General features: G+C 43.2%; 67 protein-coding genes, 1 long non-coding RNA gene and 2 other non-coding genes across 121 annotated transcripts; 40 read left to right on the forward strand and 30 right to left on the reverse strand.

Moving 5' to 3' along the window:
* Positions 1-9,258: 9,258 nt before the first annotated feature.
* Positions 9,259-73,454, reverse strand: kif26ab (kinesin family member 26Ab). The gene is made up of 16 exons (XM_076107986.1): positions 73,320-73,454; positions 70,933-71,151; positions 46,626-47,102; positions 41,497-41,687; positions 23,905-24,088; positions 20,757-20,969; positions 19,615-19,708; positions 18,742-19,004; positions 17,676-17,859; positions 16,731-16,890; positions 16,213-16,375; positions 12,091-15,334; positions 11,219-11,412; positions 10,270-10,293; positions 9,812-9,962; positions 9,259-9,704 (listed from the first exon to the last, which is right to left on the reverse strand). Exons 1-16 carry the CDS (start codon positions 73,452-73,454, stop codon positions 9,523-9,525), a joined length of 6,078 nt encoding a protein of 2,025 aa, XP_075964101.1. The 3' UTR covers positions 9,259-9,522.
* A 4,847-nt stretch (positions 73,455-78,301) lies between these two features.
* Positions 78,302-92,582, reverse strand: aspg (asparaginase homolog (S. cerevisiae)). Of its 6 annotated transcripts, XM_076107925.1 has the most exons (18): positions 92,224-92,580; positions 90,811-90,937; positions 88,251-88,362; positions 87,893-88,018; positions 87,701-87,784; positions 86,705-86,831; positions 86,503-86,615; positions 84,962-85,147; positions 84,722-84,835; positions 84,503-84,622; positions 83,836-83,931; positions 82,811-82,974; positions 81,439-81,525; positions 80,829-80,928; positions 80,671-80,733; positions 80,464-80,523; positions 79,874-79,890; positions 78,302-79,441 (listed from the first exon to the last, which is right to left on the reverse strand). In XM_076107925.1, the coding sequence occupies exons 1-18, from the start codon at positions 92,468-92,470 to the stop codon at positions 79,432-79,434; spliced, it is 1,953 nt and encodes a 650-aa protein (XP_075964040.1). In that variant the 5' UTR covers positions 92,471-92,580; the 3' UTR covers positions 78,302-79,431. The 6 variants fall into 6 exon arrangements, 5 of the variants coding, with proteins under 5 accessions (XP_075964040.1, XP_075964039.1, XP_075964042.1 ...); XM_076107924.1 differs by lacking the exon at positions 79,874-79,890 and having other exon boundaries at positions 92,224-92,579; XM_076107927.1 differs by lacking the exons at positions 79,874-79,890; positions 92,224-92,580 and adding an exon at positions 91,520-91,581.
* Positions 92,583-95,533: 2,951 nt separating this feature from the next.
* LOC142968077 (ADP-ribosylation factor 6) lies at positions 95,534-98,201 on the forward strand. The gene is made up of 2 exons (XM_076107814.1): positions 95,534-95,691; positions 95,948-98,201. Exon 2 carries the CDS (start codon positions 96,584-96,586, stop codon positions 97,109-97,111), a length of 528 nt encoding a protein of 175 aa, XP_075963929.1. The 5' UTR covers positions 95,534-95,691; positions 95,948-96,583; the 3' UTR covers positions 97,112-98,201.
* Positions 98,202-105,467: 7,266 nt separating this feature from the next.
* vcpkmt (valosin containing protein lysine (K) methyltransferase) lies at positions 105,468-106,883 on the reverse strand. Its single transcript, XM_076107813.1, has 5 exons — positions 106,600-106,883; positions 106,271-106,384; positions 106,107-106,179; positions 105,845-105,964; positions 105,468-105,727 (listed from the first exon to the last, which is right to left on the reverse strand). Exons 1-5 carry the CDS (start codon positions 106,854-106,856, stop codon positions 105,623-105,625), a joined length of 669 nt encoding a protein of 222 aa, XP_075963928.1. The 5' UTR covers positions 106,857-106,883; the 3' UTR covers positions 105,468-105,622.
* Positions 106,884-108,450: 1,567 nt separating this feature from the next.
* On the forward strand, positions 108,451-114,384 carry msh4 (mutS homolog 4). Its single transcript, XM_076107811.1, has 20 exons — positions 108,451-108,652; positions 108,821-108,994; positions 109,076-109,239; positions 109,371-109,481; positions 109,686-109,801; positions 109,878-110,051; positions 110,126-110,298; positions 110,392-110,459; positions 110,743-110,817; positions 110,958-111,022; positions 111,117-111,286; positions 111,384-111,520; positions 111,644-111,747; positions 111,921-112,045; positions 112,728-112,928; positions 113,038-113,156; positions 113,273-113,401; positions 113,613-113,787; positions 113,873-113,961; positions 114,081-114,384. Exons 1-20 carry the CDS (start codon positions 108,451-108,453, stop codon positions 114,276-114,278), a joined length of 2,769 nt encoding a protein of 922 aa, XP_075963926.1. The 3' UTR covers positions 114,279-114,384.
* A 396-nt stretch (positions 114,385-114,780) lies between these two features.
* On the forward strand, positions 114,781-132,520 carry ktn1 (kinectin 1). 6 transcript variants are annotated; one of them, XM_076107804.1, is made up of 36 exons: positions 114,781-114,941; positions 119,061-119,734; positions 119,830-120,000; positions 120,092-120,208; positions 120,320-120,450; positions 120,526-120,630; positions 120,766-120,906; positions 121,023-121,129; positions 121,454-121,598; positions 122,284-122,380; positions 122,490-122,674; positions 122,789-122,878; positions 122,982-123,019; positions 123,116-123,206; positions 123,507-123,575; positions 123,681-123,718; positions 123,824-123,914; positions 124,054-124,143; positions 124,241-124,278; positions 124,687-124,777; positions 124,891-125,003; positions 125,088-125,184; positions 125,425-125,465; positions 125,582-125,672; positions 126,419-126,505; positions 127,949-128,038; positions 128,143-128,229; positions 128,307-128,396; positions 128,479-128,571; positions 128,680-128,748; positions 129,064-129,147; positions 129,520-129,603; positions 130,877-130,960; positions 131,077-131,172; positions 131,285-131,395; positions 131,504-132,520. In XM_076107804.1, exons 2-36 carry the CDS (start codon positions 119,062-119,064, stop codon positions 131,531-131,533), a joined length of 3,855 nt encoding a protein of 1,284 aa, XP_075963919.1. In that variant the 5' UTR covers positions 114,781-114,941; position 119,061; the 3' UTR covers positions 131,534-132,520. The 6 variants fall into 6 exon arrangements, with proteins under 6 accessions (XP_075963919.1, XP_075963921.1, XP_075963920.1 ...); XM_076107806.1 differs by having other exon boundaries at positions 125,428-125,465; XM_076107805.1 differs by having other exon boundaries at positions 120,095-120,208.
* A 3,211-nt stretch (positions 132,521-135,731) lies between these two features.
* peli2 (pellino E3 ubiquitin protein ligase family member 2) lies at positions 135,732-146,521 on the forward strand. The gene is made up of 6 exons (XM_076107812.1): positions 135,732-136,047; positions 140,112-140,241; positions 142,479-142,580; positions 143,042-143,239; positions 143,388-143,576; positions 143,744-146,521. The coding sequence occupies exons 1-6, from the start codon at positions 135,944-135,946 to the stop codon at positions 144,320-144,322; spliced, it is 1,302 nt and encodes a 433-aa protein (XP_075963927.1). The 5' UTR covers positions 135,732-135,943; the 3' UTR covers positions 144,323-146,521.
* Positions 146,522-151,247: 4,726 nt separating this feature from the next.
* Positions 151,248-177,134, forward strand: tmem260 (transmembrane protein 260). Of its 4 annotated transcripts, XR_012959028.1 has the most exons (17): positions 151,267-151,438; positions 156,233-156,264; positions 157,796-157,947; positions 166,134-166,311; positions 166,436-166,549; positions 166,816-166,995; positions 167,111-167,151; positions 168,413-168,499; positions 169,596-169,704; positions 170,034-170,206; positions 171,832-172,003; positions 172,718-172,857; positions 173,456-173,632; positions 174,863-174,916; positions 175,187-175,271; positions 175,431-175,807; positions 176,987-177,134. XR_012959028.1 is itself a non-coding variant. In XM_076107892.1 (16 exons), exons 1-16 carry the CDS (start codon positions 151,279-151,281, stop codon positions 175,689-175,691), a joined length of 2,115 nt encoding a protein of 704 aa, XP_075964007.1. In that variant the 5' UTR covers positions 151,267-151,278; the 3' UTR covers positions 175,692-177,134. The 4 variants fall into 4 exon arrangements, 2 of the variants coding, with proteins under 2 accessions (XP_075964007.1, XP_075964008.1); XR_012959029.1 differs by lacking the exon at positions 176,987-177,134 and having other exon boundaries at positions 151,248-151,438; positions 173,456-173,616; positions 175,431-175,483; XM_076107892.1 differs by having other exon boundaries at positions 175,431-177,134.
* A 19,336-nt stretch (positions 177,135-196,470) lies between these two features.
* Positions 196,471-198,624, reverse strand: otx2b (orthodenticle homeobox 2b). The gene is made up of 3 exons (XM_076108234.1): positions 198,487-198,624; positions 197,737-197,888; positions 196,471-197,114 (listed from the first exon to the last, which is right to left on the reverse strand). The coding sequence occupies exons 1-3, from the start codon at positions 198,581-198,583 to the stop codon at positions 196,488-196,490; spliced, it is 876 nt and encodes a 291-aa protein (XP_075964349.1). The 5' UTR covers positions 198,584-198,624; the 3' UTR covers positions 196,471-196,487.
* A 54,096-nt stretch (positions 198,625-252,720) lies between these two features.
* exoc5 (exocyst complex component 5) lies at positions 252,721-262,097 on the reverse strand. The gene is made up of 18 exons (XM_076108139.1): positions 261,914-262,097; positions 261,490-261,584; positions 259,977-260,124; positions 259,651-259,845; positions 258,160-258,224; positions 257,890-257,918; positions 257,680-257,789; positions 257,420-257,464; positions 257,182-257,322; positions 257,019-257,101; positions 256,717-256,926; positions 256,443-256,590; positions 256,219-256,327; positions 255,453-255,573; positions 255,254-255,340; positions 255,027-255,135; positions 254,617-254,832; positions 252,721-253,974 (listed from the first exon to the last, which is right to left on the reverse strand). The coding sequence occupies exons 1-18, from the start codon at positions 261,938-261,940 to the stop codon at positions 253,786-253,788; spliced, it is 2,127 nt and encodes a 708-aa protein (XP_075964254.1). The 5' UTR covers positions 261,941-262,097; the 3' UTR covers positions 252,721-253,785.
* Positions 262,098-262,169: 72 nt separating this feature from the next.
* ap5m1 (adaptor related protein complex 5 subunit mu 1) lies at positions 262,170-267,361 on the forward strand. The gene is made up of 8 exons (XM_076108278.1): positions 262,170-262,378; positions 262,552-263,212; positions 263,312-263,539; positions 263,626-263,765; positions 264,652-264,737; positions 264,843-264,955; positions 265,154-265,250; positions 265,339-267,361. The coding sequence occupies exons 1-8, from the start codon at positions 262,311-262,313 to the stop codon at positions 265,419-265,421; spliced, it is 1,476 nt and encodes a 491-aa protein (XP_075964393.1). The 5' UTR covers positions 262,170-262,310; the 3' UTR covers positions 265,422-267,361.
* Positions 267,362-272,243: 4,882 nt separating this feature from the next.
* slc35f4 (solute carrier family 35 member F4) lies at positions 272,244-288,148 on the reverse strand. Its single transcript, XM_076108279.1, has 7 exons — positions 287,802-288,148; positions 275,384-275,684; positions 274,657-274,876; positions 274,430-274,555; positions 274,136-274,328; positions 273,527-273,616; positions 272,244-272,963 (listed from the first exon to the last, which is right to left on the reverse strand). Exons 1-7 carry the CDS (start codon positions 288,028-288,030, stop codon positions 272,722-272,724), a joined length of 1,401 nt encoding a protein of 466 aa, XP_075964394.1. The 5' UTR covers positions 288,031-288,148; the 3' UTR covers positions 272,244-272,721.
* On the forward strand, positions 272,534-277,534 carry LOC142968424 (uncharacterized). The gene is made up of 2 exons (XR_012959038.1): positions 272,534-274,906; positions 275,379-277,534. It is a non-coding gene; the product is annotated as an uncharacterized LOC142968424 (long non-coding RNA).
* Positions 288,149-309,002: 20,854 nt separating the features above from the next.
* Positions 309,003-321,135, forward strand: pgfb (placental growth factor b). Its single transcript, XM_076108555.1, has 7 exons — positions 309,003-309,310; positions 318,775-318,811; positions 320,127-320,323; positions 320,423-320,502; positions 320,822-320,851; positions 320,962-321,024; positions 321,114-321,135. The coding sequence occupies exons 1-7, from the start codon at positions 309,125-309,127 to the stop codon at positions 321,133-321,135; spliced, it is 615 nt and encodes a 204-aa protein (XP_075964670.1). The 5' UTR covers positions 309,003-309,124.
* A 3,739-nt stretch (positions 321,136-324,874) lies between these two features.
* cipca (CLOCK-interacting pacemaker a) lies at positions 324,875-326,648 on the forward strand. The gene is made up of 3 exons (XM_076108093.1): positions 324,875-324,980; positions 325,452-325,621; positions 325,860-326,648. The coding sequence occupies exons 1-3, from the start codon at positions 324,875-324,877 to the stop codon at positions 326,646-326,648; spliced, it is 1,065 nt and encodes a 354-aa protein (XP_075964208.1).
* Positions 326,649-328,918: 2,270 nt separating this feature from the next.
* On the reverse strand, positions 328,919-330,701 carry zdhhc22 (zDHHC palmitoyltransferase 22). The gene is made up of 3 exons (XM_076107608.1): positions 330,650-330,701; positions 329,293-329,838; positions 328,919-329,196 (listed from the first exon to the last, which is right to left on the reverse strand). The coding sequence occupies exons 2-3, from the start codon at positions 329,834-329,836 to the stop codon at positions 328,919-328,921; spliced, it is 822 nt and encodes a 273-aa protein (XP_075963723.1). The 5' UTR covers positions 329,837-329,838; positions 330,650-330,701.
* An 890-nt stretch (positions 330,702-331,591) lies between these two features.
* On the forward strand, positions 331,592-356,120 carry tmem63c (transmembrane protein 63C). Its single transcript, XM_076108195.1, has 23 exons — positions 331,592-331,651; positions 339,342-339,567; positions 341,415-341,494; positions 343,244-343,331; positions 344,553-344,590; positions 345,295-345,437; positions 346,365-346,416; positions 346,510-346,618; positions 347,200-347,273; positions 347,408-347,488; positions 347,569-347,689; positions 347,904-348,037; positions 348,206-348,328; positions 349,385-349,538; positions 349,627-349,733; positions 350,372-350,458; positions 350,585-350,650; positions 350,760-350,922; positions 351,024-351,129; positions 351,939-352,106; positions 352,219-352,331; positions 352,418-352,492; positions 353,073-356,120. Exons 2-23 carry the CDS (start codon positions 339,358-339,360, stop codon positions 353,301-353,303), a joined length of 2,523 nt encoding a protein of 840 aa, XP_075964310.1. The 5' UTR covers positions 331,592-331,651; positions 339,342-339,357; the 3' UTR covers positions 353,304-356,120.
* Positions 356,121-361,129: 5,009 nt separating this feature from the next.
* Positions 361,130-362,777, reverse strand: ngb (neuroglobin). Its single transcript, XM_076108584.1, has 4 exons — positions 362,680-362,777; positions 361,828-361,936; positions 361,600-361,719; positions 361,130-361,490 (listed from the first exon to the last, which is right to left on the reverse strand). The coding sequence occupies exons 1-4, from the start codon at positions 362,775-362,777 to the stop codon at positions 361,338-361,340; spliced, it is 480 nt and encodes a 159-aa protein (XP_075964699.1). The 3' UTR covers positions 361,130-361,337.
* Positions 362,778-365,086: 2,309 nt separating this feature from the next.
* Positions 365,087-370,687, reverse strand: fam161b (FAM161 centrosomal protein B). The gene is made up of 8 exons (XM_076108288.1): positions 370,183-370,687; positions 369,602-370,104; positions 368,307-368,617; positions 366,599-366,717; positions 366,306-366,473; positions 366,094-366,193; positions 365,834-366,006; positions 365,087-365,620 (listed from the first exon to the last, which is right to left on the reverse strand). The coding sequence occupies exons 1-8, from the start codon at positions 370,380-370,382 to the stop codon at positions 365,539-365,541; spliced, it is 1,656 nt and encodes a 551-aa protein (XP_075964403.1). The 5' UTR covers positions 370,383-370,687; the 3' UTR covers positions 365,087-365,538.
* A 943-nt stretch (positions 370,688-371,630) lies between these two features.
* On the forward strand, positions 371,631-382,015 carry coq6 (coenzyme Q6 monooxygenase). Of its 2 annotated transcripts, XM_076108147.1 has the most exons (13): positions 371,631-372,022; positions 372,297-372,431; positions 373,658-373,716; positions 375,513-375,639; positions 376,828-376,958; positions 377,050-377,157; positions 377,394-377,456; positions 377,565-377,672; positions 378,335-378,537; positions 378,721-378,836; positions 379,166-379,332; positions 379,913-379,985; positions 381,647-382,015. In XM_076108147.1, the coding sequence occupies exons 1-12, from the start codon at positions 371,821-371,823 to the stop codon at positions 379,940-379,942; spliced, it is 1,449 nt and encodes a 482-aa protein (XP_075964262.1). In that variant the 5' UTR covers positions 371,631-371,820; the 3' UTR covers positions 379,943-379,985; positions 381,647-382,015. The 2 variants fall into 2 exon arrangements, with proteins under 2 accessions (XP_075964262.1, XP_075964261.1); XM_076108146.1 differs by lacking the exon at positions 381,647-382,015 and having other exon boundaries at positions 371,632-372,022; positions 379,913-380,047.
* Positions 381,782-389,002, reverse strand: entpd5a (ectonucleoside triphosphate diphosphohydrolase 5a). The gene is made up of 15 exons (XM_076108094.1): positions 388,915-389,002; positions 388,606-388,707; positions 386,681-387,214; positions 386,266-386,345; positions 385,822-385,965; positions 385,358-385,433; positions 384,975-385,010; positions 384,469-384,557; positions 384,299-384,378; positions 384,105-384,166; positions 383,895-383,996; positions 383,048-383,191; positions 382,879-382,935; positions 382,019-382,134; positions 381,782-381,865 (listed from the first exon to the last, which is right to left on the reverse strand). The coding sequence occupies exons 1-15, from the start codon at positions 389,000-389,002 to the stop codon at positions 381,782-381,784; spliced, it is 1,794 nt and encodes a 597-aa protein (XP_075964209.1).
* Positions 389,003-391,371: 2,369 nt separating this feature from the next.
* LOC142968283 (basal body-orientation factor 1-like) lies at positions 391,372-396,786 on the forward strand. Its single transcript, XM_076108095.1, has 11 exons — positions 391,372-391,415; positions 391,495-391,747; positions 391,843-391,908; positions 393,121-393,264; positions 393,367-393,447; positions 393,537-393,607; positions 394,171-394,315; positions 394,823-395,313; positions 395,507-395,611; positions 396,376-396,435; positions 396,624-396,786. The coding sequence occupies exons 1-11, from the start codon at positions 391,372-391,374 to the stop codon at positions 396,784-396,786; spliced, it is 1,623 nt and encodes a 540-aa protein (XP_075964210.1).
* Positions 396,787-396,957: 171 nt separating this feature from the next.
* aldh6a1 (aldehyde dehydrogenase 6 family, member A1) lies at positions 396,958-402,850 on the reverse strand. The gene is made up of 12 exons (XM_076108034.1): positions 402,714-402,850; positions 402,026-402,067; positions 401,852-401,926; positions 401,393-401,554; positions 401,067-401,145; positions 400,694-400,996; positions 399,993-400,114; positions 399,452-399,641; positions 398,774-398,955; positions 398,491-398,670; positions 397,527-397,625; positions 396,958-397,418 (listed from the first exon to the last, which is right to left on the reverse strand). Exons 1-12 carry the CDS (start codon positions 402,750-402,752, stop codon positions 397,314-397,316), a joined length of 1,578 nt encoding a protein of 525 aa, XP_075964149.1. The 5' UTR covers positions 402,753-402,850; the 3' UTR covers positions 396,958-397,313.
* Positions 402,851-403,145: 295 nt separating this feature from the next.
* On the forward strand, positions 403,146-405,174 carry gstz1 (glutathione S-transferase zeta 1). 2 transcript variants are annotated; one of them, XM_076108036.1, is made up of 9 exons: positions 403,146-403,302; positions 403,675-403,726; positions 403,815-403,882; positions 404,005-404,085; positions 404,180-404,305; positions 404,440-404,515; positions 404,595-404,647; positions 404,738-404,787; positions 404,979-405,174. In XM_076108036.1, the coding sequence occupies exons 1-9, from the start codon at positions 403,273-403,275 to the stop codon at positions 405,103-405,105; spliced, it is 663 nt and encodes a 220-aa protein (XP_075964151.1). In that variant the 5' UTR covers positions 403,146-403,272; the 3' UTR covers positions 405,106-405,174. The 2 variants fall into 2 exon arrangements, with proteins under 2 accessions (XP_075964151.1, XP_075964152.1); XM_076108037.1 differs by lacking the exon at positions 403,146-403,302 and adding an exon at positions 403,462-403,569.
* Positions 405,175-405,214: 40 nt separating this feature from the next.
* Positions 405,215-408,702, reverse strand: LOC142968284 (uncharacterized). The gene is made up of 12 exons (XM_076108097.1): positions 408,641-408,702; positions 408,382-408,552; positions 408,206-408,311; positions 407,762-407,845; positions 407,480-407,654; positions 407,277-407,405; positions 406,991-407,178; positions 406,681-406,877; positions 406,485-406,576; positions 406,337-406,391; positions 405,991-406,088; positions 405,215-405,831 (listed from the first exon to the last, which is right to left on the reverse strand). Exons 1-12 carry the CDS (start codon positions 408,700-408,702, stop codon positions 405,602-405,604), a joined length of 1,587 nt encoding a protein of 528 aa, XP_075964212.1. The 3' UTR covers positions 405,215-405,601.
* A 1,200-nt stretch (positions 408,703-409,902) lies between these two features.
* On the reverse strand, positions 409,903-412,936 carry tmed8 (transmembrane p24 trafficking protein 8). The gene is made up of 6 exons (XM_076108320.1): positions 412,798-412,936; positions 412,314-412,425; positions 412,075-412,168; positions 411,866-411,956; positions 411,406-411,699; positions 409,903-411,220 (listed from the first exon to the last, which is right to left on the reverse strand). Exons 2-6 carry the CDS (start codon positions 412,421-412,423, stop codon positions 411,003-411,005), a joined length of 807 nt encoding a protein of 268 aa, XP_075964435.1. The 5' UTR covers positions 412,424-412,425; positions 412,798-412,936; the 3' UTR covers positions 409,903-411,002.
* A 287-nt stretch (positions 412,937-413,223) lies between these two features.
* noxred1 (NADP-dependent oxidoreductase domain containing 1) lies at positions 413,224-414,921 on the reverse strand. Its single transcript, XM_076108035.1, has 6 exons — positions 414,764-414,921; positions 414,464-414,645; positions 414,047-414,227; positions 413,810-413,964; positions 413,462-413,660; positions 413,224-413,371 (listed from the first exon to the last, which is right to left on the reverse strand). Exons 1-6 carry the CDS (start codon positions 414,919-414,921, stop codon positions 413,224-413,226), a joined length of 1,023 nt encoding a protein of 340 aa, XP_075964150.1.
* Positions 414,922-415,135: 214 nt separating this feature from the next.
* atg2b (autophagy related 2B) lies at positions 415,136-429,445 on the reverse strand. The gene is made up of 43 exons (XM_076107624.1): positions 429,202-429,445; positions 428,091-428,497; positions 427,832-427,994; positions 427,549-427,701; positions 427,352-427,454; positions 426,865-427,027; positions 426,595-426,774; positions 426,372-426,468; positions 426,087-426,251; positions 425,823-425,968; positions 425,572-425,683; positions 425,105-425,348; positions 424,861-425,023; positions 424,645-424,737; positions 424,357-424,545; positions 423,984-424,257; positions 423,797-423,905; positions 423,516-423,717; positions 422,838-422,980; positions 422,401-422,558; positions 422,106-422,278; positions 421,852-422,002; positions 421,539-421,741; positions 420,947-421,027; positions 420,689-420,795; positions 420,278-420,370; positions 420,116-420,186; positions 419,947-420,023; positions 419,681-419,851; positions 419,445-419,577; positions 419,157-419,356; positions 418,841-419,070; positions 418,633-418,750; positions 418,325-418,516; positions 418,146-418,247; positions 417,972-418,050; positions 417,641-417,851; positions 417,479-417,548; positions 417,312-417,394; positions 417,004-417,125; positions 416,684-416,838; positions 416,439-416,588; positions 415,136-416,346 (listed from the first exon to the last, which is right to left on the reverse strand). The coding sequence occupies exons 2-43, from the start codon at positions 428,250-428,252 to the stop codon at positions 416,116-416,118; spliced, it is 6,222 nt and encodes a 2,073-aa protein (XP_075963739.1). The 5' UTR covers positions 428,253-428,497; positions 429,202-429,445; the 3' UTR covers positions 415,136-416,115.
* On the forward strand, positions 429,274-432,648 carry gskip (gsk3b interacting protein). Of its 2 annotated transcripts, XM_076107629.1 has the most exons (3): positions 429,274-429,549; positions 431,394-431,640; positions 431,736-432,648. In XM_076107629.1, the coding sequence occupies exons 2-3, from the start codon at positions 431,398-431,400 to the stop codon at positions 431,892-431,894; spliced, it is 402 nt and encodes a 133-aa protein (XP_075963744.1). In that variant the 5' UTR covers positions 429,274-429,549; positions 431,394-431,397; the 3' UTR covers positions 431,895-432,648. The 2 variants fall into 2 exon arrangements, with proteins under 2 accessions (XP_075963744.1, XP_075963743.1); XM_076107628.1 differs by lacking the exon at positions 429,274-429,549 and having other exon boundaries at positions 429,566-431,640.
* A 249-nt stretch (positions 432,649-432,897) lies between these two features.
* On the reverse strand, positions 432,898-435,311 carry LOC142967958 (NPC intracellular cholesterol transporter 2-like). Its single transcript, XM_076107626.1, has 5 exons — positions 435,162-435,311; positions 434,804-434,894; positions 433,817-433,924; positions 433,533-433,705; positions 432,898-433,432 (listed from the first exon to the last, which is right to left on the reverse strand). The coding sequence occupies exons 1-5, from the start codon at positions 435,258-435,260 to the stop codon at positions 433,349-433,351; spliced, it is 555 nt and encodes a 184-aa protein (XP_075963741.1). The 5' UTR covers positions 435,261-435,311; the 3' UTR covers positions 432,898-433,348.
* Positions 435,312-435,586: 275 nt separating this feature from the next.
* On the forward strand, positions 435,587-437,155 carry isca2 (iron-sulfur cluster assembly 2). The gene is made up of 4 exons (XM_076107627.1): positions 435,587-435,734; positions 435,959-436,136; positions 436,361-436,476; positions 436,590-437,155. The coding sequence occupies exons 1-4, from the start codon at positions 435,673-435,675 to the stop codon at positions 436,762-436,764; spliced, it is 531 nt and encodes a 176-aa protein (XP_075963742.1). The 5' UTR covers positions 435,587-435,672; the 3' UTR covers positions 436,765-437,155.
* A 264-nt stretch (positions 437,156-437,419) lies between these two features.
* eml5 (EMAP like 5) lies at positions 437,420-470,345 on the reverse strand. Its single transcript, XM_076107630.1, has 42 exons — positions 469,879-470,345; positions 464,624-464,783; positions 462,368-462,466; positions 461,854-461,922; positions 458,523-458,708; positions 457,841-457,976; positions 457,079-457,280; positions 456,583-456,720; positions 456,217-456,473; positions 455,875-456,087; positions 455,633-455,800; positions 454,316-454,422; positions 454,095-454,213; positions 453,781-453,967; positions 453,511-453,616; positions 453,012-453,105; positions 451,130-451,230; positions 450,840-451,033; positions 450,534-450,645; positions 450,238-450,365; positions 448,032-448,173; positions 447,785-447,937; positions 446,878-447,009; positions 446,681-446,769; positions 445,825-446,001; positions 445,485-445,686; positions 445,274-445,400; positions 443,337-443,415; positions 442,953-443,082; positions 442,733-442,831; positions 442,278-442,298; positions 441,659-441,832; positions 441,359-441,567; positions 440,997-441,154; positions 440,602-440,716; positions 440,317-440,505; positions 439,968-440,140; positions 439,540-439,702; positions 439,329-439,432; positions 439,072-439,225; positions 438,747-438,847; positions 437,420-438,654 (listed from the first exon to the last, which is right to left on the reverse strand). The coding sequence occupies exons 1-42, from the start codon at positions 470,073-470,075 to the stop codon at positions 438,618-438,620; spliced, it is 5,901 nt and encodes a 1,966-aa protein (XP_075963745.1). The 5' UTR covers positions 470,076-470,345; the 3' UTR covers positions 437,420-438,617.
* Positions 470,346-471,310: 965 nt separating this feature from the next.
* Positions 471,311-475,853, forward strand: ttc8 (tetratricopeptide repeat domain 8). Its single transcript, XM_076108161.1, has 14 exons — positions 471,311-471,464; positions 471,948-472,068; positions 472,176-472,239; positions 472,320-472,479; positions 472,809-472,898; positions 472,978-473,022; positions 473,127-473,212; positions 473,310-473,397; positions 473,495-473,605; positions 473,723-473,862; positions 473,955-474,129; positions 474,247-474,369; positions 474,975-475,058; positions 475,153-475,853. The coding sequence occupies exons 1-14, from the start codon at positions 471,351-471,353 to the stop codon at positions 475,267-475,269; spliced, it is 1,518 nt and encodes a 505-aa protein (XP_075964276.1). The 5' UTR covers positions 471,311-471,350; the 3' UTR covers positions 475,270-475,853.
* A 3,939-nt stretch (positions 475,854-479,792) lies between these two features.
* On the reverse strand, positions 479,793-483,424 carry LOC142968285 (uncharacterized). The gene is made up of 6 exons (XM_076108098.1): positions 483,307-483,424; positions 482,859-482,975; positions 481,508-481,756; positions 481,243-481,406; positions 480,159-480,298; positions 479,793-479,943 (listed from the first exon to the last, which is right to left on the reverse strand). Exons 1-6 carry the CDS (start codon positions 483,422-483,424, stop codon positions 479,793-479,795), a joined length of 939 nt encoding a protein of 312 aa, XP_075964213.1.
* A 9,082-nt stretch (positions 483,425-492,506) lies between these two features.
* Positions 492,507-500,003, forward strand: nek9 (NIMA related kinase 9). Of its 2 annotated transcripts, none has more exons than XM_076108076.1 (23): positions 492,507-492,981; positions 493,585-493,762; positions 493,858-493,913; positions 493,998-494,068; positions 494,185-494,290; positions 494,389-494,520; positions 494,626-494,736; positions 494,888-494,952; positions 495,043-495,093; positions 495,195-495,387; positions 495,486-495,630; positions 495,746-495,946; positions 496,127-496,173; positions 496,322-496,483; positions 496,577-496,685; positions 496,781-496,942; positions 497,084-497,251; positions 497,331-497,384; positions 497,497-497,684; positions 497,784-497,942; positions 498,071-498,175; positions 498,266-498,319; positions 498,415-500,003. In XM_076108076.1, the coding sequence occupies exons 1-23, from the start codon at positions 492,796-492,798 to the stop codon at positions 498,595-498,597; spliced, it is 2,886 nt and encodes a 961-aa protein (XP_075964191.1). In that variant the 5' UTR covers positions 492,507-492,795; the 3' UTR covers positions 498,598-500,003. The 2 variants fall into 2 exon arrangements, with proteins under 2 accessions (XP_075964191.1, XP_075964190.1); XM_076108075.1 differs by having other exon boundaries at positions 492,509-492,981; positions 497,331-497,390.
* Positions 500,004-500,140: 137 nt separating this feature from the next.
* Positions 500,141-503,882, forward strand: acyp1 (acylphosphatase 1, erythrocyte (common) type). Of its 2 annotated transcripts, XM_076108077.1 has the most exons (3): positions 500,141-502,770; positions 502,960-503,047; positions 503,506-503,882. In XM_076108077.1, the coding sequence occupies exons 2-3, from the start codon at positions 502,967-502,969 to the stop codon at positions 503,719-503,721; spliced, it is 297 nt and encodes a 98-aa protein (XP_075964192.1). In that variant the 5' UTR covers positions 500,141-502,770; positions 502,960-502,966; the 3' UTR covers positions 503,722-503,882. The 2 variants fall into 2 exon arrangements, with proteins under 2 accessions (XP_075964192.1, XP_075964193.1); XM_076108078.1 differs by lacking the exon at positions 500,141-502,770 and having other exon boundaries at positions 502,783-503,047.
* Positions 503,883-504,882: 1,000 nt separating this feature from the next.
* mlh3 (mutL homolog 3 (E. coli)) lies at positions 504,883-511,324 on the forward strand. 4 transcript variants are annotated; one of them, XM_076107778.1, is made up of 13 exons: positions 504,883-507,638; positions 507,733-507,864; positions 507,958-508,031; positions 508,148-508,252; positions 508,349-508,433; positions 508,507-508,575; positions 508,659-508,767; positions 509,400-509,559; positions 509,648-509,671; positions 509,779-509,857; positions 509,962-510,113; positions 510,211-510,282; positions 511,188-511,324. In XM_076107778.1, exons 1-12 carry the CDS (start codon positions 505,100-505,102, stop codon positions 510,280-510,282), a joined length of 3,600 nt encoding a protein of 1,199 aa, XP_075963893.1. In that variant the 5' UTR covers positions 504,883-505,099; the 3' UTR covers positions 511,188-511,324. The 4 variants fall into 4 exon arrangements, with proteins under 4 accessions (XP_075963893.1, XP_075963895.1, XP_075963892.1 ...); XM_076107780.1 differs by having other exon boundaries at positions 510,220-510,282; XM_076107777.1 differs by lacking the exon at positions 511,188-511,324 and having other exon boundaries at positions 510,211-510,376.
* Positions 511,325-512,235: 911 nt separating this feature from the next.
* fosaa (v-fos FBJ murine osteosarcoma viral oncogene homolog Aa) lies at positions 512,236-515,649 on the forward strand. Its single transcript, XM_076107783.1, has 5 exons — positions 512,236-512,370; positions 513,227-513,327; positions 513,958-514,185; positions 514,515-514,622; positions 514,719-515,649. Exons 1-5 carry the CDS (start codon positions 512,334-512,336, stop codon positions 515,385-515,387), a joined length of 1,143 nt encoding a protein of 380 aa, XP_075963898.1. The 5' UTR covers positions 512,236-512,333; the 3' UTR covers positions 515,388-515,649.
* Positions 515,650-516,449: 800 nt separating this feature from the next.
* LOC142968594 (jun dimerization protein 2-like) lies at positions 516,450-521,136 on the forward strand. Of its 2 annotated transcripts, none has more exons than XM_076108539.1 (4): positions 516,450-516,828; positions 518,775-518,992; positions 519,773-519,877; positions 520,017-521,136. In XM_076108539.1, the coding sequence occupies exons 1-4, from the start codon at positions 516,585-516,587 to the stop codon at positions 520,200-520,202; spliced, it is 753 nt and encodes a 250-aa protein (XP_075964654.1). In that variant the 5' UTR covers positions 516,450-516,584; the 3' UTR covers positions 520,203-521,136. The 2 variants fall into 2 exon arrangements, with proteins under 2 accessions (XP_075964654.1, XP_075964655.1); XM_076108540.1 differs by lacking the exon at positions 516,450-516,828 and adding an exon at positions 516,847-517,251.
* Positions 521,137-526,105: 4,969 nt separating this feature from the next.
* flvcr2a (FLVCR choline and putative heme transporter 2a) lies at positions 526,106-537,428 on the forward strand. The gene is made up of 10 exons (XM_076108269.1): positions 526,106-526,729; positions 528,934-529,075; positions 530,452-530,592; positions 531,632-531,699; positions 531,977-532,080; positions 534,024-534,134; positions 534,812-534,917; positions 535,093-535,204; positions 536,116-536,183; positions 537,280-537,428. Exons 1-10 carry the CDS (start codon positions 526,106-526,108, stop codon positions 537,418-537,420), a joined length of 1,617 nt encoding a protein of 538 aa, XP_075964384.1. The 3' UTR covers positions 537,421-537,428.
* A 1,757-nt stretch (positions 537,429-539,185) lies between these two features.
* erg28 (ergosterol biosynthesis 28 homolog) lies at positions 539,186-541,709 on the reverse strand. The gene is made up of 5 exons (XM_076108292.1): positions 541,600-541,709; positions 541,237-541,391; positions 540,388-540,478; positions 540,180-540,298; positions 539,186-540,080 (listed from the first exon to the last, which is right to left on the reverse strand). Exons 2-5 carry the CDS (start codon positions 541,367-541,369, stop codon positions 539,992-539,994), a joined length of 432 nt encoding a protein of 143 aa, XP_075964407.1. The 5' UTR covers positions 541,370-541,391; positions 541,600-541,709; the 3' UTR covers positions 539,186-539,991.
* Positions 541,710-542,822: 1,113 nt separating this feature from the next.
* Positions 542,823-585,921, forward strand: ttll5 (tubulin tyrosine ligase-like family, member 5). Its single transcript, XM_076108419.1, has 31 exons — positions 542,823-542,961; positions 544,861-544,967; positions 545,081-545,163; positions 545,979-546,085; positions 546,351-546,481; positions 546,613-546,695; positions 548,352-548,421; positions 548,512-548,596; positions 549,699-549,800; positions 549,901-549,992; positions 550,158-550,265; positions 555,716-555,797; positions 556,089-556,150; positions 559,006-559,100; positions 559,707-559,748; positions 560,702-560,809; positions 560,945-561,036; positions 561,590-561,652; positions 562,293-562,426; positions 562,688-562,943; positions 564,152-564,269; positions 564,710-564,856; positions 564,946-565,037; positions 565,177-565,325; positions 565,602-566,174; positions 566,259-566,437; positions 568,402-568,535; positions 574,910-575,102; positions 578,086-578,288; positions 581,513-581,595; positions 584,179-585,921. Exons 1-31 carry the CDS (start codon positions 542,909-542,911, stop codon positions 584,229-584,231), a joined length of 3,879 nt encoding a protein of 1,292 aa, XP_075964534.1. The 5' UTR covers positions 542,823-542,908; the 3' UTR covers positions 584,232-585,921.
* Positions 585,874-596,351, reverse strand: tgfb3 (transforming growth factor, beta 3). Its single transcript, XM_076108420.1, has 7 exons — positions 596,006-596,351; positions 591,516-591,679; positions 590,147-590,276; positions 589,894-590,001; positions 587,720-587,876; positions 587,066-587,219; positions 585,874-586,972 (listed from the first exon to the last, which is right to left on the reverse strand). The coding sequence occupies exons 1-7, from the start codon at positions 596,349-596,351 to the stop codon at positions 586,814-586,816; spliced, it is 1,218 nt and encodes a 405-aa protein (XP_075964535.1). The 3' UTR covers positions 585,874-586,813.
* Positions 596,352-597,947: 1,596 nt separating this feature from the next.
* Positions 597,948-610,623, forward strand: ift43 (intraflagellar transport 43 homolog (Chlamydomonas)). The gene is made up of 9 exons (XM_076108440.1): positions 597,948-598,068; positions 598,981-599,082; positions 601,614-601,684; positions 604,289-604,324; positions 605,170-605,216; positions 608,968-609,040; positions 609,817-609,892; positions 610,013-610,075; positions 610,327-610,623. The coding sequence occupies exons 1-9, from the start codon at positions 598,024-598,026 to the stop codon at positions 610,435-610,437; spliced, it is 624 nt and encodes a 207-aa protein (XP_075964555.1). The 5' UTR covers positions 597,948-598,023; the 3' UTR covers positions 610,438-610,623.
* Positions 610,624-632,729: 22,106 nt separating this feature from the next.
* LOC142968723 (G patch domain-containing protein 2-like) lies at positions 632,730-677,547 on the forward strand. 7 transcript variants are annotated; one of them, XM_076108721.1, is made up of 11 exons: positions 632,730-632,852; positions 634,291-634,956; positions 639,886-639,947; positions 640,679-640,837; positions 640,951-641,036; positions 641,128-641,192; positions 641,291-641,330; positions 641,432-641,523; positions 645,686-645,771; positions 673,863-673,979; positions 676,888-677,547. In XM_076108721.1, exons 2-10 carry the CDS (start codon positions 634,295-634,297, stop codon positions 673,907-673,909), a joined length of 1,299 nt encoding a protein of 432 aa, XP_075964836.1. In that variant the 5' UTR covers positions 632,730-632,852; positions 634,291-634,294; the 3' UTR covers positions 673,910-673,979; positions 676,888-677,547. The 7 variants fall into 7 exon arrangements, with proteins under 7 accessions (XP_075964836.1, XP_075964839.1, XP_075964835.1 ...); XM_076108724.1 differs by lacking the exons at positions 673,863-673,979; positions 676,888-677,547 and adding exons at positions 642,026-642,133; positions 651,681-651,733; XM_076108720.1 differs by lacking the exons at positions 673,863-673,979; positions 676,888-677,547 and adding an exon at positions 658,199-663,383.
* Positions 655,849-655,920, forward strand: trnae-cuc (transfer RNA glutamic acid (anticodon CUC)). The gene has a single exon. It is a non-coding gene; the product is annotated as a tRNA-Glu (tRNA).
* On the reverse strand, positions 656,592-656,663 carry trnae-cuc (transfer RNA glutamic acid (anticodon CUC)). The gene has a single exon. It is a non-coding gene; the product is annotated as a tRNA-Glu (tRNA).
* On the forward strand, positions 674,926-736,536 carry esrrb (estrogen-related receptor beta). Of its 7 annotated transcripts, XM_076108717.1 has the most exons (9): positions 676,899-677,034; positions 685,798-685,916; positions 698,414-698,482; positions 708,123-708,532; positions 714,162-714,287; positions 720,295-720,405; positions 720,952-721,113; positions 729,890-730,159; positions 733,270-736,536. In XM_076108717.1, the coding sequence occupies exons 4-9, from the start codon at positions 708,136-708,138 to the stop codon at positions 733,512-733,514; spliced, it is 1,311 nt and encodes a 436-aa protein (XP_075964832.1). In that variant the 5' UTR covers positions 676,899-677,034; positions 685,798-685,916; positions 698,414-698,482; positions 708,123-708,135; the 3' UTR covers positions 733,515-736,536. The 7 variants fall into 7 exon arrangements, with proteins under 7 accessions (XP_075964827.1, XP_075964828.1, XP_075964829.1 ...); XM_076108712.1 differs by lacking the exons at positions 685,798-685,916; positions 698,414-698,482 and adding an exon at positions 674,926-675,232 and having other exon boundaries at positions 676,888-677,067; XM_076108713.1 differs by lacking the exons at positions 685,798-685,916; positions 698,414-698,482 and adding an exon at positions 674,926-675,232 and having other exon boundaries at positions 676,888-677,067; positions 714,162-714,278.
* A 34,867-nt stretch (positions 736,537-771,403) lies between these two features.
* Positions 771,404-778,155, reverse strand: prox2 (prospero homeobox 2). The gene is made up of 4 exons (XM_076108100.1): positions 776,629-778,155; positions 774,673-774,780; positions 773,016-773,210; positions 771,404-771,574 (listed from the first exon to the last, which is right to left on the reverse strand). Exons 1-4 carry the CDS (start codon positions 778,153-778,155, stop codon positions 771,404-771,406), a joined length of 2,001 nt encoding a protein of 666 aa, XP_075964215.1.
* A 2,315-nt stretch (positions 778,156-780,470) lies between these two features.
* Positions 780,471-787,403, forward strand: dlst (dihydrolipoamide S-succinyltransferase). The gene is made up of 15 exons (XM_076108166.1): positions 780,471-780,594; positions 781,454-781,487; positions 781,596-781,635; positions 782,489-782,550; positions 782,663-782,737; positions 782,874-782,929; positions 783,255-783,363; positions 783,466-783,633; positions 783,803-783,888; positions 783,997-784,094; positions 785,412-785,542; positions 785,965-786,038; positions 786,144-786,227; positions 786,343-786,510; positions 786,746-787,403. Exons 1-15 carry the CDS (start codon positions 780,532-780,534, stop codon positions 786,878-786,880), a joined length of 1,383 nt encoding a protein of 460 aa, XP_075964281.1. The 5' UTR covers positions 780,471-780,531; the 3' UTR covers positions 786,881-787,403.
* A 647-nt stretch (positions 787,404-788,050) lies between these two features.
* Positions 788,051-792,534, reverse strand: rps6kl1 (ribosomal protein S6 kinase-like 1). Its single transcript, XM_076108101.1, has 10 exons — positions 792,399-792,534; positions 791,943-792,067; positions 791,350-791,442; positions 791,205-791,252; positions 790,603-790,735; positions 789,064-790,488; positions 788,889-788,978; positions 788,614-788,696; positions 788,388-788,483; positions 788,051-788,288 (listed from the first exon to the last, which is right to left on the reverse strand). The coding sequence occupies exons 1-10, from the start codon at positions 792,532-792,534 to the stop codon at positions 788,178-788,180; spliced, it is 2,340 nt and encodes a 779-aa protein (XP_075964216.1). The 3' UTR covers positions 788,051-788,177.
* Positions 792,535-794,278: 1,744 nt separating this feature from the next.
* On the reverse strand, positions 794,279-796,203 carry olfm4.1 (olfactomedin 4, tandem duplicate 1). The gene is given in 4 exon segments (XM_076108102.1): positions 794,279-794,760; positions 795,486-795,633; positions 795,715-795,927; positions 796,150-796,203. Coding segments are annotated over 4 exon segments (897 nt in total).
* A 412-nt stretch (positions 796,204-796,615) lies between these two features.
* lrrc74a (leucine rich repeat containing 74A) lies at positions 796,616-800,399 on the reverse strand. The gene is made up of 13 exons (XM_076108661.1): positions 800,291-800,399; positions 799,895-800,070; positions 799,706-799,813; positions 799,493-799,586; positions 799,233-799,282; positions 799,003-799,084; positions 798,804-798,889; positions 798,537-798,731; positions 798,350-798,445; positions 798,036-798,179; positions 797,753-797,857; positions 797,437-797,522; positions 796,616-797,192 (listed from the first exon to the last, which is right to left on the reverse strand). The coding sequence occupies exons 1-13, from the start codon at positions 800,397-800,399 to the stop codon at positions 796,616-796,618; spliced, it is 1,908 nt and encodes a 635-aa protein (XP_075964776.1).
* Positions 800,400-800,860: 461 nt separating this feature from the next.
* On the forward strand, positions 800,861-804,897 carry angel1 (angel homolog 1 (Drosophila)). Of its 2 annotated transcripts, none has more exons than XM_076108323.1 (10): positions 800,861-800,974; positions 801,511-802,344; positions 802,443-802,666; positions 802,791-802,860; positions 802,937-803,379; positions 803,517-803,652; positions 803,792-803,902; positions 803,986-804,019; positions 804,111-804,268; positions 804,355-804,897. In XM_076108323.1, exons 1-10 carry the CDS (start codon positions 800,908-800,910, stop codon positions 804,510-804,512), a joined length of 2,235 nt encoding a protein of 744 aa, XP_075964438.1. In that variant the 5' UTR covers positions 800,861-800,907; the 3' UTR covers positions 804,513-804,897. The 2 variants fall into 2 exon arrangements, with proteins under 2 accessions (XP_075964438.1, XP_075964437.1); XM_076108322.1 differs by lacking the exon at positions 800,861-800,974 and adding an exon at positions 801,004-801,079.
* A 1,499-nt stretch (positions 804,898-806,396) lies between these two features.
* On the reverse strand, positions 806,397-811,845 carry vash1 (vasohibin 1). The gene is made up of 7 exons (XM_076107653.1): positions 810,487-811,845; positions 809,930-810,018; positions 809,493-809,549; positions 809,120-809,194; positions 808,554-808,935; positions 807,920-808,029; positions 806,397-807,730 (listed from the first exon to the last, which is right to left on the reverse strand). The coding sequence occupies exons 1-7, from the start codon at positions 810,706-810,708 to the stop codon at positions 807,658-807,660; spliced, it is 1,008 nt and encodes a 335-aa protein (XP_075963768.1). The 5' UTR covers positions 810,709-811,845; the 3' UTR covers positions 806,397-807,657.
* Positions 811,846-811,989: 144 nt separating this feature from the next.
* Positions 811,990-814,468, reverse strand: fcf1 (FCF1 rRNA-processing protein). The gene is made up of 8 exons (XM_076107654.1): positions 814,336-814,468; positions 813,729-813,793; positions 813,463-813,537; positions 813,228-813,376; positions 813,027-813,099; positions 812,841-812,928; positions 812,375-812,469; positions 811,990-812,234 (listed from the first exon to the last, which is right to left on the reverse strand). Exons 1-8 carry the CDS (start codon positions 814,336-814,338, stop codon positions 812,186-812,188), a joined length of 597 nt encoding a protein of 198 aa, XP_075963769.1. The 5' UTR covers positions 814,339-814,468; the 3' UTR covers positions 811,990-812,185.
* On the forward strand, positions 814,404-826,164 carry arel1 (apoptosis resistant E3 ubiquitin protein ligase 1). Of its 6 annotated transcripts, none has more exons than XM_076107646.1 (22): positions 814,404-814,485; positions 815,383-815,614; positions 816,084-816,252; positions 818,004-818,224; positions 818,707-818,778; positions 819,052-819,278; positions 819,428-819,665; positions 819,766-819,935; positions 820,113-820,293; positions 820,387-820,628; positions 820,782-820,859; positions 820,949-821,090; positions 821,174-821,295; positions 821,384-821,459; positions 821,594-821,703; positions 821,794-821,973; positions 822,286-822,411; positions 822,612-822,741; positions 822,853-822,911; positions 822,998-823,087; positions 823,183-823,358; positions 823,968-826,164. In XM_076107646.1, exons 2-22 carry the CDS (start codon positions 815,467-815,469, stop codon positions 824,068-824,070), a joined length of 3,060 nt encoding a protein of 1,019 aa, XP_075963761.1. In that variant the 5' UTR covers positions 814,404-814,485; positions 815,383-815,466; the 3' UTR covers positions 824,071-826,164. The 6 variants fall into 6 exon arrangements, with proteins under 6 accessions (XP_075963761.1, XP_075963766.1, XP_075963765.1 ...); XM_076107647.1 differs by lacking the exon at positions 814,404-814,485 and adding an exon at positions 814,674-815,088; XM_076107648.1 differs by lacking the exon at positions 814,404-814,485 and adding an exon at positions 814,674-814,866.
* Positions 826,165-844,051: 17,887 nt separating this feature from the next.
* On the forward strand, positions 844,052-915,909 carry LOC142968108 (latent-transforming growth factor beta-binding protein 2-like). The gene is made up of 41 exons (XM_076107860.1): positions 844,052-844,500; positions 846,799-846,872; positions 857,283-857,544; positions 871,265-871,515; positions 872,425-872,607; positions 875,379-875,585; positions 876,788-877,071; positions 878,257-878,359; positions 885,683-885,757; positions 889,416-889,538; positions 889,624-889,788; positions 891,156-891,485; positions 892,245-892,264; positions 892,506-892,542; positions 892,991-893,065; positions 893,907-894,032; positions 894,551-894,679; positions 894,885-895,004; positions 895,291-895,410; positions 898,576-898,695; positions 898,866-898,988; positions 899,107-899,232; positions 899,327-899,452; positions 899,614-899,739; positions 899,898-900,023; positions 900,537-900,662; positions 901,590-901,715; positions 902,021-902,140; positions 902,274-902,399; positions 904,108-904,230; positions 904,879-905,007; positions 910,057-910,185; positions 910,764-910,898; positions 911,840-912,046; positions 912,163-912,255; positions 912,594-912,722; positions 912,920-913,060; positions 913,361-913,534; positions 913,642-913,911; positions 913,999-914,148; positions 915,734-915,909. Exons 1-41 carry the CDS (start codon positions 844,052-844,054, stop codon positions 915,907-915,909), a joined length of 6,234 nt encoding a protein of 2,077 aa, XP_075963975.1.
* A 3,105-nt stretch (positions 915,910-919,014) lies between these two features.
* On the forward strand, positions 919,015-925,942 carry pomt2 (protein-O-mannosyltransferase 2). 2 transcript variants are annotated; one of them, XM_076107889.1, is made up of 21 exons: positions 919,015-919,790; positions 919,882-919,966; positions 920,055-920,159; positions 920,255-920,363; positions 920,452-920,560; positions 920,990-921,149; positions 921,247-921,353; positions 921,438-921,520; positions 921,837-921,946; positions 922,044-922,110; positions 922,209-922,269; positions 922,353-922,431; positions 922,512-922,663; positions 923,427-923,518; positions 923,618-923,694; positions 923,775-923,846; positions 923,954-924,013; positions 924,112-924,217; positions 924,309-924,449; positions 925,005-925,116; positions 925,239-925,942. In XM_076107889.1, exons 1-21 carry the CDS (start codon positions 919,507-919,509, stop codon positions 925,342-925,344), a joined length of 2,277 nt encoding a protein of 758 aa, XP_075964004.1. In that variant the 5' UTR covers positions 919,015-919,506; the 3' UTR covers positions 925,345-925,942. The 2 variants fall into 2 exon arrangements, with proteins under 2 accessions (XP_075964004.1, XP_075964005.1); XM_076107890.1 differs by having other exon boundaries at positions 920,452-920,554.
* A 785-nt stretch (positions 925,943-926,727) lies between these two features.
* Positions 926,728-937,004, forward strand: lin52 (lin-52 DREAM MuvB core complex component). The gene is made up of 6 exons (XM_076108190.1): positions 926,728-926,756; positions 927,782-927,856; positions 927,959-927,996; positions 928,150-928,216; positions 928,386-928,469; positions 936,579-937,004. Exons 1-6 carry the CDS (start codon positions 926,738-926,740, stop codon positions 936,632-936,634), a joined length of 339 nt encoding a protein of 112 aa, XP_075964305.1. The 5' UTR covers positions 926,728-926,737; the 3' UTR covers positions 936,635-937,004.
* A 5,368-nt stretch (positions 937,005-942,372) lies between these two features.
* On the forward strand, positions 942,373-947,421 carry vsx2 (visual system homeobox 2). The gene is made up of 5 exons (XM_076108435.1): positions 942,373-942,796; positions 943,088-943,172; positions 943,643-943,766; positions 946,259-946,439; positions 946,866-947,421. The coding sequence occupies exons 1-5, from the start codon at positions 942,373-942,375 to the stop codon at positions 947,183-947,185; spliced, it is 1,134 nt and encodes a 377-aa protein (XP_075964550.1). The 3' UTR covers positions 947,186-947,421.
* Positions 947,422-956,705: 9,284 nt separating this feature from the next.
* LOC142967884 (synapse differentiation-inducing gene protein 1-like) lies at positions 956,706-960,820 on the reverse strand. The gene is made up of 3 exons (XM_076107491.1): positions 960,386-960,820; positions 957,499-957,636; positions 956,706-956,864 (listed from the first exon to the last, which is right to left on the reverse strand). The coding sequence occupies exons 1-3, from the start codon at positions 960,809-960,811 to the stop codon at positions 956,706-956,708; spliced, it is 723 nt and encodes a 240-aa protein (XP_075963606.1). The 5' UTR covers positions 960,812-960,820.
* Positions 960,821-977,611: 16,791 nt separating this feature from the next.
* LOC142968608 (RAS guanyl-releasing protein 1-like) lies at positions 977,612-992,684 on the reverse strand. The gene is made up of 17 exons (XM_076108573.1): positions 992,474-992,684; positions 991,726-991,901; positions 987,195-987,300; positions 985,584-985,646; positions 985,365-985,496; positions 984,585-984,738; positions 984,240-984,413; positions 983,317-983,433; positions 982,958-983,233; positions 982,464-982,544; positions 981,803-981,907; positions 981,529-981,638; positions 980,938-981,082; positions 980,756-980,792; positions 980,236-980,367; positions 978,943-979,268; positions 977,612-978,836 (listed from the first exon to the last, which is right to left on the reverse strand). The coding sequence occupies exons 1-17, from the start codon at positions 992,608-992,610 to the stop codon at positions 978,702-978,704; spliced, it is 2,406 nt and encodes an 801-aa protein (XP_075964688.1). The 5' UTR covers positions 992,611-992,684; the 3' UTR covers positions 977,612-978,701.
* Positions 992,685-995,272: 2,588 nt separating this feature from the next.
* Positions 995,273-998,403, forward strand: exd1 (exonuclease 3'-5' domain containing 1). The gene is made up of 11 exons (XM_076108633.1): positions 995,273-995,481; positions 995,592-995,660; positions 995,762-995,795; positions 995,935-996,011; positions 996,119-996,186; positions 996,350-996,436; positions 996,558-996,662; positions 996,743-996,823; positions 996,920-997,063; positions 997,152-997,343; positions 997,511-998,403. Exons 1-11 carry the CDS (start codon positions 995,352-995,354, stop codon positions 998,213-998,215), a joined length of 1,692 nt encoding a protein of 563 aa, XP_075964748.1. The 5' UTR covers positions 995,273-995,351; the 3' UTR covers positions 998,216-998,403.
* Positions 998,404-999,703: 1,300 nt separating this feature from the next.
* LOC142968476 (delta-like protein 4) lies at positions 999,704-1,027,974 on the forward strand. Of its 4 annotated transcripts, XM_076108348.1 has the most exons (14): positions 999,704-999,801; positions 1,010,399-1,010,506; positions 1,010,709-1,010,766; positions 1,014,347-1,014,561; positions 1,022,206-1,022,457; positions 1,022,742-1,022,799; positions 1,023,279-1,023,542; positions 1,024,306-1,024,366; positions 1,024,797-1,024,927; positions 1,025,039-1,025,208; positions 1,025,468-1,025,687; positions 1,025,801-1,026,542; positions 1,026,717-1,026,825; positions 1,026,939-1,027,974. In XM_076108348.1, the coding sequence occupies exons 4-14, from the start codon at positions 1,014,523-1,014,525 to the stop codon at positions 1,026,942-1,026,944; spliced, it is 2,052 nt and encodes a 683-aa protein (XP_075964463.1). In that variant the 5' UTR covers positions 999,704-999,801; positions 1,010,399-1,010,506; positions 1,010,709-1,010,766; positions 1,014,347-1,014,522; the 3' UTR covers positions 1,026,945-1,027,974. The 4 variants fall into 4 exon arrangements, with proteins under 4 accessions (XP_075964463.1, XP_075964462.1, XP_075964464.1 ...); XM_076108347.1 differs by lacking the exon at positions 1,010,709-1,010,766; XM_076108349.1 differs by lacking the exons at positions 999,704-999,801; positions 1,010,709-1,010,766 and adding an exon at positions 999,849-999,955.
* A 1,474-nt stretch (positions 1,027,975-1,029,448) lies between these two features.
* On the forward strand, positions 1,029,449-1,030,572 carry LOC142968477 (glutathione-specific gamma-glutamylcyclotransferase 1-like). Its single transcript, XM_076108350.1, has 3 exons — positions 1,029,449-1,029,694; positions 1,029,828-1,029,863; positions 1,030,153-1,030,572. The coding sequence occupies exons 1-3, from the start codon at positions 1,029,524-1,029,526 to the stop codon at positions 1,030,570-1,030,572; spliced, it is 627 nt and encodes a 208-aa protein (XP_075964465.1). The 5' UTR covers positions 1,029,449-1,029,523.
* An 11,787-nt stretch (positions 1,030,573-1,042,359) lies between these two features.
* On the forward strand, positions 1,042,360-1,043,341 carry LOC142968290 (rho-related GTP-binding protein RhoV-like). Its single transcript, XM_076108103.1, has 3 exons — positions 1,042,360-1,042,674; positions 1,042,750-1,042,808; positions 1,042,892-1,043,341. The coding sequence occupies exons 1-3, from the start codon at positions 1,042,515-1,042,517 to the stop codon at positions 1,043,339-1,043,341; spliced, it is 669 nt and encodes a 222-aa protein (XP_075964218.1). The 5' UTR covers positions 1,042,360-1,042,514.
* A 1,278-nt stretch (positions 1,043,342-1,044,619) lies between these two features.
* Positions 1,044,620-1,053,365, forward strand: LOC142967987 (zinc finger FYVE domain-containing protein 1-like). The gene is made up of 11 exons (XM_076107672.1): positions 1,044,620-1,046,080; positions 1,046,180-1,046,684; positions 1,047,540-1,047,754; positions 1,048,034-1,048,140; positions 1,048,246-1,048,354; positions 1,048,481-1,048,578; positions 1,048,801-1,048,918; positions 1,049,048-1,049,218; positions 1,049,389-1,049,569; positions 1,049,658-1,049,771; positions 1,051,602-1,053,365. The coding sequence occupies exons 1-11, from the start codon at positions 1,045,571-1,045,573 to the stop codon at positions 1,051,832-1,051,834; spliced, it is 2,361 nt and encodes a 786-aa protein (XP_075963787.1). The 5' UTR covers positions 1,044,620-1,045,570; the 3' UTR covers positions 1,051,835-1,053,365.
* Positions 1,053,366-1,054,278: 913 nt separating this feature from the next.
* Positions 1,054,279-1,069,610, forward strand: LOC142968300 (zinc finger protein DPF3-like). Of its 3 annotated transcripts, none has more exons than XM_076108116.1 (11): positions 1,054,279-1,054,337; positions 1,060,074-1,060,234; positions 1,060,840-1,060,947; positions 1,063,081-1,063,208; positions 1,063,647-1,063,745; positions 1,064,360-1,064,420; positions 1,065,138-1,065,179; positions 1,065,580-1,065,720; positions 1,066,126-1,066,239; positions 1,066,366-1,067,161; positions 1,067,618-1,069,610. In XM_076108116.1, the coding sequence occupies exons 1-10, from the start codon at positions 1,054,306-1,054,308 to the stop codon at positions 1,066,524-1,066,526; spliced, it is 1,047 nt and encodes a 348-aa protein (XP_075964231.1). In that variant the 5' UTR covers positions 1,054,279-1,054,305; the 3' UTR covers positions 1,066,527-1,067,161; positions 1,067,618-1,069,610. The 3 variants fall into 3 exon arrangements, with proteins under 3 accessions (XP_075964231.1, XP_075964233.1, XP_075964232.1); XM_076108117.1 differs by lacking the exon at positions 1,054,279-1,054,337 and adding an exon at positions 1,058,910-1,059,159; XM_076108118.1 differs by lacking the exon at positions 1,065,138-1,065,179.
* Positions 1,069,611-1,075,222: 5,612 nt separating this feature from the next.
* Positions 1,075,223-1,105,259, reverse strand: LOC142968085 (regulator of G-protein signaling 6-like). 6 transcript variants are annotated; one of them, XM_076107828.1, is made up of 16 exons: positions 1,105,176-1,105,259; positions 1,086,664-1,086,763; positions 1,085,971-1,086,021; positions 1,085,732-1,085,838; positions 1,084,323-1,084,374; positions 1,083,822-1,083,886; positions 1,082,497-1,082,573; positions 1,080,681-1,080,762; positions 1,080,225-1,080,299; positions 1,079,672-1,079,773; positions 1,079,446-1,079,528; positions 1,078,962-1,079,087; positions 1,078,101-1,078,287; positions 1,077,267-1,077,356; positions 1,075,564-1,075,620; positions 1,075,223-1,075,273 (listed from the first exon to the last, which is right to left on the reverse strand). In XM_076107828.1, the coding sequence occupies exons 1-16, from the start codon at positions 1,105,257-1,105,259 to the stop codon at positions 1,075,223-1,075,225; spliced, it is 1,389 nt and encodes a 462-aa protein (XP_075963943.1). The 6 variants fall into 6 exon arrangements, with proteins under 6 accessions (XP_075963943.1, XP_075963941.1, XP_075963940.1 ...); XM_076107826.1 differs by having other exon boundaries at positions 1,079,356-1,079,528; XM_076107825.1 differs by having other exon boundaries at positions 1,075,564-1,075,623; positions 1,079,356-1,079,528.
* Positions 1,105,260-1,109,758: the final 4,499 nt, after the last annotated feature.

Here is a 1,109,758-nt window from a genome sequence, read left to right on the forward strand (position 1 = left end):
AGCCAAAGTCAAATGACTGTTGTTCTACAACAGAACGAAACAAAAGAAAACATGCACTTTGTTGTAAAAACGGTTCTCGCTGTATGGCAGCTAACAAAAGAGTTATTCATTCTATGAGATCGATCATAAAAAAGGAGGCTGGTTACTAGAGTCTGTGATTTTAATACCTTTGGGAATCTGCTTAACTGTACTAGCTTCCATATGGGGCTCCACAGAGAAATATAATCGTAAAAGAAAAGTAATTAGCAGGGTCCTCTTGTAAAATAAAAGTCATCCACAAATCTTTTGATATTCAAAGATCTTTGCACACACAGGCGTAATAGATAAGTTATCATTTCAGAACAAGATCTCAGTATTCTACAGAAATGTGGAATTCAACACGTGCACAAATTCAGGTTTCCTCCTCATTTCTGTCACTCTCATCCAAAAGCCCACACTATGCTCCAGCAGTGCTGCTCATTACTGCAGCGGTGAGAGCTCCTTCACTCGGGGTGTGGCGGGAGTGGATGTGTGTGTGCCTCCGATAGGTCAGAGAGGTCATGCTTTCAAGTGAAGGAGATGAAAGCTGCGGTTTTTAATTCAGGCAGCCGAGAGACGACGTTGTTGACATGCAGCGACTGGTGTCGGCCATACGTTTCAAGCCGTGGACGAGGATCATCGTGTCAGCAACAAGTGTCAGCACAGGATGTGGGGGGGGGGGGCGCTATGTTTAAAGTTTGTCACTCAAACTGGAACTTGGAGTTCTGTATGCTTCACGCATTTCTATACTTTGTCTAATGCAGCAGCAAACTATCAAACAATACCCGCTGGTCAAGAGGCTGATTGATTTAAGTAAACTATAGAAGATATTATTTGAATGTGTTTGAGCACATTTTGTAAAATAAACATTTTTGCAGCATCATCTCTGGCAGTTATATAATTCTTTGTTGGAGTAATCAATTATAGCAAATAACACCGATAACGAGTTGTTGCAGGGAAAAGTAATGATAGCAATGATAAGGAAAGTAGGTAAACACAACACTTAAAAGAGGGAGGAATTAAATTGATTAAATGAGATAAATAAATAAAATACAAGAAACACTAAAAACAACTAAATAAATGGATAAATACATTTTAAAAAGAGGGGGGTGTAGCTCATTTTAAGGCAATGTAATAAAAAAGGACTACTTTACAAGTTAAAAAAATATAGCAGAATATTTCAGTAGTTTGACAAATTGCTTCCATTTTAACATGATTGCCAGCTTCAATGAAGCACAGACAAGTAAGAATGATGGTCCATCAGTAATTCAGAGGACACATTTTTTCTCCACCTTCTTTTGGCTATGAATGAATAGCAGAGAAAGAGAGAGAGGGGGGGGGGGGGGTTGTATCAGCCTGCCAACCAGCTCAAACAGACAAACAGCAGGACACACGCTGCCTGCCAGACAATCCACCATCGCGGCAACTGTTGCCACGGCACAGAGCTGCCAGCCTACTTTTGATTAGCGAGCGGGTGGGGTAAAGAAGGGTCTTAAATGTTGCGTAATTAACCTCTTCACTTGCACATATTCCACTTCATACATCACAACTACTGACAGCCTCCTGTCAGCAACCTGCACCAATCATGCTGTAATGTGGGAGACCGAGAGGCAACACAAAGACAGTGTTTGGGCTGTCACCACTGTGGTGCGTCTGAAACCGTCTGATGAGACAATGCACTGGATCTCAGTGGTGACAATGAAGGGCCCCTCGCTGCTGCTATGGAAAAAGCTCATGGGAAAGAAAGAAAAAAAACACCTCACAGCTATAATCATCATCATCTACATGCGTCAATGAAAACAGCACACACAATCAAAAAGTGTGAGCGAGAGGCAGACGAAAGCATGATGGGAGGACCAGGGTTTGGCTGACTGGTGGATCGACCCAGAGGTTGGACCATGACAGATTCAGTATACTTTTTTTAGACGTGTTGAAATAACGCAAACTGTGGCTGCGATGGAAAAGATGTCACAATACGGTGAAATACAGTGAGATATAACGAAAATATATCATCAGCACTGCAAACTGCTCATTACATTGCATGAACTTCTCCTTTTGAAGGAGGAACCACAGAGCTGCAAAGACGTTCACATGGTGTGAGATTAAGTTATCGTATAGAAACAACAACAGTTAGTCACACTTATTTGCCAATTTGTTACTTCTGCCGTTTTTGTATTCTGCACACAACACTGCAATTTGTTGTTGCCAAATCCAAAGTCAGCAAACAAATCAACAGAGCATATTGTGTGAAGAGACTACTTAAGATAGATTTCACACACTTGAAGGTTTGGTTCACAAACGTTAGAAAGCTCGATCCAATGCATAAGGGTTTCTGAGAAAGAAATCAAAGCCCCTCAAGATGCACAAAATGATTAATCCTGGTAAAAAGAGAAAGAAACGCGCATAATTCTTCTATCCAATGAGAACGAGAATCAAGTAGCCATGACAGTGACCTGAAATCACATTGGCCTCGCTTTTCATGAGTCACAGTTCATCCGCGAAAAGATGGAAAGTGCCAACGCTCTTATGATTTGAACATGTACTGATCTAAAAGGACGGGATGTAAGAAACGTGACTTGCCAATCATAGCTCACTGAATGTGAAGTCATCCAAGCGGAAATAAAGTGCTTTACAATAAAACGTGTCCTGCAATCTGCTGATGCAAGTATCCATCACGCCGCCTGTCAAAACGCAGTCCCCAGGTGGTAATCTTTCTGAAACTATATGCTGATAGACGTTTTCATTTAGATATTCTGATTGCAGCGAGTAAGACATGCTACACGCTCAACAGTAAATTCTATTTAGCCGTAACGACACCATCACGTTTCCGACTTTACATATCGTCATATCTTGGTGCGTAGTTTGTTTGACTCCTAATTCGCAACACAGGGCAGAAAGGTAACAGATTAAACCATCAGGCACAAGCCTTTTTCCTTGAGTCCGTGGGCTACGGTTGAGCTCAGTGGAGTGAGGAGCCACCCTGTAGCCCTGGTTCTGCTGTCCACCAGATGGCTGCTGCTGGGGGCCAGCTAAGAGCCTGCCTGGTGGCCACTGAAACTTAAACGTAAAGAGGGCTGTCGGTTATGAAGAAACGTCTACAAACAGACTCATTAAAAAGAGTCTCTTTCATCCCGCCTGCCCATCTGTTAAGAGAACACAACCTGATGGAATGACTGGCTATTCAGCTTCAATGTGCAATTAATAGCAATATCTCAATGAGCACTTTTTCTGGAATTAAATGATTTAGCTTCTTCTATGGGAATATTTTCTTTGGTTTTATGGCCAGTGATCTCCTGAGTGCAATTTGCAGATCTTTAAAAGGGTAGAAACCTTCAAAAAAACAACAACAAAGACCTGCATAGGACAACACCAAGTCATTAACTTGACTGTTGTGTACTGCAACCTACGCAACTACTGATGTAACAAAGGACTTCACCCCGTCTATGTTTTCTGTGTAGAACCTTTTTTAAATCATGAATATTCATTGCACATTAGCTCCTCACATCAGTATTCTGAAAGCACTTTAAAACAGTGTTTCTAAACAAAGCCTTTATGTAAATCAGCACTTATCTACAAGTAATGTGGACCAAGGGACTACGAGAGCACTGATAGAACAAGGTCAGTGCATGCGGTGGAGAAAGAAGTTCTCCTCATCACTCTTTGACAAGGTCAGTCAGTGCATCATGTGCTGAGCAAACACAATAAACCAATGAATAACTGGCATTCTGAACCACATACTGTCATTGATTGTGGTCAGGACCCGCTCGACGACAGAGAAAATAACACCAGGATAAAAATGTAACGCTTCATCCGTGCAAGAAGATAAAACATTCAACTCTCCTGTGACTCATTCGTCCACCAGCACTTTGTGACTGCAGCTCACTGTCAGACAGCATCAGAGGCTGCGTTTGTGTGCACATCTTCATCAGATAGACACTCATTACCTCGCCAGCCTGCAAGCTGTCAACACACAACAGGCTGTTTGAACTCATGACCCACATCCTGCTCGTCCTCCTTCTCGGGGAGTTCAGTGATGGTAATGAAAGGGAGATGATTCACATTAGAGTTTGTACCAGTAGAAAGTATTAGCCCTATATCGTCTCCATCATTACAACTTAATGTATGATGTGGCAATGCTTGCTAGTTCCCGAGCCTCTCTTGCCCCGAAGCTTGCTAAATTGCACACAGTAAAAAAGGTTAAATCTTCAGTGGTGGGTCATTACAAGTTGTCTCTGAACGGCTAATTAATCCACTTTCACATTATGGATTGCTTTGGTTTGATTTACTGCCTGTAGCGTTATCTCAGCGGCATGTCGTCGGACTTGTACGGCCACCCATCCTGAATTTACAGTACACACGGAGGAAAGCCTTCAGGACTACAACTCTTAAAATGTTTCTGTCTCGGTGCAAAACTCCTCACACATGCAATCTGTTCCGAGGATGGAGATGTCAATGGTTACGACCCCCTTGAAGCACGACCACGCAGGCACAGACCGTGTGTGTGGGGCTTACATCTTGCCTAGCCTCTGATAATTTAAGGACTTTTCTCCGCGGCAGCTTGTATTAATTACTGAAAATAAGTGGCAGCATTTGGTCAGGTTTATGGGACTTCTTCAAAGTGCAAGCTTGGTTTCGACAGACCAATCTGTGGGACTGCAGAGCTATAAATCCAAAAAGTGAGCAACTACTACCACGAACAATGCCTAGGGCAGATGCAGGCAGCCTAACACAGGCAGCGGGGGATAGGGAGGGTTCAAAAAGCTTTCCTTTGATATGAAAGTTGTCCTTCAATACGTCTGAAGCTAATAACATTCAGTCTGAAGACATGAGGTCATCTAAAATGATGAATACCAAAGGAATTAAATAGTCTAAATGCAATTTTCTTTGAGAGATTTGGACCAGCATTTGTAGGATTTAAACATCTCGTAAGTGTCAGAGCGAACTCTCTGCTCTGACTCAGTTTGACAGGATAAACCACTTTCAACCATATTTTCCTTCCCAGCACAGATTTAAACTTGCCTATTGGGCGATACAGATTACCGATTCAATACCACTGCATTAAAAATAATAAAATGATTCCGTCTCTTATATCTATTTCATATTGCTGTGAAAACATCTCTTTCAAACAACAGTATTTAATCAAGTCTCTCGCCAAAAACTGAATTTCATAAGACTACATTTGATCACGATAATAACTTTATAAATTGACTTTCACCAAATACTTATTTTTACTTAATGAAGCCTGAATACATCATCATGGGACTTAATGGAACCTCCGTTAACAATTGTTAATCATGTATTTTTATGCTCCATCGTTAATCCTTAATGTTTCAGAGTAAATGTAATTTGCCAGGCTGAACACCCATGTGCCGTCCTCTTTGCTTACTTGTTTCTACTACACTGGTAACCCCGTGTTTAACATCACAATGCTATGTATTGTGGGTAATTCCCTTGGGCAAAGTCTGCAGAAATGTGGAGTTACAGAAAGGGTTCATAAAGGGCTCAAAATGTCTGCGAGAGCGCCCTCAAACACTCGATGATTTGACAGTGGGACAGCCCTAAACCCTCACCCGCCTCAAAGTCCCCGAGTCCATGATTGTGGAGATTGGGATTGGGCCCCATTGACTTTGAGACGAGGGAACCAGGAGTACAAAACCGCTAACTCATTTTCTGGTTTTGGTCTCATTCCTGCAGCACGTTATGTCAGCAGACAATACTGGAAACAAAAAATGCAAGACACGAAGAAAGGGAAAGATATCAATTGGATTGTGATTGCTTTTGGATGAAAAACTCACAGAGAGGCGTGAGTAGAGTTCCAACACAGTCTCATTGCTGGGTTGGGGTGAGGGGTGACTCCTGACTTCTCAGTGAACTCATTTCTATTCTCATACAACATCCAACTCCCTCCTAATGATGAGAGCCCTGAGGCAAAGTAGGCTGGGACACACGGGACTGACTGTGCTCAGCAGCCATCAGACGTCTGCAGCAGCCCTCGCCAACTGTTACCACTCAGACACAGACTTCCTGAAGAGCAATGAGGTGCAGTCTGAGCCGACAGGATCTTGAGCGGTTTGTCAAAACAAGGCTTTTGCCGTCTGCCAAATCACTACAGGATGAAGACTAACTGAATAAAAAGATAGAATTTCCGACATCGCATTTGTCAGAATCGGGTGTAACGAGATTCCTCTGTACAGTAAACTGCCTGGAACTGTTATCACAAGAGTCAAAAAGAGCCAAGAACCCACCAGACTGAAAGCAAAAAAAAAAATAAAGAAATAAAATCACCCAAAGAATTTGATTTGAAACACAGTGACCAGCTGGTCGTGCAAGTCCGCCAAATTAACCTCTTATGCTTTTGATCAAAACAGAATTAACCGGGAGGAGGCAAGATGTTATTGCACAGCAGGGTCCAAGTTCTAGCTGAACACACACACACACACACACACACACACACCTACAGTACATGCTCAACAGGACTCCGTGTATCACACTGAGCAGAAGGCCCTCCTGATATAGGGAGTAATTAATCACTCCGGATCTGCACCTTCTCTTTTTATGTCAGTTCCTATACATCAAACTCAAACACTTTAACAATTTTGCCAATTTGCTACTGCTGATTCAAGTAAGCAGAGACAACTATATGTTCTCCAACAAGGAGCAAGACGTCGTCCGCAGAGTTTGTGCGATGTATACGGGTTTTAAACACTCCAACAAAAACAGTCTTTAATGTCAACGTTCATATCTGGCTACTGGGTCCAGCAGTCACTGCAACCTACAGTAGTTGACCATGTTCATCTCTTAATTTCATGTTTAAAATGACTACAAAAGCACCTTAAAGCAAAGATATAAAATTATATCATAGTGGAATAAACCACTAATGGTGTTCTTGTGTGGTGTGAAGCTAATTAAACAAAATAGTCGGCACCCACTGTTACCTCTTTTTCATGAAAGGTGTAGCTTAATTACATGTGTGCAGCATAGGCTCACAGGTGTTTTCAATTATAGCTGGTTAGACCTCTGCATGGTTGAAGTTGCACAGAGCTATGAGCTATATATACTCGCTAGGAGTCATGTAGGCCTACCAATACAGGGAATACAAATATAAGCTAGTTGGCTTGTTACTCTTGTTTGTCTAATGCATATACTATTATACAGACCTTTTAAAACCTTACAACATAAGCATTCATAATGGGCCACTTTGTATTTCCTGTTGAAATGATTGTTAGTGCAGTATAGCTGACAATAAACCTTAACTTGGACCAAAGCTGTTGCCCTAGCAACAGAATGGGCAAGGTCTTTAGCCTATCGTGTTGTTTTATAATAAACTAATGGAAATCTTATGAGTTTAAAAATTGCATAAAGACCGAAAATGAAGGTGTGCAAAAGTAAGCAAGCTACACCAATGTCCGTGTGTCAAATACTGGATTTTATTTCTTATGTTATGTATGTATATGAGATTTAGAGCTGCCAAAAATATAAATGTAAATGTTTCGATTTCCTGAGAAGATTGCAGACAGAAAGATTGTTTGGCCCTTTTTTTCTTTGCAATGGTGTGGAGACAAACAAGTCCATGAATATAGAATGTGTGAACCAGGAAACAACATTCAACTCTGATTCATCAGTAAGAAGAAACATTTTATTCACAGGTACTGTAAAAGTAAAACACAAGCTGCCGTATCATACATTTATATACACAGGGTTTGAAAATCCTATACAAAAACAAAGATATCCGAAAATATGGGTTTTGATATGAAATATGACCTCACATATAATTTCTTGGAAAAAAGGTCTTGGTTTGGTAATAGTTATTTCATTCATGAGCCTTACCCCACATAAGCGAAAATTGAAGTTATTGTAAAAAATTAGAATGGTAAAAATGGAGTAGAAATTATTCTTAAAAAATGATTAAAAAACCTCATGCAGCATCTTCAGAGAGGCCCTGAGAGAGTACATCAAGAAAACAAAGTCATATTTGTAACAGATATAGAAATCAAACATATTAAAATACAACAAAGCCAGTTTGTTTTACTCAACAATCATTTTCCCGATCATCTTTGTTCTCTCTGTGTCAGTCGTTTGATTCGTAACAAGCACATTCTGGCAGCTACAAAGAGCTGATATCATGATTGATTTTCCTAAACCATGTCACGATCATTTGCTATTATTCACTGCATCATTTAACAGGAAACTAACAATTCTTGAGTCTACGAGTCTGGATCACCTTTGTTGATTTGCCTATAAAACAAAAATGAAAAAACAGGGGACAAAAGAGGCCAAACTGTGTTGCTGCCCTCAAGTCAGCATTGAGGTTCTTACAGTAGTTGCAGTAAATGTATTGGAATGCATAGAGCTGAGGCTTGGTAGCACTTGAAAAAGTGTTGTATAAGAGGCCAGTAGACTTGTGCTATTTCATCTGTTTCTCTTTGTTTTACAGTGTATAGATAGCACCCAGTCCGAGCCCTTTCGGAGAGAAATTTGGCTCACTGACGAGCAGTGCTATCAGTGTATCCAGTCACCATGCAATCCTCACAGGCTAGTGTAACAGGGAAGGTTAAGTCTCTCAGGGTTGCTTGACCACATATTGTATTGAGGCACCAGAGTGAGTGGCTGAATCAAGAATAATCACCCACTATCCATCACAGTGGCCCTCTGATTGATGTGTTTTGGCGTAATCTCTCATTTTCAGTGAGATAAACACGGGCAGGGACAGCTTGAATAAGCCTTCCTTCCACCCAACATAACTGCTGCTCTACCTTAGTGCATCCACTGAGACCCATTTCGATCAAGGCAACTGGAGAGAAAAACATTCACTCAACCCTGCTAGCTTTCACAGGCCAGCTGGCAGGCATTGAGTGACAACAGCAAATGCAGTCCTTGATGAGATAACATAGTCCAGTTTGAAAATCTAGAAAAACTACAGAACCAGAGAGTTAAAATAAGGCGCAAGAGGCTGAATGAACATGGATAAAATGCTGACTGAGGTTTGAAAAAAGAGAAAAGGCAAAGTCCGGGAGCGCAATAACATTAGCTTATTGCTTTTTTCTTTTTTCTTCTTTATTTTTTAACCTTGAAAGAATATTTGTACACACCACATAATCATATAAATACACTATACAATGCAATATAAAATATTTTTCTTAAAAGCAATATGTTCAGGGTTTGCAAAGGTATGCGTAGGATACCAGCACCGTATGAAAAATAATGACTCAAAACAAAACAATACAAAAGGCACTTCCAGGTGTTGTTCATTGACTCTTGAGAAAGTGATGGCCACTGCATTGGTGCTCACGTTTAATTTCTCTGCCATTAAAACATGTCCCGAACAACGAGGCACTGTAGCTGGGTGGTTAATATTTCCTCTGTTTTCATGCGAAGATCCACTCTCGTCTCATCTCTGTCACTTGTTGTTCCTCATTCCAGTGATATCTAAAGACCGATTGCTACATTTAATCATCCTTTTGTTCTCTCACTTCCTCACTTCTCCAACTCGACTTTCTTTTGTTCTCAGACTTCGACTTCACACAGTCCCTCCTGAGCACCAGATTTTGGCATGCTGATGTCAAAGCAGGTCACCATCATGACACGGGACTTGCATAGATTGACACAGAACTCCAGTTCTTCTGTGGCCTGTGCCAAGGCCTCCAGGTACTCTGGAGACTCTTTATCCAAATTCTGGTCCACTTCAACTGTTAAAAAAGGGGAAATTGAATGTTTGGTTAAATGGTTTTTCATCAAATATCTTTTACATTTTAGATATGAACTTACAGTAAAAGAACATTTAGCAGTCACTTACACTCTCCCATCCACTTGCTGGGGTCCATCATCAGTCGGGCCTTGGTGTCTTCAAGCTCCTCCATTAACACCTCGTACTTTGCCCTCAGTTCCCTCACTTGCTGTTGCCTTCTCTCCAGCATCTTCAGCTTACTGTTAAAATACAGCAGGCCCTGAGAGAAAAGGAGAGGTGTTCGATTACAGTTACTTCAAAAGTTCAGTTGACCGAAGTTGCTGAAAGTATAAAGTCAAAAAAGTTGAAACTGGCACAGCAAGTACAATCAATTAAAACCTCTTTTAAGTCTAAGAAGCTAAACTTCTGCTCTAAATAAAAAGAGAAAAAAAATTGTTTAGGTTTTGTGATGTAAAAAATGATGTTTTCTCCACTGTGGGGTGAATAATAAACATGGTAATGTAACTACCGTAATACAGCCTGTGTTGCTAATAACGAAACCTCAGTCGCCCCGAATATTAACTCACCTTGTCAACATCCTGGAATGGTTGCTGAAGACAAGATTGGGGTAAACAGATACAACAAGTTAGAATGGTCAAACAAGACAGCATATGAAGAGAATGAATAGCATATGAAAACAGTATCGTAATATACAGTAGACACACACTGTAGACACAAGCTACTGATGCACATGCACAAGACTCCAATGCTAATTTTGAAATAGTAAAAAGCAATTTCGTCATTCAGGCAGTGATGGCTGGTAGAGAAAAATCTAAGATCATTTTTTCCTAATTGAAAGTAAATCAAACCACCATGAAGCTGATTTAATATCGTCTCTCAACAAATCCCTGTCTGGCTGCGGCAAACTTGTGGGAGCAGTTAATGATCCACAGAAGAGGAGTCGGCTATAAAAAGCGATCAGGCGTCCAGTGATGAGTGCTAGCGCTGAGCTGATTTGGGCTGGTGTTGGGCGCCCCTGCATTCATCACACATTCTTTGAACGGTCTTCTCACATCATCTTTTTCATTTTACTCCCCCCACACATCACCATCGTCAGCAGTAAGCCGAGTCATCACTCATTTCTAAACCAATTAACCGTCGTCAGTAATTGCCTCCTGAACTCTTGACATTCCTTAGGAACGCTGCCAAAATACCAAGCACTGGGAATCTGAACGCAGACATTTAAACTCCGCGATTTGCCACTGAGCTGACTGAAGGTCAGACGTCTGAGACATAGCATTACTGTCTTGTTCTTTAAAAGGAAACTGGGAAGAAGTGAGCTAAGACATTCCCACAATGCAAGTCAATGTGACACGTCTTGAGCGTGCATGGCATCAATGTCGCACATGCAAAATACGGCTGAGGCTTAGCAAGAAGAGATTTAACGAGACCTTGACCCAGACAAAACATTATCTTAAACGAGTTCAGCAAGCTGTACCACCATGTAAAACAAGTCAGGAGTGACCCTCTGCTCACCTCTGTGCTTTCCTCCAGACGCCGCCTCTGGAGCCGCTCCACATCATCGATCTCATACACCTTAATCTCAAAAGGCTCCTTTAGAGGCCCTGACATAGGTGGCAAGTCCACCCACTGGCCTGCTGTGGCCGCCTTCTTCCCCAGGGAAGAGGAGTCTGGCAGGGGTGCCGGGATGAGCCGTCTTCGCTGGAAGCCTACAAAGTCAGAAAGGCACCAGTTGCATTGGTGACACACAATAGTTGTATTTGCTGGGATTTATGAGTAAATATATGTATGAGTCTCATTCTGAGATATAAAGGGATGAGAGGCCTTACAGAGTTGGCAGAGTTGTGGTGATTGCATATTTATGAGGGTTTCAGGGTTAGCTATTCTGTAGATACACAGCCCAATAATTCAAAAGGTTGGTTTAACGCACATGAATTCAAATGGTTTTATATATATATATATATATATATATATATATATATACACACACAGGGCTACAAAAAACTGAACCAGGTCACTGCTGTTCGTGTTCAATTCATCTTATTTGATCATCACACAGTTTGAAGTCGTCTTGTTTGAAACATTCATTATCATTTCCCCATATATGTATGAATAATGTATTCTGCTGATTCAGGAGGAGAGAAAATCCAATGAAACACCAATCCGTGGATGTAATGAGAATGGATTCATAAAGTTAGAGCCGCTGTAAGGCTAATTTCCTTTGAGAGGGCATTCATTTCTGGATGCTATTTCAATATGTGGAACTTCACGGGCAAGAACCGTTTGATACATCTCACATACAGTACACTGCTATTATCAGTATAATATGTGTGAATATTACCTGCATTGATACGTGTAAAAGCCTAAAACCCAAATTCGTTTCTCACCATTTGCTCTCTTCTTGGGATACTTGGAGCTCCTTGTTCTGCCTGAAGATGACATGCCGCTCTCGCTCATGGAGTCGTGGGTAGAGGAAGCGCTGCCTGTGGCTTCGCTGTCACGGATCATGCTTTCATATCCGCTGCTGCCACCACTGTGGTAGAACAGAGCTGTGCGGCCCATAGCTGGGGGCAGCTCCCCGCTCAACACACTACTGTTGTCACTGCCATGGCCGCTGCTGTAGCGTTGAGGCCGCCTGGGTGCTGTAATCTTGCTGTACGGGGAGGGCAGCATGGCTATGGGGGATTTGTCATCACTCACATTCACACCGCTGTCATTCCCGCTGTCTGAATCTCCTGAACCTCTCAGATGTTTGCCTGATAGGTTGCCTGTCGCCAGTTCGCTCACACGGCTGTTGGCAGCCCTCATGGCCTGCTTCGTGCCCATGATGGTTCCTCTCCCAGGCTTACTGCTGACAGCAGCAGTGGTTCGAGGAGCTGATGTCCGTCCCGATGGCGGGAGGTTGGCATTGGTATTTCTGGTCACGGGGGTGGCCAAAGATTTGGTGGAGGAGCTTAGGCCCTTGGAGTTGTTGACTGAGAGTGAGCGTGCCTTACTACAATTGACTGCTCCTAATGCTCTGGGATTTACAGAGGCTTTTACTTGACCAAGTTTGCCAATACTGCCTCCACTTGGGGATGATGGGCAGGTAGCTATAGGAGAGCTGGATGAATTAGGAATACCAAATCTCGGAATGGTCCTGCTGGATTTGCTACTGCTGCTTCCCAGACTTGCCCCACTATTCTCCCTACTAAGTGCGGGTCTGGAACCCAATAAGGACAGGCTTTCACACCTTTCCAGGGACATTTGACTTCCATAATGCTGCCCAGCCTCTCCTCTCGGCCCTCTGGCCTTCAGGCTGGAGGTAACTTTGGCTGTGTTGAGGCTAGAGGTTTTGAAACTGGTAGAGTCCGCTCTGTGGCGTACCTCAAGCTCATCCTCTGATACAGCTGCCCTTGCCCCAAAGGCCCTTCCTGCTTCCCCATATGCTGACTTTAAGGCACTTTGGGGCAGCAGGATCTTAGTCTTGTGGTCAAGACTGGACTTTCGCACTGGAGGAGGGGGAGGTGAAGTGCAACCCGGTTTAGGGAGATTGCTCGTTTTCTGTGAGTTAGCCTTGTTGTTTTTCCCCAGGGAGGAGTATTTAAGGCTTGTGGTAGAAGCAGTAATATTTTGGGTTCCCTTGTAGTCTGTGGAGGAATGGATGACGGGCACTGTTCCCAGGGTGGTCGCACCTCGTCTCAGCTGAGGCATTTTGCTGGGTGGATTCTTACTGGCTGACTTCTCACAGCCATCGACCACCCTCTGGGATGAGGTAGACCCCTGCACCTTGGGTGGGCGAGGTACACTGTTGCTGTTGTTGGATGTTTTGCTGGAAGGGATGCCACTGGGGGGATTTCGGAGAAATTTGCTGGTGCTGCTTGAGTCGGAAAACTGAGGCTCTGTGTGGTTGTCAACACGCTGCCAAGGATCCTCCTTCTTAGCCTCTTGCCTTGGTGGCTCTCTACTGCTGCTGCTGCTACTGCTACTACTATGAGAGATGGATGAGGTAGGTTTTATCTTCCTGGGAAGACTGGAGTGGACAATGGAGGGGCCCTGTGGAAGTTGAGAGGAGCTAAGTGAGTGAGCTTTAGTTATTTTGGATGTCAATCTGAGGGAGCTTTTGGCTGATTCCGGAGATGCGGGGCACTTTGTCAAGGATAGTTTACTTGACGCGGCACTATCACTGTCTAATTCCGAAAAACTAAATCCACTGTCATTTAAGGAGTTCTTGGCATCTCTTGGAGAGGACACACAGTGGAACATATCCAGGGAGTCAAAGTAAAAGGCAGCCTCTGGTCCCATGTGTTTGGCCTGTGGAAGGAAGACGTCTGTGGAATGAGCCCCTTCACTCTCCAAGGTGCAGACACTAACCTCACTCAGCCAAGAGCTGATAGATGAACCCCTACTATCTATACACTCCGCTGCTCCTTCCTGGAGGGGTGTGACAACTGCGATGTTCACCTCTGATCCTCCCACAGCCGACGTGTAGGCGTCGAATTCATCATTGATGCTGCTGATGATGCTGACAGGTCGGGAACCAGAGGCCAGGGCCTGAAGGGAGCAGTCACTGTTAAAGCTGATAATGCTGGATGGCCGACCATTATCTACAAAACCGCCAATAGACAGCTCCTCCACCACAGTGAAGACCAGCTCATCCTCTCCATTCAGCTCCACGGGCTGCTGCAAGGTCACAGTGGCTCTAAGGATGTCCCGATCCAGACATCTTTCCCTCAAGGTAGATCGCACCTGGCACACCTCCACCGGAGCTCTGAGCAGAGGGGAAGTGTAAGGATCCCTCCTTTTCACAGCCTGGTGGCTCATTCCTACAGGAGGCATTCTGGTGCTGGATCTTTCTTCATTGCCAGTATTTTCCTTGCTGGAGTCTCTCTGCTGGGAAGGAGGTGGGGCTGGCTTGGGCAAAGCTTTCTTGTTGAAGTACACCTTCTCCCTCACCACAGGCTCAGAATTAGGCCCTGGGGCAGTTGCTAGTTTGTTAGGGCTAACTCTGCTTTCTGAAACCAAGGCTTTCTCACCATCAGCGCTGGTTCTGTCTGATGGTATACATTGCATATTGGCATTGTCCAGTTTAGATTTAGTGGTGGGACTGCAAATCGGTTGTGTGGAAACAGATTTAGGGGATTGCTTGGGTGAGGTGCCCTCTTGGGTGTCGGAAATATTTGCAACAGACTTTGGTGAAATGGAGCCTTGGCTCTCAGATATGTCGGTCTTGGGGCTAGCCTGGCCTCGCTTGCCCTCTCCAACAAAGGCAGTGGGTTCTTCACTGCCATCTATACACTCCAGCCTCTCCTGCAGCTCAGCAAATGTGTTGCATTTAAAGAACTGGTCTCTCTCCATAGGGCCCTCTTTTGCAGATTTCTTTCTGTTCAGGGAGGGGATGATTGGAACAAAGGCAGGTGGGCCTTCATTGTCACTAAGCTCCCTGTCCGAGATTGCAGTTCCCCCAGGGCCCACATAAATGACAGTGTCACAAGACTGTTCACTACTGGATGAGTAGTCTGGGTCACTGAGCATGGAGGGCAGATCTGGGTCCAGGGCTACCGTCCGAGGGTGGAACGGCCTGAGGTGGGGCGGCCGGCGGATCCTCCCTTCCTCACAGGAACTTTCCCCTCCAGATGAACTGGATGCATACTGAAAAGCAGAGTTAAAGCAGAAAAGATAGTCTTTGGGGGTTTAAAAATGATCTCATTAGGGTGATGACAGTAATGTGATTCTATCTTACAATATTAATGTAACAATCTTTTTTTTTTTTTGCAAAACCATTTTAATCCTTATCATTTCTAGTAGATTCATTTCATAGTGAAATTTCATTGTGAAAATCAATCGTAGGGCAAATATTAATTCCTATGACATTACCAGTCGATATTTATCTAAAGGTTAAAAGTGCACATCAATAGCACACAGAAATTAATGTCAATAATACAAATTGCTGTATGTGGACTGCATTATAATCATGCCTGCGACCAATACCAAATAAATACATGCTGTCATTCCACCTAATTATCTGGAGCATATATTTCTCTAATCCGAGGGAATGCATTACACACTTCCTTGAGCAGTGGTATTGATTACATGATTATGCGTTGAGGAGCCGAGAAAAACTAGCTCTGAGTTACTGCACTAATAATCTTTCATTTGCAGAAGCATTCACACATTCATTTGCTTAATAGCTCCAAAATTACAGGAGGAAGAAAGATTTAGGGACGTGAGTCGTGGCATGAAATATGATGAATGCAATCAGAGTTGCACATGCACATTAGGAATGTAATTGCTGTAATAGCAACACTTAAATATAATGTTAAAATTAACAATTACTTTGCATTTATAAACAATGAACAACATTAAATGTAACACAGTTGATGCAGGAGTATTCATTTAAGTTGCTAAATGCCTACTTGTCAGAATGTAGCACTGGATATTAATTTACTACTTATTTAACAGTTTATTACTGCATATGTTTAACCATATTCATAAACCATAAACAAACCATAAGTAGTTTGTCAGTGTACCTTAGATTTCTTCTTCCTCATGCGATGGATGCGGGATGCCAGTTGGATCGTGGTGAGTGAGTCAGCGTAGTTGGCGGGGGAATCGGAGATGTGGGCGATCATGGTGGTTCTACAGTTGATGTTGCCAAGGGACTCCCTCAACAACATTGTCAGTTTGCTGTCCCTACATGGTGCATTTACATTGTTGTTAGCAAACGGCAAGGTAATATTTAAAAGGGACAATAAAAGGTAGCTGACATGATTCCAGGAAGAGCCATTTTGAATTCTCTGAGCTGACAATTACTTCTGCGACGAGTCATTAATCTCTTCATACCTGTGTAACTATAATATAATCTTGTGCAACACTAGCGAAAGCTATTATACGAGGCTAACTAAACTAAATAAACTGTCACACAGCAAACATGTAAGCCTGACGACACATGCAGCAACCTGCCTGAAACTACTACTTATAGACACAACTTCACCGAAGCTAAAACACAGTAAAATAAAGACAGTAAAACTAATGGTGGTTTTCTTACCTGTATGGTACATGTTTTGCTCCATTTGCCAAAGCCATGATGACATTTCCCAGTGCATTTAGAGAGAGACACAAGCCTCCCCCTCCGTCTCTGCTTTTACTCAGGACTTTTTCACAGCTACCCAGGTCGATGAGGTGCAGCCTGCTCCGTCCGCCTGACACTGTGCCAACAACAGAAGAAGAACAAGGTGAGCACAGCCCAGACACTCCCTCTCTGAAGTCAGTTCCTCACGCACAGTGCCATGATGACAGGAGTGGCACAGCTCAGCCCAGACAAGACGGTTGTTTGTTAGAACTGTATGATTTATTTATGAGTAAGATTCCCACACTGAAGTAATCCAAATTGCAGCCTGACTGGTAAACGTCCACCAGATGTGTAACCAATGGTAACAAGGAGGCACGAATACATTCTCCTTCTACTGATTTAAAATACAGCAAGAGGGAATCGGCTGTCATTGTAAAAATCACAGGGCTCCACATTGTTATGTGGGTGACTGATGTAATTGCTACTGTAGCAGCAACACATTAAACTCCTGTCAGCAGGGCTTCAAATCTTCATTCACTCTTGATCAAAGCATGATATATGCATACAAACACATTTCTGTCTTGCAGAGACCAAAACCAATTCATTCATTAACACAGCAAATAAGGGACTTGTCTGATGTTCCATTCACACGTATACTTTTCTGCAATCTAGCTCACCAAATAAAACACCTTATGATTATTCAGTGTGAAAATGAGGTCACCTTTGAATAGCTATAATTAGAGGACATGTTCGAATAAATAATACTGCTCTTGAACTCATTTGCAACACACATGCTAGAAGATTTGTGTAGAAGCATTGGGAAATTGAACAATGACCATATAAGTGTATTGCATAAATGCGAGGTGGCAACTTGTTGGAACACTGCTAGAGTTGTAGATCAAGTAATCTAATGGTACTGACTTCCTCCCTTGCCGCTCTTCTCCATGCGGTACTGGTAAATGTGCAGCGTGAACAGCATGTGGGAGTTGCGGCGCTCCTCCTCCTCCACGTTGGGTCTGCTGGTGCTGCGTGCGGCGATGGCAGCATCCAGGAAGAGGGCAGCTTTCTCAGCCGTCGGGGCACGTAGCTCACTCTGATTCTGGAGCTGTGGGGGGAGGAAGAGACAGAGAACAGGGTTAGGGTGAGCAAAGGAGACCACATAGGGCTTGAGAACGAGCACAGATGTGAAAAGGCTACTGGAGGAGAGAAGGAAGAGAGAGAGAGGAGAGCCAGTTAATTGGAGCCCGGAACACATTTCGAGTCTCGCCCCCGAGTCTCGGGGGCGATTAAAACAGCAGATATGCACACGGGAGGGAGGAGGATTAGGAGAGGTAATGGTGGAGCAGGAGGCAGGGGGCACTTCCCTTACCATGGATGTGATGATGGTTGCGGTGAGATACAGTAAGAGAGGAGGGGAAAGAGAAAAGAAGAGAGAGAGAGAGAAGGCAGGGGGCATCATGAAGGGAGCCCACACGTGGCTGTTGAGAAAAAGAGCAAGACGGAGCTTCACAGAACTGCACAGCCTTTGAAGTCAGAGTCCATACAGCTCCCCAAAAAACAACATCTGACAGCAACACCTGTGAGTGCCTTCAAACCTACAGTCTTCCACCATCCCCCAATAGCACTTCTATTGTGCTGAAGAGGGCTAGTGCTAACACACGGGTAATAGATGCTGATGGATGCTGACAGGAGAGTCAATACAAAGGTAAGAAGAAAGCCATCAATACCACAGATGGGTTTGGTGGAGACAAAAGCAAGGATTTGAGAGGCGGGTAGGATAGAGCGAGGCGGACTGGGAAGTCCTGAGAGATATAAAACACACACATACACACACATAGAAGAAAAAGTTGAAAAATTTAGCGAGAGGAAGAGACAGATCATAGACAGGAAAAGATCAATACTCAGGCAGACTAAGACTGTATAACCCACAGAGAGAATGAAAGGATCATTGCACAAAGACAGAGTGGAGAGGTTGAATGCCTCTCACCTGAGTGCCACAGATGGGATCCTCTCTCAGATGGATGCCTGGGGACTGCCCCTCCTGCAGGCTTCCGGTGGACACCTCAGACAGCAAGTCCTTCAGCTCCTCATCTTTCCCAAAGATTTCCACCGCAGACACCCGGACAGAGAAGCGTGTGCCCGTCTTCTCTTTGCGCTCATTGATGAGCTTGAACAGCCAGGAAATGGCACAAGGCACAATGCCTAGGCTCTGAGTGGAGCTGTCTTTGCCAATCATGGTGTATGTCTTGCCTGGGGACATGTGAAAGAGAGAAGGGGGGGGGGGATAAAAATATTGCCTTGTGTCTGAAAGCCAGCTACACTCACTATTTGCTCAAACTAAAATGACTTCTTTCATCAAGCTGTCTGGAGTGGGCAGGAAGTTGTCGAACAAATAGACACCAACATTGGATATTTTCTGAGGGTTACTGTGTTTAACAACTGTGGATGAAAAAAATGAATAATAGCTGATGTGAGTCTTATGTCCAGGAGGTAATATCCAGTACATGCAAAATACAAAACTCTAATCCAAGGACCCATTCCAGAAGCAGTAATTCTGTGGAGAATTATACCTGGTGGAAACAGCAGCACGCGGAGAGCAAGCCCTTCAGCCTAAGAGCCCAGGCCAATTACTAAGATTTTAATTACAGACTGAGCCCTGAAGCCTGGATGCAGCACTTTTCCCCTCACCCTCCTCCACAGACTCACTAACCATCCTTTCCTCCACTCTCCAATTCCTTGACTCACCCCAGTGCACCACTAAGCCAATTGTGGACATCAAGTGCTGCTAACAAAGAGCAATGAGAATTGTCTTCACCTAACAAAGGCTCTTGTCTAATCTCTTGCCAGTGGAGGAGCTTACCGAGCTTGACTTGGCCGAAGCAGAAGATGCAGCCGTCTGCACCGTTCACCACAGACTGGATGACCTCGGCTACCGTCCCTGAGCACACCTCAGCCTGTGGAGAAACACACAGAGAGACAAGCCCCCTCACAGTCAATTCAGCCACATCTAAGAAATACTCTCACACAGGCACAGAACAATGAATCCAAAACAATATCCTATAAACTAAACAATGATTTGGCATTAGTTATACTAAAATCACATTATTGGTTTCAGTATTTTTCATCACTCAAGAGTATGTGTGTGTGTGTGTTAATGCTTGTTTGTGTGTGCTGCAACGCGTGGCTCATTTTTGCAATCTGTTTCAGCATGGGTCCTCTGGGGCAAGGCTCCTGCAGCAGAGGCCCCTTCCCATACATCACACTGCAAACAAGGCCTCTAACAGCAGAACAGCTTGCTGTTACTGTTAGCCACCAGCAGCGCTGTCCCAGCGGCACAATCTAGCAGCTTGGCCTCAGCTCTGCAACAGCAACATTTAGGCGTTAGCAGCAACTTACTTAGGATAATACTTGCTCCTATTAGGTGGTTTGATAGAAGATCTAAGGCTCTCTTCGCTACAGAGACACAATACTCTCTCATCTGCTCTCTTAGCTGTTTAGAGTTTACTGCACCACGGGGAATAAAATACTGGACCTCGGATTTTTTAGGTAGAAATAAAGATCCAGTCATTCCATTAAAAGACTATGGGTAAGACTAAGCTGCGGAGAGAGAGCAGAACCGGTCTGCTCCCAAGACAGTATATAGTAAACATGTATCTGACCTTCGTCTTTGATCTCAGTGGGTATGCCTGCTGTGGGCTGCAGAGGGCTGAGGTTACATATAGCTGTTCTATGAAAGGAGAGGTTAGATATAACTGTGGTGGATTCAAATCATTCCCCAGAGGGCTTAAAAGGCCCAGCTGTTAGGCCCACACTGGTAAGAATGCCCTCTGACCCAAGACAGGCATTTTTTGTCTAAGCCCTTGGCCACACCCTGCCAGCATGAAGACATCCATTTGCCCTTGAGAGGCTCAATTCCCACACAACACCTTAAAAAAAAACACATATGTCGTACACACACACACACAAACACACATGTAGCACACAACCCCTGCCGGCCCTTACTTGTGAGGCATCCTGGGTAAAAACAGCATCGAAGGCGAATATCTTTGGGACGGCCACAGTGGCGGATCTCCTGTGTCCTGAACTGGAGTGTGGGCTGGATGCTGGGTCGTAGAGCGTCAGCTGCTTTTTCCTGCTGTCCACTTTCAAGAAGGACTGTGACTCTGAGGAGTCTGCAGTCTCCAGAGATGGACAGATACGCATCATCACTTTCACCTAAACCACAGAGTGAGACAGATAAGCAAAACAGAAAAAGGAAACAAACGTGTGGATTAGAAAGTGAGAAAGCATAAAACATGGAAAAATGTGCAGACGGACTCAGCAGAGAGAAGTAAGAATGCATTTTCCGGGTTCAGCACAGAGAAGGGAAAAATCTCAGGCTAAGCTTAAAATATTTTACTAACAGTGCACTATCAGAGGAAAGAGGAGAAATGTATAGTAGGAATTCTGAATATAGGTTTTAGGCAGGGCCAGATCATGGTGCCGTGGGACCCTATAACCACCCAGGGGCCTAGTGCTGTGTGCACTGAGGGCCCTGGACTTCCCCTAGGCATCGTGCACGACCTCAGGCTTGGAGGCACTGGCCCCTCCTGCCCAGTCCATAAGCAGGCATGGTTACAGGTAACCAAACAGAGCCTGGCTCAGCATTGTGCATTGACATCACATCCACCATGTCAGAGTTGATGGACATCGACAGTTGCCATGGAAACACTCAGTCTCACATTGACTGGGGAACCCGATGGGTCAACACATCGCCTAATGGTGTCAGTGAAAGGCAGCAAGGAGCGTATTGAAAGTCGCAGCAGATAGTGGTGGAAATGAATGCGTGCGAAGCGCCACGCTGGGGGATTATCCCTCTAGCGGGATTGTTTTTCTGGACAAGGAGCTGCTCACCAGCATGGGAGTGCGGGAGCATATGGCCCCCCCTCGTATTCCACCTACTCACTCTTCCTCCTCCTCCTCTCCCTCCCCTCTGTTGCCTGGAAAATGGCAGATCCACATGAAGAGCCTCAAAACCTACCCTGTTGCATTCTGGGGCTTGACATTCATAAAGTGACCTGACAGTCTAAAACGCATTCCACAGGTCACAGTACATGCTCATCATGCCCACATGTTACGCTAAAAAGGATGCCGGCTCGTATCTGAAAGTGTTCGGCACTGCTCTGACAAGCCCACTCGTGTCTAACGTCATTGCCATGGTTACAGAAGTGAGGTCATTCTGCCAGTTGTGTAGAGTGGCACCTCTTACTAACAATAGAATTTAAATTTCACCATTTCCTGCCTCTACCATGCTGTACTGTGTGTGTGTGGTCTGTGCGGGTGTGGTCTCGCTTGTGCATGTCAGACTGTTTGACACTTCCTTTTACAATCCCCTTCTTTTGTGATTCTACAATCTGACGGTCAGAAATACCCCTCTACTATATCCCCAAAGTCACGGCAGAAATATATCTGTGACTGACGGGAGACATAAACGGCTCTTGGGATATGAATAGCAGTCTTTTGGAGTCCCTGTCAGCCCCCTGAGTGTTTAGTGTTACGCCTGGCATAATAGCAGTATAGCTGTACAGTTTCTATATCCTACACGTATATGTGATAGGGAACTCAAGCCGGAGCCATTTCAAAGCTTCTTGAAAAAGTACCCATGATGCTTCTCAGGCATTGAAATAAAAACCTTAGAATAAAGCTAACTCTCCCTTCCCTTTTTGACAGAGGACTATTTCACTCAGCCTGGGACTCTCCATCTTCTTCACGCCTACACAAAAGGCCCATTCTTCCCACGACTAGAATATAAATATTGCTACAGACTCGGGCTCCAGCATTCTGAAACAATGTCATTGGAAATCCCTTTCTTTCAATGAGTGAATTCATCTTGCATTCTGCAGGCCAAGTGCAAACTGCCTTTGTACTCCATAGGGGGCTGTTATCGTGACTGACGTGTGCATATGTTGAGTAAATTACATTTGCTATGACATTTAAACTGGGCTTCCACACATGACTGCTGAGTCTCTGTCTACAAGACAGAGGCTACCAGGCGAGCTAATGTCTCAGTTTTATTTATGTTGGCAGGGATCAGATACTGGAGGCCACAGAGGATTGGCTACAGTATTTTCACACCTCGGACTCCGTGCTAATGGCCCTGTTTCCCTGTCCCTTGATCCCCCACAAAATCCATTAGTGTGGCTTGGCATTCCTCCACCCACTCAACTGTCTATGCCTGAAAGAACTGTGTCTAGGTCAAAAGTGGAAAAGTGGAAGTGACCCACATACGGTTGATGGAAAGAAGACATTCACCTAAATCTTAGGTTGAATATGAAACAGACGCAGGCGTAATCAAAAACATGTAGGCTACTGAAAATGTTATTGAAACTGTGATTCAACAAGCAAAGGAGAGACAGAGACAAATGATCAAAGCACTTTGATGCGTTTGCTTTACAATAAGAAAACCTGAAAATCTGGCCTGACAGGCTTGGAACAATGTCATAAATCTTGATTTCCCCTTTAAAACCAGCCCCTTTAGCTGCACAGATGTATAGTATACCTCAGGTCTGGGCTTGAGGGGGCTTGTTAATAACAGGTTTTTTATGAAGTCCTTGTGTCAGTGGGAGATTTACAATATGTGGCAAAATCTCAACCGTCTGGATACCTGGCAACAGAAGCGAGCACTTCCTATCCAGGTGGGATCTAATCTTGTTGGGGGACTTCTTCTGCTTTAGAAATACAGGACGCCAGCTCAGACAAACAATACCCGATAAACCACAAAGGAAGAGCGATGTGTTTATACAGCTTCGTTTAATGACTGTCCTATTGCTGCCAGCCTGACTTTCATCAGCGCAGATTGTACCTAACATGGAATTAGAAATCCTGCTGTTCAACGTGACCGCAGATTTATGGATTATAGTTTTGCTGTCTTTCTGTATTCAGACGGAGGAACGCTGGTCTCACAAACTGCATGAATTCATAACATTCCAGGAGGCTTATCTGACTACATCTGCATGGACTGGACCAGACGGCACGCTGCCTGTGGACCAGTGTGTCGCCACCCTGCATTCCCCCCTTCAAATGGGGGTCTGTGTGTGTCTGTATGTTTGTGTGTGTGTGTGTGTGTGTGTGGCATTCAGCTTTGAGTACACTGATACAGGTCTGTTCTCACCTTTCCCATCCCTGGGTTCTCTTTCCCTTTGGATACGGCTCGGAGCAGGCATGGCGGGGCAGGGGGCGGCGAGACCTGCAAGATGCCACTGAAGTTGGTGGGGTAAATGGAGGGCTCCTGTGGGTGGAGCAGTGAGGGCTGGTGCTTCTTCCGCTTAGAGGACAGATTCAGCTTCTGAGCGGCCCTGGAAAAAAACAACAACAAAAAAACGCCTTGAGGTTGTAGCTAAACTTAAAAATTTTTTTTTTTTAAAAAAACACCATTCCATACAGTTCGTTCATAAGCAAATCATTATTTTCTCATGTAATATTTTGTACCCAGCCAAGAGCTTTTGTAAGGGTGCTGCAAAGCCTTTAGAAATCCCCCGCTGAAACTGTAACATAAAGGTCAACAAGCTCCTTTTAGTTTCCCTAAAGAAAACAAAGTCGGCAGGAGAGCTACGCAGTGCCACCACTCCCGACTATTCCCAACTGCTCTTTCTTCCAACTCCCACCTCAAACTCCCCTACCAAGAAAAATAATGCTTCAGCCCTCCACTTCAACTAGAGCACGTAGAGTGCTCTTATACCTCGATTTTTGCAACAGAAACTGCAAATCCATTACGATAAATGATTACCAGGCAACTCTCTTTGCCTGTAAGGGATCAAACATAGGCTGTCATAGCAGGAAGGCATGGTATACCCATGCCTTCATCTTGATCAAACACAAAACAATTGTTATAGACATGACAGGCGAAGACTACTAACACACTGCCCTCTGGGATACAGTCATGTCTATCTCTGTTCCTAAAGCTGAGCAATTATAAGAGAGTGTTCACCCATCATTGAAGTCAAAGCTGGAGCATGTACTGTTGGGAGTGTTGATCATTTAAATTAGACAATAAACTGGCCAACACCAGCAGTTGAGAGGCAGGTTGGTAAACCCAACCGTCTACTTTCCTTGAGCAGTTCTGCTGTGCTGGCATCTAACAGAACCCTCTTCTGTAACTGAATGCAGCTTTCTGACAGTCCTCTAATTAAAATCCACTGTCATCCTGTCCTCTTGTCTCCAAAAGTCAGTGCTAACGAGACATGCATTAGTCACAGGGCCAACTGAGTCCGGCACACACTTCTGACTAAACTCCTGTACCTCAAAGGACAGCACCAATATCTCTGCACCGCCTGCAGGAAATCAGGCCAGACTTAGAGTGGTTCCAGGCATGGCAGCGCCCTGGATCAGCTAACACCATTCCTCTGCTGGAAATTCAAGGTCAGGGAGGAAAGTAATACTCCAAGGAAATTCAAATGCACTCAAATGGTTTTCACTCGGGCAGTCGAATTTCAGAGCAATGCAGGGAAGACAAAGACGCCGTTGTCAATGTGAAGGTATGACTGGCACAGGGAATGAAAAACAATTTGGAGTGTGAGATTAAAAGATGACAAATCTGCAGAGCAAGGGATTTTAGGAGAAGTAGAAGAAGCAGAGCATGTGAAAGAGCAGAAAAGGGCAGAACCCTGTGTGTCCTGGTGAGCAGCAGTCTCCTAATGGGCCAGTCTGAGCTCATTAGTCCTGCTCTGGGCTCCTCCGGACAGGACTGGGTGGGCTGCTGCCAAAAACACAAACCCTCTTCCCTTACCTTTTCCTGCGTCCCGGAATGACAACAGGCCCCCCTCGTCTCCTCAACCCTCCCCTCTCTACTGTATGCCCCCTGCAGCGACAGCCCAAGAGCACAATCAGGGAACACACTGCCGGCTGATGGAATAATTATTGCATCCAAGAGGGCTACAGGAGAAGGCTCTCCCCAGGGAGCTGCCTATGTGTGATAGCATGCGAGACGGATCGTGTGACTGAAAAAAAAAAAGGGAGACGGAATAGATGAATGTGAGATGGAGAGAAAGGGGAAACTACACCAGGGTACACGTGGCTGTGTGAGACTGCGTGTGTGTGTGTGTGTGTGTGTGTGCGCATTTATGAGAGGTATCCAAAACACATTCATTCAAGATAAATGTACCCCGTCTCTCCGTCTCTGTCTCTCACTCGGTCTCTCTCACCTCATTCTGTCTCTTCTCTCTTGCAGCGAAGAGACAAATCAAGCATCAAGCGTCACCACGAAGGGGGAAAAAAGAGGCTACTATCCTGTACTGATTTATAATTGCCTTGACCAGTGAGGAGCGCTCACAACCCAAAGCTGAGCTGGTAACCTTGAGGTTTATTTCACGCTGCACAATGACAACCAGTGCACGTGTTCTTCAATGGAAGGTGAGAAGAAGAAAAAAGGAGGATATTGCTGGATTTTTTTTTCACCACAACCAATAGTACAAAGGGAAATTAATTGCTTGTCACTTTCTCTCTCTGTCTCTCCCTCCCTCCTTCTCTCTTCCTTCTCGCTGGCTTGCCCAACTACATGATCAGTCAATGGAAAATAGGCGGTGAGGACAGGCTCCCATTTCTTCGCCCCACAACAGCTTGTCCACCTGTTCACTCCCAGTCTCCATGCTAATGAAGCCGTTTCCCTACACAAGTTAGTCTAAAGGAGCAACTGTGCCTCAGATATCAGTTAGTGTTCCGTTAGTACACAATATCCAAACACTGCATATGCTCTGCTGAGTGCTATACATATTACAGACTGAACCACAGGTTTGTTTGAACATGCACCAGTAAAAGAAAATGCTGCAATGGTGTACTTACAGCTCTTTCCAATCCATTATCTGGTTTATGCCTATAGTCAAAAGACAGACAACTGATAGAGTTCAACTTTGCCGTCCATATCTGTGTTGTCACTGTTCTCCATTACTTGCACATTTGACACGCCGGCCGAGAACAGAACGAGGCGGGGCTGCTCACTAGTTGGGGCACAGGGGTCCTCTTTGCTCCGATCGCAATCATCGAGGTTCCACTTGATTTCACAGCGGTTTGTAAGAAGCTGGGCGGGCTGAGGGAGAACCAGGAGGAGGAGGCGTGGGCGTCATAGTAACTAAATGGAACAAGCGCCAGGTGGGGGGGGGGGCGGAGGTCGGCAGACAGGATGAGTACCCTGCAGGAGGTTCACAGTGAGCAGTGCAGGTAGTCCAGAGAGCTTTGTAGGAGGAGGTAAGGAGAAGGTCAGGATGAGGAGGAGCACAGCCTCTGTTCGTACGCCGCTAAAGAACCTCGAACTCTTTCCATGCCTCTTCCACCAGGAAAAGTTCAGCGTCAGTTCAGAGATGCAAAAACCCAGCAAAAGCTTGCTCCCCAACTTTCCACTCCCTCTTTCACATCCAATTCTGCATTCATCCCACAGGCTGCATGGTTGTCTCTCATTTAGTAAATCCACTGTGCTGCGTCTGCTGTGAGTGGCTGCAGGTCCTGATGCCCAGGTCCTTCCCAGAGTCTCTGCTGCTTACAGGCAAGAGGAGGGGCAGAGAATAAGCACGCTTGGCTGAGCTGGAAGATTTCCTTGGGTGGCTGAGAATGAGGAGAATTCCTACTCCTGTTCCGCCTCTCGGTCCTTCTCCTGCTATCGGAGAAATGCTGGCAGCTGTCCTGCCGTGTCTCTCGCTCTCTCTCCCTGCTTCTCTCTCTCTCTCACACACACACACACTCCCTCCTCTCTCCCTGCCACCGTCCTCTCTCTCACACACACACACACACACACACACACACACTCCCTCCTCTCTCCCTGCCGCCCTCCTCTCTCTCGCTTTCTTTCCTCAGCCCAGCCCCTTTTCCCTCCGATTGCCAGACGAGGTGTCAGCGCTCGATTGCTGGCTGCTCGCGGCGCAATTTGTGAGTATTCTCTTTCTCTCTCTACCCGCGCACACACACACACACACACACACTCTGTCTCACACAAGCCCCAACACACACACGTATGCCCCCCACCACACGTCACATGAATACTTAATGCATACAGGAGCCTTCTCTTCTTTTAGGGTCCCACACTTCAAACAGATTTGGTTAGTATGCCTACAGTGCATGCATGAGCACGAGTGTGTACGTGTGTTTGTGCGGCTAGTGAGTGTACACTTGCACATTTGTATATTTTTTGTTTGCCTCTGTTGAGGGATGGAATTAGCCAGATGAATGAGAGTGTTATTAATCACAAGGAGTGGCACACAGATAAGGAAGGATATACTTAAGAGCAGAAAGATGGATTGCCTGAATGAGCGATGCTCTGATTCAATTGGAAAGCTGAGAGAGATTAAAAAAAAGAGTGAGCGCAAGGGAGAGAGGGGGAGCGGACAAACAATGAACAGATGACATCTTAGAAAGACAGAGTTATGCTGGCTAGTGAGAGAGAGTGCAGTCAGTCAATGGTCAAGGGTAAAAAGGGGAATGAAAGCATGCGAGTGGGCGAGCGCCGGGGCGAGAGTACCCTGTATTCCCTCGGCTGCCAATTTACCAGTAAGCCCTCTCAGCCCCCGACCAGCCAGCCTTGTTTGAAAGGCTGCTGCTTTGGCTGCAGAGTGCCCACTACAACATATCGGCAGACAGAGTGGGTGTGAGACTTGCCAGATGAAAGTAAATTCAACACAAACCCACAGCCAGCGCTCTCTGCCTCTCGCCCTCTGACACAGTGCCCCTCGTATGAACTCTGCCGGTTTATACATTTTGGGGGCAAAAGAAAAAAGCAGAAAAATAAAACCCACCACTGCCTACCTATTTAGAGAGCACAGTATACTGTAGTAATGAAGCTGTTTGATATATCACATAACCTTCATCTCCCTCCTTGCCACAGCACGCTTACCTCAGATTTTCTGCAGTGTGTCCAAATTAATTTGCCTGAGGTGGGATTATTTTAAAGAGCAAGAACCGCCTCCTGAAGCTTTGCCACGTGCTACTTTTACACTGGATCCCTTTGAGCCATGAGTAGCGACAGTCGATGAGTACGGGACAATACTAATGTGGACATTGGTCACCCTGACAGTGCAACCAGTCATTATTCTCACGCTCATTGCTGCCCTTATTGTGATTTCAAGTGTTATATATCAAAGGGACGTAATGATATGGAGCAGCCACAGTTGGAGTTGTCCTGATAGCCTTTCAGCTCCATCACTGTCTCCTTCTGAACAGACCTCTGGGACAGAGAATGATTGTAATATATATATATATAGATGAGCCAAAGCAAGACAGATGTAAAATCAAGGGTCGTTTGGAATAAAAGGTCTCCTGGTTCCTTTGTTCAAGAAAGGACATTTAGATTCCATCCTTACCTATAAAGGGATTGACAGTGAGGGAGGAGGAGAGGAGGTCAATGACCGGAGAACAGGCAGAGTTTGCCCGCTGCTTCAGAAGATTCACTTTGGCCAGCTGTCAATAATCACTCCAGCCCTGTTTTCAAGCTCTGTCAAATTAACAAGAGAAATTCCTCTTCCCCAGAGAATCATTAGCTGGCGCATCCATTTGCTTGTTTGTGCACATTTGTCTCTGTTCTCCAGGCCGGCTGTACACCTCTTTAGGTTGCCCCTTTTCTGTGGCTAATTATCATGTTTGCCACATTTACTATCCTTGACATTTTCTTTCTGTGATTCTCCTTTATTTACCCTCTGCAGACAAGATGAGGCTACTCTGACTATTCATGCAGGGATCAGATCAGTGGGTCCGATATCAGACTGTTACCTCCTACCTTCCCACAGTGAATCTGCTTCACACTGCTGCTGATTAGCAGGTCGGCATAGCTCTTCATGAATGGAGGTGGGAATACTGGGCTCCAGCCAGCCTCAACACCATGCAATGCTAATGACTACAGCACAATGAGTCAGGCTGGCACGCTGCTGGAGACATTCAGAATGGATCACGGACTCGGTAGTAGAGGCATTTGTGAGATTTTTAGACCGGATGCTGCATGAAGCCGTGTTGTTGAGTGCTGGAGACACTGCCAAGTCCAAAATGCCATATCAGCAGATGGTCATGATTGATTGGGCTGGATGTGTGTTGGTCTATCAGGTGAGGCGCTATGTTTTCGAGTCATATAATAATAATCAATAGGAAACCTCCCCAGAGCTAAAATCAGTACACACTGTCTTATTGATGGGCTGCCCTTGACACGATCAAACAGCCCTGTGCCCCAAAGGTGTGTAGGGGGGATAACATAAATCTACCACCTGAGCTGTTAAAATAAATCCAGACTTAGTTCAGTTAAATTAAGAGCAACAGACTAATGATCAGCCTCCACAGTGCAGAAACACATTTCCACATGATTCGCTAAATTTGGTTTGGATTAGCATCTCTGCGCTGGCCTCTCTGGCTGCGGTCCCAGGTTCACCCGCAGCCTGACCAAGCCACAGCTTATAGCTTCAGTGGTGATTAAGCGCCTATGACATCAGCATGTGAACACACACAGATTCATGTGGCGCACAGACAAGGGGAGATGATGTCATACTCTGCCAGCCAGCACTGGCAGCGAGAAGGCCCACCCAAGACAATATCTACTAGCGAGGTCAGGATGGCGATCATTGTGAGACGAATGCTTCCTCACCATAAAGCACTTTTTCTTAGAGTCATTGTAGCTGTGTCTAAATGCGTCAGTAAAGACAGTTTGCTGTGAGTGTCAGCATCCACCAGATTTATGGCCATTCATGTATAAATATATGCACTACCCTCAACACTAAAAGCACAGGGGGTCACATAGGGTGGGCTCTGAAAATAACCAAGAGATACGTATGCGGATTGTGGTTACCTGAGACCGCATTAGGCTGTTGAATGTATGACAAGGCTGATCCGAGCCTCCTGTGTGGCGCTGGGGTTTAGTCTGGTAATGAGCCTGTCTCCTGTCTAAAGTCCCCCTACAATCAACGCGCTATAAACATTAATTTTTCTCACTTTGTCTCCTTTATCCTAAATCACTCAAAACAAAAAAATGCCTGAGGCTGAAACATCCTGAATGTAGTAATTGATCTAGGAATGTGGTTCAACAAATGTTAATTGTTGCAAAAATGTGCAATTTTACTTCACAGAAGCTGCAAAATAAAAAAAATAAAAAAAGCTCCTGCACCTGGAGATACAGAAACAGACATTCCCCGTCTATGCAGTGTTGTTATCTTATCATTCAGATTATAATCAACCAAAACCCAGATCTTTCCAGTCAGTTTGAAAAATGTGTTTTCTCTCTCCTTCCAGCAGCTCAAGATAAATCAAAATGGAAGAGAGAATCAACAGGCTTATCTGGCTGTCAGTTGAATCTTATCAATCCAAAGCTCTGAAGCTTTCAACTGACTGCCAGCCCGTTTCCTGCCTGTTTTAATAGCGGTCTGAAGGCAGAGCGCCTCTCGCCTGTGTCGGTTTACACAACAACAGTTTGCAAGAAGTGGCCAAACACCTCCAGGCTAAGATTTATACTCTTCCTATAAATCCTCAGAAATAGATAAACTGATCCCCGCTAAGCCAAACAGCTATGAATGTGATGTCCAGTTAGCTGAGCAATACCTGAATATTGGCACCATGCATGCGAACACATTGGACCAAGGCCTTTTAGAAAATCTCTTTGTTCCAACAAGGTGTTCAACAAGCCTTTGTCCCTGCACAGTGTCTGGCCTTAGACACAGAATACCAAATGGGGCATCATTTGTGTGCTGACTGCTGACAGCCCAAGGCTGCACGCACGTCTTCACTGAACCAATCCCCGGCCAATTAGGTAAGGCCAAATGCATTCATGTAACATCTGTGAGTACAAGGTGTTGTCATAGAAAAGAAAATATTCCCCACAAAAATTAGATGTTGCCTCGTGCAACTGACTTGTCATCCTCATGTTCCAATGCAGATTCAAAGAGCACTTCTGTCAGAGCAAGAGAGAAACACGCAGCTTTGCGTAAATAAAATCCTAAATTCTACCTGGGATTTGTAAACCTGTTCTGTCACGGTCTCCTCAGAACTCTTTTTGAAACGGTCTGTGGACTGAGGTGGAAAACGAGGGATTAGGGCGTCCTCCGGAGAATTGCTTGAATAACGGGGGATCATTTGGAAAAACAGGGGAAGAAAGAAAGGGAGTGCAAGTGAGAAGAAAGCGGTGCGGAGGCGAGGAAAAAATAACAAATTAGAGATCGCTGAGATGGAATAGGGGAAGGACAGCCAGGAAGAGGAAGGAGGAAGAGAGACAGAAAGAAAGAGGCAGGGAGAGAGGGAGCAGCACAGAAGGGTGTGCAGCCAAGTCCTCTCTTCGATCAGTGGGCCTGGCTCTGTGCCAGTGAGGCTCTGTCCATGAGGAGGTAAATCATTTTCTGCCTGAAAAGGAAACAGGAAAAATGATCGTTGGGGCTATGCCACAGCCAGCTTGGAATTGCTTTATTCCCAAAGATGGGAATCCCCAGTCGGCCAAGACTAAATGGAACAGTTGGCGCCAAAAAGTGAAAAAAACTCATCAATATTCAAGAAAGCCTGGTTTGGTCCGACAGTGTAGCTGAGTAAGCAACAGTGGATTTAAGCACTGGCTCGTATCAACACAGAGGTAAAAGAATCTTCGTCAATCATTTTGCACTGAATTAGTGTTGAAATATCAAAGGAACTATGCAAAGAAGTCTTATCATCTGTGCCCTTGGACATCAGATCAAGAACAGGAAGCTCATGCCAACAGATTTCCAAAGGACTGTGCAAACACGGTGCTCTGTGTCCGTGCCAAGGTTAAACCCCCCAAGGATGGAGGAGGAAATATTGCTAGTGCAGTGGCGCTCTGCAGGAGTGTGTGTCAAACCCTTCTTGTGGTAACACCGACATCCTGTGTTTTTTCTGTTAAATGCTTTGCCTGTAAAGCGTTGTGTTTCCAGACACCCTACACAGTCACGCACCCACCAATCCCCACACAGAAAAGGCTACAAAGCTTTCCTGCCAAGTTAGGGGCTTAAGGGGGGCTTAAGACAAGCAAAGGTTGGAAGTTTAAGAGTAAATGTCGGGAGCTATAATTCTATTCACAGTTGATTTTATTGTTCTTTCTGGAATTCAGGATTGCATCTTGCTAATATGACCTTAACTAGCTCGAACATAAGGCCGTGGAGAGGTGAACAAAGCACATGGCATTAGCTCTGCAGGACCCATTTGTCAGTCAATGAGATAAAGGGGCCAATTTAAGGCCCCTAGAGGAAAGAATTAGAGATACCTGCAGTGAGAGTCACGAGGTCCTCGAAGGAAAATCTCTAGCAATTGACCCCAACTTGTTTGCAAGAGGCTTCCAGAAAACTGCAGCCTCAGATGCGAGCGGGGAAAGAGCACAGCAATTACGTCAAAATTGGTTCAGGCAGCAAAAAATAAAAGTCTTGGAAGAAAATTCACTTTTCAGCTGATGGGTGACAGATGATAATGAAGACATGTTCTTCCCTGCTCTGCAGACTGCAGCCTCCCCACCCCTGGCACTGCTGACAAAGATTAACAGCTGCTTTCATCTCTTCCAGTTCATTTTCGCTCTGTTCCTCAGACACCGCTTCCAGGTATTCTGCTATGCGTCTCTCGACAGGCTGCAATAACTGGAATAAGTTCAGACTCTCAATACAAATGTTGAACTCCGATTCACCCACCATCCCTCCCACGTCTTGCCTTGAAAACCTCAGGAAGGCTGTTCGGCACTGCAGAGAAGAACTCTTGGCATTGAGTCATCGCTGACTGAGTGACGTTCCCCGTCTACTGTCCTGCACAGCACACAGTGGAGATGGATATTTGGTACACAAGAGACGAATGAGGACTATTAGTAACATGAAATGCCCCCCTGATCAAATATAATGTCCTCTTAGATTAATACACAACACCATATCCAAATTGAGAATAATTTAGGAGAATGATGAGTGTGGGAGAGACAGACAGAGAGAAAGAAAGCCAGCTCCCCTCCTCTTCTTCATTAATCACTTTCTGCCTCAGTAAGACACCTAGCGATTATTTATTTGCACTTCTCCACACAGAGGCTATCACAACAAACAGGCCCGCAGGCTGCTGAGAACATTTGGGAGTGATTAATCAGTGGGCCGTTTGGAGAGACAGAACTCAGGGGGGAGGGGAGTTCTAACACGTGTTTCTTAATCTTTCATCTATATTCAAGTCAATGGGCAAACCTAACAAAAACTAGAGGGCGTCCAAGTCAGGTGAAATGAGCTGCGCGGTCACAGAGATGACCACGATAGCAGCTCTGCGAATAGACGATGAAGTGACATGTCGTAAGATAGAAGGAAGACACAATTATGTGGATCAATAAACACATCACAGATGCATATAGAAAAGGGAAATACTAATCTAACTGCATGAGGAAATGTGTCCCTGAGAACAGCAGCTAAGACGTTAGTGACTACAACCGCATTATTCAAGTTAAGCAGTTTATCCTGTATCACACACTCATAAAGTCAACCACAGACATAACGCACAGCACACTCACTGGGCCACACAGCGTATGGGGATAATGGGATTTCTAGCACACTGCAGCTGGCTCTCTCGTGCTGGGTCGTGAACCGATTACAGGCTATAATCCTCTCCATTTAAGACGTTGTGCACGGGGAAGGCAGGAGCAGAAACACAGAGGAGATCAATCATCCTTGCTACTTTAAGTTCGATACAGTATGGTTTCGCACGTGTCAGAAAAGAAAAGGTCGAGGGCATAATATCCGACATAATAACTCTTAATCTTTACTAATTCTCAAGTCAGAAGCGCATTGTGGTTCAAATATAATGGGGAATGTGCACTAGAAGCACTATTATGCTCCCCCGGTGTCTTAAAATGGATCATTATGTATTTATTGCTCCAGACAACAGTTAAGTCAAAGGTTACTTTTATACAGATAATAAACTCAACAGTACACAGTGTGTTTCATTAGTGCTATAACTCCTTTTTTAATTCCCCACAATTGTCATTTGGCTTGCAAAGCCCCAGCAGCCGAGCTACCTCTTGATGGAGTTTAAAAAAAAAGAAAGAAGGCGGTGTGATGATGCTGAAAGGTTTCAGCAATTGTAGCTGATGAGGTAAACGCTAAACCACCTGTCCTGACAATGGCCTTATCCTCAGCGGTAATATAATCTCCGTCCTTAAAAGCTGGGCCCTTCCCATTGACAAACAGGAAGTTTATATGCGTGTCTGAAAATATTAAGCATGCTGTTTGGGGAAATCAACCTACAACCAGTGATTAGGCAGCTATTAGTTATTCATGTTGAATAGAAGGCCATGGTGACGCTGAGCACTGAGGAGCAGTGATGCTTGAGAAGCCCCACCAGGAGCCATCTTTGTTTCCCTGCTCATGGGAGCAGAGACCACAGGCTCTAGTCTGCATCTGCACACAATGGGTCATAAAATTCCTCAACGCGTATTCCCTGCCACCAGCTATTGCAATTCCCTCTTTCTTATTCCGCAACACTCTCACACTGTGTCTCAACCACAATGCACATGTGACTCAATTGTAATGGCAAAGAAAATAGACTCCATTTGCATGACACCTTTCACTGAGGGACACTAAAGAGGTTTAGATGGCATCCCTCTGCCCCCCATATCCATTAGCGGGATGGGGGTTAGAGATTCGAGCAGAGTCGAGCGGGATAACCAAACACTAATGTGCTGATCATGGAGCCCTGTGGGCAACTATCAGAGCTGTTATCCAGTCGGGGAATGCCCGACGTGGGAAGGCAAACAGAGCAGGAAATAGATTAATGCTGAGGGCGTGACTTCTCGTGCCCACGTTCAACTAGTCGCACACAACCTAGCCTTTCTGATCATCCTCACCGACATACTGAGAGACAAAGGCAGCCCTATGTTAGGTGACAAGCCTACAGGACAGGGGTCTGTGCTTCACATCCTCTCGTTTCTCTCCTCATGAAAGGAATCTGTCAGGAGTGGATGGCTGTGCTTTCCCCTCTCCCCTACAGGGCTTAGTACACGTGGACCCAGGGTGAATGCACAGGCTTGAGTCAGCGCTTCATCTCTTTGTTTGTCAGCCCTCCCTCCACTGCTCCCCTGTAGGCTATATGAGTGGGCCAGACAGACTTCCTGACTCAGGGATTTATTTGGGGGAACAGGGAAAGGGGCACCGAGGTTATCCCTCACGCAGGCTGAGACAAAACGCTCTGCTTTTTTGTTTCCTCTATCACTGGAGCTGTTTGCCATTCACGATGACAGGCACAAGTGATTCTACGCTGCCTGCCACAACAGTGCCCATCACCCTGGTGCTGCAGGGGCACAGCACTATCACGCCATGTTATCACATCCCGTGAAAGTGACACGCACCCGAAAAGACGCAGGGGAATCCGCCACAGGGAGAGCGCTACTTCAGCTGTGCCGCAAATTATTCTGAGCACCGATTTTGTGAAGAGCAACACACAGAATCCCAATAAGAGTTTCTCATGCAATATTCAGTATATACTCCTGTGCAGCATACATTATATGAGAGTCACTCAGGCTGTCTGGACATGGTCTTTCCTGTAACAATGTCCGACACAGTACAGATTAAATCTGTATCTCTATGTCAGGAAAAAAAAAAGATGTTTGTTACGCAACAATCATGGAGGATTATGAGTCAGACAGAGGATGAGAAGAAGCATGAGGGTGGTGGGATGTATCTACCTGCTGTAGATCCCTGAGGCTTGCATGGCCAGGATGGATCTCCATCAACACCTCAGCCTTGACGGCGCCCGACAGGCCTTGCATAGATTCACACCTGAGCCTATCTACAGGCTGCAGCCCCTCCATGGCCTCAGCTGGTGCTGCCACTGTGTCTGCCGCTGCATTGAGGCAGCCATTAGTCCCATCAGCCTGATTATGGCAGGGAAATGCCAGCTGGTGTTTTATCCAAGAGTACACAAAGACAAATACCACAGAGCAGCTCAACCATCCCAGCTACCACCCACTCAATACTTCTGATGAGCCATTCGCTGCCCTGGGCATGTGTTGCTCAGATTCAACAGATTGATAGGAATCAATTCTCGTTTGTCAGGCTCTGGAGGTAGAGGTATTATTAACATTTCAGCTCCACTGTGGCCGTTTCCTCAAAATGGAGCCAGCAATTTCAGCAGTATGTTTTCTGCCATGCTATACATTCTGCTCACACTCTTGCTTTGGTGGAGGAATCCATCTCGCTGTGGCTTGACAACAAAACCATTACCCTCTCACCTCCAGGGAGAAAGTCAGTCCGGCTCCGACTGCACAAAACTGCACATTCCACAGAGCGGAAAGCAGCGAGCGACACAGAAAGTAAGATAAAGAGAGAAAAGACAACAGACAATGCAGCTCAAAACAAAACCTGACACACAGACATGCATTTGGCTGCATGTATAACACAAACACACATCCATGTGAGCTCAGTGTTGTCCGGGCACAACATAACTTACTTGACTCCCATGGCAGTGAATCCAATGTTCTTTTCGACAGACCTCCTGATTCTGATGCTGTCAGAATGGAAGCATTAGCCCGAGCACGCCTTCCTGAGTGACAACATTTATAAGCACATTCGTCCCAGGCAGCTACCGTCCTGCTCTGTATCTTTATCCCCCTGCCATGTGGGCCAGATCCACTGTGCTCAGCAGACCCTTCTGCTCCACATAATATGTCCTGCCTATTTGTCAGTGATGGAGATCCCTGCTGTCAATCACAGCACAGCCAACCAAACACATCACTGTCCTGCTCAGTCTGCTTCAAGCCTCTCTGTATGGATGACCCCTCCTGTGAAAGAGTTGGAACTGCTGTATTTCCCCCCCAGCAACAACATTTACAAGCAAACAGGATGGACTCAGTGGCCAAGTTTCTCATGGAAACTGCATAAACAATCAAACTATAAAACTGATTGAACAATAGACCTCAGCAAAGCCAACATGCGTTGTTTAGAAGAAGAACAAGCACTTGTGGTCCTGCAGTGCTTCCACTTTGCAACACGCAGGACTCATTAGAGAGAAGTAAATTATAGTCCAGTGGAGTACAGAGGGCCATTTCAACTTCCTGATTTCCAATCCCCATTTTTCAAAGAAAAACTGTCACATTTTATTCCCACATGCTAATGACCTGTTTCTATGGTTACTCAGAGCAGGCTGGGGGATGAAGGGCAGCGTGAGTGTTGCTGACACAAAGAAAGGGTCTTGTGTGTGCAGGAGAACAGAGGCTGAATGGTCCTGCTGCCACAATTACAGGAGGATTCCTTCTGCACAATCACAGCCATTACTGCACAAACACTCACCTGGGCAGCAGCTGCAGGGCGGCGATGGACGACCATAAAAACCACATCCTCCCGACACTCCTCCAGGGCAGCATTCCAGCAAACAGCTGTCCGCCCTGCCCCTGCAACAGCCCGCCCGCCGGCCTTTGTGCCACCTCTGAAGTCCCTGAATCTCTACCAACTAGTTGTCTCTCCAAGGTCCTCTATACTCTTCTATTCATTACCTCCATGTATCTTTAGAGTGAGTAAATCATAACTCTCCGGAGTGTAATTAGTGTGAAGTAGCAAACGAATGAGGGACTAGCTTCCCTCCAAACAAACATAAACAAGGGACCACCTATAGACCACGGAAAACTGTCTCATGCTGATTTGCAGAAAGGAGCACAGCGAGATAAGTAGACTGCAAAGTGAGCAGCCGACTCCTCTCAGCGGTGTGCCCTGAGAAGTCCCACGGGCCCGGTGGGTAATAAACACACCGTCACAATCAGCAGGTGTTAATGGAACAGAAAGATGGGTAGAAGGATCTGCAAGGCGGCAGTTAGCCACACCGTCTAGCTCCTGCTGTGAGCTTCGCCTGGTTTCATTACACAACGCTGTGTCAATACACTAATCATATGCTCTGTCACAAGGCAATCAGTGCTTAACGTGCTAGTCAGCTGAACACATGGCTCTAAATTCATTACCCCCCCTCCCAGCCCCACACACACACACACTGACATAATGATATGCACACATGCACGCACACACACCATCCGGTCAGAGTTTGACCCTTGACTCTTCCCGTCTCCCTGCGACTGTATAGTCAGTCTAATTGCCAATTGGTCATTACTGACCCCGGGGTTATCTCTTTGCTTTCACCAATTACCAGAGACAGGAAGCAGGAAGAAGGAACCATTTCATAACTGGAATTGCAAAAAGTGCCTTAACAGATACATTTGTTGTGTGATCAAAGACATTCTCTAGTTTCTGAAAATCGAAGCATCACACGATAAAATTCATAAACAGACTTTCTCCCATGAGAAGCAGAACAGACAGAGAAATCACATTCTTAATCACACGAAGAGTAATTTGTTCCCTTCAATTAAGAACTACTTCCTTCAAATGAATCATTTGGCCTCACCAGTTGCCAAATCTAACAGTCTGTTATCCCATACAATGTGTTTCAGGGAAGTCAAAATATAGAAATGTTGCGTTTAACAGACAAAACTATATACTGAAATGAATGCATTACCTTAATACTAAGAATCTGAGGCAAAACAATTCAGTGATTTGTTGCGAGGGCTGTTAATCTGTGGGTCCTTCAACACTGAGTCATCAAAACATTCTGTATGTTCAGGTCTTACAATGACTTAATGCTTTTACCTTATTTGGAAGGAATTTTGAAAGAAAATAATTTGACGTATTCAGGGAAACCGATTATATTCTGAGGGGACACATTACTGATTTGTGCACAGAAATTGTCAAAAAAATGACTGACCTGCTGATCTCTGTATTTATCAATTTAACATTTAAACTAAAATGATTTTTCAAGTCAGTAGACATCTTATATGAAACTAATTAAAAGCCTTGACAAACGGTTGACTTATTTTTGCAATGAAAAAAATTAAACGACGAATCGCTTTTGTTCACCGCGCTCTTCCTTTCTCTCAGCAGCAGAAAAGCTAAAGCAGCTAGACTCCAGCTAATTGCATTCTAATTAAAATTTCATCTCGGAGTGGAACGGTGTTAGTGAATGTCAGACAAGTGTCTGAGGAGCGCTCTCCACTCCATTGGGGTAGAAACTGCTGTTTGGTTATTCTGCTCCCACATCCTGGGCTCTCAGGATTTACACATGCATCCCACTAATTGTATCTTTCGAGAACAAAAAGGAATACCAATCAGATATGAGTTTTCAATCAAGTGTAGGGCCTTTCTTTTTGTTTAAGCGCTACCAACAAGACAAGAAAAATCTGTTGATTGATTCAATTTGTCTTCACTCAATCAGCAGTAATATACAAAAACAAAGACAACAACAAGATGATGATGATGATGATGATGATGATGATGATGATGATGATGATATTCCTGTTGCAGGCAACAGCTGCAGAGGGTCAGGAAAAGGGTGCGTGCTTCAAATCAAGCACAGTGCGTCTCCACCACCTTTTTCTGTGTCTGCAGAATGTGATGCTGTTTAAAGCTGGCTCATCGGTCATTGTGTTTCTCTGGGCCAAGTAAAACACCACATTCTTGGCAGCAAATTATCTTTAGGATGAAATGAGAGGTGAAACCTTTTACTCTGCTTCCCCACCAGGACCTGCTGCAGGGGAAAAACAAGTCCACCTCCCTCTTTAGCCTGCACTTACTGGCCAGACATGGCTCCCTACAGAATGCTACTCTTTTCGAGCTCAGGTCCAAAGAAAACATAAGAACTAATAAAACTGTGTCGGGAATTAACCCTGTCAGGGCCACACCTCTCTGTTGTTCAGGACTTCTGCTCTTGTGACAGGAAGTGGTAAGCACAGGAAGTTGCATGTTCAGGAGGATCTGGAATGTCCTCTTAGCTAAAGGAGAGGCTTCATGGTCCCACTGATATACTCCGACCCTGTGAAAACTGGCAAGACAAACTCCATTTGGGGTGCTTGGAGAAAAGTGAAGCTCCACAGTGATCCCCCATGGGCTTCCTGTCACACTCCACATGTCCCTTAACCTCCTGCGGTGCAGAGTTTTTCAATAGTCCTATGCATCATTCTTAGCCAGCTTCCATTTGGCCAACATTCATTATGGCGTAGCACTCCTCGGAGAGAGGAGGCAGGGAATGTATGCACTGACCAGCCTGCCAGGGAATCTATCAATGACAATATAGCACATTGCACCAGCCATCCACCCGCCTGAAGAGGGTGAAGCATTCTCCGGGGCAACAACAACACCGGAGCCAAGCAGTGCTGAAAAAGCCTCGCTCAGCCTGAGAAACACGGCGAACAAATGGATTCACCGAAACACTAAATTACTGTCCTGCAAAAGCTGCAAAAGCTGCAAAAGCTGCAAAATCTGAAGAGCTGTTTTAAGTAGAAGAAACAAAAGAACGATAAAAAATAAATAAACATTAAATAACTCAGGACAACACTCGGCTTTAACCTAAGCCCCTTCGTGAGAAGCACTCCCTTTTTACATCAAATTATTTAATTCTATTATCCATTCATGGGCAGTGGTGCCTGTAACTGAAGGCTCATTTAGTCCCAGGATGGTGTGTATCCCAAGGCAATGCTATAATTCAACCATGGCAAGAACAACATCTCCATTGGAATAGGTGCCCCACATGGAAGTTAACACCATGTACCACGACCTTCGACAGACATTTGAAGGCGAGTCTGTGCATATCTCCTCGTCAGCTTTCTTCTTGTACACCTACACACACACACACAGGAGCCTGAATGCATGCAGGCGTGTGTGCACACAAGCTCGCAAAAGCGCTAAACACTTCATTTAGCACCGCAAAAACACGATCTAATCTCTGAATGTTTTGACAGCGATTTGACGGAGCGGGGGAGAGCGCTTACCTAATGAAGAAGGAGGCTGCTGCAGATGCGGACGGAGAGGGGGAGCTGGATGTGTTGGTGACAGGTGCCGCGAGTCCCGGTTGGCTGGAGCTCCTCAGTCGGCAGGGCGGCAGGGTGCTGGTGGTCATGGTGGTGACTGGGGCCTCCGAGGCTGTGACATCCTTGTCTGCTTCCCCTGTCAAACCCTGAGCCTGTTGACACACAGATACAGAGATAAGACCACAACCATCACTTACAAGTTTTAGTGCTGCTGCCCACCTTCCTTCCACTCCATTTGCTCTCCCTATGCCACAGATGGACAGGCAGCTGCTGCAGCCAGCACCGGTTAGCAAGAGTCAGCAGTATCCACAGCAGAGAGCTCCCTACAGAACAGCAAGGATGCTGCACCATTCATTGATTCTGGCAACACCCTGGAGGTTGCTCTGGCTGTAGCCTACTGTAATTAAGTGATAACCCACATTTAATTAGTAATTAAATCACACGCGATTTACTTCACTCCGCTCCTGATTATATCTATACCTCCATGGCTAATTTGGCACTTTGCAGGCTGAGTTCGACTTGGACTATCTAAGAGGGAGTTGTTTCAAAGAGGCTAAACAACATCAACAACAATCTGAGAAATGTGATTCCTTCCATAAATGTTTACGAGATATCGAAACTGTGCCTGCATGGGCACACCCTGCTCTGGAAGCTTGGTAGTTGAACTGGAAACAGACGTGAGCTGCATTTGATGCAGCCCTTGGTACTCTGGTAACTAATGCCAAAGCTACACTGGATATACCACCTGTAAGTCTTCATATGTGTTACATATGTGCTGCAGCAGGCCTTCTTATGATGGCTTCTTGTTTCTTGTTGCACATATTTCCAAAAAGTTATGTAAAGATTATTAGAATTGTTGTGATGTTGACAACGCACAGTAAGTTTAAAGTATGAATATGGCTTAAAAGGTTTTAACGCAGACCTGCAGATGCGTAGTCCAGAACAACTAGAAGCCAGTCATACACTAAGCCTAGCACTCTGCTTCTGGTGTAGCTTATTGGAGATAAAGCATAAAGGCTCGGCTGGAGCTCAGGAGCCTGCAGTGGTTCACTGATTGCTCATAGTCCAACTGAAGGAGTGCAGAGAGCTAATTATATAAGCCAAAGTCAACTCAGAGACTGTGCTTCAGCTGGAGCCCCCTTACTGACAAAAGGTTAATCCTCACCGGAGCCGCTAGTTTATCCTGCGAGACAGTGATCAATAGCAGCTGACAAGAACCGGTTCTGTGGTTTTTCAGCATCAGAAATTAAATAAATAAAGGCCAAAGTTTTCCTAAAAACATTTATAGCACTGACACATGCACGTTGTGTAATCAGCAACGACCTTGTATTGAGCACAACGCAGCGCTGCAGCCTCAGTGCCATTTGACAGGATGTGTATTATAAACACAGTTCAGGCCCTCTGCATATATAACTAAAATGAAATTCTTTACAATCTTTTTCATGAGGTGTCTGACTTTCTATTATCTGTCATTTGTCAACAGGCTGACAGCTGCACTATTTATATGCCAAGCCTGACATGTGAATGCTATACATCATAATGTGAGGACATACTTACAGTCTGATATTCACATGAGGGGCTTGCTCTGCAAAGTGCCTGCCACTGTTAGCTCTACGTGCAGCACAATGTGCTGCAATAATAAAGAAGAGGGGAACTTTCTTTCCTCAGAAAAGCTTCACTGACCATTTGACAAACGATGGACCTACAGTGCACACATGAATTCCCACTTTCCCATTTCTTCCCTTTGAGCTTGTTATCAGAGTTAAGAATCCTTGTTTTAGAGGTCTGGTCTCGCTCTCTTGAGACTTCATCACGGAGGTTAAGTCTGATATCAAGCTGCGGTATGTGAAGTTATGACTTGAGAAGTACACCAGGCAAAACAGTGGCTGCAAACTGAAACGAGCCAAATGCAGATCCTCAGCAGACGCCAGTGCGGAAAGCCTCATACCATGCTGGTGTCGGTGACAGGCTATAGGAACTCCCATTACACTTTGGCACGAAAGACTAGAGCACTTCACACGCAGCCGTACAGGAAGCTGTCGTGTGTAGCTCATCAAATCTGTCACTGATTGAGTCGGAGTAGTGTCGGCTTTTGAATCAATCGGCAGCACATTTTCTGGATCATTCAGGGACAGCTGTTGGTAGCTGGGGTGTGGGCTCAAAATTGACTACTAAATCACACACATATAGGTGCACACACCCATGAGCTCATCACAGTGCCCATCAAAAAGTATTCCCCTTGGTATTAAGACGGGAGACTTAAACCCCTCAGCCGAGCTGCTCTCTGTAGCCTTGGACATGGACTGGCCCTGATTCTGACTGAAAAGAACAATCTATCCCCTGGTCAGGTAATTGGGCCGTGTCAGTGGAGCCATGTGTGCTCGCCCGTTTATACCGAGAGCCAGTAATGAGCTGGCCTCCAACTCTTTAACCCCCAGCTCTCCCTGATCCCTTTTTCTTGGTTTACTACTGGAAAGAAAAGGCAGAAAGGGGAGGGGGTAGGAGACAAAGCGAGAGAGATTTGAACATAATGGAGAGAGTCGAAAGAGAGAAAAAGAGTTCGGGAGAGCGCTTCATGTGAAGTCTGAAGTGAACAGCATAGGCCAGCACCCTATCGGCAGACCATCTCCTCCTCCGCCGCTGAGAGGACCAGGACTCCCCTGTGACCTTTGATCCCAGCGGTCAACAGACGATTACTGAAGTGAAATGGGCCTTGTGTTAATCTGACTGTCGTGCTTGGCTGCCCTCTGGAACCAACAGAGTCCATCTGAGGGGAAAACCGACTTCCAACAATACTGGAGACCTATCATGTGAGAAAAGGATTTCACTCTGGACAGAAAATGTCCACCGTCTATAAGCAAATACCATAATTGCCATTTTTTCAAAACGATTTCCTAATTTGGCAAGAAATCATCCTTCCCTTTCCTTCCTGTATCCATTTCTTCTCTTGTCTTCGTTGCTGTCGGTGGCACTTAGCCATGCGAGCACAGCTGCACCAAAGAAACAGCAGCCAAGATCATCTGCTGGGCTTCAAATTGGTGGCAATGGAGCAGGCCGAGGCAGCAGGCGGCCAGTGGGCCAATAACGGAGACCCTCATGGGTCAAGAGCACTTGGTCTTAGTAGATTAGTGCACATGTGGTTGTGGATTTTATGGGGCAAAGAGAGAATCACAAATTTGGGTCGGTCAATTTCTTGTTTTGAATAGTATAATAACACTCCTTGAAATTTGTTTTTCTGGATTACTTAAACTGCTTGAAGCGCTTATTCAAACAGCCAGCAACACCAGAAGTTACTTCAGCGATTGTGAAGTTGGAGCTTATCGAAGTTGGGTTTTTTGTATCAGACTGTCTCAGATCAGTGCATTTGGGTGCCATTTGCCCAGTTCAAGGCAGCTGTGCTTGTATGAACCAGTGTCAGTCAATTACAAAGAGGGAGCCAGATAGCTTCAATTCCAACGACCACAAACATCATTCCAGATGTTAACCAGAGCCTTTTCCCAAACGGGAGATTCAAGGTGCCCTATAATGGGCAGTGTGTGGGAGCGCCCCAGGCTCCCTGGTCGACAGGATTTATGTCTGTCTCCCGCATGCACACACGTCCATCTCTGCTTCTTTGTCTGAATATCACTGCATGCTTTTCCCAACAAAAAAAACAAGAGGGACTCATGAATAAAGCTTGTGCCTTTCGGCACAGCGTAACTCCCAATCCTCGTGAGTGTGTGTGTGGATTTTTGTCTCTTTGAAGGATCTGGTTTTAATGAAAGAAACAAGCTAGGGGAAAATAACACGCACTTCGGCTGTGTCTATAACTTCATGACCTGAAGGGACATTTCTCTCTGTCCAAGGAGGGACTCAGCCTCAGCTATGTGGCATTGAGCGACTCATTCCAGCTCTAAGGGCCACTAATTGCTTTTAGACACATAGATGGAGAACACAAGTCAGCCTCTCCCTCTTGTGCCAGGCCGTTTGATTTGACCTACATTGTGTACATGCAGTTAAAAGCTTCTGATGGCGTCCCATAAACCATGTCTAAAGGCACTTGTTGACATAAAAGGGGGGAGTGAAAATCTGTCTTCAATTGTGAAGCAGAAAGGAGGAACACTGCCAAGACCCGTAACAGACTGCAGTTAACATCAGTTAGAAAAAAATGGCGAAATTACAGTTTACATACTGTATCTGTTAGGGATATTAACGTGTAAGGAGTAGATGACGATAGCACATGCCGTTGGGTATGCACACTGAGTCTGCCTGGTGAAGAATGTTACAAAGGTTTGTCAATCAGGTCTGAGACCAGATGTCCCCATCAACGCAGGAAGAGACATCCGCAGAAAGCTTCATATCAGCAGCCAGCAATATGCTTCATGATGTTAAAAGAACGTACACTGTTGACTCTAAAACTTGTGAATGTGCAAAGAGATTATCTGTAGTCGTAAACCAGATACAGGACGATGAGTTCCATGACACCAAGGGCAAAACTCAGGACCTTTCCAAGTCTCTTGGACATCAAACAAAGCACAGGCTAATGCTTATCCAACATGACAGAAGAGTTATGGTGACGCTGCGGGATGGTCATTTGAAATGCCCTTGAGGAGAAGGTCAGCAGATTAGTGTTGCTATGACCTCTGACCTCAGATCACTCAGACTCCTTGACTACTGAGGAATGAGAGGTCAGCACTCCTGCAGAGCTCTGACTCACACATTTTCTGCCGGGCTTCATCTCCTCTAAAAGGTCCGAAATGTAACATTTGTACTGAAGAGACTCAACCTGACGAGCACTGCAGCATTAAATGCAGACATTTTAAGAAAAAGAAAATGTTTCATCAAAGTATTTCATGATACACTTTCATTGATTTAAGATGATTATTCGGAATATGTATCATCACTTTTCCTCATGATTGAATTCTAATACATATATGAATACATATATGAATATATGGAACTTATGGCTACTTTACATTAACAATTATTGTCTGCTATTTGACCCTTTAAGAGTTTAATCTTATTCTACTGCACTATTTTAAAGCCACTCTAAATGTATGAGAATGTATGAAATGTAATGTAAAGTTAACAAAAACACATTAAAGACATACCAGTTTAGGCTGAGGGATGAAGTTGTTGACCCTGGAGATGCTCCACACGCCCTCGAGGTACTGCTGTGCCTGAATGGTGACGGAGCTCAGGGATCCACTGATCTGCCCTCCTGCCATTGTCACCTGGACACTTGTCTTAGGCCCTGAGGAGACAGAGGGGCTCTGCGACCAGCCTGGTACCCTGTGCCGCTCCCCCAAGGGAAGGACTGAGTGAGCAGCTGGTTGGCCTTTGGACAGTTGTTTTGCATGGACACTGGAGGACGACACAGTGAATCTAGCAGGCTGCGGTAAAAAGGACTTAGTGGGCAGGGCTGGCATGTCTGAGCTGAGGGTGAGGATGGGAGCATGGAGCGTCTGCAAGGCCTCCTGCCTCAGTTGGTGGAGAGGTGTGGAGCACACCTGGCAACAGCTAACACCAGCTTCATGGCTCCCGGGTCTTTGGAGCTGCTCTAACAGGAAGGTTGCATATCCAGGATCCTGCAGAGTAAACACAAACAAGAGAGGGGCTTTAACACAACTCTAGGTCTACCTTGATCTCGAGCATATCTCACTATCTGTTCTTCAGAAAGGATTTCCTGTTTGTTGTTCACATTTTCCAGGCGCGTCAGTGGTCTGCTAGCAGTGTGGTCCCTGGCTGCCCTCTGGGACCCTCACACCCCTGCTTTAAACACTTCCTCTTTCGGGGACGGTTGTTTGTTTAGACTGAGATGCTTTGCCTGCATGCAATTTAAGACTGCGGATCAGGTTCACCAGGCATGTGCTCATTACACAGCGTCCGCCGGGGAGCTGAGACCAAACAAGCCAAACGTGAGGAGACAACTCTGAAATAAGGCTCGGAGAGATTACTTCAAGAGACATTCCTAACAAACAAACAAAAATGTGTGAAGCCTTAGAAATAACAAGACCGAGCAGATTTCCGCTTATTACTGCTTTTAGTGACGGTGTCCAGTGGAGTCCTTTCACTTCGTCTCTAAGAAGGCTCCCTAGGGTTTCAGTCTCTGCTTGGGAGGAATGAGAAAACAAAACAACAGCTGAGGGGACTCTAGTGCCCAAAACCATACAATTTACATATGATAAGTGTCCCAGCATGAAAACATATGATAAGCCACCAAATGTGACAATAACCACCTCCTCCAGGAAGCTGGAGGCACACTGAGCTATCAATGAACTATTCAAATCCTAAGTGAGGGTGGAACATAACTATTTTTCTGTGTTTTAGGGAAACAAACACAAACGCACACGCACACACACACACACACACACACACAAACACCAACAGTCAACACAGTCTCTTAAGAGGCATAAAGGGGCACGAGGCTTCTGCCCTGTGGAGTCGTGGCCTAAGACAGGAGCCCACAGCCCGTGCATAAATGTTTATGAGGCCTTTGCTCCGTGGAACCTCCGAGGTGATCAGGAGGAGTGAAGCAGCGGAGAAACAGCAATCCTATGCCCTAATGTAGTGCCACTTAATACAGCTAACCCAATAGACCCAGAGACCAAAGAGGCAGGCTGAGGGACTCTAAATCTCCTCCCCATGAAAGCAGCTCAATACAAAGACTTTGAGATGACCTTTCTCTGCAAACACCCACAGCATTAATAGTATGATCACGCAGCCTTCCTGCAGCCTTATAGAAAGTGGACACATATCATCTGTGCATTTGTCCTTATTCTCAAAAATGGACAAAAAGCGGTATCCACGGAATTATACTCAATGACGGATCAGCATAATCTCCAATATCATCACTTTACTTAAAGTAAAATCATGCAGATCCTGGCCTGATGTATGAGTGCTTCTGGTAAATGATTTACTGTACTGGCTACTTACTTCTACACATAGGCAGGCACGGACAGGACAAGCACATCTAAGAAATATGTAGAAAACCCCATAAATCTCACAACGAAAAAGATGGGCTGACGACTGGCTGATGGCAGATCAAGTGCAGTATGGTGAATGTTGATGCTATAGTGAGGAATGGATTTAAAATGTAAGAAGCTTATAATAGAAATATAAAGCTATGATAGGGATTTTAAAAAATGATATCAAATGCAGCTAGATCCTGGCATGTGAACAATCTCTACTTTAACGCTCGGGCAGGATATTTATGCACGAGTCGGGACGGTTCCGCTGAAATAAGATGAAAGAGCCTATGACAAATTGGAGCTAGAGAAAACACCGCTGGCTGCTATTTTCACAGTCTCGTCTGGCTTCATGTACGTGGTCCCTAGACAGGAAATTGAAGTAAAGTCATAACCAGTCAACTCCGCCCTTCCATCACCCCTCACCCTTTACCCTGCGACCACCTCTTACCCACCTCGGGGCACTGGTAGATGGAAGAAATCAATTTTGCTCTCTCTCTCCATGCATTGTTAGGTGTTGATTTAGGGGAGCTAATAAAAAGACACACAAAGCTGAGCCCATCTGCTATTCAGTCAGGATTCTGGAGGTTAGAGAGCGGGGCTTCTCCTGTAAAGCTGTCTGTGAGCTTTATGCCCTGTGGAGTGAATAAAGGGTCAGGGCCACAGGGCTTATGACGATGATGGCGCTGATGATGAGGATGCGGAGCAGAATGAGGTGGATGTGATGAAACTGAAGGCCACAGAATCCATCTCGATATGGTACATGAAAGGTGGAGAAGAGCATATCATGCAAGAACATCCAGATCGGTAGATATTTCACACGTCGCTCAGACAATGTAGCTTGGATATAAAAAAAAACATAGATCTAACACAGTAAAGCTTGCTGAAAAGGTACCGTGTAGCTTCAAGCTCAAACTGTTTGCTCTTATGTTTGTGCCATCACGTTCAAGCAAACTGCTTGAGAGCTTGTGCATAAACATAAAACATATGATGCATGGGTGCGCCCAACCCCCAAAGTCATATTGTTTCTTTCATCAACCATGTGATCTATTACTGACAGGTGCAAGTGGGTGTGAAGAGCAGCATTGCTGAGGAAAAGTGTGTAACGCACGGCATCAACACAAGCCACATGTTCAAAGCATTCCCAAGAGAGGCATGGAGCTATACTTCAGGCCTCTGACTCCTCGGCCATTGTTCTGTACGAGTGGGAGATGGTTTCGTTTTTTTCGACCCGAGGTTTATCCGTAGAGAGACTCAAACTGCACGAGTGAGGATGAGAGGACAGGGAGAGGAAGGGAGGTGGGAGGAGGTAGGCCGGGGTTGTGGCCCTTGCCTGGAGGCTCGTGGGTGGTTGTGTTGGTTTACTGCCTGTCAGCACTGATCTTTATTAAACTCTGGGGACAAATGCGGTCAGATGCTATGGCCTTATTATGGAAAGCATGGTGTGCCGAGCACACTGGGGAGAGGAAGCCCTGCCTTTGGAATGAGCCCTTCGCTGCCCTTAGAGACCTAAGTTTGTCTCTGTCCCTCGCACTAACTGTGATGAAAACCAGGGCAGCAGCAGCAGCAGCAGGAGAGAGAGCCACCCGACTAACTGACTGTCTCTCTGGCTTGATGGAGAGTGTCATCACAGACACCCCATGCCCAGAGGCTGATGGAAACAAGCTCAGCCGTAACCACTTACTGTATGGATGAGGAGACGGGGAGAAAGATGTGCATGATTTCTCTCCCATGCCTCCTTCAGGCGCAAACGGCACCGCCGGGCAAAGTCACACGTAGGATTCTTCCTCAAATCACACCTCATTTACCTCGTCCTCGTCAGAACACCTTTTCTCTAACCAGACAAAGTGAAAACGCCTTCTGACTGTTTCAGCATTCAGCGTCTGATGTGCCTCTGATGTGGAGCGCCGGGCCAGATACGGCAAGCTGCCTTAAGTCAAGGGAAGGTCATGGAGATTTGAAATGCATGAGGCTCCTTGCTAGCCGAGAGACTTTTAGGCACGCTCCATTGAAAGTAAAATACCCTGGAAACCATATTTTCTATTCCAGTAGAGCCCACTGTGACCCACTGCAGCAGTGGCAGGAAGAGAAATGAAGCAAAATTGTATCAATGTGCAATCTGTGATGAGAAAAGAAATACAGTGAAAAGTTCTGACATTCCGGAGCACGCGGCATGCAGCTCCTGTCTGAACTGTTTTACAATTGCCGGTGATCTGTAGCATTCTGTCTGAATGTGATGTACTTTCTTATTTCCAACATCAGTCATGGTGCGATTCGCCCAGAATCGGTCCAGAAGCGGCATTGTAGCAAAGTTGACTTTAATATTAAAATGTTCAGTCTTCCTTTCTTTCTTTCCCCATCCAGGTTTCTCTTTTATTATTCTAGCAGCATGGAAACATTCCTCCAAGAGAGTCAAGTACTACACCATGCTGCTTTATAGCTGTCCTCACTAAACTTTGCTCTCACCAGCACCAGTCCTGTTTACACATTACAATTCTCCAGTACTTCCTATGACTGCATTTCTTGTAAAGTCAAGACCACACAGCAGCTGCCAAATTTAATGCCCTTTCAACTCCCGGCTTTCCCTTCCTCTGCTTCCCTGTAAGGATGCGACCCAGCCAATCTGTGTTTGCTTGGCGTGAGACAGTGTTGACCCTAACCACACACCGTCTCCATAAGTCTCAAATGGATTGCCCCCCCCCCCCCCCAATAAACCGCAGGAGCCCTGGCAGTCCAGATCCCGGGGTGAGGACGAGACCTTCCAGCAGGCCTGCTTTCCCACAGGTAACCCGGCTCACCCTGACAGCCGAGTTGGGAGAAAAACGAGCACAGCTGCTGGCCTTGCCCCGGGTGAGCACAGGGCATTAAGGCAGATTACATTCCCAGGATGAAAGTAACACATCCAGCGGTGTAATCCCTCTCTGCCCCCTGCTCCTTCTCAACCGTTCCCACCACCTCAACCTTCAAGCCAGCCGACTCGGCTCGGATCCCCTGAAGGAGAAGAGAGGTGGAAGGCCGGCGACTCTGATTAGGTATCAGGTAGAACTTTTAGTGCAGCAGCAGATCTGGGATACAGACCATTAAATTTAACCACTGCCTGCTCGGAGGCAGAGAAGACAATGACTCAGGATGTCACACCAACATGCTATTTAACTCTGTGGGAATGCCTTTGGTAGAACACAGAATGGGACGGTTCACCAAATCACATGAAACAGATGTTTGCCCCTGTTTGCTGACTTGACAAGATTAAACAAACCCGTAATAAGACTTTTCTCCAAACAAAGCACGCTATCTGCAGCAACGCCGTCATTACCTACCACATAATAGTGCCTCAGACAAAAAAGCATCCAGCGCTATGCACTGCTGAATTCATTCATCCTCTATAGCTGTGTGAAAAAATGATTCATTTTTCTGTCAGTCTTTGGGCTTTTTTTATTGGCGCACAATGAGTTTCCAGCAAATCATTGTGAAATATCTCTGCTGCTGCTTTTTACTGCATTTCTAATGTGAAATGTGGCTTTTGTCTAACTCTCATCCTATTATTCAGATAATGCGATAAGAGTCCAAATGTAGTTTGAGCTTCTGTGAGAGAAATGTTGGCAAAATGATTTTCAGAGGCTTCTCTCCCTGCTCCTCTTTCTCTTGTAAACCTCCTGGTTAAATAAAGGTGAAGCACCAAGAAACAAGCACCAGGTGAGGTCTACTAAATATCCAGTGTTACACATTTTCACCTCTGACTTTACAATATTACATTTTCCTCAGAGCGATAAGATAGCATTACCAAATTCTGCAACTATCTTGAAGACAAACTGCTTACTTACAAAGTCAACAACACATTACAATGAACAAACTTCCCCGTTTTTAGATCAAACAGACGATTACCTTGTTTAGAGAAGTACATCAGACTTTTTGCATTCTCTTAGATGAGCAGCCAGGTCTCCCTGCAGCAAGCATCTGTTCGTGAGGAGCTCACAGACGCCTGTGTGTCTGCCCCGTGTGATTTAGCCCTTACCTCCCTTTAACTGTCAGTGAATGGCTGACAGAAAATGCAAATAGGCTTTACCCCTCAGTGACACTTTCAACACACGAAAGCCCCACCTGTCCAGAACATCCCACCGACAAATCCTCAGATGATGAACGTTTACAGGGTCAAGCAATATATGCCGTTAGAAAGAGCACACAAGAATGAGTGCAGTTGTGACCTTTTTTTTTTTTTTTGTTGGAATATCTTGATAAGATCTGGTGCGACATGTATACTTTTTTTCGGGCTTACTCGCGCTGCGATACAGCTCACTGTACGCCACAGTGCAGCCTCCAGCTTCTGCTGTCATCCATAAAAACAGATGTCGCTGTCCATCAAAAATAAAAAGGGCCATAGATCCTGCTGACCCTCAGGTTAAACATAGATAGAGTCAGATGTAATCACTCAGGAGTCTTTGCCAAACCACCCTGCAACCATTAACGACCCCCCCATAATGATGTGTCACCACTCCATATGGTGGACCCATTTATCAGGGTGTGAGTCCTTGAAGCTCCTCTTACTGGAGGCAGAATGACACATACTGTACATGTTTTTATAAAAGTGTGACGATATAAAAGGTTCAGTAAACCAAAAGGAAGAAATGGATGAATGTATGCATGTGTGTGTGTGAGTGTGTGTGTGTGTCCTTGTGTGGCTGTCTCTTTACACCACACCCATCCATCAGTCCAGTCTTTCGCCACTTGGCCAGTTAATTACCTTTTCCTGTTCACTCACGCACAAAAAGAAAACAAGCCCCTTTCAGACTGTTTGGACAGACTTCATTCTCTCTCTCTCTCTCTCTCTCTCTCTCTCTCTCTCTTCTGTGGACGCTAGGCAGCCTTTACTGTCTCAGTCCCAGATCCGTCATGCTTTCATCGGTTTTGGCCGAGGTCAGGCTGTTGGGAGTTCCAGCCTGGACTCACCAGTGGGAGAGTGAGGGGCCTTTAGCAACTGCCCCAAAGACTCCTTTAATTCAACTCAATAAGAAGCTGATTTCAGAGATGGAACAGTGCTCTGGCTTTCACAGAGAGAATGATCCATCCAAAGTTTTCTCATTAGTGGAAGTAATGCTCAGCTGCATTGCCAGATACACTTTTTTTCACCTGAAATATTTTTCCACTTGTCTGCCCGTACAGTAGCTGCTGTGGAGCACGTCAGACAGCAGCAGGGCTGCTTGCTATGCTGCTCTCACCGGGGACGCGGTGGGTTGTGTTTATGTACACTTGCACCAACAATTGTGCACCTCTAATTAGAATGGCTGATTTTTGGCTCAGAGACGCTCTCAGGGTAGTTTCTCTTCCACCCCCCCCCCCCCCCCCTCGGCTGTGGAAACAAACCAAAAATGAGTACATAATAAAAAATTCAACAGGCAAGCTGGAGAGGCAGGAGCCAGGTGTTGCTGTAACCTGCAGGTGAGAGCAAGGACAGAGGAGAGGAAGGAAAGGTTGGGTGAGGGGATGGAGGTTGAAAACAAGGTGAGAGGGTTAAGAATCATCTGGCACATTCTCAGAGAGCATCGCTAATGAAACGTAGAGATTAGTGGCTGGTCCTCTCCTCTCAATCTGCTATTTTGCAAAAGGATGCATGAGTAAAAAACATATGACCACTGGCACTTAAAAGCTAAAACTGAGCATTTTAGGCTGAAATGAAACTTCCCCCACTGTTCCATACATTTGCAAAGTCCTCATTAGTGTGCAGCGTGAAACTGAAACAGTATTCGGTATCCATCCACTGGAGCCCGTTGAGAGATCTATTTTTGTCTAAGAGCCCACTCTAAAAAACACTCACTGCCGAATAGAGGATCCTGATACAATAGTTCACTCCAACAGCCCAAACCACTACTTCACTTGTATTTCAAACCCCCATTCAGTCGACACGCAGTGATGACAGCCACCTGCTTCTCCTCTCTCGGAGCTGTCGCACCAAGAGAGCTGCATTCTCTGCAGTTTGTTCTACGGGAGGGCTTTTGGTTTGGACTGGGAAACGGAGCACTCCCGGTTCCCTGCAGTTTATTTACAGAGAAAACAAACTGCCGCTAAAGCTTATGGCAACTGATCCCCATCGCAGGACTCCCTCAGCCACGTAAAGTGTGACGTGCAAGTGTGCGCGCAACCGGTTAATTATCAGACAAAAATGCAAAGGGGGTTACTCATGCTCAAACAGAAGTAATTGCATACGGTATCTCCAACAACATCCTCCAGATCCCTATAATGGAAAAAAAATCTCAGTCTACGCATCAACAACATGATCAGAATGAATCATTTTTAGATCGAAATTTAAGTACTTTTTCATGCCAAGCAGCACATGAACATATAAGGAGCGCTTTGGCCTCTTTTTATATGACCATTGCAATATTTCATCTCAGACACCTTGCGTGTCAACGCATGCATACACCAAGTCATGAAACTAGAGCGGCAGGAAAGTGATGACAAGGTGAAGTGTTGAGTATCCTGCGACAATTATTCTCCCCGCTCTCCTCTTGGAATGGACGGTACAGTAATTATGCTGGCGAGCTGCCATGTGGATAAATATTCAAGTTTTCTGTTGCTGCTGGAGTTCCAGTCTCCCTCCCACTCCCTCTCTACACACGGAGTGACTATAGATTTGGTTTGTGAAGCCACATAATGAGCCACTGCAAGTGGTTATTGTTGAGCATGGCACTTTTCTTTTTTTTCTCATTTGGAGGAATATCTCAATTTTCACTTATCGGCCCATGTGCCGGCGCGGATGCGGGAGCAACCGTGTGACCGATTAGCAACACAAAGCCGTAGGGACTGTAGAACGAGCTAAAGGTTAGTCCCCCCCCCCCCCCCCATTTTGGCTCCTTAACCGTGTTCATACAGCAAAGTGCAAATTACCCTGAGCCAAGGTGAGCTGTGCTGAGCGTCCCTATCCCATCCACTCCCAGTCTGCAGAGCTTTATCTCAGAGAGTGACATGCTTTGTGTCTCACAGAGCTGCTGCGTGTCGGGAGAACAATGGAGCAGCAGAGTTGCGAGCGGCAGATTCAGTCTGGTGCAACAGCCTAGTGTAGGTGAGGCAGAGAGAGGGGGGAATACTAATTTATCATGAAAGATGTCATTACCATGCCAATGACTTCTCACAGAACACAATTATCACTAATAATAGAAATTGAAACATCAGCCCAGGGCTTTCAGCCAGGAAGGGCTGTATTAATGGAAAACTGTAGTCTGTTTATGAGAACTAGTTGTTGAAGGCTGGTGGGAGTACTGCTAGATAAGCACTAACCAGTATCTGGGTTTTGTTGGGGTTTTTTCTTGCTAATTGAGACGTCTAGACATATTCAATTGAACATCAGCGAGATAAGGAAGTCGGCTGAACTATCTCGGTGGAGAATAGCGCACACTAATCCACTTACTGAGTCCGAAGGATTTTCATTCACCATCCTAGAAAATGCTTGGCTTATCAAAATGTTTTCACATGCACATTTTGCCACTTTGTCTTGGAGAAACAATAGCATCCTGCAAATGGCCTTGTGGCCTCGCAGCAAAAAAAAAGCAACTCCAACTATTTCACTTAATATTCAAATGAGTTGGTGAGGATTGGCTGGGCTGAAAAATATTCACTTTATTTTTTATGAAGAAATAATAAGCCTCCTCATGACTAAGAGGTCGGACAAATCACTGACACGTGCTAACTGGAGACTGCCAATCTAGCCTTTTCTCAACCCAACCAAACGCAAAACAGGGAACAAGTTACAAAAACCGTCTCTATTCACATGACAGGGACAAGGACATTGCTGCTGTCATTTCCCATCGCGAAATGAAGAGATAACCTTGGAGTTGTTGGCAGCTTTGTTGAGTTCCGTCTTGAATTGTGCTCTTCACAATCTTCAGGGGCTTTCTCTCTGCCTGCTCATATTAAATGTCAAAACACAGAAGAGCTTGGTGAGAGCTGAGGAATCCGTCGTGATGGAGAAACACGCAGCCTTGAGAGAAATAGAAGGAAGCTGCAGGTCCACAGCTGAATTGCGTGTTCAAAGCCACACGGCAAGGACGGATCATGTCAAACAAAGTGAAAATGGAGAGCTTGAGTCTGCAGTGAGATTTATATTTTTGGCTCAAGGGTATAATGGCGTTCATTTGAGTCTGTCTGTCTACATGAGCCCTGAGTGATGCGCTTTAACTGCTCTTTAAGAGCATGAGAAACACCCAGTTAAGATCAGTTAAATAACAATAGTCACTCAAGGAGGAAAGCTGTACAGTTTGCAGCAGATGGAGGCAGACTAATGGATCTTTTTTTATATGTATGAGTGGAGAATGGAAAGTCGCCTGATACTGTATATCATTAGGTTGGGGGTGAAGATTTGTATGCATGACTCCAGACGCTTTATTTTCTTTAATTTCAAGTGTTGAAGTAGACTGAAAGAAGAACAAGCTATTACATCATGTCAGACTGAATCACATGCTGCATCTGTGCCTTTTTGAGCTACAAACACACACACACACGTGACACACACACACACGCGCGCACACACATAGTCATATGTAAAGTGGGTCTGGAGATGCAGAAGCATGCCCGGTCCATGCCCTGAGTTTGATTCTGGGACTGAGGGGTCAAAGGGTAACTAATTGCGCGACTCATGGAGGTCAGCGTCGGTGTGGCCTTCTGCCAAAGCACGGCAACACCACATGAAGGTCTGTCAAGAAAGACAAATGAACTCCGACCCGCCTGCTGATGACAACGACCTCAGTCAACAAGCACACGCCGTATCTTAATCTGGGTCACGGAGAAAGGAGCAGACCACTGCTGCCGCTCTAGACGCTACGTGCTGAGGGAAGTATCACCAATGTTTACCTGTCAGGACTCGTGTTCAGTTACTGATCAAATACACACAAAAAAAAACTGAAGCAGTGGTAGTGAATTAAAGTTGAGGTCACTAAGGCCTCAAGTTTGCTGGGAAAACGAAAAGCCTGCTTGGTGCAATCTGCTCAGTCTAACAATAGCATTCTTGTGCACGCAGCTCTTTCTTTTTTAGAGACCCCATAAAGAGCTAAAGTTAACTCTGCCTTCGAACTCTTGGAATTCCACACAAGAGTAACTCTCAGTTTTACACAGTGACTCCCTAAGCGGAGCAGAGAGGGAGATGGCTATCATTTTTCAACAGTCAATAATTAGCCGGCTCCCTAATCAGCTGTATGTGCAGCGTGCCTGTCCGTGCCTTCTCATTTAGCCATATCACAGCAGCTTTTACCTGCAATGCCATCAGCAGTAAGCCGCCTGAACCACACTGATAGCTGACTCTACTGTCTGGAATGTTCTCGCAGTTACGCCTCATAAAAGAGCATTTACCAGGTCTACTGTGTGTGTGTGTGTGTGTGTGTGTGTGTGTGTGTGTGTGTGTGCAATCCTGTCGTAAAGAATGAACAAATATGTGTGATGGATGGATAAAATCACATGACACCTCCAGCCTGACGGAAAAGGTATTGTGATGGAGGTCCAGGGATCATCCAAAGAAAAGGAGTGTCTCGCTTTCATGATTAACTAAATGTCAAAAAGGATTTCCCTTCCTAAACAGAGACCACAATCATGTGAGGCTGCCAGCCAAAGGGACACGTCCAGATGGGACGTCTCCCTCCGTTTCTCCGCCCGCTACTCCCGCACTGTTTTGGAGACAAAAATGACCCAGACCTGTGTCAACAGTTGGGGAAAGCATCCCTCGCCCTGCTTTGTGAAAGTGATAAAAATAACACCATGAAGTATCCCGCAGTGGGTTACGCCCTGAACGGGTCTGTTTTTCCTGGCCAGGAGGGTCACTGTCAGGCAGAGCTGGATCTCCAGCCAACGCACATCAAGGCAGCACTTTCCTAACCTCCATTTTCGCCCATGTCTTTTCCTGTTTTGACAGGAAACAGGAGATGATAACATAGTCGCACAAACAAGGAGAGATTGCCTCCGACCTGCTGCCTGGCCGTCCTCGTGTGGCGGTGGACGTCTGTTTTCTTTGGAGGGCCTCGTGTCCAAACACACAAAAAATAACACACTCGCTGTCTTGTACAAACATGGACACCACGCCACTGTGACGCACAGGCATGCACACCTGACACACACACACACACACACACACACACGACTTACACACCTGTCTTCATGCCAAGCTTGAATAACCCCAAAAGATCCTGGCACAGTGGTGCACTTCCCTCACAGGCTCTCAGCAGCGTGCCAGCACAGCGTCACACAAAGGGACGCAATAAAACAGACCACCAAAGTCACGGACACAAGACTGAAAGAGGGGAGATGAAAGCTTCAGCGGTCGCCACGGGGAACCAAACATACACTGCGGAGGTGAGCGGAGGAGCAATGTCAATATCTGGCGGCGAGAGGAAAGGGTGGGGAGCGCCGCTGGCCGAGGGAGGTGTGGACGGGCATCGCCTCTTGTCCGAGGCTCTTTTTGGAATGTGAGCCTTTTATGTTGTCAGGAAGCACACCGTAGTGAGACACAACAAGCAGAGTGACGGGGCCATTAGAAGGCTTTTGTTGATGGCGAGAGAAGCTCAAAGGAACGGGACGCTTTGATTGCCCCCTCTGATCCCCCACTAGCCTTTGTTTATGAGCTAATTAAGTATTGTTCAGCTACCGCAGGAGCCTCGAGCCCTCCATCCCCACAGCGCCACCATGACTTTGAATGGCTACTGTAGGGCTTTTACGGCACCCTCTATAACTTAACAACTTAAGCAGGAATCCCTTTCCTAAATGCTTTCTAGCATGGGAACCAACCGCTGCTTGAAACTGATTCTAGATGTGTATGTAAATGCATAAGAAGGGACTTAAAGAGATCAAAGCACACAAATCAGGTTCAGTCGGACAGGTCAAATTCAGTTCAAATGTGGTCTCCAGCGGCCCCTCCAATGGGAGTTCAAGTGTGCCCTGGTTTCACCCCTCCATTGGACGCCGCAGCCAAAACAGCCTTCGACTCACAAAGAGATGAAGACATAAATGCCCAGCATGGGATGAGGGGAGGCCGAGGGGTCAGTGGATGGACAGAATAGGGAGGAGGAGGGTAGCTTCTCGCTAGATGGAAGTGGTAATGACCGTTTGACAGCGGTGAATACATTTTAGTGAAGAAATGCTCACACTGACGGATGGGCCTTTTTATAGAAATTGAATACATGTGTGCATGTTTACCTGTGTTTGGGGGCAGGAGCCGCACATGAAAAGGAAAGAAAAGAAAAGTAAAAGAGAAAAATCACGATTTGTGCATCTACAAGCCCGATGAAAACCACAAGAAAAGATGAATTAAAGATGTTGATCATATAAATTATATCTGAACATCTCATGAAGTCAAGTCAAAGGTCAGCATTGCTTTGTAGGACTAACGCCTCCCCTGGAAACCAACACATTGCTTAAACCTCCAACTAAAGCTGACACAACCTATAAAAACAGCAAAGGGTCAGCGGACTGAACACAACAGTAGCCTCCACTCCACCTCTGAACAGTAAAGCCATGCAGGAATCCACCAAGGCCAAAGACACAGGTGTGCTCCCCGAGAGCTTCCCTCCTTTTCACAGAGGGAGGGAAGCATTTCCGTGTTGCACAGACACGTTCAAAGGCATTCCAGCCCAAATGTTAAATAAAATGTTACAAATTTAGAGTAGTAAACAACAGCTACTGTCGATCGTGTTGATTTAAAGGCTTCTGAGAGAAGCAGTTAACCACCTGAAATACATACAGAAAATAAACGCCAGCACGTAGGAACAAAATACTAACTGAAAGCAGCTCCAAAGACAAGTAAAATGTCAAGGCAATCGAACTACGTTCAGTTGGGCCAAAGAGACAATTCTATGAATAACCATGTACACATACACACACATACTTGTCCACACACTCTCTTGCTGACTTGTTCTCACACTCAGCATGGGAACCGGGCAGCTCTTAGCTGGGGGTCTGCAGACCGAGGCCCAACAGCGAGTCCCCGGAACAGCGAGGATAGCTGTGCTTTTATGGGCAATGCTGAACTGATACTGAGCAGCAAACACAGAGGATGGAGAGGCAGTTTGGGACTCGTAAACAGAGAGGTTTACGTTTAAGTGCCCGACACACACGAAGGAGATAAAACAGCCCAGAGCTCTTCAGTGGAGAGACTGACATCATAAAATAGAGCGGCAGTAACAAGAGGGGAAGCATAAAGGACGGATGTATTAATGGGAGTCGGATCATGGGAGAAGGCAGGGGAAGGTTTACTCCACAAGCATCCGCTGGGAGTAATGACAAGCTCAAGATGGCACCGTTTCTCAAGACAGCACTGTATATATCTGCTGATCTGAGTGTAATTCTAATTAGCCTAATTTGCATTGTGTTCTGTGACCTCCAAAGTAAATGTGCTTTTCTTTACTGTTTCTGAAAGTTGAAGGCACAATGGAAGACTTTTATCCACTTTGAGGAGATTTTACAAAGGGCCTCTTTCTCTCTCATTGTGATCACTCTGCCGAGCAGATCATTGGATGAGACATTTAAAGGAAAGCTGTCCGGTATCAGTACTTGAGGCGATACCAAGTTTAGCGAAGAAGGGATGAAAATCGATTCTCTTTCATGATAAAGTTAAGTCAAGCCGCGTGAAAGTAGCAAAAACCGCAATGTATCTCGACCGTCGCTGCTTTGAATGCTTCTCTATGGGTTTGTGCAAAAATCGGAGAAAAAGACCTCGCTTGCCATTCACAGACAAACAACACTGCTACTGTATCTTAGTGTACTTCTTTCTGGTGAAAATCCATTATGAAAATCCATACAGCGCAGGTTGACCTTTTCGGTGTTCCGCCTATTGAGAAACTCAGCGACACGGTATTCCGTGGGATTAAAAGCAACTTTGCTGCCATTTTGTAAAATGCATCGCGATGCCATTTCCTTTCAAATGTCAGCAGGCAAATTGCAAAGTCAAGTCATTCAATAATGAAAGAAAAATGAATACTGTGCTACAACACGTCTGTTCTTCTCCCCCTTCCGTCTATAGAGGGGATCAATGTTTTGGTGGAAATCAGAGGTTTGGGATATTTAACAAGACAGACCAATAATTAGGCTAATAACTGAGTGAATTGTAGTTTTACAGTATTATGTGGTAGAGCTGGGCGATATGGCCAAACTGTTCTATCACAGTTTAGGTAATTTCATATCTTGATAAAAATATAAATCATGATATATCTTGTTTTCTGGTGATTCAGTAAATAAACATATTGAATTATTGCCCAGCCCCTATAAGCACCAAACCACGAGTGAGTCAAAAAACAGCAGGGCCGATATCAGAGCTAAAGAGAGCTCGTATTCTCATCATATTTCTCCTTGAGCTAAGCCCGCCGAGTACCAGAGTAATGGCACTGGCCAGTCACCTTCTCCATTTACCAGGCCACCACCAGGCCTGCGTTTTATAAAACTCTGACTCTAATAATGCAATCATAAATTGGTAGCAGTTAAGTTCAGAAAGATGGATGACTTCTGCGGTAAAGTGGAAAGGATGGAGGGACTCCGAATGTGCTTCGTCTCTTTCTTTTTCCTCTGGTACTTACACGCACATTCACACATCATCAATACGCGCACTCATCCTGCCTCACGGAGCTGGACACTCAAGCATGAAATGAACATGAGCAGCGTGAACTTTGACTGGCATTTTCACACAGCGCCAGGATTTATGGAGCACTATATACGTATCAGAATGAGCTCCTGACAATAAAGAATGGCCCAACGCGTAGCTGGGGAGGCCAGTGAGACGAGTTAGCGTAACCCATCTACCAATCACAACACAACCCATCACAATCCATCTACTATTACACAAACACAAATAGAATAACACAGGGATGCATGCATACTGGCAACCAGACATATATATATAGAAATATGACATGAAAGCACACCGGTGCATTCACACAGCAGCTGCACAGTTTACTACTGTTGGTCACTGAGAGGCTCCTCTAGGAACAGACATCAAATTGCACCCAGTAGTCCCAAACTAAAGATGTGATTGTTGGGATCGTTGAGAAAAATGACTTCGCTAACAGGATCACTACAGTGAGAAAGAGTATTTCCTGTACCTTTGAAGAGCTGTATGGACTCCATATACATTAACTTTGAGTTAGCTTACTAGGGTTACAAACTTTGCAATTGTACTTGTATTTATCCACTAAGGGGTATTTTCCTCAGGAGTTTTTGGAGATTAAAACAGAGCTAAAAAAAAAAAAAAAAGAGTGAATATTTGGCAGGCGGCCAGAAACATGACTCAAAACGAATGCTAATATGCTACATGTATGCCTGATGTGTAAATAAGCCACCATTTGTTTTCACGTTCAACATCAGCTTTGTGAGGTGATAATAATAACGTTGTCATCATTTGCTAATTGTATACATCAATAGTGCAAATATAAAAACTTTTGGCTTCATTTCAGCAATATTACCCCTTCCTATACATCATAATTAAACATACCTTCAACCTGTATGCAAAATACTGTATATAATCGAATCAGTCGTCTTTTAGTTTATTAGTTTGTTTATTCATTTATTTCAGAAGGAAATAAATTACAGTTCCTGCAAAAAACAAACTCCTTGAGTGCCTTGCTCCTGGAACTTTGACAATTTCTAATAACCATTGATCACAGACTTATTTTTTGTAAAAATGCTCCTTAAACATCAACACCCAACACTCAACGCGACACACTCTTGAGGGTAAATGTTGCCAAAGAGGCCATCTTCTGACCTGGCAGGTGAGAAGTAGTATAGTAGAAGCTCCATTAGCATCTGCCAAAGAGGAAAACAAACAAAGCAACGTAGGGTCCACTTAGGCACCATACTCCACTGATCCACTGTTTGCTGTGAGCAAGGGAGCCACGCCCAAACAGCCCGGAGATTGCTGTCTGCATATCCATCTTGGCGAGGACACACAGCACTGGCGTTCTCTTTCAGCACATTGCTATAAGCCAGGCGATTTGTCTGCTACCACAAGGCCTGCTGTCAATTGAACGCATTTTATGGAGCCAGCAGGAGATTACCTCCAACTCAGTGCTCCTCGGTGTCTGTGTACCGTCTTGAAAATTTATCTCAACAACTATGTTTTTCCAATACTCTGAATCAGACTCAATAATGGACTGCAGTCTGCCTGGATCATGCACGTCTCACTTCACCGTGACATATGGAGCTGGGCAGTGCGAGCGCCGAGTGCATAAAAACATACATACATCAGCACATACTCAGAATCACACACACACACACACAGGCGGCTTGCCCTAAATTAACAAGTCAAACTGATTAACTCCCACTGGTTACACTTCTTGTTGCATTTGTATCATTTGCTCATTGACATTTCTGCCTTTGTTGCTCCGTTCTCATGCTCTGCAGACCTCTGCTGTAACACATCGCCCTGCCAGCCTCGACAGCAGATCCATTGTTTCATTTCAGTCTGGCTCATTGTAACACATGATCCTTCACCAAACAGCAGCAAACCCATTCTGACAAGTGCTATTATGCATGGCAATCATTCTTCAAATACACTAACAATGGGGAAATAGCTAAAAGCATACAGGTGTTGTCACAATCTCAGCATTATCTGGTGCTTTAAGTCCAAAAAATCGATGAAAAGATCACTAATAAAGCAAAACCAGGCCTCCGTTTTTATTGCCTGACTTCTGAATTAAATCAGTAAATATACACCTGTGAACAGGTACTTTCAATATTATTGCACCAACTCAAAATGACCACACATAACTAATTAATTTGCGCAATGCCAGCTAGCATGTTGCCAACAAACATGTTGTTTATAGGACTATACGTTTTGGCAGTTACACTAACATTTTTCTCTTTCTGGCTAAGAGTTAGCATTGTCCATGAAATATGGAGCTACAGCCAGGAGACTAGCTAGTAAATGTTAGTGAGCAGGTTTGCTTCTTAGCATAACATAAAGATGAAGCCACAGCTTATTGCCTTCTCATTCTCGTTACACAGGTGATGGCGCAGCTGGTCTCCCAAGTCACACACTTTGATTGAACGTCTTTATCTGAATGGCTGTAGGTCGTCTGTACATATTTGACTTCAGTGAATGAGAGAGGCACTGCAACCTTCACAATAACTAAAGGCAGCAAAGTAAATCCCCAGGTCGAAGCAGCTCTAAATTGCTCTTCTCACCTTGACAGGTAACTGAGGGAACATCTGGACGGCTCTCTGTAGACACTACAGTGGCTTGCAGCCGCACCAGAAAGGGCCAGATGGCCAGAAGAGGACACATTCAGGTAAAGTCTGTGCATCTGTGTGTCAGTGTCATGCATGAGTTCACTTGTGTGCACGTGCCTGTGTATGTAGATTGCGTGTGTGTAAGTGGGCATCTGCTGAGGAGCCTCAGTCAGTTCCTGTTTCATCTTGCCCGCCGTGGATCTGCTCTTCTGAGCAGCCAGCAGCCGAGTGCAGATTTAAGGAATAGCAGTTATTCCAGGTGGAGAATTCCTCCTCTTCCTCCTCCTCCGACAGATTTCTTCACTTTCCTTTTGATGAAAGGCAATAAGCATCAGCCTTACTGCAGCTTCGGCTAGTTTCCATCAGACCTATCAACCCTTGCATCTGCGCACCCTGAACCCATTTCCTGCACTCTGCCTCGTGGCAATTTACCTTCGCAATTGCGATAAGTAGCGGACTGGGCAGCAACAACTGGGGTCAATTCACTTTCAGCTCACTAAATTAAAGATGTAAAATGAAACTGCAGCAGACACAGTGAAGATGTGGCATTCATTACAGAGCTGCCTGAAGGTTCGAAAAAAAAAAAAAAAAAAGGTTTCTGGACAGTGAAAAGTCAGTTACTTTGAAAAGCGGGACCAGCTGTGAAAATCTGGAGGCAGGAAAGTAAACGAGAAACTCTTTACGCTCCGTTAACTACTGGCGGAGTTGTTCCACTGTCCACATTTAAAGCACTATGGCTGCAAAGTGCAGTTTCCAGGTGGAGAAATATGGAAAATAAAGGAGACGAAGGAAAGGACAATTAAATTCCTGCAGTACTTGAACCGAAAAGTTAGCCAACTGAGTCCTTTCTTCTGTGTCCACTGTACTGGAATACTCTACTGAACAGTAAGTACAGCTTGGTATTGATTGAATTTTTTTAATGCTACTCGCAACGGACAGCTGAGTTTTATACAACTATCAAATGATCGGGTTTTTTATACTTTACTTTAAGAATTACAACAAAGTGTTTCTACAAAAGCCTTTTTTTAATTGAAGAAAAAAAGTGGGACAAACAGTGGGACAAACTTTTGATTTAAATCCGAGAACTGTCTAATGAAAGAATAAGCTAATGAGATTATTAATCTAGCCACACATTTGATGCCAGGTTTCAGTACTTCAGAGCCCTTAATACTTGGTGCTACGGACATATTTCTCACCGATACCGAGCCCCAACAGTGGGTTTGAAAGAAGAGAATACAATGCATGCAAATGTGTCACATGAAGAGGAGTCTGACAGCTGAAAGAGTGAATGAATGAAGCTGTGGAGACTTGAGGTAAACCAGCAGCGGACAGCTGCATGCTGCTGAGGCTCACAGATACAGTACGGCACGGTAGCGCCATGACTGATGTCTATGGTCTCTGCACCACTTGACACCAGATTATTGCTCTGCGGTTTAATACAGCCACATGCCATAAAGCAGAAGTCACACTGCATGCAGGGAGGAGGCGAGGGGACGGCTCAGCCCAGAGTCTCCTCTATTCTCCCGTCTCATTTCTCATCTCCTCCCAGGCTCTCTGGAGTGCATGCACTGCTGAGCAGGCACACAGGCACACAACACACACATGACAGAGAGCCCCAGGGGCTCAGGTGCTTAGAGGTGAATAGAATAATATCGTCATGCTCTGTTTTAACTCCACGTGAGCTCAAGTTTCACAACCAGAGGGGTTTTCTCACACAGTCTTTTTTCTATCCTTCTCTCCATCCGTCCGTCTGCAAGTCACTCTGTCCTGTCGTCTGCCCTCCTGCAGCGAACCTGGCAGCGTACACCTGTTCCAGCCCAGGCCGGCCCTCTGAAACCCTAACCCACTATTAAAGAGTGGGAGAGCTGACAGAAAGGTCAGGGGTCAGTCAACAAAGGAGAAGTAACACTCCCAACTCGCCTGAGAAACAGTAGCCAGGTAGGCAGATCTGCAGCCATACAGCAGCACCCACTTCGTCTTCTCTCAGACACTCGTCTGTGCACAGCGACATTATCAACACAGCAATGTTCCTGCCGGCTCCTTGGCCGGCACCGGTCACACATGATAATTTATTTCTACACAAAGTCTGACTTTTTGGCCGGGAAACATTTTGTGCGTGACATGGATGATTAATTTGCTTTCTTCGGTGCTTCAGGAGACGAAACACGATTTGATACATTTACACGAATTCACTAATAACTCTGCATGTAAAGTGGATCAAGGGTCAAATGACGAACAAAGCAGAAACAAATCAAACATGAATCCAAATGAGTCGTTTGTGAGAATTACTGGTCCCATAATTTATGAATTCACATGGAAAAAAACCTGGCAAAAGGCTTCATGGAACAAATTAATTCCTGCAGCTACATTCATAGTCACACTCGTACACACCATCCATAATAGGCTTGGACACATTGTGCATACATCAGCAGTGCACGGTATCCATGATTAGCTGGTGGTTGGCTCAGTCTCTGTCACGAAGATTTAACTTCATTACACCTTCATCTTCAAAGGGACCTGGTCACAAATGCAGTTTCCCCATATGCAGAGGGCAAAGGTCATCAGATAGGTAAGTCCTGGCTGCAACTGACCTCAACCTCCAACTTAATCCAAATGTTCAAGCCCTCACAGTCCTGCAGGACGTTCTCTGTTAATCAGTCAGTGAACTGGCGGAGCACACAAGGTCCAAGAGTGCTTGTATATTCATAGGCCTGAGTATTTATGAGTGGGTTTTAGCTCTTCTGACATTATTACTGACCTGCAGTCTCTGCAACATACCAAACCCCAATGTGTCTGCTCTCGAACCATGGCTTGACAATTGAAAAGACTTAATATGTTTCCGTGTTCCAAACTTTAGTTTTAGCAGTAGAAACACATACTTTATATATCGCCTTTGAGGGCAACAAACACATATTTGCAGAAGTTTTAAAAGAATAGTTTTACATTTTGGTAAATGTGCTTATTTGCTTTGCAGAGAATCAGATGAGAAGATTGATACTTTCATGTCTGTATGCTAAACATGTAGCTGCAGCTTATAGAGCAGATAACCGAAACGTGTCGTTTTCACTCTTTGCTTTTCGTACCGATTAAACGTTTTGGATGTAGCGTGCTAATTACTGAGCTTTAGAACATCGGACAGAACGAGGCTGTTTCCCCCTATTTCCTGCTTTTATGCTAATCTAGGGAAACGGGCTCTTGGCTCCAGCTACATATTAACCGCACAGACATCAATGTTTGCAAGACAGTGAATTAGCGCATTTCCCAAAGTAGTTTTGCACAACTTGTTCTTGAAATATTCTTTGAACCTTAGCTATGATGCACCTCCTTGCATTTTCCTTTTGGCTCCCATTCCCCCCTAATGTCATCTCTCTGATGGATCAGCAAATACAATTATGGTTAGCCTTTAAAAAAAAAAAAAACAGATATCAAGTGACAGAGCTTCTGTCTAAGCTGTGACTGAGGGGTTTGAGCTGCTGCAGCCTGGCCACGGGCGAGGAATTATAGTCCTCACAGGTCACACGGACTCCAGGCGACTGGCTCCTTACAAACCTTATCGCCTTTTGTTGTCAATGACACTCTCTTAACTTTTTCATGAGATGGTTGATGACATCATCACGTCATCTCATCAGCACACACACAACCAACATACGAAGTATCACCCTGCGGTCAAGTCAGAGACTTACAAAAAAGCAAACAGTTAGCGTGTATAAACCGAGGTTGGATCTAATCCAGAGTCTCTGATTACAGTAAGGAGCTAATTGGTTTCTTTGAAGTTGAGGTTGATCGTCTTTCTATATATCATACCTCACATAGCCACTGTGTCCAGCCACAACAAACACAGTCTGCAATTATTGAATCCAGACTGTCTGCTATTCACTACTGAAGGTATTATTTTGTGTAGGTTATAATTATGCAAATTAAGTAGGTGAATTCCCTTGATTGGATCCAGTCTGAAGGTTGTCAGTGTATCTGCTCTTTCTGCCTGGCTTTTAGCAAAGGGCATTTTTTCCCAGGGTTATTTTAATCATCTGCCGTCTGAATAACATAAAATGTGCAAACGGCAGCTGAAACTTAAGGGTGTTAGCTCAAGGACATAATTTCAGTAAAGTTAATTTGGGGTTGAGCCCTTCCAACACAATGTCATAAAATATTCATAATTAGAAAATCATTGCAAATTAAGTGCACAAAGGGCAATATAGTTGCATGCATAGTTTCAAAGCCTTGTCAAACACAAGACCATGTGCCCTGTTGCTCTTGAAATGAGGCGGGCACTTAAAGGCAGGAAGCATGACAAATATTTAATAGCTGCCAGTGGATGTGTAAAGAAATAGTTTTAAATTTTGAGTTTTGTAATGCTGGCCAAGTGGTTTCTGTACAAAACTTTTACTTCGTCGTTGCTAGGGTTCCCCCATACACACGTGTGGAGGGAAAAGGCCTTCACTTCCTTATATTTGCAGACTTGCAGGACATAGCATAGCAGGTTCCTCTAAACCCAAACAGGAAAACACAAAAGCTGTCTGGGAGGGCTTCAGTGTGTGTGTGTGTGTGTGTGTGTGTGTGTGTGTGTGTGTGTGTGTGTGTGTGTGTGAACAGTGAACTTTCCCTCCAGTACTTTTAATGTAGAAAAGCACATTCACTCTACTCCAACGCTCTTCCTTCAATTTGTATCCACTCGCTACAACTACTATGTTCAAACAATAAGTCTGCCATGGTGAGAGGGAGAGGGACGTCTGGGGACCAAGCCGACTTCCTCTCCACAAAAACGGGACGGCCAGCGGATGGGGAGGGCGGGGAAGTGCGACTTCGGGTAAACAGTCTCCGCTCTCGTTTTTTCCCATGACAGCCACAGACACAACACTGGCCGAGCCTTTGCAGGTATATCCTGATCCCAGACACTCCAACAGGCCACCTGAGTCACTCTGTTGACCTTATTCCCTCCAAGAAGGAAGCAATTTGGAAGCGATCATCCATAACCGCCTCCATCCTATGAGTCCCAACAGGTGGGCAGCTCAAGCTCACAAAAACAACGGGTTTATTATCCTTCCATACCATAACTCTGGTACAATAAGAGCACCCTGCCATCATTGTTTGTCACCCCAGAATTAAGGCCCAATTTAGCCATCAACAAGAGCGAAATAGGGGGGGGGGGGGGGGGGGAGGGGCGGCCCCGGGGGGGAGGGGCGGCCCCCGTCTCTTTCTACAACACAGAGCACCTGGTGAAGGCCACAAAGCAGTGCTGAAGGGTCCCACACTAAAAAGGGGAGGTCGGTTCCCATGGCAGATAATGGCAGTTACGGGGTGGGCTTAATGTGTTTACAGGGTGGACTTACCTGATACCTGAACATAGATCTGATATGCTTAGAACAAAGATTAGACCACACATGCAGACGCCTGAAACAGAGAGCCCAGGTGCTTCAGAAATGCCCCCTTGTCCCTTGTCCACCTGTTCCCGTATGAACATCGGGTGCTGTGGGATTCGGGGTGAACCTTAAAAAGCTGTAATCCAATACAACTTTGGGACTCTCTCTCTCTCTAAAATGGGACAACAAAGGAGAACCGACCCGGGGGCAAACCCGGCCCGCCACAACAACAGCAGTCTCAGGGCCTATATTTAACAGCGGTGGGAATTGTGGGAGCAGCCATACAGGAACACTTTCAATGCACAGCGAAGGTCGACTGGGACTTAACTTCCTCCTCAGTCTCCAACGTGAGCAGCTCGCTCATTTCAACCCCATCGACCCCCCCGGTCTTCCCCCCCCACACACACACACACACACCCAACAACAAAATAAAGAGATAAGCATTGTTTAGCCAAACAATGGGCCACTTTCAAAGTTTCAAAGGCTTCCATTTTCACATCCAAGGCCAGCATTTGAAGTCAAGCATGCAATAAACAACTTTACAAGTGGATGGGGGAGCTTTCTTTGTACAATTATAAACCATAAAGAGGATTGAATTTCATTGTCCATAGATATCAGCATTAGGAGCAGGTGCAGGTGAACAAGAAAAGACAACAACAGTGCTATAGAAATGTTACAGCAGCTCAGACTGAGAGGCTGCTGCCACAGAGTGTAACCAGCTCACAAGTTTGGATTTTTTTATCCTATTTTTATATTCCAATTTTTTTTTTTTAACAAGACATACTGTTAAATAGCAATGCAGATAGGGTGAAGTCAGTGTTTCAAACTTTAATGTGTGAACTGCTGTAAAAACTGTGAATATTACATGGCCTAAAAGAGTGTGAAAAAAAAGTGATTAAACCAACCTTCAGTGAATTTTGGTCGACCAGGGCTAGCGCCTGCATTTTCAGCTCTGTGACTTTCTTTTGACATTGCTGGCAGAAGCCTCCCTTCTCCTCCGACTCGGAGATGGAAACAGAGCCGGCGCCCTCGGGGGGAGGCCGGCTACTGCACCGCGCGTCCTCCGCAGAGTGAAGTCGTTTCCTGGGGGTTACCGGAGACCCTCCACTCGGACATCCCTCCACCTTCAGCATGAGGGGAAAAGTTTGGTTAACTTCGACTGCAGGAATAACAACAGCTCACACCTCCAGTGCGCTGAGGTGTGAGAGTGAAACAGTTTGTACATTGACGACGCGTTTAAACGCAGTGCGCACCTGTCCACACGCGCACCATTGAGATGCGAGTTTTGCCGCTTTTAAACCGACACAACCTACGTGATCTTATTTATACATTATTTATACATGCAATCGCGTGCAGTGAGACACTTACAATGAACGTGCGGTTGTTGGGGACCCCTCCATCGGGAGCTGAATTACACCCAGTTGAGCTCATTCTCCCAGACCAAGGTTACACCTTCAGGAGAACGTCTTCCGTCAAAACACCAAACTCACAACGCAGGGCAGAGCCATAGGCCGGACTGGAGACCTGACTGAGGGCTACCAGTCATCTGACAGATTGTAGGCTACTGGACCAGTAGCTGCTGGTCGAAGAGGCAACTGGTGAGTATGTGCCATGAAGTTTACAGCGGAGGAGTTTTGGCAGAGGAGGTGCACAGGAGGCGGCGTTACTCCTGGAATGGGAGGGCTGAAGACAACTTTTTCCTGCGCGGGGGAGGGGTGGGGGGGGGGGGGCTATATGACAGTTCAGAGCTCTTATTATACCATAGATCACTCTGAATTGTCTGTGTGGTCAACAGTGATATATTAGTCTTCTAATTTAACCCCATAAAATATTTACTCTTGCTCTAAGGCTGAGAAAATCATCCTATTCCACACAGTCCGACAGTAGGCTATCACTATCAGTTTTCCAGATCTCCATTGAAGCTATATGTGATGCTTACACTAAGAACAAACAGCCAAACCCCAGACTCCACGTTTTTATGGCTTCATCATTCCATAAAATGGAAATATTGTAGATGTCTTACACATTTTATACACATTTCTCCAAATGGAAACTTTGGGATCTGCATTTGGATTATAGTAGCCTATACACTCTGTGGGATTGAATAAGGAGTTTTTACTGGTGTTAAGGAGGTTAAAATGTGGGCTCCTCTTGGTGATCACAGGAAACAAGCATTATAAATGATATGCTCAGGTAATTATGAATGTGTGTACCCTCCAATAAGATCACAAGACTTTGATCACACGATTTTCATATTTTTTTACCACAGAAAAGGTATACATTAAGTTCAGGGTACTTTACGCTCATTATATCCCGATTACTGTAAGTGTAATAATGGAAGAGAGCAGAATCATATAGATCATTTGGGTTCTGTTTCAGCTCTGTCCGCTGTGTCCGCTCAGTGTCAGCAACTGTTGCCTCCCTCAAGACGCAACGCTGCCTCTGTGTGCTGTTGGTGTCTGGCGCCATCCTCTGGTGAAATGCAGAACAGCATCTCTCAAACTGCAATGGTTAAATATTTAATTTGTAAACTTTTAATATTTCATGTGGGTGATGTAAGCGACAGTGGCCGCATGCTCTGAAACGCTTCCTCTTTTCCTTGCCCTCAAACGACCTATTTAGGGAAACCCGCAGTCTTTTGTTCTGTGGTTGTGCAACTCATGCCAAATGATACGATGTGAAGGGGCGAACTGAAAAGCGTAAACGGTCAAATGTATTTTCTATTGTCATTTAAAAGCCGTTTCAAGTTGGGCTGCAAATAATCTTGATGCCGTAAAAGGATTGTCTGAACGAAATGCAAATCTATAGCCTATGTTAAAAAACACAAAACTAAGATCATGATTAGTCATCTTATATCTTCATCGTCCACAACGACCCCACAATAAGTTATCAACCATATTTGAATTAGCTGGGTGTTAAATTAGAGCAGCTTGAAATGTCATTCTGTCAGCCCTTTCGGAGGTATTTTGACCATAGATCTCTGCGCCGAGCAATCATTTAGGAGAATAAAAGTTAATTGCTGGCAAAGACACTTTTATTTGCAGCTCCGTTTTCCAAAAAGTGTTCAATAAGCCGATCTGGTGATGAGCGAGATGCAAAGATGAAGTTTGAGGGCAAGCGAGGGGATTGAGGATGCTGCGAGGTGCTGTTCAAGGTCCTGAACACCGGAGAAGAGCCTTCAAACGCACATCAGTTGTCTGTCTTCACTATTTTACATCTGATAACACAAACCCATTACATCATTCTTTTTTTTATAACCTGTGTTTCAGTCATCCCTTCAGGGTCCTCTTACCTTTGTTTTTCTCTTCAGCAGATGACTTGTAAATCCAAATATGATGTCGGAGTCAACGAAGATTGTACCCAGGTCTATGACGCTGGGGTTGGGTTGCCCAGCTCCGGGCGACCCCGATGAGTTTGGCAAAGCCATGTGGGCTGCGAGTTAAGCCTAGAAAATATTCCACTCCTCGGGAAACCTATTTGATTTGTATATCCATCTAACTCATTTCTCTCATACCCTCCAAAAAGATCCACCAGGTTTTTTAATCCGGACATCCAGTGACTCACGGTGAGCGCTGTGGGCACGTGTGCGTAAAATAACCTCTCAGGTTTCCAGTAGTCCGAGAAGACAATAGAGCAATACAATCCATCCGACATGCAAAACGGTTCACGTCCAAGTGAAATACTTTTCTAAGACATCCCGAGGCTGGTCATGGCTGATCTCTGAGCAGCTGCAGGTCTGAGAGTGAAAAGAGCACCTTGTGCAAGTGCTGCTCTCTGTTCTCCAGCCTCTCTCCCTCTTACACTCCCGTTTCCCCCCCTCCCTCTCTCTCTCTCTCTCTGACTCCCGCTTCTCCCCCCTCTCTCTCTCTCACTCACTCCCCCCCCCCCCCCCCCCCCCCCTGTCAGACAGTGATGACCTGCTCTCCCTCCCGATTTGCTGGTGCGTCGTTGTCAGCCCCCCACACGAAGATGTAAAACACAATGACAGCCTTGGCCATAACCCCTAATGACACATTCCCTGTAATATTCCTATAATATTCATGTACGTCTGTGGCACGCAATAATGACCTCATCATGGCTTTATGTCTTTCTCCTACATAATATTCCTGCGTGATGTACTATAAAGTATACTGTATATGTTTATAGAGTTGCTTTATAACATTGCATTTTTCACATGGAACATCATAGGACACACTTGATTTGTTATTGATGATGAAGACCAACTGTTTTTCCAATTCAAATAAAACTGATTTGATTTGTATTGATTTTGATATACTTTATTGCAGGCCATATCAAAATAGAATCACACAAAATGTGCTTCCACTGAATAAACTCTTTTGTGACCTCTTAACTTGATAATTTAACCTTAATCCTACTGACTGGGGTCCCCGTCGACCCTTGAGGTAAACTTTCTGTCATATCTCACAGGCGCTTCATTCTGTCACTCCAACCAATGTGTTCCTGTTCCTATGATGTTTGTTTCTTATGGTACTTTATTCAGTCCCTGTATGTTAAGTTTGTTAGTTGAATGAGGGTTAAGGTAGCCTATGTGTAGCCATTGATGCTAAATAATGTGTCTAGTGTCTGAAATTCATGATTGGTAATCAATATCCAATGAATGGCCTTCAACATATCTATCAGGCTGAGGCTCCCATAGATTGAAGGACTGAGTGGATAGCCATTAGTCGAATAGGCTGACTGTGCAGCATTAAAGCAAATGTGAATAACTGTGTTTTTGATATGGAAAGCTCAATCTAAATCAGAATTGACAGATCATTCTGTCAGCTCAGTTGAACCAGTTTCTCCTGAAGCTCAACATCCCCATGGAGTCGCTCCGCAGAGGCTGAACAGTGGGGCAAAATATGACAGAGCTATTACTGAGATATCTTTTCTGAGCTGGAGAATGCAAACTCATGTTAATTGTGACAATTGAAACAAAAAACTGTATGAATCAATGTTGTTCCAGGTTTGTGGGATTCAGTATTGCACTCCCTTAATGCCGGAGGACTCCAAAGAGACTGATTTTTAAAAATGTTCAAAATCTCAGCAGCAGAGCAGATATCCTGACTTTTAGTTCCTATTTGGCCAGGCTCCAAAAACACTAGATCCTACATCTCCCATAATGCATTAGAACTTTCCTGCTTGCCCCCAAATGCCCACCTCTTACAAACCCAATGCCCTCAGATTGTAACACAGTTTCTGTTAAAAGTGCATAGTGTCCAAGTACAAGCTTGATATCACTGTGGAATCCTGCCTCCAGAGCCACAGTAGACGCACTGTTTTCACAGGTTGACTGTAACGTTGATGGAGCACCTCTTTAACTGAAAGAAAACATAGTGGAATAGCTAAAGGGGAAATACATTTAGGGTGGATTTTTACTTGAATCATTTGACACTTATGATCACGAGAGAGTTCAGTTGGCTGTAAAAAAAAGAAAATTAGTTAAACTTCATGTAGTTCAATGTTTCCGTTGCAGGTCAGTGGGACAGAACTCAAAACGTTTGATGTGCTTTTACAGCATTTTTTTTTTTTTTTTATCTGGTCAGAGATGATTAATAAAAAATGAAGATTTTAAACTCACGCAACAACAACAGCCGAGCAGAGGGGGATACATAATAAATATTTGTAGGGATGAATAAATTATTTTTTGATCCCACAAGCACCTCGCAATCCACGCGACTCATCACGCCCTAGTCTCACTTACACGCACCCACCCACACACGCGCGCGCACACTTTTTTGTGAGAGGGGAGAGGCAGAGGGTTTGTCAGCAGACCGATAATTACAATCCATAGTAAAGATGATTTACCACGTCCGTCACCCAGCCCTCCCCAGTGGAGGAGGTTGGGTCTCCCCCGGCCGCTGATGAAATTCCAAGGACGGGATCCCCTGGGACTGCATGTGCTACATCTGCTGCCCTTGCGGACGCACAGGGGAATCGCTCTGGGCCTCTCATTAATGCCTCTCTTATGTCTTATCCCCCTTGCCCGTGAGACCCTCAGTCTGCGGCTTCTCCCGGTGCACGGACAGCCTTTGTGAGAAACGTTTAGCAAATATTGATAGTTCTTGGCGCATGGAGGAGATCAAAGGGAAAAGTAGAAGGGGGCTGTCTAAAAGGAGACTCGGAATAATCGGTGCAGAGTGCTCTCATGAATTATTGATGCAGCATAAAGTAGCCTATACATTGGGGGGAAAAGGCACCCGGATTTTCTTGTGTCAGAGTTTGAGTCTTTAGGTCTGGTTTTCCCACCAAACTTAATTAAAAAATAAAAGATCTGAATGGAAACATGAGTGTTTGGAATTTAATGAAGGCATTCACAGTCTAAGAGAGTCCAGCTTCGGACTAATAAGTACTTAAATAATCAGTGTAACAGAGAACAAAAGTCCAGGAAATTGGTTATTTACAATACTATACTTAAGTACAAAGTCGATATACTGGTTGGCCTACTTAGCTTGAGTATTTCCATTTTATATAACTTTACTTATACTCCACTATATTTGTCTGACAGCTGTAACGAGTTACTTTCGGATTACGATTTTTCAAAGCCCTCCTGTCCAGTGAAAAGCACGAATCTCCAACTTGGTGACTTTGAAATAGAATTTTATTGCTAAATTGAAGGATGAAGTGTTCCTAAAAGTACATAAAGTAGTTAAAATTAGCACAACCATACGCATCCACAGCAGTAAAATGGAACATATAAATGCAGCAGTAATAACAATACCAAAACATTAACAAGGGACCCTTTAAGTGAGTACTTTTACTCTTTGTACTTAAAGTAAATTGCTGATTATACTTACACACTTTTACTGAAGTACGGTTGTGTTTTCCCAGTGTGGTATTAGTACTTTTACTTCGTAAAGAATCTGAATACTACTTCCACTGCCCATGTATAATCATTAACATACATTGAATAAAAAATATACAGAATTTAATAATAATAATTTGAAAATTAGATGTCCTTGATGCACTGATTTTGCAGCAAGTTTCAGTACTTTGGACAGTGCCGTCCCTGCAGACTGTCTTCACGGACTCAACAGAGGCAAATGATTCTTTATTGACTTGTTTTAATCAGTACCTCTCAATAGTGACAACAGTAAGGCAGCAAAAAGACGGGTGTTACTGCAGCAGCGGAGCTGTTAAAAATGTGTATGTGTGCCAGCAGAATTAAATTACTGAAGCCTGGAGATTTTTACAGCCCCCTACGGTTCCTGGACTGCAGTTGGCATTGTAACACAAGGGGGCACAATGGGAGTAGAAGACAGAGAGAGACATTAAGGAAACAGTGGAAATCACACGGTTGTTCTAAAACTATTCATAGTCAGGCCTTGAGAGAGGTTTTCCTTGTTAAAGATTGACTCAAAGGCAGCATTTTCCCCAAGCTGGCAGCATTTGTCTGACTGGTCAAGTGGTCCTAAACATTTCACAATTTTCTCAAAGAACTGTTGAACTGTTGAGAACCACTTAATCAGAGGGACCACAGGCTTCTTCAGGGAAAAGTCTTTCCTTCAAACTGTTGATTCCACTATTGAAAGAACAAAACAAAAAAACAGCAGCTAGAGTTAGTTTCCTGAAATAATCTGCTGGTAGTAAAGGCATCAGTACGAAGAAAATGCACCTTCACAAGCGGCAAACTGCAAGCTCTCTGTAAGCGTGCTTACCTGGAGAAGGTGAACTCTGTCCTCGCAGCGGTGCTTCCTTGGTGCCATCCCAGCCCGACTGAGTGAATGCAGAGTCAACTGCCTTTTATATACTGTTTTGGGGCTAGGTTCATACAAGCCTCTCATTCAGGCAGGAATGAGGCCCATGCTGGTCCGACCGGCTGAGCTGGGTTCCACCAGCAAGGAGCTCGACGGGCAGCCGCCCTCTAGACAGAGATAGCAAATACCAGCCACTGCAGGCTGAGAAGTCACATGGACATAAAGCATTTGTATGTCATCTTTGTCTTCTAAGTTTGTCTCATTTCCGTCTGATTTATCTCAGTGAAAAGTCAGACAGAAAGCGCCACGTTTGGGTTTGATGTATTTCTGCTAAAGGCCTACTGCAACCACAATGAATCCAATTATTATTCAGAACACATTTCTTGAGAGAACACAAAGGGACTCTGCGCACTAAGAGAAATGACCTTCAACAATTGGTTAGACCCGCGCTAATTCATATAGAAAACCATGTCAAATTGGAAATTGCTCAGGAGTCCTTAGCCAGGAGCAGTATAAGCACAGTTTCATGTGAGTTTCAGTGTTCGGAGCAACTCAGAAGCAATCACAGGAGACGATGTTTTGAAAGAAAAGATTTATTTCCGTTGCTTTTATTTCCACAGACGACCACCGAATCCCTTTTTCTCTCTCACACACACAGACACACACACAGAGAGACACTCTTTTTGAATATATCAATGGGACAGTAACATTTGAACATTTGCACTTCAAAGTCCCATTAATCACAGAAGATTCCCTGACAGATGTTAACATGACAGTGTAAACTACACGGACCAAGATTGATTTATTAACTTTTCCAAATCAAACAAGAGTAGCGATGTTTGAAATTGTTTACTTGTCACACAATATAAATAAGGAAAGTACATTAAGCCATTTGTTTGTGATCGTGGACGCAAAGAATACAACTTGACATCAAAATGAATGAGAACACAGACACAACAGTCTGAATTTTCCTTTTTCCATTTCAGAGTGAGATATGCGAATCTTCCATCTTGCTAGTCAGTGCAAGAAACAGGCTGGATGAGTCTGGAAGATAAGTGCAGGTCTTTGTAGTACCTGTTTGAGCAACAGGAAGTACTCTGCTTCAGAGCCAGTGGACAAGGGCTATAGTTGAATAACATCACAGATAATACAAAGATATGTTCATTAGTTTACTTGAAACTTTGCAGCATTTCACTGTAAAAATAAAATCTGCAAGTGTACCCTGTACTTTCAGATATCCTGAATATATTGCTATATTATCTTATAAAGTAACGTTACTGTAGTCAAGACTTCTGTAACTCTTTTAGTACATATAACAACATGATGTAATGGGAGGTTTCAGCGTTCTCCATGTTAAAACAGCTCAGGTGAAGTTCACCCTCAATCCCTGATTGGACATTCTCATACATATACTACTGTGCAACAATAACACATCTGCATACATGTAGTGCTGCCCTTTTTGTTGACCTTGCACTCAAAGTAGTGCTTACACAAAGTTGTGCTATGAATGGGTTTGGAGGGAAACACTGCAAGAAAGTATGACAATCCAACATGCAAAGTCACAGTAGCGCTGTGAAGTATATAATAGTGCTGCGGACGGTGTGAAGAGGACGGCTTGGGGGAGGGACGTGGATGCTGAAGGAGGACGATTCCTGTTGGTCGAGACAACGTCAGCTCACAGTCCTGTCGGGGCGGCTGTAAACTCAATCACTCCGCTCTTCCACGGAGAGACAAAAAGAGGACAGGATTAACAGGAAGCACTGGGGAGGTGAGAGATGTTTCGGTGCTCTTGATTACTAGTGTGCGCACACACACACACACACACACACAAACACAGACACACAAGTCAGCCGAGTGTAAAGCAGGCTGCACAGGTTTAGCACTCACAGGTATTGGTGTAGTTTTGATGAAAAACAAAGAGGTCTGAGGCACGCTTAGCTGAACTCTCAACGGTCATGGTTGCTTCTCGAAAGCAGGGCCGCAACTGACAATTACTATAATTATAAATTAATCTGTTGATTGTTTTCTTGATTTATAGACTTAAAAGATTAATCAATTAAACGTCATAAAGCAGAGAAACAGGCCAGTCATAATTTCCCAGAAATTGATTTACATTGTTATAAAACAAAAGAAACCAGGAAATACTCACATTTGAGTAACTGGAACCTGTAAATGATTAACATTTTTGCTTTTAGAAAGGGGTCAACATTGTTTCTGTTTCATTTTCCAGTCGATCAACTAATCGATTCGTCACTTTTTTTACTTAGAAATGTATTTTTCATTAACTATTACCAATTATACTCTCTTTTGTTGAATCCCTTGAAACCTCTTTTAATATATTTGACTGTGTATGTGTTATTTAAAACACAATATGCACACGGGCCCCATGGGTGATTCGCACTGCCGCTAGCAAGAAAGCCCTCGCTTTGAAACCTAGCAGGGACGACGGAGTCTTTTCCATGAGCAGTTTGATGTTCTCCCACTGACTGCATGGGTTTCCTCCAGGTGCCAGGTGAATTGGCAGCTCTAAATTGCCTGTAGGTGTGACTGTTTTAGTCCTGTGACCTAACCAGGGTTGAAACCTGCCTCTTACACAAAGCATGCTGGGATACACAAGCCTGAGCAGGATGAGTGGTTTACAAAACGCATGGATGTATGGCTTTACAACAGGTACACAGGCATGCTCATGCTCAATTTTGGAAATGCACAAACTCGGAAAACACACCACATCTCATTTACCTCATCATCATCATCCTCATCCTCATATTCATCATACTCATTAAATTCACCAAATACTGGCTGAAATCAAACAGAACAAACATGTAAATGAGAGGCAAATATAGACAGAGAATTATACCAATCTGAGTGCTAGTGTGTGCAAATCAAAGTTAAAGCTGGTGACAGAAATGGAGATGTGAAGCAGCTAAAGTGGAGAATAGTGGTTACCTTGGATTTTTTGATGAGTTGGACTAAAAATGCCACCACGTCCTTTTTGCCGATAGCTTGGGCCTGTGACAGGTGAAGAATGAGAAAACGAATCAATAAAACAGGGTTTTCTTGTGAACTTTGTTATTAAAAGTGGACTATATGTCCCGAGGACCCACCAGTTGAAGTGCTGTCTGTCCGTCATAGCCTGGTTTATTCAGATCAGCTCCAGCAAGTTTCCACATTTCTAGGCCCTCCAGGTCACTGCTGGCTGCCAGGCTGGCACACAGGAGGTACACAACAGAGTTATTGCAACACAGGGCTCCGTTTCCCAAAAGAGATATGATCAACAATCAAAGAGCCATTGGGTGAAGGACAAATTGTTGTGTAAAGAGACTTTTCTGAAACTAGGCAGCACATCAAGGGAAAAAAATTGATAACGTTGTACCTCATGACCTAGATATTTTCATTTGATCTTAACAGCAACACAAGCCATGCTCATCGAACCTTATAAAAGGCGTGTTTCTGAAACTGTAATTTGTCTTGACAAAACCTGTCGGGTGTCTCAGGTAGATGTAACAGGCGCCAGCCATTGTGTCGTACACGCAGAACAAATGCGAAGCTATGCTGCCGGGGAGCATTCCTACCGTTTGTGTAACAGTGGGACAACTGGTTGAGCCTGTGTCAACTATGTAGGATGGGTCACTGTGATGATGGCGAAGCAACCGGGGAAATTTGCCACTTTATGCGTGTGCAATTGTTTGAAGACGTGGTCTATGCGCGTCTCACCTGCACAGTTCAGTTCCTGCTTCATCCAACTCGTCTCTGGAGAAGTGAGCTCCAGTCTTCCTCAGCAGCTTCACCACCTCCTTGTGCCTAAGTTATTCAGAGAAGATGCAATAGAGTTATATACTTGTGACTTTATGTGTAACATATAAATACTATAAGTATATCATTCAGCCTCACTTTTCACTTAGATTATATGATCTGTACAGTACAGTTTGATTTGATGTGTGGCAGTGACTGTGGTTTGGCATGTAAGAACAAGTTCCTCATCCCCTGCAGTCAACCACCCACGCAGGAGTCACCTGCAGTGACACTTGTGGTGACAGGAAACTTTCGATGAAACCAAAAGGGCCTGAAAGTGTTCACCACTGGACTGCTCAGTTTATAAATAAACAGCTGAGCTTGCTTATGCTGTACTTATGCCTACAATTGACACGTAGAGGTATTTAGAGCAACGCGCAGCCAAGAAAACTATTAAAAGCATTTCGAAGGCTTCCTGTTGAGAAGCCAGTATCTCTCATCTGTGAAACTGGGAGCAGGTTGGTCGGACTGGTTCAGAGGACACTCCCCATATTTGTTCTTTAACCCTTCTTTCTCTATGCTTTCTGCCACTCCTTATATGGGCATCGGGGTTTCAGTGCACTGTGAAATGTCGGAGACATTCAAGTCGAGTCGGACACGGTGACATCCTGACATCCTGACAGCTCAAACTCAACGCTCCCGTGCTTACGGTCATTTCAGGAAACACATTCAGGAAGGGCAGAGCACCCAGAGGAGTGTAGCATCGGAAGAGTGACGACAGGTGTTAGCGCTCCAGTGCATCCCTCTACCATCACAAAAGGAAACAAGTCCACACTTGCAGTGCCAACCGTTAAAATAGGACAACAGCCATTTGGCACAGCTTCAACACATACAACGTTTTCACCCCGAGGCTCAACATGGCACTAAAAGTGAAACATTAAGAGCGGATCTTCTCTGTTAGACATTCACGGCAAAGTCAATGAATGACAAAAAATAAAATTTAAAAACTGCTTTGGTAAAAATAAACACCGTCTAAACGGTCAGGTGACAATTAGCCTAATTAGTTTATAATTATTGCCTGGTCTCTAAACTCCATTACGAGTTGCTCCCCTTGTCTCAACCCCCCCTCTGACAGCCGCTGCTCCCTTCCTGTCATTTAAGCAGAGCCAGATTCCCTCCCTTGCAGCGGCTCATTTAATGAAGTCCCCTCTATAGCAGCTATTAACAACATACTCAATGTTGATAATGGCCAAAGGGGGATTTGAAATGTTGTGTTTGCAACTTCATAAAGGGCATTATTACTTTAACAGACAGATAAAAACAAACACGTCCGCACTTACTGTTTGAGTCTTACCTGAAGCGTACAGCGTTGGTTAGGGGGGTGTCCCCGTAGCGATCTTTAGCATAGACCGTGGCTCCATGATTCAGTAGGTACTCCACCAGTTTGAGGTGGCCCTCACAGGCAGCAATATGTAGGGGTGTGCGTCCATCGTAGTCACTCAGACACAAGTTACTGCCCTGCCAAAGACAAACATGCACAGTGTACTTCACCTGGGGGTCTGGTGATATTCTAGATCTGTCTTATTGTCAACAAACCTAAAATAAAATGGAAAGACCAAAGCCAGCAATAAATTCATCCTTTTAATAAATATTATATTTTCCCTTCGTGCCATCATAGAGCGTAACTGTTGTCCAAAAACTACTAAAAACACATCAATAAAGCACACAGCTGCACTGGGTGACGTGGTTTTTGATTACAATTAACATGGGCGCTGTAGTTTACGATGAATGAGACTGAGCGCTACAGACAGTGTTGGAATGTATTGAGAGATTGTTGTTGTTGTTTTTTTAAATGGGACATGTTGACAAAAAAACAAAACATAGAAAAACGCCTTATCCTTCAGTTACCAGTTCGTTAACCTTCTTCCTTACTGTTCAGCAGCACATGTAGAGGCAACGAGCAAATAAATGCGGCGTAGGAGGATAAATTACAGTGAAAAAAAGAAATCCTCAAAGAAAAAGTTCATCACAAGCAGGGACCATGTATTAAAAGATCGCTGTGTGGGTGTGACCACAGCACATTTAGACTTTCCATTTGTCCACAGAGGCTGTAGGATAATCCAAGAAGTGACTGCATACAAGTCGAGCCACATACAACCCATACGACCCTATACAAAACAAACATGATCGAGATAAGCCTGGTAATATGCTGCTCCGCCGGTTTAGGAGTCTAGCGCTAAGCTGTGTATCATAGCCTCAGAGGGTTGATGTATTTTAATAGCAATGTGGAGAGGCTGACAGTGCAAAGGACAAACTATAATAACCCCAGGCTGTGTGAATTTAAGGGTTGTGCGTAGTTGCGATCGTACGGTTGCTTACCATATCCTTTAGGGCTTCGAGGGCCTCTATGTCTCCGATCTTAGCAGCAGCGCATGCCAGCGGGGGGGTCAGGGCATCACGGATGGCCTCCAGCTCCTGGAGACACCACAGACTTCAATCAAAACACTGCTGCTATTCTGAATAGGTTGAAATTAATGAACTTGGCCTTTTTGGAATAGACTTTCAACACCGCATGCACGAGCCTAATCATGTCTGGACGTCTATGTGAGTTGAGTGTTTTCTCTTTGGGGAAGGCAAACATAAAAAGCAACTGGGGCCGCATTCACGAACATTCAGAGAATACTGTCAGAGAGCTCCTAACTTGGCCTGAAAAAGAAATCTAGCATTTTGTCATTTCTGGTATTATAGCATTTTTTTGTGTTGGGCGGGAGATATCTCTATCTCTAATGAGATGGACCACAAACGTTACCCCTGCACCATCTAATCAGTATCAGTAATCAGTTTCATTAACTCACTGTCATTCAGCATTTGGAGAATATTTGTCTCTCCATCTCCTCCACTGCTTCAGAAACCCTTAGGCCTCTTAAAAGTCTTCCCCCTCAGCTCTCTTCAGGGCCAAGATGCTTTGAAAATAACTTTTATCCTGACCAGGATCTTGTCTTAACTATCACTACTATTTAAGTCTGTGTATTGGTGGTGCCGTCACCTCCTTGCAGCTGATGCTCAGTGACTTGGCGATGACCTGGATGAAACGGCTGTCGCTCAGACACAGCTTGGCTCCGGCTAAGTCTGAAACCATCTCACCTCGCAGGTTCTGACCCATCATCTGGACAGAGTGACACACACATGATTATTATGTTAATCTACATGGTGATCCTCTTATGCTTCTATAAAAGCAATATTTCTTTGGAAAGTAGAAACCAACCTTTTTCTTGGTATCAAAACTTATCTCTTTCTTGGCCAATATGTAGGACAGCTTTGACAGGGCCGCCTCTGGAGTCATGTCTCCACCAGCTATGAGCCCAGCGTCCGTCAACACCTGAGAAGTCATAGGTATACATACATATATATTTATACATGTACAGTCTCTTCATTCTGTACTTGGGAAATTCAACATTCACAAAATGTAGTAGAAATGGGTGAGGGTTGACTAGCAGTGACGTGCCCTGCCGGTGGCGTAAGATGCAGACACGGTCCCCCTCAGACACTGGGTGCAGTTCATGATGATGACACCAGAGTCGGTGGCCTTCTTCAGCTCCTCCAACAGGTCAGTTCGGTTATCGGGGGCATTTCCACTGCCGTAGGTCTCCAGGACTACACCCTCCATGGGCGGCTGCAGGAAAGCCCTCACCTGGACACAGATATACCAAGGATTCACATTACAAACGCCCGAGATTCATGGCCAACTGGACCGGCTTCTCTCAGCTGCGCGTAATCAAATTGCGGAATTAGTATTCCGTGTTATTTTTCCTGCAGCCCCTCTCACTCTAATGCATGAGACCATTCACTCTCCTAAAAGCCCATCTGGTGCCGTCTATGCAACCAGTATCTCAGTTGGCTGGCACCGGGAGGCCCTATACCACATCATTAGCCATGGCGTATGACTAGAATGGCAGATGACTGAAATGACAGGAAGGAGAGCAATTAATCTGAAGGTGTTAGCAAGCATAAAGTCACTTGGCAAGACCAAAGCAGTAACCATAAAATGTAAGAAGAAGGCGACATTAAAACTGCCAAGTTCGGTCGGTATTTTTCTGATGCGATAAGCAGTTTGACTAGAGAAGTTTTGACGCAGATTACCAATGAAGCTCTCGTGCAACAGAGACAGTGGGCACACAAGAGCCTGGTGCATAATCAAAACAGTGCCTCGTAAAAGGCAGTAAAAGGCTGTAAGAAAGTCTTGATAGCCGAGCTGGGCAGTGTGAGCAGATTGAGACAGTAAAGTCAGTCTCCCGGCAGCCTCTGCAGGGGGAGGTGCAGCTAAATGTTACAGTATCTACGCCAGTCCTCCCTCTTTACAGGGTGATTGGTCATGGCCCATAACTCCCTCTCATCTTTCTCTGGGCTGAGCTTTGATGGCAGTTTACATGACCGGGAAGGTAACGGAAGGCGGGTAATAGCGCAATTAAATTAAAGTTAACTATATTTTATTGCAGTTAGACAAAACAGTAGTTTTTGAACAGCCGGTTACCTTGGAAGAACATCTTTTTAATTACATTTTAATACACTGTGAAGGAAAACTTGAAATTGGCAACAAGCTGGTAAAATGATTAATTTACCTTTCATTTACCCATCATCATTTCACTAAATACATTTTGTGAGGATTTGATTTTTCTGTAATTATCCATAAATAACGAAAAGACATCAGGTGAAATAAAGTGAATTTTAGTACTATGCAAATACTTATATTCAAAGCCGGTAATGAGTGATCTGTTATGAGGTGTATTTGTCTGGAGTGCACCACAAACATTCTGGACATATCAGACAAGTATGTGCAAGAACTATGAGCAGCTGAATAATTCCCCGAAGAGAAATATTCATTATTCTGTTGTGAGAAACATCAGCCGAAGACCAAGGACGACAAGTGAACACCTCTGGACATTAGGGGGCTGTGACAGAGACAAAGTGAACACCTCTGGACATTAGGGGGCTGTGACAGAGACAAAGTGAACACCTCTGGTCCGGTTGAGGCGCTGAGCGACTTACAGTAGCAGCAGTGATTCCTGGGAACAGCCTGAGCAGGCCCACGTTCCTGTTCAGCTCGGTGCTGACTTGAAACTTTGCTGTGGTGTTTGCCCTCCACACTGTATCCCAGTTGACTAAAAGACAAGACGGAGAAAAAAAAAAAAAAAAAGATTAAAAGTGGAGAAACGCAATATTTATTTTCCCCATGACGCCACCGGCTCACTTGTAATGTCCACTTCAGCGACGGCCAGAGGAGCCAAGTTAGGAGAGGAGAACGCATTGAAACTCCCAGCATCCACCTTGGTCACACGGTTCCCTCTGTAGAGTTTGTTGTAGAAGTACAAGCACACCTGAATAGAGATAAAGACATACATTTACTGCACACCATTTGCTCCTCTACGAAGACAAAAAAAATCCTTTCAACGCTGCGGGACTTAACATATGCATGAAAACCTGTGCGCACCCGGCTCCAGATGGAACGGGTTTCTAGAAACTCATTGCAAAATGCTTTTCACAAAAAACATACTAGTCTGTTTAAGTACAACCCTCAATGCAGCAAAATTAAATTCAACGGACACAGTTTTTTTTTACTGCATTTGGGTTGTGGATACGTGGTTTTGGCTCAGCAGGTCGACCACTAATCAGAAGATTGGCAGTTAGATGTCCGCATGTCAAAGTGTCCTGGGTAAGATACTGAACCCTAAATCGCTCCCGAAGGCTGAGCCATGTGTGTGTTTGAGCATTAGTTTAGATCCTGATGGGCAGGTTGCACCTTGCATGGCAGCCCATATGAATGTGTGAAAACACTTTTCAGTGTTCTTCCTGTTCTAGTATATGTTGTTCGGTATTGCGAAACACTCGAGAGTATTCTCACCGGACAAGTGGTTTAGGAGAGCTTTTGTTATCTCTTGCATGCCAGTAGTGACACCTTTCTCTGCAGATCTCACCGTATTTCTCAACTTATTAACAAATATACAGGGTTATAATATTAAAAGGTTTTTTATTTTCATTCTGCGGTTCATTTAAAACTCATTTAGCATTTATTAAACCCCACATATGTCACTAAGTCACTATTGGTGATCATCTAGAGTCTTTTATTCTCTCTGTTTCTTTCACAAATAGGGCAATAGTTCATGTTTTCTCTGTGAGGCTGCCAAATGTCTCTAATAATCAAATACAGTAGCCGAGTCTCATTTATGTCCCATCTCCCTTTCCTCACCTCGGGAATGACAAACTGGCCTGCGATCAGCAGCGCCCCCAGTAGGTTGTCTCTGCCATCATTCCTCATCTCATAGATCGGCACCTGAAGACAGAATGGGCCTTGTCTTCAGAGGGCAGAGAATATTTAAAATGCCGCCGACACATTTTGTGCTTTTTGTCTGTTGGGCCCTTTGTAGACAGCAGCTCTTACCTGTGATCCGGTGAGAATGATCGGTTTGCCCAAATGTTCACACATGAAGGACAGGGCAGAGGCTGTGTAAGCCATAGTGTCTGTGCCATGGAGGATCACAAAACCGTCATAGTTTTCGTAGTTTTTCTGGAGAAAAAAAAAATAAATAAAAAAAAACACATATTGTGGATCGTTTTAGATGGCAGCGTAAAGACAATTATCTTTTTTTCTACAATAATATATCGTATATTTTATGAGCAATATGAATATTATAGGATGGATTGATGCCTCGCGTTTTAAAAGCATAAATCATTAGGTGTTGTATTTGAAATGGAGGCAATCAGAAACCTAACAATGAAATGGATCCAGCAGCAAGTACCTCAATGTCCTTTCCAATTCTACCCCAGTCATCTGTGGTCATATTGGAGGAGTCCAGCAAAGGGTTGTAGTCTATAACAGTGTAGACTATCCTCTTATTGTCTTTACTCAGCCTGCAAGAGAGAGGTTCTGTCATTATATACACAAGTTCAAACGGGACCAACTGCCCAAAATAAATCAGTGGTTTTAGTCTTTGCAGGCAAAAACGTTCACTCCAAAATACATCAAGGACACACGGTTAAACACGTTATTATTATCTTCACTGTGACAAATGATCATTAGTCTTCATCATGCGCGTTAAACAGAGTTGGATTAAGTTCAGGTTAAAATTGAGAAGTGAGTTTAAAGGAGGGTAGGGGAATGCTAAAAACCAAGCTGACTTTATGAAGCGAGGCAAAGTCTATTTAGCCGGGCCTTCTGTCTCAGCAGCAGGGTGCCAAAACCTGTTTCAGACACACAGAGGATTCTGAAAGTGTAAAAGGGAGGGGCATGTCTGCATACTGTTAAAGAGAGCAGCACTTTACTGTTTCGCCATTTCCCCTTTCCACAGCAAAGACTTAATGTTCTGTGGAGCTTAACCGCTGTGTATGGTAAACACAGGCAACGCTGAGGGACATTATTGTCTTGAGGGTTATTCGGTGAGCCATTTCAGGTTAGGGGGCGAAAGTCCATGTTTCTCTTTTCCTTCCAGTTACCAGGGAAGGAGCCTCTCGTGTATGCATATTCATGCTGCCTCTATGTGGATTTTAACTCAGGCGCCTCACGGCTCCACCTGCGACACTCCACATTAGGCAGCGTGACTGGCTGAAGAGCCATGGAAAGATTTTCATTTTAATCTCCCTTTTAAAGAAACAGGGTGGGACACCCCCCCCCCCCCCCGACATTACCATAGGGCAGCCTTGAAGACAGGAGATGAATGGACCAGCGGGAGGACGAGCCCCAGTTCACCCAACCGGGAGTCCTACAGACACTCTTCTAATTAGCCTTAAGTCCACACAGGACCCTGGAACATATGTTGTTGGTAATCTTGAAGCCAAAGTGCCACAAGAAAACACTATTCAAATCACCAATTATTCATCTATCTGGCAGTGTACCCTAAGGTGTAGCAACGCTACGCATTAGCATACCCGTGCTGAGATGCCTCATAGCTTAAGAATAATGAATGCCTGTGTGTTTCTGTGCGTGTGCATGATTGGGGACTCGAAGAGGGGTGTTGGAGGTTGGGGGGGGGGGGGGGGGGGGGGCAAACAGTCTTGTGGCGTTGTCTCTCAACATCACATGAATAAAGCTTTTCAACAAATCAATAAACTAATTCCCTCCTTCAACATAGACTGGAACCACGTACCATCAACAGGATTAGACTTGCATATGAGCCTGCATATATTAACACAACGCCAACTCAAGGATGGGCAAATATTAAAAAGTGAATCATGCTCTCACCCCCAAACAATTAGTTAGCAAAGGTTTTTAATATTATTCAAAGTTAACTGATTGCTAACATTTTAAGACATTTACCGAGCAGCCAATGCACAAACAGGAAGCTCTTGTGTAGTAGCTCAAGGTGTGGGAGCAGTGCGAGGTTGAAGTCCACTAAAATAATTCTTATAAGCTCCTCAAACAGTCTACCACCGCCTGATGTATCTTATCTCTACCGCACATCCTGCTGCCGCTCTGTCGGTTTTCACAGTGGCAGTCAACATGAAGGAGGTATGGAAATGAGTGAGTAAGGGTACGATTCTGGTGGAGGCGCCCCCACTATCGCTGACATTTAAGACCATTAAGAGGCTGTTGATCGCTGAGGGGGACCTGTCACAAGGGGCTCCACAGCACATGCACCAGAGATCAAGACAACCTGGATTAAACAAACAGCAATGGAGTAGATTAGCTTTGCTTTTCCTAGTACTTTAAGGCAGCTGGCGTGTTGATGACAGAGGTGATATTAGCAAGCGAAGAGTAAGAGACACAAAAATACTTCAGGCAATACACAGCTCCGTGCTCATGTGTCCTTCCTGGTATTTAGGGCCACGTCGGCATGCATTTCCTGTCAGGCAAGCACACCCAAACATTTGGTCTCAAGGACTGCAGAGACAGCCAACCACTCTCAAGCACAAACAATGCTACCAGTGCTACAGCACCCATGAAATAGATGGTCAGAATGGGGCGTTGGCTTCCTGTTAAAGCAACAAAAGCAGTTTAGAGTCATTGAAAGCATTGAGGACAGTGAATCGTTTCCATGTAGTCTGTAATCTTCAGTGGTTTGCAAGTACTGTAGAAACAATGTGATTTAGGACAGGCTCAGCTCTCCAGGGCAATAACTTTACATGAGATAAAGTGTAACATTCTTTCAAACTAAGAAGAAAAAATATTGTGATAAGCTTCCTTAGGTATTTAGATGGTGAAAACCCCACATAACAATATGTGAATATTATATACATTATATAAAAAGCCTTGGAGTAGACGATACAACATCCTGTGTGAAGAGCAGAACATGTATTATTGTACATTTTCTAAATAAAGTTATATGTTCTGACTGAGTGGGGAAGAATTCTGGGTTCACTTACGGCAGGACCAGGCTGTTCTCCGATCCATAGTACTGATACAGGCAGGTCTGCTGGGCATACAACTCATCGTGGAGGATGGGCAGCTTGCGCAGGCCCTTCACAAAAGAATTGGCTTTTGGGGCAAGCACTGTGGGTCACAAAAACATTTAAAAAGGGGGTTATTGTAATATTTCTTAGCGTGCTCTCTGTTAATCAGTAACAGTTTAGGAGAAAAGCACAAGAGGCATTACAATCAGCTCAACACCAAACATCAGTCTCATACTGAACCCTAGTGGTAATTGTAAGAAGTATCATTGTTGCACGGGCTGAAAAATCCCCTCCAACGATGATTCTTACATACAATGAGTTAGTCGTTTTTAGGCCACTAAATTAGTCACAATATAAAGGAACTGTGAATACAGTGAGCACAGCACCACTGCAGCTGACAGCCACACGAGCATAAGTCATCATACTGTCGGGAATCAAGACAGGATGACTTGATAAGAGTGACAGTAAAGGGGAAATCACCCGGCAAACACGACCTTAAAGCAGAGCTTTGCATTGTGGGAGGCGGGCCTTAGTAAACATGCGACATGACCTTGGTTTAGTCGAGTAATTTCCAAATTTCAAAGATCAGCAGCTTTCAAGACATTTCACTCTGTGAAGTGTCAAACTAGCAGATTGAATGGCAACATCTAGACATTGGTGATCCCAGAGTCTTTAAACTTACCAGATGTGAGAGACACATGAGGTGTGTGCGTGTACATTATGGACCTGCATAGCCACAGACAAAAGTGTGATTCATCTCCAGGCCATTTCATTTTAAGATTAAATTACAAGCCTAACAATCACAATACAATGTTATTATATAGCATTGTCAAAACAACAAACACCTTTAAGAGGTGAGTAAATACTACAGAGTCCATGTCCATGGAGTGTACAGGAAGTGAAACACTGATGGATGGCCTTGGATGTTAGGCTACTCACAACAGCCTCACTACCTGCTCCAGATGTTGCCCAATCCCTTAAATCAACATCTAGTTATTCATTGAGAGAATATGTGATCCCACCACAGTTACATCAAGAGGGGCAGCTTGTAAAGTTGTAGTCTTTAGCATGACCTCCCCGATAGATTCACAATGTGCATGTACTGTTCATCACTAAAATAATATTCAGTGTTACATTTGGATTTAGGAGTCAAGTTTACGGATGTAAACCAACGTAGTTTCCACTTAGCATAAGTTGTTTGCAGGACTATTTTGGGATGCGCTCGCATGTTGTTGTCACGCAGCTGCTCGACTTAACTCGTGCTCGCAGTGAAATGAGAACATGCAAGGAAGCTGCCATCGGCACGCGATCTGCTGTGCTAACGAGCTGCCACGCTGCAGGGCACCGGACAGAAAAACAATCCATTACGTTCCGATGACCGTATACCGTTATCATGAAGCGTCATCCCGATGGTCCCTCCGGTGTTTATAACCAAGACTCGCGCCTCGACGGCGGAGGGGGAAGTCGCCGGCTCCACGGACTCACTCGAGTTCGACAACCTTCTCCTCCTGCGTGAATGCAGCTGGATATTTCTCTGGTGAGAGACGGCATCGGTCACTTCTGTCAGATCCAGCGTAGGCTGCGATAAAGCCCGCGCGAGGGATGTCAGGTTGTTGAAGCTGGAGTCCGCCATGACGGCTTAAGAGTGAGCGCCGGGTACTGGCCCTTTAAACACGCTGGTTGCAACTGTTCAACACCAACAACGTGGTCCTTCAGGAACTGCAGGCACGCTGAAACATGTCACCGATCCTGCGGCCTAGTAAAGCAGATTAATCGTTATCATGTGTTTAAACAGTGGGCGGCACCAGGGTTTTAATGATATTTACATATCACTGTAGCCCACAGTACATGTCTCTTCCTCCCCCAGGACCCTTATCCGTAGTTGTGACCTTGAAGTGCTGATGGACAGTGTCCACTCTGACGTCAGAGATGTGGGTGAGACGTCAAGGGCAACACACTTGATGGACAGTTGCAGCAAACCTCCTCCACACTACTGTATGTGGGTCAGCATTACAATGAAACGGCCGTATATATTTTTAGAAATTGTTTTGAATAATATGTCATACTCAAGAGTTCTGTAAGTGAATGCAGCAGCTAAAATACTTGAATAAAGTAGTGTAACCTCACTACCTATGACATCTTGCTTTGTATCAGGGACGTAACTAGACAGTGCAGACAGAGCGGTTGCACTGGGGCCCGAGGGCAGAATGGATACATTACCCATGATTCCTAGGCTGCCTGATGAAGTGCCTGCAATGACCACAAACCCTACATTAAAAACTCAGATCCTTTCTCGCCATGACCCATTTGGTGTGTGTGTGTTCATTGTATAATTAATTCAGACTGCCACCTTTGCAATATGCCTTTGTTTAAAGGAGCAGCGTGTAGGATGTTGTGGCATCTATTGGTGAGGTTGCAGATTGCATCTAACTGAATAACCCTCTGCTCACCCTTCCCTTTCCAAGCATGTCGGAGAACTATAGTGGCCTTCAGGCAAGGTAAAAACACGAAAGGCTCATTGTTTGGTATTCCCGGCCTGGGCCACTGTAAAAACGTGGCCGTGTAGAATAGATGACCCGCTCTCTATGTAGATATAAATGGCTCATTACAAGGTAACTAAAAACTCAAGGACTCTTAGTTTCAGGTCATTTTACACTATTACAGACATATTTTTTATTACATTTCTGCCAATAATTCCCCTAAATCCTATACACTGAGAACAGAATCATTAGAAAAATGGGAACCGTTTTCTATATGATCCCTTGAAGAAACAAATGCATCTTTGTCCCGTAATCAGGTTTTCCTTTCTTGTGTTTTTGTAAAATAGACTGTAGCAATAACAAAATTAATGTTTGCTCTATACTATGATGCTCTTAAATTAAATGAATAACTTCATATTTTCTTTCATATTTTTTGTTTAAAGGGATGTACACAATAATGTATCCAATAATCATAATCCTTCTTAATTGGGACATGCTGCATAATGAGTACTTTTACTTTTGGTACATTGAGTACATTTTAATGCTAATATTTTTGTACTTCTACTTGTGTAAAATGTTGAATGCAGGAACAGAGTATTTCTACAATGTGATAATCACTTTAACTTCAATAAAATAATGTATATTTTATATGTAAATGTTATTATCCATTTAACTTCAGTGTATGTCTCCCAGTTCCCCACACTTAAAATAAAATGTACCAATACAGTACCAGCTGAATGTTTATTAATTATATGAATATTTATTAAGGGATACTGTGGCTAAGTGGAGAGGGCCGACCTTCAATCAGAGGATCGGTGGTTCGATCCCCGGCTCTGCTAGTCGCATGTCGATGTGTCCTTGAGCAAGACACTTAACGCCAAAATGTCTCCCGTAGTTGTGCCTACGGTGTAGAAATGTGATATGATCTGAATTGTAAGTCGCTTTGGATAAAAGCGTCTGCGAAATGACTGTAATGTAATGTAATGGATAAGATAATAGAGACTTTATTGTCATCCCTCAGTGCAGTACAATAGGAACAGAATTGTGTTTCTTCTGGTCTTCAGTGCAAATCAAAAGAATGAATGATGCAACATTCAATGGGAGTGAAGGAAACGTTAAGGTACAAAACAGGTACAAAACAGGTACAAACGTGCAATATACAGGGCAATACAAGACAGTGTTGTGAAGATATGAAAAAGTCTAAATATAAATGGGAGTATAAAAATAAGTGTTAAGTCAGTAAGTCGCAGTTTGTGGGTGTCTGAGTAAGGTGCAAGAAATCAGACAGGCTATAGTGACCTCACACTACGTTCCAATGTTTGGATTGGATTAGAATAATGTTTTCTCATTATATTATTATATTGTTTTGCCAGGGTACTAAGAGTATTACAATATTATTTCATATTATAGTATACCAGTTAAATAGATGATTGATATGTAAAAATGATTCTATATTTTGTTAAAATTAAAGTCATCGTTATACCCACGAGCAATATGGTTAGGATTGGTTAAACAGATTAGACAATTTAAATGCTGAATACAGATGCTCAAACATCCCCAGTTTGTTTCTATTTATCTCTGCATACTCATGTGGCTTCGTCTATCTGTTCACTGTCTATGCAAAAGAACATTTTAAAAACAGTTGAAATACATATAGAGATGATCAAACAGTTAATGAATACATTTGGCATTTAGTAGTAAACTTTACCAATAAAAGCACTGTGGAGGAATGGCTGGGCATGGTTTAATATGAGTTTAACAAAACACCAGCTTGACAACCCCTCGCCACTACAGAGGATTGTCAAAACAGACAAAACAAAATGCACAAAATAATTTGTTCATGGGACTGAGTGAATTCATAAAGCCTTGTAATTGCCACAAGGGGGTGGTGTTACCCTTTACATTGCATAGAGATCCACTCTAATCAGACGACAACATTAGATATTAAAACATTACCAATACCATATTCAATTTTATTATGTAAACAAAATATTTTCATATTTAATGTGTTTACTTCAAAGAAACATAAAAGAAGGCAACAGGGTCGTTAACGGGCAAAGTTGCTATAAAAAATAAACCATAACGTTACATGTACGTTAACTAATAACTAGATACATGGTGTACATATAAATAACGTTTAATTATATTTCATGTAAGTTTGGGTATTTTATTGTTTAATGCTAGAAATCGTGGGTTCACGAGACAGCGCGTACGAGGGAGCAGCCGCTGAATGAGCTGAATGAAGTCGACGGGAGGAAGTGGCGGTTAATGCAGCTCCACACCTTTCCGGTGTAGCAGCACTGCAACCAGCTCGACTTACAGGAGAAAGACGAGAGCTGGGTGTATTTATCGAGACAGGAGGGGGAGATAGGAGGTAAATTGATCATATTTTAATGTTTAACTCAAGGAGATGTGAGTCAAACATTTTGCGACTGTCGCGTGTATTTTGTATCCAGATATTATCAGTTTGCGACAGCTAAGTACCGTTATCTTGTTAGCCTTAGGCTAGCTTGCTAGGCAACAAGCTAACAGGTAGCTAATGATAGCTTGCTAGCCCTCTTTAGCAGCCATGAGCGATAGCTTGCTAATTTGGCATGTCTGACCCTCCTCCTAAATGTCTTTTTTTTCAGGGGGATAAGAAGTGGAGTTGCATGAGTGGATACACGTGTTGCTGAGTCACCGAGGATTTCTTTCGAAGACGCCGGCAGCAGGGTGAAGTTACCCGGCGCGACGCTTTATGGACTAGCCGCTGAAAGCTGCTTTTCTCCTCCGGTAGCGGTGAAGAGAACAAGGGCGCACCCGATGTGGAGGACCGGACACCAGAAGGAACTCACAAGTACCGCGGCCTTTTCGGGGCCTTATCTACACACGTCGTCTGCTCTCGGCACATTTTAATCGCCACGGCCTGTCATTGACACACAGCTTTATGTTGATTTGGGCAACAAAATGAACGTCCAGCAACAGCTGCTGCCAAGTTCTTAGTCTAACCGTGCCATGTTGTGCGTAGGGCCCGCAAACACTGTGGTACTTTGAACATAAATGTCCCACAACTTCACTGGAGGCACATACTTTAAAGTAAAAAGCCATTAAGTACTGTTCAGTTAGGTGTGCATTTTTGACTTTTTTTTCACCACATATGCTCTTCCCTGAGTCATGTTTTCAGAAGTAAGCCCATAAACTGAAGCTATAACAAAGTGAATCATCATCGGCACAGTTAACAGACTTTTTCTCGTTAGGATCGAAGTATTTATGCACAAGAGTTCAAAATGGGCAAAGTGCTGTCTAAAATCTTCGGCAACAAGGAGATGAGAATATTAATGCTCGGACTTGATGCTGCGGGAAAGACAACAATCCTTTACAAACTGAAACTCGGACAGTCTGTCACCACGATCCCCACAGTCGGCTTCAATGTGGAGACCGTCACCTACAAAAATGTCAAGTTCAACGTCTGGGACGTTGGGGGGCAAGATAAGATTCGCCCTCTGTGGCGACATTACTACACGGGCACCCAGGGGTTAATTTTCGTGGTGGATTGCGCGGACAGGGATCGCATCGACGAGGCGAGGCAGGAACTCCACCGCATCATTAATGACCGGGAGATGAGGGACGCCATCATCTTGATATTCGCCAATAAGCAAGACCTTCCGGACGCCATGAAGCCACACGAAATCCAAGAGAAGCTCGGGTTGACCCGCATCAGAGATAGGAATTGGTACGTTCAGCCCTCCTGTGCGACCACAGGTGATGGACTGTATGAGGGCTTGACATGGCTAACCTCGAATTACAAATCTTAATGATTGAGTGCTGACTGTTTTAGGTCAAAACTATAATACCGTTGCAAGTAACAAATAACTTCTCAAAATGAATATGGTTAAGAAGAAGAAGTTGATTATCTCCCATTTATTTTTAATACTACGTTTACCCCACGACTAATTTATCTTTAACTGGGTTTGCTGGCTTAAAGTTCGCTTGTCCTCTGTAGCAGGCCTATATCACATTCATCATCTTGGGGTTTGCTCGATGAATATTGAATAAATTGGTCCTAATGTTAAAGCCAGAGAGATCACCGCCTTTGCCTATTCTTTGCCCTGTTTGTATGATTATTATTTTTTTCTTTCTAATGAAGCTGAAGCGTTTGTCTTCATTCTTGGACTAAAACTTTTATTCAAGGTTCTTCAGTCTCCGTTGCATTGAACTCTGATCTTTTTTTTCCCTTTCTTTCTGAGGTGAGATCTTTAATGTCACTGTATACTTGATGGACTTTGACATCTGTTTGAACACAGTACTGTGATGAAAAGTATTTCTTAATGGTATTGACTGCTGCAAGGGAAAAATAAGGCAGAAATAAATCACCATTGCTTACATTTCATTGTCATCAGTCTTGACATCAGAGGAAGAAAACTACTTGAGACATGTTTCGATACCCCTCCCAATCCCCCTCGGTGGGCTTTATAGTTTACTGATTGACCTTCCGTGTCACGTCTTGATACCTAATTGTGCTCGATATTCAACAAATAGGCCTCCAGTAACTCTTAAACATGCTTGTTGGGATGCATTTTTGATTTTGGGTGACACGTAAGTTGACTCAATCTTTCCAAAGGAATGTCATTTAGCTCCGAGCTCTCTGAATCTGATTCCACAGTTGATTAGTCTCAGTATCGGGACATTATATGATAGCCTATATCTGTAGCATGAGTACGAAAGTACAGTAACCCTACATCAGAGTCCATCTGTTGTGCAGTCAGAGGGAGCTGTGTACTGGTGAAATGTTGAAGACACCCTGTGGTGCAGCTCTTACTCTTATTTTGACTGGGGGGGGGGGAAACCATGTACAGAACAATGTCATTGTAATGTCTTATTAAAAAAGTGATTTTAAATCTGTTATTTCTGTTTGTTTTTTCAAGGATTAAAGGCAGTTGGAGTAACTAGGCCTGTGAGTGATCTGCCAAAAGTTATATTCATTTAAGCTATTTGTAAGTAGTTTAACATATGAACAGCGGTATAAAAAAAAAAAAAAAACTGGGAAAGTTTCAAGAATGCTCCTAGTTAAAAGTAGAGGTCTGTATTGTTAAAATTCTCTGTTTTAGTGCTAGTGGGCAGATTCTTCATAAAGGGTTTATGTCCACCCTCAATAAGTGGTTGGCCTCAGTTCCCTTGCCAGTAAATGAGGGGGGAAATGTACAAAACAGGAAGTCCAACTGCTGGTCTTTTTGGAGCAACAACAGAGCCACATCATAGTTTGCAGCGGAGATATACAGCTGAATTGTGAATTATTTTTCAATGTTGCGTGTTGGTTGCGAGGCACAGTTGAGTTTATGCTGAGCTGTCAGCTGTAACTTCCTGAGTTTGCTATATTAGTTGGGACTGGCATCAAAAAGCGAGTCTCGGTTGTTTTGATTTAGCGGGAATGTTGTGTGTTCTAGTTGACTAATGCAGAGCTGGTGTTGAGAAATGTAAATAGGATAAACGCTTGAGTTATGAGTTACATGAACAGATGCTGGTTGCTAATGAGACCATTTATTGCACCTTTTTAAACATGGGAGCCACTCACAACCATGTGTTGCACTCTTTCCACATAATCAGGAGCATAATCTGTGTTTTTATATAATCTCTCAAAAGTGAGTGTAATCTCTGTCCGATCTTTAGAGTAATTCTGACATAGTGAAAGAATGTTTTAGTTTCCATTAAAGCTGATTAACAAGTGTGTTTGCACTCCTGACAAAGACAGGATTAATGGTGACAAATGGTCTGACTACTGTGTTTAGGGCTACAGAAGATTAGTCAGTAATATTCCACAGATTTTTAGGATTCTTCCACTCGGCATACTGCAGGGCACTGTTTCCAGTGTTTTACACCTCCACATAAAAACTGGCACTATGTAAGCTGCTCAAAAAGCACAGAGTCTGCATTTTTTTTTTTGCTTTGCATTTACAATAATAGGATGCACACTCAGTCAGTTTGACACTGTATCCTACAAATGTTTGCATCTACGAGCTACTGGCTGTATAATCATGGCGGCAGATTCCCTGTGTGGAGAATCTGGTGCTCAGCAAGTTGCTGTAAGAGGCCTCAGGATGTTTGCTTTAGCACCACAGAGGTTTCCGTCACACAGGTTAGGTGACAAAGACAGATTTAACGCTGAGATGTTCCGCACAACCCACACAACTCTTGCAACTGCGATTTAAAATGCTCCCCATCAGAAAAAAATCGAAATGATCCAGAAAGTCCAGGAAGTATGCAAGCTTCCAAGGGTATTTGTAAATACTAGCCTTCTATAAGGTCTTGGTCAAGGGCCTCCATTAGATGCTGATGGCAGTTTAATTGGGCTGTAATGGCCGCTTTGGTTCCCACCACTTCATTACAACCATATGATCCTCACAGCTTTATTGGTAACACTGGGGCCCCCGGGGCAAGGACAGAGACTGTAAGCAATGCTTTATGACCTCTCCTCTGTAAAGATGAGACCTCCTGGCCCTTATGTCGACTCCCTCTGTGCTGGGCTGGAATGCCATACACTTTCTGAGAGGAAAGGTCACAGAGGAAAGCTCAGTAATAGCTGCTTGGTATAATAGGCGTCATTCCTCTTGCTTAATGAAGTCTTAGACTGGTGTTGAATATAATTGTGTTCCCTGCAGCACACCGACGTGTTCATTTAGCATCTCACCAATGCAAACGCATTATTTCAGAATCCTAACTCACTGGTGGCATAATTCAAAAAGTAAAAAGGTAAGGGACTTAAATACCTCTACAAGAAGGTATATGACAGATTTGTCTCGGGCGGCCACAACACCTGTTTGTTAGGGAAGTTCCTATGACAGCGACCTGATGAGATCTGCCAGTGTGGCTTGGTGCTTTTGGTATCATCACATACGAGGATGACTGTGCTACAAGTATCCTGTAAGTTCCTCTATTCTACAGAGAAAGAGGAAGAGTGGGGAGAAATTGAAAGAGACCCCACCCCACTCTCTGTGAGCGGAGTTCTGCAATATTGGAATACACCTTTTTTTTCTTCTTCTCCCTTTGACGCAATGACGTCTGTCATTGCGTCAACTTGACAAAGATTTAAAACAGCTCAGGAATAACTATGGTGACTGGTGTTACAGCTGCACGTCTGATATGCCTCCAAACCCAGCCTGAATTATGCTTGTGGTTTTCAGGGGTGTGGTTTGTCTTCTTCACTTCCTCATAACACCAGCTGCAGTGTAGCATTTGCGCAGGTAGGACTCATGTAATACTCCTTTATGACTGAAGTCATCGTGGCTTAACATCGGCCTACAGTTCAACAGCCACACCCAGCTGGATGAATAACTGTAGGATTTGAGATGCCTGCAGTCACATGTATTCTTGTGCACATTGGCCAACAACGTTACTAAAGCGGTTTATTTATCTGCCAAATGGTAGGAGGGAACACCTACTCTAAGCCACAGCTCACACAGCTTGGTTCAGTGGCTGCTTATCTTCAAGGACAGTTATAAAAAAAAAAAAAAAACTCTCCCTCCATCTGCTGGTTAAGTTCTCTGCACCTTCAGTAGCCTCTTTGAGTGAGCTGTTAAATAATGAGCTCACGCAGAGCTCAGTGTAAAACAAGTCCGGAAGTGGCTGAAAGTTGTTTCAGGTTTCCTGCTGTGGTTAGCGCTCTTGAATGCCACGCTGCAATGCAAACCCCTCACGCAGACGCACCCTTAGCTGTTTGTATTGTAGGTGTGGGTTGAGTTGGTTTTGATTGCAGGTGTGTGGCTGCAGGTTTTTGCTCAGAAACAATCTAAAAAAAGTGTTGTGGTTTGAATAGGGGCTATGCTGTGGTGTGGGCCAGCTAAATAAGGTTGAAAATGTGAGGCTGTGAAGTCCAAGGTGCACTCTGGGCACTAGTCCTAAATACATTCCATTCATATCTGCAATGGAAGGTTACTTGCTGTGGTGAAATCAAAAACTCAGAGAAGCATACAATTATTATTAAGTGCTGGGGGTCCACACGACAGAACCAATTTGTTTTTTTCAAAGGATAGATGAAGTACTCAAACAAGCATTAACTACATCATTTAAGCCACTAACCGTACAGTTTTGTTTGTAGAGTCTCACTGGCCTCTAATCATATTGTTTTTTCCACTTTAAAAACCATCCAATCTCAGTTCCATTACATTTTTTTATGCCTCGGGGCATCTGTTTATATTCCATTATGTGAAAACTCTGAAAGTTGTCCACTTGGTTCCTCTTGAGAATTCCAGGATGTTTGACACAGCTGTTTGAGTGTGAACCAGTGTGTCTCTGGACTCACGTGCTGTGTTTTCCCAGCTGTAACACGCAGAGAGTAAAGAGGATCATAGCTGAGGGTTAACCATCTTGCCTTCAGATGTAAGCAGAAAGCAGTGCTATGTATATGAAAAGGGGGGGGGGGGGGGGGGGGGGGGTCAGCATTATGGATGGTGCTGCGAGGAATGGAAATCTAAGTGCATCTGTTTCTGAAGCAAGATGAAATCAATTGGATGTTTTTTGAGATTCTTCTTCACACAGTATGCAGAGCATGATCTGACCTTTGCCATGTGGCATCTGTAATTTGGATTTACACAACCACCTCAGCGCGCACCGAAACACTTTAATACCAAAGTATACAGTAACATAGAGAAGAGTCACCATCCACCAGCCACAATGTATTCACGCACAGCCCCGACACACTGACTGACACAAACACAATCACTGTTAATTACTGAGGAGACAGTGTTTAGAGTGACACTACCTCTGGATTAGACAACAGTTTGGGCTTGGGAAGAAATCTCAGTTCTAAGGCTAGTCAGGTGCTACTACTCACACACACAGTGCAGAATCAGACTACTGAGAGGTAATGACGTAGGAAAAGGTGACACACATACACACAGAGAGAGAGAGAGAGAGAGAGATGCTGCACCCACCATTCTGCAGTTCTTCGCTTGGTGCTGGGCTGCCACACATTCTAATGATGACAAATACATCATTGCACTAGAATGCCGTAGGGACAGCAGTCACAGGCAGTCAAGTCTCCGCAAAACCTGTGGTAGTTCAAGCAAGGAATCAATACACCATTCCAGTTTTACTGATACCACGCTAGAGCCACACTGAACCATCACTAATATTATACGCAGCGTTTATTATGACCTAACACTGCCTACAAAGACTAATAGGAGTTATACAGCTTTGTGTTCAGCTCTTTTAATTTTGATATGGACAATCACTGGTGTGTCGTAGTGCTAATATGCCTGTATTTACAGTAATGGAGGAAGGGGGCAAGATTTGCGTCCCCTCTCAACTGCAGCACAGCTGTCTTAACAGCACCCCCGCCCTCCTCTTGTTCCCCTGCAGGGGGGGAGGGGGGGGGACTCGATCACATGCTCTATTTTGGAATGGAGCTCTCGCCTGTTGTCTCTTTGTGTGTAGCCTAAAGTGAAGCATTACGTGAAGCATAAAGAGAAAAAGATGATCTGTGTGTGTGGAGGTGGAGGGTTAGACACCTTTACATGATCAGAGGAGTCACACATTTATGCAGCCGTCTTCTATTTTTAATCAGCCCAGTTTGATGTCTATTCTCGAGCCACTCCCTAATAGCTAGCGAGAAAATGAGTCTTCCTTTCTGGAACAGCATCTCTTGGCTCCAGGCAGCGTGATGATGGTGACACAAAGGATCTTCTGTGTCACTCGGCTGTGATGCAGCAAAGTGGTGCACACCACACAGGCTGCACGGAGTCAGACTCTCCTCCACCCATCTGGTTTGGAGGGGAGCTACACTGCTCCCTCATGTTTTCTAAGAACCAAAGGGGGGGAATACATGCGCATTATGGAGTCCGTGCAGATGTTTTCCCCTATGTTGTGTGTACAGAAAGTGCAGACTGGCCTGGTGTTGAATTGTACATGAATCTCAGGTGAACGAATAGCACACTGAAAAACAAAACAGCCACGACGAATTTCATCACCATGCCGTGATCAATAAATGGCCTATATGTTAAAGCCCTCTGTGTGGCCTATTTATGAGGACATGAACTGTGTTGTTCTTACTGCAGGTTTTCCACACAGGTAAGAGCTATTTCTACTAATAGCACCATCTGTTGGCAGAAAATGCCCCCATTCTGTCTTGGTGCATGCAGCATGTACGCCACATGTTCAGTAATGACTCTTTACGGTCACTGGAATCTACTGGTACGCGTATAGGATAACAGATTAGCGACACCGCTGCTTCACTGTGGGCTGTCCTCATTTACTCCGAACCTCCCCGATTCCCCTGTAGTGCCAGCCTAATTAGCCAACCACAAGAAGACTATAACTACATTATATAAATGATTGTGGGTTAACAGAGACTGGAAAATAGATTGTAAATGATTCGACTGACAGAGCTATGGGTGGACAGGAGGATGAAATGTTGACACGCGGAGGTCGCCTCTACCCGTCTAATCCCAATAACCCCTCTGGGTCCCGTCCTCGCCACACTGGGCTTAATACCAGCTTAATACCAGCTGTGAGTCAATTTAATTAGCTGAACATATCCTGGTCACAGCCAAAGGAGACCTCAATAGTAGGCTAGGCTGACTCAGATTGTAGCAGTCCAGCTGGCCCAGGCAGAAGTGAGAGTTCAGAGATGGGCCACAGGGAGAGATTATTGTAAATGATCCGATGTAATCATTCTAGTAACTGTAACAATGAAAGAAAAAACCATGAATGTCACTATTTCTCTTGTGATAGGCCATATCATCAACCAAGATCCAGGGGTCAGATTGTTAAATTGTGATATTCAACCACACCTCTGTCTTTCCCCGTCATAGGCTACATCTAAACATTCACGATCAGTTGGAATAATGAATCTATTAGTTTGGGCAGGAAGATTTCTACTGGTTCAAGTAGCAAACAGTTCATGTTGCATTTAAACGATGATTTGGCATTAATTATGAAGAGCTGCTTGTTTCTGTTCAAATTAAAAATCAAATCATTAATTTCAGAGGCAGTACGCCATCACAGATGTTCCTGCCGTACAGTAGAAGCACATTTCAGGCAAGGTTAGCTTTGCACTCCAGGATCCATATCGAGAAAAAATGAGGATGAGCACGAGGAGCATACTGATGCATAATCAAACTTTGCTCCATACTGCATTGTTCTATAAAATGATTTGATGATTTTAATGAGACGTTCAGTGTTGACTCGACCCATGTCAACATCAACATAGCATTTTTATTTGGCCTGAGCGTTGGAGGCCACCCCGCTCATTACGCTACAGCTCCACTGTGTAAACAGAGAGCAGCATGAAAGGCTGCGAGGGGCCCCTGCATGCCTGTGGGAGGACGGGCGTACTTCATGGTTTATGTTTGAAAAAGAGCCGTAATCTTCCAGCTAATCTGGGGCTTGTGGTGGAATTCCCCATGCACTGAGGGCTAGGAGCTAGCATACACAATGTTGGCCTCAGTTTTTAAAAAGCATGGGTAGACTACATAAACATAAACTATGGATTGAGAAATTTAGTCATGATTTATTTTCTCACCCCTCTCAATGTGATAAATTCTAATAGTGTAACAATGTCTTTGCAACTTAAATTAAAATGAAGTTATTAGATAACCAGTTTGGCTTAATACTCTAATTGCAGGTTGTTGTTTTTTGCACAGACTAAACATTTACACACCTCTGAATACTTTTTTTGGATTTAAGCAATCATTGCCCCCTAGTGCTCAAATGGGCAATGTCTGAATTGACATACCCATTTCACAATTAGAAGAAATCCTTTAAGTTACAGTGAAAACCACTCTTACAGCAAGATGGCCGTCAGTAGCTGCTCATCTCTGGGGGAAGGTCAACAATTTCAATCTTACATGTGACTGTGAGTATTATCCAAATGTAATGACCTGCAACAATGTTTATTTAATCATGCACAGCAGAAATGCTCAAGAGCAAAAGCACAGTAAGTCTCATGTTTGCAGTTTACTGAGCTGTAAACTCTGGGCTTTCACTGTGTTTTGAATAAAAATGTTTTAAAAAGATCAGACATTTGCAAGACTGATCCTCAACCTCAAACATACAAATGAACCCCTCTCGCTTAAACACATTTGAGTAAAGATAAGCCTTCGCTGTCATGTCTGTGCTTGCACATGTCTGCCATCTACCTTCACAGCCCTACAATTGCACAGACCAATGAAACTGATATTATATAAACTTGGTTTAATAGTGTATGAAAACAATACATTTTACAATGTTTTTTTTTAATTTTCCATTTTGTTTTACTCCAATCACTGTACCAGCACAGTCATATATATAAGAGCCAAGAGTGCAAAAATGAAGATACATCGATTAGGGGCACATCAGACTTTTCTCCGGATGAGCAGGATGTGGATGTCTGGACTACTAAACTCTGGGTCTTGCTTGTCTGAAGGGATCTCCTCACAGTCGAAGTTTTGTTGCAGCAACTAAAAGATAACAAAAAAAACCACATACTGAGGGATGATGCCATATATCTCAGCTTCTTAATATGCATTTACTTATTTATTAGTATTAACAAATGGAACACACAGTTGGGCTCTCACCTCAAAAAACTGCCTTTCCACTTTTGGGTTGACACCCTCTGTGCGCTGCTCATAGCAGCAAATAATGCAGGTCTCTGGTCCAGAGAGCAGCTTCAAGCTCTCCACCAGCGGAACAATGGACTGTGTGGAAATAAATGATCAGAGATTACAAAGAGAAATGCAGTGTACACACATGTTTTATTCAGATTTACAATGATGGTGATGCAGTGCAAAGTTGCAAAGGGTCAAGTTTAGATTAAAGTAGAAAACTCTTGTAAGTTACCTGCTCATAATAGATGCAATCTGCCATAAGGACATAATGTGGGGGAGGCCAGAAGTCAGACACATCTTCACCCCTATGAAAATGAATCAAACCGTTTGCAATCTGTTGAAACAGTGGCTTGGATATAGAAATGTAATCCAAAAAAACAAAACATAAGTACAAACCATTTCAGTACCTTGGCAGTTACTGATCCACTACTGATGAGTGCCTGGTTTTCCTGGATGTTCACTCTGAGCAGGGTCTGCAAGTCCTCCAGGTCCGTCACAGTAACTGCAGCTCTATGGGATTTAGCACAAAGCAATGAAAACTGCCCTTTGGCTTTATGTGCGTTGGTAGTTTTAATATTCTCATTAACAGTCGGTGGTTTTAATCAAAAATAAAAGGATGTCATGGCTGTCGTTCGCTCAGCTAGCAAGCTAGTATTAACTGCATGTATATCGATGCTTTAAGGTCAGAGTAACACGTAAACACACAAACTAAGCGGTCATCTCACCCCAGTGTTGCTGCCATCAGACCGACGACTCCTGTCCCAGCTCCTAACTCCACTACCCTCTTGCCCGCCCAGACGTTCACTCCAGAGGACGGGTCATAAAATTGTTTCGTCTCTAAATATTTGGCCAGAACGATGGCCGCATCCCACACGACACAGCCAACGTCTCCTAAGTAGCACTGCTTCACCTTCAGGGTACACCCGTTGTTTCTCTCAATTTCTCTCACAAAGTAATCCCCCTCATCTGCGTCCGCCGCCATGTTGGCCGCGGCAGGAACGGGTAGAGGACTTCCGGTTTGATCTTTCCAGAATAAAAGAGTAAACTCTTCATATCAGGGCAAGTGCACTGAATGAACACAAAAGGCAGACAACTTATTTTTTTGCACAAGAACAAATTATGAGCAAAACGTTAGTATTCATTCTGTAAAATACTGTCTGTGGTAATCATTATTCTAATAAAAGTAATGGAGGCCCTTCAGCAGCACTGTCAACTGTTTTGAGATATAAAGTGATACAGCTCTTTTTCTAATGTAATATATATCTAATATGTCTAATAAATCTAAAATAGACAACATAAGTGATGTCCTATATACAGTCTATGGGTATGTCAGGCCTCCACCACAAGGCACATACACAAATATTTTCAGACTATAAGGTCAAGATCTTGACCTCAAACACGTGATGCTTATTGCTTTGGAAAGCTAATTTGTCAAAACACTCCTCAGGCCATGTATAATCATTGTATGTATGTATGTGTACTTCTAGCTGCTTCCTCTTTCCTTCTTCCTCTTCACTCGTTTTAGTTCCTCTTCTTGTCAAGTCATGCTTTGCTTAACCTTTTGGATAGCTGTTACCTTTGTTACCCAGCCTATTTTATGACGTTATGGTCTAGTGGCAACTAATGATGAACACATCTTTGTACAGGGTATTTCTGTGTAACATTGAATTGTATAAAGTGATGTGGTTTTGTTCCTGGTTTGAGGGTTGCTTTAAAACCTATACTCCAATTCATACATCCCCAAAAGTAACTAAATCAATCATCCAAATGAAAAACTATCCAAATGACAAGTCATACAAACCATACTATAATCAATTTCACTGTGTATACTGTTCTCATCATGACCATTTCCATTTCACTGTCTATGTGCCTCCTATTGGCAATCTACAATTAAGGTGCTTTCATTTCATTTTCAGTTTCAGATGTAACTTGAAAATGTCAATCAAAATCTGTGTTATTTCAGAAAGTTCCCAAGACCTGGTAAAACTAAATAAATAAATACAATAAAAAAGACTATCATGTGACTATTAACATGAGATCTCTGAGCTCTTCTTTTTATAATGTGTATAAACTCGTTATCCATGAAAAGAGCCCATAGACACCGTAGTCTACTCTGAATATCACAACAATTGGTTCTTCTTAATATCTTTCGTTTTCTTTTTTACTGTATTATGTTTGATGTTTGGTCAATTAAACTGAGTTATTGTGGATTTGAGGTGCACACTGCATTCCTGTGTGTAGCCAATCAATCAATCATTTAACATATAGGCTAAATAACTATGTCAGTAATGTCAATCAATCAATCTGTCAATCGTCTTGGTTTTAAAATGTCACGTGACTGATTTGCGCAGACGCTAGTTTACAGGATCCGACATGATCGCGCGCGTAGCTAGCAGAGGCGGGTTTGTTAGCTAACAGTTAAAGCTAGCTGTGAGACTTCTTTGCGTTCCACATATGGCGTCCGGGTTTTTCGCAAATTAGGGTTCAGTTGACTGCAGCTTTTTTTTTGTTACTAGCATTCTCAAATGTATGTATTAGTTTGGTAATATACCGCTCTGCCTTTACGAGGGTCTAAAATGTTTCGTAGCAGCACAGAGGAGGTCGGTGACACCTCGGAATGTGGACAGACATGGGGGGTGTCCCCAACGGACAGAAGCAGACTAAATGAAACTACCTCGTATGATCCCGGATCAGCTTCCTCCGGTTCATCCCACCAAAGCTTAGATGAAGGCAGTACGAGCTCCAGCCACGGTCCATCATTCCCCCGAGCGGCCTCAGGTGAGTTTAGTTTAAGCTAACACTTAGCATCTTTTACTGTCACAACAGTGGCTTACAAAATGATGGAATAACAATGGGGCCCACATTTGTAATACTTAAAACCTTGTGTCTGGGCTCGGCAGTAATAATATGACACAGGCCCTCTCCTCATGTTTTGTCTTGACATAGGTCAGTTGCATCAAAGCTTCCTGTTAGGCAGGATCAATTCATCCCTCCTTGCATCTACCTCGGACAGCTCCTCCCTCCGCAGCCGTGGGGGAACACCAAAACTCAGGAGGACACCAGGGTTTGCTGGGGCCACACTCGCACACCTAGCACGCACCCCATTGACCGATCACACCGGTACTTCAGCCCTACATCATGTTTGAACATGTCAACATGGCTGAAGCTGTGTTTCTAATTCTGATTCCTGTGTTTTTGCAGCAACAAGCAGCTCCTCTGCAACAACAACCTCCGGTGCCTCTGTGATCGTGGCAGTGGTTGAAGGGCGCGGTTTGGCTCGGGGAGAGATTGGCATGGCCAGTCTCAATTTGAAATGTCCAGAGCTTATACTCTCGCAGTTTGCAGACACTGGGACGTATGCCAAGGTAACCAATCCGTGGTCAAAATCTACAGTACAACCTACAGGCTTGATTGGCTTGTTAATCATGGCTACGCTCAGCAGAGACTCTGAAATATAGGCAACTCCTGTCTCGTTCATTATTTTACTCTTCTGAAGGTCATAACCAAGATTCACATCTTGTTGCCACTGGAAATACTTATGCCAGACACAGCCAGTGAGAAGGGGAAAGGGACGAAGCTGTTCAACCTCATCACAGAGAACTTCCCGGTACCAATGCAGTATAGGAGTCATAAGCAAAACACACAATTCAGTGAAACAAATGCATACTTTCAAAGAAGAAGGTGGCTCACTCATTCACTCACTCACTCCTGGTTGGCACTACTGTGAACTGTGTATGGTGCATCCCACCTATTGACATGTGTTTTTGTTCAATGTTAATGTGTGGTAATGTTTACATATTTTTATTGTCAGGGAGTAGCTTTCACTGCTATCCAAAGGAAGTATTTTAATGAGAGGAAAGGACTGGAGTACATCCAGCAGCTGTGTGCTCCAGAATTTGGCACAGTCCTCATGGAAGTGCAAGCTAAGTACGCCACTGAGTACAATAACGTATAAAAATAGAAATACTGCAACACAAATGATCATGATTTATTATTTCTTCAGGTATTATTGCCTAGCAGCAGCCGCTGCTTTGCTGAAATATTTAGAATTCATCCAGAACTCCGTCTACGCTGGCAAGTCTCTCAAAGTGAGCTTTAAAGGGAGTGAACAGACTGCAATGATTGACTCCACATCTGCCGCCAACTTGGAGTTGGTTGTCAATAACAGAGACCACAGGTAAGAGGGCAAGAGCATGACATGTGTAATGCTTGTATAATCATGTACAGTGAGTGTTCAGTCTGTCTCTACAGGAGCGAGCATACTCTTTTAGGGGTGCTTAACCACACCAAAACATCTGGTGGTGCGAGACGGTTGCGCTCCAATATTCTGGAGCCTCTCGTTGATGTGGACACCATCAACATTCGCTTGGACACCATACAAGAGCTGCTGCGGGATGAGGAGCTCTTCTTCGGCCTGAAGAATGGTCAGGATTTAATCATACGTTAAATGTAAAGTGCATGCTGGAGATGGGAGCATAACACAGTATTTGACTATGTGCTCTTTTTGCACTCCTTAGCCATAGCTCACTTCCTTGACATTGACCAGCTGCTCTCTGTTCTTGTCCAAATCCCTAAGCAGGAAACGGTACGTACAGTACTTTCAGTACTCACAGTTGCATAAGATGATTTCATTGCAGTGGAATGTCTTGTGTGTGTGTGTGTGTGTGTGTGTGTGTGTGTGTGTGTGTGTGTGTGTGTGTGTGTGTGTGTGTGTGTGTGTGTGTGTGTGTGTGTGTGTGTGTGTGTGTGTGTGTGTGTGTGTGTGTGTGTGTGTGTGTGTGTGTGTTTAAATGCTTAAATGCTTAAAGACACTTGGTATTTCTTTCCCTTTTCATGCCTTTTTCATTACGGTTGCTTTGTTTTTGCAGGTTCAGGTTGCTGAAGCAAAGATTACACACGTCATTCAGCTGAAACACACATTGGACCTGGTGCCACGGTTAAGGGTCTGTGAAATTTGTTCAACATCAGCCTGTAGCCATGAATAGAAGGAGAAAAAAAGCTTTTTACCCCACAGTATTGTACTAGTTGTTATTTAGTTAGAATGTAAATTGCAAGTCCTTTAAACATTGCACTTTATGAACAGATGGGGTTGAAGAATTGCAACACGGCTCTGCTCAAGGCCTACAGCACCGCATTGGAAGACAACAGGTACCAAGCTTTCTGCCTATGTTGTAAATATAATACACATTTACTATCGTGTACTGTGTACAGACTTCTGCCACCGTATTTGTGTCCGCCTCAGGTTTGACATGATCCTAGAGCAGATCAAGACCGTGATTAATGAGGACACTACCTACCTGAAGGGGAGCCTGAACATGCGCACCCAGAAGTGTTACGCTGTCCGCCCCAACATCAACGAGTTCCTCGACATTGCGCGCAGAGCTTACACTGAGATAGTGGACGACATTGCAGGTGTGTAGTCTGTCCGTTCAGTTAATATCTTTGGTTTGCGATGTTTGTGTATGTTATTTATACATCCAAGCTCATTGAATGGCGTTGTGTTGCACAGGGCTTGTGAACCAGATGGGGGAGAAGTACGGTTTGCCAATGCGTACCAGCTACAGCACAGCTCGAGGTTTCTTCATTCAAATGAAGCTCGAGGGAGTGGTCTTACCTGAAGGGAAACTCCCCTCTGAGTTTATGAAGGTACAGTCCACGAGAGGCGGGGCTAATAGACTAACTAAGAACAGAAAAACGAATTGCCCCTATCGGGACAATAAAGTTAAATGGAACGAATGAACACAAAAAAAAAAACATATGCCACCGCAGGTCACAAAGCACAACAACAACTACGGCTTCACCATTGCAGACCTGATGAAGATGAATGACCGCTGTGATGAGGCCCTGAGGGAGATCTTTCACATGTCCTATGTGTAAGGAGATCATGATCCTATCACTATAGAATATGACTGTGCAGAAATGTGCCTAAGTTCAAAGATCATCTTTAAATATTGACTACTATTTTGTGTCCACCAGAGGGTGCTATTTGTTAGCTAATTTCCCTCCTGTGCAGTGCCCCTGTAGCATCTGACTTGTCTCCATACAGGGTGATATGTCAGCTGCTGAGCACTATCCACCAGCACATTCACTGCCTTTACAAGCTCTCGGATGCCGTATCCATGCTGGACATGCTGCTGTCACTGGCCAATGCATGCACCATCTCAGACTATGGTAAGTATGACTCACTGTCGATTTCCAAGTCTGTCAACCAAACTGTCAAATTAACCTTAAATAAGAAGACCGCTATGTTGTCTGAGGGAGTGATGTGTCCACACAAGGCAGCACCCAGCCAACGTCACACATGACAGCCAGAAACTGCTCCTCTGAGCTGGCAGTTCTGCTGGCCTCAGTTTTGTGAGTCGTGGGCAACACCAGCCAGATCAGCCACGTGGGTGGTGAGCGCTGGCCCTCAGCTGTCTGAAAGCATATCTCCATAGACATGTGCTGACTGCCTGCCCCCCCCCCCCCCCTATCCCAGCCAGCGTGTACTCGGATTACCCTTGTTACATAAGTGTGCGCTGATGTGCTGTATTCACAGAGGCAAATCTCCTCAGCAGAAGAGCTATAGCTGGCTGTAACAACTGCACACACCTCTGTCAGAAATAAGCTTTTATTATATTGTGACACACTTTTCAGTTAAACAACTGGCAATTAAGAACTTAAAATATAGAGATGAAATCATATATCTAATAATTTAGTCACAGTTTACTGGCTTTTTAGGTTTGTAACAAAATTGCCAAACACTAACTCATACAGTGTAGCTGTATTTTAATGCGTTTTGATCATTCCATGTTATTATATATACAAAATTCCAACAAATCGATGCATTTTTGATCATTGCTTTGTCTGCCAGTGCGCCCTGAGTTCACAGACACACTGGCCGTCAAGCAGGGTCGTCACCCCATTCTGGAGCGGATAGTTGGACAGCAGCCTGTATCGAACAATAGCTACATCTCCGAGGGCAGCAACTTTGTCGTCATCACTGGACCCAACATGAGCGGCAAATCCACCTACCTCAAGCAGGTGGCGCTGTGTCAGATCATGGCTCAGATAGGTCAGCGGCAAACAGTTCAGCCTCTCATGAATTTGGAGTACAAAGCTGCACAGTGCTAGGCATGCACATGGCTGGATGTTTGAGTAATGCCATTACATCATTATTCCAGGCTCTTTTGTCCCTGCTGAGTACGCCTCTTTCCGTGTTGCTGACCAGATTTTCACCAGAATAGGTGTTGATGATGATTTTGAAACCAATTCCTCCACCTTCATGTTGGAAATGAAGGAGGTATGTTTGTGTGTTTGTGTCTTTTTTAGCATTAGGGCTGCTGATGATCTTTAATTACATATATGAGGGAACTAAAATCACAAAATGATGATTGACTGCATATCTACTCCCCAAAGATCTCTTACATAATCCACAACGTGAGCGACAGGTCCCTGATCATCATAGACGAGTTGGGGCGGGGTACCAGTGCTGAGGAGGGCATCGGCATTTGCCACTCAGTTTGTGAGTTCCTTCTTAGCCTCAAGGTAAGAGTATGCACTTATCCAACCCTGCACTGATATTCCTTTGTCTAAGATGAAAACCAGTTTAATCAGATTCGTATGCTCTATATGACTTGTTTAACTTGTCGGTTGTGTTACACCTCTTTGATCAACAGCAAAGAAGCAAAGTCAATACAGGAATAGCTCGTCTTTTTAGTTTTCTACGGTGTGTGTGCTGTTTCGCGGCTGTTTGCAGGCGTTCACCCTGTTTGCCACGCACTTTCTCGAGCTGTGCCAACTAGAGTCTCTTTATCCCAACGCGGAGAACCAGCACATGGAGGTTCAGCACACACGCAGTGGTGACACTGGTGCAGAGAGTGTTGTGTATACATACTTGCTGAATCGAGGATGCTCTGAAGAGCGAAACTATGGTACAGAAACCAGTGAAATCTGACTACAATCCTGTGGAAACTGGTCATGAAAAAAAGGTTACAGAGCTCGTTTTTGCTCTTCTAGGTCTGAGAGCAGCAGAAATGACGGCACTTCCCTCAAACATAATCCAAGAGGCAAAGATGATTGCCTCCAAAGTTAGCCAGCAGCTTTTGGTATGATTCCTAAAAAATAAACATATTGGACACTGAGTCAAAGGCTGTACAGTGACCGATAGCACAAATATTCCCTGTGAAAGGAACAGTATCCATGGTGTGGTTTATTATTGTTCTAGGCCAAACATCACAGTGATCCGGGAACACAGAGGCAGAGAGCGGCGTACAAGCTGGCCACCCGCCTCCTGCAGACTGCCAGGAACTCCAGACTGGACCGTGACAGCTTGCGTATGTATCTGAAGGGCTTAAAGAAGCAGTATGAGGCAGAGCTGCTGGCAGCAGGGCAGCCAGCGTCAATTGACACAGAAGAGGAATGACTGATTCAGCCTGAAATTAGTCATTCAAAAAAATAATTGTTGATGTATCATTACTGGGCATATTGTGTTGAGATTGACATATTTAATAATAAATGAATTTCTTTGAATTTCAGTGGTCATGGCTTTCTTTTTGGACAGTCTATTAAAAATAATATTATACCACATGTTAGTTTGGAAAATGTTATCTAAAACATTGTTGCAAAATACGTGTTACATCCCTAAAGTAACACTGTCCTTATACCATAACAAATTAAAATAAACTTAGTATGGTTAGGTCACAAGATATACAACGGATATAGTGAAAGTACACATATTATGTGCTCGTGTTTTATGGACTTTGGGGAAGTGCAATGACCACTCCCCTTTGCTTTTTGCCGAAAGTAAGATTTATGAGCCGAGGCTGTCTCGAAAAGGCGGGGCTTGCTCTTGTTTTTTCCTTGCGTAATAACGTCTCCTGACGGTGTATTCGGAGTCACAAAACAAGCGTTACCCTGCAGCCTCACTATGACCCGCCCCCGCGAACCAGAAACAGGAGATAGTCTGACTGATAGCGCAGAAGAAAGCCAGGCTGGAGCTGACCCGGGAAGTCGGAAGTCTGCAAGAGTCAACGCAGAACAACGCCATTTCACCACCAGTTAAGGGAACAGCAAACTGACGCTACAGGTATGCCGTGTTTATCGGCGATATGTTGTTTATTTCTTGTCGAAAGGCCGCGTGTCTTAGCACAGCTAAGCTCTTTACCCGGGCCTGGGAACGGCCCTCAGGACTTGAACGGAAGAATGAAGCCGCAGACCGGGTCAGAGATTTCAGGAGAGAGGGAGGCTGGGTCAAGACGAGGCCCGTGGGGGCAGACGTCCACGCCTCCATACGGGCTGCGTGTATGTGAAAGATATACACTTGGGTGTTTTGTTAAAATGTAGGTGGTCGGTTTCACCCTTGAACACTTCCTCTGTAACGTTACTCATAATTGGTTTGGTGGACGAACGGTAGTACGTGGCGAACGTTAGTTGGCTAGCTTCTACGTTAGCTAGCTCATTCATAACGCTGAGCTCGAGCCACTCTGAGACTAACTTGGGTGCCGAGAAGCCTTTTTCCCCTGTAAGGATATATCGTTAAAAATAACCAGTGTAGCAACTAGGTTAACGTTACTTTTACCGTTAGCTAGCCTCCACTGTTTCAATACACGTTTTTTTGCTAATCATGTCGGTGAAGTGAGCCTGTCGTCGACATGTGTGTCTCTTGTTTCGCTTTTATAGTTTATTTGATTGTGGCGTTAATGTGTGACTTGAGTTAGCTGGGCTAACTTAGGCACCGAAGGTTAACGCTGTAGCTCGTGTTAAATCAGATCTGATGTATCTGTGATTGCAGGCTGTATCACCAAGCAGTCTTTTCTTGGTGTAAGAACAGCTGCCATTACGTATCCTGGTCCAATAGTGTGCACAAGGCCGGCGATTAGACATGACCGAGCATGCTGGGACATTTGGTACTCTACCATTGTGAACTGCCCTTGTTGAATTTTGAGGAGGCTTCCTGGACATCAAAGACCAGTCGCGGTGTTGTACCTTGTTTATGGTACTTAAAATAAATGAAACTTGTGTTGCTACATCTGCAATAAGGTGGTGACTAAATATATGACCGTCACACTGTCTGAATCTGTCAAAGCACCTCATGACCCCACTTTTAGAAACTTTGGCTTTAAGAGTCCATAAAGTTATTCCTGAGCTTCTCCTGTCTTTTGGCGTAGTGTCAGTTCTGTCTTGTTGGCTTCTTTGTCGATTTCCTTGAGGTCTATCTGTAGATAAGCTCTTATCTCGGGTGTCTTGGTTGTACTTGATTCTATACCACACTCATGTTTACTTGTTGTGGCCTGACCAATAATGGTTAAGTATTAGATTGTCATCCTTGCAGCCCAACTGTTCAGACAGACTCAGCTCCCAATTCTCTCACCCATTGCTCTAAACTAGAATATTTTAACTATCTGTAGTCATTGAAACTTTAAAGATAAATGGTGCTGTTATCGGAGAGTAAATGTAGTTCCATGGTCTTGTTTTTTTCTTTTCGAAATCATGTCTAAAATGTGTTTATTACACACATAACCTTTACAGTTGCAGAACAGATAACGTTTTTTGTAATAACAAATAACAAATTATTATTTGATATGACATTTTGTATAATTATAAACTTTTGAGCCATTTTGCAAAGCACTAGCACCATCATAGTCTGCGTGTAGAGTGCTGCATGGACTTGTTCTCAAGTACGGTCTGGACTGCTTTTTGGGCCCGATAGTTATCAGGAGTTTTCTCTCTGTTCTCGTCTGCCAAATCAGGAGGCTTGTCCAGCCAAGTGGCTAGATTCCGGGGAGCCAACAGCCCGAGAGGGCTTTGTCCTCGGGGCTCATTTTGATGCTGGGACAGGGCTCTGGCTACACAAGGAAACTCTTGCACCTTCCACTCTGAGGCCTGGGACTGAAAGGAAGAAAGCAAGAAATCGGGCTTCAAAACGTTTACGCCACTTACTCCACCCATACTTAATATGTCAAGAAGCAATGTTGCTTTAAGAATCATTTAGCAGCTTCATTTAGTCGGACATGGGCGTTTCCTGGAACATACAATGAATGTGACGTAAAAAATAACTTCCTGATTCAGTAGCCACTGAAAGGTAGCAGTTAAAACCTTGTTACCCAGTTCACCCGTGGTGTGTATGAGGTGTACTATGGCATCTTTATATCTTTGGTCTTATTTTATAAAACTTTGGCCTAGTTGATTCATTTCTACGTTTTAGACATTTTAGTCTTACTCTCCAGACCACCGAAAGGCGTTTTTGTTCTTGGCATGCTGCTCATTGGCCTTAGTCTGTGCTTTCTGTGTTGTCATTGTAATACGACACACTTTCCAATGAAGTAAACTGCAGAAGATAAGAAAAAAACTCAAAGTCCAATATTTTCATGTTTTGACTCTGAGCTTAGTTTCCACTGTGCTCTATAAGCCAACTGCTACATGCCTAGTCACATACTCTAGTATGAGTTTACCCCCGGCTGTAGCCTATGGAGTGTGAAGGATGCGTGCTCTTTGATACAGATGCCATACAAACACCTCAGAAGAAGTGTTGGCATTGAATGTATAAAGCAAAATAAACATTCAATAAACTAGTAAGATCCGCCAATCCCACGTATTCCTGAAGCCAGCGTCAAAGCTCTTCTAAAAATTGCGTAATATTTTTTTCAGAGTAAAATGTGTCAAAAATTAAACATTAAAACAGGCCTGGTACATTTTTGTGTGTTGCGGAAGATGTAATTGGAGGTCTTTTGAGATGGGAGTGAAACGGGGTCAACATTACACTATAAAGCTAAGTCTGTCAGTCCTCAGGAAGCCCCGCAGTGGAAAGTTATTCTTAAATGTATTATCATGGGTAATCTGCTTAATCCAAATGACTAAAGAGGTCTGGTCTACGACGCTGACTCCTACACTATATTACTGCCACAGATCCTAGGTATAGGATGGGATTGTGCAGCACTTCAGGTCACTCACTGTCAGTGCCACTCGCATTGTTGACAACACAACGCTGCTGTCGTAACCCAGGGCTTAAATTGTACCAGTTTTTCAAAAACAGTGCTTTTGTTTTTGTAATAAGTGCATAAGTTTGCTCAAGGCATCGCTGTTTGTAAGTTTGCAAGACATACTCTCCAGATGCAATAATGTTTGGAAAGAGATCTATTTATTTTACAAGAATCCTTGGCTCTATTATTGACTTTATCTCTTCAAACATCGCAGCAACACCGTAGGGATTTTTGATATGCCCCAGTGAAGAAGATGGGGCATAACGGAGGAAAATCAAGAGAACTGAAGGCTCTCTGTTTGAACTTTTTTAGCAGTGTTAGTCCACCTAACACTGACCTATACAGTCCACTTTATCTTAGCAGCTATCTCCTGAGGGTCATTTATTACAGTTGGTTTGGTTTATAGTGGCTTTTAATGATTCATTGTGTCTTTTACATTCTTACTGCGTAGCCTTGAAGAGACAAACATTAGCTTGGGTAGATGCTAATTTGATTAAGTCTCAGGACCTCTTCACTCTGTTTGCCTGCAATGGAAGAAGAACCCCCCCCCCCCCCCCCCACCGTTCTCCCGTCCCGTGGCTTGAAGCAGGCAGGGGTTAAACTGCAGCTGCAGCAGACCTCATCGGGTGACACTTGCATGTGTATTTTTGCCTCTTGCAAATCCATCTCATGAGTTTCAAATACCACCATATCGTCTCTGTGGGGGCTTAAGGAGGGAAGTGAAATAATGCAGCCAGTCATCTTCTTTTTAGACTAGTTGTCTCTGATGTTGTTGACGTATATTGTCCCCTGTTAAACCAATCTATCTGGTTCTCACCAAGCTTATTGTACATGAATCCATATAAAGATGGGGAATTCAGGCTGTCTCGCTGGGGTGGTGTTATCTAATTGGATCATATCACTAAGAGAGGACAGGGTGTCGGTGAGAGTCCTTTCATTCACACCCTCTCAACGCCATTAGTGGACTAACACCTCCACCTCTCATATGTCAAACCTTCACCAGTTCATCCATAGCAAATAGATTCATTTTCATTCAATCTTTAACATGTTATGTTCTTGTGATCTATGGATTTGAGCAGCCTCTGCCTCTTGCCTTTGTTGGCAGAAAGCCATTACCTTAATGTCATACATTAAATATGTGGAAAATATTGGCAGATGCCAGACTATGTTGACTGTTTGCCAAGTGGCCTACATTTTTATTTATTTTTTATTTTTCTTGTCTTCAGAATGGCGATGGATATCTACGACTCTCAGTACCTGCTGATCCTGGCCCCTTCCCTGGTCATTGCCCTCATGTTCCTCTTCTTCTGGCTCTTCATGAAGGAAACCTCCTACGATGAGGTTCTGGCCAGGCAGAAACGCGACCTCAAGCTACCACCATTCAAGCCAGAAACCCGGAAGAAGAATGAAAAAAAGAAGAGCAAGAAGAAGGAGAGTGCCAGCGGAGGTGGAGGTGGCGGCGGCGGAGGTGGAGGAGAGTCGGAAGAGGATCTTCGGGATTTTGATGTTGCTGATGGCGCCAATGGCTCCACTCTGGAGGTAGAGGAGGAACCTGCACCAGTAGCTACACCAGATCCTGCTCCACCGTCACCAAGTCCCAATGTGCCTGTTTCAGTGTCACCTGAGGCACCTACTGGTCTGAGGGAGAGAAAGAAGAAGGAGAAAAAGGCTGCCAGGGCTGCTGCAGCGGCTGCCGCCGCCGCCGCTGCTGCTGCAGGTCCTTCTGAGGAGCCTGAAGTGAACGGCTCACAGCCGATCAGTCGCAAAGCACAGCAACCTTCCTCCCCTCAGCTTGAGGTTCAGGTCCAGGTCCAAGCCGCTCAGGCTCCTGTCCAGGCTCAGACACCTCCCCAGATCTCTGGGAAGAAAAAGGAGAAGAAGAAACAAAAAACCGAGTCTGGTGAGTAGCTAATAGTGCAGTTAAAAGTGGGTGTGCCACTGAGCAATTTCCATCTTTTCCATGAGAAACTAACAATTCAATGAATTTCTCCTAAGTTACAGTGAATGACCAGCAGCCAGAGGTTATAGCTGAGCAGCATCCAGCTCCAGTCAAGAAGGAGGCTCCTATTATGTCTGAAACCAGAGTTATGGACGGTGCAACCCCAGCGGCTACCGGTGGCAAGAAGAAGAACTCTGCCAAGAAGCAGAAGACCGAGCATACTAATGGTGATGCAGCGGTCGCACATGCTAAATTAGTTTTTAAATATGAGGACTTGCACACAAACCAAAGCCTAAACCTGTCACCTTGTAAATCCAGTAGATGAAGCCCATGTTCTGGTTGACAATGCAACTCCTGCCAACCACCAAGCGGGCCATAACGATGATGTGCCATCCAAAGGGAGTGGCAAGAAGCAGAAGAATGAGACTGACAAAGGCAAGAAAAAAACCCAGTCTGAACCAGTATTTGCTTCTTTTTTTTCATATATACTCTCCAGCCATATAATAATGTGCTAAATTGCATTCTCTATCTTGTGTGTTTCAACAGAGAACACGGGGGTGAAGCTGAAGGAGCTGCTGTCTGGTCTGTCCAGCCTGCCGCTGTCAGAGGCCGAGGCTGTCAGTGTGATGGTTCTCCTCCGGGAGAAGAGCCCCAATGCATTGGATGCCTGGCACAAAGTGAGAGATTAATAAATGTTACATTTGGTATTTGTACCTTTTCTTTTTTTTTAACGTTATGTGTCTCACCACCAGTCTGCAGGTAGGCCTGACCCAGCTGCACAAGAACGAGAGAGACTTCTTACAACTCTGCAGGAGGAGGCTTCCATTGCAAAGGACAAAGTGAAACAGCTTAGCCAGGTCTGGATTCCTATGTTCTACTTAGTGAAGTCCTTGATGTAATAAATGATTTAATTCCCAATATATTGTTTGTATAAAGTAATTCCATTTGTTTCGGTGAAGAGCTTCATATGCCGTCTTACTTCTGTGCTTCAGGAGCTTCATGTTGAGAAGCAAAAGACAGGCCGGGTGGAGGCCGTGATGAAAGAGCAACGTACAGCCATGGAGAAGGAACTGGGCAGCATGCAAGGCAAAGCACAGGGCAGCTACCAGGAGCTTCAGACCATGCAGATAAAGGTTATTACATTATATTAGACACCGCTCTATTATCAGTACTGTGGGGGGGAAATGTGAAGGAACCCAGACCTCTTTTGGCCTTCTTCTCAAGGCTTAAACCTCTTGTTTATGTGTAGTTCCAGCAGGTGAGGGAGCAGCTGGAAAGCCAGATCACTCGGCTGCAGCAGGAGAACTGCATTCTGAGGGACGCAGTCAGCTCTGCCACCAACCAGATGGAGAGCAAGTCAGTGTTGCACTACAATAGACAATACCCTACTGGTCATGCTCTCTAGAGCGTCATAAATGGCTCATCTGCTCATCTTGGTGAAACAGTCCTCGGGATTCTATTCATATTTGAATTTCAGATCATTGTCTCTGCATTTTAGCTCAGATCTGAACATTATCCTCTGTCACATTAAGAGATCCATCTGTATGCACAGTAACAGCATATGAAATGCCCCATACAGGCTATTTGTAGTTTAATTCATCAACAACATCCCACAATAATGCCCCCATTAACCATTTTCACTTCACTCATTTGCGCTTGTGTGCGTTTCTTCCTTGATAGGAATTCAGCAGAGCTGAACAAGCTGCGTTCTGAGTACAGTGGTCTGATGAAAGAGCTGGCAGACAACAACAGCAAGCTGCAGCAGGAGGAGCACCAGAGGAAGTCACTGGAGGTCAACTACAAGCAGAATGTGTCCCAGCTGGAGGTACACTAATCCAGATGCACAATATGTTTATTTAGCCTGTGCTTCAGTATCCCCAGCCGAGAGATGAAAATGAACTGAGCCGTGCCGCACGGCTTCAGATCTGGTTAGCCGGGTGTGGAAGCATTAGCAAGGAAATGGGAGGAGGTTGTAGTGTAAATCCTGGGGTGGGAGATGTGTGGGAAACAGAACCTGAGTTGGGAGGATTGTGTTGGCTTGGGAAGCTAGAACGTTTGAGGCTTTTGTGCTGTGTATAAACACTTTCCTGTGAGACACCGAGAGCAGCCTTTCCTGTCTTTTCATTGTCAACAATCAAAGACGGAAGTTTAAGTTGCTGGCTTTACACAGAAGACTCTCTGCAAAGAACTTGGGAGCCATGCCAAGAGTTGATACTTTGATGACAGAAATCCGTTTTTCTTTATTGCACAAAATACAATTCTAACGTGGACAGGATGTTTTGTAATGTGGACTTGCCCGTAACTTAGTTTGGCAGATCCAAAGTTGTGTTTGAATTCTTGAGGGAAAAGAAATCCAGATGGCCTTAATGCAAATCAACCAGTGAGAGGGAAGAAGATTGGTGGGTGTCATTTGTTAGTTTACCTGGTGTTGTGTGGCGGTACAGCACTTGTGTATTATAATTTGTTGGAGAATAGTGATCGTCAAATTGGATACATCTCTCCATCCCCAGGCCCAACTGCAGGATGCTAAGCGACGTTGGGAAGAACTGCAGAACTTCCTCCACAATGTCAATGCTGAGAGAGAGAAACTCCAGGCCTCAAATAAAGGTGATAAAATACATCACAGTGATCCTATAACTTAATCTTTCCACTATATTGAAGTGAATCGACAGGCTACTTTCAGCAGCTGATTGTCTGTGTGTCTGTGTGGCTGCAGAGCTTCACGGCCAGCTTTTGTCAGTGGAGACTGAGATGAACAACAAGAACAAGGAGATCCAGACCCTACACAGCAGTCTGACTGAAAACATGCTTTCCAAGGATCGGCTGGAGCAGAGAGTGATGGAGCTTCTGGAGATGTCCCAGCACAGTATGCCTGATGACTCGCTGCAAGTCCAGGTTCAGGTGAGCAACACCGCAACATCCTACACAATGATGTTACAGTACGTCTTTGCTTGTATTGGATTCAATTATATACGTGTGTGTGTGTGTGTGTGTGTGTGTGTGTGTGTTTAACAGGACCTTATGAATGAAAACAACGGTCTTCAGGTCCAGAGTGAGACCCTGCAAGTCCAAAATGAGACACTGCAGGCCCAGATCTCTTCACAGGTATATGGGTCAACCACATTCATCTGTGTTTAATAAGACAAAGATGCCAGCCTGCCTTACAATATGTATGTAGGCTAATAACATTTGTTTTTTTCTCATTTAGGTCACCCATGTCTCTCACATGGAGGAGCTGCAGAAGCTGTGAGAAACAATTTTGATGTTTTCAGACATGGCGACTGCATTACGAGTGAAACTGTTTCTCATGTGCTCTCCCAACTCTTCCCCTGCTCTCCTCAGATTGGCTGATAAGGAGTTCCAGAGAAAGAGTCTGGAGGATTCTCTAAATGCTGAGAGGAGCAGTGGGGCCGGTAGAGAAACCAACATGCAGGTATAGTCACCATCTACAGCTTCCTATACTGACACGCCATTGGTTCATTAGTCTGCTGGAATATAGTGAAACGTGTTCTAGGCCTCTTTGTGTTGAGAGGGAATATGGATTGAAGACCATGTGCACCATCCTGCTAGAAACGGGGCATGTTGGTTCACATTTGCAGATATTTTGAGTGCCATTGCCAAACGGATATCATTTATTTCACAGCTTTATAAACCTCAGACATGCTTGTAGAGTGTTGCGTCATTGCTCAAACTAATGCACTGTTGTCTCTCTTTCCTGCTTGTTCACCTGCAGGCCTTGCACAATGACAACATGTCCCTAAAGGCAGAGGTTCACAATCTGCAAGCACTGATTTCTGATCAGGTTAGCCGTGTACCTTTACCTTGTTTTTCCAAATATAAAAGGCTGGTATGCGTTTGTGCATTCTTCTGGTTGACACACCCGCTCTGTTTGACTCTCCCCATGCAGACTGCCTCCCAACTGGCTTTGGACCAGTTCCAGAAGAGGTGCGTGTGTGGAACATATTTTGAATGCTTTAGCTGGTTAGGCTTGTTACTAATAAGTCCTAATGAATATCTGAATTACTTTCTAAAACTTTGCTTCCTACCCAGTGTCCGAGAGAAGGACGACAACATGAGAACCATAGAGGACCTGCTCGAGAAGGGGCTGATTGAAGTGGCCAACAAGGAAGAAGAGCTCAAGGTGTTTTTCCTCTTGTGCTGCCTCACACTCATTTAACTGACATCAGCATGCTTTAAGGGACTCTGCATTTTACTTCTTGCCTTGTAATCACAAACCCTAATGGGCAAAAATCTTTAAGTCATTTCTGTCCCTGATGCAGGCTGTAAGAGAAGAAAATGAGGCACTAAGAGACGAAACCGAGGCCCTAAAAGAAGAAACCGAGGTCCTGAAGAGAAAGACAGCAGAACAGGCGAGTTGTCTAAAATCTTCACTGAAAGGAGTTTCTGGTTTTTCACAACTTATTCTGTACTCATTTCTTTTTGAATTGTCTTCTCCACTAATCACAGGGATCATCGGAGTCCATAGTGGAAGAACTCCAGATAACGTAAGAGCAATCAAGTTGACTTTTGATATTTTGGAATCATGCCAATGTAATAGTACATAATCTTCTGATCACCCAACCCCATCCACAGCACACAGACTCTTAACTTTCGTTTCCTTAATGTCTGTCAGCGAGCGGCAGCAGCTTTGCCAACCAGCTGATTCATCTCAAGTCATAAGTACATGTTATGAGACCAATGAACGTTACTTATTCTACTGTAAGCATTTCAAAGCAAATTCCTCCCGACACTACAGGCCACTCCCTATGCACACCCCTGATAGCAATTCTCCACTAGCACGACAGGCTGAGTAGTGTTAAATGTCCTCTTGCAGGGGGATAGCATTATATTTGTAATTCTGTGTGACTTCAAACTGTTCTGTATGATGAACCGTTGCTCACTTTGCTTTATAGGATGAAAGAGAAGGATGTGATGCTAAAATCAATGGAGGAGAGTCTACAGACGGCACAAGACGGCAGCTCTACCAGAGAGAAGACGGTAGAGGTGCGGGCTTGCATTTTGGGTTTGCATTTGGAAGTGTTTCCCTTTTTTTTTTATTGTTCATGCTGTGTTGTCCTACTTTGAGCTCTTGTCTGAGAGGTTTTTTTGTCTCTCAGGCTCTGGAGCAGCAGTTGGCTGCCCTGCAGGCAGAGATGGAGCAGCTGAGACAGAGGGAGACGCCAGAAGAGCTGACCCGTTCTGGTACCCAGCTCCAAGAACTCCAGGCTCAGTAAGTTAACCCCCACACTTCAACATGTAGTCCTCTAGCGTTGCCTCGCAAATCAGACTAATGATGAGCACATCTGACCCACAGGCTAGCAGCGAAGGACCATGACATCCAGATGCTGCAGGCTGAGCTGGAGGCAAGAACTAAGGAGCTGAGTGAGAAGGTGGAGCAGGTCCATCAGCAGGTGAGGAACAAAGAACTGCTCACTCATTGGAAGTGTGGCATATTTTATGGTTGGATTGCTAGTTAACATAGGAGAACAAATTTTGTTAGCGGAAGTTAGCTCTTTAGACTAGTGACTCAGAAAAGACCAAAGAGTTCATGTTTGAACTGTTCTTAAATTTCCTCTTTTTTCTATGAGTAATAAAGAGATCAAATCCTCATTCATTCGTAGTTTTAATTGAGTCTTTTCCCCTCCAAATAGCAGTCTCACGCTGCAGTGCCAAGCCCAGAGCTTCTTACAGCGTGAGTAATGTTACGATAAAATACATCTTTCCCACATGTTTTCATTTTAAAGGCCCTTTGACTACACAAGAATCCATAATGAGATCTTATGCATGTCCTTGTCGTTGTCTTATCAGGTTGTCAGAGAAGGAGAAGCAGGTCTCAGATCTGCAGGGTGAGCTGGCCGAGCTGAGGGACTCCCTGGAGCTTCATAGGAAGAAGAACAACGTAGGTTTCCTGCAGCGATTACTTGAACTGTGTAACACCCGTAGCTGCCCTGCAAGACATCACCCCCTCCCTTTGTGTGGTACCCCAAAACGCTCTCCCCTCGCACTGGAGTTGCACACTGCGTACATGCATCCATACTGCCCTTTTTTCCACTTAGTCACACTTGTTTTTCTTTTTGTTCATTTAATAACAAATGGGAAGCTTTCTCTCGCTAAGGTTGTATTCTCAACACGATTGTACACGATAGTACAGATGTCTATTTTGATTTGGATTGCTGACGCTGCGTGTTGCATAACAGGGCTTCTAGCCTACTCTTGTTATGCTCTCTATTGGCCTTGACTGTTTCGGCCAGCTTGTCGGTGCTTGTTGGTGATTCAGAGCATTAGAAACTCACCTACCTAAACATATATATTTGGACTTTGTTTTTAAATTTTTGTATCTACCGTGTATACATCTTCAGACATTACCTTATTTTAAATAGAAACTACTCCCAGAACATTGTTACAATACATATCTTGCATATTGTGCATGTTGCTTTGACCCACACAAGGTGCGAGACTGGGACTCTCGAGGCTATTTGCATTCTTCTTTTTAGCTGTTGGTGAAAAGCCGAGTGCAGCGATCTTAAAATGAGAAATGCATCCGGATTGTTCTGTTACTTTACCAGTGTTATGTGAAGGGTCACTGAATGCATTTTTCCTGAGGCTGAACTGAAGGTAGTATCTCTCTGGAACTGACCAAAACAGGAGCTCCGGGAGAAAAACTGGAGTGCAATGGAAGCTCTGTCAGCCACCGAGTCCATGCTTCAAGGGAAACTCAGCAAAGCTGTCAAGGTTCGACACCCCACCTCAGTCTCCTTCACTCTAGTTCCGATCTGATGCATCCCCCCCCGAAAATCTGTTTTTTTGCCATAATTGACCCAGTGAGAATTTTTTTTGACACCATCCATAACAAAGCTGCATACTCATTTACCTCACTGTCCCCTCTGTTGTTTGCCCTCAATTGGCTTTGTGTTGAGCTGTTGGTCTAAGCTACTCCCCTTTCTAAATCTCAGGCTTTACGAACTCAACAAATTTCTAGGCTGGAAGCTCTGAAATGTATAGAAGAGTTCCCCCTGCCCAGAGCTCAGACTGATGCTAGGAAATGAGTGTGCAGTGACCTAGAGATTGTTTCACTAGATGTCATTAGATTGAGATTCATGGTAATCATTTTTGCCGCTTCCTGTCTTTCTGTCATGCGACTCATTTCTAGCATGTTTTCCCCCCATTCTGCTTTCTGACATCCGTGCCGTCAATATCACCAGTTAATCGATGAAAATCTGTTTAATTCACTTTGATTTTAATGCGGTTTATTCTTTTTGAAGGAAATGTGATCCTTCAAACATTTGTTTTTTAATGGACATGCAACAGTGGCCTTCCAATGCTCCGTCCTCGCGACTGAAAGATCTTTTTGTAAGAACGTAGTTCTTGTAGCTGAGATCCTAGACATAGAGTGGGCTACCAGATAGCCGGTCTATTTACAGTTCCAGTGAGCGTATATTTTTGCCCTCCTCCCCCTACATTAGGGAAGGTAAACGCTGAACCATCGGCACCGCAGCTGCTCCTCTGCCATTTGAGTACAGTAGAAAGCACCTTCACAGAGCTGAGCCAGGGAGTTCCTTGGCAGCTGCTGTGTACTGTCAGTGCACGCCGGCTGTATTCAACTCTATACAGTCGTCTCAGAGCTGCCTTTGACACGGTGTGTTAATGTGAATAGTGGTTGGAGTGCCAGTTGGCTTGTGCGTGGCATACGTTCTCCCTTCAGGCCTCAGAGTGACAGTGCATGATGCTTGCTTATTGTGGGAGGACTGATAGCTACCTTCTTATTTATTGAAGACTTTCAAGGTACTTTGTACAATTTCATGAAAGCAGACTGATGTGTTTGTGGTTAAAGGAGGACTGAAGCATGTGATGTGCTCTGAATCCGAGGTTGCTGACACTTGGTGGAGGCGTGGCCTGTTGAACGATGCTGAGGTTTTCTTGGGCTAATTGAAAGAAGGAGCGAGACAGCGTTTATCCGAATGCTGTAGAATTCTAATTTAGGATTATGTTAAGTGAGTCATTCCTGTGACATTGATTGGAGCGGCTCGATGGATGAATATCATGGAGAGTAGAAGGAAAAGCGCTTGTCATATCTCTCTCTGATGACCTCGTCTTCGAAGAGACTCAACTATTTGAACAGTCGGTGCTCAATCTCTCCTCCTCTCTCTTTTTCTTTCCCCTCCCATCGCCTTGTAGGAGAACCAGACGGCTCTGGCAGTGTGTCAGGCCGAGTGTCGAGAAGTCCTGCACAGATCTCTGCCCCATGTGCCTCTGCCCAGTGAGCAGGTATATTTAGTATTAGATTTTGAACTCCGTGCAAATCTAACTCTGTTACTTCTCACCCTGTGTCATGATGTCCCTCTTTACTTTTGATCTCTTCTTTTCACCAGAACCATCAGGAGTGGCTCCACAGATTTGAGGGGGCAGTAGCTGAATGCTCGGCTGCGCAATCCACCCCTGCATCAGGGGACTCTATGGTAAATAAAGTGGAAATGTAAATCTTTCCTCTTCAACTGAAGAAATCTTTAGCAACAAAACTTCTCTCTCACACTAGGGACTGGTTGAGAAGATGAAAGAAGCTGAGGAAACCCAAAGGATTCTCCAGAAGGACTGTGAGACGTACAAGAAGGTGTTGGCAGAGACGGTGAGATGAGGTTTTTAACGTTTGTGCTTCTAAAGCGGTGTCTGTTGCCAAAACTGAGCCGTCGTTCCTGCTTCCTCCACAGGAGGGCATCCTGCAGCGCCTCCAGAACAGCGTGGAGCAGGAGGAGACTCGCTGGAGGGGGAAGCTGGATTTATCACAGGGAGAGCTCAGAGAGGTATGCGTTCAGGTTCAGCAGGAGCCAACTCCCAGATTAAATACCAAAACACTGAATATTGCACAGTGTGCTCAATTCATTGCATCATTCTTCTGTCTCTTCCCTTAGATGAGCCTGAAAGTCACAGCTCTGGAGCAAGACATCGAGAGACTAACTGATGGAGCAGAGTTGGAAAATGTCAGTCCACTTAAAACACACCTTTTTTTTTATGCCTCATTTATAAAGTTTATTTAAAAGAAAAACATTTCAACACCACCGTTGCATATTGTAAGTGCAGCTGGATTTTCTGAGCCCTGCGGTTGTCGTTTCCTAAGCCCTTCTGAATTCTCCTTCACATCTTACCTCGACCTCATGATGTGTTCCATCGAGGTCAAGGAAAAGCTTAACACACTCGCATTCCTTCTAAGACTTACTGTAATTCAAACATTCTGCCATTTTAACTCGTGTTTGTCTCGGTCATGAGTAACTCTGAACCTCTGTTGTGCTTTGTAGCTGAGGAGAGAAAAGCAGCACTTGGAGTCTGAGTTGGAGAGAGCGGAGCGTGAGAGTGCCATCTATGTAACAGAAGTCAGAGAGGTGAGCAGAAACACGACTCCTCCTCCTCCTTTGTGATCCTCCGTCACGTCATAAGAGAACGAGCTCCGTTGTGTTCATGGCATGTTTTGTGACATCCTGTTTATTTGGGGCATATGAAATCCACTCGACACAGAGACTAAACATTGTCGAACTGGAAGCACACACAATCTTTACACAGTCCGCTCTTGCAGTGACTTGGTTACACCACTCAACAGACTAACTTAATAATTTACAGTCATGCACAACAGGATCCTGTGCTTTATGTATCACTACACGGCTCCGCTTAATAGTAAGAGCATTCGCTGCGTAGACTGTGTGCTGGTAGTGACTCACAGACTCCCATTAAACACATAATCTCAAACTTAATTTCAGCTCAAAGATCTGTTGACTGAGTTGCAGACCAGACTCGATGGCTCATATACAGAGGCTGTCAGACAGAATGAGGAGCTGACTTTGGTAAGCGGGGCTCACCCTCCAGCTGGAGCGCCTTTTAAAACCTTTCCCTTATTGCACTCGACGGTGGCTCTACACTGACTGCTACAACACGGGGCTCTCCATCTTCTGCTTGTGCGGGTCATCATCCATAACCTCAGTGAACCAAAATAAGAGAACCTACTCTTGAAGTTACGGGCAGAGTAGGTTCTCTTATTTTAGGAGCCAGAACATGTGACTTAGTAAAGTAGCAAACATCAGAGGTTGAGAGTGATGACTCACACTCTGTGGTTCCTACAAGACTAACTCTTCTGTCTCTACACTGGCACTCCAATTCATCTCACTTTGACTTGTCGGGCATCTAACAAATGGCTTTCTCGTCAACTTGCCTTCCTTCTGCGGAGTCCAAAAGAGTGCTTAATTTTGCCGATCGTCTGCTTTCATTTTACGCCACACTCACACAGTGAACTGCACACTATTAAACCCTCTTCAGCCTTCTCACAAACCCCGTCTGTCTGTCTGTCCCAGCGAGCCATAATGTCACTGGACAATTTTCTGTGGTTTGTTTTGTGAAGTGCTGGTAGTCTGTAGATTAGTGATGAAATATTGTCTGTGTTCAGACCGACAATAGCGCCATCAGAAATGTAGCCTCCTGATTAATTACGAGGACTTAAAAAAAAAAAAAAAAAAAGAAACGACACAGGGTTGCCAAACTTTTGCTTTCATTACTACAGTGTCCGGTTTGTGTTTGTAAGGTGAATGATGTCATTTAACTCTTCACAACGACTGCAGTGGTGATAACTTTACAGAGTTGACCCTAGTATGGCATCTGAAATGCCTTTTTAAAACATTAATGTATTTCCAAGACTTCCAGGATGGTGAGTCATCCTCTCACCTGTACCTTTAGCAACATGCCCACACCAATGCAGCCACTTGCACTCTTTCTATACAGTGCTATTTTGGTTTGAACATTGTCTGAGTACGTTAAATCAGCGCAAATGTTGAGCACTTTAATGTATGTATTTAAAGGGACAGTTCACCCCCAAAACAAAAAAGACTGCAATGTATCTTTCCTGAAATCATGACCAAGTTACTGTTTATTTCCATAATCCACAGACCTTGTTGAAACTCACTATCTGTATTTTTGATTTTGGGGTGACCTGTCGCTTTAATTTTGACAGAAGGCTCTGAATACATGTTCTTTGTACATATGAAATCGTACATGTATAACGGGATTCACAGGTGAGACTGGGAGGCTCTTATGTGCTGTAGAGCTAAGTGTCTGTTTTGATTCCAGCTGAAAACCCAGCTCACCAAGACTCTGTCCAAGCTGGAGACCGAAGAGAATGAGCGGCAAAAGGTGGCTGGTGACCTGTCTACGGTAAGAATACTTGTTTATATTTGATGAAACTGTTATTATACACTGCTGATATGGATCCAACTCCAGGCCACGGTGTAAACAAGTTATCATGGTTTTCTATGCGGTCCTTGTCCCAGGCCCAGCAGTCTCTTGATCTGATCCAGGGGGAGCTCTCAAAAGTGACGGACAACGCTGGTGACCTGATAGAGAATAGCAGCCTGTCGTCACAGAGAGTAAGAGCCGCGGGCAGTGTGGGTGTTGTAACAGTTGGTGGTGTTCGTCTTTGCATGTATGGTGGTAAGGTGGTCACACTGAGCCCTAAACCTGCCGTTGTGTCTCTGACAGGAAGAGATTGACAGAAAGGAGAAGATGGCTGCAGGACTGAACCAAACAGTCAAAGAACTGCAGCAGCTGCTACAAGGCGTCAGCCGGCAACTCACCAAGAGACAGGAGGGGGTAAGGCCTGTTACTGTGCTGTTCTCACAGCCCAATAGAACCTTATGTCGTAGGCTTTCCACTCACAACAGTGTATCTGAACAATATACATGTTGTGCTTTCCTCCAGGAGGCTGACAAAGAGCTGCCCAAGGTATAGTGAGAGGAGGACAGACGCCCACGCAGCCACCCTGACTGCACTACAGAGACCACCTTTGACCTTTTGGTCTCATCACTACCACCGTCATACTGCCATACTGTCACACCCAGCCGTCCCCTTTTCCCAACCACCTTCACCTCCACCTGTACTAGAGGCAGCCGCCAGCAAACCGCTCATAGTCTGATTGTTGGCCGTAAGGGAGCAAGTAGAGGTTACTGTTAATTCCAAACACTCCAGACACTGTACCAAAACACACTACTCCACTCCCACCACATTCCTCTTTTTCAGCAGCATCGCCAGTTCATTTTTATTCTTAACTTAAAAGTGACATCCAATATATTTTTAAACTGTGTGGCAACCATTCCTCTGTTTAAAAACACATTTTGTTTTACAATGACCTCCTTTTGAATACTGCAGTAGTATTTGTTGTTATTTGTCAAGAGAGGGCAGTGATACAAATTTCCAACTTGTTGAAACAAACTTTGGGGTTTCAGTCCTCTTTTTTCTTAACTTAAAGGTATGTATTGTTTAAATGTATCAGTTAGGACCTGCTGAAACACACGATGTTGTTGCTCTGTTTGCCTCCTGACCAGAAAACTATCTCAAACTGCGGATCATTGTGCATTCATGAATTCATAGCTCCATGCATACCTTGGCTCAGTGTTGTGTGGGAGAAGGGAGGTCAAAAGGGGTCTCGGCATATCAGACGGGTCACTACGTGACTAACTATGGAGATGCATGGACATATTGTAGTCAGGTTTGTACTGCAGCTCCAGAGAGAAGTAAGCCTGTGACCCTGGCTGTGAGAAGAGAAGGCCAGGTCAACAGTGTAGAGGTTTTTAATCCTTCTGCAACTACTCTAGGAATAAGCGTCCCATATCATTTGTAATCAACACTCGCTATATTGTTGCTAAGTTCATTAACACTGAAGATTTTGTTCTTTTTGTAACCGGCGATGTTAATAAAAGGGATGCTTGATGAGTCTGACCGGCATCCTGTGTTTAATCTTTCTCCTCCACTGCACTTCTCGCTCCCCACCACTGGGGGGCAGCATGCAACCTTAGTTGACACTTCACACTAATTTGATTCATAACCTTGAAAAACCGGAATGTGCAAAGGAAAATTACAAAGCTTCTGCTCATGCTGGCAGGTGGAAATATTGCTTGGCAGAACATTAGTCTGATTTCCCTGGACATGATAAACAGGTTTGTCATGTCCTGTTATTTCAGGTAAGTGGTTTGTATAACAGGAGAGGAGGTGACACACTGTGCAGCCTAAATCATGGAAACGTTTGGGGTGTGACCAGTTTCCCGTGATGATAGCGAGCTGTATGATCTCTCAGAACAGGAGGCTGTTTTCTCAGCTTTACAAAACACTTCCCATCAGTAAGAAGACATAAAAGGAAGTTTCAGCTGTTAGCTGAAATAATCAAACGCTTACCCAGAAAAATGTGTGACACTTGTTTGTGGTCACTTGTTGATGCTGTGAGTGGCAGAGCATGAAAGTGTGTTGTAAACCCAGATGTGCCATGGGTGAGCTTTTCCCTTTTTAGTGTTTTAGATTCATCGCCACCACTACCAGCTTTCTATTTGAAAGGATAAACGCACTGTATGACTGGCCATAACTTGACTTTGGGTGTCTTTACAGAAAGCTCTTGCTGTCATCTTTCGCATGTTAAAAGGCCTTTGAAACAACAGGACTATTGTGCTGGGGGGCGGGGGGGGTCAGGTCAGAGGCGTGAGCAACATGGGATCAGCACATTCCTCACATTCACCCACACCGTCATGCTGCAGTCAGCTGATTGGAGATCTGGCATTTACCCTCATGGAAACCTTGCGACAAAACAGGCTCTGTATCTTTAACACACTCGTCATTAACTGGATTACACAGGGAGTGCCTGCTGTTATATATATATATATATATATACACAGTCCCCTGTAATGTAGCTGATTCCTAATATAGAGGCATGGACTTAAATGTCTTGATCCCTTTGAATAAAATAAACAAGCTGTTTGCAATACATTTCACTGTATGATGATTTCTAAAATTACAAGTTTATGATGTTATACAGTTCTGTCCCTTTTATCCCATATATTATGTCTCTCAGTTCTTGGAATAGCCTGTCGTCCTATGTGCGTCAATAATGAAAGATTTCAAATTATGGGGAAAAACAAGCAAAAAATCTGCCTGAGGTTGCACTTTGTGACAGCGTCATGACTTCCATAGAACAGCCTGACGTGTAAAGCCCGAGCAGTGAGGAAGTTAATAGGGGCTTTGTCTTTCCTATGTCATCATTGCTCATACTGTTGATCTCAATTGCGCAATTAGGCTTGTTGCGTTAGGCCTCTGCTCTTCGTGCTTCTTGCCTGGTGATATTTAACTCCTCCTCCTACATTTTGCTCTCAGACTTTGCCAGCACAACTTTCAGCAAAGGAGCCCACTCCCTGCATCTGCTCTCCATCAGTGTGGTATGTGCTAGAGAGCCTTTGATCTTCCCCCCCCCCAACTCTACTGTGTGTGCATGTGCATGCGGGAGGGTGAGTCAGACAGACATAGAAAAGACTGTAGTGCTCGTTTACACAGACAATGCCCAATGGATGAAAGCAAGCGGAAAGACAGTGATACAAAAGAGCAGTAAACATTCATTATACCCACAGTTCTAAGTCCAGCCTGCAGTTAAAGGCCTAATTAATGCCGCTTGATCCTTGTGCTGGAGGAGCTGAAGTCCACTCCTCTGTACTATTAATGGACAAGTATGCACAGCCATGAACAGAACCAACAAATGCCACTGGTTTAATCTGAGTTGTAATGCTTACAAATGGAATAACACAATGTCTCTTTTTGTACTGCAGAATTTCAGTACTTAAAGGGTGGGGAGGCTTCCTCCACGGGCCCCAGTGACCCCCTGCTACCTTTTGTTTTTGTGTCAAGTGATAGAGAGCACTTTGAAACTGAACACCAGTTCAAACAGGAGGCCATAATTGCAAAGGCAATAGGACCACTGGAGGGGCCTGAAGCAGTAAGGGCACCTCCAGCCATGAAGCTCCTTGTGAAAACAAGACAGGGGCAGTAAAATGTTGATGAGAATGCCAGACAAAGGTGGAGAAGTGGCACATTCATCAGAGAGGCGTGAGAACAACTGGACTTGTGGGGATATTGGAAAGGTTGAGATTTTCCTTGACATCCTCTCATAAGGTGTGGCCATTTGGTTACATGAGCCATTCTGTGAGCCATTCTCAGAAGAAGCAATTAAGCAGATTACTAGGCCATGGTCGTTATTATTAGACTGATTTGCATCTTCTCACATGGAGCCAGGTGAATAATAAGCTATTACAGAAAGAAATAAGGATGTACCTGTAGGCCAGCAACCAACAAAAGGAAAGATGAGAATAGGAAGCTAGACAACTAAATGAAATGATAAAAATGAGCAATAGTAATGTGAAAATAAAACTCCCAGGCATGCAGATAAAAAGTCACGTCATTGCACAAACAATCACATGCATTAGCCAACTGCAATAAAGTCATAATCAAATAAAGTTGTTGAAAGGGCCCAAGGGGTCAACAATAAAATGAGCAAACCTGATTTCACCATCACGTAGAGTACATGATATCAGTAGAGTACATGATATCAGTATCAGGAAATGTACCAGGACGAATATCGTCATGTGTTTCCCACTATTACTGCCCCACCTTCTGTAGGCTCATATAGGCCTGTGCAACTTTATACAAAAGCAGTCATATCTAATAAAATGATGCGATCCTCAATACATTTGTGCCGGGGAAAAAAGCGAGTGATGACAATATTCAAAGGATATTTTGACGAAAACATGCGTAAACCCTTATTCTCGTTCGATATGGAAAACTGGAAACTTTACACAAACACACATCAGAAAAAATATGATCCCTTTAAGAATTCCCAGATTGTACTCTTTGTTTACATAACACAGGGTGCGATCCATTGACTATGTGAGGTGGCAAAAGTAGGGAGTTTTACTCCAAGTACCATAACGTTTTTTTTACCCAACAATAAAGTAGACGAAAAGTACTTCCATCTAATGTATTTAAGTACATTTATCACCTCACACAGCACACTCGGGTCCAAAACACTATTTTAAACAAATATGTGGTGTGGCGCCCCCCCTACACAAAGTAAAGAACAAGGCAATGGTACATTCCGGCCCTGCTCCTCGCTGTTTTTGTATCTGCTTCAGAGCGGATTCAACCGCCAAGTAAGTTACATTTTGCCATGTCACGCTAAAGTAGTTTGAGACCACTTTAATGATAGAAAACTGGATTGTCGTGGGCACAGAGACGTGCGCAGCTGGATACAGGGTCTGACATGAGAGCCCGTCGTGTTTTCTGAAGATAATCCCCGGTGACTGTTGAGCCGCTGCTCTTACTGTAAAGCTAATGTTAGTCAGTGAAGCCAGAAGCCTCATGTTTTCTTCGAGCCAAGAGGAGCACTGCGCCCCGTCCAAAGACCCGGTGAAGTACGGGGAGCTGGTGGTGCTGGGGTAAGTTCAGCCTTGCCGATATATATATATATATATTATTTGGGATAACATAACCTTATAGACTTCCAGTACGAGAACGTGAAGGCGGGTGTTTATCTGGAGGAAGTTTCACGAGAGGGCACCCGCATAGGTGACGTAGCAACGTTAAGTGTAAGTTGGTGAAATAAGGTGTGAACTCTTTCACTGTGTTTTTATTTTAGACAAACATCGACTTGTACACAGCTATCTTTCTATATATATATATATTCAGGAAAAAACATCGAGCCCAGTTTTAGATTCACGCGCTCACGTTACTCCACTAATCAGGACACGTGCACAATCAGAAATGTGTACGTTTACGCGTCCCCGAGGTGGTGGCAGCAGTGCTTCAGTCTCTGTTTTTTTTCATCCCAGTTGTCAAACACTGTAGCTACATTTGAACCAACCAAAGTGTCTCAAGGTTGGTTCAGGGCAACTTAAGTAACCCGGAAACCCAGACTCTGTCAGCACCAGGGCGCTCGTTCCGATCTTAAAAGTTGGGTTCATGGGGTTTTAGGAATTCGGAAGTGGTGCTGGTCCCCCTCCCCCAGCCTCCAGGCTTCTTCCTATTTTCTAAACTTATCTGCAGCTCAGACCGCACAACTTTACACTGTAGTCGCACTACAAGGCCATGGTTTGTACGATGTCCATGGTGCTAGAATGGACCTATAGATCATTGTTGCGTTCAATAGTTTGAAATCACACACCTTGCGTATCCACTGACGTGTCCTGTCCACATGGTCAGGTAGGGGACCTTAACTGTTGGCTTTATCACCACTAAAGCCCAACATCAGCTAGCATACAGTCCTTTATCACGATATACAATTTTAATTCACAATATCCATGTAAATCGTGTCATAATAATAATAACAGGGAAATGTGGAGTAACTGCATGGATACAATTACCAAACATGACATATCTGTTCTTAGTTAATCCAGCAAACTAAACACTTGGAACTGATGACTGTTCATCATTTTTACAATAAAATAAATACTTAAACCATCACTCACAATCATCAAAATAGTTGCTGATTCATTTTCCTCCGATCGACCAATCAATCGGTTGTTTCACACTCACCACATGCCCAGTGAGATCTTGTGTTTAGGCAGCATTTCACAGGTTCTCCGTTTCAAGTTTTACCATTTACACTGAAAATATCATATTGGCACCAATATTGCAACATGTCAAACATCACCCATCCATAATCTGCTGATGTTATAAAACCAGGTAGTTATAGTGTCATTAGTATACGTGTCTCATCCTGCCACTGAGTAAAAGCTGGTGAGTCTTTTTTCAGGATCTGTTCAGGAGACTGTGACCAATTATCACTCTGAACAATCATGTTTGCATTAATAATCTGTCGGGGCCAACAGCTGCCACAGATAACGGACACCTGCTGTGTCATCAGTGATTTGGGTTTTTGTCCAGTTCGGCAACTGACTTAAAATGAGCATTTTGAGGTGTTTGTGCTCAACACGCTATAGAGACGACGTGTCTGTAGATCCTTGTAAAGGGTACACATGCAGAGCATGGTGGAGTGTACTCCCACACCCATACTGCTTATTGCAGGGGACAAAAAAGCGCTGACTGCTTATTACCCCGGGCTGAACGCATGGCGTGTGTGTAGCTGATACTTTTGTTCTCTCTCCCGACATAAAGACACATATTTGAATCAGTTGTGACGGGTGTATAATCACAGCCATGACATCACATCCCCGCTGATAAAACTGATGGTAGACAAGATAGCTGACGGCACGGAACAAAGCTTGTTTGAGCAGCACTTCCCTCGGTGGTTTGTTGCCATGACCGTGGTGGTGGCTCTTATTACTTGCATGGCTGCCCCCCCTCCCATCTCTCTGCTTGGACGGATTGGCTTGGTGCTGGTCAGTGAGGAGAGGGGGGGGTATCCTGGAAATGAAAGGATGGATTGATCAGGACTCAGCCTCTCCTCCGCTTCCTCTGTCCATTGTGACTGGGAGACTGGGCCTATTGATTGAACTTTGTACACGTCTCCCCCTAAAGAGCCACTCGGTAAAGCAAGTACACAAATCAACGTCTTTGGTAAAAACTGGCACAGATTGTTTAGATGCTGATGTGGTGTTCATCAGTCAGATGGGTACTTAAATCTGAGTCAGTAGACCGATGATCTTCTCCCTCACCGTGCCATCTGGCTGCCTCCCGTGCTGTGATGATTTACTGTTTTATATATTTGCACAGTTTAGATTGACCCACTTGAAGCACTTACAGCCCGTGTTCCTACTTTTGCAGCGTCATCTTGCCTCTGTGACCCTCCTCCTTCTGCGAACACTAGCCTTTTCATTTAGCATAAGAGGTAGGAGGTGCTGTTGGCTCCTCAGTGCAGCCCCGGGGACGATAGGTGATGTGCCAGAGTCTTCTAATCCCGGCTCCTAAACATTGGAGGGTAAAGCCGCGGTCTTGTCTGGCACAGGTCAAAAGGGACGGTTAGAGGGCAGCTTTAAAAAGCCTGAGCCTAGTGTGACGGTGGCGCTTCCTAAATGACAGAACATTGTTCCTCAATGCAATGCTGAATAATAGAAAGAGTTTTTTAAAGAGCCAGGATTATATTCTGTGGTTAGAATTCATCATGGAGAAATGCTGAACTGCATATCATCTTATTGTGTGCTGTAAATGTGTGAGACATCAAGGCAGGTATCCAACTCAGACATACTATATCTGTCTAGTCGCTCTTTATTTAGGAGTACAGAGTCAGGATGGTGTTGATTTAGCTTCAAAAGTGTGTTTATGAATAATAGATCATCAGTATTCCTTTTCCACATGGATCTTTTTGGACCATTTTATGTTATATTTCTCTAATTTTGAGGTGTTCTGTCCTGTACCGTGTTACCAGAGTGTATGTAAAAGACAACCACTATTAATAATAAACATTAGAATTAAAAGCCTTTGCAATAGTGAACAATCTAAACACTAATGCGGTTATGTATCCACTATTATTTAGTCATTTCCCTGCTGCCGTCAGTGTATTGGTACTTTCATTCAGTGCCTCTCTAGCTCTCTGGGAGGCTTGTCCTACAGGCCAGCTTTGTGCACTGTGCTGACTGGGACCATGTGTTTCCATGCCTGGCCAGCCGTGAGGAGACACGGGACAGGTGGACTCGCTTTGGAGGGGACGTAGGGAGGAGCAGAAAGGGACCTCTTGTTGCGACTGTTGCTTTTGTGTTGCAACAAAGATTTGCAGATCGTGTCGTGGTTGAAGAGTTCACTCCCTCGTGATAGTGCATTGTTACGCAAAACGCCAGGCTTTTAGATAGCGATATTTGCGTTGTGCAAAGTGTCCGCTCAGCACACCGTGGTTACATGCGAGTGTGTGGCAGACGGCCTGTGTGTTGGATGGGGAGTAGAGCATGGGGTGTCCCAGCTGGTGGATGGGGAGGAGGAGCGGTCCTAACGGAGAGGGGGCTTCTTCATTCACGAGGAGCTGCCGAGGCTCGGCGCCTCACAGCAGACCGAGGGGCAAAACAGAGCATTCTCTTCCAGTGTTGCCGAGGCTTTGAAATTAAGATCTTAGAACTTCACGTGTGTGTAAAAAAAAAAAAAAAAAAAAAAAATCCAACTGTGAGAAAACGCTTTTCAGTCGCGTGAGCCAGCTTTCCGCCCACACTGTGCTTTCCCAAAGTGATAGCGAACCTGACGTGCATCTTAAAACCCGGCTCCTGCCTGGGACATGCAGCAAAAGAACAGCTGCAGTTAGCACAGAGTTGGCTCACTGAAATCACAAGTACCAGAGTGCATTATGTAATAAGAGACATTATCCAATGTAAGGCTTAGATTGCTAATAGGGGGCATTAGATTTGCCAATGATGTAATGCACGGAAAAGCTCTTTACAAAACGGAAATGTTTTCTAAGTCTCCCTGTTTACTTGTTCTATGAATTCAGCCTTTTAAATGTCATTGGACACATCTTTCTGCAGCTACTAATGATGGGAAGCATTTTCATAAACATTTTTTTTAATGCTAATTTGCTGTCCTTCCCCCCCCTCCCCCCCCCCCCCCCCTCCCGTGGCAGGTACAATGGCTCTCTGCCCAGCGGAGATCGGGGTAGACGGAAAAGCAGATTTGCGCTGTACAGGAGGACCAAAGCCAACGGTGTTAAGCCGAGCACTGTGCACATCCTCAACACGCCGCAGGCCAGCAAGGTACAGACCGCATCAGAGGACGAGTCCCAATGAACAGCCGTCTGCTTGTTTGTTATTGTATGTTTTTGTTGATGTACGTGTGCAGTTTTTCATTCACATTGTAACTGACCTCAGCAGATTAAAGGTGGAGGAACGACAGCTGAGGGGGAAAAAAACACCACAGACGTTTTCAGAGCAGCAGAGTGATTTTTTTTTTTTTCAGTAGCTTATGGAACTTGCAGTGAGCTCCGTTGCATTATTGTTGGCAGCCCCGCATGTTGACATTTCCAGTACAATAACTGTAGTTCCTACCTGGGCCTCATAGCTTTTCTTTGCCTGCCAGAAACTGCCTCGTCCAGTATAACACGTCTGCATTCCTGCCTTTGGTTCCCAAGCAAAAACTGCTAAACAAGCGAGAGGAACTGCTTACCCCTGCACCTCCCGGAGGCCAATATTCCAGACATTTGTTGGGCGTTTAGATCGGTTGGCAAAAGGCCCTCTGGTTCAGGTTACTCTCACCTTGTGGAACCTGACTCCTGGTCTCTGAGGTTTTCTCTGTGACAGAGGCTTCTTCATCGCAGAGATTGTGCATCATTCCGGTTGCGTTTGAGCTGAAACGTGGCCTGTATGAAGTATGGCTAAATGTTTCTGCTGCTCCATCCTACGAGTTGTTTCTCAGTCAGAAAACAATGTTTGCACCGGACCCGAGCGTTTTTTACTGCACAGCTCAACTTAGCAAAGAGTGCCCTTTACGCAATTAGACACACGACTGTCTGAGAGATGGGAGCTGCCGTGACCTCCTTCACCTTTCAGTACTGTCCCTCTCGGCCACCCTGTTACCAGGCCTTGGGTCAGGAGGGTCGACTGAAGAGGAAGTTGTTGCAGTTGGCTGACCCTGCACCCTCAGCTGTACACACAGCCAAATATAGCCATTCCTTAAGAAACTAGCAGGGTGGTGAGCTTGATTTTAGGAGAGCCTTCTTTTTGATTAAAGAGTAAAGTCAACCAAGCCATCTCCTGTTTTTTTTATTATTTTCTTTTTTTCTTCAGCAGTCCACCAACTCGCTTCAGTCTCAGACGAATGAACTGAGAGTGCTCTGTGGCTCAGAAGCTCACGTGTCTGTGCACACTCTGGTGTTCATGACGGATAACGAGGAGCTCCCATGATGCCTCTGCCAGCCTCCTATTCAAATCCAGCCCCGGCTTTTCTCCCCCCCCCCCCCCCATTTAATCTCAATTACGGCATTTGCGCAAGTGTGATTGTTTACATTGGCCTTCCTTTGGGGACTGGATCACCGGTGGTTTTATTTCCAACCCTTCGACTGAGAAAGTGTGTGTGTGTGTGTGTGTGTGTGTGTGTGTGTGTGTGTGTGTGTGTGTGTGTGTGTGTGTGTGTGTGTGTGTGTGTGTGTGTGTGTGTGTGTGTGTGTGTGTGTGTGTGTGTGTGTGTGTGTGTGTGTGTGTGTGTGTGAGACATTTTGGGGGTTGGGTGTTGTGCTTATAAAAATATATGTTTGCATGAACTTCTTTCAGCGGAGCACCATTTGTTTGTAGCGGCGCGGTCGAGACGATGACATTTGTGTCATCTGTCTCTGATGTGCGTGGAAGCGCTGATGACCCACTTTCTCTCTTGCACTTGGAGGGGGGGGGGGGGTTGTTTTGGAAAATGGAATTTGCAGATTAGAGCGCGATGATAGTGGCACATGTGGTAAAGTGTTGATGGGAGCGGGGCCCGAGTGGCTCTGACCCACCCTGCCTACGCTACACTGACTGAGAGCAGCTCAGCTGGTCGGCGAGCTCGTGTTAAGTGAGGCCAGTTTATGGTCACTGTCACGGGAGTGTGATTTATCATGCACTTCCCCGTTTCCTCTACCAGACATTCTTGCCACAGATCTTTGCTTGTAGGTAATATAATAAAGAAATGTTGTTGCTTTGCTGTTTGTTATAACCCAGTAATAATGCATTGTAGTAAAACGCCTGCCGATGTTTTGTTGTTGTAAATAACAGGGTGGAAAGATATATTCTCTCCAGCTCCTGTTTGTGAACCGTTGGCACTCAGATCTGGTGTTAAAGCCACAAGCCAAGACATGAAAGGGTTTCTACTGACGTCACTATGACACAACACCGTAAAAAACACCCCCTTGTTGTTGGTGTGCTAAGTGCTTCAACCTAAATAGTTAGAATATGTATTTGTTGTGTTTTAATGTGGCATCACAATAGGGTAGCATGTTTGTAACGAGTTGGTTGTGATGTTTCAGGCTGTGAACTGTAAAGGCCAACACAGCATCTCCTACACACTGTCCAGGAACCATACGGTGGTGGTGGAGTACAGCCATGACAAAGACACAGACATGTTTCAGGTGAGAACCCAGGAAGAGACACTGTCACCTGTTAGGATTGTGTTTAGAATAACACGTCCTTTCCCAGAGTCCCATGAATCCAAATTTCTCCCTTCCTGAACTTAACACTGCCCCAGATTGTGCACGTGCACTGTCCACTGGTCTGTCTTAATCTGAATGTACAGCGAGGAGACGACGACCAGAGGGAAGTCAGCACTGCAGGCACGTGCTTCACATTCAGCTCTGTTTTGTGTCCAAGTGTCTTTAAACAACGCTGACTAAATAGTCAAGCAGCAGAGAAGTGGAAACTAAGATACAAGCAACACTTGTAGATGTTAGAAATGAGGAAATGCTTATTTTTTTTTACCTCCGCTTGTTAAGTTTAAGAACCGTTTGGATATTTCTTTCATTGTCTGATATCACATGCACCAATATAATAATAATATAGCATGAAATTCATTGGTTTCTGTGTTGCTTTGTAGATTGGGCGTTCCACTGAGAGCCCCATAGACTTTGTGGTGACTGACACAATAGCAGGAGGCCAGGAGGGAGAGGAGACTCCCATCACACAAAGCACCATCTCCCGCTTTGCGTGCCGAGTTGTCTGCGAGCGTAACCCGCCTTTCACTGCTCGCATCTACGCAGCTGGGTTTGATTCTTCCAAAAACATCTTCCTCGGGGTAATTACCAGTTTTACTTGCACTGCTGTCCTATTGGAGGGCTGGATGGCCAGTTTGTTTCTTTCAATCTAGTCCTAGCCGACTTCTAATCAGATAAACAAATTCCTGTCACTGTTTCACTTTCGTCTGTACTCCGTCTCGCCTGCAGGAAAAAGCCGCAAAGTGGAAGAACCCCGACGGTCACATGGACGGACTGACAACCAATGGTGTGCTGGTAATGCACCCCAGGGGCGGGTTCACGGAGGAGTCAAAGCCGGGCGTATGGAGAGAGATCTCCGTTTGTGGGGATGTTTACACACTGAGAGAGACCCGCTCAGCACAGACCCCAGGCAAACTGGTCAGTAGAATCATACATGCGGTATATACGTACACAGCAGAAGTGTCACTGCGACTTAAGTGGAGCAGATGCAGGATCAGGCAGATGTTTCTCAATGCACAAATATGTCTGTGACGGTTGCATGCATGTCCAAAGCATTCTCTCAGAAACTAAATGTGCGTCTGCAGGTGGAGCATGAGAATAATATACTGCAGGACGGCTCCCTGGTGGATCTGTGCGGAGCCACGTTGCTGTGGCGTACTGCAGAAGGCCTCTTTCACACTCCCACCCAAAAGCACCTGGAGGCTCTCAGGCAGGAGATCAACGCAGGGCGCCCCCAGTGCCCCGTGGGCCTCAACACGCTCGCCTTCCCCAGCATGCAACGCAGCCGCGCCCTCTCCTCCCTGGAGGACAAGCAGCCGTGGGTCTACCTGGCCTGTGGCCACGTTCACGGCCACCACAACTGGGGCCACCGCTCGGAGCAGGAGGCCAGCGCTCAGCGAGAGTGTCCCATGTGCCGGGTGGTCGGGCCCTACGTGCCGCTGTGGCTGGGCTGTGAGCCGGCCTTCTACGTGGACACGGGCGCTCCCACTCACGCCTTCGTGCCGTGCGGACACGTGTGTTCGGAGAAGTCGGTCAAGTACTGGGCCGATATCCCTCTGCCCCACGGCACCCACGCCTTCCACAGCGCCTGCCCCTTCTGTGCCACCCAGCTCGGCCTCACTCAGGGCTGGTCCAAGCTAATCTTCCAGGGCCCGGTGGACTGAGCCGAAGGGTCCTGCACCGGCAGAGGAGATTAGACAGGAATGCCAACATGCTGTGAAACTGTTCCGATTATTTTGTGCTTTCTTTTGTTCGTGTAAGCCAGCTGTGGGAAGAAGTAAGTCTTCTCAAGTTCCGGTCATATACTGTGGATTCTGCACAACAGAGAGCCACTACGGCTTGTTCAGGGGCCTCGTGTGGCTATTTGGATGGCCACTGTGGGATACAGAGACGTGAAGCACACTGGACCACAGATGCCTTGCTCCTCCAGAATGAAATACTGGTTCAGCTGTTTTAAACTACAAACGACTGCTGGTTCTCCATTCCGAGGGCTGGAGAATTAAGGTTGTTGAAGGAATAAATTGAGAATGATTTAAAGTTTTTACAGAGCCAGACAGCTGGACTGTTGGCTGGGAGAAAAGCCAAGAGAGACTCTGGGTCTAATGGCTAACTAGTTAAGTGCTCCCCATTGCCCCGTCGGCCCTGAACCCCCTAATGGCATCTAGGTCATGTAGTTCTCCAGATTTGGGCTTCCGTTTGCTAAACAGACTTTAAGGACTTAATGTACAGAGATATAATCCAGTGCCTCAAATCCCATTAAACGGTGGGAATATTTTTAATAAATGAGAGAAGATGGCAAAGGGAGAGATAGTTTTGCATTCATAAGACATATGGAAACGACACATGGATTCTTCAACACGTTTGTATCTGACAGAAGAGGTATTTTACTACACTGAGGCCCATGTAGTGTTTTGTAATGCAAATGTTAATATATTTTTCTCCTGCATAAATAACGTGTGCGTGTGTGTGAGAGTGTGTGCATGTGTGAGTGTGTATGTGGGTTGGACTCCCTTTTGGCTTTGTTTAAATCGGCCTGCATCATTTCATCCCGATCCCCTTTCTATGATCTCGCCCGCCACCCAAAACACTACCAGAGAGAACAGGAAGCGAACCAGCCTCGCAGGCTTTGACAATGAATGTACTGAAATACATCGACTCTCCTCACTGGTGGTACTTTAACCATGCAACTAACTTTCTCAATGGCTGTGCTGTTACAGCTACAGGCGAGGCCAATTGGCAGTGAAAGATTAGAGCTGTACCACCGTATGCATCAGCCGCACCTGCTCGCTTAGCTTGCTAGCTAGCCGTGCCCCACACACACACACACACACGTACTGTATTCAATCTGCACTGTTGTTAGCTTTATCCCATGCTGGGTCTGATCCAATGATTTGTACGCTGTTAAACCTGGGCACAGTCTCAGCAGCATCCAGAGATTATACCAAATATAAGGAGGAGCTGGTTCCCCCCCCCCCCCCCCTCCACATGCAAGATGTAACAACCACTCTCTCCGATCCAAAGTGTTTCTGTAAACAATCCTAAACCCAAACTGCTGCTACGGTGGAATGTTGACAGCTCTGGATTATAGTCGAGGCTGTTCAGCTGCTCGCAACCAGCTCCAAGGGAATAATGATATTATCACACACCGTGCCAAATTTGGTAGGTTCTATTGTGTGTGTGTGTGTGGATGAGTCAAGTTGTCCAAAAACCCAAGTAGCAGATCAATTGAAACTGAAGAATCTGGGACGAATCGTGCATTCTTCTGTGATGTTCGCTTACCAGACTGCCCATCTGCAGAGTGTAGTTGGAGGCATTCACTCTGCCTCTTGTACATCAAGTATTGAGCGTTAGCATTATGAGATGTTGAGGGTGGCGTTGCTATTAGAGCATTCAAATGTTCTTCAGGTTGCATTAAGGATGAATGGAACTGAGAGAGGGGGCAGAATCCACCTTGATTAAGGGCGTCACAAAAAAAAACACATGATCACAATAGCAGTGGTGGACTGCTGGGGGATTTGACTTTGTTGGCTCCTTCTTAAAAGAAACATACCTATCCGCAGCATTACGCTTCACTCGCAACCACAGAGCGTAACTTCCGAGCAGGGTCAAGTACTAAGCCGCATATTGTACAGTAGCATTCCTCTCCAACACTTTCAGCTCCAACACTGTGCCCACTGCTTAAGGCCGTGTTCTGTAACAGCTGCAGAGTAGCGGCCCCAAACATTCCTCCTTGGTAAACATGGGTGGGGCTCTCGGTTCACCCAAGGCCTTGTTCAATGATTTTGTCTGTACACAAGCCATAGAACACACTGATGCTCCCCATGCCTCCTTTGCAAAGAATAAAAGTTTTTAAATGTCTTAAAGTGAGTTGTTTCTGATTTTAGGCTGAGAGTCTGGTACGGTGTGGATGTGATATTGAGTCAGCGGCTCATGAAGGCATGTGCAGTTGACGGAGCTACTTTTGTGAGGCCTCTCTGCCTTTTGAACTGCAGATGTCTCCAGCTGTGTACGCACAACACAGCGGTAATGTTTAATCACAGTTACATGTGTGTTTCATCACTCCTCAGCGTGAGCATATCTTGGTTGCCAAAATGGCCCTTTTATTTTGATAGCTCTATCAAACCCAGTATTCTGTGCGATAAGAGACACATTTTTCTTGAAGTCTGTTTTGTTCACGTTTCACGGTGCATCGTATCAGCTCCATCTTAATATTTACCAGAGGAAATGAGTGCATGAGCAACCTTCGCTGGTGTTCAGTGCTGAGCGTAGTCTCCCTGTGAAGCCACAGGAGGGCACTATTTCCTCAGCAATAGAGAGGTCGGCACTATATGCCCATCGAACCACTGAGCCTGCGGCATTGAATAGCCAAAAACACAGAGCAAAGAAATGGAAGTTTGATGTTAATGATGAAATATACTCTGTATAAAAACATTACAAATACATTTAAAGCAAGAGAAAATGAAAGGACTAAATGTGCATGGCCATAGGTGCCTGACAATAATTACGCTACCACAGGAGAGGATATACATTTATAGTTGGACATTTACTGATTCATCTTTAACATCCCATGCGTCTTCGTTTTTCTATATATTGTTTTTCAAAATGAATTATACCGCTCTTAGATTTATGCTAGATTCAAATCCTGGCATCGTACATAAGACATGGCTGACACATATGCACAGTAGTGAGTCATTTTTAGCTTTTATTTTTATGTGCATGCAAAAATATTGTACGACGATGATGATGACATTTTCCATCATTCGCATGCGACTTCATCGCCTCTATAATAAGGGCACATGAAAGGGATTTAAATACATAACATGTCAGTTCGGCGTTTGCAGAGGAATGGAGCTGTGGGATGCCATGCTTCCTAATTAACATTGCTGCAGTAGATGTGAGATGGGTTCATGTCTGCACACTTGCCTGTTTTTCTGAATGACAGAAGAGACTCTGAAGGTGACAGCATGCTAATTTTGAGATCACTCGGTGACTCCCCTGCCTTAAGTAGGGCAGGGTTATGCAAATAAAGTGGAATGATACAATATTTTTTTCTTGAACCAGCTTCCTGGATGAGAAAGTAAGGTTCATGTGCTGCACTGACGCTGGTCTTAGTAACAGACAAACATCTCAGTGCTTCTATCATAACCTCTTTAAACCGAATTAACTTTTAACACTTTTCACAGCCGCACATCTCAATTTTACGGGATCATTATTTTCAGCTGCATTATATTTTTACTAAAAAGTTCCTCTTTGGATAAGTAACGTCACATACACATTCATTATTATTTAGCCTGACAATTGAATTGAATACAGTGAGTAAACTCGTGATATTAAAGGGATATACTCCAGCATTTTAGGATTGCAATTTCATGAAGTCAAGGAACCCACAAGGGAGAGTTAAAAAAAATAATAATAATAAAAGCTGGAAAAACTTATAGTTCCTATAGAATGGGTAAAATATGCTGAATCCTACGTTTCCCGTCTTTTATTAGACTAGTCCAGTCCAGTTACCCCAATACTGCTGTTTTAATCTCAGACTCCAGTCTGCTCTATGAGACGAGAACATTCTGTCAGACTTGCATTTAAGAAAACTGCAAAATTTGAAATAGTGATCAAGCAATTTTCTTGGGTAAGCATTTAAAAATATATATTTAGGTTTTTCTGACAACAGCCAGCAATATAGATTAGATTATAATGTGCAACATCAGCTGTTACATACCAGAGGACACCTTCAATTGGCAGTTTTAAAGAGTTGGGCCTTCGTTCTATGTGCTTCCTTGTCCTGAGCCCTAACATGTGAAATGCCACAGGTGTCTGCGGGCTGTGAGCCAAGTTATCAGCAAGACACCTTAGATGGCAAGTTGAAGGCTGCGATGTTTACCCCAATTACCCAGCATGCAACTGAGGCAAATGATATGCAGATCATCATCTGTAAATAAGAGATAGTGCTCTTCCCAGCATTTAAATTAAGTAACAACCCTTTAGAAGCAAACACAAGACACATTGGTCTCCCTGGTTTTTAATATAGTGAAGTTGCCGGTCATTTAAAATCAATCTCCTGATAAATTAGATGGTGGAGTATATTAGACGTTTCTTTAGTCATGCCCAAGGTCAAACACCTCACACATCTCTCTGAATCTCACTTTTGATTCATGCAATTTGATCTCGTCAAACAAAAGCGTCACTTTTTCAGAGGTATTTTTTTCAGCTTTCAGCAAGCTTTGTAGCGCCAAACATTACACAATTGAAGCTGTATGCAGTGCAGTTTGAAGAGGATTATGATTATATCAGGCCTATTTACTATTTCATGTGGCTCTTGATGATACTTTGTGCTCAGCCTACTCAGCTTATTACTTTCTCGATGAATAACAAATGAGTTGTCAAATAAAAGGCAAATAAACACAGGCTGAAGAGGAGCTGGAACAAATATTTTATTAGAACATATGAGGGGGGAAATAGGTTTGGAAAATCCAGCATTAAATTCAAACATTACGAGTGTACCTCTTTGAGCCTCTGATGCCCTCTTCCTCTCGTGTGCTCTCACAGAGGCATGGGGCGTCTCATCCAAACAAGGGGACAAATTACTTTAATTATGGAGTAATTGCAGAGTCATGTGTTGATTAAATCTTTATCAGTTCAAGTAAGTGGATTTCTCCCACATGGAAACCATGCTGTATTGCTCCCCCTCCTGCTCTGTCTACATTTTCCACCAACACCACAGTCTGAAGTCAAATGTATTCCCAGTCTCACCCGACTCTCCCTCTCTCTCTCTCTCTCCCACCCCTGGGTCTCGAAATGATTGGGATTAGCATCATTTGGGGGAAGGGGGTTGTTTTACCAACTCTGTCAATAGCCAGCTGTTTCTTCAAAATACCATAACAAACACGATAGCACCGGCGTGAGGCGGTGTCCTCCGCTGGAAAATGAGATACAAGATTTATCTTAGGTTCCCGGTGTTTGACAAAATTGAATCCTCTCATTTTAATTGCTCTCGACTAGGTGTGCTGCTCCAGGCGATGGAAACAGGAGCTCTGTATGTTGTCCCTTGTTCTCTTCAGACTATTATGTTCCATTGTGCAAAATGCCGATTATGATTTGCTTTATCCATGTCATCTATCTTATTTAGGATCATTTAGGTAGCCACATGCTACAAAGGAACAGCAGTCAGCCCTGTTATTATGTGTGTTTGACTTCCCTGCTTCTTGTAATGAGAACAGGATCACAGAGGAGAATTAATCCCTCTGAAGACGTATTCACTGGAGAAAATGGAGGAAAATTGACTTGTTTTGTTGATTTTTGTCGGCCCAGCATTTGATCCAAGGTTTGGAGTATTAATACAAACACTTGTCATGTGTCTTTTAGCTTTCGCTTGGCAGTTTATGCCCAGAATATTGCTCCATGTTTTTCTGAGTAAAAGGAGAGGGTGACAGTTTTGCATGACAGGAAGTAGTGATTCTCCAGAGTGACTGGACAAACTGTCTACAGTATTGTATTGTGCCTCAAATGTATGTGTTGTAACATTGCTTATTGTTTTGACCTTTTTAACCTGGGGAACGTCGACTAAACACCGTTTCTTTTTGCAGTGCCTGCACCAATGCAAATACCAGTGCTTGATCTTTTAACATCTACAGTATGTGAATTTTGTCACTCAGTGAGCTACTGTTTGGCAGTGTGAATGTTTATGGTACTATGAATGGGTGTAATATGGCTGTGAAGCAGATTCAAAAAGGCTTAACTGGATTACAACTCATTTCAAGGATGCTTAAGGTAAGATTAAAACAGATATGTGGTAAGTGAGGAAAATAGAAAATCAAATAGATTGAATTTCACTCACTGGTCTCGTAAGCCACTTGCTCATGCATGGCTTTCCTGTGTGTTTTTGTGAGGCGCTGAGCTAAAAAATCAGATGCCTTTCTATGTGAGACAATATGTAGATAGTTAGGGTAAAAAACGATTCAGCAAAGGAAACATACGCAGATTTCAAACAACAGTTTTGCTCTGTTGGACCGTCACAATTCACCATTAATGCCCTTTCTTATCTCATGCTACAAATCCCCAGAGCTGGAACATTAGAAGTCTCTAATCACACACACTGGCACACATTGAGCGTGTGTTCATACACTCTAGCACCACACACACACACACACACACACACACACACACACACACACACACCTCACATAGAAAAGATAATGAATTTAATACCACCGCTATTACAGTCAACTAATGTTTGTTAATAGCCTGGTGCCATATGGAATGAGGGCCTCAACCATGTGGGTAATTCCTCTTTTTGGACAAGCTGTCAATAAAAAGGCCTTGCATTTTGTGGATGCATGTGGTAGAGAGGGGGGGGGGGGGGGGGGGGCCGGAGGCTGTGCTTAATCCAGCAGACTCTCTAATGATTCCTCTGTGCCTCGAATGGGAGCTACAGGCCTCTGTGAATATACTCGCGCCCCAGCTGTGTTTTATCTTTCCTATCAGAGCTGTAATATGTGTTCATATTAACACTCTATTGAGCCTTTGTCAGTGCATATGCTATTCAGTTTGGCTGGGTGCAAGACTTTGGTTGTGGTGGGGGGGGGGGGGCTAATGGAAGCGGTGGTTTTAGCAAGAAAACTTTATGATGCCCTCCCCCCCTCTCCCCTCCACCACCACCTCCCCAAATTCACTCCATCTCCTCCCCATATCCCTCTGGCAGCACTGCAGCCCGGCGGATAACCAAGCGTGGATTAGTAGTGACATCACACTGAAGAGATGGCTGAGCCCGAGTGTGAGGAAGGGTGAGTACTCGGGTGCGTTTGTGTGTGTGTGTGTGTGTCAGATGGGTGTGAGCGTTATGTGTGTGTGTTCAAGACTGATTAGACGATGAGGGTGGTGGTGAGAGGGAAGCGAGGATTAGAGAGCCATCTGAGAGTTGGCTAGGTGCTGACACCACTCCACCTCACCAAGGGCTCAATTTACTGAGGGATCAGACTCATTTATGCTGGGCTGGGATTATTATCAGTTCAACAGGGCAATTTCTTTATTACAGTCACCCTTCAACCTGTGAAATATGGACACTTGTGAGACATTTATGGGTGCATGTATCTTGTTTCACTTATAATCTACCGCTTTCCTGCAACAATTAATTGTGTATTTGCAGTAAAGTAACAGTATAGGATAGTGTTTTAAATGAAGGTTGTGATGTAAAGTTTTAAAGGAGTATCAAAGTGTCTCTGTGCTGGCAGTGTTCCACACAATAAATGCCTTTTCTTTCCTTTTAGAAAAGACTGGTAATAATAAAACATCTATTAGCAATTTCAGACAAATCCATCCATCATACTTATACTCCCAGGAGTTTACGGAGGGCTACAGTGACTATGACGTGGAGCTTTTTTCTTTTTTTTAAAGGCTCAAAATCGCCAAATCCAAATCGGGTGAGACAGGCATCCATGTTTGAGTTTGGGTTTACCTGGAATGTCAACACTCTTAAGCTGGCCCCCTTTATCGAACCCCTTGTATTGCATTGAGCATCATTCACCCGATTCGTCGACAGCATCACAGTTGTTGTCTTCCATAAAAGTTTAGATTAAGAGTTCATTCTTGAGAAAAAGCAGTCGGCAAAATGTAGTATTTGTCTGTAGATACATTTAATAATCTAGCTCACATCCATATTATAGGCCTATTTGAAAAAAACTGAAAGTACAATGTAAAAAAATTTGAATAAGGTCACACAAATATGGAACAAATAAACAGTACTCATCCTTTTAGTTGTTTTCAGATCAGTTTACATAGAGCGTGTGTAGACAGTGTGCAGAAGACCCTCAGTCATATGAAGTGATGCGTTGAGAGATCTCATCTCCTCATTCTTAGCTTCTAGGTCACAGGGAACTAGGAGGCATTGGCATTGGGTTACACAGGCAACGCATCCGATGAATGAACACTCGTCTTCAACGAACATAAACATAATGTTGTAAAATATCACTACTCCTATGACTGCGTCAGGTACTATCGCGAGTTTATGTCGCTGGCGTGAATTGAGCCGCTTCTTCCCGGGAACAGAAGACTTTCATTTTAGCTAACGTTAACTGTTAAGCCGCCAGACTTAAAACCGTAAAGTTAAGTCAGGTCTTTACTTTGCATCGTGTTACTGTAACTTCAGCTCTCGACTAATGTCGGTGTTCAAGTTACTGGTAGCGGACAGTTGTTTTTACAGCCCCCAGCACCCCAAATGTATCGATGCTAACCATACAGGCGATGATGCTAACGCTATGTGCTAACGGTATCAAGCCGTCTAGATAGTCGACATTAGCAGTTGTTTGAACACTACCGCTATTCAACATGTCTGCAGAGCCAAGGACAAGCTGGATACTGACGGGCACTACGGCTGCTTTAGTCGCCGCTCTCTATGTGCCCTGTGTGCAGAGGACGGTCCCCGGTGGAGACTCAGGTTGGTGCTAGCCAGCTAGCTCATGCTCCTCTGGTCACGTGGCTTTGTTGTGTTGCCAGCCAGCCAATCGCGTGGCGCATTGTTGCAACGATAGCTGCTGCAGCTAAACGGGTGCTGTCCGTGGTGCTGCAGGTACAAAGCCAAACTTTTGCCAACATGAGAAACAAAAGGCTTGTATTCAAAACAACATACATAAACACACTAATACATTTATTTTGAAATACACATACGATTGGCGTTATGATTGAAACGTGAGACATATTCTTAGAAAACTCTCAACATCATTAGCTAATAACTTAAGATTCAAGAGCATACCAGCATTGTTTTCTCAGAGCATACCTAAATGCTATTGAATGAATGTTGGAGGCAGAATTCGATGAAGAGTAAATACATTTGAGATAATTCCTGCTGCACGAACATTTCTGGCAAAGAAAAACAAGTGTATTCTTGATGAATTGTCTGCCCCGGTGGGGCAACTGAGTTTATATATTCAATTATAAAGATGAGCTTTGAAAGGGTCTTAAAATGTAGATAATGCTTTTCGAAGGAATTCAGTGTTACTTTTGAATGAAAGGTTGTGAGAAGACGGTGTCTTTGAAATCTAAAAATGTTTTAATCATGCTCTGATGTCAGTGAGTTTATGCCTTGATAATGATCACAATATTAACGTTGACCATTTAACCCACACCTAATAGTCTCCAGCACTGAAACCAAACATGTGTTTTTCACAGTCAAAATGTTGTCCCTTTTACATATTTGCAAAAACTATTCTTTAAACAACTTGTGCTTTTCTTTCTTCAGAAGCCGCAAGGACAAAACAATAGTAGAGCATTATTTTTAATACTGAATACAAGGCCATGACAGTAATATAGACACCATTTGTAAAGACAAAGTATAAACAACGTGGGTCCGTTTGTTTACATTTGATATGATGTGTGTGCATACATTTCATTTGCTCTCTTCTGTAACCAGCCTTAACGGTGGTCCCACATGTATTTCACTCAGTACCGTCCTATGTTGTAGGCCAACACATTTTACAACATTCTTGTAATGCAGTTTATGAAGGACTGCCTCGCACAATTACAAACAGTGTTTAGAAGTGATAGCAAGGTTACAAACTTGTAAATGTGGACTCGAGGGCATGAAGGCTGTGCGTGTTAGGTTTGCGCTGCTCTGGCATGCAAGCCGCTGAGGAGGGGGAATGCTCATTTCGCAGAATGAAAGCGTGTGAAAAGCTCGGCCAGATATGAGCGAGGAGAGAGCAGGCAATTGGAGCGCGGAGTAGCCCTGCTGGTTGTGCTGCCGCCTTGCAAACGGGGCCTTTGAAAAACGGCCAGCCCCTTCTCCACAGTGTTTAGGGACCATGCAGGATGCCCGCTCTGATAGTGCCAGCTGAACACCCTTCTGAATTCTCCAGGTCTCCGTCTCTGTGTCCTAATCTCTTTAGGTGTGATGTGCCCTGGAGAGGCTTGAGCACAGCCCCGCGGGTACACTGTTGTCTAGGAATGTGGAGTGTGGAAATGTTGGGGATTATGGGAAGACTGGTGTGGGTGCCCATGCTCCACTATCACAAAGACTCTTGGCACCCATGCTGCTACCTCGTTGAGTCAATATTTTCCCGTTTCAGTATTGGGGCTGCAGAACTGCATCTCTGTGGCACCGAGATGGATGTTTTGGCTCAGTGTTAGTTAGAGTTTTCCCTGTGTTGAATGGCGTAAAAGTGTGCCACTACTGAGGGAAAATAAGTGAAATGAGAAACTGATGAGGGATGAGAAAAGTGCGATGTCAAATGATGGCGGGTAGCTCGCTGGCGGCTCATGCCAGGTGAAACGGAGCTGAGAAAACATTTAAGCTGTGCAGGTGCAGGAGTTCTGACTTCATGGTCCATTAGAGTGATAAGAGTTAGGGCTCCTCGTGTGGCAGAAATTTAGGCATAATAATTCACTGTATCGGCAAGGTTGCAAAATACGTGATGCAGCCAATGCCGTCTGAAACTCAGCCGCTCTGTTCTATAAGGGTTGGTGCTGCATCAGGGCACACGTCTTTGCTCTTCACATGTTTGTTTTGAACTTCTGCTCTGTAGCTGTTTGTAATGTTTGGTTAAAATCTAATTAAAAACACTTTAACATTTTTAATGTAACTATGTATTCATTTACTAGGCGTCTTATTTGCAGCTTGTATGCTGGTAATAGACTGACTATCCCAACAGTGCTGATGTGGGAAACAAGGCCACTGCTTAATTGGCTGTACTGGATGGAGGAGATGATGAGTACCCATCTAGTACCAGTAGAGGGAGCTGTCTTGAACCCAAACATTTATCAATGTCATTTAATCTGAACCAAATTTCAATTTCCATGAGTGGGAGATGCAAACATTGGGTGAGAAATCTGTATAATTTGAAACGCTCCGGGTGTATTCTGGCACAAATGGGTTTGTGCCCAGATACATTAAAGCTTCCTCAAATAGCTTTTAGGGGTTTTCTTTTCACTTTGTGCCGTGCCTCACACAGAGCTTGTCAAAAAATTGTGCAACCGGCTCTTATTTTTTACAGCTTACCTCATTCTGTGACTGTCACCAACGTTGCCTTTCTGTTTGTGCCCGACGGACTAAAGGAGACAGTGAGGCATTGGGAGTGTGGGAGCAAGAGAGAGGCACGTAGAGCAGCAGAAGAAAGAGGAAGGAAAAGGACCCTGATGCATGGGGAGGATGGGACTGGAAGCATTATTTTCACATCAGCATATGTGTGTCTTTGTGTGACGGAGCATTGGCGAGGGAGTCTAATTGTGTGTGTGTGTGTGTGTGTGTGTGTGTGTGTGTGTGTGTGTGTGTGTGTGTGTGTGTGTGTGTGTGTGTGTGTGTGTGTGTGTGTGTGTGTGTGTGTGTGTGTGTGTGTGTGTGTGTGTGTGTGTGTGTGTGTGTGCTGGAGAGACGGGGAGGGAGGCATCAGGGGAGAAGCGAGAGATGAAGAGAATGAGCGTGCCGCTTAGGAAATGTCACACTGGGAAGATTTGTAGGTTTTGATCCTGGCAAATTAATGCAAAACCCCAGTGCAAGTATTTGATTTGGGAAAACTTTGGGAGCAGACTTGTCTGTTAATAATAATTATTGGGTTTACATTAATTTCCTCCCCTATTCTCTTCCACAGGAGAGCTGATCACCACTGCTTGTGAGCTGGGGGTAAGTATTAGCTGTATTGTTTAATCAATTCACTCATTAACTCTTATACGCATTAAGGAAGTTTAATTAAGCATGGGCAGAAAGCAGATTAATTTACTTTCAGTCCACAGGTTTTCCCCTTCTTTTCTATACACTTATTTTACTAAGTTGCATGTAGAGAATGCTATAATTTGCAACCCGTTTCTCAAATCCAATTAAAGTCAATGGTAAGGCGATGGCTTTTGTAGGCTTTGCCTTATGTACGGTATAAGGCTTATTATATCCACCCCTCTTTTTTGTGTGTGTGTGTAAGCCGCGAAGAATGAACTAAATCGGGTTAACAGTTATAATAAGTTTTATTATTTAATAAAGTTTATTACGCTGCTGTGATCCTTTTAGGGAGGCTGTGTCGGTGTCACTATGCCAGTAATCCTGCCGTTAGTGCTGCAGTCCGTGTGGCCTGCCTGTCTGCCTTTCAGGCCTCCCCAGGGCCTCGCAGTTCGTCCCTGGGCCCCAGGCTGCTGCCCCCCCCCCCCCCTTACTGATCCCAAGAGCTCCAGAGTTCTGCTTCCCCATGCTCCCCGTGGCCTCTGTCCCCCAGCTGTGCTTTCGCTGCATGTCTGTCCATTCCTGTTGGCCACACAGTCGCTCCTCCACATGCTCTTAGCTGATGTTACCTACCTGTCTGACACCAACACGTAGTTCACCAAGCTGTCTGCGATCCTTTTTTCTTTCTTTCATTCTGTACACGAGTTATTCTCTTTTGTCCCCTGACTTCTTCTGACCTACATGCCCATCCCTCTGATTTGGGTGAAGTTGTTTCTATGTTTGAATGCCGCCATGGAGCCTTTTGCTGTGTCTGAGGTGACCAGGGAGGCGGTAGCACTCTCACCTTTCAGCTCTTTTTTTCTCATTTGAAGAGCTGCCCCCTTCTCCCTGCCTGCATGGCTCGTGTTATCAGTGCCAGGGAATGAGTCTGTGTTTAATGACTGAGCCCTTATCTGGGTGGAGGAGACTTAGCGGCTAATTGCTGTGATTGCCGAGATCCCCCAGGCGAGAGTGACTGCGGCTTGGAGGTGGTTTGGGGGGGCTGGGGCTGCCGAGCACCACGTGCTGTACCGCGGGCTCCAGGGAGCTGCACTGTCCTTGGGAAGAAGGCCAGAGAAAACGAAGTGAGAAGATGTAGAAAGAGAGGGAGAGAAGGGCTCTGGTGTCATAGCAGTCAGTTTGTTGTCAGGCCTTAAGGGATGTGTCTTGCTTTTCCATAACTGCAGCTCTACAGCACACCACTACTGGCATCTACCGAGGGCAGAAGTTAACGCATCCTTACTGCTTCACCTCCTATGTTGTCATTCTGGCTTTCGTATCCTTGCTTTTTCTCCAGTTCTTTTCATTCCTCACATATCTTTTCAGAATAAGGTACATCTGCACTTTTGCCATCTTAGCCTGTTATCCACACCGGTACATCTTGAGTGAGGCATTACCTTGCTGTGAGTGTATCTCTCATTGCATCGTGGGATTTAAATCTCATACTTTGTCGTTTTGTTCTCAGGTGGCCCATCCTCCAGGATACCCTGTCTTTACCCTACTTGCTCGCCTGGCTATGTGTCTTCTGCCCTCACTCTCTCCAGCCCACAGTGTCAACCTGATGAGTAGCCTGCTGGGGGCTGCAGCTTGTGGTACCCTCTGCATTACAGTCTGCAGGTAGGCACATAAAATATACATTTCCAATGTCATTTTCCACAGTTTGTTGTCATATTTGTGTAATTCCTCTGCTTTTTTTTAAGCAATGTGCGTCAGTAAAAACACTGCCCAGACAGGCCATTTTAAGTGGTCCTGACTCTCTCTCTCTCATAATTGACATCTCCACAAGCTGTGATGTCACAAGCTTGTGTGTGTATGTCTCAAATTTAGATTTGGGGAAATCACAGAGAAGCTTTCACCCCTTCAGCAGAGGAATCTGGCAGCAGGCGTCTTGCGACAAACTCACATTTGATGCACATGCATCAAATCTGTACAGAAAAAGTCAAACATCCAAGGGACGTTACAATGAAAAGAAGACATTTCTTGAGTGGAGGGGGTCTTCAAACATTCCCTCACTGGCGTTCTGCATCTTGATGCTGTCTGGAACAGAGCGTGGTATTTTTGGGTCCTGCCGGCGTCGCCCCTGATCCTCTGTTCAGTATTCAGGAGCAGAGCCCAGCCGCACTGCTCCCTCCCACCACCCTGCCCTGCCTGTTTACCCATCAGCCACCCATTGTGAGCGTGCGTGTGTGTGTATGTATATCGCAATTATCGTGCCCTCCATCCCCCACCCCGGCATCTCTGTTCTTCTGCCTCCCCCCCCCCCCCCCCCCTCCCAATGCCCAGCATGCTCCCAATCCTGACATGGCACGAATTCTTATCTCCCCCTTCGTGCCTCCTGGATCACTAACTCTGCTCCTCCCTCTCTCCTCTCTTCAACCATCCCTCCCCTTGCTCAGTCATGAGCACAGTTTACGGTCTCTGCATTGCCATCTATCTACCACCCTGCAGCTTCTCCTGCTGCTGACCCTGTCATGTAAGGAGTATTTTACCCCTTCCCTCTTTGTGTGTGTGTGTGTGTTTATCTCCCATGGTTTGGCTGGACTACCTTACATCACCCTTTTGCTGATCTTAGTAATTTTACACATCGCATTGTTGGTGGCAGCTTAGTGTCAACATTTTTCCTTTTTGTCACCGTTTATGCATACTGGGGCATTTCCAAGCATGTCATATACTTGTAATTTACTCTTCCAGAATAGGAATTGTTGAATGTGATGTAATTTTGTCCTGCTGTACATCTTGGCAGGCTGTGAGGACCCAGTTGTGGTGGGGTGGTGGGGTGGGGTGGGGGGGGGGGGGGGGGGGGTAAAGCAGGTGAAAATGGAGCTCAGCACTGGGCCTATACTTCCTGTGTGCTTGGCCAGTGTTTGCCAGGGGGCAGATGGTCCAGAGTAGGTCAGGGTTCAGGGTCAGCCTTGCTGCAGTAGGGCAGGGCTCCCCAGGGGACTGGCCCGAAGCCCAGACTGCATCAGTCTTCTCATCTCTGAGAAGCAGTAAGACGAGGGCCTTACTGCTTCTCAGAGGTGATTCAACACTTGCCAGCTTCAACCACTCTTCCGAGGATAGTACAGGAAAAGAATGAAGAGAGGACGGCAAGAAAGGGAAGGAACACAGTGCTTCTTCCGGGCTTTTCTGTACTGCCCCCCTAGTCTTAATACATTTGACGAGTTACCAGTCAATTGGAGGATTGGACTCTGTTCTTGGCCAGACATTTACAGATAGTTCTTTTGAGGCCAGAAAATATCCATGCAGTCTGGGTGATATTTGGCTCACGGAGTGCATGTTAACTGCAGCCCTGTTTGTAATCTCTGGGGATTTAGATCCAATTTTGGATTGTGGTCAAGTAAAAAGTCATTATGAGGACCTCCAACCCCACCCACTACTCAAAAAAGGGATGATGGGTAGTGAGGACTTCAGCCAGAGTACACAGTCACACCGTGTAAGCTCTTAAGTATGAACGCATAATCTAAGCTTTCAATTTGAAAAATAAGCATAAAAGGTTTTAGTCATTATCTGCTCAGGGCCTAGTTTGGGATGAGCTTGTGGCTGTGGATCAGCTGGCAGACTCTGCCTGGTGAGGGGTTACTGGAGAGGGCAAAAGATGAAGAGGGTGAAAGAGTGGGGTTTCCGGATGGTCAAGACCTCCCTCCCGGTTCTGGCACAGAGGGCATTGGGTGCTTTGACCGTACCAAGACGTCTGGCATAGATTCCATGCCACATCCCTGCAGGGATCCTCAGGCCTGTCCCTCAGATGAAATGCCAAAACTGACCAGTTGACACCCGTTCGTACCTTCTCCGTCCTCGCAGTGACGCCAGTTTGCTGTGTCTTTTCCCGACATAATTAAGTTCTGATCTATATTTTGTTGTTTTTGTCCCTATGAGGCCCTTATAAACTTTTTCACTACTTCTTATTTTTAGGTTTGCCTCAGCTGAGAAGTAGACTTTCCCCCCCGCAAACAAATCATCGCTTTGTGTGATTATTTTCAGATGGCAAAATGTATTGAAGTTAATACGGGTACTTGAAGGCAGTTCTCTCAAATAGTAAATTGTAAGACCTTGAAATTCATCTGGAGCATACCCAACATGGCAAGCCTTTGATGTATCAATTTAAATTAGTCGGCCAGATTGCCGTGTTTAATGTGGGGGAATGTAAGTTGATAGGCTTGGAAGCCACTTCTCTCTCTTGCATAAGTTTAAATGTAGCACTTAGCCTCCCTTTGATTTGTCAATTACAGTTCTCTTGGCTTGATCATATGGTTTGATGGCCAAATTGCATGTCTTGTTATGTTTTCACACCATGGCCTGACAAGCCTTTGAGGATGGTGGACGTAACGATAATTACTATCGATTGCACTCGGAGGTTCACAGAAAGACACGCTTTTTGCCTGCGGAATGCTAAAAGGCCTCAGCCATGAGTCTCTGGAGGAATGCACCCTTCGTAGCGGGATAATCCAGACAGCTCGGTATTTGGTGCTCTCTCGTTTCACAGTTTATCTGCTAAAGCTGCTCTGAATCTCTGCTACCTGAGAAGAATCTCTCTCCATTCCCAGAGCTTATCCTGAGAAACCCGGAGCAGACACGTTGGCGTGCTGACAGCCTTCGGGAGCTGCAAAACAACCTCGCGACGCTCAGTCATCAGCACTTTCTGGTTGATCACGTGATTACATAACGGGGCTGTCGAAGCGCACCAAATGTGCCTGGTCTCCCCTTTCCCTGAGCGGCTCTCGAAAACAAAATGCACACCTGCGAGAGGCTCCCCCACCAAGAGCTGGCTCATGTGGCACAGCTGATACCTTAGTGGACCCGAGGGCGGGCGTGGTGCCATCCCCAGCTCCTTATAAGGACCTTCACCATATGGTCCCGGTGGCGCCGTCCCTCCTCGCTCAGGTGGGTTGTTTTTCCACAGGGGTGTGGTTGCATGTAACTTGTCGGGGTCACGTCAGGAGCAATGCGTGTGGGGAGCGTTGTTTCGCAGCCGTTTGCCCAGTTTTGTTTTGTTCTCGGAAACGGCTGAGTTTTTGTTGGGTAACGTTCTCACCTCTCCCTGCAGGTGGCAAAGCCGCCCCTCCCTCTCACATCTGCTACGGTCCGATTAAAATCTTCGTCCCAAGTGGCAATAGAGAATACACCCATTGCTATTTTCTCCTGAAAATGCAGAAGACAATTTTACTTTTGTCTATTTAAAAAGGCCCAAATCTGTGAACCTTTTGTTCCATTTCTGCTGTATCTCATCCGTCATATTGTAGTCCAACAGACCTCCTTTACTCCCCCCCTATCCTCAGCATGACCAATGGTTCCCCCAGGACTCATCCTCTAATACAGTTAAACAGATGTCTAATGAAGATGTTATTTCCTCATTACTGGTTATGGGATGGGGATGGAGAGGAGGAGGAGGGAGGAGGGCTAGATAGACAGCAGAATACAGTACCAGTTTAATATTCCTTTCGCCCGTGGGCTCGAGATTGTGTCTGCCTCGGACGTCAATATTACATTCCTCACCCACCACAGGCAGTCTTAATAAGGCACCAGGCACGGAGACGGATCAGACTCGGCAATTACAATTCACCCAGAATTAGTTAATGGAATCTATACAGCAACATTTATGTATCACTGGTGTGTGCCTAATGACTCTGTTGGAAAAAGCAGCAATAAAAATGGCATTCAGTGAATTGCATAAACACGGGGTTCTTGTAAATTGTTTTTTTTTTTTTTCCCTCTTCCTGTAATTTTTTGTGTGTTGGGTGGAGATTAAGATGGCATTCTGGAAGAAATTGTCATGTCAGTGGCTGCATTGTTTGAGCAGAATTGTGGTGATTAATTTTACACGCACTTGGAGCACTGGAGCTCTCCCCTGGAGGAGGGGTATCTGAGCGCCGGGACCCTTCTTTCCCCTCCTCTCTGTTCGAGCAGACTGCCTCTTCTTCGCACAGCGGATGAGGCAGGACAGACAGGGAAGTGGCTGCTTTGGTGACTTGCTGAAAATTAGGCTGTGGCATCACAGATTCAAATACACTGTTTTAAAAGTCAGTTATAAAGAAGAATTAGGGCCGGGCAATACCTAAAGAGGGATATAACATGTACTATATTTACCTTAGTAATAATAATGTGTTATTTTGATGATGGTTCTTTTGGAAGATGGTTTCAAACCAAATTATTTAGAAAAATGAAAACAACATGACACAAACAAGTAGAAGCATTCATTGGGTATTTCACACAGATAGAACTATAACAAAATATTATGTAATGAAGCATAATGCATCTATAAAACGATGGCTTTTTATGGCTGAAATCAAGATCATTATATTGGTAAGAAACCATTTTTTAAAATAGGTATCATGATACGGCAAATTTATGCAAAACTACACATTAGTCAGGGCAATTAATTGTTACACTATATGCTCTTCACACGCAAAGCATTAATATTATATAGTTTTGTTAGTCTTTCATTACAATAAGCTTTAAATCATTAACTTAAAGGGGCATTGCAGTAATGTATTATTGCACTTCCAGAGATGAATGTGAATAAAGAAGCAGCAAAGGCCGAGATATTTTGACTTTTAGTGGCAGACATAAGTCAAGCCACCAAAACAGACATCTGTTTTCACAGGCTGCTAAAATAAAAACACAAAATGATCATATTGTAATGATACAATTCCACTGAAAGACGTTATTGTGCAGCCCTAACCCATACGTTGACCGACTTTGTGGTATTTTATTCAGTATTTGGTTTTGTGACGCATATCCATAAAGTATTATTTAAAAGCTTAAATTTCTATATCAATTGCTGCTTGGCTTTGAAATGTCAAAGCAGTGCACCAGACACTTACTGTCACATAATAGCTACTAAGTACCCTGCCTGGTGTCCTTGCCAGAGGAGAGCCCCGGGGTGTCAGCGAGGGCCAGCTGGAAACCTCTGTCTCAAGCCCGAGCAGGCCACCTCCTCTCTCGGGCTCTCTACCCTCTTCAGGAATGTGTGATTCTTTTCCAGCGCCGCTTTTTCCCCCCAAACCGCCGCTCGGTTAGCGAACAGTGCGGCGCTGATCCGCGATGGCACAGCTGTGGTATTGTCTGTTCCCCAGGGTGGTGTGTGACAGTGCCTCCATTGGCCAGCTCCATTGTGAAAGCCTCAATAGTGCAGAGTGCTGGTGTAGGCTTTTTGTGTGCTGTTATTGAGCACAGACGACTGGCGCTGGCACGCCTCTGGCCCGTACTGTAGAACCGAGGGGTGAATGAGGCAGGTCCCATTTTGACACTTCAAAGTGATTATGCTGAGCTTTTGTTGTGTCCTTGAAGGGGGCATTGCTTACCAGAGCCCGTTTTATCATTGTCATTCATTAGCTTTCTATTTACCTTTGATCTTTCTGTTTGAACCCGTTTTCAGAAATAGTTTTGTATTAAATATTTTCTATTTCACCATCTTCATTCCTTATGTATGATTTTTAGCCAAAAAAAAAAAAAGTAATTATTTGTAACTTTCTTTTCTAACAACTCACGTTATTACCAAGTTTGTGCTTCACTCCGGGCCTTATGCAAACTATTTGTCATTGGGTTAATTACCCAAGTGATGACACAGACATTTTTTTGGCAGGGCGGATCAGATCAGGGTAGAATGGTCTCGTTGTCAGCCATGTTATTCTTCTGCCACGTCTCAACCAGGCCATTGTCACTGAGCCACAACATTTCAGCACAGCAGCATCCTGCACCGCTTTGAGTGGTGATAACGGGGAACACGGCCACACCGGTGTCAGAATGTGTCCTGCTTTATCTGCGCGCCCTGGGAGCAGCCTGCAGAATGAGCTGCGGAGAGGCTGACTGGGACCCAGGTGGTCCCGCGCAGACAGACAGGTCATTTACAGCCTGGGCTCTACACACATCGCTGGGCTCTTACACACTGACAGGCTCTAACAGAGAGATTTGTCAGGCACTTGGGGAGAATAAAGAAGTTGAGGAACAGGAATGTGTATGTGTGCATGTTTGTGTGTGTGTCTCTGAAGATGTGACGAGTGCTTCCTGACTGTCAGACGAGGCTTCGGACATGCTCGGTGTAATAACCTCGTTCACGGATCCCCGCGACTTTTGTGCACCCAGTGCTGCCCCAAAATCAGCCCCCCTGCTAGGTGTAAGGGAGCTATGGGTTAATTGTCATGCAGGGAGGTAAAATTATGGGTGCGGGGGGTCTCTGCACCTCAACAAAAGTCCCCATCTGCCCCATCCCTCTTCATCCTTCCTTCAAGTTCCAACTAATTCCTGGAGCGGTGCAGTGAGAAAGACGCTGCTATCTCTTATTAAGACCCACTCCTAGACGCCCAATCAACACAGTCCACCCCCGCTTTAAGTGCACACACACACACACACACACATATACATATTCATTCACCAAGCTCGCCTTACAGTGAACACAGAGGGAAAAATAGCGGAGGGAAGGAGAGAGAAAACCCAAGAAAAAAGGGGAAGTAGTCAGCAAGCAAGATTTTTTTTTTCTACCCTGCTCTCGCTCTCCCTCTCCTTTTTTTCCTGATTTACCGCGCTTTCCTCAGAAAGCTCCATTGTTCCCCTAGCCTAAGTCTCATCAGGCCTTTTGTGGCTGACTATCACAGCGGCAGGCAGAGAGCTGGAAATGTATAAATGGTATCATGCCTTGTGATTAATGGCGGTGCTTATGAGTCAGGTCTGATAACGGGCCTGCTCTCTACTCAATTTCAGATACCGTTAATGGAATCTGTCTTCTGCGATTGTAATGTGAGAGCGCCTAATTTGCTATGGAGCTTGAAGCTGTCACCGGCAAGGGATTGTGGGGTCATAAGGGACCTGGCAGCCGTTTGGCCTGCAGCTTGTATCTGCGGTGCTGAATAGAGCAGCTCTCTGCCTGTCAGTTAGCTGATAGGCTGATGAGGACTCTAAGCCACTCCACACAATGGCGGAAAGGGCCATACTGCCTGACTTCCCTAATTGTCGAGCCTGCTCATATTTCAGAGCCAGCATGCCGGGGACTGGGCTGCTTTTTTTCTCTTTTTTTTCCTCCTTTCTCTTTTTTCCCCTCTCTCTCTTCTTGAACTTTTTTCTTCCCTTTTCTATATTTCATCCTTTATCCCGCACACTGTCTCACCCCTTTAACGCACACTTCTCTGCACTATTTCTCTTTTCTTTCCCTTCTCGCCATCATTTGTCGCCTCTCTCTCTCTCCCTCTCATTTTAGTAAGTGGTGGGTCTTAGCGTATGACAGATTATCCCAAGTTTGCTTCAATTACCGCAAAGGAGATGGAGACAGTACAGGAGAGGAGGAAGGGGAAACTTTTGTGCACACATTATATTTAAGAAGCTGAGGATAAAGTACTATCTCTACCCACGGTGGTTTCTGCGCCAGTCTGCTCGAGATCAGCTGCTGGGGAGGGAGTTCTCATGATATGTGAATGGCCCAATTCACTGGCTGTTTTTCAAGGTCTTGTCCGAGAAGCAAACTTGAGTCAAGGGAAGATTATAATGGGTCCCCACATTAGTCTGGGGGAAGCGGTGGCTTTTGTTACGGCAAAAATAAAAAAAATTTTATAAAGCTGCTGACTTTGTTGTTTTGCCTTTTGTGTCAGAAAAGTGTGACTTGGATCAAATAAAATACAAAAAAGAAATCCCTTGAAGTTCTGTAGCCTTTAAATGTGACAAAGAACAAGTAAGGCTTGGATTGGTCTATTTGAATATTGGGCTGTCTGATCACTCAGTTTGCTTGGAATCAGTTATGTGGTATTAAATATATGTAGTTTGTTGTTTATAGTTGTTTATGATTATGAAGGCGTCTCCTCTCTCTCTGTCAGGTTGGCGGGCCCCGGCCCCGGAGCCGTGCTGGCTGGAGGGCTCTTCGCTGTGTCCAGGCTGAGCTGGCAGTGGTCCGTGGTGGCAGAGGTCTTCACCCTCAACAACCTTTTTGTTGGTCTGCTCTTCTTCTCGACTGCCAGCTTCCACTGTGCTGACAACGCCACTCAGAGGCGGAAGGTAAATCTTCCACCCACTTTGTGGACCCGTCTTTCAGTTTCCTCTGATCGCTCCTTAGATCCCTCCTTAAGATGACTTCAAATTGAAACTCACAGTGCTGTACTCAAATGCTTGACCTTGTCAGATTGCACACTGGGGGGCGCTATGCTGTGGCTTGGGGCTCTGTAACCAGCACACCCTGGTGCTGTATGTACTGGTCATCATTCCCTGGGTGCTTCACCGACTTTACTCTCTCAGGGTAAGTTCTTTTTATATAAGCTCACTGAGAACAGAGTCTAAATGGGTGTTTAAGAACCCTAAAGACGTAGTTTTCCCCGTCTTGTTGCCATCCCATCTATAGTGTAGGCACTTGCCATACTCTATACTCAATATGAAGTGGTGGAAAATGAAAATCTAAATCTGAATTTCTTGGGATGCTGCTTTTTTGAATGTGGGTCAGTTTTACGTTTCATTTTGGAGAATATAAGAAAATTGAGAATATTTCTCTCCAAACAACATCAACAGGAGCTGACTTTGCGTGGCCTCGTGTCTCTGGGAGCGTGTTTCTTAGCTGGCTTTCTGCCGTACGTCTACCTGCCCATCTCCTCCTACCTCAACACAGCCCGCTGGAGCTGGGGGGATCAGACCACGCTGTCAGGCCTGCTAACTCACCTGCTGAGGGCCGAGTATGGCACCTTCAGTCTGGTACCAACACACTATAGATTATATAGATTATGTGCCATTAGTTCATACATGTACTCTTGTCACATTTCACCGTGTATCCCAATTGTTTTCATTGTATATATTTTTTTTTATGCAGGCAAAGACGGAGAGCTCTGTAAACCTGACCTCAATGCTAAAGTGAGTCTGCTTGGTCCTTTTTCAGTTTTGTGTCCTTTTTTCCTTAATGGTACACACATTGTAAATACTAAACGCAACTATTTATCACATATTTTTAATTTTATTTAATTGGTAAACTCAAGAGGGACTTGATATAAAAAACAACAACTGTTACATCATCACATACAGTCGTACACAGTATAGTGTAGATAAATTCAGCCTGTGCATTTACCCCATCCTAAGTATTAGGAGCAAAGGGCTGCACAGCGAGGGCACACGTGGAACTACAGACGGAGGACCCAGCCGCTCTTTGTGCTGGCTTTGGTGTTTTACCACAGACACTCCAATCTGTTCTGAGAGCCCGGAATCATTTCTGCAGCCCATCTCTCTCTCCCCCTCTCTTCTCCCCAGCAGCTTTTGTTCTTCCCATTCCACTCTCTCCCATCAAAGCAGAACTGAACCTGCTTAGAGGGCCAAATCGCTGTGTTCTGTTTCTCCAGCAGTTTGAAATGATCACTCAGCTCTGGTGTTTAAGCGTGACAAGCTGTGATGACAGACACTGCAATAGAGCTGGAGAAATTGTATTTTTCCACTCCAGCAACCCCCCCCCCCCCCCCACCTCCTCCACCCGATTCCCTCCCCTGCTCCCTGCTTCCACCACCACCGCAGTCATCCCACTCCTGGTATCTTTTTCCAGCTGACGGGATGTGGGTGCATGTGCGTCTTAAGACCCCCCACTACCAGCCCCCCCCCCCCCCCCCCGTTCTCTGCCAGGCACCCACCCCTTCCCATCACCCCTGCTGCTTGATGGACAAGCACACCTTCAAGATGGGGAAGAGAGGCGAACATGACAGGCATGTCGCACTGGAGACGTAAACCCACTGGAGAAGCTGACACACACACACACACACACACAAACACACGCTGGTGAGCACATTCACACATAGTGTACATTGGGAGATATAGAGACTCAATAAGCTGTCAAATAGAGATGGGTATTAAGGAAGAGGCAGGAAACTATCTCTCTGCTCTGAGCAAGCGCTCTGTGACTGACAGGCACTGTGAGGAGAGGATGGGGCAGCGGGGGGGGATGACACAATCATTCCTATCTGTCAATCCGATTGGATGAAGGAGCAAACAGTCCAAGGAGTTTGTTTTGACAGGGGATGGAGGGCATTTGATAATTAGTGTCCTTGAGTTCAGTAGCAGCGAGGGTAATTGAGCTTGTCTTTGGTGTCCGTCATATACTGTAAGTCATACGTTTGTTTGTGTGTGTGTGCAGGGCCCAGTTGGACCACTGCCTGGAAGACCTTTCAATTCCTGCTCTGGTGCTGGCAGGAATAGGCCTCCTCCTCTCCTCGTGGGACAGGTAGGATGAGTGAGACGCGGGCATACAAAACACCAAACTCTGTCAGACGCATCCCAGCAGCCACTTCAACCAAAATCTAATCCCCTGCAGTAAAAGACGGGGAACAAAACTACTGACAAAATGCTGATCTTAGAAAAGGAGAATACAAAAAGCCACTGAGGCACCCGACTGTCAAGATGTCGCAACGCTCCACATTCAAATCAAGAGAGGTTGATGTGTATTTTGGATTTTCAAAGACATGTTTGTGTGTACAAGTAAATGGCTGCCTGTATTTATCTGTATGTGGCAGTGTGATCCAGTAATTCATTACAGCAGCGCCTTTTCTGGGGTCTGTGGGGTGGAGCTGATAAAGCCTCGCGAAGCCCTGGGCTCTCTAGTGCACCGGCCACCCCCCGCTTCCCCCTCTCCTGGGGCGCACTTTGATAAACTTGGCTGCATACACACACACACACACACATGAAAAAGAGCAAGGTCATTTCATAGGATGCCAAAAGGAAGCCATGCAAATGCTAATTTACCTAATGTTGAACTATGGAGTGTGGAAGAACATCAGAACATTTTATTACAAAAAGATTTTTTTGTGTGTTACTAACCGCGCATAATGTGAAGAGTAAAATAAAAGCACAATCGTGTCGGTATGTGTTAGTGGCCAGTGGAACCCATCAGATCAATTCGTTGGAAGGAAAACCAAAAGTAACTTTCTCTGGCTTGAAGGTGTCTCTTTCAGTTCAGATGATTTGTTATTGCCACAAGGCGACCGTGTGGTTCTTTTAGTGCGTAAGTACATTTTACAGCTGTGCTGTAATGAGTTTGTGATTCAGCGGGTTGGCACCAGCTCATTATGACTCAGTCTGCATTAGAAAATCAATCATGCACCTCTTAGCGGGCTGGAGTATACATTTGCTCTCAGGCTTGTGATCTCCATCCCTGCATTCATGTTTTTATGGACTTATTCAAAACAAGTATATTTTTTTACGGAGTAAACAGACAATATAATATGTCAGGCTAGATATGTGGAAATGGCAGTCTAAGACTACACAGAACACAATTCATGAAGTGATAATGAAAATGAGACTAGTGCCCCATCTTATCTTAGGGCGTGCCGCTCAGTGTCCTGGCTGTTTGCTGCCATGCTGGTGGTCTACTCACTGTTTTTTGCTTGGAGAGCCAACCTGGACATCAGCAGACCCCTTCTGCTTGGAGTGGTGAGCTACAAGACTTCAACTCTGTTTTACATCCTTTCTAAGTCGAGGTGTTTCTATTGTTTTCATTTACCAGAAGTGGTCTAAAATGAGTGCTTATACATTGTGTTACAATTCAATGTTCAATATATGAGAGAGCTGTGTACAGTAGGCGGTACACACATCTAGAAATACAAGCACCGAAACAGAAGTATATATTGACATTGATCCTGGGATGGGTCCATTAGTAAACCCAGGACTGGACTGAGAATCAAAAACCAACTACACAAACACTGCAGGAAACACTGGTGCATGTGTTTGTCTGTATTCACATGTACGCTCACTTCCTGCAGGTAGAGCGGTTCTGGCTCCAGAGTGATGCTGCAGTGTGTGTGCTGGCAGGCCTCGGCTTGAGCCGGACACACTCTGAGCTGGAGAGGAGGCTGGGCTGTGGGGGGTTGTGGAAGACCACAGGCTGGGTCCTCACCGTGGCTCTGCTGGCACATATGGTGCACACCAATCACAGGTGAGCATGGCACTCAGTCGCAGTAACTAACTTCCTGTTGGGTGTGAATAACAGAAAACGTCTTCACCAACTTGCGACACATCTATTTTGGCTTATTTCCCCACTGATCCCCCGATTCAGATATTATTGCAGATTACAGATCTGCGGTTAGCCTAGCCTGTTAGCCTGTTGCTTATTATTCAACTGCCAATTCAAATAAGAAGACAAAATAAACACAATTAATTAAAAAACAGGTTAACCTTATGTTAGCTGGCTATTTAATAGTTTTAGAACCTGTAATAGGGACAAGGAAGTTAAAATACCGGAAGGTTTTGCTGACATGACTAATAACATTATATCCCTTTACTCAATTTGTTTATCAGTTACCAATTAGGTAACCCTAGCTGGCGATCCTTCAATTAGCTAATCTCCAATGGGGGATACTAGTTAGATAACTTTGTTTGAATTGACAGTCTAATAATAAGCAACAGGCCAACACGTCTCAGCCATGTGCATCACTTTTTAGTGTCCCTGGAAACAGTTTCCGTTGTCTGTGAGTTTCTTGCAGTGCTTTTTCTAAATGCTGCGCATTTTGGTGTCAAATTGATGTTTTTGTGTGTCGTCAAGTTGGTGAAGATGTTTCCTCATTCGCTTGTGTTGTGTCTATTTGCAGTGCGTTGAGCTCTCAGGCCCACAGCACTGTTTGCTCTTGGGTTGTTTCATTTCCAATCAAATGGAGCCAAACAAACAACTGCCCTTAAAAGTCCATTTTCTGTTAGGGCTATTGTGATCACAGCACAACAGTGAAAAAAATACACACAACATGCTCACACATAACTTTAGCTGCATTGCATTGTACTTCTTCATGTTAGTGATTTCAAGCTCTACTAGTGTGTCAAGATGCTCTTGTTGTAGAGTTTTGTTTGGTTGTCCTGTCAGATTCTGTACAATCTGTGTGCATGCATCTATGGAATCAGTTTCACTTTACAGTATCCTTGTTGCAATAACCACACTAGAGCCAAATGTGTCCTCAGTTTCTTTTAAATACTTCTGATGAGTAAAGTTAACGTGAAATAAAAACTCTCCTTCTCATTCTAGTTCCTTCTGAAATCCCCTTGCATAAGTTTCCCCTGAGTCAACCTGATTTGTTTCTCCTCTGAGCTTCATACCGCAGGTCTGAACTCCACATGTCAGGTTTCTCTCTGCTCACCCCATGGTAGGGGCTAAAGAGAGGCACGGTTAGCACATAGATTCCACTCACAGAGCTCAGTCTGAGATGTTAGCTGTCCGAGAAGGCAGATTACACCAGCGTAGTGCTGGGGAGTGCCAGACAGCCATCACTGAGCGGCTTTGATCAAGGGGAGAGCATGGCCTGTGCTGTCAGACCCATCACACCTGTCTCCCCACGATTAGATAGGCAGCCAGAACACTGTGCAGAGGGGAAGGGGCGGGGGCACTGACAACTTACCCTCAGAGCACCTTGAAAGCGTACCTACAAACACCCACATACACACAGCTGTACACGTATCACACACTTCTAAACGGGTAAAGGATGCACTCGACACGAGTTTTTAAATTCAAGTAAACACAACTTGTGTTTTGATGATGTTATACAGTATGATGGTGTATGTGCTGATAATCCTAAGGGAGTGCGACCAGAGCAGAAACACTGTGGTCGAGAGGTTCGGCAGGGAGCTTCTGGCCTCCGTCCCGGCAGACTCAATCATCTTGACGAGAGGAGATCTGCCCGGAAACTCGCTGCGCTACTTATACTACTGCCAGGGTGTGCGGCCCGATGTACGTCTGGTCGACCAGGAGGTCAGAGCTGTGATTCGTCTTCTGTCTTTGTCTTTGTGGAAATGTTCTCATGGACGTTTTGATATTTGATACAAATCTAAAGTAAGAATTTAGTAATAATAAGAATAGTTCAATTTCAGAACCAAAAATCAACTCAAGTAGTTCAATTAGTAGTTCAGTTAGTATTGCAAACGTAGGGAAAAAACAGGAATACTTACAGGCCAAGCAGAAGTTAAACATTATTGCATTGCAAATTTAAGGTTCTTGACAAAATTGCTTCAGTCTCTTTTGGTTGTCAAGTAAGAAAGATAGACTTCTTCAGATGAGGATGATTTCTGTACATCACAAAAATAAAGGGAGATTTGTGTGGCAAACTATATCTTTGGACAGAATGGCAATTTACCTCGGCTGTATCATAACTGTTTAAAATTCATACAAAATCCAATAAATTACAGCCAGATGTCAGGAAGTCTTTTGCAGGCTTTAGTATGTAGTCGTTAGTACATCATACATTCGTATATCTCTTCAGCATTGCAATCATAAAGGGCTTTAGTGAAAACACGAGCCTCCAACTTTAGACGCTTAAGTAAGAAAAAAACCCTTTGATAACTTCAAATGTGGAGTAAAAGCCACTGAAATAGTCAATAAGCCCTTTTCTTTAAATTAATTGTACCCTGCTAATCATAGCGATACATATAGTTTAACAGAGTTGGTGGTACTCTTTCTTCACTCTAGATGATGACATATGCTTGGTATGTGGCCAAGCTGGCGCAACACCACCCTGGGGTGCACTTTCCTGGCCACTGGTGGGACCCAGTCCACCCCGAGAAGAGAGACACCTTCAGCCTGGAGCAGTTTCTGTCCCACAACACACAGTGAGTCACTGAGTCACCGGGAGAGAGCCGAGAGACAATGAAAGGGTGAACGGATAAATAGAAGAGTGTAAAATGGAGAGAGAGTGAATTGGGAGGGCAAGAATGGCCCAAATGAACAAGCGGGTGATCTAATGAGGGAGAGATCAGTGGGATGAGTGCAGGGAGAAGATAAATCCGTAGAACTGTTGAGGCCATAAAAGGAGTTTGATGAACTACAGAAGTCGACTAATCTACTTGATTTGGTTAAAACAGTCTCTGGTGGACTCATTGCTGCTCCCTGCTCTCATCACTCACTCCTCCAAGAGGAATTTAGACACAGAAACTGTCTGGAGACCTGTTAATACCAAGCCCACCAGGGGGCAGTGTTTGCCAGGCCAACATGCCAGTCTCTCAGCGGGGCAACACTGACCTGTTGGATTAACCCTCAAGGCCCGAGTCTCTGGTGACTGGAGGGAAGCTAGAACGTGTTGCGATGTGAGGAAAGGTTTGTCTACATGGTGTTTCTCTGTCTCGGCGTCAGTGACCCGGGGAAAGAGGGGTGTTTACATGGATAATAAAAGAGGAAGTGAGAAAACCTCTTTCCCATGTTTTTCTGCAGGAGACACGTGTTTGCCTGCATCGGGCTACCTGAAGGAGACCCAAGCTGGGAACATAGCTTCTCTCGTTGGCCCCTGGGTGTGTGTGACTACTTGGTGCCAGTTCAGAGGCAGTTTCACCCTGAGAGGTGGGCCCAGCGAACTCGCAACATCTACAACTGGAGTGAGCCACACAACAGGTGCATACATGAATATACACAATCATTAACATCTCCCCACAGGTAAGGGTTCAACCCCTAATCAGAGTTTTCTCTTTTTCAGTCTCTTAAGCCTCTTAAGTAGCTTTAAGGTTGAAAAAAATCGCCCTATTCCACACTGTTGGACAATAATATATGTACCCTGTATCGACCTGTTCCTCCTCTCCATTGAAGCTATATGATAACACTGAGTGAAATATTCAAACCCAAAAGTCCATGTTTTTTACAGCAGCATCCAGTGGAAATATTCTCCGTCTTGTGCATCATTTTTTACACCTCTAAAGTTCAGCCTGACATATTTATCTCTGAAAACGTTGGGATCTCGACTAGACTTTCTGCAGGTTTGAACACTGTTTAGCTCCACAGTATGCGTTCGTAAAGACTGGCCCAGTAGCAAGTCAGTTGGTTTAAGAGGACGTCATTTCCAGGAAAAACTAGAAGAATCCTCGTGCATATTGTTTAAACAACTCACGGTTGTTCAATGACACTAGAAATATTCCCTCAGAAAGATAATAAACCCCAACTAATGAGTCCTCACCGCGTGTTTCATCGCCAACACCTCCTTCCTTGCCCCCTCGTCTCTCTGTGGTCTCCTCAATCGGCCTTCCAAAGACTCCACAGAGCTCGCCTCAGTGAGGCTGTCCTCTGTTCTCCATGCCTGTGATCCAGGTCTTTGTCAATTCAACCAGAGCAAGACATTAGGCCCTCAGCATTCTGAAACGAGACTGGAGATGAAAAATAATGAGTTTCTCATTGCATTTTGTCAATAACTGTGTCAAAAGTGGAATTAGTCAAAGCTCCATATTCTGCTGCTGTTGCCAGCAGCCCTTCATTCACTCAGATATCCACGACTGAATACTGTGACATTATTTCCCGCACCCTCACGACAAGCGTGTCCGCCGATGCCCACAAGCCAAATATTAGCTCGGGAACCCTGCTAAAATATTCTTTTGAAGAAGAGGTCAAGTGTTTACAGTCAACAAAGTGAAACAGGGAGACGTGGTTTTACTCCATGTCTAATGTTGCTCGCTGGTATTGTTGCTCAGTCATTTAATGTTTATGCAGCAAAGATTGATATTTAGTGTATCCAAAACCTGCACAGTCGAGTGGAACAATATATTCACATAAATAATCATTTATAGTTAGTGGAACTGTGCACAAGCCAGAAGCTGTTTACATATAAAAAAATATATTTCTTTCACGTGTGAGCAGCTTCCATCCCGCGTCCTGGGAGTGTGTCGCTAATGAGGAGATGTGGCAAGCCAGGTACAGTCAACTTTTTTTTACATTGGTTACATTGGTCTTTAAAGAGTTTGTATACTTTAGTGTGCAGATAAAAAGCTGCGTCACGATGCATACTAGCCCGCTAGAGCATCTCCATAAACCAGTCTTGTGCGGTAGAGCATCTACATGTACATTCTATTTGGTGGCGGCATCTACATAAATCACTCCATTGGAGTGGTGCGTCTGTGAGTGTGGATCTGCATGGCTCATCCATCCAGCACTTAGCCCTGAGCCCAGCGTGCTTTGTTTCAGGATGAAGACGGCTTTCTTTCTGTTTGACCTGGCAGAAAGGATGCAGGGAGAGGGGAAAGCTCGCCTGTTTGAGCTGTCTTACACCGTGAGTCTGACCTCAGCAAACACGCAACAACACTCTCCTTTACCGGAACGGGGCAGATTTAAGTGCCACACAAGGCAAAGTATATAATATTCAGGGGCTTTTTTGTTTGTTTTTTGATGTAACATCTGTTGTCTGTGTGTCTGTGTGTTTGCTGGGCAGCTGTATAAGGAGATTGTGGAGGCCCACTCAGACTACCCTCCAAACTGGGACAAGAACTTGGCTCTGGCCTGCGAGAGGCTGCTACGATCGGGCCACCGGGGCTACAGTCCAGACAGCCTGCTGACCTGCAGCACCAAGCACTTTAGTCTCTACTTGGAGAAGGAACCCACAGATCCCCAGACACCTGCCATACGCTCTGCCATTACCGACCTGCTCAAAGAGAGGGACGAGCTCCGCCAGAGCTGGAGGCAAACCCCATAACAAGACCCAGAGAGACCGACATAGAGCCGGCCCACAGAGTGTGCCACGAGCCCAGCTGACGTGCAAGGCACTGGGGACGAAGTCTGGGCCAATGTACCTTTTCTCATGGTTTGAAGGTGGTCAAATTGGATTTATGAGTTGGGAGTTGGAGTGAATGGTGATGCAGACGTACTGGGACTTAGATATCAAGCAGAACTCTGCACAAAGGACAGACAACTACCACTCGGCAATGCTTCATTTGATCAACGTTTACAGTTGACCAGGGACAGAGGTTGACTTCAGGAAGCCTCGACTGACCCCAATCAAACTGTGCACGCTCCCCTTAAAATCACCCATTCGATTGCTTTATCGTTATATATCTCGTTCTTTTTTTCTGTCCTCTTCTGCTCTCACCGCTTTTAACGCGCTGATTATTTTTGCCTTCCGCCACTGCTCTACTTCTCTTTTTCTCACATTAGGATGGCAAGGCCGAGATTGAGGGAAAACCAATTTGGGGGCAGAAATGGGGGATTAGAGCGACTGTTTAATCTAGGACAGACTTGTGCCGTACCACACAGACCTCACTCCGCATAACCAGCACTACCTACCCACCCACCCACCCCTCTATCCTCACATCAGTCTATCTTAGATGGTCCTTTAAATGTTTAGAAACTAATGGATTCGATGGGTGTTGTTTGTCCTCTCTTGCTTCCTAACGTGTAATCCCTCATGGATTTATATGAAATGTGAAATGTCACAATGCCAGGGACCCTTTTAGAGGTGCATTTCTGTGTGTTGATTTGTGTTTGCATGTTGATGTGTGCGTGTGTGAACACGCTTAAATCTCCACCCAAGCCTTTTCCCTGCCGGAACTGCATATAAACATAGTCGATAAACTGATCGGCACACTGAAAGGCAAATTACTTTGATCATCATACAAGCGCAAAATCATGCAAACTCTAGGGACACACGCAAGACCATCAGCCCATCAGCCCCCCCAACTCATGAGACTGTTAGCCCTGTGAAGGTTGTTGGAGGAACAATGTAGCACGGTAACAAAGCGACTGGACCAGAGTCACATGTCTTTGGAGTGTTCAGGGTCCAAGCCCTCAGTTACACACTGTTTTTGTAAATGCTGGTGCTGAACCTTTCGGCCCTTGAAATGTGTTGCACAGAGGTGAAACCAGTCCTTTGCTATGAGGTTCATAAAACACTGCCGGAGGAGCCGGCTGTTTGAAACACCACTAGAAGGCGTAGGACAGTATAAAGTACATGTGTAGTTTCCTCAGAATGTAATCTTCCCTCTCTGTTCGCAGGCCTGGTTAGCGGCTGTCAGCTGGCTGGATGATGAGATTCGACCTGCTGTAGCACAGATGGTTTGGTTTCTCGTAGAAAGAAGGAAATCTGTCACTCTGCTTTTCTACGAATTCAAATATTTCAATAAAGATTCTGTTTGTTTTATTACGTTTTTGACTACTTTTTCCACGGTAGACGAGGCCTAATATAAATCAATATTGATTATATTTTTCATATTGTTTTTACATTCCAAACCGTTGCAGTCTCTTGCCACCTGCCCTCCTGTTATTTTTTACTTTACTTTCTTCCTCTCCTCGCCTGTTTTATCCCTCTCTTGTCTCCCACCCTCTCATCCCCTCTCACCCTGTCTTTCCCTAACCCCTCTGTTCCTCTCCTCTCTCCTGTCTCTGAGAGTCAGTTGCCCACCCTAAATCAGCAAGCTGCCGAGGATTGTGGGAACCCATGGAATCGCCGTGACCAGGGATGCAGGCAGGGAGCCACGGCAACGCTGGAATGTGGGGCGTCTGAGGAGATAAGAGCTGTGAGCCCAGCCAGGGAGAGGGGAGGGATGCAGCGAGAGAGGAGCAAGGGGGGAGGACGAGGCAGAGTGAGGAGGGTGAGACGGAAACAGGGAGTGCAGCAAGTCTGTGAATGGAGAGACAGAAAACACAACACCATAAACAGCCCAGAGAGCAAGACAGAGTGAGACAGAGAAAGAGGGGCGGAGGACTTAGGGGGGCACACACTGGAGATGGGAAGCCAGCCTTATTCCTCTTTGCATTTCATTTACATCCCTGGCCGTATCGACCAATCGGATTGGGAGCAAAGCCCAGGGCTTAGGAGGGGAATAAAAAGACAAAATGCCTTTGCTGCTCTCATCCCTCCCTGATAATACCCCTTCTGTTTTTCTTTTCTCTTTTTCTCCCGTCTATAAGTAGATACTGTCCGAAATGCCAGCGGAAAAGCGACACCTCCGCTTGCTGTGTATCTCAGATAGACCGAGCGGGAGCAGGGGCTGAAAAGACAGCTTTAGCAACTGGGCCTATCTCCTCTCCTCTCCCTGGCTGGATGGAGGCTTGGAGTGGAGGAAGGCGGAGGGCTGGGGTGTGTTGGTTAGTGTTTGGGAAGAGAATAGAGGGTGTGAGAGGCATGATATACTCAGCTGGCCACAGATTTTGCAGAATCTTGCACTCTGAAAAACTTTGCCTGCAGATCCCTTTCCTAAGCAGGAGAAACCTGTTTCAAGGATGTTTACGAGGTGCCACCCATCTTTGTGAAGGTTGCCAGTGCCTGCTACCAAACTCCACATTGCATTTTTAGCCGTGGATTGTTGTTATTCTAGTGCACTAAGTTGCAGGTTTATCCGAAACTCTTGTCAGTTGGTTAACTGCAATGTGTTAGATACCAGGAGATTTTCAATACAGTGGAACCTTAACTGTCACTTGACGTACTTAAAGTTGTTGTTTTGGCTACATTCAATATTTTCCTATGGACTCAGGGATGTGTATTGGGTAGAATTAGGCCTATTAACGCCGGTCTGTGTTGACATGTCATGATTGACTTGTCTCAGGTTTTTGTTTGCTATCACTCTTGATGTGTGTGTTTCTCAGTGTGTGGTAGCCACCGTTTGTATGTCAGGTACAGTATGTTTGCAGGTTTCCTGAGTTTATTTGTCCAGGTGTTTGTAGTGCTCTCCATTGTGTTCCCTGTATTTGAGTTGCTATGTGTCTATTGTGCCTACATGGACAAAGTATTTTTGTTGTTTCTTTCCGGTCTTTAAAGGACTCTGTTATTGTCTTTGTGCTCACGTCTTTGTGTCGGAGCACCCAGACTATTGTACTGCCACTGGATGCAGTGCTGGCATCGCTGCTGATATAGAGCTTATTGAAAGTGATTGTTGTTGCACAGATGTGAGTTCATCTCAACAGGGGTCTGAAGCAAAGCATTCACAAATGGAGAGGGTCCTCTACCTGCCTCCACCAGACGCATGTGAGAGATAAGGTCACCTTAGGACCCTGTGTGGACCCGCTCCACCTTCATAGCATCCTCATCCTCCTCAGACCGCACAACCTCACCCCTCTAGTAAAACAAAGCAAACAATAGAGGCAGATATGTGAGGGATTAGAGGTCAGAGGGTTGGGGAATGCGACATCTCCATTTCCAGGATCAATCTTCAACCGCTTGGTAATCTCTGGCCCCAAGCCCCCACATACCTCCAGTGGACTCTCTGGCTGAGAGCTGGCATTGCCCGGCTGTGTGAGCTGGTACTCCTGCTGGATGTGGGGATGCTGATAGGGGAGAGAGAGGGGAGGGGGGAGTTATAAAGCTGATAGTGTGGATGGATAGAAGAGCAGAGGGATGAGTAACAAAGGGGACTCACTTTATATCTAGACCTCACCTAAATCCTCACCGATAGATGTGTAAATGTGTGTGTGTGTGTGTGTGTGTGTGTGTGTGTGTGTGTTTGCCCATGTATGACACAGACGCGTTAAAGTGTGTCTGTGTACTTTGTGTGCACACGTTGGTAAAGTTTGTTTTAATCTGTAAATGTGAAATAACTTTGAGTTCTTCAGAGCAAACTGAATATTATCCCCAAGTTCCCGTTGTTATCTTGTGTACACACATTTGTTTATTTGATACAGCCCCTCTCCACTACAGCACTTCTGTATATCAAATACAGCAGTGCAGAGCGCAATTGAAAATGGCTACCGTGAAGAAAGGTCTCTCTCTGCCTTTGACTGCGAAGAGGCAGAAAAAGCGCCATTCTCCGCTCCCTTCTTAGATCTATTTAAATAATTGAGGAGTAAACTGACAAATTAGGCACCTTTATGGACGCCCCTGGGCTCTCTCTGGGGTCCTTCAGTTTCCCCAATACAAGAGAGTGCCACCAGCCACAGGATAATATCTCGTGTGTGCTTTGAGAGGGGGGGGGGGGGACGGAAGCAGGGTAGTGGGCCAGGAGGGGTTTCGCCAATCAAGCGGGCCACACTTCCTCCCCCAGGTTCTAATTTTGTGCCACATTAAAGAGCTCGGCCTCCATTTAGGACACAGAGAGGCATTTTCATAATTTGCCGGGTCTCTCGACTAGCTCGGGGTGCCTTTTTTCCCCTCTCTCTCTCCTCGCTCTCCCTCTCACTCCGTGTCTGAATGGAAGGCCTGGGGAGGAAGAGGGGTAATTCATTCGCCTCCTTTCAACCAACCGGCTTCAGTTCTGCATAATGTTGCTGCTAGGTGTGTATTGCAGCTAATATCTATCTCTTTAATAATTCTCTATTAGACCTGAATATTATTTGCCGTATAAAAGCTAATACCTGCCCATTGTCAGCCATACAAAAATGTTGTCATTCACGTTTTGTTGATACATTAAGGGTAAATTATATGCCTCCATTTAGCGTTTTCAGTTGAGGACTATGGTGTGTCTAATCTGTGACCAGGCAGCAATACAGCCGTGATGCTTGCATCGATAAGATCTGTGATGTAGTAGACATACAGTACATAATCTAGGTTAAGGTTGTTCATTTTCTCTGGCTGACACCATCCATTCATGCGCTGCAGTATGCGTAAGCATTGATTTATATGTGATTGGTCACATAATTCACAGTCTCAGGGGGCATTCCATCGCTGACAGACAAGCTAATCTAAAATCCCCCAATTTACAAATGAAAATCCCACCATCCAATTGAGCTAATGGAGCGACTTGAATGGGATAATAAGATGTGGTGTAATACTGTGTAAAAAGCCTGTAATGTTGTGTTGGTGTAAGAGCCTGTGTGACTGGATGTTTGACTGTTTGCAGTGATTACAGGGGCCTGCGGGCCTGGCGGCGGCTCCGTGGCTGGGACAGGGAGCTTCTCCCTGGGTAAGGAGATACGCCTGTCTCCCCCCCCCTTCTGCCGGAGCTACAGGGACCAGTATGTCAGGAGGGAGAGTGCTCCCTGTGAGCTCCCTCTCTCTCTCTGTCTCTGTGTCTCTTCCTGTCTGTCTCTCTCCCTCTCGTTCCCGGTCTCGCTGTGTCTGTACTATTGCCGTGCTTGCAGATGTGCACAAACAAGGGAGGATTAAAGCAAAACGAATCTAAACAGACAAATGGAATTAGAGTGATGGGTGTCGGTGGGCTGGTTCACAGTGATAAACATGATGATGCTCTGTATGTGTGCGCGTGAGTGTGTTCCTGTGTCTAGGGGATTATCAGTGGTTAGGTGTGTGGTGTGTATGGCTGGGTGACTGCTTCTGGGTGTCTTTCTGTGTTTGCCTATCTGTCTGTGTTTTTGTAATTATGTGTGTGTATATTTACTCGGCCTCTACTTGTGTGTGTGATAAATGTGTTATTCTACATTGCCTCACAAAAACAAGTCTCTGCGCCCTCTGCATGTGCGTGGATATGTGTCTCTGTGTTATCCTGTTGGTTGGGGTCACATCTCTTTCTTGTCTTTCACAGTGTTTGTTTATATTTGTGTACTGGAGCTGCTGCCGACGCCTGTATGTCTCTACTGGACATCCAAACTCTTCACCCAATATTGACGTATGCCTAGAAAGATGAGAGACGGGTTTGTGGAATATGAAGGTCTCATAAACTAATCTCGCATATAGTGCCCTGCAGTTTATGTGCTGATGTGGTGTGCAGGCTTGTTTTCTTGTGACGGGGGGGGTCTGTGTGTTTTTGCGCTGAGGAGGTCATGAGTGTGGACAAGCCAGCAGGGGGGCAGTGATCAACAGACTGGGGCTCCCCTGCTGAGGGGCTCTGGGATTAGGGCTAAACCCTGCCCTGCCAGATGGGCACAACACAAACTCAGCATCGCACACCAGCACCAGGACCTTCTTCTGTGGAAAGCAGGCGACTGGAACCAGGGTGATACTCACTGGTACGCTTCTCCAATGACTCGGAAGTCAATTACAGTACATTGAAATGGTCACAATAGATATATTAAATTTGAAAGAAATACCTAATTTTTGCATTTAAAGAATATCCCTTCTTTAGAATTACTATGTCTTAGTTTCTTGTATAGATTGGTTAACCAAATGAGACGTGTGTTCATAGCAGCCATTTTTGTAAATGTGTCATCGGTCATCTCTTCACAGGACCACTCAGAATGGCGGCAGCAGAAACGACTGAGAGGAGGTATACTCTTCAAAGTGTCAGCTAGTGGACATTATGGCCAGTCAGCAGGTTCAAGGGTATCGGAAATGAAACTTACAGGTTGTTTTGATGTGCTGTATTTCAGAGCCACAGGCAACACTGAAATGATAGTGTGTGTGTGTGTGTGTGCAGGTATACGTGTGTGTGAGGGTAGATTGGTGGCTCAGGAATCAGCAGTGTGTTGATTGCTTCCTGCTCGACTTTTAAAGCACACAACCGGCACTAAATAGTCTCCAGTTCAGTTCGAGAGTCACTAGATTTGTGTGTTTATTTCTGAGGTTATTCATGCATACACTTATGATCTCTGGAAGACACTCTTCTTTAATCGTGTTTAATCACACTTCATTTACTATTACAGGAGCATAAACTGGGATTTTATGATCGCAAGCAGGTCTAATTCACAATGGTATCAGTTGCAGGATACTGTTTCAGGTTAGCTTTAATGGTAACTAAACAACGGCTCTAAAAGCCCTGATAGCATCCCCACAGAGGCTGTGCTGCTTCATGTACCTAAAATAAGTGGATTAAACTAGCCAATCAATATTTCCAGGATTAAAGTGCAATTCTCTGGCTAGCAGGCCTATTTGACAAAAACGTGTGCGTGGTAACATTCAGTAGTATGCAACGTCAACCTGCCGTGAGTCTTTGTGATGCTACCCCACCTGGATCTGTTATCCACGGGTTCCCCAGCATGACTTAGGAAATCGTCTCTGTATTAGTAGAAAGCAGATTACACGAGCAAAGTGTACAAACAAATACAAGATTACAGGCTGCGAACATGTTTCAGTCTAATGCCCTTTCAACAAGCTGTGCTCCGCACAATGCTTTTCTCTCCCTAAGCTAAATTTGTATTTCCCCTCTGATGTGAAGGCCTGCTGGCCAGCCATGTCTTCCACACCAAGAGCACAACCTCTGTAATGACAGTGTTCCACACGGCTGGCATGTCTCCTCCGCTGGTATTAGTTAGGCTTTGGAGTTCAAGTGACTACGGGGTTTAAACACAGATTTCTTTTTCTTAAAGGGGGGGGGGGGGGGGGGGAAAGAAAGACTCGCTGTTGTTCTTGAAAAGCTGTGTTTATCCAGGATTAGAGACACCAACATGTTAATAATTGTTTCTCACAGAACTGCAAAGAAGCACTTTCCTGTAATCCCCTAATCAGGCATTACACCTCTGAGCGAAGCCACAACGCAGGCGCGTGGTGTCAGTGACGCAGCACGCCCACACTGTGTGACACGCCCGCGTCTTCTCCAACCCCACGCCCACCACCATGTACAAAAGCACCTGCTCTAATCGCTTCCTTTTGAATCTGCTTTCCTGTATCCACTGCATCCATTTACTAAAGATCTATTGAGACAGTCATATTTCTTTCTGCATAGTGCTGTTTTTCCGTGATGGATCTGCTGTGAATATTAGAACAGATGCATACAATTTGGCATGCACATATGTGTGATTATTTTTCAGTTTAATAAGAGGTGATGTTTCAACACTTGACGTGTGCAATGGTAGATAAGGTGTTTCTGCTCACCCTGTTTATAACTTCTTGCATTGGCAGCCTTAATTAAGCGTTCCCTTTCCTGTTTTTAGGGTCAGTTTGCTTTGGATGATGATATCAAGGCTGATCGGTGCTCTCTTTCAGGGTAAAAAAAGCACAATATTGCCTTCGGACCAGTTTGAAAGTAATTCCTCCACCCTGCACATATGAAGGGGTGGAATGTCTGACCTCTTCTGATGCTGCCACGGTCACATAGCGTGCTAGTGGTCGGTCAGCATGTCGGTACAGTGGCACAGGGTCAGACACGAGGCCGCTGTACATGCTGAGATGATGACAGGGCTGAGGCTACACTGGGAGTGTGAGGGCACGTCACACAGGCAGTCAACATGGGAGCTACTCGTTAATTTTAATAAGTCTGGTTCCAAGAAAAAAATCTGTAATCAGCAGGAGCTTTGTTTTACTTTACATTTATTAACAAAATATTCTCACACCATCTGTCTGGAAGACGTAGGACGAAGATGAATTATCAACATGAGGGTTTTTTTCCTTGCAATGCGTTAGTGTGCACGATTGTTTGGTGTTGCCTTCCTGCTTCACACAGATGCTTGTTTGTCCACATATTTGCTTGTTCAAACCATGCGCCCCCACCACGTGAGGCCTTTCAGTCTTTTCATTTTCTCATTCAGCCTCTTCTTTCGTGCCCACTGTTAGTGTTGAATGTTTGTTTGTTGTGTCCCTGGTCGCTGCCCCCCTGTCTCCTTGCAGGGCCTGGTTGGAGAGTGCGAGGAGGGGATCGGCAGGGATTAACCTGGGGAATTTAATTAGTGGAGCTGTCGTCCCTGCCCTTAACAGTTCAATCTCCGTGGGCTGGCTGGCGGTGCTGGAGCTGGACCTGGGATGGCTAGCTGCTGGGGAGGGAGGGAGGACGGGGGGGGGGGTTGATGTTGGGTGCAGAGGAAGGACACGCGTTTGACAAACAGATTAGTCTAGCACCCTGGTGCAGTGTTCCTGGTGGGGGGAGGTGATGGAGAAGGATGGAGTAGAGAAGGACTGAAAAGGCATGAAGACTGCGTGTCTTTTGGCCTGAACACATTATTATAACTATACATCCTGATTTTCTTTTTAATCGTAATAACAAGCTATGGCCATGAGAGGGAGCACATCGTTTAATTTTTTTATTTTTTGAAATCACTTAGATTCAGTAGCTAATGCTGAGAGCTAAAATTGAGGTCTTTAGAATACATTATTTATTAAAATAACATGTGATACCTTTTTGGTATTGTGGAGAAACTGTTTTCTGCACAATATTTTTGGTTAAACTTGTGTTTATTAGAATCCCCAAGACTCATTTCTATATGTACACCAAAAAACTAATTTTAAAACATTTGTTTTTAGGCCAAAGCATGTTGTAAATTGTATTTCCTTTTCAGTAATTATCGAGAAAATATAAAATTTTGTTATCATTTTGGCCGCAATAATGTTAATATCTTATTAATTTGTCCACCTAACGACGCCCGTCTTGTTGGCCCAGCGGTGGTGTTGGTGAGCAGTAGAAGGGGGTAGCCAGTGTGAGCTTGGGGGTAATCACTACTCAATCCAAAGCCACACTGTTGCATTGTAATCCTGATGCTAAACTCCCCATTAACCCATCTGGGACCCGACAACAGCCCGCCCCCCCACCTGCCCCGCAAACACACACACTCGACTGTGGCTGTATGTTAAAGTGCTGTCTGTCCTGTTAGCGCCTGCTAGGGGGGGTCATGTCCAGCAAATTAAAAAAGCTGCTGTAGGAATTTCGCCAAGTCCCACAGGAGCAACCAGCACCCGTCCCTCTTCCAGCGCTGACCCACTGGTCACTGGTGAATCCCCTGTTTGTATTCCACACACACCCCGGCTCTGGGGAGCGCTCCCAGAAGCCTCCTGTGGGACTGCTGATAATTTAAGTCAAACATTATGTCCGCGCTTGTTTGACACCCATTTAAAGCTTTTCAATCACATGTGTTTGCTACAGTCCATTGCCCAGCCGTGGAGTGCTATCCATGTCACACCCTTTCAAAGACCTAATCAATTTTGTTTGATCAGGTTCCTCATGTCAAAACAATTGATTTTTCTTTTGGAATCCAATTGGTGGACTTATAATTCAGAGTAGGTTAGATGTCCATTTTTGTTTTTTTTCAACAACGAAGCCAACAGTGGATTTATAAACCTGACTCCCCTCCCCCGGTGTGCCTCCCCATATCTTCCCAGCCATGCCCCTCCTGGTGCATGGCCGGCCAGTGTCAGTGTGCCACTAATTAAGGGACTCTTGGAGAGCTATGGAGCACGCTCATTAACGAACTGTAGCATCCTTACTGTCCGGTGAGAGAAGAGGGGAGGGAGGGCGTATTGGGTTTAATGCTCTGCTGGCCTCGTGGCCAGAAGGTCAGGGGGGGGGACCCGCTGAGATGAAGAGTAAAGCTGGCAAATTAATATTTTTCCTGTTGGTTTTCAAAAATATGTTGGGTTATTTGAAGTGTTTAGAGTTTGTTTTGGTTTGTTTTAAAAATAGTTCCGGGAATTATTCTTTTTTTTATGACCATTGCAAAGTTGCTCTATAGCAGTCATGTATCCCCCCCCCCCCCCCCGGCCCATGCAAAAAAAAACAACTGCTCCAACTGTCCCCCTCCCTGCCACTTGTTTATTCCATTTTCATGGACATGCAAAACAAAACAAATGGCTGTGTTTGTCTTTATGAAAGTAGGCCAAACAACCGCTGACAAACAAGAGGGGGAGTTGTAGGTCAGGGCGCCACAAGCCATGTGTAACCGTGCCTGACGAGAGAGCATGACACGATGTAGTAAGCCTCAATAGACACAATAACATACAAACAGGCCTGCCAGAGTGATGTAACATCGTCTAGACCAAACAAAAACACACGCGTGAATAAATCAGTTTTCACAGTCGGCATACAGGCAGTGGACAAAATAACAGGAACATTACATGAATGACTTAAACAGTTACAAACGCAGTTATTAAGACAAATATACCTCAACTGACTGCTGCTGATATGTCCGTTTTTAAGAGGTCTAATAATTAAGATTTTATAAGAAGGATTTTGAAGCAACGTCAGTCAGAAATCCAAACGGGTCAAATAGGATTGACTCCCCACTGGAGTTCATTAATCACACGGCAGCACAGTCACTGAAGGGAGCAGCTAATCATTGCTTGTTTGAACTGATCGATTTTATTGACCTGTGAAGCGATACGAGTGAGCAGAGACTGTGGTAAGTGCTGGCCGGGACGAAATGTAGTCAAAATGTCAGAACACATTATCAGTACATGAAAGAGTGGAGGTTCAAGTTGGTATTTATTCTTTAAAGGGAAAGTTCATCCCAAATTCAAAAATACATACATGTATTTCTCCTCTTACCTCTAGTGTTTATGAATCGAGGTTGTTTTGGTGTGAGTTGCCTGGTTTTGGAGATGGCGGTCGTAGAAATGTCTGCCTTCTCTCAAAACAATATACATTTGAAAGACCAAATAGCAATGTTTACAGAAATCATGACCGGGTTACTCAAAGTAATCCACAAACCTTACTGTGAGAAAGAAAATAGTTCCTACATGAAACTTCCCAGAGCAAGGTCTGTTGATCATCTTGAGAAATCCGGGTCAAAGTTTTTCAGTTTTTAGCGCTTTTAGCACCAAAAGTCTAGTACCATATGCTCCCATTATATTTGAGAGAAGGAAGATATCTATATGATCGATATCTCCAAAACTAGGCAACGCAAAACCAAAACAGTCTACAGGTGAAGGGATTAATATGCATTTTTGTTTTTGGGGTAAACCTTCCCTTTAGCCTCCATTACAGAGGCCACTATATAAGGAAGTTAATGTTTTGACCTGCTTTGTAAAAATATTAAATATTCAACTACAGATTTGTAGTCTGATGTTCCTTAACATTTATCAATGGAGTTCTGAAGATATGTTTAGGGCTTTCACTCTTGACACATTGCAATTGCTCTCAAGTTCACCATTCTTCACTATAAGGGACCGACAACGAATTTTGAATACTGAATAGCATTCTTCTTGCACCTTAAAACCAGTTAATAGATGCACTTGTTTTTAAGTGCCCCCCTATTGCCTCTCTCTTTCTCTCATACAAACACACACAAAAATGAACACACACATCATATTCTTTGTCTCCTGCCCCCTCGTCTGGCATAAGACCTCAGGTTAGACACACACACACACACACAACAGATGCCCCCTGACGCTCACTCACATAAAGCGGGCACGTGATCGACGGCCCCGAGTCCACAGGCCTGCCAGCCTCATGGCATTGTGTTCCCCTTGGGCGGGCAGCCGGCCTCCCTAAATACCCTTTTGTCTTGGGCGGGATAACAACGCAGTGGCCAAGCCGCTGGTGTGGCACGCGCACAGCCACACATCCCCCTGGTCTGTGACCCAAACAGGTGGATAGGAGGGAAGGCTGGTTGTGGCGGGTGGACGAAGAGGGAGTGGGGAGGAGGGGGAGGGGAGAGAAGAGGTTGCATCTGTCCCCACACTCAACGTCTCCCTGGGTCAGCCACTGCCCCATATGCTCTAAGGAGAGAGGGAGGCACGCATGCAAACCCAGACTAACAGGTGGAGGGGGAAAAGGGGGATTAAGAGGTAAAAAACTGATCAGAGGAGGATAGAGGGGTTTTGAAACTATCAAATTAGCCGTATAAGAAGAAAGGAGGTTTGGCTATCACCTGGAAGATTTCACTTAGAGGAGCTTCTCAACCCTTATTAAGCCATATTAAATGTTTGGCCTGCATTATGGGAAGCACTTTTTGTCTTTGCCTAACGACCATATTGTCTCTCTCACCCTAGTGTCATCTCTTCAACAGGCAACTGTTGCTGTGTTTGTGTTCAGGCAATCTGCTCTGTTTTAGTAGCAGCCTCATATTGAGCTGTGTTTTAAGCAGTTTCTCCCTGAGCTGTAGCTATTGTATGTGTGCTGTGTGTGTGTGTGCAGTAGACCAATGGCAAAACAACATTCACATATGGTAGTTTTTATGACAACGAGTCGTAGTTGTGCCTCTAACCTCTAACAAAGCAGTTGAAGCCGAATAGGGTTTATAAAGATACTTTTTTCAGTTGTGAGCAGCACGGTGAATGTGGAGCAGAATAGACCTTTTTCCACAGCCGACATTTTGACTTGTCACAGTAGGGAAACAGAAAATGTACCAGTGGCTCAGCTCCATCAAGTGTCCCAGTAAGCCATGCCAGTGAGCCAACATACACAATACCAGAACCCTGGAACCAGCTCACCGAAAAGGAGAGCGGTTGTTTTTTAATGTTATCAATTACACCTGCGCTCTTCCTGCTATGACATGCCAAGATGTCTGCCATGAAAAAGGCCTACATTCATGCCTTTATTTTCCAACGCTGTAGCTGTCCCTGGTCCATAATGCACGCTCATTGTAACTGGGGATTTGAGTACAGTATTTACATCATGTGTTCACACTGGGAAAGTAAGAACATCTAGTATATTCAAAGATGTAGGCGTGCATGCTGTGTTGGCTTGATTTTGGGGTTTTACAGTGGTTTATGTGCTGCTGGTAGGAAAGTGTCTCAGTCTTGTGGATGTGATGTTTCTAGAAGTTGAACTATGTTATGAACTTGCGCGATGGAGACGGCTGCTTTCATGTATTCGAGGCACGTTGGATGAAGGCATGTGGGCTGTGAATTCAAAAGGCTTAGCTTCTGTGCAATGACACTGTGGAACAGTTCATTGATGTATAACACTCAATGAAACATTGAAATAAGCAAAGAAGAGATTCCGCCTTTTAGGCTGATTTGCCTTTCCTCCCTCTGCACTGAAGTCTAACTGTCCATCTAGGTGTGTGTGTGTGTGTGTGTGTGTGTGTGGGGAGGGGGGGTCTCAAAGCTCTAATCTGTTGGATGCAGCTAATTAATTGTTGGTTCTTCCTATAGGCCCACTGTCTCACAAGAGACTAGTGTTTGCAGGAGATTAAGAGATCGAGTGTTAGTTGGAAAGGTGTGAATTATCAGTGAGGCCTCATCACATGCACCTGTGTTAATTGTTCTCATGAGGAGCCTCGTGGGCTCAGCGGCCTGTGAGGAGGAGAAAAGTGGGTCTTTCACAGGTAACTACAGACTCATGTCTTAAGAGAAGCAGAGGTACCTCATGTACTGATATATAGTCTAAACATGTTAAATGGAAATTAAAGATTATTGTTGTGTTGTGTTTCTGGAAATGGTAAATTGCACTGAGAGAAGTCTTGGCTTTTATGAATGAATTCATGGGGCCAGGGATTATGAGTAAATGATATTATTGTTCTACTTTTTCTCTTTGGAGATACAGCTGTGTTTGAAATAGCGTTGTAGCCTGTGGTAAGAATACTGGCAGGATGGTGAGAAATTGGCTCCGTTCACCATGAAGCCATTTGTGATCAAAAGGTGTGTTTGAGGCCATTAACTGTAGAGTTTGATCATGGCTTCCATGCAATGTCAAATGTCAGCTGTTCCTGCGATTTCCCCCGATTTCCGTTGAAAGTAAGTATTAAACCAGAAGAGAATATCAAAAGTACAATATGTAAATGTTGTTAAATACCAGTGCTGGCATTTATTATATACTGTATTGTTGCTGATTCACATTTGATGCTCAAAATCCTCAATGTGCTTCAATTTTAAGTGGGATTACAGGCGGTGTACGTTTGATGGACTGTACCGTGCAGAAATTAAAACGACTTAAAGATTCATTCTTTACCTGGTAACAGCAGCTTGAAAAAAGAAAATATATATAGCTTCAAGAAGTGAAATCTTCTTTACGTCTCCCTCCATCCACCGAGCAAAACCACGAGATGTGAAACCAAACATACTGAGCCTGACATTTTGTTGAGGATTTCTATGTCAACATGTATATTTTGAGTTGTAAATTCCAGATATTTCTAATGTAGAAGTAACATATTTATTATAGGTCTTGGGATTGAGTGCACGTTTGAGCTCTGATTGCATATGGCAGAAGTGTTTTTTCATATTGTAGCTTTACATAACACATGTATGACAGAACCCAACATAGCAATAGTATTACTATACTCTAGTATTACTAATCAGTTATCAGTTAGGGCTGATTATACTTGTAATATTTCAGCACTTTACTCTTTACCATCCCGCTGTGTGTGTGTGTGGGGGGGGCATCCCCATTAGGACGAAGCATAATCCCCAATGGAAATATTTCCATTTGTCTCTTCAAGAGATTTTAATTAATGGTCGTTAAATATTGAATTCAAAGGAGTTTGAAAGACCTGCTAGCTCAAAGTGCATTACCACTATTATTCTTTAACATTTGAATGTAATGTTACTATCCACAAGAACAATGAGGTCATCGAACATTAATTCATTGACTATATCTGTTATTTTTGTTTTAACATTTGCAAAGAAGTTTGTTTATACTTAACGCATTGTCCTAAACTGTCAAAATAGAACCTCAATTCTTAAGCAGAAATGTCCTTTCATACAGACAGCCTCCTTAGTGCTAACTAGGTGAGCTAACTAGGTATTAACTCGACCCATAAGCATAGTAATAATGTGCGTTTTTTTTAGCATATGCTGAGATCTGGTAATCTTCTTATGGGTTTGAGGTTTTCTCTCTCTCTGTATAATAGCTTAACAGAATACGCCTCAGTAATGGATGGTTGTATCCTCATCCATCGCCCTCCTCCCACCTACTATAACTTGAAATAGGCCATCAAGTGGCTAATGAACTGATAAGCCCTCTGTGTCCTGTGGGGCTTATGAACATCATAAGCCAAATGTTTAGGCATATTTGGTGAGAGCGTTTTTTTTTTTTGAAAGAACACTTATGTGGGCAAAGGACCCTGCTGGAAAAAAATAGGGCCTCCGCTTGCAACAGTATGGGAATGTGTTTTAATAAATCCCTGCAGGTTATGGAGGAAATGGTGAACTATTTTCAGTATTTTTGATTGATCTCATAGATTCTGCGATGCTGGCTGATGTGCAAAGAATGTGTGGCCCTTTGCTTCATCAGACCTCCAGCTAGTCAAGCTGCTCGTATCATTATCAGGTTTGGATCTCTGTAAATCCGTGGATTTGTGTGAGCAGTCTGAGAAATTAAAATAACATGCTTTTTACTGCGCTTACTTCAAATCTCTTTAGACTTCATTTTTTAAAACGTCTAAATCTGTTATTATGTAGGGCTATACAAAACCCTTTTAATTTAATCTTTGACAAGATTATCAAATTCATTGATGATGTCACAAACTTAAATAATTTCAGAAAATGTCGACTAAGCCTGGATAAGCACTTTCAAGGGGAATCTGCTGGATTAGCTTAAAAAAATATTATTTATTTTTGTTTTTTTTATTAGTTGTTGGCACATTTTCCACATCATTACGTTATTGCTTTAATTTTTATTTTCATTACAATAAATACACATGCATATACTGTATATCTCATGCACCCTACAGGCTTCCAAACAAGTTGTAAGATCTAAAAGCAATTTGGCAATTTCAATCTAAACTGCCTGATGTTTTTTTATTGAGAGCCATGAATAATTATTGTTCTTAATTATTATTACTATCTTTTTTTCCTCTTCTTTAAAAAAAAACCAAAACATTTTTAAGCAAACTGTCCCACATTCCTGGGCAGTTTTCATGGTGTCTCCTTCTCTCCTTCTCCTTCTTGTCAATCATTCCGCCCTCTCGTCTCCCTTATACTTACGCTTCATTCATTGAGTTCCAGCGACAGCAGCACAAGTAGATCGTGTGACTTGGATGACTTGGTTTAAGGGGAAACACCTGCAGACTTGTGCAGGACCTTGATGGAATCGTGCTCTCACAATCACCATTATCCTAACTATGATACGCGGATTGATTCCAAATGATATTTTGTAAAAAAAATAAAAAAAAATAAAAAAGATTGCCTGTTCAACTCTGATATAATTTTTATGAATGATGATCAGACCACATACTCGGTGAATACCCCCCCCCCCCCCCCCCACTCCCTCCCCGCAGGCGCTGCAGCTTTGCATCAACTTTAAACAGGCCGATGTATTGCGGAGAAGGACTCGTGTTTGAGACCGACCGGACAGCATCCAGACCGGGGGACGAGGGGCGCTGTTAGACAAAAACCAAGAGGGATTAATGCAGCGTCTGTTGGTCCCATATGCTCCTTAGCGCTGCTTTGGTCTTGATTAAAACTCATTGTATGTATGAAGCATTGTGGAGGCCGGATGTCTAATCCTCCTCATGACTTGTGCACTTTGAAGACACGAGGCTCCAAGGTTACAATAACAAGCGGGGTGAAGCCATTGTATGTCAGTTGATAGCAGTGGGCATTGATTAGGGCCATGTGAGTGCATTGTTTAGCGTGGAAATGTAAAGTGACACGGACGGCGACTCTTTAAATCACTCTATGGGGGCCTTACTCCCTAATTGGCAGTTTATAGTGACTACATATCATTTTATAATGTGGTGGCCTACCACCTAATATGGAGAGATGTTTGTAAGAGCTATACATTTTTTTGGGGGTGGAGTTTTTGAAACTTTTCTCGTGGTTCTTTCTTCTTTCAGTCACTCGATGCATCTCTCTCAGTCGTTAGAAATGGTTGTTTTTCTACAGCTGACATTTGGAAGTGACCCCAGCAGCCTGAAGCACTTGTTCCCTCTCTTTTGCTCGAGCAGTCTGGATGGAGGAGTTGTTGACACCGAGAGGAGACGCGTCTCATGAATATTCAGGCTTCTGTGAGCCACGGCCATTGTTTCCAAGTTCAATTGTGGCATTGTTTATCGCCATAACGATGCATGTGTGTTGCTAAACTTGGCGCTGTATTGTGGCGATATTATAACGATATTATAACTGATTCTTGAATAGTAGAACGTTTAAATTGGCCTGTGTGATAAACTAAAAGAGCAAAGGCACCAACAGGACCCGGATATAAACAGCTATTTCTGCGTCACCCTTGAATAAGTTATGGATACGGGTTATTGTATAATTTAGTCTTTCAAAAGGACAATCCAACCGCCTAACACACACACACACACACACACACACACACACACACACACACACACACACACACACACACACACACGCACCTATTTTTCTGTCCACGCAGGAGTGGAATCAAAGTCGCTCTCCTCTTTAACGCTTCGATTATTTCAAGCAACGCTTTTAATTAGTGCGCTCCTTTAGCGGAGACTCCAATGAAAGAGAGATTATTGGCAATGTCAAGGATGCTAATTGAATGTTGGACTTCTAACAATTAGCCCGCTGCAGAGCCATGTCGACTCGTTGCAGATCCCAGAGCCGGTCTGACTTTTTTTTGTCTCCTCAAGCTGACAGTAACGTTGGGCAAAAAAAGTAAATACAAACAAACAAAAAATTAATACATAATTACATATAAAAAAGCAGCCTTCACCTTCTGACTCCTCAGATTTATTTTAAGAAGCTTTAACCTCTCACGTGCACCGTCACATGAAATGTGTGAATAACCCCTTTATGCAGGTGAAAAAGCTGTAATCCTGTATAAAGTATTTCAAAGTCTTCTACACTCGTGATAACTCATATCATATTTGTTTAGGAATATTATTATTGAGTTTTTTCTGAGTTCAGGTTCAAATGAAAAATGCAGCACACAACGTTGCTGTAAGCAGTGACTTTGGGGTTTTTAGTGCCGAGTGTCTTTAGATTTCTCACTTTTTAAATTCCCCACCCAGCAGTGATAGTTTCTGTAAATATGATATTTACAGAACGTATCACCTACACTGCCACCAAAAATCATCAGTAAAAACAATAAGAGCAGTGATTTTCAGCTCAGTTTTTGTACTTTGTTAAATTAACCCTGAGGATTTACAGCTTTGCTGCAGTGTTTCCGATGCATTACAGGGTTTTACACAATAAGTGAGTGAAGCAAATTGGTGCAGATTCATGATGGCTAATGAAATATCAACGTGTGTTTGTTAGATGAAATAGCAGGCTTCATATTAGAGCGCACATTTGAGAATCAGGCATGTAAACCCATGTGGTGGGCTTTGATTGAGGCCTTGCTGCCCCTGCGCCTCAGAGAACCCCCCCCCCCCCCCCCCCCCCCCCCCCCGCCGGTAAAATATTGGGATTAACATCTCTTGGAGGCCGGGATTAAACTCTGTTTTCTCAAGCCGCACACTCTCTTTGTTGAGACGATCTGAATTGAACTACCGGAAACTAAGAAAGGGGAATTTTCTTATTTTTTTAAAATTCTGCCATCTGAGCACAGGATAAACTACGACCCATATTTTTGTAAGCGTTTGACTAATTCGACTATTTGTTGTAAACAGAACTTTAACATATTTTTTTATGTATCGTACCATATTATTATATTACTATGGAATACAATCGATACATGTAATTTAAATCCGCATTGTGTTAATAGGCGTTTTGATGATATCACATATATTTGAGTAACTAATGATGCATGAGTGTGGTCGCCATTGAGAAGCAAGAGACGGTAATTATTGGTCTAATTAACGCACATGCAAAACTGCCGTCCTCCATTTTTTTGAAAATAGGCCTTCATGTTCTTCTTAAATCAGTGAGTTTTTTCCCTTTTATTTTACCCTCAAATATTAAGTCTAATTTTTGAAGTTATGCCTTTTTAGCAATGAAAATTGTCGTCATCATAATTTGAGGTTCTGTTGGTTTTTATCACTATTATTTCGTTTGATAAAAGGTAAAATGTGCCTTCATGTTTTTTTTTCTACTATTTATTTTTAAATGTAATTATGTATATAATAACACATAATACTCCTGTACCTCAAATAAAGCATATTGAAAATACACGCTTTGTTTTGCACACACTGCCTGTCACTTTGTTCATTCTCCATTTTCTCTCCCCACCACACCCACGCACACGCGCTCGCGCGCACACACATACACACACACAGATCGTTTGTTGATGAAAGAGTAAGCTCACAGGACCTTTATTCATGTCTTTTCAGCGGTGAGGTCACACCATCTTTGGAGCCAGTTAAGGATCCACCATCACCGTGTGTTGAGATCAATGGAGGGGAGCAAAGTGTGGAGCTCTCAGCAGCCGAGAGTCATTTCCAGTATGGCTAACTCTTGATTATATCTACCATTTGCTTGGAAAGTCTCGTCTCTCTTTGTGATGCCGGTCGTTTAACCATTAGCATCTTTCGTTGTTCAAAAAAAGTTAGAAATCTATTAAAATCACAGCAGAGAGTCTGATGCGAGGGGGGCTCACAAATTGCATACAATACAACAGATCACAGTTTCGAAGGCTAGCACAGATAAAAAAACAAAAACAAAAACACATATGTACCATTTATATAAGACACACACTGATTGTCTCTTAGAAACTACATATTGATTCCTTATAAACACTTTTTTTTCTTAAATAAAGTAGTGCATCCATGTCCACACACCATCCTCATGTCTCTGCCAGCAGGTCGGCAAAGTTGTGTAAGAAGCTTTAAGGAGGTCTGTCCAGCCCGAGCCCTTCACGAGGAGAATGAACGTGAGTTATGTTCTTGGATAAGCATTAGTTCCGTGGCTGTGGTGTACTTTTCTTTCAGTCCATTCTGTGTTGCCCTCAACAGGTGTTTTTACGCATAGAGGCACACACTGACAGACATGGATGAGGGGCTACAACCTGTGAACGAACGGAAGAAATCTCTTAGCCAGTGCTAAAATAAATTAAACCTCTCCTCTAGGAGGATCAAAGACCATCATGCCAACAACCCGAGGCCCCTGAGAGCCCTGCCTCGCCGAGCCCGGCTGACATTTTAACCAGTCCGATGTGTTTTATTGAGGGGTGGCAGCGCCGTGTCTGATGTGATCGTCACTGTTTGTGCACTTTTTTTTGACAGCTGATTGCTCTGTTCACAGGACCTGGAATTTCCACGAGGAAGTTTGATCCTTATAATCCAAGCAATCGGCATTGAAGTTCAGCTTCCACGACGCCGCTTGGTCCTTATAATCCAAGCAGTCTGCTGTGGAGTTGAAGCCCAGGCCGGACGTCCCGTAGCCTTGGGTGGAGATGGACGCCGGGGACTGGTTCAGATGGCTTGTGACCGCGTTTGTGCTCATCGGACTGAGAGTTGAGCCGGGGCCTGACAACTGGTGGTGCATGGGAGTGAGGTAAGAGCCGCAGTCCATGCCGCCGAAGTAGGACGTCGAGCCGGCGTAGCTCTGGCTGTAGCCCGAGGCCTGGGTGTAGGTCATGGGATAAGACCTCTGCATGCAGGAGGAGGAGGTAGACAGGGGGTCTGAGAGCGGAGAGATGGACGCCGGGCTCCAGATGGACACTGGGGCGGCGGTGGTGGTGGAGATGACGGGGGCGGTGGTGGTGCTTGTGGGGGGCGTGAACTGGCCGCTGGCCCCGCTCTCTGAGCTCACTTCTCTGGTTGGGGAACTTTTCTTTTTGGCAGGTCGCACCTTGTTCTGGCCCCCGTTCTGTTGCTGCTGCTGCTGCTGGCGACACTTTGCCCGCCGGTTCTTAAACCAGACCTGAAATAGTCACATATTGGGACATGTAAGTGTTTGAGATCCCTTGATATAACCCAAATTCTACGTTTCTCTAATGCACAGACAGTATATAGTTTCACGTGCAAATAATATGGAGTTTTTAAATTTATTTCAGTCCAAATCGAGATGTCTAGAGATAGCTTCTCTAATAATCAAACTAAGTTTTTGGTATCAGTGGACGGATCGGTCTTATTTCATTGCTCAAATTCTCGAAACAGGAATTTAAATTTAATTATCTCGCCCTACTGGCAAAAGTTTTCCACCTGATTTTAAGGAAAACGAAATTCTAAGCTTTAGATTTACTGTCAGTCACGGGTTAAGACAAATGTTTCTTGCAGTGCAGACATCAGATATATTTTTACCAGTTTCATTCGAGCTTCTTTTGTTTAATTTACCCCCCCCCCCCCGTTAAAGAGATGTAGGAGTAGTCTATACTATTTTTCACATTATAAAATCTAATAGTTGTCTTAACATTTAAATGTCTTACAAAATGCGCTTTCGCTTTGGTGTCTCACAAATAACAGCCACGTTTGTTTTTTCATACCTAAAGTATTTCTCTATATTGATCATTTTCAAAATATGGCTGATGTTCTGGTTAACTCACCTGTACTCGGGACTCAGGTAGATTGATTTTCAACGCCACCTCTTCGCGCATGAATATGTCCGGGTACCGAGTTTTGCCGAATAACGACTCCAAAATGTCGAGCTGTGCGCGCGTAAAAGTAGTCCTCTCTCGCCTCTGCTTCCGTGGCGTTGCTGCAATGAAAATAAAAATGTAAATCAAATGAAACATGTAACGTATATGTCCATCTGAAAAAGAAGTTAAAGCAAGTAACGAAGATCAAAAGTCATCAAAGGCAGATGTCTAACAGAATCACGGTATATTTATGTGCTATTGTTTGCGTAATTACGCACAAGTCCTGTGAGACTCAGACGCCGGTGGCAAATTAAATCACTCGACGTACTTTAGACGAGTGGGCCAAAACAAGTATGCAGTTTGAGCAGAAATCAAAGCAATTTGTCAGTAAATAATTTGAAAGGCACGTCAAAAAATAAAGTCACACAAGAGGAGACACACACCACAGTGAGAGTTCCCTTCACTGTTGAGTGCGTTTGGGCAAGCCATTTGGTAAAATAAGGATTGTAATATAATGTTGGATTTCTTTAGCAATTATTATAACTCGTCTGCATTGTATCCCCCAAAATGCAATATTCACTAAATCCTTAGATTTGGAAGTTTTGAAATAGGTCCTGATGACACGCTGTAACATTTCCAGTCCATCAAGTTTATGTCCCCAAGCAATTACAGTCATTTCATTACACCTTTTTTATTTTTCAAAACGTTTAAACCCACCTGGATAGCCCACTGATGGATGCAAAAGGTCCATTCCGGAAGTAGTTAAGCTGAGGCCATTGACTGTGTAAGGTGGTTGCTTTAGATACGACATCATGCTAATGTTTGTCTGAGGGCTGAAGTTGGAAAAAATTTTGAAAAATGGATGGAGCTCCCGATATGTACTTGGGGTACTCTGCTGGCCGTGTGGTCCGTCTTACACCGGGCACCTGTTCCAAAAACGACAAGAGGAGAAGACACCGATGAAGATGCGCCTTGTGAAGAGATATTATGTCTGTTGTCGTGGAAAAAAGCCCTCTCTCCAAAACGTACGGCGCCCCTCAAAAAACACCAACACTTGTCCAGCTGTCCTCGTCTCTACCCCCCACCACCCCTCCCACAAACAAAAAGGAATACACCGGCACTGTGATCGCAACAAATCACTTGAAAGTTCAATTAGAGACAATGGCTCCTGTATATGAAGTACAATTAAATTAGAAATAGGAACTTTTAACTGTCCAGGCTATTTAATAAAATACAACAAAAAAAACAACAACTTAATTTTCGTCTTGTTTCGATTTCTTTGGCTCTATTTTATAGTTAGACCTTATTTTATTTAAAGTGATGTTTAGAAATGTTAACAGAAAATCAGTGGCATGTGAAAGAAGAAACTGAATTGAACCTTTTCTATAAAACACTCGTAGTCAACATAAATATTTATCAATGTAAAACCCTTTGAATGATATTCTCTGTCATTTAAGAAATCCTGAATAATCCATAATCTGTAATCTTTTTAACAAGACTGGTATTCATTTTCAAGGCAATTTAGAGAAAACATTATTTATATATATATATATATTTAAAACACGACATTATTTGGCGCAGAGACGCTTTATTCTCAGTAGAAAAACTCGTGCTTCCTTATTGAACACGTAACAGTTGTTTAATCAGAAATAAATGTGCTCTGTGATGTTGATTGGTATATGTGTGATTGCTGTCATTTCAACTTCAGTGACCCTCACCCGCTATCCCCACTGCGCGTCTTGATTAGCTGCATTTTCTTTCTTCCAACATCCAACGGTTTTAACCCCCTCATCCCAATCTGTCACACTTAAAACACACCCGTCTACCAGTTGCACACACCCGCTCAATAATGATCACCCTGTCCAAGAATTAATTATGATAAATGTAGTTTTTTTTTTTTTCTGTTGATGAATTAACAAAATAATCCGAGTGGCATCTAGCTGGAACTGCAGTTTGATATTAAAACAGCATAAAGTGCTGCAGGCTCCTTCAAATGATGCTACAAATCAGCAACTGTGGTGAATTGTAATCAAATTATTTTTTTTTCAGTCTGACGTGAATAATCATCAGAAAAAAATGAATCTACAGAGGAGATATATTTAATTATTGAAAATGTTTATTGAACCGAGCTAAGCCCCCAATTTAGACGCATAAAAACAATCTGTCACCAGATCTTCGAAAACACCGGTGAAATATGAAATGTGATGTGTTTATTGTCCTCGAAATGTTTCGTCTCTGCAGGAGGAGAGTCAGCAGAGAGTAAAGGCCCCGACACATTTTCTTTCGATAGCAGGCCTACATGTTCTTTATTTCCACTCCTCCACAGTTACCCATTATGTCGTCTGTAAATTCATGTCGAGGTCAAGTGTGCAGCATGAAATGAAAAGGGTTTCGTTTTAAATTGAAACTTCACTCAATGAATTAGTCCTCGGTAGCAGCACTGGCTTCAGTTACTGAGGGTATGAAATTAGTAAAATATTAATCATACCATTATTATAAAAAGGCATTCATAATAATAATATTAGAAAAGCTTTAATTTAGCTTTGACTCTGTCTTTGTTTCCATTAGCAGAGACTATCATGGTGTCACTTCATCAGTTTGGCATCTACTATAATTATCGGATGCTCTGTGTGCATGTGCATCATTTACTTCGATTTGTGTTGATCTAAAAGGGTTTGGTGACAGACACACTTACTTCTCTGTGCCCATAAAAGGCTGAGTTTATAAGATAGGGTTTAGCCTTCATGGCATTTCTTTTGAGTGTGTTTTATTTCAGCACCAGCACTGTTGAAACGCTGCATTCCGTCTTTTAAAGAAATGCTTTTGAAAGCCTTTAAAATGTGGTTTTATAGGTGTGATTCAGCTTCTAATTATTTTTTACTTCTTTGACTCTTTCGCGATAACTTATTTTGAAATAGGATCATAATAAAACAAATAGGCTAATAATAATAATGATGATAACGATAATAATAACGACATTTTAAATAATAATACTACTAGTACAAGTAAAACTTACCCTGGTATCGACGACTGTAAAGTTCTTTGTCTACTTGGTTTCCTCCTGGAGAAAAAAAAATACAACTCGGTGGTGATAAACGGCGTCCTGGCGCGTAAAACAATCGAAAACCAAGTAGAAGCAGAGGCAGTCGTCTTCTTTAGTGGCAGAAGAACAGCTAAAATAAAAGGATAAAAGTTAAAGGTTGAGCGTCTGCATCCGGTTTAGAAGCGGTGCGACAGCGGTAGAGTGATGGAGGAGACTGCATGTACGCCTTTAGGATTTGTTGGTGTGTTGTGAGTGAAGTGGTTCGAGTTGGATTTTGTACAAACTGCCAGCCAATGGGAGCCGCAGGACTGAGCTGAGGTCTGTCTCTGTCTCCGTCTCTCACACCGGTGGGGAGGATGAGGGTTTTTTTTTCTTCCTTTTTTTTTTTTCCTGGGAAACAAATGTCTCCAGCTACTTTTTTGACGCACAGTCCTCAGCCAATGGCAGCGAGAGAGCGACTGACAACATCCCCATCCCTCCGCAGAGAGGGTACAATGACAATAAATAAACGGTATGCCGGTGGATGTCGAGAAGTTTAAATCGAGGAAAAGTCAGTTCAGTCACATTTTTATTACATTTTATATTCGACATTGCTGTTGCTGTGGATGCATTGACCTGAGGAAAGTTACATGACGGCTGGTTCGGCGATAAATGCGCAAATAAAGAGTTAAAAACATAATGTATGTCCAGTTTATATGAATGCATAGCCTACTCATATACATATTTTTAATAGTTCCAGTGTCATCCAATAATGTTAATTATGTATTCACATTTTAAAAGTTTCAGACAATCGAGGAATATAAAAGCATCTTAACATGAATTTGCGGACAGACCCGAAACAAAACAAATGTAAACTGTTTAAAGGTCTGTTTATTCGTATAGAAGAGCATAAAATGAATTATGTGACAAAAAGACATGCAGGGGGGAAAAAATCGCCTGGACTGAAGCAGTGCTCGAAGGCTGCACCGTCCTCTCACATTCCAGCGCGTCGCAAAAAAAAGGGGATTTAGAGCGACTTATTTCCTTAAAACTGTCCTCCCATCCACAGAGCCAGTCAGTCAGCTCCCATCAGCCTGATACGGGCCTGCACCAACATTCACCGACACTATTTACATGGGGGTTTCCACCGAGAGACACCAAGCAGCCGGTGACTTCCATGCAGCGCTGGAGCTGCAGAGATGAGGAGAAATGAAGGGGGGGAAAGGTAGATACAGGCCGGTTCTACTGATGGAGACATTTTCACTTATTTCACTTGACACGCGTTCTGCAAGAGGAAGATGTGAAAATATGAAGGTAGGACTGTTTTATTTGATTTATGAAAAAAAAACGGTATTTTTAACTTGTATGTTGCAACATTGAAATAGCATGTAATAAGCAAATAATAATAATGTGTCGTTTTTAAAAACGTGATGTTATGATGACGTTTAGCGCAGGATTCATCTTATTTCATAATTACCGGAGGAAAAGCTGCAAGGGACAAACAAGCTTCCTCTATGTCACTTGCATTTTGAACTCGCGTGCCCATCTCAAAATAATATGCCGAAGGTTTTTGTCACGGCTTGGTAAATGTATCATCTTAAGAGGCTTTGCGGAACACCTACACACTCTCTTTCTCACACACACAAACACGCGCACACACACACACACACACACACACACACACACACACACACACACACACACACACACACACTGCGCGCTTGCACGGGCACACCCGCTCACTTCAAACAGATTTGAATATTGATTTAGATTTATAAACACAGGCAGACCGTGGGTTTTATGATTCGTCATTTTGCCTCTCTCTGTGGCTCTTGTGGAAGGCCAGAGTCAAAGGTGCAGTGACAGCTGCTGGGAGAACTGGTTTCCACTCAGAGCTGCAGCCTGCTGGGGCTCACACAAACTCCTACAACATTTATCAACTTTACCAACTCAGTGACATCTCTTTTGACAGATTTCGATCAGAAGAAGCCGCCGAATGGATCATAACCCCGGATTTCTTAACCAGTCTGCAGAAGGGGAGGTTTTGCTGTGAGTCTGTTAGGACACGAGGAACTGCAACACAATCAGGTATCCCTGTTTGTTTATTTTTTTTGTTTTTTATTTATGTTTTTACTGATGGATAATACACATGTATTTTGTCAGTTAACGAGATGAAAAAAGTGGAATAAAGCCACATAAACTCACCTGTTTATGTTGATTTCAAATTCATGTCATCGAGCCTATCACAGAGAGCAGCTTCACACGGGTGGAAAGATCAACTCTTTGGGTATTTTAATTATGTTGCTGTTTGCCTTACGACCATCACAAAGGTCATGCTTCCCACATTTGTACTGCAACAGACTCCTACAGACTCCAGACAAAAATCCCATATTTATCGCGGGGTGCAAAGTTTATATTGAGATGCTATAGAGACATAAAATGTTTTCTATTCTTCCCCTTACTTTTACTTACTTTATAGCCTGAGACTTGAGAGTAGTCAGCTTGCAGCTAAAAAATAAAAATAAAATAGATTTCTAAAAACGTGAATTTAAGCTGCTAATATTTTAGCAGCTGCATGGTAATGTACCCTAACGCGAGACTTTCTAACGGCTGCGTGCAAAATCGTGACGTCTGATGCAGTTATCTGCTGGATCTCACCGTTTAAATTGCTAAATAATTTATTAAAGTGTAGAGCCAGGCCCTCCGCAGGGACTTTGTATCTTAAAAGGACGTTTAAAGGGAGAAGGAGTTAAACGCCTCTGGCGAGCAGCGCTCCCACTGACTCCCGGCTAATTGACGACGACGGCTTTTATCTCCGCCTCTGCTACACTCAACCTGAGGGCGAGGATTTCACCAGGCCGGCTCCAACCTGTGATTTCTACCAGTTAATGCGTTTAGCCTATATGCATCTTTACTAATGCATTGCACAGGCATGGATGTTTGACCCTTTGCTTTGAAAAGAAAAATATTTTTTCAAGATTGGATAATTACCGAGCAGGCAGCCCTCCTTCTCCCCCTGCTCTGCGCCTCATCCAGGCATAAAAAGAAATAATCAACAAATCATAGAATGGATAAATGCATGTTCTACAGATTTAATGGAACAGATGGAGACACAACAACATTAGCATTTAAATGTCGTCTCTTTTGCTAAATGAATCACAGACAGATTGTGAGTTATGTGAATTTAAAGAATATATGCATATTTACCACATATATATCTTCTAACTATCGAGGCAGCTTTACTCTCCTCTGCCTTTTTCCCCTCGTCTGATATCCGCATGGCTGAATATGAGGAATGTGTTGGTGGTATTAATTCTGAGCAAAAAAAAAAAGAACCAGAAAAAAGGGAATTAAATCCAAGAAAGGCTATTCATATAGAAATGATGACAATCTGTAATGTCAAGACAAAGCTTTTCCTTCGGCATTTGGGATTTAAATGTACCTGAGTCGATACTGCCATTTGACTTTAAAACAATAGGTTATTTTAGAGTTGCTTTTATCAATATAATTTTTTTGCCTTCTTTTCTTTTTTGTTATTAAACCCAGAAAGTTATAATTTATACCTAAACTACTGGGTGAAACCCTCCTTTAGATATGCACACCTTTAAACTAATCTTGCTTTACAGATATGACATATCTCAGTTATTATTGTGACTGAAAAGCTAACATTTAAATGGTGTTATAATGTTTTTCAAATTCTTTTAATTCAATTTATTGGGTACGTATATATGTGGCCGTATCTTTTTTTAAACCTGGCTGTAGAAGCTATTATTGTGGATAGATATGCAGTGTGTGTGTGTGTGTGTGTGTGTGTGTGTGTGTGTGTCTGTTTGGTTGTGTGCGTGTGTGGGTGACAGAGAGAGAGAGAGAAGCTGAAGTAGGATAATCACAAGCTGTATTTTAATTAGCCTGGCAGGTTTGATAGATACATTGCCACTGCTGCTGCTGCTTTGCAAAAAAGGTGCAGTGCGTAGTGAGAAAGGTCTCTAAACAGAGGGCTTTCCTCACACTGTTTTCTTATCACAAAGGAGCTAAACCTTTGTGTAATGTAACATGTAACTGACCCGAAAGGTCATCAAAACACATTCAGTCTCCTCCCCAGGGATTAAAGAGGGAGAAACCCCATTCAGTGTCAGTTTGGAGAGAGTTTACTGACACAGAGGCACACAGACAGATTCACCAGGCAGCACTCTGCATCTGGGAGTTTATCTCTATAAAATCATTCACAATGTTACAAATTTAGATTTGGCTCAAAGTTGTGCTTAAAATGATCGTCGAGAATGCTGTTGAATGAGTCTGTAATCTAGTTTTTAGTGCTGTGCCTCTGTAATGAAAAATATGTGCTGATCCTGAAAATATTGGGTTTATTTTCCAAACACACATTTTTTTTCCCCCGTCAATTCAAACGTTGGTGCCTCAATAAAGCCGTGGCTGTGTGTGTTTGCCAAGTGTGCTCTTTCCATTAATACGTCATGCCTTTTAATTAGTGCCATAATTGTTTGTGTTCTGTTTGTGCAGGAGTTCGCCAACAAACAAACGGATGCAATTAAACACTCGCCTTCAGATCATCAATGAGGAGGCAAAGTCAAGACTGGTAGAAAAACCAACAAGGACAAATGTAAGAGGGAAGAAGACTCGGCCTCCTCAAGGTTAAACTTGAACTGTGTTAAGAACTCGACTTCACGCAGTCTGGATAGTTCTTTCTTCTTCTACAAACACACACACATCACTGTTTTTGAATTAAACACCCTAATAACTCTTAGTTGATGTTATATTTTGTAACTTTGCTAAAAAAAAAGTGTTTGTTCTGTTTATTCTCTGCCTCCACAATGTCCTGAAAGTAATTAAAAAACTAATTTGCAAATAAAGACTATCATTGTCAAACCACCACCCTGCTGTCTCACTCTCTCCCTCTCAACCTTAGCCATCAGTAGCCTTCTCCTCTGTGTGCTGAGGTGTCTGCATGTCGAGTAAAACCTGCCCTGCAGACCGGACCTCTCAAGTCTTCAAAGGAGTAGGAACTCAATGTGGGGGATTTGTTCAGGCTTATTTGGTAACCTAGGATTTGAATTGGATTCTGGGAGGCATTCATAACACATTTGAAAATGTTACATTGTGTGATTTTGTGTGTAATCCCCATAATAAATTTTAGAAATGGTCACAGCACTTGCACGACTGTGACTATTCATGATTTATCAAATGGTTTTCTTGTCTTGCCTCTCGGGGGTGAGGTGTGTGTGTTGCCGGCAGGGAACGGGAAGATCTCGTCCGTCGGACGGGAGAGCCGTTGAGGAGACGGTTCCTGCGTTTTAACCTTTCTCTCAACACTTTTTTTTTTTTCCGGACCTGAATATGTGATGGGGTCAGCCACCGTGCCTCCAGAGGGATTCTCAAAGACCCCCCAACAGCACTGGTGCATTACTACAACCTCTAGTCTAGTGGATTATACCTCCCTGGTAGGAGGGTTAGTGTACACAGACACACACACACACACACACACACACACACACACACACACACTGAGGGTACAGTTTATTAAAGTGTGTATATTTGATCAAAGCCACAGCTATAGATTAATAAGCGGTTCTCTTTTCTCCAGCGTGCTTTGTAAAGTGCCTCATACTTTGCATTAATACAGTGAAGTAGAAAACTTAAGCATTCTATTCAAAATATTTTTAATTTCAAAAGTTGAACTGCTGGACAGAAGTTGCCTCCTACTTTGTGTAAAAATCCATTCTCAGCGTTTGATCACTGCACGTTTCAAGTTTCCACATCACACTTGTGTGTTTGACATCCAGACTCGTTGTGATGTCACACAATCTTGCACTTATACTTATTAAGGTGAGCAAATTAATTAGAAAACAGCTTTGTCGTGTCAAACTCTGTACATGCGTCATTCTGCTCAGTGAAGGTAAACCATCCAAGTGAAGTGTCAATAAGCAAACGTATTTTACGACTGGAGGGGGGCTTTAAATGTGTTTTAGATGGTCCAGAAGGAGTGAATCATTTGATGGCTTCCCTGCTTGGATTTCTTGTCTGGTACATGTAACTCTCCCGCCTTAGTTCGATAAGAGCGAGAGCAGTGTTGTGTGTGTGTGTGTGTGTGTGTGTGTGTGTGTGTGTGTAAATCAGTGTTTATGCCCTGTCCAAACCCCACTTTGCTTTGAATGACACTTTGGCGATGCCCCCAGCTCCCCACTTCGACTTCTCAAGCATACCCCCTGTTAGTGCCAACTCTGCCAATTCCTCTCATGTCTTTAATATCTCTCTTTGGGCCCTTGGGTTCTGCCAGTGAAGGCTCCCCTGTGACAGTTGGACATCGCCCTCACATTTGGGAGACAGCGGCGGGTGTTTGTAGCGTTCCCAGCCCCAGGCCTGTGGGGAATCTGTGATGGCTCGCCTGTCAGCCGGCCCCTCCCCTGTAATTAGGAGAGTAAACACAGCGCCTGGCTCGGCTTGGGGGAGAAGTAGGAGGCAACGGAGGAGGGGACCGTCCGGCTCCTGTCCTACTGCTACTTGAGCTGTCCAGGAGCAACTTTGGACTACACTCCCCATCACATCTCTGAGATGTGGAGGGGAGTGCAGTCTGTTAACATGCTGAGAAACACCACATTTCCATTTGTACCTTGTTGAGCATCAGTGAACCTCTGAGAAGGCTCGTCATTGAACTGAATCTTTGTAGAGAAACTACAAAGAAACTGATCACTCCAGATGATCTGAGAGCTATGCAGATCAGAACATGTACAGCGATGAGCATGTTGATGAGTGGAAGCTGTTTCCTGTAAGATATTTCATGCACATGCGTATTATTCCTGTGTAGCACCCCAGCAGATAAAAACCTCCACTAAGCCTCCGTCCCTCCTCTCTTCACCTCTCTCCTGGTTGCTGGGGGGACTGGTCAGCGGCTGGAGGAATGTGTTGTGGGCTGGAGTTGTAGCCGTAGCTTGGGACCAGCTCGGGGGAAGCGCCATCCCACCCAGCCCCTGCCACTCCGCTCTGCCCAGGCAGGGAGGCTGTGCTGCGGGAATGCCGAGACCAGGAGGGGAGGAATTTTACTGGAGGACCTGCCAGAGAAATGCCATGCAGGGAGCGATGAAGAGAGAAACCTAGATAGAGAGAGAGAGAGAGAGAGAGAGAGGGGAGAAAAGGAGATCTCAGCCAATTGAACACAGCCTGTCAGTGTCATCTCAGTTTTGTAGGATGCTTACTGATGACGGGCCAGTTGCTGAATGAGCTGGTTGCCACACAGACACAGTGGCACCGCATCCGACTTAGATCCTTTGCAGATGGCTTGGGGTTCAGTGGGCGTAACTGAGGTAGCTTGAAGTAAAGTCAGTGCATTTTAAATATATTGTTTTACAGTTTCAGTGTAAATCATCCATCTGTATTAACCACCATCTGTCTCGCCAAGACATGAGCATGATCACATGTACTAGTTTTTGTGTAAGTACATTTTAAATCAGATGGTGTGCATCAGTGTGTGCATGTGGTGGACAGGGAGAGTACAACGGGAGGGGTGCTTGAAGGCCCAGTGTACTTGCCAAAGTCTTTACGGCGCCCAGAGAGCCATGCTGCAGCATCATGGTCCACAGCATGGAAAGACATGGGGCAGATGGGTGCAGTGTAGCAGCACAACCTCCCCCTTCCCCTCCCAAATGTGAGGCAGCAGTGGTGGGAATGGCACAGTGTGAGAGGGAGCCTGGGTTCATGGCTGAAACAGAAAAGCTGTTGGTGGGGCATTTGGGGGCTGGGGGAGAGCGGGGGCTGAAAGCTGTTTGAGGGGGGGCTTTGGAGAAGTTGGTGGGGCAGGCATCCTGCGATGGAGAGGGAAAGCCAGTCCCCCCTGTCACATCCCTTTGAAATCCAAGTGCAGGGGCACGAGCCCAGGGAGGAGTGGCAGCGTGGCCCAGCGCCTGGGCAGACAGGCAGTCACCGCACTGGGCCGCAGTCCAGCTCGCCTCGCCTGGCCCCTACCCACCCCAGCCCACCCCGTCTGGCCCAGGCTTACGGGAGTCAGGCAGCCGACCCCCAGCGGACAGGCCGGAGCCCTACACTACTGTGTCCCATCTCAGAGCCTCTAGTCTACTGGGTTTGAATCGGCAGCAGTGTCCACCGGGAGAGAGGCCCTGCAGAGATGTTGGGGGTGCTCCTCATGCACCCAGGCCTCTGGATGAGGGCCCAGCGGAGTCTGCTGCTGATGATAACCCCCACCTCACCACCTCACCACCAGGCCATTCTGCCTTCAGGGCCTGCACAGGTCCACACATCCCCATGGCAACAGTGGCAGGGCCGTCCACACAATGTGAGTGGGCAACAAGCCAAGTGCTGCCAAATTGGGATGAGGGAGAGACATTTTGGGATAATGCTCAACCCTGAATCTTTTCACCTTTATTTTGTCTCTGAGTAATCATGTTTTTGGCTCCACTGATCTAATATCAGAGACTTGGACAGCATTTGTTATTTGAACAGTGGTCAGCAGCAGCAGAGACAACCACGCTTTCTTTTGTGACTCCTCCACCACTGCTCCATATTACTTAAATTCTTCCACCACTCTTTAGGCTCTAAAACTCTAATTGTCAATTTCTTTTGCCAGGCATTTATAAAACTATAGGACCTGGAGCAGAATTGACCCAATACATTCTGAAGCATTCCTTGTGTGCTTAAAGAGACCTTGTCATGCCAATATTAAGCCTGGGTAAACACAAGTAGTTCAATGACATTCACAGCAGCCACCTAAAGTTGATTCCCCACCCACTCTAAGCCACTGGGAAGATACTGCATAAGTGGTTGGGTGGTGTTTACTGAAAGTGGATATCTGCTGTTTGTTTTGTTGTTCTGCTTTCCGACCGTAAACACTGCATAGATTTCCTTGAGTGGTGTTTGAAACGCGTATGTGTGTGTGTGCCATGTGTTATATTTGCTGATAACAGGATTTACTCAAATTGCGAATCACCAGTTGAGAAAGGTTAATTGTCAGTGCAACTGGTAGAATGGGTACATGCAATAATTATTAGTCTAAGTTGCTTTATTATTTAGGGACGCTAATTAGGCATTAACTGTGGGCCCCTTTTTGGATCACAACTTCAAATGCATGTCAAATTGCATTAAGTTCACTTTGACGTCCATTTATCAAACTAAAGGAATGCTGTTTTGTAGATGTCCTTAGTGTGTTTATTATTATGAAACTGATCTGTTTTTGAGGTATTGATCAGCAAAATTAGCAGAGGGATTTTCATAAATTGCTCAATGTAGCGCATCCTCATTTTATTCACTGTGAGGACAATACACGTTGTGATTTATGTGTTTTTTGGGTTGCTGGTGGTTTTGGTTTGGTAATTTAAGATTGCATTAAGAAGGATATTTGATGAACACAAAACCAGGAACACTTGATTTGAAGTGTATTCTCAGTCGCACCAGTTATTACTCCTCTTAGAAACGCAAGGATTGGTCTGGATGTGCCACCCATGTGGATGAGGCTGGCATGAGTCTGGCACTAAGGTGAGGTGGAAAGTGACAAGGAAAGAAAGCAAGAGATCAAGGCATGACTGCCAGTGCATGTCATTGCCCTACACTCTCATCAAATTGCCCCTTGCTGCTTATGTTGCTGGCCAGACTCAAATTAATTTGGATGCCTGGAAAGACTGCAGAGCCCAGGACTCATCTCTGCCCTTTAAAAAAGAAAAGACACCAGCAGAGAGCACTCTTCCAACAAGAGGGGGGGGGGGGGGGGGGGTTGATGGATTTCAGCGGAGGGCAATACAGTGTCTGGAATAAGATGGGAGGGTACAGAGGACACGGTTGAATGTGCTTGTCCTGCTATGATGACAAGATGGCTCAGCCACCACTGTGCCACAGGCCTCCCCTGGCTTCCTTCCTCCCCTCTCTCCCCCTGGTTCTCCCCCTCAGGACACTAGTGAAGTAGAAGGGAGTGCTGAAGGAAGAGGGGGGGGGGGGGGGGTTAGAGGAGCACTGACGGTTAGCCCCCGTTTAATCTCCTTGGCTCACTGCAGAATCTTTCACTACATGCCCCACTCCCTCTTCTCACCAAATCTGTACCTGCTCATCCCTGGGCCCGCTTTACAGGGGGGCTCTTGATCAGTGAGGTGATGGAGAATGGCCCTCGTCACACACTCCAAATAGGATCGGATTGCCTGGGAGTAAAAGGTGAGAGCTTCATGGAGCTTGGAAAAAAATAGAGGTGGTAGTAGTAGTAGTGGTGGTGGTGGTGTAAGGGGAGTGCTCCCGCAACCAGACACTACCAAGAAATGAGCTCTGTTCGAAGATTTGAGAGGTTTGTGCTGGTGCAGAACAACCACAAAGTCCCAGTGCAGGTGTGCTGGTGTGGGGGGCTGGCTGAAAGAGGAGGGGAGTGAGACGGAGGTCTTGTTCTCCACTGGCATGTCGTTGGCATGTCGTTAACCTCCCAGGGCTCAGGGGAAAATAAGCAAATCTGTGTGTGTGTGCTTAAAAGCCAGGCTTCGTTTGTGCCTGGGGAGAGCTGGACTCCTGCTGGAGGACAAGGTAACAAAACAGCATCATGCTGACTGAAGGAGGGACACTTGAGTAAAGGGTTAAATAAAAAACACATGCTGGGTCACAGACCAGCCCCCTGGGTTTAGTATTATACAGTTAAGTGGCTCAAATGAAGTGTTTCAATATTCTGGAGATCCTTAAAACTTTACTTTAACCCAAAACTTGATCCCATTGATCTTCTCTTACTTTTTATCAGTGGAGGTTTTTCAGGTCTTAAAGTGATGTAAAAGTAGCAATACCACAGTGTAAAAATACTCCTTTACAATTTACAGTACAATTAGAAAAATATACTTTAAGTGCCAAAGTATAAGTATTCCAAATGCAGAAGAATGCCACTTGTAAGTACATTGTATTTTGGGATGTGTAAGTTGCATTGTACTGTTACAGTAGTTTGGCATGCTGCTAATTTTAACTAGTTAGTCAGTATTTAACTGAAAACTAACTGTCAGATAAATTTAGTGGACCAAATACTAGCATTTAGTATTTCCCCCTGAAAAGTGAGTTAAAGTACTTCAGCAATTGTTGGCCATTTTGGGAAATATGGCTTTTTTTTAGCTTTCTGGCAGAAAGTTCTGTGAGAAGAATGATACGGTAAATATGAAGCTACAGTCAGCAGCTAGCTTAGCTTAGCACAAAGGGCTGAAAACGGGAAATGGTTAGCCTGTGCCTGTCTAAAGGTAACAAAGTCCACCTAACAGCACCTTTACATTAACACAATGTATTTCATTTGTTTAATCTGAACGAAAGCCAGTGGAAAAACAGCACGTTTGCGGGAGGTTATGTGCAGCATAACTCCTTTAACTGGAATCATAACCGTCTGTAAAACTGCCAAATGTTGTTTTTACAGTTTTAAAGGTGTTGGTAGACAGATTATTATTATTATAGACATTTGGACAGAACCAGGTTTGCTGTTTCCCCCCATCTTAATGCTAAGCTAAGCTAACCGGCTGCTGGCTGCAGCCTAAAATTTAAATAACTTCCTAAAATGTTGAACTATGTGGTACTAATAGCACCATAAATAGTAGCATTTTAATGCTCAAAAATTGTACTTACTGTACTTGAGTAAATGTATTTAGCTGCATTATTTGTATCTGCTTTATGCCAATGAAATAATATGCCAGTTGCTTACACAACACAAAAGGAAAATGTACCAAGTGAGGTTTAATTCTAATAAGGTTTTAAATGTTGTGAACAGAGAGACTAGAACAGAAACTTGAGGCCGCTGTACTTTTTGCAGCCTGTCATCCAGTATTAATGCATATTTATTGCCTTAACAACAGTGAACAGCAAACAACAGGAGTTAATGAGTTGGAGGCTGGAGATGGAGCACAGAGGGGGGAAAATGGGCAGTGAGAGTCAGAACAAGAGGTTGGTAACTCTTGCTTAGTCTTGTGATCAAACACCAGTGGTGACACTGCAAACTTCTATCAACTCTTTTCAACATTTCTATCCCCCCCTCCCCTCCCCTCCCCTTCTCCCTTCTTTTCTACAGTAGTAATGCCCCTCACTATTTTTCTACATCTTATCCCTTTTAATTAGAAAGCAAATTCTGCAGCCCGGAGAGACCTAATCCCCTACTACCCAACAATGCACAGAGTGGCTTTGAACAGCCGACCTGCAACCCCCAATTCCTCAAATTCTCTCCACACTGCTGGACCTTCAAGGGGGGAAGGGGGCCTTTCACTTCACCAGAACATTATTACTTGAGGATACACGTGCTGCGGTATTTGCAGAACTACATATTTGCATTTTAGGAATGTTAACAGTAATTAACAACTAAGTGACACATGTGACAGAAATGATACAAGTGTATGCCAACTCGGTCTATCTCCCCCATGAGAGATGTAGCCTCAGCTGATTTGCATATATATTAATGTCCCTTATTGTATAGATTAGATCCCATTAGTTGTGGTGATTCTGGTGGAAGGTGCAGTCACTATGATGCTTAAAGTCTCGTTATTATGTTAAAATCATGTTTAAATTGTTGGAGGGCAAGAAAAAAAAGAAGGGGTTATGGCACTGATGCAAGGTTAAGGGTGATTAGACACCCTGACCATCCTGACAATAGGCCGAGATTAGATTCTAAAAGCCCCAAAAAGGAAAAGGCCTCTCTAAAATGGAACTCCATTAGCTGTCTGTGCATTTACACTGCTTGTATCTAAAATTACCAGCTTCCATTTCTTAATAAAAAGTATATCTAGATGGAGCACACAGTCTGCTGAAATTAAATTCTGGCTTCATTCCTGGCTCTGAGTGCTTTACAGCCACTCTGGCAGTTAACATAGTGGCAAAGTGATCATTTACTGAGCTGTTTGTCAGGACAATTATGAAGCTGTCAGCATCATGCTCTTGTGCCATATGTGGAAAGAGAGGTCATCTGATAGCAGCGATGATGAGAGAGAGGAGGAGTAAATCAGGCGCAGAGACGCCGACAATGGAAACAGTTTAATCTACTGATTGCCGCTCTTGATTTATAAGAGAGCTGAAACATTAGAAAGTTAGATTTCGAGTTTTTGTGCTGCACTGCCTCCAGTGGCTGATGCTCTGCTCCACCTACATTGTACTTTCTCATTACCATAGAGGACTGTGTGATGCCTAAGGGATTGCTCTGAGGACTTTTAGCGTCATTCAGCTCATTGTTTTGGTTTGACGGCCTTCGTGGTTGGTGTTTTGGTTCACTCTCACTGCGCTCAACATCATAGTTTCCATCAGCTGGCAGCTGTTGTCAGTGAAGAAGCTCAGATAAACCCGCTGTGTGCTATACGTGCCGAGTAAACAGCAGATAGACAGACAGAAGTTAGCAACTTGCTGGTAAACACGGTGGAGCATTTAGCAGCTAAGGAGTCAGTGATGAATGATGTTGCTTTTGTGTTTGATGTGTAAATAGGAAACTGTTTGCTAAATTTTTCGCTAAATTGATGTTGCATTAACTTCTGTATTTTTCAACATGCACCCTGTTTTCCCCTGATTTGTCAAGGTGACTAATGGGGACAACAGTTTTTTTAAATTGGTGGAGTATTGAGCCAAAACGCTGCAGACGGCAGCTGCTAAACAAGCTGCAGTGTAATCGCTCGGGGCAACTCCTCACTGTCAATGTAAGTCCACTAAAAGTGCCTGTTTTTGCTAATGACAGACTCTGTCATTATAAGTGTCTGACAAATTTATGGATAGGACCATAAACAGAAATAGAATATTTTTCTTTACCTTTTCGCTTGATCCGGTCTGTTTGTTCTTAAGTCTAACTAAGTCTCGCTCGAAGAAGTGTCGTTATAAAATCTGAATGCTAAATGTAGGACACTGCTAGTGATTTTGTTTGTGGTTTTTGCATCTTAATTGTGTAAAATGTAGTGTTTCTAAACCATCTGCAGCAGAAAATGGCCAACACATGGATGTACTATTGATACAAAGACACTTTTGAATCAGTGCTAGTCAGAAAGGAAACTGGAGAAGGGCATTTTGGTTCAAATGGAGGAAATGAAAGAAAGTCTCTGTCATGAATGAATAAATTGAGCCTATGTGGTAATTTGCAGACTTCATTCTTCATAGCTGGCTTCTTCATTTAAGGTCTTTCAGCTCCGTCACCTCTCCTCTCTCGCTGTAACAATGTTGTCTTCCAGGAATTCAGAGTTTTATTGACATAATGAATGATCTTTCAACGGAAACACAGATTACATTAGCTTCCATATTAATCATTGCTCAGCTAATTAACATTAATTGAGATGCCCTGAGCAGGGATAGTGCTCTGTGTGTGTGTGTGTGTGTGTGTGTGGAGGGGTGGGGGGTGCTGGGAGACGAGGGCATTCTCCCACTTCCATTTACTTAAAGCTCAGAGGATCTTTTTCGCATCCCGTCTCAATTAGTTACCCGCGCTGTCACTCTGTCTGTCACATCCTGGTGTGTCACACTGAAACAACTGTAGAGTGGGCTGCCTGAGCTGAACAAACAACAAGTCTTAGCACGAGTGTTCATCAGGAGAGCGTGGGTCACACTCCTGCCTAAGGCCACCATGTTCCTTTCCTACTCAAGGGTTCAATTTTCAGAAAGCTACTTAGGTATAATTCTAATCCCTACCCAGCTTTTTCCCCCCCAAGGCCAAACACTCAGGCTACCACTTTGGACACTTGATCAGGCGTAGTGCTAAAGTTTGAACCCACGGTTTAGTTTGTTGCAACACGGTGTGTGGCATAAGAAGACAACAATGGCAGGTTTGAGGTGTTCAATGGCTGTCTGCGACTGACTCTACTGTCAAACTAAGTGATACGAACTACAATGCTGTGGAGCTGTCGATGAATGTGTGACTGTTTACGAGAAGACTGTTGTGCCAATCTTTATCTGATGGAGTAGGCTTATTAATAAAACATCATCCCTTAATTTGCTATAACAACACATTAGCATGACAAAATCAATGACTTTGATTTGATATTCATGTATTTCTCTCAGCATATTTGCTGATCTCTTGGGCTTGTGTATGTTTCCTGAGGCTGCTACAGATGGGCGGGGGGTGCAGTGGAGGTCATGGTGAGGACTGCTGGGAGTTGTGGGGACGTCCGCCTCTATGGGATGTTTTTCTCTTGTACAGTTTTGTTGTCTAAATGATTTACAAACTTAATTGGCATTCCCGAGGGAAGGCTGCCAGCTGTCTGCCTGATGGCGAGGGCTTCTAATTTGGTGCATGGCGAAGGCTAGCTGCCGGGGTATCTAGCGGAGCGGAGCAGGGTGCGCAACGCGCCGCACGCTGCACATGGCCCGATCAAGCCCAGAGTTTGTTTGTTTTTCCCTCGTTTGTTCAGCAACAGACATTGCTTCTCCAAGAGAGAGTGTAACAGCTGCTATCTAACAAGCAGAGTGCAGAGAGAGTGCTGGGCCGTGATGCTGGGCCGTGATGCTGGGCTGAGGTGTTGGAGAGAGCTGGCTGGCCACTGCTGGAGCTGGCAACGTGGGCGATCGTGGCCTGGTACATTATCAATGCTGTTTTGTAGAAACTAACCTATTCCATCCAAGTGATTTTTCTTCTTTTAGGTCACACTTAAAGTACGATTTAAAAGTTACTGACAATGTTTCAACGAGATATCTGAGCTGTGGCTTTCTCTCCACAGCACATACTGTACATCTAAACTGCTTTTTACTTTTCACTGGGTGACTCTCAGGCGGCGCTCCAGCTAGGTAAGTCCTCTTCTCAACTCCAGGCAACCCTTTAGATTTAACAATCTGATGCCACTGAGGGATTTCAAAGGTCAAGATACCAATTTAAAAAGTCAAACTAAGCTTGATTTTGGCTTTAAGCACTAATTCATATAATAAAGAGCCCAGAGGTATTAAAGGTTTAGTTAGGAGTGATAGCGGATATGGAAACTGCTGACACTAGAGTTCACTGTAAGACTTTTATTTACAAAAATGTAATTGCAAAGACAAAAGTTTCATATTCATAAAAGTACGTTCTATATTCCTGTTCCAATATGTGGTTATTGTTTCAAAGTTCTGGTAAAGTAAAAGTATGCTCATAAAATTCCACATAAGGATTTTATTACAAAACATACGTCACACTGTAAATGTTGACATTGCATTATGTTGAGATCCTTACCTTAAGTAAAAAAGCAATATTGTGATATAAAAATACTGTAAGTAAAATGAGATTAACAATGTTTATCAGCAAATGTGCCAAAGAACAATACTCATTATGTAGATTGATCTCAACCAGTGTTATATTATTATATATTAGTGGATTATAATTCTGTGTAAGCCACGTTTTAATTTATCTGGTTGAGATGGAGCTAATTCTATGTACTGTTGTTTGATTTTTATAACATTGTAACATATTTTATGTGCTATTATATGTTTAAAAATCTAAATTTGAAAGTATAGCTAAAACAGTCAAATATTTGCAGTGGAGTAAACAACACAATATTTCCATCAAATTGCAGGGATGTAGTAGTATAGCTTGAAATAGAATATTATCGTAAAGTATCAATTGTCCATACTGTTGTACATTAAGTTAGTATATTGTGTACTAAAACACTAGACAGTACTGTTTGGAACTCACATTCTCTACCCTGAAAGCAAGGATGATGGTTTCAAAACAGTGTTGGTGGAATTAAATTAGATTCATTCAGATCGCCACATCTGACACACACACACACACACACACACACACACACACACACACACACACACACACACACACACACACACACACACACACACACACACACACTGTCCAGCTCTGCTAACAGAGGTGAGCCCTGCTGTAGTGACCTGTATGACAGGGTGGGCTGGAGCTTGTAGGCCAACCCCAGCCAGCGAGCTCAGTCTGTAAGACATGTTGACTCTGTGCACATTATCACCAAATGCATGGCGCTGCATAGTCACACAGGATAATTGGCCTGCAGTGGCAGCAGAGCAGCGGGAAATGTAAAAGTTGCTGGTTTTTCAAGGGTAAACAGGACTCGCCTCCCTGACAAGGTGGTGACAGCAAACTGATTTATAAACATGCTCTTGGGAAGAAGGTCCATATTCATGACGGGGGCATCCACTCTCTGAAATATGCACCTGTAGTGGCCAAAACCAGCATCTTGTTGGTGTTGCATTAAATCCTGTTAGCTATTTGGAATATTTGTTACAACACTGTGATTCTGAGAGGTACAAACCATGTGAAGAACAGCTTATCTGCAGCAGAAGTGGCATTATATGCTGTAAATGTGCTCCTTTGGTGCCCAGAAGTGCTGAACCAAGGCTCTCAATTTGGGAGAAATATGCGCCGTCTGGTTGGATAAATGTCTCCAATGTATGAGATGCTTTTTCTCTCCACATTCCTTGCGATTCTCTTAACTGTCCAGCCAAACAGAAACAAAGACCGGTCAAGTGTCCTCTTGTGCCAGGATTTTGCTCGTTTGACAAATCCAAAAGAGATTTTGCTCGAGAGTCCTATCAGGAGATGACTAACAGCTGCAACCTCTCTACCATAGATGGGCTACTCTGCCAAGATTTTTTTCATCTACTTTATTATTATTTTTTTTCAAACAAGAGGCCGGATGTGGAGGTTGTAGAGGATCAAGGGATCTAAAGCTTAGTAAGAGCACTGCATTCATGACGCATGTGGCTGGGACTGGAGCGAACATATGCTGAGGTCTTTACTGGCATTCTAGAGGATATTTGAGGGACAATCAATAAGCCATGAAGCTGTCTGTCCCCATGGGCTCTCAGGACATCCAAATTACTTAGTGACCATACACACACCCAGATGCTAAACAACTAGGCTTGACTTCATGGGCAGATGCCATTGGGTGAATACTGCCTATACACCGATTTTCATGAATCGACAAGTGCAGGTGGATGAAGGGAACATGCATGAGGTCTCTGAACCTGGGTGGTACAGGCAGACCTGGTGTTAGTGTAGCTGCTCGTGACTTTAATTGGCCCTGTAATAGTCTAATTGATAAGCGTTGTGTGCAGGACAGGGAGGGGGCAAAGGGTTGCAGTGCACCCCTGGCTGCGGTGCAGACTTGAGAGGAGCATGCAGGGGCACTGCTGATTATTCAACATGTTTCTCTAATCCCAGCCCTTGTGGTAGGAACCTGTGAAAGAGCCTGGTCTTTGTGCCGGGGGGCTAATCGTGTTTTGGAAACGCCGATCGAGGCTAATCTTCTGGCCTGCCTCTAATGTGGAGCCGCTGATATCCTCTGCTGCGATAAATTAAGCTACTTATTAATCTAATTATGGCACATTCATCCCCACAAACTTTCATGTGACTTGGAAAGCCCCCTTCACCATTAACTCCCACACCCCTCCATCCTCCCCTTCTCCAAACCCAGATCTTGAGACTGACTCCCCTCTCTCTCTATAAGACTGCCTGGCCCTGGCCGGCCCAATTAGGAGCCCTCAGGATCTTGCCTCTAACGAGCCTCCAGGCTCCACTAGGCCTCTCCACACAGACTGGGGTCAGTCTGACTCATTCTCCGCCTCCTTCCCCCCTACCGACTCTCCACCTGCTTTATTCTGCCTTTCATTGATCATTTTTGGTTTCACCCACTTTGGAGGGCGGTGGTCTCAAGAGTTTTCTTTAGTATTTTTAATTGTCACCACAGTTATACTCAAACCACAGTTTAGCTTTTGTCTTCCGTTTTACTCCATGTGCTCTATCCAATCATCCATGTTGGCCCTATTGTGAACCCCCTCTATATTTTGACTCGCCCTAAAGTGAACTACTTAATGAGAGCAAATAAGGCCTCTTTTTAACCTGCTTCAGGCCATGTGATGCCTGAACTCTCTGCTGCAAATAGTTGCTCTCAGCTTTGCGGTGATGCTACTCCTGTTGCGTTTGCTAGGCTTTCACAGGGTGCCATGGCTCTGCTGGGTGGGAATCTTGAGGAGCTGGGAAGCTCACATGTGGGGAAGTGAGATCAGGATGACAGGACCCTTCCCTCCATGGACAGTGACCCTGAAGGTAGATGAAAGAAGTTCACGTCTGCACTTTAGCAGCTCAAACTGGGCTGCAATCATCCGTGAAGACTCTCTTACCCATCCACCCCCGCTGTCTCTTTTCTGCACCTCTCTCCTAGACCCCTCGTTCTTTGTTTTCAGGTCAGGTGGAGGAGAGTGTCTGCATACTGGGTGTTTTAGCTCCTCTTTCAATTCTGCCCCTCCTCATCTCGCTCATGCTTTTGCTCTTTTTCTTCCTCCTTTAGGCCAGTGGGAAACGTTTCATTTGCAGTATTCCACTTGCAACAGCGGTGCTGACTTTGTTGTCACCTAGAGCTGTGTGAACTTACTCTCTGTTGCAATACTAAGGAGCAGAACGACTGATTGTTCATACTATTCAAATATAAGTTTTGTCTTTTCTCAGATTACAACAAAAAATTCTCTTTAACCAAATTCCCTCACATGTGCTGCACTCTTTATTGCTGCTACAACATGACCCTACCATGACCCTTTTAATATCCTTTATAAATATTTCTATTCTCTTTCTTTTGCATTATAATGTTTTCATGCTTTTTTATGTTTTTAAATGCGTCTTTGAAATGCCTTTGTATTTAAAATGTGCTATACAGATAAACTTGCCTTTCCTTACGTACTGTATAGCACACCTTTCACAGGTATAATCTGTGGGGCATTAACCTTCTAGTGCGCCCTTACTCAAATGATGATGTGGATGTGTTCTTTCCTCAAAGCCGAGTGGAGGGGCGAGACGACAGGGAGGCGCTCACTGTCATTTGTTCTTAGAAACAAAGGTTCTGTGCTGCTATCAAACTCCCATTAGATATGGAGAATTGAGTGTGCGGTCTGCACCGCGTTCCAAACAGCGAGGTGATAACACAACGCAGAGGCAGGCCAGGATGCTAATTGCATGCCGAATATTTATAGTCCAGACAATTAGCTGTTGCCTTTTATATGCAAAATAACAACAGCAGCAGTGGCAACAGAGAGAAGGATGGGGGTGTGTGTGTGTGGGGGGGGGGGGGGGGGGGTAAGTAATTAAGATGCTCAAAACAGGACAGGGACATGCAGGCTGTTGTGCTCTGATTTGTTGCTAACAAACACAATAATTAGCCTGTTATTGTGGGATAATGAAGTTGCCAGTGTCCTTTTCCCTCTGCCAAGTGCCATCCTGAACAAGGACGTTCCCACCACTGCTGCTGTTGCTGTGGACAGGGCCCCGAGGAGAAGGTCGTCGAGAAGTTCAGAGGTCACAAAGTGTGTCATAGATCTGTTGATGGCTTTTGTTAGGTAATAGTATGATGTTTAGTAGTATAATGTTTAACAGACTGCCTTATGACAGTGGTGTAGCGGTAAAGTCATTTTTTAATGATAGCAATGATTTGGAGCTGATGCATGCAGCAGTGCTCGTTACCGAAAAACAGGTGACTTGTATTACACCACTAGTCTGAAATACATAATATGTCCAAATGAAAACGAATTAAGTATGAATAATAACTGTACCTCTGGTTGTTAGCCAGTTACAGCAGTTTGGATCGGTGCAGGACGTGACAACATGAGACACATTGCAGCTCTCACCTAATGTGTGCATGTCAGTGTGTGTACCTCCTTTGCACATATGGCTGTGTATGTCTCTGACCGCAGGTTCATTGAATCAACAATGCTGTCTGGCAGGATTAGGTGCAGCTAGAGCTGATTTGATATTTGTGGCTGATAGTGCTTGTAAGCACGCCTTTGTTCCCTTCCATTGTGGCTGAGATTAAGGCAAACCTCCTCTTCATCATCCTGCTCCAGTGTAGTAATAACATAGATAAAGCTACTCTTTGATTGAATCATTTCTGCTCGTGTTCAGGACCTGCTCTCGCTCACCCCCGTCACCTGTCGCTTGTGCATCAGACACTTAGTTTCTACTCTTTCTTTCCCTTTATAACTCTGTCACTATGTCATTGATCTCTGTTGTTATTTATCTATAATACCTGTCAGTCACAATGCTAGACGCTAATGAGAACGTTTGTGAGCGTTGATTTTTTCACTAATGATGGCTTGAATATGTTTGAGTATTGTCTGTAAATATCCCAACTGTATCTAACACAGGACAGAACTTTTGCTTGAACTTTTAATTATTGCATCAAGTCTCTGATAGGTTTGTTTGAGTCCTCCTTTGATCCCCGGATGATGTAAGAAATACCAACTCATTTGAGCAGTCATGCTCAGGAATCTATAAATGCAGGATTATTTTGTAATGTTGTAATGTACAGTGCTGCGCAGGAGAATTCGGCTGTGTTTTGGCGTCATGTGGGAGTCAACAGTGACTTGATGATCTTTCCGGGGGTGTTGTGGATCGTATTCAGTGCGAAATTTGTATTGATAGGTGCCAGCCTCATAAAGATATACCCACACTCACACACTCATATTCAAATTAGGAGGCCAGGAAATGGTGCAGCATGTCTTTTAGATTTTGGGGCTTTTGAAATCTGAGTTGTACTTCTGTTTGAATACTGAAATCATGGCACTCAAATACATCACATCATGTAAATGTTATGTAAAAAGGTGATTTCCATGTGAGTTATTTGACCAGATGATACCAATCCTGTATAAAAATGAGATATGGGGTTCCCATAATCCTCAGTAAAGATCCTGGAAACATTCTTAATGCTTTTGGGTTATCATATTTATGGCATAATTGCGGCAATATTAACCTTTCACTCAAGGATTTGGTCCTTTGGGACTGGCATGAAGAAGTTCATAATAACCCTCATTTATACTTATTTATACTTATCCCTGTGCAAAGAATAAATGTAAATGTTAGTCATCTGCCAATTTAAAAAAAGAGATTTATGTGATTATGTCCCATGCTAGGTTGTCCTAGCTTTGACAAGATAGAAACTGATAAATTATAGTATCCTATGATAAGATTAACCCAACCACTGAAAATGATTACAAAAAGAAGAATTTCAAAGAGTTAACCAATCCATTCTAAATAATGGGTACTTTTATGCATCTATTGAATATTTGTCAAAGTGCTTGTTTGCTCATTTGTATATTTGTTTATTCATTCACCTTTTATAGGTATCATTCTCTCCTTTCCGTTACTCTCTACTCTCTGTTTCTCATGTGTTTAAACAGCCTTCAGGGGTCATCGTGGAGTGACAAAGTGAAAGAAAAGTCCAAAAAGTCGCAACGAACACCTTTCATGAAGGGATGGCTGTGCAAGACCAACACTTAAATCCCAACTGACCAGGTAGAGGTACTGCACTACGGATTGTTCTATACATTCAGTGTTTGTGCAGTTATAATGACGTGGAGCCAATGGTCTCTCAGACACACTTTAAAGTAGAGTAACAGTCATGGTCACAAACACAACCTTCCTGTTTGCTTCCCCGTTGAGGGTTGTTACATGACAAAAGACGTCCAAAGTCATTTATATGATTGTGTATCTTTCCTCCCTCTCACACACGCTAATCTCTACAGGTATTTCTCTTCGGCTGCTGTTATTAGAATGCAGCAAATGCTCTCTATTGATGCATGTCAGAGCCTCATTCTTTCATCTCCAACATTTAATTTACCGTCCTGTTGTGCCACTAATCCTGTGTCGTGCCATTTCCTCCGCTCCTCAGATTGCTCTCTCAAAGCCCCCTCTCCGCCAGATAAAGAGGAAGGTAATCGCCATTGTCTGGCTACAGATACACCAGTGCCGCCCCCCCCCCCTCTCCGCAGCCCCAAATTAAAGGGCCGTCCTGCCCTCGCGCCCCTTTAATCACTGGCCTCGTCTCTCTGTGCGAGTGGACCCCAGGGCTGCTGCACTTTCATCCACAAATAGGCTTTCAGTGAGAACCACCCAGGGCTGGCCTCCTCGCAGGAGATCCCCACACACTCCTCAGCTCTGCTCCGTCTTTGCTGCAGCAGTCTCACTTCCAGCCTCACACTCTTGCCCCCCCCCCCCCCTCCAGTGATTGGACATGAAGAGTATTCTACTTTCACTTGTATTGCACCCTGATGAATTGAGTCTTTCTTTCTCCTCAGGAGGTCTGACCCACATGTCTGTTAAGGAACTTCAAAGTGAGAGTGCACAGAGTCATTTCAGCTGTTTCAACTCAGAGTGGAGCCAATAACACCTTCCACTGTGCTCCGGCCATAACACTTCTATAAATACTTTAATATTGAAATCATTTGCCTTTAAGTATTAAAATGTTCCGTTTACTCGATAGCACACATTTATGTCTCACACATTGACAGTCATGTAATTATGGAGACAAAGAGTGCATCGTTCATTAACATTTAGACATTTCTATAAAAGTGTGTACTCATATCTGTTCAGGGTGAACTGATGATGAGGCAAAAAGTGTTCAAACTCCAGGAATTATTGCAAACAGCTTGGATAATTGACTGAATGATTGTGCCTGATGCTCACAATCATAAAGTTGGCCTGCAGCAGTGAAAATATAATTGATTGGCAACACAGTGTGGGGTTGTTGGGGTCAGCGCCCTGCCCTCAAATACGCAGAACCACTCAATAGCATTTAGCTAATTTCTGTTAATTGTGGCTCTTACTTCCCTCGGCTGAATTGACATAACGCCGGAGGGCTCAGCCAAATCATCACCATTATGACATTAGCAAGGGCTTATCCAGCGCTAAGAGCTTGAGCTGATACTAACACTAAGGAGTTTAGGATGCTAAGATGAGACGCAGCAATTGCAGTAGCTGCCGTAAGACTGATGGACAACAATGAAAGTTTACAATAAGGATCAAAGATTCTCGCAGGGTTAAGGGAACTATCCAATTAAGGATTCGCGCCTTTCACTGCATTCACACAAAGTTGGAGCCTCACAAGCGAGGCAAGAGTCGCTGCTTGAGCTAATGCAGAAAAGATACACCCCCATCTGCTAATAACAAGCCGTTTAGCTTGAGCGACTGCTGCCACGTACAAAGGAACGACTGCTTTTTGCTACACAGTTAGCCTCTGTGCCCTGGACTTATAAGACTCCTGTGAGAGGGATTCTCTTCCTCTTTGACTTGCGTGAAGAGGCTGTTTAATACACACACTGCAAATTAGTGAGGGAACGGTATTGTGCCTTTCATGAAAAAAGCATCGGTGGGCGGCAGCGTTCAAGGTTTTGGGGCTGTGGGGGAAGATGATTGCTTGTGATGTATCCCAGGTTGTAATCCTCGGACAAGAGATCGTGGGTTCCCTTTTAGCGAGCAGAAGGGCTCTGGCTGGGGAAAGGCACTGTGCTTAATTAGACTTGTCTGGGGAAGAGATGGGCTTTAGGTGTAGCTAATTAAGATCATAGCTGTGGCTGAAATGGCTTAAACTGTACTGCAATATATACCAGTCAGGTCCCAGAGGAACTGAACAATGCCAGTGAGACGCCATCTTCCTGCAGCCCATGAATGCACACATTAGGGTAAGAGCAGTTATTACGTTTTATCGGGAGGCAGGGTGCATGACTGCATACATTTTTCTTTACATTAATATAAGTTAACAAAGCATGAAGGAGAACTGCTGCCAGTGTGCTGGTGTCAATGTCATGGCACGTTTTAAAAGATATGTTTGAAATTGATTAATTGAGCACATGGTACTCTACTGCTTATTCAAATGTTTTTGTAAATAAGGCAAAGATTACAGTCGGTCAATCGCCAAATCTCTGTCAGTCTGTCTGCTAGTGCCTGGGCATGTTAGCGCCAGAGACACTTGACAATAAGAGTGGAACTGAATCAAACTGGAACCCTCTTGTGTCTTCTGGCGGGCAAAATGGTTGGAGGCCAAACAGCCGTTCCCATAATCCTCACTATTGACAGGGCTTGCTCTGTTCTCCGCCTGATCTGTTTGGTCTGTCAAGTTAAGGGAGCCCCTCTAGTGCTTGTGGGAACCAAATCTATAAACAAACCCTCAACCGATCTTTCCTATGTATAGTCCTTGGCCTGGCATCGTCCCTGCTCCTTCAATGGGAATCATTATTTAATTGGGCCCTACAACAAAATGGCCAGTTTTTTTGTTCCATATTGAAGTAGGGAGATTATATTTCAACGCACGTGAATTTTAGGTTTGGCGGTATCTATGCAATAAAGTTTCAGGCTCACTTCACATTGTGAAAGCAGAATAAAGGTGTGAATGAGTAAAGCAGTAGAGAAATACATTAGATATTTCCCCTGAGCTTTTCGGTCCTTTCATCATTTCATTCATCTTTGTAAGGAGCAGACCTTTCTCGCTGTGACTTTGTTCAATTGCACCGTTTCCCCTCTTGTTCATTTCAGCTAAGGGTGAAGAGAGGGGGGGGGGGGGGCGTTCTAAATGTAGTCGCATAGCTGTGATAACCAGTCTCTCTCTCTCTCACTCTCCCCTCTGACCAGCCGTCACCTTTAAATCTGCCTTTTCATATTCCTCTCAAAGCATCTTGTCCATAGAAAAGACGCCTGCCAAAACAGATCTCTGGACAAACAAGAGATGTGAAGAAAGAGAGAAATGGGAGACCTATTGGAGGCAAATTATTTAACCACCGAAGAGGAATAAAAATGTCTCCTCTTATTTCTGCTTTCCACTTTTCCACGTTGCTACTGGTTGCAATAGAAAATCGTAGGGGAAATCTGTCTAATTCTAATAGCATAAAGGTGAAAATAAAAAGGCTTTCATGAGTCAATAACTACTTTTAATTAATTGAAGAAGCATCCATCACACCTGAAAGCATTTAGAGCATTCAATAAAAGCTACTGATGCATTTTAAACTGGTTGTCTTTATGCTCAAAGTTTCTATAGGGTGTGAGTGACAAATCCAAACAGCATCTACCTGGGTGGCTGTCCAGTGACGGGCTGTGGGAGAGCGGAGGCCGGCTTGAAGGACAGGCCTGCGATGGGTGACGACAGCCCGGCCCCCTCACCCATGAATAGCTGGAGGCCCAGCCGCACCTAAAACTACATCTGCCAGAGCTTCGGAAAAAGGAAATATTCAAATGGTAATCGGAAGGCCGTGAATCATAAGCCTAAGGTAAGCTATGTAATGCTGGTAAGACAGTGAGTAGGGCTTTATTGGTGGAGAGGGGAATCCTTTTTGCCATTCAGGAGAAGAATTGCAACAGTAATACCATTAACTTGCACCCTGGATTGCCAAATGCCATTTAATTGCCAATAGCAGCCCATTGTTTGGAGTGGGTGAATTTAGGCTTCAGTGTGGCTGTGCTTTATGTTGCAGGGGGGGTTGTAGGGTGTCATAGTGTAAGACGTCTGAAGAATGATGGCCCCTCACACATGCACAATCACACACAAGCAACCGACGCCTAACTAAAGCTCCGCAGTAACTAGCTTAACTAAAGTCTTTAGGGAAAGTAAATTCGGACAAACTCCTCTCTCCTTAATACCTGATTTGTTCAACAACATGATTTGGGGCGCGTCTATTCAAGGCCCTTTTGGGCCAAGCCGAGGTCTTAAGGCTCAAGGCTTGTACCTCGCGGTTATTGTGGGCTGTTTAGGGTTTGTCTCAAATCTCCTTGTGCGGATGTGTGGACTCTCCTAATGCTGGCTAATGGGCTTCGGCAGAGTAACAGTCTCCTAGCTCCCATTGAAGACCCCATGGAAAGCAGCATAAGCTCCATCGAATAAAGGCCCTGGCCAGACCTTTCTTTTGGAGTTTTTTATTATTGGGAAGAGGCCACCCTCCATCACCCCCATTTTCACCCCAAATCTCCTGTCCATTCTCCTTGGATCTTCTGTCCCCGCCGACCTCCCTCAAACCTGACCAGCACCAGCACCCCTTCTCTCGACTATGAGCCCAAACCCATCAGCATTGTCATTATACCCCTCCTCCCCTCGAAACCTGCCACAGTCCAAGACATTGGCCTCCACCCCCAGCCTTGTCTCATACCGCCGATGCTGACCCTGACAGCCATGTCCCGGGGAGGGCTAAATTGAATGTGAAATGCATGGTGGGTCCTCGCAGACTCCATTGTGCAGAGGGGGAGTCTGGGAGGCGAGCAGCGTCACTGCTCCTCAGTGCTGATCGAGTTTGACAGCACGACGGGAGGAGGCAAGAAAAACGTTCTTCTGCTCTCATTCAAAACTCAAAGAGGGCCTTTTTCAGTCCCCCCACACCCCCCCAACCTCCTCGCCAACCACTTCTGCCTTCCCTCCATCATCTCACCCCTCTTCTTCTTTTCACCCTGCAATGAAACAGGCCTTAGCTTTCTCTGCACCACTAGCTCCCCTGAGATCACATCGCATTTCATTGAGCTCATCCTCAACAGAGTTACATTTGGAGATACTATGATCATGTCATTTTAATCAGCTGTTCTCAAGATGTAAACTCCACCCATCTCTAGCCAAAACAGTGTGGCTCTTAGTCAAAAGTCTTTGATTGTATGAAGTTGAACCATACAATATGACCAGCTGTGTTTGTGTGCGTGGCAGATAGAGTTGGTATGTTTATATGAATACAAACTTGTGTGCAGGCTTGTGTTTGTGCATGCACTAGCGCATGCAGGTGTGTGTGTGTGTGTGTGTAGCTCTCAGTACATTATGGAAAGTGCTATTCAGTCTATTCCGCTCGGTGTCAGGCAGCCCCTCTCCACTGGATGCGGCAAACCCCTCATTTAATGCAAATGACAGTCATCTAGAATCCAATGCATCTCTCATCGCTGCACATTGCCTAATCAATGTGAAGTGCTGTGTAAAAAAATACATTGCCTCTCTGTAATAGTTGTTTTTGACCGAGTCAAGTGCAGCTCCTAGAATTAATCCCAACCTGAGATTCAATTACGGGCGCCTGGCTAAGCAGAAGAGGGATAGCACTGCGAGCAGGGGTGAGGGGACTGTGATTGTATAGTGGAGCTTGTCTATATGTTTCTGTATCTGTGTGAAGTGTATGTATGCGTGAACATTCCTGGTCACTGTGGGTGAGTTATATATGAGGGCTTATAAAGTGGTGTTGTTTCTTGCCCTTGCTGGCTTGAATCAGGGGCAAAAGGCCATCCGATCTCTCCCTCCAGGAGTCTCGTCATCATTCAAAGGCAGCCCACGTCAGTCTTCCCGGCCGTGCTCTGGGTAGCAAAGGGAGATGTGGAAAATTGGCTGGTGGAAATTCAGAGTTGTGAAACTCATTGTCACCTTTTTCTAATGAGTTCCCTGATCATCAAATGTGTTCTCAGTTCTGACATTGCTTTAGGAAAAAGGGGGAGGAGGAGGTGTAGACGTAAAGCCTGGTTGTGGGAGGCGAACTGGAACTGCACTGTGGCTTCATCAATGTGCGTGAAAGTCAGGCTTCCGGAAATTCATTTCTGTCGCCTGTGCCACATAAGCATGTTTCAGGTCAATGTTTATGCAGTGTGTTTTTTAAGGAGACGCTGGGTTCATTACAAGGTGTTAGAGTGGCTCTTGTAATTTTCATTCACATTTACATACTGTTGTTGTTGGGATCCATCAACACCTCAATTGCGTATAACGACCAATTTGAAGATATTAGATTAGCCCACCCAGCATGCACCACCTCACAGAAGAGAGGTGGGAATTTAATTCCGAACCACAAAGTAAGATTAGATTTTTTTGTAAATCTTAGCATTAAAATGAGCACACAATGTCTGATTGCAGCAGATGTGCACCTCTGAATGTACATATGCAAAAGGAAACACATTGACTTAGTTGCCTGCCATGCACACACACACACACACACACACACACACACACATTTGTGGTGTAAATGCCATTTACTATACACTAAAAGTTGATCTTCCATTCAGCCCAAGGACATTGCTGCTGTCTCCCGTTCTCCCCCTCCTCTACCCTTCCCGACAGTGGGCCAATGACAACATAAACACAGAAAAGGCAATTTAGCTCCCTCTTTTAGAACTACTTTGAAAATAAAGGAATTTTAATTATGGACACAATGAAAAAGAAAAAAGGACTAAAAAGGGAGAAAACATTCACGCACAGTAAACAAAGCTGAAACAATTATCTTCTGGTGACCAGTCGGTGTTTTTAGAACAGTCATTTTAATCTTTTATTTACTGCAAAGAGAGAGAGGGGGAGCGAGAGAGCAAGAGACAGAGAGGGGAGAAGAGGGTGTAAGAGAGAGAGAGAGAGAGAGAGAGAGAGAGGGAAGAGCGAGAGGAGAGAGGGGGAAGGGGGTGAGAGAGGCTAGGGTGAAAGAGAGAAAGATAATATGCATATATTTAAAATATCCCCACCCTCACAATCAAAAGATGCTTTTTTTATTAGAGAAACAATTTTGCCACACACCCGGTTGGAGGAGGGGGTAGTTTGTCATTTGTTGTTGGAAATTGCTTGCTGTCAACCCCCAAAGACGACATTGCATTTCTCCATTCATCAGTGAAAGGGAACGGAGTGACATTGTGAGTTTTCTCTGGTGGGATAAAGCCAAACAACAACAACACCACAATGCAATGTGATGATGGCAGAGTGATTTTAGACACCGGCATAAATGAACCTAGGAGTAGCCTTTTGTTGACTTGTGGTGGAGTCATAGAGCGGCAGGCAGGTTATAATAGTCAGGTAATTGACATCCACATGATTCAGATGACCTAGCAGGCACAATACATAACATGATGTTTAATGGTCAATTTCAGATGAGAAACACCTTCACTCCCCCGTGCAGAGAATTACAGTCCTGCACTGCTAAGTGAAATGATGAGGAAGAAATCGAGGCCTGTTCAGCATTTTGGACACGGTGACTGTTGCCTGGGCCTTGTAATTTGCAAAGGAGCTGTGTTGTGGGACGCCAGTGTAAGTGAAATATAATTAATCTATCACATCTATTCCAAATGAGCCATTGACACCTTCCCTTTGAAGCTGTGCTGCTGCGTGGATGTAGATGCGTATCAGCTGTGTCTGGCCCCTGGGTGCCTCAGATATAAACATTCACTCCACCGGATGCTGTTATCCTCTATTGAGTGACACTGATGCGTTATGTGGGATTGACCAAGATAGCAAGGCAAAAGCTACAAATCTCCATTTGCAATGAGGAGAAAATTCCATAGGATTAATTTTCTGTATAAGACCCCTGCCCAGACCCCCAACCCCCACCCTGTCCACAACTTCAGCTGTGCAGCCCGGTGTTAAAAGACCCCGAGGAATACTGTCTTTGTCATCCTGCCGTTTGGGGCCGAAGAATAAGAGAAGTTTTAATCCCCATTGTCCACGAGTCTGGTGGGGGGGTCGGCGGCTGTAAGATGATCCAACCGGCCACACTAATCCCTCCATACCACTTTCGCCTTCACATCAAAAACCCCCCCACCCTCCCACAAAGCAGCGGTCTTGTGCGTTGGACCCCAATGTGCAAATTCTAAAGAGGAAAATGGAGCAAAGAAAAAGTTGCAACAACAGAGCAGAATAGACTTAAAGACAGTTGCACAGAAGATAGGGTGAGCTCTGGGGCGAGGGTGGGGGCATGGTAGGCTCCATCGCTGCGAGAACACACGCTACCTCTGCTGCCTCTCTCCCCCTCAGGTCGGGCCCCGATGCTGCCGCAGTTGCTCTTTTATAAATCTCCTTGGCAACCAAAATGTTTCCCCGAATCCTCCGTATTTTCCATTTTCTAGAGAGACTACGAGCCAGGGGGAAGGGGACAGGTGCCACTCAGCCGAATGCACATGGGCTTACCATTGTACACAAATACCGACTGTGATACACCATATTGTTTCTTTCTAAATCCTGCTGGATTAGCCAGTAAAACAAAAAGGCAGCCAAATGTGAACAAACAGAAAAAAGTGGGGATTGCGGCTTCCAAGGGCTCTCTTTGCTGGTGGATCAAAAGTGATTTTTAAGAAATCATCAACAAAATGTGAATCTCATTTCAGGCTCCTTAAACAAGAGTTGCCTACTTGAATATTTTCACATGGGACAGACTGGTCGTGTGCCTTTGTAATCAGGCTGTAGTGATTCAGGATTTTGTACCAAATTGGATGTCTTTTGAGCCATCTCTAGAAACCGAATTGCATCAGAAATCTCCCAAAAACGAACTTAAAAGAATGATGATGACGATGAGACTTGAATGTGATATGAGACATCTCAATGAAATGGGGTTCCCTTCCTTATGATGGTTGGAGCCACTAAGGCAAGAGGAGGGAGAAAGCAGTCGAGGGCCGGAGCTCAAGGCCACTGAAGTCATCGAGACAATTCACTGTGTGGCCTCTGGGGGTACACACACACACACACACACACACACACACACACACACACACACACACACACACACTGGAACTGCTATGATGAAGTTCACTGTAATAGAGAGTGTGTGAGGAGTCAGGGCGGGGGCGGGGAGAGAGAAGACACAGGGGGGTGGTGTGTGTGTGTGTGTGTGTGTGTGTGTGTCTGTGTGTGAGGGAGCCAGGAGACAGCCGTTTAAAATTCTGTTTCCTGCAAGTGAGGAGGCTAATCCTGCCCCCATAATTCCCTGCAGCCAAAGTACCCCTCCTTCCTCAACATCACCACTCCCTTTTTCTCTATCTCGCTCTCCCTCCATCTCGCTCATTCTCTCTCTCTCTCTTAGTGCACACTCCATGAGTGACAGCACAATGCCCAGGCCCTCGCACGCTTATCTAACTCTAGCAGATGGTCGACTTGGATCAATGCACACACGCCACGATCAATGGCTGAGATAAAGAGCAGCAGGGATGGTACCCTCTCCCTAGCTCCCTCTCTCCTTCTATCTGCCTCCCCTCATGCCCATCCCGTTGCCCCCTGCCCAATTGTTTCTCTCTGACGCTCGTTCATCTGCATCTGCACTGGCACCTTCCCGGCTGCAGGCCCTCTGCCGGTGCCGAGGTCCCGCTGATGGCAGGGGTGCCCGATGTGCCGTCTGCTGCATCCATCCACCTCCCTCGACCTGCTCCCTGGGAGGACTCTGAGCCCTCTTTCTATCAGGCTTATCATGAGATCACTGCTTCATCTCCTCCTCGCCCTCCCTCCTCAACTTTCCTTACTCTCTTTCTCTCCTACACTGACTCTGGCTGTATCTCACGTGTTAATCTCTCACGGCTGTACTCATTCTCTTCAGCCATACAGGGAGCGTTCTGCTATTGACCTTCTGTGCTCTTCTTGAATGCACCGTTTACCATGTAGTTGCCATCCTCTGATGACGCAACCTCATGCTCATCTCTTCATTCCCCCAAGGGATGGAATGTTTCGCTTATACATCCATATGTCCTTCAGTTTTGTTTCATCCAATGTCGCTATGTTCAGATGTGGTTCTAATGGGACGCTGAGGAGACTGAGATGAATCAAAGTGGGTCAAAGACAGAACTGTAAGGAGAAAGTGGAGCAGAAGTCTGACTGAGTGATTCCCCATCAGGAACTATGGTTGGAAGTGGGCCAGGGTGCACGCTGCTAAACACATTTAAATACGATAAGCAAAGATTGTATTCACAAACGCACAGGGGGATCGGATTCGCCAACAAGAGTCAAAACACAGGTAACAACAGCGTAAAACTGCTGTTGAGTTTCAATTTTTGTTATCTCCACCAGGAGATTACGCATTCGGTCGTGTGTGCGTGCATGAGTGTGTGCGTGTGTCAGTCTGTCCTCATCTAATCTCACATACTACTGGACCCGTTAGCTTAATATTTTTTAGCTCATTTATGAATGCAGGACCTCTCGTGGTTGCAGTGATTCACACTTTTATTGACCGTTTTATATCGTCATTGACTGCTGACTCCTCACTACTCTTAACTGGCCGGTCGGGGGCCACATGTGATCAACAACTGCTTCAGTCTGGACTCTTGTTTCTGCGATGGATAACGAATTGTCTCTCTTTTGATTTGGACACCATGCAATTGCATGTATGTACAGTATATAGGTATGTACTGTTTGTATGTATGTGTAGCTATCGCTTGGCAAATGACAAACTGAACCGAGCGCTGACTACAACGGAGTGTGTCTTCTCATGTAGGTAGGAGGAGAGCAAGTTAGCAGTGGGTAGCAGAGGCCTGCGCTGTGGCTATACCTGAGGGAGATCTGCACTTTACTAAGTGCACTTTTCTAGTTTTTTCACTGTTATGTTGCTACAACTTTAGGTTCACTTACTTCTGCGATTTAGTGTTGCTCTTCTATTGATTTAGGGGACTTGCGAGAGACAGATTAGAGGAAATCAAAGCAGCAGAGGCTGTTATATTTCCCATAATACAGCTGGAGAGTGTAATTCATTGGACCCTTTATGCTAAGTAAATGTCTTTCAAACTCCTCAGCCCTAGTTTGTTACACAGGCATCCCGTTGAAAAGTTGACTAATCAAGCCAAGCGCTGAGACTTTTCATTTTCAACTTGAAAAGATTCTGCCCACCTCCATTGAATTGGAGTGGAGGCAGAAATCTCAGGCATGGATGTCACAAAACATGACATTTGAATTTGGGTGAAATTACCCTTTAGTTCAAAACTGGTCTCAACTGACGTGTAGTTATATTACTAACACATTCTAGAGTGACCTCAGATGTACAAGGTGTATGTTTTCAGCAATAAACTTATGATCAAGATGTAAGAAATGTTTTTTAGACAAACAAGTAGTGTTACACTACAGCTATTAAATGGTACCCATTGGACCAATGCCTCTACTTAAACCAAAACATGGGGCCATGTGACCTGTCAGCTGCATAAACTTTGCCACAGAGTAAGCTCTCCCTTTCCTTCTCCTGTGAGGAATTTGTAATTTGCCGTTGGTGATGTAATGCGGTTCATAATAAGCCCATTAAAGCCTTTCTCTGTGCTGATGGAAAACGCAGTGGCAATATGGACACCTCCGCTATTTATACCTCTCAAATCCTCATGCATATTCACACAGTGCAGAGACGGGGAAAGAGCAGGCAGACACCCTGACAAATAAGTGCCTGGATCTCATTTCTTTTGGGGCCTAAGCTATTTCAGCACACTGGGGCCTCCTCCCCTCCTCACACTATGGCCACAGCCTCATCCATTCTCTAGGGTTTGCCTGCTTTCATTTGCTCTCGGTCAACACGAGCGAGGCATGTGTGTATGAGAGTCTTTATTTGTATATGTGCGCATGTGTATGTGTGAGAGAGACAGAAATAAAGACAGAAAATTATGTAGAGAGACAGAAGGATAGTAATAAGTATAACGAGGCCTGGCTAATAAGTCTGTTTTAGTTGAGGCACAACTCAATCTACAATCATCCATCTTTCAAGTACACCAAGCTATAGGCGTCCTAAGCGACAGTATCCCTCTTTGGTCACACTGAACATTGCTGACTATTATCTAAAGCTTTTGCCTTGCACCAACCATTCTTCAAGCTGATTGTACCACGTTTGTCTTGATATCTTCATGAAAACATTGGTATAGCTACATAGCTTTTATATACGTCTAATAAGAACTGTAATAATCATGATATTCCAACAGTGACTTCTACCATGTATGTCTTCCTCAATATGTTAAATGTGTTTCTAGTGCCAAATGTTTGGGCATGTAATGAGTGAAAAGCTGTTTGTTCACGAATAGAAATGATCCCTCTGTTACTAAAACGGTACTAAATTAAAGGATCAATATAAGACATTCAGAGCATTAATACAGCAGCAAAAAACGATATAGTGGAGAAATGTCTTCCTGAGCAGAGAATGAAGTCGCTCACCCTCTGTGTATGTTGTAATCAAAGCTTCTTCTTGCTTTGTTGATGAAGCCGGACCGGCCCATGTTCGTGCATGTGATCGTGCCCCACTGGTGAGCTCACTGCCGCTCTGCACTGCGGTTACAGCTGATAATGCCGCCCATAAAAAGCGTAGCACCCTTCAGGTAAACACTGTTAGCTCTGTCAGCAGGTTTGCCGTAGTTTGCACTGTGAGCACCGTTACCTACAAGTCACAGGCTCAGGCTTTGCCATGTTTATATCTCGTATTATGCACCTTTGACACTGTTTTTGATGTCTTACAGACAGATGTTACAATTAAAATGAGTGGACTAATTCATTCATGGAGACCATCATCATAAAATCACCAGATAAGTGAGTATATTTTCAAAGAATATTTGTATCTCCCCAGTCGGTTTTTAAATAGAATGGTTTAGCAAGCTACCAATATGAATTACTGAAAATATAGCAGAAAAATGGCGAGAAGCGTGGATAAGATTGACACAGATATAGTAGTAGTTGTTGTAAGTCAACTTACAGAACTAATTTGACATATTTCTTTGATTAAAAAAAAAAAGTGTAAACTACACCTAAATATTTCTACTGCAGGTTCTGTGTAAACTCAAACTGACGTCAGGGAGATGAATGCGTCACTAGCTACTGATTTGGTCCAGGCAAAACAAACAAAAATGGCCCTCACATCTAGAAAGAGGCTAACATGAACACGATGTCAGGTTGAATGAAGGAAGTGAAGCACATTGGCGGTTCAGTCTCATTATCAGGCTAGGTTTCAGAGACTTTGAGAATCTTTGCCAAAGTGCATTCAAGCTGTTCTGGCAGCTCGTGGTGGCCCGACACCTTACTTAAACACTTTATTCTGTTTTTCCCTTTAAATTGCCACCCATCTGTAGTCACTGGCGGTTGTGCTAACAGAGGGCAGCCTCACAACTATGCTACGGCGCTTACTGCTGGACTGATAGTCTGGCTGACCACACTCAGCTATTGTCACATGAGCTGTAGTCTGAAGACGCCGGTGCTCCCCCCCCCCCCCCCCCCCCCACACACTCCTTAATCCTGCTTAATTTGAGTGCAAAGAAATTCACATGTGCCAGTAAGAACATTTACAGAGTACACTGCCTCCATTTTCCTCCCTAAAATAAAACAGAGCTCAAGCACTAAGCTTTATTGATCTTACAACTTGATAGTGTGATTAAGGGGGAAGACGGTGCCTCTAAAAAACACTTTTAGATAACAGGCCACGCTACACCGCTTTTAATTGGGAATTAATTAGCATAGTTGCAGATTCTGCAGCAAGGACGTCTCTGTGTTTTGATGCCTGTGTGTGAATGTGTGTGTGCAGTGTCATATACTTTTAGTGTAGGTAAAAAGCAAAGAACTCTGGCTGCCATCACCACCATTTACCAGTTATCGTAGGGGAGAAGTGGATCTTTATGCGTGTTTATGTGTGTGTGTGTTAGGGAGAAAGAACACAGAGAGAGGGAGCCGTGGGCCAGAGAGATGCAGATTTGTCCCAATGGAGATTTGAACACCTCCATACTGTGGGTGGGCAGACACATGGAGAGACACAGAGCTAAGGGGCTGCACGGCCACCCGGTAGGAGAAACTCTACACCCTGGCGATGGTAGGCATTAGTTCAGCACCAGCTCTTCGGCTCACTCACACACACTAAGAAACCCAAAGGCTGCAGAAGTAGCAGCTTTGATCACTGAATCACTGGCAGTGACGACACAAACACATCTACCAGTTCCATTTAACCCACTTCCACTAAATCACAAAAACTCAAATTCATTTACCCCCTCTCAACATCAAAGTATAACAGCACAAGGCTGTTTCCTCCAGTGAGGTTCCATCTCTATTTAAAAAAACAAAACAAAGCACCATTCAGTGTATGTCTATAAATGTCATTTTGGAACTGAAACTTCATCTATTAGATATACTGACAAATCGAACAAAAGTAAAAACCCACACCAAGAAGCTGAGCAAAAACTGTGCCATATTTTCCTAAGATTTTGTTCACATTAAGCCAAAAGGTAAGAAAAAGGAAACTAAAAATCCTCAGTTGACAATGGCACTATCTCATTGTTTGCAATACTGAATGTAATGTCTCAGATCTCGTTGGCATCTTCCTCTGGCAGCCTCACTCGCTTTCCTTTTTGTATTTTCATTGTGGATTGTTGTTTACTGGCTTCAGCGTTTTATATCAGTGCCTCTCTTTCCTCAAAACACCTACTCATTTGAGGACTGATTCATTCCAGGCTAAGTCATATTCCCAAGGGATTAGAGACATCTAATTTGGTGATATTTCTGTCATGCACACTGGATGTAGTATTCAAACAGTCTTCCCCTCCCCCTTTGCCACAAGCACAAAAACACATACAAAAAACAAATACACGTCGAGTAGTTATCTCGCTTGCCAAGCTAAGTGTCTTCTAATGTTTTTGAAAGAATCTCATGTTCATGTCTTTATTGGACATCTACGTTATGGTGTGATGGGCAGATAAGGGTTCAAAATAGGGACAGGAAGAGAAGAAGTCTCAGCAACATGGAGATAAGTATTTCCAAAGGAAAATCACAGTGTAGAGACACATTGGAGCTAATAGATCCAGATAAGAGGGAGAAAGTGAAAGTCTGAGAGATTTGGACAAGGCCCCAAACTGTTCAAGATGAATTTCCATGAATTAAAAAATATATCATTCTCACACCCAGTGCAACCTTACAGTTCATTTGTATTCAAACACTAAACAGACCTCCTGGTGAAAATTGATCAAATCTAATGAAAGAGAATGTCAGGGTGGGTCTCATAATATATATATATATATATATATATATGATCTTATTGTTTAATCCAATGTTTCCCCAACTTTCTTCTCATTTTTATTCTCATTTATTTGTGCATCACCTTATATTATCTGGAATAGGTAAACTAGCCATTTCAAAGAGATATAGATTTGATAAATCACAACTTTGTTTTATGCATGTGTTATTGAAAACCTTTACAAATGTTAAATATTTTATAAACAAGACCAAATAAATGCGTTGAGGCTAACTCATTATTTTTATTTCCTCTGTTTTCATTTCCCCTCATCAGTTAAACAATATGCATTTAGGCGTAGTTAACAAGCTCTTGTTTATGTCCTCTAATCAGTTAAACAAACAGAATGTAAGTTGTTTTCAATATAAGATTGAATGTAGGCTACAGTAGCCTTTTCAGAACTATACAAACTTTCAGGCTCCCTCATATAGCTTAAAGGTGTACTGCAGATAAAAATGTTAAATAAAACACGGAAGAAATTCTTCAAATTGATTTGATAAACTATAACATAATTGCTCTGAAGTCTAAGCACAACTTAACTGAACATACTTCAAACCAACGCATGCTCATCTGACCAAGAGACACTGCCCTCCACCTCCTAACACATGATTATATATACTATGCGGGTTGATTGCAGGGGAGAGATGACATTCCTCCTCTGTGGTATAGATGTAGTGGCTCCCGAGAACACCCCTTTGGCTGTAGTAGAATGGCACAGTCCAATTGTCCAGGCTAATCTACTTAGGCAGGTGTGCTGCAGCAGCTCAGTCTATTGCCAGAAGGATGGTCGGCTGCAGGACACGTCACTATTCCTGGTTGATGGTATGGCTAATACATTTTCCGTCTTTGGGAATGACTGGTTGAAGCCCTAAACACCCATTAAAACAGTGTTGTTGTCCCCTTGCAATGACTTTGGGCATACAAGTTTCAAAGATTTATTACACCAATTGACCAATTTGAAAAACATAGTTTACCATTTAGCAAATACGCTTATTCAGAGTTAGATAAGAAGATCGATACCACTCTCATGTCTGTACGCTAAACACAAAGCTACAGTCAGCCGCTAGCTAACATAGTTTAGCTTATTAACTGGAAATAGGGGGAAAAGCTCGCCTGGCTCTGTCCAAAAGTAAACAAATCTGATACCATCACTTCTTAAGCTCACTAATTAAACAAGACTAGTGCGCCTCACCAAGAAATAGTATGGCACATAACCCCCCCATACAATAACGTGTCCATATATATGTTAAATGGTGAATTTTAGAGGTACTGGGAGGAAGATTTGGTTACTTTTGTACAGAGCCAGGCTAGCTGTTTCCCTTTGTTTCCAGTCTTTATACTAAGCTCAGCTACAAATCTGCTGACGATATCTTCATATCCATACAGATAACACCCAGCAAAAAGCAAAACAAGCATATTTTACAAAATGTTGAACTATACCTTAGGTTTCAGCATTGTGCATTGATTATTTGTCTAATGCTACATGTTAATACTTGTACTTAAAGGCAGAACTGTGGATGGTAAAAGGTTAACTCGTTTTTTATTTGGGGTGAGTGATGCCAGGGTGTATCGGGTGTATTATTTTACAACTGGTTCAGTTTATCGAACACATAGGGAACAACAAACAAGAATTTAATTTTCCTCCTAATCTGTAAAGTAGCTGCAGCAGTACTGAGAAAGGTTTTATTGGGGTATGAGTACATTTTCTGGTTCCAACTTTGCAGCCCTGAGGGTGTTAAAACTAAAACAAACATTTAATGTATCAACAAATTCACTTTTTGTTCTGTCAATGGAGCAGCCCCAGGCTATGCATCAAATTAACAAAACAGTCATATTTTGCTCACTCAGAGAGAATTGTTTACTTTCAAAATTCACAGCAAACTCTCTGCAGGCACAAGAAGAAGTTTATGTAGAGTTTTCAGGTGTAACGCACCCTGCAGACAGCGACTTCTAGATTCCTGAAGCCACAAGTGTTGATGCAGTTTCTCCACAGTGTGCCCTGGTTTCCAGAGAGTGGCGTGACAATGATGGATAGCTGTAAGCTTGGTACCAATAAGAGCCTCCAAGTGGTCGATTTGGGGCCCAAGGCTCCAGTAGATGGGCCCTCCAGGAGACCCACTTTAAATTAAATCCTCTGAGGCTGCCAGGCTACTATGACGCTTTCCCTGTGCCCCACGCCCGTTCTCGACCGCTGCTTCCAGCCAGCCTCACTTTTGTTCCCCAAGAACAAGTTTTTCCTCCTTAATTAATTCAACAAAAAGTAATTAAACCTTTGCATTTTGCCGACATGCCTCGTCTGCCCCCACCCTCACGAGACACAAAGAAAAGGTAGGATGGAGAGAGGGGGCGCAAGAAATTAAGAACACTCAGTGCCAAATGACCGTCGGAAGCAAAACAATATTAGCCCCCTGAGTCAGTGGCAAGGACTCATAATAAAGGAATAACAAGACCAGGCATAGAGTTGAGATGAATGCTCTGCGGTGGTAGTGCAGGTTGTATTGTTCGGCAGGGAGGTGGAGGCTGCTGAGGTGGAAGGCCCCGTCCACACAGAGTCTGCTCTTAATTTGCTGAGTGATGTAAGTCCCCAGGGGTGCGTGTTGTTTGGCCCTGAGGGGTAATAATGTACTTGGCAGCTTCTCCTCCTCTCCCCTGAATTCAGCACTTTATGTGGAAAAACTCAAACTGCTCTTTAAAGCTCATAATATATATATTTTCTTTTCGTGATTTATAAAAACATCAAAAGGCTACTTTGGCACCAAGTGTCTCCAGTGGTACGGTTTTTGGCCTGAGACAAACCAATTTAGACAAAACAGCATAAGAACAGTAATTATCTATAAATGTAACTTTATTTTTTAAATGTCCTGGCTAAATTCGGTACTTAGTTATTTATTTTGAATATTTTAAGTACATTTAGCTGAAAGTTATTTTGCCTGAGTAACATTTCAAATGCAGGAATCCTATTTTTTTTACATCGTGGCACATAAGTAAAGAATCTAATTCTGCATCAGGTTTGTGTTTTCCAGCAGCCAGTGTGAGTACTAATCCACAGTATACATTATGTTCTTTAGAGCCCTTTGGTAATTACCTCGGTTTCAATGGAGCACATGACCCATCAGCACTTGACTTGCATTCTCAGCATTTCAGCTCCATATGTAGCATGAGATCAGATGATTTACCGTTGCAAAGCTTTACATGAGATTTGTATTCTCAGTGGAGGTTATAAATGATTCATGGTCTGTGTACTGGGTGTGGTCTGGGGATGTCTTGATGGTTTGTCAAGTAAAGAGAAAAGTTGGTTAAGCCCATGTCTTTGAACTGTGATGTTGGGTCAGACAGCCAAGGCAGATATTTGCCCAGCAAATATTTTAATCCCCAACTAATCACTTGGTGAGTCCAGTGGGTGGAGGTTTGGGGTTGGGGCGGGTATGAGGGGGGGGGGGGGGCTTCTGCGGTGGCCTGGCACATTCTTCCTGTCAGTGACACGCCCTTTTTTCCAAGGGGATTGTGGGAAGAGTCAAACAGGGCGACCTCCGGAGTGAGCCGCTGCATGGCGGGAGGCGTTGACTCAGGCCCTATGTGGCACCCACATCCATGCTGGCACTTTCAAATCCACCTAACCCCCCCTGAACAATTGGCTGTAATCAATAAGTGATGTGACTCCATTTGTCATTCATCTAAATGGGAAATCTGAGATATAAATGAACATTGTGAGTGTGCGTCTCTTTCATCTTCAGCATAAAGAATCTGCCCTCTAGAAGCCCGACTCTTTCTGCGCTTTGGATTACATTTCCTTTGAGTGAAAATGCTGTGCATGCACCGCTCACTCTAAACATTTTTCCCACTGATGCAGAGAAACACACTCTCTCACGCTGTGGCACTCCAGATTCCTCAGCCGTTCGGTGACTCTTGGCATTTGCTTATTATCAGTATATTCTTAATCATAGTGGAGACAGTGCCAGTGGAGAGAGCGAGCCGAGAGAGACACGTCAAAACATCTCCAACCGTAAAGCACCAGACAGCAAGCGTGATGGGCAAATTAGTCAGAGGCGCTGCCTAAATGGATGGTGAGGGCACAGGGGGAGAGATAGAGAGTAAAAGTGTGTGTGGAAATCAGCGAGGGAGCAGAAAACAGAAAGAGAGGAACCTTCTCCATTTCACCGTTCAGCATTGCCTCCTATTCCCGAAGCACTTCGCCAGATCACAACCCACTAACTGATAGAGAAATAAATTAAGGAAAGGCTGCTCAAAAAGATATGATTCTGAGGGAGATTTAAGGAGTGGAACTGATTGTGCATGTCTGATTTTCCTGCGCTTCAGAGTCCTCACCCGGGGGGCTTGGCTTTCAAAGCTGAGTGACTTGCACAGAGAAACACTCCATTAACAAAGTTCAGCTCTCCTCTGAGCCCCCCTTCCCCCCCCCCCCCCCCCCTCCACAGAAGACCTCTCCCAAGCAGCACGGCTTTTTTTTCTCATGATGTTTCAGGGTACCGTGCCTTAATAAACAGGAAGAATGTACATAAGAGAGCAAACAGCTGACTGAGGGAGCTCCAGGCCTGGTTAGAGTTTGAAAAGATAATTGCAGTTAATTACAAATTTGGTTGTATTTTCCTAGTTTTGTAAATTATTTCTATCAGTGACGACCATGTCAGTTGCTGCGATCTGGGAACATCAACATCATCATATGTAATTGTTGGGGCAAGAAACACAAGCTGTGAGATGATTAGACGGGTGGTTGAAATCCAAGTATCTGTACAGATACTGATGTGACAAATCCACATTAAAAACTATTTGTTCATCAATGTTCTTATTAAATTTCAGTTACATTAACTCTTTCTCAGCGGACTGCTGACTCAATTTTCAGTGCCTCAGCAATCCCTGGCCTTATATTACCTTACAGAACAATGGTTATAATTAGTTTTACACATTGAGGTATTCTAGATTTTAAATTTGTGGTACTAGAAGGGAAAAAGTTTGATGAATTACTCACCTAAACCACATCATTTGGAGGTTCATATTAGTAATAATCCCTCACAAAATATAACATAAATAAAATATTTGCCCAAAATTGTTATTCTGTTTGTCTGTATTGCAATTTGACTTTTTGATTTCAGTCTTTATGCTAAGCTAAGCTAACTGGCTGCTGCTCTGGCTTCATCTTTATTGTACATGTTTGATATGTATGTGAGAGGTATTGATCTTCTCATTTAACCTTCAGCAAAAAAGTGAAAAGGCGTATTTTCCCAAAAGTTGAACTTTGTGCAATCTTATTATTACCAAAAGGAATGATGCAACACGAGGAAAATATGACCAATGTTGTAATAAACCTTACCAGTTCTTTAACTGCCATCTCATTTTTATTTTATTTTTATTTTTTTGCATTTGTCCTGTCCACTGTTTAATTAATTAGCATACATATTTACAGAATTGTGCTAAAGGGTTAACATTAACTGAGGTATTTCAGAGAGACAGAGGGGCATTGAGCAGGCAGCATGGAGGAGAGCAGTAGCTCGGGTCCCGAGTCCCAGGATTATAGTCATGGGACTAGGCAGAGGCAGGACCATTACCTCTGAGTGGAAGGGCTCAAACCCAGTGACTCCTTCTCAGATCTGATGGAGAGAAAAGACTCAAAAAAGAAGAGAGAGAAAGAAGCAGAGAGGGATAGAAGGAGGGGGTATCGTCTGAGAAGAGGATTGCAGAAGTGCAGAGCAATTAGGTGTGGTGGGATGGGGAAGATGTGTTTTTATGGTCAGAGGAGAGTCTCGTGATCACATTGAAAGAGTGTGTTCATAATCTCTATGGAGGGGTTACTGTAGTGAGAATGAATCTGTAATAGAGGTCAATTTCTGGCTGAGGAGCCTGGATGGGCCATCGCCACTAAACTTAATTTAACTCAGTCCTTCTGAATCCATCTGATAAGAGTCCCCTAAAAACCTGTTCATAAATCCCTGTATTATTCCAGCTATCATAGGAATGTGTCGCAACTTTATCACTCCGCTCATGTCTACGACTGAGCTCTTGACCATTAACCCCTTTAACTTGTCAATATGGCAACGGGAATATTTGATTTTTTTTTTTTTTTGCATGGGCAAGAAGAAGAAGAGGAAACTAGGTGAGTGTGGATAATTGAGCAGTCTGCAGGCATGGAGCCCAGAGATAAGTGAAAGAGTCAGAAATTGAGTGTGATGCTGAGGCGAGGGCCGGGCCCTTTATTTGATGGAGCAAAGAGGAAACAGGGAAAAAGGAGAAGAGGATGTCTCTGAGGAGGAGAGATAGACAGCAGCAGAGCGAGGGACTCAGAGACAGAGAAGGAGAAAGATATGGATGGCAGGCAGCAATTACTGAGACTGAGGCTCCATGTGAACACAGCCAAGTGTGTGTGTGTGTGTGTGTGTGTGTGTGTGTGTGTGTGTGTGAGTGTGAGAGAGACAGTATGTGAGGAAGAGAGAGGCACAGAGCAAGAGGGGGGGAGGAAGAGGGAGGATTGAGATCTCTGCCTGCCTGGGCCCCTGCTGACTCTCATAGAGGCAGATCACAGGCTCATCATGTCAGCTCTGTTTGTGAAAATCCTCCCTCATCAAATGACAAATTTGCTACACGTTTACCTTTATCAGATCCGGGAAGAGAGGCAGAGGAGATGAGCGAGGGAAAGAGGTGTGTGTGTGTGTGTGTGTGTGTGTGTGTAAGAGCCTCTCTCTCTGTCGCCGCTACCGTCGAGGGGCCAATTACTTGCTCCTCCGAGAGCAACGCTGCCATCTCAGGCCTTTCATTCTGCCTCCCGCCCTCCTCCGCCTTGTCCTCGGAAACATCTGTCTCTGAATATGCAATGAGCGTGTCAAAGAGAGTACACCCACGTCCTGCACAAATCTAATATTTGCTAACATCAAACCTGTCTGTTCTCCTCTCTAGTGCCGTGTACGCGGCTGGAGCAGGATGTCACCGGTGCTGCTGGGAACCTCTCCCCCTCCTGCTGTAAGATTACCAGCCTTGTTACTGACACCATACCTCGCCACCCTCCTCTTCCTCCTCTCTGCCTCCCCTTTGGCCTTCCTCCTCTTATCATCCAAACTGCCCCTTCTTCTTCTTCTTCTTCTTCTTCTTCTTCTTCTTCTTCCACTATCTCCTCTATTAAGGTTTAATTAACTGGACTTGGGCCTCATCAGCCTTCTTGAATAAACATCAATATTGACCAAAGTTTTGTACGTCAGTTTAGGCTATCTGGATTTTTACAATGTTACAATGTTTATTTATTTATTGTCATTGTACAACAGACGCGTTGCTAATTTGTACATTTAATCTGCTATACTTACCTGTCGGAAGATCCTGTGTATCCTGTGATATTTATTGGCCTGACTATCTACATTGAGGAGAAGCCGAAGATCAAAAGAGAGATGTGAAGATTTGATTCTATTTATAGGTTTTTGTACTTTTGTAAGTATTTGAAGGAATGCTTTTCCAATCTTAATATTTTTTACAATGTAAGTCAAATGACTTTCATTGACTCTGCAGTTATTTATCTTATTTTTTAGCTTATTTAACTAAAATTTGAATAACTAGCAGAAGGTAATTTGTGGCCCCGTTCCTAACCTAAAAAGTAATTGCTACATCAGATTCAGAATAAAAACAACAGAATGGATACAAAGTATGTCTGATGTACTGACATCTGTGCAAGAATGTGTCAAAGAGTATAAATATGTAGGCGTCAAAACTTATCCAGTGTTCATATCTTTGTTTTTGTTAACGTCACTTTTTCACTTGTGTTTTGAAAACTTGAAATTTTGAATTGTTTCATTCATGATACAACAGACCATTACACACAATGAATAACAATACATGAATATTGGAGTTTGTACAGCTTGGTTTCTGTGTCATCATGTGTATAACAAACACCTCTTTCTTTCTCCATGTCTCCCGTCAACCGAACCACCTTCCACCCCCACCCTTTGTTGACCATTAAAAGAGTACTGATAAGATCTTTGGACTCACGATGGACAGTTTAAAACAAAAAAGACCAAAATCGATGCACCAGAACCAGAGATATCATCTTATATGATTCCATGCTTTGTGTGTTTTTCTAGTAGTGGCTATAGCCTTGAGCCGCTAGTCTAGAGATGAGGAGCCACATAGGTCTGGTATAAGGTCACTTCTTTCTAACTCCACACCCTGTGTTTTTTATTTTCAAACTTTTTGTAAATATAATACTCCTCAACACCTGTAAACATGTTTTGGTGTCGCGTGCCCTTCTAGATCCTATAGTGCCCAGGACTCCAACACCTCTTGAGCCTATTGATCCTAACCACAGATGACTACATGCACCACCCCACTGATGAAGTCATAGACAATAAGTGGGTTTCTATCTCATTTACAGCACATTTAAAACCTTATTTATTATTATGAACTGTCGGTGCCTTCGCTCCCTTCCTGACCTTTAATTTGCTTTTGTAGATTTTGGGAACCAACACTTCATGAGCGAGATAGGAGAGAATAGCAAGCCAGAGAGGGGCTGTTTTGACAGAAGACACTCTCTCTCTACACTGTCTCTGTCTCTGCTGACTGATGAAGATTAAAGGGACAGAGACACAGAGAGCGGGAGAGAGAGATTATAGGAGAGCAGAGATTGACTGCTAAAGAGAGAGAGAGAGAGGGTAAAAAAGGGAGGGAGGGAGAGAGAATGGATGATAGCAGGCTATGAGAGAGAGTGAGGGAGAGCATTTACATAATGTCCTCCACCACAGTAAGTCCCTGAGGCTAGCCATGCTGGATAAAAGAGGACCAATACTCTTAATTCAATCTCTTTATTTTTCTAATACTTCAAAAATTAATAATTCGTCCCCATTCCACCCCCAGCCACCCCCACTCGTCCGCAAACCACCGTGAGCGTCGAGCTGAGCTGCCTAAGTTTGTAACTTTAACCCAAGAAATTGATGTGAGCAGGCCTTCAGGCAGACCTGCTAATGAATGGATAGAGAGAGAAAGAAGAAAGTTAAAAGATGGTCTTTTATAAAGTAATTTAAGAAAATCCTGTTAGCTGGATCAAGTACAAGAGTATAATTTCTCAAAATTGGAAAAAGAGGAGCTTTCGCGCCTCTCCCGCACACTTAATAACAAAATTAAGGAGGTAAAAAGATAAAGAGAGGGAATCAATTAGACCAGGCCTGGTAAACAGTGCTATGAGGGTGGGATGGCCCATGGAGTGATGGGTGCGATGCTCAAGTGCTCACATCCTCAGGCAGCCTAATTCCACCTCCCACACTGACACCCTGGATGAGAAGTGGGCTGGGGGAGGAAACTCAGGACAGGTAGACACAACTCTGTCCACACACCTGTCCTCATTGTCATGCTATATTTCGATTTTTTTAAGAGGGCAGAAAGTATTGCAGAAATGCAACATACAGTATATTTAATTTGCCTGTTCATCCCATAAGTAATTGTGTACATAATCTGTTTTTTACATGTAGTATTGTGCAACTCACATACTAAAACATTCATTGTTCTCTGCTTGATTTTCTCTGCATTCTTCCGTGCTCTAATGTAGCCTTCATTCACTAGACTAGAGTACTGCTTTTTTCCCCCTCAGGTTCATGATGACACGATCATTCCCCTATGGCGGAGGCGTGGAGAGACACCCATCAAGTAGACAGCCTGTTAACCAGGCAATAAACACACTGGAGATAAGAGGAGATTATCAGGCTGTTATTGTTCCAAAGGGGAGTCCTCTGTCACAGAGACCTGGCCAGGCTCAGTCAGTCAGAGAGGAAGGAAGGATGGATGGTACAGTATGTGGTGGTGATTACTGAGGGGGAAGAGGCTCCCTCACTATCTCTTCCTTCTGTTGTAAGCATAACCTTGGCTGCATCGCCTAGGGGACTAAAAATCAGATAAATATAGATGAGGGATATTTGACATTTGTTTTGAAAATGACACCATTGTTATTAGAATAATGTAAGTGTGGATTGATGTGTGCATGTAAATAGGTGCAAAGTAGGGGCTGTGCGTTTAATGCAATCTTTTGTTAAATCTTAAGAAGTTTAACCCCCTAACATGCAGTTCTCTGCTTTTGTTTCCCCTGAAGTAAGAGATTAATATATGATAATATAAAACTAATTTATCAGCTGGTTTTCAACTCTTAATTAGACTGTAGATCAACATGTATCTACAGGATATTTCCTTTATAACATTGAATTAAATGTTCAAACTTCAAGCATTTATGGCTGCACCATTTCATCAAATAGAAATATTGTAGATGTCTTGTGCATCATTTCATACACGTTGGGAGGTCCACTAAATACTATTATTTAAATTAAATGTTTCAATGTTTTAGTAATTATAGGATTATCTAGATGATGCAAACTGAAATGATACTATTTTAATTCTTAATCAAATAATATGCCCTAAAAATGATATGTAATATATTTTTTTATTTTTTGGTAATAACAGAACAATGACAAATTAATTACAAGTAATGGTATAATTCCGAAATAATTTGTCAGTATTTGATATAGTAATTAAACAACAGATAAAGTGGTGTAATTTTGCATTTATTTACTCATTATTTAAAATGACTATGTACTGTATACATTATATGAAAGCAACATAAAGTATCATGAAATCTAAAAACCTAAAATTATCTTTGGGTATTCCGATTAGATTATATCTAAGCATAACATTAATTAATCTTTCCTTATACATCTCTGACTTTAATTGCTTCCTTTACCTTACCCTGAAATGTGACCCTTTTGACCTTTTATTCAGTGTTTCACTCTAGTTCCACTTCTTCAGTAGATAAAAGTGAGGATGAATGGTCTCTGTGGGTATACCGAACACTGAGCATTATTTGATTTAGACTCCCCTGGGTGTTATGACTGGGAAATAATTGTACGCATTTGTATTTGTTTCTTTTACACTGTGGTGTGCTCTGGGTAATTCTTAATACCTTCTAGAGATTATACGGTAACTCCCAAACTCCCATGATTATAATTAAGCCTGACTTGGTTATAAAATGAGCAAATAGCAATTTAGTTTTGCATCGTGTGAGGGAGCATCTCTGTGTGTTCCTCCGTGTCCCCGCGTCTCCATACATCTTTGAATATTCTTGTGATTGTGCTTGAGAGTTTGAATATGCACATGTATTTTGTGTGTGTGAGTGTGTGACAGGGGAAAGTGCTGCAGAGGAAAAGGCATATATACAGGGATGCTTGGTTGGGCATGGCGACTGCTATCATCTTCCTTCTGGCAAAAAAAGAAGAAGGAAAAAAAAACACAAACATTCCCTCATCCATTCTCTTTTCTCCTCCTTATTCTCTATCTTGCACTCTGTTCAGCTTTCCCCGTCTCTCTTTCTGTATCACTTACAAAGGCAGCCGTTTCCTCCAAAATGAGGCCACGTATGGAAGGTATGCAAATGAAATCATTGCTCGTGGATTAGAATGGGACACCATATACCCTAAATCATGATTGTCAATCATAGCTTGGGATTAAGGGATATGCGCTCACAGACCTAAAAAAGCAACATTTCCCCCCTCAGGCAGACCCCCATTGTGAGGAGCTCTGAGGAAGAGAGGGCTCCACAGGGGAGGAGAGCAACACTGGAGCACTAGTGCCCCCTTCTGTCTGATGTTCACCGCACCATTTCATCATCAAACACCAGCCGGTCTGAACAGAAATAGAGGCTGGCACACAAAAGCCTATTCATTTACATTCAGTGTAGCCGCAGGCAAAAGCTTGATTAGACAAATGCACATGCTTTGGTGATGCAGTGTTTCATCTTCAGAGGAGAGAGAGACCTCATTTGTTTCTTTGGCATGTGTGCAGGCTTGGTTCAACATCAGTAGGTTAGGAGGGCCATAGGCCTTACAAACAAACAGATGTTTGTTTGCCCTGTGAGTGAATGTGTTTAGCACCGAAGTCCCTTAACCATCAGAATCAATTTGTTCTTTTTACTGTCACTGTGTGATTTTAATATGTTGCGTAGACAGTATGCTTTTCTTATGTGCTTTTGTACATCTGCCAATTTGACAGCCAGTGGGTGGATGTTGTATGATTTTAAGCATGCGGGCATGTACATTATATCAAGATAACCGTAGAAATGTGCATTTTAGCACTTTTAATTAAAATGTATATTGCCCTAAAATGATAGTCATGCACATTAGTAATAATAATAATAAAGAATAGTATACATGATTACTTTTAAATAGGCTTACTTTGTGGTAAATCAGGACTCCTAGTTCCTATTTCGGAAACAGTGCAGCTCCTCACACAGAGACATGTTTAGTGGATTGTGTGTGCAGACCCTGGAGCCCTCAGCTAGAGTGCCAGTCTGTTCCTGTGGAGCAGTCAACCAGACAAACCCAGCCAAGAGAGAGAGCAAGGCACAGGGCCAGGGAATAGCACTGGAAAACACTCCACTATGGCAGAGAATTAATAGTGTTCTTATTGGAGAGAGGGCGTGGGGGAGGGTGGAAAAAAAGGACACTAGTTTTGCATCATCAAAAGGACAGTTGTGTATGATTGCAGGAATCAAGGGAGAGTTTCATTAAGCCCCATCAGACTAGACCTTGATAATGAGAAAAGTGAGCAAAGGAGGAGAGTTGGCACCGTTCACATCCTGCACAGCGCAGCTCCCGGCTGCCCAAGACTGAAGGTGGCGCGGCACCTGTGCCATTTTGGCCCCGGCATCGTATGGGCAGGAGGTCAAGGCCAGGGCAACATCTGCATCACATCAGAGGGCCTGGCTGTGTGCCCACATCACGAAAGTCTCTCACACAGAAATCCTAAAGAATAGATTTGAAAAGGACAAAGTGCTTTCTATGGATACCTAGTTTTCCCACCATTCTCAACTCAGCCGCACAGTATTATTTTCATGATTTATACTCCGACGTTTCTTTCTGTTGAATAATCAAACAGTTGACACTGATCACATCTATTGCATGATTTCTAATTCCATTATATTGTGTTTGAAAATAGTACAAGCCAACGACTTTTATCATGTTCTGTATGAGGGCAGCACACTGCAGTGTGTCTCATCACAATTACCCGACTCATTTTGACAGGGAGATCTTTACCGTCCCTGTCTGTCTGCTACAGTTAAGAACACCTCAGTCATCTTTGCGATGGCGGGTAAAACAAACCACCAAAAATGTATACTAGCCGCCAGCACACTAAAGAGAAAATCATTATGCATCATTAGGTGAAGATTTAGTTTAAACGTGTTTAGCAGGAATTAAGCAAAGCTGTTGTTGACATGGATTGACTGCTGTAATGCTTTATTGTCAGTGCTCCAGGAGGCAGAGGGAGGGCCGGCCTAGTTGGGGTAGCAGCAATGCGCCGAGAGCAAGGATTTATGGGATGTTGGAGCACCAGCCTGTTGTGCAGAAAGAGTGGAAAGACAGGAAAGTATGGTTGATTATTTGGCAAAGGAGACAAAGGGAGGGAGATGCATGAAAAAGGGAAAAACAAATGAGTGTATCTGTGGTCAGAGGAACAGAGGATTCAGTTGCAGAATATTTAAATTGTGTGTCTTTACAGACTCACATGAGAAGGTTCTATTCAAATCTAAAAATCTGATTATGTGTGCTCTAAAAGTCTAAATGACAGATGTGTTTGGGGCCTGGCCTAAACTTTGCTAAAAAACTAAATTCACTGGAGTAACTGTTACATCAAAGGATGTGGATGTAAAACTAGTAGAAGCAGAATCAAAGGTGGAACATGAACAACTTGTCCATGGTCGTCAGTTCAACCGCAGATACGTTTCCCTCTCCTGTCCTGATGCCCCTGTGTTTGTATGTGTTGGCGTCTTTATGTGTCTGAATGTGTATGCAAGAGCTGCTCAAACCGACGAGTAAGAGAGGACAGTCTTATCCAGCTCTCCAGTGTTGACAGTATTACTAATCCCCTCCACCTGCTCAAACACCCGCCCCCAAAAAACACATCCCTCCGCCTCTTCCATGTGCCTGCGCTGGGAGTCCCTGGGGCCAGGCTGCGCATCTGCCGCCGTCTCCACACCAGTTATCGTCCCTGGCCCGGCTCCGCTCCCCCGACCCTTCCTGCATCGTGCACATTAATCGCCGCAAAAACAAATAGTTTTCAAATGTTTGGAAAAGACCCACTGTTTGCATCAGGGCCTAACAAAATAATTTTTACAAGCTATCCAGTTGTGATTAGGGCTGAGAGAATTGAATTTATGTGGCATTGATAATATTAATATTAGCCTAATTAATTATGTTGTTTGAACTTGCACAGCACCGTGTGTACATTCTACACAACACTAACCAGCCGGAGCTGGAACTGAGCTCTCAGGCGTCTCTATCGCCCCGGCTCTCCCCCCGTCCATGACTACTGCACACAATTCATCAACTCGTAGATATCTAATCCCCTCTGGCTCTGCTCACTTCCTGAAGTCTAAGAAAGAACTTTACTCTGGTGACAAGAATTCCCATGAATACTTGATGACTTCCACAGAAAGGAAGACTTTTTCATCTCACTTTGAAAGTGACATTCGGAGAGGAACTGGGCAAACTTTGTATTCAAAGCTCCCCATGTATTAAGGATGTTCAGAAGAGGGATGATAATAAAATGCAACATTTTTTTTAATGAGTCACTAATTAAGGTAAACAGCAGTACAGTGGGAGCAGCTTTGCGTCGCAGACAGTTTGAGGCATCGGGGAACACCTGACTGCTCTTTTTAGTGCAGAAGACAGTGACTGAGACCAAATAAGCCCTGTGTGAAGAAGTCCCCTCTAGTTTGTTTCCTTAATCAGCCGAGGTCAACATTTCAATGTCCCCTGACCCGGAAACACTGCAGATCAAGCCAACAATGTCTTTGGACTGTGTGCTCCGCTGGATGAGCAAGTGTTGATCTGTGCAATTACAGTGACACATACTCACTGACCCATCACACCAGTCATCTCAGCCTAAAAGGGGGCCACCCAAACCTCCAGAGAGGTTCTCAGACCTGTTAATAGTTCAGATCACACTTCTCTGTGATGGCCTCTTGACCTCTACTTTGTGGTCAGAAGTCAAAGGGTAGAGAGGTGGTCATGTGTCTCTCTTAGCCAGACAGGGCTCTATATCTCATGCTTTGGTGGGGCTGTCTCTGTCAGGTCCCCTGCACCTCATTACAAAGGGTAGCTGTTCCCAATACACAGTGCTACTGCAGCCTTTAAGTACGACGTTACAGCGTGATTGTTGACAGTCTCCCTTTACAGCAGCTTTAGGGGTCTATTTCTGTGCACAATTGCAGACACAGAATTTATATATTTGGCACAATCAAAAAAAAATTGTTTTACATGAGCACAGAAATCAATGTTGTCCATTTACTATAATATGTCAATTTTTTAGCCATGTGGATTGGTGATGGATTAGCATTTAAAAACAAATGAAATATTAAGTCAATAGACATTTAGATTTCTTCAGCTTGAAGAAATTAACAATGAAAAAATAGTTGAAATGCACATTTCCCACATTCAAGGAGCAGTAGGCTTTTGTCTCCATGATGTACGAAGCAGCCCCGGTGGAGTCTGTATGCCGGGGCCCGGACGACGCATTCTCTGAAGCAGGACTGGTTTCTTCAAGGCGCGTCGTCTCATCAAAGCATGGGTTTCTGGACGGAGGGCAGCGAGGTGTTGAAATAGTCATTAACTGAAGTGTCGGCCCAGTCTGGCTGAACGGTAGTCCACTCTGAGCTGGACGAAGGCGTGCAGGAGGTTTCGGTCCAGATTGGTGAGCTGCTCACCTGAACAAACCTGCTTCAGGTTGTCAGGCGCAACGACCAGCAGGTTACAGAGAGCGTGGAGTGTGTCGAAGAGCTGCAGCACCAAAGGCACCTGGAGAACAGACAACGTATTATACCATGTTAAATATATACAGTATACCCACGTTTATTCCCTGCATACATGCAAACCTGTCATGACAAATGCTCTAAATTGTAATCACAGGTTTCATTGTATTGTGACTGAAGATGCAAAACATGATGTAAACCTGTACATTTAAATGCATCCTGTATAATATATATATATATATATATATATATATATATACAGGGTATATGTATAGTATTAAATATATAATATCCATATCTCTATAGCCGCATGGTCCATCTCCTCCAACCCTGCAAATGCACTTGTAATGTAGTGCTGATTGGGCAACTTATTGATTATTCGCTCGTCAGAAAATGTATCAACAAGAATGTTTTTAACTTATTAATCATTTTATGTCATTTATAATTTTAGTTATAACATTTAAAGGTTCTCCTACGTGAGAATTTGCATCTTTTCTGTGTACTATTATATAATCAATGATGAAAAGAATTCTTAGTTGCAGCCCTTTTTGGATTTACTGAATGTAAAATAATCCAACAACTAAGAGCATAACTACTACTTTATGTGACAACAAACATAACGAGGGTCGTTGTTGGAGGATGCCGCGTCTTGCCCTGTGAACAGTGTAACCTACGTCCCCCCGCTCACCCTGAAATCCTTGGCTCTTCGTCGGTATTCAGCCACGTCGCAGATGGCCAGCATGCCTCCCATTGAGCTGTAGCTGTACTGCTGTAGGTGCTCGTGGACGAGCCGGTGAAAACGAACGCCCAACTCTGTCAGCACCGTGTCCACGTTTTTCCCATCCATGGACTTCCGCACGTGCTCCACCTGCCGACTGACGTAGGCGCACACCTTAGAGCAAGCCTGCCGGGAGGAGACACACAGGGACACATGGAAAACATGCTGACAAATACCAAAGGTAGATACCAAAAACGTGCAATTTGTATTCAAAGAACAAGAAGATGGACAGATGTAAGTGATTTGCAAGTCACTTTTGCTGATTTGTTTAGCTTTGCATGTGAGCTGAGTGGTGGAAGCTGAGGCCCTGTATGTCTTACTGTAGTGTACTGGATCATGACGTTGTTCTCGTCCTCAGGCCTGAAATCTGTCTTTTTCTGCTCCGTTACCAAGATGTGCTTCATTTGCCCCACCATGCAGTTTATTGTTCTGTGTGTAGCAGAAAAACACTTCAGAAACTGTTTTGAAGACCTGTCATTGTTCCATTATGGGTTTTGGTCACATTTGAAACACATCACATATAAGAGCGACTTATAAACACACTGACCTGTCGATTCCTGTGTCCAGTTTCACTTCCATCTGTTCAATCACCTCTTTCTTCTTTTGCAGGCACTCTGCCAACTTTGGAGATGAGCTGGAGACATAGATATTAAAAAGGTAAAATCAGAGCTCTTCCTTTCATCTACAAGGTATGTGTTGATGAAAGGCAGTGGCATAAATAACCAAGACTTTGACCTGGAACTGACCTTATAAGAGGCATGAGCTGGTCATTAAACTGCTTGTCAAACAAGTGGAAGATAGAGTTCGCCTGTTGAACGACGTCCAGGAAGTACAGGTTGGCATTCTTGGCATCTGATGAGGGAATCGCTGTAGATCAAAGAGAGAGCGAAGAAGTCCAGGCAAAAAAAAAAAAAACAAGGTAAGTGAAAGGACGAGTCATTACGATTCACAGAAAAGCACCGTTGCCTGCTCTATATGGGTTGTAACCACAGAAATACAACGTAAAAAAACATTCACAGCAATGTACTAATTCAGCATCAGACGGTGAAGAGAAAGCAATCAAACTATGGGGACATCAGTGTTGCATTTCTTTGATGAAGAATATATCTTATGAATTGAGCACTAGGAGATAAAGGAACTTGTTTAGTTCCACTGTAGCTGCCTGAAAATGATCAGCTACATCCTGTATTCAGAGAAATGCCACAGAGGCACAACTCGCTGTGCATCAGGGTAACTTAGATATTTCTATTTTTTTGTTAACTGCCATCAAATTTTTGGGTTGCATTATTGAATTGCATCCATAGCAACAAAACACCATCTGGTTGATGACAAAGTAAAAGCCTATTAACAGTAGTGAGATCATGATACTTCACTAACAGTGACCTGTGTGGCCTGCATCCCTCAAATAATTCAGTCTCTGATTTACGACACAGCGGCCCTGATTTGTGATAGAGTGAGCGGTGTGGCCCCAGTCTTCACCCACAGAGTGGGGTTAGAATGAGCTGAATGTACCTGAGAGGCCAATCTCTAGGGCGTAGTCGATGTGATCCACACACAGATGGTCAACCAGCAGCAGGAAGATTGAGAAGGCGTTCTTGGGCAGGTCTGAAGGATCTGAAAGCTATGTCACCCCAAAACCGATAGAAAGAGAACACATTTAGCTATTTTTGCCCCCAGCAGGATTTTCTCTCCAACACTGCTCTCAGCGAAAAAAAAAGTCATCTTGTATCCCTCACCCTGTTGCATCTCTCAAAGGCATGACGTGTCTCCTGCAGCAGGTTGACAACTAGCTCTGGGGACAGAAAGGTCTCCCCATGGGTGTCAATCATAGGGCCAAGAGGGAGGTTGGTGCGCTGTCTGATCCGCTCCTTCAGTTCTTGGATACTGTAGAAACACACAGATAGTGATTACTTTGTAACACCATTATTTCTTATCATTTAGTAAAACATATTCAAATAATTAATCCTAACCCGTCCTTATGTGGGGAAAAAGTTAAACCCAAAATCTGACCTGCCGGTGCCAATTGTGCGTTTCTGGTGATTCTTGGAGTCGTAGTAGCGCTGCAGAATCATGGCACCTCGAGTGCGAAGGTAGTCCCTCTCCATGTCGATGTAGCTTTCGAGGTATGAGGAGAATATGCTCTTTATCAGCTTAGACAGGAAAGTGTGCTTGTCTGATCCCAGGTTGAACTCAGTCAGCTTAGTGGCCAATGCTGTGGTCCTGGAGAACGTGCAAAAACCGAAAGTGTGTAGAAACGTAAACATAAGGTAACTGTGTAGACAGAAAGTGAATCAAAACAAGAGAACCAATACCTGCTGTACAGATCATAGAGGTTCTTGAGGTACTGTTCTACATCAGAGTGTCGTGTTCCATCCAGTTTTTCTCGAACGTGGGCCTGCAGACACAAAGGTGTTAAATACAACAGAGAAGACATGTCTAAATAGAACTAAAAAAAAGGAGAAGTAATAGAAATACCTGCAATTTGTTTTCAAAGATGTTCTGAATGAGTTTGGCCATAACAGTCTCTGGGCTGCTGAAGACCTCGTCCACCTGCTTGTTGACTCTCTGGCAGAGGACTGCAGTGTCCTCAAACACATCATTCCTCAGGTAGGCCCCCTAGGGAGACAAACAAAGGGTTAACCAGGAGTCGGTGGATATTACTTACACACAAAAAAGTGGAATGTTTTGTACAAGAGAAACTTTTTACACTCACTTCCTGACACTGCTTGATATAGACGTCCACACAGTGTGCATAGCCCTTCAACAAAAAGATCAGCAAGTTACTTTTCTGCAAGATTACACTGAAGTGCTGTTTTGAAGTTCAGAGACGTAAAAAAAAAAAAAAAAAGTGCACGTTAGAACAGTATATACTGTTTGAAGCTAGTAACAATCCCAAATATCAAAGACTTATGGTTAGACTAAATGTGGACTAAAGTTCAAATGTAGACGTCAAAACTGACTCTTCCTGGTCACCTTGAAATGCAATAGAACCGCTGCCACCTCCCGCATACGTCCAATCTCACCCCTGCGCTGGGCAGCTGTGAACTCCTGGATTAACTGCCGCTCCAGGTCATGGTACTTACCTGGGTAGTAACGCAAACAAAGACACAAAATAACATTATCATTTGTAGATAACTTCCACTGTATTTGGAATGGGGACATTCATTTTTTTATGAAACTTACTCGCAATTTTTGCCTTGACATCTGCAAATCTGTCAGAGGAAAAGATAATGAATCTTCAAGGAAACACTTACAAATGATATAACACTATACTTTTTTATTAATTCATAAAGGTTAATGCGTTTAATTTCTTAAAATTAATTAAGTATTTTAATACTCGATATGTCCTGTGCTGGCTTACACTGTGAGGAATAGTCTACATCACTAATACTCCACCTTCCCCTTGTTTGACAGTGCTCTTGTCTAAAGCCGCCTCCAGGATGCCCGACTCACCTGTCGAATGGCAGCTCCTGGGCAATGAGATGCAGCTTCTGAATTATATCAGCAGCCTCCTTAATCTGAAGGAGAGAGAGAGCATGAGTGAGTGAGTGAGTGAGTGAGTGAGTGAGCGTGTGTGTGTGTGTGAGTGTGAGTGTGAGTGTGAGAGTGAGAGTGAGAGAGAGAGAGCACAACAAGACCATGAGAGGTGGACATCCAGACAGAAAGCTGGCAGGCCTCCGGCGGTGTCTCCACTCGGGGGATCATCATTTTAGAGCTGCCCTTCTCCACCTCCCCATGTTGAACAGGGATATGATAACAGACAGGCTGCGCTCACCTGGGCATCGGCAGCAGCAGTCCTGATTTAGCAGCACATCCAACTCTATATTGGCATGCCTTTTCTGAATGGGCTGTAATCCCACTGGAGTCTAAATCGCCTTCAATAATCTGTCCGGCCAGGGATATCTGTCTTAAAAAAGGGGGCCCTGTCGAGAGCCCCCCTCCCCTCCGCCCCTCCTGACATACACACTGGCTGAAAAAGCCCCAGACCTACGAAAGGCCCGCCGTCCGCAACTCCTCTGTTCCCGCAGATGCCTGCCTCAGCTAACATCATTACTCTGCTCCCGTGAGGAGGATTCAGCCTTTCTGCTCGGCGAAGGTTTTCTAAGTATCTGTCCCCCAGCTAAGATTAGCTAAATCCCATGTAAGTAATGTAGCCGTCTCCCTGCAGTCAGGGTTTAGCAGCACTTGTCTCCACGCTGGCGGCCCAGCCCTCCCTTTCAGAAGGATTAGCAAAGCCATCCCCCTTCAGCTATTCACTTGCAGCTTTCCTCTTTCCCCCTCGTCTGGAGGTATGCTCAGGAAAAAAAGGAATCTGACCAGATATTTCTGCATGCCTCTCCGGAAAACTAGCTCCATCTCCAGCTCCCGTCTCTGGGATTGACCCCCAGACTCACTGCTCTGCATCCACTGATGGTGTTACCAACAGGAATTAATCTAAAGCATCCCAATCTTCATACTGTCACTTAGAAAACTGCAAAATCAAACTTTAATGGGTCACTTGTCTAACATCAACATGGTCCCTGTGTAGGCAGGAACTAAGTAAAAGTGTGCAAGTCATCTTCCTGCATGCATGTTATCACCGCCCTTACATGCACCATAATGCCACAAGCTCTTCGCCGCTGTAATGCGACACAAAGCTGAGGACCAACCAAATGCTCGCTCCCAGACAACCTTCTGTAAATGCAATTAGGGTTGACATGAGCATGTTGACATCCATGCTAGTCAATCATCCAGCTATTGTCAGACAGCAAATGACAGTTTATTAATCCAAATTAGCCCTGGGATCCAACTAAAGGGATAAACTTGACAAATTAATATGGATGGTTTACCTCATAATCCTATTCATTCTCACCTCCAGCTGTGTCACAGTGGGGGTCCTCGTCAATGGACACACACACACACACCTCCACTAAAGAGAACGGAAGGCGTATGCAAAATACTCACCTTGTCGGGGTTATTGAAGACGTCACTGCGTAGGTCCCCATCCAAGAACTCGTTGAAGTAGGTCATTAGACGCTGAGCTTCCACGGCCCTCTGTCGAGGCGTGTTCACCCCCTCCAGCTGGTCGCCAAGGTGGCAGACCTTAGTCGCCACATAGCTTATGTGCTCATCGAGCTCCTGGAAATGTTGAAAGGCCACCTGCGTAGACAAAGAGCCGAGGCAATGTATAGAAAAGATAAAGCCGTACTGTAACGTGATGAATAAAACAACAACCTAAAGCTCAAAGACATTGAGGTACGTGCGATTGGCTGCTTGACCATACAACCCACCTGGTTGCTTCTTTGCAAATCTTGCACTTTGTGGGCAAATTCCTTGGCCTCACGATGACACTGATGCTCAAGCTTCTCCACTCGCCGCTGGATCTTCTCGTCCAACTGCTTCAGCTCTTCGATGTGGTTCTCAAATTCTTCCAACAGCCTATCACAGAGGAAAGACAGGCTGTAGATCCAGAACTTCACATTGGTCTTATCAACATACACTACAGGTAAAACACACAGACAATGGCATTGCTCTGGAGGAGTAATTGGGTACCACAAGGTTAAATCCATCCCACTGAACACACAGTTATAGTTAGTTACAGAATAGTGCCGGAGGCTTTACTCCTGGGTCCCCAGGCTTAAGAAGCTCTGAAAACTAGCTACTTCGTCAGCTGCATTTTAAGTGCCATCAGGACGGCAGCGCAAATGTTCTAAGTCAGCACCACATTTCACAGACTAGGAAACATCCCAAAATGATGAGTGTATAATCTCTTGACTAATTCCCTCTGCACTGGCTACAGCTTAAAGACATCTCCCATCCCTTCCCAATAGACACTCATTCACTGACTGGTGACTCACAGTATGGTGGCCTCCACAGATATGTTGTCTCTGACTCTTCTCTAAGAGCTTCAGAGGAGGTGGTGGCAACAGTTTTGTGGAGGGAGCAGATAAGGCAGAATGGATCCACAGTATAGTTAAACTGTTATGGCGTTTTTTGCTTGCGAGAAGTAACTCGGTCCTCAAGTGTAAACACAACAAGCAGTGAAAATACCACGAAACAAAATCTTGAACATAGATGTATTTCTCCAACCCAACACGTAGCATACAAGAGACCAAGATGACATCTTTAGCAAGCTGATACTGGAGGCTGAAAATATAAAAAAATCTTGATTTATTTTGGAAGACTTTCAATATAGTATTACGTTTGGAAAGCTGAATTACATTTATTGCTCCCAACCCCTTTAAAAGCTGCCAAGAAATGCAGACAAGAGCTGTACTAAGTGCAAGATCATAATATAACTGAATAGATACGGGCATTTTTTGGTTTATTAGCATGACTTGACCAGACAAAGACAAATATCTTAATGTCAACATCTAGTCAACTTCAGTGAAAGGAAAAGACGTGGAATTGTGGAATAGGCCAGGAAGGCATCATTAAGTCATTCTAAGAAAGAGCGCCGTGTTAGAGATGCTCAGCTGTGTTACACTGTCAGCAGACACGAATGGAAACGCTGCATTGCCCTTCAAAACAATATTGTTTGCAACAGAAAACAAAGCAAGCAATTTTAAAGAAATGTGCTCGTCACTGAGCTAAATGTACATCATGTAAGAAAATAAAGAAAAACAATGCAACTGTTGGTGTGTTTTTAAACTATCACAAGACAGCAAATATGTAGGGAACCAGGGGACACATTGGCAGTGATATTCACCAAACTGAGGTTAAAACATGGCGTATGATATTCTACTGATTGACAGACTCATGTTCATGTGTACAGTAAAGGTGAGCGATATGCACCTACAGTACCTTTTGGGGTCAAATGCCTCGGCTCCTCCTTTGGAGCCTCCCCCTGGTGTCCTCCATGCCAACCTTTCGATGTACTCGTCTGCATCAAAGGGCTCCTGAGGGGGGAGAGGAAGTAGTGAGTGCACCGATCGTTGCCCCACACAATAATAACATCAGCAAAACACCAGCTAAGGACCCCAAAAGATAGAAGAACAATAGACTTGACCAACAAACGGTAAGGTTACACGAATAACCTGCACCCTACTGTGGCGTTTTACAGTCTTCTAATAACATTGACCTCACCCCGAATAGCTCAAAGGACTATATTTGTCCCTATTCTCTCTATCTTATAACTGACCGTTAAGCTACCGTTAATGATAGTTAGCAACCTAGTGATAGCTAGCCTGACAGCTAACACAGCTCCCCGGTGCAGCAGTCATTTTACCTCGAACAGCTGCGGTGTTGTCGCCATGTTCCAGATTCAGCGTAGTGAAATGCAATTTAGAGGAAGGCTCTCCGAGTCAACAATACCGCCGACTTCCACATGGATTTACCGATTTCGTACAGTTTCGCCCTTTGTTGACAGCTAGCGTTGGCTGACTAGCAGTCCGGCTTCCTGTATGGGTGGAGAAGGGTGGGAATAAATGGTGGCGAGTGCGCAAGCGCGGATGTCGCGTGATTGGTGGTTGGTGTCACATGAAACGGCAGCAGGAAGTAAAAATGCAGCGTTGATCGAATTCATACAGAACATTTGAATTTAACAACTGCACGATAGGATGTGAATATTAATATTGAAGTCACATTATAGTCCGTGAATAGAGGACAGAAGTGCAGCCGGACAAATGAGTGTGCGTGCTTTGTGGATCATTTCTCACGAGAAGGGAGAAAATGTGTCAATACGCTTTACAAGGTAACGTCATGTGATTTTAATGGCTTTTCCTGTTTACAATAGTGTTGAGTGTAGTGTAGCCACGCTATAATCTCGTAAAAGCTCCGCTGTGCTCACTGCTGGCAGCCTAAAGTCTTTTGTAATATAATGTCTTGTGTATCTCCCCCCCCCCCCCCCCCCCCCCCCACACACAGGAGGTTTGCTACTGTGGAGCACCGTGCAAAGAGCCTGGCAGGTTCCTCATATGTGGCAGTCCCAGAAGACTACAGTGTGCTGCAGCTCCTGCTCACTGAGATGGGACTTTCAGAGTCGGACAAGTACTATGTAGCTCTCAGAGATGATTGCCTTCATCGTCAGCGATCACCAGCCCTGGAGCTGCGTGTGGACGGTCCTGGAAAGGGAATACTGTGGCCAGTGTTGGCCATCTCACACGGGCCTCTGACCCTAGCTTGCCTGCCTATAGTGGATGCCCCCGCTGAGCCACGGCCACCCCTTGCCAGCCTGCTGTCTGTCTCCCAGGGCCTAACACTCTTGGCAGGTCTGCAAACTTTTCTTCTTGGCTCTGGGGGAAAGCCTGATAACGAGGGGCTGGCCTCTCGCCTGGCCATTCTGCCATCTGTACTCTTACAGGTTTGTCCACTTGGCACACCCCTGGATGTGCCACTTTTGGGGGCACCTGCTACATCCACAGTGCCTACTCCCGCTGGGAGCCAGAAGCAGCCAGCCTGGAAGACGGGGCTCCACCGCGGTCGAGCTGTGGTGAACGTAGCACTGAAAGAAACGGTGCGCTCCATGCAGTATGGCGACCGGAGCAGACAGGACCTGTGGGATGTTTATGGCACTGTGACATGCAAAGTAAGAGCACAGTGTAAAGGAAAGCCAGTAATGTTCTAACTGTCTTCGCCTGTTTTTATTCTTTTCCTTTATTCTACTCTTTTGTCTTTCTGTTAACAGTGTGAAGTGGAAGGCATGCTCCCAAATGTGACAGTGACCCTCACATTGCCACCAAATGGTTCTCCACTACAGGACATCCTGGTCCATCCTTGTGTCACCTCACTGGATTCTTCTATCCTCACTGCCAGCAGTGTGGATAACTGTGATGGCTCTGCTTTCTCTGGACCATACAAGTTCCCCTTCTCTCCTCCTCTGGAGCCATTCAGACTATGCAGCTATACATCTCAGGTATTAAACATACAAACAAACAAACATACTTATCATCCCACACGTTACTGTTAATGTCATAAATGAATCCTACAATATTTCATTAGGTCCCTGTTCCTCCTATCCTCGGTTCGTATCAACTGAGGGAGGAAGAGAACCAGCTACATGTGTCAGTGACCCTCAAACTTCACGAGAGTGTGAAGAACAGCTTTGAGTACTGTGAGGCACACCTGCCATTCTTTAACAGGTACGAAGCACAAGAGGATGTCATCTTTCCGACCTGAGGCCCTGCCAGTGTTTGTTTCCTGTAGAGCAAAGAGGTTCATGAATGTTCCTATGATAAATACATGACGTTCTGCCGAGACGGCATTCTGTTTTAACGCCTGAGAATAATAAATTATTGATATAGAATTTGGATAGTAATCACATCTAATTTAAAAGTAGGTCAAATATTTGCATTGACTACTAATGCATATATTTACTAGCTATGCAGGCAAACTAATGTAGAATTAATTCCAGCTGGCAGTCAAATACAACCATCAATTAGAGATTTGCTTTTTAAAAACTGCTACTAACATTGGAAACACTACTTATTACACGATTGAGATGTCATTGAATATATCTATTGCTGAGAAGATTTTGTTTCAATATTTATTTGTTTTGTTTTATTGTGTCTTATGTGGGCCTTTGTAATATGGAACAAAGCCGTCCTGAATGCTTATTTAAACTGCACAGTTTTCTTTGCAAAACACCTGTACTGGTCTCACTAAATAACTCACCTGAGTTGAATTAATGAGTCATCCAACAGCCAAGTAATACCCCCAATAAAACAAAGTAAACCTAATCTACAAGTCTCAAACTCAACTCCATCACGTGGAATCATGTGATAAAATACTCCTCCCACACAATTTACAGAAATGTCCCAGAGAGGTTGCACTACCAACACTTAAAACCATCTATTTTAGCAGTAGACCATCCTGTTGTCCTGTTCTTTCACAATACACCTACAGTACACTGTCCCTGTGGGTTTTTCTTGTAGAGCAGAGAGGATACAATCTGAAGTGATTGAACCCAACCACTTAAATCAGTATGTGTGCACTAACATCTGAATGTGGGCTCTGCGTCTTGTGCAGGGATCAGATGGGTGTTGTGGATGTGAAGGTGAGCTCTGGACAAATGGACGTTTCAAAGGAGAAGAACCTCCTGGTCTGGGGCCTGGGTAGGCACTGTGCTGCTGTTAAATGTTTAAAAAAAATATCACTTTAATGCAGCTGTATATTTGAAATTGATACTAATGAGTAGTTTTCCTCTCACTGATATTTAGGACAAAAGTTCCCTAAATCTCGTGAGGTCACAATGGAGGGCAAGATCAGCTTTTCTGGGCCGACGCCAGGACCCACTGACCCCATTTGCACAGAACTTACAGCCTATATCAAAGTAAGTTAATATGTGTGTGATATTCAGAAGCCTGATTAAAAGATCTGGGATTTATGATCCAGTTTGTTTATTTACACCTCCAGCATTTTGTAGCAATTTGTAAACAGCTAATGGGATACAGTAAAATGGATATGGAATGTATTAATATATAATCATTGTGTTGTGAAGTGTTTAACACTCCCATTGTTATCTTCACAGTTGTATTTCAAAGTGCCTGACATGACGCTCTCTGGATGCTGTGTTGACCAGCATTCAGTGCAGGTTTATTCCTCTGCCAAACCACGGATTATAACATGTAAGCTTACAATAGTTTTCCGATCAACATGTTTGCTGTATACACATTTTCTGGCACTAAAAAAATGTTCCGTCTGGTTTACTTTCAGCCCGAGAACTTCAATCCAAAGAGTACTTCATATGGAATTCAACTGGAACTGCTCCGGTGTCCTCTGGGCCGATGATGCTGTAGCACGGATACATTAAGAGCAGCTCAGTGCTCGGTTCACTGTAACGTAACAAGACTGAAAACTGTTGAGCAAATACTGTACAGTGATCCAGACTAGATATGTGACCCCATAAAACATGTTACTATCCTGTTGTTACTGCAGAGCTCACAAATGATAGAACATTTACATAGCATTACAAATAATTAATTGATATAATCATGTCATCATTTTGCTTTCATTCAGTACAGCTCACAATGTGCAAACTTTCACTGACAGAAGTATTGATTTTGTCGATGGGTGGATACTTAAAAAACAACAACAACAACCTGTTCTTGTAGTCCAACTTCTTTTATCCCCCAACCTTCACCCTCCCTCAAATTTATCCCACTGCAGACACAAGGGCCACCCCTCGCTCCGACAGTCCCACTTCAGTGACTCTCTATCAGCCGGATAATTAGCAGCTGGGGCCTTGTCATCAGCTGTTGTGGGCCTGGAGGAGAGGGGCGGCTGGGCTGTGAAAGGCCAGGCTGCTCTGGCCAGTGCCTTGGCTACAAAAGACTCCTCTTTTAGAGCTGGCAGGAGTCCTTGCCCCCTTCACCAATCACTCCCCCACCCCTTTTGAACCCATCCCCGCCCTGTCAACTAGTGGCTAGTTCAAACACTCAACCTCTCCAGCCAGACTGTGATTGAGCGCTGACCTTCTGGCCCTCTGAGACTTAAAAAGCAGCCGGCCCCATTCAGAGAGAAGGACCTGCCTAATTGGTGAAAAAGTCACAAGAATGGAAATGATTGGGTCGCCTCCAGGTTGCATAAGTGCTTTAAATTAATTAATGTAGAACTTTTAGTATGTTATTTTCATTGATATTGTAATAACACAGGTGTCAGTGCAGTATTATAATCAATATTCAATTCATTTACAAGTATAGTATTTAACGAGGGGCATGTCGTTCCACATGTTTCTCACTGTTAACTATTTTTTTTTTTACCTGAACTATGATGGGTTTCATTCTAACTCGGTTACATTTCTACTGTGAAAGCTCCACCTCAGTGTATTAAGGTAAATGAATAACCAGCCGATGAAGGGTTAAATCAAAGAAGATTGTGCCCCACTACTCCACAGCAGCCAGACTCCTCTGAGTGCCCTCATTGTGTGCTGTTGGCCTCTTGTGCCCCTTGCTGGTCCAAATGCTACATTCTCACGTGGATTTCCACTCGGAAGGCTGACCATGACCAATCCTCTGTCAATTGGAACCAATTGCTCACACGGCATCCTTCACCTTCTTTTTATGTAGCGGTACGGAGTGGCAGACACCGAGACCTCTCGGCTCTCCCCCTGCACGATGATTTGGCTTTAAGGCCCAGTGTGTATGGCTAGCGAACTGGAAAAGGAGACGTTTTTTTTTTTTTTTTCTGAAGAGTTGGGCCACTCTAAATCTCTTCAGTTTCCCAATATGTGGTCGGTCTGGCTCCTCAAGTCTGCAGTCAGTGGCCTCTCACTGGCTGACTTTGCTTTGTTGATTGAATGGCTTGCTAAGTAGATGGACTCGTTTTAATGTGTTGTTCTGCTCCAGTGCCTTCAGCTCATACCTTTGGGTCTTTAGTTCTACGCAGTTTTTCAGAATCATTCATTATTTATTCATTTCATCATTTTTTACTCTTCTATACACACATACAAAAAAGGGATTAACACTTTTGTACAATAATAACACAGGCCAAAATACATTTGTGAAAGTAAAGTAGCACTGTGGATTGTCAGAAATAATGTTAATATATCACAGTGTTGCATAGCCTTAAATGCTCAAAATGAACTTTCATACCAAAATATTTATATACCAAAACATTAACTACACCATTATAAACACTGCAACTGTTATCCACCTGACTGGGACTGTACTTCTGTGTCCCTTAACCCAATAATGACACCCAGTGGTAGAGTACAATAAAGTTCATGTTCGACCTTTGATTTCTTTAATACACTTTAATACTTATTTCATCTATTGAAATCATTTTACTCAACCACTGCCAGATAGTCTTTGCTTGTTTAATTCCCCCCACGCCCCCTCTGTGCGATGAGATCCCAGCAATGTTCATCTAACGCACCGTGCCTGAGGACCAGGCTTTTGTTGGCCACTGTGGCCCCCAGGTGTTTGATTGGAGTCCAGTTCTTCTCGGCCTCTCTAAACCCGCTAAGAGCCGGCCTCAAGGGGACTGCTTGAAGAGAGACGGTGCAATTAGCTGTTTCCTGTTTTCAGACTAATTATTCTTCAAGAGCCACAGATCTTCTCAAATAGTGGGATATCGTTATACTGAGGGATTCTTTTGTGCTAATTTCTATAGCAGATGCCCAATAATAGGGCAGACGCTTCAAAGCTGGCTGAGCTGAATCTCAACTCTTTGAACTAAATATAAAATCTATTTTTGGATGTTTGCTATCAATATTGTAGTAAGGCTACACGAGCTTCAGACTCACTGCCTCGACAGCAAGTGTTCTCACTGCTTTCACCCATAGAGGGCATCATACACTCAGACATGCAGGAAGTATCCGGAGCACATCAAGAAGTTTATTCATATTGCAAGTTGGTTGACTAAGTGTTCTAAGCTCATTGTCTCAGATCCCTTATGCACCTTTTATCCATGCTGTCTGACACTTTCTGGCAGACTCAGGCCACATCCATCTTTGTGTTACTCGTCTTCTTTTCTCACTACTTCCCTTTCAGTTCTCCTTGATAAGTCTTTTGTTTACAGACTGTCTTTCCTCTCTGTCTTTCTGGAACCAAGAGCTCGCTCTGTCTGGATCCCGTCTTTTCCACGGCACAGGAGCTGTGTCTTTGGCTGGTTAAGGTGTCTTTCTTCAAAGAGTTGAGGCAGAGATTTTGGGTCCCGAAGACAGCTGGGGTCCAGACTTTCTCCTGTGGTCTCATCCCAGAAGATATCCCTCTCTGTGGGCCTTCTCACAAGTTTCAGCCTCTGGATGCCTTCTGTATTTGTGTGGTGCAGGGTAAGGGGTAAAAGTCAGCGGAGGCTATATCCTTGCCGAAGCCAGCTACTGATCACCTGACCAACGATGAGCTGGCAGCGACTATTCATTTGACCAAGGTGGTAACTCATGTGTCCCACCTAGTATCAAGCTTGCTTGTTAGATTAACAATTCATAGTCTTACCATTAACTGAGTAGACAACCTTATGTCTTCTCTGCTCTCTGGCACGTCGGAGGTGAGCTCGCCGATGCCGATTAGCCTGTTGAGTGAGAGCTGTTTGGGCCTCCAGGAATCCTCCCTAGAAAGACCACAGTTAAGACACCAGTGGTGGAAAGTCCATTTGGTACAATTCTTAGGTAACATTGCTTGTACTTCACTTGAGTGTTTCCATATTATGCTACTTTTTACTTCTACTTCATTACATTTCAGAGGGAAATATGTTGTTTATTATTACTATTTTACAACACTTATTTTTATTTTTTTTACTCCTCTACATTTATTTGACGGGTGTAGTTACTTTTCATCCTTAGATTTTACATTTAAAAAAATGACAAGCTTATAAAATACAATGCATTGTTACAGATTAGACTAGTACTCAACCTTTTTGGCTTGTGTCCCCTTACAAAGAAACTGTGTCGAGTGCCAGATGTCTATCAGTTGTTGGCAGTCCCACAAAAGAGATACTATATGATACTTATGTACTTTTGTAGGATTTTGAAAGCAGGATAAAAGATCTTTACGATGTTGTATTGGTACTTTTATTTAGGTAAAGACTCATATACAGTGCATTACAATACATGCTTTGTGGGATTTGTAGTTTAGTTAATATATTTCCTGGACTGATGTAATTTCAAAGCAAAGCATTCATGTGACTGTCAAGACTATACTTTTGTTTGTGTCTAAGACTGTGTATCTAATAGTGGGGGGTTTTCTGTTCCCTGTACCCTGAGAATAGATCCCATTGAGGGCCAGTCATGGCTGTAGACCACCCTACTTTCCACTCTACCAACACTTTAATCAGATCCACTGGGACTGGAAGAACCCACACACAGCTCACAGCTGTCTTTCTCTCTCTTCCCCCCCCCCCCCCCCCCCCATCTCTCGCAAACACGGCTGCACACTTTAATTTTGCCTCGATATAAAAATGCATGATCTGAATTATTTATGTTATAGATGCACTTCAGCTCTTCCGTACTTTGTCATGAAGCTTTACCTGAATCATTCTGCCGGAGCCGATTGTAGAAAACAGGTGGACACCCCCATCTCTGCAGTCCCTGCCCTACAACAAACATCAAATTCCTTATTGGGTTATGAGATGGCATGGGGTCGGTGACGCTGGGACAGTCAGCGGCGACACGTTTCTTTGTTTTATTACCATCGCAATTTGATTGTCAGTGCTTGTGTGGCCAATTTGAAGGGCCAGTGGTAGCAGTGTCTGAGGAAAGATAATGATGGCATGTCTGGGTAAAACTCACAACCAGTCAGGAACAATAATGCAGAGTTATGTCTGCCAGCACGGGATTGAACAGATGAGAAACGTCTCACATGAATCAGACAACAAGAATAGCCTGTTATCGTTAATACAACTATATTGGGCAGCTGATTTTGCCCTTGCTAACCTGGGGTCTTCGGGGTGGATGGGAGTGAATGATGCTTGAATTGTTACGTTGCTTTGGTGGGAGGTTTCCTGCAAAGTATGGTTCTTACAGCACACACATGCCAACACTGTTATACAGTATCAGAATCAGTATCACAACACAGAACGGTCTGTAAAAAATAATAAAAGCCTGAATGTGAATTCATAATTAGAGCCAGGAGACGTACTAACCTGAGAGTGTGGAAAGGGTTGTTTCTTGTCTCAGTGGAGGTAAGATTGTCTTCCTTTGTCCCAAAAATCCTGCCGGCTGCTCCACAGTGACTGGCAGAGCAGGGAGGGTCCATTGTGGTTCAAGTTGTGCCCCCTCTTCTTGCAGGCTATTACATGGAGCTACTTTACGCAGCCTGGGTCTGGAGCCTGTGGAGCCCATTGTCTCACACCCTGTCTGAATGCTGTCAAACTGAAACACTAGATTCAACTTTGAGATATGAAAAACTTAGTTAATCTTTCTACAAATTTAAAAAAGTTATTTTTTACACTTACTCCCACCTTTTTAAGGTCTTCTCATCAGACATGTAGATTCTGTCTTTTGTAGGTCCACTGGTTTTATTAACTTTTCCCATGAAGTGGTGGATTCCCTTTGTATTTTTGGCCTTCCCTATTAAAAACTTTGTCAATTGCAGAAAGACTTCATGTTTAAAATCGACTCTCCAACTCGCCCCATTTCTTCCAGCTGCTTCCAAACAAACCTGCGTGGTCTTCACGTCTCCCCTGCTGGCGAGCTTAATGTTTGTCCTGAAGCATCTCTGTCTGGTGCCAAAGTACAAACGAAAAAACCCCCACTTCTGGTAGTGGTTAAAAAAAGTAGGTGTGCACTTCATCTCTGCCTTCATACTTGCCATCATTGTAATGAGCTAGGTTTCTATGGCAACTCTCCCTACAGGTTACTCATTGTAACTCATAAGTTAATGCTTGAAAGAACCTGTTATGTCCCCGCACCCTTTCCATGTTGGAAAGCCCAGAGGGGTGAGGAGAGAGACAAGTTCTTTAGGAAATTGTTAACTGACAGAAAAATGTGACTTCATGAGTAGTCAGAAAACCACGGGGGGGGGGGGGGGGGGGGGTAGGCAAACACTGTTACAAAGACGGGTCATTAGGCTGCACCCAGGTTTTATCAAAAACTTTGGTTTATGACAGAATGCCTGCAAAACTAATAACATTCCCATCAGCCTCCGCTGTACTTTGGACTGTGTTCAATGTCGAGCTGAAATCAACAAACTATTCGGATGTAAACGTGTATGTGTGGGGGGGGGGGGGGGCTTGCTTATCAGCATCCAGCAGACCTACTATATCATGAAGTTAAGATTTGAACATTACACATTCCTCTGCTTCTTCTACGGTAGCTCATTTATTTTAATATGTTAAAATGCCACTGCGTGCGGTTGCTAAGCTGAAAGTGTCACCTCAGCAAATGCTTCATTAGAGGTTTCAACTCACTGACTGCACTCCAGCAACCATAAAGCCACTGTGTTGTTAGACTCTTGGGAGTGCGCATGCATGTGTGTACGTGTGTGTGTGTTTGACAGTGTGTGTGACAAAGAGGGATGTTGAAAGACTGAGAAATTATTCTCCTGACACCTCATCATCTCAATAGCACTATTTGAAATAAAATGTAAATGCCACCATGTTATGAGACACTATGAGTAATTTTGACAAGTGCCTATCACCGTGTTGTGCTTTACAGGTAAAAAATATCCCATGGGCTTTTTTACAGGCAGATAGATAGGCTGTGCAATATTACCACATATTGTGTGAATATGTGAAAGAGGATAAATCATAGTAGAAATAATCATTCTCAATCTTCTTCAGTTTACAGTGCATGGGTGTGTATGTGTGTCAGTAAGTGACAGCTAAGTGCAGCACAGAAAAGCATTGCATCATTTATTACGATGAGGAGAAGTCATCGCTGCCAAATCAATACAATGCACTTAACAGATTACTAATATTGTATGAACCTCACCGCTAAGTTCTGCTAAAAATATCTGGTCTTGATACAAGGTATATTTTATATGTATATTATATGTTTGTGAAGCTTTGCAACATCATTAGCATTGTATGCATTCTTGTCAACGTTGATTTAGGCAACACAGAAATTACTCAGAAATCTAAAGATGTTCCAATATATTGTTAGAAAACTCAGGAATTAGCCACATTCATGGTCATTAGGTAAACAAGTAATGCACTGCTAATGTGAGTTTTAAGTCTTTTATTATAAAACCAAAAGAGCCTGTACATCACGCATAGTATAATTGCCATTCTTTTATATAATACTAATCAATACGACTTAAAATAATACTCTTATTGATACAACTCTAAATAAATATCATAAATACATATAAGATTGAGCCAAATTGGCCCTGCCAATATTTATATTCACAGAATACAGTCCACAGATCAGGTCAGGGGAGGCCAGTCAGCTCTTGCTGTGGGTACGTGCGAGGAACAGGACTGAGTGTGGCAAGTATTTTAAGAAAGTAAATAACACTTTCCACCCTTTCAATTAAAATCCATGAATGTTGTCCTTTTCCCCTCCTGCAGTGAAGCTGGAGACAGAGGTGCATCTCCAGAGTCTTCCTGATAGAGAGTCCATGTGGACCGAACATCCCGCCACACCCCCTGGGTGGGCAATGGAGGAACATGAGCAGACAGGGCTTGGTTAACAGAGGCTACTAGCAGAGCTCAGCCATGTCATGCCAAGGGAATGGAGACAGTGCCGTTGGCTCGACTGCGGCTTCGAGTCTGGATGCTGGACTCTGTTAACTCCTCGCCATGTTCCTCTGACTTCTTGTCTGCGATGGTGGCCAGGAAACGCAGAGTGACCGAGTCCCACTCCTCTGGCAGCAGCAGGAGCAAGAAGCCCAGGCAGATGATGCAGGTGGCTGCCAGGCGCACCACACTGAAGATCACCTCGTGTTTCAAAACATCTACGGCTACAGCAGGTGAAAGAAAGACAGGAACAAAAGAGAGAGCCGAAGAGCAGGACAGGCAGGGGGGGGGGGGGGAAACAAAAACAAATTGAGATTAATTACATAAAGTAAGATAAACCACAAGACTCTGCGGCTGCAGGGGATGAGTGTAGCAAATGCGGCTTATAATCCGCACAAGCCATCCACTTTATCCTCTATGTCTCTGCGGTCTGGAGCCCTGGGACAAGGTGCCGTAACCCACTGACCTTCATACGGTCCATCGTGGTTAAAGAAAAGAACTCGTCTGCAGGCATTTAGTGTCGCCTTTGCAACCTGATCCTCCCTCAGCGAGAGAATAGTTGCAGGTTCTGTTGAAGCACATTGATGATTGGGTTTCCAGGACGAGAGAGGCAGACTTGCTGTGTAATCTGTTTGCTACAGAGGCCCAAAGTGCTGACCTCTCAACAAAAAACCCAGTGTGTGGGGCCATTTACTCTCATTTTCACAATCATATTAATTTCCACCATAATAAACAAGAAATAATAATCAGTAGATTGGAGTACTTGAGCCACATTAACAAACCATACCTGCATTGCCCGGAACACTGAGCAGTGTCCCTATGGAGATGAGAATGGGGTACGTCAGCACCACACCAACATGGACCAAGATGTTGAACACTGTGAAAGACACCAAAGAGGTTGAAAACATTGGAGTACGATTTAATTAGAATGGATACAACTGGTCAATTAATCAATTAGTTGATTGACAGAAAGTTATTTGGCAACCATTTTGATAATTGATTATTCATTCAATTCATTTTTTTCAGCAAAAATGCCGAATAGTCACTAATTCTTTCTTCTCAAATGTGAAGATTTTCTTTTTTTCTTTTTTAGTCCTCTATGATAGTAAGCTGAAAATGCTCTAGTTCTGGACTGTAGGTCAGAGAAAACAAGCCATATTTCCACCGGGGCTCGGCATATTTATAGACCAAACCACAGGGTACTTTGTGGAGTTTTTATTCGTAATAGGGAGCAATGTTTTTAGTCGTGAGTCCCCACTTAGTTTAAATCATGCACATGCACACACGATGCGTGGCAGTGATAAAAAATAGCTATTAGCTGCAGCCCCAAAATGAATTCAAAATGCTTTCATAGAAACCCACTCTTCTCTCTACATGAATGTTTATGCACTCTCACCCAGCCACAGTCCTGCCAGTCCACACAGGTAACCCCAGGGCAGCGAGGACAGTGAGCCCCAGTGCTCTACTTTGGTAAAGTAGAGGATGAGGGGCACACAGGAGATGAAGATGAGATTGAAGAAGCCCATGGTGGAAAGGAAGTGAGCCACTTCTCCGATGTTGGCACTGCCCAAGAACATCTTGAACAGCACCTGGACGATGAGGAGACAACTGTTAATTTACACCGGTGACTTTACTTAAAGTCGGTGCAAAGGCAATCACCCAAGCGATTCAAACTGTAACGTGGTCTAACCTTGTAGAGAGCGGATGTGGAGGCGGACCCCACAGCCAACGCTACGCCCACAAAGGAATCCCCATGGAAGCCGTCAGCATAAGCCATCATCACAATACCTGTGATGGCCATGATGGCTGCCACAATCTGCAGATAGAGATGTAGAGCCGTCAGTGGCATTGATACTCCTCAGGAGTAAGAAAAACAACTTTACATCTCATTATCATCGTTGGTGTTTTCATACAGACCCGAACACCCATGAAACGGTCCTTCAGAACAATCCAGGACAGGAGAAAGACGAAAGCCTTGTGGCAGCAGTAGAGGGCAGAGACATCAGTGGCGGTCAGTTTCTTCAAGGCCATGAGGTACAGGTAGTTGGTCAGTGTCCATAGGATTGAGAAGGGTGCTGTTCTCTTTACGAAAAGCTTGAGAGTCATCCCATCCTCCCCAAAGAGCTTGCTGCACTCCCTGTTTGAGAGAACAAGAGGTGTAAAAAAAGTGAGTGTGTCAACCTGTTTTCCTCTCGGAACAGCGTCTTTGTTTGTCAGGCTTTTAGTGTTGCTATCATGAGGACCAAGCTTTGAGGATGGAAATGTTGGTTGCTTAGTTGCCTGGTTCCTCGTGGACATTCATGTGGTTTAAAATGTGTTCCAGGTGAGTGCAAAGAGCAGCAAGGGCTCTAGTAGGCCGCCATTAGAGCTTTAATGGTTAACTGGTAACTGGATTACTGTTCTACAAAGTTAAAAGTGGGATTATTACTTTATTTTGCTGAATATAAACACAACAAGACGACTATTTCTCTTTATTTTGGTGACGAACTTCATTGACACATCTCTAAATCTTCTGTCTGTCGGCTATAGCTCTTTTACATAGCAGTAACAATAACTGTAGTGTATTGTAAAAGGTTCTCAGGAATCTATTTGGCCAGATTGTAAATGTTTTCTGAATTGAAGGATCATTTTGTTTGCAGTTCACCTGAATTTCTGTATGGGCGTCTGCTTCTCCCGTGTGGTAACCACAAGTCCGGAGTAGTAGATGGGGAAGAAGAAGATGTTCCAGTTGCTGCTGAACCAGGAGATGAAGAAGGGACAGGAGAACGACTGGAAGGTCAGCTTAACCACCTGAGTGGTACCCACCCAGGAGGAGGAGACACACAACACCAGCAGCAGACCACCCAGCACCTTCAGAGCTGTGTTGGTACATGTCTGATAGGACTGGCTCTCTTCGCTGGTCTCGCTGCCTGGTGTCTCTGCATTAGACTCTGAACCATCCTCTCCTGATGGGAGACAATAGGAGAAAAGACAATAACAGAAAATCCATGGCACCATCTCTACTTCCTGTTCGAAGGCCAATGAGAGAAGAAAGCCTCAACTATTAATCTATTTGCCGCTTACATGTTGCCTCCATCTAGATTCTAATTACAAGATGTCAATGTTTTTTTAAGCCATTCATGATCCCCAGAAGATAAACGTGATCTCCCTGACCATGGTTGACATTTTTAACTTTAGTTAAACATTTTGACAGCCATTTGTGGATCCATGGTGACAAGAGGATGAAGCCCACGGGGATCACCTGACTTTTCCTGTCGTGTCACCATGAGGTTCACATTTAAATGTTAACATGCTAACCTTAGATGTAAACATTTAACATGCTTAACATCAGCATGTTAGCATTGCCATTGTGACCATGTTAGCATGCCTACATTTAGCATTCATGTCCAAGACCAATGCCATAGATTTGCATAAGTACAGCCTTACAACAGTGTTCCTAAATCATTTACATTAGCCTAACGTTGCACAGTCTGTATATGCTTTGTATTCCTGTACATACAGGATGAAGCTTGTGTCTCCCTGGCTGAGGTCCAGCACATAAGCATCTATTGATCAACTGCCTTAGTGATCACTATCACAGTTTGCATGTCTTGCTGTAAAGGCGCTGATGCATGAGGCAAGGCTTTGATAAAAATGTGTTGGGTTAGCATTGTGGCTGTGCATGTCATAAATAGCTTTGACACCTCATGATGCAGCACGTACTGTAGGACTACACGCATTGTAGTCAGGTGTGCACAGAAACCTGAGTAAACCTAACCACATGACATTCCACAGGAAAGTCATGTCAACCTTGGCAGCCCCTGTTTGGACTGTTGGTACATTACTGCTATGGAAATGTTGCCTTTGTGACATACTGGAACATAGAGTAACTGGGAAAGAGGTATGGTCTCACCAGACGTATAACACCAAAATTACATAAATATAGATAAATAAATGGGATTTTATTCTGATCTAATTTTATGCCAGTGACGCATGGTTGATCTGGCCCAGTGCCTTTAAAAGGTTAATGGACTGCGGGACTGAATGGCTTCCTCAACAGCGCTGAATAATATGTGAAGTGCTGTGTGTCTGAGCATTTCCGGAGAGAACTCAGATCGGTTCTTTAACTTTCGACAGTGTGATCAATTTTCACTGGGACAGGAATAAAAGATGACATGTGCTGGATGTTTGCTGCCTGTGCTCTCTCTGCTAGCTCAGCACGTGAAGCTCGGCCATTTCCACCATGGCCACAGACACGAGAGCCCTGCGAGCACTGGAACTTGTACCCGTAGTATCACCCCTCTACAGTCGCAGGGCATCTCTGGGATGCTCCTTATTCCATCTGATAGTCTTTTGTTTGTTAACTGCCATGAGACCTCAGCAGAAAACCAAGAAATGAGAGTAAAAGTAGTGTCACTGGCAGGTTTAATGAAAATAGATTGCACCCATGTAAATAAGTATTTGTGTAATCCAGAGGAATACTGTAACACAGTATGTCAAGCACAAACTCTTTGCTCAAGTAACCAATGATAAGAGTATTGGTATTAGTTTTGTTTGTCTGTGTAAAGCATTTAGAGTGGTGAGATGCCACTTCGTTTCAAGTCTCTGTATCCACTCTAAAACTAAGTCGATAAGCGTATTTTCTAAAGCCACATCTTTCATTCACAAAAGAACTTAACAGTCTTGCCACACTTACTTTATAAGCTTAATGAATGAATGACATCATCGCTGGCACCCAGTAAGAGTATTAAGGCTAAGTCCTGGCTGTAACTGTTATACCCGAGAAAGAACGGTGAAAATAAAGTCACAGATTCGAGTCATGTCAGTGCAGTGGTGGAAGCAGTGGTCAGACCCTTTACTTAAGAAAAAAATAGAAAATTGTCCCTTATGAGTGATATACTTAATAATATTTTACATTGTTAGGCTGCTAATACTGATGTATTGCACCAGTGCATAAGTTGTATTCTCTGAAAACTAACACAGTTAGGCAGTTCAGTCCAGAGGTTACCAACTGAGGCGTCAGGCCAGCAGATGATAGTGGGCGGAGAGAGGAAAAAACAAAACATAAATTTGTGTCTGTTTTTGTTAGATTTTGGAAAATTGGGTTTCAAAATGTTATTCAAATAAACCCATATGAAAAGTTTAGAAGGGAAATGTGCATCATAAAAGTTCATCATCATTTTGTTAATGTCAAATCTTAATCTAAAAAGTAAATAAAAACTATGTCCATCAGATGTAGTGGCGTAACAACTACAATATGAAAGGAAGTTGAGCAGAAGTATAAAGTAGCATAGAATGGAAACACTCAAGTCAAGTACAAGCACCTCAAAACTGTACATAAGTACAGTGCTTGGGGTAATGTCGGCTGATAAGTTACTGTGTCGGTGCAGCACTGGACATGAGTCTGGCCAAACTGCAGAACTAAATTTTCCAGTACCATGTTTGAAGCAAGAGACACAAATAACCTTCAAACTATATAAGTGCACAATGAAACCCTTTAGCATCCCAAAGGTGTAAAACTAATGATGACTCCCACTGTCAATGAGTCACACTTTTTTAAAAACTTTTTCAGTCCAGTTCAGTACGGACTGTGACTATTACCTGAAAAAACTCTCAGATAAAATGTTTCACCTTACAGTATATCCCAGCTGTGAGCAGATCTACAGTATTTTGTGAAAGCAAACTGTTCAACACCGATACAGTTTATGTTGTGAAGGGATCATCGAGGGATTTGGTCTAATTACATTCTGCCACAGCAAGGATTCTTAATCAACCTAATGCGTTTGGTGGTTGGTAACTGGAAAACAGATCTGATATTTCTGCAAGAGAGAAGCAGCTTTTTTAAATTATTTTTTTCCTTTATGTCTGCCTCTCCTCCTCCACCAGGCAAGATGGTTCGTGTTTCATAGCACCGACAAAACCTAAAGCTTTTAGTGTTGGATACGGGCTCTTCTGTCCTGAGGTAAAAGCCACTACAGGCTGATTGGGTGCCAAGATGCAGTAATATTACAACTCTATTATTCAGAAAAGCAGCTCTCGTGGCCAAAATTGTATTCTCATAACAGGCAGAGTTATTGCTGACTAATATTGCTGCTAAAAAGATGCAAAGGAAACAATAATGCCTGTCAGCACAATGTTGCAGTGAAATATTTCAATAGAAAAAGTGCGATTTGAGGTAAATTTCAGTCAACTCAAAGAAAGTGTGTTTGGCTCAAATAGAGTAAAGTATTTAGAATTATGAATGTGTCCGAAATAATTTGGTGGAAAATTATGAACTATGGGATGCGTCTTTCATATAAAGAGGATGATTCAGAACCCAAAGGTTTTAGTTACAAAGTCATCACATCAAAGTATGAATAAATGCCTAAACATTAAAATATAGACAAACACTAATATTAGAGTCAGAACATCTGCTTAAAGTATGTGACTACATTTGAGTTTAAGATTGAAGTTCTTTTCCACCTCTGTCAACCAAGCATACACAGAATTTCTACTAATGTAGCTAATACTATACTTAACTCTTGAAAATTAAAAAAAAGTTAATATTCACACATGGACTAGCTCATTATGGCTGGAAGAAAACAGAAAAATGTAATTTCATTACAGAAATCACAGTGCTGCATAGGATCACTCACTACTGGCACCCATTACCAGAGCTTATCTACTCTGTGTGACGCAGCATGCTGCTCGAACCTCACATTTCAATCCATTCTGTGTTTTATCCCCACCTCTGACACTGCATGCTAGTGACATTGATGGATGGACCGCTGCCGAATCCAACACGAAGCTCAAAGTCACGTCTGCAGCGTTATGCCGGCTCACGGCGGGTCAAACAGCAATACGTCTTTACCTAAGTTAGGTCTGAAGATGTGACATGGTTATGATGATTCTGATGAAAAGGTGATTAGCGGTCTCACTCTATGATCTCCAATATCTCTAGTAAAAGTATGGATGGATTTAGGTGAAGTTCAAGGCTTTTAGGGATGCTCAGTTAGATGAAGGAAGGACAGGTGAACAGAATGAACAGATGTGAAAGCAGCTGACTTGGGCCTGTGTGGTTATATTTTACATCAGTGCTGGGCAGCTAAAAACATATGCTGCTGCTACAACTACGCCTCCTGTCAACACATTAAGCTTCTCAACTCTGCCAGCAGAACACTGAAATGATACAAATGTGTTTTTTTTACACCATCTAGAGGTCTAAAAGTCCAGATGGAAAAATAGTTCAGTCTTTAGATTTTAATTTAAATAATATCACGTGTTCAAAGCAAATGTAGCACACCACCGACTTAAGAAGAACACATTCGCTTCCCACTATTTCATATGAATACCTATACACTCTATATGACACTTCAGCACATGCGATGCCTTATGGTAAATACTATGTCATCAACTGTAAAAGCTGTCAAAAAATAAATATATAAAAGTACCCCTATCTGAGCTAACGATGCAATTAACTCAGTTCATGCTAACACACCGCCTACACATGAAAATAGACATAGTTTAGTATAAATGGTGTCCTGGGTCTCTCTGGTTCTTTTGGTTTACCTTCAGAGATGGGGCAGGTCAGGACCTGAGTGCTGTACGAGCTGAGAGGAGCCACTCGGGCTGAGTGCTTCTTCATCCTCCACTGGGGGCCCAACAAACTGTCCTTCCTTGGGAAGCGTGTGTGTGTGTGTGTGTGTGTGTGTGTGTGTGTGTGAGTAAGTAAGTATGCCCGGGCTGCTGCTGCTGCACGCTCAGCAGCTCCTCCTGCTAGCGCCGTGCATCCTCAGACTCCTAACTCCTCCGTTTCTTCTTCACACTCTTGATTGGCCCCCTCCTCCCAGGTCTCTGTCAAACTCTTCTGTCTTCTTCCCAGCACTCCAGTCCTGACTCTCTGTTCCTCTCCAGGCCAGCGATCTCACTGTTACTGGTGCTCTGACTCTCTTTCTCTCTCTCTCTCTCTCTGTCTGTCTGGATAGTGACACAGCTCAGTGGAGATAGCTCAGTGGAGGTGCAGTCAAGTGGAAACTCTACTGTTGCACTGTCATGCCGGGATCCAGCAATGCCACTGTCTCCAAGGGAGACTGAGCTTCAAGTGTGTGTGGCATGGCGCAATCACTCCCCTCATCTCTTTCTGTCCTCCCCCTCCTTTTTTCTCTCTGTCTCGCTCGCTTTTCCCCTCCTCTTCTTTTGCTCCACAAATCAGCAGCTTTGTTTGGAAGGTAACCAAGCAGCCCGGGCTAATTATGCTGCGTTAGCTGCTGTCCCTTTCTTTTCTCCCTCCTCCTCCCCTCCCCTCCCCTCTCTACCTGACCAGGCTCTTCTCCCTCCTTCCCTCCCTGTCTCTCTCCATATACTCTTGTCCCCTGTCTTTCAATGACTCTATCTCTTCTTTGCACATCTCCTGCTCTTCACTACTCCTTGAGGGTCAGATTATTAGTAGAGCTCTGTCCTGTTGCTTTCACCACTGCGACATGAATCAGTTGAGCCATGTAAAAGACAACCATCACATGTAAACTCTGTCATCCACTGAAGTAATCCTAGTGCTCTAATGGATAAATACTGTTCTTAAGTTCACCTTGTACATAGCTGTACTATTTTCACTGTGGGAGACTTTACAGCGTTATAGTTTAAAGAGGTAAATATTGTACTTCAGTATTTTTGAAATGTAATGTTGCTTGTGGAGAGATGAGGCTCCAACCACCCAGCTAGAGTGAAGAGGCACTACTCTGCCTGAACAAATGCTACATGTCCTCACTTTAACCCATCATACTTACTGTAAGCACATCTGACTGGTGCCTCTTCACTGTTATTTAAAAATCTGAGCAGGACGTTTACTGTTAACGGAGTGTTTTTACATGAAATATTTACATTGTCATGATACTACTTCGATTAGAGTTTTCAATACTTTTTTCCATCACTGTTGCAGTCAAGGGAAACCCTCTCATCAGCAAAAGCTGTGGACCTGAGGAGGGTCAGTCTGGGCCATGCGAGTCACCCTCGGGAGTGTGGTCCGGATTTTCCATCTCAAGGAAATTCCTGCGGCCATCCTATCTCCAGCTGTGGTTTATCTGCCTGAAGATTTAATGGACCTAAATAGTGCTTGGGCCTTTACATAAACAATATATCAGTGCCTGGCATATGAGTTCCGACACAGGAGGCCTTGCAGCCTGGAACATGATCTTAATATAACCTATGCTATGATATGCTTACCCTCTCACCGGTAAAATCAATTCTAGCCAGGCCAGAAACAGTAGTGCTATGACCTGAAATAGAGAACGCACTCAAATCAACATGCAATATGGTAGATATCTATATCGGGTTGTTAAGAATACTAAATGAGGGCTATTTTACTGTCACTCTTGTGTCATTATATCAGTACCACCATGAGCCCCTCCCTTCCTGTCTCTCCGATGCTCATCAGCCAAATTTCTGGCACATCCATAGAGAGCATAGCAGATCACAGTACTTCTCTGTGTATTCCTCAAGCTGTGAGAGACAGCACAGTTTGTGTTTGGCTGATTGCTATATAGAAAAAAATGCAGGGCCACGTTCCAGTAACACCAAGGTAATAACAGAATTCAAAATTGAAGAGACGCTTTGAGAAAAAAGCAACACTTCAGGGAAAATGCCACGCAGGCCGTGTTATTTCCCATGATCAGTGAGGCTTGATTAACATTGAAACAAATGTTTGGTCAGGTGTAAGCAGGGGGATGAGCTGGGGTTATGGATCCCCTGATAGGGTTAAACTTAAAAATAGCCCCGCTGATGAGTGGAGCCAACAGCTAGACAGGGAGGGGACAGAGAAACCGTCCAGTCAGCGGAGCCCAGGATGCTAATCGCTATCAGATTAAGAGAAATACCTGGAGCATGTGTTCTACAGGAGACCACAGTTCAATTTCTAATTTAATTAAAATGCTTGTTCCTTCTCTATTTATTCATTTACATTATTATATTATTTTTCTATTGTTTTTAGGAATAGGTACCTTTAGCTTAACATGTCTCAAGTTCATTGCCAGCTCACAAGTTCACTTGTATGTTCTGTTTGTATTCTTTCACGTCAGGAGCTGACGATACCAGAAGATTATATTTCAATTTTCTGCCTCTTCATGGATTTGTGGCCCAAAAGCCTCATATCAGACAACAACAATTGTGCACTTCTTGGTATAACACTATGACAGCACCACAAACTACTTTAAATGATCATTAGTTGAATTAATTCCTCTGTAAAACAGTTTCAACATAAACCCAACATCATGACATTCTATTACCTAGCTAGGTCTAAATAATAAACAGGAAACTGAGTGTATGTAACACAATGGTACTGTTGCATCACACATCAAAGCACAATTGTACCCAAACCTCTCTCAGTACCTCCATAGCAACAGTGCACCTTGTGTGTATTGATGCACTTTCCGGCTCTTTTGTCATTTAGATTAAACCACTGCTCCTCAGTTTATGGCACAAGCTCTTTTGTTTTTAGCCCCTCTCTTTTACTCATCACATCTCAGTGAGGACCACGAGCAAAGGAGGCGGACGAGAGATGAGAGACTGAATGTTATCTGCAGCTGATGTTAGCTGTAGAGAAGACCGGACAGACCCTGAATCAAGTTCCTGACTGTTCGCTTTCATAGACCTCAACTTCATGTAATTAGAAAATGGGGACATCTAGTGATCAATATGGTGGATTGCACATTGCAACAAACACCAGATTTGGAGATGTTTTACATACTGTATATCAAGATATTCATCCTGCACTCCCACATAACGGGAAGAAGCTCAGCTAAAGCTCTTGATAACCATTTGAACCTATATGCAACACAATTCCAACACCGAAAAATAAATAGATTCCAGCAGTATTTTAGTAATCTACGATCAAAACTCACTGAACTAGCAAGCGAAGAAGAGAAAAAATAAACTTTATACAGCCATAACCATAAATTATTCATGGTTTCAAGGATAATTTATTATCATTATGCAACACAGGGCTGCACAACGACATGCAGTAGTCGCCCATTTGCTACACAAGAAAAACACGACAACCAACAAAACACAAACAGCGGTGCTTTCCTGGACATTTTTTGAACTTGCATCAAAACAATTCTCTGGGCAATATGGCCAACATTTGAACACTAACAATTGTGACTTTATTGTTGTTGTTGGATTTGCTGACCACAGGAGGGCAGTGTTAGGCTGCTGATAAGACTGCTGGTGTACTCAGCATGATGGAAAAGCAATTACAAACCTTTCACGTATTGTGCCCTTCTATTATGTGATATTACTTCATGGTTTACAGAAAATAGCTTCGAAAAAAAAAAATGTAATCTCCTGATGTACAGTACTACAACATATGACCAATATCACAGTGTCATAGTGGCCTACAGGTTAGCAGTTCTGTATCTCCCGTGGAGAAATATTGCAGCCATTACTCAGGTTGTTGCTCATTCCCAGGAGCATGTGAGACTAACAGCACTCCAGGAGTCATTCAGGCAAAGCTCATATCCCATTCGACGCTAGGCTAGTTATAAATAGCACTGACTGAGCAGGCATGGGAACGGGACAGTCCAAAATAAGTGCATGCACATACAGAATGTTTTAGGCAATGTCTGAGGAGGACAGTGAATTCACCTGCTATTAACGCTGGATATAAATGGTTTCAAAAATACAAAGTGAATTACCAATCAGTACAGGCATGAATGGATTCAAAAGCATGTCTATTTCTCTTTGTATATCTCTCCAGACTTTCTCTGTAGACGGACATAGGCATAGCAACACACCCCACTGTGATAAATGGTTGCATTTCACACCCTTCCTTCAAAATGTTCCTCTGAGTGCCTCTGTGTGTTATTGTTGTTGTTAGTCTTTGTGTGATGCTGGCGGTGAACATCACAGGCACAGTGCTGGGTGGCACTGCCACTACAAGTACCTGTCATCTCTCCTGCACCACACATATTTACACAGCGGGGATGTGTGCTTGCACTACAGACCTGCACTTTTCTAAATGGGCTACTCAAAACATGGTAAACAGCAAATTATTGTGATAGTTTCGCAGGAGATGCTGAGGAAGCATTTTCTGCAAACGCCATTGTTGTTTGCTGCAGCAGAAGCCAAATGGGTGCTGTAAGAATATGTTGTCCTTTCTTTTTCTGATTTAAAGTCAATTTCATGACATTTTTTCTTTTAGGAAATATAGTACCTTGCTTATTAAGCATGACTTTTACCTTCTTACTTTCAGTATTGTATCATGAATGCACTGTATGCATTACAGCCCAGAACCTGTCACCAAATGTAGTCCACAATCCCCCTTAGAGGCATCTTCTAATTCAACGCAGATGGCAAGAGTCAATAATAAACTGGCACCAGAATCTTACTAAATATATCATTACCCCATAGGCTTGGCAGGGTGAGCCCACTGTTCTATTTAAGTGCTTATTTTGTCTTACCCTTCGTGGAAAATTATATTTAGCAGATTGAGGGATGTGTGATTTTCAACTCGAGGTTTACAAATGTGTAAACAAAACAAAGTAAACAAATGGGACACTTTCGGGCAGAAAGCAGCATTGAACAAAAGCGACTTTTCGCGTTCTAGTTTCTAAGAATGAATCAAATACATTTAAGAGGAATACGGCTGTGCACAAAACCAGACGCCTTCACGGTGACAGCGCCAGCAACAGCATGTTTAATAGCTGTGCAAGCAGGAAAAATGGTGACAAGTATGCTGCCCTGAGGAATACCTTCTGTTGACTCTGGCATGCATAAAATCTGTTGATGGATAGATGGAGAAAGGATCTAGGGCTACATATGGCATATTTCATCAGAGAAATGGGAAATGTCTCTCAGATCAAATCACCCCTCAGCTCGCAGATACACTGGCTTTTATATTCTTGGTGTGGATGCTATTACAATCCACACCTGCTCCTTATACCTGAAATTACACCACAGATGACACCCCATCTTTCATTTATGTCTGATTCAGTATACAGTACGCCATGAGATGGGAAAGACAAAAGCCTGGGAACAAAAGCTGCAACTAACTGCCATCTATTGAGTCATGTATTACATTATTCTTATTCTTTTTAATATATTCAAATGTCTTGTTTTGTCAGACCAACAGTCCAAAACATTCAGTTTTCTATCATATGTATCAAAAAAGAGCAGCAAATGTTCACACTTGAGAATGAACCAATGGATGTTTGGAATTTGTCAAAATTGTTCATGACAATATCTGTTAATCGACTTATCATTGCAGTGCAATTGGGAACAATAATATCTCAAGACATCACCTTTGTTGATAGTGTATGTTGACATTCACATTGTAGATCTTGCCAACCATTTAGGCCATTTAAACCTTTAAAAATAACCAATGAATAGCATGAATTCTGGCTTCTATAGTCCTATAGTCCTCTTTTGTTACATAATATCAGACGCCATTGAACTGTTAAAGTTGTTCAATCTGTTTTCAATTTAAAGTTTTGGGTACCCCTCGTTAATCAGGTATTCTTCCAATAGATTAATCTGGACGAGTAGACATATTCTCGAATGAAAGTGTGTGATTGCATTCATGGTTAATCTACTGCAACTGACACCTCTGATAGATAGGAGGCAGTTAATGAGAGACCGGCTCATTTATTTTTCCTCAGCCTCAGCCTCTGTCTAAAAAAAATAAAAATGGAGGTGCTCTCAGCTCATCCAAAAGAGCCTCAGCTGAAACCGATTGAATGAGGCCCTATCTCCATGATCACTTTTCCTTTCACACTTGTCAGAGTAATGGGTTGTGTCACAGAGTGCTAGGGTTCGGTACTAGATCTGAGTAGGTTCGCCATAACATTACAAGTACATCTCCCTTCCAGAGGTGTATCTCCAAGTCGTGAATTTGTCGTTAAACTTTTACATAAGAGCCAGAGGGAAGGAGCTTACGTGAAATGTCCAATTAATTTGGGGTGAAAGTGTACGAGCATCTGAAACACAAGAGGCTCAAAGATAGATGACCGATTGGATCTTTGGAGATGTATTCAACAAAAGCACCAGTTCAGCCCGACTTTAAATAATAATGACACAGTGCAATGAATAGGTCAATTAAGTAACACAGAGGTGAATACCTGCGACTTCTCTGATGCTACAGATCCTGATCTACACCCCTTGTTCCATTATCATGAAGCCATTTGTAAAACCACTGATAAGGTGTGCACAGAGGATTGCCATGTTTGTTCTTTTCCTTTGTTATAATCCCACTGGCAACACTTCAACAGACCTGGAGGGCAAGATATAAAGATCATCCCTGAACAAAGTGCACCATCAGCTCTCCTCTCCAATCACAGCCATTGTCTCTGAGTCAGCAGAATTCAGAGCATTGCTCTACCAATCAAAACCACGTTGACAAAGGACAATTGTAGAGAAGCGTAAAGTATTGAGGCGCTGCTATATCTCAGGCACGTCAGGAGACAGCTGGCAATATTCACATGCACCACAGGAAGAGCTGCTGTGTTTGTCATTTGGAAAATTTATAGTTTTAATTAGACATTTGGAATCCAATACGAGGCTGCCATGTAAGTCATTGTTTGCAGAGTACACAAACGTGATGTGGACAACATTAGGCGACAGTTTAAACAAGTGACTCTGAAATTTAATTGGAAAATTCCGGTGTAATTAGTGCATGACACTTTGCTGTGTAATTGCTCAGCCTGATTTGTTTTCTCTCTCTCTCTCTCATGTTGTCTCTCAGAGATGGATGGGCCAGCATCACCCTGCCTCCAGCTCATAGTGACATGATTGACATCATGTTGCTCAATAACAGACATCATTAAAACCCAATTAGCTAAGTTTGAAAAGGGGGAATTTGCAAATGTCTAATTAAAATAAAGAGACGGTATACGTGCATTGCTTCTTATTCCCCACACCACTGGCACAGACTGCATTTTTGTTTTCTGTGCAAGAATAAAATCCACTGATACACGTAGTCTATTTCTTTCTTTCATAACATTCTCATGAAAAATATGTTGTCTTTAATTTACGCCATCGCACACCTGGGAAAGACAGACGTGAAATTGTCGCATCCCCCCGGTGAGGCCATCAGTGCACTTTGTTTTCTTTGCACTCACTTCTATGACTGGAGTATCCCGGGTTGTAGCCGTAGAAGCCGGTGATCCTCAGAATCCGGTTTTCTATGTCGTGCAGCCCGTTGGCTGTCACTTTGGAGCTCCCGTCCGTTAAGACAGCGCAGCTGCCACCGGTCGGCGTCGCCTTTTCCGGCAAGTGCGTGTTTATCAGTGGCTCCAGCCGGATGCAAGGCTGGTCTCCACTCTCCAAAACACTCTCGGTGCTTATCATTGTAGGTCCGAGCGGACAGAGATCAGAAGGGAGCGGGGATGAGCCCTGATCACCATGCGAGGGACCCTCGGGGCTGCATCAACAACAAGCAACAAGAGGAGGACATCCGAATCCACATTCCTTAAGTGAGGCTCCCGGACGCAGAGCAAGGTTATCACACTTCAAGAGTCTGGCAGACACCAAACACTAGGGGGCGTGTCACTATTATCACATGCTTTGAATTCAAAAACGTGGCTGTTGTCAGCTGTGTGGCGCAGGAGCCAACATTAATTACAGCCTTCATATAAGCAAGTTTCTAAAAACAAAAATCTTTATGGCATTATGAAAATTCTCTGTGAATTAAAGTCGCTGTGGTTTTTATAATGAATTACTTATGGTCATTTTCATGTCTATATGATATTCTATATTGTGATACTTTGATCGCAATCGTACCACTATATTACTTTAATATTGATATACACACAGGTGACGTTAATGTGGCCTTTGGTTTCACTGTGATGTTCCTGTAATATTTGGTTTGGGGATTGATTTTTGCTTCTTTTTAAAGTGAGCTTTATTGATCTAAAAACATCTTCTCTCTCTTTTTGTATCTCAAAATAAACCACCGGAAGTTAATTAGTCTAAAATAACCGCATTGTCTGCAGCTGTTTTTAGCAAACAAACATGACAGATATCCACACACTTAGATCTATGCAGAGAACACTTTATTTTTAGCTTTCGGTGTAAAGGACCTCAAAGATTCAATAAATCTTAGCTCTTCATTTAACCCCACACAAAAATATCCAACACGATCACCAAGAATTCATTCTTAAGACACTATTTTCAGCATCCATTCACTGCTTCTTCCTGTTCTCTGATAGGACTACTCTTTCCCTCTGTCATGTTTCCATTTGCTGTTCACAATAAAAAATGTGCTTTTGAGAAACAAACGTGGCGCAGGTTTGTCTCATACACTGGTTTACAGCTTTTGACCCCCCTCGACACTTGAATGCGGGCCACAAGTGTTATTTTTATTTTCGTTTCTTTTCCTGTAAGTATAATATAAAAGTTTACAGGTATTGAAGTTTGTGCACAATATTTTATTCCATAAATAAAGTTTTTCCTTATCATTTTCAAACGCGTATTATAACATGAATCTTATTCTAAAGTTAAACCCAGAACAATCCCCTTTCCTCCTTCCTCTCTTTTCCTTGGCCACAGGTTTTATGGCTGGCTCGTGAAAGCTCCACTTGACTGGATCCCCCAGCTTGCAGATGCTGCGCAAAAAAAGAAAAATTCAGAAAACTGGGCTCCAAATCCAATAACACAAGATGCAGTATTTCAGTGCCTCTCCGATACGCCTCTTTCCAAGTCCTCCACTCTCTGTGTGAAATCGATTCCCAGTGTGTGGAGAATTTGCGCCCCTGTTGGCATTGTTGTGCAGACACATGCTTGGGTTTATGTTGCCCTTGGACTCCAGAAGTGCTTCCTCCCCCTCTCTTACTTACTAAACCAATCTCCACCTCATGTTCTTTTGTTTCAGTTTGTTTGAGCTCCAAAGCACTTATCTCACACGTTCAGTTCAGGGACAGCTTTGTGGCTACAACAATGAAATGCCAATGCCCAGAAAGTTTTTCAACGCTTTTTGAGAATTGCTAATTTATTATTGGACACTTTCTTACAAGTTTGTGCCGCTATACACTCCAAAAAATAAGTTTTCTTCAATCGCCTACTTTTGTTGTGGTTCTTTACAATTCTGTATAGTTTATGCAACACAAAACGTAAACGGCTGCGTTACAATATTAGGTGGTGGCTTTCTGTCATAAGGTACTCGTCTAAGTTATTATTTTCAGCTAGAAATGCTTTGAAAAAAGACTTCAGTTCAAAAGGGAAATTTGCTCCCTGACAGTGGTGGGCTCATTAAAACTCTTTGCAGCTATAACCAACATTAAGAAAACAGTTTATGCATGAGCTGTGACAATGCAAGTCACTGTGCAACTGCAGGCAGAGCACCGTAGTGCGTCAAAGTGTCATCACTGCCAAGTGATCTCCATAGGAATCATTCAATCCTTGGAGCGATATCTTAAAAGCAATCATGAGAGGAGGTTTCTCATATCTTCTTTAATATAATTTTTTATTATCCCCCAGTCATGAGTATGGAATGAGGTTTCAGACAGCATGATTAGCATTCATAGCATCCCCGGTGAATATTGTTTCACCTTCCTCTCCTCTAACCTTCTCTATTTCAGGAGAATTAATCGAAGAGTCTGAGCCTATTATCATGTTCATTACTTCCTTAAACATTTCCTATTATTTTTCTGACTTGTGGTGAGACAAGCAATCTTGCTGTTGCTGCACAGCTGTGTTTATTCTGTGCAGCTTGTTCAGGTAGCGTGAGCAAAGAGTGTGGCTTCTATTTTTAGATGCTGGTTCTGATTTTGATGCTGAGATATGATGTATTTTTGGCGATAAATCAAATGATAGTTTGACCATAACTCACTGCCTCACTCTCATACCTCATTGACTCTTCTCCTCAGTGCTTGTGATAGGCATTAAACCCTATACTTTTCCTAAGTGGAATAAAAGGACACACTGAGGAGACAATATGTCCCATGTGACTTCATCCCAGGCCAACCCCATCGCACCAGCACCCCCCACAGAGACTCAGCAAGTCACCTTAGAGATCAGTGACCGACTCCCCAGCCACCTGCTGTATAAATATTCAATGTGCACTAAAGATAACCTGGCTCGTGCAGCCGAGAGAGAGAAAGAGGTTCTGTTCGGCAGGAGACGGTGCTGTATTTGGATATAGTGAACTCAACTGTGGCTGCATGGCTTGTTGGCCCGCAAAGGTCAAGCGTGGTAAATATTTAATAACTTTGATCAACGGGTCTCTGTGGTAATGTTTGGTTTTAGTGAGAGGGAAAGGAATGTGAGCAACATTAGGAACACTTAATCCCACCAGAGCAGATTTACAGGATGAATAATCAAATCTTCAGGCTAAGAATGTTTGATCATGCCAGAAAAAATGTATATTTCTCTTCTTTCAATAGAGGCTATTCTCTTGCACAACAACAGAGTGTTGATATGACTTTCTCCCTTTGTTCATTGTAGCTGTGCACAAGATGAAATATCATAATGTCCTTTAAAGCCTCATATGACCTTTCTTTGTTGTCTCCATGCAAAGAAAAACAGTCACCTGCTTGTGAAGTCTCACTGAGCGCTGAGCGGCCGATAAGGTTTCCTCTTTGTCTCTCTTCAGCAACAAAAGTTAATTTGCCTCAAGGAGGCGATTGGCGAATGAGCCTGCTGGCTCTCTTTTAAGGATGTCAATCCGAGTATAAATAAAATATAAAATAACCAGATTGCATTTTAAAAATAGACGATCTGCTGATCTTGGCCTCTCCGTTATGCCAATTCTCTCTCTGCTATGTTTCATGCCTGTTTGAACATGCTTTTAGTGGAAGACGTTTAAATACTGTATGTGCAGTATATACCAACTGTGCTACAAGTCACTACTGTCACATGTGCTGTACAACAGACCCAGCAGACAATTACCCTGAATATCACATACCTAACTAGAAGTGTGTTACACATGAAAATTTCATAAGCAACCGTCTAGGTATCTATTTTACTGAAGGTCAGCGTCTTCACATGTGGCCATGCATTGTAAAACATGTACACATGATTTAATGTTGGCTAACAGGGGACGCATGGAGGCACGTCACTGAAAGAGTCAGCAAAATGGATATAGCAATATGTTTTATATATATATATATATATATATATATATAGCTTGTACATGAGAAGGCACTTAACCTTTGACCTTATAGTATATAAAGAACAATCAATATACCAATCCAATTGACTGAACACTGCAGTGAGGCTCTCCATCCTGAGGCATCTCTTTACAGAATACTGTGTGGGCTTTTTAGATTTGCTGCAGTGTTTTATACTGTTTTTCTTTCTCAGTCATTCTTATATCTTTCTTTGCTCTGTGTGTATTGAAAATGTAAGTATTACACATGGAGATAATAAACATGTTGTCTGTTAGATTGCGATAAAGAAACTTCAGTGCTGGGTGTAATCGGTATACTTACAAGGTTGAAAGGTCCCCTCACAATCACCAGATCAATGTGAAAGCAGCCTTCTAGTGTGGAACAGTGCACATACATCCTTCTGTACTGTAAAGGTTGAACACCTATGTAAAGCTCATTTTTGAGTTGAGGTGGGTTTTAAGTTTTAGTTACCTCAATGTGAGTAGGATTTCCTGAGAGGTTTTCTTACCATTAGGGCACACTGCTTGTCAAGAAGAAGTTAACCAGATCATTTATTTAATGTGTGATGATACCGTAAATCCTTGGGATAACTTAAGGATTGCACAATACTCTAATCCTGGTGAAAATGACCTCTTTGGCTCAAAGCAGAAAAAAACAATATCACAGAAGTCTCGTACACATATGCATCACACTGACATCTTTACTGCCACACTTGATATCTACACATCCCTTATGTTATCCCGTGTGTTTAATCACATCACCATGATGCAGGGGGTTTCTGTTCTCCTTTCATAAAAGAGGACAAAAGCTGTGTTCCTTTGGGTGAATTGTAACTCGATCTCACCTGCAGAATCTGGGAGGAGGCGACTGCTGGAGATTTATGGTCTCTGGAGATAACAAAATTAAATCCCTCTTCTGAGCTTTTCGGCATGCTCCATCCCTCCCGACTGCAGTCAGGATGATGGATTAGGCCGCTAGTGTGAGGGGGCTGAGGAGCAAAGGCTGGACGACACCAGCAGCAGGGACAGGGCATTTAGTCTGATTGACCAGGCGGGATTGTTAGTAATGTTCACATCGATATCAGCTAAGGGGCTGTCTCACTCTCACCCGCTCTGAATTTAGATTATTTCAGGATGTTCATTGTAACCGATGCTGTCCAACAGATTGCATCTGCAGACGACATAATAGTAAACAAACACGCATTTTAGCTGAAGAATGTTTTGAGTAACAATAGAATATCTGGTACCACTATTTACTGTTTCTAAGGGTTGTTAAGTTGAATGCTTATTAATAAATAAATAATTCACCAATGCTTTATATTTTTGTAGCCATTAATAAGATCAACTTTTAGGTTGCCAGGTTGTGAAAAATCCCTTTGGTTTTTGGCATTGGTAATACAGCAGGTATAAATATTGGTAATAAGTGTTCATGAGTTTCTCACTTTCTAATAAAACAGCCAAACTGCAGTTATAAATGTTTATGAATCATTAATGAAGAGTTTCATCAAGTCAGCAGCAACACAAAGCAGTTAATAAATGGATTTCTTTGCCCCTTTGTAAAGACTGGCCTGTGAGAAAATGGGACAAAAATTCCTTTTTAGCAACTTCGAGTCTATAATACAGCCTCTGTGAGGCAACATGCTGCTAACGTCAACATGCTAACATGCTCACAATGGCAATGTTAACACGCTGATGTTTAGCAGGTATTGTGTTTACCATGTTCACCATCTTAGTTTAGCGTGTGAGCATGCTAACATTCAGCAACACAAAGAACAGCTGAGGCGGATGGGAATGTTGTAGTTGTCAGGTATCTGCTCATAAACCAAATCATTGAACAAATTGAAATTGTGACTTGATGATGGAACATCCACAGACCAGGATCCGAGGGACATCAGTCCCAGAAGTGGTTTTGACAGATAAGTCGACAATCAATCAGGGCGTAAACTTCAATTCAATACACAGCAGTCATGGAAGGTTAAAGCGTAGATCAGCTCTATTACAGTGGAGTTGACTACAGCGATGGGTGTCCCTCTTCTGTTCAACAGGCAGACTAATAGTCCCATTGAACTTTCAGCCTAAAGCTACTCTGCCCTCTGCTCATTAAATGAATCTGATACGGGGGTTATCAGCCCTGAAGGTCAATTCTCAGTCAAACCCGTTGAACTCTGATGGCCTGCTAACACAGGGAAACCAAGTTTGAGATGTGTATTGACTGGGATATATATGAAGTGATTTAGAAATTCTCCACAGAGCCCTCTGTACCAGCCACTGTTGTTTGTCTTGATGAAGAATGGTGTAGGGAGGCCGCCATTGTTCTAGCAGATTTGTCTCCTGTGGCTGCAGTGCACAGGGCCAGGTAGTGGAGGCACATATAGGTGAAGTCCTCCCAGCAGCGGTAGTTACATGATTTCCACTTTGATTTATTAAGCTCTGGTTCTTTATGGTTCCTCAAACACACAGAGCCACTGGCCATAGGAATAAGTGTTGTTAGAAAGTGCAAGTCAGCAAACATTGTTACAAAACAGCCTTTTGGTACCATACAACCAGAAACCATGAGAGTGGTATCAATCTCTAACTCTTGGCAAGAAAGCAAATTAGTGTATTTCCCAAAACGTCAGACTATTTCTATAATTTTCTACCTGAGAATGATGACTAAACTCTTGATGTACAACTTGTTTTATGATCATTAACTGACCAAAGGTTCACATCTCATCAGCATGGGTATTTCCAATCATTTGCTTGAGGAAATATTGATCCTCATCCGCTCTGACCCTGTGCACCCTTGAGCATCACCCACAATGCCCCTTTCCTCCTCACCTCCAGATTGATTAAACCACTTAGCTCTCTCTCTCTCTATCTCTCTCTCTCTCTCTCTCTCTCTCTAATTCAAGCCATTATCATTTCTTCTTTCAGTTAAAACACAAACACTTCTACTGAACATTAAAAATTAAAATGAACTCAAAGTAAATGCAGCCTTTACCACGTGTCATCTCGTTAACTTTAATGAATAATACCGTGCCAGACTTCTTTTTTTACTTCACACTACTGAATCTCAAGAGTGATGATGCAGTTTTTTTCATTCATCTCTCATGTATCCTTTCTTTTATGTTCTGCAGATTACACTGCATGTATGTTTGTGTAACACATCGTAATACATGCCTTCCTACTTAAACACCAGTGTCATAACACATCGTTGCCATTTTCCAGGCGCTGGTGCTGAAAGTCATATATTTATAATGTCTTGTAAATGCAGAAATGATGTAAAGTCATTGTTTGTTTGCAGAAAAACGGTTGTAACATTTTAGTGTTACTAATTCCATAATTATTTGACTTTAGCTGACTGTAGGATTCTTAATTTCTGAAACTTTGTTGTAGTAAAAGCATGATTAATTTATCCCATGTGTGCATTTTCTTCTCAGGAACACAATTATTATACAAATGCTGGTTCCATAGAGTGAGTATAATGTTCGTGGTTTATGCTGTTTAGGCCTACCGTCATTTTACAGCTGTCACCAGACTGCCTCCCAGTGGTCAACCTGCTAATTGCACTACCAGGATCATTCCCTCAGGCACTGAAATATAGCAGAAAAGAGGTTACAGTTTGCTCAAAAATGCTCAAGAAAAAGAAAATACAGTCTTGTTATGCTTTGGTGTGTTTTGCACTTGGGCAGAATATGTTCTTAAGGATGGCGATATTCTCAACTGGGAGCTGCACATTACAGAAGGAATATCAAAAGATAACTATCCTTTTATCTGATGTTTCTCTCAACATTCATTTGCACTAGGTTGATCATAGATGTATGATTTTTTCCCCCCTTATGTAAATACCATTAATGCAATATTCACAGAAGAGTATGTTCATTAAAAAATACGTTTGAGCTTTGATTTCATTTTTGTAGATTACATTTTGTCATTTGGAACTATTGTTTCTATGTTTTGGTTTCAGGAAATCAGATAACTGCCTCTACATTGACACAAGAGTAACTTTATTTCCTGCGATTACAGTAAAACTAGTAGCTAAAAACAACAGACCATACTGCCCTTCAGGGCTTTCAAACACCCACGTGTTGTCTTTTTTTTAAAGGGAGACTAAATTCTTGTCTTCATTTAATTTCTGGATTTTATATTTTCAAACGTGACTTTGATCACTTCAGGAGTACGACAGCATAAAATCCAATACACGCCTTACAAAGTCGAACTTTGAATCAATTGATGTAGCTCTTGTGTCAGTGGGCAGATTGTAATTCATGCTGCAAGCCAGATGCCATCTGTTTCTGAGGTCCTGTGTTAATTCACACAGATTTTCACAAGACGGACACGGTGGTCTGCTGCAAAGAGGAAGATTCAGGATCCTTCTGAAAACTCACGGTGTGGATAGATGGTCGACTCTGCAGTCCACTGACTGTGTCCTCATGATCAGAACATTGCTTTACTTTACTTTTATCATCAAATGTGCAACAACAGTACAACAGCCAGCATTATTGAATTATATGCCACCTTTATCATGCAGCAGTAATATTCCTAATACAGAACGGCATATACACTCTGTAAGACAGAGGCTGTCTATTTTAGGGGATTTAAAGCTCAAGCTTTTATGATTTGGAATGAGAGCTGCTTTGGCATTAAAAGACTGAATTTAAGGTAAAATCCTGGTGCTCTGGTAGACTTTATGTTCCTTAAATGAACATCTTCCTTGGGCAGCTTGTAACACACATTCAAGAGTCAGCTCTATTTCCATTTTCTGTTCAGGTTGACTACATTCACCATGAACCATATGCCCTAATATTCATGGAAGTTGAACCTGTATCTGACTTCCATATCTAGATGCAGTCATCCCATAAAGAAATGCTCTCACTCCTCAGCCTGCTGAGTCTGTGTTCACTGTGAATTGACTTCCTTACACATGCCAAAAACCTACCTCACAAAAAAGACAACATTTACTGGCTGGACTACAGTTAGGGTGCTCGTACTGCCCAGCAAAACATAATTTCCCAACCTGGGAACCAAGATTTAGAGTAATTTCAGATGTTCTAGCGATTGCCAAGTCTCCCAGAGTGTAACGGAGTCCAAAACACAAGCGCTGCATATGTATGCTGATCATGTCAAATTCTCAATATTACTTATGACAGGCTGTAATATATCTGTATGCTTGTGCAGGTGACCCAGATATACTGAAGCATATAAAATGGTCATTTGAGATAGACAGATAGATAAGATAAGAGAGATAAGACAAGATAGATAAGATAGATAGATAGATAGATAGATAGATAGATAGATAGATTGGTGATTCATGTGCGACTGTAAATACATGTTCACATGACAAATGACATCATTCAGTTGGCTGACCTCATATTTATCCTGGCTTCAGTTCACATTAACATTAATATGCAGAGACTAAAGTGTGCACCACAACTTTTATTTGACTTTCTTTGATTGGCATTCATTGATTTTCTTTGCATTACTGACAATTATTCTTTCCCCTTCTGAGCAGCGAAGACAACAAAAGATTAAGTCAACGAAGGTCTTGTATGTTTTCATAAAGAAAACAGTGTCTACTTTTTACTGACATATCAATTACACAACATTTGTTCTTAATTGTATTTTAGAAATGTTTCTCTTTGTTGTTGAATAGAATTGCATGTGAACTGCTGAACCTAGAAATGTCTGCTGTTAATAACCGTTTATTCCTTTTATTGAAAGTATTTGAAAATGCTTCATTGATCTGATATGTCTGACATTATGGCTTTCAAGGGCTTTGGAGCACTTAAATTCATTGTACTACTGAGGTCACATAATTTATAAGCTTGAGACAGATGCTTCTGATATGATATTCTTAATTCTTAATTTCATTTAACCATTTGCAGATATTTTGTTCTAAATAAGAAAAAAAGGCAGCTGGAGAGAGAAAAACTACACATGACAGGTCTTTTAAAAAATCTTGTAGTGTGCTCCAAATGTCAAACTAGTACACTGTAACAGATGTTTCTGGTTCCACTATCCAATACAGCACTGCACAGTATACAGTGTTTCCCATTTTCTGCATGTCAGTAAAGGTAAATCAATTCTCAAAAGGAATTATACACATATACAAATTATGATTGCTGTTTCTTGAACAGAGAGCAGGAAACTGTCCAAAATAAGCACGAAACAGCATAATATCTTAAATGGGCCAGTTCATGGGAATGACCAGTTCTTGTTAATTTGAGGATTTTCACTAACTTTATTTCCAATATCTCAAGAGACTCGCTCCTGGCTTGCATGCATTACATCATTTCAGATACCATCTGCTTTTGACAAGACAATGCGTGCAGTATTTTAGTTCCTATCTGCCTGCATCTTCGAAAATACAAAGTGCTCTCATCTCTTCCTCTGCTCAGCTTACATCTCGTTTCCACAGCAATGAGATAAATACGCATCAGCTGTCAATTGTGCCTTCTTCAGGTTTAGAATATGCACCTAAGAAAAAACACAAAAACAGGAACAGTAAAGATCAATTACACTTTGCTTCTTTCAAGAAATCCAATTAGTTAATTTCAGTTTGACAATTCCTACATCCACAACTCAGCAGCGTGCACTTTATTTCACGAGTACTTATTTCCCATGCAGTAATTTCTGATGTCTCCCAGCTGTTCAACATCTGCAGATTTGTGTTTCCTGCCCAGAGTAAAAAGGTCTGTCTATTCATGAGAGCATTTCCCATGCTTGCGTGCTCAGCGTGATCCTGTTGCTTCCCTGCTCTGTGCCCCGTCTCCGAGGCCTGTAATCTGATCCAGGATCCGACGGAGTGCACAACACAGATCTTGTAGCTCACCAGCGTACACAGTGCCACGGGGCACACTGCCTAATAGTTACAAGACATGCCGCCCCCTCCTCGCTGCTGCAAATCCCTTGTCACTGTAGACCGAAGATGAACAGCACTGTGCAGGCTCTTCAAGTTAAGTTGGCATTTCCTTCAGTGACTTGTACACATTGATAAGAGTCTTCCCAGGGGACACAGGGGGCAGAGTGCCAAGAGGAGGGGAGCACCAGTTTAATTACTGATATCACGAGAGTGTGTAAAAAACACTTGGCAGAACCCATCTGTGAGAGTTTATCCGTTATGTGGAAGACTGTGGAGAGCTTGGTCCCTCGGGATGGCGAGCCCCTCGTCCCCTCTAACCTCACCCTCGGCAGAGCCATAAAGCTGCTGGGTATGTGTGCTGTGAAAGTGGACAAAGTCACGACAGAGTGGACCTAGATTCACTCTGGTCACAGTGTGGGAATATGTCTTCGAAGGAAGAAGCAGGAATAATAAGAAGAGGAAGAAAACCACAGGGAAGAGGACAAGGGGGAGGGGGGAATCACTTGTAACAGCAGCATCAAAGGCGGTTAATGTGGGACTGCTGCTTTCTCTCAGATCCCCTGGTTAAGAGACAGGGGAACCCCCTTTGGTTTGAGCCCTATAGCGTTGAATCATAAATAATGGCCCATTTAGTCTCCAGGCCATCCCGCATATACATCACTGCATGTTATGACCATGCTGTCACAGTTCCCCATAAATCACCAGCATTCATCTGCTGTGTGATTAATCTCTCCATCTGCAGCGTGCTGGCTGCGCAGGTGCCTGTGGGCTGGTGTTTCTTTACAGCCAGGTGTAGTGGAGTGCGAACGGAGACAACCCAAGAGGTTAGACGGTGGAACATTAGAGCAGAGTGGCAATTGTTCAGTTCCAAAATATGTCAAAATGATAGATGAGTCCAGTACTAAGTGCTTGCTTTTGTATGTTGGGAGAATACGGAATCAGGTGTAAACAAAAGACTGTGATTCTTCTCTGATCACAGGCACAAAGACGCCTGGTGATTGTCAAGGTCTTGAATTCATGTCTGACAAATTATGAACTCCTCCCCGTTGTATCCAGTTAATATCTGTCAGGTGCTGGTTTTCCTCTCTATAAAGCTCCAGTGTGTCACTCACTTTCTTCTGAAGTTATACAGTAGCACCAACTTGAGAAAAAAGGGTCAAACCCGCCCCGAGTTACTCTGCGGCCCAATTGTAATAATAGCATAGAAATCACCCTGACGTCCCCTACAGTCTGAAACTACTGGACTTTCTCTCACAAGCAATTGTCAGATTGTTGGTGAGGGAATAATTGTCACATAAGCAACACCACATTTGTGCATTTGGCGTTTTATTTTGAATTTAGATGTCAAAATATATTGTCTCCAAGCAACTGGAATCATCTATAATCAGATTCACAATCCGAAACTGTGTGTGTCACAGTTTTTGTTCTTTAGCTGATTTAAACCAGCAGCAGTGCATTTGTGCATTGTTGATAACTGTGTCAGGTATGAGAAGTGGAAATGTGTCACTTAAACTAAGTTTTACCAGTATTTCACTATAGAAGTAACCTAGTTTATCTGGCTGTACGTGTGTTTTGGGGTTTTATAAAGTATACAAATGATAAGTCTAATTAATGAGGGAGCAGTTCTGCTGATGTGAACATGCATACCATTCTAGCAATCAATCCTGCTGATATGAAAGCACTCAGTACTTCCTGAACACAGTCTTTAAACCCTCATCGGCACCACTTTGTCATCTGAGTGTGTCTACCATCAAGCCAACACAAGCCTCCTTTTAATCCCAGGTCTTTCAGGTCTGCTTAAACATGGAGCCACAGAATGTAAACACAGCCTTATTAACACTGCCAGTCTCGGTAATCTTCCTCAGTCACCTTCAACCATGACTCGCTTTTCAGCCTCAGATGTGCATTGTGCTTTGATCATTACAGCACTCAGAGCAGTGTGGAGTTGATAGTCAACATTTCTCTAAATTAGATTTGTTTGATTTTTAATTGACATCAATATTTTGTGACTTTATACGCCATTAAGATAAATAATCAGGTTCATGTCATGGTCTGTTAAATAAGACACACAAGTTGTCACACAGTGTGAACAAGAACACTGTGCCGCTCCTATAAGTTATAAGAGAACTGCACCGATTTAGCATTGCACTCACTATTACATTGGACTTTTACTTTTTTAGTATTAAAACCGATGCAGCAGAACCAACAATATTGTCTTTTTTATTGCACTTTGTAATGTACCTTGCACTTGCGTTACCCACAATGCAACACGACCGCCAACAGAGATTCGGGTGTGTTATGCTAGTAGTCGCTAATGTAGCCTTGGGCGAGCTACAGACATCTGATAAATTCACTGCTTTTTAATCCACTTACATTTTGAATCTTGTAGTCTTTAGCTGACTCAAGTGACATCACTTGAGGCAATTAATCAGGCACATTTTGTGGCTCCCTGTGTATAACATTTTTCACATATGCAGTAGTACTCCCCAAAGCCTTTAACAGACAAATCAGTGCAGTTCCCCCTTAATTAAATCGCATTAAACCATTTTGTTTATTGTTAGGGATTGTACGAAACAAGATATTTATTTATTCCCAAAGGATTGTTTTTGTTTGCTTGCTCTCCTCAGCTTCAGAGCAACATCGCAGAGGCCTGCAGAGAATCAGAGTCTTGCTCAAGACACGTCAGGAGGTGAAATTCATGTTGAATTGGGGGCTTTAACCTTAGTGTTGTGGTTTAGGGATGATCTTTCTAACCACCCAGGAATCCTAGTGGCCTAAACAATCTCATACCAAAAACGTTATCTTGGATGATGGCACGGCAACTTGGACATTTAACAGGCATCCATATAAGCCTTATATCTCATCCCTCTGCTCTCCCGTCTCAGGATAGTCAGTTAGTCTCATCTCCAGTGGGAGCTCCTGTTCCTCCTCTTGCTGATCTGTTTACAGACCACGAACAAACACCCGGTGACTGGCCCACAGTTCGTCTCTGTCTGTTTACGCTGTAAGTCAGAGTATGCACGTCAGAACTGGAGCCACAGGAGCCAAGGGATTGGACTCGAGGGAAGCTAAAGCCAGGGCCCAGAGGAGCAGCAGGTGCATAAAAGTCAGAGTATTTATGGTGAAAGGACCAACTCCAGAGGCATGATGAGAAGAGGAGGCGTGGATCCCTCTCTCCAGTCTGATCTCCATGATTCCTCTTCCTGCCAGAAGTCAGGGGTCACACCCTACATCAACACTGGGAACAAAATAGTAAAGTCAAAGTATCTCCAGTATACCTAGAAAAGCATGCTAGCCAGCACTTGTCCTAAGTGGAAATTGTCAGAACATGACGTTTGTATCAAATCGCCTTGTTTGTGTTTTTCCATGAGAAAGTTGGGAGCTGTTGGACCGGCTCCATGTGCTCACAGCTCTGTACCTAAAGCAGTGCCTCCCACAAAAAGGGCTCCTTCGTGATGTGATCGGTCTTGGGGACAGCCACCCTTCCCATGGTGCTCATGTTCCTCCCCATGTCCCTCTGGGGACGAAGGGCTGAAAGACTGAAAGAGGGAGGGAGACAGAAACAGAGTCGGTCCGACAGCACGAGAGCGAGCGAGAGAAAGAGACATCTGCTTCTCATCTCGATGGGAAAGTTCCCCTGATCCTGGCGATTAGGATGGAGTCCCCCAGACAGAGCACGCTGGCTCCTCCGAGGCTCACCATTTGTAAGCAGGCTCCCTCTCGTTGGCTTCAATCCAGAGTAACCCATGTGAGTGAATGAACCTCTGCTTGCATCGCAGTGACACCCCCACCAGTTTATAGTTGTAAAAACCAAATCATAGGTGATGATTCATTGGTGTATTGGTGTTTCCACATACAACTAGACTGACATGAATATGTATGGGATGTCTCACGATGTCTCGGCCTCACCATGCTGCAGTCATTCCTCTTGTTACCACGATGCCCGGAGGGTGCTGCTCTGTTTATTTTCTCCTGATTAGCGCTGCACATTTTCACTCGTTCACGGCTCGGGGTGTCAGGAGTCAGCCAGTGGTCTGTGTTCATTCAACACCAGCTCTTTCCACTGTGGTTCAAAGCTTATCATGACACCTTCTGAAAAAAAAAACCCAAGCCCCTTTCAATGCCGGATCTGCTCCCGAACACCCAGACGAGAACAGCGTTTAGGTTTTGTTGATCTTACTTCTGGAATTGTCGAACACCAGCTTTCAATCATTTCCCGAGTCGATCATTCAGGAGATAAAAAGCATTTGCCATCGGTAACAGATTTGTATAGTCTGAAAGCAATCATGCCTGTAATCAGGCTTGATATTTCTTGGATGTCAGTCTGACAGACAGGATGGATGTCCTGTTCTTCATCACAGATGCATATTGGAAGGACCTCACAGTTGGTTTCTAAAGAAAAGAGTCTTGGCTCTGCAACGTATTCTTCTGCGAAGCACACTGCATTACTGAAATCTCTGCAAATGTAATCAGGGAATTGAAATGTCTTGTGTTGTAATCTAAGAACTGTGAAGGACTCAACAACATATCAGTGATCAGCTTTGATTTTTGGAATACAGCTTAAAAAAAATCACAGAAAGCAACATTTTATGTCTGCAATTATTTCCAAATGTCTGGATTAGTTGAGGGTTTGTTTCTGTGCAGCGTAGCTGACATCAGCAAAGCAAGGAAAGAATAACGTCTAACTGCTCCTCCTTTCTCACAACCCCAGCCTCACCATTCTGGAACTTGTGTATTTATTTGCTTATTTTCTTTATGAGGGTAGTGGAAAATTAAACGTCACCCAATGTCACTGAAAGTGTTTCCTTCGCAAATGGAAAGTCATGCAGATTTTGTCACAGAGAACTGAGGCTCATTTAATTGAGCAAGGTGAGAATATAATTTGAGATGCACTGGTCAAAGCTCTCTATCCGTTGCTTTGCTTTAAGTTAATATAATGCGTGTATACGCTGCAGAGCCGGTGTCACCGTCACGCTCTTTTATCCACCCTGGTGGTCCTCGTTTATCCTTCCCCTCTGGCCACAGCGTCATCTGGGATTAGTTGTCTCCACCATCTCCATGGCAGCAACACTTCAAGACCAGACACTTAATCACAGGAGTAAAACAACAAACATACACATTGTCTTGGGTAATGAAATCTCCTTGTCCCAGCAAGTGCACAGTAGCCACAAAGCAGTAAGGAGCTCAGACATTTTTGTCAAGCGAACTGAATTAACTGATGATAATAAATGGCCCTGTTGCCAAATTCCCATCAGTGGGTTGTATTATTTATTATTCTAAGTTATTAACTTTCCCTTGCTCTTTGACCTCCACCCACCCTCTCCTTGCTCTGCTCCCATTTTCTTGTTCCTTGTTCTACAAGCTATAGCTATTTGAGTGAATATATTTCTCTACACATAAATAAATCTCAGTGCACAACTTTGCTTGGCTGCAGTTTGCGTAAACATTTGCACACAGATGAACTTCACCTCACACTTGCTCAGGCCACGGCCTACTACTGTACTTTTTCTCTAAGGGCTCCTCTTCTGACAGTCAATCGATCATTTTATCACCATACTTCGAAGTCACTGCCTTTAAAAATCAGTCTCCGTGGGTTAGAATTAGTGTGAGTCATTCCAGCTTTCTGCCATTGTTTTGACACCTAAAAACAAGACCGTGTAAATGAATGATTACCTATCCCGCAATTCTGGATCCAAGCGTATTCAGTTATTAGAGGAATCGTTTGACATTTGCTTTTGAACGGATTACACAAACTTGATATAAGGCATTATTTATTGAGCTTTAGAGGCATTGATAATGTGGGTGGATTTCTATATGACAGAACCAGGCTAGCTGTTTGCAGTCTTTATGCTAAGCTAGGGTTAAGGCTGCTGACACTACCTTACAGAACCGAGAGTGGTATTGATCTTCTCATCTAACTCTCAGCAAAAGAAAACAAAAAGAGTATTTGTCCAAATCCCTTTTAAGACAGCAATAAAGGTGCAATGTTTGTATATGATTATGTTGTAATTGTGTGCAGCAGCACTACATAGTCACGCATTACAACATGTTTTTCATTTGAGTTCATGTGCAGCTGTAGAAAGGTTGATTTGACCTACAAAAACTTTAATGTCGTGTTTAAGGTAATTGCAGTGTTACACACAGCTATTGTCACTGCAGGTTTATTTTATGAATGTGGCTGATGTGTTTGTGTGTGTTTTCTGAAGGAAACTTTTTAAAACTCTTACACATAGCCCCAAAGGGAGGATAAACTAATTTGAGGTTTAAGAAAACACTCTGTAACTAGAAAAAATAAACAGCAGCACTCAAGTGCGATTGCAGTCCTGTAAATCTTGCAGCACGATTGTGTTCATGTTTACTCAAGTGTCCCCCTCTTCTAGGAATGAACCATCTCACTGCCAATCGATCACAGTGCAACACAAAGGGTATATTCCATTAGCCTCTGCCTCTTTTATCTCTTTTAATAACATGTCAGGGGCCTGAATAAATCCTAACAGTTTATAAGCAAGCGTGTTTACAGAGGGATCTGAGACTTGCTGCAGAACTCGCTAAATTGAATATATTTACATTAAACATCATTTTGGGGTTTTAATGTGAAGAGAATGTTTTAACATGAAGGATTTGTAAAAAAAAGTATCTAATTTATCTGTTTAATGGCCCAGGCTGAACCACCCCCAACAGAATCAACCCATGAACTTGTGAATGTGCTCCACATGTGGGACCTCTTATTGGAGTTTAGAGTATATCACCACAGGCCTGAGTCATAACCTGCTCTCTGACTGCGGGACCACTTCCGCGAAGTTTGCACCGCTCGCTCTCCATTTATAAAGCTAACGGCTTTTACAACTGTCAATGACACAAGCCGTGATAACTCACTCTCAGTGCTGTTTTTCCTCTTCTATATTACCAACCGCAGGCCCGTATCCCCGCAGCTTGTAGAGGTGATGGAATTTTATCTTGGACAAACACTCAGTTTCCTTTCCGAGCGCTGCTGCTGTCGCTGTGCTCCAGGTCCTCTGCACAGTTAGCTGGGGGGTGCACAGCCTCGTGGAAAGACATAGACCTCGTTACATTGTGTCTGCCATGTAGATGTTACCAAACCTGAGCCGGTCTATCTGTTAGTTAAAAGAGAAAATGCATATTCCTTACTCAATGTGATTTGAAGTAAACATGTGAGTGAAAGTGTCTTTGGGAACATTTTTAAACTGAATTTTCATCTGTCTGCTAAAGGAATAGTTTGACATTTTGGAAAACACACATGTTCACTTTCTTGCTGAGAGTGAGACGAGAGATTTGATACCACTGCCCAGCGCACAGATCTTAAGTGTGGTATGAATCTTTTCATCTAAATCTTGGGGAAAGAAAGCCAACAAGTGTATTTCCCAAAATGTCAAAGTTGTGCCAGAGCACAGAAGTGTATCAACTCTTTTCCGCGAGCATTTCTCCCTTTGGTCATATGGTTTGCTGTAATTGCTCCTCATATCAAACAGAATAAACTGAGTCACGTTTACTTGTGACATCAAGACATTGTGATGTCCAAGACACAGGTGCATAAAGTTAAATAGTATCATAGATTAGATTAGATTTTTCTGCAATGACTGATGGTCCCTCCAGACTAAAATAACTTCCAATTGTTTGTTTAACATGTTGACTGACTTCCTACAGAATGAAACAATGCTCACACATTCACAGACATGGGCATGAAAACAGGATGACACCTGACAACCTTGGAACAAAAATGTGTTTGTGCCAGAAATATGCCAATGTAGCTTGGAAGAGTAAACAGGATTTGACACGTTTTAAATGAAAGAATGTGTCATAATATAATGCTAATCACCTTAGGTAACAGTAAGCAGCTGTTTACTCATGGCTGGGGCACTTCCTATTTACCAGTTATTCAAAATATAGTTTTCATCACAATGATGCAGTTGACGCAGAAGGAAAAGATTCACGGTTTGTCACATCTAATTAATGACAGGAAGAAAGGGTCTGGATCATATTGTCATATCCTGTTTGGCTCTGCAGTCCAGGTGGTGCAAAAAGAGTAAAATCAGAATACATCATCTCCCAGAAGCCTGTTGTGCAGGTTGTCCTCTGCCTTCTTATCCATTTGCTTTTGGATTTGTGTTTTAAATATGTATTCAGCAACATTCACGGTTTCAAGGCACGTTATTTAAATCAAAGATGATAATCAGAAACGTTGGTCTCCCTGTAGCGCTCTAACTGTTGTTAATGAGATCCTTCAAAGTAAGGGGCTCCCTGGCTTCCCACCTTCCCCTTGAAGGCCCCACTGTGGAGGAAACCAAAGCTGCCCCAGCAATGATGAATGGACATCATTAATGTTGTTCATCTGTTTACCTTTTACTCTGCAATCTTGGAAAATGAGGGGTCAACAGCAAAAGGGAAACGTGCTTACTTTGGCACTCTAGTTTCTGAGAGCCACCCGCTCGGTCTTCACAACATCAAGAGACATCGCAGACAGCGAGGGACTTATTTATTCGACCAGCTGACCTTCCTTCAATCATGAAGCCTTATCGCAAAACCAAATTAGCGAAGATGTTAAGTTGACATTTTGATCTTTATATTGCATTTCTGGATCAGTGAAAAAGCCTTCAAACATTCTTCATATTCAGGAAGAAAGTCTTTTCTTTTTATCCCTGATCATAACAAGCCCATCTATCTGCAGTGAAGGAAACAGACGCCTATTTCTCCTTTGGAACTTGATTTCGTTAAAGAGGCATCATTCAAATGGATAACGTCTTGATTGAATAAATCTTTGGAAAGAATATTGAATCAAAGCAGTCTTTTTTTTTCTCCAAACACAACATGAAGACTCATCTTGTGTTTTTTTTTTGCAAAAGCAATGAGGGGCCTCAATGTTGTTTCACCATCTGACAGGACCAGAGATCCATCTCCTCCTGGAACACGCTATCGCTCAAGCCCGGTTTGCTTGTCTTGTCAGCGTGTATTTACAGTGCAAACAATTTCAGTGATCTTGTTAGGCCACATCAGCTTGTGCGCCTCTAAAAACACAGATAGATCACTGGACAGATGGCAGCACTGCAGTAAGAGTCTGGCTATGTCCTCTGAGCAAATAGTCAGTGCTGCTGCTGCTGCAGGCAGAGAGGAGACGTAATGGTCTCAAGCTCTTCTATTCAAAATATTTAAAACAAAATCATGTGCGTTACATCAGCATAGACTTTCTTTTGCTTGAAGTTGATGTATTCATTCAATTTCTTAGATGACAGAAAACAGCCTCTGGGCAATATTTCGTCCATCTGCAATGAGGTGGATAGTAAGACAGTCAGAAGGGCTAGAAAAGAATAATTGTAGAGACCAATTCCCTGAATAGTCAATGTTTTCTTACTTCCATTCTGTCCTCTCCTCGAGTTTTTAAGTGCATCATTGCCACGTTGAGATACAATTTAGTAAAAAGACTACTGTGACACTGCCCAGCATTATTAGAGGAAATGTCTTTCACAATCCCTGATTGTTTGCACTTACTGATGCTCGGTCCGGGACGATGGTAATGGGGGGATGGTTTACTCTCACCAAAGTGTCTGAGATGTTAAGAAACACCACACTCCTGAGTGTGGTCTGTACAATAGCAGGAGGCAGTGGAGCTATTCAGCACTGTTGAAGGAATGTGTGGAAGCCCACAAGGAATCCTTTCGTTCCAGGGTTTCTCCAAACACAGAAGTCTCACACTGAAGATTAACTCTGTGTGTCAACAGTAATGGAATCTCCCTTTCTGTCTCTGCAAATACTAAAGCCTCAGAGGAAAATCTCAACAACAATGAGTATACCATCCATGTCACCACTGCAAAGGATCTCTTAATGTTTACCCTGCCTGAATAGCGCTCACAAAAAGGTCCCCAGGAGAAGCTTCTTAGCAAGTCTGCTTATACTCTGTAAATCACCTGTAGTGTATAGTCTACCATTCAGAAATAAAGCACCAGCAGTGCCACAGTCTCTGCATAACCATTTACATCATCGCATAAATTACCATTACATATTGCAGCTGAAAGGGGCAGGGAGCTGTGTGAGGACAGATGAGGCAGAGCAAAGAGGAGGACAGAGAAGGGGAGGAGATTTAAATGGTCAGCTTGTGAAAAGGTGGTTGGGTGGCACTTAGAAGCAAAGCTCAGCTCAGAGCAGGACTGCAAACTGAAACTGTCGGTGCAACTTCACACATGGAGCAGATCGTCACGTTTTTGGACTGAATAGACTACTTTCTTTCTTTTTTGCACTGAATATGACTTGTCAAAACTGGTTGCCACTATTTCATGCTGCAGAGACGTTGTAGGACTTGCGCTTTGATTCAGTTTATTCAGTGAATTTGAAAACTTTAGTTGTATTATCTTATTGCCCCAGCACCTTTCAGTTCGCCTCTGGGGCCTTAGTCAGCACAATCCGCTTCATCAGGTTACACGCGGCAAGCGGAGCTACGTGACTGCACTCACTCCCAGTATAACCCTGCTGAACCGGGAGGGCGGATGAGTTGGAAATTCCCGGTCAGCATCTCTTTTTCTTTTCTGAGTAGTTTGGCACTTTGTTTGGATTGTCTTATTGTGTACACCGGGAGCCATCACCTCCTCTCCACTCGCAGACATCGCGAAATGAAACTCGGTCTTGTCATCCAGGCTGCGGTGGCGCTGTATCTGCTGCTCTCACCTGCACAGGTAAGCTACATTCAGTGAGACGTTATGCGCAGCAAGAAATTGGATTTTCTATCATTTTAACTCGCACTAAGATGTATCACGTCAGGATTTCCACACTAGTTAGATTATTTGGATCTGCTACGTTACCATTACAATTACAAAGTCATCATTCTGATAGAATATTGAAAAAACGTGCCTATTGTTAGATTCTTATATGTTAATAGCTATCAGTCTCAAAATGTAGGCTAAATGGTCGAGTCAGCAGAAGCCACGTAGATGAAGTGATTATTGTGCTTTGACACCTTCGTACCGTTTTGAATGAGCGCCATTCTGCTCAATTCATTCATGAAATGAAACGTGACAAACTGCATCTCTCTGCCTGTGGAACACATGATGCAAAGTGACTCACTGTTGGATCTGGCAGATCCTCTAAACTTACTCAGACTATAATTACAGAGGCATCACACATTCCCACTTCTAGGCCTATAAGGTCTTTTTTCTTTTCTTCTTTTTTTTTTTTGCAGTGTAGATTTCCATCAGAAAACACTCTGATTCCCATGCTGGTGAGAATTCCCTTAAATAAGCAATCCTCAATAAATATTTGAAAGGTAATACCGATAGTTTCACCAGATCCTGGTGAGTTGACAAGCTGCTAAGCTGGTCTCAAAGTGTTTGCAGTGTATCAGGTAAAACTGGTATAGCAAGTTTGCAGTATTTAGTTTCTCTTATTTTCATCTGCAACTGCAGCTTTTCCTCCCTGCCTTGTTTCATCTCAGCATGTTAAATATGTACGTGCAGTGTGGATAGTCAAGCTGATAAAAATGAACCAGTGTGTGTGAGTGTGTGTGAAAAAAAATCTATTGAAACTTAATTTCAGGCCAGTCATATCACTGTCAGGCTGGCAGGGGATTACTGTGGTACAAAGATGTTCTGTTCTCTGTTGCCTGGCATTGCCTTTTAGTCTTAAAATGAAAATGTGCCAGAACAGGACAGAGCTGAAACTGGAGTGAACCTCATTCAAAGGCTAGAAACACTTGTAAGAGGATGTGCCATTGGACAGCGGGACTTGTGCCAACTTGCGCTGAGGCTCTTGGACCCATTCAGTTTCTGATTTCGTCCCAAGGAGGCTGATGGCTGGCAGCTATCTCTGATGCCTCTCATGTTCAATGCAAAACCAGGTCATTGTTGTGTCCATTCAGTGCTTCAGTCAGGGTCTCAAGGTTGGAAAAAGCTCCATGTCCCACCAGATTCTCTAGCCGGAGACTTTGCAGCTGTTGCTGAATTGAGTGTGAGTGGGAGAGGGATGGGATCACCACATCTCCACTAATCCTCATAATCAGCTCATGGCCTGCTCAGTCAAAATAGGAGTGACAAAATCCAGGGCCCTCAAAGTGAAGCAGGTTAAATGCCCCTCCGCTGCCCAAGAGACTGACAGCAAATGTAAACCATTCAATTCTAAGATGCAACAACCTGTCCGCTGATACAGACTGACTGTGAGGATCTGAGCTTGTTATATTTGAGGTCTTTCTCTAACCCTTCGTTTGCCATTCATTATTTGCTTATGTAGAAAGATTAGCTTTAAAAGGAACGGTTGCTTTGCAAAGATGCACCTAAAGACCCAAATATTCCACATTTTTAGCAGACAAGCGACACTCATTCTAGCAGCTCTTTTAAAGTCATAGTGGCAAAATGAGACTCTTCTGGTAGGTGTCCGCCCTGTCAGCCCCCCCCAAAATAAACTGTTGGGCCTACCAAAGTGGAAAAAGCATACATCAGCCATATGCTTGGGAGTGTGATTTATAAATGTCTCTCTTTGGGATTATTTACCCATAAATATGTGTCACTTATTGATAATGAGTATTTCTCACTATAGTCGCAGCTGGAGCTGCCGTCAGCAGCCTCGTGACTCATGCAGTCATTCATGTCCGCTAAGAGTGGCCAAGAGAGAGGGTGGGGTTAACTTCATGTGCTTAATATTACTACCAGGGATTTACAGCATAGCTCAGTGTGTGTGTGGTAGAGGCATTTAATCACTTTTAAACAAAGGTCTGTCATTTGAATATGTTTGATGAAACAAGTGAGATGTTCATTGTGGACCCTGCATGTTGTTTTCTTCCTCATGTCTTCATATTGACTTGAGGTTGTATGATTGGTATCATAGTGCACTGCAGTAGTACCCAACCTTTTTTGGCTTGTGACCTCTTTGATAAAGCAGTGTCTGCTTATTCGACATAAACATTGTCTGCATATGTCAGTAGATTGTAAAGACCAGAAGAGGTCAAATGTTCAAATGATTGTACTCACACTAAGGGTGGGAACCATGAGAAAACAAAGTGTATGTTTATGTTAGCAGTAGCAGTAGTTGTTCCACTGTATAAATTAACCATGACTACTGATTTATATATTTTCTCCTTTTAAGCTTTAATTTATCATGATGTTCAAAATGACAGCTACACACATCTAAGCAAGCTGTTACTGGCGTTGTAGATTGGTAAAAAATGTGTAAAGATCAAGTACAGGCGTGATGAGATTTGAGGAAATGATTACAGCTGAGTAAACAAATTCAGTATCTAAACCAGTGCTGATGAAAGCATAAACAGTCACCGACCGTTAGTTAGTCAGTTAGTTAGTTACCTGTTGCACAAGAAACATCATTGCTACTGTATGTTGGGATTTAACAGCAAGCAGAATCAACATTGCTGATACAAGAGATAGAACTCATGTTGTTCCAATTCCTGTGATTTCAAGTCAGGTGTGTACTCGGTCAGATGTGATTCACTCTCTTAAAAACGGTCCTGGTCCCGTTCATATATGGCCCCTGATAGAGAGTGGAAGCACCTGGGTTTCCCTCTGAACAATGGTGGCCTCTTGGTCACTCAGTTACCAATGCTGTCCACCGGTTATTTTGTTCCAAGATACTCTCCGTTCTCCTGTTCAGTGTATTATTGGTACTTCCTGTGCATATAAACCACATACTGTATATGCACAGTGTGTGTCTACAACACTGTGGATATGCTGAGTTTTTGCTTGTACTTCACTCAATAGAGCTTTGCCTCTTGTTTCCCCCCACCTTATACAAATGCAATAGAGCCGTTTGTGTACAATATCTTCTTTTTATTGTCAAAGTGATAAAAACAGGTAAAATATTGCATCAAAACAACTTGACTGACAACAGTAAGCATTTTCTAGGTAGAGCAGTCGAGTGCTGTAGACGTCGACATATTTCCATTATGTCAAGAAAAATCAGTGTCGGATGAAAATAAGATTATTAAAGTATGAGATTATGGAATTATTTGTTCGTGTCAATTTGAAAATACAGCATTTTCCTTGGATAAAACCATGGAAATCTGAAAAAGGAATCACTTCTTGCCTAACTCATTTGATGTTGCTAGACTGTTCGACTCTTCACCAGTGAAGCATGTTCCTCTGCTCTCTATGTGTGAGGACGTGACGTTACACAGGTGTTTCCTTTACGTCATCACCGGCAGCAAAACAATACTTGAGTCTGACCATCTGTGTCGCACACGTGTGCCGTGTTTGTGTGCATGGTGTGATTTTCTCATTCTTGTTCATAACTAGCCAAGTGTAGACGGCATGACGTCACATTTCCAGTTGTTGCAATAGAGTTTCATCAGCAGAAGGTTTCCTAAAACATCAACAGTAAACATCAGATGTGGGTTTCAGTTTCTCAGAATCAAAGAGCAACAGCTTTTGTCAAGATGCAGCTCAGTGTTTGACAATGAAACATAAAAAAAACAAGTGGCGCCTTCTCTTTGTCTTTCTTACACGCTTGTTCACCGTTGTAGTCCAGATGTCTGCATGCTGGGCTACGCAGTGGCAGTGACCTGCTGACTGATCGGGCTGTTATTTGCACTGTTGTGGTATTTCTCTCTAGTTGTAATGTCCCGGCCCAAGGGAGGGCCGCAATCGCAATCAGGAAATATGGATTTCTCCTTCCTCCTGCAGAGGAGGAGGAGCGGTGGCGCTTGGGGCAGCCGTCTACTCAGCTTTAATCTCCCATCTGGATGTAATTTACTGTGGTTTACACAGGGAGAACAGCGTTTACTGTAATAGAGACCACAATTACCACCGGTCAGTCTTATCTCAAGACCTGTGTCGTGTGTGTGTGTGTGTGTGTGTGTGAATGTATGTTTGTGGATGGGGTCCATGGTTTATACAGTGGTTGTGTGTGTTTGTGTGTGTCTTTAGGGGAACATTAGTGCATGAATTAATGGACTTATAATGAGGAAATGGTGTTTATCTCAATCAACATTTATAAGGACCTTTACCTCTCCCCTGTCACTTGACCCCATTTTACTGTTGTTGTTTTTTTCAAAAATTAGACAACTATTCCAAGAAAACATGATTGCTTGTAATGTTTGCAATCTTGAAGAAGGTCTCAACATCATTATATTAAACAATATAATTATATTTCTTTTAGAAGGAGTCTTAGATAAATTGTTTGATATTTTGGGGAATATGCATATTAACCTTCTTGCTGCGAGGTAGAGGTAGATAATATTGATACCGCTCTCAGATTTGTGCATTAAATAAGCTTGAGCAAAGGGACGGTTAGCATAAAGACTAGCTTGTAAATCTGTACAAAAACTGTTGTGCAAGAAAAAGTTCTTCAGTTTCTTCCTGGATTCATGTCATCACAGTGAGGTCAGGAAACCAGCTGAGACTTAAAGAAGTAACTGCTCCCAGCCAAGAAATGGTACAGTACAACCAAATCTAGACTTATTTCAAAATCAAACTGCAACAGATGTCTATATTTATGCTACTGTGTGGCTTTGAATCTGTGTGACACCCCAACTAAAAGTGTGTCTATCTGTGGAATAATTTAAAGGCTCCATTCACCCAGAAGAGCTTAGTGTTGTGGCACGTTTACCACATGCTCCGCTGAAGCTTTTTGGTGTTTTGGCAGTGCTCTGTGATCACAAGCCCAGACCTGACCACCAAAGTGACCCTGCTGAATACGCTCAGACCTGTAATGGCACCACTGTCATTGTAGATTCACCCATCTTATGTATACAAACCGTAACCTGCTTATTTTGTAGTGGCTGAGAATAGATACAGTGATCTGCAGGCCACGTAAGAGGCCTGAGAATAAATGCCACGGTCATGGTGTTGATGATGTGGAATCTGGGTCTCGATAAAGGATGGATGAGGATGCTCAGTGAGGCAGGGAGGTAGCTCTATTTGTCACTCGTCTAGCCGTCTCTGTGTTTGTATTCACTGGTTCTGCTTTAGCGCTCTCTGCCCTGTGTGGTCTCAAGTTCAGAGTCAAGCTTCAGTCAGGACAAAACCAGGACACGGTTCCTCCTGACCTATATGTTTTCAGTGAGCTGGAGATGCAGGTGCTTTACTGGTCTGGAGTATGTTTGCCAGCTTTACATATTTTGCTAAACTTCGTCTCTGCATGCACCTCCCCCCCGAAATTCCCAAACTCTGCTCAAGAGCAGATTTAGTTGACAGAAGCCTGCATCTCATCTGTGGTCTGTTTATCCACACTGTCACCCTTCAGCTTGAAAGTAGACCCTTTTGGAAAGCAATGTAAATAATGGCATGATGCTCAATCTAGCTGGGATCATTGTTTGCTAGATAAGGAGTAAAGAGGGGTTTTCCAAAAACTCAATCAAACCAAGTACATAGCACTCCGGATTATCGTAATCTTAAACCAGAAAATGTCTCCAAATCACATGTAGTTTCAATCCTCAGGCAGTTGACTCAGCCTGAAAGTGATCAGTGTGCAAGATGTTTGTCGAAGGAGATTTGTCAAAGGACTACAAATACATCACTACTCACTGATACTACAGCTAGTAGCATCAGTTTACACCTTTTATTACTGATAGAATTTGTGTGCTAACAGGTGACGATCACATGTCAATGGTTTAATTTGTTGGATTTAATACTGAAATCCCTCTACTCTTCAAACTACACCAAATATGGATACGTTTTTGTGAAAGCTGCTTCTCTTCATCTTCTGCCAAAATGTGCCAACTTTCTCAAAGACTCATTTTCACTCAGTTATAAAAAGAAAACTCCAAACATTTTGGCATCGTGTCAAAAGAGCTTTGACCGAACAAGCCGGTCACCCTCAAACCTAAATTAGCATCTTTCATGACAACTTTGACTATGGATATACTATATGAACAATATATTAATGAAAAACACTTCGCACTAGTACGTGTACTACTACGCACTATTTTGCATTTCTCATTCAAAGTGAATAAAAGAGTGTCATCAGTATTACTTGGCTTGTTAGAATACCTTCCCTTTGAAACTACTTTGAAACAAACCATGGTTCATCCTTTCTGTCAATGATTTGCAATCCAAGGGAGAAGAGAAACTTAAATGACTTGACACAGTTTTGTGTAATTTTCCAGCCCAGTCACCCAGGAGAAGTTGTCCAATCTATATAGGCTAAACTGACATAGAAGCCTATCGGCATTCATCTGGAAGTCGTCTCCGTATCCCTTTAGAAAACACACTGTACAATATGCTGGCTGGTATCCAGATCTTTCTGGCTAGTGGCCATAGTACCTGCTGTGGAATAGCCCATCACCCCCCCCCCACCCCCCCTCCCCAGCCTGACCCTCAAAGTTGAAAAATCTTTTATGACCATTACGCTGGGTCCCCATCATGTTTTGTTTTTGCTCCCTACACATGCTGCCCTTCCTCTGACAGATGGAGTTAAGCAAAGAGGTTAAAGATGACATAGTTCAGCTGTGTGGGAGTGGAGCGTAATGAGGCCCGGAGCCTCTGTGGCCTGACAGCAGGAGCCCAGGGACACAACAGGTCCTCTGATCTGACCCAGAGGACGGAGAAAACTCTCAGCCAGCAGCTTACAAACTTTCACTAGAGACTTCAGAAACATATGAGACCCCTCAATGCCACATTTGCATTATTAACTGCTGTAGATGTTTCAATCTTTTGATCAAACTCACTGCTACTCTGCAACACAATCTGCTCAGAGGCTCGAGATAAACTATGCTGCTAAGCAAAAGTTCTCTGACAAGCAGAAGTCAAGAGCTGAAAACAACTTGTACAACTATGGGACAGTGAGCAGGGTGGGAACCATGTTAATTATCCAGTGAGAAAGTAGGCTAATTGTTTGCACACTTTTTAACCCCAGCACGATATCACTCACCCCTCTCTACCTCTCTCTCCTCTCTTTTTCACTGTAAATGTTACATCGATTATTTTATATCAACATTTTATATTGCTAAATAATTTGTAATAAAATCAACCTCTAACTACAATTTATCAACAGCTGCTTTTGGGGCAGTTTATTTTTTGCACTATGCACTTGTCTTGATGTTTCATGTACCATCAACAGTAATTAGCATTAGATTGTGCAGGAAATCAAGCTTGCTCATATATTTCTTCCTTCGGCATATGGTAAAAATCTTTTCCTGTTGTTGTTGTTGTTGGAATGTAGCTTTTAAATTGATTTCACAGCAGTTTTCGTGTTTCCCAAAACCCAGATGTTGCACATGGATTGCACAGGACACAAAGTAGAGGTATTTTATCATTATAATAATTTATAGTCAAGTCAATTGTATTTAGCCTTCACAGTTAAGCCTCAAAGCTCTTAACACTCAATTTATGAAAACAATAAATCAAAATGACATGCAGCAATGCTAGAGTCAAACTCCCTGAACAAGGTCTTCAGGGAATGAAGTGAAAGAAACCTTAAGACAAGTTTATACACATGTATTAAGTGGTTCACCCTTCCCACCAGAGCTGAATTACCTCCCAGTTACCATTAATCACACAGTATTACTACAAGTGCACAAGGAGGAAGGAATGTCTACGTGAGGATCTTCATGTAGCCTTTCATAATCTGGCAGCTTCTTGTGAGCAGCTCCCTCCTCTGTTCTCAACCACAGGAGGTGCCAAAGATGATTGCTCGCCATGTCAAGGCTTAACCCATGACCAAGGTCAGAAAACTCTCCATACCGCTCCACATTGTGAACAGCAACTGAGGAGCCAGAGCCAAAAAAGCCCTTGTGATGTGGAGCAGCAACAGAAAAGAAGCACAGATCATACGCCAATTAATACTGGAAAAGGATTTATTTTACAAGCAGGGCGTTGCTAGACATGCTGAAAAAAAAGCAATACCCCAGAGAGTGGAAGTTTTTAAAACAACCTTAAACAAAAACTTTAACTGAACTGTGACGTCCCCGTGCTGTGAATGGCGCTGCTAGCAGAGTTTATATCCTGTGGTGCTGTTGTATAGCGGACACAGTTCGATGAACACCACTCAATAGAACAGCTGCTCTGACAGAGGAACAGCTGTACACTTTGGCCAGATCACCAGCCACTTTTTTAAAAAGGGGAGATGCCTGAACAGATCCCCTAACTCGTGGAGAACCGAACCTTAAGTGGTTTACTGGAAGCTCTTGTCCTTCTATTGATATGAAGTCTGTACAGTACATTCTGTTAAATACATAGCCTTCCCTGCCACTTATCTCAGTGACAGTTTTACAAGAACCTCGGAAATGTTTGTGTAAGTGTGAATGCATCATCATCAAAGCAGGACATATCTCGTTAACCACAATACTTAGAGAAAAAAAAATTGTGTCGCACTGTGCTGCTGACAGATGCTATCTTCACCCTCAAACTAATTTTGGTATTTAACAGGAAGGAGATGCATTTTAGCAACGGACAGATGGTGTAAGATGCAACATTCCTCACTGGCATCATTTGGGAGTGTCCTTGTCTGTCTGTGCACTATTATATAACAAGTTTTGGTCCAACACTTTCAATCTCACCATCTGTCTTACTTTCACAGACAGTGTTACAGTATAAATATCATCAGGTGTGTGTGTGTGTGTGTGTGTGTGTGTGTGTGTGTGTGTGTGTTACACAAAAACTGAAATGTAACACCGGTGATGAGGAGGGATTGCAGAGGCAGGTGGTCTGTCGCCGGTTCAGCTCTTCTGCTGGAGGGCATTTTATCAAACGTAGATTTCCCTTCCTGAGATGGAGTCAACTAGAGGTTTTGTGTTTTCCCAGGCGAATGGGAAATGCACTCTGTTTATCATGGGATGATGGGAAAAAATCAAGACGGAGGGGGAAAATAAATAAAGAACTGAATCTTACACCACAGGAAACAGGTTTTGAACCTAAACAGTTGGGCACACAGAGGGACGTGATATACTGTATAAGAGAGACTGGATCTGCTGCTTGTCAGGAAGACTTTTCCACTGCAGGGTGGAAAAAAAGGTGTGTGATCGTCGCCTTAATTTCACTGCAGTTCCAGCTGTCACCACCGGAGTACAAATATACTTGATATTGGTGACACTGCAGACTGGTGCTGTCTTTATATCCAGGATATTTTGTATATATTGCATTTTCAAGTTTGAAAGGTGTGTGTTAAGATAATACTCAACTAAAAAAGATGTAGGGTGTTTACACTATAACATGTAGTCACAGGAAAGCTGAATAAATAACCAACATTTATTTCTGTTTCACAGAGTCTTCCCTTGTCACGCATAAGCAATACAACTGAAGGTAAGAATTCCTGCTTGTTTTACTTATGAAATCTTCTCTGACCGTTGGAGGTGTAATTTAAAAACAATATTTTACAACAATACTAAAAAGTAGTTCTAACTATTTTTTCAAAACATATTTTTACAGTGTTTGTAATAAAACTATGAGTATCGCAATATCCCGGTAATAACAACCGTGATATTTAAAAAAGAAACTTTCAACTCTCCATCTCACAACACTCGAATTTTGACGAAAAACAGACCCACAATAGACAGTTACAAAAGTAGTCTGGTGCAAACCAAATAAATCAATGCCAGCACTGACAAAATACAGCTGAGAACTATGAAGGACCAAGCTCTTGAGTCTCGCATATAAGTTAGTTAATGAATTTTATCTGAATTTTGCGAGTTGCAGGACATGTCAACTTTGGACTATAGCAGAGATTACTCAACTGCTTAACTTCTCCCTTTATATCCTCTTCCTCCCTATAAATGAATGCTACTTAAAGAGAAATGGATTGACTGTAGAACTTGCAGCCAGAGGATTAGAGTGCATGTAACAGAAAAGGCCAAACGAGCAGCAGATATACAGTAAGGAGCTGTAACTGGCCAGTGAACTGGCCCTTTGCGCTGTATAACAATAAAGTTTGTGGCCTCATCTCTCTACCGTAGACCCCACCGTTCTCCTTCCAGCCTGTCTGCTCTTATAAACAGCTGTTGTGGTGCTAGGCTCCATTCGGTGACCCCGGGGGTCACCGTAGTCCCAGAGGTGCCTGCTGGGCAGCTCAGCTCCAGCTCCAGCAGGGTTCTGTTCATGGCCATGTTTCCAATGTTTGTTTTCTCTTCCTTCACTGTTTGTTCGGACGTAGTCTTCCCTGTTCCTCCCCCACAGACTGTGCAACTGGGACACTTTCACACATATGCTCCCACAGGAAAGCATACTGTACATTACACAAACATTTTTACTTCAAAATTAAAACAGGATACACACTGGCGTATTGCAACTGGTTTTATGTTTCTGTGTACATGGTATAAGGTTGCCATTGTTGGATTATTGAAGTAATTACTGAGACTGTTTGTGTAGGATCATTAACAGTGCAGTTCAATTCAAATTCAAATAGGTTTTTTGTCTGGCAGTACTAAGTCACATACACAAGCTCAAATAAGTTGGATGTCGATTGCACTCTGCACTTTAAACGTAAGCGAGAGAGACAGAACATTAAGCAGCTCTTAAACCAAAATACATTTATCTGACCTGCATGCAAGTATTCCCATAAGAAACAAGCAGACTCGTTTGTAACTGCAAAGTAGCCCATAGCCTCCTCCTCTCATCCTAGTGTTGATGTTCCAAGAAGTGTGGGGTCGCAGCTTCTGCCGGACCATTGAGAAGCTGGTGGAGGTGGTGCAGGAGTACCCGTCAGAGGTGGAGCACATCTACAGCCCCGCCTGTGTGCCGCTGGTGAGGTGTGCAGGTTGCTGTGGGGACGAAAACCTGGAGTGCCATCCCACTCGCACCACAAACGTCACCATGCAGGTAAGACAAGGGCTCTGTGAAATATAATTGTTCTTGTTAAATTTACTGTATGTACCTAATTTTCTTCTAACGGCAACGTTAACTGGTTTCATCCCTCAGCTGTTGAAAATCAGGCCATCAGAGCCGGGTCAAGAATATGTTGAGATGACATTTGTGGAGCATCAGACATGTGAATGTAGGTAAGAAAACAAGTCAGAATTTGTTTTCAAATATCAACCGTGTCTACTTAGAAATTACATTTGTAGCCTTCAAATTTACGTCAGCAAAGTAATAACATCCGAGTTACATTTTTTTAATAAAACATAATGAGGAAACATTTCTAATAAACGTAACGACTGGAGCCATAGACTGTATGATTGGAACACAATCCAGCAATTACGTTTACCACAAAACATATTTTGTATAACAAATGAATGCATAAATGTAATTTCTAGGAGACAGGGTTGACAAATACTTACAATGACTATTTATTACCTAATTTATTGCTTTGTTCCTCAGAGTCAGGAAACCTATTGTGACTGTTGAAAGGTAAGTACATGAATATATTGCAATAACATCCGTTTTTAGATTGTTAAAAAGGATATTAATGTTCCATCTGAGAGAATGGAGGCGTATTGTTAATTTTGTTCCCCTTCTAGGAAAAGGCAAAGAGGAAGAGGAAGAAAGAGGAAGGAGAGACAGAAAACGAAAGATTGTGACAGGTGATGGCGCAATCTCAAGTGTAAGATATTCATGTACCCTCCAACTAGCAGTTAAAAGCATTAAAAAACTTCTTTCTCGTCTTTTTCAGCTGCCAGAACCCTCGCAGGTAACTGCAGCGGCGGTCCAACCCTCAGTTGCAGTGTGGCTCACTATTTATTTCCCACCCAGTGACAGCATCCAGAGTCTCCTCCGTGTCTGCAGCCAGAGACTCAAACAGCTGGGTTGTTTTGCTGACATGCCCTCCTGCTGATGGGCAGAGCGTTTATAATGACAAGCTTCAACCGGAAGCGTGTTTTGATTGGTGGAAACACTGCTGTTACACCTGACACAATGGACATCCCTGGGAGCCAGTGCAATGTCGAACCAAACAGACCGACGCCTTCTCTTTTATACTAGTTATTACTGTATCATTTATTGTAATTTGGTCATTTCTTTGGTATTTAAAGATGGTTACACTTTTTTGAAATCTATATTTATTGATACAGCTGAATATATTTGGACTAGCAATCTTTAACAAGTTTGTCATTTTTTGTGTTCAAACATTATCTAAGACACCTTGACTTGTCATAGCAACACATGTTGGACTGAGTGTGCAGCTGCTTTGCACATGCAACAATGAAATGTCTCCCTCTAGTGCTTAATACTGCTCTATGATCAAATATTTTTATAGATCAATTAAGATTAGATTTAGGACAGTATTGTCAGTCACAATCCCTTCATCAGCTTATTGGAGTCTTCTACTATCATTATTATGGCGGTAACTCAGTCTGAATGAATCCTCTCCCTCTGTAGCGCCATGTGACCAGGCACGACTATAAAGTGTTTACTGTCAATTCATTACATAAGAGCAATATTGATCAAAAACAATCTATCAACTGAAAACGTGTCCACACAAGATTGTGTATGAAAAAATGACTATGATGTATTAAATTGTCAAAAATCTAAATTGTTCTTTGAAATCTATCTTTCTCTATTGTTTTGGAGAGTTGAATCAAATCAGATTTCATCCGTTTATTTCAAATCACACCAGGAAGTGTGCTGTAGACTGCAGAATGGACGTGGCAAGCCCAGGAGGAATGGGCAGATCAATACTACAGTAACCAAAACACTTAAGCAGTACTCATTTGGTGATGGCATATTGATGTCTTGTTTTACTGTGATTGCAAGTATTCACAGATAAAAAAGCATTTTTTTGTGCTTTGTGGCGTTAAACAGCACACATTTGTGTCCACCCTGGTGACTCCCTCAGGAGCACGGGTGTCTTTCTTAGTCTGCTATTGGAAGGGATCAGTTGAAGTAATTATGTAAAATTCTGTCCTTTTGTATTTTTTTTTTTCATGTACTACACAAAGAAAATCTCTATCAAAATGTACAAAGTAACATTTCTACTGTATTCGTATTTTTATTTCATTTAGATATTTATTTTGTAATTAAATTGTTATGGTTGTCAGTTTGTCTTGCGTGATTTTTTCATTATATACCGGACTAACCCCTACTACTGACTAATAGTAATTGACCGTATGCACGTTTGCTCTTACATATGTCACACCTAAGGGTGACATTTGTCAGGTCTAGCAGTGTGGTCCAAACATTTGTCTTGTCTCACAAACACACACACAAAAAGTAAGGAGGACCCCCAAAGAAAATCTTGCTAAGGGCCCCCTGTTGTCTAGAGCCAGGCCTTACATGTCCTCTCTTTTGACAGAGATGTTGTGGTTATATGGAGTCTCATGTCCATGTTTGGTGTCTGCCACAAAGCTTACAGCTTGAGGGGGTTTAGGATCTGTGCCGTTGAGGCTGCAGGCCATGGGCCATCCTAACGTCCTCCATCAGGCCCTCTCCAGTCAGCCTGGTGTTAACAGAGCCTAACACTGCAAGACTTTGAGTGGCTGGCACAGTTCACAGCTTAGTGTCATTTCCTGCTTCGGGTCCCCAAGGTGTTTGAGGCTTTTGAGCAAGACTTGCCTTTTTCCTGTATTTTTTTCATCTCCTTTTGTAAGTTGATATGCTCCAACTTCTCCCTTTATCATAATTATGTGTGTTTGTGTGTCCAATCACGTGTTTGACCTCATGTCAGTAACATCACTGTTTACCCACTCTTTCTTCAAGCTGCGCTTGTCAGTGAAATCCTGTTGACATATTATGGCCTCCAAATGGTGTATAATGATGATACATATCGACCTTAACATAGTTTATATAATCACTGTTATGTCACACTGTTGTGTGTGAAAAGCAGCATATTTTATTAATTTAACTAGAAATAAAAAACTACACACACCAAGAGCACTAATGTTTTTATTGTGGATCACATGGTGCATTCAAAGCCATCCCTTCTGCTCTTGTAACATGCGCTGTGAGCACTGCCGTCAGATATGCAACTCCCATGTGTAAGTGTTATTTATTGGTTATTATGTTAATGTTGGCCCATATTTATCATATGTGACACCTGCAGAATTCTAATATATGCATTTTATAAGCAAATATTTGCAGGCAGACCTACATTTTAAAATGATAGAGCTCTCCAAACTGTTCTTTTCTTTCGTTCCTCCATCTCTCTCTCTCTCTCTCTCTCTCTCTCTCTCTCTTTCCCCCATTTCTATTATGTATAATAATTAAAATATAATTATATATACATATATATTCTCCCTTTAAGCCCCCGCTTGTGACTGCAGGATATGCTTGTATAGCTTCCTAATGAGAACAGGATAGATGAGGAAAATCGGACCATCAGGACACTTAGTAACTCCAGAAGATGGCAGTAATGCGAGAGTAAGGATGCAAGCTGTCGTTAAACCTCAATGAAGTAGAAGAAGCTCAACCAGAGTCCAGTACAATTGTAGGAAAAACACACTAACGTTGTAGCCAATCTTGGATGCCAGTATAAACGGATATTTGTTTTCAAGCAAAGGGCGTATTGATAAGGTGTGTAAGTTCAGACTTTTAGCCAAGTATCCCATCAACGGTCTCGTGATGGGCTGGTTGCCAAGCTGCAGCTGTGGTGGCTAGCGTTACCTAGCAGCTAACTGAGCTAACTGAGCTAGCAGCCCAGGGGCAGGGCAGTAAACAGTGAACACAGATATAACTGATAATATTGCATCTCACATACCACCATTTTTTTTTTTGCAGAAGCAGGGTATTTATCTAAATTAGTTAAAGTTAAATGGTGTATGGTATTTAAAAAAAAAGAAGAATAAAAAGCAAGTGTGAGCTGCATTATTAAGACGTTTTAAATAGACAGGACTCCCAGGTTATCATATTTATTGTTGGCATTGGCATCTTTTATTCGCTAACATACTTTGAGCAACGTCGGTAAATGTTGAAAAGCACGTCTTACAGTAGCTGTGTAATTAAACTGGCTATGTGGGGGGTACAGGCCTCTTAAACGTCAAGCTCCATTCAATAAATGGACACAACGTTTACAAGAATGCAATCTAATATTACGATGTTGAATATTTTAATGTTTAATGTCAAAAACACAACATCCTATTTGTAGGCGTGTGCAAGTTTTTCTCTTGTATTGTCTAATTCAGTCAGGGAAATTTCCTCCACAACAAACTGAAGTGAACAATCATCTGCCATCAAGACATTAAAATATAGCAATAAAAAGTAATGGAGTGTAAAAAAAAAAAATGCACAAACTGTATGTAAACTGTGTGTTTACAAGTTGACTGTGTCTCTTCACTTTTTTCAGTCTCAATTGGAGTCTAGTGTCGACCAACCTAATGTTTTTTTTACTTTGCCATTGCATAATCATAACTCAAGGCAAAAGCACATTGAACTCTGTCAAAGCCATGTGTTGAGCGTGTCAGTTACGTTCCAACTCTTAACTCTCCATTTTCCCAGGCAAACATGAGCAGTTTTAGTCGCCCCGACAGACACAGGACACCGTCATTCACCAGGGCAACACACTTTGGAGCATCCAAGTCTGACCTGGAGAGAGATTCGGGGTTCTCAGGTTTGATTAAATTATGTTACTCTATAGTTATACACCTTTAGGTTTGGGGTTTGTCCAGATGTATGTTTTATTTTTGACATAGTAGTATTGCCAGTGTGGCACGTGTAGTAAACTGAATGTACCCGTATATAATTAGCATTTCCATAATTAGAAATAAATGACTATCAACAGGGTCAGCCATAATCAAATGTAGGGATCTAGGTCACATTTTCTATGGAGGGTATCCTGTATTGGGTTAATTTTTCATATGACTTTTATTCTATTCACTATTAAGACTGACCTAGATCTGGTTAAGCCCTCCTCATCATGTTGATGGATATCCTTTTCCAGACACTCTGGAGACGCTTATCTACATCTGCCACTGTTTTCATAGTACTAATGTTCTGCCCCAGGGACTGTACACAATAGAGAGGTAAATACCTTGCTTTTAAACCTGACATGACCCATATGCTTGTCTCCCCCTTTTCTCAGATGCCAGCTCTGAGCACCTTAGTACAGTCGATCTGACTGACTCTGAAGATGCAAGAAGGAATTGGTCCTTAGTCGGCCAGGACCCGATTGGTCCGCAGATGGCTGTGATGGGAGGCTCATATGCTGGACTCTCTCCAATGATCATCATGAATAACTTTGTATTAAAGCAGGTAAAACACAGCAATGGTGTGTCTACCTCTGCCTAGCACTAATCCAGGGCTTTATTGTCAATTCAGGGTGAAATCACCTTTGGCTAAGAGTGCAAATGTAAAGTCTTTTTTGTACATTGTGATTTCACCATTATATGTTTGTTCATTTTATGTATGCTCCTTGTATTTAAGTACTGTAGTATATGGTTTGCACTATAGGTTGAAACATGCTATTTAAAGTTGTTTTTTTTACCTCTAGCCATCCGCGATGGCTCCAGCAGAAAAACAGTGGGGCTTTCCTTCACCTTTGGAAGTGATGCCTCAGTCACAGATGGTTCTCCTTCAAACCATGGTATCAAATGGTAGCAGCAGCTCCTCAAACACGGGTTCTGAAAGTATCCGACAATCAAAAAGCTACATGCCCATCCTCAAGTCATATCCCAAAATCGCCCCACACCCATCAGACAAGCCCACTAAGAGGGTGGGATCCTCCAAGGTGAGGGTGAGTTCAACATCAGGACATGACCGTCGACAGAAGAGGCGCCACCACGGCCACAGGCTCTACAGCCCCCCCAGCCTGCAGCCAGCACTGCAGACTACAATCAAATCCATCTCAAGCTTTGAAGCAGCAAACAACCAGTCACAGGCAGCTGAGAGTCAGGACAGTGACGAGTCTCTCTCCGAGCTGGCAGGGAGCAACTCTCCGCTCCCCTACACGGATGAATTCATGACAGACATTGACAGCAACAGGACGGCTGCTGACCAGAACGACGCACTCTCAATGGACGTTAACAAACTGAAACGTTTCAGTAATACCTACAACATTCTCAACAAATTTGGCTTGCTGGGGATCACCATGCGCACACAGCAGCTGATCAAGGAGAATAAGCGCACCCAAGGCCAGCTGCAGCAGCTCCAGGAGCAAACGGTTCTGCTGCTGGAGGCTCAGAGCAGCGGAGACCCGCATCTCTGGACTAAACTGCACCTCTCTCTGCAGCACACAGACAAGGAGCAATGTGGAGCCAAAGCTCAGAGAGTCCTGGTGTAATGTAGTGATGGACATGACCAGCGGTTCTCAATCAGAGGGTCACAAGATGATGTATTGAATGTGAAAATATACATCTCAAATCTGTCTAACTAAAGCTGTCTTTGTGTAAAATAGTCTAGTTACAATATCTAGCATTATACATAAAAAAGCAATAACATAACTAAACTATACTTTCAGGCAGGACAGTACCAGTCATCTAAACATTCAGAACTGCTGATCTGATATGAAGCAGAAGCACATATGAAAACCAAGTGGGAGTTAAGCAGCATGCTTACATTTCAAACCCTTGCCTATAATTCATTTTCTTGCCTCTGCTTTATCAAAATAGAACGTATAGTAAGTATACATTACATATGAAGGCACATGGGGTTACTTCTTTATGCATGCCCTGAATGGCTGTAGAGAAAATATAACAGTCATTTTTAAACCCGGTGTGGATACATTTGACCTGTGTTTCAATTTCCTCTTTACTGACATCTTTAATCAACAGGACAATATCGTGTCCATTTGCCTTGTTTTTAAATTGGATGTGAATTGAAAGTGAATAAGCAGATTACTCCTTTGTGAGGAAGTACATATACCAACAGCTTGTATTCTCAAACATCAGCTTGGTAGCTCAGTGAGCGTTCTGATGGCTGGCAAAACCATAACATTGTTTCCTTTTTTTTTATATAATTCTGTTACTTCGAGTCACTATTATTTATTTATTTGTAAACCAATGTGAATATACATGTTTATTTGGATGCCTGTGCCTTTTTAAATATGTTCATGTTTGCACTTCACTGAGCAGCTTAAATTGTGAGCTTCGTGTGGAAGAAAGTTGAATGTACTTAAAGGTTTCCAAAGATTTGATATTCATATCTGAAACAAAACAAACCATGTCCTGGCTAGATGATAAGTCCAGAGTTAATGAGAACAACATGAAGACAAGTTAAGTCATTAATGTTTCAGTTTTAAATGTTAAGTTGAGTTAACTGTTGTATTATTTATTTTAGCAAAAACATGCTGCTGTTGCAATATCTTCTAATCACGAGTAATTATAAAACTAAGAAATAATCAAACTAGCCTTAGTTGTAAAATGGGCAAAAGGAGGATTACAAACAACATTTTAGGATTACTATTCAGAGATTGCTTTTTTTCCTATTATTGTGAAAAGGGCTTTCTGTGTTATTAATTTAGCAAAACTTTGACTGATAATGGACTGTCATAAAACTCTGTTTGAAGACCATTTCCTCTCAGTCGTTGATTTCACTTTCCTACCTCAGAATGTGTAGTTTTTAAAAACACAGAACGTCTGTTTGTTGGGATTTAAATACTTTTATTGGTATAACAGGAATAGACAAAATAGCTCTAAAAGGTACATTTGTTGAAATCCAAAACAGCTTTGACACGATGTTGAATACGTCAGAAGCAGCAGCCTTACAGTGAAAAGTCCTTATTATTAACGTTATTACTATCTTTATTAAACAGAGGACCCTATCATTAGCAGTGTAGTGAATACATCATCTTTGGGGTCATCTGTAAGCATATAAGACATGTTTATGGCACATTGTGAATAATACCCTGGATATAATACTATGGTAATCTTTACATTTCCCCCACCCATTCTTATAAAGGAGCAGATCACTGCACTGTCTGAGTCACATTCATTTTAGTAAAAATCGGTCTCAACATGTGACAGTTCCTTGTCAAAACAATGGTGTCAAGCCCGGCAGTTTATGCTGTAGACACATACTGTAGTTTCCTTGTCTCCTAGCCCTTAATGTCAAAGTAAATTATTGTTGTGAAAACTACCCCACGTTTCCTGAATGTCACATTCTACAAAGAACAACACACTTGATTGGTAATCTCAAAGCACCGTGTGGTGCAGGCCTTCAAATCGATAGCGTGATATAAAAATGTAAAGCGGGGAATGCATGCACTTATGCAAAGCCATCTTTATATGATGATGCAAGTGTGTAGCGGTGCATGTAAAACTGATGAATGTCCCAAACGACCAACTTATTAGTCTTAATATTGCCTTGTCAAAAGCTACTTAAAGGATACACTTACACTATGCACCTATTCAAAAGTTTCACATTGATATATGGCTCCTGTCCTTAAAGGAATGTGTGCTAACAGCCAACAAATTCATAAACTACTGCGAAGGTCATAAAGCATCCATTTAGTATTTCAAATCAATCACCACATGGATCCCAAGAAAGCCTTTCCTACAACTTGTGCCACTTGTGTGACCTATAGGGAGCTTTTTTATGACATGTGGTTATCACTCAGTCTTGCTTATGTGCATCTGTGTCTTCAGAGCCTGTCTCCGCAGTCTGCACAGGCAGGATAAGGCCAAGGATCCAGCGGGTACCGAACACATCCTTAAGGTTGTTTCTCCAAGGGCTGCGGTTCTCCACGAGCTGCCCCCTCTGCATCTGACACCAGGTCTGTCCCCGGGCCACCAGCAGCACCTGCTGGCAACAGAAGCCTGCACAGACCAGGCCGATGCCCAGCCACACGTAGAGCATCAGCACCAGGAACAACTGCAAGCCGGAGATTGTTCCTGTGGGAAAGAATTAATAAAGGAAAATCGTAATGCTCAGTAAGTCAACATGTATCTTGGGTTATTAGCTTTAGTTGAAATAATTGATCAAGTCACCTGTGAAGAAGTAACTAGTGGAGAGGGGGAGCAGAGTCAGGAAGGTCAGCGGGTTCTCAAAGGAGATGGAGAACTCCACTGTTAGAAAGGCCACACCAAGAACCAACGAGTACAAACAAGTGCACGATGTGTAGATGCAGAACATGATGAAGTAGCGCATGTTTTTGTTGCCAATGCAGTTTCCAGTAAAAAAGCAGTGGTGATCCCTCTTAAGGATGACTTTCTTACACAGTTTGCAGAAGTGGCGACCGTTCAGGAGGTAGTGTGCGTCCACTTTGTCCGAGCAGTGCGCCGAACACACCGGAACCACGTTCTCGTTGGCGCTTTCAGCAGGATATTTAATAGTCATTATGTAGTTTCCTAGTGCGTTGAACATCAAGAAGAGGAAAACAACTGTGTGGAGAGCCATAGACGCCCTCAGGTTTGGGAAGATTGTTGGGATGAAGAAGCAGAAGTGTAAAATGAAGGTGACCGCTGTAGCTATGAAGAAGTAGGCAGGCGCTACAGCATTGAGAAGCCTCAGTTTTAACATCCTGGTGAACATATCTGTGTGAGAGTGAAGACACAGTAAGCAGAATGTTATCAGAGCCTCAGAGGAGCGATTGTGTCGCAGCAGTTTGACACAAAATAAATCTCCATTTCAAAAGTTTACTTTGAAAAATGAAACGTTGTCTTGTCTACGTTATTATTTAATACATAATATTGTATAGAACATATAATAACATTCCCAACAGCAAATAATTATACTTGTTATGTACATTATAATATACTTTATTACAACATATCGTCTTTTCTTGTTATGCTCTTACAAATTGCTTTAACAGTTCTGATGGAGCACATTACAGAGGACTATTTACATGAAGCGTCTTAGTGAAAGTAGCACACACCCTATAAGGTCACATAGCTCATAACAATGTGTTCTCTGGCTGCTCATTTGATAAAGAGAATGTAAGTCTGCTGCTGAGAAAACTAATTTCTCTGAAAAGTAGGGTCTAGGGACTCTAAGGGGCCACTGAGAATACTAAAAATATCTCACCTTTTTTTCTCTGTGATCTTCTAACGTAGCTACAGCACTAACAGATGAGCAAATCACAGAGAATCAAAGCACATACAGAAGGAAGGAAGGGGCCCCCGCAGACCAAACCTAAAAATGAATGTTTATGTTAGTTTATGAAAATGGTGGGAAGCGTTACTGTAGGTCGATCAATGCCCTAGATAACGGAGAGCATACACAGCACTCTATCGCGGTTTCCTCTCCTTCGTGTTTTCTCAGGCGGTGCCACTGATGGCGTCAATCATTTAATTCCCATGACGACACAATTAAAAGAGTCACCCTCGTGGTGTCCAGGCTGCCTACCTGCAGATGTCAGAGAGCGGAGGAGCTGTCCTTTCAGCACCGCGGAGCCTCGGCTCAGAGCACGCTCATTCAAACGCAGAGAAGGTCATGTTGATCCACATCGACGTACTTTTTTTATGATTGGGGTGTCAGCTCCTTTCTCTACCGCCGCCTGCTGGTCTGGATGCGTCTGTTTTTCCTTCCTTTTAATTGGCTGGGTAGCTTACTGGTTATAGTAACAGCCCAAATCTGACGTAGGAGAAGTTGTGTGAAAATATGGCATTTATATGGCATTGATCTTTTTTTTTGTACATTATTGAAATGTGATTGTTGGCAGTGGAGGAGGAGGTAATCCAAATATTTACCCCAGATAAAATAGCAATACAAAAATTAAAATACAATAAATCTGCCACTTAAGTAAGTATTATCAGTGTTATTAGCAAAATATTCTTAAAATACTTTTAATAAATGTAGCTTACATTTGATAATACTTAGGTCTATATGAGTGCTGTACTTTTAGTTATTATGTTGATATTATTATCCATGCATTTGCTGTTGCTTTTAGTTGGCTCATGAACTCTAAAGTTAGGCATGGTTGGTTAATTAAAAAATAGATTTGTTTGGTCTGTCTGGGCTAATAGGGCTAAAAGGTTGACACAATGCATGAAAAACAATTTTCGAGTATAGGTGGCAATGCATCCTCAATTATATTATATTGTGTTGTCTCAGTTATTCTGCTGGTATCGTTTAGCTTTAGTGATATAACAATAATTACGTCAGCAAAATTATTGTATAATGATAACTAATAATTATTATAGTAATCAATTGTATATCCTAAAAATAGAGACGACAACAAGCTATAGGTGTTTACTTGACGCTCCCTTAGCAGCCTTCAAGGCAGGTGTTTAATTGTCAGACGGCCCCTGAGTAGGTGGGAGTTTCTCTTGTTTCTTGGTGTTGGAGGAAAAAAAACAAAGCAGCACCCATCAACACCAGACACCAGCGATCCGGAAGCTTTCTGAGGTGAGCGATGTGATTAAAAAAAAAAAAAAAAAAAGTAATGTATCCGTGTAGTGATCTAAACGTGGACTGGAAGGGTTTAATGCGCTATTTATGGCGCAATCGTTTCCATCAAGTTACAGAGCTGGAGGAGGAGGAAGGTGTGCAGACTGTTGTGAGTGCTGCAGTAAGCGGGCCAACACAGTCGCCGAAATGTGTCTGATTGTAGAGAGAGAGGGAGAGGCACATTTTCTTTCAGTTATGACAATACGATTTTAGAATTGAGTCTAAACGTCCAAAGGCTCCCTGCACTATAGCACCGTGTTGTTGTTGGTTAGTCGGGATGAAGATGTTTCTGCCAACGTGTCAGGCTATTACACCCAAAACAGATCTTCGCTCTACATCTATTGTTCCTAATTGAGTGAAATGGGTGGGAGACCGTTAATGAGCAACCTTAACTCCCAACTGTAATAATAGTAATAACAGTGCATAAGAAATCTTTAGGGTTACAGCCATGCTGTGACCATGCTTTATTCTCTCTCTCTCTCTCTCTCTCTCTCTCTCTCTCTCTCTCTCTCTCTCTCTGTGTTTATTCTCTCTCTCTCTCTGCTGTAGCCTGTTGTTGTTGTTGCTGTTTTTCTGTTGGATTTACACTAAAAGGATTTACACCTGACTGTGATGAAGGGAAGTGGCCTTTGAAATGTCAGATTTCGAATGGGTTTTTGACATTTTAGCGGGTCATCCGTGCATAGCATTTGAAAAAAATTATTTCATGCATGTGGAAAAGGGTGAAAAGTGATTTAAGGTACCTAATTGTATTTCAATGAGGTCCGTAAACAAACAGCTCATCAGATTGGAGGTTAAATGAAATCGAAGATGTCAGTTGTTTATTGATCAGAGAGATCTGTCATGTTCCCAGGCTTATGAATTGTCATGAATAGAGATGTTGTGCTTTTAAGGACAAGACATTTCAAGAAGGATTTCAGGGAAAGTCATAAATCAAAATGGTAGTTTTTGAAAACTGGTCACCATTGGAATCTATTGGAACTGTTCCTACAACTTGTTTTACCACACCCTTTTAATCAAACAAGTGGTGCATCTTTGATAACCCTCCCTAAACCCCTGCATAATATTAAATGTTAGTATTTTATTGAAAGTGCAACTGACTCAGGTGTTTGGCTTGACTCCTTTTGATTGTCTTGTTCACTCTGAGGCTTAAGTATACTATTTTTTCAAATTGTAATGCCTTAAAAAAGTCTTCTACCAGAATGAAGTGTTGATAGTGTGCAGGAGTTCACTTATATTGAGTGTTTAATAATGAAAAGATTTTCAGTGCGCTATCACTTTAAAATGAGATCCACAGAGAATGAGAGTGCATAGTACATTTTCCAAGATTAGAGAGCAAATGAATGCTGGTCATCTTCGATTATCAAACAGATATTAATATTTCAGGAGAAACTAAACTGAGATTGCAGTAGAGATGGATTACCTGTACAACTGCTGAACAGGCTGACGATAGACCGTGGCAGAATCATGCGTAAGCCTCTCGCCATGGATTTTCTTTATTTTGGTTGGTTTGTTTCTGTCTGTGTTTATTTAGCACCTTGACCAGGTAGACAGCTCCAGTTGCACTGAATAAACAAACAATAAAAACACCAATAAGCATGGAACATAAGTATTCACAGATGTCACACTATCTTGTCCTCTCACTTGTCACACATGTTATGCTGACTATATGAAGACAAGTTGTCCCATCTGATATACCAGGACCTCTTTTTGTAGCAATAGATATCCTGTATGTATTAGATGTTGTGATATGAGCACTCTTCTGGTTGGCTGTGATCCAGATCCAGATGTTATTTGTACATGATGACACTGGTGGTTTTGCTTATTTTGATTTGTAGTGTATTCCTTTTAGATATGTTTGAGATGCCCACCAAAAGTAGACATCTATCTGAAGGCATCTGTTAAAATGAGCAGTTTTTGTAGATGTGGGAGTGAAGGTAATTTAGACTCTCAGGTCTCTCAGGCCCTTTGATCAGCTTCAGCAGTATAAGAGGCTGTGGGTGGAATCCTCAAGAAGCTCTGAGTTGCAGAGAAAACACAGATTGTTCTGTGGTTATTTGTTATGAGTCGGGTTCATCCAGGACACATGTTGTACTGAAGTGCAGACAGACAGCGCTCCCCTGGGGGCCTACTGAGCATGTGCAGCCAGACAGGAAGCAGGTGTTTGGTTTGTTGATCACGGCCCGTGTGTGCAGTCATCACTCCAGTCATGCTATGGCTCATTCAGCCTTCAGAAAGAGGCTGGTTGGGGGATGCTGCAAAATCTGTGAGCCCTGTGCAGACACACCTCAGTGATCTGTGTTTGTGTGTTGTGTGATAGAGAGAGTGAGGTATGAAAAGAGTAAAGACTCCTCCCTCTTCCACTGAGCAGGTGGTGAGCAGATTGTGATTACCTCCACCCCCTCTCCCCCCTCAGGCTAAGTCTGATGAGGGTTGCCCATCCACACCCCCCAACACCACCCTCCAACTAAAACCATCACAGCAGGGCCCTGTAGCTCCTGTAGAGTTGAAAATAAGATGCACACACACATGGCATCCCCATTAAAATGTCCCAACAAACTACAGAAGATACACTATAGAAGAAGATACACTATAAAAAAAAAGCATGTGGACGTTTCTGTCTACAAACTGGGGCTCATATTCATGGTTTGGGCTCCTCAGTGTCAATTCAGGGAAAATAGGTCTTGATGCTACGGCATAGAATTATATTTCAAGCAAAGTTTTCACTCGCTGGTGTGTTTGTGGCAAAGGAGCAAATACCTGTATCAGGTTCCAAAGTCTTGTAGAAAGCCTTCCCAGAAGAGTGGAGGCAACGTATTAGTGCTCAGAGCTATATAATGAGATGTAATGTTCAGGTGTCCCTGCTTGCCGTGTAGTTCATGTACAGTGAATGGGAGCATTGATCAGCTGGAGTGGGGTCTCATCACAGCAAATACGCCGTCAACTCTGGTGTGACAAGACATCTTTGAAGCCGACATTCTTCAAGTCAAGATGCGTTTACATAATTTTGTCTACCCACTGTTGCCTTCTTAGTATGCTCCCATGCCTCTCAGCATACTGTAACAGATCTGCTTCCACAATGTGTCATCTCATGTCATGACTCATGTTTTATTGGCTTGTTCACAGTTCATTAGAGGAGGATTGTTTCTACAGAATACCTTTTCAAACACCAGGATTTCCATAATCAGCGGCTCAGTTTTAGATTAACATGCAGAGCACAGCTAACAATCGCTCATGAATATTTTACCGGCTCTGAGCCTTTGAGATGAAGCTGTTGACAGGAGAAACGTCAAACCTCTCACTGCCATGCAGGTATCGTGGCATGGGAAAACTGCATGTTCAACAAGGCTGCAGTCAAGGAGAGAACAACAGCTCTGAAGCCGTTACTCTTTTATTTATGGTGATTGCGGGTTCTCCTTGGAGGTAGTCTTATCTCACAGTAGCTGACAGTTGATACGGTGCAGAGGTTTAGAAGTCAGCACAAGTTCACATTTTATTTATGGTTCATCTCTCTGACAAAACAGGGTAATTTCTCTCATTCCCTCAGGCAGGCAATGAATCTTGGTGCAACTGAATGTTTGATGATGAGAGAGAAAGCTCTTCAGGGGGGCTGTCCACCAAATGCTTTATGGTGATTATTAGGTTCTGGTGCAGCTGGGAACAGCACCCAACCCCTGTAAGACATGTTTGGATGTAACGATGTTTCATTTGTTTATGGAAACATAGATTCAGCTTCTGATTTCAGCATGACAGAGCACTTGAGGGGTCTGGTAAAGTGATTTAAAGGATAATAAATGCGAGTAGTGGATGCCAACACACATACCATCCTCCTCTGTTTCCTCAGTGTTTTAAGCCATGAAGGGCAATGTCGGTCAGTCCAGCACTTTGGTCTATGAAATATCTCAATAACTATTGAATGCAATGTCATGAATTTTTTGTAAAGTAATACCCCAGAGGATCGATTTCACTGACTTCGGCAACTCCCTGTCTTTTTCTTGAGCACCAGCTGCTATTTTTGAATGACACGGTTACAGAAGTCCATGGTGCCAAGATGATGAATCCTGTAGCACCGCCATGAGGTTCACTTTTTGTGGTTTTTAGTTAAATGTCTCAAAAACTACTGGATGGATGGTCAGGATATGGTACAGACATTTATATCCACATTTTAATAACTTTGGTGATCCTCAGGCTTTTAATTTAGCGCCATTATCAGGTCAAAATTAAATAGGACTAAATACCTCCAGAACGAATGACATTCCCATCATCCCCAGCCGTATTTTGTATACATAGTACTAATTTGCTTTTGTTGGAATGCTAAATTGAGATGGTGACCATCTTACATATTAGACCTGCTGGAGATCAGCAACTTTTGTATTGTCATTGTCCGCATGTTGTCATTTTGCTCAGAGTCTGTGCCAAAGTGCAACCTCACAGAACTGGTAGCTGTAGACTCTAGTAGTCTGTTTCTTTCTTTATGTTTTAAGCTGGTGACAAGTAGTTTCAGTTAGTGACACCACCCAAATAATGATGCTTTTAAACAATTCACGGTAAGGCTACAGCAGAAGCTGATTTAATCAATATGAGGGAGGGAGTGATGAAATATATCTGGATTGAATGAGGGTTTATTGCGAGTTATCAACCTTCTGACTTTTTGTCTGTAAAACGTCAAGGATGGCATCCTCTCTCTCACACACACACACACACGCATACACATACACAGATACCTCAGCTGTTTTTTTCTGGCGCAATGAGCTGATTAGCTGACCTGAGCTAGCTTTTTGCTCTCTTTTTCTGCTTCTCTGACTCAAACTCAGTTATTTCATCACCAGCTCGCGGCTCCTGTACTGACTTCAGCATCTGTGACCGTAATAGTCTAACTGAGCACAGAGGAGAGATTTCACTCGTGCTGCCAGCGGGAGGCACAACGCTGCTGCCAACCAAGCCAAACATCATTTTGTAATCTGCTGCGTTGGCTTGGAAGCTTGAGTCAGGGATGAGGAGGAGAGAAATGAGCAGAGGGAAAGGATTAGAAAGACTTCAGATTTGCAGAGTTCAATAAGCTGGAGACGAAATGGATACCATGGGATAACTGTGAGCATGTTTGTGTGTTTATATACGATGGGTGAGACAGAAATATTATCCACGGAGTCTTGTTGTTAAACTGCCGAGTCATGCTGTGACGTTTGTCCAAATGTGTGAAACCACACCACAGCCAGCCTGTATCCTCCAGCATCCTGCTCTGTTCTGGAGATGGAGAGGAAGAGTTTAACTGTTAGCATCAGCAGCGAGCAGCGCTCAAAGTGAATGACTCGTCTGATGCAGGAGGAAGAACAGCAATGAGACGATGAAGGTCTGTTTACGCTTCTGCATGTCAAATTTTGTCAGAGCTCCAGTTTACAGCTAGTTGTATTTTCTTCCATTTAAGGCATCAATTCTGTTTGATTCAGCTCCTGTTGCTGTATGTCACAGTTCACACAATTCCTCTTTGATTTGTTTGCTGCCATTAGCTCATCACAGGAGTATAAAGACAGGCACAGAACAGTTTACTTATTCCTGCAGCTTTCCATTTTGGGCTTTTCAACATGACGATTGAATTAATCACAGAACAGGCAAATGCTGCAAACAGTATCACCATAGTGTTATCACAAGCGACGCCTATTATCTAAATAAAAACTACTTTACTTGATTTATTGTTGTATTGATCCCACGACTTCAACATCTCCTGTAAAGCACTCAATCAATTTATTTGAAAATGTGACAGAACATCATTTAATTACTGTAAGATATTAACGATCCAGTGAATTAAATGTAAAATAATCCTTTTGTGCATATCGCTGGCTTATTTATTGGCAGAGAGAGAAAGCGTGAAACCTCAGCTTCTGTGGAAACACAGCACTGCAGACTGCATGTGTGTGTACATTATGGATTTGCTTTGTGGTCCATCCTCAGGAGAACTCCTCCCCAGTTGTCTCCACGGGGAGGCTTAGATGCTGACAGCATCTGAATATTGACTGCAAGCTATACAGTTTCACAAAAGAAAGTATAAGAGACTACAACGGTGCAGAAAGAGCTGCAAAAAGATGACTGGGTTTTATTTTTAAACTAAATCTCCAGACCTCTCTGACAGTGTGATGTACAGAAGTCCAGCAGCACTGCCATTGATCAGCTCGCCCTCCTACACCAGACATCCTGCTGTGGCTTCAATAAGTGCCGTTTGGTAAATGCCTCACAAGACACTTCTCAGGAAGTGACATCATTGGCGCGGTGATAAATCACAGATTGGGATCAGCAATGTGTGCCAGTTTGGAGGCCTTTAGCTTCCTCCCGCTTTTCTCACTTCAATCTCGTATTACCTCACATCTCTTGTGAAAGTTGGACGGCGGAGGGTTGTGATGCAGCTTTTGCTGCCATTTACTGCTGCGTAGCACACGGTTTGTTTACTACCGTGTTTCCTGTCACAGCAGTCTCTCAAAATATCATGGCGTCTTACTTCTTTTCCCATGGAATCCGATGATTGATGTCTTTCACTCGCTGTATTGATGCAAAGCTTTGTCAGCACTCTGTTGCTGCTCCATTTCCTCCGACTGTTTATTCGGTGAGGAGTGTACACAAGCCGAGCAGCTGGGATTCTGGAGTGTATCAATCGAACGTGTGAAGAGTGTGTGCTGCTGGAGGACAGATGGTTCAGGCCTCCATTCTGTGGCCATGGCAGTGAATGATCATATCCTGCACATGCCTCTGTAGACAAGGGGATACGCATTAAACTGCCAATCCTCAACAAGCTGTTTAAAATTGCAGTGGAGTAAACAGTTTAAGCTTTTACTCTTGTACTGTTAAACTGAGTTCTCACAACAGAAATATGCTTTTGCCTACGTGGTTAAATGGTTAAATGGGCATCTTCCTGACACATATTGTGGTTTTTCACAGATCCTGCAGTGTCATCCAATCAGCATGTCGCTTTCATGTGAGGTCTCCACTTCCATTTGTCAGATAAAGAAACGGACACGGTGGTCAATAGCTGCTAATGGACTGTGATGGTCATTAGACTGATCCTTGCAAATGCTTTCAATACTATCAATACTGCACTTAGAGTGAGCGGCAGGTACTTGTCTGAGAAAAATGAGTCACAACAATTGTATGTTAAAGGTGCAATATTCTGAAATCAGGCCATTAATATAGCATTAAACAGCTTTATATTTGTAAAGATATCGTGGATATAATGTCTCAGCAGAGAATTAAGTCACTCTCCCTCTGTGTGATGTAACCAGAGCTTCTCCTTGCTTTGTTGACCCAGCCGGGCCGGCAAACTTTGAACAATATTGTTATTTTTTGTTGACTTTCCTCCTCTTATGCTAAGTAGAAGTAGTTTAGTGTTTTAGCTAAATGCTAAACAGGTTAGATAAACTAGCCGCAGCGGCTTAGCAAAAGTTAAAGCAAAAGTGTCACTTCAATCTCAACAAACAATCATTGCATTATTACAGACATTGTCGTAATTATCAGTTAACCCAATGTGATTACATTATGAATCACAGTGTGTAAAGCCCAATCATCTGGGATCTTCAACAGGTGTGTATCAAGGCTTAAAGAGAGAGAGAACAGTAAGTCTAACAGCTTGGCTAATGACCACTTACTTTCATCTTTTCTTCAGGTATGGTCCAGTGCTGATGGCGCACTCTGAGCTGTTAGTGACAAAAGCTTCCCCTGTGGAGGGGACAGCTGTGGCGCTGGATGTTCTCAGCTTCCTGGATTCTTTTGGGGAAGAAAACAGCACTGCGGACAGATGCTACCGCTCGCACTCCCGCAGCAGCGTCCTCCAGGGTCTGCCGTTTGGAGGAGTGCCCACGGTCCTCGCCATCAATGCCGTGCTATGGATGGTACTGACTCACACCCACCCACCCATCCATTATATTTAACCACTTATCCCAGCTGATATTGGGCGATGGCAAGGTACACCCTGGACATAAAGACAGACAACCATTCACGCTCACATTCACATTTACGGCCAATTTGGAATCATCACTTAAACTTAGCTGGATGTCTTTGGACTGTGGGAGGAAGTCGGGGAATGCAGAGAAAACCCACACTGACACAGAGAGAACATGCAAACTCCACACAGACAGGCCCGGGATCGAACCCAGGCCCCTCTTGCTTTCCACTATCACTTTTGAACCCCTTCACTAGTCTATCTTCAATTATGATAAGCAAACAAACTAAAAATGTAAACTGGGACTTTAGTATTGCAAGTGTCATATACAGTCCTAGGTGGTGAAGTGATTCGCACTGTCACCACACAAAAACAAGGCCCTGGGGTCACACAGCTGGGGCCTTTCTGTCTGGAGGTTTCACGCAGTTCATCCCCTGCGTGGGTTTCCCCCATATGAAATTGAATATGACATTTATAAATGTGTTGCATTCCCTCGACAGTATGAAGAGATGTGGTTAGGTAAACTTTGAGATGTTATGCTGCTCCTATAGGTGTGAGTGTTGCCATTGCCTTGCAAAATGGATTGGATCACTTTTTTTACATCAAGGCTTTTGGATCTCGTTGTGATGCACAAGTACACACACACACACAAATGCACACATTATGTGCACGTCATAGATATAAAACTGCATTAAATCTGCAATTTTGAATTTTCCCCTCACATAGCATAATACAGTGTGTACACTGTTTACGAACATAATTGCATATTGTCAGGCCTTGTCAAGCTTAATCTCTGCACTGATGTCACTCTCAATCTGCCACCTCTGTGTTTTAATTGACTCATTTTATTGCTGCCTAGTTGTCAAGACAACACAGAGGGTCGACTGCTGTCTCTTAATGACAAGCATGAGTCAAAGCGTGCTTCCCCCCCAGGTGACGGGAGGACGCCTCTGCATTAATTCTATCATCATACAGAATAATAATGAATCATCTGTGGGACTGAAGGAGAGCATGCCCACGCATCGAGACCAAACAAACCAAAACAACAGGGAGGAGACAGACACTGGGAAAAAGAGCGAGATAATGGAGGGATTCTTATTCAAAGAAGGAGTTTGGACCCTGACTGTTAATGTGAACATGCACTCATTATTCAGCTACAAGCCTCAGTCAAGGCTGCCTTGATTGTCTCTGCGTGGCTCTAGATCACTAAAGAATGAATCCTTAATGGGGGCTTTTTTCTTATTAACATTGCTGTCGTCCTTGTCCACGAAACCAAATGTCTTTTAAACTCAAATGAATCAATGGTTTAATGCTGTGTTTTGTATTTTTCAACATTCATCCATCATAGCCCAGTTCAGCTCTTTATATTCAAACAGAGCTGTTAAGCATAAATTCACTATTGGGTACTATAATATATCATTGAACAGGCTTCTTTTCTTTTTTACTTCATTGTGATGCTACACTTTAGCTCTCCATTTATGGCTGAATAGAGGCTATTAATATTCATTCTTGCTATTGACCACACTCATTTGGCCGTAGTGCAAAGCATGTGTTCGTGTGTGCATGCTCACCTGTCTCTGGTAGTTTCCAAGACAACCACGTACCACTCTAAAGAAAGACGACGGCTCATTATTGCTGCTGCATTTTGAACCTGTCTATTACGTGTAGGCTCCTTATGAACGTGCAGCATGGAAAGGTTTTGGATAAGGCCCAGAGCAGATGAGTGTGTGTGTGTGCGATTGTGTAAATCAGATTCTCAGCAGCTTCACGCACTCATGTTCTGGTTCTGTGTTCTAGTTCCTGTTGCTCATCTTCTCCTGCCTGAGGAAGGCTGCATGGGACTATGGCCGCCTGGCTCTGCTGATGGAGAATGACAGGTGAATCCATCACGCGTAACAGCTGGTACACTTCTGGTTTGTGAGCCAGTGCAACATTTTAAGATTTTCTGTGGAACCTCTCCTGAGTCCTGACCATGAGGCCTCCAGCTCCCTCTGCTGAGTAGCAATGTTACTGCGTAGGAGGCAAAGTACTGCAAAGAGCTACTCTGCCTTTGCTTCTAATAATCATTTGTTGTTATTTTAGTGATGAATGCAAATGTGGCAATGTGTTCATGTATTTTGTATTAACAGTGAAAATAAAATGTTAACCCAGATCAGACGCACATACAGAGTATATGTAAGAGAGTGGTTGGATAAATGGTCTTCTTACTCTTTTAAAATTAGGGCTACAACTAATAATTACAGCAATATAGAATAAAGAAAAGCAGCAAATCCTCACATTTTAGAGGCTTGAACCAGCCAATGTTTGGCAAATTCACCTTGATAAAAAACGTAAAGGACAAGGCTATAAGGCTGGCGTTATTCGTTATTCTGTATCTTTCTCATTGTCAACACGAAAAGATCACTACAAACAATGTATCTGTAATCTGTCTCTCAACACTTTTTTACCCTGTCTGTGGCACTCAAAGTCCACTAGTTAAAGGTAAATCTGTAAACAGGTTTTCTATAAAAGGCATTGTAGTTTTTTAGCAAATGTTACTCAAATAATGCTTATGTATGGAACTATTTTCAACTGTCAATTAACATGCATAAGAATAACCATTGGCTACCCAGGCAATGCCTCTTAGGCTAGGATATGGTTCACTGTTGTTTTGGGCGTTTTCATTAGATTTGCTGATGGTAAGAAAACAAAAGAATATCAGCAGGCTTACCCTTTAAACAAGTACCGTATTTTCCGCACTATAAGGCGCACTTAAAAGCCTTTAATTTTCTCAAAAAACGACAGTGCGCCTTGTAATCCGGAGCGCCTTATATATGGATCAATTGGTTAATTGGTTGATCCATACTGGTTGTACACGGCGCTCTGTCAAAATGTTTCAGTACGACTGGTAAACTACAAAGCCGCACCGCGGTAAACACCGGTACTGTGCTTACTCCTAGTCCAACACCACTTGTGTGTATAAAGACCCCAAAATGGCACCTTTCAAGAGACACGCTTACGACGCTATTCTATTCTATGCGCCTTATAATCCGGTGCGCCCTATATATAAAAACAGTTCTAAAATAGGCCATTCATTGAAGGTGCGCCTTATAATCCGGTGCGCTTTATAGTGCGGAAAATAGGGTAATCAATTATCATATACCTTTTAAGGATACAAAACGAGTCAATGACCATCCAGCCGCCTGCGCGAGTCTGCAGCAGTTTTCTTCTGCTTGACCCGAGTCGCCTCTTTAGTGAAGTACGGGCTTGCTTACTTCTGCATGACCGGCAGCGGCTTCATAACACCCAAGGGCGAGCAGCATCTGTGTGTTTTGCCAAGCGGCCCTCTCTCGCACTGATTAAATTATGCTGCTTAATTTGACACAATGTTGAACTGTCAGTGGTACAGCCCAGAGAGCAATATCCACAAATTCAATCATCACACTGGCTTTATTAGATTCGACCATTCTGAATGTGTTCCATGTCTTCTTTATGTATACAGTTTGGGACTGCGGGACCGTCTGGAGCAGTTACATTACGTCTTTACTGTTGCAGCACTGACATATTACATATTGGATGCATTGATAAGGTCGTGTCAGGCCACGATCAAAATGATAATATTGTTATTTCTTTGCTCGTCTTTTCAGTCTCACATCCCTGTTTTATGGAGAACCAAGTGAGAAAGAGAAGTCTCCGTCAGAGTCCAGCCCCTCCGACTCTGAGACCAAGGACATGGTGAGGTTTTGTTGTGTTTGGCTTAGAGTTTACTCCTAACTCCTAAAAGCAACAAGGAACCCCTTAACAGCGTTCTCAGATCATTTAAAGGTATCCTCCATCCTAAGCAAACACCCAGACGACGCCTCTCTCAACTACACACATTTCATGTGTCCTAAAGGTCGAACAAAATATTGATTGCATTTCTTACCTCATAAAATATTTGTCTATTCTGTGTGATGAAACCTGCATTGGTCCCAAGTGGTTCTGCTGCCTTACTTTAAAGCTGCACGTAGTCATATGTTTTCATTAACAACGTATTAAATAACTAAATCTAATGGGAAAGAGGTTACAGATAGAGATGAGGCAACAGAGAATGATTTTCCAACTCTGCAGTTTCTTTTAGGTCTATGGAGCGTTCGTACTATCTTGTAGCCCATTGTTGTGGTTTCACAGCGCTCAAGCTCCACTCTCACAGTTAGCAACCTGCAGTGGAGCATTTAGCAGGAGTACATATTTGATTGGTTGAGACTAGAGCTAAAAGGAGAGTGAATATTGGACTTTGAGTAGTCGGATGGACACAAACACAATGCTGAATGAATGCGAATGTTGCTCCTTGTCAGCCGGATGTGTGAACAGGCGTACATAGCATTTGAGGAGACTGACAGACTGACAGACTCTAGTTCTCTGTGCACAACATATAAAACAGTAGGCATTGTGGGAAATGCAGAAACATCACTATCATCAACAATACCACTGATGATAGACTGTTCTCTTTTATTTACAGTAATTATAACGCGGTGTCACAGTTAACTTAGCAATGATATCTTGATGTCTAAAAATGCAGCCTACTGCACTTTTACAAATAAGTCCACTTGTCTAAGATGGCATTGCGTCAACTGTTGTAAGAGGAAAGTTTGACTCATTACTCATCTGGACTGTGTGACTCCATGACACCTGTGTGATAGACTGAGGTCACTCCCTGCATGTTTAAGACAAAGAGTCAGACTGGAGTCATCGCCCTTTTCCTACTCAAAGCTGAGGCTGCAGTAAAGTGGTTACTGCTCCAGGCTAGACCTATTAAATCTCCCCCTCTGTGTCACTCTGCAGACCTTATTACTATGCAAATAGTGGATGCTTGCAAGCAGCCAGATGTGGTGTGCACAGAATTGTATACATATGTCATCTATTATCTTTAATATCTAATCCATGGGATGTTTTACGATACTCTTCTCTTTCCAGGGCTTCTGCTCGTGGCTGTCATCGCTTTGCCATATGAAGTAAGTACACAAAGCAGTTGCCCTTGTAATTATTTTTGTATTATCTTAGCTTCCATCCTTTTATTGGCCCTCTGGCTTCAAAGCTGATGTCACCGGCAAATGTAAAGTCTCTTGTTATATGTCATTTAGCAGCAAAAACAAACGAGTCTGGGCTCATGCGACCGCCGGTGCCGTGGTTTCCCGTTGAATATTTGCTCTCGCTCCAGTCTGACGACACACAACTAGAAAATATGATTTCCACAGTGCCCATAGTTTCCATAGTATTATGGTGGAGTTTGGGTGCTTCTGTTTTTAGCTCCCGTGCCAGTGGCTCACCGTAGGAAAGTGCAAACCCACCCTGAGAGTTCGCAATGTGTGGGCCGCCATGTGACCAGCGTGTCCCTCTTTTCTGCATTTAATTTCTTTTTGCTCTATTTTGTGACACTGGGTTTCCTGAACCTCCCGCCGGGCAACCACAGCTTCTGGCACCAATGTAGTGGTGCCACAGTTTTACTCATGATGGGTCCTGGCAATAGACAGAGCTGCAGACATATTCAGATTGAGATTGCAGAGCTCTGTGTCCCATCACATGTGCATGTGTGGAAGTTCTATTATTGACGCCTCAAGAACAATCTCTCTTTTTGCCATGTGGCACAGAGCGTTTGGGATCTATTGGATATGTGATTCGGGGATTCTGAAAGTTTCCCATCTCTCTGTTTCTGCAGGGATGACGAGATCCGTAGCAAATGCGGCATTGACGCCGTCACATACCTGTCCTTCCAGCGCCACATCATCCTGCTCATGACAGTGGTTTGCCTGCTGTCTTTGGCCATAATCCTGCCGGTCAACTTTTCTGGGAACCTCCTGGGTATGTTTATCTTTAGATGATGGTCCAGTGGGCCGACTATTTGAAAAGCCAAGGGATATCCTTAACCTCAGGAGAGTCGTATGAGGCATCTCGCAGGGAGAGAAGCCAGGCCACACAGAGACAATCACAAGCGTCTACACACCAAAGGGGATGTAGGTTAAATGCGATGAAACTTTGGCTTAAAACAATCTGCGGTAAAGCTGAGTTTATACAAAAGTATATTGCATACATGAAATTAGATCAAAGCGGCAATCAACTCAAAAGGTAATTTTAACTTAAAATGACTCGTAAAACAAGATTATGAAGTGAAACTATAGGTCTACTATTTATATACACAAAGGCTGCATTTCATCAAATGGGAGTTTATAGCGTCAAGCCTCGGATTATAGGAATAGAAAGTGCTTCATATCCTCTAAACATACTCATGTAGGTGTGAAGGGTGGGATAGTGCAGCAAATTAGCTGCTAACTAGCAGCAGAAATGCCTTTTGGCAGCTGTGTGCTTATTTTGTAGAAAGTGTTGAGTAAGCCATTCCATAACAGGGTGAAGGCAGGAGTCATTAAAGGGGTCTACGAGGAGCTGGGCTGTCCACAGACACTTTCTTTTATTACTGCTGGCTATCATGTGATGAACCAATGTGTCACCAAAGCCATTAAATAAACCAACACCCGATGTCAGGATGCCATGGTAACAGCAAACAAAGGGTGCCCGAATTAAAACACCAGAGTTAGGCATGACCGCGATGTTTGAATGTTGTGTGAAATGTCATTGAGATGAGAAAGATGTCATTAAGTTGGATGGGAAGGTTTTTTTTCTGAATAGTGACGTTGCTTCATTGTTGCCTACAGACAAAAGAGGAGGGGTTTCCTTTTAGTCGTCAGAAAATTAAAATGTCTCGCTCTCTGTCATGTTTCATTATCTCTACAGGAGACAGTCCTGAAAACTTTGGGAGAACAACACTGGCTAATGTTAGTGCAAAGTAAGTCTTACATTTTATGAATGACATCACATCTCATGAAATAGCGCAGAAACCATATCTATATTCGTTTTAAACACTTGTTGTGCCTCGTAGGGACAGCTTTCTGTGGCTCCACAGCATCTTGGCTCTGGTCTACTTCATCATCACGTTGCTGTGTATGGCTCACCACCTGATACGGCTGGAGTACCGAGAAGATGAGAAGGTCTGACACCATCACATCATACTGTTTAAACATTTAGGCCTGGACATTTTTATACTGCAAATATATCCATTTCATTCAGTCAATTTCTCTAGTCTAGCGTGTTAGCATGCTAATTAGGGCTAAACAAAAAATACAGCTGAGGCTGGATGGAAGGTCATTAGCTCATAAACTAGATTGTGATGGTTGCAATAAATGAAAAGTTAATGGGTCAACTAAGTGGTTACAATTCATCCTGAGGGCAACATCAACGTGTGTTTCAAATGTCATGGAAATCCATCCAGGAATTGTAGAGACATTTCACGCTGGACACAAAAGTCAACCTGTTGGTGTCACTAGAAAAAAAGGTTAGAGGATCGCCAAAGTCATTAGGATTCATCCTCTAGTGACAGTGAACGTGTGCACTAACTCTGTTCATGTAGTAGTTGAGATATTCCTGTCTGAACGTGGTAAACAAACAGACCGGAATTGCCATCTATAGAGCCACGGCACTAGCATGGCTGATACCTCTTAAATAAGGTGGCGATTTTTTTAAATCAGTTTATTGTATCTACTTCTCGTGATGATTACGTTATGTGTTTCAGGTAGCCAGGACACTGATGATTAGCTCCGTACCGAGAGAGATCTCTGACCCAGGACTCATCACCAAACACTTCCAGTACACATGTTTTCTTATCTTTTTCATTGTTAAGTTAAATCCTCTCCTTTTGTTTAATTAATGTCACAAAACCATTGTACCTGCACAATCTCATCACATTCATCGCGATTAACTCCTTTTGCTCCGTTCACTAGTGAGGCCTACCCCAGCTGCACCGTCACCGACATCCGATTCTGCTTTGATGTCCACAACCTGATGAGGCTGGACTTGGAGAGGTACAGTAGCTGCTCCAGATTGGACCAACACAGTTGGGGATCAGTGTGAGGCTCTTGTCTGAGGATGCTGTGTTTTGCAGACGCAAGGCAATGAAAGGGAGGCTGTATTTTGCCACAAAGGCCCAAAAGGATGGGAAGATCATGATCAAGACCCATCCATGTGCTCAGATATTCTGCTGCGACATCTGTGGCTTTGAAAAGGTACTTTTTATCAGCATAATTGGGATTAGTAGGCGACTGCCTGTATATACTTGTCGCTCAGTTGTGCTGCACAGAAAGTATGTTTCCACTGGATGGCACTGCAATCCAGAAATAGGAACGCGCAGCAACAAGATATCCTGCCACTGTAAATCTGAAGATCTTTCTGAGAATGAAAGAGGCAGCGAGTAATGTGTGCTCCAACTTTTATCTGCAGGTGGATGCAGAACAGTATTACAGCGAGTTAGAAGAAAAGCGGACAGACGAGTTTAATGCTGAGAAGAACCGCATCTCCATGAAGAGGCTCGGCATTGCCTTTGTGACTTTTCGCGATGAGAGGATGACTGCTGTGTGAGTAAACAACAGTATGACATCAGGGTTTATGTTTGTCAGGTCCTCTCCTCGCATAAACCCCCGTCACATCTGGGAGCAACCATAAAATTCACGAAGCGGCATAAAAGCCGACGTTACTGAGCACTGATGCAGATCCCTTTTTGTACATCTTGTGTTGTCTTCCAGCATTGTGAAGGACTACGGTTGTGTGCGCTGCCGTCGCAGACCCCAGCAGTCCAGCATCACCACTGTGGTGCAGTCGCAACAATGGGGGGTCACCTACGCACCTGCTCCCAGTGACATCATCTGGTCAGTAGTGACGTTACCGGTACTCACACGGTTTCTTAAACCTTATTTTCCCTTAATTAGCAAAGTCAACATTTTTCACACTGACACCATCTACTACTTTTGTTGCAAGTTATAAATCCAGCCATCCATTATAAATACGTATTCTGTGCATGGTTGCAGGGAGCTGTAACCTATCCCAGCATGCATTGGTACACTGACAGACTGTGGGAGGACACTGGATCAAACACATATTTTGCGTGTAATATCCACTTTTACATGTCGTACCCATCATTCAGACACATTTCCCTGTAATTCATCTTGACATATTTGGTATCTTTGGAAACCTCTGGATTGTGGCTAGACTTTAAACCAATGTTTAGTGGGCTGTAATTTTGCTAATGTAACATCAGCTTGTGATGATGGACCTAAAAGAGTATATTTATTTAGACAAGAGGTACACAAATCTGAATATCTACATTCACAATACTGTTCTTATTTCTTTACCCATTGAGCTCTGTGCTGTTCTTTTAGAAAATTAAATTAACCAACAGCAACAATTAAGATGTATCAGTATATACTTTCACGTTTGTAGCAGATGTCAAAAAACAATTCAAACTCATTCCCTATCCATGATTGAGTTAGCTATACGGCATGTTTCTTATCTTGGAGACAAAATGCAGCAGTTATATAACAAGTGAGTGATGCATATGTATAAGATATTAACCAAAGACATGGTATTGCTCAGTGTTTGTGCTTCACGCCTGATTGGCTGCAGTGTGTTTGTGTTTTCTGCACTAACTAGACAACTGGAGCAGTCGCAGGCTGCGGGGTTGAGCAGGTACTTTTGTTCCTTCATTAAAACTGAGCGTTGAAGTGTGCTGTTCCCAACCCGCTCTCCAATCCAATGCAGTGGAAACACGACTCACAACTCGCATACAAGAGGCAACCGAGCTGGCTATTTCAGGCTCGTGTCAATACATACAGTACAGGCTTGTCAGGGGAGAGTAGTGTGGTAAATGCCCAGTCTGTCCTGCTGGATGATTGTGTATTGACGCTCATTATTTCTCCCGTCACCAGGGAAAACCTGTCAGTGTGCGGATCTCGCTGGTGGCTCCGATGCGTCCTCCTCAACATCCTCCTCTTCCTGCTGCTCTTCTTCCTCACCACTCCCGCCATCATCGTCAACACAATGGACAAGTTCAACGTCACGAGGCCTGTGGAAAGTCTGCGGGTCAGAGTTGTATGAACTGTATGACCATAATGCTACATTTGACCTCTCTTCCGTTTTCATTAATAAATCATTTTGCTGTTCAATCCAGAGCCCTGTCATTACCCAGTTCTTCCCAACCCTCCTGCTGTGGGCGTTTTCGGTGCTCCTGCCCTTCATCGTCTACTACTCAGCCTTCTTTGAGTCCCACTGGACCAGGTACTCACCAGCCATCAGCCATCTCTCTCCTCTGAAATGGAAATGCCTGTCCTTCTTCAAATAGACCCTTCATGTGTAGCTGCCTGTCTTCCTCTCAACTCTCAGCATTGCTTTCTTTTTTTTTTCCTCATCTCAATTATTTTTTTCTTTCTCACCCTGTTGCTCTTTTTACTCCCTCCCTCCTTCTCTCTGTCACTCTCCCTGCACTGATATTCTGGGCAGGTTGTCATAGAGATCTCCATGTGAGGATAATGATATGCACAGTAGTCACCATGCGCAGGGGAAAGGCACATGGTGACTAGCAGGAGGAGGAGCAGAACTACTGTGCATAAGGAGACGACCTCACGCTGCACCAATGAGCACCCTTTCTATACATAACCACCCCCACAAATGTGTTGTGCAGGCGTGATGTGCGAAGGACCGAATGCAAATGAACTGTTTACTGGAGTGAAAAGCGTAGTTCGTGCTAATGAACCCAGCGGTCCTTTACATGTCGAGTCAGCTGACTTTACATTACATTATTTCACATTATGAATTTACTATGTTGAAGGGAACTGCGTAGATATAGTTTTACATAACTAAATATGCATTGCATGATGATGTTCTTACAATCCCATGTTATTCATTTAATGTCTCAGATCTGGGGAGAACCAAGTAACGATGCACAAGTGTTTTTTCCTGCTGGTCTTCATGGTCATCATCCTGCCCTCTCTTGGTCTGTCCAGGTACACTTACAGCATATGCAATAACACAAAACAAACGTTACTTCTGCTTTTATGCTTATTTTCACAGAATTCCTTTGAGTTGACACAATGTTTAGATTTGTTGCTATTATTTAATTCTGTCTGTAGTCTGGACCTGTTCTTCACATGGCTCTTCGATGTCAACTTCCTGGATGAGAAGGAGATCAAATTCCAGTAAGACAACTCTTTTTGCTCAAATAAAACGTACAAAGAGTATCACCACCCCTAAAAAGACATTTCGGTCACTGCCAAACACTCAGGCTTCTTTGTTTTCTTGGTGCAGGTGTGTGTTTCTTCCTGACAACGGTGCATTCTTTGTGAACTACGTGATTACATCCAGTCTGATTGGCACAGCTATGGAGCTGCTTCGTATCCCAGCACTGACAGTGTATGCCTTCCGCCTCTGCTTTGCCAAGTCCCAGGCTGAGCGCATTCATGTCAAACGGGTCAGCTGAACCTTATCTCTTAGCTTATCCCAGTGTTTTTATTGCAGGTTCATTAGATTGTGCTCTGTTTTAAACATCTTTCTGTGTTTGTTCATATGCAGAGCCAGGCCTATGAGTTCCAGTTTGGCCTGGAGTACGCCTGGACCATGTGTATCTTTGCAGTCAGTATGACCTACAGCATCACGTGTCCCATCATTACACCCTTTGGTGAGCAGCATACCTACAAATCCTCATCTACCTCTTCCTTCTGTCCACCTTCTGTCTTTCTTCACCATCCCATCACCTTCCCTCTTAGTCTCGTGTGTGTATGCGTCGTCTCCCCTCATGCCGTAACCTCACTCTCCTCCACTGCCTGCCAGTCTGATGCAGACTGTGTGAATTTGCTGCTGTAGTCCCAGACACCCAGACACAGTGAGTTGCGAGCCAGACGCCCACTCTGCTCCTGTCTCTGCCCAGAGCTCATCAAGCTTCTATTTGCCACTGCAGTCAAATATTTTTTGCGAACAGGCCCTTTCATACCCTGCTGTTCTGTGCATTTTACCTGAGCGGCTGTCTGCATATTGTTGTTTTTCTGAGGTAGAGCCGTGGCAGATACTCTCATTGGTTGAGTGGAACCTCATTGGGTGGAAACACAAAGAACAACACAAGATACTTGCCAAAGCTAAATGGGAAAATTCTTAAATTACTAAAAAATAAACGTAAATTGCTTGTTTTTAAGACATATTTTCCTTTTTGTTGTTTTAAATCGGGTCAGTCTGTAGCCATGTCACAATAATTAAATTACACATTGCATTCAACTTTGCATTGAGCATCATATTCAGTGTGTGAGGCCCTTAAGGCTTGTGTGTGGGGTTCGGTGGACTTTTGGAGAACAACAAATAAAATATCACTATGATGTTAAAGGACCATACCAGAGTTTTCTGTCTTTCCACCCCAAATCAACAATACCGCCGTCAATTTTCCAAAGAATGCTCTAGTGTTTTGAATAATTAAATGTGTTTTCCCTGCCACGGTAGGTCTGCTCTATGTGATCCTGAAGCACATGGTCGACCGATACAACATCTACTATGCATACGTTCCCACTAAACTCAGCCAACGGATCCACAGAGCAGCCGTCAACCAGGTCATCCTGGCCCCCATCCTCTGCATGTTCTGGCTGCTCTTCTTCTCAATGCTCAGATTAGGTACTTTATCACTTCCATTTCTATCCTGTAACAGTGTCTGCAACCGTCATTGTATTGTGAGCGTGCAATATAACATTGTGAAGTTGTAATTTACTGCACCTTACTGTCACAGGTCCAGTTCATCCCATCACCCTCTTCACCTTAGTGTCCCTGCTCTCCTGTATTGCCTTTTCCCTCTTTCGCTTGTGCCTTAGGAAGCAACCAGACAAGTCAACAAGCTATCAGGTCAGCTCCGCCGTAACCCACACAGACTAAGTTCAGCTAAAGACGCACTAATACTGAATGAATAATGTGCTATTTCTTTGTTTCAGATGTCTGATCAGCCAGCAGAGGGGACGTTTACTGATGCAGACAGGAGTACTGTAACATCCAGCACTGCCTCCAGTGTACAATATCTCATATTTCTATTATTAGCCTGACAGTACACCATTCAACATATCTTACAGGATCATATTAGTATTTTTGCTTGTTTTAATAGTTATAGTTTTATTTGTGTAAAGGTTACATTAGGTATTGTTGTTGGTGCATTTACTGTGCTGGTGGGAAGCTCTGACATCTGAGATCTCAGCTGCTGAACAGTGTTGCACTTATGAGCATTGCATTTTTGAGCAATGTCAGAGGAATAATCCAAAGAAAATCTTTGCTGTCAAAGAATAAATAGATTATCTGCATATTTCTTCCATCGCTGGGTTAAAACATGCACCAACACCTGCACGATCCTTCAAAGCGCATAGGTTATATGTCTCCAAACCTGGATTTATGATAATTGCCATTTACTTTTTTTTAGACTGGATCCAGGATATGCACACTCAGACTAAATATGTTAATTAAGATCTTAAATTGGTGCATGAGTTAAGTGTAGGGTGGGTAAACGATAAACATACTTTAATCTAATGTACTCCCTCTGAATTGAGTGATTTACTGTGTGACACCATCATTAACTATATGTTGATCTTCCTCCCTCAGCTGTTTGTGGCGTCCGTGCTGCTGGAGCCAGAGCTGGCTTTGACTCCCATGCCGTCCCCGGCCCACCACAGCTACGGTGCCATGGCCAGCTCCCAAAGTTCAAGCCACGGCGCGGCGGATGAAGAGGAGTGTGAGGAAGGCCGCGCCCAGACCCATGAGACTGAACTCCAAGACCCCCCAGACCCCTACTGCTCCAGCCCACTCATGGACAGCCCCGTAGGCTTCCAGTAACACCAAATTCCCCCAAGCTGATTCCACATGTCCTTCACCTGGGGAACACAACTTGCTTAATGCTGCAATGCTGCATTTTCGCTTTTGAACTCAGACTCTAACTTCGTTGCCTCAGACCCTGAGACCAGACTGGGCTTGATGAAGAACCTGAAGAGGAAAGAATGCAGGAGCAGGGTCCATGTAAACGCCACTATAAATACATAGACCGCAGTTTGCTAAAACATCTCCTGAACTTGTCTCATGGACAAAAACGCCAATCTCGACAGACGATACATCCCTAAATGTACAGATTATTTCAGTTAAACTATTGGATGCTACATGCTACATGACAGGGATCGCAACTTCTCCTGTGACTTCATTTGCAAGTTAGAAAGGTTTCAAGTAATGAAAGTGTCTGGGGTGGAACTGCCTTTGGGTTGCTATCAGAGATACTCTCTCCATGCTGTGCCACTTGGACATGAGTGGAGGTGAAAGTTCCCATCAGTGTGGGTGGTGTGAGCAGGCTTGCCCCGGCAGACTGACAGAGTGGTCTGGGCACGGGTGATATCTGGTTCCTCGAACGCAGAGCTCGGGGAGGCTGAGGGTGAGGGCAGCTAGTTGTGAAGCCATCTGCAGTGAGAGAGCAGACAGACGGAAGGCCGAATGTAACTCAGAGATGTACTGTAATATATGTACACTCTCAACAAGGAGGCACAAGCAGCTTGGCTGTACCTGAAGCTTGTTGTAACTATTATCAATTTACAGTTGCTATTTTTGCTACAGTGTTTTTGGTGTCATTGATATTGTGGTTTACTGGAGATTGTTTAAGGATTTCTCGTCTTAATCAGAGTATTCCCTTATGCTATTTTGACGTGATTTTGATGTGATCCAACTTTATTTTTATTTTTATTTATTTCAAAGGAATAGTTCAACATTTTGCATATGCTAGTTCACTTTCTTGCTGAGCGTTAGATGAGAAGATCGACACCACCTTGACATATGAGCGTGGTATAAATCTCCTTATCTAATTATCTGCAAGAAAGGAAATTGGTTTCTATCCCAAATTGTAGAATATGTTGAGAACTATAGCGTGGTGTCTACTTCTTCTCACTGCAAGACAACAATATTTAACTCTCGAGAGGAATTTATACATTTTTAATTTAAATTTCACATTTCTGCATGCATGTTGACCATGTTGTATACACGATGTATGCATTTCTATCCTTAACCATAAGGTCAAGTTTCACATGTGCTAATCTCATTGTCAGTCTGTGTGTTTCCAAGTTTTATTTCCTGGTGGAGGGATGAAAGTTTATTTTTTCTCCTGAATGTAAACTGATTGTAGTTTGTGATTCATGTCTCTTGCTGTGCCTTGAACAGTGTTCGTGTGACAACCCGGCATGGCCTGAAATATGCTGCATGGACTGAAAACTAAAGGGCGGAGAAACATCTAAGAGATGAAAACACAACAACAACAAACACAAAGACAAGTCAATGGGTAGTTAATTCTGTTAGTCATCAGATTCCACTAAGATGTTGACCAAACAATCTTAAAAGGTCTTTTTCTGGAGCTTTTGACTATACCACATGGTCTTCAACTGCAGATTAGTTTGTTCAGTTTTCATAAACATGGTCATGGTCAACTGTAAATGTTCAAACTTTATACTTTATTAGTGCAGGTTTTGGACTTTTTTTTTCATTCTTTAGAGTTTATTCATGTTGATAAAACAATCTTTACTCAAGGTCCACTTACTTGCTCTTTCTGAAGCTTTTAGGAGTAAACTATATTTGGACATGCAGAACTCCTAAAGATGCCCAGAACAATAGAAAGTTTGACTGTTTACAGATCAGTGACAACTGAGCAAACTTCATCTGCCGATGAACACCATGTGATATGATCGAAATCTCCGGAACAAGCAGGCGATTATTGTAATTTCAAGGTGAAGAACAGTCAAGCTCAACACTAAGCTATCTTACTGTGTGTGTTTACATCACAGCAGTTCTGTCATTTCTTTAAGATGTTTTGTATTATGTCCTCGTCGGTGCCTTGTTGACTTCAATCAATATTTTATTAGTTCATATAAGATGTATGACCAAGCTCTCTGTAGAGGATACAATCTTTTTATCCAGTGCCGTTCCCTTGTAGGGTTTCTCTTACATGTTACCATGTTTGATTAACAGTGACAGCAAAATCATAGGCCTGTAATATAAATAGTTTTCAGATTTACTGATGGCATATTATGCATAATGTTTAATCTGTTTTACATGGAACCTAACTGCAGTTTCTCATGCTGTATAAAAGAGATGAAAGCTGGCAGCAGAGCGAGAGTGGTCAGTGCAGAGGATCATGAAGAAAAATCTATTTGGAAAAATAAACATCAAAGAGCATCTCAAAATGTCTCTCTGTGAACTACCAGTGTGTCCTGTGGGCTTCACAGATCATTAAACGTACTTTCCTTTGAGAAATACAAAATAAAACTTATTAGTATATTCTTAGCTCTAATGTCCATGCTTAACTAGTTTTATTGTATCCCGTCATGTCTGTTCATATACTGTCGGCTTGGCCACGCGAGGTCTATTTGGAGGTACATTAGCTTTCCAGACATGTCCACTGGTTTTTGCTCTTGGTTATGAAATGTGTGTATCATAAGTGCTTTGTTTCATACCGTATGTGAGCCGGCTGTGAATGTGGGTTGTTGTATCTACAAGAAGGTTGAGGTTAAAGGAAAGGCTGCATTTGAGATTGATCTCTGTCAGCTGTGTTGTCGATGAGTTTTCATCTGTCAAAAGTGAAGTGTGCTGTGATCTGAAATTAAAATGAATTCAGCTCGATCCACTCATCTTGTGCCATGAACTCCTTATTGCTCTCCTCTACTGTGGTCTCTGATGAAGGGTTTTAAGAGGCAGGGAGTGACATTTCATGTGGTTAGCAGTAGTGCAAGAGTGAATGTGCACATGATGCCATCAGGACATGTGCTAAAGGATATATTGCATGCATTACTGGTTTAGGATTAACGTCAGACAATTTAAAGAAATAGTTTGAATTCGGAAAATTGTGGTTATTGTCTTTTTTTGCCGTGAGTTAGATGAGAAGATTGTAGTATCAATCTTCTCATCTAACTCTCTGGAATATAGAAAATGAGCATGTTTCCCAAAATGCCTAACTATTCCTCTTAAGTCTGACAAAATGCACCACAGATGACCGTGATTCCTTTGATCACGTCTCTCCAAAGATAATCACAGAAAAGGAGTTCTCATTTAAGAGGGGCGAGGCCACTAATGAATTCAGTGCATGTTAGCTTAGTGTTGGAAGCAGTGCGCCTGCATACAAACTAGCCTCGGGACAAGCCTCAGTACATACTAGAGGCCTCATTGATCCCTGAAACCACATCTTAGGATGGATGTGGCAATTAACTGTACGAGCATCTGCTTTTATCCAAACCACATTGGTAGTGGTAGCACCATAGAGCCACTGGTAGATGGAGAAGAGGTTCTGTAGTAAGTTGATCATACTGACTGGATGGATGTCATTTTTTCAGCAATAAAAGGGTTTGTAAGAAAAACAGCATTACATGGCTGCCATTATATGCAGTGCTTCTTCGTTGCTGCGCGTTACGAAAGAAAAGTCCCGAACATTTCCCCTGTCACCCGTGGCAACTGCTGAGAGCGTGCTTCTCAGTGAAAGGTGAATTCCTCTGGGTGCGCGGCCTGTCGCTCCTTGACTCCTGCCCAGATGCTTAGAATAGAAAATGTCTCTACCTCCTGCAGCAGACATATTGTCACTCCCATATGGGTTCGTTTCAGCATGCAAATGTTGCTTAATAAGTTGGTGTTGTTTAGTATTTACATAAGATTTGGGCTCAAAGTAGTTGCAATTGTGTTGATAACTTTGAACTTTTTATCTCCCCGAGTATATCTTACTCTTTTCATTTAGTAGCTATATGCAAGAGCTTCTGATCACACCTCACAATCCTCAGCAGACGGATTTTTCCCAGTTTTAAATTTAAAATTTCCATGTTAGCATAAAAGATGAGATGGTAAATTAATCCATGACCTTGTAAACGTTCTGTTCTCAAGTTTCAATCTGTTGAGATTGTTTTGTAAACAATGTTTCACTGGGGGGGGGGGGGGCCTTACTTTATTGAATCAAAAACTCTCATGTATAAATTGCTTCATCGTTATATCCAAGTAGGTGTCTAGAACAGTAATCTAATGCAGCATACCAGGTTATGCAGGACATTTACATAATGTCCACGCAGCCCCCATAGCAAAAGCAGCATGTTAGCAGAGCAGCAGTTTCAGTCCTCCATCTGTGTCCACACAAGATGCATTCAGGCACAGTATCGAGTGCAGGTCACCCGCTTTTTTGGCAGTGCTCAGAACCAATTACACAATCACTGTAGGTGCACGCAGAAAATGGAAGAAAGTAAGACTTGAAGCATTGGAATGCACTTCTGGTCGCGTTTGAGCACAAATAGCATGTGCAATACACATGCTGTTATGCGACCTGTGTTGATGGCCGCATAGATTCAAATAGAAGTGTATATGTTCTCTAAGACTCGCATGAGATGGCCGACTGAAAATGCAGCTGAAACACCTCCTGTGTAAGCTGTAAAACACCAAATGTGTATTAATCAATACACAATTTACTCTGGTTTGAGTTACATTTGCTAAAAACTACAGTTTTGGGACATTACAGAGTAATGAAACTATATTTATATATATTTTCTTTTTTAGCGATTTGTCATGGGATTTTGATTGACAATCAGAAAATATATGAATCCTATGGTATCCTTTAACTGGTTGTACTTGAAGTGGGAAGTGACAGACCGCTCGTTCTCCCTGTTGCTTGGCAGGCTTGTGTTGCTCCAGCAGCTATCAGAGCGAACCGTGTTAGCCTGAGCGTGCACGCATTGTCCACTTCTCTCTCCTCTCCACAGGATCATTTAGGATGAGTGAGTGACTGAGCATTGCAATGTCTTGCTTTCCTCCTTCATACAAAACAAATGCACACACACACACACACACACACACATATATATATATATATACGACTCTGGACCACCATCACCTAACAGTTGCCATGACAACGTTCACTACCCCTTCATTCCAAAACACATTGCAGACTTTCTAAAAATAATGTGTGTTACTTTTTCCCACAAACTCCTCTCCAGACGACGACAGCCCACAGAGCAAATCCTCGTACACACTACAAGGTGAGCCCGTCGAACTATAGGCAGCGATTAATGAATTACCACGAGGTAAATAAACACTCTGTGTGTTTTAGTTAGCAGCGCTGCAATCTAACCATTGGTTGGTGACCTGAGCGGAGGTCAGGACAGTCTCCATGAAGCCCAGTGACTAGACAACTCAGCGTTGTTCTCTAGGCCGAAGCGAGACATGGAGCACGGAGCCAACATAAACAGTTTGACAGAGAGAGTAGGGATGCTGTGTGGAGTGCAGAGAGACAGATTAAGGCCATGTCAGCCACCGCTTCAACAGCAGAACAGACAGCCAGCTCACGGATGTGACTTTTACAATGATACAGGCAAATTGTGTGTACGAGAGAAATGAGCCCTGTGTAATCAGATAACTCATTACATCGGCCAGCCTTCTTCTCATTGCTATGGCTTCACCTACAGGACACACACGCATATTGATATTTAAAGCAGGAGCACGTGCAAACATCAATAAGGATTTAACTTGTTTTTGGATGAAAATTTAAAAAAAAAAAAAAAAAAAAAAAATCTGTCCAGATTGCAAAGACCATCATGTCAATTATTACAAATTCTGTGAACAATCTTGATGTGACATTGTGCAGTTGCATGAGTAAGTGGGCTCGTCTCTGTAGCCGAGGGCTATCAGCCATTCGGCGCTTGGATCTTATGTAACACTCGGAGATGGGCTGTCAGTGGGGAGCAAGTCATCGTATGATTGATTTCAAACGCTGAACATTGTGTTGTAACCATCATCGTTCTTTGACAAACAATCTGAGAGCGAGAGGAAAACACACTGACCTCGTTCAGCAGTAAAATATCCACAGAAGATCACTTTATTTAGTCTCAAATAAGCACACAACATGTTTTGTTTAGGATGGAATCCAGTTTACAAAGAGTGCTTGCTTGCATTAACTGTAATAATACTGTGCGTTTTTTGGTTGAAGGATAACTAGGTGAAGTCATCGCTGTTCAATAGCAGCTGATAATGATGAGGTAGACAGTGACACACCCAATATGTACAGAGCTGGATGTTAAAAGGATAACATTCCAGTTACCAGTCATGCCTGCTAAAAAGACCTAATGTCGGGTAATTGAAAACAGAGATGTGAAGAACAACCTGCATAGGGCTGTGTACTGATACTAAGAAATAAATCACTATCAATACACCACGTACACAATCAGTTAATAAACATTACACCTGTACAGACTGAACAGACGATGCAGGGATAAAACAGTTCAATAGAAAACTCAACTTGTGTCATTTTCTGTAAGGACTGTACATTTAGAAGTTGATGATAGTCTATTATTTTGATTAAATGAAACCCACACAAGGTAATACATCTGGAGGATATACTGTATGTCACATTTGAAAAAAACAAAACAATGCTCTTTAACAACACATACATTTCAGAATATAAAAATAAACTTTGTAAATGTAAACTCAGACTAAAGCGATAATAACCACATATCAGCAGCTTGGATTTACAGTTGTATGGTGTTATTATCTAATACTTGGCGCACTGTTGCTAAGTTACTTGGCATTATGACCATGAATGTCAACAACAGCTATGGATGATACATACAGTGTTATGTCAGCAATAATAATAACACACACACACATATTGGACAGTGACAACACACAGTATCTGCATTATTTGTTCTGTGTTAAGCAATTAAAAGGAAAAAACATCATCATCAATTCCGTGTGTCTTTGTGTCATAATCCAAAATAAATATTCACTTCCAGCCCCACTTTCCATGTGCTGGAAAAACACAAGCCACTCTGCTCACCCTCACCTCTAAAGCTGAGGTAATGCTTCGTTTGTAGCCACAAAAATACAGTTAATAAGCACTACTAAGATAAGCGACTACGGCACAAGAAAACTACTTTACACTAACAATGACTAGAAACTGATAGCCAAGAACAAAGATGTTATAATTCCCCAAAGATGCCCTTCACTCTAAAGTAAAGAGTTAACAGTCTATTAGTTGTAGTTTAACAGTCAGCTGAAGCCTATTGAAGTAATCACAACCTCTACCGAGGAGAGCGTCACACACCATGTTGAGTAAGGTGCACATGGACGCCTTAACAGTCATAGATCGCTGAGGAGACCTATCAGAGAGTGTAACAGTTCTTGTCAGTATCTATTGAAAATATGTTTTGATCAATAGGTTAAATGTTAGATAACAAAGTCACACACAAACGTAGTTGTAATGATGTGTAATATCAATAGAAAACACAGTATGATTGTGATTAAGGTGATGGGACTCTCTTTTGTATAATCACATTGCTTTGTCCCAAACCTTTTAACGTGTTGTGTACAGAATCACTGTGTTCCAGTTAGATCGAGAGCTGCCACGCTGGCCACAGTAACCATCACAGTTTGAGTAGTTTGTGATGCCTAAATATAATATCTAGTGTTTCACAATTGTGCAACTCTTTTAAGATACATCAAAAGACCACTACAGCCAGTGTTATTTGAGTAGATATATCAAAGCCATTATATACAAAGAGACTCAACAGTTACCCTTGTTGCTTTTTCTCAGTGTGAGGCGCTCAGATTACAGCTCCAGACCTAGAAGGTCCAAAGCAAGCCGGCTCAGAACAGCTGTACAGCAGCCTCGTCTGGTAGCTAAACATCCACAGCAAAGAAAAGAAACTCTGCGATTGGTCGATCCGATTGTAAAGTGTAACCACACCGTACATTCGCTACGCCAAGCCAAGAGCAAATGTACAGCAGCCAAAGCCACAATGCTGCAAGTTACACAACCTTATTCCATGGCAACCATGTTGAGTGATTTGACAGCGACTTGCTCAGCAGCTACCGCAGTGCGCCTCAGTCGGCCTTGTCCTCCCCGTTCTTGGCCCATCCTCGGCTCATCGCTGCTACCACGATGCTGTACATGTTGAGCCAGGCTTGACGCAGCGGTGCCGTGTAGGCCTGGCCCAGACTGCACTGCAGCATGTAGAGAAGGGACTCACCCACCATCTTAAGAAGTCCAAAACAAACACACAAGAAAAAAAACACTTTTCTTTTAACAGCTCATTAACTTGTGAAACTACTTTTTGAGAGTTGTACTATGAAATGTTGGTCCTACAGCAAATGACTGCGTGTTGACTCCCACAGCCTGATGCTTCCTCCCCAGGTTGAGCAGAAAGTCCTCCAAGGAGTGCAGGTCGTCCAGATGGCTGACTGCTGCATCGATCACAAGCATCACCTATAGGATGCCGTGCACAGAGACAAATACACATGCGGAGAGTGTTCTCAACTGTGCACAAGAGCGAACTCTGTACTCGTAGCGGTGACTGTGGTGAACGGAGCTCACCTTGGTGACATGATCCAGGAACTCGGGGCTGGAGAGGCAGTCTTGTGTGGAGCCACAGCTTGTAGTGTAGTGGAAAAGAGTGAGGAGTGTCGGGTCCAGCTCAAACAGTCTACCACAGACAAATACCACACTGTTCTATAGGTGTGTACACACACGGCGTGGGTTGACAAGCATTCACACAGACACAAAATCAATCTATAAATCATACATCTAAAAATCTCTCTTGCTAGTCTATTTAGCGGCAGCTGTCTCAAAGTAAATTGTGGATTATTGCAGTCTGTCGCCAAGCAACAAGTCAAGCTTCCGGTCCCTGCATGTTGAAAGTGTGCAGCGAAGGATCTAGCTTGAGTCTCTCTCCACACCTGTGTTACATATATTCACATGTACATATTCTTGACAACACAGTTTACAAAGTGGCATCTTGAAGACACTGATTTAAATGTCTGTTATGTCTATCTATCGCCAATAAGCGTAAGAGATTGAGCCTATGTCCCACTGATGAAAGTATTGCGATATTTATGTATTTGCAATATTAAAAACTGGGTGTCTGAAAAATTACCAGAACAAATCCCATATTTCAGTTTTTCTCCTTTGTATAAACACAAGAAAATGGCATTTCAGACGCATCCCAAGACCATAGACTTCAAAAGTCTAAGCACAAATCTTCTCAACACAAAAAACAGCAACAACAACAACAACAACAGATACTATTACATTTGGTTTAAGTGTTAAAGAATTTGAATTAATGTTGATGAAAGGATGACTGCACAGAATAGCAATATTTTCTTCTCTTACATCTCACTTTACTGTCTTAATTCCATTTCAATCATGCTGATTTGTGTCATACGTTACCTGGAAAACATGATGACACCATGAGGAATTTTGTTCTTGCCCAGGCTCTCCCAGCTGCCTCGTACCAGCTCCTTGTCCTTCCCTGACAGCTTCTCCATCCTCCCTCAGGCTGTAAACACGCGGCAAGTTCTTCTAGAGCGGAAACACACAACTCCTCTACAAGAGGGCTCAGTTTAAGGCAAGCCGTGATATTCAAGTTAATCCACAGACGAAACGTCCGCCAACCCACCTGGAAAATAAAGTGGAGCATCAAGTGAGTGCAGCTGATTTGTTAGTAATGTTTCAGATCTAAAGAAGGGGGGGACACAACTGCAGGAGATATGATTCCTAGGCTAGAGATGCACAAACATACTGTACCTTCTTAAGGTCAGTCTTCTCTCTGAACTTCTTCTGGTGCAGCCGGGCTGAGGGGTCTGCCTGTGCGTGTGTGCGTGTGTGTGTGTGTGCGTGCGTGCGTGTGTGTGTATGTGTGTGTGTGTGAGTGTTTGTGTGTGTGCAGGCAGCAGCCTTGCCTGACACTGTGGTGCACTTGCTCTCTCTTTCCCCAGCCCCACGAGTTCTGCCACGCTCTTATCTGTCACGCTGGCTGCTATCTCTCTCCCCTTCTCGTTTGCCTCTTGATATGCTCTCTCTCCAGCACTGGGGATATTTGTCATGCCACTGAAGGAGAAAAAGAGGGATCTCTCTCTTCTGCTCCAGAGAGGCTGCAGCGAGCCACAGCTCCTCCTGCAGGTGAACCGAGGACTAAAAACATACAGAGGATATACATGCACACAACTCTGCATATTTAAAATCAAGAGAATTTAAATATACAAGAAATAAAGATGAACGACAGAATAAACAGAATACAACTGTGGTATTTAATGCAGTCCAATTGCTGATGTTTACCCAAGGTCAAAAACAGGCAAAAGTCAAAAGAAGACAGGCAGGGGAGATCAGGCAAACTCATCCAAAAGGGGATCAGGTTAGAGAGCAGGAGTCCAGAAGGCAGAGAAAATGGCTGGACTGCTAAAAAGGAAGTATACAGATAATCTGCTGGGGAATGAAGTGGGCCAGTACATAAACTACTGGGCTGATGGGGCAGCGGTAACAGGTGAGCAGGGCAGGTGAGGTGATGGAGAACGGCGGGAACACAGGGGTTACAGCAGGACAGGGGTGAGTAGCAGGATGTGAAATGTCAAGAGAGTAAGTATATGTCAGGGGGAGAAAGCAGACATGGGAAATGTGAGGCTTAGGAATTGGCTGACATTGTGGCAGTGAGGCCTGTATCATCTATTCTAGGGTGCGTCTTCAGCCGCCTACATGTGCAACCCATGCACTCACACGATTTCAAATGTGTGTGAATCTTTACATCTTACAGCGGTTGGAATAATAAAAGCCCTGAACGCACCACCTTGGTGAAATTACATTGCTCATCTGCTAAAGTAGAGCCACTCCTCAAACAGTGTGATCAGAAGATTCGGCGGTGAAGTGCTCAGCCTCTCATTAATCTAAATGAGATGCGTCTGTTGCCTCTCTCGGCTTCCGCACACATCGGAGGCACTGCAGCTTGTTTGGATACACGTCTCACTCAGATATTATCTAAAAGGTTGGGAGAGATTTGCCTGGTTTTCAGCCGTGCACCGGGGGGAAATCAGAGGTGCGCAGCATCCTCCTGAGGGACGACAAGGCAGAGAGCGGAGGGATAAACTGTTCCCATGACAACGTGCCAAGATGGAGCCCTTGAAGCTTCACCGTGTGACGTTTGGGATCTCAGGAAGGGACTCTTGATGCATCTTTAGGTACTATATGGCAACATTTTGGCGTTTCAACTTCAATTATCTTTTTAAACATCTGTCCGGCAGCACCAAATTGTAATTTTACGTAACACATTGGACTCTTTTAAACTATAATTCAAACTACGCCTTCAATCGTGTTACCGTCAGACGAGACACTTCACTTTTTATGATGTGTTTCTGAAGTCATGCAAACATTGCCCTCTATGTCTTCAATGCATAACACAGTGGCCTAAAAAAAAGTAACCATATGGTATGTATGGTCTCCATGACTGCATTTTTTATTATGATTATATATATATATTCAGACATTCATTTTTTAGGATTCCTGGAAGTCAGTTGCCTAAGCACAAGCTTACAGTGCAGGCCAGTGTTTAAGTGTATTTGATGTGGGTCCATATAGGCTTGGAGCGGACCACTGAACCGGTCTCTGTGAATGCATTTGCACAGTGAGGGCTGTTTATTTAGGTGGCTGTGTGGCTGAAGAAATAACTGGGAACTTTAACCCAAGCATCTGAGAAAGGCCCATGTCAGACGCTTGTTGTCCTTACGGGACCTGACCCATTAAAATATATACATTTATGTGTTCTTTTCAACAGCCAAAGAAAAAAACCACTAAGAGCAAAAACAGATTACAGTTTTCACAGTAAAAGTGTAACTATTTATTTTTTTATGGCTATCGGAAGATTCTTGAGTTTAAGTACGTAAAACACAAATTAACTTTACAGACACAGTGGTCTCAGCTGGAGTTCTCATTTTGTTTTTGAACTGTTCATCCTGGTAACCAAGTGTTCATCATCCTCTAAATTACAGTGTTCATATTCCCGAGCAAAAGTGTTGCCATGAAACAAAAATATACATATATATTCAAATCACATAAAACATGAATTACTTATAAACACACATAGTTTGCAGAGATTGTCACGTCCAGATTTTTTGTCATTTCATAATTTGCAGTTGCACATCTTAAACTATCAAATGCTCGGTGGGAATAGTTAGCCGTGACATGAATCATTTTGGAGGACCGTGTTGTTTTCTAGTGGAGAGGCCATAAAAAAACCCTCTACCGCCGGAACCTTTTTGATCATGGCATTTCCTCCCCTTTGGACTTCACGCTCTTCTCTTCCACATCTTCAATTTTCTCCCCGTCGTCTACATTTTCTTCCCTAAATCAGACATGTTGGGTTAGAAAATGGCTATATTGTAATTACATTGATCTTTTACTTGGCTACAGTATTTATCTTTCTTCACTAGAGACTGCATGGCAAGCTCAGAAAATTATGTAATGTAGTATGACCAAACCACAAGAAGTCCTTGGCTCTCCAGCACCAGTGCTATTCATAATTGTACCGGACCCACTGGCTAAAGATTCTACATACCTGCTGCAAATGTGATTCTCAGTGCTGTGGCGCTTGTCTGTATCCTCGTCAGAGCTGAATGATGACGATGTTCCTTCAACAGCTTCTCCATTTTCTTCAACAAACAGCTCCTTTAAGCCGGCTTTCTTCAGCTTGTCCCTGTATGTCTGCTCTGCTTGAGCCTTTGCATTTTTCTGCCATGAAGAAAAAGTCAAAGTTACACTGGAGGGGCACGTCATTTACAGTGTGATGTAATCTTCTCAGCTCGCCATGTCACTCACCTGCTTCACCTGTTCGAACAAAAAAGGCCGTTCGCCAACTCGTGCCTTCATATCCCGTAACTCCCTCATGTACTCTCTCGTCCTTTGTTGGTCAGCCTTCCTGCATGTCGGAGAAGATTATAGCTTGAGCTACTGCGGAAGTCGTTTGTGGTCGTTGTGAGGCGAGTTGCAAAAGGTTGGAGAATGAACGGCCTCACTTGACCAGTACTCACCGATGTTGCTGTAGTTTGTCATTATACGCGGCTTTCAAGCTGCTGTGTGGGTCAAGCAACCTCGCATGGAGTGAGACTGTCTTCTTCATGGCCTGGGATCGCATCTGGTACTTCCTCAGCCAGTCGGCACTCTCTTGATTCTTGCTGTCCCTCATCTCCATTGACTTTCTGTGAAGGTAAAACATATTTTGCATGTCAGAGGATTCAACTATTTACTGTGTAGAAACAATAAAGAGGAAGAAAAAAAAACACTGTCTATTGTTCTAAAGCCATGGCAAAAAGATACAAGTCACCTGATGGCCATGCTGCGCTTCCTCACAGCATCTGTGATGTATGTGGGGAGTGTGTTTGCAGACAGTGATGTTAAGGCACCAAGTGACTTGCTTCTGCTGAGATTACTTACTTTTGGAACCTGAAAATGATGGGGATAGTTAACATTTTATTATGGATGCCTTTATATAGATTTGCTAAATCCGTGCAGTGAGGATGTGACGGAGATACAAAGTGTTCTGTCCGATGACACAGCACGACTTAGAGTAGCAGTTTAGCAGTAGTTTCATGAAAAACTTATATTTATATGCATTTGTGTGAAAAATAAAAGTACTGCGGGAGAAAGACCTGTCAATAAATTAATTAATTGTGTGGTTAATTTATTTAATTCTTTCTTTTTCAAATGTAATTTTCAGTTTTTGTTTGTCAACAATTACTGTAAAAACAATCAATACAAAACACTTCAACATTCACAGATGCTAGACTATAATCTACAAATAATGTGACTACTTATCTACAGTAGCTTTTTTACGTGCCACACCTTTAGCAACAAGGCGTAATATATCTATATAAAGGATAAGTTAAATCAGATGAATTTACCCAGAAATGTCTGGCATGGTTCATAAAATAGATCTCTGGGAATTGTATAATTTTGGGCAGAGCCAGAAAACATATGAAAGGATGACAGGAAGTAACATTCGCTGATTACAAAGTTCATTCTACCACTTTGGATTAGAGTGAATTACTGTTATTCGTATTTAATTACTGTTTATAATTATTGTTACTCTGTAATGCCCTCGTGTGAAGCCCTCGTGTGAACCCAACAAATGTTCTATGAACATATGTAGAGATGGTCTTATATTCCTGCATGAAATGAGGAAAATATCCGGCACTGTCGAAATGGGGCTTGAGCTGAGCTTGATATATGATGGGGTTTGAAAGTTTGAAATACAACTGTTGAAAGGAGAAGGCTTTTCGCTCTCTGAAGAGGGCCCATTGTACATATTTTAAAAAGCTTCACAGTTCCACAACTAAGGGGACCGGTCTGAACGGCCTCAAAAATAACACATATGCCACACAAGGACTTAACCCATACAATAAATCTCGAACCATCAAGTAAATTACTCCCAAAGACACAAGAGTAGAAAGTACAATGTCCTTTGTCACATTGTAAATAAACTTCTGAGTGTTGAGGGACGACAGTAATATATGACAGAATGTTGTACAGATGGCAAAAACTGCATGTAAATATCATAATTATGCCAGTTATCGTACATGTGGTGCAATCAAAGTGATACGGACAAGCAATGCTTTAGGTAATCAACACTGTTTGTCATCTAGAACATTCAAGGCTTTAAGGAAGGCTGGTGGTTTCCTATCAGCCTTAAGGAAAGAGAAGGGTGGTGGTGGATGTCTCTCAAGCCATGCGTCAAACATAGTAGTGGAAAACTAAAATGTGAAGCCAGCCATCTGGGCCGGGTGCTTTAGAGTCCCGGATCTCTTCTTATGTAATTCCTCCAGAGACACCGACTCTGACTTATTCTTACATTTTATTGATGCAATATTAATGAAATATACAAAAAGAATATCAAAGCATTACATTTAACTAAAACCAAACTACACAAAAAGTGAATGAATGCATAATAGCAACTGAAAAACAACAACTAATGCAACCATTTTAACATATTCTTATAGTCAACAAACAGGTGTGTGGTAAAGGAAAGGTCTTACCTGTGTGTTTTCAGGGCTCATCCTACTTCGCCTGGCAGGCAGAGCTGATGTCCTCAGAGAGAAGGGCTGACATTTGATCCCATCTTTACTCTGTGATTTCCTCAGCGCCTCTGTCTGCAGGGCTTTGTGCAGCCTTCTGAAATCTGGAACCTGATGGATGATTTTTGGCTGGAAGCTGGGCTTCTCATCCAGGAAGCCCAACTTTTCCTTCCTGGTGCGCTCAGCAGCGCGAAGTTTCGGGCTGCCAGACACAGTAGGATTCATACGTCGCACTGTTGTCTGAGTGGGGACTTGACTGCAAAGCTCCTGGTCTGGACAAAATAACAATTAGTTGATGTGAAAGATGAAATCATGTCACTGCATAAAGTGCAACACACGTACTGTATATACATGCACCCAAAATGACATGATACAAATAAAGTGTGTCTTTTTTTTTTTTTAGAACAAAGCACTGCTTTTGTTTGTGTACAGGCCACCGAGAAGCCACCATTGAATTGGTCTAAATTGATCGGGTACACTGCTTCATATCATTATGGCTGACTGTTACTGTGATTTAAAAATACACATTGTCAGGCACACCTTTGTGACATCATCGTATCAAATTGAACTATGAATTTCAGGAGCATAACAAGAAAAATACCTAATAACATAATGTATTTGTAAATGTTTATTAGGAAGTCTTGTTTCTACAGCACAGAAGCTACTATCAATTTTGAAAATCAGTACATATATTATATTGACTGACTACCAGTGATTCCCAACGTGTCAGGACCCCTAAAGGGGCCCAAGAAAAATCTGAAGCGTTGGGGGATGATTAACAAGTTGTGAGGAGTCTCTCGTTATAGTAATGACTGACACCTGTGTGACTGGCAGGCAGTCTCTCTTTCCTCTCTACGTCACTTGGTTGGTTCATCTTTGTTTTCTTGCTCCTGTCATGTTCACACATCAGTAATGAACTGATTGCTCACTTTTAAGCGTCATGTGTGGTTTCCATATTTTGTGACACTATTCAGGCATCTAAAAACATTAAAGGTGGAACCATCTGAGAGGGAAGCATCAGTCTTTGGTTGAACTGCTCACACCTCACTGACATGTGCTACTTATGACGGGGGTCACAAGTCACAAATAAAAGAGTCACAAGCCAAATGAAAGTATGAACCATTGGCCTATATTCTGTTCTGTAAAATGACACAAAGTTATGTTACAAAGAGTCTGATCTCTCCGTATTTTCACATCAATGCCAACTATCATACTAAACACTTTCCAGCATCATTCCATCAGAAAAGTAAACCCACCTTTTAGCTCAGAATGTGACGCGTCTGTCGCCTCTTTTTGAGGAGGTTTCCTAACGGTAGCAGCCTTGTTTTTGTGCGAGACTTGGTTCGACATTGTTATCAGCTTCTCCCTTTTCTCCTTTTCTCTCTCCTGGAAACTGAAAGGTGTTTGAATGGAGAGCAAGAAGTCCCTCCTCTGCTTATGCCCCTGGTTCCTCTCCTTCTCTCTCAGCTCCATCATCTCCTGATAGCGGGGCTGAAAGACGTGGCGGGGCACTGGGCGAGCGCAGAACTTCCTCTGACACTCGGCCTCAGCCTCCTCCTCTTTGCTCCTCTGCGTTGTCTTAGATAAAGCAAACCGCTCACATTGTTGAGTCGTGGCAGGAGTGAGCACGGGAACTCTGTCCGAACAATTCTTCCACTTTGAAGATAATTTGGGGCTCTCTGACTGTCTGGGACGCTGCGAAGTCTTTTTGTCTGAGGTCAGGGCAGATGTGGAGGTGGATCTCCTCATTCCTACAGGTCTTAAAAAACAGTAAAGATCTTTAAGAAAATTGATATGTTATAATTATGACCAAACATAAAAGACATAAGAAACCTACTTGGCCTGATGTATATTTTGATCACCGGACTCTGTTGACAGTAGAGAGTTCTGATGAATCCTCCTCTCAAGCTCCTCTTTCTGTCTTGTTTCTATCTCCTGCAGCTGCTGCCTGAGGGCCTCACTCAGGGCCTTCAGGTGCTGCTGAAGCATTAACTCTGACCTGAGTCCATCTGCTTCCAAGGTCTCCAGCTTTGGCATATTTCTCTGACTTGTGACACGAAAAAAAGCTGTGAAAGGTGTTCTATTCCTGTAAACAAATAGTTGTTTTGTTTTTAGTTAGCGCTGAAATGCTTAATCAATTCATCTATTTGTCTATCAATGGAAAGTTAACTGTTAATTAGTTATTTCGTTGTTGTTTTTTTTATTTCAGCATACAATTCCAGGACAAATTTTACACAAAATAATAAAGTGTGATTGAATATGATGCATGATGGAAAATAAGCAGACGTAGAGAAAAATACATGGTCTGCCAATACCTTCAATGTGAACACACATCAAAACACACACACACACACACTCACACACACACACACACACACACACACACACACACACACACACACAATGACAGAAAACTCAACAAAAACAACTTACAAAATTTCACATTGTCCAATTATTTGTTCTCTGTACATTTTCTTAAATTGAGCAGCTAAACAACATCTTAAATAGCTCAGAAATGATTAGCCAACGAATTGATTAAATGGTGGACAGAAAATTAATTGCCAAAAATTTTGATAATTGATTGTTCATTTATGGCAAAAAAAACACCTGGTTCCAGCTGTTTGAATTTGAATATATTTAGAATGTAATTATACATGTATTAATTCATTCAAAATTGAATGACATTTTCACTATTTCATTACATGTTTTAACAATTTTCTGTCGTTTTAAATGATTATTACATTAATTGAAATGAGCAATCAATGTATTTTAAAAGCTTGCTAATAATTAATACAACTTCAAACACATCAAACTTACAACACCACATCCGGTGCGTGTAAACGGGTTACCAAGGTAACCAGACATCAACATAAGGTGTGTCGTGTGATGTCGGGTTACGGACACGTGTTTAGTTGTAGCTAATATATTCCTTTACTTCACTATTGTACTTCTATACAAACCTCTCGAGTTCCTGCAACTGAAAAGCAAAATGATTAAATGATGAAAGTAATAACGAGCAGCAGACCTGGTAATTCAGACGCGTTTTAGGAAGAGTTTCTCGTCGTCTTCTTCCAAACGGAACTTAAGTTCACTAAAGCTGTCTGCTGACAAAATACATTACATCTTATTCTGTCTGTTGACATAAAGTTGAGTATTACAGAGTACTACACCGAAGCAAGCGTGTTGTACTTACACTCACACATCCGTGTCGCCGCCGGCAGCATGAGCACTGCGCGTGGACAGAAGCAGCATCGTCTTCTGTGATTGGACACGAAACCCGGAAGTACTTCATCTCGGAGCGTTTGTCAACATAAAGCAACACGGCTGCAGGATTACACACAATGACCCAGCTGCCGTAATTACGACACACTCAGGGTGGACTCGTCTCTCTGATAGAGACGTACCAAAGTATCCAGACCTCAGCATTGGACTGGTTTCTCCTCGTCTCATGTGAATACCGAGTGAAGGCAGAAGCATGCACAGGCTCACAAGGGCGACGCTGGCCTTTAACGGACTTGGCCGGTGTTTTGTGGCAGAAAAGCACGTGTCTGCTATAAAAATCCCCAGCCGAGGATTAGTGTGTGCAGAACATGGAGACGACTCTACCAAGCATGAGGTTTATGATGTTATTATATCCGGGGGTGGAATGGTTGGATCTGCAATGGCGTGTTCCCTGGGTGAGTGACGCCGTCGTCCTTCAGCTATTATTAACCACACATTGAAATAGTGTCAACAGAGATGACAGGAAACCTGCATCTCTTTAGATAGACCCATAGAAACGTGTGATTATTACTCTATAAGCTACTAAAATATAAACTCTACGATGTGTTGCCAAAGGGAAAGATATGAGATACAAGATTTATGATTTGAACTGTAGAAAAACTGTTTTAGACTCAATCTTATATATGTGCTGCCATTGTTACTCAATATTTTCATGATTTTTTTTGAAAGGCATGGATCCCAACTTGGACGGTAAGAAGATTCTTCTGCTTGAAGCGGGCAAAAAGAAAGTCATGGACAAGGTCCCAGACACCTACAGCACCAGAGTCAGCTCCATCAGTCCAGGCTCCACCACCCTCCTCAGTGGTACAGTATACAACCTGACATACAAAACAATGTAAACGTATATCAAAAAGCTCGCTTGTGGTGCTTTACTGATAAATTAAAAATCGCTGAACATGACCATCCGTCCAGACCTGTGTGTTTTAATATTTCACTCTTTCAGGCTACCTGTATGTGCCGCCACATACAACCAGTGTTTACACTCATGCTTATGAATCATATGACGGTTTACAAAAAAAAATACAGATTCATTTTCAAGTGTTTACCTAACCGAAAAACAAACCAACACAAGTTATGAAGTCTCAAAAACGACACAAACCTTTGTGATTGGAGCTATGGACAATAATCATTTGGCTAAATTACTTTGAATGTTGGACACATACGCTCATCCACATTCATCCCGATTCAGGTATTGGTATTATTTGAAACATTGTGCTTGATTGTGAGCTTGTTGCCTCCAACTGGAACCTGTGCAAACAGTAAGAGGCTAGAACTTGTCTCAAGCTTATGGAACGCTGCCACTCCTTCACAACATTTTCAGCCTCGACCACATATGTTTTACAGTAACTTTAAATGGTGATTTAAACTCTTGTTTTAAGGTAATTAGATAAAATACAGCCCACTGCCACTTTTTAAGACTTTCTTTTAATAGAAGGGCGTTAAATGTGGAGTCAGCGACTCTAATCCAATACACTTTTTATCAAATTCAGCGAATATCTCCTCACTGCTCGCTAGCTGTCTGCTCTATATGAGGGCTAGAAAAAAATATACACAGCCCTGGATTTATAAATGGGGAAACACAACTCTATTCCAGCCAATCAGCAACAGGGGGCATTCATGCATGTGGATAGGACGGGAAAGGCCGTGGATGTATAAAGAGAAAGGTAGTGGGAGCTAGAGGCACGGTAAACCTGGAGGGGGGGTATTTGTTTGGGTTTTGAGTTCAATTATCAGTCTTTTTCCAGAATCGCTGACTCCACCTTTAACTCATCTTCAACCGAACACCTGGTTGTTGGTCCCAGTGCTACTGAATTCTGCCCAGTTCACCTCAGACTTATCCCCGATCACAAAGACCAGTTGGACCAATTTCCTTCTACCCTTCGTTCCACTTGTACTGACTTCTGTTAATATTCACCCAATTCATGTTCTTACTTTTAGAGTATGATTACAATTATTTTTGATACATAGACATGCATTGTTGCATTGGATTGGTATTGTAATTGTTTTGAAATGTGTCTGTGCGCACACAGGTGTTGGAGCATGGGAGCACATCACAAAGATGAGGTGCAAGCCCTACAAAAGGATGCAGGTACGTTGCTCTTCAGCTCAAGTTGCTTTTATCTGCAACTGAAGGATACAGTAACTGCCTCCGTACTGCTATGTCAAAAGTTCAGAAAAGTATAATTTAAGACAAACAAAAATAACTTGCGCCTACTACAGTGTGGCGCATCTCCCAGAATCCTTCTGTTACACAACTTGCGTTTTATTCATATGTCCTCCAGACTTTTCTAGTTTACAGGCAAACTGTGTGTATTTCTGTCATCCACCAATCACAGTGACAGCCCATACAATTAGTGGAGAGAGTAATCTGTGACGCTCAGCTTGTACTCAGTAATTCAGCTTAATGAACAAGCAGCACAGTGCTGTATCATATAATCATATAATCATATGATATGTAATTGTTCACATAAAATGGCTGGTGCCTGGGGTTGTATGTAATACTGCATTTTATTCATTCCTTTGTGCAATTTATGACTTTTCAGGCACAAGGAATGCCAAAAAACACAAGGTATATTTAAAAAAAAGAAAAAAAAAAAAGAAAGCAATCTCCCGGCATATTCAAAGTACTGGATGCTCTTTGGCAAGTTTTATTTATTAAAGCCATGTTTTCTATGAAGACTAAATCATTTTGAAGTTTTCAAATTGGTACTCATTCCCCACATCTTATAATTATGAAGATTCATGTGAACAACGGGAAGAAGATGAAAGATTTTGGAGAGTGGTTGTTTGCTGCAGAGTGAACCCGCTTTACGGCTGTGGGTGCAGGCCCGGTCCCTCTTGTAAGATGTGGTTGCTGTGTACCAAACACTCAACCGCAGGGTTTCTCTCTGGGCCTAAGATGTCATCATGCAGTGCCTTTCAGTGATTATGGTAGTGTACCTCTCCCATTATACCTTGACTCTGCTACCACTGCTTTGGCTTGTTTGCCCATTCAATGTCGGTCATATACATCTCACCAATTGCCATGAAAAGTATGTACTGCAGGTCAACTCTAAATAACATTCTTTCCGTGCAGTAAAATGCTCTTTCAGGGTTTAGATTTGAAACAGAAGGCAAACAGCTTTTGCCGTCAAGGCGTCATTTTGCCCAGGTTTCTCTCTATAAAGTTGCGAGGAAGTGTATTATTTAAATCCTAAAGTATGTAGTGACAGATTCTACCCCGACACTGCATCATTTCACCCCGCATTAAACAAAACCAAAACAATTTTTGGGCTGGTCTCAGTAAATCTTACTTCCCAACCACTTATCACAAGTTGCAAACCCACTGCCATTAGTGGTTTTCTGGAGGGTATATCCCCCTACTTTATGGCAAGTTGGAAAAACGTAGTGCAGCAGCATATTACTGCCGAATGATGGGTTTTGTCACCATAGTTGCAACCCAGGAGACGATTAACCTTGTACAAACACTTTTCACCCCCTCATGTTTAACCCAAATAGTAATTCCAGGTTGGAATTACAGTAACCTAAAACTATATCTCACTCTGCCGCTTTTGGTTGCGGATAAATATTGACTTACTCTTTATGTTCACAAACATGTCATTTGCTATTTGTGTTTCCAAGAGAATGTTTGCAAAAAAAAATCCACATCACAAAGTGTCATTTGGTCCTCAGCCGACCAGCCGGAGGAGTGTTGGTGACCCTCGTTGCTCTGGGTTTTAATATATGTAGGCTGTGCCAGCCTCCGACAGCAGCGAACAACTTTGATGTGTTCAGCTCGATGAAGCGCCACTTCTCTGCCCAGCTATTTATAGGGAGAGGGGATGCGTAATTGCTGCATTTAAGGATATACTTGTAGACCGCGGGCATAATGAGTCTCTCATTTAGGTTTGGGATGCCTGCTCAGATGTCCTGATCACATTCGATAAGGACGACCTGCAGGACGAGATGGCGCACATCGTGGAGAATGACATCGTTGTGGCTGCACTCACTAAACAGCTGGACAGCCTGTCCGGTAAGCACAGCATTTATGATTAAAACATGAAGCCCCACACAGTAAGCAGCAGTGCTCTGTGAGACCTCTCGATTCATCTTCCATCTGCCCAAAGGAAGCCGAGTCTGGCAGCTAATGCCACCACATTTATTCCATCCTGTCCCCAGGTTTTGTTTATTTGTACCCTCTCCCGGTGACTGTTTTTAAAGACCAGTTCAGCCCTTGGAGCGGCTTCTGTTTTTCCTGCAATTTCAATCAAAACTTCACATTTTGGGAACTGCAGGGCCCGGCACCCTCTGTGCACACGTGAAGTGGTCCAGTGACCTATTTAAAGCTGCCATGTGCTCCCAAGCTTTGCCACCTCTTAAGACACGAAAGCGCTGACAGTGTATAGTGCTGCATTGCTGTTGACATTAGACCAACTTTTGTGAGATTTGCAAATAAAAACTTAGCCCTGCATTACTGTGCTTGACAGTTAAAGTGGCATATTTATAAACAGTTTTCAACATTTTGCACCAAACAACAAATGTGTGGTGACAGCACGTTTTTTTTTGCCTCATGTGCCTCCCATTTGTCGGCTTCTCTCCTCTCATTTTAGCCGTGGTAGTACATGAAAAGTGTGCTCCACACCAGCTGGTTTCAATGTAACCCTGCTCTCAAAGTCCCTGGAAACCCGTATTTGATCGTGTTCAGGATCCAGTAGCAGTGGTGTGGACGGGTCCCCCCTCCAACTCTGCATGAGCCAGCGTAGCTCAGGATCCTTTCATGTGTAGGATGTCAAGCTGCTGGTATTTTAGGAAGAGGGGCCGTTTTATCACAAAATCCAACAAGCTGGCAGCATGTGCAAAGTGTGGTGCGGTGTGCTTGTAGATAAACACTATTAGTTAGGTCAATGTGGCAAGCCAAGACCATTTAGGAAGATTGTCAAATGTAAACATTTGCAGCTACAATGTGCCAGGGAGGAAAACCAGTGGTGTTTTATGAAGTGGTTTATAGATCTTCCACTGCTTTGGCTGCAGCACACGAGTTCTCTCGTTTTGACGGTAAACGTAGCAAAGCACTGATTTACTGTGATGACGCATACACGGGACCAAAGACGGATCCCTTTGTTGTGCGTTTGTTGCCATTTTTATTTTAAGAATCTGCCTTTTTTTTCTTTGTCTCTGCTGCCGTTGTAGTCACCAGTTTTATGTCCTTGTTGTTTGTCAGATAACGTGCAAGTAAAGTACCGGTCCAAGGTGGTGAAGTATGCGTGGCCCATGCCCCACCAGGCAGAGAACTCCATCCCATGGGTGAAGGTCACGTTGGCCAGCGGAGAGAGCGTTCAGACCAAGCTGTTGGTCAGTTTGATTCCATCGTCACAAACTCTAGTTATTCATCTCTTCTTCTTCTTGTTTTTTACTGTTTTCCATTTTTTCATCTGTTTTTCAGATCGGTGCAGACGGACCGAACTCAATGGTTCGGCAGGAATTGGGGATCCCAACAGTCAAGTGGAATTATGACCAATCGGCGGTGGTTGCTGTGCTGCACCTATCAGAGGTGAGTATCACATTGGACACAAGCTGCTTTGCATATTGTATTAACAATTTGTACACTTAAAAACTATAAGCAAGCGTCATTGGATGTTACTGAGTTCTGAATTTATTATGGAGTGTTTTTACCCACAAGAACCCTTTGCAATAACTTGTTTTTATGTGCGAAATATGTAATTAACAATGCAATGCCACAATACTTCAGTTTAATATTTAATTAAATCAGATGTATGTGTTGGACAGCCCACAGAGAACAACGTCGCATGGCAGAGGTTTCTCCCATCAGGGCCCATTGCAATGTTACCGGTAATATATCTACTTTATTTACTGCAGGATTTTTCTTTTTTTTTTCTTTCAAAGTATCCGTCAGTCTCATAAGTATCTGATTCTTGGACCCTGCTCTGTGCACTGCAGCTGTCGGACACAGAGAGCTCTCTGGTGTGGTCAACCAGCCATCGGCAGGCAGAGGAGCTGCTGCAGCTGGATGAGGAGAGCTTTGTCGACGCCGTCAACTCTGCCTTCGTGAGTCTCGCTCCAAACTGCTGATGTTGTCGTCGCAGTCAGATTTCATATCTGTCAGGAAGATGTTGCAACATTTCTGTATCGTGTGCAGTGTACAACATGTGGCAGGAGTTCTCCATAGACTCACTTAAGTGTTGAGTTGTTGTTTTGTGACTCATGCAAACAATGCTGTCATTGTTTTTGCCCAAACTTTTTAAACAGTACTAATACTTCACTCAGGGGATGACCTACCTATCCATTTTTTTTTTTTAATGTTTGGAGAAACTCCTTTTTCCCAAGCTGGCTATTTTTACTGCGCCTGCTGATGGACGGGGTCACCACGGTTGAGTCACGTTTGGTTTCAGGCCTGGTTTGCTAATTAAACCTGTGGTCTCTCAGTGTCGACCATTACTGCATGGAATGTTTTTCAAACAGAGCTAATTCAACTGCATAGCCTGGCCGGCATCTTCTTTTAATTAGCCCAGCTGCCGAAGCCCTGCCAAACCAGTTAGTTAGGGAGGGGGAAAAAAGAGCACTTTCACTGGCCTGGAGTTCAGCTTTGCTCTTATGTCAGCTAATTTCTTTGTCCACTCAAAAGGGATCACGTCTGTTTTCTCTCTCTTCTGGTCATTTTTCATTCTCTGTGAATCTGTCTTCTTGCCCGTCTGTCTGTGCACTTACAGTGGAGTAATGAGAACCAGTCAGAGCTGATCGAGACGGCCGGCTCTCTGTTCCGCAGCACCCTGTCGGCCATCATGCCATCTGCAGGATCACCTCGACAGCTTCCCCCGAGTGTGGCAGGGGTCGGCCCAAAGACCAGGGTCATGTTTCCTCTGGGCACCGGTCATGCAGCAGAGTACATCAGGCACCGCGTAGCTCTCATTGGGTAAGATGGTCATAATTGCCTGCATACTATGTTTATTTTAAGCGAAGATACCGATTGGAAAAAGTCCTAAAATTCAACTTGATAAGCACGCTTTTGAGCTTTTCATTGTTGTCTCGTCTAATGTTTTACCTAACACTACCATCTTGCACTGTGCATAAAATAGCATACTGTTTTTCTTTGCAGGGACGCAGCCCATCGTGTCCATCCGCTGGCGGGTCAGGGAGCCAACTTGGGCTTTGGGGATGTGGCTTGCCTTACGCGTCTCCTGAGCAGGGCGGCCTTTGACGGGAAGGACCTGGGTCAGTGAGAACTCTAAACAGACACAAGCACTGCAACCATAGTACAGTGGTTTCCCCTAAGCTCTTTTCCACAGCCCCAACTCAAACACATGTTTTTGACCTGAATTATAAAAAGCATCAGCTTTTCCATTTTTTTTTTTCTGGTCATTCTGGTCATAACTATATGCAAGTTGCTTTTCATAAAAAATAAAATCCTGTTATGAGATACGGTGTTTATTTTTTCTACTGTCAAATGCTCTGAATGTTCAAAATAGCACCAGTGTATTGGAAGTTCACAACTTAAACCATGTCCTCATTTGTTAACCCCCAGTCTTTGTTTGTGTCTGCAGGAGCCATTCAGCACCTGTTGGAATATGAAACTGAACGCCAGCGACACAATCTGGCCATGATGGCTGCCATCGACCTCATGAAGCGCCTCTACTCCACTAACGCCGCCCCTGTTGTTCTCCTACGCACCTTCGGTGTGCAGGCCACCAACATGGTCCCAGCGCTAAAAGTAAGCTCCGTCCCTTCTAGCTTCTACCTCCTGCACATATCCTCCTGCACATCCCAGTGAACCTGGCCGTCACTCAGATAATATCAACCACCTATCAAACCCAAGCTCCTCCTCCACCCCGACCCCACCCTCCACGCGCTTTCCTGATTACATGGAGCTTTACTTTAGCGGAGTCTATAATTTCCAGAGTTCTGAACCTACTACTATGGCATCTAGGTTTAGCCCCAAATTTAGTGTTACCAAAAGTGTGTGGGTGGGGTGCAGCGCTGGCCCGGGGGGCAGCGGACAGCGGTGTTGGCTTGTGTTTTCACACCCCTTTTATTACCGACCACTCATGTGAAATGACTTTATTCCCTACTAAGTGATTCAGACCAACACAACTGTGGCTGGTTGTAAAGGCAGTTCACTATGGAGGCACAGAAGTTAAGCGTGACATTTTTTCCATATTAAATGTTGTGAGTTCACTGGTTTACAGGTCTTGTATAGAGGTCTTCAGTGCCACGCACTTGTAACAGGCTTTTAGTAAGCGTGACTCAAAGTTCACAGAGTTTCTGAATTGGTGTCTCTTTTTCCTCTGCAGGAGCAGATCATGGCATTTGCAAGCAAGTGATGCATTCGTCATGCTAGGTCGCTGGTGGATCTTCAAAAACTGTGTGAGCTTTAATGGCTGTAAAAATTGTGAATGTAAAACAAATTAAATAATAGATATATTTTACTCCTTTGTGGTTCTTGTGTGTGCTTTGGTACAAAAGGAATACAGATCGACAACACTACATTGCTGCTGTCCCGAGCATAACATATATAACATGTAAAAAGCACAAGGATTGTTGATTTTATGTTCAAATCCTCCACTACTTGGCAAATACAGTTCATATACCAAGCTGTGAATTATCCAAGAAGTACATTTCTCAGAAATGATATGAAGATTTGTGAAGCGCTTTATTCTCAGATGGAAGGTTATTTAAACTGTAGTCATAAGTCCAATGTTTGCACAGTTTGATCAAATGATTTTAAGCACAATTCACAGATTTTTACATTGGAGACTACGAGTGCACCCTAAAGCATTTCATCCGTGTTGATATAAAAAGTACGAATACAAACAAAGTACATTTCTCATGTTTAATTAAAACATACATGTATAGTATACACTCGTTTCACTGGATTTAATAAAAACAATTTACATATTGTCGGTCATCAGGTTATTCATACTGATGAACATACAGGCATTTCTGAGCAATTGTGCAGCATAACATTTTTGCAACGTAAGAGCAGTTAAAAGTTTACATTATGTATATACAGCAGTAGTTATTGAACATGTTGAATACTGAAAAGACTGCAAAGGCATGGTCAAAAGAGCAGTTACACAGAAAGAGTTAATATTAGATGAGAATAAATGCTCTACATTAGAAAAAAATCTTTAAATATTTGTACAGTTCACAAGAAATATCACTTTTTGAGCAACAAATGGAAAAGGTTGGCTTTCAACTTTTTACATAGTTTCTGTTTACATGTTTGCTGTATGTAATAGCTATACATTATGCTGTTGGACGCACTATCTACCCTTGATTAGAGGCCTTTCTATCACTAGTCTAAAATAGAGTTCAGACCAGGGGCCCCTGCAATTTAGCCATGCTTGATAAGCTCTTTTCCCCTCTAGACAAAACAAACGATAATGCCTGAACCTTAAAACTACAGGCATTAACCTCATACATGTAACAGCTATACAACAGTCTGTGAGTGGCATCTCTCCACAGCGCTCTCCTTGCCCCCCTTCAGTCATGGTGAATCCAACACTACTTGAATATGTACAACTCTTTGGCATCAAAGCAACAGATTATGTCTTAGCTACAATATCTGCAATTAAAGTGTTCTGTGCAAAGTTGAAGAAAAGAAGCTGTATGATCACCAACTGCTCTATTTCCAATGATGGCTAGGGGCAAATGAATTAGGGTTAGGGTCCTGTATAAATATTTACTGCTAGAATGAAAAAAAAAATAAAAGATTTACAAGCATTTAGAAAGACAACTATGGTTGCACTTCCAGCAACTAGTCTCTAAATAAATTCCACTGTACTGTACAGTGCACACCAGGACCACAGTAAGCACCAACACACCATGACTGGTTGTATTGCTTCTAGACTACCCTGTGCACACTTAACAGGTAGGTGAGGAAGACTTTTCAGATCAGACACCCATGAGGAATCAAAAATGTAAACGTTTTACAAAAATAAAGTCAGCCCACCAGTTATTAGCTCAACATACAGTAGAAATAGCTGGCCTTGTAAAAATATAGTGATTTCTTTTTTTTTCAACAGTTCTCGGGAGTGTTCGCAGGGTGCTGAGGTTCAGGAGAAGAGGAGGGGTGTGCTGATCGAGGGCGGACAGAGGACGGGAAGCCCCACAGTGACACTGTCCCTCTCAGTGCTGGCTGCAGTGACAGCGAGCTGTCTCTAGTGGATGTTGAGGTTTCTGAAGTAGTCAAAGGTTGCCCCCAGGGCCCAGCTGGTCTCCACGTTGTTCACCTTCTTGGCTAGCTGTTGAGCAGAGTGACAGAAGGGGGGGGGGGGGGCATTAAAACCACAAAGAAACAAACCATTCCCTACTCCCACTGTCACATTGATATTGCCCATGTTTGAGTGAAATACTGTACAGACAGAATATTAAAGTGTTGTCATATCTCTTCTCACCTGAAGCACAGTGTTGTCCTTGAAGCCAAAGCCCTCCTTTAGCAGACAAGTGATATATGTCATATCCATGCAGAGGAAGGGGCTGATAGCACGGTACTTGGTCATTTTGTTGCACACTGCAAACACAAATAACCACAGGTTTCAGACATGACAATAATACAGGTTTCACAGACCACTAACACACAAAAAAGAAGCATTTGACGGAGACACCTTGTTGCATCATACAATGGAGCCACGTTCCATGTATTAACAAAAAAAAAAACACCTTTTCTAACCCCTGTGCTACATGATTAAAAGATGATCTTTCTGTTTTGTTTGGCTGAATAAACAGGGAGGTGCGAGGAGAACAGCCGAGGGTCAGCACAAGGCTGCGGGTGGGTGGCAGTGTTAAACAGCCTAGTACACAGTTTGTGTGTTGCAGTATGTGTCAGCCCCCAGGTGGTGTGTGGCTGTCAGGTGCCCTCCTGCCTGGGCCAGACAGACATCTTCAGCTTAGCCTGAGCCAGACGTGTTCCTCGAGACCATGTGACAGTGTTCTCGCAACACAAACAGCCTTACATAACACACCATCTCCTTCCTACTTGTTATAAATCTGGTTCTACATGGGTATTGCAAGTGTCACACTCTTGAGCTGATAAGCATGGTGTGTATTGGTTAAATATACATAAACGTTTTGCAGCGATGTTAACCTAGAAGTATTCTATTTTTGTCTTATAATCTATCTCCATAAATAATTGTATCTGTTACATTTTATCGACTATTGCATGAAGTTTCAGTGGTTAAAGGACTGATATGTATAGCTTCTAAGATTGTGTGTTTTACACACAAGTGTATGCAACGAGGTAACGTGTAACTCTCACCTTCCTTGGCTCTCTTCTTAAAATCCCTGACTTCAATCGCACCACCTCGACTGCCATCTGTGCAGGAAAAACAAACATGAAACTTGAATACCTATTTTGTGCAAAGGATGATAACAAGAATGAAAGATAATGGCGCTGGAAGGTGACTCTTTGGTCTGTGCCCACTCACCAATGAGGCCGGACTCCACCGCTCGGTCAAAGTAGTAGGAGAAGGCATAGAAGACACTGCTGCCCTTCACTTCATAAGGCTGGTGCACGACTCCTTTGATTACCTTCATAACCTCATAGTAGCACAGCTTGTATCCTGCATAGCCTGAAGGAAGAGAGAAAAGGAAAATGCAGTTTTGTCAAAGAATGACTTAACTAACATTGGAAATGGTGGAGTAAACAATGAGTTAAAGGTGCTTGGAAGCAGCGATGGTTGGAATGCAACTGTGAGAGTCTAAAGCCTCAGTTTGAGGTTAGCCAGGGGTTGAAGCTGGGGGCTCACCAGACAATATACAAGGGAAGCCCCAGAAGGACAAGTTTCACACAGCCCCATGGATATGGTTGGCTCATTTGTCCCGGCAAAACCATGTGCTGACAAGAGAGGCATTTAGTGCGGCCCGGTTGGGCTGTCTATTTTTACCACATAATTGTGAGCGGTCAAGATCAAGCCGCTCGTTACACAAAAAAAAAAACAACAACTCAGGGACAAGCCCAGCATCTTTTGGCTACTTCACTGTGGTATGGGAGTGACTGCCTTATTTGTGAAGTTAACTGACAGTTTTCTTTTCCTTTAAATACAAGGTTGACTGCAGCATAATTGTTCAAGAGGGAAGACAGAGAGAGAGAAAGGATGACAAAACATGCGTTTGGCGCCAAGGTTACAGAAACTTCAGCGGAGAAATGTTCTCATGAGGGACTGTATTATACTGTACTCTATTCCGTTCCAGAGTTGAGAAAGGAATGCACGGATCGCTGCATCCAACAGCACTTGGAAGGCAAATCAAAACCTCAGGGTGCTTTTATCTTACCGTCTGTAATCCCGCTAACTTTGTAGGTGGTTCCTCCAAAAGTCACATCTTCTCTGAACTTTTTCGGGAGGCATGAACTAGTGAAGACTTTCCAATCCAGCCCTGGGAAAACAAAAGCAGGAAACAGTTTGTTATCTTCCAATGAATACATTATGAAAGAACGACACAGAGTGCAAATAAAGAAGCGACGACAGGAACTAGATACTCTACCTTCAGCTCCGAGTGCTCCAAGAGTTGCCAGTCGAGCCGCATACAGTCCATTTCCAAGGTAGCTACATGATGATGACAGACGCTTGTGGTAAGTATCTTAGATAGATACGTATATTTTACTCTACAAAAACACTGATATGTGAGTTTTCATGGGCAAAATGTAATCCATAGCATCTTCTGTGTCTGCTATTTACCTGTGCGTGTAGACTTGATACGTGTTTTTGAAGAGGTTGAATTGAGCAATGTAAGTGGGAGGAGCCGACTGAACCGTTTTCTGTTGGATGAACAACAATTGTTTAGCGGCGTATTTTTGGTGGTACAATTTTCAAACAGGCTTATTTACCACAAACAATATGACATTCACCTTTGACTTGGGAAGGAAAGTGATCTGTGTAGATCCTCCACCCAAATCCAGGATGCCCACCGTCCTCCTTGTGTTGGAGTACAAGTGACCTATTTAAAATAAGCTTGGAGTTAAACAGGATAAGGTGCCACTCATCATCAGTGCAACAAACAGAGCACACGCTGTAATCTTGTGGCTTTATCGCCAGTTTCAGTCGGAATTTCTGCCTTTTACAAACACTACTGTCAGACTGACGCATGCTTACACATCATGTCTTTCCCCACCAAGAAGGAAAATACCTTTTTTTGGTTCAGGGCTCAAGGTTGATTAAAATAAATGTGTATAGCTGTGTTAAAAAAACGTGAGGAACTATTGCTTGTTTTTGCAACCTGTTTGGGGGCCAGTGACTCAAGCTCATAACCTCAGACAGGAGTCTTTCACTGCCGGGCTTCTGTGTACACTGGAGCCTCAGATATGAGCCTCCTGACCACTAACACCACCATAGCAAAACACAAGCAATGTCCTACCTGTAAGGAAGTTCACTGTGACCCAGGCAAGGACTCCTAAAACAGCACAAGGGTGAAAATGTCTGCATTAGTAAATACCTGAGAAGTGATACAACGGACCTATGCTACATTTCCACATTTCGAATGTGTTCAAGCACAAAGTAATGACTGATGTGGAGGATGGCACGAAATTATTGGGCGTGGGGCAACAACTCACACTGGCTTACGTATTTGTCTAAGCGAGGTAGTAACAGACCTCTTGTAAAAAGAATTACGAGAGCAGCATTGTTTTGACGCATTCTCGGTGAATGAGGCAGTTAAAGCACCTGGTTACACAATAAATCTGTCAAAAACAAAACAAATACAAATCTTGTGTACTATATATATATAGTAAGATAACCTACCTTCTTTTGCTCCATTCATGATGGAAACACTGTTGTTTGGCACGAAGAAAGGGGACTCGTCAAATACCTCTCGCACCTATGGAATCACAATGTCATTACAATTATCTCCTGGATATGTGTCAAAATAATACAATGATACCTGGCTACACCCCAAAATGTCCTGCTGTTGTCAGGATATAGTCTATTCAGGCTCTGGTTCTGTTTTAGAGTGACAGATAACTCAACCACAAGCATGGCTGGAACAGTAGCCTGGATTTAATACTTTAAATGACAAAATATGGTTACTCCACACAACCCCACAACAGCTGTTTTTTGCGACATGATAGCCACCAAATGGGCAGACTTGCTGCCTCTTTTTTTTTCTAAGACACTTGTAAGCACTTAGTGGTTTCTCATCCCTCTCTTGGCGGGACGGGTGATGTTTGTGCCAGACTGTCTGAGGGCAGAGAGAAACCGTGCCTCACCTCCTTCAGAAGAGCGTTGGCCCTCTCTTCAGGCAACAGACGCAGACCCGCTGTGGCCTTCAGGACCACTGGGGTCCTCTTCCAGTCCTCCTGTGGCACCGTCTTCTTGGCAACCTTCAGCAACTGTCGGATGGTGTTGCCACCCTGAGGAAGAGACGGCAATCAGTTACAGGCAGCATCATCTTTAAATGGAGAGACATTTCATAATCAAACTAAGACATTTCTTGAGTGGTCAACATCTTTAAAAACATGCGCAAATCAAAGGCACAGCAGACAGGAGTGGGCAGCAGTGACAGCATCTGCAGGAGGCATTTTTGTAATTACACAGTGTTTACATCACATGAACCCAACCCAAAGAAAATCCCAGTGGTTTGCAGACAGTGAACAACTCCCTAATATACCTGATAATTAATAATAAGTGATGGTGTAAAGATGCATACATACCTCCTTGGGGTTGTCCTTATAAGCAGACAGACCAGGCTTCACTGCGTGGTACATTTCATTGTCCAGGACTGGCAGTTCAACTAAAAAAAGAAGTCAGTGTCAGTGAACAAGATCATAAACCAGAGAGCCGGATCAAATGTAAACCCAAGTACACGATTGCATTTCTTTTCTTTTACAACTCATGATATTTAGTCTGTAGCTCGTCACCTACATCAGTTTCAGAGGTCTGCTTCCCAACACAGTTGAGTCATACAGGCAAAAGTCCACATCAGCTACTTTTAGAAACAGTTTTGCCCGTGCACTCTGCCGGTGCATGTTTATCCTGACACCACACAGTGAATGACCTAACAGCAGGCAGACAGAGTGGAAGCCAACAAGCATGTGCAAGAGAGTTAAGGAAAAGTGGAGCAATTACCAGGGTCTTTCTGGATGAACTTATAGATGTGGATCCTGCTGCCTGTGCTGCCAGCGTCGAACATGATCCCATAGAACACCCGGCTCGCGTTGACAGGGGAGGAGGCGTCGAGCACCGGCTGGAAAACTTCAGGTAGCTGGTAAGGCTCGGGGGCGGGATGCACGACTTCGGGCACCGGGTGGAACGCCTCTGGTATGGGGTGGATGACTTCGGGTTCCGGGTGGAACACCTCGGGGATCTTGGGGTAAGTCGGCATGCCGGGCTGCGGGACAACGGGCTCTGGGTTGGCGACCTCGGGGAGGAGGTTTTCCGTGTTGGGAGAGTGATCCCGGTAGCGGTAGAAGTGGGGGACGTAGCGGTGGTGCCGGTAGTAGGTCGCCTCCGCTGTGAGGCTCACAGCCAGAAGCCACACGGATAAAGTGAGCAGCCTGGCCATTGTTTTCACAGCCCCGGCGACAAGAGAGGAGAAGTTAAAGAGGAGAGCCGAGGAGATGAAGAGCCGGTGGATGCTGGAGTTCAAGAGTGACAGCGGCCCTGCAAAGAGAGAGACAGAGAGACAGAGAGAGAGAGAGAGAGAGAGAGCGCGCGCAGTGGAGATGGAGAGAGGCAGAGTGGATGCGATGCAGACTCAGGACTGTCCGGTCATCCGTTTACAGTATATAAAGACATAAGGGCTTGGCATGGGGCCACACCGAGTGAAGCCATCCACCAATCCTGTGGCGGTCCATCCCAACTCCATCAGGAGGTCCCCCCCTCCCCCCTCCTGTGAGCTAAACTGAAGACCGACTACCTGCCTACCGACAGCATTTCCCTTGTCTTTACTGGTTATTCTGGAGTGAAAAAAAATCCCCTAAGGAAAGGAGAAAGGGATTTATAACGAAGTTTAAATGAATGGCTCACACTCCAAAAACCCTAAAAGAAATGGTCTTAAAATACGTTTTTATGGGCGTTTTTAAGACTTACATAGTAACTTGCCTCAGAAATTCCTTCACCCTACAACTCGTTGGACTTTCACAACTTCACAAGTGCTCAAATTTGGCTACATCGTTAAATTAAAAGTGATGTAAGTTTCTATTTGGCAGTTATAAAGGCACTTCAGTAGAGTTTTGAAATCAATTACTGCAGTTTTCAAAGGTACTATAATATCGCAATTTTCGAATCTTTGGAATTAACCTTGTGGGTAATTACAATAAATGAAAACAAGAAACTCCAACTCCTATTTAAGACTGAAGATGTGACTCATTATGTGTTGCAGCCTGAATGGAGTCTGGCTTTGTTTTCATCAGGTATTACTACATCTACTTAATCATGTTCGGAAGCTGGAATGATTCATGTCTGTTTAAAAAAAAGAAAAAAACTCTCAACCTCCTCTTCATGATCCTGCAATAATCACCACAATAAAATCAGCTGCAGCTCTTTCACCAACCTTGAAAAAAATGCAAATGTGACCTGCACTCCAGCTGGCATAAAAGTTTAAAAAAATGTTAGCAATCATCTCACTCCCACTCATCCTTGTGTTAACCACAGGCTTTCCAAAGGAAAAATATTTGGGCCGCGAGGCACGTTTCACTAGAAAATGCATGAAAAGCATGAAAAGCATGAGTGGCTGTTTCTCTGCTTTAGCTGGGTGGTTGGCACGGCATCATAAGACATGCTGCAATGTATCGGCTAATGCTTTCTCATGTAACGTTCAGTCACTGGCTTTAGTGCAGGATGCAGAGGCATCAAGGACATCTTGCAGCAGTGGAGCACAGAGGCACAGCAAGTCAGGGACCTTACATGAACTGAGATTTGTACGGGGCTGTGATATTTTTCACCCACTTTGTATCAACAGAAAGAGGACACACATCTGAAACAGGAGGCATTGGTAGTCTAGCAACTGAGGCGTCCTAGGGAAACTGAGCCTGCCCCAGCCCTGACCTAACATGTGCTTATACGAGACTGTTTCACCTCAGGCAGCAGGCGACTGAGGCCGAAACCAAGCGGTCGGCCAGCCCAGTCAGGAGGGTAAGGGGAGGGCAGAGGTCCTGCAGATGGGCACAAAAGAGTACAGGAAGTCCACAGAGAGGACAATGTGGGGAGGGTGGGGCTTGGCACCAGCGTTCATCCATCATGCCATTCCCAGGACACTCGACTGTGCAAAGCACTGTAATTTGAACTAAAAATATTGGGCTTTCTTTCCTCCTTCCTTTTTTCTAAATACTGTGGCTACTTTTTTCAATCCTGCGGCTCACCAGAATGGTCCTTCGCCCCTATCAAAGCTACATGTGCAGGACCTCTCTCTGACTTGTGCCCGTAGATGTCTTGGTTGCATGTTAACATAATGTGATAATGTGACAAATAAACCCTGGAAAGAAATGTCCTATTACAGATATAAAAGAAGCCATGTTTTGTCTGGAGTGTGTTTTCATTTTGAAGCCTTCGTTAAATATTTTAAAAAGGACTTCAAATGCTGTTAATGTTCAGACACATGTTGTCGTCAATGTAGAAATTAATTTGGATAATGTGTAGAGTTTGGACAGCTGCAATCCACCTCAGGTCATTTGGTGCACGAATCACAGCATGTGTTAGTTTAAAACACACCTACTTTTATAATAGAACTAGAATGTGATGCAATAGGAACTGCCCTCTGAGTTTACAACAGACATTTTCGGTAAATGCAGGATAACCACCGCTTTGCCCGGCATTATCTTAAATAAGGAGTCGGAAGTATCAAAAAAGCTCAAACTGGAATAGACATCTACAACAAACATTTCATTTTTGAATATTGAGTCTAGAAATCGCATTAAGCGAACACTAAGCATAACAATTGTTCAGGAAAATCTCTATGTTGCCAAATCATGTTAGGATGTCATTCAAATGTGCACTGCCACTCTATAATCGGTGTGTAAAGTGTCCCTCTACAGCATGACACAGCACATTACAAACACAATGTTTTAAAGGACATTTTGGTATTTAGTTTCAAGTTAACTGAAACCATAAAGCATGAGAAGAGACCCCATAGCTTTGTAATCTACACTGTGCAATATATCATTAATATGCTGCAATGTTACCCTCAGGAATGCCATGTTTGTGGGTGTCCTACCCCAAGAAGTCCATTGAAGGGACCCAAACCTTGTCATTACAATTCCAATGATAATGACAGCTTGGAAAGGCTCAGGGTTATTTCAGTTTTCTCTCCTCACTGTCATAGTAATTACCTTTAAATTTAGTCTTCAAACTCTGTTGATGATGCCAGAGCAGAGAGTGACCCTATATGATTCAGTTTACAGTAGCTACACCCAACACTTTTATGATATTTACTTTTTTTTGTTTGATGAATAATCTACACTGGACACTGATAATGGAGAGAATGTCCTGGTTTTAAATTATGACCTGCACTAACTTTACATTGTTTCTTTTGGATGAGCTTCCTCGAAGATGTAAGCCAACTGCATTTACGATTATCCTAGTGGTTTTCCCATAACTCCAGCGAAAACAAACCTGTGGTGATGGCAGCGAGTAACACATAGTTCTTTTCAGGACAATCTGGATGCTTTTGTCGACAGGAGTCACATGTATTTCATGTCATCATGTGGGAGGAGATCATGTGCAAACAGATCCTGTTTGATAGAGCTCAGCATGAGAAGACTCTAATTACAAGAGAAGGGACACATAGTGTGTCAGTCCACAGGCTGTTGAGCAGAACAGACATCTGTATCTTACAATCTCCTGATTGACAGTGATTGATTGATTTAAACTTTTGTCTATATCTAAAAAGTTTAGCGGAAGGTGAGATATAAACACAAAACTGCAACCAAAACAATGAGCTGCTGGTAATTTTTTGAATGACTGAAACAAACTTTAGAAACGTATAAGGGTGGCAAGTCCAACAATATAAAGGTTGTTTGTATTCTGAGGTCATTAATCAATTAGCCGACTTGTCAACGATCTTAATAATTGGTTAACTTTTAACAGATGACAAAATGTCAAACATTTGCTGGTTCCATTTCTCAAAACGTATCTGTAGTTCATTTCATTGCAATTGAGAATGAAATGTCATTTGGAATGACTTTGGACTTTGGAATGTTTCACCGTTTTCAGATATTTGACTGACTAAACCATTCATTCATCTTTACTAATTTATTAATATTGGCTTATTATTTGTGATAAACTCAGGTGTGCATTTGAACTATTTAATGATGTTACTGGTGGACCTCTTTTATTTTGAAGGCAGGAAAAGCACATGTGTAAATGATAACAACTTATTCCTTGTTGCATCACGGTCCTGTATAGTGCATGCTGCCACACTGTCATGTGTTATTATAACAGAGCCATAAATAATAACATTAGCAAAGCTGTACTTTTCCTATGACAAGTGACTGATGTTAAACTTTTTTTTTAAAGGAAATGCATAGCTAAATGGGTGAGTTGTATTTTTACAGACATACAATGTTTTATTTCAAACATAAAGATTATAAAATGCTAAACCAGAATGTACATAAAACACATAGCAGACAAACAAACAACTTTTCCTCGGTTGCAGCGTCTCCACGGCAACAAAACAAACGCGCTCCTATGACAACAACACGAGACAAACATTCAGGAGCTCGGTACCGGTACCGGAACCGTAAACTTAGCCCAACTGATCAAACGTCATCTCGTTATGGTAGCACGGGGTTGTTGTCTGTAGTATATTAACGGTAGCAGGGATGGAGAAGAAGAAAGTCTCCAAAGTAAAGAGAGCGAAAGCCGGGTGAGTGCCTAACGGTTTGCCACATTTGTACAGGTTTTACGTTAGCTTTGACGTTAAAACACTTTGTGTCTCGTTCAAGGAAAGGAAAGAAGGAAGGAAAACAGGAGACCAAAGCGGTCAAAGAGTCTGACATCGAGAGAGCCAAGGACAACGCTGCCCTCTGGGAGCTGAGGTTAAAGGTCACCGAACAGTCGCTCGCGGAGTACCGCGCGGATTGCCGCAAATTGGCACGCGCGAACGACGATCTCACGAGCCAGCTGTGCCGAGCGGAGAAGGACGCGATCGATATAGCTGGCTTCATGCAGCAACAAGACGCAGCTAAAGAGGAGAAGGTGAACACGTAGCGTGTGTGTGTGTGTGTGTGTGAATGATGAATTATTAATGAATGATTAACCACGTCCGGGTTTTAACAAACGTGTTTTAACAGATCAATACGTTGCAGAAAAGACTCAGAAGTCAAGAAAGAGTTGCACGTGAAGAACAAAAGAAACGGGTGAGTTCATTTTCAAACAAGCGACAAGAAAACAAATGCGACTTTTCATTTGGCCCAAAAAACATGCTGCAGCCAGTTCATTGTAAAACGCGCCATTGATGTGATTTACTGTGAGCAACTTAACAAAATGTGCTGAGCCTTGTCTTAACAGCTGTCCTGTGTGTAATTATGTTGACATTTATTATGTAAGAAGACAACAACCAGAGACCATAACACAACAACAACAAAACACCATCACATTCCGAGGTACATGGTCTTTTGCTATTTTAATCTCAGTGGTCACAGAATTACAAATTACAAATGCTTGCTTGGGAAAAGGCAGTCACACTGCTGATCTCTATGCGTTGACCTTATCTCACATGTCACACAGATCCTTACTCTAAAATAAAAGTTTAGTTAGCATAATAAACACCAAAGGAACTTATTTTGACCCCATTTATCCCCACTGACTTCTGCTGCAACGGACAAAATTCGAATCTACGTTTGCTTCTGTTGGTAGCAGCTGTTTTTCCATCTTCCAAAAAAGAGGCATGGTCTGGACTAACTTGAAACATCCCTATTTATGACATGTATGGAACTGTCCCATAGGTCCAGCGAGGGGAAAAGGAGTACTTGTCATGTGGTTTACTCTAAAGATGGGACATCAAGACACGCGGTTCAGCCCTTTTGTCGCTGTGAGGCGATAAAAGGGTTCATCTTGAAAATTGACTTAGCTAATGGAAGCTGCTCCACCGAAGGCACAAAAATAAACTTCACCGCGCAATCCCGTTTAACGTGAAACTGGTGGATATTTTTTGGAGATGTCGACCATTTGGTAGATCACACAGAGTGAAAATTGCATGTGACGCAAACCAACTTGCACAACGATTGGTTCGATTATGTTGATGAACATGTCCGGAGTTATGTTAAGAACAACGATTAGGCCTGAAGTGGTAGTCAGCTGGTTGATAGCCTCTCATTTAGTCGTCATGAACATGTTTGCGGGTGAGTGTTTTGCGAGTCTCTCATGACTTTGGTCATTTTGTTACATTTTTGACTGGCTTTCCCACAGTAGCATCTTGAGGTATTTAGCCTGTGTGATGGTATGAAACTCTTCTTCCCAAACTGTTCCAAGCTGCACTCATGGGAACTTTACATAATCTCTAGTCCTGTATATAGACAGTAAAGGCACGCATTTAATGTGTGGAATGTTTTTCATTTTGTGTTCCACAGGTTGATTATTACACAACTGAAATCAACGAGATGAAGGAAATGTTCAGAGAGAAGTCCAGTGACTTTAATATGATCCCATTTTGGATGAAGAAAATCGAGGAATTTGAGAAGAGGAAGTCCCAGGTGGAGCAGGAGCTCAGTGATGTGAGTAAAGCAAACGCAGTAATAACTTATGAGGGTTTCCTATTGGGAGCGGTTGTCAGGATGTTCATGCAACCAATAACCTTTAACCTTTTTATTTTGTAGATGAGAAAGAAATTGGATGCTGCCGATAAGGAGCACAGGGAGAACCTCAACGAAAGGGAGTGCAAATTCTTAAAAGAAGAGGTACGGTCAAGCCAAATGATCCGACTCTGATCACTTTGGAAGATGCTCACTAATAATGAGGTGAAATAGATGTGCAAATTCCCCTGCAGGATCGCCTGGAGAAGGAAGCTGAGCATATCATCGACCTGGGGGTAGAGAGGGCCCACAATGAAGCCATTGTGTGAGTGTGTTTCCGCTGTCCCTTTTTACAATCTAATTTTATTCTTTAAACTGCACTTGGATGTCCTCAGAACGCACAGAAATAATAATGAACTCACGCAAGTGTTTATGTATTTAAAATATATATAACTAATAGTTATTTTACTTGACCACACCGGCTGGTCATATTCAGATAATGTCCATCACCCAAGCCAATGATCACATCTTCAGCCGCCTCGGAACAAGGGAGCGTAATGTGTGTGGGGGAAGACCATAGTTTATTACTTTTGACTCGTTTATTTCGCCGCTGCTATGTTTAGTTATTTTTTGCAGCTCATAAAACATCAACATTGATACTGGTGTGGTCCTGCCGGTTTGGTCTTCGTTTCAGTAATTGATTTAATTTTGAACACACAGCGTGTCTTTAAAAGTCAAGGACACTGACCCAGTAAATTCTGTGCGCTGGAACCAAGAAACGGAGCGAAATATGTCATGAAATTAACATTCATAAGAATATTTTCATTATCAGAGACACTTTTGTCAGAGGCTTTTTTTTTTTTTTTTTTTGTCCTGCAAACTATTCAGGCAGTTGGACGATGCCTCGCGCTCTGTATTCAAGGAGAACGTCCGTCTCAATGAAGCACTGAAATATCACATAAAGGAGGCAGAGCAACTGCAGATATTGACAAATTCAATGGCGAAGGAAAATGCCTCGCTGGCTCTGGACAAGGTATGTTTGACCCGTAGAACAGCAAACAGCAGCGTTACTATTAGGCACCGGCAGTCCTGGGATAGAAACCATTCATCTCCATGAAGTCATTTTCAATCACTTCAGTTATGAAACACTTGTTAGACCTGTGCAGAATATATTTCAGGTGGTTTTTCCCTTGTGTTGTTTACTTGTGCTGACCCTGTGTATTTTGCTTGTGGTCCTACCCAGCCGCTCAGTGGGCAGTGGTTTTGGTGAGTTTCCACTGGTGTATGGGGTTCAAATTCAGTGGCTTCTCCTTTGCAGGTTTCTGGCACGGATTCCTTAAAACAAATAAATATTTGGCACATTAATCTTACCTCCGATGACAGTAAATAAGGGAAGTAAATCCACGGTGTTGAAGCCTTGGCCACTCGCTCAGCAGCACGGGCTAGCACACAAACCATTATCTGTTCCAGCTCTACACATTGGCATGCAAATGAAAGGATTTTCCATTTTACTACTTTGCTCTTCTGTCTACTCACCCAGAAAACGTTTGAGTTGATGGTAAAGAAAAACACAGCTCAGATGGGGGCCCAAAAAAAGGAGCTATCAGAGCTGAGGGCCACGGTCGCTTCCCTGGAGCAGGCCCTCAAGCTAAAAGCTGGGGAAGCCGAGAGAGAGGAGGAGAAGGAGAAGACGACTCTGGTCAGCATCCAGGCCGGCCGGGTAGAGTTGAAGAAGCTCCAGAAGGTGCTTTCCGTGCGGGACAGGGAGTTGGAGAAGGTCAAGCGGCTAGCGAGCATCATTGTACAGCAGCGCAAAGAGCTGGAGCAGTTCTTCCATGAGGCCCTGGCTGAGGTGAACCAGGAGATTATGGCCAGCAGGTTGCAATACAAAAAGGAGGCGCTGCAGGCTTATCGCTGGGAGCTGAGAAAAGCCACAGCAGGAAAACTAAAGTTCCCACCTATCCGCACCTTTCAGAAAGGCCCCCACAGTACCAACTCTGTCTATTCAGACATGGAGGAGGCTGCAAAGTGGTAGGTCCGCTTCCCATCATTTCCATGACTTTTACAACAGTGTATGTCTTAAGACCTCGTGTTTATCAGCACCAAGTGACCTGCAGCACATTCAGTGGTCTGCACTCTTCATGGATCATCTTAATACAGGTGATGTATGAAAAATTATGTGTTGAATACCAGGGGTTAACATACATTTTTCCTGTTTTTAAAGGACTTATCAACCAGGCAGCAAAGTTGAAATCTCAGATCTAACTTGGGAGCAGAAGGAACAAGTGATCAGGCTGCTCTTTGCTAAAATGAATGGACAGAGTGAAAGGTAAACACCCCCCCCCCAATAATTGTATTGTGTTTGTCTGAGCAAAAGGCTCGTTTGTTGCTTGGTCACTCATTAACTTCATCCTAACAAAATACCTCTTGAAATCCCTGAAAATGGACTTTGTGGATCAATTGCCTCTGAAGAACAAAGTGCAGTGACACTAAGCACTAGTTCAGGCTGAACTTCTGGTGACTCCTCCCTCATTTTAATGTTATAAACAGCCATTTTCTCAGCAGAAGAGGATACCATAAAACATCAGTTAGGCTTCGACCAATTTTCTTTTCCATCCAGCTGCTTAAAAAGAATGAAGAAAGAAGTCTGGGCACAATAGTAAAAATAGGCCCAGCCACAGAGTCGTGTGCTTGGAAACAAACATCTGGTCACGTCGATTTGCTCTCAGGCCCATTGGCCCCTCTTCACGTGCACTTGCAGTTTATTTTGTTCTTTGAACACTTGTGGCCAGGGAGCAGCTGGTAACATGATTTTCAGAAAGGAGTGCACAGAGGTTATGAATGTATGGGGGTACGGCGGGCCAGAGGAGATGTGTATTCATGTTAACAGCGGTCTGGCACCTAGTCCAGCAGAATAACACGGAACATTTGGCAACCCAGTTAGCGGGATAAAAAGTACATGAGCATTGTGTTTACCCAGAGTAACCCCTTTCCAAGACAGTCTGCAGGCCGGAGTGAATAGACACCAGTGTGCTAAAACATGGCTTTTCACTAGTTCTGCATTTAACTGCAACTCTGCATTTTTCCTGATAGGAAAGCCAGCCAACCTCAGCCTCCTCTGAGAAGAAGCCTCATTGACAGCGATGCTGCTGGGTAAGAGACACCAAAGGAATGTACGAGGATAAGAGTCGTACCTCATCCTTGCAATTATGAAGCCTGTTACTGGTGCCACTTACCATGTTTAGAGGGAAAAGCGTCGGCTGTGAGAACGCGACTGCCTACGTTTGATTTATTGGACAGTTGCATTTTAGCGTTGCTTAATGATGACGACTGTCTTCCAGAATTAGCGAGGAGCTCTCCCCGGCGACCTTCGTCACCCAGGCGCCCGAGCCCGTTCTGCCCTCGAACCCAAACAGCGTGCCGGATATGCCCACCTCTCTGAGGCCTCCACATAGCACATCACACTCTGGATCGTTCGCCTCTGCTTTGTACGTGTCCCACTGAGTGTCAATCATGTGTGTAGTAGAACACAAGATGCTTTGTTGGTGCTCATAAATATCTTAAACATGCATGTATTCAAGGCTTGGTAATATAATAATAATATACAAGATGCAGTGTCTATGGAAACCTTCATTTATGGGGATGAAACTAAAGTGTAAGTAAAGACACAAGGAATTCAATACTGGTGTTGTATTTGAGGAAATGATACAGATCCAATAACATTGCCTCAGCTGTACAGATATTTTGCACTGTTAAAGTCCGATATAAAGTCTTTAAAAAGGCGGATAATTATTAAATATCTTGTATAAATGAACTACTCACATTTAACATAATTAGCAGGGGTGAAAGTAGGCCGGTACTCCATACCATTAAAACTGGGAAGAGGGGACAGCAGCGGAGAAATAAAGCGATGGTTGTGGTGGTGGTAGTACCGGTAAGAACTTCAACCCCTATACACAAGTGTCTTTTAAGTAGAAGAGGGGTGTAGATCTTCTGGTGTGTCAGACTTCATCAGCGCTTGGATGGAGTATCTAGCGTCCCATGGTGGGCATAGTGACTGCAGGACCTGTCAAGGTGGCATCTTCAGCTTTCCATTGTGAGATTACAGTTTTGATCTGCGTGTAGAACTGGACTCCCTGTAGAGAAAAATAAAAAAATAAATACATTTACATCTAAACTTTGATTGCTAGATCTGTGCGTTTCTTATACATGCACAACAATAGGATGCATCGTTTGTTTCATACTTGTTTTCCGTAGAAGTTCATGTCCCCTCTGAAGGAGCCTCTTGATCCAGTAAAGGAGAACATGGGCAGTGGAACAGGGATGGGAACATTGACTCCGACCTGCAGAAACCAAGGATTTTCCCTTTCATTTCCATAAGTGTAAGTTTTGCAAAACAATTCCTCAGGATCCTAAATTGCTAGGATGAGGTAGATGCGGCTGATGAGAGATGTGGTATATCCATGCTTTTTAAAAAACAAGCTAACATGATCTCACCAAACAAAGATAAACTTGCGGCTTATATTTGCCGGTTTTGAAAGCACAGCATGTTCTTATGAAAGGGAAGAGAAACTAAATAAAACATTTTGTTATGAAGGCAGTAGGGGCAAGGTTGGTCGGTTTACAATGTTTGAAACAGCGGGAATAGGTTTGGACACACTTAGGCCTTTTGGCGAAGGTGCGGGGAGAAAAAAAAAGGAAAAGTAGTTGTTTGTTGCATCGAGGTTTGGAGCGGCGAACAGCACATGGCCTGCACAGCATTCCCCGACATGTGAACAGCAAACACGGGACATAATAACTAAGGCTCCACAGTCAAACAAGCAGGGTAAAGGCTGGCCATATTTACACCTAATAGGACCTTAGGAATCCCTTTTGAGTTTAATTTAAGATTTCATCGAATACTACCAAGAAAAATGTTTCCATGTTCCTGTTTTCTGTAAACAGACACATATTTGCTGTAGCTATATGTAGTCTTGACTGGTGGTGAAGTGGGGGGAAAGAGGGTTAACGAATGTGTGTATATTAGGTTAAGGACAAACAAGGCTATACTTGACATGGAAAATAATAGTTTTTTTGTGTGTGTGAAGGTTTTCAAACAGAAATGCGATGTGCTCCCTACTTGAGATGCTGTTTAGACATGACAGAGGGATGTGAATGTCTCCTTTCTCTCAAAACAGAGGAACACATTTGGAGGCTGCAGCCACTCACCTGGCCCACGTCCACCTCGTGAGTGTATTTGCGTGCAGTGGCGCCATTTGTGGTGAAGATAGCTGTGCCGTTGCCATAGGGGTTCCTGTTGACCACATTGATGGCATCATCCAGAGTGTCTGCCTCGAGAACAACCAACACGGGCCCGAAGATCTCTTGAGTGTAGCACTTCATCTCAGGCTGGGGGAGCAAAAAACGTGAACATATTTACTGGCAGTTTAGTTTGAGAGTGGTTCTTAATAGTTCTCCCATGCAAATACATGAAGCAGTTAAACCCACGTACTCTGACGTTACCGATGATGGTGGGACCCACAAAGTTGCCGTTCTCGTAACCCTTGACCTTGACGTTTCGGCCATCCAGGAGCAGTTCGGCTCCCTCATCCACACCACTCTGGATCAGACTGCAGACTCTCTCCTTGGCCTGCGGACTGATCAGAGGCCCCACGTCTGCACCAGGCTGGTCTCCTAGCAGGGCCCCAAAAACAACCAGCTATACCATGGCATTCACGTGATGTGAGCTCATTAAATTGACACCGACATTCAAATATGTCTTTTGCTACAAACAAGCAAAACCAGGACGAGGGGCGCCCTGAGGCACTCCCTCAAAAATGGATACTTAAGGGTTTCCTGTGCACTACAAAAATAAGAATGCATATCATAGCAAAGAGGGATAATTGTTCTGTATTTTACTCCAAATCAACGTTCTTTCTCAGAGGATTTGATGCTTTAAACCGCCATTTAGTTCTGAGCCGCAGATCTGGCCACAAATTTGCAGCAGGGCTGACTCAACGAGCACTCGCTCCCAGCTGATTCCAATGTGAAGTTACAACATGCCAAAAGGCGAGAGGCTTGGTCAGGGCGGCGTGGGTGGCCACGAGATGACTAAACCAAAAGGCCCTCGGGGGGGGAAAGGGGGCTCAGAAGAGAGAGCGGTGAAGGGTGGGGTGACGGGGCGTGGTACCTGCGTTTACGCGCAGAGCCTTGGAGCGCTTGACCAGCTCCGGCAGCCAGCTCCGTGCCTCGCCCACCAGGATGGCTGCGGACAGAGCCATGCAGCGCTGTCCTGCTGCCCCGAACGCTGCACCCACCAGCTGGTTCAGTGTGTTCTCCTTGTTGGCATCAGGCATCACCACACCATGGTTCTTGGCTCCCTACAGTACATGAGAAGCGGTTAGCCTTCTGCTGTGTGATCTCCACATTACAGCAGCTGGCTTAGTCACAAGTGAGAACATCAGGGAATTATATACAAACGACCAAAACATTTTCATATCGTGAAATTTGTTCTACATTTGAGTCCTTATGACAGAGGACTGATGGACAATCAGTGATTCACAGCTGCAGTTTCTGTTTTGCAGCTGGCAGTGAGGAGGAGCAAAACCACAACAAGCATCCGTTGGCCAATGCTGCCACCTTCTGGACATTTACAGCAGGTGTCAGACATTTATACACCTGTGTTTGACTCTTATCTTAACTCACCATGTTTGACTCTTATCTTAACTCACCATGTTTGACTGGACCCTCTTGCCCTTTTTGGAGCCCCTCTCGTAAATGTACTCTCCAGCCTGATTGGAGCCAACAAAGCTGATTGCCTTGATGGCCGGATGGTCGCAGATGAAATTCACAGCTGTGGCACAAAGACCGTTATAGAAACTGTATTAACTCAGATATCCTTGATATTTCAAATAATGTGTCAAATTAACGATTACAGAGAAAATGACAAAAAAAAATATTGAATTTTACGTCCTGGCATGGATTTAGGGCCGCACGCACCTAATAAGTATTTGCATTATTGACTAATCTGCCAAAATATTTCCTAAATAATTAGTGAATCGTTTTGTCTTTACAATGTTCTTTTCTCAGAGCCGAAACCCAAACATATGATATGATATATTTTGTGTCGATCAGCAAATGAATGGTTTCAGCTCTACTTGAATGTTAGTTTAAAGGGGAATTAAGGGGCATAGATACAAACTGGTGTATTTTTGTCACAAAAAACAACAACTTTTTGCCACATAAAAGAACTAGTTAACAAGAATATGTTAAATAAAAAAAAAAAAAGAGGCTTTGTTGTTTAGTGGCCAGTGATTAGCCTTGTTTAATGAGAAACAACTGCTCTAAATAACAGTTTCATTACCTAAACTGCCTTGTATCTACACTAAAGATTCTGACAATGACCAGTTCAAGGTAAGAGACCAACTCTTACCAGCATGTTGGCCGTGGATGATGTTGAGCGACCCGTCTGGAGCACCGGCATCCTGCAGCATCTTTGCCAGCAGCATGGCGCAGGCTGGCACCCGCTCTGATGGCTTCAGCAGGTAGGTGTTGCCGCACACCATGGCCATGGGAAACATCCAGAGAGGGATCATGGCAGGGAAATTGAAGGGTGTGATGCCAGCACACACCCCAAGGGGCAGTCGGTATGTGTGGGTGTCCATGTCCTTGGTGATGGAGGGCAGGGTTTCACCGAGCATCAGAGAGGTGACGCTGCAGGCATGCTCCACAACCTCTGCAAAGAAAGGAGATGTTGCCCTCTGTAAAGGTGTGTGCACACATGTGTGTGAGGGAGATACACTTACGCAAGCCTCTGAACACATCCCCCTCTGCATCTGCAAGGGTTTTGCCTTGTTCCACTGTGATGGCCTTGGCAAGTTCTCTCTGGAACACAAGATGACCCTCATGTCAGTCCTTTGTTCTCAGCTTTAGATTTAATACCATCTAAACTACAGACGTAGTATTTTAAAATGTAAACAGCAGGCTCTGAACTAATGTGGAAAGGTTAAAAACGCTGATTTGCAAAAAGAAGTCAAATGTGACAGTTGTTCAACTAAATAGAATCAAACTGAACAGTGCTAAAAAGCACACTCTTGTTTTCAGTTGCAACTTTCTGACCCGTTTGACTTACAATGTGGTCCTTGATAAGCTGCTGATAGCGCAGAAAGACCTGCTGCCGATTTAAGATGGAGGTCTCAGACCAGGAGAGAAAGGCTCTGGAGCACGAGTCCACAGCAGCCGACATCTCTTCCTGGGTGGCTTTGGGTACACGGGCGATCACCACGTTGGTAGCCTGCATAGGAGAAAATAAGGATGAGTAACTTTACTTTAATACACCAGAGATGACTTAGCTTTAATCAGCAGGGGCCGTTTGAGTTCACCAAACCTTAGGTAACACGGGAATCCTCGCAGATGTTTAATCTGCCGGTCAAAGTTCATCAGAAATAAATCATTTTGGCTTTGAGCCATATCTGAGCTACTAAACCACAGCGAAGCCTTCCAGCTGAAGCCGGATACATCTAACCCAACTAGGTGGAGGTTACCACGATAAGTGCACCGTTTCTCGATCCAGTCCAGATGAAATACTTACAGGGTTGTGAATATCCAGCCATTCTGATGTTTTGGATTCAACAAACTTCCCATCGATGAACAGCTTGGTGGTTGGCTGTGAGGAGAGATGCAACGTGTTCATGTGTTTTACTTTACAGTTGCTGTTAAGTGTAATAGCAGTCTGACAATTAACTGTACACTGCGCTCAACTCACCACTGAGGAGGAGTAGCACATGCGGCCAAGTTTAAGTGGAACCTAAGAAAGAAACCAAGCAGGGAGTCTGAATGAAATCAGCAAATGCATTATTAATCTGTCCAGAAGCTATAATTGTAGTTTTGGTTTACATAATTTGTAACACATTAAAGATTAAAGAAGCAAAACCAGCAATTTTCCAATTGCAGCCTACAAGAATAATGAGCAACCACAAAGTGTGGAATAAAAAGGCTTCAGGTCGACTAATTAAGTCACTCTGACTGGAGTGGAAGAATAAATGCAGTCCAGCCAATAGAGTGAGAAGTCTTTAGTGGTTGAAATATACAGAATAGCTTAAGTCGGCCACTTGTTTCATACTATAAATCAGTTCATAAGCCTACAGTCACGCAGAATATCCTCTGAAGAGAAGAAACAAGTGAAGTTAATCCCATCTGTGAAAAATTAAATCTGTCTGTAAGACAGTTTAATTGTTTATATAGCGGTGTGTTATTGCTTATGTTGCTGTTTTTACCATGTGAAGTGCATTTGAGTACCTTTTATAGCGCTACATAAATAAAATGTATTATCATTAGAGCAACCCAGACGTAAATCCTGCAGCACATGACACCTTTCACTGATAAACAGCGTGAGCTGTCAAACCTGCCTGTGTCATTTCCACTTTTAAAACTGTAAAACTTTTGAACCTTACCTTAGCCTGTAGTACTGATCTTAACGCTGTTGTCGCCATGGTGGGAATTATTAATGTATTGAATGTATGTAGAACTACTTTATTTAACCAACTCCGCAGGTGGCCAGCCGAGCCGAGGACAACATTGACAGGGTACTTGTCCGTCACGGATATGTATTACCTGTAGGGCGGGCTCTGAACAAATCCGAGGCGTGCTATTCGCTACATGTTAGAACGCCCATAAAGAACGCGGCCTAATTGGTCAACTGTGGGCACGTTCCATCCAATCGCTAGTTGACGTTTTAGATAATCCCGCCTTATACGTAGAACTCGGCTAACCATTGGATGAAATACATTTCACTCTTCCACGTGCTGGCTGGAAGTTATTTTTTTCTTCGTGCAACCCAGAGCTGAACTGTGGCCAAGATCTTTGCTAAAACGGGCTTTAGTCAGGCTGAGAGCTATGTCCGTGTGACATTAGTGAACGTACAATGCTTTGCTGGGAAATGTGAAAGACATAATCGATGTCTCATTGAGCAACACAGCTCATCTTTAGCTTAACGATATCACAGCCACAACAATGCACTTGTCCTTAGTTTTCCTCGCCAAGGTACTGTAATGACATTGTTAGCCGTTTGCTAAGTGTGTGTGTGTGTGTGTGTGTGTGTGTGTGCGTGTGTGTGTGTGCACTTAATGTGAACCATATGACGGACAGATATTGCTTAGTCATGGACCAAAGAGTAGGTAGGAGGGATTTTAGGAGCACCTCCTATTGGCTGCTGGAGATGTGAAACTGTAGAAAAACGGTCTGCAATAGTTTATTCTGTCTAGTTAAGGACAAACTCGAGCAAAAACAGCTATGGCATCTCATACTAAGGTGAACCAGTTGACACAAGACATTTTAACTTAACGTTATGTCCAAGGAGACTGAAGTGTTTTCAAATGGACTGACCGTGGTCTGTTTTGTTCCGTTTCCATACAGCCTGTTCTTCATGGATACTTCAGAAGTTCCTGCTCCTGGAGGGTTCGCATTGGTAAGTCATGCCACATCATCCGACTACTTAGCTGTTACTTAAAGCATTTCAATGGCAACAATTTCATAATTTGCATTTTGTGCATCAGCTTTTGCTCTCAAAGGTATTGAATATGACCAGGTTCCAGTCAATCTCATCAAAGATGGAGGTCAGCAGGTACAGTATAGATTCCCAGGATCAATATCAGTGCAGAAATGTCATACTGTAGCCTGCATGAGGCACTGGGCAGTCAATGTCAATCCTGTATTTGTCTCACAATTGTTCTCCATGTGCTCAAGCTTACCGAGCAGTACAAGAAATTAAACCCTATGCTACAAGTGCCTGCAGTTGAAATTGATGGCATCACCCTTTGTCAGTCAGTAAGTCCCCAAACTCTTCACCCATGCAATCATATAAACCACGTTTTAGTTAACCAACTTAAATACTACCGACAGTGGTTTCTTACCCACACAGCTGGCTGTGATCCAATACGTCGATGAGACCAGGCCAGGGCCTCGGCTTCTGCCCGCAGACCCAAAGAAACGTGCCCAGGTCCGGATGATAAGTGATGTCATTGCCTCTGGGATACAGCCTCTGCAGGTGAGAACAGCACAGTCACAATGATTAAGAGTCAGACTGTAGCTGGCAGTTCCAACAGGCTGCAGGTGTGACATGATACAGAAATACAGTCTCAGTGCATATAACCTCACAATATTAATTCCTGGATGTTTCAGAATTTGCACGTGATTCAGAAAATCGGAGCAGAAAAGGTGCAGTGGGCTCAGCACTTCATTGATCGCGGCTTTCAAGGTAGGTGGAAGCCTGTACACCCTCAGCATTCATCACTCGACGTCCTTTGCAATATGATTATGTACCTTTTCCTTTCCAGCTCTTGAGCCCATTCTGAAGCAAACAGCGGGGAAATACTGTGTAGGTGATGAGGTAAGAGGCATGGCTATCATTAAAGCATGGCGACGGCGTGATATACAGCAGATACTTGTTTTTAGACTCATTGCTTTGTTTACCTTTTAGATATCCATGGCAGACATCTGTCTGGTCCCACAAGTCTACAATGCAGAGAGGTATGTAATCAGACAATTCATAAAAACTGCAACATAAACACCTCATTAACACTCAGGTCACCCTGAACAAGAAGAGAACATGAATTTAGATTTGTTTATTTACCTTTTGTTTAAATGAAACCACCTGCTTTGCTTAACCTGCTGAACTTAATTCACCCTCGCATGAACCCTCTTGTCTTTCATCTCCACAGGTTCAAAGTGGATGTCGGGCAGTACCCAACCATTGACAGGTTAAACCAAACCTTACTGGAGATTGAAGCTTTCAAAGTGACGAACCCATCATGTCAGCCAGACACACCTGCTGATCTGTGTGCATAGAATACCTCCGCAGCTTTATTGACAGCCATGCCACTTTGTAAATTGTTAAATAAAATGCTCTGAAAATGATCCAATTTTTGAGCGTTGTTACTTTCAATAACAAGAAAACTTCATTTAAAAATATTTATTGGCTTTTTGACGTACATTTTTACTTTACCCTCAAATACATACTGACATGTGGGGACAAAGGAAGGGGACATATAGTAATGCGTACAACATGCAGATCAGAGATTTGTTATGCAAAGTGCAAAACCTCTGAGCTCACCATTACCAGTGTGGCAGAAGTAAGTATGATTATTTAAAAGACTCATACGAGGAATAAAAAGGACAACCATAAATGTCTAAGATGCAGATTACATCATGCAACAATTATAAAACATTAAAAACAAACAATAAGACTTACAGTTATTTGTCTGTCAGGCAGATCACAGACTCCTCCACCATTTAAAAATAAATGGTAAAAACAATTGTCCTGAATGAATTCCCCCCCAATCCATCACTTGTCACCAGGAATCTCCACTGTGCACTTGACTGTGTCGTTGTAGAAGGTACCGGAGCAGTCTGATCCACCAAACACCAGCAACGTGCAGAGGACACCGACATTGTCACCCCGTTCATGCTTCTCTGCATCCGTCAGGATGGAGCAGCCCGAGTTTATCATGCTGTGTCCGGCACGAGGCTTTGAGCAAAGCACAGGAGACACCACTGGGCTCCACATGTTTGTGTCTAAAAAAGGAGAAATCAAAGCACGAGGAGTCACTGCACACAAGAGTGGATCACATGACTGACACTAACTGAACAATTATAGACTAAAGCGGATCACACCGATAGTCTTATTGTATTTACTATATAATCAGACTGAAGTGGCACAAGGGACGTACTCACCAGTGTTGAAAATATGTACATCCTGCAGGGCTCCAATTGCACTGCAACCTCCACTGACTAAAATCCGGTTGTTTGAAACTGGTAGAGCTGCATGAAACCTGTCCACGTACAGACAAGGACATATTTTCACATGTACCAATATCCTATTAAAGCCGGTCTACATAATATTTAAACCACTTACTGTTATTTCATATAGAGCTAAATAAAGATGGCATTTTGTCATGAGATGATCTGTTAAAACCGATTAGATTCAAATGCAGTTCTGTCTGTCAGAAGGCACCAAAAATATAAAAACCAGATGGCTACGCCGAGGACATTTCTCAAGGTTGATTAGTTCTGTACTCACCCTCGAGGCAGGGGTGGCATGTTCCCACACTTCACAGCTGTGTATTCCATGAATCCTTCACTCATAAAGAAATTTTAAAAAACGTAATATCAGTTTAAATCTGGACACAAAGTTGATGTCTAATGCAGCTACAGAATCTTCATCTTACCCAGATCCAGAACATGGAGGTCATTAAGGTAGGTAGCTGTCTTGCGTCCACCAAATATTATCAACTTCTGTGACATCAGTGTGGCCGAGTGTCTGTTTGACACAAACATGGCATCAATATTTTTAAAAAAAAGGGGGGGGAAACTGTATTTGGATGACAGTAAATCTATTGTAGTAGTTTGGAAAAGAAGACTGACCCAAACCGAGGCAGAGGTCTGTCCCCCTCCACAATGGGCTGGTACCAGAGCTCAAACTCTGGGTTAAAGATGTACAGAGCATTGCTGCAGGATTTATCCAACACGGAATGACTTGGCTGAACTCCACCGAAGACAAATAGCTCTTTCTTATAAAAAGCAGCAGAATGATATGCCAAATGTGGGACATTCCCTTTTGCCTAAAGGGAGGTTGATTCACAAAAACAGACCAAAAAGAAAACATTTTCAATACCTCCGCTTGAGAATTTTGATAGGAAATCGAAGACTGCAAACATGTTAGTAACAAACCCACAGTAACAAGCTTCCACTTCCAGGTCAGGGTATTTAGGATGTACAGCTCGCTGTAGCGCTGGCCCTCCCTCAGGCCGCCGTACACAAAGACCGACTTAGAGTCCGGGTCATAGGTCGCAGAGTGTCCTCGGGCACACGGTGGTACGGGTCCAGAGACAGAGGAGGTCATGGGGAACCAGAAGTCATTGTCTGGAAAGAGCACGTGTTCAGTGCAAATGCAATCAACGTGCAAATGTTTTAGGGCTTCCTATTTGGCCTACACAAGTAATTCAACAAACTCCACTGACCCAACTCGAGCTTCCACAGGGAGTCCTCGCAGTAGTTTTGATCCGCACTCTCCCCTCCAATGAGGATGGCGGTGTCAGGGTCACTCAGACACATCGTATGGCTCCAGCGCTTTGATGGAGACACTGAAACTAAATCCAGAGCTCTGTCAGAACCCCATTGTGTGCATTCAGACGGGACTGCAGTAGCTGTTGAGTTTTCTGACCTCTGTTCTCATTCTTTATCTGCACAGTCAGCTCCTCTTTGCTGTTCATTCTAGACAGCTTCATTTTCTTGGCGGTGGAAGCCTGGTCTGTGTTCTGTGTGAGACTGTCCATGTCCTCAGTGCTCCATGTCAGGCGGCCTCTCTTACTAATAACAGTCCGTCTGGGTGTCTTATCCTTTCAGTTGCAGAGTACATCACAGAATAAGTCACATACCCGTACACGCAGACAACAGTCTTAAGCAGGACTCTTACCGTCGGCCAAACTGGGGGTTTATTTCTCACAGTGGAATCGCTGGTGTCAATTGTATTCACTTGAACGTCAGCATAGCAAACACTGTCAGCCAAGTGTGAGGAGTTGAGGGTTATCTGCAAGGCAGGACACATAATTAAATGTTGCAACAAACGTAGATAACGGACAAACAATTTTAACCTCATTCATCTCACCGTTTCATTCCCAGCGCTTTGGAGTATCGTGCCGGAGAGATCAGTGGCATCCTGCTGCTCTTGGAACAGACATTTCCTTTGAACCAGAGGTGTGCTGCTAAAGACACTGGCTTCATCTAGCGGCTGGTCACAAGTCTTTGCATGAAACACAAACAGTGACAATATGATCCAGGAAGCCAATATTTATATTGTTAGGTATATGAGATGGAGTATGTTTTAAAATATCTGTCTTCCTTAAAAGCAGCAACATTAACTGGGGACAGTAAATACAAACCCTCCTACCTCTCCACACACGGTGAGAATAATCTTGCCATAAACTCCTCTCCTGCCTCTCTCTGCTGCCACCGTGACAATGTCAGCGCTCCAGTCACCCTCCCAGGTCAAGCACCTGAATTCAAAGTTTTTTTTAAACCAATTTAGACTATATGTTGTGCACCTAATGCAGTTCCTTCACATACCTTGCTTGAGCCGAGAGAGTCCCTATTTTCTGTGCCGGTACTTCTGCACTGACCAGGACATCTACTGAGATTGTAGTCTCGCTGCATTTCCATTCTCCGAGACCAAAGATGACCAGGTGTTTGGGAAGAGGCAGTGGGATGTGCACTTGAAAGCAACTTCGGTTGGATTTCCTGCAGAGGCCGAGACCGTGTGTTTGAATTGTTGCGTCAATGTGAAAACAGAATTATTATTATTATTATTATTATTTTAAAAGCCTACCTGATGAACTGGCGGGGGGCGTCACGCAGGGACCAAAGGACATAAAAATTCAACCTCCCCATGTCTTTCCAGGTCGCCTTCAAAACGTTCAATGCACGAGCAGCAGCTGGCATTACTTTGGTGCAACCTGGAGCTCCGGTAATCACTTCTGATTGGCTGATTCGAGCTCGAGGCCGTCGAGAAAACGCACAGCTGAGACCGCAGCACTGTTGATTTTCTAATTAACCAGCTTATCCATCGTTAAACACCTGCGTGGTTTGGCTAGGTGTTATTGAACAGATATTTTTGAAACAATGCACTATTCGTACACTCAAATACTTAAATAACAAAAAGGTATATCTTTTTATGTGTTTTGTCTGATTAATGTCTTGTCAGCTAACGTTAAGTGGAATTACAAAAAGCAGACAGTTTATTTTTTACCAGTATATCACCACATTCATGCCTTTCAATTTTTCTGGGGGAAAAACACAGCTATATATTTTTTAAAAGCTTGTAAGTTTAGTTTATGGTTGGCTATGTCAAGATAATTGTTTATTCACTGATATGGTAATTTCTGTGGCTGTGGTTGTTTGTGGTTATTCTGATTGTTGATAAATGAAAAACAGCATTTTGTTTTATTAAACAAATCATTGTTAAAGAAACAGAATGAAGCCCAAAATGATTTACAAATATAAATGATTGGTGCATTCAGGGATATTTTCAGGGATATTATAATGCAGATCATTACAACACCTCAAACTACATACTCAATTATTGGCTGACTGCACATGTGTAGATAATATATTCATAACTGAGTATATATGGAAAAAGTATCAAGACAATCAATAAGTTACTGCATATCTCCTGTCCACACCTTTTAAAATAATCAGAGTCTACTGGACTGGCATCATACAACAACAATTTAGGAACATCATGTAAAATGTGAGGGACACTAGATGTTACTCAGGAGTCTGACTGGCCTTTAGGGAGAGCTGAAAATAAAACCTGGTTTCATCAGCACTTCTGTAACAATTACATCAATCCCCTAATGCCATAATTTGATGGAAACACGGGGGACCAGCTTCCTAATCCTGGATCAGCGGTGAGACGATGGCGTCTCAAGACACATTTACTTAAGGGACTACACACACACAAGTGGTCTTAACGACATGTCTTCAGTGTCATTTTGCAATGTTTACCTGCTCTTCAGTTTCCAAACTATTATCTACTAATCACAGTTTCCAATATGTTTGATCCAATTCTCAAATGAATCAAAAAAGAAAACTAGTCAATCTTCTCTTTATTGTGGAATATAAATTTCAGGAACAAATGTCATCATGACGTACAGTAAAAAGGTACAGTTCAGCAGACATGGGAAGCAGTAAACCAGTTGCTTTACATTGTATACAGCATTAGCAGTCCGAGACATCTTTGGGAACATGCACACAAGTGAGTTTGGTAGAGTCATCGATTTTAGAAACCGGACGGAAACAAAGCAACGCAATCAAAAGTATGCCGAATGCACCGGGGAGATTCAAAAACAAACACTGACCTTTACTTACATAGACCTGTGCACAAAATGCATTCGGATGAAATATTACAGCCGCTCGCTTCCTCTGAATCAGTAAATTAAAAGGGAGGGAGGGCGACTGTAAATATTGAATCTATATTACATAATAAGAGCTTTGTGTGATAAGGGATGGCTTTTATTTGTGTCATAAAAAAAGCACACTCTGGTAAACTGTTACCACTTGCTTCAGTACATTCAACTTCTATACCTTTTACCAACACACCACTATGACAGTAGACAACTCATTGTGCATTGTATTATATAATCATATTGTCCATTGTCACGCGATATAATTTGACACAGATAAAAAAAAATAAGTTACGATACAAAGAAGAAGGATAAATACACTGAACAACAAAACATAATCATAGAAGGTGTACGCTCACAGTACACACACACACACACAACAAAACAAATTCTTTAGAGCGCTGCTGATTAAGCACCTGGTGAAATTAATTCTGTGCAGGTGTTCCCTGATCACTGCTACCATAGAAATGTCTCAGCTGAAGACAATGAATGTTAAATGACGGACACTTGACCAAATAGCACAGTGCTTACACAGGGACATGGCACATTATGCAAGGGTTCTTCAAATATCCATCAGTAAGACATCGGAGCAGATGTTGCATTCAAAACCATCCGATTGCGACTTCAACATGCGGCAACACAAGCCGACAGTGCTAAAAATAGATATGCTTCTATTTAACCTTTTATATTATAACTTTATCTTTTTCAAAGTACTGAATCAAAAATAGTTCAATCGGTCTTACGAGTAGTATTCTTCTTTAAAGTCTACATTCTTAAAGTGGCATCTCAGGCACTGTAATAAACTCTGTAGTAAAGAGTTTTATTTCGCCATAGAGAGTAGGAGTTATCAAACTTCAGCAGGTAAGTGCCTTCACCTGGAAAATCGTGGCTCCCCCCCTGGACGGTTGTGTGACTGTCCTGGCGGTATACGGGTACGATTTCAGCCAAGTTTGAGTTGGTTTGACTTTTGGAGCCCTTCTCAACATCTCCGTTACCGATGGGCCCTGCAACAGGAATCACATAAAGCACAAAGTCAAACACCGTGCCTCAGGTCCTCCCAGCTGGAGGAAAACGTATAAAAACACAACTACGGTGTGCTTTGTAGATACAGAACGACTGATATACGTTTTATAGAATGATACATTTAGGCCGCTTTACACTCTGAATTGCAAACCCTACAGTAACTGACCTCCCAGCTCCTCCTCTTCGTCTTCGTCATCACTTGACTCGCTGATGTGCACGGTGATGGACCGGCTTGTGACAGGAGTCCAGTCAAAATATATGCCGAAGCCAATGTCATAACCGTCTGTAGCAAACTCCCAGCACACTTTTTTGGCCTCGGGGACAGTGGGCACGTGGACCGTCATGATGTCGCCTCGGTACACCGTCACCACGCCGTCGTCCTCCGTTCGAAGCTTTGCTTTCAGCTCCTTCACTGCAGCAGATGTCCACGTTGTTGGGGGTGTCAGGGGCGGCATCTGGGCTGCCGTCAGGAGGCACAAAATGGCAATGTGTCCACAAAGAGCATAACGGCAACTTTGACAATCATTTATCTGGCTTAGATAAACCTGAGGTTTTTAAAGCTTGTATCAAAAGATTCATGATAAAACAAAGCAGCAGTTATGATGGCACACTCTGCAGGCCCTCACCTTTCATCTCAGCGGAGAGCTGACAACTCCCAGCACTGTTCTCCTCGCCTCCTTCCCCCGGGGCCAGCTCTGCAGGGGCCGCTGCATTACCCTCAAAAAAGCACCCAAACACAACACTGATATTATAGCTGAGAAATCATATCCTATTGCACTTCCCTGTTTATTGCCCCTCATTGACAGCTCGTCCGACACACTTAAATATTAAATACCTCAGAATGTTGCCCTGAGTCCCCCTTGGTTTCCTCCATATCAGCTTGGTTTTTGGATTGGGTGCAGCTCTGTGAAAGGTCTGTGTTCGGGAGCCTGAGGAGCAGATGGTATACCAGCAGAAAAAAAAAGACATCACAATATATAAACAGAGAAGACATTCAGGATGCAAGGAGTAAAACTAGCAACGCGTTTCCTTACAGTCGCTGTCTAAGCGGCACTTTCTGCAGCAACAGGCTACCTGTCCAGCGGTCTGTTGTCGCTCTGTTTGGCTGTTATTCCCGGGAACGAGGAGGAGGAGAGGGACGACAGCCGTGACTGGAGCTCTGATGTAGCTTCTAATCTCTCCATGGCTGTAAAGGCAAGACAAACACCTCAGTCTGCGTGGCTAAAAAAGATGAAACCCCGCCCCTACCAGTAACCTCAGGGAGGGAGAGACAGACGACACCGAAATTAGCCTCATAACACTGTCCGGATAAACTAACTAAACAAACTGTAACAATAACGGACTGTTTTAATAACAGTACGAAAATGGAAAATTAGCAGCCAACGCCACAGGAGCGAATAGTGTCACGTTATGCGAGGCTCTACTACAGCATCAACCTCTGGCTTTAACTTTAGCTGGGAGGCTAGCTAGTTAGCTCACATGAGCTGACGCTGTCGAGCAGGCAGAGAGAAGTAGAGCCGAAGAAGCTGCGGCCACACCAGACACAACTTTATCTCACCACGACGTAACGCCGGTAGTCTGGTGCAGCGATACGATGGCACTTTAGTCCAATTTAGGCCATATCGCCGCGATCACGTAACGGGTCTCTCTCCACGGCGCTGCTGCTTCAGGAAATACAGACCCGAGTTGTTTGACACTTCCGCGTTTTCTCGAGCGTTGACGAAAATCTGCGAATCTCAAGCGTCGAGATTGTGTTGAAGAAGTTTTACACCATGTGTACGTTGTTCACATATTTTAGTTCCACAGATTGTGTATGAAATACAACCGTTAAAAACACAGCTGTCACAAAACACCGTTGAGGCCTATTTATTGAAAAAATGAATCTTATTACATTACAATTTTCAAAACAAAATGTGCAACATACAAACACTTTACGTATAGGCCCATGTGCTGGACATCCTTGGAACATCTGTTAAGTTTCACATTAGACTGTAACTGTCTGATTTGGTTTGCATAGCAGTGATTTGTATGCTGCAGAGATGCACTGTTGCATAGGTTTGCTGCTTGATAGAAAGCACAGCAGCGGTGTCTCCTCGGTCTGGGCATCAGTGAGAGAAATCCAGAGGAAAGGACTTGGGGAGGAAAAAAACCCGTTTGATCAGGACTAAGTTAAACATGACAGAAATATATATATAAATATATATTCTTAGTGTTCCACTCACTCCTCTGTGTGAAGGGAGGATGCATGTGATGCACTGATGAAACTGTGTGCATCTAATTCCACAGCGTGTGGACACTTCTCTTTCAGGACGGTGTTGATAAGAGAGAGAGCATCACTGGATCCCAGACTGGCAGAGGTGCAGATATTTAGCAGGCTGTACAACACTGCACTCACCCAGTTCAGACCCACAGAAATGCCACCTAAATATGGGAATCACAAGTCAGCTTAAATGTAAATGATGTCAAATCAAGAGTGAAGCCTTGCTGCACTAAATTCCAAATGCTCTCCCTTACATCTTATAAAACAGCTCTGAAGAAAAAGAAGTCTGCAATAATGAAACATGGCATACCGGTCATTGTAAGAGGACACGATGCCTCGATCAGTAAAGGATCTGTCAAAGCCGTGGTCAGCTGAGTGCAAGACAGCCACACATCTGCAGTGTCACAAGAGACAAAGTCATACTGTGGTTTGAGGATGAAGTCGTGTCCAAGAAGCTGAGCCAATCTGAAATAGAAGATCAAAAGAGAGGGATTCAGTGACTGAAAATCAACAATGCTGCATGTGTACGAGTGTGTACCCGGAGTACCTGGTGACGGGCACACCAGAGATGAAGCTGTACACGAGGCAGCGCTTGGACAGGTGAGAGCGGAGATCAGCGCAGACTTTGTGGAGGTGAGAGGGCAGACAGCAGAGGAACAGGACGTCTGCCCATGCTGCCAGTCTGCGATTGTCAAAGAAACATTCAACTCCTGTCTCGATAAATTCCACTGAAAAAAAGAAGAAGCAACAAAGGCAAACACAAGGACGACTTCTTCAGTATACAAGGAAGCAAAGCTCAAGGGGAAACTTTTATGACACACAGTCCTTTTCACTTGCAGGATAGAAAACATAAGGCGGTTCCAGTCTAATGTGTTATTTCACACACTGGCTGATTTAGTGAGTTTCACTGCATCAGAACTGCTATTTAACATTGATTTGGACTTTCAAGGGTCTTTAAGTGTACCTGCAGACTCTGGTCTTCTACTGGAGATCTTAATGTGCGATGGTTTCACCCCAGACTTTTCAAGGAGGGCGAGGAGCAGCTGTTTCCCCATGTGACCCATCCCAAGTATCCCAATGCACATGTCACTGTCTCCTCCTGATGCCAACGAGCCTCTGTCCACGGAGGGACACTTGATGGTGCATCTGTTAATGGTAATCATACAGAATGACTTCGAGCAGTAGCATTAAGTATGGTCAAAGTTAGTGTTAAGTCCTTCCTGTGTGTCACAGATACTCAAAAATAGACCCACAAATAAAATACCTCAGTGAGTGGACCAGTTTGCAAAGGAAAGCTGCGTGCGCGCACCCGCAAAACGTCAGTCCAGTCGAGCGTGCACGAAGGTAAAGAAACTCTTTCTCGTCTTCAGTTAGTTCGGCCTCAAAAGAAAGACTGCTCAAATCAGCAGCGACGTCCACCATCGCCTCAGAGTTTCGACAGGAGTCAAATGTGCAAAGGGTGTATCGTGACAAGGTTCACAATGTTGTAAAAATGTGCCTGGTCCTCTTGTTTCCATGGTAAAAGAACAACTTCCGATTTAACGGCTCACATATTTCAAAATAAAATTCCTGCCGACAAACTTTGCGTGTTGTTTTTAGGATACAAGCACAAAATAAAATAAAAAACACTCTCTACTCAGATTCAACAGTTTTTATTTCCCTTTCATGCTTTTAATACAAATTCAACTGTACACTTATGTACAACAAATATTATGCTGTCCACATAAACAAGAAAATGGGCAAATCAAATGTCTGCAACACAGCATATCAAGCCGAATATCAATATTCAAACATACAACAAAAAAACCGACAATTGTGCAAGATATTAAGACTTTGCTTCAAGATTTTGAGTAAATACAAGTTTGTCAACAACTTGCAAATGTGAGCGCAGACAGACACAATAAAACATTTGAAACCGATTTTAAAATTTAAAAGCAGCTTTTCAGAACAGCAGCTTTTGTGAAAAGTCACAACATTGATCACAGCTCAAAATAAAATTATGAAAATTTATAACTAATTTGGATAGTCTTCCCATCTGTCATTATTTTGACTTAGTCACTTAATAACAGAACTTTACACAGCTGTAACACATTCAGTTTCTATACTTCTATATTTGCATGAAATGTTAACCATCAGGAATATTTACAGTAAATAAAGCCCACATACAGCACATTATACACATTAAGGGTCATTACACCTATACCATTAGTGTTTGTTGACACGATTAGAGAACGTAACTACACAACTTGTAAACAGAGCTGCTTGAGAATTAATCAAATGTTGTGCCTATTTCTTCATTGTTATTTGATCTTTATAACACTGTTGTCTATCCTAAAACAAATCAAAAGACATATAGATGTGGCTTATAATTCATTACTCTTCATACATCCTTTGATTAAACAATGCTGATAACCATGAAGGCACTGTGAGGAAACTGGTTAGCTGACACAAGCTGAATCACAGTAGCTCAAATTGCCACAAAATGAACAGTAATGCATTTATACCAGGGCCGTATGTGCACATCTGTGTTCCTCTTTCAAAGAAAGTTGAACACATTTTCCAGCTGTTGCTTCTATGCAGTCATGGTTTCAGACAGGTACCATATGGCAAGAATAATTATTCCTCGCCCTGCCTCCATTTCTGAGACTCCTCCTGCCGTGCGTCAGGGTGAATCTGGTTCCTCATTCCACCCAAGACATTGGAGGTGGCTTCAGTGGCCATAATGAGTGGCTTTACGACTGCTGGTGGCAGCTGGCGGAGAACGCCACCCACTGCCCCTGTCATCCCACGCTGTTCATGCTCCCTGGTGGCTGTGTCATAGATGGTCAGTGCTGTGTCTGTGATGCCCTGAGGACGGAAACAAAATCCTCATTAGGGTTTTTTTCCATCACTGTAATTGAAGTGAAAACATTGGTCATTTTAGCTTTTGGTGTGTTTACCTCTTTTACAACAGTATAGGCTTTGGCTACACCTTCTCTCAGGTCAACGGGCTGATGAGCCAATCCATAATGGGAGAACCGTTTTACCCTCTTTGTGTCCCTCTCATCAGGCACTGGAGACACCATGTCATAGGCCGTTTCAGCTGCTGCCTAAAATTACACGCAACAATAGATTCGTCAGATGTCTCATGAATTGAATTGGTATTCTGCAGACGTTTTTAGGAACAGTAAAACGACGACTTTACCTGGATGGTCCGCACCATCCTGTTGGTGAGCTCCAGAGCAGCCATAGCAGTAGAAGTTCCAAAGGAGGCGGTGCCGCGCTGAAACCCACGGACTATCCGGCCATCTTTCCTGTACTGCTCAATCGGGAGCCAGACCAAGTCCCTGAATCCCTGAACTGAACACGACAGAACAGAACATGCATCTTAAGAACAGGCAATACATTACACGAAAGATGCACCTGAATCGGGGGTATTTCTCTCACACACACACACACACACACACACACACACACACACACACACACACACACACAGTTTTTTAGAACATGTATTGTACTCACCTAGTTGCACCAGAGAGTGAATAGGTCCCACACCACCCAGTAGTCCTGGAAGCTGGTTCTTCTTTATGTCGCTTAGCCACTCGTTTATTGCATAGGAAAACAGCTTATCAACACCCAATAATCTGAAACACAGAGAAATATTAGTTTCCTGGGAAAGATATTTGATTCTCTGCCAGTATTACACACTTGATAGAGATAAATCATTTATCGTTGTGTGTAAAAGAAATGTGCTCTATTACTTGCTGAATCAAAGATATCAAATAATAAGCGTCACGGTCTGATATGATGCATCACTCAGATAAACATACCCTTGTCTATAGCACAAGCGCCTCAGTTTCAGCTCTGAACAATTAAGCTGTGTCAACCCGATAATGATCCCTGCAAATGTTCCCTGTAAGAGAGCAGTCATAAGATCATTCATAAAGCACAAGTGAAATAATGTGGAATTAGTACACATGCCTCTTAGACCATGTACCTGCTCCATTGCAACATGTTTCCCATGGTAATCCAAGCGAATGGGAACCTCAGAGGTAAACCGAAACTCCCTTTTAGAAAAAGCAAATGTTACCAAACACAAACGAGCAATGAAATGATTTCCTCAAAAGGGGGTTTCCTTGTTTAGTTATTTAACGCTGACCTAAAAAAGATCGGTTGGTCTGTGAAAGAAGGAGCAGTGGCTTCATTGTCGTTCGCTTCCTCCCGGCCAGATGTGCAGAAACCATTGTGGCTCAAACGTCTCTGAGCAGGCACTGAGATGATTGGAGCCGGGTTCTGGCTGCCGCTGGCGTGCTTGGAGAAACTGCAGGTGATCTCTGGGGCAGCCGCTTTTTTTGTGGAAACACAGACAGCTGCAGAACAAAATAGTATCAGGAGCCAGTATGTTCAAGTGTCACCGCCCACGCTCGGTGTGCAAGGCTGTATGTTTGATTCTGTTCGAGTTCAAGGCTCTTGTGAATAATGCATTTTACCTTCTTGAGCAGGCGGTGAGAAAAACTCAACTTCAGTAGCAAGACTTGTGAAGAAATCCTTCAAGAAGAACAGTGCATCCTTCAAAACAAACAAAAAACAAGGCCGTCACTTAAATGTTACCGAGGATGCTGATCCGCATCTTTGATAAAATCATCTGTATCAAAGACTTTTACCTGATCAATATTGAGGCGAAGAGGCATCAGGGAAACACGCAAACAGCACTCCTGGGGAGCCTGGCCTGACTCAGGACACATGTGCAGCGCCTTAACTGTCAACTAAGACCGAAAGCACACAAGAAGTTACACAAGGCAAAGACTTGACCGCGTTAACGTGAGTGTGTTGCCTTCCTCACCATGTTAGAATGGGCTTTTCTGGGCATTTCCTTGCTAGAATACAAGTAGAGGAACTTGTTCATCTGTGAAGTAGCCAGTCTGTCTCGAATCTCCAAGTCCTGCACAATAAACACCTGTCGGGAGACTGGCTGGTCCGTTGCTGGTCCAGAAGCCACCTGGCCCTGCGGGTACACCTCATGCTGAAATCTCACCTGGGGAGAAGGTCAAAGAAAAGCTGGTAAATGGTGAAGAAATGACCGAATGTATTTAGTTGATCTGTTCGAGAGTAACATAATAAAAATGTATTCCAGGCAAAGAGGAACTGTACTTTGCTGAGCTGTATCTCCATCAGGACGTCAGGGTTCCTTCCTCTTCCACCTCCTGCCCGTCCTGAAGCCTTGGCCTGTCTGACTGGAGTCTGAGACGGGGAGCTATGCGGTGTAGACCTGCAAACGGGAGACAGGGACACAAATTACACACGTCTGTTTCCCTTTGAGCACATTCTAAACAGTGTGTGAACATAGTGAATGGCTCACCCCCGGCTTCTAGCAGGAGAGGCTGTGAAAGTGCCACTCCCAAAGTCTTTCCCACCATAGAGGTGCCAGATGACAGAGATCTCCTTGATGAGGTAGCGCACCTCTGGGATGGGAAAGTTCACGGCTCCTCGGCTGGAATCGCTTCCATCTAGAGGCTGACTGAAGTAATCGTCTTTGATTTCCACAGGATCCGAGGTGAGCTGCTTCACCACTGGCTCCTGATCAAGATCCTGAAACACACGTTGCTTTCAGTGAGCCACACATTTTCAGCATACTTGTTACGTAGCCAGACCTGTGTGAAGGAGTAGATCCTGACCTCTCCTCTGGAACCTGGTGTCTCCAGGATACAAAAGTCGTCCGTCTCTTGAGCCAGGCTAGGGACAGGAGTGATGAGAGGAGAGTGAAGCATGGGGTAAGTGGGGCTTGACTCCTGGTTAATATTCCCACTCTCATCCGGGAACAGGAATAGGTCTGAGCGAGGCGGGTCTTGGTCTTGATTCCGCTCCTCACATGCACCTATAGATGTGTGAAAAAATTGAAAATCAAGTTAAGTGATATCATTCATGGAGCTAAAACTTGAATGTTTACTGAACAAAGTCTTCACCATTCTGCTGCAGCCCTGCTGCATGCTGCCCGTCAGTCTCCTCCATAGCTTCACTCATCAGATCCTGCAGCATCTGCTGCTCAGTCTCAGCGAGCAACAGCGTCTGAGATGTGGGCCGGCTAGGAAACTCCGCCTGTCCACAAACATACTCAAAATAAGAACGTACGACCAGTGGAGTTTTTTTCAATCCTACTGTAGCTACGTAATATGGGCCTCTTGGTGGTGTCGCTGCTGACCTTGGTTCTTTGTGTGGTGCTGCTGTGTTTGGCCTCTGGCTCTGCAGGGGGGAGCAAGTCTCCATAGCTGGCGATATACTGGATAAGGTTCATGAGGGCGGCACAGGAGTCCGAACATGTTCTGATGTGAATAACGTCGCTGGAACAGCGCAGCTCAAATCTGGGCTCCGACTATCACCAGAGAAACATGACGCACACATTTTTCAACCTTCTATTCGAGAGAAAAACGTTTGAAACATTGTCGGTTAGAGACGGACAACTCTTACCAACTTTCCATCCACTCCCGGTTTGACAGCTGTGATCCTGAGCTCCAATGTTCCCATGTCTACCACTTGGACATAATCTGTGACAAAAAAAACCAAAAGCAAACGTTGGTCAAAGCTGCATTCGAACATTTTAAGCAGTTTCTTAAGATCATCACTGAAGTCAACTTACCTCGCACTAGATTGACAGAAACAGCATTACTCTTGTCTGAGAGGAACAGAGCCGCTTCGTCCAAAATGATCCTGCGCAGAACACATTATACTCAGCAAAAATAACTCGGTTGTAATTACATCACTCAATGTTGTGTCAGCAAAACCAGTCGTCTGCTCATACCTGAGTGTTGAGGAAGAGTGGTCTAAAGAGACACTGCTGGAGATGCTAAAAGTCTCCACAACCAACAGTGATCTGACTGGCAGGTAAAGGGGTCTGTGGAGAGAAGAACTGATTAGAATACTGTACTGGCAGCTGAAAACCCGTTTCACTTGTTGTTCTCCTTACTGATTATGTTATACTGTCTTATATGAAGTCTCTATTGCCTAAGAGCTTGTCTCCTTCTGCCTCTTATGAAATCTAGTTTTCGTCTCTCTTGCCAGTCAGCTGGGAGATCCGCATTTGCAAATGTGAAACATACTTATTGCAATAAAACTCTAAAAAGGACAAGTTCACTTTTTGTGAATTCATCTTTAAAGTGCCTCCACGATACACACACAGATAACTCATTATTTAGTGGGAGGTCTGATTTACCTGTAGTCTAGAGAGCAGCTCCACAGGTGTAAATGTAGGGTGGTGACAGACGTAGGAGGGGCGTATCCCAACACAGGCTCATCGGAAACATTCAGAAAGTCAACAATCTGTTGATACAGAAATTGGCATTAAGATTACAATTGTAATATTCTATTGTATTATATTTCCCTGAAATGCTGTCTTAACCTTTGTGTGAAGGCAAAAGAATCAAAGAGGCTGTGAAAGAGTTAGTGAATGAGTAGCTCCATACTGGCCTACCTGGTCATACCAGCCCAGGCTGGGAGAGACCACTCTGTGCTGGAGTGTGGCTCCTCTTACTCCAACAGCAACCAGAAATTCCTACATGAAAAGTGAGGAGAAAACAAAAAACACACCGACAGATATATTTAAACACCAGTTCTGTCAAATAAGGGAAACGTTTACTGAATGTGGTTGAAACAGATGTTACAGCAATAAATCAATAATAAACACATCACCATGGTGTTTCACAGCATAAAAATAAGTCCCCACAAAAAAACGTGTATTCATCATAGAGTGTGTATGAAGATGGCCAACATAACAGTGAAGCTAAAACATCTTGATCACCCCGTAGTAGTTGGCTCCAATATAGGTCATAAAGCCTGCACCCTCCATGTTAGCAGATGTGAAATGGACGATCTGAAAATCGTTCTTTGGCTCACAAATCACTGAACTGTGCTACACGACTCTGGGATCTGAAGTATACGTTGTCGTATGTGTCAGTTTAGCAATCCAACAGCGCTCCTAACAGACAGGGAGTCTATACCGAGGTGATCTAAAGCCGTCTTGTCAGCCAGCGCGGCCTTTTACTTCAGCGATTTGAGTATTCTACCTTGACATTGCGTTCTGCATTCTGCGATGAGATTTTGACAGCAACGGAGACCATGCTGCGGGCCTCCAGACCGATACCCTCCGAGGGTGTTGAGGCTCTCTCAGGAGACGTCTCGGATTGGTAGATGGTTGGCTCTAACCAGTGGGGATGCGTCCTGCACGGCAGCTTGACGTCTGATACAGAGGTGCCTCCATCCACAAGTCCTGAAGAGATTAACAAGAGGGAAGACATGCGTATATGAATGACATAACACTGATGTAGAAACAGCATGGTTATATAGTAGTAGTACTCTGAATGTGTGCCGGTGGTTTACCTTGATGGTACATGCAGATATTACTGGTGTGGAAGCAGATGTAGTGTTGGTCTTTATATCCTTCGTACTGCGTCACACTGAACAACACGGCATTCTTCACCTCCAGCCAGAACTCGCCATGTTTGTTTTTCAGTAGAGTTTTATCCTCCTTCTGGGAGAAAGATGGAAACTCAGTTCCACGATCCATAAAACACGATACTAGGAACGTTTGAATAAAACCGGGTAAGTGATGACAAAAAAGGATACAAGTCCACCTTAGCATTAGTTTGAAGAGCCACCAGGCCATGATTGACACTGATGATGACAGAGAACAGGCTCTGGGAGGTCTTGCTCTGGGCTTTGGGCTTTTTCTTCTTGCGAGACCTGAGGCCCAGGTCAGACGCAGGACAGTAATAGTGCATGGTCTCCTCGTCTGAGTCACTGTCCTCTGTCAGCACAACACAAAGCATGTCTATGAAGGGACAACTTCCTCGTAGATGTTTCTAATACGATTCTAACAGTCTGACTCAATGCACATTCATGGGAAATCTTTTTTTTTTGTCGTCTCACCCTCGGGACCGGTAGAGCGGAACTGGCTGAAGCTGTCCTTGGAATAAGTGTTGATCAACTGACTGGCGACAGAGAGTCCGACTCCATATGGCATGCTTTCTACCGTCTCCACTGGAGATGGAGCAGTTGGCTCCCACAGCAACAGGTCATTGTTTATCCTAAAATATTGAGAATATACTTTTTACAGTGGTTAAGTATCTTAATAGGCATCTTATCATATATTTCATGGGGATGAATACAGTTTTAGTCACTTCATTTTGATAGTCTCTTTTCAACATTGTTGTTGGGTGTCAACAAGACCTGTCTCAGCTAAAACATGATCTAATGAAATGTATTCAAACAAAAACCCTTCACCAAAAGATCATTTGTTGATTTTCAGCTACTACGAAACACATGTACACATGTACACATCTTGTATCATATCATAAATGTGGTACCTGTTGTGTAGTTTTTCATAAAATGCCTTGCTGGGGAGCATTAATTGCACGTTGGGGAAACACAACTCAAGGATGAAGCGGGAGTTGTTCATGGTTTTATCCTGGAACTCTGTCATTTCAGCAACATCACCAGGGATGACCATCTGGAGTTAAAAAACAAACAACAACAACAACAACATGGGTTTGTCACCATCTGCTCTGTCAACAGGTTAGGCATGCAAATCACTGCGGATGTTGCTGTTTGCATAATGATGCATCTGTCATTACAATATAATGCATCAATCAGAAGACACCCTCGCTCCTGAATGCAAATGTTCCACCTGCACAAAACCCACCTGCCTTTGAGCAACGCTATCGTCAGAACTGAAACAACAAGTATTTTTTCAAGCAAATTTAAAAAGGAACTTTTTCAAATATGTGGGCTGCAACATTTCTATATGGTTATTGAAGGTTTGTGGCATCTGTGCATTGATAACATGCCAAACAGAGCCTTTTGTGATTGACAAGTTGCATAAAGAGAGCAGACTAATATTAAACAATCAGGTGGTATTCATACACCTGGATATAATAATAATACAAATACATTTGGCAGTTGCTCTAGGTACTTCAACAACATTAAGAAATGGACTAATATATATTTGCATTTTTGCTGAGTGTGGCCCTTTGGCCATGACATACCTCTTCATTCTCATACATGACCCTTCGTGACGAAAAGGGTGATGGCTCTGGTTTCCCAAAGTCACACACATCCTTGAGTGAATGGGCAGCCCCTTCCTCCTCTTCCTCTTCAAGGGAATGGTCCTCAGCACCCTCGTCATCTTCAGCCGTCACCCGCTCCAGTATCGAGTGGACTGCAGTGGGGTTCATCTTCAGCACAATCCTGCTCACAGAGATTCAACATCAGTGAGGGGTTCCCCTGAATGGACAGAGCAGTCTGCGGTCTGTTTAGATAAACTTACCTCGGCCAATCAAACTTCACACTTTCAGATGTCGTCATGTCTCCATCCATGGTGTGGGACACTCTGAGGAACCGGGCAGCCGGTTGATCCGGCTCCTCCTGAAACTTCCCTATGCAAACAAAATAATAAAAAGCAGTTAAAGAGCAATTCCTCCTATATTCAAAAACATTAACTTTAGACCACATACCAATAAGCTCCCTGAAAGTGAGCTCCATTTTGGTTTGGTCAGGAGAGCTGCCACCCATGAACTCTGTCTTCACTTCCAGGTCTTCCAGCTCCAGGTAAAGTACTTCCTTCTGCAGGGACTTCTTAAACCAAGCACCCCTCTCCTGATCTGAACGCAGGTCAGGGATGGGGAAGCGGATGGCAAGGCCCAGCAACGGGGCATTGACAGTCAGCGATACGTGACAGTTAGTGGGAGTATGGCTGTCATCAAGGAAGACCTCCGTAAAGGCCTTATGCTGTGAAATGAGTTTGAAGGGACAAAGAATTACAATAAAGATATGTTAGAGAGCATATATATATATTATAGTATATAGTAGTTCTTGAGAAGTCCTTACCAAGCTGACATGTTTATTATAGGACGTGTACATGTGGGAGGCCATCAGCTCTGTGGTGGCCAGCTTCTGAGGTTGTAGCAAAGAGTTGAGACGGTCCACGATGCTGATGTCCAGCTCAGAGCGCACGGGGCCCAGCTCCACCTGGATCTCAGCCTTCCTAGGAATGGTGCTAAGGCGAGCCTGGCCGCCCTGCACAGAGAACCAGCGTGTTGACTGAGTTAAAAGCATGACGGTGACACACATAAAGCTTTTGAGTGTTAAGTGTTTCATATTGGACTAATAAGTTACCTGAGGGCCTCTGCGCTCAGCCTGTTTGTAAAGTAGGTGAAGGCAGCTGGTAAGCGCCGCATCACCACTGACTGTGGTGTCAAATGTCAGGAGCTGAGGTGTGACAGAGGAAGTAGTGAGAATCACTCCTAATGTCATTTCATGTATAAAGGGTGTTTAACAAACCGAAGCTCAGTGCACTGCCACATGTGCTTAGCTTGGACTTGAAACACTAACCTCAGTGTACTGAATGCCTCTTTGGGAGCCACCAGTGACAGCCTCAGAGGGGAAAAGACACTCTAAAAACTCCATCTGGTCAAGAGAGACATCAGTACTGAAAGTCCGCAGGCTGGATCCCTGACAGTGCTCGTAGTTGATCTTTAGGCCCTGGGCCACAAACCTGCAAATATAAGCCCAGATCACACAGACATAAAACACATACATGGTAAATAAAAGGAATTAGTGAAAAACAAAAGCGCACCTCAGATGGTCATGGGGGCAAGCCTGGTTAAACACTGTCCGGGACTGAAGGAAAGCAGCTGGGGCGAGCTGGCCTGGGCCCACCATGCTGAAGAAGTGTGCAGCCATGGGGCCAAGGGGACTGGGAGCAGCATCCGGTGGTGGCAGCGGGTCGATGTGGAGGACTGAGACGGCAAGGCTGCTCAGTGTCAACCTCAACACCAGCTCTGGCCTCGACTCATCACCGTGGGTTTTGGTTGGATGGGCTGAAATACAACAATGGCACACGAACCACGTAACCATGTGCAACTGAGAGCTGCGTGTTGGTATGTTACAACAGATAAAGATCCAATCAGGAGGATATGCTGATGTAATCTTTACTTAGCATAAAAGCTCCTTTTGCTCCCTTCAGCACATGGCCACAGAGGGACTAGTATTTAATAGTTTAATGCGTTTAAATTATGTATACAGATACATTGTGATACTTACAAGGCTGTCTCAGTAATTTTTGAGGGAATTGTAAATCCCGCGACTGGATGGGAGCTTCATTAGTCTGCTTCTCTCTTTGTCGTGGTACATCCATGTAATCATCCCACAGAGCCTACAAACACAGACACACGGTTCATTCGGGAGAGTTTTACCACACAAACTAAAAATGCCCGCAAGTCAAATACCTCCTAATTTTGTCAGTATGATGATTCAATGACATTTTTTTGCAATTTGCTGACGTGAAGACTTACTGTTGCAGACGGAGATTCTCCTGGTGAGGTGGAATAGTTGCTATTGAGTGACAAATCCAAGTCAACGGTGGGCGGTTCACCCAGAGGAGGAAGGGATGACAAGCTGTGAGACATGTCCATGTCTGCCATGGAGAAGAACACGTCATCTACACCAACCACAGATGGGTTTAAAGCAAGAAAGAACACATTCAGTTAGATAGATGCAACCACAACATCCGGTTTCTCTGAAAGGTCAAAGGTTAGAGGATGGTGTTTCAGTCCAACCTCGACTAGACACAGTTCTGGCGGTCTGGCTCTCAAAGAGGTCTGGGTCTGTTCCTAGCACAGCGGTATCCTTCTTCAGACAGCGGTTCAGTTCCATATGGAGCCGATACTCATCCTCTTGCTGCATGGGTCTGCTCTTTCTATCCTTAGCCCATTCCTGCGCACCTTCGCAAAAAGAATAGGAAATCCTCTATTCACTCTACTTCTCAGTAACTCATTTGGGGACATTATTACCCGGTTTGATTGAAATGTTGTCTCCCATCTATCAACAGAGAGGAGGCTCACCTCCACCAGAAAAAGCTCCACACAAGTCCAGAAGAAGATGAACTTGCCGTGGGGACAGAAGAATGAGAAGCGTATCAATGTGTCCGACAACATCCAGCTGAAAAGCAAAGCACGTAAAACACCCTGGTTATTAGCAATCACCCCGAGTTCATAATATTGACTGTTGAAATAATCCAGATTTGTTTGCTTATAGTATTTTGTAATTAAGAAATGCTTAATGTACCTTTGCTCCAGGCATCGCCAAGTTGTTTTTCAGAGTGAGGGACAACTCGATTTTACCACAGAGGCTCCCGACCTGCACCGGTTCAAAGGGTGTCGTAGAGGATAACTGCTCTGTAAACTGAGGATGAGGCTCACATATGATTTTGGGATTCCAGCTAGGGGAGAGCTTTGGCTCAGTTTCCTGCAAAATAAAAGATATATTTTAAAAAGGCTGACACATACATTCATATATACACTTTCCTGCAAAATTTCAAAGACTCGCTACACTAACCGCTGGAGTGGGTGAAGATTTACAGCCAGCACGGGACACATCTGAGAACTCATCCCAAAATACAGTGATGCCTTCCATCTGCAGGTTTTTATGTGCAAATGTTGTTGGCTGATGCACATTCACACTTGAAGTCTCCTCGCCTGTTTCATCGCAGTAAACAATCCTGAAAGCAACAGCAGAACACAATTAGTTTGATAAGGACCTGCAGTTAAAACTATTGCATCGCATGTACTACATGATAGGGACATCTTCCATACATATAGCTGCAACCTTTTCACTATCTACAACATAAAAAAAAATATTCAATAGTATTTTATTTTGCTCCCCTTATTTATGCGTCTTCCTTTCTGAATGATGATTGATTTTAGAAATTAAAATTGATAATGGATGGAGACTTTTAACTAAATTCTGATGTTGGAAAATATGTTGTGATATGTTAATGTAATATTATGGAAATTGTCTGGTTTTCCAGGATGTCCAAACTTACTTTTTGATTCGAATCTCAAGGGCGATCCCAGTTTTAGAATTTTCTGGAATGTGTTCGACTCTGAGAACAGTATCCAAAAATGTCACTTTAACTCTTCTCAGAACTGCAAGGTAGGAAATTTAAAAGAAATTACTTAACACAATTCTAGGGCGGTTCACTTTTTAAAAATGTTGCTCAACAGTATCTACATATCGTACCTGTCTCTATCGTTTCTGCAAACTTCTCTAACCCCTCAAAAGGCTGGAAGCTCTCTCCCATATCGTCAGTGAGTTTCTGGCTGAGACATTCTTTGGCAAGTTGCATGCTGCTCGTCATGAAACTGGACCAGTACATGGGCTCAGTGCCAGATGCTGGAGGGACAGTTATTGACTTTTCAGTAAAATCAGTTGTCAACTTTTTTAACAGAATGATGATACATTTCCATCTAACACTTTTTTGAAAGATGGTGTCCTAGTGGCACGCAATGCGGCCTCTCCTTACCCACTCTTGGTCTTGGTCTGAGCACCATCTCCAAACCTTTGACCTCCAGGGCACAGTTTTCGTGCAGTAGGGCCGCCCATGGAACGGTTAGAGAAATTGTCTGGATGAACCCTGCGATGACCTCAAAAGGGGCATCTGCCGTCTCTAGGAGCTCATTGAGTGACTGAGGAACAAGGAATAATGTTGAAGCGTTCATACAGATGATGTGTTTAAATCAAATAAATTCATCGGTTGTATTTCCAGGCAACACTACACATACCCATTTATCCAATGGCACTTGTGCAAGTGATCCGGTGCCTTGATAGAGGTCTAAACTGAGCTGATCCAAGCTCAGCTTCTCCTGCAGAAAGTTGCCAAGGTACCGATGCAGGAGGTATCTACAGGCCCGCTTCTTGATGGACTCCGAAAATGGCCACGGCATCTTAACTCAATGGGTGAACAGTACACAGGTAATGACGGGGATCTCGAGGCAACCGGAATGGTATAGCAACTCGGACAGCTATGAATGAATCACTGGTGTTACAGTTGTGTCATCCTGTCGACTTAAAGACATTAAGAAATCTTGAACTCCAACACCCTTCACATCCCAAGATTAGGGACACTCCGCAGGATGTGTTGACACTCGGGGATATGTGTGGGAATTGGTCAGACTCCTGTTTGCGGCTCCTATTGAGAGACAGAGATATGGTTCCAGCTTTTGTAATTTGACACTTGACACAACATGGGACTTGACACACAATGTTTACACCAGAGACGAAAACAACAAGCTTCACACAATGTTTACAGCACAGACGAAAACAACAAGCTTCACGAATGCGTCAGTTTAAGACAGACACGGTTTTAAATGTATCCTGAGGAGCACTATAATATAAGTGAAGCATTAAATCTCCACAACGTCAGTGTTATCATCAGCACACATTTACCCCCATTCTAGAGCCAGTGTAAACAAGACAAACGCGCTTACGAAATAACTGTTTGAATGCCACAGACGTGCCAGTTAATAGCTGCCCGTAGCTGTGGTCACTTGAACGGGGCTGTTATCGTAGTGAGACACGGAAGTAGCGCTAGCTAGACAAAGACATGTCATTTCAGCTAACTAGCCGGCTAGCAAGACTAGCGACATTAGCTAGCCTCTGAATCACTCCCGTGAGGCAACATTAGCATAGCCGGCTAACGTCAGGCTACAGACTGTAACGGTACATGCCTGCTAGATGGCTAGCTAACCCTAAAATCAAACACGTACTAAGTTATCTTCCCACAGTGAGGTGTGCGCTGACAAAAATCACGTCACATACACACACCAGAGCAATACGGCAACACGCACAAGTAAACGAACACAGCGGAATGTATTAGTGCAGCTGGCGAGTTACCTTCTGTCTGAGTTGTTTACAAACACTTTCATGACTCCGCACCAATTGAGCCTCCACCGGGATGGGATTAGGTCATGACGTCATAACATGGCGGCTCAGTGTGGACCTCTGGACGGGCGGTTGGGTCAACATTTATGTTAGGTCGTTATTTTAGACGCTGAGCGGTTGAACTAGAAACAGGGCGTGCGTTAATGTCACCTCAGTCTCTGGTTATCCACGCATTTGCAGCTCAACGGTTAGTTACCGATCTAACGTGAGGTGACGCTCATTTTGACGGAACCCTCTCTAACGAGCTCGAGCGGGCCCCGGACGCTTCCACGAGCCCGGAAGAACACGTCCAACGAGGAGGTGAGAAAAACGAACGCACTTTGGTTAGAAATGACTTTTGTAACGTATTCATATCAATCGCGTGATTACCATATTTAAAATGCAAACGGGTTAAATATAACCAAAGGGATTGAAATACGTGTATAGCCCACAGAGCGGTCAGCTGCTTTGATACCGTTAGTTTTCTCAGAGTTCAGCTACAGTAGATTAGTCTTCCTAACTAACGTTCTATGAATTCGCCTAATTTGCATTTTAATTAGCATGAAACTCATACATAGCAGCTGTCTGTGTGAACAGTAACCAGATTTATTTATCCTCATCCAGCTACACAACCAGGCTGCTCAGAGTCCACAAGATGTCGCTGTTCTTCATTGTACATGTATAACATATTTATAATCAGCTCCACCTCGACAAAACTACAACGATATAATGCCACGCGGTCATTAATGCAACTGTAATAATATTCCAGTAATAGAATAATGTAACGCTAATGGCATTTTTCTGCAATAAACTGCATTAATAATAGTTTAAACTTAAGTAACATATTTAACGCAGTGTTTGCAATCAATTATTATTTCTTCGTTATATTGCTGCTTTAACGAAGGATCTAAGTACATCCTATCCTTCTGCCTATTTATATCTCTGTCTAATTCTAAGTGACCTTACTAGCACTGTGTGTTGGTTTAACAGGCTATACAGAAGACCAACCCATGATGATATTTTCTCCTTCCATAACAATGACAAATCCACAGTGTTTTGCTTGTAAAACAGACATCAAAAAGGTAGCAGGGACAGGTTACATAAAGGTTGCTGCGTGTCTAACATTCAGTGGTTACGAGGGCTCAGCAGCACCCATAAAGGCATCCATCCGAACGAATGAACGATGACGCAGCCAGATGCGGAGTAACAGGTTACAGCTGTCCTGCAGGAAAAGGGCTCATACAGGAATGCACAACCTAATGCTCCTTGACATAAATGGGGCGAACAATGTGTTCAACTTGTTTAACAAAAATGCACCGGTGCATTTAGCAACCTTTTACATTCAGAGTGATCTTCAATGAGTGAAGCATTTGCAGGATGAAATTTTAAAAAACAGAGCCGACTCATCATTTGGAAGCACTGGAGACAACATTGGTCTTCCTCTCTGGGAACACATTGGACTTTTTGAATATCCGGTGCTCTGATAAATCATGGCTATACCATGCAGGGACCAACTACACCTGTTTGGAAGGAGGAAGTGTTTCGCACACTATCTATTCTGGGAATACCCATTTTATCTTACACGTGTGTAATGTTATCTTACTGGTGCAACTACATTTAGTTTAGGAAGTTAATGACATTTTAGTGGGTCCAACTTGAGTAGTTGAGTTCCTAGTTTCAGTTGGTGTAACCTTTCCTCACCCAACTAGGCCACTCATAGAGGATCTTAAGTGTTAAAAATAGTCCATCTTGCACTTCTAATAAAAAAGTTCACAGATCAGTCAGATGCTTGTTTGTTTCAGTTCTGCTTTTTTTCTTTAAATAATGTGCCTTTAGGGAACACGTGCATCACAACCCTTTTTTAAAGCCGTGCATAGCTGTTTTAAGTTTTATGACCATATTATACTGGTGTATTTTATTTTAACTACCATCTCATTATAGATAACACTTGACAGGTAGTCCAATGAATGTAGTTAGTTTCATGGCAGTAAAGAGCTGCTTGTTCTGACACAGTCCCAGTAAACTGCAGGGTTTCTCAAGTGCACTCAGTGATTGTGGACATGGAGAACTCTTTCTATCATTGTGTCAGTCAGCAAGTTTTAATAGCATACAGTAACATCTGGGCTTCAGCTGAGTCCGCCAATAATGTTGTTGCTCTGTAACAGGGGGATGGAGATAGACTGCCAGCCCGAGGAATCCGTCGTCTCTTCCTTTGACGAGGACTGTGCTGTGCTCGGCCACGTCAAGGACATGAGTTTGGAGGCAGAGGCGGTGGTAAATGACGTACGTTTTGCCGTTGACGAAATGCACGTGTCACAAAGTCTCAGCAGCGCGTCAGATGTGGCCTACATAAACGTGGAAACACGAGAGGGAAACCGGTATTGTCTGGAGCTCACAGAGTCGGGATTAAGGGTAAAGACGCACACACACGGAAAGTGAAGCACAGTGATTTCCTGTTTTATTCCTCATTGTATGCATGTTTTACAATAAATCACTTCTCCAAACAGGTGGTGGGCTATGCCTTCAATCAAGTGGACGAGGATTTAGACACCCAGTATCACGAGACTGTTTACTCACTTCTCGACAAGCTGAGTCCGGGCTACAGAGAAGCCTTTGGGAACGCTTTGCTCCAGCGGCTAGAGAGGCTGAAGCAAAGCGGACAGTAAAAAGGACCACGTTGACGAAGTGGAACAGAAGTTGATGATTTGGGTAAATTTGGATATATGAGCCAAGTCTGGTCAAATATTATAGCCTGTTATGTGACATCAACCTGCCTAGCTACCACTACAGTAAGGCTTACCCTGCTCTAGCAACTCTTTGTTCCGACTTCCATATCATTGAATGACGTCATGTTGCTTGGTGGTTTTGGCTGTATGGGGTCTGTTGCCTTTACTGTGGAAAGATTTTCCAACTTGAAGCGATACAATTTTTTTAACGGTGCACATCGTTTGAGAATCCTGCACCTTTTGTACTCGGAACGGTCTGAGAAAGAAACGGGTTGTATGAATTATAGATCCAGTTCACTAAAACTGTGACCCGACAGCTGATATCTGCTCAAACGTACCAACTAGTTCTTATTCAGCAGGTGAAAGAGCCAAAGCTATATTCTGTCACCTCATGTATATAATGCCTTAATGACCAATTAATGCCATTTTGTGGGGCTGACATTTCACATGATAACTAGGTCAGAAACTTTTTGAAAGGTTTATACAATCTCAATTATAAAGTTAATTTAGTTTGAATGTTATTTTTCTTCATACTGCATTTCAAGAGTTTGCTGTAAAAGTGATCACTGTATATTTATGTTGTAGTCTCTCTCAAATTTTGGTTAATTGTCAATAGTTATTTCATGTCCTTCAGTGTTAAGAAATCCATTCCTTGCTACTGGCCTTTGCGCAGAACAATAAATTCTGAGAATTACATTTGTCTTCATTTTTACATCTACAAATGTCAGACAGAAGGCAAACCAAGGCTAAGCAGCTGAGTTTTAAAACAAAAATAAAGTTTCTTCACCACTGCATCATCAAGTGCTGATTTTGGGGAAATTGAGTTAAAGTTCACCTACATTTTTGGATCAAGTGTCTTACAAGTACATTTGACATAACGGTCCTTTTAGAACTAATTTGACTCAAATCAAATGTTAGTCCATATCAGTCACACTAATACAACTTTGGTACACATTAGATTTCTTTATTTCATTTACACAATCCAATTACACATATCTAGTAGTACAAGGTCAGTAAGAAACAATACAAAAGTTATAGTAAAGAAAAATACAGAATGTACCTTTTCTGACTACACAGCAGCCAGTAAGACAAGACAATTGCACTGCAGTGGAAGTGGTTCAGGATCATTCACAAACATCAACTGTATTGCTTCACATCCACTTCCCTTAAAATCGACTGTTAGGAAGGTCACTGCAAAAACCACCCGTTTATTTATTTCAGCAGGAGTCAATGTGTGAGTGCAGCAAAGTCTTGCAAACCAGTGAAAAACAGACATCTTAAAAATCAATTTGATGGATGAATAAAATGAGATCATAACTAGAATCATTCTGCAGGTTTTTAACTCATAGCTGAATCCCTTTTTTAAAAATATATATATTGTACTTTAGCTTAGCTCACAGAATGTGAATCGGGAACTGAATGCAGAACAGGTCTTTTTGGTTGTCGTCTTTCAGTTCCCACTCCACGACCAGCTTTATCTAGAAATGCAGAAGAGTGATCAGTGAACAACGTGGGCTTTGCATAATATATATATAGCCATGTGTTATGTATGTTACTGATGTAACAAGTAGTACTTACTGGAGGGTACACAGACTTCACAGGAAGAGAGTTCAGATAGTGATACTGCTGCTGCTTCTGGATGGGACACTGGATTCCAGACTTGCAGCCATCTTCCATGGGAATGGGGAAGGGGACGGCAACTCCAGCAATGATGCCATGAACCACCGCTTTGCTCGACTGGCTCTCCACAGCTACAACAGATAAACACATGACTGAGATCAAAAAGTACAAAAAAATAAATCCTATTCATTTATGTTCTGACTGTCAGGTGAAGTATTTCTCAAAAGAGAAAGCCCCCTTACCACTGTCGAATGTCACATTGACACTGTAGGACTGTCCTCTGTGTAGCTGACATGGCTGAACGGCACAAGGGCTAATGTCCACTATGGACACTTTACCAGAAGAGGAGCCTAAAGAGAAACAAGGGGAAAAGAAAAGGGTCTTAAAAAAAAAATATGCAGACCTAAGCATACAAAAAAGGGAAATAAACTACCAATCAGGAGCTCAGTCTCAATATACTTTTGCACAAGGTGCCAAAAAACAACTCAGGAACATACAAACAGAATTATAACTAAATAAAATGATCTGCTGATTAATATAATCTAAAGTAAAGCATGTAATCTTATTCATTTTTGGTGTTTGGCCACTCAGCTAGATCGCTCCTGCGGCTCAGGAGGGAGCTGTCCAAAGTGTGAAGAGATAACCCTGATGAGATCAGAGAGTCTCATGACAGACAGTGTTACATCGTTTTTGGAAGTCCACTCAAATAAGAGATTAAACGTTTCTTTCTTGGACTCTGCTGCTGCTGCTGCTGCTTTCTTTTCGTCCTCTCTTTTTAGAAGTACTATACAAAATCACTTCTAGTTGGAGTGACAGCTCTGATCACTCAGGAAACTCTTAATTAATCACTGAATATAAACAAAACAAAATGAGCACATGAGAGTTGTTCATGTGCACAGGACTGTGTGACAGAGATGTGCCCAGACATGAAACAGTCAGTCAAAGAAACAATGGAACATTAATCAAAAATTCTGATAATTAAACCTTAATGGACTATAGGATGGACAAAACAAGCATTTAAACAGAAGTCACTTCTGTATTCTGGTAAACCTATACATTTTATAATAACAGGACAGCAACACATGTTAACCAACGGATTTCTTCACTCCCTTTTAGGATTGCGTAACAAGTGTTTACCGCTAACGTACAAGACATTTAAAACAGTAATTAAAAGTCAGAAGAGTAGTAAATCTAACGTTTGTCATTAAAATGAGTGAAGTGAAACTTACCGCAGTCAATGAACTTCACCGGCGCCGCACAGGTGAGTCCCATTAAGCACAACAAAACGAAAAAACGAGTCGGGACATCCATGTTTATTTCCTAAAAAAAAAAAAAAAGATATGCACTGAGGAAATAGTCATTAGGTAATAGAAAAGTAAACCTCACCAGACGTCAGCGGTCAGTTAAAGTGTTCAATCATATGACTTTGTGTTAGTTTCCTCAAATGTTCCGAGTGTAGCAGTGACTACAGAGTTTAACAAAGAACACGTACTCTTCCACTAACTGGCACCAAGAGTAACTACACAATCATAATAGCCTTCTAATAAGCATAGCACGTATAAGAAGTAATGAATGAAGCAACTGTACCTTTGAAGCGCTTTCTGCAGTTTCCCAAGTGAAGCCGACAACCGCCGAGCACCTTTTATTTCCGTGTATCACGAGATCGAAGTGACGCCTATTTATCATACAATGCTATCATTAACATTTTGGGTTTTTGTGCCCGCAATACAGCTTGTCAGGAAACCTCTCACCGTTAAGACTCCGCCTCATGCGATATAATTGGCAGATCAAAATCTCAAGCAGTACACAAACGATAGACTGTAAAAACGAACCCAGTCATCTTTTACCCAAACCTAAATGCAGAAATTCAGGGAGATCTGTGCCTGTAAGGCAAAGCCAAGGTATCAATAAGCTCTAAGCCAGAAAACAAACAAGTTTTCTTCTTCTTTTGATTGGCAGTTAAACTGACGAATCAAACGACCGTATTGTACAAATATGGGCGTATCTATTTGACAGACAATCCTTTCAGCCAATAAAGGTGCAATCTTCCCTTCGTCGTAGGCTGGGGGATGTAACCTTCCGACATTTGTTATGGAAGATGTCATTCGTGAGAGCAGCTATGATAACTGCGTCAAAGTCAACAGTATTGAACCTTGCTAGGTAACGATTATTTGTCTTATATCTTAGACACCAGTAGAGATAATCTGTAAACAATCTCTCTGGGGGAGAAAAAGAGCTGCGTGTTGAATTATTGTTGTTAGCAAGCTAGCTGTTAGCGCTACCGTTAAGCAGCTAGCTAGCTAGCCCCAGGGCTAGCGAGGCTACTAGTCCTGCTGCTGTCGTGCAATCTGATTTTAACATAACGTCTTTTTTTTTTTTTGCAGGGCATCAACTCTTTTGTCCAACCACAATGTGAGCCAACAGTTACACCGGCTTCCTCAAAATCACCTGCCCCTTTACACAACGGCGCTTCATCGCTTCAGCAGTGCCTCAACCCAGCAGAAGCCAGCGGGGTCAGAACCATCTGAAGACAAAGTACAACTCACTGAGTCATGTGTGAAGGTGTGACATGTCCACGATTAAGCATCATACTGTTATGTCTGATAATCCAAACATTTAATTAATCCCCCATCTGAGTGAAGTGTTATTTGTCAACATTGTTGATATCTGATTATGGACCATGCTAACATGCATTGCCATGTGGCCACCGTGTCAATCAATATGTTGGATTGTTATTTTGTACTTTGCACCTCATTCATCATGATCCTGTCTCTCCTTTAACACAGAGACTAGGGGAAATCATGGGGAAGGGTGATTATCTGAGAATACATGTGGAGGGAGGAGGCTGCTCCGGGTTCCAGTACAAGTTTTCTGTTGAGAATAACAAGAATGAAGATGACAGGTTTGTGGCAATTTACCTATCTTTGAATTTGTTGTTTCACACTGGTCTCATTGTGTCCTTATTGTCTCTTATAATCTCTGTTCCCTCCTGCATCCACGCTGCTCTGCTATCAGGGTGTTTGAGCAGGGAGGAGTGGGCATCATTGTGGACCAGGACAGCCTGGAGTTTGTGAAAGGAGCCACTGTGGACTTCACCCAGGAGCTGATCCGCTCCACCTTCCTCGTGCTCAAGAATCCTCAAGCCGATCATGGCTGCTCCTGTGGCAGCTCCTTCTCTGTCAAACTATGACCCTGCGTCAATGTTACTTGATACACTGATTTACCAGTTTGTGTACAAAATACAATTAAATATCATAAGACACTTTTAAACATAATGCTTTCTAACTACTGGTGTTGTAGGTGTGAAACAAGTGAACTGAATGAAAGGATGGGGTATCTATTGATCATTGTGCTGTTTTGCAGATAGTGACAGTCGTTGCTCATTGATAGATGAGTTCACGACATTCAGCTGTAATCATCATCTATTCAATTCAAAACAAAAGCTCAATTGAGACGTTTGAGTCTGCGGTGCTTAGATTTGCCCTGGGTGTAAACTATGTAAATAGGCTAAATCTATGATTGCAGAGAGCTAAGCTATATTGTATTTGTTTCATCTAAAATAAAATTGAGTGAATTTAAAATATTTGTATCTTCAGTCTGTTCAATTTTTATTATATGCAAATTGTGTGTTATAATTTATTACACTTTCATTGTTACATTAGAGGGATGAAAGGGAACCGAGGAAATGTTTCTATTTATTTATAATTGATGAAAGGTTAGTCGCACTGATCATTTCATTGAAAGTGTTACTTCGTCAGCATTATTAATTGGTCTGGATTCATTACACCACTGTCAGTTAAAACATATCGCTCAAAGTCATGGTTGCCTTTTTTATTAAAGTGGAATTTAAGAAACATCTCACAAAAAATATACAAAAAGAATATATACAAATGATATGTACACTGGTATAATGTAAATCAAATTATGCAGCAACAATGTTTTGTATAGTTAGTCTTAATACAAGGAGCAAAATATTTTTGCACTTTTCATATTTTCTCTGATGAAACATTCCATTTAAGCAATATATCCGATAACACAAAACATTAACCGTACTGTTGAAAAAAGTCACACCGTTCATATTCATGAAAATGCAACATTAATACGTCATAGCAGCACACTGAGAAGTGAGAAAGAATTGCAACCGTGTATTGAAACATCAATTTACAGCTGTTCTTTTTTTTTTTTTTTTCTGAGGAATTTGGTTCAGACAGATTGTCTTCCAGTAAGCCATGCACACCCACTTACCACAAACACATCCTCAAACAAGTATGAGCACGTTTAACTTGTCATGAGGGGAACACTGCCGAGGGAGGTTTGAGGTCAACCAGTCAACAACACAACCACATAAACAAACCGTAAATGAACCATCAGGGGTAACACAGTGACCAGGTCAGGTGTACAGTGCATAGTATGCTTTGGCATGCTGACATCCAGAACATAACAGTGGATGTTACATTCAGAAGGAAGGCCACAGGATTTGGAATCACCAGTAAAAATAGAACAAACAAATGACTACATGATCCAAAAAGTAAAACCAACTAATACAAAAAGAATCCAAACCCTTATAAATTAAACACTCAGATTAAGGCTAATTCAGTTTGCTACATGTTTTCAAAAAATGGCATTGTCAGTAACACAATTTCATAGGCCTATCAAGTGGCAAAACATCCATTTTCAACATGTACACAGATACACTCATTCTTTAAAAAAAATTGTATTATTATTTTTATTATTTGAGAGATGTCTCTTTTTTTTAAGGATGATGCGATGTCGTGAGAGCAGGGCTGTATGCCCTCCGCCTGTGTTCACAATCAGGACTGATGCTGTGATGAAAATTAGCCTTTCACATATGCATGCACCTATAGTTTTGAGGCAGTAAGTCAGATCACCACTCATTTACAAGCTGCCACGTCTGTCTTCCTCCTCCTCCTCCTCCTCCTCCTCCTCCTCCTCCTCGCTTCAATGCATCCTTTTAGCATCATTTTCTCTCTGGAGAGTCATGCTGGGAGACTTTCTGAGGCAGGGTTGGTCCAGGTGTGATCCTCAATGAGGGGCATGGACACACCTCCACACAAAGAGGCTAGAAAGGACATAAAGGAAAGGATGCATCGCTTAATATTTGATTGTGATGTCATTTGTAAGCTACGTTGTTATTTGGAGCCTCAGTCATACCTCCTGTCATCTCCACCGGCACTAACCACGAAGCGGTCTCCAGTTGTGAAGCGTACATTAGTCAAGTGAGCAGAATGGCCCATAAAGCGTTTGTGTTTGCCCTGAAAACAGATCACATACATATCATCCAGGTGGCATCTCTCAGAGTACAGTAAACGTGAGACAATTCACCACACAGTCTTCACACAGGCTTCATGATATAAGCGTATCTCTGAAAGGTGCAGAGAAATGTTTTACTTTTGTCATCTGACAGATGGCATAGGGTAAATATTAGTGTCATAAGAAATCCCAAACAGGAATAATACTATTATGCAATCATACTTACAAACTTCTCTGGACATGGAAAATCAAATAGCTTCACCATTCCAAAGTCATCGCCTGTGACGATGTTAAGGCCTGAGTGGGACACACAGGCACAAGTGACGTCTGCTTTGTCAGTGTTGCGGGACCAGATGCCTATGACCTCGTCCCCAAGGACACTGGATACAGAGAGAGAGAGAGAGAGAGAGAGAGAGAGCAATCATATATTTGGCCATTACCTTTCTAACATGCATGTGTTGGTCTTAACACCGGGACTCTCACCTTGTCCAGGTGGCCCAGGTGATCCTGTCGATCTGTGACTGCTCTGTGACCTGCTTCCCAGATGGCACCTCGTACACGAGCCGTTTATAAGCACCGGTGGATATCTGGTTCAAGACATAACAGGTTAGGGATCATACAGCCAGCCAGCTAGCTATTAAAGACAAACATGCCCTCCCACTGCAGAGTTGATAAACCCTCTCACAGTCCATACCTGGACGTAAGTGCTGTCAGCCGAAAAGTCCATCTGCATCACGAAGCTGGGGATGTCCCTGCAGCAGTTGATGCGGTTCAGCTGCGGTCCGAGTGTCAGGTCGTAGAAGTCAACTGCGCTCTCAGTAGAGCCTACGGCCAGGTAGCGAGAATTTGGACTGAACCTGTTAGAAAGTCATGCAGCGTTTTAAAAGTCTGTCTGTCCTGTCAGATTTACTTTGAAGTGTGTGGAGTAGGTTTGACCTATTTCAGTCTCCAAAGAAAATTTGTGGTCGAAACATGTTGCCTCTTTAAATGATTTAGCCACCATAATAAAGGCTTTTTAATATTTCCTTCCTCGTTGGTCTTAGATTTTAGAGATTTTCTGGATTTCCTTCCCCTTGAACTCAGCTGTACCTTGTGCAAAGTGCCAAACTCTTCTATCATTACCTAATATCCTGAATAGGAGAGCGCCGGTCTCTTTTCTTGCCCCAGATTTTGAGTGAAGCCACCAACAGGATGATGAACTCTCCGTTCTTCATGCCGATGGCCACCATGTCTCCTTCAGGACTGTAGCTGATGGTGCGCGCCGGGTGGCCCAGGTTCACCTTATTCAGCATCTTCTGTTTCCCCACAAGGCCATGCAACATCATCACATTCTTGTTATTAGTGTAATTTTGTGAATGAAGAATAACCATCTTAATTCCACTTGATAAAAGCAACATCTTATATGATAGAAGTACGAAAGTATTGGGAAGAATTGAGATGGTTCTGAGGGGATTGAGGTAACATGGCTGACCTTCTCCGGGATGTCCCACAGACGAACAGTGCCATCCTCTGCCGCAGACAGGAATACGTCTCGGGAGGGATGGGTGCCCAAGCCCCAGATCGGTCCGTCCATGTGTCCGTTCACCAAGATGTTGCACGCTGCATTCTTCTCTCCTACCTCAATGATCTCTGCATTCCTGGTCCCCACGAGGATTTTACCCTGACACAGAAATCAGTAAAATGTGTCAAAATACACATGATGAAGTTTGCAATTCGCTGGATCCTTTTATAGAGTGCGATATTATGTGCGACCTACCTTTCCTCTGCACACAGAGCGAACACAGTCTATGACCTGTCCGGTTTCTAATCGAAACGCTCTGCAGCGTTTCAGCTCCTGGTCCCAGAGCTTTAGAGCACCTCCCTCTTTTGAGCTGTGGAGGAACACACACGTGTATTTCATCCCTCAGCTGATGAAATTCACAGCTTTAAATATGTATGCATTTCCCCCTCATATGCATTTAGTCGTATATTGGTATTACATTCATATGGGGAAATACATTGTTGCAAATATCAATACAATTAATAAAAAACTAGTATTAAAAGCAAAGGGATGTTTTCCATTTTCTGGTATCAAGGCCATCCAACCCTGCTCCACAGTGTGAGCTCACTGATATGTAATATGGTGTATTAATGTAACAGAGCAGCACTCACGGTCTTTCCTTGCCTCCGGTGACAATGAGGCCGTCTCTCAGTGTGGTGTACATGGTGAACACAGGGCCCGTATGAGCTTTGGCCACAATTCTCACTAGAATGTGTTCCTTCCACACACACACATCCCCACTTATGGTACCTGTAAATGTCAAGGTATTCTGAAAAGAAAACAAAGCTGCACTAATCTAGTGGCCTAAGAGAGCAGAGCGAGCAATGCAAAAACAATTCACAGCACATTTAAGTTGACAGTTTGGGATCAGGTGAGCTTTAAATATGAGTAGAGTCAAATTATGAGGTCAAATGTAGTATGTAGTAAAAACATTTAAAAGATTTTATATGAATATTAGTTGAAAGCCACTTACAGCTCCAAATGCTACAGACAGCATGGTCTGCATCCGGGCGTCCTCTATGGAACTCAGCACACCTTTTTTGCTGAGCAAAGCTCGACCAGCTAACGTCCAGAAACGCACATGCTTGATCCCCACAGACACAAAGTGTGTGTCAGAGTCTGGACGAAATTCGGCCACAAAGATCCTCTGGGTGTGACCTACCCGGCTGGCAATTTTGGCACCTAAAAACAAAATAGAGTGCAATGAAAGCATGATCTCTGGTTGGACGTTCTAATCCCCAGAATGAGGTCAAAGTTGATTATTTAGTTTTACCTTCCTGCCATTTCCAGATGGTGACGGTGTGTTCGGGGTCCAGGCCCACAGACAGCAGGAGTTTTCCTGTGGCACTAAAGCTGACGGAGCAAACCCCACCGGAGTGGAAACAACGTAGCACCGACAGCGTCTGCTTGGTCATGGCGTCCCACACATGTATAGATGGAGACGTGGCTGAGGGACAGAGAAGGAGAATTGTTGATCTAAAATGAACTACTATCAATGCACTTCTTTATTTTTTGCGTCCGACTTATGTCATGTGTAAATCCTTTAACAAAATAATTAATTATTGTGTTTCTACAAATTCTATATTCTAATTTAACAAAACCCTAAAACTTAAAAGGTATAGGCTAGAGTTTAGACATATGCTTTCATAGCTTTTTATATATACTACATAATATTTCTTATTTTTTTTAGAGAGTCTACAACAAAGCAAAAATGCTTCCAAACATTATTCCTAAAAATAAAGTTTGCATGAAGCAAAGACCACAAATCAAGTGGCCACTAGATGGCGTTAACGTATTTATAGAATATAATGAGTTGAAACAATACCGATTATAATAGTTTTTAACACCAAATTTCCCAATCGACATAACGACTCGTTTTGAAATGTCCTTACCTGACATGTCACCAGTATCACCTGAAAAGAAGATAAAAAATCGGATTAATTGACAGAGCCGATAAATGATCTGTTTATTTTTTGTGACTTTCTGAGCAATTGTGCTTTTCTGCTATTGACAAACAATTTATTTTAAAATATTTAGGTAATTTACAGAAAATCATTACAAATCTAAAAGTTATATGTATAAAATGTTATGCCATTACAAATCCATGTAATTCAATATCTGCCAATTTCTCTTTATATGTGTCTTTCCGTGAGAAATGCAGCATGCGTGACAATCTCACAACCATTCATTTATGCATAAATGTGTCTCTATAGCACAGATAAGCTTGTAGGAGGGGGATGGCTGTCTGCCATGTAGAATATGCCCCCTGCACAAAGCACAACACAGGATACAGGGGAGAGAAATGAGGCGGCTGGTGACACAGGAGGTCAACTTCTCACAAACATACCTACTTGGCCAGTTGCCACCACGTTGGGAAATTTGGGATGTTGATTGATTGTCAGGCACAAAATGTCGTCACTGTGTTCTGCATAGAAACTTTGGCAGGCTGTAAGAAAACACACACACACACACACACACACACATAGAGACACACAGATACAAAATGAAATGTTTGCTTTACAGTGAATAGTAACACTGTCAGCGAGTCTTCTAGACCGTCTACTCACAGGTCGTCAGGTTGAGTACGATGCCAACTGAGGCCGTGTGGTAGATGATGTCCGCCCCCTCGTTCAGGTAGTGCACGTTATTGCGGCAGTCATTGCCACGGTAACCAAACACCAGGTCCAACACCAGGTCCTGCGGGGGAGTCAGAAAAAGTCAGAAGGGTCATTGCCATGACAACTAAGATGTTCAGAGCCAGCTGCTGGCTGAAGGAGTACATCATTGTTCAATTACAGCTCTGCCCGGACAGAGGACGAGCACACAGCGTCTTCAGAAGGAAGAATCACATTCGAAACCAACATTTTGAATATTTTGCTGACAAGACAAGACTCCATCTGTTTACAATAAGTTCCCCATCTGTTTTGGTCAGGATGTGAGGTTTGTCTTACCTCAATGGGTCTCTTCTTTTTGCCAACATTGTTGGTCTGCAGCTTCTCCGGCTGTGGCAGCGCTCTGCTGACAGGAGGCCTGAAACAGACAGCTGGGATAAGGGGGGGTTGCTGCAGAGCTGCTGATGCTAATGATAATGACGACAATAATAATAACAACACACTGTTTGCTACTCTGACTATTATGCAAAAACATTGCATGAACATCTACTCATATGTGCACACAAATAGGTGAAGTTTTATCTCAAAGGAAAAGAGCTACAATTCTTGAGGTGGGATTATTTTTTTAAAAGCAGGTGACATGTCAAGGCTTCTTGTATCACAAGTGGAATAGAGTTTGTTTTGCCAGCGAAGCAATGAAAGGACTATGTTTGAATAAGGGGACTGAGTGGGAACGAGAGTGAAAATGCTAAGAATCATCCATTATGGGAAAGAAAAGTTCAAGAAAATGTGACATAACTGGAGCTTTGTCTGTTCTCCCCCACACATCTTTAGGCACTCAGTCAATGCAATGTAATTAAAGATTAAAAAATATAATATATATATATATACGTATATATAAATATATGTTAGGATAAGGGTCTGAAAAATACAGTTTCACTCTTAATTAATAAGACTTTTATAGTGCATATTTAAAACACAATGGCATGAAAACAACTATTGATAATGCAAAGACTGTAAGTGCAAACTATTACCATGACCTTCTTCTACAGTCAAGGCAGGGTGTGGAAAGAGTGGCAAGATACAAATATCTACATGAGGTTGTGTGTGTACTCCGTAGAATAATCACATAACCAGACAATAAGCAGCTTACCTTGACCCTCTTCATGGCAGCAATAACAAAGAGAAAGTTAGAATTAGAAAAAGGTTTCTTACAGCGTTCACTGCTGCCTGGCTGGACACACGTGACGAAACACAACACCTCAGCCACCGAGGACGTAAAACACGGGAGTCAGCGCCATGGTGTAACCATGGCAACTAAAGTCCATTTCCATGACAACTGCGAGGATGCTTTCATCGTTGTCAAAAAAAAAAACTAATCTGGAAATCAATGAACCTGAATCACCCAAAGTCTGAGACACACTTAAAGATGGATTGTAATGATGTAAAATATGATAATGCTTGTAAGCGCTGTTCAGGACCAGACGAACAAACAATATATTTCCTTAAAAACACTCTAAAATATTCTAAAGATGTGTATTTTTCTAATGGATCTGGTTTGATGAAGTTAATATATGGCTTTTCCTCCGAGTCGCTGACTATCAAAAACATTCCGATTTAAAAATTGTTCTGCTGACTCCTAAAAATGATTAAAGTAAATTAAATTCAAGCTCTAACTTAATTGTTAGCCCAATTATTCCTGCCTGTCAGAACAGCAGCTCATTAACAAGTGAATTAACACCCAAAAGAGCATCAAACACTGAAAAATAAATCACTAAAACTGCTGAATTTGTACAGAGGGGACTTAAAGGCATTATATAAAGCTTCAAGAAGTGAAAGATAATGCTTGATACTGTCTCGAGTCTTGACATGATTTAGTGAGATAAGGTGCTTCTCTGTATTTATACATGCTGCGCCCTCTGCTTCATCTTTTGTCCAAAATCAACATACATGAACACTAGAGCTTACCTGACCACCCCTTGTCTTCAAGTAGAATTAAAGAACGAAGCAGGATAATGACAGATGGACAGCCATTAAAGGAAAGAAGAAGAGCAGAAAAGGCTGAGTTATTTCAAAAGGGCAGGGACAGGGCAGGAATTTCACGCAGGAAAGGAAAAGATATGTTGACTGAAGAAGGCAGGTTTGGCTTCGTCTTGATGCAGAAGCCTTATTCTGCATACTATGACCTTTCCTATTCCTAAAAGGTATTTTCTGACTGCGCAGGAGCGTCCCTCTGACCATCTGCAAAGCTTCACCGCAGCTTCAATGACAGATACCTTTCGTCCACCGAGAGCTCTTTGAGCTGCAAGTGGGGTTTCACGCCCGTCATGGGTCGCATGTTGGCGGATAAGGCCTTGATGGTGTAGCTGATCTCGTTCTCCCTCGTCACATCGCTGTCGTAACCTGGTGACAGACAGGAATGATACAGATTTTAGCGCCAGAAACATTCGATGAATGAAAAACCTCAAAAGGAAGCTCATCTCTCACCTCCATCATCCTCACTCTCGATGTCCGACTCCTCACTGTCGCACTGCTTGAATTCCCGGTGGCCCTCGGGCTCGTGGGCCCAGATCATGAGGCACGTGTCAGCCCCGCCGACTGTCACCAAGAGGCTGTCGTCATGGGTCCATCGCACATTGGTAACATGTGTGCTGTGGGCCACGTAGCGTTTGAACTTTGCATACTTTCCCTGGGGGGAGAGGGACAAGATTTATGTAACACTATGTGACATTAACACGGAAATTTACATCAAATTTACATAAACGTAAGCCGTAAGTCATGAGGCGCTCAAGCCAGTTAATACGAGGAATCATGCATTGTGTCTTACCTTGACAGGGTATCTGAATAGCTTGACGTATCCCAAGTCATCTCCTGTTGCTAGCACCTTCCTGTCGTTACTAAGGCAGGCGGCTGTCACCTCAGTGACCTCGTTGATCAAAGGCCAGATGCCCTCAACAGACGTACCCAGGACACACGTCCACGTGCTCCAGTCAATCTTCTCCACCTGAGCCAAGTGAGGAGGCAATGAAACATGACTCTATATAGCTCTTTGTAAAAGCACCTCACAATATAATCCTTAACTGTCAACAGGCAAGATAGCAACAAAATAAAACAACAAATCAGAAATGTACTCTGGAGCGTCACCATGAAGAGCCTCAACATGCATCTACCAGCAGCCTATATAGAGAGTCAACACTGAAATAAATTGCTCTCTCTCTTTGTCTTTATTAGAAGATGGGCCATCGCATTTTCAACCACCTACAGATAAGCTTCAACAAAATGTCAAACTGTTCCTTCAAAAGGTAGGAGGGAGGGAAGGAAGGAAGGAAGGAAGGAGGAGGCAACCACTGTCTCAGCCAGTCGATAATCATCCTGTGATCAAGTGTGCAGGAGAAGAGAGAAATGCGTGGGAGGGAAAGAGGAAAGCATCATGATGAGGTGAGACAAACGAGCAAAAGTGTAGGAGAGGACATCGGTGCAGCGAGACACGATCTAGCAGCATCTATCATCCGTGACCCTTATTTTCCTAATGCTTCCCTCCACCGTGTGCCTCGCAAGGTGTCTGAATGTCACGCCATATTATGGGTACCCTAAACACTGCCGCACTTCCACTGCCAACGAAAATTTGGGCCAAGAGCGCAACCGTAACCGAGGCCGCTCCTGTGCCTTCTCTCCCTGCTTACCTCTGTAGCCGGGATGGTCTGCCTCTTGCCACGAGGAGCTTCAAAAAAAAACTGCTCTTTAGCACCGGTGTTGACTTGGAGTAGTTTTCCTGTGAATGAAAGTGGGCCGTGATATTTAACTGTTTTTTTAACAGAGACATTTTGAATCCATAATTTGATCGCTAGCAGTGGTTAGTATGTAAGGAAGCATTGTTCACCTCTCTTGTCCCAGTCCAGATGGGTAATGTAGTTGAGGCATCCTTTGCACACCCCAACCCGTTTGCTGCTCATTACATTGTAAATATCCACAAAAGTGTCCCCCGATGCGACTGCAAGGTACTTCCCAGTACCTGAGTAAACACAAGAGGGATGAGTTTCAGATAGTTCGTCAGTCTCTGTGGTCCAGACTTTAAGATTTAGACATTTTGCACGGCCCATTTTGTTCATGTTCACCTCAGGATTGATGCAGTAACTTTGGGAATCCCTTAACTTTTCATATAGTGCTTTTCATCAAGTCAAAGTCAAAGTTTTTTGGTAATTCCAGTAAAACGATTGGCATTCCCATCAGCCTCAGCTGTGTTTTAATGCTAATTAGCAAATGTTAACATGCTAGCACACTAAACTAAGAAGATGAACATGGTCAACCTTACACCTGCTCAACACTGTAGCATTTAGCTTATGTCGGCATGTGCCTAAGTCTGAATAAGATAAATAACTACACTGCTTTATAAAGCGGCTTTTAAGCCGTATAGGCTCTCAGAGACTCGTGGGTGTTGGGTTGACAAACAGGAGATCTTGCATCGTGGACTAAGGTTAAGTGTCAAGGGCAAAGAGCGTTCAGTTTCTTGGTCTCACTTTCTCTGCCCAAAACTGTTTCTCATTCCCCTTTTGCTGCCTCTCTGTCTGGCCTTCTAACAGAAAGCCATTAATGTGGGTCAGGCCCGCAGCAATATCTCCCCCCCCACTCACAGCGGAAGGGAAATATGTACACCTGCTGAACCTCTGCATCCTACACACACTAAGATGCTTTGAAGGGCACACAGATTTCAGAGGCACATTTACTTCTCAGACAGGATGTAATGGGAGTTTTGTCAAGGTGAAGAAATGCGGAGGTGAGCGTCAGACCTGGAGAGAATCTGATATCAGAGATGATGTCCTTGCGGTGGTGGAAGGACACCAGGTCCTCCAGGGTGTCTGCGTTCACAATGAGGAAGCTGCCATCATTCAGGCCCACCGCCAAAGCTTTGCCATCAGGGGAGAAGCAGCAGCAGCGGCCGCCTGTGGAGGACAATGTGTTTGTTGAAGCCCCAGGGCCAGTGTACACCCTGTCAGAAAATAGACTCGTCTGTTAGTGTTTTGAGCAGTGACTCACCTTTTCTGAGCTTGCGCACAGCCAGCATGCAGTGGCTGGGTGAAAGGTCCCATATGCGCAGGGTTTTATCATCACTGACGGTGGCACAGAGAGGGAGATGGGGATGAGTGGCCAGGCCCCAAACTTCACCTTCCATGTGACCCTGCAAACACATACAATAGAGTAGTTATTGAATGTGTTGATAGTCAACTTATTCTTGGGTCATGAAAGAAAGAAAAAAAGTGGGACATTTGGCATTGGCGATCAAGCTACACGAACGAATGTCAATATCAAGAGAAGACATTGATACCGGTGGGTGTTTCTTTTTTCACTCTTTTAATGCAACCTGAAGTTTTGAACAATATTGGACTGTATTTGGTTGCGAGTAAGAGATAATTTTGAGCATTGAGTCGTTGCGGCTTATTTGGTGCATATTTTGTCACTTGGAGGTTTCTCATTGAAATTGAATACCCTGATGAGTGCGTTTAAGACAATGAACTTAAGACCGGGAATCCTGAACCAACCCATAACACTGATGTTAAAGAAAAAACGGCCCACACAATTGACTAAAAAGAAATATATATCGAAAATATTCAAAAAAGGAGAAAAGCAAGGTTAACTAAAGCAAATGAGTAGAACAAATGAAGACTCGTATGCAAACAGATGGCAAAGTTCCTAAGGTACAAAGTATTTCCTTGATAGTTGATTGATTTTGCACTTTTTGCAAGAAGATTAGATTAAAACAAAGATGGACTTTGAACCAGTTAGTGAGTAATGTGAAACAATGGCTTTCTGATATTGATCATCAGCTTGATGATGTGAGACAGGTAATGAATGTTTTAGTGAAACACTAAGGTTTCAATCACTAAATCTTCTGCTTCAAGTATTTCCTTATCGTAAAGTTCAAGCAGAAAAAGCTCACTTCAGCGTGCTGCTGCATTGGAAGCTAAACATACTTTGGAGGTTGAGGAGGAAAACTTAAAACGAAGAAAGGAGAAGTTACAACTGGACGCTGAACTTGCAGCTACCAATGCAATGATACAAGTGTTGGAAGGAGGTGATGTGAATTGTGCCAAAACCAGGCGTGACGGCATGAACTCATATCTCCCCGAATCCAAAAGCCAGCAACCTAACCTGCTAAACAAATGGAAATAAACTGTTCAGCCTACAAATAGTGAGCCATACGCACATGCAGGACGTACGACCAAAGGAACCAAGACACACACAGGAGCGAATCCACGATGAAAAAAACTATTATTGACAGGTCTTATGGACATCAAGCTTTTTCACTTGCAACAACTGCTGTTGAATCTCATCCTCTCAATAGACCAACATTAGAATCAAAAATCACAACTAACCAACATCAAAGTCGATCTCGAGGTGTAATGATGATTTAATTATGCTGCCTTCTCAGTCAAAGCAACAAAACAACCATAAAAAACGACAACATTTTGGGTGATATATGAACAGTAGCAACATCATCAGCAGTGGCTTATTCAATCCACCATATACATAATGCTCTACAATATTCCACAGGATACTTACATAGTCAGTCTGTTACAACAGCTGACTGAGGACAACCTTTTATTCTCTCAACTGATCCCATCCATCACAATGTGCTTGTGAATTTAAAGCATTTCAAAAGAGCGATCAATAGCATCCGCTCTGTCTGCCTCTATCATGGGAGACTCTGAGACGCTGCAGGACCACTTAACTAAATTAAAAATCTCCCATTAAGCAGCAATAATTCATCGCCGTTTACAGCCACCTCCTATGTGCTTCTCAGTTGCTGTGTAAAATAGACAGTAATGTTATAATCAGACTGAAGGGCAAAGCTGGCAGGTTTGTATGATTTAGCCACAGAATGGATATGCTTCTGTTACCGCAGTTTTTCAAAGCACAACACATATTTCTTGAGTACTTTTGCAGCCATAAAGCCACATCCCCCATTTTGTCACCTTGTTGTAGGCGCATTACTTCAACTTAAGAAACATTCCTGCAACTTCATTACAGTACAATCAAAATTACACTTCTTTGCATCTTCAATCTTTCAAATCTTTACTAACCAAGAAAAAAAGTCACTTTAGATACTCTCAGCTCATCATATTGCAGAACAACTACAGGCAGCTTTCCCATAAATACACTGTGTGGGATCAGGTAGAATCTGATGTGCTGTATATCATTAGAGTTGTCACGGCTTTTGTGGTTATTCTTATCAGTATCTTACCTGGACCAGCAGAGTGATGGGGCCACTCTTGTCCACCTCCAAGATCTCTCCGTTCTTAGTCCCCACCAGGATGTGGCCATGGCCCAGAGATATGGCACGTATGGAGGGGTTGTCCTCCAAGAGCAACCCTGAAGAGTCAGTGAATTATAGAGACCTTAGCTTGAACCAGGAGGCAATCTTCATCTCAGCTAAAAGCATTGAATGTTTTGCATTGGATGGCCGTATTTCATCTCTGGAACTAGATCAAATGATCCAAGGACAGTAGAGGACAACTGAGAGCAGGATGACTTGATTACCTTTAGAGCCTGGAGCTAGGACCGCTCGCTTGATAGCGTAGGTCTTGAGGCATCTCTCGAAAGTGTCGTCCCACAGAGCGACTATACCATCCTTTCCTCCAGTCACAAATCCCTACACGGACAATATATTTGCACATTTAAAGCTGCAATGATATCCAACTAGATGAACATGTATATACCCTATTTAAAAAGAGATGGCTAGACAAAAAGGGAGACAGACAGAAAAATATACTTCTAATCAAATTTTCATAATTGACTTTATTCTGTAAAAACTGATCAGTGAAAGAGCACTTTTCCTTGTGGTACCTTCTCTAGAGCGTGCACACTGAAAACAGGGCCGTCATGCGCCTTGACAGTCTTCATCAGGAACATGTCTCTCCAGATGCAAATGTCCCCCGTGCATGTGCCTGAAAACACCATCTCCTCCGACCAGCCGTAAACAGCGCACATCATTGTCTCCGTCTTCCCCATGTTCCCCTTGCGTCCAATTAGACCACCACCTGAAAGGGAAACTCACAGTAAGATGTGTCACAGCTAAGCCAGAGGTTGTGCTTGTTAGAGTCTCTGCTCAACAACAAAAATACCAGGGGTCTTACCAGCCTTATGCCAAAACTTCATATGTTTCACACCAGCTGTAATGAGCTTGTCAGGTAGGTAGGGATTTATTTTGACAACGAATATCTTGTCCTTGCTTCCCCTGAAAATCAATTACATCACAAAAAATGCACTTAGGAAAAACATTACATTTATACATTTTGAGGCATTTACACACTTCTATAGATTGTACCAGGCGGCATTCTCTCTACTGGCTATCAGGGCACGACTCCTCTGGTTGCAAAAAGATGTCAAATTGTATGAAAGTCTATATGAGAAAATGATTCTACTTCTCACTTGATTTATTACCTCAGTAAACATTGTAAACACGAGTTTATGGTCTCAAGTTTCAAGTCTTCCTTAATACAGCATGGTGTTCATTTAGTAAATTATGGTCCATTTAGAGTAAAATAGACCACAAAGCAGGATATGCATTAGGGCGTGGCTACCTTGTGATTGACAAGTCGCGACCACAGCATGTCCCGACTGGATGTTGTCCATGTTTTTGTCTTACAACTTTAACCCTATTTACAAACACAATAGAACTATTGCTGTATTGACCAAAAATGCGACATTTTTAGGCTCCTTTTTTGGTTCCCTTTGTAATCCCAAGCATTACAAACACACTAGAGTAATAAATAATGTTTTTCTTTCTGACTGCATTGCACAATATGAACATTGAAGATCAGTCATTGGTCCTATCAAGGCAATGGATTATACCTGACACTTTTAAGCTCTCTAATCGTTGCCCTTTGTGCTAACACCCACTCCTCCTCTCCCAGCTGAAGACTAGACGGTGGCGGTGCACAAGCTAGGCTCCATCAGGCCCCTTTTCCCCGCCTCACTGCATTGCCCACCAGGGTCTGCGAAGGAGACTATTGCAGCTCCAAGCTGTCCCTGAGCTGCAGTGAGAGTCTGGCACACAACACGCAAGAGAGCAACCCGCAATTCATTGCTGCAAAGTAGCCAGGGGCAATTCCAGTGGAGTAGAGACTAAATATGAACATCAAGTAGGACAAGCAACAAAGCAAAAGCAAAGATATTTTAGGATGCGGATGTTTTCCAGTTATCTAGGTTATATATTTTATCTGCTATCTGCTGTTCTGAACAAATGTACACCTCTCATGCTTTGCAGCGATTCAGGTTTGGTAAGGTAATCGTCTTCCATCAAATGTACAAGCCTGGTGTGTGTGCCCCATATCTGGTCGCATGTATCGTTTACATCCTATGCACTCAGCGATCATTTGCATCCTTGTCTCCGGCGGTATAGGAAGTCTGTCACATCTGAGCTCAGGATTATGTTGCCTTGGACACTCCTGAAGGAAGTCTTTCTTTATATTTGATGTAATTTTAAAGATGCAGAGCTTTATATCTTTATGGTCCAATTTGTTTCAGCCATTAGGACAAACTCGTAGGATGTGCGTACTAATTTTCATTTATCTTTTTTATTACTCGATTGTTTTTGCAACCAATTTGCTTTGTATCGCTTCCTTGTCAAACTACAATCTGACATATTAAGCACCCAAATTTGCCAGGATGAGCCCATGGAAGATTAATTCTCTTTAATTATGGATCTGCAGATGGGGCCTTGGGGCAAACTCCTCCTCTAACAATTTGGACTCTGTTGGAGTGGAGCCACCTCGTAATCTAAAAGGTAATTCCCCTTCTTTCCTCACCATCAATCACAGTGTCAGCTCTGCACGGCAAAGTGCCTTCAATTTAACCCTCATCCATAAATGTCCAAATTCAAACTAAGAGCACTCAAACAATCTTTAGAATTAACAGGAAGGTTTGTCAAATCTTTCTGGATGTGGGGACAGCACAGGCTGGGTGCTGAAAGGCTTACCTGCAGCCGTGTGAACACTGTAATTTAGCTGTACTAACCGCATGGCGGAGAGCTTCTCCCCCTTCCTCCAGTCCCACAGCACAATGGTGTGATTGTCGTCCAGGCCCACCGAGGCCAGCCGTTTGCCATCCGCTGTGGAGGGAAAACCAAAACCATTGAGTACAGCATATACAGAGCCAGCTCCTGCTTTGGTTCAGTGAAGTTTGGCTCTTCTTAGAAACATGAAAGCAGCCCAAAGGGTTTGATCTACGGCAGGTGATTCACTGACACTGATATACAGATCACCACGCTGGCTCTGTCTAGTGGCCAATTAAGGGAAGCGAGATGAACAGCTCTACCTTGATGCCGTCAGACTGCCGAAACTAAAAGACACCCTTGTGAATTTTTCCGTTTCTTTACTGTTTGAAAGAGGTTTTTTGCTCCCCTGTGAAAGCAGGATGTCTGGAAGAATTTGCGAAAAAATAAAAAGCAGATTATGTCGAATCTGTCTGGATAGAAGAAACTAAAAGCAGTCTGAGAAAAACATCATTGAGTTACCTGAAAAGTCCAGAGCACACACTCCGAGCTGGTGGAAACCCCTCAACACAGACATGGGTTTTAACGTTTCTGTGTCCCATATGTGGATGGAAGAATCTCTGCCGACCTGGATAAACAACAGCATCCAAAGTATGTACACAATCCACTTAATTCACCCCATTCACGCAAGATCATTTTGGGTCTGATATGGCAAAGAATCTCTCTCAGCTCATCTGAACAAAGAACTAAAAGAAATGTTGAATATTTTATGTCAGAAGTGCTGGCAGCTACTTGGCCTGTTGCTACAAAGTCCTTGAGGGGGTGGATAGCCAGACAGAGGATGTCATCATCATGGCCCATGTAGAAACGTTGGGTATTCTGCTGTCTGTTGTACACAACCCCAATGGCAGCTACATGGTAGACTATCTCCCCGGTCTGGGTGTAGAACAGGTTGCTTCTGCAATCATAACCCCTGTAGCTGCAAACAACAGAAATAGAGAAAAAGACTATATGAAGGGCTTAATTGAAAAGGGAGACTTTAAATTCATCTTACAATATCAGCCTTTCCAGAGTTTACCTGTTAGGATGCTACACAGTAAACCTACCCATGAATGAAGTGCAGCTTCACCCCACTTCCCGGTGCCCGCTCTTTCTTCTTCATGGCCGTCGCTCGATGCTTCTCTTTGCACTGCTCTTTGAGCTGAGGTAGATCTTCTTTATAAACCTGGATGAACATAAAAAAGTGTGTGCCTTCTCTGTTTAATAACAAATATGACTTCCGAGGAGCCCTGTTCAAAAGGGGAACGTGTTTGATATAATCACAAACCTGTCGTCGATACGTAAGCTGAGTCTCCTGCTCGATTTCTGAGTCCATCTCGGGTACGTCTGACTGATCAGAGTCCGACTCTTCACTGTTAGAGTCTGCCAAGGTCTCTGCAGGCAGAAACACCTCGTCTTTAAAATCCTCCCCTGCCTCTAAATCAGACAAATATCCCACCGCGCACAGAGTGACAACTACCTGCGCCCTGTTTCAGTAGAAGTGACGGTCAATCATATAATAATCCTGTGACATCTGCTATTTATCAGGCAGTCGTGCTTCACAGTGACATCGCTCAAGACAAATATGTAAAAATGCTGATGCAGCATAGTAAAGCCGTGCCAAGACAAGGCAATAAGCAGAACTGGCAGCTAAGGGCGGCTACTCACAAGATCCATTAGGAAAATTAAAAGGAAAGGCAGTTAGTATGTGCTTTAATTTCAGAAAGCACAGCTGCGCTCTGTCTCTGAAAAAAAAAAAAAGACTTGGGAATGACAATGCAATTATACTTTCCTAGCTTCATTCACTTTTATTGAATTAGTCTTCATTAATTTAATGGCCGTTCCATTGCAGAGCTTTATAAAAATTGTAGTTCATTAGCAAAAAGTACAGGAAGGGAACAATCTAGTGCATTGCTCTCTGGTGGTTTAGCAGCATAGTACATTATGTAACAGCCAGCCATTCATACAACCCCTAAAATGTAACTAAGAAACAAGGGGGGGGGGGGATATAAAAAGGAATAGTTTGACGTTTTAGAGAGTTGCATGAGAAGATTGATCCCACTACAGCTGGTTAGCTTAGCATAAAGAATGGAATCTATTTTATGGGAAGAACTGGAATAAACACACAAGATATAACAGTCTTCTCATCTAACTTTTGGCGAGAAAATTACTATATTTCCCAATATGTCGACTATTCCTTTAAGTATGGAGCTCAATCTGAGAGATGTTTAGCCTAGCCTATAGCTTAGTCTATAAAGACTGGAAGTAAGAGGAAACAGCTAAACTTGTCATTTTCATATTTCTGTTTGTGTATGTGTCAATAAGTGAGCTACAGCACTGTAGGCATATTTTCTTAAGTCCCAGTGAAGTTAAAGTAGACATCAAACTTTCCATCAGTGTTTGCCACTCAGCCTAATTTGATAGTGTTTTGTTGGCAGGAGCCGCTGATTTTGTGAAATGAGTAATATCAGTAATGCAAGTCACTGGTCTCCATACAAAGCTACATTCAAATGTAAAACTGTAATATTCCTAATTGGAATGATCAGAAGGTAAAATGTAAATCCTCTTTTTTTGTTCAAATACAAAAACAAGGGCATCATCTTACCTTGCGGCGCTATATGCACAGCCTCTTTAGACTTTCTTTCAGGAACAAACTTCCACTGGAACACTGAGTGATCAGCACCACCAATAGTTATGACCCACTGGTAGTCATGTGACCATCTGGCGTTGGTTATGTGGGCTGAATGACCTAAATACTTTTTAAATTTTGCACCTAAAATCAAAGGGAAACATATCAGTCACACAGTAGATAATAATATCAGACTTTTCCTAAAAATTCTTCTTTACCTTTTTTTACACATGGATATCGTAAAAGTTTGACTAATCCGTAGTCGTCAGCTGTTACTAAGACTTGATTGTTGAAGTTGGCGTCCACAGAGTTAATGTCATTGATGTCTGAGTACTTGGGCCATATTCCATTAACCTCTGCGCCCAACACACACGTCCATGACGCCCACTGTACCAGCTTCAGCTCTTCCCTGTTGGTCACCTCCTTCCCACCTCAACAGGAGACAGAAACACTTGATCTCACAAAGAAGCTCTGTGACTGTATCACATCAAAGCAACTTTTTGGGGCTTTTCAGTTGCCAGTATTTGACATGGAACATGATTCAAATAGTTTTAATTTACTTGGCATCCTGTAGAAGAGCCTCCTGCCACTGCCGTCATTGATCTGCAGGTACTTGCTGTCCGTGGACCAGTCCATGTGTGTGATGAAGCTGTTGGAGCCGATGCACTCGCCCACTTTCTTGTACCTCTGCACCACACCATAGATGTCCACTGAATTATCATTAGAGCCAACAGCCAAGTGGGCCCCATCGGCGGAATACTTCAACTCATGGATGGCTTCCTTCCTATCCTTGATGTGGACCACCTCTGTCATGTCTCTGGAGGGGAGCAGAGACATGCAGTATGAATGAAGAGACAAAATGATGAAGCTCTTCATCATCGTAACCATCTCAGAGGATCAAAATTGGCCTTTGCATTTTTACCCACCTGACTCTGAGAACGGTGAAGGAGCCATCCTTCATTCCCAGCGCAAGGTGAATGCCATCAGTGCTCACGGCTGCACAGCGGATTGGCTCCTCCATGTTACAGCGAGCTATCAGTGCATGATCTATAAGGCTCCATATCCTTTAGACACAGAGAATTAGGACAAATGAAGAGGCAGAGCAGTGATGGGATTACATAGTCAAACAACCATGGCAGTGATGCGTGCGGTCTCTGTCCTGTGATGTATTTGGCTTTTTACTGCATACTGACAGTTACATCTGCTTCATTGTTGTACATTTTAGTTAATAAAGAGCCAGGAATAGCTCATCAGAAAACTATCAAGGAAAGTGGGACTGTCTTTTAGATTTTAAAACAAGTGAACGTTCCTCAAATTGTGATTAGGTTATTATGTTACTTTAGATACTGAATTAACAGAAATTCACAAAATTAAAAAGATTATGTTATTTGAAAACCATTGTAACGTGACAGCATGCTCCACCTGACTGATCGATCATCACTTCCTGTCATGGCCAGAGGCTTGGTGGGGTGGACAGCTAGAGCCCACAGCTCGCCCTCACAGTGACCCTGCATGATGAGGAAGGGCTTGGTGCGGTCGTGGACCACCACCTCGAAGATTTCACTGTCTTGCGTGCCCACCAGGATGTGATCTCCCCGCCAGCACACGCTGCGCACGGACAGCCCTGTCAAAAACACACACATGCACTTAAAAATCAGGAAAACAATGGATAAAGCATGTTAACATAAAAGCAGACAGATGTTTGCAAATGCTGAAATACTAATTATAAGATAACACGACAGGGATAATAAAGACAGAAGGTGTAAATAGCCATCTGCAGACTACCTAGGACGGAGATTTAACAGGAGAATACAATGACAGCACATGTTGTCAAGCCAATCTGCCAACTGACTCTGGGTTATACTGCCGGAAGAGGATGGAGGAAGCATGTGCCCTATACATACGTGAACATGGCATCTGTTCCGACATGCTTATTAACTCTGTCTGCAATCATATTACCCACCTCTGCTATTTTCACCTCTAGCTACTGTTAGGTCCAATATTATAAATATAAGAGATGGAGAAAATAGAAAACAAGAAGGAAATGTTAGTAAAGAGAAATTGCATAAAGGGAGTTTTTCTTTGTAGAGTTACATAATTCTTCCAGTGCCCCAGGAGACCACAGCTTGGCCTGCAACCTTTCTGTACTCAGATTAAAGGAAAAGCGAGGCAGCTTGACATCACCTTTATACCCTTGGTCTGTTTCCCTGAGATCAATGACAGTAATTGGTTTGAAGTTGAGATCCCACAGCCGGACGCAGCCATCTCGGCCTCCGGTGGCAAAGCCCTCTTCACAGACATTCATGCTGAAAATCCCTGACTGGAGGAAATGACAGGCTGTCAGTGCACAGTAAATAAGCAATGACAGAAGCAGCCCCTGCTACAGACCGCATAGTGCTGCTGCTCAGCCAGGCATTTGTTTAACAAGGCTTTCACAATTACAAAACCTGCTGCTGTGGCCTCAAGATATTCCACAACTAGGTAACGGTAGGTGTCCTATCTTTATTTTATTTGACTGAAAAGCTCTACTGATGACCTCCTTTGGCTAAAACTCTCTGTATAAGCAGGGAGGCACATTGTTAAACCCTCAGTGAGACATTTTGGTGGTACAAAAAGCAGCAATGAACATGTACTATAGTTATAATCCCCTCCCCCATCCACCCATCCCCTCACCCAGCTGTTGATCCAATAGATATCATTTAATCCTGTGGAGCAAAAGGCTGATCCTTTTCTACTGAGCAGAATCAAATGAAGCCAGCGTGCATGGCTTTGACCGTGGTTAAGTTTACCAGATTTACTGTGAGTCTTTTGTGTATGGTGCAGGGTGCAGAATCAGCCTGAGCCACAAAGCACACAAACAACTCACCCCATGAGCTGCTTGCACCGTCCTCATCAGAGTGATCCCTTTCCACACGTAGATGTCGCCATTCAAGGCACCTGAATATGTGACCTCGTCCTTGGAGCAGGCGAGGCAGAGAATGGTTTGGAGATCCCCCGTTTTGCCAAAAACACCACGTTTGGGTGTGAGAGCATTACCGCATAAGCTCCAAAACTGCAAACACAAACAGAAAGAGTGAGAGAGTATGGTGGCTAATAATCCCCCCTGTAATCCTGTCATGAAAAATCCAAATGGACAATTATGGAACACTTGGATACAAAAGAATAAAACAATCACGTAAATTATTGTTCGACAGCCGCACACACAGAGCAACTTCATTAAAAACACACACACATCCACAGAGACCTTGAAGGAAAGCAAAGTCAAATTTGAATGCTTCCCCTCCTCTTCATGTGATACTGGGGAGTCTTGCTGGGGGTCAGTGTTGTACGTAAGCACCTGATCAGCATGCACAGACACAGACACACGCGTGACTCATTATTTATGAACAAGGTCATTGGGATGCACTGACACAGCCTCGTCTAAGGCTTAAATCCATCAAAAGGAAGAGGAGAGAGTGAAAGAGAGACGCTCTGTCTGCATGGAGATGAGATCACAGTGAGGAAGCTCGAGGAGGGCGTCTCGTGCTGAGACACGGCAGTCACACCCTCACTATCAACTATCCTCCTGAATGATAGGGCTGCCGCGTGCTAACAGGAGGGATCGATTATCAGAGACGGGCATCACCGCCTCAGATACAGCGCTGCAATCAAACATCTGAAGCTTGTACGCACCTCATCAAGACAGGTCTTTACTAATCCTGAGCTGAGTATTTGCATGTGCGCGAGCTATGTGAGGGGGTCGACGTAGTAAAGATCATAGGTGTGTGAGTAATCTGGGCTGGTATATATGCCGGTAGAAGTGTGTCAAGTGAGGGTATGTGGAAGGGTTTTGGCTGAGATGGAGTCGGGAGGGAGGGGATCGTGGCCCAGCCTGTTGCGAAGGTATGCGGGGATGGATGCGGCGTGACTGCACAGCCCTCCCTGGCCGCAACTGATAAGGCAGCAAGACACGGGCGGCAGCTAATCCCTTCGCTGCTGAACTACTAAGAGGAGACGAGATGCTGAGGGGGTTTACAGCGAGGCCACGATCAGGGGAAGAAAGCCCAGAAAGGTGGAAAATGTGCTACAAAAATGAGATTGCGTTGTATTGAAATCAAGACCTGGCTAACAACATTGCTTTCTCTGAGTAACACTTTTTATTTCTCAAACATCCTCCAGAGAACCCCCTGGTATAGTGGAAGCTGCTCCTCTTAACCCAGGATTAGTGATATTTCATTAGCTCAGTTACCTCCACCATCACTACAAGTTTAATCCTTGAAATGCAATTAATGCAGAGAGGGTTGTAAGTCATCAGCTACTGCATCATCCCGCTCTGATCTCACTCATAATATCAGTATCACAATGCCAGACTACAGTGACCCTGGCCTGAATGGTGTCAGAGCGCTAAATGCTACGCTAACAGAGGTCAATTTCTTGGCAGCTCACTGTAAGGAAAACAAGAAGGCTGGGTGTCAGTGTTGCTCGAAGCTGATTTTCTCAAAGCTGCTGTCATTCATCCACGTGGTGCCAAAGTCAAAGCTCACATCTGTGACAATCTGTGGCAACATCAGGTTTACATTAGTCGAAGCACTGCATGACTTTATAATGACAACATGACTTTGACAACAATGTATGCTGAGTTGATGTCTTCTTTTTTCCATAAGGGATCATTTACATTATAAAGAAAATATTAAAATATCTTGTGTCAGAGTTTGACACATCCTGGTATTCAAGTTGTTTGATACAATGTAAGATAATTAAGAGGATAGGAAACTATACAAAATTCTGTTTATTTTGTAATACCTCCCGAATGTTTTCCCTTTTTGAGTCACTGAATGACTTTGCCTCTTTGAGCCTCGAGAAAAAAAGTAAGGAATGCAGCTGATGATGACGAGATAATGCTTCGTTTTAAGGGGTCAAAAGCCAAAAACGTTGGAAGCCACAGAGCTGCATCATGCAATACTGGCGGGACGGTCCTTTAAACAGCTTTTAATCAGCAACTAGTCAGACAGAGGGCAGATGATTGGTAGGCGTGTTGTTTCTGTGTGTGTGGGCTGAAGAGGTCTGATTTGTCCTGAATGAATCAAAACACAAATTACTCTATAATTAGGTAGGAGGAGCTGCGTAAGGAGGAGCAGCAACCGAGGTCCCCGTCACAAGAGTTTGTGGATTCCTCAGCCTGCTAGTGAGTGGATTACTGGGACTAAATCTCCTGGGTGCTCTGAGTGCTATAATCGCTGAGCGAGCACAGGGTCGGCGAGCAGATGTCACATGGTCCGCAGGGTGAAGGCTGGGGAATTATGTGGGACAATTGCTGGATTGCCTTGGTATCAGGAAACCAGGGGGGGGGGAGAGGGGCAATACTGGAGGATTCAACGTGGACTGGGGGGTTGGGTGCAGCGGCCGGATGGGGTTTCTGTGCCACGGCGGTGGACGAAGAGTTTAGGGTGGAATTACTACGAGAGGAGGCAAGTCAAGCTGGATTGAGATGAGGGCGTCATCGGCGACATGCTACACCACAGAGAAATACGTACAGTAGGCTAAACCTCCCAACTGCATCAAGTGGGCTAGTGGTCACATTTCCTATCCGAGCGTGATTCACTATCTTCCTAATGTTTGGTAAATAATTCTCCTCTGTGTCTCTGGACTCCTGGTTGTTTCCTGACGGCCATGCTGCTCAAGAAACACTACTACATCCCAAGGGAAGGCTTGGCGAAGACACCCTGCATGAACTCATTAAAGATGTATGACCACCACTCTTCTGCGAAAAAGGAAGTGATAGAGACAGGCCTGAGAAGGGAAGCAAGCACAGCAACAGTTTGTACGGTTAGAGTGTTTAAAAAAGCTGAATGAGGGGAGCTGAGAAGGGTAGCTGAGTAGCAGTCTCACGGTTCCCCACAAAAAGAAAACATTTTTCTTCTCTGCAGTGCAGATCACTACACATTTGAGGGAAGAGACATTGTGAGTCATTGCCTGTCCTACTTATGTTAAGTGCCTTATAACCATAAAGTGAATTTGCATACATCTATTTTAAGGCTTTGATATGGTCATGGCGATAAAGCTGAGAAGGCAGGGAAGAAGGGGGCACGGAGCCACCGGATTCATCAGACCCTCTAAAAATCAGTTTTTAAATATTATGCAAATGAGGCACAAGAACTCCAGCTCTCAAGAGCCGGCTGTAACCTGCACTGTGTGGAATGACCCGGAAGTGTCTGTACCTTGATATGTTTGACACCACAGCTTACGAGCTTGCTCGGCTGGTACAAATCCCATGATATGTCAAATATCTGTGGGGCGAAAAACATACAACATTAAATATTGTGAGACAAACACCACAACATCATATTATGTATATTATTATGCAACATAATGATCCTTTGTGTAACTCTTTAATGTGATGTTCATTTAGTTAAATTCTATTCAAATTTAAACCTGACAAATGTTTTTTTAAAACAGAGGAAATTAAATTAAAGTGTGTGTGCGTGTTTGCACCGGCTGCGTTGTTATATGTGTGGGCTGAATTAGAAAACAACAGCTGCCTGTATTTCATCTTTTTAAAATTCCTTTTCATTAGCCGTGCACCCTCTCAGACGGGCTCTGGAAAGCTCACGATCAATCAGGCCTAACTTGTTTACGTCCCCTTTGGGCAGGCCTTCCATCCTGCGTCTATAGCTAATTGAGGCGGTCGATACTGAGCTTGTGGCGGAGACAGGGGAGGAAGAAAGTGTTTACCCTGTCTGTATGACCGGGAGCGGCTGCCAAAACCTTCCCTTTCCTCCAGTCCCACACGCAGATTGTGTTTTTAGAGTCCAAACCCACGGACACCAGACACTGCAAAGAGAGCAAAGGAAAAGACATCAGATTGAACTGACTCTGTTCTGTTGCAATAATCGCTGCCAAACACACTAAAATAGGTCCACTGTGACATGGCAGACCACAATGATAGGGCTAATAATGGCTACAGAGAACAGTTGTCCAGCCCCTGGCACTTCCAGTGAGCACATTTGAGTGCTTTTGCTGGAGGAGCCTCCTATAGCTGACTGAGTGAGTAGGCAGCAGCAGCAGCAGTGGAGCAGAAAAGGGGAGAGCAGCTCTTATGGAAATCCTTCTCCACTCTGCAGCTTGCTCTACATGATAAAAGATGGCATCTTATCAGTGGAGAGAAGACTCTGCTGAGGCATTTGCACTATTATAACTTGTACTAAGAGAAGTCTGTATTTTAATGATGAGCAAAGACGCCCTGTGTGATGAAACCCAGTGAAACCATGTGGACTATAGGTTTTACATCCATAATTTGAAAACTGAAGTAATCTTTTTAGCTCGAGGAATGACGGCCAGCCGAGGAAATATCTCAACACCTTTTCAAGGGATTTCCTTGAAATGTTGTACATGCATTCATGCTCCCCAGATGAGGAGCCCTAATGACTTTAGCGATGGTATTTTTGTTTTTTGGTAAATGTCTAAACAGCTATTACAAAAGTTGATGCACACATCCACGTTACCCCCAGGATGACTTTTAACAACAATAACAATGTTGAAATGTTACCCATTACTTTGTTTTATGAACAAATACCTGCAAAACTAATAACATTCCCATCAGCCTCAGCTGTATTTGTGTTGATTAGCTATTTTTCTTAGCAATTTTCAGCATGCTAACATGCTAAACTAAAATGTTTAACATGATAGACATTTTACCTGCTGAACATCAGCATTGTCATAATCAGTCTTGCTAATATAAACTAATACATCCCACTTACAAAAGTTGGCATTAATGAAATATGACAGCTGAGATGCCAAAATAAAAGGGTACCTTTCACTGTCTATTTACTGTTGAGCATAAATGACTGAATGAATGAATCATGTGTACAGGCAGGTTTTTGATCAAGACATCCTTAAACACAGCATAATGTGGCATGTAGACTGGTTTAAATACTCAGAACAGCAAGAATAAAGTACAACAAAGGCCATGAGTTATACTCTTCCTACTAGTCATCACAACTGCAGCTCACGCTGAAACACCTAGAAGAGATGTCTCAAACATCAGTGTATATTTTGATATTGCTTTAATAGATGGACAAGGTAATGGCACAAGGCATTCCTCTGGATTGTCCTGAGTTCAGCTCTGACTTCCTCCAATCCAGGAAGGAGAGAGATGGAGAGTAAATAGAGCTGCTGAACTGAGGAGCGATAGAGCCTACTCTGGCTTTAAACATTGTCACATTCCATCTAAATCCCCGGCTCTCTACCCGAGCAGGGAAATAGCACGGGGTCATCTCCTTGTCTCTTACTGCAAAATACAGGAGGTGTAACTCTGGGAGCTCCTACCATAGAGAGACTTCCAAAGATAAAAATCTAGAGATGCTTCCGCACTGCATCGATTTTCAGAGTCCAAATCAACATCGGTCGGAGGCTGCAGTGTGTAAATATTAACTGGTGGCGAGTCTGCAGGGAGCTGCAGGGAGCTCGAAAAAGATAACAAGAGATGGTTTAATTTCAAGTTACAAATAATGTGCACATGTTGCATGTTCCTGCTATCCGGATGTCAGTTGCTAACTGTGTTTTTTTTACACGAGTACTTAAAGTCTTCCGGTGTCCTAAAGCTTTTCTCACCTTAACACAACCAGGTCCTGTCAAACTCTATCATGCAAAGTACCAAGCATTGCAGCTGACTAAAATCTACCAAGTAGAGCATGTCTGGGTGCAGCTGTGCAGCCAATACTGCTGGAGTAATCACAGATGTGTCGTTCAGAAACTCAGCCCTGCGGGCGAGCTGCAAAAGCCAGAGTGCAGCTCTTGAGTGGGGTTTTGATTGTTGTGCTGCTTCAACTAAAAATGTCTGTTGACACTTTCAGTGCTGCCTGTGCTCTTTTCTACAAAACAGAAAGCAGTGCCTTGCAGCAATTCAAACAATGCTAGGGAACAGTCAGTTTCCTGGGATATTCTGTGGTGGATTCTTATAATTTGAACATTATCGTGGTCCAACTGTACCTGTCCCTCCAGGTCGAAGGCCAGGCAGGCGACGCCATGTGTGTGCACATCCTTGAGGATGGACACAGTCTGCACGGTGTAGGAGTCCCACACACAGATGTAAGGCTCCTTGCCCACCTGTCCTGTAGCCACCAACACACGCTCCGGATGCAGAGCTAAACTGTACAGAGAGAGAGAGAGAGAGAGAACATCTGGTTAGCATTGCCACTTTGCGTGCTTGTGTGTGCAGGGAGCAAACGAGGGATTCACCTCCCAGCGGAAACCACTGGGATGAGATGAGCACATTAAGTCTGTGATGGGTCTGAATGTGGAAGCAGAGGGGCAGCTTGACGAGGTGACATGTTCCAATTAACTCAGTCATGCTCAAATACACAGCCTGGCTTCATGCACGCCTACAGGGTGTTCATTGAGTATAAAAAGCAGCATTGGCGAATCTGTGAATTTCATTTTTTTTTTTCCACTATCTGTTCATTTTTTTAAGCATCCCTTGAACTGCCCTCTGCCCATTTCACCTTCTCTAATTCATCTGGGGTTTCCTCGCATCGCCAGGCATATATTTGTAACACTGTTACCATAATCTCACCGCTCCTCTCCCCTCCACTCGTGCCTTCCCCACCCACAAGCATTCCCACTCTACAGCTGAGCAACAGCCTGCTGTATGAAGCTGTCACTCCCTCCCCCTTCTCCGCCCATCCTTTCAGCGGCCGCCAGTCACGTTCCAGGCAGGCCTGAGTGATTCACTGGGCAATTCTTCCTCTTGCCCTGTCCTGGCCTATATCTTTCATGCTGCGACGGAGCTCCCTCCCATTATAATCAGGCTGCCTGTTTTGCCAACTGCTCTCCAGAATTTCTAATCCTGGCTTGAATTCAGACAGTAGGCTGGATGAGGCTTCGCAGGCCGGGCAGCCTCAACCTGCCGAGTCCAAGCAGCTCAAACGAGGCTTTCTTCTCCCGCTTTCACTCTACACCTCAATCTACCTCTCTTTCTCCGTCCTTGTCCTCCCAAGTTTTCAGGCTAAAATCTTTCTGTCTGACTCGTGACACCTCATCTGCATTCGAAACACGCTGTCTCCAAGGACTTGACAAAGCTTTGGCGGTGTATCTGTGAAATGTGAGGTGCGTGAGATGTGACAGGTCTGATCTTTGTCCCCCCTCAACCCTCTCTCCTTGTTCTCTCTCATCCCCTCCGCTTCCCACCTTTCTTTGTTGAACCTCTCTCCAAGCTGGCACAATTTTGCATCTTATTTTTTATGAATTATATAATCAGAGCAAAGCAACTATAAATAGCATTCAGAGGACGAGAAAAGAAGCATGACTGGACCCCTTTGAGAGGCAGACAGAGAAAACCGCTTTGGCACAAGCAGGTAGTGCACAGCAGATCTGTCCGGTTTGACCCTGGAACAACATGAAATATGAACGCTAAAGAATAAAATGTCCAACAGCTATGGAGTCAATCTCATGCCAAAGGTATTTGCAGGAAACCCTGAAACTTCAGCTATGTTTCCTATCCTACCAGCTTTAATGTTGTATGGTGTGTCCATGTTACTGCTTTGAGTCAGCAACAAGATCGCTGTTTCATTTACATTTCTGTCAGCTGAAGAGCTTGCTAAATGCCATCACTAATGACTTAGCCTGCAGTGCATCACCGTGGTTCTCCTGTTTAATATAGGCTACGGGCTGTCTTCCATCTGCCAAGTCCTGTAGTACAAAACTGGCTAAACCCTGCACTAATTAAACAGCCTGATTACATGTCGATATGAGGCAAATAAACAGCCAGAAGAGTTGATTTTTCATGGTGAAGATCGGAGATGCAGCACAGAAAGACACAATGGTCAATAAGCCAGTATAGCACGAGACACACCTTTTATCCGCTCCAGCATAATTATTTATGGTGATATTTAATTTTGTGATCAACAACTCATGAATGCACTAAAGTTATATATAAAAAGAATAGTTCTATTGACATGTGGGCTGTTTCTAAGTGAGGGTAAAGTGAGGAGAACAATGTCGGAGCATCTGTAGCGGCTTCCACCTCCTCTGTGTGAAACATTCATAACATCACCACTTAAATGAGACGTCTGTCCCAGTTTATTTATTTAATCGCGGCGACAACGATGCTGAATAATGCCATTGCGTTAAGTAACTGAACTGAACTCTGGAGGATCCTAATTGGGGGAGACAGACCTGCTCTTTAGAGACGAGGCAGCTACTCGCAGTGATGATGGGACCTAAGAGCATCTCACTGACACTCTGCACAAAGCACCGAAATATGTGTAAAGGTAAGAAGCAAAAGGCAGACAGCATTGGCACCAACAGTAGTTGCTAAGTGCATTTTTTTTTTTTACAATCTTCTCACAAGATAGTCTTTTATTGGACTGTTTTTTTTACTGATTGAATACTGGAAATACAAAGCACAAACCATTGTGCCATGTGAAATAAAAATGAATCCACATTAAAAACAAGGGAAGATGGATACACTGATGTGTGAAACATATCTACAAGCTCTCACGGCGGTTATCAACATTACTTGCCTGAAAGCACATTCCCACATATTCCCCTAATACTCCAAAGTCATTTGTTTCACACGCACGTCCTCAATTTGTGCAATAGTTGTATTGTTAGAAACGCAAATATATTGTATGCATGTTTATCAATCACACTATAACGACTTTGCAGAACGTGCTAGTCAGATTTGTACTTTTGATCTTAGCTCGCATATTAATTTGCAGAGTTAATTCGCATTAGCTCACACAGTTCACAGATTCACTGTGTCTCTGTCAGCTCACTGAAACAACCAGTCTGGCATCTATAATCCGTAACTCTGGCTGTGGTCCATCATAACTAATATCATCAATAAGATATTGTAACATGACACAGTCTTTTATCCCTGTGTCCATAACACCCTCTCATTAACTCTCACGCTCTATCAAAACAAGAAACTGAATGAATTAGCCAAGATTTCGAAAAACAGCAGAAAATAAAGCTATCTATCTCATGAGATGTTTCGACTCTGCCAACACAATACCTGATTTTTGTTACAGACATTGACGTTCTTATCGTTACAAAATATCTCAAATGATCCTTCCCCTCCACCCTTCCCACCTGGACAGGATTGTGTGCACTGCTTAGTTTGCAGTGGTTATGGGAACTCAATGGGATCACACACTCAAAGCATCTTTTAGTAATCCAGCATACTCTTTTAGTATGCACGAATGTATTTGGGTGCATTGTTCGGGTTCATGTCAGCATTGCGAAAGTTAAGCTTTGGGGTACTGACTCCTGTAGGTTTTTAGCAGTCGCCTCAGGTTCTTTGAGTTTTAAACTGGAATACATATCTGAGCTGCAAGAGAGTGGAACAAATACAGAGCGATGTGAGGAAAGAACAGCAAAAACATTTAATACTACTAACACTCGAGGGGGATTTGTGTTTTAACTGCAGCAGCAAATTAACATCCTCAGTGTATTATGTTATTGCTCAACAACCTGTGAATTTAATTTAAGTGCCAGACCAGCAAAAGAAGGCCAGACTATCTTGTTTAAAGACAGCTGAGCCTTTCATTCATGTGAAAACCTGCGTATTAGCTCCTCCACATCTGACTGGGAGACCGGTCTACAGGGGCTGCAGGGCAAGACAGAACCAGGCGGGAGAAACAAGGCCAGCAATTAATTCATGGAGTAAAACACCGATTTAGATGTAGCTCACAAACAACCAAAATAGACCAAGAAAAAGGAAAACAACAACAACAACAGAGAGAGGGTTTTGAATTTTAGTGCTATCCGAGGGTGCATCTATTCCACGAGTTATTCAGCACTGAATCTGATGAGGATTGCTCCTGGTGGTGCCAGAGCAGTATAAGTCAAAGGAAGTGTTCATGGGAGATTCACAAGCACTCCTCTGAGATCTGCATTTAAAATTACTGTTACCTGTGTCAACAATAACAGACAGCTCAAGAGATCTGTGTAGCTTATACTGTAAATGTGTTCAAATTACCAAAGCTTTATATCTCTTTTGAACAGCCTGGCTGTAGAAAAGGCAACAGAAAACAAAATAAGAGTATAAGGAGCTCTATCTGACTGAATCCTTACAACTTTGCTTGCAATAGTGATAACAGATGTACAGATGGTTGATTTGATTGGTTTACAAATTCATTACTTTTGCATAGTCATTAGTCTTGCACATGCAGTCAGTGACTCCTCCAGCTAAGTGCTTGAGCTCGAGGACTTCACCCAGCAGAGGGTTAGTATCTCTACTGTTCCATTAATAATGGAGCAGGAGTCCAGCTGACTACCGACACAGCATATAACGCTATCTCCAGGCCAACCCACACATGTCAACACAAGCGCTCGAGTGTTGGACACGGGTCGCTGTTGCATGGCATGCTGAAAAACAGCTGGAAAAGCAGGATCCTTACATGCATAATGTCACACTGGTTATTCTGCTGTGTTTTAGCAAAAAGAAGGTGATTCAAGGTTTGTTTGAGTTACTATACAACCCACAGAAAGCAGTCCAATCCAAGCATCCTTTCAAGGACAGCTGTGTTCAACAAGCGCATTTTCAGAATTGCACATTAGTATTATTGCCCCCCATGTGCTGGAAAGACAAGACATGTAGGCTGCTGTTTTGGAAAAGCTTTTACTATATGTTGAAACATGTCTGCTTCCGGTGCCAGCAATGTAAATCTCCACCAAAGAAAAACATGTCGATTCATTGTTTAAACAATAAATTCAAAAAAAAAAATTCTAAATATGTTCTGTAAACCCATTCTCTAGTGAGTGAATTTGCTGCTTTTATCAGTGTAATATGTCTATAAATGAAATACCTTTGAGTTTTTGGACTGTTGGTTAAACAAAACAACATTTTAAAAGAATCACCTTGCGCTTATGAAAACATTGTATGCAACATTTCCTTCTATTTTAAAGATTAAGTTATTAAATAAGGTTTGATAAATAAATCCGTTGAAATAATGTAGCAGCCCCTGCAACTGCAAGAGGAGTGGCAGCAGTGTGATCTCTCGTAGGGAGAGAGAGAACTCACCCCTGGTGAAAAGTATCTGCCTTGCTGAATTGACACTGAAGTCCCTCACAAACTAAGGGGATGCTGCTGTGTGTGTGTGTATATATATATATCATATTACATTACACAAGGTGACACCGGCACCCACAATGACAACACTACAGTATCAATTCATTTTCTACGGTGGGTCAGACGCTGTCCGAGGTGCTGAAACAAACTGTTCTGTGTGTCATTACACTACCTGATTATGTCATCGTTGTGCCCCAGGTAAAATTTCTGCTTATGCTCCCGGGTGTTGTATACAACTCCCACACCGGCGACAAAATAGACTATTTCCTTGGCGGCGGTGTAGTACAGGTTGTTGCGGCACTGATGTCCCCGGTATCCGTACACCCACTCCAGTCTCAGGTGGCAGTTCGGAGCAGTTCTGTCAGCCATGTCCGCACTTCCGTGTGTGTGTCTCTGTCGCTATCACGTAGGTTTTCCGATATAGTGTCATTCACCAAAAAGGATTTATTTTAAGCCCCTGTGTCCCATTAGATCCGTTTTCCACCAGTCTAGAGAAAGCGTTGCAATTCTGCATTTCTGAGGGTCATGTGAATGTATAGTCTTGCTGTCCGATATGATGAAAGCTCTCTGTCTCTATTTAGGAAACAGGTATTTTTTTACGCTGTTGTTCTCATCATGAGGATCTACTTCCACTGCTTCATCCCGAGTCTCGCAGTCCTCCTCGACACAGGTCAAAGCTCCTGTCAAATCCCGCAAACATGGAGCTGCACTGTTATTTCGCAAGCACCGCCCACAAAGATGACGGACCTTCGTGTCGTCCAATCAGATCCCTTCACTCATCTTCCAGGAATAAAAAGCTGGAGACGACAACTCCGTCATGGCCGGCAAAGTTAATGCTGGACTAATATTTCAAACTGGATAACAGAATTAGAATTATTGGTTTATTTGATAAGGGACAGTGCACATTAATAAAAACATTGCTGTAAATGAGGCTATTTTTCATCTGTAGTAAACCTAAAGTAAACCTAAAGACAGAATATAAGATTAAATCTGCAAAGTTATGCAATATTGACCCTTTACAATGCGTGCACAAACAACAAAAGAAGTGAGAATATAAATATAAGTAGTATCATCATCCAGGAGACTCTTATATTACATTGTCAAGTACTAACAATGCAACACAGAGGCTCTCAAATACAACACACACAAAGCAACTAAAATGAGGGATAACTATGTTAAATAGAAACATGGACTAAAGACAATATTATGCTGCATTGTTACAAGATTATGCTGCATTGTTAGACACAAAAGACGAAAGCATGCAGAGTATGTGAAATATATAAATCAGTCAATTTAACATCAACTCCTTGTGTCTTACTGAAAATATCATACTCTGAATGTGCATTTTACAAACAAAGAACATAATATTCCCCTAAAATAAGTAGGATATGATTTAATGTATACATGACTGTTTTAATAATAGGTCATAAGGCCTGCATTTCAACATCTATTGTATTTTAAGACTCGTAGATGTCCCAATAGACGTGAGTGTTTTTAAAGACAGAGGAACTAAGCCCCGCCCTCCTCCGTCGTTGCCGAGCGACAGAGGAAGCGTCGGTCTCGCCCTCATCACAGTTTAGCTAAACAGCTTGTGTGTAGCTAGCTAACTGTTACACCTAACGTCGTACTTTCCCCCACCGAGCAATGGAGGTGACGATGGACCCTTTGTTTCTGGCGCTGAGCTACTTCAGGAGGCGAAGGCTCCAACAATGTTCCGATATTTGCACTAAAATATTACAGGACAGCCCGTACGATCAGGTACTGTTGCGCAGTTAGCCGGGGGCTAGCTTAGCATGCTAGCGATTATCCGTTCAGGAAATCCTGCTCGTTTGCTAACGCAGGAATCCGGTAGAACAAGGTGTATAATCCCGATTAGTCGAGTCTGTGAAGGTTATCTTTATTTCATTTAGGTTACGTTGTATTTATTAGCATTAGAATCCACATTTGTCTCATTTCTTGGTCACTAGACCACATTTCTTCTTCACATTTCATCTTTGTTTTTCTCTGCTGCATCTTTGTTTCCATTCATTATCCCCTCAACCTTCTTCTTCTCTCACTAACTCACTGCATGCTGTCTCAAGGACTCCTCCTTACATATCTCAGAGGTAACCTCGTTACTCTCTGCCTTCCCTTTTCATACTTTTTTTCGTGTGGATAGTTCAACACAAGGTCCTGACTGTGACATGTTCACCGTTTACATCCGAGGCCATCTGTATGACTGAAGCATTGTCTGTTCCTCAGGCTGCATGGAGCTTGAAAACTCGCGCTCTTACAGAGATGGTATACATCGATGAGATTGAGGTCGACCAGGAAGGCATAGCTGAGATGATGCTGGATGAAAGCTCTATTGCTCAAGTTGCACGTAAGCGTAAACTCTTCTCAGCTCCTTAAAGTTAAGAAAATTAATAATTCATACATTTAGTCAATTGTTAAATGTGTCTGATTGATGAGACTTGACTTTTCTTCCAGGACCAGGAACATCACTGAGGCTCCCTGGAACAAGTCAGGGCGGAGGTCCCACACCGGCCGTCAGGTACTGTCTGCCATTGCTAACTTTTTCCTCAAAGTAAGAGACTGATCTGCCTGATCTGAATTCCCTTTTCTGTATTCCAGGCCTTTGACACAATCAGGGCGTCCTATCACAGGGTTTGTGAGGCCCAGCACACAGTCAGGACGTCCTGGGACAATGGAGCAGGCCATCAAGACCCCACGCACTGCAAGCACTGCTCGTCCCGTCACTAGCGCTTCTGGCAGATTCATTCGTCTGGGAACAGTGAGTCAATATTCCATGAAATTGTGTCAGTCTGTATCGACTGTGCAAACACAAATACACTTCTCCCACCACAGCGCTTATATTGAAACACAGCCTCTGCCCGCTGAATTTGGGCAAACATAATCAATATTACCTTCTTAAAAAGATATATCCAACATGATATTTGTGTGTTATTGAGCTTTGTTTATAGTATTTTCAAATACAATATGTTATATTTACATTGTGTACCAATATCTTCTAGTGCACTTGTTTATTTTTAACAGTTTTCTTTTGCTACATTGACTATGAAGAAAGCCTAAAACATTTAACATGACTTTTTGTTTCTCCAGGCGTCGATGTTAACCAATCCAGAAGGACCATATATAAACTTGTCGAGACTAAATCTGGCCAAGTATTCCCAAAAACCACATTTATCCAGGGTAAGATTGCGACTTGCAAAAATGAGTTATGATCATTGTTTTTTCGGACATGTCAAGTAACCATACTTTCCCTTCTCAGACGTTGTTTGAGTACATCTTCCATCATGAAAACGATGTTAAAAATGTAAGTGTTTTAGAAATCTAACTTTTACTTTTACAAATGTGTTTTACATTGTGAGATTGTTGACGATTATTCATGCAACACGAACTTCATATTTTATTATCCAGGCTTTAGATTTGGCTGCCCAAGCTACTGAACACGCTCAGTTCAAAGACTGGTGGTGGAAAGTTCAGCTCGGGAAATGCTACTACAGGTAACTCACAGGCATCCAAACGGCTGGAGCTCCACATTTCTGACATTTAAGTATCATTTTTGCAATATGTAATGATTAATGTCTCTGACCTTTGCAGGCTGGGTTTGTATCGAGAGTCAGAAAAACAGTTTCGATCAGCTCTCAACCATAAAGAGGTGGTGGATACATATCTCTACCTTGCAAAGGTAGTGACACAGTACCAATTTCTTGCACGATGGAAAATACTCTTTCTTGATGCCAAGTGTTATCAATGAAACACCTTGTGTGTGTGTTTCCCTATAGGTGTATCAGCGCCTGGATCAACCAATAACAGCACTTAACCTTTTCAAGCAAGGTCTGGACCACTTTCCTGGTGAGGTTACTCTTCTAACAGGAATCGCTCGCATACACGAGGTACAGTATGTCACCATGATCCTAACGATAGTTTCCACTTAGTTCTCACTCCAAAATACAACCACTAAAATGAAACAGGAAACCATATGTACTGTTTATGCCGTGATATTGCCACAGGAGATGAACAACATCTCATCAGCCACAGAGTATTACAAAGATGTGCTGAAGCAGGACAACACCCACGTGGAGGCTATAGCCTGTATAGGCAGCAATCACTTCTACACGGATCAGCCTGAGATCGCCCTGCGCTTCTACCGGTCAGATACACATTCATGCATCATTTGTGTAATGTATTGTTACGAGAGATTATATCCCATCAGTGATTCAATAATATTTCTCCCAATGCTAGACGGCTACTTCAGATGGGGGTGTATAACTGCCAGCTGTACAACAACCTGGGCTTGTGCTGCTTCTACGCGCAGCAGTACGACATGACTCTGTCCTCGTTTGAGAGGGCTCAGGCCCTGGTGGCCAATGACCAAGAGCAGGCGGATGTGTGGTACAACATAGGACATGTGGCTGTGGTGAGTTCACAATCCCCAAAAGTATCGCAGAATGTCGGTGATGAAAGAAAGTAGAGCTCACAAGCTTACAACGGATACGTACGTTGGTAACAAAGAGCATGTGTTCTGTGTTTACAGGGCATAGGAGAGTTGACACTGGCCTACCAGTGTTTTAAACTGGCGTTGGCTTTTAATAACGACCACGCGGAGGCCTACAACAACCTGGCCGTGCTGGAGCTGCGCAAAGGTCGTATCGAACAGGTGAAAACATGCCTTTGAGTCGTGTAACTTTTATGCCACTGTTTAAATATGAGGAATTCGATCATATTGGTGCTTTAAGACATTATTTAAGAACCATTAACCTCGAGGCATTATTGTTGTTAAACTTAAATATAGCATGTATTAAGACCCAGTACAGAATCGATTGTTTGAAAGTGTTGGTGCGATACAGTATTCAGCCATCAGCTGGAAGTCGGTTTGCTGCTGTGCTAACAGAAGTCATGCAAAAGCTGAACGTGCAGGGATAATAAACAGGTGTGTTTTTGGATAGTGGAGTTATGTGCACAACTAACATTTTGTTCGGGATGTTTGGATGTCAAACCACACATGAAGTACACATTGTTTTAGTATTTTAGTTGCCTTGAAAGTCTACTTGAATTATATAATGAAGGCTTGTTGATGTGCACTGTCCAATGAATCACTAATGCTGTGTTCGCACCAAACGCGGCGCAAACTTAAACTACCACTGAGCTAATAAGTTGGCTGAATGATGTCTCAGCTGATTTAAGATGCCCGTTCCTCGGGTGCAACTCGATATACTCGGTATAATGTCGACATGACTAATGGTTGTCCTGTCTGTGATCCAGTCTAAAGCCTTCCTGCAGACGGCCGCATCACTGGCCCCTCACATGTACGAGCCACACTTCAATCTCTCCATTCTCTCTGAAAAGGTAATTTGTCACTATTTATTTTATCTAAATGTCTGAACAGTGCAGTAGTTTAAGAGAAACATCTGCCGATGTGATGATCTTGTCTGTTTTGCAGATCGGAGACCTTCAAAGCAGCTACACTGCCGCCCAAAAGTCGGAGGACTCCTTCCCGGAGCACGTCGACACTCAGCAGCTTCTGAAGCAACTTCGGCAGCACTTTGCGATGCTGTGAGCGTCCGACCAGCATGCTTAGAAAGCAAGGTGTGGTTTGAATAAGACGGTAGTTAAAGATAAGACATGTTGCACGGCAGTGGTGGCCATGAGACTCCGGAACAACAAGTTATGACAAATGAGATCGGCGGGTAAATTAGAAATGGAAATCAACAAATGGTCATTAGTTTTGATTTGTGTTTATTTATCGAATGATACGTACACACAATAGCTGACAGCTGTTTTGGGAATTAGCTTCAGTGGTTAAGTTAACTCAAACTTCGTTATCATTCCCCATAATGATAAATGTTTGTGACATCTGCAATCTTAACTTAACAACTCAATGCTAACTGACACTTTACGTGTTCCTTTGTCACGCAACATATGACTTTTAAGAATGTACGTGAAGCTGGGTGTTTTCCTGATAAACTGGTACCCTAGTGTACAGATCTGTATAGTAGCAATTAAAATGTACATAGTAACATTATTTATTACAGGATCATTTTGTAGTTCATTTCATAAATCAAATGTATTTTTGGTATTTTGACCTTCCCTGCCATTTTGAAGTCTCAACAAATATTGACATGACAATAAAAAGAGATGTAAAAGTCCTTAAAACCAAGTTAATTCTTCATTCAAACAATCACAAAACTGCTTATATGACAACACCACACAGGTCACCAGCTGCTGCTTTGACATGAATGAGGGGTCAGAGGTCAAGCAGTGAGCTCACAGTTTGGACAACATGTGGCCATCAGCAGGCCTCACACATCTGGCAGAAAGACGTCCCTCATTGGGTCACTGCTGCTCTTGGTGAGGTGTTTTTGGCGAGGTCCGTGTGACTCAGGAAGTCCAGAGAGACGTAGTAGAAGCAGGAAAATCACTTAATTTCACACTTAAGATAGCGTTCATGTTAATAGATGAGTTATATCTAAGTTTAGGTTTGTCTACTGACTGAAACAGATGAGATGCAGGTATAATTTATCACATTTAACTTGTGCACAAAGTGTGTAGAAAAGGGCAGAGATAGCGTTTCAAGTGCATTCATTTCCTGCTCTTTGTAACAAACCAAATAAGCCCTCTTGTTGATGCCCCAAGAACTAAGGATTGTGGGAAGTTATGTGAGATCTGTGATTTACATTTGACAGTTATCTGAACAGAAAGGCTTCAGTGATGTTTTTCTTTAGATACCCCATCAGTGTTTGTAGCAGCCTTCTGCAGAGCTGCTTCTTCCCCATCAGCTGGTTCCACAGAGAAACCACCACATCAACCAATGTTTAGAAACGTTTTAGAAATCTAGCCAGAGAGTGTTTGACCAATCAATAAAACATATTTTGCTAGATGCTGAAGGAGAATTTTTTTAAAGACTGATAGCGCCACCGTTTGGCTTAATTAATCCAGGCAGTTAAAAAAGTAGATCACTTGATTTCCAAAGTGATTATTCCATAAGAAATACTTTAAAGTCCATTCTGTAGAAGAACTGATCATTTATTTTACAGGGAACAAAACATATTAATATTTACAAATGTGGACAATGGCAACAGTCCTGTGCTGACTGGTCTTTGTCCCAGGAGGCGATGACATTGGCCTCCAGTAAACATCACTTTTCCCACTTCTGTTATCTGGGACATGTGAAGCGTGCTCGACCCAGCCTGGCATGCAGCGTGAACACTGCAGTGAGTCCAGAGGAAGAAACCTTTGGTGATGACATTGGCTCCTTGGACATCCAGTAAACGACATCACTGCCGATTTCATCAACATTGACCCAGAAGTAGAGGCTTTACCGGTATAGCGAACCGCTAACACGTGCTAACTAACATGCACAACACTTATATATATATATTTCAGTCACATATAATTAACATATTTAGCATGAAACGACTTATTAGAACATAGAGAGTTGATTTGCTTCATTATGAATAAATAATACGATGTGTAGGAGCCAGAAAAAACTAGAGAATATAGTACTGCGAGGCTATTACCAGTTTAGCTAGGTTAGCACTCGACAGTCAGTCTTAAAACAATACTCAGGTATCTACTAAACAACTACATTAACACAAAATAATCTTCAAAAATGTTCAGTACAAATTGGTCCCCAATATATACATCGCATTTGGCGCACTTTACATGTAACTAACCTGAGAAAAACAGGAAAAAGTATGAGGCAAGCAAACACGTGGCTTCTCTTATTTAACGTCTCCTCGAGCTATGAGAAGACGCTGCTGCACGCGCACATACAAGTCAAAGGTCACGAGGTGAAACCACAGCGCTGCACTGCCACCTACTGGGCATAGGTAGACATACACTTCTGGGGAAGTTTTATTATGATTACGAAAATCATCAAAATTCGTCGTATCGAATATTAATCAAATAAACAAAAATGTGACCATACATTTAGTGTGCGTCACAGAGGCACTTGACTCCATGTCTCTTTGGTCACACTTCACACACACATGTGAAAAAACAACAACTATTAAATCAACTCTTACTCTTCTTTGTGCATCACATTGCATTGAACACTGTTGGACTCTACAGGAAGTAGACTCCTCCAAAATAAGACAGCAAATTACATCTTCATGTCTCAGCTACACATGTAAATAAAACTGACACACAATATTGTTAACACAATAATCTATAAATCATCTGACTAATGTGCAGTTTGCTTGCTGAAATAATCCTGAAAAACCAATGCACTTACAACTTCCCTTGAGCCTGCATGTTCAAATAGTTTTGTCTTTTTTGTACTATAAGATAAAGGAGCCATACAGCACATAACTGAAGGTGGGAAATGTCTTCAGACTAATGTTAATGTCCTCACCGGCCATGGGTAACCTCAAAATGTATGTTGGATGCCGTATGAAATATATAACTTCATCAATGTTTTTGCTTTTATTTCATTGATATAAATGAAATCCAGATTTTAAATAGCTACATATAACTGTGTTTATGTTTATGAAGTGCTTACAGAGAAAGAAAACAATCATGAAATTAAACTTTTCAATGCGTTTTCTCTATGACAGCTACCTTGTTAGATTTCTGTCCCTGTTGATGTGTATGGGGATTTCTTACTATGCAGTTACAGTAAACGTGGGCTGTGAGTATTTCCTCAATTTAATAATAAAACTAAAATAAAGATAATAATAAAATAGACATATGGACGGAGCTAATACTCTTTGCGATGCTTTTTTGTGGGATAACATTTATTCAGTGAATAGTGGATTACAGGTGCAGATACAAACTCTAACTTTCCATTTGTGATAACCTTTGTTTTGCTTCCCAAAATGTTGTTTTTTTCTGAGCTGATAGCAACTATTTGACTTCCTGTGGCATTGAGACAACTCACATTATTGATCGTCATGGATAATTACACCCTTTCTGAACAGTATGTTTTAATGTTGAAACCACCCGGGGACGGTGATCATGGTCTCTTCTCTCTGTGGTTTTACGACTTTAACCTGCTGATGACAACAGGCCTGTAGATAACAGCATGGTTCACAGTTTTAGTGGTGATTAACAGCTTGTGGCCTCCGCTCTGAAGACTGCAGTGAGTTTCTGTGGCTCTGCAGAGCTTCAGGTAGCAGCTGGTGACTGTGATTACAAACAAACACCATCAAACCCTTTTTTTTCTCTCTCTCTCTCTCTCTCTCTCTCTCTCTCTCTCTCTCTCTTATTGGCTCTAGGTGCACTTGAAGCAGTTGATGTATTTTAGTGATTCTTGGATCACTTTGGATAAAAGCCTCAGTTAAATAAATGGAATTAATCTTTCAAATCAAATTATTAAAGGGACAATATGTTTTTACTCTTACCTGTGTACTGTTTATTAATCTAGATTGTTGTGTTGTGAGTTGCAGAGTGGTGGAGATATCAGCCCTAGAGATGTCTAATTCTGCTCCAATATAATGGGACAAATCAAAAAATTGATTTGAAAAACTCAACAGCAAAGTCTCTTTCTAGAAACGATGACGGAAACAAACACTTCACTAAAACCTATTTGACAAATGAGATCGGCGGGTAAGTTAGAAATGGAAATCAACAAATGGTCATTAGTTTTGATTTGTGTTTATTTATCGAATGATACGTACACACAATAGCTGACAGCTGTTTTGGGAATTAGCTCCAGTGGTTAAGTTAACTCAAACTTCATTATCATTCCCCATAATGATAAATGTTTGTGACATCTGCAAGCTTAAGTTAACAACTCAATGCTAACTGACACTTTACGTGTTGCTTTGTCACGCAACATATGACTTGTAGGAATGTACAATGTACGTGAAGCCGGGTGTTTTCCTGATAAACTGGTACCCTAGTGTACAGATCTGTATAGTAGCAATTACAATGTACATAGTAAAATGATTTATTACAGGATCATTTTGTAGTTCATTTCATAAATCAAATGTATTTTTGGTATTTTGACCTTCGCTGCCATTTTGAAGTCTCAACAAATATTGACGTGACAATAAAAAGAGATGTAAAAGTCCTTAAAACCAAGTTAATTCTTCATTCAAACAATTAATTGAAAACTAAATGTGATTTTGAAATATCACATTAACTTGCAGACCTTGGTGTTCCCTGACAAATCCATTTGAGTTCATGCCTGCACGGAGCATCATTCCAGGCCTGAAAGGGGTTGTTTCTGGGATACATCGCTGCACAGTCCTCATTACCCTGATCGTTGGGCTCTCCGTCATTCCAGTACCTGAAACAAATGATAGGTTGGTGAGCTATAATATCTATATGTCTGAACACATCATCAATTGTTTATTGGTTTTGAAGAGTGGTATTACAAATGGATTATTTCCACAGCTGTAATTATGAGAATATGCTATCACAACAGTTCCTACAATCGCAATATTTGATTCCAAATAATTATCTCTTGCATTTTTTCTGTATCTACGCGTATGTAACTGTTACCCCTCAGTCAGCCTTGTTCCATCCAGCCATTTCCAAGTCCCTTCCTCCTCCACATCTGTCAATCCGATCCAGAAGCCCCTGCGGTAATCTATGGACCTTGCAGGCCCTTGATATTTATTTATCAAGTCAATTAATGCCAGCTGCCAAGCCCGAAAATGTAAAAACACACACATACATGTCAGTGGGGGAATGTAACTAATTTACTCAAGTGCTGTAAATTTGAGGGACTTACTTTACTTGAGTATTTCCATGTTATTACTACTTTCTACTTCTACTCCACTACATCTCAGAGGAAAATATTGTACTTATGCTCCACTACTTAAGTTACATTACAGATTGCAGTTGTTCACCTTTCCTACACAGAGGACATCACGTATCTCCAGATCGGTTGATTTGTAAATGTTTTTGATAAAATGAAAGATGAAGTGTTCTTTTATGTGTTGAGAAAATTATTCTTGAGTCAAATAAACTATTTAAATCCTCTTGGATCAGCTGGAAAATGCATCGTTGCAAAATCTGAAAACAGCTGTTTTTCTCGACTTTTTAGAGATACGTGGTTCTCACAGGTCAGGGTTAGATTATTAAGATTAACAGATTAAGCATTGCTGTAGATTAAACTACCTAAAAGTATAACAAGGTGTTACAATTAGCACAACCGTAAACATCTACATCAAAATGAAACATACACATTATTGCAGCAGTAATATTAATTAAAAAACATCATATATATATATACTGTAGTAGTAAAATACTGACAGAGAACATTTGACTTCTCAATGAATACTTTACGTCATACTTAAAGGTAATTTTGCTGCTAATACATAATTTTACTTAAGTGTGTTTTTGATTGCAGGACTTTTACCTGTAGTGGAGTATTTCACCCGTGTGGTACTAGTACTTTCACTTAAGTAAAGGCTGTGAATACTACGTTCCCCTCTGATACACGTACAGTACATTCATTTCTCTTGTTGGGTTCTATATTACATTGACCTCTTTTACAGCTCAGATATTGAATATAAAGCGTTATAAAAGAGAATTACAATAATTGAATTGCAGAGTTTGTTCAGAAATATCAATTTCTTACGTGTTTCTCTCTGCTGTCTGTCACTGCCAAGTCACTTCCTAGGAATTTGCAGAACCCTCTGGCTTCGTGCCATGATTTACTTGAAATATCATCAGAGAATGCAAAGTAGTAACACGCTGAGTTCAGGAAAGTCCATCCTGGTAAACAATGTCTGCAGCCCTCCTCTGTTGCCAAAGAAAAAGGAAACATGATGTGTTGTTGTTTGAGTCACAATAATTATGTCTCCTTGATAACACAAAAAAAAATATGTAAAAGAAGCTCTCACTAATCATCGGGATGTGTGACTTCAACGCTGACATTTCCATTTGAATTTTGTCACTCAGCTTTTCGTAGTATTTGCTTCTTGTACTCTGGTGTTCAATCTCCCATTTGGTAAGTTGCTGATCACTGATCTCGCTTGCCAGCTGTTTCTTGGCTTCATCCCTGCTCTGGATTGCAGTGTCGTAAGAAGCCTGCAGTTTGGCCACCTCGTTACTGATGTCCGCTATACCCTGCCCATCAGATAGTTTGTTATCTGTAAGTGGTCAAGCCAGAGTGTTTCTCAAGTTTAAAAAAAACACATTAATAAGTCAAACATGAGCACAGTGTGTGTGAGCAGAAAAAAGTGAAATGAAAAATATTTATATAGCCCACAGTATTAACATCATAGGTGCATTTATAACATCTTTATAGATATATTAATGGGTCTGACTTTTATAAATAAACCTGCATCTACTGATTTTCATCTTTATCTTTGTGTCACTTGGGGGCAGTAGAAACAAGCTGTAACCAGGCTAGGCCCCTCATAAAGATGACATGGCCACCGTGTTAGCAAATGGTTGCTAGCACACGGGGAGTAGCATTAGTATTGATTTACAGTTGTGTTTGTGTCCATTTAATGAATGTAGCCAAGTCCATCTGTGTTTTGGTCTCTGTCAACTCCTGAGGGAAGTACCTAGCTAACTCTTACGCTTTGACTTCTGTCTCTGCTATTCAGTGCCGGACAATAGTTAGTTGTGAGTGAACGAAAACTGTCAAACTTTCAATAACGTTCCCTTTTTTGTTGACTTTCCTTTTGTTACTTAAAGATTTACTCTACTTTTGACCTTGAAGCCAACTTATTATTGTTAAAGTTATTATTAAGTATATTCAAACAACAATTTTGAGGGACTTGTACTTTACTTGAGTATTTCCGTTTTATGCAACTTTATACTTTACATTTTGGAGGCAAATATACTTTCTACTTAGTTCGAGTTACTTTGAGGATTCAGATTAATAATACAAAATATAAACCATCTAATGAATCATTATAATATATTATTGTAGGTTAAGCTGCCCACCAGTGTATAAGTAAAGTAACTAAAATTAGCTCCACTTCACTAGCTGCAACATTAAAAGTGACTGACTAAAGGGATGAATGCATGTACATAATAGGTACTTTTACTTTTAGTACTTTGAGTATATTTCAGTGTTAATACTTTTGAAATTGAACTTGAGTAAGATTTTGAATGCAGGACCTTTACTTGTTATCAGAATCACATTTATTGACCGAGTATGTGTATACATAGGGCCTACAAGGAATTTGAGCTGTCACCACATAACTATATAAGTATCTGAGGAGGTTAATAGTGACTTACAATAGACTCCCAGGCCAACGTCAACTGCTAGTAGAATGACAGCAAGCACTGCCAGGCCTACTGTAAGCAGTTTGTGATGATTCAAAGGAAATCCAGGTCTCACCATCGATATGGACACTACACAGAGACATGGCGGGTCAATAGCAGAGCCATAAACTGCGACAATATACCAACAATTCAATATAATAGAAATAACAGACAGACAGTTGACAAAGGTAAATGAAAACCAAATGAGACACTTTATGTCGTTTTTTCTTTTCACTTGTCTCTGTATCTGCATATTGTAATAATAATATTCAATAGTTGAGTTATACAATGATTTAAAAAAATGTTAAAATACCATAGAAATACCACAGGGATGTGTTTCCAGTAGTACTTTAGAATGTGGTACCAGTATCTTAAAGAACAGATATAACATTCTCATTTACTCAATAGTCATGTACCATACCTTGTTGCTTCTCTTGGTTTGAGTAGAGAGTGTTATCATCTTGACTGAAGTCCTCTTGATGAATCAGTTTGTTATATGAACCATCAGAAGTACCACCTGAATTTTTTCCTTCCTCCATTTTGACAGTTAAAATGAGTCTGACGTGACCGTTGCAGACAGATTATTTGTTAGGACCTTGCCCTGTGTGTAGGGGTGTGTGTAACATTACAAACAGAAAACCCGGATAATTTGTTAAATATTTACAGGGGCTGCAGGTGATTTGAAGTGCAGTGTCATTTTCTGATCAAAAGGATTTCTAATTTATTCAAACATCCAAGCTTTATAAGATTATTTAGGTATCACTTAGGTACAATTTTGTAGGATTTCATAAAATCATTACATGGCTGACATTTCTTCTTGTATATAAAACAGGACATATTATGTTTACACAAAAGATGTGTCCAGTTGTTCTGATTTACACTTGAGAGGCTTCATGTTTAGTTTGGCTCCTTTTCACAAACCCAGTTATATAGATGGTCAAGACAGTTCCCACTAACCCATGACCCCCTATCAACATTAAAGTAATAAAAAGCAGCACAGTTCCCACTCAGAAGTCCATCAATGGAAGGCTGCCCTCTTTTCCAGTACCTTGAGAAAATCAAAATTATTCAGATTAAAACGTAGTTCCACTATTTTAGAAATCAATAGTACGAGTTCACAGTCTGTGAGAAGCTTACGTTGTTTCCACCTCAGTCACATTGTTAACCCAAACCCATGTTCCCGGTGTCACTGCATCAGTGAGGCCGATCCAAAATCCGTTTTGCCACCACATTCTCAGCCTTTCAGAGTTATTAGATATGAGTTCCTGAAAGAAAGCCGAGACAGGAGATGAATAATGGTTTGGACACGAACACCACATTTTATCTCACGATACTAAACAGAGCCATGAAAAATTAACTTTATGGAACTTTAAAACCAGGAGACATAAAATGAAATTAGTATTTTTGAATTCTGAGATACACTACAACTATTTTTTTTCGATTTCAGCGGTGGAAACCCACCTGCTCTGCCAAGTTACTGAGCACAAGTAGGTCGCCCCCTTGACTTATACAGTGTGCTCTGCTATCCGGCCAGTTCTTTTTGGGGTTGGGCAGATGGTGAGAAAAATAATAGCAGGTTGATTTAAGAAGCCTCCATCCTTGAAGGCATCTGCCACAAGATTCCTCTGTGTAAAAACAGCAGATTGGAAATACCATTTCTTGTCATAGACAGTTTTTTAATATTCTCTAAAAATCCCTATGATACATAACAAATACATACATTTTACAGGTTTACAGCATGTGGGGGAGAACGTTTGACCTTTGTAAACACACTGGAGTGTTTGCCACCAAAGATAGGTTGGAAGTCTGTCTTACCATAGGTAGTTTTATTAGACTGCAGACTTGTCTTCTCTGTCTGTAGAGTCTCAATCTGTCTCTGAAGGCTGTCAGTGAGGGGTATCATCTCCTTCATTTGCAGCTTTAGTTGCAGATGGCTGCTGCGCTCTCTCGCTAATTGTGCCCGGGCCTCCACCGTAGCTCTGAGGATACCACTGTTGTTGCGGAGATAGTTCATCTCTATGATGATGGGTGTAGTAGCTGAATGACGAGCCTGAAGGTAATCGCTTTTGGCACCTGAGGCATAAAGATAATAATAATAAGAACATATAGAGAAACCGTGGTAACACAGGTGTGTGTGAACTACTGTGGTACTGACTGTTTGAAGAGGTCGCTTTGGGCTCTGGGAAATTATGATGGTCATTTTTCTCTATTTTGTGACATTTTACAGACCAAAATATAAGTCAATTAATCGACAAAGTATTTGGCAGCCTAATTGTTAATATTAATAATATAAAAATGTGAATTAGTTATAGCCCTATAGTATCGTACCATCGTAATGTATGGCAATAGGGCTGAATCCAATCCATAGACTGTATAAAATATGGACGTAGTCTCAATGTGGGTAGCTCTGTCTGTCGCCATCTTGGCAGTGACAACACAGCCTAACTCCTGGCTAATTTTAAAAAATGGGCAAAGAGGTGGATTGTGGGTGAAGCAGAGGCGGAGCAGACAGTTAGCAGCTAGCGACCTGGTACGGCACCCACAATTATGCCTAACTTTAAATGAACGGGGAAATTAGCTGGTTAAAGTTGGACATTTTAACATAATACAGCGTATTAACCAATGAAAGATATTCATACTTGAGAAAATAAATTGAGAATTCAACTGATTTCTATATGATTGTGAATACAGTCTTGAACAACCATATTTTGATATTGTGCAATGCCATTTCGGCTATCTGATTCAAATTCTAAAGAAGAGGACGACAGAATCAGGGAATGGGCTGTTTTTTGTCTCTCATACTTACAGTAAATCCCAATTACAACAGCAGTTATCAGCAGAACAGCATTCAGCAGGCCCAGGCTGAGCATAACCAGTCGGTGGTGTGGAAACACAGATCCACCTCGCTCTGTACACAGACCATACGTTCCTCTAAGGTAAACTCTTAATATTATATTTCATCTTCAGTTAGAACCACACAATACAATTAAGAGCAATATCATAGTGACCTTCTAACAGCTTACACCGAAATTAATGGATATGATTATAGAGTTAAAATCATCACGTTCTGAGTTTTGAAACCATGGAATATATCTGAAGATTATCTTTAACAGTTTCATACATACATTTCAAATCTAAGTCACAGAAAGAACTAAAGTTACAGTGAGTCATTTCGAGAGAGAAACAAGAGAAACAAGAGAAACAAAAGAGGACGTTGGTCAGATGTCTAGAAGATTTGATATTTTAGTTTTTTGTTTAGTTGTAAGTTAGTTGTACCTTGTCCAAATGTTTGATGGCGAAAGCCCGAATGCCCATCTGTGTTGAAATCTTGAGAAACATTTTGTTCAAAAGACAATTCCTCCCTTGGTTCTGACTGTGACTGTGAGTTCTCCATTATGGTGCAAGTGGTGCCTATTGATCTGTTTGTCTCCTGCTTATACCAGTGATAAGGTGTGTGTGTGTGTGTGTGCGTGTGTTTGTGTGTGTGTGTGTGTGCGTGTGTGCGTGTGTTTGTGTGTGTGTGTGTGTGTGTCTGTGTGTTTGTGGTGTGCATGTATCTTATTTCAGAACTGCACAGATGTGTTGCACTGATGTGGTGTTGAAGTAGATCAGTATACGGTCTTCTCAATTCTCACGTTGCTGTTTTCTGCTTTAATCTAACAAGATCAACACCACAGCCATGCTAGCATCTACGTGGGGTTTTACTGAGGCACAGTGCTTTGAGCTAAACGTCTGCATGCTAACAAGCTCAGCGCTCACAATGACCAGCTGAGGCTGATGGGCATGTTAGTAGTTTTGCAGGTATTTGACTTTGTGCCAGAACACCCTAGCCTAGGTCAAAGATCGATGATCGACTTGTTGTATCATCAGATTTGCGGCCGTATGTCTTGGACCCTCGGATGAAGAGAGGATCAGAGCTGTCAGCTGATCACCACCTGAACGTCTGGCTGAGGCAACTGTCCGCCAGCACTTCATTTTTTGTACCTAAAATCCAAGTCGGCCATTTTCAAAGCTTCCACTGTGGAAGCAGCTGGTAGGAATTGTGGCAGGAAGGTTGTTGGTGCTCGGCGTTAGGTGATATTCAGAAAGACATTTTCTGCATCAGGCGTAGGTGTAGAATGGGTAATAATACATTATTTAAGCTTGGTAAATGTTTGTGTGAAGTGGATGCTCTGCAATATTACAAAACTGTGTTTGGCCTATATGTGTGCGTGCGTTCCTGCTATCCTCTCTCATATGTGAAATTGTCTCTTGGAAAAATGAATCTTTCTTGTTATTTTAGGTACTTGTCTAGCTGACTGCCATTAGCTAAAGCCATCACTGGTTTTAAACCAGTATGTTCAGATTGGAAAGCACTACCAATAGCTTGAATGACAAGGTGATTTAATGAAGTCTGAGTTGTGACACAATGTTATTGATCGTATAGATGCCATGAACAACTTATGTGCACCACCTGCTGCCCACATGTCTAAGTGTTGTTTAGAAAGAGAGATTCTTAATTTATTGTTCCAGCTTCATACAGAAACTTAAGTTTTCACCGACACAACATCTGTAGCAATTAGCGTAACTTCTCCAAAGCAGTACACTCACAAGAACGTAATTCATTCACTCAACCTTTATTTAATGTCAGAAAGAACACATTGATGAACCAGAGCTTAGTTTATACATGTACTGTATGTCAAGCTAAACATGTCAACATCAGCATGCTAACATGCTGCTGTTTAGCAGGTATAATGTTCACCATATTCACTGACTTAGTTTAGCATGTAAACATGAACTTTAATACCAAAATGCAAAGTAGCACTGAGGTTGATGGGAATGTCAACGACACATTTTGACTTCATGGTGGCACTGGAGGAAAAGTCGGGATCACAAAAGTCGTTGGGATCCTTTTGGGATCATGATGTCTGTAAAGACTGTCATGCCATCCGTCCATAGACAGATAATATATATTTCAAAGTGGGGCACTGACTGCTGCTGCACGGCTAAAGTCAAAGCAACAGTTAGAACTTAGTAGGAACAAAAGAATGTATGACAACAGAAAAGTATCATTACTGAGAATAAAAACATCTGTTTTATTAATCAAGGATTAATCAAAATAATCAATGTGTTATTCCAGAGCATCACTCCATAAAACATTGATAATGCCATTAATGAGGTCTTTTAAAACTATCCAGGGATACCACGGTGTTGAGCTGCGGGAGGTATTCCATGAAGAAGGAGCATAAAAGAAGGCTTTCCAAGCGCAGTACTGTTGGAACGTGTAGCGAAAGCCTTCTGAACAAACATGTTTGATAAAAGAATAGTCAGACATTTTGAGAATACATTTGAGAATGCACTAATTAACTTTCTTGCTGACAGTTTGATCAGTTAAAGCCAGGGTTGGTAATCTTGAGATACAAATCCTGATATGGAAAATATCTGGTCCTTCTCTTCTCATGGCCTGGATTCGGACCACCATGCTCTCCGCAGCTAGTTGAGTTCCATTTCACATAACCATTCCTTCTTATCTTGGCATTTTGCATCATACCATGTTGCCTTAGGGTTTCTCCTGTTCATAAGTGCTGCACAGTCCTCACCCTCACCGCTTCCATGGTTGTTGGGTTCCCCGTCTATCCAGTACCTAAACCAAGGCCCAAGTTATACTTTAGAATAATCATAATAATAATCTCTCTCTCTCTCTCTCTCTCTCTCCCGCTCTCTCTCTCTCTGATTTAAATTCAGTCAACAGATTGCCATTGCAGGCATTAACATGTCCCCAATTAAGAATTTGATTTGTCAACTTCAATACACCAAACCTAGTTCATTCACATATATATGAATCTCTTTCAAATTGTCCTTATTGAATACACAGGAAGAGGCTACTTGACCTAATTTAACAACTATCCTGAGAATTCTTTCCAAAGTTTATGATCATTTCATGAACTATACATTAACCTGTCTGATCCTAACGGAATAGTGTGACATTTAGGGAATTAAGCTAATTTGCTTTTTTGCAGAGAGTTAATGACTCATGGATCATCTAACTCACAACAACAAAGGGAATAAGCGTATTCCAAAATGTCACATGATTAATTTTAACACAGCAGCACTGCATAATAAGTCTCAAAGCTCTTACCCTTCATTCTGCAGAGTCACATTATTTACCCACACCCAATTGTGCTCCGTTTGAATATCAGTAAGGCCGATCCAAATGCCCCCTGGTCCGCTCCACCATGGTCCTAAGCCCACAGCCCGTTTAGGTAGGTACTCAAAAAGATTTATCTGTAAACAGAGTTTAAACAGCATCACAATTTGTTGCTAAAGGTATACCTTTACCATGTGTAATAGCAGTGCAGGCCTATAGCAACTGATGAGATGCTGAAGTGATCTTGACTCAAAAAACATTAGCTTTCACAAACTAACCTGACATTTTCTACAGCTCGTGCTGTTTCAAAGCAGATCATTTCACATGTTAGGAATAACATGGATGTTATGGCTGCAATATGTTAAAGTGAGCCAGTTCCAGGAACTCCTGACATTGTGCATCACGAGTACTCTGTTGTGTGGAACAGAGCCACCATGAATGGAATTAGATAAGCTTGTGTTTTACCTGCTATGACAAGTCAGAATGTCTGTTGTGAAAAGGGCCTTTACTTTTAGAGTCTCTTAAATTTCATTATTAGTCTTTTTCTTCTGACAACTGAGCTTTAATCGAATCTGCTACTGATGACAGTGTGTTTGAAAGCTCTGGGGGAAAAAAATAAAAAAGTGGACCTTGATTAATCGTGTCAAGAAAGATGTAAATGATTGTTTTAAAAAACAACAACTTCAAAGTAACTACAAGGGACTTTCATTTTGTGTTGATTTTCGGTTAACCTTGCTCAACTTCTCCACGACTCTCCACTCTCTTTGAAATGCCTCCGGTGAGTCCGGTCTCTGTTTGTGGTGCGGATTGCATGCAATGGTTAACTAGCATATCACACACTGAGGACAAGGACGGTGAGTCACTTGAGCCAGACCAAATTAAACAAAGCTAGAGGGACATTTTTCATTATTCCAACATTTTGGTTTATGTTCTGTAATTTTAGGCTGTGATGCTCTTAGTATCAGAAATTTTTTCTTTATGCTACTTAAATTATCTTAATTTCCTCCATGTTTCCAGTGCAACTGCCACGTGACAGTGTTGGTAAGCAGGCCAACATAGTGGGCCAAACTAGAATAACTTGTCTTCTTAACACTGCCGTTGCATTATCTACTGTATAATAGGCCTACTAGTGTAAATCAAAACATCAGGAACTACTCTACCCACTCTTTTGTCTCTTGTTTTCCACCTACTTGATACTGGACTCACCTGCTCCTCCAAGCTATTAATCACAGCCAGATCGGCCCCACGCCTGACACAGTCCGCCCTGCTGTCTTGCCAGCTCTTTGAGGGTTGGAGTACAGAATGGAAGTAGCATGATGTGTTAAATAAAAGCCATCCTGACTGGCATCGTCCACAACTTTTCACTGTTCAAAGAAGAACATGAGTTAAAGTCACAACAAGAAGAAAAAGTTTGATTCCAAAATGCAAAAGCAAACGTATGCATTATTAGCCTCTCACGAATATCAGATGAATTGGCCTTCAGTGTTGCTTTCTCCATTTGTAGTCTCTCAATCTGCCCCTGAAGGCCATCGCTGAGTGCCTTGATCTGCTCCAACTGCAGTTTCAGTTGCTGATGGTTCCCCAGCTCTGTCTCTAATGTGTGTCGGACCTCTTCTTGAGCATTGATCGCTTCAGTGTGCATTATCTGAATTTGCTTCACCTCTATGATGAGGGCTTGTGCTGTTATTTGGTCGGAGGTGGATTCCCCACTTACTTTGCCACCTGTGATTAGCAGATATAAGAAGGTAACTTTTCACATTCATCTTATAGGTGATTAGCAAAGAAATAGTTATAATTGTGTATGTATTTACCAAGTCATAGCATTGGGAATTGAAAGGGTAAATATAGTTAACTACCTAAGCTTTATAATTATGTCCATAGCTTAGCTAATGAATTGTTTAGTACAGTATACTCCAAACTGACTGTAAACAAGTGAAGTGTACTCCCTTGGATCAGTTGTACTCACAGTAAATACCAATAACAATAGCCGATAACATCAGTACAGCGTTTAGCAGTCCTAAACACACGGCCACCAATGTATACAGTGGAAGACTTCTGGACCCAACTCTGACTGTGCACATAGATCCTGAACAAACAGACACTTTGATGTAAGTTCGAAGTGAAGGATAATAATGCATCGTATTTTCTGAACAGTTTAAATTATGCCAGCCTACCATTATTCCCTGTGTTATGATGTAAGGATTTTCCATCTGTGCTGTAGTCATCATTTGAAATCATTGTCTGGATATCCATCTGGTTTTTACTCAGAAATCCTCTCTGCATGCCACTTTTATCTGTGTGAGATGGCTGCTCTGTCAATATTACAACACTATGTGTGTGTGTGTGTGTGTGTGTGTGTGTGTGTGTGTGTGTGTGTGTGTGTGTGTGTGTGTAGGTGGTTGAGTCCCCTTTACACACTATCTCTTATGTTAAAATATCTCATGAAAGTCTTTTTTTATTGTCTCTCTCTCTTATTTTTTAGATTTAGGCTGTTAGATTCTCATGGAAAGGCTCACAATGCAAATAATGGGAAGTTTATTTAATGTATTTTACAGGTGACACTGTGATACTGATCTACAGAGTGCTGGTGACCTCTAATATGTCACTCAGTCTGGGTTGTGGGAGACAGTAAAAAACGCTTTTTGTTAACCCTCCAGCTGACACAAATGCAACATCCATCAATATATGTGATAGAAGACCGTTGCCAGCATTCTTTTTTTTAATCAATGAAAATGACAGTTATAACAATATTGGATTATAATCTTTGTACAAATGTGACATGTGAACTTTGACAGGTATTTCATTTGGTGGATCAGCCCAAAAACAGACATTCCTGTCCGGCTATCTTGTGCATTTACAGTTTTTAAATTGGTTTTCCTGAAAATGCATCATACAATGATATATATATAAATGTAAAAATATACATAAAGTGACAGGATTTTACTAATATCACACATCCCCTACGTTAAAAGAAGTGTCATAGGATCTGTAAATATAGTGTCACGATGCACCACATCAATTCTGATAATTTGGTATCAAAATACAATAGTGGACAGCTTGTGTATTACACCAACATTTCGTCGGCTACTTGTGTAACTTTTATTTTAATTATAGCCGCTCGAGTAAATCAATGTGGGAAACACTTTATTAACTTCGAGCGGACCGTTTTGATAGTTTCCGGGTTTTAGCGCAAGGAAATGATGGACGAGCCTGTGGTCGTTGCCTGTGTAGGCGCGTGTCAGACGACATTTTGAACATTGGTGAACTCGTGTGCTTGTTGTGTAAGACCTACGGAACCTTCTAAGGTGGCAACCCATCACAGTTCAGGGTTTTATTTGCGGGAGAGCAATGTCTTCATGCTAACTAAAGCGTTAGCCAAGTCAAGCAGAGCAGACTAGTGCCACTACCGGAAATACGCTCTGTTGGCTTTCATCGTAAAATACACGACAGCACTCTCGGACCTATGACTTTTATTCTGAAACTTCAAAAAAGTTGACTGAACGTCCCCGTTTTTGTTGCGTTACGCTTGACGCTCTCGAACTATTTGCACGTATTTTGCTACGTTGTATCTGTTCATTTTGTTTCTTACATTGTGTGTGTTAAGTGGCTTTTCAGGCCTCTGGTAACTTAGTACGAATCATTTGACATCTCTCTTTAACCGCCTGCACGGGAAACATGTCAGACATGTGTACGGTTTAGTAGGAGTCTTTCAGAAAGAGTTGTCGTTAGGCCTGTTCGGGTTATTTCCATCACTGCCACTGGCTAACAAGTCCCTAAACAGAAATGTCACTCGGGGACTATGAAAGACATTTCGACTCGCTAAATTCCGATTTGGACGGCGGGTCAGTGGTCAGTGAGCGATCCGCGTCGGGCACATATAATGGCGAAGAGGAGAAGCTGCATTACGTTCCTATCCGGATCCTCGGAAGGGGGGCGTTTGGTGAAGCAACCCTGTACCGAAGAACAGAGGTAAGTTGGACTTCTGTCCCAGCAGGGTTTTCTTTCTTTAAAAGGCACCGATCACACTTCATGCCATGCAATAATAACTTTCCTGTTTTCTTACATTTACCATATTTACCACACCAACAGTGCAAGGGAAATGTGTCTTGTGTAAGTTGACATGGTCCCCACAACTTTTTTCTTGGACTGGCAATGGGGTTTGCAGTCAGAAGTGATTAGAACCACTGCTCGGTGAAAACAGACTAACTAGATATCAAACGTGTGCTCCATGATTTACTGTACAGGATGTGCCTGTCCCGGTTAACTGCTCCTCTGTTTCCATGCCCCTATGAGACATTCCTGAGTGAGAACTAGACAAGTGCCTTGCTTCTTTAGCCTGTAGTCCAGTTGGGAACGTATATGAGGATTTGCAGACCCTTTAATGCAAAAATGCATTGTGAACCAATTCTATATCACACAAGTTCTTTTTCTTATTCTAAACCTTAGAATATTTTGCTTCTAAACTGGTAATAAGCACCGTGGAGAAACTTAAACCTGTGCAGGAACAAATCTGGACACTACTATTTATTAATATTATTGTTATATTAATGGCATGTCCCCTTTGGCTTATAGGACAACTCTCTGGTGGTGTGGAAGGAGGTGGAGCTGAATTCCCTCTCCGAAAGGGAGCGCAGAGATGTCATGAATGAGATAAGCATCCTCTCCATCCTGGAGCACAACAACATCATAGCCTACTTGAATCACTTCATGGATAAAAACACCTTGCTCATTGAGTTGGAGTATTGTAATGGTAAGCAAATATTTAGTCCACTCTGAAGATTTGATTGAGATTAGTTTGAATGATGTCTATGTGTGACTGAATGCTAAATGGCCTTCTCGTCACAGGAGGAAATCTGTACGATAAAATCAATCACCAGAATGGGGAACTTTTCAGTGAAGAGGTATGAGTGCACCACTGCAGCGCCTGTATTTTATACAAACAGACTGCTCTCCATTATATCTTCTCCTTTAACGTGTTTCTTTAGGTGGTCATTTGGTACCTGTACCAAATCGCCTCAGCTGTGTCCTACATTCACAAGGCTGGGATCCTCCACAGGTGAGATATTCAGCACATTTCCATGCCCTTATTGGTGACATCTGCAGGACTTTTTATTTTGTTTGTATCTGTGGGGTTTTTTTTTGGTAATGGAACCATCCATTTCTGTCTTTTAGAGATATCAAAACTCTGAACATTTTTCTGACCAAGACTGACCTCATCAAGCTGGGCGACTATGGCCTCGCAAAGAAGCTAGACTCTGAGTTTTCAATGGCAGAGACTGTAAGTTGTGACCCCCCCCCCCCCCCATAAAATGTTTTACCGGACTGATGATTTAGTAAATATTAATTTTTCACTTTTCTCTTCTTCTGTAAATCCAGTGTGTGGGAACTCCATATTACATGTCGCCTGAATTGTGCCAGGGATCGAAGTACAACTTCAAATCCGACATCTGGGCCATGGGTTGTGTCATTTTTGAAGTCCTGGTTCTTACAAGGACATTCGATGCAACGGTTGGTTTGTTAACTTGCTAGAAATAGTTTTAATTCTTTGCTTTAATCTGGAAATTAGATTTCGCCCTTACAGAATTTACTAATGTTGCTGCTTGTGTCCACCAGAACGCTCTGAACCTCTGTGTGAAAATAGTCCAGGGCAACTGGACCATGGATGTGAACGCGGATGTGTATTCGTCCGCATTGATCAAACTGGTGTATCAGTGCCTCGATCAAGTGAGTGACGGGAATAATCGGAGAAGAGTGTTGCGTTGGATTGTTGTGAAAGAAACGATTTGGTGCCAGAGGTTACACTGTGTGCTCAGGAAACATCTGGTCTCGGTGAGGGATACCACTGTTAAGTTCTTGGGATCTTTTTGTGTTGAAGGACCCCGCAAAGAGGCCTACAGCTGAGCAGATTCTGGGCCAGCCACTCATCTCCTGCTGTAGACAGTAAGTTGCTTGAAAATGATTCAGATGCTGTTGGATTCAACAGAGTCAAAACACCCATGACAGCCCACTGACAACTTTGTTCTCTATAAGGGAGCTTGAAGAGCGTGTCGCCCTGCTGAATTCAGCAATGAAAAAACCAAAGTAAGTTGTCAACAGTTGTTTCATATTCTCCAGCGTAAAAGCCTGTCTATAGTAAGATTGTGTGGTTATGTAACTCACTTGATGTCCTGGATGCACCACAGGCTGAGTACAGTGACTGACACCCCTGTGGCTGTGGTGACCACACGCTCAAGGGAGGTGTACTTCTGGGGTGGAGGCAAGTTCACCCCCCAGAAAATAGACACGTTTAAAGGAGGCAGCAGTGGCCAGCATGTGTGTGCAGGAGAGAGTCACTTTGCAGTGGTGACCGTGGAAAAGGAGCTGTATACCTGGGCAGTGAGTATTTACCACTCGCCATCACTCTGGGAGAGATTTGCTGGATTCGAGTTGTTCTTGTGCTTCACTACAAGGAGCTCTCTCAAACTTCTCTTCAGAATGTCCAAGGTGGAGCCAAGATGGTGGGCCAGCTGGGTCAGGGAGACCAGTCCTCCTACCGGCAGCCGACGAGGGTGGACCAGCTACAGGGGAAGGCCATCCGACAGGTGGCGTGTGGGGCTGACTTCACTGCCTGCGTCACCGGTGAGTGACAAAACCTTCCTTTAACATCTTTTTAACATCTTTAACATCTTCCTACAAAAAAAAACAACAACTTTTTCTGTAAAGATGCATTTTGAACATTCTGCTGCCTTTGCAGATGAGGACCAGATGTACATGTTTGGGTCAGACTACTACGGCTGCATTGGAGTGGAGGGAGAGCTCGGCATGGAGGTTTTGAAACCCGTGCTTTTGGAGTTTTTCGAAGAGCGGCCTGTCCGTCAGGTTTCATGTGGAGACAACCATGTGGCGGTCCTGACTCAGAGTGGGGACATCTACTCCTGGGGCTGCGGAGAGTATGGTACATATAGTTGCTGTATTTACTTTGGTTTTTGAGCTGAGTAAGCCTCTGCCAGATTGTTTTTGCTGTTATAGTTGTAGCCAGCAGGTGGAGATAGTGGTCTTTTTTAAAAAGAAATTAAAAAAAAACACAGTCTAAATAGGTGTTCTCAGTTGGATTTGCTCTATTTTCCTGGTGCAGGGCGTCTCGGCCTGGAATGTGAGGATGACTTTTCTTCTCCGATGCAAGTAAGATTTTCTTTCCGGTTCTGGCACACTCTTGAATGTCTGTCAAGCGGCTAAAACCTTGCAGGAGTCAGTAAGATACAAAGTGTTTTAAGCAATATGGTCCCATTTGTAGCTATTCAAAGTACTGTCTGTTTTCTGGTTTTCCCAGGTGGAGATCCCTAAAGGCGCCGTCATCTCCTCAGTGTCATGTGCCAGCGATGGAACCTTCTTTTTAACAGAAACTGGCAAAGTCCTAGCGTGTGGAAACAATGAATTCAACAAGCTTGGTCTGAACCAGGGAATCTCTGGTCTAAAAAACCACCCTGGAGAGGTACTGGGTTCTACATACAGGACTGTAATCATCCAGACTTCAGGGGATGCAGCTATGTTTATGTTTGGTTTCTTTTTCTGTACACCACACCAGGGTTATCAGGGGATCCCGTACATCACTAAACTGACTTTGGTAAAGCAGCTGGCGAGGTTCAAGATCCAGGTCATAGCCCCGGGGAAGACCCACACAGCTGCCATTGATGGTACCGTATAAAAAGGCTAATATTCCTCACGTAAGTGAACATTGTCAGCCACCATTTCACAGAAACATCATTTTTCATGATTTTTCTCTTTGCAGAGCGTGGTCGTCTGATCACCTTTGGTTGCAACAAGTACGGACAGCTGGGTGTAAAGGACTTTAAGAAACACCCGGGTGTCCAACTCCTTCTCGGACCCTTTGGAGGGAAGATAATGACCAAAGTGTCTTGTGGAGACGGCTTCACCATAGCAGCCACTGAGGGTAAGACCATGCCTAGTCCTGTCGTGCTTCTATTGCAATAATATGTACATTTTTTTTATTGTGCTACTTTTATTTCCTCCCAGAAGCCCCTGACCTTTGGTCCTGAGGATATATCATCACCTGTTTTTGTATTCCTTGCAGACAATCACATATTTGCATGGGGAAACGCAGGAAACGGGCGACTTGGGATGCCAGCTGATAAGGGATTTGGTTCAGAGGTATGCCCCGCCATGCCAAGGCCCATCTTTGGTTCCCTGCACCATGTACCGGACCTCTCTTGCCGTGGCTGGCACACCATTATCATCATGGGTTAGTAATCACAACCAGACACTTGCACAGTGTACTCGTGCAAGCAGCCAGCTGTCTAATATATATTTATTCTTTGCAGAGAAAGTGCTCACCTCCAAGACTATTCGATCGAACAGCAGTGGACTATCAGTTGGTATCGGTATATACTTTTCTTTGGACACTAATTTGTGTATTGATTCATTTTCCTTGCTTTAGCAATACGTCTACATTTAGTCCTGAAAGTCTACATTGTTATGTGTGTATAGGACTGGGCCAGGAGGCATCTACATCTACGGTGGATCTGGACATACAACCTGGTTCAGGGACGGACTGTCGTGACAGGGGTCTTGGTGGTACGCGGGAGGATAATAGGGAGGAGTGCCTCATGGAGACTCCCATGATGTCACTGACAAGTCAGACTGGGGACAGCTCCTGCCCTCTCTGGCTCAGAAAGGTTTGTTATCATGAAAGCACCAAGGAATAAGGAATTGTAAAACGGAAACCTCTGAATGGAGACTCTGTGTTCTAATTCAGGGAGGTTTTCATCCAACAGGAGCTTGAGAATGCAGAGTTCATCCCGATACCAGTTGACGCTGATGGATCCATTCCCGACCAGCTCTCTTCTATCTCCGAGAGCGTCACTCTGCCCTATGACGAGTTGAAAGAGCTAAAGGCTGCAGCAGAAGCAGTCGGCACTAAGAAAGACCTATCGGTAATGCCAATATTACCTTTCATTTATCTAGACCTGAGTTATGTACTCCAAATAAACACTTCTATAGTTTCACAGTACTGATGTTCATACCGTGTAATACTGCATTCACTATGTCCACTGTTTTTCAGACTAAACGAATGAGCTGTGATAAAGTCAATGGACTGGAGGAGGCTGACTTCTGCAAAAAGGGAGAAACGGGCGCATGCTGCAAAGCAAGTTGCGAGGTCACACAGGTATCAAATCTGCACACTCGGCACTGCAAATTATGATCTAATCATGAAATCCCATTGCCGCAGTATTTGACAAGAAAGCTTATTTTGCAGCTGCGAGAGACGGTCGCTAATCAAGATTTGAGGATCGAGATGCTCGAGAGGCAGGTAAGAAATGTGTCCCCCAAAAAGCTGCCCGTCCGCCTCAGTGCTGAGTTTGATCCTCGTGCATGAGTAACAGCGCGTATTCCTGCCGCCTCCAGGTCAATGAGCAGCAAAAGGAGAACGAAAGGCTCTGGGCAGCGATCAATCGTTCAGCGCAAAGGGAAGCAGGATGTGACAGTAACGGAAACCATCCCTCTGATGCCCGAATGCCCGGGGACGGAGGAGAAAGAGGAGGCGCATTCACAAACCACGGGGGCCGATCTTCAGGGGCCAGTGTGTGACTTTACCTGCAGATGTCCTGATTATGGGAGAAGCGTGAATAGCACCTGTTAAGTTAAACCAGCTGGTTAGATGGGGGATCGGAGGCTTGGTTGGACGTGCAGTAGAGGCTGCAGCGTCGTGCCCATTCACAGAGGTTACACGCGTTTGACAGAACGCTAAATTGCATTATTACCATCTGTTACATACGTAATACTGTGTAATACCTTGTACACTCTCATATGCACAGCTGTGTTCACCTGTGTGCAGTAATCTAGCTAGTTTCTCCACATACTGAAATGTTGGCTGGATTCAACATGAAGCACCTGACCCCTGTGAGAGACAATCATAGAGATTGTTGTGTCACTCTGCAATGTGAATGTTGAGTTCATGTTCTGGTGGTGTTGTTGACTTTAAGGGATGCCAGCATTGAGGCTGCTTCGGTCGTTAGTGCCTCATATGTTAGTATTCATCAAATATCAAAGAAGTCCATCTAATGCAAATAGGAAAGCTTTTGCTGATGCATCCAAAGATTCATTTTCCTTTTGTCAATTGTTGAGCGATGTGCTGCCAGGATGTTGGCCAGATTGATCATAACTCAATTTGGCGTCATTTTTAATTATTGATTTCATTCAATATTCTTAAAAAGTGAAGGTGCCAAATACAGAATAGCTTTTTACAGTTTCTCCACATTTATGAGAAATGATAGCTATTATAAACATTATATAAAAATGATCTTATTCAAATATATACTTTTTTTACATGTGCATGTTTTATTATCATATGAAAGTATTTGTGTGAAACACGAAACTACTGATTTCATTTTTTTTAACAACCGCTTACTTTTTTTATTGCCTTCTTCAACTCTTGAATTCTTGATGGGGAATCATCTGTAGGTCTGTCTTTGTGACACGTATGAACAGTTTGAATGTGGAAGCATTTATGATATAGCTTACCATGCGTCTATAATGTTTTCTTATTGCATTTTTAACCATTTTATCTGTCGTTTATGTTGTTAGATGTTGTTTCCGTATTTTACATAATTTGTGCAAGCAAATATGTAGTTGCATTTGTTTGGGTATGTGTGTCCGTGTTGCAAGTGTGTGTTTGTGTGTAAAACCCTTTTTTCATAGTTCGTTTACAAGCAGTAGCCTCGTGGTCAGTGGTCTGTCAGCAGAATAACACTGGCAGTATTTTCATGCTGTAAAATGCGACGTTGAATACAGTCGGTGTGCCTTAGAAATCTATTGAAACCAAAATTAGTGCAAATGTGAAAATGCTGTGTTGACGGCATCTAAAAATATGGTTTATTTGTTAACAATTAACCAAACGTTGTGGAGATGTAACAGTTGTATAAAGACTTCGCTCAGTCACGCTGTTGCTTCGTGCTTTGTGTAAAAGCCATAAATAAAACTAACAGTTGTCTTTTCTCGATAGTCAATATTTTCCACAATGAAAGATAGAATACATTGCATTTATTTATATTAGTTGATATTAATATAATCATGTGTTAGCCTTGTAAAGAGCTAAAAACTATCTTAGACACTTCTGTTTAGGTCACATGGAATATATGATGGAAATGTAGACGAGAGATCAGAAACCAAACTTGTGTCAGGGCTAGAATCAGACAATGCAGAGACTCTGCTGACTAATGAGATGGTGATGGTTGACTTGCTAAGCCGTGGATTTCTTGTTCAAATGGTTCAGGGCTGAAGTTTCTGGGTCAGTTCTGATCTCCTCACTTTGGCTGATGTGCAGTTCCACCTGGGACCTTCCGACCTTTCTGCAGATTCCTTGTATGTCCCTGGTTCTGGATTTGGTTGTTTTTCTTCAAAACCTGAATAAGACCCAAAAACAGTAAATGCTTACTTAATACAGTCAGAATGACCCACTCTTAAAAACAATACTCCACAGGGGTATGAGTGGTCAACATACTCAAGAGGGTAGCTTTAACATAAACCCCTGTTTGTAAAACTGGTAGGGCTCCCCTTTTAAAGAGACCCACATATCACTGGCCTACCTCTGGACCTCCGCTGTTGGTTTTCAAGAACTCCTCTAAGGCAGATCCCTTGGTCCTGTGAAGGTAGGTGTTGAAGACTCCACGTTTTGATTGTTTAACTTTCTCACAGATTTGGACATGCTTCTGTAGTCTTTCGCCTGCAAACTTTCTGTTGCAAACTTTGCAAAGAAGGAGCTGGTGCCTGGTGTCCGTGCTCTCTTCCTGTCTCGGGTCGGGTCTGCTGGAATGTGAGGGATGAGAAAGTGGTGGAAGCCTTGGTCCCCCTGACGGGTTTCTTCCTTCTGTTGCAGCTTTATGAGAAGCCTTCTGCTGACTCATTTGAGGCATATCTCGTTCATCGTCAGAAATCTCCTCACATGTCCTTTCCCTATATTTTTCCTCTCTCTTCCAACCTGTATCGCCCACTGAGGCTGTATTTTGATGTCTTTCTTTTGCTTTCACTGTTCCACCCTGTGACTTCACACCTGTATCTTCCCAAATGCCATTCTTTTTTTCATCCCTTTCTTTTCTTCCGGTATGCTCTTTCACTTTTTCCCACCTTGGTTTGTTCAGCTCTCCACTCACTTCTTGCTCAGGAACTGTGATCTGGTGAGTTGCTTTATGACCTTTTTTGTGTGACTCTATTTCCCTTCTTTCCCCCCTTGCTCTTTCTTCCTGATCTTGTGTCTTCATGTGTTGTTTAACATCCTCCTCTCGGCTTTCTTGCATCTTCACTTCTCTTCTTCTCACTGGTTCTCTCCTCTGCTGCTCAGACAGCCTGGATTCTCTCTGGTAGTTTCCCCTCTCTGCTCGTTCCCTGTTGTGTCTCTGCTCTTCACTCTTTTGGTCATCAAGTGCAGCAGTGTCTCTCTGGATCTTTTGTCTTATTTTTTCCTCTACGCGCCACAGCTTCTCCTGTAGCACCAGCTCTTTTGCATGAATTGCTCTGGCCATCTGCAGTTCTCCACTGGGCTGTCTGCCGCCTGAGTCGTTTCTTGGATCTTGGTACTCATTGGTCTTTCCGGTGCCATTTGAATGGTGTTCTAGGGTTAACGAACGGCCTCTTGGTTGTTTTGTCATAGTATTTTTTTCTAAATCATACGGAACAAATGCGTCTTGTTTCGTGGGTTGGAGAGATCTTCTGTGGCTGACAGGCTTGTTTGGAAATGGCTGGTTTACTGCATCTGCTCTCCCACCAGGTACACCACCATGTTGTGCTTCAGTATTGACATCTGCATTTCTTTTTCCTGCAGTGTTGGGCTGCCCTTGATCACTGTGTCTTCTTCCTGTGTATGTGCTCATGACTTCAGCGGTTGTCTTTGAAGTTGTTTTGTTGTGAAAGACACCTGAGCCCTCCACACCAGCTGCTGAGGGTTTTTTCCAGTATAATTTCTAAGAAAAGAAAAAAAAAGCATCCAAAAAGTGAGGCTAACAGAGAAAAACATTGAAGGAAAATGCTGTGCAGCTGCAGTGTATGACTATATTTAAAGTAAAAGCACAAGTGTGACTGAATCAAGACGTTATTGCATGCATTTCATGTAATAAGTCTCCTGTTCAAATGTAGAAAAACATTTTATTTTTCAGATTGAATTTGACAATGTAATCTTGACCCTGACATCAGCCGTTGACAACTCGCTTTCAACCAAATTACACAGATTAAATTTGCTCAGTCGTCATTCAACTACGTTTACAGTAGACGATTATTTTCTTTAAATTACATACAGTCTGAGCTCTATGTCAACCAAAAAGCAATCAGCAGATGAAGATTGTTATCCAGAATATGTAAACCAGTCGACCTTGAGTTCTAGTCAACTTCTGTTTTTAAGGTCAGGAGTGAACTGTCACGCTCACCTTTAGGACGGACGAGGAATCCAAAAAGTCTCTAGATTATCCAGATCACCCCAAAAAATACATAAATAAAAAGGGCAAAGAGTTAGAAGCCTTTGCAATAAATAAAAACATTTAACTGACCTTTTGAATGTCGTCTGAATTGAAAGTAACTGTGTTTAGCTATCTGTCGACACATAAAGCTACTCTGCTTTTTCCTAATGTTTACACTCGTTGCTTAGAAACCAAATATCTCGGGTGTTGTCTGATTGGTCCGTTGATCACTTCCTGAAGCGGAGTCCCGGATGTTTTAAACTCGAGATCTTTTGGAGCTGGATAGTCGTCTCGCGGCTTCCTAACGACATCCAAGGTGAATTATATGACATACAACGAGCTTTCCTGTATTCATACGGAATGAATAATACGCTAAACGTGTTAATTATCGAGGTGGTAAATCGTTAGAACATGCATTAGGTTAGCATAGCTTGTAGTAGCTATACCGTAGCTAACAATAATACACAACACGTAGCTAGCTGCTGTCTTGTTTCTCCTGTTCCAGGTACACTATGAGCAACGAAGACCTCATTTCAGTGGATTATGAAATTTTTGGCAGAGTGCAAGGCGTGTTTTTTCGGAAATACACTCAAGTGAGTTTGACAGTGATCATAAAGTCAGCCTACACATGAACAGGTGTAACGGTCGTGTGAAGTAAATCACTGCTATCTCATTGTTTAGCTTTTCTTTGAGCTGGCAGCCGCGTGGCACAGTCTTGCTGGTGGAGTTAATTTAGTAATATATCATGGATTATGATTTATTTTGTTTTTTAAGGAAGGAAGCAAGATGTAGCTAAAAGCACCTGGAATAAAATGTTTTTTATTTTTTACATTAAAGCTTGTAAACATAAATGTAAAAAAAACACACAAATGTTTAATTGGAAAATTACAAGGAATTACTGCACTTTATACAATGAAGAGATCTTAAAGAGATCAAATCCTATAGTGTTCACAACCCATGCTGTACAATGTATCTAACTAATATTCCCATGACAGCCTTATACTCTCCATCAGTGTCTGCTATTTTTAATCCACTGTGTTTCATTTTTCAGGCCGAGGGGAGGAAGCTCGGTCTGGTGGGATGGATCCAAAACACAGGCGCAGGAACTGTTCAGGGGCAGCTACAAGGCCCACGAAACCAGGTGAAAGAAATGCAAGAATGGCTGAAATCCACCGGGAGCCCCAAGTCACGCATAACCAAGGCAGAGTTTAAGAATGAGAAAGCAGTCGATAGCCTAGAACACTCATCTTTTAAGATTGTAAAATAAGATAACCCATAGTTTGTACTTGTAATATTACCTTTGACGCAGATGTTTTATTTATTTTGTTTATTTTATTAGTTGGAATGCATCTCAAGTATTGAAATGATTTATGTTCATCCTTAACATCTACACAATAGTGTAATAAAAATAAAAGTCCTTCCAGCCTGCATCACATTGTTGAATTTTATTGTAGCAATATAGGGAATATTTGACGAGGTGACTACATTATCCAGAATCCAGCAGACATCCTGGTGAGCAAAAGCACGCTGCTGCCCTACTTTGCAAAGGACTGACTCTGCGGGTGGCTGCAGAGAATCGCTGACAAAACAGCCAAAGATGTAGGATCAATGAATCCTCAAATTGCGTTCATTTGAATAATTCGGGAAAATACTCGTGAAGAAAGTCACTGATGATGTCAGGAGGCAAACAAGAGGTATAGAGGGAGCGGACATGGTGTACAAAATTAAAATCGGACCACCTCTTCACACAAATGTGATGGAATTGGATATTGACTTGTTGTATGACAGAAAGAAAGTGGTACATAAATACAACATGGGCCATAAATGGAATCTGGGGGATTATTAAGAGTGAAGATAATACATTTTCTCCCTTGGCTCGTCATGTCGGATGATAATTTACTTGTATTTATTCCATTATTTAGTCGAATTTTTGTCCCCTCCGTTGAAAATGTGGCGGGAACAAATAACAGAAATTGTTGTGTGAAAAGATGCTAGGAAGTATGAACTGGAAGTACGATATGGTTAAAAAAACAAAGCTTTTGTGGATATATATCCGGAGGGAGCAACCTAACCTTGACAAGAATGTGATGGTTTGGCTGTACAGTGCATCTGTAACTGTTGCCCTGTACTAAAGCCAAGCACATTATTTTAAACAAATAACTGCCTTTTTTTATCAATGTCTGTTTGTTCCCCTGCCTGTTTTTCTCTCTGTCTTTCTTTTGGAGTTGGATATTCTTTTTATGAAACTCATAAAGTTAATAAAATACAAGTCAGTAAACACATGAGATAGCACTCTCCGTACAGTAGGTGGCGCTACGCACATTCAAAGCTGGTTGAAATTTGTCAACGAATAAAGGAAAAGTACGTCGAGCTGTAGGTCCTCCACACCGGAAGATGGCGCTGTTAGATTTGGCTGTTGGCTGCTGCGGTCTGCTCTTGATGTTGCACGTTGACTGTAAACAGCAGCCGAGGTTGATTTTAGCATTGTTTTCGATAGTTTTAATTTTTTAATTTTAATAGGCAGTGTATCCCGAGTTATTTTAATGTTTCGCAATCACAAAGTTGTGGAACTAGCTAACGTTAGCGTTAAGCTAACGGTACTGAGTGTTAGCTAGCAACGGCTAATTTTAAGACAGCTGAATGTTATGAGCATCATGATTAAGTGTTTGCCTAAAGACGTACGGGGGAAACTTCGCTCCGGTGTCGCTCTTCCCTCGCTTCAGCAGTGCATAGAGGAGCTGATCCTGAACAGCATTGATGCCGAGGCGACCTGTGTGGGGGTCAGGATGGACATGGAGGCGTTCAAAGTACAGGTAGTCGACAACGGCGCTGGGATAAATGCTGAGGACATGGAGTGCGTGGGAAACAGATACTACACAAGCAAATGCAGCACCGTCGAAGACCTGGACAACCTCAGGTGGTATGGCTTCAGGGGAGAAGCCCTGGCGAGTGTCGTCTCACTGGCCACACTAGTTGAAATATCAACCCGCACCAGATCATCTGTGAAAACTCACGTCAAAATCTTCAAAGATGGCAAGGGCATGGATGTGTTTGAGGCAGAGACTGCCCGACCGTCTTCAGGGACAACTGTTGTAATTTGTAACTTCCTCCACAACATGCCAGTCCGGAGGAAGAGGATGGACGCTGTCCTGGAGGGTGAGCGGATCAGACACAGAGTGGAGGCCATTTCACTGGTGCATCCCTCTGTGTCCTTCACCCTGAAGAACGACTGCACAGGAGCCATGATGGTGCAGCTTCCTAAAGCCAGAAACACCTACCACAGGTTTGCTCAGATGCACGGCCTCGGGCGAGCACAGAAACTTGGAGAAATCCGCTGCACGCGTGGACTGTTTGAAGTGATGGGTCACATTGGCAGAGAAGGACACTACAATAGCAGCTTACAGTTCCTGTATGTAAACGACAGACTGCTCCTGAAAACACGGATACACAAGCTCCTGAACTTTCTCCTTCGCAGACTGAGCGCTTCAAATCCGAAGAATGACAGTCCAGACGGGCATTCTGCTCTCAGGAGTCCAAAGCACAAACGAAGCCACGAGCTGCACGGAGTATACATCATCAATATCAAATGCCCTTACTCAGAGTATGACATATGTCTCGAGCCTGCCAAAACTCTAATAGAGTTCAAAGATTGGGATGGAGTTTTGCTATGTATAGAGGAGGCAGTGAAAGCTTTCCTGAGCAAGGAGAACTTGGTGGCTGTGCTTTCTCACGATGACTTGGACTACGTAGCTCCCGAATTGTTTTGCACTCACAATACAGACCAAGAGGGACATAACACGGGCGACGGTGACCAAGCAACTATCGGAGCCTCCTCACTAGATTGTACTTTTGCAATGAAACTGGCATCTGATGCTGTCTATCGAAAGCGCAAGGATGACCGTGTATACGAGGACAATGTTGGTCGGGCGGAGTGCAAGGAAGAGACTGAAGAACAGGGGAAGCAAAAGATAACTGCAAATGAGTTGGAAAAGATAAATAGTGAAGAAGGTATAAACAAAGAATATAGATCTGAGCCACTGTGTGATCTGGCTAGATCTGATAATAACATTACTGTGGAGGAGGAGCCAGCCTTTAGTGAAGCTGGGGAAGACACTCAAGTGTTATGTGTTTTAAATTCAGTCAGACAACTAGAAAGTGAAAAAGTGGAACCCTCAAAAGAAAAAGAGACGCTATTAAACATAACTGCCTCAACCAGCAGTGGGATTCCAGTAGATGGCGTCTGTCAACACATTCAACCTGATTTAAACAGTATTGAGCTAATATTACCTGACTGTCAGGGTGCAGGAGGACAAGAAATGACTTTAATAAGTAACGGAAGGATCGGCCTGTCTGATCCATACATTCATGAAAGTCTGCTGACTCAGGACCCGTCCCAAATCAACAAGTCGGTATTTCAGCGACAGGTTTTAGCGCCGAAATGTGAAGAGAGATCCTTTGCATCAAAACGCAAAATCTCACTGTATGCAGGCCACGGCAGTACTAGTCAGGAACCATCCAACGACATAACTCCCTCAAAGATTCACAGAATTTCAACTTGTCAAAAGCTGTCTTTACGTAAGGAGTCTGGATCCCTTGAGAAGTTCAGAAGAATATGTGGCCAAGCTGGTGAGCTGAAATTGCCCTCTCAAGAGACTCATCAAGTGAGTCATACTAGACTTCCTCAGACAGACAGCTTTGTATTGAATTCCCAGAATGTGTCTGTTTGCCAGAAAGACCAGCAAGAAAAAGAAGAGACACGGAGCAGCCTCCGAAGCCCACAAACCCTCTCGGCATTCACCAAGTTAAAACCAGTCTCAGGGCAGAATGAAGGCAAAATATCTTTGGCAGCAAAACTCGTCCATTTGAAACGACACAGGACAGACGATTCAAACGTATCGCCACACTTGTCAAGGACGACCTCGCAGGACAATACCCGTCTCCGTCGTGAGTCCCCGAATCCTGAGCCGGTCCTGGGTTGCTGTGAAAGTCCTCTACTGGCTGAGAGGGAAGAGGACACAACATCTGGGGACTGGCTTCATCACTACGACACATCTGTGGGGAAGACGGTTTATGTCAACAAAGTGACGGGCCTCAGCCGATATGAACACCCGCCCACGGAAGAAACGCAGGCCTGCTGTACATCTGACGTCACCAATATGGCAGTTAGTGTCGTCTCTGAAATGGGTGAGTTGGCAGCTTATCAGCAGGTGATGTTGACATGATAGTAACTGGAAGTAGTGCTCAATATTAACCAATATTAACCTTTACTGAACTGTAGGGATGGAATACAGATGTTACCCGTTTCAGGTGGATCTAGTGTTGCCCTTCCTCCCTAAATCCAGGACAGAACGAGTGATTAGTTCAGTGCTTGATGGCAGTGGTACCCGGCAGACAGATCAGACTGTAGATGGTAGGCTGCCTTACACACACACACACACACACACACTCGTATACACAATGAATATTGGTTTGTGTTCATGTTTGATATTGTTTGTCTTATCAGATGTTGAGAGGTCGGACTCACTGAAGTCGTTGTACTCAAAATGGAATAATCCCGTGTTTGTCTGCCCTCCTACGGTAAACAACACTTGTTTGTTAATAACTTTGTAAGGATTTAAATAAGTTTAGTGTCTGAATAATAATTAGAATTGACTGTTTTTAGTGATGCATTATGAACTCTACTGTGCCTCCAGGTGGGTGTGGACATCTCGAGTGGGCAAGCCGACGGACTGGCTGTCAAGATCCACAACATCCTGTTTCCTTACCGTTTCTCTAAAGCCATGATTCACTCAATGAAGGCAAATGTCTCTTCTGACAAAATGTTCTTTTATAATGCTTCATCCATTCAACCTGCATTGATGTTATGAAGTAACTCCCATTTAATCGCCTTATAGGTTATTCATCAGGTGGATAAGAAGTTTCTTGCATGTCTCATCAACACGAGAGACGAGGAGTCTGCAGTACTCGGTGAAACTGAAGGTATAGACGGGACTTAACGGTTTGTCATTTGTTGATTCATCCGCATCTCATGCTCTTTATATTGAAACCCCAGGAAACCTTCTGGTGCTGGTAGATCAACACGCTGCACACGAGCGAGTTCGACTTGAAAATCTACTTGCAGGTTAAAAAGATTGAGCACTGTTAGATTAACAATGCTGTTTCTGGGACCCTGATGTGATGTCATAAATGTATGTCCTGTCATAGATTCTTATGAGGAGGACCCAGAGGCACCCGGGGAGAGACGTCTGTGTTCGTCAACCATTTTGCCACCTCTCGAGATCAGCGTAACAGAGGAAGAGCAGCGGCTGCTGAGGTGTGTGTTACTGTGTTTACAGAGCTACAGGCTTAAAGGTGAAGTCTGACAATATAAATGTGTTCAGTAAGTGTGGCTGAAGGCAATTTGTTCCAATACTTGTTGGCTCAAATGCCCTCATTCAGTAGCATCGGCACTCTAATGATGTGGCAGCCTGTATTAATAGCAGAGGGTACGTCCCCAAATGTCTCTGTATTTCTCTTGTAATCCAATGACAAGAAAATCGCATCGGTTTCCAGACAGTAGAATGAGTCAACTCTTAAGTGAGCACTTTGCTTGATTTGGACACGGACGTCATGAATCTGTAACCGCAGCAATCTGCCGACACCCAGTCGGTCGACTCAGAAGCCTGTTGTCATCTTTCAAACTTACATTTTCCAAACCTAAATAAACGATACGCTCGCCTGTGGCCTGAGCTGTAAATGTTTTAAACCAACTTTCACCATGGCTGTGTTCTGTTGTTTTTGCTTTTAAAGCTCAAACTCTTTCTGTTTAATTCCTCGTCTATACTGCATTCTAATCGACACTGATGGTTTATTTCAAACCTGTTGGTTTCCTATCATGGACACTGTTACGTTACATGTTGGTCGAGCGGTGTTTTCTGTATCGCTGATGGACTCTTCCTCTTAAAGGTCTTGTGGAGCACATTTGCGGAGTTTGGGCCTGGAAGTGAAGTTCTCCCAGGCAGCGACTCCACAAGCTTTCGTGGGAAAGGTGCCGCTGTGCTTCATGGAAAAGGAGAGTAATGAGCTCAGGCGGGGGAGACAATCTGTTATCAAGCCTATTGTTAAGGTAGGACTTAAGAAACCATCTATTGCATCGCTCGTTTAGCCAAGTGATCATCTCACAATTCTTCTTTTTCCCTATTATCACACATCAGGAGTATCTTCAAGAGCAGATTGAGGTAAGTTTGGAAGTGTTTTTTCAAGTCCCTAAACCCTTTTTCTATGGAGAAAGTATAACATTGACTTAATAAAGGCTAACATGCAACATTCCAATTGTTTTTCTCAGTTACTCCGCTCCACTGGTAGAGTAAGAGGAACTCTGCCTCTCACTGTGCTGAAGGTGCTGGCCTCGCTAGCATGCCATGGTACGGTTACATTATTTCTCTTGTGCATTGATGTTTCAATAAATGACAGTTTTCCCACTGATGTCTTGTTACACATCGCTTTAATACATGTATGCATTCAACAGGTGCTATCAAATTCAACGACAGCCTGAGTAGAGAGGAATGCTGCAGCTTGGTGGCATCCTTGTCCTCCTGTCAGTTGCCCTTCCAGTGTGCCCATGGCCGCCCATCCATTGCTCCCTTAGTGGACACCCTCCATTTGGACAAAGACGAGAAGGTGCTAGAATAGACTAGCGCATCTGAACTTTGTACTAGATATACTATTTAAGGCATTTTACAATCCGTTGGTGACTGAGCATTTTTGTCCCCTGCAGGAATTACAGAAACCCAACCTCCAAAAGCTGAGAGGAATGTATAAAGCGTGGGAACTATATGGAAATAGATAAGTGGGTGTGTCTTTACTGTCAACAAAATGAATTGTAACTCATCGAAATTAAATGGCTTAAATAGTCAAATTACGCCCAAAGCCCTGTGACCGAATCCTCTTGTTTGTCTTTTTATATAAACAACATATTTAACATATAAAACAAATGAATACACAAAAACAGGTTTACAAAGGAATCGTTCATTTGCTAATACACCATTCTTAAACTGAAGTAAACACCACAAGTATGATTGACATTCTCTTGTCTGCACAGTGGGAATCAAAACAACTCAACACCAGTTTGATTGATATTTCATGGAGAGGACTAAAAAAAACTTGATTTAGAAAACAAATAAAAATGGTGATATCCGTTGTTGGTTTTTTCAAATGAACCCTTCAAATATCACAAACACAGCAAAAGGCACATTGTGGCGACCTTGTATACGTTTCCAAACTTTCAGTCCCTCAGTATCCCTCAGGCTGCGCTCAAAAAAAACGTATTTACTCGATCAACTTCTTGGTCTTGAAGAATCGTTTCAAATAGAGAATCTGCCACGCGGCCAATGCAAGAAAACAGCAGACGGATACGACACTGAAGAGCTGCAGCCGCGTGTTGGTGGAACCTGTTTAAGAAAGGAATTTGCAGTTAAATAGTGTCAAAACTTCAACTTGATAGTTTCAGATACATGAAGCAATGACTGACACTGAGGAGAAAACTGCTGCAGCTCAGTTCAAAGCCATAAGCTTGCTCCTCTTCTAGCTAAACACCAAACAGGCGATTTACATCTGCTCTGATATCTCACATGTGGCCAAAAGAGAAACATCATCCGTCACTCTGCAATGTTCTGCCGAAGTGGTGATTATCATCTGCAGTAAAGATATTGCTCTATTAGTTTACTATTCGTTTGTCTCATCTCTTTCCCTCAGGTAGGTGAAGTCATCTGCAATGGACTGTGAGAGGTGCTCAAGATGCATTAGCTTCGCCTCAAGGGGGGTCAGTTTCTCCAAATTTTCAATCTGACGAAGAGGTTGCAAGAGTAATTTTTGTCATGTTGCGCCATCATACATTGAATTATCAGTAGTAGTTTGGATTAATAGTAATGGTACTGATGCTATGTGATGTAATAGTATTAACACGACCCCTCACCTCTGTGTTGTTCTCGGCTTCCACACCATGCTTCAGGTTCAGTATGACCAGTAGGTCTGGGACCCTGCCAGTGCCTAATGACGAGCAATAACACATTTATTTAGTTATTTGACAGAAAATAATTTGGATTAAGCGTGACTTTACACCCCAATTGTGCATCTTTTTGTTTGTCCAATTGAGTTGGAATATTGCCTCTATCACTAATAATTAATTGAGAAAAGATTGTACGTCACTCACCCATTGGAGGTATGCTGTTGAAGCAAACGTCAAACTCGTCGTAACTTTCTGTTATGAATGAAAATTTCCCTTTCGTGGCGTTCTCCTTGGTGTACAACGTGTCCCCCAAAGAATCAGTGATCTGAGGAGAATAACTTTTTTAAATGCCCCTATACGTTTTTGATTATTCACATTACACATTTTGTTTTGGTGAAAAAAAATATTTCTGACAGAATATCAAAACAATTTACAAGAATATTCATTGCACGATTCATTTTTAGTGTATTTTTAATCTTGCATTTTCTTTTTACAATAAAAACGTAGAAAACAACTTGTTTGATTTAAGAAACCTGCCAAGATAAACATGAAGAAAGCTCGCCATATGTTACAGCTGCCGTGCGGGTACCTTCAAATTAGTCCTGGTTTTTGGATCTTCGTCCACTTCGTAATCGCCTAAAACGAGCACGTCTTTGTGGATGTTTTCTTGCAGACATTTCATAGAGTTGACCGGCAGGTAGAATGTAATAGAAAGCACCGGGTCCAAAAGGACCGGGATCAGCAGGAAAACGCCAAGTTTAGACATGCTGCCAAACCCCTTATTGTGATGATGAGAGTGACGGTTGATGCCGCTCCTGTCAGATGCTGACCCCGCCCCCTTCGTTCGTCTCCCTCCAGTTCCGGGGCGCGTCACGTGACTTCTCCGCCCCCACATGTGCAGCCTCTCCTCTCCACCACCCTCCGCCCCAAGTAAACAATTTCAGCATCATTTCATTATGTCTGCCAGCAGCTCCCGATTCGTATCTTTGTAAAAGGCAGCCCCGGAGTGCTGAGGTTATCCACATGTCTGTCTGACGGTTAACGTTAAGTAAACAAATACATAAACTGGAGAAGCATATGTTTCATCAAATGAAATGGTGAGGACATTTGGTTAGTCTGTAAGAGAAGACAAAGTGTATATTTTGAAATGGTCGTGCAAAATGCGTTGACCTTGCAATAAAATGAGCTTTTACATTATTACAAGTCAGTGTGTGTTGTCCGGCTATTTAAGGAGCCTACTTGAGTGTTTTTTTTTTAACCCTTGAATAAGTAAATGCACCAGGACATCATCGCAGGAAATTGTTAGCCTGCCATATATGTATTTATAAATAGGCTCACGTTTCTCACCCCACGTTGCATTCAGATGAAGCCGATATTTGTGAATGGGAGTGGAAACTGCTGTATGGCTTTCGAGCAGTGACGAAGTTTTGACCACATCTGAGACATGTTGTAACATATCACTCGTGGAGGAAATATACTGGATGCTAAATGTCAAAAATAATGTTGTTTTAACCCGAAAAGTAGGCCTGTGTGTCTGTCCGTCTGACCACCCTCCCCCCTCCGCGGATGGTACAGTCTTAGTTCATTCATAAAATTCTCGCGGAGCATAAAAGGAGGGGCTTGCATTCTAGTCGTCCAGTTACCAGGTATATACCTGGAGAAAAGACCCGAAACGCTGCCAGCGGAAGGCCAGAGTCACATTTGTCATTGATCAGGACTTGTGTGTTTTTTTTTTTTTCCCCCCTCGTGATGTATCATAATAACCTGACGCCTGACATGGATTCAGTCTCTTCCACCTGCCGGCCAGAGTCTCCTGTCGGGACACTTTTCCAGAAGACGCCAGAAGAGGCGAGCTCTCCAGCTTCCTCCTTAGAGAGCAATGCAAAGGTATGAATGGCTTTGTTGATCATACAGTCAACATGCAGCCCAGGAGGCGCTCAGTTCACGAGCTAATTGAGCGCCCTTTTTTTTTACGTGGTCCACAGACTGATTGTTAGCATTCTAGGTGGGGGGAGGGGGAACTGATTGATAAGATTTTAATTAACTCGGTGCGCTTTATTTTTTTTTTTTATCATCGTTCTTTTGTAAAAATGCATTTGCTGAATACATTTGACGTGCGATCGGCGTGGGTTGATGTGACAAATTAGCACCGTTGTCCGGGTTGTTGTGACTCCGACGTCCTGGGACCAAATGTGAGCGTGTCGATGCAGCGGTTCATTGAGAAAAAATAAATCCATTCAGGAGACTCCACAGCATCTCTGCGTCAGCGTTGACGTCAGAAACCATGATAAAGTCAAATATTGATCTGGAGAAGGCTATTTCTGGATGGGTTTATTTCAAGAAAATATAACACATGCAGGCTGCCTTCTGTTTTAGTCTCTGAACATACGATGTGTGGGTGTAATTGAGGATTGTTATCACAATAGGATCCACTCGAAGCCACTAATGGCATGGGAATATATTTATTTTACGAAATCTCTATTATAGTCCTCATTGTGGATTATTTCCCTTTTTCAGGAGCTCTGCCAAGACATGAGCGTTGAAGACACTCCATTTGTTCCAACAGTCACTGCAATTTCCTCTACCCCAGATTTCCAGTGGATGGTCCAGCCTACAATTATTACATCTGTCTCCCTGTCTCTGGGTAGCAAGCAAGCCAATGAACCACAAAGCTCTCACCAGGCAACACCCAAAGTGGGCGGGAATAAGGGAAAAAATGCTGCCAGAAAGGGGAAAACAGATCAGGTAGGTGAGCTCAGATGAAGTCTACCTGCCATTGGACAGAATAGTCAATAGTGTGAATTTACATATGCTTGTCTGAATTCCTTGTGTGCAACAGTGCTATTGTGCATGCTCCTCTGGTGCCGTGTGCCGGCTGTGTGCCTTTCTTAGGCAGTCAATTTATATTCAGGTCACAGCAAGTCTGCAACAATGGTCTATTTTTAGACGCATTGCAGCGAAACATGCTTTTGCCATTCTTCAGAGGGGGAATTGGCAACAGATGCAGCGGGATTAGAGGGTGAAATGGCTGCATTCTTCAAGGTAATAACTGAATTATTTCCTTCACATCCCAGCTGTCTCCAGAGGAGGAAGAGAAAAAGAGGGTAAGGAGGGAGAGGAATAAAATGGCTGCAGCAAAATGTCGCAACAGACGGAGGGAACTCACGGATACACTGCAAACTGTAAGTAAACAGTGATTTGTTTACTCAGCTGTCATATGCACTGTTTGCGTGTGTGTTATCTAACGTGGATGATTCTGGATGTCGATCTATCTGAAGGAGACAGACGAGCTGGAGGAGGAAAGAGCAGCCCTGGAGACGGAAATAGCCAACCTCCTGAAAGAGAAAGAACGGCTTGAATTCATCCTTGCCACACACAAACCAGTGTGCCAGATGTCAGAAGAGTTGGAGTCTATCTTCAAGGAGCCCACGGGGTCCCCAGAGCTACCGCCCAGTCCGGACGAGGACCGACTCCCAGAGGATGGCACCCAGGAAGCTCCCTCGCTCCAAGACATGGATATCTCCAGTGATCCGTCCACAGCCATCTCTGGGAACTCCGACATCTTGCTGTGCGCCAGTGCTGAAATCAACATCTGCGATCTTGAGCCCTCTCTGGACATTAAGGAAGGGCTGCTGGAGAATATGTTACCCAGTTTGGAGGAGAAAACCCCCATGGAGACGGCTCGATCCGTGCCAGACATCGATCTGAGCAGTTCCCTCGGGGTCTCGGACTGGGAGACCCTGTACAAGTCTGTCTCCAGCGACCTGGAGCCTCTCAGCACTCCGGTGGTGACCTCCACCCCCACCTGCAGCAGCTACCTGTCTGTGTTCACATTCGCCTGTCCCGAGATGGATTATCTCACAGATGGACTAGACGGTCATAAAGGCGGAGGGGGCAAGGCTGAATCGGTGGATCTCCTCAACTCCCCAACTCTCCTGGCCTTATAATGTACAGAGGGAAGTGATCTGTGTGATCTCTCGAGTATTTCTGTTTGAAATGATATGAACAACATATGCCACAGTATGCTGGAATAAGTTCATAAAATGTCATGTGTTTGTGAATCAGCAAACGTACAATCTTTCTCCAGATACATAGCCAACAGAGTGATGTAGCGGAAAGCATGGCTTTTACTTTCACAGGTGGGGCTGAAGTACGTTTTGACTTTACATCGCATGCTGAAAAATTCCAAATAATTCTCAAAGCTTATATATATATATATATATATATATATATATATATATATATATATATATATATATATATATATATATATATATATATATATATATATATATATATATATATATATATATATATATATATATATATATATATATATATATATATATATATATATATATATATATATATATATATATACTGTATATATATACTGTATATATATATATATATATGATCTGTTACTAGATCTAAGATGTAATGTGGAATTTGATGTATCAGTATGGTTTTGTGTTTTTGTGTTAATAGTGTATTGATTGCTGTACATATTGTATTTACGTATTCATCCATGTTACGTGCATACCTCAATGTCATCAACTGTGGGTCGACCTCGTTGAAAGTTTTCCATGAAAACATCCAGTGCTATATGCTATATATATATATATATCTTATCAAGATGTAACTTATGATTTATTTTTTTACCTTTCGGAATTTGACTTCTTTGTTAAATTTGAGAATAAGTCAAAATGAGCATTGATTGCTTATCTATTCTGCTGAATAATTACAATAAATCTACATTCAAAGTGGAGTTTGTTGCTGGTGTTTGCAATTTTGTTTCCAAGAAATCTATTTCTTGATCAAGGTGTAAATATGAAAAGCTTGAATTTAAAATGTACACATTATTTCAATAAATTGAAATGATATAGTTATAATTCTACAAAGGAAATATAATGTGAGGTAAAAGTGTAAAAATTGGAATCACTATATTCTTTTAACATGACCTCCGTATTTCCTAAAACCTAGTTTAAATGATTTAGCGTCTACATTTTCGTATTATCCATTTGGCGCGCGTGTTTTGTGTTGGATGAAGCGGGTTGGATGAAGAGGGTTGTTCTGTATTTTCAGCGCAGGCCTCCGTCTGAGCCACATTCTGTCGTTGCAGTTTGCAGCCTCAGTGTTCCTTTATGGGAGGAGCGGCGCGACTTCCCCACTTCTGCCCCCACTATGTAGGCTACTTTTTTTTTTTTTTTTTTACATCCCTGCTTACGTTTGGCTGGCATAGCCTAATTTCCGCATTCCCAAATCCTCCCCGATTGGGATCACGTTTAAAAATCGGTCTGATGCAACGATTTCCACTTTTTAAAATCTACTCTCGACCCTCGGCTGACCAGAAGAAAGGACATTTGTTGCACCTGGGATCAAAGTCAGGTCGGTATACAAAACTTCGTAAATCGAGAGAGCTGAATATTTTCTCCATACTAACCAGCCTATTGGCGCGTCGCGCGCACAGGTCAGAACGAGAGTTTGTGAACAGGCAGCGAGGAGGTCTGTGGTGTGTTTGGTTGAACTGTGCTGTTTACGGCAGTCTCTGTGTGCTTTTTTGTACTCAACACAGACCTGGCATCTTACTGAGCATGCTACAGAAGGATCGTTTTTCTTTTGTTTGCATTGCTCCTCTTACATGGAACTACGGCGTGCACAATTCAGAACAAAATGTTCCTCTGTAGACCCGTCTGTCCGATGCATTGGTGTTGTGCATGGCTTCTTAAACTGTGTTCTGATCGAAAGCGAAATCCGAACGTTTTGTTTCATCGCTGCAGCTCTTTTGATGGGAAGACAAAGTTACGTAAGGTAAATGCCGCACTGAAAAACAAACTTCCGCTTTCAAGTTGACCAATGGCCTCAGTGTGCACGCTGCAACGACAATGTAGTCGGTTTAAGATGACTAGACATATCCATGTCAAGTCATGTTCATAAACTAACATGCAGTGTTTTCATGTTGAAGTGCAGAGAGTTCAAAACAAACTAACTGTAATCAGTATAAGTTTAACAAATTGGCTTCTTGGACCTTCAGGGGAATAATAAAGTTATCATTACGAGAATGTTAAATAGCCTTGTTGTTTTAATCATAACTTCACTATGGACCATACTTAGAAGTCCTTTTTTATCAATGTTCAAGAATCATGGTGTTAAGGTAGCTTTGTATTTTGCTTTGGTTAATGTTGTTAAAATTTAAAACCAAATTTCTAACGCATGTCATTACAAATCGCATCCATTTCGTCTTGCACCATTTTCAAGACACATTGCCTATCATGTGCCATAGCCATGGCCTTTCACTTTGTCTTTTTGACCTGTTGTTTGGGGAAGTGGGGAAAGTTGTTCCCATGTGTGATGTTCTCAGCATTACTGTTTAGATGCACAATTGGCACACTCACACACACACACACTCTTCACTTAGAAATCTTGTCTATTGGTCTTCTCTTGTGCTAACATGCTGTTTTCTGCTGTTTATTTCCTGTAGTGTGGTCTACAGGTCTTTGAGTATTTGACTGTTAGATGATTTTTGGCTGCATCATGTGGCTTGGAAGTCTGCTGAGCTGTTATCGTAATTTCCTGTGTCTTTGGCTGGCTTTGCTCTCGCACACCTGTTGTTGTCTTTGGATATTTTTAAATGTTCATGTTCGGCCTTTTCAAATTGAGGCATTCGCCAGTGATAGTGTGAAAAATCTGTTCTGCGCAAAACATTCTAAGTAGACAGGGACAACTTAAATTTTTCATGTGGCTAAACAAAACCAAACAAGTTCAATTTGGGTTCATATTTTACCCCGTTATGCTGAATTTTGGCAGCCACATTTGACTCCCCTGGCATTAGGTCTCGTAAGAAGGAAACCATGGCTATTTCTTTAGTTCTCCTTGAAATAAAGAGGAATTTGTCTGAGTGTGCTTTGTACACTGTTACTCGTCTCTTATGGCCTCAGGGGATTAAATAAGGCAAAGTCTTGCCAAGATCCATGTAAATGGCTGTATATTCATTCCAAAGAAAAATAGTAAAATAGCCTAATGAGAGCAGCCTTAGCATCCGGCTCCCATAACAGACCAGCAATTCATCAGTTTGGCAAGTCTGACTGCTAGAAAGGAGCAGTGCACCTCAGGCGTATGCCTTCATGAAGCTCTGTAACCGACTGTAGCTCAAATAACGCCCTTAAATGTCTACTTGCTGCTAATTTGTTATTGTTAAATGGCTTTTCTACCCTCATACCATAAAGTATGCACTATAACAAGCAGAGCAGATGGAGTTGTACGTATGTGTTTTTCATTGATCTGGTTTAGTTGCTGTCTGAATACGTCTTCCATTTTCTCCCTCTGCCTACTAGCTGTGGTCACGACCGAGTCTGACGCGATGCCAGGACGAATCCCAGATCCCTCTGTGACAGCAGGCTCACTGCCCAGCCTGGGTCCACTGGCTGGGATCTCAGCCACCACGCTGACTGACGAGCTCAAATTTTGTGACTTCCAGGAGTTCGGCACAATGCTGTCACCTCTGCACTTCCTGGACGGTCTGGGGAAGAGGCCCCGAGTGATCAAAACAGAGGTATAGGAGACACTGAGGAGCTGATGACTAGATCATGTAAATACAAATATTGCATTTTGAGTTGTTATTCGCTTTGCCTGCTTTTTCTAAACTGGCTTTTGAACATGTATGGAATTTCGCCACAGTGGAAAGAACAGTTGCAACAAACCAAATACAGAATTTTAATATGTCAAATGAGTCATACAGATTCTAGCTTAACTATGTGTAAAATTTGCCTAATGTGTCATCAACAATTTGCCTGAAGTGAAACCACCCTTGGAATTTCAGCGTTGTGTTGCATGTTAATCACCAGTTCCCCCTGGTGGACACAGCGGGACACGATGCTGTTGTTGAATATAGTGCTGTATGTCCAGAAAAAAAGTAAAAATATGCATTTTAAAACAGTAATATGAAAACGTTGTCATTAGCGTTTATAGCTAAACATAGGCCTCGTTATGTCTTGGATCACTTCACACATGTTCACTTCGTTAAGTTAAACCGATTAAACCTGCATGCTGTGACTGAGACAGATCAACATACATGCAAAGTTAGTATAAAATAAAATGAGAAATTGTTAGTTCTTCATTTAGCTCAACATTCCTTTTGCTTATTGATCATGATAGTGAAGAAGGCATGGCCAAAGCCTACTGCTATTACAGTCAAATGTAACATAAAGAAGGTGAGATGATATTTTTTAATCATGTATCATTATTTTGTACTGAAACGTGGATAGTCTGCCAATCTACAGCAGGTCCATCGGGACTTAAGCTCACACCTGTTTTTACCTGCTCTGTTGTTTAGAGAGATGAAGAGGACGACAGGAGGAAACGAAGGCGAGAGAAAAACAAAGTGGCTGCGGCTCGATGTCGAAACAAAAAGAAGGAGAGAACAGATTATCTACAAATGGTGAAACATAATTGCGTTGTCATTATTTCAAACTTTCACAAATGCATCTCCTCTGTTGTTATCGCCAAAACAACATGTCTCAAATATTATTAATAATAATAAGTGGTATCACCTCCTTTTCTCTCCCATCCTCTCACAGGAATCAGAGAAACTCGAGATGTTAAACTCTGACCTTAAAGCCCAGATTGAGGAGCTGAAGCTCGAACGACAGCAACTGATCCTCATGCTTAACCGGCATCGCCCCACGTGTATTGTCCGGACAGACAGCGTCAAAACCCCGGAGAGCGAGGTGAACCCCCTGCTGCAGCAGCTGGAGGCCAAGTGAAGGTGCGACGACTTTGTACAGTTGAGAAGAAGCAGCCAACCAGCAGCACTTAAGAGTTGGAGGAGATCCAGCCAAGTCCTCCTCCCACCTTAACTCACAGCGTTTCGCCACAAAATGTGGATCCAATAACAATGGACACTGTTTATTTCAGTTAAATCACATATTCTTTGTTTGTCTATCTTGCTCTTCTATTTACTCGTCATTGTGGTCACCAGAGCTCCAGCCACTGTCAGTATGAAGTTAAACCAAAAAACACAACACAACACAGATATTGGCACATTACTTTACCTTCTATACATTCAGCTTGTTGTTTTATAGTAGATTTGTACTATATGTCTTCTTAGCTTTAGCCAGCGCTTCAATATATTTCCAGCATCTAAACTTTTCCACCATTGAAAACAGTTCCAGCTCAGCAATTCATTTGGTGATTTACAAATGAACAATTGTATTTTGCCTTTGTTAAAATGTATTCAATGAATCATAGGAATTTGAACTGAAATGCAGCTATAGAGGAGAGCAAATAGGTAGGCTTAATGGATACATGTAGTTTAATTTGCTCATTTAATAGTAAATAGTAAATTCTCTATTTTTCAATACTTACACCCTCACACAGCCAGAAGCTTTCTTACTACATAATGGCCGTCATGATTCATGGTCATTTTTCTTCTTTCATTCATCTGGTGGCTGAGCGGTTGATCCCTTTTTCTTTATTTCCTTTGGTTTTGGCGCAGGCGTCATGTATGCACATATATATGTATCTATATCTATATATATATGTATGTGGACTGTTTACATTGTACTTTATTTTCTGTTAGCATATTGTTACTACCAATTATCTTTTTTATACTTTTGTATATGATGTTATAAAAGCATATAAGCTATCACAAAATCCCATTTTGTATTTCCTTAAGAAATAAATATTTAGTTTTTGTTTTTTTACTGGATTTATTTGAGTCCTACAAAATTGAAAACATGTCCATCATAACATGTTTCATGACCAAACGTTCTGGTCAACGGTGCCATCTGGTGGCTAGTAGCATCACAACCTGATTAACCCCGTACATCTACATTTTTAATTCCACATATTTGTTATAGTTTTATGCAGCAACTTCTGAACTATTTCAACCATTTGAGCTATTGTAGCTATTCAGTAACAGTATCCCACTTTACCCTCAAGGTTTGGCTAATTTCTGTCAGTGAGGTTTTCAGGGATCCTGCAGAGGGGAAGCTTTGTTTCAGCTGTGGGTAAATTATAACATTGAAAAAGATGGGAGAATTTACTGTTTCTGTCATGAAGCATAAAAACATATTTTATGTTTAACCATATTCCCTTCACTTCATGTGTGATTCTGCATTAAGTCACCAAACTATTCAAATGCCTTTACTTTTGTGTTTTTTAAATCCATTTGTTGTGTTTAGATTTTATATCTAATTCACATTTGATCTGTTATGATGAAAGTATAATTACAACACAGGCTAGGTACTTACAGGAAAACAAGGCACACATTGTTCTCTCTCTGGAGGAGGGACTATAGGATTACAGGCAAACATTGGGACAAACAAAGGTTAACCTACCATAAGTATCTATATGGAGTTAGTTTATTTTACATTGTTCGTCTTATCGAGGCCTATTGACTGACTGATAGTGTCCTCACACTTATAGCTCGTCATTTCTTATCTCAGCAGCTGGGTGGAGTAAAACTCGGGTCCTACATCGTGTGCAATACAGAGGATTTCTCAGACAGCTCAAGTATTAAATCAACTCGTGGCGAGCAAGTCAGTCGACTGGAATGAAGTCTGAAGTTATCCAAGTTATTTTTGGTTCTCAAACTGACTAGTTTTTTTGGGACTGTCACATTGAACAGAAGTGACCATTGGTATTTTTTCTCATCGTCACTTCTGTAATTGAATTAGTATATTCGGACCCTTTTCCTTTTAAATAAGTAAGTTACGGCAGTGGTGGAAGACTTCATCTTCCAAGTGCGCTCGTTTTAATTGAGGCAGAAAATGGGAGAAGATGCGCGGGCCACGCAAGAAAGTAGCGCGCGCGATGCGAATGATGCTGGTCCACATTTGGGAGCGCGGGGTCCAGATGCCGCGGAGCATATTGAATGCAGCATCATCCCAAACAGCGACAGTAGCTCTCCGGCCACAACGCGTTTATACAAGAAGCGCTGGCTGATCGTGTGCCTGTTCAGCGCGTACTCCCTGAGCAACGCGTACCAATGGATCCAGTACGGCATCATCAGCAACATAATGATGAAGTTCTACAACGTGGACGGCTTCGCTGTCGACTGGCTGTCCATGATCTACATGCTCACCTACATCCCCTTCATTTTCCCGGTCACCTGGCTCCTGGATAAGAAGGGGCTGCGTGTCACCGCGCTGCTGGCCAACGCGCTCAACTTCTCCGGGACATGGATCAAGGTGGCCAGCGCCAAAGCCAACCTGTTCTGGCTGACCATGTTAGGACAGTTTGTAAGTTCCCTTGCCCAGGTCTTCATCCTCGGGATGCCCTCCATCCTGGCGTCGGTCTGGTTCGGCGCGGACGAGGTCTCCACCGCCTGCTCTATTGGAGTTTTTGGGAATCAGGCGAGTTGCTTAAATTACACCTAAACTCTTGGCTTGGCATCTTAGATGCAAATAGTTGCTATATGATGCTGGCTCGTGAATACTAATGCATTGTTTTGTGTGAAATTCCTTAGTTTGCGCTGATACCAAAGGGAAATCCTGGAAAACATCCCTGGAGTAGTGACAGAAAACAGGATGATCATGACATTAAATGACTTATAGGCCTATTACAATCCTTTATCTCCACTAAATGCCAATGCACTAAACACCATGCTTATTTAGACTTTGATTGTTTTGGTGTGAGTTGCTTTGATTTGGAGATATTGGCCATAGAGATGTCTGCCTTCTCTCAAATATAATGGGACTATGGCATTTGGCTTGTGGTGCCAAAAAGATACATTTGAAAACTCAACAGCAATGTCTCTTTCCATAAATCATGATGCAGTCACTCAGGATGATCCACAGACCTTGTTGTGAGCAGTTTCATGTGAATTAGCAGTGATAACATAGGCTAGAGGAAACATGTTTGATTTTGGGGTGAACTGTCCCTTTAACGGCAAAATGTACTTAAAGTTTTAAAAGTAAAAGGCTCTGCAGAAAATGGCCCCTGTGAATAATATAGGCTTTTTATTAGCTTATTGGATTTTGATGCATCAATGTTTATAGCTCATTATTTTTGTAGCTGGTTGAATAAAGTTAGGTTTAGTCCAGTGGTTCCCAACCTTATAGGTTTGGCCTCAACCAAAGGGTCACAAAATACACCTGCGTATTAATGGGGTGCAAAAGAAGAAAACACTAAATTCTGCTTAACAAATGTGTATTAATTTTTCCATAATCTTTGTGAAAAGTCAAATACTTTCTCCTCTTTGGGCCTCAACATTTTTTTAAATGAAACATCTGATAAATGTAGACGGGAATCTCTCTTTGGTGGAGCTGCTAAGAATTTATAGACATTTGAAAATTGGCCCCAACAAGACTCAGATTTTCTGTCAGAAATCACAAGCCAAAAGGATGGGAACCTCAGGTTTAATCTTAATCATATTTTGCATTTTATCAATTCATTGTATTTTTTGTTTTCGTTATTAAAAGTACCCAGTCTTATTATAGCCTAGCTATTAGATACATTTACGCAAATAGAGGAGTAAAAGTAACCTACAATATTTCCCTCTGAAATGAAGTGTAGAGGTAAAAAAGAAAAAGAAGAAAGCAGGATTATTTCATAGACTACGTGATGTACGCTACACCTCGTTAGGCTGATTGATTTTTTAAACCAACCTCAAACAGCCTACAGAGGTGTAGTGTACATCACAGAAGTTATCTGTTTTAAGGTGCGGACGTGTCAACGGAATGGCAGGTGACGTGCACAAAAAGTTACTCGTCTAGTAGATCAAGGCGTCCGTGTGCAAGGTATGAAAACTGTCGGTTCTCTAAGTACTGGATGTTTTTGTGTGAAAATATCAAAATCTCAGGAAAGGCTGGCTGCAGGGTTTTATATTAACAGCTCATGTGTTCATATCTCGTCGTCGATCTTCGCGGACTATGATCACGATGCAGTTTATAGCCCAAATACCGAAAGTGTTGGTGGATATGAGTTCCTGGGATTGTTTAACGATCGGGTTATCTGCTGTGGTTAAGCGTTTTATTCTTAATTTATAGAATTAAGGAATTAAGGCGAATGCCAACTAAGCAATCTCGGGTTGACAACTTTGCCTCCCACTAGATATCTAAACACCGATACTGAAGCATGATTACATTTCACATCGTTTCCTTAAAGACACCCGAGAATAGTGAAGTGGTTCGGGCTGCAGTTTAAAGCTGATGAGAGTTTTGGTTTTCTTCCCTTCACTCCTCCCATTCAGGGATTTGCTCAATGCTACCAGAGGTGGTGCAGCTGGAGGCTGAAGACTGAAGACAGCAGGGGCGCTACAGTACTTTGTATATATATATATATATATATATATATATATATATATATATATATATATATATATATACACGCTTAATTGTTGCAACTCGAATGCTCGTGAACACTTTGTCATACTCAGTTGTGGCAAGATAGAATCATTTTATATAACAAAAACAAGTGGCTCAATGTTGAATAAGCCAAAACAAAATTAATCACTCTGATTGTTAATCTTGAACAATGTAAGTTTGAGAATGATTAATCAGGACTAATTGTGTAATTACGTTAATAATCCTCCATTGAGTAATACATCTCTGTGTAAAACTAGAGTACCACCTCGTGGTTGTTAGCCTCAGCCCACCAGTCAAGTTGCAGTTTACATCCGTGTCTGTCCAAAATGTCATCACTTCATCCTATCAGACATTTGTGACATTTGTGTGAAATTGTAACAATTAGCATATGAATTCCTGAGCTATGGCCAAAAACGTGTTTTGTGAGGTCACAGAGGCTGCAGGACAGGCCTGGCGGAGCATTTCAAATCCAGTGTTTTTGAGTACACAAGCACCGTGCATTTATTACAAAGACAGCGTGACAAAAATGTGTTAGTGCACTGTGAATGTAACCAACTTTGTAAAATCATCCAGCATCAGGTCTTCTAGTGCCCAAGAGGGATGCTGTGATAGGAAGTGACTGCATTAGTAAATCAAATGTATGTGGGATACTATCATGTTGTGTTTGAGCAGAAAGGCGTACTTCCTCACCACAGCATAAGTAATCTACCACTAGTGTTGAACCTTTTTTTACAGAATCTATTGTTAATGCTCAAAGATGTTTTCTCATATATTGATGAGATGGGCTGGTAAGTGTGGGCCACTTTGCTGCAGATGTAGATCTATATTTTAGCCATATTTTTTCTGGTCATCGTCACCCTCCGCAGACTTTAGCACCTTGTGCACATCCCTGTATGTGTGTGTGTGTGTGTCATGTGCCTAACTTAGCAATAAAATGGACTTGCTCTCTTCGACCGTCCTACTGTATATTCGCACTCACCGCCGGCTATTATGTTAAGTTGATCCTATGACATAAGCTGGAAGGAGGAGTTTGAAATGAGAAGTGAAGCTTATCACATGACTGAAGAGGCTGCAGGCAGGTATTTAACTGTTGGCCGGGAGCAGAGCTTTCCAACATCGCTCAAAACTACACCCCAGATCCACCTTTGTTAGATCAGAAGCATTAATAAGCAGTAATCGCTACTTTAGTCACAGCTGGCGAGTTGTTTATGATCAGCAGTTTATACGCTACCTGCTGGGAGGGGCGAGTCAGGTAAACTGCCACGGTGTTGAGAAAGCGGATCCACAAGTAAAACAACGTTTGCTCTTCCCTCCAGTTGCTAAGTGTTACAAAAACCTGAGACTTCAGTGGGAAGAACATGATTTCTCAGGATGAATTCTCTGAAGAGTGGATGGATGGCGTTGGGGAGGATGGAGGCAATGGTTGGTCTCCACCAAGAAAAGAGAGAACCAGTTTGGGGGAATACAGCCAGCTGTCTCTGGGAGACAGCAGCGACACCTCGGAGCCTTCAGCCCTGGACACGGCACAGCTCCTCCCACTGATGGAGACCAAGTTGTACAAGCGGCGATGGCTCATGCTATTCATCTTCAGCGCTTTCTCCATGAGCAACGCCTTGATGTGGCTGCAGTACGGCATCATCAGCAACATCTTCCTACGCTTCTACAGCATCAGCACCCTGGCCATTGACTGGCTCTCCATGCTCTTCCTCCTCACCTACATCCCCCTCTTCCTGCCTGTCACGTGGGTGCTCAACAACCGGGGCGTCAGGGAGGTCGTGGTGGTGGCAGCAGCCTTCAACTGCATAGGGGCCTGGATCAAGACGGGCACGGCCAACCCCAACATGTTTGCCATGACCTTCTTCGGCCAGTTTGTGTGTTCGGTGGGCACTATTTATATGGGCATCCCGTCCAGACTTGCATCCTTGTGGTTTGGGGAGAAGGAGGTCTCCACCGCCTGTTCCATTGCTGTTCTTGGAACCCAGGTGTGTCTCTGTTTGCCTTTCGGGCTCAAAATATCTTTGGCAGTGTGTATGAACTTCTCTCGTTGGTGTTAAGAGAACTGTTTGTGTGTGTCGGTTGCAGAGAAAAACTGAAAGAGAGCTCTATCGTCTTTGCAGTGTCTGAATAGATGGTGATGTGTTAAAAAAAACAGGCAGGTGGAGGAGAATGGAGTTGGTTGTCACATTCAGATAACTTCTAGAGGGCAGTGTTCAAAAATATTGGTACAAACATGGCAACAGCTGAGCCGGTGGCTTACAGCTAACAGTGCTAACAACATCAACAGCGCTGACTGAGCTAACTGTTATCCTGAGGGGGAACCAGAGGGTGGGCACTACGCTTCTGCGACAACCCAACTCAGATTAAAACACACAAAGAGAGAGAGAGAGCGACTTCATGTGCTAAGCATTTATCCTTTACCCTCACACTCAGAATACTAACGTTTTAAACTTGCTAGGTGATCTGAAGCTTGAGGTAAAGGAAGACTGTCATGGTTCATGTTACTTTCAACTTACAAGACCCAAACAATTGTTTCAAAGACGATGAATAGAGAGCAGTGGACTGGCACAGTTTTCATCATATTTTGAGAGATTTCCAAAGATCTTTCTTCATTATTATTGTTTTAGCTCTAAATGATTATTTCTGTACAAGCCAACAAAGGCAGTGAATGAATACTGGACAGCTATGACAGTTCTTATGTATTGGGCTATATATGGATGCCTTGTGATCGCACCATGACCTTTAATCCCATAAACATAGACCATCAAAAGACATCTTACCCCCCTGATGCTCTTCAACCTCTGAACATAAAATGTATTTTTTTTCAATTGATGTGTGTCCTCTCTCACATGTGTTAAACCAAACACTGCATACCGGCCATTGTCACGCATGTTCTTGCTTTGTCCCCAAGTCCAGCTCCCCGCCGCTGAAGATAAAAGGACACATTGTTGCTGATGTTTACTTGCTCACCACGACTTTATTCCTTTGGCTCCGGTCCCTAAACCTGAAGATTACAAATGTCCAGGCGGAAGTAGTTCACATATACGCATGGATGTTTAGAAATAGTTCACATTAAGAAAAAATAGGTAGGATTTCCACAAAGGCCTTTGAAGATCAAACAGATCAACAGTCTGTGTGCCAAAAGTAACTTCATAAGAGATCTTTTATTTGCACTAACTGAGAATAAGCTTGTTTTTGACAAGTCATCAAGAGTGGCTCTACTTATCCAAAATGCACATAAATGAGAAATACAGTGGCTTTTCTTTGCATCGGATGTGGGACAGTGATATGCAGGGATGACTCCCCAGTTACTGTGTTGTACAAATCTCTAGCCAAATGACCAAAGTTTGAAATGTGTCTGTATGTTGTACTGTAGAGGGTAACGGGTGCACATCGATAAAGCATGGTGGCTTTAACATTTCTGAAGGACTGAACGGTTCTGACTTATTTCTGTGCTTGCTGTTCTCAGGATAGTTCCTCCTAAAGGAACATGTCTTGTCACTTTTCACACTTTTTCTTCTCTTGCCTTTCTGCTAATGCGGAGGGACTTTGTCCGTTGTCCACTGTGGAATATCCTCGAGGCTTTAAGAAGCTGAGGAAGTGGGCACTACTCATATGTATTCACATTCGTCCCAGATCCACCAGGACTGTTGCTGGACCTTGGGGTTGGGGGGGTTTAAGTACATGTTCCTCAAATATAAGGTTATAGCCAGCAGCTGGTTAGCTTAGCTTAGCATTAACACAGGAAACAGAGAAACAGCCAACCAACAAAATCCCCCATAAAACAGCGAGTTGAAGTTTTTACACTTCGTTTTTTATAGAGATTACTCAAACAAGATATAATCTTTTAGAGGTGCTGATAGATGGGTTTTGTTTCATTTGGACAGAGCCGGGCCAAGTGTTTAACTGTGTTACAGTCTTTACGTTAAGCTAATCATCTCGTTTCCGAAAATTCCCAACTATGTTTTAACCCCACTTTAACCCCCCTTTTATATATTTTGAATCTAGTCAATACATACGGTAAATAAGCATGTATTATTGATGTGTTTACAAACAATAGTGGGTAACCATCACTCACACAAATGCCAAGAAGTCAAATGCTAATCAAACGTAAACTTTTGTTTTCAAGGCAGAGTAAAAACACATATTTGACATTTTTGATATTTTATTTTGTGCCTCTCACCTACAGTTGGGTGTCGCCATTGGGTTCCTGCTCCCACCCATCCTTGTGCCTAATGTGGACGATGTGGAGGAGCTGGCGTACCACATCAGAATCATGTTCTACATCAGCGCAGGAGTGGCCACCTTCATCTTTATCCTCGTGGTCATTGGTAAGATGACTATTCACATCCACAGGCTCGTAGAGGGGGTAAGAGCTGTCAGGCTCTTTGCTCACTCACGCAGAAATAGCTCGCTGCAAGTCCTTTTCAATGTCATATAACTCCCACAGTCATAGTTGTGGAAATATAAAAAGCAAATCTTGACAGTTTGTGCTTTCCAGCATTAGGGACCGTGACAAAGCTGTTACCTCACCTCCTTTGTCCCGCAGCGACGCTACCAACATTTTTAGTTGGCATTGTAATGGTATTTTTTGATGAGAACACAAGCGATTCTCAAGTTGGATTTTTTGCCACATCAGGATTCATTGTACAATTTCATTCATTTCTCTATAGTAGAGCTTCTTATATGGCTGTTGGGCTCCTCAGGCAGCACTGCTGAACAGCTGAGTCTCCCTGAGATGTGCTTTCTACCGAAAACTCAACAGCATCACAGTCCACTGGATGAGCAGCTGCAGTAATTGCTGTAATTGTTCACCTTTTGATGAGATGTGCTGAGACACAATGTGAAATACATGCAGGAACTCAGGGAGTCATGGACGTGTTTTAAGAAACCATCTTCCTGGTCAGCTCTGTCAAATCCTCCTTTCACCTCCATGAAGGACTAAAACTCACGCTGGAGCTTCACCACGGGTTGCACTTTTCTTTAATGGAGATTTTCAGCTGGCAACCTGCTAAACCCAGTATTAAAATATGACATGCTTTACCTACACACAATGTATTGTTATTGCATTTAGAGACATTGAAAATATATAAATACAGTATTTACTCCTCCCAGAAAATTTCAACCTACCATCAAAATAATAAAACTCAGTATTGTAATAGTTACTATGTTAACTATTGTTATTATTGTAAAAAAACAAACATTATTACAATATTTTTACAATATCACAATACAATATTACAATTATACTGATACAGCACGTATGGCTTTCACATTATTGTTACTTTATTTGCAGCAAATTGCTGGCCACTCTAATGTGATACTGAGTTTATGTATCAAGGGCTTGGTAATAATACTATATTATATCAGATCAGATACAAAAGCCAATCCGGGGACAGGCATTACAAATTAAATGTAGTGTCTATTTAGAGACTGTGCTATCTGTCCCTGCAACAATAACAAACAAAAAAACATCTTCTTTTCTGGACTTATTTCAAAAGGTACAAACTGGTTTATAAATACAAGGCATTAACATAATATTAATACAATTAAGGTAAGACACACACATGTCTATTTGCTTCCACTGTTAGTCCTCTGCCTCCGGGCCGTAACCTCCGTCATTGTTTGTACTGGCTGATCAAAGAACAGACGATGCGCTATCACAAGCAGCTTCATGAAGGAACACACAAGTCTGTTTGTCTTCTAGTCTTTCAGGAAAAGCCAGAGATCCCTCCAACTCAGGCCCAGGCTCAGGCCAGGAACATCCCCCCCGGCGATTACTCGTACATGGCTTCTATCTCGAACCTCCTGCGCAACAAGCCCTTCATACTCCTGATGGTCAGCTATGGTGGGTCCCTTCCTGTTGCCTGCACTGATGTTTATCCAGGGCTGCCACTTATGATTACTCTATTGTTTAATCATTTGAGTCCTGATTTTAGGTTAATGTCAAGAAAACTGTGCCAAACCGTGAAAATTCCAAGAGGATGTCTTTCGATTGCTTGTTTTTTCTGACCAACAATCCAAAACCCAGAGATGTTTAAATCACAATGATATGAAACAGAGAAAGACAGAACTAGTAGATGCTTGGCATTTTTCCTTGCTTATGATTTGTGATTTATAAATATCAAAATAGTTGATCAGAGTTCCTTACATGACTTCAGCTAAATCTCTAAAGTACAAATGTTAGCACGTGGTAGGTTCATAGGGAGGTCAAATAGAATGAAATCATAAACAGCAGAGGAGGAAGTCCAGGTCAGTGTCTTCACATGACACATCTGTGTCATAATGATGTGTTGATTACATCATTGTGACATGCAGGTTATCCCACAATCCATCTTACTTTTATCACATATCCAGACGAGGATGTTGCAATATCTAGGTGAAAGGTACAGATGTAAAAGCCTCGAAATAGATGTCGTCAGTTGGAGCTTTGTGGAAACTCACTGTCTTTATCAGCCGGTGTGCAGATATGAGGATGTGTCGTCATAACATCATGGACTTTCAGTGCGCTGCTCTCGTGTAGCATTGATTTTAGGGACTTTTGAGATGCCACATTCTTTGCTCAAAGGTCACTAAAAAAGACAATGTAAAAGATTGACAGTGTCAAGCATATTAGAATGTGTTAGTCTTCAAATGTGTACCCTAAACATGCCTGAACAATGGGATTTTAAGGCAATTTTGTGTTTCTGTGCTCCAGTATAAACAAACTCATATACTTTTAGCCAAGAAAGTGAAGAAGTCTGGAGGCCGTAATGGGTTGACTTGATGTGTGAAGTTGTCAGCTGTGTTTTTAGGGGGCGCAGCATGAGGTCCCATCTGCACCCTCTTCCTTTCCCTACAGGTCTTCTCTAAATAGACAGTCGCTGATTTCTGTTTGTTGTCTGCAGGGCTGAATGTTGGCAGCTTCTATTCTATTTCCACGCTGTTGAATCGGATGATCATTGAACACTACCCTGTAAGTCCCAGTGTGTCTTTGTTTCTTTCTTTGTTCTCTATGTTCTTCCTTCCTTACCTCCTCAACCATTTTTCCCCTACCATATACTTAGTGTCAATAAGTCCAGCATGTTGACATTTTCTTTGACTCTGATTACTAAAATGAAAAAGCTGCCAAGGAGATGACCCTGACACGGTTAACTAGGGGTCTGGGAGTTTTTATTGCTTAGAGCTAACTGCAAATGTCAAAGATGCCTTATATAGTCAGTAAAACCATAAAAATATGTTTTTCCTCTCAGGGTGAAGAGGTGAATGCTGGGAGAATTGGTCTGACTATTGTTGTTGCTGGCATGGCAGGTTCCCTCATATGTGGCATTTGGCTGGACAGGACCAAAACATACAAGTAAGATATTTCTATATAACAGTTTAACTATTGATCTGTTCACTTCGAAGGACAAAAAAAACTGCCAAACTGATCTTAAGTCATGCTTCCGTTGAGAGGAAGCCAAAACTCAGCCAAACTCCCCCTGTAGCTTTCCTTCTATCCACCGACGTTACGATGCGTGTTTCCTTGAAACATGCTGCCACAGTCTTCAGACAAAATACGTCCGTTTCCAACATGCTAATAGTGACAATACTGACATGCACCTGTTTACTGTTTACCATGTTCACCATCTTAGTTTAGTGTGTTAACATTCTGACATTCGCTAATTAGCACAAAACAAAAGTCCAGCTGAGGCTGACGGGAATGTGAGTCGTTTTGGGAAGTAACGGCTTGCACACAGCTCTAAATCTTAATTTGTATATCAATTGGTTGATCAGCTTCCTTCTTACCATGAAGTGATACCAGAAACTCGCTGTCACTTCTGAAAGGAAGTGTCTCAAACATGTTTTTCAGTCTTCAGAGTCAACAGTCACTCTCTGCTTTAAAACATGGGATTCTTGCTTGGATGTCTTTTAAATCATCCATTAACAGGGAGATGACCACGTGAATTCGTGCCCACTTTGAACAAAAGTGGAATCCAGCAGAACTGAGTTTTATATGTGACGTCCCTCTCTGCTTATCTGAACTGACAGCCTTTACTCTGCTGCTCTTCCCTGGTCACATCTCAAGCCACCACATTAAACACGGAGAGTACTAATCATCCAATCCTAAAAGTGAAGATATCCAATGGGTACCTGATTATTGTTGCTGTCGTTTTTGTCTTGATTAAGCGTGGCAAAACTTTAACTTATTTTCCACAAAGTAACCAATTATTTGCAGCAGTTTTCCGCGTGTTAGATACTTGGTACACTGTCTTCAGGGATCTGGCACGGAAACTATTATGATGTGAAACAAATCCTCACATTCCTTACATGCAGTCAGGATGCTTAGCTGTCAAAGCAGTCAGGCCCAGATTTACGTTGCTGACCCTCACACGCCTATTGTCCCATGTGGGAGAGAGCCAGAGGACTGTGTTGTATTAACACAAATGTTTTGCAGCATTATCTTACGCGTGGTTGTACGAGAGACCGCTTCACCAGAGTAAGCCTGTTTGAGCTGACGGTCTGCGTTATGACGAAGGATTTTTAGTGACTCAGGAATACGGATTTGTTTTACCATCTGGTAAAATGTATATATATATAAATATATATATATATATTGTAGATAAATATATACATATATGTATATTTGATCATTTCTTATCTCTTATAGTTATAGAAACTGAGGATACTTGTAGGCATTAGTCCTGGTTGGGTGAATCATGATTTGCATTTTACACATTAAATGCATGAGACACTTGAAATGATGCATGTTAAATGTAGAGTAGAAGAGCTACTGGCTTGTGAGACTGTCCCAGTGCTCCCAGTTTGACCCTGCTGACTAAATGATTAAAAAAAAGTATGTGAATAGTAAGTTTTCTTTCAGATGCAACATGGGATCAATAGTATATAAAGGCCTCATATAACCACCAGTCCTTACAGGAAACACAAAACATTAACACTTAAGTTGGGTTTCGCCTTTGGATATGAATATCTTTTTAGTACAGAATTATCAGACTATAGATGGAGGATTATCAGTACATATTTTCCCCCTAATTTTACAATTTATATGTTTGTTTACAATTAACCTTTTTGTTGGATTATGTAGTATTTCTTTGTTCTGATTCGACAGGCATGTAGCAAACGGGAGCCTTGTCACTAGATTAATTAATATAATAGTCAAATCAGATTACATTACATTTCTTAGGTGACTTTTAGTTACAATAGTCTTTTAGTGTATAACACAAGCTGTGTGTCCTGTGTGTGAAGGTTGATCATATCGCCACAGCGCTCTTAAACTGTGTTTCTATCGTGTCTCCTCAGACAAACCACCTTGGCCGTTTACCTCTTCTCTCTGATTGGGATGCTGGTCTACACTTTCACCCTCAATCTGGGTCACCTGTGGGTGGTGTTTGTCACTGCTGGAGCTTTAGGGTAAGTAACCATTCAAGATGAATTACTACAAAGGTTGTAAACATCACAGTCAATGTTTGACATGATGGTCGCTTATTTCTCTTTAAGGAATAATTAACAGCGTTTCCTGCAGGGTTTGGAATCTTGAGATTTGAATCTGAGATTTGTTATGCCAACTCATAAGTGAGCAACATCTCTCTCGACTCCTTAATGTTGTCATCAAGACTTTGGATCCTGTAAAAAAAAACAACACCATGGAAGAAAAACCATATGATATAACAATGAATTGACAAACATGATCACAAGTGTTTCAATTTGAACAATGCCTCATCCTAAAACATGCCAATTTTATAGTGTGAAGTCAATAACGTCTGTATGTAGTTCATGTTTCTTTACTTTTCTCTCATCTGGCACGAGTGTTATTGTCAAAGCAATATTAATGCTCCTCTGATCCTGCAGTCCTTGTGCTTTGTTCCTACAATTCTTGCTATTTATGGTAAGCTGATTAAGCCCATAACTGGTTTCCATAGTGATTCCTTTGTCTGCATTTCTTTCCTGAAATCAGGACAGGAAGTATTATTATAGAGTAATACTCGCCCTACTTTTAGATTTGTGATTTTCTTCTTTTCTTTGGTAGGGACGAAAACTACTGTAGACGACAGACTTTAATTTGACCTCCTCTGTCTGTCTGTCTGCAGCTTCTTCATGACAGGATATCTACCTCTGGGCTTTGAGTTCGCAGTAGAGCTCACCTATCCGGAATCAGAGGGAACCTCATCTGGACTGCTTAACTGTTCAGCTCAGGTCAGGAATATCAGCACGGTCTTTTAATGCTGAAATGCATAATACCAAAAACCAGGTTGTCTTTAAAGTATTTGTTCTCTGCGCAGAGAAGGTTCAATCATCACAACACATATAAGACAGGATACAAAATGTGTTGGTTTGGGGCTGTGACTGTTTTTTTTAAACCTCATTTCAGATCTTTGGAATCATTTTCACCATCTCCCAAGGGAAGATTATTGATAGATGGGGCACTTTTGCAGGAAACATCTTCCTGTGCATCTTCCTGCTAATAGGAACAGCACTGACAGGTACGATATTATTAACCTCTATTCAGCATGCCTCTCCTGTGGTCACCAGACAGAAAGACTTTCAAACCAACAGTGGACATTGAACTCATATCAGCAACTGTGGACGCATGAGGGAACTTTAAGACGCTGTGTATTTTAGAGGTAGAGCATGACCGTCTAACCCAGTTGTGTCTTTCATAGGATAAGGTTGCTCCCTAGTGGCCGAACGAAGAATCCCCATTTATTAAAGGCATAAATGAATGAAAAGGAAGACTTAATCTTATCCATTAATGCTACATATCAAACAAAAACGTATGCTCTTTCAAAATGAATCTAATTTTAAAACTGGAGACGTGATTACATGTATTGGCTGTGCATTAACATTACAACATAATTATTACTAATACATCAGGTTGTGATATGAAACCCCTGTTATACAGAAGTGAGTCACCTCTGTGGCTGAACAATTTTGAAGAAGATATCAAATTTCTACTATTTTGGCTGATATTGCAATTGCAATATGATTTGCGAGATTAGAGAGAAGAATGATCTTTACGTCTTTATTATCATTTTCATTGAAAAACATGTTAAAATGATGATTGGTGTGATTTTTGCGGGGCTCTGTACCAAACAAAGATGTTTTCTGAAGTGTGTAGAATATGATGTGTAGGCCAGGACATCTCTGCAGCACGACCATATTTATTTCAAATGTTATTTTGACACACATTTTGACTTTAACATATATTGTACCTCCTGCTATTTGAACATTTTTGTAGGCCATATTGCGATTTTGATCAAATTTCGATTAATTGTGTAGCCCTATTCCCCACTGATACCATTTTCTTGCCCTAGCTCTAGTTTTAATTAGTAATACTAATTACACACAGACCATGACTTAAATAAGCAAAGTTTCTCCTTCTCCTGTATCACAGGTCTTATCAAGTCGGACCTCCGACGACAGAAGGCCAACCTTCAAAACACCGAGGTGCAGTCAGTGAGTGTAAGTACATCGGTGTGCGCTACAGGAAGTCAGAGGTGGGATCTTCACATCCCTTTGGAGAAGGAATGTGTTAGATGCCGCCCTGGCTCTGGGTTGAATGCACTCTGACTGGTTCTCTGCGGTCCTCACACTGCAGGCATGCGCACGAGTGAATGCAGGGATGGCACTGCTGCACTGCTGGAAACTTCCTCTCTAAACTCACAAAAAACATCCTCTACTCTCAAATGCTGTGAACAGAAAGCGCAATTCTGCTTTGTCTGACAGCTCATCGTTTTATAAATCACTGCAATAAGGCGATGAAACACACCGCAATCTGCTATTAATAAATAAAAAAGGAGGTTCCATTTATTGAGTTAATCTGAAAAAAAGGCATCTTTTTGGTCAATAGTTCACATGAATACTGAACATATCACAGATTCAAATTTAGTTCAACATAGAACAAAACCCAGTGGACTCCAGCTGATCACAATCATCTTCAAACTTTTAACAATGAATGCCGCTTTAAACACAATCTTACTTCACATTGTGTGTCTTCTGCTGCTCATCCGTTGCCTTGTTTAAGACAAACGTTGGAACTCTTTTGCTGTTTTTCCGCATCCTTTCTCTGCTCATAATATTCACATTATAACAATGTGCACTGAAATAGAAAGCTACAGTAATCCAGCTCACTAATAAAACTCAAATAAGATATATTGAATAGCCCACCACTAGTTTCCTTGTTTTATTAATACGCCAGTTTTGTTAAATTGCAGCAGTGAGATGACAAAGGATGCATGCACAACAATTGAAATAAGCCATAATAGGTGTAATTGATGGAATATATATCAAAATAAATAATGCCAAAATACTGTTATTTTACATTTAGCAAGATTTGCAGGAAAGATTCTGACTGCACACCTATTGTCTTCACTAAAGACACTGTAAGTGTGGCCGCTGGACTAGAGAGAAGGTAGCAGGCAGTATTAGTTTGGTGTGCAGGGTTTGGTGGGAGGGCAGTCTGGTGGTGGTGGTGGTGGTGTGGGATGGAGGAGACAAAGGAGGATGAGGTGGCCCCTCTGGGCCCCTCAGAGACTTGACACCCAAGCTATTGTTCCAGCCAACAGGCTCCGTGTCATCGGTGCAGGACTACGGGGCCACAGCACGCAAGGCCCACTGGCAACGGCAGTATTGCCAAAAATCCACAATCTCACTAAAACCAAAACACACACCTGCCAAGGTAGGGGGACACCCTCTGTGAAGCTTCAACACCAGTAATACACCAACACACACACAATGGACATGTGACATGTGACAGTAAACAAACGTTATTTTCAATGTTACATTCAACAAAACGTTAACAAACCACATTGTGTTTCAATTTACAAACATATAGGATTTCATTTACTCTTCACAAAAGGATGACTGATATTTTGTAAATATTAGTACCAATAACACTTGAACTGCAGTACATTCTACTCCACAATCTAATTAAACAGGTTCACCTTCTGTTATAGTGGAATGAATGTCTTTATCTCAGGATTACAGCCGCCAATAAGACATCTTAAAGATAAAGTTAATATTTAAGAAAAACTGAATTCCAGTAGTGGTGTTTGTTGTTGTGCATAAACTTTTTTTGCTTTAACGATATCAACTTTTTAGGGGACAATTGATTATTGGATATTTGTGATAAACTGAGAGGTTCTGATGAGTATATAACAATTCATGGATCATATTGATCCATGAATGAGAATAAAGATGAGATGTTTAACATTCAAGTAATCTACAGACTAATTTTGGTCTACGTAAATGTTCTGTTTTTTGAAAGGCTGTGATGATGAATTTGTGTCTTCTGATTATACAGGATTTGAGTTTTTCTCATTAGTTGGACGACGTGATTGTAATTGCTTTCTGTCCTCGTCCTTTACAGAAAGCGACGGCTGATCCAGAAAGAGCCGTCTCTCCACCTGAGGTCCTGAAACAGGGGAAGTTCTAAGGAGGACAGACTCTGTCAAAGACACCATGACAGATGAGAGAAATACTGTCATGCACACGCATTAACATGCACACATGGCCACGGAGAGAAAAAGGCTGCTGTGAAGTGTGAGCACAAGGAGAGTGAATCCTACTGAGCAGCCCTCTGTGAGACCCTATCAGCAGGCCTGCTGTTCATCTCATACACCGTATCGTTGATTCACACTAACATCCCAAGTGCAACTTAGCTCATCCTAAACAAAGCACAAGTTAATCATGCACAAGGAACCTTAGTGGTTTTCACACCCTTAGACAAAGTCATCTTCGTAAACATTAATTTTATCCAATGTATTTTACATGTCCTGTTAGTGCAATGCAACGGCCACTTTAGCGACGTCAACATTACTACACTCTTTAACTGAATTGTGTCCTGAGCTTTTATACCGTCCCCCCTCTGTTCTGTGCATCTAATGAGCAATATTTAAATTGTGAGTGTTTCCTAATATTGTGTGTAACTGTTGTGTTCTCCCCTTATGACCATCAGCTCAACAAGTCATATCATCTCTGCCAGCCCTTCAGGATCACGTGGAAGTTTTACTTTTGTATACTGCTGATTATGAAATATAATGGATGCTGTGCATCTGAGTAAACTTTGGAAGGTCAGTTTCGTCCAAAAACATTTGGTCATAAATATCTGGATATACATGAGAGAGCGTCTGGAACAAGTGTTTTTATGTGTAATGCTACTTAGCTTGTAAAAGTGTTACTGAGAAATGTAGTCCATGCTGTGTAACCGGTGTAGTTTGTCATTAACATGTTTTACTTGATGTGTTGGGGCAAGTCGTCTCGTGGTTTTCCTATTTTATAATGAATGTTGTGTATGTGATTCTATTTTGACTGTATGCACAGTGTAGTGTTTTCTATGACTCAAAGAAAATGAAGTAAAATAAATAATTGGACTAATAAAAACCTGAATCAGAGGACTAAATGGAGTTTGTTGTGTTCCGTACCTAATTGGATAACGTCAAGAAAAAGGGTTTGGATGTATTAAGTAGAGCATGGGAATTTCTATTTCTTTGGAATTAAAAAATAAAAAACACACATAGCAATGTGCTCATGTTTTATGCATTTGGTTCTTCAAACAAAGAGCTAAAACGCCACATTTAGCAGAAAATAACCTCCCACTTCAACCCAAATATGAGATCAGAGCAGCACAAAATATGAAATGTTTATCAAAAATAATGCAAACAAATCATTTGCTTGCTACTTTAGCAGAAAACATCCAAAATCAAAACATTTCATTTTTTAAAGTTTATAGGACAATAATTGTGCATGAATTGAAAGGGTGCACAAACATTTCACAGCACAGAACCAACAGCAAGAAGAACTGGTTAATAGGAATAGTAGACTTTGTAATTGCGAGCATAGTTGTTTACTATATAGTCAGCTGAGTTCTTTGTCAGATCAGGAATAAAAAAATGTGTAGGAAGTGGTAGTCTGGAGAAATAAAACATCCTTAAAAAAACAAAATCTACACTGAATTAACCTTTGAGCTTGGAAACACATTAATGAGCATCCTTCAGGACTGACAGTTCAGATACTACAAAATCAACTAAATGAAACCTCCATGTATGACCCGACTTTCTGTAAAACCGTTTTTGATTGCTCTGTGAACTTTAAAATCTCAGTTAAAAAACATAAAATACAGCCCAGATGAAGTTGTACATAGTCTGTAGAAAGTGTTACATAAATCAATGTACAACCAGATGTCATTCTCTTCAAGGCAAGAAGCAGCACACTCGGACCGGTCCACTAGTGGTCATTATGGAGGTGGGAGGAAAATCAAAACCGCCAGGATTCAGTTACGCTTCTTGTGTCTTGCACCGACCTCCTCTTGTGAGTCTGGGATACACTGGTATCCAATCAGCATTCCTACGATGGAGAAACCTAGAAGAGCACATGATGATGTTCAAATACCTTTAAAACCAAAGATGTGATCATTTAAGAGATAATGTCAACATATGTCCCATCATGGTCCACACTCACTTGCCACAATGAGAGGTGCCATGACCCCAATAGTCAGAGGAGCAGTTTTGTAAATGAAGGCTTCAGACAGGAAGTGGCCCAACGCCAGCACAAATGTCCACAAGGTGACGTGATACAGCCTGCAGGAGCCGGGAGGACACGCAGTAAGAACATACAGTATGAAGCCTGCCAACAGAAACGAGGTGCAGGAAGTGAGGAGCTGTCTTACGTTCTGTTCTGGATATCGATGGCACAGGAACAGCGGATGATCGACGACAGCAACGTCCAAATACCAAATGTTCGAGCTTGGAGACCATTCACTATAGGAGATGAGAAGTAAACAGAGAATCAGGAATGAGGGCCCATGATATAGGCTTCTGTATATCCTAGACTCATTTCATTGACACATTTTTGATAAACCCTGATCGGTAAATCAGCTGAGCCAATATTTGCTTGACACAAACACTGCCATCAGTGTATGTTGGCAGATAAATAACAAGATGTTGTGATCAGGGTCATATAGAAACCTTGTCCCCTTTACATTGTCCACCAGAGAGCACTTACATGTTTATCTTTTTAACAGCGAAAATGTCCCATTTAGTAGTCAACATACCTTTAATTCTTTAACAACAATATTAAAGGTATTCTTATGAAAAACATGCATTCCGGTAACGGTCCACTATTGACTATTCCATCAGATTTATTTCCTCACAAATATTGATTTTGGCCCCTGAAATCAAGTGTTGGTGTGAAGATTGTTATTGATTTTTGACATAAATAAGATCTGATACAGTTTCCAAACGGGATAGTATGGTATCTGACTACTTCGTTGGGATTTTGGTTATTCTAGTAGAGAGATATAAAGCCTGAATGTTGTATTAGCAGCTGGATTCAAATTTCAGATATTTCTTTTTATTCAATCCCATTTCATAAACGTGCATACATTTTTGATCACCAGCTCTTCAACACTCGACAGCACCGACATCATGCTCAGATGAGTGAAAAATATGGCGACGTGACATTTAATGTTGTCAAGCTGTGTAGCATCCATTACGTTGCGTCAGCCTGGTTTGCTCACCAAACTCTGGTGCGCCTGTGTAGAGCTTCTCTGACAGAAAACTGTGATCTCTGAAGCTCTGCACGGTGTTTCCCATCGCGATGACGGAGACCATCAACAACCAGCTCCGCAGCACGTTCAGAAAGCGACCCATGTTTTCTATCCGTGAGACGCACCTGTCAAAGGAAGTCAGTGTTGTTGTTTATCAATGCAGAATAATGTCATATGACAGACGGATGAACAGATGTCTGCTGTGTGTTAACAAACTGACACACCACAGGAAAAACAGAGATATTCAACAATAACTAACGTGACAATAGCAGGCTGACGACGACGTAACCTTAATGAACGAGCCTATTGTGATAACAAAAATAGTATATTTACCTGGTGGCCTCTACAAAACTACCACGTGGACATATTCCTGAGAGAAATGACTGAATATGAAACAATTAAGTGGGATTCAAGCCAACGGTGTTATGTTTTCAATAGTAAGTATTTTCCTCTTGGACTGAGGGGATGACCAATGACAGAGTTTAAGAAATGGCTCCATCCAGTCGTACCATTCATATGATTGGCCCAAACGAGCTTTCAGGTCCCGCCCACTTTCTTATCCAACCAATAGAAACCAGATAATTCGGTCACCTGTAGACTGCAGGCGAGGCTGCGTTCAAACACAGAGTAAATATCGGACGGCAGAGTACTCTGTGGTGACTTGTGTCTTCGTTAAATCTGTTAAAGTAACGCTTGAGGAAGTACAACGTAAGGAACTGCTAAAGGTGTCACTGAGGTAAAAAAAACATTCGAGTAACGTTAATACTACCATAATATCCGGAGAGGAAAACGTTAATACACTGGTTTGAGTATTACAGTTTTTAATTCAGTTTATAACGGATACTAATCAAGCAACATGCGCATCAATAGTAACATTTATTTTTCGCATGTGATCTCCTTTAAACACACAACCACATACATTATTATGCGCTTTTTTCGTTTGACACTCCCACGTCCCACCACTGGGTGGGTGCACAGAGATGCAATGCAAAATTTGGTCAATTGGACAAATATTTTTTTTCCGCGACTGCGCATGCTCCTTGCTCTGTTGCTACACAGTTGTTGTAGTTACCAGGAAGATTAACCGCGATGATCAACTGGCCCTGCTGATAGCAGCTAGCTAGCAGTAAGCAGGATCTCAGAGATAAAGGCAAGTTTACGTTGGTGTGTACTTGTCTGGCATCGTAAAAACGTCTACTTAACTCTCAAACTAAGCAGACATGGGTAGCTTCCCATAACTAAAGTAACATGACAGTAACGTTAACCTTAATTTGTATTTAGCTAACGCTTGTTTGGCTGTCTATGGGCTCTCTGTCTGGGTTTAAATAACGTTAGTCGTAACGTCTTCTGTCCCCTGTAACGTCAATAATACTACATGTAGAGCTGTTCCCGGCTAACTTAGTGCTAAATGTGTAGCACTGTTTCAGGACTGAACGAATTTACATTATGTGTTACGAGCCGTTGTGACATGGTCATTGATAAAGCTACGATTTTGCATGAATGGGCTGACGTCTGTTTGAACTGAGTTGAACTATTTATGTTTTTGCAGTCGGAGGTGGTGAGCGTTAGGTGCCATGGTAAGACATAGACACTTGATGCCGAGAAGATCTCACCGGGCAGCTCGTCCTCTTTCACTGTGAAGATGCCTGCTGTGATCCGGGATAAGGAGGACTCGGAGTCCTCTTCAGAAGACGAGTAAGTGTCAGCTCACAACACTGGTCTGCTGTAGAGTCACATAATAGTTAGTGCCCGTGTGGTGTACTGCAGTCAGCATGCAAATTCACCTCAGAGTCACCTTAGTGTTGATAAGCCTTTAATTAAATAGCAGGTCTGTGCCAACTTTTACATTAAAACACAATGACTTTCTAAATCTGAATGTTTATTCTTGTGCTTTACATTAAACCTACCTATGTTGTTTCACTAGTGGGAGCATTTTCTCTTCCAAAACACGCTCCTCCCTAGATATGTTTGCATGTCTTTTATAACAGACAGTTGTAAACGGAGGTGGAGATGAGTAAGATGGTGTTCACAGTCTGTGCAGCTTGTGAACGATGCTGTCTGAATTACGCAGGTCGCCGGCAGTGTCAGTTAGGTTCTTAGCCTCCTGATCCTCCGATAAGACCTCAACTCAAGATTTCACTCCAATTACAGTCTAAATGCAACACCATGCTAACCAAAAGCAATATCTTTTTGTCCCGCGGCTGTACCAAAGTCTTTGTCTTTCCAATTGACTATAGTTTATTGATTGTGTAATGTGATCTATGCAGGATTACAGGAGAGGCCCTGTTAAATAATTTATGCAAAGATACATTTAGACAAAATGCAACCTCCAGGAAGCTTTCATTTTGCATAATTGATGAAAGATTGGCTGGTCGAGAGAGAAGAACGTCTAGCTCTAGATCATAGCAGCAACAGTTGTGACTATGTTAACCAGTCCCTGGCCAACTAATTCCCTCTTAAGCTATACTTAGTCATGGCGTTCTGAGAGCCACTGCGCCTGCTTTTAGTCTTATTTCCATTTCCTGAATTAGTTTTGATTGCTTTAGTTATGGTTTAACCTCCAGTTGACCAGTGCTCTTTTTACTGATGCGGCTGCATTGAGATGCTACCATAGCGGTAAAGACATGCGATCCCCCCAAAAACTGTTTTCTCACACACTGCTACAGTAAAACACTTTGATTTAATGTTACAAAAATGTAGTATTTCCAGTACACCCTGTCTGATTTAAACGTATTACCAAACAAGCATCGGCTGCAAATTTGATTTAAATCTTCTGCTCACCTCTGACTTGAATGTCACTTTTTTTTTTGTTCATGGCAATTGATTTTAGTTTACATTAACACAACGTAAATTTATGACAACAGGCAACCTTAAATAATGCAAAGGACAACCAAGTGTTGCAAGCAAATACAGGAGGCACATATCACACATACAGACAAACACATCTATGTACAAGTACATGTACAATTTGGCATATTTAGCCAAATATTTGCAATTTAAATGGTCATGCAGTACTGAAATATTACTGTGGTGACAACGATTTGGCCTTTTGTCTTAGCCCTTCACATCTTGTATCTTAATACTCTTGAGTCTTGGTTTATGTTGAAAATAAAACACATTTTTTAAGGGTGTGTAATAAAGCCACATCGGTGGAAAAGATATACACCACATTGTCTGACATGGGCAGCGATTGTTTACATGCCTCTCCACCGAAACAAGACCGGTCGTGCCTGATTGAGTTCTACTCCATCGTCGTGCTACCTTATCTTATTCTTCGCCCCTGATAAGCAGGCTGAGTCTGGTACTATCAGATAGTCTGCAGTTCGTCAAGGGTGTTTGTGAGTACAGTACATGGGTTTGTTTTCCCCCCAGAACCTCCTGAACATGTGTTTGGTTCTGTTTTTCTGCCTGACTGAAATAAACGGCAAACTACCCGTATAGGTTCGTTCACATCATCCGGAAGTGAACGCCATAGCACAGAAGTTTCTAGATTATCTTATTTTTGACAGTTCTGTGGGTCCCAGACTTTTTGGACATGTCGAAAATCTGCCTCTAACTGTGAGTGTGTGTGTCATCTAATTGTGTGTGCACCAGAGACCATCCCTGCATTGCCTGGAGTGGCCTCAGCAAGACCATCCCAGTTCTGTTGTTTTTCCCCGAAGCTGCTGTTTCAAAAGATGGGAACATCTGCTCCACTGGAGGTACACCACAATATGTTGATACTACACAATGAGTATGAGAAAAGTGATGATAATATTGTTAAAATTTGGAGCCTCCAATGAGTTGGATACGAAGAATATTTTGTTTACCACAGAGCGATATCATATGGCCTTCAAGATTGTGCGCACAGAGAGTCGCCTGGTACGAGGACTGCTCACCAATCATGGATTCCATGAGGTAATGTTCTGTGCAGAATCACGCTAATTTAAAAGATCAGCCTACATTTTTTTTCCAAAAGGCTGTGTTTCTCAGCTGCACATGCTACTTATGTACCTCTCTGCTGTGTGGGATAAGAGATAGCAGGGCTGTTTTTATTTCCTTTGACTAATAATGCCGATGTCAAAGCCCTGGAATGCACCCACGGAAAAAAAACCCAAATGACCTCAAGAGCATTAATCCCGTTTTTCACGAGGGCACACAATCCCTGTTATTGCTCTTTCCAAGCAGTTACAATTAATTCCCTTTTTATATCATTTCAATGCTTCTTGACTCCCGCTAACCCATCATCAAAGGCGGACGAGTGTCTACCACAGCCGCGACAGAGCCAAACTCTAATACGCTTTTATTGCAAACATCTGGCTCTCCCCTAGACACCGAGCAGCCATTTGATTATGCTGCCTCCTAACGAATTGTTGGAATAAAACAAAACAAAACAGATAAAATAATGTCAGGGTGATGAAAATCTGTGAGTTGGCTTTCCCTTTTGGTGATCATTTCTGAAGAGCCGGCGGTGTTTCTCCAGGTTATTGGTGGAGTGTCTCACTGCTTCTTCGATTTAATTTAACTGAGCTGTCATATGTGATGGACATCAGAATATAATACTGCTGTCTGGAAACTCCACAGAGCATTTTCAGCATGTACAGCAATGGCTCGGTTTTATGCTCTTTTTAACGATCCTTTTGCAAATGTCATTTGCTTCGTGTGCACTGAATCCAAATGATTTGCTCCATCGTGTTAAGTGAGGTCAATCGCTCTGTCTGTTCTTTTTTCAGGTTCACCCAAACAGCAATGACTTCAACCTCATGTGGACAGGATCTCACCTCAAGCCTTACTTACTACGCAGCCTGCAAGACTTCCAGAAGGTCAACCACTTCCCAAGGTAATAATAGAGTTCTCCAACGTACGAGTGTGTTGCCACTGTTTTCTGCGTTATAAATATCACCGCCGACTGAGCCATTCAAAGCCCGTCAGTTGAGGCCGTGTGTTTTGCCGGCTTCCACTGCAAAGCGCATTTTGTTTTGGCCCGCTGCCTCTCTGAAAACATGAAATGAATCGTACTGCAGAGGGCGATCCATTGCAGTTATGTATTGCATATATTTTGTGTTCTGTCAGTGTTTAAAACGGGAGGCTCTGCCTATTTCCAGGTCATATGAATTGACGCGCAAAGACCGTCTGTATAAAAACATCCAGCGGATGCAGCAGACTCACGGCTTCAAAAACTTCCATATCGTTCCACAGACCTTTGTGCTTCCCTCAGAGTACCAGGATTTCTGCAGTAAGACGCGCCTCACATGATCTTGTTTGTCAAAGTACACCTCTCTGTTTTCAGGCATTGCCCATTCTAAACGTTAAACATTTTGTTCTCTCTGTTTGAATCCCTCCCCGTCTTTCCTCCCTCAATCTCAGCCTGTTTTGCAAAGGACAAGGGCCCCTGGATCATAAAACCAGTGGCATCTTCAAGAGGGCGAGGCATCTACTTGGTCAGCAATGTGAGTGATTTCGCTCTCTAATACTAGTTCCTGACCTTTAGGTCTGACTTCGTAAAAAGAGTAATTTATTCTCCTGATTCAATTCCTTGATTTAAAGGACTTTCTGGCTTTTCAAGGATGAACCCTCAAGCTCACACTTAGTTTTGTTTAACATAAATATGTTTTTTTCTTTTCTTTCTTATTAAATCTTATCCCTTAAAGGTACAGTGTGTAGCATTTTTGGGGATCTATTGGCAGAAATGGAAAATGATATTACTTCGAATGTTTTCTTTAGTGTATAATAATAAGAATTGTGTTTTCGTTCCCTTAGAATGAGCCGTTTACATCTACATTCACAGCGGGTCCTCAACATGGAACCGGCCGCCATGTTTCTTCAGTAGCCCAGAACGACGAACCAAACACCGACGCTACATAAGACCATTCACGTTTGTGTGTCGGCTACTGCAGTTCTCCTACACATTGGCACACGGGAGACGTTTTTTTACGTGCCTTTTGTTTAAAAGAGTGTGTAAAACAGCGCTGAACGTCAGTGACTGGAACAACACGTTCTCTAACATGCATGTAAAGCGTTGAGTTAAAGGAATACTTTGACATCTGGGTAAATTCACATATTGACTTTCTTGGCGATGGTGAGGTGAGAAGATTGATACCACTCACAAACCTGTAGGATAACTTTAAGGCTACGCAGAACCAGCAGATGGTTAGCTTAGGTTAGCACAGACTGGAAACAACTAATCTTTTAGCTAACCTTACATTTGAACACAGATTCATATTAATGACAGACCTAGTGGGAGTTAACTGTAAGCATCCTGACTTAAAAAAAATACTGTGTGAACTGAAACAGTTGTCCAGATGTTATTTGTGTGTGTGTGTGTGGAGGGGTGTGCAGATACAGCTGTCTTTGAAATAAGTCTCAACCGGTGTTTCAGACATTAATAAGCTTTGTGGAGTAAATTACACTCTTCCAAGGCCCGGGCTGTTGGAGGAGCTCAACAAGGTTCTCACTCTTGGAAAACATATGCACAATCCTTCTTCTTCTCAGGCATTTTATGAAACAGTGGAAAGAATGTCAGAGTGATATTTGGAGAGAGGAAAGAAATACGGTCATTATTTTGGTTCAGGTTTTCTCTGAACTGTAGCCAGCACTGAGGTTACCCCCCCACCCCCCACCCCCCGCCTCCGTCCCATCTCTTCTCAACTTCGCCACCTGCAACACATTTCAGCCTCATAAATGACCCATCTCCCACCACCAGATTGTGTTTTTATAGGCTGTTAGAGAGTGTTGACCCGCTACGGCCAGTGTCGCTGCAGTCTCCGCCTCTTCTTGTTGATTCTTTGATGTTAATGGTTAACAGCAGTGTCACATCATCTATCTGGAATTCAGCGTTTAATGCTGTTGTATGTGAACGAATATACAGTATGGAAATGTTATTCATGCTCTGCTGTTGAGAGATGTTGATTGAGTTTGTTAAGTCTCACTTCATCACTTTAGTAAATAACGTACACTCTCAGTTGTTAAGTTGGTCAATTAATTTACCCTCCATACCAACCTCATCAACACTTTGAACATGTTAAGATGATTATGATCGACTGCCTTCATCTGCATCATCGTGTTAATGATATTGTCTTTTATCTCTTTCTGTTCATCATCTGCAGCCAAATCAGATTTTAATGGATGAGAACATCTTGGTGTCTCGCTATATTAATAACCCGCTACTGATAGACGGTGAGTTCTTCTTCTTCTTCTCCACTGACAGCCACGTCTTCATTTGTAAGTAATCGGTGTGAGTGACTCTACTTTTGGTTTGGTTTGCAGAGTTCAAGTTTGATGTGCGGTTGTACGTGTTGGTAACATCATACGATCCAGTCCTCATCTACATGTATGAGGAGGGCCTGGCGAGGTGAGCTGTGTGTGTGTTTTTTTTTTGCGTTGTTTGTGACATGATTTGGAAAATACGATCACCCGGCAATACGGTGGTCGCTGATATTCTTCGGGGCAAAATAACATTGTATGGCACAATTGATATTGTGCCACTTGTACTTATTTATACTACTTGTTTTGATCTTGTTTTTTTACTATGTCTCTTGTTTGCACTATCCTCTACTAATCCTGTAAATGTCCCCACTGCGGCACTAATAAAGGATTATTATCTTATTTTATCTTATCTTATTTAAGTGCTTTGCAAACTTCTTAAAGCCGTTGCCGCCATAATGGTTTGCTTCCTAGGTTTGATTTCTGACAAACTAAGTAACAAAACATATAAACCCTAATATTTTGATAAAGCAAATTCAGTACTGAGACAAAACGAGTTTAAACGGTGGATTGTTGCTTAGACTCTGCCCGGTGCTCCGTCAGTGTCCAGAAGAGGGCAGCCTTCACTCTGCAGACCAACTGTTGTGTGGCGTGCGCCGTGGTGGTGACTTTGAAACAAAGCGCTCTATTGTTCCAGTTGTGCTCATCAAATGTTACTGATCGTGTCATCGTTCAAAGATCATATCTGTGCTATATTTATTGGATGTTCTTATGTAAAGCAAGGCTTATTTATTTATCCACAAAGCGGCTATTGTCAGGCACAGGTAGGGCAGGAGGAGTTAGATGATTTATAGAAGGAGCGGCTCTTCGCTTTGGTCTGATAGAGGTACGTGCTGGAAACAAAACGCTGCCGCCCTCTTGTTTGCTGGCTTGATTATCAACTGTGGACAATAAATCACGGCCAAATTCTGAATCCCGCTTTTATCTCTTGACATTCCTTCAGGTTGTGTTGGTATTCAGGTACACTGTGCGTGCCAAGGAATTCTCAGTATTGCACATGTGGCATCCACTCCTCTCAAACACTGCCAGGAGCTAATCTCTTCCTCCAAAGTGCCCCCATCATTCAGCGAAGTGTCAGCCTTATGAATGTAGTCATTATGGCGGATAGATATGTAGTGAAATTGTTGGATGACAGACGTTTTTTTTTCTTCTTCTTCTTTCTTGCACAAATACACTCTGTCTGTCTGCAGGTTTGCCACCGTCAAGTATGACCGGACTTCAAAGAACATTAAGAACACGTTCATGCATCTCACCAACTACAGCGTGAACAAAAAGAGCAGCGATTATGTCAGGTAACTTTCACCAGTGGATGCGGAGCTGTTACGGGCAGCTCGATTGACTCGTCCATTTGTTAGAACTTCAGCGTTTGAAGTGAAGTTTCCTTCCTTTCAGTTGCGATGACCCTGAAGTTGAGGATTATGGGAACAAGTGGAGTATGAGTGCAGTGTTGAGGTATTTGAAGCAGGAGGGGAAGGACACCACATGTGAGTCAACGCTTCGTTTTATTCCCTTGCTCACCCTTTTGATGTTTATATGTCCATGCATGTTTTCCCCCCTTTAGATTCGAACAAAACGTGCCAATTAATCACAGCATAAGAATCCTATGAGAGTGCTACAGAAAGTCATCTCTGTATTTTTGTCTATTCCAGTGCTGATGAGGCAGGTGGAGGACCTCATCGTCAAAGCAGTGTTGAGTGCTGAGCTGCAGATAGCCAACGCCTGCAAGATGTATGTTCCCCACAAAACAAACTGCTTTGGTAATCATTTCATATTTCTTCTTCAAATGTTTTTGACCTTACAGAGACTAAAGCAATCTAGTCCGCCAAAGTTGAACACGTTTACACCCGCGCTGATGAGCAGGGGTCGTCCTTCAATCAGAGGATCGGCGGTTGGATCCCCGGCTCCTCTAGTCCATGTCAATGTGTCCTTGGGCAAGACACTTAACCCCAAATTGCTCCCGTAGGCTGTGCCTGCTGTGTGTGAATGGGTGTGAATGATTAGTTAGAGTTCTGATGGGCAGGTGGCACCTTGCATGGTGTAGCCCCTGCCATCAGTGTATGAATGGGTGTGAATGGGAGAATGATGACATGTAGTGTTTGAGCGCTTTGAGTGGTCGGAAGACTAGAAAAGCGCGACGCAAGTACAAGTCCATTTACCATTTATCTAAACGTCAGCAGCTGGTTTGAAGGTGAAATACATCCAGGACAACAAAATGAAACTCGAAGAGAAGAATTGCAGCTTCAAAATAATTTCCTTTAAATGAATTTCCCTTTTTTTGCTCACAGTGCAGATACACACACACACACACACACACACACTACCCCACCCCTCACATTTCCTTTCAGTTTCATATTCATTGTCCAGCAGTTCCTCGATACTATTTCTACACTGAGCCGAGCTGAGGTTGTAGACAGTCATTCCTCAGTGTGGAGCCTTCCTGCCCGTTGCTGCCCTCTGACTGGCTGCCGGGCCGTGGAGGGCCTATTGACTGAGGCAGGAATTTGCTTCCTCCTCTCTGTTGCCATTCAGGTCTGCCTGTTTTAGGCTGACTGTTTTCTTGGCTGCTCCTGCCTAGCAATGGGCTCGTGTGAACTCCATTTTGGAGCCATTACCCATGTTAGTGTTGGCACTAATTGTCTGCGCTCTCTCTCTCTCTCTTTCTGTCTGGCAGTCTCTCTGAGAATTTGGGGTTTGAAAGCGAGCACGTTGGCCAAGCCTCCCTCAACACCGCTGTCTCTTTTTCCTCTTCTCTCGCTGTTTCTGTTTGTTTATGATTCTCCCTCTCCTGCTCACACTCTCTTTCACCTCTCAGATGTTAGAAAAATAAAGGAATTTGCAGTTGTGACAGGCTTCTGTAGACATAATAGCCCCCCTGATTGGTGGTTGTTTGGGCTGTATAGCAGCATGGACTCGCACCATCAGACAGTCGCCTGCGTAAAGATGCTATCTGCACTCTGAGCATAACTGCTAGGTGGAAAGACCACATTAGCCCTGGGTGTGAATGTTGACCATGCAGGTATTTACGGGGAAATGTGGCTTACCATGCCGAAACCTGGCTCTCATACACATGTGGTGGACACCAATAAACAACCAGATGACACATATTTGCTGGAATGGAAAAACAAGTTGGCCCTTATTCTCATTCATTCACTCATTCAGGTAAACCTGGAATCTTTGTTAATACACATCCCCATGCCCCAATCACAACAACGCTTTGAATGTTCAGTGATAAGCTTACTGATGACACTACACTGTCTGGTGCCGTCTCTTGTGTCGGACATTGTGCAGCTATGGAAGCAGCAACAGATCATATTTCTGAATTAATATTCCCTCTTGATTTATTTTGACTCTGAGTCCACATTGAATATGAAATGAAACCATGAACAACAACATCATTACCTTTAGCTTCAAGGGTGATCGAGGGTGTTAACATCTGCCTCGGCAGTATGTTGAAATCCAATACGTAAGCCTATAGAGACCTGTATGGACATATATACTACAGCAATGTCACTGTGTGGCACGAAAGCAATTAGGTTCTACACCTTTTCTTCAGCTATATAATACACTGTGGTCTGCTGTGAACATGTCCATTACCCTACTTCAACCGTATCAGTTTACTATTGAATTTAGTCAGATGGCCCCAAGCAAGTTAATTACAGCATTCATGGTTCTGTCTACAGGATTAAGTTTCCAAAGACAAGACACTGACGGTTCCAGAGGACCACCCTCATCCTGTCTCTGTGCATCTGTTTCTCCCAGTGTGCTCATTGAGTATGTATGTATGGACAGTACGAATATAGAGACATGCAGCAACCAGTGTAAAGCACGGGTTTTACAAACACACAGGTCTGTATAAGCTTATAATCAAACCCACCCAAACCACCAAGGAGTCATGTTCAGTCTGCCGTTGTCAGCGTCGGCTCTCTTTTGGAAGCTGCACATATCCTGACTACTTTCTCACTCTCCTCCTGCAACCTAAAATGCACTCAGCATTCATTCAGGGCCTCGGCAGCTGCCTGTAATTGTAAACAGGTAAAGCATCAGATGCAGGGCCAATGTGCCGATAAAAGCAAGCCATTGTTTAGAGTTTTTATATCGTCTTCTGCTTGTCTGGAAGTGGGCCAAGCAAGATCATAAAGCACATTATCATCTTAATTTACTGCAAATTGTTCCCTGCCATTTTAATGTCTATTAATGGCTTTAATGCTATGTTTATTGTTTTCAAATGGGATTTCTTCCCTTTGCGCAAATTGCACATCCGTATCTAAATGGGCATACTGCAACAAAACTTTTTCATAGCTCCGTAATGTCTCATGTGGGGAGAAATAAAAACAAAAGATTTTTCGTTTTTACATTGGTAAGAAGTGTGAGAGATAGAGAGAGAGAGAGAGTGTGTGTGTCTGTGGGGAGAAAATGCCACCCATGCAGCTACTTACCGCTGCCGTGTGATTAATGGACAGGCTTTCTGCTGAGGGATGCTGATTACGAGATGTTTTGACTAAGATCTGATTAGCCAAGCCAAAGGCCTATTTTATTACACACAAAACATTCCACTTACTGGTCCTGTGTTCCACTGAACGTCCCTCATTAAGTGCTGAGTGTGGTCGGATCCCCTGTCTGTGAACCACTCTCCCTGTTTTACATTTGTCAGACACTCCCACACTCCACTGCAGCACAGCGTTTGTTACGCCTGTGATGACAGTGACTCTGCTGCATAATTCAAAAATCTTTTAAAGAATGATTAATGGACTGGGTATAGAGTGCTAACTTTTGCTTTAATTTGTTGTCCTCAGAGTGTTTTCACGATTGTGGCTCCAAACCGCTCCGCTGTGCTCCCTGCACCGACACTAATTCATCCCAGAATGATGCACACATGAAGAAAACACACATGAAGGAACTACTTCATGTTGCTGTTGTTGTGGGGAGCCAACCGGCTGCATGGCCAGGGTGGGGAGATTATTGTTTTTGGGCGCCTGTCTCTTGTGGTGAAGTTTCCAGCAGCGCCCATCCAATAACATATATAAAAACAGCTCTGCATCATCTTTTCTCATCCTCCCTCTTTCATGGGTGTGATGTGGATGTTCGCTGCTCTCCTTGTCTGTGATGCTTGTTGTGGCCTCTCTGTGGGCACATTTAACAGCGCTCCCCCGGCAGCGGTCGAGCCATAGATAAACGTGTCTAGCAGTGAGCGGCATGGCAGGCTCATGGGGCAGGAGCGGCGTCTGCTCCTAATTGGGGGAAAATGAGCGGCACATGGAGCCTGCTTGTCGGGGCTGGTGAGGCGGTGTAACACCTCCCCATTTTCCCCTGTTGTTGTGGTGCCACTGGTGAGGCACTACAGGCTCAAACCCATTTATTCCAGTGCTCTGTTCCCCAGGACTAATGCATATAATGTTTTATGTGTGTGTTTTTATACAGAAGTGGCTAGAATGGGATAAGCCGACGAGTGGAAAATAAAATCTTAGTGCTCTGCTCACTGTTTAGCAGTGGGGGTCCCGTCCCATCCTCAGAAGTTAAAGAAGTTAAAGATGGCCGTGGCAGCTTCAGTTGCTGCTCTTGGCGCAGCGGCGTATGGCAAACCTTGTTCAGTTCCATCATGAAAATACAGTTTGCAGTTACACCAATTTGGACCTCATGAAGCTACCATATTTTGATCCCCTGACCCATGTAATACAGCCCAAAGGACAAAATCCAATGTGCGTTTTAGCCAACTTGTCTTAATACAGATGTTGAAAGATGAGTAGAGAAAGAAAACTTCCAATTAATGTTTTAAGGAGCGATTTAGTATTACATTTCAATAAAGTCGGTGGACTCACAAGAGGCACATTAAAAAAATAGAACGGTCAAACTGGAAGCAGTCTGGAAAAACCCTGGATCCTAAATGTCCCATGCATCTCGATAGTATCTTTTAATAGAGTCTCACTGTTTGTCTTTCAAACGCAAAGCCCACGTTCTGTAGTGCTCCTCATGATGAGTCACCTTATCTTATCTATGCTCCTTTATTTAAAACACCAAATATGTATACGCATTGTCAAGTAAAACTACTTGATATTTGTTAGGCATGGCCTTGACAGGGTGCACATTTGTTTCACAGATACCCACAGTAAGTAATGTACAGACAAATACATTTAACTCCTCTTGTTAGACCAGCCTAACATTACGCCGGCAAGTGCAATATAAAGCCTTTTCTCGCTGTCATGCTGCATTTGTATGCTTAACATTGGCACTGACCTGAGATGCTAGAACAAACAGTGCTGGTTATGGCCGCTTTGAAACCTCCAGCCCCCCTGGCCTATTCTCAACACAGTCTATTCTTTTGAAGTGCTATTACAAGGATTTCTTCCCTCTGGCTCTATGGCTGGGTTTTGCCCTATCCCTGTAAAATACTGTGGTTTCCCTGCACGCTGCTGCTGGGGCCGGCGGGTCGTTGGCTTACAGGGTGACACTCCCCAGAGCCGTGTGAGTGCTTTTCATAGGCCAACTCTGCCTCTGTGAGCCATATATATATATATATATATATGTCAGTCAGTGAAACAAGATGAAAAATCGGGATAGAATGGATGGATTTTTACACAGGGAACTTCCTGACCACTTTGTAAAATCCTTTTATTGTGTCACTCAGTGCTAAGCTATTATTGGAGTGACATATATACAATATATCGCCTAATTCCCCACGTTTCTCCAACTTGGGACATGCTGTCACATATCCAGCTTTGTACATCTGGAGTTCATATTTTATAGCTAAGATCCTGACTCGATGACGGGGGTGAAGCGTTCTCTGGTCCCCTTCAGTGCGTCATCCTTCTTGTTAATGTGTAGTGACAATATGTATACTGCTTAACCGTACCAGTCATGAGAAAACTATTGACGGTATGTATTTAAATATTCACAGCCCGCAGTGCTTTTTTTTTGATCTACCGTCTTACGTAAGCAACTTCATGACAGATGAAATGTGTATGTACTTAGTTAATGTAATTGAGCCAATCCCTCAGTAGCAGGATTTGGTGAATGTTTCTCTCTTGAGTGATTGGGGATATAACATGCGTGTAATCAGTAGCAGAAAGACATCGGCCATGTTGCCAAATGCCACATAATGGGGCTATGAGCTAACTCTAGTGACTTTGATAGCCTGCATGCTTTCTTTTCAGTGATCTCAGAGGTTTCAGTGGTGGAAGCCTTTGGATTCACTCTGTGTTTCCCTCTGTAGAACTGTATGGTTTCGACGTGCTCATTGACTCCAACCTGAAACCCTGGTTGTTAGAGGTGAACCTTTCTCCCTCCCTGGCCTGGTGAGTGACACTGTCTTAATCATTTCTTTATTTTGTTGTTACATTAGACCAACTTGAACAAGGCTTTTTTTTTTGTGGAATATGCAAAAGAAAGAAGAAAGTGTCAATAAAAAGCCACATTGAAGGAAATGGCATTCACACGTTGTGAAAGCACCCCCTCAGTGTAGCAGCTAGTCAAGGTCTCACAACCGATCTGTATTTTCTAATCACAGTTGACTCATTTTCTCAACTCCGTGAATGTGTTGTAATTTTCTTGTTTGTTTTTTGTTTCTTTAACAAAAAAACAACCAGTGATGCGCCCTTGGATCTGAAGATAAAGGCCAGCATGATTGCAGACATGTTTTCGCTTGTGGGTGAGTGCGTGCTGAAACAATGACGAAATACAACTTGCATTTGGTTCCAAAGTTTTGCACAAGTCATTGCACTGCGTAGACATTGAGTTCACGTACGTCCACTGCTTATAGCTAGATTTTTAAATCCATTACACCAGTAAATTATATGCTGGTGAGATAAAGTACACCAAACAAGTAGAAACTTTAATCTGTGAACACTTTCACAAGGTATATTATCAACCACCACATAATTAACAGAGGAGGAAACACCTTGTGTCGAGGCGGCACATAAAGAATTGCATATTTGAATGACATAAATGCATACATTTGAAATAATCCATCAACGGTCAAAATTCAACAAGATTCCTCTGACTCTCAAGATGTTCTTGGAGACTTATAACAACAATTCTCATACTTTAGATTTGAATAATTAAAAACATAAATAATTGGTCAAATCTATTATTTATTTTACTTGAGGTACAACTCAGAGATTATTCATTGCAGAATTATGTAATTGGGACAAAGATGTTAATGTTAGAAAAGCTGATATAACATCACTCCTAAGGTATTAATGATAGTTGGCCTTACTTGTAACCAGCAGGTTTCACGCAGGTGGAGACAGTTGTCTATTGTTTAATGCTCAATGTTTTCCTTCACTCCACTCATTTAGTTTGTGCAAACTGCCAAAAAATAGCTGTATGGCTTCACAATAGGAGCGCCAGTGTTGACAGAATAAACCGCAGACTTCATTAATTAACATCAAATGACTTGCGGACAAAATTCTCGACAGAGGCCTTAGTTGTTTTATAGTCATTAAGCTTTCTTGAGAAACTGGATCTGACATGTCAAACTAAAGCAATCTTTCACATGAAGATATAAATGCCTGGCCCAAGGCAGAGATAAACACTGTTTATACAGCGTTGTTTGTAGCAGGGAATGAGATGTGTCTCTGTATATATATCCTCCCTACTTAATTATTGAATCCTCATGCAGACGAAGAGCTTATAATAGTTCAAATCAAGCAGAATACAACACCATGACTGCATGCAGAGGTCTGACAGTTTGTCTGAGCAAAAAAGAGACAAATATTAGCCACAACTTCCACGTCTCTTGATTTTTAATATTTAACTTGACCTAATCCTCTGATTTATCCTTATTACCATTCACAGAATACATGGAGCCCACTGATTAGCAGGCATCCATCAAAACTATCACTGAACTATTAAGTCTGTCTGTGGTCTCCTAATGATATTAAAGGAATAGCTAATGTGTGTGTGTGTGTGTGCGTGTGTGTGAGTGCACATGTGTCTCAGCCTAGTCCATGCTGTGGCTTGAAACCCTCCGGTCTTGCTCATTAAATGAAAGAGTAGAATCATAAATTGCCAGTTATCTTTGGACTGAGACGCTCCTGCGGGTCTGGGGAAAATGAGCAGTGGCATGTAAAACATAGCACATCTATTATGTACCAAACAAACTAAGGCGCTGTTGGCTGATAACACTTGGGCCGCATCCCAGACCTGTAAATAATGACAGCATACCATTAGCATTCACTTACCGCCTGTGTGAAGCTGTCAGCTCCGTGTCGCCCATGTTTGTAATAATTGCAGTGTTTGGGAAAGACCGTGGCAGAGGCCTGATTCTTACCTGACGGCTGGGATGAGGTAGTACAAATAGCCTCAAGCTCCAAGCTGTCAATGGACGTGATTCACTTCAAGTGTGACTGCAAGATGCAACATAAACATATTTCTTTAACATTTCTCTTTTACCTCTATTAGCCTCGAGGGAGTGTGGGAATTAATTAACAGAAGATCATAGATTCAAATCGTGTTGACTGGGTGGGAACACCTTTGTGGTAAATGTGGATTACAAGCATGTTTCCCCACCCTTATCAACTACCACTGTGTGGAGCTATACAGATACAAGGTAGAGTTAGAAAATTAGAAAACATGTCTTCTTTCCCTGAGTAAAAAGTTAAAGGAATAGTTTGACATTCTGGGAAATGTATTTTCTCTCTGGCGCAGATTTAGCTGGCAGGAACGATGCCACTCTCCCGTCTGACCATTGTAATGCTACAGCCAACAGCATAACTTAACATAAAGGCTGAAAACAAGGGGAAACAGGAAGCTTGGCTCTGTCCGACGGTAACAAAATACCCCGACCAGCACCTCTAAAGCTCACAAATGCCAACATTTTATGAGGGATACTAGCTGTAATTTCCGAGAGCCTCCGATGACTACCTGGCAACTGCTCCGAGACAAGAAATAGTCTGACATGTAACTTCCCATAAAACATTGAATTGTTGTTTTTACACTTTGGTGTTTGTAGGGACCAATCAAACAAGACATTACGTGTTAATTAGTGCCCTTCATGGTGTCTGGTAGGCAGATTTAGTTACCTTTGGACAGTGCCGGGCTAGCTGTTTCCTCCTGTTTCCAGTCTTTATGCTAAGCTAAGCTAACCAGCGGCTGGCTCTAGCTTTAAATTCAACAGACAGATGTGAGAGTGATATCAATCCTCTCATATAACTCTGGGGAAGAAAGTAAATAAGTGTATTTCTCAAAATGTCAAACTATTCTGTTAGGTCAGTGATTCACATTAGGGGGCTGTGGTGAGTCAGTATATCAAAACACGTCTTCCTTTTTTTTGAGAGCAAATATGTCTCAAAAAAAAATATGTCTTTGACTGAGAATGATATTGTTAAAGATATAGTTGATTTACATGTACATATATTGCCTTTGTGTCCCTCGCTGTACTTTGGTCTTCTTGCACTAACATTGAAGATCTGATGCAATATATGAAGGTCATGGGAATGAGTAGCATGTTTAAGATCTGATGTCATTGATATAGCTCTTTATGGCTCTACTGTGTCCCCGCAGGCTTTGTGTGTCAGGACCCCCTATCGAGACAACCGCACTCTGACCGAGTCTCCCTGGACCCCAGCCTCAAGCACCCAGCAGCCCAAAGAACACAGGTACTGGATGCTCTCACACACACACACACACACACACACACGCACACACACACAGCACACAGCAGAGAGCTGAGCCAAGTGTTGCACTCATTCACCCTTCCTTGTGAAACATTCCCATTCTTGTCTTCATCTCTGTGTTGCTTACAGTACATTCCTGCCGCTGTCACTGAGCTCTTCTTCTACCCTCGTGGAAAATTCACTGTAACGCAAAACAACTGCTAATGTAATTACACAGTTTGAGTGACATCAGTTTATAAGTGCTACTCTCTGTGGCTTATTGTTTTATCATTTCTTATCAAGCGACTGATGCTCTCTCCAAGCCTTGTTGCCTAATGATGCCACAACAGCCAATGCACTTGGCTGCCTCCCCTCGAGTACTGCACCCAGATTTGGCGCTTTAGGATCTGCTGGAGGGAGATTACTAAATCAGACAGATTTCTGCTCCACCTTCTGTTGTGTAAAGAGCCTGTTTAGACATACAGTAACAATGTTCCATTGTTGCGTATCGATGGAGCATGCGCGCCGTCTGTATGCGGCTTCTTATAGGTTAAAACAGTAATGCTGATGTTCACCCACAACTCAATGTCTTCACCCATTGCCTCTTAGAAACCTCTTTCTGCAGCGACAGCCACTGCACACAACAGAACGGTGAGTTTTCTTCAGACTCAGACATATTAATCTTCTTTTGTCTTGTTTTCTTTGCAATTCCCTGATGTCTGTAACATTACCGGTAAGAAATTGCTTACTGCTTTTCTCCTTATTTGATTATGTAGCTTTACTATTTGTCACAGCGACAGACACAGACAGATCGATTCCTAATGCTACATTTAATAGAATTCTCATTAGCGAAGTGGCCTTAGTAAGCAAGTGCTTTAAGTGCTGCAATGCACCACTTGACCCAAAACTCAGAGACTTTGATGTACAGAGTTACTGAGACGTTGCTAAAACAAGCCCAACACTAAACCACAGAGGCTGTTGTAGAACTCCAGGGCCCTTTACAGAACCTCTCCTGTCCCTTTACTCTGATGAGGAGCAACAGATGAGTCTTTTTTTTTTTTTTTTTTGAAGGATTTGGCCTTGTCGCTTTTTGGCTGCCTTTGTATCCCCCCCCCCCCCCCCCCCCAGCCGCGTCAGACAAATTGAATATAATCCCCCTGCTATTTAGATGACAAATTCTGTATGTGATCCTGTGGGGTTGTGCCCCTCTGCCTGGCCAAAATTCCAACCTGCATGCCAAAATTGTCAATCACAGCCTGGTAGTACATGCAGCGCGGAGGCAGCCAGGGAGGCCAGTGCAAAACAAAAAGGCTTCATTTATGTGACAGGCAGAAAAGAACAGAGCGTATTTTGAGTTACACAAGCTGTAGTTTGCACATTTTACTTTTATAAATGAGAATTGTGTTTCAGATGAGTAGTAGGCTGTTTGTCAGTGATGTCTTTAGCAAAAATGTAAAAAACTAATTGCAACATTTAAGGCATCCTTGAATTAATAAAAAATGTGATTAATTATTATTTTGTTTTTACTTTGGCAAGTGTTTCTGTTGGAAAGAGATATAACAGGAGGCATTAGTTGATTTTGTCTCCACACTTGTCCCCTGTAGCATCAGAGGCCCGCACCAGCTAGTAACTCAGAAACAGACGGGTTGAAAGACAAGCTAGGACCTAAACAAAGCCAAGGAGACAGCACTTTGAGCTTGACTGCTGACGAGGTAAGGCCTTTGAAATGGTTGTAGTGTGACATGAAGTGGGTGACTTTGTTGAATTCATACGTTATGGGAACCTGAAAGTACAGTAACTTTTTAAAACTGTTAGCAAACGTCTGTTGTTTTGTTTCACTAACATAGATCAAAGTGCTGCGGAGGATAAAGGAAGAGTACAAGAGACGGGGAGGCTTCGTCAGGATCTTCCCCACCGCAGACACTTGGGAGCTCTATGGGTGAGCTGAGCCAAGAAGAAACAGACACTTGTAATCCCAAAGGAGTGTTTGTCTATAATGTTACTCATTATTAATACTGTCTTCAAATAAGTGGGGCACTTAGATTATATGAATGCAATCAGTGCATAAAGCCAGACCACACGACTCCTCTTGACTGTCACTAATTGAACCACCAGACTAAGGTGCACCAACTTGGTTTTTCTTGAGCTCTGTATATTATGTTCCAGGAAAGGCTTATATCGGACAGCAACTTTATGTTGAAATGGCATCGGAGGCCCTATTAGAGAGGAAATCTGTTTTTGTGCTTGCAATTCATATTCCGATATGAGGATTTGTTGCTTGATTAGTTCCATGGCTCTCCCAGCAGCAGGGATTTTGTGGCATTTTCAAAAGCATATTATTGAGCCTTCTGGGGAATTATTGGTGCATTTAACTGTGGCTGCCATATCACAGAAGCCTAAATAACACATTTGCCGCAAATAAGGAGGCCGAGGCACATTGGGGCTTCTGCCTTTATGATTATTGTAATTTGCTTATTATCTTCTTCTCTCAGTGGATATCTGGAGTCCAAGACATCAATGAACTACATGTTGGCAAACAGACTTTTCCATGGAAGGTAAGCATTTCCATTGTGGTCGGGATCGGGGATTAATTCTCCCCATCAGCTTGTGGAAACGGTTGGATTCTAAAGTGTCGTTTGTTTGGTCTTTGGATTGGATAGGTGAGAGGAACAGCTGAAAAGACGTTGGTTGCACAGTCAACTTTTCCAGCATGCGCCCAATGTCTATGTGGCTTTGTGGCGGTGATTTGGGGGCAGGAGGGGAAAGACAATTATAGATGAACTGTGCTTTTTTTATTGAACCACATTTTGTTATTGTAATACGGCGTGCAATTATGTTATTTGAATCAGGATGGGTTTTAGAGTTTTTACCGCAGCTTTGACTATTGTGCAATATTGTCTGGAGGTTTGGCCTGCAACTAAGCCCATCTAAGGGCTTTTTGTCCGGTAGCCAGATTAAGGAAATGTTTGTTGCAACAAGACCTCAGTTTCTGTTATTACTTGTCATTTATCTTCTCTCCTCTGGACCATCATGTTAACTTCTGGACAAGCTACTCAACCACATTAATCTTTCTCAGAACTGACTTCAGTTAAAGTTGAAATTTACAGCTGTTGCTCTGCTTCGTAAATGTTGATGATAAATATAAATCATCATAGTTGTTGTTATTGTGACGACATGTCTTGCTCTTTCTCTCAGGAATATGAACGGAAATGTGCAGCTGCAGGTGGATGCCGTCCACGGATGTCACGATGTCCAGTACGAGAGGAAGCTGCTGTCTCTGGAGGCACGGAAGAGGAGACAGCCCTCTGCTGCAGGCAAGAAGAAATCCGGTAGGCCTGATGTGTTCTGCCTCACTTCAGGAAACACTAACCAGAGTGTAGCTAAGTGGGACAACATCACAAGCTAATGCATTTCTGTTTCCAATAAATACGTCTCCCGTGTCATGGTAAGGTTGGCCAAATATGACTGAATGAGTTCATTTCATTGCAGCAACAATGGAACTCCTATTTTGAGGTTATGTGTGTATTTTATCCAAAATGACAGTGATGCAATTGACATGTGTCTTTCCTTTGCAATGCTGCATAACTCAGGGAAGGAATCCAAGGCCTCCCCGATGGAGAGCAGCAGTCAGAAGGGAGAGGAGTGCGCTCAGGAGGAAAGGGAGGAGGTGAAACAAGCTCTCGAGCCAGTCTCACACAAGGCTTTGGTAACAGAGCAAAGAAAACAAGTAGCCACACCGCTGGAGCGCTGCCGGAGCGAGGCTCTGTCCAGCTCAGAGGCAGCCACGCACAATGCCAGGCCCAGAGTCAACCTGCTCAACATCCTTCAGCAGGGCTGGGACCTCAGGTCAGTCTGTATGCTGGGCTGCTGCTGCTCTCATCTTCCTCCTTCACTGTATTCTCTTCTCCCTCCTTCCCTATAGAATAAGGGGAAATATGAAATGCACTAATGCACCTCCCACTCGTGTGTACGCTTGTCACCATACGACATACAGTATGTCTTTGTTGTAATCGTCACCACAGGTTGATCCATTGCCTGTGACCTGCTTATTTATTGCTGGACTCAACAAATGTGATTTCATTGTTTATTGTCCGTGTCAGAGAGTCTTATAGTCCGCCACAACTTACACATTTGGATAGAAAATACATGATTGTGCTGTTTATATTTATCTTTGTGTTATTTTGGTATTTTCTTAACTACTCTCACTAAAAGCTTGACACCTGGTGGTTCCTCAGTCTAGTTAGTTTTGAGCAAGTGCAGATGGAAGAAGCATCTCAGGTAAGAGTTCTGTCAGAAGTGCTAAGGTTCATGATCGGCCTGCAACAAAGCTAGATCTTGCTTTTAAAAAGAAAAACTAACCTATTCCGTGATAGCCACAGCTTGACTGTGTGCTGAGTGAGACGTGTAGGGAGTTGTGGTGAGATGATATCAACATGCATAATGCTTTCCAAATTGGCAGAGTATGAGAAACATCTTCCCTTTTATCTCGATAAAGATACCATACACACATCATTAACACATATGAAACGATGTACATATTACCTACTGCGGTCTGACGGGGATTTGAAAAGTGTGCCGGAAATTATAATTTGAGGAAGAATTACAATAACAAGTCTGAGTTTGTAGAAATTCCTCAGTGCTCGCCAGGACTGTGCATGTAGCAGGGAAATTATAGTACAGTGTATCATTGTTTGTGTGTGACAGCTTTTTATTTTTTCAATCTTCTGACAGTACTCTTTCCAGGTTCACGCGGGTCACAAAGACAGTTTATCATTTTGATACCATGCAAGACAAGATACATTGTGTTTCAACACAGTTTGGCTGAAAGTGATACATACCTGTTGTTGCTTTCTCGCTCTGTTTTCCAGATGATATGTCAGCTCATGAATATATGAATGAGTACTGCTTGTTCTTTCTGTTGCAACAGATGCACCAAAGAGCTCCTAGCAGAGGACCCAGTCGATAATGTTCACCATCAACTGTTGCTCCGTCTTTCCTTTTCCATTGCTTTACCGATGCACTTCTTGATGATTTTCCTCTCGCTCCTTCTCCAGTAAAGTGCAGGCCCGGATGGCCTTTTCCTCCTACCTGCAGCGAGTCCAGCAAAGACTGCTGGCAGAAAGCAGGGCAAATACCATCCCAGCTTGGCCAGACAAGGACAACGAGCAAATGGTATAATGATAAGCATTTTTTAATTCCCTTTCCTAATAAATGGACATGAGCGGAGTGCCCTGGGGCATTGCCTCCCTTGTATGCGTGTACATGCCAGATTTCCCCTTATTATTATTCTGTTACTCATATGTACCCTGGCTGGAGCTGAAATGTGTACGAGACATTTGTGGCCACACTGAAGGAAAACGTGGTCTCTGTAGAAGTTAGCCTGATGGGAAAGTCTGCATTGTTAGAGCATACATCATCAACATCATCATCATCATCATCAGTGACCTCAAACCTTAGGGGGAAAATCAATGTGAATTCAAGTCAACCTCTAGGCTATTCAATTCTAAGGTTCACTGCTTTGAAAAGGCGAACACACAGGCAGCTTGAATAAGTGCAGCTGGATGAATCAGATTCAGGGAAGTGATGATATGAATGTTTTTTTTTCTGCGCAGGAGCTGGTGATTCGCTTCCTGAGAAGAGCAGCCAGTAACCTTCAACAAGACATAAAGGTGGTCTTGCCCAGTCGACAGCTTCCACTCCAAGACCGCAGACGCATCCTGTCCCACCAGCTAGGAGAGTTTATCCGCTGCTACAACAAGGTGCCTGTTCCCAGACTCCACAAATTTAATCTGGGAAATATTATGCGTGTTGTGTGTACCTGCTGTGTCATTCTTTCCTATCTTCTCAGGAAACTGAACATGTGGTAAAGAAAACACAGAGCAGCGAAGAGGAGCATTGTGTTAACCCCAGTGTGTTTCAGGAGTACATCACTGCAGCAAGGTTAGTGAATTGGCAAGCCCACTGCCCATTGTTCAGTGCTTGGCTCTTTACTGTTAAAGTTCTATATGCTACTGACTGAAGGGTGATCTCTATCTGCTGTACGCATTCATGTTCCGTCTTTGTCTTTTTTCAACGACAGTGAAAACGATCTGGAGGAAGTGCTGACATTCTACACACAGAAAAATAAATCGGCCGCCGTTTTCCTCGGATCAAAAGTCAGGAGTGTTAAGAAAGACGTTCGTGAAGTAAATGCCTTCGGAGATTCAGGCAACTGTGAGAACTCCAAAAGTGAGTCCCTCCCGCAAGTTTTTTCCCCCATATTTTTGTTACTGAAGGTCTGGTTTATGTTTAATACTTTATCATGCAAGCACAGTAAACAGGAAAAGTTTAGATTTTTAAACCCCCCAAAAAAGTGAAAGGAAAATGATTGAGTCATCCCGGGTGAAGAAAAGGTCGGCTTCAAACGATTAGGACTCATTGGGGGGAAAGCAAATGTGTGTTTCAGAGCCGAGAAATGGCTATCTGATGATAAAGGAGCTCTGGCTTCTTTCCTCCTTTGAACAGCTCTGCCTGTGGCCAAAGAGGATTCCAGTGCTTCAGAGTCCTCGCTCTCCGGAGGGAAAGTCAGCAGTGACCCGGACATCAAGGCCACTGAGAGTCAGCCCTATGTCCGTACTGAAGACCAACAAGCAGCGGGTCGAACTGGTCAAATCCACCCAGAGGTCCAGGCCTCCCAGCACTGCCCCAGCTTTCCCGTGACTTTAGACGGCACACATACTCGTCTGCAGCACTGCTCCACAGCCCCGACGTCCCTGCCTCTCCACTGTCCGCCACCGCCGCCACCTCTTCAGCCACCGTCCTATGCACAGTCCTTGGCTAAGTCTCAGTTCTGCCATCCTGAGACTCTCTCTGACCCTCCTGCATACGCCCCTGCCCTCGTGGTCACACAGCCCCCGAGAGCAACGTGGACAGCTGTTTCCACTGGCTCTAACACCATCTGTAGTGGGACACCCACCCAGGAGCTCAAGAGGATTCAGTCCTTTACCTCATCAACGTCCAGCTCTGGAGCAGCCTCTTCCATCCCGAGTGCCACGCACATCTATAACCAGAAGCTCTCTAGAACCACCTCGGGCCAAGGTAAACTCAGTACTTTACATTGCTGTTGTTCATCTTATTCACTCCCGTTTTCTCACATTAGTCTTCTGTTATCCTGTATGTCAGTGATCAGGAGGAGCACTTCCAGTAAGCTGAAGTCCAACTCAGCCGGGACATTAAAGGATTTAAACTGGCAAGCGCAGTCGAACCAGCAGGCCTTCATCTCAGCCCTGCAGAAGCTGGCTGACAAGCAGGTTGCTCGCCACTATGCCAGCTCCAGTCACATCAACCTGCTGACACAACACGTGAGTTGCCTAGGTCTTTACCTCTAAAGCCCAGGAAGTTTCGTTGTGCTCGAATAAGAAGCCATGTTGAGTTATTGAGCAACTGTAAACGGATCCGTGTGATGTTTCATGTAAGGAAGAAGAATCTGGGGCTGCTGCAGTAGTCTCTCACTGTGAGGTCTCTGATACTTCTCTTTGTTGATGCGTAAACCTGGCTCTGACCCCATGCTGATTGGCGGCATCTAGCTGCTCATTCGTTCGGCAGACCTGTTGGAGCCGGAGGGTCTGCTGCCTCGTACCGTGCACCTTCCTCCTTCAGTCCTCGGCTCGCCTGCAGTCTGTGGGCTGGGGTTGGTGCGGGGGTGGATCTGGAACTGGGGTTTGAAGCTGGCTGGCCCAAATAGCATCAAGCCTCAGCTCTGTGTGAGGTCTCATTATCAGATGCACCATGGGGGAGTGATTTCTGTTGATACTTAACAAGCAGCCACTTTTTTGTGGTAATTGATGCTTATAAATAGAGGAATGTAGCAAATTGGCACCGAGCAGGGGAGCGGCAGCTCCATTGGCTCCATCACCACCTTCTTCTATATTCCCCAAAGGTTTGTCGTTCGGCGTGGGGAGCCCCTCAACCTCTTCTCCCTCCTCCTCTTCTACCTCCTCCTCTTCTACCTCCTCTGCCTCACTGGATTTTTTTCGTAAAGGTTTCTTTGTGATGGCACCAGACCACACAGACTGCAGATTTTATGGCTTCCCTTTGACTCTCCATTATTCTGTCTATCTGGAAGGTGTTTGCTGTATTTCTTATGAATAGTTAATCCTGGGCATGGCAGCACGGTATTTTGTAGAGGGAAATAGTCCAGTCTTTTTCACTTTAATGGCTCAAAGAGTGCAGTTTGTGTTTTGTTTTTATTGGGCTCAGATTTGAAGTCGGTAAATCACTTGCTGAACTAAATGGAGAACGTTGTAAACACGAACAACACCCTGTCGCCCCAGTTGACCTCTCAGGTTTAAGTACTTACTCGCTCTCAAGCTGGTCAGAATGTATAATAAACAGAACCTGAAAATGAGTAAAGTCAGGCATAGTCGCTGTCCAATAGAGTGTTATAAGACATTCTTGTAACACTGTGTCTCAGTTAGACAAGTTGGTGCACATGACCTTAGACGATCGGGCGTTCTGGCAATTATATACACTTAACAATGGTAACTGTGGTAAAGATGTGGTAGAGATCTATTCATTATGGTAGATTTATTCAAATTGTAATGGCTTATCATGATACATGATATATGTCAATTTGTCCAAAAGCCTTGTATTATTGGTTTCCACATGTGTTTTCATTTGCTCAGTTTAGATCGCACAGCTTGTAAGAATACGTCCAGTCTACCTTAATAAGTAACTTAGAGCAGAGGCTGTGTAACACCATGCTGACACTTTGTGTCATGTCGTACAAGGCCTGGCAGCATTACAATTTTCCCATTGGACTATTTAGTGCACAGGAGGAAATAAAGTAAATAAAACGCCACAGCAGGATAATTTATTCTCCCATTAGCTTTCACTGAACATAATTCCCAGGGTGGTACGGAGCAGTACAGAGGTGCAGTCGCTGCAGTAGTCATAAACAGATTTTGGCTGGCGAGTCATGATATAGCTGATTCTGTCAGAGATGGAGAAGGGAGGAGGGAACCACCTGGATTTAGTGCTGAGCGGAGACTAGCTCTGCCATGTGCTGTGTGTACATTTCACATATCCCCCAGAGACAAGAGAATAAAGTGGTCGATGTAGGGAGGAATGCAACGTGAGTGCTTATTCATCAAGCATTCCCATTTAGCTTTAGATGCTGGGATTACTGGGATGTTTGGTTGAAGTGACTTGACTTAACATTGATTTTGTTAGTGAATACATGTTGTTAATACAGTGTGTGTAATGAAAATGACTTTAAATTGGTTTGATTTGAATGATCTGTTGAAGTTTTCTTCTCTGCCCGCAGCTGACCAACCTGAACCTGGCAAACAGGATGCTGAGCAGAGAGAGCGTCACACTGAACCCTATAGAGCGGCATTCTGCTGCTCCAACCCAAGGGCCAGTGAAAGCTGTTCACTCAGATCTATGTAGCAGCACTAGGTGAGTCCAAAGACATGTGGCATGTGCAGCGAACTGAGGGGGGGAAAAGGGCATTTAAAAAATACTTTTTCTGCAGTACAACTAGGGATGCACAAGTTTGATAGGCCGGATTTGCACTGGCGCCGATACTGCTTTTATCAAGCGGATCGGACATCAGATATGATGAAGAAGTGTCTTCTTCAACAAGTAAAACCCAGTGTTTCTATCATGAGTTACATTCACTCAGTCAGGGTGGGCTGCTCACTCAGTTATTAGTGCTACAACAATCCCTGGCCTCGTGTTATCTTCGATCAAAATGACTCCAATGGGCTTTGCACAGTGTGGTAGAGCATCTTTAAGATGGGAGAATGGGAGCACTGGTATCAGATTGGTACTTGGAATCAGCAGACACCCTGAATTAAAGTATTGGAATTGGTATTGGGAGAGAACAAGTTTGAACGGTGCATCCCTACGTACAACCATTGTCCATTTCTTCTTTTTTTTGTACTTTGAGGGACTGTGTATAGTCAGTATAGCTTTTTACTTTTCCTTCCCATTTTTTCACAGAGATTTGCAGAACCTTGTTTCTAGGAAACGGCAAAGTGAACAGCCTGTTTTTGTCGCAGGAAACACAGCAACTTTGGGGAGCTTGGGGACACGAAATGAATTTGAAAATAAATTGTAAATAATCAGCGCTTCGAATAATATCAGGGTATTTTTTTGCTGTCAAAAATGAAAACTTGACTTCGCACTTCATATCAGAAAGAGAAAAGTTTCATTTCTTAAAGTCCAACTGAAATTATAATTTTTTCTTGTCTGTAACAGCATTCATAACTGCTCTGCAAGTCACTTCTCTTTTGTTCTCATTTGAGACCTGAAATCAGATACCAAAGGGGGAAAATGTTTATTTTATTTCTTGGTAGTTTTACTTAAATTCGACAAAATACATTTAAATAAATATGATTTTAGATGGACTTTATTTTGTGGTAATTGCTAGAGTACCTTCTCTATGACTCCAGTTTTTCATTTAGCACAAACCAAACCTCTGCTCCCTTATAAGTGCTCCATTGCTCCTCATGGTCATATTTCACCATTGTGCCCAAGTGCACTACTTAGTCGCCCTCTCCTGAGGCAGCAGAGAAGGAATAGTGTGTTACAGTCTCGATGGGGTTCACTGCCAAGGAAAACAGCATAATCTCTCCTCTGAGAGATGCTGCGCTGATGGACACCAACACAGAAATTGTAGTTTGAATAAACTGTCATTCTTGTTTTTTAAGATATGTCATAAGGCCTAAAGACTTGAAATACTTTAGTTGAGTTGCTTTTTTCACTCTTGAGATTGAAGTGTTTAAAAGACAGAGACGCTTTAATCACTTTGGACAAATCAATGTCCTGAGGATTGTCTGTGTAATCAACTTTACTCAAGTCTTTACTGTAGACACTTAGATTGCGGTAGCCTATTTGGTCACACTCAATAGAACCTAAATGCTTTTTTAATGGTCTCTGACAAATTTCTAGATTGAACATTGTTAGTCTTTGGAAAAGGCTTGCGCAGCGCCAACACTCCTCTGGGCAGGGTAGTTCAATACGTGCCTGCAAATGGGCATTTTATTCTCTTTTTATTAGTGCTTTGTGGAGCTAAGTAGCACCAGAATTGGCTGCCGAGTGTCAGGAGTGTGTGAAGCATGCTGGCAGCTTGAAACATTGCGTTGGTGGGATGGAGGCAGTGGTGAGGGGGGCAATGTCAACACCCACATAGTCTGTCTGCTCCAAGCTCTCGCCTCTGCAGCCACTGACCCCCATTCCTCACCCCATATCTCACCCCTCTCCCATTGCTCTGAGGAGGGAAGGAAGGAAACAGAAGGACAGAATATGTGAGTGACAATGTCTCAGACAGCTTGGCCTTGATCTTAGACTCTGTTTTTCCAGTCCTGCCCTTCCTTATGTATCGAGCTGTCAGGGAATTCCAAGAATGTCTGCTGGCCTGTTCCCTTTTTTTAAAATGTTTTTATTTCCACAAAAGAGATTTAATAGAATGTATAATTTTACGGATAGCTTCACGTAGCTCTTACATGTGATACTGAGGAAACAGAAGTCACCCTTTGATCTCCCATTTAACTTTAGAACTCTAGTGCTTTGATTGGATCATAAATGTCTTCTCTGAATGTCATTCTATTTCAAATGTTTTGGCTTTTCCGATACTGTTTTGGCACTTCATTCATCACAGAATACATTTAAGTTCAGCTTTGCATTTCAGCTTTTCACATTTCAGGTTAATAATTCATAGACGGTGGAATATACAGTTAGCTTCTGTTCCAAATCTCTCCAGAAAATACACAGCTGCCTTTATCTTCCCATTTGTCACTGGCTTGCAATACAAAAGCTCTCTTGTACCCCAGTACTCCCAGCCCTTGGTTTGGCGTTCACCTCGTATTGCAGTGAAATGTCTTAAATAAGATATTAGGATAAATTGCCTTGATTTCACCTTGGAGCTGTTTCTTATAACACAGAATTTCCTGTGTCCCTTCCCCCCCCCCCCTACACTCGGGCCGATGGTTTGTGCCAAACATACTGAAACTGTTAAGCACACTGGCTCTTTAAGCAACCACAGGGGTGAAGTATGATGGGTTTCAAAGAGCAGCGCGGCTCTTTGAAGTGCCGCTGCCAGGATCTACCAGGTATGCTTCATCAGCACTATTAGAGCTGCTGTCTCACTGCTGTGTGCTGACAACCGGAGGGCTTTGAGCCATACTGCAGGTCCTCATGCATCCACAGTGAGCTGGGGGATCATTTCCGGTGTTGGACCTCCTGAAACGTTTATGATGATTTCCATTCAACGTACTTGTGAAATGATGTGAGCAGTATAAAACACTCAGATAGTCAGACATTCTGACTACGGTACAGTCAAGGAGACAACCTCCAAAATAACAACCAGTTTGTTGTTTTTTGGTTACTTCTACACATTTTTCATACAGAGTAGCATCTTACTTATGGCTGATTAATCTTAGTTTTGGGTTTGGGTTTTGAGTGTATAGTATTTAGTCAGTAGCAGATCATGGTTTGTCCTCTCCACTTGTATTAGTCATGTGATATAATGTGTTTTGAGCTGCATTGGCACCCTGGCCACAAAAAATGCCTCCTTATTTTCTTCTCACTGTACGTACAGATGACCGCAAACCTATTTCCTCTGCAGTGTTCGCTCCAACACAGCTAGAACTGAGAAATACCACAACCCTGCTTATGCTGGGTATTTTTAGTTCTGTTCAATACTTTGTTAGATTGATGTTTGACTTGGTCGAATTTTGTAAGAACATACCATTCCAAAGGATTTTATGACAGGTCATTTGCTGAAGCAACAACCCAACTAATCAGAAAAGCTCGGGTGAAAATGTAAAACGTCTTCGATGGAGGTTGGTTTGATGTCTCTCTTCCTTGAATTTAAAAGAAGAGAAGTTTTCATTCGCAATTATTGGAGCCAGATGTGGCAATAGGAGGGAGAGCCCTCAAGGTAAGAGAGTGAGAGATTCCAGTGAATGGAGGGATTGAGGCAGCAGATATACACACCTCTACAGCAGTACACGTGTCACCCATTTTTGCAGTGTTGTCAAATGTGTGAAACTCAGGTTGCTAATAGATCAGGACTGAGTTGCACCAGTTTTTGTGGTTACTACTAGTTTTAAACTAGCAATTTACTAAACCACGTTCACCGTTAAACTACCATTAAACTGTGTATGTGTAAATTGGTTGCAAGGACACATTTGTAGTGCCATCATCCAGTCAAAAGTAATCAGCAATGTAAACAGGAAGTCACTGCAGCATCACCAGCTATAACATCATTTACAAATACAACAGTTTTTAGGGGCCACGTTATATGTTAAAGGTTGCTTCCCATCATTTTGTAAATGTAGGTTATTTTTGAAAGCGCACATAAAAAGAATAAGGTGCTTTCTTGAGTTTCTAAATGTTCTTTAAATCTAGAATGTCAGTGTCATCTTTATCAATCATGTCCTTCACAGTATCAGGGACCTTTGCCTTTCAGTGTTCCCCTGAGCTCCTTTGAGAGTAAAGCCTTGAACTGGTCAGTTTACATCAGTCCATGTTCCAGATGTCAGGATATTCTAGGTTTTAGTAAACCTGTATTTTATACCAGACCACTGGTGGTTTCAGGATCTTATATTGCTCACCACTGCTTTAACTAAAGCATCAGCACGCATGTCTAGACTGCTGAAACAACAAATGCCCAGATACAGATCTTTTTTTAATTTATTTTTAAAGACGGTTCTGTTAAGTGTCATGTTGTTGCAATGAAACAAGGCAAACAACTGAGTAATGGCTGGAAATACCCGCACACTCTTGAGGCAGCTGATGTGTACACTGACCAGGCACGGCTTTGAGATACTGTGGCATGATGTCACCTCAGACCGTCCATTTTCCCACATTCACACATGGTTAGATTGATGCCGCACATGTGCTTAACTTGCACTGCTGTGTTGTTCGACAGTAAGTCATATCAGCGTATTAAAAGATGGCGAGCGCAGCGGGGAGTAAGCTGACACCAACGAGCAGCAGTCCAGCAGGGAGGGAGCTCCCAGGTCGCTGGAGCCCCACGCACACACACATGTGCTTTACCAGTGATGAGAAACTCAGCTGTAAAGCTGCTCTTCTCTACTGCCTGTCCCTGCATTGCTGGTTTTAAATTCATGGTGATGCTGTCGTATGTTTCCCGTGGTGTTGTGTTGACACTCCCTGTCTGAAAAGACTTCTGCTCGGGGGCCCTTCTGCAGCATTGTAGTCATGGAAAGCAAATGCTCTTGACCGGAGGAACAGTCTGTTTCAGACCATATGCGAATAAACTGGTAGCGCTGAAGGCCCCCGTGGTCCAGTGTGCAAACTGCAGCCAAGCTAAAGCAAATGACTGTTGTAAGCAAAGACGGAGTTTTTGTTTTGTCTCCTGGCGTTAGTAGAATCCCTGGCCTTGCAGGGTTCACAGACAAGCCTTTGTTTCCAGAAGCTAAAAAACATTGACTGGTCACACCGGTTGTTTTTGCAATATGCTGTATGTCCCATTATGTTCACATGAGTTTAAGGTGCCTTGTGTCACAGGGCAGCAATATGTTTTCACTTGAGCGACACAAGATTATTTTCCCACAGTGTGTATTGTTCAAGATTAATTGAATTCTAATTTTAGATTGGCTCTACAAATATAGCAGCTATTGTGATTTTAAGTCTACAGTGTTTCCTTTTACTCTCGACCAATGGACAAATGTTATTGCATGTAATGGGAGGAATTTCCAAGGATTTCTTTTGTGATTATGACCCCCAGGGATCCCATTTCTTCAAACTGTACTTGTATCTTTCTCTTTCGTTGTTTTTTTTGTCGCAGTTCCCAATAGTGCTCTTTATGGCACTTTTTGTTTGCGCACACCAGACTCAACGTAGACTCAATTTAAGCATGTCTGAAGGGGAGGATCGCCTCATTAAAAAAAAAAGCTGAAACAGGCTTAGTTTTAATGACAGATAATCCAGTTACAAACTTGTGCAACTCGTCAAAAGGTTGTGGCTTTGTGATGTAAATGGGACGTGAAGCTCGGGGAGCACTCAGGCAAAGAGGAAAGGTTTTTAGGTCAGCCTGCTGCCACAGGCTTGCCCTCTACTCTGACTCTGATCTGCACACTTTGACTTGAGGCTTCTGTGGGCCCAGCAGCCACCGACTGGGACTCCCGTCAGCTGTCTTGTCTTTTTTGCTTTTTGCCAGTGGTGTTGCAACTCAACATGTGGAGGGAAACCAAAACATCCATGCTTTGGTTGGATGGTAAAATAACTGACAAGGAGAAGATGGTAGCAAATACTGTGGTTTTATGGCTTACTATTGAGTCATTGAAGCTTGCACCATCTTGCAATTTTGCAGGTAATTATTAGCTATTAAGATGGGTTAGTAGTACGTCAGTAGACTTTTGTATGTAAGTATTTTAACATTATGCTGCGCTACTTGTCAATATATGCTATAATTGTATTTCGTCACACCTCTTCCACGGCGTTCTTGATCTTTTGTTCCTCCTGATCACTTCTGATCACACACATTTGTCTCTTGCTGATGATGTGTCGATGTTCAAATTTCACTGGTCATGGAAATTATGCTTTTTAATTTTAAGTTTGTTTTATTAATCTTTAATACCCTTTTCTTTTCCACCACGAGGTGAAACCTTCATACTGTAGATGTTCAATTTCTATTCGAGTGCAAATAAGTAACATTGAGCTGACGCATGTACTGTACCGAGGCAGCATTGACTGCAAAGCAACACAGTTTGCATGAATCTGAAGCAAAATGTCTTTTTGTTCATTCTGATTCTTTCAACTTTTCACTGACCTCTTCGTTTGTGCTCTCCAACTCACAGGCCACTGCAGCATGAGGAGGGTCTCTGGGATGGTCAGATGCAGAGTGCCTATAGCTTGGTGACAGGGGTGAACCCCCAGCAGCGCTACCAGCCCACCCAAGAGAGCTACCAGCTTCAGTTTGCTATACAGAAACTGCAACAGCAAAAACTTCAGTCTCAACAATTTCTGGACCAAGGCCATTGCAGACACCAGGTATGTAAGAGCGTTTGGGTTTGTTTCCCCCCCCCCCCCCAGTATTTAATCTTAACAGCGTCACGTTACTCTGATCTGTTGTCAATTATATTTGTTCCCTCAAAACACGCCGAACGTTTTTGTTTTGTTGAATTAGGATTGAGCAAAAGAGTTGAGAAATGAGTTGTTCGGCTTCTTTTATTCAAGCAAATTATTGGAATGGAAGGAAACAGAATGTGTTTGAGAACTATCGAGCTATAGCTCAGGAAACTCATATTTGTGTCTGTACAGAATATTCCCTTACCGAAGCACTGCGCTCGCCAAAGTAGTGCAAAATACACCCACGTCAAGGGGAAAGCTTTCATGTTAGCATTTTCAAAGCTATTCTAAAATTCTCTTTCCAATTACATTGTTTGGCTGATTGACTCTGCTAGGTTTACATTGGAAGGTGAGTAATCAGGAGGGCACCAGAGAGGCCCCGGTACAGAGTCCGTTATGAGCTTGATGTTTTTACAGCACGTATCAGATTTCAGCTCCATTTGTATTCCAATTACAACACAAATACAATTTTGGGATGTGAGATTTTCTCAGCAGTAGTAATGTAGCAACAAAGAGCATTTTTTGCCTGACTAGCTGTGACGGATGTGATTTAGCTGTTTTTACAGGGAGATTAGAAAGATAAAGAGGTCATGGTTATTTTGCGCAGCATAATTTTAATGTTTAGAGAAACATTTAGTATAATTGCTTTGAAAGAGGATCTTAAACGGAAGGAATTCATTTTCAAGAGGATTTTGTATCCATCTATGGATGGATAGAAATGGAGACAGGACAGTGTCATGGGACATGCCATGCCTTTCCTCTGTTCCACTCCCCTTCTCATTTCGTCTCATAGTCTGAACACAGTTGACCAAATTTCCTTTATTGTTGACGTGCTCCATCACACTCCTGCATGAGTTCTTTATAACAGAGAGTTGTTTAACCCTCACAGACTGAGCTCGTAGGAAGGCTGACTCTGGATATACTGTAATTGTCTCACCATCAAATCAGACATCCCTCTCTTTGAACTCTGATCGGTCTGAACTCTTTGATCGGTCCAGGAATTAGTACGTCACATCCCTGAATTCCCATTGCTGTTTTTTTCTGGCTTCCTGGTGAAATGAATTGATTATTTGAAGACACAAAGGAAGTGCTTCACCTAGTGCGAGTGGCCATGTGTGAGCGTGTGCTTCTGTGAGATGAGAAAGAGACAGGGGGCTGTTCCGGCGCTCCAGTCCACGTTCCGGTTACTGGGTGCAGACTGCGCGGCTCCTCCACAGGCTTGGCTCCGAGCCACCTGGCAGCCAAAGAAAGGTGGCCTTCCTGGTCCCGCTCAAACTGAATTGCGACCGTGGGTCTCGCAACCTGGAAACTCAGCTTCTCATTTATCAACACACAAATTACATCAGATATTCCCCGTCACACTGCCGGCCCTTTTGAACGGCTGCACCGTGAGGCTGGAAAACCATTAGCCTGTTAGATAGCCGTATAAAGCTGCAGAGAAAATAGCATTGACGTGAGATGTGGAAGGAATGTATGCAAAGCATTCACCAGCCACTGCAAGGACAGAGTGAAATGTAGCTCTAAATTATTATGTCAAAAAGAAAACGGCATTTTCCCCCTTCCCAAGGCTTTAAAGAGATCTTATAAACAAATAAATAATGTGAAGAATTTGCTTTCTAGTGCTGCCAACTGCAAAAAAAATGGTCTTGTTTTGATACTGGATGGCATTTCATTTATATCTGCACTAATTCATGTCAAGCACTTTGATATTTCACCTAAATGACCAGAGAATACATATTTTTTTCCCATGACTAACCCGTGATTGCTCTTCCTGCTCTTCCTGCTCCTCTTTTGGAATTGGGTCACCTACACATTGAGAATATACTGATTCAAAACAACCATATCTTTGAATTTTAAAATAATTTATATTATGTATGATCTCATACCGTTGCCATTCTCAAAAGCTAATAGAGTATTCTTGTTTTTATTGCCCTGCTGCTAAGTACTAACATTTGAATGATTCAATTTATCTGTTTAAAATAGTTAATTCTTAAAAATTAAACATATTTTGTCCATTTTTTACATTCCCCTGATAATGCTTTGGGAGATCATAGTAATTAAGGTTATATGAACTTAAATTCCGGGTAGAATTCCTTGTCTTACATCTGACACCTGACCTTTAATAAAGACTCCATAGCCGGCAATTTTACGAAGTTTTGTTTTGAGCAAATTTACTTTTTCAGGCAAATACAACACAGTCGATTCAGTCTTATATATATGTAATGAAAGTCAGCTAGTTATGTATTGGATTTCAAAGTATCGAACCCATCATCAGAATACAGATCAGTTTACAATCAAAGACAGATTTATGACATTTGGCATTTATTTATTTAGTTCCATATATTAAAAGGAGTAACGACCCTAGGATTGATCCTTGTGGGACACCACGATTGTCAGCTCCCAGATCTTTAATATCTTACCTTTAAACTAACATATTAATAAGAAATCTAGAAAGAAGTTGTTAGGAAACGTCTTACTGTGAAAATATTTTAGGGACTAAGCTCTAATGGTGCTCAGAGCCACATTGCTATTGTAGACTTTTTTTTCATGGCATCTCAGTTGTTGTAAGCTGTGTTTTAAAAACAACTCTCACATCCACAGAGGTATAAGTAACAACCACGATGTTTTGGGATCACTTCAGGAATTCATCTATCTCCAGCAACTTTGGTCCAAAGGCATTTGCTGGCCTGCAATCTGTATCAACAAACCTTTAAGCAGGACGTTAGCTGATCTAAGCAATGCTTTGTCCCATTGTGATAACTAATGGCTGATCAAAGAGTAGTCATTGTTAGTCGCTGCTCTTACAGCACTGACAGCGTTATAATGCCTGTCCTTAAAGGTTCAACTTCAATTGTAAAGTCAATGATGCTAACCTTAAATAACTGCTGTTTTTCTTGTTTCTTAGGCTCAATTTCCAGACCAGATGAGTACTCAACACGCTCAGGCTCCCAAAAACTCATCCGGCTGCCCTCCGTCCAGCTTTCATGTTCGGTCCAATCACAGTCACGGCCAGATTCAAACCTGCGTTAGTCCTGTTCTCGCCCCAAAGCCACCCAGCAGTGCCAGAGAGGGACAGATCAGGAAAACAGCGACAAAGCGTCTCATCAAGTAAGACCGGCCTACCAACTGAATGCATTTAGTCCTGATTTACTTCTTCCTGACTCCTGATGATACTTAAATCCAGTATAGCTGAGAGTTTAACAAAGTCACCAGGTAATGTATAGCCCATTCAGTGATTGCAGTGGGTTGGTATTGATTGGCCGCTGCTTGTGGATTGAGACAAAGCGCATGGCATCGGTGAGTTCAAGGGGATAGGGTGTATCCGCAGGGTGTATCTGTAAACAACCTCATCACAGGCCTGATTTCTGCCTGAACCGTAAACAGAACGTGGTTAAGTGGAAGGGCCCCGGGCTCCGAGCGCCGTTTAATTCCTATTTGGTTTGGAGATAAGCTGAAGAGCACAGAATTGAAAATAAAAGGAAAGGAGGGAAATAGGGCTGAACTGCCAGCTATTTCCCTCGCTTACTTTATGACTTTATTACTGCAACATCTGGCCAAATTACACAACAACAGCAAACCTCTGTGATCAGTGTTAGCAGTCGCAGTGGTAAAGGGCTCTTTACACTCCTCTAATGTGTAAGACAAAAGGACACAAAACTCTCCATTTCTCTGTTTGACTTAATTCATTTATTGCCACTTTGCAGGTCTCCTGACAATCTAAGCAGTAGAGTTTTGAGAGTAGCAGGTAGCACTGAGCAAAGCCCTCGCACTGCTGACGTGTTACATTCAGTCATCTTACTCGACTGGACAAACTGTAGCTGGCAAGCGAAGAGTTAAGAGGGCAAGGGTGCAGCGCAGGGGTTGCAGAATAGGTTAGGGGCAGCCGGATAGGTGCTGTGTTTGCTCCTGTGTGTGTGTGTGTGTGTGTCTTCCTGGCAGTTGCTGTGTTTACCCTCTGCATGTGGAATTCCAGAGCCCCCTCACACTCTCCTCTGTCCTGCATTTTTGTGGTCGACCAGTGTGACAGGGGAGTGTGGGAAAAACGGAAGCTTCAGGACCAAAAATGCACCAATGGAAACAATGAAAAAAAAGAATAAAGAGAGGGGAAAAGAAAGAATGACAGCGAAAAGTGAACTCGGTCCAGGAGAAAGGAGATGATTGTTTGCAGAGAATAGGGGGATAATAAGTTGCTTCCCTTTATTTCCAGTGCTCATTTTTGGGGCAACTCAATACCTCTGTTATTGAGGCACATCTGAAATGCATCCCAGTGTAGACCTAAGCTCCTCCAGCTTATAATAGAATCACTCTGCTGGGTGTATTCAAACAGTTCAAGGTTATCCAGCTCTCCAAACACCTTCCTCCAGCCAGATGTTCAATTGTAAAACTGTTGCTTGATACAAATTTCCCAGCACTGGCCTCGCCTGAGTCTCCCATGAGTAATACACTGCTGATGATCACTGACAGCCTTTATTTAAATCTATTTATCAGAATCACATTTGGTTTCTGTACTTGTTTAGGAAAGGAAGTGGAGTGAAGTCAATGCAGCAAAATGATTTCCTCTGTTTGGAGACGGAATCCTACAACAGTGCTATCCAATCCATTTCCTTCTGAATCTGCTGACTTGTGTCCAGCGATTGAACGGAGCGATTAGTCAGCATTCAGTTTTAATTGAAGACTGAAAAATGCTGAGTAGACCGTGGCAAAGATTCGCAATGCCTTTTTGATTTTCAAGCTCAACTAACATGCAATCGCACTTGCTTGAAGCGAATGTGCTTCATGTTGGTATCTACTCAGCAGGGCAGGGCTCTCTGGTCTATCAACATACCACAACTGCCAGCTCAAGGGGCTGCAAGGACTCAAAGTGGTATGACTTCAGTGAAGGCTTTGAAAGGAGCAATATGTAACCCAAATAAATGAGCCTGTTTGGTATTTTGTTTGCAAGGTTTGGCTAGACGCAGCTGTAACTACGGAAACCCGGGCTGTCGTGTGGCATTACTAATAGGGTGACAATTACACCACCACCATTAATGTCAGCCCTGCTGCTGCTTTCGCTCCCTATTAATCAGCCACAACAGTAGTTATTTTCACGGGATACTGTATACACACAGAAGCTGCCAAAAGTGTGTTTATGGTTAAACTTTATCCCCTTTGGTCAACCTGAATAACATTAAGACATGCTTGTTACCCGAATGCATAAAGAAAACGGCACATCAGCCATGTTTACACAAGGACTCCATGCTCTCTATGAGTAGTGTGAAATATTCTTTTACTTTAGGTTTATATTCCATCTGTGCATATACTGCAAGTTCAGTTCTTGTTCTCACCTGCAGTGTTTCTGGCTGCTGCCTGACTCTTGAAGTGACAGAGTGAGAGACTGTTGACAAAGAGAGTGATGTGAAAAACCCAGAGGTCAAGTTCCCCTCCCCCCCTCTCTTTCAATATGAAAGGGGTTGCTTCCTGTCGAGTTATGCCACGCTTAAAGTGGGCCAGTTCTATTTGTGGTTGTGTAATGGTATGAAAGAACAACTGTGCAGTCCCTTACAAGGAGGCAGTGTGTACCCTCATTACCTTGTTAATGCTCCTTTGGCAAGCTGCTGTGATGGGGCGAGAGGTTAATGCCAGCTAAGCTTTATTTATTGTTCCCCCGAAGAAATGCTTAGCAGATTGAATGTATAAGGTTACAGACGTGCTCTATGCTTCACCGGTTCTTATAATGGTTTATTCTTTGAAAACACTGTATTTGCTGTCTGATTATTAAAAAAAAAAAAAAAAAAAAAAAAGCCGATATAATTCCCTGTCTATGATCTCCAGACTCCTGTATCCCTGTGAGATAAATACACACTACTGTACTGACTATTCACCCTATATGTATACGCCTTCTGTGTCTATAGCCATTGCCCTCAGGTGCACATAGTCAGCAATCACCACAACAATCCTGTGAAAATCACATCACCCAGGACAAGGAGCCGGAATTTGGCCCCTTCTTGTCACAATAGCTCATGAGAAGCACTCAGCAAACACTTCACTCCCACCAGCCTCCAATGGCTGCACACACACACACACACACACACACACACACACACACACACACACACACACACACAGAGACTATTTGAAACTGACTCCACTTCTCTGGAGTTGCCACAAACAGTTTTCAGCTGATATTTATTCGTTTGGATATTGAGCTCTAAGTGGGACAGTACATTGGGATGAATCCATAGCTTTGACCTGGGCTGTGGAGATACACAGATGCAGTTCGTCGTCGTTTGTATAACACCTTGGGGAATGATCTTTTTGCTCATCACTGACACTTATCGTCTCTTTATTAACAGGCAGACGTCCGCAGAGAGTTCAGCCAGTGGAAGCTTGCCCAGCGGCCAGCATGTGGTCTACGAAGCCATCTGTGGTAGAACAGGTGGGTCTGATGCTGCAGTCCTGCACACGCTTAGTACCGAGCTGTAACTTGGCCTGTTGGTGCTGTAGTCCTCTGGCAGGGGGGGGAAGTTATGCCCTTTCTATGCCAGTGTCCGTGATTACAGCCAGGCATAGTGGACATTCCCCATGGAGGACTGATAAACACCACTGGATATTTTTAGCCAGCTCCTGCCTGCACACTGGTGTGTAGCATTATGTAAATGTAGTCTGCACACTATATTGTCATAATGATAAATAAAGTACAACCTTGTTGCAATAGTACAAGTGAGGTTTTATTGGCTATTATATCATAAGACTTGTGTCTTAAGTTTATGACAGAAGCAGCCAGATCTGAATGCGCATAAACAAACTCTCCAGTGCTGTAATTTGCCATTTGATCATCATTTCTTTTTTTTAGTTAAGAGTAGAGGTCAGATTACTGCAGAAAGATAAAGAGGCATAGCAGTGATGACATCTTTCTTTTGTAATGAGATCCAGTGATGGGAACAGTTTGAGCATTCCCATCTGTTGGTCATTCCTACGCAGTCGTAATCACTGTCTGTCCGCCAAACGTGCCGTCCAGTTGTACCCCAGAAATCACAGAAAGAGAATGAAAAATCGAGCTCAGTCTTTGCTAAGTGTATTATGAGTAATGCACTGCAATTGTGGTTGCATGCACTCACGTGTGCTCTGTCATCCTGCCCTATTTCCACAACTCTTTCCATCCTGAGCGAAGTGTTGAGCTTATTGCAGTAACAGTGATATTAAGCAGTTTGCGCTGATGCACACATCTGTTTGCCTGATCAAGAGCTTTCTTTCCATAGACCCACTATACATTAGCATTAGCAAATCGTACCATTCATCACATGACGTGTGTGACCCAGAAATCAGCTTGTTGGAAAAACACAGTAGCTGTGCACCACCCAGTACCCCCCCCCCCCCCCCCCCCCCCCCCCCCCCAAAAAAAGAATTCAGTGCGTGTGTCTGTGACCAGAACACTTCTTTTCGTTCTTCGTCTTCCCCCCAAACTATGGAGGCTGGCTTAAGTTAACAAACATCTTATAAACTCATCAATTACTGTAACTGGATCCGTTGGGAGAAGCTTCTGAATCTCATGAATGCATTTTTTCCGTCGTTCCGGGCTTAAAGGGTTGGGGAGATGCTTCGCTCTCAACAAAAAAACTGAAAAATCCCAGTACCGAAACCAGCTAGCAAGGCAGGTTAAACCGTGCTTTTTAGAATGGGACTGGGAGTTGAACAGAGACTCAGTGGGGTGTGTTGGAGGGGGGGGGGGGGGGGGTGTTATTGTGCAGCTTAGGAGTGCGTCAGGTCTTTCTGCCTGCCCAGTGTACCTTTGTAGCGAGATGACTGAGCTCCCCTGATTGACTCTGACAGGGAGTTAGAGCGGGTCCAAACGGAGAGCATTCTCTATGATCAGCTGTCAACCGCCATTAATCACACCCTCCCTTTATCTCTCTCTCTTGTGCGCTCTCTTAATCTCTTCCTCTCTTTGCTCATACAACTCTCCCTTTATCCTCTGAAAACTGTTCCTGCTCCCTCACCCCATTCCCCTTTTTTCCTTCCCCACTTCTTCTGTGTTCATTTTTGACATGAGATGAAGGGAGGGTTTTGATGAGGACCTATCATAGCTTACAAACCTAGATTATATCGACCACATGTGTTTTACAATGCTTCCCTTGAAGTTCTCATGGCTCCACAGCTGGTGACTGGGGAGATTTATTGCTTTCAGTTTAAGAAGGAAATGAATGCTGCACTTGTGCCATTTTAATGGGAGTCCGATCATGTCAGGACGGATAGCTTAGGCCTCTCTCTATCAAAATACGACTGTGTGGTGCCCTGTTGAGAAAGGAAGGTAGTTATTGGCCGTCATCCACTGTTCATATGTATTATTTAAGTTGTTGGATGTTTGATTCGAAGCGATACTGTTGAATATTTGTGGGAGGTAGCTGATTATACTGATTATACTGAGCCACTTGTTAGACCGACTGTTGACACCATTTCTTCCGTCATTTTTAGTTCCAAGCGCCATCTGGAGAGGGACGTGCTAGAGACAGTATTGTCCCTTTATCTTTTCTCTTGCCGAGCCGGAGGAAGCTGCTTCCAGCGGTCATGTCATCGGATTGGAAGTCAGGGAGATGTTTTCGTTTTCCAGTTAGTCAGGCCCCACGATGTAAAAGAGCACCAAAATAAACAGAGTGTGCAGAGAGGGAATGAAAGGAAATACTGTTTGGGAGCACAAACACGGCAGCTCTAACTGTACTTGGAATGCCCTTTTCTACTGGATGCCTGGCCCTGAGCCAGCAGATAGGATGAGTAGCTGAGGATGAAGTGACAATCAGACACTAGGCTAAGCCCTGAGATGACAGAGCAGATCTGCTGGTGACCACCTTGACCAGAAGTTTAAAAGATCAACAAAACATTCACCGGGAGGGTTCTAGTGCACTCTCTAGAAGTAAGACTCTTTCAGGTTTGACCTTAACATTTTTGTTTGTGCTGTAGGGAAACCTCGTGCTGCCGTTCGATCTCTTTTTATTCATTTTACTTTCATCTATTGCTTCCCAAGGTCTTTCTGTGCACCGCAATCTGTTCCAGGGCCGGGAGCCTGGTCACAGATGACATGAAAGCGACCAGCGGCACGTCCTGCCCCTCTGCTGGCCTGACAGGTGTCTCTGCATGTAACTACATCCTCACAGAGGTGTATTCTGGGAAAGGACAACAGCAACAGATGGAAATATCCGAGACATCAAACAGGGTGCTATTCATTTCTCCATGATACAGCCACGGACTTGCAAGAGGATAGTCTTCCAGGCCAGGAATGCCCAGCTTTCTATTATTTGCTCAGCTCAACATTAGTTGGCCTTTTCAGCTCCTTCCCACCTTCCCCTCACCCCCCCTGGCTACTCTCACACTTCCCAACAGTTGTCCGCCCTCATTCTCTCCATGCTACTGATACCGCAGAGAGATTTCACTGACAGATAGCCTTCAGCAGATGGTTCTTCAATGCCCCAGTGGCATTTCAACCTTGTCTTCTCTGCTCATGCAGTAGCATGCGCACAGCTAGCCATTCGTGGAGATTTTATCTTCCTAGAAGGTTATACAAACAGACACGCATGCAGAGAAGCTTCTTTCACGAGAAGACTCTTGGCATTAGACGCTCCAACTCCAGGTCCTTCTTTGAAGACAAGTTGTTGCCAAATCATACACGATGGCCATTGCCTAAGGATGTGTTAAAGTATAGCATCCTCTGCTTGTTGGCTTAAAAGAAGGAGCTTCAATACGATTGGTTCCTGCCTTGTTCCCCGTTTACAAGGATGATGTAACAGTGTTACTGGGATGTTTGAGCTTCATATCAAGATTAGAAGACAGCTGGCTTGTGATTATTCCTGTCAGCTGTTGAGATGTTGATGTTGTTTTCCTTAGGTGGACCAAATTTAATATTTAGTCTAAATAAGTAAATTATTGTTATTGCATCAGTATTTATTTACTGTACGTTGTCCACCAAACGGCCTTTTTGGCCATTTCTGTAGCTCGAGGCATAGCATAAAAAGGATTGATGGTTATGCACAGCATTGCCTACAATGAAGGTCAATATTGCACTCACAGACCGATACCTTTGTGGATATTCTGTCGCTTGTGACCGTTTAGCGAGTTAACTCAGGGTGTGTTAATAAAACATTTGTGTTGTATATCAAAAGATTCAGTACATGTTTGTGATGACCGTGTCAGCAATACTTGAATGTCATGCATGTTTTTGTCATATCAACTGATGATTATCATCATAGTGATTTTGTACAGTCATGTTTCAATGCAGTACAACAGAACTGGTTTTAATACAATTGATAGTATTGTTTCCGTAGTGATTGATGTTAAACGTAATGTTGTTGATTCACTACTACTTTACTACGCCAGTGCACGATGTGTTACAAAACTCCAACAGTAGAATCAAAATCAATGTGTATACTCTGCTGTGGTGATACAACGTTGTTTACAGTCTGATCATTTCATCTGTTTGGTTGCTGATTGTTTACACACATGCATGGAATTGTAATATGTTTGGAATCATCGAGTCAGTCTGTATCAAACACCATTGAAATTAATAGATAACGTCAAAACATGCTGATCATGTCAGTAAATGTATTTGTTCACCACACATACTGCACACTGGAAGTTGTCATTCACTGGACTTTGATTCTTTTACTTTTGTCATCAAAATGTACCCTATCAAAATAAAGTGCTCTAAAATACTAAACAAAAACAGTAAAACTCCAACAATAATGAAAGTAGAACAATTCTATCCAACTGTCCATGTTTAATTAAAAAAAAGGTGTTTCCAAGAGTAATAGAAAAAACATTTACAGTTTGTGATCTAGTTAAGTGTTCACTTAGTGACATAGGTCGTCTCATACAACAGAAAGGCTCCACTTAAAAACAAAAACGATCCCTGGAATCACCATCCTGTCGTATTACAGAGGTAAACATAAAACCACGGAAATATGACTTTGAATGAAAGGTTGGTTTCCAGCATGTTTTCTTTTTTTCTCTCAGGTAACTTTAATTCAACAGCATTTTAATCCTAAACAAACAGTGTAGGGAGCTGTGGCGAGCACAGCGTCAGTTTCCAGCTCAGACATCAGAAGGTGTCCTGTGCGTCAGAGCCGAAGGATTTCTTTGCTCTCAACAAACAACCACTTTGGTTTCACCCTCTTTGACGTATTCCTATTATGCTGAGTTCAGTCTGCATTCTCAGTCATTTTCTCTTTTTGACTGCAATTATTTTATGTCCTTAGGAATGCAGTGGTCATTGAAAGGCAATTATTGTTCTGTTCTTCCTGGGATGTAACGCTGAGGTACAGGCTGTTCAAAATGCTGGAATATAACAAAAAAAAAAAAAGAGAAACACTGATGTCAAAAGGCGATTGATAAGGGAAGAGGTCTGATGGGTTTGAGAGTGCCGTTAGTGGAGTGGTGTTTGACAAGTCTTCTTGGTAAATGCTGCCAATGATTGTGAGCAGAGTGGTGGACTGCATCTTTCGTTTTTCGTGAGAGAGAGAGAGAGGGAGAGGGAGCTCAGGAAAGGCTGAAGCAGGGGTTGGAGGTACTTTTGTGGGGCAAAGTGTACCGCGCCCCCTCAACCCCTCATACCCGCTCCTGAGTAGTGCTGGGAGCCGCCACGTCTCACATCCCTAAAGCCCTGAAATTTAGCTGCACTTGCAGGACTTAACAACCATGTTGGAGAGCTGCTCGACTTTAGGGGAGCGACCCACGTAGTAGAGGATGGTGAGGGGCTCCAGGTCCTGAGGAACGCAGCAGGGTGAGGCGGATGCTTCGGGGTTCAAGGTGTTGTACAGGCTCAGCAGCTATGGCAGAAAGAGCAGAAGGAGAGAGGGATCAGCAATCACGTTTCCCAAATAGATCCGCAACTTTAAATGCGTCATGGCACTTTGTCTCACCGAGCTGTGGGTGGTGTCTGCGCTGCGTAGATAAGGACAGGGGCCGGAGCAGAAGTTAGCGTAGTACCCTTCAGGCTGATGGATCCACCTCCAGCCCAAATCCTGCCGGAAATTAATATATAGTGGTCGCACACAGCAGTTCTCCTCATAATTGCTGCAAAGAAGAGAGGACAGAGAGGGTTATTATACTCTCATCATTTCACAGATAATAAGCAATTTTAGCAGTTGTATACATTTTTTCTCCCTATGGGCCCACAGCCAGAGATGAGAGTGAAGTTCAGGAATTCCACTCTTAGGTGTGCCCTTATTTTCTCTCTTGGAGTCAGCCCAGGTGTCTTTGGTGTTGCTTGTCAGCCTGACAGAGGAAATCCAGAGCTGAGGAGACAGCGTGTAAGAGGAGGTGGCGTTTGCTAGTTCTGGGACGGATTCAGACTTGTATCGGATAATACCTCTGTCATGCTCGTCTAGGTGATTAACAAGCTTATTCTGTGTGTTCAGTGCCCATGTACTCTTCTTCACTGCCATCTTTTTGAGACGTGAAAGCTGATACCCCCCCATATCAAATCTCAAAAACTGAAGTGCAGGTGCAGCCAGAGAAATCTTACATTAATAACAGTCCAAGCCATTTTTTCAGGGCAAGGAAATGGGCCTTACTTGAAGCAGTAATTGGTGTCAAGTGCCCGCTTACGCCTGCGGGAGGAGGATTGGACATCCAGCCGGTGGGGAGGGAGCATCATGAGGATGAGATGGGGGTAGAGCTGCTCCTTTTGTTTTTTCACACGGCTCAGATCGTCATAGTCTGCTTCCATACCTGTAGGGGACAGTCACTTAGTCTGCAGGGTACCAAGAAAAACTGCAGATTTATTGAGAATTGTAAAGATGTCTTCAAGAGCCGACTTCAGTGGAACCACATCTTCACTCTAATCTGTGTAGTGAGCTGCAACTTTTACAGGAGGATACTGTAATATCCAAGAAGGGCTTCACTCATTTTTGGCTAACTTTTCGGCCTTCTCCTTATTCAACACTGGTCTCTAACTTCCTCCTTTCCTCCGTTCTCCCCCCCTGGGCCTGCGTCTGCTCATCCAATCTGCCCCTGATAGCTAAAGCAGTGGATATCTCGGGAGAGATACTGCTGTTGGATTAGTACGCCCCTCTTTAATTCGGGGCCAAGCGTCTGAGCGCCGTGGCAGCACATTCCTTGTGGCCAAGCCAGTCGGGAGTGTTTCCCAGGGCCGAGGGCCCGGGGGCCCCAGTGCTAAGTGAGATACCAGATCGATTGTATTCCCATGCTCTGTGTCTCTCTCCACATCTTAGAAAGGAAACCCATTATCTTACCAACAAGACCTCAATAGGTAATGCTGCTGGAGGAACATGTTGATGACTGGATGAAAAGGACCGTATTGTGGATGTTATTGTATTATAACCACAAACCAGATTCACATTCATCGTAGCCAACGCTGCACTAGACTAGAAAATAAGAGACTGAATAAACGCCTCAGGTAGCTTTCATTTGGCAATAAATGCAATGAAACAAAAGGCCTATTGAGCAAATTAGAGCTTAATCTAAAATATTTATACTTTTATCAAATCCTCTGCCATTTGTATAAGTAAAGTTTAGAGTTAACCTCTGCCAACATGGCAACACCAGATGGGGCGTTTTATAGCGGCCCAAGAGAGTTCTGTAGGACCTTTAACATGAACAGAACAACAACAACCAATGCATGCCATTTGCCACTTTTAATATGATAAATAATACCTAATATGTAGATGTAAGTTTGACATTTTAGAGGTTTAGAGGTTTATTCAAGAAGTTTGTCAGTTATCTGACAAACTTCTTGAATAAACTGGTCCTGAGACCCATTTATGCAAATCATTCTAAAACCAGCACTGCCTCAATAGCAATACTCAGAATGAAACACATTTTCATCTAACAGGAGATGCCTCTCTGGAACATTAGACAAATCAAATAAATCAAACAGCAGTAAACTTGTTATCTACCTCTTGACCAATAATATAAACTGGCAGAACATTTTTTCACTGTGAGAGATCAAAAGCAGAGAGGAATCCAGTCCAGATACCAACTTAACGACCACAGCCTGGCCATAGGACACTCTAAAATGCTTGATAGCTTCACAACAGGTGAGATTGAGACTGAGCTGTGCTCTTAAATGGGAAAAACCTAATCAGAGTTCAATACTCAAAGACACTGGAGTTTTAGATTCCTGATTTTACAAAATGTGATGAGAACAGAAAACATTAGACGAATCCCGGAGAGAGATATTAAAAGGAAAAGTTCGACATTTTGGGAAATACGTTTATTTGCTTTCTGTCTGTAAGTTACATGAGAAGAGGGATACCATTCTCTGTCTGTAGGCCTATATTGGCAAGAAAACAAGTGTAAAGTGTATTTCCCCAAATGTCAAACTCTTCATTTAACTTCACATTATGTAGTTTCGTGCCATAAACTGAGGAACAAACGTCCCACTGAATTTGACAGCTAAGAATCATGACTCAGCTATCACTACATCAGCTATCTATTCAACTGTAACCATTACCATTGTTGAGCTTTATTTTTTGGAACTTATTTCTCTGGTATCCCTGCTTTAGAGATCTTTTTTTATTCATATTATAATATTCCCCACATAGGTTTAAATATACAGTATGTGTCTGATTGCCAAATTGAAACCTTGGCAGTGTTGTTTTCAACAACTTCATGATACCTAGTTTTAAATTTAAAGAAGTTTTGGGAAAAACAACAAAGGTCGCTGATGCAAATCCAAACCATCTAACTTTCTTTCACATCATTGAGGTATTAAATGCAGTCTCACCTTTGAACTTGACCTCGAGCACCTCATTGGCGTTCTCGATAATGTCACCATTTGGCCTGAACGTGTGGCAGGGACAGTGCACGCTGATCTCCAGGCCAAGATTGGTCTCTGAGGAGGAAACAAGAGCAGAGGGATGTAAGGAGCTGACATTTTCCCCTCAGGCCGATATCCTTCATTTTGAATGAGCCCATGCTTTTTTGGCAGGATATGCATTGAGGTGCGATGCAAGGAAAAATTGGGGTGTCCCACTCACGTCTGTACATCAGCCACTCTCTCACTGTCTCTGTAACATCAAAGGAGACCCACTCAGGAGTTCCCTTGGTCAGGACATTCTTGCCCCCAATGTAGCGCTGTTTGGCTTTGGGGTCGTCTTTCTGGAGGATCTGCGAGGAAAAGATGAAAATGTGACCCAGCTGCATAAACTCTCTTCCTTTCACACACACACACAGAACCAGAGCTGTCTGTCTGAGCCAGACTCTCCAGGATGCCTTGGGCCAAATGTCTACTCTTCATGGAAAAAGTGACTCCCTGTGTTGATATCCCCATTTTCAAGTTAATGCCTGCGTGTTACCCTCCTGCCAATGAGAACCTGGCTGTCCTTCACATCAGCAGTTCAAAGTTACACTTTAGCCGGGCTCCCTAGATGCAGTTTCAAGACGTTCAGAAAAAAAGCATTGTTGCCAGGTATATCCGTGGGCATTCGTGTGTTATCATGTCGAGGCCCCAAATGTACAAACCTGACGATGGAGGAAAATGCAACAGTGTGGTCCAGACATTCCTATCTCCATCAGCACTTCTCTCAACAAAGGTGTTTATCTGTGGTGAGAAATGTGTGTGTTTGGGTGGTGAGCCCCACAGCAGTGCTTTGGATAACCAGGTTCCTGAACATTGTCAGCATCTAATCTGTCTTCCTGTGGGAACGAGGGGCCCTCTGCCAATCAAGTCCAGCCTGAAAAGTGTGGGGGTGAGCAAGCAGCTCCGTTTACTCCCCCGGTGGGTGACCCTGCCTCTATCTCCTCCTAGGCCCCTGGAAACGATCCGACGGCCTGACAGTCTGTATTCAGCGCTGGCCAGAGCCTTGCCTCAGAGGCGGTATGCAGTCCGGAGACGCTTGTCTCCCTGGCAGGAAATGTTGGAACCTGATCATTACTCCTAGTGTCTCACGGGAGATTAATGAGGAAACCGAACAAAAAAAAAAAAATCCATCCTTGCCACCCCCCACACACAGACATCTAACAGATGCTTGCTTTAACACAAAAAAATGTCTCATAAACACACAAATGCAGGTGCAGATCTAAAAACCCTGTTGAAAGCATCGCCCATTACTTGTTACAACAAGGATGGACAACTGTTATGAGATTGACAGCTAAGAAAGAAGAAACTGCTGAAAGGAGGGGTTCTTAAAGATGGCTGTGCAAGCTCTTGAATTTGTCCTAACGTAGAATCCATTTGACTGTAAGCACATGGAAGAATGATCACATAAAAAGAGGAGAGAGGGAGTTGGACACCCTAATATAAATGTTTTCATCTTTCTCGCTGACCTACGCAGGCCATCTGAGAGAAATAGAGCACATAAACCCTGCACGCTGCTAACAGTGGAAATGAACGGTCAGTTCACACACCTGGTAGAGCTCAATCCTCTGCTCGTTTCTCTTGGCGCCGGTGTTGGGGATCCGCAGGGCTCGAAACTCGGCCCGGAACAAGTTGGAGGAGTTCTTCTCCATGGTGGAGACGTTGAAGCGGAATACCTTGGAGGTGATACCCTTAGGGCAGTAGGGGAGGTCATCTGCAGGTACAGTGGAAATGATGACTTAACAGTGGTTTTTAAAAATAGATCAGACTGGAACTCTCATTGTTTCTTTTTTCAGAATCCTTTTAAACCCTTATCCATCTGTTACCTCAGAGTGGACATGTTATCAAAGCCTATTTTCCATACAGGAGTGGCCATGTTTACCTTCTGATTATTGCTAAACTTTTTGCAGAGGATTCTCCTCTATGAGTTTATATAGTTTGCAGTTTTTAAAACTATTTCTACTCTATTCCAGAGAGACGTGGGCCATTACCGCGAACCATCTGCTTATACTTTGTGCGGTCCGAGTTAGCAACAAGTTGAAGTCATGAAATGAAAACCAAATGTCCCATGTGGTGGTGGAGCCGGCTGCAGTGGGACGGCAGCGTGCTGCTCCTCCTCCCTCCAGCTCTTGAGCCCAACAGGTGCTCCGAGGGCTCGGCCACAAGCCAAGTATTCCCTGGAGCTATGGGAACATGTGGACTCGCATGCTGGAGCAGAACAATACCTGAGAAACCATCTAGGAGGGCGACTCCGTCATGATAGTAACGCCACTGAGTGCATGCTTGACAAGCAATAACTTGCTGTATACATGGTGGGGGCATGTGACTGTACACTGGCCTTTAGCAGAATCAGCTAAATAAATGTCCACATTGTGATTCTATGTAAAAACTTCCTGTTGTATTGAAACCTTTCCCCTTTTTACATCCTAATACCATTGAACAGTTTATTATTTTAACAGGCCAAGCACATGCAGTTTTGAGCAAAACAAGCACAAAGTAAACTTTTTATGGGCTAAATGGAAACAGTCATTTACAGCCAAGCCGTTGCTAATTTATTACCACGAGCTTAAACTTTATTACCGAGCCTCAGATTTGCTGGTGGTTGAAAGGGGCATTGCACCTTTCGCTGATTTGCACCTCAAGCTGTTTGTGGACAAATGGAAACTCAGAAGTTCAGTTGTTTCTGTGTCATGCAAAAGGAACTTGCACATCTCCAAGTATCTGTACTTCATTTGACCCATAATCCTATTTCAGTGTCCTCCCAGTCATTATCTGATATTTCCACAGTTTTTTTCAACTTTCCCTATTTATAGGTGACCTTTTCAGCATTCATCCCCAGCCAGATATCTGTCCAGTGTTTCCACACAATCTATAAGGAGGAAACCTCAGTAGCCTTGTCCTCCCCTCACTCTTTGTTCCGTCCCCCCCCCCCCCTCTGACTCCCCCCAGCAGAAGGTGGAAAGCCCCACTTTGAGGGGAGATTTGAAATTCTAATCAAGTCTTTGGTTTCCTTTTGGATGACCTCATTTTTCCTATTGCAATGGTTTTAGGTGGATTTCACATTATGGCTTATTTTTGCCAAGGGTCTGAAAGGTAATTTGTTCCATGTTGGTAAGTGGAGGGGGTTGCTTGCATAATTAACTGAAATACATTCAGCAATTTTCTGCCCCCCCCACCATTTTCAGATGATAGCTTTTAAGAGTGCCAGGATGCTGACATAAGGTTGACCTGCAAACTATTTTTAACAGCACAGATTTATGTCAATAAGCTTCATTGGGGTCTTGTTTCTTGTCACTCAGAAATTATTGAAAAAATGATTTTTAGATTCAAACAAAGTAGATATATTGTTGTACATTGTCTGATTTAAATTACACACTGTTCTTAGATCAGATTATAATTAGAGAATTTGGATTTACTGCTAACCATTCTCATTAACACGTTTGCTTTATGGTCACATATAAAAGCCTGGATAACAACAAGATGCCCAGTTGATCTCATTTTTGTGTTATTAAGAGCTTAGAAGGGCTCTTAATGAGGGATTTAGGGGGAAAGTTATTCAGGAAGTCCTGGGGACAGACTTTGTTGTAAAGCTTCGCATAGAGTGCCTTGCCCAGACGCTATCGACCCCACCTCTCACCCTGACACATGCTCCCCCTCCAGTGTCTGGGATCCTCTCCTCTGAGGAAAAAGATCAAATATAAACTCAGGAATCACCTCTGTTTGCCCTTTTGCCCGCAGGATTGTCCGTGATGTCAGTCTCTCCACAGCTTTGTGGAGGTAAACAAAGGAAATAGGAAGCATAAGGCATGCAGGTGCTGGCCAGCTGCTGAGGTGTCTATAGGTCTCATAGAGGACAATGGAAATGTCTTTGGAAATGTAGTAATTTGAGTGCTATATTAGTTACAGTCAGTATCTGAAATAACAATTTGTTTGCACTATGCTTCTATGGTTTGATTTTCACGTGGAGATTTACTCAATTGATATTTAGTTTTAATAATACAGATTTAAAATGCTGCTTTTGTATCAGAGGAGACTCTCACATGCTTCAATACTGAGATGAGATAATGTGACGCAGCTCTGTTCTGAAGTCGAAAAAACAACTTTTTTTCCCACTTGATTAAGGATGAGGAAGCAAAAAAAGTTTAAGGCGTGGGAGTTGGGGGAGGAGAGATGGTGTTTCTTTGGGAACAGGCCAAAGACCTCTGTCTCTGTTTGCTCAGATGACATCATCCTTCTACTATCCCATATATCAGATACCCTGCTGTCCTCAGCGTTAATCCTCATTTTTTACTGACCCAACACTGAGTCAACGATTGGCTTAAAATCTCACTGAAGCTGCGCGCTTCAGTCAGTGTGCAAGGCTTTCTAATTTAAGAGCCAGTGGATTCTAAGAATGTTATTGTGCCAAAGGTTCAGTTCAGTTCAGTTTTTACCTAATTTCTTCAGCAGTATTTGATTAATGACGATATATAATGTGCCACATTAGCTTTCTGATGCACCAGAAAAGGACGACCTATTGCTGCCCAGTCTCAGTTATGCTTCATCTAGCCATAAATGACAAATGCCTTGATTTGGTAGCAGTGGCTAAGAAAAGTGACACATTAAAGTATGACAGAAAAGTTTCTGTTTAACTTTTTAACAAGGCATAAAAAAGCAAAACTTGACTACATTCCCAAACACTCCCACCTTTCCAAAAAACGGTGAATGTAAAACTCATTATATTCAGCAGGAAAGAAAATTAACTACACTGCAAAATGATCACGGTGACAGACATTATGTTCCTATATATGGAAACATGCCCCGCTCTCTTTACAATTACAGAATGGAAAGGGAGAGTGCTAATTAATGTATGTTGGCACCTTCGGTTCATTTCCTAATGTACTTCTTGGATAAGCTGTTTAGTGCAGAAAGTGTTGCCGGTATAAGTAAAGTTCACGTCTTGCATTATCACCTACACTATGGCCTACTACAGTATGAGACCAGCGTGACGTGTCCTGGGCACCTGGCCATCACTGATCCCACTCCTTAGACCTGTGTTTGTTTTGGGAGCTCTGGCTACCTCTGACCAGAGGATAAACCCTGAGCTGTGTATTTTGAGTGTCAGAAGCACTTTGTGGGACTTGTGAAATGGATTTGATTCAGGACTTATGCTGGAACCAGCAGAGGCTCTGCTTAGTGTCACAGCACAGCATAAACACCTGTTGATTTCAAAATGGTCACACCATGCACTAACTGGCCTCTGACCGTGAAAATGCACAAATCTAACTCTTCCTCTATAAAACGGACTTACTCTGGAGGATCTGCTGCTCAGTGAGCTTCTGTTACTGTTTTTTGGAACAATCAATGGACCATAGCTTATACAGGAAATACCAATATGGATGAACAAGGGAATTAGATCATCACAGAGAGCTACTCGGCTCCTTGCTACTGGAGCGAAATAGTGGGGAAATAGAAGTGAGAGAGTGCACACACACTGGATGAAAAATATTGGGAAACTCATAGCCAGAAAATGGAAATGAGGTATTGGAGTTGGCAATAAATACTAGACCTAACTGCCTGAGAATTTTCCCTGCTTAGGAATGTGTCAGACTTAGGCTGGAGTTCCCATGGCTTTGGTGTAAGGTATGTATGAGGAATGGTGCTCATTCCAATTAGACTGTTTACTTTGCCCTCTCCGTTGCGCGCCGCTCCGCTGCTCAGGCGCGTCTGTGCGTAAAGGCTGCAGTGGACTTAACGCCAGCTGGAAAAAATGGACCCCTGTTTTTGATATTGTTACCTCACATATCATTTTTTATTTTATTGAGGCCAGATACAAGTTTGTAGTCTTGTACATAGATTTGCACAATTGAGTTTACAAAGGCATTTGGATCTTTGCAACATTGCGCTGACAAAACAGAATATCGTGCCAATCACAAATAAATACTCCACCCTATGTGTATTAATCACTCACACTTCAACACAACATATGTGTAGTTTTTGGATGAGTATGAGGAGTCGCAAAAAACACCTGAATAATCATGAGCAAAAACAATTAACTTACTGTTTTCTGGCGGACCATTGATCATGTTGAACTTGTAAATCTCTTTGGCATAGTACTCAGTCTCCGTGTTATCCTGTCCACAACTCTGATGCCGGTCTCTTCCCAGCTCCTCGATGAGCTCCTTGGTGCTGTTATAAAGGGCCAGAACCTGATACGGTACTTGACTTGGACCTGTTGTTTGAGGCGGACTGGTCAGCCGGAGTTTACTGAGAATCTGTCCCCGGACCGCCTCTACTCTCTTTTTCTTTATGTGGTCGATGTCCACAGTGGTGCACGTGGAGAGCGACAGAGTCATTGTCACACAATTTAAAAGGAGGAAAAACAGAAGTGCATTTCCCAGATTCATATTTCACTATGTGTTCAGTCACAACCGAGGATTGTCAAGTAAAAGAAGAAGAAAAAGCTCCGATTTGAATAAAATCCCTTTCTCTTTTCATTCAGGTCGTTAGTGAGTCGTGTTCCAGGAGGAATCCCATTTTCTCAAGTGCTATGTCATCTTTGCAAAATGAGCATTTGCATGGGAGCAAATCCGTGCCATTTTGGAAAAAGCTCTCAACTCTTCAATAAGACTCGTTATTCTACTCTTCATTACCCCTTATCTCATGCAAGCACCTCTTATTATCTTCGTGAGTGTATAGTGCGCCGATCTCTGCACCGCAGTTCAGTTTCTCCAATGCATCGGGCTCTTTCCATCCACTTGTGCATACGGAGTCAGCGCGTCTCTCTGCTCCTTCGCTGCAGTCCGGCCTCAAACACACTCAAACGCTCTCCACTCTCACTCATACTTTATAGTCACAAGCTGTGACGTTTTCGAGGGAGGGGCAGCAAGCTTTAAGCCTTCGTTCGGACAATGAGGTCCGTCCTATTCTGAAATGTGTTTAATTCGACTTTTCATAATATTTTTGTGCTGTCAAACTAAATCAAATGTGCGTAATATTAAGCAGAATGCGATTTCGCAAGAGCGGCTCTCGACTAAAGAAGCAAAGTCACTGGACCGATTTGTCTATGGAATATTTTTGTTTTTGTCTTCTCTACGTGACTTGTGGTTTTTTTTAATGTATAAAAGTGAAGTTAAGTAATGTGATACTCATTAAGTCCCATCAATGACGGATATTTAGCCTGTCTGTGGGTCATTTACTTTTAGTCCTTGTTAAATATTGACCTCATCCAAAGTAAAGTTTTAGAGGAAAATCAAATGCAGATGGAAGGCCAAAGTTGACAAAGGACACTGAAGGTGCACAGGAGCTCAGCCAGCTGCTGTGAACCGCTGGATGCTGCTACTGTTCAGTTTCACCCCAGCAACATAAAACATGCATAACAGCGACATCTAACGGACGCAGGGGGTCACTTCAGGTCCCATATGCAACTGAAGTGTTGTGGATATACCCTTCTTATTGCAGTCTTTGATATGGACTGTGCAGGCCTGAATTAGATGAGATAATGTGACGGGGCTCTACTTGATTGAGTTTGAGGATGAACAAAATGTTAAAGGGCGTGTGAGTTGTGGGAATGATTATGTTTGTTTGGTAAAAAGGCAAACTAGGGCTCTGATTGTTTAGATGACATCATTTTTCCTCTATCCCTCCCTCATGTTTTTACTGGCCCAACCCAACACTGACTGAATGATCGGTCCGACCATTCACTCAAATTGCATGCTGTGTGCAAGGCACGAGCTTTCTAATTTTAGGAAATGGGTCAGTCTTAAATCAAATGTTAGCATGCAGAGGGTCATCTTTCGGTTCACACATCCCTGTCTTTACTTTATTTTTTCATTGTATTTTGCATTTATAATAATCCTAATGATCATCTCACTCAGGAGCAGCATTAAGCAGTACATTAGTCATTAATACTGTCTGTGTATCGTAGCTTTCTATTTGTTTATTCTTTACTTATCGCGATGATTGACTGGGACGCGAACTGTCCTTCTGATTGGCGTTACCATGGAGAGCGTTGCCATGTGACGCTTCTTGATAAACAGGAAGACGCAGGCAGCAACAAGCAGCGCGAGGAGGAGAGAAATGGATGACAACTTTCAGCTCGGAGATGTTGGGTCGGCGAAAAATGTAAGTGACTCGTTGGAATTGGCAGGAAATGCAGTAAGGACAACTTTAAGTGTTGAGAGCATGACGTAACGGTACAGCGAGGCTAATTGTAGCTAACGGTACTAGTGTTAACGTTAGCTACTAAGCTAATATAAACCTCAGTGTTAGACAGTCAGTGAATGAAAGCTGTTACCAGCAAAGAGACATTATCCTACCATTTACCGCAGCGGGAAAGGTTCGTCTGTGAGTATAACGTTGTAGCTAGCTAACGTTAGCTGAGTGGTTAGCACTGCTAGCTAGCTAGCTGCATGCACACACAGCTCAATGCTTTGCAGTTCACCTTTAACTTAGCTTGTGTGGGTTTCAGTGAGGTAATCATACTTCACTCCTAGACCTTACCTGGTATGAACATCTGAGTTTACAGCACTTGAGAAAACATGTTTCTACAAATAGCAGAGGTGTTTCTGCTTGTGTGCATGCTCTCAATTTCTGAAAAAGAGTTTTCTATGAAATATATTTGACATTATAATAATGCAGCACCCTACTTTGGAATTGCAATGATGGTCCGTCTGCAGAGTTGTTGCTTCATTCCTCAAAGAAAATCCTACAAATAGTGTTCACATGTTGAGTAATGCATTATGCAAAAAGAACATTGTCATTGCCACATCCAGCACAGCGTGACTTCACAGAATTGGAAGTTGTACAAAATGACGAAGCAAAAGCCTACTAAGCTCCAAACTCGGTTGGTTTAAGTGGAATAATCTGATCTGCTTTATTTTGAAGTCCATCCAGACAACATGTGGTGGGCTCATTAGATGATTGGCACAGTTAAAGCAAAGCAAAACCACAAAGCATTTGGTAATCATTGGGAGTGCCAGCTTCTGGCTTTATGATATCAATTTCCAATTTTCAAACTATATGCACATTTCCCAGGTTGCAAAGTCTGGACGAAGAGCTCGCCTTGCAGCAGACCAATCGTCTTTTGAAGATGCTCGCCCCGTTCGGAAGTCCTCCACATCTGCTTCTATGGGAGAAGTATGTAAACATGTGATAACAGATACTTCGATTGAGTTGCATGTTTATAACTTCACAATAATCTTCAACGATATTGATTTTGGTTTTGTCTCATACATGAATCACAGGAGGACGACGAGGTAGGGAGCATGAAAAAAAAAAAAGCGGTGACTTTGCATGGCTTCTGCTGCTAATGCTCCAGACATCAACTTTATATCAATCACAATAGCCTTAGCTTCACTGGTCCTTTAACGTGAGTTACCATGGTTGTTTGCTTTAGTTCAGCTGCTTGGGTACGACATCCAGGTGGGTTGACATTCACCATCTCTTATATTACAGCACCCTTGGTAACACCAGCTTGACACACAACGTTTTAATAACGTCCTCATTTATTTGAGTTGACATTTTCCCTACTTCCTATATTCATATTCATAGCATATACAGTCACTGCTCTAAAACTGTAGCTGCTCTTCATTTATAACTCCTGTGTGTGTTCGGATCTGTCGTACTCGCATGAGATGTTTTTGAAGTGTACGAGCTCTGAAACCCTTTTAAACTTTAGAGCACAACGCTTTGTAATTGCTCTCTTGTAAACTGTCTCATTGAAAAACAAGCAGATGACATCACTAAAATCCACGTGACTCTACCAACAATTTTCACAAATCCTCTCCTTATACTGCCTACTAGTCTCAGCAGACACGTCGTAAAGCTTTCTCAGCGATGTCCGCCTCTTAAAACATTGGAATTGGAATTAATGTTGCTAAATTTAGACTAAATATAGAGGAAACATATATATGAGATGAAGCAAATCAGAAGCGACAGTTGAAATCTATAAAAAATTTCACTCCACTGTCGTTGGCATTTATGGAATCAGGGACTCTTGGATTTGGCAAAGAGTAAACCAGCCAACATTCCCAAAGCAAAACATTCCAGCGATGCTTTCGCTTTAGGCTAATCTTCCCAAATTAGGCCAATTTCCCTAATGTATGAACCGGTATTCTCGCGCCCTTTCTGACCTGCTGTGCACATGCAATGCATTTTTCCAGAGTGTCGTGCGACTGGGTGGATTATTTGGAGTCTTCGTTCATCGACCCTGGCCTCTTCTGCCTAAAATACCCAAACTGATTGGTCACATTCCTGACATCCTTCTAAACGAAGACTCATTTGCTTTTATTGGCTCCTCGGGTTTGGTCCCTTGCCCTAGAGACCATCGGAGAATCCTAAATTAGAAACTACGAGAGCTAAGCTAATTGCCGTCACAGCTATAACTATTTTACTACGACTGTGAGGTTCATATTTGGTCATGAAGAATGCGAGGCACGGATTTCTTTAGTTTCTCATGACACTTATGGTCCTCTCCATTTTTTTTGTAGAGTGAAATAACTGTCACAGGATGTATTTATTGCACCCAAAGACACTTGACCCTATACTATCTTGTCTTTCATGAGAATCGTTCATTTGAAGAAATACCAAACATTGAACATCAGAGTGATTTCATGTCGCATGAAGCAATCTTTTCAATGTTGCTTAAAATGTCTCAATTGTCATTATTATAATCCCCTTTGTTCTTAATAAAGAGACAGTTACTAATTACACAAAGTTGAGGGAGCTTGTTCAGCCTCAGCTCTCTGGATTGATGGTGATATACAGCAGAGCAGAGTAGCGCCCCTTCCCTCCGCCCTGCTTAATGGTGACATTCAGATTTATAAATGGCTTTGGTGAAGGAACCAGCCATGAAAGATTATTTCCTCTTTCATCATAAACGAAAGAAATTTTTCACGAGCACTTTGTCCTCTGCAGACCCAATTTAGTAATGAGAAATGTTGTGCCTTTTTTTTTCCTTCTTTTTTTCCCTAATTCATTTGTCTAGTGCCCACCCTCTTGTGCTCTGAGGAATTCATTCATTCAAGTGCTGGTCTCAGGGTCCCGGTCTCAGGATCGACATGCGTACTGCGTTTTACTATTCTCAGAATCAAAGAATGAGAGGGAGAGGGTCATTTCTTTCCTGTTGATCTATTTTAGGGTCAGAATTACGGGCCCGGGCAGTTCCCACACTCTGCTCCATATGTGCTGGAAATGGACGGTGTTGAAAACTATAATAATAAACAAAACAATGGAGTGCATATAGATGACTGTGCTGCACAGGCATGCGTTTACCGTAAAGGTAGCTTGCAACTTAGAGGTGAACCTTGGTTTAAATGATCCCCAGACCTTACGTAAGACAATTAAACTTGCATTTTATTGTCTTTTTACATTTATGCTAAGTGAAATTGTTTGCTTTTTGTGTTGTTGTAGACTAGAGGGCCACCAAACTAATTTTGCACTTACACAATATGGCCTATTCACCACGATACCAAACAAATATTGATGTAACACACAAGCCCTATAATTATGATAACTCCTAAAGCTCAAACTTACAAAAAGATGATATTTGTGTGGTCTATCTTCCAAGAATAAAGCCTAATAACCGTTAGACTGTTGCCATATATGATTTCTTTATCCTCCGTGTGAGTGATTAAACATTCAATGAAGCTGTTTGCACATGTTTTCAGGGTCCTCCTCCTAAACCGGCCCGGCGGCAGGGTGGCTGGGCAGAAGAAAGCTCTGCGTCCGGTTCTGCCAAGTAAGTATGTTCAACTTTTCCCTCCTTCTCCTGCGGCTACACTGAAGGCGGAGAGAGACGGCGAGCCGCGGTCCTGGGTTATGTGTTATTAATGAACTCTCATGCTGTTGAATGAGCTTATTTATCAGTGCATATTTGGCACTCGGGCTGTGAATCAACAAGGTTAGGGGGGAAGCCTGTCTGAGCAGGCAACTCTCCATTCGTCTTCATCTGTGAGCAAGGCGGTAATTGACATGGTTAATGCATCAGCCACAGGAGGGCACTGTTAGTCAGCTAGCCACTTCATCACAGGGGTTCGAGCCACTTAATCAACCCTTACCACTGCAGTCTGCTCTTTACAGAGGGAGCACAACATGGAGAATTTGTGAAATATCTGGAACAGATGGAAGGTGTTTGCCAAAAGCACTGTCCACAACTAACACATCTAAATACTGTTCACCACTTGAACATAAAGACCTTTTTATTGTAGTGTGTTACTACCTCTCTGGTTCTTTTTCTTCCGCCTGCCACTGTGCATTTTGATTCTGTCTCAGTGGAGGTGAGCGCACAAGAGATGCATCGAAGTGAACAGGCTTGAGTCAATTGTGCTTATTTGCGTCGTTTACTGCACCGTTAGTGCGAGCAGGGAAAACTCTGTAGATATTTATTTTTCTCACAGAAGGTCAGCGTGTCGCTTCTCTGCTTTTACGTAACCCAGCTTGATTCGCAGTCTCGAAGCGATTGAAATACAGGAGGTGTAAAAGGGGTTTGCGTGCGCATTGATCCTCTCTGAAACAAAGTAAGTAATGGTCCCCCCTGGAACCGGCAAGGACTTTTCCCTTCAATGTCACCCCTCATGCTCAATCACCGCCGCCCTCCTCCCACTAATCCCAGCGCAGAAATCCCGGGATTTGTCGATCTATCACTTCTAATTGACACTAAATGATCTGTCAGTTTATTGATGAACCTTTGAAACCAGGTTGTCACAATATATTTTATCCCTAACAACTTTTTCCAGACAGTTTTACCATGTCTATCGCTTTGCCTTACATGAGTCTTAATCAAGGGGCCTGTAATGTGTCTTAAGTGTCGCCACCCCCCCCCCCCCCCCAGACAGGACACAGTCCAAGGGCAGGCAGGTAGGCTCCCTCAGCTCCTCTCTGCCCCGTCTGGTTGGGCTCTAGTACCTCCAAGGCTGTTGCTCTACACTCAGACAGCATTTCTTTTAGCTGATTAGCTAATGGTGTTTTATTCAACCTATTCAAAGTCATCCTTTCCTTTTATTTTGCGTCTCCTCTTGAAAAAAATAAATGATTTTCAGATACAATTAACAAATGCATCCTAACTGAAGCGTCTGTATAGATTGATGACAGTCGATGTGTGGAGGGGACACTATACTCATCTGGGTTTTTTTTGTGCAAGTGTTCATTTTTTGAGCTGATGAGTTTGTTTGCCTGAATTGAAATGCTGTCTGCTCTGATTGTCAAGTCGGTTTTATTTATACAACCCAAAGTCCCAAATCAAATTATCCTTAAAGGCTTTTCAGTCTGTACAGCAGACTCCCCGCAGAAAAACCCTTTTAATAGAAGAAGAGAAAGTTACTTCCTGAACACCGAGGGACCCCTCTTATGTTTAACTGAACGTAGCGAGTGTACAGGTGCTAGTTTTAATGTAGACGCTTTTAGTTACCTTTGCGATGTTGTTCACAGGGGGTCTACCTTTCTAGTCTCTGTACACTGACATCAGTGTGCAGTGATTTTAATCCCAACATTGGTACTTAGGTATTATGATACGCACATCTTTCATTATTATTATTATTATTATCTTTCATTGTTTTTTTTGACGCACATTTAACAGTATGAATTTATCTAATTACAATTAATACTGCAAAAAAAATCAAGATTGCAGATCAACTTGATTTGAAAGGATGAAGATGACAGCGAGGCTGTTCTGGATGTATTGTTTTTACCAGTAGGGGGCACTACTCAACCAGGAGAACGAGTAAAAGCATTTTGCATCAGGAAAATAGATTAAAACCTCCGATACACATTTTTAGGCTACTAATAAAAATACATTAAAATGTATCTGCGCTGATTCCTTTCTTATGTTATGTGATGATTGATAAGGTTGAAACACTTCTTAGGTAACTGTAAAGTTGTTTTCCCTTTATGTCTGCTGTGATTGCTACCTTTCTTAAAGCAGGTTGTGAATGCTGAAAATACTATGTTGAGGCAGAGAAGTGTCAAAACACAGTATTTTGGTGTCTGGCATGCTCTGTTCAAGCTGAGCTGTGTAAATGGAGAGAAGTCTGAAATAGCAGTCTGAACCAGCAGGAGACGAGGCTGAGACAGCAGAGAGGAGAAGACACAACTATTGTAGACCCCACTGTGTCTGGTAGAGCAGGATTACTATCATTAGATACAGATAGAAAGGATGTATCCATCAGAAATACATATATATACACATAAAGATATATATATATATATATATATATATATGTGTATATATGAGAGAGAGAGACATCTTTGAGTTTTGTGCTTACCATTCATTTGAATGTAGGGAAAATGTAATCGAACAAGTGTGTTATTTTTTTTAATGATTGCACATTTTTCTGCTGTTCTACAGATCTTCAAGAAGACCTGCAGCTGAAGACCTGGAAGAGTAAGTTCACTCAGCCACCACGTCCATATTTCATTGTACTCCTGCAGTTTATTGAATTTACTGCCAGTTCCATTTGTGTGTGTGTGTGTGTGTGTGTGTGTGGATGAAAATAGGTCAGTTTAAAATGTTTGTTCCCTTTGCAGTAAAATGGAAACAGCGCTGTGATTTCAGGTTGTCCTTGGTTGCAACTAATCTTTGCCTTCCAAGAACAATCACTTAACATGATTAAAAAAACAGCGTGACTGAGTTGTCATCACTTTTATTGCTGTGAGGAGCCAAGTTTTCCCGTTATTCTATTTTTATTTTTTTTCCCTCACCCTCCTTCACATCATTCTGTGACTGGAATAGACATCACGAGGAGAGGCAGGTAGAGGACGAAGTCGTCGATGTTTGACTCGTCGTAGCGGTTGGAGCCCGGTGCCTGAATGGCTGTAGTGAGACAGAGGCTTTGTGTGTAAAGTTATTAGAAACATCCCTTGTGTTGTGCTTCTGTCACAACTGCCTTGTCTCAGTGATACTTATTCAGCTCCAGCTGTTTTTTTTAGTTTTTTTTTAGTTTTAAATCCTAGGGGTGATCTTGTCTAAGGCTGGCAGGCAGCACAGCAACGTCTCAGAAGCACATTCAGTCTCGTTTGACAGAGACGACTGTTCAGAAGTCCAGTCACACTGTAGCAGAGCGAGCAAGTGTCCTGACTACCATGAGAGCAAGACGAGACAAAAAAAACAAGCCCATCATCAAAGAAAAGTAACCCAGGAGCCAACTCACTGTGATGACCTCACCGTTGGGCTGCATTTTGAAAAGCATGAAATAGTTCGTACCCTCACACTCACCTGTTTCTATACAGCCGCCGCCTGCGACCACAGACTCCCCAGGGATCAGATGATGAAGGAGGTAAGAGCACCCTCACTATCCCCCGCTCTGTGTCTCTCCTCGCGGGCAAAGAGGAGCCCTCCGGTGCCTCCCCGGCACATTCATCCTCTGCAAGTAGAGCAGATAAGCAGGCAGTCAGATCATCGCTTTTTCACTGATGCTCACAGCATCGTTCTCCTTGAATGCAGCATGGATTCATATGTTTAAACTCTGCCTCTGTGTTCATCCCTTTGACCAGTGTGTGAACACCTTATTAGCACTGTGCTCATTAAATAAAGTTAGATCTATAGGTGATGGAGAATATTGTGGCAGGATTTAAGTGTCCCCCCCCCTCACCACCTAGAGCAACACAGTTAGCCACAAACACACACACACACACACACACACACACACACATGCTCACAAAGTGCCAGGTTGAATACAGATCTAGCGGTAACTAAGTCACCTGAGGGCCCAACTCTGCGCAGCACAAACAATGTCAGAACTGAGGGGGAAATTCAGCTAAACTCTGCCTAGAATAATTGTTCTATTTTATATAAGGCAGCTGGGTAAATGGGATCAAATTGCCTTGGTAAAGATAGGTTAGCAGCATGAAATGCTTAGTTGACAATGCTGAAGGACACGTCAGTATCTCAGGAATGACATTCATGAAAAAATAAACGAATGCTATATTGTTTTAAACCCTATAAATCCACAGTCGACTACAGATCATAACGCTGTCCATCATCGTGTTTCTAAATTCAGAGTATTGCAATACACAATAATAATAATTAGAATAAAAATAGTCAAATGTCATTTTAGCATTTTATTCAAATATTTAACTTGTGCATTAAAGAGTTGGTCAAATTATTAAGATATGGTGATGTAGCAAACTAATATTAATTATCGATCAGCTCTAAAGTAAATGTTGCATTGTTCTCTACAATGTTATATTGTTTTTATGCATTTCAGAGTCTTACTTGGAAGTCAAGAATATAATTGTATTTTAAACCTCTCAAATGTCTTGATAAATCACGGTGAGTGGCACACATTCACTGCAGGTTTTGAGGTACTGTAAACATTTCATAGTACTCTACATATCTATTACGTTTTACACACATGCACACACATGTTTGTCTGTCACTGTCGAGTATGCGCCGGCTCAAACGGCCAGTTAATTGAAGAGTCCAGAGGTTTGGTTCTCTTGCCGTTAAGGCCGCCGGAAAGATTATTACTCTGTGGAGGGAGACCTCTTAATACAGAGCCGGGGGCCGGGGCATTGGAAATTACAGTGCTGAGGGTTAGTGAGATAGCCCCTGCGATCTTGATTATGTCCCCTACCCTTATCCCTTATGTCCACTGGCTACAAGCACAGAGAGAGAGAGAGAGAGAGAGAGGGGGGGGGGGGGGGAGGGAAGGCTAGCCCGGTCCCCTGCTCCCATCTTCCCATCAGCTGCCCCCACAGCCTCCTGCTGGTCACCGAAAAAATGTTTCATCTCTCGCTGTCTTACTCTTAGCCGGTGATGTGTTGAATATTGTCCCATAAGCCTTTCAAATGGATCCTGTACCTAGGTAATCATTTGACTGGACCCCTGCGTAGATGACCTGCTCTCCAAAGTCACTGACTGGCGTGTGCCTGCCGGGAGTATGTCTATACATTCACAGCAAATTATCCCCTTTTGATATTTACATGCTTCAGCGAGAAAGCTGGACGCGGCCGTAATAAGGGTACGCGTGGCCTGCTCGCTGCCAGACAAAAGCCACCTTGATGCATGTCCAGCCGAGGGAAGGAAGCGAGTGTAAGTAACGTGCCGTGCCGAAGGAGAGACGGCTCCTCCTGATGGAGCCGCCCTCTGCGTCAGAAGAAAAACACACGGCTTGTTTGCGGCTGCTTTGATGCCCCGCTTGACCTCCAGTAATGGGTTGAATTTGAAGCTCATTTAAAAATGTTGTTTCTTCTTTCACTTAATAATGGACTTTGCATATAGACAACATAAGCCTCCGTGCTTCACGTTGAACTCTCATGGAGTGTGGTAATAGTGCATTACTGGCTGAAATGAAAAGGCGCGGGTGTGGACGGACAGACACCCCAGGAAGCTGTTTGCAAAGAGCCGGACGGGCAAGGCTTTTTGATGTCATTGCACTAAGACCATTACATTTGATTGGGGGTCCAGGGGGGACGGATTCTGCTGAACGCTGTGCTTTGTAAATGAGAGGACAAAGTGTCACCGGGGCCTCATGAATATGAAATACCCGCGCCCGCATTTATTTGGATATCAGAAACACAGATGAATCTTGTCAGCGGCTAAACGAGCTTGGCATTTTTAATTTGGTTTAATTAAAAAAGAGAAAGAAATAAGTTATCAACAGAGGGTGAGCTTTTTTTTTTTAATCTACTGAAAGTTGATTGGTTAGTTTTTGTAGAATTTAAAAAAAAGAAAAAAAAAAGTATTTAAAAGTCTCCACAACTTTTATAGAGAACTGAAATGTTGTTTTCCATCAAATATCGATGTTTCTTCAACTCTAGTTTATTTTCCGGAGTTATTTTGAGGGAATGACATAGATGCCGAGATATTTCCTCACATCAGATGCACACTTCCATCTCCTCACCTCTATTTAGCTCCTCTATTGACTTTCCCCTCAGGGCTCAGTACTGTGGTTAGAGATTACTGACAACCCTCTCCGTGCAGTCCAGCTCTCTCTCTCTCTCTTTTCCTCTCAGCATCTGTCTGTTGTCCTCTCTCTCTCTTTCTTCCGGTCTCTATCTGTGTTTGTCTCTCACTGTCAACACTCGGCTGTCGAGCTAATAAGGATGCGCCGCCCCCGAAAGTATTGTTCAGGAAATCCACATCGCATCCAAAGTTAACACGTTTTCTATAAGGGCTATATGAGGAGCCGGTAAGGTCTGTACTATACAACAATGTATACTGCTGACATGATTGACAGTTTCTCCTCATTGATTGTTGTGTACATTCTCCTGCAGCTATATAGTTTCCTTGATATGATGCATATCATCACTCAATAATGCACTTAATGGAATAATGAGTCTTTGAACACATTTCAATCATTCTATTGATGAATTATTGATAATTTAGCTTAATTGCATCCAATCTTTCTATATCCTTAATGATGCTTTTTTTTTATTTCCCTGCTCCAACAAATGTCCGTCTGAAAAAATGCGGTGAAAGTTTCCCCCTGTCCTTCTTGGGAGCACAGCCATCCTCTGTCCTGTTGCGTTTTGCCAATTAAAGTGGGTTCCCACTGTTTGAGCAGCGGGTTGGCGGCTCCTGGCACTGCAGCTCCTGCCAGGAGCCGCACTGTGACTTCCGACCCCACACAGATGGGCCTGCGAGCAAATACTCTTGCACGTGGCTGGATGCCGCCCCAGTCGGAGTGGCAGAGTGGACGTGGAGGTCGGCCTACCGGCCACCGCGGGTCCTCGGGGTGGGCGGCGCTGACAGGGCCCAAATGCTAAGGTAGCAGGGGGTGCTTTCTGGGGAGCCCCTGGCTAGCGCCCCTCTCACAGCACGAAGAGCTGCCGCCTCGCCTCCTGAATATTCATGGCCGCATGGTTATTGTGACAGGGCAGCTCTTATGAGAATGTAACTAGAGGGGGGGGCATGGTCACACATACCCATATTCAAACAAAGATGTTGCAGCCGTACACAGGGGAGTTTCTGCATTTTTCATAAATGATTCTGTCATTTGGCTGCCAATCTGATTTTCTCATCATATTTTGACACTTTTTAAAAATGTTATCAAAATGTTGTGGTCTCTGTTTTTTGGTTTTCAGATATTCCAGTGATTCCAGACCTCGACGAAGTACAGGAAGAAGATCTAACAATGCAAGTTGCAGCTCCACCAAGGTAGTGACGCCTTCAACTTTTAGAAGTTCATCCCTTTATACACACACACACACACACACACACACACACACACACACACACACACACACACACACAGCGTGTCCTTACATGACAGTTAACCTCTGTCCGTGCACAGGACGCTAGATCAGTAGCCTGCTCTGGTGACTTTGATGGTTACCTGTCCCCCACTCGTGCCGTTGCAGAGTGTCTTACTTTATCGGGCCGAAATGGAGAAATAACAGTTGGGTGTGATTTATGCAACTCTGTTAGCAGGGTCTCTACTAACCAGGGCCTTTGATTTACAGGGCAGTGAGAGACACGCCGACATGTGTCGAATATGTAGCAAGGCTATGACAGCGGTGGAGGTTATTAGGCTGGGGCTTGCTCTCTGTGCGAGATAATATCCACATTGAACTCATTGCGGGGGCAATGTAGCGTGTAATGTGCAGTAAGTAGGACTGGCATGCACTGCTAGGCCCCGGCCACTTTGAGAGCCCCCCCACTTAATTCCAACCCACAGATAAGCAGCTGGGTTTCAATTTGAAGCGTTTACCACTTGGCAACCATGTCCTGCTCTCTGTGGTCTTTGCTTGAAGTCTTCAAACTTCTACAAAGACACTTCTTAGACTTGGTTTGCAGTTTGCATGTAAGCGTGAAAGCGCTTCAGTCAGGATGGCTGCTGTTTTTCTGCGACGTGTTGTCCCGATGGAAACGCGCGTCTGTTGTGTTCCTCTCGTGTATCGGACACTTACTCTGACTTTCTGTGATCCTGTTAGCATCCAGGTGAACCGGGTAATGACCTACAGAGATCTGGACAATGATCTGAAGTATTATTCTGCGTTCCAGACCTTAGTAAGTCAAGTACATTTATTCTTATATCTCTTCTCGTCAAAGCGGTCCATTTCATTTCATACCCCGACAACAGCTCTGTTTGTGCAAAGCTAAGTGAATTTGGCTGCGATCTTTCTTCAGGATGGAGAGATTGACTTGAAGCTACTCACCAAGGTTTTGGCACCAGAACAGGAGGTGAAGGAGGTGAGTGAGTTTTTAGTAAATATAGCGTGTGAGCTCCCAGCGAATGCCTGTCCAGCTGTTTCTGGAGCACCAGGGGAGGTTGCCACTCTGTCTCCCAGGTAATCAAGATTTATGATGTGTACATTAACACCCTCTGCTCTCCTTACCCCGTTCTCCTCTCTTTGCTCCCCCCTGTTCCCCATGCTCTCTTTCTTGGTATGTCTCCCTCTGCCTCCCTAATTCTTCCTTTCTCCCCCTCTTCTGCTACGCAGGATGGTGTGAACTGGGACTGGGATCATCTGTTTACAGAGGTGTCCTCAGAGCTGCTGATGGAATGGGATCAAGGAGAGAGCGAGGAGCAGGTTGCATTGCCTGTAGCATGAGGTGGAGCTTTGGACTGTGACTTTAAACGGCTCAAGGGAGAACTGGGTGAATGTCTATTACACAGACGGGCCAGTGACTTTGGTTATAGTAACTTTAATCACTATTTGTTATCCAGAATGTATATATTTTAAAGCGTAAATACAGTGTTTCTTGTGTTTTCTAAATAAAGTTCACGGTGCAGTGAATAGTGCGGCGTTGTCTTCTTTTTAGGTTTGTTTTAAATAACCTTATTTGTTTGTTAGTTTTAAACTTAAACAGCCAAAAGGCAAACTGATTTATTGGGAAAAAAAGCTTCTCTGAAAAAAGCCATCACAGATACAAATGCCCTTCCTGTACGGCCGGCATTATCAACACCCTCATACAAGTCCAAGGTTGATAATCAGCTAAGCTGAAATCCAGTTGATTGTGTTCAAATTAACATTCCTCATTAAAGCCTACAACCTTATTGTTATTGACTGTGCCATTGACTTTATCTTCCAGGTCTTCGATAGGAGCAACCCCTTCTTCACTATTATCTCAAATGCATTGAACAGAGTTCCTATTGACACCTGGGGGATTAGCATACATTATACCTTTTTACTGGATAAAGAGGAATGGATGTAAGGCAGCAGCTGGTGTCAGGTGTGTGCTCTTCAAAGTGACAGAACACAAATTCCTTACACCAATGTGATAACGCTGAATATAGAGCCCACAAAACAGCCCACAGGACGGAAAACGTATGTTTTCCGCTCTGAATTTAAATCGACATTGGCTCTGACACATTTGCACAGACGTTGATATGATTTCCGCTGTATAACGTGCCTTCAACGTGTGCTGGTCGCAAGTATCAGCATTCAGTTTTGTCTTCGGTTCATGTGTGTGAATATAAAGGCAGGCCTCCAAAGTCAGGCCAAGTCTATTAGAGAAACGGCTGTAACATTTACAGATTGTGATTAGGTTTATTTCTGAGGCAGGGAGCAGTCTCGTGGCATTTGGAGATGCACAGCAAAACCCTCAAGGACACGTAATCTATGCATCTAACAGCTCAATCACTGCCCATCACAAATAGATCCTGATTTTTTATTTTTTTTTTTCATTTGGTGGGCCTTGAATCAACTTCATCAAGTGTATCACCTCAGGACGAAGCTATCACACGGGATACTTGTGCTCAGAATACGTGTGTGTGGCAGAATATTTGAGCTCAGTGCTCAAACGCAGTGAGCGATCTCTGTTTGTTTCTCTATCAGACAAACAAACGCACACCTTTTTTTTTTTTTTTTTTTTACCGCCTCCACAATTGGCTTATTTAGCCAGACTTAATGAATTCTACCCATATGCCCTGAGCAGCTGCTATGTTGCCCCTTCCTCCCGCCCCTGCCGAGCTGCGAAGTGCCCATCCATGTAGAGACAACCTCTAGCTGTCTCTCTGGAGAAGGCTAAGCCTGCCACTCCTCTGCTGGCAGCGGGCCGGTGCTGTCTGAGGTGGACTGCGGACGGGCCGAGGACTCAGATTAGGGCCCGGCGATCACGGGTTGTGGCCGGCCTCAAATGATTGGCCCGAGCATCGGTGGATCAGAGAGGGGATTAGAGAAAGAGAGAGAGATCCAGAGACGCTGTTTGGCATATGCTTGCATCCAGCTTCTCAAAGTGACCTCTCTCTACACACCCTCGTCCTGCCGCTCTCTTCTCCTTTATTCTCTCCATGTCTCTCAGTGCACACAGTATATCCTGATGCTGCAGCGAATGACCTCTCACTGTCTGGGTGCAGTGAATTCAATCACGTCTAAACAGCTACAATATGTACATTATTTCTAGTGAAGAAGACAGTTGTGTTCATAGAGAGCTTTTTGGTTATGGGGTAGCTTTCAGATGAACATGGTGTCACTGAGAGGTGAGCTGAGTCTGAGGCCACGTTGATGCTGTGTATATCAGATCAGATGATACAGGCCTCACATGGGTTTGGGGTGTAATTTGTTTTCCTTGACATTTTTCTATTAAAATAATGGAGCCATTACTGCTGTAAAAATCCATGTTGCCCCAATGGATGCTTCTGTAATCCGATATTTCATTCACAATGTTCCCGTAATGACACAGTGTTTAAAATCCTTTGATTTGATGGGACGCATGCAACACCGTGGCTGACCAAATCTCAGAGTTTATGTAGGACAAGAAGTTTTCTCGTGTGAATCTCCACTGTTTATTTTTAAAGCAGCAGTTTGTTACTGAAGACCCACTATAAAACCTTTAGGCCAGTATGGACCAGCTGAGCACAGGGACTTCTCAGGCCGTTGAGTTTAAATGGGTAATTTATCTGTGTTTTTATTGGGTCCCTTGGTGGAAATTACTTTTCATTTTGTGGCAAAGAAAACAAACGCAAGGAAGTAATACAAGTTTAATAAAAAACAGACGAAGGCCCTGTTAATGTAATGTTTTTTCCTGCTCTTCATCGACAGGCTTGTCTTAATGTATTTTGATATTGGGCACTAATTGGAAGGATAGAATAGAGATAATATGCTTCCAGCTCTGCCTCATATGCTGTGGTGTTGACAGAAGTTTATACATCTTATCTGGTCTCAATATCTGCCTTCCATGGCCCAAAAGCAATATGCTGAGGCGTAATTAAAGAAAATGGGGAGATGTGAAGATAGCATGGGGCCCGATGCCGGGGCCCCGCAGACAGAGAGTGAGGGGTGAGGACAGACACGCTAAAGCTCTAGGAATATTAGGACCAGTTCATTCCACCAGGGGCCGCGTGCCTGTCACAGGTTCCCTGTCGCTGACCCAGCCAGCAGGTGCCATGAGAGGATTATTATCAGTTAAAAAAAGGCAAAAAATAAAGACATCCCCCTTTTTTAAAGCCAGACCGAGATCGTGTTTTACACATTAATTTATAACGTAACTAGCTCAACCATATAAACCATATTCAAATAGATCTTGTGCCCTTTGAAACGAGCCTCAAAAAGCAGCCGCAGTATTGATTTGCCACACAGACTGTTATTTCAAGTTTATAGGAGAAGTCCTCGCCACACAACTAAGGCAGTCAGATCAATGTCATTTTTTGATCAAAAGGGGATTTGCTTTTGAAATAGCTAGATTAAACAGATGCTTTATTTTTCACTAGATATACTGCACCTTTAAAAAAAAAAAACTGCAGGGGTTGTGGGAGAGGAGGGGGAATTACACCACAAGAGACAATGAAAGCGGTATTTTTTAAGACTGAAAGTTTGATGGGTTGAAAAGTATTTTCAGTTTTGTCAGTGCAATTTTTCCCCCTCTCTTCTTTAGTTAATATTCTACAGCTCCAAGCCCTTTTTTTGTTTACCCCAGGTGGGCTTGGACATGAAATGGCCGGGACGGTGGCAGCTTTGAATGCCCCTGGGCATCTTGCGGCCGTCATGTTGTCAAAGGACCCAGGAGGGGGAATGAGAGGCCGGGAGTTTTTTTTCAAGTGTAAACCATGAGATGGAGGAAAAAAAAGCTTCTGTTCTTTTTTGTAACTGTGAGATTGGCTGAATTCATTATTATTATTTCCCCTCATATGTTTTTAGTGCAGCCGAGGGTTGGAAGGCGAGACAGGGGTTCGAACATGAAATACAGTCTAGCTCCACATTTGTCATGTATTTTATTATTTCCCTTCCTCACCTCTCAGTCCTGTACGCGAGGTCCTTCATTTTTCACATGACTGGTTTTCTTATCATTGTGGGCCCTCTCCGCTGGCCTATGAGTGACTTAAAGGCAATAAAACACAAAACATTCTGTAAAACACGGATGCCTCTCTGATCGCGGAGGCCCTGCAATGCCTCTCTGGGAAATTATGATAATAACTCAGTGGTGGTTGGAGTGGCCGGGTCGCTTGTGGGGGGCTGGGGGGCAATGGGATGGGGTTCACCAAGGTCCTCTGAGCAGGGACAGGTCAAGGTGGCCTGCTGGGCCTCGCCACCCCCCTCCCCCCTCCCTCCCCCTCTGTCATAAACTCTTTCCATCATACAGGATGCCGTTCGCAGCCAGGTATTCAGCAGAACCTCTTTGTCTTGAAGCCACTTGCGATAAAGCAAGGACTGATGGGAGAGTAGTTGTGTTGGCCCTCCGGCAGTGGTGAGGTCAGCCCAGGAGCTTATCCTAGCCAGCAGAGGAAAACGCCTGAGTCAACACAACAGTTTGCCCTCTGAGGGTCACAGACACACTTCTGTTAATGTACTTTGAACTTGGTACTTTTTTAAATTTTTGTTCCCTTTGAGGGAAAGATACAAGGCAGCAAGAGCACTGTGTCTGGTCGTGATTTTTGGTGTCTGGATTTGTTGCTGGGCGGGAGGGGCTGGATGTAACCCCACAACACCTCTCGAGTGTGTGAATGAGAAGGAGCGAGGACAGGAAGAGAGCGCGGGCTCCACCACCGAGGTACTGACAGAGGGGATCGAGGGGCTGAGATTGCACCTGTTCCGGCCCAGCACCCTCCCAGCAGGGTCTCGCCATGAGTCTCAGCCTTCTCCTGGCATCTGTGATGGGGGCCAGGGCCAGTCCCACCTCCAGCGCCCGCTCCACCTCTTCTTTGCTTGTAGAAGAGAGACGAGGAACGCTGGAGGCTCCATCTGCCGAGGGCTCGCTGCGGTCTCTGCGGCCCGCCTGGGGAAGGGGGTTGCTGGGCCTCCACGACTCTGCCACGGGGGTCTCACAGTGGTAGACTACAGCGCCGCACATCACACGTCACATGCCAGCTGGCCAGGCTCTCTCCACTGTAAACAGAGACTAATGACCAGTCAACACACACACACACACATTCACACACACCAAACTCATAGCCCTTGGTAGAGTGGAGGAGGAAACAATGTAAGGGAAAAGGCTTGGTTTGGTTTGGATAAAGGAAAGCAGCATCCTGAGGTTTCTTCACAGGATCTGCTGCTGTAGGAGAAGCTGTTTGAGCCTGGAGAGGGAGCTCACCGTCACAGTGGGACGTTACTAAAGCTACTCTTTGGGTCTGACTCTGAGTCCACTACATCACAGCCCACTGGTTTCCTGCATGCGTGCGACATCACAGGACTCCCAGTGCTCCGCAAGCCCCCAGGCTCGAGCCGGTCCACCTGCTGAGTCTGTAAAGCTCTCATGTCGGATCTCTTTCCTGAGGAGCTGCATGCAGCCATGAACTCTGAGGAAGAATATTGCATTGGGCCCTGCTGAAACATAATCCTATCATTTTTGAAGGCTCTTTCAACTTGTGGGCCCCTATAATCGTTGGAACGTTGGCGACTAAGGATTCATAAAGCATTGTGAAAATGAACGGCTGAACCTTTGCCTAAACCATGAAATACATTTACTGTATGTCAGAGCGGCCTTGAGTTTTGTGTCTCCAGATTGAAGGACATTTGCGTGTCCGTGTTTCCAGTCTCATTCAGGATATCCTTGTCTGTGTCTCCAAAGCTCCGTTTTCTCAAGAATTCCCCTTATTCAATCAAATTACACTTATTTTTAGCATCCCCCCAACCAGATAATTTCATATAGGCCTCCGTCCTGCTATCTCATTGGACGTTTTACCCTGATGTCCCCAACACATGCATTTGTAGATATACATATATAAAATGCAGGATAGAAATAATGTGACATTGTGTGTTATTCCCCAGTTGGGTAGGGAGGTCACTCTGTAACACTGAGCCACTGGCAGCCCGGGCCCCGCTGGTCCACTGAAGTGACTTGGCTTCATCTACAAACTCGCAATAAATATCTGGCCATCATTTATTTTAATTCACTCCTTTCTTGCTCAGATGGAATGGATTCTTAACCTTGTAGGACAAGGACACCCGCATGCTGCCTGCCTTGCCTTAGCTGCTAAATTATTCTTCATTCTTCAGGGGGAATAAAAAAAAAAAAAAAAAAGGAGTCCGGCGTTGCTCAAACTGTCAGCTCCAATGAAAAGCACGGCGGAAAACGTTGTCACTGAACCCCTGGACAAGGAAAAGATGGGGAGTGGGCAGTGAAAGACAGGGTGAGAGAAGTGGGGGAGGAAGAAAGGGGGGAAGGTGGGTGGGGGGGAGTCAGCAGCCTCCAGAGTGATTTATTTGCCAAATCAGGACACAATGAGTCGATTATGAGTCCTCTAATAAGAGAGAGTGTTTGGGGACCCACTAATTGGGCATGATTGAGTTGCAGTCTGGGAGCCGGGTGAAAAGGGAACCTGGTTCGGCGGCTGTCATGCAATCATCAGCTAATCAGAGGTTTGAAATTAAAACTGCGTGTTTAGGGTAGAGGACGGGATAATGGCAGGGACCTGTCTGAGCTCTGAGGCTGCCTGAGGAGGCTGCTATGGTGTGTTTATGTGTATTTGTTTGTGTGTGTTTGTAAGTACAGTATGTATGTGTGCAGTGGATAGAACCGCTTATTGTATTTTGTGTGTGCGCATGTGTGTGTGTTTGGGGCCTCTCATCTCTGACTATGGTCTGCACTGGGCCTTGATGAGGACAGTGAAGGAGCTGTAATCAGCCCAGTCCTTGTACTAATACTTGTAGTGTGCGTGTGTGTGTTTGTGTGTGTGTGTGTGTGTGTGTGTGTGTGTGTGTGTGTGTGTGTGTGTGTGTGTGTGTGTCCAGCTTTGTATCTCCAGGTTACAAACCCATGTGTTTATTTTATATGACGGCAGGGCCAGAATTGAGAAATATAATCTCATCAAACATTATATAATATTTTGTACAGAGATTTCAAAATAATATGCATTTAAAATACATATATAAATTGCTGTAGTAATAATAATTTATAAAGAAAAGTTATGCATAGTTATTTAACAAATGAAATTGAACAATAATATATTGGTCTTTTTGGTCTAGATGATTAAACATGATGGATCAAATGTACAAATCATCTATTTAATAAAAGGAACAAAGAGTATTAAAAGTATTAGCAGATGCTAATAAAATCCAATAAAGAGTTTTTAAAAAATCAAAAAGAACGAAAGGCTTCAGCTTCTCCAAACCACGTTGGGATTTGACTTCAGCTTGTTGTATTCCCGTGTCGTCACTAGGGGGCAGTGTTTATCTGCAATGCAGCGCGAGAGCAAACAGACGGGGCTAATTGATGTCAGGTGCTTTCTCTGGCTGTGTGGTTAGAACTGAGTTACAAAGCAGATTATTACAACAGGAAGGCAGGTAAGATGGAAACATCACTTGTAAGGACAATACGCTTCTTTTTTTTCTTTTGCAAATTTATTTCAGGTATTTTGACATGGAGGGCCGGGTTGTTGCGAATTTGAAGGCCACTTCGACGCACACGCTTCCATTGTAGTAAGCGATGATAAACTGCTACAGAAAATAGTATTTTTGGAAGATTTAAAAAAAATTACGACGAGAATAAGTAGCACTGAGCTGTCAGACTGAAGCCTCAACGTCCACAGAGAAAGTGAATGTCAGTTACATCAAACTAAACAAAACCTTTTTTATTATTTTATCTTCTACCCTAAACACTTTCAATGTCGTTTTAAAATGTGGTTGCTCTATCAAAAATCGCCATAATGCTTTTTCTATATTAATTTCTATATTACCACTGTAGCTAGTTAAAGCCTCCTTAGTGAGTTTATAGTGATATTAATGTAAGCTAGCGTTGTGGTTATGACATCTATAAGTAATAAAAAGTAGGGATTCCTGTGAAATACCATTCAAAAACATTATAGTGTTGATTTATACTACTATGGATATTTTATCATTTTTCTTTTTCATATTTCAGAAAAGAAACTGGTGAACTGTGTATGTGCAGGACAGCTTGAGCCAATCCTGCAATCTGACTGCAGAGACCACAGTAAGTGTCTGTAATGTGTCCACTACCTTATAATTGGAAATATTTTTTTAAATCTATTAAAAGAAGAATAATTGTATGTTAATTTGGACTGCTGTAGATTCTTGTACAGAGTAGCAGTATAACAGATATACTTTACATCTTTATTTTTCCTGCTTGTTGTTGTCGATGCTATATTATTGAAATGAAGGGATCGTTTAGACCCTGTGTCATGTGTTTCAATGACAACTGATCTTTGAGAATAACTTTCAGTTTTTTCTCTTAGCTTTCCTATTTCCTGTCTAGTGTTTATAAATGAACCTCCCAAACAAACCAACACACATCGTATTTCTTTCAATCCTCCTACGGCCTTGTCTAATTGTAAATGTGCCTTACATCTAAAACGGGCCTCACTATAAAAATCTGAAGTGGGTTTAGGCATAAATGGGATTAATTCCCAAAGAATGTCCTTTGCTCTTCCTCCCATAATTTCATTTGCAGGGTCCACAGGATGAATAGCCAAGCAGGCAGTGATGTGGAACTGGAGGACAGGCCTTGCGGGGCCTGAGCTGCTACACCGCAGCCTTCAGGTTATGTTACCTTGATAATGTCACAGCTGCAGGAACCACACCGCCCACCGTACAGGACACAGGAAATCCAATTATCCGCCTTCTAATGTGTGGGAATTTTACGCTCTCATTTCTTAGACTTTGGCTCCAGCTCTGCCCGAGGGCAAACCTACCTGAGAGAGATTCCTGGGATTGTTATTTATTTTTTTACCAGGAAGAATGTCCACTGGCTTTCTGACTGAAATCAATAAGAAAGTTAGAATGTTGTGGGATAGTTTTTCTTGACAAAACCATTTGATTACAATTTTAAAAAACAGTTTATTTCACTCCATTGACGTCGGTTTTGTGCCCTGTAATTCAAATCCGTTATCAATTTTATACGCACAATAACTTGGCTGCACAAACAACACACAGTCACACATACAGAAAGACGAACTGTAACAGCCCTGATTCATCCTGGAGTCAGCCAGGTCTTTGTGATGGCTGTATATGGGAGCATGTCCCCCACCTGCCTGGACCCCCGACTGTTTTTTGATTTAATTAAAAGGAAGAGGGTGCATCAATTGCAAGCGCGTGGCGGGGAGATGACAGTACACAAATTGAAAGTAAGCATCTCAGTGGAGCAGGGAGGGGGCCGGCCCATCATTAACATAGAAGACAATTCTGTGTGCAATGTAACAAGATTAGAAACATTATTATCATTCCACCGCTAGACATAAAGCCCTGCCATGGTAAGAAAAAAAAAAACAATCTCAAGAAGGCTCTTTACTTAGGACCATAGCATGGTTGTCATAATATTGAGCTGAATCACATATACCTGCATAGGCAAGTGTTTTTATACTGTTTGTGAAAATATGTAGCTCATTCCTTAGGGAGGTTTCATATTCTCTCATACTTCACCCCACACAGCAGTGATTATGTATCTCAGAAGTGATTATATATCCCTCCCCCCCCTGCTGAAACCCTAGCACAGATCCAGTGTTTCAGTCATAGGGTTTGCTTTCGGTCCGATCCGAAGGAATGGGAATGGGCTCCGAGCTCGAGGAGGAGCCCTGTTAATGAACGGCAAAGACAGATGAGTCTCTCTTGTGCCAAGCAGGTTGCCTCAATTGGATTAGAGAGGCTCGGATTGGGATGGGTAGCTGTCTATGTGCCAAGTGGCCATTAGCCTGGCCAATATGCCAATATAACTGTACACAAAAACAGGCTCAGGATTCCCCTCAGTGATCTCAACACTCAGACTAGTGTCAGCAGCTGAGGATTTCTAAAGTATTACATACTAATGAGCAATAAACATTTATCGACTGTGATGATAAGGAGGTTAAATAGTTATAAATAGCTGACATCTTTAATTTCAAGTGGCACCTGAGCCAGGTTCCCGTACTGCTTACATTGTTCAGGAAATACAAATATCAGCATCCAGTACAAATGATCTGTCAATGGCTGTCATGCTGTACTTTATGAATGGAGAGCTGCCCATTCCTGGCATGTATCAGAGCGGGTCGCTGTGTTTCCGAGGCTGATGTCATGTTCTCTGCGAGGCGATGATGGGCACTGTAGATGTCAGTGGACACCAGGGGCCCTTCTCCAACCAACTATACAAATGGGCATGAGTGTGAAGAGCTGGGGAAATGTTATCAATCACCCTGCGTCCCAGCGGATGGGCTGCTGGCGTTTGTGTAGAGAGTCCCACTCATACTGATCCATATAAAAGGCTGTGTGATGTATTAGAGCAGATGAGCAGGGGCCGACTCTGACACATGACTGACAGCTCATTTGACAGCCTCAGGAAAGTGTGCAGGGAAGTTTCAATCTAATCTAATGCTGCTGAAGGAATGAAATTGTGGTGTGAGATTATGTTTTCATGTTATATCCCCTCTAGGACAACACGGGCTAGAATGGGATGAATATGATGTGGACGAGAAGGTACTGTTACCTATGGAGCCAGATGTGGCAGTCAACGCTCAGTTGAGACCCCCTGACCCATGACTCTCCCCTCAATCCACTTTAGTCCAGTGAATCAGGTTTCTGAAGAAAAAAACGAGAAACTGAAACCCGGCTCAAAGCCATATCTGTGGGTAAACAAAAACATTTTTGTGTCATGCATTATCAATCAGATGTCCCATGGGGCTTTCCAAACAGGTAATCTCTGTCATTCAATCGCTCCACCGCAGGACCTGGGTCCTCCTGAAACGGGATAGGCACAAAACAGACATTAATATTAAGCACAAGAGAGATCGATTTCTCTTTGGCCTGCTCTGCCTTCTCCCTTTTTTCATAAGTGCAGAATATCTGGGTAGGCAACCTCCATCAGTATCCCTTATTCTGCAGGATAGGTTTACACTCGTAGTTTTAATGCTAAGATGCACATCTTACAATAAATATTTATTCACACAACAGTAGATGAGCCCCCTTGTAAAAACATTTCCACATGCCACACTCAAAGGTCACAGAGTTCACGGAACGTTTCTTAATTACACCAGATATGTAAAATTATTTTACCAGAAAACTATGAAAGCCCAGGAGACTCAAACCTCCCAATGCGTGCTCCCTCAATGATCAATCATAGAGGACTAATTAGCCATTTTACAGCTATTAAAAAAGGCACTCAGCCCTTTTCATTATGCCCCATCTATTTTCCCACCATTATGGCCTTTTCTCTTTTTTTCCAACTTTTGAAAGTTATTAGAAACTTCTGCTGCGCTGAGGAATAAAACATCAACATTCCATATTGATCGCACCGGGCTCTCTTTCCCTCCGTCCAGTGCCTTTTACTCGTAGAATGAGGTCAGTGGTTGGCCCGGGAACGTTGAGTGTCAGCTGTTGTTTTTCCATTGAAACAGACTCGTAGATGTGATACTCGGGACAGCCTGACGTTGGCCTTCTAGCAACCCGGTGACCACAAAACCTGATCCCTCACTGTCAAGCGGCCGTGTCTGGCCATGTCTAAACTCACCTTCCCCAAACATGTCGCACAAATATCTCCTCCTCCTGCTTCCTGTAGCGCGCATCTCCTCTCCTTTTACATCTCTCCTCTACATCTGTTTCCACGCTTCTCCTTTCTGCGTGACGCCGCCCATATTTCCCTTCCAATGCCGTGGAAACCCTGAGAATGTTCGTATTGTCTAAGTGATCATTAAAATTGATGGCAAGCTGACTTCATCCGGCTTACTAGGCCGCACTGGCATAAGTCATGGTTATGTGACGACGCTGTAAGAAGCAGTGTCCGCGCTGGCCCCTTCTCCCAGGCAAGTTAAATGATATAATGAGCCCAGTAAGAGGTGAGTGCTCCAGATTGGATAACTTATTAAATGTTTGGATGAACCTGAGCTCCATTTCCCTAACTATTGCTGTCTTCCTCTCGCTCCTGCTCCCTCCCTCCCTCCCTCCCTCCCTCCATTAGCCCATTAGCAGTTATGTGATACTATATGCTGATGGGGCAGTGGACAGAGAAAGTGCATAAATTAAGCCTGACCACTGCTTGTGTTATGGACTGCTCTTATAAGGTGCCGCTGAAGGACACTGCGAGACTCAAGAGAACAGCACATCGCTGAGGGACATGTGACCACCACAGACCTGATGGTACAGTAATGTGAGCTCAGCTGAGTTTGTAAACTTGACAAATGTCACTCTGACCTCCGTTATGACCCCCAGATTGAACGTTATGTTGCTTGCATTCATTAAGAACTCATGTATGTGCTTTAGCACACTGTTTTCAGCCCGTCGAGTTATGGAAAGTGATTGTACTGTACAACAAGAACAGGTCAGACGGGCAAACATGTCAAATTTAACCCATCAGATTGCTCAATTTGTCCCCAGTTAAGCTGAAATAGAGGGCAGTGCACTGAGGTTGACAGCGTGCCTACCGCTGGGCCCTTGAACCTCGGCGTATGTGTGCGCCATTGTGTGCGGAGTGTGCGTGTGACGCGCTCCACCAGAGGGTCTCACCAAGCATGACAGTGTGTTATTCACACTGATGAGTTCCACTGTTCACTGTCACCTTTCATTGTGAGGGGAAATAAGCCTGTGGAGAGCGCTGCGGCCAGGGGAGGGTGGAAAACAGAGGAGAGGCCGCAGGGAGCCCCCACCCTTACAACCGCAGGATTAGTTTCTCTTCCAAAGGAGGGCCCAGCTGAATATTCCTAAACCAAACAGAAGCAGATATTCAGAAGCTGTATGCTCAACAGCCTGGTTGTGTTGTCTACCACATTCTTCCATACAGTGGCGGAGGCCTAGCTGTGTGTGTGGCCATGTTCGGGGAGGGGTGGGTGTTATGGTGTTTGATTTGTTGTGAAGACTCGAGCAGCAGGACTCAGCAGAGTCCAGGTTGGCCCAGCAGGCCCGCCGAGAGTGACACTTCCTCTCTCTGTCTCGTCCTGCGGAGAGGCCTGACAGCAGGGACCTGGTGCTGAGCCGCATCCCCGTTCATCATCACCAGAACCAACCACCCACTGTGGGCGAGGGGGGGGGGGGGGGGGGGGGGGGACTCGGTTATCTGTGTCACCCCATCGTCCCTTCCCCCACCACCTCCATCCCCCTCCTTCTCCTCCGGCTCTGTCTTTGGCCCATCTCCAGAGAGACCAAAAAGCCGGTCTCTCTCGACTCCCTGATTGTTTTTGTTCCTGTGAGCAGACAAATAGAGTTTGGCCTCTTACAAAAGAAAATGCCGGAGCTCATCTGATCTTACTGCCCTAAGGACTGGCCTGGCCTGAAGGGCTAGTGATTGGAAAATTACAGTGCTGCTCTGGCCATATTGTCAGGGAGTCTCAGCCAGACTCTTTTCTCTTTGTGTGAAAGGCCATCAGCTGAATGGCCAATCGTGCACTTTTAACGCATCCATCAACACTGTGGAGTGATTGCCGGTCAACAGCGCTAATTTAGATCTGGATCATTGTGTGGTAATCTTAAATTGGGTGACTTTGATTCCAATATATGTTGATACAAAGCAAATTTTGCTGGTAGGGGACATCTTCGCAGGGCAGATAAACCACTGCAATTAAGCTAGTTTCAAAGAAACTAAACATATATAAATCAAATACATTCCCATTGAACTGGTCAGCAAAATCGGTGTGAGACAGCAGTCAAGAGATTTGGTCTTTGTGGGGAAAATACTTGTTGCGGCTCCAGAGTGATGTTCAAGCCTCCCATTCTTGCCACACAAGTGGCTCTCTGAGAAGTGATTACAATTGGTGGGGAAAGGAGGAGTGAAACAAGGGCCTTGTCAGCACAGACCCTCCAGATTTGAGGTCAATTTCGCCCCCTGATTGCATGTATTTTTGTGTGCGTGTCTGTGGGGGAGGGAGAGACAGAGTGAGAGTTTACTGTTGCCTCATCGAAGCCATCATCATCACCTGACGAGCAGAGGCTGAAGCTACCCTCACCCTTTTATTTTTTCCTCCACCTCCCTCTCTTTTCTTCTTCCATGCCCCCCCCCCCCCCCTCCCCCTCATCCGTATCTCTGCTCCTCTTCCACCCCTTGGCCCTGGCCCTCTGCCTGCTCTTTCGCTCACCCCCCATGTTCGCAAATCACTTCTTCCTGTGTCAGCAGGTAAATTGTTTTGTCCTCCCATTCCCTGCTTTCATTACCTTGTGTAAATTAAGCGATATGTCGTCCACCGGTGCGCGCCAGAGCACTCACTGCGCCAACGCCAAAATCATGAGATTTGGCATAATAAATGAAGACAAACTGGCAGTAGCAGTGCTCCTCTCCGCGCGGGCTCGGCTTCATTATTCGCTTAACTTGCCGGAGAAAATGACTTAACCCTGACCTGTGTATTTCGTCCCATATTCACTCCAGATAAAAGCCTTTTTACAGCGCACAACAATTTATATTCCAGCAAAGAGGCTGCTTTTCTCTGTCAGTTTTCCAATCTCAGCTCCTGAACACACGTCATTAAACTTGTCTTGCCTTCCTGTATTTGTCCATCAGTCCTTCTTTTTACATAAAATCTGGCAGCATTATTCTGGGATTTGATGGCACCCACTCATTTTTTCCCCTTGGAATGTTTGATTGGAAGAAATATAGCCGGTCGGGGGCTATCTTCTCTCTTCTGTGGAATCATGCACTTGATGAAATAGTGTTCCCCCAGCAAGAATAATAAAAGCAGACTTGTGCATTACAGGGGGCTCTCAATCTGCCAGCTAGGCTGGGCTGAGCGAAAAAACCCACCCTGCTCCTGACAGATTTTTATAGTTATCCCAGTAGATAAATGGAATCGGGTGACCAGGCTGGGGAAGGCCACTCTCCGAACGTTGGCTGCACGGCCGGACAATAGCATGAGGTGTGGTGTGAACATTAAAGGGTCGACCGCAGAGACGAGGAAGCTGGTACCACCAGAGACCTCCTTTCCTATTGTTCAGAGAGAAATTGTGGCTACTAGTAACACACAAAACACAGATCAAACACTCAATATAGTTTACGTTTATGTTAGCAAACCTTTGCTGCTTCCTCCTGTCGTTTTAGTGATAGAAGGCAAGAGTCCAGTGTCACACTGTGGTCCAGCTCCACTGAGAATGAGCTGTACAAGATGAAATGGGTGATTGCAACTGTCCTCAGGGTGATAGGTGTTCACTTACCAATTTGGAAGTGTCAGCATTACTATAATATCAAGCTCGCTTCAATGTAAAAGGTCACAGACACTTTGCATGAAGTCTTTCTTTCACTGTTTCACGGAGCCTGCTGGTCAGTTGGTTAGTTGGTTAGTCAGTGAAGCACGAGATGGGAGCTGTTCTGGCTTGTCTTAGAGCTACGTACAGTGTAAAAACAGTTATGGAAAGTTTAATTGTATAGCACTAGGGCTGATATTTAAGATTATTTCAATTAATTAAAGTGATTAGTTGCTTATTAGACCTTTCACAATTTCCTAATCGTCTTCAAATGTCAACCAACAGTCCCAAAGATTCTCTGTTTCAAATGATGTAAAACAGAGAAAAGCAGAAAATTCTCACATTTGAGAAGTTGTAATTTGTGAATTTATGTTTTTGTTAAAAATTGTATTCATAGATTTTCAAAATAGTTGCAGATTAGTTTTCTTGTCGTATCAGATCATAACAGCACTTTTAAAACATAGAAGCTGGTGTTTTAGATACTGTAATCTAACACAAAAGAGGAAATACAATTTATACATAACAATTTTAAAACAAATTGAAAGGATAGAAACCATTTTAAAGGAAATGAAAAAGATGAATATAGAAAATGAAACACAAAATAGGTCAAGTAAAGGTTATGTAAATATACATAATATAGTTTATGTTTTATTCAGATTTTATGTGGAAGTTTGTATTTCAATCTTCAATGCAAAAAGTTAAAAGTATAGAGTAAATCTTATCCTATGTTTGAGCATTTTTATCATTTTAACCACAGTAGCACATGGCATTTTAACAGTATTTCCTTGACACTTAAGAATGTAATTTCTCCCAACAATTAGAAAGAAAATGAAATTTCATGTTCACATATAGTCCAAAGACTGTGGCGTGGGTTTTCACATGTAATCCTTTCTTTTAAGACGTAGATTTACCTTAATATTAGTTTATACGGCTTTTTAACTAATACTAAAACAGTTAAACGCCTATTTTACATCAGGATTAAGTTCAAGCTCCTTTGGCTCTGTTATACAGAAAACAGTAATCACAAAGGGTTAAGTTATTTTAATATGAATAAAATAATAACATTGGAATAATGTGAACAACAGGGCATAAATAAACTGAGTAAAAACAAATGAATCACCACTCAAGCAGGATGTTGTCACGCCTTGGTGACTCCTCTTTAGCCTAAATCTTGATGATCAAGAGGTCCCTGCTTGAGGGTTCAGGGTATAGCTTAAAACCACAAGTAATTCAACTGGCATGAAATTAGTATGTCTGCTAAAATGTTCTTTCTTGCTTAATTTAATGCATGAATTGAAGAAGAGAAATATTTTTTTCCTTCTACTTTGGCTTGTTGGCCATCATCAAATTCAAATGTTAAAACGCAAAGCCCGATATTCCCACAGCAGTAATGTGAAACTTCATGAAGCCAATATCAGCAGCATTTTCAATAACGAGGGTTGGGTTTAAATGGAGGTTGAAAAGTTCCACTATAGGGATTGTGCTTTTAGATTTTAGATTTTGCCCTCTGGGAAGATAATCAGCCATAAATGGTGCTGGTTTCCACCGAACAGACTCTGATTAATCAGCCTAACCGAGTAGGCTAATCAATCTACCTCTAGTGCTTTCCACGCCGGGCCGGGAGAGCTTTGTGTACTCTGCATCCTCCTCTTCCTCCTCCTTCTCCTCCCCTGTTCAGCAGTAGGCAGGAGAGCAATACAGTTGTGAGGGACTAACACAAAATGCACACATTCGTAATTTGTGGTGAGACGTTTGAGGACGCTTTCTCTAAGCCTTGAATACTGCTCGTGTGTCTTGGTTAAATAAGTGCTTTTTAATGTTTCTGCATTTGATTGATGTTGCTCATATTTTACCACTCTGACAGATCTCCAAAAACATAAACAAACAAATACAGAAGGAAGAAATTGCAATCTTGGAATCTTGCTTTTGATTTGTAGTTTGATGGCAGTATAAGACTGGACAAGTGAGGAGAGAAGGAGAGGTATGATAAGTAATAAAGGTCCACATCTGGACTCAAAGCTATAGCATGGTACTGTATGTGCCGTTGACCACGAGGCAGAGACGCCCATAAAGGCCATTAGTGAAATAAAACTGTTGAAAATGCAGATGCTTCTTTTCATAAGACGACAAAATGTAGAAACATGACATCTGATGCAATGCTTTCTTACAAATCAACATTCTTATGATGAATGGGGATTTGTATTTGTGGATCTTTATGATTCCTTTACATTTACTGGTTTGGTTATTATTATTCGTTAAATCACGTTTCATACTATTTACCAGCAAAGATCCATAATGAAAATGTTTCCATTTGCCTCATACACACCAGTTATTAATAGTTCCATACATTACACTGCACAAGTAGGCAGAAAGGACAAAGACAACATGTTAGTTTTCTGTCTCACTTTATTAACATTGTCCTTGTGTAACGGGCTGCATCTTGTTTGCTGGACGAGCAATCGCTCATCCTGTTAATATCCCATGAAAATGGTGATGACATTTTCAGTGCAGCCCCACATTGAATTTGTTCTCAATTTCTTGGCAAGTGAGTTGCCTGAGTGTCATGCCCTCCATGCTGTCATTAACCTGGGACAGTATATCACTTGTTTTGTAGAGAAAATGTAGACTAGAACTGATGCTACTCTTTGTTCATTGTCTTTCAGTTTCAGAAACCTGGTCTTGTGCATGCTGGCTCATTGTCACACTGTCGTGGATTATTGGGCCACTCGAATAGCGCAAAGTCATCACTATTATTACTATTAGTAATATATATGCTGTTCTGTGACAAATTAAGATGTCTGCTGTTTAAAAAAAGCCTTTTGATTTGCAGGAAAAGCAAAAGTGTAAGTAATAACATTAATGATTGGTCATTCCTTTAACTGTCTGCAGGTCCCAGGTCCAGGAGCCTGCTGTTGGGCAGGATGGCTCACTGGCTTACTGAGGCACTCTAATGGAAAAGAACAGTCGATAATGCTATTACTTGTACTTTTCCTTCCACGACACGTCAAAATGTAAAAGATCTGTACCACATCACAAACTATGGTTTAGAAATAATCAACATCTCTCTCTCACGGTCTCAACAAAACGTTCGTACAGGAAGGCAGTATTTACAGCAGGTTTATTCTATTAGAGGGGTATTACTTCAGCTGTCCTACCTTTTCTAATCAGAGGATTTCATGGTCAACTCTGATAAATTAGGACACATTGATTTCCCTCTGTTTAATATCATCTTTTATCTTCTTAACCCGTTAGAACCGCTACATCACTCTATGATGTACTCTACCAAAAAAGATCATTATTATTATACCATCAGTGATGTGGAGGCTTGTCAGTCACATAAACCTCTAACCTGCTGGTGCTGTGCCTGAAGAATCGGTTGCATTATTCACACAACCCCCTGGCAGACATTTTTGGGGCTGAACTGTTTGTTGTTTACACAGACGTGCGACGCAGATATCAAAAGAGCAGATAAAGGATCAACTAACCGGGCTCGGCTTCAACCAGCCACCTGCTAAATTGACACGTCAAATGCAGCTTTGTGGAGCAGGTTGACATGGCCACCCATGGCAGTGATGCATCTGACACAATGTACAGCAGGGTCTCCAGGTATACGCAGAACAACAAACAACCCCCCCCCCCCCCCCCCCCCCTACTTACTGTTTGATTTGCTTGACAACAACAAAAACATGCACCTGGGGTTTATGGGCCGGCTTTCCAGATCATTTTGTTAATAGCTTATTCCACCAGGGGACAAGAAAACTGGAGCCTTTGAATCCTAACGAGAGACGTCAAGGTTGGCTTTTTGACAGTCATTTAAGGTAGCTTATGTTCAGTAAAATGGACAATAACTCCTACTGTTTATATTGACGCAAGCACTGTACTTAGGTACATTTTTGATGAAGGGAAAAAACATCATTGCTAGAACGCTACATGTGTATATATATATACTGTATAGACGAAACCCATGAATGGGACCATTTATGCAAAATGTACTTTTACTCAAGCAACAATTTGACTTTTGCTTTGTTGTGGTTTTGCTATTTTTACGTATTTTTATGTATGCATCTAAGTACTTCTTCACACAAAGCAATTGTATTAAAAACACATTTAACAGATTTGCTGCTGACGTGCTAAATTGAATATTGAATACAAAATTAGAATTTAAAATCTCTGTACCAGATCTGTCAATAAAAAAACTCTGACAAAGATCATTTAAAATGCAGGGAGCTCCAGTGGTTTGAGATGCGCGCCTTTGCTCAGCGCAGGGACCTTTTTAGGCACTCTAAAAGGACGGGGAAAAGAACGACACAAACAAAGGAAAAAAACTTGAGAATTCAACTCATTTTTTACTGTATGAAAGTTTCACAAGGTCGTTTGGAGAGTTGTGTTAACACAATACCTGAATACAGATTTGTTTCCTTGTTCTACAAGTCACGGAGCCCCGAGTCTTTAAGCGATCATTATTACCATACAAATAGACAGATCTATTTAACAACCCCTTTTTTATCGCATAACACTTATTCTTTAGTGTTGCTCTCTGAAAGGCACGGAAATGCGTCTCCCCCTCCTTTTTGCAGGGAAATCGTCTTTGGGTTGATAAAGGCTCAGAGCAATAGAAGAAGCAAGGCTGACATCTTCTTAAGAGATGATAGGGGAGCCAAATCAAATAGGATGGAGCAGTCACTCTTTTCACAGATAGGTAGCTCATTTCTGGTGGCTGAGAGTTTGCATCCCTAGTGGCGCTCTGCCTGGGAAAGATAGCTCACTCGGACTCCATTCATTATTTCATTCCCTGCCTCCTCTTTCCACGTCTTTGCTACTTCTTTCTTTTTTTGCTTTAATGAGTTGCCTTTTTTTTTCTCAAGTGTTGATGGGGATCTTGGAATTTAGATTTGGAGACAAAATGTTTAATCACAAGCGTTTTTTTCATTTGTGGAGAAGAGGCGAAAATCAATTATTTCCATTAGACAATGCTGATTGGAAATGAATGGAAGTGGTAGCATTTTGAAACAAAGACTCCATGGTGGCAAAGATAAGTGTCAGTCCTGCCCCCCCTGAGGTACAATATGTGGTTTGGCTTTATAAGCAGTTTGCAAACATTGCCATTAAATCCATGCAAAGGGTTTACCATGCCAATACAAACACAGTCAAAAGAGAGCCAATGTCACACTAAATCATGCAAAGCTAAGATGTTTTGTACCTGTCCTGGTATGTCTGGATGCCCTTTTATCAAATGTGATCATTTAAACTTGAAAAACGTTTACTTTTTGACGCATGTCATCAGTTGTGGAGGTTTCCTCTGCAATATATAACTCCCGAGTAAGTTGCAGGAACTTTTCCAGTACACTATTTACAGCCGGACTTAATCAATCAAGCAAAAGCTCAATATGATATTCAGCCTGGCACTTCCTGAAGAGCACTTTGCTACGATATCCCTCACATTCTTTGCAAATCCCTTTGAAAATTATTTATAAAAATTAACTTCTCTTGCAGAGGGCTCATTGAAAAGAAGAATTACATGAAAGATAAAACACTTTATCGCCAGTGAAAGACGAGACAATGTACGTCGAGAAATTGGGAAGATGGCAGAAACAATGAATATTAAGTGCCTAAGAATCTAAAGCTGCTGACTAAATTGAAACTGTATATCCTGAGGGGGCAAGGTTTCCAAATTGCTAATTACTGCCTCTGAAAGGGGGATGTTTCTGATATGTTTGCTTGTGAAAGGCTGGTGCTTAATGAAGCAGTGGCTCAAGTTTTTTTCTTCATATATTCCCATTCTCCAGCTTTCAGGGCTCTCTCTGGACTTTCCTCCCAGGCCAGAACAATGGTGGGCCCAGGAGCCCAGCTTCCCCACAGGCCCCAGCGAGAGGAGGCCGGGGGCTGGGTACTGAGGGAGCCGCTCAGCTTTCCGAAATATGGAGGCGACAGATAAGGTGGCAGCGGCACAGAGAGGCCCTCTCCCATGGGCCCAAGGGGAAATTTGCAGTTATTAAGAGGAAGATGAGAGCGATTAAATGGCTTTTGTACTCATTTTCACAGACTTTTATTTTTTTATTATTTGGGCTGCCTTCATCTGAGAGATGAAAGAAGTGGTAAATGACTTTTCTTTATTTTTGCTTCATTCAGCAACACGCTGGCTTTGAGAGACAATTCGTCATTACTGAGAGTTGTCACAAGTCATAAAACTCGTATTAGTGCACTATTGTATTAAATGGTGCAGAAGTAATAGAATAACTGTAATCTACAACTAATCACAAACGTAACATGTTTTGGGATTTTGTTTGAAGAAATTAACAGAATATTACATACATGTAGGTTTACCTGATGATGTTAAAACCTAATCTGATTTCCATTGAAATCCTGTCATTAAAGGTTTGACTCAACTATATGGCAATTTCTGAGGTAAGTGCTTAATGGACTGTAGCATTAAGTAGGGGGGGGGGGGGGGGGGGTACCGTGCAAGGCAATGGCCCTAACCTTTAGGTGTTTTTGGAGTTCAGTGTCTTGCTCAAGGACATTTTGACATGTGAAGCTGGGGATCGAACCGCCAACCCTGTAATTAACCGCTCTCCTCTCTTTTGAGTGTTGCAGGTGCTTCACCTGACGATGTAATGCAATCCAATGCAAACACCATAAACTCAGCCTTTAAAAACCACTGTTGAGTTGAAACAACACCTCAAAGACAAAAGTCACAACAAAAACTGAATGAGCTTCGCAAAGTAAGATTATATTTAGTGAAAAAGTATGTGAAGATTCTTTGAAACACCATTTTCATATTTGTTGTTGGGAAAGGTCATTTTATTTTACGGATCTGTGATTTCCTAAAAAGTTTTCTGGAAAGACCCTTTTTGATACAAATGATATGGAAAATAGACTCACGTTCTGAGATTATTCTAGACAGATGAATTGGTTGTGTTGAGTTTGAGTGATCTTTTTCTTCGAAATGTTCTTTGAAAGAATTGTTTATTTTATACAAGTCTTACAGAAATGTACCTTTCTATTAGAAATACATATAAATACATATTATAGACATTCTTTGTTGGGGTAGTTAGGGGGCTTTGACCCATGACTTTAGTATTTCTGCAATCCTACTTACAGCCCCGATAGATTAAATGCATGCACGTGCAGATGTGTTTCGCCTCGGAGCCCACCATAGGAAATACAGTAGGCTAAGAATACACTACAATGAAGGATCAACACATCGTCTGTTGGGTATCAGACACCTTGCAGGGAAACTGCAGTAATGCAGGGGATTTGAAAATAGTTTACACCAGTAACTTGTCAGTTAAGAGTGTTACGCTGATCGGCGGTAAAGTGCAGTGTGCTATCTGCAGCACAGCAGGCTGACTTTTCGGTCCTTATCTGCACGCGCACTGGCGGTGTGACGGGCTGTTTTGCAGCAGAGTCACAGCGAGTCTCAGACACGCGATTGGCTGGACAGCAGGGCGGAAGTGCGTCTGGTGTCCCAGCTGTGCAGAAAAACAAAACAAGGCAAGCTGCGACTGGTGAGTGCTAAAAAGACACAGTGGACCCTCTTCCTATTATTCCAAAACATCGTGGTAGCTGCCGTGACTCGCATTATGACACGGTTACTATGCTAAACGCGGTTTAACGGCGCGTGTCGCTGATCGCTAACATGAGGGAGATGTGTGGCTGCTCAGGCTGTCCTTGTGCAGATCTCATATGTCAGATGTTGTTATGTAACACCGTCTGCACGGAGCATGCAGGCAGCCCAGCCTGTATCTGCTGTCGTGTTGCTGCACGGATGCTGCACACAGCTTCCAGGTCGCTTTCTACGCTTGTTATGAAGATGCTGCGTTTTTGTCCCTGCTGCTCATGTGCAGACGCTCGAGCAAGCTTTCATTTTGACGCCGTTGCAATCAAACAAAGGGAGCTTGAAATGGATCCTCCACAACGTTGAACAGCCAGACTTAAAGATGAAATTAGCCAGGGTTCATGTTATGTGTAGAAACGCTATTACCGTGGCATCGCAGGGCCCATGACCACACCTGGAGATTATAGCCAGACGTTTATCCACTAGATCTCAATAAAGAGAGCTCCTAGATGTGCCATGTTACATCCGTTCTCAACATATGGAGAGAAGACCACTGTGGTAGAGCAAGCACAGCACATTGCCATTTGCAATACCCACAGTCTCAGCTTTCAATAATGGATAGAAGTGACTATGTGTAGTGTTATGTTGCAATATTGATAAAAATGTGATTTTTATATTTTCTCGAAACTCATAAACACTTGATGGTTAAAATAGCCTGACATGAATATGAGTTTTGGGCTAATCCAGAATTTAAAATACCTGAAAATCAAGATATTTCATCACATTGATGAAAAAAAAAAAAAAAAATACAAATCAAATACTGCCCCAAAATAATCCTGCTCATTGATGTGCAGCTTTGCTCACAACGGCCCAACCCACCTAGATATATTAAAGTGAATCACAGGAGAAACGGTACGGCAACATTTCTGACAATAGACGAGTAGGTCTCATGGTATACATTGTCATATCCCCGTCAAACACATACATTATTTTAACTAAAACATTTCGGATTCTACTTCCACTCTATGGTCCATCATTAATAATCAAGGTCATGGGGTCTGTGATGTCACTATTAGGTTTCTAAATGTACTTCTCTGTGCCTGGAGTTATAGTTACCCATCTGAACATGGTCCCAAGCATCACTGCCACAAAGTAGCTGCTGTGAACTATTGTATATAAAGATATTGTTGTTGACCTTGTATTTATAGAGAGACTTGGGGAGTTTTTTTGTTAGTGATAGAATATTGGTCATCTGTGCTGCATCACAAGGCCGTTCAGCATTGGCTTCACATTCAGCTTTTGTTTATTGTCGTGGTTGTTGTATGTCAGACCAATCTATTTATTTTGACTTGAGTTGACCTGTTGTATGTTGGATCTTTGGTTTCCAGCACCATGATGGATGAGCTGGTGCAGGACCTGGTGTCTGCTCTGGAGCAGACCTCAGAGCAAAACAAGCTGGGGGAGCTGTGGGAGGAAATGGTCCTGAGTCCACTGCACCAGCGCCGGCAGATCCGGCGCCGCAGAGGCCGCAAGCGCTATCGTGAATCGTCCCTCTATCCGCTGGAGCACAGACGGTGCTGGATTGAGGCCTCTGAGTCCAGTTTGGACGAGACTAAAGGATACAGGGAGAACTCTTCCTCAACCATCGCTGCCTCTGTGGCCAACTGCAGTGACTCTGACGACGTGACTTCAACCAACCGATGGCGCTCCGTCATGAGAGGCCCGGTCAGGACTAGGCAGCCCTCCTGGCCAGAGTCCGACTCCTTCACCGAGAATAACGCAGGACGGCATCTCAGGAGGCGGAGGAAGGTCAAACGCATGACTTCAGACATCACAGTTAGGTTGCAGCAGAACTTAAAGGTTTCTGGTGTAGATAGGAAACGGAGACACCGGCCGTCTAGGATGCAGCATCTGCCAGGATCGAAGAACAGGTCTGGCGGTTGCGTGGCAGCAGACCGACAGACTGAAGGAGCCAGGCTGATGGGAAAGGAGTGCTGGAAGAGGAAGATGGCCAAGGAACACAGAGATGCTGCTGACGAGAAGATGTCTGAGGGGTAATGTTAGATTCAAGAGAATATATCAGTATTTTACTCCTCTTTGTTTCTATGTTGGTGTCAAACCTAAGCCTTCATTCATTACAATGTTGTTACACTGTTAGGCCTTTTCGGAAAAGATCCAGCCAAATTCTGGGATTACATAAAATGCTACAGTTCATTATTTGCGGCAAAGAGTTGCAATTAAAAAAAAAAAATCGACATTTAATTTACAGCATTGCAATCGAGCCAAATGTTAACCCTGTCATTGTTTGAAAAGTCAGGATTAAAACCATACTGAAAAAGGAGCTCAAAACTCTAAAAGCCCTTTTTACCCTTTAAATGGAAAGTTACCACGGCAGTTAAACCCATAAGATAAAAGTCATGGGCATAACTACTATCAGACAGGAGCAATTAAACAAGGCGACATTTAAGATGATCTATACTGCCTGTCTTCATCCAGCCACTTGTCAATATTCAGCGTGTCCTCAACTAAACCAAAAAAAGAAAAAGTTTCACAATCATACCACTCCACTTTAAAGTATTGAGTTGACATTAAAAATGAATGATAGAGTCTCTTCATCTTCATCTCCTATAGCTGAAATGATCACCAGGGAGGGATCTTTGATAGTTATGCCTCTGGGCATTTGCCAGCTCATTATTTCCTTTCGAGAAATATTGTCACAAATAAATAAGTGACTTGGTGTGGTATTGATTTGTTTTGAAATGCATTCCTTTCTTGGGCTGGGTAATTAAAGCCTGGCCTGTCCCAGTGTCCCACAGTGCTCCCTCTTGTGTGCATTTTATTTAGCTAAACTAAACGTGGCTGTAACTGGCAGCAGAAGGTGGTTTTATATTAAAACGGCGGAGCAAAGACTACAATGTACCGTGGAATCAAAAAGGCTGTCACCTTATCACCTTGGCTGCAACTAACAATTATTTTCTGTGTCGGTTAATCTGATGATTTTTCTGTTAATCGTGTGTTCAACTGACCAAAACTGTTATTTCCTTGCGCTAATGTCAATGTCTTCAAATGTATTCTATAATTTTTTATCAAAAGCTGCAGTCCAAAACATCCAGAATAATTAATTTACAAGGCACATCTACATGTGCGGTACCTTCCAACAGTAAGGTACTTTTATTGCAATGCGCTTGACATAAAACAAAAGGCTACAATAATATAACACCGAATGTTGTGCCAATCCATCCAGTAGACGTTAGAGATATTTCATTGAAAAAAATTGAAAATATGACCTGTTGGTGGTCGATCGCTTAAGTTATTCGGCTTCGTCCTCTGGTGACCATGAATGTCTTTACAAAATGTCATGGAAATCCATCATACTAAAAAACTATGTTTTTTCAGAATGTATACTTGATGTTACCTCATATGGTTCACATGCATAATCAGCTGATGAATAGAAGAGGTGGGCAGTTGAGTTGCCTGCTAATATAACGTTCAGTAACAGAGTCCTTTAACCTCCCATTCTCAATGTCCTGTCATGCTCATGCACAATGCATTTCGTTTGCTGATCTCATTATCTGTTGATCATACAAAACACGTAAGAAGAAGACGTTTGAGGTAACCGGTAATGGGACAGACAGAAGGCTTTACATCATCTGGTTTAATTTGTGCTGACCTCCCTGGCCCCTAAACGGTACTTGTTTTCTTACTTTATGGAAAAATCAATAGCCGTTCTGACAGAAAACAGCTCCGGAGAAGAAATAAATGGGAACACCGTGGCACGCTGTCAATCATTTCTCACTTACACAACGCCGACGCTCTTGATTGCTGCTCAGTAGACTGCCACACTGTACCGAGGGCTCGACAATCTAATGGATAAGCTGTAGCGGAGGCAAAGGATACGAACAAATGGTAGCAGTGATGAGGAGTTGACAGTGGTACAACAGCCGTATTTATACTCGGAGAGTGTACGGTCCATTTATTGTCAGACACAGACGCCATTGTTGAAACGTCTTTTGAAGCGGTCGGATTCCTTTAGTCTCCATTCGTTCCATTAACCTTTCTCATATGTGTGAGTGTCTGGTGTTTTAAAACATGCCTCTCCTCAAGGTCACTCCTCCTATGTGCATACAGAGCGGCGCTTTGCCTTCAGCCACCCAAGTTCAAGGGGAGCAGATGTTGGCAGCTCCAGTTGGGCTCCACATCCTTGATTAGACCTGGCCCAGCCTGCTGGCATGTGAGGCCACCTGGCATCCAGGCTGGCCCAGCAAGCAGGCCTCACCTGTGCGTAGACGCTGTCCTGGGCTCAGCCTCCGTCTCCAGCTGCGAGCTGCTCCTGCTACTACCAGGAAAAAAAACAAAGCCATCGTGCGTGCCTTTCTCACACTCGGCTTATTCGTGCTGTAATTTATATTTTTGAAAAACTCTATGAGGAATTTTTGGGAAAGCAGTGCAGCATTTGCCGAAGTTAATTTTCATAAATCTCTGAGACTAATCCAATTACTGCAGCTCGGGGATGGTGGGATAACCTTATAATCAGACACCCATGGAAGAGGGCATGGATTTGGGTTGGGGCGGCTTGTTTGAAGAGCCCACAGATCCATTGTTATCAGCGCTTTGCCCCCCCCCCCCCCCCCCCTCTGTCTCTGCCTCTTCTTTATTCCTCTGCAGAATGAGCCCGGGCTCAATAAATGACGGCTAGCCTGTAATCTCTGTGCAAACTGGTCTGCCTCTCCCAGGAGCTGAGGATTATATACTAATGATTAGTGCTCATCTGGATACTGTGTTTTGCTTCACCTCTTTGGCTTGTGTAGAGACAATAGGGCCACGTGGGGACTTAAGTTCAGCACTGAAACACTGGAGTGCGGTTTTTGTTTTTGCCCTTGCCTTTGTTTCACCATGGACATATGGTATTTTATGTAATTAAGACTTATTTGTTTTTACAGCACTTAATCCAAAGTAGAATATCTTATGGCTGGGAGGAGTGCTATTGTGTGTGTGTGTGTGAGCCAAAGACCAAGTTTGCACGAAATGTTTGTCAACTTTTCTTGGCAAAGGTCACTGCTGAAGAGAGAAGAGGTGTTTCTTTTGGTCTTAAGAAAAATGGGTGTTTCAATTATTCATGGCATTAATTAGGCAGTACTTAATGGAAACGGTCTCACATTGGCCCTGTGCTGCTCCAAGCGACATCACATTACACCTTTAATACTGATAAATACTTAATGGCTGTCTCTAATTAATTGTTTGTACCTGTGATTCTTTTCAAACTTTGAACAAAATCCCTCCAAAATGAAGCAAACACATTTTTTTTACTTAGAAAGTGGAAGAAGTTGAGATGGAAATAGTTAATCATCACTGGTTTCCTAAGAAAGGTTGTAGAATGAAGCATACAATTTAAAGTTGTTGTTGTTTTTGTAGGGCTTGTGGCTGTGTCCTTTACTGATGTTGCAGTGCTGTGTGCTCCAGATGCCAGCCAATGTGTCCAGAGGTGGGGTACAGCTGAGCCGGGGCCTGGGGAATCAGTCTGGAGAGAGGGCTGAAGGGGTGGGACGGGGTGGAGGGACGGTCCAGGACTGCTTGACTAGGCCTGACATCCTCCAGAGGCCTGCTCCCTCTCACATCTGCTTCTTGCGGATGTGAGGGGAGATGATGCAGGACCATCTGGCCAGGAAGACACGCAGGCTGGACGGACGTTTTTCAGATCCTGCCGTCACTTAGAGGCCTCTGCAATATGGCAAAGCGCCGTATCGGCGCATATCTGACCCTCCAGCTTTCTCCTATAAGCAAGGTCAGCAATGAAAAACAAGAAGCAAAATGCAAGGCAATCAAGAGCATTAGTGCCCATCTTTCACAAAGGACTACAGCTGAAATTCAATATTGTTTTAATTTAAGCTTAAGTGACTCCTTAAAACAGCTGGGCACTGTAGAGTTTTTAGTAAATAAAGGGTTTGTTGGGGACTAATTTCATCTGCGAATCAATACACTTTAGTGAGTGTTTATGGCAACATATACTTTATGAGAATGACTGTATTCACCCGGTGCGATGATGTGACTTGTCCTCAAAGCTAACTGGTATTCAGAAAAGGTCCTCTGGAAAAAGGATGATATTTATAAAGATTTATGTAGTTATTGAATATGTGTGCGTGACACATTCGCTTTTTACAAGTCAGCAATGACAGCATTGTCTGAGAGAGAAAATCCTTTTTCGTCCCTCCATCTGTGTCAACTCCACACCCCCCTGATCCCCCCCTCCATGACCTTCGAGTGTCTGGAGGTCTCAGTTCAAGGTGGCCGAGGTGTGAGAAAGGCAGAGAAACCCAGGGTGGTCTTGGGTAGCATGAGGGGGCTGAAAGGGTGTGGAGGCATTGTAACAGGGGTTTGCCCTGGGGGGTGTGGAGAGGAGCAGCGGCGGAGCAGTCCAGGCAAGTAAGCAGTGGCAGCCCACACAGCAGATGTTGGCCGGTTGCTGTGTGGAAGCGGCACGTCTGTGGGTCGCTCTGTGCGCGGGGGGCACACCCAGAGGGAGGGGCGGGCAGGGGAATGTGTTTCGCTCTCCTGTCATCCTCCACAACGCAGGCCAGATTAGATTGGAGCTGACAGCGGAGGATATTCAATTAGATTGTGCATGTCACTCAGTGGCTTCGATCAGAGCCTCTCCTCGTGCCTTTGTGTTTGCTATCGCAACAAGGGAGAACGCCGCACTGTCTGTCTTTCTGTGTCATTTCCATTTATGTCGACCTCTAGCTCCGGACTTCTCCATTATTTTTGTTATTGAATGCTACATGTTAAATATTGACATTACAGGGTCATGTAGATTTTTGATTGACATTGTTCACTTTTCAGATGCTGTAGTGTTGTCTGACCCAGATAACCCATCAGGTTTGAGGTGACAACTCAAAGCAGAGTTCTTCATCCTCAAACGTCGTTGGTATTAAACAAACAGGTCGGTGACGATCATTCGCATGTGATGTTTTTCTTCTTGCTTGCAGGGAAACCAGCAGCACATGCAGCAGTGACCCCGGTCTGTTCACCAATGATGAGGGAAGACAAGGTATTAAAACGCTAATACCGTTAACATACCTTTGGTTCAACAGCTTAAATCACTTATTGTGGTTCAATCTGGTAAGTAAAAAAACACTGGATTTAATTTAGTGTAGTTGGAGCTCACAGAGGAAGTGTTGATGAGTCGTCAGATTTGGACAATAACCTGCTCGACTCTGAGGGAATGCTGGGGCTAGAGAGGGAGGTTTCCATACAACGGGCTGGTTGCTGGGCACCCAGGCGCCTCTAATAAGACGTTGTCATGTCGTGTTAATGAGCGCTGAAGCCTTTGCTAATCTCATTAGCCGTGGTGGGGCCGGGCGGCCTCTGATTTAACAGTTGTCACTACACCTTGACTGTGAGAGGCATGGTTCCTGCGTGTTCTTTGCTGACTGACAGGCCTGAGAGGAGCTGGCCGTCTGGGGACGAAGCTGCTGATGTCTGGTTGGTGTGTAATTGAAGGAGCAGTTTACCCTTAAAAGATGCACCCGCGTGTCAGCTCAAGCTACACTGGAGTTTGTAGGACCACCAAACATACAGCAACTTAGCTTCTCCCAAATTGAATGATTAAAAAAAAAAGCCCAAAGAAATCATGCGCTACTTGATTTTTTTTGGACAAAGCAATTTCTACGGCGGCGGTGCTTTTGACTTCGGCATTGCATTCAGCAAATATACGCTAGAAATGTGCAGCAGGCTGCAGCATGCCGGTCGATGCAACATCTTCCCTGTCCCCGCGTACAGGTGATGACGAGCAGAGTGACTGGTTCTTCGAGGGGGACTGTGGAGTCGGGAAGGGTGTGGCCGGCCTGCTGCCCAGCTGGGAGTCCGACAACCAGCTTTCCCTCGAGGATAACCGGGCCCCGCCTACTTTCCTGCAACCAGCACGGCCCTCTCAGAGAGGTAGTGGACGACGATTCTGTTGTGCTTTTAGACACAAATTCTTACCGACATAAATTTCTTTTCAGACCATTTTGCAACACAGAAAGATAAATGTGGCTTTTTTGCTGTTGCAGGGTATCGGTATCATTCACCTCTTAAGCGAGTGCCTGGCTCTGCTGCCTGCTGCATTAGGAAGGACAGGAGGCGGCTTCCCAGCAAGGTTAAAGCCTCTTCCTCTTTTGTAGAACACCGTTATAATCTTTCTTATCGTCTTTGTTTCTTACTGTGCATCTTTGAATTGTGTTTTACAGAGCAACGGCATGCCAGTGTTTGTAGAGAGACTGAGACAATTCTCCCAAGATCCTTACCAGAGAGAGTAAGATATACTGGTTACAACTCTTTTAAATTGTTGCAGAACTCTGTTTCCATCATGATTTTGCACCTGGTGATTTTACTTTGATTATCTCCTTTTAGCCTTTGGCTGCCTTCTGTTGGAAAAAGAGACCGAAGCCAGGTATGTTGCAGTACAAGCTTTATCTCTTTGACCCCAGTTTGTTCAGACTTTAATGGTGAAAATGCAAAAATCTAAATTTTATTGGTACTTTCAATTTCCAGTTGAGCCCTTTGTGCCCATTACCAGTGTGTCCTATTGACATGGTGTCAGAGAGCGCCCGTCTCAGATGTTCCACCTCAATCTGCAGAAACAGGTAGTTGATGCCATGTGTTAAATATCGCAGCCTTTCAAGGGCCTATTGGAGACGCCGTTCCATGTTTTCGATCAAAGCTCAATATATTGATGGACAAGTCTATGGCTTTTTCATTTAGATAAATCAGTTACGGAGCATAGGTCGCTGTTAACTAGAGTAATCTTTGTTAAGATGATGCCTCAGAGACTGTGTGTCTTTAAAGGAGTTCATTGTTAGCCCATTTTTTCTGCATAAATTAGTGAATTCAAAGCATGTTTCATGTTGCAAATACACTATATGTGATGCATATTCTTTGTAGTGGTATACAATATATAACCCACATATTTCAATGTCTGTGTGCACATCCATCGTATCGTATTCATTTTGTTATCATTGGCTTTGCGTCCCCATTGCTTGGGATCTCACAGAATAAAATGCTGTATGCCTAAAAATAATAAGAATTACAAAATCAGCCATTTTTTTTCTTCAAATGTAAATGTTTCTGTGCGACCCTGTTCTCCAGGACCCCAAACAGAAGATTAGTGTTGATCCCGGGGCCGAAGTCTGAGCTGAACTGACGACAGGCAGCTACAGTTGGATGCAGCGATACTTAAATCCAATAGTTTTCAAGGTCAGCGTTCCCAAATAGAGAAACACTATGTGTTGACATAGTTGTAATTCAAATCCCTGCATTTCTGGGCCTACACAAAAAAAATAAAATAAAAAGTAAAATAAAGATTTATCCAAAAGATCTTTGTCAAAGCATCACATTGCTCCCAGTCATCCCTGGAACTGTTGGATCTGCATGGGGGACTATTGAGAAGCCGCTTAGCCCCCTTGGCCTCGAGTCTGTGGGACTCCTCATTGTATTGTTTCCACTCTGCCTATTTATGGTGCATTCTTAATTTTGTTTCACACACACGCTTCTTCCTCCCTCTCTCTTGGGTTATTTCACAGAGCGCTCCAGCGCTCCTTGATGAGGGGCAAAAACACGACTGCTATGAAAAGCCCCCGACTTCTTAGGGCTTTCTTTTCTAAACTGGCCCTTTCTTCTCCACCTGAAAGGTTCCTTCAGATTCCAGTTTGAGGCATTGTGAATACTAATTTCTCTCTATTAAGAAGCCCTCATATCCCTGCCATGCTCTCATTTGAATGGCGGACTCAGGGGAGACCTCTTAATTCCTTTATAGTGGGATTCAAGACCCTTCACTTCAAAAAGTATAAATCATACTCCCAAATGAATGAGGGAGAGAGGGGGGATTGACGAGAGGGGCTTCTGATGTGTCCCGTTGGACGGCACAAGCTGAATCTATCTCCCCAAGCTGCTCAAATCCACTCTCCAGTGAGACGGTTGCTCTGTCCTTACGGCCCAGCTCTGCACACATAGCACCCATTTACTTCCTTTAACTTCCTCCAAAACACACGTTCACATGCAAACACAGCATCGGCTACAGTTATTGTTTTGCATGACAATGAGGAATGCTATAATTGCTCATGCATGCTCCCCAACAAACTTGAAAAGGTCCACTCCTGATCTCACTTCACTATATTTTCATTTCTTTCGAGCCTCTTACGGGAATGATCGATTTCTAGCGCTGAGCTCCCCCCATGCGTCTGACTTTTCTTTGTTTCCAAACACCCTTGAGAGAAAAGTGTTTTCTCTGTGGGCAGAGTGTAAGCATTAATCTTGTACTGCGGCCAGGTTGAAATGATACTGTATTAATAAAAGCTGTCATCTCCTGTTTGCAGCGAGTTGACGGCGACAATCAGAGATTTGATGTTAAGTGATAAAGGCGGTATGAGGGTTGCATGCTGTTTATCCTCGTATCGGCGTGGGGATAGCTGCAATGCTTTGTGGGATTTGGCTGTAATGCTCAGGGCCGGCAGCCGCGTTAAAATGCATAACTGCCTCCCACCTGATCCAGGCTGCGGCAGCTTTTATCTATTGACTTATTTATTTCTAAATGACACTTGTGCCGTGAGATAAATCATAGTCTTACGCCCACTCCCTTCCCAGTTTTCATTTTAATTGTGAGATCTCGGTGTCAGCAGTTAGTATATTGGTGTGAGTGGCCTATTGATTATTGATTTGGAGCTATTGATTATGTTCCCTGGAGACCCTAATCCTTTCTGATTCATTTGAATACCTCTATTAATCTTGAGATCCTGCTCACACCTGAAGCGGCGTGTACCCTAATGAAAATAGATGGCCATTTTGTAACGGCGGCTCTTCACTCCTCTTTTGATTTATTATTTTTAATTGATATATTTGCTTTTGGATGTGGGCGCCAAAATTACAATTGACCCCGTGTCAGTGCTGTTTTATTCTGTACCCTAAGGGACTGCACTGCATTTAACAGCGTCTCATATGACCTGAAAAATCTATCTTGGAGACTTTTTTCCTCAGTGTCCTTGTGTCTTTGACAGAATTGAGTTGTTGTTGTTGTTGGCCGTCTTCATTACATATTGCTGTTTTTTCATTGCTCATTGCCTCTAAGTCAATCTTTGTTTTCTCATCACAGTTTCTGTATATTTAGGGACAAAACAACTGGCTAACATCTGTCACACTGTTTAAACTGATGAAGTAACAGATGTTAAGTAATAAAAAAACAGTGTTCTGCATTTTTTTACCACTTCTCTCAGTTTTACACAGAGCCATGTAACATGCTTATTAAAAGCCTTTGGGTTCGGCTCTGAGATGAATGGTGGTGTTTTGCCTTGGTTAATGAGCCAGCTGATGGTATTCTCATGTTTGATTAGCATTGTGCTGAGTGTCTCAGTGGGCTCCTGGCGCGGCCCCTGAGCGGCTGTGCCTCTCCGCTTTCAGCGGCAGGGGAGGGCCCTCGCCACCCTCCAGGCTGCAGGGGCCCTCGAGTGCCTCGGCCTCGGTGTAATGAGGGAAGAGATGGAGGGATGGACCTCCACACATTAGCACCAAATGCATCAGGGTATTACTTTTAATACCGCAGGCGTGCCTCGTGAAATAATGTGACGTTGTTAAACGGGGATCGATTTTGGAATTAAAAAGTTAGTTTGCAAAGATTTACTGTGGGGAGTTCAATGCCTGAGCTCTTTATCAGGGGCGCAAATGGCTGGTTATGTGCTGTCCGACAGCGGTACGATTGAGGGATCGATAGGCGCGTGATTTACTAACTGGAGTACAGGTAATCAATAAGTATAAAAGTAAATGAAATATGCATTACTGGGATTTTATTAGAGAGGGGTAGCAGGGAGAGAATAACGGTCAGGCCATTTATTTTTATATCTATTGATTATACAACATAGAGACTTCGCTCAAAGCGTGCGCCGCACAGCTCTCGACACCCCGCCACTACACACCCGTCATGTGATTTATGGGTGTTGAGGTCATGGAACATGCTGCCTGTTAAAAGGCTGCCCTGACGGGGCCTTATTGTAGCATGTGCCTGGTAGGGTTGTGGGCTTTGTGTTGCCTGCAGTCCAAAATGAGCCACGCTGGTTAACAAGGAGCTCTCTTTTGTTTCAACCTCTGTTGTTCAGCAATCCGACAGTTATGCTTATTGGCTTTTTTTTTTTTTTTTCAAACAGCACACCATATTGTTCATTAAATCCTCTCTGAGATGCAGTCTAGTTTTGGATAACAAATAGAATATGCAAGATTTTAACTTCAGCCTTTTTTTCTGTCATATCTTATTGTAGCACTAACTCTCTTCTCTCTCTTTCACTCAGTCTGTCCCCCTCCTCCATACACACTGCACCCCCCCACATCCCCCCAGAGTGATGGAACGGACCTTGACCTTAACTTTACATCTCTGAAGTCAGGGCTATTAAGCTTGTGGGGGGGGGGGGCCTTTTCCGATTTCAGGGCTCCTGACATATGACACGGGAGCCATAGAGCAGGTGTAATTTGTTTATGTGAACTCTGCAATGACTCATGCCACACGCACCCACCACCTCTCCTCATCGAATATTCTCTCCGGTGAAAATATGTATTAATGAAGAAAAATTAAGATGTGGCAAAATATGCACCGTACTGAGACTGAATGTAAGCTGCTGTGTTTGCAAATATGCCCGGCTGGCTTTTATTGACTTTTGTGAAATGTATTAGATTTCTACATGTTTATGTGTGTATTGTGGGCGGGAGCTGCATCATCAAATTGTGGGTAACGTTTGCTCACTCTGTCTGTGTCCCCCCCCCCCCCAGGCAGACTAATGTCTCCTGTGCATATCAGTCCCAAAGTGACATCAGGAGGAGGAGGACAGCGGAAGCTGTGTCCGTCACAACATCAGGTACCCTCCACACATACTAATGAACCTTTGGCCTCTTTCAAATTCTTCATCTACAAATGCAGATGAAGATCAAACAGAACAGCAGTAGTTTGTGACAACCTGCCAGAAATCAAACTAGCAAGCAAGCAACAATACAAAATGACACAATCATCAGCAAGGAAATACAAAAGATAAATAAATATCTAATCAGACAAAGGGGGAGGGGGAGGGATGTAGTCTCTACAGGTCATAAACGTACTACCTTAGTTTAGTGAATAGATGTGCATCGAATACAACACTTTATCTGTTCAGGACATGGTTGCTATGAAGGTTGACCATATTTAGTTATCCAGAAAGCCTATATTCATGTAAATGACTTTTTCAGGTTTATCTATTTTCAACAATGCATCAGTCCAGTCTTGAATGAGCAAAGCACTGCTGTCTCTCCTTTAAAAAAAAAAAAATCTACTTTGGCAACAGCGAAAGCTACAGATCTCCAGTTATTATGGTGTTGATTTGGCAATCTGACAGAACCCTTATTATACCGAGATTGGGGTTGGGCTGAATACAAACTTTTATCACAATACACATCATTTTGAAAACTTAAATCCCAAACTTTTGAACAGTGGCACATTACCACAGTGTGATCCTCCGTGTGGCAGCGGGGATCTGGATTTCTCCTGCTGTGATCATCCTCCTGCAGGTTAAAGAGGCAGAGCACGGGGCAAGTTATCCGTTCCTCCTTCGGGATCCAAGTGTCTGTTGTTCGACCAGCGAGTTAGGACTATTAACTAGGCTTTTTCTTCAAGGCACCAATGTTGTTTCACCTACTTTTAGCAGTGTGAGTCGCATTGGCGGCGCAGGGTGAAGGTACGCGCAGGTCTATGTAGCCTTGGTAACGTCATGGCTGTGTCACAGGGACTTCCTGGGGTTCCCGTGGCTCTTGTCCAATGAGGCACCAATGGTGAACATGGTAAACAGCATGGCAGCCTCATCATTAAGCATGTTAGCATGGTGATGTTAGCATTTAGCTCAAAACACAATTCTGCTTAAATGCGACCTCCCAGAACAACCAGAAGTCAATGCTGTAGACTCTTAGTGTTGTTAATACATTTCTGTAATTCCATCCAAATTACAGAATGCAAAATATTCAGTGGGTTAACAGCAGAGGAAAGTGCACAGGTAGACTTGGTAATTGTGTTACGTTTGGCGTTTCCTGTTGAAAGCAAAAGAAGAAGAGAAGTGTGATGTGGAGTTCGTCCTATTGGAGTTGGCACTGAGCAGCAGGCTTTGTGTCTTTTTGGACCAGTGGAGCTGCCTTTTTTCATTAGAGTCATGGCTCGCGCCTTGTGTCTTTGCCGGATTGAAACCTGAATTGGTTTGTCCACCTTTTCTTCTGCGTCCCCTCTCCGCGCTCGACTCCTGCAGCTGCCGTTTGTCATTTAAATAACAAATGCTGGTGGTTCCCTGATTTAGTGAGGGGTGCAGGCCTCTGATGTATATTAATATTGTCGCACGGCGCACTGTACCAGGATCCATCATTCATTTGGATAAAAGAGGTGGAATTTGAAAACAGCCAATGCTTTACTTGGATACGGATTGCATCCATTCATTGCACTGAGTGATGGAATGGCCAGCAATTCTGTCCTTCACCTCCCCAGCGCTGAGCCACTTCCCATAAAAGTAAAAAAAGGATTCACCCCTGGCCCTTGAGGACCCCTCATATTCAACATGCGGAACGAGGGGCGTCCCTCAGTTTCTCGACAGGAAGGGTGAAATACACGAGTTGCAATCTTACACAAAAAACAGATTAATGTTATTAGTGTCATCCGTGCAAAACAGCAGTTATCACTGTAGCATTGTATTATTCAAATAAGTGCTATATTTTCTAATGTGTTTTTTAAAAGGGAGAGACTTTAATGTACTCTTAGACATTTTATTATGATCTGTTTGCTAAATTGCATAGAAGGAGAGTCTCTGATTGGCACAGCCCCCCCCCCCCCCCCCCCCCCCCCCCCCCCCTCAGCCCCGCTCTGAGTGTTTTCCTGCTTCTTGAGTCTAGTGCCCCCTGTCCACCATGATTTATCATGCATCCCATGTCGTCCAATGTCAGTTTCTGCAGCTGCAACTGCTCTGTATAAATCTTTACTTTGGCAGCCGGCTGCACCATGTCTCTGCTCAGTAATCTCACCACCGCCAGGAGATGCACATTCACTCTGACAAGCTTTCACACTCTCTGTGTACAAATTTTGGTTTGTTGCCATTCTGACATTAATGTGTTCAGAAACAAAATCAGATTCAGTGATTTGTTGAGGGGAGTTGTTTTCCGGTAAACATCTTGTTTGCATGGAAAGATTGTTTACCGCATTTAGGTGAAAGAACGGCGTGTTGCTCTTAGTGAACACGACAGCCGAGTCTTTGTTTGAGTTAGCCAGAGGAAGTGGATTGTTGTATGTGTTAGTGGTTGATTTGAAACTCTGTAATCAGGAGTGAAAATGGTCTGCGGCTGGAGGTGTCTTCCAGGTCTCCATGGGGAATTACTGAGGCGGTACCCAGCTGTTGCTTTGTCTTCTTTCTTTACCCTTTTAGCACTGCCGTGGAAGTGCTGAAGCTGGTTGTGAAAAAAAACACCCACAACAACTTATCAAGCCAGGTATCTGTTTGGATTAGATGACCGCTCCATTTCTCAGCCGTAAATTGGCCATTTTCTACTTTTTTCACCACCATCAATCCAACAATCCAACAAGTCCCGACTAGATCTAGAACAAAGCATTCCAGTTTTCTGTTAAATGTTATTAAAAATACAGATTGAAATTGTCACTTAAGCTCGATTTATTTGGGCTTTGGCTTTCGCAATTTCTGCAAATATTGATTTGTATTCTGCAACGAGTGAATAACAGAAAAATCACCATGTCGCCCAATGATCGAGAGTGAACATTAATACATTCTACACACTCCATAGTTTTGGGAGAGTTATTCGTAAGGCAAAGATGAATCAGTATATGTAAAGATCCTGAAGCATTTTAATAGCCTTGGCTGGTCTCACACAGACTAATTAATTATTGCAATTTTACTCCTCCCCTGCTGTCTTCTACTGTATAATGCCCTTCATCTTTATCTCTATAAAGGGATGATGGTAATAAAACCAAACTTGAACTTATGCAGTGTGCTTAATTCCAGGAAGAGTTTGGAGTAAATAGGCAGGGTGTGAAGTTAGTGTGATTAACCTCGTCAGACTGTTAGTGCGCCATCTCTGTATGTTGCAAAGTGCCACATTTGGGTTCCCACGTGGAGGCCAGCCCCTCGGTCAGCCCTGCCGCCTCTCCTCTCCCCTCTGTCTTTACGTGTCTCCTTGCCCGAGCAAGACGGCTGCGTGACAGATCACCTGCGTCTGAGGCCCGCCGTGTTCCTGCCCGGCGGTCCGGCCCCCTCTCATTAATGCCCAGGCTGGTGCGAGGGCCGTATGGCAGCACAAGACAAATAACGCTACCACTCAGCCATCACTTCTGCTGACAGAAATGCAGCCCACCGCACTATTTCGCCCTCTCCGGCTCCACTCCGCACCCTGCTCGCGTCCTTCAAAAACCCCCTCCATCTCCTCCGTCTCCACCTGCACCTGCCTGCGCTGCTTCACCAAACTTTCACGGTGTTTTTCGCTGTTGCTGGAGGCTGAGTTTAACACTCAAACCCACACAGGTTGACATAGTGTAGCCACGAACCCGCTGCCTTTGTAACCACTCTAATTGTTTTTTGTTTGCGGAGACACATTTGTTTTTAGCAGCTCAGTCTTTCAGAGGCTTCTTTACTCGCCACTTTTGTGCAAACCGGGAGGTCTGATTTGAATGTCCTATTTTTTTCAATTTTAAAAAGAATGGTGTGTGTGTGTGTGTGTGTGTGTGTGTGTGTGTTTGCATGAGAGAGAGAAGGAGAGTGAGCAGGAGAGAGAAACACAAAGGCTAATCATTAAAGAGCTATTCAGCCCTGTTCATTTAAGTGTGGGAATCAGCAGGTCCATTACTGTCAATGTGTAATTAGCTGATTAATAAACACGGGGAAGGGGAGTGCTCCAGGAAGGTCTGTAATGATTGTTTTTAGAGAGCATCACATGAGAGCTTATTAAGATGGTAAGATGGTTCCATTCAACTTCCCATTATCACCCACAATAAATGCATGTACTGTAATTCTCCCATTGACAGAAAACCATTGCGTTGTAATGTTTTTATCGACTTTGATGTAAAATCAGTTGAGTGTAAGTGTAGCTGTTCTGGACAAATGAAAGTATCTGTTATCTAAGCTGTTGATTATTCACATTCAGCATTTTTTAAATATCTTATACTGTACACATTCATTTACATATGTATAACCAGTGGTGGAGAGTAACTAAGTACATTTACCAAAGTACTGTACTTCAGTACAATTTTCAACTACTTACTTGAGTATTTCCATATTTTGCTTCTTTATACCTCGATTTCAACACATGCAAATCTTATAAATACAACGTACTGTTACATGTTAAACAGTGCTCCCACACTTTTTTGGCTTGTGACTCCTTCTATATAACCGGTGTCAGATCAGATGTCTATTTTTTGAGTTTCACCAAAACAATGTTTCCCCTCTGAGGCCCAAGATTATCCAATATTTCACAAAAGCTGGAAAACAAATCTGAAATTAGTTTTCCCCGTATCCCATCAATCATCTCACAACCCCTTATATTTATCATTGAAACATTTATAATACTGAATATATTACTGAAGTAGCATTTGGATTGCATTGACTTGATTTAATGTTAAATTGTTGTGTTTGTACTTTTAGCTAAAGTAAAGGATTTGAGTCATTCCAACATGCAATGAGCTCAGCATGAGAAACTTGAATACCGGGTACAGCGATTGTCACTTCCCTCGATTTGTGATGTTAAATGTTTAGTTTTTTAAATACCTGCTGTCTTGATCACAATGTTAAAATGTGTGTAAACAGCTTATCCTGACTGTGACCTTGACCTAGAACAGAGGCTTGTAGTTGGAATGCCCTGTGCATGTTAACACACTCACAAACTAAACGTTCCCAGCAATTTCTGTGTATCTGTCAAATATGAAAACCACTGAAATTTTGATCCAAGCCTTTGACTGTGTTTAACCTGAGTGTTTGGGTTGAAACTCAGCAACGGTTAGTCATCGTTCCCTCAAGAAATATTAATCAATTATCTTGCCCGCCGGATCAGTTTGGGGAAGAAGTCATCTGGAAAGAGGCACAAGCAGATATAATGGGAAGGAGCAAAAGCACATGCCAGTGAATGCTGTAATGCCTAATCCTTTGAGACAGCCCAGAGCCACAATGTCACTTCTAGTTCCCTTGTCCTCTGCTCTGGGACTGCCTCGCAAATGTCTTGTGTGACCGCCGCTAACTTTTTTTTTGGGCAGAACAGGAAAGATTTATTTATCAAGCATTGTTAAGGGAGAGCAATTGTTTTAGAGTTCCTTTTCTCTTTGGGATATTTCCCTTCACTCCCAGAGAGAAACAGCTTTAAAGGTGAGCGAGAGATCAAGACAAAGAGGATCTTTAAGAAGGAAGCTAGTCACTGAGATGAGAACGTGTGATGAATGAAGTTAAAAACATACAGCTTCTTACACTGCATAACCGAAGGGGGGGGAGAGAGAGTTAAGCCATAGAAGCAGCACAGATTGGCCTTTTAATAACCATGTCCACAAGTCATATGGGGCCAAATTGGATTTGGCTCACTTGACCAAAACCTCATTAATATTTAACCTATTTAAAGAGGATTGCTTCAAAGTTGTATTTTAATATACCTAAAACGCGAGCGAGCGATCCATGAGTCGTGGACTAAATAATTATTATTAGAAATAATTGTTATTTATGTGGGTTTTTCTCAATGCTGTGTTACATGTACAGTGTATATATCTATTTCTCTGCAGCTTGCAACCCATTTCACAAGGATCACCGGAGAGAAGAGGCAGAGGGAGCCAGTAACACCTCAACCCTAGAGGCTGTGGGACCAAGTGCACCAGGTTCACAGAGTTTATCTTTTCTCCAGAGGAACCAGGAGGAACCTGAATAGGGCCGGACAAGCACACTTAAGTGACAAAGGAACAGCTATTGTTCCAGAAAATGTTAAAGGCCAAAACGCCTCTTGCTGCACAAACTTTATGACAAAAAAAAAACCACAAAGCACATCATTACTCATCAAATCAGCATGTTACTGCTAGATCCAGTCTCTCCAGTAGTATAATAAGCAGGACAAATGTTAATGCAATCAAGCCTTGTTAAGCCCTCTGCCATCTCCTCAAAGCAGCTTCAAGAGGCTCCTTGTTTGACTCTAGACTGGACGGCTCCTCCTGTTTCCACACACAGTCTCCAGGCCACCTGCTACCGCACAATCCAACAATTATGTCCACTCGAGTAGCGCAGCGTTTGTCAGCGGGAATACTGACGGAGGATCGTGAGGCTGGATAGCTCTACTTTACGGCAGCCAACGATGGCTGCGCAGGCGGCACGAGAGCGCTGAGACAGGAGAGCATCAGAATGTTTAGCGACCGCATGCTGCTACGGGGTTCAGAAAGGCGACCGCCGGTAGAGAGCCACACAAAGTACAGGCCTCCTATTAGCATGGATTTGAAAAGCTACAGTTTGTACAAAGGTGCTCATTAGCACAACACAGAGGGAGTGTAGTCGCGGTCCTTGGAGGGCTGCCTCTGTTCCCTTTAGCCTACCTTCCATATTCAAATTTCCCCAAATGTATTTAAGTTCAAGGCCAGCTGCAAATCTGTTTGAACAGCCTGTTTTTCAGCAGTGGTGGATTAGTTTGCTTTTGGGGCTGTGCAGAGAGCAGCCAGCAGAAAGGGGTTGGAGGAGCTGTTGGAGACAGGACAGGAGAGTCACACAATGTATTTTCACCTACCCTTGGGGTATACATTACCCCGCCTCCCTCGGCATCAGATGCATTAAAAGATCAATGGCAGCAAACAGTGAGATCAGACACAACACTTCTCGCCAAGCTGGTAAACAAGCAGTATTTTCAGAAAAATTGCATTTTTATATATGAATCAAGTACATTCTGCTTTACCTAAACCACATGCAGGTGATAACTGTCTTTAAAAATACAAGACGTACTTACATACATAATCTCTGCTGGAGAGGGTCTTCAAAACGTATTTTACAGACATTTTTAAAAACCTTATCTGAAATCTTCCCTGCACCAAAAATAATAGTTTTTTTTTAATAATAATTACTAAATAGTGAAATGAACTGCATTATCACCAGCTACACTCTTTTTCAGAAACTTTAAAGCCTTATTGAAGAGAAGAATCGCATTTAGTAGAATGGGATTTGCCAATTAACGTGAGTTATATGTCTGCAATAATCCATCTGAGGAAGCTTTATGTGATCATGTTGGCCAGGGATGACATTTATAAATGCTGTGTGCGCACACTCATCTAAATGGATGCCTCACACACGACATCCTGCCACAGGAATCAGTCAAAATGAGGCAGCCCCCCCACCCCCCCCACACACACACACACACCCATGGCTAGTGCTGCTGGGTCCGCTGCTGCAGCTTGACCAAGGAGTCCAGCAGCACCTTGGGCTCTTCCCACACAAGAAATACACGGTCCAGACTGAATACGTTTATAATTTAAAAAAAAAAATAAGCTTTTGATAAATACATTGCTGGCTTCTTCAAGACATATGCCCCTGGACACGTTGACAAGTATTGACTGTGTAGTGTTTTAAGGAGAGCTTCTTGCTGTTGCCCTATCCGTCAGTGTGTGTTTTGGTGCCAAGGCATTGACAGGTAAGGAAGACGCATCAGTTCAGATACAGTTCCATTAGTAGCAGGAGGGGAAACACCTCTCCTGCCTCTCTGGTAATTAGCAGTCACCATAAAGGCATCTCAGCCAGACCGTATGCCCCAAAATGTATTTCCAATGGCCAGGAAGTAGGGGAATGGCTTCCGTCCAGCCAGTCAATTGCCCTGTTACAGTTAAGGAATCCAGCAGGCTGGTACCACTCATATTTCATCCTAGGTAAAGATTACCTGTCAGGCCCATGGGAGATGTATTGATCTGTTTTCCTTTTTCCGCCAGCAATCACCTGACAAAGGCACCTAGGAGGCGAGTGAATGAGTGATGCCGGGTCTGTCTGCTTCAGCGTAGTGGCTTCTAGTGTCCACTGATGGGTGGAGAGGTGATGAGGAAGAGGAGAGATAATGCAGTCATAAACTCTGTTTGAACCTCCTCTGTATGCATGCAGGGCAGCCCCTTGGCCCCCCTGGGTCACAGGTCAGTGGGGGGGGAAATTCTTTTTTGGGCTCCTTTCTTGTCAGTGGCGTTTGTTCTTGCTGTGTAGTGTGTAGTGATGATAAAAAAAAAAAACACATGCAAAAGAGGCTCTCTGGTTCCTGCTGACAAATGCATGTTGCGAGTCACCGTAGTTCAACTCACTTCGGGTTTCAAAAGTGTTACGGTTTGATCTGGTCACCCTTCTCAATGATCAATTTATTTAACATTATCTCGTGCTTTTTTGGCAGCTAAAAGTATTAATGTATTTGCCTTGTTCAGTGGAATGTCAGACCTGATGTTATCCATGAATACATGTATTGTAGGTGATTGCCCTGTATAAAATGTGTATTATTTATGATGTGATGCATAATTATAGGCCCATTAATTGAGGATTTAGGTGTGAGGACATTAAATTCACTAAATCAATTTCATGATAGATAGTAGTGTAGATATTTTTTACTGTCGTATTTTTTAATTTCATTTACAAGGATTTAAAAAGATCTCCCTGATATCAGGGCTCTTAGGCAGCTATCCATATTTGATACGTAGTACAAATAGCATCTTATCTCATAGGCTGTTATCTTTATATTTAATAGCAGTGGAGGCATGCGTAATTGCTTTGCAAATGATCTAAAGAGGATTACTCCTCCCTTAGAAACCCTGCACCGTGTCACTAGATGTGAGAGAGACGTTACAATGGCAACATTCAATCAAACCTGCAGTGCAGTGTTTGTGCAGTAAGTTTTCTATGACGGCGTTGTGTCAAAATGAGTGTCGGTGTGAAGTGGATGCTCTGCTTTTGAATAAACTGTGTACCAACACTATTATGGATTAGAAGCTGTTTAAAGAAGTTGCATTTCTACTTATGTCATTTGTGTATTCAAAATGATATAAATGGTATTTTTTTTTTAAAATGTATGTAATGTCATTCCTTCATGTAATCTGTGATGTTATGATCATTATTCCATGTCATAAGTATTCGTAAAAAAATTGCAGTATCTATTCATTTCAAGTACTGAAATATATGTGCAATAAATGAGTAAACGTGATCGTGTGAAATGTGAATGTGAAGATGTGGCTCTCGACTGAGGTTATACGGTATACATATTTACTAACTTATGTGTGCTTATTCTTTTGGTAGATAGACAGGAAACACAGGGGAGAGATAAGGTGATTGCCGTACATGCCGGTTGGTATCGAACCGAGCAAATGTCATCGTTACAGTACATTGTATGCATCGTACTGAGCGACGCCGGTATTGATTTCACCTTGTGAGTCTGTGTGTCATCACGGCAACGTGGTCGGAGACATCTACTGTAGCGGGAACTACAACAGAAGTGGTTTTGAGTACTTTGTACTTAGTTTATTTTAGTTTTCATTCTAGATATTTTATCCCTATATTTTAACTTTGCACTATTTTATATTAATCCAATTAACATTGATGTAGGCAGCCTAAGATCTAAGATTTTTATTGCCAATCACTGCTTCTGGATATTGTGGAGATGGCAATAAAGAACTTGAAATTGTGTAATCTTTTATGGCATATTATACCATGACTTTCTATACTATTACTTATTTATGACTTTTTTCAACATGCTACACTGAATTTTTCCGGACTTTTTTTTGACATTCTATACTATGACTCTTGACTTTTTCAATGTACTATAGTAGGACTTATTTCAACATAATATACGGTGAATTTGTTATGGCTTTTTTCTACATGCTATACTGTGACTTTTTCATGACTATTTCTGACATACTATACTATGACATTTTTGGACATGCTGTACAAGGCATAGAGCAGTCCCTGGTGGTCTAGTGGTTAGGATTCGGCGCTCTCACCGCCGCGGCCCGGGTTCGATTCCCGGTCAGGGAACTCAGTTTTAGATACAGTGTAATAGTGATGACGAATCAGAAATTTCTTTGAGACGGCCGTGGCTGTTGCGGTAACAGCAATGTTGGCGGTTCCATTCTTGTCTGCTAAATGTCCCTGAGCAAGACACTGAATCCGTGGCGCTTCTAAGCAGCCAACTGCTCCCAATATGTTAGGGATGAGTTAAATGCAGAGTTTAAACCTGATGTAAAATGACGACTAAAATGAAGTTCGAATTTATACTATGACTTTTTTCGACAAAGTATAACTTTTTTTTAAACATGCTAGACTATTACTATTTTCTATGATCTTTTTTGAATATGCTGCTATACTGTGACTTTTTCATGACTATTTCCGACATACTATACAATGACATTTTTGGACATGCTGTACAAGTCTTTGAGTAGTCCCTGGTGGTCTAGTGGTTAGGATTCGGTGAAACTTTATTTTAGTTGTCATTTTACATCAGGTTTAAACTCTGCATGTAACTCATCCCTAACATATTGGGAGCAGTTGGCTGCTTAGAAGCGCCACGGATTCAGTGTCTTGCTCAGGGACATTTAGCAGACAAGAATGGAACCGCCAACATTGCTGTTACCGCAACAGCCACAGCCACGGCAGTCTCAAAGGAATTTCTGATTCGTCATCACTATTACACTGTATCTAAAACTGAGTTCCCTGACCGGGAATCGAACCCGGGCCGCGGCGGTGAGAGCGCCGAATCCTAACCACTAGACCACCAGGGACTGCTCTATGCCTTGTACAGCATGTCCAAAAATGTCATAGTATAGTATGTCAGAAAAAAGCCATAAAAAAGTCACCGTATATTATGTTGAAATTTGGTTTGTCTTTCAGAGGTCTGAGAGCCATTACACTGTTTAGCGTGTGCAAAAATAGGATAGGTGTAGGTGTTATGAATATTTGAGCATGCGTACTCTGATCCTTTAATGTTGTCACCCTGGAGGATGGGGGCACCACCGCCCTATAGCAAGGAGGAGGAGCATGGCTGCATGAGGACATTCCTTCGCCAAAAAGTGTTTTTTGGCACCTCCCGTGCCCTTGTTTCCCCGTGTGAATCAACCTCGCACTTAGTGGTGTGGATCCACTCTGGCTTCCCTTCCACCGTCAGGGAGATTCTCGTGGTTAGCAGCACTTGGTGTAGACCTCTCCATCTAAGAGACACAAACACAAAAGAAACCAAATTCAAACTAGAATTACAGCCTTGCCTTGTCTGTCCAAAATGTCATCAGTTTGTGCTGTTCGTGAATCACATTGTTTGATTTTAAGGCTTAGATTAAATTCGTACCCCATCTAAAAGCATTTGATAAACTTTGTCACTGACTCTTTTGGTCTAATTCATGGTTTTGGTGCAGTTTCTATAATTTCAGAAAGCTCTCCTAAGGTTTTAGAATTACATGAATTCTTACCATTATTTTAGGATTTAGATGTTTATTAGGATTTGCACTTCCTGACTGTCGATTGGAGCAGCATTTTCTACAAATGGTATTAGCCTATCAGCGAGATGTAAAGGAAATTCTGTGAACAGGCCTGTTTTTCAATCTGATGGGTATTCTATCTGTAACAGCTCTATTTTGGTATTTCTATTCAACAGGGAAATTACAAGTTTTACTAACATTGTTAGTGTACATGTCTCTAAACACAGCTTCGTCATAACAACAATAAATACATTTTCTTTACCAAAATATTTGCAGCCTTTGCACACAAGTGATCACTATTAATACATTTACAACTGCCTTTCTCAGTAAAGCCTTACTACAATTAACCAGAAAAGAGGACAAAAATCAGACAATCACACAAAAGACAAACAAAAGCTATTGACACCGCAACAAGCATTAAACAACCTGCCACTTTAACAACAGAGCAAACCATTATACCAAGGCAACAACACAGAAATGGGGTAAACGTAACTCAGTATGAAAGTAAAAAAGGGAGCCTGCTAAGTTATTGCACACTTAATAGTACGCGCGCGCACACACACACACACACACACACACACACACACACACATTACTTTTCTTGACAACACAGCGGATGAAATTGTGGGTAAAGATAAAATACTGCAATTTCTTCCCATTTTGTATAATATATTGATAATCCTATAGTCAGACTTTTCTTTTCCCAATTTAGCAATTTCAGTCATCCCCTTTTTTCAAATCAATGGAAAAGAATAATCTTCACTAACTCTCTTTCCCTGACATTTTGCTGTATGCTTTTTTGGTGTTTTTGGACCTTCAATTACTTTCTGCTTTGATTTCTGTAGGACCTCCTGAAAGCGAAGGAAGAAAATCAAAACATGAATCCGATGCATTTGAGGCGTTCTCCAATGGTCCTGAAAATGATTGAATTAAAAGCAGCATCGACACAAAAGAAAACACAACAAAACCATATATCCAATGCAAGTTTTTAAATTTAAAAAAAAGACATTTGAATTGTGAATCCAGTAACTGTGGGTACCTCATTGCACACACATATTCCCAGTCTCCCCGTCAAACTACCCTCCAGCATTACTTATCAGCGACCAGAAGCGGAGCTCCAATAAATTAGTGATCTAATTAATCCACTAAACAGAAAACTGTGGGTTCTCACTGCTCATCCATTAGTACATTTTTCTGTGTGTGTAATAAAGCAGTGCTTACAAGTCTGCTTTACAGCACTTAGTTCAGTCACATTTACTCATGCCAAATATTCAACTTAGTTACATTTTTCTTGTTCTATGATCCCTTAAATCGGCACACAGGGTAAGAAGATAAAGGGGAAAGAAATGTATCTTTTCTTCATTTACCCAGCGTGTGTCTCTGTAAGGATCCTGTTGAAAATGTCAATTTGATTTGAACATCTGTATTTCAGGTCAATCTCAATTCAGGTGAATAATAGAACAAACTCCAATCTCAGTTGTCCTTACTTGTAATATATACATTTATTGCAACACAAATATGAATTCAGAGAAGATCTTGGTACAGCTTGCATTGACAGAGTCGTACCAAAAACTAAGTAGTACATTTACTCAGCTTCATACAGACTATCCCATGTCATATAGAATCAGTTTTAATCACACTACCTTGGAGAAATCAAAACGATGTTGTGTGTGTGATCCTTGCTTCAGACTGTTGGATTCGGAAACATCTACAATGTCCTCATTTATGATGATGTTCATACGTCAACAATTTTCCATGATACATACTATACTATGACATTTAAATGTATACTCAGCTGCGACGGCGACGCTGGTATCGTCTTCCTTGTGAGTCTGTGTGTGAGTCAGACAGGTGTTAATGTTTCGGTCCGTTTGAGGGCAGATTGTTTCACCATGATAGTGTTGCAACCATTTACAATGCAATCACGAAACTTTCCAGGTGAGTAATTGACGAGTTGGTCGAGTTTGACGATAGGCGTGGTCAGTGCAACAGGGTGAGGGGGCCATTGGCCCACTTTACGCCCCAGGCCACATTTGAAATGTGTATAGTTGTCATTGTGAATGACTATATGAATGTATAGTTGTCAATACATTATTTGTGAAATAATAGATGACGATATAACATAGTCAGATATAGTGATAACTGCTAAATCATAATTTATCAAGAAAAAAGACAGAAGTCTAGCCGTGATGGTGATTCTCTGAGGCTCAGCTACGGCAATGCTTTGAGCTAAATGCTAGAGTCAGCATGCTTCATTTGCTCACAATGGTTTATTGCTTTTCATGTTCACCATGTTAGTTTAGCGTGTTAGTATGGAAAAATGTGCTTATCAGCTCTAAACAAAAAGTACAGCTGGTTCACCAAGGTGATGACAATGTACCATGAGGGGTATAATGTAATACATTTAATTAAAACCTCCAAAAACAAAACAAGCAGGAGGAAATATCATTAGGATTCATCATCTGGGGACCATGAATACCTGTACAAATTGCCATGGCAATCCATCCAGTATTTAGGATTTTTCAGTTTGACCAAAGAGATGGACACATTGACACAGTGACACCCATAGAGCTGCTGCAAGGGTGCAAAACATTACCTACCAGATTTGACACCATATTTGGTCCTGTTGAATACGAATGTTAGTGTGGCTGCAGTGTGGCTGACAGAGAAATGACTCCCTCTACAGATGGAGAACATCAGTAGATCCCCCAGCGCTGTTAATCTTGCGACTGAATGCAGTAGACAGTGGTATAGTTACTATGCCACATGTTGAGAGTCAGAGCAATTCTCTCCGCTCACTGGTGGTCCATGGTTACAAATCACATCATCAGCTGTCTGAGCACCCACAGCCACCTCTTCTCCGCCAGATTGATGGTGAAATGGAGGAAAAATCAATGGCTTCCTCTCGTCAGAAAGAGCCAGCTCTGTCATGTTTGGGAGTTTGACGTTACCCTCTCTTACTCTCTCTCCACGATGGGAAATTGAAAGCCGAGTTTGGGCAAATTGACAGGCGTGAATAGACTGGAGTGTTTCAACTCGATATAATGACCGATTTCAATCTGCTGGCGACGATCACAGTGATCAGGTTGAGTTTAGGTAAACGATAGTTAGTCTTCAAACTGACTTGTGAGCTCCTGTGTAGGTGACCCTGCGAGTAACAGCAGTCAGTTTTCTTACCAGTCACCCCCTCAGGAGTCCCCCTCCATCACTTCATCCTTATCACCACCATGACACACTGCAACTGTGAAGCAAGGTTTCCATTCACTGCCTGTTCTGAAATGAGCAAGCATCACTGAGCTTTTTCATGGCGACACACATTCCGCCCTAATGGGAAATTCAAATATCACATATCAGCTGAATGCAATATTCACTTAGCGAGAGATAACACTCTATTTGATGTGTCCCATGTATCCAGTTCAGAATAGGCACGGCTCAGCCTCTGACACCAGATCTGACTGTGAAACTCAGGTGTATAAATTCTGTCTGAAGCTTGTGTGCAGCCTGTTCCTTCACTCTGTGTGCTTTATCGGTGTGCATGTGTTGGTCCTCTTGTGTATTTGAGGCAGAGCAGATTCCAGGGCATCTGTGCTTGTCCTGCTTCTTTTCCCGTGTCTTTACACCAGCACCATCCCTTTTCATTTCTGCTGGCATTCTAATCAGAGCATTACGAGCTTCAGCGGGTGAAGTACGCAGAAAGTTGTGTTTCCTGACAGCCAATAAAAACCGTATAATCTCCCTGATTCAAGTGGCCCATTTAAAAAAAAAAAATACTAACTAGTGCTATCACTCAGACCACCCCCTTCCCTTTTTCTCTAATGCCTTTTTTTATTTAATATATAGCCCATGAAAAATGAGAGACTCCCGCTTCACCGTGTAGATATTTTGTTGCTGATGATCCGAGACGAATTTCCATCACAGCTTTGTTTCCAGCGGGTGAGCGGATAATCTTTTACAGCGCAGGGAGGGAGGGCACAACTCCCATCAATCTCCAGGGCATATAGCCGCCGCATGGTTGGCTTGCCTGACCAGAACGCCTGCACGGAAGCACGCCGGCCCCCCCACTCAGGGTCAGGAGCCACCAGGGGACGTGGCCACACTGGAAGCTAACCTATGGAGCAACCACCTCCCAAACCTTCCGTAACCTCCAGAAAAGTGCTTCACTTCTGTTCCATTATTCCTGTCATTGTTATTATGTCGTTTTTCTAACAAGGCGGTCACGTCTGAGAGAGCAGCATTGCTTTCCTGCTGACAGCCCTGTGAAACCGTGTTTGCAGCACAGGCCTCAGCTGCTCCTTTTGTCAACACAAAGCCGCTCCAGAGGTTTCACCCCTCGGCGCTTCTCAGCCATGTGCATTGTGTGTTGTAAGGCAAAAGGTTTCCGTTTTAGTTGTGGCATCCTGCCCAGGCAGCCTCTTGAGAGGGGGCCCCTGGTGGCCCCCGTGCTGGTGAAGTGGCGAGCAGGCATGCGGCACGCTGCTCTCCGAACCCCGCTGCCCTGGCAATCGCCTGCTGCACAGCTCCTCCCGTGGAGACTATGCCGCGCTGATTGACAATAATGGGAAGTGGCAGAATCGATGGGAGACAACAGAGGGGTGCATGTGAAATTCTCCCGGAGCTTCCAGTCACAGGCCAGGGGCTTTGGCACCACTCACCTGTCATCCCTGCAGCACCAGGATTAGGGCCTATGACAGCAGGAGCAGCCTGAAGAGAAAGATGCTATGGTCGTCATCGCCACTGACAGCCTGGAAATGGTGCCTCTCCTGCACACGTAGACTTTTTTTGTGTCGTTACCAAGCTTTACCCGCGCACCACACCTCAAATTGAGACAACAACAAAATGACCAAACACAAGAACATGAGACGTAGAATAACCTGAAAGGAGTGGACGACATGGCCTCTAATGAGCCATTTAAGTCAGTGCTTCCAAAAGGTATTTCATTTCAAGGATTCAAATAGCAGTTCACCTTTTGCTTGGGCATGGGATGTGTGTGTGTGTGTGTGTGTGTGTGTGTGTGTGTGTGTGTGTGTGTGTGTGTGTGTGTGTGTGTGTGTGTGCAGCAGTAGCAGCGGATGGAGGGCAGGTGTCGTGACAGAAGGGACACTCCATCCTCTAATTGATCAGCAAAAGATGCACATGAAGAAGACGTTAAAGCTAAATGAAGTCATAACGGTGGATTGAGACATTTATTAAGTCTGACGAAAGGCCCTCAGAAACGTTGAGATTGTTTATTGATTTTTGTGTTTTGGCTGGCTGCGCAGGAGTAATCGCTCGTGCTGCTGCTGAGGCGATGGGGCTCGGGTGCAGCCAAATGTTCGATGGAGGAGCTGACTTCCTCCTAAAGGAGGCAACTTTAAGCAGCAGAACACAGAGCCTTCATTATGACTGCAATTGTTTTATCATTTATATAAGGGCCCTGACCTGATAAGCTGTCAGTCAGTTAGCTGAGAACGCCGACCACTGTCATGTGAAATGATTACTGATGTATTGCTGGTATATTAACAGGTGCAAAAACGTAGTGTGTTCTCAGAGCGGCATAGTTTTCCCACGAGGTGTACATACAGAAAACTGCTCTTTCCTGTTGTGAAAGTGCAAGTAATGTGTGCGTGTGTGTGTGTTTTAGTGTGTGAACATACTGTACATCTAATGTATCGATAGTGCTGTTTATTTATCAGCACTTTACTGCGATATCTCGCAATCAAGGTCCTGCTAAAAAAAAAAAGAAGCATGTAAGCACATTTTTTTGTCCAATGCCCTTTGATATTATTTTAGTATTATATTATATTTACCACTAGTTAATGAAGTGATTAGTCAATCAAAGGAACACAATTTACATCATCTAATAGCCATTTGTTTTCTGCCTGCTTTATATCTTGTTAAATTACCTAACTTGTAACAACAACAAAAAATAATTAGAGTTCACTTTAGGCCGTTTAGACTGATAATGACAATAACTGTTAGTTGCAGCTCATAAGCATATTACCTTCTTGAAATATTTCTCTGCCAAGAAAGGAAATAAAAATTGAAATTTCACTGCTTCACGACTGTCCCACTGTACACACATGCCGGTGTGTGTGTGTGTGTGTGTGTGTGTGTGTATGCGCAGAGTGGTGCTGGTGAGTGTTAGGTAGAGTTCAACCATACTGGTGACATCAATCTGCCTGCTCTTTATTAGACGGAGCAGTGAGCTGTAACTGACTGCATTGTCCACAGATGGACTGGGGCCCATAGCACACGGGACCCTGGTCAGCCACCCTGACAATACAATCAATAACCACACACTCATTATGGGAGCCCTGCCTGCCTTCTCCTGCCTTCCTGCCCCGTGGAGCCTCCCTCCATGCTTCACCATATCTTTAACTCTGTCCACCCTTTTCACTCTATATTTCAAGTTGTTTCCAGTTTTCCTACATATTTGACTTTGAGTCTGTACGGCATTTAGTTTTGCCCTCAAATGACATCAAAAGCTGAAACAAGATCGGGCGAGAAGACACTTAGACGTCCCAGCTCGAGCTACTCAGGCTGCTACGGTATTCAGTAGTCCGGCTGGACGGTAGTGGATGACAGTGATCCAGCATGGAGCCTAGGGCCTATAAATGGTAATGCCCTCCACTTGCCTTCCTCATAAAGCATAATAAAAGGAGGATATAAATCCTACCAATTAGCTGCGTCCATCAGTCGCCTTAATTGGAGTGTCGTGACTGGCTAGGGGATGACCTTGTGTGCCAGAGAGCCAAGACAGACGAGGGGGCCAGGGGGGGGAGATCTATGTGGATGTGGAGGACTTGGGCTTCTTTAAATCAAATGTATCTAACAGGCCATACTGTAGTTAAGGGTCGAGCCATATGGCGGTAAAACGTTTATGCTGACTCGCCGTGTTGATGTTGTCAGTTTAAATGTGTAGGGTTTTTAAACGCATATGAATATGCTTCAGGCCAACCGCTGACTATAATTAGAACGTAAAGGAGCTGAAAATGAAAATGATTACGCAGGTAAAGAAAATGTTGTTCTGTGTTCACCTCACCTGTCATCTCTCAGCCACTTCAGTGTCTCTTTGCAATCGGCAGTTTTTCGTCAAGTAAAATAGATGCCTAACATAACACGACTATTCCCAAAGCACGAGGATGAAATCTTGAAACTTAACAAGCTGAAATATAGCTACCAGCAGAATAATTGTAATCAAAGACGACAAATCAATAGAGCTCAATGGAGATTTATTTCACTGTTTCCGGACATGAAGCACTCGGCATTTTACAAGTGGACCTCTAAGACTTTTATTATTACAGGCACTAACTGACATACGGGTGAAAATAATGTCCCGTAAACTAGTTATTCAATTGACTTTAGAGTGTGTTGAGTAACTGTACTTATGGAAACAATATGACTGATATAGCACTGTACCCCAGACACACAGACATTGCCTGTGATCAATGACCACAGGTTTTCTAAGTTCAAGGCTCCACTCATCCAGTAGGGCTTGTTCTTTCTTCCCCTGAGCGCAGCAGTTATATCTATACCCTCCGTCCTCGTGTGGGTTTGGCCGCCACACCTTGCCTCTCAACACCTCAGTCAAGCACTCTCTGTGGCCACTCAAACCTGAGACCTCAGCTTCCGCTCCTGCTACGAACATCCACTATCTCATGACACTGCTCTCTCCGAGAGGAAACACTGGACCCGTTTGTCTGTGCGGGAGCTCCGTGTGCAGACGCTGATGTGTCCTTACACTGCGCTTTCTCTCTCTGCTCCCATCCCTCCACCTTGGGATTAAAGCAGTAAAGACCAGTTAACCAAGCAGCTGTCGGAGGAGAGTTTCTCTCCGGTTGACTGAGGGCCGCCGACAGTTGTTTCCTTTCTCTCTTACCGTCCGGAGATAATTCAGTCAACAGGCTTTGAACTGCAGATAAGAGAGGAAGAGGATGATCCGGGGGTTGGGCCTACTGTATATGGGGCAGAGGCAGAGTAGTAGAAGGGCAGTACAGGCAGAGGAAGCTGCAGGAACAGGTGTATGGGAACTGGAGAGGTCCAAGTAAGATAAGAGCTGAGACGGACGCAACTGTCCAATTTACAGTACACTCTTAGTTTTATGTGGTTTGAAATGGATATAGATTTTTGTGCTTATACATAATAACTTCTTAACTTTTATGCTAACACTTTTCTTTTTTGCATTCACTACTACACAGTCGGCCCTCCTGCACTGGAACATTTAATGATCACATGGCACACGACCTTATCAAACACGCAAGTACAATTTTCCAATAGCTGAAATATGATCAGACCCTGAGTTTGGTCAGATCTTAATCTACAATTCACTTCATCATAAGACCAACGAGTCATATGATTTTCCTAATGACCTATTGTCCATACTCAGTCGTATCTCCTGTGACTGCACATATTTGAGGCCCACCATCATCCTGTTCTTTTCCGTTCCGTTTTATGAATGCAAAAAGATGGGGGAGAGGAAATTAATTTCCAATAAACGTTTGACAGAGTGGCTTTTGTTTTGTCTCGGGCACGTGGTTTTGCATACCTGCCAGGTGTTGTGCGACGCAAACCCCACTGGGCCCCATGCTCTGTGGAAAGGTGCACGATGAAAGGCCTCGGGTGGCCCATCAAAGGGTCCATTGAGATCCAGCCACGAGCAGGACAGAGGGCCACAGTGTGGGCCGTGGAAATGTGACACCCTCTGACAGAAGCTCCATACAGCCCACTCAGGGCCACGCTGACAGCATCGCTCGCAGGAGATCAGGCGCTCTCTCATTCACTTCTACTGACTCTCTACCTGCTGACCCCGGCCAGAGAGACAGCTAGAGAGACAGAGAAAGAGATGTTTACAATCAGAGAGAGATTGCCCTGAAAAGAACATGGTGACATGGATCATCTTAAGCTAAGTTCACCTTATGTAAAACAATTGATGATCCCTTCGATAGATATTTACAGCAAAGGTTCCAGGTATTTTTGAGAAATAAGATCAAAATATTTTAAGAAATCACAATTAAGACAACATATTTTGCAGTGTACTGACCTTGGACATGTGTGGACCATGGCTCTTTTCACCTGTGCAAGGATATCTGATAAGTGATGTTCTATTCATGAATGATCTGTGAGTTCACAGTATGTGTGTAGGACCAACAAAGTTAATCTTGGTGTCAATCCATGAATCCGCACTACGTCTTTCATAGAGAATACTGTGGTAGTAACTGCTGTGATTACATGGTGATACATCAGAGGGACTGTGGAAAAAAAGTTCCTATTTCATACCACATACTCATTTTTTTACAGTATGTACTATATGTAATAGTCACACTGTTCTACCATTAATAAAAAAGAAATGAATATACTTTACAATTGTACACTAACAGCACAATACATGCGCTACTGGACCTTGATCCCACGGTTATTATGATATACAGTAATATACAGTACCCAGCAGTATATATTTGAAATTAGCATCAACTTTACCAGCTGCAACATTAGAGATGCTTACACATGAATGCATTACTTATTACTTATAACCCAGTGATATAATATAATTGATCATTCTGCATAATGAGTACTTTTACTTTTGGCAATTTAAGTATATTTTAAAGCTCATACTTTTGTATTTTTACTCGTAAGATTTTGAATACAGGACTTTTACATGCAACAATGTTTTTTTTCCACTGTGGTGTTGCTACTTTTACTTAAGTAAAATATTGGAGTACAACTTCCATTACCGTACTACATTACGTAAAACATCAAATATTTTCTTCGAAATGATGTGTAGCCTGGAATTTTGACAGAATTTCAGACTAGGGATAAAGTGAGCATCCACAACTATGGAGCTGCTACAGAGAAAGACTTGGTATACACAAGTAGTACGTTTTTCCATTTTTATTAAATAGCTTGAAGACAAAGAGTCTATGCTAGTGGTTCTGTACAAAGGAACAGTGACACTGCTAACATCCTGATGTTTATAAGGTTATTTTACCAGGTTCACCCTCTCAGTTTGCAAACATTTGCAAATAAGCTTGAGGTTTTTGAGAAACATGAAATGGTGAACCAACCAACCCAACAGACTGACATTGCCATCAGAGCATCTAGCGTGGCTATAAAGCAACTCATTCGTTCTGTTTTAAAATATGGACAATATAATAAAAGAAACGGTGAGAAAATGACTGAACGCTTTCCAGACATCTTTGCACAACTGAGATTTGCCACAAACGCACAACACAGCTGCACTTCAAAGTTGAGGATCTTTCAGCGGAATGATCTTATTAACCAAGCACCTCCCGAATATCATTCCTACACAGATAAAAATGAATGTGTTTTAATGAAGTGTAATATAATTTTAACTGCAGTTCCTCAAATTAGCAGTGGCTGGGTCACGACTGGGCTGCTGCTCCCATCGATGCCCTCAAATAGGCTAAGCCTCACCTGTCGGGCAGTAAAAGAGCACACGGGCCCTTCAATCACCAGTGAGTGAGCAGTGGACAGGTTCCTTTCCTCAAGCCCACAACGGTAGGTATTAATAGACACAGGCAAACAGAGACTCATACTGATCAGCTAATGCATGCAACTGTATGTGTTCATTTATATATTTTAATCAGATTTAAAAACAATGTAAACTTGATTTGTAATATATATATATATATATATATATATATATATATATATATATATATATATATATATATATATATATATATATATAAATATATAATTTATATATAATAAATATATATATATATATATATATATATATATATATATAGAGAGAGAGAGAGAGAGAGAGAGAGAGAGAGAGAGAATGGAACAATATTTCCGAATATATCAGTTGTTTGCTTCTAGTTAATCTGATCAATATGAGGGGAATAAAACATATGATTTCGATATATCAAGCCCTCAGTTCTCGTTAATAATGCGAAACAACATTCAAACACCAAACTTGATTGCACCATCCTGGCCATTCAAGCTCATCACCTTTAAAAGACACAGCCTTAAATAATAAGAGTTGTGCGTGTTGACACCCGGGCTGATGTTTGTTGCTCGGTGATATATTGCATCGGCAGAGCAGAGCAGTTGTCTGTGCTCTGCACCTGCACCAACCATTCAGCCTGAAGTCTATAAATCCCAGCGCTGCGAGGAATCACAGAGCTGAAATGTTCCACGGCCTGCTCACTGGACCCTGGGTTTGCCTCCTCTGTCACCTTACACCATGTGAACCCCTCAGATATGTGTTTTTGTTCGTGCACATATATGTTTGGCTTTGTGGTGGAACCTTTGCATGCGGCGGTGCTTTGATTAGCTGCCCTCACCACACCAGCGGTACTCCCCCCCCCCCGCTTTCTTCTGCGTCGCACCAACCCCCAACAGCACGTGCCACCGGGCTGTGCATATACAAATCACTACGGCCTTGTTAGCATAGTTTAGTGAAGATGTCAGCTTTACGAGGGCCAGGATGCTTGCTATGCGTGTCAGGGACAGCAGGGGAGGGGCTGACCCACAAGGGGAGTACAGCGGGGCCCACAAGCCCTGCACTGTAAATTTAGGTCTGAGGTATGGGAGCTGTGAAACGACAGGCCCGGACCTCTGTGGAACAGCGTGAACCCACGCCGCACCGTGTGATTTAACAGGGACACAGCAGAGCAGGCAGAATTGAAACTGAGAGAATGGGATCCTCGCATCAAATAAAAAGAGCGCTTTGTTTTCTGATATATCATAAATAATAATTTGATCATACATCACCGAAGATGCCTTTTCATGTGCTCATAATCAAAACTACGATAAATGGACATTTGCTTATGAGTATTGTTTTGTGTGTGTGTGTGTGTGTGTGCGGAGGGTGCTGGCATCATTAGATTGTTAATCTCATTTCCTTTCTGATGATTGAAAATGGAGAGAGGCTCTGAGTTTATCAGGCAGATAAATGGACGCCCATCCTCTGAGAAGATCTAATCTGTCATGCGTCAAGGCTAGGGTTCACCTGCTGCCGGATAATAACCATGTCGAAGGGCACAGATGATTTAGGAGAGCCCGGCTCTTTGTTTGCCTTTGCAAACACCTGATGGTTTCATTAATTAACCGGCCACAATTAGCGGCCCACGTCACGCCAGGTAGGCTGTTTCAAGAGAAATATGAGATATTAAAAACCAGGGAGGAACTCCATTAGAGCTGACCTTTTCTGTGAAATTACTGATATTTGAGATTTAATTCAGAATTCAATGAAAACTTCATCTTTATTCTTATGGCTGAGGCCCTTTCTGTCTCCAGTCTGAAATGGGGTCTCCCGCAGCCTGTAGGTCGTTAATTATGATCTTTATAAATTAAATTAAGAGGATGTCACTGCTTGATTTTTTTATCTTCCTGTCCTACAGGTTAAAGAGTAGATAAGATATGTATCACCTCTTGACTGATCTCCTACATATTAATTATAAAATGTATCAAATTCCCAATTGGCTTTTTTCTTACAGTCTGCTTTCAGTTATCAAGACAACATGTATTGCACATTACCAGAATAAATTGAAAGTATATCCTTGTGAGTTTATTTGAACAAATGGCCTTTCTTCCTGTGAGGCTAAAAACAATCTCAGCTATTCACCTGATAGTTAGGTAAAATATTCAGCGACTGCAGCTGCCTTGTGACATGTGACAGATATGGACCCAGGGACTGAAAAGACAATGTAATTCTGAGGGTATCCATCCTGATAAAAATGCCTTTGGCAAGATTAAGTGCAGTGTATTGTTAGACAGTAACGTTTTAAGATGTGTAATACTCCAGATGATTTTATACTCGCTGAAGGGGAGGTAGAGCTGAGAGTGCTCTTCCTCTATCACATTTCTGTTTTACTCTCCTTTTTTCCTCTCTCTGTCTTTAACTTACTTTTAAACACAAACACACTGAAGCACAAAACGACCAGCACGCTCATCTCTCTAAGTCTCCCATTCCAGTCTCGTACTTTGACTCGGGGCCACTGCAGCTGCCTGCTCTCACCTTTCATCTTATCTCTCCCTCTCTTTCTCTCACACACAACCATGTACACAAAAAACACACACAGCCACTGCCAACCGCATTGCATTTATTTATTCGTTATATTTCCTAATTCAGTTTGACGAATGAGTGACAGCTTGACACTTCATTCGGCAAGATTAATAGAACGACACAATATTTACGTGGCAGAGACAGCCAATTATCCCACCATCTATCATCCAGATTATCTTTCTGATTGAAAACTACTCGTCCATGTAATCGGAATTATTTGGAATTAGAAGGGAATTTATGGCTTCTTGTGTCACTTTTTCTGGACGGTGGTAAATTAGAAATATTAGATACATAAAGAGAGTATAGGAAATGGGATAAATAGAGGCCTGGAATTAATGTCGCTCATTTCCATTTTACTTCCTGCCACTGTGGGTGCACCTAAATGAACCCCAATATTATTTTCACAAATTATTGACGCACACACTGTAGGATATATATTCTGTTGATAGTGCTAATACAATGATGTGGATATGTTTGATTGAGCAATGAGTTGTTTTAATCAGAAAGCAGAATTGAATGTGTTGAACTTTGAAGACAGTAATGGATGGATCTTATCAACAGAGATAGCCTCGTGTGTATTGATCTCTGGCTATGTTTTTAAATGTCCATCTCACTCAAGGCAGAACCTACATTAGTTTACTCCTTCAACCTCTGTCCTTCAGCCTCTGTTGATTAATTTGCCCGACTCTTTCTATCTCACCCGACAATACTTTGTATTCTGTTTTCATACATCACCTTTTTGTACCATTCTCTTATCAAACTTTCATCACTTGATTAATTTACCTAATCTCTGAGCTCTGCTTAATGTCTTTGAGTATCTACGTTTCATAGCGAACCCATATTTCCATTCTACTTTTAATGCAAAACAAAAGGACAGAAGAAATGAAGTGTACCGGCAGACTGTAGAGGTATGTGATGTGGTTGTCAGATCAGTTGTGACCCAATGGATGGACAGGACTAACAGTAAAAGCTCCAGCGCGTCTGCACCACACTGCAGGAATCAATATGCTCCACTTGTGCATAATTTTAAACTTGTTTTTAAACAGCTATACCTTAAATTCAAATACACTTATAATGCAATCTGTTTGCCAATGTGGTCAACAGCTGAACGAATAATAAACGTACCTAATATTTGTTATGGTACATGAATTGACTGAGCATTTTTCACTGTAGGTCTTTCATAATGAAATTTGGAAAGTGACGTTTCATCCATTTAGTAAATCCTGGCAGTCTAAAAGCCGAGCACTCAGTCATTTCTTCTTTTAGAAATGGTGAAAATTGCCACATATAACAATGTTGCTGGGGTTTGATTTTATTGGCCGGAGTGCGTTCAGACTTGTAAATGGGATTATGCCATCCCAATATAGTGCTTCTACAACTAGCTTGTTTATTTTTATCCTCTTATTAAGGGAGTTGAATCCTTAAAGGGTGCCAAAATTATCCCGCAAACCGCTGACAGGGAAAAATGAAAGGTCTCTAACGGTTATTATAAGCAATCTGTCTGCATTGAAGCACAATGTGACTGCTGCGCTTGCGATACCAACGAGGTGACCTCAGTGAGATGGGGAGGAGAGACATGTTGAAAGTCAGACACACCGTCTGGATGGGACCACCAGGAATATACAGACATCATGTTTGCACCACATCCACCCTCAAAAGGACACTCACCATGGACTGTAGAAGTTGTCATTTGACCGTTTTATAATATATCCTTTAGTACATTATCTGAATGTTTTGTATGTGTATTTAACAGTATGTGGGGCAATCATTTCTGCAAAATGATATCAAAACCTTTATAAATGTAGGTTATTTTGTAGACAAGCTACACTATTAATATATATCAGTACTTCTCACTGATTTGATGGTATGGACTAGGTACCTAGTAAAGTCATTGGTGAGCAGCAGCCTTCTCTGGCTGACATTTACAGCGGACGCACGGAAAGATAAATCCATCATATCAAATCCATACCATTCGCTACCTAAGGAATATGACCTCCATCCCATTGGGTCAGAGATACAGGTTTCCAAAAATTCGGTGCAAAAGGTTTTCATTTACCCATGTGCAATAAGCGCTCTTAATTCTGATACATTATAAACCAGCCTGTTGCTTCCCTACGCAGCTTAGCATTATATTTTAGCGTTAATCTTTGTGTTAGAGTTTCAGCACCATACACCCAATATTTTGCATACACACTGTGTTTATGTTTCATGTTTTTTTTTTTATGTTGCCTTGCCGCAAAAATAATTTCCTCTTGTGGGAAAGTAAAGATGAAGTGAAGTTAACTGAACTGATCAAATGAAACACAGAGCTCATTCATGGAGGATTCAGTTTAGCAAGATTAAATCAGATACCAAAACCTGTACACGGACAAGATGGACTTCTACCGCAGTGAAGAAAAGAACAATAGATACTCGTCAACTTAACGAGATATAATCAAAAATATGGCTAATCATGTTTTGCTACTGGCCTGTCAGTGCACCAGGAAAGCCATGTGTTGTTGTTTTTTTGTTCGTAAATTATTCCTGTAACAGTCAAAAGAGACATGCGGTTAATTTTCTTGATAATGTTATTCCAATAAAAAGCATTTAACTTGGCTTGATTTCCTAAATGTTATTAATCGATAATATACATTTTAATTGGCTAAGAAGCTGATAGGGGGAAAAGATATTCTGCTTCCACAAGGGACCATGACAAAAGAAAAAGTTTGAATACTTATATATTTTTATATTCAGACACAGGGATTTGTTGAGTAATCACAAAATAAAAAGTTGTAGATAATCCACCCTGCACAGTTTGACTATCCATGTCATGGAGCTGCATCAATCCATTATCTTTAATCGCTTATCAGGGTTGCGGGGGGGCTTGAGCCGATCCCAGCTGACAATAGGCGAAGGCAGGGTTCACACTGGACAGGTCGCCAGACTATCGCAGGGCTGACAAATAGAGACAGACAACCATTCAAGCTCACATCCACACCTACGGGCAATAAAGAGCCATCAATTAAACTAAGCTGCATGACTTTGGACTGTGGGAGCAAGCTGGAGAACCCGGAGAGGACCCACGCTGCCACACGGAGACCTATGCAGACTCCACACAGAAGGCCCGTCCTGCCCAGGAACCAAACCCTGTCCCCTCTTGCTGTGAGGTGACAGTGCTAGCCACCACATGGAAATGCTCTTTGTCAAATATCTTTATCATAGATGGCTGCAGGCTGCTGGTATTTTGGATATATCTCATGAGTTAGCAAAGCCAAAATCACTCTGCTGCTTGACTCCTTGGGCCCCGGGGAGCAAATTAACAGTATCAAGCTCTTGGCTTCCCTGTAACCTTTCCCCATCCTGACTGACATTTGTGTTTTCCTCTGCCTTGGGCCTGGGCGTATGGAGATGCTGCATATGTTAAATAACTGCATGCATGTGTTGCTGTAAGGGGTATGTCTATGTGTGATGTGAGAATGTGTAAATGTCTACATATGTGTGTGTTTGTGTGCCAGCCACGTCCAGCTGTTGCGTGGAGGGGCTTCCTCTGCTGCGAAACTGAGACTCTGTGCAGGAGGCGGCTACATTGGAGGGGTCGTGACCTCAGAACATGGCACAGATTCACAACGCTGGCAAGTATCCGACACTAGAGCCTCTGAAAAGAGTTGATATGTTGTTCTCGGGTTATGAAATCTGGTCAGGGTCTTGTCACATTATCATTACACTTGCACAGCACACTACTGTGCAGGACTAGGAGGTCTGACAGAGAGACAGTTAAAGAGACAGAGACATTTTACAGTCAGAGAGAGATTTTGCTGAAAAGAACATGGTGAAATAGATTATTTTAACTTAAAAGGTTGATTATCTTGTTTAAAACAATTGATGATCCTTAAAAAATATTTACAGCAAATGTTGTGGGTATTTTTGACAAAATATTTTGTCGTGACAATTAAGACAAGCTGTGTACTGACCTTTGACATGTGACATAACTCTTTTGACCTGCGCAAGGATATCTGATCAGTGATGTTCTAAATTCATGAATTGAAGGTATATGTGATAAAAAAAAAATAATCTTGGTGTCACTAAATGAATCTGCACCACATCTTTCATAGAGGCTTGTCCAAATGAAAAGTCCATGAAAGCGCTCTCAGAAATCTAGCATCTTTCAGTGTGCATACTGAACACACGACATATATTTTAGTGGTGTAACTAAGTACATTTACTCTTTGCATTAAGTACAATTTCAGAGTTAGTTGTACTTTACTTGACTATTTCCATTTTTATACTTCTACTCCACTATGTTTGTTTGACAGTTATAGTTACTAATTCATGTGAAGATACAATATTTCACATAATATACATGACCATGCAATAAAATACAATGCGGCCTTAGAAAAATGTGTGAAACGGTTCAAATGAACTCTAACTCAAACCAGCCATAACATTAAAATGCATCTTATACATGTATCAGTAATAATAACCAATTAATGTGATACATTATAGCAATATACTCTGACTGGGCCCATTCTGCTGCATAATGAGTACTTTACTTTTACGCATTTGTAACATCCAGGCTTGACTACTGCAACAGTATCCTCTATGGTGCCATAATCAAAGTCCTAAATTAACTCGATCACATCGCCTCAGTCCTCCATGACCTCCACTGGCTTCCGGTTAAACACAAGATGAAAAGTTTCTACTCAACCTACAGTACAAGGCCCTCAACAACCTGGCTCCCCCCTCTCTCACCGACCTCCTCTGCCGGCCCGCCCCCTTCCTGATGCCTCAACCTGCTGATGCCAAACTCCTACAAGTCTCTAGGACCAAGTGCCGGACCTGGGATGACTATATAAAAAATGCTCTCACATTGCCATTATTCAAAAAGGTAAAACAGTAGTAAAACTACAACATATCGGCCAAGCCAATAGCGTGAAAAACAATCCGATTTTTAAAAAATCTGAATCTCGTTACGCTGTGACTGGATGATGAAGCTGCACTGAAACACGTGTAATTGAACTTCTGAGGAGTGAAGTGGACACAGTGAATTTTAGTTCCCAGACCAGATGACGTGGTGTGGTAGAAGAGGGATGGAAATGCGGTTGGGTATATGAACCTTACAGTGGAGCTGTCATGGTGCTAATGGAGGAAGTGGAGCAGAGGGTCAGGAGTCCTCAGCACCTGTGTGGAAGATTAATGACCACAGAGCCACGTACGGGAGGGGAAGACAGACAGAAAAAGAGAGAAACTCTGAAACAGGCCTTGGCCTATCCGACTAACTCAAAGGTCAGACCTGCTTGACCTTTGCTAGGGAGCTACGATATTAACTATGCCTGTGTGCAGCACTGTCACCAGTGTTAGTCTGAACATTATCGAGACAAAATTCCCTTCAACAGATATCAAAACCAGCCTGAGTACATGCTACAACATCACCTGGGATCATCATGCTACATGTAAAGTCTGTCATTGAGCAGTTAGATTCATATTCAGCACAAGCTGTTGTCCCTTTAGACCATAAAAGCTGCTTTCAGGCAGTGATGACAGTAGAGACCTTTATGATTACCTCAGTAGCATGCAGCGCAACAGAAAAGAGATATCATCATTATCTCGACACAAAGGCGGCCCTCACATTGTTAAAACAATTTGCTGCTTGCTAATGTAGGCTGTCAGAGCGGCGCACAGGTCTAGTTCCAAGAGTTAAGTTGTAGGGCTTTTTTCCCCTCCTGCCTGCCTGGGGAATCACGGCGGGTACGAGGCTCATTTCCTCATCAAACACAGGACGAGTGATTTGGAATATTTATGAGGCTCCCCATTTAAGTTAAACATTTAACAAAAAAAGCCTCCGATTAAAATGAGACAGCAGAAAGGGTTAAAGTCCCTGTGGGCAGCCAAGGCTAAAAATTAAACATGGAATGCTGGAGATGAATAAAGTAGCAGGTCTAAGGCAGATTTCAGCTCAGTGGCATTATACTGTATAGAAGCAGTGGTTATATGGCATATGTTAAAACAAGCTTTTCATTGACTGTGACTAGAATTCTAATTAGGTATGAAGAGATAATGCTTTGATAAAGTGAATGCAAGATCATTTTTGAATAATTTGCATACTAATGTGACAATTTACTATAAATGAGACACTGCTAAATATGTCAGAAAATACGAAAATCAAGTACGTGAAAACAAAAATCTACATATTTATCTGTTTTGCTATTTATTAATCCCTTTGTGTGGAAAAAAAATACATAGATTACCTCATGAGGCAAATATCAGATGATTATTATGTGGTATGGTTCAGTGGTAAGCTAGTTAATAATCCTCAATCACTCTAATCAGAACATTGTTAAATGAAAAAAACAAACCCAGATAAGCACACATCAAATTGTTGAATACAGATACATGATGACTGTCTCTTCCAATGGTCCTGTCACAATAAAGATATCAGCGCTAGTAACCCTGCTTAGGTCAGAGGGCACGTGTAACACAATGCCGCATTGACTGTATTGATAATCTATGGCTCCCTTTCATTCTCTCTCTCCTCTCCTCTAGTCTTTGTAGCAGCAGATCATTGAGCGGCCGAGAAGGAGGGGTCAGCCAGCTCCACGGTCGGCTCAGTGACTCTCTCTGCTTCCTGTTTAATCACCAGTCCCTCAGGGATATTCTGCCATCCATCTATCACACCAAGAAAAAGTCCAGGTGCTTCATATTGCTGAGAGATGAAGGGCTTGGGTGAGGTCCAAGTGTGTATCAGTATGTGACTGTACACTGATTTTTCCAGGATGCATATGTGATCGTGAAAAATGACTGCTGTGTGTGTCAAATGATGTGTGTGTGTGTACCTATATATGTGTGTGTCCAGATTTACTGGACATGGTCACAGCTGTTATGTTTGTGGTGGAAACCTAACTTTGTGCGCTTGCAGCTACAATCCCAAGACGATCCTTTACTCATTTCAATGAGACGCGACAGGGATATCAGATCAGTTCAGATCTATAAGGAATGGTTCAACATGCTTATTTGAATTTACAGCTGCAAGATTAGATTAGTTTAGCATAAAGACTGGAAACAGAGGTAAACAGCTTCAGCATCACCTGTTTTTGTTATTTATGGTTCCTACATGAATTGCATCCATTTAACTTAGCTACACGTTATGTAATGTACCCCGCAGCTCACTGTAAACAATATCAATAACTGTTTTATCATTGTGAACACTTTATATTGAATGAGTTTTCTTGAATGCTTCCCTGGGGAGGAGGAATGCTGTTTGTTTATGATTTCACTGGCAGCCCTGAGGTAAGTGACTCATGGCTCAACCACTGAGACACCGCCTCAGGCCATCATATGTTGCCCGCCAAGGTTCCACGGTGCAATCTTCATCCGCTAGTGTGTGTGTGTGTGTGTGTATATACAAGTATATGTGGGTATTCAAGTTTTTCTATCTATCTATACAGATGTGGCATTTTCTTTACGAGAAAACATGCGAAGGGTACACAGAGGCCGCATTAATTACCGATGCAACTGTCACAAACACGGTAAAATGATGCAATGTTGTGAGGCACAATGGTCAAAATTTGACCCAACATTGGCTGTGAAATGCATAACTGTACAATTTTGATTTTCATAAAAAAACACAGGCCTTCTTTAGCTCTGTAGCCGCTGGTAAAAGACAATAATTTAGAGTCAGTTAACACCTGTTAGTGCCAAGCATTAAGATAATTTATCACGGTGTCTGATTTATTATAATGTCCCCTCGGTTGATGCAAATGGTTTTCCGGTATTATCTTGTAGCCTGGAATGAAGGTCTTCCAAAGGCAGCCCCCCTATTGTGGCAGTGTGATCTCATTTTCTCAGCGGTGAAGCGAACCGCTAGCCTCCCTCTGATCCACCTGGCAGGAGGGGAATTTGGACTGAGACAGGCTGGCCAGCCCACTGACCTCTGGGTAAAATCTCTAGCTGCGCTGGGCAGGCAGCCGGTGTGGGCCAACGATGGGGCACGAGTGACTGAAGCAATAGGGCTGTGATTAGCTGACATGGCGGCTGGGTTTTGCAAGCTGTCCTATTCTTGGGCGTAGGTGGGCAAAGGGGCAGAGCAGCTAAAATGGGAATGAATGTATTGATCCTGCTGCCGTTCTGAGAACGACATGCACAAGCTATTTTTACAGGAGGGGGAACACATTGCTGGCGAAGGCAATCTGTCGGTGACGTAGATAAGCTCCAAAAGAATAGATGGACCCAATGGAAATAAATATGCAAGCTTGATTTAAAGGAATAGTTTGCCATTTTCTTATTTGCTTTATTGCCAAGAGTTAAAGGTGCAAAGACCAATGCCGCTCTCTTGTCTGTACACTAACAGTAAACATGTAGCTAGAACCAGCATCCATTTAGCTTAGCTTAACATAAAGACTGGAAACGGGAAAGTCTGGTACTGTCCAAAGGTCACAAAATCAGCCAACCAGCAACTCTAAAGCTCATTAACACATTAGCTTTCAAAGCTAAGAAATAATGTTTCATTTTTTGGGGGGCTTGGTAGCTAGGTTTGTGTGTGCTCACAGTGCCAAGTTTGAATTGCTTTTCGGAGGATGTCCGTTCGATATGAGTACAATAACAATAGATCTATGTAATTATGTAATCATTTTACAGAAGCAGTATATGAATGATGCCTAGACGGAGGATGTCACAACAAGATCCCTGTCACAGTGCAACAAAGCTGTCCACTGCTATCTCTCCTCCCCCCTCGCTGCCCTTTAGTGCCCGTGGGAAGTTAGCTGGTCCTATTGGAATGCTGCAGCCTGCTAACAGCCAGAGTTCTGTGGAGGCTTATTCTCACTCACGCCACTCACTGAACTCCTCCACTCTTTTTGCATAAAGTAATTGCTGTCAGGGAGTGTGCACTGCAGAGAGTTGCTTGGGCTCCACAAGCACTGAGGGTGAGATTAGGGAATAAAAGAGCTAAGTCAGTGCTACTTAGGCACTCCCAGATCCTGCGTCTGTCATTGTGCTGCTATGGATGAGGGCTGACAGTGATGAATATTGGCCAAAAGTTGGTATTCCACATGATGATTTTCCCTAATGAGAATTGATGAATGCAGGAGGGGGGACTCAGGATTGTGTGATGAGAGGAGGGACCACTCATTAGAAGCCAGTCATGCTAAGTTGAGCGGCTTTAAGGTGGGCAGGGCTGAAGGGCTGAAGGGCTGTATGCCACTCCAGCAGTTCTTCAAAAAAATGGCAGCTGATATCATTGATCAATACTGCCTCACACAGAAGAGTGTCAAAATTAGATATATCCAAAAGAGGAACAAAATCAATAAGAAAACTCCTCCCTGTGCAGAAATTGCTTTCAGCATTACTGTCTACATAGCAGAGCATATAGCGAGCTGTGAATCCATATGCATGAAGTTGTGGTAAACACCTGGGTGTGGGACAGTCGCAGGCCTCTGCTGTCCCAGCTGCAGCCACACCAGCCGCGGAAGGGGAGCAGGGCCGCTGGTCTAGCAGATGGCAGCGTGGGCTTTGAAAAGCCATGGCCCTGAACGAGCCCCAGGCAGCCCCAGAGGCCAAAGCTCCACATGTGGCAAGCCAGGAAGGACATTAAGTGGATAATAGTTAATAGTGAACCAGGTCATTTACTATCATGTGCGTACTTTATGAAGCACAACCGCCACCACTGTGTGCAGAAGGGGCCGTGGCTGAGAGAAGGTTTAACTTTAAGCAGCAGATAAAAGGGCTAAAGGATCATGCAGGGCCATTTGCAGACTGTCACGTTCTTGGATAAACATTGCGCAATACTTCAGGACATTTCATAGCTTGTTGTTGGGTTGGTGAGAAAGCATGGTGAACATGTTGTTCTTTCAGTCTTATGACTGACCACAGAATATGGCCTTGCTCTTTTCAACATTTTCCACCCTAGATGTTATTGCCCCTCTCCTTTACAGGGCCCAGGGCCATGTGATGTGTCACTCCACTATGGTTAAGTACAGATGAAGAGATAGCCTCTTTAATATCCAGGAGCTCATTTCACAGTGGCTGGCAGGTCACGGCATGATGACAGCTAAACAAGCCAGTCTACAGGATGGAACATAAGCCACACAGAGCATATGGACTGAGGCCTGCACTCTCCCGAGTGTACAGAGGATACCAAACACTCAAGATGGATTGTTATTAAGATACAGTTAGTGGTGAAAAGATACATGCATTTCTTGAAATAGCTAAATATGCAGTTTTTGAAGTGCAAATGGCCTCCACCAGCCAGAACATTTGGAGTTCCTCTGTGTCTAACTTCACTGTTAAGGACAGTCCAACTGTTTCCTCTTCCTTATCCAAAGTGATGGATTTTGTCATTGGCAGATGCAAAGGGATATCTAGGGACACATAATAGGATTGTCTTGTCTACATTGTATTTTCTTTCTAAAGTGAATGAGGATATCTCTTTACGTCACAGAGTGAAATAATGTATCCGATAGGCGCATTACAAACCATTTAACCACTTTGTGCTGTATTCATAATTTGATTTTAACTGCAGCTTCCTTCAAAAATCTAGCCGTCACCATCTCCAATATTGGATTTTTCAAATACTCCCATTCATGAAGCCCTCTCTTTATTCCCTTCCTGTTGAAACGACATGGCTTTTAATCAGCCAATGCACAAAATGTCTGACTGCACTGGAGTCATTAAACCTGCCTCTACACAGAGACATGCACACATCCCACTGACTGCATCGCCTATTAGAGAGATGGAAGATTATGGCCTAAATGAAGCCATTAGTTACGCAAACCTAATGATCATCTTATTTGTATGTATGAATCTGATCCATTTCCCTTGCTCAAGTCAAACATTGCTTCCCTCAAATGATTTTGGAGGAATTGAGTAAAAACAACAGCGGCATCGACAACAAAAACAACATCAGGAGCCGTAATGAAAGGAGCGGAGGGAAAGGCACTCAGGCAATTGCATCCATTACCCCTCTCCTCTATGTGGACCCCTTCACAGGGATTACCCCTGGTTCCAGAGAGGTTGATTATTAGACGCTCGCAAAGGTTTCGTTTGAATCGCCCCAGTTAAACGAGAAATTGCAGGCTGAGGAGAGAGGCTAATAACAGTTATTAACCCCTGTGCGGGCGGCAGTGTAAAAGAGCGCCACAATAACGAGGTGCACCACCAAGGTTTGAGGCGCAGCGCAGCTAGCACACCCCCGAGGAGAAGCTAACTTATTAAAATAATGAATTAGCCGACCAGATTACTGCAGCCTGCGGCAAAGGCAATTATCCCCCTCCAAATCCCTGGACAGGGCTCCCTAGCGCCACCATAAAACAAGTGCTCAGAAAGCAGGAGCCCTCCGCTCCACACAAATGAATAGGCTGTTAATTAGGATCTCTCCCGCTGCGGGTAGCCTTCCCCACTGCCATAACAGAAACCACTTCCACGACAGGGAGAGGGAGGAGGGGGGAAATAATGGGAGGAATGAGTGTGATTGCAATAGATAGTGAAATATTTAAAGAGTGAGGAAAAAGTGAGACTGCGAATACTTTCAGTAGCATGAACAAAACACATGTTGTAGAAATGACAACGCAAGAGTTAGTTTGACTGATCATCGGTGGCCTGAACTGAAAACCGTGTGTGATGGCCTCTTTGGAAACAGCAATCAATCCCAGGCCTGTGCTGTGATCTCTGCTAAACATTTGATGGCTTTATTGTATACAAGGTCAGGTCCAGTGAGCCAGTGTGGCCTGAGAACCAGTGCCGTCCTTCAGTGCATAACAGCAATTCTACGACAAAACTGTGGACTAATAAGCTGCGTTTAAATACCTAACTTTTTTGTTTTGAATAAGTGTAAAAACGAATGAAGATCACCAACATCAGCTAGGATCCCCTTAAAGTCTGAGGTAAAGTGTTACTCCTAAAGAAGGGGTTATTGGTCCTCCTTGTAGAAACAGTCAGACGAGGATAGAAGTGAAGTAGGCCAATGGCCACCCTGAAAAAGAGCCCGCTGTACTTCATGACATATATACAGCCTCTAATGGTTATAAATACTAAAGTATCACATGGTTGACATTGTGAACCAAATCTGGCCACCTTCTGCTATCACCTTCCAACTACACATCAGTAGAAAATCACAAAGTTTTGAAGGCTGGACTCACCTTGTCCTGCATAGCTACACTTACACAGAGCAGGGAGATAAGTGGATACTGTGCCAAAGGGACCACTGCTGCTTATACATATTGTGGTTCAGCTACTTATTTGGATGTTCTATTATGCATTTCAGTCACAACGACCTGTGTGAAACAGACCATTCATAGAATTGATCTTTGGGTAAAGATTAACCAGATACATCTGGTCTACATTTAATGCTTCAAATAATTAATGAAGCTTCCTTCCAAGCAGGGATTTTTTTAGGTTTTCACCAGGTTTATTTCATTCTGTTTTGCAAAAAACTAAAATGAGTTTGTTATGGGAATATTATCTTCCATGATGTCAGTTACTCTTGGGTATATAATGCTACTAATTTTAATGAGAAAAGATTGATATGTTTACATAACAGTGAACTGAATTGCATTTCGTCTAAATCATACAGTGCTGTATTTACTGTATATATGTATAGAGTCATTTGGAAAATGAAACATTATGTATTAATAGTTTTTAAAGCAATACTCTTTATAGTGTGCTTTGCTCCCAAGAGAGCGATTATATAGTCACACAGATATGCAGGGCACAAAACAAGACATTATGCCAGCGTACTGTATGAAAATGCCTGCAAGGCTTGACATGAATGCAATTTCACGTAATTTGAATGCCTTTCATGAGGCAAGGACTCTTTTGAACTGTCTTAAAAAGCTCATCCACCATAGTAGCTGCCAGTGGCCCTGGGTACAGAGGAGTCATGTCGACAGGCCCAATTAATGATGGGGCGTCTGAGAGTGAATGAATGAGGAGCTTTGAGAGGATTCCTCCACCTTAAATCCCCCTGTGCTGCTGCTCCCAGACTGCCTGTGAAGAACAATCAAACGGCAGCAACCCCCTCCTATTTATCACTTTAAGACATTAGCCAGACATGGGCCTGAATATTAACCAGCTCCTTTTCCAGGAGAGTTCCACACCAAAGGCTGCGTGTGGCAACATACATTTTTAATCACAGGGGGAAACGAGGCCTCTCAATCGCTCTCATCCATTACTGTGTGCTTAACTCTCCGCATTTTTTCCACAGGGCTCTCAAAACAAGAAAAAAAGCTTTATTTGCCGTTGCTCTTCCCTTGCGGTTATTGGTTTGATTTTGATATTGTTTGTTTATATTTGAGCAGATTCTGCGGTTTCTTGATGGATCCCAGTGAGTCCTTTCTCGTGCTAATTGTTTGTAAAGCACAATCTAACTATCTCAGTGACTATCTTGACTATGCTGACAGAGTTCATTTCCCTAGGTTTACTGTGTGTCTTCCTGCGTATGGACAACTGGGCGGAGGCAGTGGAGCGTGAGCCAGGCTTCCACAGCTTAATTGGAGTCATGTTCTCCAGAGCCTGGAGCCTGCTCCTCTCCCTGCACCGGCCTCTCTGGTGCTGGGCCTGTGGTGGGGAAGGAAGGGTAAGGCACGGGTACCATGCAGGGAGATGATCTGTTCACCCCACCCTCTCCCTCTGGGTCGTCCCCCCCCCCCCCCCCCACTGTGACACATGGCACCCTGGTGACAAGGTCACTCCACTGTTGTGGCACCACAGGGGGAACTGGCCTTATTATCAGGAGAGAAGACATTCTTAAGAAGAATCTAAAGGAGGATCTGATCTCCAATCACATTTATTCACGCAAGACAAGGTTTCTTATATCCAGGAGCTTTCTTTTTCTTTTTCAAGGGTAAAAATTTACTTGAAATTAGTTGAATGATGATCATTTTCTTAAATTTAGGCCTATACGTGTATTTATACTTTATTAGAGAAGCATTCAGGGAGCACAGTAACAGCAATTCCCGGAAAATAACATGTAAACCCTTCGCTTTATAATATATATTAACTTATAATGTCTAATCAGCTCTGAGAGTGAGTCAGAGAGGTATGGATTTAATTTACATTTTTAAAATGCAAGCCAATGCAAATGTTGTATTGGCTTGCATTTAAGGTGTCCACTACCTATACAAAAAGGTGCCATTTTATAAATCTGCAAAGAATTACAATATAAAAGAGCTGCATCAACGCATCACTGACACACTCTTAACAAAATTAAATGTTTCTTTGCTTCACTAAATATATTATAACTGATTTAGATCAGTATATTGTACAGGTGTTGCTGTAATTGTTCACTACCTGTATTATTATGACATATTACTTGGATGGAAAGGAAAGGGTGGGCAATCATGTGACAAAGGTCAAGACCCGAACACATAATCCTACAAGCTCGCTACAAGCACCACAGCTCACTGTGCACATAGCACCCACAAGAATAACATTATCAGACTTTTATTTTGAAATGCTTCAGAATTGTATTTTCGTTATGTAAGGTGAACTTACATAAAAAAAACTATTAAATTCGCATTTTGCAACACAGAAATATATGTTGATATATAGACATGAAAATGACGAAGAAATCCTAATAACTCCAATCTACTGTGGATCGTATGAAACGACTAATGCAGTCAAGGCTTGAATCATTATTCTGTAAATTAGATGTTTATAAGACAAGTAACGTACCACATCTTTGGTTAAGGAAGTTAAAAAGCAAAATTTCTTTCAGTCGATGTCCCATTTGTTACGGTAACTATTTAATAATCCCTGTTTAGTGAAGAAATTACAGAAATGGGTTAAATGAGGTACACCATGCATGGGCTGGCACTGCACTGACAGCATTTATCAAACTCAATCTCTCTCAGTGTAAGAAAGTGAAAACTAAGGAAAGTCATTTTGTGCCCAATGAAAGTTTTCCTTTGGAAATTTTGCCTTCCATTAAGAATCAAATTAAGCACTGGACCAGTGCGTTCTAGAAGGTCCACCCCCTCCAAATACACACACTTCTAATTTGTGATTTATTATGTTCTTGATGTGTGAGCAGCATTGGTGTGCTGTTGAGTGAGAGGCGGTTTATTCACTCCACAGTGGGTGTGTGTGTGTGTGTGAGAGTATTTGCCAGTGCATATGTCTCGCAGAGGGAGGTGAAGCAGAGTATGCAGCCATCATTCACTGCCGTGGGTCGGCCCTCACACGTGACAGCAGGTGACCAGTGTCAGACAGAAAAGGTCACAGGCCTGCACTCTCTCCCAGTTTACGCAGCTTAAAAAATCCTGCAGATAACCTGACAAAATCTGACTCTACAAGACTGATTATCTGCCGTTCTTAAGGTTTGGGTCATGGTGAGATGTTCACTGGCTGGAGCAGCTGAACGTGCGTGCTCACTTGGCAGGATGCCTCTTTACCTGATGTGTTTTCTCTGTCCTGCTCTCCTCTCTCGCTATTTCACTTTCTTCACTGTCCATTTTTCTTCAGAACTTTAAACAGCACGTCGCCTTTCTTCCTGGCTCGTCTGTCTGCATGGAAGTCTGGAGGCGGTGTTTTTGAACACCTTTCAGCCTGGCTACTCTCTGTGGGAGTCCTCTGACTTGAAGGTACTACCTTATTTGTGTAATGTGTGATGCACATTTGACATTCACCTGCGCATGTGTGTGTGTGTGTGCTTGTGTGTATGTATGCGTGTTTGTCTGGAGCTTATTCTTGTGTTCACAGGCCCATTAGTGAAATAGATGAAATGCATTCCTTTTTCATCTCGGTATTGCCCAAAGGGTGTTTTTCCTTTATTGCATTACAATTATAGTAAGCGGTCCCTCATTAGTGGTAAGCATGTTTTAATACCTTGATAAGGGAATTTCACACAAACACATGCAAATGTTTTTTTGTTGTCGCGAGCACAAGTAGACAAATATCTGTTTTCCTGGGTACAATGTTGGTTGTTTTGGTGTTGTTTTTCAGGGGGAAGATAAAATCTGCGGGATGAAGATTAGCTATGAAGTTTTACGTAGGAAACCTTTGTACTGGCCCCTCTATTGTGGGAAAAGGGCATTGATAGGAAGACAGATACAGCTGATCAATAAGTAGTGCAGTTTTCTCCCCAGGCCTTCTTTCATATCTCTCTCTTGTTTGTGTTTTGAAGGGGTCGGGGGTAGGGTCTGGTAAAGTGGTGGCGTGGGCGGACCCCTTTATCAATCAGGATTTTAATTACACACGTCTAGGGCGACAGCTAGATTAGAAACCAATCGACGCTATCGGCCACAAAATCTAATTACTGTTTATTGACAGATAAGGGCAGGCCCCCTTCACTTTTCCAAATAAGATAAACCTCCCCCCTCGTACACAATGAAGAGCAGCTCATACTGTCCATGAAAGACTCGATGATAAGTAAACCCCCACCAGAGAATTCCTCTATGCTATTGGTGAGACATTACCTCTATGGACTTCTCTGTTAGAGATGACACAGGATCAGTGTGAGAGACAAATTACACCTCTCCGATGAGCTTTGTAACAGTAGAAGCCTTTTGCTAATGCACTACTTGTGTGTTGAGGATTATTTTTTTTTCTCATTGGACCTCATCTCGGTAACCTTTAAACTCACGTGTCAAAAACTCTAGTTACTCCTTGTTTGGAAGTTACTCAAGTCAATGGGGTCTTAATGATGAGTAATGAGTGACCCTTAACCCTGCCGAGTGCACACAGGTGAACCATTCCGTCTCCCGTAGACACATATCTCCCCTGAGGACAGTCCATCTTCGCCCTCCTCGATGTCCTCCTCTCTCTGAGCTACAAACTGCCCCCAACACCCTCCGCACCCTCACCCATATCAGCCGTTTTACAGCCTCCGTCACCGCGCAATGCACTTTACGTTTAAAGCCGAGAATCTGCTTCAGGTAAATATGGAGTAAATGATTGGATTATTGTTCTTTCATTTGGCTGTGTAGTAACGGCTGGATTATAAACATTGCAGAGTATAGATTTCCTGTCAGATCCTATGAATCAGACATCCTTATCTCATTTCCAGACTGCCGCTCCACCCATGCGCTGCCATCTCCCAGCCAGGGAGTCTGGGAGAGCGTGGGGAAGCACACACACACACACACATGCAGACATAAACATAAACAGACAGACAACCAGACACAGTCACACACACAGATGGGTTAGTGGTAGAGAGAGAGAGAGAGGGAGAGAGAGAGAGAGAGAGAGAGAGAGAGAGAGAGAGAGAGAGACAGAGAGACTGTTGTCACCCAGCACAGCACAGGCACTCCAAAGTCCATTCGAAGATTTCAAAAACCACTTAGGCCCCCTGTCCATATTTGTTAAGCAAGTAAATCTAAGGGCTGCAGCGCACTGAATTCAAAAAGAGAGAAGAGACAGCGATGTAGAGAGCATGAGAGAGACGGAAAGGGAGAAAGATATCTCCTAAATGAAATTTAGGCGAGGGTGGGATGGAGATTGGCTGACAGCAGGTGGAGGGAGAGAGGCTTTGGACCCTCTGATTTAGTTTGAATCGCTCAAAGAAAAATGTTCGGGTTTGAATAATGCAGCATTTTTGACCGGGGCTGGAGATTGATGCCTGATTCATCTGATGTTTGGACATCATATCAGCAGTTGTGTCTGATATGTTTCATGTTTTTTTTTTTTCTCTGCCTGCCTCTCCGCCTCTTCACTGAATTTCGTTTCACTGGATTACCAACACTGTAATTAGGTTAGGGAGCTGTGTGGACCAGTAACCGCCGCACAAGCATGCTTTTCTTGGAATCCATCAAAACTCACCGCAGAACTACGGAGAGTCAACAAAACGCCACACGCAAAACTGGTATTACACAATTGTAGGGCGCATGGAAACCCCCTCTACATCTAAAAGCAACAAGCACAAATGTTAATCTGTCTGCGAGCTTTCATTCTGTCTCATTTCAAAAGTGCCATTCCAGTGCATTCCAGTTTATCATCAGAGTACAATAGCAGGCGGGAGAGAACGCGAAAGAATATTTGCTCTTGTAGGTCACAGTGACGTTGGCCATTATCATAATTTATTTGATGGTGACTTTCAGAAAACCATAACAAAAACCCATGAAATCCCATTTTATGGGGATAATCAGTTGATTTCGATACTCAAGTGTCAGAACATATATTTGTGGATGATATTGCATTGGAAGAGACAAGTACGTGCAACTCTTCTGAGCGTAAACCAGAAGTGATTCAGATTAGTTTGAAGGAGGGGTCGAAGTAACGTTGAGTTTTACTATCAATTCACCTGCCACATATTTTCTTGGTAAATCAACAAATTGTTAAATCTATAAAATGTTGGAAAATAGTGAACAATGGCACAATTTCCTGAAGTCCAAACTGACATCTCCAAATTGCTTGATTTGCCCAACCAAGAGTCCAGAACCCAAAGATATCCAGTTAAGAATGATACAAAGCAAAGAAAGGCAGCACATCCTCACATTTGGGAGCCTGCCTCTTAAGTAAATGTTTGAAATGTATGATTAACGATGATTCAAATTTAAAAACAGTTGCCGGTTTATATTCAGTTGATCAACTGATTGATCAACTGAGCGTTTCAGCTCTACTTTGAACTACATTAAGCAAAAAGTAGGTGTAGGAACTGAAATAAAGATTCTACAACTCCATGAAACCGCTGTTCCATTCATTAGCAGTCACATTTCCTGACAATATCTCAATGACATTACACATTACAGCCCTTCATCTCATGGCTCCTTAAGAGAGGATTGTTTATGTTAGCCAATAAAAAAAAAAAAAACTACATGTGATTGTGAATTCGTACATTTAGCGATGTTCTCCTTCACCATCTGGAGAATTCTTTCTGTGGGTTGTTGAGAGCCGCTCACTGGTAGTTAATGCACCTAACGCAGGGAACTGAACAGGACCGCTGTTGTCGTTCCTTAGTGCTGAAGCGCTGTGCCATTACATTTATAGATTTTCTCTTTGATGGGATAATTTGGTCTTTATATCTCTCACAAATGAAGTGATCCTCAGCGCTCCTTGCGCAGCTCAATGTGCAGCTCCCATTTTCAAATACAGTTAATTGCATTCGAAAAGAATCAATGATACTTTCGCGGTGACAATATCATTCTTTTAATGTCACTTAATTTCCTCAGTGAAATGATTACATCAATAGCCTGGAACCCATTTCTATCTTTCAGCATGAATTAATCTATTAAGGACAATAATTACACGTTTGTAATGGATAGGTTTTTTTTGTGCTCAGAAGTAAATGCAGTCGAGTCTCCATTGTGCGCCAGGTTGTTGGCACTGTCCCGACTGTCATTCATTCAGTTTATGAATTACACTATCACCCTGGGAAAATAAATAAATAAATAAAGGTACCTCTGCTGCAGCTCCTTGGTGGCCTTGTTTTGAGATAGCCCTCCCTCTAGTGGAGATGATAGCGTTGGTGACTGCTGTCAGCCGGCTTCATGCTCTGGGCCACAGCTGAGGCAGTCAGTCAATGATGGAGATTCTAAAATGGGTGGAGGAAATCCTTTCATAAGACAGGATAACACAGAAATTATATGAACAATTTCAAATCTTTTTTTTATCACATTTCTAAAAGGAAAATGGCTCCAGAAGCTGTAGGGTTCGGTGTGCTGCTTTGAAATGTATTTTAAAATTGTTTATACATATTGATGTTTCAAGTATATGTAGTGTTTTGCCATAAAACTGACAGTGGATCCTAAAAAAAGGGCCCGAGAACCACCAGGGGTCATGCAGAGGGGTACTACGGGGGGCTAGTGGTACGTTCCATTTCACGATTATGTACAACACGTGCATTGATTATAGTTTAGCCTACTTTCACATGGTGGCTTTTACAGGATCTCACCTTGGCTTCAGAAAAATACATACCAAAAATACATTAAAAAACATAAATGAAAGAGTTTGTGAGCGCCTGGGTTTATGTGACACAGCTACTGTGACCTCTGCAACAGACCAGACACTGCTATTATCCTGTTATTTATTCATTAATAGTGGAAACCAATCGACGGCCGTGGTGTTCAACTTGTTCACATCTGCTGTCCCCTGCCACTACACTTCTGGGGTGATGAGCAGAGGGGCAAAATAAACCAAATTAGAGCCTTTGACAGAAGTCAACAAATTGCTGTACAGGCGCACGCATAGAGGTACTTCTACGCTGCCTATAATGATATTGAGTGAGTTTCCTTACCGGCTGGGGTGCCTATAATAATAATAATTCACAAAGCAGTGAATAATAAGATAATAACGGTGGAACAATCAACAGGATGTATTCTGCGGTATTTTACAACATATAGTATGAAACGAAAAAAAAAAGGGGGGAGTTAAAGTCACGAGACGAACAGGCGAAACGATTGCATTTCCTCCTTCCCTGAATCACATCTGACCCCGCTCACCCAAGTCCTGCTGCCGGTGGAGGTGTTTGGTTTAGCCACAGGGCGCGCGCCGGAGGAGGAGTTGCTAGTGTGGCCGCGGTGTGTGACAGTTAAACGGCGCGCTCAGACACGCAGAGCCACATCACCACCGGCACCACTACAACCGGGAGACACCAGTGCGCTGTGCTCGAGACGGGGACGTGACATGACTTGTCCGAGTAAGGTACACTGTACATTGATCAACCTGCGTTTATCTTCCGGTTACACAGTCGAGGCACATTGTTTGGTTATCCCAGTTTTGTGTCGTTTTTTTTTTCTCTAGACATTTTAATGCAATTGTAAAAGTAGTTTGGACACACCTGTAGCTACTGTAAATTATACAAATGGGCACGCGGTTGAGCTCTAATTGAGGCATGTATGTGCGCGCGGTGCCTTTTCCTCTGGGAATGGTGACTGAATTATGTTATCGATTAGACCATTGCTCTATGCATGAGCAGGTTAAATATGACAATATTACAAGGCCTGGCTGTCTGTTTATTTCCAGAGAAATTCGGAGGTAGAGTTGTTAAATACAGACCACTAACACTGCGGATTTATTTGCTAATTGTTTGCAAACGTGCAGTATTAAAGGATACTAGGTCGTTGAAGTGCTTTTATGCTGTGTTTTCAGGCCATGTTTGTTTACGTCACCAGATGTCAATAACAAAATTGATAAAAGTAACATCACACCATCAAGATGCTTTAATTTGCTCTATAAAGTTCAGCAGACGTGCACGTCGACCTTCAGCACTGTGTAAGCGGAATAACATCTAAGTTCTGCAGTAGGGTATGAAAAACTAAATGAAGGCAATCTCATTTCATGACACTAATTCACTTGAGGTGACCACACTGCTTAAAGTGACTGTAGTTTGACCTTCTGTAAAGTAGACTTTACTCACTGTTCTCTAGTTGCACCACCCATACTGTACACACAGTCCATGTAAACAAACACACACACAAGCTGTACAGAGGGATACAATGCAGGTATGTCTGATGCTATATTCAGAAAGCAAAAATCGAAATCATTAAAACCAAAACAAAATATCATGTTAGGTAATCAACTCAGCCCTGCTCTCGGTTGTCACACGCCACTAACTTTGTCATGCCACGTGTGATCGAGTGTTAGCCAAGTGCAGCTCTATTCTTTATTTCTATCAGATCCCTTCCTGTCAAATCAACTGTCACCTACCGTGATTTTTTTTCTTCTTCTTCATAACGTAGCTGATAAGAAGCAACGATAGCAGCAGCAGCAGGGCTTTCATAGCTCACACTGCGTGACTAAAGTCTGCGCAGTGTCAGTCGGAAGCCTTGGGAGGCCGAAGGCAAATATGCAGAAATGTCATCTATCAAGTGAAGGCGTTTATCAACATGAAAGGCAGTACGCAGGCGAGATACCAGGATAATATTGCAGTCTGTCTTTAAAAAGGAACACTTCTTGATCCTCTGTTGACTTGTAACTAAGTCTGTCGATTTAAATCATGCTGGATCAGCTATTTGTACTAGTAGAATTATGCTGTGATCGGTGCAGCAATTCAAACTCAAAAGGACTGATGTTTTGCTAGTTTTGGTTTCTTTAAATAAGTAACCAAAGATTTTTACATCCCAAATGAGAGAATGGAGTGCCACAACTTTAATAAATAGCGGCATTATTAGAGCTGTTATTAATATGGAAGTACAATATACAGTGTACTTTGTTCCCTGTGAGGTGTACAGATACGTGTTGTTTTTTGTCCCTTATTTCCTGCAGTGTCTTATTGAAGTATGACAACTGTGTTTGATGGTGATTTTATTCCTCTTTAAGGAATTAAACTGACAGGTGTTTGACTTGGCATCAATCTTAATTGGATTTTCATTTATTTAGTCATTTGTTTTTGTCGCAAAAAAAGAGAGCAGATGCTGTGTGATCTGTGCCACTGTGGAGGCACTCTTGCTGCACATCAATAAGCCTGTGATGATCAATAGGGATTGCGTGATGTTTTTGCATTGATTATAGAAACGTGAGCCGATGAATGGAACCGGATTCCTCTCTGAGGGTTATACTGTTCCTGTTCAGCAGAGGAAAAACCGGAGAGCAGCAGAGCGACCTTACACACCTTTTTGCACGAATCTGCTGGTAGATCTGGACTCCTCCTCACTCGCTCTCATTTCTACTGAAGAAGCTGGAGACTGCCCGTCAGGCACCTTGTGAGTTTCTGAGACGTGGAAAAGCTTGCTGCTTCTTCCTGCTTGACTCAGCCAAGTGTCAGCCATTGTCGGACTGCTCGTTTCTCCAATAAGGTGCCATGGTAAGCTCTGTTCTTATAAGGTTGGGATACAGTAACATGGAGACCCTCACCGACTGTGAAATGGTATCTGCATTCTCGGCATTCTTACTGAGCTTGATCAACAGTGAAACACAGGCGGTTCTAAAGCTGCGGGTTAGAGAAGACAGAGCTGGATTTTCCGCTGCTTTAGAAGCTGATGGGCTTCCAGAACATGAGGTATGGCTCGAGATCATCTCTCACAGGTGGTGAAAGGTTCACAATGGTACCTCACATGTAACACCCGCAAATGGAGCTAGCGACACAGCTCAATAAATACATTTACTGTCCTTAGTGGTTTGAAAGCTATTGCTTTTTGAAAGTAAAGTGCTGCAGATGCACTGGACTGCTTGCTGGAGCTTCTACGGTGTGGCTTAGGCTGGTGTCAGATTTGACTTTATTATGTGTTCTCTAACTGTACAGGCTAGATTACCATACGTTTTTATATTGTCATCGTCAAGTTCTGAAACAGCTGCTTGGTAAAGTTCTCTATTGTCGTCGTCGTCGTGTGAAGTAGCTTTGCTGTAGTTTTCATTTGATATCATTGAACTGCATATTTATGTAAGCATGAAAACAAGATGTAGAAGCTGAGACAAAATGCTTTTCTTCATCAAATATGAATTGAAATACATTTAAAGATACTTCACCATTAAATACATAATAAATGTTGCATTTCAGTCAATACTGAAAGAAAGAACTCAAGCTCTTTTTTTAATTATACCATAAATGCTAGCTCTTTTTATGTAATTCAGACGGAAACTTTGTGTGTTGACTGGTCTCCTAGTTGCGTCTCTGTTGTTCATATGATAGGTTGTTTTGTCTATGTGTGTGTGAGCTCATGTGTGTGTGTGTGTGTGTGTGTGTGTGTGTGTTGTATCTAGCGGAGTGTGCGAGTGAGCGTTTGGATCCCTCCTCCCCGGTGCTGCGCCGGCCCCTCTGTCGCTTTAAGTCCTGCCCCTCGGAGCCAGCCAACAGCAGCTGTTCCATATTCATCAAGCCCTTGAGTCTTAAAGAGCCCTATCCCGACCACGGAAAGAGTCATTCCCCTCGCTCGCGCTCTCATGCTCTCTCCATCTTAGCGCTCATCCCGCTGCTGCCTGCGCTTCTCTCTCTGTCTCACCCCCCTTTACCTCCTCCGTCTATCTGTCCCTCCTCCCCCCCCCCCTCCTCCTTCACTTTCTCTCCCTCTCTCTCTCTCTCTCTCTCTCTCTCTCTCTCTGACATACACACACTTTCACTTACATACACTCAGACACACTCTCTCTGCCACACATTTATACATAAACACACACACACACACACACACAACACCCATGCTCACGCACACACGCGAGTCCAACATACCTGTGCAGGCTGGGTGGAGCGGTGCTGGAGGGGGCTTTCGTTTCGGCAGCGTTGTCTCTGAGGGTGCTGTGCCATCATTCGGGGAAGAAGCGGGTCTCAGTTGTTTTCTCTTTCCTCTTCCTCTCATTCCTGGAATGCTAAAACTGGACTGATGGACATTTCAGAACTTTGTCTTCCAGACCCTCTCAGCTATCATAACCAGTAGGTGCACCTTGTTTCTTTCTTTCCTTCTTTCACTTTAACTTTTAACCCCTCTGTTGTGATGCAGTTTTATTTCTTCTCTGTCATTCTTTCTTTTCTTTTTGCCTTATCTGCTTATGCTTGTTTTAACTATGCCTGTTCTAGTTATGTTTCCTGAACCCCACTAGTCTAGGCACTGAACTTTTTCTTGTTTTAGCAGTCATGTACTTTTCCTATGCTTCTCTATTCATCTACCCTCTCACACCTACTCACACTCTAAAAGATGCACTTTCTCTTGTTCATTGTTTTAAGGGCTCTTAAATCATGCAGGACTTGACAGTATAGAGCAACAGGGCAGGTGCAACCGTGTACGTGTGTGCATACGTGTGTAGATTTATTGTGTGAGCACATCATGTGGCGAGAAAGACTGGCATCTTTTTAAATTCCATTCAGGGCATGGCTGATTGATTTAGCGTGCCCCTCTGCAAACTGTGTATTTGTTTCCTAAAGAATTTGGGGTACCTGTCCAGTCGGGTTAGGAGGTTGTTTGCTGATGGCTTTGTTCTTAGATTCGGCCGCACAGGGAGAATATATATATTTTTTTAAGGAGATGAGATTAACGTGCACCCGTGGAATTGGAGAGGATAAATTACACCGTGTAATATTTGTAGCCAGAAAAGACGAATGAAGAGACCCTGTGACCTCAGTGGAAGTGTGTCCCAGCCAGCGGCACACGAGGCAAGCTGCTGTCTCAACAACTCCTGGCTGCTGGGACAGCCTGAGCTTCCGGCACCGACCACACTTTACCTTTGTAAAAACATCCTTGAATTTGATACAAAATTAACGTGTAATCTTTAGTTGTGAAAAATATGTATTTGTTTTTTTTTATGGTATAATATTAACGTTTTTAATTCAACATATCCCAGTTAATGGACAGACTAAAACTTTGGGCTTGTGTGAGGATTTTTATACATATACATTTATAGATCATTTTTATATCAATCTTTATTATATTATATAAAGTGTTCAATTTTGAAAAAAATATTAATCAAGTAGTATATATGCAAAAGTAGTGATTTGTGGAAGACCAATCAGACGTTTAAATTTCAATTACCTCACAGTTGCCTGATAAGTCATTTACACATTCAGACAATTTACATTAGATTCTGTCTCTTGTAAAACATTCCAGTTAAAATTTGTATCATCTTGTTACTGAGCTCTTCATGTTCTGAACATTATTAAATGCTAATCGAGGAGTTTAGTTTAGTTTTGATTCACTACATTTTAAAGCAGTATTCTACATGCAGTGGAAATACGTAACAGGTTATTATTCAGTGTAAAGTTAGTAAGCTGAATGTTGTTAGTGTGTATTGCTTTACTTGACCCATTTGGTCACAGATATTCTTTACTTTGGGCTTTAATCACTGAAAATTAAAGAAATACTTCTAGAGAAAATATTACCATCTTAGACAGACATTCAATAATCTCCTTTTGTTCATCCTGTAATGGATTATAAAAGTTCACTTATGTCTCTACACATTAATACACAATTACACAAACAGCAGTAACAGGGTGGATATTTCTGCAACACATCAAGTATTATATGTTCAAGTGTATTTATATTTGTCATTGTAGTATTCCCTGCAAATATATCCTTGTCACAACTACTTTCATTTGTATTTCTTTTTTAAGCAGATTTTTACACAACCCCCACATTTATGTATGATTATAATTTGGATATATGATTATTCTAATGTCTGAGGAGATGTTTCATTTTCAAATTATTTTCATAACAAATGCACTTTCCAACACATTTTGAATCATATTTATTGCAACAAGGAGAAACCTTTTTAAATATCAACACAATATTTGAGTTATGTTGGAAATCATTTGTTTAAAATGTTTTCAGTTTTAGTTGACTATACATTTGACTTTGTCTCCTTTCAAGTAATCTGACAAAATTCATAAATGTACTTTTGATTTTTCGTCTACTCACAAATGTAATAGTTAAATTATCAAATGTAAAATAACACGTTCCTAAATTTGTACATGAAAAATATGTTTAAGTAATATATTGCAGTTAATGTTTCTGTTTGTTAATTTGTTTTCGTTTTCTTCCCCCAAAACATTACACATGCATATTGACATGTTTGTCTATATGATGAAAGAAAATTAATATTTAATGGCTCTCCACACAAGAAAGCAGTTGCATTTCTGTGTCCCATGATCAGACTATTTGATTAATATGGAAACATGTGACATTTAAAATAACGGTGTGAAGAGCATTTGCTCTTTCAAAGCTGAGTTGCGAACAGGTGTTTGATTTATAAACAACTCTGGTAACTTACCATAGATGTGATTAGAAATTGTTTGTGATCAAATGTGGATGTAATAATTTCCCCACCTCCAAAGCAAAAAAATCTGTCACAGTAACTTATGACAGTAAATTAGCATTCTCCTGATTACATGTCTTCCTACCAACAGTTAGTTATTTGTGGGATCTCTCCAGCAGTGGCCTGAGAGTGTGCTGTTCATTGTGCTCCAGCAGTGGCTCTCCTCTGCTAATGGTACAGCGGTATTCGCAGCCCCTCACTGTGGGCTGAATGTGGCTGTGATGCTTGGTTGAGAGGATTAGTGGGACGTATGTGCGCCATGTAATTAGCACAGCACTGTTGTGGAGCCGCTGTGGTATACTCTGTATAGATCCACCCGAGGGCATCGCCACTGCCTGGGAATCAGATGGAAACAGAGTTTTGCCTTCAGAATAGAGAGAGACACACGCACCTCTCGTCTCTTTGCACACTGGCGCTATTTAGAAATGCGAGCGCATGCAAGTTTTCACCGAGTATTCCGATAACACAGGTTTTACTGGAAGTTTAGTTCTGTATGCATTCTCTCAAAATGTGTGTTTGACATTGCCGCCGGCATGTGGCCCGTGACACTCCACCTGTTATTTACTTTTGCTGCACTTATTGGAGTCTGAATATCTCTTGGCTCATGGCAGAGAGACCAGCCGCTTAGTGTACGAGTCTGACAGGCTTATTGTTGATCTTGTATTGCAGTGGCAGTTCGCGCCACTCAGAAGTCAGCCCATGCCGAGGATTGTCAGTTTGAGTTCCTCTGTGCTCGCTAGAATTGAATTGAGATGTGACATCTTTCTGCCTCTAAATGCTCCATCAACACCCTCGCTTTCCTTAAGCCCTGGCAGAGCCACTGCTATAAACTAAACTAGGCTATCCCATTTCCCTTCATGAAATAAAAGCTTTTTAATGTATTTTTTTTAAGAGAAGCAGAGAGAAGTTAGCACACAATGATGAATTAGATTTCAATTCATTTGACTTCATTCCCAGCTTGCTGCATTAGAGCCTGCAAACACCCATCTCTAGCAGTCCGTCTGCTTGATTCTTATTAGGTTTCAGAAAACAAGGCGAGGGAATTGCATTAGTGTATCTTAAGTTAAAAGCTCTTTGCTCTTTGACCAAGTGTTTCATTGTTATTGGGTTAATCAGATTTTTGCTGTCTTCATGGAGATGCTATCGCAGGCTAGAGGCAGTGGTGGGTAACCAAAGCAGCCGTGCACAGACACTATCCAGATGGGATCAGCTTACGGTAATTTGGTTTCAGAATACATTACCAGAAGAGGCTTCTGGCCGAGAATGGCCACCCCGCTATGCGCCAGGAGCTGGTGGCCTCTGTAGCTGCAGTGTCCAGCCCCACAGCCCACCTGTCCCCCATCCCACCCTCCTCATCTCCCAGAGCTTTTAGGGGGTGTTGGGATGTGTGCCTTTTTTAAAGTAAACCCTGATGTTTTAAAATTCAGTCTGTCACCCAATTCTAAATACTTCTTCCTTGTACCAACAGGGCTTTGTTGTCCAATTCATTAGAGAGATTCCTGAGTCCACTGGCCACGCTGGAGCCCTCTCATTTCTGGTATCTAGTATCATTACTTTCACTGTAAATATGTCACTCAGCTCAGGCTGAGCAGGGGGGGGGGGGGGGGGGGGGGAGGGGGGAGCATGTTGTCCCACTCCAGGCCAAATGGGGATGCAGAGCATATTGACACTCTCTGGATGTTCACTGTACTGTAGTTTCAGATGTATTCGGGTTCATACTTGTTAGTGCTTAGACTGGCTTTAAAGGAGCTGCTAAATCAAACTCACTCATGTATTTGTGGTAGTGTTACCCCACCTTTGGGTGCTCTATTCCGTGGGTCATTAATTAGGAAAATAAGAGTAAGAAAAGCATGCAATATCCAGACTTGTTCTGTTCTGAAATATTATGACCCGTTCGATTTAATGTTGTGCAAAAAAACTGTGTAAAAATGGTCACGTTGCAAATTAACTTTTTTTCTTTCAACCAATATTGCATGAAAGAAAGTTTGAAGAAAGTATACAATTGTATTTTTAATATTATTGGTACATTTTGGATGTTAGTGTTACTATAACATGCTGTCTCTTGAGACCCTATCTGATGTTTGGCCTTTACACCTCTCAGTGATTGGCTACCAGGCCTCTTTGGCTATTTCACAACGTCTACCTGCACAGAAATCACCAGCCGTCACCACACGCCTCCCTTTCTGATTTCTCATCCATTGTAACCTTGGACACCTCCGCCGCAGTGTGAGAATCTGTTTAAAAATAACTAGGTCCATTAGTCTAGAAGGATAATGCTAGCCTACGTGGGCTCTCATGCCCTTGTGGCAGCAGAGTGCTATCACTGACACGGTGCGTCAGCACTTCTTCCTGTTGCTCCAACATTGAAGGGCTCCTCTTCATTTACACACACACACACACACACACACACACGCATGCATGTATGTATGCGCACAGGCACAAACACACACACACACCATCTAGAACACTGAAGTTTAGAAAAATAACTGAGTCAAGAAATACACTTGAAAAAAACTGTAGAGTGGTAAATTAGTCACAAGAAAACACTTCAGTGAAGCTTCCTGTTGCCGAGTCTGCTTGTTTCTTATGGTTCTCTCCATTGGTATGATAGATATGAACGCTCACGACAATGCTGCTGCTTTTCAACCACTCTGTCCTAAATGTGGTGGAGGGAAAACTTGTAGGTCCACTAATTCACACTTGGTAAGAAAATGTGATGTAAGGCGGGTAACTATATGGGTGTTTATCAGTGAAGGCTATTGGTATTGAACGGCCAGCTGTTTGAAGGTTATGTTTCGGAGCAGTAATTGAAATGCAAAATAACATTAGGATCGATGGTTAGCTTTGTTTATTTATGAAATCAATATTGAAACCGTCCGTCACAGTAGCCGCTCTGATTCCCACTGACAGCTTCACCAAGTCTCCTCTACATGGCCACAGTGAGCCTTGCATCCATTACAGCTTTTAGAGCGAGCACTTCTTTTTTTTTTTCATCACTCTTTGGACAGCTGGGAGTAAATGTTTCATGCTCATATTTGAACACACACACACACACACACACAGTCCGTAGGTTTGAAGGAAAACTGTGCAGCATGGCATCATGAACTGTACAAAACTGTGGAATTGAAAGGACTGACGCAGTGTGCACACTTACAGCAGCTATGTTGTGGGTGTGTCTTCGAGACAGAGAGAGAGTGAGAGACAGCACTACTATCACTCGTCCCTGATTTGCCCAAGGGAAGTAGATGTGACCAATAACCAGCCATTAACATGGCGGTGTGCAAAAAGCCAGCCACTGTAGGCCTAGTTTCTCTGTGCTGAACAGGAATTTCTATTGACGTATTTGATTCTCTTGACCCGTGTCAAATATGCATTGCTCGTATAACAGAAATAAGAAAAACCCTAAAACATTAAATTATGTGAGAAAACAATGCGGTACAATCCTGTTCCTAAATCAGAACTGAATGGTCTGCAGAACATAATTGATACATATTTGATTAAACATTAACCCACATGTATTCTTACTTTACACCGTCGTTTATTTTTGAAACATTGCCATTATCTGTATTATTTGTTAAAGCTAATAGAGCTTCCATCTCAGTTTACATCACATTGTCAGGCTAGGTTCTGACTCTCCATGACATAAAACGTTATTCATTACAGGTTAACTTTGTTTGTCTCATGTCTCATAAAACCTGTTGTTTACAACTTCACAACAGAATCATTTCAACTGATAACTGACAGATTTGTTAGTGTAGAAGTGTGTGTGGGCGTGTGTGTGTGTGTGTGTGTGTGTGTGTGCGTCCCTGCTTGCTCGCCTGCCTTCAAATTATACAACTATGTGCTTGTGTGTGTGTATTTTCCTGTTGGCCACGATACACATTCACATTTAAATGCCTCCTTATGAGACCACCCCCACAGCGCTGAGTGCAATCGAATGGTCAAATTGAGTGTCTGGTTGTTGAACCTGCCACTTGGAGAGTCGCTCCCTCCCAGTTCATCCGGTGACACCAGACGTGGTGAACACTGAAATGTGTGTTTAGATTGCCCCCTGAAGGAGACACATTAATTCAGGAAATATCCCCAAAGTTTAATTATTCCTGAATGGTGTGGTGGTGGACACTACCGTATAAATCAGTTAGGCCCACCCGTCTTTTTATTACCAGCACTATTTATGGGGAATGTGTGGCAGCTGGTAGAGATGAGCCTGTAAAAAGCCAGAGGCTATTGCTATGACTGTGTCTGCTGCTGTGGCAGACACAGTCATAGCAATAGTGTTGTGCGCAGCATCAATTCATTCTGGAACTGTTTGAATTGTGCGCTACAATTTAAATCAGAGGAATCAAGTCAACTTTGATGATCACGTTGTATTATGTATGTTATTTTAATCTTACCTATGTGCCGTGATGACACAGCCACTGTGAACCTGTACAAACATTTACACATTTGATTGCGTTTGAATTATCCTGGACGCCTGATAAACCTGCTAATTTTGGCCGATGAATTTGGCCTTGTACATTTGTACGTATGTGTGTGCATGTGTTTGTATTTGTACTCTTCTTCTTATGAAGAGGACAATTTATAACGGCGGCAGGATGGGCTCTTTGTTTTAAGCAGGTATATAGTTCTCCCCTAAACAAGGACAGCCTATCAGAAGAAGATTAATGAAGTAATTTCATGCATGGTTCTATACCTCCGTCCTCCTGTACGCACAGTCACTGTGTCTAAACCTGTGATTTACACTGGACTGTGTTAAATAGCCTTAACCCTTTATGATAATATTTCTTTCTGTTTGTGACACACACACACACACACACACACACACTGCAAAAAAACAAGCAACACAATCTGTAATATCCTTCGACCCTCTGATAAAATGGGCTTGGATCTTTTGCTCAAGTTTCCATCATTCATATTTGATAATCCCCCTCTCTTTATTTTACATAAGGAACCCTACTGGGAATGCGTGAGAGGTGTGCTGTGGTTGATATCTGCTGGCTTTCCACATAATTTATGGCAGTTAAACAAAACCGAGCCTTAAAGGGCTTTTGCAGCATGAAACAGAATTGTTAAGAGATATTCATACATTAGCCTGGACAGGTCAGATATTCAGGAGCATATTACCAAATCCTGTTTTTTCTTTTCACTATTTTAACAACAGTGTTGACATTCTGCTCTTATTGAATCTCTTTCCACTGACTTTATTGATTCATTATATTACCATATTACACATGTCAATTCTAGGAAAATCACACTGTTCATGAGTGGCCAAGTTAACTGATGATGTACTTTTATGAGGCGCTGATGATATGTTGATAATGACTTCATGATGCTGGAGATTCTGTGATAAAACAATGAATTTACATCACTGCATCTGTGTTACTGAAGAGAAAACCATACTGTTCCTCTAGAATGTCAGAACAATTAAAAAAAATATATATATTTCTTTTTATGTATTAGAGTCAAATAGCCAAACAACAGAACTGTGTCGTTGGTAATATGTTTCATCATTCGAATTTTAAACAGACGTAAAGTGACAAAGAACTGCCATAAAGCGGAACAGTTTATTGTTAAAACATATGTTATAAAGGAAGAATCCACCAACTGTACGCCCATATTGCATGGGAGTGTATTGTAATATTGGCGACAGTGTATCAGTAACATATCACACAACGCCAGGTTTTGTCTGAGGTCATTACCAACACCAGCTTTGAAGGAGTCTTTTAAATATACAAAACGCTGATAATTAGAAACTGTTTTTAAGGATGATTTTTTTTTTTTTTGCCAGTAGTGGACTATAATTGCTTTCTGTAGATATCACGAGCCATTGTACATTTATGTTGTTAAATTATACCATGGCCATGCTTCATAATGGGTGTAATGGAAACTAATCTTTTCTAATGAAAAAGCAGAATTAAAAATGTGATCCCAAATGTACTGCACGGCAGCCGAGACTTATCACTAAACTTCTTTTTTACATACAGTGTGATGAGCTGTTCAATTCTGCAGGGAGCTTCCCCACTGGGTCTGCGTACAAGACTGTTAACTCTTCGCTCTCCACTGTGGGCATTTTAGACAACTGACAACTCCCTCACGTCCCCCCCACTGACAGTAGCTCTCTCATTAGCCATTTGCTTCTCTCAACATCCTGAACTCAGCCCCTTATAAGAACTGGATCTGCCCAGTGCGGCCCAGACAGTTTACGTCAGACAAACAGCAGCGCCTGTATCACAAGAGGCCCTCTCTTTCCTGCCAGCAGCATCTCTGGAACAGGAAGGAGCAAGAGGGGGGATCAATAGATCTGATCTGCTTCTTGGCCAGCGCTATCTTGTGCTGCCGCTGGAGCATGGGGCTCATGTTGTCGTAGTGGAGTGAGCTCATAGCTTTATAAAGACTACAGTGACATCGCTGTGGAGCAGCTAAATATAATCCTCTGCTGGAGACTGAAAAACTTAATTGCCCAGGCCACAGAGCACCATGGTCCCCCCAGTGGTAACCCTGCACGAGCCCCCAGCCTACGGACTATTGATCCGGGGCCCTAGCTCTCCATTGGTACCATAAACACAGCTCTCTCTCTCTCTCTCTCTGCCCCGTCTCTCTCTTCCCCTCGCGTATCGCTTACTTTCTCTTTTCCTGTTTTTCTGTCTCCTCGACTTCCCTTTTGTTTGCCTTCATAGATCTGCGCATCATAAATCTCTGTCAGCTTCTCCTGAGTGTCTGGCATATCCGTTAATAAAGAGACCCCTCCCCTCCCTTCAGGTCCTCCCCCTCCGCTCCCTCCTCTCTCTGCCAGAGCAGGACTAATGAATGAGAAACTCCAAAATTAGGGGCCTCTCCCTCATAGATTAGAATGGGTCCCTATGGAGTGTGGGGCTTGCCTCCAACGAAACCACAGCCATCAACCCCCTTCCCCAACATTTCCATCTTTCATATTCTGTCTGCAACACAAACACACCCTGAGACCTAAGAGCACCTAAGCCCGTACAGCGTTGGTACAGACACACATGCACATCAAGAGTCTTTTGGCCCCTTATTCCCCTGATGGTCATTAACCTGGAACCAGTCAGAGAGGCGTCCTTCATATATGTTTTGGAATCTCTATTCCCTTCCTTTCTCCCAAGGGCCACCCAAACCCCTCCCTGAGCCCCAGTCCTTTTTCATTTCCATTCTGCCCTGCGTGAACACATGCCGAACACCCTTGGTGGCATACACACTTCTGCATGTATCTCTGTGACTTTAGTCGGGCCGTGCAGAATTTCAGCGTGGTCTCCGCTCTCCCAAAAATGAATCCCTGGCTGTGTGTTAGAGCGGTAAAAGGTGGCGGTGGCCCCAGGAGGAGAGGTCAGCGCGGCAGCTGCCAGTGGGTTCTTGCCGTGGTGGGGAGGCTGAGCCCGGCTGAGAGGAGGTCTGTCAGGAGCTAATTGAGTTCGTCCTACCAACGCTGACTCTGGGGCCAGTGGCTTATCAGGCCACATCGCCTGGGGCCCTCCAGACAGATCTGCCCCTACCGGGGCATCTGATATCACCATCACCCTGCCTGCAGATGTCAACCCCCACCTCCACCACCCACCCCTTCCCCTCCACTTACCCAGTTTGATCAGGTAGCAAGGATGTGACACTCCGGGATGAGGTTAGCAAATGTTATAAAATTGTGTTTTGGCATCTGGTGGCCTTGAGAGTGAAAAGGACATTGGGAATATACTCACTTTTTGAATTGAGCCTCGAGCACGGGTTTGTGATTTACACATGAAACAAGGAGAGAGCTGTAGTCACCCAGAGAACAGTGGAGGATGTCAGTATCCTCCTGAAGTGAGCAGGAAGCTCTCAGCAGGAACACTTACAAATTGGCTCAATTAGATCCTGAATGTTCCGCGTTCTTGCGACAGTGTCATCCAACGTTCAGAGTTTTTCGCTTGCAGGCGAGGAAAGTGTTGAGAAGCGAGGAAACGGGCGCTCCTCGCTTCTCCTCTCGGAAGTCGAGGAACAGAGAGTGTGAGACGAGCTGCCAGATCATTAGGCCAGCTAATCCTGGTCACAGCAGCACCAGTGGAACGATATTAGGGATCTGAAATGCTGTTAGGAGGGCCAGGTGGAATCAGATTAAAACCAAACTGCGCAGTGTGCGTTTGCGGGCCCATAACCCACTACTCAGCATGAATTTTGATCAGTGCAAAGGGAACAAAAGGAGGAGGAACAGAGAGAGAAAAAAGAGAGAGAGAGATACTGTATCTTGGACGAGCACTGCTCCTTTGGGCAGCCAGGCAGCAGAATTTGAAATGCTCTTATGTTGAGGAAGGAAGTAAGACAGAACTATAGATTTTACAGCATCAAGTCGCGGTTAGTTCAGCAGATCCTTTCCTGTCTGCTCTGTCTGTGTAGCACACAAGCTAATTAGCACCTGCCCCACATATTGAATTATTTATTACAACTATTGCTGCTGTCAAACTATTTAATGCTCATAATTCATTTTCCCATACAATGGTATTTATAGATTTAAATTGGACCTGTCCCATTAGAGATTACGAATATTTATAGAAATATTTTAGACTATTTGATTAATACGCCAGGTTCAAGTGGTTAGTATTCCCTCAGTATCATTAATCAATATATGCAGGCTTGTTAAAAACATAAGCATAGCAGTGGTATAATGTGTCATAGCAGAATGAGTTAAGGGGATTCTAGCCAGCACATTTATTATAAATGACCACATTGAGCTGGAGGGGAAACAGTTAAGACACTTATGCAATTATGCTAAGTGTCACCCTGAAGATGGCCTTTGAACCGGGGTTAAGCTTACTCTGAATTTGTGAAATAAAAGCTAAATGGAGCCATCTTGTGCTCCTGCGTTTTAATATATGGCCTTTAATAAGCCAAGTGCAGGTGCCCTATCGCACAGGTGCACATATCCATCTGAAACAGAGAACATAAAGCAGATGAACACAGAGCCGTGCATTAATTTATGGGGATGCAATCTGCATTCATTATCAAGAGCGGCGAGTTCTATTTTAGAAAGGCATGAAATGGATTCACTTTGTCAATTTCTGTCTGCAAGGACATTCAAGAGTACAAATGGATCATTTTTTAAACAGCAAATCTGAATAACCGCCCCCCATGCCATCAGTAGTATTAGATGTATTTTTGCATTGTTTGAATTGAGAATAACTGAAAGAAAAAGTGTAAATTGGAAAGCATGATCTCCAGCACAATGGTAGTTGTGTATCAGTTCTATATAGTGAAGGCTTTATATTGCAAGAAGAATTCCAGGAGTGCACAGGCAAAGGGCTTATTCCACAAGGTCAACGGTTTTAACAGGGGGCATTTTTTTATTATTTATTTTAGCAGTTAACCTTTTTGTGAATTTTCAGAAGTGGTAGGCACCTGGAGCTCCGATGAATATACATGACAGCAGGGAGTGAAACCTGGGAATGAGATTTAATTTGACACGCTGACCCCCCATCTCCACGGGCCCAGCAAGCCAGGGTGAGAAAATAAGGTTGACCCACTGACCCCTGGGCCTGAACCCCTCTGTCACCCACCCTCACAATTAAATCAGCCTCAGAGAGCAAGAGGCAGTCCGGCCGACCGAAAGGGGGACACAGCGGAGGCCTCTCGTTTCCTGTTTCCTCCCCAGCACTCTGAGACAGAAGCTATCGTCCAATCAGGCAGATAGAGCCCGGTACGGAACATCCCTCTCTCCCCGTGCTGATGGTAAACTGACATGTCAAATATGTAAACATTACCATTAGTTGGCAATATGCTAATGGCACTAATGTGCTAAGGCACAACTTCGGGCTGTCTAGCTGCCACTCAATAGGAGCCCCTGTGTCTGAATTTGCATAAGCCATGCAAGGCTCAATTTTGTTAATGCAGGCAAGTGCAGGTGACCTTTCACCCCTTCCGTGGTACCTAATGCAAAGGGGTGTGTGTGTGTGTGTGTGTGTGTGTATGTAAGTGTGTGACCTAGCCTTGACCCTAAGGGGTCACTATGTCTACACGGCATCCCCAATACAATGAGTTATCCATCTCCTCTACCAGTCCACCCCTTTAGTTCACTCCATTTGTGGACGGAAAAATGAGTTGAACATGTCCGGGCTAAGTTTTCCCCCCCCATTGTTCTCCCAATGCAATTTCAAGTTAAAGGTTATAGAGCGAGACTGAAATAGATTTATATGGGCAAGGAAGGCTTCAGAGTGCATTTTGTGGCCACAGCCAAAAGGCTGCACTTTAGTCTGCACACGTTACAGCATCATATTGCATGTACTCCAAAACACAGTTATTAGGCAGACAGTGAAAAAGTCAATATCTTGCCATCATGTTTCCTTTTGGTTGACTGCTGACTCAAGGAGACAAGCCAAGGTCCACTCTGCTCTCTAAACTATGGAGATGCCCAAGACTTGATGTGCTGGGTGTGTGTGTGTGTGTATGTGTGTACGCACTTGCGTGTTAAGTTATTTGAGTGCTCTTTCTATCCCTCCCTCTTACTCTCTTTCACTTTCCTTTCTTTCTGTCTGTGTGTTTGTATTGTTTTTGGGCATGTGTGCAATGGTGTGTGGACGTGCGTGTTGTAGACTTAAGCGCTTTTTCTGCTACGGTGGTGTGTGGCTAATGAAGCACTTAGGATCCTCCCTCTAGTTCACGGGTTTATAGGGAAGGTTAGGACACATAGTGGTATAGAGAACAGAACATTAAGTAGACTATTAGTAGAATAGTTGATACATTTTAAATGTGATTTGGCAAATACAATAGATTACAACTGTTGGAGCACATGAAACCCACCAAATGTGTCATCACCCACCTTTTTCTATGAAGAAATTGCATGTTTATATTTAAAAACGTATTTTTCTATGAAAAGCATAAGAAAGATTGCTTTCTACTGGGACTGCATTGTTGAATATACGCATGTATACGAATATATAATTCATTAACTCTAAACACTTTACTATAATGTCTACTTAAAGGAAAAGAGCATTTGTGTTGTAATTGTCATGAAAAGCCACAAAATCATTACATTTTGTACTTAATTTCAATCAAGTGTTTACCTATTGAGACATGTATGTCACTCCACTGGTTGATAAGATTAATATCTACTCTCGGAAGATCTCTGCTAATCATCTTCCTCTTCTCCTCCTCCCTTTCCCGTCAACTCTCCCCCCTCCCCCACTCACCCCACCCCTCAGGCTGCTGAATAGAATGGCCGCTGATGACCGGCACCTACCTTCCAGTTGTGGGTCCTACATCAAGACGGAGCCATCCAGTCCCTCCTCGGTCATCGACACGGTCAGCCACCACAGCCCCAGCGGCAACTCAGACGCCAGTGGCGGCTATGTCAGCACTATGAACAGCCACTCCAACGGCCTGGACTCTCCACCTATGTTCACCCCCAGCGGACTCGGGGCCGTTACCTGCCGCAAACGCTACGATGACTGCTCCAGCACCATCATGGAGGACTCGTCCATAAAGTGCGAATACATGTTGAACTCCCTCCCCAAGAGGCTGTGCCTGGTCTGTGGAGATATAGCCTCGGGGTATCACTATGGGGTGGCCTCTTGTGAGGCCTGCAAAGCCTTTTTTAAAAGGACAATACAAGGTATTTTTCTCCTCCCACCTCCCCCCTTTACAAACACTCAATACAAGTATTGCATTCCTTGTCGCTGCATTGCCAGACATAAAAACACCCTCCATACAAGACACTTTCGACCTCGCAACAACAATGAAACATACTCAGGGCCATCGATTTACTATGTAAAAAAAAAATTACTGGAGTGTGAAAAGTGTTTTCTCTACCGCCTGAGACCAACAACCTCTGTAAAACAGAAACAGACAATATTTGATTCCATTACATTTCCACTCACTATCGGATAACTTTACAAGCGTATTTACTAGTTATCAAATAAAAACAGAAACCAGAGGAATATTTTGACATGGGACGGACGTGTAGGTATGATTACGTCGTCTGTCATGGTTGGTGGTGTATGGTGGACATGACATCATCACTCAGGGGTCAGATTTGGCGGAGTGTACGAGGCTGTTTGCCCAGATGCCTTGGGGGGCTCAGAGAACGTGCTTTATTATTCCTGTCTTGTTTTGTGTGTGTGTGTGTGTGTGTGTGTGTGTGTGTGTGTGTGTGTGTGTGTGTGTGTGTGTGTGTGTGTGCCTGGGGACTAGGGTGCGATTGGCTATCTGCAAGGCATGATGTATCACAGCTTCTCATTAGAGAGGCAATGAAAGGCCCCCCGCTGTGAAACTGTGCGCTCTGCTCCGGATTAATCAGGAAGACGGAGATATTGTTGAGCCTGGAAACAGCTGCCCAAGTCGAAGCTCTGCCCCGGCTGAGTACTGCAACAAATACTGTAGACAAACTGGATGAAAAAGGTGAAATGAGCCAGAGGGTTGGAGTATAGTGAAATGAGGTGATTAAGAGTGGAAGAATTTGATTTTTCAACTAAATGAGTCCGACAGGTTTTATCCATTGCGTTCAGTGATTTTTCATCAACAAATGATTGCAGGCATTATTTGAAGATCTGGCCGTCTGTCTGGTTGTTAAGTGTTGATTTTGGACCTTACAGCCCATATCAGCTTTAGACAGTCTATGTACCTTTTGCAGGCAAACAAAAGCATTAGGCCAAATCCTCCTGTTTACCCATGCTGCCATCAGCAATCCTGTCTATTGACAATAGATGAACATTTTTTTCTCAAATAACATAACTGGGCTTTTGTCCCCTCACTAAAAGTACACTGATGGCAACACAATGGAACAGAAAAAAGGCATCGGGGAAGAAAGGGACGTCTTAAGTGGAGCAATGGCCCAAACAATTAAGAGGAAGGTACATGGGAAAAAAATTGAAAGCTCCTCTTTTTTTCCCCCCCTCACTTTGCATTGTCGATTTGAAATCCCTCTCTTTCTCTTCTTGGAGGGCTGCCTGTAATGGAGCTAATCTGCCGTCGTTTGTCCGAGCCACAGGAGTTTTGTCAATAACAATCAGCGTTTGGAAAGTGTAATTAAGGCCGAGGCTTTTCATTCGGAAGAAGGGAGGGGGCCGTCTCCAGGGACGGGCATGCCAATTAGAAACTCAGGCACGCGTCGCCGGGTAATTTCAGGGAAAGGAGGGGAAAAAAAACCAGGACTTCTTTAGATTGGAGAGGGACCCTGCTGCTCTTTCAGAGGAGAGGAGGAGAGGCTTAATGGCATAATAATCAGACAGGGGTCCCAGGCAGAAAAAGCAGGAGGACGCAGGGACTTTTTGGGGGAGGTGAAAACCTTCCGAAATGATAAAAGAAACGCATGCAGGATGGCTGGAGGAAAATGGAGGCGGTAAATAGCGGGATGTAGAACCCTTGAAAGAATGAGAGGGTGCCATTGATGAGAACTGATTAATTAAAGGAATAACGAGGCAGTCAAGGGTGGAGTGTGAGACGGCCCTCTCTAATGAGAGGAAAACAAAGGAGCTGTCTTTTCCAGTCCTTTATCACATTGTTCTGTAGCACTTAGGGCAAATAACATGCTAAGTTAATATTAACCCTGTACATGACAGTTTCTTTATCGCCTTGTGCTCACCTTGTGTAACTCCGTGTGATTCAGCAGCTAATTCTTGAGAGTTTTTTTAGATTTATATTATCTTTCAATTTAGTTCTATTTAAATTGAACTTTTTATGATAGTTTAGGCACCGAGTAACTTACTGTCTTTGTTGTATTTCCCGCTCCAGCCTCACAGTCTTACCTTTTCAACAAAAGATGATGGAAAATCCATCATCTGTCACCTATTCATCCAGTGAAAAGCCCCTTGAACTCTTACGTGGAGATAGTTACATTACTCAAGGCCAGGCCCCAAGTTAATGTCAACCTGGATCTCCATCCATCCCAGAAATAACCCTGTTCTCATTGCTCCCTAATCATCCCGCCATTCCTGCACCTCACGTGCCCCCACCAATCAAAAACATAAATCTCTTATTGAACTGTGTTTTCTTCCCATTTTGAACCCAAGTGTAAAATTGCTTGAAAACCAACTGAACTCAGTGGCCCCCTTCTATATGAAGTAATAGACCTTGACAGTAAGCCTGTAAAAGTCAGTTTAGATTTTGATGAGAAATACCTGCCATTTTACTGTAATTTACTTACAAGACCTGACTTTCCCCTCTGTGCCCTGGCATGGGTCCTGAAAAGCCATAAAATAGATTGAGACAGATACTTATCAAGAGAAGAAGGAGGGAAATCTTTTTCTTCTCCCTTCACTCGGTAATGTTATTGGTAACCATACCGTAACCTCTCTAAAGACGGATAAACCCCGGCATGGCCCTCGGGTTAAAGGGGTTCCCGCCAGTATGCTTCATTCCTGAAAGTGAAACCGGCCATTCTATTACTCACATCTCTGAATGACAAGGTTACTGTAAATAATGTAAGAGGTGCGCCCTTTTGAGTCAATGTTTTAATCTAATGTAACTACAAATTCCCAATTAAATCAGTAGTTAGTTGTGACACTTTGTTTAACTGTTCAGGAGACTGTAAAGCCACGTTAGAGTTAAAAGTCAGTTAAATCCACTTGTCTGTTTTGCTAAAAGGTTTATTCGCCCCTCGGGTGGAAGTTTTGGTAAATGAGACAAGAAACAACTAAAGACCGCTACAAACAATATCATTCATTCACACAAAGACAAGAAGGACACACTCTGCATAAAATAATACCTCTTACAGTGATGAAGCCTATTCTGTTGAAAGTAAAACATTTAAATGCATTAATGTAAATCTCAATAATTGTGTTTTTATCTAACAATTACATTGAAGTCCAAACCTAATTAACCACATCAATTACAGGTATATTTAGCTTATAGTGTAAATTAAGTGTGATTTTTACCACAGTGGTTAGAAAGGTTACAAACATTTAACAGCATCAGATATTATAATTACTTACATTTGTCATAGTCGTGGCAAGTTCCAATCTATGGGAGCTGCCTTAAATATGACCATTTCTTGGATATTTTTCTTCTTTCATCGATATGAATGTATGTAAATAAAAGCAACAGGCCAAGAGAGGTCAAGGCTTATTGTCATTTAGCTCAGCTAAACGATGTCAGGCATGTTTTGAAGTGGGGCTTACTGCTCGATACTGAAACTTCTTCTAAATATAAACCTAATGGAGCGATGAAAAATATTAGTGAATCCACCCCCCCCCCTCTATCTGCATTGAGCTATGAGAAGCCCCCTCCGACAGAACATCACACGCACGGAGGACTTGACGGGACAGGTGGACACAGTAGCACAGCAGTGTGTGAGCGTGTGTTTGTTTGTGATATCCAAGGGCCAACTCTCTGAGAGTCAGTCAGCCACCAGGTGTGGTATGTGCACGAGCCCCCAACACCCCTGAGACGGGGAAGGGAGAGCAAAATACCCCCATAAACAAAGAGTCCTCAGGGGACACACAGGGTCAACTGTGCCGGGCTGGGCCGTGCAAGCAGACCTGCCACATAGCGTGCATTCAACAAAGTGAATAAAATGATAAGTAAAGACTTGTCAGATTTGCATAATCCATGTTTCTTTCAGGTGTTAAGTATTTTACGTCCCGGCAAATTGCTGATTGGTTAGTGTATAATGGGAACGCAAACCAAAAAGACCTCCAAGAATTGAATCCAGCACAGGGTGGCACTGATTGCCTCCTCCCAGGATGGGAAATGGATAGGATTATTATGGTCTGGTTCTGCTATGACAACAGAGAAAACAGACAGAGGAAAGACAATCAGAGCTCATCAGCCGCCTTCCCTCACACCTTTATTTACCCCAATCCCAAAGAGATGAGGAGAATTAGCATACTGATTTCTAACCCAGATATAAGGAGGAATTTCTAATTATTTATAACATCTTGGGACCCTCCTCTTGATCTGCCCAATAATGTTAACATAATTGCATAAGTTGTCAAAGGATGTTGGAGGGCTAGTGGAGGAACGCCCGTGGAATATTACACAGCTTTCGGTTTCTCTGTACAGAAAATATGGAGTAAAGGGTCAGAGCTGTGGAGCAGCTACAGGATGTCGGGACGCAGTCCTGATGTGCTTGTGTGTGGATTTCTGTTAAAACACTGCAAAGTATAAAAATGCCTTACAGGGGTTGCTGCACAGCATCTGTGTATTTAACAGTTTCAACAAAAAGCACATTTGCTGACATATTGTTTACTTACATGTATTTTAATGGATGAGGGAAAAATATTGAGGTACTCATGATGATTAAATTATATCTTTTACATCACTCAACAATTTATTTCACTGTCTGACAAAGACATAAACCCTGGGTTAAAAGAAAAGTTTAGGGAAAACCCCAATGTCAAAAGCTTTAAAGCTGAAAGCCTGTTCAAAATGAGGATAATTCAAACTCCCAGGCTGGAGCAACCATTACATTGAAGCCCTTTATTGAAAACCCCCTGAATACAGTAAAATGTAGGGAATCAGACAAGCGGAGGCATTGCCTCACATATCCTGCCCTTCCTATTGCTAATGCTAGAGTAGAGCGCAACCGGCTCTTTTATTGTATAGCAATGAAACTCTTTTTCATTGCTCTGTCCTGGAATCAGACGCTGCAGTTGAATAATGCATCAGGCCTCTTGCCTGTACACTATGTAAATAGTCAACAATAGCAACAGTGGTAACAACAGGTTTGGGTCTGCTGGAGTATTATGTAAAGTGGTCAGGGGCAGCGTGTCTGGCTCTCCAGCCTGCTATTGAGGCAGTGGCAGGCCCCTCTGAGCGCAGGGGGACACGGCCTGCGCCCGGGGCCCGGAGGGGACACGCACAGAATTAATGAGGCCAATTTAGTGTTGGACCTGCGTGGCGTCTACTGATGGGTCCTGAAGGACTGTTGTAGCTTTACTTCCAACCCCCCCACCCCACCCTCTACCTCTCACCCCAGCTTCTCCTCCTGCCGAGGCCCTCAGTGTTGAAAGGTTCTCTACTCGCTGGAGACCTGAGCCACCTGCACACTACATAAATGGATTCTATAGGAATCCATATGGTTAACAAGTGCCCATGCCTGGTTGGCAAAATGTAATTTATTATAGACTATCTGAGAATACACATCAGTAGCAGCACACAATTTTAAAATGAGGGGTTCTCTTTAGTGCCTGGTGAAATGCTTCCACCTCATATTTCACAAACATTTTTGTTTTAGATTTGAATGTATTGGACTTAGACAACTGGTTTTGCTTGTGATAACCTGGTGTTCTTCTTCTCCTCCTCAGGTAACATAGAATACAGCTGTCCTGCCACAAATGAGTGTGAGATCACAAAGCGGAGACGCAAATCATGTCAGGCTTGTCGCTTCATGAAATGCCTCAAAGTGGGGATGCTCAAAGAAGGTAAGAAGAGTAAGAGCATTTTTATTATTCTTACACACACACACACACACACACACACACACACACACAGAGATACATTTACTGTCCGTGTTTTGTTTCACACAACATTCATGCAAATAAAGAAGCCACCATTCATCTGATAAGGGAGCTGTTAGTGGAACATTACAGCATCCCACACTTGTTCTCATGATAGTTGTTTCGTTAAGCAATGAGTCCCACAGCATCTTTCATCTAGCAGCCCAAAGTGAGAGATGCATACAACTGGCTGGCCCAGACAACAGTTCCCAGCCCCCCTGTCCTCCCCCTACCTACAGAGCAGTAAATAATGTGCAGTTGAGCTGGGGACAGAAATATGCTGAATAGGTTGATCCTGCCGTCTGAGTAATAGAAATGTAACAGTATTCTGCCTGGAAGGGCTCAGGCTGGGTCCCTGAGCACACACCGGGCATGGTCTCAGCTCACCCCCGCATATTGATCCACTAAATGTTTTCCGAACATCTCAGCTCTCTTCCTGTGGATGGTTTTTTAAAGTCACGCCAGCAGGGAATTCAGTGACAATTAAACATGCTTCCGATGGATTTGTCTTGTTGGGTTCCCCCACCCACCAATCGCCCTGACTGAACCCCTTGAGACCCCGAGGCAGGGCTGCTTTTTCGGGGGAGGCACCTATCTGTTCTCTCTCTTACCCCATTGCACGAGCACATGCCTGCTCACCTTGCCTCTCTCTCTCTCTCTCTTTCTCCCTCCGTCTCCTTCTCACTTGTTGGTTGCTCCGAAAGGGCCAGACAAATGAATAATGAAAGATATGTGACTTGGGGGTGAAGTGGCAGTGTTATATTTATTCAAGCCTCCTCTGGGAGTAGCTCAGGAACTGTGTAAGGAAACGCGTTTTCCTCGAGTGTTGTGCCAAGTACGATTGTCCCTCATGCTTAAACAGTGGTATGAATACTGCCAGACAGAAGCTCTGACAAATGAAATTCCGTACAATCTTCCACTTTTAAGTTCTCTGTCTAACTCTGCGCAGTATATATATCCCACCATTATTCCTCCCATTATTCATCGGAGAGCGGGATTTATAGATGCATAATATATCCGGTTGCCACCTGAAGCCAGAGTCATAGCCCGTATGGATCTCCACACAGTAACAGAATCCGCTGGACTGCATGCAGCCAGATAAAGCCTCAGTGCCAGAAAGACAGAGTAATCGCATTACTATCTGATGAAAAATTTATGCCAATATATCATCTTGGAGAATAAGAGACTACAAAAATATGTAGCCGTGGCTATAAATGAATGACCAGTGTCGGGTCAGGGTAAAAAGAATGTCAAACTCAAATATGCAGACTTTGGCTAAGCCCGTGGTTCTAATGCCGCACACTTCTGTGTATTCAGCACACTGTCAGAATAAGAATGACCCTGCTTTACAAAGCGGCTGTCCTCACCTCATGGCAGCTATTATCACAGCGTGATTGAAGTGTTGCGCAGGAGTTGCAATAGATCCCTCTGAAATAACCGATTTCTGTCACAATCAAAATATTATTAAAATTGCAGGTTTGTCATGATTAACAGGGACTTGAGTAAGCTCTGCCTTGAGGTCCGGCCCATTAAAGTGTCACCAAGACAAAATGGAAAGAGAGACACGTGGTCTCTGTCCACTGTAAGCTCTATGAAGCCGCCGGCTCAACGCCATGCTCGGGCCCAGAGTGTGGAGATGGCCACCGCTCATGTGACTCAGGTTGCCACTTACTTTCATTACTGCAGAAAGGTCACATTGTGTCTCAATGGAAAATCACCTAATTATAACTTTACAGCTCCAACAAAGTACAGCGCTGAACCCCGATGAAGCAGAAGTTTAAATCCATCACCGTCTCTGAGAGAAGAGCGATATTAGACGTATTCTGAGGAAGTTGCGGTTAGATATTTCTGTTTACACTCCCACTAGTAAAATTCATACGGTATCAGTTTCTACTGAGCAAGCAAGCACATAATCATATCATCTCAAAGTTTGGTATGAGGTGAAGGAAAACGGTTTGGAAGATCAGCGGTCCGATTACAGGAGAGCCTGAACTCTGTGTTGAGTCGCTGTACTTTCCCCTGACTGTATAAAGGAGGAAGTGATCAATAGAAGAATCAAATGTCAGGGGCAACAGGTTTTTCCTCTGATCAATGGAAACGGATCAGAGCTTAGAGCAAGAGAGAAGACAAGATACTATTGAGAGATTACATTGACATCATTCGGTGGCAGTTGCTCTCTGCACTGACTTCCTTTCTCCATCGCTCACCAACACATAGATCCCTCCACACATGTGCGCACACACACACACACACACACACACACACACACCGGTGCAGAAGAATGTTTTATGTCTGTATAGTCACATATATATTTGTATCTACACACCTGTAGTGTTGACCAAAAACAATAGCTTTTTGTTCCATTGTCCTCACTGTGTGAAAGTGCTTTCTGTAAAGGTAGAAAGTATCCCGTCTCATTGTAAGAGGACGGCGTGGCAGCCATGAACACTTGCTGAACAAAGGAGCAAAGTGTGTCTGCGATGATATACAATACACCTCTCATTGTTCCGCAGACTGGCATGCAAAGGACAACCGCATCCCACAATAGCCCCGTCACCGCCACATACGCAACATACAGAACATACACGTGAACCACACTACGCTCACGTGCATAGTGCCTGAAATACTAGACATGTAGGTAATAAAGAAGCCTGAGCCAAAGCACACTGACAATTTTCTTTTTTTTTCTTTTACAATACTGTAATTTACAGCAATCTAAAGTTTAGTTTAAGTCTTTTCAATTAGCAGTGTGAGCAGGGATGTCAGCTCACTAGGGAAATTGTAGCTAACCTGTAAATGGACTTTGTGACGAGGGTGTCAGTATGGCAGCCCCTGGGGTTCAGCAGAAGGGGAGGAGGGCAATGCGTGACAATTTTTCTGCTACCCTTGCTCATCACCACTCGTGATGAGCAAAAATGCTGGAACACACGTACAAGCATGCAAAGCTGGCAACAGGCGCCCTTTGAAATAATGCTGACGGCAGTTTAGCCGGGCGGCTTCCTTGAAAGGCAAGGTTCACCATGCCTTGCCATGTGGCCTTCTGATTTTCCCAGCTAAAATAGGGTGCGCATAAGCCCCCCTTGGCATTGCCAACCATCCCAGACATCCTGACACTTTCCCCACGGAGAGACACCCAGAACAGGTGAGAGACTCAAAATAAGGGCCCCGACCACTGCCGGCCACACAAAGTGAGTGAAGACAGGCCCTTTTGTAGGAGGGTACTAGGAAGGGGATTATTATTGTTTTTGGAGAGAAAGAAGAGCCCTAGGTCAGCTGGCCCCAGCCCCCACCCCAAAGGCCTGCGCTAATCCGTGCACAAATGCCAGCCGCCTTGGCCGAAAGCCCTCTCCCTCTGCACCCTGCTTTGAAGAGATGATACCCGAGCTCGCCCGCTGCTGCCCGCACTGCTCTATGTAGTGGGCCATAAAACAGTGAGATGAGGTAGTACTCAACTCTCTTCACACATTTATAACGCTCCTTCTGTTTACTTTGGAGGGAGCACAACAGACCGGTTAGAGTCAGAGGCTTCGGGTGTCGCCAAAGGGACATATGAACCCCACAAAGGCCCCGATAAAGTCCCGACCATAGTGCCCCGACAGCAAGAGTGAATGAATCCGTCTAGCTGCTCTTAATCACACTCTCATCCCCTCTGCCTGTATCTGGCCCTGTTGGACAGTAAAATGAGACAGGTTAGTGCCAAGCTTTAATTCCTGTCAGCATCTGTTAATTATGGCCAGGACTGTTCTAATTAAAAGAGGCACCCATCTACCTTCATCTCCGGCTTTATACTGGCTGATACCGCCACATGACTCAACCGGCACAGAGAATCATGGAGAGCAGAAGCAAAGCCAACTGGCAGACGCCGAGCTCAGCGGGGGAGCCGGAAGAAACCGTCTAGAGCGGCGACATCGCGTTTGACAATGGGAGGAATTCTCCAACCATACAGTAGTAACGGGGTCATCTCAGCTGAATCTGAAACTTTTTTAAGCACATATACTCGAGTAGGCAGGTAAAGGGTGTTTGAAGACTGTTGCCAAGACGCCTTCGCAGAAAAAAGGAGTTGTTCTTTATAAGTTACACATAAAAATTAAATTGTCATTTTGTGTGTGTGTGTGTGTGTAAAGCACAGGTAGTTGCCATCAGATGATTCCCTGGTGCTTGCTGAGAAGGATGATGCTCTATTGGGAATTGGGGGTAATTAGGTTAGTGGGTTGTCGGTGTCAGGAAATTGAAAGACAATCCTAATCAGATTTGTGTTTCCAGGGAATCAAATAATTTATGAAAGTAGAAGAAATCTCTATTCTTCAGTTCCATGAAAATACAGTTTACTGGAACCCCCCTCCCCCCCATGCGTTGAGAGTGAGGGACAGGGGGCCATGGCCACGTAGGATAAGTGGTGAAAATCAAGAAGCTATTTAGCATAACTCCACCGTTGAATTCCTCTTTGTTAAATGAAGGCCACCTTCTATCTAATATCATCTGATTTCCCTCCCCCCCCAACCCATTCACTGACCGACCTCCAATCACCGTGCATGGGACACATCCAAACTCATCCCCTCCAAGAGCACTTGCTGATGGACAAATTGTATTAGGCTCATTTGCAGTGGCCACACAATGCCCAGGTTTGACACCGTCCTCCCTGTTATAAAGTGATGAAATCATCAAGGAAGTGCTCTGGCTGCGGGTGTTGTCCGCTTAGAGGACGCGGGCGACTGACAAATTAACTCCTCCTCCACCGCAAGCATTTCATTGAGCCTTTTCTCATCCACCCTTTAATATTAAATTTGTTTGGGGGGGGGGGGGGTTACATTATGCATACAATGTAAATTGAAGGGATTCTCCCTCTTGACAGGATTAAGATATCAAGGATATTTAGGCTGTAGGGAGCAGTGACACGCTGGTCTATGTATGGGGATGCAGATTATATTATATTATATTATACATACAAATTTGCATACACTTACATTAAATAACCAAATATGTGACCGGTGGTATCAAATAAATAAAACAGTGTAGATTAAATATTTTAACTATGTTGAAAACGAATATAATAGAAAAGACATCCAAATGGAAACATTCTTATCAAATAATGAGATAATAAATAACTTATGTTATGATGAGGCTGGCTTGACATTTACAGTGTCAGTGTGGAACCTGGCCCCTAGGTGTGGCTGGGGGTGATAAGGCCTCAGTGCTACTCCAGTGAAAGAGGGGTGAAATAAGGGTCTTTTATGGGAAAGCAATACCTAGTTATCTATCTGCAGTATGACAGCGGATGTTTTGTACAGTGTGTGTGGGACTTGTGTGTCTTTACTTGTGGGCTGGTCAAGTTTCTTTTTCGCGATACCCGAAGAGCGCTCACCTGAGCTCACGCACCCACACGCGCAAAGAGGCATGTCGCTGGCAGCTAATTAGTATGCAATCTGCCTCACCCCAAAAGCTAAATAATTAGAGGGCCAGTCTGTGAGATCATTGACCCTGCGTTAAATATTCATATGTTTAGACCTGCTCTGGGCTCAGCTGTGTCACAGTAGACCAGCCAGGCATGGACCACATATGGGAAGGCAGCCGTGCCTCTGACACATTCTCAAACACACACACACACACACACACACACACACACACACACACACACACACACACAGACCCCACACACACACTTATGTCACTATGCAGTACTTTTACAATACAGCTTTTACACATGATCTAATACAGAATATGTTTGGGTGTCATCTCTGATCATCATGCTACATATTTGTTCTAGTGTAATACATGGAGGATTTATTTTGCATGTTTTCTAATGTATCGCCCTTTATCTCAAATATTAATTCGCTTTTTTTTTTACCCATCCAATTTTCATGCATTTGATTTCCCCTTACAATCTACTGTAGGAAAAAAAATGCACTCTCTTAATCTCATGTCCCTGTCGTTTCTAACCCAGGGGTGCGTCTGGACCGCGTGCGAGGTGGCAGACAGAAATACAAGCGGAGGTTGGACAACGACAACAACCCGTACCTTGGCCTGACGCTCCCTCCTCCCACCAAAAAGCCCCGTGAGTACTGCTCCGTCACGAGCCCATTGTCTCCCTCCTCTGCCGCTCGTCCACTGTCAGGCCAACATGCAGGTAAAGCGGAGGCACAATTCTAGGGCAGCCTCGTGTTCCTCCTGTCTCTTCCATGTTTGGGCAGTTGAGAGATCATCAGTCAAATAAATAGGTGTTGTTCCAGTCGGAGCTGAATTATAATAAGTCCTCGAGCAGATGACCGATATTAAACAACGACAGAGTGCTCGAGGACGCTCGTGTCTCACATTTTCACGCATACATTTTTTTCCACTTGTATGCATTCTGTAGGGATAAGTGCTTTCAGTGCCTTCATTTCACTCAGACAAATTCAAGCTCCATCCATTAGTTTGCATAATGAGACGGAGAAAGAAACTGAAATTGAGACCATTCTACCGTGTTACAATTTCACCAATGCCCGGTGTTTATCAGCGAGATGCATCTTCGTGCCTGGCTGAGCTTTGCAGTGAAAAGACCTTTGACCTCTGCTTTGCTTTGACATCTCCCCCACGCCCCTCTTTCCTCCTCTATCCTCAGTCACAAAGATAGTGTCTCACCTGTTGGTGGCAGAGCCAGAGAAGATCTATGCCATGCCTGACCCCACCATGCCGGAGAGCGACATCAAGGCTCTGACCACGCTGTGCGACTTGGCTGACCGTGAGCTTGTGGTCATCATCGGCTGGGCCAAGCACATCCCAGGTATAAAGCAAATGACTTCTGCTTCCTTTTTGTCTTTATTTGACCCTTTCGCTCTTACTTTTCGCCACTTTTATTTTTCTCTGTCTTCCTACGTCTCCTCTCCACTCCGCATGAATAAACACGTGCACTCACACACGTAGATAATTAATGACGGCAGCTCATACAGCCTCAGGGTGTGTGGAGGATGGAGGGGGTGCAAAATGGACAAAGCTGTGCAAGAAACAAATCAATAGAGTGCATCTAAAACCCCTGCATTGAACGGAGAGGGGGGACACAGACCCAGTGCCAATGTATGTTGTAATCACCAGGGAGATTTAGGACAAAGTTGGGGACCTGCCCAACCAAACAAGACATCATATCGCACACAGACACACACACACACACACACGTTCACACACAAACTCAAGCACAAGCACACATACATTGAATTATTGATGGGCATAATCATGTTTCTTCCTTGCCCCATAGACATTCTGATAGACGAGGTGTTAGGTTATAAGAGGCTGTTGAATTAAGGATACAGCGCCTCACGTCAGCAGAGATTTTGCTTCCTTCAAGAGTTTTCCTCTGATTTTGACAGAGAACACATTGTTTAGCCGCTCTTTTTTTGCAACCGAGGCAGATTCTCCTTGATCTTGAGCTTGACCCCCATAACTCTATAACATTACACTGCTGTAGGCACGGAGGAGTAACAAACGAAATGAATGTGTCCCTCAGCGGCACCTCCATAACCTCTTCTTCTCATCAGCATAACGTGGACAGGCACAGAGCTGTCAGCATGCAGGAAATGTGCGACCACTACAGCACTGACGCACGCACACATGCACACGTGCTGTCGGCCTCTCTCACACACATACACAAGTGTGTGCGTGCTTTTTGGATCACATCCGTGAATTCAGAAGATACATTTCAATTTCAATTCATAGATTAAGAAGGTTCATTTATTTTCAGCAAAGTGAAGTGGACTCCAGCTGACCTCGGGCAGGTGCATTTAGCACTGAAAAGGTATTAGAGTACTCAGAAGGAGAGGTATTAATCAGGTACAGATCTGATAGTAAGGAGATTAGAGATGGATATGCTCCCAGCCCATGGCCTCAGCCCCGGCCCCTTAAACTGTTTGGATCACTCCCCACGGGCCTGCATGGTCAGCACACTGAGAGTTTAACAAGGAGCTTAGTCAGGACTGGATCACAACTGACCCGAGAACACACTCTCATGGTTGTGACCCAAAAATCACACCAGCGTCGCAGACATGCACAAAAAAACGAGAACATTCGTGTGTTGGCTTCTGAGTATAGACTCTGCAAGCTCAGAGACGTCACTTATTAAGACACACACACACACACACACACAGTATGTACAGATAGAGAGGAGTCTGTCGTCTTTTTTATATCTTACTGTAGAAGAAATATAGAATATTTCACAGGTCATATGGGGCCACTGAAAAACCTGAAGCCGATAGTACAAGTAAATATATCATAGTCTTAACACACCATTTGATACAACAGTCAGTGTTTAAGGCTTTAACTTGTATCCAGTAGTGCATCATCATGTTAATATGTGTACACTCTTAACTCAGATTTTATGCGTCATAGTGTTGAAGCTCTGATAATCAGATTATACTAACGCGTATTGTACAGTGGATAGATTCATAATGTTAATGGGATTTGCTGCGCAGATTGTTACAGAGGACTTGTCGTTCCAAGTGCGTCGATAATGATCATTTAACCCAAAACCTGAAGCAGTAAGCCTGACCGTCTGTTCCGACTGTGTTCCAGTGCCTGGAACTGGACGGATGCGCTACACAATGTGCAGCACCTGGGAGATGGTACACGTTAAGTAGATTATTCTGATCTGCTTCTGTATGAAGAAACACGCAGCCAAACTTGCGCTTTTGTTTTATATTTTGTCTTTTTTTTTTTTTTACTTGTATCATAAAAACACACATTCTTTTTAGATGGACAGAAAAAAAGACATCAGCTAAGTGCTCGGTCCGTGCCTGTCCCTTTGGTGGAGTCTGTGTTAGGACAGTGGGTGTCCTCTGGCTATGAAATGGCTGCATAATTGAGTTGTACATGGCTGAACCTGATCAGAGACGGTTCACTGGTTGAGCGAGACTCCATGCACTAACACTCATGCAACAACGGTACCCCAGGGCAGCCTACCATGCTCGGTTACTACCATATTTCTCCCTCCACGCGCTCCGGGACAAGAAAGGAACAGGGGGGGAAAAACAGCTGATTGCATTCTGATAGATTTTTGCAGCCTTAGGCAATGGAATTAAAAAGATTAACAGTTCATTATGAAGTAGACCACATTGATTAGGCCATTGACAGATGGGCCAATGACCAAAGTCCAAATGTAACAATTTAAATGTCGCGAAAATTGGCACTTACCTTCTCCCAATTGATTTTTAATTCCCCCTATTCTCAGCTAACATTTGAGAAACACGTTTGAAAAGTGGCATAATGTGGAGTGGAGTGGCCCTATCGAGTTTTAATTGGAGGGCGATTGGAGAATATCAAAGCTCTATCATTAGTGTAGATGGTATCTTTGCCTTACAGGGTCCAATGTCAGCTTTGTCATCCCGGCTATATTTAGCATACCGTGAAAGGTCAGTTTGCATACATGAAGTGCTTTTCAGGTTTAACACGTTTTTGTTCCACGATTTCAGATGAAATGAGAGTTAATGAGTCAATCAGATCAGGTGCACTTGTTATCTTAGTTCGGTGAGGTAGATATTGAAGGCTGGTGTCACATGTCAAGAGCCTTTTCACACGTTTGCCAGCCTTGCCCTCATTCTGAATCTGCCTTTGATTAATTGATAATCACTGCAGAGCTTTTGGACACTAGTGTCACTGCTCCAAATAGCACCACGAAGCAGTCTGACGCGGCTGTTGCCTGAGGGGGGTAGGGTCATTAGGAGCCGTGTTAGGGGGATGCTGACAGATGGCTTGTTGCTCCTAAGGTGCTAACAACCTTTGACACACATAGCAGTCCACTGTCCATCCCTCTGGCCCCCTTCCATCCCGTAAAGCATCATTTCACTCTGTCCCAGAGGTTTAGGGATGTATACTGACAGCTTCAGTACACAAGAACCTGTTTATCACCTTGATATTGTTGACTTCTTCAGTGGCGGTGGGATTCCAGTGTGACCCCTGTGGCCTCATGTCACCCCACATTGCTTCCCACCCGCGGTGGGAATGCCATGTGTTCATATGTAAAAACTGCCATGCATGCTGCTTATACAAGAGGTACTCGCTGTTTGGTGTTCGCCCGCTCCCACCTTCCCAGGCCTGAGTGTTTTCAGCGGGGAATTCTCTGAAGGCTAAAGGGCCAAGCAAACATTGCCTCTGCTGCTGCTGCTGCTGCTTTGCTCCTGGACAATAAAAATATTTTTGCTCTGGCATCTCCACCACTAGAATGTAAAATATTCAAACAGCATGTTTATGCCTTCAATTCATTTCGCGTTTTCTTTTTTTTAAAGCTACTCTAAAAAAAAAAAATAAACCTTCTCCTCATGTTATTGCATTTTGGGGTATTAGATTCAGACCAGATTAATCTAATGAAATAGTCTTGTTGGTATTGTTCTATTCATTACTGGTGTTTTGGGAATATTCATCATCTGTGCTTTATTGGATTCCAGCTCATCAGCTCTGCATTTGACAGACAACCGCCTGGCGGGTTAGTTGTTAGCGTGGAGGCAGCGATGTTAAAAAGAGATCGCGCCTCTTGTATGTTGTCGTGTTTGTGTCAGCTCAACCCTCCACCATAATCACCCACCCACCCATCAGCCCACCCTCCTCCAGCCCCCTCCGGGCTCCTGTTTTCTCTTTGCCATTAAATTGTGAAATCTACTTACTGTGTTGCCAGGCTGATCCCACTCAAGCTGCGTAATCTCCTTGTAATAGAGTGTGAATACTGCCCGGCAATAAATCAGCACCTCATCAGTGCACTTTATTAAATATAGACACCAACAGACAGCTCTTAGTATATTCAATTTACCCTCTGACGTAGGCTTCAACACAGGAGATAAAGATAGATTGAGCAATCAGGTGGATGCCGAGGCCTGAACCCAGGCATGAGAGCGGGAGGAAGGTGGGAAAGCTGCAAGGAGATTGAGATGGGGGCGTATTGGAGGCAGACAGGCAGTCAGGAGTGTGCAGGGCCAGGAAAGGGACATCTGCCAGGCAGGGTGGGGGAGGGCTTTGTTTAGTTACTGTGACACATGAGCAGGTACATGCAGCATCCCAATGTGTGCACTGTTCATTTTGTCACAGAGTTGAATCAGTGCAAAATCTGAAACTGTAGCATCTGTGTAAAGTTTTGTGTCATATTATATATATACATATATGAAATGCTTTGTAGGAAATCTTATATATGCTGATGTGCCTTTAAGTGATCGTCAGCAGAGCGCCATCCCTCATTAAGCAATGTTGCTTGATGGCAGCGGAGATAAATTATGTGTAATTATGGCAATGATTAAAGACTGATTCGTCCTGGTCTTTGGGGCTTAACAGAGATATGTAACGTCAGTTTTGGGCAGTGGGACCCTTGGGAGGGCTAAACACTTCTCCTTTAGGGTCAGGGGGTCACAGGGTGCAGATTAAAACAAGAGGATTACTGTATTTAACGTTCTTCAACCTCACAACGTTCACAGGCTACTGGTCAAATCACCCATTCCCCAGCTACTCACAAAGGGATAATGGGCTGGTTATCACGTTGACAGAAGGCAGATAGCGCTCTCTTGAAAAGTGAAAAGGGCTAAAAAGAAGAAAATAAAAGATGAATTTCAGACGTCAACCTCTTTTTCACCGACTCAATTTCGTTTGTACCGACATGATTTCGTTCAATAAAAAAAAAAACAGCCTCGGTGTCATCGAATCAGTGTCCAGGGAAAGCTGGCAGCAAACTGAGCTGTTTGTGTTGTACATGTGGCTGGACTGCAGGTCAAGTTATTTATGTCAAGCGCAGCAATTTATTACCAAGCTGCTATTGATTGGGTCCTCCTGACGCCGTCATGTAAATGCAAGGAGAATCATGGTCGCTAGCTGCAGACACACACACACACACACACACACACACACACCAGTGCGAAGCAGCTGAAAATTGCCCTTCATTCTTGTATTGGTTATACATCTAACACCGTAGTGTGTCACTCTGCCAGATCAGAGGAATCTATACAAAATCAGAGGTGCATACATTTCCCCCTCGTCTCTCTTTCTTTCTTCATTCCGAAATAAAATAAAATAAAAAAGGTTTGATATTGAATAAGCTTATGGCAGCATGATCATTCAGCTCAGTTTGAGGTTTAAAAAAAAAAAAAGAAGATGTGTTGAACCTCTGGGGTCCTGTTAGGGGCAGTTTTACTCCAACTGGAGCCCGGAGAGCACTTGACTTGGCTGAGGTGAGATTGCCGCTGGGCAGAAGTCTTCAGGGCCTGCTTGTCCTTCTGATAGCTAGCCATGATAGATCAGCTGCCGTCCGGCCAGAATTACTCTCCTTCCTCTTTCTATCTCTCTCTTCCTCTTCCCCTCGTCCTCCGGTCCCCTTTTTCGCTGCTGTCTTTCTCTCTTCCTTATCTCCCTCCTCTCTGGCTCATATCTTCTCCTCTCTTTTATCCTTCATTTCTCTCTCTCTCTCTCGCCATTTCTTCCCCCTTCCCTCTCCGTCCCTCTGTCTGCGATGTTGTCTGATTGAGGGTGAGTTACGAGGGGGCTGCAGCTGGAGGGGGCCACCGTGCCTCGTAATTACATCTCTTTTTATTACCCGCGCTAATGGCCCTCGGGGAGAGGGAAACAATAATAAATTAATAGAATATGAACTCCAGCTCAACAGAAATCTACAGCATTTCATTTTGGACCGTCCTGTGCTCTGGCAGATGAAACGGTGCTCTGATTAATCTCTGCGAGGGGTTTGAAGCAGCCGTCTGTGGGTTTCGGCTGCCCCCTCCTGCCCACAGCCGAGTGCTTTTGGGGAGATAAAGGGAGAGGTGACGGTTCTGGCTTCTGTTGTTGGTCTTTAGTGGCCTTGTTTTCACCTTTTGAGCTATGAATGATGGTGTCCTGATGCAGTTAGGCTCTGTTTTGTTGCGTCTCTGTCAGCTCAATATGTTTTTTATTCCTTTTTGTATATTGAACTGAATTTCAGACATGCCCATACAAGATAAATGTCACCTCTGATCAAGTGAAAATCCCTTTGAGGCCATATGATCTCCATATGAGCAGGGTGCTTAAGTCAAAGTGTAGAAAGAAAAGCGCTGCATTGTTATTATCTCTGTATACATGCCACAAAGACAGAAGTCTGCAGGTGCACTCAGCAGTGGAGTGGAAAAGGCCCTTCAAGCGCGCAGACAGGCCTCTCTGATTTGGTCAATATTGTGTCATGTTTGGTCAAACCCCCGCCAAGGCAGTGGGCTGGAAATGAAGATGTAAATATTGATATTTCATTAGAGGAAATCACCCACTCTGACGGCACTTAACCGGGCCACCTTCAGCGTGCGGCGGCCGGAGCGCCGCGTGACCCGCGGAGTCGGGAAGTCACTTCATTACTCGATTAAATTGAGTGGAAAAAGGCGAGGCAACGACACGAGATCCCATTTGGAGCGATAATTTAGGCCCTGAAGAGAGGGGATGGAGCAGAGGAAAAACACCACCTCTCCATCTCACAACACTGGATTAAATTCAAGGACTTTTAGCGTCAAAGGTAATTGTAGGCTGCTGGGCTGCATGTGTGCATATGGTTGAGAGGTGTCTGCTGTGTCAGAACTTTAAAGCCTCTCCAGCAAACCCTGAACAAGGCCTTCACACAGGCTGTCACATTGGGAGCAGCGCTTTAGTTCCGCCTCAGTCCTCCTTGGCATTAAAAGGCTAGACAAAGCCTTGCCTGTGATTGTGATGCCAACCTGATGCGGCAATCAAGACCGCGTCCACGCTCGCATGACAATTTCCCTCCGGCCAGTCCGCAGTCTGTACAAGTTAATGGCCACGTATGCAGACAAGGAAATAACACAACAAAAGATTTTAAGATGCAGTCTGGATATGTGTACAGGCCTTTACAAAATATGGCTTATTGCCTCCACTGATAATAGCAAAGTGCTTTGAGTGCTTTCGGCAGTTTGCTTTGTTGGGTCTAATTTGGGCTCTTCAGACCTCTGACCGGTCCAGTCGGACACCAGCACCATTCTGTTAGCACTCTATTCTACCGACTATTGATTCCCCTTCAAAATGTGAAGGCCCTCACATTTTGATCACAATCTGTTAATTAATGTATCCTCCAGCTCTGCCCCTGCAGTGGTCATCACCACGATAAGGGAAATTGAACACTCAGGTACTACTCTCCCTGGCTCTTCTTTTCTCTCTGCCCGTCTCTCTCTCTCGCTCTCTCTCTCCATCCTGTTTCTTCTTTACTTTCTCTCACGCTTCCTCATCATGTCTCTTGTTCTTCTCGGCTTGCACACGCGTGTGTGTGTGTGTTCACGGTGTCCTGGCAGGAGGAGATAAACATCAGACTGGTGGCTGCAACCCAGCGAGATCATTTATATTTAAGAGAAAATGTGGGGAATAGGTGCGGTGAGCGCCCTGGTCAATACTGTAATCTATCGCCTCTTAATCACGCAGTGGCAGCTATAGCGTGGCAACAGCGAACTTGTAAAAGCAATCGTATTAATCGTGGGTGGAGCTGAAGAGCCTAATATGCCGCCTGCAGGCACACTGTGCAGACGGAGGGGAGGTGGGAGATGGAGGAGAAAGCGTGGTGGTGGTGGGGGGGGTTTATGCAGTTTATTGACAGTTGAAGGGAAAAGGGATGAGATGGCTATCTGTTCCTCCCTCTCTCTTCCTTTCTCTTTTTGCTTTTACCCTTTTTAATTTGTTTGAGTTTCTCACAGCTCATCTTTCGGGGATCTAGCGGTTTGTTTTATTTAATGTTCTATTCTCGGCGTATGTAGAGGTGTTGAAGGGGAAATGACAGTGGTTTGATGCGCCCGAGCCAATTTCAGCTCTTTCAGCTGCTGTTGGAGAATGAGGCCCTGGGTTTAAGCAGGTCTTCAGGCTGAGCTTGAACCAGGTGACCCCTGTGCTCTCTCTCTCTCTCGCTCTCTCTCTCTCTGTACTTTTATGTGTGTAGATTTATGTGCATACGTAGGCCTATGGGTGTCACGATCCGCGTGTGCAGGCGTGTTTGTTTTCCTGGTGGACACATGTTGGCGTATCTGTGTGTGTTGCTGTGTGTGTGTGTGTGTGTGTGTGTGTGTGTGTGTGTGTGTGTGTGTGTGTGTGTGTGTGTGTGTGTGTGTACGTGTGTACGTATGTCCCCTCATCACCTCCTCCCGCGACATGTCATGTCCTCAACCCCTCCAATGAGAATATGTCTCGGTGCTAATCCCCCCGCACACCAATAGAGGTGTGACAGGATACAAGGGGTAACCACATGGCTTTGTGTATCCCAGACCTTTGCACCGATTTACTGTCCTCACTTACAGTAAAGCCCACTCAAGTGCTCTGACACCGGCTTCAAAGAGGACCTTCCACTGCGCATTTAAAATTAAACACCACTCGCTAACATGTGCCTCGGCATGTACTCCGGGCTGCCCGGGCTTGACAAGTCGGGTTTGGTTTACAGATCAAGTCAAAGTGCCATCTGTTCTTTCAATTTAAAATACTTTTTAAAGCCATCTAATGAAAGAAGACTTCTGGCTGAATCCTGGAAGAGGCACAAATGTGCATGTTTAAACTGAAATACGGTCCTCATACGGTTTCCCCCTCTGTCCCTCCAGGCTTTTCCTCCCTCTCTCTGGGAGATCAGATGAGTTTACTGCAGAGCGCCTGGATGGAGATCCTCATCCTCAGCATTGTGTTCCGCTCGCTGCCATACGAGGACGAGCTGGTGTACGCCGAGGACTACATAATGGACGAGGAGCACTCGCGGCTGACGGGCCTGCTCGACCTCTACGTCTCCATCCTGCAGCTGGTCCGCAAATATAAGAAGCTCAAAGTGGAGAAGGAAGAGTTTGTCACCCTCAAGGCCATCGCTCTCGCTAACTCAGGTGAGGCGTCTTCAGCACACTGTCGCATCATAAATAACATTCACGTGTCGTGATTCATCAGTGAGGCAAGTTTTATGTGCATTTGAATGAAAGCAAGTTTTAAATGAACATCAGAAAATTACAATAACCTCAAAATTATTTATTTAATTTACATATATATATATATATATATATATATATAAATGTGTATATATATATATGTATATATATATATACATATATATATATATATATATATATATATATGTATATATAAATGTATATATGTATATATATATATATATAAATGTAACACTATTTTTTACAATTTAGAGTTACTTTCAGAGAACAAACTTTTCCTAAAGGAGGCATTTATTTGCTTAATATTACTCCCATTGTTTCATTTCACAATGTAATTTGTTTTTGTTTTAAAAACATCTTAACTTTCCCACTCCGTTGTTCAAATCAATGTTGTAAAGCATTATTGAAGTAGGTGAAATAAAAAAAAATAGTTTTGCCTAAAACAAATTTCATAAATTTCTCTTTTGAATAATGTTAAGTGAATCCTTTAGCATTCATATCTGCTGAAATAACGAATTAATATGCACACAATATATATGAAGAATACATTGAAGTTGTACCATTATTTAAAGAAAGAAACATAAAATTATTCAAGTGTATTACTCACTCGGATTATTTCACTTTTCCCTGACTGGACCTGAGTAATAGACACAGACAGTGTAATATCCAGAACAGTGAGCTATTGTCTGACACAGTTTCAGAAGTGGCATTTCTTAGTTTTTCAGTAGTTTTTCAGTAGTTTTTCAGCGTAACCTTTAGTTTGGAGCGTGAGATGGAGAGATGGAGAAAAAGATAAGGGCAGTGTAGGGGGAGAGAGGGATGGAGCAGTGAGCTTTTTTTTAATTGAACACCTTCCATGTTGTGGTATTTCTCAAGCACTCCCTCTCCTTCTCCATCTCCATAACAGTAGCTGCAGGGCACAGCAGCCACGGGAGATAAATTTAGCATTTCATTAGGAGCACAGGGGCTGTCAATAAAATGTGTTAAGTCGAATGGAATGAGTATCAGGGAGTCATGGGCGTCGTTTGTTTCAATGCGAAGACGGCACGCCTCTATTGACCGGCTCCTTTTGAGGAGGCAGGACCTGTCCCGCTCTGATCAATGCACGCCCGGGTCACTGGGCCGCTTTCGCTTGTTTTGTCCGGAGCTGAAAAATGAAAATGCTGATGGTGGGCCTTTGCTTTCCGACAGCAGAGCCTTTGGTAGGGAGGTGGGGTGTGGGAGAGTGGAGAGATGGGGGTCGAGGAGAGAAGAGGAGGGGAGGAGGGTGTCCGGAATGTTAGAACAAGGTCTCTGGGAGATCGCTCTCCCGGGAGCCCCCCCCTGGTCCCGACAGCTGTGAAAATTCATAGCGATTGATTTTGTAATTAGCAGTTTATCAATCGGATCGACGTGGGCTCACTGATGGATTGCGAGGAAATTGTTTCCTCAAAGTTGTTTTTTTTAAGTCTACCCCTCCTCCAAGGACCACACGCTGTATGCTCGCTGTCTTCTGCCCTCTTTTCCTGCCCATCTGTAGAGATGTCTCCATCTCTCTTTTTATTTTCTCCTTTTTTTTTTTCTCTCCCTGCAAAGCATTCAATTACAATAGGTTCAAATCAGGTTTGTTGCAAAAACGTGTTTGAAGCAAGAAAACAAGGAGAAATGATGAGTTTGATTTGAAAAAAATCTGCTTGTTAGGTTGTGAATCCAGCCTCTGTGAAAAGAACAAGAGATAATTATGTCACACCACATCCTCATCTGAGATTTTTTTTTTCTTTTTTTTGCCTTTTGTTCTTCCATCCTCCCCCCTCTCACCTCCCTCCCTCCCACATTCACTTTACAAAACGACCTACTTCATTTTACCACTGTGGATTTGAAAACCGTCAGGGTGAGAAATGTCTCAAGGTCTTGGGAATACAGTTGTTCCAGTCAATGAATTTGGGGCGAAGTCTGAAATCTGTTTTGCCTTTTTATTGTCCCGTGTGGTAAAATATGCACCGCCAAGGTGAGACGAGTCAGGCAGCCAATGACATGCCGCCACCGGAGTGCCAGACACCGGTTAGCCGGTGAGCGACAGCGCGACCCCAGACCGTCCCTGAGAGAGGCTCGGAGGTAGTAAGAGAGGCAGAAACAAAGGCGAGAACGAGAGGGGAGTGCTGTAACATGATGTACAATAGAATCAGGAAGAAACGGTGGCAGCGTAGCGAAACACTATAGGAGCGAAGAACACCGGAGAGAAGCCAGACTGAAACTGTAGACCGCTCTAAAACTGGCCAAAAGCTGGGAGAGATCTTGGCTGACTGAAGCTGAGAGAGTCACCGTTTTGGTTCAATACAATATAGAAAGATAAACCTTTTGTTTAAATATATATATAGACAAATAACACAGAACATTTACAGCCAGTTTTAACCGCTATATTTTCGATGATCATCTAGCTGTAAAATAAACCCATTAGTATTTGTTTTTCCTCCACTCTGATGGACAGAAACTCCTTGGAGGGAGAAGGAAGAAAATTAATTGAAAGGAAGTGTTGTATTCATCACAGGCTTGTTTATGGCGTCCAATTCTCTAATGGAGCCCCTTTCTTTTACTTGTTTTTTTTGTCCGTTAACAATCTGTCCTTTGGAACAGTCAGGTGTTTAATGTGTACTCGCTCAGAAGAGATTGGGTGCTATTCATGCTATTGTTACTAGAGGATAACATTGATTTTCAGTCTCGCTGGTCAAGGGCCGTATGAATATCCCACCCGGTCCTTCCAAAGACTAAATAAATAATTAAATGAAATAAAGCAGATGTTGTTGTTTTTCTTTTTTTATGATCCATTCTTTATCTTGTCGGGGTGTGAGTTATACTGATAATGTGTTTGCTACCTTACTGCTACTGACAAAGCAGTACAGATCAATCATGAGATTAAATTTAGTTTTAGAAAATCCCATCACTCCTGTTATATTACTACTGTCTCAGAGTGCAGACTACATTTCTTAAAAGTTACTTTTTTTTTTCCTTTTTGACAAAAATTGAAAAGCCCATCAATCTTCAAACTCCTATCTCTGCTCTCGTCCCATCAGACTCCATGCACATAGAGGACATGGAGGCGGTCCAGAAGCTTCAGGACGCTCTGCACGAGGCCCTGCAGGACTACGAGAGCAGCCAGCACCAGGAGGACCCGCGGCGGGCGGGCAAGCTGCTCATGACCCTGCCTCTGCTGCGGCAGACGGCCACCAAGGCTGTGCAGCACTTTTACAGCATCAAGGTGCAGGGAAAGGTGCCCATGCACAAACTCTTCCTGGAGATGCTGGAGGCCAAGGTCTGATCGGAGGGTGGCTGATTGGCCACGGCAACGGCGGAGGGCTGCATTAGCGATACAGAAAGTGACTTGAACCGAGGCTGAGGGCCCTCAGGAGGAGACCCCCACTGACTGTGCTAGGCAGGAGAGAGACTGACCTCTCTCGCTCCTTCTCCTGGAACCCTGGGACACGAAATAAAAAAAGAACAAATTCAAAACTTGGTTATTAGTATAAATATAAAATGCAGATTAATTTAAAATATATAAGAAATACTATGTACAGTAATAATTTTGTTTTTTGTTAATTGTCAGTGGTCATGCTGTATATGAAGAAGGACCCTTCTGCCCCTCAGCATCTTCAGAATAAGTAGTTGCCAGTTCTTGATAACAAGATAAAGAGGTTTCTTCTTCTCGGCGAACGAAAAAGTTCCTTAAATTAGTTCTGAAGACAGCAGAGGTGTCAACAACCATGAACTGACTCACAGTCTCACAGTTGTTGTTGTTGTTTTTTCCTGAACTTGACCAGGACATGTATATATTTATTAATGGAAGACTGAGTGTACAGTTCAAAGTCTGGTGAACTTGGTGGCCATTTTCTCTTGTTCTCCTCCTGGTTAAAAAAAAAAAAAAAAATGAACTAAAATTGTTACCTAAATGTGAACTCTTTATCAGTTTAAATGTCCTTGGATATACCTCTCCGGAGCAGTAAGCCGTGTGCTCTTTGTGGATCTGTCTCAGAGTGGAAGACCTGCTGGTCCCATGTTTAACCAAACTAGCAAAGGCAGGTACAATTAGTCAGTCGTCTTATTCTGTAGTAACTCAGCAATAAAGGGAGCTGTGGGGAAGCCAGGCTTAAAACTCCAATCTTTCATGTGCTTTTCAATGCTGCTGTTGCTAGAGGACCATGCCTGTGTATCTCAGTCCCACCAGCGGGACACACCGCTGCACCGCTGTCGCACACTAGTGTTCCTCCTCTCCTTGTAGTGGTGTTTGTCGGTGCTGTTCATGTAACCCATTGAACCCCAAATTTGGTCATTGTTTAAGCCCATGGAAATTGCCACTTGGCATGCAAATAGATGACCCGATTCAGGCTAGGTGAAAGATGATCAGCGTGTTTGGTGTGGCGGTATCAAAGGATTTATGCCGAGTGGCAGAAGTCCAGGCGACTCCTTGTTCAAACAATCAGAGGCCCATATGTCAGCCACTCTATTTTGGGCCCCTTTAAGCCCGTGGCAGAGTCATCCCACACACAGGGAGCAAGGTGCCCAGCATCTGCTCTTACCATTTTAGACACCTCTCGTCTTTAAATAGCGGTGCCTGCATTTATAGAGCTTCAACCAAACAGAGGTCAACGGCAGGTGCAGAGAGGGAGTGGTGGCACTTCACACACTGGGTTTATTTTCAACCCAGCAGAAGGTTGTTGTCTGCACGGCCTCCCTCCAGGAGTACGGTAGACACGTGGAACACTTCTTCTTGACCTCATGTTGACACAGTGGCCGGTGCAGAGTAACACCCTTCCCACCGGCCAGGAGGCAGGCAGGCATCTGCGAGGAGATCTCCGGCTGCCCGGGCATAAACATGTGAATAGCTATGCAAGAAACAAAGTGTCAGCACGCTCCTGAGGGTAACAGCAACCCAACAGTGTGTCAGTACAAGGTGTGATCTGTGCTTGGAGAGAGAGATCTCGTGCTCCCTTCTCCCCGTGTTTAGCTCCATGTCCATTACGCTGGGTGTGAGTAATACTGCAGTCCAGTCCAGCAGAGCCGTGCCGCTCGTCTCCAATGCGAGACAGAATGTGTTGGAGGCCAACGCTTATACTACTGAAGGACTTTATGTGATGTGATAAATTGTGGTGCTGTCACAATAATATGATACCGTGATCAAAGGAATCCCTGACATTGCAGTCGGGTAGAGTTGCCGCCATGCTTGCGATATCAATGGCTAGCACTGATCCAGCGGCCGGCATGCCTTTTATACAGCAGCCCGATTGGCCACGTATACGTAATGGAGGACGACTAGACCACTCCAGCACCCAATCACCCCAACTTGAACTCGCCGCTGCCCAGTTAACAAGCTCCACTGTAGAGGGTGACAATGTAACATGAGTTATTTTGCTGTTGTGCAATGCAACAGGGACCAATTCTGACTGGAACCATGCTGAAAGCATGCTTTTACTTAGATTTGGGAGAATTTGTATGCTTTTAAGTGACATATTCTAAATCCCTCTGACAAAAGACTTTTTTTGCTTATTTCAATAAAAGTGCAGTAAAAAAAAAAGAAAACTTTTGCAGGAAATCGTTACAACTAGAATTTTGTCGTGGCCCCAAGATGATCAGCCATAAGAATCTTAATAATGAATCCTCTCATCTCCCTTTTTTTTCCTTTTTACCTTGCAATATGCACTGTGTTAAGTAAAAGAGAACATGTCTTACATTGCAAGCTGAGTCGAAGTGTGTAAATATATCAGCGGCAATACAGTAGGTTGCCGAAATACCATTGAAAATAAAGTATGCAGCGCCCTGCTGACTACTACCTCATTATCATATTGTCAATATTTCTCTGATCCGACACGTTCTGCTCTTTATCATCCTCACACGTCTGTGACACACCTGAGCCACCATCCATGTTTCTATCTTAAAACCATGTTTCTCTCCCTCAGCGCTCCTGCCAAAATATTTGTAATTGTAGTTACTGACCTTCTCCTTCCACTCATTCTTCATGATCTGTTTGTAAAGGTTAAAGCATGCTTCATGTTGACCACATGACTTGGCCATCAGTGGGTGCGACCCCCATTTTGGTTACTAAGCGGGTATGTGTTTTTATGAACATCAATGTGTCAGAATTGGTCCCTTGATGATAAATTGCTGACAGGGGCAGGTAACTGATTTCCTGCTTCTGTGCTATGACTATTTATGGTGTGAAATATATCATTTGGCAATGGTGTACATTGATATCTCTGATCGTTGAATCACCAATATCTGTGTAACTTTTACTGTTTTGATTTTCAAAAAGGTAAAGGATCAATGAATTAAATACTACCTGAACTCTGTGATTCTTTTGTGTTTGAGAATAGGCACTAGCGGCTCTGTGAGGCTACTAATGTCAGCATGCTAACACTTTGACAATGCTAAGATTCTGACGATTAATAGGTATAATGTTTGACGTGATAAAAAGGTGTTGAAGCAGAAGTTAAGGATGCATCAAAGTTATTACAATCCATTCTTAAGGGAACATGAATGTTTGTAGCCAACCAAATTTCCTGACAATCCATCAAATAGCTTTTGGACGTGTCACTGAAAAACTACAAATGTCAATCTCATTCCCTGACTTTTACCGCAGTAGAGAAAAAGTCAGGGAATCACCAAAACTATTTAGATACATTATCTGAGCACTAATGTCCAAATTTCCTGCCAATCCATACAATAAACTCGCTATCTCTACTTTAAGCAGCCAGAATCAGGGATTATAGATCGAACATTCCAAGACATTGCCACCAGTTAGCAGTCTGTCATTGGTTGTTTGAAAGCTCGTGTTTCACCGAGTGTGCTCTCCGTACACACACACACACACACACACACACACACACACACACACCGGAGCGGAGCAGAGATGGGTGAAGTTAAGATAACGTTGTCGGTAGCGGCTACAAGATAGATAGATAGCTAGATATAAACTTTATTTACAAATGGGCTCGGTAGTGAACGACGCGCTAATATGCTGACGGATTTGCTGTACAGAGAATCTAGAACAGAGAATCTTCGGTTAAAACATATCCTCATTGTTCGCCATGAAGTTTGTTGGAGAAATAGCTTTTGAAAATGATACATTGCTTGTCAGCAACCAGTCATATGGTTGACAAGCAATGTAGCATAACTTAGGAAGCGATTTGGCCTTGTGTGCTCTGATTCATTTGGCATGCAGTTAACCATCTGATCCTGCAAGTCATCCCGCTAGCATGACTGAAATATTAATTATTGCAATTGTAGTAAAAGGTAAGAAAAAGCTATTTTACTACACTTACTTCTATGCTTACCATCAGTAGAGCAACCCTTACTCTAACCCTGCCCTCTGCTCAGTGTAGTTACCCATTCCACTATGGCCACACACACACACACATTGACTGGGTGTTCAGAAGTGGGACAGAACAAAGAGCAGACCGGAGCCCCCAGCAGACCACAGATGGGTGGCAGTAAACGAGGCAAGCCAGTCGAAGATTCACGCTGGCCACCCAACTATCCAGCCATCAACCGCAGCCACTGCAGGGCCAGGAGCTGTTGAAAATGGATCCGTCACAGGAAACAGGCAGACAGACACGCTAACGCTGATGGAGGTGGGGGGGGGAAGTGAGGGGCTGTAGCTCCATTATTTCAGGAAGCTGATATTCCAGGGAGTGAAAGTATTCCCATCTCTATATAATTATAAAAGCCAATTTCCCTTTTTGAAATAATGTCTCGCTAACCAATTAATTGTAATAATCCTCTTTGTGGAAACAATGGCATCACAAGACGAGATGACTTGAGGATGAAAGGGAAGAAAAAGGAGATCCGGAGGCCCACACAAATAAAATGTGGAGCACGGTCGCCAGGTGCTGTATTTTCAAAAGCAATGTGCTTCTCGTTTCGCATGCAAATCATCCGGTTGGACCAGATATTGCCATCAATAAGTTTCCCACAGATACAGTAGCAAGGCAATCATTTACCTCCATTGACAGGTCAAAACACCTTTCATTAGAGTTACGAGGCATCTCATCAAGATGCGGCCCCGCTCGCAGCTGTACGACTGCTGTGTATTGCTTAAGTGTGTTTCATTATTCCCAAAGCAACGTTGATGATGGTGAGGGAAAGGATTACACGTCAGGGTGAGTGATTGGGTTTGAACAGAGCTGCTGCATACACTTTGTATCAACCCAGGGCTCAAATTACACTTAGGTTGAAAACGGAGCACGCAAATGCCCAGGAGAGCTTGTGGCACAGAAATGAAGAGTGGGCCACCATCTCTTTTTCTCTCCCTCTCTCTCTGTGTGTGTGTTTCCCTCACACACACACACACACACACACTAACACACACTTTTCATCTCTTCTCTTTGTCAAATTTTCTTTCGACCCCTCCTCCCTCTCCCTTCCCCTAGCCGCGCACGCCTCCCTGTTTTTGAGGCTCAACCATCCTTTATGGGCATTCTTATTGTTCCACTGATTCCGTTATGTGTATTTATTGCTCCATTTGTGAAATTGGAGGCAGCGGCCGACAAGCCTATTACTATTCAATAACAGGAGCTGGGCATTTTCACAACCGTGGGCTATCAATGTCCCAGACAGAAACGTTACGTCACATCAATTCCAAACAACAGACGGATTGCTATATTGTTGTTGTGTATTATATTGGAGGCAAAATTCCACCCATCTCCACAGAGGGAACCGCGAGTGCCAGCAGTCAACAACCCGTCTGATCTTCAACAAAAGGACAATGTAACTGGCTCAAGAGTAGATCTATTTCCTAATAGATCCCGGTTACTGCTGTCCTGTACCTGTCCCACTAGCGGTATCGGAGCCATGCATCCTCACACCTCTGACCCAGCCCAAGACTCTCTTTGGCTGATCAATAGGCTTGTCAAAGTGCCTAGCAGGCACAGGGCTTGGGCCATCTGAGATTTCGCGCTCTCATTGTCCGTCTTCACCGTTTTAAGTGCATTTATCAGGTTACACGCCTGCTCTGCTCACCACTTAATGCATGGCTGAGCTGCTCTCCTAAAAAAAAAAACCTAGTGGCCATCAGCGAATTTGTGTCCCAGTTTTGTCACATTATTCATCGGACCATGTAACCATGCAGTGAAAGGCAAGACTTTCAACATTAGTGAAGTTCAAACACATTTTCTTATCTAACATCAATCTTCTGCAGGTGTCAAACAACAATCTGGAGCAAAAGATGAAAAAAATCAATACGTTTCTGCGCCAAACCGTGGTTCTGGTCCTTCAGAAAGAGCTGCATGAAAAAGCTTCTCTGTTTCAGACGATAAGAAATTAAGCAAACCCACAAAGATCTCCTGAGAACAAGTCCCAAAAGGACACAGAGAGAAGTACCGCCACACAGCATGCCCGTTAGCAGGAGACCACACTGACCCTCCAGCGCAGCAGAGAAAAACACCGCTTTTAGCTAAAATCAGTTGTTCCCCAACACTTTGAACATTGTAGGAACACAAGCGCTGTAAGAGAGAGCGGGCAGGTAATAAAACTGTACACACACACACACACACACACACTGCTTACACACACGATAACTGCATGTGAAGGGTTTTCTCCCATCATTTCAGATTTATTTGCCCAACTGTATCTTTATCTGTGCTGCTCACTGATATGAAGCTGTGGGGGGAGCAGAAATATTTCCAACTATCTGCTGAATGTATCTCCCTCCACCCAACACTGTTGTGAGATGTGTGTGTGTGTGTGTGTGTGTGTGTGTGTGTGTGTGTGTGTGTGTGTGTGTGTGTGGAGGGGGCTCTTCTACTGTTTTATTGCCTCTGCCATGTCTTCACGCGTTCTTATGGGCTTTTCCAATTTAACCACTGGTTTGGAAATAATGAAGGGAGATAAGGAACATTGATAAGCATGGATACGTCCATCAAATGGAGAAAAACTCACACAGGCTGCTGTGTGTGCTCACTTCACAGGCGTTTAACACAATTACCCCGTTATTACTGAGGGTCGGGCCTGCGTCTTGAATCATATTAAGACATTTGCTTCATCTGAGTGTACAGGTGTGATTGCTCATCATGTTCTGCATGTTTGGATTATTTAAAAGTGAAAGACATTAGAATTGCATATATTTATTGATTTGTCATTTCAGGCAACTATGTTACTATTATATTTATATATGTTGGTTATATTGTCCTCAATAATCCTACATTTATCAAGCTGCGAAATATCCTGACCAAGAAATTGGCGGGCTGTGATTTAACCAGAAAGACACAATTTATCACGTGTCATTTGCCGACGATCTGCACTGTGGCTTGTTGGTACCGTGGATCCCAGGATCTCCTGGAGTCCAAAGGAACAGCGAGGAAATGGTCAGGCTCAACTCCGGGGGGAAGCCACGGATGGGCCTGACCTTTTCGGCATGTCAAGCAAAGGTTAGAAATCTCCACTGGCCTTAAAGCAAATGCACTTGTTTGCCATAATGGAGGAGGCCCCTGCCTTTTTTCAGCTAGAGACCAGGTCTGCTCCCGAGAGAGTTCCCTCTGATGGAATTCTTTCTGCACACACACACACACACACGTATAGAGTACTGTCTCTATTGCTGCCTGCTTTGCCGTATAATTAAGTTCAAGTTGGTGTCAGGCTTTCTTGTATCAAACAAACCAAACTCCAACATGTTTTATTACAATAAAGGACATGAAGTATTTTCGGCCATAAAATGCTCCGCATCATCTTCTTTATTGTGATCATCCTTGTTTCCATTTTCATGCTGTTTGCATTTCGGAAAGAGATGAACAGGGAGTCAAACAGTCAACAGCATGATGAGACTGCGCACCATGTGAGAAATAGATCCGTGATCAACCACCTAAGACCCCAGCAAGGAAATCACCCATCCCTTATCCTCTTACGAGATAGACTGTAGAACTCTCGTAAATATTGGCAAGACACTCTTGTCTGGGGCCTATAGACATATTGTACATCATATAACACATATGGCCGCTCGTAATTCACACATTTATATTCATATACGTGATTTTGTATTTAAAATATGACTCGTAAAGCATGATATATGGAAATTGACAGATCATATGCGATTCCTGAATTAAATATCATATAGATCACATGTTTTATGTCCTTTTCTCTCCTTGCCTGAGAAAGGAGCCTTGACCATGCAGGTAATTTACAGTGTTATGGGATGAGTGCAAAACATGCTGTAAATAAATAAGAGTCGACCCATTTCATTTTAGGACGGGGGGGGGGGTTGTAGGTTAGCCAGCCCCCCTGTATACCCCACCCCGCTGCCCCTTTGAAAGCGTGACGTCCCATTGATGGGTGCATCTGTATATCACCCGGAGACGAAGGGACCGCAAATGGGGCAGCAAGCGACGCTATGCAGTCCATTTGCTAATTTCAATATGGTGTCCGTCTGTGTGGGTATGGCCTTGGGCACAGTAGCAACCCCCCTTTTTAGTTCACCACCGCTCCCCCCCCCCCCCCCCCCCCTCCCCCGTCTCTCCACTGTGTCCCTTTGACCTTGCACTCAATCACAAACACACATACACACATATTGACTTCATAAGAAACTATACACAAATCACATCTGCTTTCCGGCCCCTTGATATGCGTCTGTTTTTACAGCACACACACACACACACACACGAACTCTCAGGTCAATTTTATCTTACACAATCACACCAATTCATTCATTTCAGTGTCCAGTCGTCTCCCATTGTAGTGTCACTCGTGCAAAATGCAGCCGTCCAAAATTGCCTGCACATTGTCAGTCCACACCAGACACAAAGGTTGCCTCTGTCGATGCCTGACAAGCATCAATACCTTCAGTGTACAGCTGCGGGACTCTTCCTATTGTCTTTGTGCAGTAAAAGCTCACATATCGGCAGGCATTTTAGGACACTTTCCAGTGGAATTAACACTGTCAATGAGTGCAGTCAGAGGATGGATTATTTTAGAAATACCAATAACGACACCCGGTGTGTGTGTGTGTGTGTGTGTGCGTGTGTGTGTGTGTGCGTGTGTGTGTGCGTGTGTGTGCGTGTTCTATAGCTTGTCTCTTGGCCCCAGCAGCACTGAGCTACGCTGCATATGGCAGCGTTTGAATTGCTGTGATTTGCTCAATAACTCTCTACAGTGATATGGCTATGATCATTGCCCAGCTGTACAGTGTAATATCAAATGAGCAAATTAAGTGCGCTTTTGTTCTGATATTGTCCTCCTGCAACACCCGCCCACCTTCAGCCAGTTTTGTGCAGACCCTTCTCTCAAACTTTGAGGAACTATAAAAAAAAATTATAATTTGAAAAAAGCCAAGAAGAAGCAACTTTACTTTGTCCCCATGCTGCACTCTTTGGTCATATAACGCTGTCATTGTTTTTGTCCTCACTGCCCAGCAGGTCTGACTGACTGCTGTTTAAAGGTTTACTGGCCCCATGAATCGTGATTAAAACATCTCCTGTGGAAATGCTTTACGGTTGTTGCAGTTTGTGCCCATCCCCAACCCTCTAACACATCCGTGTCTGCATGTCTCCTCTCACCCTCGCTAATCATTTCATCTGTGTGTGTGTGTGTGTGTGTGTGTGGGGGGGGGGGGGGGGGGGGGGGGGGGGGAAAGGTGTTGGAGCAGAAGCAGAGGGAATATTACACAATCCTCTGTGCATTATTGTAATTAGATTTCCCAGGACAGCTCAATTAAGTCATACTGCTCCGGGGACCCGGTGGTTTGTGGTTTGACACTCGCTCACAAGGGGTCCGGTGTGTTTAACTAAGGCAGAGAAACAACTATTAAAATGGTCACTATATCGTTTAAAGACAAAGTTAGGGAGACATTTCTCCCGAACAGCATGTTTGCTTTCCAGCAGCCTTTTTTTCTGCTTACACAGAGGGCAGGTAAAGGTAGAGCCCATACTGCAGCTCAGCTCTGCTGCTGTTGAAGAATGAAGGACAGCGCACAGTTACCCGAGGACAGCCTTTGTAATCTAATGTAATGTATATTCTAATGAGAAGAGCTCCATCTATGGACCACCTGTTGAACTGCATTCATTATTCCCCCCCCCCCCCCAAAAAAACACAGCCTTTAATCCATCTTGGAAGAAGCTTGTTACCCCCAGTGTGTTAAAAGAAAATGCTTGTGGTTGGTAAATAATACCTGTTTTTAGTAGCCACAGGATAAGTCTGATGGACACTCGGTATTACTGCAGAGGTCAGCTTTAAAGGGCTGTCCTGGCTTCCACTGATTATATATTTGTATGATTGGCAACAAAACGTGAATATGTTTTGGAGGAATTGCATGTCATGTGTGGTGACAAAGGGAGATTCAGCACTTTTGATGATATGTGGTTACATTACTGGATTCAAGGCTGGCGCCGAGTTTGAATGCTCCAGTAACATTTCCTTTTATTTATATCCGCAGACCTTGGCTGAAATAAATGAGTTGAGACAAGTGTGAGGGGCCGATGTTACGAACAATTTCTTCCTGACATCGGGGAAACGACGGTGCGCAAGACATTCAACTCTTTCACTGCCAGTGGCTGACAGGCCGTCCCCGGCACGGCAGCGGGAGGCCTCTTAAAAAGATTCAATGTCGGCATCAACGTGAAAGTCGTTGTGTCATTATCTTAAATCGTAACTATCCAGCAGGATGAAAGTGTGAGAGACAACCATATCTGTCAGGGGTCGGCAGGAGATGTTTTATTCTCTGTGTACAGTGAGTGTCCCTCTCATACGCGGAGATTAGAAGTCCCAACCGAGGAAGTCACTCTGCAAGGGTCATTCTGCAGCCTGCCTTCAATTTACTGCCACTTTTAATATTCTGTCATAGTTAACATTTTTATTGCCCTCTTTTATGACCATATCCGTATGTCCCGCGCTTATGAACTTTTCTATGCAAATCATTCACTTGAATCAAAAAACGGAGTCCTGTGCTCTTGGTTTTTAGGCAGCCGAGACGTTGAGAAAATCCTGCTTCTGTATTTCTTGTCATCAAAACACTTTTCTTTCCTGCTGCATTGTTGCTACTGCAAACCTTCCGCCCCTTGTTTCTCAGTGTGCGTGTGTGGTCCCGGTGGATGGAAGGGCACAGCTGTCCAGACAAAGTCTCAGACATTTGGAATTCAAAATGACGTCAACTCAACAGTGATTTGCACCAAAAATATTCAGAACCGAGGAAGTTTCTCCACGTATGTTAGAAAGTGGGTGAGTGTGTGAGAACAAACAGCAAATCCTGAGCTGCATGTAATGATCCTGTCTCGTTATTTCGTTTTTTTTCGTAGCTCTGCACATGGACTCACAGGGGACTAGTTTCTGTGAGCTCAACATTTGTACTTGCTTCACCTCGCTGTATCTTCAAACCCTTTCTCCTCCCTGACGACTGCCCCGCTCTTGTTTTCTCTTCCTCTGAGGCTTGACAGGCCAGCGGGCGTTGGCAGAGAGAAAAAGAGAGGACAGGAGGATGAGCCCCAGATTTACGTCTGTATGGACCTGCCACTTTGGGAATGAAGTTTATGAATACATTTACATTTTGTCCTCCCGACACTGCTGTCCTGCGCGCTATAGGTTACAGCGCTCTATTGCAAAGACACAGAGAGCCATGCGTTTTAGTCCGCGGCAGTATGGATCATCCAGCCGGCCAAGTGGGGGGTTAGAGAGACAGCAGAGGCTGCTGGGAGACTGACCAGTGGCCAGCAGGGCTGGACTATTGTCCTGGTGCCATGGTGACTGGGACCAATCAATATTACATTAGTATGATCGTACTATATGGATACAAATAGCTTGGCGACTGTGTCTGTGTCTCTGCCCCACACACACACACACACACACACACATTGGCTTTTAATGATAGTTATTTGATTGGGACAGGTGCGTCGAAGAGAGGGCAGACCTGACCAGGGTGATGTGTGGATGTGCAGGGGGCCTCTAAGTGCTCATGAATGGCCCTAATGAGGGTAGAAAATGGAGACATAAAGAGGGAATGGGTACACTTTTCACTTTGGTCTGACATACCGTTGCTGCCCCCCGAAGCCCTTGAGGGGGCATTTGGAGAGGGTGCGACCATGCTTCAAATCCTCCTCCTCCTCTTTGGACTAATTGTTCAGGATATTGACCTTGGATAGGAGGAGAGAACAAGGGGAGGGAGGGGAAATTGGGTGAGGGGTTGAGGTGGCTCACAGTTCACGTCGGTTGTTTGACCTACAGAGAATTTATTCCTTCCTCAAAGCGGCTCCCACACACAGTTTACAGTCTATATGTTGTTTGTGGCCATTTTGGAAGTAAGACGGATCGAAAGGAGAGTAACACAAATCAAAAGGCATCAATGAACGTGGCATCATAACTGCTGGAATCAATCACTCCAATTTCAGGCCTCATTTTCACCCCACATGGCATTGATTAGCAGCACACGCAGCACTATTGGATCCATGCGGGAGAAAGCGGGGGTCTCACGCGGACACACACACACAAACAAACAAACACACCCATCCCCTGTCCCTTGCCCTGACCCTGATCTGTGTTAGACAAGTTCACCATCCTGTTCTTCCTCAAGTCCCAGTCAATGGGTGTCAATACGCTGGACGACAGGGGCTGGAAGGGGAGTCGATGAGGGGCTGATAAGCAGCGAGAGGCTGCTTTGTTTTAGTAATGACGGCTGAAACGAACGCCCACCGGCCCTTCCGTTCACCCACAGCATCACCTCAAACAACAAGCTTCCAACGATAAAGGGACAGGCACAAACAATGGGCACTCACTTAGCAGCATCCACATACGTCACAGTTTCAGGAAAACTACATCTTGGAAATTTTTACGGCTCTTGTTTGTCACCGCAGATAATTGTTAAACACACTTTGAGTATTTGCTGTGGTGTCAACACCTTCATTTGGATCCTCTTAGCATAAGAAGCTCTGCAGGGTTTTATACCTCCACACTCAGTATGGTGAAGAAATTAGAAATCTATAGTTTTTGGAGCAGTAAAACTTCCTTTTTTATTTTTCAAGCTGATTAATTGCCAGCTTAATGGCATTTTATAATGTTACATTAACACTTTTAACGATTTAATACTCTTGGTTCTGCAATGTAATATCCAAAGTTCATTAGAAGTAAATCATTTCTCATTACCGATGGCGCTGTGGTTATTGAAATTGTAATACTGATTTATATCTCAACAAGATATGTAGCATCACGGAAAATCAGAGATGCACCAAATGTTTTATCTGAGGTGACTACTCATGAGGTTTTGGTCTCCAAAGTCATTGATTCAGACTCGGCGCTTGCTTTGTGTCTGCTCATCATCCCCCTCGCTGCAGGCGGGCATGCTTGTGTCGTTCATACGGTCGGTATGATCTTACGCCTCTCTCCTAAAAATAAAAACTCCCTGCACTGCAGTTTTTGCCCCAACAGTTAAAGCAAGACAAGAGTTGGCAACCCGATGTCATATCACAGGACCTGCATTTCCATTTTACACCTTTAATTGACTCGTATAATCCTGCTCACAGTGTTAATTTTACAATATGTAGACAGGGTTTACAGGCATTACAATACACTAAGACAATGTAAATCACTACAGTATAAAAGAGAATTGCTGCGATATATTTATCACATTAATGTGTGAGGTGGTAGAAAATAAAAGTTGTGTTTTCAATGGATCATTGCCCCTGTTAACATTTAGCAGAAAGGCTGTTCCACCATTGCTTTGACCACTTGCTGTACTGTAGGACTGCAAACAATAGCCTTTTACTAGAAAGCCCTCCTCCTCTCCTGTGACAGGCTTTTATGGCGTGACAGTTGCACTATACCTCCACAATTACTTTTCAATTAGCGCGATGAACATTTCCAACACTGCGGCGCAATTATTTTATAGCCCAGTGTCTTAGCCCATTAATGGTGCTACCAACAGCACGGGAAGTGATAAACCATCTGGCCAGGCTCCCAAAGAGATAGCGCACACTTAATGGAGTGAAAAAGTAAAAGCAATTAATGTCACATTAATATAATGATAATAATGCCTTCCCTTACAGCTCTGGCAGGCTGAGCAGGGGACTGGGACAGAGCTTCCATAAGCGCCGCTAAGCCGAGGAGAGGAGCTCTGCTGGGATTCTGCACGGTCCCCCAAACAGCCTGCAGGACAGGGGAAAACAAACCCACCGTAATGTGAATGGAAACATTACTCCAGCCAGGGAGGAAAATGTCTGAATAGAGCATGAATCGGATATGGGAGCGAGTAGTCGATGCTGTCAGACAATGAGTGTGCCTCAGGATTCTGAAAATGGATGGTGGGTTTTAATACCGATTCACAACTGCTTTCAGCCGTACAAAAAGGATCACACAATGGGGTCTCTTTGCTGCTATCAATTTGACTGTTAAGATCCGTCATTGCCTTGCAGTGTAATTCTGACATAGATTGACCTATGGCGTGTGTAAGCATGTGTGCCTGCAAATCAATGTGTGTATCGAAGAAGTGTAAGTGCATAAATAAGTAATAAAGAGTGTATGAGTATGTCTGCGTGTGCACATGCTCAGAAACACTGTTGTGGGTTTGAGCGTGTGTGTGTGTGTGTGTGTGTGTGTGTGTGGCAGCGCCTGTCTCAGGAGTAGCTCCCCTGTCCTATCTCCTGACCCCTCTGTGTTCCCGCCGCCCTGCTCTGTTTGTGTTAATTCCTCTACATCTCCAGGGTGGCTTACATTAGAATATCTTAACCACTAGGCTGCATTAGCATAGCGTGATGGATGCCGCTGAATCTCCATGCCAGATAATGTCCACATTTTGCATTTTAAACTAAGCTACGCTATGGACGTGCTATCCATTTTCACAGGGGGAAATTAGGTCCTGGTGGGAGAGCGCCTGGCACTCTGTCATCCCAAGCAAAGCTCCCTGCCCAGGTTTTATGACACCTCTGGGGCACCATACAGAGACAGGTTGAGGGTCATTGTCTAGCACTGGTCAGCTGTGATGTCACATAAACACTTAGTAAACTTGGGTGTCAGTTTACTTCACTTGTTTGTTTTTTTGAAAAGCTCGGCAAAGTCGGGGATGGAGCGCAGTTCCCTCCTGCAATATTCATGCGTCTCTGTGCGTCCACCTGTCCGCCAGTCTTTTCCACAATACATGTTGTATTTCTGCCCGTGGAGTTACTTTCAAGTGAAGCGTGTTAAATCATGCATAATTTCCATTTTAATCCGTATAGTCGGGCAGACAACTTGTGTGCATATGTCTCAGTGCAGCCAGACTGCCTTGGCTGTGAGGGAGTGTTGATTTCCGTTACAAGGCTGTCGCGGCCCCCCGGCAGTTGATCAATAGGAATAAATCAGTGGGGTCCTTTATGTGACATGAGATAGTTGTACATTTATAAGCCTCTTTATGAGATAAGATCTCAACACTTGAGCTTGCGTCATACACACCGGCACACACTTACATGCAGGGAGCCAGGTCCTGGATTCTTATTAAGCAACAGAATAACAGCATGTCTGTATACTTCGCCTGAGGTGAGATGTTCCTCAATAAATATCCACATACAGGTTATTATTTTTTATCCTTATTGGCAGTGATAACAGTACAGACGGGGTATTACCAAGCGCAAACCCTTAAATATGATGGTGTACGAAAGAAACAAATGAAAATGGCAATGCTGTTGTATATGTAAGCACTGTACTGTGTTACACCAGCTGAACTGGAAGGTTTGCAGTATATAAACTATCCATATCCGTCAAATTTGAGGCTCATTGATTTGTCGTCTCCTTGCTTTTCTCTTCATACAAGCATGAAAGGCATTGCTGTGCAGCCTAGTAATTCTGTAATGTTCTGCTAATTACGTTTGACTAATTATGATTCTTTTATGTGGCAATATAAGATGGGAGTTTCCCCCCTTATTACGATATAGGTCCTCGTTCTGCTTCATTGATCAGGATTTGATACCGAGGCCTCCGCTTTCTGTTTATTTTCTAATTAAATATTAGCTTTAACCACTTTGGGGCGAGATAATTAAACTATTACACCCCCTCTCCCCCCCACGACCACCCATTGACCGCTCCAGAATGTGATCAAGTGAGACTCAGGCTTTAATTAGATGCTTGGACATTACTGGGCTTTTTTATTTTTTTTTTTCAGGTTAGGAGAACCCGGCAGGATGCTTTCAACACCAAGCACATTGACTGAGCTCAAATTACATCCGCCTTTAAGTAGCGGATTGATTGGGTAAGGGGAGGCTGTCTTTACGAGCTAAGTGTTTCTGGATAGAGCTGCGGCACATACCTCCTCTTCTGTTCTTTCACGTGCCCCATAAAGAGAGCTCCCCTGGAATGGAGTGTGGAGTATGTGAAAAACAGGAGGGATAATTTAAAAACACACGTGTAGATGAAAAGGAGGGGGCCGGGCACACTGTGGCAAAGACAGGATGTCTCAACCGAGAGAAAAAGAGAGGAGTGTGCAGGGAAAGGTGAATGTGTGTGTGTGTGTGAGGGGGGGGGGGGGGGTTGGAGGTGGAAAGCAAAGTGCCACTGCGCTCTTTTTCTCTTCCTCCACACATGATGGATAGCAACAGTGGGGAGAACAAAACCAAGCATTCCTCATGCTGTCACCACAATGAAACAGGGACATAACAGGATTTGGTCACAATGCGAGCGGAGCACTTCAGAGAGATGCCAGGCCATCATGCCACTTCTACTGGAAGTCAAAGACTCCATCCATCACCCATAACGTCCCCTTAGCATTTGACTGGGGCCGGCGCTGCTGTCTTCCCTGGGACTTCCCGATCCAACGCACGAGTCTGTGTGATGAATTTATTGCACTGGCCATTGTCTTGCTGTTGTTATTCCGTTGAGGAGAGGGTTGTGAGCGGGCGTTTGATGCAACGTATGCAGTCAGAAATAAGGCATATTTGGTTGTTTCCCTAATAAAGAAATAGTTGGAGTACACGTATTCGCTTTCAGGCGAAGAGTTAGATGAAAAGATCAAGACCACTTCCATATTTGTCTGCTGCATATGTAGATGAAGCCAAGTGCTGGTTGGCTAATTAACATGTTGTATCTTGTTTGTTTATTCTATACAAATAAAACATGCATTTTTACCGGGAACTTTGTGTGCTGGATTGTTTTCTTGACTGGTAGCAGTAACTTCCCGAATCCTGGTTGACTGGCAACCGCTCAGATTCAAGAAATAGTCAAATTGTGATTTTTCCATGTTGTTTTTTGGTACGAAATAAGATTTAGTATTACGTATCAATTTGTGAGCTTTTGAGGTAATGGTGGGCGGATTTTGTAACGCTCCGTCAAAGCCAGGCTAGCCGTTTCTCCGTTTCCAGTCTTTATGCTAAGCTAACCCAAGCTAACAGGCTGAATAGCTACAGTGGTATTGATATTCTCATTTTAATCTCCCCCAAAAAGAAAATAATATTTTGCAAAATGTCCAACAATTTAAAGCAGACATCATAGATTTTGCACATTTAATTTAAATTGTTTTAAGTGTATATAATGAAGTGAATTCTTCCCTAATACTCTTTCATAGATCTTCAAATTAAAGAAATATTGAAAAGACTCAGCGCAGGGGACTTTGCATCAAAACTGTGAAGTAAAAAATGCAGCCTCTTTCTTTTTTTTTCAGTACATCTTATTTTATTTGTTGTATGTTTTTTTTTCCTTCTATTGATAGGTCTAATCTTCATCCAGGGAGCGCAGCGCTAACCAGTACTTCCCCAGCGTCCAGAGCTAAAAGATCGCAGCTCTAGCGGTGGGCTGTGCTCTTGTCTGTAATGTGAAGCCCCCCAGTCACACTACACAAAACGGGGACTACGGGGGAGGACAGCACTTGCAATCAGGCTCTTGAATGGCTGGCACCAGGTGATAAACATGATTGTGTAATGCTCCTGTAGGTGATAATGTGAATATTGTGCTGTGAGCAGAGGGGGTTGGGTGGATGGAGGGGGGGGGGGGGACTAGAAAATGAGGGATTGGAGGAGGGGAGTGCTGAAGGGGGAGTTGCATTCTCAAAATTAAAAGTTGTAGCCTATTAGTCTGTGTTTGGTAGCCGAGCACGCGCCCATGCCTAACACGGCTGCTAATAGGAAAAGATGTGTGGAAGTGTATGATTTATGGTTGCACGCAGGCAGGGGTGGAATAATTTGGTGCAGAACGGGTACTTACTGAACGGCAACAACTCGGCTACTTATCCGTACTTTCTGGTGATAAATTAGCTCTTGTTTAAAGTAGCCGGAGACCCATTTTTCATTTTGATTACTACACTTGATATCTCTTTCTTTCTTACTCTCTCTTTGTCAGCAGTGGTTCTTAGCATTTTTTTGTGCACGGTTTGGTGTATGCGTTTGTGTGTATTCAGCCCAGCCGCTGGTCCAGGCTTAACCCCTCAGTGACTGGACACTGCAACACCCTCCCATGTAAAAACAAGGTAACGTTGTTAATTGTGAGGAGACCCAATGCGGCCAGAGTGACATGGCTTTTCTCATTGACCGTGAGCTGTCCTGCTGCCAGCTGGATGCAGGGCTCCTGTCAATCAGCGGCCGACCCCTGCCGGGACCTTCCCCTGCTCAGACAAGGTTCCCATTGATCCCTCCGTCGCCCCTCTGACAGGAAGCAGCCTCAGTGGGGGAAATAAGCAGGTGAAATATTAAGTTATAAGTCAGCTTCCAATCAATAAACAGAGCCAGGAGCGGGAAGGGGCAGGGCCAAGTCCCTACAGCGGGAGCCCCACTAGCCAGGGGGTAATGCGATTGAGGTCTGTGGATCACCCCAAAGACCTGCAGGCAGAGCCGAACCCATCTTTCCTATCCCTGACTGGGCCTATCGCACGCACTTCACTGCCAAGTCCTGCAGCACTAGCTGGCACCCGCTCTTATTGTCCTCTGTTTGGCACTGCCACCAATGCCAGTGCCCAGGCAGAGCTGGACACTCTACAGACGGCATAAATAAAACATATGAGAGCTGTAATGAGAAAAGAGCTGCAGGGCCAACAGAGCATTGCTCATTGATATACACTGATAGACAGCTCAAAAGGAGTCCAGTAAAATTACAGTCGCAAAAAAGAGGGCTGTAGAGCCAACAGCTCCACCCGTAGCTCTCACCGAGCGCTGCAGTGTGACATTGATCACACGTCTGCATGCGTCTCAAGTCCATTGTCCTGAGTAGTTTGCTTGAATTGGTGAGTCTCTGGCCCCGGGGTTGGATAGCTTGGCAGGTGTCAGCGGTTATCTTGGCCTGTCTTCTGTGGACAGGACAACTGAGGTGGTGGTGCCGAGCCCCTGTCAGCCCCCCTCCCTGTTAGGCCTGGAAGGGGCAGGGGCGTGGGGGCAGCAGGGCAACTCGGAGAAAGCCCTTTTTCCTTCAGGGCTGCATCTCCGGGGCCTGATCCTCCAGCCCCCTCTCCACTCCCCTCCACGCTCATGCTGCTGACTGACAGCTATCTTCCAGCTGCGGGACACGCACCCCACCAACCCACCGCTGATAAAATGTTAATGTAATTAACAGATAATGGCTGTTGTTTTTAGCTGTCAATACTCGGACTGGGAAGGGATAAAGGATTGGAGCTGCACAAAGTCACATTCAGATATCTGCCAGCCATTGTAGAATTCAATTATTTCGGTAATGCTACCCCCACCTGTCTTAAGTTACTAACCTCCACGTCACCATCAAAGGCCCCCTTCACCTGCGTTTATTGCATAGAAGCACACATCTGATTGTCTTCATGGGATATTGACAGCAGTTGACTGGCCTGCAGTTTGGTCCAGCTGTGGAGGGAAGACAGACTTGCTCTCTGGCCAGCCATGGTGAACTTTTTCATATTCAGCCATGTCTTCCTGCTTCGCTGTTTTAAGATCATAAATCATGTGACTGAGGCAGGCAGCAGCAGGGCTCCTCTCACCGGACAAAGACGCACCCAGCCAGCCAGCCAGCCTGCCACAAGACAAATGTATTTATATTTGTAACCAAAAACATGACGCCTATCAGGACATGGCCAGCGCTGTTCTGGACATCGGCTGCCTGACTATTCTGGTATTTTAATAAGTATCAAGCCCAAACAAGATTAGGCGCTTCCAGTTTACGAAATGTCAGTGAAGGCAGCGCTATCACTCATAATAAATGGGCTTATGCAAACACTGGGGTTTTTGCCATGCATAAGAGCTTGTTTGGTGTGCACCACGGTGATGCTGTATGCTGATATGCAATTATTCTAAAGAGTATCAAAGTTCAGGTGTGAGTCTACCATCTTGTTGAAGCAGTGGGGGGGATGCCATGAGCAGCTACAGATTACCACAGGAATATTCCATGAATAAAGACGAAAAAACTTGGGACGATAAGGGGGAGCCTGAGAATATGATAAAATACATTCCATAATGGATGGTTCTCTGTGTATTCGTATTTTGTTTTGTGTCCGGCTCTATAGCTGATATGAGTGATTACTCTGTGGCCCTACCCTCAGCTGGATTTGGGCTTAACGATGTCAGACTGGAACTTTGATCAGTCCATCTCAAGTGTTTGTGCTCCTGCTCCCCAATTAACCCAGTTTGTATGTGCTAATGACACCTAATTATCATTTGTGTAACAAGATTGCTCTCATTGCCATAATGAGAAAAAACTCCTTCAAATGTTGCACCGCTTACAAAGCGGGTTTTCTGCCGTTATTAGCAGAGTGTTTATGCAATCACATCTAATTGTAGTGTTAATTAAATCAGGAATACCATTTTGCTAAACAAAGACGCTAAGTAGTGGGAGTTGTGCTAAAAGCTCAAACAAGCTTCCCCACCAACCATCAGTGTAGGTACCCTTCAAACCACAACCCCCCCCCCCCCCCACCAGTAACATACACACCAGAGGAAGAAGAGCCAATCAGAGTTGATTGGCTCTTTGACTGGCTAGTCAAATCAGGCCCCTCCCTCCCACTGCTTCAATGTTAATTGCCATGCACAAGAAGGTGGGAGGGCCGCTGCCTCTTGACCTTGTCCACCCGTCAATATTCACACAACTCTGGACGAGGGCAATCTCAGGTGATCAGATACACACGGGACAAAAGGAATTATCAGTAGTCAGCAGGCAAAGAGGACACATTCTAAAACATTTAGCCAGTGTGCAGTCGATTGACAGGTTTGGATAATATTAATTGTATCATTGTATATTTTACGACTTCCTTGCAACGAAAGAAGCTTGACGCACTTGTTTTTGTAGGTGGAGCGGGAACTTGACTCTCACTTTATTTTCATTGTGGGATCCCTGAGAACACTTATGCCTGCTTCTTTCTAATAATTGCTGAAGGCAGAGTAAGGCCGATTATAGGGTATGAATTTATATTATATATTATCATATTGTAAATATTCGAGTCATCGTAAAAGCCTATTCTTACTAAACAGTGGCTGAAGATTATCTGTGTTTTTAAGATACTGACTGGTGGATTTGCAACCTTTTTCCAGAGGAAAGGATAGTATAACAGTAAGAGCAGAGGGACTGCAGTAATTTCAAAAACGCTATAATCAGCTAAACGTACGGTAGCATTAAAGCACAAACAGAAACCCCTTTACAGATAAAGAGTTTGTGTTTGCCAAAAACATCTTTGAGCAAAAGTGAAAACAAACGTTATTTAAATTTGATATCTGTTAAAATACACCCAACGCTTATGTTAAAGACAAAGGAAATGTAAAAATGAATGTGTGTAAATCCTAATTTTGTGCAAAATAAAAAATTCAGGGCATTTCTATTGCTTCTCAACGGACCTCAACATGGCTGCTCGCAGCTAATGACGATTACAGCACTTACAGTGCAAACAACGGCAACAGTGCTGACAGAGCTAACAGTGTGTAATTGGGGGCAGAGGGTGGGCGCAATACGCCGTTATCAACTGTAACCACCGAACAATCGCAGCGCAAAGCAGTGGCCGTGAGCTAGGCCAGTGGGGCACGCTCACATGCACTAAAAGGCATGCGCTGCCGGCCCGGCAATGTAAATATAGCACAGAGAAGCTCGGATCAACACATACAGATGGAGAGTGACTTCATTCTCTGCTCCGGTTACTCCACTATATTCGGACACAGCAAACCGTTGTTTGCAGCTATATTAATGTTTTATCGAGAACTTTAACCCGTATGTAGAGGAGAAGTCCATAGTGTATAGGCACTTAGCTATTTATTACGTATGGTTATGTTTCTGTAGTCTCTTGACATTATGTATATTCATACATCAAGTACGCGTTGGTATTCCCTTTACTGCGACACAGAACCTGAACCTCAAAAAAAATATGTCTAAAATAGTAAACTATATTTCATCTTTTTGATGAGCGTGCCCAAATAAAATGACCTAATCACATATGAAATCTTGATCTTTTAATCAGAAGATAAGTCAAAATACTACTGAAATCAATCCAAATGAAGCTACAAATGAAGGTTGTTTTGGATGTTTCCATACTGAGCTTATGAATGAAGGCCTTTTTGAAAATCGTCTTAAATATTTCAGTTTATTTAACTTTTCAATCAGTTATTGACTTAAACATCAAACATGCTTTTTCTCTCTTATTACAACAACTTGTTTTGTGTTGCATTGTTTTTTGCAGCTGCACCATGGAAATGAAATGAATAGGTAATATGTACCCTAAAGCGCCTCGTGCGTCCGGACAATATATTAAAAACATAATGAACGGAGTAATTTAGTAAGTGTCGGAGCGACATCCGTCTACATACTGTGCTCTCACCTTTCTCTGCCTCAGTAGGATGATCCATTTCTCTCCTCTGTCTTTACCTTCCTTTCCTCCTCCTCTCAATCTCATTTCATACCCCAGTCATTACGTCTCTCCCCCTTCTCCCATCCTGCTCCTGAACAGGACCCATTGGCCCTGATTAATCTGCTGCATTTGACTTAATGAGAGGTCATTCACATATCTGATCACAATGGCTACAGGAATCAATGATAGATGGCCACTTGGCAGAAATACTGAGGTGCTCAAAAAATAAAACAACTGAATCCGTTAAGACTTTATTAGATATTCCTCCTCTGCACTGTGTACCCGAGTGTGCTGTATTACCGTGTGTAAAATGTCTATTTCAACCCTTTAAAAGGCTCTGGGATTGCTTCTTTTCATTTCTGTGGTATCGTAGTCAATTCCTTCAACTCAGCTGTACAACTTAGATTCTCAGCTCACCACTCTGGAGCTGGATAAGGCGAGTGTTGTGACTGAACAGTGTGGTAAGACTAGATACGCAATAGGTCGTTCAATAATATAGCATCATGATACACACACATCTAGAAAGAGAGAGATATAGCAGGTACGCACGCACACAGAAAAACCTTCAGTTAGGGGATTATGAATTGATTTTTCCGCCCTATAAAGCCCATGTCTTCCTCACTGAATGCAGTAATGTGTCCACTTGACCTTTCTTGGTGGGCTCGTTTCTGGTGAATTGACTTCTAAGTGTTTGGCCCTGGCCTTTTCAGCACCATGGGTTTCCTTTGTCCGCAGTGTGGCCCGGCTGGCAGACATCAGCAGCCTGTCAGCACATCACGCCCGCCGTACAAATGCAAACACGCTCTCTCTCTCTCTCTCTCTCTCCCTCCCTCTCTCTCTCGCACGCAAACACGAAGTGCGCCAAAACTGCTGAGACATGACAGAGAAGGCCTCAACGCAGGACAGAGCGTCCATCTAAGGCTATGACGAATGCATGCAGCTGCATTTTGTTCAGACTTGCAGGGTAGGCAGATGGAAAAACAAGATGTCGCATGAGAGCACCTCGTGACGTTTTACTTAGTTGACCCCGCAGCATGTATGTAGCCTATTCAACTGCACTGTAGGTGTAGTTCTACACAGCACACTAGTCCGTCTGTGATCCATTCCACCACATTATGCAGAGTGAGACACGTGTATAGAGTATGTGCTGCCATTGAATTTCCTGGTCTTTGTCCAAGTGCCATCTCAGGTCCATGGAGTGCGGTGGAAATGAGACTGGTCAGTGACACCGAGGTCCCGGGCATCTGAACTAGCATCTGTTGCCGACGGGAGCAGCACAGCGGCCGCCCCTGTCCTCGCTGTTGGCCCGACACCATCCTGCACTTTCCGCTGTCTGTCACACCCGGCGCCCTGCGAAGTTAATTGTGAACTGGAGTGGCGCGTTGGGGCCCTCTCGCTAAGCAGCCCCTAATGACAGGCAGAGAGACAGCTACACATGTTCGCTGGCTCTCCCTCTGGAGGAGGCTACAGATAGCGCTCCGGCAAAGACACTGACCTGTCACAAAGCTGTCAGCAGCCAGCCTGTCAGCCATGCAGCCCAGCACGCAGCCCAGCTATCCCAGGTGCTCGGCTGACAATCTCCACGCCCTGTTCTGTCGGCTGCTCTGCCAAGCCTGCTGCCGCTTGGATTCATTAGGGCTTTATTCAAAGCGGACTTGGCCACTTCATTATGAACACACCGAAGAGTGTGCGGGACAGAAATAAACAGCACTTTTCTTGCTTTGAATTGCTGTCCAGAGTCTTCCGGAGTCGATGTTCAGTCATCTTGTACTCTGGTGTTAAATTTCCAGAAAAACTCTCACTACCCTGTTCCACTTGGTCACCCTTGTTAAGGGACTCCTGAGGTGTGCTTTTTGTGTTTATGAAGGATTCTCCTGGTAGTTTAATGGAGCTCAGCACAGACGTATGGAACACATGTGCTAATATCTTCTCATAGGAGCCCAAATGAGCCATTACAGGAGCTAATCTGACAGGCATACTGCATTCAGTTCCCCATCTGCCAGCCGTGGTGCCGAGAGCCCCATCGTGTTCCTCCTGAATGCAGAGGCGGGATGGATGGGCCAGATGGAAAACACCCTACTTTAGAAGCCACTGACCATGGATGCAGGGAGATATAGGGAGGAAGAGGACGACTGAGAGCTGGTTACACCACGGATGAATCGCCTGGTGAGAGCGTGAAGTTTGGGAGATCAACATCCAATTTGGCACTTTAGTTGTTATGTGAAATCCTTTTTTCGTAAGCATGGTACCGTATCTACTGGTATGTTGGCCCTCCGCCTCCTCCCCGTCCATGCAGTTTCTCGGTTTCTTCCACCGTCTTAACCCATGGAGAGCAAGAGAGGAAAACGTGGGGGGAACAAAAGGGCCAATATAGGCTGCCGCCTACCGCTTGGGGAAGAAGACATATAACATTAATGGTATCCGTTAACATCTCCTTAACCCCAATCCCCCTTGCTTGCCGAGCACCTCCCGTCCCCTTCTTTTCCCCCTGCAGCCAACCGCAACCCACTCACAACCCCACCACGGTCCCCTCTACCTCCACCCCCCTCAGGCTCTGCTCCCTGGGGGCCTGTTTGTTTCCCTGCCAGGGGCACAGGCGGCGGAACACTGATGAGGTGCTCAGGCCACCGTGAAATGCGCCATAACCTGCCAGCGCGGGGGCCTGGTGAGATTGCCGTATTTACTTTTTAATCTGGCCGCCTTAATACATGTGATAAAAACTTTGTCACATTAGATGGTGACAGATGGGCCCGGAGATGTTATTACTGGTCGGGAAGGGGGAGGCAGAGGGGAGAGGGTGTTGGGAGGAGCGGGTGTGGGCTGGGGAGCACAGGGCGGCGAGGTGGATGAGAGCGAGCGAGGCAATGCCCCCAATCACGATAATTTTTCATCACCCCAATTACATTGTTGAGTGCGTCTCGGCGGTGGCATGTGCACACCCAGTCCTGCTGCTGGGTAAAGAGCGAGGCAGAGAGACATAAATAAAGATAAAATGAGGTGCCCTAGGTCTTCTATCCCGCTGACTACTCCTCTGCCATCTCTCCAAACTGATGGAGGCCCCGTTTAAATGAAGGGTAAATCTTATTTAGATAAGAGAACTGAACTGCTGCCCGGGAACGAGAGCATCATTGTTTGTTACTGATGGCTGGAGAGGTGGAGAGGGGGAAGAAGGGGGGGGGGGGGGGGGGGGGGGGTTGGCTGGTCTTTGCATGTTCTTATGCTATAAGAGAGATTGAATGCTATTTGTGTGTTTGCAGGAGCGCACGCGTACAGACCACATGCAGAGGATATCTGTCACTATACAGATAGGCAGGTATGGCTTGGGAGTCCCCCTGGTAATAAAATCTCATTGTAGTATATCCATCCTAATGTCGTTTCCTATCTCTGAGCTCTCTGCTTGTGTATTGCATGGAACACAATATCAAAATATAGCCGTTGTTTATCGCGTCTCTTTACAGCCGAGCATCAAAATGTGCGTGTCTTTGCTGCACAAACATTTAGTTTGAGCCACTGAACACACAGCACTCAGCTGCCTCGAGCAGCACAAGTTTAGCAATTGTTTTCTTTTTTTTTTAATTGTTGTGGAAATTAAATAAGAGTGTTTGTGACATGAGTGTTGTAGGTAATGAGAGCCTGAGAGCAGCTGGGAGGCTACGGGCCTGCGTGTGCATCATTAGGGGCTCAGAGGCTCCCAGGCTCCACGCTAGCGTAAGCCACTAATGAAAAGAATGTAGTCACAGATCTCATTTTTCAGGCAATTCTTGTGTAAACTGGAGATTTTCCAGTGTATGCACAGTGGAACAGGGGCCCCACATAAATCACACAGGCTGGCTGCCTCCAGTGAAAGAAAGCGGGGGCTTCTAGCACATGCTAACCACGCAGACATATGCTGCAGGAAAACTGGAAATCTGCAGTGGCACAGCTAGACAGAGAGACACTCGCAGCACCTACACCTGTCTACACCCCCCACCCCATCCCTTCTAGCTCTCTATCCATCTCCACGGTGCTGTCCAACAGCCCAACCCCCATCTCTAACATCCCCTCCTACCCGCAGGCAAACCAACCAGCAGCGCCTGCATGCAAGCCATTGAAATGGGTCACTTTATAATTAAATACAATATTAATTACTGCGAGCATCATTACCGATATGTGAGATTTGACTAATTAGTGTAATAGTTTTGGAGTCACGCTCATTAAATATGAAAATTACAGCAGTAGAAAAGATTGGTTCCGTGATCAATCTTGTATGGACAGAGAGGAAATGATTTAGAGAATAGCTTTTATTGTACAATTAACTCCATTACAACCTGCCAGACAAGAATAAAGAGAGCAGGGTGTAAAGAGTTTCACACAAGTGCTGCCTTCGGCTGCTGGCTCTCCCTCACTTCAAATGCAATCTTTTGCCTGTAACTAGATGAGACACTTGCCAAAGCATACAATACCCTCCAGAGAAGCCGTAGCCTCATCACCCACTCAATTAGGACAGCTGCTTAATGGAAGACTTGTTGATCTCTTCCATTTGACACCCTCGGAGCTCATTGTACTTTAGTTTGGCAGCTTAGCGCTCAGACAGAAAAGCAGGTCACTGTCAATTGACGGGGCAAAACTGTTCTAGCGAGCGGCAACTCATTCGGAGCTTCATCTTGGCGAGTTGCCCCTCTACACTGATCTTTTACCATACAGCACTACAAGAAGAGAGCGCTGACATATGTTTAGACATAAGTCATCCCATTGAGTTTGGAAAAGGAAAAAGGGAGAGTTCAGTATTCAGACAGACCGTATTATACAAAATGAACAGTCCTCATAATAGAAATGGAGTATGGATGATCTCCAAGGTGGCCAGTGGGCACTGAGCTTCCCTGTTGTTTGCGTGTATCGGGGTCTCTCTCCACCGCTCGGGTAAACACATTGCATAGGACCACAGCCAGAGCACAGGAGCTGAACAGAGCTCCTCTATGTCCTCACCATGTGTACGACTAAACACTGAGTGACAGAAATTGGCCCCTTTGCTGGAGTGGATTTTGTGTGTTTAGCATATCAAAGCTGTGAAAATAACCATGTTTGCGTTGCCTCTCCTCTTTCCAGGTGGTCTATCATATCTGGGCCCTCAGACCGGATGGCACGCACTGTGTGTGCTGATCACTATGGCATCTGGGTAAGGGGAACACCCCTGGCTGGCACCGCAAGTGTGTTCGTTTCAATACAAGCGATGGCAGCCATGACAAAGCAAACAAGATGCAAACCTCATTCAAACTGGACTTCTTTTTACACAAAGGTGAAAATGGTGATAGACGAATGCCATCAGGTACAGTGCTGAGCATGCCCTTGGAATTATCATTTCATAAATATTTTATTAAAAAGTAACCAGATCAATCACTAGATCTATTAATATTTAAATATGTTTTGTAACGCATTGATCCCTCCTCATTGATACCACTTCAATTGTAAAAGGATCATTTATAATCACTCTTTATAGGGATTATAATGTTAGAATATTGTAATGCATTTAAACATTTGTAAAAATGAAACTCTCCATTGCTTATGACCTTGTGTCTTGAATGTCTTTGTGAACCTCTGCTTGTATACGTATATGTACCATAAACATTTTCCCCTCTTTGAATATATGCAATAATCCTATCTCCAGCCACATGAATACTGGCCCTCCATATTATTGTAATGCTAACCTCCAGACTGCATGCCTGATAGCCAATACTTTATCACAGCTTTGCCTTTTTTATGGGTCTGGTGTCTCTTTAAAATGATTGCCCCTGTTTTGATCTGATTAATTTTGTGTGAGCACAAACAATTACTTCTCATCTTTATCTGCTCAAGGAATCACCCCTTTTTATGGGTATCATTTATTACAGGTGGACAGCTACTTGTTTATTAGAATTTCAAGCAGCCTATCACAGCCGAGATCTCCCGCGGTCTATATTTACATTTCAACTTCAGCTAAACAGGCATGACAAACACACATAGGAAAGGGCCAGCCGCGGGCACACTTCATTTTCATATTGCCTCCTCACGGGCCAGACGGACTGGACTTAATGCAAAAGTTCCTGACACGGTGGCAGAAGGTGCTGAGCAGGAGGGTGAAGAGGGGGGAAAAAAGAGATGCGGAGAAACCGAGTGAGCGTGGGAGCGAGAGAGAGAGAGAGAGAAAAGGGGAAGGTGGTGGGATGGTGAGAGCAGGTTGACTAAGTATGTATTTCAGCTTTCAGGTGAGTGTCCATCATTCAGGGGAAGAGGATGGGATCATGGCCTCTGAAATCCATCCATGGCAAGGGGGTCTTCACAGTGAATATAAATATATGTGTGTGTGTGCCACGGCCAGGGCCACTCTTGACAAGCCAACAGCTGTTAATTATGAATTGGCCTGCAGAGAGGGAGACAGGCTGGTGAATATGCAGAGCTGAAGGAGCGCGCAGAGCCCATGCAACACAAGTGTCAGACCCCCACTGCACCCGGAGTGGCAGGGGTTGACCTGGGTGTCAATCACTAGCACCGGCCAAGCAACAGGACAGGGATTGCTTGGAATTGACCCAAAAAACTGCAGTTTGACTCACATGGAAATTAACTTTTTTATTTGATGGTATAGCGCAAGAGCGTCAAGTCAGACCATCAGACCAAAATGGCCATCCCTTACAGTACACCATGCTGCTAGCAGGGCTACACAGAGGCTTTACTCCAGTAAAAGCTAAATTACTTACTAATTAAAACACTTAAAATGTTGCCTTCTCGGATATAAGTAAAAGTGGGGGTTCGAAATGTAGGATAATACTCTTACTAAGAATTAGGCTACAGGGGGGTACAAATAAGATAACTTATCTGTTGTTAAATTAAAGACGACTTTTACTAAATAAACTTAACATGCAAAATACAGTGTAACATTTCAACTCACTTTATTTCCCACGTTCACAATATCTCTCAATATACGCTCTATAGACCGACACAAACATCACACCATGCCCAAAATATGCACACATCATGGTTTTCAATTAATATTATGCAACTTCCTCTGTGTAACCTCAATGGAATTAATCAGAAATGAGGAAGAAAAACTCAACTAGGCCTCGACAAAAACGAGACAGACAATAATACAAAATAATCTAACACCTCGGCGGGTGCAACCGACATCAGAATAAAACATCAACAAAGCAGACGACATAGCAAAACAATACAAACAACAGCTGCGGCACAAAAACACAGAAGCAAATCCACTGACTCAACTTGCAGTCTCGTGCACACACACGCACACACACTGCATCGTTGCAGAGCAACACTGACTGTCTCCTCCGGGGAGAGTCAGGTTCGTTTGTTGAAGGCTGCTCACCTGTCTGAAGTTACCGGGAGTCCTTCCGTCTGCTCCAGGCCTCGTTTACCGTCAAAGAGTGTACCCAGTCCACTCGGCCTCTCTGTCCCAGTACACTCCTCTGTTCTGTTACGCTCCTTGACGTTTTCCAACATTTAGAGCTGATGGATCCACATTTAGCATGTTAGCCAGACCAAGCACGCACCTGTTGGGTGTGTTTGATTTGGATCACTTAGCGCGCCGGCCGGTTGGATCATAAACCGTGATTAATGAAGGTAGACACAACCTTTTTAATACATTATATATACATACATATATATGCCGAGGTACAATCATTTTGACCTTAACCCATAATCAAGTAATTATTATATATATTGCTGCATTTTGTTGGCCTAACTGTTCACAGACTGAACATGTGTCTCTGATGCAGCTGCTGATTTCATCTGTTGAAAAATGATATATGTTATTGGGCTGTAATGGTTCTAATGCCTGCCTGAAAATCCTGAATTGTATTCTGAATTTGATGGAATCACGTAAGGGAAAAAAGCCTGAACAAATACAAAGAGTTTCAGCACTGAACCCCTAATAATAATAATAAGTTAAGGGAGGATTCCTAAAGCTTATTTGTCATCCCTAAAAGCCCCATATATCTCCCTGCAGCCACTGTGGAGAGCCCCTGTGTCTACACACTAGCCATTCACAGTCGGACCAGGGTTAACAGGGCCTGTGCCTTTAATGGCAGGAATATCTCCAGGAATTTTAATTAATTTTCCACTCTTACCAGCTGAATCTGCGTTAATTTCCCCCTCAAGGACTTTTATAAATTTCATCATTAATAAAATCAGACATTCAATTAGTCCCCAAATCCAGATTGCCAACTGTTTCATAACAGTCCTGCTCTGATTTTCCCTTCTTTTTTTTTAGGTTGGGTGAAAAAAAGTTAAAACTAATTTCATTAATCTAATTGTCATAACTTTGAACCATCTCTTAATTAGTTCAAATTAATATGATTAATCACAATAATGACAAAAACTCATTCAATTACAGGTTTTCAATGGCAAGTGGATGTGTTGGGGGTGATAGGGGCATAAAGGATGAGGGCGGGAAGCAGAGCTGGCTGCGAGAGACGGGATTGGTCGTGATTATTCCAATGACTGACAGGTTATCAATCATGGCGCACTTTTAATAAAGGCTGCTGGAACTTCAGTGGAAGGCCTGGCTCAGTTGCCTTCTTTCTTGTTTTATTTCTTCAAAATCCTTTTGAACTCTCCTCATTCCTCCATGAAATATGATCCTTCTTCGAATGACTTGAGCTGCACATTTTAATGAAGAGACTTGGTTGCATAAAAACAAAAATGGACTCATCCATATGTAAATAAAATGATGGCAGTGCACATGCCCATCTCCGCTACCCCATTATTGCAGAAAATTGCATACGTTTATGCGCTGGAATGATATCACTTTATTTTCATTTGTCTGAGCGTTCGCTAAAGCTGCAGATGAGTCTGGCCCTTCTCTCGTTCCTGTCCCTCCATCTCTCTGCAGACATATGGATCGGAGAGATGCCTGCTGCTTGGCTTTCAATCAGGGCCACCGATCTAACAAAGCAGGGGAGCAGAAGCATGTCACCATTTGTCACATGCCACTGGGGCACAAGCTGAGCAGCAGGCACACCCTCGGGTGTGTTAGGCCAGGAGGGAGGGCTGCAGCTGCCCGTCTCGGGCAGGTTCCCTCTTGTCCCATGCTGTCCCCCTGGGACCAGCCACCCAAATGTCCCAAGTCAGTTGTCTGGGACGATTTGACCTGTGATCCACCCATCTGGATGGAAGGCTGCATGCATTGAGAGGGCTGCTTAGCTTCCATCACCCCGAGGAAGGAGCCTGATGATCAGAAGACCCATCTGGGGTTGGAGATCCCCCCCCTGGAGAGTCCGAACCTTGGAGTCCTAAAGACGCCCCTTCACTGTACTCCTCTTGGCTTTTCATGGCTGCTCATTCTCTGCACTACTTCAAACGCTGCTGCTTTGATCCTCTCAGTCCTGAGCTATGGCACTGAGCAGGGGGAATTCACCTGCCACCCCAGGTAAAGTCAAGCAAAGGCTGCTGGAGCGTTAAGCAAAGCATCGCATAGATACATATGTTATGTCTCGTTGACAGTGCTTATCATGCAGCTCAAGGGCTCCAATCCTTTACCCAATGGTTATATCTCACACAGCATTGGATCCATGTCCGATGCATATCTTGGCTGACAGCATAGTTGAAAGCCCGGAGCATGACAGACATGTAAAAGTGTACGTTTTATACCCAAGTGCGCTGAGCACGGCTTTTAAGTTCCTCCGTTATATGCTGTGGCATGTGTTTACCACCGCATTGTTTGTGGAGCCCGGTGATTGGTGGCTATTGGAGGTGATGCAGAACCAGACAGTGAGCGGTGCCATACTTTCAGGATGCTGTGACCACATGGGGCAGCATATGGAGCTATTTCCTCTTCTCTCTCTCCGGGACTTTTTAGACATGTCAGTCGGCCCTTAATCATGCATTTTTCTGCATGAGGGGAGAACTGGAGTATCTGTGCCGAGCTGGCTTCTGTGCCCTGCGGTTCTCCACCAACACAGTCAATCAATAGTGGCCAGCTCCACTGTGTGCACAACATGCGTGCACACAAACATGCACACAAAGGCTAACACACAAAGAGGTTACCTTCGTCCCATTTAGGAGCTCGTGCTTATTCTGTCCATTATTTAGGCCAACATGCTTTTGATCATTTCCTTATTGTCATCATGCTTTTGTAATTAGAGGAGAGTGGGAACTGGTGGATAGGGGGACCATACCTCAATAGTTCAGCCTTCCAGAGACTCAGGGACAAAAGGGGCATTTTTCAAGGTCTAAACCCACCCTCCCCTCATATGCACAGCCATCTCTAAGTCCCCAGCCACCCTTGAGAGGGAAGCACAGCCTTCCATGTGCATAAAGTTGAAATAAACTGCAGTCTGTATTTTCATTGGGGAAAGTGAACCCAATTTACACGCTGCTCCATTGGAGATGAGCACTCTAGCGTACCCTAGCTGGTAATCTCGCCCAGATTCCCCCTTTGTGTCCTGCATTATTGTTGAAATAAATAACCTTTCACTGCAATCAGTGTGGGGATCTTCACTTAAATTATCACCCCACAGATAGCTCACTCATGATCTGCTTCTATATCCATTAACTATCCGGGAAAAGTGATTTATTGGTGAAGGGTAAGAAAAAAAGGAATGAAGAGGAAAGCGAAGGAGTCAGTTTGGTTAGACAATAGTGCCCTCTACTGTTTGCAGAGTGGAGCCCTTTGACAGACTGTGGAAGCTGCCACTGATAAAACCTTCAACACTAATGTGCTGATGAAGTCATGTCTTCCAGCCTGAAGCCAGTTCATGTGAGCCTTTAAATACCGCCATCTTTAATTACAATGACCAAACTAAAGAGGGGCTTTTCAGATACCTTCCCTTTCAAAGCATTAAGGGGCCAATTCAGGCAAAAAAACAAAACAAATCCAGAATAAAGCAGCAGAAAAGCAAATGTCACAATTTGTTTACTGCAAAAGACACTTCAGATGGATGTATGGGCATGGACAGTATGCCCTCTCTCAGTAGCATGCCCCCCCCCCCCCCCCCCCCTCCTCATCCCTCCATCCCCTCCTCCGCAGTCCCTCCTTCCCCACACTCCTGTGATGTGTCGTTACACGCTCGGCTGGCTCCTCTTCCATGACAGACTGTTACTTCCTGGAGCGGAAACGCATTTGATTGTTAACATCTGGGCCATTACAATTGCAAACTAGGGCTCTGTACATCAATCAGGAAGTGATTTCAAAACAAAGAGACCGTCCTCCAATCAATCTATTGGGAAGCGGGGGCATTACATGCTCCTGTAATCCCGGCTAATTAGCGGGATAATGGGAATGAGATTTATGAATCTGCTGAGATGAGTGGAGGTGCGAGGGCACACTCAAATTAGCAGGGATGCGCGCCAGCCAGGGCTGCAATAAGGAGGATGTGCTGTTGGTTTTTATCAACTTCTTGCTTGCTGGGCCACCTTTTGGCTCAGTGTCGCTGTGAAGGGAGCATCACGGGCTAATGTGCAGGCGCGATGCGAGGCACTGTTACAGTACATCAAATCTCTGTCTAAAAGGGGAGTTGAACTTTGTGTTAACATTTTCAGTTTCTCATTGCTTCTGTTAAGCATTTGGTATGTCACCAAAAAAAAGGGGAGTATACTTTACACAATCAGAGAATAAAAGTGAAGCATTTCAGTGGCCATAGTCACATAGACACATTACATTTATTTTGTATCTGTGGATGTCCAGCTTTGGTTTGTTTCCTTAACACAATCTTTTTCAAAACCTTTCATAGGGATTTTTTTCATGGCACATCCTCTCTCCCTCTCCACTCACCCAACACATGCACATGCACCCTTTACAACTCAAATGACACCATGGATATATGTTTGGATTTATTTGAACCAACCTAGAAAACAAATATCTTGAGGAAAAGTAAGCAACAAATATGGATTGACATTAGTATTAAGTGCAATAACACAGGGACATTCTCAATCACCCAGAATAGACGTCAGCTGTTTTACACTATGTTGCCTGATTTTAGAACAAACAATTGATGAGGAGAGACTCTGAATCTGAGTTGAATCCTTGCCTTGTTTTGCATGCATGCCAGAGATGAGGAAAAACCAGCTCACACAGAATACAGCCACAGATTGTGTAGTTGATTGCTGATTATGGATGCACTCTTGGTTCATCCCTACGGTACCCCAGGGTGTCATTGCACCCACTTCAGAAACCACTGCTATGTCAGTCGGTGTTGATGTGTAGATATTATGATTTTGAACGCTTATACGCAGCATCCTGGTGGCTCGCTTGCCTGCAGTGCAATTTGTGTGATGAAACATTCCGTGAGTCTGACCTGAGAGTTTCATATCATTCTCCATCTGTTTCCCCTAAACTCTCCCATCATCCTCCAAAAATAGACAAGGCAAAAAGAGAGGAAACAGAATCCAGCAAGGATCCACACTTCTCCATTCATAGCTCTCCCAGAACTATTTGTAGACCGAGTGAACGACGGAGAGTGTACGTACGCCTCTGACTGCATGGCAGTGTGTGTGAGGCAGTGTTTCCCTGGAGGTGGCTGCCTCTGTGCCACCCCGAAGCCTCTTCCTCCCCAACGGCCCCGGGCCTGACCTTGCCCGCTGGCGGGGGACATCTCCTATTAAAGCAGTGCATTGTGATAAGGCCATTTCTTTTCCTTCAGCATCCCTTTAATGTCATCCCTGAAATATGAAGTCATTAAGCGATATTAAAACAGTGCTGACAAACTAATTAACAGAAGACATTATACGGGATGGGCTCGATTAATCCGCTTTAATTGCTCTTTTAAATGGGGGCTCCAATTAAAATTAATAAAGATTTACTGGTGATCACACCAAACTACACCAAGAAGTGGTTGTCTGAAGGGCAGCCTAAAGTCAGCGGCCTCCATTCTCAAGTTGCACTCCCTATTGCTCCCTGCGCCCTCCCAGACTGAGCCTGCCAAAAAAGCCGGTATCTATGAGCAGGAGATTAAACAGAGGAACTGTCCCAATGCCCCCGGTCCCCCAGCTGCTTTTGTCTCCAGCTCAGGGGTGTTTGATCCTGCCTTAGTCTCTCCAGGACCCTGTTATGGAGACACTGGCTCATTTTCCTATTAATGTCACACCACACACATACATTGACTGTGCACAGTCAGTCACGCTTTTTTTTTTTTTTAAACCGACAAAATGTATAAAATACGATGTTGACAATTATTAAAGATTTCACAGTGTCTGCTTCCCTGAAGTCCTCGCTGTGAGGGAGGGGGGAAAAGCGGTGCAGTGTTGAAGAAGCCCCGAGCAGCAGTTCAGTTTCTACACAGTGACAAGTGCACCTCTGTGTGGAGGCTTTTGTACACGGCAGAATCTGATGCTGCGTATTTAGTGGCTTGAACACAGATTTATAGAGTTGATTTAATTTAAAAAGAAGACTAGCGATGGGCTAAAATTTAAAATACAAACAAACAGTTTGTTCACACCAAAGAGTGGCGTACTCGCACTGTGAGAGATGAATGGATTGAGCGTGAGGCCAGCTGAGCTGTGTGTACTACAGCAGAGATTCACTAGATGATGCTGTTACTCTTTTCTGTTCATCTCCAACAACTAAGCGATTGATGTCAATTCATTTTGTCTCTTTCAGAAAACTACAGCTTCCTTAAAAAAACGATTTCATTTAAATGTTGATTTTAAAGAGGTCAAAAGCGTGACACAAAGCATCTATTCCAACACAGTTTATGTCGTCCTGCTGCCTTTCACTTTTCATTTCATCTTCATTACAAAGCATGCTGCGTTTTATCTTTGACTATACAGAACGTAATTTCATATCGCGACGTTTAAGTTGAAGCCTTGTCAGCCAGAGGCAGTGGAACAAACTGAAGGTATTTTTTCGTTGTTTTCTTTCATTATATCAGAGGTCACCAAGTCTTGTTCAGAAAATGTTCCACAACAAATTAATTTGAGCAAAGCACTTTGGTTCAACCAGAGGCATTTTAATTGAGTAGAGAATATAAATCAATTTACTGAAGAAGACAGATCTAATTGAAAAGAAATATCTATTAAAAGATTAGTGGGGTTTATTGTCTCCAGTCTTTGTCATCAACCAATTCAACTAATGTTTTAATTTCCTTAATGTTATCATTTCTGATGTAATTGGTGCTTGGGTGCCTAATTGCTTTTCCTATTAAATGTTTGGTTTTGCGCACTGACAATGTAGTGATAAGAAACAATGTACGTTTATAAAAGTGGTCAGTCGTCTTTATTCTCTTTATTTCAAAGGCACCTTGCTTTTGTTAAAATGACCTGCAAACATATAGTTTTGATGTGCTAAAAACGTCAACGCTGCCAATTCACAGGGAATTATAAAATTTTCTTTGGATTCAATTCATCACATTGAATTCAGTGCTGTGATTTTCTGTTTTCTGGTTTTAGCTCACGTGAGATGTTTCTGACGTCACCATATACTTGCGTGTGCTTACGTGTGCTTGTTTGCGATCGGCGTGCTTTTGAGTGGGTGCCTGGAAGAAAGAGCCAACGGGGTTTGTGTGGAATTTTGCTTTGGTGGCACAACTGTGATATGAGGTCACCTCGGGCGTTAGTCATGAGGAGGGAATGCATTGTGGGCTGTTTTTAAGACATGGCAGTTGTCCGCATCCGCACCGGCCACACAATGAATGCAGGCCTTAGAAAGTTGACTTGAATTGGCTTCGGTGAACAATGTGAACAGCATAGTTTGGGGGACATTTAACTGCTGGCTGCTGGACGTGGATTAGAGGCACCTTAGGGGCACGGCGGTGGCTCACAGTATTTTCATAGGGAGCGTTAAACTTTTACAACTGAAAACAAAGCATTTACCTGGTGTGTGTCTTCTTTAAATGTTCAAATGTGTGAAAGCACTGCCAAAGAAAACCATAACACACAATTTGTATATTATAATTTAGTGCATCTTTAATTTTAATAATCATCCAGTACAGTGTCTGTGAATGAAATATTGGAAAATGATTGTACTTTACATGACCTTTTATACATGATAATAAAACCCACAACAGTCACTTGCATTATTTCCACATGCACATTCTGGGGAGCTAAACATTTACAACATGACTATAGAACACTATGCAACATAAAACAGCAGCACGTGTACATTTACACAACACACACACACCTCTGAAATGAAATGGAATCAAAAGCAAACTAATACTGATAGTAATTGCCAAAAAAAAGTCTTCCAGTTCAGCTAAATCAGGCTACGCTATAGTTTCATGATAATACATTTTTTACACAACTACAAAACTCAGTAACTCTCTAAATGTGTTGAGGCAGATTATACAAGTAAACACTTAACCATAGAATAAACCACAGGAGCATTAATGCTTCGGAATAATTGCTTGTTTGAAAAAGTAGAACGTACAGCATTTTAGAGCTTATTAATATTTAAAATGATGTGTCTGTGTGTGTTTTTACAGATCTACAAAAATGATTAATCATCCAACATCTACATATCACCTCACTAAAATGCACTACAAGAAAAGATGAAATCATTCTGGAATTGTTAGTGACTAACTCCAATTCCTGCACTGTTGTAATTATCCACTTCAGCCTATAAAGGAAGATGTCTTGAATTCCTCCGGGACGTCACTGTCCAGTTTACAGATCACCTTGTATATGGCCTTTTTCCAAGAGGGGTCAGAATCTTTGGCTGCAGAAATGGCACTGTAGAACTCATGCAAGGTGATCTCAGAAACCTCCATGAATCTGTCTGGAACCTGTAAAAGAGGGAAAAAAGTGGAAACCCATAAGTTGAATCAATCTAGTTAAAATCATATTCTAATGACGAAAAAAGTGCTTGGTGTGATGCTGTGTTACAGGCATACTGAACAATCTATCTTGAAGACCTGTAGCGCAATTCTTCAAACACTCAAACTGATGAAAGGGAGCTCATGTCTTTGTTCTCTGCACACGTACAATAAATGCAATGCTGCAATCATTAGCTTTCATTTTGATGCCTCTTTGATTAGCTAGTCTTGTTTTCTTGAACCTAAATTAACTACTGGTGAGCTTTCTTTCCAGGGATTCCACCCAATGCTGTCAGGGCCAGTCAACGAAACATCATTATGAATCCCACCAGGAATATGGAAGATTCAAATATTTTTTGTATAAGACTTGAAACGCTTAGGTTTTAAGTGTAAAATTGTGATAAAGGGTAATGGCAGCGAACCTATAACTACACCGGGGTCCATAAAAACGCATCAGATGCAAGGGATGCTGGGAGAAAACCGCCCTGCAGCCCTTGTTTCCCATCCAACTGACCAGTTAACACAACAGTTGTTGGCACAAGTTATTTTTCTTTCCCCTCATCTCCTGACACAAAAGCATCCCTGGGAAAGGAATGTCTTGGTCCCAAGGTAAAGAAAACGGTCCCGTCCCTTTCCCACCAAACGGCCTTCTCCCTCGGAATCCACAGCGTCTTTCTCAGCATTCCGCATCAGTAGCAATCTCAGTCTCGCTCAGGCGTACTGGTCCTCTAATCCTGAGTTGTTTTAGTGGGATTTTGCGGCTTCCTCTTCCCACAGTTTGATAAAGCATCACTCTGGAGTTTAGATAATGGCTGTAAAGTCTGGCCAGCCACAGGTGCAGTGTGACACACAGGTCAGCGCAGCACACGGACATACGTGCTGACAGGAGGACATACTTCAGCAGGTTAGTAACTGCTGTGAAGAATGTGTCAATGCCGATGTTTTAAAGGAGTAGTTTGGACAAGTGTAAAACAAGAATTCAACATGTTTGCAGGCAACTGCTCAGGATTAAAAAGACAATAAATTCCATGTTGCTGGAAAGTTTTAGAGGTGCTGGCAGGTGGATTTTGTCACGTTCGGACAGAGCTACACTAGTCGTTTCCCCCTGTTTACAGTCTTTATGCTAAGCTAAGCTTATCAGCTAGTGGCTGTGGCTTAATATTGACCTGACAGTCAACTGACTCAATCTCTGCCAGAAGACAAATAAGCGCATTTCCCAGAAATGTCAATGTTTTGTTTAAAAATATAACATCTAACAAATGTATTTCCTAATGTAAGATTTGTGGTGGATTAACCCACAATGGATGAATAATAGAAGCGCAAATGTGTTCCTTTAATTTAATTAAACCTTGTTTATCTGTCGCACAGTGTACATACAGAATGAGACTAGTGACTAGTGAGTGACACTTACGTGGAAGTCATTGGCTTTATTGTAGTGCATGTTCAGTGCCCGGAACAGCTCTGAGTCCCTGCTAACTGTCATGTCTTTGACATCACTGATGCCGTCAACGATGGCCTGGCGGGCAAACTTCTCCATCTGGATGTAGTAGAACTCCCTGAAGTTACTGAACCACTTGATCAGCTGAGAGGTGATGCAGCGGTTGAACTGGAGAGAAAAAACAAACGTATACCATCTATATATCTGTGTCAGACTGAACACCGGAGCCCCTGCAGCGACAATAATCTGTCCAAATGGATTGTCCTTGAGCAAAACAATCAATCCCTGGCAGCTCCAAAAAGTGCTTTTCTGACCTTTGATCTCTCTGTGAAGAAGGGAAATGAAAGCAGGGATCACCCTTTTCTGGATAAATGAAATATGCAATTCAATTTCAGACTTCAAGTCGAGCAAACCAAAATGTTAAAATATAAATGCTTTTCAATTACAAATGAAATGGCCGTCTGAGGCTTTGGCATTAGCCCCCCCCCCCCTTTCCATAATTGACTGAAACCCATCATTTGGTACCTGTAGGGCAAAATGCCACCAAATGGTCTGACATTAATTGCTCGGAGCTTTTCCCACCAATGTCCGGGGTGAAAAAACATCTGTCAGGGCTCTGTATTTCTAAACTCAGTCTTGACATTAGTCTTGTTATTCTATCTCCTCATCCAGAAAGACAGAAAAAAATGCCTAAGGGCTGGGCAGGCATCAAAGACGCTTCTTCTCTCTGGTGTGGTGGGTGAGAAAGCGGCAGCATAAGGACAGAAGGAAGCTTCCCTCTCATTGACTCGGGCTGATAGGATGGAATCAGACACTGGGATTAGGTGCTCTTTTGTTCAGTGCCACTTCCCACCACAGGATTGTAAGCAAGGAGGAGACGTTCGCAGGGCTGCAGCGACAGCATCCTCCCCCCTGACCCCCGGGGTCAGAGCAGATTGAGAGGCAGGGGCCCGCACTGGCTCAGAGATCCAGGGCCACGGTGGAAGGAGAGAAGATAGGAGAGGAGATGGAAGGGAAACTCGAGAGAGAACTGGAGGGGAGGCAGGAGAGGAGGTATGACTGGGAGTTTGTAACATAAGCAGAAAGGATGTACCGTTCCTATCAGAAAAGACTAAAAAGAAGGAAGCAGAGATAAAAAGGATGAATGAGAAGAGCTAACAACAGGAGACAGATAGGGAGACAAGAGAGAAGACAAAAAGAGGAGATAGAAGAGGAGGCATGACACGAGCCCAAGGCCAAAATACACAGGATGTTGTGTTTGGGGCCAGCTCATCGCCGCCTGGTTGCTGCCGCACAAGTCTAATACCAACTCTCTGTTGACACTCAATAGCAATGCCTTGCCTACAGAGTCCTTTGTCACTCCATTTGCTGACTGGAGTGGCTTTTTTAAAGAGAGAATGCCCCTGTATCTCCCTCTGCCCCCAGGACATACTAGCAGCTCAGTGGCTTTGTTATTTAAACCCTCTGCGTTTTTGTTTCTCTCCTCCGACACACTGCTGATTTTTCCGTCCCAAACACACACTGACAAGTAGATACCGGGGAGTTAAACGCCGGACAAACAATCCTGCAGATCGTTTGACATGGTAAATAAAAAAGGGAAATGTATTTATATGTAAAAAAAAGAAATTACCTTGACATCAGGGAAGAAGGTTTTCAGCACATTGGAGCTGGGGTAACGGGTGTAGAAGAACATTAGCTTTGCCTTCTTCAGATGGCTCGGGGTGAGGCCCTCCTGGATGTTCACATTTAAGTTAAGGCAGAAAAAACTGGCAATTAAATAGAACACACAAGCATCAAGTCCTGTGCAAAGTGATAGCAGACCAGAGTATTGTGTTGCCTCAATCTTCAGCTAAATTGAATTTCCCTAAAGAACAGCTCGGCATTAACCAGGGAGTCAATAATGACCCTAACATGTGCTTATTGGCAAAACAGAATTACGAATTAGATTAGGGATTTTTAATTAGAGAGCGGAGCACTTCATGCCTGGCAGTTAAGACAGCTTGTTTTGAAATGTTTTGAAAAAAGGAGCTGATTTTCTGACATAATTAAGTTGATTTAAAGAAGACATATGTTGCTGTATTGTTTTTTCCTCGTAAAAAAAAATCCAGCAAAAATTGTAAATTTGGTAAAATCTTACTAAAAAGTTACAGATAATATGTTTTCTTAATATTTTTTCCGGTTAGTGGCATATTTAAAAAAATATATATAAATAGTGTACATTTCAACATATAGTTCCTCTATTGACAATATTAATAAATTCAATACCTTCTCAAGCTTCTCCCTGTGGCCATGAAGATGCTCAGGAGCATTTCCTCTGTAGTCCACCACCACGCCTTAGGTCATAATATTTCCTTATCAGGTCACCACGCCATACATTTATTAGGGAAGCCTACCTTTGAAATATGGAAGTTGGGATGAAAGATTGATGTGGTATTGTTCAAAGAGAAGCAGAGCTCTTTGCTCTGTAAAGATAAAGCGAATCCTGAGAGGCACCGCGTAATATTCCCATCTAATGCGAATTAGATGGGAATCAACAATACTGAACTATTGAGACTATTTTAGGATCATTTACTTTACAAAGAAATTATTTATTTTAATTAACTTAGGCGAAGAAGGATGAAATGTAGATATTATTTGACGTGAATGTCAGCAAACACATACTAAAAAAGAAATCACACATTTTCCCCCTGAACTTATTCCAGAGGGGTTTTCTTTGAGGTCCTATGAGGCTAAAAAACTGTTATCTTGCACTCTATTTCAATCATGTACATTCTGACAAAGGTATCCAACAACAAATGCTCAAGACAAGAGCTCAAGTGTTGTGGTTGGGAGGCACTTTTGGTTTCCACCAGCACTCAGATGTGACCTTTTAGATGCACCCCTATCACTCTGATGATAGAGAAATAGATCCTGCACCTTTTCAAGTCTGAAAAAATGACGCTTCCTGAAACAGAAACCGATGCTTTCTCTGCCTTTGAAAAATTGGCTTTTGTTCCGGGCAATTCTTATCAAAGCCTTGTATTCCTTTTTATTTGTCTTTTTCTAAACTTAAAGTCATTACTCTGCTCAGATTAAAGAAGACGCTATAATTTTCTATGGGGTTAGCGAGATCAAAGAACAAATTCTCCTTGAAGTTTGTTACTGGAACTGCCCGTGCTGCAATGAACCTCAACCAGCCATTGTTCAAATAGAAGAGCTGAAATATAAGGAGTTTCTATAAAATAATACATTAAATAAAAGGTAAATATAGTATATATGAGATATTATCAAACAAACCCTGCTGTAACAGGATTAGTGCAGAATAATATGATGTGACGTTAAGGATTTTTACTGCAAATTCTGTCTATTTGTGCAAGTCTTTTTTTTTTAAATACTTACGAAAATGATTGTATAATAAAATGTAATCATTCTATAATATCTGTTTTGTATTTACACAGTTAAGTCTTTTTTCTTAGGAAACATGCGTCTATTGTCTCATTTTTTTGTCATTAATATTAAACAATATATTTCTAAACTGATGCATCAAAAAAAAGGCAAAAAGCAGAGCTGCTCTGCCTCAAACTATTTCTTTTATGTGAAAGGATATGTTGAGTGACATGTAGGGGTTTCGTTCCGCCATGCTCTGCAGTTCACTGCACTCGATCTTGACGTGAGGGAGACACAGATTGTCGACCGTCACTGTCCCCAGGGCCGAGGCATGAGGGTGGTGGCCGAGGTGGCTGGATGTCACCTTGGACCTCATGGCGATGGCGTCCCAGGGTAGGTCCACTGAGTCTGGGGAGGTCCTGTCCATTGACGGGGGCATGCAAGGGAGACCCCCAAAGTTGGAATGGGGCCCGTACTTAAGAAGATGCTCTAGGATCTGGCTATCATGCAGAGGGGTGCTGTAATTGAACTGAAACGGTGTCTGGTGCACAGGATAGGGCCTCTTCACATTCGGCGTGACTGAGCTCAGAGGGGTCACGGCCGGCTTGCGGACCACCAGTGACAGCGCCTCCGTCTGGTCCTGTGGGCTTTGAGCCTCGGAGCTTTCATAATACTCCAAAGAGCGGGGTTTCACTGCAGCCTCCTCGTCCTGGGGCTGTTCCTGCATGGAGCCGGCCTGCTGGCGCTTCCTGTCTGCACCCACGCTGATCAGCATCTCTGGAGATGAGCACATGCGCTGCTGAGGGGACAGATCCAGCCCCGTGGAGGACACCTTCTTGAACACCCTGTCCACACAGTCGTTCACGGCCCTGGAGAGCTCCTGCTTCAGGGTTTCCTGCAGGTTCTGACTTTCTCTCTGGTGTGCGAGGTTACCAACGACTTTCATTCGGCTCTTGCACTCTGCAGTCACTCTGCTATTCTTCCTTTCAAACTCATCTTCAGTGCTTGCGTAGCGCGACTCTGGGCTTTCTCCCAGAGTGCCGTGCTCAACAGCGACTTCTGTCTCATCTCTGTCGTTGTGTTCAGGGTCTTCTTGGTTGTAAACTTGAAGGAACTTCTCCTGGAGCTGACGCAGGAGCCTTTGCATGCTGTGGAGCTGCTCTTTCAGCTTGTGACACTCCTCATCCTTGGTGTTGCAGTTGTCACTACTGCTGCTTCCAGGTCTTCTGTTTGCCGGTCCTCCTACACTGTGTTCCTGATGCTGAGGCAACCGCTGCTTACGTTTGTTCTCCTTGTATGCTTCTCTGGCCTCTCTGGTGTCTCTGGCATCTGTGTCAGCCCGCTCACTGTCTCCATGCTGCCTGCTGTTGGGAGAGCCCACCATGACCCTGATAATGTTCTCCACTCTGGCCCTCTTGGCCTGCAGGTGGTCGGGCACGGGATGCTCCCCTTCCATACCGGCTCCTGTAGAAACGTGAGCGCTGGGAGAGGGAGCTTCCACCGTGCTGTCCTTTGAGGAGACGCTGCACTGGTCCTCCTGACCGGAGTCAGCGGCAGTGGAGCTGGAAAGGTAGAAATGGCTTTCATCTAGTGCCCTCTTGTTGTGGATCGTCTTGCGGAGGAGTTGGGAGATGATGGATCCGTTGGAGTACGAGGCCAGAGGCTCGTCATACATGTTTCTGCGGAAGCAAGGCAACATGACATCAGGTTTGTCGTCCTCTAGGCAGCCTTCACTGGAGTTGTGCATGTCTGGTCGGGAAGACTGAGGTTCAGGCTCACTGAGAAAACCGGCTTTCAGCTACACACGTTGCACAGTCAGAGTTATGAAATACAAGAATCTGAAAAGACAGAAAACAGCAACACAGTTAAGATGATAAATAAGATTTTTTTTAAATGCTCTAGCCCTTTATTGTTCTAAAATCCTGTATTTGTATTTTCTATATTGTTTATTGACTTTTGCAATTTAAACTGACTTTTCTTTGTATCTTATCTTTTTTGTCTCTATGCCTGTTGTTGAACAGTGGCATTCAAATAAACAGTTATGATAACAGCATGTAATGTCTCTTTGTGCTTTACGTATGTAGCAAAAATAAAGTACATTCATTTGAATAATGATCAGATTAATGTAATACATACAACATTCACAGGTAATTCTGTAATTTTGTTTAGAAAACCTGAAATTACATTTTGAATTGAAGTGTCTACATTAACAACCAAATACAGAATTGCGTTATACAGATGAAAGAAAATCAAAGAACACTATATTATTTGCAAGATTCTCAGCTCTTTAAAAAAAAGAGAGAGAGAAAAAAGAAAGAAATCCTCAATCTTATTCAATAAGGGAGTGCGTTCTTTTGTATCATTTCATTCTGATATTGTAATAATAGATTACACAACGGACAAAAAGAACAACTCTTATATACCCATGAAAGGTAAATTACAGATTCTGAAAGCAATAGACCACCACGCACAAGAAACGGCTCTGTGTACATTATTTACAGGAACATGTTTAATGGAAACCCTAAGGAATTATCAAAAGATGATCTTGGTAAAATAAAGTAAAAAGCTCAACAATCTGATTCTATGATCGCTGGTTTCATATCTTTTAAGTGTTTTTTTTCAGAGTATTTTCACACGATGTGATGCAAGTACCATTGTTGAACTAATTAAAAATATTTCTGTATATACAAATGGAACAGATGGAGTTGAAAAGACCATATTCAACTTTTTATTTCTATGTTGGTGGATTATATCAGTCCCACTTATGACTATATTTCTTACTTTGAATTTATTTAAAACATTCAGTACCAAACTCTTTTAGGAGAATATGTAAAAACGACTCACTTATCCTACAAAGCAAAGTTTGAGATAATTTAATTGTCCCTTTAGTTGTGGACAGTAGGAATAATGTCAATGTTCCCTTCAAATATAACAGGCAGCAGACCTACTGGTTATGGATAAATGGTTAATTAGCTTGATGTGCACTGCCTGAAGATCAGACATTTACATAATTTAAAAAAAAACGTAAACTAATTTATAAACTATACATAATCTTTAAAAACAATAACTCAATAAACACTTAATAACTTAACAATTAAAAAACTCACCAAACATTAGATTATAGCTGTCAGCTGGAGGCTGTTGTAAAAGCATGCGTGGGAGTGTCAAAAAACACCTCTCATGAAAAACCACTAAACTCAAGTGATGAGTTTTGAAGCAGGGTGAGCTGCAGGCATGCACTTATTAGTCACACTTCTAAAGAGCTGCAGCTTAACCACGGTTCCCACAGACAGAGTGAGGGGACGGGACCTTACCTGTTGCGCCGGGACGTGCTGCCGAGCGGATGGCCTTCGCAGACTGTGAGTTGGGCAGTAGCAGAGGAGAGTCGGAGGCATCAGACAGAGCTGGGGCGTGGCCATGCGAAAGCAACGAGGTGGACGCACATCACCCACATAATGCCAAGAGGAGGAACAATGTAGCAACGTGTTGGAGTGATAGTCTACTCATTGTGGTTGAAAGGTGGGTTTTAAAAACTGATAGATTGAAGCCTACTGAATTACCAAAAATAACAATTGCAGAGGCTATTAGGAAATGTATTAGGCCAATAATTCTGATTGTCACTTTTAACTGGACAATCTATGCATACAAGATGTAGGCCTACATAAATCAATATGACTAATCTGTTGCGATCCTTAAATCAGTCAATTTAGTTTTATTTGTCTCCAAAGGGCAATTTGCGGCCCAGCAATGAAACAGACACAACATAAACACATTACATTACATCTTTGAAGGTAATGACCTAAACCTACTCAAAGATTAGTTGTGTCATTTGAAACATATATTTTATTCTGTTTATATATTGTTATCCCTCATGCATTGCCTTCTCGTATCTTATATAATATCTGTGCTATTCTATTATATTCGCTGTAAAGGTGGATGAAGACTTTATTTGGAGATAATTTTTCAGTGGCCACTTTTTAATAAAGTTGTCTGGAGGGATTCAGAGGGGACGACCCCCCCACTCGGACCACTTGGTTTATCCCACACTACTTCCTCGCTTCTTCCGGCTTGTTGCTGTGACCGGAGATCCCTTCCGCTGACAGGCTGCTGTCACACGGCCACCATGTTATCCCATTCCCGGTGTCTCACCAGGAATTTCGGCCGTTCCCTCTCTGCCATCCGCCAGGTAGGCAACAAGCAAGTAGCACGTTGTCCTTGCAACTCGCGACAGGACTTCCTCGCTGCCTTCGGCTGCGTGCGAGGGATCTGCCGCGCTGTGCACAGCTCTGTGAGAGCTAGCATTAGCATTAGCTGGAGGCCACGGCCAAGGACAGTAGGACACTTTCCTCCACAAGTGTTCAAGTTAAAAGCAGTGCCCTCTGTGTGGGGTTGGCCTCGCTTTTTGAAGTGCTTGTTAAAAGTGTTTGACCCAAAGCAGAAAGTATATTGTTCATGTTCAGTTAACGCAAACTTATCCAATAGTATAGCTGTGAAGAACGTGCTAGCCACACTAAGCTAAATGAACGGGTAGGTAGGCTAGGTGCTGTTAGCTGTCATGTTGAGGTCATATTGTGGTTTATGAGGAAAACAAACAACGACCGTTTTAGCGAACTTAATGGAAGTAATATGATGTGTTTTTCGTTGCGAGTGTAACGTTATGCCGCTACATTAGTAGCAAAGTCAGCAATGTCAAAGGTCAGTAAAGTTCTGGTTAGTATCTTCAGTTAGTTGTCAGTTTGTCAGTCACATTAACGTTAGATCACTAAGCTTTAATGCATTTGCTGGTGCATATCTACTGCAAAAGCATAAAAGCCACCGGTGTGCGGGGTAAATGTATTGATCATGAGTAAAGGGACCTTTGACCGACAGCACTGACTTATCTCCCTGTGTTTGACTGCATTCATGCACCCTCCCGATTGTTATGTATTATCACTGTTAGACATAGTTATTGACCTTGGTGTCAATGTTCCAGACATTGAGTTATTTTTCTGCACATTACTTCATATTGAAGACGTTTTGTAATCCTTCACTGTATCTTGTCACAGGGGAATAATGCATTAGCTCGTCGGGCCGCATCAGGTATGTGTTGTCACTGTTCAAGCGTGAAGTCTTTAAATCTCAATCTGTGCTCTGGGATCGTCCCGCTGCAAAGAAGTTAACACATTGTCCATGTCAATTTTCTTACAGCTCTATCAGCCAGCCATGCTATCACTTTGAACAACAATGTGTAAGTACATTAACTCATTGTGAAAAGTGTGTGCATATGTATTCTCCCCAAAGTAAGATCTGTTACTACACATAATTAGTTAGATTGAGTCCAGCTGTGTGCAATCCAAGTGTCAAATGATCTCAGTATATGTACACACACCTGCTCTAAGCGAGCGGCACCATGAAGACCAAGGAGTTCTCCCAACAGGTCAGCGACAAAGTTCTGCAGAAATACAGGTCAGGGTTGGTTTGTACAAAATCTGAGACAGCGCACCACTAAATTTGTTATTTCAAAAAGAAAATAATAAGACACACCACAACAAACCTGCTGAGAGAGGGTCACCCACCAAACTCACGGACCAGGCAGTGAGGGCTTTAATCAGAGATGCAACAAAGAGACTAAAGACGACCCTGACGGAGCTGGAAAGCTCCACAGCAAAGACTGGAGTGTCTGTCCATTGGACCACTTTAAGCTGAACTCTCCACAGAGCTGAGAAGAGCTTTATGGTAGAGGGGCCAGAAAATAGCCATTGCTTAAAGAAATAACAAACCTCTTCCTTTTGGTGGTGTCCAAATGTGTTTTGTTCTTTATTCTTTCCCTTTATGTTGAGGGGCCTTTCCACGTTGTAATAAGTGATTTAATTGGTGCTCCGTTGGATGTTTTAAAGTTTCATAACCCAAACCCTGACCTGTGTTTCTGCAGAACTTTGTCCCTGACCTGTTTTGGTTCAATACACATGAGCCAAATCTGGATCAGTCATGTTTGTGGACTCTTGGGTGATAGATTGAGTTAATTTAGGGATTTTTATTACTTGTCTGATTTGATATTTTGTCTTTATCGTTTTTTTGTTTTTGTTTTTGTTTTCCTTCAGAAAATCTGATCCCCGGTCCAGCGTCTTCCAAATCCAGTACTTCAGGACGTCTGTAGCCCACAGTATGTTTCAGCCTGCGTGCCTTTCATTTTTGCACTTATCTGAATATGAAGCGCGACCACCCATGTGTGGATTGAAGAAATCCACATTATTTGACTTAACTTTGTTCTCCAGGAGATGAAGTTGTCACAGTCAACACCCCGGCGTTTGCAGAATCTGTATCAGAGGGGGACGTGAGGTGGGAGAAAGGTAACTCTTTATGCTAATTAGCATGAGCTGCTTCTCTTCTGACCCTGTTAAGGATAAGTGGTTACAGATGATGCCAAACTAAACAAAAGGGAGTCAGTTTGCACTCAGATGCTAATATATAGCTTTTTACTTACAGCTGTTGGAGACACTGTCAAGGAGGATGAGGTGGTGTGCGAAATTGAGACTGACAAGGTAATACAAAGTAAATGTCATGCAAATTCACCATGTTAAATACCCTGTAAAAATGTATATTTATTGGTGCTTGTGTGACAGACAGAAAAAGGGCAAATCATTACTGAATTTTACTGTTAATCTTTTTATTATAATTTGATCATTTGATCATTTCTAAAACTGTAACAAAGACATTGAACTTGTGGTGATATTGAGTTTACACTTAAATCAATGCATGCAGTCATTGTTTAGGCACCAGGCAAATTTAGAAAATATACGAGAACTATTTACATTTCTTTTTTTAACATGCGTTTATTTTGATCCTGCTTCTTGTTGCTGCCGTTAGACGTCGGTGCAGGTTCCCGCTCCTGCTGCTGGGGTGATCGAGGAGCTTTTGGTCGCTGACGGAGGGAGGGTCGAGCCAGGAACTGCGCTCTTTAAGCTTCGAAAAGGAGGTCTCAAATATTGTGTTTTTACCATATTGATACAAAGTAGTAATATTAAGATAATATTCTTAAACTCCGTCATATCCTCACTGATCACCTCTGTGTCTTTAGCTGGTGCTCCCAAAGCTGCAGAAGCTCCAAAAGCCGAGGCCCCGGCCGCTGCCGCCCCTCCACCACCTTCTGCTACTCCCCCTCCTCCCCCCTCAGCTGTGGGCCCCATTCCCACCACTATGCCCCCTGTGCCACCTGTGCCAGCACATGCTATGGATACCAAACCAGGTTAGTCGTCATGAGACAGACGGTCTGTGTCATGTGAGAAGTGTTTTGCGTGACATCTGTGCTCTTGACCTCCAGCTTACGTGATTAATCATCGTAGGCCGGGGCTTTCACCAGCCCCACTGAACCGAAGTCTAGAGATACGAACGGCTTCTTTATGTCTTTCTCATAGTTTCCGCCATCAAGCCCACCGCCGCTCCCACCGCACCAGCGGCTCAAGCTGAGGGAGGAGCTAAAGGAGCCAGGACCGAGAGCAGGGTAGAGCGCAAACATCACCACGACACCTAAAACAACATTGAAGAGTTTTAGATTTGTTTGAGTTAGGAGCCGTTTACTGAATCTGACAATTCTTGTTTTTCGTTTTAGGTGAAGATGAACCGCATGAGGCTTAGAATTGCCCAGCGACTGAAGGAAGCCCAAAACACCTGCGCTATGTTGACTACGTTTAATGAGGTCGACATGAGGTAGGAAATTCAGAATTAGTTGACATACATTATTAAGAGCTCGATGCTATTTTAGATGTGAAATGTTCTCCGCTGCATCAACACGTACAAAGTGAAGGAAACAAGACGGCCCTCATAGAGTGTAGGGGTCCAAATGTGTTTAAATGGCTATGAACATGTTTTGTAAGCAGTAAACATGCTGTGTGTTAAAGGCCTGAGCAACACTTGCACAAATGGTTATGGATTGGAAACTGCCAAAGAGGAAAAGCTTTTTGAAACCCGATATCCTCTTAAACACTGGAATGTAAATATTTGGTCGTAATGCCATCTAAAACGAAGATAAGAATTGTTAAAACGGGTTTTATTAATTTACAAGGAAATGTTATTGTCTGCACTTGCCCCCTGTGCTGAAGAGGACACTTTGAGGATTTCTTTTCCCCGCAAATGTGCGGTGTCGGCTTTCGGCTATTCAGGGTTTTCTATGTATCCTAATTAGATTGACATTGACGGTCTGGAGGAAGACTTCCCATGCTCGGGCTCATCTGGAGCCGAAGGAGCTAGTCAGAGCAGGAGGCTGGAGCATCTGTAGGGGCCCACAGAGACCTGCGCTCTGAGTGGAAGAGCGGCCTCAACCGATATGGGCTTTTATGACAGCCCAATAAGATTTACAGGCTCTAGAAAGTGAAGATTTTTATCGCTTCTTCTCTCCTTTCTCGGAGAGTCTGTGTCTTGGGAGGGGCTAATTATGTTAGCGGAGAAACCCTAGAGCTCCAACAGGGTTAGAGACAGGAAAACAAACAATTAAAAAGAGAGATACACGAGAAAAATGAGCAACGATGAAACGATTAGAGGGCCAATTTCAATAGCTTTAATTCAGCACGATCCGTAACAGCATTCTTTTATAGCCATAAAAAGGCTTACTGCTGTTTGTTCTTTTGTGACCTGTATCTTTCATAACATGGTTACAATATATGAAAAACTATTTTCATGAATGCCATAAATGTTTTTCAATGATTATTCATAAAAACATTTGTTTGACAAAGCGGTAACCAGCTCGGTTCATCTGTCCGCAGCTTTAGTCTCACATTATTGGCCTATTGAATTTCAGTGATTCACCGGATTTACAGACAGTCATTCTTTAATAATTACTCCAATAAGCACCTCTGTACCTCCCATGTTTTGTATGAATGTGTATTACAATCCCCAAATCTTGCTAGTCTTTTAGCCCCACTCATTTTCTTTTTCCTTTTCAAAATGTCCTTAATTTTCAAAACCTTCAAAGTTCAGTATCCTAACATTGATGTTGATCTCTGCATTTTTTCTTCTATTTCCTTGCAGCAACATCTCAGAGATGAGGAAGACTTACAAAGATGCCTTCCTGAAAAAGCACAACATCAAGCTGGGCTTCATGTCTGCGTTCGTGAAGGCTGCTGCCCACGCGCTGGCTGACCAACCTGCTGTCAACGCCGGTACAGACCCCGACCTGCTGAGAAGAGTCACTTTGTGGTGCCAGTTTGAAACTAGTTCCCCGTTTGTCTTTTGCACGCATGGGTACAAGTCACTGCAAGAGTCTGCGGTGTGGTGAAGACAAGGATTTAAGTTTCACTATATTTCACTGCTAAACCTCAAAACCAACACAGACTTATTTACTGCCTTTAGACCACCCTGACCTATTTAGATCGACCACACTGAAGAACCAATCGCTGGCTTTTTACAAATCTAAAATGCTCTGTGGGTTTCATCTTCCACAGCTATTTGGTTGCACGTAGCAGAAAATGGCACACGTGAAAATGAAATGAATCTTGGGTGGAACCGTGGTGAAGATTTACAGTTTTAACCTGTTTACATGTTTCTTCCGTGTTCAATGTTTACACTTTCTTTATGTTTTCAGTAATTGACGACACGACCAAAGAGATTGTGTACAGGGACTACGTGGACATCAGTGTGGCTGTGGCAACGCCGAAGGTGAGACGAGTGCATTATGTCGTAACGCTAAATGTAAAGTGCTTCATGGCCCACTTGTCTCTAATGTGAAGGGCAGAACATTCAGTCCGATAACTTCTCTCTCAGGGTCTGGTGGTTCCTGTAATCCGAAGCGTGGAGGGAATGAATTTTACTGACATTGAGAAGGCCATCAATTTGTTGGGAGAAAAGGTAATACTTCATAGTGTATGGTATGACACGTTTAGAGTCGTGTTTGTAGTTCATTCTTCCTTTCTTCGCTGCTATCTGGAGATTTCCTCATTATGTGATCGATGTGTGTCCGTAGGCCCGTAAGAACGAGCTGGCTGTTGAGGACATGGACGGAGGAACGTTTACCATCAGTAACGGCGGCGTGTTTGGGTCCATGTTCGGCACGCCTATAATCAATCCACCACAGTCTGCTATTTTAGGCATGCATGGCATCTTTGACAGGCCCGTGGCAATCGGTGGCAAGGTTTGTGTGCTCGATGTAAAACATGCAAATACACAAAATAATGTCCTGTATTTAGCAATGGAGCGGTCCCACATGGAAAATGAATAAAGTAACCTCAGTATATCAAAGAATAATTTAATTAATACATTTTCTGTTTTTAATTCTAAAAAGGGGGAAATCTCTGTCATACATTACAGCTCTGTTTGCCAATTCATTATGAAGTATTCACTCGCGTGACTCATTTCCTCTCGTTTAGGTGGAGATCCGTCCCATGATGTATGTCGCCCTGACGTACGACCATCGTCTGATCGACGGGAGAGAGGCCGTCCTTTTCCTGCGCAAGATCAAGTCTGTGGTGGAGGACCCCAGGGTGCTGCTCCTTGACATGTGAACCCTTGTGCACTCCAGGCCCAACCAAACCAACCATCCCACACAAACGGGGGCTGCACCCACCCGATGAAGACGTAACTGCAGTTGATGTATTGTTGTATTGGTTAACTAGAAAACAGTTGAGTTATGCATTGGACATTTGTAAGGCTGGCAGTGATAACAGGGTCAGTGCTGCTGTGGGAACATGCTGGTGTCTGTGGTGCTGGTCTCTAGATCAATAAATATATATATTCTATTACTCATATGCACCATGTGTCATTTTGAGATTTGAGACATTGTGAGAGGAATGACCAACATGAAGGTAAACTGCGTAGTATCATTTCATTATTTAGGTTGAGAGAAGAACAATGAACACATGTTGGGCCAGAAACCAAGAAACACTGTTCTGAAAATGTCCAAAGTGAAGAAATCTTTTGAGGATTTATGCCACCTGTTTCACAAAACAATGAACACATGCTGTGTAAGAAAGACTATTTAAGAAAAAAGAAAGTTTTAAACAATAAAACTTGCAATACTGGACTATAGCTTCTGTGTTGGATTTTTTTGTGTGCTTTCATATTGACAGTGTAGCACAGATCGTTCATCCACTGATACTGCACAGATGGGTGCTGGATTAAAATACGAACCACCATTAAGTTAGTTAAAGCTTACTAAGGTGTTATAGGTGATGTTCACTGCTTATCATGCAGTACACCTGGAATGGAAGCATTTATTTAGTTTCTCATTTATTCAGGGTTTCCTTTAACTTGTCACCAGTCTGTAAGTGGGTTGTGGAATATTGTTTAATAAGATTGTTAAAAGTCCCATGCTACAGAGAGAAACTTAAAATGGTCTTTGTGTCCCTTGCTTAGTCTATAGACCAATTGCGCACAAAGGGTGAAAACAGGTAACAATTTATTCCCTGATGTTTTTTTTGTTTGTTTTTTTTACAGTATTTAATGGTGGACAGTCCAAACATTTGTAATTGTCAGAATTTACTCTAATATGGAGTCAGTTTTCATGCATGGTGACAATATGCATGGATACTATAAAATTGAAATATACCAAAATGGCATCAAAGGTACCTTAAATTGCAATCATACGAGTCTCGGCAGCAAAGTAATAAATTAATTTCATGTTTTGGAAGTGACATGGTTCACCTGTTATGGTCATGTTTCACTTTTTATTGTCATTTTTTGTCTTTGGGGAAACAAAGGGAACAAGGATCCAGTGCTGCGTCCATTCTGGCCACACGAGGAGTCGGTGTTCAACTCCTCCGATGCAGAACAGAGGGATCAGAGGTGACGCAGCTGCACCTGCTAGCAGCTCAAAGCTTTCCACGAGACACTGCTGAAGAAGGGATGACACTTGATGTCACTCACGCCTCCGCCTCCAGAACCCAAGCGATAGCCGGCATCAAACTGAAGCAACTGTGAAATAATGCACAATGGAGAGTGTAAGATTAAATCACACAGTCTGTGTGTGTTGCAATTGAGCATAATATTTAAAACAGAAGCCTCAAATCTAACCTCTGTTAGTAGAGACGCAGCTGCCGCACTCAGGTGGTTGGGGATGATCAGCTGGGTGTGAGAATGGATTCCTGCTGGGTGGAGCTGCCACAGTGGCTGGAGGCACAGTGGACAGAGTGTGTGAGACAAACCTTGACCCGATGCCACAGTGTGCAGGAATGGTGCAAAATGACAAAGTTGCAGACTTAACTCTGTCGGTCTACGTGCTTGTAGATCCTTCACTTACCATTCCTGTTAAGAGTTCGAACAACAAAGCCCCAAGGCTCCACCAATCACAGGCCTCCGTAACCCTGGACACACCACCGATTTCTGTCAGCATACAACGAGCTGAGTTTAGTTGTGTTTAAACAGAACATTTATTGTCTCCATATTCCCATGCAATGCGCAGAACTCGACCTCTTCTTCAGTGTAAAGTGGCCTCGACTTAATCTTGCCACTAGGTGGCAGATTACACCAGGGAACAAGCACTGGTTTCAGCTTGCAGTAATGCATAATGTTTACCTGGAGCACAGTACATCTGTTCCATGGCTTTGGAGCTGATCTCTGACTGAACCTCACTCCACTGTCCGAAAAAGGTCAGACACACCTTTCCTGTGAAAACATTGCATTTTGATCAAAAATCTAAAGTACTGCAGTTTCCCACATGCAATCCTTCACAGGTATTTGATGAACTCACCGTTGCTGGTGAGCAGAACATTTCTAGGGTTGAGGTCCCGACACAGGATGCCTTGCTGATGTAGACTCTCCAGGGCCAGCAGAATCTGAGCCCCCCAGACACGCACCTCTGCCCCTGGAAGCCCCCAGCAGGTCGGCTTGGCCTTACCTGTAGACCTGGAGGACTTCATGGGGAACCGAGGCAGGTGGCACCAGCCATCCACCTCTATGATCTCATCTTCTACCTGCCCCTCCGATCCTTCCGATTTAAGGAAATCATCCACATCCTCATCCCCCCTGTGGGCCGAGGCTCCAGTAGGGCTAGAGGAGAGCCAGCCCACAAACGATCGCTCTTTTCCCGATGCCACCTGCTCTCCAGGACACAGCAATTCGCAGGCCTCCTCCACACCGTCCCTTGTCTCGCTGGAGCGTGTTTCCCCTTTGTACTTCAACCCTGAGAGGGCCAAGGGGATCCCTGAAAATGCCCCCTGTTTCCCTGTAATGCTGTGGCAGCAGACGTCTGTGTCGTCTGAAAATACCGCTCTGTCCGTGCTCCTGATGACTACCATGCCGTTTCTCTCCTCTGTGGTGGGACTGCTGCCGTCTCTCTTTGAGTCCGTCACCACATCCGCAGAGTTTCCCGTCAAAACAGATCCTAGGTGTGAGCCATTGGTATCCCATGATGCCCTGCCACGGATCTGGGTTTGGCAATGGAGAGGAAGATGCAAAATGGCCGGGGATGAACTCAAACCATTGGTTTCAGTGGTTGGTGATCCCGCTTTTACAAATGAGGTCTGATTTGTATGAGCTGGTGTTTGTGCTAGTGTGCTATTGAAACGACTTCCGGTCACTGCATAGGGGTTCATTTGTACACAGTTATGTACTGGATCTGCCACTTTCCAAGCCACTTCAAACTCAGAGCTGCACTCTGTCAGTCCCAACGCAGCTTTATTTTTGTGGAGCTCTGACATGACATCGAGGGCTTGACTGACGCGAGAGCAAGAGAGAGGAAGAGCGGGCTGTACCTGAGTTACGCTGGAGTGCAAACACAAACTAGGAGCTGGTGGATGGATGCGGGCGTTGGCCTGTGTCCTCGCCGGGCCTGCATTCAGAGTTAGCCGATCGAGCTTGGTGTAAAATGATGCCGCGGAACGTGTGTTCTGCAGACAACCCGTCTCCTCGATGTAGGAGTGAGTCCCGCAGCTCTCCAGTCGCTGCTGAGTCTCATCCCATGAGGTGGGGAAGTCGGCGTCTGGGCTCTCGTCGCTTGATTTCTCTGGAATCACTCCTTCGCTCCCTCGGCTGTTGTGCTGGCAGTCTGTGCTGATTGTGGGTGAGGTGTAGCTGGTCTTCAGCTTGATGCTGGGTTGGCCAGACGTGAAGCACTCCGGGTGTTCCTTGGCCTTCTCGTTCCTCAGTTTGTGCAGCTTGGAGAAGAGCCTCCCACCTTGGACAATAGGGGAAGAAACACTAGATCAGACGTTGGAGCAAATTCACTTCTTAAAATCTGCCAAACATTGTCCCAACAGCACTGAGGACAGAGCAGTTGTCAACAGCTCACCTTTGACATGCTCAAGATGCAGGTACACGGCATCCTCGCTGACGTAATATCTTAGCAGCTTAACCATGTATGGCACCCCCTGAGGAATGATGGTTGGCTGATCCCTGCTCTCCCAGCTCGACTTGACCAGACTCTGCAAGAACATACACACACGCATAATGACTGGTCTTTTTAAAAAATGCATGTATTAATGTGAAAAAAACAGGGTACTTCATCAATTATTTATTCAATTTTAAATAAAAGTCACGCCTGGATTGTAACACGTCTGTTACCATGTCTCTCCGGTCACTGAAATTTGAGTTGCACTTGCACCGGCTAAAAGGGTGAGAGCTTTCAGGCAGATCAATGCTGGATAATACTCAGGGAGACAGGATGCAGAGAGCTCCCGTCAACTGGCCTGCCACAGTATATAAGTACCGGCTTTCTGCCCGGCAACAACCCCCAAAACATCTCCGCTTTCAGTGGATAGGCTATATGTAGACATATGGACCTGTCTTTAATTTAAATGTGTTATAACACAGAGGAAAGCACAATCACTGTTCTTCTCTGGACTGCATCCTTCGATGTAGTACTATACCCGTGGAAGGAAACTGAATACTCACCTTAACAACAAATGTCTCCTTGTTGACCATACTTTGGACAATCAGGACCTTTTGGAATTAAAACATAGTACAACATCAATGAGTGTCGATACACAAAGCCAACACTGATATAGAAACACAGAGGTAGTTAGTGTTACAGTCTTACCTTATCAGTCACTCCCACCACCTTACACATCTCCAGATCCTCCACAGGTGAACTCAAGTGTCTGATTGGACGGAATCTCAGGCTGCTGTAACCCTGGTGATGAAAGCCACACAGGATGTCAGCTACAGAACAATGAAGCACAAAGACCTTTTTGTTTCCACAGCGTCTGAGATGAATAAGTCTTGGTGTCAGACAGAAAGACACCGCATGTTTCATCTAATGTAAGAAGCAATAGAGGACGTGCTCTTTTGTGTCCTTCAATCAGAGGATCGGCGGTTCGATCCCCGCTCCGCTAGTCGCATGTCGATGTGTCCTTGAGCAAGACACTTAACCCCAAAATGACTCGCGTAGCTGTACCTACGGTGTATGAATGTGATAGAATGTGAATTGTAAGTCGCTTTGGATAAACTTACTGTAATGTAATGTAATCAACTCTCAAAGAGTACAAGCTAGGAATGCTTATTTATCCAGTGTCAGACTTATGTGAACAATAAAAACGCCTCAACCCTACGCTGGAATTACATTCAGAGCAAATGAGTGACAATAAGATTTACTTTTTGTAAATGGTAGTAAAGGAAGATATATTGTCTTACCCCTAAATGAGAGCTTCCCTTCCCCAGGTTGTCCTGCAGATGAGTTATGAAGATTTCTTCAGCTCTCTTCAGATATTGGGTTGTTTTCCTCTTCACAGCCTCCCGACGATCCTTGTTTGGGTCCACTGTAAAACAGTTAAGCTCTATTAGAAAAGAAAAACACTACAGCTGTGGACATTTCATAAACCTAACAGATAAGACCCTGTCCTGACTAAACCTCAGCCTTTATCTAGGATAATGATTGGTCACACGCAGCTTAATATTCACACTGTGGGTGGAAATCGTCTGGCCAGCAAGGAAATCTGTGTTTAACCTTTGGTTTGTTACTTCCTGTTTTTTATTCTGGACCATATGTTCCTATCACATGTCTCCTGCAAACACGCCCCTTCAAATTCCCCATTCACAGCATGACATGCCTTAAATACTTGTGTGAAAGACCAGATGTTGTCCACTTACGCTGAACCCCATTCAGCAGCAAGTCCACCCCGTTCTTATAGTAACTGAAGGCTGCCTCATAGTCCTCATTGACCTCGCTGTCCAGTGCCATGCGGATCTGCTTGGCCGCCTCCACCAGGTAATCTCTCTTTGCCATCGCTGCCTTGCTGTGGACCAGATGGACCTAAGCACAGCAGAGAAAGTTAGACAAGACTGTTGATCCAGCTGGACTTCATTCACACCTGGTAGAAAGTCATGGACACGCTGTCTTGTTCAATTAGAAACTGAAACTGACTCTTGAGTTGTGGTAAGTGAATCATTCTGCCACTTTTACGGAGTGTTCTTGGGACTCACCTTTGCTCCCCTGTCTTAGCAACAACAGGACACATCTCTGTCTGTTGTCACTCGGCTCGCCGTGCGTCTGCCCCCAGTGACTCCAAGGCTCAGGTCTTTGAGGCAAAGCATCGTCATCTGAGCGGGTGGAAACAAAGAGTTAACCTCCAGCACAGGAAGTGAGTACAAGCTTGTGTGCCTACTATTTCTGATGAATGGAAAGAAGCAGAGTTGCAAACGTCCAAGATGACAGGGAGGTGACTCAGAGCAATGACGCGCATTGTCGTGTGTCTCAGGTAAATTATGTATCTTTAGAGGATGGTGGAAACCTAAACATTAAACTTGTGAGGACATGCAAATCTTACTGTATAATCCCAAAAATACATGCTACACTGTAGACAGGGAAGGCTAATGGTGACTAGAAAACCTCCCATTGATGTAAAATATGATGTTCCAATGCTCTTGGGCTACAGCCTGAACCACAAACATCACACACACACACCACTCATCCTGGCTACAGTCATGGAGGCGACATCCTCTAAGGAGTGTTATGAAACACACAAAGCCATCTTCAGTCTCCTCCATCACCATCTTCTCAACATGCACTTCCATAGCTAAAGAGTTAGCAATCACAATGATCAATAAATGGACAAATAGCTTAGAAAACAGACATAGATACACACACACACACAAACTGTACCTGATGTGAGGCGAGCATGCCCTGGACCCTCCACCCTCCACCCGTAGCAGCAGCATCAGCAGCGGCAGCAGCAGCCGTGTCTTCAGCAGCCTGAACACACTCCTCTCAGGAGCAGGAGAGGAGGACGGAGCTCAGGCGAGGCTGCCGATTGGCTGAGCGTGATGTCACTTTAGGGTACCATTTCACACAAGGCGCTCACTTCCTCCCCTCTCATCCTGACAGATGCTGGTCGATTTAAAGAGACAGTACTGTTTTTGTGTACACTGACTGAAGGCCATTTTCAACCCTGACTTTTTCTTCCAAAATGGACTGTGTTTTGCTTTTTATTGTTGACTATTGTCCCATATGAAAATTGCTAAATTGATAAACGTATTACTAGTTACAGTATTTCTGTGATGTCTCCCATCCATTATGAATGGAAGGATCACCCTGCCCAGAATCCATAATCTGCTGGTGCCCAGTACCAGATGGAGCCAGGCTCCAGTCACAGCACAAAGGAGAGTCCTTACCCCCCAAGGGAGGGCCGGTTTACAGAAGGGGGTGGAAGCTCCAGCACGGAGCAGGATGTTAGGAAAGGGGGGGCTGAGATGTATCAGCTGCTGCAACCTTATCCAAAAAGAAGGAAGGGAGGGGTCTGGTTTAGTTTAATGATTACTTCACACCCTCTCTCAAATGTTCATTCAGTCACACTTTATTTTGCACCCTGATACATAAATTGAAACAAAAAAAGGACAACTCGTACGAATGCTCAATATTGATTTTATTCCAGAAACAAAAGTGTCGTTCTTTTGCGTCACACAGATCCCAGAGAAAGTCGGTGAAGATCATTTGCATTAATCACAACACAGCAGATTAAGATCAAGAGGCATCATTCTTTGTTGAACCTCACATTGTAGGACGCATAATAGCCATTGTTGTACATGTAAAGCCTCTGATTAGTGTGATTGTAGTGCAGGTTGACAAATTTCTCCTGGAATTTCTAAAGGGGAAAACTCATGTATCTCTCCTCTCCAGTCTTGGTGTCATATGAGTAATAGATCTCCTCCATCTTTAGATCTCCTGGCCTGGTGGCGTACACAACTCCACACACCATGAAAGCATTCCCTACTCGAGGCTTGAACGCACTAGTGGTCCATTCATCCTCAATACCAAATGATTTGTCATTTATCTTAGCGACCGCAATTTTACCCTTGGCCTCCTCTGTGGCATACATTACCCACAATCCTTTCTCATCAGCTGAAAGGTCCAGATACTGGTTTGGCGAATAAGTGTAGGTGAATCTGTCGCTTGCTTTTGTGATTTGTCGGTGACTATAAACAGAGGAGGTCAGATTTAATTTGGACATTCTGACTGGGTTGGCAGCCTGTTAATATAACGTTACCATGGCCAACGTAATTATTGGTTGTGTATTCAGAATTTCCTAAATTAGTAGTATGCTTCAACTCAGGAGCAAATATACAAAAGTACTTTCACAAGACATGTGATAGTTGATTTTCAATTTTGTATTTTGATTAGCTGGGGCTGTAGGGTAATTGGTTCAATATTAATCTCAAACTTTCATTACACCCTGGAGAAAAACTGAAAATGGGGTATGAGTCTATCAAAGCAACTTATTCTTGATGCATCCTGTCCTCCAGATTGGAAAAGCAGACACGAGCATCGTTTCTCTTTTGTTCGAGCGACACAGAGCAATAACTGCATGTTGACCGTGACACTCTGAACGTATGATCATTGAAAGATACAGTGACTGACTATAACAGTCTGCTGCAGCACCCTTTGTATTTGATTTTATATCTTTAACATATTGTGTATCTGTTCTTTTGATTCTGTCGAGGTTAAAGTGTTTGTGTGTGGCACATGGACATCAGCTCTGGCAGCCCCCACAATTCAATCATTATTCAATTGGATTTATAAGCCTGCTGAACCTACTGTCCAATGTCAAATGTACAACTACATTAGATTGACTAGTGGGAATCTGCCTTATGTCTTTGTTCATTTTAAAATCTGATCATCATACAGTATTGCCGTACAGTTTATATATTTTTTGTGGCATCAATGAAGTTGAATGAGCTCACCGATGTTGGGGTTGAAAAGCTCCTGGTGGCGCCCCTCGCACTCCTCTAGTTGCAGCTGCACCTTGACGTACTCCCGACGAGTCACCAGCACCACATTCTTGTCGTAGGTCGCCTCCAGCCTGTTCAGGGTCTCCACCATGGCTGTGATCTGAGAGTACACACATGGTTTACCAGTGGATTGGCGTTATGATGATTAGCTGATGCAGTGACAGCCGTCATCTGGACTTACTTGTACAGGCAGAGACTCAAAGACAGTGGTGGAGCCCCTGATGGAGAGCTGCAGCTCTTTAATAAGAGCGTCCACTTGTTTGATCTCCACCTTAGTCTCGTCCATGTCGGCATCATTGTAGGCATCGGGGTTCTTCTGCATTTTTTCTATTTCCGCTGTCAGCTTTATTATCTTTTCTGCAGACGCCGTCAGCTTGGTCTCATAGTCTTCCAGCTGAAATAAAGTCAGGTGAAAAAAGAGGATTTTAGATGTGATTTGTCCGTCTCAAATTTGTTATCATCATCTATTGCACATGCTTCCAATGTGCCTGCAAGCAACTGGAGCTGGAGATGGGCAAGGTGCTCATAAGCATATGAACATGCAATGGATCGGCTCTAATGCGAGAGCCTGAAAGAATAATGATGAATCGGTTAATCTGACTCATGCCATACATACCCCCCAGGCCACAGTGGAGCTCAGCAGTGCCAAGAAGTACAGAGTGCCGATCATTGTTGGTGCTGTTGTTATGATTGAGGCAGCTGGATCTTCGGGGCTTATATAGCCCGTTTTTTGACACCTTGCAGGTTACAGCACCTGTCCTAGATCACAGCATTGTTAGCTAAGGCACATGCCAAGGTATGACATTTACTTGTTTGTCATTACAACACTTGTTTGAAATGATCCATTCATGTTTGGTTTTGCATCAGAATCACTGATGGGAGGTCTACCACCTGACAGAGCTCCCAATGGTCTGAATGCTCAATATACTGTGCGCATTTGTCATTTTTTGAGATTAGAAACAAGATGAATAATTACAATCTATCTTTATTTTATAAAGTAACCAACAGGCAAAAACAATCATAACACTTTAAACCATTATACAGAGTTTTACAATCAGTTGACAGTCAAACTCTTTGAGTCTTTAATTCTTACGTTTGGTGTTTTTCTTTTTCTTAACTTTCTTGGATTTGGCTTTAACCGCTGGCTGCTTGGCATCAAGAGCAGGCCTGGACCTGGTCAGGGGGTACGCAGTGGGGCTTAGCTTGCCGTAGCCCATCTCTGGATCGGAGCGTATACCCTGGGCAGAGATGGACTTGCCTAGAGAAGAGCGAGGGGAGTCATCCAGCAGGTTAGGCTGTGAGTAGGAGCGCATGGCCGGGGAACTGGTGGGACGGTACGGCGTTGTGCCTCCTAACATGGGCAGGTGGACATGCTCATTGCTCAGATTAGTGACGGAATAGCGACTGCTGTTGGACATGACAATGTGGTGCCAAGAACTTAGAGGGGTGGCGGAGAAGTGCTGAGGGCCACTTGAATCCTCTCTGGCTCCTCCTGGAGATATGACTATTGAGCTGCGTGGTGTTACAGCCTCCACGGCGCTCTGGAAGGTCTTGAGGATGCGGTCGCTCTTCTGCTTCTCTTTCTTCTGACGGGACTCAACCTTCCTCAGCTGGCGGCGGTGATCCCTCATCATCTGTTTCCTTGTATCTGCCAGTCCCCTGCACACAAACATCAGATAACGTCAGTCTTTTACGGCGTCATTCACGGTGAAGATCTAGACAAATTCCCAGCTCATATCTAGAACCTATTTGGTTCGACTACACCATCAATTTAACAACGATAGATCTGTAATCACTCGTCATCACTCAATGTTTTGCAACAATAGACCTTAATAGGCTACTCTGTGAAACAATTTAAAAGGCGCACCTGAGAGTATGATCAAACAGCAGGGGACATGCTCACCTGTAGTCTACCTTTCCTGTCCTGTCACGATCAAGTCTCTGAATCAGCTCCTCAATCTGGTATCGATCCAAAGGAATACTTGATTGCTATCATGGTGTCACAGGACAGAAAGAAAAATCAGTTACACTAGTCCCCTACAGTACGGTTTTACTGATTCACTGTGTGTTGGTCAAGGATCAGCATCAGAAAAGATTTGTGAAGAGCACTAGAAGAGAGCTAATCATGCGCGATTTCAAAAGGTCAATTTCAGGGTCCTCTGCCTGCCCTGCAAATGTCACGGACTCGACACAGTTCAAAACAATATTTATTTGGAAACCTGCACCGCCTTCCTGAAGTCAGCAACAGGGACTCGCATTGTGCCATCTTTGTCAATGTTCCTAAAGAAATCCCACAGGCGTAGTTTGCGTTGATCCAAATAATCCTTCAAAAACATTGGGAGAAGACATTTTGAAAAATATGAAACAGATGTAGAAACAAACAGAAAGCTTTACTAGTTGAATATGTGAGTAAAACACTTATTCTATATATGAATATGAGACTATATTTTCATATGAAATGCTTTTCGGACTACTTATTCTCATTATGTGACCAAAACACACCTGGATGACTTTCATTGGATCAACACGTGTCGGTGGCTTCTTGGCGATGAAGCCTCCTACTCCTCCAAACTGTACATCCAGACCGGGATGCTCCTGACATGTAACCTCCAACAGATGCACAAATGTCTCATTTACCAGCACATTCTGGACAAAAGATAAAGCACAAGGATGGTGTTGACAAGAACAGGACACACTCACTGTGCTTCATTTGATAGGGAAAAGATAGATTTCTTTGAACTGTGATCAAATGATGACAGAACGGTCCGATCAGGGTGACAGACAGACAGAAGGACAGTGGCGCCACAGTAACTCACACATATGTTGATCTCCTCCAAGGCAGTTCTAGGTGTGTTCTTCACCACATTAACCAGGGCCAGTGCTCCCTCTACTGTTAAAGAGTTGTAAGCCAGCTACAGGAGTGTAAAATACAAACATCACCTTAAAAAGTACCTGCGTCATACTGATGATGCATGTTAGGTTCACACAAGCATGTCCACCCACCAGTAGGACTCGGAGTGTGTCATTGAACTCAAGACCCCTGCACAGCATGCCGACACCCTCATTGGTGATGCGGTTGTTGTCGAGGTTGAGGTGCACCAGAGTGTTGTTGAATTTTAGGGCCTCTCCCATGGCCAGAGCGCCCTCGTTACCAAAACCGTTCCATGATAAGTCGAGGTGTGTTAACATCATGTTCACCTAAACATGGAGGGTGGGATCAGATGTTGTGTACCAAGTCGGCGATCAAATGGATCTCTTATTCAACCCTACCTTGAGTCCAGCACAAAGAGCCACAGCCCCTTTCATTCTAAGATGGTTCCAGCTAAGATCCAGCACCTCAAGACCCTCGTTATTTGCTGTAGAAATGGAAGACTTCTGTGCTAATTCCTCTTGATTGGCATTACATTCACAGAGTAAAGCAATTAATTTGGTCACATCTACAAAGACAGATTAGTGAATTGCACCGTACCCAACAGTTGTCCCAGCTGTTCCCCTCCTTTTCCACAAAACTCATTATGGCTCAGGTCTAGCTCCTTCAGTCTGGAATTGGTCTACAGGTAAAAATATTAGCGACATAATCATTACAAAAGTAACCAAAATAGCCTACAACTGTACTTAACAACCAACCACGACTAAGATGTAATTCGTCATGTAAGGCTTAAAGGTAAGAGTTTGGATAACTGATTATTAATCGCTTACCAACAGTGCATCTACAAAATATTTTGCATCATCATCAGTAAATCCGTTTCCTGTTGGGACAAAATATGAAATGTATAAATATATAGGATAAGTTTACGAATGAATTAAACATAGTAATCCCATGACAGACCTAATTTTCTGATCTATTGGGAAATTGTTTTCTTTTCCATCTTCCCATCATTGTGTCCGGCCTGATCTGGTCACAGTACATCACCCCGTATGTCAATGCGGTTAAAGCCGTTAATGTTACCTGGAATTACCTGAAAGTTTGATAGATTTCAATGAAATGTTGTCCAGCAACACTTTAGTCACGTGCTCGGCTCCTGCAGACTGCAGGTAGTTGTTGGACAAATCCTGAAAGCGAAGCAGATGGTGGTACAGTATACGCTGCATACTCCACTGTAAAAGTCAAGTAAAAATGTCACCTGGAAAGCTCTTGTGCCCTCTAGTGGTAGGTTTGCAGTCCGACATACCAGGTGCTGCATGGTGAAATTAGCCCTCAGCATCTCCATAAGGTATTCGGCTCCCTCCGCTTGAATGTGATTGTCTGCCAGTTCCAGCGTGTTGATATGCATATCAGCCTAAATACAAAGAGCTTATCAGAAATATTCTATTTTCTTTTTTAAAAGACTGCAGTCAATAACATAGCATTTTAAACTTACCACTAAAGCAATAGCAAGCGCTTTACACCCCAAAGGTCCCAGCCCATGGTGGCTGAGGGCCAAGGTTGTAGACTCATAGTTTCGTATAAAGTAGGAGACTGGCACTACACCCACCAGCTTGCAGGCCTGGAGGTACACTTCAGGTATAGACGTCTCCTCGTCGCTCTCCTCTTTTTCTGGATATGAGTAAGCCCATATGAGTAAGTGGCTATATATACAGTAATACACTTTTCAAAACAAGACATTTATTTGTATTATTTTTTGAATGTTTTTTTTACCCCCCCCGATGAATTAATATCAAATTTACAGCTTTACAGTAAGAACAGCAAAGTGGCTTATACTGTCTTTACCCAACAACTCCAACAATTAATCCAAGAATGAGTTTAATGTACTTACCATCCGAGTCCAAGTCTGTGTCAAGCTCATCCTCCACGTCCTGCGGTTGAGTTGGGGAGAGACAATCGTCCTCTTTTAAGCAGAGGGACTCAAAAGACAGCGTTGACATTGCTGGATGCTGTCAGAGCCTGTGTCCTGTTTGAAACCACTTCCCAGATCCAAAGGGAATACAGTCTTCTGTATGTGTTTACTGCATGGGCTAGCAGCACAGAGGAATGAAATAGGCCTGTGCTGCCCAGCAGGTAATTCTACCCCTCAGGTAACGTTTCATGTGTAGTGACATCAACAATTTATGTCTTCGTGTGGTTACAATGTTGTGTTTTTTTTAGTAACACCAAGCAAAACTGTAAGTAGGCTACAGCATGACACAGTGGGCCTATGTGAAATGATATGTTTTGAAGCATGGGGTAGTAAAGTGGCATTTTATAGGATGTTGTACATTATCATATTATCTTATTTTATAGAATGCTGTGTTTTTTTTGTTTTTTTTTAACCAGATTAAGACGAATTCATTTACAAAAACATCCATGGGGAAACCACACCAGTGACATTTGACTTGCGACCCTTCACCTTTCTCTCACTTCAGAACGCGCATGCGCTAATATCACTACAGAACCATGATTGGCAGCCTGTTGTATTATGCGCTCTACCCACTGTCACGGTACGTGGCTGGTCGACACTCCGGTAAGTCTTGCAGTACGTTGTCGTGCAAGGGTTCATGTTTTAAAATGCCAGTGTCACGACATGTATTTCTGTTGAGTAGCTTTTGGGAGCTAACAGTTGCTAACGGTAAGTTCAGTTCGCTGCTGACCGTGCAGTTTGTCTCGACATTTGTTGGCGCGAGCGTTAGTTTGGTCACTGAAACTTAAACTGACACTTTTCTACTGGTTCCCTAGTGTGAGCTACTAGTTCCTCCTTTGAGAAAACGGAAACTTAATGCATATTATCTTATTGCCATTGTGCTAACTTTGACTTGTGGAAACTTGTTGGCTTGCACCTGTTTTTTTAAGCTTGCACTGGCGTCCCTCATGACGTCACAACGCCCCCACGTGTGACTGTTTTGCTGTGTAGTTTTGGTTCAGTAAGATAGATTTATTTGTCGCATTGAACAGTGTTTTTCATATCTTGACTAAATGAAATGACACAAAGCTAAAGAGATCAGTGTGTTTCAGCTCAGTATGAATGCATCAGTGTTTTCTGACACTAACCTTGTCTTCTAGAGGCCTCGAAGAAGGGTCTTCCTCCTGCACAGGTTAATGGCAAGGCAGTGTGGGATGGTGGTGCTGTCACAACCAGAAGGGTCACCGAGTTTCAGAAAGCCCTGCTGGACCAGGGGCTCAGCCCAAGCAGTGAGACGGAGAGAGGGATGAAGGAACCCAGAGGCCCAGAAAAGGAAGATGATACGAGGTCCAAAGAACAGCTCGTGGCCGTCCTGCATGAAGAAACAGAGAACGGGGCCGCGTCAGCGATGACTGAGGTGAAATCTACAGAAGCAGGGACAAGAAGTGGACTGCAGCAGGACCAAGTGGAAGCTCCTGAGCAAAAGGTCGGGGAAATAACTATTCACCATGAGGTGCTCCAGATGATGCAAAATACAGAGGATGGAATTATTGTTCCAACTTTTTTCATCAGTCCAGAAAAAAATATTGGGGCACAATTAGAGTGCCTGCAAAAGGAGGACAGCACGGAAGAAACCACCAGTCCAGTGCAGGAAAAAATAAAGATGCTAAGCTTGGAAGAGTCAGCAACTCCAGCTGAGCAAAGCAGTAAAGCGACTCCGGCTGAAAGTGCAGCTGGAGTAACCGAGTGCTGGGATGAATATTGGGCTCCGACTGCTGATGAAGCGCATGGTGGGGAAAGCGGCTCTGAGCTGTCATTTTCCTGCCTTCTCTCTAACACTCATAGCCACCTTAAACCCAGCAGGCAGCATGATACACAAACTAGCTGGCACTTTCCTGCAGGACCTGGCCTGGCCAAAGAGGTGCACTGTCCACTGTGGCAATTTCCTGTCGCGAGCTATTACCCGCCAATAGAGCTGACCGTTCCATTTGAAGGTGAGACTCCGATATCTCCCGCTACCGGAACACCATTGGTTAAACATCCAGCTGTTTATTTGCACAGACTTGTGTGTATCTGCTTGTTTTCCACCTAGTGATGTGGAGAGTATGGGAGGAGACGGATGAGAGCGCCACTGCAGCAGAGCCCTTGCCGTTCACCAAGGCCTCCATGGACTTCACTGTGATGTCTTACAACATCCTCGCTCAGGACCTACTAGAGGCCAACCAGGAGCTGTACACACACTGCCCCCTGGAGGTGCTCGACTGGAGCTACCGCTGCAGCCTGCTCCTAGAGGAAATACAGAAATGGGAACCAGATGTGCGTCGAGTGCCGGCTGATGCTGTGCATTTTCTGTTTCATTCATAAATGCAGACTAGATACATTTTTAATTGTAATCCTCAGGTGTCCACTGATGAGTTTTGTGTTTTTCTCTGGCGTTTAGATTCTGTGTCTCCAAGAAGTTCAGGAGGACCACTACAATGAACTACTGCACCCGGTCCTGTCTCATATGGGTAAGTCATCAGTGAAAACACAGTGTAACTGCCATGTTGGATTACATGTATTGTCTCTTCCATGTTGTCGCTCCAGGCTACACCTGCGTGTTCAAGCGGCGTACGGGGACCAAGACGGACGGCTGTGCTACGTGCTACCGTAGCGGTTGCTTCTCTGAAGTCTCGGTCACCGCGCTGGAGTTCTTCAGGCCTGACGTAGGGCTGCTGGACCGGCACAACGTGGGCATTGTTTTGTTGCTTCGGCCAGTGGTCATCAAGGGGTCAGAGGTCAAGGCGAAGGGCCTCCCCCTGTGCGTGGCCAACACCCACCTGCTCTTCAACCCCAGGAGGGGTGATGTGAAGCTGGCTCAGTTCGCCATAATGCTGGCAGAAATCGACCGCGTCGTCAAATCCTGTAAGGCCAATGGCGAAGACTGTAACCTTATATTGTGCGGGGACTTTAACGCTGTCGCCCAAATGTCTCTTTACCAGCTGATCACCACCGGCGAGCTCTACATCCAGGGTCTACCAGCATGGATGGTGAGACTTAAACACTGCAAATAATAACTGTTCAGTTATCAGTAAATCAGTTTGTTTCAGGGTTTTTTTATTATTATTTTTATATCCATGATGCTTGCAGAATTTCCCTCTTTAAACCTGTTTGTGTTCACCAACAGATATCTGGTCGAGAGGACCAGTCACAAAACAGCCATTGTCACAGACTGTATGCCCCCCTGTGGCCCAGCTCACTAGGAATCACTGACCACTGCCAGTACACAACAGCTAACGACATGTTGAAGAGTCAGAAATCAGGTCATTGTTTGAAGCTGTGGTGTTTTGTTTTGTACCTATTGTAGTTTTTGTAATCTTGATCCATGGAATGAGTTTCAGTCTTTTGTGTTTCATCTCCACTCACCTCACTTCCTGTCCTGTATTTCTTCTTCTTGTGTAGGAAAATATCAGTACAGCCACGACTTCATGCAGCAGCTGCGCTTCTGTCCAGTGGCATGCGTCCGTCCTCTGGACTTAGAGCCGATCCCAGGAGTGACAGACGACACACCAGGTACAGGCTTACAGTACCAAAAACCACAATGTCACTTTTTACCGTAATGGTTTGAATATCGGAGTCTTTCTTTTAATGCACAGATGCTTCAAGGGGAAGTCAACCGTATGATGAAAGGTGAGCTTACCTTGTGTGATGTGCAAAACAAGAAGATGTAAAAAAAGGGAGAGTAAAGGCTCAGTTAGGTGGAATTGTGATGTGATTTTAGTTACAGGTTCAACCACACCATCAGGCATCGGTTAGACCTGGAGTCCGTCTACAAACACATTCTTCCGAGCTTTGGCAATCCAGAAGTCACGACCCTGCACTCTGAAGGCGGAGCTACTGTGGACTACATCTTCTACACCCCGAGACGCAACTTAACCTGTAATCAAAGCAGTATGAGGACATGACACAAAAGACGGCGTTGCAGCTCTACTGTAGATAACTTGTTGTTCTTCTTTTTTTCTCAGCCGGTGACTTTGTGAGTGCGGGTCTGAAGCTGATTGGTTCTCTCTCCCTCCTATCGGAGGATGTCTTGCGGTCAATGAGGGGTCTGCCCAATCACATGTTCCCCTCCGACCATCTCAGTCTTTTGGCCAAGTTCCAGCTGGACCTGAATGCTGCATGATGGGAAAGACAGGGTGATGTCAGAGGATGGGCATGTTTCCGTTGAAATGGTTCAGGAGTTGTTCTGTTTTGCTATTTTTGTTTTGTGTTTTTGTCATTATTAATACCATAACGTATGGTTCACTCCTTGCACCAAAGGCTCATAGCTTCCTAACTGAATGGAAGTTTGTTCAAAAAGGACCAGAAATAAATAATGGATGCCAACAATCAGTCTTGTTCCACATGGTTCTCCTCAGATAAACGACATAAAGAGATAATGCACTGACCTGTTCAGCTGCTCTTTCGCTTTTTAATTTATTTTAAACCTAATTTTCAGAGAGCGAGTTAGATTTCTGATTGAGTCGGTTATATTTTTTTCAGATGGTAAAAATAAATATTTTCCATTATCTTGTGGCTCCTTAGTGATTTTTTTTTTGTTGCTCTTCAACACATTACAGAAATGAGTCTGCCTCCAGACATGTGTAGCTCTTTCTCAGAGTTATAATGCAGCAGCAGCAGCATTAAATCCTCCCTGTGTATCCCGCCTGGTCTGGTGCTGAGATAGTGACCTGAATGTCGGCTCTGCCCCTCCCACCCTACTACACTTAGGTCGTCGCTTGTTCAGGGAGAAGATGTCTGGCTGATGCGTGAATCAATAATTCATTTAGAAAGTCGAGTGTTCATGCATGATGGGGCTCGGTAAGAGAGCTTTGTGTAAGTGTGGGCTATGAAATGTCTGCAGAGGTGATTACCATCAGTAGGACGTCTTTCACCCGCCCCTCACTCATTCTTGTCAATGCAAATATATTTGCCATATGCCGTAATACAATCATCCATGGACAGTTAAAAACTTTAATGTACAGAGGAGTCAGATTGGGTGTGTCTTTCTTCCCCCCCGTGGCATCAAATGCACCTAAGTATGCATCAAAGTAAACAAAGGAGGTCAGTAGGTCATCCTGCCTTCTGTTTCTACATCTTACAAACACTGGTGGACAAGGTGTTTGACATCTGGAATCCACTGGAAGGGGGGGGGGGGGGGGGGGTTGTTTATCTTAGCCACAATATTAACAAACGCTTAAGTAGCTCTTTTACACATATCTCTCCCCTTCCACGTGATGGTGGTTTTACAGTAGAGCATTGTAACATGACAGTATTTCCCCTCGCATGCAGCCCTTTGTGAGTTACATCATCGGCCTGCACATTAAAGTGGCTCCTTGCTAACTGGGTTTCATTCACTGTAGCTGCCATTAGGGCTTCTTAGCTGATTGCTGTGTGAGGTGGACTTGCATCCATCCACTCGGGTATCCATTAAACAGCAGGATCCCTGAACATGAGCACACATGCTGCCAGCATACTACAGCGATTACTTGATAGGAATGCAGAAGCACACGCTGGCAGCACATCAACAATATAACGGATGGAATGATCATGGCAAACGATGACAAAAGACCTACTTTTGTTTACATATTTTGAAAGATGTTCTGAGATCTAGATGGTGAACAACACTGCCCCACTTGTTCTGACTCAAGTGTTTTAAGTCAGTGTTCTGCTGCACACTGAAGCTTATGCTTCCCTTTTATGGAGTTGTTGGCGTTAAGTTTCCTTTGTATAAACCGAACAGGAAGTGTTAAGTGATCCCCCCCCCCCCCCCAGAGTCTGCTCTCCTCATCATTTGCCTTGGTGCCAAAATCTGCCCTTCAACTGAGGACACTCTGTGCTCAGTTTGAGCTATTGGTCAGCAATAAACTGGCACCATTCCCCGTCTGACACCCAGCCTGCCTGAAAACTAATTACAGCATACTTACTGATTAATCACTGCATTTGTCAGACCACGGCTGCTTAAAAAACGAATGAATTTGTTAAAAAAACACAACTATTATCACAAAATGTAATCAGAAAACAAAAATGTGTTTGTCACAATCCTTGTGACCCTTTAATGTGATCCTATAAATGAACAGTGTTTTGGTACAAAATGATTGTGTAGCACTAAAATGAAAATCGGACAACACCTACTGTACACATAAGAATGTTGGCTGTGGCAACATATTCCCAAGTGTGTGGTAAATATTGGTCTACTGGTGATCGCCAACACTGAAGGAAGTATAAAATTACCGAATTTACAATAAAAACAAATACAAAATGCAGATAGAAGTGCTGTAAACCAACTTCTTTACACCGTAGCCTAAATGGAAGTCACCACCGAAGTCGAGAGAAAAACCAGATAAAAGTTGCTACAAATAAAAGTTAGAAACAATGTATATATAAAGCAGTTATACATCGACTTCTCGTCACTCGTCATCAGTCAGCTGCGCTGCTGTGAGTCACCTTGACAAGGTTTTTATATTCATAACTCCTGTTTCTCATATTATCACGCTACAGATGACTTAAACACTCTCAAACATACTTTTGTATATTGTGTGTTCAATCCCATATTCAGCCTTTATAAGGTCAATAGCATGCTAAATGTGCTAGCATTTGGACATTAGATAATAAAATCTCACACAATTCGCTTTCATTCGCCTTCAGCATTTTGGAAGAGCAGCTTTGTGTTTAGTTAAGACGGTAAGAATAATGGGGTGGATATAAAAAAAAAAGTCTGTTTCTTCTCTTTGACTTTTCATACAAGGCACGAGGGTAGTGGTTTGCAAACTAGTCACTACACAAGCAATTGCTGCCCAGCAGAGCCTACGTGGATTTAAAACGACATGACATGTATTTGCACGCTTACAGTACGACGATACAGATTGCAGAAAGGTTTTTGTTGAACACAACGCCACGGAAAGCTACGATATGTCCAGCAGCACGTTTACACTTGAGTGGTAAAAGAGTCATATTTTAAGTTAAGTTCTTAAAACTCTGCAGTTATTTAAAACAATGTGTTTACAATGTGCTGCACTTTTGTTCCCTTTCTATAATTTGGGAACGTTGCCAGCACCAATTACTACGTGCTGTCACCGCTCCAGAAGAAGCCTCTTAACAGCGTGGATGGAGGGACGCTGAATGAGCCATCTGTTTTTGGAGAGGGAAAGTTGCTGGTGACCTATTCAACATTGCGTCCCGTGAATAGGACAGTGTGTACGAAGACTTGAGCCTCGGAGTAAACCAGTGGCCCCTGTGTAACAAAGTGTGTTGGTGCCTTGTAACCTTTACAAGCACGCTAAAGTTCTTCAGACTCGAATCTGGTATCCGTTCATGTCTGCGGCCGATTTCTGCTCCAAAACCTTCTTCTCTCCGGAGGGACTGCAACAGAACAGACACAAATATGTGACACATTGAGTTGTATTCATAGAAGAAGGGAGCTGTCACTGATTCATAAACTGCTTCTCCTTTGCGCGAGAAATCTTGTGTCCAAACATTTCACATTAACGGCTATAGTGCCTGTATTTTCAGTGAAGAGCCAAGTTATGTAGAACAAATGATCAAGCATACCGTCTCTCAACGCGGCTGACCCTGCGTATGGGGCTGCTCGGTCCTCTGAGGGGGGAACCCATGCTGTTTCTCCTGTCTTTGGTGGGAGAGGGTGGTGCGGGCTTTCCTATCTGCAGACACACAAGAACACCTTCATCAGAATGACTCTAAAGCTCCACCATGCAAGGTGAATCAGCTGTGCTCATGTCTTCGCTGCACACGGCTGAAATCGGTCTTTATCGTTAATGCGATTGTGCAGAGCGCTCGCTTTTAAAAAAAAGATCAGCCGTTTGATGGACTCGGCCGGCCGTGCGTGAAGCCCAGCAGAGCGGAGTCGAGCCATCGCATTAGTTTTATTGTACACAGAGCTCAGCATCAAGGCTGCCTTCATCACGTCGGCGCGAGCGGCGATGAGAGAGCGTCGTTTGAGAGAAATCGCTCCTCAAATAGCCGGGTCAACTCTGTGTCACGGTGTATGAAGAGGCCGCACGTCAACAGGAACCTAATAAGCGGTTAAGGAGGGACGGCCCTTTATGCTGAGGACAAACTATATTTATCATCATAGTCTCTAGTCCTGCAGGAGCTCCTCCAGCTTGTACAAGAAAATGAGACTTTCACAACGCTTATGACAAGTCCACTACAGGTGTCCCCCTACCTTCAGCCTCATGTCTCGAGTGTGTCTCTCCAGCTCCTTGCGTAGCTCCTCCTTGGTCAGCTTGTCTACGTCTAGTATGGAATGTTTCCAGTCAATCTGCTCCACGCTGTGGGGGTCGTGGGACACGTACTGGCCGATCCGGACCTTGCGCAGGGTGTGCCAATAGCCCCTGTAGGCTCCGTCGAAGTCTTGCACCAAGTCCATCAGGCTCCGGAACTCCACGGGCTTGAACATGAGGTCGTCCCTCCGGCTGATGCCCAGCGCACCGAAGCGCCCCCCGCTGTGCACTCCCAGCACGATGTGGTGGAAGTGGTTCCCTGAGAAGTGAGACTGAAAGCTGAGGGGGAAGCGCTCCACACCGGGCATGTTGTTGGTCAGGTAACTGTACCGGAGGTGGGTCAAGGAAATGGAAAAAAGGTTTTTTGGAAAGACAACGTACAGTAAGTCACGCCCCGTCAACAAACCATGTCTGGTCAAAGCACATGGTAAAACACAGATACAGTACAATCAGTAGATATCAGAGCGTTTACAGTGGCATGCAACATGACCTGCTGAAGTAAAGATACATCCCCAGGATCACCGCCTCCAGGCATTTGATTGGCAGAGCCTCCCGCGTCATCTCTTTAGCGATGTCCATCAACCTGTGCAGAACAATGGTTATCTGAGATGCAATACACTCCTGAGTGCACTGCAAATTACATGCACACACTGTTACTGAAGAAAAAAAAAAACATTTTAATAAAATTTGCACAGCTAATCTAATAAAGCGAGGTCTGGAAAATTGTGTCCCGCTGGCTGCTGCTTGACATTAGTTTCTACCCACAAAGCCTTGGGGCGATACAGCTGATCCACATGCATCAGGCATTAGCACAGGCGGAACCATATCAATGGCAAAATCACCCTGTGACTGCTGCCATGAACTGGTGAAAATATGCTTACGCAGTAAGAGGCCGGCTCTTCTTAATTTCAAAAAACTGTGTTCCAGTGTGATTGTACCTGTGAAGATACAGTTAAGGTCACAACATAACAGAGCAAGGTGCTATGGTGGATACTTTGGATGGGGAGAGTAGAAAACCACTTATAGTGCTTTGTGACATACAAAGGTTGTTGGTTAATTATGGATGAATTGTGTCTCCGACTGGCAGTCAAGCTTAATATAGAATAAAGTATCCAACAGTGGCCTACTTTCTTATGTTCGGCCCAAATTCATCAGTGTGGCAAAACAGAGGGTCAGTCGGATTAATGCAATTTAGTTTGCACACTATGTACATCCATTTGAGTATACAGTATATATGATTAAAATATGTCTTTTCAAACACATTCAACCATTCCTGTGGTACTAACCAGCCAGTTGTACCAACTTAGTCAAAGGATACTGCAATTCCCTGATGTATTTCTGTATGGCTTCAAGGCGCTGGGGGACAGTGGTGGTAGGTTGGTATACAGGCACACTCGGCATTGGAATCTGTGGGACAGAGCATCCAAACAACTGCATCACAAGCCCAACATTCATTGCAGCTGGAGAGTGTCGTCCTATGCGACCACGGTGCTTTTCTCCATTCGGCTAACTAACGGTAAAGAGCGTTCTTATTGCTCTTTAACTTCTCTCATGACAAATGAATGAAAAGTATTGTTCTTCTGTGTCTAAAACATCCGTGGCGTGCAAATGCACTGTGCAGGGCAGAATAGACAAAACATGCATTGTATTTTACTGCTGCCATGAAAAAAAGGGTTTGCAAATTGATTGAGTGGCGTGCGGTCACGTGGGACTGCACAGTAACACTGTGACTCAACGTTTTCCCTCAACACACAGGTGTATGTTGTTTCTCCACCACGTGCATGCTTCACCTGCACAGAGTGAAGTGCACCCAGGTGCTCCCCGTCATGTACAACCAGCTGCAACTTCACACATCGAACACCTGAAACACCTTACCTTGGGATGGTCAGTGGTCCCCCGGATCTCCTTCCCCAAAGCTTCTCCATTGGGTTGTATTCGAGCCACGTGGCGCCACATCCTCTCCCAAGTCTCCTCGTCCACCGGGAGGCCTCCTCTGTTCACATAGAAGGGCACCCCTCCATCCCTCAACTCCTCTTCGCCTTCGTCCTCCTGCTCCTCGTCTCTCTGCTCCACTGAGCCCGCGGCGGGCCTCAGCATCCCTCCTCCACCAGGAAGCCGAGGCACAGAAACAGTCCGGACTGATGCCCTGAACCCTTTCACTGGTTAATCTGCTTGCAGGTCTAAATAGGTTTCCACAACAGATGGCCAGCTCATGACATCAAGCAGCTTGTGCCTCAATTATAAAAAAATAAAAAAGTCTAAGGGTGATGTAATGAAAACTCACCCCTGTAGTTGATTTCCCCGGTGAAGTAGAAAAAAATAATCCTTTTTTGAATAAAGAATGACTTTGCTTGAACTATTCAGCTCTTTGGTAAAACCTAGAGGACCGGAGGCCATTCAATAATCACATATTCATGTCAATACAATAAATGAAGACAGCATTAATTTAGCCTTTATGCGTGTCGCCTATTTTAATGACGATACTGTGAAAGTTCAACAATAAGCAAACAGAAGCCCGCCAATGTAACGCTATCGCAGCCTGTAGGAGGCTTGAGGCTGCAGACAACAAAGTATTAGAAATGACTAATTCCCTGTACCGTTAGAGGTCATCCACACCCCACATATCCAGCTAAATCTGGGCTGTTGGACGATCCCTCCACCGCGACACTCCTCAGACGTCCACTTCATCTCCGTTTCACCGAATCATTGCCTTCTGTCAGCCGCTGTTCCCCGGTTCATTGTTCATGCAGATGCTCCTGGGTTCAGTAACTGCGGGTTGGATTCACTTCCAGCGAGCCGCTCAGACACTCCCAGACCCGCGTCCACTGCGCATGCTCCGTGCCTTAGCGGATGACCTCAGCCGTGACAAATGCTGCATTCATGTGCTCCCCCGTAAAGTGTTAATCTGAGAGCCGCTTGTCGTTTATTCCCGTTCCAAGTGCTTTTTTGGCTGTTGGCAGTGCAAACGCAACAGTGACAGTGTTTGGCGAATTTAAGTAAATGTAATATTTCTTAAAAGTGAAATAAAAACTATAAAAAGATAATAAAAAAATACACATCCTGCAATCCAGCATGCTCTGGTCATGTCAAAGTCTTTAATTGTAATTAATCTGTCAATAGTTGTGTAACATTTCCATTACCTCCTCCTTGTCCTTCCTTTGTACATCTCAATAAATATCATTGTAGGAAAAATAAAAATACATATCTTCTGTAATCAAATAAAAGACCTCAGAACAAATTCATTAAGACAGAAGAAACTGAGTAAACATAGGAACCTGAAATTGCTTGTGTATCTTTCTCATAGTAAATTAGCATCTTTGCTCATGTAACAAACATGCCTCTACTATTTGGTGTGTTGGGAAAAACACACTGCACGTGGACATTGCAACAATGGATTTATTTTTGCAACAAAAAGTTTCATAAAGAAAAACAAATCAAGTAATGTGCTGTTAGATCAAACACAGCCCATCCTCACCAAATCAAAGCTCACACTGTTTTGGATGGACATCAAAGGAAAGTCATATTAAAACAGGAAACTTTGTCTATTTACAGGTCCAGCTCAGTTGTAGAAATGTTAAAACCTTGGAGCACCATAGTCATCAGGCATCCGCTCAATATTGTACCTGTATGAAAAAAAACAAATAAACAGAAACAATCAGTATAGCTGTGTTTTTAATGAAAAATAAACATTTTATGCAACAACAAAAAAGGCACACAGATAAAAGCTGCCACATATTCAAAGCAAACGTTGAACTAGTGTTACCTGTGGTTTGAGATGTACATGATGGGTACGCCGGGGATCTTCCTGATTCTTCTCTTCAGATCTCTGTCCACAGTGGCCAGGATGTAACACTTGTGCTGTGGATATACATTTACGTCATTGATATAAACTTAAATACCAAAACTACAAAGCGCAACATGACATACATTTACCCACTATAATTACATAACGACTTGTTTTAAATATGATCAATTACACCTGTGCTTCTTCTGCTATGGCAAGCCAAAATGTCTGCTGTGAAAAAAGACCATAACTTAACATATTGTGGCGTTCACCATGTATCACACGGTGTACATTTGTTTATCGACAGTATTGAAAATAACTGACATAAGCTGGTGTGTGAGTTCACGGTAGAGGCAGGAGCAGTGTGGCTGCATTGTCGTACACCTACAGGATACGTTAACTGTTAATAATCATACAACAACAACTGACCAGTGAAGCATATTACCTGTGTCACCCGTTGGACTAAACAGTCATCGGCATATGTCCCCTTGTGTGTGCACGGCAAACGTTCAAACCTCGGATCCTTGGCTATCCTGCAAATACAAAAGAAGCAAAATATGTAATTATAGGGTCACTTGTGAATTTATAAGTTCATACCCCTAAGTGCAGCTTTATATTCAGCAGCTTGTACCTAAGTGCGACTCTGTACTTCATCCCGAGCTTTTCGATCTCAGCCATCACACAGTCTGTGATACATGGGATACCTGGATTGGATAAAATTGCAGGAAAAAAAAAATGAAATTGTGAATTATCATGACTCTTATATATATACTGCAATAATTACATTGAGAAAATGGTTATAATCATCATTAATATTGACAGCAGTCCTTACATTTTGCATACAGGCAGTCCATCATAGACTGAACAATGTCCAGTTTGGCCTTGATGGAGAAGTTGATGAAATTGGTGTCTACTAGAATGTGGTACGGTGGACCAAGCTGAGTATTGTACTGGAAGAACAGACATGATGGGTGCTTTGTCCTGCAAGAAAAATAGAAAAGAAATCAAAGAGCCATCCACCTCAAGTTCTTCATCATCTTATTGAAACGTTTGTGTTGCAAACTTACACTTCTCTCTGCTTCAGCTCTGAGGGATCTTTCTTCTTCTTCTTCTCTTTTCCTTTAGCTCGGTCTTTCTCTTTTCTACAAAGCAAACAAGGAGTTATAGTGCTTGCAAAGACTTTAAAGATCTCCACATACTGTAACTATTCATGTTTGGTTTTGTAAAATTTGTATGAGAAACTTAAGCTGGATTTATCAGATGAACAGAGCTTACGAATAAGACAGTTTAACTGACTCATGATAGAAAACAGAGAGCAATTATGAAAACTCACAGTCTGTTATCTTTCAGGCTGATCATTCTCTTCATGGCAGCAAACTTCTTTGTTTTCTGCTTGCCCTAGAATGAACAAGGTAAAACACAGAAACTGATTACGACCAACACTTTATAGCAGCTTTCGTTTTATAGCAGCACTGGTGAAACACAAGCTCCGATGATTATACAAAACACCAACTAGCATCTCTCAAAGCCTAACGTTTCATCATTGAAAAACTAAACAAAACATTATTGAAGCTTTCCTTTAGATTGGAAGTCGACTCATACAGTTAACACCAACTACCAGTAGTTACAAAACAAACACTACGAAGCTAACTCGGGCTACATTCACGGTTACAACCTTTTAAGGAGAGCAATGCCATTTAAACTCTATTAATGTTGGATTGATAAATCTATATTCTATATGTAAACGAATAAAGGATTCCTTTCAGTGGCTGATGTTGTAAGTGTAACGTTAGGTAAATTAAGACGCTAGGCTAGCTAAGTTAGCTCAGTGGCTTGCCTGCTAAAAAGCTTCAACACCAAATTAATATTATACAAAATAGCATATAAGGGATGTCAATCACCAAGACAGTCGTGGTGTAACGCAGTTAGAGATTACATACCATGGTTTATATTTGAGACCACAGGTCTGAGTGGATTTAGCTCCTTTTCCCCTCGTGTACTGTAGAGACGCGATTACGGGTGACGTAATCAAAACTCGACACGTTTTCTGCGCATTTTCCGGCTGCTAAGCTAATGCCCAACAGACGAAGGTAGCTGCAGTGTTTAATATAATATATCAACTATACTTGTATGCTTGCAATTCTGGTTTGTGTTGCTGTGTAATTTAAAGCGGTGTCCTGTGAACGCGTTCTGACGTGCATCTTGATAACCGCCGCGGGTTGGCGACAAGCTTCCTGAAATTCCGCTGACATTGTTGGCTAGCTGCTAGCATTGTGCTGTGGTTCGCCAGTTCATGCTACTGTAGCAGTTTGTCGGCACGATGCTAACAGTTGTTAACATTAGCCTCCAGCTTTACTCAGCGATCCAGGTGACAATAGACCACAGAGGATTTAGGATATTGCAGTTAGCCGGTTTATGTCCCGCACCCGGTGTTCTGTGGTTTCTCAAAACGTCATTCAAGCAACTGTCCGGTAAAGTTACCTAAAGCTGACCTTTTGGTAGCTTATTCAATTAGCTTTGTGGTTGTTTATAACGGTGGATGACATTTTGAACCGTTTTGCCACCTGAGCTACCACGTAGAGACAGTTCATTCAGCACCATCACCTGGACTGTTGTTGTTGGATTGGATTAAGTTAATTAATTACACTTTATCTGACCGGGCTTCTTTGATACTTCGGGCCAAACAGAGGCTGGTGAGAGTTTTATGACCGTTCTTTAGCCAAGTTGTTCATGCATATTTCAGTGCTGTTGATTACATGTACTGTTATTCTCCCATCAGCCACCACTTCTCCCAAGCTGACACTTAAATATTCATGTTTTCTTGACAAAGCAGTTTATTGTGCAGCTCCTCCTAGGCGTGCTAATGTCCCATTAGCATTGTTTGACACATTTTCCTCTTTTTAAATGCATTTGCTTAAATTTAAACTCTTTGTTATTTTATTTTGGTCTGGCCGTTTTCAGCCTAAGCAGTTTCTCTCCAATTGTAGGAAACTCGACTTGCCCCCCTCCCTGGTGAGTGGCAGTTTTTCTTTGAGCGCTGAGGGTCTGAGTGAAGGCTGAAAGATGGTCTGATGGACCGCCGCTTCTTCCTGACCTTCCTCTTCTGCTCAGTGTTGTGGATCTTCTTCTGGGAAGTGCGCTGGAAGAAAGGAAAAGAGAGTCAGATTGAGGAATGGCTCCAAGGACATAGCCTCTCTCAATACAGGCACCTATTCGAAGGTCAGTGTCTCCCAGTCACCCTCACTTGAGATGCACGTGGCCATCACAGCGTAGAAGTCTGGTTGGTAGTCTGATCCTCGGTGAAGTAAGCAGCTGACACTTCTGCGAGATAGGTCTTGACTTAACACTTTCTGGTTCGGATGGTTTCTCTAACCACGAGCTCATCCAGTACCTTCCAGAGCTTTTGCAGAAATACCAAGTACAAGTTTAATGTCTAACTGGACTTAAACTTGTTTAATGCAAGAAGATTGTGTTGCTTATTAGTTTGACCCTGGTCAGTTTTTGGTTTTATCCCTTTTCAAAGCTTATGAGATGCATGTGGCATGCACGGACAATCAGCCCGGGCTTAAATGTTTGCTATAATAGACTTTCATCAGTTTTTAAAGCCTGTGCTGGGGCATTACTGAGGCTGATTTGTTGGCCTGCATGTGATCGGGGGATTTTGATGTGCTGTCCATGTGTCATCCAGATGTACAGACACTGGAGGAACTGAGTCTGAGTGTACTGAGCCGTCTGGAAGAGGTGGTGAAGGAACAGCAGCGCTGGAGGGAGATTGCGAAGGCCCACATCCAGCTGCTCCGAGACTTTGCCTTCCAGGAGTGGCTCTGCTCCAAGAACCTGGGGCACTATTACCATACGTAAGCAATAGAAAGAGCTTCACTCAAACATGCTTTTCTTTTCCGGAGACAATTTCTTGTTGGCATGCCATAAATGTCTTTTTTAGTTTTTCCTAAATGCCTCGAACTGGTTATATGGTAACATTTATGCCAGTCAACACAAGGCTATATTCATATATGTCCACTTGAGGGCAGCCTCTCCATTCATGGCCGGCTGCGTTTGCTGACACTGAGCTGTGGAGGCTGCAGTGTTTCAGAGGGTCACTGCAGTAAAAAGTATTCTTCCGAGACCTTGCAGCGATGCAGATGTTTATGTACGTGCGTTTGGGTGCTCTCTGTTGATACAGGCAGTGATGAGTAGTTATCGAAATGCTGCATCAGTCAACAAGGTCGACCCGTGTGTCTCAAACACAGTCGCATCACATCATCATGTATTTAAGGGAAACACTTTTGATCGTCGTAAACGGACACTGTGTCACATTTCTGAAGGTCGTGTCCGTCACGCTATCGCTCCCTCCCATTGCCGCTTTGATCGATTGGACTTTAAACCTTTATTGATAACACAATTATTATTATCTTCATTCAGTCATTCAGTGACGAACTGTGTAGGAACAGACGAGGATCTTCGCAATCGTTTGTTGCCTAAAAATATACCATAAATGGGGATTGGTTGCAGATTCACACAAGCCTCTCGTTACTTCTCAGATAAATAGTGGAATTATATATAAGATGATAAAATAGATAGAATTATATACTTGAATATCTCTTTTCATTATCACAGTAATCAATCGCAAACAGTGTAGATAAGCAAACTGGACGCAGCAGCATGCTGGTAAATAAAATGTGGGTAGAAAATGTGTTTTAAAATGAAAAGTTGCAAGATTATGTTTGAGTTTTAATGATTACGCTGTGCTCTGCTGGGGGGGCGGCATCACTGCGGATGATAAAAACAGGATAAATAAGATGATCAGAAAGGCTGGCTCAGTGATTGGTCTTACCCCAGACTCACTAGAAATCACTGTTGAAAAGCGAACAAGGGCCAAGTTAAAAACAATTGTCTTGTTTGAAGGCCATCCACTACACGGTGTCTTCCATGGACTCCGAAGCTCATTTGGTGAGAGACTCAGGATGCCTCAGTGTTCCACTGAACGAATAAGAAGGTCTTTCGTTCCAGCAGCAGTCCGATTTTTTTTAATGAACACCTTTAGAGGTTTTTATCTTTCTGATGTCAATCATGTTTTATATGGCATTGTCTGGTGTTATTTATCCTTTGTAATGTGTTTTTGTCTGTTGTGGACTGTGGACTGTGTTGTGTACTGTGGACTGTGTCGTCTGTATGAGTTTTTGGGTGGCAAATGAGTTTCCCCACTGGGGATTAATAAAGTTTTCTAATCTAATCTAGTTACAACCGTTTATCTCCTAAACTAATCATGTTTCTCTGCTGTGCTTGTCTAGTCCTTTCCCTGTAATAAAACCTCACAGTGTGAAGGCTATGTGAAACATGCCGCGCCGTCTCGCTACACCCTGTTGACCTAACTGACGAGTTTCGCTGATAACATTGAGGTTACTTTTGGACAGAGTCGCACAAAAACTAAAGTTTGTTTTGTGTGTGGGACAACCTGTTGTGTGCAGTCAGCAGTCTTCTAGGCGCAGAGTTAACAGTCGTGTTCGGGTTGTATTTATGTAGGCTGTACTTATAAAGTAATTGAGCATTGCTACCATTCCTGTCAATGATCTGCTTCATATACTTTCACTTTTGTTTTCCACTGCAGACTGAAGAAGTTGCGTTGTATGAATCTGGATGATCTGGCTCACTTCGACAGTCAGCTGCAGCTGTCTCTAGCTGGCTGGGGATACTACTACGAGGACTACATCAAGTTGTCCACGGGCATCAAGATCCTCCAGAACTCCAGGGGGAGTCGCGACCAGGACTACGAGATCCGGCTGGTGCACAGCCTCGCTGTGAGGCGTCTGAATGAGAAGTGGACAGTTGGTGAGATCCTGATCATTTTCTGCCTTAAGACCGCTTTCAGTTTGGGGCTGCTTTTCCACAGCGGCAGATTATTAAAAGGCATTTTGAGACGAGATGTAAACGTAAGATGGATTGTACCGTTGGTAAGTTTTGCCAAGTGTTGTTACTACAAGAGTCGCTTATCAGTTTATCGTAGCTCAAGTGTTGTAATGGAGAAGTTCAGTGTTGCTTAATCTCTGTGTACAGCGCAACAGCAGATTGTTTTTCTGTCTTTTTCTCTCACAAAAACATGACATTCCTTCACATGGAGGATGAATGTTGGGTTGTATAAAACCATTTTTTTTGTCACTTTACACTTAATATAGTGATCCTGGGGTTTAAACAATATCTTAAGAAGGAAAGAAAGTAGAAGCATAACAATGTAACCAGCAGGCTCAGAGCAGGAAGTGTGTATTGTCTTAATTGTCTTTATTCATCGGTACAATGTCCCATTGTCTTTTCAGCGGGAGCTCTCCTATTTGGCTGTACTGTGGCGCTGTGCTTCTTGATAAGGGACCTCATGTTTTACGTGATTGGTGAGTCCTGTGTGAGCTGTTTGAGGGTTTTGGTCTGACATGGCTGGTCCGGGCATTGCTGGCACATAACTAAATCTTTCTGTTTCTGCAAGCACCGTGAGGCAGTACGACCGGTTTTAACAATTGCTTCGTAGTATTTGTATAGCCTTAAACCTGAGTCAAACTTTGAACTTTGCTCTGTTTCTTTGTGATGAATCAACTTATTTCAAAAGCAGATCAATACCTTGCATTTATTTGCAAACAACTTGCCTCCTCCTTCCCTTCTTGCGATAGGTGGAATTACTGTTTCCATCATAGCGTTTGTCTTCACCATCAAGTTCCTCTGTGAGCTTGCAGCGCGAGTTGTCAGCTTCCTGCAGAATGAAGATCCAGGGCGACGAGGCGACCGCAGCATCTACGACTATGTCCGGGGAAACTACCTTGACCCACGTTCCTGCAAGGTGTCTTGGGATTGGAAGGAACCACAGGAAGTGGGGCAGACCATGAGCTTCAGAGTCCAGGTGATACTTGACTCCTAATGTGCCGAAGCCTAAAGATGTACCATACCTCCTGTTTCTAGTCTAATCGACTGAATATTTGGTCGGCAAAACTATATTAAGAAGTGTGAAGTTGACTTGTTGTGGTCTCTTTTGTGCTTCTGTCTTCTCAGCTGTTCTATAAGAACGGCCAGCCTTTTCCGGCCCACCGGCCTGTGGGGCTGAGGGTCAACATCACACACATCGAATTGGCTCTGGACATCCCTGTTACACAGGAGGTTCTGCAAGAACCAGAGTCCAATGTAGTGAAAGTGGCCTTCACTGTGCGCAAGGCCGGACGCTACGAGGTTGCAGTCAAGCTCGGCGGCCTCAATGTGGCCTACAGCCCTTATTACAAGATATTTCAGCCAGGTGTGTTTTACACCCAACTCTTATTTCGCTGCATGCGATTATTGATTTGACAAGTTTGTGTTGCTGATAGAGTCATCTTCTGTTCTTTTATCCACCTCAGGTACAGTTGTCCCATCCAAAACCAAGATAGCCTACCATTTCTCCACCCTGGTGCTAACAAATGGCCAGCAGCACACTTTGCAGATTGAGCCCAGAGATGAGTACGCGAACCCCACCAGTAACTCCACATCTCTCACAGACGAAGCCAACTACAGTGTCCACGTGCACTCTGTAAGGGAACAAACCCCCGCTTCTATTATCCAGTGTGCTGTAATGTGTGATTATGACTACAAAAATAAAAAGCCAGCATTTCTTCTTCTGCTCCCAAAATGCACAGTCCACTAGCTTTACAGTGTAGCAGAACCGGTTCTGAGCTGGGATTCATTTCAGTTTTTCCTGTTTTCACAGCTGGGCACGGTGGACGATGACGGTGTGGAGGAGTACTACAGTAAGTCGGTGAAGCTCAACAAGCAGCAGTGCCAGGTTCTGCTGAGACTGACTCTGAGGAAGACGGGCTGTTTCAGGGCCCGCATCTCCTACAAGGACCAGCCGCTCAGCAACGGGGAATTTGACATTATTGTTCTCAGTGGTGAGCGGCCTTGTACACGCAGAAGAAAAGTACGGCACGAAAATGCAGTGTACTGCAGCCTGATAGCCTAATACTCTTCATTGCATATTACAGAGAATGAGAAGACCTGTGTGGAGAAGAATGTGTCCACTCCAGGCATAAGTATCTACTTCGAGGCGTACCTTTACAGCAATGGGAACTACAGTTCTTCATGGCAGTTGCCAGCCTCCTCTTTACTGGCCCCCCAGAGGAGGCCCTCCATGGGAGAAGAGGAGGACGAGCACGACTCTCCTGTGGAGGGACAACTTGAGAAGGTCAAGAAACCAAAAAAGGTCTACTGTTACATATCGCCAAAGGTAAGTGGCCCGCGTATAATCGTCAATTAGTAGGATTTCTCTTCCTTCAACTTTTGAGTTTGTGAATGTAAGGAAGTAAGACATGCTGTACTTGAGAGAACTCAACACACGTTCATGTAAGAGGATGCTGACTTGGACTTTTATGCCAAACAGCAACTATCCGTGAAGGAGTTCTACCTGAAAATTATCCCATGGCGCCTTTTCACCTTTCGAGTGTGTCCGGGAACGAAGGTAAGCAGACGTTGTGTCAGAAGCCCAGGAGAACAGGCCGCTTTGATGTGATTTGGCAATCTCACAGTCATCTTGCGCTCTGCTTTCAGTTCACCTATCACGGTCCTGACCCGGTTCACAAGTACCTAACTCTAGTGGTGGACGACGGGATACAGCCTCCTGTGGAGCTCAGCTGCAAAGACAGGAACATCATGGCTGCCACCTTCATTCGCTTCCTGCACAAGAACATCGGTTGGTTTCAGTCTTGAGCTGCACTCGGTAAATACTGTCTTTTTGTGGAGACCGTGGCAGTAATTTGACGGTGTTGACCACAGGTGGCTCTGAGACGTTCCAAGACAAGGTGAACTTCTTTCAACGTGAACTCAGGCACATCCACTCCAAGAGACCTCGCTCCAAGACCTGCCTAAAAATCACCCGACACTCCATCCTGGACTCGGTGAGCGCTGCTTTACTGCACTGTGAAAACAGCCATGTGATCATAACAATCGCCATGATTTTGACCCTCTCGTTTGTCTGTCGCTCAGTCCCTAAAGGCTACGAAGAACTTCTCTGTGTCAGACTGGAGTAAGAACTTTGAGGTTGTGTTTCAGGATGAGGAAGGTAAACAACACATGTGAATATAGCTGAGGAGGCTTCATGGTGTCTTCAGTGTGCGTTAAGTCGAGGAGTTCTAATTCAGAAATTTTACATTTTTGCTGTCGCAGCAAGCACTTAAAACACACCTTTCTCTGCAGCTCTGGACTGGGGAGGCCCTCGCAGGGAGTGGTTTGAGCTGGTCTGTAAGACCCTCTTTGACACCTCCAACCAACTGTTCACCCGCTTCAGCGACAACAACCAGGGCCTGGTGAGTTAGTCTTTGTGCCGTCTTCCACATTCAAAACCTCTTATCTTATCGTATAGAAAAAATCTGAGTGCTTTCGACTTCATTTTCCAGGTGCACCCAAACGCTGAGCGGCCAACCCACCTGCGTCTGAAGATGTACGAGTTTGCGGGTCGCGTCGTAGGGAAGTGCCTGTACGAGTCGGCTCTGGGCGGGGCCTACAAACAGCTGGTCCGAGCTCGCTTCACGCGTTCCTTCTTGGCCCAGATCATTGGCCTCAGGATGAACTACAAGGTATGGAACACAGTACATTCCCACAGAATAGACGTTTTCCTCGGACGTTGGAAGGTTTTCATTGTTTACTTTATGTTGTCAGCTGGTCAGTCTCATCAACTTCTCAACATTCCTCACAAAGCCAATAAACCTGATTTGTTTTTTGGCGTGATTTATTTCATGGAAAACAAGCCGGCGTGTGTTTTGCTGTTAATCCAACTTCTTAAGATTTCAAAGCTTGAGAACGAAAGCCAACCCAATCATCTTTTTATACTTCCATCAAGATGATGAAATGCCATTTTCCTGTGTTCTCATTTTATTTTCCACACACAGTACTTTGAGACGGATGACCAGGAGTTCTACAAAACTAAAGTCTGCTTCATCCTAAACAATGACGTGAGTGAAATGGATTTGGTGTTCGCCGAGGAGAAGTACAGCAATTCGGGACAGCTGGAGAAGGTGAGGCAACACTCTGGAAATGAACCTCCCCGTTTTACCCTGATGTAATTTCACAGGAGAAAGGAGCAATAAACCAAACAAAAGAAACCATAATGCTCTTTTGGCAAAGCACCTTTCGGGCAAGACGGGGAGTTTGTTGTTTGGCTCTTTTACGTCTGCTCTTTGACATTTATACTGCTGCGCCACATGTTCTCTCGCAGGTGGTGGAGCTAATATCAGGGGGATCTCAGATCGCTGTTAACAATGAAAACAAGATGCATTATCTCAACCTGTTGGCCCAGTACAGACTAGCCAGCCAGGTGAGAGAGGAGGTGGAACACTTCCTGAAAGGTGAGGACACTAGCACAGCTGCAGTCTGCCACGTTTCGTTTGCCAATTCCTCTCATTGTGACATCTCCGGTAATGTGCTTGTAATTAGTGTAATTTCCTGTTCCATTGCAGGTTTAAACGAAGTGGTTCCAGAAAACCTGCTAGCCATATTTGATGAGAATGAGTTGGAGGTATGTGTGATGATTATAGGAAAATCCGGTTGATCTTTAAACCACTGCTGAGTAATTGTTTGTTTTCCTTTTTTTAATCTCTTCAGCTGTTGATGTGTGGCACCGGTGATATAAACGTGCAGGACTTCAAGGCCCATGCCGTGATCGTCGGAGGATCGTGGCACTTCAGAGAGAAAGTATGTCACGGGAACTGCGGCCCTCTGTTTTCTACCAACAGCAGCCCACCGTTCAAATTGTCTGAGCGTCGTTGCTTTTCTCTTTTTACGAACAGGTGATGAAGTGGTTCTGGGCCGTGGTGTCCAGCTTCACCCAGGAGGAGTTGGCGCGACTGCTACAGTTCACCACGGGCTCCTCTCAGCTGCCCCCCGGGGGATTCAACACCCTCTGCCCCTCCTTCCAGATCATCGCTGCCCCCACACACAGCACCTTGCCCACCGCACACACGTGGTGAGTAGGACAACACCGGCAGATTCACTCAAAGGAGGAGGCTTGAGGCTTCAGGGACGGCAATGTCAGTCAGTTAATCGATGGCGTTTTCCATCCAGACTGATCTCAACGACAACTACTTTGATGGAAGTCTTTTTTTAAAGTCATTTATGGTCCCCAGAGGATGAAATATACTGATTTTGGTATGAACCAACTGTTCATCCAGCCCCACCAGCTCGTTTTCATGTTTATGGTGGAATATCTGATGGATTGGCTGAAAAATTCACGTAGAAATTCATGTTTCCAAGATGATGTATCCTAATGAGTTTGGTGAACCCCTGACGTTTCTCTAACATCATTATCAAGTCAAAATGGCAAAGAACAATTTAATAAAAGGTGATTTTGGCCACAGAGGAATCACTCCTCAGGCTAGGAAATACTTACAAGAAAGTTATTGTTGGTCTTTTCATTGGATTCATTAATAAGAAAAACACATTTTGAATGTTTAGTTCCTCAAATGTTTCAATTATATGTGACAATGAGCGTAATCTAGAAATGTTACATAAATGCTTTATTGGGATCTAAACATTAGCTTATTAACAACCCTCTGTTGTCCAATTGTCTGTCTAGCTTTAACCAGCTGTGCATCCCTACGTACGACTCTTATGAGGAGCTGCACAAGCTGTTGAAGCTGGCCATCAGCGAGGGCAGCGAGGGCTTCGGCATGCTCTGACTCGTACAGGAGGAGACCAGCACGGCCCACTCCGGTGCAGAGAACCACCCAGACTCCCCATGGATACTCTCTCAGGACGAGGGGGCATTACAGGACGTCCCAGAAGGCTGTCCTGAAAACTGGAACTCTACATATGAACTCTAGTGCTACTGTATGTATATAAAATATCTCGCTTTTGTAAAAAAAAAAAAAAAAGGAAACCAGGAACTTCTGGCAAAATGGTAAAGTTTAGACTAGCTGTGTTTCTAAATGCTAAAGTTTGCTTAGTTTTATATGTTTGAAAGACAAGTTATGCTAGAGCAAAGGCCTTGAGTATTACTTCATAACTGCTTCTTTTGCATTTTGCAAACTGAGGAACACTTAAGTGCGACAGCGGCCTACATGTGATGTGGTCGACCGCTACAGCACTTTGGCCTTAATCGATCAGGGACTGATGTGTGTCTGTAAATATATAATATCACTCTTTTATTCCAATACTTGTACATACTAGTGTGTATACATAGGTTTTCATCTTATTACCTTTTTGCTTTGACGTTTAGGGAGAAGGGATTTCTTTATCGTTGCACGTTTGATGGGTTTATATCATTATTATTTTTTCTCTCTAAGAAGGAATGGGTTTTAAAAGAAGCCAAGTAATTTCTGTTGTTTAAACATGTTTTTAACTTATTGTTAAAACTATGTTTGTCTGGAGTTGTAAATGTTTTTGTTATGTGTTTGTTTGTTTTTTAACCTGCCTTATTCATGCCCTTTGCATCTGATTGTATCCAGAGACGTTGCATAGCTGAGAGAAGCATAGTCGGCAATACTAAGTAAAAGCTTTATTATAGCATTTCTACTAGTACATGCAGGGGTCACTGTGGATGTTGGGGAGAGCCCACATGTAACAAACATGTCGTTATACATGCTGTATCCACAGCCTGCTATGGGTTTCCCTCCATGTCTCCTATGCCACCTTTTCCTTCCTCCTTGAACCCATAGTGGTAAAGCCTACTCACACAGTCTGTGCATAGCTGCCTCCTTCCAGTCCTGTAACCTTTATCCGTATTATTCCACCTCTTCAGTAAACCCAAGCATCATATCAGTGGACATTATGTCCCCGTTTGTTCTTCTTTGTTGCTGTAAAACAAATTCATTTTAATGTTGTTGATATTGTCAATATCCTGAGCCAACGGAGTTGTTTTCTCTCTTTTTGTTGCTGTTCATAATTGTGTAGCAATTTCTTTTTGCTGTTCCAGAGTTTACATGTTCAGTAGCCATTTTGTACTAGTGTGTGTGTGTGCTGCCAGTCGTAGGGTTTGTAGAGCGTTTAGGTGAACGCATTGTTTAGATTCGGAAGCAAAAAAGAAAAAGTTATGATTCATCTCAATAGTATTATGAACATTTGAATATGTCCACATCCCCCACAGAGCGCTCTGGGTCCGGTCTCGTCACATTATTCTCACAGTCGGCAGTAAACGCTCGACTTGGCCACAAAGAGATTTCACTTCGTTATTGCTGAACGGCAAAGACGTCACATGTTGACTGTAGTTGCAGCAGGTTGGGATTTGTTTGCGTCGACGCGATGTTTGATGCTTTAGCAGCTGGCCTCTTAGAGTGTTGAGAGGTTTATAAGAGGGTCTGTGGATTTGTGTTTGTTTGGGTTGTGCAATGTTGACCCGATGTACTGACAACAGTGGGGAAAGTGCTGATAGAAATGTTTCATGAAGGGTGCGTTTCCAGTACCAATATCATATTTACTAGACGTAAACGTGGTTTAAGCATTACACGCTCGCTGTTCCATTAGATACGTCCGTTATAAACCAATATGAAGGAGCTCTGTCCTGTAGTTTTATGTTCTTGTTTAAAGTTTTGATTTTCATGAGCATATACTTCTCCGTTTTATGTTTGGATTGTTTCTGGGTTAGATGACCCGAGTGTGACCTTTAGCAATGTAGATATTGTGAAATATTTGCCTCTGACTTTAAAGCCGAGATACTCTTCTTTCCTTTTTTTTTTTTTAAATGACAAGCCTCTGCTGGCGAAAGTTTGAGATTCTCTGCACTGCAGGTCCTTTGTTTATGGGAATAAAAAAAAAACTGATGGAGTAAATTCTTATCCCTTATCCCACTTTTTGTGCATCATATTTTTGATTGTGTTAAGAACCGCGTGATTCCACACAGCCTGCCAACAGTACTTTGAGAGTGGACTAAAGGTGTGCTCAACATAACATAAGTTTTTGCCTTGTAACGACTCATCACTCGTAGCACTATTTTATTACATGGGACAAAATCTTTGATGAAAAGAGAGATGCATTTTTATTTATATTGTCTATGAATTCATATAAGGACATCATCTAAACTCCATTTGTTTAGGTTTCGCCTCATTTCTTGGCCAGCAGACTGCGTGTTTCAGACACAAGGGGGCAGTGGCTCTACGCGTGACATTATCAGAGGATACATTGATGATACAATGATGAGGAGCTTTCCTGTCTTCAGCTGACCCCCCCCCCCCCCCATTGCAGACATTCCTCATTTCCCCAAGCACATACAATACATCAATACATACCTCACATGAACAAATGAAAATAAACAAAGTTCATTCAAACCGGCTGCTTTCACGGCAGCCGAAGGTCTAATGGAATCAGTCTCTTGAGAGCTGTGCTGTGTATCAAATGTGATGACACCCGACTGAAAAACAAGCGCTCCCTTTCCTTTCACCGCGTGTGGCGTAACTGACAGCCGTATCAGCACAAGATGTGATAGGAATATGCTCTTGCTTTGACTGAATGTTTGCTTCCTGAAGTCATACAGTGTCTGATAATGCACTTTCTAAGTTGCTTTGCTTTGACGGCTGTGGACATGCAGGCCCCCGTGGCCCTCCACCCTGCACCCACGTGTTCCTGCCGTGTCTCCTCACTGTGGCCTGAACACTATCAGGAGTGGGCTGAAAGGCATCTTGAAGTACTTGGAGGCAGAAGTCCAGCTATTTGGTCTTGGCATGCACCTGTGGATTTGCATAATGGTCTTTCTCAAATTCCCCCCAGGAATGCTTGCTAAAGAGGGACCACAAATCAGAAAGTCATCCTCTGGCTCTCACAAAGACTAATGTACCATGTTGGAACGCTTGTCCCCCCCCCCCCCCCCCCCCCAGAGAACCCGTGGGAGATCGCTTAGCAACAATACTGTGCATTTTTGTAAATTCATCTGATGATACTAATTCCCAGGGAAAACATGTTTCTCTGACAAATGTTCCATGTAGTATTCCATAAGCATCTCCAGACCTGACTGCAGCTCGGTTTTGGGGTTCGGGGGTTGCCAAGTTCCTGGGTGAGCCAACCAAAGAATTTACTTGATCGAAAGTAGAGTGCCTCATTTCCCATCTCTGAGTCAGACACCCTGCCTCTGAGGAGATGTCCGTCAGCTCCTCTGATCAGAGATAGTTCTCCTCTGACAGTCGTCTTCACAGGGCAGAGAACACAAACGTGGCACGCCTCAAGTATCTTTAGATCTTGACCTCGCTCCCTCCTTTCTGCTGAACAGCCATGGGGCTTCCCATTCCAACATGCAGGTCCTCATTACCTGATTGGACGCCACTGATTAACTGCCAACTGGATTGGCTGCAGGTATTCATCATCTGCGAGGATTGGGCTGATTTAGAGGCCAATCTTAATCAGGGTTGTTGAAGGACAGGAGAGCATCGCTCCAGCAGCAGGCCTGGCCTGAAGTTCTCCCCGGGAAGTTCACCCTTCACCGTATAGTGTTCTGACTTCATGCTTCATGTGAAAGGTCCTTAAGGCCTCGGTCCAAACACAGGCAGACGTCAGGTTTCTGTGCGTGAGCATGCTCGGAGCACGAAAGAAGAGATCTCTTGCTTCTTTCACTAAAATGACTTTGACTCTTTCGGCATTTTGGGAGGGGGATTTCTGCCTCAGCTGTGTTGCCTCTAGTTGCCCTATCAGGGTCTTAACTGGCTCCCTTTATGTTATGACTGGTGACAGTGTGGTTCTGCAGTCCATATTGTTGAGGATTATGGGGAAAACTGAGAGAGAAATGCGCATCACAGTGATGACAATGGTCTGGCGACTAAGTGCAGCAAAGGAATGTATGGATGGGATACCGCTGCTGATTAAAGAGAACTTTCCCCTCATCTCTTGATATTTCACAGATTCTCTGTTGCTCCTATCAATCCTCTGTGATTTAAGTGCTGAGACCCGTCTCTCAATGCCTGAGCCAGGATGCTGCAGGTCCACACTCAACCTGTACAACTAGCAGCACATAAATGAAAAGGCCTCACATTCCTGTGTCAGAAACAGGACTGCCGACACATGTTTCATTCTGAAAATGATATAAACGTCCATGCGTACGTGAGGTCAGACGCAAGCAGAAGCTTACAGTCGCAAGCGGTCTTGGAAAAAACGCAAGCGTGGAGATTAAGTGTCCCCTAGCTGATGGCTGTCCATGTTTTATTTGATGTTGGAGGAGAGGTTGATTCATGGGGTTAGTTGTCCTGCTGGGATTTGCAGCTGTTTCATATTCTGTGTGTCGGAAAACATTTCAGCTCTTGTATTTTCTCTGTTAAGACAGGGCATCTAATGTAGACCCCATACCGCTGTCTGAGAAACACCTCCGTGCTGCTCCGCCCTTGTTATCAGTATGGGTGTCACCATAGCAGGTTTGAATATAGGCTGTGGAGTGAGATTCATTCGGATGTCGATCTGTGTATAAGTACAGCAAACAGACAGAAATCAGAAGTCAGACCAAACGTTTTTTTGCCATGAAGTGGCGTCGCTCAAGGGATGGCAAAGTCAAGTCTGTCGACCATTTTGAGCCGGACTGAAACACGTCAAAAACTATTTCATAGATTGCTATGAACCTTTATACAGATGTTCATGGCCCCCAGAGGATGAGTCTTTTGTGATTCCTTGACTTTTCCTGTATAGCGCCACAATGGGATTTTGCGTGAAATGTGTCAGCAAATAAAACAATTTTGTCACAAACATTAATGTCCCTTCACGTTTGATCTAGTGCCATCATCAACCTTTTAATTTGTCCAATACTGTGGTGTATGAAGATATTGGTAGGCTTAGCGTTTAGCTCAAAGCTGCTGCTCCTATATGTACAGCCTCACAGGGCCGGTGGCTGTAGACTCTTCTCTGCCTGTCTCCTCATCTCCATGTCAAATTGTCCCTTTAACTGTACATGCATGTAAAATGCTTCATATACATAGTTCCTGAACCGTGGAGAAGAACAGCGTGGTTTACAACACATTCTTCTGATGTGATGAACAGCTGCATAGCTATGGCTTGGAGTCACAAGGTCAGCACCAAAGCTACTGTCATTAATCCAGACTCCCACAGTTATAGGAATACAAAAATAATGAGACTTGATGGAATGCTTGCCACCCGAAATGGTCTTGAGTGTGCCAAAGCCTGACTGGCACTGGCCATATAGAGCCTGGCATCGGCCCTCTTTCCAACCACAGCCACTGCAAGCCAGTAGAGCTTCAGGTCACTGGGTTGATCCTGAACACTGTAAGTCTCCAAGGAAATCCTGCTCAACCGAGTGGTCACATTTGACCATACATCTATATGGACTTAGCCAGGATGCTGCGTTTGTGGCACCGTCCAGCCTGGAAGTAAACTTAAATATATGGAAATTCAAAGAGTGTATCTCTAGATTCTAGTTTGTGTTACATTTCAACTTTAAAAAAAAAAGAATCTTAACAAGCCTGATGTTTCTAAGTTACTGTCCTGCTGCACCTAATCCTAATATAGTAGCTTGACTTGGAGTATCCAAGAGCCACCACACTACCTATGCTTTCATATTTGTGAATTAATCTGGTCTGCGGTTTGGGTCACACCACAACAATGTGGAAGTTAGTCATCTTTTGAGCTAAAAGTCACCACAGTTAGTCAACTCTGACTTTCTCCAGTTAGCGGATGAGGTTTTCACCGAGTTTCACCGACCACAGCCGTGCAACCACAACAATAGCCACATCTGGCCAGCACATTTGCCATCTCCTATTGTGTACAGATCATCTTACAGTGCGTTTACAGTGCAGAGCCACATATCACCTCCACCTTCACTGTGCCGTGCACGTCCAATCTGTTGAGAGGAAAACCGTTTGACAGCAGCATCAAAGACGGGCTCTTAATAGGATTGTGCATTTGCGTACGTTTCGCTTGGCTCAGTGAAGAAGTGTGTGACGGTGTGGACTTCAATTTACTCAAGGGGAACTGTCTAAAACCAGTGAGTTAAAGATGTATGTGAAAGAAAAGAGAGGTACGGCACACCTGCTTGAAACTGCTGATTGAGGTAAGCGTGTTCCTGTCCGCTGCGGTAATCTCTGCCAAGTCGTCCTGAATAGGGATGGTCAGCACAGGAGGGACCACCCCGTGGGGGGGGGGGGGGGGGGGGAACAGGCCGAGGCTCTGTTTGAACTGACAGAAAGATTGACTGCATCCTATCAGCCGCTGCTTCCAGAACGTGTCGCTCAGTTTAGATAACGGCAGGCTTTGAAAAACCCTTTGAAAAAGAGACGGGTTTTTTCAGCCTGTTTTTATTTATAGCTATGCTCTCATGAATAGCAGATCCACATGACTCCTCTGGACACTCATTGTAAAAGTTGGATTCAGTGTATGTAATCACGAGGAGTACACAACATGATATTTTTCACAAATCATTTCTCCTGCTGGTCCCCGTCCTCATAAAGTTATCACGTTGCAGGTGCAGGGCAGCCTGAAGAGGACATGATGTAACTCATCCAGGCTCCCCTCTGCTGTCTGTGTTAGTCATTGTGGGTCATGGCAGGAGTCCCTTCCTGTTTCAGGGTGTCAGCCACCCAACGGGATGATGAGGAAACCATCCAGGACACTCTGGGGAGGTTGTCAAAGGCCAGAGACAAGTGAGGACACGAGAGAGGCCACGGACATGGCAGAGAGTGTTTGCTTTGCTCCGGGTGTGAGCTATGCGAGGATCTGCCTGTATATTTTTCTTTTTATGGTGACTGGTGGAGACGAGGCTCCGCAGAGGAACCTCCCCCCCATCAAGGGTCATCGCACTGCTACACCAAGAATATAATTTGAACTATACTTTAAGGCATGTGAGTTTAAAGACCTTTTGCTTCTTCTCATTTACTGAACACATGACTTCACACATTTGTTTACATGATGAGATATGACTCACTCTCTTTGAGTAATTTCAAAGAAAAGAGGGTTGTGTTTTATGCTATGAGTACGAGAAGTTAATGGGGATCTTTGTGAGCAATTATCCAAAGATAAGAGTCATCTGGCGCTAACAAAACAAAGAATGCATTTACGCCTTACAGTTTTTTAACAGACACATCAAAGTGAAACGGAACAGAATGCAACAGACTCAGATTTAGATCCAAAAGGGAAACGGTGTTAAATGCCTGCATGAGGACAGTCAAAGAACATACATATTCCTGGGCTGATAGGCAGACGATAGACATGCTGACATGCCTCTGATTTGTTTACTTCATTTAGACACACCTGGAGAACAGGGAGGCAGGCCCACCGATGATACTGCCCACACTGTGAAACCCTGTGATCACACACAGCAACCCTTGGTAGTCATTGCATCTGCAGCCACTACTGTTCTCATAATCAATCGGATTTGCTGTTAAGAGGTTGCCCCGCCCCCCCCCAAACATGTTTCAAGCCGTCCATTTCCAGACCGCAATCAACAGGTCAAAGCCAACCTGCTCTACAAGGACGTACAAATGTCATCAGATATACCCGGCATTGTCCATGGACTGGGGTGGAGACAGTTTCGATCACCCTGGATTAATCTGTGATCTCCTTGCAGACATTAGAGAATGCAACAACAAGATTTTTGTGGCAAAGTAATCATTACATCAGCAAAGAATTTGCCCAGAGAGACCTCTCCAAGGACACTTTGCATGGAAATAAACTTCCAAGTAAATAGTGTGTAACTCTTAAACTTGCAGTCAGAATCCGCAGACACCCTGTGTTTATTACCACATAAATATGAAATCCTTCCATTTGATGTCTTTTGCTAAGTATGAAAATGACATAATAAAGGCTGTTGTGCAACTAGAGGAGTTCCTGTGTGTTTGCGACAAGGAGATTGAGCTATTTTCTGTTTGGGTTTGTGATTAACAGCCTCCAGGTTGTCTCCAGATGTGGCTTGGCCTCCTCAGACACACACTGAGTACATTTTTTTGATCAGTTCCCCAATAACAGAGTGACCCTCTACGACACTATCCATCATCATAAGGGATGACGCACTGATCTAATAAGTAGATCCGACTCCTCGCTGCAAACATGGAGCCATTCTTCATGCTAAATGGTGGACAGATGGTTGGGCCCTCTGCAAGCAATCACAGCCAATGATTACCAAACTTCTCATCACACACTATCAACTGGTGAGATGAAAACAATCGGGTGTTGGGAAACAGTAGGAGGAGGAATTCAACGATCACAGCCTCTAATATTTGCCAGGCCATGGTGACTGTTGAAGCGAGGCTCCGCAGAGCAACCCTTTGTTGTTTTATTGAAATCTTTACTTTCAGACGGAGGTTAGATCAATCTACGAACAACAAGCACAGGGTTGTTCATGACTATCAACTGCAACATTCCATTCCATTCTCCATTTGCCCATTTTGAAATCCCCTGCAGCCTTTTAGACAATTCCCAAACAACAATTTGCTCTGAAATCTCTCTAAACATCTCACGCAGTCTTAATATGCAAGTCCTGTGATTGATTCCTCTGCGTTATCTTATCTCGGGGGCCAATGCAGTAAAGTAGAAACAGTTGAAGGACAATTTCATGACGTTATCGCTTTGTTAACAGCTCTTGATAATTGTCACGTCTGTCATCATGTATTTTTCTACTTAGCTGTCATACTGTGTTTTTATTCATTTTGCCATTTACCCCTTCCTCAGATAAACGCTGCGCTGGACTGAGCCAAGACCGTCCATGAAGAATGGAGGCTGGGTACACCATCTGCATTTGAGAGCGCATATTACAGAAACAACACTGGATCCCTTATCATAGTCAATTCACTCCATGATGACAGAGCGACAGTACAACCTTCATATGCTCTTGTGTTTTCATGCTTAATTACATTATGTATTACTGGCGTCATGCATCTTAACATTTGTCATAGAGAACAGACCAAAGCTCCCACTGTGGAAACCCTGTTCTTATCTTTGGATTGGTGTATCATTTAGATTTTAAAAAGCTGTTGTTTGGTGGCTGATATATGATACAGTTGCAGTTGAGTGTTTATATGAGAAACAGTAGTAAAATGTATATTTAGCTACTCAAGGTTACATACTTAATTTCAGCTTGTAGATAATTCTACTTTCATTATGCTACTTATATTTCACTACATCCCTGAAGGAAATACTTACTTTTTGTGTGTGTGATTAAAGTTAAGAGCTAGGCTAGAAGCCAAGAATAAGTCTAGCACACAACTTTTTCATACAGATTAAACAAACAAAACAGAATGTTTAAATAATGAACATTAGAGGTGCTGGAAGGCTTTTGCCAGGCTAGTTGCTTCCGGTCTTTGTGCTAAGCTAAGCGAAGCTCACCAACTGTAACCATTTAACGGACAAACATGAGAATGGTATCAAAGTCTTAGCCAGGAAGCAAATGATAGAATTATTCCAAATACAAAACTATTCATTTAAGTTTTAACATATAAAGCCTATGAGTTTATAATGTTGCATTGATGCAGATTTAACTAGTTAAATTAACCAGCTACAACATTAAAATGCTGCTTACATGTTAATGAATCAGTAGCAGTAATCTAATGATATATTATGTTGCTCACATGGACGATTCTGTTGCATAATTGGTGCTTTTACCTTACTACTTTTACTACTTTTACTTTTTTTCAGTATAACTTGGAGTATTTTAAAATGGTCATATTGTTTATTTTACCAAAGTAGCTCATCTGTTTACTTCTTCCACCTCTGATGAGAAACTAAGAGCCCGGTGTCGATATTATTATCTAGTTGCTGTTTACATCCCATGGCCTGCTGAGAAAATAACTTTGGCCAAAGACACCTTTAACTCTCTTAGATGCCGTTGGGCATTTAGCCCAAACCCAGACTGCTCTGCACTGAGCTGGTGTAAATGTGCACAGCTGTGTGAGTGTGACGGGCATCCTGCACATGTTCAACTTTCACTCTATAAATAAAGATATCGTTATAATATACATTGCTTGACCCATCAGTCTCGATTCAATTGCGTCTATCCAGCACCAATCCGGCAAACTCAGTGTCTGAGGAATCTCACGTACTTCACTCCCCGACCTGATGGTGGAAGCTGTGCAGTGGGTGACCGTTGGGTCGTGTATGTAGATGCGTTGCTCATGATGCCATGTGAAATCACGAGGATCAGCAGGATAAGTAAACTCACCTCTTCTGGCACTTGAGGCTGTTTAGCAGCATGTCTGTCTGCGGGCTTATTAAAACTTGGCTCCCTAATGAACATTCGCCCTTGAAGCCTGCTGAGTGCTTAGTGCTGCTCAGGAGACGGGGCTCTGGACACACGGGGCCTCTCTTCCTGCTCCCTACGGAGCGCTCGAGTATAAAACTCAGCTGTACCGGCAGGCTGGGGTAGAGTCATATAAACACTTTTACATTACAGTGAACTGGAATGTTAACAAAAGACAGTCCGCAGAATAAATTCTTCTTCCTCTGTGTTTTATTTTTTGCGGAAATTAATTTAAAAGCTGATGGGGGAGAGCAGTTTTATTGGCTCCCCGACTGTTTTCGTTTAAACTTTTGTCATTGTCATCTTGTTCTTTGCCTTGGGTGATTCAAACCCCACTGCTGCGGCATGGGAGAGTGGGAGGAAAAAGACATGCCATGACTTCACACTGCGTGTGTGTGTGTGTGTTTGTGTGTACACTGGACAAAACAGAGTGTGTGTAGGCTTGTAGACAGAGTTGCACAATAACAAATCCAGCCCTCGGGGGTGTGATTTATGAACTTGGCAGTGACGGTAGACATCCAGAAACTAAGGCTTATACTTTACAGACATGGGAACCCCATTCTAAATAATCAATCCGTCCATCTATCCATCTATGACTCTAGAATCTATCTATTTCATTGAGCTTCGTTTAAGTTTGACACAAAATTTAAAAAAGCAGTTCAAAGAGATTCCACAGAAGTGCCTTGATGAATGGGGCAATTTTCCGAAAACATCTGTCGGGGGCCTCGGTATCTGTCTGCCCGGGGGGCTCTTGCAGACAGGTCAGCGCAGTCAGAGAGGCTTCCTCCCTGAGCCTCACACGCCTATTCTTCCCCTCAGTCCTGTCCCATGGATCCCATGGATCCCATGGTCATAACAAGGTTTCATTGATGGCTGTCGTACCGGCTGGACTGAAGTTTGGCCTTTGTTATATGCTGCTGTTGGTGTTACCCTCTTGACCCTCACGCTGGAGGGATCCCCATCCAACACTGGCGACTGATAATTAGCGAAAGCCCGTGGCAGAAAACACTTTGAAGTCATCTCGGCTAATTGTTGTGTCATCCCCTTTTTCCTTGAAGCTTGCTCGCGTCAACAGAACGTAGGTTACGGCAGGCCAAAGGTTTGTTCTGACTAAATGGACTATGGGGAAAAGGTTTAATGGATTGAAAAATAACAAATTTATCATGCTTAATAGGAAGCTATTCAGGTCAAATTGACCTCATGCGGGGGGTTAAATCGCATCATAACGTTCTGGCGCTCGACCTTCACTGTTAATTGGGGGCAGTGAAGAAGATTTCTCATTCACCTAACTGTTGCTGAAGAGCACATGATTCTCTGCTCACAGCTAACCAAGCATGAGGCTCGTCCAGCGGGACCAGCAGCCGTCAAACATGAGCATTACATGAGGCTGAGCACTTCATATAGGAAGGGGAACACTGCTTGAAAACACAACTAGCAATTAGTTTGGCCCAAACCACGGCACCATACCAAATTGATGTACTGTCATGTCGGAGGCTGGAAGGCACGTGTCATCAGTGAGTCAACCAGCAAATGGGGCTTTTATGCATCATCCATTCCCAGCCGCAAAGATAAACAGATCTTAACATTTAATACTCAACAGTCTGGTATCAAAACAACTGATACTTTTCCTTCAACCTGCGTGCAGTCAGACTGTTGAGTGGGCAGCCTAAGGGTGGGATTTAAAAAAAAAAAGGTTTATCGCAGTTCCATTGTGTAATTTTGTGGGTCTATTAAAAAAGCAAGAAGAACTTCCAGCTGTGAATTATAACAGACAGGGTAACAAATACACATAAGACTTTTAAAGGCAAATGGGCATTTTATTTACGTACAACATAATCAACATTACAAGCTGTTTTAATGATAGCTACTTGGTTGAAAATGTGTTAAAAAGGGAGAGACCGTCTGGAGGCAATTTAGCAGTCAAGTGAGTGGAATCTAGCACTTTCGGTGTAAGTGTGAACAGTATTTTTACAGGCCCTGGTTCAAGAATGAAACCCATTTTAGAAGATCATGATACTCATTAAAGTTAAGTTATAAAAATGGTGAAATCGAGCCAATGTAGCCTCTTGACTTGGTAAAAGTGTGACTTTCTTTTACACACCACAGAAGTTTCAGTAAATCCAGTCACATGTCTGAAAATTGCACAAATCGGAAACTACCAGAAAGTCATTGGCAGTTTGGTGCCAGTTGGCATGAAGTCCTGTCTCACCTTTGCCCTAATTTCTAAAACATCCCATCTAATATTGCCTCTGCATCATTAATGTTGTGTTATATGAAACTGTGTTGAATAGAGCCATCAGTTCGTACTGTTGGGAGATAAGTGTGTGGAGCTGTTTTTTCTCCTGTGGTTGTTGGGGGGGGGGGGGGGGGGGAATGTAGATAATTGGAGCAGATATCCATTTCTATCATCCCGGTAAAGCCGCTAATGTGGAAAATGCTTGACCTTGATTTTCCATAGTCGGTTGGTTCGAGACACCGTAAATGGGGACTGAAGCTGCGAGAGCGAGCGGCCATTTATCACCCTTTCAGGACAAATAGCAGCTGAGCCGGTCCAGCAGGCCTAGAGGCCAGGTCACAGCCAGGAGGACCAGGAGGAAGAAAGCCCACCGGACCCTGGTTGACGGCTAAAGAGGCACTCTGAATCAAGGGTGATGGGGCCAGGAAAACTGAAAGGGAGGGGAGAGAAAAAATGGGGAAAAGGAAAAAGAAAGCTGCGGGTGAAAAGCCAGGATGATCTATCATACACACAATCCCCTCCCGCTGCTTTTTCTTTTGTCAATTCTTCTAAGAGCCAAAGAAAACATGACGACTCAATACTCAGAATTTACAAGAATGCATGTCGCCACGGGCACACTCTCCACCCCGCAGTTATTTCGACATTACTGCCATTGATTTATGTTGCGATGGATTTCTGTGATTTTGAATGTTTCGGGCTACATCTGGCTAATGACGAGAAGGGCTCCACATTTTCCGGAGAGTTATGGCGAGTTCCTTTTTGACTTAATTGGCTGCCAGCGTGATCCTCCCTGTGAATCCTCTCCAGTGGCATCCATCATGCAGTGGCGTGACATCATTCGACGTATTGTTCATAGGAGACGCTTTTAAATCAAACTTCAAGCCACAGAAGGACCACACCACAGACTTTAAAGGCTGAAGAGGTAGATTTAGAGAGCACTTACAGAATTGAGACGTAGATTTTCGAACTGTCTTGAAAACATTAGGCCAGTGCGTATTTCAACAGCCCACCAAGGCTGGCAGCGATAAAAACTATTTAAATGTGATAAACAAGAACCAGGAATTGTAATAAATCAACAGGAATCTCCTTCTCTCAGTATTTCTGTCTGAACCAACTCCCTTGGTCCAACAGATTTCACTTTCGGTTAACTGGGGAAGACAATTGGACGGTCGTGATCAGATGTTCTTGGTTATAATGTGAAGCAGCTTCCTGGATCCCATTTCAAATAACAGAGCTGGTGTACTTTTTGCTTATCCAGCCCCTACATGGAAGCAGGAGGGTAGCATCTGCCTTTCTGCTCAGCTTTCTTAAATTCCTATCTCAGGAACCAGATTCCACTCAAATATTCAGGGAGCAGAACTATTCAGGGTACCAGCGAGTTCATGTACCGGCCCAGGGAATAACCTCGTCCACTACACAGTTTATTACACCAGCAGAAAACACACAAATCTGTCCTCCGAGCCCCTGCTGACTTACTCTAAACATCAAGCAACAAGACAAGACGATGTAGCCCCCATCAAGTCAGGCAGAAAACTGTCCTTTTGACCTGGTTTTAAACCTCACAGAACCATGCTGATAACACCGCAGACTCATTCAGTAAACCAACAAAACCTGAGATATAGGAAGATGAATTTAGTCTTTTTTGTTTCTCCAGGATGACCTCTGACACGAGGCTTGACTTAATTTGATGCAGTTGGCATCAGGTTATATCACAGACTGTGCCACAACATATGATATAATGATTCCTGTACAAAAGCCAAAACCGCTTGTCTTCTGGTGTGGCTTTTCAGAGGGGGGCAGAAGGGTAATTTGTAAAAGGGAAGTACTTAATCCAATCTGTGCTACAGTTTTATTGCTGATTTCTTTTAGCACTGACATCCCAGGCAGCTTAAAGCCTTTGTTAACCTAACAACTCACACCCATAAATGAGTGAGCCGATCATTTAGCCGTGAAGAAGAATGCATGGTGGATGGATTGCCAGTGCTATGATAGCCGACGGTGCTGAAGTCTGTCCGACTTAAACATATTTCTGGATCGCTCCACTATTTGAATGCTTGGATGGTGAGTGTTTTCGCTTTGTCTTCAATAATCTATAACAACGTTGCGCAAGGCTTACATGTACAGCATGGCTTTGAAGCACACACACACACAAGCCAGCGCTCGCAACGCCCATTTCAAAGAAAATAAGTATGAATATCATGAAAGGCGAAGTGGAAGTGCCTGTCTTAAATAACGCCCATGTAACCTACTTCTATGACCCAGCTGACAGCACCTCATTCATACAAGCTGGGGGAGACCCTGTAGTCCTTGGCCTAAGCACATTACATATATCCTGCTCTTCAACTGTTTCCCTTTGTTGCGCGAATGCCTGTTTCATGTACACTGCTCAATCTGCCATGAAGCTCGATGGAGGCCTTCTGTAACATTCCTTCAAAGGAAAAGATGTCATGTTCAATGAAAAGAAACTACTATTAATAAAGCACATAATTTCAGCTTTTATGAAGTGGTTGTCGGCCAATTGGACCTCCCTTTTCCACGTTTCCCTCCCAGGTCCTCACTGCTGCCCAGTCTGAACAATGTCAGTATTATGTTAGCTGCTGGGCAAAGGGGAAGGAGAGCTGAGGGCTTTGATACAAATGGCGAAAAGGTAGCTATAGCGGAGTGATTGACGTTCCTTGTTGGTGCTCTCCATTGAAAGTCATCACAGAGACCGATTCACATGGATCACTTAAAATTCTGGAGGCGAGGCTAAGAATCCTCTGTTGATGCTTGATTATAATGAGAGCCCTACATTCTGGGTGTAATGATACTGTTTGGCTTTCTAATGGGTACACTTGAACTCTGAACCTTCACTCGCTCAACGGTGACGCGGCAGTCCCTCTCAATTGAATGGATGCAAATGTGTCTCAGTTGGGCTGCTCATGCTGACAGCTGAACGTGTGGAGTTTGTTCCCATTGATAGAATTCATTAGAATCCATCAAATGTGTGTTCAGTAGCTTCAGAACGTTTGTCCGCAGCTATACACCGAAAACCATCTAGGAAATGGCGCAATTAAAAGCATTAAGTATCTGGATGGAAGTCAAATCCACCTTGAGCTTTCTTCGTCAAACAGGCACATGCATGCAAGTTGTTTGCGTCAGAGTAATCACAAGACTCGGAGGTTGTTATTGTTACTATGACCCTGTGCTTTGTATGAAACTGTGCTGTGTAATGCAGTTATATTTCTGCTCTGCGTTTGAAAGATGATAGGAGTGGCTTGGTTGTCATGCCAGAGTTTTCAAAAGACTCTTTGTGTAGAAGCGTCGGTCATAGCCAGAGACATCCTCCTGGTATTTACTCGAGAGTTCCTCCAGATGCTGCAAATTGTATGAAATTGGGCCACGTTAAGGCCCACTTTCATAGCCCTGAATGGCCGCCCCACACATCTTCAGTGATTCCAAACCGGTGGTTCTTGTGCCCCAGGGGATACTTCTGCAGTTGCCAGGGGGTATGTGAAAGATTGTTGAGGAGCTCAACTACTTCACCTCATAAACCCTAGCTCTAGCCTTGAGAAAAAAGAAGACGAAAATCACGTACTCAAAATGAATCAGGAATAGCTCCTCAACCATGGGGCTAATATGCATGTTTCTGGTCTCATTTGAAAGATAAGAAGCTAAGGAATATGAATCCACAGTAAGTAAACATATGTATATTACCATTCCAAAGTAAATGAGATGCAATAAGGGAAAGAATTTGATTTTTGTCCTTGCCTGGTATATAAACAAAATTTCATTATAACCGAGATCCGATGAAATGATGCAACTGAATGTCTTCTGCTACTCTTTACTACACCTGGGACTGAAGATTTGGCAAAAATAGATAGATTTGTTTGGTCAACATGTTTTGGCCATATTTACTGTTTACATGTTGACTGTTTTTGTTAACATAAATATCCCATAATCATTGAAATAGTAATTATAAACACATTAAATATTGATCATATATGACTGAATATACCGGTAGATTAATGGAGAATGAAATTGCCCACAGTGCACTATGAGATATCCACAGTTTGGTCAAAGGAAGCTGTTGCCGAATCAGATTGCCAGTTTATTGCCCAATAACAACTTAAAACCTGCCCGTATCAATAATAAACAGTCCAAATCAAACCTTGTCAGGAACCCGTGTAAAACCATTACATGTGCAGTAGAAAACGGATAATAACCAATATTAAGCATCATATTTCCATCAAATGACCAATGATAAAATGTTTGATAAATAGGCTGTCACAACGGCCACAACGGCCACATCGCAACTAGACAATGATGATAGTAGGTCCTCCATTATCCGTAAAAATGATTTTCTCGCTAAATCTGGCGACTTTCCGAACCCTCGTGGCGACTTTTTTCGTCAAAAGCTACTAGCGACACATCTAGTGACTTTTTCTGGTGTTGTTGGAGACTTTTCTGGTGTTTTGACTCTGACGTGAAAGCACGTACCGTTCTGCAGTTACTGTCGTGAACGAACAGCGGGTGCTGCCGTGAGCCGCCCCAAAGCATTCTCACAGGCGGTTACTCTCACAGCAGCCTCGCGCAGCAGTCCCAGCTGCAGTCAGAGAAGAGAGGAGACACACTCTCGGCGTATTCATATATCTGCACTCTGCAGTTAGTGTATTTATAGGTGTTGAGCTTCATTTTTACACGAAACAAATAATAACCGTAGCTGTGGCGTCATAATGAGGTGTTTCAGCTGCAGGACAGCAGTGAAGGCTCAAGTATAAAATGCACGGCCCGCCACTGCTAGTTAGCCTACACAATGAAGTATTAAGCTAATAGTAATGGATAATATATTCATATAGCCCTGCTTAATGGTTGTTTAACAGTTGATATAGTTAGCTTAAAGTAATGAATTTAATTTCGTTGAAATAGCTAAACAGAATTGAATAAATGGTTGAAATAGATAGGCTATAGCTAACAGTAATGCATAAACCGTTGAAATAGTCCACCCTGATAAAGGTAATGTTTGATGTAGTTTGCTAAAAGTAGTGGATAAATGCTTAAATATGTGTATCAGCTAAAACGAATGCAGTCTAATACAACCGTCCTGTAATAAATTCCATCTGAATGTTATAATCTTTTTTTTTTTTTACTGTTTAAGGGAGGTGTTAATCATTTTGGAGGCTTACATTACAGAGTTTCAGCCAGGCATACCTAATAAACTTGCATTACTTAATCAAGTGAAAGTAATGGATACATAGCTGAGATGTCCCATTTCTGCCATTACAAAGAAAGTAGTAGTGCAAATGCAAACCTGACCAAATTGACAACATTTTGTGATAATAATTATTAATACTTTATGTAATTAAAAGCCTCGTGTTGAACAACGTCCAGTCGAAAATCTGTTTAAATGAACACATTTGGAACATGACAGTGGTGTCGATGAAGTGGACTGCTTTGAGTTTGTCTGACAGGGCTGTAGAGGTACACATCTGCCAAAAAAGGTGGAGAACCAGTGCTCTAGCTACACACTCAGACCACAACATGGGACGAGAGATTAAGACAGTGATTGAGGCTATAGGAACAGCTGAGCGGCAGCCAGCTGCTTTCTCACACAGGTCACCGAGTAGAGCTGCACAGATCTGTCCGTGCAGGCTCTTGTCACCTTCTAGGATGCTGGGGTCAGCTAGGCCGTGATCTTTGCAGCGGGGCCATCGACACCAGCAAGGCAACATGCCTGAGGGGGGGGAGTGAGACTGTTGGACCGTCATAAGACAAATGACTCAATTTGATTTCTCATGGGTTGCAAGATGAGCTGTAATCAGCTGTGGCGCTCAGCCCAAGTCTCCACACAGACATGTTGTTTACTTGGAGATCGGACAGGAAAGACTACACCTCTGTGTCTCCAGAGCGTTCATTCAAAAACCTAAAGTTTCAGTGGTTTGTATAGCTCAGCTATGGCGGAGAGGAGAATGAATGGGCAGACTACTAGTCTTACTCTCTGCTGCTGTGTGTTTTGGATGGCAGTGGAGTGTGAGTGGTTACGGGGCTCAGGGACCACTCGTGAGAGAGAGACAGGCGTGCATCTTTGTGGGTTGAATGAGAGGAGAGAGAGCTAACTCTTTCTGGGGTTGTTTAAGATCTTATGGGAGAAGATGAATGTTTGTTTCCAGACAGTCAGGGGGAAAGTGATGATGCAGCATGGATGAGAGAGAGAGAGAGAGGGGGGGGGGGGGGGGGGGGGGATGAATGGGATCTGTTACATAACCTGTTTTCCAAGATTTCAGAGCCATGAGCTCCTCATACACCTTTTACTGCTTGATCAAAGCATGCCTTAAGCCTCCAAATTGCCAGGATGCGCGTTTTACATGCTGCAATCTTATGAAAGTAGAACTGCAGCATTGTAAATTGAATTGCTTCACACTGTGCCTTCACACTATAAATTAACTAATGAATCCACACTCAATTAATTAAAATATTTGTAAAAATAAAAAGCTGCATTAACTCCAATTATCCAGCAATCAGTGCTGTAGAAGAACATCTGGTTTCTTAAGTTTTATGATATTGTAGTAGCCTGCCAATTCAAATTGAAATGGAAGGTAACGATAAACGCAGCTGCCTTCACGATAACTCCGTTAGTGTTCAAAGGGATCACCGGGAAAAGACGCGCGGTATACACGATGTAACTTGGCAGAGGAAGCGCGTGTGGGCACATGGACCGAGCGATGCCGTGCAGTGAAGCAACAAATACAGACGGCAAGGGGGAGTTTCTTCTTGCGAAGCGCATGCAATCCCTACAACAACAAAAAAAAAAAAGTTCCCGGTGACTTCAGATCCAAGGAGGTGGTGATATTCATGGGAGCACGATTCAAACTCTCTCACTTGGAGTAGGAGGACAGCTTCAGCAGCCCTGGAGCCAGCGCGCGGACACTCTCTTTGCGCCTCTTTTTCTTGTTTTAACATCAACTAAAAACAGATGGAATAATGTTTGCTTGAAATAACAGTTCTTCAGCGCTGGAAGGAGGAAAAAAAAAGTGCCTCACTTTGGACTGTATAGTTAGGTGCTGATTTGACAAGCTGAAGACATTCATGCGCAAAGTCTTACCTGGGCATTATGAAGAGGTATCCAGGTTGTTTTTCATTCTTGGGAGAGGATGCCGTCTTACTGAACTCGTGTAGCTAAATCGCGAGACTTTTATTTAATTTGCTCATATTTTTGTGTGACTCTCCAGAAAAAAAGTGTTACGCGATCTGCGCCTTTTTTCGCGGTACTTTCAAAAACGTAACGCAACCATCCAAAATGGACCGCGCAGGATTTGCTGTTTTGGTGGTTTTGACTGTTGCACTGCTGCGACTTGGTGACGGTCACAAGGACACGGCAGGTGGGAGGAAAGAGGGCGCACGGGCCGGCCGGGCGGTCTGGAACCAGCAGCAGTCCCGGGTGAGGAGTCAAGGTCACTCACCAAGGAGACAAGGGGACGGTGCATCCTCTGGACCATCCGGGGAAACTTCTCCCGGGACCGACGAGGTCAGCCCTCTAGTCCGCGTGCCGAGGGCCGCATCATCCCAAGGGGACGGCGGGCACGTAACCCCCAAAGCGGGACCGGTTCATGCCGCAGGCGCCTCCAGGGAAGACCTCGCCTCTCCGCCGCGGGATGGTGCGCTGCGCACCGCCAGACAGCACAGAGCCAGAGTGAACCGCAGGCAGAGCAGCAAGCCCCACTCTGCCAGCACGAGGAGGCTTGTTGGGTAAGAATGGCAGCCAAGTGCTGTACAGTCTGCATGATTCAAAAATGTTTTTACTTTGCTTCATGCTTCAAATATATATGAATGGGTGAACTGTCCTTGAACTGTTTTGAGACTAATGCAACGCTGCATCATCACCATCTCCTTCTATTACACATTGCAGTATATTTAAATCAGAGAAGGAAGAGTGGCTGCAGACTACTTCAGTGTGTGTGTGTGCCCCAGTTCCGTGCTGTTGCCTGTGGCCATGCATTGTACTGGTTCAACCAGAGCCTTGCTTATAGTGATCACAAACACCTGTTTCTCCGATGGCCCTCTCGCAAAGCTACAAATCCCTTATTTCTTTGTCTCTGTTAAACTCCAAACAGGAGGATGGATTGTTTCCATATTAAATCCCCTTTCTTTTTCTCGTGCACTCAGTCCTGTTTGTTCCATAGGCACAAAGCATGATACACACACTGTGTACACAGTAATCAGAGGGAGATTTGAATGGCTCACTGTGGTTTTGCAGACAATGACATTTTTTTGATTCAATATCTCTTTTGTGTGTCACAAAAGAGGCTCTTGCATTTAGGAAATGGATTATTTATACGGGCAATTCTTGGGGAGCACCTAACAAGCAATAGGGGGATTCAACAAACTGGATCACCATGTGTATCGGCATAGATATACAGTGCACTCACCGGACTTTAGCCCAAACCATGATATCACACCCAGGAGAAATGATGGACAGGGATGTAGTCCAGTGCTTGGGTATATCTGCATGGTCCATGATGTAAATGTATTATATTATATATAATCAATACGCCCTGATCCATCACACCTTAAAAGCAACATTTCCTATGATATCCGTCACCCAGACAGTTGCGCTCATGCATGGCTTGAATTGAGGTGCTGTCTATTTAAAGCGGAGCATAAAGAGAATAGCTGCCTGTAGTATCGGATCCAACATGCTTTATTGCCTTTCTTGACAATGCCAAAAAACACAAATGCCAGCGTTGAATGAATGGGGTTCTTTGAGTTTTCAAGAAGCATAAAGGTGGTGTTACATAGCTCTTTATGAACATTAGCTTATAAAGGTCTGCACGGAGGATTGTAACACTTTGATTCATGAGCTTCAGATGAATCATCCGGGGCGGCTTGTTAGAGAAAGTGCGTCCATGACACATTTCCTCTCGGAGTTCCCACTCAGCTCTCTCGTTTTCTGTACCCGGAGGCAGCGCTGGGTTCACTTAACGCTCCTTTACATCCGTGTTGACTCAGTATGACTCCCCCTTCTGTTTCCAGTGCACCTGTCAGACGTTTGTCTGATTCAGATAGCTCAGTGGTGAAATAATACACCACCAGCCTCATGTTCTGGTTTTAAAAGAAAATATAACTAGGTGTGAACATGGTGTTATCCACATTTTAACCTGGGGCATGATCCTAATTATGTCGCAGAAGGTTCTCCATTACATCCATATATCCCTTGATGGAATTTGAATGTGATGACTGATGTCTTTTGGCACGGGCCCGGCCTGATGTGTTTGATTTATGACGAAGCTAAGCCTGCCAGAGGGCCCAAAACAACGGCATGTTATCCCTGTGACGCCTCAGTAAGACTCACGGTATCTAATGAGCACAATCCGTCTGAGGTCAACGAGTCAATTCCCGTTATCTTCTCAAATCGCCATGACTCAGACGTCCACTTACTCTAATATCGTGTGAAAAGATGATGGGGCACAGATCCATGCCAGCGCGTCGACCGATGCCCCCGAAGTTGCTCTTGCGGTCTGCTGCCTTTTCATCTATCTCACTGCAAGAATTGGCTTGCGCCGCAAGTGCGGATTAGAGAGTGCAAAGAACCCGGCTATAGCTGTTTAAAACTTGTCATCTCTCATTTGCTCAGTGATTTATAGAAGACGCAGGGTGCTTTTCATGTCCCGTGTGTCTCGCATAATCCCTTCAAGGCTCAGATAACTCTGTATTTGTTTTCACTCTGGACTCTCGCATAGCAGAAAGATGGACCAGATTCAGATAGAGTTTCGTGACTTGCCCTGGAATTTTTTTATCAAATAAAAAGCAATTACAGCGTAATCTCTTTAAGTGTTCGTATCAATAGGCCAGCCACATCAGAACGATCTGAAACTATAACAGAATGTGCAATCTGATCAGTTTGTCATGCAAAGGTTTGAGGGCCTTCCACACTCACTGTTATTCCCCTATGGATTATGAAGAGGCCCTCTTTATTCATGAATGCTTGAGACAGTACTCTCGGTGTCTTATTTCACCTTGTTTTTCTTGCATGTGTCTTCCTTTCAGACCTAACGTCTGCGGGAGTCAGCAGTGCTGCTCAGGCTGGGCTTTGGCACCAGGAACCAATCGCTGCATAAAACGTAAGTAATAAAAACGTCCCGTGTAAATACTTAATATATTTAAGAGGCCTAAAACATTCTTTCATTCAGCTACTGAGGACAACAATTTTATTCTTTGCAAACTGAGGTCACACATGATTGTGAGGCCTTGAAGCGGCACACAAGCAAACTGACATACATTATGTATAATAGAGCTTTTAAGCTACAAAACTTCTCAGACAGAGAGGCTTTGTAATTGCCCTATGAAAGTTTCCCTCGGGTGTTATTGCCACCATGCCTTCTCTTTTTATGTAAAATTTTCACGTTTAAATTGCCATCACTTAGCACTTAGCTCCCTATTTGACACAAGCCCTCAATTATGTGTGGAACGGCTTCTTCTTTTATTCAACCACAGCGGTGTGGGATATCCTAACTGCCAGATAATTAAAACAAGAATGAGAACTTTTTTAAACGCACAATTGTACAACATTGATGTCCTTGTCTTTAACTTGTTTTGCAGACTGAGTCTTATTATTGACCTGTTCTTAATAAGGGGCCACATTCAATACAGAAAGTACGTAAGTAAAGTCAAATGTATTTGTATGGCTCTTTTTGCAGACATAAGTCACAAAGTGCTTCAAAAAGCCATTATACAACATACGACTTATATACTATATACAGAAATGTCTACAACTTACACAGACTGAAATAACAGGATGGAATCGGAGCTTTTTTTAGAGAGTTATCTTTAAATTTTACGAGTGACGTAAAAAAGCACACGGCAGCTGGCATCTATCTCTCCAGCAGCTAGCGAGCTAGCTATACTTCTGTTTGACTTGTTTACTGTTTTCTCTGTTCCTCTCTGCTAATTATGTCCCTCTCTCACACACACACACACACACACACACACACATAACACACTTTTCAGCCAGTCATTTACACAACAAGCTGATTGGCCCCAGCAGCCTCCTAATTACATCTCCTTCCCTCCTGCCCTGTGCAAAAACCTTCTTCCCGTTTTTTTTCTCGACTCCCAGCTAAAGGTACACTTACCGAGGTGTAAATTACATCTAACGTGGAGCTGCAGTTTCTCAAATGAAAAGGGTAAATACTTCTAATCTGCCAGAAAGTAACAGGTCCAGTCTAACGTGCCTGTGTTAAACAAGGCAGTGCATCTGAGCAGGTCAGGGATCTGTCCAACCATCTGGACCCTCTTACAGCTTGGCCCTCGCCCAGGTCTGACTGGAGGCTATGCTATCATCAGCTGAGTGAAGCCCCACGGCCGGCAAGGTGCCAACACAAAGGCCCCAGACTGGATCTGGGACTGGAAGCCCCCACGTAGAAGACCTCCGTGGAGGAAAAAAACAGGCTCAGGCTATCTTTACTCCGTCCCCGCCTGAGGGCCAGGCTGCTTTATTAGGAGATGGCAGCACGAGAAAACATGTTCGCAGTGGGGGAAAGAAAAGGAACAAACGTGTCTGCTGGAAGCAGAAGTAAAAACACATCACGGCTGAGCTGCGTCTGGGAAATTCTCGCTGAAGGGATTGAAGTAATATTGAAAGTGTCAAGCTGCAGGCTTCACCCGCGAGGCTGGATTGGGTGTCTGCAGTTATGGCTTCCTAACAATACCTCCTTGTTCGATTGGGTTGAGCTCACAGCAAATATATGACAGGAATTGGATCACTAGTTGTCCGGGGAGTGCGCACATGTCTTTAGAAATGTGTTTATACGTCTGGGTCTCCGTGGGTCTGGTCGGAGATTGTTGTCTGGCTCTCGGAGGCCTCCGCTCTGCCCACGTCCTGGCAGGTTGGGAGCGGACTGTCTCTGTTTTGGGCTTCAGGATGGATGGTTAGCAGACTTGTTTGTGTGTCAAAGTAAATTCCGTGTGCTGAAAATAGCCGGCGTCGTGTGATAGAAAGCTTTGATCCATTAAGAAGAACGGAACATTGCGTTTCCACTGCTGTTGTTCATTTCTCTTCTAGTTACCCGCTGTAAGCAGAGATTAAACTTCATAGGTTTTACCCAACCAATATTGATTTTATTAATGGTGGCCGAGAACCAAAGATGTGTGTGTGCGTGTGTGTGTGTGTGTGTGTGTGTGTGTGTGTGTTGTGTTTGGCTGGTAAAGTGAGGCCAGGTGTTAGCTTGGCTATACTTCCATCTGTTCCCTTGCAAGCAGGAGCTCCCGTCGAGATGAATGGAGCATCTTGTTTTTTGGTCACCGCTTATTCCCCCCCCCTGTGTTTGGACTCACATCTGTTCATCAAAAAGTATACTGCTGTTGGAGATGAAGAGCAGAAAGAGGCCATATTGTAGCTTCGCCTAGTCCCAGCCCACCGCTAGTCTCGCCTTGAGTTATAATACAAGAAAGCCTGTCAGCTGCGTTACTGTAACTGTTAACGCTCATCTTGACTGATGGGATTTCTTACGGAATCTGATTCAAAACCACCGTTCATACTATACGCCAGAAATAGCAGGCCGTGGGAATCTTGTACACCTGACAGTAATTGCCAAAAAGAGAAATGAGCACGTTGTTTAGGTAACTGTGCACCATTCGTTTGTTTGGGAAATCACTCCAGAAATGTGTTTACAAAATACTAAGTGCTTAGCTGTGGAATTAGGATTAGAATTTAAATTGCTTTAGTGTAAATACAGTAAACCCCCCAATGAGGCGGCTAGTACGTCAGCGTAGAATTGCTGTTTTGAAGTTTTGGTTTACAACGTTTCTCGGAAAAAAACAATTAAAGTCAGACCTCTTAAAGCCAGTGTTACTGGAGAATATATTTGGATTGTATCTGCTCTCCTTTGTATCTGCTTTCAGAGGCTTCACTCTTGTCTTTGCACCCTTTGAATGTGAGCTTTCACTCATACCCGGCTGTGAATGGATTCCAGGAGGCACACAGACCATCGATGAAGATACCTCTTAGTTTCACAACAAGAGAGTCTCAGAAGCTTTGCTTCCTTTAGACACAGTTTTGCTTTGAGCTAAACATACTAGCACTGAGCACAGTATGAGAAGTACTGGAGGGCCATTCGTTTTGCAGGTATTTGTACATAAACAAAGTATTGCACAAATAGAAATTCATTCTAAAGGGGCACAGAACGATCTGTAGTTTCATGGACATCCATCCAATAGTGAGGTCACTAAAAACCACATGATGCTAGCATGCCTAAAAAGGAATGCTACGTGTTGGCGTAGCTCACACTGGCAGGGTCACTGTACATCAGATTTATGTTGTGTTGCTCTGGCTCCTCCAGTTGACATGGCTGTTTTAGTAATTGGATTAATGGCATGGTCTACCACACACAGAGTGAACAGAGTGTTCGGGATAATATAGAATACCTTCTGAACGGGGACTTCAGACTCCCTGCAGCACAGACAGGAACTGGCTTTACTTTCAACCTGAGCTCATAGTGCTCCCTGAAGTGCACGCTTTTCAGGTTCTGCAGTGGAATTCATCTCACCACGCTATACATCACGCTAATTTAGCGAAAGCACGCGATACATATGGCAACTTGCTGCAGCCGGCTGTGGGAGCACGACCCTCTAGAAAAAGCACACGGCCGGCCTTTGATTTAAACCCCTCGCTGTCTCAGAGAGTGTAGATGAAAGGTGCATCATTCACATGGAGGAATAAAGTTGTTTTCAGTCTCTTAAGCAGTTGGTGATTGACAGAGTGCAACGCGGTGGAGAGGAGTTTCTTTTTGATTGCCTTCCAGCTTTCTTTGGCCTGCTGTGCCGCTCAGGGCCCCATCCCAACCCTAAAATAACTCATCATGTAGAGAGTCTCTCTCTCTCTCTCTCTCTCTCTCTGTCTTGCTTACCTCTCCCATCACAAGGTAACTTTGCCTCTCTTTCCAAACAAAATATATAGCATGTGGCATGTTCATTCCACCATGTCCCCGGTGTAGCTTGAGTAGGATTGAAGGCCTCCAGTGTCGAAAGAGAATGTAAGTCATGTGAAGGGTTTGACTCAGCTGTTCACTATGACTGTAAATTAATTCATGAAATAACTATTCTTATAAAACACACCCTTTTTAGGTTAGGTGTTGAATCTATATCCCGGTTGCTCTTTAGGACTTTAGTGTGAAACACATTTGATCCTCTTCTTTTGCTGCAACATGTGTGAAGCAGCTGGTAAACTATCAAGGACGTACACGTGTGAACGTTTCCTGACCTCCGAAAGCAGTACCCCAAAAAATGCAAGTCCACCATCTTCACCTAATAGATACAAGCCGTCTCAGTTTGCTTTTCGTTGACCTCCCCGACACACAACAGAATGTCCACAGACGTTGGACACGATCGAGTAAGATTTGCTGTCTGCGTCCAAACAAAAATCTCGTCCTGAACCTCGGCAAGAAGTTGCGGCAAGAAGTTGGCTCAATGAGAGATATTTCCTCTTATCTACACCAGTCACATGTGCGTGTGTTTTTTGAACGGTAGAAAAGAGAATCATTGTGCATAACAAATGAATGAATGAACTGTATTGTTTCGGTTTTAAGGGTAGGACACGGCACGCAGCTAAAGGTCATGTGCGTGAGTCAAGCGCATGATGCAGTGTTTGCACCTTGACCCACTGACTCTCCCGGACATCCATAGTACTGCTAAATGCATTCGTTACTGTAGATGTGATGAGGCTACATCCTGTGGAAAATGTGCAATTTTTAATCGACAGAATCTCAAAGTCAGCTGAAGTGTTGGGAGTTCTGTTTGTTGGTTTGATTCATGAAGTTTATGACGAACTTGAGTTATATCTCACGAACTAAATCATACGTTGGCCATGATTATGCAGCATTGAGGCATTCAAATCACACAAAAACAACAACAACATTATTTTCCCAAAGGTTGAACGAAAGAGAGAGACCTAACACTGATGAGAACCATTTCCCTCTGAGCAGCATTCTCCGTTTTACAAGAACAGGAGGAGGTTTTTTCTGGTGACTTCATTTGAGCCGGGGTTGAAATTACTGCTGCAGAGACAGCCACAGAGCCCTCCTCAGCTTTATATGTCGTGTGTGGATTTGTAGGGGTTGCGCAGTTCACAGTTCAGCGGCATAACACTCCCTGGGCAGCGCTGCAGAGAGTTATGGCCCATTAGACAGATCCTGTAATCAATACACACCCCATCATTAACATAGACGCTGGACAGCTCGCTCCCCGTTTGTCTCCCTAAACCAGGAGTGCTGCTTTCTGCACTCCAGCTGGTGTGTCTGTTTGTAGGTTGCAATTGTGTCCTGTTCAGGCCTCCTGCGCCACATGTTTTTCTAATTGCTACCATAGACGAAAGTACAGTAAAAAATGATGTACTATCAGCGTCTGGACCTCGGCCGTCCTCCTGTAGAGTTTTCTTTTTTGTTTATTCATGAGCTGTTATGATACAGACATAATGAAGAAGTAGAACAAACTTGGCCATGTGAAGCTATTTTTCAATAAAAAAATGTTCACGCTGTCATGATGCAAAAAAAAAAAAAAAAGAACACAAGCTCCCGCACATCTCTCGGCAGTAAACCTGAAAAGCAAGACTTGGTTTGATTGACACTTCCAAAGCAACATTAACAGCCAGCACCCCTCTCCTTCAGTCACACACGCGCTCGCCGAGGCCACAGTGTTGTTAGGGCAGCCCATAGCCGGCACCATCCTGCTTAAAGACCATATGGAAGTTGTTGGGACGTGATCCCTCAGGAGGATGGGGCTTGTGGCTTTTTGGCGAACACCACGTCTCACAAGAGTCAGCTTTACAAGTTGCGGGCGCACGCCCCCAGATCCAGATATCCTCCACAGAGCACCCCAGCATGTGGCTCATTAGAAGCCGAACGTGGGAGTCTGAGGGGTGTGGTGCATGGAGGCACGATATGCAGCGTGGCTAAAAGTAACGTACGCAGTGTCGCGGGTCGGCAGTAGGTTAACAAAATGCCCCCCACAGAGCTGAGGTGGGTACGGAGGATTAAAAACTGGACCAAAAAGCCCACAGTGATTGAAAAATGTGCATCGATGACAGAGGCAGAATATTATCCTTGTAAGATTTACCACGAAGAGAAAATAAAGGCTCAGTCAAACAGCGTCAGGCCTCGCTCCCTTCTGGTACTGATTAGAACAATAGAGAAGTTTCATTCTCCACTTTCGAGTTACAGTTACAGCAGTTCGGTTGTAGAAGGCATGAAAGGATCGCACTGGAACTGGCAACCATGTGGAAATCACATGTTGGAAAGAGATTAACGCTCACTTGAAATGATTAGCATTGAGAGGCAATTGTATTAACTGCTCAATAGACCAATTCTTACTTCTTCAGCGGAGTGCGAGTGCGGATGAGAGGCCAATGTCTAAGCTCGTCTGTCCTCACTGCCTGCCACAGTCCTAAACACTTGACCTGTTTCATGAGATCTGTCAGGTTCTGTGGCGACTCCTAAAAAGAGGCTCCTGCTGTCATCACAGGACGTTTACCAGACTCCGTGTTCAGTCAGAAAGGTTTTACAGTTGTCTATGGGCAGTTTTGTTGCAGCAATTCTTAGAGCCTGTTTTAACCTAAGTTGAGGCTTTAGGCTTTTCACAAACACTGCATCCACATGGTTAAACACACATTCTACCTACAGCGTTAACACCGTTATAGAGCGGTTTAGAGAGGACGTTGTGTAGGCCAACCCGGAAGTTAGAATCGCACCGGTTCCCTCGACAAAAAGCAAATGGGATTTTTCCATTGGATTTTGGATTATTGCAGAAAAATAAGCTCAACACAATTTTATGATACTCACACGTTTTGTTGGTGAACACCAATTTTTGGATTTTTGAAGCTTGAATACAAGCGGTGGAAGTAAAAAGCTAATGATGGCTATAATGATCGGTTATAAACGACCTACACCGCAGTCACGTGAACGCGAGTATACACAGCGAGGCTGTCGAGGCGGACTAGTCGACGTGATGGCGTTTTGTAGTCTCATTTAGCCACTTGATAGCAACCGCCTTTTAAAGCTTTCAAATTCCCAAGACAGATCTTTACTGACTTATTTTAATATCGTAGAACAAAACGTTATCTTAAGCTTGTGTTGACCACAGACCTTATTTCAGGCATCTAACCAAAAAATCGAATAAAAAACATAATCTTCAAGACAAGGAAACCGGAGGTCCATAAATGCGAACTCATTTCCAGGTATTAAGCTCATTCCTGTGCCACTCTATTATGACCTTCAGTAATGGCCACACTGAAACGGCCAATTATAGGTAAGTCGCTGCAACCATAATTTCTAATGCCATTTTATCTTTCACTGTTATTTCCCAACTTCCCGTCTCTCAGTTACAGCGTTGAAAGGGCCTTTAGTCGAGCCTTTTGTCAAATTCTACTGAATCCTAATCTTCTGAGCGGCTCCCAGCCTCTAAATCTCATAATGGCACATAATGCGCTCGGCCTGCAGAGAGTCATTCCCAAGATTATTGCGATTATGCTTTCATTGTCAATATTATTTTCAGAAATGTCAAGTTACCCCTGGTAGCACTGTTGACCTGCGTAAAGTGAGGAGCTTTCTCTACATGTTTGAGTTATTTCAGGTATTGGTTTCAAGTTTCCCTTTGTTGAATGTAGACTGTAAAGACTTGATGGCTCAGAGGGAGGGGAAGGTGAATCTCTGGTGGATTGTAATGGACTGGAAACGAGCTCGAAGTTGGAAATTAGAGTCCAGTGGACGGGGCGGGGGGGGCGGACGAGATTTTCCCGAGATATACACGCACATGCAAGCCTTATAACAGGTAACTGTAACCCACTAGAGAAATTATGCACAATATTTACCTCAATAAAGACCCTGGGGTTACTTTAATATACGTACAGAATTACTGTGTGACCGCCTCAAGTTCAACCAAGAACTCTGACAATAGTAATAGCTTCGTTCTATAGTTCTTGTTATGAGAAACGTGATTGTTTGGCGCCCCATTGAATGCTTTTTTGTTGAATGGATACTTGGATTAAGCATAGCCGACCTTGTTAAACTGTCTTTATGTGTCTTAACTTTGACAGGACTGGAAGAAGAAAAATACACAGACCTCAAACTCACTTAAGTATGAAGTTGAAGGTATTTTTGCTAAGCTCACAGAAAGTGCTGTTTCCATATTCATCGTGTTTTATTACTGATTGGTTTGGATCAGCATGTTTGTTTGGAAGGTTCAAAGCTGCCAACTACGGTCTCCTATTTTCAGATGACTGGATCTGGACACAATCTCCCAACACTTGGCCGGTCCGTCTGTAGTCATAATTAAGGCTGAAGTGGCAATGCCAGGAATGTTTGCCGTTTTTATCCTCTTTTATATCCGATTGGATTCCCATTTTATTGTTACTCTCGCAATGTAATAATTGCTGCACATATTTGCGAAATGGATGGAATGTGAGCCAATTAGTTTTAATGATCTGCCAGACAAATCTGCATGACAGCAATTACTGCGACAATGTGTTCAACAGCCCAGAGGCCGGGCCCAGAGACAACACGGACAACAGGCAGTGGCAGTGTATGCCGCGGCCACGCAAAAAACGGGCTTCATGTGGGGCACATGTCTGGCTCGGAGTCACCGACCTGTCGTCTTTATCGCCAGCACAGGCGACATGTCTGTCTGGCGTCAGTTCTGCTGAAAACGGGTCACACGTCACTCGGTCGAACACGTATTCCAGCGTAAGCCAGCCGCGAACCTCCATTTATTGTGTTATATTTGAAGAATGCAGTTTCACACATGACGGAGTTCTTCTCCTGCAGCATAGTGTCACTGGAATCTGTGGCCTATTTGATCCGCCGCTTCATCCTCAAACTTGAAGTTGAACAGACTCCGGACAAGGCGGTGGCTCCTAGCCAGCCTGTACTTTAGTTAGATGATGGATTTAACTCCTTGCCAAACAGAGCTCAGGCAATTCCTGTTTTATCCCATGATGGAAAATTCGGCTCACATACCAAGTTATACAAATCCACAACCACATTTCTCTAAATATGTATTCTTCATCAAAAAAAAAGGGGGCTACATTTTCCTCAGAGCAGTTTAAACTGAAATGCTTGAGTGAATTGGTTGGTCTAAATATAATTTGCTTCGCCATAAAGCAGAAGAGAGTGCGGATCGTCTGATATATAATCCTCAATTTGTTCGTTTTTCTCATTATACCGCAGGCTTACGATGCGTAATGCAGTGGTCCTTCAATTAGCATGCATCACGATCTGAGAGAACTAAAACAGAGCTTGATTTGGCCTTCTTTGTGGACTGTGGAGATGAAAGTCTGACGCTCCAGTTGCTATGCAGCGCTGCCGTGTTTCCCTGTGTCACTTCAGTTCTGAGCACATGTCATCGGGAGCAGCGTTTTTTCTAGGGTCCAGTGTGCTTTCACTTAAAAGAATCACAAAGTGGCCCCAGAGTCTGAGCAGAATGGCAATAACAGGAAGCGTGCAGCAGGTAGAGCGCTGTTCGCACCCAGTGGGTCCCTTTTTGGACTGCCAGCACTCACTGCCAAGAGCTGTGGCAGCGTTCCTGCCTGCGATGTGTCAGTGTCCACGGCATCTGTGTCAATAGCATTCCACAGCCCTGTTGACAAAGTGCCGCTGTGTGCTTTAGCCACCGCCGACCGGTGGCCTGATTTACTGTTTGAGGACCATGTCATAAATCCTCAAGTGCCGTCTACGACATACATTTGTGTCACAAGATCGAGAGGTTGTTTACTTTCAATTGCTCGCCGCAGGTCTTTCGGTTTCTGGAGTGCGATGCCAAGATATATATGTGTGTGTGTGTGTGTGTGTGTGGGGGGGGGGGGGGTGCAGAGTGACACAAATAATTTTTTCCATGACCATAAAATGACCTCAGCACCGTGTATTTGCAGACTATTGATAAATATTATGCACACATTCATCTTTTAAGTACAGTAAGCCCCTTCAGATTTAGTTTGTTTTACCAAATAAAAGATACAGGCCGTTTCTCTGATATGAGTGTCAGCTATTTACAGTTGGCCTTCAGTTTTTCCCATTCGCTCATGTTTTTATGACCTCTTGCTTTTATTACCTTTTCAAGCTTCCTGTGTTACAGTGAAAGCACACGCTGGATTCTGGATCAGTGACGAAAGATATTTTTTGGAAATCACTCCATATTGAAACGCCGACGGCGCTAAACTGAGGCATGAAACAGGAGTATAGGCTTTACCTCAGCAAGAAATTGGATAAGGACTTAATGTAAGTGATCATATACATTTCGACTAAACATGCAGTTAAAGACTCAAGAGAAAGTGAACATGACAGCCCCTCCAGGCTCTCTGCTGTATGAAAAGGACAGAAAGGGTTGAAAAGTGAAACTAATGGCCCCATGATTGAATCAATTTAAAGTGAGCCCCGGTTTTGAGATCAGGGATCTACTACTACTACTACTACTGCTCCTTCATACAAGGGCGGCACACGCTCTAACATGACCTGCTGAAAACTTGATCTCCATCTGTGCTCTCTCTTCAGCTGACTGCCAGCCCCCCTGCCAGAACCGTGGCTCCTGCAGCCGGCCGCAGACCTGTGTGTGTCGCTCAGGCTTCCAGGGGCCCCGCTGTGAGGAGGTGACTCCAGAGCAGGTGTACATCCGCGATGGAGGCGCCCTGAGGCGCGTTCAACCGGGGACCAACCCTTTCCAGAAAGACCAACCACGGAGAAGGCCCTCGGAAAGGCAGGCCATCGACACCACCAAGGTCCAGACCCCGCGACCTGCGACCACCAGACTGCCTGTGTAAGTGAAGCAGCTGTGCTTCCCCATGTCGTCTTTTTATAGCCAGGAGGAGCCTCGTAGCTTTGCCAAATTAGGATGGGTCAAAAAAGTTAACATCAGCTTTAAATCATAGCCCGGTCACACCATTCTAGTTGGTGGACTATTAGCTGACGAGCTAAGGACTATCACACTAGCAAGCCAGGAACATGCTAGTGGTGTCAGACACAGTTGTCGTTTACTTCCCTCTCGCATTTGCTCTCATGATTGAACATTATTTAATAAAGATATATTGAAGAGGGTAAAAAAGCTCTAACAGCTAGCTAGCTAGCTAGCTCGTTAATGCTCGCTTGTGATAACTGCCAGTAAGCACGATTGATATCTCGGTCACTAATATAAGTTTCTAAAATAAGTCCATCAATCATTGTTTCATTACTGTCTGCAAACCATTCCTGTTTTGTGGAGTGTTGCATAAAAGTGGATAGAGCAACACAGCTAATGAGCTACGATAGCGTCCTCTATTTTAGGCTCCCCGACGCTCGTCCGGCTCTTTGATCCGATGTCAGTACTGCCAAGATGCTTTGCTATTGGTCAGCGGTGCAAATTTTCAAAACAATTAATTGATTTTGCTGTTTAAAAAAAGGATTGAATGGATTTAAAAAAAAGTGACCAGGCCTTTATACTCTTATAGTTTGCACTTTGCCTAAGCGATTCTTCAATCAACGTTTTAAACTAAACATAAAACTTGTGAAAATGATGTAATACTTGAACTTCTGACATGAGCAGGGTTTATCTCTCCTGATCTACATTGTCACTCCTGCTAAAAGAGCAACCTCAGCCAGAGAAAAAAGGTCTGAAAGTCTGTAAAAAAAGCCTCCATAATGACCAGCAGGGGGCGACTCCTCTGGTTGCAAAAAGAAGTCAGATTGTATAGAAGTCTATGAAAAAATGACCCTACTTCTCACTTGATTTATTTACCTCAGTAAACTTTGTGAAAGTGAGTTTATGGTCTCAATCAGTAGTTTCAAGTCTTCTTCAATACAGAATGATGTTCATTAGTAAATTATGGTCCATTTAGAGTCAAATAGAAGATAGCAATCACGGCGACTCTGTCCACTTCATAAACTCTGGTCTAATGCCATGGCACAGTGGTCTACTACTGTACATTTCAGCATATATATGGATTTATTTTGGTGCATGCTTTCGAACAACTTTTTTTGCTCTAATATACAGTATTCTGTGGCTTTTGTGGCTCTCAATGATTTGTTTTAGCCACCGTTACTGTCACACAGAAAGGCTCACATAAAAATAAATTGACAAACTGCGCTATTAGAATTGCTCTAAACACTCTTGAACAAACAGTAGTTCATTAAGCTCCCGTTCAACGCTGGTTGTGTTTATCGTCGCAATAAATCAAACCAGATGAACGGGTTCATAAGTTAAATCTTTAATACACTCAAAGTAAAACAACATTTTTCTGCCATTTGCTGCCATGCTTGAAAAGGTATTAAGGTAAATCTGTGAAATGTAGGAAAATATAACATGATTTACCAGACAGGAGTATTAACCCATGCTGTTTGCTATGAAAACAGAGCTGGGGGATTATATTTTCTTTCGGCTTTCACTTTGTTCTTTGATATATTGGAATAACTGTGACTCTAATGTATCCAACTAATAATTGCTCAGACGAAGGCCTCTTCCAGTGCGTTCAGCAAACTCTCCAAAGACTGCTAATCAGACGGGCCTAATAGTTTCTTGGCTCTTCTTTCTTAGTTCCAGTCGTGTTGGAAATAACTTTTTTTGGTTTGATTAATTAATCACTTCACCATGGCTGGAGTTGCAGTATATTCTTCGTCAATGATGTTGAAAGGCAGTAATTGTTTCCGGGAAGAGTTTTGACGGATCGCTATTGCTCACAGGTTCAGATTTATCTTGTCAAATCCCGCTCCACTTTGGATTCAGGCCCGGTGTTTTTCTAATCTACTCAAAGTCGGTTAAAGCACCAGAATTTGTTTGGGCGCTGAGGTCATCGTTAATTTCCCTCCACCAAACCACTTAAAACATTCTCAATTGCATCTGACATTCATGGTGCTCCTCGTGCTAATTGTGAGGGTCTCTAGTGTCATTTGTGCTTTTGCTGGTGTTATGGAATTACGCTGGCTGAGCCATCCACATGGGTGTGGTAGCAAAGTCTACTAAATGTTATGGCAGATGGTTCTTGAAAGAGTTTTTGTATATGTCCTCTTTCCTAAAACAATTATATCGGAGTTGTAGTAAATCTTCTTATCAACACAAGACCTTCAAGGGCTGCACAGTTGCTGGGCATGTGTTGTCTTTGTTCTATCTTCAGTCCACAGGACATTTTTGCGTCCTGAGTCACGGATCTGGGACAAATCAAAAGAGACGAGACTGCAGGTTCAGCAGAGTCAGAGACAGGCAGTGTGCCTGAGTCACACATGACTGTGTCCATCTCTCGTGTTTTTTCTGAAACTGACTAAGAGGTGCTGTTAAGTTCAATTGGAGCTATTTCCCCTCTGGTGGAGTGAAACATTTCCAAGCATGCAGCTCAGCCTAATCTAATTATTTGTTCTTGTAACCAACAGAGTTTTATAAAATCTGCAGGCCAGAATAAAAAGCTTCTGCCAGACTTGTAAAATGTCTTCCCCTTAAACGTTATTCAAAGAATTATTTGAATACTTGACTCTCTGTCGTTGGCACTTCCAGCAGGCTTTTTTGAGTGCTTCACATATGAAGCTCAGCCCTCGTGAACTGCTGCAAGTGTTTCGCATTCTCTCGGCCCAGAATGATCTTCTAGGGGTGGAGCAGTGTTCCCCCTGGAGAAGTGCTGGATGCAAGTCTTGGTTTCATGTATCAGACTGAGGTTCCACTGTTTCCGAAGCCAGGGAAGCACCAGCAATGTGAGGTCACAGAGAGTGAGGTTCAGAAAGAGAGACAACGCCAGAGCCAAAGCTCAATTAAGGAGTAATAAGAGGAGCGGGGAGGACAGACGGATAGATCATGTTGGACTTGCCCCCACTAATATACTGAGGGAGCAGACACCACCCCGTACATGCAGCTCCAGTGTCCTTTAATTCTAATCTTCTGGAGAAGGTGTGAGGTACTATATATGTCTTTCTTGGAGCAGACTTCGCTTGTTATGTCAGCAGCACCCTGTTACTGACCCTGCCTGTCAAGAGGCGCCAAGAACAAGAAATAGTGCGGAGACGGAATGAGACGTACGAGGAGGGAGGGAACGAAAACAACGATAATCAGAGAAAACATCAATTAGAGAGAGAGAGAGAAAGTAATTTGTTCAGCTCAGCAAGGTGAAGGGATCGGGATACAGTCTGACATCAGACAAGGAAAGTGTCAATTTTAAGAGGATTCTCAACATCTCAGTGAAGATTATACGGAATTTGATTTTCAAATGGCCAGCACCTCAATCTAGTGTGGCTAGACACAAGGCATTGAGGTATTGAAGGTATTGAGCGACCATAAAGAGATTTTGGAGAGGTGCTTTTCACTAAACTATTCACCCAATAACCAAATAAGCAGGATATCAACATTTTCCTGTTGTCTCTGTGCTGTGGTGACAAAGTAGGCGTCAGTAACTACGTAGTAACACTGGTGATGATTTGAAAGCACGAGAGCTGGAGGTCCACCGTTTTGCCTTCCAAACAATTGCGCGGTCAAGTTGCGGTGCAGAACTCCAACTTCCATCGCATCAGACAAACTCAGTGAAGGAGGCGGCCGGCATACATTGCAATGTTCAGCGCTGCAGTCATGGTAAGCTTCACCGAGCAGCGAGAGGTGTGGTGCCATCTGCAAGTGTTCCGCGTTGTGAATGACGCGAAAGACACTTTGTAATTGCATTTCAAACCACCTCCGTATGTGTTTTGGATCTGATTTGCAAATATCGCATCATGTGTTTTTTTTTCCTGTCCAAAGTTTATTAAATCAATCTGGATACAATTTAATATATATATATATATATATATATATATAATGTTCACTTGCAGTTTTCTCAAGGCAAACCGTCGGAGACAAATCTGTCCATCGCACTCAGATGGAATTTCTCTAAAAATCTGATGATGACTGCAATGTTGTCAGTCCTGTGTGGGCACAGCTGCCTCCTGAAAAGTTATTTTAGAGAATAAACTATTTCCTGAACAGTCCTACTGAATGAATCCAGCACATTGATGACTGACAGCCTGGAATAAAAGTCTTGTCGGGATGGACAAAACATATGAGGAGCCAGTGGGTTCCTGGGACATGGGAATACAAATCCTTACCTCTTCTTGAAATCCTGTCTCCAGTCCTCCACCTCTCCTCTGACCATTTCAACTGTGTCCCAAATGCCCCAGCTGCCTGTTCTGTTGGGTCAAACTCGTAAAAATTGAAAATAGGTACATCCTATAAGCAGCTGGCAAACAAATATCTGTTTCCTCCTCTGACCAAATGCGATTTACTGTAAACCAGCGTTTCCTGCGAGCGTTGTGCTCAGCAGCAGTGAAAGGCTTGTCGCTGTCAGCACCAGATCCTGTAGATCACAGCTAGTCTGTCAGCTCCCAGTATGAAGGTCAGGGCCAGCGGTGAACACTCTTGGCTGAGCTGGAACAGTGATAACGCACAGAGGAAGTATTCAGCACCTCCTATGAGTCCTCCATATTCACTCCACAGCCCCACCGTCCCCGCTCTGACATCGGTCCTCTGCAGGAAACCGAGCAGGGCCGAGCAGGATGTGTGTGCAGTAAGCAGGTCGTCATCTCTCTCTGTTACATAACCACACTAAGGACAGCTGGCAGCAGCTACCTGGATAGCATAGCTGTACTGTGATACCGCATACATTTTTTCTGTGTGTACTAGAACTTAAACACACAGTAGATTTTACAACTAGAATGTGTTATGAAGAGAAGGAATTAGTCTAGTCTTGGGCTAGAGTTTGTAGTTGGAGCACATAGGTCAAAGCCAAAGTTCCTCAGTGTGATGTCACAACTGGAAATGATAATGATATTAAGTAATAATGATTTGATAATTTGAATTTTGGGAAAAGAGAGCATTGGTATCGGATAGGTAATCGAGTCAGCAGATGAGGTATTGAATTGGAGAAGAGAGCGTTGGATTGATGGTTATCACCACTCGCTCTTTATTTGAAATGTTTCAAATTCAGGGCCAATGCCTCAATGTCTTGGTTCATTAAAGTAATTGCTCTGTGCAATTCTGCAAAGTAAGATTTGCTTCAGGGATGATTACAGATTTGGTCACACCCAGTAACATATTGCTCTGTTGAAGAAAAACAAAAACACCCAGTGACATGGAGCAGACCGACCCGTAAGAGGGTGATGCACACGGCCTTTCTCCGCATTAACTGTTATGCTTATACCCTCACTGTTTGCCTGGTGACTAATGGGGCTGGCAGCTATGTGGCCTGTTGACTCAAAGCTTTGCACACAGCCACACAGCCGTTTCTCAGAGGAAACTGTGGTCATAGTGGGAGTTCTCCATGTTAATCACCCATCACCGGTTGCTTTCACTCCCCCTCAAGGCAAAACCGCACCGCCAGCGCAAAGTCCTCCAGGTGGACTCGGCACCTGCAGAAAAATATTGTTTTACAATCATCACCAATGTTCGAGGTAGCAATGCTCACTGAAAAAAATATCTGAAGTAGTGACTGTAACCGAGCTTGAATAGAATATGATCATAAAAGTTAAACGGCAGGAGTGGAAATTCACTCAACAACATTCTCATAACTCAGTTGAGGGGATCATAAATTAAAAGAGTACCACAAATCCCACAGTAGCTTTCCATCTCATAATACTCTTGATGCGTTCGTCTTTGACCCGATACGTGTGTTCGTAAGACTGAAATATATATCTTCACGTTCAGCCCGGGGAAGTTTTCCCACTGTACCACCTGGTCTGCTTTGCTACTCAAACAGGACGTGTACAGAATCGTCCTCTTGTCTCCCCCTTTTTCGCTGCCAAAACAGAGGAGGCCTGCAGATGGGGAGTCGGGTAGAAGTAGAGAAGAGGGGTTAGAGTGCAGGCTAATTCCCACCGGTTGTGTGCGCTGCACTCTCCTGAATAGAACTCTATCTCGCTTCTAAACCAGGCATATGACAGCGTGTCTCGGGCTGTGATTTGTATCCCTGCGTTGGGAGACTGGGAATGAACTTGAACGAGGTCAGGTTTACTGGCTTTCTGCTTCTGGATCGCAGGCGTGTTTGTGTTGCGTTTTGGTGCTACGTACCTTTCCTTGGCCCTGGTCCCTGGCCCCCTGTGTACAGTATGTTCACTTGTGATATGATTGGGATAGGGCTTTCCGGAGCACGGCTGGACATCCACTGCCACAGTTTTGTAGTGTCGAGGGGGATTATTGTGTACCTCTGTGCTACTGTGGGTCAACAGGTCAAGTGCAGACTCAGCTGTGGAGGCCACTCTGTCCTCAGGTGAACTCTCCACGTGCTACAAGAGCCGAAGAAATGGTGGATTTTGCATAACATGTGATGGAAGATTGATTCAGCATATGTTTTGTAATAAGTGTGTCTAATTGTACTGTAGATTTTTGAATGTGAGCAAGCTTAACACACAACGATATTGACCGAGCCAGGCCCGGGAAGAGTTGGTGTGTTTCTTTTCTACAAACACAGAGCCAAATGAGTCCCATGAGTGTTTGGCTTCCTGCTCGGACAGAGGGAACAAAGGACCATAGAGAACTCAGCGTGGGACAGATATGTCTTTCTCTCCCTCCATCCCAACTCTCCAAAGCCCCGTCCGAAACGCGCTGTCTGGGCCACAGTGCCAGCAGGCTCGGCGTCTGTGGCCAAAAGCTTCTCATCAGGCCGGACTGTGCAAACGCAGCTGTCGGAGGGACAAATACTGTACGGCAGTCAGAAGAAGAGGGGCATCTATCCCCGAATGCACTCCAGCTCCGGAGCTGGAGGCAGATGGAGAGAGCATCAATCAGGCTCATCTCCAAGATATGGGGCACGGTGTTGAAAGCACGAATAAGCAAGCAGTACGGAACCACCTAATCCAGTCAGACGTCAGCATGTGTGGTTAATGTGGGGTCGAGCGGTGGAGGGGACACATCACACACTCGTGAATTTCTTCTTTCATATCCAGACGTCAAAACTCAACTTTGCGTTGGCCTTCTGGTAAAGTTTTTATTGCTTTTTAAACCAATGTTGCAGACCAGTACAAAGATGGGAAAACCCTCTTTGGCTTTATTATCAGAGCATTCTGACATGTGACACTGACCAGCGTACAGGCATAGCCTCAGTCAGCACTATTTAATGGCTCTTCCTGCTGACCTGTCTTGTGGCATTTTAATAAGTGAATGATCAGAGCAACTACAATAAACTGCAGAGTATTGAATAGCCTCTCAGCTCACCATGTCTCCGGGCATTTTGATTCTGGCTCCTGAACCACAGCCACCACACTGCTTTTGCTTCCATCCAGAATCAGGCTCTTTCTGGATTTCTTTGAAAAGCCCACATTATAAATGCTGAGGTGAAAACAGACAGGTTGGCACTGCTGCTGCCCCCCTGGGGATGTAAAATAAACTGTTTATTTCACAGCTCTTGGCCTGTGATTGAGTAGACGGCAGTAGTCGTATGTTTTGATCACGTCGTGTCTGAAAAAACCTCAATGAGGTCAAATTCACAGAAAATCTGTTTCCCTGCAGGCGGTAAGGGAAGTGAAAGGTATGAAAATTAAGTGGAACTTGACCTCTTCATTTGTCTGTGAAGCTCTTGGTCCAAATAATAGTCTTTGCTAGATACATTTTTTAAAGAAACTTTGCTGCTTTCAAATCTGCAATAGGCCCAGTTGTTGCTCTATTATAAGCCTCATCCCCTGGGGCGAGAAAAAAAAAAGCTTTCTGAATCAATCCAACCCCACTGTAATTCATTTCACCCAGGCTCTGGCTGCTACTAGCGGGATTCCTGGAAGGCCGTCCAGACAGAGAGAACATTATTTAATCCAGCCTCGGTGGCTGGTGCGATAAGCCCTCAGACACACCCAGATTTTCACAAGGGGAAATATTCTGCCGGGACGCACAATTATCCAAGTCATAATGACTGGAGATGTTATCAAAGAGAGACTTGGGCCTTAATTGCTCACTGATGTTTGGCTGCATGCGGCTACGTATATATATGAGAAGAACATGTCCTTGTTTCGGGAGAAAAGGGGCTTATCGGTAAAGCGCTGCACATGTTTCTGTGACGAGGTGTTTTCCTGTTATTCCTGGTTCATGGTGTAAGACGCATTGGACTACTGGCACTACTGGCAATGTTGAGTCACATTTCCATGGAGCATTAATTCAAAATGTCATCACTTGTATTTTTCGTGTATTCCGACGACAATACGCCGAGCAGTAATTATTCATTCGTTATTTACGTTGTCAGGAATGAAATATGTTTTTGATTTATTTATTCATTGCTGCTCTAGAACGTCTATCTCTCTTCTGTGTGATCGTAGTTTGGTCTGAGCACATCTATGTGCCCCAGTAGATATTCTAGGCACATTGATCTTTTTTTATCCTTTATATATAATGCAAGCTCTTTAAAGAAATTGTTGAAAATTTAGGGAAATCTGCTTATTTGCTTGGTATAAATCTTCTCTTTTAACTCTGCAAGAAAGAAGTGAGAAATGTCTTAACTATTCCTTTCAATCAACTTCAGGAGTTTTTCAGTGATGCGAAGTTGACGTGCAAGCTTCGCGATTATCTTGCTAATAAACAAGTTGCGAGAGTAGCCAGCGGAGGTTAAAACATTTACTCACAGAGATTAAGCATTCGCGAAAAGCTGTAATTGCAGGGCGACTTTAATACGACGGAGGCTGGTGTTGAGTTATTTTTGAATTCACAACATACACAAACTTCACCGCCGTGCCATTGCATGACCTTGTTGCTGTGAAGAACACACAACAACAGCGTAATGAAAATGCCCTCGGGGTTGGAGAATATGTTTATTGGTGCATGCTGAGTGGTTCAAACCTCAGGGTTTTATTGAAAGAAATACACAGGGACCTCAGCGGTGAATGGTGAGTGGATGAGGGCGTTCTGCATGAAGCCTGAGGAATGAGACGTGTGACCACAGTGGGGTTTGACCACTGGTGGTACAGATGGTTTGGTGCAATGACTGGGTGCAGGATTGATTCTTTCTCAGCCCGCAGAGACTTCTTTCACCTCCTAAAATACACCAAGGCTGTTAAAACAGACCAAATTTTGAATTCAACTTTTGCCTTCGTTGCCTGTGGGCCGTCACGGCCAGATCAAACATGGGGAAAAAATCTCTGTCCTCTCAAAGTAAGAAAGAAATTGACTTAAAATATCCAATTGGTAATTTAATTTCTTGTAAAATATCAGATATAAAAGTCAAATCAAAGCCAAAATCAAATTCTATAGCGAACAAGTCATACTTGGAACGTTAAAGTTAATGTCTTGGACGTCACAGAGATTCATAACACTTTTGGGCTTTGGATAGCAAAACATGAACAAGAGTCAAGTGGGTATGTCTTTGCTAATGTTCTTGAATAACACCTCCTGGGACTAGTTTCAACAGTCTGCACTCTCCTTCCTTGTCTGTAGGCTTTAGTCTGGGAAATGTGGATCACCATCTGTTGTTGAGTTTTATGCCGAAAAAACGTCTCTCATATGACGCATTTAAAATCCAGAGCATAACGATGTATATAATCCCCGTCCAGTGCACGGCGTTTCACAGTTTTAATAGTGAAACATGTCTGAAAAATTTCGTATTTCTGGAAAGTCTTTGGGCTGCATGGTTATTCTTAATCCCTTAACTGCTTTGCCACTTGATAGGGAACACTTAAAATGAATTGGGAGAGTGCCAATATGCTTTGCTGCATCCAAAAACGGTCCGTACCCCTCACACAGGGCTCTGTTTCGCTCACAGGCCTCTCTCTCTCTGACTGCACAAGTGCAGTTTGCAAATACACTCGTAAATCTCCTCTTCCTTTGTTGCCAACAGTGTTTGCAGCGGTTGAGCAGCACAACATTTTCATTGTTTCAGCTGCTGTTTGCATACTTCCTTTCTTTCGAGTTCTGCCGTTCCCACCAGTGAGACCGATGATCTTTATGTTCTAGCGCAAGCTTTGAAATGAACAATAGTCGTTAATGCTTTCTGTGAACGAGACCAATGTGTGTAAACTCTCATTTACTTTCCCATTTAACAAGTAGCCTTTTAAATTGCCCTAATTATGTGTGGTTCTTATGTAATAGGGGCTTTTGGCTGACGCTCCATGTTGGAAAGAGGTAAATGGAAGCATTAAATTTTGTTTAAATAAAGAGAATAATGACTCGATTTTCCGCAGCAGGATAGAGCGACTCTTGTGTCGATCGGTTCGTAAACCTGCTGATGGTTCGCCACTTGTCACCCTGAAGGTCATGTTCAGTCCAACACAGAGAGGAGTGAGACGGGACAAAGTGACAATGCTGGGAGCTATCGGGTTGTGCCGTGTGACCCAGACTGGGACGCTCATGCCAGACACCTCTGCCTGCTGTCAGGCTGTCTTGTTTCGACAGTCTGTTCATAGCCAAATGGCTACATCCAACAACCAGATGAGCTCCTCATATCGAGCCTATTTTCTGCATTAGCTGCCGTAAGCCAGCAATCCGGGCCATTAGATGCGGGTTCGGACTTTGGTACTCTCAAACAAATCAAAATGAAAAACGAGCTTTGCCAAGGTAGACTTGTGCTGAGCTTCGAGTGCTGAGAGGGCCGGTGAAAAACCATTTAATTTCACAATCCTTTCCAACCTACTTGGCATCCTAAGCCCAGAAGAACCAGGCTCTCTGTCTGCAATGCATTAACTGACAAATCCGCTTTAATTCTTGTGGAGATTTATAGAGAGAGAGAAGATAATGAAAGCACCTCGGAGACTGAGCTGTTGGTGAATGAATCAGCAGTGGGCCATACGTTACTGCGTAGCGCTTCATATAAACACTGTTCTGGGCTACGGAGATGGTTGGAGATGTAAACAATTCCTGAGGATCTGGGCCACTGGGCGTGTGTGTGAATCTTTTAGGTGAACAGGATCATCAGATAAATCCACAATTTCTTTGTCTATATAAGAAAGAAGACAGTCACCACGGGGATGATGGGAAGTGGTGTTTTCATAGCCCCAGTGGCAGTGTAGTTCAGCATCAGCAGAAGCCCAGAGATCAGAGGGTTTATAGCCTTTTTGACTATCCTCCAGCTCTTGGTCCTGGCTTGACTGTTTGTGCTCCTCTCCAGGAGGACGGCTGGGACCGCCACGATGCTGCCTGTCATGCCTTCATGAGCGTGAATATTCATGTCGTATTGCCGCGATGACTTCAAACATTCGTAGCAACTGAGTGCCAAATAATACTTTTGCGAAACACATTGGACGCTTTACAGTGTGGACTCTTGGCCCTCGCTGTGATTTGTAATTTACTCAAATGTGATGAGGTTTGGTTCTAACTGCTTTCCGTACGTGAGTGATGATGAGTGGAGGTGGACAGCGCCAATGGTTTTATGGTTTTAGTTGGAGGCCTCCGCTGCTATCAGACACAAACGCTTTGATCGAGTGTTTGGACTGAGACTAATCGGTGTAAAAGAACTGATTGCTTCTCTTTGAATGTAATCATTGAGCACATGTTCTGAACATGAAATAATACATGTCGTGTACTAGACCCAGTTAAGCATCACATCGTATGCAAGTGAATCTCCCTAATGTAATCAAAGTCTCTAAATGTCTTGGCCTCATGATTGCAACATGTGTTCATAATGATTTTTATTTGGCCATTTCTAATTTAAGTAATTGTTCAACATTTTGGACATTTCGAGAGATGGATCTGAAATTTCATAAATTCAATATATTTCTCCAATAATTTATTTTATTTGCCTCAATTCTGTCTTTACACCATATGCTCATGCTCAAATCTCTTAGCATCGCCGTCAATGACTTAATTCAAACTATATGGCCATCATTTGATACCCAAAACACTTTCCCCATCCGATGTTGAAACCACGTTCCATGTAAATCTTGCCAGAGGTCTTCAAAATCGCCCAGAACAAGGCGGGGGAATGGTTGCTGCTTGGATCGCGGAGGCCTTGAAGTTCCTAATGATGACATCAAAGGTGCAGAGTGAGTGGCTTGCCCTCACCGCCCCCTGATCTGCAGGCAGGGAGGGCAGCGGTGAGCTCATGATGAGGAGGAAGTCACTTTGCCATTGACAGTGAGAGAGGCAGAAAGAGCAACATCTGGCTAGGCCTATAGGAAGTGAAGCAGGATATGCTTGTCGGCCAGGTGTGGCTGTTAGTGATGGAAAAACCCGATCATCTGGAGTGGACGGTGTAGCTGGGGTTAGCCACCTCCTGTAAGTCCTTACCACCTTGACACCAGCACCTCTTGTTTCCCCGTGTCACATCCTGTCCCCGGGACCCGCCCTGGAGATTCAGGATCTGGGTCAGCAGATGTCAGCTATAGTTGCTGCCTGTTGTCTTTTGAAAAGATGACGTGAGAGACTACTATCAAATGTTTGTCTCTCCTTTTTCCCCTTTTCATGTGGACTGTGGTTTGTGAGTAAAGGGACATGCATAGGCCTGTGCTATATCCAGCACAGCTGGGAGAGGGTGTGTGTGTGTGTGTGTGTGTGTGTGTGTGTGTGTGTGTGTGTGTGTACACGTATTCATTTTTGTGCAGCGTGCACACGTGTGTTTATTTGCCCGATTATCGTTGTGCGTCTGCTCGACAGAGCTGATTTAGTGTGCAAATATGTGGTGTGTGGCTAAAAACCACATGTAATACATGTTAATGCATGGTTTATATCATTTGGGGATTTGATTACAGCCTCAACCTTACAGGGCCACAGGTGTGCTTTGTAGAACTATTCCTCTGATCTCCCCGACACGGTTCATCTTTGTCTTGCTCTGCTGACTGTCTGTCTGGGCAGATCAGTGGGATCCAGATGTCTTTTGCAGGGTTGAACCCCAGCACTCCCCAAGCTTTCTTACACCCCCGGAGCCAAGGTAGGCCCGTCTGCCTGTCTGTCTGAGAGGCACGCGCCTCCCCCAGGTCGCTCACATGAGCTCAGCTTCCAGGACGTGCAACACAGGCTAGGTTAATTGACCCAAATCAATTAACCTAGGCCTGGAAAAGCTTTGTTCTTCGACCCTAGTTTTAATACTTCCTCCAGCCCGGTGCAACACTCAGGATGTTATTCCCTGGTCGGGCCACAGTCAGACAGAACAGGGAGTTCATAATCTAGTCAAGCAGACACAGTGGGTGATGGACAGGTTTTGTAGTTTAATCACACACATACACACAAACAAACTGCGACCTGTGAGTCGTATTCCCTTTGGTTGCCTGAGCCTTTATTTGTTAATCGGTGATGAAAAATCTTCTCTTGCAAAATGTCTTCAATGTTAAACAGAATATTTTCATTAATTAGGGAGGGTGACGGCTCTGTGACTTAACAGCCGATGTTAGTTGAGAAACCCTATGTGCTTAAAAAATGATACGGTATTATTAATATGATTAAAACAAAATGACTTCCAAATCATTGTGTCTCATCTATAAAATCAATTAGGCAAAGCTATGACCTAAGGCAGCAGGAATATTATTTTCTACTGGACACACTTAAATGGATTTCACAGCGATGCACCTACGTTGCTGATGGGTGTTTCTTAGCGAGTGTATGTATATGTGTGGGATATTAGCGTCATATGTTTATGGTCTTGTGATGATGTGAATGACAGGACCCAAGTGAGACGGGGACCCCCTGACTCCTCCCCTCAGCAGACTGGAACCTCCCGCACTGTGAAACGTTATCCATCATCCTCCGGGCCTATAACGTCCAACGCTCTACCAAATGGCAACGGCCGCGCTAACGGCCATGGCAGTGAACGCAGGACCTGGCATGGACACAGAAATGGGCATCGCAACACTCACAGGCCTAGCAGCGACAGCCAGCTGCCCGGGCAGTTCAACAATGCATTATCCCCAGCAGGTAAGAAGAACAAAAACATGTCTATTACACTGTGAAATGAATATCACAAAACTTGTATTCGCTCTCATTTTACATGCATACTTAACTTTTCTGATCTCCCTACCCACGTCAAAGCAAACACGATCATTCTGGCTCCATTAACAGAGGCTAGCTTACACACGTACACATGTATGGTGTCATCGTTGAATGGAACATTACCCACAAGAAAGGAAATTGGCAGTGCCCCAGGCTGCACTTCCCACCCCACCCCCCTTCTGTGGTCTGCATCACGCCAGACAGACAGACGTTTGATAGAAAAGCTGCATACAGTGTGTGAGCGTGTGTGTGTCAGTGTGTGTGTGTGTGTGGATGCTTTGATATGTTTGGGAATCTGCCCTGTCACCTCTCTGACATGACAAGCGCTGAACCCTGGCGCCTCTACCCACAACAAAAATAAATGTGATCCTGTCTCTCCTAATTCCTTATTCTCCCTTCACTACTTCATCTTGCTCCGATCCGACATCCAGCATGCAGCATCCAACAGCTGTCTGCTGTTCAAGCTTGTTTTTAGCCGCGTACCACAGCAACGGCTGTTGAACGGCTTCCCAACATTACACAATGTTAACTTGCACTCAATCTCTCTTTGTCTCCTTCATACATACACACATCCAAAACACCTTCCCCTAAAGATAAAGGGCTTTGGAGGTTGGCCCGATACTTAATAGTATTCTTTCCCCTCATTTGCTGGCCTGTGGCACATCGCTCATTCAGCTGCCCAGCCGTCAGCACACACCCTCGCACACTTATAAACCTCCCTTTCGCCCAGACTGGGAGTGTGTCACAGTGAGGCTGAAGGAGGAAGGATGCAGCTCGTCTCCAGCCTGTCTCTGCCGCTGCTCCTCCTCACCCAGGTGTGTGTGTGTCTTCCAGGGGCCAACCTCACCTCCAACTTGGACCGCATTAAGATCGTCTTCACGCCCATGCTGTGCCGCCGGGTGTGCAGCGGTGGGCACTGCTACAACAGCTGTGAGAAGGGGGACGTCACCACGGTCTACAGCGAGAACTCGCAGCAGCAGCAGCAGCAGCCGCCAAAGAACCAGGGCTTCCGACTCTGTGAGTGTCAACTCTTGGGCCTCTGATTGCCATTAACCCCTATCTTTCTTGTCTGCTTGTCTGCTTGTCATCCATCGTCTTCTCTTCTCCCCCTCTGTCACTGCCTCTCTTGCTCGATTCTCACACACTTCCCTCGTGTCTCCATCCGACTGTCTCGTTCTTTTTTTTTATGGGGTGAGCTTGACAAAAATGGGTTCCCAGTGGCATGCTGTCTGTTCTGAATACCGACCTCAAAGTGGAGGCAGAGTGGTGGAGATTAAAGCTGAGAGCTGCGTTACAAACTCTCACTGTCAAAGAGAAAGAGAGAGGGGAAAGTGGGAGAGATGGGGGTAGACCAGATTAAAAGCGAGCCCCGTAATAGGGGGCTAATCTCCCCCTCGCACACACACACACACACACACACACACACACACACACACACACACACACACACACACGTGGAGCTGGTGGTCCCACGCTCCCAACACTTAGCCCCATCTCTTTGCGGTTTACACCTCGCGGTTGGCCCTGCCGTTAACCATTTTACGTGCTCCCTGGGAGAGCAGGAACGAATGAAAGAGGAGAAAGAGAGGCAGAAAGAGAGAAAGAGTAGCCGCATGAACAGGATTTTATAGGGATTACATTAAACCTTCCATTTATCCGGGGGGGCTTTGCTCCAAATTCACACAGGAGTGTCCATGGGAAGGGAAGGGTCGGTCAATGCCAACGGTAGGGTCGTACCCCGGCATGTTTCTTAGTTTTCTCATCAGTTTTAAGGGTCTCGCTAAGGCTCAAAATAATGACTACTTGTGAATTAGAGGGTGCACATACCGCACACATACAAGTCCTCTCATTCCCCTTAAATGCAAACTCAAACAGACAGACAAACATGCAACCAACCTGCACTTAAGCGCACTAGACCTAGCTGACTTTTGGATTTATAAACAGGTTGATATTGCAGATTTATGTGCCCATTAATGGGGTTTTAGAAAATGGAGTAGATATTCCAAACACTTCAGCGTCCTGGCAGAGGCCTCCCCCCACGATTACATTCCTGGCACCTCCACGTCTTCCTGAGCAGCGGGTTTGTTTTAATGCCCCAATTTCACTCTCTAGAAATCTCCCTTCATTATGCAAACGCGTGCGTTAAAGAGTGCATTAAAAAGAGATTGCTTTCCATTTAGGCTAGCATCCTGTTATTGCTCGGGCGTGCGTATTCGTCGAGGAATGTCAAGTGGACAGCAAACAGTTGTCTCATGCTGTTGTTATGTTCGCTACGCGATGCAGTAAAATCTGTCTGGATAATTATAACAGGCTCCCTTGATACGCACCCCGTGTACAACGTTTACTTTAAAGCCTGATATTAGATTTGGTAGAAGTCTGTTTATTGAGTGAGAAGTGTGTGTGTGTCTTTTTGCTTGTTAGAGGTTGTTAAATGGACAGACACATAGGCAGACAGGGAGCCCGGTATGCAGAGTCGACAGTAGTCTAAGAATAGTTCCTGCCCCATGCCGGTGTGGGACTGGCCTCATAGACCAGTCGAGGCCTGCATCCCACATTGAGAGGATTTAATAGCCTTCTTGAACTGATCATTTAGCCAGCATGTCTAATCACTGGAGGACTTCCTGTGTGTTTGGACACCAACTCTAGACCTCTCTTTCTGTCTGTTTGTTAATGGTTTTTTTCTCACATTGCTTCTTCCTTATTCCCTCCTCTCTCTCTCTCTCTCTCTCTCTCTCTCTCTCTCTCTCTTTCTCTGTCTCCATCTTCTCTGTTTTCAATCTGTTCCATCTTCCCTCCTTCAGTCTCACTCTTGTTGACACTATGAGCCAGGGAGCTCTCTCCGTTCCCTATTTACACCCTGTTAAAGTGTTACTGTCTGTCTCAGTGAGACAGAGAGGATGCAGTTCACTGCGTGTATCCATCAGCAGCGCCGTCTTTCATCTCATATGGGTGGGCCGTCTGTATGTCCAGCTGCCTTGCAAAGTAGTCCTGTTTGTGGTGCTGCTGAGCCAGAAAGGTGCAGTGCTTCACTTTTTTCATCCTTCATCCGACCATCCAAGATTTTCCTTTTTCTTATTTGTCTCGGTTGGATATATTTTTTTCCTCCTTTTGATAGTCTTTGATGTTTTGAGTTAGCGGAGGTCAGATCAGAGCGAATCTGTAGATGGGAGCAGGCTGGGCTGGCACCCGTCCTGTATGCCAAAAGATAAGGCCAGTGAAAGCAGTGCTGTCAAACACCATCTGGCCAGTGCTGGCCTTTTCTCTCTTTCTCTCCCCATGGTAAATTGCAAAACTATAAATCGAGCTGTAGACTGAGCATGTTTTGTGATTCAATTTACTTATATTTCTAAGAGCCAGTTGCCCTTCTTGGAAATTTTGTCCAAGATATGATAGTTTGGGAAATTCATGTTGTTTTCCTGCTGCCGGCCAAGCAAGTTTTTCATACAGATTATTACAGGATGAGTCATCACTCATCACCATGCACAGGAGTTACTGATGCGAGGCAAAACATGCCAATGAAGGAGGTGCAGCAGGAGGCACTCAGGACGAAGTTGAAAACAACATTAAAATGTGCAGACAAAGCCTGTCCACATGAAGACTCAGCACATGCCCTTCCTATTAGAAATACCCTTTCTGTTTCCTATTACCAGATCCTTGTGCACGAGGATCCATAAATCTGTGTAATTAAATGTGGCGTGTTGTGTATGCTAACGAATCTTTCACTTAATCTTTTTCTCTTTACCTCTGAATCACCCGCCCCTGTGTTTGTCTCTCCGTCCTCCCTGCAGTCTTCTGTCAGATACCCTGTCTTAATGGAGGCCGATGCATCGGCAGGAACCTGTGCTGGTGTCCATCAAACTCAACAGGGAAGTTCTGTCACCTGCCAGCCCCGCCTCCTGCCAGACCCACCCCTCACAGCCACAAGGATGCCAGCCACCGGGGACCAAAAGCTCCCCTCCACTCCATGTACACTCTACCACTGTCCAATCAGCAAGGTAATCCCCCACCGCTGTGGCCAATGGGAGGGCAGCCATTGGCCTCCCACTGGCTTCTTTTTCAAATGCTGGTGTGATAGGGTCTTTTATCTGTTTTCATTTTATTTATTTTTTAATGCATAAAGACTACTATTTTTAACACTCTGCCATTGCACGCCAGCAGTGGAGGTCAGACTCTATTTTGAGCAGAATAAGTAATGGATGACTTAGTGGAAGCCGTAACATTGTCCACACAATGCTGCTTTTATCAAACAGATGTGATTATTAGAAACAGAGCAAGGCCACATCATGAAGTGATGAGACTGAAATCAGATTAACTCACTTTCCTCTTCTCCTGATTTCCAATTTCCTCATTGCGTCTCACTCAGCATCTCGCTTTAACAGTAACTAGCAGAGGCTTTAGTTTAGATTGTTTTAAATTCCCCTCAGAAATCTTCTGTCTTCCCTTTTGAATTGAAATGAATTGTGATAATTGAATGACATGAGTCCAATGTCTGGATTGAACAAAGAAATGATCCTTCATGTCCGTATGCTTTATATAACCACTCAGTTTCACGTACAGGGCTCTTGATAACGTCTCCGTCTTCTCCTCGGTCTGTCCTTGTCATCTGTCTGTGCGACTATATGATTCATGAGTGTGGCTCAGGATTCTGGGAAAAAACTGGCACTCCCTGAAGATAGATTCTTCCCTTCTGGGAGGAGGACAAAAGAGCTCATTCTCCACATGTCAACATCTTCTCAGTTCCTCAACAAATCTGTTTTTGGTCTTTAAGATGATTTGATTTGAACCAAAGACTTAAAAAGTCTTTGTGTTGTTGTTGTTGTTGTTGTTGTTTGGTCGTATCTTAATACTGTCTTCATTGCCGGGAATTCCCCATGTGGAGCAAGCTAAGTGTGGGTTGAACAACTCTGTGCAGGATGTTAGCCGATAGATCGCAGACTGCAGCGTGTATATACAGCTTTTATCCCTTGGCTGAGGATGCTTCCACTTACATTATCCAAAAATTGTAACTATAAACGAGGGATACTCAACTTGCTTTGGCTGGGGGCCACTTTTGCAAAATGCCAGGAGGCCAGGGGCCAGTTCAAAAACACATACATTCAGTACTTAGCCCCTACCTCTGTGGCGAGGCCGTAAATTGAGTGTCACTGCTATAAATGATCCTCTACATTGTATAAACTGTGGGCCTCTTCTTCTCCAGTGTCTCTCCACCCATCCTTGGTGAACGTCCACATTCAGCACCCTCCAGATGCCGAAGTCCAGATCCACCAAGTAGCTCGGGTCCAGCCAGGACAGAGACCGGCCACTGCAGATGGGGCTCACTCTGTCCAGCAGCGCTCTCAGCCTGGGAACGGACATGAACCCACCAACGACCATAGCAGCAGGCAACCACACACCAGTGGGAACGGGAATAACCATGCCAGAACGCACACCCATCAGAACGGACAAGTTGGGAGATGCTTTCAAGAGACAGTTGATGGACAGGTATTGTGTTAAGTCATTAAAACACCCTATGCACACTGTCATCACTCGCTGAGTTAAGCCACCTGGCGTGTCCTAGCCCAACGTAGGTTTTGACAACAGCGAGTGAAAGTGTTGTTTTACCACAGTCACGCTCCCATCCCGTCACTTTCTCTGATTGCTGCTGTCTCAAACAGGAAGTGGGCCTGTAGCTATGATTTAAGTCATGTCCAGGATTTATGAGCTCCGACCACACATGTCATCTCATGTTCCACCGGTTCCCCAACAAAGGCATGTTATGAGTTAGGATGTGTTCGGAGGACAGAGGTTGAGCTTAGATATTTCAGCCCATGTGGTCCTCTTTGTGCCTCAGATCGTGTCGATGTGGGCCACAGCACATGGCCTTCAGTCATGGTGTGTATGGTACCATGCATACAGTATGACATGCACCACAGATTTACTAGAGGTTGCATGGTCGGGATAATGTACGAATGTCACAACAGACATTCGTCAAAGCGAAGAGGAAGTTAGGAAAGGGAAGTACTTAAGTGGCAGTGCGTGAGTTTGGCTAATCTGAGGCTTAATACAGCATATGTTTGCTTGGCTGTAATGTTTGACTCATAGTCTTTTGCTTTGCAGTTGAAACAACACAAGGATCTGCAGAAGAGTTGTTTTTGCCAGCATTATTCCTTGAACAAGTTTGTTTGTGCTGATCTGCAGCTCCCATTTTCTCTACTCTGGTTTCATAGAGAGCTTTGAAATGAAAGCTTGCAGTCAAAATTATTTTTCAGAACCTCAATAGAAGTGCCCCAGAGATGGAGCTTTAGCCGGTAGTTTCCCCTCTTCTCCTGCCAGTATGCCAGTTTGATTTTCCCCAAAAGAATGTCCTCTTTAGTCTCATGAACCTCTATTGGCAAAATAAAATCAATAAGGTCTGATGGAATCTCTCTTCACAATTAGCCAAGTGCCTAAAAAGGCTTGCCAGGAGGTTCATAGTTGTTCTGCAACTAACTAGTCTCAGATGTGTCCAGTTCACTCTGTCCTCGCAGATAGGTACACATGCGCACTCTGAGGAGAACACACTGACATCAAGCCTGCACCTGCCAACACTCGTAAACATTTGAACACAAACAAGCATGCGTGCACAAATATGTACACTCATAATCAGAACGTATTTCTTAGATTTAACGCAGATGTGTGTTGTTGTAGTGTGGCAAGCCTCTGCCAGGCCTAACCAAACAGGATGATTGCTGTGGAAGCGTGGGAGACTCCTGGGGTCTAAACAATTGCCAAAAGTGTCCAACCAAACCAGGTAAGCCCTCCTGACTGAAGCCATCCGATCTGAGCGATTTTGTTTTCCCGCTCTGTTCCATTTCATACTTAAATCTAATCTATTTCTAATCTGGTCTAATTCTGTTTGTATTGTTTTCTGTTGTGCCTTTGGTATGTTGATCTCTTGGTATTCTTGTGCTGTTTATTCACATTGGTTCAAAACAACAAGACGCAGCTGGGCTCTATACTTCCACAGCGCTGCATATCAAGGTGTTTAGTCAGTGACCCCAGTTATGTTCCTCAGCAGCAGTTGTTTATGCCTGGTGCCTGATTTTCACAGCATTTATCACAGGCCTAAACATAACTGATGACTGATGAGGATTAGCACATAGCAGCCTTCATTACAATCCTAAACTCCTGTGTGACTCGGCCATGCACTCCGATTGTGAGAATGAAGCTGTTTTTCGCTTTCATAAAACCAAAACCCGGGAAGTGAATGGAAACACATTTAGCATAAAGATGAGAGGCTGGCAGGAGTGCCACCCACCCTGCGGGCGGATTGAGCCAACGTGGCCTTGAAAGAGGAAATGAACACCCGCAGTTCAGCCGCTTCCCGACCAGAGCTGCGGTAGGTTTGAGAAACAGCAGCTGGGTGGTTGCACGCCGTCACCGCCAGGCAGGGTGGGTGGTGACACCCTTCACTGTAGACGGAGACTCTCACTCAGCCTGACAGCTCTGCGTGTTGCATGCAGGCCAGGACTTTTGCAGACTATTGAGGACCTCCTGGGAAGCCGCTTTGGTGGCATGTTGGGGACATTTCATACGTTACACACAATCATATTACGGCTGTCAAAGTCATCATACCCTGTTTAATGTCTGACTGGACCTTAATCAGAAGCAGACATCATCCCTCTCTATCTCCTCCATCTATCATAGATGCCGATCCATTCTTGTCTCTCTCACTCTCTATCTCCCTCGGCATGCCAGATTCCTCAGTCCCCGGCATGATCTCTTTTGGCTCCCAGATGTTTCCCCCTGCTCCCTCCTTTGAAGTTTTTGTGGAGTGAATACCCCGTTCGCTCATTTTTGTGCAGTTGTCGGCTCGCGGTGTGGCGAAAAGTGATATAGCTTTTTAAGAGTGTCCTGTGTCTCTTGTTAAGTATGTGACGATGTCATGAAAGCACAGTTTGTATTTAGGGGTGTAAGGCTAAGGGTCAGTTTATAGCAGGTTAAAACATGCACTGTTGACTGACAGGAAGCAATTTTACTTTATTTTCCTTATTACATTTTATAGATGACGCCAACATGACCACACTATGTTCATTTCTGTTTAAGTAAGTCTTTGCTTCCTGGATTTACTTCAGATATCTCTATTATATACTATATTACTCAATAAAGTGAAGGATACAGTACCGTATAGTATAATCAGCACAAGGCTGTACACAAATATAGACTCAAAATGTATTGCTGTCTGGTTGGGTCTCTTTGTGAAGTCTGTGAAAGTACAGCTGACGATATTATAGAGCTTATTATTGTTTCTACTATACACTAAGGACTTTATGTCACTGTTGTGGAAATAAGGGACGGTATTATGTGTGTTTGTAAGTGTTGTGCATGTGAAGGAGGGCTGACGTTATGGAGGCATGAATGCCACTGCGGGAGTTAAAGCCCTCAGGAGCCGGAGCCTTTAAGAGTCACATGCTGAGGATTCCTGGGTCATAATGAGATCCAGATCAACCAGAGGAGGCTGGAGTCAACTCCATCCCTCTGGTTCTGATGATGAGGTGGCGTACACTGCACTTTTGTTTGAATTTGCAACTGATTCAATCTAGGATTATCACTTCTGATAGAGAATCTGATCTAGAGTTGGTCAAAAAACTGTCCTCGAGTAAGGGAGCTAACCAGTGAGGTGTTGAGTCAAGTGAGAATGAGAATGAGGAGGAAGTTTGGATGCACTGGTCCCGAAATTTCGTTTATCCTTCAAAAGCAAAGAGGCAGCAGGATAGTGTTGTTTGTGTAACTCTGGGGATGATCTGAGGTCGCCCAACTGAAGGCCATTTGCTGTGGCCTGAGTCTGACCCACTGCACTGTTGGCATGACTCTCTATAATTGTGCCGGCAGCCCCTCCCTCGCTGTGAATTTCACGGCTAATGGCATTCCACAAGCCGTTTGTCTCCCCATCTGTCATTGCTGGGCAGCTTCTCCCTCTCTGTGACTCTCCCAGTCTGTGAGGCTGGGAGGCTTCCCAGGGAGCCAGATGAGACGTCCCCGGGGCCTAAAGTAACCACCACACCCACAGGAGCCTTGGCTTCCTCCAACTCTACGTACCTGGGTCATTGAGGCCGTCATGATGTCACTGTCACTGCCCCCTCCCCCCTCTTTCTCTCTGTAACGAGGACACTATTCTTCATGAGGTTTGGATCAATATAGTCAGATGAGGCAAAGAAGGAGGGGGCCCACGGAGCTCCACAGATCTTCCCACATGAACTCATACTCGCCTAAATCTCCCAACTATTTCCCCGACATTAAGTCTGGCATCCATCAAGGGGGCCAAAGCCTGCGCTTAATACTTTTTATTAGCGCTGATCAAACATGAATACTTGTTAATTACCAACGAAAACCAGAGATGCAGTGACTTTGCTTCAGAAATAGGCAGTTGCAGCACTGGAACAGCTCCGCAGCAGCTTCTCATGGTGATCGGATAGAGACGTCGCATGTCTTTGACAGCGTATGATTCATTGATGTTGACTTAGTGTTATCCCTTCACAACTAGAATGATGGAATCTATTAGCTGGGCAGCAGCGCGGCTAATCAGCGCTGAGCAGACCCAACCACTGCAAGACGTAAATCCCAGTTGGAGGCAGATGGATTTGAAATTTGTGTTGCGTTTCTTAATTGGATACAAGTGAAGTTAAGCATGTTTTTATTGGGAATGTACCATGGCAGGCCTTCTTTTGGAACCAGCCCAGGTGGTTACTGTACCACAGTAAATTGCAGATTATAGAGGAATGTGGGTCTGTTTTAAATGTGTGTTTGATGCGGTTTCCATTGGCATCAGCATCTTGGAGAAGGGCGTGAGGCAAAATGTTCAAACTACAAACAGAGATGTAAACGCATACTTTCGTGAATAAGAACAATGAGAAGTATGTTTTAAGTAAAGACTTAATGTTGCAGAAAAATCAAATAATCTCCCAATCATAGCCTTTTGGATAGTAATAGCAACGCAGCTAAGACTGTTAATGATTGAGCAAGTATCTTGTAGCTTGCACAGTGTTTCTGTGTCAATGCATCTGTGGGAGGATGTTCATATTAGTCCCATGTGTCCTAACTGATTAGCCTTTACTTCACTGGCAGGGACACATTATTTACAGGGCATGTGATATGGACCGTGATAGAACGGCAAACATGGCGCGTGCCAAGGAGACCTTCTGTTTTCAAAGCAAATGACTTCCCCTTAAGCTGTTTGCTCTAATCAAGCATTGGCTCAAAGGTCAAGAAGAGATGGCTTTGCCATCTGAGAGACTCAGAAGACTCAAAACTCTCCGCGGTGATTAAAGAGCTCTCTTTGCTCCTAGTTTTCTCGCGGCGGCACCAGTTTGTCCCGTGGCGGCGTGTCAGAAAGTAAATTGCTGGAAGGGATCCTGAGGAGGACTTGGCTTTGGTGTTGGTTGTTTTCCTATAGATTGGCCCCCAATAGAGTGGAAAGGAACACGGTTGGCATCGATCCCTCCTACCTCCATAATCCGTCTCCTACGCGCTCTCAGGTTTTCCAGACAGCTAATAGAAGAAGCCCAACACTGAGATTGCCTCCCAGGCAGATCCCCGGGGAAACTGGTGAAGGGCTCTGAGCCCTGTGATTGATGGACCAGACCTTTCAGTCGTCTTAGAAGAACAGCCCCCGGGCCGGGTGGTCTACAGAGTGATTGTACCAAATTAGTAATTGAATATTTCTGTACAGCCGAGGAGCCCATCTGACCGTAAACTCTCTCCGTTCTCAGCCTCCTGCCTTTTTCGCCCTTTTACTTTCTCTCTCATTTTGCATAAGCTGTCCTTTCATTTGAATGTCCTCAGCAGGGCCCTGTGTGGAGCAAACTTTACTTTAAAAAGGGGATTAATGCAGATTGAATTCAGGGCCGCACCGTCTATCAAGGAAGCTCCAAGGAATTTGAATTACACTTTCAGGTCAGGAAATTCAAGCAAATATTATTGAACAGTTGCCAGTGGAATGCGCGATACCATTGAGTGGAGACGGACAATAAATGAGTAAGGGGTGACAAAGTCTTTTGTTGAACAGGACTAAATGGATACACAACAATTGGAAGCTTCTGTCTGTTCCCTCAGTGGATACAGAGCAGTCTGGGTTTACAGTCTTTGTAACCAGGGGTGACACTAATGATGCGCAGCTTGAGCTCACTCTTGCAAGCCACTGCCTGTGTAACTCCATGTTTTCTCCGTGACTGTAGAAACAAGCATGAGAACAGACACATCATTAAATCCTCTTAAATATCTCGTAATTCTGAGCTTTTTGTACTATAACAACAATGACAGTGCCAAGTCGTCACCTAGTTCTGCTGATTATCATCTTTTCTTGAGGTGAGTGTTCAGGAGACATGGTTCTAAATTTGCTGGTACAATAATCTAAGATTCAGACACAAAGATTTATCAAAACTTGCTCTAAAATTATGTAATTGATAAATGAAATAGCCAAAACTCTCTGCATCTTATAATAAAGGCATCCTGCAAAGGGAAACCAGTACGTGCTGTACGTGTAGAGGGCTGTTGTCAATCTCTGTATGCTGAGTTTCAGCATCTGGTTTTTAAACTTGACTGCAAACAAATTGCCCTGAGGGAACAATAAAGATCTACTAAACTGAACTCTGATAACAAGCACTTTCAAGATCCAGGAGCCAAATGAGAAAAATGTTGAGCACAATCAACCAAATTAGATCCTGTTTGCAAATAAAGTTTTACGAACACGTGGAAATGTGTCCGTTAAATGTGGAAACATGCCAACTTTACACCACGTCACGTTTAATGTCTGTGCGGTACTTACATAATTAGGTCTCAAAGCTGCTGAAGACTTTTACAACGTCTCAATCTTTTCTCTCACGCCATTTTAAGGTTTTTGAAACGCGCTGTCTCTCAGATTCATGTTGTTACTGACTGCAGAGGTCCTCACCTCCCTGCTAATAAGCTTTATTGAGACACCCGGACCTCCCCTACTGGGCTTCCCTTGGCATGTGCGCCCTGCTGTCACTCAGGCCAGACTTTCCCTGATCCCGTCGCTGCAGGAGGGCGTGCACACCGCCCTACCACAACAGCTCATTACTCAGAAAACTCTGAAAGGGGGATTAGGAGGCTGCGGAGGAAGATGAGGAGGTGGGCAGACAGGAACAAGGGCGTCACTTTGACACAGTTCCCCCTTTTCCCGTTGCCCCCTTCATGCTGACCCACTTCTGCTTTGTCAGCCCTCAGGTACATTGACCCTGCCTGGTCCAATGGGTCGCAGCAGGACCAAAACATACATCAGCTTCCAGGACCGTGTTCCCAAAGCCTCCATGTGGCACACATTCCAGTCACTCCTGGGAAAATGACACAAACTCATGACCGATTGCTGGGTTGTGTATCGTCGGTAGACGTTTACGGGATTGCTAAATTGGGATTCTGTACATATTGAAAGTTTCTGACCACTTGGTTTGGAATCTCAACCCATATGGCACCTAATTCTTTCCATTAATGATCTTCGATAACGAATGACAGAGCTTCTTAACACAGATTTGATCAATTAGATTCATTGTATGCATTTGCTTATGTCTGTTGGCGTAGGTGGCTGATTAGATATTTGGTCTGGTTCTGCTTGTCCGCATTTAGGCGATCAGTCATTTACATCAGAGCTCTCTTTCAGTCACACATCGCAACACCTTGGTTTTGTGGAGCTTTGGTCACAGACAGAGCAACTTGTCTCTCTTTCCCAGCGCACTCTTTCAGGGGAAGAGATGTGTTTTCTTTGCTGGCAAGGCTGTGACTGTAGTTTACTGTAGTGCAACCTCTGTGTTCAACCCTTCATCGCTGTGGCAGCACGTTCAAAGCAGTGCGGTACTTTGGTACAAATCATGTTTTTTCCTGGCCATGGTTTGAACCCAAAGATTTTCATCACTGTCATTTGTTCCTGTTTTCTGGGAGTGGGACATTTTGGATGCCATGATTTCTCCTTTCGTGTACTCTCATTGGATGACGCAAGTAGAAATGGATGCAAAGTCGTATTTCACCATTATTTATCTCTTTCTTTTGAAATCTTGGAAGAAACAACATTTTTTTCCAGTGTATTTATGTGCTGTAGAGAATCATGACTATCGGGATTAGGAAGCAACATCAACCACAGGTCGTCCGTCATCGCTTTAAACTGGCTGATTCATGACTGTAATCTGAATGGGCTGTAACAGTGAGAAACAGTTCCGTCATGCTAATAAGCATGTCGTTATTCTTAAAGCTTTCCTCACCCAAACACACATTTTACCCTCCAAAATCAGAGGGTGGATCATCTCCTTTAAACATGATAAAAAATCTTCATCTCAGTTTATGTCATGGAAAGATCTGCTACTAATAACCACCCTCTCTCTCTGCCTCTCTCTCTCTCTGTCTCTCTCTGTCTCCCTCTCTCTGTCTCTCTCTCTCTCTCTGTATCTCTCTCTCTCAGATACAGACACACTCAAACACAAACAGACTTTTTTCTCGGCCACGTGATAGTCACATTGACCTCTCTGTACATTAATGCAGCACGCGGGTGCTTGACTGCGTGCCGAATGAGTAATGACATAATGTTTTCAGGCCTCTGTCACTATGGCCACGTTGGCCTATTTACTGCAGCACTTCTGTGAACACACCTGAAGCACACAGCATATGATTCCCATTGCTTTGGGGGAATTTTGAGTCATTAGTCTCTTGTTTAAGTGGATTCGCTCTGCGGTTGGCGATAAAGGTCACGTAGGCTTCCTCAACATATTTATGATGTAAGCACTTCCTTCACGTGTCCCTTGGGGTTGAGGAGAGTTATAGGTAATATGATTATAAATGACGTCGAGTGTTATCCTTACATTCTGCTGGATGGCAGTGCTGACTTATAAACGTGGTTGATGGGTATCCATTTACATACACTCAATCTGGAGTCCCACGGGGCCCACCTGTGGGTCCCCTCATTTTTTCCTCTTGCCAAGATGCTCACATCTGTAAGTTATATGGTCCCCTCCTAAAGCCAGGCTCCTCTTCTGCCTGCGCGATGGATGCGATGCTTTGTGACAGAAAGGCTCGGCGCTCACAGATCTTTTTGCTCATCTAAAGCTGTGCTTTCTCTTTCTGTTTGCAGCATATGCGGTGATTGCAAATGGACAAGTGGAGTGTCCCAAAGGTTTTAAAGGGATGAATCTCACACACTGTCAAGGTAAGCTTTAAAATATGTCGATGAATGTGTCGTAAGTTCAGTATGTTCTGAATGTTATCATATGATTTAACCCGCTACAAATTTTAATAGGTAGCTTACCCATAACAAAAAACGTTGCTTATATTAAATATAATGGCATGGATCTCAAAAAAAAAAACGTACTGCCCATATGTTTCCATGCATACATGGATCCCTGTGAACCTCTATAAAAGTATTGCTTTCTGTACGTCTGGGCCCTGTGGGAACCCGGTCAAGACTACAATTAGCCTTGGTCCAGGGTCAGAGTTCAGCAGCCAGCAAGCACCTGCGGCTGCTGTTTTAATTGGTCTTTAGGGTGCTCGGTTGAGAATGGTACATCAAGCTGCGATTATGCTAAATGTGGCTCTCTGAGTATTTGGAAGCTTTAGTTGCAGACCTGTTCCCTATGACAGCAGAAGGAAACCTGTTTAACTGCTAGCTCACCCAGCCATCTCTATGTGAAACTGTTCCCGAGCGTACACTGTATTTTCCTCTACTGCAGCATCCCAGAGGTGTCGAGTTGACAGCTGGCTGGTAGATCCTGAAGCCACCCACAGTCTCTGTAGACAAGACAGCTCAGACTATTTATATTTCTTTCTGGTGTTAGTATACAGCACTGGAATTAGTTGACATGAGCAAATAAACCGCGGCTGAAAGACACAGGAAAAATGCACCGTTTAATCTCCCAACACTGCAACTGACGCCGATACTTTCAATAATCAAATGCAGCTTCTCTGACGCTCGACCCGAGCTGTGGCAATGACTTGATTAAGGGTGTCATGATCCAAAGGACCATGCTTACTGAAGCGCAATGGAGTGCAACAACATAACGGTCCAGTGGATAGCTTTGACTACATCTATATCATGCCTCATCCACTGGTTCAGCAAGTTCATCATGTTTTCTGATACAGTGCGATGCTATTGATGTTATCAGGTAATGACTGAGCTGGGAAACATATTTTAATCATGTGGACAAGGACACACTTATTCTCCAATAGTGTGTCAACAAGCCAACACATGTGGAAATGTATCTTTCTATTATTCATGCTTGTCTTTTGTAATTGTTTCAAGATGTTCCTCCCTTTCTGTTGCTCATTTCTTGAGTTCCGAAAAAGCAAAGCTGACAGTTACCCACAATATTTACTGGAGCGCTTTAAAGTCTCTGTCCCGTTCAGCTGCTGCTCCATTCCCCCCAAATTATTTCTAATTTCAGGTTTCGCAGCAACTGCCAAGGAGCAAAAATCCTTCTTTCATTATTATCGGGATGGCGTCCAGCATGCCAAACTGGGGCTCCCAGTCTGGGCTGTTTGTAGTGTATTTTATTGGAATAGAGCAGAGCTTGTCTCATATTCGGTAATTGGCATGATTTACTGCTTGCATTCCCCTGACCCTTCAGTGATGTCCACGCTACGATAAGATGCCCCATCAGAGCCGATTCCTTATCTTCAGAGGCCGCTTCTCAGAAACTAGGTCAGCTGAATTGGCCATTTGTAACTGTGCTTGTTAGATGAACGGCAGACATAGATGCCGTCTCTGTTGTGGGTGGTAAACCGGTGCTCGGAGCAGGTCACATTACTCATAGGCCACTTCAAAGAAGAGATGATGGAAGTCTTACGTAACTCTTCTGATATTTTGGACCAACTTACTAAGAGTGACTAAGAATTTTAAAACACTGACATTTGACATTTATCATATTGAAAACAGCAACAGGTTGAGGCCACGATATATTAGGTTATACAGCAGGAATGTTCTTGTGAGAATCTGCTTTTCTCAGTGATGGCTGCTTTGGCTGTATTTTGACATTGTGCATTCCCTCTATTCACAGTTTCTGAACGGATGACTTTCTGGCCCCATAAGTTATGTCTGGTTTGAGACTTCCAAAGTAGTCACGAGGTACTCCCTTTAGCCATAGCAGCCAATACATATTGAAGAGGGGCGATGCTGCCAATTTCTATTACGGTGTCTGCCGGTGTTTATGTGAGTATTGTTTTTAAGAGCGTCTAAGGCCAAGTAAGGTCGCAGCAGACTCGCTGACACTTAACGCAGTTTGGAAACTTCTCAGATGTAATGAAGTCATCCAAACGTATCATTAGACAATAAAAACAACCATGTCAACATTGTCAACTAGAGCAACCAAGCAGAGATTCAAAATAGATGTTGAGATTAGCGCTGATCATGACAGGTTGTCATGGAAGTCAGTTTCAATCCCAATCAACCCACCAGCAGACTGTAACAATAGCACTAATCTGGTACTCAACCGAACCATGGATTAAAGACCTCATGTGATTAAGGCTGAGCCCAACGCTGACCTGAACTCTGACCAGATAGCATGCTGCTTAAACTAAACCCAGCTCCCACAGTACCTGTACAGGAATATTGTTGTTCCTAGCTCTGTGGAGTGTGTATCTCCTGAGTATATCATCAGGGATGGCCATGACATCTGTGGTCTGCCTCATTGTCTTCACAGTACGGGCCTCATCATTTGCTCATCCAAACAGGTCACTTTTGCTAACAGAGACATAAGCTCGTTTACGTTGTCATAACATAGAGGCTGGAGGCTTTGGCATTATAAGGGCAGCCTCCGCTTTGGAACCAGCTCCTCTTTAGAGAGACAGAAAAGTGAAAATAGAAATGGAAAAACAAAGCGCAACAGAGATAGAAAAGAAGAAAGGACAAACATTGAGGCATTCTCTGGATTTGCTTCAGTCCACGTCATTTATCAGCCTCAATCCCTTTATAAACTCACTTTTTCCAGCAGGAAGCGAAAACAAGAAAACAAGAGGAGATTAATTAGAATTGGGAAAATCTGTGGTGGCAGGCTGTCGGGTTCCAGTCGTCAAAGCAATGGGAAAAGACCTAATGATGTGCTCTTTGTTTAACACGGTAGAACAACAAACTTTGCCTGGTCCCAGTGCGCTCACAATCGCATGACTAAGCGCCTGAAATATGTCCCCCTATGCTCCTGGCACGTTAACTGGCTTGCTTGCCTCCATTTGGCGTAGTGATTCCTGCGCTGTTGGAGCAATAAGAAAACTCCACTGGACGCTGTATCGCTCCAGCACACGGTTCAGGAGTCAGAGAGGGAAAAATTGACGTAAGCGAGGGATGCTGTCACCTTATTGGACACTGCGAAGGAAAGATGTTGAGGAAGATAATAATCCAAAACATTCTTCCATTTCCTCCGTGTGATTGTCCAGATTTCAAAGTTTCAAGGTTTATAATGTCTTGCAGTGAGAAGGGTTCGTGATTGAGTGTATTCTGCTTTACAGAGGTCAAATGTATTATATGCTTCCCTCATGTCATCACTCCTCCTTGCTTTCATACAATTGTGACACCTGAAAGTTACCATATGTCATCACCTCCCAGCAGCTGGCGGTTTTGAAATACACAATCTATTGCAATATTTTGTCACCTTTTGAGGTGTAAATGCTTTACATCGTCTCTAAAATCCTTACGTCATCTCTGCTGGACTGCGAGCATGAAGGCTCTGCCTCTGTCTGCTCAATGAGCAATGCAGTACAACAAATCTGTTATATTGTGGATTGTTTATTGCTTGTCAGAGGAAAAACACGACTTCATGATATTTCCATTTTGAGAATGGACGAGGTACTCCATCACTGACGTACTCCATCTTTCACAGACATCAACGAGTGCCTGTTGCCGGGGCTCTGTAAGAACGCCGAATGTCTCAACTCCAAAGGAAGCTACAGGTGCACGTGTAAACCAGGCTTCTTGTTGGATGCTGACAGGAGCCATTGTGTCTGTGAGTATCACCATCACTTTGAGGCTGTGGTCACTGTCTCATGTATTGCATCGGAATAAGGAGAATCCATCGCTTCTCTCCCTAGCGGACAAGGCCGTGTCCGACCAGAGGGCATTCTGCTACCGATCGGTGTCGGCAGGCACATGCTCGCTGCCGCTTGCTCAACACATCACCAAGCAGATCTGCTGCTGCAGCCGCGTGGGCAAAGCCTGGGGCCCTAGGTGTGATCGCTGTCCTTTGCATGGATCAGGTACAGCCTCCAGAAGTTACCCTGCTGCCGCATTTTTGTGCCAAATTCTTCTACACACTACACGGTTTAAACACAGGACTTATTTCCTCGTCCATCCGCTTCCATTTCTGGTTTTACTGTTCTTGCAGAAAAACCTTTTTCCGGGTTAATCACTTTTGCAGATATAGAATATCACAAGTGATCTTATGCAAGGGCTCGCAATAGCAGTGAAAGCACAGTCCCCATTCTGCTCTTTGACAGGCTTGTACAGCAGTTCAAAATAACCAAATGTGCTTTGAGTGGAAAAGGAAAAACAGTTTTCATATTTTGGAGGCTGCATAATAGTCGGAGTCCGTCTTGTGTTATCACTCCAACCCTCAGAGAGAAACCCCGCTAATAGACCGGCAAAGCTTCACAGCAGAAATAAACAGCTTAGCCAAGTGAAACATGGAAAATAGTCATCTTTTTTCTTTCCATACCGATCTAATCTTCAAAGTCTCTGAGAGAAACAGGCTGGTTTTATGGACTGTCTGTGCTGGCCAGTGATTCATAGGGATTGTCATAGATCAGATATCACATACACAGACCTCCATGGTGCTGCTCAGCCAGGACTGACACAGAACACAGACACACAGCCTCCCAATGTTTCGGACGCTGGTTTTGTATTGCCTGACAAGCTGTTAGAGCCATGTTCTGAACCAAGCAGCCAGGCCCATGACTTGTGACTTGGTAACAGGAGCCGGTTGACTATCATTCCATATTTACTGCAGTTCCTCTGATGTGGCCTCTGATCATATGTAGCCCCATTTCCCTCCACTTTAAATTCATCATTCAGTAGCCTATCGTATCAACATTTCCTGTATTTACAGCGACCACACATCTGTCATTGCTCATATCTCTATTCCAACCTCTTTTGGCGTAGAGTTGCTGGTTTCAGGTCAGGTAGGGGACACAGTGCTTCCCCCCCATTGCGGAGGTTTGCTGGGCTCCGACACAAAGAGGTGCAGTCCCCGTCCTTTTATGTAGCCAGCCAATCCATTAGCCTCTCACTCAGACGCCTCTCCACCGAAGAGTTCAAAGGTCAGCCAGTATTACATGATCCTCTACTTCCCCCACTGGCATGACTGGGTCTCTTTGAATGTGCAGATATCCCCCAAACTTTACAAATCCCCTTGCTGGTAGCCCCTCTGTGACAGCTGTCACTGGCCTGCCAGCTAGCTAGTCCTTCGGCTAGAGCGAAACCCGACCCCCTCGCTCACAGCACAGCATGCTCAGCATAACAATATTACACGGATGGCTTACGGTATTGCTCTGAATATCAGACAGAAATATGAGCCACAATTACACTCTGGCCTATTGTCCGCTGCTATGTGTTTCCTACCCTGCAGACCATTTCAAGGAGATCTGCCCAGCTGGTCATGGATACACCTACTCGCGCTCTGATGTGCAGATTTCTGTGAGACAGCTGGAGGAAGAGGACCTGCAGAGCACAGGAGTGTCACGGGAGGAGCAAAGCCCCACTTTCCCTCAGCCTCCATCGTCCCAGCCCTGGCTGCCCCAGCCTAGCAGGCCACAGTACAACAACTACCCACAGACGCCACAAGTGCCCCAATACCCCGAGTACCCTGAGATACCACAAGAACCCCGGTACCCGCTGACTCCACAGCAGCCTCTCCATCCCTCTCACCCAGCCAGAGAGACACCTCTGCAGCCGGAAGGTGAGAATAAAATGTTCGGTACATTAAATCTCTGCCAAACTGACTTTAAGGTCGATAAATTATATTGTGCACTTAAGGCCTTGGAGTTATCCAAACATGGTATTCACTTCTACCACAACACGTGGCAAATACAATGCTGGGAAGCTGAATAAAACACAATCGGCTTTCATTTTCTACAGGATGTGAATGGATCAGCTTTTTTTTGTGAGGGTTCAAACATCAACAGGATGTTTTTATCTCCATATATAAATCAATGCTCAATTCACCATTGAACCTAGTACTTAAGTCCCCCATCCATCAAAGTGAAACCCATTTGAGCATCACGGCAATGCACACAAGTAATCCCCATTGGCCATACATCTAAATCCTCAGGATTTCCTGTAAATGTATCTTCCTGATTTAATGCTCGTGAAATATTTTATTGGCAAAGCTACGACATTTTGATTAATGTGAGGAGACAATTCTGTAAATATTTAAGGATGTTTGTCTTCATTATCAGAGATATCTTTTTCCTTGTCTCTCATGGCCGGTAGTCTGCGGTACTTTTGTGACACTACTTTCTCTGTCTGGCTGAGGATAAATGTGCCAAAAGCTTTGTTTGTTAGAAATAAAGACCTCCAAAGCTGCGAATGAAGTGTCTAAAGAGAACACGGGCTGTTGTGTATGTCTCGTGTAGCCATAATCATACTCTTTAATGCGAACAGAATGTCAAATTTTTGCTACTGATAAACTTTTCCTCTTCTTTCTGTCTCGTGGCAGATGTGGAAATTCTGAGCCCGGTAAGTTCTTCCTCCCTGTCAACCTATTGGCACATATTTTTGAAATGTTTATCTTCGAACGATATGCTCTAGCTATCTCAGCTGGAGGGTTTATCATGATTATATAACTTATTCAGACCACATTTTGGTAGATACACACCTAATTAACACAGAATACGCCGATAAAAGCTGTATGAACATAAATATGGTGACGAAATGTAACCATACGATCTTTGACATGTAATATTTGCTTGTTTTCTAGCCAGCTGTTGTGACTGACTCACCACTACAATATCCAGGTATTTGTCTCTTGGCTTTAATCATACAGATCATAAAACACTACCTGTTCACTGCTAACAGGTGCCGCAGTGCTGTTGTTTAATGCCACTTGTGGTTTGATTTAGCATCTCGAAGCTCAAAGGTCTAATTTTCAGTCAGGCACAGACATGTGATGTCTTTTCTATAAATTGCTGAATTCTGGACCGCCCTCACGCCAGCGAAAACATTGACATTAAATTCTGAAGGTTGACTACATTCAATGAGTATACTTGATTTATTTTGGTCCTTGTACTGTACTGTTTTTAGCCTGGAGGAGAGCGTAGATCATTTTTTCATAGCTGCCCAGTGAGTGACAGCCGAGGCAGTAGTGGTTGGGAAAAACCAGGCAGTGTCTCGTTTAGCTTGTTGAGTCACGGTGTTAGCGGTTCACTGTGTTTGCACTCACCCGGTCTCGATCCGTCTTCACAGAGGCTTCTCCAGACTCCTCCATCATCAACCTGAGGCCAAATTCAGAGGACACAACCCACACAGACTCAACCACAGGTAAAAGATGCATTAGAATTCACGTATTGAAGACATGGGCTTTCTTGAAACACTGGATATAAAATCCCCAATGTCTAATTGACAGGTGGGTAGAACGACCATGCACAAGGGGCAGCACAGAGCTGAACTCCTCATTTGTTACGCTCTCAGTCAACTGCTGGCAGACAGCAGCATTTTTTCAGGCTTACCCAGAGTTAAATCAAGGAGAGCTTGTATTGTGCTTTTATTTGACCCTTTTTCTCAGAGCCAATTTGGCTCAAAGATGCCGTGCTGCACAGAGGGTGAGAGGGTGAGAGGGCGAGAGAACAAGAGTGTGCCTCTTGGAAGAGGGAAGCTGTCCTGAGCCGACACAGGCCAGATTTATGAGAACTAGAGGGGGAGCGGACGACAGGGTTAAAGTGTGTATTGGGGTGACAGAGAGAGTGAGAGGAAGAGCAGAATTTACAGTAATCCTTTAGAGAAAGACGTACTTTAGTGAGGTTTCCCTTCCTTAACAAAACACCGGGGCCCAGTTCGCTGTCTGTTTTACCACAGTCCATTTGGACAGAAAAAGACCCAAAAAAACACCGATGTCAGGCTCTATTGTGCATGACCTGCTTCTCGCCGATGCCTTGGTAAGAGCTCCGTGCCACCTGTCAGAACACTACAGTGCTGTAAAACCTGTCCTCTCATCCAAGACCTCACCTATAAAACAGCAAGACTGGCTCATCATGGAAAACAACATGTGTTAGTGGAATGCAGTTTTTTTACAGTGCCTGTAATGTTACATAAACCTAGGTCAAAACTATTATTGCTATACTTCTGAGTTATGAGCGTGCACATCTCTGTGTCTTTTTTGCAGGTATTGACAAGTGTGCCAACGCCCCCGCCATATGTGGCCGTGGTAAATGTATTCCTGTGCAGACCGCCTACACCTGCCACTGCGAGCCAGGGTTCAAGCTCAGTGCACTGCAGACCAACTGCATCGGTAAGCAACGATGGGAGCGAGAGGGAGATAGGGGGAGATAGACAGGGGGTAAAAGTGGGACACTCAAAGGGAAGGAGGGGCACACAAACACGCACGCCGCTGACACCGGACGCCCCCAGCGGCTCTGTCTATCATCGTCTCTGCGCAAGCAAGTCCTCAACACCAAACATTACACGGCACAGAAGCCTTGAGAAATGAAGCGAGCCAAAATGAAAGAGTTTGCTTTGTTTATGTTGACCTTGTTCCGTGATGCCTGACAACAGCGTACAGGCCATCCAAAGACCTGCCACGGTGCTGTGATCCCTTACCTCACGGTAACGGCCTTGGCCCGCAGCCTCTGCACTACTCGGCTGGGCTCGGGTCCATCACTGAGGAATGCCTGCGCAGTGGTCAGGGGCTTGGAAAGTGTACAGTCTCTGCTGGTGAAATGGAACTGAAATGCAATGTCTCATTCGATCGCCGGTTCTCACCTTATCTGTCCTCTGCCTTTAATTTCCCTTCCCTGTCTCCCATTGCAGATGTGAATGAATGTGACGAGGACCCGTGTGAAGGGAAGGGCCGCTGTATGAACAGCTATGGCTCCTATACCTGTCAATGCCACAGCGGCTACAGCCAGGTGATCACGCAGAACAGGAAGTTCTGTCAAGGTGAGATACAACCCAAATGACAACAGCAGACAGAATGTTTCCGGCGGATGAAAGCCACCACAGGCTTTCAGACTCTCTGCTCGAGCACCGCAAGTTCTTGTCTGTCAGCGCTGTTCATTTAAAACGCATCCTGCTCTAATTAATGCTGTGGAGCACAATAGTAACTTTCTTCTCCGTTCTCCTTGGTTTTCATTCAAACTGGCAGACATTAACGAGTGCAGCATGCCCAACAAGTGCCAGAATGGCAAATGCGTCAACACAGAAGGATCGTACACCTGTGAATGCAGCAGTGGCCACGCCAAGTCTTGGAGAGGCCAATGCGAAGGTGACATGCATGCCCAAACGCCTACGCACACATTCAGATCATATAACAGCACAATCCTAGCCAGACCTGTTTGTTTGCTGCCATGACTTAATGTGTAGCTCGGTAACAAAACACATGTATTTCATTCCTGTCAAAGCCAGGAAGAAAACTATGCTCAGTCCGTGACGAAGGGATTGTATGTTTGTACATATTATAATTTGTAAAACCCCTTTCTCCCATGCATGTGCACATTGTTTCTGTAACAACTAATTCAAATTGCTATATGTCCCACCCTCCCTGCGAGCAGATGTAGATGAGTGCAGAGATCCCAGCTCCTGTCCCAACGGTGTCTGCGTCAACACTCTTGGCTCCTTCCAGTGCCAGGCCTGCGGCCCGGGGTTCAGGCCTGTCGATGAAAGATGTGTGGGTAAGACAACCTCCACGCCCGACATCATAGCAGCAGCAGCACCACCACCACTTCCCAAACTCCTAAGGGTGCTTCCGACCGCTGCATGGAAAGAAGCTGGGTTTCCCTCTTACACTGTAAAAGCTTCCTGTATTCGGTAACATTTACGTAGACAAAAGCTGCTGCTCCCAGTTGGTGTCGCCATTGTTAATGACTTGCTGACAGCGTATGATGCAGTGCAGTTCACCAAATAGCACAAGCTGAATTTGTTTCGCTGAATTGCGGCTTTTTGCTCAAAGGGGCACTTTGACTGCTGATGTGCACGGAAATTATAAAAAAATAAATATTTTATCCTTCAAAATACTTCATATTGGGTTTTTAATATCAAGTGTGGACCACTACTGGGCCCGTACGACAGCCTAAAACCTAACCGATGATGGCTATATTCAGTATATTCAGAGTTTTCACCTAGATTTGATCAACTCCTCCACCTAGCAGCCTCTGCATATCCCTCAATATTGTTGAAACACATTCACCGTGTTATTGCTGATCCTTTGATATCACATGGCTGCCGTAAAAAGATTGTTTATAATACTTCAATTTGGGAGAGTCCAAATATTTTCTCTTGGCCACAGCCTTGAACAAACAGCGTATTATTGTTGGAGAGCTCCGGCCACTGTACTGTTGGGCCCAACGGAGGCTTTATTACCACTGCTGGACTAGGTGAGAGGACCGAGCAGTCACAGGAGATGTATGGGAAGGTCAAAGGATCAATTCCCCCCAACGAAGAGGTCCCGACACGCAAATAAATCCTCTCACTCACCCGTAGTATTGTCCGTGGGCTGCTGTTAAACTCCTTATTATTAGATTTGAATACACAAATGGCCAACAAACTACATTTGGTGTGTGTTGTGTTAACAGGCTAGGAGCTCCGAACCTGAAAGTGGCCCTGTTACATAAGAGCCTGACTGGTTTTACTTACCACATCCCCTCTCTATGACCTTGCACCCCTCTAATTTGTTTGGAAATCTGATCTCCCGGAGTGACTATTCCAGAAATGGGAAAAAGCTGAAAGACAGAATGATGATGGAAAATGTGGAAATTAACTTGAGTGTCATTTTTAGTTATTTTTAATCAATTTATCAGTGACTCTGACGAATGATGCCCTTATTTTATGTCTCTTAATTCCCTTGCCTGCAAAGAAAACTCCACTTCAGCTACTTCCTGTTTGTGTAAAAAAAACGGTTGCGTATATAAATAGCAACTAAGAGGAACCCTGTAAATTAGGGATAACATTAGAGCTACATATTTTTACTCTGAACATCCACCCAGGCAGCGCTAAGAAGCCCAGAGTATACGTCTGGAGCTGTGAGAGGCACATAAACCATGAGCGCTGGGTTTCCAGTATTTGCTTCAGTCAATTGACAGTAGCACAGTGGTTTGGGCCCAATTGGCCGAATCGTGGATAAGCCTAATTGCTGGTGTGATAGAGAAAACAGCTCCATTCCCCTGTCAGGGCTTATCGCGGAGGCCTGAGAGATGTGGGATGATTGCAGAAACAAAGCATTGGGTCACACTGACAGACGTCTGGCAGTGCCCACTGCTTGGCAAACAAAACCCAGCCTGTGACTTTCTAGCCCTGTTTTCACTGTGTGAGCTCTGTTTCAGCAGCTCTATCATCGCCCTCTCTCCACAAATACTTTTCCTTCCTCTCCCTCCTTTCTCTTCCTCTTGTTATGTCTCTTTCCCTGTTTATTACACTCACATGATCAGACTTTCTCTCCCCACACCTTCACCCAAGCTGAAAAATCGCCACTGTTAACACTTCCACTATAAAACATTATTCCTGCATGAGGTTTTCCCACAAATATAATTCCTGGGTCAACTGTTCTGACTCACGGAGTGGAAAAGACAGCTACTGCTGCAAATAGTAAAAGGCCCTCATGAATGAGGCACTGATGTACTTTAATGATTGCTGTTTTGCAATCATTTAGCACATCATTTATGTTGTACTTGTTTTCTCTTTACTGATGCAACCCTTATTTTGTATACGCGTCTTTGTCTTTATTTTCTGTATCTTATTGCTGTTTCCTGCTGCAATGGCCCAATTTCCCTTATATGTTATGCCATTTTAAATAGTTGGTACACCCAAATTACAAAACATTTTCCTACTTACCTCTAGTGGTAGGCTTTCTAGCCATGCACAGAGTTTTGCTTTCATGTTTTTAAGAATTATTTCTTTGGGCTTTTTGCTTTCACTCCTAGAGAGAGAAATGGAATTTTGTTTCAGGCTTTTACATCATTAAGACATTTATACTTACAAAACTCAGCAGCGATGTTTCTTTTGCTATGACGACTGCAGTTGAACTACTTTCTACCACAGAAATAGTCCCCAAGAAAACAGCTGACAGGGATTTCTCTGGGTTATGCAGCGTAACTGGGACACACTGGGAAAGATGTGACCGTATATAAGAAGTGGACGTAGTCAACGTGACGTCACCCATTGGTTTGTGGACTGCCGTTTTGGAACCTCGAGTTTGGCATTTTGACCATTGACCATTGGTTTTTGACCGTCGCCATCTTGTTTTTTTGCATGCAGACTGGACACGAGAGGGTGGGGCTAATTACAACCGAACGCTGACTTTTTAGGCAACCAAAACGGTTACAAGTCACTTTCATTAACTTATGAAAGGGTTAAAGCTGTAAGATGAAAACGCCGACAACTCCCAGACCGGACAGCGTTGTGGCAGCGACCTGTCAATCAAAAGGCAGCCACGCCCTTAAGCATACCCAGCGTTATCATCTTCTTTACTCTAAATGAGACCAGTATTTACTTAATGAACATCATTCTTTATTAAAGAAAACTTGAAACTGGCGATTGAGACCATAAACTCATGTTTACAAAGTTTACTGAGGTAATAAATCAAGTGAGGAGGGTCATTTTTGGTAACTTTATACAATCTGACTTGTTGTTGCAACCAGAGGAGTCGCCTCTTCTGGCCAGTAGAGACAATGCAAGTTTACTACTCTTCCTCAGAGGCCTCACTTTTCAGACCTGAAGGTTGTTGCCTGGTTGTTGTTGAATGTTTTCAATCTTATTTTTTCAATGCTGTGAGCCTTGTGAGTTGAAACTCCTAAAATCTCCTTCTCATATATGTTGTGTCCTTTCCTGACTTCTGTCCGCAGATGTAAACGAGTGCTTGAACCAAACGGCGTGCGGTCGTGGTCGGTGTATCAACACAGAGGGCTCCTATGCGTGCAACTGTTTCCAAGGATACAAACTCTCACCGGACAACGCTTGCCAAGGTAACTGTCAGTCAGACACTCATAACGTCCCATATAACTCTATAAGTACTTCTCCTCAGTGCTACTACAGAAGCCTCGAGGCTCCATTGAAGGGTTATAAAAAAGGCTACAAAGAGTTAGCGGTTGTCTTTATTTTCTAAGGCCCCCTTTTTTTCCCTCTCTCTCTCCAGATGTGGATGAGTGTGGGCTCCCTGGGGTTTGTCTCCACGGCGGCTGTGTCAATTTGGACGGCACCCACAAATGCACCTGCAACCATGGTTACCAAGTCACCTCAGACAGCAAAGCCTGCGAAGGTCTGCAAAGGATTATCTAGAGCTGTTGGGCGTAACTCATCGCTGCATACTTCTCAGCTTGTGGAGCTCTCTTGACAGCAGTATAACGTCTGCAAATTGTTGTGGTTTTTTTTGTTAGATGTCAATGAGTGCGCAACTGGTAATGTGTGCCCTGCGGGAATTTGCATCAACACTGCAGGTTCACACACTTGCCAGAACTGCAGGCCTGGGTTTGGTCCGTCAGCTGATGGACTGAGATGTGAAGGTATGAAATCGGCTGTTTAATGATTTACCCTAAACTGGTAGATGGTGATGATTGGTCTGCCCAGTTGTGGTGACTTTGTTATTTGTGTTTCCAGATACGAATGAGTGTGCCCAGGGGGATCTGTGTCTTGGTGGAGTGTGTGCCAACACGGAGGGATCCTACACCTGTACCAGATGTAAGGCTGGCTACAGAGTGTCCCAAGACCGGCAGAGGTGTGAAGGTAAACTCAATCTCCAGCTGTGCTCCCTCATTCAGTAAAAACCATTAGTGCTTTTACAACTGTTGAAGACTTACTCAACACATCTGGGCCAATGAATTCCCTCCACATATTAGTCGGTCTTTATAGTAATCAGTGTCCATGCATGTCTGTATTTCGCCCAGATGTTGACGAGTGCCAGTCCCTGTCTACCTGTGCCAACGGGATCTGTCTAAACTCAGAAGGCTCTTACACCTGTGAGAACTGCCCTACAGGGTACAGAGTAACATTTGACGGGGAGCTCTGTGAAGGTTGGTTTATTCGACACCACTTTTAAATGAACGCCTGCATAACGCCATATGTATATCATTCAGCCTGAAAGAACTAACACTGGTGGGTTTACTGGTTCTTGCCTTTCATCAGGAATTGGCAAGTGAGTGTCTAACAGTCTGTGTTGTTTTCACGCCAGATATTGATGAGTGTGCGCTGCCCACTACATGCCCCCGGGGAACATGTACAAACACAGAGGGTTCCTTCACATGTACCGTCTGTCAACCTGGCTTTAGAGTCTCTGAGGATGGACAACACTGTGATGGTGAGGCTTTTGGCAGGAATGTTGTGTTTGTAAACTTCAGCACAGGTGTTTGTAGCTGCCTCTTCTATTCGACCATGCCAGACATCGCCTTAATGCCCAATAAAGGAGTGTATGTGCCAGCTCTGTTGAACATGATTCCCAGCTGGTTGAGGCTGTATTTAAACAGCATCAGGTGTGACAGCTTGGGACCCCAAAGAACCATCATCTGACTCCAAAATACCAAAATACTCCTCCTAGACATCACATCATAGCTGGATCCTGGAGCCCTCTGCCTCTGGCACCGCTCTCATCTGATCCTTGCTCAACACAATGAGACAACAGCCCTCAAATAGAACAAGATGATGTCAGGCGAATGTTCGGCAGATAGCTCAGCTAAAAAGATAGAAGTGTCGACATTTGTAATTCCTAGTTCCAGTGATTACCCATCTGACTGATTACAACTGGCGGGCATTTACTTATTTGAAGCCAAAGATGGTAATCTGTGCTATGATGTGTCCATGTCTTTGTGTCCAGATGTGGATGAGTGCTTGGTGGCTAACATGTGCCCGGGCCAGCTGTGCTTGAACATCCCGGGATCCTACACCTGCAGGAGCTGTGGAGCCGGTCTGCGACTGTCTGAGGACGGTTACAGCTGTGAGGGTAAAACTACCTCTGTGTTTACCTACCTGCTTAGAACACTTTGAGCTGTCACTATGGTAAACATTGCACCAAAGTTACAGTAGACCAGAGTAAAGAAGGAATGCATTAGACCCCAGAACACAATTACAGAAAATCTTTACAGTGCTCAGTAATTTGTCATGACATGATTTATGAGATCAATGCGGTGAAACGGCTGCTTTCACAAATCCAGGGAGGTTATATCTGTCATGACTTCATGGGAAGCAGAAAAGGGATGACTGTTTAAACGGATTCAAACATGGCCTCGGTTAGTCATATATACTGTGGTGTGTTTTTGAATGGAAGCGTGGATGTAGCCCAAGAGGAAGATCCCCCACTGATATGTGTCTTTGCGCTGGGAATTTTTTTTACAAAACAAGCCTGAGTCCAAGTTGGCCTCTGATAGAATTTTAATGGACGTCTCTGATGCCATGGAAAATATTAAGGGCTTAATTTCAAATGAAGTCAACCACTCCCCTGCCTTCCATGTTCTGCGGCAAGCTCACCCTGTTGAACTCGCTCTGTTCACCCGAAGGCAAAACGGAGCCGTCTCAATCACTTTAACAATGGCCCACACTATCTTCTCCGTAAGAAATACAATCTGTAATGATCACATAACAGCGAAACCAGTGACTGTTTGTAGATACAGTACTTATGCGCCACCTGTAAAAGCTTGCTGTTTTGGATTCGATGACCATCCTGCATACTTATCTTTCCACCCTTTTTAATAAACGACTGTCAGTGGGATCTAATAAAGAGGGCTTTGCTTACTGTATGTCGGGCTGAGTCACACACAAACACACACACATCCTTTTTAACAGATAAGAAAGTGAATAGTCCAAAAGTGGAAGTTTCTTTGCTTTAAATGATAACCTATATCCAACCTTTTCTTCTTCTTCTGCATCTTAGACATTGACGAGTGCCAGAGGCCAGATGTATGCCCCATGAGTGTTTGCACCAACACAGAGGGCTCCTTCGCCTGCATGGCCTGTGACCCAGGCTTCACAGTGGCTCCCAACGGGCTCTCGTGTGAAGGTACGACACAGTGGGGTTGGTTCACTGTGGTCACTAAAATGTATTGTTTCCAGCACAGTATGGCCTACTGTAGTAAGAATAAGTCATTACTTGCTGTTGTAGATGATGCATCACTTTTCTGACATGTTCACCGTGGTCTGGAAGCTCGTCATCGAAATGACAAAACTTGGGCAAATTTGATGTGAGACCCAGTGATTTACAGCTGGTGTGAATGTGTCATACTGATGACATCTGTGTGTGTGTGTGTGTGTGTGTGTGTGTGTGTGTGTGTGTGTGTGTGTGTGTGTGTGTGTGTGTCAATGCAGATGTGAATGAATGTGAGGACCCCAGCCTCTGTATGGGAGGCCAGTGCACCAACACCATCGGTTCCTTTAACTGCCTCTGCCCCGCTGGTCTGGAGACGGTGGATGGAACATCTTGTAGAGGTATATACACACACACACACACACACACTCTGAGTCATCTCACACATAATATGTACCATTAGTGGTTAACTGCTTCTCGTGGCTTACCTCATGTTGGCATCTTGACACAGCTGTCTTTGTATATTTGTGACAGACATCAATGAGTGTTTAACCGTCGTGGGGATCTGCGGAGAAGCTGACTGTCTGAACACTAAGGGCTCCTATACATGCATCTGTCCTGATGGATACACCACCATCGATGGAAGGACTGGCTGCCGAGGTACAGAAACACACTGCTGCAAGAGCAGTAATAGCAATGGGAAATCATTTTTCAGATGATTTTATGGGTGTTTTTATTTTGTGTAATTGGGTGAGGCAGAGTCGAAATTGGAGAAAGTTGGTAATCATGTAATAATTAGCCAATATTACTCAAGTTATTTTACAGTAACCTTGTTGGCTTGCACACGTTTTTGTCATTGAGTGCAGGCGGGGTAACACCACACTGAACCTGGGTGCTGAGGCCAGGCCTGGGACACTTGGCATGGGTGCTCAGTCCGGCCTTTCTGTGTAATGGGCCATAGCTCAGCTCACTCTCCGTTCGGACATCAGTTTGATGTTTTTCCAGCCGCACCCAGTGAACCACTGGTCACAGCGATGGGGGGGGGAATGTAGCCTGATCATCAGCTAAGGAAGGCTTTCAATTTCAACAAACTGGAGCGTTTGCTTTCAAAATACATGAAATAACTTTGGCTAGGATGTCAGAATTGGATCAGTGTTATTTCTGGTGTGTCTTGCAAGTACAGTAAGAGGTGAAGTTAAGTAAACGGCACGATGTCTGGCAGTAAAATATCCTGTCGGGATGTGAAGCAGGTAGGTTCGGATCTCTGAGTCCAGGTCCCTGCAAGACGCTGGCATGGTCCTTTTGATGGACAAGTTTGACTTATAGGAGAGGACTCGGTTTAGTCCTTGAGCAGGGTCATTCTTGCACTGAGGCTTTGTCCTTGGAGTGCCTAAGATATCGTACACAGACTCTGAGCAAACTGTCCAGCCTGCATCAGGTACTTTGGCTGCCCGCCACAACAAATTCTGGGCTCTAATTATCCTATAAATCAGCAGTTGTCGTATATTTTCTTGCAGTGTGTACAGTGCTGACACATTAAAAGCCAGACCCCTCTGACATGAGCCTGCAGGGGAGGAGAAGGGAGGATGAGGGTATGCGAGTTTACGGGAATGAAAGATTGAAAGATGGTTTTAGTCAGGTGAGGCCAAAAGGATGCTTGGCCTTGACCAGGCCAGTCTTTCAGCAAATACAGAACATACGCAATAAAGGAATGAAACACATCTCAGTTTGTGCCATGACCTTGCTGTGCTTTTCAACGCAGGCTTTGAAGTCCTTGAATTAACTCCAAAGATATCCATTCACAGCATATTTATATATTTATGTAGTCTGGCCTATTGTTTTGTTTTTTTTCTTCTCCCTATCTTTGCAAACGGCTATTTGCCTCGTCGTCTCTGAAAGATGCATCTGATTATCAAAGGTTGGAAAAGGAAGACGGTCTTTTCCCCAGCGATGAATTTCCCCGCTCTCAAGGGCCTTACAAGTTATGTTGTAATGCCGCAATTATGCACTAATCTACAGCTAATCAAGCATGTCGCATTCATTATCATTTTTTACGCGTCGGAGGGAAATGTTCTCAGCCTGAATGCTGAGGTAGATGTTTTTTTTTCCTCCTTTGTTTCCTGTTTGCCGGTATACTGCTAAGTGCTCCAAATGGCCAATGCCTCTTGTGCTCAGACAAGCGCTTAATTACACATTCTTTTTATGATACTTATGAAAAGGAGTGGTGTTCCCTGTGGACTTAACGTAGACAGAGGATGTATGGGGATATTTAGTGATAATCAATATGTAACAAATCCTAAGACCCACCCTTTCTCTAATTATCTCTCTTAATTTCTCTGCCTTTTCCTTCCCCCTCTCTCTGCCTTAGATGTGGACGAATGCAGTAAAGACAATGTGTGCATCCGGGGCGAGTGTCTGAACACTGATGGCTCTTTCATGTGCTTGTGTGAGGCTGGCTTCAAGTTCAACGATGACACGGCTGACTGTGAAGGTGAGACAGAACAAAACTCCCGTGTGACGTTCTGTTGTGTGTGTCATAGTGAATGTTGACCCCAAACTCCGCTCTGAGGTTTCTACTCTCTGAGCAAACCAACATGTCAGCATTAGCAGTTTTGATCGTCACGCTACATTTAGGCTTAAGCATACGCAGTAAAGCGCGGTTGGCTTTGATTGATTATCTATAGGCATTTGGGACTGGGCTCCAGTGAAAGTGTCCAAGCCTGGCTTAGAGGCTTTCCTCCTTGGTCTCAAGAGTGAGGGGTGCCTGGATTACGTGGCTGGAGCCCTGAACTCCCTCTCCCCTGAGGGAAGAATGAATGACCCGATTGTGAGCAGGAGGTGTTTCTCCCTCTGGAACGTCTCCCTTTAGCTCCTTCACAAGTTCTTTGGTTGCTGTGATAATATTGTTCTTGGCCATTCCTGTTGCCTGCTGCGTGTAGTGAGGACAGCCACACCACAGGCCCCCTGGCCGACTCCTGCTGTACAGCCATGACACTGGAAGCAGAGGAACAGTGGAGGGAATATGAGTGTTGCATGCGTCCGTTGTTACTGTCTGATTGCACATGTGGTTGCGTTTGTGCCTCTGTTTGTCAGTTAGTAACCAACATCTGTCTCTCTCTCTCTCTCTGTTACTGTGCAGACCAGAATGAGTGCAAGGACTTTGGTAGCTCAGTGTGTGGTACCTGGCGCTGCGAAAACACCATCGGCTCCTACCGGTGCTTCATGGGCTGCCAACCTGGCCTCGAGGGAGGAGACGCCACAGACTGTGGTGAGTGGTCAAACCGCGTACACTTAAAGGACTAGCACACCCAATTATGTTCAGAAAAAACAGGCCAAATGCCCAAAAAAAAAAAAAAAGAAAGTTGAATGCATTGTACGGACCTACCTATTTTTGTACCGTTCACCATTTGGACTGTAGTTAAAGATAGAGGAGAGCGTATCATCAAATCAACTCCGAACTCTACATACTCTACAGGAATCTCCCTCTGTGCATAGATAATGATATCTGTTTGGCATGCAGACGCAAAGAGGCTGATGTGAATCAAAAGGATATCAGGTGCTCGAGGTCCTGTAGAAGAGGCCATGGGGGAGAAGAGGAAAAGTGGCCTCTGAAACTGGGGCACTTTAGAAAGAGGAGTGCACTGTCATTGGAGGCAGTGTGTGAGGCCAGCAGCTGATAATGGTCTCATCCTCCGGACTACGGGGCTAATGGAGCGTCTCTGGCAGAGACACACAGTGGAACCTGATCACCACTGTTCTCCTTTTGAGAGGGAACAGTCTGGGCCTTACCTCTCTCCCTCCCCTATAATTGCATCAGCACAAACCTAGCCAGTTACCTGGATTGATTGGCTGAGGTTTGTATTTATGCTACAACTGGGCCCACAGTTGGCCAACAACAACAGACACATCTCCTCAACCACCAGAATACATGAAGCTTTCTGTATTTACTGGCAGGATAAGACACCTCGGGCTTGAGATATTAATGTGGTTTGTTGCACAACGATTTGAGTTCATCCCTCTGTGTTGCTCTCATAGCACCATAAAACAACAAGTCTGCTTTATGAGCAATATGAGGGATAAAAAGCAAAAGGCCAAATATTTTCCGCATATTAAGACAGAATCCAAACAGTCACCGAAGAGTGACAGACGCCGACAGGAAAGCAGTCTGAGCGCATCCGAATGGAATGATGTGTTGGCCTGCAGATGGAGGCTGTGGGTGTTTGCGGGTGATCGTGTACATGTGAGTGCGAGTGTGTGTGCATGTGGTTAATTGTGGGTTTTGCACCCCCCCGCTTGTGTGTTTGTCTTAGAGAAGGAGAACCAGAGACTGTAACCGTTGTAGAGGTTGCACTCGTAGTGCGTTGCGGCTTCACATATTCTCATGACCCTGAGTTTTTATTGGAGCATCAACAGATGGAAATCGGGGGAGAATATGCTGATTGGTGACGGATCAGACCTCCGCCCCCTCCATCACCCTGATCCCGTCTACGTGTGGCTGCCTCCTCACTGCACTTTATGGCGTTGCCTGTCTGGCACCAACTGAAGAGTGCCGGGGCCCGTAGTGTGATAAGGGCAGATTGAAAGCAGCTGCTGACCTCCGCTCCTTTTAGTGCCAGAGTCAAAACACTGCTAAGCAGCTCATATAGGTTCAAATCAGTGCCGTGATATGACTTACACATTTTCTTACCAGTCATGGCACATGATTGAAAAAGCTTCGCATTTGTCCCTTGTGGTGCCACAAAACTCCCAGTTCAACTATTTTGTATGGGTGTAAACACTCATACAGCTCTGCATTGCCCCAGATTGAGAACCAAGCCCTCTCACCCTCAGAAGCTGCACACAATAGTTGCTTGTTTCACCTCACGATTGCAAATTACGGGAGATGCTGCCGTCACCCCAATAAAGGTCCGGGGAGGGAGCTCAATTACTCCGGGGTATTTTTTGTCTGCGAAGGGGCAGCGGTTGTCGTTGGCTCAGCTCGCGGCACTCGTTCAGATTTAGAGACCATAATACAAAAGGGGAAAACAGGTTTTTTCCACAGCAGCTCGTCAGCGGCAACTGTGCTGTGAGGGCTGTAGTTCTGCTCTGATGCTGTACACGGAGCTCCTTTTGGCATGGGAAAAAGGCAGTATGTGTGTAGCTGCAGGTCATTGTTTTTTAGCTTTAATTGCTCATAAACTCCCTCAAGCTATGCCTAGTCTTTAATAAGGCTTTCCCAAAGCGGAAATTGTCTGTGGTCACACTCTTGCTAACCTCCCAACCCTTTAAACGTATAGAAATGTAAAGACTTTACCATGTGTATGTGTGTGTGTGTGTGTGTGTGTGTGTGTGTTTGTGTGATGCGTTTCTTAGAAGTACATGCGTAATATGACATTTTGACCTCCGCTGTAGTTAGGTTGTAGATTTAATGTCAGATAAAGGGCACAAACACGCTTCCTTGAAAACAAATACCGCTCCTCACCTTCTCCCAGTCGCGTGTGAAACAACCTCTGCATATGGGTCCAATCAGACGAGGGGTTGCCCAGAGAATACGGGAGTGTGGGCTGGGGAGAGTGAGCCAACAGTCACTGATTCCTATATTCTTGTTTGCCTGCCACCATGTGCTCCAGATTAACACATGGCGCGCAGAGACCCACACCATTAATCCCATCCCCACCCCCCAACCGCAGCATCACCGGATCCAGGAAGCAGGTCCTCCTGGGTCCGATCATTAGGATAGGTGCCTATTGGACACCTCAGCTCCTCCCACTTCAGCTGAACTTCTCACCCTCTTCCCTTCCTCAGTTTTTCCCTCCAGGCAATTTACAGCTCTGCATGTGTCCTGACGTAACTGATTATTGCATGGAAAGACTAAGAAAGGCAACACCATGTCCTGCTGGTGTGAGACTAGCTCTTGGTGGAGTTGTCTTATTTTGTATTATTCATTTTCTCCCACAAACCATCAGCAAAGTGACTTTCTCCTTGGAGGACAGATGGCTGGTCAAGTAATGCTGCGACTGAAACTCCACCAGCCAGAGTTAGATGCACAGAAAAACAAAGGCCATAAAAACGGTTTTGGTCTCGATGCTCTCATTCCTCCCCGGGATGATGATCTTGATTGCGTCTCATCACAACATGTGGTTTGCAACAGATGTTGTTCCACGTCACACACGAATGAAAATCGGCCTGCAGACACTGATTATTTTATATATTAGCGGCGACCTTTTTCATCGCCCTCCTCACACGACCTCCCAGCTGGCGGCCGTTGTCATTCCAACATTCCAAACTCCACTTAAGCTCTTCACACTTGAGTAAATGTTCCTCAAACTCTGACATACAATACGTTTCCCTTTACTCTGAGAATACTCTTGATTGAAAACTTATTTTTTACTTGTGATATCTTTTAGTATCCAAATAACTTCGCCACTTCTACACCGGTTTGGCATCTCGATCCACAGCTGCAAAATGCAAATCCAATGGGTTGGCGTTTTTCAGTATGTGTCCATCCATTCTCCCTCTATCCTCTCACACAGCCATTTGAGCCCACAAGTCTATTCTAGCAATCCTTTTCAGCCTTTCCCGTTAAAGGTTTTACAAATGACAAAGGGAATTTTGTCTCTGCAGTTTTATTGGCTTGTGGGAGCCCCTGTCTCTGACCCCGGAGGCATGTTAGAGAAGTGGCCAAGTCAGGACAGGAAGACTGACAGAGAACTTGTCCCCCAGCGAGCCTGACAAAGTAGTTGCCTGTGTTGGACGGGAAGACAGGGCCCTGGCCAAGCACACTGTTCAAATCAAATGGCTTGTGGTTTTTCTGGCCCTCTGTCTTCTGTTGATACATCCTTTATGAGTGCTCGGAGGCTAAATAAAACAGGTTTAGACAATATGCGAATGACTGTGCTTTGCACTCCATAAACCAGTTTGCTGTAATTGATGCTGCTGGACTGTCTGTTAAGTTGTTCTGCACGTTTCCCCCGTTTTTAGTCAGAATGAAATGGTCATGGAGAGTTGTAATGAAACTAAAAAGTCAACGAAAAATGTAATCAGGCTTCTGTTAAAGCAGACAAAGTGGTGTGTCCTCTAATTCCATTAGTGCAGTTCTTATCAATTGTTTATTGTCTGTCATAATGTTCCCAACTTAACGACTTTCAGAAAATATACAAGCACTGAATTTGTTTTGTTTTGTTATTTCTTATCTCAAAAGTACAACTTGTGGATTCTGAAGTTGTAAAACAATAAAAAAAATTCTCATTCAATTCATGGTCTAAAGATGCTGTTACAGACCAACGATTGAAACAGATGAAAAGGACATTTGCTTATGAACAAGTAAACACAATAAAAAGTTCAGCAGAACTGAAACAGAGTTAAGAGGTTAGCATTAACCAGTGGCAAACCAAACTGACCGGAGAACAAATTCACGTCACTAAAATGTGATCATTAAACTCTGTGATTGTTTATTAAACAATAACAGTCAGACTCGCCCTCCAGCAGTATCAGTCTTTGGCCCCCCCGCTATACTCAAGACGCCAAGAAACAAGAAATTGCTCCCAAATGTTGCCTTTAAACTGCGAGTGGTCATAAATCAGCAGTGCTGTTACACGGTCCAGTGTCACCAGCCTCAACAGCCATGTTTCTCTGTCACACACTGACATACAGCATGTCGTCTCTTCACTGGTTTTATTAAAAGCGTTTTATGATTTATTGCCATGCAAATAACTAACTACTGTCGGCTGCCATCTGCCAGATTTTGGTCCAAGGCTCAGAATCCTTTCACAGTACCATTCGAGATCTACAGCTAAAGTCAAACACATTGAAATGGGTTGAAACATGTTCATTGATTAGGATGGGAATCAACTCCTGTCAGAGGGCTGTCAAAACATCTCTTCATACAAAACCCTGAACTGTCAGCCATCTTTCCTCAACTGCTTGTAAAGTGCCCGGGTGAATGCTGGCTGCTGGCTGCTGGCTGCTGGCTGCTGGCTGTAAACTCCTCCGTCTCTTACGCTTTGCCAACATCCCGGTGACCTAAGTGTCACTTCTTACTCCAGTAACACCAGAACATTCACTTTATTCAGCTTTCCAGATCCATGGCGCCACACTCGATTTCACTGTGTCGACGTGGAGAGAAAGTCTCTCCGAATTGACTGACAAACATTAAAGTTTGAAAGGCCTTTTAATGAATTGTCTAATCTGTGCACCGTTGCCGGGCATGTTATGATGGCAGTGATTTATGTTGTTACTGTAACGTCACAACGGCAGTGATGTTTATTTTGGAAAAAGGAGAGTGAGGTTGTAAATATTAATGTTGTGCTCCCCCTCTCTGTGCGCTCTCGCCTTGCAGATATTGACGAGTGCGTTAATGAAACCATCTGTGGGAACTACGGCTTCTGCGAGAACACAGACGGCTCCTTCCGCTGCCAGTGTGACCAAGGCTACACCAACCCGGCAGGAGACATGAGCAAATGTGTTGGTCTGTATCTGCTCTTCAATAAATCATTTTTTTTACATTACTTGTTCAAAAATAAGTGTGGTGATACGATATGTTTTTCTAAAACTCCGATGAAATCACCAAAACTAACAATGAATACTAACAAGTACTGTCTGTGTAGCCAAAGCCTGATGAAACTCACTCCCTGCCAACTCACTAGGGCACCAAATGTGTATAACGCCGCGTCTGAAAATAGTCCCCAACGAATGCTCTATTCACACCTGTTTGAGTAAGGTTTGCTGAAAACAACAGTGCCCAGATGTGTTCCAAAATCCACAATCTGATTTGAACCATTTAGACAAAGGGTCGCCTAATTCACGGCACAAATTTAGAGTATACAAAGAAATGTCGAATCAATAGGGATTCAATCACTACACACAAATGTCTGTATCCAGAATTCACTTTCATTGATTATTTGCTGTCTGATATGAATTTCTCTTCGAAGGACGAGACGATGAAGATCGTTTTGTGTGATCTCGCTGCGACCTTGTCGGGCGCATGCCATGTGCGTACGTGCCTGATCCTACTGACCTCACGCCCTCCTCTCCTGTCTCCCTCAGACGTGAACGAGTGCGAGATGAGCTTGGCGCTGTGCGGGGAGGCCCTGTGTGAGAACTTCGATGGCAGCTTCCTGTGCATCTGCCCCAACGACAATGAGGAATTTGATCCCATCACCAGCCAGTGCCGCTCCCTGGGTAATGGAGCAGGACTAGCACTCACTGTGACCCACGGGACTTAATTCTCCATCCCATCATTGGGAGACGGAGTTTTCCCTGATTTAATGAGCCGTCTCTCATTATCCAAACAAGGGTGACGAGGCGGACATGACTTACTCCACGTCTCTTGACCTGGCTGTTTCCATTTGTTTTCTAGGCTGGGGTTGTGGTTGGGTGGGTTGCCTTCGAAAAATTCTATTAGTCTAATCCCTCGAACGCATGATGAAGTAACTCCTCCAGTAAATAACCTAAGTGCCTAGTTACTGTAAACCTATTTCCTCACCAAGACAAACAGGGATAAGGTGTAGCCAATGGCAATTAGCGCTAAAGACACATTGCTCTCTTCCGTGCTAAAATGATCTTATTAAGTGCAGAGGTTGCAGATATGCAACGTATTGCGATTTCAGAATGACAGAAGGGGGCTTTTGAGTCATGGAAACACCATCCCATCTCCATCTTGATAGGCGTATGTGTACACGAATTGGGCGTATTTACATTATTAGGCGGCGCGCCCTCAGCGGGGATGTTTTTTCTTCTGCCTGGGCACTAAACCCCAGCTATGCCTCTGTGTACCTTTTTGCCACATTCCGCTGTTTGCTTTTGACGTGTGTTAATCAATCATGTGAGAGTGAATGGTGTGTTGACTCACATGCCAGTGTTTCCATTTGGCTAAGCCCGCAGCTTACGGGTGAAATGCCTGAGCCCATGCCTTTGGACAAATGAGCAGGCTCAGCAGTGGCAGGCGAGGGTAACGCACTACCTGCTGGAGGCATGTGGATGCACTAGATGCTGTCACTGTGATTAAGTTTGCCCCCCCCTGACTTACCAAATCCCAACCACCTCCACAGGTGTGCTTCTGTAGCTAGCCATGACCTCTGACCTCCCTGTTCTAAAGAAATGCTTCCTTTGTTCTCCTACAGCTGATATGCACCCGACACCCGCTGCCGGAGTCCCTCATTCCTCTCCCTCAACTGAGGAGAGGAAAGAGTGCTACTATAACTTGAATGACGCCAACTTCTGTGACAACGTCTTGTCTCGCAACACCACCAAGCAGGAGTGCTGCTGCACGGTGGGGGCCGGCTGGGGGGACAACTGCGAGATCCACGCCTGTCCTGTCCCAGGAAGAGGTACGATAATCTGTGTTGACGCTGTAGAATATAGTGGGTTGAAGATTATACAGTGCGTGTTGTAATATTTTTTTCATCTTGTCTTTCACTAATGAATCCATTTTTTTATTTTGCAGATGATTACAACCAGTTGTGCCCTCATGGCAGTGGATTATTACCCCTGCCTGTCCCCTCTACACAAAATCTGGGAGAACAGCACCCTTACATAGGTACTTTCTAGCATAAATACTTTTTATTTTATTGATATCCATGAGCTTTTATAGCTTCCCTTCACACACAAAGTTACATTGGCACAGACAGGTGCAATGTCCATTTTACTTCCACCTGGATAAAGCATTTAAGACATTTACGACACACTCTCTACAGCTAGCCACGGCTTAATGGTATACCTGCCTTCACACCGGACTAATTACATTGACCATAGGGTGTCTTTACAGCTTCTTTACAGCAGTGAATAACGTTTAAAGCAGGGTGCCACTGTTTTGACTGTTGTTACTTTCCATCTCGCGTATGTAACACCAAGGTGTGAATCTCTGTCTCCCCTCAGATGCAAACGAGTGTGAGATGTTTGGATCAGACATCTGTAAGAATGGACAGTGTTCGAATCTCTTTTCTACTTATACCTGCTACTGTCGCTCTGGATTCTACTATGACAACATCCGGCTTGAGTGTGTGGGTAAGAAATGGCTTCTATTTTTACTTTTCAACCTTTGAAACAGATAAACTGGGATGTCACTGTGTAGGTTTATATTCTAGATAATTGGTCCCCCATGTCTCATGCCAGTGTTTTTGGCTACTCTCATGATTAAAATGCTGAATCTTGTACCTCATTACTTCATATTGTAATTTCTGTCTCTTTAAATGTGTTTCTAGATTACGATGAGTGTGGGTTTGGAAGCGCCTGTGAAGATGGGGCGTGTGTTAACACGGCCGGGTCTTTCAACTGTTTCTGCAGTCCTCCATTAGTCCTGGACGGCACACGCCGGCGCTGCATTGGCCTCAACGCCACAGAAGGTGTTACAACAAAAATAAATTGAAATGTTAAGTTTCCCTGTGGTAGAATTTTAAATATTATTTTACTGTTATTAATCAGGTAGTGATCAACAAAGAGCAAACTTGTAAAAACAATCAATTTAGGGCTGAACCGAATAATCAATTAGCTGATCAGCGCAGTGTTTAGTCGTGGATGGAGTCCTTACAGTTGAACGATTGTAATGGACAGTTTAGAAGTTCATTTTGTTCACTTTATTCAGGTGATATAAACAGCTGGATCTTTAGTTTACGCCTTTTCTTCCTCCTCATTCTATCTCCCAGAAACTCTAGAGCCGGATCACGATGTGCACATGGATATTTGCTGGCAGCGTCTTGAGGGGGACAACATCTGTTCACAACCCCTGCAGGGACACAGAAGTACATACACCGAATGCTGCTGCCTGTGGGGCATCGCATGGAGTGGACAGTGTGCCTTCTGTCCCAGGAAAGACTCCGGTGAGAAGATGCACATAAGACAACGACTGTAATTCCTGTCTTTGTATTAACACATCGCTGTTATTAGCATCCAAAATATAACTCCACCGTGTGCTGCTGTCGTTCAGATGACTTCGCAGTGATGTGCAACCGTCCTCGGGGAGGAGACACAGACAGTCTGAGAGAGAGGCCAGGATATGAGTACGGTCTTGAGGGGCCAGAGGAGTCTTTTGTTCCTCCTTACTGGGACAGTTATGGCGGCCCTGCAGGACCCTATGACATCCCTGAAGGCATTCCTCTCTTTAATGACAATGACTACGGCGTCCAGCAGCCACTTCCCCGTGTTCCCATTCAACGACCACGAGAGCAGCAGCCACGACCAGTGGATTCCTATGCTGGTGGGTAAATGCATCCTGTATAATATACAGTATTCGACTGTTTACGGAGCTTGATGTGCTTTCTTCCATATTTCTGTGTCCAATCAGAGCGCTACGATGGCTTTGAGGGTCTCCGAGCGGAGGAATGTGGAATCCTGAACGGGTGTGAAAACGGTCGCTGCGTTCGTGTGCGAGAAGGCTACACCTGTGACTGCTTCGACGGCTACGAACTTGACCTGACCAAGATGGCCTGTATAGGTGCGTTCTTTCCCCAGCATCCATCTTTGATAAGTTCCTCGACAGACCACCCACGTGCAGGCTCTGTGCTCCAAGTTGAAATGTTCAGGGACTTTCTAGAGTGAATAGGGAATCCATCACGTCATTTAATCTTGTTTTAAAATGCGGTGTTGAATCTCAAAATCCAGCCGCAGTGAACTTCGGGTTTAAGTCTTTTGGAGCCAGGACTTGGATTAATTTCAGTGAGGTAACCCTTCGTGCAGTATATCATCAAGCTCAAGGAGAAGCATTGAATTTAACAGCCTTGCATTAAGTTATGTTTTATGGGAAACTAATGAAAGCAGGGTACTATTTAAAACCATCGTGTGTTACCCTTTGGTCTGAAAGTCCCTAGTCACACTCTGCCAAGAGAAAGGAGACCTTGAATGTTTGCCACTCCGTGTATTACATGAGATACTATATCTTTTAAGTGTACTTTGTTTGTTTTGTCAGAAAGTGAGACTTTCTTGTTGTAATGAAATGCTATGATTACAATATTCTGTCTGCGTACAAGTTTATCAGCTCCAAGGCCAGACGGTTTCCCAAGGAAAGTGATTGAATTCCAACCCTGTGGAAACATGTGGGAGCTGTGCAGCTCGTGCCATGCCTCCTTTTATAAATATCCCCACTAGCATATCCCCAGCAGAACATGACATAAACAGAAGGAGGGTCATCTGAGATGGACGGCTATGAGATGACAATCAGACCTCCCGTGCTGACAAAGGCAAAGAAAAATCACTCGAAGGCCAAAAGGAAACATAATCCAATGCATTGTTAATGTCACCATCTTTCTCAACAGTTCAGTGCTCGAGATGGCTGGCGAATCAAGTTCAGAGCCCATCTAGCCCGACACACAACATGACCTCATGTTTGATTAAAGATATACAAGAGGAAATATTAAGCAGCATATCGTTGGTGTTGAGTAAAACCCCCGTACCTCCAAATGTGAGCCTTTGTGAAACTAATTGAAACACTCTGGTTTATTGCTCACAAGATTGCGTAACAATTTCCACAATCTCAGCTCATCTTAATAGCTGTTGTGGAGCTTTTGATCATATCACATGATCTCTATCAGGACGTGGAGTTTGCCCAGTTGTCATGGGATTGTAAAGGGATGCAACTGACGATTATTTTCATAATCAATGAATCTGCTGATTATGTTTGACTACGGAAAAGTAATCATAAAAAAACACATTAGGTGGGCTGGGGGGGGGGGGGGGGGGGGGGGGGGGGGGTTAAATGCAGCAACATCATTTTGACGCTAAAACTTACGTACTTCGACCAAATTTTTCATTTTTGGATTTTGAATACATAAGGAACACTACTGGGAAGTTAAAGAAAAATATGAAAATCCAAAAAAACTATTATATTAACAATGGAAAGAGGAAAAGAAAGAAAGAAGGGAAGTTAAAAATGAAATCAAAATTATATAAATGATTCTAGCATTCCAGTATCCCACTCCTCATATACCCATAAGGCCACTCGGCAGCAGATGTGGCGCAGGCAGATGTTTGAGCTGTGAAATCTCCTTTGCCGACTAACTCGTCATGTCTCCTTTTCCTTGCAGACATAAACGAGTGTGAGGACATCAGCGACAATGTGCCCTTGTGTCAGAACGGGGAGTGCACCAACACAGAGGGGTCGTATAAGTGCACCTGTTTGCCGGGCTTCGTGGCCTCCGCAGAGCCCCACAAATGCATCCCAGAGATCCCAGAGTCTGAGCTGGTGGAGACAGGAAACTGAGACAGACTGCTGGCTTCTCCTGCTCCCTCAACGATCACCTTCCACCCCTCTGCCCTTTTCCCCCGGGGGCCTGGCACTAAACATCCAACAGCAACGCTGAGACATCCAAACTCGTTTCCCTACACACACACACACACACACACACACACATATATACACAGACACAAACATACAAAAGCACACAACGCATCCATACCCCCTCATACACATTCAACAGGACCAGGAATTGTGCAGTGAATGTATTACATGGGATTTAGTATTCACCAGATATCCATTTGCCTTAAAGGGATTTTGTGGACTGATCTTTTTTTATTCAGTAACCCCAGGCAATTTGATATGCAGATATATTTTCCACATTATTTTCTCTGTCACTTTTTTTTTTTTTGTTGTGTTATTTATTTCATTTGCATGACGGGCCTCTGCAAACATAGAAAGCGACCTATTTCAGAGGGCATACTTGATTCCTCTTGTTTTATTTGTCTCAGTAATTGACCTCAGAGACAGCGTGGGGAGGAAACAAATGTCTTTTGTTGGAGAAGGAATGTCATAAGAAATCAGCCACTCATAAATCAGTTTGTGCCTCACTGTCAAACCTCTCACCAGTTTTCTCACTCAGTCATGTGATTAGCATTGGCCTTGGACTAAATACGAGGCCGGGTTTGATAAACATCAGAAATTCAAAGAAAGAACTTTAAACCACAACCGCCTTTCTATTCTTCAAGATTAACCCCAGGCTGAAGGATCTCCGGACCAAGAAGTGAGAAGTCAACGCAGCCAAACTTACACATTAACAACGTCAGCCTTTACGTGGGCCTGGACAGACTGTAGATGTATATGATGATCTCTGTAATGTGGCAACAGGTATAACATGCCTTCCTCTGTTTGACACCATTTTTACAACCTTAAAACCCGCAGTTAAGTAGGGAAACACGGACTCAGTTGCTGATCCCGACAGTATTACTTGTTTTATACTTCTGTAAAAAAAACATGTTTTGACTTATCAAAGTCTAGGCTACATGCTAGCCTAACTTCTGAAACCACAAGAAGGTTGATTCAGTTGAAGTTATGCTCAAATATCACAGCTTAAAATGAAAGATCAGTTTTATGTACCAGTGTCGCACAGGCAAAAGGATCCCAGATCTCACATCAGACCATTTTTGCATCTCTGAATGCATGTAAAGACACAGGCTTCGTTGGAGAGGTTTGGTATGTTTTGTACAGATCTAGTACTATGTATTATTTTTGATACATATTCTCTTAATGCATTATACCAATATTTTGTTTGACATAAAACATAAAATGTAAGAAAAATCTGGCATTATAGCTTTGTAGATTTATACATGTCTGTAAAAATGTTTTTTTTTTTTAAGCATATCTTTTTATGTATGAGGAGAGTGGCTGACACTGTACCAGAGGAACTGTGTGTATACCCTGCCCTGTGGCGCAGACAATGAAATATATTTTTTTGGAAGTGGCAGCACTGTTCTGACTACAGACATTTTGTCTCTTCAAGTTCATTACAAACACAATGCTTTTGAAATGCAAGCACCGACTTATGTGTGTCACAACGTTAAGGCTAAATATTAGTAATTGTGAACATCATTTCTTTTAGTCTCTGTTGGATCCTTATGTCATGAATGTATCACAGACGGTATCAGCCTACTCATTTGGTTTCTGAACTCTCACTTATACCTTTTTGTCTTTTATATTCAGGTTTAATGGCATTATCTGTCTAATGGACTGAACTTCTCAGCAACGCAGAAACATAAAAGTCTAATTTCAACTTTGGACGATGACTATAAGTTCACGACTAATACCCTTAACATGCATTCATAACCTATTAACCGAAAGTTGTACAAATATTTCCACTTGATGTCCACTGTACTTTACTGTGCTGTTCAAATCATCGGCAAAGTTGGAATATTTAAAGCCTTTTTAAAAGCCGCAAATAACTTGAGATAAATGTCTTGTTGTAAAGCTGTGGTCATTGGAAATATCGTGCTCATTCATTTTGTTTACCTCTTGACTGTAATCGCTATCAGTCATCAAAATAAAAACATAAAATATATCAACCTCTTTGAAAGTTTTCTTTGAAAAAAATTAAAATGGCACCAAACACACATTGCATTGACCGTGTGTATGCATATTCACATAGTAATTTGCTGCTTGGGAAGTTTATTTGTTTTAAAACAACAGTAAGTATGTTATTTGTAGTATATAGTACACTATGACTACTAATGATAAGAAAGGCACTATAGACATTATTCTTACACCAAGCAGTTTAGTTCTTGAACAGTTGGGTGTGGGTATGCACATGCATAGCTGGCACATTATTGTGTGATGTAAGGGGTCAGAGGTGTGTGTTTGGCACTGATGGAAGACATATTCAGTCATTTACAAAAGTAGTAATACCACAAGGTAAAAATACTCCATTACAAGTAAAGTTGTTATCACCAAATGTACTTTCAGCTATCAAATGTATTTATCATGCATTAAAGACCCCTTTCAGAGTGTTGTATTACTAAACACTATTGTTGTTGGATTATTGTATTATATTATATATACTAGCAAGTAATCAGCATTTTTTATGGTGCATTTCACCTGATTCATATACTATTTATATATAGATTTATATATAAATATAGTGATATAGAAGCATTGCGTCACACAAAATGGAAATACATTAGTGCACCTCAAATTGTGCTTTCAGTATAAATTACTTGAGCAAATGCACTTAGTTTCTTACCACTGGTGTATAGGGGTATTTGACTATGGATATCAATGACAAATTTAACATTTCTGGGGACCAGAAATGCCGACTGTATTAATTTTTAAACGAAAAAAATAAGATTTAGTCTACGGTTTGATCTCTGTTAATTTCTCTGTCAGAATCATGTCTTAAACTACATCGCCCTCTAACGGCCAAATAGCACATTACATCACTGCTTTCCCATTTTCCATGAATTTTTCCCATTGGTTAACCAGGGAAGTAATCCAGATGGATTCTGGGAAATTGTGTTTACCCTTCAACGCCCACCTTCACATAAAGTAAACAGTAGAATACACCTCCCAGAAACCACCTCGCTTCATACGTGTTCCGTTGACTCGAGCTACCATACCTCTCGTGCACTAACTGTGATGCTAATGCAAACCTTTGAATAATAAAACGGTTATTTGAGGCGAAAGAGTCCGTTAGTCCTCTGTCACATATTATCGTGCGGAATGCCGCCTTTTGACGAGCGGACACTTGGTTAGCAAGCTAGGAAAGGTATGTTATCGTTAAGAAAAGGTTAATAGCTTAGCTGCAATGTAACAGATACTGTAATAAGTGATCATTTGTTGACTTGGAAAGGTGAGTAATTCACTGTCAACATCGCTTGTTTTTATATCCGTATTAAATCTAGCTAATATCTAACGTTAGCTGTGCTAAATGTTGTTATTTGCCCCAGACAGCACAGCTTTACATCTTCTACATAACACCCATTTATTAGCTATTTTGTAATATATTATCAAACGTTAGGTAGTGTTATATTAGACTTAACGTCACGTGGTTTGGAAGCGGGTCTGGTCCCAGTTTATTAAAGGTTTCATTTCCTAATGGCAAAGGAAGAATGCTTTCCACAGTTGAACACAACAGGGGACACTTCAGCACTGCGAAACAGGAAACACTTCCCCACATCAGCAAAGCCCCTCCAAAGGACATCAAAGGACAAAGACAGTCCAACTGCTGGACACTGGCCAGAAGATGTCACTCAGTCTTCAAATGGGACATCAGGAAACTTCAGTAAGGATCCCCAAAGCAGTGGAGTGCTGCTGATGCTGGTGGTGGGGCTGTCTTTCTCCACACGCCTCTACAAGATAACAGAGCCCCCTCATGTGTGGTGAGTCAAAGTCCTGCATGCCATGTAGATTGTGTGCATCTTTAGCGTGTGCCATGTTTTTAAACACGGCGACTCTGTCTCGACGTTTCAGCTGGGATGAGACGCACTTTGGAAAGATGGGAAGCTACTACATCAACAGGACCTTCTTCTTCGATGTCCATCCTCCTCTTGGAAAAGTGAGATCACAAAGGATCCCTTTACCTGTCGTGTCTTCAGGGGGAAACCTCTCCAGTATGAGTATTGATCTCCATTCATCTGTTGCAGATGCTGATCGGTCTCGCCGGTTACATGACGGGTTATGATGGCACCTTTCCTTTCGTAAAGCCAGGAGATAAATATGAACACCACAACTACTGGGGGATGAGAGGAGTATGCTGTTTTCCACACAAGAAAGCCTTCTCTTTTGTTATTGGTTAACAGACATTAAGGCTGCTGATATGCCTGTCCTGCCTCTTGCTCAACAGTTTTGTGCCGTGTTGGGCTCCTTTCTCCCAATCTTTGCCTACCTCATAGTGCTGGAGTTATCTCAGTCGTACACTGCTGCTCTCATCACTGCCACCCTGCTCATATTTGGTGAGTAATCGTCATTTTAGGTCTCTTTCACTGATCTTACAAACAGCAATTTTAAATGTCCTTGTACTTTATGTCCTCCTCCTGACAGACACCGGCTGCATCACCATTTCCCAGTACATCCTGTTGGACCCGATACTACTGTTCTTCATCATGGCAGCTGTGCTGAGCATGGTCAAGTTCAACCAGCAGAGGTACAGGTAGCACACCACTGGGACTTGTTTTGAAGTGTGTCTGCCTTCTCCTATGCAAATGCAATAACAGTGAGCTAATGGATGACGATAGTCGATAAATTCAACCGGTTAATCATCAATTATTACTCCTTTAATTCGGTAAAAAATTGCCACACATTTGCTGGTTTCAACTACTCATATAAGATGGCTTTAATATTGCCGATTTATTTTTTTTGTTCAAAATAATTCGATTTAAAAGCTCGTTTTGGACACATCTTTATTTGTGAGATTTTTTTTTGACCAACTAATTAACTGATTGCTAGAAAAAAATGATTAATCAGTATGATCAAATAATTGCAGTTCCAGTCCTAAAACAATCAGTCTTCCAACAAGAGTAACACATGCCTGCTCATAATTTATTATTAAGCAGTGTTTGGCGTTTGCTGTTGTTTTCAGGCCTTTCTCTTGGTACTGGTGGCTGTGGCTGGTACTGACTGGGGTGAACCTTGCTGGGGCATTGGGGGTGAAGTTTGTGGGTCTGTTTGTCATCCTGCTGGTGGGGCTGAACACAGTCTGGGACCTCTGGAGACTTCTGGGAGACCTGAGCCTCTCACTGGTAAACGGCAGCATATTCTTGCATGGCAGTGGTAACTGATTGTGTTGATGAGTAGCGCCAGAGGATTTACTGTTCTGTGCTTATTTTCTGGCTCCAGGTGGACATTACAAAGCACTTCCTGGCTCGTGTTGTCGGACTCATCCTGCTTCCACTCTTCCTCTATGTTACAATCTTTGCCGTCCACTTTGTTGTGTTGAACAAAAGGTGTGTCTGACTGCTACGTATAGCCTTGTATTGCATGGAGACATCTACATTTTTTGGGTAATCATGATCGTTTCCTCCCTCCAGTGGACCGGGCGACGGCTTCTTCAGTTCAGCCTTTCAGTCCCGACTAATCGGGAACAATCTACACAATGCCTCCATGCCTGAGTGTGAGTGTGTGAATATATCACATGATGCTGCAGCTGTGTTTACTACAACATCTGTAAGAAATGTAGGCATTCCCTTAGTATTGATGACAGCCAGATGGGCTGAAACGTTCACTTACATTTTACTGTCTTTACAAAGTAACATTTTACAGTTTTAATATTAAGGCTTATTGTTCTATTTTATATCTGGTTCCATAATGGGCTATTGTGATGGTTCCTTGGTCATTTAAACTACGTTTCAAAAGTAATTTTGTTTTAAATGTAGTCGTTTCTTGTGCTTTGTAATAATTTGTGGCAATATGTTGTTCTTCTGATGCAGACCTGGCTTATGGCTCCACCATCACAGTAAAAAACCTCCGTATTGCTGGAGGCTATTTGCACTCTCATTGGCACTTATACCCAGAGGGAGTGGGAGCAAGGCAGCAGCAGGTTAGGCTAACGGTTCAAATGGAAAACATTCTCACACATAATTAAATATCTTATCATCAGCATTTTATTTACTTTTTTCTCTGCTATTCCCTTACAGGTGACGGCATATCTCCATAAGGACTACAACAACTTGTGGCTTGTTCACAGACAGGATCATAATGAATGTGAGACGCAGTTGATTTGCTGTTAAGAGATATCAGTGGCGTTCATTCAAGTCACGAGGAAGTAATGTACGAGCCTCTTGTTGTTTGTCTCTACTAAGCTCAATCTGAGACACCTGATCTGGTTCGTCATGGTGACATCATTCGACTGGAGCACAAAGAGTAAGTTAATGAAAGACATATTATATAATGACCCCTGAGTCAAAGGATGTCTCACATCTCGATGTCGTTCCCGGTCCTTTCAGAACAACTCGTAACCTTCATGGTCACCTCCACGAGGCTCCTCTGACCAAGAAACACTTCCAGGTCACAGGCTACGGCATCGTGAGTGCACTTACTACTTTTTTGCACTTTCCTGCTCTGTATGGTTGACTGTAGGGATGCTACCTTTGGCCCGTTCTCAGAATGGCACAGGCGACACCAACGACCTGTGGCAGGTGGAGGTGTGTGGAGGCCGGAAGGGAGACCTGGTGAAGGTGCTGCGCAGCAAAGTCCGCTTTCTGCACCGAGCCACCGGCTGTGTGCTGTACTCGTCTGGAAAGACTCTCCCAAAGTGGTAAAACTAGTCTTTCTCTGCTCCTCCTTTGCTGTTCAAGATCCACTATGTACTGTGGAGGAGGAAGTATTAAGATCCTCTACTTAAGTTAAAGTACTAGTACCACACGGTAAGAATACACTGTTCTGCATTGAAAAGTATGTCGGCATAATAAGGAAATGTACTTAAAACATTTAAATAAAAGTACTAAATGCAGAACAATGTCCCCTGTGACTGTTATGTTAATATACTATATATTATGTATTATTATTATGTATTATATTGTAGAAATTGGCAGAGGTAGAGCTTATTTCTAACTATTCTTGTTCTACTATTATTGTGAAAGACTGCAACTCTTGATTATATTCTCCATTACTCGTTTGATTGGTTTGTAAACATTCTGAATACAGTGAGAAATGCTGTCACGATTACCCAGAGTCCCAAGGGAAAGTTTCATTCATAATTCATGATTATTAAAAAAAAATAAGGAAAGCAGCGAACCCTCACATTTGTGAAGCGGGAACCGTGAAATGTTTTTGCTTGAGAAATTACTCGATCGACTATCAATTTGTTTTCTGTTAATTTATTGAAATGTTGGGGAGTGTAATTTACATCAAAACATCATATTATCTAAGCTCTTCTGGTGTTTTTTTATGCAAAAATATTAAGTTGTTAAGTCAGAAAAACAAAAAAAGACTAAAGTAAAAGTACTTTGTACTCAATTCCAGTACTTGAGAAAATGTACTTGGTTACATGCCACCACTGATTATGTATTTGTGCTCAGGGGCTGGGAGCAGGTGGAGGTGACCTGCAGTCCCTACTTGAAGGAGACTCCGAGCTCTCAGTGGAACATTGAAGATCACATCAACCCCAAATGTAAGAAAACGCACTCCTTGTGCTCCTGAGTTTCTGTCTACACTTCATGACGTCCGGCACTAACCAACATGTTCCTTCTGCTCTCGTGTGTTCCGGCAGTGCCCAACATCAGTCTGTCTGTGCTGAAGCCCCATTTTCTGGAGATCTTGCTGGAGTCCCACATTGTTATGATCAGAGTAAGACACAATGAGAAGAGCTGCTGATCCGTCTGCGTTTGATCAGAACTCATTTATTGACAGTAGATGTGTCTCTTTAGGGTAACAGTGGCTTGAAACCCAAAGACAATGAGATGAACTCCAAACCCTGGCATTGGCCCATCAACTACCAGGTGCATTGAATGATCTACATCATAAAAGTTTGTTTTTTGTACAATTCTAATTGAATGCATGAGCACTTTTAACGACTACACTGTTCTTTGTTTTGTTTATGTAACAGGGCTTGAGGTTTTCTGGAGTGAATGACACAGAGTATCGTGTTTACCTGCTGGGGAACCCTGTAAGTCCGTCTTCAGCTTGCTCCATGTGTCCTGTTGTCGCTCTTCTCTGACCAAACGCACATTAACGCTCTCGTGATTTAATACTCTGTTTCTTCAGGTGGTGTGGTGGATGAACCTGGCCAGTTTGGGATTGTATCCTATCATGGTGGCAGTGGCGTCTATAGCCCTCCAAAGAGGTTTCTCATTGGGCCAAAAAAGAATAGGTACGATTATTGACTGACTGACTGATCAGCAGCAGTAAATACATGATTTAAACATGAAATAAATGTATCTGTACTCCACTCTGTCATCCAGAGCATGCTCTTGTGCTTATGAGAGAAGGAGGACTGCTGCTCCTTGGTTGGCTGCTGCACTATGCACCTTTCTATATAATGGGGCGTGTCCTCTACTACCACCACTACTTCCCTGCAATGCTCTTCAGCAGCATGCTAACAGGTACCAGCTCCCACTGCATTACAGCTGCTTCCTTTATACCAGAGGTTTTCAGGGGGGGGGGGGAAAGAGACGTGATGCAAAGACACCACATGATGTGAAAGGCAATTAATGTACCTGCAGACGATTAACGCAATTTGCATCACAAACACATTTTTAGATTCTGTGTGACTTCTGCGGATATCACTGTCAATTATGGTTAAAGATCCATATATTCACCTAGAAATCATAGGGGAAAAAAATATACTACTTTTAACTACACAACTTGCTCGAGAATCATCAGGTTTTTAAGTTTTCTTACAGTACAGCAGTGGGAACATTGCAGACAGGAGCTGCACCAAACTTATATTGGTGCCAATTTGCCAAAATGTAAACAAATATCGGACCTACAGCCTGTAGCCTACAGCTCAGTGACTCAATGGCAACATTTTACTTCCTGTTTAGATCCTGTTTCAGATTATAGAGCATGATCAGGGTTAGATTTTCTAAACTCCTGGAAAGAAAACAAAGCAGTCATGTTGGTCACAGCGTTATAGCCTTCTGTTTGTTTTTTCACAGGAATCACATTCGACGTTCTGTTGAAAAGCACTGACCTGCTGCTCCACCCACCGTATTCTGATTGGCTGCAGAGACTCGGGCAGGTGGTGGTTCTGTTCAGTGTTCTTTACAGGTGAGACGACAGGCAGAGTAACCTGCCTAGCCTGGTTGTAGATTACCACACAGCTCATTTTCTATTATAAGAGTGCTTCTTTTACACTATAAATCACTGTAATCCAATTTTCCGTCTGTTAGTTTCTACCTGTTCCATCCTCTCTCGTACGGCATGACGGGTCCTCTGGCACACGAGCCGGGCAGCGCCATGGCTGGCCTGAAGTGGATGGACTCCTGGGAGTTCTAGTCAAGAAGACACTAATATTGTTATGAACATGAGGGACTTTGTCTCACCGCCTTATGGTTTCACAGTGTTTACATAAGTAAGATCATTTTCATAAGGTACTGACAGCACACACTCCTATCGAATCTCGACCTGTCCGCGTATTTATGTGTCTCAACATTTTCAAGTATTGTAGTCTATAATGTGTAGAGAGTGCTTCATGAAACTGAACCTGAATTAGTGCAATATGGAAGCCAGACTGTTGTTGAGTATTAAGAGAGTAAAGTTCTCAACACTTCTCATCACCAAGCTGCCTTAACTCGCAACACATCTTACATCTTGGACTTATATGTGTGTATGCTGTATGTCACAGTGATATAAGCTAAAGTGCCTGAAAGGAAGTAACGAAAAAAAAAAGTGCAGATGTTGCAAGAAAACACTTTTTGTTACATAGTAATAGGCTATCGGAGACTGTATTTTCATTTGAGATTGTCTTGGTCTTAGTGCACGGTATTTTTATATTGTATATATCCATCAGTGCTCTGTTTTTACATCATAAGACTACTACTGACTCTGTGTCATGAACATTTCAGTTTGATCATTAAAAGGAGATATTCTTGTAGTCTGTGCTTATTTATGTTCATATCAATATTTCCTCTTGACTCTATTTTGTTTAACCCTCATTGCAGAGCATCTTGAGATTGAACATCGCTTTTTCAAGAATGTTCTGTCCCAGATATGCAGAAATAATGAGTGACAGACGGGTACAGTAATACACGATATGCCTCCAAATATGTAATAAATAGAAAAGAAAAGTATTGCAATCATACAAAAGATTTCAATGGCACAATTGGAATTGTCGTCTGTGATCTTGATCTATTTGTGACTGCTCTTAGTTTGGGTGTGGATGAAACTGAGCTCCTTGAAATTGTCATGACATCTGTATATTACTACATCAGAGGCAAAAAAAAGTACTTTAAGTCACTTTAAATAAAACCACTAAGAAGTGTACATTGCTGCTTACAGTCTGGTTCTCTGAGAAACTCAATTGAATTATTTATATGGAATTTATGTATTCCCAAAGTAAATAACAGGTTATGCCATAGGCTACATATAAAATAGAGAAAATCAGATTATGATAGATTGCTTGACATGCAGCAGTATTAACTTATTTGTGTAGTCAAAGGATGCGGCTATACTGTAAATGTTAATGTAGGAACTGACCCCATTCAGCCAAAAAGTACATACATGTACATAATGTATTTGTATACCTCTGTCATCACCTCGACGCTGCATTGTACTTTAACAATAAACCGTTGGGCCGCCCGGTGGCCTGTTTGTGAAGTGCACCGGTACACGTCAACTCTGAGGACGGCTGCTGTGATTGGCTGTCGTTAATCACGTGTTTATTCTGAAGATGGCGTCTCCAAATGGAGGTAAATTCTAATTTCTTATCCTGCTTCGCCGTGTGCAAATTGTAAATATTGCATGTTTAAGGATATTTAATCACTAGCGACTCCTATTGTTGTCTTGCACCAACATCCCGAGACGACACAATACACATGTTAGCGCTGTATTGTTACTGTTTGGAGATGTTTTCTCCGTTGGCCAAAGCATTCACTCGCCCCGGTGTAGTAACGTTATATGTACCTGAACCTTACACACAGTCTATGGTTTGAACCCGTCGTTCAGCTCCACCCACATAGCTCAATCTGTGGGTGAAGCTAGCTAAAAACACAGCTAACTTCGGAAGCTAGCTGCTGTAGTTTAAACGGGTAAAATTACCAAATACTTTCTGTGTACAGTTGACAATAACGTTAGTAGTTCTGGGGTTTAACGTTACTCGCGCACACAACGTTATTGTTATTACTGCTGAGACTGGACTCGAGCTACAATATTACTTCGTTTTTACAGTGTAGTATAGTGTAGTATTCCAATATACAGTAAGACATAACGAGTATCCCTCGTGCCTTTATTAGGCTTTAGTTGTTTTTTTGTTTTTCCATGATGATGGTCACTTTCATACATCTTGTATACAACACGTTTGTATACGTGTGTGTGTGTGTGTGTGTGTGTGTGTGTGTGTGTGTGTGTGTGTGTATACACTACGTAACTCACAGTTAAAGGCAGTACGTTGTTGTTAAAGACAGTACTGGTTAAAGACAGTACTGGACCTAGTTGCAATATTTAGTACAAGGCCAGCTATATTGGTTCAACCCAAGTACTGTAGTGACATTTTGATCTTAATTCCTCCACTTTTGTTCTTCAAAGCTCCACATGCAACACAAAATGTACACACAGTACTTTGCCATTTAGGGTAAAAACAACCATAAGTGTTCATCTCGGCTTGCACTTTTAAATTCTTTCTGAAATTCTTGCCATTACTGTATTTACAAATATGTAATGTGCGCATTTTCCACAGAAAATGTTTTTATATTTTCTACATTTTGTGTCGTGATAGGTGACGATTTCGAGAGCTCTTTGCTGAGTTTTGAGAAGTTGGACAGAGCGTCACCAGACCTGTGGCCAGAGCAGTGTAAGTGTACATCCTCCGTGCTCTTGTGCAGTTCGTCACGATGGAAATGTGTGTTTTATGTTTATGCCATAATCTTGGATCAACCTGTAATCTCTCACACAGTGCCCGGAGTTGCAGAATTTGCTGCATCTTGTAAAAATGTGAGTTAGCTTCACTGTGACGCTTTGATTTACACACTTGATAATTAAATAGGCTTGACATACTGTGATATATATATGTATATATATATATATATAGGCCTGATCTATGAATCTTGTTGTCTACTTAGACCTTTGTTGTGTCTTACATCACAGCCCATCAATAATTCACCCCCCAAATGGATGGCTGAACTAGAGAGCGAGGACATTGAAATGTTGAAAGGTAATGCACCAAACAGTAGAAATGGTGTTATTTTTTAACATTGAACAGGAAGATTGTGGACAGAAATAGTTTTAGTGTATAATCCTGTTAAACAGATTAACATTTTGCTGAAACTAGGTACACGTGGCACTTCAGAGCTTTCATTGTGGGTCCTGTTATCCTCCTGCAGAGCTGGGTAGTCTGACCACAGCCAACCTGATGGAGAAGGTCAAAGGACTCCAGAACCTCGCTTACCAGCTGGGTTTAGAGGAGTGTAAGTACATGAACAACACAAACCTTTAAAAACTGCCTTTATATTCAAATGTTTTTGTTTACCTTTACTGAAAACACTTGATTATAAATCTATGTGACAAGTATGCACATCTTCAAGGTAGTCACATGTTACCACTAGATGGCGCTCATAGTCTTTCTGTCTCTAGCTCGTGGATTATTGGTGGAACATCCTTGTGTGCTTTTCACTTCCACATGTTGACTCGACAAAGGCGTGAATGTTTTTATCCTAATTCAAAAATGGATCATGCAGAAATTGGAACTTTTCCCATTTGAATCGACTCTCCATCTCTGTGAAACAGAAATAAATTGCCTTTGAGGTCTTGAAATGATGGATTTAGGTCAATCTTGTTAAAAATGTAAGAAACAAGGACGTGCTCACAAGAGCCCACACAACAAGTGCTGAAGCATTTGATTGATGCAAAATCTAGTTGTTAATCCATTGTCCACAGCCTCCATTGTCATAATCCGTGTGGATTAGAGAGATGTAGCTAAGTGCTCTAAGAGGAAACAATGGGTATTTATTTCTCCAGTGAAAAAAGCACATAAACAATAAAAAACTGTGGCACAGCCCCCCCCCTCTTAATGGGATGGAAGATATAAATAAATGTACATGGATTTTCTTTCTTTATCTGAAGAGATCTTCTGATTGTAGGCGAGGGAGTTGAGCTGTAGATTGACTGAAATGTGTTCTGCGTTGGTATAATGAACAAATATCCAAGTGGACCTACTCGTGAAAAGAGAGCCCAGATGCGAGCAGCTACACATTACCAGGCTATAGATTGTGCAGCGTGTGTGTGTATTTGCATAAACCCGCACGTCGCAAATTCATTTAGCTGTAAAAGTGTCTAATCTCCCCGACTCCCCTAGACCTGCAGGAGCATGTAATCTGGCTGCTATGAAGACGTGAGCTGTCACAGGTGCAGGCCTGCAGGCTTCGCAATCACGCCGCGTACCTCGGGATGACGGGACACAATGACGGTTATTATTGGCGTCGCAGCAGCCTTGTAATGGGTGCCTGTTTAACGCTCTCTGGTTTAATTTTCTCCTTTTCCCGGCTGTCAGGGGAGGCCTTGTAAATCTCAGCTACTTTTTCATCATGTTTGTGCACTCTTCAGTACCCGTAAACGAGACTTCGTGGAGAGAGGGCAGGGGGGGGGGGGGGCAGGATTTACTGCCCCTCCCCCCCCTCCGGCATGTGGACCATTAAAGAGGAAGCTGGTTAATGGGCAGAGCACAATCAAGCAGGGAAAACTCAGCCACCCTACTGCAGTAGAAGAACACCATCCCCCCCCCCTACACCTAGAATACACCTTAGCACAGTTTCTGCTTTCTCATGCATATTGTGTACTGCGCACATACTGCTGCATACTCGTGTTTGTACATATGTATTAACACAAATGTGAAGGAAGGGGGGGGATCTACCACTCCCTTAATCCCCTCCCACGCCTACTCCTCCACCAGCACCCCCAGTAATGTCTGTGCGGCGCTGGCCTGGTCCGGTCCCAGAGGGGCTTGACGCGTGCCTCTTCCTCGGGCCACAGCTGTTACTCCGCCCCGTGATGAATGCCCCTGTCGTGGGCCGCTGAGCGCGGGCATCAAGCCCCGAGTCCCTGGGGAGAGCTGAGGACTCTGATAAGTGCTGTTATTGGAGGTAATTGAAAGCTGAGTGTTCCTCTGGGAGGCACTGGAGGGCTACTGGGAACCAGACTGCTGGAGCTGGTGCTGGTGCTGGTGCTCTATCACACTTGTGTGCTCAAGGCTGCTGAGTACCGCTCAACACTTGTCCATCGAAACCAATCACAGGAAATTACAAAATTGTCAAGTCGCTACAGTGCTTGTATGGCTGCGTGACATTTTTGAGTGAATACCTTTATTCTGAAAATGTAATTATATTTCCAAGTTGGTGCTTTTAGGAGGTATTCACACATCGCTTTGCGGAAAAAACGTAGAAAAACGTATATCATTGAGATCTATGAGAGTTCAAGTGAACTGTGTCTTTGACGGAGTTGGATAAAAAATTTTCCAGGCCATGGACTAACTTGTGAATTCATATGAAAGCTTCGATGTCTAGGTGACAGCATCACTCAGCGTATTCTGGGAGGAGGACCACCTGTAGCACCGCTGAGCACCTCTGCTCCTCACGGCGTACACCGAGGCTGACCTCTGTTGCTTCTGTCTGTGTGAAGGTGAGGCTGAAGGTTGCCCTGCCCTGACAGCTCCTAATGGGCCCACATTCACCTCCTCCTCCTCCTCAGGATCAATCTCGGGCCTATTAGAAGCGTGCCGCTGCTGAATATGATTGCATTCACTGGGCCCCACTGGTGCTAATGTGCCTCCATCAATCCATCAGGCGGGCTGACCGGGGGCGGGCGGTTATGAAGTGCCGGAGCTGACAGCCGCTGTGTGAGGAGCCACTACCCTTCCTCCTCACTACCCTTCCTTCCTCCTCACTACCCTTCCTCCTCACTACCCTTCCTTCCTCCTCACTACCCTTCCTCCTCACTACCCTTCCTTCCTCCTCACTACCCTTCCTCCTCACTACCCTTCCTTCCTCCTCACTACCCTTCCTCCTCACTACCCTTCCTTCCTCCTCACTACCCTTCCTCCTCACTACCCTTCCTTCCTCCTCACTACCCTTCCTCCTCACTACCCTTCCTTCCTCCTCACCACCCTTCCTCCTCACTACCCTTCCTTCCTCCTCACTACCCTTCCTTCCTCCTCACTACCCTTCCTTCCTCCTCACTACCCTTCCTCCTCACTACCCTTCCTCCTCACTACCCTTCCTTCCTCCTCACCACCCTTCCTCCTCACCACCCTTCCTCCTCACCTCCACTACTCCGCTCTGCTCGTTCCTTCACCTCTCTCCTGTGTCTCTCTGTGGGCTCATAGTTTGCGGTGAATGGCAGCATTGTGGTGCTTCTCTTTGAAGGTGACACCTTCTGTGTCGGCTCAGTTTTTTTTTTTTTTTATCATGTTAATGTTCAGTAATCTTGGGCTTTGTGCCGTTAGTTCCCTCAGATTGGCTCCCATGGACATATATTTAGGGGTGCTGTTTCATAATAGTGCTGCTACTGTAGCGATTGTTCATTGTTGGAAAATCTTGAGCACTTCCACACACATTTTACGACAGGATGACATGTGCGTAGCAGGTTGCAGCTGTATCTGATAGAGCCTGTCCATATCTCAAGCAGGATCAGTGTCGAAGCTGTGTGAAAGCAGAGGCAGGCAGAGCTCAACTCACACACACACACACACACACACCGCTCCTTGGTTCTGCCTGCCTGCCGCATCCCTGAGCAGATCGGAAATGACACCTAATTTCCATAAAGGCATTAGGAATTCATTGGATTTTCTTTCCCAGCTAATCATAGTGCGAGTGTAAAACCTTTTAGGCTTTTTAATGAATGATTTTTGACTGATTGCCTATTAATAAGGACACCTCTTGAACAGGCATAGGCTGGGGCAGGGGTTGGGAGGTGCAGATGTGTTTGTTTTGGTGTGTGTGTGTGTGTGTGTGTGTGTGTGTGTGTGTGTGTGTGTGTGTGTGTGTGTGTGTGTCAGCCAGGCGAAAATGCATCGGAGGAGAGGAGGAGAGGAGGGCTGGGCCCTCTCGGTTGGGACATAAAGAGGAACCAGTGGCTCCCCTGGGAAATCACAGCTCGTGTCTGCATCTTAAATATCCCTGTGAAGTATCAATAAGTGGGTAATTGAATTTTGAACACAAACATGAGCGTCAGGTGTATGTGTTGCAGGACGGGGGGGGGGGGGGGGGGCTGCTGTGGGAGCGCAGGCTGAATGTGTGCGCCTCCAAGTGTTTCTCTGCTCGCGTGTGTCGTCTCCTCTGTGTCTCCCCGGGGAGGAGGGCGGTGAAAGAGGATGTTAAATCCATTAAATAAAGCTTACAGCCCGTAATAGCTGAGCAGCACTCAGAGATGGGCAGTGAGGGTCAGATAAGTCCTCTTAACTCTTAATGAAAGTGAATTGGGGCAGTCAGGGCCGGGGTCCAGGACTCCAGTTAACCCAGGTGGTCATCTGTCTTTGGAGCTAACAGGGGTCCAGGGGCTCGCTGGGATCGTGCCACGGAGAGAGGCAGCCGGGGGGGGGGGGGGGGGGGGGGGGGGGGAGCGATGATTACTCTCATTTTATACACAGGGGAGTCGTGGTGGGGGCTGGGAGTGGACTGTGACAATGACACCCAGATCACTCACCGTAAACGAGGGGAAAGTAAGATGTTACACCAGCGCGTTTTCCTCTCGCATTTACATTCGGGCCACCTGGGATTTGTCACAACGACAATGATTTGCCAGACTGGGACAGGAAATCGCAGAAAACGTCCGGGTTGTGCCGCAGAATCTCCTACAGTGCAGCGTTTAGCTCGGGTGGTTCATTTGGGGCAAAAGGGGCAACATTTTAAATAGCCACGAGGCATATTCAGCTAGTTGCAGATATAGGTTAATCTCCATTGTTGCAATGTGCCTGTGCAGCATTAATCAGGACAAAACCTACAGCCAGAGGATTATTGGGCTGATGTGGGAGCAGACTGTTATCTGCTCCGTACTGGCTGTTTGTTTACACGTTGTGTCTATTTATGGGTACAAATATTTCAACTTGCTTTAGTGAAAATGGATTGCAATGTAGATTATCTAATATGGGTCACATTGTTATATACAGTAGGATGTGGCTGTGTTTACTAAACTAGCTGCGATGGAATCTCAGACCAGATATACTGTAGGGCTGAATGACAATTAGATAGCAACAAATCAACAGGGCAAGAAGATGGCCCACACAATCCATAAGGTGTCATTTAGTATGGATGGCAGTGGCACACAGGATGCTGATTAACTTAGTACAAAATTAGTAATTGACCTTTCTAATCAACTAAACAAATCTCTAAGTCCCACTAATCAGTATTGATCTACCCTGTTGTATGACGAAGCGTGTGTGTGTGTGTGTGTGTGTGTGTGTGTGTATAAGTGAGTGTGCAAGCAGGTGGGCGTGTGTTTTTGAGGCTTTCTAACTGTCAAAGCGCGGCTCCATAGGATGCGAGTTTACAATAAGCATATTTATTCACAAAGTAACCGTGGACTAGAGGGTCATCACACCTCATCTGTTTATGTACAACCTACAAAAAATTCACTGTGGCAAAAATAACTTCTTTATAAATTATTTGTTAAAAAAAAAAAAAAAAGATCACATTTGTGTTCATGTTTTTTTTTAACCATGAATCTTCCCGGAGAATTCCATTTAGTCATGTTTACTACCTGTTAGCGTCGGCCTTTTTCACACAACACGTTTTTGACACGTTACTGGTGTAAATCAGATGCCTCGGTTTCGGGGTCCCGGTGTTGCGTGCCGGCTCACCGTCAGACGAGCCGAGTATCCGTTCAAATGTAGCACACATTAGAAATGAATAATCTGTTACAATAATCCAGATGATCAGCAAAAGAAGGAAGTCGTTAAACCACGGCAGAGGAAGAGGGCGCCACGAGATGACATAATACAAAGAGTGTCGGTCAAACTCCACACGAACCAAAATGAAGTGTGATTAAAATATGGCTTTTATGTTTGTTTCGTGTATTTACTTGAGAAAGTATTTTTTTTTCGTCTCTTCAGCGGTGTGGAAGTTTCAGAGAAGATTTAAGTCACAAACTTGATGTTCATTATGAATTATCAGCTTAATCTGATTCCATTCCACTTTGTTGCATTTCACTTCTATTGATACACAAACGTTCCACCTTCCAGCCAAACATGGAAACTTTGTTGTGGTTTTTAGATGAATTTAAAATGCACATAAAAACTGGTGGATAGAAATGCACTAATAGCTTACTGCAAGACCATCCTTATTATTAACTATTATTATGAGTAGTAACGCGTATTCTTTTCTTACTATGACTATATAAAAGTCCCATTGTAGCTCTTTCACTGGTCCCACTACACTATGTAAGCTGTTCATTCCCCCCCCCCCCCCCACCTGTCATACTCTCTAATGTAATGAGTTGCTGAACATTTTCCCCCATATTTCCTTTTTATATGAAGAGAGCCACACATCATAAACTGAGCTCTGATTTATGTTTAATGGGGTCTCTTAATGTGATTATATCAATGATATTTCTATCTGAGCAGGGCGAGGCTGAACTGAACCGTAATTAATAAGACCCTCAGTGGGGCGAGGGGGTCTCGGGAGTGGCAGAGCCGTCCTTGATCCGTCTTACAGAGAGGGAGAGAGAGAGAAGCACGACACCTTAAAAATCTAAAATACGCTTCACCATTCCTCGTGTAACTGCTCCTAATTCCAACGTGACATCGGCGCACTTGCGGCTTCTGGGTCACCCCCGATGTAATTGCTTTCTCTCGCCTGATTTCGACGGCGCCGTTTCAATCTTAAGCACCCTCCGCATGTCCAGGGGTCCTCCGGTGACTTTGTTTGGGGTGATTTGAAGAGACAGCAGAGTGCAAAATGAATCCATCCCATTCCAATTAGCATCATCTTTAACCTAATGAGGGACACCTCAAGGTGATGTGGCCCCCCACGCCCAGATGCACCATTATCGTTCCACGGCGGGCAACTCATTTCAATTTCTAACTGGCCCGGCTTTTTCATTACATAGTGTGGGGGGGGCGGGGGGGGGGGGGGCGACTTCACACCAGCACACGGGCAGACAGCAGCTGAGATCCTGATCATATTCTTATTGCAGACATCATGAAGGCGGATGACTTTCTGCTAACTGCTTATTTGAAATCAGTCCTCTCTCTCTCTCTCTCTCTCTCTCTCTCTGCGCTGCAGTCTCATGTGTGTGTGATGTACAATGGTAGAAAGTAAATAGAGTCGCTGAGGCGATCTTTGCAGCTCATAACAACTGGAATGCATTTGAGATGTTGATCCTCATCCTTAACAAAGAGTAATTACTGCACCTGGATGCTGCATCTCCAGCTCTTCTAATGGTCCCTGCAGTCTCTTCAGTGACACAAGTGTTCGTCTTTGAGGGGAAAGTCTCGGCAATGGAGGCGGTCCCACTGAAGACCGGTTTGACAAAAGGGCCCGCAGAAGGGACAATCCTGTTTTTGGCACAGTTAACGCTCTTTGTGGTGTGGAGGGCCTTCAACAATTTTGACAATCTGTTTTATCACAGATGTTGATGGGAATCAGGTGTCGGGGGGGGAATGAGCAGAGCTGGGAAATATTTGCACGATTATGGAACCGTCATTTTGGTTGAATTATTTGTACATTAAATTTATAGTTAGTGATATCGTCTCTGAGAGAGAGAAAAACCTGTAGATGGTATTTACATTAAATCATTTTATTGTAATGCAAGAAGATATCTAGTGTCTCATCTCATGAAGGTTTCAGTGTCGACTATCTTTTAGGCGTGTATGCTTTATTTCACAAAACAAACATTTCTACTTACGACCGTTTTAAAACAGTACTGTTTGTATTAATTCATTTATTTGGAGGAATACAATTATCCAGAACTTCAGGATGATGACAGAAAAGTAAACATACATTTGTGTCACAGAGTTTAGCATTATTTCCTCAGATTCAGATTTAAGTTCAATAAGTGTATTTAATGCTGAGTTGTTACTGCTGAGATGAACATCACTCTTTTGCCTTTTAAAGTGGTTCCCTTATTCTCATTTTGTCTTGTTTTATACACGGCCATATTCCGTAATCACAAGTGCAGCTTAATAGAGACATTTTGCTTCTATTCTTACTCCTCTTGCCTCCACACAGATGCACACTTTCATGCATGCGTAGGTCTGAGTGCTTGTGCCTCACTACATTGAGACGGCGATCAAGCGAATCACAAGACTCTTTGGTAGCGACGCTTCCATTTTATGTTGTTTTCCATGTCCTGAATGAACAGATGTTTGTATAAATTACCTCCTGGTGTGACACTCTCGATATTAAATACATGCTTTGCATTCCTAAACAAGCGGTTGGAGCTGCAGGCAAACGTTGTGGAAGACTGACTGATTCGTACCAACTTATGAAAGATTGTTGGAAGGGTGTAAAGCAAGAGTCTTGGTCCCTCACGCGCATAATAATGAAATGCAGTGCGAGGATGTGACGCTGTGTCTTCTTGTCGTCCAGCCAGGGAGATGACCAGGGGGAAGTTTCTGAACATCTTGGAGAGGCCCAAGAAGTGACGTGTGTTGTGTTGAAGCAACAGGAGATGTGTGACTCCGAGGTGAATGTGATCTATGTGTGTTTACCGATATGCACAACAACACAGCTCAAGGACTTTTACTCTCAAACCGTTAACTGGAGTAAAACTGCTCCCTCACACACAGCTGACCTGTCGTCCTCACAGATATAGAGACGCCTTTACATTGACAGAAAATGTAGAATGATGAATTTCTTCTCATTGAATTTCTCTGTTGCTTGTAGACCTATCTTGATGAAATGTTCGTTATTTATTGTTTTTTCTATTTTAAACATGATTTACTTCTTTTTTTCTGTGTGTGTGTGTGTGTGTGAGTGCAATTTGTGAGGTTGTTTAATAAAGTTTTAAAAAGATGTTTGCCTTTCATTTGAAGTCTTTGTGTGTGATTAACTTTGCTTCTTTCTTAGAGAACTTTTAATTAGGGCAGCGACTCGAAGCCTCTGCTGCTCCTCCAAAGTGCAGCACGTCAGGAGCTCCGACGTGAGAGCGTTCTCCCGGCTACCAGGGCATGCTTTCCATTTAATGAGCAGGAGAAGCAGGGTCCCCTAACACAAAACATTGCGTAAAAATAATATTGCGCATTGTCATCGCCTTTAATGAGAGCTGACATAATTACTAGGACCATTTCTTTTCTAATTAGCACACTTCAGCGTTGTCGGAGCAAGCGGGCAGGCCAGAAGAGAATCAGACAGGCATGCCGAGTGGGAAACAAAAAGAAGTCCATCCGCCATAATTAGGTAAGACAATGCCTCGGACTGTTCTCGGCTGGAGATGTCGCTGGGGCTCTGGCCGCTCACTCCCAACCAGTTACACTTCTCCCCGGGCCGCTAATAAGCCCCTAATCGTCTTTCTGATTCACACGGACAGAGGCCACCATTGCCTCAGTGGCTTCACCCCCTGCCTCTCACGCGGACCCTGGCTCACCCTTCCTAAAAAAAAGAAAGAAAGGACTGTATTTTCAGTTCTGTGGGTTTCTGAGAGAGTGGCTTCCTCAGTGTGTGCTGCTGGAGCTTTCTGGTGAGGACCCCAAGTCAGGAGGAATATCGAGCACTTTGTGGAAGCTAATGATGCAGATAAAAGAGTTTTGTTGTTTTTACAATAACAGGAGGTGATCAAAATAGCATACTACCCCCAAATAATGTCAATACCTTGTAACCGCCAAACTGTCCTGTAAAATACTACAACTTAGCCTGTGGGTCATCAAAATACAAAAAACATGTTTTGTGATGCTGTTGGAGATTACACTGTTAGCCTACACAATTAGGTACAAATGTAAGTGTTGATACGTAGTAACTAGTGGCTTTGTGAATAGTTTGTTAAGCCTTCACTGATGCTTTGTAGCTCAATTATAGGACAATAATAAATGGTTAGTTATCCTTCTCCAGCCACCTTACCTCAGGAAAAGAGTTGTTAACAACTGCAAAAAAACTTTATCAATGACATATTAATATTCAACTGCAGGCTTGTGGCCTGTTAGAGAGTGAAGGCCCCCTTCAGTAGTGATGCATTGCAAACATGTATAACTGCATTGTAAACAGGTTGAAAGTAAAATCATCAAACCTGGCAACCCACATGTTGTTCAGGTTGTGAAAACATAACTTACAACTTACCAGGGTAGGATAAAGTACATTCAGTGTGTTCTGTAGAAATACTACAAGTAAAAGTCCTGCATTGAAAATGTTACTCATGTGGATTATTAGCTAAATGCTACGTAGTAAAGTGAAAGTATTTGTTCTGCAGGAAAATGTCTTTGTTAGAATAGTATTATTATATATGCGACTATCATTGTTTGATTGCAACGCATGTGCAAGTAGCATGTTACTGTTGTAGTTGGTCGAGACGTATCTGATATGAACTATTTCATAAAGGCTTCTGTTGGGCAGTTTGATCTATATGTGACATGCTTTGTAGGCCTACGTAAATTCTTAATTTGTGAGGTAACTATAGCTGTCAAATAAATAGGACTACAATATTTGAGTCAATGAATTATGGTCCATCACTGCAACTTATAAACCCCTTCTGACAGTGAAATGTTTCAAGTTGAAGTTGTTTGTTTTGGGCATGGCTGCCGTCACTGGGACTGGTTGCATACTTGTTGATGCTGACTTGACGAACATTCAGTCTGCTGAGCGTTGACATGGTAAGCGACCTGACACCCACAATATGGGCCCTCAGCCAGACAGCCTTTTCAAGTAACGGGTCAGTCCCCACAGAGCTGGTCATCCATATGGAGAGAGAGAGCGAGAGAGAGAGAGAGAGATCAGAGCTCCTCCATCCATCCACAGTGCATTGCCTTGACCTCACATACCTTGACCTTAAATTAGCTGTCAATTAGTGCAAATTAATCAACTCCTCGCCTAATTAAGCAATGCCGAAGGGCAGCTACCAAACATGCCATTGTGGAGGAGCCATGAGAAAGCTGCGGGGCTTGCAAACTCTGTCTGTACTGGGGTGGGGGGGGGCGGGGGGGAGGTGGGGGCGTCGCCTCACATCATCCAGTGCTTTGGGGAAAGCAGAGGCTCTGACTGTGCTTTAGTTTTTTTTCCCTGACTCGGCTCTACACGTGTGCTGTCATCAAGTTGTCCTGCACCCTGTTCCAACACCGATGGACACAGCTTGATTCAGCACGACAGAGACTGAATCACACTCAGAGGTTTCTATCCTCATGCCTGAGGGGAAACATTTGCTGTTAGTCTTAGAAAGCAGAGTTTTACACCACTTTGATAAACCCAATAAAAAAGACACATTGAAAGCGCTGGTGTTGGACTTCTTGAGAAATGTTTCTTCATGTTTATGTGCAAAAATCTATCTGCTGTGGAGGAGTTAATGCATTCAGTTATATTTCCCGGTGCTGCTGTGACCTTCCTGAAAAAGTTGTCCTCTTATTCATTTTCACAAATGCATTTTTAGCTTTAGCAGTCACATCAGCAGGATATGATATTCATTACAGTGGGCGGCTTTTGCTTGCAGCTGCTTATCAGTTTCTGACCTGCTGCAGAGGAACACCCGTTTGAAGGTTGCAGGCTGCATACGTTTACCATTACCGAGGCCGTTAACATCATTTCCGAAGGTCTGAGGACACTTTGTTTCTAATATTGCACGATACGCCCAGAAATGACACATGCAGAAACAGGAGGAGAGAAGGGGGCAGAGAAAGGATGCGGGGTGGAGGGAGGGGGCAGATAAACAAAAAATGTCCAACAGCTGTTTGCTTTTTAATCTGCAGCCGTCAGATCCTGCGGGTCTTTGATGGGCAACCCAATCTACACGAATGACTGAACTAGATCTTCCCTTAATCTAGAGCCTTATTAGGCAGCCTCTCTGCTGCATGTAAATCAGCACGCAGCCCTTTTCATATTGGAGATGGATTATTAAAAGCCATACAGAGAGGAGACGTGGTGCACTATCAACAAACCAAAAAGGCCCGTATGGATTGCAGCAGGAGTGATGATGGAGGGAGAGGGGGCAGTAACTTGCCTGTAATAGACGGGTCATCCTGACTCACACCCTTCCTTGTTAATAAATGACTTGATCCCAACAGGCTGATGAAGCATTAGCATATCCTAATAACATTGATTTCTTCATTACAATTTCCACTAAATAGGCCCTAATTAGTTTCAACATGGCCAGCCACTAATTGCAGCAGCAATATTTCTCTCCTTCTTAATAAGCAGCACATTTCACACTGTTTGATGTGCAAAAATGACGCTGCAATGCAGATCTGCCGAGGCTCTGTGTGCCTATAGTCACAATTTGTGTATTTTTAGGTTACATTAAGATAAAATAGGATAATCCTTTATTAGTCCCACAGCGGGGAAATTTGCAGGATTAGAGCAGCAGAGTGGATATAGTGCAAACGAACAAACAAGAGACATAAGTGGAAAAACAAGATCAAAACAAGTATAATAGTCACGTAATCACACAGTAACGCTACAATAAAGAATTAAAAAAATAAGATTTGATATAGTTGGACTGAATGGTTGTTGATATTGCACAGTGGATTGCACAGATTGTGTGCATTATGTAGATCCACTCAACAGTTCCATGTTCTTGTTTTACATTGTAACTAACATTATAGGCTTGTCTCTTATTTTACTTGAGATTTTATTGCAATAGTATCGCATTAGTACTTTGATAATGTACATGCAAGCCATGTGTGCAAAGCAAATCTTTTGGAAGCTCGATATACGTTCACAAAATTAGCCAATCCTTATTTTTGTTCTAAATGATTTGCAACACAATTCATGCCAATGTAAACTAAAATTATACCATAAGCAGGAAATATAAAAACAGCATTTATATTCATGAGTTTAAATTTTGGCACAGACATTTTAAATTAGCTTTATGATAATGAGAGTATTCTCTCTTTTAACTTCTCAACCCTCTCATTATGTTATTGACACTGAAACACCAAGAATGAGGATGACCTTGGTCTGCATCTTTATTATTATAATAAATATTATTTAAATAATTACATGACCCACAGTACCATATATTTTCTTTATGTTCTGCAATTAAATCACAAATCAACCAAATCCAGTAAGGCCTACATGCAAAGACTGGCATCAACTAAAAATGCAAATACAAAAAAATCGACTAATTGTTTAAATAGTATTGCCTTCATATTTCATCAACTTGACAACAATATTCTGTCATGATGTCAAGATTATGTTCTAGGCCTATATGACCCGATTATTCAGTGTAACGTTCAAATTAGTATTATTTTTGTTAATGTAATGATGCATAAATTAATAATTATTAACGGGTCAGGGAATTATTTAATAGTCTTCCATTTGTGTCCCATATTCTGTATAATTCTCCCTCTCCTCCGGGGAAATGTTGCTGTGATTTAATCTGCTCTGTAGTCTGTGCTGCTGCTGCTGCTGTGGGATTAACGCAGTGCAGGACCGCGCAGCGTAGAGTGGGTCCATATCGTCCAGCTGTCGTTTTTTGGGAGGGCCTTTGATTTGCGTGTGATGAGTTTCCCATATAGCATCTGGAGATCAATTATCCATTCATGTGAGCCAGTGGTTGTAGAGAGAGATCATAGCTGTGTGTGTGTGTGTGTGTGTGTGTGTGTGTGTGTGTGTGTGTGTGTGTGCGCGCGCGTGTAAACAATTCAGCTAAAGGTAATACATACTGATTTATTCTAGGATGTTGAGGTAATTCTGCTCCATTTCAAAGGTAAGTAAGAGGTGTGAAATAGACGATTTAATTAGGCCTGGCTATAACGAAAACTAATAAAACAATGATATATCTGCAGTGAGTTTATAATGGCTTAAACAATATTTGGTGTTTGTTACTATAAATAGTATATGATAAAACTATAGTTCCCTATCTTTGTCACTTTTAGTCGATTCCAGGTTCCTGACGCTATAGTTCCCATTCACATTTCGCCCCTCTCCCTGCAGCCTTGAAGAGTCATTTCATTGCATCCTTTCTCTCTGTAGCCTAAATCCTTTCCTCGTTTATCCACATAGTCCTGAGGAAATGCAGATATGTATCCGAGAGGGCGTTTAATGCATCCTTGATCCACAGGAATCCTGAATCCTTGCAGCTGATTGGCTGCTGGGTCCTGCCTCTTGTTGGGATGGACCTGTTGGATAAAAGGACCATTTTCTAAAGGACACTTGTGTGTTATACAGACGATCATGCACTGGGGACCATCCTGTAAGACGGTATAATAAGAAATAGGCCTTTCAAGTAGCATCCGAAGACACCATGACGGGGAAACAAGGCGCCGTGCTGTCGGAAAGTTTACATTTATCGGAGAAAACCTCTCTGGGTGCGAATGGAGGGAGTATCAGCCACCAGCCGAAGAGCAGCGCGACCCATCCGCCGCCCAGGTGCACCGGCTTTGGCATCCAGGAGATACTGGGGCTGAATAAGGAGCCGTCCGCGGCCCCGAGGAGCCCGCTGAGCTCGCTGCCGGTCGGGGCGCACCTGATCGCCGCTAGGTCTTTGCTGGGCCCCGTCGGCATGGGTGTGGGTGTCGGCATGGGATTATTCGACCCTGGTAGAATTCCGTCGTTTTACAGACAACCAGCGTTTTTGGAGACTGTGCTGTCGAACGCACATGATGTTCACCTGCAGCCCCACAGCAGGTCCGTAGGGCCGCTGGACACCAGTCAGTCTGCCAGCTCAGGTGATGTGATCTCAGTCTATTCATTCATTTTAAATACTGATCTCACTGATATGCCCTTTCTGTGCGTGTATTGTCATTTTTTTCACATTTTATTATTATTATTATTGCTGTTGTTATTGTTAATGTTATTATTATATTGTGTGGCAGTATATAAAATAACTGTTGTGAAATGGCTTAATAAAATAGCAGTGTTGTTTCAGTGTCAACTGTTATTTATTACATTTTAGTTTTTTTAGGTTAAAAAATGTTATTAAATCTAATGCTTTTTTCTGTTCCTTGTTTCAAATCCAGACTCAGATGATTTGTCTTCAAATGAAAGAAAACTCTCAAAGTCATCAGTAAGTCAAAGCAAGAAACGGAAGAAAAGACGCCACCGGTTAGTGCTGATTTGTGATTATGGCAAATGTTATTTTGTTTAGAAATGAAACCAATTCGCAGAAATTCACGACTGTATTTTCAAAGTAACGAGTAGCCTACAAAAATCAATGTGCAATGCTTTCTCTCAAGTTCATTTTTCAGTTCAGTTTTTAAACTCATCAAAACAGACAATGAACTAGTCAAATCACCGATTTTACTATAAATTAAACGCAGATCGCTTGTGTTTTCTGACATCCAATGCATGTTCTGTTTGGTTTGCTACATTTCTTACACCCATGCACATGGATAATAAAAGTCCTCGTGTATAGAAATCAACTCTTATTTATATAAATGTGTTCAATGTTGCTTTACCTTTTTTTATTTTTTTATTTACGTCTTTATTAAAATCAGACTGGCTTGATTCCTGCAGCACACAATATATGATGTCCAATATGTCCACATAGTTAAAATAATAACCCGTTTCCACAGGACCATATTCACCTCATATCAGTTGGAGGAGCTGGAAAAGGCCTTTAATGAAGCGCACTACCCTGATGTTTATGCCCGGGAGATGTTGGCCATGAAAACAGAGCTACCTGAAGACAGGATACAGGTACCACTCTAGTCAGGCACTCTGATAATAATAATAATAATAATTCTGCATCATTCAATCGATAGTTTGTACTTGTAGATGTTAGACCTGGAACCATCAATTTCTTTTGTAACATACACAGTTGTTGTGTTTCACTCCATTTTCATTTTTAACGAGACAGCCCTTTAGGGTTCACTAACTATTAGAAATCAAGCTTTATTTTAAATATTTTAATTATATATCCTACATCAAGATGTTATAAGGCACTGAGCCTACTTTTAGACACCTTCATTCCAATAAAAATGCAAAATCTGAAATCATTCTTTTTCATTCTTTCTTTTTGGCTGTAAAGAAGCAAAATACTCAAATAGGTCCGTCAAATATTTTTTTTAAAACACGTTTATCTATATTCTCCTTTGAGATGCTCTCTGCTAAATATATAATAATGCTTGGCTAATCAAAGCAAAAATAAAGGCACGTATTAAGTCAAAGCATCTTAGCCAATAATCATTGTACAGATTGGATATTGTTATATTCTAGACTGACACTGCACATCGAAAATCACACATCATAGACCATTCTTGTAATAATAATAATAATAATAAGTGTTTTTAAAACACATCTCATTCTTTTCTATTTGGTGTGTGTGTGAATGCTATAAGGCATATATTATTGTCGGCCTTATGAATGTTCACCTGTAATTGTTCACCTCCTGTAATATGTGAGCACGTGCCGCCGGCTGCTCTAACGTTTAAGGGGAGATGGGCGAAGTGAGTCCCCGCAAATCGATCAGCGAAGCTCCCCTCCTGTCTGAACAAAGAGCGCTCTCCTCCCGCATTCCTCGCCAGGACAGATGATCTCTCATCGGGCGCATGTTGGATGTGAAACAATTTGTTCTCGGAGAAGGAGCCGCTAACGACCTAATCAAGCTATCAAGGCGGAAGAAGATTGCAGTGTGACCTGGACCATCCATCTGCCGGGGCGCCTTTTAATCTCGTTCTCATTACGGGCTGCAACAGTACAGCCGCAAATAAATAACAAAAAAAGGAAATAAATAAATAAGCCCAGGCCTGCTCCTATCCTAAATAACATGAACACTCAATTTCTCATTGAGTGTAATTAGTTAAATCAGACGAGCTCGGGAGGCCGGCTGGCTGCTGGAGGTACGCGGGGAGTTCAAATGAAATAACTACATTGAATTGATTAGCACGGGTCAATAGCGCTGCTCCCCCGAGTCCCGGTAGTTTAATTTCCCGTGATATTTGCCCGCCTGCCCGCCATCGATTGGGCCTGAAATTAACTTATTTTTCAATCAGCCTCGGCGTGCCCCTGGGTCACTCCTCCTCACAGCTTCCACGCGCGGGCTTCTTTCGAGGGACAGAGAAGCAATTTCTCATATAAAAAAAAGTACCTTGTATGAAATAAGGGTTATCATCAGAATTATCAGGAGGAAAAAGAAAAAGCATGAAAACGGTTTGATCGTTTTCCATTTAATACACCCCCCCCCCCCCCCCCTTCCTCTCTGCACAGAGCCATCAGAGGTGCCTAAGTGTTTAACAATCCTGTGTTGTGCTATGCTATCAATTTGGCCTCTCTCTGAGCTGACAGATAGCCTGCAGAGCCTGCAGTTGTTGGCTGTGGCCAATTGAAGTGTCATGGTGTGTCAAACCATCTATAACGCGGCCACAGGTAGCTGCAGATCAGCTGTGACAGGAGGCACAGATCCTTCACACCTGTAGCCAGCAGTTTATGGGAAATCAATGGACTCAATCCAAACGGTGCACTTGTTATCTCCAGTTACTACGAATCACAGAGATTCCCAAATGGGTCGTCTTTGAAATACACTTTTCATGCACAAACAATAGTGTAACCTTAACAACGACTTTACTAATGGTTAATAAATGATGTACTATAGCTTTGCAGGTCAGAAGCTTTTTGGGTTGTGAAAAGTCCCATTTGATGATCCTTTCTAATAATGCAGTTATAAATGTGTGAATGCATTAATAGATACTGAGGTTAATATGGGTTTACACTTTATAATAAGCCCTCAGTTCTAAAATGGCGGCAGAGGATACAGACCAAAATCCAAACAGAAAGAATAAACAGCTGCCACCTGGACTTTTCTCAACCTAACAACCCAGAATAGTCCTACAACTGACACTGCATTACATTATTATTATATCATTTGTTAGTTATTGATAAAGCCAAAACCTCTTCAAGGTGCCTTATTAGAAAGCGGTACCCATCGTTGCATCTTGCACATGTTGCATATGGACATTCAAATTGCACATTGCAGTTGGATTTTTTGCAACCCTCAAATGAAACCAATAATCAGACATTTCCAAACTATTCATTGTAAGCCTAATCATTATAGATGATAGACAACATTTAATTTCAAGAGTGCAAATGTTTTGTAGCCAAACTAACCAAAACTAATCCAATACATACGAGTTATTTGTCTCTTGTGGAGGTGAAGGTGACTAATAACTGGTCGTTGTGTCCTCCTGTTACAGGTGTGGTTTCAGAACCGCAGAGCCAAGTGGAGGAAGAGGGAGAAATGCTGGGGCCGCAGCACTGTGATGGCTGAGTACGGGCTGTATGGAGCCATGGTGAGGCACTCCATCCCCCTGCCAGAGTCCATCCTCAAGTCTGCCAAGGACGGCATCATGGAGTCCTGCGCCCCCTGGCTGCTCGGTGAGGTTGCTGTCCTACTGTTTCCCCATGCATTCAGCATCATTGTCTCACTGTGTCAACAGTTCATGGTTGTTCTATGTGGAGAGTATATGTACCTCATTATTAAATAGTAGCAGTACAGCATTTCTACGTGACTGTTATTCACGCGTAATCATAACCGTGGTGGAGTGATGGGCCGATACAGTGTGTAGGGACTTATGGCAGATGCTCTAATTGTAAAGCAGCGAAACTTTAAAATACAGAGAACGTGGTATAGACTCTGCAATACTTAAGACATTTTCATCCTTGACGCTGGTCACGCCTTGCCCATCATCGATTTTAAACATTAAATTCTGAACCGGAACTATTTTTGCTATTTTTCAGTCCAAGATGGCTTACCAATCAACAGACGCTATTCTAAATCTGAATACCCGCAACTCTTTGCAGGGATGCACAAAAAGTCCACGGAGACAGCAGCCCCCCCACCGGCAACAGGACAGTGTGACGCGCCCCAGCAGCCGAGCTCTCAGAGGGCGGAAGAAGCCGAAGCGGAGGAGAAGAGGTCAGAGGGCAAGTCCACCATTTCTAAAGAGGAACTGAGAGAGAACAGCATTGCTGCTCTCAGGGCCAAGGCACAGGAGCACAGTGCCAAAGTGCTGGGGACGGTTTCTCAAGACAGACTGCTGGAGGGCAAACAGGAGAGACAGGTGGCCGAGGAGAAAGCCGGTGATCCCCTGAGTCCCGCGGAGGAGGAGAAAAGTCCCTAGAGACTGCCACGTTCCTGTGGACTGATAATGTCATGAGTGAATGCAGTGGGCTGCACTTCCCCAACATAACTCGCTGTCCTGCAGGTGTTCATCCCTCATTGACTTCTCTATAACTGGCCTGCGTGTGGACTTCTTTAAGAAGAAAACTCATCCGGCCACTGCTGCACACACAGAGGATGCAAAATGCACTTTTTCTGATTTACTTCCAAAATCCACAGTTGTTGTTGCTTAATGCGTAGTAGAGAAGATTTGACTGAGTGGGAGTAAAGTGTTAATACTGGTGTATATAGATCCCACAGTTATATAGAGAGTCAGATGAGTCAATTTACAACAGTTATATCATATTAATCAGGACTACCAGCGACCCATGAGCAGTCAAGTGCATTTCATTCTCGGCATTCATTTTAATGTTGCTTGCACAGATACTGAATGGTGACATTTCAGATACAAACCGACAGAAAGTAATTGTTGTCCTATTTCACACTGTATATACTTGATATATTAATCTCTCCTCACCGAGGGGCAATTTGACATAATGTTTACTTGTAGTCCGAAGAAATTGTTTGTGTTTTCATTTCAAAATATGTATAACTCAAAATACAAAATCATAAAATACAAATAACCTTTTATTAAATGTGGCTTTTTGGTGTCTATTTGCTCTGCCTTCCTTTCAAACAAATGGTCAGCTGTCAAGGCACTGCTGAAACACAAAGTTGGAGAAGTCACTTGTTGTCACTTGATGCTCTGCCGGCTGGGCTCATTAGGACACGGTCTGCGGCTTGGATTAGCCCCTATAATCCGTCGCAGATGAGAGCCTTCACTTTCAGATTAAACTGAGGGACCAGTGCTTTTGGGACGGGAAAGAGGGAAAGCAAACCCCTCTGAGCGGGATGACCTCAGCCCGATTTCAAATCACTTTAATATGCTATTACCAGCCGACTCACAAGCTGTTTCATCCTCTTATCCAAACACAAAGTCTAACAGCTTTACTTGTTGGCGATCTTCATTTTCCAAATAAAGCTATACATCACGCCACTTCATCTCAGCTTTACAACACGCCTATGTGTCTGCATTAGCTGTAATCCATATCACATTTTAAACGTCACCCTCAGTTAGCTAATGGGGCTTCCTAATGAGTTGAACAATTGAGTTCTACTCCAATTAGACAGAGTGCAATTTCAAAGGGCAAGGGACGACTGTTATCAGTGTGCTGCTGCATGTCTCAGCACTGAATGGCCCTCAGATTGGAACCATAATGTCACCCGATGGGGAAAAGGTTGCTAATTAGGTTGTTGACAGAGATAAGTATACACACAGTAACTAATGATGGCTATAGGAAATGGACTGGAGTGTGTCAGAGTAACAGGAAATGTTGCTAGAATGAACCTGGGGCCTATACTTGCAATGAATAAAGTTCATTGCAAGTAAAAGGACAGCGAGCAGGGATTCTCCTTTCTCATTCCTATGGACACATTTCCTCCTATGATTGAAGGTGTGCATGAGCCTTCACAAGAATGAACCTGGGAGTAGCATTTGCAAAGACCGTATATAGAGAGGCATGCTTGAGATTTGAAGGGTGGATTTCCGATGGAGAGCTCATGCCACAACATTAAAGAAGTTTTGTTTTACATTCAAACCTAGAAAGACAGATGCACTTCAGACAAATCCTCCCCGAGCTGACAAAGAGTATCTTGAGCAGAAGTGTCCCTTCACACACATAGTCTTGAAGCTGACATCACTGGTTAGAGGCTAATTGTATTGCCTGCTTCTTTCACCATTCTGCAGTTTAACAACATGTGTAATTTCCATTTTCTAAGTCACCAAATGTTAGAGATAGCCAAGAGTGATTTAAGGGTGGTAGTGTCAGTCTGTCCACTGCTTTGCCCACTCTGAATTGTCTTAACAATGGTGGGATGGATTGTCATGACACACATTCCCTCAAGATTAACGATAAAAACTTTGGTGAACCCTTCACTTCTTCGTATAGTGCCATCAGCAGGTCAACATTTTCATTTGTTCAATACTTACAGGAATTAGAACATGTTGTTTAGTCTTAACTTTCAGGATTATTAAACTCACATTTTAAGCAGTAAACAATCATAAGAAATATGATTTTGCACATCCTCTTTTAAGGTGGAATTCTCATTAAACATCTCAATAGCCATTTTAGCCCGAGTGACAGAAGTGGTTTGCAATAGACGGAGCCCTCACCTCCACAGGCCCTCAACGCAATTCATTTATTGAGGTCAAGACATATACAGAGTGAGGATTATTCCTCTAAGTGCAAAGCTATTTAATCCCCTGAGAGTGGAATAGAAGGTTATGATAAATCAGATTTGCTGAAGATCAAGCTGTTTACATTGGATATGAGGAGGTAATTCACAGTATCCCTGATGGACAGTCTGCTTGTTGAAGACCATCAGAAGATCATTTCAATCCATGCAAAGCGAGATCAGAGCGAGGTTTATGGAAAGATTTCGACTAATGCAACATTAGCATTCAATTTCTTTTTGATGGGGTGGTGAGGAATATGATTTCATTGGTGAGATTAAGTGCATGCTGATCATTTTGAGAATACTCTGGGCTCCAGATGCTGCTCCAGTTCAGATCAAACGCAAGATGTAGTTAAACTGAATGTGGTGTTGTTCTGCCCTCTGCTGCATAGTCTCATCAGTACAACCACATTTCAGAACTATTCACAGATGGCTTTTGTTAGAGCTCGACCTTTCTTATATTATTTCTTCCATTTTTGAACAATAACAAGGCTATTTATGCATCCCTTTTGTGCTCCAAAGTGTCTATGGGAATTAATTTGTAATCAACTTATTTCAAATAATCACAGGCAGTGTGGACACATGGACGTTTTCTCATGTTGTTTACAACTCGTCTGAGTTTTGTGTCTTTTCTGGTTGGTTCTTGTGAGGCTACACTGAGGGCTGTTGTCTATTTTGAATTGATTATCAGTTGTATGCTCAGACTGCAGACTGTCGGTTTGGACTGAGGGGTTCTTGGTGCTGATGTTGGTCCACTTGTTTATAAGTTTATATTTAATGTAATCTCTTTTGTAACCTAAAGATGTTCTTTAAGTTAACAGAAGTATCACATCATCACCTCACACTGTTACGTGTACCCAGAGTACACTGATTCACTTTTTACCTTTTACTTTTACTTACGTTTTTACACAAGTATTTGCTTTTACTTGAGTAAAATGTCTTTTAAAGTAGCAATACTTTTACTTGAGTACAATATTCTAGTACTCTTTCCACCTCTGTTGCTACTTTATGTACTTCTTTTTTAAAGTTACAAATCCAGCTGTCATCATGAACCAGATGTAACAACGACTGGATTTTAAAATTCATTCATACAACTAAGCTGTCTGGTAGTGATCAAAAATAAAATCCACTTTACCTATTCTCTGGAGAAAGTCAGGAAATAGACCTTGTGCTGAAATGAGATAAAATACATTTTACTGTTCCCAAGGCGACATTTTGCTTGGGCAATATAGGAAAGAAATCTTGAGGCTATTTTTACATTTGCCTGCTCTGAACTGTCTACCTGAAGATAGTAGCGTGAACTCTAGAAGAAATGTCCCCACACTTGAGTATCGCAATATTATGTTTTGTGACATAGCATTGTTGTAATCTTCAGCCATGGATAATGACTGCTCCTGTAATATGATGAATGCAATGAAGCCACATCTTTATACTATGACAGTTTTCCTAAAATTAGATTTTAAAAATTGCAACATATTGTCTTGCTTACAGTATCGTGATATGTTGAACCCTAACCCCTGTATCATGATCCATATCGTATCGCCAGATTCTCTATATGTGCCTCAATATAAACACATGAATATACTGCGTACAGTATATACTGTATTCTGTATAATACATGCACATAAACATGCATACACAAAGTTTATGCATGTGTTTACAGGATGCATGTGCTTAATAGTATATGTATGAGAAGTTACACTATGTAGACTATGCTGTGTGTGTGTCTGTGTGTGTGTGTGTGTGTGTGTGTGTGTGTGTGTGTGTGTGAGAGAGAATGTGTGTCTACATGTTTATACACAGACATACCAGCAGTACATGTATATTCACATTCATACATATTCGCATTTGTCTTTGAGTCTTTTAATGTGTCGTTCATTTGTGGGCATTACATTGAAAACGGGCCTTGAGCGCTTCATCTTACTGCCTGCGTGTAGTGCCGCATTTCCTCCACACGGGGTCAGTCTTGAGCTTCTTTCCAAATCAGAACCCCTTTGTGAATTTGTGGTCAGGTGAATTACATTACAAGTTCACAGTTACATCTTTTCTATAATACTGTCAATATATGAAAATCCTGCTGCTACAACACTGCGCACATCTTGACATCGATTCATATCTGTCCGGCTGGGGGACAGATATTATTACAATTTTTACAGCAGACATGATCCTGATATCTTGATCAATATTCTCATTTCTCGTCACTCCTCATGGTGCTCTCTGTGATGAGGCTGTCAGCTGTGGGTTAATGGAGACGGGATTGATACTGCGGCTAAATGATCCGCCTTGGCTGGGGGCTGATTTCATCTCCAAGGTTCTTCTGTTTTTTCTCCAAAGCCATCCAAAGGGTTTGATCACACAGAGCCAACCAGCTCTCTTTTTTACGCTTCACTGGGTAAAAACCATCACCTCAGTGCTGCAAACTGGCTGGAATCAGTATTCCGAGGTTGTGCAGTATATTTGCGGGTGTTTTATTTGTGATGGTGCTAATATCGCCTCACAAGCCTTTCGATCAAGCAGCTGATTGAAGTCTGGTGTAGATGTCTGTGGCGTATCGAGTACTACTCTGTGCTTTCATTATGAGCTATTAAAGTCTGAATACAGCAGGAGAAGAAACAAGGGAATTACATAATGGAAAGTCAACAGCATGTGTATTCCACCTGCTGACCTGTTGGCATTTCCTTTTATCATTTCAGCTGTAAAATCATCCGCCATTAGTGAAATTACAATCCTTTAATAAACATATGCATTTTATTTTATTTTCCCCCCAAAAAACGAAAGAATCTGAAAGCTCCTTATGCATCGGGATTATAGGGTTAGAGTGATTACAGTGCATGGTGGGAGTTCTGTGTCCCTGGATGACCTTCACTGTCTCAGATCAGCTTTATAGACCTGACTCCTCTGTGTCGCTAGCCTCCTGCTCTAGTAATGGATATCGGTTATCTCCTGAAGTTGGACTTGACTGCTTGTCCCAGAAAGATTTATGATGTGTGGCACAACACCAGCGGCCGTCCACCGCAGCTGCCCTCCAGCCTTCACTGCTCGGTAGTTTCAGCAGGCCATCTGTGGGCCGTTTCAGACACCAACTCCAGTCATCCGAGCGGATGTAAACCGTGTTAGTCTCTATTTGCTTAAATATTTTCACACCTAACCTTTTGTCTCCTCCTGCTTTGTACCTCATGTCTCAGAAACTGACATCACCCCTCCCCGTGAAGTGTCGGGTACTCTGGTTGCAATTAAAACCAACTCATCTTCCTTATCTGAGGGCGCCATTGGATGCTTCTGCTGGCACAAGACGTCAGGTTTGAGGAACGCTCGGAGCGAACAAAACGAAGTCCAGTCTTTACTTATCAAGAGAAGAGAAACATGAACTGCTAGACAGTGCTCCCTTGTTGCTCAAGAGTGATAAGCACAGCCAGAATAGGAGGCTGCGAGGTCCTTATCAGTCCAGAGTCCTGGCAAATGCCGGCGCCACAGAGGGAGGCATGTTGCTGTGCGACAAAAAGGTGTGAGGACAGATAAGCATGTTTGTGAAATGCTTCAAAGATGAGCTTAGCTCTGATATTAAAGGAGAGAGAGGAGAGAGGAGAGAGGAGAGAGAGAGAGTTTCAGAAATAGATGCTGACATTACAGTTGCTGCATGGGATGTCTTCCACATGCACACTGAAAAGTGCAATGGAAAACAGATTTGACCTGCTGAAGCTAAGCGGTGGTAGTAGACAAACTCAGATCCTTTACTTTTTACTACAAGTTATTAGATTGTAATGTAAATGCATCAACACGTGAGTAGCGTTTTACTGTTTTCGCTGGTCGAGGCAGAGCGAGAGAGCTCGTTTGAACTGCTTTAGTTTAGTCCAGTGGTTGGGACCCTTGGGGGTGTCCAATGAATATGAATGTTTCTTTGTATTAGATCTACAGTGGGGCACACTCCATTTCTTTTTTCACCTATTTAACAACGACATTTAGACTAAGTTACCAAAGTGGGGACCTAGCAGGAAAACCCAAAAGTCTTTTATGCTGCTCTTCTTATAAAGGATGACTCATTTACAGTATACATACGTGCTTTATGCAAGTATTTTTCCTTTTTACAAAAGGCAAGTAGACACAGGTTATTGAGACGCAGAGCTAAATAAGGCACCATAAGGCATATTTTCCTTCAGTGTTAGTAAAAAGAGTAAAATACATTGCTTAGCATCTGGATTTGGCTCTGGATAAGTTAGAATACCAGTGTCTGAAACTCCTGGTGTGCTGAAATGCTGAGTTAGTATTATATGCTAATTGCTCGCTCCATGTAAAGTGTTGAAATCTCGGAGGACGAGTACACGAGGACACGAGTTTTGTTCCATCCGTTGCCAGAGACGTCATTGGTGCTGCTGTTGACCTAGAAAGTGTCCCTACATAATCAAATAGACATTAAATGTATCTGCCTGCTTGGGAATTGATCTCTGGATGAACTTCAAACAGCATGCAAGTGTCTGCAATCCACCAAATGGACTGTGTGTTTCTGATTTAGGATCTGTCACACAATACAGAGCCAAGAGCTTTTCCACTTTTGCAAGACGACAACTATTTCCCCAAAAGATTAAAACTTCAGGACACAGTTTCCAGCTCCCTCAATCACATCCTCCCACTGTGGTTTTGAGTGGTGAGTTAAAAATGTATTCGCTGAGTCATATTTTCGAGTATTACACTCGATTTTTCTATCCTTTTCACAGGGGGAGTCTTTGATTGTTTTCATAGTTTTCCAGGATTTTTTTCCTACTAAATGTTAGTAAAACGAAAGGATACAATATCCACATTCTCAGTAATTGTTGCAACCACTTCAAATACATCCTCTTTTGCTGAGGCATTGCACAGACTGAAGATATTGTTTGCGTGTCTGTTGTCTCGGATTAGAGAGGGGTGACAGGTATTTCATCACAGCAACGATAAGAATCTGAAAATGGCTTTCAGTCGCATGGACACTCAAGAGCATCATGCTCCTTATTAATGTGGCACTCAGCTCTAATGTCTTTTTGTCTTTTCACTGCCTTTCCGATTCTTTCCATTTCGTTTCAGCCCATTCATCATGTTTCTCACCTTAGGTCTCTGTGCGAGACCAATTAATTTTCTCTTGTTCTTTTTGTCATCTGCTAGACGTGACAAGTCTGGGTAGTATGACTCGACAAAAAAACGACTGTTGGTTAATTTTAGATACAAGGATTATATTTAGAAACACAGTACGGGCGTATAATTCCTTTCAAACAAAGACCTGCGTTGCCCACATTAAAAGTGTACTAACATACCTAATGTAATATTTGCAGAAGTTCAGATTCAACCTGCTGCTGCATGACTCTTGGAAACTTTGTATTCACGTGGGGGCGGATGACTAATAAAATCAGTTTGCTTCTGGTGGTCTGAGCTAGCTATGGATGCTCTGTGTGTGTGTGTGTGTGTGTGTGTGTGTGTGTGGGCAAACAGGCGTGGGCGAAACTCCCTATCTATTGTGGGAGAGAAAACACATGCACACTCGCTCACAGAGTGAGCCCACTTCAGCACCCCGTACAGCTGCCATTGATGAGAGCGCCACTTTCACCCCCGTCTATCCCATCGAGCCACATTTCATGCATTACAGACTCGCTTGAAGAGAAGCTGCAAAAAAACGAGGAGGCAGACAAATATATGAGAGGTCATGCTCTGCAAGCTTTCCTGTAAAACTTGCTTACCTTTGCCATCTGCTCCATTTATTCTGGTAGAGTGAATGATGGGCTATATATTTAATACTTTCTCCTCTGCTTCTTGAGCTCAGTATGTGGCCAGTGCTGTCTGCAAGTTGAACCTGAAGGGCGTTGAGCTGTTTAGGACACAATGGCTCTGGAGGCCCGTGTTGTGATGGGATGGCATGTGGGGCAAGAGAGGACGTGACGTGCATGATGGTCGTTCCAAGTCCTGGAGGGGAATAAAGTGCTGCTCTCACTTTGCTTTGACATCCTGACTTTAGAGAGCAGGCATTGTTGCTGACACTCACAAGCACTCTGGCAGATAAAGTCACCTCAAGGCTAGACAGTGAGTGATGCCAAAGGCGGTGAAGAGCCATGGCAGTTACAGCAGAGGCTTGTGCCAGCAATAGGAAAGTGTCAATACAATGCTCTGTGGTGGACAATACGCTCTGACAGGCTTCTCGAACCACACAATCCATGTTCATTGGTTCCCAACCTTTTGTTTTCTGATGCAACAGCTTAAGTTAAGCCCCTTCAGCGACCCAAGCCATCATGTTCCAAACTTACCGTATGGATTGTAAACTGGATGTTATCTAACACGATTAACTATGTAAAAGTGGATGCTGCTGCAGTATTGTTTCATGCAATCAAGTTGTTCGGTTTTAAACACACGGCAACGCCTGGTGTCAGTGTGTTACAGCTGCCTTTTGTTCATGGATTCTGCTTTTCTGTTGATAAGTGGAGCTTTCCACACAGCCCCTGGCAACTGCAGAAGTATCCCCGAAAGTAGAAGCACCCCTGGTTGCGGTGTCAAAGAAACAACGAATAAGAGATGAGCGACATAGCAGATGATGTTTCATTATTCATGCCAAATGTATTTATTGACCTAATTTACAGTACACAATAAACACAGATTACTCCCTTGTCCACTGCTCAGCAACTTTGTGTACACGTTTTTCCTCTTCGTATTCAGGGTCCACTTCTCTCTGTTTACCGACGGGAACAATTTTCGGTATATTCCTTGAATAAACTATCACAAAAGCCCACAGACTGAATGTTTTTCCAAGAAATGAATTTAAGAAGTGGACAATATACAATCTGCAGTAGTATTGGCAGAGAATACAGCTACTATGAAGGTAAAATAAAACGGCTGTAAACGACTAATGCGGTAAAAGGTAGGTAGTTACTGCTATGTTTTAACATATTAGTACAGCACAGTCTTCGTGGAAGAGTAGTCATCCTTCTCAGCTTGAGCTGGTGGAATACCTCGGTGGGAGTGTTGTTTACCAGAAACAAAGATTCAGTCGGATCAATATGCAGTCCAAGTACTCCATCCACACGTCTTGGTTTCTTCTTTTCTCTGTCTTTCTGATTTAGTCTTTTCTCTTCATAGAGCCTCTTTTTCTTCCGCAGACAGCCAGGCAGCAGAACAGACACGCGCCTTCAGGAGAGGTATCCCACCTCGTCATTTCCCTGCCTCCCATCTGGATTCCTCTTTCTCTCTATCTCCCCCCCCCCCCCCCCCCCCCCCAAAACAAGCCGGTCCCAGTGCTATACGTGTCCGGGCTTGGACAGGTAGGCTATGAGGGCCACAACCACCCCCACATACATCCCTGTTCCAATGGTGATGGAAAGAGCTGCCAGGAAGAGGGCTCTTCTGGAGCTCATTCCTGCTCCGGAGAAGTCTCCCTTAGAGATGGCCTTGCCTGTCTGACAAAACAAAGCAGAGAGTGAAATGAGCTTACTCATCAGCACCGAGTGTATCAGTAGGCGTTCAGCCACAGTCAAAAGAGAGAAAACAAGAAATGCTCTTTGGGTGCCATTAGTTACCATGGCAATTAGGTAATTATCCATCTGACAGTGACAAATGTGTTATTTGGGTGTTTTGGTTTCCTATCAAAGAAACGAGCCTGGCCTCTTATTTATTCTTCTGTCAGGTATAATTTCCTCTGCAATTATTGTGGAAGATGTGGTAAAACCATTAGGATCTGCTGTGCTTTGCTTGAGGTTGCAGGATGTGAGACTTATCTGTTCGGACCAGAAAGATACTGACGGTAGACTCGGGTCTCAGCTATGGATGCAACCCTTTAAAAGGATGTAATAAAAGTGCACTGCTCACACATACATACCGCGGACCAAAACTTCAATGTTAATGGTTTCCTAAAGTGAACACAGAGGACTGACGAGTGGTTCGAACTTGCTGAATTTACGTAGTCAATCATCTGAAACAACGGCAAGGAGGGTCACAGGCAGGAGAATGGGCTGCGGTATAGCACTTGTCTGAGTGCTTGTGCTTGCAGTGTAATCAGATTTAATGACGGGCTTAAGGTCTCTGGGCCTTTACCTTGTGAGAGTAGTAAAAGGCAACGATGCCCAAGGGCCAGAAGCAGCAGAGCATGGAGAAGATGGCTAGGCCCAGGTAGTCCCGAGGGGGCAGCACGAAGAAGTTGTCCTCGCTCTCACTGTCACTGGAGCTGTCACTCTGGAAGACAGCGGGTTGATGAAGAATAATTGAATGTCAGAAAAGGAGAAGATGATGAACTTTTTTTACATGACTGCTTGTACTGCTTGGCACAATTCGTGAGACAATCAACACATTGACAAAATGAGACAAAAGGTGAGTGCAGGGATCTTGATACTGACACCTAAACAATTCTGGGGTAAGGGTGACATGTGCTGATAGTCAGGTGTACTTTGAACATGTTAAAAGTGGTGTAGCTTGACAACTCGCGCCCCCCCCCCCCCAGGCCAATGTATCTGCCCTTGTTCCACCACCACCCAGGACATGATGTGCTCAGTCAGCCAGAAAGGATTTGGTGCCTCTGTCAACACCCATGAGCGGTTTGACAGATAACACGGGATTAACGGATTGTTCCATCATCGCGAGGTGACAGGGGAAACAGCAAGAAGGCCGAGTCATTTGTGTGCTAAATTGTTTCTACAGCGTGAGAGACCTCCGCCATCTCTCCTCAGTACACCGGCGTCTTATAAGGCAGCAAGTGTCCAACAGGTTCTCAATACTGTGTCTCCATACTCAGGGCCACAAGGGCCGAGTGGGTCATCGGATGATAGATTCGAAACCCACTCGGACTACATTGGCACATTGCGTCTGCAGCGAGGACGGCAGTACGACTGCATGGGTGACCTTTAAGAGGACGTTGCCGTACTCTTCTCGGGCTGTCCCGGAGACGTAGTGGTTGTTAGTCTAAATAAATAGCCCTCATAAGGAGCGGGTTTTATTTGTTCGCCTTGCAGCCTGCAGGGATCAATCAAACCGAGGAAAAGGAAGGCACAAAATGAAAATCAATATGTAAGGCAGGACCTGAACCAGCCATTTTAGAGGTAATTAAAGAACCGTCAGGTTGGCGGGCAGAGAAGAAAGGAGCCGTACTTGAGCGCTGACGACTAAGTTTTTAAGCATGTTGTGCACAATTTTCTTTCTTAGCTTCTAATCTGATCTACCTTTGCCAAACCGTAGAATCTAATGTAATTATTTGTGCTATTTTCAGGTGTAGAAACCTTAGACGCTAGAGGGAAGTGGAGCAGTGCTATACTATCCAAACAGTTTTAGCTACCTTTGCCAGGAGTAGATTACGTAGATCCCTGCTATCTGCTTTATGAACACTGTCCACCTGGACAGCCGGGTGTGATTCATCAAAAGCAGCTGGTCATAATATAATCTGACATCACATGAATAAACCGGTACACAAACAGCAGTAATCTCCCTTTTTTTATCTTTGTAGCAAGACCTGATAACAGTTCTGAGTGACTGGTGCATTCAGTCCTACTGACAGCCTGTCTGACACCGAGTCCGGCCGGCTGGGGACACACTCCCAGTCTGGTCTGATGCCAGTAGAACTGATGGGGCTCCGCAGAGGCACAGTGCCTTTAACAACCCTGTCACTGCGCTCTCCGAGGCCTCATTAGAGTCTGGAGCGGACATTCGTCTCCACAGACCCACAGCGGCATCACCAACACGCTCTTGTTGCTTTATTACCTGCATTTTATATTTTCTCTGTCACACAGGTGTCAAACATCTGCTGACAAAAACTCGCTGTAGTTTTTTGTAGTAACTGCTACGGACTATATTCTGGAGTTTTGGCATTTGTTATTTTTAGTCTCCATAGCTGTGAAAGTCCTCTGAATGTTTGATTGGACTTCTATGCATCAACACACATCTGGCACTGTTTGTGTGTGTTTTCATGATTCACATGCATCCGAGCACACACACACACACACACACACACACACACACACACACACACACACACACACACACACACACAGGAAAGGAAAGTGAAGAAACGCAGGTGCTGAGCAAAAAGTCTCATATTCCAGCTGGAAGCCCAACTTTCATCTGAGCACTGTTCATCAGATTCATTTGCTCTTTTAAATTGACATGGAATAACTTTAGCTCCCGGCTCACCTGCTCCGACGGCCAAGCATCAGCGGAGTCTCGCTTAATACAGCACAACATTACTTATGGCGTTGATGGCAGTCGCTGCTGTGTCTCTATCTATCTGCCAGGCCTCCGAGTGAAAAGAGCTGGCTCGATCATCAGCCCAGTTAGGGTGCTATACTTCTTCCTCTGCCAGCTCAGAGCCCTGGGTACTTCACAAGTGTCCCTGGATGAAATTAGATTTTTAACACTTCTGAAAAGTCTTTGCTCTTTTGCTGTCACGCGTTTCTTTGGAGAGTGAAGTCCTAAAAGAGCAATAGCCTGGAAAGATAAACTAAGATGAGTCATTTTCTTAGAATGTAATTATAAAAAAAAAGTGTACAATTACCCTCCACTAGATTTGAAAGACTCCAGCAAATTGACAATTTAGAGAAGAGAAATGAGCATGAATCACACTGGCAGTCTATTAGAATGGAAAATGAAATAATAATCATCACTATCCACACCATGGCTCACTTTCTGCTGAAAGATGGCCCTGTCTGTTACACTACGAGTGTGTGTGTTAACGCCTTTAATTTCAATCTCAAAACACGGCCAAATGGCTCTTACTTCCATTAATTTGCTCTTTAAGCGGTGTAGTTACAGTAATTATTCCCATATTGCTTGTAGCAGGGGTGACAAACTTGTATAATCATGTATCAGGCTACAATTGAAATATATATATGGCTTGTAGAGACTCGGTATATGAGGCACCTACCCCAAATAAAATACCACTAAAGCACTGCACACTGCCACATATGCAGAAAATGTATTCTTTTGTGTGCCCTCTGACCTCATACTCAGGACCCTGCTCGTCCTCCACCTCGTACGACACAGTCTGGATCTTCGCATCTTTCTCTCCTTGTATGCTGTCCAGAGGGTTTTCTGTGGAAACTCCATCCAACACCGTGTCCTTACTCTCTGTGAACGTGGTCTCAAAGCTCTCGCTCTTGGAGTCCTTGCTGTGAAGGCTCACGTCGTCTTTGTACAGGATAAAGTTGGGCCTGTAGAAGGCCTCCACTGCCAGATGCAGGGATTTGGCATCCAGGAACTGTTGAGTCTTATGCTCGCCATTAGTCCCAGTGTAGTAGTAGCCAATGAGGTTGTCCTGGTAAGGCTGGCTCGGGTAGTCACACTGGTAAGCCTGGTATTCATTGTGCACCACTTGTCGGCTGGTTTTGTCTAGCAGGGGATTCTGGAGCTCACTGAGGCTCTCCATGATGGCCGGTTCAAACGTCTAGTGGATCAGAGAATGAAGTCCAAAAAAGATTCGCCAGTCTGGTAGCTAGAGAAATAAGTACAATTACAATTAAATAGGATTCATAAAAAGCAATAAATGACCAACAGTTCAATTAAACCATGGCACACACAGTCAGACCCGACATCAGGTTTTTAGTAATGTAATAATTTAGAAATTCAGTGCAGGAAAGATTTCATCTTGCTTTGGAATCAGCATTCCTCTCACAAGCTCTCACCAGTCTGGGCCATAAAATCACCATCTGCTGTATGTTCAACTATTGTATCTCACACCCTCGGATACAAACATTTGGGGAAAAAAAAATATCTTCCACATGTCACGGCCGCCTATATAAAAACCAGGCAAGGTGTGGCGGGCTGTACGTTGCATTGCGTACTGATTACTTTGACTGTCTGAACCGGCCTCTCTGAGTCCTCCTGAATGTGTTTAAATGAGTGAAAGATCAGTAAAAAAATTTGTGTTTATGTAAAAGACAACAACAACACACTGGCAGGAGAGGCCGTCACTAAGGCAACACGTCAGCCAATGAGAGGCTGCGGGATCTACGTAAGCATGTCCAGATTTGAGTTAGCAAATACACAGCACCAACGGTCAGATCCTTTAGGCCAACAAAGACGTCATCCATCAAAGTAATCTTTCATCCTATATATGCGTTATGATGAAATATGATAAAAGCCACGGAGCGACTGCATCATATTTTGGTGTTATAGAAAGCTATTTCATAATCTTTTTGTAGAAAGTGCAGTGGTGACAAATGAGCCACAGGGTGGAAATCCACAAGAAAACAGAGAGGCTTTTCACACATTAGAGAGAAAAAAACGAGGGATTGATTTATGAGGTTTGGGAGGCTATTGAGTTGCACAGACGTCAACACAAACAACCTGGGCTTGGCCAAATAACACGAACACCCACAAATGAAATGCCATCCAGTGCAACATTAGCCTCAAGACTTATCAATGCCTCTGATGGAGTCTAAAGAAAAACTATAACACAGGAACTCTCACAAAGCTGCCGATGTGTATTATTATTATGAGTATTGCATTTGTTTGCATATATTATTCGACAATTACTTCCTGGCCCACAGAGAAGACTTGCAGCAGACCTCTGGCCTCTGTGACCCCCTAGAGAACAAAAGCTCATGCACTCTGAGGCTTCCGAGCTGTGCAGCGTGAAGCGTGAATAATGTGCGGACCAATGGCTGAATCTGAGCCCACACACCAAAGACTCGGTCTCCATTCTCACATGTTTCTGAGGCTGAGCCACTCTCCAGATAACAGGGGATTCCATTACACACTACATTAGACAACAAAAACCACATCCCACAGCCACAAATAATTCATCTCTCACCATGAAGATGTGCACTTAGCACACGTGAGTGTGTGCTTGGACTCCACAATCATTAATGATGAGCTATAATCTCTCTGCCTTCTCTTTTTTCCAGTTTATTGGTATATGTCCCTCTATCTCTCTCACACACAAAATCACAAATGTTTTGTTATTTTGATGATATCACACCTTTTTATTTGTTATCATAAAATTTGAAGTACTTGATTTACAAATTTCATATAGCTGATCATGAGGGGCATCTTCATGTTTCGTCACTGTTTTGCCCGTTTGTATTAAGGCAAGATCTCATATATATATATACCCTGGAATAAGAGGCGAAGAACATCATTTGGATTCTAGTAGCTAAACATCTCCGAAAATCATCTTACCTGTCGTGGAAAATCCTCCCGCAGCTTTGCTCAGCATCGTTCCTCGGCGCAACTGAGTCGAGACGGACGGACCCACCTTTCTACTTCACATCATCAGTTTTGGGATACTGCCATCGCAGCGCAACATATGCCATTCCGATTAAAAGGAAGTTATTCCGCGTGTGCGAGAATGGACTTTGCTCGCTGAGCGCTGCCTGCCATGGCACCGCTGCTGCGTCTGACAGGTAGATTTTACGCACAGTGTCACACTGAGCTCAGGCTCTAAAACAACTCCGGCAGAGGCTGAGCTGACTCCAGCCGACTGATTGGCTGCGCGAGGCGCTCTGCGAACTCTAATACCGAGCACGGATTTGACATTTTCTTACTGTAACTACCTTGCCTGGGCGTCCTCCCCCAGAGCTGCTGTTTAGCCTCCTTGCATGAGCAGAGAGTCATTTGGAAACGGGTTGCTAAGCCCACTGAAATATACTTCAGACCACATGAGCCAGCATTCCCACTTTGCAGACTGGTAAGAGTTGTGTCATTGAGTTATTGCATTGCTTGAAACAACTTGATTGTAAACTGTTTAAGTGTTATTGTTCCCAGCTGAGAACGCCCACAAAATGAAGGAAACACACAACACAAAATCTTCACAGAACATTTTTTTTTATAAAGCTCCCCTTCTGCTGCACGGATTCTTCTTCATGGCATACTTTCAGATTATATTCTATTTTCAAAAAAAGTGCCAATTTGTTTTCTTTTCCTTGCTGAAATAGTTCAGGAGTAAGCCACTATTAAATTCATTGCACATTTATATTTAATTAATATTTTAGACAAATCCCATGCATTTATCATGAGCCTGTCAATTTGGTGGAGCCTTTAACCCCACTCTGCTACTTATGATTCCATGCCACAATTTATCGTTGTAAACACTGTTTACATAACATTAGCATGGATCTATTTCCCATGCAAGCAAATGGGTGACATAATAGATCCACACAGCAAAACTAACACTAATTCATTTTGATCCCACTGGAGAATAATAATGACATAACTACGGGGACACCGTCTGGGGTTTGGACTCATCCGAAAACACACTAAAGACAGTGCTTATCAGAGGCTGTAATGCTTTGCCAAAAACTAAAAGACTGATATACAGCTGCTGAACACTGGACACATATCTTATTCAGAAGGAGCACTCTGTTCCACAGGCTCATAAAAATGTCTGGAGTTAATAATGTGCAAGCCAAGGCTCCGTCACTTTCACTGGGAGATGCATTAAGGTGCTGATGGACACTTTATGGGGGAAACATGGAGCTGCATTTATAAGACTGCACACACGAGCTGCGTCTCTCCCAGAGTCACCTTGTGTTCACATGCGCGAGGCGACGTGGCATAACAGCCCGGCCGTCTCCGTGATGGATACCCCTCCCTCAGGAGATGAGTATATTAGAAGAGGGCACCAGAATCTGTAACCGTTTACCCATTATTCTTCTGTCTTTCTCTCTCTCCATCAGCCTTCACAGCAGCATTCAGAGTAACATTTTCTAATGAAGATCTGTGTGAAAACGGCACAGGAACATCTGCAACACATTCAAATCTAGAGTGAAACATCATGAAGATTAAACCAGTAAAAAAAAATAAAAATTGGTGCCACATTAGGCATAATTCGTGAAAATGGAAGATTTCTCCTTGGACCAGGCTTTTGCCAACCTTCTGTATGGACTCTGAATATTGATGGTCCTCACTGTGCCCCTTTCTTTTCTGCTCCATTTTCCACTCTATATTTAGGCACTGTGTCACTACATAGCAGATGCACAATTTGTCAAGCATTTTCTCCCCAGAGTCTTGTAATTTCAATTTCAAGAAATGAAAAGATTATTAGAGCTGCAAATGCAGGTATTCATGTGCAGTTGATTGACAAAGAGCAACACTAAAGCAGAAAATGTTTTTACAGTTACCTCTTATTGACTTTCCTCCACCCCTGTTGGATATCGCAGCCGACTCCTGATACCATGAACTTTCCTGATGCCCATTAACCAGCTTTAATCATTTAAACACTTTTGGGAATTAATCACCCTAATCCGATTGGCAGAGAAAGTAGCAAACCACTTACTTTGATCTGGCCTAGCCGGCTTTTGCAGAGAAAGAGGAGATTTAAGCAGCTTTTCCCAGATGGCCGTTGTGTGCATTAAACATTGTAAGAAGGCGTATGCGGTCAGAGCACCTCTGACTGCTGAAACAGCCCATGGGACTGATAAAAAGAGCAAAAATGCACAATTAAATCTGTCTGGATACTTAAAAATTCACTTTTGCTGCACAGTTTACACACATATTTGTATTTACAGCACATTTTCAAACCATTGTTGTATCTGTTTCATTCTTTAAAAATCAAAAGGAGGCAACCGATTCATATATTTGTGGTTATTTTCATAAGATGCACAGGTTTTCTGCTGCTGGTGTTCATTGCAGACATCAGGTGTTGCATCCTTTTGGCCAAAGAGGTCAGTTTGTAGAAAACAGTGGGACTTCAATCCCTGTGGTGCCAGGTTCAGGTGCAAGAGCAGCAGGAGGAGGGTTGTAAGAAATGCTGGAGCTCCTTCCAGACCTGGAATCACACCGTAAGCCTTGAACTGAACACTCACAATTAGACAAAATAAAGCCACAGCTAAATACTGCCTCACATTCACTACCTGACTCAGGGTACAAAGAACTGGCCAGGAAGCTGATGACGGCATCATGTCCTGTTGTGGGCAGAGGGAGAGTATGCAAATTAGAAGTGGTGATTAAGATAGTAGGCAGGTGGGGAAATAAATAACACATCCAGCTGAACGCCTTCAGGCAGAGAATATTTCTATCAGAGGAGCAAATTAAGCTTAAGAGCCCACAAGCACAACAAAAGCTCTTTAATTATTTGTTAAGGTCTGATATTAAAGCCGGGCGATCTGTATAGCATTGAAGGAAATTGATTTATTGCCCTCTTACATCCAGAGAAAATGAAAATGAGTTTGACTCCCACAGTAGGTTGTCATAATGAAAAACACAATAGTCGGTGAACGCCAACATTATGAGAAGCAATTCCATTAAAGTGTTCGAAAGTTGCACAGTATGTGACTTTTCAAGGTTCTTCCACAAATGTTCAATCAGAATATTAACAGTATGTGTCTAGGAGTTGGCCCACGTCCGTGTGCCGGTGCAGGGGGAAAGGATGTGCGGGGGAGTCCCTAGGGACCGGAAGAGGCTTTTTGGCTTTGCGATTATCTAACACACGAAATGCAATATGTGTCGAATTAGCCGAAAGCGCTCCATCAGGAGGGGAGAGGTCGGAGTCTCAGACGCAAGCACCACTTTGTAGCTCTGCCCCTCTCCTATAAACACATATCCCTTTAGCGGTGCATGGAAAATGCAAAGTGTGCAACTTGGGAGATGTACCAGTCTGTAGTTGCAATAGTTAACGTCAATCATAATTGGGCTTCCTCCTGCCGAAGGAAAGTGAACGAGGACAGTGGGGAGCTTCTCGTCTTCACACATCGTTCCACTCGAGAGAAACGCTGTGTGCAGATTAATGGCATCCTCCGTGGCGAGATTTGAAAACTTCCATTAATGGAACACCAATGATAATTTATTTGGACAGCCGAGCTGCTTCTCTGTGAATAATGAAGTGGCCTCGGGATCATTAATATGATGGATTCCCTCTAATATAGGGACGCTGTGCCAGTAGTCCTAGCTGTAAAAAGAAAAAAAAATACTACCTGTGTACATTGTTTGTGTTATTGATTTGACACTGTGTCCCTTAAGGGGATTGACGATTTAACAAAAAATATATATATACCTCAGATGATTACCATTTGAAACATTAATAGTGCTAATGAACACACATTAATCCTGTATGCAGGAATGCCAGGTGATGAGTCAGTCAGGCATGACAGCCTGCTGTGCGACTTGTAGGGATATGGTTTTATTCACAGTCTATCCCATCAGTCCAAAAAGAAGGACTAACAATTAAATGTGCCCAACCCTAGCAGAGCTACTATCCCTGATGCATCACGGGACCAGCCTGCATATGTCAGAGCTCGCTGCCTTCAGATTTTCCATTAAACCTATTAAAGCATCTATTAAACAGCAGAGCGTTGTGCTTTCAATATTTTGAGCACAGACGAAGCCAGATTTGCCCTTCGGTCTGTGGTTGTGCGACTGCTGTGGAAGGCTCATAAATAGGTAATCGTATAGGAGCTGCTGCAGGTTAAGCAGCAGAGCTCGCTGAGGGCCGGGGTGACTCATTGCCCTGTCTGCTTGCATCATGTCAGTAACCTGGAGTGTGCACCTGTCACTGTTACCCCCTACCACCACCTCGAAACCACTGACGCACACAAATAAACAAGAGCCTCTTGGACTATCCAGATATTTCCCCCAGTTTATTAAAGTGCCTATAATCAATATTTTTTACAATGAATTAAATGACTGCATGTAATGTGAAAGGAGTCACTCTTAGTGACAAACCCATCTAGAGTTATTTGCTACGCAGTTCCCCGCAGCACTAGTTAGCGTTTTTAGCGTCTTTCAGCTAATTGTTTTGGTTCATTTCATTCTCACAGAGTCATTTTGTTTTCAGCAGAGAAGCTATAAAACCCACTCTATGCACCAAACATAGTGGAGCATTTCACAGCTGAAGAGCCAGACATTTGATGCAGAGTTGATGCAGACCCAAACCGAGCTTATAGGAACGTGAATATTGGACTTGGACTCAATAAAGGTGCTAGGTTCAAATTGCAGAGCATTAATGTAGCAGCAAACAGATGTAAAGATGAGTAATGTGTCTACCTGAGCTGAGGATGAAGTCGCTCTCCACTCTGTGTGTGTTGTTATCCGAGCTTCTCCTTGCTTTGTTGACATAGCCGGGCCGGCCTCGTTCGCATTTTAGCACATGTGAGTCTCTCTGTTGTGCCCCACTGGCTAACTAATGGCCACCACTCTGCACTGCACTCATACAGTGATTACCGCAGACAACGCCTTCCCGATTCATGGTGTCATCGCAGAAGCATTGCGCCCAACCTTTGTTTGTCGTTTGTCGTCTTCACTGGCTAAGCTTTCCAGCCCTATGTTGCAGTGCTGGCACATAGATTGTGCTTTATTTACAAAAGTCTTATGCCTTTGTGCATTCAGCTGCTGTGAAAATAAGGCTGGTCCAGAAATTCTTTATCAGTTTTTGTCGTGCACAAAATCATTTTGTACTTTGTGAACAATACAACTAAAATGCTGATGGAATGATTGTCGTAGATTGCATGCTCTTCTGCAGTTTAATATGTATGCAAACCATATTCCGCTGAAAACAAAAACTAATTATTTCGTTTTATGACGCTTGCATTATGCACCGTAAAACTCCTCGTCTGCTTCTCCCTCTGGTTTGAATCAATAGCCACGCGTTTGCTAATGTTCCTTTTCAATGTTCTACGCCGAGCTGTAATTGCAGGTGGGTTTATTATCTGAGCCTTGGCAGGCTGTCGTTTGTGCCCTTATTTGAAAAGCTATTTTTAGTGCACACTGCCACTGTGGCTGATGTTGTGCCTAATAAACAATACAGGAGACCCTGGGATTCCTGTGGGTGCCAAAAGGTCAGGAAGGACTACTTGTTTGTGTGTGCCTTCCTGCCTCTCATTTTCAAAAGCCTCTAATGGACCCACATGGGTCTTTCCACGCTGAAGGAACAATCCGGACATAATTAAAGAACTGCAGGAATCTATGATGCTCTGCCACACCAACGTTTTCTGTGTCAATGGCCTGACTACGCAGGACATGTGTTGACTTGGACTGCCTTTTATGAGACTCAAGGCTCACATGTGTAACCCCTGGGAGAGGAGTAATCATCAGGACGTAAGATGAAGAAAGATTTCTGGAGCTGTTCACCTGTTCCAGCACTCTGGTCCAAGGCTCTTTAAATGACCAGACTGCTCTGCACATTAGTTTGGTCATCCATCCCCGGACAGCTGTCTGCTGCAAGAGAGTGATCATCCTGAAAAGCTGTGTCTCATATTTTTCGAACCCAACATTCTCACGATGTTCTCTTATTTCATGACAGAGATTCCCATGCTCCGTAACATGAGAATAACCATACAGTTCATGTAAAGCCATGAAACAGGCGGTTAGATCAACAGTTGCTGGGGAAAAAGAAAATACCCTGTGAGAAAATGTCTCCATTGTGAGAATGGTTATAAAAAGATTCTCCGTAAGCTGATCTGACTATGGATGATTCTTGACAACATTGACATTGCTTTCCCTTGTTAAGCTGAATAATAGATGCCTCGCTATGTATAATTCATCTGAAATGCAGTATTTGTGAACTTTCTTTTCATGAGTTCAAGGTTGGAGTTTCACAGCCGCTGTGTCAGTTTTTCCACATCGAGAGAAACTGATGCTATCTGCTGGATGTAGTCCTAATGAGAACATCACAACCTCAATCGGAGCAATCAAAGCACACTAAACCACAGAGCTGGTGTTGCCTTTTTTTCAAATTGTCTGAATTAAAAACAAAACATTCATGCTTGTCCAATTAATACATGAACAAAATATTGGCATATGGACCCACTAAACATATTCACAAGGTTCATCACAAACTAACTGTGTATCCAGAGATACTGGACACTGACAGAAGTTGAGTCAGTTTAACACTGGGGACTGCTGGAAGTATACATATTTTATTGGCATATCCATATTTTATTGAAGTGCTCATTATGTTGAGTGATGGCTGAGATGGAGATTTAATCAGGTCCCTTTTAATCTCTCATTCATTTCATAATGACCTATTTTTCATTTGACATTGAGTCAGAGGTGGATGAGCTATTTTACTAAAAACTGGCACTGAGAGAACTGTCAGCAAGAAAGTTTCTTGTAGATTTCCACTGCAAGCTAGAAGGGAAAAGCTGATGGAAGACACTGACGTTTTTATTGATAGCAGGATTACCCAAGGACTTGCCTCTTCATTTCAGGGACTAAATAGAGACGAGAAGACTATCAAGTTGTCTTAGTCGTATCATTTTTGTATTTGGCGCAAACTGAAAATGTTAGGTACACTATACTCTTTTATGCCTGATGTCGGATTTGAGCCTGTTTTCACATATCTTATACCGAGAGTCTACAGCCAGGCGAGGCTCTTCTTAAGCTGTACTTATCAAAGCTAATTGCTAACATCAGTGCACTAACAACTATTTACCATGCTCACCAGCGAAACTCCTTCTTTTGTAAAGTACCCGGCAATAAAAATGCTGCGTTCTGTGTGGTGGAAAATAATCTTTTTAAACTCCGGGTGAGAAACAATCGAGAAAACTCTTAAAATATAAAAACATGTTTATTGAACAGACACTAATAATAATTCAGCTGAATGGATAGAGCTCTTTCCCCGCGAATGGTTCGGAGGTCTAACAACAATGAATAGACAAAACAGAGTATGCACACACTGCAAGAGTACATTTTCGGTCGCACATGGTCGAAATGCCGATATAAAAGATCCGTTTTGACGGCCAGATAGCAATAGCCTGCTTATGGTGCATGCATGGACGTGTGGTAAACCTTCAAAGTCAGCGTTTAGGGATTTGAAAAACCAAACATGCACATACTGTATTTTGTTGTACCTCAAGTATCACAGGTGAAAAATGTTGAGCTGACAGTGGTGCTAAATGAAAAGTTAGGGGATCCCCAAATATATTGCAGCCCATTTTGAATTGGACATGAATGTGCGTACCAAATTTCATGGCAATCCATCCAATAGTTGTCAAGACATTTCACTCAAAACCACAAATGTCAGCCTCATGGTGGCACTGTAGAAAATTTGCACCAAAGTATCACTTCATCCTCTGGGAACCATGAATAAAAAACTGTACCAATCCATCCAGTAGAGATATTTCACTGAATATAAGTGAACATTTTGACCTGCTAGTAGCACTATGCCATCCATAGAACCACACTGCTAACATGACTACACATGTATGAATAGGTTGGTAAAATAATGAACATGTAAACCTTCGCTTCATTTCTTAATGAGTGAGCCGACATAACATGGCCTGGTGCTGTATTTACACTGCATGTGCTATAAAGAGATTAGCACGAGTTAAACATTAACAACTGAAACTATCAGCATGACACATAGAGTAGCTTCCTCCTACAAGGTGTGTTGTGTGGTATATAAGGGATGACAGTTTCTTAAAATAGGTTGACGATGTGATACCGAAGGCAACCATGGTTAACAAGATTGAGGTGAAGGGGGAGGGTGAATCTGCAGAGGAAACATTATGGGTTATCTGGGTTAGTAGCTTCAAGCTAATTCACTATAGATTATGCCTGGACATTTTTCTATATTTTCTAGAGGCACAGTGAATGCTATATAAGGTGTATATGCACACATCCAGATTTAAAGCAATAAACCTGTGCAGATTGTCACAGCAGAAAGTGCTATTATTGCAATTACAGCCACTAAATGGCTCTGTTTTATGTAAAGGTTCCTGTAGCTGCTTGCCAAGTTACACTGGCAAGCAAATAAGTGAGAAGCAGGAAATCACAGAGACAGTGGGGCAGAGAAGGGACACATTTTCATCGGAAGTGTTACAGTTGAAGTGTTGCAGTTTGCTTTGGTAAAACAGGATTAAAAAAAGATTCTGTGTTTGTGAAAAACATCAACTGAATTTGCAAGTAGAACTCTTACCATAGCAGGTACCACTGATGTGATATTGTTGCTAACCCTAACACCAGATCTCAGACCCACAATAATAGAGGACAAAAAAGTCTATTATCTATCAACAGTAGACTCTAAACTGGCAATATCTGTTTTTGAGGCATCTCTCAAAAGGTAATAACTTGTACAGAACAATAAAGCAGAATTAAAACACATACTGGGGCATTCAAACTGAAGTAGATAACATAGGTTCATAATGTGTTGTAAATGTTAAAAAGTAAATATCTACATATTAGAGCTATCTAGAATGCTGCATGTAGTTTGAAAGTGACTATGTTGTCTATAGAGTTCTTCAAATGATACCGTGAACTGTGGCGGCTGCATTGTGACCTTGTTTGTGCTCATTATTTCTGTTGTTTCTTCTCTCTCTGTCCACTTCCCACTCCACTTCTAAGTGTAAGGAACTCTTGCAAGTAATTGCAACACTGCTCACAATGCTCAAGTCCAAAGTAGCACATCTTAGATATAGTTTTGTGCAGCATGCCAGTAAAAGTTCACCAGGCAACAACAAAAAATACTGTGGATGGGAAATGTAAAAGCGGGGAGACGTGTGCTGGTACCCACATATCCATACGTATCAAAATACCCACAACTTCAGGAGTCGACATGGTCTGTCGCTAAATTTGTGTATCATATTGCACCGCTCGCTGATTCCACTGGGACGTGAGAGTTTGAGGTTTCTGTCATGCCGGGAGTAAAGATTCCAGGCGATGTAATGAAAGAAGAGCTGTGGCTGCACAGGCTTGAGCTGTCTACTCACATTATCAGCGGGCTTCTTCCTCTCATGAAGTCTGTCGAGGCACGGGTAAGGTCAGGAGTCAGCCGTATTTTTGGCCGTTGTGGGTCGATTGATTGTGAACGCCTCCCTGACCCCGTGCGGTCATTACCTCGCTGCAGCAGTTTCACATGAATGACTGATGAGCAGTAAAGGTATTCCTGTGTTTCCTCTGTTGATCACATCTATTCCAATTTTAAACATCCAAAAACAAAACGGGACCATCTTTCACATCCTGTTATCCTGTTCCGAAGGAAGCGGCTACAATGCTAATTTGCACCTGCGGGCAGGAAAGCCTCAGATCACGTTATTTTGAGCAGTTGGCTGCTCCCTGTGGGTCGGCCGCTCACAGATGGTGGAGAGTTGTATGTGATGTGTTAAACTTCTTTCATGTTGACCCGAATTAACTTGTGCTAATCACACTAGTGACTCCAGGGATCAGCAAGGTGATCCTTGATGATTACAGTAAAAATAATGGTTTGATGTAAGTCAACTAATAATACAATACTACAAGTGAATGTCCAGTGTCTCGTAGAATATTTTCCCCTTAAAACCTGTTAAATATCCAAATGACGCATCCATCCAAATAGTTTGACATTTTAAGAAATATATATTTTATTTCTTGCCAGGAGGTAGAAGATTGATACCACTTTACACTCTGAGTGGTATCGATCTTCTCAACTCTTGATAGATGGGGTACAAGACATACAAATCTCCTGTGGTCTCCTGAACAGTAAGTAGTTGTAAGTAGTAAGTAGACAGATGTTTCGCTCATGCACCTCATTGTGAATTTAATACGCTGTCAGTACAAATCAGCAATTAAATCAAAGCAGCTAGTTTTTGAACAGAAATTGTGCCGAATTACAATCGTTTTTTTTTTTTTTTCATCGTGCAGTGACCGCACAACTTCAATTTTTCACTCTTTCGCCTGGAGATCTGACCTTCAAAGAGAATATAGAGTTGACGTGGGTAAGGAATGATAGAACCTTCTCTATGTGTCTGACCTTTTCAGTGATGTATCGCTGCTAAGCATGAAGTGATATCAATGGTTTCATGTCCTTATGATGTGCCAAGTACATATGTCACTGTACCTTCCTCCAGGCGTTTTAGGTAGACTGTGCCGGACACAAGGACATATCCTTATGTCCAGGGTCATTGGAGAAGGCAACAGAGGGTGGCGGACCAACAGCAACTAGCAGACTCTCAAACAGCCTGCTGGCCTCCATTAAAGCCCTGTGGCTATTTCATCCAGCCATTACGGAGAGAGGTGTGAGACACTCTCACTCTCGCTTTGTGCTATTGCTGCAAAGAACAACGTATCATTACACATGGATGCACCGCTGAAGCAAAATGAAGCTCCATTTAACAAATTATCAGCACTTCAGCACAGTGATTGTCTTTCAAAAGCCCTGCAATCTGAGATTGATACGATTTGATTGTGGCATTAACGCACCACGTGCTGGAGTGAATATCACAAGCTCATTGAGGTCCCTGGGTCGAAATGTTAAATCAAAAGCCTGGAAATATTGGCCCACTCCAAACAAGGGCCTAATTAAAAAATGAATGCATCAGGGACACATAACAGAATAAGATACGCAGCTCGCTTGAAGTGTGTATCCTGCCTCTAATAGTATTGTGTTTCATCTCATTTAAATTTTCTCTTTCTATAGGGGCACATTCAGTGGACATGTGGCAGTTATTGCAGATGATCCATTCTAAGTGCCATCACACTGTGTAATATGTTTTCATGTAAAACTCATTGCCCCCGTTATTACATAAATCCTCACGGTTTTTATTTTCTGTCTACTTCTATGAAATCCACACTGAATCTGTTTGGAGATACTTTGCAATCATACAGGCTGTTTTATGCAAACAAGGTGCAGCAGCTGAAGAGGCCTTGCCTCAAGGAAAACAATAAAGTCCTGCCAGAACAAGAAGATGTGAGAAGAGAATTAAGTCAAAGTTGAGGTTCTCGTATTAACCGTGTATGACTTTGCAATAAGTGAAAGAGAAAATCTTCAAGCCTGTACATCATTTTTAGTCGGCCTGTCCACCCCTTTGGTCCTGACTGAAATATCTCAACAGCCATTGGATGGATTCCCATTCAATTTTGTTCATCTATTCATGCTCCCCAGAGGATGATTCCTACTAACTTTGGTGATGCCCTGACATTTTCTCTAGCGCCATCATCAGGTCAAATGTTAATTGTCCAATATTTTGGTTTATGACCAACTATCTGTAAAACTATTGGCATTCCCAGATTGTGTTGAATTAGCAATTGTTAGCATACTAACATGGCATGCTAGTAGCCTAGTAGCTAAACTACGATGGTGAACAAAGTACATATTATACCTGCTAAACATCATCATGTTAACATTGTCATTTGGAGCATGTTAGCATGCTGATGTTAGCGTTTAGTTTCAATGTATTAAATATTATATCAAGTTACATTTTAAATTGTTGTGTTTCATAGCATCTCAAGTCTTTATTGAGGACTCTGCAAAGCATGCACACACAAGAAAGACAAGCCGTCCACCACAACACCATGGCAATTTTTGATTTCACTGATCCGTAAACTCGTTCTATTTTTGTGTTGGTGTAAGCAGCAGACTGTAGTCCCCATTAGGTGGAGGGCGGAGTCCAACTGTGGCCAACTGCTTGGTGGAAACAGGAGGTTCAGTTACAGTCCGGCTCAGACAGGTTTGCTCTGTGTTGCTCACCTTCATCAGGAATTCTCACTGGGGGTTAACTCACTCTCCTCCCACTACTTCCTCCCCTCCTCGCTTTATATCTGCTCCTTCGCTGCAATGCTTTGCATCACTTTCCTCGATCTTGGCAGTGTGTTGTTTCAGAGGGTTCTGCTGATCGTCGAAAACGCTCTGGTTGTTCCAGCACCGCAGCATCTGCTCTTCTATATCAGCTCTTTTCTCCTCCGTTTTTCTTCTTTTTCTCACCCACCCCTTTCCTTTTTCATCTATAAATTGTAAATCTGTTTTTGCAGTTTTGTGCTGTTTCATAGCATATAGCCCTCAGTGAGTACTTTACATCAAATGCCATGATGTAATTTGGCAGCTTCATGATGTACAACTTCTTGGCTTAATACCACATAAAACATGAAACAACATATTTTGACAGTCTGCTCTTCAATCCAACTCAAATGTAGAAAATGTGCATCTGCAACATTTAGAGCTGGTTTTCTGTTCCTCTAAAGTACATCTTGACGAGCAATAACAGAGTCATCATGGCAGCTGCACCGAATTGCATGTTAACATACATCTTACATTCCCTAAACAACATGTAACTCCAAGATGTACCTGGTGTCCTTTCACATGATGTGCATTATTCATAGTATGACTAACAAGTCCCAGGAACAAACAGTCTAATACTCTGACAGCATACAAAAACAAGCTAAATAAGGGGCGTGTTTTTGTGAGTGTTGTTAAGTATGCTTCTTTGTGTCCAACCAAAATATTTGCCTGTGCCAAACCCAATGGGGAGCCGTTACTACAAGAAGAGAAGTTTCATTGTTTATTATGCCAGCAAGAGGAATATTGTGAATCCACTTCACTGGATATTTACAGGAAATACATGTCTGGGCCCATATATTGCTTTCTGGGTGTACACAGCCTTATTGTGAGGAATTCAGAGCCAGAAATGTCAGCTGATGTTTCTCTGTGGATACTTTCACAGTATACGATGTTGCCCACAAATTAATTTACCCTTGTATCAGCTTCAGGCGGCGCCTCGTCTCACTCTATTCTGCATTTACAAGGGGCTGATACGAGTGGATTTAGTCTGTATTATGAAGCAAAAACTACATGATTGTTAAAGGCCGGAAAGGGGACACAGCTGAGCAATGATGTTTCTGCTGGCAAACTCCTGTACAGCCTTTCTCTTGTTACACACCTCCGCTATCATCAAGGTTAATTAGAAATTTCACCATTGCTTCACACTGTTTTCAAGCCACCTCTGGAAAATTTCCACAAATCTTTCTTTCCCCTCCATCTCTGTTTCTCCCTCTGCTCTCCCACAAGGGTCCTTTGGCCATCGTTAGAACTTAATGAACTCAGTTTAATAATCAAAGGGAATTAGTGGAGTTCGGCTGTGGCGTTGCCGTATATCCTGCAGGCGTTGTGTTGCTGGCTCTTCCTTGTGTTTGAAATGAGCATGTGTTAAATGTGTTGTGTTCTCATTGTGTTCCCCGTGTCCCACACTCTGCTATCAGGGGGACATAATGGGATCTTTCCCTAATTAGTTTCGGAGTGTGTTCATTAGACTTAGCAGATTCAGTTAACTTATGGGTATCTCACAATGGCCCAATTCCCCCAGGTACACCGATGTCTGGGAGATAAATCATCTCTGTCTGCACACTATAATGAGGCAGACTCTGTCATAGTTTGCTCTCAATGTATGGAGAGCTAAGTTGTGCACAATATCAGTTAGCCCACATGCGTTTTGCAATTTCCGTCGGGCTTTAATGCACCACAATTCATTTTGTTTACATTCTATGTTGGGTTTGTAAATGGATTTTAGACTGATAAATGTATCTAGCGGTGACTGCTTGAACATGTCAGGGTACATACATTCCTTATTTCAAGCTTGTTTTGTAGCCCTGATGGACAAAAAGCAGCCTTCGCTGGTGCGTCGTCCCTCGAGTTTAACACATGGTCTCACTGTCACTTTCTCTCAGCCAGCCATGATATTGGAAATTATTCAGCATTAGCGTGCACAGAGCCTGGTAGACTTGGGGTGTTACTCCCTTTCAGCGGGGTGTCACATTCAAATAGAAGTAAATTAGCTGTCACCAAGGCTTGGTTTGGGAGCTGCTGCTATGCCTCAGAGACGATCCGGGTCTCTGCTCCCTGCCAAGTCGATGCAAGGCAACAAGTCATTATAGCTGCAAGAAATAAAGAAGTACAATGTAATTTGAGTCAAATGGCTTTCTTTAGCCGAGGATGAATTAACACCAAAGAAATGCACATACTGAATCACAGCACTGGTGTAAACTGCCTGCTGTGTGCTGTTTTGCCTCAAGAAAGCTGAAAGATTAGCTGAAAGTTGCACTCTCATTATACGGGCCAGCATTGTGTGTGTGTGTGTGTGTGTGTGTGTGTGTGTGGAGCTGGACTCATTACCAGCAGCAATGCTGAAGGGACAGGGAAGATTCACAGTCTCCAGACAACAGGGTGACACAGTCTGTCTTTTAAGGTTCGTGTCTCGCAAATTCATCAGTCCACCATTTAATAAAATTATACAGAACAATTAACTGATGATGATTCTTAAATATATCTCTGAACTTTCTTCTTATATCTCTGCTTTCCTGACCTTTAAACTTACAAAATGTTTGTTTTTTTAGTTGGGAAAGTGCAGAAAATTATCCCTTTTTTTCTATTTAATTTGATAAGTGTCTAATGTAAAGCACAGATGAGAGTGCAACATTTATAGAACAAGTCCCAGAGAGTCTGAAAACTCAATAAAAGTCAATAGTCATTAGCGAGACCCTGAAAAAATAGTACGAGGCTTTAGTGGCCCCCAGTGGTCAAACTGAGTAACACAAGCAATGATTTTATATAGAATACAGTATTTATTATCACAATAAGAGAACAATACTGAGAGAACGTATGAGCCTTGACTTAATTAAGATGGCACTGTGTATACTTAGTATTTACAGTACATTACACGCATTACAAACACATGTAGCTTGACTCACAGTACAACACTCTCACAACAATAAGGTGATATGGCTGCACAATGAAAATAAATGTCAATCAATATGATGCCAAGTAACACACACACAAGCATAAATAATTCACTGAAAGTACCAGCATGCTGTACAAAATGTTCATTTCTGTTACTCCCTACATGACCTGTGTAGTGTTTGAAACAATAAATATTAACAGAAGCACTGACAACACCTTGTGCATTGATATGAACGGGGACAACGATGCAGAGCAACAAAAGTTCTGTACATCTGATGCCTCCAACCTTCATTCTGCTGCTGTAATCAGTGGGCACTCGTGTTTAACAAAATTAATAATGTTGCACCTGCGATAATCACAATAAACGTCTTGTTTTCCTCTGATTTCCATTTTATGTTTAACATAAATATCTAGTCTTATTATTGATCAAGAACTGATCAAACACATTTTGCCCTATTTTCACTCTTAAATACTGCACTCCTCCATTCAATATCTGTTTCTATGTTTACCTTAAACATAGGGAACTCCGTTCCAGCTCCTAATGGTTCACTAAAAAAAGTGAGTAATGCTCATTGCAACAATTTTCATTCTTCTTCAAACTGTACAATACAGTAGAAGGGCGCCTTCTGCTCACTTGAACCTTCTTTAAGTATAACACCACAGTATTGTTACTGTATTTACTGTAGCTAGTTCCAAAAAAATCGATACTCCTCAAAAAGGTTATTAACCTCGTTATTGGTGACATAATGATTGGATTTTTGGTTTGACTGTATACCATTAGCATTAAAACACCTTGACTAGCTATGTGCATTATATCTTACTTAACGCCAAATGGATTGGGTCAGACTGGTAAAACATTTGCTCCGTTCATGACCAATAACTTATTGGATCCAGATTTATACATGTTGCCATAGGGGGGCAGCAGCAGTCTCCCTAGAGGAGGTCCAGTGTAAGTGTGTGTCTAGGAGGAGGAGTCCTCCTCCACAGGGTGGAGAGCATGCCTCTTGAGCAGTGTCTTTAGTATCTCCACCTCCCGCTCTGCCTCCTTCAGCTTCCTACGTAGTGTCCCATTGGCTATCTGGAGCCTCTGGTTGTCCTGCGAAAGACACAGAAGATTTGTATCATGCATAGTAACTGTGGTGCATTTAAGTACTGTGCCTTTTGTTTAGGAGGAAAAATGAAACTTGGTTGTGGACACTCACTGATTCCAGAGATTCATAGGTGGGTTTGTTCTCCTCATCTGGCTCTGTAGGCTTTTGCGCAACAGACGCTCTGTTTTCCCACTTGGCACAGTGTCGCTGTTTTCTCTGGGGCACCGGGCTGGGACATGAGGTGAGGAGGGGTGTTGTTGGGACCAGCAGAGAAGGCTGAAGGCAGCTGGCCTCAGGGTCCGCTGAGGACAGTTGGAGTCCCTCTGTCTGGGTGGCAGTATTGACCCACCGACGCCTCGAATAGGAGGCGACTGGGGAGTCTGGGCTCCAGTCTTTGCTGTCATCTGGCGGGTAGGGGAAGGGACATTCTTCTAAACCTGGATAAAATAAGATAAGCCTTTATTAGTCCCGCAGTGGGGAAATTTACAGGATTACAGCAGCATAGTGGATAGTGCAAACAAGAGACATAGTAAAAAAACAAGTAGTATAAATGAGTAAATGCGTAATATAACAGTAAAGAATATTACTAATAACTAATAACTAAAATATTATATATACGGACAGAATCATTTTTGTATTGCAAAGATTTTTAATGTCGTTAGTGTTGGGTGTTGACGGGGTCATTACCAGTAATTATTTTAAGTGAGACAAATGGAAAATGCAGATTGTTATCATTACATACCTGAGAATCTCATAAGATTCAATTGATCAGGGGCCACAAAACAAAATGACTCAATTCAGTATGCACTGAAAAACAAGCCAAATAAACCACATGCCAGAATAGCATGTCACAAAGACTCATTTGAAGAGGGGCTGTGTTAATATAGCCCCCATGCTTTTAACCAAGTGTCTTGATGTGTCAATCATCCCTAAGTAAACTCGAAAGCTCTTCTTCTGTTCTGAATGTAGTCGCGTTCTCACTGCAGGTGGGTAGCTTCAGTATTACTGGAAATTAAACGGTTCTCTAATGCCAGCTGGGGGGAAACCACCCTGACAGTAGACCCTGTGCTCAAGAATTGTTTTCTTTAAGCTGCAGCAAACTAAAGTGAAGTCATGTAAATTCTGACTTTTATTGTTTTCTGTACAGTGTGTCGGGCAATACTGATTACCAATACAGGAAATAACTTAGTTGATGAACATGTGCCTTAAAAGGTCTCTGCCACAAGATGGCACCTGTCTCAGGGACTTACTGATCGCTGCCATGTTACATGCATGTTATTGTCTTCATAGTTCAGGTGAGAGTCTGCATCTGTGGGAACTTTTGTAAAATGATTGTATTTGTAGTTACTGTGTGTATTAATGGGACTGTTTATGCAGATAATGAACCCAATCACCCAAACCCACCCTCCGAGGTGCCCATGGTGACAGGGGTGGAGCTCGGTGTCGGACTGTCGATAGCGTTGGTCACTTTGGCGTTCTTCTTGCACTCAAACGCCACCTGGTCCTTGCACAGCCTGTGGCAGTTCATCCCACAGTCTGAGCCAAAGAAAGCACAACATGTCAGAACAGGAACTAGCGTTAGTCTAACATCTACAAACTGACTTCTACTGACTTTTCTTTGAACACCATCTCTTCTGCAAATGCAACTCTCAAGACTTTTGCATGCTTACCGTCAGGCAAACAAATAGCTCTCAGATCTATTGAGGGACGGGGGAGGGGGAAAAAACTGTGGTTCTGGCTGCAGATTTCTTTTTTTTTTCATGTGCTGCAAGGCTCATCTAGCTGTGTGCAACACAGAAAACCACACTACACCGTCTTAAGATAGCTTCACTTCACCTGCTCCCCACAAGACAATGTGTGCACCTCATGTTTAAGCATGATACTGACTGACTTTTTTTCGGGCCAAAGATATAACAATAATCACCTCTGCATCTGTAGCCTTGCTTGATGACACCCCACAACTGTGAAGAAGAATATGAAGACCTTTTTCACATCACTGTAGCAAAAGCAAAACTAAAAACAACATTACATATTGTAAAAGTCTTTTTTTTGTTGTTGCCCTGACATAATAGTTAAGCAGTTTCTTGAGTTTTTGTGGTGACTTACGAATCCTGAGCAGTTGTCACAAAAGGTTGGTTTCATGTAAGTGGTCTCCTGGAAGTTGTGGACAAAGCCAAGACCCAGTTTGGAGCAGATGACACTCGCCCGCATGAAATAGGCTGTGATCTCCTCTCTGCTGATGAGGCCTTCCCTGGACAACCACAACACATACACAGTATAACTTATAACGAATGAAACTGAGCTGTAAATGAGCAGTATATATGGGAAGCGGATAGTATCTTAACTTCATATCTTAATGTTTGGTAATGTCTGACCTGGATTATTTGTCTGCACCCTCCTCTGCTACACACTAAACCACTTTGTCATTGTGTAATGTGAAAATATAACCCTCAAATATGGTGGTTTTTATGTTTAGGTCTAAATGAGGGATCACATGTTATATTGGACGAGCACGAGAAATAAAACGGTGATCATTTAGTTGTGAGTGTTATGTTAAGTTCTGCAGCTATTTTTTGTTTCCTGTTGCTATCACTACAAATACCACTTTTTCCTTCCTTTCCTCTGAAGTCACAAATGAGCTCAGAGCGCGTGTGTGTGTGTGTGTGTGTGTGTGTGTAACCTGTCAAACAAGCTCACTTCTCTTTGTCCATGACACAGAAGGAAAACGGAAAGCTAGCTGCAATTTTCTCAAATTCCTCTTGAGAGATGAAGCCGTTCTCGTCGTGATCGTAGTTCTTAAACACGGACTGTGAAAGACAAGAGGCAAACACCATTGTTGCTACTATTAGTGCACAATAGCTGCGAGAGCAGGCTGTCAAAATGGCAGCATCCAGAAGAATAGTTCAAATAATTGATTATGGTTATATAACAGCATTGCTGAGTAGCTACACTTGAAAAGGGAAGTACTTACATCCACCATTCTCTGCACATGTTTGCTGATGGTTCGGGGATCCGGTTTGGGAGCCACTCCTGGTGCCCAGTCCACAACCATTGGAGGTCTAGAGGGGGTGGCTGGCTGATAGAAAATGAATATGTCATTAAAAAAACAAGCCTGCGCACGCAGATAAACATGCAAACTATTATCTGAGCCATTCTGTTCCACTAAATCTATGAATGTCCTTCAGAAGCAGAGGCAATGCTGGTGAGTAAAAAAGGTGAGTAATGCTTTGAAGGACATTTATGTATTTCGCCATTTTAGGAAATAATTTGCTTTCTTGCAGAGAGTCGAATGAGAATATTGATAGCGCTCTCATGTTTGTAAATATGTAGCTGTAGCCAGCAGCCGGTTAGCTTAGCTTAGCATAAAGAATGGACAATGGGAAAACAGCTTTACACTTAGAGTTTTGTACATAATACACATAGGAGATGATCCATGTTAATTGGTGAGATTTGGGGTGATGGTAGTTGGATTTTGTCACCTTTGGACAGAATCAGGCAAGCCATTTTCCCCTGTTTCCAGTCTTTAAGCTAAGCTAACCGGTAGCTTCTTATTTAGCATACAATCGAAAGTGGTAGCAATCTTTTCATTGTGGCTGGTAAACAGTTGTTCACTGTCTGCTTCTATCACTCACAAGTGTTTTACAGTTCTTGGGTTCCCTGGTGTAAGACAGTTCATAGATCTCATCCTCAGTGTAGTAAAGGTCCAAGGACAGCTGTAGGGAATGAGAGAACACATGACGGCACATGAGAGGTAAACAGAAAGAGTAAGAGCTCTCTTTAGAGCCAGATTTTTGTCCTTGAAACATGTTTTGATGAGGGCAATATTAGGTCACAGAGTAACCATTATCTCTTCATGGGCATTCTGTGGTTCAAGTATGATTACAGCACTGCACACAGATGGCACAACAATACAGCAATCTGAACTCTCTCTCTCATTCACACTCGGTTCGTCACCCACACACTCATAGATCATAGACTCTCATCACACCCACACACGCGCAGACAATCCACATGCTGTAAGGCGCTCATTTGCATCTGTGCTTGCGTTCAATTTAGTGAATCACATCAAGCTACATAACAATTTGAAAATAATCAAAAGGTAATGTTGTATTGAAGGGTGCACTACCGTCAACAAATGGACCAGGTCCTTGTTCGCGTCCAGCCTCGGATGGATTTGCTGGAGCTGGATCAGCTCATTAATGTGGCTGTAGAGTGCCTGGAGCTTCTGGACATTCACCTTGTTGTCCTCCACGTAGTCTGACATGGCCTCGTTAACCGAAATCAGATCTTTGAGGTGAACGCCCAGAATAGGGATTTTAAAACCTGTACACTTGTTGTAAGCTTGTCTATAGTTGTCATAGTTCCTGCAAGAGGACAGCAGGTCTGTCATCTCGTTCAGTACCTGGGGAGGGAATAGATTTCCTTTTGTGAGAATGCTTTGGCTCTAAATATGAACGGGATCTTATGGTGGTAGGTGTCATTTACCTTGGTGACCTCGCTGGGTACATGTGAGGTGGTGTCCTTCAGTCTTGATATCGAGCTGTGACAAAGCCCTCCCACCACCGCCATTAGTGTGTTGTAATTGTGCATGAGATGTAGATTCTGGTGGACGCACACAAAAAAGCACACAAATCAGTCCATCCGCACACACACATAAACACGCACAATTAAACTTGTTCCAGGTAGCCCTGGTTATATAATTCACAACACTGCAGTTACATAATCCACTTGCATTGTTGGGCTTTTCTTACTGCGCTCTGATAGCTCACTCTTTTTTGGAAGTGCTTTCCCCTCTCTTTTCTGTTCTCTAAATTCGTGCTGTCACTGGAGCATTATGGTGTGAAATTCGTTTCCACACCCATAGGTTTGAGGTTGACAGCAGTGAGCAGCAGCAGACTGGTGCATTAGTGTAACAGTGCAAGAGGTCCTCCAGAGTACAAGCCTGCCTAACTGCTCCCTTGTCAGTGCATTGCTTCTCAGCAGGCCACAGGCAGCTTCACATTGGAGTGGTTTTAGAAGCAAGGTTTACACTCAAGAGTCATTTCTGTCTTTTCCACTTCCGCATCCTCCTCTGTGTCTAAGTGTGTTCCACTTGACGACTCCATTAGCTTGCATTCAGTTAATACTTTTCTATTGGGAAAATCTCAGGATATTCTAAAAGCCTGCAGCAGAGCTGTTGAAAATCATTACCGACTCTTTATGAATACGCATTATGCAACTGCCAATTATGTAGCATCTATAGTGCTGTTCAGAGTATGAAAATAGGCTGTCATTAGTTGGATAAAGTGCATGAACAATAGCACGTAGATGCAAGCAAAGAGGAAATGTGTCAAATAGAAGTACATTTTTCTGCTAAACCAGGAACAGAAAGTGCAAGAGTAGTAGTGAGGGGTTGATTAAACAACTACCTTTGCCACGTGGATAAACTTGGTGAAAACCTCAGCCCTCAGCTGAGCTGTCGGCCTGCTCAGCACCATCAGCTGAACCCACTGGGAGATACCATTACACAGGGCGATGGAACGCTCCATCACGGGGATGTCCTTCATGCAGCAGCTTCTAATGTAATTCTGAAAGTCTACAAACTGACAGAGAGAGGAGCATAAACTGCTGAACGGAAACTGGAAGGCATTTCCCGGCGAGAGGAAATACCTTCTGGTTTTCAGTTCACAGAGATGCATGTCAAATAAACAAATCATCAGCGTGCAAATGATGAACCATGTACACTCGAATAGTGTTTTAGTGTGTATACTCACTGATATCCTGCAGAAGGACTTGAATTCCAGGAAGGTGAGATGCTCAGCCAGCTCAATGGGCTCCAGGTGATCAAAAAGAAGAGAGACCTTCCTCTTTTTACTGCTGTTAGCTTTAATCTTCTGGCTGGCCTTCCACGACCAGTCCCGTTCATTTCTAGAACACACCATCCAACATGACACAACTGCATTTACAATCAGCAGTTTAACAGCTTTAAACATTGTTGTGTCTATCAATACAGACTTGTGTTAATGTGCTAGGGAATTATCTTATCTAGTCAAGATGCAAACACTTCCAAAGTTACCAATATGCTAAATTATATATACATTTCGGACATAACTGTGCAGCCATAAATTGTACAGTTGTGATTTATTTTATTTCAACAATTCATATATATATATATATAATATTTGTTCTTCTCTGATTGTAAATTGAATATCTCAGTATTTTGGGCAAGACATTGAAGACATCGCCGTGGGTTCTGGGAAATTGTGACATTTTCTGAAACTTTATCGACTACATGATCGATTGATTAATTGAAAAAAATAATAGCGCATTAACAAATGATTGTTAGCTGCAGCCCAACTAGCCAAGTGGTCAAGTGCGGCAGATAGAAGACACATGTGCACGTGATGTCCAACCATGCGAAAGCTACATAAGCAGCCTCAAAGTTATACTGTTCACAGTTCAAAGTCTGTATTGTGGATCGTGACTGAACAAACCACTGAGTGTCGTTTCGGCCTAATGTCTCAGTTGCCAGCTGGTCAGAGATTAACACTTACATCCATTTGGTCTCGAGGAGAGAGCAAAGATGCTCCTGTCCCTGCTCTCTGATCAGCTCCCGAAACTGGTCCAGGCTGTCTGACAAGCTGTGGTGCAACCGGAACATCATCCAGAATTCCTGGATCCAATGCCTGCAGGTCAGAGATGATGCCATGAGACCGATACAGAACATACAATTAAAATTAGACTCGTACAATGCGTCGTTGTGTTAAACTGACCTGATGAGGTAGCATATCCTCTGGCACTCTGTTGGCTGCTCGTTGTCCAGCGCTATTTTGAATGTGAGGGCTTTGGTGAAGGAGCTGATTTTGAATTTTTGTGATTAGCAACCTCGGTAAAGATTGGTTTTATCGTCTGAAGGTTAAAGCTGGGATTCACATCAGGTGTCAGCAGCGGTTCAGGCTTTACAACACTTTTGTTTCGGTGAAAATTGTTTGTCGGTAAATCATTGAAATTGTACAAGAGTTTTGAGTAAACAATGAACACGTGTCTATTTTGACTGCAGGGTGTCTTTCGTACAAACAACTCATTAATAAAACTACAGCAAATAAGCAAAAAGCGAACAGAAGTGGCATTTGGTAATGTGGGAGGAGGCGACTGCATGAAGCAAAACTCTGATGAGCATCACTGAATGAATCATTCTGGCATACAGAAGTAAGTGAATAACAAAATGTACAAAGAGAGCACACAATCAATGCCTCATATACCGTAGAGCAGCCGTTGATTAATGTGCATTGTTTAGTGGTCGCACTCTGACGACGTTTTTATCAAAGCCCATCAGAATATTATTATTTGACATGGTCGCTCTGGCTTCCGATTTGCACACGTTGACCACAAAAACACTGTCCTGACAATATATATACAGTACACACACAATAACATGTCCTTATTATACGAAGCAGCTCTTCGATATAGACTGACACTAAAGCTCTCAATTGGCAGGAATCAGCTTGAAGTGATTCATATAAAAAGGCTAATTGCGTCATGGGAGCAGAAGATCTGCCCACGCAATCCCAAGACCAGACTGTGATGAAGGCTGTTAATGGCCCCTGTGTCTCTTCCCCACATCCTTACCCACATGCTGAACTTATTTGATGTATCCTTTTGGGTCTTCGGCTCAGAACGAGAGGGTTAAAAATAGCAGAGGGGCATTCGGCGTGGCATGCTCTGACGTGGGTTTGTGTGAACGGGGACTCTTTAAGCAATAGAGGGTCTGTGTTTATATATAGTTGAAGAGGACCTGAATGTGAAAGCGGCAAAGGTAATTAACACCTGAAACCCAGAGGCTGGTCACCGGGGTCAGTAGGTTCCTCTGAGAGGCTTAGTGGTGCCACTGCTGTTTCCTGAATGGAAGCCTAGATTACAAGCCTTTCACTCAAGTCACATCACTAACAAACAAAAGAAAGACAAGGTGTTTTCAAGGTGTGAAGGCGGGAAAATGAAAGAGACAGAATCAAACATTTTGGAAAGAGACCCAACACGTGATGGTAATCGACTCCCTGTTATTGAACGCATGGGATACAGGGCCCAGAGTGAAGGGAATTTACACGGACAGAGATGTAAAAGGTCTACACCAACTGACAGCAGGAGTAAACATGAGCTGCCACTTGCCTATCACATTTTACACTGACAGCTACAGGTCGTCGTTAGCCAAGTACAAGCTTGATTGCCAGTTGCTGTTGACAACCAAAGGAAAGCAGCACACAACAGAGCCAGTGATCTGATCCCGAGTTGCATTTGGTGCTCAAAATTGGCCAGTGCATTGTTTGAATCATCTGTCTGTGTTGAGATAGCGGTTACAGCTTAATGTGGGACTGTTGGAAGGATATAGAGCGGTGAGTTTGTCCAGCAGATCACAGGAGGAGATGTGGATACGGTGCATGGTCAGGGTGATGTTCAACAGATGGCTGCTTCCGCACACACCACCATCCGAGTCTGCAAGACAAAATGCACAGACTTTCAATGTACCCTCCTTGCTACAACGTGGAGAAAAAAACAAAACACCCTTTGCAAGTCAACATGTCATCCCTTAAAATAAAAGTGTCATCAGAGGTGATACAAGGTTTCCGTTGTTTAGGTTGTATCACACATCACATGTATCACACATCATTGCTCTGCTAGAGCTATGGGTTAGTGTTGAAAAACAAACAAACAGACTAAGCAGTCACCTTTGTCAAGGATCAGGCTGGTGAATCATTCTCTTTGCCAATAATTCCGATGTCACAAATATATACTTTCATATGAAAATATAGAATATCACAGCCTTATCCTTCATTTAATATTTTCTGGATGAAATGTGATGATGGATGGACCACTCTTTGCAAATATACCAATGTCTATGGATGCAGTGCTTCATAGATTATTCTGTTCTAGAGTATTCCTTTGTTTACAAATCTCTTGATTATGATCCCATGACTCTGAATAACCCTCAAGTGTTACCTGTGAAAACCATGACATAGATATTCCCATCATTGACAGCAGAGGGTTAGGTTAACCTGCTAAAACACCAACTGAAAGCATACACTGCAACACATTTTGTCATACTGTCCAGCACGGACCCCATTTGTGAAGATTTGCCTTTTCCTCTGATTGTGTGAACCTCTGCAGCTTGCTAGTCTCACTACCTTTTTCACTTCCGTCTTCCTTGTGTATATCTCACTTCCTTCCATTGTGGCCAGACCACCTTTTCTTATCTCGGTTGTCTGATGCTAGGCTACAGCTGACATCTTGAGACCCACGGAGTGGGAAACATTCTTGTCGACCACTTCAAAAAAAAAAACGAGCCTACATGTTTACAAAATATTACGTGACATCACAACGCCAGGTCTGACTTTTTAATTGCAGAAAACACATTTTTCCTGCCCACTTAAGCGTAGCAACACACCACTTATCTTAAAACCAACGCTACATGCAGTCAATTAGCGACGGACACAAAGAAGAAGAGCTTTTAATTGCATTTTAGGCTGTTCACGTCTCCCTTCGACAATCTGTAAAGAATGAAAACATTGTGCTGAAAATTAGTGAGTTCTCAAGCTGAGAATTGTTTCCCTTTAGGCTTTACCAGTATCTTGACACTATCAAGGACATCAGGGAATCTGTGGACGCACTTTTAAACCATATCACCTTGGAAATACCTCGGACGTCATGGCAACATGTTTTCTAATCTTTGTTATCTGTAAGCAACTCACCACTCCAGCTGCAGCTGAGTAATCTCGCCCTCATATCCTGCATGGGGTGTGTTTCTGTTTGTAACACGCAGCCTCTACCAGTCAAAGCCAGTGAATATCAATTTCCTCACCAGTCAAGTCAATAAGAGAGTAACAGAGAAGAAGAGTGAAGCAATGCCTCGCAATTAAAATAACATGGCTGGTATTAAGTACTAACGCTTTGATGCAGTTAAGACATTTAGAAAGCAATACCCACTTCTTCTTCTTCTTGACATTTGTGATAAACTCAAATGATCAACTCGCACTCGGATTTTACTTCAAACTCTGGCAACAGGTATCAGGTGTGAATCAGCCAAAGTCAGAGCTATGGCAAATGCACAACAGGAAGTCATGACTCTCCATCAAGTAAACAATTGCTCCATCCCTTTTTCACAACTTTCCAACCGCTAACCCTCCCTGTGCAGGGTTAATTGCAGGAGGAAATCCCCTCTGTACTGTCTGTTCCTGACTGGAAAATTAGGAAAGCACTGGCAATGTGTGATACTGTATGGTGATAAATACAGCCCAGGGGCACGCAGCGCCTGGCTCACTTTTAAGGTTATCTTAGACATTCATCAGCTGCTACAAACCTGCATGTCGCTTTACCTTGTTTTGACAGAGCCTTTCAGACTGAATGGTCTCTTTGTTTCAGAGGATTACAAATCAGATGCAGGTTGAGGATTATGTCTCTGTACTCTGAACAAACATCTCCAAAATGATCAGGACCCACAGTAAATGTATGGACTTTGTTTGAATTTAAACTTTGGAGCAGGGATTCCCTGTAACCGGTACTTGTACCACAGGGAGTATCTCTGCAGTTGAAGGTACATCGGAAGATTGTGGAGTAGTTTGACTAATTCTATCAAATAGAATTTCATGATTCAACTTTAAAAATATGTCTATATAAAGAAGAGTGTGGGAAAACTAGTTAGCCGGCAAGCAAAGAAGTAAGCTAAAAGCAATGTATATAATATATATATAGCTAAAAGTAATGGATAAACAGTTGAAATAGTTAACCTAAAGTAATGAACAATATAGATAAAAGAAATGGACAAATGGTTGATGTCTACCCCATAGACATCTGTGTTACGTTGACGCTCATCTTGGACTATTATCCCTGTACACACACCTTTTGCACATCCCCTGATCAATGTTTTTGCAAATCCTGCACAAAACTGTACAGCTCTCTTATTCGGAAAACATTGTATATCGTACATATTACAGTTACACCATACATACTAGAGTTATATTGTACCTATTTGTTATAGTATTATTTGTAGTAATTTTCCCGTATTTCTATTGTAATTTTTCTATTTTGTATTTATGTTGTTGACCTTTGCAGTACATTGTCTGAATGTTTTCTTTCCTCTTAATATATTTATTGTATGAACCAAACACAAAGGCAAATTGCATGTAAGCAAATAACCTACTTGGCAATGAACCTCATTCTGATTCTGACATAGTTAGCTGGGATTAATGATAAAATGCTTGAATTATCCAGCTTCTGCCACTCTAAGTTGTAGTAGTCCGAATGCAAACATTGATTCAATTGTATACGAAAATGATTGATTTTACATCTACTTTTATATCATTAATGGATCAATGCTAACCAATGTAAAATCACTTCAAATGAACACATTTGGAACATGATAGGGGGAGTTGATGGAGGAGTTCATCTGACAAGGGAGCCACTGCTTTAGAGGTTGAGGGCTCTCTATACGGCCGACAGAAAAGTTCTCACTGTAAGAATCATATCGTTTGATGTCTTACATATTTTATAAATGATATCTAATAAAAAGAAAACCTGTATAAATACAAATGAATTGTAAAATGAAATGTAATATGTGTATATATATATGAATTAGCTTGACATTGGGCATGTTCAGAGCGTGCAGTGTGGTTGAGAGAGAGTGATGATGTCAACAGCTATTGATCCACACCTCATGCTCTGCATTTCAAAGGCTGGTCAGCATCTGAGGACCACTGTTAGGGGAGCTGACCTTTCCGCTCAGCCAGGCTTGAAGCTGCCATCAGGTAATCCTTCAAATAGCTCTTACGTGCACTCTCACATTTGAAAAGGTGGCAGGACTAGTGGACCTTAGGGGTTCGCCTGTCATGTGGGCCAGGAGGAGCAGGACTAATGTTCCATTTTATCAGGAGAAGCTGTTCAAGGAAAACCCCCATTCAAAACACACTGTCCTCAGTGAGATACTATCTTGAGCATGTGTGTGTGAATCTCACATTTTGACATTTTTTTTCAGCAAGTGTTCAGAGCATGCTATGATACTGCACTACAGGGTTCCTTTACTCTTCCTCTTCTGATTAATTCAGTTCCCTTCGTCAATCTGAAATGAGCAACAGGCTGTCATTACTGCCCGCTTTTACCTCTCCACAGATAAATGTAGTTATGGGATGTCATTTTATGCGCAGCCTATTGTAACGCCTCTCCATTGCTCTTGCTCCATTTGTGTAACCAGGCAACGGCAATTTGAAAGCGTGTCTCTGCAGAGATGCAATCACCATAACTCTGGGAGCACTCCTGACAACTTGATGAAGCCAATGATCATTGCTTGATTGATCCAGTTACAGCCCACTTAATCACTGCTGCTCTTTTTCATAGAAAAAACTATATATATATATATCTTGCGTACAGTAAAATATTGATACTGATACATTCATTGACAAATAGAGTGATGTAAGAAATTATGATAAACGTAATCAAATACTGTTTTCCTCAATATTTTCAAATCACTTGAAGCAGACAAAAACTAAATCTGACTGGCAAGCATCCATAGGACGGATTTCATCTTCAAAACATAAAACCCTACTTTAAACAAAAACAAATTCAACTGTCTTTAGAAAATCCATTTCACTTTCAAATGCCTTCTCTATTTCTTTAGGGGCTTGCCCAAACCTGTTGGAGGTTTGCGGCCAAATGCCAGGAAAAAAGGTGGGAAAAACAGAGACTTCTGGGAAACAACAACAGTATGTGATCACTCATGCACGAAGGCTTTTTATCTTCTTGTTTCTCAATAACAGAAACGAGTACTGCAGAAAAGTCAAACTTAGACTAAACATTCACAAAAGGCTTCAGTGTTACACAAACACACACACCGGTGCTCAATCCTCATGCTGTACATCAGCTTTAACTCACCAAAGCACTGCAGACAGGCCTGGATGATGTCCTCCCAGCTCCCCCCTTTGGTGAGGGGACCCAGGGACATCATGGATTTCCCAGGGGTGGTTTGGGCCGGGCTGGGTTTGTGGAACCTGTGAGGGCGGCCTGGAGGAGAAACTCTAGACTTGGAGCTGCATCCTGGAGACACTCTCCTTGAGAAACACCAACACAAGAAGAGTGAGGGGGAGGAGGGGACAGGTGGGCTTGCTGCAATGAAAGTCTATTCGTACACGTGTTTCAAGCCTTAATCTCATGAGACCACAGATGATGACACATGAAACGATCTGTGCAATTGTCACAAGAAATCGGAGCCATTGTTTGAATTTAAGAACCCCACTGGAATTTAGCTCTTCATTGTTCTCATTTCCTTCCTTTTAACTTAGGGAAGTACCGGTTGATTGCGGACATCCAGTTTAACCAGTTGAATGACCAGTAAACAAGAAGGAATTTGTTCGAAACATGTATTTTAAGTGCAGCAGGTCAGAAAGTAACAACAGTTTAGATTAAAGAACCTGTGCGTAAAGTAATTGGGTAGCCTAAAGTTAGCTGTTCACGCACCGTTTAGGCACAAATAATTGAAAAAAAGCCTGTTTATTAAGCACTAAGAACGGTCACTAGCACAACTCTGATAATTGAAAGAATCAAGTTATTGTTGAATAAGCGCGCACATTTTCGCCAAAATCACACAAGAAACTCCGCTCCAAAAAAATATGATCTGACTTACGCATCGTCCTTTCCCTTTTCGTCCGACGTTATACTTTCGTTTTGGTTGTTTTCTTTTGATTGACACCCCATGGCGAGGTACTGGGCGACGAGCGGCTGAACTAGGCTGTCCATCTGTGTTCGCCTCGATGGGAGCATTTCATTGCTCTGCTCGGCTCAGTGCGCCTCCGCGGTCTCATCAGCATTGTGCTGACTCGTCAATGGACGTTACACAATTAAGTCACCCAGCTCGTCTGTGAGTGGGCGGCCGTGGTGCCGGGCTTGTCACTCACACAGAGCGGGCTCTGTACGTAGGCTTCTTCTTTATTTTACAACTTTAATTTAAGAGTTAGTTTGGTCGTTGGTGTCTGTTTAGGGGAAGAGCAGGAGAAATGAAATGCAGTTAAAACATTTTTTTTTTTCTATCGTCTCACTCGTTTGAAACTGTAATAAAATTGGATCATAGATTTCAGTCTGCTGTCCAACATAAAATCATATTCATAAAAAAATAAATCTCTATAGATTCACACAAAACCAGAGTCCATGTCTCTTTGGGGACATAAATACATTTAGGAAAATCTCTCTTGTAGTTTATTAAAACCTTTTTTGTTTGTTCAGACTGCAGAACAGGAAAAGGGTGGACCTTCCTCTAAAGATAACAGTGGTTGTAGGTTCCATGGAGGCTTTTATGGGGGATAAATGTATTGTACCAAACTGTAGTAGGTGGTACAGGGAGGTTTCCTGAAGCCTTTCAACTGCTTTAAGAAGAGTCTTATCACACTTACCCGGGTGGAGAACAGTGCTCTGTGAGAAGGGATTCATGTAGACATTATGCCAATGAATAACAACACAGTGAGTCTGTTAACATGTTATAGCTAAATTGACACCTAAGGGCAATTCAAATATTGATTTAAGGGACTGAACAAGTGATTATTCAGAACATTTTGTTATTACGATGACAAAAACTACATCTGGTGTGTTTAGGCATATTTTCTCAAATAAGAAATCATGTGCAAACACACCAGAGTTGGCACTGTGCCGCAATAGATAATGTGAAAACCTGTGTAGGATATGATTGGAAATGCAACTAATAACAGCTTCTTCTTTTTCACCATAAAACATCAAGTTTAAGCAAAAAGGAACGCTGTTAAATTAGCTATGGAGCTTTGCGTTTGCCCTTTTTCACTTGAAATGAACGGTGCTCAGGCGGAGCAACACACTCCATAGCAAAGAATAATAGGTGCACACAGTCTGTGATTAAATCTGAGACAGCTCTGTGCTTCCTGCACCCCCGAGTGTCCTCCCTTTGATGAGGTGCCTCCCTGTGTGCTGTCCATAGGCTAGTAGTTTGAGTTCATGAGTTTCCACAGGCAGACTGAAGTCATAAGAACCTGTGTATTAACAGCTGGCTACTTCTGATAAGATTGTCTGCACCCTTTTCTGAGTCAGTGCTGTTATCAGACCAGTCAGTGAGGCCTTAAGCCTGCCCTCATGTGGCAAATCTAAATCTGATCCAAGTTTTATCTCATTACATTGAGCCACGGTACTGGTGACAGAAATGAAATACAAATATAACAATTTACAAATTTTGAATGATTTGTCAAGGAATGAGTGACATTACTCTTTGTTTCCCATCTCACTGCAGCACTGCTTCTGACATTATATGATACATTTGGGTGGACCATATTTCTACATAAGATTATATACGCTGAATGACCCCGTGTCAAGTTAGAAATTAAAATTACTTAGAAAGTTATAATCTCTGATTCTTCTCTTTATTTGCATTTTCTATTGTAAAGGTAAGATATCATATTTGTTCTTTCTGCACACCCGGTCATTTAAAGACGACCAGGCATCATCCTTGTGGTCAGACATTGCTGCAAAATATGCACCCGTGGCCAATTAGTATAGTCAGCCAGTCTCTGCGGCAGCCAGCTGCATGGTGATTTATGTCTTCAGGGTGCAAGTTAAAATAGCATTGAATGATTTTTTTTTGGGGGGGGGGGAGAAATTATCAAGATCTTATTAGAATATATTCAACATTTTGGGCCAAAGTGTACCTCTCTAAGGATATAACATACTGTACAGTCCAACACAGACAAAATGAAAAATGGTCATATGCACATACTTTGTAATGTGGATGAAAATGTATGGCTGCAGATGAAAAATTGTCAGATTTCTAGGACACTAACTAACTCAGAAGTCAGAAGAGTGAAAGACCTGAGACCAACGAGTAGTTCAAGAGTTTGGCTGTGACCGCCCCCTGGTGGACGCTAATATTTTAGAGTTACTGACCAATTTGGAGAATCCAGACCTTTGGTGGTTATTGAGAATTTTATAGTAGTAGTTATAAGAAGAAATAGATCACTCAGAAGTTAAAGTGTTAATGTGTGGACCGTACTTCCTGCAAGCCTGTGAGTATTGCCTGCTCCTGCACCACCACAGACTATACAGAACATCATTTAGAAAAGTCGGACTTAGATCAGATCTGAGCTGCAACCTTTTGTCAAACTAAATGTTTTAAACAGCATATAAACCTTCTCTTGCGTTTGTCTATTCATTGGAAAAGTAAATAATAATATTGTGTCTTTGGTGAGCTAGGAAGGAGGAAGTCAATGGTGATGTTGACGAGGAGCTCTTGAACGCAACATTGACCTTATACGTAACGGTTGAAACCCGCCTTAAAACTTGAAGAAGAAGAACTCGACACAAACTACGTTGAAAAGCGCCTCGTGAATGTAACGTTAGCCCTCTGACGAGTAGCTAGCTAACGCTAAGTGAAATTACATGTTGTTGGCCTAGCTAGTAGCTAGTTGCCTCGACAGCCTGATGTGTTTACGCTAGCAGCTGTACTGTTTCTTTATTGCTTAAAAACATCTCATAACTAACAGAACTTCAAAATGGCCGTGGACGACGTCCAGTTCCTGAGTATCCTCAGGGGGAAACGCGTCAAACTGACCCTGAAGGCTTCATCGTACCTTGGCGTCGTCCAACGTATCAATCGCAACAAAACGCTGATTTTGGCGGACGGTTAGAAAAATGTCGACCTTGTATTTTGTGTTATTATCATTCCAACATTAACGATACGTTACTATTCGTCGGCTTTCTGAAGTAACGTTACATTTTGTGTATTGTTTCAGTTGTTAGTGGCAGTAATGGCTCTAAAGTTCCCGGTTCTAAAATATTCTTCGGTCATGAGATCCTAAATGGTGAGTTCACTCGTGACAAGTGATATCTTTCACAATTTTAAAATATTTTAATTAAAAGTTTTGACGTCTCACTTGGCATTTTTGTCTGATTTTATTAACAGTGGAATTTACCATTGAAGCAAACACTGGCAGTAGGTAAGTGATCAACAAGCAATGATGTCATTATTGTGACAGCTGACCTGGACACTGAACTGTGACATAATATGATATATAATATATATATATAATATATATATATATATATATATATATATATATGCAATGTGTTGCACAGAAATATTCACGACCACAGACTTGAAGACCATTTGAATGTGGAAAGGTTTCAGCCATACAGGAAGACAATCACATTGGGTGGGTATGATAGAAATTTGGCGTATTTTATTAATACTCGTACTTAAAATTCATCTTCAAATTCATGTCTTCCAAATGGAAATTATTGAGCGGTTCCTTTTTCACAGATGAAGATGAAGAGGACTTTGTCAACTTTGTAGTCATCGATGAGTTTCATGAGAAGTTCTGGCCTGCTGTAAGTAGATTTTTACTTTCCTTTTCTGTTGAATAAATCACTTAAATTACATATTTGTCGGTATGCAAATCTGCGTGGACAGTATATAATGATGGAGACGTGTCTTAACTGAGACCTGCTGTCTTAAAAACTCTTGATAATGTTTTGAGATCCCATTCATCAGGTGATGCACATCAAGAAGCAGCACGTGATAGGTGTGGGAGCTGATGGAGTCGAGGTATTTAAGCATGGGAGACTGTGTTGGCTGCAGGTGAGAAGTTCTGCATTCTGCCTTATTGAGTCCTTCATTCTTGTCCTTCGCTCCTTTCTTTTCCTTCATCACAACAATGACAAAAGAATAAAATAACCTGAACTGGTCTGCATTCATCTAGATTGCTACTAAAAACAAGGTTTACCTGTTTGATATCCTGTTACTTGGAGCTGGGGCCTTTAAGAACGGTCTCGCCATGATCCTGGAGAATAAGCACATACTGAAGGTTAGCATTGTAGACGGACTAGAAATACTGCTCGCTGTCATGATGATTACCAAAACATCTGTGTTGTACATATTGTTCAGGTCATTCATGACTGCAGAGCCATAGCTGGATGTCTGAATGCTCAGTATGGAATAAAGCTTACCAACGTCTTTGATACGCAGGTACGTGTGCAGTATTTGCGGGTGGCTAACTTTCTGTCATGTGTGTTTAGTTGAGCTTTAATTATTTCTTTTGCTTTTCTTTCTACGTGTGCTTAGGTGGCAGATGTCATGTGCTTCTACTCTGAGACAGGAGGTGTACTGCCCGACAGAGTCAGTACTCTGCAGGAGGTTGTTAGTCTCCATCTGAAGGTGCCCTCCTCTCAACTCCTATCCCTTCAGATGAAGTCAATGCTCACCAAGGTACAGGACGTAGTCTCATCCAAGATGGTGTTATTTGCTGTACGGTTGCATCTGTATGCGCTGGAATCACTGGTGTGTGTCTTTACAGGAAGAAAAGGAGTTGTGGTACAAGCGTCCCTGTCCTGTACCCCTGCTGAAGGTGATGGCTCTGTCAGGGATCCACCTTCAGCCTCTCAGACTGGTGCTGCTGGATACTCTTATGATGGACTACATGGCCCTGGTGGATTCGTACCTCAGCAGCAGCTTCTACGAACCTGATGAATTACAGCACGTCGGCATGGTGGGTAATTCACAAAGGACCACATTTCCAGGACATATAGTCTGTCTTAGTTTGTAAAATGTATCATCCATTCCTGGTGTGATTCCAGTGCTAGTGATGGAGGATCAAATCTACAGCCCTCATTATGAGTTAAAATATGTACACAATCTACCTGTTTGCATCCTCAGGAGAGTGCGTTAGAGTTGCCCAGAGAGCTCAGGCAGCTGCAGAAAATGCGTTGTGAGCGGCAGGAGTGGGCTGCCGACCGCTACCCTGTCACAGAACACGGTCTGCTGGATCGCTTCCACCTCCGGACTCGGTCTCCCTCCCAGACTTTGCCTGCAGCAGAGGAGCACAGCCAGCAACACGCGACTGTGGAATCGCCCTCACAAGTGGAACCTCTCCCTCCCAAGTCACCTACGAGCCCTCCAAGAGCCAACAATGTGTTGCCCGTGGATGTCCGTGCCTCCCCTGACTCAGCAGATCAGCCTCCAGTCCCAGCCAATGCATCAGACCTCGGGAAACAACTGTCTGTTAACAGTCCCCTGTCTCCAGGTGCAGGCAGAGGGCGCACAGAGGTACCGATGGACACAACCGGTCGAGGAAGGCCCTTTGGGAAAGAGCAATCTTCTATCCCGGCCCTACGTGCCTTCGGAAGAGGCTTCCTTCTCCAAATACCACAAGAGCAGAGCCCCAGAGAGAGCATGGGGGACGTAATGCCTCCCGGGAGGATGGGGACGGCTCCTTCTGGCCACAGCCATGCACCTGCAAAAGAAGTGATGCCCCAGCCTGGCCCCAGTGCTAATGACCTGCCGACAGGAGACCATTTTACATCAACACCTAAGTCTATCTCAGCTTCACTCCTTCAGTCTTTTAGGTCTTTCAGATATTAAAGGAAATGTTACACAGCCATAAAAGGACATGTATTGCAGATAACAGCTGTTGTATTGTTTAGCACCAGAACTGTCCAGTAGATGGCAGTAAATATTCTGTTTTGTGCAGAGGTTTGTTTAATACCAGGCGGTGATTAATGTTTGGACGTTGCATGCCAGTTCACTCAAATATATTTGTATTGTTTGTGACAAAACATGTCTCTGTCTCTCCTTTTGTTTCAGTTGTATTTCATCTGCGTTTTGCCTCTAAATCCTTCTCAATTTAGTTTTCACTGATTGATAATTGTTTCTCAACTCAAAATGTAACACAACACCACATGCCCATTAAACCATAATGTGCTAAACCTAGCGTGATTTATCTCCAGTACAGCTTGGCTTCTGTGTTGCAGTTAATTGATTGTGAAAAACAGCGACTGACATTGATGGATCTACTGTTAATTGAGCAAAAACATTGCTAGCTGACGTTTCTTTTGATTACAAATGACCAAAGAAAACCATTAGACTTGGCACAGGCTGAGCGGTGATACTGACTCTCTGCAGCCTCAGTCATTGCCACAGTTCAGATGTGCATGTTCACAGGTGGCCAACACCTGCCATGTTCTATAAAAGCAGATCTTATCCATTCAACTTGCTGCGTGTGGGGCCGTGCAGACGTTGCAGAGAGGCACTGCACAACCTTCTCTTGCCAGGATCATCAGAGGCTGGTGCCTGGGATCAAAATGAGGCATGGACACAACAGCAGGGCATTGCTGTAGCGCCAATGGGGGGCCCCCCCTCATATTAATCACATCTTATTGCTATGGTTATCTACATGCAGAGGCTTGGGCCCTTTCCAGAGTTTCCTAATTGAAAGTGTGAAACAGATAAAGTAGGATTTTAATTAACTGGGAGGCTGCCCTTCACAAAGCCTTGCATCTCTCTTAGCAACCGGCTCCTCCTCAGCCTCTGCTCAACACAAGCACGATGGATCCGACCCATATGCCTCCTTTAACCCTTTGAAATGCTGCTGTTGCTCAGTCTGTATGTGGGCGGGTTCAGCAGGGAACAAAAGGTGCAACACATGATCTTAAAGCTGATTCTCTTGGTGTTATCTTTGAACCACTGCACTCAAATAAGTTGAATACGTTCCTACGTCTTTTTTATGGATACATAACTATTGACTTGCTGTGTATGTATTTATTTGTAGGATTCATTACACAGAATTACAGAATGGGAGCTTGTTTAATCTGCGTCACTCAACAGTGAAGTTGTGGAGGGGGGCTATGTGTGTGTGTGTGTGTGTGTGTATGTGGGGGGGTCTCTGTGGAGGACAAGCTCCTGTCATTGACAACCAGATTGGGGCTCTTATTTTAGAGGACCTTGCATTTCCTCTCCGTCACAATAATGCCTTATGTGCAGCACTTCCTGTTTCTCAGGCCTGGGAGGAAGGAACAGGGCGCTTGTCACACAGTAGTCACCGCTTCCTCCCCCACTCCCCCTGCTCACAAACTTCAGACAGTGTTGTGTCCTTCAGAGGGGAAAGATGACTGCACCTTCGGCATCACAGCAGGATGCTACCGAGCTATATTTAGACTCAAGTCGGAAAGGTAGTGCACAGACATAAACACAAACTTTAGGATGTCCAGCTGTGTTGATTTAGCATCCGAAAATGGTGGTTCAACTGTGTAAGGCCAATTATTGTTTTGACTGAGCTGTGGGAACCTGGAGGCCTGCTGTTTGCTCAAGGTGTAATGGAAATAGGTAACCCATAAACAATCATTATCACTTTAAAATATTACATGGGTTTTCCAATGGACTGTTTTTAAGTGCACACAAAAGTATAGACATTTTGCTTAATTTCTGGTGTTATTTCTGTACCATTATTCAACCACGCGGTGTCAATAGGCAACAAAGCCACCCTGACACGTGCCAGACTGCATTATTGATCACCTAGGCTTGTGGCACCCTTCTGACAGCACCCAAAACAAAGGCATTGTGTCCCTACTCTATCGCCTTATTTACTTTCCACCATGTTGTTATCGTACTGCAGGGGCTCCAGTTACCGACAACACCAAAGCGACACGGTATTCACAACGGGTCGAAGCTCCTATGGCAACCATCCCTCCGCTTGACGAGTGTTAGGCTACAGATTTGTTCATAATTAATGGGCTTTTGTTAATTATTAAGAGCGGAGGGATCATTTACAAACACCACTACCTTTAAATGGCACCTTGTTAGGGTTGTCATGTTGTTATCTGGTTTGCACTCCTAAGCACATCATTAAAATTCATCGCTGACTTTGCCCACTAAGTGCACGTCCAGATCACGCTGCATTTCTCTGTTAATGCTGAACACACTGTTTGACCACTGGACTGTCAATAATGAGATTGTTTGTGAGCTTTTTAAATTTGTACTCATGATTGAGTCCTGCCACATGGACATTTATCAGCTAATTACTCGCCTCATTTCATAGGAGAGTTGCTTCAGGTGGCAGACTTGGCCAGAAGCGACCTCTTTGTTTGGCTTGTTGGAAGAACTTGATCTGCCTGTTTTACCTGAGTAATGCTGCACAAAGAGACAAATTGATAGGCAGTATTCAGCAGTTCTGTGCTGTGGCACAACAAATACGAAGCGTGTCAACAAAATAATCTCAATTTCATTATTCATATAATCACATGTAATCCCTTTGTGTGCCTGAGCAGGGATGAATATAATCAGATATCAGGTTCCTCTGTGACACTGAACTATAATCGTGCAGCCAATCTTCCATCTGTTAGGAAAAACCTATTGTTGAGTCCTGCTCAACCCCCACCCCCACCCACCGCCTCTCCCTCTTTCTTTCTCTCACATTACAAAATGACCCTTTTTTTACTCTCCCGTGGTCATATTCAATGGAAGAATTCATATTGAACGTGAGAAAGGCTGACCTATCCACGTGGCCTCCCAAGTACAGCTAAAAATGAGAACAAAACACAGCATCAATATTTCAGCCAGCGTTGCCAACAGTATGTATCCCCGCAGCCAGGAAACCCAACTCAGGAAGACCCCTCAATATGCACACATTCATGCAAACGCATACACAGATGGAGGCACACAATATGCATCTTTATGAACTGCTGCGCCATGTTTACTTAGGCAGCATGGCGCATCGGGACCTTAAGGGCCTCTCCAAAGGAACCCGCCTTATTGTGACCTTCAGCTGGGACAGGCCAGCTCAAACAGAGGAAGAGTGACAGGTGAGGGTGCAGAAGAGAATGTGTTTGATGCAGAGAGAGCGAGCCTTAAGAATGCATTCTTCAGCTGGTCTTGCTGTGCTTGCATAAGTACACTATTGAACATTTTATTAGTCACACTAGCAGCTTGACTCTGTGGACGGCAACGTTGGTCGGCCGGCTTGCCCACCACTTTTTACCAGACTGAAATATTTCAACATCTGTTCGATGGATTGCCATGACATTTGAGACAGACATTCACGTTCCCCATTGGGTGAATCAACACCCCGAACTTTTCCTCTAGCCCTGTCTGAGAAGTTCGAGGGAGGTCAGAGACTTTGTAGTGGGTTGGTGGTTTTGCCCGTCCTGGCTCTCTGTCCTTCTCTCCAGCCCCTGCTCACTCCCCAGACCTGCCAGTCCTGGTCACATGACATCCCCTCCCACCTACACACCTGTTCCCACTTTCCTCATCAGACCTGTAGTTTCTAGAAAACACACCTAAAAGATTTTACTCTGCTATATTTTTGGAGTTTTACGATAAGTAATTGTTCTTTGTATATAAGAAACATTTCACCAACAAAGACCACACTTCTTATGATTGCAAATTAGTTTGAAATAACATGACATACATCACAAAAAACATAATAAATAGGAGAACTGAAGCCACCGGGAGATAATTGACACACTTATACAAGGAGACACAGGTTGTTAAATCAGGAGAAACTTAATTTACAGTGAACAAATACATTTATTAAATTGTGCAAAGTAAAGTAAAAATTTTGGAGAGTCGACACTGGTGGAGTTGTTGAAGACAGTAGGGGCAGGCTGAAGATCTAGATGATGGCATGTGGAGTGGGACTGCCCTCAGTGGAAGAAACCTTGAGCACCGGATGTGATGATGAATGGGGAGGAGGGTCACATCGGTTTGTACTGAAATGACAGCTGACTGCACAGAAGAGAACAGGTCTTTAAAGTTTGACGGGAAATATATGATTGGCTGAGGGAGGCCGTGGCGAAATCGCCCACTGTCAGCTGATAGAGTAGGAGCCAGAGAGCGAGAGTCAGAGAGATGAGTGAGTGAATGAGAGCATAAAGACACTGTCCTAATGTAGGAAGTTAGAGTAAATCCTCAAACTTTACATAGTTAATTCATTTACAACTGTATGATTATAAATACTGGTGGCACCAAACATCCTGAGCCAAATTATGAAAAGTGGGAGCAGTCAAAGTCTATTCTGAATCCAATGTTACAGGTCAGATATGCTACTGGTTTACACGACAGGAGTTTGGTGAGAGTATATTACCCCATCATCGTACATCGGACACCGGAAGTACCCTAACGCATGTTGGCACATGATTTGAAGACTGGCCATCCCCTTTTGATACTACTGAAACAGCAGCCCAAACACAGCGACATGTCACCGTGCAGGACTCTCGCCAACAGTCGGCCTCTCTCGAGAGTGACAGCCGGGGAGATACAGTCGCGTATCTCCCCGACTGAGTGGATTTCCGAGAGAGAGAGTGAGAGAGAGAGAGAGAGAGAGAGAGAGTCGGCGAGATACGTGACTGTCTCTCCCCGACAGTTCACGCTCACTGTCACGATCAAGATAACCAGGGAAATTACTCTTGCATATGTCACAACTACGTTAGAGGCACGACCAGTGTCCAGATATAACGATGATCCATAGAAACCAGTGAGGAGAGAAAGCACAGAGAGTGAGTGAATGAAAACACTGTCCTAATGTAGGAGGTTAGAGTAAATCCCAACATTTTACACAGTTAGTTAATTATTTTACAACTGTATGATTATAAATACTATATTTCAAAATATCACTCCTCTACGCAAAGCTCTAAGTTTTACTGTACTTAACTCTCAGTAAATAATCAATGCTAACAATTTGATATTCAAGGAGGGATTTGGTAATCCTAAAACCATCATGGTGGCACCAAACATCCTGAGCCAAATTATGAAAAGTGGTAGCAGTCAAAGTCTATTCTGAATCCAAAGTTACAGGTCAGATATGCTACTGGTTTACACAACAGGAGTTTGGTGCCAGTATCTCACCCCATCATCCTACATCGGACACACCGGAAGCCTGAAGTGAGGTTGCAAAGCTTGCAAGTTCATCTGCCAATTTGCCAGATGATAGACCTTCACATCAACAGGGAGCCCCCCAGGAAGCCTGACCAATAAAATAAAATAAAATACTTTACTAGAAATTGTGACGAGTGGTTTTGCCTGTGGCTTACCTCAGAGCTGTCCAGCTGTCCTCTGTGGAGCACCCGGCTTCATCCACAAGATGACACCTCAACATTCAAATTTATTCGAGAACTCTGCTGTGCTCCAGTTCCAGCCAGCATTCTATTCTATTCTGTTCTATTCTATTCTGTTCTATTCTATTCTATTCTGTTCTATTCTCAAGGGCAGATAATGTCTCCTTTTATGAATTCACTATTTTCTAGTCCAGCGTTCACCATGTTTTCCATGGCACAGTTTTCACAAAACTCCACACATTATGACCCATTAGCAGTAATGATACAACACTATATATTAAAAAAAATAATTTTGTCTATTGCTTCGCAGATATTTTAAATCATACATGCAACAAGTCACAACAAAAGTTTAAGCTGTTGCAAGTAACTCCACAAATGATCCTTTTTACATTGTTAAGCTGTCTATGTTTGCAAATTCATATTCAAACGCTAATATGTTGCATCCCGTGTACTGTGGTAATTATAGCCACACCCAAATCTCACCTGCACCTGAGTATTGGAATTAGGCGATTGATGGATTTAAGACCTTAAAACTGTTCTGAACTGAATTATTTGGTGGATAATAGTTAAATACCTCCATCTCCTCCTCGGTGGTAGTTTTAGGCTGAACGCGACGCTCAGTCTCCAGCAGGTCCTCAGGTATTCAGCATTTTTAATGTAGGTAGATCATTTTGACTTGGTCATTTTAAAAGTAGCTCGCAAGTCGAAAAAGTGTGGGCACCCCTGCTGTAGCGCCATCGTTAGGTCAAAATTTCAAATTTGCTCAATATTTTGTTGTTTCACTACACACACGCAAAACTCCCTTCAGCCTCAGCTGTACTTAGTGTTTAGTGCTAATTAGCATGCTAACACACTAAACTAAGATGGCGAACAGGGTAAATATCACAGGGTCAACATCAGCATGGTAGCCAAGTTGTCAGTGTGAGCATGCTGTTAACATTATAGGCTCAAAGAAGAGCCGCGTAGATTTTTAGTCTCGTTAATAAGTGTGCCGAAAAAAACGAGGTTGTATTTCCTACGTTTCATGATGATAGTCCATTCCTTCTCCCGTTTGTTGTACAATAAGACTAGGAAGGACTCAGAAGGAGGAAGAGAGAAGTTTGGATGGCACGCTCTAATGCTGAATTCGATCGAAGGCATTCATGTTGCAGCTAGTTGTTCAGCCACCAGCGTACTCTAATACTCCGCTAGCTCTTTGTAGAGAAAAGGTTTGTCCTTTCAACCACAAACTTAGCTCTGGAGGGAGAAGCAAAGGATCCAGCGGGATTATACCACAGAAAGTCCTCATCGTATCAGAAGAGCAGCTGAATGCTTCTGAGCATTTTGGCCGTCACTTAACCAACCACAGAGTAACTGGCCACAGTCTGGGGGCTCAGGGACTGCACTGCCATTCAGGGGAGAGAATATTACAAAACTACCAGGATGTCAATGATTTGTGCAATGAACATGGACATGGGTCAATGACAAGCATGGAAGTTAATGATGCAAGCCCACCATCAACAGTTCTTAAAAAAAATATATATATATATATTAAAAGAATGAAGGTATTAAAATTGCCATAAATATAACTTTGGACTTATAAAAAATGTCCATGTCGTTATGATTAATCTTCTGCAACCGCATCAAGCAAAAACTGTGCTCCAGATTTTCTTGCGTCTGTGGCTTTGAGAGATTTTCAGGCTTTGCTTGATTGAGAAAGGCCACTGTCGGTCAAAGGAAAAAGGTGTTTATTCACCAGAAATTCTGGTTATTAGAATATTGGCAGCCCCCTCAGCTACAAATGTCTTTGATTAAAAAGATGGGAGATTAGCTTTTGGCGAGTTTGTCATAATTAAAGCCTGCATTGTGTAAGATGTGTGTGTGTGTGTGTGTGTGTGTGTGTGTGTGTGTGTGTGTGTGTGTGTGTGTGCATGCACAAATGAGGAGGTAGTTGCAGCCACAGGGAGGGCCTGGAAGAAGAAGGGATGGAGGGGGCTCCCTGTGGCTGGCTGAATTAGTGCCCGCTGGTTTGGCCTGGCAGCTGCTCTCGGAGCCTGGCACGCTGACAGCCTGGCACTGTCGCGGTGTGTTGTCAGGGCCGACCAGCAGACTGTTGGGGAGGCGGTAACGCCAGGCCCACCAAACACAAACTCTTTTACCATAGAAGGCTTTGTCTTCCAACCATACTTGCGTTTCACGTTATGGCAATATCACTGGATTAGTATGAGATTAAGTTGGGTAATTGAAAAGGGCAAATTACTTTCATGTCACAAGGGAAAATGTAAATGTCGTCCTAAACCGGTTATGAGATTTGGCAATGATGAAAAATGTGACCATTATGCTTTTTTAAGCAGCGTTCCAAAACAGTCAGGTTTCACTGTGCTGGGCCTTGTCCCATTGGTTAAGACCATGTCTGTGTGATTCACTTTAGTGAAATTCAATTTAATTTAAACTGCTTTGTCAAGAGTGTTCAACAAAAGCCTTAAATGGTCAATTAAATGTGATACTCAAAGCAATGCCCTCTGTTTTAACACATACTTGTTACTGCAGTAACATAAAACCACCTTGTCACCAATAAAAACGCCTTTCATAGATTTATGGAGCCTGATGTGATGATAATGATGAGACATTTTTGATACCTTTTAAATTACTGAAATTGTTTTTTAACATCAAATATGTACACATTTTTAATCTAAAGTGTAATGCCTGAGATATTCAAATTAATATCCATTCATCCCGCTATTTCCTCACCATTATAGTGACATACTGAAAGTGTCATCGTGTATCTGCTGCAGACTGCTAAAGGTGTTTATTGAGTCATAAACCACCCTTGTGTGGAGGGTGTCACTGGTGGGATTTGGGTAGATTCTGGGCCTGGGGTGGTCTGCCAGGGCCGGCTGGGCCTGTCTTGGCCCAGATGCAGGGTCTTCTGTCCAGGCATGGCACTGGGATATCTGTGGGGCCCAAGCACACCAGCTGCTATCTCCGTGTCACAGACAGCTGTATCTGAATATTCATACAAAGCGTGGATTAATGTCTGCTTGTTTGGCCCCACATGGCACGACGTCGAACAGGCCAAAGTGTGAAGAAAAAAAACCATTGGTGTAAAAGCACGACATCCACTGCAGAGTGAATGGAAAACTCCTACAAACCCTGAACCTAGCTTCTGGCTTAGAGAGAGGGACAGGAGAGAGGGAAGCAATGTGGGGTGGATCAGGGTTGATCAGATCCACACAGCAACAAAACAATGAGTTGTTTACCATCTATACAGTCCAACAACACATTTTAGCCGCTGTGGCGTGTTGGCTTATTACCCATGTTTACATTTTGGCTATTTCACGTCGGGCTTTGGGAGGGCCAGAGAGCAGCTGCCCATCTTCTTTACCAGTGGCTGCTACTGTGGCTGTAATGCCTCAGCTCATGCTCGGTCCAACTTCTCCACATTCAAAGCAATGGCTACCTTCCACAGCCTTGGCTTAATTAATCAACCTTGGCCTTCTTTGAGATTTGTTTTGGAGGGAGTTTAGATGGGTGCTTGGTCAAATAATCTGCTGGCTGACTGCAATAGAATCTGTGAATGTGTATTAGTGAGTGTTTTGAGACAGGAGTATAAAATGAGCAGATGGTCTTTACTTCCCTGCTTGAATAGGTGGAGTGAACCAGTGGGCACGCCGAAGGGAGATTTGTGGGTAAACTGTTTTACCTCCCCTCTCTTTGTGTTGTATTGTGGAAGGCAAAATGGTTGCTAACTGCTGACGGACAATGGCCCAGCCCTAATGAGAGCAAAGGGTGTTGGTGCTGCTGGTATAATGAGGATGAAGTGGGGCAGCTAATTATTGCAACTGAAGGTATCAGAGCCAGGCGAGCCTATATTTCATGTCCGATATAATGCAATACAGTTGTTGCTGTTGTCCACTATACTTTAATTCAGCCATCAAATAGTGTTGTCTTTAAATAACAGAATGTAAGGTATTCGAACGACATGTAGGGCATGCTGTGTGATGGAAGATGTGCTCGTTAAGCAAACTCAAACAGAAAAGACTATCTCAGTCTACTGTATGTTAATCCATCACAGGATAGTAAAACCATAAGGTGACTGGGTGTATAGTTTATTTGTTCAGGCATGTATGCTACAGCCCTTATCTGCTGTCCGGCCCCTAACTGACCCTGAGAACCAGTTAGGCCGACACAATACCAGTGACACAAGCTGTAAAACCCGCAGGTCAACGAAAGCCTCCATTTTCATTGGCGAGGATCTTTGTGGCAGCCATGTTTGTCTGGTGGATGTCTTGGTGATTTATGGAGGAAATGGTGTGTGGGTGTTCCTCTCATTCTACCCACTCGTCCACAGCTGTCTTTTAAAGCACATCAGAAATTATTAGTACACTCAATTAACAGCCATGCTTTTGAATGAGCCATTGTTTTGCTTTGGATCTCTTCATTTTGTTTTCAACCTGTGCTGATTTACATCTTTCTATTGTAATTGCTCTTTAACAATCACTAAAATTAGCTGGATTTTGATGATTGACCATTGGTTGATTGCAGAGTGGGTTATATCCTTGAATAAGCAGTACGCACTCTCCTCATCAACAACAAGCTTGCAGTGATTGCTCTACCAATGCCCACGCAGAACCAAACTGATGGTGGTGATTGCCCTTGCAGAGTGGGTGCAACACATAAACAGGGACACATAAATGAGCTTGTTGGATATTCAGTAAGTATCTTAAATTTGAAATCTATCAAACATTTATTTGACTAACTTTAATGACTCCTCAAATACTTGAAATGTATCATTATCATGTGTAAAAACAGTGATCTTTGACGTTGGAGGTATGTGCATGGGGCAACCTTTAGAATTAGGCTGAAACTCTGTTTTAAAATTAATTTATAGTACTAGGTCGAGTTGACTTCCTTCATGAGAAGTTAGGGCTTTTTAGACTCCGGAGGCCACTTTTTTCATTCTCTCGTACGTAGAAAAAATACTTTATATTGTGTAAATAAAGATAAGAGCCACATGCTATTTCATCTTTTGAAATTTATGGTTGCAGAGTGTGGGTGTAACAGAGCTCATATCCCTAAAAGGAGACATTTTTGCAGTTTCCCATCAAGCCTGTGCGTTTGCTCTCGGTGGCAGCAGGGCCAGAGCACTTTCCCGTCATTATCAGGGCTCCAGAGAGAAAAAGAGAGAAACAAAATGGTTTCCAGGTTTTACTTTAATCTGAAGAGGGAGGGGTGAGAAGAAGTGGGGAGGGGGGGGGGGGGGGGGGGGCTCGGCCACAGGTAGCTCCGTCAGAGAGACGCAGGGCTGTGGGAAACCAGGAGTGGGTCACAGTGACATGATACATATAAAAAGCTCTTCCCTGCACACACACACACACACGCGCACACACACACACACACACACGCACACGCACACACACACACACACACACACACACACACGTGTGAGCACACATTTACTGCGTTTGGGGCTGACTGAAGATATTTCACTAGTCAGATTATCAGTCCTACACGAGTCTTTCGTGCATTATTCTCAGGTTGTCAACCAGAGGCAGCCATTAGAACAATGAGCATTGTGATGTCTGACAGTGACAAACCCCTGCAATTCTATGAGTTACACCGGGGGATGACACCCATACAGGGGGGGAAATGGGTGTAGAGTAGAAAGGGAAATGACACAATGTCCAAATTTCATTGTGTAACAGAGAAAACGACAGCAGGGGTCCTGGGGTTTTCAGTAAGTTTCATGTCAGCGGGTTTTAATAGCGACATGACATCATTGAATTAGTAGTTCCCTTCTCTCTGGTCTTTTACAATAAAGATAAATGTATGTCTAAATGCATTGAATTAAACACTTCTAAAAGGCATGTATTTAACACTCATTTCAACTTCAATTCAGCATACTCAGCAGGCAGACTCGTCCAGCAGGACTCCCAAATTGTCCCCTGCCTTATTGTCTGAGGAGGAGCCACGTTGTCTACAGAGGGTCCCATTCTTCTTTGTGCCCTGATAGGTTTACCAGCAGCAGCATAGAATAAGGAGTCGCTCTCTCCCATAGGACAAACAGGAACCAGCCTGAATGTGGCCCCGATGCTTATCTGTTTCTCTCGTGACCGCTGTCTGTGCTTTGGAAATCGAATGACAGTCCTTCCATTTAGACTGTTTAACTCAGAGCCTATACAGCAAGAAAAAAAGAAAAACGTTTTAGGGAAATATGTTTTTTAAATATTTTTTATAAGAAGATTTAGCTGTTTCCCCTTGTGGCAGGCTGCTGGCTAGTGGTAGCTTCATATTTAGCCTACCGTACAGATACAAGAGTGGTAACAATCTCATTCAACTCTTTGCAAGTTAGCATATTTAACAACATACTGAACCATTCTTTTAATCTGTGAACAACCGGCAGATGAAATGTAGAAGAAGCGCCAACATTTCACAATGGCCAAGCCATTTTGTTTATATCATAATTGCATCATGTTCTCCATTGAGATTTTGCACATGCAGTGCTTCTGATATCTGTCCAGATCTAAGGCTTGCAAAACATCCACCTCACACGCTTAGGATGTCCAACGAGCTCTGAGCCAAACTAGCAGTCCTGTTCCATTTACATTTGTTTGTTTCTCACCTGAAGTAAAAGAGTTAAAGAGACCCAACAAATGTTTTGGGGGGTTTCAAGTGTTATCCAGCATCACACAAAACATCACCAGTTCTAATGTTGTCATCCTGCCACCTTCCCCTGCAGAATACTTGGTGCCACGGTAATGATGGGACAAAATGAGACTGGCTGGAGGGAACAGAGAGCGACCATCGCCTGCCATCAAGTCTTGCAAGGGACAATCCAGCTTTAACGGTAAGTTACGTTTATTTCTAAGAGTGTGGACAACAACTGAGCTGATCGAGATATGACAATTTGGATGTTGTCCTTGCTTCAGAGTAGGGTTTGTCTCCACTATCTTCATATAATATGGAGAAGAAACGTGGGGATTTAGCCACATTCCAGACCAAGTCCAACCGAGGGTTAAGAGTTTTGTTGTTTTGCTTTTACTTGACAGGAGAGAGCGACAGACATCATGGGAGCGAGACTCAAACTGAGGACATCAAGGTTATATTGTGAGTGTAGTAGAGTGTTAGACACATTATCCAATTTAAGAGAGGTTACAAATAAAATGCTGCCAAGAAAAATACAAGTGAAAGCCAAAGTAGATTAGAAAAGAGCCAAGAATACTGGATCCCAAATACAGTATCGTTCCAGTGATGAGCTTTGATTTGTCGTGATTTTCAAGCCCTAAAGGGTTATTTTTTGTCCATAAGGAAATCAAGAGACGCAGAGCTAAACAAATGCACACTCATTCCAAATGAGGCATGTTCCTGTACAAAACTGGAAGCACTGATACATTGTGACATAATTCAAGCAAACATGCTTGGCTTTGCATAAACAATCAAAGCTAGAGAACAATCCACTCTCTTATAAGGGAGGCACTTCCTTCTGCTTCCCTCTACACTTGCAGGAATACTGTTATTTTACAGTGCGGGAAGTTGTTTTTGTATAGAATCACAGTCTTTTTTCACGCTTCTGATGACTGCCAGGGTCCCTTTTTCCCTTGCCTTGCAACATTTTGTTGTCCATGTAATTTTGTAAAACGGTTACTTATTTGGCTTCATATCAAACAGGCGTGTGAGGTTCTGTTTGTATCAGGGGCTGATCTCAAGGTTGTGTGCTTAAGTTAGCATGGTTCCCAGCATAGTTCAGCCTGGCATGAGGTAGCGGGGAGCGACTCAGCTGCAAACAGGACCTCATGTGTGACCTGCCCCTGCTGTCCGGGGGGGAATGACTACAGGCATATAGTTTGCGGTGGGGGTGGTTCCCATGTCACAGCTAAGGGCATGCTGATGTTGTGGACCTACTTTACAGCATGTTTTTTTTTTTGCACTCCTCTGACAAGCCTGACTCTTTGGAAACCTTTAATCCCTGGTCCCACTCTGCTCGCTGTCAATCTCGACATCCCCGGCGGTCATTCCCATCCATGGGAACATTGGTTGTGACAGTAGGACTCCCGGAGGGGATGGTACAGGGTAGACCTTGACAGAAAATCCCAGCGATGCCAGAAAGGCAAAGTTTTGCAGTAAAACAAATTCTCTGCAGTTAAACTGAATGCAGTTTTAGGTTACTGTGGTCATTTCGTAAAAGGATTCGACTCCCTGCCAGCCCGTGGCTCCCTGTATGGACAGGCCACGTGCTCCGAGGGAGTAGGAGGATGTGTCAACTCTCCCTTGAATAGGTCACTGCTGCGGGAGCTTGATGATGTAGGTGAGAGCATGAGGGCTGATTAAGAGCCAGGATGTGCGTGAGACATCCTCTGATGTTCAGGAATTCCCTCATTTAAGAGGGTCATGTTGATGCTCAGTAGGAATCAGCCTGCGGAATAAACAGGGGAGGTTCCTCCAGCAATTTCAAATAAACACACTTTTCATTTAGTCAACATGGAAGTGGTTGTCACAAGTGTACATTTTTTAAATGTACCATTTCCTTTGTAGTAGGCCTAAAGCTTGGTTAGATCCCTGCACATTACAGGGCACATTTTGTCCATTTGCTGTGGGACGTACATACATATAACAACCTCTCACTGTGCATCAGCTTGTCACATAAAGTGATAAATATGGAAATGCCATGGTATTGGCATGGCGTCAAGCATTCTGAGTAAAGCGTAAAATTAGAAAACTTCTTCCAGTTGGCCGATAGTTAAACGCTCTGGATAATATATTTTTTAATAGCCTGAATTGCAGCAATTACAGAGACCATTAACGTATCTGTTCAGTGTACGGTTCAGTGCTGGGGCCACATCAGGGCCCTGATTTTGTTGTTGTTTTTTTCCTTTCCTGGCTCCCCCCCCCCCCCTTCTCATGTCTGACAAATCGTTTCCAGCAAATTTACGATGGTCAAACTGCGGGAGAACAATACCCCGTGGACCTAACACACCGCAAGCTCTACCACATGTCCCAGAGAAGACCGAGGTGCTCGCAGGAAACACTTGCTGAGATAACAAGATAGTAAGGAAAGCAGGGCCACTGAAAGGCCATGCAGAGAGTAGGAGGGCGCACTGACTATGGAGGAAAATGTCCATCGAGACGGTCTTGCTTTAGACTGACCACTAAAACTGAGCATAATATTGTACACGTACCTAACCTAAACTGTGAAAAAGATGTACAATCTATACTGTTTTACTGAGTCACAACCGAGCTGATGGAGAGATGAAATTCTGGATATTGTCATTGCTTCAACGAGTCACTTGGCTGACCATCAGAGTCTGTAACATCGAACCATGCCTTGCCAGGACAGATAGATCTCCACCAACATGATGGGACAGCCAGAGTACGAGCCTAACAACCAAGCAGAGAGCCACTGCCGTTGTCTCACACGCACAATGCTCAGCCGTGCCTCCTGGTGAGAATAAACATTTAATAAAACAGTTGAGATGCACATCTGCAGAGGTTGATTACATGTATTTAGCTTAGATAATTATTTTTGGATCTCATGCACTATAATTACAGACAGCACCTGTGCCTGGCCCACCTGCAGTCATTTCCACTCATGCCAAGCAGCAATTTAACCGTAATTATATCAACAGGGGGAAAAGGAAACATTCAGCAGCAATACAACTCAATAACTTTACTATTAAAAATGCTGCTGCGCCGAGAGGAAAAGCACCGTCTCAACAGGATTCCTGGAATAATGAACCGCCAGCCACCGGTGCATGAACACATTTAAAAACCCTTACCCCCCAAGGCAAATCAGTGTTTAAATCTTGCCAGCTGGGTTAGGGTTGAGCAATACAGGTGACATGGAGGACAGCAGGATCAAGGTTATCAGTCAGGCTAATTGATGAGCTTACTTGTTTTCTCTGAGCCTAAGTATAGGCATGAGGAGGAAAAGGAAGACAGTCTTCAAGGCTGCCATGTTTATATTGTGAGGACAGAAGTGAGAGGTCAAGCAGAGCTTTTGAGTTTTTAGCTTATTAAACCAATTCCTCTGTTTGTCAGTGATCTCCTGGTAAAGTATCTCCTCTACACAATCATTCTGGTGGGAAAGGAGAAACAGGGAAGTGGCAAGCCCTCTCAAGATCAATGAATGTGGTGGAAAAAGGAGTGGCCGAGGGTAGCCAATAGTGGCCAGGCGACAGGGAGCCGCAGGGAGATAACGTAAACAAGGAAACCACCTGATGTGAGCGGGGTCAGATAAATGCCCAGCCCTCCGCACAGGCAGGTGCTTCCTGAGTCCTGCTCTCTCAATCAGTTGAGTATAATTCATGACATGATGGCAAGGTTTAGGATCAACCCACAATCACTGCCTGTCGTCTTCACACTAGAGCTAAAAGCAAACACTCGGGGATAGTAAAAAGCAGAGTGCTAGGAGTTTCACTTCAGCGATGACGATCATTCAGGCAGTAAAGATAAGAGCAGCTTGCTGTCACTAGGATAACATACAGTGCATAAGGGTAAACGTGTTTTGCAGGGGTCTGTATCTGCAGATAAAGGGCCTTTACTTTTAAAAGGGGCAGTCAGGTGAAAACTGCAGATTGCAGAGACAATCTGTGTTCCCAGCTACAGATATAAAACCGAGACTGAGAATATCTCTTCAAATACAAGCTGACCTCTCCTTCTGCTCTCTTTCATTCTCTTCCTTTCTTTTTAGCTTTGCTGGTTGGTCTGGGATTGTTTTGTGCTGTCCAATGAGGAAGGAAGTCGGTGTGAGAAAGTGCCTGTTTTTTTGGGACCGACAGGAATTGGCCTCATCACAAGCGGTTCCTTTTTTTGCTGCTGGAACAATGCACTGGCGTCACACCCCTCGACTGAACCTCGGCATTTCACATGGAAAAATGTTCCCAGAATTCCGCTCCCAGGCTCAGGGTAAGGCCGAGGATGGGGCGAGGGTGAGAGGGCGGGAGGTGGAGGGCGGAGGGTAACGGCTGTTAGCGGTGCGGGTGACAAAAAGTGACCAGTGGACACTTGTCACTACCACAACCAGGGAAAGTAAAGTTCCACATCCAAGTTATGGCATGTCAACAAAGAAAGCAAAGAACTCATAAACGTTTCATGGTACCTCACACACTTTCAAAAATAACTCTAGCTTTAGCTTTTCAATGCAGCCCTACAAAATAAAATGATGATCACTACCTTAATCTCACAAATCTTTTCCTACTGTTTCCTCCTATGACACAACACAGTAGTAGACCTGACCATGTTAAGGCAGGGTCTGACCACACAGGCGAAAGCTCAGTGAGTAATATTGTGTGACATGTCAGCCGAATGTACCCGAGTATTGTACTCAACATAGTGCTTGTTAGCCTGTTAGCCTGTGGATGATGATCCTGCTGGCTGTGTACTTTGTCGAGACTAGCTGTTGCAGTTTGGTTGATAGTTGGACAAGCTTCAGTTACATGATTGATTTAAATATTGTTATGGTCTCCGGAGTGGCACTGCTGAGATACATTGTCATTTCCTTTATTGAAAAACATACCTTTGACTTGATGGCATTGGGGGCTTCCATAGACTTGAAAACACACACAACTCTATGTAATCTGGTTGGAATCACAGTATTGCACTGTGCTGATTTTTTTACTCTGGTTAATCAGCGTAGGGCTGCAAGACAAACAACATAGCCCCTGTTCAAATGTGCTGGGTCTGCACTTATACTATCAGTGTCATTCATCATCATGGCTAATAAATCATCACGTAGTGTATGAGAACACAAACTCTGACCAGAAAGATTAATATGCATGGAACAGTTACCAATTCATCTCAATCCATTAGAAGTGCTCCAAAGAAAACACCAAAAATCCTTATGTGTGCATCTAGGAGCGGCATAACGGGCAGCGTTATGTCACCACGCCATGAGGGATCACTCCTCTTCCACATTCATTTTCCACACATTTTTCCTCATAAGGAAGAAATTGGTTTAAAATGTGAGCATTGCGCAGTGGGATGCATTTTTGAAAGTAATGAATATTAAAAGTATGACATCCAGCCTGATCTGGAGAGCACCGAGTTTTGAGAGATGTCAAATATTGGACATAGACATGAAAATTGCCCATGAGAGCCAAGTCAGAGGGGTAACAACTAGGGTAACATGGGACTTACAGGGTCAAGTTGGAACAACACTCCAGGGCTATTAGGCCTGGCAGCGAGGGAGCTCCTCCTGGGCGACAGGGCCAACTTCAGAAATAAGGCCGAATGCTTCACCGCTTCAGTCCACTGGTTAGACTCTGCGAGAACATATTCATCACTGTAAACACGCAGCCCTTCGACACAGTCTCATCAGTGAAGATCCAACCTCAAACCTTTACTAGACAAACAGGCTGCAGCAGACTCCTCACCACCAGGCTCCCACTGAGAGAATTAATCAAACCCCCATCCAGTCAGCCCCTGTTGTCTCAGTACGAGGCTGGGTAAGCATGGACAGAGGCCTAAGTGATGTCAAACATGGCATGAATCCCATTCACTCGCTCATTGGCCGCAGAAACACAAACTAACCGATGAAACATATACATCTTCCATCTGTGCTGCACACTGCTGTTAATATCATGACCAGGCCTCTCAAGTTGACTTGGGTAACAATCACTCTACACAAAAGCATTTGCATCTGCTGTTTGTCCTGCAGAGTTGAGATGGGTTTGTGTGTATGTACACAGTGAGCGGTTATGAGGTCAACTGCAGTTCAGCTATAGCTAAATGGAATACAAACAAAAGGTCACATTTCACGCTGATAACTCTCGGTAGGGCAAGGACAAGGCCTCGCACGAGCACAGAGAATGACACAGAAAGTGGGTTTCGTGAGATCCCTCTCACCTTCATATACACACATCCTCATGCATTACTCTGAAACATAACAGTCCCACACACAACGCCAGCAGAGCAAAGTCCCAAGAATCTATACTTCCCATGAAGCAAGGAAACTGCTCGTGCATTGAGACCAAATGGAAAAGGGACAAATAGGAATTTCAAATCGTCAAAGGAAATAACAACAGACCCTCCAAAAATACCTCTAGATCCGTCTACATAAATAAACAATAATATAGTGTAGTGTGCTGTAGAGGTCATGTGCCCCTGGTCAGGAAGTGGAGGAAGAAAAAGCAGATAAGTCTCTGGATAATTAAACCAGAATCACAGGCTCTTATCACACCAAATTACAGCATCTAACAGCGGGGATGCTAAGGTGAAATTACTAGATGCTTATCATGCTGATGGTGTTCAGTGATTATGTTCAATTTCCCCTATGGTGACGCTGAGGCCAAAATCCTTGCAACTTTGAAGATTAATGGTGGCTATTACTTTGATGAAAATTTCCCCTGATTCACAAAGCCAGGTCGTTTAAAATAAAAGACAATTAAAAGGAGCTATTTCAAACTCTCCTGTGGCGCATCTGTGCTGCCAAAACCCCTTGAGGACACAGAGACCCCACTGTGCAGCACATAAAGGGAATGCACCTGTTCACACCTCGTGCTAACAGGTAGATTAGCGTGTGAATTGCGGGTTAGCGTGGCCTGAGGCTTCATATTCTCAGGCTGGTCTTCTATGCTAAGCGGTCTGGTTTTAACAGCCCTCTTCACACCAGCACGCTCTTCCATCTCCTCCATTTATCTCTTTCCTTTTCCTGCTGTGAGGTTTTGTCATGTGTGAGGCAAAGATGCTTTGACTCTGGCGAGGGAGGATTTCCTCAAGGCTACAGTAGCTTCTTCCACACACACGCACACGCACACACACACACACACACACACACACACACACACACACACACACACACACACACACACACACACACACACATACACACACACACACACACACACACACACACACACAATTAGCCTGGTAATCACTCAAGAGCTTGCTCGGACACAAAAACATGTTTGGCTTCCGTGCCTGGGAGTGTCCTTCATGTATTTATTTTCTAAGTGCAACACAAACAGCAGCAACAGAGGGACAATGACAGAAAAACACTGTGAAATGGAAATGCATCTGCTAAAATGTAGAAGGACATGACAGCAGGAGATGACATCATTTGGCTAGAGTGACAGATGTGGGCGTGCCTACATGCCCTTGCTAACAGTCCACGTATCAAAGGTGGAGCTGGTCTGTTAGGATCAATATCAAGTATTGAAGGGGTGGTTGGGGTATGTGCTTCTGTCTCTTGGCACACTGGCACACAGACAGCCGTTACACACATGGCCTCAGATCACCCCGGCCTGATCTATGCAAGCAAGAGTCTTTTAGAAACTTGTGTTGAGCTATAAGAAAAATACACCGCAGTCTTAAATGATTACATGATCCTGCCATCCACCAGACGTCTCCTCAGTCGCTTTACTCAGGTGAAGTGACACCTACGTGCATTGTCACGTGGTGTCAGTGACGAAAGTGTGTTGTTGGTTGCATTGTAAGGGTAGAGGAGTGCCGACATGGCTGTGTTTTGCCAACAGTATAGCAAGAGGGTGGCTGGAAAGTTCCACAACAGACCAGGACTCTTATTAGAAGGCAACCATAATGTCAGGGTGTCTGATGTCAGCTGAAAGTGTGAAGGTTTAAACTGAGTATATACAGACACCCATATGACGCCAATCAGAAATCACTTCGAGGTCCAAAAGTGACACATTTGACAATATAAATTTGACTGTATGCCTCATATTGTCAACATGTTGTTGGAAATACATTTAGTTGACATACAGTCATGTCTTCTCCTTTACAGCAACATTAAATTCTATATTTAATCCTTGGCTAAAGCATGTCAAGCTTTTCTAGAAACACCCTGAACCCCCACACACATATTTCAACAATTTTGGCTGAAACAAATATCCCCCCCCATCAATGGAGAGCATTTGTGTGTCTGAAGGCAGTATTAAGTTAACACAGGGCAGCACGGCGCTGTGAGGGAAGGAAACCACCCCTCGCCTTTCTAATTGCGGCAGCAGGTGGTTTCTCCTCCGAGGGCGACATGCTCAGATGCCTCAGATCCATTGGCAGTGCACATCAAAAGCCCCATTGATCGGCTGGACAGATTGGGGCGTAGAGATCAAATGCGCTGTAAAGAAGTGTTAAACTGCTCTGCATTAAACAGGGCAGATTTCTAGACTAAAAGGGGCCATCTGTTAGCACTGTAGCTAATTTCCCATTGCACTCGCCCAGATTTTTGATGCTATAGGATCAGTGGCCAGAGACGGTCCAAATCAGGCCGTGGGGCCCAATGAACCTGGAGGGCAGATAAAAGGAAGAACGTGGTCTGCCCAGTCTGAGTGCATCTAAGGAGCTGCACTGCAGCTGTGACATTAAATCGCGAAACACAATGTTTTCACCTACGAGAGTATGTGAGGTGACTTTTCACTTGCGTCATCAGGTTCCCTGTTTTAGTCATACTCTATGTAAATTAACAGTAAATACGTATTTGCATTTAGCAGGGGACAGTTTAATTAAAAAAGGCCTTTGATCCCTATGTTAATGGGGGACGTAGTACTTGTCATGTGTTTTGGATATAAATAACTATCAACAGTATGATGTTTTTTTTTCTTTGCTTACATTTGAAAAAGCCCAGTCCCAGATTGAAAAAAGCCAAGCACATCCCTGATTGGATTAAATTATTAGTATTTTGATAAATGAGATTTCAAACATCTTGGTAATGTCTATAACTTACAAACACTGCTGAGAAGGCAGGCTTTCCTGGGAACAAACATTAGTCTGCCAAAGAATCAAACAATTGCATCAGGCACTTTCTTTTAAATAGCAGCTTGCCTAATAAGTCCAAAGGCACTTTCATACCTCTTTGTTTCACAATCAAAATGTTATTTCTGGGGTTTGGATGCCAGCTGAAAAGCCATATAACAATCAGACATCAGCTTTGTAAAACACTGTCACAAAGAAAAATGATGCCCTATACAAAGCTGAGATGAAACTGTGGTGGGCTGCTGTCTGTTTCCATGGCTGTGTTTATAGAGCAACACAGCAGAAAGGAGCTTGTTATATTATTGTTTGCATTGGCCAAAAGCAAATAACCCATACAGCTATGTCCTATTATTTCAGGTCAGGCTTTCTGTCTAATTATAAACACAAATAAAATAAAAAGATAAAATCAGGATATTAATATGTAAATATAAAAAATGTCTGATGTGTACATCCCCAGAAAGGTGCTTCAAGCCAATGTTTTCCTTCATTCTGATCCAATCCGAGCATCACTGCTTGTTCAGCACAGTCCAAAGCTTTACAAGGAATTGTAACCTGAGCTACAGTTGGGAAACCTTAACCATGGTCCATCAAATATTAAAACGTATGGATGTTTTGACATGTATGAAGGGAGGGCAGGAGCACCCTTGCACTATACACAAAAGAGATTGATGGGGCTCTAGAGTCCACTGCAGTCATATAAACTAGTGAGATCTCTCGTAGATAAGTGCATTGAAGTCATTTTTATGCTCAACACAGAACAGGATTAAGGATTAAACCACTGTACAGGGCTGCATTGGTCTTCCACAGGATCTGTGGGATTCAGTCAATGGTGGGAACACCAAATGCTTCAATACAGCAGAGCTTTGAGATGTCCGGGCCTCTTGCTCACACTGCTCCACACTCAATAGTCCATTGTCTCTGCCCTAAAGTGGAACTTCAAACCTATAAGTCAAAGGTGGGGGGTTAGAGATGAAGTCATCTCGGCAGGAGAGCTGTTCAGCCAGACACCTTCATGGCCAGGGAACAGCTCCTGAATCCTGTTCCCTCACTGTAAATCCTCTCAGACAAGTTGACCTGCTGCAGGGGTGATAAAGGTAACAATGCCTGTGCCCAGCATGAGTTTCATGTGACAAAAATATATATAGCATTTGAATTTATTTGCTTAGCAGCCTTTATATACTGTTTTGAGTTCATTTTTACTTTCTCTCTTAGAACAATTATACGTGCACATGAAACGAGAGGAAGTTTTTCTTTCTTTTTTTTTCAAACGGTTCGAGTGGACGTTAGTTCAACAAACAGTGTTACCCTACATGTAGGATACAATCTCAGCTTTAATTTAAACAAATGGGCTTTGGATTGAGATTGATTATTAGTTTTTATGTTAAACAAAGTGCCTGAAAGGCTGGGTGCTTGCACTTGTTATGGTCTTTTTATTTAGCATAATAAGCAAAGTGAAATATATGGTGGCAAGTATATGCATCACACTGTGTGTGTGTGTGTGTGTGTGTGTGTGTGTGTGTGTGTGTGTGTGTGTCCTTAAATAAGCTTTCTGAATGACTAAAACTATCCAATTATATTTAAAACAATTATTTTAAAAATAACCAATGAAGTCTGTTTAGGGCATGTTTGGCAGATCTGTAAATATTTCCCGAAGAAACATACTATCATTCATGTTAATTTCAAATCTATACAGTAATACTGGACGGCACATCTTCGCTCATTTACGCGCCAGATTTTTGTAAAGCGCGGGTTCCTCAGCTGATTTATGAGTGATACAATGTGTTTGCAATAAGAGACCATTATCATACAGCTGTGGAGCTATCTCCGGCTCCGTCTTCTCTGTCTTAAATAAACACACGAAACAAGAGAGAACGCTGCGAGGTCACAAGCTTAAAAGACAGTCGGAGCGTCCGAGCGCGCAAATACGCACAAATAATCAGGATGATCCTGAAGAAAAATTACTTATTTTCCTACAGTTTACTGTTCTATTGAGCCCGTGTCTCTGGTAGCCAACGGTGAATTTACTGACCTTATTGGCCTGCTGGTTTTAAAATACCTTATATTTATTTTACCGTATGTTGTTTTGCAATATACTGTATTTAGTTAGCAGAAAAGTTATGTTTTTCTGGAGCAGGTGAGGCGAAGAGAATATCCTCCAAAATGACAATGAACGATGGTGATATTCTCAGCAAAGAAAGAAGGTGGAGAGGCAGAGGGGGCGGTGTTTATATACTGACAGTGCCAGTAATGGCACTCCACTGCGGTATATAAACTGGGAGGGACGTCAAACACCCCTCACTGGGAGTCACTGTGCGCTGATGCTCCGCCACATGCTCGCATCACTGTCGGCAACACAAGTCTCGCATCTGCACAGCAAACTCAAACAACATCTGACCGGAACGATGGATGGGCAACATAAAGACCGCAGACAGACTCACTTGTGGATATTGACGTTATTGATATGTGTCTAACCTCTAGCACTGGATAACTGTTTTTTTCAACTTCTTCTTCTGGATACGGCTTGTGGAGCTGGATCTTGTCGTACAGGCTTTGGAAGGAGGATTATATTTATTCTGATCACTTTATTTGTCTTCACTCCGTTTTTTTTTTGGCATCACCATTTGGAATAGGAGCGTTTTGTTGGCGGACAAACTGATTTTTTAAGGATACGCACATCAAACTCTAAAGGATGGCCGTTTGGTTCACACTTGTCCTCGCAATAGTTGTAACTGTATTTACTCAGGTAGCCTGTTTTTTTTTTTATATCTTTGTAAATTGGAAAATAATAATTTTAGAAACGAACGTTGCAGTATTCTGTTGTGCTCACTTTTTGTATCCTTTTAGGTTCTGGGATCAGGCGTGTACGAGATAGATCTCCATCACTTTCAGAATACTAAAGGTTTGCTGGCAAATGGACTTAGTTGCAGCATGACTGGCTGCAGGACTTATTTCAGGGTTTGTTTGAAGAACTTCCAGACGGTGGTGTCTCCTGGAGACTGTTTATTTGGCAAAGTCACCACACCTGTTCTGGGCACCGACTCCTTCAGCATCCAACAGGACGCCAGGCTGCGTCTGCCGCTCAACTTCACCTGGCCGGTAAGAGCACCTGTCCTTCCGTGTGTCCGAATGGCTTTCAACACTCTTATGCTGAAACCAAACAAATGTTCACGCATTCAATTCAAAATGATTTTAGTAATGAATTAAAGAGTACAATATTTGCAGGTTTGGATCTTTCTGGCGAAATAAAGTGAAATAAAACAATTTTATAATGTTTTTCAGAGAAACAAAGTAAAAGACAGAACCTATGTAAATATATTATTTTTGTATATTTGTAAATTTGTCTTTTTTGTTGACGTTTATTTCCTCATTTGTCCCCACAGGGTGCTTTCTCATTAGTTATTGAAGCCCGGTATTCTCCTGCAGCGGACCTATCTGGAGGTGAGGAGACGGGCACTGCCCGTCCACCACTAGAGGGAGACATGCTTTGTGTAGCCTCAATGACTTAACTATTCCACATTTCATCAATAACCCTCACTTAACGTTCTGGGAAATGCATCCGGCATTTTCAACGTCATGGATGCGTGTTTGTTAGGATGCCTTATGAGTCACACGACAATTCTTCACAATCACATCTCTCCAACACAATTGCACTTCCCTTGTTTTATTTTTGGCATGCATGGGAAAGTGTACAGGCTTGAGTGAGAATACGAAGCCTTGCCAAAAAAATCCCATGACAGCCTTTTCCTGGATTTTACACCTTTTTTGTTAGGTCCCTCATAACGAGGGAATAATGGTAGAGGAAGAGGACATTTCAGTGTATATATTGTGTATTGTTACATAAATCACAAAATGAATAACTGTTAAATTGTTTCTGCTTTAAACTTATCATTATGTGTCTGATGTTCTGTTCCTCACAGATATCACCAACCCTGAATTCTTGATTAGTTCTTTTGCCATCCAAAGACAGTTGGGAATAGGGCATGAGTGGTCCCAGGATGTGCAGAGGGGGACGCAGACGGAGCTAAGGTACTCATACCGGTTCATCTGCAATGAACATTACTACGGGGACACTTGTTCCAAAATATGCATTCCGAGAGACGACCATTTTGGCCACTACACCTGCAAGCCTGACGGGCAAATAGCCTGTCTACCGGGATGGAAGGGAGAATACTGCCAAGAACGTAAGCAAGAGTAAAGACACCATATGGACACTTATTTTCCTTTGTATGTCATAAAAGGTCACAATGCAGATTTTAGGCGGAATTGCTCCTAAGGGAGTAAAATTAAGATACAAATTTACAAAACATGATATAAAGAAAGACATTGTGTAATTTAAGAAACAATGGGTAGCTGTTTAGCTTCCGTTTAATTGCCCTTAAACATTCAGCTAAATAAGCTGCAAAGTGATATAAGCCATTTGTACATTTCAGAATAGGCTTAAATAACGTTTAGAGCGTTAATGTCTAAATTACCTCTTACATCATCACAGGTGTGTGTTTTTTTTGGAGAGAGGAGCTATCAGGGTGAAATTTGACGAAGGCGCGTGCGGTTTAATCCAGGGCGGTAGTCGCCCAGCAGCGCGCGCCGGGGTTAATCGCGGCATTATCGCCCGCCACGCGCCACTAAATTGTGGGCTCTATTGTTAAAGCGGTGTAGGGCAGCAGCTGCAAACGGGGCTCGAGCTGCCCACCGATAACAATGGGACAGCTGTCCTCCTTTTTTGGGAACAAGCATCTGCTCCGCACTAAACAGCCGTTTAACACCATAAAACCATGCGCAATCTCTATGTCACATATACGTATACAGCACAGAGCAGGCGAGGCGAATGTTTTTCATTGAAATGTTCAGGTAACAGGTTTTACTGTGCGAGGGAGGGGGAAAGCATTATTAGAAGCTTGTTATATTTGCTAAATTAGAAATCTAAACATCCCTGTTTTATTTCAGCAATCTGTCTCGAAGGGTGTAACGAAAGGAATGGAAACTGCACATTACCTGGACAGTGCAAGTGAGTGTTCACTTATGGATATTCATAATTAAATGTAGATGTCTCTTCATTGGCATCAGTGATCAGCGAACTGCTAAAATACAATAATAAACATTTACAACGACTGCAGGAATAAAAGCTTAATTGAAAGCAGATAAACCATTAAATACTCTATTTGTGCCTAATTATGTAACACAAGTGTAACATTGTATTTTACTTTTAGGATGTATTTATTTGTCTCTCTATTTTAAATCGTCTCTAGGATTATCTCTAGGATTATGACATAGAGGATGAAAAGATTACAGTGTGCAAATAATGTATTTTTGTCATGACGTATTCTCTCTGTCATGACTGTGCTCAAGAGGCAATGAGGAGGCCAACCAGGGCAAACCATGGGTGTTCATTTGTGCGTGAGCCAACTGTCACGTTGTCTTGTTTTATGTGTGTACAGATGCAGAGAAGGCTGGCAGGGACTCTTTTGTGATGTGTGTAAACTCCATCCATCCTGTAAACATGGTACCTGTAAAGAGCCGTGGCAGTGCACCTGCAAGGAGGGCTGGGGAGGCATCTTTTGTGACCAAGGTGTGTAACTACCTCTTTGTACTCTGTAAATAAAAAAAATGCTGCTTCAAATGTGGTGCTTTTTTTTTTTTTATTACATTAGTAACGTTTTCACCCATTTGTTTTTTTCAGATCTGAACTACTGCACCCATCACAAACCCTGTGCCAACGGTGCCACGTGTATGAATACGGGCCAGGGAAGTTACACCTGCACCTGCATGCCTGGCTTCAACGGGGTTAACTGTGACTTGGAGGTCAGGGAGTGTGACAGCCAGCCCTGTCGCAATGGAGGCCACTGCCTGGTGAGTCCGGAAGTCTCTCTCCCTCCTTTCCCACAACACAGGCTTTCCTGTTTTTGTTTTTGCCTCACTCTATCTGCTAGTCCAGGAGGATGCTATCGATTGTCAAGTCAGTAGATGACCCAGTTCACAGAGTGCGTACTGTAAATAGAATTCAAACTAAGGATAATAGGGTTCGTTGGGGCAGTCGTGAACAGGATGTGATAAAGAAAACATCTGACAGGGAGCTTTTTGATAAACTTTATATTTTTTTCCTCTGCAGGACTCTAAGAACGGCTATAGGTGTGCGTGTCCACACGGGTTTGAAGGGACACACTGTGAACACAGGATGCTGACCTGCGCAGATACACCCTGCTTTCATGGTGGCAAATGCAGAGAGCGGGATAATGGAAACACTTATATATGCGAGTGTCCAGCAGGCTACACTGGACTTAACTGTGAGAGGAAGGTGGACAAATGTACCTCACTGCAATGCACCAATGGTAATACATCATTCTCTCTAAATAAAAAAACAATTATTCTCTTTCTGTGTATTTGTGTTAGAAATAATCTGAAAATGAGGAAGGCTTCTATAACGTGGTTTTGTTTTGGACAGGTGGACATTGTGTGATCCACGGTAACCTCCGACTGTGCAGCTGTCGCTCAGGCTTCACAGGTCTGCGTTGTGAGATCAACATCAACGAGTGTGCCAGGAACCCCTGTGCAAACGGCTCCACCTGCATAGACCGCATCAGCGACTACACCTGCACCTGCCCCCCAGGGCACACAGGCCGCCACTGCGACAGGCCAACCGACCGCTGTGTCTCTCAACGCTGCCTGAACGGTGGGACCTGCACCACTGGAGCCAAAGGCCAGCCTACCTGCATCTGCCCTTCCCATTACACCGGCCCCCAGTGCCAGTCCAGCGTCGTGCCTTTACCCAACACCCCCAGCCCAAACATAGGCTGGGAGTCTGGGGACAAGTTGAGCTTGGCAGCCATCTGCTTGGGCGTTGGCCTGGTGGCTGTTCTGGTGCTTCTCTGCGTGGTGGTGGTATTAATACGCCACGTCAAGAAGCAGAGAAGCAAGGAGCAGGACTCGGAGACCATGAACAACCTCTCCAAGGTTGACTTTCAGAAAGAGAACCTCATCTCTACTCTAGAGCTCAAGAACACCAATAAAAAGGTGGATTTGGAGGTGGACTCTCCCAGGGAAAAGTCAAATCACAAATACATCAACCACTACCACCTGGACTATAAAACCTCCACCGGGTACAAGGATGAACTGTCCCTTTTGGACAAAGATGAAAACTGTGAAAAGACAATAGAAGAAAAAAAGCATTTGAGTCGAATGTATAGGTAAGGAGTTCAATTATTCTATTATGGTTATGTGTCTGTCACTGTGCGGTGTGTTTCGTTTTTTTTTACCAGAAAGATTTGAGTATGATGATGAGAGGATAAATTCACTGACGATAATGTGAAACATTTTGTTTTTGTGCTCGGTAACTAACATGGTGTATCTTCACTCCACAGAGAAAGGCCAGCGTGTAGAATATCAACAATATGTTCTTCCAGCGATTCAATGTACCAGTCTGTCTTTGTAGTAGGAGAGGAGAAAAACGAATGCATCATTGCAACCGAGGTAAGTTACTTTCATAATGAGTCTATTTTCTCTTTTTCGTTAGAGCATGACCTTTACTATTAACCAGACCACATTTTAGTCATTATGTTTTTTTTGATCTTCTTCTTTTTCAGGTATAATAAATGGAAATTATTACTCACTGTCAACATTGGATTTCTTGTGGACTGTTTACAAGTGTGGAGAGACTGAGATTTATTTAAATGCAAGTTGCTGCTTTGAAAACTTGATAACTGGATGGAGCCGGTGTGCTCCTCGAAATCAAAAGAACTGAAGCTACTGATCTCGGTGAGAATGTAAAGAAGACTACAAATAATCAGCAAATCTTACTTGTGGATGCGCCTTCGATGTTTTCGACACAAACCCTCGTCTGCTCTGTCCAAGTTCATCCAAGGGCAACATGCCAAGATGTTTATGCCTGCGTGTTGATTAGAGGACAATCTTGATGTTCTTCTCTCCACCTTATTGCAGTAATCAGCAATCAAGAAATCAACTTGCTGCCAACAAGCCTGTGGAAGGAGCAAGCCTTTTCCATTTTTTTGTGGCCTACAATGCGCTATGCAAACAAAAATCAGCATTGAGCTTAATCAGAAAGGGACAAAAACGACTGAAAACGGTTCATTTTTGAAGGGTATAGGGTTATCAAATTTGTAAATCCATTTTTGTATGAAGAATGTATGCAGCCTAGATCACAAAGCCTTATATATTTGTTTAAAACCTTGTGCCCCGCCTTATCTTGAGTCCTTTGCACAGCAATATGAATATATGAGATCAAAAGACGCAATATGCAGCAGTGCCATGCAGGGCAACTCATGATTTGGCCTTGTTTGGCCTCGTTTTACCATATGCAAAGAAATACATGAAGTGACTATCGTACCAAGGACGCCTTCAAAGGAAATGACTAAACCATTAATGTTATTTTGTAAGATTAGTATTTCATTAGTAATTTAAGCATATGAAGCACTGCTCTTTCTCCTTCTGTGTTTTATAAGATTATTTTGTATATACTGTATATTTATATGTTGAGATTAGAAGTATGGATTGTACATCTGTTTTTAAGTTGATGCCCAGAAAAAGGTGAATTTATTTTTAAAGTGTCGTTGGTGTTTTATTTGTATTATTTTTTTGTTATAAAAAGAAACAATGAACACATATCTGGTACACTGTTTGTTTTTATTGGTCGAGTGTACATGTGGTCCAATAGAGATCCTAATTTAAATGTTGAAATCATCTAGAAACTTTATTTGTGTCAGCCGCCGTCGAGGTGACTTCATTGTCTATACAGTCATATTTGGCGTTGTAGCGTTTCTAATGATTGTCCATGACGTCTGTATTAGTGTGATGTGAAATCATTGTGCAAGCAGGAAGGAAATAAGCTACCCAAACAAAAATATACATATTTAAAAAGAAACATCTGTAAAGGAAAATAAAGAGAAAGTAACAGAGTGCTTCTCGGAACTGCTATTGTATTTTTGAACATCGCCGAGAAACAATGCAGACTAGATATGATCTTTTGTTGGTGATAAGCTATCTCTGAAAGAGGGAGGGGATGGAGAGGGATGTGAGGTACTTAATAAAACTCCGACATATACTTGCACATGTGTCAATGAGGAAATCTGCATATGCCCTTTCACTACTGAGCACAGCAAACAGAGGCCCCTCAACCCAGTCGCTGCCAAGCCCCCATGAGGCAGACCACCATAACAACCCAGCAAATGACACTGTCACTTTTAATCACCTAAAACTCCTGCATCTAATGTTGAAGCATTGGTTTTAAGTCTCAAGTGTGGAGCAATGTCTGTTACTACCACTTGGGGGCAGTAGGCTTTGTGTGAAGTTTCAAGAAAATAGTTTCTCTCACAACTTAACTCATCTAATACCACGCAGTGACAGGCAGAGGACAAATGATCTCAAGCAGTCATCCATGAGTGTTCAGCCGGTGTTGGCACAGTGGTGTGCTAGACAGACCTGAGCAGAGCAGACACATAATGAGCTTGAGAGAGCTCGTTTAGAACAATCCCAGCTATTTATAGGTAATGTGATTACCCGCTGGACACGCTAACTGCTTGACACTTTTAACAATGCTTTTTAATGAATGAAATTGTTGTAACAAAACAAGCTTATATTGCTTTGACCATGATGTGAAAAAAAGTTTTGAAAATAAAAAAACAAATCAAATCCATGTCATGTCACAAAGAAAAAAAAATTGAATTGTGTACATTTTCTTACTGGATTTTAAATCCTCAGGCTTTTAAAAAATACACATTTACTGTAAATGCAGCAGCCAGTGAGGTCTAAAGAAAGTATGGGTTTTCCCACATTCACTGGTAAACACTGGTGTGAGGTGCTCCAACTAAAGTCATCCTGATTGGTTTATCTGTTAGCTAAGCCCGCCCCTCCGGCGATTTAATTGGTCGAAACTGTCTCGCTCTGACTCGCTCTAAACAACAAATACACGTGTTTGTACATCAGCAAGAGAAAACGCACAGTGCGTCCAAACGGTGTTTCTGATGATACCCTAACAATAGACTCGTTTCGATAAAACTGCACTGCACTGCACTTTATAATAGCGACTCTCAGATGTCTTGGAATGTAACAAGATAGAAACAAGAGAGGGAATAGAGGAGAGCAGCTACTTGTTGACAGAAGTAGCCACATAAAAGCACTTGTCTCGTTTTTCAAACGCAGCCGAGATCATACAATGAAACCTCAGGAAATTATCAAAGAAAAGAGCAACCTGTGGATATTTGGATATGGCTCCTTAGTGTGGAAACCTGATTTTGCATACAAGAGGAGCAAAGTTGGCTTCATCAAAGGATACAAAAGGCTCTTCTGGCATGGAGATACTTTTTATCGAGGGGACAAGGAAAAGGTGAGATTTGTCCACATTAATTTACAATCATATTATTTTGCAAATATTTTCTGATGGTTTTAGTTGTTTATTTAGTCATTTTTCTGTTTATCATGTATTATTTGTTCACTGCCCGTGTCCTTGCTCTCCACAGCCAGGTAGAGTGGCCACACTAGTGGAGGATCAGGAGGTAAGTGTCCTTCATTTGGAAGCTCCGAGTCTATTTTAATACTGTTTACAGCATGCACTATATATTCTATCTATTTCTATACTATTACCAGTCTATAAAAAACTGTTACAAAAGTTGTAAATATTATTTTAACCCAATCACTACTAGTGAACATAAGAAACAATGAAATTGAAGAGAATAATAACTGATGAATGAACTTGTATATGTTTTACTTGACATGTATAACCATTTCATGTATCTTCATATATTTCTACCATTAACATTCCTCCTCCACTTGCTTTCCCTACAGTCTTGCACATGGGGAGTGGCCTATGAGGTGACTGACTCCCAGATTGAAGAGTCCCTTCAGCACCTAAACATGAGAGAGGTTGTGTTGGGGGGTTACATAACAGAGATGGTGGAGTTCATCCCTAAGGAGAAGGGTCAGGGTGCTCTGTTGGCCCTCGTCTACATTGCTACTCCTGACAACCCCATCTACCTCGGCCCGGCCTCAGACAAGGAGATCGCAGCCCAGATTGCCACCTGTAGAGGGAACACGGGCCACAATATGGAATACCTGGTCCGCCTGGCAGAGTTCATGAGGCTCTACTGTCCTGAGGTAAAGGACGAGCATCTCTTCTCTATTGAGGCGGCTGTTCTGAACATTTTCCGTGACTGCGGAGGGATCAAACCCCCTGACCAAACGTCCTTTCATCTGGGAGCTACATAAACGCTCCATCATACTTCATCATACAATTGTTAATGTTTTAATACTGGGTAAAAGGGAAATGAGTTTGTTATGATTTGCTTTCAAGGAGAAAAAAAAAGCAGTGGTGGCATTTTCTGTGGCTTAGTTTTTAGGTCATAACGAAACCTCACAGTTATGACATTTTGACCTTCTGACTTGAAGTTTTTCAACGGTTGAAGACAGAACATTTGTACTGTGTACATTCATACATTCTAATAAAAACACTGAAATCTGCATGAAGCCAATGGTGTTTATTTTTCCGTGGCTCATGCTCAACCCACAACATGTACGTTTGAACAAGTCTCCTATTCATGTTTGCAGTCATGGCTGAGGAATGTACAGCTGTAGGCTCTCAGAGGAAATGCTGACTGCTCCTCAGAGACTTGTTAACTGCACAGACCTACCAGCTTTTATGTATCTATTACACTGCATTGTATACATGCTGTGTACACTCTGGATGTTTTGTAGACATCGGGGGGTATTCTGTGCAGTTCTTGAGTTCATGTCACAACAAGCAGGCTATACAAACGTTTTCTTTTTATGATACCAGGATTGCCTTAATCTCTTAAAGTCATATAGTTACAGTGGTGGGTCCATATTTTAAAACTCCTGTTGTGCAGCCAAGCTCAAACACATACAACTTTATTTTAAAATCCCAAAGTTCTCAGGTACAACAAATATGCATGTAAACATCTGGAATATTTATATTTGATGTAATGGTGATCCCAGAAATCAAGCATACATCATGCACCACTTGTCCTGAGTAATATCTAGTGGTGCTGGTGTTGGCAGCAATCTGTGCAAACAGTTAGCTTAGAAGAAACCACAGACCATGGGAGACATGCCTGCATGCTCTTATAGTATAGGCAGAGCATATAGGGGCTGAGCTGGGAGGTGGAGTGCAGATATAGGGTTTCTTTCTCTGTCTGGACTTTGATCGCAAATGCAATAACGTGCACATGCCATATGTCAGATTAAAAAAAGAAAATAGTTCCAACCACGGATAAACTTGCGCACATTTTAAGCAGCACATATATGTGGCTCTGTGGCTCACTGCTCTGCTTTCCTAGAAATCATCCCAGAACTAGGACAAAGGTTTGATCTGTGAGAGAGAGAGAGAGAGAGGACGGGGACATACAGATCAACAAGAGCTCTCATGTAGAACATGCACTGATGAAAGACATGGACAGAAAGTCTCCTGAGATGGACAATTCCCTCATTGCATAACTAAAGCACTATGTCCTGTGGTTGTGCTTTTCCAGAAAACAATGATACAACTGATATATGAAAGAACAGTTTATGGCTCCTGCTGTTGCTAAATCACCACAGAAAATCTGTTCACGACATGTTCTATGTGCTGTCTGTTTTGTTTTTGATGAAACTAAGGAGATCCAGACAAACAGCGGTGAGTCAACAACACTCATGTTTGTCTGTGGCTTCCAACAACATGACATGGTATGATGTGGTACATGTAGTGCGCAACAAAATGATCTGACTCAGTGCATTTGGTATGCCCTTTGCCTCCCAGTCCAAACTCTACTTTGAATTTGTTCTCTCTCATTAATTTGTTGTTGCTTCTTTTTCTGAGTCACCAGTAAAGATATTCACTCAGTAGAAACATGAACGGCTAATCTCATTTCGGATTTGCTGTACAAACTGTTTAACAATACTGTTCGCATGATGTTCAATTCTTTTAATTTGATTTGTTTTTATCCAGTCCCTATGTTAGAATGCCAAAGTCAATCCTCTCCACCCACACATATTGGTACAAAACAATGTGGTACAAAGACACAGCGACTATGTTCAGAGTCAAAACTCCAATGTCAGAGTCATCGTCAGCAGTTCCAACTGTATGGAGACAATTGCAGCTGCAAAAATACATCTGTCACTCTATAAAGAATGTTTTAAATGTGGTTATGAAGTCTGAAAGAAGCAGTTATTTTTCTACTTGCAATAAAAGATCAATTATGTTGCATTAGAGCATTTTGATTTACAGCTCAGTCGAACGCCTCTCATTTGGAGCTATAACAATAAAGATAAGTTAATCAATAAAGGTCCTTACCACACTGTTAGGGCTCTTTGGAGACGTGCAGAGGGAATATGAAACCCTGGGGTCATCAATTCAGAGGATGCTCTTTCACAAAGAGAGGAGCAAAACATTTCCACATGGCTCTGTCTATTATTTTTGCATCAGCATTGAATATACTATGAAACAACATAAAATAACAGCATACTCTATTGACATCAAAGAAGAATGTACAATATACATGGATGCACTGTGCTCCCTATGCAATTTGAACCCCTGATCAATATCAGTACCCTTCCTGAGGTCACTTGCTCTCCAGGAAAAGATGTCAGCCATTATCCTCTGAACAAAACGCACTCTGATTATGAGGAGCACACACAATACCGCAGAGTGGAGGTTGAGGTCATGTCCTGAGGATGCGCGTTTGGCCTATTATGACTCAGAATAGCGGTCACACATCCCCAAAAACATTTTTCCGACTGATGCTTTTCGGAGCTCCCACCTGCATGCTAATGTGTACCTAGCCTGAACTCTGACCTTGGCTTGGTCAGTGCAGGGCTGAAGGTCACCCTGGAAGTGTGTTAAAGAGAAAGTGATTGGGCCACTAATGGAGTCCATCCGCTTAAGAGCCCTCGCCCTCTTATATAGGGGGGTCAGCTCTGTCTGCTGAGGGTCAACTCACCCTTCGCTGGGTTCCTGCCAGTGGACACGAGTGCTGTGCGGTCTGGAGGCCACTTCACCATAAGAGGAAAACCGTCCATTAAAAAGCCACAAACAATGGCTCATGATTTGGCAGTAAACCACATGCCTTCTCTGAACCCTTCTATCAACAAAATAGAAACAGAAACTATTGTTCCTCCATACGTTATTTTACTTAAAGGGTAACTTTGGTATTTTTTAACCTAGACGCTATTTTCCCACGTTTTTGTGTCTAAGTGTTGCCATACAGACTTTAATAGTGGTAAAAACAAACACTCTCAGTGGATATAAATTGACGATGAGGAGTTGCCCCCGAGCGTTTACGTGCAGCTTGTTTATTGGCTGCTGTCAGCAGCATTCTGGCTCTATACTGAACCAATTTCAAAAGTGGTTGTTCCCAGTAGTCACTTAGACACAAAAACACGGGAAACTAGTTTGAAAATGACCCAAAGTTACCCTTTGTGCTTTCTGACTGCTTAGATGAAAAGACTGAATCTGGCTTGTGGTTTGGGCGTGAGCTGCTGCTCATCTTGTTAAAGAAAGAATACTGTTTAGTCTCATCCATCATTGTGCTATAATAAACACCATTCTTTAATCCATTCATCATCGGCAGTGGTTGATGTAAAAACTGTTTCTTCTCATTCAAACAGAACTTGACTCACACTCACTGGATCTTTTAATCCAATCTGTTTGGAGCAGGACTGGGGACTAAACCAGGCTCGACAAAATTAAATCTCAAGCCAGAGAGCTGCCTCCTGCTTCATTAGCCTGCTCTATCCCCGAGGAATGGCACTTTTGCTGCTCATAATTTAATTTCCTTAATCTCTTTTACACTCAAACCCACCGCAGCTGCCTGCGCCTGGCCGAGGGGTGTCGGGCCTTGAGGGGAAATGGATCTGTGAGATCATCTGTGAGGAAACTTTTCATCAGTTTTAACTTGAAAAACAAGTATTTTGAAGTTATACACATTATATGTTGTACTGTCTGAACATTTACTGAGTCCTTGTTGCTCTGATGGAAATTCTTAATAGCAAAATACCATGTAGTATACTATATTAACACTTCACAGTTGCATGGGATCTGGATGTTATTTTTGTTTATGTGTTTGGATCCACATGGTCTCAAGAATCCTCTTCAGAGATGTTAAAGCAATACACCACTGCGTTGTTGAAATGCCTTTTGCCATATTGAACATTGGTTTTATTTGAAGGCTAACATTCCTCACCATGTTTGCCATCTTAGTTGTGTTAGCATGTTAGCGTTCGCTAATACGCAAATTTTACTTCATTATCATCTGTGATGTGAACCACCAAGTGTTGTTTTTTCACTTTGGTTTTTGTACTGCTTAACAAACAAGACACGAGGTGTTCGTAAGTGGGTTGTTTTACCTTTGCACAGAGCCAGGCTAGCTGTGTTTCCCTTGTTTCCCTTCTTTGAGCTCAGCTAAGCTAGCTGGCTGTAGCTACATATTTACAGTACAGTACAGTACAGAAAATATTTCTTTAAATTCACACTTTCTGGGATGCTCCCGTGGCCAAAATAGTGGCAACTTCCTAAGCCAGTGTGTAGCATTCATCAGGGAAATACTCGATTTTGTGGCAAGGCCACATATTTGGAGATTTTCCCAGGGGTTTATCATGTTTATGTGTCAGTATTACTGTGTATGTGGCATGAGACCAGACTAAACCTTTTGTTAAAAGCATTTGAGCAGACAATGGTATTAAGGGAGGGAGAGATAGCAGGAATGCCAGAAAACAAGTCCAACTCAGTTAGTATGCAAACTTCTGCAGATGGCTCAGCATGAGCATCCAAAGGTGTGTTATTCAGTGTAGGGCTGCTTCACTTTGGCAGCATGCATGACTGCAACCAGCATAGTTATTTGAGGTGAGGCCAAATCCACCTTGTGTGTTATTCTTTGTCAAAGCACATCAATTGGATGAATCACGTGGGTTTTTCCAGTGCCAAGGGAAGTGCCACAGTGACAGTTGGCAAACAACCACCCACAACTGAGGATGTGGCCTGTTTTCTTCCCCCTCCAGTAACATTTTGAAGTCCTGCGTCTTCATTCTTCATTTCTTTAATCAGTCAATTTATATTTTTCTCTTTGAAACGTCAGCCGAAATAAGAGAGTAAAAAACAAAAAGGAGTGAAAACCTAATGACCTAGTTGTGGAGAGCTCACACCCAGTGAAGAGAGGGACAGGTGCTTGTTTTGGTAAAAACAGCACACTGTTTGCATTGTAGCCTGTGCTACAGAATGATTGGCCAACTCATTAGCTATACTTAGTTGTTGAAAGACGCCGCTTTTCTCTCTTGATGTCAACACATGCCACAAATAAAATGATTGCACAATGTTTCCCCTCAAAGTGCCACAGAACTGCCAAAGTATTCCAACAGCTGCTAAATATAGACTCAAGGGATCAACCAGGTCGTCAAGAAACTCTGAGGGAATATTAAGAGGTGTGGTTTAGGTCTTTCTTTCCTTAACCTTGGTAATTTAATTAAAGATTTGTTTTAAGCTGGATATGCCATACATGCCTCATGACCTACATTTGATAGATTATATAAAACAGTCATTCCTAAAGACTAGGTCGAAACCCACAGGTGAGTCACAGGAGATTTTATTTGGGTTTCTTTTAACATTTATATTTGCATACACCTTTGAACCTGAATGTTCGTATTGTTCTGATGTTTGTAGCCTACTTTGAATCTCAAATAAAAGGCTAGCATCCATTCTGTTTGTTTGGCTGATGAGAGAACATAAACATAATGAGTCGCCTGTTAACTCCCCTTAAATGCATTTATTTGGTCTCATTTATAAAGTATTTAACATGCATATGTTTTCACTCGCACATGCATAAAACACAGTTCTGATTCATCAAACATATTTGTCTCTTCTAAATGGCTGGTTTACCCATTCAAGATTATATAATGTGATGTAGAAATGGCAGTAAATTCATTAACGCAAATTCGGTGTTCTCACAATTTATAGACAAGGCCTGTTGTGAATTGGGTCGCGGTGGTTTGTCATTGTGTGAGGGCCCAGAAAAGAGTTTGGGAAACACTGATCTAAGGTAACTAATTCCACTTAAAAGTTGATGTAATCTTGTGTACAAAAAGGAAAGTGGGAATATAATTGTGTTTTAGGGGGACAAGGCCTTTAGTGGGAGTAATACAGATGAGGGACGAGGCTCCAGCCCCCCCTGTTGGCAGATACAAGCTGTAAAAGCAAGTGCATCTTAGAAGTTAAAGTTTGATATGTGTAACCAAAATTGCACTATGTAATAATCAGACACTTTCAAATGACCTTGTGAATTTTTGGACTTTCTTACCTAGGCTACTGCTTGACATTTCCCTCCCTAGATGGCCCTGACATTATGAGGCCTCTAAGCTCTCAGGTACTCTGACTCACTTTCTCAGCCTGAAATCGAAAGACCCTTGAGATTTCCTGCCATTTTTCTCTGGAGTGTTTTCTCTCAAAGAGCAGGAAAGGCAGCTCTGTTTCCCACACACTCACGGAGGTTGGATATCAATTCCATTTTACAGTGTTGCCACTGCAGCACACAATCAAGCAGCTGCAGAGTCATTGTGAGAGTCTCACAGACTTTGTGCTGCAATATCACACAAGTAATGATTTAAGAGGGAATCTTTGCAACATGTTGAGTATAGCCTCTCTCTGCTGGTCTTTTAGGACTGATTGTAAGAGCAAGTTATGTTGTTGATACACAATGTGTGTTTTCACTTCATTTGTGGTTTCATTTGAGTCTCTTCAGAGTGAGAATTCTACCATCAACGCCTTTAATCTTCTGCCCACTCCCTTTCTCTGGAACTTTTTGTTAAAATCCAGCTAATCTCATGCAATAGACAGGCACTTATTTAACATACTTAGACAAAAGCCAATTTTGTAATCAATGAATTAATCTCATCAAGATAACCATGAAAACGTTCTTGTGTTGACCAACATAAACTTAGCTTTTCAAGCACTTTTTTTCCCTTCTATCTTTAGTCTGAGTCAAATGCTTTCCTAAGTGTGTAATGGCAAGTAATGATGCTTTGTGTTTGTTTGGAAAGTTGTATCCCTTTGAAAAGATTGTGTTCTCATGTTAATCAGCCAATTGCGGCAGAGTTTCCTGTTTGAATTGATTCTAATCGAGCTCTGAAAGAACATATGCTGCTGTGTGGATTGATGTGGAGCCAATTGAAACTAAGAAGAAGAAGAAAACACAGATGCTTCAAAGGCCAAAGGGTGAGACCCCTGGTGATATTGTTATCAGTTCCCTGGAACGCATCGGATCAAACATTCAGGCGTTGAGGGATTGATGTGAATTTGCATTTGTACGTGGAATCATCATGACTTGAACAGCTTCCAAAGAAAACGTCTTTGATTCTTGTAATGCCATGTATTTTTTTCATGTAGCAAGTCTTGCAACACTTGTCTTTATTGTTACATAATGCACAATAACAAAAATGACAAAAACAAATATCACATCTGATGATCTCACCTGGAAAAAACAAAGGTCTGGTTTTTCCATGACATATATTGGTTTTGTAATGCACGTCAGTCAGCATTGTGTAATGCACGTCAGTCAGCATTGTGTAATGCACGTCAGTCAGCATTCCAGACTTGTACTGTCACCAGCTCTGTGTGACCTCGACAAAAGGTAAAGAAGTACTTGAGGTAACGATGTCCTGATAGAAGAGATAGCTTGCAGGTAGCTCCACAGACAACTAAAACATGAGATGTTGTGAAAATGATTACAGGTATGCATAGAAACTACTACATAAATCTACACTGTGATTCCTCAGTTTGGTGAAAACACAGAGCGGGAAATGCAGTTTACTTACCTTTTTATTTGCTTCCGAAATTACAGCTTTGTAGGACCCCTATAATATTTGCTATTCAAATTTTGTTTTAAATTGATCTGCATTCTACTAGTGCTAATCAGCTGCCATTGACAGGCTTGTTAACATCAGCCTAACTATAATTATTATTATTAAAGGAAAGCTCCGAAATACGATTTCTTGCTAAGAGTAAAAAAGAAGAAGAAGATTGAACTACTCCTTAGCTTAGCTTAGCATAAAGACTTGAAACAGTCCGTTTGCTTCACGTCAATCATTCAATCATTCAATATACTTTTTAATTTTTATTTAATTTGCTGAACAAAACCAGATAAAGGTATAACCATGAGACTGGAATCCAATGTGACTGAAATGCTATTTCTATACAATATGCTGCTAAACCACTGAAAGTATTAAATACTAAGAGTTGAACACTCAACAAATCTGCTTCATCAGGCCGGTGCGGGTGGTTTGATCCGATCTGATTGGCAGTGGCCTGGCAACATATGCAAACAAAACCATAACACATTCTGTCACATTTTGATTCAAGTTGAGCACAGAATTATGTGACATCACTTTGTCGAAACTAACCCTAACCTCTTAAAACCGGTGAGTAGGGCACAGATAAAACAGCACATATAGAAGTGTCTCATGTGAAATAACCAAAACTGGCAAATTTGGCAAACATATATTGTGTTCATGTAGTACCCCATTGCACATAGTTAGAAAATGAATTTCAGGGCCTTTAAATGTGTTTTTAATCAATCTATGTATTAATTTAACAGTCAGAGTCACCAAGCAGATCAATTGAAGGACACTTGTTTGACTGTTTTGAATCAGGGCTACTGTATATCCCATGAGGCATGGAGGACAGCCCCCCTGTGATGCTTTCTGGAGGGTAAAGTAGGATTAGTCCGCTGCTTCTGGACCCCTGCCAGGGTTTAATGGAGCAGGAATATCTAAATTGACGGGTCTGCTCGCTGGCCAACAAAAGACCAAAAACACTTAGGCTTTACTTAGAAATTGGGACATGCTGACTTACCCTAAGCTGGTTCAGATCAAAATGATTTTAAAAAATGGTTATGATATTAATTCAGATTAACTGCAAATGCACTGATCCAACTAAAAAGGCCAGGCATGTATTTCCTCATTCCCACGATTGCAACGATTCAGAGATGTAATTTATGCTTTCCTGCAATAACTGGCTACAAATCAAGAATGTGAACCACAGGGGTCAGCTGAGAGGTAGGGCAGGGGTGGGGGAGAGCCACACAGGTCTGAATTCCCATGAATCACTTGGTGCAGTGACCATAAGGTGCTAGAATTCGAGTTGTCTTGGGAAGGGGGTTGTATCTTGCTCCTAGTAAACTGGAGAGCTAGCATCTAAAATGTGAATCTTTTTTGGGACAGATGTCATTTGGCATTCTGTGGCAGAACATACAAAAGAAATGTCTATGTGCATCGGTAAAAACTTCCTAAAACTGAGTGCATGTCATCAATGAACACAAAACAAATGAATCCACCACAGTTTATATGTTTTGTGTCAAATTCAAGCAAGCGGGTCAGGATCCTTAACATTGGGAAGCAAACAGTATCACAGAGATTATGTCAAATAAATGTTTAGCAAGTGACAATGTGTCCCCGCTGTGACCTTAAAGTCACATCTAGGAACGAAAGAAGACGGGGGAATGATTTCCATGATGAGAGGTCTCAGTGTGATGGAAGCACCCATCCTGCTCTAATCCTCACCACTTAAGAGCCTAGGCAATATCTACTTAAAGACACATTATGCAGGAGGTGTTATACAAATGGCTTGTTTATTGCTCCATCTCCGTGTCTGCCACTTGTTTTGTGCCCTGTCTACAGTGTGCCATGCTGATCTCTGGCTTAGAGAGGAACATAATCTCTTAACACCTACATGGCAGATTTCTCTATTGTTGTCAGCTTTAAGATACAACAGGAATTTGAATCAGTTGTTGGGTTTACTTTTTAACAACCAGAGCAATAGTTCGGAGAGACATGAGAGGCATTTGAGTTTATGTTATTCCTGCATTAATTCATGAGTCAGTCAACATGAGAGGAATGAATTTTAAGGTGTGCTGCGTTTGGGGGCCCGCCCTAATCTGCATGTTAAGAGACTTACTAAGCAGATTACTTTTATGGATCTCTGTCACGATACATTTCTGCATGTCTAGTCATGCAGAGAGAGAGAGAGCGTGAGAATGCAGAACCAAAACATGTTTGTAGCATCCCGACTGATTCTCTCTAGACACTGAGCCACTGTTAAAGTCATGAACACGCTGCTGACATCTGCTTCACAGGTTAAGGTACATGCAAACACGTTTGCATTCAGTAGCACAGTGTCTGTATTTGCATTTGTAGCATTGAAGAGCAGCTTACTGGTTGAGCTGTGATGATAAAAGTGTCTGTTACAGGAAAGAGAATCTTTGGATGTGGAGATATTTAAAGACCGTTTCCTGTGTTTGACATTTACCTTGGCTTAAGGAACACAAGCATTGTGACTCACAGCTGCCAGAGGTGTAGCATGGGAGCCGAGCTGGCAACATGACGTGTGTTGGGGGGGGGGGGGGACCAGATGTTGTCCTCCTACCATTGGGAATAAACTCTATCACTCACAGCGCAGGTGGTGGGAAAAGCGGGAGAGAAAGGGAGAAAAGAACGAGTGAGCAAGAAACAACGGCAAACAGGAAGCAGAGACCTTACAACACAATGCACAGAGTTTCCTGCAGGCTCAGACAGATAAGGAACAACTCATTGTTTAAAGCTTTATTTTCACCCATAAATGTATACCGATCTCTAAAACCACATTTTACCAATGCTCTTACAGTTCTTCTGCAATACAACGATGATAATGTGCATTTTGAGTTTTTTAATGTATACACTCAGCTCGAATACCGCAAAACTATATAACTGCAGTAATGAGTTTATTCAAAGCAAAATACAGTAAGAGAATGTGTATTCATTATTATAAACATTTTATCATTATGACAAAATAAAGCCTGTTTCATAAGGTCAGGGGACAGACACAAGGATTTCTGTGTGGTGATGATCTGAAGGCTCGATCATAAGCATCATAACCCGCTCATTTATTACCTTCATGAACACAATCAAATATTCCTACAACTTTGCACCAGAAGCAGTTCCATGCAAAAGAAGCACAACTTGGAGTAACTGCCTAATAATGTCAAACAATTAATAGATATTCACCAACAAGTACATTGTTTTGCTGTGTAAACCACAAGTGAATGTTTGATGATTTTAATTTCAATAAAGTAGGAATATTATTTGGGTGTATTTATGAACCCAGTCACCCTGAAAGAGACAGGATGAAACATGGCACATTTAGCTTCTGCCATAAACTGCAGCTGGTGACAGTTTAACAATGTCCCCTCCGCTGTACCCTTTACCCCTTTTACACATGAGAATAAAGCTGCCTTCAGAAAATTGAATTCATAGATTGAAAACACATGAACAATAAACCGAGTCAGGGAAAAACAATCTCAGATACCGAAGTTACTGAGGTGTGATATGGTGGCGAAGCACATTACCTAACAATTAATAAAGTGAATTAAGAAATGGACATCTGGTCTTTTGTGAAAGATGACAATTTTCTGTCCCACTTGAAGACCAAAAATACACTATACATTAAACACAAAAAATTAAATAATGTGTCTGACCATCCGTGAAATCTCAAGAAGTTGTAGTCTGTTGAGAATAAACTGAAAGCAGCGTCACGATGAAGCACAAGGTGGACACCAACATGCAAAAGCCAATGCTGGGGCAACACCTCCCTCTAGGGATCAATACTGGTACTACACTCAATTATCAAATACATTAATGAGCGATAGAGACTGCGAGAGGCAGAAGCAAATATAGAAGCAGCACGAGCTTTTAAAATGAATCAGTAGCCTGAAAAAATAGCTTCTTTCAAGCCCTTAAACTACAAAGTTATTAGTAGCAGTATATTTGTAGATATGATAGATATAAATATATACTTACATATTGCACAAGATAAGATACACTTTTTAGACTATTAAGCTTTATAACATTGCACTCTGCTGTGCAAGTCGCAGTCTGGAAGTTACTGTCTGTACCTACAGCTGACTTTTACCGGCGGTCAGGCCCGTCACGTCTTGGTGGGAGTGACTATGTTAATCAGCATCAAAGGGAAACAGACTATCTGATTGGGTGCCTTTGTTCTTTCAAATCGAGGTGTCCTCTCTCCTTTATTGGCACCAACGGGCCCCTGGGGGAGAAGACATCTTTTACAGTAATGCTGCGCTCCTGCTTGGACTTTGAAACTGCTGGGAAAATGGAGTAGCCTAAATATATAAGGAAAGATGGCCTGCCAGAGACGTGATAAACCCAACAGGCTGAGGGGAGAGCTGAGCTGCATGCTGGTTGGTGATGGAGCTGTGGGGAAGACTAGCATGATTATCAGTTACATCTTCAACGGATACAACAGCGAGTACAGACAAACAGCTTTTGATGTTTTCACCGGTGAGTGAAGGTTATTCTTTAAAGGTTGAAGCTTGCTTGACTCAGTAATACAACTGGTTTCTATTTGACTTACAGGTTTGGTTCATGTGAATGGCATCCCAACTCGTATCAAACTGATAGATACTGCTGGACAGGTAAATGTTCCACACCACAATGGAATTTCTTCACCAGACCATTTAGTCCTTTCTTCCTTATCTCTCGTGAATTTATCTGACAGGAGGAGTTTGGCCATCTTCGCTCTCTGTGCTACGCTCATGTGGACGTCTTCGTTCTCTGCTTCAGCCTGGTGAACCCTGTCTCCTTTGACAACATCACCTCCAAATGGATCCCACAAATCCGAGCCGGCAACAAAACCTCTCCCATCCTTCTGGTTGGAACTCAGTCGGACCTTTGCCACAATGTGGACATCCTTATTCATCTGGACCAGCGGAGCGCCAAACCAGTGCACTTCAGCCAGGCCAGAAGGCTGGCACACAGGATCAGAGCTCATGGCTATGTGGAGTGTTCTGCTCTGACACAACACAACCTCAAAGATGTGTTTGACTGTGCTATATTTGCTGCCATCAAGCACAAGCACACCGGCAAAACCTCTCCAAAGCTCAGCCTGCTCAAACGTTTCAAGATTTTTTGTGATTGTGGATGGAGGAAAGTCTTCAGAGTCAACTGATGTGTGGTCAAAGAGTGGATTCTGCTCAGTAGACACAGTCTGTTGGGGGAGTCTTATGGCATATTGTGCATTTGTTTTCAAATGTTTCTCCACAGAATGTGAATTGTGCACTGAAACATAATTCATGATCATTGACAACCTGCATTGACATGCATTGAAATGTTACAATCCTTATCCAAAACTCATTGCATTAAGTAAACTACATATTCTGCTCTTTTTTACGTCTTCTCTGTCCTTTCCTTTCATTCATGTTTTATTTGTTACCGTTGTTCATATTTTTGTGTGTGTATGTGTGTGTTAAAGCTTTGTAATAAATGCACTATGCAACCCATATTTAATTGCCAGTTGTGTTTTTTTAAAATTGCTTTCATAATTAAATTGGATAACATATAGTCTGCAGACCCTGCAGAGGAAGGTAGCCTGCTGTTAGTGAAGAAATGGAGGGAAAACACAAAAGACTCATTTAAGACAAATGGTCACCTGCTGATACTTTGAAGTGTTACTTTACAAGACAAAAGCCATTTAAATCCATCCTCTGTTTGAAAGCTTATGCTCAGGCATGTGTAACACAATTACTTTTAAAACAGCCACCCACTTGGAAATGTCTTTGGTAAAATGTTGTTCGAAGATGAATATTTAATTAGAATTGAAAAGGATTGTGATATTAAAAGAAAGATAATATTCATTAAAATGTATTGTGACATTTGGGGCAATTTGCCACAACAACTAAGACCAAGGTCTTATTATTTTTAAGTTGTCTGTATCTTATTCATTTACATGTATCAGAAGAGCACAAAAACACTAAAGAAAAACACATGAGACAGACAAAAACACATGAGACCCAATAACATTATAGCAATATCTGCAAATTAATTTAAATATTTGGTTGTGCCTCTTGCTTTCATCTTGTAATAACTTATGGTATTTTACTGTGCTTTGGGGTAGCATAAATCCAAGAGGATTTGAGTGCCTTTTGGAAAGACTGGGTGTAAAAAATGTAGCCTACCACTTCCCCTCCATAAAATATTTGCATAAAAGACACCTAAACCCTGTAGACAGAGGGTATATCATCAGGTTTTATATCAGTAATCAGTTCAATTATTTGAGTTAAATTTGCAGACAAGTTTCCTTTTGTGAGCACATGAAAACATTTTGTCAACTGCACAGAAACCGTCGTCTCTGCTCGTGCGTCTCACAGCTTGTCCGTCTTGTATAACTACGTTTCCCATCATGCAACAGCACGTTACCCTGGTCTGACCCTGTGACTGAAAATAATCTGATCAGCTGATCTGACCTGGCAGCAAAATAACGTAGCTAGTGAAATCTGCTAGGGAGGGGGCCGAAGAACAAAACAATGACACCGCTCGGAAGGATTCAAATGCAGTAACACTTTTTAAAATACTTTTTAAACGAAATAGCGCGGATTTCCCTCCCGTTTTAAAGCAAAATAGTCCGCTGATACCCGAGCTTTTGACGTCGACTGGTTGTTGTTTTTGTTGATATGTTGTTACAGCTCAGTTGACAGACTTGAGTCTAGCTGCTTGTTTGTACGGCTATGAACTGTTCGTGCTTGCTGGTCCGCTAATTACATCTTTTTTTTGGGGGGGGGGGGGGGGAAGTTAAAACTGTCCATCGAAACCAGCTAGTCTTAAACTAAGTGTTGCTGTTTGGATGCCACATTATCTACCGAGTTTGCCAGCGAGCTATTGTGGATCCGTTTGCTAGCTAGCCTGTTGTTAGCGTCAACATTTGCACATTCATCCTTCAGGGAGAGTTCATTGTCTCGGTCGGTACTGTATACCTGTAACGTTACATGTTAATATTTTATTTATTTTGTGAGCTAACCTTCTATATATCTTATGTAATTCTGCAGCTAAATGCTAACTTTGGTTCACGAACAAGCTAACTGTTATTGGTAAAAACATATCTGGTGTAACTCAAGGAGACAGCTGTTTCTGCTTCATTGCCTCACTGTTTGTTGCACTAAATAACATTATTATTACCATTGTACGTGTTTTAAATCCATGCTACGAAAACTAGTTTAATATATAGGATTATTGTTGCGAGTGCTTTATTGTTGAGACCACCAGCCCTGTTACCATGCAGCTGTTGTAACTTGATTTTGTTGTTGTACAATTTCCATTAACTACTATTTGAAATAGCTGGTACTGTTATCAAGGCTGTTACAATAAGCACTGCTCTGTTTTCAAGTTTACCGTGTGAGAAACGATGAGTGGGCATGGCTCATCTTCAGAAAAGGGAGTCAATACTAGCCTAATATGTCAAGAGAGTTATGCCTGTGGTGGCTCCGAGGAGGCTGCATTTGAGTGCGATGAATGCAAAAGCTTGCAGTGTGTTCGTTGTGAGCTGGAGCTCCACAGTCAGGAGCATCTGAAGAACCATGAGCGGGTTCAGATAGGACCTGGGCATGTCCCTTACTGTGACAACTGTAAAGGAGGTAATGGAGACAACGGCAAACGCCATAGATCTGTGGTTCGCTGCCAGAACTGCAAAGTCAACTTGTGCCAAGACTGCCAGAAACGCACCCACAGTGGAGGCAACAAGAAGAAACACCACCTCATATCTTATCCTCCACCACCCAAACCTGCCGAGGTCAACTCTGTCCAGACATCTGTCCCGCCCGCTGTCCAAATACCCGTTGAGACCAAATCTCAGAGAGCAAAACTTCTGGAGAATATTTCCAGTTTTCTCCTGGTTGACGAGAATGAGGAAATGCAGGTGAGTTGTGCAAGAATCACACTTGTCATGTGTGATCACAGAATCAATACAACAAAACAAATAAACAAATGTTAACTCAAAACTCTTGTTTCTCCGAAGATAAAAGATGAATCCTCATTTGTAAAGAGCCTCAGCTGCAACCCTGACCAGCTGCTGAAGGTGGTGTCCATCTTTGGCAACACAGGAGAGGGCAAATCTCACACCCTGAACCACGCGTTCTTCATGGGCAGAGAGGTGTTCAAAACTTCTCCCACACAAGAGTCCTGCACGGTGGGTGTATGGGCGGCGTTTGACCCCTTCCGTAAAGTAGTAGTCATCGACACAGAGGGGCTGCTTGGGAACAGCTCCAAACAGGGCCAGAGGACCCGTCTCTTGCTCAAGGTGCTCGCCATCTCCGACCTCATCATCTACCGCACCCATGCCGACCGACTCCACGACGACCTCTTCAAGTTCCTCGGGGATGCCTCGGATGCTTACTTGAAGCATTTCACCAAGGAACTGAAGGCCACAACAGCCCGCTGTGGCCTGGATGTCCCTCTGTCCACCTTGGGCCCTGCGGTGGTCATCTTCCATGAAACAGTCCACACGAAGCTGCTTGGTTCAGGTAAAATATCTAAACACTTCTGTTACTCTCAGGTCACGCTAGTAATGGGTGGAGTGTCATTACTTCATCTGTAGCACATTTATTAGACAAGTCAAAGAATTTATTTGGAAGACACCCATTGAAACAATACTTTGTGACTGTATCACCATGATTGTAGGTCTGCATCACCACGAGGGGCGGGGCTTCAAAGTAAACTAAGGTTTAAGCTCTGCAGATAATTTCAGCTTCAGCAAATATTAGCTTACAGCCTGTTTGTATGTCCCTGTTGCTAACAATCTGCATTCAACAATCTGCTTTCACTTTTTGTGAAATGTGGAAACAGTACTTCTTGGACTAAAAACAAAACTGCATAATGTGAAAGGAAGTCATAAAAAACATCACATATTTATAGCTGTTTGAAAGACAATGCCAGTTTTTGTGTATTGTGTTTTAGTCCAGTTGCTACAACTCATACTTTACATAGCTGTCAACCATTTTCCACTTTATACAATTCACTACAATTTAAATGTAGTCCCTGCTTATGAGGGAGAAAAACACATTCTAAATATGGTAGGCCTTGGAGGGTAAAGTGCACATGATTTGTAGTAACTACATTATGAAGGAATACTGGTATGAGCCTTCAAGGCTTGGGGCAACAAATTTGTAAGATTTATTACGTATGTGTTTCTGGGAGGGATGGCTGATGCTGCAACATTCTTGACACTTTAATATTTCATTTAATATCTTTCACATACCATAACTGGTACAATAAAGCACGGTATTGTAAGAACTATGTTGTGTATCTGAAGCAAATACTGATTTATCTACTGTACATTCTGATTACACTCTGTAGTAATTATCTGTGTCTTGTTTTAGATAAATCATCTGAGTCAGTAGACCGGCTGCTGTCGGCGCGCTTCAAGAAGCTTTCCCGTTTCCCAGAGGCCTTCAGCTCTGTACAGTACTGGGGCACGCAGACTCTCAGCCCCCCGACTGACTTCCGTGGCCTGCAGAATAAACTGGAGCAGCTCTTGGATAACAACGCCACCCGTTCCCCACGCACCCCTCTGGTCATCTTCAAAGCCCTGCAGGTATAGCGATGTATACAGTTTGACTATCAGCCAGCTTCCGGCCTGCTTCAGACTGGCTGGTTGTTGTTATAAAGCCAGCATTGAACTGCACTGATGTGTCATTTGCTGATAAACTGTTTCCTGAATTCAGATAAAGATGCATTTTAATCAGCACAGCTCATGTAACTGTTCATAAAATGCATTATTCTGTTTCTATGCAATGTCACAGTGAAGTGGAGGTGAAACCCCTGGTTTCCTCTGGGTCTAGCTCATTTCTGCTGGTCCTTGGTTCTCTTGCAGGCATTGAGTGAGCGCTTTAATGGAGAAATTGCAGGTGAGCTTGTAGCCCACAGCTGCTTCTTCCCTGATGAGTACTTCACCTGCTCCAGCCTGTGCCTCAGCTGTGGGTCAGTACCTTCCTCCCTTTAAATACATTCCAACCATTATAACTTGTCCTTCAATCCCTTGCCCCTCTGATTGTTAAACATTCTGGCGGTTTACTTTGGTCTCAGATCTGGCTGCAAGAACAGCATGAACCACTTAGAAGAAGGAGTGTGCCATGAGGCAAAGCACCGTTGTCGTTATTCTGTTCAGTATGATAATCGCATTTACACCTGTAAGGTAAGCACAGTCGCTCACCTATATCGCTTAGCTAGAACTAATTCATCTCTCTATACCACTGACTGTGTCGTTCCTCTTGTTCCATGACTGATGCGTATAACGTCACTGTGTGTTGCATCACTTTAGGCTTGCTATGAAGGGGGAAAGGAAGTGATAGTGGTCCCTAAGACCTCAGCTTCCTCAGACTCTCCATGGATGGGCCTCGCCAAATACGCCTGGTCTGGGTGAGTAGCAGCACAATGACCCGCAGGGTGATGTGTAACACGGCTTGGGTTCGGCTCATGTTACCTTTTACACAGCCTCATTTTAGCTCTGGTGTTCCAAACTCTGACCTAAAATCTTTTTTTTTCTATTTACTTTACTAACATATTCCAAGTAATACCTCAGATATTTACATTTATATTTTCACAGAGACCTGTACATTCATGTGTCTGCTGTATGTTAAGGTACGTCATTGAATGTCCCAACTGTGGAGTGATCTATCGGAGCCGTCAATACTGGTACGGGAACCAGGACCCTGTGGATACAGTTGTCCGCACTGAGATCCAGCATGTATGGCCCGGGGTAAAACAAACCAGCTGTTTGATTTGTTATGATGCTGCCTTAACTGTCTGTAATCATACAGACCTATCATTACGTCTAGAGGTAACCATCTGTCTACTTATGTAGTGTAAACCTGTCTCCTGTTTGCAGTCGGATGGCTTTTTAAAGGACAATAGCAATGCAGCGCAGCGTCTTCTGGATGGAGTCAACCTAGTGGCCCAGTCTGTGTCAGAGCTCAGTGTCAAGCCTGCCAAGGCCGTCACGTCTTGGCTGACGGATCAGATCGCCCCAGCCTACTGGAAACCCAACTCCCTCATCTTGGTGAGTGACTCACAGCCCCACCCTCTGCCACCCACCACCAACAGCCAAGTCAACACTTTCGTGTCCAGAGCTATGTTTACTGTCCGTGGTGATCTTTGCCTATTACGCAAGTCATAGCTCTTCATCAATAAAAACATCTGTTGTTATTGCTTTTTTTCTTCTTGTACAAGGTGTGCCATAAGTGTCACGCAGTCTTCCAGGACAACGACACCAAGCATCACTGCCGTGCCTGTGGGGAGGGCTTCTGCGACGGCTGCTCTTCCAAAGCTGCCCCCGTCCCCGAGAGAGGCTGGGGCCTGGCCCCTGTCAGAGTCTGTGACATCTGCTTCGAACAGAGAGCTTCATACGCAGGTACACACTGTTCCTCTTCTGTGTGCCATGCGGCCGAGTAACATTTGGTTGCGGCGGGGGCTTGAGCAAAGATATTTTCTCTATGCAGAGCTGCTCGAGGCAGAGCTCGAGGAGGAAGAAGGTGGAACTCTGGCCAGGAAGGTTGGGGAAGCAGTCACCAACACGTTTGGGGTTGTGGTCACTGCTATTGACATCCCATTTGGTGAGTGTTGCCCTAAACAAAACATGAAGAGGATTGTTGCGTAATGGGAATTAATGACCCAGTAAATGTGAGTGAGTGGATACAATGCCCTCTGGTGGCAGAGGTGTGACCTGCTTATTTACATGAAGAAAGAAAAGCAGTGAGGCCTTGTTTCTAGTTTGAACTCTCAAATATGTTATGCAGGAGTCTGACTTCCCTTATAAGGAATATGGGATGTCCTGATGGCCCAATAGAGCTTGTACATTTACTAAAAGCTCACAGTCCAAACAGGGGCAGTCGGTTCCCAACCGGCCTAGTGTGTTCTACTGCGTCAACATTATGAGTGGACTCAGATGAGTGTCTGCAATTAAAGTTTTTATAAAAGACAAGTTCAAATACTGAATTTGAATTTGTTTGTAACTTATTTCTGCCAATAAAAGGTTTTATTGACTACAAATTTAAAATCCTCCCACACACATTCTCGCTACAGCAGCTGAAACTGACGTTTACGATCTCATGTGTCAGTGCTTCCATATAGGAGTGCTCTGCTACCTAATGTTTAACATGTCAGTTCTTCTATTTATTGTTTCATCTCAGTGCAAAGGCGAGAGAGATGATCAGTTAAGCCTGTTTATTCATTTCTTTTTACGAGACTTCCTGCTGTAAACGCACCTTTTTGCCGTATATGTCTTGAGTCAATAATATGAATGTATTGAGGTTCCTCATTGACTGTGCAGTAGTCTGGATCAGTCACTCTGTCCACACATTTTGGTCCAACCTTTTTTTACAACAGCCAATACGACGCGTTTCTGTCAAGATAATCTCAAAACTGGCTCTGCTGCATTGGAATAAATGCTGCACTCACTCAAAAACACAGTGAAATAGCCCTTTATATTTATTTCATCCAAAGCATTAGTACTGTGATTATTAATGTGTATTGGGCTGCTAAATAAGGCTCCTCTAGACCTATATTGACTGATAAAGGACATATATGAATGTTTGATATCCTGCTGAAAACTTCTCCATATCCATCACCACCCCAAATATGCCTCAGAGCCAGGTCTGCTCTAATCACAGCAAAATACTCGCCTCCACATCCAAATCTTGTTTCCATGTTTCCATGGATACCTCAATCAAGACAGCTGAGGGGTTGAGGTTATGGTGCACTTCAAACAGTAGTGAGGAAGAATAAGCACTGAACAGTCAGCAGTCTAGTATTTTAATCACAGTATGTGAATGCGCCGCCAAATCGAAGGAGTAGCTCAACATTTTTGGGACATTGACGTTTTTAGGGGGAGGTTACGTGCTGGACTTCTGGGTTTCTTGGCCGGGAGCAGTTGCCAGGCAACCGGCAGAGATTTCAGGAAGTCATTGCTTCCTGCCAAGAAAATGTCCAGGACACAACCCCCCCCCCCCCCCCCCCCCCCCCCGTAAAAAACATATCTTGCCGCTCTTACACTTCAGTTTATTGCATGGATTAAACAATCAACATATAACGTTAATTGGACGTTGATGACCTGACAATCTCTGCAGTACATCAGGTCATCAATCAGGTTATTCATCAATGCCCTTTACAAGTAAATATAATGTTGGTCTACAGTATCCTTTGGACAGAGTGAGGCTCGCAGTTCTCTTCTGTGTCGGGTCTTGATGCTAAGCTAAGCTAACAGACATGACAGTGTTCTCAAACTCCTCAGCAAGAAAGTGAATAAGCACAATGTCAAACGGTCAAGCCAGTTCCTTTTTAAATGTCAGCCCTATAATTTACTCATGTAAAAGTGTTACCTTATACTGTATGTGATACCTGCTCGTGTATGTGTGTGTACTTATGTTACGTGTCACCCTCTCTAGGCCTCGTGAGAGACGCCGCTCGTCCTGCCTACTGGGTGCCTGACCAGGACATCCTGTCCTGCCACAACTGCCAGCACGAGTTCACTCCCAAGCTGTCCAAGCACCACTGCCGTGCCTGTGGCCAAGGAGTGTGTGACGACTGCTCCCCGGAGCGCCGGTCGGTCCCGTCGCGGGGCTGGGACCACCCCGTGCGCGTCTGCACCACCTGCAACCAGAAACCAGGAGAACTTTAACAGGGAAGGCCTTCCTTCCTCAGAGCACCGGAGAGAACCACTCACTCGCTCAGCTCGCAGTCTGTCACTGCTTTACCTCCGTTAATCTAAAGGTTCTGTCTTGTTTCTGCGGAAAGGAAGTATTTAGGCGTACATATATAGGACGTTTAGCAGAGTTCCTGTGGCCTTTGTAGAACAGCCGGAACATGTGAGTTACTTGACTGAGTGTGAAACCTGCATTTCCACTCTTGATTATTCAGAGTGAATACTTTGATTCTTATTGACACAAGTCCCGAATTTTACGTTGAATAAGGCTGTTGAGCTATTTTTCTACTATCAGAAAATATATTAAAAAAAAAAAAAAAGTATAATTTGAAGAGTAGTAGTTAGTCGAGGACCCTGTGGGGTTGGTGTTATTAGTTTCCAGCAGTTCTTATTATTGAGCATTGTTTCTCTGATGTCGCACGGTGTAATGGCAAGGTGATATTTTATATCCCTGCGGGTATGTCTGCAGGTTCCATTGCATGCTGTATTGCAACATTTTAGTTTTTTTGCACTACGCCTTTTTCAGCTGTTATAGGCTGTTGCTAACCATGGCCAAAATCCAGATATCCAGATGATCAACTAGTCTGTCCCAAACTGAGCTGAACTCTACCACAGCAGGTCTAGATTGTGGATATCTGGTGTGCCAAATATCATTCAGGTCACTGTGTCTGTGCTGGTATAATGTTTAGATTTTATCATGTCATTTGTGGATGTATGAAAACATAGAACTATGTTAGAGGAGTGTACATTTAAAACGCTAAAAAATATTTATGTATTGAAGATTTTAAACAACAACATATTAACACTCTGGTATGCATGACAGTCTGAGAGATCCATGGCCTTCTACGTGTTCAGAGGATGGTTTCTGAATGGACCTCACTATCTCTTCTACCAAGCGGCAATTCAGTGCATCCATGTTATAAAATGTATGCATTTCATGTTCACATTTTGTTTTCTTGACACCTTGATTTTAATTGTTTTCTAAATATTTGCAGTTTGTTTGTATGAACATTGTTTTGCCGAACTGAAGAATATCCAAATTTGTTTTCAAACCAGCTTTACATATTTCACTCACGTCTCCGTAGGCACCGACTGACAGGATAAGGACAACACATTTTAGTTATGTTTTAGCTCTTCACAGCTTGTTTTTCCGTTATTATACGTCCGTTATTGATAATGTATATTTTCCTTTTCTGGTTTTTGTTTGATATTAATTACTGTATGGATATTTATATATATATATACGTTGTAGCAACTGTATGCAAACCACTCTTTCTCGCCTTATAGTTTTTGTCCTTTTGTCTTTATTACACAGAAAAAAAATGATGCTCGATTGTGGCAGTGATAAGATATTTAGTGACTGAGACACGTGCTTTACATGTGGACGTCATACAAAGCACAAGGTGATGCCTTTAACACATATGCTTGTATTTTGGTGTTAAAAATGAGAAAAAAAAGGGGTCTTTGTCAATTGTAAACTTTGTAGATAAAGTGAATTCTCTCTTTGCTCCTAGCTTTGAACTTTTTGGTTTTGATGTCTGATGAGGAAATGTTTTGTCTGCCTTGTCTGAAAATAGATTTATCTGTCTGAATGTTGCATCACACACACACACTCACTCCTTGGAGGTGCTACTATTGCACAGTATAGAATAGGAAATACATCATGTCATGTTACTTGTACTGGAGTTCATTCCTGTGCAAAATTGTGCAGTCTGTTGCTTCAGATATCCGTTTTATCTTGCGATGTCCAGTTATTTCACCGACAGACTACAAATCAAGAAGGAATGATTGAAACAATTTAAGCAATGATGTGTGTATACTAAACTGATGGAAGATTTGCATAACATTAAAGTTGTATCGGCTCCCATTAGTCAAAAACATAATCTGGAATTGCCTCTGTGTGTGTGTGTGTGTGTGTGTGTGTGTGTGTGTGTGTGTGTTTAAATATGCCTTTGTCAAACCACTTACTGTACTGTATGTGGGAGGAATAGATCGTGTGCACAACTGTGTATTATAAGCCTTGCTTGCACTCCTCTCCAACACTGCCGCTACAGATAAAGTGAGGGAAAAGTATTTGCTTGGTGCTTATTGATGATGATAAATGATTTAGAATTATTTTAATAAATAATTAAACACAAGCTTCCATGTTGATATTCTGTGCCACTTGCACCGCATGTTTTCAGTGCGCCAGGAGGGAAGTTCACTTGATTCATGACCAAGCTTAAGTGAGGGTCTCTTTAAAAGTGCTGTTATTCAGTTGTCTACAATACAAATACAAGGGAAAACCCTCTAAAATAATTTTGACAGTTTACCCCATGAAGCCACGCCCCATCCGCGTATGCTGCAGATGTATTGGTCCACGATTTCACCCCGAGCTCTGATTGGTCAACTCCTGTAGGTTTCCCTCAGAACTGCAAGACGCCGATATTGCGTTACATTGTAGCAAAATGGCGGCTGTCATTCAGAATCCACTAAAAGCGTAAGTAATTAAAGACATTTAGGACATTGTGAACAATTACTTTGTTGCCAACTTGTACATTAAAACTGGCTGTTCGTGCATGTGTTTTTCAGCCGTGTGCATTTCACTGATTAGGCTGTCTAAATTCGTTTTTGTGTACTTCTTGCATGGCAAAGTAGCCTCGCATAGTTATTTTATTCCACAGCATTTTAACATTTAGTCTTAACCATGTGCGTTCGACTAACTGGCATTTTGACTGCACTAGATGAGCTTTTCCTCCGCACGGCTTCAGCACAACAGAGTGTCGTCTTTCCTGGGCTGTACATTTATTTGGAAACTGTCGACAACGTGCCTTCGCGCTGCACCGAATAATTAAAAGCCGATTTTCTTCGTGCTCGGCTGGGCATAGCGGGGGAATATCATCTGACATTCCGAAAGTCGTTTATAGTTTGTGTGGATTGTCGACATGTCAACTTTGGCTCCTCCGAGCGCAGACGTGGTCAGGACCCGGTAAAGCAAGGGAGGAGGCATTTTGTATTTGCATGCTTGCTGGCGAAATCGACTAAAGTGACAGCAATTTGAGTCCGCCGTTGGAACTAGCTTGTCACTCTGTGCTCAAATAGCCCGTGCTTTAGTCGCATTTATCCTTCAACTTCAAAGAAATGCTCCACCTTTCTCTCCATTTCGCCTTTGTTATACTGTATTGTTTCACCAATTCCACTCGTTAGCATATTACTGTAAGTTAGACCCCGTTTGCCTCCTGCTTCATGTCATATTTTCTTTAATATTTACACTAATAATGTGTTGCGTTTGCTGACACGCACATTCAGTTGGACGTGACTAAATCGGTCCGCCTGTATTGATGTGTTATCATCATCATCGCGGCTCTGTGGGACTGTGGAGGTAGAGCAGGGACTTCACTGTGCCTTTAAGTGGAGGAGTGCTGGAGATTAGCTTGGTCCAGGATCCTGGGCCCATCTGTCGGAGAGATGCTCCGACAGAGAGGAAGTGTTGGGCACAAGCAGGAGAACCATCTGCTCCTCCACAGAGGTACCCTGGCACCTCCGTGGACTGTAAGCACAAGGAGTGGACCACACATCCACCCACACTGTTGCCATTGTTATTGTGCCATTGTTACTACACCTAGGGGAAACATGCAGAATGATTTTTTTTTGGATACCTGATTGTCCAGTTCAAACTACTTATTTCCATTAGACGTTGACATTTTCTGCAGAGGATAATTTTGCACATGTTCAGAGACTAGTTACTCATAATAATTTAACGCGACTGAACAGTCTTTAGCGAGACAACCCCCCCCCCCCCCCCCCCCCCCCATTGCATGATGCCCTGGATGTTTGCTAAATGTCTGTTGAATCTCTATTTATTTTTTGCGCTTTTCATGCCGTGCGTCGCAGTTTCATTGGGAATTGCCCAATACAATCACAGCCTCCCTCTGTTGGCTCCTGAACAGCCCAGTGAAGCACTCGGAAGTTGAAGTGACCAATGCCAGATTAGCAGGATTATTATTGGAAAGTACATTTCCATTATTACCTCGTTGGACTATTTCCCTCTCTTGTGTCCCAACAAGCTTCAGTGTGCGTCTACTGTCAAGCTGCTGTTTCATCTCAGAGACGCTTTAGCATTCTGATGTGGAATGTCTCCTTGCTATAAACTGTGCTTAATGAAGTGTTTCGGTGTGTTATAATTAGCCTCTGTCTCGGGTTTCTGACTTCATTTCACACGTTTGTCGGATTATAATTAGTCACACTTGACACTAATTGGATGTCGCTCCTGTGGATCATTTTGACCCTTTTTTTTGTATTAAGATGATTCACTTCAGGGAAATGAAACGCTGGTTTGACTTTGTTGTAGAGTGGTGGATGAAGCTGCGGCGGTGCAAGCCTGTGCATGCTCGTGTGAGGTCTGTCCCTCCTATGAGCATGGGAGGACAGTAATCTCCAGAATCTGCTGATTAAAATGGAGTCTGGAATATTTGATTAAAAAAAAAAAAAGAGGCTCACAAAGCTGCTCATTAAAATTTTAGCCACAGCTGGAGTTGGACACATCTTCCAGCCACAGCTCTCCTGATATTACATCGGCGAGCTCCTTCCCCATTCGTCAACTACCATGCCATTGGTAGACTTTGAGTGAGTCAGGCCTGCTGTTTATTGGCACAGCAGTGTGGAGGTGTATGGTCTGGTTTTACTCCTGCCCTCACCCAGACCGTGTTGCTCTGATTGGTGTAATCAGCAGTTGTTGTCAGGATGCAGTCGCTCTGTCGGCCCTCCTCCCCCTCGCTTGTTATGTGGTGGCTCTAGCTTCCTGTGAAGGAGCAGTGCACCTGCAAATTTGAGAACCCTCCTGAGGAGAGCTGAAGTTGTGTTTGTAGATCAGATTTTTATTCTCATTTATTCTTCACGTCAGATATTATATTCTTATATTATTATTTCCAGTGCTGCTGGACCATTTTGAATTTAGACACTGGAGTTTATACACGACTGCTCATGACTACTTTGCCCCTGTGAGCTACACTCCTACAAAAGTAGTTTGTCGTCAGATATGCAAATTGGGTGTTGACACTCGCGCGCATTACGGTCGCAGTCATGTGACAAAACGAACCGTTGACAGAAACGCTCTGATAGCGGAGGCCCCACTGGCCACAAGATTTGCTTTTGTTCCTCGCCCTTATGCGTACACACTCACCTTCTCTACTCAACTGGAAGATATTGAGGATGTGTGGCACATACCTCTGAGGCACCTCTTTAAGCCCTAAAACCGTTTAGTTTGCCGCCTCTAGGCAGAGCTACATTTTACAGGATAATTAGGGTTTATTACAGCTTGGGTGTTGTATTTAAAATATCATTTCTATCAGTGTTGTGTGGAACTGGATTCACAAAAGTAATTGTTGCGATCTGGGAACACAGAGAACTCACACAAAAATAAAATCAATGGTGCAAGAAATGAGCATTCAAGCGATCAGACAGTTTGTACACAAGCCAAGAGATTATCTGAACCTGTGTTTCTGGACCCGGGGGTCCTGACCCCTCAGGTGGTGGCAAGATGAATTTAAGGGGTTGATTAGCAAAAGAGGAAAGCAGACAAATATACAATTCTGCAGCACAATGTGAAAAAATGCTTAATATGCAACTGGTGATGACGGTTTGAAAGTCAACACTATTTTGTTTTATGGGCTCAGAAAGGTTGGGAACCCCCGATCTAAACCACTCTATTTGAAAGTGAAACTGAAAGAGAGTGCACTTGAAATGATGGTGATAATCCGTCATTGTACAGGAAATGGTGTGTGCGCATATTTGTAGCGAGTAGGTCAAAGTGAACCAGGAAGCTGCTCTGTAAACCTTTGATGGATGTTTAGAGCACACAGTTTAAATAATAACTTGACTGTTTGCCTTTTGTTTTTCCTCTTCCAAGTAAGGGTTGGTTAAAAATCTGTATGATTGTCAGATTGCTTGTGTTTTTTTTGACTCAACTGACTTTGATTTAGTGATGTTGCTCAATTCCGTGGGATTAGTCTTAACCACTTCAATGTCTTCCATTTCAAAGGAGAGTGGAAAAACAGAACATGTGCCTCAAAGCAGACGGGAGGGGAGAGGTTGTGTGCTGACATAGGTGTGACACTCTTTCACACCTCTGTCTCATTGGATGTGTGGGTCTCGTCACTCATTGCAAGTGTCTCAAAGATCTCTCGCCAAAACCAGTGCACCTGCTGCTCGGAGTGGCGGGGCTGCGTGTCGATGCAGTGCGTGTCGATGCACGGACAGCCGGCACCCTCGTTTGTTCTCCCTCGCTCCCTTCCAACCGTTCCCTGCACATTCCACTTGAGACGGATCTACATCCTCTCTCGGTTTGTTCAACTCGAGTCGTCTCGGGAGTCGAGAGTTTCTTGGCACTTTACGGCGTGTACCCTTTGAGCGTGCACTGGTCTGCTTTTCGTAAACTGCCATGTCACACTGCGTCTCATCAAAGCTGTGTATTGATATCGGGGAATAGCAGTGAAGCAAACGGGTTAGTTTGATGGGGATTTACTGCTGGAAACGACAGAGCACATAATGGTACAGATCAAGATGTTTTTATGAGCCAAACACTTGTCTTTTAAAATAAATCCTTGAGCACGCTACTGGTGAAGATTTCCAACATCTCAACTTGAGTGTTCAGCTTTGTGGCCAATCTGTTTCGAGTAAATCCCTGTTGTGATGCCTGTTGTGATTCCTGTTGTAAACATTCCTGCCTCTTTAAGGGTGGGAAAGTGCAGGGACGTCTCAGAAACTAAGATGTCTTTAGAAGGCAGAGTGTAGTAGTGATATGATTATTAACTACAATAAAGCCATTATCTTGGTATGAGTGTAACACCAGGAAGGAAAAACAAAGTCCCGTAGTTATTTGTAATGATCTGCCTGTCGGCTTTTAACCTCCTTTTATCACCATCTTGCCTTTTTGAACCCTGTCGTGTTTTTATACTTTTCTCTCTCTCTCCATCATCTTTCTCACACCTTTCCTCCCCTCCCTGCACTCGCGCTGTACCTGCGAGTGTTTACTCTTCTCGGTCACACTGACACGAAGCGCTCTCTTTCCCAGAACCCTCGCACACTGTGGCTTTGTCTGAACCGCAGAGCAGTGGGCTTTGTGCGGGACAGCATTCCTGACATGGCTGTTCATCTGCTGGACGTTGTCTCATCGAGGGTGTAGGGAGTAAATACAGAGGGAGAGCGAGCAGGACCTGGAAGACGCCGACAAATCAGGCTCCCACCTCTAGTTCGAAGATTCCAGGCTTGACTCGCAGCCCGCAGCTCATTAAGTTTCACTTCAAAATGGCCGTCTTCCTAATGTAATTGAGAACACGTGGAGGAACTTCATTATGTGTGTGTGGAGATGTTCATGCTTGGAGAACCAGTAGCTCTGATTTGCCCTGCTGCCCCTGTGATGTAACAGCAGACTGTGGAAATCACACACAAAGTACCTTGCTACGATTTCAGAGTTGCGGCATTTACCCCCATCTTTGATGTAGTCAAATTAGAACCTGCCCTTGTGCTAGGCACTCTACTGAGATTAATTAAGTAGGCTAATTACCATACCAGGCGTGTGGCAGTGATTGAGGGCTTGAATGTGAAATGAAATACCCCCCCCCCCTATTTCACTCTGAATATTAACATTGAAACCCGGAGGGACTGCCAAAACCTCAGTGGTGCTAAGAAAAGTGGAACTAAAGTAGGAGAGTCTCAGCTGCTTGCTGATCGGAGGAGTGACTTTGTATCAGACACCAGATTCTATGTTTTTGTAGCGTAACACAGTCAATGCCGCCGTCGCTCACAGCCTATCTAGAATCAGATCAGACAAAGAGCCCACAGAGGTAATAACATGTTTAACCTAAGGAGTGGGAGCAGTGTTGTAACTTCCCGATGGCACGCTGGAAGAGGAGCGAGTAGCTCAGCTGTCGGTTTGAGACTCGCATTGAACAAGAAGTTTGACGATTAGGAGTTTGAGCCGACGTTGACGGCATTATTTGGGTTGAGAAGCATTTCTAAGGCATACAAATCTTGTAGCTGACTCGGCTCACTGATTTAATGATCTGTAGCAAAGCAACAGGCAATTATCAAGGCGGCATACATGCATGATAAAAAGGCTCATCTGCACATCAAACGATTCTGAATGTGATCACATTCTGGTTATTCTGTAAGCCACTGTGTCAACCACATCGTCCCGTGTCACGGACCTCTGCTGATAACGTTACCCGCCCCGCAGGTTGGGCGACCAGTTCTACAAGGACGCCATTGAGCAGTGCCACAGTTACAATGCGCGCCTGTGTGCTGAACGCAGCGTCCGCCTGCCATTCCTGGACTCGCAGACCGGCGTGGCCCAGAACAACTGCTACATCTGGATGGAACGACATCACCGCAGCCCTGGTGGGTAAACACGCGCATGCGTAAAGGGTTAACGGTGTTTTTGGTCCATTAAGCTTGTAAAATGAATGTCCTCAGCTGTATTATCTGAAGCTATTATTTAGGGTTGCAAATAATTATTTTCATTATTGATTATTCTGTTGATTCCTCTTATTTTTTATTAATCAGTCAAACATTAAGTTAATTCAGTGTAAGACAACAGTAGATGGTGCCCCTCAACATTTTAACACATCTTCAATCTTCTCAATTTGTTAAACCGACCCGAAAGATATTCAATCCAAAATGACAATAAAACAAATGAATAATTTGGAGGCTACTAAGTTATGTTCAAGCAGCCTCAATGTTATTCTCAGTAATGCCTGAGCAATTAAAGTTTTGTCAATCTCAATACAGATACCTCAAACAAAACAAAACAAAAAATCAATAGTCAGTGTGACAATTTGACTCAATGATGTGCAGATCTTGCACTCTTCTTTTCTTCTTTCATATCTGTAATTGTTAATCAGGTGTTTCTACATTGCAAAGATCCTGTAATTGTTTTTTTATAATCAAGGTGTTCCAGCTCAAACCGTCTTGTTGTTGTTGTTGTTGTTGTTGTTGTTGTACAGGGGTCGCAGCCGGGCAGATGTACACGTACCCCGCCCGCTGCTGGAGAAAGAAACGGCGGCTGCACAACGCCACGGACACGCGCCTGGGCATCTACGGCCTCCAGCTCGGTAAGATCCTGTTGCTTCTTCTCCCCCGTCTCCCACCCACCTCCACCACCTCCTTCAGCTCATGTGATGATCTGGAATAATCTGGCTCTAAGCATATCACTCTGCGGTCAGCGCACTGAGCAGAACGGGCTGCCTGTCATTTTTCCGAGGATGAAATCTGTCTGTGTTCATCCCGGCTGGTAAACTTGTTTTGTGAGAAGTAGAACATGTAATTAGATTTACCACTGCTGGGAGCAGCGAGACAGAGTTCGGCCACTGCAGACACTATTTAATAAATGTTATGGAATTAAATTTGGCCTTCTCTGGGCTGCCACATGAAACCGCTCACTCAACACATTTACCCCCCTCTCCTTTTATATTCTCTCTCTCTCTCTTATTTTCTTCTTACCACCTCCCTCGCTGGTTGGTTTTGTCTCTTTTACTCTGACGACTCTTTCATCTCTGCATCCCTCCCCGTACTGTGCCATGCATTCTGTGTGTGTATTTGTAGTGATAGTGATCCTGAGCTCCAGATAATGGTCCATTCTGTGCCCAAAGCTTGCATACCCACTGGGATGTTCCACTATCCATAGGAATGACTGGGACAAAGGAGAGAATCACACATTGTGTTTCGATGGATCTCCATGATCACGATGCTTTAGTTCAAAATGGACGTCTGCATTGCATCGTGGAAAGACGAATGTTTGGAAAGTTGAGAAAGTAAGGAAGCGGGCCTGGAAAGGGAACGCAAGCTTGAGAGATAGCATATGACCGAGCCTTTGTTTCCCAAACACATCCCACTGTAGCCTATTGTTTTCCACTGAGTGTGTGCTCAGGACCGCGCCACTCTGTTCCGTCCCTTTTCCAGCAACAGCGGATTGTATGTGCTGTCTGCCGGTGCCCAGCGGAGGGGAAACGTACCCTGATTTAACCTGGCGTGTCTGATGTGGAGCACGTTCTGCAGCTGGCCAGAGGTGGCCAGCACAGGGCAGCAGCCAGACTCTGTCTCGCTGGCTCGGCAGGCTAACTGATGGTGTGCTGGAGACGGGGGCTGCATGCAGAATCAGCTCCATGCTGCAGGCTGCTGGCGGCTCTATTTTTAGCCCCCCCCCCACCATGGGTTGGGAGGGGGAGGAGGGGGAGGAGGGGGTCTGTCTCGTCGCGGAGAGTTGAAAGTCAACGTGTGCAGACACAATGGTGAGGGGCTGCCTCCGCATGGTGGAGGGGGCACATTTTTAGAGGAGCTTGTTGTATCTGCTCCTCACGCCCATCTCCCATGTCTCCTACCGATGCAGTCTTCTGTCGCTTCAGCACTTCATGCTCAGTATTCTGCAAAAGTCTGGGCGCAGTGGTAAGATGAAGGGCTGATGGAGAGCTGGAGTCATGGGGGGGCTTTGAAGTGTGTCCTCTTTTCAAACACCCACAAAGCAACTGGATGATCGTGAAGCCGTCTGTGGAGAAGAGATTGTGTAAATAAGATCTGCAGATCCGACTGACTGTCAAAGCTTTTGTTTGCTCTGCTTTGTCTGCTCAACCTGCTTGCTTCCTACACTGTTTGTTTGAATCCTCAGATGAACTGTAGGAGGAGATATCGGCATGATGTGTTCAGGTTAAAGCGATAAGCCACTTAACTACATTGTACCTCAGAGATTCCTGTAGACGCAGTCAGCCTAATGTCTGCATAGCGCAGCATCACTGAGAGCTCTTCAATGACAATGCATTCTCTTTCAAAATGAAAATATAAATGTCTTCAGTAATATAGTGCTATGAAATTAGTTGTGAGGATGCATTTTGTTGCAGGAAAAAAAAAAAAAAAAAAAAGATGACAGCAATTTTCCATATGCTTTTATATTACGTCTAGTGTGAGTGAAAGAGAAGAGACGTAATGGAAATGAACGCTGATAGAAAGCTGCTCACACAGCTCGGAGACTTTGGCTCCGATGCTTCTTGTCACGATTACGGTTCTTGATGGTGATGAAGGGGAAGAAACGGCCCGCTGGAGTACTGTAACGCACCGCAGCTCTGGGACCATTTATAAACCGACTGCATTGATTGGATAATATACCTGTGGAAGGGAACAATAGACACGTGTTTGCATCCCCTTAAAGATCGTGGTTTTGATGATTCATCGTGTTTGTTTTTGTCTTTGTGCAGACAGCGGCCTCATGGCCAAGGACACCTTGCCCACCCAGAGCACCACGCTGGAGGCTCTGCTACGAGGAGAGGGTCTAGACAAAAGGAACAACGCTAAGAACGACGAGGACAGCCTGCTGGAGATCCAGGTGAGTTCAGTCACACACGTTGTCTGAAACGCTCGCTGTAGCTCTGTGCATACCATTGCTGCTCGCTGTTGTCTGTCATATCTCAACTAAATTTACAGACTGGACAGACAGTTAGGCGGGGCTTGAGGCCTAATGGCTCATCTCTCCTCAGACAAAGAGTTAATTTTGATATGTTCATGCTTCTGGTAATAAACAAATAACTGCAATAAAGAAATAGTCTCTGGTCCTTTAAGTACCAGTATGATATGTGAGCATTTCAACATGTGTCAAAAAACACAGATGGTGTGGAGAACTTCAAAATAATTCATTGATCTTTTTACTCTGTTGTTGTTGCTGATCTGTGTGGGTTTTTTTTTTTTTTTTTTTACAGCAAGCTGGTGCTTTAATCAGAGCGGAGTGTTGAAATGGTTTTGTCCTGTCTCTGTCTCTCTGCCTCAGAGGGTTCTGGAGGCAGACGCAGCAGAAGATGCTTTCCATGATGACGACGACGACTTTGAGGCGAACACTCCCAAGAGAAGACATCGGGGCAAAGGAAGAGTAAGTGCCCACGTTACACGAGTTGTCTTGAACAGTAGTCGGGGCTCCACTGGAGGTTTAAGAAGAATTGTATTATCGGTGCATTGAACAGTTTAGTTTCTTTATAACACATATACAGATATACATGGGTAGTGGCTGTATTATACACACATATTATCTAATATGTACATGTTGAAAAGCTCTGGGCATACGCTTCTTTATTGGTAAAATGTTGCTAGAGTGCACTCGAGGCGAAATACTTTGAGTTTTTGTCTACAAAGTCAAATCTCCACCACTGAAGAGAATGGAGACCTTTTGATGCAGTTGGAGTGTTTATTAATGTATGTGTATGCTGCAAATATGGGAACTGATTTTAATAATTCATTTATTTATTATTATTATTCAGTGGGTTTTATTTTCCGTTCATGTTGTGCATTCTATGTATTCTATTTCAAATTTTATCAAGTGTTTTATTTTCCCTATTTTTATGTTACTTCTATGTCAATCTTCCTTTAGTGTAAAGCACTTTGTTTTATATTTCTAAGGTACTATATAAATATAGATGATGATTATTATTATTGTTTTTATGATGGTTATTGTTCTAATGGTAATTATTACTATAACTTTTTCCTCAGGGTCGGGGTTCAGGCCGCAGGAAGGCAGATATGAATGAGGACAAGCCATACGTCTGTGACAGTAAGTAGAGATGAATTCTGAAACATGAGGTTTGTTCTTGTGTCATAACCGTTTTAATTGGTGAATGTGCAATGCTGAGTTTAGAATGTGAGATTCTGAATAACAATAATATTTCACAGGCAAATATTGAGCATTTTTACTATAATATTCTTAGTTTGATATATACTGTATCAAAGCAAAATCTACTCTTCATTTTGTAATATTTTTGAATAAATGTCACTAAATTCAGTTCCCTTGTATTGGATCTAAAATTAAGTTTTATTGTCCATATTCTAAAAAAACAGGGAAAAGCACAAGATCTGTTTTTAAAAAATAACTTTTTATGACATACTGCAGTATGACTTTTTATGACTTTCTTATGACATACTATACTATGACCTTTTTTTTGACAATTGAATGACATACTATTGAGCATATTTTTCCTTAAGAACCTGTTCCAAAAGAGAGTCATAGTCTGACTTGTCTTCTTACTTATTCGCTTTATGCTGTATATGTATAGAATAAACACAGATCACAGTCACGGCCTCTGTTGTCAGAAAGTCAATCACCAACCCTGTCTTTTAGATAGAAACAAGGTGAACTAGTGCCACTGTAGTCTCAGGTATTCCTGTACATGCAAGATGTATGTGGAAACTCCAGGCAGGGAGAATTGGATGTTGTGACACACACGCTGTTTTCACTCTTCCTCGTCTGTGCTTGGTGTTTTCTCTGTTTCAGACAGATACAAACAAAAGCAGAACTCAAAATCTTCGGCTTCAGGTACCTTCATTTGTTTCCTTTTTTGACAGTAGTTTTTTCCGGATATTTGTTTATATAGATTGTTGAGTGGTAGTGTCACAAGTGCTGTGAGTGTTGATTTAGCCCCTATATTAATTACTTTTTGTGTTTTTATTTGACTGGCTATTGTAATCGGATCCTAAAGTGCTCACCTTGTTGGAGTCAGAAGCAGAGTAGTGTCCTCCATTAGACACCTTGAGTTATGCTGCTTTATACCAGCTCACCGAGCTGCTTGTGAAGGTCTCGGTACAATAAAAACATATCGAGGCTTTTTCCAAACGCCAATCCTGCACTTGTAAATGCCGTGTTGCCTAACATATTTTTAGACACTGAAATGCAGCGAGTCGTAGGAGTAGGACTGAACATCTGCTCTCTGTTTCAGTCTGTGCGAAGCGCTACAGGAACCGTACGGGACTGAGCTACCACTACACCCATTCCCACCTCGCAGAGGAGGGCAGAGCCGGAGAGAGGAGCTCAGTGGCGTCTAAATCCCCCTCTGCACAGCAGACTGACCGACACAAGCGTAAGATGTCACACACCTCTGTGCACCTGTACTCAATCACAATCGGTTTCATCAAACAAACCATCACTCACCATGACATACTATATACGTCTGTCCTATTAGATAGCTCCACTCTAATGCTGTGCTGACTGCTGCCATTTCAAATGAATGCACAAACAGGCATTTCTACAAACTCGACCAGTTATTATAAATCAAAGTGTTCAACCTGAAGCCAATCCAAGGACACCAAAAGCATGTCCACATAATCATTAAATCAAGAAGCACAACAGTTGTATATTCACACAAATGATGCTTCAAGGAATCTCTTTTGTGTTGATACCAGAATACTAGTATTTAAACAGTTTGACATGCTCAGCCATACTCCGTAAAATCAACTGTCCCTAAAACTCCCAACTGTTTTTTTAGGTGCAAAGGGTCCAGGTGGGACCAGTATTCCCAACAACTACTGTAATAAATGCCAGGGCTCACTAAAGAAAACGGGTAAATCTGGGTCTCCCTACTCAACCTGCCAATGCAAAAGTGAGTAATCCAAAGAATACTATAAATAACGTTTCTGTCCATACTGGTACTGTATTGATGGGTAATGTATGACGGCTTCATGACGCTGCTCTTGCTCGACTGTTCCTCTGCTCTCCTGTGTGCCAGCTCGCCGTGTAGAAGAGAAGGACGATGGGACTTTAGCTGGAGCAGAGGAGCTGTTCGGCACCACCTCGGAGAGCGACACCTCCACCTTTCACGGCTTTGAGGACGATGAGCTGGAAGAGCCCGCCACACACAGCAACGGAATATCCAACCGACACAGATAGAGAGAGCCGTTTAGATTTAAAGAGACCTTTTTTTAATATGGATTAACCTCTGGATTAAAAATCTGCTGCTTCTTTTTCAATGTTTTTTGTTTGCAGAAAGCACAAAGTGATAATTTCAGGACAGAAATGCAAGTGGTATTTTATCTACTGAACATTGTTGAATAATTTATGAACACCTTTTTTATATATATAAATATATATATATTAACTTTCAAGGCTATGAACGACTGTCAGTGTTTCTTGACAGGTGACTTGGTCTCTTTGCAAAACAGAAGATGGAGTGGGATTTTTGTCCCCCGTCCCCCCCCCCCCCCACTGGAGCAGAATGAGCGTACACGTTATGAACAAAAAAACACTGGAGAAATTTGAACAATTGAAAATAAGGCATAAAAGATGCAGTACATTTGGGAGATGATTGAATGTCATTGCAGACCCAAACTTGAGCTACTGGGTGTTTTTGAATCGGTAGTCGGCTGGGACTATGAAGGTCTCTGCTTCTGCTCTAACCCTGGATTAAACTTGTATGACAATGAAGGAACCAATGAAAGGACTGCCACAGGCCGCTGGAAATGTTTGGAGATGAAGAAGTCTTTAAATATAGTCTTTACAGATATAGAGGACTAAATTGATAAAAGGTAAGCAACGGGTTTTTTCTTGTTATACATCTAAGAAATTCTTTAGATGCTTGATTAGTGTAAATTTTATTTATGTCTAAATACATTGTTGTATATACATTAGACGGGGTTTTAGTGTAATTTAGCTTTGCAAATGAAAACGTTAAATCTCCTGCACCGTTCTCATGTTGGTCCAAACTAAGTTATCTCAACAAATACTGGATGGGTTGCCATGTGGGGTTTTCCCTCTAATTAGCAAATGTTCATACACTAACGTGCTAAACTAAGATGGTGACCATGGTAAACATTACACCTACTAAACATCAGCATGTTAGCACTGTCAGCGTTAGCATGCTGATGTTAGCATTTAGCTCAAAGCACCTCCTGGCATATTCGCAGCCTCACCTCATGGCTGTGGACTCTTGTTCAGACATATTGCGTGCGAGTCTAACCCATATCGTCTGTTCTATGCTGTAGGAGCACCCAGCACGTTGGCATGTGGCCCAAAGGTGGGGATGACGAGTGAAGAAGAGGATTAAACTGGAAAAAAAAAAACGAGCCTTCATGTCCCTTCTGATTTGGGCCGAAAATATCTGACTGAAACGGATGAACAGACATCCACCACTTCTACAGGCCATGTAGACTTAATTGAAGCAACTGCTCCCTTGACGATATGTATTGATCCCTTCTGAACATTTGAAATGCGATCCAGCTCCATTTCACCCTTTCTGCACTGTGCTGGAGCTCCACGGAGCTATGGGAACACTAAAGGCCAGACCTTTTTGGACGGTTTGTGCCCAACTGGTGCATTTGGGGCCCCCTGCGGCCAAGGTTGCCCACTCCTGCTCTGTCACTGTGTCTGCCGTGTGATCCGATGTGACACTAAGACGTCATTATCCCCCATCACTGTGCCAGCCTGCCGCTCTGCACTGGAAACCAGCTCTGACAGCCATGACCCTCCAACCTGATTGGACCAGTGATCCCCTGACCCCCCCCCAGCCATAAACATGGTGCTCAAATCCACCACTATTACATGAAGACCTCTGGACTACTGTATTAATACCCTGACATGGACGCAAAGGTTTTTTTTTTATCTTTCTGCCTCTGTCCCTCTGTCTGTTTGCTCTCGATTTCCCAGGCCTCTCTGATCTCATTCAGACTCCAATGCGTCGCAGTAATTTAGATTTTTATTTCTTTTATTTTTTGCATCTTTTCTCTGTTGTATAATATTTCTATGTTTTGATCTCGTTAAAGTTTGATTCATATGACTTCTTGGGTTTGTTCAGACTGTCTTAATACCTCTGTCCTGATCAGGTGCACAATAGCCACAACTACTCAGGCATCTTTAATTTCCTCTGCTGTTGATTGTTCAGCAACTTGGTCCTGATTCATGTGATTGTATTCAGTTGGCAAGGAGGGACACTAACGCCACACCGGGATCCCAGTATAATCGACTCCCACCAGGGATTTGGGATGCTGCAGTCTCATGCTTATAGGAACACATTGCAATAACGAGCTTCAACTTTGTCTGGTCTCTGCTGATTTTGAAATCTACTGTCTCAGCAGATTGTGAGTGACATCTCCGATTCATTTGAAAACAATATTGTCGCTAGAGAGACATAACTCTGCTCCGATCCACATACTTAATGAGAAGGAAACTGTAAATCAAAATGATGTGACATTTCCGTTGAGTGCTTTAGAGGGCCTAATTGCTTTATGACATTTAGAAGGTGCTTGCAGTACTATATCAAAAAGCCTTTTAGGTCCATAGTTTGCACATACTGTGTAAGAGGTCTGTGTCCTTCCATGTGTTCGTTCAGTATCGCTACAATGTAATAATAGCCACCGTTTTTTTGAAGCTAACCATTATATGTCTGGTGTGACTTGTTTGTGCATTCAAACCATCTTTCTTCACTTCCCTCAGGGACCCTTCACACAACAGTTTATCTCCTCTGGACAAAGAATGGATCTGAGACTTCTCAATTATCCTGTCTTCTTTTGTATGTGGTGTCTCCACAATGAAATGGGTCATTGTGTCTTTTATCTTCCAAAGTCATGCCAGTAAGTGAAAGCATGTGTTCGTCAATCATAACCTGCTAAATGTTACCTGCCGTATATGAACAGGCCTATTGTGTGGTGCAGTTCTGAACAATGGGAGAAGGTCCTAAATGCAAAAGTCAGTGATGTCTGCTTTCGAACTGTGTGTCACCAATCATTGAATAGCCTGTATACCTCGTCAAAGACGCAGCAATAGGCCCGGGTACTCTTGTCAAAGCCTGCGGGGGGGGGGGGTGGAGAGGGAGCATCGGGGTGCAAACGGAGCCAAGAGGAGATGAAATGGACATGACTCTGCGTTTGTTTCATCTTCAGCTGTAAATATGAGTTGAAATGGAGAGAATGAAGAAGTCTTTGTTTGTTAAACTATTTTTATTGTTCTGAAAAAAATAAAGAAAAAATAATAAAGAATGAATGGTAATGTTCGATGCCGTTTTTCTGAGAAAGACCAGAGGACATCTTGAAAATGCAGAAGAAGCCTAGACTATGTCCTAGGATCGATAGGTTGGAGTGACCCTCAGACTCTGTGAGCAGACAAAAAGGGAAAAAACACACAAACACTAATTGAGTTTGTGAGAGCAGAAGTACGAACAAGACGACTCCAGCACAGCGAGCTCTTATTGATCTGTTGGTGCTGCTTAAGAAATCACAAGTAAGTTGGTATAAGTCGTGTGAGTAATATAGTCTGCCTGCAGAGAGATACGTACTATTGGCAGGATATCGGATCTGACCGTTAGCTGCAGGTGGAAGGGAGGGAATTTCTTCAAACTTGGCACAAACTTCCACTTGGACTCAAAGATGAGAAGCTTAGATTTTGGTGGTCAAAAGTGAAAGTCAATGTGTCGTCACGCCCGTGCCGTTCTCGTAAATGAGATATCTCAGGAATGCCCTTGAGAAAATGTCTTTAAATTTGTTACAAACATCCACTTACACTAACAAAATGTTCTCGTCCATAGGTCTAGAATTCATATGCTAATTATGACAATTTCATACAAATACATAATCATTTAAATTTTAAATGATGAAGTGATGATTTTCCACAGACCTGGATGTAAACTCCAACTTGACTGGTTGGCGGAGGCTTACAACCGCGAGGTGACATTTTACCGTACATCTTTTTTTATGACTTTTTAAAGAACTATTATACTATGACTTATATGACATGCTATAGTATGACATTTTTATGAATTTTCAAATCACATTTTTACCATGACCTTTATTATTTCATTATAAAGGTATGAAAATATTGTATGTATTATATTTGTACTTTGACTTTTTATATTTGTTAGTCATGCTTTGACTTTTTTAAGACCTACTATACGTTGACATTTTTATAACTGATTCTTCATTTTTTAAGACCATACAATGTTTTCTATGACATAATATACTATGACCTTTTATGAAATGCAATACTTTTACATTTTTTATGGCACTTTTTATGTAATGTTACTATGAAAGTTTTATATCTTATTATACAAATATTCTTTTATATCTTTTCAACATAATTTATGATTTTTTGACATACTATACCATGGCATTTTTATGACACGCTATAATGACTTTATTTTAACATACTATAATATGACTATTTTAACATACTATACCATGACTTTTTTATGACGTACAATACTGTGAAATTTTTCAACATGCTATATTATGACCTTTTTTTTTACATATAACAATGCGACTATGTTGAGTTTTTTTTCTAAATGACATACTATTTAATTTATTTTGTATTGCTCAAAATCACAGATGACTAATTTGCCTCAGAGACCTTTCTCATCAAATACTATGCTATTAGTATTCTTTCGACATAATAGAGTATGATTCTATTATTCATACTATTCTATGCACTTTACATACTATAATATTACTTTTGCTATAGATAATATACAATTACTTTTTGTCCACTAACTAAACTCTCTTTTCTATGCTTTTTCTAAATACTGTGCTATGACTAAACAGTGACATGTTATACTATGATTGTTGTTGAAATTATACGAGGACTCTTTTCCATCTACTACTATACCATGAAGTTGACATTTCTCTTGACATACAATGGCATGACTTATTTTGACATTCTATACCGTGGTTTTTATTACGTTTTTTGGACATACTTTCATTTGATTAAATTCTGGACATTTTCTACATATTATAGAAAGACTTTTTTTAAACTTACAATGCTATAACCTTTTGACACACGATAAGATGACTTTTTTTTATATATACTCTACTATGACTTTTTAAGTGCTTTCTCGCCTCACAGGTTTCCATGGATCATGGTTATACCTGGACCGTGGTGGTGCTGCTGCCATGGTCCATCCTGACACCCACTGCTCCAAATAATATGAATCACACGTCTTTTACTATTAATGCTACCATTACTGTTTTTATTATCATTATCATTAAATAACATACTATATATACTGTGGCTGCTTATTGGTAGTAATATTTTTTCTATTATTATTTCTGCTATTATTAATAGTGCTACTACTGCTATCGTTAATCTCATTATGTGTCATTTCTGCATGAGGGTCCAATATTGTAAAACCCTGTGAGGCAAATTTTTGAATTTGTGATATTGAGTTATACAAATAAAATTGAATCAAAGTGAATTATTATTATTACTCTGACTTTTTGTGGTATTATTTTGCCATTCTATACTATATTTTTTTCGACGTATATTTTTTCAAAATTAGACTGACCTTTTTAATGAGCATTTCTTTTACTTTTGTATTTTTTTTTCGATAAACTATAGTTTGACCTTTTTCAACATACAATACTATGTCTATTTTATTGCTTACTATACTTTGACTTTTTCATTTCTATTATACCATGACTTTTTTAATACTATACTATGACTTTTTATGACTTTTTCCAACACACTTAAGTATAACCTTACTTACTTACCTTACAAAATACATTATGGGGTGACTTTTCTTTCTACATATTATACTATTACTTTTTCGTGACTTTTTTCAATACACCATACTATGTTTTTTTTTCAATACTATACAATTACTTTTTTGTTAGTGGTTTCGCCACACTGTAGTATGAATTTTTTTGAAGTACCTTTTTTGACATACACTTTTGTGATTTGTTTTTATCACTTTTCAACACACTTTACTATGACATTTTTCTTACATGCTATACTATGACTATATTTAACTTTTTTCGACATACTATACTGACTTTCTTTTAATTATTTCGACAGACTATACTATGACATTTTTTTGACATACTATAGTATGACATTTTCTTACATGCTATAGTATGACTATATTTTACTTTTTTCGACATACTATACTATGACATTTTTCTTACATGCTATACTATGACATTATTTTGACATACTATACTATGACATTTTTCTGACATGCTATACTATGACATTTTTCTGACATGCTATACTATGACTATATTTTCACTTTTTTCGACATACTATGACATTTTTCTGACATGCTATACTATGACATTATTTTGACATGCTATACTATGACATTTTTCTTACATGCTATACTATGACTATATTTTACTTTTTTTGCGACAAACTATACTTTGACTTTTTTGGACATGCTATACTATACTAAGACTTTTTTGTCTTTTTTTTTTTACAATCTATACAATGTTTTTTTTCGACACACTTACTTATACCCCCCGGCGACACTCAAGTGGAGGTACGCATCGCTGCGTGCTTGGCTGACATCTCGAAGTGGATGGCGACACACCCCCTGAAGCTCAACCTGGACAAAACCGAGCTACTGTTCCACCCGGCAATTTCACAACACATGCACAGCTTTTAGGCAAAACACTGCAAATAGAAAAAACACATCAGATCAACTGTAAGCTGAAACAGAGGAGACAAATTTGGTTTCTTTTGTTTCATTCAACAGCAAACACCAACAAAAGAGTGGCACAGAGGAGACAGGTCCAGAGTGTTTTATTATTTGGTACCCATGAATAGATAGCAGGTGCTTGAGTGTTTTGGAGTGCCAGTAGTCACCTTGCTGATTGAGAAACTAAAAGCACAAAATGCCCTGAATATGTTACATGCATAGTAATGTGCCCATGTTATAATAAAGTGTGCTTTTGGATGAGGAAATTTTGCCAATTTACATCTACAATGCACCCTGTACATAGTCATTGTGTTTGTGCTGAGGATAACATTTGGTACATAGTTACTAATATGACCTGTACAGTTCATTGCAACGGGTCTAATAGAAAATAATAGGTGACACACTCATTCAGCAGCTTAGTCTGTCACTGTAGCAGTCACTGGCCTCATGGGGGAGCAGTGAAGCGAACACCTCCTCATAACAAGTGCTTTCCGTCTGTGTAAGAAGTTTGAAGCCACAGAGGCGCACAGAGGCCTTCACGTTCAGTGCGCGGAGCCCATGATAGTTCAAAAATGTTCCCAGTTGCATTTCATGGCTTTCATGTCCGTTCGCTGAGAAGTGTTGCTCCAGTTCAGGGCTATTCCTTGTCTGTGTGTTGTCTTTGGAGAGTCAAGTCATCTTCCCCCATCTCCATTATGGTCCAATAACATGCACCATTTTCACCATAGTCATTGAAACACATGACAATTATTAGATGTAGAGTCACAGCATACATTTTGCCAAACAGAAGTGGGCAGGTTTCATTGCTTTGACAAAACAAAAGATGAGATATTCATGCAGTAAAAAAAGCAACAAAACATAAATGATCCCATATTGGGCTGCAGGCCTTGTAATATATCCATGGTCGGAGAACAACTAGGTTTGACATCATAAAGTCTGTCAATTTAAACACGGTTTCATATAGTCTTGTAACACTGTTGCTGGTCCTGTGGTTTAACCACCACTAGATGGACCCATGGCACTGGAAACGTTAAAAACTACACTATGGTAGAAGCCGATAGAGCATGTGGATGCTATTTCACATGCGACTATGCACGCTAGAACTGTGAGTAAAGTAAATGCTCAAATCACTGTGATTCACACAACCATGCGGGTCATGTTTGTGTTTGAAGCTTCTTAGTTATTCACACAGACTTTTTGGAATTTACTAATTTCACTGTGCAGCCTGAAATGTTTGGAACTTGAAGAGTGAAAGTTCACAAAAAAGTATTTGCCAACTGGATTAAATTAATCTTTTCCATAAGTCTCATTACAAAGCACTGTTGTTCAACAAATCCTCAACAAAGACATTTGAATGAAACATGCAACGGTGCCGTGTGAATGCTACATTAAGCCCTTATGCCAGATTTTGGAATGTAATGAAGCATGAAAAGTTATATCTTCAAAAGTCTCTATTGTAGATTCTGGGAAAAACCAACGTTGTATTCCTGGTTACTACCAAAACACAATGTAAATGACATGCCATGTGCTTTATAATGAACAGATATAATAGACATTTTAAGGATATAAAAAGGATATATTTCCACAAAAAAAAAAGGTGGTGTCGCACTTAATTTATTGCTGGCTGCCGTTTTGAGTATACAGAGACATTTACAAAATACTGTAGATTTGTGTCTGTGTTGATATGCCTCTTTGACCTCCTTGGCCGCAGGTGTTTAGGAAAACTAGTCAATTCATTGCAAATACAGTGGCAAATAGCTTTAAAATGTAGTTTGTAATCAAAGAATATTGGTGCAACACCACAGATGTGCTTATAATATCCAATAAACACATGTATAAAATAAAATGAAAACAATACAAACGTTAACAAAGAGCCTAACAACTAGTTTGCTGACTAAGTGAACAAAAGAGGGCAGCCCTCGTCTGAATGTGCTTATTCTGTATGCTGCATGCCATGTGGTGTGTTGGCTAAAGTTCCCCTTATCAGCAATGTCTTTCCCTCAGTGATGCTGTTTGGGGTGTTCACCCTGGCAGGCCCCAGTGCTGCATTACCAGTCCACAGCAGTGCTCGGAGCAGTGTGTGAGAGCATCCACAGCAGCCCTGTCCAGCCCAGCTCCACTGTCTGTGCCCCTGCCTGTGGCGCTCACCCCTCCAACAGGGTCTGGCTGTGCCTCTCCAGCACAGGCTGTGTCAGGATGACTGCATCAGGCCTGTTAGACGCTTTCCCGTCAATGACTTGCCCTAGGAGGTCAATTAAAACGAAAACACATCACTAGACTGAGATGCTGAAAGTACAAGTGCTTAATAAATAAATAAAAATCCCTACCAACAAGGTGCTTTTTTTAAAATCCAAAATGTTTGGCTGGAACCATTCATGTGACTAGCGTGTTATCTTTTTCACAAAACACACATCCTATTACAGGTGTAAAGAGCCATAATAGAGTGTAATATGGTTATCATTGCAAAAGCCACTATAGTGAGCCAGCCAGTGTGGTTTGTGATATGAACAGCCCCAGCTCCAAATGACTTACCACACTGCGGGTGAACTTCTCCAAGGAGGTGCGGCGGCCCTGTTCAGTGTCTGCTGGCTGCTGTTTTGGGAGGGGGGGAAGCAGGGTGAGCGTTTGGGTCAGGTACGGGTGTTGAGGAAGGGGGGGGGGGGGGTGTCACGGGGTGATGTAGTTAGTGAGGAAAAGAGGGGCCAAGCATTACAAAAAATGAGGGCCGAGGACAATGTGGTATTTTTTTGGGAAATTGAGTGGGGTCAGTGACAGGCCAGCAGAAGGAGCAGTGTCCAAACGGGAGGGGAGAAAGGCTAGCATGAACAGAGGCAGCTGTGATTTGCTGAAAAGCTCCATATTACACAGGAACAGCTAAATGACAGCTAATTGTTTAGCTGTGCATGTCCTTAAAATGACAGAGATAGCACACAGGAGGTAGAAAAAAATAACATAAAGCTAACAAAAGCACCATCACTACCACATTAGGCTGCATCTGTCAAACACATTTACTTTACTCTTCTGCCTGCTTATGTTCTATTCACAGCATGACTGCTGTCCCTCCTTCATACAGCAGTTTGCCTGTGTTTGGCATATGATGTAATGTTTTTCTAGACTGTTCCCTTGACATTTTACATAATTTAGCAGTTTCCTTGCACCTGCATCTTGGGCACAGTTGTTTTGCCTTTCAAGGGCTCTGTAAGTAGCCTCATGACAGTATCAAACTGCCGAATGCCATACCTTGTTAAGAACTGCCAAATGACAGTAAAATATCCCACCTTTGTAGCATTAAAGTGTGATCAGATTACCTTTAAGTGCAAGGAATTGCTTTTCCCATGTATATTTCAAAATGAACTAACTAGTGATACAAGAAGTATTCACATCTTTTACTCAAGTAAAAGTAGCAATACCACATTGTAGAAATAATAATAATAAGCACAACAGTATTAACATTAAAATATGCTCAAAGCATTACAAGTTGCAATCATGCAGAATAGCTCATTTTAGAATAATATATATAATATTATTGGATTATAATCACTGATGCATCAATGGGTAAGCATCTTTAATGTTTGATCAAACTGTACCTACATTATTTATACTAGTAGGATCATCTCTAATGATGCACCATGACTTATTAGTTGATTGTATGTTGTATTACTAATCTGAATATGCAAAATAACTAGTAACTAAAGTAAATAAATGTCGTAGAGTGAAGTACAATCAAAATTCGAAATACTCAAAATTCTAGTACAGTAATGGCGTAAATGTAACTTAGTTACATGGGGTAAATGTAAATAAATGTACATTGTAAATAAACTTTAATAATTGAATTAAACATTCCCGAGTCAGTGCATCTATATCATTAAATTTATATCAGTGATTCTTAGAATAACTCTTGCTCTCAGCTAATTAATACTGTATGATAAGCTTCACAGTGATTGGCTGTTTCAGAGCAATGACACCAGTAATGTAAGAGAGTATTTAATAAACATCACACCTCTGATGTATATTTCACTTCTCCCAGACCTTTTAAGCTTTGTGCTGCTGCAAATATATGAACCAAAAACAGGCCTAGCACTTGCACGATTAAAATAGGGCCCTATATCATTTTACTGACTACATGCATACAATAGTTATGAACCTGAAATGTCTTTTAAATCATTAAAACGGATCAAAACAATATGAGAAATGCAATAAGAGTGACAGACTCGGGGTCAGCGAGTGCAGCTCACCTTCTTTCTGGCTAACAGGAGATCTTGGTAGATGTTGGATCGCAAAAAGCGTGCATAACTGTCACTTTTCATGAGCTTGAATATGTGCTCCTGCAATAGAAAGAAAAACTGATGAGTGTGTGTTTGCCCGGGACAAAAGGGAGTGGAAAGGAAAAATGCAGAAAAGTGCAGAGTAATAAAGCAGGTCCGACTATGCTAATGTGACGCATGCATGTGTGATTCAGATTTGGTGACGCAAACCGAGCGTGCTGACAAGAGTCCTGTGAGACGCAGCTGAGTAATACCCTGCCAGTGAGAGGCGTTCCACGTCACACATCGCCAACCCACTTTGAACCAGAGGAATTCATGGTGAACCAACCGAACAACCTATTCATGGCATTACACGCCTCATTAGGCCCTGGCACAAACACACTGGGGTCATTCTCTCCTCTCCCTTTCTGTTCCTCCTTGCCCTCTCATTCATTCCCTTCTGTAACTTGAGTGGGGTGGAAGGGTTCAGTGTTTCCTTGGGCAACTGGATGGGAGAGGAAATCAATGGCTGCCGTGTGTGTGTGTGTGTGTGTGTGTGTGTGTGTGTGTGTGTGTTGTAAACAGGGATGTATTTGAGGGAAAACCCATAAGGGTCTTTTTAATTAGAAAAAAATAGAGCTTATACGTACAATATATTCTGTACTAAATCAGTACCGGCTGTAATGATGTGTACAGGCTTAGGTGTGTTGGCAGTCTATGCATCTGGTGTTGATTCAGACTTGTGTCAGTGTGTGTCCATGCGTGTGTGTGTGATCATGTATAGTCATGTGAATTCATCCATGAGCAAGAAACAACACTGTCCACCTGAGCGTCCTCGTAGCTGTATCTGCCGGGGTCTTTGAGGTTCTGGCTGGTGCGCTCGAAGCTGTGAGAGTCCAGGTTGATGGAGCTGGGCGCGCCCTCGGCCAGAAACTCCTGCCAGATCTCCTGTGCCCTGGAGGACACTTCCTGGAGCGGCCGCCGTTTCAGATCCTGCACTGCTAACCAGAACCTACAACAGCATCACATCCAATCAATAACAACTTCCCCGAAATATGAGAGTGTATCCAAAAAAATGACAGTTCAGCTGCCTGTCTTGTTATATTCCCGATATACGATAGACGATGCCATTTATTGTGATTACTGAATCAATTTGAATATTTATGAAATATGAAGATTTATATTATATACAGTATACATAATATGCACCATTAAAAATGTTGCTTGCATAAAATGAGTGTGTGCTATAATATATATGGTAAAGCAAATTTCTCTATACTGTTGAGTAAACATTTAATACGATTACCCTTTCCATAATTTACAAAGTTCATATAAAATCTTAAATCAGCAAAGTAACAGTAAAATGTAGTAGAGTAGAAGTACAAAGTAACATAAAAAGGAAATACTCAAGTACAGTAAATACTCAAAACTGTACTATACTTGATTAAATGTAGTTTCCTACACTGTGCATGGTATTAATAGCATATGTGTATCTGAAAAGTATGAGGGAGTTATAGTAGTTAGAAAAACTTTAGTATCTATGCAGAAAGATGCCCAAAATCTAATTAGATCACCAAATTTCTAGTATCGTTTAGTTATTGTATTGCATCATTACTGACACATTTTACAGACAAGCAATCATGTGATCCATTGTTAATATAAAAATAATGATTATGTCATTCTCACCTCAGGTTTTCTGAGCTGAACTCCGACTCGAGGAACTTCAGGAACTGGTCTCGTCCTGCCGGATCTTTCAACGCCTCCTCCAGAGAGAAGCCCCATTTCTTCACACGCTGCTGGCTGGGGTCACGACTGCTCAGAATAAAACAGATTTGAAAGAACAGAATGAAATGTTCATGGTGTACATAGAGCAGAGGCCAGAATGTCAGAGCACAGTAAAACCTTTGGGAATGCCAACATTAATTCTCATTTGAGACAAGACAGAAACAGACAGATCCTTAAGCATCTACGTTACAAGCACCGAGAACTACGCTTCACCTGACCTCAGCGTTGGTTTAAGCATCATCAGCCTCCTGTGAACTCTCAGCTCACATCCCAACACGGCCCCCTCCAGCCTCACCTTGCCTCCAAGTCCCAGAAGGAAGCGTCATCACTGATCCAGGGGTTGGAAGGCTCTGTGGCCGACACGAAGGGGTCATATTCCACGAACTGCTCCGTGTAGCTCATCAGACTGTCGGCCACTTTGGAAACCTTCATACAGTGTCTGTCCAGCTGGATGTTCAAGAAGGTAATCTGATGGAGGGGGAGAGAGAATAATGTGGAAGCTAAATAAGGTAACAGCTCATCAGTCTGCGTCGCCGACTGTCGTTATGATGGATGGGTGAGGCCGACTGGTGGTAATGACCTATGGAGAAGACTTTCACACCATGATTTACCTCCTTCTGAACGTCCTCTCTGGTGGCCTTCCTGGTCGGCTGGGAGCTGATGTGGATGGGACTCGGCTGGCTCTGGCCATCATCTGGAACCCCGTAGACCGACTGAAGAAGACGAGAGACATGTTTTGTATTTTTTTGCTTTGTAATAAAGATATTTCTATAAGATATTAAGTGTTTTTTTTAGATGTTTGGCATTTTGTAAGAGAAGAAAGTCAACAACAAATTGTAGTTTTATATATACACAAACAAAAATATATAGAGATTATTTTTCTTTTATCATAAAAAACGTAAACACTGTGGAATAGGGCCTTGAAGCATTTAGGGAGATAACATTTACACAAAATGTAAACGAGTTGTTACAAATTTGAAATAAGAGGTATTGGTGGCTGGTCAAAAACATTCTTCAGGAGTGGTGAGGCGGTGCTGAACCTCAGCATTTCAAAACTAGTGAAGTCATAAACCACCGGTTTTATAGGAAAGGTTTGTTAAAAAACAGTGTTGAGATAATAATTATATTTAGGTTTGGAAAGCTGTCATCTTTTCCTGTCCTCACCTTTTTTACCCTGTGTGGGTTCCTCTCTCTCCGGCACTTGCGGATGTCCATCTCTGTGGTGTTGACACAGCCCGGCTGTGGGAGGCGACAGGAGACAGAGCGTGTTCCGAGGTCAGATAACGATGGATCTCCTGCATGCATTGTCTGCACCTGTCCTCCTCACACAATATAATGCCGTTTCTCTATTCAGCAATGCCACCCTCACAAAAGGCTTGTATGCAAAGTGACTGGCACCAAATACTGTATGATTCTGCTACCCACAACAAAACAGGGATCTCGGCTGAAGAGTGTGTTGAGCTGAATCTGCTGTTTTCAGGCTTTAAATCCTAAAATGGTCTACCCACATAACAGCCCCTCTTTTCTTTCTTTCCTCTTTGATCATTTCCATTTTTTCCACTGTTGCAGCATCTGACCTCCCTTTCCTTTCCTTCAGTCATGACGTCGGCCCTAACTTACCACTGGTCGATGGACGTCCCAGAATGCTCTCTCCTGGCTGTCCAGGATCTTTCTATCTGCCTTGTCCTTCTTCCTGTCAATCCTGTCAACAAAGGAGCCACTTATTTACAATAATATATAAACATCGAACAAAAAGTTCGGAAATTAGTGTTTGGTAGATTATTTCTCTGTTGTAACAATGCTTCTTGGCACTAAATGTTATACCGTTGGAAAGCCTGTTTATTTACCTTTCAAACGGTGCCCCATTTGTAAGGAACATGCATTTGTGGGATGAGCAGCACAGCGGAGTATGTGGGTTGCGCCCATGAAAAATTTGCCAAATATTCTCTGCCAATGTCAAACAGCTTATTTGCTTATTTGCTATTGACTCTTGTTTGGTGTTGTTTGGTGGATTGGATGATTGAAGTCTATCAGTAACAAGGAAGAAACAAGACATATTGGCAATTTTACAATTTATTCATTTAACAAACAGGAGCCTCAGTAGCGTGTGGAAGAACCATACACAGCCTGGCACCTCCTCCTCATGCTGGTCACCAGCCTGCTCACACACTGCTGTGGGATGGCATTCCACTCCTCAAGCAGGATTTGTCGCAAGTCAGCCAACGTGGTTGTGTTGGTCACTCTGGCACGAACAGCATGCCCAAGCTGATCCCACAAGTGTTCACTTGGGTTGAGGTCAGGACTGTTGGCAGGCCATTCCATCCTCTCTACTCCCAAATTCTGGAGGTAGTCTCTGATAAACCGCTCTGTGGGGGCGAGCGTTGTCATCTTGGAGGATGGAGTTCGGTCCCAGACTGTGGAGAAATGGGATTGCCACTGGTTGCAGAATCTCATCTCGATATCTCTCTGCATTGAGATTGCCTCCAATAAAGACAAGCCTCATTTTTCCAGTGATGGAGATGCCGCCCCACACCATCACACTGCCTCCACCAAAAGGTGTTACTCTGCAGCAATCAGCATAGCGTTCTCCCCGTCTTCTCCACACTTTGACCCTACGATCCAACTTCCTTAGACAGAATCTGGACTCATCGCTGATCATAACGTTACTCCACATGTTCAGGTTCCAGTGCAGGTGTTGCCGACACCAGCGCAAACGGACCTGACGGTCAATAGCAACAGCAGAATAAGCTGTTTGTCATTGGCAGAGAAGATTTGGCAAATCTTTCATGGGCGCAACCCACATACTCAGCTGTGCTGCTCATCCCAGAAATGCATGTTCCTTACAAATGGGGCACCATTTGAAAGGTAAATAAACAGGCTTTCCAACGGTATAAAATGTATTGCCAAGAAGCATTGTTACAACAGAGAAATAATCTACCAACACTTTTGTTGTTTTGAACACTTATTGCTTTCCACATCACCCCCACTTGTACAAAACAGTGGCCAAAAAACAATGACAAGATTTTTGGAGACAAGAGAAGAAAGCTCTTTCCTTACAGAAAGGATGCAAGAGGCATTGATGCTGTACTTACACATGCAAGCCACCAGATGGAAGTCTTTCTTAGAGATAGAAGTTAAGGGGAATTGTGTTTGATTCATTCCATAGGGGGGATGCTTGATGTATTTTACGCATGTAAGCCTGCAGTCAAAGCAAGGCATGAAAACAGAGCAACTAACACTGCAAACTGAGGCATTTTCTCTTCCTAGGGGAAGAAACCCTGAAATTACGCATATAGCAAAACGTTATTATGAATGTATAAACCTGATCGAATCAACATCTCTCCATTTCCTGTTGTAAGTGTGTCACGTTAGCGTGACTCTGAAGTGAAGAGGCGACATGTTGTTGTGACTCACACACACACACTCATCTACTCACTTCACTTGAGCCTCAGCTTGCATGAAGATAAATTCCCACTTCCGGGCAAAAGCCCTCTGCAGCCGGGCAAGGTTTTCCTGGGGGAACCAATCAGACTCGCCGTTAGGGGAGCAGGTTATTTGAATTCAAGGCCTTTAGATGATTACGTTATCCATTTACCGTTATGGCCACAGCTGCCATAACTTTGGATTACCATTGTTGAGATGAGGCGACCGCTCACTAAGGTGTCCCTGAACAAGTCACTGAGCTGCTGATGCCACAAAGTGTTTGGAGTTTCACGCATAGCTATGTCATCAATGTGTATTTTGAGAAATATGTTATTTCTTCCTGACAGTTAAATGAGAAGATTGAGACCACTGTCGGGTCTGTACTGTAAATATGAAGCTATAGCAAAGTGCCGGTTAGCTTAGCTTAGCATAGCATGAAGACTGGAAATGGGGAAACAGCTAGCCTGGCTTTGTCCAGAGGTAAGAAAACTCACCTGCCAATACCTTTAAAGCCCACTAATTAACATGTTATATCTCAATGGTTTAATCCGTACAAAGAAGTCACATTTTTAGATATCTCTGACGTGAGACACAGCAGATAACAACAAGCAATGGCTGTGACTCATAAAACAAACTCACGACTTAATTGAGTGTAACTCATCACGATACATTTTGCTTGAGTATAAGAAATAAAAGCTTCACAGGCTCTTTAAAACTCCACAATGTACACATATCAAAGCTTCCTACCAACATTTTCATCCTTAATAACACCACTCAAACAAGCATCTGTTAAATATACAGTACATGACATCACTACAAAGAGAGAAAATATTCTGAGTACCAACTAGCGAGCATGTTAACAGTGAGAGCAATGAGGCCTGGAGGCAAAAAGTGACCTGATTAGGAGTGAAAGTAAGTCTACTGGACAATAACTGCAGAGTAATTTAGAATATGGAAGTGCAGTGGATATTGTTTAACAGCAAGAGATCAGCACTCCAGTAATGCCCTTCTTGAGACTGTATTGATCTGCTGATGCAAAGCAGGCCTATAGATATTTATATTTGGGTACAGTAACTGACTGAATTGTAGTCTGCCAAATGGTGCTCCCGACCTTTGACAGATTTGTATTTAAGTCTGTAATTCGATAATGGATTTTTGCTGGGATGAATGGATTTTGTCATTTCAAGGCCCCAGAGGTCAACGTTACAGCTCTTTTGTTTTTCAGCCATGTGAAAGAAAGCAGGAGATTCAGAGTGTCATCATATTATGGTCTCTGCATAATCACAGCACTGAACTGAGAGCTTCCTGGCAATCGCTAAATAAAAACAGTGTACTTACAGCCTCATAGTCAGCGAGCTCAAGCCTGGCCTTATTCTGCATGGTGCGCTTGCACAGGTAAATGGCTGGAGGAGGGGGAAGAGGAGAAAGAGAGAGACATGAAGAGGGTAATAGAGTTAGTCTGATGAGTTGTCTTTTTTTTTTCTTTACTGAGGTCCCAACTGTGTGAACGAAAAGTAATGAATGTTTTGATGGAGCAGGCAGTACGATGTGTTGTCTTCTAGAATAACAAGTCTCAAGTAAATACCACGCAGAGAGCCTTAGTTATATCAGTGACCGTCCCTTTATTTTGTTTGGCTAATCTTATCCCGCAGGATTCTCTGTAGCGGTCGCGCCTCAGGGCCAGATGCATTACAGGGAATGGGTCATGTGGATCAACCCTCAACAGCGTCAACAATAGATCTACTGTGCGAGTTGTGTATCAGAGAGAGAACTGAAGGCATTAGCAAGATCTTACTGGTTTGGAGAGAGAAGCAAAAATTGAGACAATGTGTGACTCACCATAGTCTGTGTTCTCAGGCTCCCAACAGTTTGAAGGCCAGAAGTATGGAGACTGATGAAAACAGAAGGGGATGACACAGAAACAGAGTGTGTTTATTTACGCAAATAATCCGAATTACATTCTTTTATAGCCATAAGTGTCTAGATAAACAATAATATTCTCCAATAGGAATGATGGAATCACATTTCTCCCACCACCCACGCTCCCTCTGCACTTCCACACAAAGTCAAAAGACAACTCATCACTTCACGATTATCCTTGACGTCCGCGTGCTGCACATAACTATCTGGGGAGCAATGATATCTATATTCTCTCTATCCATATTTAATTGTCTATTGCAACTGACATTACACGTTGGAAGTTCATTCTCAAGTCCATTAATAATGAATCACTCGCATCTATCATGCATTGTTAATAACAGGGCAGAATTAGAAGTTGGTGGTACTCAACCACATATTTCATTCCCATTATTACTCATAACGTTAATTAGCATAAGAGCAAATGGCGCTGATGAACGTGCTTGTTTGAGTGTAATGAACAGAAAGGTCTCATTAGCATTATAAACATCATAGAGGATAAAGTTGAACTATAAGACTTCACTGCACGCATAAAATAAGCAAATTTGTGACAAACAAAGAGAAGACAGTTGTCGTTAAATATGGGTCTTCTTCCAGAATAGTATCCATTCACAGACTAACAAAAATAAATAAATAAATCCCCTGCCATTACGCCTAACAGCACAGCTATGGAGACCGGCCAATGCATTTCTAATGCACCGCGGACTCTTTTTTACATGATGACGTGGGCCTGTTGCATCACGACAACATCAGAGGGAATATTTTTAGCCCTCGCCGAATGAGCAAGTGTGACAAACGCTGGCCTCCCTGCGCTGGCACAATAATGGCTTTTAATCTTGAACAATGGTGGTGAAGATGAATGCACACGGAGGTAGATTGAGGGGGAGGAGCAGGTGTAGGCTGGTGACAGTGAAAAGTGCAAAGCCGGAGCGCAGCCAGCTCAGCGCTTCCCATAGGGGAGTTTGCCCTGTGTCGTTGGCCAGGATTAAGATGCGAATGGCCCAGTAACGGTAATGAGTCATCGTGGAGCCCGTGAGCGATCAGAGGGACCTGTCAAAGTTCATACTGGATCAGATGGAGCGGAGGAAAAAAACCCTCTTCTAACAAGCTGCACGACTATCTGCGGCCCCACCTCCTGCTCTGACGCAGCGTCCAGCAGGTATAGACAGGATCGACCTTGGTGTGGTGAGTAATAGGCTTAGCAAGGATTGCTCTCATTAGCATCACGCAATAAACATATCCCTATGACAAACTACCATCACGTCATTACTCTATATTTAGTGGCCTCACAATACATATCAAGGATACACACATAGAGGAGCTTCCTGTACCTGAAAGCGATAAAGGGTTCCATCATCTTTAAGTGTCAGGACATGGTCAGAGATGGGGAAGATGTAGCCATGGGCAGCGACAAGACTCCCAAGGTGGATGGCTTCAGCTGTCGACATGAGAGAAAGCCCACAGATGGGAGGGGGGGGGGGGGGGGTGGGGGGGGGGGGAAGCATTTGAAATTACCATCCTCTTCAATTGAGCGCTATTGTGCTGACATGTAATTTCTCAGCAGGCTTACCTGGATCCTCAATGGAGAGGTTTTTCATCAGCCACTGAACAATGTCCGCCCCTGGCATTCAGAAAAGGACTTTGGTTAGAAGTGGCATCACAGTTCTACATGAGCAATGGTTTACGACAAAGGCTGCAAACACAAATAAGCTTTAGTCTTTGTGATTCATCTCTGTTCAAAGCTGTTTGTCAAAGCTGAGTAGGTGTCTGAATATAACATAATGTTAACAGGTCTCTCTCTCTCTCTCTCTCTCGCTCTCTCTCTCTGTACAATATTTGGCCCGGTCATTGCGCATTGGCGGAGGCTGCTGGGAAAGATTGAGAGGTCATCGGGCCTCGGGGAGCAATGCGAAGCAGTGACTCCGAAATAACCTTTGGGAGAGCTAGAGTGACCTCGCCGTCCAACACTGGTGACTCATGTCGTACACAAGCACACACATGTACAAACACATGAAGGAGGACGGCGCATACACACAGATGGACACAGACGGGAAGGAGAAAAGCGTGACAAGGGCAGCATCTCAGTTGCCTCAGTGGCTTAGGTCTTCACCTGCTTCCAACTGTTGTAGCGGTAATTTAAATGAGCACAAAAAGTCATATTTGCTTGTCTGAACCTGACTTGTAAGTGTTTTTCTAGACAACAAAACAAACACACGCACACACAATCATCATAACATCATGGCCTACGCACACAAACACTAACCTGACACCACACTGGGGATCTTGGAGAGGAAGCTTTTGACAGTCCGGATGGCAACACCTCCTGCTTTCTCATCTTGTATTCTTGTAACAATGTCTTCAATCTGTGGAGAGGCGCGAGGGTGAATGTGTTAAAGAGGAAAACAAAGTAAGAAAAATAAATCACATTATATTTTCTACAGCAGTCATTTAAAATGCCTCAAACTACAAAACTGGGGTTATTGTGTATTTTTATTTTTGGAATTAAATAACCAATGTAAGGATATTTTTACTACTTTTCAATCATAACAGGAGCTCTTTAAAGTCAAAAATTAGATTCAGGATTGAGTTAAAGCATCAACTGATGAACAAGAACAAGCTGTAAACCCATCATTTGCATTTTATCACTTAATAAAAGTTGCTGAAAAAGTTGTGGAGGTCTACGCTCTCCGAGTGCCCTTGTAGTTCTCTGTTGGTTCGTTACTATGAGTACACAGTAAACCTAGTAATCGGATCCATTATTAACAAATACACATAGATTAGAGCAGCTTTAAATTCAGATTTAGTAAAAGTCTCATCTAACATATGCAGTTTTGATAGTAATCTAAATTGACACTCTGTGGAGTGCACTCTATAAAACTCAGACCTTAAAGATAGAACGGGTCAAAGGTTCAGTAGATTAAATAGCTTACTGACGCACAGACACAAACACAAACAATATTTGTAAGGTAATAAAGCCACACGTCGGGGTGATTTATCTGTCTGATAAAGGGCTTCAGTCAGAAGCTTCGGCCGACTGAAAAAGACTGTCGCAGCCATTCCCCAGAGGCAGAGATAAACATCACACCTCCGACACAGCCAGAGCCGCAAACACATCACACACCAGCCACCTAAAATTAGGCTCCGCACAGCACAGCTCGCCACTACACAGGGAAGAGCACATACAGGAAACAAGCGAACATCCAGTCATTCAAGGATATGGACACGCCTGCACAAACACACACGTACAGAACATACAGAAATCCATATACAGAGTCCTAAACACACATACAGAAGAAGGTCACTTATTTTAAACAAGCAGTGTTGGCCAAGTCCTTGAACAGGCTTTCTATTCAGCAGTCAGGTCAGGTCCTGTTTGGACGTGAGCAGTCAGTGTTCTGTTGTAGAAATCAATCTACATCAAAAAGATCTTGATTTTGCACACTTGCAGCCAACCGTCTGCAGTACAGTAGCCGGCTATTACATTCTTTATTGCCCCCTAAGCATCTGTCTAGTAGTCAGGTTTTCAAGCCTTTGTGTCAAATGTGTATTTCACCTGTAAAATATGTTTGCTGGGAGGACTCGAGCATTTACATACAGGCTTTTTTTTGATCAACTTTACATTCTTAAATATAATATCGCCCCCAGCCCACTTCTTGATATACTTTAGTTCTGCATTTTGTAGCTGTAACACCAAAAAAAAATGTAAAATATCTACTGGAAAAGTGGACAGTAAGGTAAAGAGAGAACAAGAAGTGGAGACTAGCGCAGCGCGCTACAGCACATTTACTAAACCACCATTACAATCAAAGGTAATCATCTTCCCTGGCAAAGCATTAAATGGATGATTCATACAAGCACTCCATAAATCTACAACAAAACACCCAGATGCATATGGATTTAATAACACACATAATGCAGAGCCGAGAGGAGGGAGAGAGCACTGCGTGGCAAGACAATTACCAATCTCTCATCATAAGTTTGAGAGAGTGTTTGGAATGAATTATTGAACATCCACTATAGAGAATTACTGCGTCAACTCTTGTTGATAAATCTCTCTCAGTCTGGGAGGGCGAGAGGAGATAGAGAGCTGCATCTGCCCTCTGTGTTTTGATCAAAGAATGGTATTTTAGCTCTGCTTTGGCCTTCATGTGAGCATAAACAGTTTTCACATGAGCGCAATCAGGGGCACGACGGACACATCACAATCTTTCCTTTGAAGACAAACCTTCCAAGCAAACCAACAGGGGAAAAGCTTTGAAATCGGCTCTGTTCGACCCAGGAATCCTCAAATCCCCTGAGACAAAGCAACATGCGAAGGATTAAGTCCTTTTGTTCTGATGTAGTAATGGACCTTGGAATGGGTATAGCAGTATAGAAAGGAGAACTCATTATCTCCCTATAGGATGACAGCAGACAAGAAGTCCTTGGCACAGCTACAGAAAGTGCCCATCGTATCTCCTGGATGTACAAGCTAATGGTGTTTGTAGCTCGGTGTGGAGTGTTTTTGAGAGATGAAAACATTTCTGCTAGCATGCGATAACAGCACTTTGCCCTTCGCCACCGAGCTCTATAAATGATTATCAGGAGAACACTTGCGTATCTTGCCACCATATGTTTGCATTTGCTGCACACGTGTGTGTGCAAATTTGTACCAATGAATGGCTGCGTCTGTGTATCTGTGTGTGCTGTTCATATTATCTTTTATAGCTCTGAGGGCAGCACTAGCACTCTATAAGGCACATGTAGGAGGGTAAAGGTGTATGGAGAATGTGAGGGAGCAGCTAGAGGTGAAAACCAACAACTGCAGCCACCAGTTAATGAAAAGCATTTACTCCACATCAATGTCAGGGAAGGCCTGCACGCTCTAATGTCTAAAACGAGAGCATTACTTCCTGTTACATGGTTTTGTAATTGGGTTAACTTAATGAAGTCAGATAAAACCTAAATGAGAGCGTCAGCGACATAAATAACCATCAAGAAAATGCGACACGTTGAGCTGAGTGCGGAAACATTCGCTTCTCCTGCTAATTGAAACTACAGCCCCCTTTTTTTCCAAAAATGGCCAGAGATGAAGCTATTAAAAACGGTCCCAGTCTTCAGAAATGAGACAGCTGCTAAAAGATGTATCAGCCGGTAATGGCGCCATTAATGATTCAGCAGTCATCGGTGGGGCTCAGGCACACTTGTCATTGTTGAAAGACATTCGGGTCTGTGAGGAAGACGACGTCCAGGTGACGGGCGAAGAGTTATATTTTCTGGGCCTGGAGATAATTTATGACGCGTCAGCGAGAGCTGGATGAAGATGAAATAGGGATGAGGCTCGGGAAAGTTTTCAAGTTAGCCAAGTCATTCTCAAACACATAAAGTAACCATGTTCTTTCTTGTCCCGTTTTGAGTATTATATTATTCCTAATGTGACAGTAGAAGAAGAAGGCATCCTTCTGTTTATTTAAATCTGGAAAGAAAATAATAGCCATATTAAGAAACACTTCTAAATAAGTCTCAAGTACTACAGTGACATTCACAATAATGTCTGTTCCTTCACAGTGAGCGACTGATGCACTTCCCAATGCATGCTCACACCCGTAGTGTGTTGTCATAAGCACTGCCTTTTGCAGTATTGATGTTTCCAGACACTTGGCTACTAGGACACCACTAGCATAGTAGCCTCTCTTGGCAGTAAACCTGTAGCCTTCTTCGTTGTTCCATGTGTACATATTGTTCCCTGTGACTTCTGACTTTTTTTTTGGAAACGTATTCTTATAGACATCAAATTGGAAGAGATTGTTTGATATCCAACCAATTGGGATTACTTTCTTAGACAGTGACATTGTATTTCTATAAAAAATAAATTAAAAAAAGATTCAAAATAATGTCAGTTTTCTGTGCATTACTACATACTAAAAACATATTTATCTCTTTTAATTCTTCCTTTAAACAATCATTAAAACATTTGACTTCGCTCGTTCTGAAACACTGTTCTGTGGCTCTTCTACAGACAACAAAAATGTTGTTTTTTCTAGTTGACGAAGTCCTTATCATTGACAATATCATCACGTTGAGGTCTCATCAAAATTCTCATCTTAAATTCTCCTCATTTACTCTCACCCCATTTCACAAAAAGGACACACGCCTCATTCTTCTTAATAATACTAATGCACTCAAGCTTTTATGCTTATTTTGCCTTCAGGCCACCACTCAATTGTATAATGTAATGACTGCAAAAACACAAAACAATTGCATAGATATATTCACTGTGCACATTTTGTCCTGGCCTATAACTTGCCAGATATTATGAAGTAACTTCTCCAAAGTACACAACCTGTCACACGTTGACCTCTGCACCATGCCATGTGCATAATTAAGTGAGATCCAGCTGGTGTGTGCTGCCCTGGGGAACGAAGTGAGAATAAAGCCTGCTGGAGAGAGAACACCCCCATCTTCTCTCTTCCATCCCTCCACCCCCCCCCCCCCCCTGCCACCACTATCCAACTCTCTTAGCATGCTGCCAAGTTGTGATGAGGAAGCTGCGAGAGCCTCTCAGCTGGATCTGTCACACCGGCGACCGAGACCAAGGAGCAACACAGCATACTGGAAAAGCCCTGCCGACCGAGCGGGATGGTCGGAAAACTTATATTGCTCTGAAGAAATGCGAATGAATCACACGTTTGCACTTTATCACACGCTGACACACACTCATGTGTATAGCGTGTGCGTTTGAACGCACGAAGACAAACGGTTGCTTCAAAGCTCTTTTGGCGATTGTCATTATCAAGAACAAATCACTTGCTACGCTTAATATTGCATTTCAGTGAGGCATCAACTATGTTCTGAAAGAGACACATTCACTCATCCATCTCACCTCCAAATTGCCATCTCCACAGGAATGCGCTGCAGGGAAAGGCTTTTCTCTTCTGCAATAAACAACTGTTTCCCCATTATGTCCTGCAGCTGAAAAAAAGATGGCTTTTACGCTCCAGTGAAGCCATTTTTCCTTTTGCCAATAACTTTCATGTGTAATCCCTGTAATCATTAGTGGCGGTGGATTATGAATGCATTCAAATGAATTGTTTGAACGTGGAGAAAAGGAATCCTATTCACTTAAATCTGGACTCTCTGGGTTGAAAAGCCTCCTGGAGCACATCTGTATTGTTCTGCTAAATGGCTCGTGTGGCCAGCCCCCACAATTAAGTCACAATTTCCAGTCCCATTCTGTCCTTAGGTCAGGTGATGCCCTGTAGATTCATGTGCAATTTAATCACATACCAGGCATTAGCAGTCTCTTTAGCTCAAGTGGCGACAACACAACAGAGACCCTGTCCTGACAAAGAGGCCCAGAGGTGCAGGACTGAACGAAGAGTCCAATTAGCTGCTGCTTGATTGCCCAACCAGCTGGATGCCCCTCAGGGAAACATGCTGACATCCAGAAGAGTCCAGCTGTGCTGCTGCGCGTCACTTTGAACCAAACCACACCAATGTGTTGGGACAGAGTGTTGATGAAGGACGTTTCTCACTTGTTGGCGCCAGTTTAGGATCCCTTACGACTGATGTGGGTGCGAGGTGGAGACTTTGGGGACGGGATGGGTCGGTGTGCACGTTTCAGCTTAGATTCTCCATCTCCATGGCAACACAGGGGCGAGAAGAGCCAAGCAATTAAAAGTTTGTCAAGTTCGGCTCCGGCATGGGCAGGAAGCCAGTTTGAGTAAATAACAATTACAGATCATGCTCTTTGGATGGGAGAGATACTCTTGTTGTCAGTGCTTTCTGACTCTCTCCTATTTTTATATTTTTAAAAGGAGGAATTAATAAGCTCTCTTCTTGCGCCCCCAAATCAAAAAGAAGATACTTAAAATCAAAGCTTTGGCACAATTCTTGGCATCAAAATACAGATGTAAACTCTAAGACTATACTCAAGAGAGCATACGCCTACAAACCGCAGTGACTCATCAGGTCACCTTTCTGTTGATGAGACTCAAGGAGGACAGAAAAAGATCATCTCCCCTCTTGTAAATGTCTGTTGTTAGATACTCCACGGGTTGCTAAGGGCTTGAGTGCAGGGAACACAGGAGTCGGCTGCTTCTAGAACAGATAGTCCACTCTGAAACAAAGTGGTCTGTGCAGATACAGAGGCGACTTTGAAAGAGAGACATCGTCGGAAATGAAGCAGCCACATATTCAACTGGCTGCTTTTATAGGCCGGTTTGGCTCTGCTGCGCATGAATCTGCTTTTATTACATGTCAAAAAGGAACCAGAGCTACAACAAGCCAGAAAAGGTCATTTCCTCCGGGGGGAGAGAGAGAGAGAATCACATTACCTGCAGTTCACTCGCCTCTGCAAGATTTACCTCAGAGATCATTTATGAACAGCAATTTGCATGCAGGGAAGGTACTTTCACTGCAAACACCTCTCACGCCATCTGCATTTTGAGTGCCTGTGGGACTTTGTGAAGGTTTGGTTCCTAATAAGGTTCAGTATCCTTACAGCCGCTAGTCTGTAATTAGGGAAGAAAAAGAAAGGAAGGCTATTGGCATGTGGAGTTATGAAAAACAACAGAGAGGGAGAGTCGTACTGCGACAGATCGGTGTGTAGAAAGGGAACAGATTGTTTCGGGGCAAAAAGCATCTGCTGCTATCTTCCAGATTGTCAGTTTCAAAGTAGTTCTTTCCAGAGAGGGTTTTCTATCATTCATCAGCTTTTTTTTTCTCTCTCAGTCACGGGAAAAAAAAATATATAAGCCTCGCCTCTAAGTCAGAGCGCGAACACTGTTATGCAAGACAGGGGTAAGCTGCTAAAGTGTAAAAGTGGAAATCGACAATGGTGTGACAGTGTCGGGTGAGTGGCAATGGATAACACTGTGCTATTCTGAGGATGTGGGTGAGGATGCTCACCGCTTAGAGCCCCCTATGGGGGGGGGGGCCTCAGACATGGGCACAATTCTGTCCGCTGCTGCCAATTTAGGAGCTCAGAGGCTCATGGAAGCTGCTCCTACACAACGGTGCTACTGAGTTTGAGTTGAGTTTGAATATTTTGCACTTTCTTGATCAATATCTTTTCATTCTGGCTTCTTATCTGGGACACCGCACCAGCTAATCGGGTAATAATACCTCCGGGAGATTGGTTTGAGGTGGCAAAAGCTCGGGACCATCTGTCTATCTTTGATGTTGGCATCGTCCCCTGATGCGCCACTCCTGCCGATCCCATTCCTTAAGGCCTGGTGGTAATTGGGTTACAGATGAGAGAGGAGAGGAGGCGTCATCAAGCCCGGGTTTGCCTCGTCCCTCACTGCGCCCACAAGCCTGTTCTTGATGTTTGAGACACTGGAGACAAACTCTGTCATCGCAGAGTTGAGTCATCTCCGAGGAGAGGAGATATTTGGGCTTTTGAGGTCGACAATAGAACTCCTTTCTTTCAATATTTACACCAGATTGTACTTCATCTGTAGTAGCTGGCAATACACATTCAAGACTTTCAATCATTCCTCTTGCACTTGAATCAATGTGTCCTTCTATTGAAATGCTGACGCATTACTCTTGATCGGCCTGATGCAAACCACAAAAGACACGCAGCCAGCATCTGAGAAAGACAAGACGCGTTCTCCAGTAACAGTAAAAACGCAAGTGGTGGGCAGGTCCAGCCTCTCCAATCTGCACTCAGCCCCATCCATTACAACACATGCATATGGTTCTCTAGCCTGTCATTAGCGATTTTTTGAATGGGGTAATGTGTGCACGTGTGTGTGTAGCATGTAAAGGCACTTCACCACCAAATGATGCATCACATCATAATCAGCTTAGCCAAATTTGAATATACAGGAATGATTTTTTTTCTTCTTCTTCATGTCATCATTCTATAACACCATCTGCTTCTAATTCCTTTTCTCTCTCTCTCTCTCTCTCTCTCTTGGGAGGCGGTATGTTTCAATCCTCCGCACATTTAATGCCTCAGCTCAGAATTATACTGTTGCTCATGTGCTCCTATGCTCACACGCAATCAGTGAGTAAGAGTGGCCCTTGACCTTCCGAGATGCATGGATTTCCTGTCAAGGCTCCTGGTATGTACGCAAGAGGATTTTTATAGCTCCGCTGTGTATCATTAAGCTCCGTCTCCTCCACCCTCCTCTCCACCGTGGTAGGACTGTCACTCACACACTGCTGTAACTAGAGACTCGACGTCCTTATTATTACCTGTGTTGGTTCTCCGCCGTGAGTGTGGGAATGCTGACAGGCTTTTAGGGGCAAGGCATGTTACTGTGACAACAGGACTCAGTGAAAAGGGCTGTGAAAGAGAGAGGAGGCGTGGTGGAGCACAGGGTGGGGGGGGGGGGGGGGGGGGGGGGGGGGGGATTCGCCTCTGGTCTCTCACAGATCTCAGGAAACTCACACAAGCTGTGGCTGCAGTCAGACAGGCGAGCGGCACCATTCGCCAGCGGTTCTGTGTGTAATACGGAGCAGAATCAGGATATTTTTCGTGGAGCATCAGTTCAAGTCTGGTGAGGCGCTGTGGAAACCGCTCTGTTCTCGCTGCGTGACAGATTTCCAAAGCCAGCAATGAAGTCACTTGTCACTTCTTACTCGCAGGTACAGGTAATGAAATTCTGGCGGCCTGGCTGACATGTGGAGGGAAAACCTCATCTCACAATGCCACTGGGCAGCAAGGCAGCGCCACACACCTGTAATGTGCTTTTCTGCCCTCCGTCCCAGCGGGGAAGACTACTCTTCATCAGAGGGACCTGCAGAGAACATGTCAGCAGTGCTGGCCTTTGTCACTCCGTCATCCTCTCCCTCACACGCCACTTGTCCAATTTCCATCCTGTAATCGTCTTTTAATGAAACCCAATGAGGCCTGAGGTGGCCTGGGGAAGCTCGTACACTTGCATCAAAGGCAAAAAAAAAAAAGAAGTGTTTCATAACATGACAAGTTATAGAGCTGTTTATCTTAAAGGCTGATTGACTGACTGATAGAATCAATATATACTGAAGCAAGAGCACTACAGTAGGTGTTTTAAGGCATCAAATCCTTACTCACTGCTGATTGATTATCTATAATGTCGACAAACCACCTTCAGCGCTCGCTAATGCATTGCCAGGCAGCGACCAAATTTGTTCATAAATCTTTTATTCTTTCACCTCAGGGGAGTCAAAAACGAATCATCTATTATGTCTGCAAAGTTAGAATTTGCAACCTCACCAGCACATCTCCTTGAAGTATTGAATAAGATTCCGAGAAAGGGACCGGCCATGCTTTTTGATCTAATATCCTCTCAACATATTTCAAAGTGAAGTGTGCTTTTCTGTTTTCATTCCCGGCTGTATGCTATCTGTGCGTGACAGCTGGCTGTAATTTAGCAAGGGGTTTGTGAAGGCAATCTGCAGAGTCACACCTGCTTTGGGACTTTGCACATCAGAAAAATGTCTAGTTATTTCCTCCACAATTGCAACTGCTAAAAGCACTTCTCGGACCAGGGTTTGGGATATTCCTTTCATAACCTATGAATCAAATATCATACATAAAGAATAACTAAAAGAATAACTGTAAAAAAAAAAAGAGAATGGGAAAGAAATATTGAATTCACTGTCTCACCACAGCGGGGAAGTTTGCAAATTGTCCTCTAAAATCCTTAAAATGATGTCTGTTTTTGGAAGGCAGGACAATGTTGACCTTGTATTATTTAGATAAAAATCTACAAAGCCCAAGACATTGATTGCAAAAAGGGCCATGACCTGTTTTATACAAAGACTTAGCATCTGGCAAATGTCCTGCCCTCTTCCTTCTAATGCAAGTGCATTTATAATTAATGTATACTGACGTGCAATAAGTTCATGATAAAAACTAAAACCTTTTTTCCCCCATCGAGGCTGAATGTCATACTTTAGCTCAAGGAGATCATACTTTACCGAAACAATATTATTCGGCAAAAAGAGAAGATTTAGTACGACAGCCCTTTGTGAAAATGTCCACTCATAACCGGAGTCACAGTAATGCGACTATTATTTTGAGTGACATGACTATGACACGGATGCACATTTTTACCTTCTCCGACTGTGGAAATCTGATGTTTGCACACAGCACAGATGATGAACAAAGGCACTAAAACGTGGGTCTCACAGGTAAAACACGAGACCGCTGTAAGCCGATAGAGGACTTTAGTGTGGGGGCGGAAGCTCTGCAAGGTGCACCGAGTGAATAATACATTCCTCATAGTTGTAGGTAAGGTGTACTGGGGAAAAGACATAATATTCAGTGTTTGTAAAAAAGCATGAACCAATCACAGATGAATATACCTCCTCCCAGTCGATGCACATGTGCTGACTGAAAATTCGGATTCGGGGACAGCCCTAGCAATGTTCACACCCACAGCCCTCACTGTGGAAACAAATCACACATTTATGAATGTGCATTTTCTCCTTGCTGCCAGCTGTACCTCCGAAGCGTGGGAATAACCATGTCAGCCTCCCGTTGTGTTACCGCCCCAATGCAGCGTCGTCACCGCCTCACTCTCACTGTTGCCTGAGCCCGATTGATCCTGATTATTACAGGCTCAAAAAGGCCCGCTACTCCCTTCCTCCTGTCATTTCTGTCAGCGAAGACCAATATCCATTTAAAGCAAATGCAGCGGTGTCAAATTCAAAGCTCGGTGGATTGGAGTGTCTAACTAAATTAGGCTCATGTTGCCTGACACGTGTAAGAAGGAAGGTGGGATTAATAAAGGGCTCCCGCTCTGGTAGAAGATATAAGATACTTGATTTAGAGGACTCTCTAAACCAAAATTGTATTCAGGCAAAACAACACTAATAGAGCTTGCCTCTTAGTGCAAAGATGTAAGAGCAAGTTCAACCGTTATCAAGCCAAGCTCAAAAAGAGTCAATATACTCCTTCACTGATGTTTTCCTCTCACTCAGCTTGATGAAAGTAATCACGGCTACGTTATGGATTTGGCCTCTACTGTATGAGTTATAGACAGAGCAATTGGAGTGGAAACAGGAGTATAGGGACACAGCAAGGTGTCCCACAAGGACATATCTATATTATTTTCAAGCCAAGGAGGAAGAAAGAGGAAAATCTGCCACTGATTATCTAACTCACTCACATAATGTCAAATAGTCCAGCCTCCATAACGCAACAAATTCAGTTTGAAATCTCCACTGTCACTTTTGACAAATGGGTTGCTTTGTGACTGAGGCTGTGACTAAACCAGACAAACACACCAAGGACATCTCAGTCATTTGTCCAATTAATTTCTAAAGGTTGGAGAGTTGTAGTGACAGTGTACTACACAACTGAGGAGCCCCAAGAGGCAGAGTTACAGAGCCAGGGTGGTCTGACCTGAACTGAGGTTTGGGATGTGGTTTGGGGGTGCAGGTCCATGCTCTGGAGGGAGGCCAAATTGTCTGGTCTCTCCTCCGCGGGCTGTTTAGTCAGACTAGCTGGCCATGGTGGTTAACATGCTGGGGCCTGGGTGATTCATCCCCGCTTCAGCCTCCACCCAGAGACAATTACATGGAGTCGCACCACTCCGGCAACATTTTTATTTTAGGGGCAACTCATTCCTATCTATCAGGTGTGTCTATTAACAATTCAAACGGGAGCGTTGGCAGATGGTGCTGAGATTACTGTACATTTGTAAGGTTGTTGGTCAGCGTATTTAATTTACAGGCTTTATTGTGTTACAAGCTGCACTCTGCTCTATTATGCTCTTTGTCTTTGTCAGAGGTAATCAAAAGCCATTTGAATGTCATGTGTGTGTGTATTTGTGTTATTTTTTCTTAAAAAAACCTCTTTTAGTTAAAGAGGAGAGCAGTCTAATGAGGCACCCAAAGATGAAAATATCAAATATCTTGTAATCGCGTAAGCGTCATGCCGCGTGTCTCCTTCAGAGAACCATACTTCATCGGCTGTATTTAGCATATTGAGGACATTCTCATCGCCGTCTGGTCTGCCAAATCGAGGATAAAATGTAGCATCAACAAAAAGAAACTGTCAGCAGTGACAAAATACTCCTTTTCTTTGATTAGTCGGAGTGAAAATGGGACATGGGGAGGAGCACTTCTAGACAAGATCCCCGGAGGTTTGAACAAGTCAGAGTTAAAATTGCTGCTGAAATTGAAGCATGGAGAAGATGGAGTTGTAAAAGAGGAAGAGTGGCGCAGTTTCCAGAGACAGGGTCAAAATCTGACCTGAAAATAACATGGCCCTGCAGGAAGACGCAGGCATGCATCTGAAAAGTGCCACTTAGTTTTCGCTAAATGTGAGAACTCTATACTGAAGTGGATTATCTCTGACCATATTTCCTTTTAATGCTCCTTTAAAGTTGTTACTTTGCAGGAACCATCCGCTCCGGTGTCCTTAATGCTCAATCAACTATTCAGTTTTCATCAGCCGAATTGAGTAAAAGCAGACTTACAGCTCGTTCTAAGCATACCCTGCACGCACATATGATTTGGTTAGCCACTTTAATGACCTGTGCTCATCAGCCTCGAATGCCACTGCACCCTTGAAAACTAGATCAGTTCACAAAGTTAATCCATCTCCATGGCTTAATGACACAACACCGGCCGTTAAAATAAAAAAATAAAGAGGACAGAAAAGTAAATTAGGTTTTCATATTATGACGGGCACGTATTAGAAAGGGGTTGAAGATGCATAACTGGCATACTGTATGTCTTTAACAGGAAATCATAGCTCCATGTTACTGGTCAACACTTTTCATAATGTTTCCGGAAAAAAAAGAAAGTTATTGATATTCTTTACTAAGAAGCTCGTTCCTGGAAAGTATTTATGCTTTTTTGCTTTGATCCAGTTAATTTCAAGCTGTACAGCAGCATTCAGCCAGATGATGATGCCATTATAATTGACTACCTCGTGGACTTTTGGGTTTAAGTGCAGTGAGGCCATATCATTATTGTCTCCGTCACTGTGAATGCAACTTTTTTAAAAAGTGTGACAAAACCATATGAGACTGAGAGAGCTTGTTCTCTTTTTACGTCCTATATTTGTACTGATACAGTGTGTCAGCACTACCACAGGGCTGCAGTCTGTCCAGCGAGTCACTGCTGTCAGACTGTCACCCCAAGGCACAGAGGACCAGCAGCTTTTTAAACACACTAGTGTCAGAGCCAGTTCCAATAACCCATGAGTATTTACTGTGCATGATGACACAAGAGTTTACCGTTTATAAGCATCATCAACAACAGTTTAACTGGGCACCAGTTTCCTATCTGATGCTATTACACATCAACCCGAAGACGGTTAATGGAAACTTTATCCGATGTGGAAATCCTCTCCAACTGCTGTAATTGTATCCATGTTTCTAGTATTTCACATAATCCGCTCTGTAGGGGTGGAGTGAGCTCCTTCAGTGTCCTGCAGAGATGCCGAGCTTATTCGGAGTACAGAAGGAGGCATTTAAGGTGGACCCCTAGTGTGATGCCAAGCAGGCTTTTCAGCATGCGATAAGTGGGAGGCTCAGGGGGGGTTTGGACGGCATTTAGAAGCGGGACACAGTGGTGCCAACCACAAAGCTCCCGATTAACATCACCCTATGCATGCATATGCAGCTTTACACTACGAAGTGCAGTAAAACTGGCTGCATTATTAAATGTGTTCCTTTGAGAGCACACTGTCAGCAATGTGCAAACAGGGAGTGAGACCAGGAGAGGCACTGGCACAGGAAGGACTTTCCTCACTGGAGAGAAGCCTTTTATTTCAGTCACAGTGATTCTCTATGGATGAGGTCAATAATCACACAGTGCGCAGGCTGCCAAAACACTGTGAATTATTATCCAATTATGATTTGTTTTTCAGTGGACTTCCAGGATTTTCATGTGTCGGTCCTTCTGCTCAACTGGAGAGAAGAGACAGGCCAACACATTAAACAATTGGTTATGTAACAGCTTTACACTGTTACTGTTGTTTTATCTTATTGACCCAACTTGGAAAGCAACCCACACTGGCACTTAGCACACAGGCGCACATGCTTCAGTGTGACCCTGATAGCCCATTCCAGCGCGTCAGATTAAGGCTCCCGTGATGCAAGAGGAGACGATGTTAAAACGGTCATACATGATAAAGCACTGGGAGAACTTGTCCCTACAGCTGCAGAAGCAGTATCCAGAGCGTTCGGCTGGACTATGCTATCTTAAGTGCAGACAGGAACAGCAAGTAGTGGCCCATAGACACCTCGGACGGAGGTTAGACTTAAAGAGGAGAGCTATACCCTCCATGTGACCCAGGGGCAATATCAGAGAGAGGAGAGAGTGCAACTCGTGGGGCGGCAGCAGAAAGACAGGCAGGCGAGCTTCCGTCTGACCAGCAGGACTAGAGCAACGCCGTCCTCTCGGCCCTTCAAACCAAACCAGCTGCCAGTCCTTGCTGTGGAAGGCGAATGGATGATGCGTGAAGTTGCCGTGTACAGTAATTTCATCTTCTCCGTTCAGTCGAGGGAGACTCTCTCCGGCAGTGTGATTGCATATTTCCAGTATGTCCATATTATCCGCATTGTAGGAGGTAAGGGAACTCCTTTTGTGTCCTGTCTTTATATCATCCTAAACCCAACCAGCTGACAGTCACTGGTGGAGACAGTGAGGGAGCTTAAGGCTGGCATTGACAGTCATTTCTTCTTCCCCATCAATCAAGCTAGGTTAGTTTCAAAATCGATCCAGCCTGAAGGAACGACACAGGTGCGATGATAACACTATCATGTATCACAGCACTGTAATGTTAGTATTTCAAAGTATGTCCTTAGAAAGTGTGTTTGAATACAACTTTAAAAAGCCATCTTTTCTTTATATCCTTTGTTTTTTCCCCTTTTACTTATCCTCTCTCAGCATTTAGAAGCACACATAGATAAAAATAAGTGATAATAAAAAATAAAACAAAATATGCAGGATATGAATACATGAGTGGGGGGGATATGGTGTCTCAGAGGACCAGATATTTTCCAAAGATGGAACGCTTGAAATGAGCTTTAATTATTAATTAGCAAAGAGTAGAAGAAAGGCTGGAAAAAAGGAAATGGTGGGGGAAGAAGAAAAAAAGGGAAAGGTAGTAAAATATATATATAAAAAGATTAGCATCTCTGTGGGGTGGTATTTAGCAACAGCCGTGCTTTTAACTAAATGCTAATATCGGCATGCTAACATGCTCATAATGACAATGTTATAACATGGTAATGTTTAGAGTGTTTTCATATGTTGGCATCACAGGTCGGCATGCTAGCATCTCCTAATTTATCCCTAAATACAAAGCTCATTGCGAAGCCAGCAAGCTATACAGAGGATGCGGCTGTGACTCTGGAGGAGTGTAGGTTGGTGGTTCGATGCCCAGCTCCTCTTGTCCAATATTGAAATGTCCTCTCATGGACAAGACACTGAGCCCATAAGTTGCTCCTGATGTTCAGACCACGATCTTGCATGGTGGCTTGCTGCTATCGGTGTACGAGTGTGTGGGTGAATGAGAGGCCAATTGTTAAGCTTTATAAATACAGTCATTTACCATTAAGCAATGACACGGTACGGTTGCAAGAAACACACTATTAGCAGCCTTAATAAAAAAGGAGAAAGGGGACGCTGTCAGAGGAGCAACAAAGTTACCAGAATTCATCCCTTGACGACTGTGCATATCTGTAGAACATTTAATGGCAATCTTGCCAACACTTACGAGACATTCCAGTCTGGACAAAGTGGTGGACCGACCAATCCACAGACGGACATTGCCAGTTAAAGCGGCATGCTGTTAGCGTGGTTAAAATGATTTCCTGTACTGATTTATCTTACAGACGGAGATTTTAGAGCAGCACGCTTTACTGGTGGAGAAAATCTAGTATATAAAGGTGTTGTGTGATTGTACCACTATGGCTTTAATACCCGCCTTCAGGTATGAGTTGACTGCCAAGAATTATCCAATCAAACATTTAATGAAAAAAGGAAGCGGGGGTTCAACAGGAATCCTTAACTGTCCGTGGGTATGACGGGAGTGTTTGTCAATTAACTCCGTGTGTCAAAAACCAGACAGTCATCACAGCCCCCATGTCACAGAGGGGAAAAAGTGGAAGACACACACACACACACACACGCACTTAGGAAGGAGAGATGTTAGCTATTAATAGTTTGTGAGCTTTACCCCATCAGAGCAGTAAAGTGGACCCTTAAGCTTAATTGCATTTCCCAGCACAGTAGTGTTTCTCATCAATAGTTTGAGTCTGTATTTTGTGTGTCTCTTGGTGCCAATCCAATTCATCTACCATGCCAGATTCTGTCTGCTGAGCACGGCAAACATAGCAAGGAAAAACACACTGACCAGAACGGGCAGTGTGCATTAAAGCGGCATTAAGCTTGTGTATGAGTCCCTGTGTGTGTGTGTGTGTGTGTGTGTGTGTGTGTGTGTGTGTGTGTGTGTGTGTGTGTGTGTGTGTGTGTGTGTGTGTGTGTGTGTGTGTGTGTGTGTGCGCATTTACAGTATGTGCGCAACCTACTTGTGTTCGACCAAAAGGTCTTGAGGCAATAAGACATCCTGCAGTTATTGGATTGTTTTGCTTCGCTTCCTCTTTTCGTGGGAGGAGAGAGACAGAGCAAGATAGTACTGCAGCACCTACACTGCATGGACAGAGACAACCTCCTCCCCTCCCAGGCACTCAGCCTCTCTAATGGCTAAATACATCACATTCACCTTTATACAACTGCCTACACAGTTAACTTAACACTTTTGCAACAGATATAGCCATGTAAGTGAAGGTATTTTAATGCATACTCTCCATACATTTCACAAAAGGCGCTGGCCACACTTTGAAATATTTGTATCGCTTCACTAAGACTACACGAGTCTTTTGCTCCTTGCAATAAGGTGCTGATGTCTTCCAGCTGACAGGGGCTCGGGCCTTTGGGATGAAGCGGCCAGTGTTTTCCCAGGCGGCGGAGCATATTGGTGGCTATCTGCCCCTCTGCAAGCAGCGCCCTCACACTGCGCCAGCCTGCCCCACCCACAGAGTCCAGAGGCCATGGACGCTCTGCCCTCAAAGACCCAGCACCTCTCTATCGTCTGGCCTCTTTGACATCTTCAGCTAGTGAGTGGAACAGAGCTAAAATATATAAAACTACATTAAGACCTTATACGAAGACAAATATTTTGTCTCAAAATATTGTTTCTTTGTATATAAAAAAAAAACACCTTTGCTTAATCGGCTACTTCCTCAGCTTTCATCCCCAAAAGCTTTGAATCAAAAATTCTAAAAGCGGGAAGAGGCGGCGGAATCCTGTCACTCTCAGCATCATCTGTCTGTTGTCACTGCGTATGACTAAAACATGAAATGATGTACATTTCCTCAGGCAGTATCCTGACAAGCAAAATCAAGCCTCTCAAATGCGTTGCCTCCAGACACGTGTAGCGTTGCATAATAAGGCTCTGCCATGAAATCTATAAAGATAGCCAGTTTTACATCAGACTACACAGTACGTTCTCTCTGCAGCGTGACATCTCCTTAGAATACATGGAGGATAATGACAAAATTGAATAAACAATGAATGCAACTAGAGCATGCAGTACACAAATATTTTTAACAGCAATGTGACGTCAGTCATGAAATCAAGGCTTCAGAGAGACAAGACATTTCTTCTCTTCTTATTTGATTGTAGTTTATGATTCCTACCTAACGGGTAATCTACAGTAGACAAGTAAATTGGTGCTGGCAATGCACTTTCTTTTGTTTTACGCAGCCAACTGCTGAGATTTGACACTCTGTTCAGAGCACCCAATCCCAGTAGCATCATTATCAGAAGTAGCGCGAGAGATTTATCACGTTTCTGAGGTCAAAGAAGGTCCTGACAGTTTTTTTGTCTGTGTGAGCTGCAGACTTGAGGTGTTTATTACAAAGATGGAGGTTTGCAGGAAATTCTTCAAGTTGTTAATAAGCCCCGAACGCCGCAGTGGCACATGGTTAACAACAAGCCTGAAAGAGACATTTTACCACTGACGCAGCCGCTGTCAACAATTATTTCACATCCTGTCTCACCCATCCCTCCGCTAATCTGTTTATAAATGGACAATCATTAGGAGCAGGATGAAACAACAGATTTGGGACAGTGGGACAGGATCTGTGAACTGCAGCCTGCTTATAGAACACTTTTTTTTACCGTTATCAAGACAGCCGGCTCAGGGGGGGGGGGGGGGGGGGGGGGTAGCAGTGGATCCCGTGGTTTAAATCTGATCAAAAGAAGCTTTTTTTCTTTTTTTTGAAATGGGCTGTCAGAATACTGGCAGAGAAATAACGAGCTATTCGTCGGTTGAGGAGGATTAACCACCCCCTCATTGGCCGTCCCCAATCACGGCATTCGAGAACCAGCTACTTCCTCTCAGCCGAACATCCACGTAATTAGCCACCAATACTGCTTCACCCTCTCCTTTCAAACAGCAGCTATTGAAATGTAGGCACCTCTGGGACGAGGTCATTACCCTCGACACTGAAAGGACCTCTCACTGCCCAAACCCCTCGCTGATGGGACTGACAGCTTATTAAAATATTGGAGGGCTGAAGTTTGCCAGACAAGTGATGGTACAGTACAGCGGTCGGAAGAAGGTCCTGAGAGACAGGTATAGAGTTGAGCTTGTTTCAAGATGGTTGAAAGAGAGGCCTCCTGACACTCGAGTGTCCGGTACATACACACTGACACGGACCAGTGGGCTGTCAGGAGCCTGTCTACGGGTCATTTCTTGCAGCGAATGTTTGTCCATTAATATAGGCCAGATACTGTAGCGCACACACACACACACGCAGTCAGCCTTACCTTTCTGTAGACGATCATATTGGGGGAGTCCTCCTCTGAATCAGTGGTGCCCACTCCTCCCTGGTCTCTGGACCCCTCCGCCATTTTCACTCAGTTCTGTCAAAGAAACAGATGAACCACATCAACACAGCACCCAGCATCCCCCGGACTAAGGAAGAACCCAAAATGACGACTCGATAAACATCAGTCAGCATTTCTATTTCGCCTGAACACCAAAATTCCTCCAGCTTTTTATCGCCATGACATTCAGCTGCCAAAATGTGTGCTGCTGTCTCGGAGAGGAGACGTCTGTCAGTGCGGACAGATAAGAGAGCGAAGGTAGGCTGACGTAAGCTGAATATTAACTAAGCTGCAGAGTCAAACCTTCAACATGTAATACAGCAGCGATTCCCAACCATCCGCACCTGTGGGGCACTTCTGCAGTTACCGTGAAGGATTGTGGAGTAGCTCCTGGACACATGCAATTTAGTGTGAACATGTGTTAGCATGAGCAGAGAGGTCTAAACAGTTAGTATGAGATAAATGGTTAATTAGATAACTGAAAGTATTAGATACACAGTATATATATAAATATAGATAAAAGTAAGGGATAAATGTTTGAAAGAGCTAAAAGTAATGGGTAACTATTGAAATAGCTAAAACAGGGTTGGATGAATACAAAGCTAGATGTAATGGCTAAACGTAACTGGATGAATGAAATAGTTAAATAAAGGTAATGGATAAATGGCTGAATCTTATGCCGCTCCACATGATGGTAGTCCCAATGCAGTCTTGACCACATTGACAGTTAAATTGTAGGACAAAAAGATTGCAACAGTATCCACTTTTATGTAATCAATAGTGTCAAATAACATCCAATTAAAAATCAGTTCAACTGAACACAGGATGGGCACCACTGCAGTACGGCATCAGCTCAGGGAGTCTGGATGGCAGTAATTATGAATACAGCACAGATGTTTGCCGACAACCCAAAGTCAATGTGGCCTTAAGGAGATGAGTCATCTTTCTTTAAAAAAAACAACACACTGGTGTTTATAATGAATGAACACTCACTGAGTTGATACTGATAGTTTAACTGTGGTCAATGCGAGCCACTATACGTTTGTTGATGTTTGTATCAGTCACATGTAAATAAATAAATAAAAAGGTTTTAAAAGGGCATTTTTATTTACAACCCGGATAGAGTCCCCATCACTTCCTCTTGGCTGTCGCCCGTCTCCCTCCATCACTATTTCAGGAGAATTAATTCTGCTTAACTAAGGATTTCCACAACCTGACGACTGGGCTTCAACAAGCCCCCTTAGCCCCGTCTACCCTTCGCCATTGAAGGCTCCTGTGTGTATTAAATGGGTTAAACCATTTATTAGTCCTTTAATCATGCTGAGGAAAGAGGGGTGACAGGGTGGATTACACAGTTCGACACATTCATACATTTTCAGTACTTAAAACAAAGTGCGGGAGGATAAAGCTGCCAGGGAAAAAAAATAATCACATGGCTCACTGGGCCTTCACTCTTCACTGTAACAGCTATTTGTGTTTAAAAAAAGAACTATGGCGAGCTTTTGAGGGGAGAAAGCACCGAGGACACAGATAGTACTTCATGACAGGCACAATATGAAACCTTTATACATTAACTGAATTAGTAACGCTGCGTCTTTCCAAGGGCCAGCAGCTAGCAAAGGGATTTGGAGTCGTTGAATTATGTAATTGCAGCCGCGCAATGTGACAAGTCTGAACAACTGCAGATAATGGCTCTGGTGGAGAGAGGGGGAAACTGAAATTGTTCAAATTCAGCGTACCACCAGCTTGAACAACAGCAGAGGTGTACCGTGAGGTGGCTTTGTCACCATAGTTGAACACTTTAATCTATTAAACCACGGAGCACGGTGATGCGTATGAGTGAATAAGTAATCATCCGCTCTCGCCTTACTGTTTATTGCTGCCACCAGAAGTGCGGAGTGCAGCACTCCCCATTGGCTGACAACGTCTGTGCTCTTTTTAGAGTCTGAGCACATTAGACAGCTAATCTTTGCGTCCGCCTCGACGGCCGTATAGAAAGGCAGGCAGTATGGATCGCGTAGCACCTGCTGGAAGAAAACAATTGCGATCCAATAGGTCCCTTGTGGACAGGAAGCTGCAATTCTAGAAAACAACTTCCTCCCAATTGAGTTGCTCAAGCATGCAAATCAAAGTCCACGGAGTGGTCCATCCGAGATGTTAATTGAAAGCTTGTGTCATAGTGAAACGGACCAAATACTGGCAGCTGCTGAAAGACAGCCAGAGAGCACCCACATGCCCTCTTGTTCAGTGCATGTATTTGTCTCTGCACTTGCACAACCTAAAATCAAAGCAAACACCAATTTATGAGGAGACAAACACAAAAGGACACTGCACACATATTCAAAGGGCAGACATCCCCCCCCCCCCCTCCCCTCCGCAACGGCTCAAATAAACAAGCCCATGACACCGAGTCAACTGATACAAACTGAATAAACTGCCAAAGAGTTCACACAAACAAACAAACCGTGCTCCAGTTACACTAAGAACCATATTGTGAGTCCCAAAAAATGTTCAATCTCAGCAGGCGAACAGCCTAGTGCAATGCAACACCGTTCTGTGACACTTGACAGTTGCCGTTACTGAAGCATTCATTACCTTGGAAACAAAATAATGCCTCGTCCACTCTGCTCCCCCGGATGGCTCCCCCTTAGCAACAAGCAGCAGGCAGGTTCATGGTATAATTGGCAAAGGGGGAGAGAGAAGGGGATGAAGAAGACAGGGTGATGAAAGCAGTGAGTGAGAGAGAGAGAGAGAGAGAGAGAGAGAGAGAGAGAGAGAGAGAGAGAGAGAGAGAGAAGCTGGCTGGTCACTGCAGTATTCCTCTATTCCTCCTCTGCTTCTTCTTCTTCTTCTTCTCTCTTCACAAGTCCTGCCTTGCCCCGGCAGTTTAGGAGATCCTCACATGTGTGCATCTCGTTCATCCCCCCTCTCCCTCTGTCTGCATGTGCTTGAGCCTGAGCGAGAGCGAGAGGGAAAGAGTGTGTGTGTTTAAGAGAGAGGGAGAGAGAGGGGGGGGGGGGGAGGCAGGGAGATGCTGTGCAATAGAGAGCAGATCAAGTTGAAAAAGGGGGAGGGATGAAGGAATTAGAGAGACTATAAAGAGGAAAATAGAGGGAGGAGAAAGACAGACACAGCGAGGGTGTGTGTGTGTGTGCGTGTGTGTGTGTGAGCAGTGGATACACAGCATAGAGGAAAGAAGGGCAGAGAGATGCACACAGCAGCAGCGCCCACTGATGCTGAAAATGAGAAACATTTCATTATGAGGATATTGAAATGCTAATATAAAAACAAGTTACTGTTTCTGAGCACAGACACAGATGCAGGCTATAAATAGATATATCACAGACTCTTTGAGGAAGCAACCTCAGAGATAACGCTTTTCCATTTTCCATTCAAAGCTTGTCCATCTCTTCACATTACTATAAATTCCATTTTTGTGTTTGAGGATGGGAAGCATGCACTCTATTTCCGTCTCCAGCTTTTCCCCTCTTGCATGTCTGTGTTCTCCTCCTTCCATCTCTTCATGGAAAACTCTGGAATCAGTCAAGCTTAAATGGCAAACTCAAGCGACAATAAATGAGATCCAAAAAGCCCCCCCCCCCCCCCCAAGGAGGGTACTCCAGAAATACATGGCACGGCCAGTTTGTTGATGCATGCATGCAGAGTGAACGCACACATACAGATGTTTGTGTTGACAGAACCAGTTCACCGGTTATCAGAGAACTCTCTTGCTTGCTTTCCTCCACCATGTGTTCCGCTCTCTCTTTCGGCAGTGTGCCGGTATCTAAGCAAAGGTCCTGGCTCCAAAGCTCCCGCTTTATTGCTTTTGAAAATATTTGAGGCGCTTCAAATATTTCCTCTCGCACACAGAAAAGAAAAGCCCAATTTCCTTCAGGCCAAAGCGGATGAAGTTACAAAATTCAGAACTGCATTCTTCTAATTCTTTTCAGCAGGAAAGAGCAGGTATTGTGTATTACATCCCACCATAATGTAAGAGCTCTGCTATCGCAACTACACGTAGGCCTTGTCTTACGTGTGGAATATTGTAATATGACATAACCACCCATCCCCCTGATTACAAACCACACACATGAGCCACACCGCAGTGACCTGCATATCTTACTGCCCCATGAGCTGCTCCGGCATTAAGAAATACCATCATCAACAACGTGGCAGACAGACAGACAGGGCCTTCTCTAATCTGTTATAAGGGGGGCAGTCCCGCTATAATCTGCATTAATGCTAAATTATTGAGCAGCCTGTTCAAAGCCACACCACTGCCGGGGAGCAACACATCTCACACATGACATGCGGAGGTAATCATTATTAAGGGAATACATTTAAAGGATGGGTTTACAACCTTTCAAGTCGGTCTAACAACAATGATCACATGACCTAGTGTGTTTGTAATGACAGAGATATTTGGTCAGATATGAGATGAGATGAGGGATAAAAAAAAAACCACAGTCTTCATTCTGTGCATTAAGTGAAGTTCAGCCAAAGTAAGTATGAGGCGTCAGCGG

This window comes from Anarhichas minor, unplaced genomic scaffold (genome assembly GCF_050575085.1).
Source record: "Anarhichas minor isolate MPS153535 unplaced genomic scaffold, ASM5057508v1 ptg000040l, whole genome shotgun sequence".
Lineage (NCBI taxonomy): Eukaryota > Metazoa > Chordata > Actinopteri > Perciformes > Anarhichadidae > Anarhichas > Anarhichas minor.

Coding starts and splice junctions, on each gene's coding strand:
- kif26ab (XM_076107986.1), bottom strand. CDS start 73,454: ATGGCTTTGCCAAACTCATCGGGGTCGCCCGGAGCTGGGCAACCCAAC. Junction 71,152..73,319: donor TGCTGAAGAGAAAAACAAAG/GTAAGAGGACCC, acceptor CTCATGCTGAAG/GTGGAGGGATGTCCGAGTGG. Junction 15,335..16,212: donor TGAGGAAGAAGAAATCTAAG/GTACACTGACAA, acceptor TCTGCTTTTCAG/TATGCATCCAGTTCATCTGG.
- aspg (XM_076107924.1), bottom strand. CDS start 92,470: ATGGCGGACTCCAGCTTCAACAACCTGACATCCCTCGCGCGGGCTTTA. Junction 85,148..86,502: donor CAGGAATCACTGCTGCTACT/GTAAGTCGCTCA, acceptor ATCTGTGTCCAG/GTGAGGGCTTTCCTGCAGCC. Junction 83,932..84,502: donor TGAGCATCAGCTGCAAGGAG/GTGACGGCACCA, acceptor TGGTGTCTCCAG/GAGCTGGAGGCCATCCGTGA.
- LOC142968077 (XM_076107814.1), top strand. CDS start 96,584: ATGGGCAAAGTGCTGTCTAAAATCTTCGGCAACAAGGAGATGAGAATA.
- vcpkmt (XM_076107813.1), bottom strand. CDS start 106,856: ATGGCGGCGGACGCAGATGAGGGGGATTACTTTGTGAGAGAAATTGAG. Junction 106,385..106,599: donor CTGATGGCAGCAACACTGGG/GTGAGATGACCG, acceptor TAAATCCCATAG/AGCTGCAGTTACTGTGACGG. Junction 105,728..105,844: donor TGGAAAGGCAGTTTTTTGAG/GTGAGAGCCCAA, acceptor GTTATCTTTTAG/TTGCTGCAACAAAACTTCGA.
- msh4 (XM_076107811.1), top strand. CDS start 108,451: ATGTTTCGTAGCAGCACAGAGGAGGTCGGTGACACCTCGGAATGTGGA. Junction 110,460..110,742: donor AAATCCCTAAGCAGGAAACG/GTACGTACAGTA, acceptor TTGTTTTTGCAG/GTTCAGGTTGCTGAAGCAAA. Junction 113,402..113,612: donor AGTTCCTTCTTAGCCTCAAG/GTAAGAGTATGC, acceptor GGCTGTTTGCAG/GCGTTCACCCTGTTTGCCAC.
- ktn1 (XM_076107804.1), top strand. CDS start 119,062: ATGGCGATGGATATCTACGACTCTCAGTACCTGCTGATCCTGGCCCCT. Junction 122,381..122,489: donor ACTCCAGGCCTCAAATAAAG/GTGATAAAATAC, acceptor GTGTGGCTGCAG/AGCTTCACGGCCAGCTTTTG. Junction 125,673..126,418: donor TTCATAGGAAGAAGAACAAC/GTAGGTTTCCTG, acceptor TGACCAAAACAG/GAGCTCCGGGAGAAAAACTG.
- peli2 (XM_076107812.1), top strand. CDS start 135,944: ATGTTAGTCAGTGAAGCCAGAAGCCTCATGTTTTCTTCGAGCCAAGAG. Junction 140,242..142,478: donor ACACGCCGCAGGCCAGCAAG/GTACAGACCGCA, acceptor GTGATGTTTCAG/GCTGTGAACTGTAAAGGCCA. Junction 142,581..143,041: donor AAGACACAGACATGTTTCAG/GTGAGAACCCAG, acceptor GTTGCTTTGTAG/ATTGGGCGTTCCACTGAGAG.
- tmem260 (XM_076107892.1), top strand. CDS start 151,279: ATGATGCCCTCCCCCCCTCTCCCCTCCACCACCACCTCCCCAAATTCA. Junction 166,312..166,435: donor ACGCCACTCAGAGGCGGAAG/GTAAATCTTCCA, acceptor TGACCTTGTCAG/ATTGCACACTGGGGGGCGCT. Junction 168,500..169,595: donor CTCCTCTCCTCGTGGGACAG/GTAGGATGAGTG, acceptor ATCTTATCTTAG/GGCGTGCCGCTCAGTGTCCT.
- otx2b (XM_076108234.1), bottom strand. CDS start 198,583: ATGATGTCGTATCTAAAGCAACCACCTTACACAGTCAATGGCCTCAGC. Junction 197,889..198,486: donor TCCATCAGTGGGCTATCCAG/GTGGGTTTAAAC, acceptor TTTTCATTGCAG/CAACGCCACGGAAGCAGAGG. Junction 197,115..197,736: donor TACCTGAGTCCCGAGTACAG/GTGAGTTAACCA, acceptor TGACTATTTCAG/GTCTGGTTTAAGAACCGGCG.
- exoc5 (XM_076108139.1), bottom strand. CDS start 261,940: ATGGCGACAACACCGCAGCTGTTCGAG. Junction 261,585..261,913: donor CAACACCGCAGCTGTTCGAG/GTAAAATGACTG, acceptor CTCCCCCCTCAG/GAGCCCTTTGATGCAGACGA. Junction 257,323..257,419: donor ATATCAAGCAGTGTCAGGAA/GTGAGTGTAAAA, acceptor TTGTCTCCCTAG/GGGGCCTACCTGAGGAATGA.
- ap5m1 (XM_076108278.1), top strand. CDS start 262,311: ATGAGTGTGCGTGCTTTGTGGATCATTTCTCACGAGAAGGGAGAAAAT. Junction 262,379..262,551: donor GTGTCAATACGCTTTACAAG/GTAACGTCATGT, acceptor CCCCACACACAG/GAGGTTTGCTACTGTGGAGC. Junction 264,956..265,153: donor AACTTACAGCCTATATCAAA/GTAAGTTAATAT, acceptor TTATCTTCACAG/TTGTATTTCAAAGTGCCTGA.
- slc35f4 (XM_076108279.1), bottom strand. CDS start 288,030: ATGATAAGCACCGAGAGTGTTTTGGAGAGTGGAGACCAGCCTTGCATC. Junction 275,685..287,801: donor GGGATACTCCAGTCATAGAA/GTGAGTGCAAAG, acceptor GTCTCCCATCAG/GAGAGGATGGTTCAGAGTCT. Junction 273,617..274,135: donor ACTGGCAGGACTGTGGCTGG/GTGAGAGTGCAT, acceptor TGTCTTTCACAG/TGTTCAACATCTTGGTCCAT.
- pgfb (XM_076108555.1), top strand. CDS start 309,125: ATGAGTTGGAAATTCCCGGTCAGCATCTCTTTTTCTTTTCTGAGTAGT. Junction 309,311..318,774: donor TGCTGCTCTCACCTGCACAG/GTAAGCTACATT, acceptor TCTGTTTCACAG/AGTCTTCCCTTGTCACGCAT. Junction 321,025..321,113: donor AAAACGAAAGATTGTGACAG/GTGATGGCGCAA, acceptor CGTCTTTTTCAG/CTGCCAGAACCCTCGCAGGT.
- cipca (XM_076108093.1), top strand. CDS start 324,875: ATGAGCAGTTTTAGTCGCCCCGACAGACACAGGACACCGTCATTCACC. Junction 324,981..325,451: donor GAGAGATTCGGGGTTCTCAG/GTTTGATTAAAT, acceptor CCCTTTTCTCAG/ATGCCAGCTCTGAGCACCTT. Junction 325,622..325,859: donor ATAACTTTGTATTAAAGCAG/GTAAAACACAGC, acceptor TTTTACCTCTAG/CCATCCGCGATGGCTCCAGC.
- zdhhc22 (XM_076107608.1), bottom strand. CDS start 329,836: ATGTTCACCAGGATGTTAAAACTGAGGCTTCTCAATGCTGTAGCGCCT. Junction 329,197..329,292: donor CACTAGTTACTTCTTCACAG/GTGACTTGATCA, acceptor TCTTTCCCACAG/GAACAATCTCCGGCTTGCAG.
- tmem63c (XM_076108195.1), top strand. CDS start 339,358: ATGGCGCACTCTGAGCTGTTAGTGACAAAAGCTTCCCCTGTGGAGGGG. Junction 344,591..345,294: donor TCATCGCTTTGCCATATGAA/GTAAGTACACAA, acceptor CTGTTTCTGCAG/GGATGACGAGATCCGTAGCA. Junction 350,923..351,023: donor AGCGCATTCATGTCAAACGG/GTCAGCTGAACC, acceptor GTTCATATGCAG/AGCCAGGCCTATGAGTTCCA.
- ngb (XM_076108584.1), bottom strand. CDS start 362,777: ATGGAGAAGCTGTCAGGGAAGGACAAGGAGCTGGTACGAGGCAGCTGG. Junction 361,937..362,679: donor GGTGTCATCATGTTTTCCAG/GTAACGTATGAC, acceptor TGTCTGTGGTAG/ACTGTTTGAGCTGGACCCGA. Junction 361,720..361,827: donor TCCTGGATCATGTCACCAAG/GTGAGCTCCGTT, acceptor GGCATCCTATAG/GTGATGCTTGTGATCGATGC.
- fam161b (XM_076108288.1), bottom strand. CDS start 370,382: ATGCCAAAGCTGGAGACCTTGGAAGCAGATGGACTCAGGTCAGAGTTA. Junction 370,105..370,182: donor CAAAATATACATCAGGCCAA/GTAGGTTTCTTA, acceptor CTGTTTTTTAAG/ACCTGTAGGAATGAGGAGAT. Junction 365,621..365,833: donor GAGAATCACATTTGCAGCAG/GTATGTAGAATC, acceptor TGTCTGATTTAG/GGAAGAAAATGTAGACGACG.
- coq6 (XM_076108147.1), top strand. CDS start 371,821: ATGCACAGGCTCACAAGGGCGACGCTGGCCTTTAACGGACTTGGCCGG. Junction 375,640..376,827: donor ACAGCTGGACAGCCTGTCCG/GTAAGCACAGCA, acceptor GTTGTTTGTCAG/ATAACGTGCAAGTAAAGTAC. Junction 377,457..377,564: donor GGCCCATTGCAATGTTACCG/GTAATATATCTA, acceptor TGTGCACTGCAG/CTGTCGGACACAGAGAGCTC.
- entpd5a (XM_076108094.1), bottom strand. CDS start 389,002: ATGTTAACATGCAACCAAGACATCTACGGGCACAAGTCAGAGAGAGGT. Junction 385,011..385,357: donor CATGAATGGAGCAAAAGAAG/GTAGGTTATCTT, acceptor GTGCTGTTTTAG/GAGTCCTTGCCTGGGTCACA. Junction 383,997..384,104: donor TGGAGCACTCGGAGCTGAAG/GTAGAGTATCTA, acceptor TTGTTTTCCCAG/GGCTGGATTGGAAAGTCTTC.
- LOC142968283 (XM_076108095.1), top strand. CDS start 391,372: ATGGAGAAGAAGAAAGTCTCCAAAGTAAAGAGAGCGAAAGCCGG. Junction 391,416..391,494: donor GTAAAGAGAGCGAAAGCCGG/GTGAGTGCCTAA, acceptor GTCTCGTTCAAG/GAAAGGAAAGAAGGAAGGAA. Junction 395,612..396,375: donor ATGAATGGACAGAGTGAAAG/GTAAACACCCCC, acceptor TTTTCCTGATAG/GAAAGCCAGCCAACCTCAGC.
- aldh6a1 (XM_076108034.1), bottom strand. CDS start 402,752: ATGGCGACAACAGCGTTAAGATCAGTACTACAGGCTAAG. Junction 400,997..401,066: donor GGATGTGTTCAGAGGCTTGC/GTAAGTGTATCT, acceptor CTTTCTTTGCAG/AGGTTGTGGAGCATGCCTGC. Junction 399,642..399,992: donor AGAGGGTCCAGTCAAACATG/GTGAGTTAAGAT, acceptor CATGTACTGTAG/GGAGCCAAGAACCATGGTGT.
- gstz1 (XM_076108036.1), top strand. CDS start 403,273: ATGCACTTGTCCTTAGTTTTCCTCGCCAAG. Junction 404,306..404,439: donor CTGGGATACAGCCTCTGCAG/GTGAGAACAGCA, acceptor TGGATGTTTCAG/AATTTGCACGTGATTCAGAA. Junction 404,788..404,978: donor CAAGTCTACAATGCAGAGAG/GTATGTAATCAG, acceptor TCATCTCCACAG/GTTCAAAGTGGATGTCGGGC.
- LOC142968284 (XM_076108097.1), bottom strand. CDS start 408,702: ATGGGGAGGTTGAATTTTTATGTCCTTTGGTCCCTGCGTGACGCCCCC. Junction 406,577..406,680: donor AGACCTCTGCCTCGGTTTGG/GTCAGTCTTCTT, acceptor TGTGTCAAACAG/ACACTCGGCCACACTGATGT. Junction 406,089..406,336: donor ATGCCACCCCTGCCTCGAGG/GTGAGTACAGAA, acceptor GTACGTGGACAG/GTTTCATGCAGCTCTACCAG.
- tmed8 (XM_076108320.1), bottom strand. CDS start 412,423: ATGGAGAGATTAGAAGCTACATCAGAGCTCCAGTCACGGCTGTCGTCC. Junction 412,169..412,313: donor GACAACAGACCGCTGGACAG/GTAGCCTGTTGC, acceptor TCTGCTCCTCAG/GCTCCCGAACACAGACCTTT. Junction 411,221..411,405: donor CGAAGAGGAGGAGCTGGGAG/GTCAGTTACTGT, acceptor TTCCTGTTGCAG/GGCCCATCGGTAACGGAGAT.
- noxred1 (XM_076108035.1), bottom strand. CDS start 414,921: ATGGTGGACGTCGCTGCTGATTTGAGCAGTCTTTCTTTTGAGGCCGAA. Junction 414,646..414,763: donor AAACTGGTCCACTCACTGAG/GTATTTTATTTG, acceptor TACCATTAACAG/ATGCACCATCAAGTGTCCCT. Junction 414,228..414,463: donor TAGAAGACCAGAGTCTGCAG/GTACACTTAAAG, acceptor TCTTTTTTTCAG/TGGAATTTATCGAGACAGGA.
- atg2b (XM_076107624.1), bottom strand. CDS start 428,252: ATGCCGTGGCCATTTTCGGAGTCCATCAAGAAGCGGGCCTGTAGATAC. Junction 421,742..421,851: donor TATCTGCATGTACCATCAAG/GTAAACCACCGG, acceptor TAATCTCTTCAG/GACTTGTGGATGGAGGCACC. Junction 420,187..420,277: donor CACTCTTCCTCAACACTCAG/GTATGAGCAGAC, acceptor TGTTCTGCGCAG/GATCATTTTGGACGAAGCGG.
- gskip (XM_076107628.1), top strand. CDS start 431,374: ATGTTGTTGCTCTGTAACAGGGGGATGGAGATAGACTGCCAGCCCGAG. Junction 431,641..431,735: donor TCACAGAGTCGGGATTAAGG/GTAAAGACGCAC, acceptor TTCTCCAAACAG/GTGGTGGGCTATGCCTTCAA.
- LOC142967958 (XM_076107626.1), bottom strand. CDS start 435,260: ATGATAAATAGGCGTCACTTCGATCTCGTGATACACGGAAATAAAAGG. Junction 434,895..435,161: donor CTGCAGAAAGCGCTTCAAAG/GTACAGTTGCTT, acceptor TTTTTTTTTTAG/GAAATAAACATGGATGTCCC. Junction 433,706..433,816: donor CAATGTGACATTCGACAGTG/GTAAGGGGGCTT, acceptor TATCTGTTGTAG/CTGTGGAGAGCCAGTCGAGC.
- isca2 (XM_076107627.1), top strand. CDS start 435,673: ATGTCATTCGTGAGAGCAGCTATGATAACTGCGTCAAAGTCAACAGTA. Junction 435,735..435,958: donor ACAGTATTGAACCTTGCTAG/GTAACGATTATT, acceptor TTTTTTTTGCAG/GGCATCAACTCTTTTGTCCA. Junction 436,477..436,589: donor AACAAGAATGAAGATGACAG/GTTTGTGGCAAT, acceptor CTCTGCTATCAG/GGTGTTTGAGCAGGGAGGAG.
- eml5 (XM_076107630.1), bottom strand. CDS start 470,075: ATGGCTGACAGAACTGCTCCGAACTGCCACCTGAGACTGGAGTGGGTG. Junction 450,646..450,839: donor GTGTGCACGCTCTAGAGAAG/GTACCACAAGGA, acceptor TTGTCCGTGTAG/GGATTTGTGACTGGAGGAAA. Junction 438,655..438,746: donor GCCGGTGGAGATGACAGGAG/GTATGACTGAGG, acceptor TGTCCTTTCTAG/CCTCTTTGTGTGGAGGTGTG.
- ttc8 (XM_076108161.1), top strand. CDS start 471,351: ATGGAGGTGACGATGGACCCTTTGTTTCTGGCGCTGAGCTACTTCAGG. Junction 472,480..472,808: donor GATTCATTCGTCTGGGAACA/GTGAGTCAATAT, acceptor TTGTTTCTCCAG/GCGTCGATGTTAACCAATCC. Junction 473,398..473,494: donor CATATCTCTACCTTGCAAAG/GTAGTGACACAG, acceptor GTTTCCCTATAG/GTGTATCAGCGCCTGGATCA.
- LOC142968285 (XM_076108098.1), bottom strand. CDS start 483,424: ATGGAGGAAGGAAAAAATTCAGGTGGTACTTCTGATGGTTCATATAAC. Junction 482,976..483,306: donor AAACCAAGAGAAGCAACAAG/GTATGGTACATG, acceptor GTCTCTGTGTAG/TGTCCATATCGATGGTGAGA. Junction 480,299..481,242: donor CAGACAGCAGAGAGAAACAC/GTAAGAAATTGA, acceptor CGGGCTTGGCAG/CTGGCATTAATTGACTTGAT.
- nek9 (XM_076108075.1), top strand. CDS start 492,796: ATGTCACTCGGGGACTATGAAAGACATTTCGACTCGCTAAATTCCGAT. Junction 494,737..494,887: donor TGTATCAGTGCCTCGATCAA/GTGAGTGACGGG, acceptor TTTGTGTTGAAG/GACCCCGCAAAGAGGCCTAC. Junction 498,176..498,265: donor CAAGTTGCGAGGTCACACAG/GTATCAAATCTG, acceptor CTTATTTTGCAG/CTGCGAGAGACGGTCGCTAA.
- acyp1 (XM_076108077.1), top strand. CDS start 502,967: ATGAGCAACGAAGACCTCATTTCAGTGGATTATGAAATTTTTGGCAGA. Junction 503,048..503,505: donor TTTTTCGGAAATACACTCAA/GTGAGTTTGACA, acceptor TTCATTTTTCAG/GCCGAGGGGAGGAAGCTCGG.
- mlh3 (XM_076107778.1), top strand. CDS start 505,100: ATGAGCATCATGATTAAGTGTTTGCCTAAAGACGTACGGGGGAAACTT. Junction 508,434..508,506: donor AGTACTCGGTGAAACTGAAG/GTATAGACGGGA, acceptor TTGAAACCCCAG/GAAACCTTCTGGTGCTGGTA. Junction 508,576..508,658: donor ACTTGAAAATCTACTTGCAG/GTTAAAAAGATT, acceptor GTCCTGTCATAG/ATTCTTATGAGGAGGACCCA.
- fosaa (XM_076107783.1), top strand. CDS start 512,334: ATGTGCAGCCTCTCCTCTCCACCACCCTCCGCCCCAA. Junction 512,371..513,226: donor TCCACCACCCTCCGCCCCAA/GTAAACAATTTC, acceptor ACATGGATTCAG/TCTCTTCCACCTGCCGGCCA. Junction 514,186..514,514: donor GAAAGGGGAAAACAGATCAG/GTAGGTGAGCTC, acceptor TTCACATCCCAG/CTGTCTCCAGAGGAGGAAGA.
- LOC142968594 (XM_076108539.1), top strand. CDS start 516,585: ATGGGAGGAGCGGCGCGACTTCCCCACTTCTGCCCCCACTATGTAGGC. Junction 516,829..518,774: donor GCACCTGGGATCAAAGTCAG/GTCGGTATACAA, acceptor TCTGCCTACTAG/CTGTGGTCACGACCGAGTCT. Junction 519,878..520,016: donor GAACAGATTATCTACAAATG/GTGAAACATAAT, acceptor ATCCTCTCACAG/GAATCAGAGAAACTCGAGAT.
- flvcr2a (XM_076108269.1), top strand. CDS start 526,106: ATGATTTCTCAGGATGAATTCTCTGAAGAGTGGATGGATGGCGTTGGG. Junction 526,730..528,933: donor TTGCTGTTCTTGGAACCCAG/GTGTGTCTCTGT, acceptor TCTCACCTACAG/TTGGGTGTCGCCATTGGGTT. Junction 529,076..530,451: donor CTTTATCCTCGTGGTCATTG/GTAAGATGACTA, acceptor TTTGTCTTCTAG/TCTTTCAGGAAAAGCCAGAG.
- erg28 (XM_076108292.1), bottom strand. CDS start 541,369: ATGGGTCGCTTTCTGAACGTGCTGCGGAGCTGGTTGTTGATGGTCTCC. Junction 540,479..541,236: donor CACAGGCGCACCAGAGTTTG/GTGAGCAAACCA, acceptor CATCTCCTATAG/TGAATGGTCTCCAAGCTCGA. Junction 540,299..540,387: donor ATCGATATCCAGAACAGAAC/GTAAGACAGCTC, acceptor CGGCTCCTGCAG/GCTGTATCACGTCACCTTGT.
- ttll5 (XM_076108419.1), top strand. CDS start 542,909: ATGCCTGCTGTGATCCGGGATAAGGAGGACTCGGAGTCCTCTTCAGAA. Junction 549,801..549,900: donor AAGAGCAGCGATTATGTCAG/GTAACTTTCACC, acceptor CCTTCCTTTCAG/TTGCGATGACCCTGAAGTTG. Junction 565,326..565,601: donor CAACTGTGAGAACTCCAAAA/GTGAGTCCCTCC, acceptor TCCTTTGAACAG/CTCTGCCTGTGGCCAAAGAG.
- tgfb3 (XM_076108420.1), bottom strand. CDS start 596,351: ATGAATCTGGGAAATGCACTTCTGTTTTTCCTCCTTTTAAATTGTGTG. Junction 591,680..596,005: donor CAATGGTCCGCCAGAAAACA/GTAAGTTAATTG, acceptor CTGTACCTGCAG/ATGACCTCCCCTACTGCCCT. Junction 587,877..589,893: donor GCTCGAGGTCAAGTTCAAAG/GTGAGACTGCAT, acceptor TGTCCCCTACAG/GTATGGAAGCAGACTATGAC.
- ift43 (XM_076108440.1), top strand. CDS start 598,024: ATGGATGACAACTTTCAGCTCGGAGATGTTGGGTCGGCGAAAAAT. Junction 598,069..598,980: donor ATGTTGGGTCGGCGAAAAAT/GTAAGTGACTCG, acceptor CACATTTCCCAG/GTTGCAAAGTCTGGACGAAG. Junction 599,083..601,613: donor CATCTGCTTCTATGGGAGAA/GTATGTAAACAT, acceptor ACATGTTTTCAG/GGTCCTCCTCCTAAACCGGC.
- LOC142968723 (XM_076108719.1), top strand. CDS start 634,295: ATGATGGATGAGCTGGTGCAGGACCTGGTGTCTGCTCTGGAGCAGACC. Junction 639,948..640,678: donor CAATGATGAGGGAAGACAAG/GTATTAAAACGC, acceptor CCCCGCGTACAG/GTGATGACGAGCAGAGTGAC. Junction 640,838..640,950: donor AGCACGGCCCTCTCAGAGAG/GTAGTGGACGAC, acceptor TTGCTGTTGCAG/GGTATCGGTATCATTCACCT.
- esrrb (XM_076108712.1), top strand. CDS start 675,204: ATGCTCTCACATTGCCATTATTCAAAAAG. Junction 675,233..676,887: donor CATTGCCATTATTCAAAAAG/GTAAAACAGTAG, acceptor CCTCTCCTCTAG/TCTTTGTAGCAGCAGATCAT. Junction 708,533..714,161: donor TTTTAAAAGGACAATACAAG/GTATTTTTCTCC, acceptor TCTCCTCCTCAG/GTAACATAGAATACAGCTGT.
- prox2 (XM_076108100.1), bottom strand. CDS start 778,155: ATGCACAACTCCAGTGAAGGCTGCCTAGAGGACGACAAACCTGATGTC. Junction 774,781..776,628: donor ACCCCTACATGTCACTCAAC/ATATCCTTTCAC, acceptor TTAAATGTGAAC/ATCCAGGAGGGCCTCACCCC. Junction 771,575..773,015: donor ATAAAGCCAATGACTTCCAC/GTAAGTGTCACT, acceptor CCTCTTTTACAG/GTTCCAGACAGATTCATGGA.
- dlst (XM_076108166.1), top strand. CDS start 780,532: ATGTTATCCCATTCCCGGTGTCTCACCAGGAATTTCGGCCGTTCCCTC. Junction 782,551..782,662: donor CAGGACGTCTGTAGCCCACA/GTATGTTTCAGC, acceptor TTTGTTCTCCAG/GAGATGAAGTTGTCACAGTC. Junction 782,738..782,873: donor GGACGTGAGGTGGGAGAAAG/GTAACTCTTTAT, acceptor TTTTACTTACAG/CTGTTGGAGACACTGTCAAG.
- rps6kl1 (XM_076108101.1), bottom strand. CDS start 792,534: ATGGCAAAGAGAGATTACCTGGTGGAGGCGGCCAAGCAGATCCGCATG. Junction 791,253..791,349: donor TGGTGGGAGTGACTGATAAG/GTAAGACTGTAA, acceptor TAATTCCAAAAG/GTCCTGATTGTCCAAAGTAT. Junction 788,697..788,888: donor ACAGATGTACTGTGCTCCAG/GTAAACATTATG, acceptor GTATGCTGACAG/AAATCGGTGGTGTGTCCAGG.
- lrrc74a (XM_076108661.1), bottom strand. CDS start 800,399: ATGTCAACGCTGTCTTTTGAGTCCCTCTGCTTAAAAGAGGACGATTGT. Junction 798,890..799,002: donor ACAGCTGGGACAACTGTTGG/GTACGGTGCAAT, acceptor CCATTTCTACAG/CAAATAACGAGGGTCTTGAG. Junction 797,858..798,035: donor ATCCAATGAAAGTCATCCAG/GTGTGTTTTGGT, acceptor ATGTTTTTGAAG/GATTATTTGGATCAACGCAA.
- angel1 (XM_076108323.1), top strand. CDS start 800,908: ATGATTGGCAGCCTGTTGTATTATGCGCTCTACCCACTGTCACGGTAC. Junction 803,903..803,985: donor AGTGACAGACGACACACCAG/GTACAGGCTTAC, acceptor TTTAATGCACAG/ATGCTTCAAGGGGAAGTCAA. Junction 804,020..804,110: donor AGTCAACCGTATGATGAAAG/GTGAGCTTACCT, acceptor ATGTGATTTTAG/TTACAGGTTCAACCACACCA.
- vash1 (XM_076107653.1), bottom strand. CDS start 810,708: ATGCTGAGGCCCGCCGCGGGCTCAGTGGAGCAGAGAGACGAGGAGCAG. Junction 810,019..810,486: donor GGACCACTGACCATCCCAAG/GTAAGGTGTTTC, acceptor TCTGTCCCACAG/ATTCCAATGCCGAGTGTGCC. Junction 809,195..809,492: donor AAGAGCCGGCCTCTTACTGC/GTAAGCATATTT, acceptor TGTTCTGCACAG/GTTGATGGACATCGCTAAAG.
- fcf1 (XM_076107654.1), bottom strand. Junction 812,470..812,840: donor TAGTCCAACGGGTGACACAG/GTAATATGCTTC, acceptor GTATATCCACAG/CACAAGTGTTACATCCTGGC. Junction 812,235..812,374: donor ATGTACATCTCAAACCACAG/GTAACACTAGTT, acceptor TTTTTCATACAG/GTACAATATTGAGCGGATGC.
- arel1 (XM_076107646.1), top strand. CDS start 815,467: ATGGACCGCCGCTTCTTCCTGACCTTCCTCTTCTGCTCAGTGTTGTGG. Junction 815,615..816,083: donor ATACAGGCACCTATTCGAAG/GTCAGTGTCTCC, acceptor TGTGTCATCCAG/ATGTACAGACACTGGAGGAA. Junction 821,460..821,593: donor TGTGTTTCAGGATGAGGAAG/GTAAACAACACA, acceptor CTTTCTCTGCAG/CTCTGGACTGGGGAGGCCCT.
- LOC142968108 (XM_076107860.1), top strand. CDS start 844,052: ATGGACCGCGCAGGATTTGCTGTTTTGGTGGTTTTGACTGTTGCACTG. Junction 894,680..894,884: donor GAACAGGAAGTTCTGTCAAG/GTGAGATACAAC, acceptor TCAAACTGGCAG/ACATTAACGAGTGCAGCATG. Junction 910,186..910,763: donor AGACATGAGCAAATGTGTTG/GTCTGTATCTGC, acceptor TGTCTCCCTCAG/ACGTGAACGAGTGCGAGATG.
- pomt2 (XM_076107889.1), top strand. CDS start 919,507: ATGGCAAAGGAAGAATGCTTTCCACAGTTGAACACAACAGGGGACACT. Junction 920,561..920,989: donor TTCAACCAGCAGAGGTACAG/GTAGCACACCAC, acceptor TGTTGTTTTCAG/GCCTTTCTCTTGGTACTGGT. Junction 922,664..923,426: donor GGAAAGACTCTCCCAAAGTG/GTAAAACTAGTC, acceptor ATTTGTGCTCAG/GGGCTGGGAGCAGGTGGAGG.
- lin52 (XM_076108190.1), top strand. Junction 927,997..928,149: donor TTGCTGCATCTTGTAAAAAT/GTGAGTTAGCTT, acceptor CTTACATCACAG/CCCATCAATAATTCACCCCC. Junction 928,217..928,385: donor GGACATTGAAATGTTGAAAG/GTAATGCACCAA, acceptor ATCCTCCTGCAG/AGCTGGGTAGTCTGACCACA.
- vsx2 (XM_076108435.1), top strand. CDS start 942,373: ATGACGGGGAAACAAGGCGCCGTGCTGTCGGAAAGTTTACATTTATCG. Junction 942,797..943,087: donor CAGTCAGTCTGCCAGCTCAG/GTGATGTGATCT, acceptor TTTCAAATCCAG/ACTCAGATGATTTGTCTTCA. Junction 943,173..943,642: donor CGGAAGAAAAGACGCCACCG/GTTAGTGCTGAT, acceptor CCGTTTCCACAG/GACCATATTCACCTCATATC.
- LOC142967884 (XM_076107491.1), bottom strand. CDS start 960,811: ATGGAGAGCCTCAGTGAGCTCCAGAATCCCCTGCTAGACAAAACCAGC. Junction 957,637..960,385: donor AGCAGGGTCCTGAGTATGAG/GTCAGAGGGCAC, acceptor GCTGTCTTCCAG/AGTGACAGCTCCAGTGACAG. Junction 956,865..957,498: donor CCTTTTACTACTCTCACAAG/GTAAAGGCCCAG, acceptor TTGTTTTGTCAG/ACAGGCAAGGCCATCTCTAA.
- LOC142968608 (XM_076108573.1), bottom strand. CDS start 992,610: ATGCTCCCATCGAGGCGAACACAGATGGACAGCCTAGTTCAGCCGCTC. Junction 991,902..992,473: donor GAAAAGGGAAAGGACGATGC/GTAAGTCAGATC, acceptor GTGTTTCTCAAG/GAGAGTGTCTCCAGGATGCA. Junction 987,301..991,725: donor GGCCTGTCTGCAGTGCTTTG/GTGAGTTAAAGC, acceptor TTTGTCTTGCAG/ACTCGGATGGTGGTGTGTGC.
- exd1 (XM_076108633.1), top strand. CDS start 995,352: ATGGCCGTGGACGACGTCCAGTTCCTGAGTATCCTCAGGGGGAAACGC. Junction 995,482..995,591: donor AACGCTGATTTTGGCGGACG/GTTAGAAAAATG, acceptor GTATTGTTTCAG/TTGTTAGTGGCAGTAATGGC. Junction 996,012..996,118: donor CAGGAAGACAATCACATTGG/GTGGGTATGATA, acceptor CCTTTTTCACAG/ATGAAGATGAAGAGGACTTT.
- LOC142968476 (XM_076108346.1), top strand. CDS start 1,022,051: ATGGCCGTTTGGTTCACACTTGTCCTCGCAATAGTTGTAACTGTATTT. Junction 1,022,458..1,022,741: donor CGCTCAACTTCACCTGGCCG/GTAAGAGCACCT, acceptor TTGTCCCCACAG/GGTGCTTTCTCATTAGTTAT. Junction 1,024,367..1,024,796: donor ACATTACCTGGACAGTGCAA/GTGAGTGTTCAC, acceptor ATGTGTGTACAG/ATGCAGAGAAGGCTGGCAGG.
- LOC142968477 (XM_076108350.1), top strand. CDS start 1,029,524: ATGAAACCTCAGGAAATTATCAAAGAAAAGAGCAACCTGTGGATATTT. Junction 1,029,695..1,029,827: donor ATCGAGGGGACAAGGAAAAG/GTGAGATTTGTC, acceptor TGCTCTCCACAG/CCAGGTAGAGTGGCCACACT. Junction 1,029,864..1,030,152: donor CACTAGTGGAGGATCAGGAG/GTAAGTGTCCTT, acceptor CTTTCCCTACAG/TCTTGCACATGGGGAGTGGC.
- LOC142968290 (XM_076108103.1), top strand. CDS start 1,042,515: ATGGCCTGCCAGAGACGTGATAAACCCAACAGGCTGAGGGGAGAGCTG. Junction 1,042,675..1,042,749: donor AGCTTTTGATGTTTTCACCG/GTGAGTGAAGGT, acceptor TTTGACTTACAG/GTTTGGTTCATGTGAATGGC. Junction 1,042,809..1,042,891: donor TGATAGATACTGCTGGACAG/GTAAATGTTCCA, acceptor TTTATCTGACAG/GAGGAGTTTGGCCATCTTCG.
- LOC142967987 (XM_076107672.1), top strand. CDS start 1,045,571: ATGAGTGGGCATGGCTCATCTTCAGAAAAGGGAGTCAATACTAGCCTA. Junction 1,046,081..1,046,179: donor ACGAGAATGAGGAAATGCAG/GTGAGTTGTGCA, acceptor GTTTCTCCGAAG/ATAAAAGATGAATCCTCATT. Junction 1,048,919..1,049,047: donor TCCAGCATGTATGGCCCGGG/GTAAAACAAACC, acceptor TCCTGTTTGCAG/TCGGATGGCTTTTTAAAGGA.
- LOC142968300 (XM_076108116.1), top strand. CDS start 1,054,306: ATGGCGGCTGTCATTCAGAATCCACTAAAAGC. Junction 1,065,180..1,065,579: donor CTCAAAATCTTCGGCTTCAG/GTACCTTCATTT, acceptor TCTCTGTTTCAG/TCTGTGCGAAGCGCTACAGG. Junction 1,065,721..1,066,125: donor GCAGACTGACCGACACAAGC/GTAAGATGTCAC, acceptor CTGTTTTTTTAG/GTGCAAAGGGTCCAGGTGGG.
- LOC142968085 (XM_076107825.1), bottom strand. CDS start 1,105,259: ATGGCGGAGGGGTCCAGAGACCAGGGAGGAGTGGGCACCACTGATTCA. Junction 1,079,088..1,079,355: donor TTCTGGGACTTGGAGGCAAG/GTGAGGCTGGAG, acceptor TATTCTGAGCAG/TCGTGACCCCAGCCAGCAGC. Junction 1,077,357..1,078,100: donor ACAGCTACGAGGACGCTCAG/GTGGACAGTGTT, acceptor TTTCTATTGCAG/GAGCACATATTCAAGCTCAT.